The sequence below is a fragment of the Pleurodeles waltl genome, chromosome 7, assembly GCF_031143425.1.
Source record: "Pleurodeles waltl isolate 20211129_DDA chromosome 7, aPleWal1.hap1.20221129, whole genome shotgun sequence".
Classification (NCBI taxonomy): Eukaryota; Metazoa; Chordata; class Amphibia; order Caudata; family Salamandridae; genus Pleurodeles; species Pleurodeles waltl.
Genome location: NC_090446.1, coordinates 429603991 through 430663862, shown reverse-complemented (window position 1 = coordinate 430663862; position 1059872 = coordinate 429603991). Strand labels below are relative to the sequence as shown.

General features: G+C 46.5%; 1 protein-coding gene across 1 annotated transcript; it reads left to right on the top strand.

Moving 5' to 3' along the window:
* The first annotated feature begins 293062 nt into the window (after positions 1–293062).
* Positions 293063–928413, top strand: NFATC2IP (nuclear factor of activated T cells 2 interacting protein). Its single transcript, XM_069243947.1, has 10 exons — positions 293063–293101; positions 534906–537758; positions 749286–749408; positions 768484–768556; positions 784923–785046; positions 840678–840758; positions 882030–882198; positions 891622–891766; positions 897586–897698; positions 927118–928413. The coding sequence occupies exons 1-10, from the start codon at positions 293099–293101 to the stop codon at positions 927274–927276; spliced, it is 3843 nt and encodes a 1280-aa protein (XP_069100048.1). The 5' UTR covers positions 293063–293098; the 3' UTR covers positions 927277–928413.
* Positions 928414–1059872: the final 131459 nt, after the last annotated feature.

Here is a 1059872-nt window from a genome sequence, read left to right as displayed (position 1 = left end):
AACCTCATTGTAGCATCTGCACGAAGGCCCACACGAAGGCTCATCATTAATAAATGACAGCAATACGCAACAAGCATTGGCAAAGCCAATAGGTCTCCCATATGGAAGAGCTACTGACTTTGCAAATGTGTTTTAGCCATGTTGTACACTAACGTGGCTGTTTAGCATCGTTAAAAGTTACTGGCATGGAGGAGAGTGGTGTGGAGGGTCGTAGAGTGGAATGGTGAAAGAGTGGAATAGAGTGTTATAGAGTGGAGTGGCAGAGTGTGTTGTGTATTGGAGTGGCATAGTGTGGAGTCATGTAGAATGGCATACAGTGGAGTGGCAGACAGTGAACTGGTGTAGAGTGCATTGGCACAGAATGTTGCAGAGTAGTATGGCATAGAGTGCAGTGGCATTGAGTTTAGCAGCATAAAATCCAGTGTTGTATAATGCTGTGGTGTAGATAAGAGGAGTGCATAGTAGGGTGCAGTGGTATAGAGCAGAGTGGAGTTGAGTAGAGTGGCGCAGAGTGAAGCAGAGTGGAGTAGAGGTGAGGGATGCAGAGTCGAGTGGCATAGAGTGCAGTGGTGCAGAGTGCAGAGTACAGTCAAATGGCCTAGAATAGAGTAGCGTAGAGTGGTGCAGCATAGAGTATAGTGCTGTACAGTGAAGTTGCACAGTGGAGTGCTGCAAACTGCAGTGTCCTAGAGTAGAGTAATGCAGAGCAGAGTGGCACAGAGTGTAGTAGAGTAGAGTGCATTGGCATACAACACAGTATTTCAGAGTTGAGTGGTGTAGAGTTCAGTGGTGGATAATGCAGTGTTGCAGAGTAGAGTGTCAGAGTGCAGTGGTGGAGAGTTGAGTAGCATAGAGAGCAGCGGAGTAAAGTACAGTGAGGAAGACTAGAGTACAGTGCATAGAGTGCATTGGCAAAGAGTGCAGTGGTTTAGAGTAGAATAGCACAGAGTGGAGGGGAGTAGAGTGGTGTAGAGTGCAGTGGCATAGAGTAGTTTGGTTCAGAATAGAGTGAGGTGGAGTGGTGCAGGGTAGAGTGCAGTTGTGAAGATTGAAATGGTGTAATGTGGTGTAGAGTACAGTGGCATAGAGTGCAGTGGTGCAGAGTAGATTAGAGTGGCCCACAGTCAATTGGCGTAGAGTGCAGGGGCATAGAGCTGAGTGCTACAGAGTAAAGTGCATTGGCATACAAGGTATTGGCATAGTTGCAGTGGCATAAAGTGCAGTGGAGTAGAGTGCAGTGTTGCAAGGTGGTGATGAGTATAGTTTAGTGGCATACAGTAGAGTTGTGCAGAGTAGATTGGTGCGGCTTATACTGGAGTGGTGTAGAGGACAGTGGCGAAGAGTGTAGTGGTTTAGAGTAGAGTTCACAAAGAGTGCATTGCAATAGATTATAGTAGTATAGAGTAGAGAGGCAGAGAGTGAAATGGCATAGAGTGCAGTGGTGTGGGGTGAAGTGGTGCAGAGTACAGTGACGTCTAGTGGTGTAGAGTAGAGTTGTGCAGAGTCCAGTGCAGTGGTGTGGAGTGATGCAGAATCAAATGGAATGCCGTAGAGGAGAGTGTGCTTGGCGTGGTAGAACACTGGATTACAGACAACTCATTCTCAACTGAAATGTCCATTACATTTGCAGAGACGTACAGTTTTAATAATAAAACTATACAGTGCACTGATGATAATGTGTGAAAATGGCATCACATAGTGTAATTTTGTGTTGTGATGATATTAAAATATTTGTTTCTAATTCACTTCAGAAATAACAAAAAATTGGCTTCATTTGTGTTCCTAATTCTGATATATTCTAAAATACTTAGGGGCATATTTATACATTTTGGTGCAAAACTGCACTAACACAGTTTTGCCTAAAAAAGTTTTGCGCCGGCTTGTACCATTCTTGAGTGCAAGCCGGGCACCATATCTATGGAATAGTGCAAGCCAGCGCAAAGGGTAGGCTAGCGTGAATTTTTTTTACGTTAGCCAGGTCAGGGTGCCGGTATGGGAGAATAGGTTTTACACCAAAAAATTACGTTAGGCAGGTTAGATAAAATAAAATGACTCTAACCAGCCTAGCCTCATTTTCTGATGCAAAACCATCCATACCACGTGACTCCTGTCTTAAAAAAGACAGGAGTCATGCCAACCACCCCAATGGCCAGCACAGGGGCCCAAAGTCCCCTGGGCATGGTCATTGCACCCAGTGCGATGTAGGGGGGCTCATTTTAGGGCGCCCAATGGCACTTAAAAAAAAATATTTACCTGTACTTACCTATACTTACCTGGATATGGGGTCCCTCATACTCCGCTGTCCCTCTGGTGTGGGTGTCCATGGAAATAGGCCCACAGGTCCCATAACGCCTGCCCTGACCCTGGTGTTAAGTAATGGTGCAAAGCAAGCTTTGCACCATTATTTGATCCCTCCTCCCCCTGTGCGTGATTTTAGCAAGGGGGATGAATATGGGGCTAAGGCATAGAGTCATTTTTTGCTCAGTAACGCCTACCTTGCATCTCATTGACGCAAGGTAGGTTTCCACGTCCAGAAAATGACTTTAACTCCGTAACTTTGGAGCTAGACGGGTCTAGTGCCAAAGTATAAATATGGAGTTAGTTTTGCACCGAATTTGCGATAAATAATGGCACAAATTTGGCACAAAAGATGTAAAAATATGCCTCTTAGACAGTTTATTTAAATGTAGTTGTGTGCTAGAAAAAAAAGTTTTCCTACCTCAAGTATTCAGCAACATTGTCATTTAAATCCTCTCACTTTGAAGTCAGAAAAAGAATAGTAAACACCAAGGAGAAGACAGTGCCTGACATGTGACCTCAATCTTTAAATGCACAGAAAACATGATGAGATAAGAACACGATTTACAGGCCTGTTTACAGAAAGAGTGCACCCGGAAGGATCCTGCAAATTCTGTAGACTGCAACCTATAAAGTATAGTTTTTACGCAGCTTCAATGATTAATATTTTAGATACAATATTTTTGCCTAAGTGAATCTGTATAAAGTGAAATGGGCCTGGATGGATGTTTTATGTATAGTTCTATTTCGAGCTACACTGCCAACTGCTTTCAATTAAGTGTACATATATTAAAAACACAATCACAAATGAAAATAATGTACTGTTTATTGCACAGTAAGCAAAAGTTAATTAACCTATAGCTATCGGTTTGTAACTCGTAGCACTTTAGATTCACACGTTTGGCACACTTGTGAACATAAGTGCCTAACATTTGATGGCACAAGTTGTTCTTATAACTTCTCCCTGAGGCCCACAATGTACCAGGACGAAGACTCCAGGGCAGGCTGTTTTTTCTTCCTAGTGGAAGAGAGCAGTAGCTGAGGTGACCACTGAAAGGCTGAGACATTATGAAAGACGGAACCCTGCCCCATCTTTTGCTAACACCGGTCTTAACAAAGAAGGACGTGCAGTAAAACCATTAGTTATATTTACAATATAGGCTGCATTTGCATTTATTGACTGCAATATTGTTAAGCTTATTTACTTTTATGAATGGTTTAAATGGGCTTTGGGCAAGTGAATCTCCTGAGTATGCTTTTCAAATTACTGACTGCGACCCAGGTTGTTAACCATTAATTTCTAGGGAGTACAGAAAATACGTTCCCAATCCCAAGATTTGAAAAACTATCAGTGCTTTGATATGGTTGTTGCTGTGGTCACTAAAATCAATTTAATGTTTTGTTCAATTGGATCAAAAGTGAAAAAGAAATGCACACCCTTGGGAACACAAATCCCCAAAATATTTTAACGGGGCAAAAAAAGAAATAAATACAATGCAGAAGAAGTGAATGAACAATGTGCTGTAATATTTGAGTATAGTAAACCCTGCATATTCCAGCAGTTCCTCCCTTACATCAAACTGTGCATTTAATATGCTTGATGAGCGAGGCGACATCAACAAACATTTGCACTTTAGTGATATTGTCTGAAGCGCACAAGGCTTTCCAGATGTTTGTAAATATTTCAGTCTTGTTTCTACCAGATGGCATAAATAATACAATGCCCCTCCCCCCACATCCCTCACATCTTCCTTACTCGAAAGAACTGAAATGGGGGTACTGGAGACACACCAGTGTTATTTTCACAACAGCAAAACAAATAACAGACTCACATTAATACAACATCACTAATCGCCAGTGAAAAGGCTCAATTGGATGTGTGATGGAAATATGGAAGGCTTGACCTTTCACCTTAAGAAATGGGCACCCTGTCCCGGCCCTTCTCCAGTAAATAGGAATTCAGAGTCCTAAAATTGAAAAGAATGGAAGTTATCCACTCTCTGATACAATGGACTGCTAATCCCCAACAGTTCCTGAATACTTAGAAGCAACCTTTTGGGCGTGAAACAAACACTCTAAAAGAGTGCTTGCTTCTGTTCATTTATGAGCAAACAATTTGATTGTGAGCCGGCTCCACAATCAAAAATATCTGTTTAATCGGTTAGGTGCATGTGTCAGCCAATGGCCGACACATGTGCAAACCCTCCTTGGTGCAGGCTACGTCCATTGGGCAATATCAGAGAGGGCTTTAAAAAATCCTCTGGTGCTTTGCACCGGAGGTTTTTTTTTTTAATTGCCCTCGGGAGACTTAGAAGAGCTTTCGCGTCTACCCCCGCCCATCTGTGACATCAGTGTGCTGCGAGGTACACTGATGTCACGGTTTTAACCCACCGAAGGTTTGAGGAGCGAGTAAGCGTCCTCTCCCCACTTCGGTGAGGAAAAAAGACTGAAACAGCCTCCCCAGATACCAGGGAGGCATCGATGGAAAGGGGAGAGTCTCCCCTTTCCGTTGATGCCCTACTGGCACCGTTTCATGGCCATGGATCTAAGCGCGGGGGCGATCGTGCCCCCCAAGGGGATTTAAAAAAAAAAAACGAATTGAAAATGTTGGGATCGGCCTTACTGACATGGGCCGACCCCCTATGGGGGCATATCTTTTTTTTATACATGTGTGGTTTGCCTTAGGGTCGTGATCGGCCCCAGGGAACGCACACATGTATAAAAAAAGTGACATAGAGAGACTGACTCTCTCTCTCTCAATATATATATATATATATATATATATATATATATTTACAGAGAAATATCTCTATATATAGATAGATATCACTTTGTTTTTTTACATGTGTTGTTTTCTGGGAGCCGCGATCTGCTGCAAAGAACTTATCTGTATTTCATGTGAATAGCTGAGTGGATTACTAAAGCCAGGCATTACCTGCGCTTTAAAACAAATTAAATGTGTGGGAGAGGTGGGTTATGGAGAGATGAAGGGCACTTTTGCTGGGTGGTAGTGAGGGAATCCGAGGAGGAGGTTATAGGAAGGGGAGCACCAAAAATGATTTTCGCACTGGGTGCCACCAGCGCAACAGGCTGTGATGATGGGTATGTGGTAAAGTGAAGTAATAGTTTGTCCTTTTTTGTTTTTTTCAGTGTCTTCAGAGAATCTAATGATTGAGAGAAGAAGCAAAGGTAAGGTGACTGACATTTACTGTTGCACACATCACACACACACACACCCACCTATAATTTTGTGACCTTATCTGCCTTCTACGTAGACTAGTGCTTTAGAGGAACAGTTTAGCCAGGAGCAGAGATGGTGTCTCGTTGGATGACTGCTGCTCAAGCCCTAACTCAAGTTATGGAGGACAGTTCTGAGGCAGGATCAGATACTGATACAGCAGATACTGAGAAAGCATCTGAGGGAGAGGACAATGGATGAGAGTGATTTTTCAGTTAGCAGAGTCCCATCAGACACCTCCTCTTCCATTGATTCTGAGGAAGACGATGAGGACAGTCGTGCTGTTCCTTCGCAGGCAGAGTCTGTGCAGTGGGACAACAGCAGCCTAGCCCAACCTAAAGAGCAGGTGTGTATGGCGCAAGCACAGACAGTGTGCTCTCTTGGCAGCCCCCCAATTTAGTTCAGCCCTAAATTCCACCTTTTACTGGTGACGCTGGATGTAAAGTCGATATAGCCAACTTTTTGCCAATTGACTACATCCATCTCTTTTTGGATGATGACTTCCTTCAGCAAATGGTGCAGCAAACAAATTTGCATGCCAAACAATTTCAGAGGGAGCATGTAGGCACTTTAAGGCCCCATTCTAGGGTACACCAGTGGACTCCAACTTCACTGGTGGAGTTGAAGATATTTTTGGACCTTAAGCTCAAATTGGAGTTAGTGCAGAAACCCACCTTGCAGTCCTACTGGATGACTCGCACATTAGATTACTGAGTAATGGCACACATGTAGTATTTAAATCTCAACAAACTAGTAGTGTATATCTAACCATAAGGTGAAACATTTCTTATGTTGTAAATAGCATTTATTTAAAATTGATTTCACCAGTTCAGAATTAAACATTCTTCTGAAATTTCACAAAGATAATTCATGCTCTTCATAATCCTACGGTGTTAGAAATGGGGTTTTTGGTTGGCAGTTAGGTTGTCCTCTGTCCAAGCAAGAACCCTCACTCTAGTCAGGGTAAGTCACACACAATCCAAAATCAGCCTGTGCTCACCCTCCGGTAGCTTGGCACGAGCAGTCAGGCTTAACTTAGAAGGCAATGTGTAAAGCATTTGTGCAATAAATCATACAACACCATAGTATAACACCACAAAAATACACCACACAGTGTTTAGAAAAATATAGAATATTTATCTGGATAATTGTAGGTCAAAACGATCAAAGTTGCAATACGAATTTGTAAAGATATCACTGAAAAGTGATATTAAGAGTCTTTAAGTCTTTAAAAAGCAATAAAGTGTCTTTCAAGCACAGAGTACCTGGTTTCTGGTGGGAAATCTCCTCAGAGGGCCACAGGAGAAGAGATGCGTGGAAAAAGGGGTGTGTGCGTCGTTTTCCGCTCAGCACACACAGACTTGCGTCGTTCTTTTCCACGCGGGGAAGTCGGGCGTCGTTTTCCGGCGCGCAGACAGTCTCTTTTTGTGGATCGCGGGGATTACCAGATGTCCCGGGTCTGTGCGTGGGTTCTCCTGCTTATTTTCCGGCTGCGCGTCGTTCTGCGGGGCTGCGCGTCGAAGTTTCGATCTCACGGTAGGCGTCGCGTCGATTTCTCCTTGGAAGTCGGGCGGCGTTGTCCTTGCGAGGCCGTGCGTCGAAATTTTGGTCTCACGGCAGGCGTCGCGTCGATTTCTCCTTGGAAGTCGGGCGGCGTTGTCCTTGCGAGGCCGTGCGTCAAAGTTTCGCACTCACGGTAGGCGTCGCGTCGATTTCTCCTTGGAAGTCGGGCGGCTTTGTCCTTGCGAGGTTGTGCGTCGAAGTCTCGATCGTCCCGAGGGCGTCGCGTTGATCAGCGTCGGTGTGCGGCGTTTTTCTCGCTGCGAAACAAGCTGTGCGTCGAAATTTTCGGCGCACGGAGCGTCCACGTGAAAGGAAGAAGTCTTTTTGGTCCTGAGACTTCAAGGAACAGGAGGCAAGCTCTATCCAAGCCCTTGGAGAGCACTTTTACAGCCAGACAAGAGTTTAGCAAGGCAGCAGGCCAACAGCAAGGCAGCAGTCCTTTGTAGAAAAGCAGACAGGTGAGTCCTTTGAGCAGCCAGGCAGTTCAGCAAGGCAGCAGGCCAACAGCAAGGCAGCAGTCCTTTGTAGAAAAGCAGACAGGTGAGTCCTTTGAGCAGCCAGGCAGTTCCTCTTGGCAGGATGTAGTTTCTGGTTCAGGTTTCTTCTCCAGCAAGTGTCTGATGAGGTAGGGCAGAGGCCCTGTTTTATACTAAGTTGTGCCTTTGAAGTGGGGGTGACTTCAAAGAGTCTCTAAGAAATGCACCAAGTTCCCTTTCAGTTCAATCCTGTCTGCCAGAGTCCCAGTAGGGGGTGTGGCAGTCCTTTGTGTGAGGGCAGGCCCTCCACCCTCCCAGCCCAGGAAGACCCATTCAAAATGCAGATGTATGCAAGTGAGGCTGAGTACCCTGTGTTTGGGGTGTGTCTGAGTGAATGCACAAGGAGCTGTCAACTAAACCTAGCCAGACGTGGATTGAAGGGCACAACAAGTTTTTAGTGCAAAGAAATGCTTACTTTCTAAAAGTGGCATTTCTAGAATAGTAATATTAAATCCGACTTCACCAGTCAGCAGGACTTTATATTACCATTCTGGCCATACCAAATATGACCTTCCTGCTCCTTTCAGATCAGCAGCTGCCACCTCAACAGTGTATGAGGGCAGCCCCAATGTTAGCCTATGAAGGGAGCAGGCCTCACAGTAGTGTAAAAACGAATTTAGGAGTTTTACACTACCAGGACATATAACTACACAGGTACATGTCCTGCCTTTTACCTACACAGCACCCTGCTCTAGGGGTTACCTAGGGCACACATTAGGGATGACTTATATGTAGAAAAAGGGGAGTTCTAGGCTTGGCAAGTACTTTTAAATGCCAAGTCGAAGTGGCAGTGAAACTGCACACACAGGCCTTGCAATGGCAGGCCTGAGACAAGGTTAAGGGGCTACTGAGGTGGGTGGCACAACCAGTGCTGCAGGCCCACTAGTAGCATTTAATCTACAGGCCCTAGGCACATGTAGTGCACTCTAATAGGGACTTACAGGTAGATTAAATAGTCAATCATGGATAAACCAATCAATAGTACAATTTACACAGAGAGCATATGCACTTTAGCACTGGTTAGCAGTGGTAAAGTGCTCAGAGGTCAAAAGCCAACAACAGCAGGTCAGAAAAAATAGGAGGAAGGAGGCAAAAAGTTTGGGGATGTCCCTGTCAAAAAGCCAGGTCCAACATGACCCCCCACCAGCCTAAAGCCAGGGGAGAACAATCACTATCCTGATGTACTTCCCTGTTTGAGGCGACAGAACAAGGACCCAGGCCCACAACAGCAGGGGCATGCTCCAGTTCTTCGCCTTCCTGACTCCAATTGGATCCCTCTGTCCATACTCTCAGGGCCCACTAAGCCCATCCATGGGGAACCTTTCTCCTTTCCTGCGGATCCCATCTGTGCAGCACCTAACCTTACTTTGCTCACAGATGTATCCCAGGAGCAGGATAGTACCACCATGACCAACATAGTGGTGTTGCCCACTCTACCCCTGGGGTGTGACACTTGTCCCCTCCCCAGGGATAACTCTGTCCACCCGGACAGCAAGCCACAGTGATTACTGACAGCTGCCAGGGATGAGAGCCAGGCCCCAGGCCTCTCAAAGCTCTCCAACCACTGTGGCTGTGGAGAGTGGGGGGCGGTAGCCCCAGGTGCTGGGCACCCTTTAACCACTCTCCCTTCCACCAGGTCAGGGATGACAGCCTGAACCTGGTCCTCCCCTCTGGGGCTTTGTACCCTCCTTCCTGGAGCGGTACCCCCAGAGTCCAACATGGCCAGGGGGCTTACAGAAGTCGCCCTGTACCATTCCTCCACCAGTGCAGGGCTGTTAACCTGCCACTGGCCCTCCAACCTGGGGTCCGTACCTTCAGGTGGGACTAGGGCCCGGGGTGAGGCTTCCCTCCCCCTGCCCTCCCTTCTGGGGTCCAGCACTCTCCAACTAGGAGTGGCCTCCTCAGAAGACAACATGGTAGGGGCACTGTTATCAGTAGCCCCTCCCTCCAGGTCCAGGGGGACACCCTGAACCTGGTCTTCCAGCCCAGGGTCTGTACCCTCAGACTGGATCACCGCCTGGCAAACCAGGACTTCCTGGGGGGCACGCCTACCCCCCACCAGGTCAGAGTTTAACCTCTGCACCTGCCCATTCAACTCAGAGTCACCACCCTGAAGTTGAACAATTGCCTGGCACGCCAGGACTTCCTGGAGGGCACACTGACCCTCCACCAGGTCAGAGTTTAACCTCTGCACCTGACCATTCAACTCAGAGTCACCACCCTGAAGTTGAACAATTGCCTGGCACACCAGGACTTCCTGGAGGGCACACTGACCCTCCACCAGGTCAGAGTTTAACCTCTGCACCTGACCATTCAACTCAGAGTCACCACCCTGAAGTTGAACAGTTGCCTGGCGCACCAGGACTTTCTGGGAGGCACACCTACCTCCCACCAGGTCAGAGTTTAACCTCTGAGCCTGGTTCCCCAACCCAGGGTCACCACCCTGAGGTTGGGCAATTGCCTGGCACGCCAGGACTTTCTGGGGGGCACACCTACCCCCCACCAGGTCAGAGTTTAACCTCTGAACCTGGTCATCCAACCCAGAGTCAACACCCTGAGGTTGGACAATTGCCTGGCACAGCAGGGCTTCTTGGGAGGCACACCTACCTCCCACCAGGTCAGAGTTTAACCTCTGAACCTGGGTATCCAACCCAGAGTCAGCACTCTGAGGTTGAACAATTGCCTGGCACGCCAGGACTTTCTGGAGGGCACACTGACCCTCCACCAGGTCAGAGTTTAACCTCTGAACTGGGCCATTCAACTCAGAGTTACCACCCTGAAGTAGAACAATCGCCTGGCACGCCAGGACTTCCTGGAGGGCACACTGACCCTCCACCAGGTCAGAGTTTAACCTCTGAACCTGGTTCTCCAACCTAGGGTCACCATCCTGAGGTTGGACAACTGCCTGGTACACCAGGGCTTTCTGGGGGGCACACCTACCCCCCACCAGGTCAGAGGTTAACCTCTGAACCTGGATATCCAACCCAGAGTCACCACCCTGAGGTTGAACCATTGCCTGGCAGGCCAGGACTTTCAGGGAGGCACACCTACCTCCCACCAGGTCAGAGTTTAACCTCTGAGCCTGGTTCTCCAACCCAGGGTCACCACCCTGAGGTTGAACCATTGCCTGGTATACCAGGACTTGCTGGGGGGCACACCTACCCCCCACCAGGTCAGAGTTTGACCTCTGAACCGGGTTAGCCAACCCAGAGTCACCACCCTGAGGTTGGGCAATTGCCTGGCACCCCAGGACTTTCTGGGAGGCACACCTACCTCCCACCAGGTCAGAGTTTAACCTCTGAACCTGGCCATCCAACCCAGAGTCGACACCCTGAGGTTGGACAACTGCCTGGCACGCCAGGACTTTCTGGGGGGCACACCTACCCCCCACCAGGTCAGAGTTTGACCTCTTCACCTGGTAAGCCAACCCAGAGTCACCACCCTGAGGTTGAGCCATTGCCTGGCATTCCAGGACTTTCTGGGGGGCACATCTACCCCCCACCAGGTCAAAGTTTAACCTCTGAACCCGGTTACCCAACCCAGAGTCACCACCCTGAGGTTGAATCCTTGCCTGGCATGCCAGGACTTCCTGGGGGGCACTCTCACCCCCCACAAGGGACACGCCGTCCCCAAGGGCCACACAAGAGTCTGGTTGGCGCAGGTCTCCCGACCTCTGCCCATCCGGCAGAGTCTGGGTTTCCCCCAAACCAGAAACGGTCTCACCTGGGTCATTCCTGGGGGGCTCTGCTCTCAGAGCTGACCCCTGACTTTCAAGATCCTCCACTGGGGTCTGCCACCCCCTCTCAACCCTATGTCTGGACTTCTGCACCCCCTCACTAGGAGTGGTACTGCCAGACACCAGAACTGTTGGGATGCTGTCTACAGTCATCCCCCCAAGTTCTTCTGCCACTGCGGGGCTTCCCTCGAAAGGTGGCCCTACGGTACAGGTTAGGCTCTGAGACCTACCTGGGACACTACAATCCTTTCCCACCTCTCTTGGTCGGGAACCACCTAGACCACTCCCTTCAGGAGCACCCCCAAATGCCTCTTCCGACTCTCTGGTACTCACCCAAAAGTCTGCCTCCACTGTAAGTTCCCTGGGGTCAGAGAACTCACACTCCACCTGGTGTTGGCGTAGCTCTGGAAAATAAGGACCAGACATATGCTCTCCAGCAATTACATCACTCTGCCCTTCACATGTATTAACCACAGTACCCTTCACCCAACCACCTAGTAACTCAACCTTGGAAAAGCACTCTACTTCACCCTCCTGAGACTGGTGAGACAGTATCTGTCTGTCCCTGACACTCAACCCAAACTCTTCTGGGATGTCTCTACACTCTATATCCAGGACGTCCACCAGGGGGGAACCCTTTTCTCTGTCACTCTCTGCTAGAGTCAGTAAAGTGTCCCTCCCCCCAGTAGGAATATGACTCCCTGTGCCAGTTCCCCAATCCTTCTCAGGGACCCTGTGCATAACGGGAACTACCTCATACCCTTGAACCGCCTGGGGTGTGTCAACTCTCTTCTTCAAGTTGGGTACCACATCTCTGGGCTTGTGCCCTTCTTCAGCAGTACTAGATGCAAGATTTTTGCTGCCACCATCTGAACTGGACTCAGCCCTTCCGGCCTCCAGTTTCAGCTCTTTACAGCTCAGCTCTTGAGCTGCAATCTTTTCTTCTTCCAGGGCTAAGAGACTTGCTGCCTCAGCCCTTTCAATAAACTCATCTAGCTCTTCCATCCACCGTGCTTGAGCCATGAGCCATTCTTTTTTCACTGGGTCTCTTTCCTCATCTGAGTCGTCCTCCTCCTCCTCTGAGGGGTACTTAGTCATTTGGTTTCTTGCTGCCTCTCTCTCTGCCCATCTGTCTTCCTCCCAGACTATGTAGGCACGTAGCATCTCTGCTTTAGTAGATCTCTTTGCTACAGGAAGGCCACATTCTCTGCAAAGCTTCCTTAGGTCGGCCTTAGTGAGGTGGTCAGTAGGCAAAAAGAATAAGTAGGTAAGCGATCCCATTCTGATAGGATCTTACCAGCAAAAACCAAAATCCAAAGTCCAAAATATCAATAGTATATCCAGGAGGACATCAGAGACCAAAAGTCAAAAAAGAGATAAAAAATCAAGTTGACCTTCAACTGTGGGTAGGTAGTGAAATACTTAGCTACTGTATGTCACTGCACAAACACAAGTCCTATCCTCACCGCTGATCACCAATGTTAGAAATGGGGTTTTTGGTTGGCAGTTAGGTTGTCCTCTGTCCAAGCAAGAACCCTCACTCTAGTCAGGGTAAGTCACACACAATCCAAAATCAGCCTGTGCTCACCCTCCGGTAGCTTGGCACGAGCAGTCAGGCTTAACTTAGAAGGCAATGTGTAAAGCATTTGTGCAATAAATCATACAACACCATAGTATAACACCACAAAAATACACCACACAGTGTTTAGAAAAATATAGAATATTTATCTGGATAATTGTAGGTCAAAACGATCAAAGTTGCAATACGAATTTGTAAAGATATCACTGAAAAGTGATATTAAGAGTCTTTAAGTCTTTAAAAAGCAATAAAGTGTCTTTCAAGCACAGAGTACCTGGTTTCTGGTGGGAAATCTCCTCAGAGGGCCACAGGAGAAGAGATGCGTGGAAAAAGGGGTGTGTGCGTCGTTTTCCGCTCAGCACACACAGACTTGCGTCGTTCTTTTCCACGCGGGGAAGTCGGGCGTCGTTTTCCGGCGCGCAGACAGTCTCTTTTTGTGGATCGCGGGGATTACCAGATGTCCCGGGTCTGTGCGTGGGTTCTCCTGCTTATTTTCCGGCTGCGCGTCGTTCTGCGGGGCTGCGCGTCGAAGTTTCGATCTCACGGTAGGCGTCGCGTCGATTTCTCCTTGGAAGTCGGGCGGCGTTGTCCTTGCGAGGCCGTGCGTCGAAATTTTGGTCTCACGGCAGGCGTCGCGTCGATTTCTCCTTGGAAGTCGGGCGGCGTTGTCCTTGCGAGGCCGTGCGTCAAAGTTTCGCACTCACGGTAGGCGTCGCGTCGATTTCTCCTTGGAAGTCGGGCGGCTTTGTCCTTGCGAGGTTGTGCGTCGAAGTCTCGATCGTCCCGAGGGCGTCGCGTTGATCAGCGTCGGTGTGCGGCGTTTTTCTCGCCGCGAAACAAGCTGTGCGTCGAAATTTTCGGCGCACGGAGCGTCCACGTGAAAGGAAGAAGTCTTTTTGGTCCTGAGACTTCAAGGAACAGGAGGCAAGCTCTATCCAAGCCCTTGGAGAGCACTTTTACAGCCAGACAAGAGTTTAGCAAGGCAGCAGGCCAACAGCAAGGCAGCAGTCCTTTGTAGAAAAGCAGACAGGTGAGTCCTTTGAGCAGCCAGGCAGTTCAGCAAGGCAGCAGGCCAACAGCAAGGCAGCAGTCCTTTGTAGAAAAGCAGACAGGTGAGTCCTTGGAGCAGCCAGGCAGTTCCTCTTGGCAGGATGTAGTTTCTGGTTCAGGTTTCTTCTCCAGCAAGTGTCTGATGAGGTAGGGCAGAGGCCCTGTTTTATACTAAGTTGTGCCTTTGAAGTGGGGGTGACTTCAAAGAGTCTCTAAGAAATGCACCAAGTTCCCTTTCAGTTCAATCCTGTCTGCCAGAGTCCCAGTAGGGGGTGTGGCAGTCCTTTGTGTGAGGGCAGGCCCTCCACCCTCCCAGCCCAGGAAGACCCATTCAAAATGCAGATGTATGCAAGTGAGGCTGAGTACCCTGTGTTTGGGGTGTGTCTGAGTGAATGCACAAGGAGCTGTCAACTAAACCTAGCCAGACGTGGATTGAAGGGCACAACAAGTTTTTAGTGCAAAGAAATGCTTACTTTCTAAAAGTGGCATTTCTAGAATAGTAATATTAAATCCGACTTCACCAGTCAGCAGGACTTTATATTACCATTCTGGCCATACCAAATATGACCTTCCTGCTCCTTTCAGATCAGCAGCTGCCACCTCAACAGTGTATGAGGGCAGCCCCAATGTTAGCCTATGAAGGGAGCAGGCCTCACAGTAGTGTAAAAACGAATTTAGGAGTTTTACACTACCAGGACATATAACTACACAGGTACATGTCCTGCCTTTTACCTACACAGCACCCTGCTCTAGGGGTTACCTAGGGCACACATTAGGGATGACTTATATGTAGAAAAAGGGGAGTTCTAGGCTTGGCAAGTACTTTTAAATGCCAAGTCGAAGTGGCAGTGAAACTGCACACACAGGCCTTGCAATGGCAGGCCTGAGACAAGGTTAAGGGGCTACTGAGGTGGGTGGCACAACCAGTGCTGCAGGCCCACTAGTAGCATTTAATCTACAGGCCCTAGGCACATGTAGTGCACTCTAATAGGGACTTACAGGTAGATTAAATAGTCAATCATGGATAAACCAATCAATAGTACAATTTACACAGAGAGCATATGCACTTTAGCACTGGTTAGCAGTGGTAAAGTGCTCAGAGGTCAAAAGCCAACAACAGCAGGTCAGAAAAAATAGGAGGAAGGAGGCAAAAAGTTTGGGGATGTCCCTGTCAAAAAGCCAGGTCCAACATACGGCTTATTCAATTCACAATCCTATGGCTTATCCAAATGTCACATTTATATATCCATAATTTCCAACTTGCTTGTCCGTCAACACGTGTTTCATCCGGGGGAGTGCCCCTGGGATTTCTTCAGGACTTTCTTGTTACTAGGATTTCATCAAGACTTCCTAAAACAATATTTCCATACACAATAGATCAATTTCAACATCCATTTTCATCCCCTAACTTCATTGTTAGTCGTGTACCAAACGAGTCCAGTCACTTAGTGAGAACCATGCAGGTTACCCTTCTCCCTTCATAAGTGATTTCCATTATTGTGAGCCTAAGTGAAGATATTATTTTGCCCCATTAGAGTATAAACTAAGTGAAAGTGAATAGAGATAGATTAAGTACAAACACATTTAATTTATATAAATTGGGTTGAAATAGAATAATATTATTAATGGTGTGTTCCTTGTGTAGACCGTGCTCTGAACTATTTTAGAAAGGACCCCCCCATTTTTAGTGCTATATATCCACCATTAGCCTAATGTATATCCCACATATCCACTAATTTTACCTTAATGACTCCATTGTTGCTCATTTCTTTAACACCTCATAGCATTCATTCTTTTTCGAGGAATATACTCTATTTATATGTGCGGTAAGGAATAGAACATTTATAATTGTTTAGTATGTTTTGCTTATTTTCATAACAAATTGCAGTGTTAGTTTAGATTTTTAAAACGCTCACCTATTTCTACTTACATGTCTCACTTTACTATATATTCTGTGTCCTTGCCTTTCTCTCCCGTAATATCTGTCGTAAAATAAACCTCAAATCGATTATCTCCCAATTTAGAGTCCGTCCGACATGTTCTAGCGCTGACGCTAGCTTTTGTATCTTACCTTTATAAATCCATTTGTCGCTGGCGAGTACGCTATCATCCAGTCTAAACCGAGTTTCCTATGCACGTTCTATTTAAACGCCTCGATTCCGTAACCATAATAGAAAACGGACTACAACATTTTGCCCGTCCGTGTGAAAACATAAAAGACGCACTTCATTTTAAGTTATTCCTCTTCCTGATTCCTTTATTAGTACTAAAAATAGAAATCGGACTACAATACCTTTGTGCACGTCCGTATGAGTGAAAAACAGAAAAGAATATAGTAAATGGAATCTAACTAAACGAAACAACTAATGCCAGGAATGTAGTATATGCAAATGGTCAATTGTTTATTCTTATTGGAGCCTAACTCGTGCAAAGCACGTCCTATCTCTAAAAATAAATTACTATCATTCCTTCCAATATAACTATCTAGTTATACTCTAGGAAAAGTAAAAATAAAAATAAAGTAGACCTACCATAGAAGCCATATTAACTTCCAATCAAATATCCTAATTCAAAACTAATGAACCAAAGTCGAGGAAGCTTTACCCCCCTGCTGGTCCCGCCACACAATCTGGTTATGCAGGAGATAGATCAGGATACAGCTGGGGGGGGGGGGGTTCTGTGCTCCCATGCTAGGCAGAGTCCGATAGAATCAATGTAGCATGCACGGATTCCCTCCTTCAGTCGTTATTGCACAAGATGAGAGATACATTTGCCGTTTCTGAATCCAACCAAGCTAAAATCCAGGGGCTCTGTGATGATGCGAAAATTACTAATCTTACGGAGAGACTAAGAGCTATATAATCCTCTATAGGGGCACTACAGGCAGAAGTGGAGTTTAATTCTTATGAGGTTCAAGCACTGAAACAAAGTGAGAAGGACCTGAGAGAGAAACTGGAGTCCCTGGAAAATCACTGTAGGAGGAATAATCTCATATTTCTGAACATTCCAGAAGGTATGAAAGGGGACAATATTAAAGATTTCATAATAGCCTTGATCAAAGACCATATCCCGATGGTGACCTCCTACGATCTTGCCTTAGAAATTCGAAGAGTCCATCAAGACCCTTTTAAGAGGAACCCCAACAAGGAGAAAGTCCTGGTTAATTTTGTCTCATACCGAGAACTGATTCTTGTAGAAGCTCTCAAAGTCCAGGGTTTTCGGCATGAGGGTTGGTTATTCCTACTAAGATCCAATATGTCTAGGGCAACGTTAGATTGACGTTGGTAGCTGGGGAAGGCTTTTCAGGAGTTTAAGTCTTTGGGTGCCACACCACAATTGAGGTTTCCCTCCACCTTGAGGGTAATGTGGAAAAACAAAATGTATAATTTTCGTGATCCCCAAGAAGCTAAGGTTTTGATTGATCAGATAAAATGGGAGCGCTAGCGAATTGCGGAGGGCTGGGGCCTAAGGGTAGTATGTTTCAATGGGGGTTTCCCAGGGAGGGTTTGGGGAAGGGCAGTGCATTATTTATCTTAATGATTCAATTTAGTTCCCTATGGCTGGGGAGCAGATGGGGAAAAAAGAAAAATAATTGAGTCCTTGCACGATTGTATAACTGTTGAGGTCAGACAAGAGTTTCTTATTCTCTATTGGGTAAGGACATAATGATGCACTCTGGTGATATATTTAAACTTGACATTTTGACCTGGAATGTAGAGTGAGCAGTAGAAGAAGGAGAATTCTGGAGTTCCTAAGATTGTCTGATAGCCAGATCATTCTCCTGCAGGAGACCCATTTAAGATATGAGTAGTCTTAAGTCACAAATATGGATCACCCACTTTGCTTGCACTAATCAATCTTGCAGTGTGAAAGGGGTAGCGATTATAGTACGGAATAGTGTACGAAGTCAGCTGACAGACATCAGTGCTGATCCTAGGGGGAGATGGGTCTTAGCAAATATTAAGTTAGGAGGGCTGCAACACACTTTAATATCCTATTATGGTCCCAACGTTGACGACCCAGGCCCACTTAGGGATCTTTATGAGCAACTGATCGGAAGAGCTCAGAACATAATTGCTGGCAGTGACTTTAATGTTTTGCTTAATCCTTCCCTAGATAGATCTACACCTGACCGGCTCTTAGTACACCTAGCAGGAGAGCTTGCTTACATAATATGATGGAAAATGTTGGCCTGATGGATCCGTGGCGAAGCAGAATGGGACAAACCAAGGAGTTCACTTTCTGGAATAAGAAACTCAGGCATGCTTCCAGAATTGACTTTTTCCTGACAGACATTATACTTCGAAATAGCCTAATGGCAGTCTCCCACCAGCCAAGCCATCTCTCGGACCACTCTGCTGTTCAGTTGACTATAAGTCTGTCTGACTCTCGTACCTGCACTAGATGAACACTGGATCATTCTCTTTTGAGGGAAGAAGATATTGTTTTAAAGTTGAAAAGGGACTCCAAGGACTTTTTTTTAGATCAACTTAGGTTTTGCTCCAATAGCCACGGTTTGGGAAACATATAAGGCCTTTATCCGTGGAAAACTTATTTGCTATGCTGTTATTAGAGCCAAGTGAATCAGAACAACAATCGATACTCTTGAGGATAAACCTAATACTCTGCAAGCCCAAAGACTATCCTCTCAGGATGCAATAACACAGGCAGACCTACAGTATCAAATGCAGGAAGCCCAAAATTCACTCGAGGTCTCGCTAGAATCAATTGTGAAGAGTAGATGGGAAGCCAGTAAACTGGCACATTTTGAGTAAGGCAAAGGCTGTGGCAAGTTATTAGCTTGGAAGACTAGGTCTGATAACATTAGGAATAGGATTAAAGGAGTATTACCAAGTGAAACTGGCAGAACCTCCTCAGAAGACCAAGACATTATAGAAGAATTTGTCAAGTTCTTTTCTCAACTATATAGAGATGACTCAGTGATTTCAGCAGAGGCGATTGAAGAATGGTTGAAGGGAGACTTCCCAGGTTAGATTCAGTTAAGAAGTTGAGCCTTAATTAATGCTTTCTCCCTTGCGAGTTAGACAGTGTTATGGCTGATTTGAAAAATGGGAAGGCTCCCGGTCCAGACAGAATACCTGCTGAAGTATACAAACTCTTGAAAGATGAGCTCGCGCCAGTCCTGATCCAGTTAATGAACTTGATTTTTATTGATTCTTCTCCGGTTCCGTCCTCCTGGAATGAAGCTATTATCACTTTAATACTAAAGCCGCAGAAAGATGCTAGAAAATGTGAGTCCTATAGACCTATTTCTCTGCTTAATAATGATTATAAAAGTTTTGCCCAACTGCTTGCAAACAGATTGGATAAAGTAATCAGTGATTTAGTCGATGTTAACCAGCAAGGCTTTATGAGAAATTGATATTTAGGGGACCTGACCCACGATCCAGTTGCTGCAATTGATATTGCATCCACCTTTAACATGCCTTTAACCATTTCCACAATTGATGCTGCCAAGGCTTTTGACCGAGTGAGCTGGCTCTTCCTGCAGGCGGTAATGGACTGTAAGAACTTGGGTGACAATTTTCTTAATACAATTAAAACTATTTACAAGGCTCCATCAGCTCGGGTTCTGGTTAATGGCTTTTTATCCCCACACTTTAAGATCGAACAGGGGACACAACAAGGTTGCCCTCTCTCCCCTCTTCTCTTTAATCTTTATATTGAGCCTCTGGCCAGGAGAATCAGGGCAGATCAGAGAATTACGCCTTTTCATTACCATGGCTGGGCCCTTTAGGAAGCCCTATATGCGGATGATCTTTTGATATACACACAGAACCCCCACTGTGCTTTGCCAACACTTTTGCAAATTATTGCTAGTTTTGAAGAAATTTCAGGTTACTTAATTAACGCACATAAATCCGAAGTAATGACTTGGAATGGCCCTTTGGACAACCCATTGGAGAAAGACGAAATTCGATATTTAGGGGTCAAAGTGGTCAAGAATCTAGCAGAGATGGCTCAGATGAACCTTGAGCATCACCTAAGGGAAACAAAGAAGTCACTACTTCTCTACGTCTCTACATCTACAACTCTCTATCCTAGGTAGAACTAATTTAATAAAGATGGTGGTACTACAAAAATTCACCTTTATCTTTAACGCTATCCCTCTATCTTTTAAAAATTAATGGCTAAGGCGATGGCAGGGGGTATTAGTTAGCTTCATTTGGTCCCATAAAAAACCCAGAATAGTATGGAAAAAATTGAGAAAGAAAAAGCTAGATGGAGGAATTGCTCTTCCGGATTTTCAACTTTACTACTAGGCATTCCAGTTGAAAATTTTTAGATCACTTATTTATAAGGAGTATCTTTCCCCACAGCTTCAGGCTCTGATAGGGTGTTTCCGGGACCAGGGTACACAGTTTCTTTATAAATTTGGCTATCCCAAGTATTACAAAAAAGTTAGACTAAAAACTCTTTTTAATGCCTGCAGTATCTGGTATGCAGTTAGAAGAAGACTGGGTATTCCATATTACAGTGAGCTGGCCCCAGTTTGGAATTCTCCTGGTACTCTGATGTGTCTCCAGGATGTACTAGCTAAGCCATTGATAGAGGGAGGAATTGTGCAGCGGGGACAACTAGTCTGTGGGGGCTTGGTTAGCTCTTGGAAATCTTTATCTGAAGTAACTAATGCTAAATTATCTAGGTTCAAATACGTGCAAATTAAAGGTTGGTTGCAAGGAGAACCTGAGGCTGGGTGTTCTATAGGATGGGAGAAGGAAATTACCGGCCGACTGAGCCAAAAGAAAGAGGTTTCAAAGTGGTATTGGGCATTTATACAAGCTGAAGAGGCATCTCGCCCACCCTCTACAGAGGGATGTGATTTGGCGTTTGACGCACTTGATCTTCCTTATCTCTGGCGGACCTCCATGAAGATTCTCTGGTCTGTCGTTAAATCTGCCCCCCTGTGGCGGAACCACTTGTTTACCATATATCAGGCCGACTGGACCCCTAAAAGGTTCGCTAGAATAGCTCCCCAAGGTAAGAGTGGCTGCCCAAAGTGTGAATTAGAGGGGGCAGATGATATACATCTTTGGTGGTAGGGCCCAGGGATTCATGCTTTTTGGGAACAAGTGGGTAAGTCGATCTCGTCTATTATAAATAGGCTTAACGAGATAACTCTTCCAATGGTTGTATTTGGGTTATACGAGACCACCAAGAGGAGTCTGTGTGATAGATTGGAGAGACCTCTGATGCATCTCTTTTTCTGTTTGGTTCTGATAGCCCGGCGGGAAATATATATTAAGTGGATCTCTAGTTCCCCCCCCACTCATAGGGATTGGTTGTTGTCAGTTAAGAGAATCTCAGATTTAGACTGTAGTAATGGCTTCGATAGGTCCCTTAAAATGTGGGAACCCTTTCTTGCTTTTCATAGAACCATCTCGGAAGGCATTAGGCCAGTGGGAAATATGTAGACTTGACTTTTGGTTTTGGTAAGAGTCCAGTGATTAAGCCTTTAAGATCCAAGCGGACTAGTTCTGCCCCCTAAGGCTGAGGGGGCTGCTCACTACCTGAGCCCTGGTGAACCACCAGGCCGAGGTCCTTGGCTGGAACGTGATGTAGTTTATCTTGTCTGTGTTTGGCTATATATGAGGACTTAGGATTTTTTCTTTAGGGAACGTCGTGAAAATTCCCTAGCATGTCTGCTTTAGTTTCAAAGGTAGATATGCTCGCTCAGTTTGAGGAATAGCCTCCAAAGGCATATTCAGACACCCACTTGCATCCACAAACTGGATGGAGTTGGATTTAGCACAGTAAGTGGGCTAAAGGTACGTGAAAGACATGTCTTCTTGAGCCTCTTGTGGCTGTCATGGTAATCATTAGTGAAGGTTCCTTATGTATGCATTCGGTAACGTTCAGGAAGAAAGAGGCGGTTACTTAACAATTGGTAAAATGTGGTCAAACTTATTCCGTCCTGTGGCGTATGAATGTGATGGGCCCTTGTCTGGCAGCGGTGAGTTGATGTGAGTGCAATGATTAGTTGGATTGGGCCCGTGGCCGGTGGTATGAAAGATTTGTGTGTTGTGCATGGATGGTGTGTGAATGGACCATAAAGCAGTTGGTGCAGTGAACAGGCTTTATGGCTCACCTTCAGAAGGCTTGGTTTCAGTATTCAGATACTTTCATAAGTATTTATGCTTTGAAACCAGAATTTCTGGAGGTGCTAAAACCAACCAGTGTGAATGGTGGATTAACTCTAACATATTAGTACCAGGGGAGTCCAAGGGTGCAGGACTTGATTGGCTCTCACCAGTTTTTCTTCACCCAGAATCCCCTGCAAATCACAAACTTTGCTTAAAAAACAAATTTTCCTTGCATTTCTGTTAGGGAAAGTCCTGGAATCTGCAGGCAGCCACACATTTCCTACCACCCAGTGTTCTCCAAAGTCTCCTCAGAAAAACGTTGCCTCACTTGTGTGGGTGGGCAAGTGGCCGGGACAGGGAAAGGCCCTAAACGTATTGCAGAGGCATCAAAATTATCTATCACAAAAGAACCTGGTTTTGTAAGGCGGCCCCCTGCGTTTTTGGTCATGGGCTCAGTGGCCATATATGGAAACCTACCAAACCCAGACATTTCTGAAAACTAGATACCCGGCTCCCCTCAGATTGCAGAACTTTGCAGCACCGAAATGTGAGGAAAATGTGTTTTTTAGACTAAATTTGACGTGTGTAAGGAATTCTGGGTGACAGAACCTGGTGAGCGCCCCACAAGACGCCCCATCCTGGATTCCCCTAGCTGTCTAGTTTTAAAAAATGTACAGGTTTGCTAGGTTTCCCTAATTGCCGGCTGATCTAGAAGGCAAAATCCACAGGTAGGCGCTTTGCAAAAAACATACACGTTTTCAGTGTGAAAATGTAATGTGTCCACATAGCATTTTGGGGAATTTCTTGTCGCAGAGGCTAGGCCTACCCACACGAGTGAGGTACCATTTTTATCGAAGACTTAGGGGAATGCTAGGTGGAAGGAAGTTTGTGGCTCCCCTCAAATTTGAAAAGTTTCCATCTCCAAAATGTGTAGAAAAGTGGGTTTTTTGCCACATTTTGAAGCTTGCAAAGGATTCTGGGTGACAGAACCTGGCGATAGTCCCACAAGTCATCCCATTGTGGATTCCACTAAGTATCTAATTTTTAAAATTTACTGGTTTGCTAGGTTTCCCTAAGTGGCAGCTAGGCTAGACGCCAAAATCCACAGCTAGGCGCTTTGCAAAAAACATGCAGTTTTCAGTGTAAAAATGTGATGTGTCTACATTGCGTTTTGGGCTTTTCCTGATGCGGGAACTACACCTACCCACACAAGTGAGGTACCATTTTTATTGGGAGACTAGGGGGAGTGCTGGGTGGAAGGAAGTTTGTGACTCTCCCCAGATTCCAGAATTTTCCATCAACTAAATGTGAGGAAAAGGTGTTTTTTAGCCAGATTTTGAGGTTTGCAAAGGACTCTAGGTGACAGAACCTGTTAGAGCCCCACAAGTCACCCCATTCCGGATTCCCCTAGGTGTCCAGTTTAAAAATGTTTACATGTTTGCTAGGTTTCCCTAAGTGGCGGCTGAGCTTGAGGCCAAAATCCACAGCTAGGCCCTTTGCAAAAAACGTGTGAGTTTTCAGTGTAAAAATGAGATGTATCCACATTGTGTTTTGGGGTGTTTTTCGTGCCGCGGGCACTGGGCCTACCCACACAAGCGAGGTACCATTTTTATCGGGAGACTTGGGGGAATGCTAGGTAGATTGAAGTTTGTGGCTCCCCTCTGATTCCAGAAGTTTCCATCAGCGAAATATGTGGAAAAAGTGTTTTTTTAGCCACATTTTGAGGTTTGCAAAGGATTCTGGGTGACAGAATATGTTGAGAGATCCACATGTCACCCCATTCTGGATTCCCCTAGGTGTCTACATTTAAAAAATGTATAGGTCTGCTAGATTTCCCAAAGTGCCGGCTGAGCTAGAGCCCAAAATCCACAGTAGGCACTTTGCAAAAAACGCAGCCGTTTTAATTGGAAAAATGTGATTTGTCCACGTTGCACTTTGGGGCGTTTCCTGTCGTGGGAACTAGGCCTACCCACACAAGTGAGGCACTATTTTTATCGGGAAACTTCGGGGAGCACAGAATAGAAGACCAAGGCCCTCATTACAACATTGGTGGTAAAAGCTGCTTACCGCCGTGCAGAAGACCGCCAACACATCGCCGCGGCCCCGGAAATCCACCACAGCTATTATGACCCACAACTCGGAATCCGCCAAAATTCAGACACCCATAGAAGTCTGCCACACCAAAGGTCAGTGATAAACTGGCGAAAACAAATCCTCCACCGTCACGCCAACAGAAATACGCCCACACTATCATGACACACGAATCCACGCAGCGGTCTTTCAACCGCGGTATTCCATTGGCGGTACACACCGCCACACTCAAAATACACACACATATACAAAACACAGCCACATTGGACAATTCAAAATACACACACCTGATACACATACACACACCACTCCCACACACCCATTACAATATAAAACACACTCCCACATCACCCACAAACCCATACAACCAAAAATACCAAGAGAAGGTCAGAGAGAGACACTACAAACTACTACCAAGCATCGGGCACACAATACCACCACCCACAGACCTTCCACGCACCTCACACAACACACCACTAAATATCACCCCACTTATCACTACACACACCACCCCACACATCACCCACACCACCCCATGGCACAGCAAAGACACCCCAGGTTCTCTGAGGAGGAGCACAGGGTCATGGTGGAGGAAATCGTCCAGGTAGAGCCACAGCTATTCGGATCACAGGTGCAGCACACCTCCATAGCTAGGAAGATGGAGCTATGGCGAAGAATAGTGGACAGGGTCAACGCAGTGGGACAGCACCCAAGAAATCGGGATGACATCAGGAAGAGGTGGAGCGGCCTGCGGGGGAAGGTGCGTTCCGTGGTCTCAAGACACCACCTTGCGGTTCAGCGGACTGGCAGCAGACCCCCACCTCCTCCCCCACAACTAACAACATGGGAGGAGCAAGTCTTGGCGATTCTGCATCCTGAGGGCCTCGCAGGAGTAGATGGAGGAATGGACTCTGGTAAGTCAAATCTTAACTATTACATCCCCCACCCTACCTGCATGCTATCACATACCCCCACCCTCACCCTCACCCCCATCACTCCAACCCCTCACAAATGTCCCAATATCACAAACCACACATCCCAACACCAAGCCCTGCATGCAACACCACAGCATGGACACCCATCACCAATGCATGGCCACTGCACATACCCATACACCCCCCTAAACCACCATCACACAAGGTCCCACACAGGAATCCAAGCACTGGGGTACACGGTCACCCACCTATTGCACACCATGGCACACACAGATGTAATAGACATCCTTTTATACCCCTGCAGGACCCCTACCCAACTTCACCGGACAGGAGGGTCCACACATGTCCACCCCACCAACAGAAGAGGCCCACAGTGATGACAGCAGCTCTGTCCAACTGGATCTAGATTACCAGCCCAGCCCATTGGGGACCTCAGGACAGTCGGTTCCCCTCTCACAGTCACAGGCCACCACAGAGCTTCCCCCCTCTGGAAACACCAGCACAGCACCCACCCAGCGGGCCCATACCTCTGTCCTCAGGACACGTCAATCAGCAGTGTGTCCACCACTACAGGGAACCCAGGCTAACCCACCACCCCAACAACAACACGGACCTGGGGGCAGTGGTAGTGGGCACACGGTTCAGGGGACAGAGGCCCAGGGAAACCGGGGAACTGGGAAGGCTGCTGTGCGACATGGGGAGGACAGGCCAAGGGAACCCACTCCCCACGAGGCCCTCTCCAACATCATGGGAGCCTACCACCACTCCCAGGAGACGATGGCAATGGTACTGGCCAAGTTTCAGGAGACCCAGCGCCTGCAGGAGGAACAGTATTTGGGCTTCAGGGAGGAACTCAGATCCATCAATTCCACCCTGGGCACCATTGTAGGGGTGCTGAAGGAAGTACTCAACACCAGGAGGGACACTGTGGTACAACAATGGGCCCCTGACACTAGCCTGGACGATGAACTGCCCACTACCTCCGCCGGCCCTAGTGGACAGGACGCCCCGCCACAGGACCACCACACCAGCACCCCACCCCCTGCAGAGGGAGAACCACCCAGCAAACGGTCCCTGAGATCCAGGACAAAGACAGAGAACGATGCCAAGACCCCCGCCAAGAAATGAGACCACCCTGAATGTCATCCTTCTGTCCCACTTTGTCACCCTGTCCATCCTCAAACTGCCCCAGTTCCACTTCCTATGCTCGTTTGGGCAATGCACCTGTGAGACTAATAGACTGGACTCTGCCATGGACATTCCTCCACCATCACCCCTCACCATTTTACAACCCCCTCCAATATTGAGCACTTAAATAAACACCCTTGAAGTACAAAACAATCTGGAGTCAGTCTGTGATTTCGAAATAGTGTATTAGCAATTACAGTGTCAAAATGCTCTTTCAAATGTAATGTCAACATACCTATGTCACACAGCTCTAGTCCATGAGGAACCACAGCAGATGTCACACAGTGGGACCCACATCTGTGAAATCGTAAGGGAAAGTGACAACTCAGTGACCATACATTGGGTGAAAATGACAGACAGTAGGAAGGTAGTAGTGTTAAAGTACATGTAGTAGGCAGGTTTGTATTCTTACCTTTGTGTAAAGAAATGGCTCCCTGTTGCAGTTACCCCCCACTTTTTGCCTGATACTGATGCTGACTTGACTGAGAAGTGTGCTGGGACCCTGCTAACCAGGCCCCAGCACCAGTGTTCTTTCACCTAAAATGTACCATTGCTTCCACAATTGGCACAACCCTGGCACCTAGGTAAGTCCCTTGTAACTGGTACCCCTGGTACCAAGGGCCCTGATGCCAGGGAAGGTCTCTAAGGGCTGCAGCATGTCTCATGCCACCCTAGGAACCCCTCACTCAGCACAGACACACTGCTTGCCAGCTTGTGTGTGCTGATGGGGAAAAAAATGACTAAGTCGACATGGCACTCCCCTCAGGGTGCCATGCCAACCTCCCACTGCCTGTGGCATAGGTAAGTCACCCCTCTAGTAGGCCTTACAGCCCTAAGGCAGGGTGCACTATACCACAGGTGAGGGCATATGTGCATGAGCACTATGCCCCTACAGTGTCTAAGCAAAACCTTAGACATTGTAAGTGCAGGGTAGCCATAAGAGTATATGGGCTGGGAGTCTGTCAAAAACGAACTCCACAGCTCCATAATGGCTACACTGAATACTGGGAAGTTTAGTATCAAACTTCTCAGAATAATAAACCCACACTGATGCCAGTGTTGGATTTATTAAAAAATGCACACAGAGGGCATCTTAGAGATACCCCCTGTATTTTACCCAATTGTTCAGTGCAGGACTGACTGGTCTGTGCCAGCCTGCTGCTGAGAGACGAGTGTCTGACCTCATGCGGTGAGAGCCTTTGTGCTCTCTGAGGACAGAAACAAAGCCTGCTCTGGGTGGAGGTGCTTCACACCTCCCCCCTGCAGGAACTGTAACACCTAGCAGTGAGCTTCAAAGGCTCAAGCTTCGTGTTACAATGCCCCAGGGCACTCCAGCTAGTGGAGATGCCCGCCTCCTGGACCCAGCCCCCACTTTTGGCGGCAAGTCCAGGAGAGATAATGAGAAAAACAAGGAGGAGTCACTGGCCAGTCAGGACAGCCCCTAAGGTGTCCTGAGCTGAGGTGACTCTGACTTTTAGAAATCCTCCATCTTGTAGAAGGAGGATTCCCCCAATAGGGATAGGAATGTGACCCCCTCCCCTTGGGAGGACGCACAAAGAGGGTGTACCCACCCTCAGGGCTAGTAGCCATTGGCTACTAACCCCCCAGACCTAAACACACCCTTAAATTTAGTTTTTAAGGGCTCCCCCTGAACCTAAGAATTTAGATTCCTGCAACTTCGCTGAAGAAGAAGGACTGCTGAGCTGAAAAACCCCTGCAGAGGAAGAACAGAAGACACCAACTGCTTTGGCTCCAGACTTACCGGCCTGTCTCCTGCCTTCCAAAGAAACCTGCTCCAGCGACGCTTTCCAAGGGACCAGCGACCTCTGAATCCTCTGAGGACTGCCCCGCTTCAAGAAAGACTAGAAACTCCAGAGGACAGCGGCACTGCTCCAAAAGAACTGCAACTTTGTTTCAAGTAGCAGATTTAAAGACCCCTGCAACTCCCCGCAAGAAGCGTGAGACTTGCAACACTGCACCCGGCGACCCTGACTCGACTGGTGGAGAAACAACGCTTCAGGGAGGACCCTCCGGCGACTCTACGACTGTGAGTAACCAAAGTTGTCCCCCCTGAGCCCCCACAGCGACGCCTGCAGAGGGAATCCCGAGGCTTCCCCTGACCGCGACTGCCTGAACTCCATTTCCCGACGGCTGGAAAAGACCCTGCACCCGCAGCCCCCAGCGCCTAAAGAAACGGAACTCCTGTGCAGGAGTGACCCCCAGGAGGCCCTCTCCCTTGCCTAGGTGGTGGCTACCCCGAGGAGCCCCCCCCTTGCCAGTAAAACCATTAGTTATATTTACAATATAGGCTGCATTTGCATTTATTGACTGCAATATTGTTAAGCTTATTTACTTTTATGAATGGTTTAAATGGGCTTTGGGCAAGTGAATCTCCTGAGTATGCTTTTCAAATTACTGACTGCGACCCAGGTTGTTAACCATTAATTTCTAGGGAGTACAGAAAATACGTTCCCAATCCCAAGATTTGAAAAACTATCAGTGCTTTGATATGGTTGTTGCTGTGGTCACTAAAATCAATTTAATGTTTTGTTCAATTGGATCAAAAGTGAAAAAGAAATGCACACCCTTGGGAACACAAATCCCAAAAATATTTTAACGGGGCAAAAAAATAAATAAATACAATGCAGAAGAAGTGAATGAACAATGTGCTGTAATATTTGAGTATAGTAAACCCTGCATATTCCAGCAGTTCCTCCCTTACATCAAACTGTGCATTTAATATGCTTGATGAGCGAGGCGACATCAACAAACATTTGCACTTTAGTGATATTGTCTGAAGCGCACAAGGCTTTCCAGATGTTTGTAAATATTTCAGTCTTGTTTCTACCAGATGGCATAAATAATACAAAGCCCCTCCCCCCACATCCCTCACATCTTCCTTACTCGAAAGAACTGAAATGGGGGTACTGGAGACACACCAGTGTTATTTTCACAACAGCAAAACAAATAACAGACTCACATTAATGCAACATCACTAATCGCCAGTGAAAAGGCTCAATTGGATGTGTGATGGAAATATGGAAGGCTTGACCTTTCACCTTAAGAAATGGGCACCCTGTCCCGGCCCTTCTCCAGTAAATAGGAATTCAGAGTCCTAAAATTGAAAAGAATGGAAGTTATCCACTCTCTGATACAATGGACTGCTAATCCCCAACAGTTCCTGAATACTTAGAAGCAACCTTTTGGGCGTGAAACAAACACTCTAAAAGAGTGCTTGCTTCTGTTCATTTATGAGCAAACAATTTGATTGTGAGCTGGCTCCACAATCAAAAATATCTGTTTAATCGGTTAGGTGCATGTGTCAGCCAATGGCCGACACATGTGCAAACCCTCCTTGGTGCAGGCTACGTCCATTGGGCAATATCAGAGAGGGCTTTAAAAAATCCTCTGGTGCTTTGCACCGGAGGTTTTTTTTTTTAATTGCCCTCGGGAGACTTAGAAGAGCTTTCGCGTCTACCCCCGCCCATCTGTGACATCAGTGTGCTGCGAGGTACACTGATGTCACGGTTTTAACCCACCGAAGGTTTGAGGAGCGAGTAAGCGTCCTCTCCCCACTTCGGTGAGGAAAAAAGACTGAAACAGCCTCCCCAGATACCAGGGAGGCATCGATGGAAAGGGGAGAGTCTCCCCTTTCCGTTGATGCCCTACTGGCACCGTTTCATGGCCATGTATCTAAGCGCGGGGGCGATCGTGCCCCCCAAGGGGATTTAAAAAAAAAAAACGAATTGAAAATGTTGGGATCGGCCTTACTGACATGGGCCGACCCCCTATGGGGGCATATCTTTTTTTTATACATGTGTGGGTTTGCCTTAGGGTCGTGATCGGCCCCAGGGAACGCACACATGTATAAAAAAAGTGACATAGAGAGACTGACTCTCTCTCTCTCAATATATATATATATATATATATATATATTTACAGAGAAATATCTCTATATATAGATAGATATCACTTTGTTTTTTTACATGTGTTGTTTTCTGGGAGCCGCGATCTGCTGCAAAGAACTTATCTGTATTTCATGTGAATAGCTGAGTGGATTACTAAAGCCAGGCATTACCTGCGCTTTAAAACAAATTAAATGTGTGGGAGAGGTGGGTTATGGAGAGATGAAGGGCACTTTTGCTGGGTGGTAGTGAGGGAATCCGAGGAGGAGGTTATAGGAAGGGGAGCACCAAAAATGATTTTCGCACTGGGTGCCACCAGCGCAACAGGCTGTGATGATGGGTATGTGGTAAAGTGAAGTAATAGTTTGTCCTTTTTTGTTTTTTTCAGTGTCTTCAGAGAATCTAATGATTGAGAGAAGAAGCAAAGGTAAGGTGACTGACATTTACTGTTGCACACATCACACACACACACACCCACCTATAATTTTGTGACCTTATCTGCCTTCTACGTAGACTAGTGCTTTAGAGGAACAGTTTAGCCAGGAGCAGAGATGGTGTCTCGTTGGATGACTGCTGCTCAAGCCCTAACTCAAGTTATGGAGGACAGTTCTGAGGCAGGATCAGATACTGATACAGCAGATACTGAGAAAGCATCTGAGGGAGAGGACAATGGATGAGAGTGATTTTTCAGTTAGCAGAGTCCCATCAGACACCTCCTCTTCCATTGATTCTGAGGAAGACGATGAGGACAGTCGTGCTGTTCCTTCGCAGGCAGAGTCTGTGCAGTGGGACAACAGCAGCCTAGCCCAACCTAAAGAGCAGGTGTGTATGGCGCAAGCACAGACAGTGTGCTCTCTTGGCAGCCCCCCAATTTAGTTCAGCCCTAAATTCCACCTTTTACTGGTGACGCTGGATGTAAAGTCGATATAGCCAACTTTTTGCCAATTGACTACATCCATCTCTTTTTGGATGATGACTTCCTTCAGCAAATGGTGCAGCAAACAAATTTGCATGCCAAACAATTTCAGAGGGAGCATGTAGGCACTTTAAGGCCCCATTCTAGGGTACACCAGTGGACTCCAACTTCACTGGTGGAGTTGAAGATATTTTTGGACCTTAAGCTCAAATTGGAGTTAGTGCAGAAACCCACCTTGCAGTCCTACTGGATGACTCGCACATTAGATTACTGAGTAATGGCACACATGTAGTATTTAAATCTCAACAAACTAGTAGTGTATATCTAACCATAAGGTGAAACATTTCTTATATTGTAAATAGCATTTATTTCAAATTGATTTCACCAGTTCAGAATTAAACATTCTTCTGAAATTTCACAAAGATAATTCATGCTCTTCATAATCCTACGGCTTATTCAATTCACAATCCTATGGCTTATCCAAATGTCACATTTATATATCCATAATTTCCAACTTGCTTGTCCGTCAACACGTGTTTCATCCGGGGGAGTGCCCCTGGGATTTCTTCAGGACTTTCTTGTTACTAGGATTTCATCAAGACTTCCTAAAACAATATTTCCATACACAATAGATCAATTTCAACATCCATTTTCATCCCCTAACTTCATTGTTAGTCGTGTACCAAACGAGTCCAGTCACTTAGTGAGAACCATGCAGGTTACCCTTCTCCCTTCATAAGTGATTTCCATTATTGTGAGCCTAAGTGAAGATATTATTTTGCCCCATTAGAGTATAAACTAAGTGAAAGTGAATAGAGATAGATTAAGTACAAACACATTTAATTTATATAAATTGGGTTGAAATAGAATAATATTATTAATGGTGTGTTCCTTGTGTAGACCGTGCTCTGAACTATTTTAGAAAGGACCCCCCCATTTTTAGTGCTATATATCCACCATTAGCCTAATGTATATCCCACATATCCACTAATTTTACCTTAATGACTCCATTGTTGCTCATTTCTTTAACACCTCATAGCATTCATTCTTTTTCGAGGAATATACTCTATTTATATGTGCGGTAAGGAATAGAACATTTATAATTGTTTAGTATGTTTTGCTTATTTTCATAACAAATTGCAGTGTTAGTTTAGATTTTTTAAACGCTCACCTATTTCTACTTACATGTCTCACTTTACTATATATTCTGTGTCCTTGCCTTTCTCTCCCGTAATATCTGTCGTAAAATAAACCTCAAATCGATTATCTCCCAATTTAGAGTCCGTCCGACATGTTCTAGCGCTGACGCTAGCTTTTGTATCTTACCTTTATAAATCCATTTGTCGCTGGCGAGTACGCTATCATCCAGTCTAAACCGAGTTTCCTATGCACGTTCTATTTAAACGCCTCGATTCCGTAACCATAATAGAAAACGGACTACAACATTTTGCCCGTCCGTGTGAAAACATAAAAGACGCACTTCATTTTAAGTTATTCCTCTTCCTGATTCCTTTATTAGTACTAAAAATAGAAATCGGACTACAATACCTTTGTGCACGTCCGTATGAGTGAAAAACAGAAAAGAATATAGTAAATGGAATCTAACTAAACGAAACAACTAATGCCAGGAATGTAGTATATGCAAATGGTCAATTGTTTATTCTTATTGGAGCCTAACTCGTGCAAAGCACGTCCTATCTCTAAAAATAAATTACTATCATTCCTTCCAATTTAACTATCTAGTTATACTCTAGGAAAAGTAAAAATAAAAATAAAGTAGACCTACCATAGAAGCCATATTAACTTCCAATCAAATATCCTAATTCAAAACTAATGAACCAAAGTCGAGGAAGCTTTACCCCCCTGCTGGTCCCGCCACACAATCTGGTTATGCAGGAGATAGATCAGGATACAGCTGGGGGGGGGGGGGGGGGGTTCTGTGCTCCCATGCTAGGCAGAGTCCGATAGAACCAATGTAGCATGCACGGATTCCCTCCTTCAGTCGTTATTGCACAAGATGAGAGATACATTTGCCGTTTCTGAATCCAACCAAGCTAAAATCCAGGGGCTCTGTGATGATGCGAAAATTACTAATCTTACGGAGAGACTAAGAGCTATATAATCCTCTATAGGGGCACTACAGGCAGAAGTGGAGTTTAATTCTTATGAGGTTCAAGCACTGAAACAAAGTGAGAAGGACCTGAGAGAGAAACTGGAGTCCCTGGAAAATCACTGTAGGAGGAATAATCTCATATTTCTGAACATTCCAGAAGGTATGAAAGGGGACAATATTAAAGATTTCATAATAGCCTTGATCAAAGACCATATCCCGATGGTGACCTCCTACGATCTTGCCTTAGAAATTCGAAGAGTCCATCAAGACCCTTTTAAGAGGAACCCCAACAAGGAGAAAGTCCTGGTTAATTTTGTCTCATACCGAGAACTGATTCTTGTAGAAGCTCTCAAAGTCCAGGGTTTTCGGCATGAGGGTTGGTTATTCCTACTAAGATCCAATATGTCTAGGGCAACGTTAGATTGACGTTGGTAGCTGGGGAAGGCTTTTCAGGAGTTTAAGTCTTTGGGTGCCACACCACAATTGAGGTTTCCCTCCACCTTGAGGGTAATGTGGAAAAACAAAATGTATAATTTTCGTGATCCCCAAGAAGCTAAGGTTTTGATTGATCAGATAAAATGGGAGCGCTAGCGAATTGCGGAGGGCTGGGGCCTAAGGGTAGTATGTTTCAATGGGGGTTTCCCAGGGAGGGTTTGGGGAAGGGCAGTGCATTATTTATCTTAATGATTCAATTTAGTTCCCTATGGCTGGGGAGCAGATGGGGGAAAAAAGAAAAATAATTGAGTCCTTGCACGATTGTATAACTGTTGAGGTCAGACAAGAGTTTCTTATTCTCTATTGGGTAAGGACATAATGATGCACTCTGGTGATATATTTAAACTTGACATTTTGACCTGGAATGTAGAGTGAGCAGTAGAAGAAGGAGAATTCTGGAGTTCCTAAGATTGTCTGATAGCCAGATCATTCTCCTGCAGGAGACCCATTTAAGATATGAGTAGTCTTAAGTCACAAATATGGATCACCCACTTTGCTTGCACTAATCAATCTTGCAGTGTGAAAGGGGTAGCGATTATAGTACGGAATAGTGTTCGAAGTCAGCTGACAGACATCAGTGCTGATCCTAGGGGGAGATGGGTCTTAGCAAATATTAAGTTAGGAGGGCTGCAACACACTTTAATATCCTATTATGGTCCCAACGTTGACGACCCAGGCCCACTTAGGGATCTTTATGAGCAACTGATCGGAAGAGCTCAGAACATAATTGCTGGCAGTGACTTTAATGTTTTGCTTAATCCTTCCCTAGATAGATCTACACCTGACCGGCTCTTAGTACACCTAGCAGGAGAGCTTGCTTACATAATATGATGGAAAATGTTGGCCTGATGGATCCGTGGCGAAGCAGAATGGGACAAACCAAGGAGTTCACTTTCTGGAATAAGAAACTCAGGCATGCTTCCAGAATTGACTTTTTCCTGACAGACATTATACTTCGAAATAGCCTAATGGCAGTCTCCCACCAGCCAAGCCATCTCTCGGACCACTCTGCTGTTCAGTTGACTATAAGTCTGTCTGACTCTCGTACCTGCACTAGATGAACACTGGATCATTCTCTTTTGAGGGAAGAAGATATTGTTTTAAAGTTGAAAAGGGACTCCAAGGACTTTTTTTTAGATCAACTTAGGTTTTGCTCCAATAGCCACGGTTTGGGAAACATATAAGGCCTTTATCCGTGGAAAACTTATTTGCTATGCTGTTATTAGAGCCAAGTGAATCAGAACAACAATCGATACTCTTGAGGATAAACCTAATACTCTGCAAGCCCAAAGACTATCCTCTCAGGATGCAATAACACAGGCAGACCTACAGTATCAAATGCAGGAAGCCCAAAATTCACTCGAGGTCTCGCTAGAATCAATTGTGAAGAGTAGATGGGAAGCCAGTAAACTGGCACATTTTGAGTAAGGCAAAGGCTGTGGCAAGTTATTAGCTTGGAAGACTAGGTCTGATAACATTAGGAATAGGATTAAAGGAGTATTACCAAGTGAAACTGGCAGAACCTCCTCAGAAGACCAAGACATTATAGAAGAATTTGTCAAGTTCTTTTCTCAACTATATAGAGATGACTCAGTGATTTCAGCAGAGGCGATTGAAGAATGGTTGAAGGGAGACTTCCCAGGTTAGATTCAGTTAAGAAGTTGAGCCTTAATTAATGCTTTCTCCCTTGCGAGTTAGACAGTGTTATGGCTGATTTGAAAAATGGGAAGGCTCCCGGTCCAGACAGAATACCTGCTGAAGTATACAAACTCTTGAAAGATGAGCTCGCGCCAGTCCTGATCCAGTTAATGAACTTGATTTTTATTGATTCTTCTCCGGTTCCGTCCTCCTGGAATGAAGCTATTATCACTTTAATACTAAAGCCGCAGAAAGATGCTAGAAAATGTGAGTCCTATAGACCTATTTCTCTGCTTAATAATGATTATAAAAGTTTTGCCCAACTGCTTGCAAACAGATTGGATAAAGTAATCAGTGATTTAGTCGATGTTAACCAGCAAGGCTTTATGAGAAATTGATATTTAGGGGACCTGACCCACGATCCAGTTGCTGCAATTGATATTGCATCCACCTTTAACATGCCTTTAACCATTTCCACAATTGATGCTGCCAAGGCTTTTGACCGAGTGAGCTGGCTCTTCCTGCAGGCGGTAATGGACTGTAAGAACTTGGGTGACAATTTTCTTAATACAATTAAAACTATTTACAAGGCTCCATCAGCTCGGGTTCTGGTTAATGGCTTTTTATCCCCACACTTTAAGATCGAACAGGGGACACAACAAGGTTGCCCTCTCTCCCCTCTTCTCTTTAATCTTTATATTGAGCCTCTGGCCAGGAGAATCAGGGCAGATCAGAGAATTACGCCTTTTCATTACCATGGCTGGGCCCTTTAGGAAGCCCTATATGCGGATGATCTTTTGATATACACACAGAACCCCCAATGTGCTTTGCCAACACTTTTGCAAATTATTGCTAGTTTTGAAGAAATTTCAGGTTACTTAATTAACGCACATAAATCCGAAGTAATGACTTGGAATGGCCCTTTGGACAACCCATTGGAGAAAGACGAAATTCGATATTTAGGGGTCAAAGTGGTCAAGAATCTAGCAGAGATGGCTCAGATGAACCTTGAGCATCACCTAAGGGAAACAAAGAAGTCACTACTTCTCTACGTCTCTACATCTACAACTCTCTATCCTAGGTAGAACTAATTTAATAAAGATGGTGGTACTACAAAAATTCACCTTTATCTTTAACGCTATCCCTCTATCTTTTAAAAATTAATGGCTAAGGCGATGGCAGGGGGTATTAGTTAGCTTCATTTGGTCCCATAAAAAACCCAGAATAGTATGGAAAAAATTGAGAAAGAAAAAGCTAGATGGAGGAATTGCTCTTCCGGATTTTCAACTTTACTACTAGGCATTCCAGTTGAAAATTTTTAGATCACTTATTTATAAGGAGTATCTTTCCCCACAGCTTCAGGCTCTGATAGGGTGTTTCCGGGACCAGGGTACACAGTTTCTTTATAAATTTGGCTATCCCAAGTATTACAAAAAAGTTAGACTAAAAACTCTTTTTAATGCCTGCAGTATCTGGTATGCAGTTAGAAGAAGACTGGGTATTCCATATTACAGTGAGCTGGCCCCAGTTTGGAATTCTCCTGGTACTCTGATGTGTCTCCAGGATGTACTAGCTAAGCCATTGATAGAGGGAGGAATTGTGCAGCGGGGACAACTAGTCTGTGGGGGCTTGGTTAGCTCTTGGAAATCTTTATCTGAAGTAACTAATGCTAAATTATCTAGGTTCAAATACGTGCAAATTAAAGGTTGGTTGCAAGGAGAACCTGAGGCTGGGTGTTCTATAGGATGGGAGAAGGAAATTACCGGCCGACTGAGCCAAAAGAAAGAGGTTTCAAAGTGGTATTGGGCATTTATACAAGCTGAAGAGGCATCTCGCCCACCCTCTACAGAGGGATGTGATTTGGCGTTTGACGCACTTGATCTTCCTTATCTCTGGCGGACCTCCATGAAGATTCTCTGGTCTGTCGTTAAATCTGCCCCCCTGTGGCGGAACCACTTGTTTACCATATATCAGGCCGACTGGACCCCTAAAAGGTTCGCTAGAATAGCTCCCCAAGGTAAGAGTGGCTGCCCAAAGTGTGAATTAGAGGGGGCAGATGATATACATCTTTGGTGGTAGGGCCCAGGGATTCATGCTTTTTGGGAACAAGTGGGTAAGTCGATCTCGTCTATTATAAATAGGCTTAACGAGATAACTCTTCCAATGGTTGTATTTGGGTTATACGAGACCACCAAGAGGAGTCTGTGTGATAGATTGGAGAGACCTCTGATGCATCTCTTTTTCTGTTTGGTTCTGATAGCCCGGCGGGAAATATATATTAAGTGGATCTCTAGTTCCCCCCCCACTCATAGGGATTGGTTGTTGTCAGTTAAGAGAATCTCAGATTTAGACTGTAGTAATGGCTTCGATAGGTCCCTTAAAATGTGGGAACCCTTTCTTGCTTTTCATAGAACCATCTCGGAAGGCATTAGGCCAGTGGGAAATATGTAGACTTGACTTTTGGTTTTGGTAAGAGTCCAGTGATTAAGCCTTTAAGATCACAGCGGACTAGTTCTGCCCCCTAAGGCTGAGGGGGCTGCTCACTACCTGAGCCCTGGTGAACCACCAGGCCGAGGTCCTTGGCTGGAACGTGATGTAGTTTATCTTGTCTGTGTTTGGCTATATATGAGGACTTAGGATTTTTTCTTTAGGGAACGTCGTGAAAATTCCCTAGCATGTCTGCTTTAGTTTCAAAGGTAGATATGCTCGCTCAGTTTGAGGAATAGCCTCCAAAGGCATATTCAGACACCCACTTGCATCCACAAACTGGATGGAGTTGGATTTAGCACAGTAAGTGGGCTAAAGGTACGTGAAAGACATGTCTTCTTGAGCCTCTTGTGGCTGTCATGGTAATCATTAGTGAAGGTTCCTTATGTATGCATTCGGTAACGTTCAGGAAGAAAGAGGCGGTTACTTAACAATTGGTAAAATGTGGTCAAACTTATTCCGTCCTGTGGCGTATGAATGTGATGGGCCCTTGTCTGGCAGCGGTGAGTTGATGTGAGTGCAATGATTAGTTGGATTGGGCCCGTGGCCGGTGGTATGAAAGATTTGTGTGTTGTGCATGGATGGTGTGTGAATGGACCATAAAGCAGTTGGTGCAGTGAACAGGCTTTATGGCTCACCTTCAGAAGGCTTGGTTTCAGTATTCAGATACTTTCATAAGTATTTATGCTTTGAAACCAGAATTTCTGGAGGTGCTAAAACCAACCAGTGTGAATGGTGGATTAACTCTAACATATTAGTACCAGGGGAGTCCAAGGGTGCAGGACTTGATTGGCTCTCACCAGTTTTTCTTCACCCAGAATCCCCTGCAAATCACAAACTTTGCTTAAAAAACAAATTTTCCTTGCATTTCTGTTAGGGAAAGTCCTGGAATCTGCAGGCAGCCACACATTTCCTACCACCCAGTGTTCTCCAAAGTCTCCTCAGAAAAACGTTGCCTCACTTGTGTGGGTGGGCAAGTGGCCGGGACAGGGAAAGGCCCTAAACGTATTGCAGAGGCATCAAAATTATCTATCACAAAAGAACCTGGTTTTGTAAGGCGGCCCCCTGCGTTTTTGGTCATGGGCTCAGTGGCCATATATGGAAACCTACCAAACCCAGACATTTCTGAAAACTAGATACCCGGCTCCCCTCAGATTGCAGAACTTTGCAGCACCGAAATGTGAGGAAAATGTGTTTTTTAGACTAAATTTGACGTGTGTAAGGAATTCTGGGTGACAGAACCTGGTGAGCGCCCCACAAGACGCCCCATCCTGGATTCCCCTAGCTGTCTAGTTTTAAAAAATGTACAGGTTTGCTAGGTTTCCCTAATTGCCGGCTGATCTAGAAGGCAAAATCCACAGGTAGGCGCTTTGCAAAAAACATACACGTTTTCAGTGTGAAAATGTAATGTGTCCACATAGCATTTTGGGGAATTTCTTGTCGCAGAGGCTAGGCCTACCCACACGAGTGAGGTACCATTTTTATCGAAGACTTAGGGGAATGCTAGGTGGAAGGAAGTTTGTGGCTCCCCTCAAATTTGAAAAGTTTCCATCTCCAAAATGTGTAGAAAAGTGGGTTTTTTGCCACATTTTGAAGCTTGCAAAGGATTCTGGGTGACAGAACCTGGCGATAGTCCCACAAGTCATCCCATTGTGGATTCCACTAAGTATCTAATTTTTAAAATTTACTGGTTTGCTAGGTTTCCCTAAGTGGCAGCTAGGCTAGACGCCAAAATCCACAGCTAGGCGCTTTGCAAAAAACATGCAGTTTTCAGTGTAAAAATGTGATGTGTCTACATTGCGTTTTGGGCTTTTCCTGATGCGGGAACTACACCTACCCACACAAGTGAGGTACCATTTTTATTGGGAGACTAGGGGGAGTGCTGGGTGGAAGGAAGTTTGTGACTCTCCCCAGATTCCAGAATTTTCCATCAACTAAATGTGAGGAAAAGGTGTTTTTTAGCCAGATTTTGAGGTTTGCAAAGGACTCTAGGTGACAGAACCTGTTAGAGCCCCACAAGTCACCCCATTCCGGATTCCCCTAGGTGTCCAGTTTAAAAATGTTTACATGTTTGCTAGGTTTCCCTAAGTGGCGGCTGAGCTTGAGGCCAAAATCCACAGCTAGGCCCTTTGCAAAAAACGTGTGAGTTTTCAGTGTAAAAATGAGATGTATCCACATTGTGTTTTGGGGTGTTTTTCGTGCCGCGGGCACTGGGCCTACCCACACAAGCGAGGTACCATTTTTATCGGGAGACTTGGGGGAATGCTAGGTAGATTGAAGTTTGTGGCTCCCCTCTGATTCCAGAAGTTTCCATCAGCGAAATATGTGGAAAAAGTGTTTTTTTAGCCACATTTTGAGGTTTGCAAAGGATTCTGGGTGACAGAATATGTTGAGAGATCCACATGTCACCCCATTCTGGATTCCCCTAGGTGTCTACATTTAAAAAATGTATAGGTCTGCTAGATTTCCCAAAGTGCCGGCTGAGCTAGAGCCCAAAATCCACAGTAGGCACTTTGCAAAAAACGCAGCCGTTTTAATTGGAAAAATGTGATTTGTCCACGTTGCACTTTGGGGCGTTTCCTGTCGTGGGAACTAGGCCTACCCACACAAGTGAGGCACTATTTTTATCGGGAAACTTCGGGGAGCACAGAATAGAAGACCAAGGCCCTCATTACAACATTGGTGGTAAAAGCTGCTTACCGCCGTGCAGAAGACCGCCAACACATCGCCGCGGCCCCGGAAATCCACCACAGCTATTATGACCCACAACTCGGAATCCGCCAAAATTCAGACACCCATAGAAGTCTGCCACACCAAAGGTCAGTGATAAACTGGCGAAAACAAATCCTCCACCGTCACGCCAACAGAAATACGCCCACACTATCATGACACACGAATCCACGCAGCGGTCTTTCAACCGCGGTATTCCATTGGCGGTACACACCGCCACACTCAAAATACACACACATATACAAAACACAGCCACATTGGACAATTCAAAATACACACACCTGATACACATACACACACCACTCCCACACACCCATTACAATATAAAACACACTCCCACATCACCCACAAACCCATACAACCAAAAATACCAAGAGAAGGTCAGAGAGAGACACTACAAACTACTACCAAGCATCGGGCACACAATACCACCACCCACAGACCTTCCACGCACCTCACACAACACACCACTAAATATCACCCCACTTATCACTACACACACCACCCCACACATCACCCACACCACCCCATGGCACAGCAAAGACACCCCAGGTTCTCTGAGGAGGAGCACAGGGTCATGGTGGAGGAAATCGTCCAGGTAGAGCCACAGCTATTCGGATCACAGGTGCAGCACACCTCCATAGCTAGGAAGATGGAGCTATGGCGAAGAATAGTGGACAGGGTCAACGCAGTGGGACAGCACCCAAGAAATCGGGATGACATCAGGAAGAGGTGGAGCGGCCTGCGGGGGAAGGTGCGTTCCGTGGTCTCAAGACACCACCTTGCGGTTCAGCGGACTGGCAGCAGACCCCCACCTCCTCCCCCACAACTAACAACATGGGAGGAGCAAGTCTTGGCGATTCTGCATCCTGAGGGCCTCGCAGGAGTAGATGGAGGAATGGACTCTGGTAAGTCAAATCTTAACTATTACATCCCCCACCCTACCTGCATGCTATCACATACCCCCACCCTCACCCTCACCCCCATCACTCCAACCCCTCACAAATGTCCCAATATCACAAACCACACATCCCAACACCAAGCCCTGCATGCAACACCACAGCATGGACACCCATCACCAATGCATGGCCACTGCACATACCCATACACCCCCCTAAACCACCATCACACAAGGTCCCACACAGGAATCCAAGCACTGGGGTACACGGTCACCCACCTATTGCACACCATGGCACACACAGATGTAATAGACATCCTTTTATACCCCTGCAGGACCCCTACCCAACTTCACCGGACAGGAGGGTCCACACATGTCCACCCCACCAACAGAAGAGGCCCACAGTGATGACAGCAGCTCTGTCCAACTGGATCTAGATGACCAGCCCAGCCCATTGGGGACCTCAGGACAGTCGGTTCCCCTCTCACAGTCACAGGCCACCACAGAGCTTCCCCCCTCTGGAAACACCAGCACAGCACCCACCCAGCGGGCCCATACCTCTGTCCTCAGGACACGTCAATCAGCAGTGTGTCCACCACTACAGGGAACCCAGGCTAACCCACCACCCCAACAACAACACGGACCTGGGGGCAGTGGTAGTGGGCACACGGTTCAGGGGACAGAGGCCCAGGGAAACCGGGGAACTGGGAAGGCTGCTGTGCGACATGGGGAGGACAGGCCAAGGGAACCCACTCCCCACGAGGCCCTCTCCAACATCATGGGAGCCTACCACCACTCCCAGGAGACGATGGCAATGGTACTGGCCAAGTTTCAGGAGACCCAGCGCCTGCAGGAGGAACAGTATTTGGGCTTCAGGGAGGAACTCAGATCCATCAATTCCACCCTGGGCACCATTGTAGGGGTGCTGAAGGAAGTACTCAACACCAGGAGGGACACTGTGGTACAACAATGGGCCCCTGACACTAGCCTGGACGATGAACTGCCCACTACCTCCGCCGGCCCTAGTGGACAGGACGCCCCGCCACAGGACCACCACACCAGCACCCCACCCCCTGCAGAGGGAGAACCACCCAGCAAACGGTCCCTGAGATCCAGGACAAAGACAGAGAACGATGCCAAGACCCCCGCCAAGAAATGAGACCACCCTGAATGTCATCCTTCTGTCCCACTTTGTCACCCTGTCCATCCTCAAACTGCCCCAGTTCCACTTCCTATGCTCGTTTGGGCAATGCACCTGTGAGACTAATAGACTGGACTCTGCCATGGACATTCCTCCACCATCACCCCTCACCATTTTACAACCCCCTCCAATATTGAGCACTTAAATAAACACCCTTGAAGTACAAAACAATCTGGAGTCAGTCTGTGATTTCGAAATAGTGTATTAGCAATTACAGTGTCAAAATGCTCTTTCAAATGTAATGTCAACATACCTATGTCACACAGCTCTAGTCCATGAGGAACCACAGCAGATGTCACACAGTGGGACCCACATCTGTGAAATCGTAAGGGAAAGTGACAACTCAGTGACCATACATTGGGTGAAAATGACAGACAGTAGGAAGGTAGTAGTGTTAAAGTACATGTAGTAGGCAGGTTTGTATTCTTACCTTTGTGTAAAGAAATGGCTCCCTGTTGCAGTTACCCCCCACTTTTTGCCTGATACTGATGCTGACTTGACTGAGAAGTGTGCTGGGACCCTGCTAACCAGGCCCCAGCACCAGTGTTCTTTCACCTAAAATGTACCATTGCTTCCACAATTGGCACAACCCTGGCACCTAGGTAAGTCCCTTGTAACTGGTACCCCTGGTACCAAGGGCCCTGATGCCAGGGAAGGTCTCTAAGGGCTGCAGCATGTCTCATGCCACCCTAGGAACCCCTCACTCAGCACAGACACACTGCTTGCCAGCTTGTGTGTGCTGATGGGGAAAAAAATGACTAAGTCGACATGGCACTCCCCTCAGGGTGCCATGCCAACCTCCCACTGCCTGTGGCATAGGTAAGTCACCCCTCTAGTAGGCCTTACAGCCCTAAGGCAGGGTGCACTATACCACAGGTGAGGGCATATGTGCATGAGCACTATGCCCCTACAGTGTCTAAGCAAAACCTTAGACATTGTAAGTGCAGGGTAGCCATAAGAGTATATGGGCTGGGAGTCTGTCAAAAACGAACTCCACAGCTCCATAATGGCTACACTGAATACTGGGAAGTTTAGTATCAAACTTCTCAGAATAATAAACCCACACTGATGCCAGTGTTGGATTTATTAAAAAATGCACACAGAGGGCATCTTAGAGATACCCCCTGTATTTTACCCAATTGTTCAGTGCAGGACTGACTGGTCTGTGCCAGCCTGCTGCTGAGAGACGAGTGTCTGACCTCATGCGGTGAGAGCCTTTGTGCTCTCTGAGGACAGAAACAAAGCCTGCTCTGGGTGGAGGTGCTTCACACCTCCCCCCTGCAGGAACTGTAACACCTAGCAGTGAGCTTCAAAGGCTCAAGCTTCGTGTTACAATGCCCCAGGGCACTCCAGCTAGTGGAGATGCCCGCCTCCTGGACCCAGCCCCCACTTTTGGCGGCAAGTCCAGGAGAGATAATGAGAAAAACAAGGAGGAGTCACTGGCCAGTCAGGACAGCCCCTAAGGTGTCCTGAGCTGAGGTGACTCTGACTTTTAGAAATCCTCCATCTTGTAGAAGGAGGATTCCCCCAATAGGGATAGGAATGTGACCCCCTCCCCTTGGGAGGACGCACAAAGAGGGTGTACCCACCCTCAGGGCTAGTAGCCATTGGCTACTAACCCCCCAGACCTAAACACGCCCTTAAATTTAGTATTTAAGGGCTCCCCCTGAACCTAAGAATTTAGATTCCTGCAACTTCGCTGAAGAAGAAGGACTGCTGAGCTGAAAAACCCCTGCAGAGGAAGAACAGAAGACACCAACTGCTTTGGCTCCAGACTTACCGGCCTGTCTCCTGCCTTCCAAAGAAACCTGCTCCAGCGACGCTTTCCAAGGGACCAGCGACCTCTGAATCCTCTGAGGACTGCCCCGCTTCAAGAAAGACTAGAAACTCCAGAGGACAGCGGCACTGCTCCAAAAGAACTGCAACTTTGTTTCAAGTAGCAGATTTAAAGACCCCTGCAACTCCCCGCAAGAAGCGTGAGACTTGCAACACTGCACCCGGCGACCCTGACTCGACTGGTGGAGAAACAACGCTTCAGGGAGGACCCTCCGGCGACTCTACGACTGTGAGTAACCAAAGTTGTCCCCCCTGAGCCCCCACAGCGACGCCTGCAGAGGGAATCCCGAGGCTTCCCCTGACCGCGACTGCCTGAACTCCATTTCCCGACGGCTGGAAAAGACCCTGCACCCGCAGCCCCCAGCGCCTAAAGAAACGGAACTCCTGTGCAGGAGTGACCCCCAGGAGGCCCTCTCCCTTGCCTAGGTGGTGGCTACCCCGAGGAGCCCCCCCCTTGCCTGCCTGCAAACTGAAGAGATCCCTTGATCTCTCATAGGAAACCATTACAAACCCGACGCATGTTTGCACACTGCACCCGGCCGCCCCCGCGCTGCTGAGGGTGTACTTTTTGTGCTGACCTGTGTCCCCCCCGGTGCCCTACAAAACCCCCCTGGTCTGCCCTCCGAAGACGCGGGTACTTACCTGCTGGCAGACTGGAACCGGGGCACCCCCCTTCTCTCCATTGAAGCCTATGTGTTTTGGGCACCTCTTTGACCTTTGTACCTGACCGGCCCTGAGCTGCTGGTGTGATAACTTTGGGGTGGCTCTGAACCCCCAACGGTGGGCTACCTTGGACCAAAAACTGAAACCTGTAAGTGACTTACTTACCTGTTAAAACTAACATTACTTTACCTCCCCCAGGAACTGTGAAAATTGCACTGTGTCCACTTTTAAAACAGCTTATTGTGTTTTATGTAAAAAGTATACATGCTAATGAAATGATTCAAAGTTCCTAAAGTACTTACCTGCAATACCTTTCAAATGAGATGTAAAATGTGAACCTGTGGTTCTTAAAATAAACTAAGAAAATATATTTTTCTATAACAAAACCTATTGGCTGGATTTGTCTCTGAGTGTGTGTTCCCCATTTATTGCCTGTGTGTATGTACAACAAATGCTTAACACTACTCCTTTGATAAGCCTACTGCTCGACCACACTACCACAAAATAGAGCATTAGTATTATCTCTTTTTGCCACTATCTTACCTCTAAGGGGAACCCTTGGACTCTGTGCATGCTATTCCTTACTTTGAAATACCACATACAGAGCCAACTTCCTACACTGTGTCTCACTGGAAGTATTGCAGGATCACAGAGTTCCTGTTGTCGATGTCCTCTTCTTCTGCTTCCTCGTCTTCACTGTCCACAGGCTCCACAGCTGCAACAACACCGCCATCTGGACCATCCTCTTGCGGAAAAAGCACCTGTCGTTGCAAAGCTAAGTTGTGAAGTATACAGCAGGCCACGATGATCTGGCACACCTTCTTTGGTGAGTAGAATAGGGATCCACCTGTCATATGGAGGCACCTGAACCTGGCCTTCAGGAGGCCGAAGGTCCGCTCTATTATCCGCCGAGTTCACCCATGGGCCTCATTGTAGCGTTCCTCAGCCCTTGCCCTGGGATTCCTCACTGGGGTCAGTAGCCATGACAGGTTGGGGTAACCAGAGTCACCTGAAAATGGCGAGGGACAACTGTTAGACACACACTAACCTGTAGGGATATCCCCAGACCCAGACAACCATTCCCACTGACTTGCTTCCAGGTGCTCACCTAATAGCCACACACGGTGCCTCTAGAGTTGACCCATCACATGAGGGATGCTGCTATTCCGCAGGATGTAAGCATCATGCACTGAGCCAAGGAATTTGGCATTCACATGGGAGATGTACTGGTCGGCCAAACACACCACCTGCACATTCATGGAATGATAACTCTTCCAGTTTCTGTACACCTGTTCACTCCTGCAGGGGGTACCAAAGCCACATGTGTCCCATCAATGGCACCTATGATGTTGGGGATATGTCCCAGGGCATAGAAGTCACCTTTCACTGTAGGCAAATCCTCCACCTGAGGGAAAACGATGTAGCTCCGTATGTGTTTCAGCAGTGCAGACAACACTCTGGACAACATGTTGGAAAACGTAGGCTGGGACATCCCTGATGCTATGGCCACTGTTGTTTGAAATGACCCACTTGCAAGGAAATGGAGTACTGATAGCACCTGCACTTGAGGGGGGATTCCTGTGGGATGGCGGATAGCTGACATGAGGTGTGGCTCCAACTGGGCACACAGTTCCAGGACTGTGGCATGATCAAGCCTGTAGGTGATGATCACATGTCTTTCCTCCATTGTCGACAGGTCCACCAGCGGTCTGTACACCGGAGGATGCCGCCATCTCCTCACATGTCCCAGCGGACGGTGCCTATGAAGGACAACAGCGAGCACAGAGTCAACCAACTCAGAGGTACATACCCACAGCTTACAGAGAACACGAATCATAATCTGAAATTTGGCCTGTATGAGAGTTGAGGCAAGGCCTAGGTATGTGTGATGCACTTAAAAATTAAGCAATATGGGGCCCTGAAATGGCGGCTGCCTGACCTGTAAAGTGGGACAGTAGAATGTGATGTAACTGCGCTGGCGTTGTACACCGTCGCAGTAGGCGGTCGAAGACCACGGCGCAATTCTGCATTGGTTAACATTGAACCCTTTGGGTCCCAGGGGCCAATGACGATGTACGCCGGCGTGACGGTACGCACTGCTGCGGACGTGACCGCCATTTTCTATTTGTTCAATCACTCGATACCTGATCTTCGACAGGAGAGGACCTACACTGCAAGTGCTGCTGTGACCTCGGTCTGGAAGAGACAATGGTTTGTGCGTCTGGGGAAAGGGCCCCTGCCTTCACATTGGAGGAGTTGGAGAAACTTGTGGATGGGGTCCTCCCCCAGTACACGCTACTCTACGGTTCTCCAGACAAACAGGTAAGTACACTGGGAGCATGCTGTATGGGCTATGCCTGTGTGGAGTCGGGTGGATGAAAGATGGGGGGTGGAGATTGAGGCATGCATGAAACGACGGTGAGTCCATGTGCCACATGACAAGGGCAGGGATGGGGGCCAATGACTGTGACGGTGCAGTTGGTAATAACTTTTCTTTTCTCCCTGTACAATTCATGTAGGTCAGTGCCCACCAGAAAAAGGATATTTGGCGTGCCATCGCCAAGGAAGTCCGGACCCTGGGGGTCCACCACAGACGGAGCACCCACTACCGTAAAAGATGGGAGGACATTCGCTGCTGGAGCAAGAAGATGGCGCAGGCCCAGCTGGGGATGGCCTCCCAACGTGGGAGGGGTGCCAGTCGCACCATGACCCCCCTGATGTTCAGGATCCTGGCGGTGGTGCACCCGGAGTTGGATTGGCGCTTGAGGGCATCACAGCAGCCACAAGGGGGCGAGTACACTCTAATTTTGCTGATTTTGCACGCAGTGGTGGTGTCTGTGTGGGGAGGTGGGCTGTGGGTTTCCCTAGGCCAGGGCGAGTGTGCTAGTTAAGTCCCCTTTTTCATGCAGACCCTGTGGCACCCCATCCCACCTGTGTACAGTGCCAAGTTCACCTAGTTAGGCTCCTGTGACATCCATGTGTGCAGAAATTGGCTATAGCCTTGTAGGCCATGTCCCAGGTATTGAACAGTGGAGCCCAAGTGTGCGGCGTAGTGCAGGTGGCTTCTGTGCCTGTCGTGTCCGCCAACGGTAGCGGTAATGCATGAACTCAACATGTCTTTCTTCTGTCACCCCACCCCCTTTTTGTGGTCTCCCTGTTCTTGTGTGCATTAGCATCATGAAGCGGCAGAGCAGTGGCACCGGAGCAGGAGGGAGCTGCATCCCACATGGCCCTGGAGGGCGAGACAACGGACTCGGAGTTCACCAGTGGGACGGAGGGCGAGGGGAGCTCCACGGCGGGGACAGGAGCTGACACCAGTAACACAGACTCGTCCTCTGATGGGAGCTCCCTTGTGGTGGCGGCCACATCTGTGCCCCCCGCATCTACAGGTACAGCCGCCAACCCCCTACCAGCACCACCCTCTCAGCAGCCCTCAGCCTTTTCCCCGTGCCCGCTCACCCAGGAGGGTGGGCATCACCTTCGCCCCGGCACCTCAGCCCCTGCCACAGTCACCCCTGCTGCCCTCAGTGAGGAGGCCATTGACCTTCTCAGGTCCCTCACTGTTGGGCAGTCTACCATTTTGAATGCCATCCAGGGTGTAGAAAGGCAGTTGCAACAAACAAATGAATTCCCAGAGGGCATTCATTCTGGTCAGGCGGCCCTTCAGCAAGCTTTTCAGACTCTGGCCTCAGCACTGATGGCAGCCATTGTCCCTGTCTCTAGCCTCCCCCCTCCAATTTCCTCCACCCAGACCCAATCCCCTCTACCTCAGCCTATCCCAAGCACACCTTCAGACCAGCATGCACACACGTCAACACACAAGGGAAGCTCAGGCAAACATAAGCAACACACATCCCACAGGCACTCACACATGCAGACACACCAACATCCACTGCCTCCACTGTGTCCCCCTCCTCCTCATCTCCCCCTCCCTCTCAGTCTCGTCTCCACTCACACCTGCATGCACTACATCTACAGCCACTACTTCCATCACCAGCACACACACCACCACACCGTGCTCACGTGCAGTCACCACCCCCAATGCCATTCACACGTCCCCAGTGTCCTCTCCCAGTGTGTCTCTGACGCCACCTCCCAAGATACACAAACGCAGGCACACACCCACCCAACAGCCATCCACCTCACGACAGCCTCCAGCTCATGCACCTTCACCCAAAGTCACCAAACGAACACCTCCTACAACCACAACCTCTTCCTCCACTCCCAAACCCCCTCCAGCTACCCGTCCCAATGTTCCCAAGAAACTTTTCCTGTCCAACCTTGACCTCTTTCCCTCACCTCCCCCACCCAGTCCATCTCCTAGGGCCCAACTCTCCAGGTCCCAACCTAGCACCTCAGCCACAACATATCCGGGACCAGTGGTGCCTGTAGTCACCGGAATCTGGAGTGCACCGGCCACCAGGGCAGCCAGTGTGGCACGGAGCCACAGCACGGACAGTCCCCCACCTGTCAAGCATCAAAAGTTGGCCAGTTCCCGGCGGGAGAGGGGGAAGACTCCAGCCACCAAAGCCGCTCCCAGGGGTACAGGTGGAAGTGTGGAGTCAGCTGTGACACCTTCCAAGGTGGGGAAGGCCCACAAGAAAGTCAGCAAGTCTGGGAAGAGCAGCACGGCGGAGAAGACTGCCATCATCCCCCCTGCCCAGGAGGCTACCGCCATCATCCCCGCTGCCCAGGAGGCCACCGCCAGCACCAGCCCCGCTGGGCCATGAAGGACCGCCAGCACCAGCCCCGCTGGGCCATGAAGGACCGCCAGCACCAGCCTCTCTGGGCCAGGCAGGACCGCCAGCAGCTGAGTCACTGCAAAGGACCCCTCCGCCAAAAGCACCGCTGAACAGGGCACCGCCGCCACAAGCACCGCTGCCAATGACACCGCCGCAACAAGCACCGCTGGCCCATGAACGCCAAGGGCACTGACGCTACTGAGTCCGTCACGAGCAGGATGAAGCACCATGGGCACAAAGCCCCCTCCAAAACCAGTGGAGATTTACATCCACTACCTCTGTCCTTGGCAGGATGAAGCACTCTGGGCACAATGCCCCCTCCAGAACCAGTGGAGACAAACATCCACTACCTCTGTTCTTGGCAGGATGAAGCACTCTGGGCACAAAGCCCCCTCCAGAACCAGTGGAGACAAACATCCCCTACCTCTGTCCTTGGCAGGATGAAGCACTCTGGGCACAATGCCCCCTCCAGAACCAGTGGAGACTGTTATCCACTTGAGAGACTGTGGCTTTGCACTCCCCAGGATGGAACAGTGGGCAAACCACCTACTGTAGAGACTTGAGAGACTGTGGCTTTGCATTCCCCAGGATTGAACAGTGGGCAATCCACCCTCTGTAGAGACTTGAGAGACTGTGGCTTTGCACTCCCCAGGATGGAACAGTGGCCAATCCACCCACTGTAGAGACTTGAGAGACTGTGGCTTTGCACTCCCTAGGATTGAACAGTGGGCAATCCACCCACTGTAGAGACTTGAGAGACTGTGGCTTTGCACTCCCCAGGATGGAACAGTGGCCAATCCACCCACTTGTGAGACTTTAGAGACTGTGGCTTTGCACTCCCCAGGATGGAACAGTGGGCATGTGGCCCCCTCGTGGATTTGGCGGTGTGCACTCAATTGGCTGAGGTGCCCCCTCTTTCCCTTCCCCCTGAGGTGCCTGTTTTATTGCTATCTGATGCCCCTGCAGTGTTCTCTCTGTCATTTCGGGGATTGAGTGTGGGCCTCGCCCATACCGTGTAGGCCCAGTGTTCCATAGACTTCAATGGAGCACTACCTGGACTACTATTCTTGGTGTATATTTTGTTTATAGTGTATATACATATTTTTGCATTCTGGATTTTAATATATTACAATGGTTGCGCTCATTTCCTTTTGTCCTTGCATTCTTCCCGCGGGGGTTGGGGGGTGTAACTGTGATGTATCATGCTGTATTAGTGTGTGTGTTGTCGTGGGTGAGGGTGGGGGTGTTGTGTGTTGCGTGTGTGTACTCTCTTTTCCCTCCCCCCTCCTCTGTGTCGTAGGTGCAGTACTCACCGTGGTCTTCGCCGCCGGCGTTCGTGCTCCTGGTAGAGGAGCAAGAAGATAAGGGCTGGCAGGATGTGGAGTTTGGGTTCCATGGTGTCCGGATTCCTCGTGGGGTGTGTTGAGGTGAGCGTTTTCCCTTTGAAGTCCTGTTTCCGCTGCGTTTTTGTCCGCGGTGAATCCGCCCCGGAAAAGGTGGCGGATTGGTAGGTTGTGATACTGTGGGCGGTACATTGTCCTCCGCCTGTCTGTTGGCGGTGACCGCCAAGCTGTTTGTTTGTACCGCCGTGGCGGGCGGAGTGTTAAAGTGGCTGTCTTTGTTGGTGGTTTCCGCCACGGTCGTAATTCCATTTTTTTTTCCGCCGGCCTGTTGGCGGTCTTACTGCCGCTTTAACACCGACCGCCAGGGTTGTAATGACCACCCAAGTGTTACTGCCACTTGTCTTTCTCTACATTTGTGCCTTCCAAATGTAAGATGGTGTGTAAGAAAGAAGTAATTGTGAGGAAATGCCTTGTAATTCACATGCTAGTATGGGTACCCCCAAATTCAGAGATGTGCAAATAACCATTGCTTCAAAACTCCATATCTTGTGCCCATTTCAGAAATACATAGGTTTCCTTGATACCCATTTTTTACTCTTTATACTTGACCAAATGAATTGCTGTATACCCGGTATGCAATAAAAACCCATTGCAAGGTGTAGCTGTTTTATTGGCTCTGGGTAACTTGGGTTGTTGATGAACCTAAAAAGCCCTACATATCCCCACAACCAAAAGGGTCCAGGAGATGTAACGGTATATTGCTTTAAAAAATCTGCCATAGCTGGAAAAAATTACAGAAGCATATTTTTTTATTTCAACTGTTACTTTCTACAGGAAAACCTTGAAGGCCACAAATTTCCCCTTGCTGAATTCAGGATTTTGTCTACGTTTCAGAAATGTATAGCTTTCCAGGACCCACCATTAGTTTCACACCCATTGCTGTCACTAACTGGAAGGAGGTTGTAAGCATAAAAAATAGGAAAAATGGGGTATGTCCCAGTAAAATGGCAAAACTGTGCTGAAAAATTTGTGGCCGATTTTAAGAAAAGTGGTGCTGCATCCAATGCAGCACCACTTTTCTTACCCCCTCCCCTTCACCCCTCTAACGTCACTGTGTGTCCACCATATTTAAGATACGGCGCACCATGGCGATAGTTAGAACATTGGCGTCAAATGTTTTGATGCTATTGTGGTGCTTTGCTACACTAAAGTCAAACATTTTGATGCTAGTGTAGCAAAGTGCAAGGAGGCCCTTTGATTTAAATGGGCATGCAATGCACCGCTTTGTAAATATGGCGCTGGGAAAAGACCACCTTAGCATAAAAAAAATGCTGCTAAGGCAGCACTAAAGTGGCACAAGGGCTCTTAAATCTGCCCCCTGGTTTTCTATTTCTAGTCTGCCTGTGTCTGGAAGCTGGGAAAATTGTGATTTTAGCACGACAAACCCGTTGTTGATGCAATTTGCAGAGAAATAGATGCTTTCTTCTGAAGCACCTTTTTCCTATTTTTCCCCCCAAAAAAAACATTTATATGTATTTTGGCTAATTTCTCAGCTCCACCAGGGGAATTTGACAAACCCTGGGTACCTTTAGAATCCCCAGGGTGTTGGTAAAAAAAGACACAAATTTGGAATGGATAGCTTCTGTGGCAAAAAAGGTATGGAGCCCTAAGCGTGAACTACCCCGACTAATCAAAAAAGGGCTCAGCACTGGGCGTGAAAAGGCCCAGCAGCTAAGGGGTTAAAGATAAAGTTACTTTCTGCAGCAGGAGTCAACAGCAGAAAGAGCAAAAAAATCAACAAAAATACCAGAGGTGCTACGAACGCCTAGGGCAAAAACAATATAATTTTAAACAATACAGAAAGTCACCACAGCAAGATGTGACAGAAATCATTTGGAAAATTAAAGACTGACAGGTAAAAGCTGTGAGGGTGTTGGGGCACAAATAAGTCAAAGGGTAATCTGCACTGATTTTATTCAAGCAGTGCAATCACCATGCTGAATGGCAGAAGCCAACTCAACATGCTCTGGCATGTAATGTAACACCTTGTTCACGAGTAGAGAGTAGAACATAAACAAAAGCAATAAAAAACATTTGTGGTGGAACTGAGATGGCTGCAGTGGGAACCTTCAAAAGAGGAAGCACCCGAGTGGGCCGGGAGAGTGGGATGGGGGAAAAGTAATAGTACCTCAATGACGTCAGGGCAGCGGACGAGCGCTAAAAATAACTTGAATCTATCTTTACTTGGCCAGTGTTCCATAATAAGGGATGGAACTGACGTTTCATTTTGCGCTGGCCAACGAGGATGCAACTAAGAAGAGTGAGCATTAAGCCTACAAACTGTTAGCAAAGGGCAGGCTCCAAGCCCTTCACTGTACTCAACAGAGTCTCGCAAGCAAGGCGCATGCGCTAGTGCAGGCACTTGCAGGCTTGACCGTAAAAAGGAGATTGGACAGCTTAGTCTCATCCTGTCAGCTTGGTCTCATCCTGTCTATAAACACAAGTGGCCCTTGTCGATCACATTTTTTTATTTAATGGTTTCTGTCTCAGTGACATTTGCTGACGTCTGTTCCAGACCCCACACCGCTTCCACTGTTCTATGAAAAATTATGTTTTACTCCTTAACCTTTTCCTCCACTTTCATGTCCTGACTCTTATTCCTGGCTCCACTGTTTAACAGAAAGTATGATGTAATGCAGTGTTTGAATGTATGCTGAGGAATAAAGTATGGTTTGACCGCAGCTCCTGTGTGGCGTAATTCCCGGGGTGGGGAAGATGCCACAACTGGCAACAAGATACATGCTCAAGAACACAAGACTGATCTCCCTGAGAGTTTGTAATGATCCCCAGAATCGATACAGTGCAATCTGCAACTAGCACATGTGGAACCAAAGTTTTGCTTCATCCTGTACACAGCCACAGAAGAGATCGAAGGCCCTGCAGAGAAGTACATTCAAACTACCACCAAAACCGCTGATGACGTGACGTAGTGGGCAGAGACACTGCATCGTACCCCAATTACAGAGTGATTATTCCGACAAAGCAAGAAATAACAATCACGTCAACATGGTGCAAGAAACAGAGAACTCACTCACCATCAAAGGCGATTGAAGTATACAGCAGCGGATACTACGGCAGTGACCTTGGCTTGCAGGAGTTGTCGGTGCCACCATGTGTGGAGAAAGCTGTCTGAACAGCATGTGCTTTCAATGGCGGCAGAAGGGAGTGCAAAATACAATGCAACTGTGTTTCCCAAAGCCACAACTGTCTTTTGACATTTCTAAGAAGTAAAACATTGGTGCCAGGTGGGCTGCGTGGACCAAAATATTTAATAACTACATAGATGAAATAGAGGAAGAAGATGACAAGAAGATCTTCAACTATTCAAAAAACATTGCAGGCCATGGGGGGAAAGAAGTGTATAAAGAAAATATCACAGAAAGATGCAAAATCATACCAAAAGGTAAAATAATCATTAGAGGCCAAGTTCAATCCAATGGCGAATGTCTACTATGAAAGGTATAACGAAGTCAACCAAGTGCAAAAACAGGTTGGTGAAACAATGGATGAGTTTGTTGAAAGACCTAATGTACTGATTAAACATTCAATCAATCAATCAATCAATCAAAGAGACTTATAGAGCGTGCTACTCACCCGTTAGGGTCTCAAGGCACTGGGGGGGAAGGGGGAGGGGAGATCACTGTTCGAAAAGCCAGGTTTTAAGGTTTTTTCTGAAGAGTAGGAGGTCCTGGGTCTTGGAGAGGTGGGTGGGGAGGGAGTTCCAGGCTTTGGGGGCCAGATAGGAGAAGGATCTGCCCCCAGTGGTGGTGTGTTTGATGCGGGGGACTGTGGCAAGGGAGAGGTCGGCAGAGCGGAGGTGCCGTGTGGGAGTGTGGAAGGTCACTCTTTCATTGAGGTAGGTTGGGCCGGTGTTGTGGAGGGATTTGTGCGCGTGGATGAGGATCTTAAAGGTGATCCTTTTGTCTATGGGGAGCCAGTGGAGGGATTTGAGGTGTGGTGAGATGTGGTCATGTCGGGGCAGGTCGAGGATGAGTTGTCCTGCTGAGTTCTGGATTCGTTGTAGTTTGCGTTTTAGTTTTTGTGTGGTGCCGGCGTAGAGGGCGTTGCCGTAGTCAAGCCTGCTGCTGATGAGTGCGTGGGTGACTGTCTTTCTGGTCTCTGTGGGGATCCATTTGAATGTCTTCTTCAGTGTGCGGAGTGTGTTAAAACATGAGGAGGTAAGGGTGTTGATTTGTTGGGTCATAGAGAGGGAGGGGTCCAGGATGACGCCGAGGTTGCGTGCATGGTTTGCGGGGGTGGGTGCGGGGCCTAATGTGGTGGGCCACCAAGAGGGGTCCCAAGTGTTTTTGTGAGGACCAAAAATGATTATTTCGGTTTTGTTGGAGTTGAGTTTCAGGTGGTTGGATGTCATCCAGGCAGCGGTGTCAAGGAGTGCAGCGTGTAGGTTGGTTTTGGCGGTGGTGGGGTTGCAGGTGAGGGAAAAAATGAGTTGTGTGTCATCAGCGTATGAGAGGATGGTGGTGCCATGGGGTTTGAGGATGTTGGCTAGTGGGGCCATGTAGATGTTAAAGAGTGTGGGGCTGAGGGAGGAGCCTTGTGGGACTCCGCATGGGATTTTGGTGGTGGAGGATTGGAAGGGTGGGAGACGGACTTTTTGGGTTCTGTCGGAAAAGAAGGAGGTGAGCCAGTCCAGAGCTAGGTGGCGGATCCCGGCGTCGTGGAGTCTTGTAAGGAGTGTGTGGTGGCAGTGTCAAAGGCTGCAGAGAGGTCCAGGAGTATGAGTGCTACGGTCTCGCCCATGTCGACTCTTGATCTGATTTCGTCGGTGCAAGCGATGACAGCGGTTTCCGTGCTGTGGTTCTTGCGGAACCCAGATTGTTAGGGGTCAAGCGTGTGATTTGTCTCGAGGAAGTGGGATAGGTGGGAGTTGACTAGTTTTTCCGTGACCTTGGCTGGGAAAGGGACGAGGGAGATGGGGTGGTAGTTGGAGAGGTCGTCTGGGTCGGCTTTGTTTTTTTTTAGGAGCTTTGTAACTTCCGCGTGTTTCCAGAGGTCAGGGAAGGTGACGGTTGCAAATGAGCTGTTTATTATGGCTCGGAGTTTAGGGGCTATGGTGGGACTGACCTTGTTGTATATTCGGTGGGGGCATGGGTCGGAGGGGGAGCCAGAGTGAATGGAGTTCATTGTCTTTTCAGTTTCTTCGTCGGTGGTGGGGGCCCAGGTGGTGAGCAGGTTGGGGGGGGTGTGTGGTGGGTTTGTGTTGGGTGGGTGGGGGTTGTGTATGGAGGGTGTGTGTGGTATGAAGCTGTTGTGTATGTCCTGGATTTTGCGGTGGAAATGATTTGAGAGGGAGTTGCAGAGGGTTTGTGTGTGGGTGGGGTCTCGGTTGCTGGCTTTGGGTTTGGAGAGCTCTTTGATGATGGTAAAGAGTTCATTGCTGCTTTGAGAGTTGTTGTCAATACGTTCCTTGTAGTGTGCTCTTTTGGTGGTGCGTATGAGTTGGTGGTGGGTGCATGTGGTGGTTTTGAGGGCAGAGAAGTTTGTGGCGGAGGGTTCTTGTCTCCAAGTTTTCTCTGCTTTGCGGCATTTGCGTTTGGACTAGTGGAGTTCAGTGGTGAACCATGGGGCGTTCTTGATATTGCGGGTGGTGATGTTTTTTTTGAGGGGCGCGAGAGCGTCGGCACAGGTGGTGATCCATTTGTTGAGGTTGTGTGCAGCGATGTTGGGGTCAGTGTTGTTGGGTGGGGTAGTTTGTGTCAGTTGGGACTTCAGGTGTTCCGTGGGGATCTTTTCCCACATGCGGTAGGGGGTGGTGTGTCGGTGGTGGTGTGTGGGTGGTTTGTTGTAGGAGAAGTGGACGCAATGGTGGTCTGTCCATTGGAGTTTGGTGGTGTGGGTGTAGGTGACATGTTGGCTTGCGGTGAAAATTGCGTCGAGTGTATGTCCAGCTGAGTGAGTGGGGGCTGTAACCAGTTGTTTGAGTCCCAGGTTGGTGAGGTTGTCCAGGAGGGAGGAGGAGTTGTGGTCTTGGGGGTTTTCCAGGTGGAAGTTGAAGTCGCCGAGGAGTATGTAGTCTGTAGAGGTGAGAGAACGTGCGTGCTGATGGTTTCAGCAATGGTGTCGCAGAAGGGGGAGCGTGGTCCAGGGGGTCTGTATATGAGTGTGCCTCTGAGGGTGGTGGTGTTGTTGATGTGGATGAGGAAGTGCATGTGTTCTGCGTTGTTGAGGGTGTCAAGGGTGTTGGTGTTGACCTTGATGGTGTCTCGGTGAAGAATGGCGATGCTGCCTCCAGGTTTGTTAAGGCGGTCTTTGCGTTGGAGTTTGTAGCCCTTCGGGGTGGCTGTGGCTATGTCTGGCTCTGATGTGAGATTTGTCCATGTTTCTGTGAGGAAGACGATGTCGGGTGAGTGTCATGTGATGAGGTACCAGAGTTCTATGGCATGTTTGTGTAAGGACCGGGTGTTTAGTAGCAGACAGCTGAGATGGTTGCGGGGGTGTGGTTGTTGTGATGTGAGGTAGCGTATGCAGGGGTGTTTGTGGTGTTGCTGTGGGTAGAGGTGGCGTTGGCGTGGGGCGTGTGCAGGTTGTGGGGCTTGTTTGTGGGTGCCGATGTAGTTGGGCGGGGGCTGTTGTGTTTGGTGTTGGTGTGGGGTGCGTGGAGAGTGGAGCAGGAGAATAGGCAGGTACGGCAGGAGAAGGGGCCTTGTGTGTGTGTGGGGCTGGTTTGTATGCAGTTGGGGCGAGCTCCAGGGTTGAGGGAGAGGAGGGAGTGGGGGTGGTAGTGTATTCTGGTGGGGTTTTGGCTGGTAGGGCCAGGGAGACTCGTGCTGGCGTGGTCCGGGCGTGGACAGGCGCAGGCGAGCTTGCCTCTGGCACGCCTCCGGCGCACCAGTGGCGCGGCCGCACAGAGACCACCATTAAGAGGGGTAGGTGGGAGGGAGGGGCAGCTGGGAGGCGGGCGGGAGCGGGAGAGCGAATAGGGCCTGGATGGGGGGGCCACAGGGACACAGCGGCGGGGAATAGGCAGGAGCCGGGGGAACGCACAAGGGTCGAGATGGCCCAGAAAAGAAGGAAACGGTGAGGGAAAAAAACATGAAAAAAATAGTGAAAAAAGGCACAAAAACTGAAACACAATGCACAGGCTAGTAGAGAGAAGTAGAAAACAGAGGGAAAGTGGATGAGGTCAGGAACCGTGGAAAAACAGTAGAGACAGGCAATACAAAACACAGACTAGCAGCGGAGGACAGAGGGAAGGAGAGAAGGTCAGAAAAACGGCGAAACAGTGGAAACAGGTAATACAAAACACAGACTAGCAGCGGAGGACAGAGGGAAGGAGAAAAGGTCAGAAAACAGTAGAAACAGGCAATACAGAATATAGACTCGCAGCGGAGGACAGAGGGAAGGAGAAAAGGTCAGAAAACAGTGGAAACAGGTAATACAAAACACAGACTAGAAGCGGAGGACAGAAGGAAGGAGAAGAGGTCAGAAAAATGGTGGAAACAGTGGAACCAGTGGAAAAAACAGGAGAGACAGTGCACAGAATAGTGAAGACTTACCAGCGTACACTGGACAACAGGGAAGGGGAGGAGGGCCTCAAACACGCGATCGGTTGCGTGGGCGGGGGTCAGGGAGGAGCGCTACAGCAAGGTGGTGCTGTCGGCGGAGGGGAGCGAGCTCCAGCCAAAAGTGGTCAGGGGTCTCTCACCTGGGCCGCGCAGCGACCGCCATTAAGAGGGGGAGGTGGAAGGGAGGGGCAGCTGGGAGGTGGGAGGCGGGCGGGAGCGGAAGAGCGAATGGGGGCAGGAGAGGGGCGGGGCCGCAGGGACGCAGCGGCGGGGAATAGACAGGAGCCGGGGGAGCGCACAAGGGTCGAGATGGCCCAGAAAAGAAGGAAACGGTGAGGGAAAAAAAACGTGAAAAAAGTAGTGAAAAAAGACACAAAAACCAAAACTCAATGCACAGGCTAGTAGAGAGAAGTAGAAAACAGAGGGAAAGTAGATGAGGTCAGGAACCGTGGAAAAACAGTAGAGAAAGGTAATACAAAACACAGACTAGCAGCGGAGGACAGAGGGAAGGAGAGAAGGTCAGAAAAACTGCAGAAACAGTGGAAACAGGTAATACAAAACACAGACTAGCAGCGGAGGACAGAGGGAAGGAGAAAAGGTTAGAAAACAGTAGAAACAGGCAATACAGAACACAGACTCGCAGCGGAGGACAGAGGGAAGGAGAAAAGGTCAGAAAACAGTGGAAACAGGTAATTCAAAACTCAGACTAGAAGCGGAGGACAGAAGGAAGGAGAAGAGGTCAGAAAAATGGCAGAAACAGTGGAGACAGTGGAAAAAACAGGAGACATGGTGCAATGAATAGTAAAGACTTACCAGCGTACACTGGACAACAGGGAAGCGGAGGAGGGCCTCAAACACGCGATCGTTTGCGTGGGCGGGGGTCAGGGAGGAGCGCTACAGCAAGGTGGTGCTGTCGGCGCAGGGGAGCGAGCTCCGGCCAAAAGAGGTCAGGGGTCTCTCACCTGGGCCGCGCAGCCACCGCCATTAAGAGGGGGAGGTGGAAGGGAGGGGCAGCTGGGAGGCGGGAGGCGGGCGGGAGCGGAAGAGCGAATGGGGGTGGGAGGGGGGCGGGCCGCAGGGACGCAGTGGCAGGGAATAGGCAGGAGCCGGGGGAGCGCACAAGGGTCGAGATGGCCCAGAAAAGAAGGAAACAGTGAGGGGAAAAAAACGTGAAGAAAGTAGGGAAAAAAGGCACAAAAACCAAAACACAATGTACAGGCTAGTAGAGAGAAGTAGAAAACAGAGGGAAAGTAGATGAGGTCAGGAACCGTGGAAAAACAGTAGAGAAAGGCAATACAAAACACAGACTAGCAGCGGAGGACAGAGGGAAGGAGAGAAGGTCAGAAAAACGGCGGAAACAGTGGAAACAGGTAATACAAAACACAGACTAGCAGCGGAGGACAGAGGGAAGAAGAAAAGGTCAGAAAACAGTAGAAACAGGTAATACAGAACACAGACTCGCAGCGGAGGACAGAGGGAAGGTGAAAAGGTCAGAAAACAGTGGAAACAGGTAATACAAAACACAGACTAGAAGCGGAGGACAGAAGGAAGGAGAAGAGGTCAGAAAAATGGCAGAAACAGTGGAAAAAACAGGAGACAGTGCAAAGAATAATAAAGACTTACCAGCGTACGCTGGACAACAGGGAAGCGGAGGAGGGCCTCGAACACGCGATCGGTCGCGCGGGGGGGGCGGTCGGGGAGGAGCGCTACAGCAAAGTGGTGCTGTTGGCGCAGGGGAGCGAGCTCCGGCAAAAAGAGTTTGTTTAGAAGGCGCATGCGAAGTGAAACACACATACTAAAGAAAATGCTGATGGCTGCAAGAGCAGAAGAACGAGCAGACCGACAAGCTGCTGACATGGAAGCAGGAACAGCACACCATAAATCGACATTGACAGTGAAATGAAAGCACAAGCATAAACAAGATACACGTAGGCTGCAGCGCCGCTGGAAGACTTTAGCTGGGGTGTTGCAGGTGATTTACCACCGAAAGGGACACTGCATCCCGGATTCCACTTGCTGTTACACCCATAACACTGCGCTATTAAGCGCCAGCACAGCCCTTCTGATACGGGTGCGGCAATGTCACTGGAGAACTTTGCGGGGGTGCCGTGGGTGATTTACCACTGAAGAGGATTCCGAGTCACATATTCTCCTCGTTGCAACACCCATAATATCATGCTATTAAGCACCAGCACAGCCCCACTGACACAGGGGGCTGCAATGCCACTCGAAAACTTTTGCTGGGGGTGCCCCATGTAATTTACTGTCACAGGGGACTGCGAGTTCCAGATTCCCCTCACTGCCACGCCCATAACATATCGCTATTAAGTGCCAGCACAGCCCCGCTGATGCACGGGCTGCAACACCACAAAAGATTTTTTTCTGGGGGTCCTACGGGTAATTTACCCCTACAAAGGACTACAAGTCCAAGATTCCTCTTGCTGCCATGCCCATATTACAATTTTAAGCACCAGCACAGCCCGCTGACATTGGGGCTGTAATGCCGCTGGAGAACGTTTGCTGGGGGGTGCCGTGGGTGATTTACCACTGCAGGGGACTGAGTCCCAGATTCCTCTTGCTGCCATGTACTTAACATTGCACCCAGGGAAGCCTAGGCCAAGGGCAGGTCCTTCTACGCCTATCAGCAGCCAGACAAGGCTGGGCCCCCCCTCTTACACATACTATTCACCTTGGGGTGAGTAGTCCCTACTGACTTTCTACTGTTTACTGAATTTCCATAATTGTTATGCACAACTACTACTTCTGACTGAGGTGCTAGTGACAAAACTGTTACCATTAGTATATGCAAAAGTATTTTTTTAGTTGTTAGTGAGGGTGTTCAGTGCTGTGCCAAGCTATTGTGCCAATACCTTTGATGGTCACAACACACTAAGGCACCCTGAGGCTTTGAACCTGTGTGTGTTTGAGCCTACCTTGTTCATATCCTTCTGCTACTAAGGGGAAACAAAAAGGTGCTGGGGAGCGCACTTTTACTCCCTCTCTCCCTAAAGTCGCCTCAAATGATCGGATGCTCCATAGGGCAAAGTGGGTTATCGCAACAGAGATTTAACTGACCGAAAGGAGACTGTCCATAGATCATGGTTTGCATTTATCCTCTCCATCTTTTTCAAGCACATCTACTATCCCAGCCCTTGCAGCCCCCGCACACCAGATTAAAAGCTATGCATTGCCCCTTTGTCACTCTGGGCTGCTCTCCCTCCTGAGACGCTTTGTGAAGATTGTCGTCAGTCATCAACACCAAACAAAAAGTTTAGAAGGGGAACTAGGAAACAAATTGTTGAGACTGGAACACAAGTGGACCTTGCTATCTTTCCCTTTCCAACGGATTTTCACTCTAGTGTCCTCACAGGGGTTGGAACTGTTAGTCAGCTGTTATGGATGACACAGCTAGCGGATGATCTCACTCCTTAAGTAAAGGTCTTTATATGCTTGGGGCTTGCTTTGCTCCTGGGGCACCTTTCAGCACTGGAGCAAGGCTTATGTGACCTACATAATTTGCAATCTTTGACCACACAGGCCTTAGGTGGGTCAGGGAGCGTTTCTGGTCCGAACCCTTGCCCAGACCCCTTAGACCTCACTAACCCCTGAGATCCTGTTGCAACTGCCCCAACCTCTTCCAAGCCTATTGTGCCTAGTAACTGTGTTTCGCAGAGTGGAAATCTAGCTCCAACCAGGTCTCATCCAGGGAAGACTGAAGTCCCCACGCAGCAAGGTCCCACTGGAAAACAGAGCTACTTGGGCGAACTAATGTACAAAAGCAAAGGTGGGTCCTCTGGACTATACGGTTTACCCGTAATCAGAAACTTCTAGTGATTAACCTTCCTCCAACATTATGCAGATACATTGCAGCACTAACAGGAGTTCCCCAGCTATGTGATGACTTAAGGGGATCGTACAAGGAGTTCGCAAATAAAACCTTGGACTGGTTCAGACAAAACACAGACTTGCCACTTTCAATGGCTAGCAGCATTCTGTTCACTCGCAGGGTAGATTGGATTGGACCAGGGCTGGTGAACCGCCGTGGAGAATGTGTTATAGTTAATTTTAGAAATCTGCAACTAGTCCACAGTCTGCTGATGACTGTTGGGAGTAACCAGTATGGTGGGTCAGGTATTCTATTATTGGCACTAGATTATTTTTATAATTCAAATTGGTTCCCTAGGCCTGACCATGATCCCTTGAAACAGAGGTGGTAGCACCAGTGGTTGGCGGTCAATCCTGGAATCATGTGGCTTTAAATGTTCTTGTTTTATTTGGTTTGGTGCCCTAGACGAAGTTGACTGACTGATTGATCAAGTAGGCGTTGACTGTATTGAACAAACCATAAGATCTATTAAAGGGCAGTGCTCTGTCAGACTCTGACAAGGGCACGGGGGCAAGTGACCACCTGTGCAACTCAGGCAATTGGAGTGATTGGCAAAGTTGTACTCTCCCCTTTGCTACAGGCCAACTATGAGATAATAGTAGGGGCTCCTTTTGTGCTACGTTACCAGCTAGGCCTACCCATGGGGAAGTCTAGGCAAACCTTTAGTGCTAAATGTAGTGAGGATATTGATTGCTCCCTTATGGCTGATGGGGGGCTGTAGCACCTGGTGAAATAGAAATGGAAGGGAGATTCTGGAATAGGGGTTAATTCCAGAGCCTAACTCACTTGTAGACGTGAAAATGGGACCATTGGAAAGGAACCCTGAGCTTTCAGGTATACAGAAGACTTATCCTGCCATTAAACCAGGGCTGGGCTCCAAACTGGATAGTGCTGATTGGGTCCTTTTCACTGACCCTCATGGTATTTGTCTTGTTCCTGAAACCTGGCTAACCACAGAAGTTCAGCATGTAGGGTTTGTAATCCATAGTAAAGAAGCAACACAAAAGGGTAAGGGCAGACCCTCGTGGGGCCTTATAACATGGGTTAGCTCTACACTTGGCCTAACCTTTCCCCCAAATTTAGTGTTATACTTTTATAATGTTTACTTTAGACTAGCAATCAAGATCCTCTCCACTCACCTGACGTCCCTTCCAGAGAGGGTGTATTAGCCTTGTGAACTGGAATTTCAACTGTCAGTATGAGCCCCTTGATAGTAATGGTCTTGACCTCTTGGTGGAGGAAGATTATGTTTGGTCTATTCCCAATGTAACAATTTCTCAAATCAGGAAATGGTCCCCTATGGCCTTACAATTAAATTCCTTAGCATTAAAGCAGCGCACCCGTGCCTGTAATGGCAGAGCCCCAGCGCCTTGAGACCCTATGGGTGATTAGCCGTGCTTTACAAATCCATGATTGATTGGTTGATTGATTGGATAGAGATGGGAAGCACACTTTTAATCAAACACACAGTACCAGTTTTATAGATTATATATTAATTGATCTGCGACTCTGGTCATCCCTGAACGATAAGGGGTCAGGAAACCACCCGATCAGCTTGATAGTAGGTGACATCTATCCACTAATAGGTGCCGAGTTAAATGCAGCTCCATGGTTCACTTGCTGAAACAGGTTGGGCCAATATATAGGCATGTGGAGGGAATCTTGGGTCAACTGCTGGGTCTGGACTTGGTCTTAGACCAGGGAACCACTCTCCAGATCATTGGAGGCTTACATAAGTTTATGTTCAAAGGCCTTAAGAATTATTTTTTTGTGAACTGAAAGCCAACGGCAGCAAAGAGAGGTCCCTTTTACTGGTTTAATCATAGTTGTAGAAAAGCTAAACCAGACGTAATTGATTCCATCAAACAACAGGATAGAAGGGTAATACGGCTAAGGAGGGTGGCCTATAAATTAGCTATCTCTGAGGTCAAAATGGAGTGGGACCAAGGTAGGTGGGAAGGCCTGAGAACGGTGTCTGCCCCGTAGACAATAATATTCCTGCAGCCACCTGGATCTCGTACTTCTCTGGCTTGTATTCTGAGGCAGTTGAAGAGTGCATTTCCTCCCCTGTGGGACTCAGTCCATATGTACTTTGATTAAGTGGTGAGATATGGAGCAGAGAGTACTCCCTATTACTATTCAGGAAGTGTGTTCTGCAATTAGGAAGATAGTTTTCCAACAAGGCACCAGGATTAGATAAAATCCCTGGGGAATTGTTCCATATTGAGATGGACATGTGGGGCTCGTACTTCACTTAACTTTTGAATGCTATTAGGTGAAGGCCACCTATTCCTCCATCTTGGGGAGGGGCAGAAATCATACCCATATATAAAAAGGGTTCCCCTCTTTCCCTCTTCAACCATAGGCCCATCAGCCTTATAAATAGCAGTTTTTGTAGCATTAGCCTACACAGGCTACTTGATTGGTTGTAGGTCAATGAGATACTCACCCCTCTGCAAGCTGGTTTTTGGGATTGTACCTCCACTATTGGTCAGGTGTTCAGAATTCAGCTACTTTATTGGAAAACCGTGGCTCTTGGGGGAGGAAGGCTGTATATCACATTTACTCTTTATATCTTTATTTCGGCTGTAAGCCATAAAAGTAGACAAAACAAGACATATCATGGTTAAGAACATAGCACTAAAAAATGTTTTAAGAATGTGTAGATAATATTGTTTTTAAGCATTTTTGTTTTCACAAAATCTCAAGACGTATAAAAATATTAGATCGTTAAAATTTGGCTTCAATCAATTAAAATTTATCAGACTAATTAATTATAATCTAAAACCAAGTTATTAAAAGCACGTAATTATCAAAGTTATAGTTCATGTCTCCTATATTTTTTACAAGAACCTCGCCTCTGGGGGACCAATTTTATCATTTATCTCTATTCACTAGTATAGACGGCGAAAATTACATAATTTACTTTTTAAAACCCCTAAATACATATTGTGGTCACAGATTTGTAAAAACATGCAAATCATCATTATTCTTTAAACTAAAAGTCCAGACCATTAAGGCTATAGCTTCGTCCAATTAAGAACTGATATGTTAAATGAATATAGTCTAAAACCAATGTGTTGGAATTATACATTTATAATAGTTCTTTTGTTCTTATTGACCATGCACTTCGTAGATATCCCACCACAGAGAAAATTATTTTATCACTTGTATCAGTTGTTAGGAGTCGTAATGCCGTATTCCATTCCCTTATTCCAATTTCCCTACATAATGGAGCAATCCACTTTTTCCTGGGTACCAGATATCTAGGGCAGAAAAACATAAAGGGGGTGATTCTGACTGTGGCGGGCGGCCGAGGCCGCCCGCCACAGTCCCGCCAACAAATGACCGCACCGCGGTCAAAAGACCGCGGCGGCCATTCTTACATTTCCGCTGGGCCGGCTGGCGCTCTCCAAAAGAGCGCCCGCCGGCCCAGCGGAAATGCCCCTGCAACGAGGATGCCGGCTCCGAATGGAGCCGGCGGAGTTGCAGGGGTGCGACGGGTGCAGTGGCACCCGTCGCGTATTTCAGTGTCTGCTTTGCAGACACTGAAATACTTTGCGGGGCCCTCTTACGGGGGCCCCTGCAGTGCCCATGCCATTGGCATGGGCACTGCAGGGGCCCCCAGGGGCCCCGCGGCACCCCCTACCGCCATCCTGTTCCTGGCGGGAGACCCGCCAGGAACAGGATGGCGGTAGGGGGTGTCAGAATCCCAATGGCGGCGGAGCGCGCTCCGCCGCCATGGAGGATTCTCCCGAGCAGCGGAAAGTCGGCGGGAGACCGCCGACTTTCCGTTTCTGACCGCGGCTGAACCGCCGCGGTCAGAATGCTCGAGGGAGCACCGCCAGCCTGTTGGCGGTGCTCCCGTGGTCGGTGACCCTGGCGGTCACCGGCCGCCAGGGTCAGAATGACCCCCAAAGCGCGCAAGTGACTCTTTTGTCTTTTGACAGTGATGGCAGTATATTGAATTGTAGTCTTCCGATCTCCATTGCGCTGTAAATGGCTTAAGCGGAAGAGTCCCTAGTCTAAACTTAATGAATAGTGTTTTGATATATGGAGGATTTACATTATCCATGTAGGCCTCAAACTTGGGACTGCATTTGTGGTCTAAGAACTGCAAAGTCAGACTGCCATGGTTTTTAAAATGTTCTCCCAGTAGCACTTTTTTACACGTTCCTTTATCTCCTTTACCAAATTGTGAGGAGCACTCCACACCTCCTCCATTTTAAGAAATTTACACGTGTCTCTGATGTATCTAAACCAAGGGATCTTTAGTACACTGTTATTTATCTGTATATCACATTTATGGACCTATGCTCTGCTTTGACCTGCTTTGACCTAGTTCCATGGGTTACGCTGTGACACTGTCGCGTAGGCTCTCATTATTCTAATGAGACTACTGGACTTTGAGTGGCAGAATCGCCTGCGGTGTGGGAGACTAAGTCTAACCCACTGCGGGCGACACCTGTCGCTCCAATCCGGGTTTTGCTCTGGCTAACTAGCAGTGCCTCATCTCTACCCAAGGATAGGGATGACTGGCCAGCCGAGGGCATGACATACTGGTTTCTCAGGAAAGCCGTGGTCACTCAGGTCTCATCGGTTTCTCTCAGTTACCTTAGTCTCATATATAAATGAAAAACAGAGGTAGTATATCTTTCAATAATGATTTTAATAAAACAACTACATCTTAGATAGCAAAGCGTGAGCTGCAATAACCAGAACGACACAGCATAACAATATTAAAATTGTGACTAGGAGAGTGAAGCATAGAAATAACGCTATCATACTGTCACTATGGTCAATAGACTAACTCATGCCTAGGCTATAATAGAGCACAGCATGTTAAGCTCTAATTCTGCCCTTCAGGTTCCCCTGGGAAAGCATCATCCTCCATACCTGAGCAAAGACATGCGGTCTGCATTAGCATCTGTAGCGAAGCATTTGGTAATCAGCATATAGTCGTGGTTCTCTGGCTGGAATCTCCCTCTAACGTGTAAGGGACAAGAAAGTGTTTTTATAACAACACAGCTGATGTTCTGAAAAAATGTCCCTACGTAAGGATGTGTGTTTTCTATGTATGTTGGAGACTAAACTTCTGCCACGTTCACCGGCAATGTACCGTGCTGTAGCCTTGGAAGAAGCACAGAGTAAGCAAGAATGTCTTGTTTGAGAACAGAGTGCTGGCCTAGGCAAAAACAGTTAGATAAAAGAAAATAAAACAAGACCGTAAAAGTGGCTAATGTAACAATAATGAAAAAAAAGCAGAATAAAATCTATCTAGGTTTACGGGCACAGCGGCTTGGCCTAGTGTGTTAAAATAATGTGCATGGAGCTATAGCTAAAATGGCTACACATCACCCTCCCCTTGTCGGTTGAAGGTGTTTCAAAGCCTAAGAACATATAAAATTGCTACTAAAAGTTCAACCTAAGATATATATGTAAAAATTAATTTCAATTATGACAAGTCGAAAGGACACATAAGCATATAAAAGGACAATTTAAAACGCGAACATGTGGCATAAAAAGACCGAATTTCAAAGGGTAAAGTTATTTTTGAAAAGTTCCAATCGATTCCGGGACCATAGAGGACAGGAAATCTTCCACTTCAGCAGATGTTAAAGTTTGAAAGGCATCGCCAAGAAGGATCAAGGCACAGTCGTGTTACATAGCCTCAGCCGCAGCCAAGACAGCATTCTGTGGTGTGCCCAATGATGAGTCAAGAGCCACATCCTCCAGGAAGGGCAACTCATAAGTAGCTTCCCGTAGCAAACGCAACCTCAACGCACATGTCTGGTAATGAGCCCTCAGCGAGCACATCAACCTATCAGCCTCCAATGAAAGCAATCGCTGCGTAGAAAGACAGACTTCCAGTGCGTGTTCGAAAGAGCACCAGATGCACCGAAACACGGGCTGCACACAATGTAAAACCGGTCTGAATGACAGAGACCAGCCACACTCCAATTGCTCCAGGAGTGTTGCTCCAAAATATTGCATCTTGCGTTCACGACACAGCTGCGCTGATAAGAGCGCCTTCATTCCTCCTTGTTGCGTCTGGACAGCCATTGCGCATAAAAAATAGCAACAGCAAAATGCCAGCTAATAAAGCCAAAGTTATTGGAAATCCCCCAAAAATTCTAGAAAAAATTGAGTAGATGGCTGATGGTATTAAACCGAATATGAAGGAGAAGGTGTGAAAGAAACCAGAACCAACAGCTTTAAAGAAATGTGCGATTCCAGTTGTACTGGACGCATTAAATATCCGTCCCTCGAGTTAACCAAAGTGTCTCGGAAAGTTTGTACTTAAAAGGGACTGTATTTCTGCTGATGACCTTGCCACCTGAAGTGTGTAGGTCTTGCGTGCAGATGTAAGGGCCACATGCTTTTGAAACAATAAAGTCTTGAGTCTGCTCAACTTGTCAACATTCACATTTGAAGTAGCAATGTGAGGCCAAATGTCAGCTACCTCTTTTATCTTAGTGGGGGGAAAAAGTAAGTTCCTGCAGCATGTAACGACCTTGGAGACCGAAACAACATAAACTATTCCCACTCACATCCCACAACAGTCTTCACTGTTGAGGAGGACAACTTTTCTAATATCCCGATGGTTAGCATGACATAAGTCGCTTCTTTCTTAGCCATTAGTTGTTGTTGTCGTGTTAAATTAAAGGAAGAAAATATTTCTCTTGCGCTGACATGCTGCGGGGGAACGCGACCCGCCTTCAGTGTTTGAAATGTCCAACCCAACTGCATAATGGACCTTAGCTGACTCTGTCCATGGTGTAGAGAAGACATATCTGTTTATAGAATGTCTATAGCAGAAGAGACAATGTTATTTAAGGTGTATATTCGGTCGGACAAGGTATTAATCCCTTTATCCACAACAGCTAATGCTTTTTTTAGATTTTCCTGGTCTATTTGCCGTAACCAGGCAGCTGCTTCTTGTTGGGAAAGCTTCCAAATTGCATTACATACTCCATAGAAGAAACGCTTTCTGCTGTGTTTTCTGGGGCCTAACAGGAAATCCTGTAAATCAATATTATTAGACAGGAGACTGAGGTGTTCTCTAACCGCATCTAGTGAGGAAGTTCCTAACCATTGCTGGCATAGTTTCCCTACACTGTATGTTGTAACTATACCCCCATGTTCGGATGATATATGGCGAGGCTCCGGCCTATTAGTTCCAAAAACTCCTGAGGAGTTAATAAAACGTTGGTGACACCCATTGGTATCTACTGGCCACAATAACCACCCGCCAGGACGTGTCAGTGAAACATTAACTATACCATTCTGGACCCATTCATCGAGTTGATCTTCAGTTACATTTGTATATTTTTGCCGTTTGTAAAACTTTTCAGCGGCAGGTATACTGGGTGTGTTTAATTCCTTAATCTTTGCTAAGCTTAAACAACTTGTTTGTTGTACTGTTTCATTTAAGAATAGCATTTGTACAGGTATCAGGCATGCTCTGAATAAAGCTTCCTTCCCCCTTATTTGCCAATGTCTAGTTCCCCATACACTTTTCAATTCAATCGACTTCAGCCAATATTCATAGCCTTCTATAGTCAACCGGGAAACAAAGGATTCCGAATATATAAATTCCGTATTCATCAATAATATGTGTATATCTTTAGTATGTGGCAATTTAGAATAATACGACTCAGCATTTTTCATGCCCAGAAAAATAAGTACATTTTTCAGAATATGTTTTGGAACTCCCTTGTGGTGGAGTCGGACAATTTTCCCATTGTGTATAATTAAAAATAGTTTTCGGGCTGCTCGCTCTGTGTATGAAATGGTGCCTATAATAATTATAGCAAAACATATCACCATAATTTTCCTTAGATTGATAAACATCTTTGTTTTCAAATACAGTATAATACTGCAATTCAGTCATTGTAGAAACAACTGTTTTCACATCCCAATCATCAGAAACAATGCCTGGTACTTGTAGGAGGCTGGACTGGCTTGTAGTGAGTACCAAGGGGTACTTGCACCTTGCACCAGGCCCAGTTATCCCTTATTAGTGTATAGGGTGTCTAGCAGCTTAGGCTGATAGATAATGGTAGCTTAGCAGAGCAGCTTAGGCTGAACTAGGAGACGTGTGAAGCTACTACAGTACCACTTAGTGTCATATGCACAATATCATAAGAAAACACAATACACAGTTATACTAAAAATAAAGGTACTTTATTTTTATGACAATATGCCAAAGTATCTTAGAGTGTACCCTCAGTGAGAGGATAGGAAATATACACAAGATATATATACACAATAGCAAAAATATGCAGTATAGTCTTAGAAAACAGTGCAAACAATGTATAGTTACAATAGGATGCAATGGGGAAACATAGGGATAGGGGCAACACAAACCATATACTCCAAAAGTGGAATGCGAACCACGAATGGACCCCAAACCTATGTGACCTTGTAGAGGGTCGCTGGGACTATTAGAAAATAGTGAGAGTTAGCAAAATAACCCTCCCCAAGACCCTGAAAAGTGAGTGCAAAGTGCACCAAAGTTCCCTTAAGGACAAAGTAGTCGTGTTAGAGGAATAATGCAGGAAAGACACAAACCAGCAATGCAACAACTGTGGATTTCCAATCTAGGGTACCTGTGGAACAAGGGGACCAAGTCCAAAAGTCACAAGTAAGTCGTAGATGGGCAGATGCCCAGGAAATGCCAGCTGCGGGTGCAAAGAAGCTTCGACTGGACAGAAGAAGCTGAGGTTTCTGCAGGAACGAAAAGGGCTAGAGACTTCCCCTTTGGTGGGCGGATCCCTCTCGTCTTGGAGAGTCGTGCAGAAGTATTTTCCCGCCGGAACGACGCCAACAAGCCTTGCTACACGCAAATCGTGCGTTTGGCGTTTTTGGACGCTGCTGGGGCCCAGGAGGGACCAGGAGGTCGCAAATTGGACCTGAAGAGAGAGGGGACGTCGAGCAAGACAAAGAGCCCTCACTGAAGCAGGTAGCACCCGGAGAAGTGCCAGAACCAGGCACTACCAGGATGCGTGAAACGGTGCTCGCCGAAGTTGCACAAAGGAGTCCCACATCGCCGGAGACCAACTTAGAAAGTCGTGCAATGCAGGTTAGAGTGCCGTGGACCCAGGCTTGGCTGTGCACAAAGGATTTCCGCCGGAAGTGCACAGGGGCCGGAGTAGCTGCAAAGTCGCGGTTCCCAGCAATGCAGCCCAGCGAGGTGAGGCAAGGACTTACCTCCACCAAACTTGGGCTGAAGAGTCACTGGACTGTGGGGGTCACTTGGACAGAGTCGCTGGATTCGAGGGACCTCGCTCGTCGTGCTGAGAGGAGACCCAAGGGACCGGTAATGCAGCTTTTTGGTGCCTGCGGTTGCAGGGGGAAGATTCCGTCGACCCACGGGAGATTTCTTCGGAGCTTCTGGTGCAGAGAGGAGGCAGGCTACCCCCACAGCATGCACAAGCAGGAAAACAGTCGAGAAGGCGGCAGGATCAGCGTTACAGAGTTGCAGTAGTCGTCTTTGCTACTATGTTGCAGGTTTGCAGGCTTCCAGCGCGGTCAGCGGTCGTTTCCTTATCAGAAGGTGAAGAGGGAGATGCAGAGGAACTCGGATGAGCTCTTGCATTCGTTATCTAAAGTTTCCCCAGAGACAGAGACCCTAAATAGCCAGAAAAAAGGGTTTGGCTACCTAGGAGAGAGGAAAGGCTACTAACACCTGAAGGAGCCTATCAGCAGGAGTCTCTGACGTCACCTGGTGGCACTGGCCACTCAGAGCAGCCCAGTGTGCCAGCAGCACCTCTGTTTCCAAGATGGCAGAGGTCTGGAGCACACTGGAGGAGCTCTGGACACCTCCCAGGGGAGGTGCAGGTCAGGGGAGTGGTCACTCCCCTTTCCTTTGTCCAGTTTCGCGCCAGAGCAGGGGCTAAGGGGTCCCTGAACCGGTGTAGACTGGCTTATGCAGAATTGGGCACATCTGTGCCCAACAAAGCATTTCCAGAGGCTGGGGGAGGCTACTCCTCCCCTGCCTTCACACCATTTTCCAAAGGGAGAGGGTGTCACACCCTCTCTCAGAGGAAGTTCTTTGTTCTGCCATCCTGGGCCAGGCCTGGCTGGACCCCAGGAGGGCAGCTGCCTGTCTGAGGGGTTGGCAGCAGCAGCAGCTGCAGTGAAACCCCAGGAAGGGCAGTTTGGCAGTACCAGGGTCTGTGCTACAGACCACTGGGATCATGGGATTGTGCCAACTATGCCAGGATGGTATAGAGGGGGCAATTCCATGATCATAGACATGTTACATGGCCATATTCGGAGTTACCATGGTGAAGCTACATATAGGTAGTGACCTATATGTAGTGCACGCGTGTAATGGTGTCCCCGCACTCACAAAGTTCAGGGAATTGGCTCTGAACAATGTGGGGGCACCTTGGCTAGTGCCAGGGTGCCCTCACACTAAGTAACTTTGCACCTAACCTTTACCAGGTAAAGGTTAGACATATAGGTGACTTATAAGTTACTTAAGTGCAGTGTAAAATGGCTGTGAAATAACGTGGACGTTATTTCACTCAGGCTGCAGTGGCAGGCCTGTGTAAGAATTGTCAGAGCTCCCTATGGGTGGCAAAAGAAATGCTGCAGCCCATAGGGATCTCCTGGAACCCCACTACCCTGGGTACCTCAGTACCATATACTAGGGAATTATAAGGGTGTTCCAGTAAGCCAATGTAAATTGGTAAAAATGGTCACTAGCCTGTTAGTGACAATTTGGAGAGAAATGAGAGAGCATAACCACTGAGGTTCTGGTTAGCAGAGCCTCAGTGAGACAGTTAGGCACCACACAGGGAACATATACATGCACACCTATGAGCACTGGGGCCCTGTGTGACAGGGTCCCAGTGACACATACATATAGGCCACAAACTTATGAGCACTGGGGTCCTGACCAGCAGGATCCCAGTGACACATAACCAACATACTGAAACATAGTGTTTTCACTATGAGCACTGAGGCCTGGCTATCAGGATCCCAGTGAGACAGTGAAAACAGTGACAAACACCCTGACATACACTCACAAACAGGCCAAAAGTGGGGTAACAAGGCTAGAAAGAGGCTACCTTCTCACAGTACTATTATATAATTCATTGATAATTTGAACACATACGGTATTTGAATAACTTCAGTGGGACCGTAGTTATCAAATATTACTTTACCAAACAATCCCATCAGGAATTGGTATTGTGGAAATGTTCACAAAAGATAAGCCTCTGCAGACCTTGTGTGATGAAAAATGTGGTTTTAGGATCACATCCATCAGTTCAACTGTTGACTTTTCAGGAAGAAAATGACCATGTATTAATCCAAAGAAAGTGATAACAAAACCAATCCAAAGTAGGAAAGCTAGTACAGTCAAGGAAAGCCACAGATAGTTCCATGGAAAAATAAAATATGTTATTTTAAGCCAGTTCATTAGCTTACGTGTTTTTGACAGTTCAGGTGTCGAAGAGGCGAATGAGTCTGAGACGTCATCATTGATGTCAGCAAAATATCCTGAAGCATTTCATGCAAAAGCTGGAGGTGTGTTAATTGGTGGAGTTGGTGTTTTTCGTGGTGGCACAGAATAAATAGCACCATCCATTTGTGTTGAAGATGTATCGAATCGTTCAATCATTTCTGTATTATTTGATGTTAGTGGAACCAATGCAAGATAATTTTCCACCCTCCCCAAGCTCGGAGAGGTGTCGGTGTTGCTGCTTACAAAGTGTAGAGGGACTTCTTGACCAGTAGTGAGAGGGATTCGTGAACTACTGGTTGTTCCTCTTGGTCTGCTGTGCAGGATCTTCCACATGGTGTAGTTTGATATTGTCGATAGAGACAAAACGATTTTCTTTGGCACCAGCCAATGGCGGTCGAATTACAGTTCTGGTACTGTGTTTCCCCAAGACTAGGACTGGGGCTCAATAAGAAGGACCAAATTCATTTTTCACAGCAACCTTTTCACGTACTAGATCCCCGATTCTAGGAATCCAGCCGGTACGCATTACAGGTACATCCTTGATTCCTGTGGAGGCAGCACTGATAGAAGAATTGTCATCACGGAACTGTTGCAAGTCCTGTAAGACAGTGACACGTTCATTTATGTCAAAAGATGGTTCTGCTGCCTCCACACCAGGACCATCAAGATCTGGAACATACATTTGAGTTCCGAACAGGCACTCATATGAAGTACGACTCCCCAGGGACCTTCTAGGCAGATTGTTAGGTGCTCTCTCAACTGCATACAGGTGATTAAGCCAACTACGACCCGTACCTAAGACTCTGGCTGTTAAGTATTGCTTTAAATCACAGTTTAATTGCTCCACAACACTATTTCCCTCGGGATGAAATGGAGCCGAGTACTGGAGTTGGACCCCCAACGAAGCAATGGAGTCCCTGAATGCCCTTGAGGCGAAAGCACGGCCCTAGTCTGAGTGGTAAGCCGCAACCACATATGTACCAATAAAGACTTGCAAATCTTTAATAACAGTCTGAGCATCAGCCGAACGTTGTGGCCACACCCATAAAAATCTGGAGCAAGAATCAACAGTGACTAATATATACTTGTATTGCCTAGCCGGTGTTAGGGGACTGCAATGGTCCAAGTACACACATTGTAACAGTTTATTTGAAATCAAGAGAGGTGTCTGCGGCGGGTGTTTGGCAGTTGAAATTTTAATTTGTTGGCAGATGTCACAGCAAAGGACATACTGCTTGGTCTCTTTGTAGAGGCCTGGCCACCAATAGCGGGCTTGCAAGATTGAGATTGTAGCCGCCACACAGGCATGGGCAGATGCCACCCCTTCATGCTCTGCTTTAATCAATTGTGATCTTATATCTCTGTTGGGAATATCTCGTACCCCTACGCCTGGTATCTTAACATCAGCGTTCAGCATACCTCCCTTTCGGTAGGAATATTTGTCAGGAAATCCTTTTGGATAGGGCGTATCATCCGCCGTAGCTGTCACGGCAGCCCATATGTCTGCGTCCGGTTTTGAACTCAAACGTGTTACTGCAGCAACATCAGCCACAGCCACTACTGACTTCGCTGCTTCATCAGCCAATGTATTCCCAGCAACTTGTATTCCAGCACGCTGGTGTCCAAGTGTGTGTACAACATGGACATTTGGTAGCGGTCCTTTTAGATCTGCTACTTTCCCAATAGAACTCTGTGTTTAATGGTATTCCCTTTAGAATCTCTGAACCCATTCTGGCACCAGTAATGCTAGTATTCATTGAAGAACTGGACACAATAGTACGAATCACAAACAATCAGCGTTGGCTGTGCAGGATCCGTATGTTCCAGTGCCATCAACAGAGCTTTTAGCTCTGCCAATTGTGCTGTGCAATCCCCTAGGGTTTGTGTAAATGTATGTAGGGGACAAAATGTATTCTCCTCCTGTAGGAAAGTACCATCTTGCCTGGCATGTTACCCCCATTTTTACATGTATGTCAGTTTGTTTTTGCCTTTCTCACTGGGATCCTGCTAGCCAGGACCCCAGTGTTCATAGTTTGTGGCCTGAATGTGTGTAATTGTGTAGTGACTAATTGTGTCACTGAGGCTCTGCTAATCAGAACTTCAGTGCGTATTCTCTCTCTGCCTTTAAAATTGTCACTATAGGCTAGTGACCATTTTTCACCAATTCTAATTGGCACACTGGAACACCCTTATAATTTCCTGGTATATGGTACCTAGGTACCCAAGGTATTGAGGTTCCAGGAGATCCCTATGGGCTGCAGCATTTCTTTTGCCACCCATAGGGAGCTCAGAAAAATCTTATACAGGACTGCCACTGCAGCCTGAGTGAAATAACGCACATGTTATTTCACAGCCATTTTACACTGTACTTAAGTAACTTATAACTCACCTATATGTCTAACCTTCACTTAGTGAAGGTTAGGTGCAAAGTTACTAAGTGTGAGGGCACCCTTGCACTAGCAAAGGTGCCCCCACATAGTTCAGGGCAATTTCCCTGGACTTTGTGAGTGCGGGACACCATTACACGTGTGCACTATATATAGGTCAATACCTATATGTAGCTTCACAATGGTAACTCCGAATACGGGCATGTAACATGTCTAAGATCATGGAATTGTCTGGTATTGGGGTGCCAATCCCATGCATCCCTGGGGCTCCACTATAGACCCAGGGTACTGCCAAACCAGCTCTCTGGGGTTTTCTCTGCAGCTACAGCTGCTGCCACCCCACAGACAGGGCTCTGCCCTCCTGTGGTCTGAGCAGCCCAGTCCCAGGAAGGCGGAACAAAGGATTTCCTCTGAGAGAGGGTGTTACACCCTCTCCCTTTGGAAATAGTTGCTAAGGGCTGGGGAGGAGTAGCTTCTCCCAGCCTCTGGAAATGCTTTGAAGGGCACAGATGGTGCCCTCCTTGCATAAGCCAGTCTACACCGGTTCAGGGAACCCCAAGTCCCTGCTCTGGCGTGAAACTGGACAAAAGAAAGGGGAGTGACCACTCCCCTGTCCATCACCACCCCAGGGGTTGTGCCCAGAGCTCCTCTAGTGTGTCCCAGACCTCTGACATCTTGAATCCAGAGGTGTGAGGGCACATTGGAAGCCTCTGAGTGGTCAGTGCCAGTAGGTGATGTCAGAGACCCCTCCTGATAGGTGCTTACCTCACTAGGTGGCCAATCCTCCTCTGAGGGCTATTTAGGGTCTCTCCAGTGGGCTTTTCCTCAGATAATGATTTGCAAGAATTCACCAGAGTTCTTCTGCACCTCTCTCTTCGACTTCTGCCAAGGTTCGACCGCTGACTGCTTCAGGACCCCTGCAAAACTGCAACAAAGTAGCAAGAAGACTACCAGCGACATTGTAGCGCCTAATCCTGCCAGCTTTCTTGACTGTTTCCTGGTGGTGCATGCTTTGGGAGCTGCCTGCCTTCATCCTTCACTGGAAGCCACAAAGAAATCTCCTGTGGGTTGACGGAATCTTCCCCCTGCTCCGGCAGGCACCATACTTCACCGTCACCGGTACTCTGGGACCCCTCTCATCCTGACGAGCGTGGCCCCTGGAACACAGGTGGTAGACCCAAATGACCCAGACTGTCCAGTGGTCCAACTGTCCAAATTTGGAGGAGGTAAGTCCTTGCCTTCCCTCTCCAGAAGGTAATCCTGTGCACTGCGTGAACTGCAGCTGCTAGGGCTTCTGTACACTTTTGCAAGGAATCCTCCGTGCTCAGTCTTCTTGAACCCATGTTCAAGGACTTCTATGGGATCTGCCTTCTTGTGCATGGGCTCTCTGTGTTGCTGAGGGCCCCCTCTGTCTCCTCTCCCAAGTGGTGACATCCTGGTCCTTCCTGGGTCCAGACAGAACCCTTTTTCTTCAAGCGCGACCTTTGCACTTAGCAAGGCTTGTTTGCGGTCTTTCCCCAAGAAAACAACTCTGCATCCCCAAGCACTCCGTGGGACATCTTCTGCACGAAGGACAAGTTCCTAGCAACTTTTGTTGTTGCAGAATCTTCAGCTTCTTCCACTCGAAGGCAGCCATTTTGCACCTTCATGCAGGGTTTAGTGGGCTCCTGCCCCCCCGGACACTTTCACGACTCTTTGACTTGGTCCCCTTCCTTTGCAGGTCCTCAGATCCTGGAATCCGTCTTCAGTGCTTTGCAGTCTGTTGTGGTCTTTGCAGAATCACCTATCACAAGTTTGGTGTGTTTCTGGGGAAGTAGTAGCACTTTACTCCTACTTTTCAGGGTCTTGGGGTGGTGTATCTTAGACACCCTTAGTGTTTTCTTACACTCCCAGTGATCCTCTACAGCCTACACTAGCCTAGCGGTCCATTCGTGGTTCGCGTTCCACTCCCTTAGTATATGGTTTGTGTTGCCTCTAGGCCTATTGCAACCTATTGTATTCTACAGTGTTTGCACTACTTTCTGACTGTTTTACTTACCTGATTTTGGTTTGTGTGTATATTTTGTGTATTTTACTTACCTCCTAAGGGAGTATATCCTCTGAGATATTTTTGGCACATTGTCACTAAAATAAAGTACCTTTATTTTTAGTAACCCTGCGTATTACGTTTCTTATGATATAGTACCTATATGATATAAGTGGTATAGTAGGAGCTTTGCATGTCCCCTAGTTCAGCCTAAGCTGCTTTGCTATAGCTACCTCTATCAGCCTAAGCTGCTAGAAAACTACTAATCTACTAATAAGGGATAACTGAACCTGGCACAAGGTGTAAGTACCATCATGGACCCACTATAAGCCAGGCCAGCCTCCTACATTGGTGGTACTGAGGTGTGATAAGTACTTGTAACTGCTTTACCATTTTGTCATTGGTGCTTTTCAAAACAAAAACATATTCCAAATGCTTAAAAATATACACAGTTAACCTAAACAGTCTAACTCTCTTTCTGAAAACTTTCTGATAAGTTTCTAAAAGTTTGAAAAAGTTTTCTCTTTTCTTTAAAAGTTTCTAAAACCTTTTTCTCTCTATCCTAAACTCTTTTTTGCAACTATGTCTGTAGTAAAGGTCACTCCCAAAGTTGTCCAGGCAACCTATGGCAGTTTAAACTTTAAAAGTTTGAGGGGTCTCTGTATAGAAAGAAGTTTAAGCATTGGAAAGAACCCTACCAAAGATCTCCTTAGCCTTCTCCTAGAAAGTGACCAGAACCAGTCTGGTCCATCCCAGGATCAGGAGGTAGAGGAGGAGGGTACCCAGGTAGAATCAGGGGAGGGCCCTGAGGACTCTGGGGAGGGTTCCTCCAAAGATCTGTCAGATAACAGGCCATCTAGTAAAGCTGGTAGTGGGAGGGGGTCACACATCAGTAGGGCACCATTCACTCCAAAAGGCCAGGTGACTAGAGTTCAGACAGTTAAAAAAGAGAGGTCCACTTCTGCCAATTCCCACATCACCTCTGTGTCAGAGCATTCCCAAGCCTCCGACCCTGAGGATAACACCTTAGACAGGGAACTCAGAAAGCTGAGGTCGGAAGAGGCCAGACTGAAGCCAAGGCAGCAACAGTTGGCCTTAGACAGGGAGTCTCTAGATGTAGAGAGGGAAAGACAGAAGTTGGGGTTATTTCCCCATGGTGGCAGCAGCAGTGTTCTTGATAGTCATCCTGTAAGAGAAACAGATTCAAGAAACCTGCACAAAATTGTCCCCCCTTACAAGGAGGGGGATGACATAAACAAGTGGTTTGCTGCACTTGAGAGGGCCTGTATGGTACAGTTGGTCCCTCAAAGGCAGTTGGCTGCTATCTTGTGGCTATCTTTCGCTGGCAAGGGTAGGGATATGCTCCTTACTGTCAGAGAGAGTGATACCAACAACTACAAAGTTTTGAAAGATGCACTCTTAGATGGATTTGGCTTAACCACTGAACAATACAGGATAACGTTCATAGATACCAGAAAAGAGTTCTTTCAAGACTGGACAGACTTTGTAGACTGTTCAGTGAAGGCCTTGGAGGGATGGCTACATGACAGTAAGGTGACTGACTATGAAAGCCTATATAATCCTATTTTGAGAGAGTATATTTTGAATAATTGTGTGTCTGACTTGTTACATCAGTACTTGGTAGACTCAGATCTGACCTCTCCCCAATAATTGGGAAAGAAGGCAGACAAATGGGTCAGAACAAGAGTGAGCAGAAAAGCTCATACAGGTGGTGACAAGGATGGGAAGAAGGAGGATGGGAAGTCTTCTGACAAGGGTGGGTACAAAGATAAAAAGCCTTCTGAGTCTTCATCAGGCCCACAAAATTCCTCTGTTGGAGGTGGGTCCAAATCCTCTTCTAATAAACAAAAGAAGACATGGTGTTATTTATGTAAAAGTAAAGGCCATTGGGCAAGTGAGTCCACTTGTCCAAAGAAAAACACCAAGGCTCCCACCACCACAACCCCAACTGTGTCCTCTAGTGCCCCTAGTAATAGCAGTGGTGGTGGGAAGAATACTACAAATAGCCAATCAAAGGGTGTAGCTGGGCTCACCATTGGTAATGTAGTTGGGGTTGGTTTTGTTAGTGAGTCCATTGAGGCTGTTTTAGTCTCTGATGGTGGTATTGACTTTGCCACCTTGGTTGCTTGTCCCGTTAATATGGGTAAGTGCAAGCAACTTCCCCTAATAAATGGTGCTGAGGTTGAGGCCTTCAGGGATACAGGAGCCAGTGTCATTATGGTGAGTAAGAAACTGGTTTACCCTGATCAACACCTACTTGGTCCGAAGTACCAAGTGACTGATGCTCATAACAACACTCTTAGCCACCCCATGGCTGTTGTGAATCTTAACTGGGGGGGGGGGTTACTGGTCGAAAGAAAGTTATGGTAGCCACTGATTTACCTGTAGAATGCTTACTAGGCAATGATTTGGAGACATCAGCTTGGGCTGAAGTGGAGTTGGAGGCTCATGAAGCAGTGCTGGGCATTCCAGAGCATATCTTTGCTCTCACAAGGGCTCAGGCCCAGAAGCAAAGAGGACAGGGAAGCTTGGATCCTGGAACAATGGACCAAGTGTTCCCAAAGCTAGGGGTAGAAAGGGTAAATCCTTGCCCACTATCCCTCCCTCTCCAGAGGATTCCCCTTCTGAGGAAGAGGAATCCTCTCCCTGTGTAGAACCTACACCAGATGAGCTGGCAGCAGGCACTGCTGAGCTTTTGGGTACAGGGAGGCCTGCTAGGGAAGAGCTGAGTGTGGCACAGCAGACCTGTCCCACACTAGAGGGTTTAAGACAGCAAGCTGTCAAACAGCAGAATGGGGATATCACTGATAGTCATAAAGTCTGTTGGGAAGATAACCTCCTCTACACTGAGTCAAGAGACCCTAAACCTGGAGCTGCCAGGGGATTGGTCATCCCTTTGCAGTATAGGGAGTTTCTTCTGACTTTGGCACATGATATTCCTTTGGCTGGGCACTTGGACCAGAGTAAAACTTGGGACAGGCTTGTTCCATTGTTTCACTGGCCTCACATGTCAGAGGACACTAAGGAGTTGTGTCGCTCCATTGTGACCTGCCAAGCCAGTGGCAAGACTGGTGGCACACCTAATGCCCCCTTAATTCCACTCCCTGTGGTTGGGGTGCCCTTTGAGAAGGTAGGGGTTGACATAGTTGGCCCCCTTGACCCTCCAACAGCTTTGGGCAATAGGTTTATCCTTGTGGTAGTGGACCATGCCACTAGGTATCCTGTAGCTATTCCCTTAAGGACCACTACAGCTCCTGCAGTGGCAAAAGCCCTCCTGGGAATTTTTTCCAGAGTGGGTTTCCCTAAGGAAGTGGTGTCAGACAGAGGTAGTAACTTCATGTCTGCATACCTCAAAGCTATGTGGAAGGAGTGTGGTGTAACTTACAAGTTTACTACTCCCTATCATCCACAGACAAATGGTCTGGTTGAGAGGTTTAATACAACTCTCAAAGGTATGATCATGGGACTCCCTGAAAAACGCAGGAGGAGATGGGATGTCCTGTTGCCATGCCTCCTTTTTGCTTATAGGGAGGTACCCCAAAAAGTAGTGGGCTTTAGCCTCTTTGGACTTCTCTTTAGGCACCCTGTAAGAGGTCCCCTTGCTCTTGTGAAGGAGGGTTGGGAACAACCTTTAAAAGCTCCCAAGCAGGACATTGTGGACTATGTGCTTGGCCTAAGATCCAGAATGGCTGAGTACATGAAAAAGGACTGTAAAAACCTTCAGCCCAGCCAAGAGCTCTAAAAGCAATGGCATGACCAGAAGGCTGTCCTGACCCAGTACCATCCAGGACAGAAGGTGTGGGTATTGGAGCCTGTGGCCCCAAGAGCACTCCAGGACAAATGGAGTGGACACCACATCATTGTTGAGAAGAAAAGTGAGGTCACCTATCTGGTAGAGCTGGGCACTGCCAGGAGTCCCCTTAGGGTGCTCCATGTCATTCGCCTGAAACCTCACTATGCCAGGGCTGACTTAACCCTGCTAATGGCAACTGATGAGGGGCAGGAAGAAGAGAGTGACCCTCTCCCTGACCTCTTCTCCACCACTGAAGCTGATGGCTTAGTGGAGGGAATGGTGCTTGCAGATTGCCTTCCTGCTGAGCAGAAGGACAGCTGCATAAATCTCCTAGACCAATTCTCTGACCTCTTCTCACTGATCCCAGGTACAACTACCTGGTGTGAGCACGCAATCGACACTGGAGACAGTTTGCCTGTCAAAAGTAAGATTTATAGGCAGCCTGACCATGTCAGGGATTGCATAAAACAAAAGGTTCAGAAAATGTTAGATCGGGGAGTGATTGAACCTTCTGAAAGCCCATGGGCTAGCCCAGTGGTGCTTGTCCCCAAACCTCATAGTAAAGATGGTAAAAAGGAAATTAGGTTTTGTGTTGACTATAGAGGTCTCAATCAAGTAACCAAAACTGATGCTCACCCTATACCCAGGGCAGATGACCTCATAGATACACTGGCTTACGCCAAGTATCTGAGCACTTTTGACTTAACTGCAGGGTATTGGCAGATTAAGTTGTCGGAAGATGCTAAACCTAAAACAGCATTATCCACCATTGGAGGGCACTATCCGTTCACTGTTATGCCCTTGGTTTGAGAAATGCACCTGCCACTTTTCTGAGGTTGGTGAATACAGTTTTGCAAAGATTGGAAGTCTTTAGTGCAGCATATCTAGATGATATCGCTGTCTTTAGCTCCACCTTGGATGATCACCTGGTCCACCTATGGAAAGTTATGTAGGCCCTGAAAAAGGCAGGCCTCACTTTCAAGGCTTCAAAGTGCCAGATAGGGCAGGGGAAAGTGGTTTATCTGGGCCACCTGGTAGGTGGGGAACAGATTGCACCACTGCAGGGGAAGATCCAAACCATTATGGAATGGGCTCCCCCTACAACTCAAACCCCGGTGAGGGCCTTCCTAGGCCTCACAGGGTAATATAGGAGGTTCATTAAGAACTATGGCTCAATTGCAGCCCCTCTTAATGACCCCACCAGCAAAAAGATGCCTAATAAGGTATTGTGGACAGCTATCTGTCAAAAGGCTTTTGATGAGCTCAAACAGGCCATGTGTTCTGGCCCTGTCCTAAAAAGCCCTTGTTACTCCAAAAAACTCATAGTCCAGACTGATGCTTCTGAATTAGGGGTAGGGGCAGGTCTATCACAGCTTAACACTGAGGGCCAGGATCAACCTGTTGCTTTTCTCAGCAGGAGGTTGACCCCTAGAGAAAAGTGTTGGTCTGCCATAGAGAGGGAGGCCTTTGCTGTGGTCTGGGCACTCAAAAAGTTGAGATCATATCTGTTTGGTACTCACTTTATTGTTCAGACAGACCACAAACCTCTAATATGGCTTAAACAAATGAAAGGTGAAAACCCTAAATTGTTGAGGTGCTCCATCTCCCTACAGGGAATGGACTGTACAGTGGAACATAGACCCGGGAGTACCCATTCTAATGCAGATGGACTCTCCAGATATTTCCACTTAGACAATGAAGACTCATCTGGGCAAGGTTAGCCTTATTGTCCCTCGTTTGGGAGGGGGGTTGTGTAGGAGAGGACCATCTTGCCAGGCATGTTACCCTCATTTGTATATGTATGTCAGTTTGTTTTTGCCTGTCTCACTAGGATCCTGCTAGCCAGGACCCCAGTGCTCATAGTTTGTGGCCTGAATGTGTGTACCTGTGTAGTGACTAACTGTGTCACTGAGGCTCTGCTAATCAGAACCTCAGTGCTTATGCTCTCTCTGCATTTAAAATTGTCACTATAGGCTAGTGACCATTTTTCACCAATTCTAATTGGCACACTGTAACACCCTTATAACTCCCTGGTATATGGTACCTAGGTACCCAGGGTATTGGGGTTCCAGGAGATCCCTATGGGCTGCAGCATTTCTTTTGCCACCCATAGGGAGCTCAGACAAATCTTACACAGGACTGCCACTGCAGCCTGAGTGTAATAACACACACGTTATTTCACAGCCATTTTACACTGCACTTAAGTAACTTATAAGTCACCTATATGTCTAACCTTCACTTAGTGAAGGGTAGGTGCAAAGTTACTAAGAGTGAGGGCACCCTTGCACTAGCAAAAGGTGTCCCCACATAGTTCAGGGCAATTTCCCCGGATTTGTGAGTGCGGGGACACCATAACACGCGTGCACTACATATAGGTCAATACCTATATGTAGCTTCACAATGGTAACTCTGAATATGGCCATGTAACATGTCTAAGATCATGGAATTGTCCCCCTATGCCAAATCTGGTATCGGGGTGCCAATCCCATGCATCCGCGGGGCTCCACTATAGACCCCGGGTACTGCCAAACCAGATCTCTGGGGTTTTCTCTGCAGCTACCGCTGCTGGCACCCCACAGACAGGGTTATGCCCTACTGGGGTCTGGGCAGCCCAGTCCCAGGAAGGCAGAACAAAGGATTTCCTCTGAGAGAGGGTTTTACACCCTCTCCCTTTGGAAGCAGGTGTTAAAGGCTGGGGAGGAGTAGCCTCTCCCAGCCTCTGGAAATGCTTTGAAGGGCACAGATGGTGCCCTCCTTGCATAAGCCAGTCTACACTGGTTCAGGGAACCCCCAGTCCATGCTCTGGTGCGAAACTGGACAAGAAAGGGGAGTGACCACTCCCCTGTCCATCACCACTCCAGGGGTGGTGCCCAGAGCTCCTCCAGTGTATCCCAGACCTCTGCCATCTTGAATCCAGAGGTGTGAGGGCACAATGGAGGCCTCTCAGTGGCCAGTGCCAGCAGGTGACATCAGAGACCCCTCCTGATAGGTGCTTACCTCACTAGGTGGCCAATCCTCCTCTGAGGGCTAATTAGGGTATCTCCTGTGGGCTTTCCCTCAGATAACGATTTGCAAGAATTCACCAGAGTTCCTCTGGACCTCTCTCTTTGACTTCGGCCACAGATCGACCGATGACTGCTCCAGGATGCCTGCAAAACTGCAACAAAGTAGCAAGAAGACTGCCAGCGACATTGTAGCCCCTAATCCTGATGGCTTTCTCGACTGTTTCCTGGTGGTGCATGCTTTGGGGGCTGCCTGCCTTCATGCTGCACTGAAAGCCATGAAGAAATCTCCCTTGGGTTGATGGAATGATGCTCCTGCTCTGGCAGGCCCCAAACTTCAACGTCACCAGTCCTCTGCGACCCTTCTCATCCTGACGAGCGTGGCCCCTGGAACACAGGTGGTGGACTAAAGTGACCCAAACTGTCCGGTGGTCCAACTGTCCCAATTTGGAGGAGGTAAGTCCTTGCCTCCCCTCTCCAGACAGTAATCGTGTGCACCACGTGAACTGCAGCTGCTAGGGCTCCTGTGCACTTTTGCTAAGAATCCTTCATGCACAGTCTAGCCCAGATCCCCAGCACTCCATCCTGCACTGCTCAACTCGCTGAGTTGACCTCCGGCTTTGTGGGACCCTCTTTTGTAGTGTTGAGATGACTCTGTGCTCAGTCTTCTTGAACCCATGTTCAAGGACTTCTGCAGGTGCTGCCTTCTTGTGCGTGGGCACTCTGTGTTGCTGAGGGCCCCCTCTGCTTCCTCTCCTAAGTGGCAACATCCCGGTCCTTCCTGGGCCTGGGCAGCACCCTTTTTCTTCAACTACGACCTTTGCAGCTAGCAAGACTTGTTTGTTGTCTTTTTCCAAGGAAACAACTCTGCGTCCTCAAGCACTCTGTGGGACATCTTCTGCATGAAGGAGAAGTTCCTATCACCTTCTGTTGCTGCAGAATCTTCAGCTTCTTCCACCCTGTGGCAGCCATTTTGCACCTTCAACTGGGGTTTAGTGGGCTCCTGCCCCCCCGGACACTTTCACAACTCTTTGACTTGGTCCTCTTCCTTTGCAGGTCCTCAGGCCCAGGAATCCGTCTTCAGTGCTTTGCAGTCTGTTGTGGTCTTTGCAGAATCGCCTATCACGAGTTTAGTGTGTTTCTGGGGAAGTAGCAGCACGTTACTCCTACTTTTCAGGGTCTTGGGGTGGTGTATCTTGGACACCCTTAGTGTTTTCATACACTCCCAGCGATCCTCTACAGACCACACTAGCCTTGGGGTCCATTCGTGGTTCGCATTCCACTTTCTTAGTGTATGCTTTGTGTTGTCCCTAGGCCTATTGCATCCTATTGTATTCAGTGTTTGCACTACTTTCTGACTGTTTTACCTACCTGATTTTGGTTTGTGTGTACATTTTGTGTATTTTACTTACCTCCTAAGGGAGTATATCGTCTGAGATATTTTTGGCACATTGTCACTAAAATAAAGTACCTTTATTTTTAGTAACCCTGAGTATTGTGTTTCTTATGATTTAGTACCTACATGATATAAGTGGTATAGTAGGAGCTTTGCATGTCTCCTCGTTCAGCCTAAGCTGCTCTGCTATAGCTACCTCAATCAGACTAAGCTGCTAGGGCACTACTAATCTACTAATAAGGGATAACTGGACCTGACACAAGGTGTAAGTACCATCAGGTACCCACCATAAGCAAGCAGCAGAATATTGGTGCTTTGTGCCAATTGCAGGTTGTGCAGAGCCATCGGTATACATGATGTAGGAGGCTGGCCTGGCTTGTAGTGGGTACCAAGGGGTACTTACCCTCTGTACCAGGTCCAGTTATCCCTTATTAGTGTAGAAGAGGTGTTTCTAGCAGCTTAGGCTGATAGAAGGTAGCTATAGCAGAGCAGCTTAGGCTGAACTAGGAGACATGCAAAGCTCCTACTATACCACTGGTTTCATATGCACAATATCATAAGAAAACACAATACACAGATATACTAAAAATAAAGATACTTTATTTTTATGAAAATATGCCAAAAATATATCAGTGAGTACCCTCAGTATGAGGATGCCAAATATACCCAAGATATATGTACACAATACCAAAAATATGCAGTAATAGCAAAAGGAAGTAATGCAAGCAATGTAAAGTTACAGTAGATTGCAATAGGAGCACATAGGTATAGGGGCAACACAAACCATATACTCCAAAAGTGGAATGCGAACAATGAATGGACCCCAAACCTATGTGTGCTTGTAAAGGGTCGCTGGGACTGTAAGAAAACAGTGAGGATTAGAGAAATAGCCCACCCCAAGACCCTGAAAAGTAGGTGTAAAGTGCACCTATAACCCCCAGAGAGCACAGAAGTCGTGATAGGGGGTTTAGCAAAGCAACAACAGTGGATTTCCAGACCTGAGTACCTGTGAAACAAGGGGACCAAGTCCAAGAGTCGGGACAATGTCGAGAGTGGGCAGATGCCCAAGAAATGCCAGCTGAGGGTGCAAAGAAGCTGCCACCGGATGGTAGAAGCTGTGGATTCTGGAAGAATGAAGAGGGCTAGAAACTTCCCCTTTGGAGGATGGATGTCCCACGTTGTGAAGAAGCTTGCAGAGGTGTTCCCACGCAGAAAGACCGCAAACAAGCCTTGCTAAGTGTCGCGGTTAGGGTTTTTGGATGCTTCTGTGGCCCAGGAGGGACCAGGATGTCGCCACTTGGATGAGGAGACAGAGGGGGCGCCCAACAAGTCAGGGAGCCCTCACAGAAGCAGGCAGCACCCGCAAAAGTACCGGAACAGGCAATTAGAAGAGGAGTGTACTGGAGCCCACCCAAAGTCAGTAAAGGGAGTCCCACGACGCAGGAGGACAACTCAGAAGGTTGTGCACTGCAGGTTAGAGTTTCGGGGACCCAGGCTTGGCTGTGCACAAAGGAAATCCTGGAAGAGTGCACAGGAGCCGGAGCGGCTGCCAATCACGTGATACCCAGCAATGCAGTCTAGCGTGGGGAGGCAAGGACTTACCTCCACCAAACTTGGACTGAAGAGTCACTGGACTGTGGGAGTCACTTGGACAGGGTTGCTGAGTTCCAGGGACCACGCTCGTCATGCTGAGAGGGGACCCAGAGGACCGGTGATGCAGTCTTTTGTTGCCTACGGTTGCAGGGGGAGGATTCCGTCGACCCACGGGAGATTTCTTCAGAGTTCCTGGTGCAGAAAGGAGGCAGGCTACCCCCAGAGCATGCACCACCAGGAAACAGTCGAGAAGGTGGCAGGATAAGCGATACAAGGTTGCAGAAGTTGTCTTTGCTACTTTGTTGCGGTTTTGCAGGCGTCCTGAGTAGTCAGCGGTCGATCCTTTGGCAGAAGGTGAGGAGAGAGATGCAGAGGAACTCTGGTGAGCTCTTGCATTCGGTATCTGAAGAATTCCCCAAAGCAGAGTGTAGGAAAGTACCATCTTGCCTAGCATGTTACCCCCATTTTTCACTGTATATATGTTGTTTTAGTTGTATGTGTCACTGGGACCCTGGTAACCCAGGGCCCCAGTGCTCATAAGTGTGCCTGAATGTGTTACCTGTGTAGTGACTAACTGTCTCACTGAGGCTCTGCTAATCAGAACCTCAGTGGTTATGCTCTCTCATTTCTTTCCAAATTGTCACTAACAGGCTAGTGACCATTTTTACCAATTTACATTGGCTTACTGGAACACCCTTATAATTCCCTAGTATATGGTACTGAGGTACCCAGGGTATTGGGGTTCCAGGAGATCCCTATGGGCTGCAGCATTTCTTTTGCCACCCATAGGGAGCTCTGACAATTCTTACACAGGCCTGCCACTGCAGCCTGAGTGAAATAACGTCCACGTTATTTCACAGCCATTTTACACTGCACTTAAGTAACTTATAAGTCACCTATATGTCTAACCTTTACCTGGTAAAGGTTAGGTGCAAAGTTACTTAGTGTGAGGGCACCCTGGCACTAGCCCAGGTGCCCCACATTGTTCAGAGCCAATTCACTGAACTTTGTGAGTGCGGGGACACCATTACACGCGTGCACTACATATAGGTCACTACCTATATGTAGCTTCACCATGGTAACTCCGAATATGGCCATGTAACATGTCTATGATCATGGAATTGCCCCCTCTATGCCATCCTGGCATTGTTGGTACAATTCCATGATCCCAGTGGTCTGTAGCACAGACCCTGGTACTGCCAGACTGCCCTTCCTGGGGTTTCACTGCAGCTGCTGCTGCTGCCAACCCCTCAGACAGGCAGCTGCCCTCCTGGGGTCCAGCCAGGCCTGGCCCAGGATGGCAGAACAAAGAACTTCCTCTGAGAGAGGGTGTGACACCCTCTCCCTTTGGAAAATGGTGTGAAGGCAGGGGAGGAGTAGCCTCCCCCAGCCTCTGGAAATGCTTTGTTGGGCACAGATGTGCCCAATTCTGCATAAGCCAGTCTACACCGGTTCAGGGACCCCTTAGCCCCTGCTCTGGCGCGAAACTGGACAAAGGAAAGGGGAGTGACCACTCCCCTGACCTGCACCTCCCCTGAGAGGTGTCCAGAGCTCCTCCAGTGTGCTCCAGACCTCTGCCATCTTGGAAACAGAGGTGCTGCTGGCACACTGGACTGCTCTGAGTGGTCAGTGCCACCAGGTGACGTCAGAGACTCCTTGTGATAGGCTCCTTCAGGTGTTAGTAGCCTTTCCTCTCTCCTAGGTAGCCAAACCCTCTTTTCTGGCTATTTAGGGTCTCTGTCTCTGGGGAAACTTTAGATAACGAATGCAAGAGCTCATCCGAGTTCCTCTGCATCTCCCTCTTCACCTTCTGATAAGGAAACGACCGCTGACCGCGCTGGAAGCCTGCAAACCTGCAACATAGTAGCAAAGACGACTACTGCAACTCTGTAACGCTGATCCTGCCGCCTTCTCGACTGTTTTCCTGCTTGTGCATGCTGTGGGGGTAGCCTGCCTCCTCTCTGCACCAGAAGCTCCGAAGAAATCTCCCGTGGGTCGACGGAATCTTCCCCCTGCAACCGCAGGCACCAAAAAGCTGCATTACCGGTCCCTTGGGTCTCCTCTCAGCATGACGAGCGAGGTCCCTCGAATCCAGCGACGCTGTCCAAGTGACCCTCACAGTCCAGTGACTCTTCAGCCCAAGTTTGGTGGAGGTAAGTCCTTGCCTCACCTCGCTGGGCTGCATTGCTGGGAACCGCGACTTTGCAGCTACTCCGGCCCCTGTGCACTTCCGGCGGAAATCCTTTGTGCACAGCCAAGCCTGGGTCCACGGCACTCTAACCTGCATTGCACGACTTTCTAAGTTGGTCTCCGGCGACGTGGGACTCCTTTGTGCAACTTCGGCGAGCACCGTTTCACGCATCATTGGAGTGCCTGTTTCTGGCACTTCTCCGGGTGCTACCTGCTTCAGTGAGAGCTCTTTGTCTTGCTCGACGTCCCCTCTCTCTGCAGGTCCAATTTGCGACCTCCTGGTCCCTCCTGGGCCCCAGCAGCGTCCAAAAACGCCAAACGCACGATTTGCGTGTAGCAAGGCTTGTTGGCGTCCTTCCGGCGGGAAAACACTTCTGCACGACTCTCCAAGGCGAGCGGGATCCGTCCACCAAAGGGGAAGTCTCTAGCCCTTTTCGTTCCTGCAGAAACCTCAGCTTCTTCTGTCCAGTCGAAGCTTCTTTGCACCCGCAGCTGGCATTTCCTGGGCATCTGCCCATCTCCGACTTGCTTGTGGCTTTTGGACTTGGTCCCCTTGTTCCACAGGTACCCTAGATTGGAAATCCACAGTTGTTGCATTGCTGGTTTGTGTCTTTCCTGCATTATTCCTCTAACACGACTCTTTTGTCCTTAGGGGAACTTTAGTGCACTTTGCACTCACTTTTCAGGGTCTTGGGGAGGGTTATTTTTCTAACTCTCACTATTTTCTAATAGTCCCAGCGACCCTCTACAAGGTCACATAGGTTTGGGGTCCATTCGTGGTTCACATTCCACTTTTGGAGTATATGGTTTGTGTTGCCCCTATCCCTATGTTTCCCCATTGCATCCTATTGTAACTATACATTGTTTGCACTGTTTTCTAAGACTATACTGCATATTTTTGCTATTGTGTATATATATCTTGTGTATATTTCCTATCCTCTCACTGAGGGTACACTCTAAGATACTTTGGCATATTGTCATAAAAATAAAGTACCTTTATTTTTAGTATAACTGTGTATTGTGTTTTCTTATGATATTGTGCATATGACACTAAGTGGTACTGTAGTAGCTTCACACGTCTCCTAGTTCAGCCTAAGCTGCTCTGCTAAGCTACCATTCTCTATCAGCCTAAGCTGCTAGACACCCTATACACTAATAAGGGATAACTGGGCCTGGTGCAAGGTGCAAGTACCCCTTGGTACTCACTACAAGCCAGTCCAGCCTCCTACATTGGTTGTGCAGTGGTGGGATAAGTGCTTGAGACTACTTACCACTCTTGTCATTGTACTTTTCATAAGAGAAAAATATACAAAACAAGGTCAGTGTATATACACATAGCCAAGAAGTTTTGCATTTCCTCTTTTCACTCTTTTCTAAGTGCTGAAAAGTACTCCTAAACTTTCAAAAAGTTCTTAAAAGTTTAAAAAGTTTTTTTTCTGTCTTTCCAAAAAGTTCTGAAAACTTTTTTCTCTTTTTCTATCACTTTAACTCTCTCTAAAAAATGTCTGGCACAGGCAAAAATGTTGAACTGTCCAAACTTGCATATGATCACCTTAGCTGGAAAGGAGCAAGGAGTCTCTGCATAGAGAGAGGTTTGAGTGTAGGGAAGAATCCTTCCTTAGAACTGTTAATTAATATGCTTAGAGTACAGGATAAGGCCATGAGTGCCAAATCTGGTGAAAAAGTAGCTAATGGTTCTCAATCTGATCCAGGGACTCCCCCAGGAAAAGGTTCAGGAAAGAAACTTCTCAGCCTGCCCATTACTAGACAGTCTAGCATAGTTGGTACAGAGGTTGAATCACACCATACTGATGGTGTGCTCTCACATTATACTGGTAGCCAAGCTGTTAGGGTGCCCTCTGTAAGGGACAGGTCTCCTTCTGTTCATTCCCATCATACCTCTGTATCTAGAAATGTCCCTCCCACCCACCCTGATGACAGATTGTTAGAAAGGGAGCTCAATAGATTGAGAGTGGAACAAACCAGACTGAAGCTCAAGAAGCAACAGCTGGATTTGGATAGACAGTCTTTAGAATTAGAGAAGGAAAGACAGAAGTTGGGTTTAGATACCCATGGTGGCAGCAGCAGTATTCCCCATAGTCATCCTGCAAAAGAGCATGATTCCAGGAATCTGCACAAGATAGTTCCCCCTTATAAGGAGGGGGATGACATTAACAAGTGGTTTGCTGCACTTGAGAGGGCCTGTGCTGTACAGGATGTCCCTCAAAAGCAGTGGGCTGCTATCCTATGGCTATCATTTAGTGGAAAAGGTAGGGATAGGCTCCTTACTGTAAAATAAAATGATGCCAATAATTTCCAAGTTCTTAAGAATGCACTCCTGGATGGTTATGGCTTAACCACTGAACAGTACAGGATAAAGTTCAGAGAGACCAAAAAGGAGTCTTCACAAGACTGGGTTGATTTCATTGACAAGGCAGTGAAGGCCTTGGAGGGGTGGTTACATGGCAGTAAAGTTACTGATTATGACAGCCTGTATAACTTGATCCTGAGAGAGCATATTCTTAATAATTGTGTGTCTGATTTGTTGCACCAGTACTTGGTGGACTCTGATCTGACCTCTCCCCAAGAATTGGGAAAGAAGGCATACAAATGGGTCAGAACAAGAGTGAACAGAAAAGTTCATACAGGGGGTGACAAAGATGGCAACAAAAAGAAGGATGGTAAGTCTTCTGACAAGGGTGGGGACAAATCTAAAAATGAGTCTTCATCAGGCCCACAAAAACACTCTGGTGGGGGTGGTAGGTCCAAATCCTCCTTTAATCAGAACAAGGAAAAGAAACCATGGTGCTATTTATGTAAAATGAAAGGCCATTGGACAACAGATCCCAGTTGTCCAAAGAAAGGCACCACAGCTCCTACCACTACAACCCCTACTGCTAAACCTAGTGTCCCTACTAATAGCAGTGGTGGTGGGAGCAAACCTACTAATAGCCAATCCAAGGGAGTAGCTGGGCTCACTTTTGGTAATTTAGTTGGGGTTGGTCTGATTAGGGAGACCACAGAGGCTACTTTAGTCTCTGAAGGGGCTATTGATTTAGCCACTTTGGTTGCTTGCCCCCATAACTTGGAGAAGTACAAGCAACTAACCCTAATAAATGGTGTTGAGGTCCAGGCCTACAGGGACACAGGTGCCAGTGTCACAATGGTGATTGAGAAACTGGTGCACCCTGAACAACACATACTTGGACACCAGTACCAAGTAACCAATGCTCACAACATAACACAAAGCCACCCCATGGCTGTTGTAAATCTCAACTGGGGGGGGGGTAACTGGTCCAAAGAAAGTTGTGGTAGCTTCAGATTTACCTGTAGACTGTCTATTAGGGAATGATTTGGAGACATCAGCTTGGTCAGATGTGGAGTTGGAGGCCCATGCAGCAATGCTGGGCATCCCAGGGCATATTTTTGCTTTGACAAGGGCTCAGGCCAAAAAGCAAAAAGGACAGGGAAGCTTGGATCCTGGAACAATGGACCAAGTGCTCCCTAAAGCTAGGGCTAGTAGAAGCAAACCACTTCCTACTATCCCTCCCTCTACAGTGGATTCTACTTCTGAGGAAGAAGAATTCCCTCCCTGTGCAGAACCTACACCAGAGGAGCTGGAAGCAGACACTGCTGAGCTTTTGGGTGAAGGGGGGCCTGCCAGAGAGGAGCTGAGTGTGGCACAGCAAACCTGTCCCACATTAGAGGGTCTCAGACAGCAAGCTGTCAAACAGGCTAATGGGGATGTCAGTGACTCTCACAGAGTTTACTGGGAGGACAACCTCTTGTACACTGAGCATAGGGATCCTAAACCTGGAGCTGCCAGGAGATTAGTGATTCCTCAGGAGTACAGAAAGTTCCTCCTAACACTGGCACATGACATTCCCTTAGCTGGGCATCTAGGACAAATGAAAACTTGGGACAGGCTTGTTCCCCTGTTTCATTGGCCTAGGATGTCTGAGGACACAAAGGAATTTTGTAAGTCCTGTGAAACCTGTCAAGCCAGTGGCAAGACAGGTGGCACTCCAAAGGCACCCCTTATCCCACTGCCTGTGGTTGGGGTTCCCTTTGAAAGGGTAGGGGTTGACATAGTTGGCCCCCTTGACCCTCCTACTGTTTCAGGCAATAGGTTTATCTTAGTGGTAGTGGACCATGCCACAAGATATCCTGAAGCAATTCCTTTAAGGACCACTACAGCCCCTGCAGTGGCAAAGGCCCTCCTGGGAATATTTTCCAGGGTGGGCTTCCCAAAGGAAGTAGTATCAGACAGAGGAAGCAATTTCATGTCTGCATACTTAAAGGCCATGTGGAAGGAGTGTGGTGTAACGTACAAGTTCACAACACCCTATCATCCACAAACAAATGGACTGGTGGAGAGATTTAATAAAACTCTCAAAGGCATGATTATGGGACTCCCTGAAAAACTCCGCAGGAGATGGGATATCCTTCTACCATGCCTCCTTTTTGCCTACAGGGAGGTACCCCAGAAAGGAGTGGGCTTCAGCCCCTTTGAACTTCTTTTTGGACACCCTGTTAGGGGTCCACTCACACTTGTAAAGGAGGGTTGGGAACAACCTTTAAAAGCTCCTAAGCAGGATATTGTGGATTATGTACTTGGCCTCAGATCAAGGGTGGCTGAGTACATGAAAAAGGCCAGTAAAAACCTTCAGGCCAGCCAAGAGCTCCAGAAGCAATGTGCATGATCAGAAGGCTGTTTTGGTTCAGTACCAACCAGGGCAGAAAGTGTGGGTCTTGGAGCCTGTGGCCCCAAGAGCACTCCAAGATAAATGGAGTGGACCCCACACAATTGTTAAAAAGAAGGGTGAAGTCACCTACTTGGTTGACTTAGGCACTGCCAGGAGTCCCCTGAGGGTGCTCCATGTCAACCGCCTGAAACCCTACTATGACAGGGCTGATCTCACCCTGCTCATGGCAACAGATGAGGGACAGGAAGAAGACAGTGATCCTCTACCTGATCTCTTCTCTTCCGCAGAACAAGATGCTCTTGTGGAAGGTGTAGTTTTGGCTGATTGTCTTACTGCTGAGCAGAAAGATAATTGCATAAATCTCCTAGGACAATTTTCAGAACTCTTCTCTACTGTGCCAGGCACCACTTCTTGGTGTGAGCACACTATAGATACTGGAGACAGTTTACCTGTCAAAAGTAAGATCTATAGGCAGCCTGACCATGTCAGGGACTGCATAAAGCAAGAAGTTCAGAAAATGTTGGAACTAGGAGTGGTTGAGCACTCTGACAGTCCATGGGCTTCCCCTGTGGTACTGGTACCAAAACCCAATTCTAAAGATGGAAAGAAGGAAATGAGGTTTTGTGTAGACTATAGAGGGCTCAACTTGGTAACCAAAACTGATGCTCACCCTATACCCAGGGCAGATGAGCTTATAGATACACTGGCATCTGCCAAGTATCTAAGCACTTTTGATTTGACTGCAGGGTATTGGCAGATCAAATTGTCAGAAGATGCTAAACCTAAAACTGCATTTTCTACCATTGGAGGACATTACCAGTTTACTGTAATGCCTTTTGGTTTGAAAAATGCACCTGCCACTTTTCAGAGGTTGGTGAACACAGTCCTGCAAGGGCTGGAAGCTTTCAGTGCAGCATATTTGGACGATATAGCTGTCTTTAGCTCCAGCTGGGATGATCACCTGGTCCACCTTTGGAAAGTTTTGGAGGCCCTGCAAAAGGTAGGCCTCACTATCAAGGCTTCAAAGTGCCAGATAGGGCAGGGTAAGGTGGTTTATCTGGGACACCTTGTTGGTGGGGAACAGATTGCACCACTTCAGAGGAAAATCCAAACTATTATTGATTGGGTTCCCCCTACCACTCAGACTCAGGTGAGAGCCTTCCTAGGCCTCACTGGGTATTACAGGAGGTTCATTAAGAACTATGGCTCCATTGCAGCCCCTCTTAATGACCTCACATCCAAGAAAATGCCTAAAAAGGTATTGTGGACAGCAAGCTGTCAGAAAGCTTTTGAGGAGCTAAAGCAGGCCATGTGCTCTGCACCTGTCCTGAAAAGCCCTTGTTACTCTAAAAAATTCTATGTCCAAACTGATGCATCTGAATTAGGAGTAGGGGCAGTCCTATCACAACTTAATTCTGAGGGCCAGGATCAACCTGTTGCTTTTATTAGTAGAAGGTTGACCCCTAGAGAAAAGCGTTGGTCTGCCATTGAGAGGGAGGCCTTTGCTGTGGTCTGGGCTCTGAAGAAGTTGAGGCCATACCTGTTTGGCACTCACTTCATTGTTCAGACAGACCACAAACCTCTACTTTGGCTAAAACAAATGAAAGGTGAAAATCCTAAATTTTTGAGGTGGTCCATATCCCTACAGGGAATGGACTATACAGTGGAACATAGACCTGGGAGTAGCCACTCCAATGCAGATGGACTCTCTAGATATTTCCACTTAGACAATGAAGACTCATCAGGTAATGGCTAGTCTTATTGTCCTTCGTTTGGGGGGGGGTTGTGTAGGAAAGTACCATCTTGCCTGGCATGTTACCCCCATTTTTCACTGTATATATGTTGTTTTAGTTGTATGTGTCACTGGGACCCTGGTAACCCAGGGCCCCAGTGCTCATAAGTGTGCCTGAATGTGTTACCTGTGTAGTGACTAACTGTCTCACTGAGGCTCTGCTAATCAGAACCTCAGTGGTTATGCTCTCTCATTTCTTTCCAAATTGTCACTGACAGGCTAGTGACCATTTTTACCAATTTACATTGGCTTACTGGAACACCCTTATAATTCCCTAGTATATGGTACTGAGGTACCCAGGGTATTGGGGTTCCAGGAGATCCCTATGGGCTGCAGCATTTCTTTTGCCACCCATAGGGAGCTCTGACAATTCTTACACAGGCCTGCCACTGCAGCCTGAGTGAAATAACGTCCACGTTATTTCACAGCCATTTTACACTGCACTTAAGTAACTTATAAGTCACCTATATGTCTAACCTTTACCTGGTAAAGGTTAGGTGCAAAGTTACTTAGTGTGAGGGCACCCTGGCACTAGCCCAGGTGCCCCCACATTGTTCAGAGCCAATTCACTGAACTTTGTGAGTGCGGGGACACCATTACACGCGTGCACTACATATAGGTCACTACCTATATGTAGCTTCACCATGGTAACTCCGAATATGGCCATGTAACATGTCTATGATCATGGAATTGCCCCCTCTATGCCATCCTGGCATTGTTGGTACAATTCCATGATCCCAGTGGTCTGTAGCACAGACCCTGGTACTGCCAGACTGCCCTTCCTGGGGTTTCACTGCAGCTGCTGCTGCTGCCAACCCATCAGACAGGCAGCTGCCCTCCTGGGGTCCAGCCAGGCCTGGCCCAGGATGGCAGAACAAAGAACTTCCTCTGAGAGAGGGTGTGACACCCTCTCCCTTTGGAAAATGGTGTGAAGGCAGGGGAGGAGTAGCCTCCCCCAGCCTCTGGAAATGCTTTGTTGGGCACAGATGTGCCCAATTCTGCATAAGCCAGTCTACACCGGTTCAGGGACCCCTTAGCCCCTGCTCTGGCGCGAAACTGGACAAAGGAAAGGGGAGTGACCACTCCCCTGACCTGCACCTCCCCTGGGAGGTGTCCAGAGCTCCTCCAGTGTGCTCCAGACCTCTGCCATCTTGGAAACAGAGGTGCTGCTGGCACACTGGACTGCTCTGAGTGGTCAGTGCCACCAGGTGACGTCAGAGACTCCTTGTGATAGGCTCCTTCAGGTGTTAGTAGCCTTTCCTCTCTCCTAGGTAGCCAAACCCTCTTTTCTGGCTATTTAGGGTCTCTGTCTCTGGGGAAACTTTAGATAACGAATGCAAGAGCTCATCCGAGTTCCTCTGCATCTCCCTCTTCACCTTCTGATAAGGAAACGACCGCTGGCCGCGCTGGAAGCCTGCAAACCTGCAACATAGTAGCAAAGACGACTACTGCAACTCTGTAACGCTGATCCTGCCGCCTTCTCGACTGTTTTCCTGCTTGTGCATGCTGTGGGGGTAGTCTGCCTCCTCTCTGCACCAGAAGCTCTGAAGAAATCTCCCGTGGGTCGACGGAATCTTCCCCCTGCAACCGCAGGCACCAAAAAGCTGCATTTCCGGTCCCTTGGGTCTCCTCTCAGCACGACGAGCGAGGTCCCTCGAATCCTGCGACGCTGTCCAAGTGACCCCCACTGTCCAGTGACTCTTCAGCCCAAGTTTGGTGGAGGTAAGTCCTTGCCTCACCTCGCTGGGCTGCATTGCTGGGAACCGCGACTTTGCAGCTTCTCCGGCCCCTGTGCACTTCCGGCGGAAATCCTTCGTGCACAGCCAAGCCTGCGTCCACGGCACTCTAACCTGCATTGCACGACTTTCTAAGTTGGTCTCCGGCGACGTGGGACTCCTTTGTGCAACTTCGGCGAGCACTGTTTCACGCATCCTTGTAGTGCCTGTTTCTGGCACTTCTCCGGGTGCTACCTGCTTCATTGAGGGCTCTTTGTCTTGCTCGACGTCCCCTCTCTCTGCAGGTTCAATTTGCGACCTCCTGGTCCCTCCTGGGCCCCAGCAGCGTCCAAAAATGCCAAACGCACGATTTGCATGTAACAAGGCTTTTTGGCGTCCTTCCGGCGGGAAAACACTTCTGCACGACTCTCCAAGGCGAGAGGGATCCGTCCACCAAAGGGGAAGTCTCTAGCCCTTTTCGTTCCTGCAGAAACCTCAGCTTCTTCTGTCCAGTCGAAGCTTCTTTGCACCCGCAGCTGGCATTTCCTGGGCATCTGCCCATCTCCGACTTGCTTGTGGCTTTTGGACTTGGTCCCCTTGTTCCACAGGTACCCTAGATTGGAAATCCACAGTTGTTGCATTGCTGGTTTGTGTCTTTCCTGCATTATTCCTCTAACACGACTCTTTTGTCCTTAGGGGAACTTTAGTGCACTTTGCACTCACTTTTCAGGGTCTTGGGGAGGGTTATTTTTCTAACTCTCACTATTTTCTAATAGTCCCACCGACCCTCTACAAGGTCACATAGGTTTGGGGTCCATTCGTGGTTCACATTCCACTTTTGGAGTATATGGTTTGTGTTGCCCCTATCCCTATGTTTCCCCATTGCATCCTATTGTAACTATACATTGTTTGCACTGTTTTCTAAGACTATACTGCATATTTGTGCTATTGTGTATATATATCTTGTGTATATTTCCTATCCTCTCACTGAGGGTACACTCTAAGATACTTTGGCATATTGTCATAAAAATAAAGTACCTTTATTTTTAGTATAACTGTGTATTGTGTTTTCTTATGATATTGTGCATATGACACTAAGTGGTACTGTAGTAGCTTCACACGTCTCCCAGTTCAGCCTAAGCTGCTCTGCTAAGCTACCATTATCTATCAGCCTAAGCTGCTAGACACCCTATACACTAATAAGGGATAACTGGGCCTGGTGCAAGGTGCAAGTACCCCTTGGTACTCACTACAAGCCAGTCCAGCCTCCTACAGCATGATTATGGGTCTCCCTGAAAAACTCCGCAGGAGATGGGATATCCTTCTACCATGCCTCCTTTTTGCCTACAGGGAGGTACCCCAGAAAGGAGTGGGCTTCAGCCCCTTTGAACTTCTTTTTGGACACCCTGTTAGGGGTCCACTCACACTTGTAAAGGAGGGTTGGGAACAACCTTTAAAAGCTCCTAAGCAGGATATTGTGGATTATGTACTTGGCCTCAGATCAAGGATGGCTGAGTACATGAAAAAGGGTAATAAAAACCTTCAGGCCAGCCAAGAGCTCCAGAAGCAATGGCATGATCAGAAGGCTGTTTTGGTTCAGTACCAACCAGGGCAGAAAGTGTGGGTCTTGGAGCCTGTGGCCCCAAGAGCACTCCAAGATAAATGGAGTGGACCCCACACAATTGTTGAAAAGAAGGGAGAAGTCACCTATTTAGTTGACTTAGGCACTGCCAGGAGTCCCCTTAGGGTGCTCCATGTCAACCGCCTGAAACCCTACTATGACAGGGCTGATCTCACCCTGCTCATGGCAACTGATGAGGGACAGGAAGAAGACAGTGATCCTCTACCTGATCTCTTCTCTTCCACAGAACAAGATGCTCTGGTGGAAGGTGTAGTTTTGGCTGATTGTCTTACTGCTGAGCAGAAAGACAATTGCATAAACCTCCTAGATCAATTCTCTGAACTCTTCTCTACTGTGCCAGGTACCACTTCTTGGTGTGAGCACACTATAGATACTGGAGACAGCTTGCCTGTCAAAAGTAAGATCTATAGGCAGCCTGACCATGTCAGGGACTGCATAAAGCAAGAGGTCCAGAAAATGTTAGAACTAGGAGTGGTTGAGCACTCTGACAGTCCATGGGCTTCTCCTGTGGTACTGGTACCAAAACCCCATTCCAAAGATGGAAAGAAGGAAATGAGGTTTTGTGTAGACTATAGAGGTCTCAACTTGGTAACCAAAACTGATGCTCACCCTATACCAAGGGCAGATGAGCTCATAGATACACTGGCATCTGCCAAGTATCTAAGCACTTTTGACTTGACTGCAGGGTATTGGCAGATCAAATTGTCAGAAGATGCTAAACCTAAGACTGCATTTTCAACCATTGGAGGACATTACCAGTTTACTGTAATGCCTTTTGGTTTGAAAAATGCACCTGCCACTTTTCAGAGGTTGGTGAACACAGTCCTGCAAGGGCTGGATGCTTTCAGTGCAGCATATTTGGACGATATAGCTGTCTTTAGCTCCAGCTGGGATGATCACCTGGTCCACCTATGGAAAGTTTTGGAGGCCCTGCAAAAGGCAGGCCTCACTATCAAGGCTTCAAAGTGCCAGATAGGGCAGGGTAAGGTGGTTTATCTGGGACACCTTGTTGGTGGGGAACAGATTGCACCACTTTAGGGGAAAATCCAAACAATTATTGATTGGGTTCCCCCTACCACTCAGACTCAGGTGAGAGCCTTCCTAGGCCTCACTGGGTATTACAGGAGGTTCATTAAGAACTATGGCTCCATTGCAGCCCCTCTTAATGACCTCACATCCAAGAAAATGCCTAAAAAGGTTTTATGGGCAGCAAACTGTCAGAAAGCTTTTGAGGAGCTGAAGCAGGCCATGTGCTCTGCACCTGTCCTGAAAAGCCCTTGTTACTCTAAAAAATTCTATGTCCAAACTGATGCATCTGAATTAGGAGTAGGGGCAGTCCTATCACAACTTAATTCTGAGGGCCAGGATCAACCTGTTGCTTTTATTAGTAGGAGGTTGACCCCTAGAGAAAAGCGTTGGTCTGCCATTGAGAGGGAGGCCTTTGCTGTGGTCTGGGCACTGAAGAAGTTGAGGCCATACCTGTTTGGCACTCACTTCATTGTTCAGACAGACCACAAACCTCTACTTTGGCTAAAACAAATGAAAGGTGAAAATCCTAAATTGTTGAGGTGGTCCATATCCCTACAGGGAATGGACTATACAGTGGAACATAGACCTGGGAGTAGCCACTCCAATGCAGATGGACTCTCCAGATATTTCCACTTAGACAATGAAGACTCATCAGGTCATGGCTAGTCTTATTGTCCTTCGTTTGGGGGGGGGGGTTGTGTAGGAAAGTACCATCTTGCCTAGCATGTTACCCCCATTTTTCACTGTATATGTTGTTTGTCTTTCCAAATTGTCACTAACAGGCTAGTGACCATTTTTACCAATTTACATTGGCTTACTGGAACACCCTTATAATTCCCTAGTATATGGTACTGAGGTACCCAGGGTATTGGGGTTCCAGGAGATCTCTATGGGCTGCAGCATTTCTTTTGCCACCCATAGGGAGCTCTGACAATTCTTACACAGGCCTGCCACTGCAGCCTGAGTGAAATAACGTCCACGTTATTTCACAGCCATTTTACACTGCACTTAAGTAACTTATAAGTCACCTATATGTCTAACCTTTACCTGGTAAAGGTTAGGTGCAAAGTTACTTAGTGTGAGGGCACCCTGGCACTAGCCAAGGTGCCCCCACATTGTTCAGAGCCAATTCCCTGAACTTTGTGAGTGCGGGGACACCATTACACGCGTGCACTACATATAGGTCACTACCTATATGTAGCTTCACAATGGTAACTCCGAATATGGCCATGTAACATGTCTATGATCATGGAATTGCCCCCTCTATGCCATCCTGGCATAGTTGGCACAATCCCATGATCCCAGTGGTCTGTAGCACAGACCCTGGTACTGCCAAACTGCCCTTCCTAGGGTTTCACTGCAGCTGCTGCTGCTGCCAACCCCTCAGACAGGCATCTGCCCTCCTGGGGTCCAGCCAGGCCTGGCCCAGGATGGCAGAACAAAGAACTTCCTCTGAGAGAGTGTGTTACACCCTCTCCCTTTGGAAAATGGTGTGAAGGCAGGGGAGGAGTAGCCTCCCCCAGCCTCTGGAAATGCTTTGTTGGGCACAGATGTGCCCAATTCTGCATAAGCCAGTCTACACCGGTTCAGGGGACCCCTTAGCCCTGCTCTGGCGCGAAACTGGACAAAGGAAAGGGGAGTGACCACTCCCCTGACCTGCACCTCCCCTGGGAGGTGTCCAGAGCTCCTCCAGTGTGCTCCAGACCTCTGCCATCTTGGAAACAGAGGTGCTGCTGGCACACTGGACTGCTCTGAGTGGCCAGTGCCACCAGGTGACGTCAGAGACTCCTTGTGATAGGCTCCTTCAGGTGTTGCTAGCCTATCCTCTCTCCTAGGTAGCCAAACCCTCTTTTCTGGCTATTTAGGGTCTCTGTCTCTGGGGAAACTTTAGATAACGAATGCAAGAGCTCATCCGAGATCCTCTGCATCTCTCTCTTCACCTTCTGCCAAGGAATCGACTGCTGACCGCGCTGGAAGCCTGCAAACCTGCAACATAGTAGCAAAGACGACTACTGCAACTCTGTAACGCTGATCCTGCCGCCTTCTCGACTGTTTTCCTGCTTGTGCATGCTGTGGGGGTAGTCTGCCTCCTCTCTGCACCAGAAGCTCCGAAGAAATCTCCCGTGGGTCGACGGAATCTTCCCCCTGCAACCGCAGGCACCAAAAAGCTGCATTACCGGTCCCTTGGGTCTCCTCTCAGCACGACGAGCGAGGTCCCTCGAATCCAGCGACTCTGTCCAAGTGACCCCCACAGTCCAGTGACTCTTCAGTCCAAGTTTGGTGGAGGTAAGACCTTGCCTCACCTCGCTGGGCTGCATTGCTGGGAAGCGCGACTTTTGCAGCTACTCCGGCCCCTGTGCACTTCCGGCGGAAATCCTCTGTGCACAGCCAAGCCTGCGTCCACGGCACTCTAACCTGCATTGCACGACTTTCTAAGTTGGTCTCCGGCGACGTGGGACTCCTTTGTGCGACTTCGGGTGAGCACCGTTTCACGCATCCTTGTAGTGCCTGTTTCTGGCACTTCTCCGGGTGCTACCTGCTTCAGAGAGGGCTCCTTGTCTTGCTCGTTGTCCCCTCTCTCTGCTGGTCCAATTTGCGACCTCCTGGTCCCTCCTGGGCCTCAGCAGCGTCCAAAAACGCTAACCGCACGATTTGCAGCTAGCAAGGCTTGTTGGCGTTCTTTTGGTGGGAAAACACTTCTGCACGACTCTCCGTGGCGAGAGGGATCTGTCCACCAAAGGGGAAGTCTCTAGCCCTTTTTGTTCCTGCAGAAACTTCAGCTTCTTCTGTCCAGTAGAAGCTTCTTTGCACCCGCAGCTGGCATTTCCTGGGCATTTGCCCATCTCCGACTTGCTTGTGACTTTTGGACTTGGTCCCCTTGTTCCACAGGTACCCTAGATTGGAAATCCACAGTTGTTGCATTGTTGGGTTGTGTCTTTCCTGCATTATTCCTCTAACACGACTTCTTTGTCCTTAGGGGAACTTTGGTGCACTTTGCACTCACTTTTCAGGGTCTTGGGGAGGGTTATTTTTCTAACTCTCACTATTTTCTAATAGTCCCAGCGACCCTCTACAAGGTCACATAGGTTTGGGGTCCATTCGTGGTTCGCATTCTACTTTTGGAGTATATGGTTTGTGTTGCCCCTATCCCTATGTTTCCCCATTGCATCCTATTGTAACTATACATTGTTTGCACTGTTTTCTAAGACTATACTACATATTTTTGCTATTGTGTATATATATCTTGTGTATATTTCCTATCCTCTCACTGAGGGTACACTCTAAGATACTTTGGCATATTGTCATAAAAATAAAGTACCTTTATTTTTAGTATAACTGTGTATTGTGTTTTCTTATGATATTGTGCATATGACACTAAGTGGTACTGTAGTAGCTTCACACGTCTCCTAGTTCAGCCTAAGCTGCTCTGCTAAGCTACCATTATCTATCAGCCTAAGCTGCTAGACACCCTATACACTAATAAGGGATAACTGGGCCTGGTGCAAGGTGCAAGTACCCCTTGGTACTCACTACAAGCCAGTCCAGCCTCCTACACAGAGACCCTAAATAGCCAGAAAAGGAGGTTTAGCTACCTAGGAAGGAGGATAGGCTAGTAACACAGGTAAGAGCCTATCAGAAGGAGTCTCTGACATCACCTGCTGGCCCTGGCCACTCAGAGTAGTCCAGTGTGCCAGCACACCTCTGAATCCAAGATGGCAGAGGTCTGGGGCACGCTGGAGGAGCTCTGGGCACCTCCCCTGGGAGGTTCAGGTCAGGGGAGTGGTCACTCCCCTTTCCTTTGTCCAGTTTCGCGCCAGAGCAGGGCTGGGGGATCCCTGAACCGGTGTAGACTGGCTTATGCAGAGATGGGCACCATCTGTGACCATCAAAGCATTTCCAGGGGATGGGGGAGGCTACTCCTCCCCAGCCCTGACACCTTTTTCCAAAGGGAGAGGGTGTAACACCCTCTCTCTGAGGAAGTCCTTTGTTCTGCCTTCCTGGGCCAGGCCTGGCTGGACCCCAGGAGGGCAGAAACCTGGCTGAGGGGTTGGCAGCAGCAGCAGCTGCAGTGAAACCCCGGGAAAGGCAGTTTGGCAGTACCCAGGTCTGTGCTAGAGACTCGGGGGATCATGTTACATGGCCATGTTCGGAGTTACCATTGTGACGCTATACATAGGTATTGACCTATGTGTAGTGCACCTGTGAAATGGTGTCCCCGCACTCACAAAGTCCGGGGAATTTGCCCTGAACGATGAGGGTGCACCTTGGCTAGTGCCAGGGTGCCCACACACTAAGTAACTTAGCACCCAACCTTCACCAGGTGAAGGTTAGACATATAGGTGACTTATAAGTTACTTAAGTGCAGTGGTAAATGGCTGTGAAATAACGTGGACGTTATTTCAATCAGGCTGCAGTGGCAGGCCTGTGTAAGAATTGTCAGAGCTCCCTGTGGGTGGCAAAAGAAATGCTGCAGCCCATAGGGATCTCCTGGAACCCCAATACCCTGGGTACCTCAGTACCATATACTAGAGAATTATAAGGGTGTTCCAGTATGCCAATGTGAATTGGTGAAATTGGTCACTAGCCTGTTAGTGACAATTTAGAAAGCAGAGAGAGCATAACCACTGAGGTTCTAGATAGCAGAGCCTCAGTGAGACAGTTAGTCATCACATAGGGCACACATACAGGGCACACTTATGAGCACTGGGGCCCTGGCTGGCAGGGTCCCAGTGACACATACACTAAAACAACATATATACAGTGAAATATGGGGGTAACATGCCAGGCAAGATGGTACTTTCCTACAATGACTCTATGATATTGTTCGATAGGCAGTGTATTTGCTGGAACTGGGTATTCTAGTTCATACTGCAAAAATTCTTTAGTTTGTCATTTTTGGTCAAAAATGTAGTCTACATCAGTGGCTGTCAAAGACATGGCCCATTGTATCCAGCGTGGATGTAATGTTTTTGCGTTTGGAACGCTGGCTTTTGGATTGGAGAAATGTCAATAATGCGTTTGCCCTGGGCTAGAGGTCTTCCTTTAATGACAGCCATCTGTACAGCAGTGAGGATGTTTTCAGCGGGAGCAAAGCGTTGTTCTGCTGCTGAGTACAAGTGTGATTTGTATGCAATCGGGACTGTCTCACCTTCATTAAATGTCACATAGGTGAAACCGATGACACCAGCAATTACTATGATGACCAAATGTGTTTGGTTGTCCCTTGTGTGTAGATGTTGTGCTGCAAGCATGTCTGTCTGCAGTTCTCTAAGAATGCATGTATGTACAATTGTCCAAAATTTACTTGAAAAATCAGGACGTATCAAATCATATAAAGGTTTTATGCGTGAAGCATAATCTGGAATGTAAGTTCTGCCAACATTTTGGAAACCCAATAGAGATTGGAGATTTTTGATCGTATTTGGAGGTTGTAGTTCTGCGCATTTTTCTAAGAATTATGGCGCTAGGCTCTTTCCTTCACTTGATAGCTCATTTCCCAGGAACAGGACACCGAGGAAGGCAATTTTTTTTTTTTAAAGATGGATTTGTAGCCAAATTCAGCAAATCCGACAACAATGCAGGCTACCCGTCTTAAATGTTGTAGCAATTCATCATCCATGAGATAAATATCATCTACATAGGATAATGCTTCAGGGTCAGTCTCGTGCAAAATTGCAGTAACACGAGTTGCAAACAGTCCTGGGCTGTTCTTATACCCCTGAGGTAAACAACAGATTTTTTACTGGGAGCCTAGTGCACTGAAACTTGTTAAGTCTCTACTCTCAGGCGCTATATTCTGGCAGAAGAAATCATTGGAAATGTCCAGTGTTGTTTTGTATTTTTTACGCACTATATTGTTCATCAGTGCTGTGCTATGTGAGTTTTGTATAGCATATGTGCGTGTATGACTGTTTAAATGTCTGTAGTCTAAGACTATTCTGTATGAATGGTCTGGTTTAGCTACTGGGAATAATGGATTATTCATTGGGGAGACACAGAGTTAAATTACGCCCTGGTACTCTAATTGTGTGAGTATTTCCCTCACAGGTGCTTTTGCATCATGTTTTATTGGATACTGAGGTTGTGGTAGGGGGTTGATTTTTAATAGGAATTGCATGGTAGGGGGATTCGTTATCCCATCTTACGTGATTGCGATGTAACGCATAGCCCAAACAATGGCGTAGGATTCACTGAGTTCCTCTGGAACAAGGGGCGAGAAAGAACGTTTAATATCGTCTTCTCCATATGGGCAGGTACGGACAAATTCAGGTGGCCAATCTTGTTCAGCCAACAAAACATCATATATGTTAACTACGCGATCCGAAAAGATTGCCTCTATTATGCGCTCAGTGTCTCCTTCTAACTGTAGTGTTACTTTATACACCCTATCAGGCGTGGAGACACGCATGTCCGCAGTTCCTACATGTATAAAGTCATCAGTTGCTTTCACCTCCAGATGCTCTAGAAGACTCTGGCGGACTATTGTGACCTCTGCCGCGCTGTCTAGCAGTGCTAGTGCCCACTTCCTGTTCTTCAAGAGGACCCTCTTCCTGAGTGGCATGTTGGACTGTGAAGGCTGCCACTTTTTTCTTTTTGAATTGGGGTTTTTGTTGAACAGGTTTCTCTTACTTTTTAACAGAAACCTCCGATGAGCGTTGTGAGTCCTGTCTCGGTTCCAGGTACTCTGATCTCTGCTCTGATCACCCACCTCTCTCATTTCGTTTTTCCGATGAGTCCTGAATGGAACGAGATTGGCGTGTATCAGTATATTGATATCTATCAGGCGTTTTTATCTCACTATTTCTGAGATTATATCTATTCTGTGGGGTCTCTATACGTGGAGATTCTCCCCTCTCTTTTTTAGGAGTTTGTTGCTTTTTATCCCAGTGTTTCTTATTACCCTCAGGAGCTTGCTTGGAAAAATCTTTGTTAGATTTGCCCTGAAATTGTGGTTTAGTTGGTCTAGTCCCTAAACCATCTCGACCAATGCTAGAATAGGTCTCTGCAATAATCTTAGGCAGCTCGTGTTCCTGATCCTGTTGAGGAACGTCATGGAGCCGCATACGCACTGGTAGTGCAACTGCTTCCCCTTTAAGATTACTTAAAATAATTGAGGATACTGTGGTAGAATTGCCCATTAGTTGCATCCCCAAGTCCAGGGCTGGGGCAGCCCTGTATCCATCTTGAATTTATTGCAACACTTCCGGCAAATTGGCAATTGTCGATGTACCGTGTGCGGATGTATAGAGCGCAGTAAATACTGTGCCCCAAGTATTACAGTTATCTACTGTAGGGACTATACCAAATGGCAAGCACATTGTTAGAATTCTATGTTTATCCTGAGGACCCATATGGGGAAATACTGCTTCCAGCGCATTTATTTTTTGTGCTAACCAAAATGGAGTTTCCTCCCCCCTCTCTCTCCTCTCCCCGCAGGGTTTATACCTGCCGTGACTGCATGTGGTTGTGCTGGATCAGCATGTGCTGGGTTTGTATTTAATGTTTGCATCACAAACTGTATTAATCGTCTAAATGTTGCTGTTAATTCAGTATATATGCGACGAACCTCAGCTACTGCTAAATTCGCTACTGCAGGACGTGGTGTATAGGTGGCCAATAAAGGCCAGGTAGGACCATCATTACTTAGAGGACCTAACCTTACTGGTAATATTGTGTGGGGTAGGGCGCCATCAAGCCAATTATTATGTTCTTGATAATTGAATTGATAAGATAATGTTATTTCTAAATATGCATATGCCCCGTATTGTCCAGGTACGTTTGCAAGTGTATAATGATGAAATGTGTTTGTGATCCCATCAACTGCAGGAAATGTGACCCAAGAATAGAAGAGTTCTGTTCTATAAGCTGGATGGGCGTCCAGCACAAATGTGACTGGACCCCCCTGGGCCGTTAGGCCATTTGCTAGTAAGTGTGCAGTCAGAGGTTGTCTCATATTAACTGCTATTGCTATCTGCTGTGGATTCACCATACTAGATAGAAGATATGTTCAGAGAAGGCACACCAAATAGGGTTTTTCCTTTTAAAGTTCAAGCTTGAACAACCTCCAGCCCCAGATAGGATAGCCTATGTAGCTGTAGTGGAAATCCTCAGTACCACAGACGTCTCCGTATACAGTATTGAGGCATCATTGTATATAATGAGACAAAGATACTCCGGAGGACCTGAAAATTAGAGTCTGACCAAACGTTGGTGGCGCCATGTCACATAGCCTCTCATTATTCTAATGAGATTACTGGATTTTGAGCGGCAGAATCGCCCACGGTGTGGGTGACTAAATCTAACCCACTGCGGGTGACACCTGTCGCTCTAATCCAGGTTTTGCTCCGGCTAACTAGCAGTGCCTCATCTCTACCCAAGGATAGGGATGACTGGTCAGCCAAGCGCATGACACACTTGGTTTCTCAGGGATGCCGTGGTCACTCAGGTCTCATCCGGTTCTCTCAGTTACCTTAGTCTCATATATAAATGACAAACAGAGGCAGTATATCTTTCAATAATGATTTTAATAAAACAACTGCACCTTAGATAGCAAAGCATGAGCTGCGATAACCAGGACGACACAGCATAACAATATTAAAATTGTGACTAGGAGAGTGAAGCATAGAAATAACGCTATCATATTGTCACTATGGTCAATAGACTACCTCCTACCGAGGCTATAATAGAGCATAGCATGTTAAGCTCTAATTCTGCCCTTCAGGTTCCCCTGGGAAAGCATCATTCCCTCATACCTGAGCAAAGGCCTGAAGTCTGCGGTCTGTATTAGCATCTGTAGCGAAGCATTTGGTAATCAGCATATAGTCATGGTTCTCTGGCTGGAATCTCCCTCTAACGTGTAAGGGACAAGAAAGTGTTTTTATAACAACACAGCTGATGTTCTGAGAAAATGTCCCTACATAAGGATGTATGTTTTCCACGAATGTTGGAGACTAAACTTCTACCACGTTCACCAGCAATGTACCGTGCTGTAGCCTTGGAAGAAGCACAGAGTGAGCAAAGATGTCTTGTTTGAGAACAGAGTGTTGGCCTAGGCAAAAACAGTTAGATAAACAGAAAATAAAACAAGACAGTAAAAGTGGCTAATGTAACAATAATAAAATAAATCTGAATAAAATATATCTAGGTTAAGGTGCACAGCGGCTTGGCCTAGTGTGTTAAAATAACGTGCATGGAGCTATAGCTAAAATGGCTACACAACAGCAGGTGCTAGCCAATATTTGGATCCCTAATTACCTTCTTGGGGTTATTGTAAGATTGCACAACTCTAACTTTGCTCAGGCTAGATGTGAACAGTTGGGCAAGGTGACTGATCCATTCCATGTTAACCGGGGGGTGAGACAGGGTTGTGGCCTTGCCCCTACCCTCTTCACCTTGTATGTTAATGACATGATTTCCCATCCTAAACTTGTAAGGGTGATGTTCCAAGGTTAGCTAACATGAAGGTTCCTGCACTAATGTTCGCAGATGATACGCTCCTCATGTCTAAATCTCCAGTGGAGCTTCAGAAAATCTTAAATAAATTCAGTAGTTTCTGCAGACTGAGGGGCCTGCAAATCAATGTGGCAAAAAACAAATTCATTGTGTTCAACCCTTGCTTGACATCTAGATTAAACCCTACTTTATTAGGGACTTTGTTCAAACAGGTGCACACCATTTATTACCTTTGGATCGCCCTCACTGAGCACATGGAGTGGTCCACCCACATTGCAAGGCATAGACTTAGGCTGATACATCATATGGGGGGTTATTAAATGTAAACAGGGGTACTTATTCTAGACCTGTCACCACTGTTATTCAGACTAATAATCTGCAAGCCCTGGGCGTAGCCCTTCATGGTCCAGTGCTTTGGGGGCATAAGGGAGCAAGCGCCCTGGCAATCTCAGAAACCTGCTTCTTGCAACAACTGATCAGTCTCCCACTTAGTACCCCACTACTCCCCCCTAGGCTGGACGTGGGGCTCAGATCCATTACTGATAAGATTGGTGTCAAACCATTATTATACTGGACAAAAATGTGGGCTACCCTTAGTTACAATCCTATCGCCAAGGGCTGAAAGAAATACTGAGCATCTCAGGGTCAGACGAGCTTGCTTGGCTCAAGTGTGTGAGAGAATCCCTGAGGGCAATGAGGAGCGAGAGCTTGTGGGGGGACCCAAAGGGGGAGTTTCTTCTTGTTTCTAAAGCGGCCCTGAAGTCCATTGATATGTAGTACGTCACTAGCTCCCAGTTATCTAGGACATCAACGGGCTGTTTGACTGACGACTTTATTCGATGGAAGGATGAATACTCAGCAGAGTAATACCTTGATGAGATTCAGCCCACTTTCACCAAGGAACTATTCTTTCAATTTAGGTTTGGGACCCTCCCTTTGTATTCTTTTACTCTCAGTTGGGCTTGTCCACAAAGTTCAGCAGGGTATGCTTGCCCATCCTGTGGCTCAGTTCCACAAATTTCTTCTTTTGCCCCACATATAAAAATCGCAGGGTCAAATGGCTTGTTCCATTTTGGAACCAGACAGTATAATGAGGCCTATAGGATACTGCAAACTGATACCAGTCAATGTATAGTTTTTGCAGTGTCCAGGTTCCTAACCTCAATGTGGTGTGTCAGGTCTAAATATAAAACATCTATCATCAGAGCTAATGCCACTGAAGTGCATTGAATAATTTGCTTGTTTTTCCCTTTCCCCTGTTACCATTCTTGCACTTTATGATTGAGGGTATATGTTGGCACTATAGTATTATCTTTCAATTATCCTGGGGTTGGTGGCCTTATGATTAAAACTAATGATAACGTTTTATCGCTATCTTCTTTTAACATCTTTTATTTCACAAGTAATATAAACTTGACTTTTATTACTGCTTTTCCAGAACTATGTATTGCAATATGTATTGGCATTGCAGTTTTAACTTATTAATGTATTTCTTGTATTGTGTTTTTCAATTTGTTCTTTAATGGCACAAGCCAAAATAAAGGTTACCGTGATGATGATACATGTATGTCGATATCTTCAAAGAAAACAAAGCTAAGCCTTTGATGTGGATTTTTGTTTCCCCATGACGGTAAATGTCCAGCTGTAGGGCAAGTTTTCAAAGGCTGTGTGAAAAAGAAGCATTTCATAACTGAGTGCCGAACCAAAGGAAACTCAAGTGTGTATTGATGGCAAGAGAAAATGGGCACCAGATGTTCCAGAAACATTTGCACCTCTCCCCTAAAACCAAAATCAATCAATCATTGTTTGTAGAGCATGGCTAATCACCCGAGGCGGTATCCAGGCACTGGGATCCTGCTGTAATCACTCAAAGAGCCCGGTCTTGAGTCCCTTTTTGAATTCCGTGAGTAGGGATGCTGTTCAGAGGTGAAGGGGGAGATTGTTTCATGATTTGGCGAGTTAGAAGAAGGAGCGACATCCACTGTGACTTCGACGGATGCAGAGTGTGTTGGCGAGGGAGACAGAGTGCAGGTGTCTGGATGGTTGGTGTAAGTTGAGGCGGTGGTTGATGCCTGCTGGTCCTAGGTCATGGAGGGCCTAATAGGCATGTGTCAGCATTTTGAATTGGCATCTTTTCTGGATGGGGAGCCAGTTGAGGCTCCTGAGGTGGGAATAGAGGTTGAGCCTGGCAGCCGAGTTCTGTATCATCTAGAGTCTCATCAGGAGTTTGGTGGTGGGACCTGCATAGAACGTATTGCCGTAGTCGAGCCAGCTGGTGACTAGGACTTGGTTGGAGTTTTTCCTGGTGTGGCCTAGGAACTATCTGAAGACCTTTCGGCACATGCATAGGGTGAGGAAGTAGGTGTAGGCGACTATGTTGATCTAGTGATTCGTGGTGAGTGTGCTGTCCAGGATAAAGCCAAGGTTGCAGGTGTGGTCTGAAGGTGTGGGCATGGTTCCGAGGTCAGGAGGCCACCAGGTGTTGTTCAAAGGGGAGATGTTGTTTCCAAAGATCTGCACTTCTGTCTTGACCGTGTTGAGCTTCAGGCAGTTGGTCTTCATCCATTCTGCTATGCTGGTCATTCAGTAATGGAATATGGTTTGAGTGGTGGAGGGATCTTCTGAGAGGGAGAGGATGAACTGGATGTTGTCTGCATAGGAGATGATGTTCAGTCCATGGGGTCAGCCAATGTCAGCCAATGGCATCACATAGATATTGAATAGGGTACGGCTGAGGGAAAAATCTTGCAGAACACCGCAGATAATGCTCTTGGGTTGTGACGAGAAGGGTGGTAGGCGGATTCTCTAGGTTCATCCTGTGAGGAAAGAAACAATCCAATTCAGGGCATCTCCTTGGATCCCTGTGTGTCAGAGCCTCTTGATCAGGGAGTGGTGGGATACAGGGTTGAATGCTGCTGAGAGGTAGAGGAGGATCTGAGCTGCTTTGCCTTCCCTGTTGAGGAGGGTTCTGATGTAATCGGTCACAGTGATCCACGCGGTCTCAGTGCTGTGGTTGGCACGGAATGCGATCTGGGATGTGTCCAGCAAGTTGCTGTTCTCCAGGTGTTCGGTGAATTGTTGGTTTATGGCCCTTTCGTGGACTTTGGAAGGAAGGGGAGCAGAGAGATGGGGTGGTAATTTTTGAGGGCTCTAGGGTTGGGGGAGGGTTTCTTGAGATGAAGTCTGACTTCTGCGTGTTTCCCTTGATCAGGTAAGGTGCTGTGGTAATAGACGCATTGGGAATGGTGGTGAGTTTGCTGCTAATTCTCTTGCTCCCAAGGTTGAAGAAGTGGTGGGTTCAGGAGTCCGTGGGTGCTCCAGAGGTGGATAGAGTTCATGATGGTTGTGGTGCTCTGTTTGGTGAGCTGTTCCCATGTAGTGAGCGGAGGGCTGTGTGTGACGTTGTGTGGCATGAGGAGGCAATGGAGGTCTGAAGGTTGCGGTTCGAAGTTACTGTAGATGGTGGATATCTTGTTGTGGAAGTAGTCTGCCAGGGCATTGCAGAGTTCATGGGATGGGGGGATTGTGTTCTTGGTGGCTGCTGGACAAGAGAATTCTCTGATGATATTGAAGAGTTCCTTGCTGTGGTTGGAGCTGGCCTCTATGTGGTCTGCCACACTGCGTTTTTTAGTGTCTTTTATGCATTGATGGTAGTTGTTGAGGACTGATTTGAAGGTGGCTAGATCTGTGAGATCTTTGCTGCCGCACCATCATCTCTCTAGATGTTTGCAGTGGTTCTGAGTTCTGGTGTGTACCAGTTGACTTGTTTGGTGGATCTTATGTTCTTGGAGGGTTGGACGGGCACAACTCTGTCAGCGCATGTGGTGATCCAAATTGAGAGGTTCTTGATGGCCTGATTGAGGTTAGTAGCAGGGTAGGAATGGGTGTTGTTGAGGGCGTCTATCCTTTAGATGTCTTTAACTTTGTTCCAGCTGCGGTGGGCGGAACTGGGGGTCTTGGTAGAGATGAGTGGTGCTCCTGATATGGTAAAGTGGACGATGGAGTGGTCACTCAAAGTGATTTTGGTGGCATAGTTGTACTTGACTCTGTCGCTGGTGAACATAGGGTCTAGCTTATGTTCTGCTGTGTGTGGGGACCAGTTGGGTGAGACCAATATTGTTGATGATGTTAGCGTCTTGGAGGTCATCAAGGTGGAAGTTGTGGTTGCTGAGGAAGATGTAGTGTTCGGAGTCTATGGCAAGGGAGGGTGATGAATTCTTGAATGGCGTTGTAGAAGCCGGGGGTGGGCCTGGTGATCTTTATGCGAGGGTCCCTCTAACGCTTGCTCTGCCGTCGGTTTGAAGTTTGAAGTTGAGGTGCTTCATGATTGGTGTGGTGTCATTTTCAGTGGTGGTGCAGCGGATTTTATCCCTGTGGATGATGGCAATGCCACCTCTGTGTTTGTTGGTACAGTACTGGTGTATCAACTTGTATCCTTTGAACATTGCGGTAGCCATGCCGGAGATGGTGGAGGGGTTGAGCCAGATTTCGGTTATGAGGACAACATTGAGGGTGAGCGTGAGGGTGGTGATGGTGTCCCAGAGTTTGATGGAGTATTGCAGAATGTTCAGGCATTGAGCAGGAGGCAGTGGAGTGGTACCATAGAGGTGGTGGTTGGTGAGGTGAGTGTGGTGGAGGGTTCCTACAGGGTGGGGGTGCTGGGTTTCAGGAGAAGAGGTAGAAGTGGCAGGAGAAAGATCCTATCATCAATCAAGAAGATGAGAGGCAGCAGTTGTTGTCCAGGCTCCAGGGCTCGGAGGTCTGCGGAGGAGTATCTGTGGGTGGTCAGGGGGCCAGGGTTCCTGGTGCTGGGCGCGGTCCAGGCGTAGATGGGCTTGCCTATAGTGCTCCTCCGGTGCGTCCGCTTTGCGGCCGTGCTGCAGCCTCAATTAAGAAGGTCCTGGAAAGGAGAGGGGCGTTGGGAGGCCGGAGTGACGGGAATGCTGGAGGACGGGAATGCGAGCGGCAGGCACCTCTGTACACAGCCAACAAAAACAACAGACATCAAGAGAAAATACAGAAAATGCAACTTTATTTGGCACAGAGTTAAAAACAGACAAAGGCAAAAACGGTCCAAAACAGCAGGCAAAGGGCCAGCGCAGGCAAAGGCAAAATTGACAGGCAAAACAAAGGGACAGAGGCAAGACAACAGGCAAGAACAACAGGGATAAAGAACAAAACAACCGGTACGAGCTGAGGCAACAGTGGAAAAAAGACGGAAATGACAAGCTAATTAGGGAAAGCAGAGTGCAAGTGGGCAACAGCTGAACGCTATGCTGTGTTAGGGATTTGTAAAGCGCATGGCTACCCAATGGGCGCTAGTGTCCGTTTGGTCACAGAGTGATCAAGCAGGCCAAACATTAAAAGAGATAGGCCCTAAGAAGCTTTCTAAATCTTGTTTCTTCCTTAGCCATTCGCAGAGAGAGAGGCAGCAAATTTCAAAGTTTAGGTGCTAAATAGGCAAATAAGTGCCCTCCGATCGTAGCTTTCTTTATTTTTGGTACGGCTAGGAGTGTTTGATCTGCAGAGCATAAGAATCTTTTGCGTTTGTAAGGAGTTAACAGCCTCTGAATTAAATGAATATTTTTTAGGGATCCCTCAATGAGCCAGACAGAGAGATTTAATTTTGATTCTCTTGAGAACTGGCAGCCAAGGTAGCTCTGCCAAGGAAGAAGAGACAGATTGGTGCTTAGGAATCTTTAGGAGGTTGCGGGCTGCAGCATTCTGGATGACTTGAAGACACCTGATGACATACAAGGGCTTTCCCAGGTACACGGAGTTGCCATAATCAAGCCAGGAAAGTACTAGGCCCTGGACTAATATTCTTTGGGTATTCTGGGGTAGCCAGCTAAGTGCCTTTTTAAAGGGATCTGAGTAGCCCAAAGCAGTCTGCTGCTAGTTTCTTAGCTTGGATCTCCATGTGAGGTGGGAGTCGATCCAAAAGTCCAGATTTTTATTTCAGTTTTTGGGTGAGGGTTAGTCCAAAGATGAGAATTGATCCCCCCACCAGAACCTCCCTCTTGCCTCCATTTAGCTTCCACCAATACTGGACATCCAGTCAATGACTTCTATGACGCAGTCATTCAGCTGGATGGAAAGAGCTGTAATTTCAGCATGTGATACCATTGAGAATCCATGTTGCAGTATGATAGCTGCCAATGACTGAACATAGATATTGAACAGGGTGGGGCTCAGAGACCCGCCTTGTGGCACCCTGTGGTCCAAGGTGAGCGTCTTTGAGTAAAATGATTCCTCCCAAACCTGAAGACTCCTATTTTCTTAGAAATGAGCTAAGCCAATTAATGGTGTTAACGGTAATTGCATCTTCTTCCATTCTCCTGATGAATGTCAACCTTTGTACTAGGAAAGAAGTCCTGGCTTACCTAATAGCATAATAATATTTTTTATTGTATCCTTATAAACATTTTTACTGCCAATGTCGTAGGATTTTCTCCAGATTCTCTCCTTTCCCTTGCATGCTTTTTTTAAAGTTAATAGTTCATTGGTAAACCAAGGGCTCAAGCTTGTGTACAACCCTTTTTCTGGATTCACTTGAGGATTATTTGCTCTAGTGAATTTTATATCTAGTCTTCAAATGTAGAATGTGTTTGTTCTGTGCCCCCTGTTAAAGTGGGGACAGAACTAGAAAGGATTGAATTCCATCTGTCTTCATCTTATTTAGCCCAGCTTCAACATCCTGTCATTCAAAGAGCGTCCATGGAGGGAATCGCTCTGAATCAAGCCATGTGTTAGGCCCCATTTGGGAGAGCCATCAGAACAAAATTACCTCAGTGGACCCTAAATCGATCAGTGAATACTGACAAGATTTGAGACACCAACACAGCTTGGAAAAGAAAAAAGAACAAACGGAGATCTGTTTTACCATGCCCAAGAGACAGTTTTTGACAAAGAAGGCTGGGTATTGGTTAAGCAAAAACGCACACAGAAAACGTACACTACTTTTGCTGCTGATCCATTACAGAATGTGTAGTGCAAAGGACACATGGTGAAAGCACATTGTCCTGGACAATCCATCACTCTGGACACATCATGATTTAAACATCTAAAACAACACTTATCGGGTCCTAAAACCATACTGGAAGCTACCCCACTGTAGGAAAGTACCATCTTGCCTGGCATGTTACCCCCATTTTTCACTGTATATATGTTGTTTTAGTTGTATGTGTCACTGGGACCCTGGTAACCCAGGGCCCCAGTGCTCATAAGTGTGCCCGAATGTGTTACCTGTGTAGTGACTAACTGTCTCACTGAGGCTCTGCTAATCAGAACCTCAGTGGTTATGCTCTCTCATTTCTTTCCAAATTGTCACTGACAGGCTAGTGACCATTTTTACCAATTTACATTGGCTTACTGGAACACCCTTATAATTCCCTAGTATATGGTACTGAGGTACCCAGGGTATTGGGGTTCCAGGAGATCCCTGTGGGCTGCAGCATTTCTTTTGCCACCCATAGGGAGCTCTGACAATTCTTACACAGGCCTGCCACTGCAGCCTGAGTGAAATAACGTCCACGTTATTTCACAGCCATTTTACACTGCACTTAAGTAACTTATAAGTCACCTATATGTCTAACCTTTACCTGGTAAAGGTTAGGTGCAAAGTTACTTAGTGTGAGGGCACCCTGGCACTAGCCAAGGTGCCCCCACATTGTTCAGAGCCAATTCACTGAACTTTGTGAGTGCGGGGACACCATTACACGCGTGCACTACATATAGGTCACTACTTATATGTAGCTTCACCATGGTAACTCCGAATATGGCCATGTAACATGTCTATGATCATGGAATTGCCCCCTCTATGCCATCCTGGCATTGTTGGTACAATTCCATGATCCCAGTGGTCTGTAGCACAGACCCTGGTACTGCCAGACTGCCCTTCCTGGGGTTTCTCTGCAGCTGCTGCTGCCAACCCCTCAGACAGGCAGCTGCCCTCCTGGGGTCCAGCCAGGCCTGGCCCAGGATGGCAGAACAAAGAACTTCCTCTGAGAGAGGGTGTGACACCCTCTCCCTTTGGAAAATGGTGTGAAGGCAGGGGAGGAGTAGCCTCCCCCAGCCTCTGGAAATGCTTTGTTGGGCACAGATGTGCCCAATTCTGCATAAGCCAGTCTACACCGGTTCAGGGACCCCTTAGCCCCTGCTCTGGCGCGAAACTGGACAAAGGAAAGGGGAGTGACCACTCCCCTGACCTGCACCTCCCCTGGGAGGTGTCCAGAGCTCCTCCAGTGTGCTCCAGACCTCTGCCATCTTGGAAACAGAGGTGCTGCTGGCACACTGGACTGCTCTGAGTGGCCAGTGCCACCAGGTGACGTCAGAGACTCCTTGTGATAGGCTCCTTCAGGTGTTAGTAGCCTTTCCTCTCTCCTAGGTAGCCAAACCCTCTTTTCTGGCTATTTAGGGTCTCTGTCTCTGGGGAAACTTTAGATAACGAATGCATGAGCTCAGCCGAGTTCCTCTGCATCTCCCTCTTCACCTTCTGATAAGGAATCGACCGCTGACCGCGCTGGAAGCCTGCAAACCTGCAACATAGTAGCAAAGACGACTACTGCAACTCTGTAACGCTGATCCTGCCGCCTTCTCGACTGTTTTCCTGCTTGTGCATGCTGTGGGGGTAGTCTGCCTCCTCTCTGCACCAGAAGCTCCGAAGAAATCTCCCGTGGGTCGACGGAATCTTCCCCCTGCAACCGCAGGCACCAAAAAGCTGCATTACCGGTCCCTTGGGTCTCCTCTCAGCACGACGAGCGAGGTCCCTCGAATCCAGCGACACCGTCCAAGTGACCCCCACAGTCCAGTGACTCTTCAGCCCAAGTTTGGTGGAGGTAAGTCCTTGCCTCACCTCGCTGGGCTGCATTGCTGGGAACCGCGACTTTGCAAGCTTCTCCAGCCCCTGTGCACTTCCGGCGGAAATCCTTCGTGCACAGCCAAGCCTGGGTCCACGGCACTCTAACCTGCATTGCACGACTTTCTAAATTGGTCTCCGGCGACGTGGGACTCCTTTGTGCAACTTCGGCAAGCACCGTTTCACGCATCCTCGTAGTGCCTGTTTCTGGCACTTCTCCGGGTGCTACCTGCTTCAATGAGGGCTCTTTGTCTTGCTCGACGTCCCCTCTCTCTGCAGGTCCAATTTGCGACCTCCTGGTCCCTCCTGGGCCCCAGCAGCGTCCAAAAACGCCAAACGCACGATTTGCGTGTAGCAAGGCTTGTTGGCGTCCATCCGGCGGGAAAACACTTCTGCACGACTCTCCAAGGCGTGGGGGATCCATCCTCCAAAGGGGAAGTCTCTAGCCCTTGTCGTTCCTGCAGTATTCACAGTTCTTCAGCCTAGTAAGAGCTTCTTTGCACCAACCGCTGGCATTTCTTGGGCATCTGCCCATCTCCGAGCTGCTTGTGACTTTTGGACTTGGTCCCCTTGTTCCACAGGTACCCTCAGTCAGGAATCCATCGTTGTTGCATTGCTGATTTGTGTTTTCCTTGCATTTTCCCTCTAACACGACTATTTTGTCCTTAGGGGAACTTTGGTGCACTTTGCACTCACTTTTCAGGGTGTTTGGGAGGGTTATTTTGCTAACTCTCACTATTTTCTAATAGTCCCAGCGACCCTCTACAAGGTCACATAGGTTTGGGGTCCATTCGTGGTTCGCATTCCACTTCTGGAGTATATGGTTTGTGTTGCCCCTATCCCTATGTTTCCCCATTGCATCCTATGGTAACTATACATTGTTTGCACTGTTTTCTAAGACTATACTGCATATATCTTGTGTATATTTCCTATCCTCTCACTGAGGGTACACTCTAAGATACTTTGGCATATTGTCATAAAAATAAAGTACCTTTATTTTTAGTATAACTGTGTATTGTGTTTTCTTATGATATTGTGCATATGACACTAAGTGGTACTGTAGTAGCTTCACACGTCTCCTAGTTCAGCCTGAGCTGCTTTGCTAAGCTACCATTATCTATCAGCCTAAGCTGCTAGACACCCTATACACTAATAAGGGATAACTGGGCCTGGTGCAAGGTGCAAGTACCCCTTGGTACTCACTACAAGCCAGTCCAGCCTCCTACATTGGTTGTGCAGCGGTGGGATAAGTGCTTTGAGACTACTTACCACTCTTGTCATTGTACTTTTCATAAGAGAAAAATATACAAAACAAGGTCAGTGTATATACACATAGCCAAAAAGTTTTGCATTTCCTCTTTTCACTCTTTTCTAAGTGCTGAAAAGTACTTCTAAACTTTCAAAAAGTTCTTAAAAGTTTAAAAAGTTTTTTTCTGTCTTTCCAAAAAGTTCTGAAAACTTTTTTCTCTTTTGCTATCACTTTAACTCTCTCTAAAAATGTCTGGCACAGGCCAAAAAGTTGAACTGTCCAAACTTGCATATGATCACCTTAGCTGGAAAGGAGCAAGGAGTCTCTGCATAGAGAGAGGTTTGAGTGTAGGGAAGAATCCTTCCTTAGAACTGTTAATTAATATGCTTAGAGTACAGGATAAGGCCATAAGTGCCCAATCTGTAGAAAAAGTAGCTAATGGTTCTCAATCTGATCCAGGGACTCCCCCAGGAAAAGGTTCAGGAAAGAAACTTCTCAGCCTGCCCATTACTAGACAGTCTAGCATAGTTGGTACAGAGGTTGAATCACATCATACTGATGATGTGCTCTCACATTATGCTGGTAGCCAAGCTGTTAGGGTGCCCTTGGTAAGGGACAGGTCTCCTTCTGTTCATTCCCATCATACCTCTGTATCTAGAAATGTCCCTCCCACCCACCCTGATGACAGATTGTTAGAAAGGGAGCTCAATAGATTGAGAGTGGAGCAAACCAGACTGAAGCTCAAGAAGCAACAGCTGGATTTGGATAGACAGTCTTTAGAAATAGAGAGGGAAAGACAGAAGATGGGCAGCAGCAGTATTCCCCATAGTCATCCTGCAAAAGAGCATGATTCCAGGAATCTGCATAAGATAGTTCCCCCTTACAAGGAGGGGGATGACATTAACAAGTGGTTTGCTGCACTTGAGAGGGCCTGTGTTGTACAGGATGTCCCTCAAAAGCAGTGGGCTGCTATCCTATGGCTATCATTTACTGGAAAAGGTAGGGATAGGCTCCTTACTGTAAAAGAAAATGATGCTAACAATTTCCAAGTTCTTAAGAATGCACTCCTGGATGGTTATGGCTTAACCACTGAACAGTACAGGATAAAGTTCAGAGATACCAAAAAGGAGTCTTCACAAGACTGGGTTGATTTCATTGACCAGGCAGTGAAGGCCTTGGAGGGGTGGTTACATGGCAGTAAAGTTACTGATTATGACAGCCTGTATAACTTGATCCTGAGAGAGCATATTCTTAATAATTGTGTGTCTGACTTGTTGCACCACTACTTGGTGGACTCTGATCTGACCTCTCCCCAAGAATTGGGAAAGAAGGCAGACAAATGGGTCAGAACAAGAGTGAACAGAAAAGTTCATACAGGGGGTGACAAAGATGGCAACAAAAAGAAGGATGGTAAGTCTTCTGACAAGGGTGGGGACAAATCTAAAAATGAGTCTTCATCAGGCCCACAAAAACACTCTGGTGGGGGTGGTGGGCCCAAATCCTCCTTTAATCAGAACAAGGAAAAGAAACCATGGTGCTATTTATGTAAAATAAAAGGCCATTGGACAACAGATCCCAGTTGTCCAAAGAAAGGCACCACAGCTCCTACCACTACAACCCCTACTGCTACACCTAGTGTCCCTACTAATAGCAGTGGTGGTGGGAGCAAACCTACTAGTAGCCAATCCAAGGGAGTAGCTGGGCTCACTTTTGGTAATTTAGTTGGGGTTGGTCTGATTAGGGAGACCACAGAGGCTACTTTAGTCTCTGAAGGGGCTATTGACTTAGCCACTTTGGTTGCTTGCCCCCATAACTTGGAGAAGTACAAGCAACTAACCCTAATAAATGGTGTTGAGGTCCAGGCCTACAGGGACACAGGTGCCAGTGTCACAATGGTGATTGAGAAACTGGTGCACCCTGAACAACACATACTTGGACACCAGTACCAAGTAACCGATGCTCACAACATAACACAAAGCCACCCCATGGCTGTTGTAAATCTCAACTGGGGGGGGTATCTGGTCCAAAGAAAGTTGTGGTAGCTTCAGATTTACCTGTAGACTGTCTATTAGGGAACGATTTGGAGACATCAGCTTGGTCAGATGTGGAGTTGGAGGCCCATGCAGCAATGCTGGGCATCCCAGGGCATATTTTTGCTTTGACAAGGGCTCAGGCCAAAAAGCAAAAAGGACAGGGAAGCTTGGATCCTGGAACAATGGACCAAGTGATCCCTAAAGCTATGGCTAGTAGAAGCAAACCACTTCCTACTATCCCTCCCTCTACAGTGGATTCTACTTCTGAGGAAGAAGAATTCCCTCCCTGTGCAGAACCTACACCAGAGGAGCTGGAAGCAGACACTGCTGAGCTTTTGGGTGAAGGGGGGCCTGCCAGAGAGGAGCTGAGTGTGGCACAGCAAACCTGTCCCACATTAGAGGGTCTCAGACAGCAAGCTGTCAAACAGGCTAATGGGGATGTCAGTGACTCACACAGAGTTTACTGGGAGGACAACCTCTTGTACACTGAGCATAGGGATCCTAAACCTGGAGCTGCCAGGAGATTAGTGATTCCTCAGGAGTACAGAAAGTTCCTCCTAACACTGGCACATGACATTCCCTTAGCTGGGCACCTGGGTCAAATGAAAACTTGGGACAGATTGGTACCATTGTTTCATTGGCCTAGGATGTCTGAGGACACAAAAGAATTTTGTAAGTCCTGTGAAACCTGTCAAGCCAGTGGCAAAACAGGTGGCACTCCAAAGGCACCCCTTATCCCACTGCCTGTGGTTGGGGTTCCCTTTGAAAGGGTAGGGGTTGACATAGTTGGCCCCCTTGACCCTCCTACTGCTTTAGGCAATAGGTTTATCTTGGTGGTAGTGGACCATGCCACAAGATATCCTGAAGCTATTCCTTTAAGGACCACTACAGCTCCTGCAGTGGCAAAGGCCCTCCTGGGAATATTTTCCAGGGTGGGCTTCCCAAAGGAAGTAGTATCAGACAGAGGAAGCAATTTCATGTCTGCATACTTAAAGGCCATGTGGAAGGAGTGTGGTGTAACTTACAAGTTCACAACACCCTATCATCCACAAACAAATGGACTGGTGGAGAGATTTAATAAAACTCTCAAAGGCATGATTATGGGACTCCCTGAAAAACTCCGCAGGAGATGGGATATCCTTCTACCATGCCTCCTTTTTGCCTACAGGGAGGTACCCCAGAAAGGAGTGGGCTTCAGCCCCTTTGAACTTCTTTTTGGACACCCTGTTAGGGGTCCACTCACACTTGTAAAGGAGGGTTGGGAACAACCTTTAAAAGCTCCTAAGCAGGATATTGTGGATTATGTACTTGGCCTCAGATCAAGGATGGCTGAGTACATGAAAAAGGCCAGTAAAAACCTTCAGGCCAGCCAAGAGCTCCAGAAGCAATGGCATGATCAGAAGGCTGTTTTGGTTCAGTACCAACCAGGGCAGAAAGTGTGGGTCTTGGAGCCTGTGGCCCCAAGAGCACTCCAAGATAAATGGAGTGGACCCCACACAATTGTTGAAAAGAAGGGTGAAGTCACCTACTTGGTTGACTTAGGCACTGCCAGGAGTCCCCTTAGGGTGCTCCATGTCAACCGCCTGAAACCCTACTATGACAGGGCTGATCTCACCCTGCTCATGGCAACAGATGAGGGACAGGAAGAAGACAGTGATCCTCTACCTGATCTCTTCTCTTCCACAGAACAAGATGCTCTTGTGGAAGGTGTAGTTTTGGCTGATTGTCTTACTGTTGAGCAGAAAGATAATTGCATAAATCTCCTAGGACAATTTTCAGAACTCTTCTCCATTGTGCCAGGCACCACTTCTTGGTGTGAGCACACTATAGATACTGGAGACAGTTTACCTGTCAAAAGTAAGATCTATAGGCAGCCTGACCATGTCAGGGACTGCATAAAGCAAGAAGTTCAGAAAATGTTGGAACTAGGAGTAGTTGAGCACTCTGACAGTCCATGGGCTTCTCCTGTGGTACTGGTACCAAAACCCAATTCTAAAGATGGAAAGAAGGAAATGAGGTTTTGTGTAGACTATAGAGGTCTCAACTTGGTAACCAAAACTGATTCTCACCCTATACCCAGGGCAGATGAGCTCATAGATACACTGGCATCTGCCAAGTATCTAAGCACTTTTGATTTGACTGCAGGGTATTGGCAGATCAAATTGTCAGAAGATGCTAAATCTAAGACTGCATTTTCTACCATTGGAGGACATTACCAGTTTACTGTAATGCCTTTTGGTCTGAAAAATGCACCTGCCACTTTTCAGAGGTTGGTGAACACAGTCCTGCAAGGGCTGGAAGCTTTCAGTGCAGCATATTTGGATGATATAGCTGTCTTTAGCTCCAGCTGGGATGATCACCTGGTCCACCTTTGGAAAGTTTTGGAGGCCCTGCAAAAGGCAGGCCTCACTATCAAGGCTTCAAAGTGCCAGATAGGGCAGGGTAAGGTGGTTTATCTGGGACACCTTGTTGGTGGGGAACAGATTGCACCACTTCAGGGGAAAATCCAAACTATTATTGATTGGGTTCCCCCTACCACTCAGACTCAGGTGAGAGCCTTCCTAGGCCTCACTGGGTATTACAGGAGGTTCATTAAGAACTATGGCTCCATTGCAGCCCCTCTTAATGACCTCACATCCAAGAAAATGCCTAAAAAGGTATTATGGACAGCAAACTGTCAGAAAGCTTTTGAGGAGCTGAAGCAGGCCATGTGCTCTGCACCTGTCCTGAAAAGCCCTTGTTACTCTAAAAAATTCTATGTCCAAACTGATGCATCTGAAATAGGAGTAGGGGCAGTCCTATCACAACTTAATTCTGAGGACCAGGATCAACCTGTTGCTTTTATTAGTAGAAGGTTGACCCCTAGAGAAAAGCGTTGGTCTGCCATTGAGAGGGAGGCCTTTGCTGTGGTCTGGGCTCTGAAGAAGTTGAGGCCATACCTGTTTGGCACTCACTTCATTGTTCAGACAGACCACAAACCTCTACTTTGGCTAAAACAAATGAAAGGTGAAAATCCTAAATTGTTGAGGTGGTCCATATCCCTACAGGGAATGGACTATACAGTGGAACATAGACCTGGGAGTAGCCACTCCAATGCAGATGGACTCTCCAGATATTTCCACTTAGACAATGAAGACTCATCAGGTAATGGCTAGTCTTATTGTCCTTCGTTTGGGGGGGGGGTTGTGTAGGAAAGTACCATCTTGCCTGGCATGTTACCCCCATTTTTCACTGTATATATGTTGTTTTAGTTGTATGTGTCACTGGGACCCTGGTAACCCAGGGCCCCAGTGCTCATAAGTGTGCCTGAATGTGTTACCTGTGTAGTGACTAACTGTCTCACTGAGGCTCTGCTAATCAGAACCTCAGTGGTTATGCTCTCTCATTTCTTTCCAAATTGTCACTGACAGGCTAGTGACCATTTTTACCAATTTACATTGGCTTACTGGAACACCCTTATAATTCCCTAGTATATGGTACTGAGGTACCCAAGGTATTGGGGTTCCAGGAGATCCCTATGGGCTGCAGCATTTCTTTTGCCACCCATAGGGAGCTCTGACAATTCTTACACAGGCCTGCCACTGCAGCCTGAGTGAAATAACGTCCACGTTATTTCACAGCCATTTTACACTGCACTTAAGTAACTTATAAGTCACCTATATGTCTAACCTTTACCTGGTAAAGGTTAGGTGCAAAGTTACTTAGTGTGAGGGCACCCTGGCACTAGCCAAGGTGCCCCCACATTGTTCAGAGCCAATTCACTGAACTTTGTGAGTGCGGGGACACCATTACACGCGTGCACTACATATAGGTCACTACCTATATGTAGCTTCACCATGGTAACTCCGAATATGGCCATGTAACATGTCTATGATCATGGAATTGCCCCCTCTATGCCATCCTGGCATTGTTGGTACAATTCCATGATCCCAGTGGTCTGTAGCACAGACCCTGGTACTGCCAGACTGCCCTTCCTGGGGTTTCTCTGCAGCTGCTGCTGCCAACCCCTCAGACAGGCAGCTGCCCTCCTGGGGTCCAGCCAGGCCTGGCCCAGGATGGCAGAACAAAGAACTTCCTCTGAGAGAGGGTGTGACACCCTCTCCCTTTGGAAAATGGTGTGAAGGCAGGGGAGGAGTAGCCTCCCCCAGCCTCTGGAAATGCTTTGTTGGGCACAGATGTGCCCAATTCTGCATAAGCCAGTCTACACCGGTTCAGGGACCCCTTAGCCCCTGCTCTGGCACGAAACTGGACAAAGGAAAGGGGAGTGACCACTCCCCTGACCTGCACCTCCCCTGGGAGGTGTCCAGAGCTCCTCCAGTGTGCTCCAGACCTCTGCCATCTTGGAAACAGAGGTGCTGCTGGCACACTGGACTGCTCTGAGTGGCCAGTGCCACCAGGTGACGTCAGAGACTCCTTGTGATAGGCTCCTTCAGGTGTTAGTAGCCTTTCCTCTCTCCTAGGTAGCCAAACCCTCTTTTCTGGCTATTTAGGGTCTCTGTCTCTGGGGAAACTTTAGATAACGAATGCATGAGCTCAGCCGAGTTCCTCTGCATCTCCCTCTTCACCTTCTGATAAGGAATCGACCGCTGACCGCGCTGGAAGCCTGCAAACCTGCAACATAGTAGCAAAGATGACTACTGCAACTCTGTAACGCTGATCCTGCCGCCTTCTCGACTGTTTTCCTGCTTGTGCATGCTGTGGGGGTAGTCTGCCTCCTCTCTGCACCAGAAGCTCCGAAGAAATCTCCCGTGGGTCGACGGAATCTTCCCCCTGCAACCGCAGGCACCAAAAAGCTGCATTACCGGTCCCTTGGGTCTCCTCTCAGCACGACGAGCGAGGTCCCTCGAATCCAGCGACACCGTCCAAGTGACCCCCACAGTCCAGTGACTCTTCAGCCCAAGTTTGGTGGAGGTAAGTCCTTGCCTCACCTCGCTGGGCTGCATTGCTGGGAACCGCGACTTTGCAAGCTTCTCCGGCCCCTGTGCACTTCCGGCGGAAATCCTTCGTGCACAGCCAAGCCTGGGTCCACGGCACTCTAACCTGCATTGCACGACTTTCTAAGTTGGTCTCCGGCGACGTGGGACTCCTTTGTGCAACTTCGGCAAGCACCGTTTCACGCATCCTCGTAGTGCCTGTTTCTGGCACTTCTCCGGGTGCTACCTGCTTCAGTGAGGGCTCTTTGTCTTGCTCGACGTCCCCTCTCTCTGCAGGTCCAATTTGCGACCTCCTGGTCCCTCCTGGGCCCCAGCAGCGTCCAAAAACGCCAAACGCACGATTTGCGTGTAGCAAGGCTTGTTGGCGTCCATCCGGCGGGAAAACACTTCTGCACGACTCTCCAAGGCGTGGCGGATCCATCCTCCAAAGGGGAAGTCTCTAGCCCTTGTCGTTCCTGCAGTATTCACAGTTCTTCAGCCTAGTAAGAGCTTCTTTGCACCAACCGCTGGCATTTCTTGGGCATCTGCCCATCTCCGAGCTGCTTGTGACTTTTGGACTTGGTCCCCTTGTTCCACAGGTACCCTCAGTCAGGAATCCATCGTTGTTGCATTGCTGATTTGTGTTTTCCTTGCATTTTCCCTCTAACACGACTATTTTGTCCTTAGGGGAACTTTGGTGCACTTTGCACTCACTTTTCAGGGTCTTGGGGAGGGTTATTTTGCTAACTCTCACTATTTTCTAATAGTCCCAGCGACCCTCTACAAGGTCACATAGGTTTGGGGTCCATTCGTGGTTCGCATTCCACTTCTGGAGTATATGGTTTGTGTTGCCCCTATCCCTATGTTTCCCCATTGCATCCTATGGTAACTATACATTGTTTGCACTGTTTTCTAAGACTATACTGCATATTTTTGCTATTGTGTATATATATCTTGTGTATATTTCCTATCCTCTCACTGAGGGTACACTCTAAGATACTTTGGCATATTGTCATAAAAATAAAGTACCTTTATTTTTAGTATAACTGTGTATTGTGTTTTCTTATGATATTGTGCATATGACACTAAGTGGTACTGTAGTAGCTTCACACGTCTCCTAGTTCAGCCTGAGCTGCTTTGCTAAGCTACCATTATCTATCAGCCTAAGCTGCTAGACACCCTATACACTAATAAGGGATAACTGGGCCTGGTGCAAGGTGCAAGTACCCCTTGGTACTCACTACAAGCCAGTCCAGCCTCCTACACTATGTGAGCTTGTAGAGGGTCGCTCGGACTGCAAGAAAACAGTGAGGGTTAGAAAAATAGCCCACCCCAAGACCCTGAAAAGTAGGTGTAAAGTACACCTATATTCCCCAGAGAGCACAGAAGTCGTGACAGGGGAATTCTGCAAGGTAGACCAACACCAGCAATGCAACAAAGGTGGATTTACGGACGAGAGTACCTGTGGAACAAGGGGACCAAGTCCAAGAGTCGCAACAAAGTCGAGATTGCGCAGATGCCCAGGAAATGCCAGCTGAGGGTGCAAAGAAGCTGCCACCGGATGGTAGAAGCTGTGGATTCTGCAAGAACGAAGAGGACTAGGAACTTCCCCTTTGGAGGAAGGATGTCCCACGTTGTGAAGAAGCTTGCAGAGGTGTTCGCACACAGAAAGACCACAAACAAGCCTTGCTAGCTGCAAGGGTTGCAGTTAGGGTTTTTGGATGTTGCTGTGGCCCAGGAGGGACCAGGATGTCGCCACTTGCTTGAGGAGACAGAGGAGGTGCCCAGCAAGATAGGGAGCCCTCACAGAACCTATATAGTGACCTATATGTAGTGCACGCGTGTAATGGTGTCCCCGCACTCACAAAGTTCAGGGAATTGGCTCTGAACAATGTGGGGGCACCTTGGCTAGTGCCAGGGTGCCCTCACACTAAGTAACTTTGCACCTAACCTTTACCAGGTAAAGGTTAGACATATAGGTGACTTATAAGTTACTTAAGTGCAGTGTAAAATGGCTGTGAAATAACGTGGACGTTATTTCACTCAGGCTGTAGTGGCAGGCCTGTGTAAGAATTGTCAGAGCTCCCTATGGGTGGCAAAAGAAATGCTGCAGCCCATAGGGATCTCCTGGAACCCCAATACCCTGGGTACCTCAGTACCATATACTAGGGAATTATAAGGGTGTTCCAGTAAGCCAATGTAAATTGGTAAAAATGGTCACTAGCCTGTTAGTGACAATTTGGAAAGAAATGAGAGAGCATAACCACTGAGGTTCTGATTAGCAGAGCCTCAGTGAGACAGTTAGTCACTACACAGGTAACACATTCAGGCACACTTATGAGCACTGGGGCCCTGGGTTACCAGGGTCCCAGTGACACATACAACTAAAACAACATATATACAGTGAAAAATGGGGGTAACATGCCAGGCAAGATGGTACTTTCCTACACAACCCCCCCCCCAAATGAAGGACAATAAGACTAGCCATGACCTGATGAGTCTTCATTGTCTAAGTGGAAATATCTGGAGAGTCCATCTGCATTGGAGTGGCTACTCCCAGGTCTATGTTCCACTGTATAGTCCATTCCCTGTAGGGATATGGACCACCTCGACAATTTAGGATTTTCACCTTTCATTTGTTTTAGCCAAAGTAGAGGTTTGTGGTCTGTCTGAACAATGAAGTGAGTGCCAAACAGGTATGGCCTCAACTTCTTCAGAGCCCAGACCACAGCAAAGGCCTCCCTCTCAATGGCAGACCAACGCTTTTCTCTAGGGGTCAACCTCCTACTAATAAAAGCAACAGGTTGATCCTGGCCCTCAGAATTAAGTTGTGATAGGACTGCCCCTACTCCTAATTCAGATGCATCAGTTTGGACATAGAATTTTTTAGAGTAACAAGGGCTTTTCAGGACAGGTGCAGAGCACATGGCCTGCTTCAGCTCCTCAAAAGCTTTCTGACAGTTTGCTGTCCATAATACCTTTTTAGGCATTTTCTTGGATGTGAGGTCATTAAGAGGGGCTGCAATGGAGCCATAGTTCTTAATGAACCTCCTGTAATACCCAGTGAGGCCTAGGAAGGCTCTCACCTGAGTCTGAGTGGTAGGGGGAACCCAATCAATAATAGTTTGGATTTTCCCCTGCAGTGGTGCAATCTGTTCCCCACCAACAAGGTGTCCCAGATAAACCACCTTACCCTGCCCTATCTGGCACTTTGAAGCCTTGATAGTGAGGCCTGCCTTTTGCAGAGCCTCCAAAACTTTCCATAGGTGGACCAGGTGATCATCCCAGCTAAAGACAGCTATATCGTCCAAATATGCTGCACTGAAAGCTTCCAGCCCTTGCAGGACTGTGTTCACCAACCTCTGAAAAGTGGCAGGTGCATTTTTCAAACCAAAAGGCATTACAGTAAACTGGTAATGTCCTCCAATGGTAGAAAATGCAGTCTTAGGTTTAGCATCTTCTGACAATTTGATCTGCCAATACCCTGCAGTCAAATCAAAAGTGCTTAGATACTTGGCAGATGCCAGTGTATCTAGGAGCTCATCTGCCCTGGGTATAGGGTGAGCATCAGTTTTGGTTACCAAGTTGAGACCTCTATAGTCTACACAAAACCTCATTTCCTTCTTTCCATCTTTAGAATTGGGTTTTGGTACCAGTACCACAGGAGAAGCCCATGGACTGTCAGAGTGCTCAACCACTCCGAGTTCCAACATTTTCTGAACTTCTTGCTTTATGCAGTCCCTGACATGGTCAGGCTGCCTATAGATCTTACTTTTGACAGGTAAACTGTCTCCAGTATCTATAGTGTGCTCACACCAAGAAGTGGTGCCTGGCACAGTAGAGAAGAGTTCTGAAAATTGTCCTAGGAGATTTATGCAATTGTCTTTCTGCTCAGCAGTAAGACAATCAGCCAAAACTACACCTTCCACAAGAGCATCTTGATCTGTGGAAGAGAAGAGATCAGGTAGAGGATCACTGTCTTCTTCCTGTCCCTCATCTGTTGCCATGAGCAGGGTGAGATCAGCCCTGTCATAGTAGGGTTTCAGGCGGTTGACATGGAGCACCCTAAGGGGACTCCTGGCAGTGCCTAAGTCAACCAAGTAGGTGACTTCACCCTTCTTTTCAACAATTGTGTGGGGTCCACTCCATTTATCTTGGAGTGCTCTTGGGGCCACAGGCTCCAAGACCCACACTTTCTGCCCTGGTTGGTACTGAACCAAAACAGCCTTCTGATCATGCCATTGCTTCTGGAGCTCTTGGCTGGCCTGAAGGTTTTTACTGGCCTTTTTCATGTACTCAGCCATCCTTGATCTGAGGCCAAGTACATAGTCCACAATATCCTGCTTAGGAGCTATTAAAGGTTGTTCCCAACCCTCCTTTACAAGTGTGAGTGGACCCCTAACAGGGTGACCAAAAAGAAGTTCAAAGGGGCTGAAGCCCACTCCTTTCTGGGGTACCTCCCTGTAGGCAAAAAGGAGGCATGGTAGAAGGATATCCCATCTCCTGCGGAGTTTTTCAGGGAGTCCCATAATCATGCCTTTGAGAGTTTTATTAAACCTCTCCACCAGTCCATTTGTTTGTGGATGATAGGGTGTTGTGAACTTGTAAGTTACACCACACTCCTTCCACATGGCCATTAAGTATGCAGACATGAAATTGCTTCCCCTGTCTGATACTACTTCCTTTGGGAAGCCCACCCTGGAAAATATTCCCAGGAGGGCCTTTGCACTGCAGGTGCTGTAGTGGTCCTTAAAGGAATAGCTTCAGGATATCTTGTGGCATGGTCCACTACCACTAAGATAAACCTATTGCCTGAAGCAGTAGGAGGGTCAAGGGGCCAACTATGTCAACCCCTACCCTTTCAAAGGGAACCCCAACCACAGGCAGTGGGATAAGGGGTGACTTTGGGGTGCCACCTGTCTTGCCACTGGCTTGACAGGTTTCACAGGACTTGCACAAATCTTTTGTGTCCTCAGACATCCTAGGCCAATGAAACAGGGGAACAAGCCTGTCCCAAGTTTTCATTTGTCCTAGATGCCCAGCTAAGGGAATGTCATGTGCCAGTGTTAGGAGGAACTTTCTGTACTCCTGAGGAATCACTAATCTCCTTGCAGCTCCAGGTTAAGGATCCCTATGCTCAGTGTACAAGAGGTTGTCCTCCCAGTAAACTCTGTGAGAGTCACTGACATCCCCATTAGCCTGTTTGACAGCTTGCTGTCTGAGACCCTCTAATGTGGGACAGGTTTGCTGTGCCACACTCAGCTCCTCTCTGGCAGGCACCCCTTCACCCAAAAGCTCAGCAGTGTCTGCTTCCAGCTCCTCTGGTGTAGGTTCTGCACAGGGAGGGAATTCTTCTTCCTCAGAAGTAGAATCCACTGTAGAGGGAGGGATAGCAGGAAGTGGTTTGCTTCTACTAGCCCTAGCTTTAGGGAGCACTTGGTCCATTGTTCCAGGATCCAAGCTTCCCTGTCCTTTTTGCTTTTTGGCCTGAGCCCTTGTCAAAGCAAAAATATGCCCTGGGATGCCCAGCATTGCTGCATGGGCCTCCAACTCCACATCTGACCAAGCTGATGTCTCCAAATCATTCCCTAATAGACAGTCTACAGGTAAATCTGAAGCTACCACAACTTTCTTTGGACCAGTTACCCCCCCCCAGTTGAGATTTACAACAGCCATGGGGTGGCTTTGTGTTATGTTGTGAGCATCGGTTACTTGGTACTGGTGTCCAAGTATGTGTTGTTCAGGGTGCACCAGTTTCTCAATCACCATTGTGACACTGGCACCTGTGTCCCTGTAGGCCTGGACCTCAACACCATTTATTAGGGTTAGTTGCTTGTACTTCTCCAAGTTATGGGGGCAAGCAACCAAAGTGGCTAAATCAATAGCCCCTTCAGAGACTAAAGTAGCCTCTGTGGTCTCCCTAATCAGACCAACCCCAACTAAATTACCAAAAGTGAGCCCAGCTACTCCCTTGGATTGGCTATTAGTAGGTTTGCTCCCACCACCACTGCTATTAGTAGGGACACTAGGTGTAGCAGTAGGGGTTGTAGTGGTAGGAGCTGTGGTGCCTTTCTTTGGACAACTGGGATCTGTTGTCCAATGGCCTTTTATTTTACATAAATAGCACCATGGTTTCTTTTCCTTGTTCTGATTAAAGGAGGATTTGGGCCCACCACCCCCACCAGAGTGTTTTTGTGGGCCTGATGAAGACTCATTTTTAGATTTGTCCCCACCCTTGTCAGAAGACTTACCATCCTTCTTTTTGTTGCCATCTTTGTCACCCCCTGTATGAACTTTTCTGTTCACTCTTGTTCTGACCCATTTGTCTGCCTTCTTTCCCAATTCTTGGGGAGAGGTCAGATCAGAGTCCACCAAGTACTGGTGCAACAAATCAGACACACAATTATTAAGAATATGCTCTCTCAGGATTAAGTTATACAGGCTGTCATAATCAGTAACTTTACTGCCATGTAACCACCCCTCCAAGGCCTTCACTGAATGGTCAATGAAATCAACCCAGTCTTGTGAAGACTCCTTTTTGGTCTCTCTGAACTTTATCCTGTACTGTTCAGTGGTTAAGCCATAACCATCCAGGAGTGCATTCTTAAGAACTTGGAAATTATTGGCATCATTTTCTTTCATAGTAAGGAGCCTATCCCTACCTTTTCCACTAAATGATAGCCATAGGATAGCAGCCCACTGCCTTTGAGGGACATCCTGTACAACACAGGCCCTCTCAAGTGCAGCAAACCACTTGTTAATGTCATCCCCCTCCTTATAAGGGGGAACTATCTTGTGCAGATTCCTGGAATCATGCTCTTTTGCAGGATGACTATGGGGAATACTGCTGCTGCCACCATGGGCATCTAAACCCAACTTCTGTCTTTCCTTCTCTAATTCAAAAGACTGTCTATCCAAATCCAGCTGTTGCTTTTTAAGCTTCAGTCTGGTTTGTTCCACCCTCAACTTATTGAGTTCCCTCTCTAACATTCTGTCATCAGGGTTGGTGGGAGGGACATTTCTAGAAACAGAGCTATGATGGGAATGAACAGAAGGAGACCTGTCCCTTACAGAAGCCAACTTAACCGCTTGGTTTACAGAAACATTACTACCAGTATGGTGAGAATACATGCTTTTGCTATGATGTGAGACAACACTATTTCTTTGGTGTGGCTCATCATCATTACCATCTATGCTAGATTGTCTAGTAATGGGCAGGCTAGAAAGTTTCTTTCCTGAATCTTTTCCTGGGGGAGTCCCTGAATCAGATTGGGAACTATTAGGTACTTTTTCAACAGATGGGCCACCTCTGGCCTTATCCTGTTCTCTAAGCATGTTAATTAACAGTTCCAAGGCAGGATTCTTCCCTACACTCAAACCTCTCTCTATACAGAGACTCCTTGCTCTTTTCCAGCTAAGGTTGTCATATGCAAGTTTGGACAGATCAACACTTTGGCCTGTGCCAGACATTTTTTAGAGAGAGTTAAAGTGATAGAGAAAGAGACAAAAGTTTTCAGAACTTTTTGGAAAGACAGAAAAAAAACTTTTTAAACTTTTAAGAACTTTTTGAAAGTTTAGAAGTACTTTTCAGCACTTAGAAAAGAGTGAAAAGAGGAAATGCAAAACTTTTTGGCTATGTGTATATACACTGACCTTGTTTTGTATATTTTTCTCTTATGAAAAGTACAATGACAAGAGTGGTAAGCAGTCTCAAGCACTTATCCCACCACTGCACAACCAATGTAGGAGGCTGGACTGGCTTGTAGTGAGTACCAAGGGGTACTTGCACCTTGCACCAGGCCCAGTTATCCCTTATTAGTGTATAGGGTGTCTAGCAGCTTAGGCTGATAGATAATGGTAGCTTAGCAGAGCAGCTTAGGCTGAACTAGGAGACGTGTGAAGCTACCACAGTACCACTCAGTGTCATATGCACAATATCATAAGAAAACACAATACACAGTTATACTAAAAATAAAGGTACTTTATTTTTATGACAATATGCCAAAGTATCTTAGAGTGTACCCTCAGTGAGAGGATAGGAAATATACACAAGATATATATACACAATAGCAAAAATATGCAGTATAGTCTTAGAAAACAGTGCAAACAATGTATAGTTACAATAGGATGCAATGGGGAAACATAGGGATAGGGGCAACACAAACCATATACTCCAAAAGTGGAATGCGAACCACGAATGGACCCCAAACCTATGTGACCTTGTAGAGGGTCGCTGGGACTATTAGAAAATAGTGAGAGTTAGAAAAATAACCCTCCCCAAGACCCTGAAAAGTGAGTGCAAAGTGCACTAAAGTTCCCCTAAGGACAAAGTAGTCGTGTTAGAGGAATAATGCAGGAAAGACACAAACCAGCAATGCAACAACTGTGGATTTCCAATCTAGGGTACCTGTGGAACAAGGGGACCAAGTCCAAAAGTCACAAGCAAGTCGGAGATGGGCAGATGCCCAGGAAATGCCAGCTGCGGGTGCAAAGAAGCTTCGACTGGACAGAAGAAGCTGAGGTTTCTGCAGGAACGAAAGGGGCTAGAGACTTCCCCTTTGGTGGACGGATCCCTCTCGCCGTGGAGAGTTGTGCAGAAGTGTTTTCCCGCCGGAAGGACGCCAACAAGCCTTGCTACACGCAAATTGTGCGTTTGGCGTTTTTGGACGCTGCTGGGGCCCAGGAGGGACCAGGAGGTCGCAAACTGGACCTGAAGAGAGAGGGGACGTCGAGCAAGACAAAGAGCCCTCACTGAAGCAGGTAGCACCCGGAGAAGTGCCAGAAACAGGCACTACGAGGATGTGTGAAACGGTGCTCGCCAAAGTTGCACAAAGGAGTCCCACGTCGCCGGAGACCAACTTAGAAAGTCGTGCAATGCAGGTTAGAGTGCCGTGGACCCAGGCTTGGCTGTGCACAAAGGATTTCCGCCGGAAGTGCACAGGGGCCGGAGTAGCTGCAAAGTCGCGGTTCCCAGCAATGCAGCCCAGCGAGGTGAGGCAAGGACTTACCTCCACCAAACTTGGACTGAAGAGTCACTGGACTGTGGGGGTCACTTGGACAGAGTCGCTGGATTCGAGGGACCTCGCTCGTCGTGCTGAGAGGAGACCCAAGGGACCGGTAATGCAGCTTTTTAGTGCTTGCGGTTGCAAGGGGAAGATTCCGTCGACCCACGGGAGATTTCTTCGGAGCTTCTGGTGCAGAGAGGAGGCAGGCTACCCCCACAGCATGCACAAGCAGGAAAACAGTCGAGAAGGCGGCAGGATCAGCGTTACAGAGTTGCAGTAGTCGTCTTTGCTACTATGTTGCAGGTTTGCAGGCTTCCAGCGCGGTCAGCGGTCGTTTCCTTATCAGAAGGTGAAGAGGGAGATGCAGAGGAGCTCGGCTGAGCTCATGCATTCGTTATCTAAAGTTTCCCCAGAGACAGAGACCCTAAATAGCCAGAAAAGAGGGTTTGGCTACCTAGGAGAGAGGAAAGGCTACTAACACCTGAAGGAGCCTATCAGCAGGAGTCTCTGACGTCACCTGGTGGCACTGGCCACTCAGAGCAGTCCAGTGTGCCAGCAGCACCTCTGTTTCCAAGATGCCCAATTCTGCATAAGCCAGTCTACACCGGTTCAGGGACCCCTTAGCCCCTGCTCTGGCGCGAAACTGGACAAAGGAAAGGGGAGTGACCACTCCCCTGACCTGCACCTCCCCTGGGAGGTGTCCAGAGCTCCTCCAGTGTGCTCCAGACCTCTGCCATCTTGGAAACAGAGGTGCTGCTGGCACACTGGACTGCTCTGAGTGGCCAGTGCCACCAGGTGACGTCAGAGACTCCTGCTGATAGGCCCCTTCAGGTGTTAGTAGCCTATCCTCTCTCCTAGGTAGCCAAACCCTCTTTTCTGGCTATTTAGGGTCTCTGTCTCTGGGGAAACTTGAGATAACGAATGCAAGAGCTCATCCGAGTTCCTCTGCATCTCTCTCTTCACCTTCTGATAAGGAAACGACCGCTGACCGCGCTGGAAGCCTGCAAACCTGCAACATAGTAGCAAAGACGACTACTGCAACTCTGTAACGCTGATCCTGCCGCCTTCTCGACTGTTTTCCTGCTTGTGCATGCTGTGGGGGTAGCCTGCCTCCTCTCTGCACCAGAAGCTCCGAAGAAATCTCCCGTGGGTCGACGGAATCTTCCCCCTGCAACCGCAGGCACCAAAAAGCTGCATTACCGGTCCCTTGGGTCTCCTCTCAGCACGACGAGCGAGGTCCCTCGAATCCAGCGACTCTGTCCAAGTGACCCCCACAGTCCAGTGACTCTTCAGCCCAAGTTTGGTGGAGGTAAGTCCTTGCCTCACCTCGCTGGGCTGCATTGCTGGGAACCGCGACTTTGCAGCTACTCCGGCCCCTGTGCACTTCCGGCGGAAATCCTTTGTGCACAGCCAAGCCTGGGTCCACGACACTCTAACCTGCATTGCACGACTTTCTAAGTTGGTCTCCGGCGACGTGGGACTCCTTTGTGCAACTTTGGCGAGCATAGTTTCACGCATCCTCGTAGTGCCTGTTTCTGGCACTTCTCTGGGTGCTACCTGCTTCAGTGAGGGCTCTTTGTCTTGCTCGACGTCCCCTCTCTCTTCAGGTCCAATTTGCGACCTCCTGGTCCCTCCTGGGCCCCGGCAGCGTCCAAAAACGCCAAACGCACGATTTGCAACTAGCAAGGCTTGTTGGCGTCCTTCCGGCGGGAAAACACTTCTGCACGACTCGCCAAGGCGAGAGGGATCCGTCCACCAAAGGGGAAGTCTCTAGCCCTTTTCGCTCCTGCAGAAACCTCAGCTTCTTCTGTCCAGTCGAAGCTTCTTTGCACCCGCAGCTGGCATTTCCTGGGCATCTGCCCATCTCCGACTTGCTTGTGACTTTTGGACTTGGTCCCCTTGTTCCACAGGTACCCTAGATTGGAAATCCACAGTTGTTGCATTGCTGGTTTGGGTCTTTCCTGCATTATTCCTCTAACACGACTTCTTTGTCCTTAGGGGAACTTTAGTGCACTTTGCACTCACTTTTCAGGGTCTTGGGGAGGGTTATTTTTCTAACTCTCACTATTTTCTAATAGTCCCAGCGACCCTCTACAAGGTCACATAGGTTTGGGGTCCATTCGTGGTTCGCATTCCACTTTTGGAGTATATGGTTTGTGTTGCCCCTATCCCTATGTTTCCCCATTGCATCCTATTGTAACTATACATTGTTTGCACTGTTTTCTAAGACTATACTGCATATTTTTGCTATTGTGTATATATATCTTGTGTATATTTCCTATCCTCTCACTGAGGGTACAGTCTAAGATACTTTGGCATATTGTCATAAAAATAAAGTACCTTTATTTTTAGTATAACTGTGTATTGTGTTTTCTTATGATATTGTGCATATGACACTAAGTGGTACTGTAGTAGCTTCACACGTCTCCTAGTTCAGCCTAAGCTGCTCTGCTAAGCTACCATTATCTATCAGCCTAAGCTGCTAGACACCCTATACACTAATAAGGGATAACTGGGCCTGGTGCAAGGTGCAAGTACCCCTTGGTACTCACTACAAGCCAGTCCAGCCTCCTACACCTTCTATCAGCCTAAGCTGCTAGAAACACCTCTTCAACACTAATAAGGGATAACTGGTCCTGATACAGAGTGTAAGTACCCCTTGGTACCCACTACAAGCCAGGCCAGCCTCCTACACTTACTCCAGAGGTTCCATCCTTGATGACCTCTTACTCCTAAGCTGTTTGTCTTGTGTATTCTCCCTGAATAAGGAATCAGCGATCGATGGGACAAAATATTAAGTACTGAATATTGAAAATAAAATATCCTCAAGTAAGTAAGTCTAGGCGGAGATATATCTTCAAGGTACGTAGATGTGGAGTCAGGGCCAGCTTTTGGGTGGTGCGAGTGGTGTGACCACACCGGGCACTGACCTCAGGGGTGGCTCTGTGTTTAGCAATTACTTATGAAACTTGCAATTTGAAAGCACCTGCTGAACAGTTCCTTGTGTGTTTAGCCTTCGAGAAACAATTAAAATGCCAATATATCTCTTGTGATTAATGTTCCTACTAAAGAGAGAGATCTGAGTTTTGCCTAGTAGCAGCTTTGACTCAACATAAAGTAGCATAGAGGGTTAATGTGCCTGCTGCAAAAAACAGAACTATGGGGCATTTTTAAGAAAAGAGGCGTTGCATACAGTGCAGCGCCACTTTTCATGCACCCTGTATTGCCCCCTAACGCCACCATGTGTGCATCATATTTAAAATACGGTGCACCATGGCAGTAATTAGGAGACTAGTGTCACAATTTTTAACGCTAGTCCGGCCCTTTGCAGGATTAGTGTAAAAAATGTTCATGCTAATCTTGCAAGGCACCCAGAGGCTCATTGTAACCAATGGAAGCCTCCTTTTAATGCCTTCTGTGAGCAGGCGTTAAAAGTGCTGGAAAAAAATGACGTAAAGAAATCGGACAGATTTATTTGCGTCATTTTTTTGCCCTCACCCCAGGGGGTGATGTCCCCTTTGCATACATTATGCCTGGTGCAGGCATAATGTAGCGTAAAGGGTTACAAAGTGGCGCAATGCATGCTTTGCGCCTCTTTATAAATATGGCAGTGTTTTTGGCCTTCTCATGTCAAGTTATTGTAAAAAATGATGATAATGTGGCGTTAGAATGGCACTAGGGGCTCTTAAATATGCCCCTGTGGCAGTGCTTAATTTGTGCTTGTTGTTTCCGGTGCAGAGCACCAGCATTTATTTTTGAGGGCCTGCGCTTATTTTTCTGCCTCAAGCACTTACTGCGAGAAAAAGACACATATAGGAAAGACGGGGGAAGAGAAAAACGAAAACAAAGTGTCACAATGGGGAAAAAGCAGAAATCCACAAGAGTGAGCTGAAAGGGCAGGGAGTGCCTGTAAATGGACTGAAGAGGGCCGAGATGGCTTCAGGATTATGCTGCCTGTGTATTACGTGTTCACACATTTAATTGCAGCAGCCGCGTGTTTAAGAGGAGGGCTTTGGGCATCGGCACCTTTTTATTTACAAATTAAACACTGCCATATGGAGCATATTTGAAAAAAGTGGTGCTGCACAAAGGGCTCCGCCACTTTTCTTGCGCCCCTTAGCGTCCCCCCTAACACCACCATGTGTGCATCATATTTAAAATACGGCGCACCATGGCGGTAGTTAGAGGACTAGCTTCAGAATTGTAAATGCTAGTCCGGCACTTTGCACGATTAACATAAAAAATGTTGACACTAATCCTGCAAGGCACCAAGAGGCCCATTGTAACCAATGGAAGCTTCCTTTTAATGCCTGCTCTGAGCAGGTGTTAAAAGCACCCGAAAGAAATGATGCAAAGAAATCTGTCAGGTTTCTTTGCCCCATTATTTTGGCCCCCCTAACAGCGGGATGCCCCCTTTGCATACATTATGCCTGGCGCAGGCACAATGTAGCGCAAAGGGTTACAAAGTGGCGCAACCCATGCATTGTGCCACTTTGTAAATATGGTGCAGCGTTTTTGGCCTCCTAATGCCACATTAGCTGAAAAAAATTAAACTAATGTGATGTTAGAATGGCACTAGGAGCCTTTAAATATGCCCCTAGGGGGCAGAGCTATTTGAAAAAAGTGGCGCTGCACCACTTTTCTTGAGCCCCTTAGCGCTCCCCTAACACCACCATGTGTGCGCTGTATTTAAAATATGTCGCAACATAGCAGTAGTTAGGGGACCAGTGTCAGAATTTTTTATGCTAGTCTGCTGCTTTGCAGGATTAGCATAAACATTTCTGATGCTAATCCCGCAAAGCACCCAAAGGCCCATCGTAACCAACAGATGCCTCCTTTTAACGCCTGCTCTGAGCAGGCGTTAAAAGTGCTAGAAAAAAATTACGCAAGAAATCTGTCAGATTTCTTTGTGCCATTTTGTGCCCCCCCTCTAACGGGGGAATGCCACCTTTACATATATTATGCCTGGCGCAGGCATAATGTAGCGCAAAGGGATACAAAGTGGCGCAAGGCATGCATTGCGCCACTTTGTAAATATGGCATGCTCCTTTGGCCTTATAACACCACAATAGTGTAAAATAATTATGCTAATGTAGCGTTAGAATGGCGCTAGTGGCTCTTAAATATGCCCCTATATTTTATGTGGCTAGCCAGTCTTTACAAGTGCTTTAAAACACATGAATGTATGTAAAAGGGGAGCGATGGAGAGATGAGGGGAACATTTGCCAGTGGTAGAGAGTGATACCGAGGAGGAGGTCACGGGGTGGGGGGTGCCACAATAAACTGTCGCACAGGGCACCACCAGTACTAAAGCCGGCCCTCTGTGTAGTTATGAATAGTTATCTATACTTACCTATATGCACTTACCTTTCAATATTTTGTCCGAAGATATTCTGTCCTTGATATTAATATGCCACAATATTGTTGATGTAGATATTCAGTAGTACAGGCCTACGTCTCATATTATGACTACCTACTGCTGATCCTGCCCCTGGGTGGATCCTTCCTCCTAAGATCTATATCTCATTTGTTATATCTCACTCATGGGCCTCACCTTCCATTCCTATTTTGTAAATTCCCGTTGTTGAGGCCCAAGCCTCAAATTTATTAATTTTTTTTATAGTATTGTGGTTTTATACATCGAGGAACAGGCACAGTCGTTGTTAACATCACACCACTTTACGTATACCATATAAAATAAAAACCTGTTGCATAACAAAACTAAATCTTAAAATAGAATTGAATGACAATGTAAAACTGTCCTGTACGTAGAAAAATGTTCTTTTTATGGATTTCCAGCAAGTCATCATGCCCCTTATAGATTGAGATATAATGTTGTTACTGCTTTAATGTTTTGGCAAAGTCGGACTACCAACTGTGGGATCAGAAGGGCTTGCACCTACTACACAACGCTCTTTCAAGTTTGTAATGTACATCGCCCCCTCAGCTCTCTCTTAGACTCAAATCTTCCTCATGGAACGTCTGGTCCATTTGCCTTTCCCAAAACATCCAGGGAAGGATCACCCTTATCACTTTCTAATTACCTACCCCCAGCTTATTTAAATATATAACCAAAAATAACAAACATAATAATTTATTGCTAAGCAGTATCATTGTGCTTGGAAAGAGTCTTAAAACCCACTGTTTCTAATGCGTGACACTGACGTATGGGTTAAGCCCCTCATCCATTGACTGCCTAAATCGGTTCTATCCAACACCCGCTATGGACAAAATATAAATTCCCTCTTCTCTCTTTTAGTTTCAATTTGTTAATCTTTATATATCAATAATTTCTCTTGGGAAAACAGAATCTTTCATAGAAGTAGAAATAATAAGTTACCCAAACAATGACAGGGGGATGTTGCCCAGGGACAAACTAAATGCCCTGGAACACAGATATCCCTGAACATTTTTGTTGAAGACATCCTGTCTAAGCTATCTGTTTTCCACAATCCAGTCACATTACTTCTCTATAACCAAGGGGCTCGGAATTGGACATAAACGGGTGTAAGAGAGTATCAAACTCAATTCAGAGCCTGGACACGAGAATGAAGCCTCATACTCTGTAATTTAGGGAGTAAGGCATCAGGCTCTCGGAGCCTTAAAACTTAATCCACACACATTGATACAGGCATTCTAACAAAGAGCACCAAAAGTGAACTGTAAGAAATTGGGTTCTTGGTTGAGAGGGGTGGGAGCCCCACTCAAATAATGTACACAACACTTGTCAAATAATGTACACAAAGTCACTAAATTAACCTGTGCTTAATCCTCTGGTAACGTGGCACAAAAGAGCCAGGCTTAATTTAGAGGCAATGCGTAATAAAATGAAAACACAACAAAACAACAATCCCACGCCAATTTAGAAAAAAAGAGTACATCTTAATATATAAAAATCACACCACAACAAATTAAATCCAATTATTAGAACCAGAGTTATGAATTTAAAAAATGTTTAGTGAAAAATAGCACCTAAAAGATCAAAACACCAACTGCGAGTATCTGGCCATGTTTTCTAAAAAATTTCTAAGTCCCAGATGCAGTTTGGTAGGGGGAGGCAACTTTAACACCACAGCAAAGGTCCAAGACCTGTTGGGCACTACTTGGAAGCTAGGACTCACTCTCGCAGGGACATGCATCAGCAGGCAGGTAGTTGCAGGGTCTCTGAAGCTCGTTGTGTCACTGTAACTCACACATGAAGCAAGCCAGCTACCCCTTAGAGTTACTCTGGTTGACCTGGTTTCAAAGAGCAGGCTGTAGGAATCTGGCCTGGTTTGTAATGGGTACCTTGGGTACTTACACCTTATACCAGGTCCAGTCATCCCTTATTAGTGAAATAGTAGTGTTCTAGCAGCTTAGGCTGATAGAAGTAGCTGTAGCAAAGCAGCTTACGCTGAACTAGGAGACACGCAAAGCTCATGCAATACCAAGTATAGTTACACAGTACCTATACACAAGTAAAGACAATACTGAGTGTTACCAAAAATAAAGGTAGTTTATTTGGTTTACACAGTACCAAAAATATCTTGGAGGCAATACTCCTTCTGGAGGTAAGTATTATACACAATATATACACTAGACACCAAAATAAGGTACGTAATTAGACATAGGATACTACAAACAATAGAAAATGCCATAGAATGCAATGGGAGAAAATAGGTCTGGGGCAACACAAATCATATACTAAGAAAGTGGAATGCGAATCACAAATTTCCCCCTAGATAAGTGTAGTGTGTGCAGAATTGCTGGGAGAGTAAGAATACAGTAAAGGTACGTAAATTACCCCACCCCAGAGCCCAGAAAAGCAGGAGTAAAGTACTGCAAGTTTCCTACGGACACACTACGCCTCGTGATATGGATTGTTGCAGTAACCAACCAAGTCTGCAAACAATAACTTCTAGATTCCTGGACCTGAAGACCTGCAAAAGAAGGGGAGCAAGTCCAGAAGTCAAAAGAAGTTCCAGGAAGGGAAGGAGCCCCTGTCAACCCAGAAGAGGGTGCAAAAGAAGAGTCCCCGGTAGAACGAAGACTGCACAAATGCACCCTAGGAAGATGCCAGCGGATTCCTGCATGATGCAGAAGATATCCCACAACGTGAGATGGATGCAGATGTGATTTTGTGTTGGAAGTCACCAACAAGCCTTGGTTACGACAAATAGGTGTTTCGCGTCAAAATGGCGACGGCTGGACTCAGGAGCGACCTGGGGACCTCAACTCTGTGTGAGGAGAAAGAGGGGGCTCTCAGCACTTTAGAGAGCCCTCAGGATGCGAGGCAGCACCCACGGGAGTCCCAGGACACGGGGACAAAGGACTTGCAAAACGCAGTTGGTGCAGTACATCAAAGGAAGGTCCCACGCCGCCGGAGAACAACTCAGCGAGTTGAGCGTTTGCAGGATGGAGTGCAAGGGACCTGGGCCAGACTGTCCATGAAGGAATTTAGCAAATAGTGCACAGAGGCCTCAGGAGGTGAAGAAGACGCAGAACACATGCGTACCGTCACTCCCAGGGAAGGCAACGTCGTACCTGCTCCAAATTGTGTCAGCAGGACCTCAGGGCAGTCTATGTCGATGGGGTCCACTGTCTGTGTCCTTAGGAGCATGCTCATTGCTGTGAGAGGTTTCCAAGCATACCAGTTGTTGTCTTAGAAGGTGCCTGCTTGGAGCAGGGGAATGACTCTGTCACCCCACGGGGGATTTCTTCAGTCCTTCTGGTGCAGGATGAAGACAGGGAGTCCTCAGAGCGTGCACACCATGGAAACTGTTTCATTTACTGGCTGGAGCTGAAGTTGCAGAGGAAACGTATCCCTTGTGGATACTTTGTTGCTGTTACAGCGGTTCCTGGAGCAGGCTGCGGTTCATCCTAGGTCAGGGGATGAAGTAGTAGTTTCAGAGGATTCCTGAAGGAAACTTGCAAGCAGAATCTAAAGAGAACCAACAGGAGAGACCCTAAATAGCCCTAAGAGGGGGATTGGCTACCCTATCAGGTAAGGACCTATTAGGAGGGGTCTCTGACGTCACCTGCGGGCACTAGCTACTCAGAGCCCTCCAGAGTGCCCCCACACCTTACAAAGCAAGATGGCTTAAGTCTGGGACACACTGGAGGAGCTCTGGGCACCACCCCTAGGGTGGTGATGGACACTCCCCTTTCCTTTGTCCGGTTTCGCACCAGAACAGGGGGCAAAGGGTCCCTGAACCGGTGTAGACTGGCTTATGCAAGGAGAGCACCATCTGTGCCCTTCAAATAATTTTCCAGAGGCTGGGGAGGCTACCCCCCCCCCCCCAGCCTGTAACACCTATTTCCAGAGGAAGAGACAATTCCATGATCTTAGAGATGTTGCATGGCCATATTTGGAGTTACCATTGTGAAGCTATACATAGGTATTGCCTATATGTAGTGCACATGTGTAATGGCGTTCCCGCTCTCAAAAAGTCCTGGTGAATGGTCCTGAACTGTGTAGGGGCACCTTTGCTAGTGCAAGGATGCCCTCACACTTAGTAACTGTAGGAAAGTACCATCTTGCCTGGCATGTTACCCCCATTTTTACTTGTGTGTCAGTTTGTTTTTGCCTGTGTCACTGGGATCCTGATAGCCAGGACCCCAGTGCTCATAGTTTGTGGCCTATATGTGTTCCCTGTGTGCTGTCTAACTGTGTCACTGAGACTCTGCTAACCAGAATCTCAGTGCTTATGCTCTCTCTGCTTTTAAAATTGTTACTGCAGGCTAGTGACCATTTTTACCAATTCTGATTGGCACACTGGAACACCCTTATGATTCCTTAGTATATGGTACCTAGGTACCCAGGGTATTGGGGTTCCATGAGATCCCTATGGGCTGAGCATTTCTTTTGCCACCCATAGGGAGCTCAGACAATTCTTACACAGGACTGCCACTGCAGCCTGAGGGAAATAGCGTCCATGTTATTTCACTGCCATGGTACACTGCACTTAAGTAACTTATAAGCCACCTATAAGTCTAACCCTCACTTGGTGAAGGTTAGGTGCAAAGTTACTAAGTGTGAGGGCACCCTGGCACTAGCCAAGATGCCTCCACATTGTTCAGGGAAATTTCCCTGGACTTTGTGAGTGCGGGGACACCATTACACGCGTGCACTACATATAGGTCAATACCTATATGTAGCTTCACAATGGTAACTCCGAATATGGCCACATAACCTGTCTAAGATCATGGAATTGTCCCCCCATGCCAAATCTGGTATTGGGGTGCCAATCCCATGCATCCCCGGAGCTCCAGCATGGACCCCGGGTACTGCCAAACTAGCTCTCTGGGGTTTTCACTGCAGCTACCGCTGCTGCCAACCCACAGACAGGCTTCTGCCCTCCTGGGGTCTGGGCAGCCCAGTCCCAGGAAGGCAGAACAAAGGATTTCCTCTGAGAGAGGGTGTTACACCCTCTCCCTTTGGAAATAGGTGTTAAGGGCTGGGGAGGAGTAGCCTCCCCCAGCCTCTGGAAATGCCTTGAAGGGCACAGATGGTGCCCTCCTTGCATAAGCAAGTCTACACTGGTTCAGGGATCCCCCATCCCCTGCTCTGGTGTGTAACTGGATGAGAGGGGACCCAGAGGACCAGTGTTGCAGTCTTTTGGTGCCTGTGTTAGCAGGGGGAAGATTACGTCGACCCACAGGAGATTTCTTCAGAGCTTCTGGTGCAGAGAGGAGGCAGGCTACCCCCTGAGCATGCACCACCTGGAAACAGTTGAGAAAGCCGGCAGGATGAGGAGATACACGTCTGCTAGTAGTCGTCTTGCTACTTTGTTGCGGTTTTGCAGGCGTCCTGAGCAGTCAGCGGTTGATCCTTTGGCAGAAGGTGAAGAGGGAGATGCAGAGGAACTCTGGTGAGCTCTTACATTCGTGATCTCAAGAATTCCCCAAAGCAGAGACCCTAAGTAGCCAGAAAAGGAGGTTTGGCTACTAAGGAAGGAGGATTGGCTACCAAGAGAGGTAAGAGCCTATCAGAAGGAGCCTCTGACGTCACCTGCTGGCCAGTCAGAGCAGTCCAGTGTGCCCCCAGCACCTCTAAATCCAAGATGGCAGAGGTCTGGGACACTCTGGAGGAGCTCTGGGCACCTCCCCTGGGAGGTGCAGGTCAGGGGAGTGGTCACTCCCCTTTCCTTTGTCCAGTTTCGCGCCAGAGCAGGGCTGGGGGATCCCTAAACCGGTGTAGACTGGCTTATGCAGAAATGGGCACCATCTGTGCCCATCAAAGCATTTCCAGAGGCTCCTCCTCCCCAGCCTTCACACCTATTTCCAAAGGGAGAGGGTATAACACCCTCTCTCAGAGGAAATCCTTTGTGCTGCCTTCCTGGGCCAGGGCTGCCTGGAACCCAGGAGGGCAGAAACCTGTCTGAGGGGTTGGCCGAAGCATCAGCTGCAGTGGAGACCCTGGAAAGGCAGTTTGGCAGTACCCGGGTACTATGCTAGAGACCAGGGGGATCATGGAGTTGTCCCCCCAATGCCAGAATGGCATTGGGGTGACAATTCCATGATCTTAGACATGTTACATGGCCATGTTTGGAGTTACTATTGTGACGCTGTACATAGGTAGTGACCTATGTATGGTGCACACGTGTAATGGTGTCCCCGCACTGACAAAGTCCAGGGAATTTGCCCTGAACGATGTGGGGGCACCTTGGCTAGTGCCAGGGTGCCCACACACTAAGTAACTTTGCACCCAACCTTCACCAGGTGAAGGTTAGACATATAGGTGACTTGTAAGTTACTTAAGTGCAGTGGTAAATGGCTGTGAAATAACGTGGACGTTATTTCACGCAGGCTGCAATGGTAGGCCTGTGTAAGAATTGTCAGAGCTCCCTATGGGTGGCAAAAGAAATGCTGCAGCCCCTAGGGATCTCCTGGAACCCCCAAAACCCTGGGTACCTCAGTACCATATACTAGTGAATTATATGGGTGTACCAGTATGCCAATGTGAATTGGTAAATTTAGTCACTAGCCTGTTAGTGACAAATTTGGAAAGCAGAGAGAGCATAACCACAGAGGTTCTGGTTAGCAGAGCCTCAGTGAGACAGTTAGGCATCACACAGGGAACACATACAGGGCACATACTTATGAGCACTGGGGCCCTGTCTGGCAGGGTCCCAGTGACACATAGACTAAAACAACATATATACAGTGAAATATTGGGATAACATGCCAGGCAAGATGGTACTTTCCTACAGCGTATCTATGCTGTTATTGAAACCCCCCCCTACAAAACTCATTACCCTTCGTATCATCAAGGTGGATGGCCCTACACTGAAACTTCATGTCTGTGGTCCACTTGTTGATAACAAAGACAACCCCAGATATGCTAAAGGCCACCCTGGAACCACAGTTGGAAGCGGGAGAGGACATGTTTGTGCATTAGATTGGTGGGTTTGCCACCTCCAAAAATCTCTTTTCGGGAAAGTCTTTGGCCGAATAGTACCCTCCCTTATGGTCCCTTTCCTTCGCATTCTATCTAGCTCAGTTTAGATATCGCTAGGCCCAGTGAGATGATACAGTTCTGTGAGATTGATGTCATAGTGGGTCAGATTTACTACTACCCTATGGGGTTCTATTCTGTTGGGCTGTATCTTGGCCCTATTCCTACGTAGGTGTATGTGGAGAAAGCATTTGGCTTTTTCAGAGGCTACCTCTTGGGGCAAGTAAAGCCTGTCTGCACCTGCTGCATATGGTATCCGCGAACAGATGTATCATGACCTGGCTGATGTGTTGGAGCCCAGGGTAGCCATGTGCTGATACCATGTGTTGTGTAAGAGGACACCATGTAATGTGTGTGGAACACTTGTGCTGTGTTTGGTGTTATTATAGGTAACATGGGAGAGGTCCCTACACAAGTGCGGTGACATTTTCTGAATGAACTCCATTAGACTAGGATGTTCCTTAGCAATTAATGGATGTGGCAGTACCCATATTAAACAGAGAATATACACATGCGCAAAACCACATGACTTTCTGAACATCTTGGGATGAAATCAGGGGGTTATGTTTGTAGCCCTCTGGTGGTTAGAGCTTCATAGTTTCGATAGTTCAAAAAATGTTTGTGGTACTAGATTTGGGATTGTTGATGTGGTACAATACGTAAAAAAAGTTCAGAATGAGGGTCACAGCAAGGTGGTCCTGTTGAGCTTATTGGTGTGGTTACTGAAGAGGTGATGGGAATCTGCAAAGGTAGTGCACTTGGGGGCTCTATTACAGACCTGTTGGATATGAGCTACGTTTGGTTTGTTATTTGAGGAAACATTGCACCCTTACATGTGTTGTCATTGGTCATTTCCTAGGAATTCCTGCTTTTTCATAAAAAACGGATTATTGTTTATAAACATATACATTTTATAGGATGTTTGGTCTCCTCCCTCCATGCCTGACTAGGCTATAAGCATTTTTTTACAGGGTGATCTTGTGAGATTGTGGGTATCTCATGAATGTTTGACCTGCATGTTCACAGGAAGTATATGAAGAGGAGCGTTGCACTGAACATTGGTCAGCAATCGCAGCGTGCCCTGAGGTCACATGTTTATCTCTTAGTCTCGGAGTGGGGCGTGCAACATGACCTTCCCCGGTGGTGCCAGGTGTCTTTACTATTACCTTTTTCTAGAGACTTCTTTTTAGGCCTGTTTTGAGCTTCATTTCATTGGTCTTTCGGTACTTCCCTAGACCTTTGTATGATCTGTTATCTTAATCATCGTTAACCAGAAGGAGTCGGAGAGTTGATCAACAACCCCCATTTCTAGGAGGCTGGACTGGCTTGTAGTGAGTACCAAGGGGTACTTACACCTTGCACCAGGCCCAGGTATCCCTTATTAGTGTATAGGGTGTCTAGCATCTTAGGCTGATAGATAATGGTAGCTTAGCAGAGCAGCTTAGGCTGAACTAGGAGACGAGTGAAGCTCGTACAGTACCACTAGTGTCACTTGCACAATATCATAAGAAAACACAATACACAGATATACTAAAAATAAAGGTACTTTATTTTTATGACAATATGCCAAAGTATCTCACTGAGTACCCTCAGTATGAGGATAGCAAATATACACAAGATATATGTACACAATACCAAAAATATGCAGTATAGTCTTAGAAAACAGTGCAAACAATGTATAGTTACAATAGGATGCAATGGGGACACATAGGGATAGGGGCAACACAAACCATATACTCCAAAAGTGGAATGCGAACCACGAATGGACCCCAAACCTATGTGACCTTGTAGAGGGTCGCTGGGACTGTAAGAAAACAGTGGGGGTTAGAAAAAAAGCCCACCCCAAGACCCTGAAAAGTGAGTGCAAAGTGCACTAAAGTTCCCCAAAGGACATAGAAGTCGTGATAGGGGAATTCTGCAGGAAAGACACAAACCAGCAATGCAACAACGATGGATTTCCAGTCAAGGGTACCTGTGGAACAAGGGCACCAAGTCCAAAAGTCACAAGCAAGTCGGAGATGGGCAGATGCCCAGGAAATGCCAGCTGTGGGTGCAAAGAAGCTGCTACTGGACAGTAGAAGCTGAGGATTCTGCAGGAACGACAAGGGCTAGAAACTTCCCCTTTGGAGGATGGATGCCCCTTGACGTGGAGAGTCGTGCAGAAGTGTTTTCCTGAAGAAAGACTTCCAATAAGCCTTGCTAGCTGCAAATCGTGCAGTAAGGGTTTTTGGATGCTGCTGTGGCCCAGGAGGGACCAGGATGTCGCCAATTGCGTCTGGGGACAGAGGGGGCATCGAGCAAGACAAGGAGCCCTCTCAGAAGCAGGCAGCACCCGCAGAAGTGCCGGAACAGGCACTACGAAGAGGAGTGAAACAGTGCTCACCCGAAGTTGCACAAAGGAGTCCCACGCCGCCGGAGGACAACTTAGAAAGTCGTGAAATGCAGGTTAGAGTGCCGTGGACCCAGGCTTGGCTGCGCACAAAGGATTTCTGCCGGAAGTGCACAGAGGCCGGAGTAGCTGCAAAAGACGCAGTTCCCAGCAATGCAGTCTGGCGTGGGGAGGCAAGGACTTACCTCCACCAAACTTGGACTGAAGAGTCACTGGACTGTGGGAGTCACTTGGACACAGTTGCTGGATTCAAGGGACCTCGCTCGTTGTGCTGAGAGGAGACCCAGGGGACCGGTGATGCAGTTCTTTGGTGCCTGCGGTAGCAGGGGGAAGATTCCGTCGACCCACAGGAGATTTCTTCGGAGCTTCTAGTGCAGATAGGAGGCAGACTACCCCCACAGCATGCACCACTAGGAAAACAGTTGAGAAGGCGGCAGGATCAGCGTTACAGAGTTGCAGTAGTCGTCTTCGCTACTTTGTTGCAGTTTTGCTGGCTTCCAGCGCCGTCAGCAGTCAATTCCTTGGCAGAAGGTGAAGAGCGAGATGCAGAGGAACTCTGATGAGCTCTTGCATTCGTTATCTAAGGAATTCCCCAAAGCAGAGACCCTAAATAGCCAGAAAAGAGGGTTTGGCTACTTAGGAGAGAGGATAGGCTAGCAACACCTGAAGGAGCCTATCAGAAGGAGTCTCTGATGTCACCTGCTGGCCCTGGCCACTCAGAGCAGTCCAATGTGCCAGCAGCACCTCTGTTTCCAAGATGGCAGAGGTCTGGAGCACACTGGAGGAGCTCTGGGCACCTCCCAGGGGAGGTGCTGGTCAGGGGAGTGGTCGCTCCCCTTTCTTTTGTCCAGTTTTGCGCCAGAGCAGGGCTGAGGGGTCCCTGAAACGGTGTAGACTGGCTTATGCAGAAATGGGCACCATCTGTGCCCATGAAAGCATTTCCAGAGGCTGGGGGAGGCTACTCCTCCCCTGCCTTAACACCTTTTTCAAAAGGGAGCGGGTGTAATATCCTCTCTCTGAGGAAGTCCTTTGTTCTGCCATCCTGGGCCAAGCCTGGCTGGACCCCAGGAGGGCAGAAACCTGTCTGAGGGGTTGGCAGCAGCTGCAGTGAAACCCCTGAAAAGGCAGTTTGGCAGTACCAGGGTCTGTGCTACAGACCCGTGGGATAATGGGATTGTGCCAACAATGCCAGGATGGCATAGAGGGGGCAATTCCATGATCTTAGACATGTTACATGGCCATATTCGGAGTTACCATTGTGAAGCTACACATAGGTAGTGACCTATGTGTAGTGCACGCGTGTAATGGTGTCCCCGCACTCACAAAGTCCGGGGAATTTGCCCTGAACAATGTGGGGGCACCTTGGCTAGTGCCAGGGTGCCCACACACTAAGTAACTTTGCACCTAACCTTTACCAGGTAAAGGTTAGACATATAGGTGACTTATAAGTTACTTAAGTGCAGTGGTAAATGGCTGTGAAATAACGTGGACGTTATTTCGCTCAGGCTGCAGTGGCAAGCCTGTGTAAGAATTGTCAGAGCTCCCTATGGGTGGCAAAAGAAATGCTGCAGCCCATAGGGATCTCCTGGAACCCCAATACCCTGGGTACCTCAGTACCATATACTAGGGAATTATAAGGGTGTTCCACTATGCCAATGTGAATTGGTGAAATTGGTCACTAGCCTGTTAGTGACAATTTGGAAAGAAATGAGAGAGCATAACCACTGAGGTTCTGGATAGCAGAGCCTCAGTGAGACAGTTAGTCATAACACAGGTAACACATTCAGGCACACTTATGAGCACTGGGGCCCTGGCTGGCAGGGTCCCAGTGACACATACAACTAAAACAACATATATACAGTGAAAAATGGGGGTAACATGCCAGGCAAGCTGGTACTTTCCTACACAACCCCCCCCAAACGAAGGACAATAAGACTAGTCATTACCTGATGGGTCTTCATTGTCTAAGTGGAAATATCTGGAGAGTCCATCTGCATTGGAGTGGGTACTCCCAGGTCTATGTTCCACTGTATAGTCCATTCCCTGTAGGGATATGGACCACCTCAACAATTTAGGATTTTCACCTTTCATTTGTTTTAGCCAAAGTAGAGGTTTGTGGTCTGTCTGAACAATGAAGTGAGTGCCAAACAGGTATGGTCTCAACTTCTTCAGTGCCCAGACCACAGCAAAGGCCTCCCTCTCAATGGCAGACCAACGCTTTTCTCTAGGGGTCAACCTTCTACTAATAAAAGCAACAGGTTGATCCTGGCCCTCAGAATTAAGTTGTGATAGGACTGCCCCTACTCCTAATTCTGATGCATCAGTTTGGACATAGAATTTTTTAGAGTAACAAGGGCTTTTCAGGACAGGAACAGAGCACATGGCCTGCTTCAGCTCCTCAAAAGCTTTCTGACAGTTTGCTGTCCATAATACCTTTTTAGGCATTTTCTTTGAAGTGAGGTCATTCAGAGGGGCTGCAATGGAGCCATAGTTGTTTATGAACCTCCTATAGTACCCAGTGAGGCCTAAAAAGGCTCTCATCTGAGTCTGCGAAGTAGGGGGAACCCAATCTATAATAGTTTGGATTTTCCCCTGAAGTGGTGCAATCTGTTCTCCACCAACCAGGTGTCCCAGATAAACCACCTTCCCCTGCCCTATCTGGCACTTTGAAGCCTTGATAGTGAGGCCTGCCTTTTGCAGGGCCTCTAAAACTTTCCATAGGTGGACCAGGTGATCATCCCAGCTGGAGCTAAAGACAGCTATATCGTCCAGATATGCTGCACTGAAAGCTTCCAGCCCTTGCAGGACTGTGTTCACCAACCTTTGAAAAGTGGCAGGTGCATTTTTCAATCCAAAACGCATTACTGTGAATTGGTAATGGCCTCCAATGGTTGAAAATGCAGTCTTAGCTTTTGCATCTTCTGATAATTTGATCTGCCAATACCCTGCAGTCAAGTGAAAAGTGCTTAGATACTTGGCAGATGCCAGTGTATCTATGAGCTCATCTGCCCTGGGTATAGGGTGAGCATCAGTTTAGGTTACCTGGTTGAGACCTCTGTAGTCAACACAAAACCGCATTTCCTTCTTTCCATCCTTGGAATGGGGTTTTGGTACAAGTACCACAGGAGAAGCCCATGGACTTTCAGCGTGCTCAACCACTCCCAGTTCTAACATTTTCTGCACCTCTTGCTTTATGCAGTCTCTGACATGGTCAGGCTGCCTATAGATCTTACTTTTGACGGGCAAGCTGTCTCCAGTATCTATAGTGTGCTCACACCAAGAAGTGGTACCTGGCACAGTAGAGAAGAGTTCAGAAAACTGACCCAGGAGATTTATGCAGTGGTCTTTCTGCTCAGCAGTAAGACAATCTACCAGTACAACACCTTACACTAGAGCATCTTGTTCTGTGGAAGAGAAGAGATCAGGGAGAGGATCACTGTCTTATTCCTGTCCTTCATCAGTTGCCATGAGCAGGGTGAGATCAGCCCTGTCATAGTAGGGTTTCAGGCGATTGACATGGAGCACCCTAAGGGGACTCCTGGCAGTGCCTAAGTCAACTAAATAGGTGACTTCACCCTTCTTTTCAACAATTGTGTGGGGTCCACTCCATTTATCTTGGAGTGCTTTTGGGGCCACAGGCTCCAACACCCACACTTTCTGCCCTGGTTGGTACTGAACCAAAACAGCCTTCTGATCATGCCATTGCTTCTGGAGCTCTTGGCTGGCCTGAAGGTTTTTACTGGCCTTTTTCATGTACTCAGCCATCCTTGATCTGAGGCCAAGTACATAGTCCACTATGTCTTGATGGAGCTTTTAAAGGTTGTTCCCAACCCTCCTTAACAAGTGTTAGGGGACCTCTCACAGGGTGACCAAATAGGAGTTCAAAGGGGCTCAAGCCCACTCCTTTTTGGGGTACCTCCCTGTAAGCAAAAAGGAGGCATGGTAAAAGGATATCCCGTCTCCTGCTGAGTTTTTCAGGGAGTCCCATAATCATGCCTTTGAGAGTTTTGTTAAATCTCTCCACCAGTCCATTTGTTTGTGGATGATAGGGTGTGGTGAACTTGTATGTAACACCACACTCCTTCCACATGGCCTTTAAGTAAGCAGACATGAAATTGCTTCCCCTGTCTGATACCACCTCTTTTGGGAAGCCCACCCTGGAAAAGATTCCCAGGAGGGCCTTTGCCACTGCAGGAGCTGTAGTGGTCCTTAGAGGAATTGCTTCAGGATATCCGGTGGCATGGTCCACTACCACCAAGATAAACCTATTGCCTGAAGCAGTAGGAGGGTCAAGGGGGCCAACTATGTCAACCCCTACCCTTTCAAATGGAACCCCAACCACAGGCAGTGGAATAAGGGGTGCCTTTGGAGTGCCACCTGTCTTGCCACTGGCTTGACAGGTTTCACAGGACTTACAAAATTCCTTTGTGTCCTCTGACATTCTAGGCCAATGAAACAAGGGAACAAGCCTGTCCCAAGTTTTCATTTGCCCCAAATGTCCAGCTAAGGGAATGTCGTGAGCAGGAGTTAGGAGGAACTTTCTGTACTCCTGAGGAATCACCAATCTCCTGGCAGCTCCAGGTTTTGGATCCCTTGCTTCAGTGTACAAGAGGTTGTCCTCCCAGTAAACTCTATGAGAGTCACTGACATCCCCATTTGCTTGTTTGACAGCTTGCTGTCTTAGACCCTCTAGTGTGGGACAGGTCTGCTGTGCCACACTCAGCTCCTCCCTGGCAGGCCCCCCTTCACCCAAAAGCTCAGCAGTGTCTGCTTCCAGCTCCTCTGGTGTAGGTTCTGCACAGGGTGGGAATTCTTCTTCCTCAGAAGTAGAATCCACTGTAGAGGGAGGGATAGTAGGTACTGATTTACCTTTCCTACCCCTAGCTTTAGGGAGCACTTGGTCCATTCTTCCAGAATCCAAGTCACCCTGTCCTTTTTGCTTTTTGGCCTGAGCCCTGGTCAAAGCAAAAATATGCCCTGGAATGCCCAGCATTGCTGCATGAGCCTCCAACTCCACTTCTGCCCAAGCTGATGTCTCTAAATCATTCCCATTCCCTAATAGACAGTCTACAGGTAAATCTGAGGCAACCACAACTTTCTTTGGGCCAGTAACCCCCGCCCAGTTCAGATTCACAACAGCCATGGGGTGGCTAAGGGTGTTGTTATGAGCATTGGTTACTTGGTACTGGTGACCAAGTAGGTGTTGTTCAGGGTGGACCAGTTTCTGTATTACCATTGTAACACTGGCACCAGTGTTCCTGTAGGCCTGAACCTCAACACCATTTATTAGGGGTAGTTGCTTGTACTTATCCATGTTAAGGGGACAAGCAACCAAGGTGGCTAAATCAATAGCCCCCTCAGAGACTAACACAGCCTCTGTGATCTCCCTAATCAGACCAACCCCAACTAAGTTACCAATAGTGAGCCCAGCTACTCCCTTGGATTGGCTATTAGTAGGTTTGCTCCCACCACCACTGCTATTAGTAGGGACACTAGGTGTAGCAGTAGGGGTTGTAGTGGTAGGAGGCTTGGTGCTTTTCTTTGGACAACTGGGATCTGTTGTCCAATGGCCTTTTAGTTTACATAAATAGCACCATGGTTTCTTTTCTTTGTTTTGATTAGAAGAGGATTTGGCCCCACCACCCCCACCAGAGTGTTTTTGTGGGCCTGATGAAGACTCATTTTTAGATTTGTCCCCACCCTTGTCAGAAGACTTACCATCCTTCTTCTTATTGCCATCTTTGTCACCCCCTGTATGAACTTTTCTGTTCACCCTTGTTCTGACCCATTTGTCTGCCTTCTTTCCCAAATCTTGGGGAGAGGTCAGCTCAGAGTCCACCAAGTACTGGTGCAACAAATCAGACACACAATTATTAAGAATATGCTCTCTCAGGATCAAGTTATACAGGCTTTCATAATCAGTAACTTTACTGCCATGTAACCACCCCTCCAAGTCCTTCACTGAATGGTCAACAAAATCAACCCAGTCTTGTGAAGACTACTTTTTGGTCTCTCTGAACTTCATCCTGTACTGTTCAGTGGTTAAGCCATCACCATCCAGGAGTGCATTCTTAAGAACTGTAAAATTATGGGCATCCCTTTCTTTCACAGTAAGGAGCCTATCCCTACCCTTTCCACTAAATGATAGCCATAGGATAGCAGCCCACTGCCTTTGAGGGACATCCTGTACAACACAGGCCCCCTCAAGTGCAGCAAACCACTTGTTAATGTCATCCCCTTCCTTATAAGGGGGAACTATCTTGTGCAGAATCCTAGAATCATGCTCTCTTGCAGGATGACTATTGGGAATACTGCTGCTGCCACCATGGGTTTCTAAACCCAATTTCTGTCTTTCCCTTTCCACTTCTAGGGACTGTCTATCCAAATCCAGCTGTTGCTTCTTGAGCTTCAGTCTGGTTTGTTCCACTCTCAATCTATTGAGCTCCCTTTCGAACACTCTGTCTTCAGGGTGGGTGGGAGGGACATTCCTAGAAACAGAAGTATGATGAGATTGAACAAAAGGAGACCCATCCCTAACAGAAGGCATCCTAACAGCTTGGTTAACAGAAATATCACTTCTACTGTGGTGAGAAGGAATACTCTTGCTATGATGTGAGACTACACTATCAGTATGGTGTGACTCTACATCAGTACCAACTATGCTAGGCTGTCTGCTAATGGGCAGGCTAGGAAGTTTCTTTCCTGAATCTTTTTCTAGGGGTGTCCCTGGATCAGATTGGGAACCATTAGCTACTTTTTCAACAGATGGGGCACCTCTGGCCTTATCTTGTTCTTTAAGCATGTTAACTAACAGTTCTCTAGAAGGATTCTTCCTTACACTTAAACCTCTATCTATGCAGAGACTCCTTGCTTCTTTCCAGCTAAGGTTATCATAAGCAAGTTTGGACAGATCAACAGTTTGGCCTGTGCTAGACATTTTAGAAAGAGTTTAAGTGATAGAAAAAGTGAAGAAAAAGGTTTTCAGAACTTTTGGAAAGACAGAAAACAACTTTTTAAACTTTTTAGAAACTTTTAGAAAGTTTAGAGGTACTTTTCAGCACTTAGAAAAAGAGTGAAAAGAGGAAATGCAAAACTTTTTGGTTAGGTGTACATACACTGAACTTGTTTTGTATATTTTTCTCTTATGAAAAGTACAGTGACAAAAGTGGTAAGTAGTTGCAAAGTACTTATCCCACCGCTGCACAACCAATGTAGGAGGATAGACTGGCTTGTAGTGAGTACCAATGGGTACTTACACCTTGCACCAGGCCCAGGTATCCCTTAATAATGTATAGGGTGTCTAGCAGCTTAGGCTGATAGATAATGGTAGCTTAGCAGAGCAGCTTAGGCTGAACTAGGAGACGAGTGAAGCTCCTACAGTACCACTAGTGTCACTTGCACAATATCATAAGAAAACACAATACACAGATATACTAAAAATAAAGGTACTTTATTTTTATGACAATATGCCAAAGTATCTCACTGAGTACCCTCAGTATGAGGATAGCAAATATACACAAGATATATGTACACAATACCAAAAATATGCAGTATAGTCTTAGAAAACAGTGCAAACAATGTATAGTTACAATAGGATGCAATGGGGACACATAGGGATAAGGGCAACACAAACCATATACTCCAAAAGTGGAATGCGAACCACGAATGGACCCCAAACCTATGTGACCTTGTAGAGGGTCGCTGGGACTGTAAGAAAACAGTGAGGGTTAGAAAAATAGCCCACCCCAAGACCCTGAAAAGTGAGTGCAAAGTGCACTAAAGTTCCCCAAAGGACATAGAAGTCGTGATAGGGGAATTCTGCAGGAAAGACACAAACCAGCAATGCAACAACGATGGATTTCCAGTCGAGGGTACCTGTGGAACAAGGGGACCAAGTCCAAAAGTCACAAGCAAGTCGGAGATGGGCAGATGCCCAGGAAATGCCAGCTGTGGGTGCAAAGAAGCTGCTACTGGACAGTAGAAGCTGAGGATTCTGCAGGAACGACAAGGGCTAGAAACTCCCCCTTTGGAGGATGGATGCCCCACGCCGTGGAGTGTCGTGCAGAAGTATTTTCCGGAAGAAAGACCACAAACAAGCCTTGCTAGCTGCAAATCATGTGGTTAGGGTTTTTGGATGCTGCTGTGGCCCAGGAGGGCCAGGATGTCGCCAATTGCGTCTGGGGACAGAGGGGGCACCGAGCAAGACAAGGAGCCCTCTTACAAGCAGCCAGCACCCACAGAAGTGCCAGAACAGGCACTACAAAGAGGAGTGAAACGGTGCTCACCCGAAGTTGCACAAAGGAGTCCCACGCCGCCTGAGGACAACTTATAAAGTCGTGCAATTCAGGTTAGAGTGCCGTGGACCCAAGCTTGGCTGTGCACAAAGGATTTCCGCCGGAAGTGCACAGAGGCCGGAGTAGCTGCAAAAGACGCGGTTCCCAGCAATCCAGTCTGGCGTGGGGAGGCAAGGACTTACCTCCACCAAACTTGGACTGAAGAGTCACTGGACTGTGGGAGTCACTTGGACACAGCTGCTGGATTCAAGGGACCTCGCTCGTCGTGCTGAGAGGAGATCCAGGGGACCGGTGATGCAGTTCTTTGGTGCCTGCGGTAGCAGGGGGAAGATTCCGTCGACCCACGGGAGATTTCTTCGGAGCTTCTAGTGCAGAGAGGAGGCAGACTACCCCCACAGCATGCACCACCAGGAAAACAGTCGAGAAGGCGGCAGGATCAGCGTTACAGAGTTGCAGTAGTCGTATTCACTACTTTGTTGCAGTTTTGCAGGTTTCCAGCGCGGTCAGCAGTCGATTCCTTGGCAGAAGGTGAAGAGAGAGATGCAGAGGAACTCTGATGAGCTCTTGCATTCGTTATCTAAGGAATTCCCCAAAGCAGAGACCCTAAATAGCCAGAAAAGAGGGTTTGGCTACTTAGGAGAGAGGATAGGCTAGCAACACCTGAAGGAGCCTATCAGAAGGAGTCTCTGATGTCACCTGCTGGCCCTGGCCACTCAGAGCAGTCCAGTGTGCCAGCAGCACCTCTGTTTCCAAGATGGCAGAGGTCTGGAGCACACTGGAGGAGCTCTGGGCACCTCCCAGGGGAGGTGCAGGTCAGGGGAGTGGTCACTCCCCTTTCCTTTGTCCAGTTTCGCGCCAGAGCAGGGCTGAGGGGTCCCTGAACTGGTGTAGACTGGCTTATGCAGAAATGGGCACCATCTGTGCCCATGAACGCATTTCCAGAGGCTGGGGGAGGCTACTCCTCCCCTGCCTTAATACCTTTTTCCAAAGGGAGAGGGTGTAACATCCTCTCTCTGAGGAAGTCCTTTGTTCTGCCATCCTGGGCCAAGCCTGGCTGGACCCCAGGAGGGCAGAAACCTGTCTGAGGGGTTGGCAGCAGCAGCAGCTGCAGTGAAACCCCTGAAAAGGCAGTTTGGCAGTACCAGGGTCTGTGCTACAGACCCGTGGGATCATGGGATTGTGCCAACAATGCCAGGATGGCATAGAGGGGGCAATTCCATGATCTTAGACATGTTACATGGCCATATTCGGAGTTACCATTGTGAAGCTACACATAGGTCGTGACCTATGTGTAGTGCACGCGTGTAATGGTGTACCCGCACTCACAAAGTCCGGGGATTTTGCCCTGAACAATGTGGGGGCACCTTGGCTAGTGCCAGGGTGCCCACACACTAAGTAACTTTGCACCTAACCTTTACCAGGTAAAGGTTAGACGTATAGGTGACTTATAAGTTACTTAAGTGCAGTGGTAAATGGCTGTGAAATAACGTGGACGTTATTTCGCTCAGGCTGCAGTGGCAAGCCTGTGTAAGAGTTGTTAGAGCTCCCTATGGGTGGCAAAAGAAATGCTGCAGCCCATAGGGATCTCCTGGAACCCCAATACCCTGGGTACCTCAATACCATATACTAGGGAATTATAAGGGTGTTCCAGTATGCCAATGTGAATTGGTGAAATTGGTCACTAGCCTGTTAGTGACAATTTGGAAAGAAATGAGAGAGCATAACCACTGAGGTTCTGGATAGCAGAGCCTCAGTGAGACAGTTAGTCATAACACAGGTAACACATTCAGGCACACTTATGAGCACTGGGGCCCTGGCTGGCAGGGTCCCAGTGACACATCTCACCCTGCTACTATGCTCTCCCTAACCCTTCCACATACTTTTCCCCCCTCTGCCCCCCTTTATTCATCCCAAGCCTTTGGATTGAGTAAATTAAGGATATACTCCCAATTAACACTTCTGGATTTCTTTCCTCCTCCACCTTTCCATTACTCCAGTCAATCTAACTAACAAACTCTCATATCCGCGGCTCAAATTAACTCATAATAATACTAAAACTGTACTCATTATTAAATGATACTAATCCATCACTAATTCTTGTTGGGTTCCGGAGTAGCGTGCTACTCATCGAAAAGCGCTTCGACGCCTCGTCAGGGGTAGTAAGCGCTATATAAATACGATTACAATACAATACAATACAACTAAAACAACGTATATACAGTGAAAAATGGGGGTAACATGCCAGGCAAGATGGTACTTTCCTACACCATTTGCCTCTGAAATTGTGGTGTCCAAGATTGAGGCGTTTGCTCCCTCCAGACGGTTTGTGCACACTCTTGTGTGTGTGTTGGCGGATTTCTGGGCCTAATATGGGGTGAGCATAGTTCTGCATTCTATTCTGCTTCGAACCTTGATGGATTTTTTTAGACTCCCTTTTGTCCAGCACCCCCCTCTCCCTTGGACCATATCTTATTTGGACCTGCGGTCCCCAGTAGTTACTTGGAAAACTTTGAGGGAAAGGAAGGGGGGAAAATATCACTACATGGACAGTCAGGAGCAAGGCCAAGAACTTGTTGAAGTTTGCCCATCTGATTGTAATGGATTAGGGCGGCTGGTTGTTCTAATGAAACCTTCACTACCAACTCGGCACCATGCAGTGCTTTGCAATCTGTCGGAACATGTGTGTGTGGTGTGGAGGATATGGGGGTCTTCACTATCCCAAGTGTATGGGAAACGTGGCTCCCGACAGTGAAGGACAGCTTTGTTTAGGAACTAAAAATGCAGCCTCCATTTAGCTGGAGGCCTCTAGTTTTCTTGGGGCACTATTGCTGTTGGGGCTGCATGCTACAAAGAAATTATGATCACAGGCTGGGTGCCCGAGAATGGGGCCTTTCGACTTGGTAACTGGAACCCGTCCCATTTGGCTTGTGGGTACGGGGACCTGAGTGCCTGCTTGGAGCCACGTTGCCCCCTCTCCTTCATAATGCCCTCCCCCTGGGGTGTGGCAAACTGACCCTGCCCTGTCGGATCAGTGGCAAAATGGGGCCTAGGCTCCCGCTGGCACCCTGACTGGTGGACTCTAGTGAGGATACCTGATCGACAACACGTGTAGCAGCCCTGAGTTTCCCAAAAGCAAGTAAAAGTTTGAATCTCTACAGTTGTCTAGTTGGTTCTTCTTTTGAGTTTTGGGTATAGTGAATTTTGAGGTGTGTGTGAAATGGAAGCTTCGCATTGAGGTTTTAACTTGCTGCACATTTGGGTTCTGTGATTGTGTGAAGGCATTGCTTCTCCAAACAGTTACCCCTCCCTGCTGTAGTTGTGGCCCAAGTCCTTGTTGGGCTGGGTTCCCTGTCTGGGATTGCTGTTGCCATGTGTTTGTCCAAGTATCTGACCCCTATTGTAATGGTGCAACAGTGGACTGGCTTCCTTGACGCTGAGTGTAAGGTGCATTCGGCTTGATTTTGTGGACGGAAATTTTGAAGGTCTAGGCCCCGGCTCATCGACCTCTGGTCATGATGTGCTTTAGCCAGCATCTGTCAGTCATGTGGCCCAGTCTGTGGCAATAGTAACATTCTGTAAGGTCTGGCTGTTACCATTCTCCGTGGTTTCTGTGTATAGCTAGTTTGAAACCCTCTGGGATTTTGTGGTGGAGCTCCCTTCAGGAGTGGTATCATTTGCACGCTTGCAGCCAACGCGGCTCCTTCGAGGGCACTCTTTTTTAATTTGTATTTGACCAACTTAGCAGTGTCCCTACGGGCTTGCTTCTGTCTTTCCTGTCCTTTTCTTGTTTCTTCTGGTGTTAGTGTAATATATGAGCATGTATCCTCTAACAGGGCTTGGTGACTAGCCCCACTACGCTGTCTAATCATTGTTTTTCGGTGGACAGCCCCTTTTTGAGGATATTGTAAAAGAATGTGACCTGGGGGCCTCTATCAGTCCACGGCTGTCCTGTCTCTTGTCCCCATCCTTCTCATCCTATCCAGAAAGTCTGTTATGGTCTCCTCAGGTTTTATGGTTTCTGCCATTAACTCTCCCACATATGGGCAGTCAGAGAACTTTTCCTAAGGGCCATCCATATTTGGTGCCTGTATGAACTGAATGTAGCTCTGTCCTTCTCAGTGTTTGGCAGCGTGATTTCTGGGATGTGAGCTCGGGTGAACACCGTGTTAGTCTGTTTTCCAATAAGACTACTCAGTAGACTTTTGACATTGCCTTTATTCCTGTGTTGTTCATCTCAAAACATGAAATCTACTTCCCCACCCCATCTAACAACAGTGGCAATTAGGTCCTTACCCTTGTTTATCCATTGGATCCCATGGCACATAGAGTGTCCCTTACGTGCCCTTCTACAGGAGCCGGCATATTTTGGCTGTGGGTAGCTCCACTGGTTTCTCCCTAACATAGGGGGTCATTATGACCCTGGAGGTGAGTCGAAATGTGGCGGTAGTACCGCTAACAGGCTGTCAGTACATACTGCCACATTATGAGAATGGCAGGTTGGCTGTAGCCAACCTGCCACTTCTCCACTCATACAGCCATGGCGGTATCAGCCGCTGGGTCAGAGATGTCAATCTCCACCCCAGCAGCCGGCATAGTACCGGCGGCGGCATTATGAGCCTGCCTACCACCATGGTTTTTGCGGCGTTAGCAATGCCAAGAAAACCATTGAGGTAGGCCATACTGGTGACAGGGAATTCCTTCCCTGTCCCCGGCAGGCGGCTCCCCCAGTCCCCCAACACACAGCTGACACCCGCCCTCCATCCAACACACAATCACACTGAAATGCAGACACGCACTCATTTCACCATTCTTACACACATTTACTCACATGCATACAGCCACATAAACAACACAACACACACAGCCGCATTCACACACACACTGACACATTCATGCACACAACCAGACACACACAAAACACCCCCCACTACCCCTCCCCTGTCGGCAGCCCGACTTACCTTTGTCAAGGAGGTCTTCTGGCAGGGAATGGGAAGGGGAGCTGCTGCCGCCTGCAGCGCCTGCTAACAGAACACCGCCAGGCCGTATCACAGGTCAATGATAAGGCTGGCAGCATTCAACTGGCATGGCGGTATTGGTGGTAGCAGTGCCAGCTTACCACCGTCCGCCAGTATGATCACTGCCGGATTTCCACCCTTCTTGTGGCGGAAGTCTGGCAGTGATCATAATATGGCGGACGGATGGTAGCAACGGTGACGGTATTTTGGCGGCCGTCACTGCGGCACTAGGTGGTTTTTACCACCATTGCTATATTGAGAGCCATAGTGTTCCCATTTCCCTAGATAATCCTGCATGCAGTGGAAGTTCCACTTGGGATGTCCAGCAACAGCTATGTCTTCTAGTTCGAAGGATCCCTCCTCCAGTTAGGGTCTATAGTACTGTCACTTCCCTCGGTCCAGCAGGCTAGCAGGTGACAAAATGTTTGTGCAACGTTCTCGCCTTCCTCCCGGGCCACTATCCCTCTGGGGTTAGTTGGTCTGTCCTGTACATTTGGGAGGAGCAGCAGACATCTTCGTGACTGCTCCCCTCGTGCGCGCACAAGGTGTCATCTTGGTCCTCCTGCGTCAAAGCTGAGTTTGCACCAGGCTGCCTTGTTCTCTTATTTCCTGGTCAGCCCCTCTCCTATGTTGACGGTCTGGTGAGGATTGGACCCCAATCAGGAGCCTCTCTTCTAATCCTACCTCGGGTTTTCCCTCAAATGGGGCTCCGTACCTACAGCTGCACACCTCAGGTAGAGGGTGTGCTACTCTACTCTCTTGTTGTGCTTCCATGGTGGGAGCTCTCTCTCTGTCTCCCTCCTTAGTTTGCGCCTTTCCTCTAAATCGCACCTAGATTGCCTCCTTCATTCTGAGCTATGTGTTGTTCTTCTTGGTCAGAAACCTGCCCTCAGTCTCCCTTTCTGTTGTTTCCTTGGCTACCTGAGCAAACCCTGTGGTTCCCCCATCGTCATCGGATCCCAGAGGACTCGGACCCCTTTCCTCACCCCTGCTAGTTGTCTCACTGTCCAGAACTGCTATAAATCTCCCTGTCACTTTAGTGTGTTCACTGGAACCTGTGGGAGTGCGGAACCAGGAACTTCAGGGAGCTCTAGCGCTGGACCGGGGTAGTGCTGGAATTGCCTGGGCCTGCATGCCCTGACCTAACAGTTCATTGTTCAGCTCCCTAAACCAATGGATTGGTGTAACCTAATGCATGGAGAGCTGGCATCTGGGAGAGAACCTCCATTCCTGCAAGTGGTAGGGGAGGTGCAGGCGCCTTGCTTGCTGACTGTGGGGTAGTGTTATCGGTCTGTGCCTATTCAAAGATGGCCCATAATTCTAGTAATGCTTTTCTCCTGTCCTTCTTTTGCCCTGCGTATTTTGTCTGTCTGTGTGTCCTCATTTGTTCGATTATGTTAGTGTCAAAGGTTCCTTCCTTGAGCCAGGGAAACAAGTGTGCCTTACTGTGTTTTTGCAACTTGTGTCAAAACCTGTTAAGCTTTTTAGCTTTTGTAGGGAACCTGGTTTGCACATGCATTAGTGACGATTCCATGATAAATTTGGGCAGTTTTTTATGGGACTGGTACACTTCTAGCTTTTAGGATTTTGGGGAATCTTAAGTTATACGAGTCTAACTTTTCTGGTTTTAGGGAATCTTACGCTTAGGTAGTGGGGAACTATATACAGAGGGTTTACTAGTCCTACTCTGGTAGTGGGGAAACATGCACACAGGGATTAAAAGATCTAATGAGCTCAGCGTTATTTGCAGATGCATCAACATAAACAAGAAAGTGCAGTTAATTCAAACTTCATGAAATTTGCCATCAAAATAGTAAGCTTTACTTTGGAATCAAGTAGCAATTTGTGACAATTAGCAGCACTTTCATATAGCACATTGAGCCATCAACAAAGCACCATGCTCAAGACAAAACACAGTCAACTTAAATTACAAGCTCCACAATATCAAAACAACATCATTTCAACTGGCACAAAAAAAAACTTACAAAAGCACCGAGTGATGACTTCCAAAAATACCTTAGCCCTCTCCTAGCTCATGCTATCCTGTGACCAGGGGAAGCTCTGTGCAGTACATGGGACTAAGGGACCCTGATAATCTTGTTGATATCAGCTCTGTGACAAAGATAACAAAAATTATGTGAGAAAAAAGGGCTAACTTCAACAACTATAGGCCCTTCTTGGCCAAACATAAGCTATGCTTAATCTCCTGGAACCAAATCTTCTTTCTTCCCTAACATCCAAATCACCCACTATATCACACCCAGGGGTTATGTGTACCATCTGTGTCATGTCTAGCGGTCCAAGCGAACACACCTCTCACTTCTTTTAGATAGCAACAATGTTAAGAAACTAGTAGAACTGAGAAACCCTTTCAGATTAAAAATAAGAGTGAGGTGCAAGCTCAGTATTACACCCAGAGCTGTCCGGACGAGGTCCCCTCCCTTCAGTTGCACTCGGGTCCGAAGAACCAATCAGCTCTTGGCTGGCTCTCCAAAATGTTGCTCACATGTGAATTTACCTTAAAAAACAAAAGACAAAAGGCATGTGGCAAAACAGGAACAGTTTGTTTAATTAAACATTACTGCAGGAAAGCCTGAGGACTGTCTCAAAGTACATGTGTTCTGCTCCTTGTTTTATACAGTTCCCTGGGCACCATCAAACAATTACATCATTCCTTTTTGGGGTGAAGAACGTGAACAGTTTTCTTAAGGTCCTGATAACAAATTCAGGTGGGCCTTAAACTTGCGTGATCACAATGTGGACCAGCGAGTACGTATCCAGATGTCTGGCCTGAGGGGCACTTGGTTGCTGTGTGCTGCTGTGTTCTGATTGGCTAAGTGTTCCTAACTTCATATGGTGTGTTGGGGAATGTGTGCACCCCTGCAGCCATGTGTGTTTTATTGTAGCCAATTTCCTCGGACCATTGTAGTGTTGCTGTGCATATCTGTGGGACTGATATAAGATTCCTGTTCGCGCGTTTTTCTGCCTTCCTACTCTCCTTCCTGGATGCAGTCATCAGCCTGACACTCCAGTACCTCATGTTTCCCAAGACACAGCAACAACAGTTGGACACTAAGCAATGCTTTAATGCCATAGCTGGCTTTCCACATGTTTTCGGGCTATGGACTGCACACATGTGCAACTGGTTCCTCCTGCTGCACATCACACCTGTTCCGCAATAGAAAGCACACATAGTCCATCAACGTCCAGGCTATTGTGGATTATCTGGGGATGTTTACAAATGTGGTGGTCATGTACCCTGGGAGTGCTCATGACACCTACATCTTCAGGCACTTCATCATCACTGAGCGCTTCCAGAATGGGCAATATGGGAATGGACTACTTGTTGATAAGTACATCTGAAGTACATAACCGACCTCGTAACAGTAAGTAATGTATGACAAAATATACATATCTGTGTCTGCTGACTGAGATAGGGCCATATGTACGAGGGATCTGCCTTATACTAGCAACATACATTATGGCACATTTGCAATGCAAGCCTGCAAGTCAAACATGTTAAGACACACAAAGCTACTGTGTGTGTCTTTTAATGGTGGAATGATCCAGAGCAATGCAACACTGGGTAAAATGCAGATTTGCATCACTGTGTGCAAGGCCAGGCTTCCATGGCTGTTGTCTGTGTACCCACATGCAGCTCACATGGTTCATGAGGCATGTCATGTATCCCACACCAGGTAAACTGTGAAATGTATCAAATCAATTGCTGTTCCCTGGTCAATTGTACCAGGGAAAAACAACTCAAGTCATTCAACACACTCTTGCTACCTATGTGTGGTACATTCTGTTGCATACAGACATAGACTATCAGGCCTCCAAGGGTTTAAGCTGTGCAGGAAGCTGGCCCCTCATACACAAAGTCAATTCCACATGAAACCACGTTACATGTGTGCCTCTCTCTGTGCTATGCAGCCTATCATGTGCCAGTGCAGCATGAAAACTCAGGACTGTGCTGTATGGCCTAAAATATGCACTACACTGCCCTCTCTTAGTGAACAAGTGCCATACTGATAAGTGACTTGCTGCACTGTACAGTCCTACATTCCCAAATATCTGGTCCCTTGTGGACTGTCCACATAGTGGGCCCAACGACCTGCAATGTCTAGACAATGATGTTCCACATTAGCATGCACCCACAGATCCATCAATGGCAGTAGCTACAAAACATCAGTGACTACCAATGTGTCATTTCACTCTGTTTGAATGAATGGGACCACATCATCTGCACCAGGTAACAATTTACAGATAAAACATATGGTATGCCAGAAGAGCCACTATGAGTACAAAGCCAACACAATAGAAAAGTGTCAGATGAGTGTCTCCTCAATAGCGTACCTACTCTTGGTATCAGTCAAGACTCATCATTTTCAGGGGGAGTGAGAAAATGTATTTTGTAAATTAGTAAGTATGTCACACATACCAGTATAATGGTATGTTGACTTAAGTGGCAGGACAACACAGGAAAAATAATTTTGAAAGGCCATGTGTGCCATGCAATGTAGCGGTGTAGACTGCAGGCATGGGTAAATGTTTATACTGGTACACAAAGCAAAATCAGCAGTACAAAAACACATATGTCTCAGCCATACTGACAGTCTACGTACAGACATTCACTCAGGTTTACAGCCAATTCAACAGATGCAAACAATGTGTTGGTTCGCCTATTCTGGGGGTATGTTGCCCAAATGAAAATCATGTAAATTCAGCAATGTGAAACTCACAAACGCTAACACAATGTTGCCAAATATAGCATTCAACAATCATCAACATAGAATGTAATGCAACCTAGACAAGGCACCGCAGTGTTCTCAGAATACCAATCTCAACATTCCTTTGACACAGCAATGATGACAGGATCATTGCAAAGAGGCACACAGTCCTCAACAAATTACAGTACAACACATATGTGTGAAGACCAATGTATTGTGTACAGGTCTTTGGTAAACAGTTACAACATCAATGTGTCCTACATAGATATGCCCCACATTGCACACCTATGTGTCAATCCCAGTGCACCATGACATATTGACTAATGAAAAGCAGCAGCTGAAGGCTGATAGTAAATCATACAACTATCCATAGAACAGTGGTGTAACAAAACTTGTTGTGGCCCCCTGCAAAGTACTGGATGGGGGCCCCTCTGGAAGGGGGCCCCTTATCCCTTTGGACCCAGTCATGGGCTGGCCACCCGTACACAGTAAACTGTGCTGAGGGGGCCCCTTGGAGCTTGGGGGCCCCCCACGTCCTGCAAGTGTTTCAGGGGCCTTTGTTACACCACTTCTATGGAACACATTTCAAATGCACCACATGTACTCACAAACATCACTTGCTAATGCAGCAACAACATCAGTGGTTCCAAAGTGACATATGTATGAGTGAGTGTGAAATAGATTGGTACTGACACCACCTACCTAGTGATGACCAAAAGCTCAACATTAAGCACAACATACTGTCACTCACAGTGGCAATGGACCTTTCAAAACACCTATCACACTAACTTACTGCCCAAATGATATTGTCGGATTGTGGCAGTGTCAAAAGTAGCAGGGCATGCATATCTTTTGACATGATACAGAGAACTGGAAGAGACGTGGAATAAAATGTGCCAAACTATATGTAACCAATATTGTAAAATACTCGTAGGCATGTGTGAGTCATTTAGTTCACATAACAGACAAGTACTTGAATGTGGGTATATCAGTCACCATAATCATTTACTGAATTTAGATGTATCAAAGGTTTTTGCATTCGCAAACGGTGTGAATATCCGTTTGCGAATGCAAAAATCCGGTTCACGATGTATGAAACACATTCGCTGTGTGATTTTTAGAAATCGCAAAAACTGCGAATTTTTGCGAATGAGAGACGATTTTGCGTGTCACAAGCAGCGTATCGCAAATAGCGACATGATTTACCGAATCGCTGTTAGCGAAGCGCTAATTGCGATACAGATATGCGAATCACAGATAGCGATTTCCAAAACCGTGCCGCTATTTGCGAGATGCAGATTGCGACACCAAAAATGGATTCGTAATGCAATGTAGCAAAAAATCGCAATTTGCGATTATTCGCAGAATGGTCGTTTGCACATGCAAATTACCACAAACTGAAACCAGGTGGTAACCAGGTGCAACCTATATAAAGAGGCCCAGAATGCCTCAGCCCCTCTTCCACAATGGCTGCACTCTACGTCATGGAGAGGAGAATGAGGATCTTGGCAGGTTTGAGGAGAGAGAGGAGGAGACAGGAGCGCATTTTCAGAGTGCGCATAACCCTTTTTGACCAGACTGAGGAGGAAATTTATGATAAGTACAGGTTAAGCTCAGCCATGATACTTGACCTGGTAGCTGAGCTACAACCCATGCTGCAGCACACAACACACAGGACCAATAGCATATCCACCCATGTGCAGGTATTATGCTCCCTGCACCTACTAGCCTCAGGGAGCTATCAAGGGTTCATAGCAGCAGCTGGAGGGGTATCACAGAGTGCCCTCTCTAGATTTTCAATGCATTTCTCAATGCCATGCTGAGCAGAATACAGCTGTACATCAGATTCCCCAACACCCCACAGGCAGTACAACAAACCAAAGTTAATTTTTACCAGATAGCACAATTCCCACATGTGCTAGGTGCCATTGATGGGACACATGTAGCACATGTAGCAATCTGCCCACCATCGGCCAGCGAGTATGTGTATCGCAACCGTAAAAACCATCATTCCACGAACATACAGGTGATATGCAATGCCTCCAACATCATTACCGATCTTGTGGCCAGATACCCAGGGAGCACACATGACTCCTACATCTTTCACCACAGCGGGATACACACAAGACTGCTAGCTGGGGAGTTTGGGGAAGGATATTTACTAGGTAATTTGATACTTCACAATAATGCATTAATGTAAGCATAACGTCACACAGCAAATGTACTCAGTGTACTCTCTGTGCATTCAGGAGACAGTGCCTACGCAGTGCGCACCTATATGCTAACGCCCTACCTGAGCCCTGCCACCCCAGAAGAGAGGAGGTACAATGCTGCATATAGGGCTACCCGCAACATGGTGGAGCGCACTTTTGGGCTGCTGAAGAGCCGTTTCAGGTGCATCCATGGGAGTGGAGGCGCACTACAGTACAGCCCTGAGACGACATGCAAAATTGTGGCCACATGTGCTATCCTGCACAACATAACAACAACCAGGGGCATACCAGAGGAACTCATGGAGCCAGACTCAGATGAGGATGATGATCCCTTACCACCCCTTCTACCAGCAGACAGGACCAGTGCAACAGAAGGCAGGCAAAGACGGGCTGACATCACACTCAACCATTTTTGACGTAAGTAATGACAAATACACTTCAATAATATGTTTTTCAGTAGTTAGCATCTTTATTACCTTGACTTCAGGTAAACATTGTGTCAGTTGGACATAGCTATTCACAGCGGGCAGACATGATCTATTAACAGTGTCACACTATTAGCATTATAGCATGACTTAATTACACATGTTGAGGTGGTCCCCTGTAGCCCTCAACATCACTTCTTTCGACCACGCACTCCACTTGAGTGCTCAGTGCCCTCGCTGGCAACTCTAGTAGCAGGTTCACCTGCAGTACTGTGTCTGGCACTGCGACGCCTCGGATCAATCACAGGGACTGACAGACTGCTGAGGCTAGAGGACTCCTCACTGTCACCAACACCCTGTTCGCCTGTTGTGGCACTGCGTGCCGTTTGCATGGCATCCACTACACTAGTAATTTGCACCAGTCCCTGTGCAATGTCCCTACTGCAATGTGCCATCTCCACCTGTGTGGCAACGGCACGCCGTGATATCAGGGCTGTTGAACTTGCAAGCCGATTGACTGATCTACAGAAGCTGTCAAACTTAGCCAAATATTGGTGCTGGCGCCTGCTCTGGCTGACACGTTTCTGCTGTATCTCTGAGCATAGTTCCTCCTTGGTGTTCTCAGCAACTCTTTGCTGTCCCTCAATCAGGGTCTCCAAGTGCTTGTTTTGTAACCCCATATTGTTATTGTGAGACACAAACTGTCTGTGCAGTGGCTTCAAATGTTTGCATTGCAGGCGCTGCACCTTCAGCATGGAAGCTTCCAGGCCGCCAAAGATTGATGGGCCCACTCCTTCTTCTGTGCCCTGTCTGCCTGCATTGTGACGCCTCCTGAGGGGAGTAGACTGGTGCTGGTGCATGGACTGCTGTCTTCCTGTGGGACTCGGCTATGGTGGTGGTGTGGGATCATGTTTTGGCATCTCATTTGAGTCCAGGTTATACTCTGGCAGTGGTAACACCCTTGCCCTGCGTCTAGTTGGAACAATACTGTAGGACTCACTTGTATTTGAGTCTGACTGTGGCTGTGTTTCTGCTTCCCCCACGTTTTCTGATCCTGCAGCAGCAGGGACTGAGTCATATACAAGGATAATGTGCAGCATGTCAGTTCTAGCATTTGTCATAGATTTCCAGTTTTGCTTTATATGTACAAATAAATTGTGTCACCCTGAATTATTTGCGGGGTTTCCCTGTGTGGCTGTCCACTATCTTGCTATTTATGTGGTGTTTTCACCTTAGGGTTGTGTACTACCACTCCCAGAAGGGACTGTTTTGTTGCATGTAAGATGTGACATGGACTACTTTTCATTGTGCTTCAAGCTAGGTTCTATTTCCTAAGGGGCATGTGTACATGCAGATGTGGGGATACACATAATCACTGGCCTTACCTTTGCTAGTGCTGGGTGTCCCTGAGGTGGCAATGTCAATTACACCACTGACAGCTTCTGGCAGCAATGTGGACTCCACCAGGTCTTCCATAGGGGTGGAGGGTGTGTGGGTGGATGGTCCGCCTCCGGTGCTCCTTGCCTCCCTAAGCCTGCTGGCCACCCTCTCCTTGGCACAAGACCGCAAGTCATACCATTGCTTGCGTGTCTCCTCCACAGAGCGCTGCGCAACACCCACTGCGCATATTTTTGTCTGGATGTCAGACCAGAGTTTCCGCTTCTCACTCTCAGGTACTTGGAGTGAGCTCTTGCCAAAGAGTCTGTCGTGGTTCACAACAACCTCCAATTCTTTCTCACTAAATTTCAGCTTCCTCTTTCTTTCTCCTTCCCATTGCGAGCAATGGCCATGTTGCAGTTTGCTCCTGGCTTCCTCACAATGCTGACTCCCTGGTGCTGGGTTGTGTCTCTCTCACTGCTCCTTTGGGTGTGGCTCCTGGAAACAGCATGAACTGACTCACTTCCTGCTTCTGATGTCATCAGGCTTTTCCGGTTTGCCGTTTTCCCTATTTGCGAATTTCATTTACCAATTTGCAAATATTTTTGCGATTCTGTATTTGCATCTCGCAAATTGCATTTGCGAATTTTAAGAAATCGCTATTTGCGATTTTCAATCGCAATTTAGAAATCGCTAACCGAAATCTTGGTACATCTAGTGTAGGAGGCTGGCCTGGGTTGTAGTGGGTACCAGAGGTACTTACACCTTGCGCCAGGTCCAGTTATCCCTTATTAGTGTAGAAGAGGTGTTTCTAGCAGCTTAGGCTGATAGAAGGTAGCTATGGCAAAGCAGCTTAGGCTGAACTAGGAGACTTGTAAAGCTCCTACTATACTACTGGTGTCATATGCACAATATCATAAGAAAACACAATACACAGAAGTACTAAAAATAAAGGTACTTTATTTTTATGACAATATGCCAAAAGTATCTCAGTGAGTACCCTCAGTATGAGGATAAGATATATACACAAGATATATGTACACAAACCAAAATTATGCAGGTAATAGCAAGAAACATAATGTAAGCAGAGTAAAGTTACAGTAGATTGCAATAGGAACACATAGGTATAGGGGCAACACAAACCATATACTCCAAAAGTGGAATGCGAACCGCGAATGGACCCCAAACCTATGTGAGCTTGTAGAGGGTCGCTGGGACTGTAAGAAAACAGTGAGGGTTAGAAAAATAGCCCACCCCAAGACCCTGAAAGGTAGGTGTAAAGTGCACCTACTACCCCCAGAGAGCACAGAAGTCGTGATAGGGGGATTCTGCAGGAAGAACAAACACCAGCAATGCAACAACAGTGAATTTCCGGACCTGAGTACCTGTAAGACAAGGGGACCAAGTCCAATAGTCGCGACAGTGTCGAGAGTGGGCAGGAGCCCAGGAAATGCCAGCTGAGGATGCAAGGAAGCTGCCACCTGTTGGAAGAAGCTTGGAGTTCTGCAAGAAAGAAGAGGACTAGGAACTTCCCCTTTGGAGGATGGAAGTCCCACGTTGCGTTGAAGCTTGCAGAGATGTTCCTATGCAGAAAGACTGCAAACAAGCCTTGCTAGCTGCAAGGGTCACGGTTAGGGTTTTTGGGTGCTGCTGTGGCCCAGGAGGGACCAGGATGTCACCACTTGGAGGAGCAGACAGAGGAGGCGCCCAGAAATGTAGGGAGCCCTCACAAAAGCTGGCAGCTCCAGCTGAAGTACCTGAATAGGCACTTGGGAGAAGAGTGAACCGGAGTCCATGCGAAGTCACAAAAGGGAGTCCCACAACGCCGGACGACAACTAAGGTTGTGCACTGCAGGTTAGAGTGTCAGGGACCCAGGCTTGGCTGTGCACGAAGGAAATCCTGGAAGAGTGCACAGGAGGCGGAGCAGCTGCAAATCATGTGGTACCCAGCAATGCAGTCTAGCGTGGGGAGGCAAGGACTTACCTCCACCAAACTTGGACTGAAGAGTCACTGGACTGTGGGAGTCACTTGGACAGAGTTGCTGAGTTCCAGGGACCAGGCTCGTAGTGCTGAGAGGGGCCCCAGAGGACCAGTGATGCAGTCTTTTGGTGCCTGCGGTTGCAGGGGGAAGATTCCGTCGACCCACGGGAGATTTCTTCAGAGCTCCTGGTGCAGAGAGGAGGCAGGCTACCCCCAGAGCATGCACCACCTGGAAATAGTCGAGAAAGCCGGCAGGATGAAGCGATACAAGGTTGCTAGTAGTCATCTTGCTACTTTGTTGCGGTTTTGCAGGCGTCCTGAGCAGTCAGCGGTCAATCCTTTGGCAGACGGTGAAGAGGGAGATGCAGAGGAACTCTGATGAGCTCTTGCATTAATTATCTGAAGAATTCCCTAAAGCAGAGACCCTAAATAGCCAGAAAAGGAGGTTGGGCTACCTAGGAAGGAGGATTGGCTACCAAGAGAGGTAAGAGCCTATCAGAAGGATCCTCTGACGTCACCTGCTGGCACTGGCCACTCAGAGCAGCCCAGTGTGCCACAGACACCTCTGTTTCCAAGATGGCAGAGGTCTGGGACACACTGGAGCTCTGGGCACCTCCCCTGGGAGGTGCAGGTCAGGGGAGTGGTCACTCCCCTTTCCTTTGTCCAGTTTCGTGCCAGAGCAGGGCTGGGGGATCCCTGAACCGGTGTAGACTGGCTTATGCAGAGATGGGCCCCAACTGTGCCCATCAAAGCATTTCCAGAGGTTGGGGTAGGCTACTCCTCCCCAGCCCTCACACCTATTGCCAAAGGGAGCGGGTGTTACACCCTCTCTCAGAGGAAGTCCTTTGTTCTGCCTTCCTGGGCCAGGGCTGCCTGGACCCCAGGAGGGCAGAAACCTGTCTGAGGGGTTGGCAGCAGCAGCAGCTGCAGTGGAGACCCCAGAAAGGCAGTTTGGCAGTACCCGGGTTCTGTGCTAGAGACCCGGGGGATCATGGAATTGTCCCCCCAATGCCAGAATGGCATTGGGGGGACAATTCCATGATTTTAGACATGTTACATGGCCATGTTCGGAGTTACCATTGTGACGCTGTACATAGGTAGGTCACCTATGTACAGTGCACGCGTGTAATGGTGTCCCCGCACTCACAAAGTCCGGGGAATTTGCCCTGAATGATGTGGGGGCACCTTGGCTAGTGCCAGGGTGCCCACACACTAAGTAACTTTGCACCCAACCTTCACCAGGTGAAGGTTAGAGATATAGGTGACTTATGAGTTACTTAAGTGCAGTGGTAAATGGCTGTGAAATAACGTGGACGTTATTTCACTCAGGCTGCACTGGCAGGCCTGTGTAAGAATTGTGAGAGCTCCCTATGGGTGGCAAAAGAAATTCTGCAGCCCATAGTGGTCTCCTGGAACCCCAATACCCTGGGTTCCTCAGTACCATATACTAGGGAATTATATGGGTGTACCAGTATGCCAATGTGAAATGGTAAATTTAGTCACTAGCCTGTTAGTGACAAATTTGGAAAGTAGAGAGAGCATAACCTCTGAGGTTCTGGTTAGCAGAGCCTCAGTGAGACAGTTAGGCATCACACAGGGAACACATACAGGGCACATACTTATGAGCACTGGGGCCCTGCCTGGCAGGGTCCCAGTGACACATAGACTAAAACAACACATCTACAGTGAAATATGGGGGTAACATGCTGTAGTGTGGTTAGTTTTACGTATATTTTGCGCATTAGCTTCAGGCTTTAGGCCTTTCTGCATTTTGCCCTGAATGTATTTTATTCATTTGCTGACAGCTTAGAGCCTCTGTGCACTTTGCTCTAAATGCTTTTTATAAGGCTTCGTACTGTTATTTTACAAAATGGCCAGTTCTACGGTGTTGTTTTTTATTCATATCACACTGTTTTGCCTACTTCAGCACTGGAGTTCTTCATAACATATTCACTCTGTGCTTTAGTCAAGGATACAGTCTGGTACATTGCCGATAGACGTGGTAGGAGTTTAGATTTGGCATTCCTGCGTAGGGACATTTTGTGATCACGATGACATGTTAGTTATAAAATAACTTCCCTGTCCCAATACATGCAAGAGGGAGATTCCGACCAGGGAACCACAACTAGACGCTGACTGCCTCGTTGCAGATGCTGAACCAGATCACAGGCCTTTGCTCAGGTATGAGGGCTTATGTCTCCCCTTTGATTCGGAAAGGCAAGCTAGAAGCTTAACATGCTGTGCTCTAAATAGAACAAGCAGAGGGAGAGTAGAAACTGATAGGCATTATGATAGCTTTGTTCTTATGTTTTACTCTCCTGGTGACTATTTCAATCCTACTATGTTGTATTGTTCTGGTTATTGCGGCTCACGCCTTAATATCTAAAATACAGTTGTTTTATTAAAACATTATATAAAACTTATACTGTCTTTTGTCATTTGTATATGAGACCATATTGTAAATGAGAGAGTTGGTTTGGATCTGAGTGACCACGACTTCCCTGAGAAGTTCCAAAGATGTCATGCGCTCGGCTGCCCAATCATCTCTTCCCCATGGGAGAAATGAGGCACTGCTAGTTAGCCAGAGCAAAAACCGGATTTAGGGTGACAGAATTCTTTACACGTGGGTCAGACTCAGTCCCCCACACCGTTATCGATCCTGCTGCCTAGAAATCCAGTAGTCTCATTTAGGATAATGAGAGCCCACGCGACAATGCCAGGCGAGATGGTACTTTCCTACATCTAGCCCTTAGTTTTTTTCTATTTTCAGCTGACCAAGTATATGGTATGCAGCAAAGGATCATGACCCCATTTGCTCATCCCCAGACAGAGGGTGAAGGCAATTACAACCAGGCACTGGGCAAGACCAGGGCTATTATTGAAAGGATATTCAGGATCATGAAGTCTTGCTTCCGGTGCTTCAATATGTCAGGGGGGAGACTGCTATACTCTACCCTCCTCTTGGTTTGCAAAATGATAGTAGTCTGTTGCATATTCCGCAACATATGTGTGAGGACTAATGTTGCAGGTTAGAGTGGTGTCATCTGTCAGTAAAGGCACATATGACCATCTGGTGTGAATGGATGCACACATTCTAAGGCCCTTATTTATGGATGGTTAGTGTCGCTTTAGCTGCATTTATTTTGGCGCTAAAACAGCACTAACCTAACACCTTATTATTTGTTTTGACGCTAGACCCATCTAGTTTCAAATATTGAAGTTAGCGCCATGTTCAGGATTCACAAATCCACCTTGCGTCAATGAGATGCAAGGTAGGCGTTCCCGTCCTAAACATGACGCTAACTCCCTAGCGCTATAGTTACCTCCCAGGCAGGAATGAAGCACAAGGAGGAGGCGTGCCAAAACAATGGCGCTCAGCCCGCTGAGCGCCATTATTGAACGCCTGGGTCAAACCAGGTGTTAGAGTGCAGGTAGGCCCATTTCCATGGCTAAGCACCATGGAATGGGCCCAAAGATTCCCATCCCAAGCCCCAGCAACACCCCCACCCACACCATAGGGACACTGCAGGAGGGGGAGCCCATCCCAAGTAAGTTGCAGGTAAGTGTTTGTGTGTTGTGCCAATGGGGGCCCCTTACAAGGGGCCCCCTGCCTGGCACTGGGTATGTTGGACTTGCCCAGGTGACACTGGTCCCCTGTGGAGGGAATTGGGGTGGGGGGCATGACTCCTGTCTAAACTTAGACAGAAGTAATTTTTTGTCTGCTTGTGCGTCAGAAAATGACGTTAAGCTGATTAGCGACATCAATTTTGGCGCTAAGTAGACTATTGTAATTTCTGATCCACTAGTGCCATTCCCCCTTACGCAATCCACTGCATCTTTTTTTTTACACTAGCCATTCCTTAGCGTCATTGTGCGTCATTTCTTAAATATGGCACAAGGATGGTGCTATGGAATGGCTTTAGCTCACGCTAAACAAAATGATGCACAATGGCGTTAATGCAGTTGTGCGCCATTTTTCATAAATATGGGCCTAAGTTCACGTAACCCCTCTCTCACACTTGTCTGACCTACTCAAGTTGGCCTTGTGATAACCAAATTAAAGGAAACAGTTTTAGCAAACACTTTCCACAAGTGTATTGTGCATGTGCCACACATATTGTGCCAGACACCAAGCCCATACAGTATATGTGTCAGTACCACACCATTATATGTTGGTAGTTGAGTATTTCAGTCTGGTAAATGATATCTACCCCACAAGTGTCATATTGGCCTAACCACATGCCTTTCATGTCTATACTGTCAATCTGTGAGCTGGATGCCATGTACACTGTAGACTGCCTGAATCAGCCAGTATATGAAGTTCCCTGAGTGAGTATTGGTCCGATAACACATCCTCTGGTAGGAATGTAGACAGATAGTATAATTTGTTACTTTGTGCATAATCATGTATAACAATGTGTATTTGATTAGCCTAGGACTGCTATATTTGTGAAAGGAAAAACGTGTGCTATGCAGCTATCTACCCTCACCCAAGCATACTATAAACTGTAATACATATAAATTATGTAAAGGTCTCTACAATTCACAATACATATGTGTTTTTCACATACATTTATTGTCAGTCATAATGTCCGCACCCTGAACGCAATGAGTCACACATATGTACACTTTTAATATAGACATGCAACACATCCCAAGTCTTCAAGCGTGTCAGGTAGGAAAAGATGAGCAAGAAAAATGAGCCCTGGGAGTGTCTACCTGCATTCCACAACTCACTGAACCATACCACACACAAAAGGCTAGTTGCATCAAGCAAAACACACGCATTTGCCATTTGTGCAACACATTGCACACAGAGTGTCAGACTGAAACCACACATCAATGTCAATGCGTCAAAAACAATGCACTGTGCATTGGCTTGAGTTGTGCATCAATCACAAATTGGCTACTTCTCTACTGATGCGCTGGAAAAACAACACATTTGTAGAAAACGAGTAGGATATACCCAGGAAATTACACAATGGATCTGCCATGCTGCAAGCTAGGAAGTGTGAAGTTACTTTCTCTTTCACTTACAGTCTTTTTGTATGCGCTGGCTGTTGGAAGTGTTTGGTGTTTGCTGCTGTTCGTGTTTTCCAATTTGGTCTTTTTGTTGTCTGTGCTGTCCCTGTTGTGTGGAAAAATTATTTATTGTGTATTGTAATTGTCAATTGTATTGCTTTTGTCACTGTGTTGTTATAATTCTATTTAGGGGTCTTGTAGTTTTAGGGGTAGGGTTAGGGGTAAGGTTTTTTTTTTTTTTAGTTACTGTTAAGGGTGGGGAGTGTAGCTAGGGAAATATTGGGAAAGGGCAGAGCCAAGAACCTGTCTGAGGGAGAGTTTAGGGGCCTGCTTTGGCTGCTGGCCCATTACGTCCGCAATATGATAGCTATGGGGGTAGGGTCAGTCAAGGGTCCCCACCCAAAGAGCACAAGGAGCGATGGGATAAAGTCTGTTTACACAGGAGCTGTGTGTTCAAAGTAGAGCGCACTGTCCACCAACTGAAACACAGATGGACAGATGTGGCGAGCCAGATGGCTGATCTGTTTGATCATCTCGAATGGAAGTTGGTGATCCATTTGGTAAGTACATATTTCCCATAAGCTTGTAGCTGTATCTTTTGCAAAAATCTGGTGATGATCTGTCGATTGCAAGGCTCAGATATTTTGGGGGACAGGATGCCATAATACAGGCTATTTCTGTAAAATGCAAAAACTATGCCTCTTCATAGTTGTATAATGATAGTCATAACAGACCATGCAGTGCAGGGGAGGTCCAGTGGTCCCAGGGGCCCCTTTGGGCACTGTGCAGGAAGTGTTGTACCCTGGCCTCCAAATTCATGAGGGGCTCCAGAAAGTGGGGGACACCAACCATGTACGTTGCAGGGGGGCACACTCACATTTCATCACACCACAGGTTCACACAAAATAAATTTACAGACGTTTATTTGTATACATGCTCACAATTTACAAATGCGTTTCTACAGGGGAGGGATGGTCAATGCTTATATACCCTGCACTTGTAACATGCAAGGAGCAAAGTAAAGAAGACAAACGCGTTTTGACTGCCTGATGTGTGTTGCATTGTTCAGAACATGTATAGAGTTGAGCACGCCCCAGAAAGTTAATACCTTGCAGAGTGTGGTCTGTCAAATTTGACTGTTCATGTAGCCATCAAAGCCATGCATCCTTGCACCATGTGGCAAGGAAGAATGATTTTGCACATAGTCTACACTCTGTGCACCAGAAACGTGATTTGTTTGACATTGCCCTTAAACACTACAGCCTTGCAGACTTCTGTTCATAAAGAAGCCATGTCAACTTTGCCTTATGCCACATGTCCATGTACAGACAATACCAGATAATTGTGAAGTCAATGTGCTGTGTTTCATATGTACACAGTGTACATGTTCAATATTCACAGAGCATTCACCATGTTTTTGTCTTGTAGGTGGACCTCCACCATACACGTGTGCCGAGGTGGAGTCCTTCAGGGATCCCATTGTGTGCAGTATCATCATTCACCTGTAAACAATTTCCTAACATGTCAAGTCACAAATGAAGTAGCACAAAGTGACATATGCAATGGATAGGGACAAACGTCAATGTGCATGTATTGGCAATGTATGTAGGCCCACATGATGGCTCATTTTCTGCTGTGGTAATGCTTGGCGAAGCTTATGGCACATATACCATAACCAGTCCCAATACCAACAGATGGTTATACGTTTATTTGTCTAGCACCCATACCATGGGCAAAAACTAACAAATATTTCCCAAAAATATGTGACAGAAAAGTTGCATGAGATAGGCTGCGATTTTCTAGACACAGTATGTTTGCTAAAGTCCAAATTTGACCATGAAACAGGTGGGGTTGCGGTATAATACATATACCACACAACATTACCAATATTCAACAATTCAGGGCATATTTAAGAGCCCCTAGTGCTGCTATAGCATAAATGTTTTTACGCTACGGCGGCACTAAAGTGGTTTTTCTGCCACGCCGTATTTACAAAGTGGCACAATGCATGCATTGCACCACTTAGTATCCCCTTGCGGCTTATTATGCCTGCACCAGGCAGAATGTATGCAAGGGGGGCGTTCCAGTGCTAGGAGTCCTGCAAAAATGGCACAGTGAAATTTAAGTGATTTCTCTGGACCATTTTTGGTGTCATTTTTAACCCCTGCTTAGAGCAGGCGTTAAAATGACACTCCCATAGAAACCTATGGGCCTCCTTTCACTTTGCTGCACTAGTGTCCAAATTTTGGACGCTAGTGTAGCAATGCACCACAATAGCATCAAAAATGTTGACGCTATTGTGGTAACAACTGTCATGGTGCGCCGTATTATAAATATGGCGAAACCATGGTGTCATTAGGTGCCGGTAGGAAGCGGAAGAAAAGTGGCGCATCATCTACGATGCACTACTTTTTCATAAATATGGGCATCCATGTTTGTGGGCTACTATACACAGTGAATATCCTTTCAATTGTTATAGTCCTTGGGGGCATATTTATACTCCGTCAGCACTGAATGTGCGTCAAACATTTTGATGCACATTCAGCACACACCTTGCCCCATATTTAAACTTTGACGCCCGAGCCCGCGGACGGCAAAATTCCGCCTTGTGCGTCATTTTTTAGATGCGGCAGCCCGCCTTGCGTTAATTATATGCAAGGTAGGCGTTCCCGTCCAAAAAATGACTTAAACGGCTGTGCATCGTATTTATGCTTTCGGGCAAAAAAGACGCACGGCCGGGAGGCGGAGCCGGAAAATGACGCACAGCCCGGTTTGCGTCAAAATTTAACAACTGGGTCAGGGCAGGCGTTAAAATGGGGCAAACACACCCGTATTTAATCAGAACTCACAGAAGCAACAGCAGAGCAGCAGAGCAGCAAAAGGGAGACATGGAGGTGCTTCTCATCCAGTTTGCACGCAGACGCAGAGCCCAGCAGCAACAACAGCAGCTACCACAACACCAGCAGGGACCCCAAAGGCAGCGCAGAAGGCAGGAGAGGATATTCCGCCCCAGAACAACCCTTCATGGCCTCAGGGAACATGACATCATCCAGAGGTACAGGTTGAACTGGCAGGCCATTCAGCAGCTGCTGTGCAACATTGAGCCACAGTTAGCACCCACCTTGCTGACACCCTGCACCATCCCAACAGAAACCAAGCTGCTTGCCGTACTTCACATGCTGGCAAGTGGCTCTTTTCAAACAACTGGTGCCCTGGTTGCCGGAATATCACAGCCATCATTCTCTGCCTTTTTGCCCAAAGTACTGGATGCCATCATTGGACTCACACCCGCCACATCCGCTTCCCTAACACACTACAGAAGCAGCAGGAAACAAAACAGGGGTTCTACCTCATTAGTGGCTTCCCACATGTCCTTGGTGCAATCAACTGCACACCTGTACACCTTGTGCCACCTGCTGCAACTGAACACCTCTACCGCAACAGGAAGCACACACATTCCATCAATGTGCAGGCCATTGTCGATCACCAAGGATTGATCATCAACATCGTGGCAAAATATCCTGGGAGTGTCCATGACTCATTCATCTTCCATCACAGCACCATCAATGAACACTTCCAGGATAGTCGGTATGGCAATGGACTACTTGTTGGTAAGTACAAAAGCCTACTTATATACACACTGCACAGCAACCCTCTAGGGCACACAACACATACACCACAACAGCAACATGTCGACAGGAACACACTGAGGTTGTGACACCCCTAGCCATGTTTCTTAGGTCACCATTGAACCTGTCACACATCTGAAATAACTGTACAGCCTACCGTTAAGACATCAATGATCACAACGTTTGGAGTGGGTTGCCAAAATGTCACCTTGCAAATTGTAAACGTCTCAATTATGTTTACATTAATCCATTGCATAAGTCTAAAGGTATGGGATGTCCAGGGTAAATAGAAATGAACGTGTTACCACCACTGTCAATTTTAACCTACGTATGGTCACAATGCTAGGGAGGGCACACTGTACTGCAAATCCCAAAACATACTGCAGACAAGCAGCCAAACACTCATTCAGCCAAGGAAACAACACAATGTAGATGGTACATCCTACTAGCCTAGGATGCGACATAATAACACAAAAGCATCACAGACAACACTAAACAACTACTGCCATGCAAGGTGATTTCAATGGGGCTAGCTACATCAACATGATCCCATTCATTTTCTCTTACAGCTGATCAGGTGTATGGCATCCAGCCATGGATAATGACACCTATTGGCAACCCGAATACTGCAGCAGAGCATGCCTACAATGACGCACATAGGAGGACACGCACCATAGTCGAGAGGACCTTCGGCATCCTCAAGTCGAGGTTTCGGTGCCTCGACATCACTGGTGGTAGCCTCCTATATTCCCCAGAAATGGTCTGTTAGATCATCCTAACATGTGCTATTCTGCACAAAATTTGCATAAAAAGGAACATTCCCCTCCTGGAACCCGAGCCACACATGCCTGAAGAGGAGGAAGAGGATGATAGTGGCCTGCAACATGAGGGGAAACAACAAAACACAGCCAGTGGTTTATGTAGGCGGCAACATATCGTGAACAATTTCTTTTAAATATAATCACCATCACCACTTTATGAACTAATTTAAATAAACACCTATAATAATCACCATATCATGGTTTGGCTATTCATTTTTGCACACCTTTATCTCTAACTATCAGATTAAGAGTGTTGCCTCATGGGGCATTGCTGATATACCGATTAGGACACTGTAAATCCCAGAGCAAATCTGATGCGTACTATACAATGGCCACATACACACACACAGTAAATGACATATATCCTGTACATTTCACCTTTGAAGGGCAATAGCAGAGGACCACACCTATTTCACACATACATGTTGGAAACATGGTTCATCGCAGCATATGGCTCACAACTAAGACACCATCACTCAATAAGGGGAAAACAAGCCTCATACATGAAGCAGTTGATGTGCTTTTGCATCAGTAACAGGAATGTCTGACCAGACCCCTGACAGCAGTAAGTCCAACTACATCCAATCTTTGCAAGGACTATCTGTGACTAGAGTTCCATATAAGCAGAACATAGACAGCACAAGTGCCACACATATGAGCAGCATTGCGCACATGAAATTCCATGTACATGTCAGCCCATTTCCTAACTCCTGACACACCCATGCACCTGGTCACAACCCACCTGTCTGAAGAGGTCCCTGGAATAGTAAGATGTGTACCCTGATATTCCCTTCTCTACACACACAGCTTGTCAATAGCAATCCAGTGTGCTACACCCTTTCCTATGGTATACCATTGTCATAGAACATCTGACTGCATGAACGTCAGGTCAATTAATACACTGGCTTCTAGTTTTCAAGCCTTGTTAGCACCTGTAGATTGCTTCCCGTGTGAAAATGTCTGTTGGCCATTAGAATGCAAATCTCACCTACAGGACTTGTGAGAAACTGATGCAGCCCACACCTGTGATCACCTACATGCACACCACTCATTTCAACAAGCACTGCCGCTGCTGATGCCTGGAACAGCATAGGAGTTGTCATTTTGTCAAATACACCGTTAAGCATTGCTACTAATTAAGCCATGTAACACAGCCCTTGGGTTCATTTGTCACCTTCAAAAACACAGGACATACACTGTTTTACATATCAACTGTCTAGTTCGTCCTCCAAACAGTCGTAGTCAGACCACTGATTATGTAACTTGTTTAATTGCTAGATCCTGATTCACCCTGCATCCTGTCAGCCTGACTGGCATCTGTCTGTGCATCACCCTAAAGTTTCCCTGTGGCTACATATGTACCACATTTGCGTTAGCAAACCTCTCATTCCTCAGAGGGCATTTGGGCATGTGCTTCATCAATGCATACCCAAATACATTATATTGCATCATCTGCCTTTTAATTGTACCATATGAGTTAAATCCTCTGTGAATACAAAAATTAATGGCCCATCCCTTGTCTGGGTCTCATTTATGCATGAACGACAAAGTGTGACAGTGTCCCAGGGCCGTATGCAGGGATTGGGTACGGGGCCTTCAGCAGAACCAGCAATCTCTGCTAAAGTCCATGAAAAATCCACACATGTCAGGACCCTGACAGTTCACACACAGAATTACATTGCTCACAACATTTTGATGGGCCGTGTGTGGTGAATAGCAGCTAGAATAATCAGCACAGAGGCTATGATGTTCCCAGATGCAGTGGTAATTGCAGAGGCTAACCTGTGTGCAAATGTTGTAATGACACCTGCCGGAACATGACACCTGAGACATTATCTCACTTGGCACACCAAGGTTGCCCTGTTGACAGTCTCATTACACGTCTTCAGTGACAGGGTGGGACCATCCCCATGTAGGTTCTCATGTCCACATCCACTTTACTCACATTGATCAACAAAGGATACTCAGTAGATTTAGGAATAGCTGCCACTGACTCATGATGAGACCTGGACCTAACTGTGACAAATTACACACCTAAAATATACAGGCTCAACATTGGACCACACACATGAACAAAACACATCTGTGCAATTGATCACTAGAAATATGTGGACACATGCTGCCTCGTCTGCTGGTCCACCACAGCCACTGGAGAGTTGTGGCTCAGTTATATGACCTCAACTGTGGCGTCATATTACATTTGTGGTTCACCTTTGGCTGTCTGGGCCAACTACATGGTACCCACTTCCTCAATGCATGTGTCTGACTCACTGTGAGATTCACAAACAAGTGCCTAGGAAGCTTTTACCAAAAATCTAGGACATAGGATGGTGAAAATGTGGACCATTGACATGAACAAGCGTCTGCTATCTATCTAGTGCATGCTTTGTCATCTGTTGTGTCTACGTTACCCAAAATCTTGGAAGTGCACATAACGGATGTTGCTCCATGTATGACTAACACATGTCCTCTCCCAGTTCCACAATGACTTGCATCTGAGGTTTGGACACATTGACTTCACATTCATACAAGCATATGTTCACTAATGCATCATGTGATGTACACACACTCGGTCAACAACTACATTAGTTGCCACTGCACACACATTGAGCCATAGGCATTAAGGTATTATACATATGTGGATCACATTGCTATCCTCTCCTGATGCCAAACATGCCCACATTGTGCAATATATATATGTAGGCCACACATATGGCCATCTAGTGCATCAGCCAACCGTCAAAATCCTGTTAAGGAAGTAGCGGGTCATGGTCCGCTGCAGTATGATGTCTCACATGTGAACATACAACTTCAACACCATAGTGGGTGCCATCAGCCTATTGCTGATGTGTCACAAATGTAACATAACATAAAAACAGAAAAAATGCCCAAAACCAGTTCATGCACTGAAATTTTGACGTTGCTAGTGCTATGCGTCATTTTTTTCCACCAATACTGATTGTGCGTCACATTTTTTGACGCACAGGAGTGAAAATTAGGCCTCATCCAAAAAAAATTACAGATTATTTACTATTATTTGGATGCGGGCTAATTTTCACTCCTGTTCGTTGAAAAATATGACGCACAAACTGTATGCGTGAACAAATATGACGCATAACATGAAAAACGGCGGCCATTTTATGCAGGAAGTGATGTTTACAGATTATGTACAGTGGGTGTACTTTCACTTTCACTTTGCAGTCTGTGAATCTTCTAGACTGTGTAGCTGTTTTCTGAGTGGTGTCCAGTGATTTTGTGCTTTTGTGTCCTGTGTGCTATCTGGATTGTCATTTTGTGAAATAAATATTGTTGGTGTATAGTGTCCTACTGTGTTTTGTTTACATTTGTCCAGTATTCTAGTGTTTTTGTTGTTTGTGGGAGTCTGTTGTGGGTAGTGCTAGTTTGGGGATAGTTGGGCTCTTTTAGTGGTTAAGTTTACTTTTCTTCTGTTTTTGTACCCCTACATTCCACCTTTTCCCCTTTCTACTTCTTTAACCCCTATTCCCCTTTTCATTTGCAAGATGTCTGGTAGGCCACATCTTGGCAGGATGGGTGAAGAGGAGTTGGGGGGCTTTATATGGCTTGTGTGCCATTTCCTACCACTGATGATCGAGGCAGGGTGATACAGGGGTATCACACTGAGGCGCGCAGAAACCTGTGGGGAAAGGTGCTGCATCACCTGCAGCGCGTGTATGCCAGCCAGAGGAGTGACCACCAGCTGAAGCACCGGTGGGCTGACCTCATCACCAGGGAGCAGGATCTCTTGGACCACCTGGGAATCGTGATTGGTGGCCCTGTTGGTGAGTACTAAACATGTAAATGTGCACGATTAAATGCTCTGTAGTGACATCAGATGATTTGTACAATATCTGCCAGCTAACTTGCTGACTGTGTGTAATGCTATGGAAACATACAGGTCCATATTTATACTTTTTTAGCGCCGCATTTGCGTTGTTTTTTTACGCAAAATCGGCGCAAACTTACAAAATACAATTGTATTTTGTAGATTTGCGCCAATTTTACGTCAAAAAACGACACAAATGCAGCGCTAAAAAAGAATAAATAAGGGCCACAGGGTACTTGATACACTATGTGAATGATCACAATTGCTAGCTCTCAGGAAGCACGTGCTCTGCAAACTTACAGGATACTTTTCCGTTAAGTAAATTGGTGCTGCCTTTGTGTCAGACAACCAAACAAAATAGGAGCCAATCATGTCTATATAGGCCACATTTGCCATAGAAGTAAAGATGTACTAAAATATTGGCTAACTTTGTTGACACAATAGCTAGACTGACTTTAGAAACACCACATGATGCAGAAAATGAGTGCTGGCTTCACGTCAATTGATGATAGCAAAGTGGCCCAGACATATGTCTCATGTGAGTCGGGTTAGTGTGGAAGGAAAGCGTTCACAGAAGTTCTATGAATGTTAGGGATTATTGTGGTCCTTCATCTTTTTGGATACATGTCAGATCAGGATTTGAAAACATTGTGAAAAGATGTAAGGTGCCCTCAGCTAACATCTTAGACTGGTATTTGGAGTTAGTTGTGCCACATTCCAATTAGGGATGGCAGTCCAAAGGTATGCACATGGCTTCACATCTCCATGGTTGGTACAAATCACCATTGCAGGGCCACATCAAATGAAGACACTGTAACAACAGGAGGGCTTAAAAAAGTCCCTGCACCTCTGTACATTGTACCTATGTGTATTAAATGTGTCATGGCCACATAGGCTTTTTGACTGGTAATGCAGTCCTCAAGTAACCAGGCTTTGGATGTCTCTCTAGGATGCACATGATGAGACGATTACACTCCATTATTATTTCTGAACACTAATGACGGGGCATGTTTGCCACCACATGATAGTTAGGGCCAATGCATGTGTGCAGATATGTGTGTAACTGTCACAGAAGACCCATGCTATGTACATGTTGGCCCTGATATATCAGATGCAGTATCATCATGTCTGAATGGCTGTCATTTCGTTATTCAGCTTACACATTGTATATGTCTTTGAAATTGTTTGTCAGTGCACAGATTTTGAGCACATTTCTTCCTTCCATGCCTTACAGGTGGACCGGCACCCTACACTATGGGAGAGGTGGCTACATTTGAGGACCCCGACCACTCCAGTAAGCGTTGATATGTCTGTTATGTGTTGTGTTTGCTGGTGACGTGTGATGGACTCGTGTGTGTTGAACGCATAGCAAGGTGTGATGCGCTGGCCAGTCATTTGTCTTGTTCCATGAGTGGGATTTCAGTTTCTCAAAGGTTTTGAGTTGGTCAATGCTTATCCTATTGGATTATCTAGGGATTGCAGGTCATTCCTGTAGGCCCCACTATGAGTACTGGGGTGAGTCATGTGGATGACACTTGTATCAACAAGAGTCGCACTGGAAGTCAGCTCAGATTTAGTCAGACCTTCAGACCCACATTCTCCCAGATTGGTACTGCAAATCGCTTTCCAACAGACTTCTGCTTCCCTATTCACCAAAGTACTTATTAAACTGTAGGTAGAACTTCCTAGCGGCATGTACTTCCACATGTAGTGCTACAGGTATGTGGAACTTGAGTGCAATGGCCTAGGTGTGCATGCAACTCTGTGTCTGATATAAGTCATGCCTTACTGGAAGTATCTGTTGTGTACCAAGCTCTGCATGTCCTAACATGTGTGGCGCTATGATTGGTCAAGGGTTTGCAGACTCCTAATTGTTGATAGACCTTACCTGTGGTGTGTGTGTAGAGCCAAACACGTGTGGAGTTTTCTATACACTCCTGGGTGTCCATGTTGTTTGGAATTGTTAGTTATTTCTCCAACCCCACCCTCAAACACAGGCATGGGTTTGTGAATAGGGTACCTAGGACTGATGCTACCAGTATGTTACACATACATGTGTACAAGTGACTGTTTGGTCAGAACCTAGTATACACACTCAGGTATGGCACATGGGTACTATACTGGCAAGTCCAGTTACAACTTGCAGACCATGTGGCTTTAGTTTTGCATTCCGTACACTGACATTTGTAGCCGAGGTATTGGCGGAGGATATGCAGCATGATTGTTAGCTGATAACTGGCAGAACTCAGATGGCAAGTCAAAGCCAGTTGTTACCCATCTCGTAGGTTTTGGATGTGCTATGTGTGATGTGACCTTTGTAGGCTGGCCTGCCATATACTTCCTCAGGGACATTCAATGATTTGTATGGTGATATGAGCTGTTACAAGTACAGTATATGTATTGTCTGATTGACTTCTTGTGCCATTTCACACAATGCAGTTCCTAATGTAAATTATTCACATTTGTCTTCACAGCTGCAAACATGACTCCCAACCAGGTCCGTGAGTTCCAGCGGCGGGCCATGAGATACCAGCATATCCTGCTGGTAGAGTCGGGGTTCAGGAGGATGGCCCGTTGATACCGCCATGAACGGGCCTCGGGTACATGGAGGGCTTTCACACAGGGTGGCCCTACTTTGCCCACCACAGCCACCACCAGCACAACCACCAGTTCTACCCAGGTGGCCCCACCCACAGCTGGGACTGTTGTCCCTACGTCGGCTGTAGTTCCAGGCCCCAGCATTGCAACAGCTGCAAACAGCCCACTGGCCTTGGCTCCACACACCCACAAACATTCTCCGCCGGTACCCAGACTGCCCCAGCTCCAACAGTTTACCCTGCAGCATTCCACGAAAAGGAACAGAAGGTAGACCGTGTCTTGAGGAAGATAAGCAATCTGAGCCGGGATGTTCGCCACATTAACAGGCGTGTGAACTCCATAAAGCAGACCCTCCGGAGGGCCAACCTCTAGACTTTGGTGACAATGGACATGATTCCCTCCCCTCCCTCCTCTTTCCTTGTTCTCTTACTTAGTGGGCTTAGGGGGCTTAGTGTTAGGTTAGTATAGTCTGTTAGTTTAGTTAGTGTTAGTGGGTGGGGAGTGGGGGTCCTGATTCTTTCTATTTTTACTTATTAAGTGGGTGGGTGGGGGGCTATGTTAGGGTTCTTGTGTGTATAATTAAAAAAAAAGAAAAACACAAAAAAATATATATTTGTTTAGGATAGTATAGTATGTGTTTAGGTTAGTATGTGTTGTCCTCCATGTGTCCCGTCTCATAAGGGTGGTGGGGTTGATGTTTAGAACGTTTTGTTACATGTGATAAGTAAGCTTAGCTTAGGTTAGTTAGGGACAGTTGTGGGTAATGAGTAGTCAGGGTAGATTAGGGTAGGGACTTTTCCCTCAGTTTCCTCTTCTGTGATTACCATTTGATAAATATATAGTTAACCCTTTACAGTATATGTTAAATGCTACTTGATCATGGCCTTGGCATTAGTGTACATGAATTTTGTACTATTACACTTGTGTCCTATGCTACGAACAAATCCAAACTGAGCTGTAAGATTGGCAGCTACCCCAGAGCTACCTTGCAAAGATTCCACCATTCGTTGCAACCACCAATCACTGTTAATATGGATCCCACCGTGTTTTTGTCGATAATTATGTTTTCTATGTCACAAACAGTGCTTCTAGACTTGGGGGGTCATTACAACATTGGCGGTAAAAGCCGCTTACCGCCGTGCAGAAGACCGCCAATACACCGCCGCGGCCGCGGAAATCCGCCACAGCTATTATGACCCACATCTCGGAATCTGCCGAAATTCAGACACCCACACAAGTCCGCCACACCAGAGGTCAATGATAAACTGGCGAAAACAAAATCTCCACCGTCACGCCGACAGAAACACACCCATGCTATTACGACACACGAATCCAAGCGGCGCTCTTTCAACCGCGGTATTCCATTGGCAGTACTCACCGCCGCGCTCAAAATACACACACATCTCCAAAACACCGCCACATTGGACAATTCAAAATACACACACCTGATACACATACAAACACCACTCCCACACACCAAACACAATATAAAACACACACCCACATCACCCACAAACCCCTACGACCAAAAATTAGAGACAAAGGCGACAGAGAGAGAGCACAGCAATAGACAATCCCACCACACAGAGGCACACAACACCATCACCCACACAACATCCACGCACAAAACACCACACACCACTACACATCACCACACTCATCACCACATACACCACCCCACCCATCACCTACACCACCCCATGGCACGCCAAAGACACCCCTGGTTTTCCGAGGAGGAGCTCAGGGTTACGGTGGAGGAAATCGTACGGGTAGAGCCACAGCTATTTGGATCACAGGTGCAGCACACCTCCATAGCTAGGAAGATGGAGCTATGGTGAAGAATCGTCGACAGGGTCAACGCAGTGGGACAGCATCCAAGAAATCGGGAGGACATCAGGAAGAGGTGGAGCGACCTGCGGGGGAAGGTGCGTTCTGTGGTCTCCAGGCACAACATCGCGATTCAGCGGACTGGTGGCGGACCCCCACCTCCTCCCCCACAACTATCAACATGGGAGGAGCAGGTCTTGATCATCATACATCCAGAGGGCCTCGGAGGAGTCGGTGGAGGAATGGACACTGGTAAGTCTAATCTTAACTATCATATCCCCCACCCTACCTGCATGCTATCACACACCCACACCCTCACCCCCTCCCCTATCACTCCAACTCCTCCCAACACCAAACCCTGCATGACACAACTAAGCATGGGCACCCAGCACTTAAGCATGCCCACTGCACATACCCATAACAACCCCTAACCATCATCACACAAGCCCCCACACATGAAAGCTAGCACTGGGGTACACGCTCACCCACCCATTGCACACCATAACACACACACATGCAATAATCATGCTTTTATACCCCTGCAGGACCACTACCTAACGTCACCAGACAGGAGGGTCCAGATATCTCTACCCCACCCCCAGAAGAGGCCCACAGTGATGACAGCAGCTCTGGCCAACTGGATCCAGATGACCAGCCCGGACCATCGTGGGCCTCGGGACAGTCAGTTCCCCTCGCACAGGCAGAGCCCAACACTGACCTTCCACCCTCTGGTAACACCAGCACAGCACCCACCCAGCGGGCCCAAACCTCCGTTCCCAGGACACGTCAATCAGCTGTGTGTCCACCACTACAGGGAACCCAGGATAACCCACCACCCCAACAACAACAGGGACCTAGGGGCAGTGGTAGTGGGCACACGGTCCAGGGGACGGAGGCACAGGAACACAGGGGAACTGGAAGGGCTGCTGTTGGACAGGGGGCAGACAGGCCAAGGGAACCCACTCTCTACGAGGCCCTCTCCTCCATCATGGGAGCATACCACCACTCCCAGGAGACGATGGCGACGGTCCTGGCAAAGTTTCAGGAGACCCAGCGCATGCAGGACAAACTGTATTTGGGGTTCAGGGAGGAGCGCAGAACCATCAGCTCCGCCCTGGGCACCATAGTAGGGGTGCTGAAGGATATACAGAAGACCATGAGGGACACCGTGGCACTACAAGGGGCCCCTGACACTAGCCTGGACGATGAACTGCCCACCACCTCCGCCGGCGCTAGTGAACAGGACGCCCCGCCACAGGACCACCACACCAGCACCCCACCCCCTGCAGATGGAGAACCACCCCGCAAGAGGTTTCTGAGATCCAGGAACAGGACAGAGCAAGATGGCAAGACCCCGGCCAGGAAATGAGACCACCCTGATTGTCATCCCACTGTCCCACTTTGTTACCCTGTCCAGATTGGAACTGTTCCAGCTCCACTTCCTATGCCCATATGGGCAGTGCACCTGTGAGACTAATAGACTGGACTCTGCCATGGACATTCCTCCTCCATCACCCATCCCCATTTTGCCACCCCCTCCAATAATTAGCACTTCAATAAACACCCTTGAACCACAAAACAACCTGGAGTCAGTCTGTGATTTAGAAAATGTGTATTACCTATGACAATGACAAAATCCGTTCGAAAATGTAATGTCAACATACCTATGTCACGCATCACAAGCCCATGAACGATGCAAGCATATGACACACGTTGGTAACCACACCTGTGAAACCGTAATGGAAATGTACCACTTAGTTAGCATTACTGCTTCAAATTGACAGACAGGATAGAGGTAGAAGTGTGAAAGTAAATGTAATAGTAAAAAAATGTGTTCTCAGCTGTGGGTCACTGGAAATATTGCTGTATGACAGAGTCCCTGTTATTAATGTCTTCTTCCTCTGCTTCCTCCTCATCACTGTCCACAGGCTCCACAGCTGCCAAAACCCCGTCATCTGGACCATCCCCCTGCAGAAAAGGCACGTGGCGTCGCAAAGCAAGATTGTGAAGCATACAGCAGGCGATGATGATCTGGCACACCTTCCTTGGTGAGTAGAATAGGGAACCACCTGTCATATGCAGGCACCTGAACCTGGCCTTCAGGAGGCCAAAGGTGCGTTCGATCACCCTCCTAGTCCGCCCATGGGCCTCATTGTAGCGTTCCTCTTGCCCTGGTCCTGGGATTCCTCACTGGGGTCAATAGCCATGACAGGTTGGGGTAACCAGAGTCCCCTAATAGTCACACACAGTGCCTCTGGAGTTGACCCATCACATACGGGATGCTGCTATTCCGCAGGATGTAGGCGTCATGCACTGATCCAGGGAACATAGCATTTACCTGCGAGATGTACTGGTCTGCCAAACATACCATCTGTACATTCATCGAATGATAACTCTTCCGGTTCCTGTATACCTGTTCACTCCTGTGGGGGGGGACCAAAGCCACATGGGTCCCATCAATGGCACCAATGATGTTGGGGATATGTCCCAGGGCATAGAAGTCACCTTTAACTGTAGCCAAATCCTCCACCTGAGGGAAAACGATGTAGCTCCTCACATGTTTCAGCAGGGCAGACAACACTCTGGACAACACGTTGGAAAACATAGGCTGGGACATCCCTGATGCCATGGCCACTGTTGTTTGAAATGACCCACTTGCAAGGAAATGGAGTACTGACAGCACCTGCACTTCAGGGGGGATTCCTGTGGGATGGCGGATTGGTGATATCAGATCTGGCTCCAACTGGGTACACAGTTCCTGGATTGTGGCACGGTCAAACCTGTAGGTGATGATTAAATGTCGCTCTTCCATTGTCAACAGGTCCACCAGCGGTCGGTACACCGAAGGATTCTGCCATCCCCTCACATGTCCCAGCTGACGGTGCCTAGGAAGGACAATAGCGACCACAGAGTCAAGCAACTCAGAGGTATGTACCCACAGCTACACAGTACACGAAACATAATCCAAAAATCTGTCCTGTATGTGTGTTGAGAGTAGGCCTAGGTATGTGTGACGCAGTTGGTAATTAGGCCATGTGGGCCCCTGAAATGGCGGCTGCCTGACCTCTAAAGCGGGACAATGGGATGTGAGGTAACTGCGCTGGTGTTGTACACTGCGCGGTAGGCGGTCGAAGACCGCAGCGAAATGCTGCATTGGTTAACATTGGACCCTATGGGTCCCAGGAGCCAATGACGAAGTGCGCCGGCAGTGATGATACGCACCGCTGCGGACGTCACCGCCGCAGACGTCACCGCCATTTTCTATCTGTTGAATCACTCGATACCTGATCTTCGACAGGAGAGGACCTACACTGCAAGTGCTGCTGTGACCTCGGTCTGGAAGAGACAATGGCTCGTGCGTCTGGGGAAAGGGCCCCTGCCTTCACTGCACAGGAGTTGGAGAAGCTTATGGACAGGGTCCTCCCCCAGTACACGCTACTCTACGGTCCTCCAGACCAACAGGTGAGTACATAGGGTGCAAGTTGTATGGGCTATGCCTGGGTGGAGAGGCCTGGATGTAAGTAGGAAGGGGGAAGAGTTATGCGAGCATGAAGGAGTGTGAATGCATGTGCCACATGGCAAGGGCAGGGATGTGGGCCACTCACTTCGACGGTGCTGTTGCTAATGACTTCTCTTCTTCCCCTGTACATTTCATGTAGGTCAGCGCCCACCAGAAGAAGGATATTTGGCGTGCCATCGCCAAGGAAGTCCGGACCCTGGGGGTCCACCAGAGACAGAGCACCCACTGCCGTAAAAGATGGGAGGACATTCGCCGCTGGAGCAAGAAGTTGGCGGAGGCTCAGCTGGGGATGGCCTCCCAACGTGGGAGGGGTGCCCGTCGCACCATGACCCCCATGATGGTCCGGATCCTGGCGGTGGCCTACCCTGAGTTGGATGGGCGCTTGAGGGCATCACAGCAGACAAGGGGGTGAGTACACTCACATTCTGATGACTTTGCGCGCAGTGGAGGGGTCTGGGTGGGGGAGGAGGGCTGTGGGTTTCCCTAGGCCAGGGCGAGTTCCGTAGGCTAGGCCCCTCCGGAATGCAGGCCATGTGCCACTCCACCCCACCTATGTAGAGTGTTAAGTACAGGTATACATGCCCCTGTGTCATCTATGTGGACAGATGACACTCATAGCCATGTAAGCCATATCCCAGGAACTGCATCTGTAGAGGCCAAGAGCACGGCATAGTGCAGGGGGCTACTGTGTCTGTATTGTCCGCCAACTGTAGTGGTAAGCCATGCACTCAACCTGTCTTTCTTCTGTTTCCCCCCCCATTTTTGTGCTCTCCCTGTTCTTTTGTGCATCAGCATCATCAGGCGGAGGTACAGTGGCACCGGAGCACGAGGGAGCTGCATCCCACATGGCCATGGAGGGCCACACCACAGACTCCGAATACACCAGTGGGACGGAGGGCGAGGGGAGCTTCACGTCGGTCACCGGATCAGCAGACAGCGACACGGACTCGTCCTCCGATGGGAGCTTCCTTGTGTTGGCGGCACCATCTGTGCCCCCCACTTCTACAGGTACAGCCGCCACCCCCCCTACCAGCACCCCCTCAGCCTTCGCTCCGTGCCCGCTCACCCAGGAGGGTGGGCATCACCTTCGCCCCAGGCACCTCAGCCCCTGCCCCAGTCACCCCTGCTGCCCTCAGTGAGGAGGCCATTGACCTCCTCAGGTCACTCACTGTTGGGCAGTCTACCATTGTGAATGCCATCCAGGGTGTATAAAGGGAGTTGCAACTTGGTAATGCATTCCTGGAGGGCATTCATTCTAGTCAGGCTGCCCTTCATCGAACCCTGCAATCTCTGGCCTCAGCACTGATGGCAGCCATTGTCCCTGTGTCTAGCCTCCCTCCTCCAACTTCCTCCACCCAGACCCAGTCCTCTGTACCCCAGCCTATCCCAAGCACACCATCAGACCAGCATGCACACACCTCAACACACAAGGGCAGCTCAGGCAAACATAGGCACCACACATCCCACAGGCACTCACACAAGCATCACCCACATACAGACACAGCAACATCCACTGCCTCCACTGTGCCCCCCTCCTCATCGTCTCCCTCCTCCCTCCCAGTGTCGTCTACACTCTCACCTGCATGCACTACATCTACAGCCACTAGGACTCGCACCAGAACACCCAGCACCACACCCCGCTCACCTGCACTCACCACCCCCACTACCATTTGCACGTCCCCTGTGTCCTCTCCCAGTATATCTGTGATGCCCCCTCCCAAAGTACAGAAACGCGGGCACCCACACACCCAACACCCATCCACCTCACGACACCCTCCAGAACATGCACCTGCACCCAAATCATCTAAAGTTACACCTCCTACAACCACCTCCTCTTCCTCCACTCCCAGTCCCAACTTTTCCTGAGCAACGCTGACCTCTTTCCCACCACCCCCACCCCTCCAATTCATAGGTCCCGTACTAGCACCTCAGCCAAAAAACAGTCCGGTTACAGTGGTGCGTGTTAGAGGTATATGGAGTGCACCGGGCACCAGGGCAACCAGTGTGACACGGAGCCAAAGCACTGCCATTCCACCCCCTGTAAAGCATCAAAAGTTGGACAGTGCCCGACGGGAGAGGGTGAAGACTCCTGCCGGCAAAGCAGCTCACAAGGGTCCCGGGGGGAGTGCAGAGTCAGCTGTGACTCCTCACAAGGTGGTGAAGGGGCAGAAGAAGTCTCCAAAGTCTGGGAAGAGCAGCACGGCGGAGAAGGCCGCCATCCTCCCCGCCAGCCCCATCGTCACTGGTCCGGAGACCACCGCCAGAGTCAGTGCCCAGGAGGGCAGCACTATCGTCACTGGTCCGGAGACCACCGCCAGAGTCAGTGCCCAGGAGGGCCGCACAATCGTCACTGGTCCGTAGACCACCGCCAGAGTCAGTGCCCAGGAGCGCAGCACAATCGTCACTGGTCAGGAGACCACCGCCAGAGTCAGTGCCCAGGAGGGCAGCACTATCGTCACTGGTCCGGAGACCACCGCCAGAGTCAGTGCCCAGGAGGGCAGCACAATCGTCACTGGTCCGGAGACCACCGCCAGAGTCAGTGCCCAGGAAGGCAGCACAATCGTCACTGGTCCAGAGACCACCGCCAGAGTCAGTGCTCAGGAGGGCAGCACAATCGTCACTGGTCCGGGAGGGCAGCACAATCGGCACTGGTCCGGAGACCACCGCCAGAATCAGTGCCCAGGAGGGCAGCACAATCGTCACTGGTCCGGAGACCACCACCAGAGTCAGTGCCCAGGAGGGCAGCACTATCGTCACTGGTCAGGAGACCACTGCCAGAGTCAGTGCCCAGAAGGGCACCTGCAGCCACAGCCCCGCTGGGCACTGAGGGACCGTCATGCCACACACAGCTGCACAGGTCAGAGACTGCAAAGTCAAGCACCGCTAAACAGGGCAAAGACCGCCATGGCAAGCACCCCTGAACAGGTCAGAGACAGCAAAGTCAAGCACCGCTGAACAGGGCACAGACCGTCATGGCAAGCACCGCTGAACAGGTCAGAGATAGCAAAGTCAAGCACCGCTGAACAGGGCAAAGACCGCCATGGCAAAGCACCACTGAACAGGGCACAGACCGCCATGGCAAGCACCGCTGAACGGGTCAGAGACAGCAAAGTCAAGCACCGCTAAACAGGGCACAGACCGCCATGGCAAGCACTGCTGAACAGGTCAGAGACAGCAAAGTCAAGCACCGCTAAACAGGGCAAAGACCGCCAACTCAAGCATCATTAGCCCATGTGCAGCTGGGACAGTGACGGAACTGGGACCGTCATGGGGAGCGTGATGCACTCTGGGCACCAGTCCCCCTCCAGAACCTGTGGAGAACTGCATCCACTACCTGAATCCTTGACAGGATGAAGCACTCTGGGCACCAGTCCCCCTCCAGAACCAGTGGAGAACTGCATCCACTACCTGAATCCTTGACAGGATGAAGCACTCTGGGCACCAGTCCCCCTCCAGAACCTGTGGAGAACTGCATCCACTACCTGAATCCTTGACAGGATGAAGCACTCTGGGCACCAGTCCCCGTCCAGAACCAGTGGAGAACTGCATCCACTACCTGAATCCTTGACTGGATGAAGCACTCTGGGCACCAGTCCCCCTCCAGAACCTGTGGAGACATGCATCAACTTGAGAGACAGTGGCTTTGCACTCCCCAGGATGGTTCAGTGGGCAAACCAACCACTGTAGAGACTTGAGAGACTGTGGCTTTGCACTCCCCAGGATGGTACAGTGGGCAGCCCACCCACTGTAGAGACTTGAGAGACTGTGGCTTTGTACTACCAGGATGTTACAGTGGGCAACCCACCCACTGTAGAGACTTGAGAGACTGTGGCTTTGCACTCCCCAGGATACATCAATGGGCATGGAGCCCCGTTGTGGATCTGGCGTGGTGCAGTCATCCGGCTGAGGTGCCCCCCTTCCCTTCCCCCTGAGGTGCCTGTTGTATTCTATCTGATGCCCCTACAGTGTTCGCTCCGTTTGTGGACAGGTATCTAGTGTGGGCCTCGCCCATGCATTGTGGGCCCAGTGGTCCACGGACATTGAAATGTGCATACCTGCACTACTAATCGTGATGTATATATTTTTAATGTGTATATATTTCTGTATATATGAGCTTACTGTATTTTGATATATTACAATGGTTGCACTCATTTACTTTTGTCTTTGCATTCTTCCGGGGGGGTTGTTACTGTGATGTTTGGATATGTATTGGTGTGCGTGTTGTAGTGGGTGAGGGTCGGGTGGGGGTGGGGGTGTTGCGTGTGTGTGTCCCTGACTTTTGCCTCCCCCCTCCCCTATGTCGTAGGTGCAGTACTCACTGCTGTCTTCAGCGCCGCCGTTGCTGGTGTTCGTAGAGGAGCAGGAACACAATTGCAGGGAGTATTTGGAGTTCGGGCTCCATGGTGGCCTCCTTCCTCGTGGAGTGTGTTCAGGTGAGCGTTTTCCCATTGCAAAAGCTGTTTCCGCCATGTTTTTATCCACGGTGAATCCGCCCCGGAAAAGGTGGCGGATTGGTGTGTAGTAATAGTGTGGGCGGTACTTTGTCTTCAGCCTGTCTGTTGGCGGTGACCACCGCGCTGCTTGTCTGTACCGCCGTGGCGGTCGGAGTGTTAAAGTGGCTGTCTATGTTGGCGGTTTCCGCCACGGTCATAATTCCCTTTTTTTCTCCACCGGCCTGTTTGCGGTATTACCGCAGCTTTAACACCGTCCGCCAAGGTTGTAATGACCCCTTTGGTATTGGGGGAACAGTTTTAGGTCTGACTGCAGTGTAATGTTCAAGAACACCCTTATAAGATGAGTTCTCGTAAGCACTCTTGTAGTCTTGTCTTCATGACTCACATAGATCATTTGTGACACTGTTCAGCATGATTACCTATTTGGATGTAAACTCAGACAGCTTCATTCATGCAGTTTTTGTAGTGTTAGCTTAGATTTGTGTGCACTGTTATATGTGTTAGTATTGCATGGTGACAACATTTTGCTGTCAGTATTTGATGACTTTGATATCCCTTGAGGAAGCATTATTCTGTCCAACACAGCATGATGGTGTATGGTTTCTCACTTCATCAGATATTACCCTCAGGAAGGGCAGAGTAGGATGCAATCACGGCCAGTGTGCAGATTTATCTGACTACATAATATCAGGACAGTTGTATTGACAAGCTACGTAATTTGACAGTAGGCACATTTCAGTTATCTACTGCACAGTTGATGTGTCACATTACCCAGAGACAGATTTGTTGTGTGCTATTTATTGAAAAGTGCTGTAGAGCTATATGTACATTGTCCATGATTGTGAGTCCATTATAGTGACATCTTACATTGTGATCCTACACAATGGGTTAAGGAAATGCTTTTGACATGCTGGGGTGATGTTTCAGACAGTGCAGAGGGACAAGATTTGCCGATGAGTAAGAGAGTGACAATCATTGGGCAGGCTGACAAGATATACAGTGGTTAGCAGAACAGTCATTGAGTAGAGTTGTTGTAAGTCTGGCATGTTTCAAAACGCAGGACCTTGGTAATAGTTGGCGATGTGGCAGGGACTAGTGTTTCCGGGTACTTTTCCGTTTGAATGTGATCTGTTCCATGTCTTCTTCTTCTGATGTGTGTGTTGCCTCCTCTGTCCTTGTTGGTGGTAGTTGTGAAGGGGCAACACACACCTCAGTGTTAGAAGACGTGGAGTCAGACATCCCGGTCGCTGCTACCTGTGAAGGTCTTAAGGGCAGTACTGCTGCAAGGAGAATCTGCTGATTCTTAAGAATAGCAGCTACATCATGATGGTAGGCAGCCAGGTCGGCCCTGAGGGGTTCAATGTTGCATTTGTGCACGCGTTGACAGGATTGCTGTTTTAGGTGTTGGGTCAATTGTATTACAGCTGTGCTGATTTCCCTCAGGCTTTTTTGCTGTTCCTGCAAGATATATGTTAGCGCTTGCATAGCTGCTGCCTGATCTGCAGATGACATCATGCACGAACGCACCCCCTCAAGGCTGGCTGCCATAGTTTGTATCCCTACCCGCACCTCATTGGCCAGCTCCTGCTGTACCCCAACTACAGTTCTCTCAAAGCTGGTGCCTGTGTCGTCTGAGTCCTCAGCTGTATTGGAGCTGGCAGGTCTTACAATTGGGGTGGTGGGTGGCTCCTCTGTGATGGCTGCTTGTTCTGTGCTCCTCCTAGTGACTGAAGGTGGGGTCTGGAGGGTTCCAAGGACCTCTTGGATGGTCTCCTGGAGAATGTTTGTCTGCTCGTCATCCATGTCATCAGGGTATTCTGGGACAGGCATATCCGCAGGAGATCCATCTTCCTCTGCAATGAAACGGGGTACACTTAGTGGGTCTGTGTTGTGGCATTAGTGATGTGACATGCCTGCCTTGTGATGAATTCATATTGTGATCTTGTTTCGTGTTCATTGCTCCAGTCTTTCAGATGGGCATTCTCCCAGGCCTATGGCCCACCTGCATGTCACATGTATAGTATTAAGTTATTGGACTTCTCTGCATCATCTCCTCTAGTATTGTTTTAGGCCATATAGTGAATTGCCACCTTCTTGTCCTACTCAACCCTCTGTCTAAATCCATTCTCATGGTGAGGCCTTTCACAGGCTGTGGGTGTTCTGATGGCACTGGTAGCACACTTGACAATCTGGACCTGCCCCAGTCTCTGATCTTTCCCATCCACTTAAATGTAGTTGACATGTAGCATATCTTATGCATAGCATTGTTATGGCACAATATGGATGTTGGCATTGGTAATGTGTACAGCTGATGTTGGGAATGTGTGGTACACTGGATTGCCCTGATAATCGTAGCAGTGTCCTATTTCCTCCTCTGACTGTGCAGGTGTATTTCAGTGACCAGTTACATGTGTCCTCCCCCTCAATGCTGTTGTCTGAGCAGTATGACATTTGAGATGTTACATTGTGACCCAGGCACAGGATGGACCCTGACATGTGCAGCATGGGTATGTCCTTAGTGCTGTGTAGCTCCTATTGTTGTTGACATTGGCTGATGTTTGCAACAACTATGGGTATTGACATTTGACAGTACTGGGGCCTTTGTCTTTTTTCAGGGGATTACTGGAGCTGTCATCCTCAACCCTCTAATTTAGGTGTGTATGATCCATGGGGAAGTTACTGCCATTGGCTACTTGAGCTGCACACAGAGCGGTGGTGGTAGTGGCAACTGTTGTCGCAGTTACATTCCAGTTGTCGGTATGGCTAGAAGTTGTTAATTGAGCCCTAGTTAATGTAGGGGGTATGGTGGCTGACGTGTGCCGGGATGTCAGTTTGACGTTGTGCCCTTCCCTCCTGGCGTGGCTTTACCTTTGCTCCATCATTGTCATGGCAGCATACCCCCATGGGACTGTTGTTGGTGTAGTGTAATGGTGTGCCACAGCTTCTGTCTGTGCAGGCCATGCCATCCCCCTTTACCCATGCCACTCCATGTATATGATGACTTCCATGCATTTTGTGGTCAGTATCCCCCGCCCCAGTTGTAGTTGACATTAGTGCATTTTAATTCCCCATGCGACTTACCCTGCATGTGCATTGTCTGTCCTGTCCTTGAATCCCTGTGACAATCTCTTCAGGGATGACAGCTACGACCATCTCCTCCATGTGGTCCAGGGCCTCCTGGTGTGCTGGACTCCCAACTCCAGTCTGCAGTGCTGCCTTCCTGTTCCTGGCCATCTTTTCCTTGGTCCTGCGCTTGCAGTCATGCCAGCGTAACTTGCACTCGATGACTGTTCTGCGTACTCCTGCCACACTGTTGATCTTGTTCACAATCTGTTGCCATATAGCCTCTCTCCTACTAATTGGCAATTTTGAGGTGACAAACAGTTGGTGCTAGTGTTCCGTCACCTCTTTAACCAGAATTTCCTGTTCCTCTGCACTAAAGCGACACTTTCTTTTCTTCTTAAAAGTGTCCTGGTTCTTGTGTGGGTCCTCCTGGCTGGTTCCTGGTCTGTTGTCATCTTCCTGGGGTCTGTAGAGGTATCTGGGATCCATTTTGGCTCTCCTCTGCTGAAATGGCTGTGTTCACGGGGATTTTTGATGCTATTGCGTAAAAAAACACCACATATCCGGTTTGCGGGGTCGTAAATCGACCCACAGTCATTTCCGCCACATTAACGTCGTTTTGCTTTACGACCTGACTCTGCGGCGTGAGTCAAAAATAATGACTCACACCTGTGGTTTGCGCCACCGTGCGTCAAAGTATAAATTTGACGTCCGCATGGCGCACCAAAATGGCATTTTGCGTCAAAAAGTATAAATATGTCCACTAGTTCTGTGGGTTCACATCATATTATGCCCACAAATGCAGAAGATGTTTCTTATTGCTACCACAATTGGTGCAGTGTGAAAGATTAAAGCTATGATCAGACTTTCATGCTATTCAAAAACTAAAATATTTTGGGTTCTATACATGTACCAGTAACTAGGCATGTAGCCAAATTTATGAATCAAATAAACTTGGATGACCATGTGAGCAGGCTAGGCATCACAAAACAACATTCCTTTGTAAGATAGATATAGTATGTGTAGTTTTGAAGGGACAAGGGTTAACTTAATCATTTATTCTAGCAATCCTATTGGCCAAATGGCATATCCCCTTGCGTTGCTGTTAGTGTGTAAGTACTTTGTCCTTAGTAGTCATTTACTTTGTTTCACCACTTAGGCCACATTTAGCATGACGTATGGCAACTGTAATCCATGCTCATGGGTACGTGAGCATCCCTCAGAGTACTGCATATCATTGACATATGAGATGGGGAGACAGAGGATCATTTTCCAAAATGCCATGGTGGTTTTAAGGATGTAGGAGACATACTCTATTTGACCATGGGTTTGGACATTTCATCTTCAGTCTGCCTGTCTGATGCACATTGCTAGTGTAGTTGTCCACATGGCAAGGTATGGACATTTTGCCTGGTGGGTTCTGACAGGATGTGACCTCATTGCAGATAGAAAGGTATGGGTACATGTAGCACTTCACCAGTGTACACATGGGAATGTAGTTAAATGCCTGACTCATGGCCTCATATACCCATTGGCCTATATTAGACACATGATCATACCTTTGTAGTGAGTTTTTAAAAAACGTATATGATGTGGAAATGACCACATCCATGTGTACACTCTGTTGGCAGCATACAGGCCATTACACAGTTCGCTTACTGGTGGCGTTACCCCTACTGGCTCACATCAAGCATGTCACCTTTGAATCATAGTTGGAGATTACCTGCAAGATACAGCACAAGGGGGCATATTTAAAAGCCCCTAGCGCCACCTTAACTCTGCCATAACGTCATTTATTTTTATGCTAAGGTGTTTTTTTCCATGCACCATATTTATAAAGTGGCACAATGCTTGCATTGCACCACGTTGTAAACCTTTTGAGCCACATTATGCCTGCGTCTGGCATGATGCATGCAAGGGGGCATTCCGGCGCTGGGAGGCCCAACAAAATTGCACAGTGAAATTAAAAAGATTTCACTGCACCATTTTTTTCGTCATTTTTAACGCCTGCTCCGAACAGGTGTTAAAATGACGTACTCATTGTAGTCAATGGGCTTCCCTGCACTTTGCTTCACTAGTGTAAAAGTTTTTGATGCTAGTGCAGCAAAGCGCCACAATAGTTAAAAAAAAATGCATGCTATTTTGCTAACGACTGCCATGGTTTGTGTGCTGTAACATAAATACCGCACAAACATGGTGTCATTAGGTGCCTGGTAGGGGGGGGGCACAAGAAAAGTGGTGCATCACGCATGATGCACCACTTTTCCATAAATATGCCCCAAGGTACTCATAAATATGAGATCTACAGCATGCATGCCCACTCTTATTACATGGATATGGTTTTAGGAAATGAATCCTTGCTCACATGTGTGGGCAGACCATAGGATATGTAAAGGTCCCCATTGTCTTGCTGGAAATGTATTACATGAGCTATGTTTTAGGATTCCTTGTATTTCCATGCGTCAATATTGGAGAAGTTTCCATCATGTGTGTTAAATGGGAGGAAGTAATCCACCTCCCATCTATGCTTTAACTACCTGGCATAGAGTCAGTCAGTGCAGCTATGTGTGTGGCCTTGTGTGTTTGCCATAAGAGTTAAACAGTGCTGAGGCACAACACCTGTACTTGTTTGATGTTACTCATTTCGGAGAGTTTATTGATCTTAAAATATACCCTGTAAACACCAGGGAGTCCCTAGGTAGACCATGTGTTCCATACCATGTGTACACTACATCATAGTTCCAAATAAGCCTCAGTATTACTAATGTTCTAAGTTTATTTGTGGGGACACTCTTATTTCATATACCTACAATGCCAGCACCTGAGTATGTTTGCATTGTTACTTTAGGACAAATATGGGCTTACTATGGATCTTGACACTATCACTGCAAGTACTCCGTCAAGGTGACGATGTTTCACCAGCCATATTTAGATTTATAGAAGTGGGGTTGGGAGCACACTGCTTAACATCCCAGCACAGTTTGCCTCTTTGCATTCTGATAAATGGAGTGCACAATTAGCCTTACTTTAAAATTAGCTGTAGTTTTTCACCACAGTTGGTGCAGACATTGCTGTATATATCTAGATACATGTTTCTGGATATAACCTTCATCAGTAGAGAGCAGAAGTAGCAGAGAGCAAAGAAAATTGATCTGGGTTGCTGCAAATGCTACCAAATTCCTCTCAGGTCACAATACTACTCATAGGCACACAGGTGCATCTCCAAAGCTCGTTAGCTTGCAGGCTCAAGGGAACCTTTTACACAGAAGGGGTTGGGAGCGCATTGCCCCAGATCCCAGCACAGTTTGCCCCTTTGCATCCTGGTAAATGCCTGTATGCTTACTTCAAAGTTGCTGTAGTTTACATAGGACTGTTCACATGGGGAGAAGGGTCAAGAATGATTTGCATATGGCTGGATCCAAACTGGGGTGGCATGGTGAACAAAAGAAGATTGGAATTAACCCAGATTTATGACTGGGCGTGAGTTTTTTTAAACGTTTCAGCACTCCGTCCATCATCTTGTTGTTTCACTGCATTCCTACCACATTACCATCACAGACTGATATGCTCCCTATTTCACAAATTGCTCTGACATTGGATGTCACAATATGTAAGGGTACACTTGCATTCAGGTGAACAAGTAGTCAATGACATCTTGGGATAGGTCAATTCCTTCCTCTTCAACACTGTCATCTTCATTGGGCATTTCAACATTCTCACCTGGTGGCTCTTAACGGTTAGTCAATCAAATACAGATTACACACAGTTCCAACTAATTGTGGGTTTCTTTCAAGTAAGAAGCTTGGTCAGTAAATGAGAACCAAGGCTATTTGAAGCAAGAGCCCTCACTCACCATCCGGTGACATGCTTCATCATAGGGCCAGCTCCTCGTCAGGCCGGCGCTGCAATGCCTGACGGGCCCCACAGGGGGGCTCTTTGCCGGAGATCTTTTACGAATCGAGTATGGCCGGTCAAAGACAAAGAAGTGAAAGATTGGTAAATAGAAAAATTAAAAATGCCTAGAGGTAACTCCTAATAATTTTAATTCTCATACTGATACCTCTGACAAGATTAAAAACCAGAAAAAGGGGAGTTAGTGGGATAATGACCACAAACCCCATAGAAATACACATAGGTATAGAAGAAATAATGTCTCTTAGAGAAAAATGGCATATAAGAGACAGAGCACACAGGATCCCCTGTGTCACTCTATGTAGTGGGTCAACATGTTTCTCGCTAATTACAGAAGAATTAACTTGTGCGATTCATCAGGACCTAGTAACATACCTAATCCTATAGATCGTGGGAATTTCCACAAATATGATAATCAAAAACCTAAAAGAATGTAGAAGAAAGAAAGAAACCACAATTAACATAACATAGTTCATATACAGGAAAAATTCACACTAAATTACATTGTGCAACCCCAAATTAAAGTGCAAAATCACTCAGGTGCCAAGTGGTATATGAACATTTTGTACGAGCAAGAACAAGTGAAAGGCCAATTAGGCAGGAAAACATCCAGATTGCTTACCCTCCAAAAATGAATGGTAGGGCCACATCGGGGGAGTCCAGGCTAAAAAAATCAACTCTGATCTAAATATATATACACAAAAGGGGGACATAAAAAGAACTGTCATTGAAAAGTTTCATTAAACTGGTTAAACAGCATATTGAGATAGTGGTAAGGGAGAACAAAATTCACTAATACGCTCCTGTGTCCACACGTTAGATTAATGGTAAAGCATCTCAAATATGCAGGGAGCATAAGAAGTATAAGAAAGAATTACTATCTGTCAAAGCAAGCATATTTCAAAAAAGAAAAGCCACGTGGTGATGCCCATGTAATGGTATCGAGAGCGTGTGACGCTGCAAGCGCATATGCACGTGCTAAAATGTGGCAGTGCAAGTGCGTAATTAAAACAGAAAGCGCGTGTATTCTAAATGCAGCGCGTCGCTATCACAGCGTATGGTATGCATGCTACAGGCAAGAACAATCATTGTAGACGAGGGGATCCCGAGGGAAAACCGCCGAGTCTCCGGACTCATTAAAAAAGGAATCATGTGTTGAACCAGGAAAGCAGGCACACAAACTTGAGATGCATAAATCCAGTAAGCATACAACTTGCACATCGATGGAATGCAAGTTCTTCCGATTGCGGTAGACCTGTTCCCTTGCATGTGGTGGCAACAAGGCAATATGTGTGTCATCAGGTCTTGAGTTTCACTATTGGTGTAATTGCTGTTGAGTTCCTATGGTGAGGTATGAGATTAGGGTCCAGCTGCTGACAAATCCAGTATAGTCTGTTTTTTTAATCTAAACTTTTTGATTATGTCTCTTTCCTCCATGGTGGCACGGTCTGGAAACCATCTGAAGACTTGAGGACACTGTCTTCTACCCATCCCTGGGTTCATAGGTCTGCATGTAAGGAAAACAAACTATCAATAAAAATTGTCACGCAAGACTCTTACAATCAACACACATCTCATGTCTAGGTTAGATTCGTGATCTCATTGTGTTATATATGTTACTATGATTTTCAAACATCTTTGCTACTGCAAATTTATATTTTCTAGATGTCTGACATGTTTTACAAATAATGTGTGAAGAACACATTTGAATTGTATGTTTTGCACATTATTTATTTATTTATTTCAAATTACTGTCAGTGGACGTATTACATACATTGTGGCACTTTTGATGTAAAACACAGTAACATTTCACTGTTTTATGTGTCATATCTTGCCAAAAAAGTGTTGTATGTATCTGAGATATGTATACAAAGTAGCCACCATTTTGAGAGCTGGTGACGCACACAGCTGCACATCCTAAAATGGCAGCTGCTTGACCTTGTCATCAGGACATTGGCTATCCGATGGCCGTTGGCAGAAGTTGACCGCGTAGTAGGTAGGACACTCCACGACAGACACTGTCATAGGCTAAGTGTGTGACGACTATGCATGAAAGCTAGTCTCTGTGTTCGTCTCTGTCACGGAGCACATACGCTGTATACTTTATTGCAGTGTGTTGAAAAAAGCTTACTTGCCTTCTAACCCTGCAGCTAACCTCCTTATTTTTCTGCTGCTGTTACCGACCTCTGAGAGCCAGGATGCCAGGCAAAGCAAGTGAAAGGGCCCCTGCCTTCTCCCCTGTGGAGTTGGAGTCCTCACCAGGGAGTCCTGTCCCTGTACAGCCAGCTGTATGGGACCCCAGAGGAACAGGTACATGTTTGAACGGGAAATGTTTGCCAAAGTAACTTGCTCCCTTTTGGTCCACAGACTATTTGGTCCCTTTTTGTTCATGAGTAAAGTGTTGTGACTTGAGTGTAGTGAACCTAAAGATTTAGCTAGGTTTAAGGTGTTGTTTGAGGGTGTTAGAAATGTCTGTGCATTGAAATGATAGTCACCTGAAAGAATTAGCTGAGTTTTTAATGTATGTGACTCACAATGTCAGGTTTAATAAGACAAACTGAAAAAAAACATTACTTCAAGTGGCTAGTAGGCACTGTACCACTAGTGTAAGTGGAAACATACAGCCAGGCTGAATAGAGAGAAATTTAAAGTCCATGTAGAATCTCTAACTTTATGGAGTTATCTGATGCTGTTAAGTCAAGTGAATGCACAGCCTATATTTTGAAATAGGAGTATTTTCATGTTTTTAATATGTCATTGTGCCACATATGAGGAAGGATATTTCCTGTTCTGCCATTTAAAGTACCCAGGCTCTCAATCAGCCATACACATATGTCCTGTTCCAAAACATACTTGTTCATACATCACCCAGACCCATACTCTAACTGACACATGGCAGCCCTCCCATACTGCCCTTAGTCACTGTGGGGCATATTTATACTCTGTTTGCGCCGAATGTGCGTCAAAATTTTTGACGCACACTCGGCGCAAACCTTGCCCCATATTTAAACTATGACACCCGACCCCAGCGGACGTCAAAAAACCTCTGTGTGCTTCATTTTGTGGATGCGGGAAACCGCCTTGCGTTAATGACATGCAAGGTAGGCGTTCCCACCCAAAAAATGACTTTAAGGCCTGTGCGCCCTATTTATACTCCTGCGTCATTTTTACGCACAGGAGGGGGTGGGCCTTAAAAAACGGCGCACAGCCTGATGTGTGCCGTTTTTTAACACCTGGGTGAGGGCAGGCGTTAAGGGACCTGTGGGCTCACTTCCATGGTCTCAGACCATGGAAGCAGTCTAGAGGTGCCCTTCCTTGCCCCCAGGGATACTCCCTGCCACCCTCGCCCACCCCAGGAGGACACCCATGGAGGGGGGGACCCATCCCAGGTAAGTACAGGTAAGTTGAGGTAAGTATTATATATTTTTTTAAAGTGGCATGGGGGGCCTAATTTAGGCCCCCTACATGCCACTTTGCCCAATGGCTATGCCCAGGGGACAGAGGTCCCTTGGGCATGGCCATTGGGCAAGGGGGCATGACTCCTGCCTTTGCTAAGACAGGAGTCATTTCAGTGGGGGTTGTGCATCAAAAAATGGCATAAGTCCGGTTTGAGCCATGATTTTTTACTCAAACCTGACTTGCACCATTTTGTGATGCACAACCCCCATTTTCCCCTATGCCGGCGCTGCCTGGTTTGAGTCGGCTAACGTCAGTCCTTAAATAAGGCGCCCGCATGGTGCCTAGGAATGGCCTAAGCTGGTGGTACGTTTTTTTACGCAAACCAGCGCCGGCACTGGTTTGCGTCAATAAGTAGAAATATGGGCCTGTACGTAGTGCAAACCATAGTATATGACTCTTAGCAGGTTAAGCATGAAGAAAATGTAATTGTGCACGTGTATATGTACAAATAATGTAGAGGTTATTTAGCCTTTAGTAGCTCACAATGATTTGGACTAATCTGGAGTGGGTCTCACTATATGAAAAGTTTCCTATCCCTGACGTAGAGGATGTTTGTGCCTTAGATTGATTGATAACATGAGGCAAAAGAAAGTGTTGAGGCTACTCCACAGAGCACTGCAAATCAATGTGTCTTAGGAACTTTTAAATGTTTGAAAATAAGCTGTGCTGACTGTTTTAGGAATGCAAGTGAGAGATGCAACAAAATTGTGCCACTGCACCACAGACAAACAAAATCAATCAATACATCTTTTGTTGTATTTTAATCTCATCCACACTGTTCAATGCCCATCAGAAGTGGGAATTGTGGAAGGCCATCGCGAAGAAGGTGTGGACGCTGGTGGTCTTTAAGAGGCAGCCTGCATTGCAGGAAGAGGTGGGAGGACCTCTGACACTGGACCAGGAAGTTAGCAGGAGTACAGTTCGGCCTGGCCTTCCGAAGAGGCAAGCGTGTGCATCCTTGCGGTGCCTACCTAGACCTAGATGAGCAGTTGAGGGCCCAACAGCAGCATCAAGGGATGAGTTATTGTATGTAGCTAATCTTGTTGTTTAACCTTTGTTATTTACAGCAATGTTGTTTGTCATTAAAATAACGGTTGACACCCATCCACGAAGACAAGGATTTCTGGAGGTGTATGTATTTCAGATAGTGTCTGATGCTGTGTTTGGTTTATTGCTTTGTGCCAAAGGTTGTCACTAGATTCCTTATCACAAGCCAAGTACTGTTTTGAGCAGACACATAGCTGCATGCCAAAAAGGAGTACCTGTATTTTCTCCATGTAATGAGGGACACTTGTACCAAACATGTCCCATTTGAGGATTGTGTCTGGTGTAATGCTCCATCACAGATGTGAGAAGGTCATGTAGGCCCTAGTCCTGCTGACAGGACATAGTAAGCAGTTATGAAACAGTGCATGTTTCAGACTTCAAATTGGTAAGTTGGTACAATGAAAATGTGATCATGAGCATCTGCACCAAAAGGACTGGAAACATGTGTACAATGGCATCATTCCACATCTGACATATGTTAGGAACATTTTTTAACAGCAAAATTCAGTTCATTTCATGCAGACAGTAGCAGGCTTTTACAAATGTGCATGTAAGCCAGTCTGTGTCAACAAACATGAATTTTCATGTCAGAATGTATTGATTGAAACAGATAGGAATGTGTCCACATTGATGACAGGGTTACACCTAGCCCAAATTACATTTAGGTATCCTTAGTTATGTCCAAATGACAAAGCACTGATAGTGAGCAAAGTTGATCTCACAAGAGCAATTGCAGATGGAAGGTTCCATCCCATGGCTCTTGCAGTATCCCATCTTGATGAGTCAATGTCTGGCTCAAAACAGTCTTTTGAATATGTGGAAATGTTTTTGCTCTGCACTGAAGTGGTTTAGGAATGGATCCAGGCCCATGCATTTACTAATGCTGTCAAAACCATTTGTCATGCAAAGAAATAAAAGTGGATAAGAGACAAAATGGATACATGATATAGGAGCAAGTATGGGTAATTTCTAGACTGTGAGCAAGTGGTTTGTAGAATTCTTCCCGACAAGCATGGGATACTGATGATTAAGATGCCAAGTTTGAGTACCTTGAAGCTAGGTTAATTTGAAGACTCTGTAAATGTTTTGTGAGCAAAGTTCATGTTGAACTCTATTTACCCAGATACCCTTACCCTGTTGTATCTCTCTTTACAGCATCATCTGGGCAAAGCAAATTTGACACCGGCCAAGTTGGTGGGGAAGAAGCTAAGCACTGGAGATGGAAGAAACAGTGGCAACCTTGTGCAGACACCACCAACACTCTGGGACCCAGTGCCATGGAGGGTATGGGGAGTGGTGCAGAGGCCACGAGTGAATACACTTCATCTTTGGAGCCCTCCACAGACGACCAGTCCCTAGTGGTGGTGGATGCTAGTGTGACTGTTCCACCTGCATCGTTGACTGCCACCCACGTTTCCATCTCCACCCTCCCTCTTGCCCCCTCCCAGTTGGCCATGACTGCCCCCATATTCTATTCTGTTCTGTTCTATGCTTCTGTTCTTGTAAAGTGCATGGCTACCCAGAGACCTCCCAGTGCTACCCAAGACAAGGAGGGGCAGAGGAAGTTCAGAGTTAGCAGTCAAAGAGCCAAGGCTCTGCGAAAAGGAAGTTCATGCTTTAGAAGGCGCAGATCCAGAGGCAGCAGGTTCCAGAGTCTGGGAACCAAATAAGAGGTAGACGGGCCACCCCTTCGAGCCCTGTGGACCCTGGGCATCTTCAGTTGATGGGCCTAAGAGGAACAAAGAAGTCTATCTGGAAGATATGGAATGGCGAGAGAACAGAGCAAAGCAGGGCCTTTGTTGTTGACAGCCCTGTGCATCATGCAGAGGGACTTGAACTGAACACGTCGTACCACCCGGAGCCTATGTAGATCTTGCACAGCCTTGGAGGCAGACGTGTTTGGGGACAATCAGCAAGAAGCATGCAGCAGCATTTTGCACCATCAGCAGCTTTCTGGTGACTCAGCAAGGAGAGCCAAGGAACAAACCATTCCCATAATCAAGTCGAGCTAGCACCAGGGCCTGCACGACTAACCATCTAGCCATAGCAGGAAGGAGATGGAGGAGCTTTTGCAGCATTTTCAAAGTACCAAAGCAGCTAGCAGCAAGCTTCAAGGAACGCTGATGCATAGTCAGCCCCGAATTGTGTCATACACCAAGGCTCTTTATTGACTCTTTAGGACTGGGCAGACCACAGAGATAGTCTGGCAGGGGACTTGGGATTGGGTGGCGGAGGATGTTACCACAAGTGGCTCACAGTAGTAAATAGGGGCGTGTGGGTGAGGGGCTTGGGGGGCGATAGAATTAATCATAAAATAACCATGCCTATCCCATTGCTGCGGCTGTCACCACCTTGCTGCTCCTCTCCTAGGCTACAGACAGGCTGCAGGCAAAGGCTTCCAGCCTGCCCTGTGGCCAATCCTGACGCTGCTCAGAGCAGTGGTGAGACTGGCTGGGAGCACCCAGCCAGGGCGCTCCCAGGCAGACTGGGAGCCTGTGCCTACTCTCATCAGTCCGGCAAGACAGTGCCAGGCTGGAGAGAGCCTACTGCGCATGTGTGTTTGGCCGGCTGGAGATGGTCAGCCAAACATACATGCGCAGTGAGGGGGAGTGCTGTGATCAGAGCTCGTCACATCCTGTGGCCCGACCCTTTTACCAAAAAATGATAATAAACATAGTTTATTATAATTTTTGGGTAAAAGGTTTGCAGCTGCTGGTGTGGGGCGACGCTCCTCCTGCCAAGTAGAGGATTGTGAGTGCATCTGGTCTTATTTGGCTTTGATAATTTATTTATAAGGGGATGCGTTAAAGGTCAAATGGATCTTTGGACTCAGCTAAGAGTGATTTACCATGGGCATCAAATTTAGTCATGACCTAAACAGTTACAGCACAGCAGTTTCATCGAATCATTTCAGCAATTAAGTGTCAGTACATTTAGCACACCATGCGGCCATGAATAACCACACCTTTTAATAAAGTTAACATTTTATTTCCCTAGATTAACAATGCTAGTATCACATAAATCAATCTCAATACTAGGTGTGAACGTATACAAACAACACAGGCTGACCAAAACGGCAAAAGAATCTAAATTTAGACAAAGCATTTATCATCAAACATTCAAAGGTTACCGTGCAAATTAATGATAACAATAACTGAGAGAAATGTCTTACATTTAGAATCAATAGATGAATAAGATAAATCCTTTGTTAATAACAATTGTTTGGACAGTGACAAGCTAACTAACCCTCTAAGTCGAAGAGCATGTTTGGACTTCATGCAAAAAGCAAAATAGACAAAAGTATACTTTAGAAAACGTCTAGCTAGGGCTCTAATAAAAATAGTGGTTGGTACCTAAAAGAAAAGTACAAAAATCTGCAATAAAGACAAATGCACATTTGTTATACCTCTCCTAAATGGATCAGCAAGCAGAGGCGTCTTCGATAATGGGGCATCCGTCCTGTCTTCATTATGCAAGGAGAATGAAGGGAATTGGTTCGGCAAAGTAGGGCATAAGCTAACCAAACCAATTTCTGTAAGTAGCTATTTTTTATTAGTATGTCGTACACGTTATCGCTGCCACCTACGTGTGCACATTTGCCAAAACTCCAGATTTCATTTTATTTGCATGTTGCATGTTAATTCTTGGGATATACTCATTGAAACATTTATTAGTACTATTTTCTGCTTTCACAATCCCTCCTCTGATGACTAAATGTGTCACCACAAACCAAAAATACTTAATATACTTATTAATTCTTAAATTACTCTAAACAAATGTTTTTTCATAACGTCTAACATTTTCAGTTTCCTCCAATTTTCATCAAAATATTTGCTTCACGGCTTTTCCAATTTAATTTCCTCCCTCCTCTGTTCATTTTTCATCCTTTGTCTTTTAATCAGGGTATACAATTTGTAAGCTTCCATTATGCAAATGACACAAATCACAACAATCAATACTGGTTTCAATATTATCCCTATGATACCTTTTCCCAGGTTGCCCAACCAATTTCCCACTGCGGTGAAACCTTTTCCAACGTTTTCCCACACCTCTGGTTCTTTTAGGACTTTTAAGTCAGAGTTTGTGTTAGTCAGGTTTTTAATAAAGTTTTTAACCCCTTTGCTGTTGTTTGGAATGAAAGTACAACATTGTTGAGATTTTAGTGTTTTACAGACTCCGCCCTCTTTTGCTAAAAGGATGTCTAATGCATGGCGATTTTGAAGAACCATAGAACGCACTGCAGCCATTTCAGTGTTCATTAAGACAATGGCTCCAAAAAACTAGTCAGCTTGTTATCCACAATAGTAGATAACTTTTAAGTTTTGAAAGAATTCAGAACAAGTCCCACTGAGGAAATAATGTCTCCAAATATGTCTCCAAGTTTTTTAGAATAAGATGACCTCTTTGATCTTGCTCTTTGTAAGTCATTTTTTCTTATCCAGTTTCTCAAGTTGATAAATCTTAGGAAGACAATTGCCAAATAACATGTGCCATACCATCCCTTTGGAGGACGGTAATAGGCATTTTGTCCACAGATATAATAAACCCCAGGAATCGCTGGGTCCTGTCCATTCAGCATTAAGGTCCATGCACTCTTGAAAAGAAACACATGTCTTCAGTTGCTCGTTCCCACAAATAAATTATCAGTTCTAGATTGAGGTCTGAAGAAACAAAGCTTTCCTACATGTTTGTAACTTAATGCTAGTTTCCCTATCATTTTAGTATCACTAAATGCATATTAAATTTTCAGTGTTCCTCTCACTACTTCCTTTTCTATCTTCTCCTTCACTGCTTTCCTCCTGTCTTCAGTGTGATCTAGAAAGGATTTGTCTACTGTAGTAAGCAAGCAAGTAAGGTTATTTCTAAGAGCGTAAGCTGTGCCAAATGGTAGGGTAGATTCAACGAAGCCTCCCATTAATTCAATATTCCTTTACCTAGCTATGCTACTCAAGCGTTTGATAATAGGAACAAAGTTAAACATTAAATCGTGATTTTAATGAAAATACTGTATGTGCTCTTGATTTTAAAACCTTGTTAGTAAAAGACTGCAAATAATTCCATACGTTAGTGGCAAGCTATGGTAACTTACTCCTTCTAGCACTGATTAAGGAATTTGTGTGCAAACATAACTTTCTCTCACATTCATTGTCTGAACATATTCATACAGCATGCAGTAGAAAACATTAGAAGAAAGGTCTCCTTGCGAGTTATCTAAGTGTAAATATTTCTCATCCTGCTTAAACTTATCTAGCTCTGTAAATGTAGTAGTCTCTAAAGTAGCTGTATAGTTAGTTTCAGCTTTATTGCGAATGCTCATACTCACAATCAATAGCAAAATACTATCATTCATAGGATTGCTAAGAAAAATTCCCATATATTTACAACAACTATTACTTCTAGCCTGCTTGTGGTGGTTACTCAAGATCTTTAAAGAATCAGAAAGTAGATGGAAAATTTTAACCATGCAGCCAAAACTCAAAACAAATTCTTCAATCTTCTTTGCAATTATGTAGAGCAAATTTCAAACTTCTCTGGAGCTGTTGTCAAAAATCGGTTTAGCAGCATGTCAGAATCGGTTAAATGACTCTTTCTTTTCTCATTTTCATAGAGTCTTTCTCAGAGTTCAGTTCATGGAACAACTTCACATGCCAAAATATTGGCCTGAAACTTCACAATCAAAACAACAAGACAAAAATTCACCCTGCCAATCACTGGTTGTATGCCCATTCAGGACCTGAGTATCTTCGATTTGCAATGCTTTTTCTTTTCAATCTTCAATCTCCACTTAATTCTCCGTCACTCAAATCTTCTTTTCTTGTGGTGTCTACTTCTTCTTCGATTCTAGACAGTGTGACTGAGGGGGGTCACTATGACCCCGGCAGTCAACAGTAATATGGAAGAAAGTACTGTCAACAGGCTGGCGGTACTTTCTGCCATATTATGACATTGGCGGTTTGGCTTCAGCCAAACCACCAATGTACCACACCGACAGCCACAGCGGTAATGGCCACTGGGCTGGAGACATCACTTTCCAGCCCGGTGGCCGTCACTTGCCCGCCTGTGGGATTATGACCCCGCCACCGCAATGGTTTTCATGGCTTCGGTACCGCCATGAAAACCATGGCGGTAGGCATCATCAGTGACAGGGAATCCCTTCCTTGTCACTGATAGGGGTCTTCTCCCCCCCCTTCCACAGGTTCCCCCACCCCTCCCGTTCCTCTCCAGACCCCCCTTCATACACACCCCTCTCTTCACACACCACACACGCATACACACACCCATTCCAACATTCATCCACGCATGCATACATTCATTCACACACACATCCATACACACCTACATACATACACGCAGACACACATTCACACAACTCAACATACACGCACTCACACCCTCAAACATGCACACACATACAACACGCAACACACCAGCATGCACGCATGCACAGACATACACACCCCCCTCCCCTGTCAGAGCACCTGCTTACCTGTAGTCAGGGGGTCCTCCGGCATTCGATGGGAAGAGGCGCTGCTGCCAACAGCAGCGCCCGCCAGCAGAACACCGCCAGGCCATATTAATTCTCATAATACGGCCGGCGGTGGTCACCTTACCGCCATCCACCGGCATGGCCACAGCCGGATTTCCGCCGTCTTTCTGGCGGAAATGCGGCTGTGGTCATATTATGGCGGATGGCTGGTAACCGTGGCAATGGTCTTTTGGCAGCGGTCACTGTGGCGGTAGGCGTTTTTTACCACCAAGTTCCTAATGAGGGCCTGAGTCTTTTCTCTTAACTTGTGATCTAGGCCACTTGTCTTCTTTCGGTGTTCTTTTTGTCAGTGCTCTTTTAAGGCCGGACTTACAGTCTCTCTTCTTTCTGTAGGATTTTGATTCTGGCTTGACATACCTGCAGCAGTTTCTGGAGGAGTCAGATCTGTCTGACTCTGATCTAACTCGACCCCTTCAAGCGGGTTAATGGGCTGCTCTGACTGATTTTCAAAATTGTCTGCTTCTGGGAGAGCCCTCCTCTGGCGGGACTCTCCTGCTGTGTCAATTGATATTGGCTCAATGTCGATATCCTGTGGACCCCCGGTTCTTCTCTTAGAGGGGTGCTTAGATGGTCCTCATTCTGCTCTGTGTCTGTTTCAGATTCTCCAGTTTCTTTTTATGCTTCAGTAGTTTGCCTGGATATTGTTGGTACTCTCAACAACTCTTCTTCATTGTCCAAAGGATAGGGTACTTTTTGAGTGTGACTGGCACGTACCCAATATGGAACTCCTGCTTGATACTACTTGATGGGGTCCCTTCCACCTGGGCTACAGACAACCTTTCCTCACATGCTTTAAGATCACAGCCCAATCCCCAGCTGTCAGGTTGTGGCTCTGATCTTGAGATGGCAGTACAGCTGTAGCTTCCACCTGATGGGAAATAGAGTGACCCACATCAGCCAGGCCCTTGCAGTAATCCAACACCATATGATCTGTTATGTTCACAAGAACATTTGCAGGAAAAGCTGGCAACCTCATTGCTCTGCCCATGAGGATTTTGTGCAGGGACAGTCTAATTTTTCTGTTAAGTGTATTTCTCATGCTCATCAGAACGTCAGGGTACCATTCATTTGTTCTACGAGTCCTGATGCTTCAGGGCGATAGCTACAGTGCAGCTTCTCAATGTTTAAGGCTGAACACAGAAATGTAATTACTTTGTTATTGAAGTGACTTCCTCTATCTGATTCTAAAGAGACCAGAAATTCAAAATGTGGGATCAATTCCTTAAGCAATAACTTGGCTACTGTAGGCTGTTGTTCCTACTTGTGCGGTATGCTTCAATCCAGTGGCTGAAAATGCAAACAATCACCAACACACAGTTCAATCCTCCACCCACAGGCATCTCAATTAAATCCATTTGCATTCTGTTGAATGGACCTCCAGCTCATTCAGTGTAGCTCATATTAATAACTGATCTTTTACCCACATTCATCACAGGAATTTATTCAGGTAGCTGTAAAGCTTGTAACGAATCATGGAATCTGTCACCGTTTCTAACTGCTGAGGACACATCTGTGACAAATTGTTTCAGCAACCTGTCCAAATTTAGGATTGAACCAGAATTGTTTAAAAGTACGTATCATTGCATCTCTCCCGACATGGGCTTGACCACGATAATATCTAGCCATTTGAGTGAGCAAACAACTTGGTAAAACCACTAGTCCCTCCCCGGACACCCAAATGTCATTTTGCCGCTGCACATTTTTTAATCGAACCCATGTTCTCTTTTCTTCTTTGGTGACATTCTCCTGTAGGCTCTTAATTTCTTCCCAGGTATCAACAACAGTTAATGTATAACTTGTACTGACTTCCTCTTCTTTCAGCACTTTTCTTTAAAGGATATACAGCTCAATGCACAAAACCTTACTACTTGATCTGCATATGCATTTCCCACTGAAACAAAATTTTGTGATTTCTGGTGTGCACTGCATTTCACCACAGGAATCTATTCAGGTAGCTGTAAAGCTTGTAACAAATCATGGAATCTGTCACCGTTTCTAACTGCTGAACCCAAAGAGGTCAGAAAACCTCTCTGCAACCATAGTTGGCCAAAGTCATTCACTATCCCGAATCTATACTGACTGTCTGTTTAAATGGTAACTCTGAGCTGTGCAGAAACATGGTATGCTCTGGTAAAAGCCACCAACTTGGCTCTTGTGCTGAAAATACCAGGAATCTTCAAGTATACCAGAAATTGTGCGCACAGCATATCCTGCTTTTAATGTTCCCATGTTATCCCTTAAACAGGAACCATCAATAAAAACAATTTGGTCATTTTCTTCCAATCGGGAATCTCAAATGTCAGGTCTGCGTTTTGTGAACAATTCAGTAATTTCCAGACAGTCATGTTCGACATCTTTCAATTTTTCAATTTCAACATTTTTCTTTCGGGAGCAAAGTTGCTAGGTTAAGCACTGTACACCTCTTCGGAGTAACATTTGCGAACATAAAATTACAGTCTCAACAATCTATCATTTTTTAGCTACTGCGTATTTGTCTGGGTAAGCAAAACTTCAATGAGGTGAGGGACCAAAACAGTTAAGGGATGTCCCGTCACAATGCTCTCACTCTGAGTGAGGCTCAATCCAACAGCTGCCAAAGTTCGCAAACAGCCAGGCAAAACTACTGTGACTGGGTCCAAAGTAGCAGAACAATATGCTATGCGGCGCTTTACACCACCATGTACCTGTGTCAAAACGGAAAGAGAACATCATAAATGGTTTTGTGTAATGAGTCATTCCCAATCCAGAGCTTTACGCAAACTTTCTCATAACTCTGTGAAAGCTTTCATACAGGCTTTGTCCAAGTCTATAGGGTCAGTAACTTCTTTGTGAGTCAGCCTCTGCAACAGCTTAGAAATGATTGAGAAATTCTGAACCACTGGCGACAATAGCTCAAAATTCACAGAAACATTCGTACATCTCTTTGTGTACTTGAGGGATTCATCTGTAGTATGGCAGTGAATCTTTCTCTGGAAATCTTTCTTGCCCCTTTTTTCAATTTGATGTCCAAATATTTCACTTCTTTCTGGAAGTACTGTAATTTAGCTGGGTAAACCTTGTGTCCGTTTTTACCCCACTGATTTAGTAAGGCAATAGTATCTTGCATGCATGCTTCCTGTGTTTTCTAAGTGACCAACAGATCATCACGTACTGAACCAATGTCGATTGGAAATGCATTTCCCATGTCTACAGGTTCTTTTTCAGTATCTGATTAAAGATGGATGGGGACTCTGAAAAACCTTGTGGGATTCTGCACCAACAATATACGCGAGCAAGGAATTTAAAGCATGAAAGAAATTGGCTATCCTCTTCAGAGGTACAGAAAAAAATGCTTGAGATAGGTCCACCACTGTGAACCATTCAGCATCACATGGGATCTGGAATAATATTACAGCTGGATTTGGCACCACCGAACAACATTTAGGCCCTGATTACAACCCTGGCGGTCAAAGACTGCCGGGGCTGTTTCGTTGGATGCACCACCAACAGGCTGGCAGTGCAATCCTCTGTATTATCACCGCAGCGGAAGCGCCACGATCGCTGGTCCCGGCGGATTTAAGCTTCCAGGGCAGCGATGCTTGCAGCGCTGCTGAGGGGATTACGAGTCCCACTCCTGCAATGGCGGAAAGGGGAGTCGCGGGCCCCCCGGCACAGCCCCATGGAGCAACTGTACCCGTCGCACCGTCGCGACTCAGTTTCCGCCCGCCAGCCCAGCAGGGATGTTGTAATGGCCACCTCGGTAGTACGGCCGCCGCCCGCCAAAGTTGTAATGAGGGCTTCAATCACAATATCATAGATTTTCCTCAAATCCTGAAAAATCCGAAAGTTTCCACAGGGTATTTGCAATCCCATGATAGGAGAATTACATGGGCTGCTCAGTTCTTCTTTTAGGACACAGGCCCTCATTAAAACCCTGGCAGTTGGTGATAAAGCGGTGGTAATACCGCCAACAGGCTGGCGGTAACAAAAATGGAATCATGACCACGGCGGAAACCACTCAGACAGCTACTTTAACACACCGAGCGCCATAGCGGTAGCAACAAGCACCACAGCGTTAACCGCCAACAGCCAGGCGGAAGACAATGTACCTCCCACTGTATTAAGACAGGCCTGTCCGCAGCTTTTCTAGGGCAGTACCAACAACATCAAAAGCACGGTAGAAACAGAACACAGAAGTCAAAGGACACACCTCTGGAGACTCAGGGAACAACCACAATGCCATGGAGCCTGAGTTGCACATCTTCCCCATGCTTGTATACCTTTTCCTGCATTACGAACATCAACGCCGGAGAAGACGACCACGGTGAGTACTGCCTCCTAGCACACAAGGGAGGGGGAAAAAAGAGTGACACACAAATGCAACACGCAACACCCCCATACACACAATCAGATGCACTAACATTACACATCCACCCCATACCCCTCAGGGGTAATGCAAGGACAAAAGGAATTGATTAAAGTGAGTGTAATAACACAAAATATTATAGATACGTGCTTCAAATTCAAAATGTATATACATATTTACAAATGGAGGGACACTGCCCAGTCCTCAATGTCTGTGGGCCACAGGGCCACAACACATAGGCCAAGGCCCACCTCACTCCTGCAACAACACAGAGAGAACACTGCAGGGGTATCAGGTTGATACCCAGGCACCTCAGGGGGACGGGGAATGGGGGGGCACCTCAGCAGGAAGATGGTACAATGCCACTTGTCCTGGAGGGGGCAACATGCCCTGTGCAATGCCTTGGGGAATGCAAAGCCACAATCTTTCTAGTGTGTGGTTTGCCCACTGCTTGGTCCTGGGGAGTACAAGGCCACAGTCTCTCTAGTGGGTGGGTTGTCCACTGCTTGGTCCTGGGGAGTGCAAAGCCACTGTCTCTCATGTGGGTGGTTTGCCCACTGCTTGGTCCTGGGGAGTGCAAAGCCGCAATCTCTCTAGTGGGTGGTTTGCCCACTGCTTGGTCTTGGGGAGTGCAAGGCCACAGTCTCTCTAGTGGGTGGCTTCTCCACTGGTTCTGGAGGGGACCTTGTGCCCAGTGTGCATCAATCAATCAAAAAAATGTGTATAGCGTGCTACTCACCCATGAGGGTCTCAAGGCGCTGGGGGGGGGTGAATCAGGGGGGGGCAGGGAGGGTTACTGATCGAACAACCATGCCTTGAGATTCTTTCTCAAAACCAGGAGGTCTTTGGTTTTGCGAAGGTCGGTGGGGAGGGAGTTCCAGGTTTTGGGGGCGAGGTAGGAGAAAGACCTGCCTCCTGTGGTGGTGCGTTGGATGCGGGGGACTGTGGCTAGGGCGAGGTCGGCTGATCGGAGGTTGTGTGTGGGAGTGTGGAAGTTAACTCTTTCGTTGAGGTAGGTTGGGCCGGTGTTGTGGAGGGATTTGTGTGCATGGATGAGGATCTTGAATGTGATTCTCTTGTCTATGGGGAGCCAGTGAAGGGATTTGAGGTGTGGTGAGATTCGTTTGTGGCGGGGAGACCCAGGACAAGGCGTCTGGCTGTGTTCTGGATTCTCTGGAGTTTGCGTTTGAGTTTGAGTGTGTTGCCGGCGTAGAGGGCGTTACCGTAGTCCAGTCTGCTGCTGATGAGTGCGTGGGTGACTGTCTTTCTGGTTTCTGGGGGAATCCATTTGAAGGATTTTTTTAGAGTGCGGAGTGTGTGGAAGTAGGAGGAGGTTAGAGCATTGATTTGCTGTGTCATGGAGAGGGAGGTGTCAAGCATGATGCCGAGGTTGCATGCGTGGTTTGCGGGGGTGGGTGCGGGGTCTAGGGCAATGGGCCACCAGGAGTCGTCCCATGTGGTTTTGTTGGGGCCGAAGATGATGATCTCGGTTTTGTTTGAGTTGAGCTTGAGGTGGTAAGTGGTCATCCAGCTGGCGGTATCGAGGAGAGCAGCGTGTAGGTGCATCATCCTGGCAAGGATGGGGTGAGGGGATGGCTTTTTCTGGAGGGGGTCTTGTGCCCAGTGTGCTTCATCCTGGCAAGAATGGGGTGAGTGGATGGCTTCTCCACTGGTTCTGGAGTGGGCCTTGTGCCCAGTGTGCTACATCCTGGCAAGGATGGGGTGAGTGGATGGCTTCTTCCACTGGTTATGGAGGGGGCCTTGTGCCCAGTGTGCTTCATCCTGGCAAGGATGGGGTGAGTTGATGGCTTCTTCCACTGGTTCTGGAGTGGGCCTTGTGCCCAGTGTGCTTCATCCTGGCAAGGATGGGGTGATACAATGGCTTTTCCACTGGTTCTGGAGGGAGCCTTGTGCTCCCTGTGATGCAGAACTTGGGGAGAGCAAGGTCACAGTCTCTCACCCGGGTGTCACACCTAAAGGATTTGCAGGGGCCAGAATGCACTACAGCCCATGGAGGCAGGATTACACACTGCCCGCTGGTGGTGACAGCTGCTCGGTGGTGGCAATGGCGGTGGGAGAGGACACAGGGGATGTGTGCATGGATGTAGGGGTGGTGACTGACAGTGAGGGGTGTGTAGTGATAGGCGTGATGGAGGTAGTGGATGAGGATGTAGTGCATGCAGGTGTGAGTGTAGAGGCTACTGGGAGGGAGGTGGAGGATGAGGAGGAGGGGGCCACAGTGGAGGCAGTGGATGTTGGCAAGTCTGCATCTGGATGGTGTTTGTGTGAGTGCCTGTGGGATGATGTGTGGTGCCTGTGTTTGCCTGAGCCACTCCTTTGTGTTGTCTTGTGTGCATGCTGGTCTGCCTGTGTGCTTGGGATAGGTTGGGGTTGAGGGGAATGGGACTGGGTAGAGGAAGTTGGAGGGGGAGGCTAGAAACAGGGACAATGGCTGCTATCAGAGAGGAGGCCAGAGCCTGGATTGATCTCTGTTGGGCCGCCATGCCAGAGTGAATGCCCTCCAGGAATGCATTAGTTTGTTGCAAATGGGCTGCCAGCCCCTGGATGGCATTCACAATGCTTGACTGCCCAACAGAGATGGATCGCAGGAAGTCAATAGCCTCCTCACTCAGGGCAGCAGGGCTAACTGGGGCAGGGCCTGAGGTGCCTGGGGAGAAGGAGATGTCCACCCTCCTGGGTGAGCGAGCACGGGAAACACACTGAGGGGCTGTTTGGAGGGCGGTGCTGGCACAGGGTGGAGGCTGTACCTATAGTTGGGGTGGGCATAGAGGTGTCCGCCACCACCAGGGAGCTTCCATCGGAGGTGGCATCACTGTCAGAACTGTCCCTTCCTGTCTCCACCGTGGTGCTTCCCTCACCCTCCGTCCCACTGGTGCCCTCACCGTCAGTGATTTCGACCTCATGGGCCTTATGGGATGCAGCTCCCTCCGTCACTGGTGCCTCTGCTCCTCCATCAAATGATGCTAATGCACATAAGGACACGGTGACACAACAAGAAGGGGGGAGAGACAAAGGGAACACTTGGTCAATGGCTGCTCCAACACCACCGTTGGTGTACATGACACACACACACACAGGGAACAGCCCTACGCACTAGGCAATGCACAACCAGTCACAATGCTAGTCACCAGGCCATGGACAGGAATACCTAACGCCAATAGCAGCATACCTGAGACCCACAGATCCCTGCCCAGGAGTGGATGCCTACTAGCTTGTTAGGAAGTGGTGTAAATCAGACCCTACACAACATGGGACCTACCCTGCAATGTCCGGCCTGGCCTAGGGGCACCCACAGGCCCATATCCCCCACCTGGAGACCACCCCACCACGCGCAAGTACTATATTGGGAAACTGTACTCACCCCCTTGTGGGTGCTGTGATGCCCTCAAGCGGCCATCCAGCTCCGGATAGGCCACTGCCAGTATATGGGCCATCAGGGGTTCAATAGGCACCCCTTCCTCATTGGGAGGCCATCCCCAGGTGGGCCTCCACCGTCTTCCTTACCCAGCGTCTCAGGTCCTCCCACTGTTTGCGACAGTGGGTGCTCTACCTGCTGTAGACCCCCTGGTCCGCACGTCCTTGGCGATGGCACGCCAAATACCCTTTTTCTGATGGGCGCTGACCTGCAGAAAAATACACATCGAAAAAGGTATCAGTCAGACCGTCCAGCCTTTTACACTCATGTCCCACTATAGCCCTCACATCCCCTTATGCACAGACATTGCCCAACATACGTGCAATATGCTGCCCAGGACTCTTCCACCATCCCCCCCCTACATGAGGCCCTCACACACAGCACTCCATGCATTTATGCCCCATGCATTCTGCTCACAGTGTACTCACCTGTTGGTCTAGAGGCCCATACTGCATTCGGTATTGGGGTAGGACCCCCATCCACCAGTCTCTTTAACTTCGCGGCGGTGAAGGCAGGAGCCCTTTCCACAGTGACACAAGCCATGGTCGGTTCCAGACACAGGTCACAGCAGCACTTGCAGTTTAGGTCCTCTCCTGTTGGAGGTCAGGTAGCAAGTGAGTGAACAGATAGAAAACGGCGGTCACATCCGCAGGGGTGCGTACCGTCACCGCTGATGTATATCACCATTGGCCATTGTAACCCATAGGGCCCAATGACAACCAATGAGGAGTTGCACGGCGGTACTGGACCCCCTCCAGCAATGGCGCACAACGTCAGCTACATTACCTCATTTCCACATGTCCATCCACACAAGACAGGCGTATGTCATTTCGGGGGGGTGCAGGCCATGGCACCTAACTGCGTCACAGTACACATAAGCACCATTTGGGCCTATACAAAAATATACTGTTACAGTCACAACATGCAATGCAATGTAGTGTTTGGAAATGTGGAACACTGAGCAGCTGCTCCCCGTTTTGCCCCCTAGATTACAACCGCTGCGGATGAATAGGAGATGGAGACATCCACCCGTGTACAGACCCCTGGTGGACTTGGCAACAATGGAGGGAAGACACATTATCCTCACCTATAGACTGGACAGGTCCACAATCACAGAGCTGTGTGCCCAATTGGAGCCTGACCTGATATCTGCTATCCGTCAGCCCACTGGGATCCCCCTTCTTGTGCAAGATCTATCTGTGCTCCATCTCTTGGCAACTGGCTCCTTCCAAGTGACAGTGGGCTTGGCAGCAGGAATGTCACAGCCAATGTTCTCAATAGTGCTGACCAGAGTGTTATGTGCCCTTATTAAACACATGCGCAGCTACATCGTTTTCCCTCAGGTGGAGGATTTTTCCTCAGTTAAAGCTGAGTTCTATGCAATGGGAGATATCCCCAACATAATTGGGGCTATTGATGGTACACATATTGCATTTGCTCCCCCTTCCAGAGAAATGAACAGGTGTTCAGAAATCGAAAGAGATTTCACTCCATTAATGTGCGGATAGTGTGCCTGGCGGACCAGTAAGTGTAGGAGGCTGCCCTGGCTTATAGTGGGTACCTTGTGGTACTTACACTCTGTGCCAGGTCCAGTTATCCCTTATTAGTAGAATAGAGGTGTTTCTAGCAGCTTAGGCTGATAGAAGGTAGCTATGGCAAAGCAGCTTAGGCTGAACTAGGAGACATGCAAAGCTCCTACTATAACACTTATATCATACAGCACAATATCATAAGAAAACACAATACTCAGAGTTACTAAAAATAAAGGTACTTTATTTTTGTGACAATATTCCAAAAGTATCTCAGAGAATACCTTCACTTCGGAGGTAAGTAATATACACAAGTTATATGTACACAAACCCAAAACAGGTAAGTAACAGTAAGAAAAGTATTGCAAACAATGTAGAATCACAATAGGATGCAATAGGTAGACATAGCTCTAGGGGCAACACAAACCATATACTCCAAAAGTGGAATGCGAATCATGAATGGATCCCAGACCTATGAGAAGTTGTAGAGGGTCGCTGGGACTGTAAGAAAACAGTAAGAGTGTCCAAATTACCCCATCCCAAGACCCTGAAAAGTAGGAGTAAAGTTACCCTACAACCCCAGAAAGACACAATAGTCGTGATAGGGGATTCTGCAAGAACCACAAGCACCAGAAAAACGCTGAAGATGGATTCCTGGACCTGAGGACCTGTAAAGGAAGGAGACCAAGTCCAAGAGTCACAAAGGTGCCTGTCGGGGGAGGTAGGGGGGGGGGCAGATGCCCACTAAACCCCGGATGAAGGTGCAAAAGGGCTGCCTCTGGGTGGAAGAAGCCAAAGATTCTGCAACAACAAAAAGGGCTAGGAACTTCTCCTTTGGATAGGATGAGGCCCTTGGAGGAGGAGATAGAGGGGGTGCTCAGCAACTCAGAGAGCCCCCGCAGAAGCAGGCAGCACCTGCAGAAGTACCAGAACAGGCACTTAGAAGATCTGTGAACTCAGAGTCACAAAAGGAGGGTCCCACGACGTCGGAATCCAACTCAGCGAGTTGGGCAATGCAGGACGGAGTGCTGGGACCCAGGCTAGGCTGTGCACAAAGGAATCCTTGGAGAAGTGCACATGAGCCGGATCAGCTCCAAATCACGCAGTACACAGGTTTGATGTCTGGCGTTGGGAGGCAAGGACTTACCTCCACCAAATTTGGACAGAAGGGCCACTGGAGTGTGGGAGACACTTGGACCAAGCTCCTGTGTCACAGGGACCACGCTCGTCAGGATGAGAGGGGACACAGAGGACTGGTGATGCCGAAGTTTGGTGCGTGCGTTGGCAGGGGGAAGATTCCGTTGACCCACTGGAGATTTCTTCTTGGCTTCCAGTGCAGGATGAAGGCAGACAGGCCTCAGAGCATGCACCACCAGGAAACAGTCGAGAAAGCCGGCAGGATGAGGCGCTACAATGTTGCTGGTAGTCGTCTTGCTACTTTGTTGCGGTTTTGCAGGCGTCCTGGAGCAGTCAGCGGTCCATCCTTGGCAGAAGTCGAAGAGGGAAGTGCAGAGGAACTCTGGTGAGCTCTTGCATTCATTATCTGAGGAATTGCCCAGAGGAGAGACCCTAATTAGCCAGAAAAGGAGGTTTGGCTACTGAGAAAGGAGGCTTGGTTACTGAAAGAGGTAAGCACCTATCAGGAGGGGTCTCTGACGTCACCTGCTGGCACTGGCCACTCAGAGCAATCCATTGTGCCCCAACACCTCTGAATCCAAGATGGCGGAGGTCTGGGACACACTGGAGGAGCTTTGGGCACCTCCCCTGGGAGGTGCAGGTCAGGGGAGTGGTCACTCCCCTTTCCTTTGTCCAGTTTCGCGCCAGAGCAGAAACCATGTAGACTGGCTTATGCAGAGAGGGCACCACCTGTGACCATCAAAGCATTTCCAGAGGCTGGGGGAGGCTACTCCTCCCCAGCCCTTCACACATATTTCCAAAGGGAGAGGGTGTAACACCCTCTCTCAGAGGAAATTCTTTGTTCTGCCTTCCTGGGACCAGGCTGCCCAGGCCCGGGGGGGGGGCAGAAACCTGTCTGAGGGGTTGGCAGCAGCAATAGCTGCAGTGGAGACCCCGGAAAGTTAGTTTGGCAGTACCCGGGTTCTGTGCTAGAGACCTGGGGATGCATGGAATTGATCCCCCAATACCAGAATGGTATTAGGGTGACAATTCCATGATCCTAGACATGTTACATGGCCATGTTCGGAGTTACTATTGTGATGCTACACATAGGTAGTGACCTATGTGTAGTGCACGCGTGTAATGGTGTCCCCACACTCACAAAGTTCGGGGAATTTGCCCTGAACAATGTGGGGGCACCTTGGCTAGTGCCAGGGTGCCCACACACTAAGTACCTTGGCACCTAACCTTCACCAAGTGAGGGTTAGACATATAGGTGACGTATAAGTTACTTATGTGCAATGAAAAATGGCTGTGAAATAACGTGGATGTTATTTCACTCAGACTGCAGTGGCAGTCCTGTGTAAGAATTGTCTGAGCTCCCTATGGGTGGCAAAAGAAATGCTGCAGCCCATAGGGATCTCCTGGAACCCCAATACCCTGGGTACCTAGGTACCATATACAAGAGAATTATATGGGTGTTCCAGTGTGCCAATGAGAATTGGTCAAATTAGTCACTAGCCCGCAGTAACAATTTTAGAAAGCAGAGAGAGCATAAACACTGAGGTTGTGGTTAGCAGAGCCTCAGTGATACAGTTAGGCACCACACAGGGAACACATATAGGCCACAAACTTATGAGCACTGGGTTCCAGGCTAGCAAGATCCCAGTGACACATAGCAAACACACTGACAACATAGGGTTTTCACTATGAGCACTGGGCCCTGGCTAGCAGGATCTCAGTGAGACAGTAATAACACCCTGACATATACTCATAAACAGGCTAAAAGTGGGGGTAGCAAGGCTAGAAAGAGGATACTTTCCTACAGTATGTCTGCCATGTCAATGCAAAGTATCCTGGCTCTATGCATGATGCCTTTATCCTGAGGAATAGCAGCATCCCATATGTGATGGCTCAACTCCAGAGGCACTGGGTGTGGCTAATAGGTGAGCCCTGGTTCCCACCCAGTGGATGATGGTGTATGGGTATGGTGTTGGCCATAAGGGTTAGTGTGTGTCTAACAGGTATCCCTCGATATTTGCAGGTGACTCTGGTTACTCCAACCTCTCATGGCTACTGACCCCAGTGAGGAATGCCAGGACAAGGGCAGAGGAACGTTACAATGAGGCACATAGGCGGACAAGAAGGATTATTGAGAGGACCTTTGGCCTCCGGAAGGCCAGGTTTTGTTGCCTCCGTCTAACTGGTGGATCCCTGTACTACTCACCCAAAAAGGTCTGCCAGATAATCGTGGTATGGTGCATGTTGCATAACCTTGCCTTGAGATGCCAGGTGCCTATTCTGCAGGAGGATGAGGCTGGAGATGGGCGTTTGGCAGCAGTGGACCCTGTGGACAGTTACGATGTGGAGGCAGAGGATGAGGACGAGGACAACAGAACAGCAATAATACAACAGTACTTCCAGTGACACACAGGTAAGACACTGAAACTTTACTTTAAATTGACAGTTGTGTGTTGGACATTGTACATGGCAGGCAGATTCTCCCAATTCTATGGCCACTTACTGTAGCCATTGGCATCTCTATTTTCAGATATCTGTGCTCCAATCTGGCACCTGGTGTGTTGACTGCAGCCTACTACAGGTCATTCCTATGTATACATTCCTGTACAGTTGTACTGCAGTGTTTAAACTTGTTAAACGAATACATAGTTCAATCATTTGCCAGACTTCATACTTGTATTTTTTAAAATGGTGTTTATTTAAGTGCCAATAAGTAGAGGGGTATATGCAATGGGCAGGGTTGATGGTGGAGGAAAGTCAAGGATAGAGTCCAATCTATTTGTATCACAGGTGCATTGTCCAAGGGGGCATAGGAAGTGGAGCAATGGCAGTTCAAGGTGCACAGGGTGACAGAGTGGGACACAAAGTTGACAATCAGGGGAGTCCTATTTCCTGGCAGGGGTCTTGGCAATGTTCTCTGGCTTCTTCCTGTATTACAGGGACCATTTGCATGTCGGTCTCCTTCTGCAGGGGAGGGGTGCTGGTGGCCTGTTGTTCCTGTGGCAGTACCTCCTGTCCACTAGCGGCACCGAAGGTGGAGGGTTTTTCATCGGTGTGGCCTGTGTCAGGGGCTCGGTGGTGTGTCACTGCCTCTCTCATGGTGTTGGCCATGTCTGCCAGCACCCCTGCAATGGTGACCAGGGTGGTGTGGATGTCCTTCAGGTCCTCCATGATCCCCAGGTACTATCCCTCCTGCAGCCGCTGGGTCTCCTGCAACTTGTCCAGTATCTGGCCCATCGTCTCCTGGGAATGGTGGTATGCTCCCTGGATGTTGGTGAGTGCCTCCTGGAGAGTCGGTCCCTGGGCCTGTCCTCCCCCTGTCGCAGAGCAGTCCTCCCAACTTCCCTGTTGTCCTGTGCCTCTGTCCCCTGAACCGTGTGCCCGCTGCCACTGACCCCAGGTCCCTGATTGTCCTGTGTTTATGGGGTAGCCTGGGGTCCCTGTAGTGGTGGAAACACTGCTGATTGACGTGTCCTGGAGACAGAGTTATGGCCCACTGGGTGGGTGCTGTGCTAGTGTTTCATGAGGGGGGAGGCTCTGTGGTGGTATGGGACTGTGCCTGGGTAACCGATTGTCCGGAGATCCCTGATGGGCCAGGTTAGTCATCCAGATCCAGGTGTCCAGAGCTGCTGTCATCACTGTGGGCCTCTTCTGTGGGGGGACTGGATGTTGCTGGCACCTCCTCTCCGGTGACGTTGGGTGGGGGACCTGTAGGGATGTAAATGCAGTGTTATTGTTTCTGCGTGTGACATCTTGTGCATGGGTGTATTGCCCTCTATGGTTGTGATTGCCCTGTCAGCTTTGCCTTGTGTGAGTAATGATTTTGTGGGCTGGGTGATTCTCTATAATGTGCATGCTTTAGTGAGGGGTGTCCATGCAGGACTGTGATGGGGTTCCGTGCATTGGTGTTACATGCAGGGCTTGGTATTGGGATGGGTGGGTTGTGATGGTGGGGTGTATGTGAGGTGGTGGAGTTATGAGGGTGAGAATAGGGGTGCGGGTATGTGTTGGCATGCAGGTAGGGGAGTGAAAGTAGTAAAGAGTTGACTTACCAGAGTCCAGTCCTCCTGCTACTCCTGCCAGGCCCTCTGGATGCATGATTGCCAAGACTTGCTCCTCCCATGTTGTTAGTTGTGGGGGAGGAGATGGGGGTCCAGTGCCAGTCCTCTGTACTGCCACCTGGTGTCTTTCTACCACGGAACGCACCTTCCCCCGTAGGTCGTTCCACCTCTTCCTGATGTCATCCATTGTTATTGGGTGCTGTCTCACGGCGTTGACCCTGTCCACGAATCTCCGCCATAGCGCCATCTTCGTACCAATGGATGCCTGTTGCACCTGTGATCTGAATAGCTGTGGCTCTACCCTGACGATTTCCTCCACCATGACCCTTAGCTCCTCCTCTGAGAACCTGGGGTGTCTTTGCAGGGAGGGTAGTGTGAGTGGTGTGTGTGAGGGAATGTGGGGTGATGTTTTGTGGTATGTGCTGTAAGGTGCGTGGATGGTGTATGGGTGATGGTGTTATGCGTCTCTGGTTCTGTGGGTGCTCTTGGTGTCTGACTCTCTCAGTTGTCTATTTTCTTTAGTCTTTAAGGGTTGTGGGTAGTGTGGGTGTGTGTTTTATAGTGGTGTGGGTGTGGTGTGTGTATGTGTGTCAGGTGTGTGTAGTTTGAATTGTCCAATGTAGTGTTGTTTTGTTTGAGTATGTGTATTTTGAGTGCAGCGGTATATACCGCCAATGGTTTCTCAGCCTCACAAACTGGATCTCCAACTGCGCAGACAACCTTGCTCCCCTCAAACGCACGCATCGACAGACCAACACCAAAAAACCTCTCTGGTTCTCTGACACCCTCAAAGAATCAAAGAAAACTTGTCACGCCCTCGAGAAGGCCTGGCGCAAGGACCACACCGCTGACAACATGACCGCCCTCAAGAACGCTACCCGCGAACACCACCACCTGATCCGCGCTGCTAAAAGGAACTTTTTCACCGACAGACTGGACAAAAACAGCCACAACAGCAGAGAACTCTTCAGCATCGTCAAGGAGTTCTCCAACCCCAACGCCAACGCCGTCACGCCCTCACAGGATTTGTGCGAATCCCTCGCCACCTTCTTCCATCGCAAGGTCAGCGACCTCCACGACAGCTGCGGACACCAGACCCAACCAAACACCACCGAACCCGCACCCCCGGCCATCACCCTCAACAACTGGACCCACATCAACACTGAAGAAACCAAATCCACCATGAACTCTATCCACTCCGGCGCCCCTTCGGACCCCTGCCCTCACTTCATCTTTAACAAAGCCGACGACATCATCGCCCCGCACCTCCAGGCCGTCATCAACTCTTCTTTTTCTTCTGCTACCTTCCCCGAATGCTGGAAACACGTCGAAGTCAACGCCCTACTAAAGAAACCTACGGCTGACCCGAGCGACCTGAAAAACGTCCGCCCCATCTCTCTCCTGCCTTTCCCAGCCAAGGTAATAGAGAAGACCGTCAACAAACAGCTGGCCACCTTCCTGGAAAACAACAACCTGCTCGACCCTTCACAAACCGGATTCCGAACCAACCACAGCACGGAAACCGCCCTCATCTCAGTCACAGACGACCTCAGAACCCTGATGGACAACGGTGAAACAGTCGCCCTCATTCTCCTCGACCTCTCGGCTGCCTTCGACACCGTCTGTCACCGCACCCTAATCACCCGCCTCCGCTCCACCGGGATCCAAGGCCAGGCCCTGGACTGGATCGCCTCCTTCCTCTCAAACCGTTCCCAAAGAGTTTACCTCCCTCCGTTTCGCTCAGTACCCACCGAGATCATCTGCGGCGTACCTCAAGGCTCATCACTCAGCCCGACACTCTTCAATGTCTACATGAGCCCCCACGCCAACATCGTACGCAAGCACGACATCATCATCACCTCCTACGCCGACGACACACAACTTATACTCTCCCTCACCAAGGACCCCGCCAGCGCCAAGACCAACCTACAAGAGGGTATGAAGGACGTCGCAGATTGGATGAGGCTCAGCCGCCTAAAGCTGAACTCTGAAAAAACAGAAGTCCTCATCCTCGGCAACACCCCGTCCGCCTGGGACGACTCCTGGTGGCCCACGGCCCTCGGCACCGCACCGTCCCCCACAGACCACGCCCGCAACCTCGGCTTCATCTTGGACCCTCTTCTCACCATGACCAAGCAAGTCAACGCCGTGTCCTCCGCCTGCTTCCTCACCCTCCGCATGCTCCGCAAGATCTTCCGCTGGATCCCCGCCGACACTAGAAAAACGTGACCCATGCCCTCGTCACGAGCCGCCTGGACTACGGCAACACCCTCTACGCTGGGACCACAGCCAAACTCCAAAATCGCCTGCAACGCATTCAAAACGCCTCGGCCCGCCTCATCCTCGACGTACCCCGCAACAGCCACATCTCCGCACACCTGAGACACCTGCATTGGCTCCCAGTCAGCAAAAGGATCACCTTTCGACTTCTCACCCACGCACACAAAGCCCTCCACAACAAGGGACCGGAATACCTCAACCAACGCCTCAGCTTCTACGTCCCCACCCGCCTCCTCTGTTCCTCTGGCCTCGCACTCGCTTCCGTCCCTCGCATCAGCCGCTCCACTGCGGGTGGGAGATCTTTCTCCTTCCTGGCGGCCAAGACCTGGAACTCCCTCCCCACCAGCCTCAGGACCACCCAGGACCACTCCGCTTTCCGGAGACTCCTAAAAACCTGGCTTTTCGAGCAGCAGTAACCCCCTCTTTCCCCTAACGCATTGAGACCCGCACGGGTGAGTAGCGCGCTCTATAAATGTTAATGATTTGATGTGGTATTGAGGAATCTGGGGGAAAACTGCATTTGGCTTGACTGGGACTTTAACTGGCTCATCTCCTCTGATTAGAACGATGTCTTTCCCTGAAAAATCCCACACTTTCATCTTAACTGTTCTCTTTAAGTCAGAGGGAAGATCTCGTACTGTAAAGACAGGGAAGAAACTGATCAATGGGTACTCTTCATTTACCGAGTTACAGTCAGTTTCCACAGACTGGTCATCTTCATCATCACTTTGTTTGAATGGCAATCCCGTTTATTTAAAAAGGTGATCAAACATCTTGTTTTGCATAGCAAGTCCCTTGCCAATAAGGAAACCGGACTCGAGTCACAAACTACAAATTTGTGCAAACCTTTGAAATTTCCAAATTTAACTGGAACTAGTTCTGTAATCAGGTTTGTCAAATACTGATTTGCGACTCCCATGATTTGTACTGTTTTCCCTGAAAGGGATATGTTAGGGACTTCTTCAGTTCCTACAGTGGAACGTGTAGCTCCTGTATTGAATAAGACTGAGACTTTGTGACCCATTACCTTTCCCTTCACATATGGACCATTTTGGTCTACCTCCAATGAAGCCGCTAACACGCACTCTTTTTCATCTGAACTCTCGCTCATCAACTCATCATTCGATTCATCCTCACTGTCTAATGAGTATTTGTGTACTGTGCTATTACTGGTGTTAAACCATTGACCTGTGCCCTGATGAGGAAGCATCATCTGCTGCTGCACCATTGGAGCTTGTGGTATCTGAATTTGTTTCTTAGGTACCATTTGAACTTGGGGCTGCTTTTGCTGTGATTGTGGCATCTGAAAATGTGGCATTTGCATTTCTTGCATGAACTGAGAACTTTGCATTTGATTCACATTACTCTGGAAATTAAAGTTTTTGACCTCTCATTCTTTTTCCTCTCATGTTTGGAAAAGGATTGTTTTCATTTGTCTGTGTGAAAACACCTCCCTGTACTAACATCAGACAATCCCACTTCCAATGCTTGAGGCCGCTGCAAGAATGTCAAGGTAACATCCTTTTGACTGTCTGTATATCATTCTGAGTAACCACAGTATTCAAATCGACACCACGCTTCACATTCCCATTTCCACCCCGAAATCTACCTTTCACCTGATTCTGAAACAACATGTTCCCCTGATGCTGCTGTGGAAAAATTCCCTGCATTCCTGATTGTGCAGCTTTAATCTGAATCACCATTGCCTTCTCTTTCAACTTTCTCTGCTTCAATTCTATCTCGTCACTACACTACTTAGCATACTGCAGTACTTCATCAATCGGCTGTGCTTGCCAGCAAATCAAATGACTCTTAATCATCTGGCTAATTTCAGGTCTCAATCCTTCAATAAATCTGAACACAAAATTAATCATGTCTTTGGGCTCAACTGTTTCTGTACTGATGTAATGTTTGAATGCTTGCAACAATCTCTCACAGTACGCATGTATGGATTCCTTAGCTTCTTGAGCTGTCCTGTCTATTCTCTGCCAACCAATATTCTTGGGATAAATTCTTGTTTTCAAAAATTCAATCACCTTGTAATAATACTTCATTACAAAAATGAGATGGTGCACCTGTGGACGGATCTTGTGGGGGCTCTCTAGTTTTATTTTCCTAGATCAACAATGCTAGTATCACACAAATCAATCTAAATACTAAGTGATTAGCGTATACGAACAACACAGGCTGGCCAAAACGGCAGAAGGATCTCAATTTAGGCAAAGTATTCATCATCAAACATTCAAGGGTTACCGTACAAATTAATAATAACAATAACTGAGTGGGAGAAATGCCATACATTTAGAATCAACAGATGAATAAAATCAATCCTTTGTTAATAACAATTATTTGGACGGTGACAAACTAACTAACCCTCTAATACAAAGAGCATGTTTGGACTTCATGCAAAAAGAAAAATACACAAAAGTATATTTTAGAAAACATCCAGCTAGGGCTCTAATAAAAATAGCGGTTGATACCTAAAAGAAAAGAACAAAAATCTGCTATGAAGACAAATGCACATTTGTTATACCTCTCCTAAATGGTTCAGCAAGCAGAAGCGTCTTCGTCAGTGGGGCATCCGTCCGGTCTCCATTAGGCAAGGAGAATGAAGGGAATTGGTTTTGCCAAAGTTGGGCTTAAGCTAACCAAACCAATTAAGCAAGGGCATGAAGCTACGAGAGACAGCAGCAACTGCATCTGGACATAAAAGTTCTCTTACAGAGTGTTTCTAAAGGACAATGGCGGTAAATAATAAGTTACGTGTAGTAAGTCTCTCAGAAGTGACGGTCTTGATATATCGAAATCCAAAAAGTAACTTGTAAGCTGTCCATTGGTCAGTCCCGTGGTGAGTTCATAACAGAACCAATAGGCTTTACTTTTCCATATGTGACTGAAGTTCGACAGACTTTCACACATTTATGATTGGGTCCTCTTCTCTCGTTCCCATTACCAGTTCTGTCTGGTGACATTTTGTTGCAAAGAATAGCTCCAGTCAGTAGGACCATTGTCACTTCCTTGGAACAGCAGTTTCTCATGCATTTGTATCAATGGTTAGAACATAACATTACAACACCTGGTTCTCACAGGAAAGCTTGAAGAATCAATTTGATTAACATTGCAATATTACGTTTGGTCAGCACCATGTGAACAAAGAACAATGAACAAGTGTGAGTTCTGCTGAGACCTGCTGAACATTCACGGACATTTATTTTCTATTACATGAAACCTGACATGAGGCCTTCTCGAGTGGGCCCTTTGTTTCACAATTGTTTAAGTCCATTAAAATTTAAGCAAAACATATCATTAACCCTTGTTAATATGAATCACAAATACATTTTAATTATACGTGTGCACATTATTTCTCTAAGCAGTTAATTTTTATTAGCATGTCGTACATGTTATGGCTGCCACCTACGTGGGCACATTTGCCAAAACTCTTGATTTCATTTTATTTATGCTGCGTGTTAATTCTTAGTATATAATAGTTGAAACATTTATTAGTACTATTTTCTGCTTTCACAGGAGCCACGGCTGGTTATCACCCAGCAACATAATCTCGGTTTTATCCTCATTGTGAGAAAGTAGCCTCTTTCTAGCATGGTTACCCCTACTTTTGGCCTGTATGTGTGTGTGTTTGTCAGTGTGTTTTTACTGTCTCACTGGGATCCTGCTAGCCAGGACCCCAATGCTCATAGTGAAAACCCTATTTGTCAGTGCATTTTGCCTGTCTCACTGGGATCCTACTAGCCAGGACCCCAGTGCTCAATGTTTGTGGCCTAATGTGTGTGTTGTCAGTAGTGCATAACTGTGTCACTGATGTTCTGCTAACCAGCACTTCGTTGCTTCTGCTCTCTCTGCCTTCCAAATTAGTCACTAGTTTAGTGTCTTCATTTACCAATTCCAATTGGCACACTGGACCCCCTTTATAAGTCCCTAGTTTATTGTACCTAGGTACCCAGGGCATTAGGGTTCCAGGAGATCCTTATGGGCTGCAGCAGTTCTTTTGCCACCCATAAGGAGCTCAGACAACCCCTTTCAAAGGACAGCCACTGCAGTCTGCGTGAAATAGTGCACACACTATTTCACAGCCATTTTCACTGCACTTAAGTAAATTATAAGTCACCTATATGTGTAACCTTCAATTACTGAAGGCTAGGTGCAAAGTTAATAGTGTGAGGGCACCCTTGCACTAGCAAAGGTCCCCCATGCTGTCCAGGGCCAATTCCCCGGACTTCGTGAGCGTGGGGCTACCATTAAACACGTACACTACATATAAGTCAATACCTACATGTAGCTTCACAATAGTAACTCCGAATATGGCCATGTAAGGTGTCTAAGATCATGGAATTGTCCCCCCATTCCAAATCTGGTATTGGGGGCAATTCCATGCATCCTGGGGGATCCACCATGGACCCCAGTACTGCCATACCAGCTCTCTGAGGCTTGCACAGCAGCTACACCTGCTGCCACCGCACAGGCAGGATTCTGCTCTCCTGGGGTATGAGCAGCTCAGTCCCAGGAAGACAGAACTAAGCATTTCCTTTGGGAGGAGGGTGGTACACCGTCTCCCTTTGGAAATAGGTGTTACAGGCCTGGGAGGGAAAGCCTCTCAAAGCCTCTGGAAATGCTTTGAAGGGCACAGGTGGTGCCCTCCTTGCATAAGCCAGTCTACTCTGGTTCAGGGACCCCCAGTCCCTGCTCTGGCGCAAAACTGGACAAAGGAAAGGGGAGTGACCACTGCCCTGTCCATCACCACCCCAGTGGTGGTGCCCAGAGCTCCTCCAGTGTGTCCCTGGCATTAGCCATCTTGTTTTCCAAGGTGTGGGGACACTCTAGAGCTCTCTGAGTGGCCAGCAGGTGACGTCAGAGACCCCTCCTCATAGGTGCATACCTGGTTAGGTAGCCAATCCCCCTCTCAGGGCTATTTAGGGTCTCTCCTGCGGGTTCCTCTTCAGATTCAGCTTGCAAGTTTCCACCAGGAATCCTCTGCAACTCCTGCTTCACCCTCTGACCGTCGGATCAATCGCAGACTGCTCCAGGAACTGCTGTAACAGCCACAAAGTATCTAGAAAGGCTACTGTGAACCTGCAACTTCAGCTCCAGCCAGCAACTGCAGCAGTTTCCAAGGTGTGCACACTCTGGGGACTCCCTGACTTTCCCCTGCATCACAAGGACCAAAGAAATCTCCTGTGGAGTGACGGAGTCACTTCCCTGGTCCAGCAAGCACCTTCTAAGACAACGATCAGTTCTCTGGGACTCCTCTCCTGGCAATGAGCCTCCTCCCTAGAACACAGGCGGTAGACCCCTTCGACACAGGCTGTCCTAAGATCCAGCTGTCCAAATTTGGAGTGAGGTAACAGCTTGCCTTCTCCGTTTGTGACATTACCCCTGTGCACTGCGTCTTCTTCACCTCCTGAGGCCTCTGTGCACTATTTGCAAGAATCCTTCATGCACGGTCTGGCCCAGGTCCCCAGCACTCCATCCTGCAATGCACAACTTGCTGAGTTGTTCTTCGGTGGTGTGGGACCTTCTTTTGTAGTGCTGCAGTAACCGCAATTTGCACCTTCTTTGTCCCTGAGTCCTGGGACCTCTGTGGGTGCTGCCTGGTCATCTGTGGGTTCCCTCCAGTGTTGGGAGTCCCCTCTGCCTCCTCAGTCCGAGTTGAGTCCCCCAGGTCCCTCATGGGTCCAGGCAGTGCCATTTTGACGCAATCCGCGACATTGCTTGAACCAAGGCTTGTTGGACGGATCCAGCACTGCAACTCGTCTGCATCCAACTTCTCCATGTGGGACATTCTTTGCATTATGCAGGAACCCGCAGCATCTTCCTTGATGCTCTTCTGCAGTCTTCTTCCAACTGGAGACTCCTCTTTTGCACCATCTTCTAAGTTGTCAGGGGCTCCTGTCCTTCCTGGAATCTTCTGTGACTTCTGGACTTGGTCTTCTCTCTTTTCAGGTCTTCAGGTCCAGGAATCCACTATTTGTTGCTTGCAGTCTTGCTTGGTTCTTGCAATAACTCTAACCACGACTTGTAGTGTGTCCTGAGGAAACTTGCAGTACTTTACCCCTACTTTCCTGGGGTCTGGGGTGGGGTATTTTACTCAGTTTTGTGGTTTTCTTACACTCCCAGCGACCCTCTACCCACTACACTTGCCTAGGGTGGAATTCGTGATTCGCGTTCCACTTTCTTAGTATGTGGTTTGTGTTGCCCCTAGACATATTTCTTCCTATTGCATTCTATGGTATTTTCTATTGTTTGCACTATCCTATGACTATTTACTTACCTGATTTTGGTGTCTAGTGCATATATTGTGTATAATACTTACCTCCAGAAAGAGAATTGCCTCTAAGATATTTTTGGCCTTGTGTCACTAAAATAAAGTACCTTTATTATTGGTAACACTGAGGGGCATATTTATACTCTGTTTGCGCCGAATGTGCGTCACAAATTTTGACACACATTCGGCGCAAACCGTGCACCATATTTAAACTTTGACGCCCAAGCCAGCGAATGCCAAAATTCCGCTGTGTGTGTCATTTTCTGGATGCGTGAAACCGCCTTGCGTTAACGATATGCAAGGTGGGTGTTCCCGTCCAAAAAATAACTTAAACACCTGTGCGCCTTATTTATCCAAACGTGCAAAAATCACGCACAGCCGGGAGGCGGAGTCGGAAAATGATGCACAGCCCGATTTGCGCCAAAAAATAACACCTGGGACAGGGCAGGCATTAAAATGGGGCAAACACACCTGTACTTAATGAAAACACACAGAAGCAACAGCAGAGCTCCAAAAGGAAGACATGGAGGTGTTTTTCATTCAGTATGCACGCAAACGCAGAGCACAGGACCAACAACAGCAGCTTCCACAGCACCAGCAGGGACCCCAAAGGCAACACAGAAGGCAGGAGAGGATATTCCGCACCAGGACAACCATTCTGGAACTCCGCCAACAAGACATCATCCAGAGGTACAGGCTCAACTGGCAAGCCATTCAGCAGCTGCTGCGCAACATTGAGCCACAGTTGGCACTCAGCTTGCATTCACCCCGCACCATTCCACCAGAAACCAAGCTGCTAGCTGTTCTCCACATGCTGGCAAGTGGCTCCTTCCAAACCACTGGTGCCCTGGTTGCCGGGATCTCACAGTCCTCATTTTCCACCTCCCTACCCAAAGTATTGGATGCCATCATCTCCCTCACACCCCACCACAACAGCTTCCCCAACACACAGCAGAAGCGGCAGGAGACAAAACAGGGGTTTTACCAAATGAATGGATTCTCACACGTGCTTGGTGCCATTGACTGCACACATGTACACCTTGTGCCACCTGCTGCAACCAAGCATCTATACTGCAACAGGAAGCACACTCACTCCATCAATGTGCAGGCCATTGTCAATCACCAGGGTTTGATCACCAACATCGTGGCAAAGTATCCCGGGAGTGTACATGGTTCATTCATCTTCCGTCACTGAACCATCAATCAACACTTCCAGGATGGACGATATAGAAATGGCCGATTTGTTGGTAAGTACAGAAACCTATTTATATACACACAGCACAGCAACCCTGTAGGACACACAACACATACACCACGACATCAACAAGTTGCCAGGAAGACACTGAGTTTGTGACACTGCTACGCATGTGTGATATCCTGACCCATTTGGATATAGACCTATGGACAAATGACAGTTCCAAATAACAACAGATGCCACTCCACAGACACAAGGGAACAATTTAAAACAACACACTGACAATGACATGGTCTCAACTGGCAGTACAACTTGGAAGATTAATCTTTCAATATCACATCAAGAACACTCAATCAAACACCATTCCAACCAATACGTACTGTGTAAGGGGTGTGTAATGTGTTATGCTGCAGGTCAAACACCATGAAACACATAGCATGAGGATGACTACAACTAAGGTGACATGGAATCATTGAGACTGTACCAATATCTCACATCACTCCTGCTCTCACATTGCCCACTAACAATAAGCAAGTGGACTGTGCAAAGAACACATATTGAAGTGACAGTATTTAAAAGTACATTCCTACACAGACGCATTGAGACAATTTCACACACACACAATAGATGTACAGGCATACGGACCTTCTGACACTCAAAATGACAACCTCACAACCAAGTTAGCCAGCTGAACTAGAACATGTTCAGATGTATAGGTACACATTACAACCTGAGTCGACTTGGCAAGGGCAGAGAAATAGGTCTGCTGAAAATCTGTCACACGTGAAATTTGTGCATAGTCAATTGTCAACACGTCAGTGCTGACAACGTATGGAGATGTGTTGTACATTGTCACCTAGCCAAATCTAAGGGTCTCACTGGATGTTTAAATAATTCTATTGCATATTTGAAATTGGATGCAATGTCCAGGGTATATAGATGCAATCGTGTTACCACCACTGTGGAATTGATTCTGTGTATGGAAGTATCATCTCACCCCCAGTTAAGACACAGGGACACCTCTTTCACATGACATAATGCAAAGGAGTACACAATGTACTACAACTCTACAAAAATACTGCTGACATCCGGTCAATCAGCCAAACACACGTTCAGATAAGGAAACAAGCCAATGCTGATGGTACATCCTAGAAGCCTAGGATTCCACACAACAACACAAACACAGATGAGTCAGACAACACAAGAGAACAACTGCCATGCAAAGTGATAATCATGGTGCAAGCTACATCAACTTGTTCTCATGCATTTTCTCTTTCAGCTGATCATGGGTATGGGATCCAGCCATGGATCATGACCCCATTTACAAACCCAAGCACTGCAGCAGAGTGTGCCTATAATGAGGCACATGGGAGGACACACACCATAGTCGAGAGGACCTTTGGCATCCTGAAGTCAAGATTCAGGTGCCTCGACATCACCGGAGGCAGCCTCCTATACTCCCCAGAAATGGTGTGCAAAATCATTTTGACCTGTGCCATCCTGCACAACATATGTGTAAGAAGTAACATCCCCCTATATGAACCCGACCCACAAATGCCTGAAGAGGAGGAAGAGGAGGATGCTGTCCATCAACTTGAGGAGGACCATCCAAACACAGCTGCAGGATTGCGTCGGAGACAACGTATTGTCCAAAACTTCTTTTAACTCTACTCATCCATCACCACTGTATCTTACCACATGTCAATAAACACCTATTCTAATCACTATCTCATGGTCTGGATAATCATTTTTGCATTATATTATCCCTAACTATCAGAATCATAGTGTAGCCTCATGGAGCATTGCAGGAATACAGATTAGGATACAGAAAAATCCACATCAATTTTGATGCGTATGAATGTACATCCAAATTCACACACACTGTAAATGACATACATCCTGTACATTTCACATTTGAAGGGCAATAGCAGAGGACCACAGCTACTTCATACATGCATGTTGGCAACATGGTTCATCGCAGCATATGGCACACAAATAAGACACCATAAGTCAGTAAGGGAAAAGAATGCCTCATACATGAGACAGTGGATGTGCTATTGCACTGGTGACAAGAAGGTATGACCAGACCCTTGACAGCAGTAAGTGTTACATCAGCTATCTTTGCAAGGAGTATGTGTGACACGATTTCCATATAAGCAGCAACTTGATAGCACAAGTGCCCTAGGTATGACTAGCATTGCTCACAAGACATCCCCAGCACATGGCAGCCCAGGTCCTAAGTCCTGCCACACCCATGTTCCCTGTCTAACCCCACCCTTTTTCAGAGGTCCCTGGAAAGGGAATATGTGTACCCAGATAATCCCTCCTCTACACATACCCAGACTCACAATGTTAATCCAGTGTGCTTCCCTCTTTAGTATGGTATGCCATAGTCATTGTACATCTGTCTGTCTGCATGGACTTCTGGTTAATTAATGCACTGCCTTGTAGTCTGTAGGACCTGAAACCACCTGTACATTGCTTCCCATGTGAAAGGTACTGTTGGCCCTTTGAACTTGATTCTCACCTACAGGACTTGTGAGAGACTGAAGCTGCACACACCTATGAGCACCTCCATGCAGACCAGCCATTTGAACATGCACTGCCCTTGCAGCTGCCTGGATCAGCAAAGAAGCTGCCATTTTATGTATAACACTGTTATACATTGCCGTATAAATCACTTGTATAAAACAGCCCTTGGGGTATTGTGTTACGTTCCAACACACAGGACAAATACAGTTTTCATTTTCCACAGTTTTGTTCCACCTTTGACGAGTCTCAGTCTGCTCACTGTGTATTTGCCTTGTTAAAGTTTTTGATTCTGATTGACCCTGCATCCTGTTAGCCTGACTGGCTCCTGTCTTTGCATTACCATAAAGGTTCCCTGTGGCTACATTTGTATCATAGTTGCTTTCCCAGCCCTCACTTTCCTCCTGGGGTATTGTGTCAGGTGGGTCTACAATGCATACTCAAATACATTGTATAGCATAATCAGTTTACTTATCGTACCATGGGGTGGAACTTGTCCCCAACTAGCCAAATCATGGCCAATCCCTTGTCTGGGTTTCATGTATGCATGAGTGACAAATAGTGACAGTGTACCATGGCTGCATGCATGGATTGGGTATATTGCCTCCAGCACAACAAACAACGTCAGATAATGTGCATGAAATGTCAACACATGTTAGGACCGTGACAGTCCACACGCTGATTCACATTGCCCCCCACATATTGATAGGGATTGCGCGGTGAATAGCTGTGAGATTAATCAGCACAGAGGCACTGATGTTCCCGGATGCAGTGGGAATTTTAGAGGCCAACCTGTGTACAAATGTTGTAAGGAAACCTACTGGTTTTAAATTCCTGATCCATTAACTTTGTCAGCACACCAAGGTTGCCCTGTTGTCAGTCTCATAACACATCTGCAGTGCCATAGCTGGACTATCCCCATGTGTATTCTCAATTCCTCATTGGCTTTCCTTCAATTCAGCTGTGAAGGATACTTTGTGGATTCAGGAAATGGCTCTACAGACTCATGACTAGACCTGCACGTAACTGTGACAACATGGACCCCAATAATGATACAGGCTAAATATTGGCCCACACACTTGAACCAGACACCTTTGTGCATTTTACCACTGGAAATATGTGAAAAGGTGCTGCTTGGTCTGCTGGCCCTCCACTGCCACAGGAGAGACATGGCTCATTTATATGAGTCCAACTGTGGCGTGACATGACATTTGTGATTTGTATTTGGGACTCAGTGTCACAAACACCATACCCACATAGCATTATCCCATGCCTGACTCATGGGGAGTAAACAAACAAGTGCCTAGGAAGTAGTATCCAACATTCCAGGACATTTGATGGCTTAGTTTTGGAACATTGCCATGATCAACCGTCTGCTATCTATCCTGTGCATGCTTTGTCATTGGTGGTGCTTATGTTCCAAAAAACCTAGGAAGTGCACACAGCAGTTGTTGCTACATGAATGACAAACACATTTCCTCTCTCATTTCCACACTGAATAGCATCTAATGGTTGGACACATTGACTCCACATGCATACAAGCAGATTTGCAAAAATGCGTCTTGTGATGTTCACTCAGTGGGACAACTACAATAGTAAGAGCCAAATCACACACATTGACCCATAGGCATAGAGTTACTGTAATGAGTTGCGTCGCCTTGCTAACCTCTCTTGATGCAAAACATGCCCAAACTGGGTAATACCTAATTGTATTCCACATGTTTGGCCATCTAATGCATCAGTGAAGAGTGCAAATCCGGTACAACAAGTAGAGGATCATGGTCCACAGTAGTATGATCTGCCACATGTGCCCATACACCGGAATGCGTCAAAAAATGACGCATATGCGTCGAAATATGACCCTCATTGCCATGAAACATCCATTGGCCCTGAGCGGTAATTCCCACACTGCATCCCTTGAAATTGGTTAAGTATGAAACATATTTCAAAATATGGATGCAGAGTTATTTCTAAGCATATGCGTAAAAAACAAATGACGTACAGACTTGAAGCCTTGTAATATTTTGACGCATAAAATTAAAAACGCAGGAGGCAGGAGGTGATGTAATAAGATATCCTGTTTACAGAATTGGTACAGTGGGTGTACTTTCACTTTCACTTTGCTGTCTGTGATATTTCCTGACTGTGTGGCTGTGTTTTGACTTGTCTCTCTGTGCATTTTGTGAATTTGTCTCCAGTGTGGTCTTTAAATTGTCTTTTTGTGTTTCCTAAGTGTCTGTGGTGTCCTGTGTTAGTGTTTTTTTGGTAATTTCTGGTGTCTACATTTGTCTTTGTACTGTTGGGAGTCTGTTGTGGGTAGTGTTAGTTTGGGGATAGTTGGGCTGTGTTCTATTAATTATTTTGCATTTCCCTCTCCTACTTTCCTTCCATTCTCCTCTGTACCCCTTTATTCCCTTTTTTTGGTGCAAGCATGTTGGGTAGGCCTCGTCTTGGCAGGATGGGAGAGAAGGAGCTGGGTGACTTTATTTGGCTGGTGTGCCACTTCCTACTGTTAATGATTGAAGAAGGTGGCTGTGTGATGCAGGGCTATCACACAGAGGCAAGAAGGCTCCGGTGGGCAAAGGTCCTGTTCCATTTACAGCAAATCTACAACACACACCGCAACGACCACCAGATGAAACACAGTTGGGCTGACCTGGTTGCCCGGGAGCAAGACCTGCAGGACCACCTGGGGATTGTGATTGGTGGCCCTGTTGGTGAGTACAAATCAGAGTAATGTGCACATTTAAATGCTCTGCAGTGACAGTAGCTGATTTGGTCACATGCTGCAGGGGATGTTTTTGAGCATGTGGAATGCAAGTTAAACACACAGGCCCATATTTCTACTTTATAAGCACTGCATTTGTGTCATCTTTTGAAGCAAAAGTATTGTATTATGTAAGTTAGTGCTGCTTTTGTGTCAAAAAGTGGCACAAATGCAGCGCAAAAAAAATATAAATATGGGCACAGTTGCCTGTGAGATATACAATAATTCCTACACATTACCGTCATTTGTTGACGCAACAACTAGACTAACTTACAAAACACAACAGAAGCCTGTAAATTAGTGCTGCCTTCACGTCAATTGATGATGCAAATGTGGCTCTAACATATGTTTCAAGCATGGTCTGTCAGTGTATCAGGAAACACATGTTTTAAATCCAGATTTTTGCAAGAAATATTGTGTTCCTCGATGTTTTAGGATACATGTCTGAACTGGATTGTGACACATACGTAACAAGTTATAGCTGACCTCAGGTAATATCTTAGACTGATATTAGGACTTTGTAGTGCCACATTTAAATTAGGGATGGATGCCAAAAGGTATGCACACGGGTTCATATCTCTATGGTTGGTGTAACTTACCATAGCTGTGGCACATAAAATGAAGAAAAGGATAACAATTGAGGGCTAGCAACTGTCCCTGGCCCTCTGTACATTGTACCTGTGTGTTTTAAATTGGTCTTAGTCACAAAAGCTGGGTGACTGGTATTGCAGTCCTCCAGGAAAGTGGCTTGGCATTCTCTCATGGAAACACATGATGAGAGGAATACACTCCATGAATTAGTCTGCTAACTAATGATAGAGCATGTTTACCACCACCGAATAGTTAGGGCCACTGCATGTGTGCAGATATGTGTGTATCACTCACTGGAGTCCCCGGGTCTGTACATGTTTGCAGTTGTATGTAGGATGCAGTATCATCATGTCTGAGTGGCTTGACTTTCTGAGTTAATATTACACATAGTATTTGTGTTTGGAAGTGTTGTACAGTGCACAGACATTGAGCACATTTCTCCCTTCCATGCCTTACAGGTGAACCTGCACCCTACACTATCGGAGAGGTGGCTCGATTTGCGGACCCTGTCATCTCCAGTAAGTGTTAATATTTCTGTTCTGTGTTGTGTTTGCAGATGATGTGTGATTAACTCCTGTGTCTTGGACACATAGCAAGGTGTGATGCGTTGGTCAATGATCGGATATGTTCCTTGAGTGGAGTATAATTTTTTCCCCATCTTTGAGTTGGCCAATCATTAGCGTATTGTCATAATTTGGGATTGTAGGTCAGTCCTGTAGGCACGGCCATGTGAATAGGGATGAGTTTTGTGGATAAAACTTAAAATCAGAAAATGTAGCAGAGGACCATATTTGTGATTTAGTCAGCAAGTCAGACCCTGATTCTCACAGAATAGGGATGCCAAAGTCTTACCCACAGACTTCAGCTTCCCTATTCACTAATGAACATGTTTGACTGTATGTTTGACTTCCTAGCAGCATGTAGCTCCACATGTTGTGCTACGAGTATGAGGCACTTGACTACAATGGCCTAGGTGTGCATGCAGCTCATGGGCAGATGTGTGCTTGCATCTATCTGCTTGTTGTAAGTCATGTGTTACTGGTAGGAAATTATGTTGACAATGGTCTGCATTTCCAAACATAAGAGTTGATGGGATTGTCCAAAGTTTGGGTGTATCCTAGTTGGACTTCCTCCTTACCTGTGGTAGGCTGCCCAAACCCATGTACAGCTGTCCAAAGCTTCCTGGGTGTCCTTGTTTTTTTAAAGCATTTGTTGCCTGCCCCCCTCCCCACCTCAGGCACAGGCGTAGGGTTGAGAAAAGTGTACCTAGGACTGATGATCCAAGTTTAGTACACAGACATGTAAATCTGTAAGTCACTTGTCCAAACCTAGGATACCCACTCATGATTAGCAACTATATTCTATCCTGGCAATTCCATTTACAACTCGCAGATCTTGTGGCCCTTGATTGTCGTCAAGAACATAGTAATTAGTTGGCCTGTCAGTGGTGGAGGACCTGCAGCATGTTATTTACCTGACAAATGGCTGAACAATGATGCATAAGTCATTCAAGTTGTTACCCATCTTTTAGAGTATTGCTGTGCTGCTTGATAGGACATGTGTAGGCTGCATTGGCATGTACTTCCTCAGGGACAATCAGTGATCTGTATGATGATATGGTCTGTTTCTGGTACATTAGATGTATTGTCTGACTTACTTCTGGAGGCATATCACCCAATGAAGTACCTAATGTTTGGTTTTCTATTTGTTTTAACAGCTACCAATATGAATCCCATCCAGATTCTGGAGTTTCAGCGCTGGGTAATGCGTTACCGCCACATTCTGGATGTGGAGTCGGGGTTCGGCAACATGGCAAGGCGTTATCGCCATGAAAGAGCCTCTGGAGTGTGGAGGGCATTTGCCCAAGGGGGCCCTTCCGTGTTCACCACAGCCACCACCACCATCACTACCACTACCACCCAGGTGGCACCAACATTAACAGGCACCTTTGCTGGACCGTCAACCTCCACTGCACCAGGACCTGTCACAGCACCACCTGCACCTTCTCCTACAGACATGGCACCGACAAGGGCACATACTTCCTCCACTGGCACCCAGGCCACCCCTGCTGCAGTCACAGACCCAACAGCTTTTCAACAGATGCAACAGAATTTGGACTGTATGTTGCGGAAAATGACCAGGCTGTAGCAGGAAGTGGCACAAGTAAGGAGGATGCGAGCCATCAAAAAGACCCTGCGGAGGGCCTACTTGTAGACAATATACCCTCAGCCATGATTCCCTCCCCTCCCTCATCTTTCCGGGTTCTTTTAATTAGTGGGTTTAGGGGGCTTAGTGTTAGGTTAGTATAGGCTGTTAGTTTAGTTAATAGTAGTGGGTTGGGGGTATGATACTTTTTATATCTGTTTTTTATTATGTGTGTGGGTGGGTGGGTGTGGGATGATGTTGGGGCTTTGGTGTTTTAAAAAAAATAAATATATATATATATTTATATATATATATATATATTTGTATAGTATAAGATAGTATGAGTTTAGGTTAGTATATGTTGTCCTCCATGTGTCCTGTCTTATAAGGGGGGGTGGGGGGTTGATGTTTAGATCTAACCAGAACTCCAGTGCTTATGTTCTCTCTGGGTACCAAATATGTCACTATAGTTTTGTGACTCCAAATACCAATTCTAATTGGTACACTGATCCCCCCTTATAAGTCCCTAGTATATGGTACCTAGGTACCCACGGCATTGGGGTTCCAGGAGATCCTTATGGGCTGCAGCATGTCTTTTACCACCCATAAGGAGCTCATACAAACACTCTTTCAGAACTGCCATTGCAGCCTGAGTGAAATAGTGCACACACTATTTCACAGCCATTTTCAGTGAAATAGTGCACACACTATTTCACAGCCATTTTCACTGCACTAGATAACTTATAAGTCACCTAAATGTCTAACCTTCAATTATTGAAGGCTAGGTTCAAAGTTACTGTGTGTAAGGGCACCCTTGCACTAGCAAAGGTGCCCCCACATCGTCCAGGGCCAATTCCCCGGACTTCGTGAGTGCTGGGATACCATTATAAGAGTGCACTACATATATGTCAATACATATATGTAGCTTCACAATGGTAACTCCGCTTATGGCCATGTGAGGTGTCTAAGATTGTGAAATTGAACCCCCAATCCAAATCTGGTATTGGGGGTCCAATTCCATGCACCCTGGGGGCTCCATCATGGAACCGTAGAGCTGCCAAACCAGCTCTCTGAGGTTTCCACTGCCGCTCCAAATGCTGCCAACTCACAGACAGGTTTCTGCCCTCCTGGGGATTGAGCATATCAATCCAAGGAAGGCAGAACAATGCATTTCCTTTAGGAGATGGGTGTTACACCCTCTCCCATTGAAAATAGGTGTTACATGCATGGGAGGGGTATCCTCCCAGAGCCTCTGGAAATGCTTTAAAGGGCACAAATGGTGCCTTCTTTGCATACTGACACCACACATAGGCCACAAACTATGAGCACTGGGGTCCTGGCTATCAGGATCCCAGTGAGACAGTAAAAACACACTGACAAATAGGTCTCAAACTATGAGCACTGGGGTCCTGGCTAGCAGGATTCAAGTTAGACAGTAAAAATACACTGACAAACACTGACAAAACAGGCCAAAAATGGGGGTAACCATGCTAGAAAGAGGCTACTTTCTCACAGACGCCGCCGACAGGGATGCACTACTGCCAGCCAATGTCGGCGAGACAAATAAAAAAGAGCAGGAGCATGGGGAGGGAGGGCCTTTTCATTCAAAAACTAGGGGTGGTGTTTACAGAGGCAAGCCTGCCTCATATTGTACAGAATTGATGCAAGGGGGTGCTGGGGTCATGAATATCATATTTGGATGTTTCTGCTTATTCCAAGCCCTTCTCAATAGTAATTTCAAATCAAGAGATTGCCGGCATATGTAAGAAAATTATGCAGATAGGTGGTATTTTGAATGGTTGCTTCCAGAAACAGTAAAGCATCGGCCTCTTATCTAAAATCATTTATGTGGTAGGTCTCTCTTGGATTTAACATGGCCACCAGTAAAGAAAAGGCCAGTAGTAGCCTATGTTTCTGAAATTATATGTCCCTTCATGGAAAGATGGGAAAGTGTAGAAAGTTAGCTCTGTATATACTATCTCAAAGTAAGAGATAGTGTGCACAGAGTCCAAGGGTTCCCCTTAGAGGTAAGAATGTATCAAATTTAGATAATTCTAATGCTCTATTTTGAGGTAGTGTGGTCGAGCAGTAGGCCTCTCAGAGGGTAGTGTTAAGCATTTGTTGTACACACAAAGGAAATAAATGAGGAACACACACTCAAAGACTTTACTCCAGGCCAATAGTTTTTATATAGAAAAATATCCTTGCTTAATTTATTTTTAGAACCACAAGTTCAAGATTTGAAGTAAATACATAAAATGCAAGGTACTCCACACAGGTAAGTTAGGAACTTTGAATTACAGCAATAGGAGGCTGACCTGGCTTATAGTGGGTACCTTGTGGTACTTACACCCTGTGCCAGGTCCAGTTATCCCTTATTAGTAGAATAGTGGTGTTTCTAGCAGCTTAGGCTGATAGAAGGTAGCTATGGCAAAGCAATTTAGGCTGAACTAGGAGACATGCAAAGCTCCTACTATACCACTTGCATCATATAGCACAATATCATAAAACACAGTACTCAGAGTTACTAAAAATAAAGGTACTTTATTTTAGTGACAATGGGGGCCATTACAACATTGGCGGTAAAAGCCGCTTACCGCCGCGCAGAAGACCGCCAACACGTGGCCGCGGAAATCCGCCACAGCTATTATGACCCACATCCCGAAATCCGACAAAATTCAGACACCCACACAAGTCCACCACACCAATGGTCAGTGATAAACTGGCGAAAACAAAACCGACACCGTCACGCCAACAGAAATACGCCCATGCTATCACGACCCACGAATCCACACAGCGGTCTTTCAACCGTGGTATTCCATTGGCGGTACACACCGCCGTGCTCAAAATACACACACATCTCCAAAACACCACCACATTGGACAATTCGAAAGACACACACCTGATACACATACACACACCACTCCCACACACTCAATACTATATAAAACACACACCCACATCACCCACAAACCCCTATGACAAAAAAATCTGAAAGAAGGCCAGAGAGAGACACCACCATCCACAAACTAGCAGCCACAGGCACTCAACACCATCACCCACACTACTTCCACGCAAAAAACACCACACACCACTACATATCACCACACTTATCACCACATACACCACCCCACACATCACCTACACCACCCCATGGCACGGCAAAGACACCCCAGGTTCTCGGAGGAGGAGCTCAGGGTCATGGTGGAGGAAATCGTACGGGTAGAGCCACAGCTATTTGGATCACAGGTGCAGCACACCTCCATAGCTAGGAAGATGGAGCTATGGCGAAGAATAGTCGACAGGGTCAACGCAGTGGGACAGCACCCAAGAAATAGGGATGACACCAGAAAGAGGTGGAACGACCTACGGGGGAAGGTGCGTTCCGTGGTCTCCAGACACAACATCGCGGTACAGCGGACTGCCAGCAGACCCCCACGTCCTCCCCCACAACTAACAACATGGGAGGAGCACGTCTTGACTATTCTGCATCCTGAGGGCCGCGCAGGAGTCGGTTAGAGGAATGGACTCTGGTAAGTCAAATCTTAACTATCATATCCCCCACCCTACCTGCATGCTATCACAGACCCCCACCCTCGCCCCCTCCCCTATCACTCCAACTCCTCACTAATGTACTAATAACACAAACCATCCATCCCAACACCAAGCCCTGCATGACACAGCAAAGCATGGATACCCATCACTAAAGCATGCCCACTGCACATACCCATAACACCCCCCTCAACCATCATCACACAAGCCCCTACACAGGAATGCTAGCACTGGGGTACACGGACCCATTGCACACCATGACACACACAGATGCAATAATCATGCCTTTACACCCCTGCAGGACCACTACCCAACGTCACCAGACAGGAGGGTCCAGACATCTCCACCCCACCCACAGAAGAGGCCCACAGTGATGACAGCAGCTCTGTCCAACTGGATCCAGATGACCAGCCCGGACCATCGTGGGCCTCGGGACAGTCGGTTCCCCACACCCAGTCACAGGCCACCACAGACCTTCCACCTTCTGGTAACACCAGCACAGCACCCACCCAGCGGGCCCATACCTCCGTACCCAGGACACGTCAATCAGCTGTGTGTCCACCATTACAGGGAACCCAGGATAACCCACCACCCCAACAACAACAGGGACCTGGGGGCAGTGGTAGTGGGCACACGGTCCAGGGGACGGAGGCCCAGGAACACAGGGAAACTGGGAGGGCTGCTGTGCGACAGGGGGTGGACAGGCCTAGGGAACCCACTCTCCACGAGGCCCTCTCCTCCATCATGGGAGCATACCACCACTCCCAGGAGACGATGGCAACGGTACTGGCCAAGTTTCAGGAGATCCAGCGCCTGCAGGAGGAACAGTATTTGGGCTTCAGGGAGGAACTCAGAACCATCAGCACCGCCCTGGGCACCATCGTAGGGGTGCTGAAGGAGCTACTTAACACCAGGAGGGACACTGTGGCACTCCAAGGGGCCCCTGACACTAGCATGGACGATGAACTGCCCACCACCTCTGCCGGCGCTAGTGGACAGGAGGCACTGCCACAGGACCACCACACCAGCACCCCACCCCCTGCAGACGGAGAACCACCCCGCAAATGGTCCCTGAGATCCAGGAACAAGACAGAGCACGATGCCAAGACCCCCGCCAAGAAATGAGACCACCCTGATTGTCATCCTACTGTCCCACTTTGTAACCCTGTCCATATTGGAACTGCCCCAGCTCCACTTCCTATGCCCTTATGGGCAATGCACCTGTGAGACTAATAGACTGGATGCTGCCATGGACATTCCTCCACCATCACCCCTCACCATTTTACAACCCCCCTCCAATATTTAGCACTGCAATAAACACCCTTGAAGCACAAAACAATCTGGAGTCAGTCTGTGATTTTGAAAATGTGTATTAGCAATGACAGTGACAAAATGCGTTCTCAAATGTAATGTCAACATACCTATGTCACACATCTCAAGTCCATGAGGAATCTAAGCAGATAACACACGTTGGAAACCACACCTGTGAAACTATAATGGAAATTTGCAACTCAGTTACCATATACTGGTTGAAATCGACAGACAGGATAGAGGTAGAAGTGTGAAAGTACTTGTAGTAGGCAGGAATGTATTCTCACTTGTGTGTCACTGGAAATATTGCTGAATAACTGAGTCCCTGTTGTCAATGTCTTCTTCCTCTGCTTCCTCCTCATCACTGTCCACAGGCTCCACAGCTGCCACAACACCGTCATCTGGACCATCCTCCTGCAGAAAAGGCACCTGTCATTGCAAAGCCAAATTGTGAAGCATACAGCAGGCCACGATGATCTGGCACACCTTCCTTGGTGAGTAGAATAGGGAACCACCTGTCATATGGAGGCACCTGAACCTAGCCTTCAGGAGGCCGAAGGTGCGTTCGATCACCCTCCTAGTCCGCCCATGGGCCTCATTGTAGCGTTCCTCTGCCCTGGTCCTGGGATTCCTAACTGGGGTAAGTAGCCATGACAGGTTGGGGTAACCAGAGTCCCCTAATAGCCACACCCGGTGCCTCTGGAGTTGACCCATCACATAAGGGATGCTGCTATTCCGCAGGATGTAGGCGTCATGCACAGAGCCAGGGAACATAGCATTTACCTGGGAGATGTACTGGTCTGCCAAACATACCATCTGTACATTCATAGAATGATAACTCTTCTGGTTCCTGTACACCTGTTCACTCCTGTGGGGGGGGACCAGAGCTACATGGGTCCCATCAATGGCACCTATGATGTTGGGAATATGTCCAAGGGCATAGAAGTCACCTTTCACTTTAGGCAAATCCTCCACCTGGGGGAAAACGATGTAGCTCCGCATGTGTTTCAGCAGGGCAGTCAACCCTCTGGACAACACATTGGAAAACATAGGCTGGGACATCCCTGATGCCATGGCCACTGTTGTTTAAAATGACCCACTTGCAAGGAAATGGAGCACTGATAGCACCTGCACTTGAGGGGGGATCCCTGTGGGATGGCGGATTGATGACATCAGGTCTGGCTCCAACTCGGTACACAGTTACTGGATTGTGGCACGGTTAAACCTGTAGGTGATGATCAACTGTCGCTCCTCCATTGTCAACAGGTCCACCAGCAGTCGGTACACCAGAGGATTCCGCCATCTCCTCACATGTCCCAGCGGACGGTGCCTAGGAAGGACAACAGCGACCATAGAGTCAAACAACTCAGAAGTATGTACCCACAGTCTACACAGAACACCATTCATACACAGAATCTGGCCTGTATTTGTGATGTGCGACAAGGCCTAGGTCTGTGTGACGCAGTTGGTAATTAGGCCATGTGGGCCCCTGAAATGGCGGCTGCCTGACCTCTAAAGTGGGACAATGGGATGCGAGGTAACTGCACTGGCATTGTATACCGTCGCAGTAGGCGGTCGAAGACCGCGGCGCAATGCTGCATTGGTTAACATTGGACCCTATGGGTCCCAGGAGCCAATGACGATGTACGCTGACAGTGATGCTACACACCGCCGCGGACGTGACCGCCGCGGATGTGACCGCCATTTTCTAGCTGTTCAATCATTCGATACGTGATTTTCAACAGGAGAGGACCTACACTGCAAGTGCTGCTGTGACCTCGGTCTGGAAGAGACAATGGCTTGTGCGTCTGGGGAAAGGGCCCCTGCCTTCACTGCAGAGGAGTTGGAGAAGCTCGTGGACGGGGTCCTCCCCCAGTACACGCGACTCTACGGTTCTCCAGACCAACAGGTAAGTACACAGGGAGCACGTTGTATGGGCTATGCCTGTGTGGAGAGGGCTGGTTGTAAGAAGGAAGGGGGCACAGTTCTGCGTGCATGAAGGACTGTAAATGCATGTGCCACATGGCAAGGCTAGGGATGTGGGCCACTCACTTCGACGGTGCAGTTACTAATGACTTCTCTTCTTCCCCTGTACATTTCATGTAGGTCAGCGCCCACCAGAAGAAGGATATTTGGCGTGCCATCACCAAGGACGTCCGGACCCAGGGGGTCCACCACAGACGGAGCACCCACTGCGTAAAAGATGGAAGGACATTCGCCGCTGGAGCAAGAAGACGGCGGAGGCTCAGCTGGGGATGGCCTCCCAACGTGGGAGGGGTGCCTGTCGAACCATGAACCCCCTGATGTTCCGGATCCTGGCGGTGGCCTACCCTGAGTTGGATGGGCGCTTGAGGGCATCACAGCAGACACAAGGGGGTGAGTACAACATCATTCAGCGGACTTTGCACGCAGTGAAGGTGTCTGGGTGGGGGAGGTGGGTTGTGGGTTTCCCTAGGCCACAGCGAGTTCCGTAGGCTAGGCCCCTCTGTAATGCAGGCCATGTGGCACACCACCCCACCTCTGTAGAGTGCCAAGTACAGGTATACATGCCCCTGTGTCATCTATGTGTGTAGATGTCGACCATAGCCATGTAGGCCATATCCCAGGAATTGCATCTGTAGAGCCCAACAGCGCGGCGTAGTGCAGGGGGCTGCTGTGTCTGTATTGTCTGCCAACGGTAGAGGTAAGCCATGCACTCAACCTGTCTTTCTTCTGTCCCCCCTCTCCCTCTTCTTGTGTGCATCAGCATCATCAGGCGGAGGTACAGTGGCACCGGAGCACGAGGGAGCTGCATCCCACATGGCCATGGAGGGCCACACCACGGACTCGGAATACACCAGTGGGATGGAGGGCGAGGGGAGCTTCACAGCGGTCACAGGATCTGCAACCAGCGACACGGACTCATCCTCCGATGGGTGCTCCCTTGTGATGGCGGCAAAATCTGTGCCCCCCACTTCTACAGGTACAGCCGCCACCCCCCCTACCAGCACCGCCCTCCCAGCAGCCCCTCAGCCTTCGCCCGTGCCCGCTCACCCAGGAGGGTGGGCATCACCTTCCCCCCAGGCAGCTCAGCCCTTGCCCCTGTCACCTCTGCTGCCCTCAGTGAGGAGGCCATTGACCTCCTCAGGTCACTCACTGTTGGGCAGTCTTGTCAATGTTTGTCAATGTTGACATTTTGAATGCCATCCAGGGTGTAGAAAGGGAATTGCTACACACAAATGCATTCCTGGAGGACATTCATTCTGGTCAGGCTGCCCTTCATCGAACCCTGCAAACTCTGGCCTCAGCACTGATGGCAGCCATTGTCCCTGTGTCTAGCCTCCCCCTCCAACTTCCTCCACCCAGACCCAATCCCCTGTACCCCATCCTATCCCAAGCACACCAGCATGCACATACGTCAACACACAAGGGAAGCTCAGGCAAACATAAGCACCACACATCCCACAGGCACTCACGCAAGCATCACACACATACAGACACAGCAACATCCACTGCCTCCACTGTGTCCCCCTCCTCGTCATCTCCCTCCTCCCTCCCAGTTTTGTCTACACCCTCACCTGCATGCACTACCACTACAGCCACTACGTCCTGCACCAGCACACCCACCACCACACCCCGCTCACGTGCACTTACCACCCCCACTACCATTTACATGTCCCCTGTGTCCTCTCCCAGTGTGTCTGTGACACCCCCTCCCAAAGTACACAAACGCAGGCACACACCCACCCAACAGCCATCCACCTCACGACAACCTCCAGCGCATGCACCTTCACCCAAAGTCACCAAACGTACACCTCCTACAACCACTACCTCTTCCTCCACTCCCAAACGCCCACCAGCTACCCGTCCCAGTGTTCCTAAGAAACTTTTCCTGACCAAGCTTGACCTCTTTCCCACCCCCTCCAATTCATAGGTCCCGTACTAGCACCTCAGCCAAAAAATCTCCGGGGCCAGTGGTGCCTGTTGTTACAGGTATGTGGAGTGCACCGGGCACCAGGGCAGCCAGTGTGACACGGAGCCACAGCACAGCCAGTCCCCCCCGTGAAGCACCAGAAGTTGGACAGTGCCCAGTGGGAGAGGGTGAAGACTCCAGCCAGCAAAGCCGCTCACAAGGGTCCCGGGGGGAGTGTCGACTCAGCTGTGACACCTCCCAAGGTGGGGAAGGGGCAGAAGAAATCGCCAAAGTCTGGGTGGAGCAGCACGGCGGAGAAGTCCGCCATCATCCCTGCTGCCCAGGAGGCCACCGCCAGCCCAATCGTCACTGGCCAGGAGGCCACCACCAGAGTCAGTGCCCAGGAGGGCAGCCTGATGGTCACTGGCCAGGAGGCCACCGCCAGAGTTAGTGCCCAGGAGGGCAGCCCGATCGTCACTGGCCAGGGGGCCACCGCCAGAGTGAGTGCCCAGGAGGCCACCGCCAGCCACAGCCCAGCTGCCCAGGAGGGCCCCGGCAGCCACAGCCCAGCTGCCCAATGAAGGACCGCCAGCCCCAGCCCAGCTGGGCAATGAAGGACCGCCATGGCAAGCTCCGCTGAACAGGGCAAGCATCGCTGAACAGGTCAGAAACTGCAAACTCAAGCACCGCTGAACAGGGCAAAGACCGCCATGGCAAGCACCGCTGAACAGGGCAAGCACTGCTGAACAGGTCAGAAACTGCAAACTCAAGCACCGCTGAACAGGGCAAAGACCACCATGGCAAGCAACGCTGAACAGGGCAAGCACAGCTGAACAGGTCAGAAACTGCAAACTCAAGCACCGCTGAACAGGGCAAAGACCGCCATTGCAAGCTCCGCTGAACAGGGCAAAGACCGCCAACTCAAGCCCCGCTAGCCCATGGGAGGCAGGGGCAGTGACGCAACTGGGACCGTCATGGGGTGAGTGATGCACTCTGGGCACCAGTCCCCCTCCAGAACCAGTGGAGACATGCATCCACTACCTCTGTCCTTCACAGGATGAAGCACTCTGTGCACCAGTCCCCCCCCCCCAGAACCAGTGGAGACATGCATCCACTACCTCTGTCCTTCACAGGATGAAGCACTCTGGGCACCAGTACCCCTCCAGAAACAGTGGAGACATGCATCCACTACCTCTGTCCTTCACAGGATGAAGCACTCTGGGCACCAGTCCCCCTCCAGAACCAGTGGAGACATGCATCCACTACCTCTGTCCTTCACAGGATGAAGCACTCTGGGCACCAGTCCCCCTCCAGAACCTGTGGAGACTGTTATCCACTTGAGAGACTGTGGCTTTGCACTCCCCAGGATGGTACAGTGGGCAACCCACCCACTGTAGAGACGTGAGAGACTGTGGCTTTGCACTCCCCAGGATGTAACAGTGGGCAACCCACCCACTGTAGAAACTTGAGAGACTGTGGCTTTGCACTCCCCAGGATGGTACAGTGGGCAACCCACCCACTGTAGAGACTTGAGAGACTGTGGCTTTGCACTCCCCAGGATGGTACAGTGGGCAACCCACCCACTGTAGAGACTTGAGAGACTGTGGCTTTGCACTCCCAGGATGTAACAGTGGGCAAACCACCCACTGTTATCCACTTCAGAGACTGTGGCTTTGCACTCCCCAGGATACATCAATAGGCATGGAGCCCCCTGGTGGATCTGGTGTGGTGCACTCATCCGGCTGAGGTGCCCCCCCTTCCCTTCCCCCTGAGGTGCCTGTTGTATTTCTATCTGATGCCCCAGCAGTGTTCTCTCCGTTTTGATCAGTTATCTAGTGTGGGCCTCGCCCATGCATTTTGGGCCCAGTGGTCCACGGACAATGAATGGTGCATTACCTGCACTACTAATCGTGGTGTATATTTTGTTTAATGTGTATATATATATATATGTATTTATTTGGTTACTGTATTTTGATATATTACAATGGTTCCACTCATTTCCTTTTGTCTTTGCATTCTTCCGGGGGGGTTGGGGGTTGTTACTGTAATGTTTGGATATGCATTGGTGTGTGTGTTGTAGTGGGTGAGGGTTGGGGTGGGGGTGTTGCGAGTGTGTGTCCCTGTCTTTTGCCTCCCCCTCCCCTATGTTGTAGGTGCAGTACTCACCGTTGTCTTCGCCGCCGGCGTTGATGAACGTCGTATAGGAGCAGGAAGACTAGTGCTGGAAGAATATGGAGTTCCGGCTCCATGGTGTTGTCGTTCCTCGTGGAGTGTGTAGAGGTGAGCGTTTTCCCTGTGAAATTCCTGTTTCCGCCGTGTTTTTATCAAGGGTGAATCCGCCCCGGAAAAGGTGGCGGATTGGTGGGTTGTGATACTGTGGGCAGTACTTTGTCTCCCGCCTGTCTGTTGGCAGTGACCGCCGTGCTGTTTGTCTGTACCGCTATGGCGGTCGGAGTGTTAAAGTGGCTGTCTTTGTTGGCGGTTTCCGCCACGGTCATAATTCCCATTTTTTTACCGCCGGCCTGTTGGCGGTCTTACCGCCGCTTTAACACCATCCGCCAGGGTTGTAATGACCACCAATATGCCAAAAGTATCTCAGAGAATACCCTCACTTAGGAGGTAAGTAATATACACAAGTTATATCTACACAAACCCAAAACAGGTAAGTAACAGTAAGAAATGTAGTGCAAACAATGTAGGATCACAATAGGATGCAATAGGCAGACATAGGTCTAGGGGCAACACAAACCATATACTCCAAAAGTGGAATGCGAATCACAAATGGACCCCAGACTGATGGGAGCTTGTAGAGGGTCGCTGGGACTGTGAGAAAACAGCAAGGGTGTCCAAAATACCCCACCCCAAGACCCTGAAAAGTAGGAGTAAAGTTACCCTGCTACCCCAGAAATACACAATAGTCGTGATAGGGGATTCTGCAAGAACCACAAGCACCAGCAAAACACAGAAGACGGATTCCTGGACCTGAGGACCTGTAAAGGAAGGGGACCAAGTCCAAGAGTCACGAAGGTGTCCAGGGGGGGCAGATGCCCACTAAACCCCGGATGAAGGTGTAAAAAGGCTGCCTCCAGGTGGAAGAAGCCAAAGATTCTGCAACAACAAAAAGGGCTAGGAACATCTCCTTTGGATGGAAGATTTCCAACCGCGTGCTGGATGTTGCAAAAGTGTTTCCAGGCAGGAATACCGCAAACAAGCCTTGCTAGCAGCAAGAGTCGCGGTTGAGGATTTTGGGTGCTGCTGGGGACAAGGAAGGACCAGGATGTCACCCCTTGGAGCAGGAGACAGAGGGGACGCTCAGAAACTCAGTGAGCCCCGGCTGGATGAGGTGCTACAATGTTGCTGGTAGTCATCTTGCTACTTTGTTGCGATTTTGCAGGCGTCCTGGAGCAGTCAGTGGTCGATCCTTGGCAGAAGTTGAAGAGGGAAGTGCAGAGGAACTCTGGTGAGCTCTTGCATTCGTTATCTGAGGAATAGCCCAGAGGAGAGACCCCAAATAGCCAGAAAAGGAGGTTTGGCTACTAAGAAAGGAGGCTTGGCTACTGAAAGAGGTAAGCACCTATCAGAAGGGGTCTCTGACGTCACCTGCTGGCACTGGACACTCAGAGCACTCCATTGTCCCCCAACAATTCTGAATCCAAGATAGCAGAGGTCTCGGACACACTGGAGGAGCTCTGGGCACCTCCCCTGGGAGGTAATGGTCAGGGGAGTGGTCACTCCCCTTTCCTTTGTCCAGTTTCGCGCCAGAGCAGGGCTGGGGGAATCCCTGAACTGGTGTAGACTGGCTTATGCAGAGATGGGCACCATCTGTGCCCATCAAAGCATTCCCAGAGGCTGGGGGATGCTACTCCTCCCCAGCCCTTCACACCTATTTCCAAAGGGAGAGGGTGTAACACCCTCTCTCAGAGGAAATCCTTTGTTCTGCCTTCCTGGGCCTGGGCTACCCAGACCCCAGGGTGGCGGAAACCTGTCTGTTTCCAGGTGGTGCATGCTCTGGGGGTAGCCTGCCTCCTTTCTGCACCAGGAGCTCTGAAGATATCTCCCGTGGGTCGACGGACTCTTCCCCCTGCAACCGCAGGCAACAAAAGACTGCATCACCGGTCCTCTGAGTCCCCTCTCAGCACGACAAGCGTGGTCCCTGGAACTCAGCAACCCTGTCAAAGTGACTCCCACAGTCCAGTGACTCTTCAGTCCAAGTTTGGTGGTAGTAAGTCCTTGCCTCCCCACACTAGACTGCATTGCTGGGTACCGGGTGATTTGCAACTGCTCCGGCTCCTGTGCACTCTTCCAGGATTTCCTTCATGCACAGCCAAGCCTGGGTCCCTGACACTCTAACTTGCAGTGCACAACCTTCTGAGTTGTCCTCCGGCGTCGTGGGACTCCCTTTTGTGACTTCGCATGGACTCCGGTTCACTCCTCTTCTAAGTGCCTGTTTCGGTACTTCTGCTGGTGCTGCCTGCTTATGTGAGGGCTCCCTGACTTGCTGGGCACCCCCTCTGTCTCCTCATCCAAGTGGTGACATCCTGGTCCCTCCTGGGCCACAGCAGCATTCAAAAACTCTAACCGCGACCATTGCAGCTAGCAAGGCTTGTTTGCGGTCTTTCTGCGTGGGAGCACCTCTGCAAGCTTCTTCACGACGTGGGACCTCCATCCTCCAAAGGGGAAGTTCCTAGTCCTCTTCGTTCTTGCAAAACACCAAGCTTCTTTCATCCAGTGGCAGCTTCCTTGCACCCTCAGCTGGCATTTCCTGGGCTCCTGCCCACTCTCGACACTGTCGCGACTCTTGGACTTGGTCCCCTTGTCTTACAGGTACTAAGGTCCGGAAATCCACTGCTGTTGCATTGCTGGTGTTTGTTTTCCTTGCAGAATCACCCTATCACGACTTCTGTGCTCTCTGGGGGTTGTAGGTGCACTTTACACCTACCTTACAGGGTCTTGGGGTGGGCTATTTTTCTAACCCACACTGTTTTCTTACAGCCCCAGCGACCCTCTACAAGCTCACATAGGTTTGGGGTCCATTCGTGGTTCGCATTCCACTTTTGGAGTATATGGTTTGAGTTGCCCCTATACCTATGTGCTCATATTGCAATCTATTGTAACTTTACACTGCTTGCATTACTTCCTTTTGCTATTACTGCATAATTTTGGTATTGTGTACATATACCTTGTGTATATTTCTCATCCTCATACTGAGGGTACTCACTGAGATACTTTTGGCATATTGTCATAAAAATAAAGTACCTTTATTTTTAGTATATCTGTGTATTGTGTTTTCTTATTATATTGTGCATATGACACCAGTGGTATAGTAGGAGCTTTACATGTCTCCTAGTTCAGCCTAAGCTGCTTTGCCATAGCTACCTTCTATCAGCCTAAGCTGCTAGAAACACCTCTTCTACACTAATAAGGGATAAATGGACCTGGCACAAGGTGTAAGTACCTCTGGTACCCACTACAAGCCAGGCCAGCCTCCTACAGGAAGTGCTTTTATTTTGTGCCAGCACCCATGGCACCATTGCTGTGCTACTTGCCTCTCTTCCATGCGTATTGCAGCCATGTTCCAGAGCTGTGAGGCCTGGGTGAGGTCTTCCCTCACCCTGGCATTGCAGCCGGCCATGGTTGGACACTCAGGGGAGGAGACGCCAGCCCATGAGCTTAGTAGAGTAGGAGTATGGCTGTGTGGTCTATGGGGGCCTCTCTCAGGGGTGTAGCTATCAGTAGTGAGCAGGTGCAGTGGCACCAGGGCTCATGGATGTTCTGGACCCAATGCACCCAGATTATGGTTGTGTTTTACTGTCTGGCATAATTTTCTTGATTCAGGGCCCTTGGCTACTTTTTCTATCCATTCTCTCATGCACTGCACCGCAATGGTCCAGAGCTGTGAAAGTCAGGAAAGGTCTATCCTCCCCTAAGCCTTCCAGCCCTAGTCCAGTGCTGAGAGGCCCAAGGGAGGAAGTGTGCTGTTCTGGACTTTGCAGCACTGGCCCATGGCTGCAAGACCTAGGGCAGGAGGCCCCTCTGAAGGGCATAACTATCATCAGTGCAGCAAGTGCAGTGGGATCGTGGCCTCATGGCATTATGGCCCTCATTATGACATTGGCGGCAAGTCCCGCTTACCACCATGCCGACTGCCGCCAACATACCGCAGCGGTATACCGCTACCCATATTATGACCCACACATAGCAATCCGTCACTATACAGACACATACACAGGTCCGCCAGCCCAAAGGTCAGTAATAAAATGGCGGTAGCAAAACCCACACCGTTACGCCAACAGAACTACACCCACAGAATTATGACCCACGAATCACCGCGGCGGACATTCAGCCGCTGGAAACCATTGGCAGTACACATCGCCGGGCTCAAAATACACATACAAAACAAAACCACATTGGACAATTCAAAGTACACACACCTGACATTCATACACACACCACACCTATACCACTATAAAACACACATCCACATCCCTTTACGACTCAAAGAAATTGACAACTGAGAGAGAGACACACCAAGAGTCCCCACAGAAACAGAGCCACAGAGCACCATCACCCATACACCATCCATGCACCTCACATCACACACCCCAACACATCACCCCACACACACCACACACATTACACCCATGGCACCACAAAGACAACCCAGGCTCTCAGAGGAGGAGTAAGGGTCATGGTGGAGGACATCATCCAGGTAGAGCCACAACTATTCGGATCACAGGTGCAGCAGACATCCATTGCAAGGAAGATGGAGCTATGGCGGAGAATTGTGGACAGGGCCAACGCCATGGGACAGCACCAAAGAACAAGGGAGGACATCAGGAAGAGGTGGAACAACCTTCGGGGAAGGTGCGTTCCCTGGAAGCAAGACACCAGATAGCAGTACAGAGGACTGGCGGTGGACCTCCACCTCCTCCCCCACAACTAACAACATGGGAGGAGCAAGTTTTGGCAATACTGCATCCTGAGGGCCTGGCAGGTGTAGCAGGAGCACTGGACTCTGGTAAGTCAAATCTTTACTACTTTCACCCCTCTACCTGCATGCCATCACATACCACCACCCCTACCCTCATCCCATCACCCCACCGCCTCACATGCACCCCCCATCACAACCACCCATCCCAGTACCCAGCACTGCATGCACCACCAATGCATGTACACCACCCACAAGCCCTGCCTGGACTCCCATCACCACAGCAGGCACACTAGAGAGAATCACCTAGCCCACAAAATAACTACTGACACAAGGCAAAGCTGACAGGGCACTCACAACCATGGAGGACAACACACCCATGCACAAGATGTCACACTCAGAAACAATAACACTGCATTTACATCCCCACAGGTACCCCACACAATGTCACCGGAGAGGACGTGCCAGCAACATCCAGCTCCCCTACAGAAAAGGCCCACAGTGATGACAGCACCTCTGCTCGCCTGTATCAGGATGACCAACCTGGCCCATCAGGGACCTCCGGACAGTCGGTTACCCAGGCACAGTCCTATACCACCACAGAGCCTCCCCCCTCAGGAAACACCAGCACGGGAACCACCCAGCAGGCCCATCCCTCTGTCCCCAGGACACATCAATCAGCAGTGTGTCCACCACTACAGGGACCCCAGGCAACCCCACAAACACAGGAACACAGGACGATCAGGGACCTGGGGTCAGTGGGCACACGGTTCAGTGGACAGAGGCACAGGACAACAGGGAAGCTGGGAGGACTGCTGTGCGACAGGGGAAGGACAGGCCCAGGGAACCAATTGTCCACGAGGCACTCGCCAAGATCCTGGGAGCATACCACCATTCCCAGGAGACGATGGGCCAGATACTGGCCAAATTGCAGGAGACACAGCGACTGCAGGAGGGACAGTACCTGGGGATTGGGGAGGACCTGAGGGACATCCACATCACCCTGGTCACCATTGCAGGGATGCTGGCAGACATGGCCAACACCATGAGAGAAGCAGTGGCACACCAACGGGCCCCTGACACTAGTCAAAACGATGAATAGCCTTCCACCTCTGCTGCCGCTAGTGGACAGGAGGCCCCGCCACAGGAAAAACAGGCCACCAGCATCCCTCCCCCTTGAGAAGGAGAACCACCCCGCAAACGGTCCCTGCGATCCAGGCAGAAGCCAGAGACTATTGCCAAGTCCCCTGCCAGGAAATGAGACTCTCTTGATTGTCACCATTGCGTCCCACTCTGTCACCTTGTCCACCTTGAACTGCCATTGCTCCACTTCCTATGCCCCCTTGGACAATGCACCTGTGATACAGAGACTGTTCTCTATCCTGGACTCTCCTCCACCATCACCCAAGCCCACTGCACATCCCCATTAAATTTTCAGCAATTAAATAAACACCCTTTGAAAAAATACAAGTATGTAGTATGTCAAATTATTTAAGTATGTATTCCTTTAACAATCTGTAGACATTGCAAGTAGACTGTACAGTAATGTATACATAGGTACGACCTGTATTGTGCTGCAGTCAATACCCCAGGAGCCAGAGTAGGGCACAAATATCTGTGAATAGACATGTCAAAGGGTACAATAAATGGCCATAGTAGTGGGAACAGCAGCCTGCCAGTGAAAATTTACAACACAAAACTGCAATAAAATGTGAAGTTACAGTGTCTTACCTGTGTGTCACTGGGAGTACTTTCAAATGATAGATGTTCTGTTGTCCACATCCTCATCCTCTGCCTCCTCTTCATCACTGTCCACAGGCTCCACCGCTGCCACACGCCCTTCTCCTGCCTTATCCTCTTGCAGAAAAGGCACCTGCCATCTCAAGGCAAGGATGTGCAACATACAACATGCCATGATGATCTGGCACACCTTCTTGGGTGAGTAGCACAGGGATCCACCTGTTAAATGGAGGCACTGAAACCTGGCCTTCAGGAGCCCAAAGGTTCACTCTATAATTCGTCTTGTTTGCCCATGTGGCTCATTATAACGTTAATCTGCCCTTGTCCTGGGATTCCTCACAGGGGGCAATAGCCATGAGAGGTTTGGGTAACCATAGTCACATGTAAATATCGAGGGATACCTTTTAGATAGACACTCATCCTTAGGGCCAACCCCACACCCATATACCAACATACACTAGGTGGAGACCATGAGCTCACTTATTAGCCATGCCCTGTGCCTCTGGAGTAGAGCCATCACATATGGGATGCTGCTATTCCTCAGGATATAGGCATCATGCACAGACCCAGGATACTTTGATTGACATGGGAGAGGTACTGGTCCGCCAGGCACACTATCTGCACATTCATAGAGTGAAAGCTCTTTCGATTTCTGAACACCTGTTCATTTCTCCTGGGGGGGACAAAGGCAATATGTGTACCATCAATTGCCCCAACAATGTTGGGGATATGTACCATTGCATAGAAGTCAGCTTTCACTGTGGCCAAATCCTCCACCTGGGGAAAAACAATGTAGCTGTGCATGTGTTTCATCAGGGCAGACAACACTCTCGTCAGCACTATTGAGAACATTGGCTGGGACATTCCTGCTGCCATGGCCACTGTCACTTGGAAGGAGCCACTCACCAAGAAATGGAGCACAGATAGGACTTGCAAAGAGGGGGGATCCCAGTGGGCTGACGGATGGCTGAGATCAGTTCTGGCTCCAATTGGGCACACAGCTCTTGGATTGTGGCCCTATCAAGCCTGTAGGTGAGGACAATGTACCTGTCCTCCATTGTTGCCAAGTCCACCCGGGGCCTGTACATGGGGGATGTCTCCATCTCCTATTCATCCTCAGCGGTTGTACTCTAGGGGGCAAAACGATGAGCGTCTGGTCAGTTTTCAACATTTCCTCAATGAACAATGCATTGCATGTTGTGACAGAAACAGTATGTTTATGTTTAGTCCCAAAATGTGCTTATGTCGGCTGTGTCACATTTAGGTGCCATGGCCTGCCGCCCCCCTGAAATGGCAGATGCCTGTCCTGTGTGAAGGGACAGGTGGAAATGAGGTAATGCAGCTGACGTTGTGCGCCATTGCGGGAGGCGGTAGTGTACCGCCGTGCAACTCCTCATTGGTTATCATTGGGCTCTATGGGTTAGAGTAGCCAATGGTGATGTACGCCGGTGGTGACGGTACGCACCAGCGCGGACGTGACCGCCATTTTCTATCTGTTCACTCACTTGCTACCTGACCTTCAACAGGAGAGGACCTACACTGCAAGTGCTGCTGTGACCTGTGTCTGGAATCAACCATGGCTCGAGTCACTGGAGAAAGGGCCCCTGCCTTCACCGCTGTGGAGTTGGAGAAACTGGTAGATGGGGTCCTACCCCAGTACCGATTGCTTTATGGGCCTCCAGACCAACAGGTGAGTACACTGCAGGCACGATGCATGGGGCATGAATGCATGGTGTGATGTGTGTGAAGGCCTCGTGTAAGGGGGGTGGTGGAGGGGTCCTGGGCAGCATGCTGCTTGTATGGTGGTCAATGTATGTGCGTAAGTGGATGGGAGGGATATGGTGGGCCATGGGTGTAACAGGCCGGACGGTACGACTAATCCCTTTTTCCATTTTCATTTTTCTGCAGGTCAGCTCCCATCAGAAAAAAATGGGTATATAGGATGCCCTGTGCGAGTTGGGCACGCCAACTGTGGTGTTGTTGCTGGCATTAACCAATTGTATCCTCTGTCTCTCTCCCCCCATTTTGTTGTCACCCTGTCCTTATGTGCATTAGCATCATCTGGTGGAGGAGCAGAGGCACCAGTGACGGAGGGAGCTGCATCCCACATGGCCCTGGAGGCTGAATCCACTGACAGTGAGGGCACCAGTGGGACGGAGAACGAGGGGAGCACCAAGGCAGAGACAGGAGGGGACAGTTTGGACACTGACACCTCCTCCGATGGAAGCTCCCTACTGGTGGCGTATGTAGGAAAGTACCATCTTGCCTGGCATGTTACCCCCATTTTTACTTGTATGTAAGTTTGTTTTTGCCTGTCTCACTGGGATCCTGCTAGCCAGGACCCCAGTGCTCATAGTTTGTGGCCTGAATGTGTATCCCTGTGTGGTGACTATGTCACTGAAGCTCTGCTAACCAGAACCTCAGTGCTTATGCTCTCTCTGCTTTTAAATTTGTCACTATAGGCTAGTGACCACTTTTACCAATTTCAATTGGCACACAGGAACACCCTTATAATTCCCTAGTATATGGTACCTAGGTACCCAGGGTATTGGGGTTCCAGGAGATCCCTATTGGCTGCAGCATTTATTTTGCCACACGTAGGGAGCTCAGACAAACATTTACACAGGACTGCCACTGCAGCCTGAGTGAAATAACGCACGTTATTTCACAGCTATTTTCACTGCACTTAGGTAACTTATAAGTCACCTATATGTCTAACCTTCACTTGCTGAAGGTTAGGTGCAAAGTTACTAAGTGTGAGGGCACCCTTGCACTAGCAAAGGTGCCCCCACATCGTTCAGGGCCAATTCCCTGGACTTTGTGAGTGCGGGGACACCATTACATGCGTGCACTACATCTAGGTCAACACCTATAAGTAGCTTCACAATGGTAACTCAGAATATGGCCATGTAACATGTCTAAGATCATCGAATTGTCCCCCATGCCAAATCTGGTATTGGGGAGCCAATTCCATGCATCCCCGGGGCTACATTATGGACCCCGGGTACTGCCAAACCAGCTCTCTGGGGTTTTCTCTGCAGCTACAGCTGCTACCACCCCACAGACAGGGTTCTGCCCTCCTGGGGTCTGGTCAGCCCAGTCCCAGGAAGGCAGAACAAATAATTTCCTCTCTCCCTCTTCACCCTCTCCCTTTGGAAATAGGTGTTAAAGCCTGGGAAGAGGTAGCCTCTCCCAGCCTCTGGAAATGCTTTGAAGGGCACAGACGGTGCCCTCCTTGCATAAGCAGTCTACACCAATTTAGGGAACCCCCAGTCCCTGCTCTAGTGTGAACCTGGACAAAGGAAAGGGGAGTGACCACTTCCCTGTCCATCACCACCCCAGAGGTGGTGCCCAGAGCTCCTCCAGTGTGACCCATCTTGTTACCAGAGGTGGGAGGGCACTCTGGAGGACTCTGAGTGGCCAGTGCCAGCAGGTGACATCAGAGACCCCTCCTGATAGGTGCTTACCTGGCTAGGAGGCAAATCCTCCTCTGAGGGCTATTTAGGGTCTCTCCAGTGGGCTTTTCCTCAGATAATGACTTGCAAGAATTCACCAGAGTTCCTCTGCACCTCACTCTTCGACTTCTGCCAAGGATCGACCGCTGACTGCTCCAGGACGCCTGCAAGACTGCAACAAAGTAGCAAGAAGACTACCAGTGACATTGTAGCGCCTAATCCTGCCGGCTTTCTCGACTGTTTCCTGGTGGTGCATGCTTTGGGGGATGCCTGCCTTCATCCTGCACTGGAAGTGATAACGCGTCCCAATCTAGATAATTTATTCCCTCTGGGACTAGTTTTAGGCCGATGAATATTTGACCCTGATTGAAGACACGTTAGGGCGAAATAACTAATCAACATGCCGATCAATAGATCAATAACCTTATCGATATTCTCAATAGCAAATCAATTACATTAATCAATGTCATCAATAAGAATCGGAAACCACCATGACCTTTCAGTCATGAATAATCATGCCAGATTTATCACATTTTTATGATGTTTATTCCCTAATGATTACACCCTACTAGCAAGTTTATTAGTCTCAATACCAGAAAACACATTAACACGGTTATAATATGGCAACTCGAATAAGATTTAATCAAAGCAAAAATCATAAACATTAGAACATAGCACAACGTCAACATGGGTTAACTTTAGCAGAGTATCATTAGCGCATTATTCAACAAAGCATAGAGTCAGTCATTTGTCTATTTGCGTCCGTTTAGTGAATTCCTTAACTAACCTCGAATCAGCATTGGCATGTTGGGCTTCATGTAAAACAATTTAGCAACACAAATTTAGAAAACATCTAACTATGGCCTCTATCAAAAGAAGCAGTTGGTTTCTAGAAAGAAAAGGCAAATAGACAATTACAATTTCATCATCATATAGTTACCCTCTGTAATGGGTCAGCATACAGAGTCAGTCTTCGTCCTCAGGACACCAGTTGACTCGTCATCAGCCAGGAAACACGGCAAAGTTCAGCATGACCGGGCAAAAGGGAATACCTCCCTCATAAGGAGGAAATGTATAGAATGGGTAAGGCAAGGTAAGGATGGTTTGAAGAATCAAACAGCAAAGTCTTTGGGCAAAGTAACAAAGTGGCTGGGCAATAGCAAAAAGCACACAATGGCTAGGGCAAAAAGGGCGGCATAGATTGGCTCGGAATGGCTGATTTCTCCTTGTGTCCAAGAATTATATCGAACTTGTTGTACAGTCCCCTAATTTCCAATTGGGCAAGTTTTGGTGCACCACTATCTCCATCCAATGGTTTACTTGTCGCCTCATTACGATTGTCACCTCATAACAGTTCTCACATAGTGTATTGGCTCCTGTAATTGACGTCTCCAACGGGTAGAATGTCAGGTACAGACTTATAGTTTCTCAGGCTCAGTCAGTAGTTTCATTGTCTATACCAGTGCAGGCGACCTTGTACCTGTTGCAAGTTTACACTGTTGCATTCGGCAAGAATGTCTCCTTGAGCAAGTCGAGTCTCATGAGAAGGAATCTACTACAGTTACACTCATCTTCTAACTTCTCGAAAAGTACAATTACATGTCCTTCAGCAAGTCAGCACATTGCACATTAGAAAAACATATTTAATATGAAACCGGGCAGCCAGGCCCCGACTCATGCTAACTAAGGCCTAGTGATTATGTAGCAAAACCTTAACATATAGCTCTTAATACTAGTACAAAATCATACATTAGTACATTAATATTTCATTATTATTCAGTTTCAATTATCATCATATACATTGGTGGCCACTCCCTGTGGGCACATTTCAAACACACGTTTAGTAAAACACAGCAATACAATTTCTATGCGGCATTATTATGCATTAGTTCATGAACATTTCATGTTAATTTTCATTATAAAACTACACTCCAACAGAAGCCACAAAGAAATCTCTGTGGGTCGACGGAATCTTCCCCCTGCTCCAGCAGGCACCAAACTTCAGCATCACTGGTACCCTGGGACCCCTCTCATCCTGACGAGCGTGGCCCCTGGAATACAGGTGGTGGACCCAAGTGACCCAGACTGTCTAAAATTGGAGGAGGTAAGTCCTTGCCTCCCCTCTCCAGACAGTAATCCTGTGCACCTCGTGAACTGCAGCTACAAGGGCTTCTGTGCACATTTCCACAAAATCCTGCATGCACAGCCAAGCCTAGGTCCTCAGCACTCTGTCCTGCGATGCTCAGCTCCCTGAGTTGATCTCCGGTGTTGTGGGACACTCTTTTGCAGTGTTGAGACGACCTACATGTTCAGGCTTCTTGAACCCATGTTCAAGGACCTCTGTGGGGGCTTCCTGCTTGTGCGTGGGCTCTCTACATTGCTGAGGGCCCCCTCTGTCTCCTCTTCCAAGTGGCGACACCCTGGTCCTTCCTGGGCCCGGGCAGCACCCTTTTTCTCTAACAGCTTGCAAGGCTTGTTTGCAGTATTTTGCCAAGGGTACAACTCTGTATCCTCCAGCATGCCATGCATTAAGGGCAGGCAATCTGAGTCCAGCAGTGATGGTGGCAGCATACATGCAGGCCCTGCTGGAGACAAAAAGGTTTGTATGCCCAGAGATGTGGTGCCAAGTTATGTGGTTGGAGATGACATTGATAAGTGGTTTTCGGCTTATAAAGTTGCACTAAAGGCTCATGAGGTTCCTGAAGGGCAATGGGGGGTGGACATGTTAAAACACATGCCAGTAATTGGAAGGGACACACTCCTCGCCTTAGAACCTACGGATCAGACACATACCCACACATGAAGGCCATTTTAATCGCCAAGTTTGGTCTGACCCTTGAAAAGTATCGCCAGAAATTCGGGGACAGCACCAAACTCTCCACACAAACCTGGGTTGAATTTTTTATTTTTCTAGCAAGGCACTGAATGGCTGGGTGTGGAGCAATAAAGTAAATGATTACCCAGGGTTGTATAATTTGATCCTGAGAGAGTATATGCTCAGAATTGCACCTGCACCTGGTTGACAGTAAGTTGACTGATCCCTGGAAGCTTGCTGAGGATGTGGACCTCTGACCTAGCACCAGAGTGTCCAAAAAGGTATCGGGGGACACCCTCAAAGGTGGTCAGTGTCCTCTACAGAAGAAAGAGGGGGGAGAAAAACTTAAGAATAAGGAGTTCTCAAAAGGCCCCCAAAATAATTCCCAAGGGAGTAGTGATAACCAGTCCCAGTCTGAATCCAAAAGAAAGAATTCATAGACCATAAGACATGGAGGTTTGTACCCCAATGCATAGAGTGCACTAAGTATGGTCACTCTAAGGGAGACTCCAAGTGCCCCAAGAGGGCACAGATCCCCACTGAAGGGCAGACACCTGGGTTGGCTAGTGTAACGCTCAGGGAGGAGGTAGTTCCAGTTAGTTTTGGGGAACAGATGTAGGTAGCCCTAGTGTGCCTGGGGGATGCAGAGATGGTGCCAAAAATCCACATGCCTGCTAATACTTCAAAGTATAGGCAGTGGGTCACCATCAATGGGCAATGGGTGGAGGCTCTGCGTGACGCAGGAGCCAGCATGACCACTGTGAGGGGTCAGCTGGTGTCAGCAGAGCCGGTCCTCCCTAATACATTCCACCAAGTCATAGTCACCAACAATCGTGAGTGACGCCTACTGGTAGCTCTGGTTCCCTGTGAGTGGGGGGGTCTCTGGTACTCTGAAAGTAGTTGTGAGTCTTGCTATGCCTGTAGATTGTCTGTTAGGCAACGACCTTGAGTACATTACCTGGAAGGAGGTAGAGATAAAGTCTCACTTGGAAATGCTGGCAATGCCTGTGTGGGTCCGCAGGACCACACGGTCCATGGCTGCCCGGAGGGGAAGTCAAGGGCATCTGGAGCCTAGAAAAATGGCCCAGACAGCTGCCAAGGAGAAGGCAGGAATGTGGGAAACTGGTCCCAGAAGTTCCCACGGTGGTTGATGGGGTTCTCGAGGAGGAGGCTCCCGAGCCAACTGGGGAAGACATTGCTGCATGACCTACCTGAGCTTGCTGGCTAGCAAGTTGAGAATGGGCCCACCAGGGAGAAATTCTGCAAGGTGCAGAAAGAGTGTCCCACTCTTGTGGGCTTGAGGCCTCAGCCCAAGCAGCAGGTGAAGCCTCTGGTGATCACCTGATCTACTGGGAGAATGATCTCCTCTACAATGAGCCTAAAGTTCCGCTGGCTGGGGCAGCATGTATGCTGGTGGTCCCCCAGTGTTACCGGGCCTTTCTACTGGGTCTGGCTCACGACATTCCCCTGATATGACATTTGGGGCAAGACGAGACCTTTGCCAAGCTTGTCACCCACTTCTATTGACCCCGGATGAGGACGAACACAGATGCCTCCTGTACTTCCTGTCCTACCTGCCAGGTCAGTGGGAAGACAGGGAAAAGGCTAAGAGTCCCCCTGATCCCACTTCCTGTCTTTGGTACCCCCTTTGAAAGGGTGGATATCGACATTGTTGGTCCATTGGACCCAAAACCGCCCTAGGAAACAGGTTTATCCTGGTTTTGGTGGACCATGCCACCTGCTACCCAAAGGCAATCCCTCTGAGGACGGCGAATGCACCGCTGGTGACCAGAACATTGATGGGGATATTTACCCGTGTGGGATTCCCAAAGGAGATTGTGTCTGGCAGAGGCACTAACTTCATGTCTGCATACATGAAGTCTGTGTGGGATGTGTGTGGGGTAACCTTCAAGTTCACCATACCCTATCACCCCCAAACCAATGGCCTTGTGGAGAAATTAAACGAGAACTCGAAAGGCATGATCACAGGCATCCCTGAGGCCCTGAGGCATAAGTGGGACGTCCTATTACCATGTCTTCACTTTGCTAACAGAGAGGTACCCCAGAAGGGGGTAGGGTTCAGCCCCTTTGAGCTTCTCTATGGGTACCCTGTCAGGGGACCCTTAAGCATTGTCAAGGAGGGATTAGAAAAAGCTCCCAAGGCACCTTCTCAGGATGTGGTCAGCTGCATGCTGGCCCAACGCAACCAGATGCACCGCTTCTGGAAGATGACCAAAAGTAACCTTGAGGCCAGTCAAGAGGTAATGGAATGCTGGTATGACCAGAAGACCACCCTGTTGGAGTTTCAACCTGGAGACAAAGTGTGGATTTTGGAGCCAGTAGAGCCTAGGGCTCTCCAGGACCGCTGGTCTGTCCCATTTGAAGTTAAGGAGCGTAAAGGGGAGGCCACTTACTTAGTGGACCGACAATCCCTTAGGTACCCCCTAAGGGTGCTCCATGTCAACCGACTGAAGCCTCATTTTGAAAGGACGGAGGTCAAGATGCTTCTGGTGACAGATGAGGTGTGGAGGAGGAGAGTGAACCTCTCCCCGACCTCCTCTCTGCCAAGGAAGGTGATGGGTCAGTGGAGGGTGTTAATCTCTCTGACTCCCTGACCCAGAAACAGTGAGGGGACTGCTACCAGTTACTGGAGCAGTACTCCTCTCTGTTTTCCCTCACCCCTGGATTCACACACTTGTGTGTCCACAATATTAACATAGGAGACAGTCCCCAAATAAAAAACAAAATGTATAGGTTGTTAGACAGGGTGAAGGCCAGCATCAAGGAGGAAGTTGCCAGGATGCTGGCTCTGGGGGTGATTGAGAAGTCCAGTAGTCCCTCGGCCAGCCCTTTGGTACAGGTACCCAAGGCTGCTGCACCCGTTACCAAGCCAGAACTGAGGTTCTGCGTGGACTACCGAGGTCTCAACTCAGTCACACAGACTGAAGCTCACCCCATCCCTTGAGCTGATGAGCTCGTAGACAGGCTAGACGCTGCCAAATTCCTCAATACTTTTGATCTCACATCAGGGTACTGGCAGATCGCCTTGACTGAGGGGGCTAAAGAGAGATCAGCTTTTTCAACTCCTGAGGGACATTACCAGTTCCAGGTGATGCCCTTTGGACTGGTAAATGCTCCTGCAACCTTCCAACGGTTGGTTAACGGGGTCCTGGATGGTAAGGATGCGTTCTGAGCGGCCTACCTAGACGACATTGTTGTCTACAGTTCCGGCTGGGAGGAACACCTGCTCCACCTCAAGATATGCTCCAGGCCCTGCAACAGGCAGGCCCGACAATCAAGGCCAGTAAGTGCCAGATTGGGCAAGGTTCAGTGGTGTACTTGGGACACATAGTAGGTGGTGGCATGGTGCAGCCACTCCAGGCCAAGACTGAGACAATCACCTAGAAGCCAGACAGAAGTGAGAGCCTTCTTGGGCCTCACTGGGTATTACCGCAGATTCGTTAAGGGTTATGGCTCCATGGTGACCCCGTGAACAGAGCTCACTTTGAAGAAGCAACCTTTTCACCCAGACAACCACAAACACAGGATACCCAGTCACACTTGCACTCATCTGCATACTGAATGGGTCTTCCTGGGCTGGATGGGTGGAGGGTCCTGACACTTAAACTTGAAAGGCTAGTGGCCTGCCCTCACACAATGGACTGCCAAACCCCTACTGGGACCATGGCAGACAGGATTGTACTGAAAGGGGAACTTGTGCACTTCCAAACCACTCTTAAAAGTCTCCCCCACTTCAAAGGCATCTTTGGGTATATAAACTGGTCTCTGACTCCCCCCAACTCAGACACTTCCTGGAACCAAGCCTGCATCTAGACCTCAGGTACTGTCTGTCTGCCCAAAGGCCTCATCTGGCCTGCTTTGCTGTGAAGGACTGCTGCGCTGCTGCCTGATGGTCTCTGCCGAGAAGTGCTCTCCAAGGGCTTGGACTTAGCTTGCCTCCTGTTTCCTGAAGTCTCTGGGCCAAAAAGACTTCAACAACTACAGAAACTCCTTGTGCACCTTAAATCGACGCACGGCCTGCCAGAAAAGCCACACAGCCTGCTTTGCGACCAAGAAATCGCTGCACAGGAACGACACAGCCCGGTCCCCCGAGTGGAGTTCTGATGCAGCACCTGATTTTCGACCGAAGATTCAAAGCACGGCCCTACCTGAACGACAAACAGCTGAGCCGGAATGACGCAACCTGATTTCTTGAATGAAACATCGATGCAGCACCTTCCTCATGGCAGAAAGTTTGACGCATTGCCTCACCGGAATGACGCAGCCCGATTTCTGAGTCAAAAGTCGACACAGCGCCTGCCTCATGACAGAAAATTTGATGCCTCACCAAATCGCTGCAACGACCTGTGCCTTCTCCAGCATGTCAATGATTTCCCAACATCGTCCTTAGTTGTCAAAGAAGAACCCCGCACCGCAGTGAGGAACCCGGACTGCGCGCCAAACATTTATGTAAACCCTGTGCTGCAGGAAAAGAAACGACGCAACATCGGTGCTGTGCTGGAAAATCCGACACACATCCTATCTTTTCCACGCATCTCCTCCTCTGCGATCTTCATGGGTGTTATTTTTGACGCACATCAGATACTTTGTGAAATTAAGCTTTAACTGCTTATTTTCTTGAAAAGAGACTATTGAGACTTCTGAAATTCAAATTTCAACTTGTACTTAGTGATTCTTTATCGTTTTGACCCTGAATTTAACCAGATAAATATCTCATATTTTTCTAAACCTGTGTGATGTATTTTTGTGGTGTTTTCACTGTGTTACTGTATGAGTTATTGCACAAATGCTTTACACATTGTCTTCTAAGTTAAGCCAGACTGCTCAGTGCCAAGCTACCAGAGGGTGGGCACAGGATAATTTGGATTGTGTGTGACTTACTGTAGGAGGCTGGACTGGCTTGTAGTGAGTACCAAGGGGTACTTGCACCTTGCACCAGGCCCAGTTATCCCTTATTAGTGTATAGGGTGTCTAGCAGCTTAGGCTGATAGATAATGGTAGCTTAGCAGAGCAGCTTAGGCTGAACTAGGAGACGTGTGAAGCTACTACAGTACCACTTAGTGTCATATGCACAATATCATAAGAAAACACAATACACAGTTATACTAAAAATAAAGGTACTTTATTTTTATGACAATATGCCAAAGTATCTTAGAGTGTACCCTCAGTGAGAGGATAGGAAATATACACAAGATATATATACACAATAGCAAAAACATGCAGTATAGTCTTAGAAAACAGTGCAAACAATGTATAGTTACAATAGGATGCAATGGGGAAACATAGGGATAGGGGCAACACAAACCATATACTCCAGAAGTGGAATGCGAACCACGAATGGACCCCAAACCTATGTGACCTTGTAGAGGGTCGCTGGGACTATTAGAAAATAGTGAGAGTTAGCAAAATAACCCACCCCAAGACCCTGAAAAGTGAGTGCAAAGTGCACCAAAGTTCCCCTAAGGACAAAATAGTCGTGTTAGAGGGAGAATGCAAGGAAAACACAAATCAGCAATGCAACAACGATGGATTCCTGTCTGAAGGTACCTGTGGAACAAGGGGACCAAGTCCAAAAGTCACAAGCAGCTCGGAGATGGGCAGATGCCCAAGAAATGCCAGCGGTTGGTGCAAAGAAGCTCTTACTAGGCTGAAGAACTGTGAATACTGCAGGAACGACAAGGGCTAGAGACTTCCCCTTTGGAGGATGGATCCCCCACGCCTTGGAGAGTCGTGCAGAAGTGTTTTCCCGCCGGATGGACGCCAACAAGCCTTGCTACACGCAAATCGTGCGTTTGGCGTTTTTGGACGCTGCTGGGGCCCAGGAGGGACCAGGAGGTCGCAAATTGGACCTGCAGAGAGAGGGGACGTCGAGCAAGACAAGGAGCCCTCACTGAAGCAGGTAGCACCCGGAGAAGTGCCAGAAACAGGCACTACGAGGATGCGTGAAACGGTGCTCGCCGAAGTTGCACAAAGGAGTCCCACGTCGCCGGAGACCAACTTAGAAAGTCGTGCAATGCAGGTTAGAGTGCCGTGGACCCAGGCTTGGCTGTGCACGAAGGATTTCCGCCGGAAGTGCACAGGGGCCGGAGAAGCTTGCAAAGTCGCGGTTCCCAGCAATGCAGCCCAGCGAGGTGAGGCAAGGACTTACCTCCACCAAACTTGGGCTGAAGAGTCACTGGACTGTGGCGGTCACTTGGACAGTGTCGCTGGATTCGAGGGACCTCGCTCGTCGTGCTGAGAGGAGACCCAAGGGACCGGAAATGCAGCTTTTTGGTGCCTGCGGTTGCAGGGGGAAGATTCCGTCGACCCACGGGAGATTTCTTCGGAGCTTCTGGTGCAGAGAGGAGGCAGACTACCCCCACAGCATGCACAAGCAGGAAAACAGTCGAGAAGGCGGCAGGATCAGCGTTACAGAGTTGCAGTAGTCGTCTTTGCTACTATGTTGCAGGTTTGCAGGCTTCCAGCGCGGTCAGCGGTCGATTCCTTATCAGAAGGTGAAGAGGGAGATGCAGAGGAACTCGGCTGAGCTCATGCATTCGTTATCTAAAGTTTCCCCAGAGACAGAGACCCTAAATAGCCAGAAAAGAGGGTTTGGCTACCTAGGAGAGAGGAAAGGCTACTAACACCTGAAGGAGCCTATCACAAGGAGTCTCTGACGTCACCTGGTGGCACTGGCCACTCAGAGCAGTCCAGTGTGCCAGCAGCACCTCTGTTTCCAAGATGGCAGAGGTCTGGAGCACACTGGAGGAGCTCTGGACACCTCCCAGGGGAGGTGCAGGTCAGGGGAGTGGTCACTCCCCTTTCCTTTGTCCAGTTTCGCGCCAGAGCAGGGGCTAAGGGGTCCCTGAACCGGTGTAGACTGGCTTATGCAGAATTGGGCACCTCTGTGCCCAACAAAGCATTTCCAGAGGCTGGGGGAGGCTACTCCTCCCCTGCCTTCACACCATTTTCCAAAGGGAGAGGGTGTTACACCCTCTCTCAGAGGAAGTTCTTTGTTCTGCCATCCTGGGCCAGGCCTGGCTGGACCCCAGGAGGGCAGATGCCTGTCTGAGGGGTTGGCAGCAGCAGCAGCTGCAGAGAAACCCCAGGAAGGGCAGTTTGGCAGTACCAGGGTCTGTGCTACAGACCACTGGGATCATGGAATTGTACCAACAATGCCAGGATGGCATAGAGGGGGCAATTCCATGATCATAGACATGTTACATGGCCATATTCGGAGTTACCATGGTGAAGCTACATATAGGTAGTGACCTATATGTAGTGCACGCGTGTAATGGTGTCCCCGCACTCACAAAGTTCAGTGAATTGGCTCTGAACAATGTGGGGGCACCTTGGCTAGTGCCAGGGTGCCCTCACACTAAGTAACTTTGCACCTAACCTTTACCAGGTAAGGGTTAGACATATAGGTGACTTATAAGTTACTTAAGTGCAGTGTAAAATGGCTGTGAAATAACGTGGACGTTATTTCACTCAGGCTGCAGTGGCAGGCCTGTGTAAGAATTGTCAGAGCTCCCTATGGGTGGCAAAAGAAATGCTGCAGCCCATAGGGATCTCCTGGAACCCCAATACCCTGGGTACCTCAGTACCATATACTAGGGGATTATAAGGGTGTTCCAGTAAGCCAATGTAATTTGGTAAAAATGGTCACTAGCCTGTCAGTGACAATTTGGAAAGAAATGAGAGAGCATAACCACTGAGGCTCTGATCAGCAGAGCCTCAGTGAGACAGTTAGTCACTACACAGGTAACACATACAGGCACACTTATGAGCACTGGGGCCCTGGGTTACCAGGGTCCCAGTGACACATACAACTAAAACAACATATATACAGTGAAAAAATGGGGGTAACATGCCAGGCAAGATGGTACTTTCCTACACAACCCCCCCCCAAACGAAGGACAATAAGACTAGCCATTACCTGATGAGTCTTCATTGTCTAAGTGGAAATATCTGGAGAGTCCATCTGCATTGGAGTGGCTACTCCCAGGTCTATGTTCCACTGTATAGTCCATTCCCTGTAGGGATATGGACCACCTCAACAATTTAGGATTTTCACCTTTCATTTGTTTTAGCCAAAGTAGAGGTTTGTGGTCTGTCTGAACAATGAAGTGAGTGCCAAACAGGTATGGCCTCAACTTCTTCAGAGCCCAGACCACAGCAAAGGCCTCCCTCTCAATGGCAGACCAACGCTTTTCTCTAGGGGTCAACCTTCTACTAATAAAAGCAACAGGTTGATCCTGGCCCTCAGAATTAAGTTGTGATAGGACTGCCCCTACTCCTAATTCAGATGCATCAGTTTGGACATAGAATTTTTTAGAGTAACAAGGGCTTTTCAGGACAGGTGCAGAGCACATGGCCTGCTTCAGCTCCTCAAAAGCTTTCTGACAGTTTGCTGTCCATAATACCTTTTTAGGCATTTTCTTGGATGTGAGGTCATTAAGAGGGGCTGCAATGGAGCCATAGTTCTTAATGAACCTCCTGTAATACCCAGTGAGGCCTAGGAAGGCTCTCACCTGAGTCTGAGTGGTAGGGGGAATCCAATCAATAATAGTTTGGATTTTCCCCTGAAGTGGTGCAATCTGTTCCCCACCAACAAGGTGTCCCAGATAAATCACCTTACCCTGCCCTATCTGGCACTTTGAAGCCTTGATAGTGAGGCCTGCCTTTTGCAGGGCCTCCAAAACTTTCCAAAGGTGGACCAGGTGATCATCCCAGCTGGAGCTAAAGACAGCTATATCATCCAAATATGCTGCACTGAAAGCTTCCAGCCCTTGCAGGACTGTGTTCACCAACCTCTGAAAAGTGGCAGGTGCATTTTTCAAACCAAAAGGCATTACAGTAAACTGGTAATGTCCTCCAATGGTAGAAAATGCAGTCTTAGGTTTAGCATCTTCTGACATTTTGATCTGCCAATACCCTGCAGTCAAATCAAAAGTGCTTAGATACTTGGCAGATGCCAGTGTATCTATTAGCTCATCTGCCCTGGGTATAGGGTGAGCATCTGTTTTGGTTACCAAGTTGAGACCTCTATAGTCTACACAAAACCTCATTTCCTTCTTTCCATCTTTAGAATTGGGTTTTGGTACCAGTACCACAGGAGAAGCCCATGGACTGTCAGAGTGCTCAACCACTCCTAGTTCCAACATCTTCTGAACTTCTTGCTTTATGCAGTCCCTGACATGGTCAGGCTGCCTATAGATCTTACTTTTGACAGGTAAACTGTCTCCAGTATCTATAGTGTGCTCACACCAAGAAGTGGTGCCTGGCACAATGGAGAAGAGTTCTGAAAATTGTCCTAGGAGATTTATGCAATTATCTTTCTGCTCAGCAGTAAGACAATCAGCCAAAACTACCCCTTCCACAAGAGCATCTTGTTCTGTGGAAGAGAAGAGATCAGGTAGAGGATCACTGTCTTCTTCCTGTCCCTCATCTGTTGCCATGAGCAGGGTGAGATCAGCCCTGTCATAGTAGGGTTTCAGGCGGTTGACATGGAGCACCCTAAGGGGACTCCTGGCAGTGCCTAAGTCAACCAAGTAGGTGACTTCACCCTTCTTTTCAACAATTGTGTGTGGACCACTCCATTTATCTTGGAGTGCTCTTGGGGCCACAGGCTCCAAGACCCACACTTTCTGCCCTGGTTGGTACTGAACCAAAACAGCCTTCTGATCATGCCATTGCTTCTGGAGCTCTTGGCTGGCCTGAAGGTTTTTACTGGCCTTTTTCATGTACTCAGCCATCCTTGATCTGAGGCCAAGTACATAATCCACAATATCCTGCTTAGGAGCTTTTAAAGGTTGTTCCCAACCCTCCTTTACAAGTGTGAGTGGACCCCTAACAGGGTGTCCAAAAAGAAGTTCAAATGGGCTGAAGCCCACTCCTTTCTGGGGTACCTCCCTGTAGGCAAAAAGGAGGCATGGTAGAAGGATATCCCATCTCCTGCGGAGTTTTTCAGGGAGTCCCATAATCATGCCTTTGAGAGTTTTATTAAATCTCTCCACCAGTCCATTTGTTTGTGGATGATAGGGTGTTGTGAACTTGTAAGTTACACCACACTCCTTCCACATGGCCTTTAAGTATGCAGACATGAAATTGCTACCTCTGTCTGATACTACTTCCTTTGGGAAGCCCACCCTGGAAAATATTCCCAGGAGGGCCTTTGCCACTGCAGGAGCTGTAGTGGTCCTTAAAGGAATTGCTTCAGGATACCTTGTGGCATGGTCCACTACCACTAAGATAAACCTATTGCCTGAAGCAGTAGGAGGGTCAAGGGGGCCAACTATGTCAACCCCTACCCTTTCAAAGGGAACCCCAACCACAGGCAGTGGGATAAGGGGTGCCTTTGGAGTGCCACCTGTCTTGCCACTGGCTTGACAGGTTTCACAGGACTTACAAAATTCTTTTGTGTCCTCAGACATCCTAGGCCAATGAAACAGTGGTACCAATCTGTCCCAAGTTTTCATTTGACCCAGGTGCCCAGCTAAGGGAATGTCATGTGCCAGTGTTAGGAGGAACTTTCTGTACTCCTGAGGAATCACTAATCTCCTGGCAGCTCCAGGTTTAGGATCCCTATGCTCAGTGTACAAGAGGTTGTCCTCCCAGTAAACTCTGTGTGAGTCACTGACATCCCCATTAGCCTGTTTGACAGCTTGCTGTCTGAGACCCTCTAATGTGGGACAGGTTTGCTGTGCCACACTCAGCTCCTCTCTGGCATGCCCCCCTTCACCCAAAAGCTCAGCAGTGTCTGCTTCCAGCTCCTCTGGTGTAGGTTCTGCACAGGGAGGGAATTCTTCTTCCTCAGAAGTTGAATCCACTGTAGAGGGAGGGATAGTAGGAAGTGGTTTGCTTCTACTAGCCCTAGCTTTAGGGAGCACTTGGTCCATTGTTCCAGGATCCAAGCTTCCCTGTCCTTTTTGCTTTTTGGCCTGAGCCCTTGTCAAAGCAAAAATATGCCCTGGGATGCCCAGCATTGCTGCATGGGCCTCCAACTCCACATCTGACCAAGCTGATGTCTCCAAATCGTTCCCTAATAGACAGTCTACAGGTAAATCTGAAGCTACCACAACTTTCTTTGGACCAGATACCCCCCCCCAGTTGAGATTTACAACAGCCATGGGGTGGCTTTGTGTTATGTTGTGAGCATCGGTTACTTGGTACTGGTGTCCAAGTATGTGTTGTTCAGGGTGCACCAGTTTCTCAATCACCATTGTGACACTGGCACCTGTGTCCCTGTAGGCCTGGACCTCAACACCATTTATTAGGGTCAGTTGCTTGTACTTCTCCAAGTTATGGGGGCAAGCAACCAAAGTGGCTAAGTCAATAGCCCCTTCAGAGACTAAAGTAGCCTCTGTGGTCTCCCTAATCAGACCAACCCCAACTAAATTACCAAAAGTGAGCCCAGCTACTCCCTTGGATTGGCTATTAGTAGGTTTGCTCCCACCACCACTGCTATTAGTAGGGACACTAGGTGTAGCAGTAGGGGTTGTAGTGGTAGGAGCTGTGGTGCCTTTCTTTGGACAACTGGGATCTGTTGTCCAATGGCCTTTTATCTTACATAAATAGCACCATGGTTTCTTTTCCTTGTTCTGATTAGAGGAGGGTTTGGGCCCACCACCCCCACCAGAGTGTTTTTGTGGGCCTGATGAAGACTCATTTTTAGATTTGTCCCCACCCTTGTCTGAAGACTTACCATCCTTCTTTTTGTTGCCATCTTTGTCACCCCCTGTATGAACTTTTCTGTTCACTCTTGTTCTGACCCATTTGTCTGCCTTCTTTCCCAATTCTTGGGGAGAGGTCAGATCAGAGTCCACCAAGTACTGGTGCAACAAATCAGACACACAATTATTAAGAATATGCTCTCTCAGGATTAAGTTATACAGGCTGTCATAATCAGTAACTTTACTGCCATGTAACCACCCCTCCAAGGCCTTCACTGCCTGGTCAATGAAATCAACCCAGTCTTGTGAAGACTCCTTTTTGGTATCTCTGAACTTGATCCTGTACTGTTCAGTGGTTAAGCCATAACCATCCAGGAGTGCATTCTTAAGAACTTGGAAATTGTTAGCATCATTTTCTTTTACAGTAAGGAGCCTATCCCTACCTTTTCCAGTAAATGATAGCCATAGGATAGCAGCCCACTGCCTTTGAGGGACATCCTGTACAGCACAGGCCCTCTCAAGTGCAGCAAACCACTTGTTAATGTCATCCCCCTCCTTGTAAGGGGGAACTATCTTATGCAGATTCCTGGAATCATGCTCTTTTGCAGGATGACTATGGGGAATACTGCTGCTGCCACCATGGGTATCTAAACCCATTTTCTGTCTTTCCCTCTCTATTTCTAAAGACTGTCTATCCAAATCCAGCTGTTGCTTCTTGAGCTTCAGTCTGGTTTGCTCCACTCTCAATCTATTGAGCTCCCTTTCCAACAATCTGTCATCAGGGTGGGTGGGAGGGACATTTCTAGATACAGAGGTATGATGGGAATGAACAGAAGGAGACCTGTCCCTTACAGAGGGCACCCTAACAGCTTGGCTACCAGTATAATGTGAGAGCACATCATCAGTATGATGTGATTCAACCTCTGTACCAACTATGCTAGACTGTCTAGTAATGGGCAGGCTGAGAAGTTTCTTTCCTGAACCTTTTCCTGGGGGAGTCCCTGGATCAGATTGAGAACCATTAGCTACTTTTTCTACAGATTGGGCACTTATGGCCTTATCCTGTACTCTAAGCATATTAATTAACAGTTCTAAGGAAGGATTCTTCCCTACACTCAAACCTCTCTCTATGCAGAGACTCCTTGCTCCTTTCCAGCTAAGGTGATCATATGCAAGTTTGGACAGTTCAACTTTTTGGCCTGTGCCAGACATTTTTAGAGAGAGTTAAAGTGATAGACAAAGAGAAAAAAAAGTTTTCAGAACTTTTTGGAAAGACAGAAAAAACTTTTTTAAACTTTTAAGAACTTTTTGAAAGTTTAGAAGTACTTTTCAGCACTTAGAAAAGAGTGAAAAGAGGAAATGCAAAACTTTTTGGCTATGTGTATATACACTGACCTTGTTTTGTATATTTTTCTCTTATGAAAAGTACAATGACAAGAGTGGTAAGTAGTCTCAAGCACTTATCCCACCACTGCACAACCAATGTAGGAGGCTGGACTGGCTTGTAGTGAGTACCAAGGGGTACTTGCACCTTGCACCAGGCCCAGTTATCCCTTATTAGTGTATAGGGTGTCTAGCAGCTTAGGCTGATAGATAATGGTAGCTTAGCAGAGCAGCTTAGGCTGAACTAGGAGACGTGTGAAGCTACTACAGTACCACTTAGTGTCATATGCACAATATCATAAGAAAACACAATACACAGTTATACTAAAAATAAAGGTACTTTATTTTTATGACAATATGCCAAAGTATCTTAGAGTGTACCCTCAGTGAGAGGATAGGAAATATACACAAGATATATATACACAATAGCAAAAACATGCAGTATAGTCTTAGAAAACAGTGCAAACAATGTATAGTTACAATAGGATGCAATGGGGAAACATAGGGATAGGGGCAACACAAACCATATACTCCAGAAGTGGAATGCGAACCACGAATGGACCCCAAACCTATGTGACCTTGTAGAGGATCGCTGGGACTATTAGAAAATAGTGAGAGTTAGCAAAATAACCCACCCCAAGACCCTGAAAAGTGAGTGCAAAGTGCACCAAAGTTCCCCTAAGGACAAAATAGTCGTGTTAGAGGGAGAATGCAAGGAAAACACAAATCAGCAATGCAACAACGATGGATTCCTGTCTGAAGGTACCTGTGGAACAAGGGGACCAAGTCCAAAAGTCACAAGCAGCTCGGAGATGGGCAGATGCCCAAGAAATGCCAGCGGTTGGTGCAAAGAAGCTCTTACTAGGCTGAAGAACTGTGAATACTGCAGGAACGACAAGGGCTAGAGACTTCCCCTTTGGAGGATGGATCCCCCACGCCTTGGAGAGTCGTGCAGAAGTGTTTTCCCGCCGGATGGACGCCAACAAGCCTTGCTACACGCAAATCGTGCGTTTGGCGTTTTTGGACGCTGCTGGGGCCCAGGAGGGACCAGGAGGTCGCAAATTGGACCTGCAGAGAGAGGGGACGTCGAGCAAGACAAGGAGCCCTCACTGAAGCAGGTAGCACCCGGAGAAGTGCCAGAAACAGGCACTACGAGGATGCGTGAAACGGTGCTCGCCGAAGTTGCACAAAGGAGTCCCACGTCGCCGGAGACCAACTTAGAAAGTCGTGCAATGCAGGTTAGAGTGCCGTGGACCCAGGCTTGGCTGTGCACGAAGGATTTCCGCCGGAAGTGCACAGGGGCCGGAGAAGCTTGCAAAGTCGCGGTTCCCAGCAATGCAGCCCAGCGAGGTGAGGCAAGGACTTACCTCCACCAAACTTGGGCTGAAGAGTCACTGGACTGTGGCGGTCACTTGGACAGTGTCGCTGGATTCGAGGGACCTCGCTCGTCGTGCTGAGAGGAGACCCAAGGGACCGGAAATGCAGCTTTTTGGTGCCTGCGGTTGCAGGGGGAAGATTCCGTCGACCCACGGGAGATTTCTTCGGAGCTTCTGGTGCAGAGAGGAGGCAGACTACCCCCACAGCATGCACAAGCAGGAAAACAGTCGAGAAGGCGGCAGGATCAGCGTTACAGAGTTGCAGTAGTCGTCTTTGCTACTATGTTGCAGGTTTGCAGGCTTCCAGCGCGGTCAGCGGTCGATTCCTTATCAGAAGGTGAAGAGGGAGATGCAGAGGAACTCGGCTGAGCTCATGCATTCGTTATCTAAAGTTTCCCCAGAGACAGAGACCCTAAATAGCCAGAAAAGAGGGTTTGGCTACCTAGGAGAGAGGAAAGGCTACTAACACCTGAAGGAGCCTATCACAAGGAGTCTCTGACGTCACCTGGTGGCACTGGCCACTCAGAGCAGTCCAGTGTGCCAGCAGCACCTCTGTTTCCAAGATGGCAGAGGTCTGGAGCACACTGGAGGAGCTCTGGACACCTCCCAGGGGAGGTGCAGGTCAGGGGAGTGGTCACTCCCCTTTCCTTTGTCCAGTTTCGCGCCAGAGCAGGGGCTAAGGGGTCCCTGAACCGGTGTAGACTGGCTTATGCAGAATTGGGCACCTCTGTGCCCAACAAAGCATTTCCAGAGGCTGGGGGAGGCTACTCCTCCCCTGCCTTCACACCATTTTCCAAAGGGAGAGGGTGTTACACCCTCTCTCAGAGGAAGTTCTTTGTTCTGCCATCCTGGGCCAGGCCTGGCTGGACCCCAGGAGGGCAGATGCCTGTCTGAGGGGTTGGCAGCAGCAGCAGCTGCAGAGAAACCCCAGGAAGGGCAGTTTGGCAGTACCAGGGTCTGTGCTACAGACCACTGGGATCATGGAATTGTACCAACAATGCCAGGATGGCATAGAGGGGGCAATTCCATGATCATAGACATGTTACATGGCCATATTCGGAGTTACCATGGTGAAGCTACATATAGGTAGTGACCTATATGTAGTGCACGCGTGTAATGGTGTCCCCGCACTCACAAAGTTCAGTGAATTGGCTCTGAACAATGTGGGGGCACCTTGGCTAGTGCCAGGGTGCCCTCACACTAAGTAACTTTGCACCTAACCTTTACCAGGTAAGGGTTAGACATATAGGTGACTTATAAGTTACTTAAGTGCAGTGTAAAATGGCTGTGAAATAACGTGGACGTTATTTCACTCAGGCTGCAGTGGCAGGCCTGTGTAAGAATTGTCAGAGCTCCCTATGGGTGGCAAAAGAAATGCTGCAGCCCATAGGGATCTCCTGGAACCCCAATACCCTGGGTACCTCAGTACCATATACTAGGGGATTATAAGGGTGTTCCAGTAAGCCAATGTAATTTGGTAAAAATGGTCACTAGCCTGTCAGTGACAATTTGGAAAGAAATGAGAGAGCATAACCACTGAGGCTCTGATCAGCAGAGCCTCAGTGAGACAGTTAGTCACTACACAGGTAACACATACAGGCACACTTATGAGCACTGGGGCCCTGGGTTACCAGGGTCCCAGTGACACATACAACTAAAACAACATATATACAGTGAAAAAATGGGGGTAACATGCCAGGCAAGATGGTACTTTCCTACACTTACCCTGACTAGGTTTTGGGTCCCTATTTGGACAAAGATGTATGTATACCTTTGCCAACTAGAGACCCTATTTCTAACAGTATCTAATGCACTAATATGGAAACAAACTGTTTACATTTGATTGAACTTAAACGTTTTGAAGAGACCTAAGCCAAACCTTTCCATCTAGTGTGACTGATATAATGTATTTCCAGTCAATTGCAATTTAATAGACATGTGCCTATTTAATTAGTGTTAATATTTATGTTTTTGTTTTACTGAGATCTGGACCAAGAAAGTTGCTTCTTGCAAAGTTGCTCAACAATATTCAATTGATGGCACTTCATATAATGTCATTTTCTGTGATTTCATGTTGTACGCAAATTAGTGCGGGCTCACACACTCCCTTTCTGGCCGGAACCCCAAAAGTCCTAGGACTGGCTCTGCATCAGAAACCCACACCCACAATTAAACATACACACACGCACACACCATCAAAAACTCAAACCACCATGGTACACCTGTGTACACCATTAGACACTCACACACTTACCACCATGCGCCCCATGCGTTAAGCAGATGCCTACATACACACACCCTCAGATTAATAAACGCACACTACCCGCTCTCACACGAATAAGAGACAATGTGTGCTGCTATAAATACACGAATAAGAGACAATGTGTGCTGCTATAAATACAAGTTGCAAAACTAGCAGCATAAACCAAGAAAGACAGCACCCCGGCAATGTTTTTAAATATTGCACTATCAAGACATTGCACACAATTGTTATTTATGTACGTTTTACAAAATGTGCACAATACATTGCATTTTGTGATACTGGTCTGACTTGAGATGCCCATAAAGAATTTTGTCATATTGTATCATATTCAAATAGATTCAGAGTGTCTTTCGTCTGTGCTCTCAAATTGCTTTATGTTAGTTGTTTGGTGATTTGCGAGTCCCGCCTTTTTTCGTTTACACGAGAGTACTTTCTGGTCCTTGTAGTTTTACTACTACTACTACCAGGTTGGGAGGTTTATACCACGATGATTTCAGGAAACACAATAATGAAGCTTTTTTTCTTTTATGGGCAGAGTTTAATTCTATACAGTTGACTGAGTTGCCACCTCGCACTCAAAATCCCGTCACATTCAAGAACACTCAAGCCGATAGCAAACTTTATCCCCCTTCCCTAATTCCAGGTCCGGCTCCACCCAGACACACCTGGCTCTCAGCAACATGGGTCTCAATTTAAGGAGCTGTGAAGAGCAGCTGGCGTTTCTGACATTGAAACTGGAGGATTTCAAGAAGGAAGGAATGGCCGAGGGCTATGGTAGGGCAAAACATTGGTACTGTCGTACTTATTTGGGAGACCCGGGCCTCGCAAGTGTTCTGTCGCGGCTTACTCGTGACATTGTTTGTTGCTCTTTAAATTAATGTTCTGTTTTCTTTCAATTCTGGTTCGTAGTATTTGGCTTCATTTCACTGACTTCATATAATTTAACTTCGTATGGTTAAAAACGAAATGCGATTGTATTGAGTGGGGTAAACTCTTCTGTTCCAGACATTGCCATAACTACGAAGTCACACCATATGGTGTGACTTCTCCAGCAAATATTAACATTTTTTTGTCCATTTAGTGTATTTTGGACTTTATCATCTCACTTTGAAAACTTTGTTTGGGCTTCAAGCTTCTATCTTAAAAAGTGTTGCTGCTTAACCATGTTGGTTATAGGTGCCAGGTGTGGTGGTACTTGTCCATGTGCCTTTATCTGCAGTACCTGGTTTCTACTGAACTGCTATAGATTTGTAGACCATCCTCTTATAAATCCTCATCCCTTGTCTTTAATGCATCTTTATACTTCTAGTGTTATCACGTTACTCTTCGGACTTGACTATCCCCCCCCCCCCAACCCCTTTGTATAGCCTTGCTCTTCAATATTCATTTGGCCTCGTTTGATGGTTTGACTTTTGGCTTTGCAGCCCCAGCCTTACTGTGAACACCCAATCTCCAGTTCCCCCTCGCAGTTTCATCTGTTTGTTGCTTGTTATTTTCTGTGTTGTTTTATTACCCTTTTCCAGAGTATATTTTTCTAATTGCACATTGTAAATTTCCCCCTTCCCCCCCCCACCCCTCCCCCCCCCTTGGAGAAGTGCTCTCATCAGTACTCTTATGACTTTCTTCGATCTAAAACCTGTCCAGTCTGCATGGCCTATTACTTCTGAGCCTAGTATGTACTCTACACTCTAGGATTTTGGAGTACTTTCCAAAGTAAAACACTATGTCTTATGTTGTGCTTTCTTTAGCATAAATGTACATGATGTGCCAAACTGATGGTAGGAAGCTTCAGTGGGTGAAGGATCTACCTTAGAGTCTTCAAGGCTTCTCTTTACCCTCTTGGGGGTGGGTGAGGCAAGGGCATGCACACTTAAGTATTAGCCTAAAAAGGGTGATGCTTATGGGTGGAGTGAACAATTTAAACGCTGTGACTTGGGATGTGACCCTGATGACTCGCAAATGTCACTAACTCATCATGGAGTTTGGCTTGGTGAATCTTTCAGACAGTCTAATGTTGAAGGAGGCCAGGTCTTAACGGGTAAAGCTTATGACTCACCTGAAGTGAGTGGGAGACCTCTTAAAAATGATAGTTTCTGCTAGCGTCCAGATGATGAATGTTGTAGGGACGGTTGGTTCCCATGAATTACAAATTAGGGCAGATATTTGCCAAAATTAAGGATTTTGCTACATTGCAATATGATTGTGGCAATTGTACTTACGTGTTACTTGGGTCACCATTACTTTGAAGGGATACAGGCCATTGCTAATCATTGGCTTGGTCCTTTTTGTCTCAAGCTTTGTAGCATCAGCCAGCTACATGAAAGTGTGGTTTGGGAATTACTTGTTAGAGGAAGAGCTCTGCTACTACAAGGCTGGTGAAAGGTGAATAAAATGGTCTAAACGGAAAGCAGTGTGGTGGTTTCTGCAAGCCAAATTTCTGCTCCATTTTGGTGAGAACAAATCTCGAAATCTGGGCAGAAGGTGAGAAGTGAGGCGATGGGTCTATGTAGTCATGACTGTTTAGGTGCATGTTCCTACTGGCTCTCTATTTTGTCTGAGATGGTTCTGAGGGCTTCAGAGTACAGATGTGGATTCCAAACCCATTGAACGTTTGGTAAAGAAATTGATCATGCTGTTGTCAAAACTGAAGACTGCATATCTTTGCGGTGGACGACTTGGTCTTCTTCTTATTTTGCTTTTGGGGTGTTTTTCGGCCTGCACAGGATGCATCCAGTGCCTAATTTGTAAGTGAATAAGTACCTTGGCCCAAGGTTTTGCTGAGAATCTGCAGCTGTCAGAGGTCAGGTTGCTGACTATTAAAGCTGCATAGTTTTGATTCTACCTCATGTCTTTCATCTACCACGAGACTCTACCTGCCTATCTTGCAAGTTCCTTTCCATTCCTGTTCTTCTTTTGTTACCTTTTTTCTGTCTTTCTCCTCCCCTTCTTCCCTTCTCTTTTTCTTGCTCTGGTTGCTCTTGAGGAAAAATTAAGTGCCAGTGGCCTCCACGGGTTAAATTAAGCACTGTATGCATCTTCTGTGGAAGGCACATTTTTTCACAGGACATGTATGGGTTTCATTACTATATACGTTGCTGACGAAACAGCTGCTAACAAGCCATATTGCAATAGTGTTTCCAGTCTTCTAAGCTGTTTCCTTCGCCTGTAATGCTAGCATTGGAATTGAGTGTGGTATTGTAGAGCCAATTCTCAAGGGGCCTCTTCAACTTGAGGACCACTAGGCAGTCCTTTTGTTTAGTATTGTAATTTTGTTTTCTTTTTCTTGGAACCAGAGAAGCAAGGTACTTCTGCAAGTTCATAGAGTTGCCAAGTACCATCTTCTAGTTAAGGCTTTGACTTTCATGGGATGGCAAGGTCGAATGGACTAGGCTCTTCTGGATGATGAAGGCTAGGATGTTTAGTTTCAGTTAACGGGCATCCCTCAAATATATCTTGCATCAATAAGAAGTGGAGTTGGGCACAAGAAACAGCAGTCTTCAAGCTGCCCAGAGATTTCATTTGGCATGTTCACCACCTGCCAATCTTAAATGCAATAAATGTCGGCAGACTATCAGGTAGTGAGAGCTCAGAGGTACAAGACTAATGCTGCCCAGACGTTAATATAAAAAAAAATCTCAGTAGTGGTAAGATCAGAGGTGGTTAATGTGTGCTGAGGATCACAAGTTTAATTTCAGTCTTAGTAAGGGATCTGCAGGATAACTTGCAGATAATTTCCTATCAAGGTGTTGCCATAGCTAATATATCTGCTGCAAATATCTAAAAGTAATCATCAGGGCGTATATTTGAAGTCCTGCTGGGCTAACTTTCATTCTTAAAGGTATAGAAATAGCTTTGAGGTGGTTAGTAATTACCACATTTTATTAATCCCCAAGAAACAATGTGTCTTGTTGTGTCCGATTTGGTTGGATAATTTAGTCTCACACAATTTTCATAACTTTAAATCCTGCCCTAACACGTAGACCTTGAGGAGATTGTTTGATTTCGCCTTTTTACTAGTTATGTGTATTCGCAATCTATAATTTTTACTCATTTCCTTTGGTTGTACATACTTTGAGAATATTCATAGTATGTTTCACTTCACCTGCCCAGTCTTCTCTTTAAATGCTGCACCTTGGGGAGCAAGGGGCTCCGCTTCTGTGGCAGGCCCCACACACAGGTGCAGATTGGACCAGCAGCAACTGCCTGACGTAAGTGTGAAATTTCATGTGGTGACCTGCAATGGCTGGAAAGTGGGGATGGAAGCCATTAGTTGCCACGGGCCAGCAGAGGTGGCTGGGCAGACTGCATGGGCATGTGTATGGGTTTGAAATAGCTGACCTGTTAACAATTTTGCTTGACCTGCCCTTGATGCCGGCTGACATGACCTTGCTCAGCTATCTTGCCTGAAGGATTTCTTGCCCACGCACTCATTCCTTAAATTGGTATCGACGGGGAGATTATACACTAGGAGAAGTTATTGATGTGGAGCTACTACCTTGTTCTTGGCAAACTTCGAGGGAAGGCGGCCTGTTTGGGCACAAACCAGGCACACTTTGGTGGCAGAATTAGAAGGGCAGATAAATACAGGATGGATTGTGGGTTTTTTGTCTGCCCTCACGTCAGGGCAGAGGTATTACAGCTTCTGGAGAAGGGCCATGAACATGCTCTACAGCAAATGTTAGAAGGGGTGTAGCTTGGGCAATAATATTAGGAGGGTATGAGCTTCAGATTTCCCAAAAGTCACGCTGGGATATCTTAAAGCCCATTATATAGGAAGCAGGACATCTTGGGTTGGGGCAGGATTGGGAAGGGTTAGTGCAGAGGACGTATTAGTGGCACCTAAACACACATTTTTCAAAATAATCAACATTTTAAGGCCTTAAAAAACACACAAGTGTTTGTTTTTGTCAGTGTGGGCATGTAAAAATCCCAGGTGAAATCAGACCAACTTAATCACGAATGAGAGCCCTTGTACCAAACTATTTACTACAAAATAAATTTTTTTGGGAGGGGGTTTTAACACCAAACAACCACCCTGAAGCTAGGCCCCTGGTTATTAGCCTTCTGGAATACCACAATTAATGGCCCTGGGGCTGCTGGAGGAAGTGGTGCTTGCACCCGGGGACTAGGGTATGGCCTGGTTGCCTCTGCCCAATCCATACGAGTGCCGGGGAGTTCTCTTTTTGGGTTGGCTCTGGCATGGTTGTTTGGGGACAGCAGCCTATTGCTGACCCATGCTCCCTCTGTCTTGAGGGAGCTAATGAGTTCACCTTTCAAAATATGTTATATATGGTAATACAAGAGCCTGTTGGGTGATCAGCCTTGACTTATTTTGAGGCTCTTAAGGAACCTTGTATTGAGTTAGGTACAAATATTTTCCATGATGGAATTATTGTAAACAAATATGTATGAAGACCAAAGTGCAATGTTTAAATCTCATTGTCATAATGTGGCATGAGAATGGTTTTCTATAACCAAGGCACTGAGTGTCAGGTTATTGTTGCCTGTTTAATCCACTTCATGACCTGAGGGTCACTGCTGTAATTAAGATCTGAACTGGTCTCGTCCTGGCCCCCCACCTGTATTAGTTTGGCAAATATTGCATTTTATTCTGATTGGTTTTCAGTGTTTATCATTGCCACGCTTTTAGATCTGGCAACTCTCTGCCTTAGCTGTCAGTGAGGATGAGTGTTCTCAACAGTGCACAACACGGAAGTATAAAGTGCAGGTATTCTTTAGACCAGGTTTACCATTAAAGTATTGTCTCACTGCAGAGGAGTACTGACACCATCCCTTCCGATTTTGAGTAGTGCAGGTACGTAGTTTTGAAAGCAACTATCCATTTAAAAGCAGTGCTCAGCAGTTCTTCACTAAATACAATACACATAGTTGGTTAGCGTTGGATCAGTCCACATCAGACATTGTTTCACGTTGTTCACGTTTTACCCTTTTTATATGTGATTTCCATCAGTCTAATGGCATTTCATGGAATATTACACTTCTCCATTGGTGTTTCCATTCGTTTTTTTTGTGGTGGGACTGTTATCTAGTTTTGCTAGATTGGCGATGTGTCCCTTCTAATAGTCTGATGTATGTACTTTGATGAAAAGGGATTTTAAGTGTGTATGTATTTTTTGGTTAAGGAAGTGTGCAGTTTGGATGTCTTAGTTTGGAATAAGGACATAGTACTAATTGCCTGTGCATACCCACTTCTTTCACTTTGCGGTCATAACATATTGACTTTCTGGATTTCTGTTCACAAAGTAAATTTTTGTGTTCACAAAGGATTTCTTACAGATGCAACATAAATAATACTCCTTTGTTAAGTTTTTGTTTTAGTTCCAAAATACATGTGTTACATAAAGTAATTATAAATACCACAATTTAAAAGCATTTGTCGAGCAAAATAAAGTGTAAGATAATCATTGGGTTGTTGGTTGTGCAGAACCTTAATTTAATGACTTTTGATATAAAGTGCTGCATTAATATGCTTTCATCATAGCCAAACGTGGATGAAACGTATACATAGACTTAAGAATGTTAAAGTACTGCGAATTCGGAAACCGACTAGGTAGCAGGCTTTTGATGAATTTTCCCTGCAAGCAAGATGTTTCACTGCTTGTTCTTATAAATTGTGATTCCTTGCTAGCAGCCAGTTAATTTTTAATTTTTTTAAAATAAAATGGGTCTTACTTTCCTAGATGAATCACTACGTGTAGGAGGCTGGACTGGCTTGTAGTGAGTACCAAGGGGTACTTGCACCTTGCACCAGGCCCAGTTATCCCTTATTAGTGTATAGGGTGTCTAGCAGCTTAGGCTGATAGATAATGGTAGCTTAGCAGAGCAGCTTAGGCTGAACTAGGAGACGTGTGAAGCTACTACAGTACCACTTAGTGTCATATGCACAATATCATAAGAAAACACAATACACAGTTATACTAAAAATAAAGGTACTTTATTTTTATGACAATATGCCAAAGTATCTTAGACTGTACCCTCAGTGAGAGGATAGGAAATATACAAAAGATATATATACACAATAGCAAAAATATGCAGTATAGTCTTAGAAAACAGTGCAAACAATGTATAGTTACAATAGGATGCAATGGGGAAACATAGGGATAGGGGCAACACAAACCATATACTCCAAAAGTGGAATGCGAACCACAAATGGACCCCAAACCTATGTGACCTTGTAGAGGGTCGCTGGGACTATTAGAAAATAGTGAGAGTTAGAAAAATAACCCTCCCCAAGACCCTGAAAAGTGAGTGCAAAGTGCACTAAAGTTCCCCTAAGGACAAAGAAGTCGTGTTAGAGGAATACTGCAGGAAAGACACAAACCAACAATGCAACAACGCTGGATTTCCAATCTGGGGTACCTGTGGAACAAGGGGACCAAGTCCAAAAGTCACAAGCAAGTCGGAGATGGGCAAATGCCCAGGAAATGCCAGCTGCGGGTGCAAAGAAGCTTCTACTGGACAGAAGAAGCTGAGGTTTCTGCAGGAATGAAAAGGGCTAGAGACTTCCCCTTTGGTGGACGGATCCCTCTCGCCGTGGAGAGTTGTGCAGAAGTGTTTTCCCGCCGAAAGAACGCCAACAAGCCTTGCTAGCTGCAAATTGTGCGGTTAGCGTTTTTGGATGCTGCTGTGGCCCTGGAGGGACCAGGAGGTCGCAAATTGGACCAGGAGAGATAGGGGACGTCGAGCAAGACAAGGAGCTCTCTCAGCAGTAGGTAGCACCCGGAGAAGTGCCAGAAACAGGCACTACGAGGATGCGTGAAACGGTGCTCACCCGAAGTCGCACAAAGGAGTCCCACGTCGCCGGAGACCAACTTAGAAAGTCGTGCAATGCAGGTTAGAGTGCCGTGGACCCAGGCTTGGCTGTGCACGAAGGATTTCCGCCGGAAGGGCACAGGGGCCGGAGTAGCTGCAAAAGTCGCCGCTCCCAGCAATGCAGCCCAGCGAGGTGAGGCAAGGACTTACCTCCACCAAACTTGGACTGAAGAGTCACTGGACTGTGGGGGTCACTTGGACAGAGTCGCTGGATTCGAGGGACCTCGCTCGTCGTGCTGAGAGGAGACCCAAGGGACCGGTAATGCAGCTTTTTGGTGCCTGCGGTTGCAGGGGGAAGATTCCGTCGACCCACGGGAGATTTCTTCGGAGCTTCTGGTGCAGAGAGGAGGCAGACTACCCCCACAGCATGCACAAGCAGGAAAACAGTCGAGAAGGCGGCAGGATCAGCGTTACAGAGTTGCAGTAGTCATCTTTGCTACTATGTTGCAGGCTTCCAGCGCGGTCAGCAGTCGATTCCTTGGCAGAAGGTGAAGAGAGAGATGCAGAGGAACTCGGATGAGCTCTTGCATTCGTTATCTAAAGTTTCCACAGAGACCCTAAATAGCCAGAAAAGAGGGTTTGGCTACCTAGGAGAGAGGATAGGCTACTAACACCTGAAGGAGCCTATCAGAAGGAGTCTCTGACGTCACCTGGTGGCACTGGCCACTCAGAGCAGTCCAGTGTGCCAGCAGCACCTCTTTCCAAGATGGCAGAGGTCTGGAGCACACTGGAGGAGCTCTGGACACCTCCCAGGGGAGGTGCAGGTCAGGGGAGTGGTCACTCCCCTTTCCTTTGTCCAGTTTCGCGCCAGAGCAGGGCTAAGGGGTCCCCTGAACCAGTGTAGACTGGCTTATGCAGAATTGGGCACATCTGTGCCCAACAAAGCATTTCCAGAGGCTGGGGGAGGCTACGCCTCCCCTGCCTTCACACCATTTTCCAAAGGGAGAGGGTGTCACACCCTCTCTCAGAGGAAGTTCTTTGTTCTGCCATCCTGGGCCAGGCCTGGCTGGACCCCAGGAGGGCAGATGCCTGTCTGAGGGGTTAGCAGCAGCAGCTGAAGTGAAACCCCAAGAAGGGCAGTTTGGCAGTACCAGGGTCTGTGCTACAGACCACTGGGATCATGGGACTGTGCCAACTATGCCAGGATGGCATAGAGGGGGCAATTCCATGATCATAGACATGTTACATGGCCATATTCGGAGTTACCATTGTGAAGCTACATATAGGTAGTGACCTATATGTAGTGCACGCGTGTAATGGTGTCCCCGCACTCACAAAGTTCAGGGAATTGGCTCTGAACAATGTGGGGGCACCTTGGCTAGTGCCAGGGTGCCCTCACACTAAGTAACTTTGCACCTAACCTTTACCAGGTAAAGGTTAGACATATAGGTGACTTATAAGTTACTTAAGTGCAGTGTAAAATGGCTGTGAAATAACGTGGACGTTATTTCACTCAGGCTGCAGTGGCAGGCCTGTGTAAGAATTGTCAGAGCTCCCTATGGGTGGCAAAAGAAATGCTGCAGCCCATAGAGATCTCCTGGAACCCCAATACCCTGGGTACCTCAGTACCATATACTAGGGAATTATAAGGGTGTTCCAGTAAGCCAATGTAAATTGGTAAAAATGGTCACTAGCCTGTTAGTGACAATTTGGAAAGAAATGAGAGAGCATAACCACTGAGGTTCTGATTAGCAGAGCCTCAGTGAGACAGTTAGTCACTACACAGGTAACACATTCAGGCACACTTATGAGCACTGGGGCCCTGGGTTACCAGGGTCCCAGTGACACATACAACTAAAACAACATATATACAGTGAAAAATGGGGGTAACATGCTAGGCAAGATGGTACTTTCCTACACAACCCCCCCCCCCCCAAACGAAGGACAATAAGACTAGCCATGACCTGATGAGTCTTCATTGTCTAAGTGGAAATATCTGGAGAGTCCATCTGCATTGGAGTGGCTACTCCCAGGTCTATGTTCCACTGTATAGTCCATTCCCTGTAGGGATATGGACCACCTCAACAATTTAGGATTTTCACCTTTCATTTGTTTTAGCCAAAGTAGAGGTTTGTGGTCTGTCTGAACAATGAAGTGAGTGCCAAACAGGTATGGCCTCAACTTCTTCAGTGCCCAGACCACAGCAAAGGCCTCCCTCTCAATGGCAGACCAACGCTTTTCTCTAGGGGTCAACCTCCTACTAATAAAAGCAACAGGTTGATCCTGGCCCTCAGAAGTAAGTTGTGATAGGACTGCGCCTACTCCTAATTCAGATGCATCAGTTTGGACATAGAATTTTTTAGAGTAACAAGGGCTTTTCAGGACAGGTGCAGAGCACATGGCCTGCTTCAGCTCCTCAAAAGCTTTCTGACAGTTTGCTGTCCATAATACCTTTTTAGGCATTTTCTTGGATGTGAGGTCATTAAGAGGGGCTGCAATGGAGCCATAGTTCTTAATGAACCTCCTGTAATACCCAGTGAGGCCTAGGAAGGCTCTCACCGGAGTCTGAGTGGTAGGGGGAACCCAATCAATAATTGTTTGGATTTTCCCCTGAAGTGGTGCAATCTGTTCCCCACCAACAAGGTGTCCCAGATAAACCACCTTACCCTGCCCTATCTGGCACTTTGAAGCCTTGATAGTGAGGCCTGCCTTTTGCAGGGCCTCCAAAACTTTCCATAGGTGGACCAGGTGATCATCCCAGCTGGAGCTAAAGACAGCTATATCGTCCAAATATGCTGCACTGAAAGCTTCCAGCCCTTGCAGGACTGTGTTCACCAACCTCTGAAAAGTGGCAGGTGCATTTTTCAAACCAAAAGGCATTACAGTAAACTGGTAATGTCCTCCAATGGTTGAAAATGCAGTCTTAGGTTTAGCATCTTCTGACAATTTGATCTGCCAATACCCTGCAGTCAAGTCAAAAGTGCTAAGATACTTGGCAGATGCCAGTGTATCTATGAGCTCATCTGCCCTGGGTATAGGGTGAGCATCAGTTTTGGTTACCAAGTTGAGACCTCTATAGTCTACACAAAACCTCATTTCCTTCTTTCCATCTTTGGAATGGGGTTTTGGTACCAGTACCACAGGAGAAGCCCATGGACTGTCAGAGTGCTCAACCACTCCTAGTTCTAACATTTTCTGGACCTCTTGCTTTATGCAGTCCTTAACATGGTCAGGCTGCCTATAGATTTTACTTTTGACAGGCAAGCTGTCTCCAGTATCTATAGTGTGCTCACACCAAGAAGTGGTACCTGGCACAGTAGAGAAGAGTTCAGAGAATTGATCTAGGAGGTTTATGCAATTGTCTTTCTGCTCAGCAGTAAGACAATCAGCCAAAACTACACCTTCCACCAGAGCATCTTGTTCTGTGGAAGAGAAGAGATCAGGTAGAGGATCACTGTCTTCTTCCTGTCCCTCATCAGTTGCCATGAGCAGGGTGAGATCAGCCCTGTCATAGTAGGGTTTCAGGCGGTTGACATGGAGCACCCTAAGGGGGCTCCTGGCAGTGCCTAAGTCAACTAAATAGGTGACTTCTCCCTTCTTTTCAACAATTGTGTGGGGTCCACTCCATTTATCTTGGAGTGCTCTTGGGGCCACAGGCTCCAAGACCCACACTTTCTGCCCTGGTTGGTACTGAACCAAAACAGCCTTCTGATCATGCCATTGCTTCTGGAGCTCTTGGCTGGCCTGAAGGTTTTTACTGGCCTTTTTCATGTACTCAGCCATCCTTGATCTGAGGCCAAGTACATAATCCACAATATCCTGCTTAGGAGCTTTTAAAGGTTGTTCCCAACCCTCCTTTACAAGTGTGAGTGGACCCCTAACAGGGTGTCCAAAAAGAAGTTCAAAGGGGCTGAAGCCCACTCCTTTCTGGGGTACCTCCCTGTAGGCAAAAAGGAGGCATGGTAGAAGGATATCCCATCTCCTGCGGAGTTTTTCAGGTAGACCCATAATCATGCCTTTGAGAGTTTTATTAAATCTCTCCACCAGTCCATTTGTTTGTGGATGATAGGGTGTTGTGAACTTGTACGTTACACCACACTCCTTCCACATGGCCTTTAAGTATGCAGACATGAAATTGCTTCCCCTGTCTGATACTACTTCCTTTGGGAAGCCCACCCTGGAAAATATTCCCGGGAGGGCCTTTGCCACTGCAGGTGCTGTAGTGGTCCTTAAAGGAATAGCTTCAGGATATCTTGTGGCATGGTCCACTACCACCAAGATAAATCTATTGCCTGAAGCAGTAGGAGGGTCAAGGGGGCCAACTATGTCAACCCCTACCCTTTCAAAGGGAACCCCAACCACAGGCAGTGGGATAAGGGGTGCCTTTGGGGTGCCACCTGTCTTGCCACTGGCTTGACAGGTTTCACAGGACTTACAAAATTCCTTTGTGTCCTCAGACATCCTAGGCCAATGAAACAATGGAACCAGTCTGTCCCAAGTTTTCATTTGACCCAGGTGCCCAGCTAGGGGAATGTCATGTGCCAGGGTTAGGAGGAACTTTCTGTACTCCTGAGGAATCACTAATCTCCTGGCAGCTCCAGGTTTAGGATCCCTATGCTCAGTGTACAAGAGGTTGTCCTCCCAGTAAACTCTGTGAGAGTCACTGACATCCCCATTAGCCTGTTTGACAGCTTGCTGTCTGAGACCCTCTAATGTGGGACAGGTTTGCTGTGCCACACTCAGCTCCTCTCTGGCAGGCCCCCCTTCACCCAAAAGCTCAGCAGTGTCTGCTTCCAGCTCCTCTGGTGTAGGTTCTGCACAGGGAGGGAATTCTTCTTCCTCTGAAGATGAATCCACTGTAGAGGGAGGGATAGTAGGAAGTGGTTTGCTTCTACTAGCCCTAGCTTTAGGGAGCACTTGGTCCATTGTTCCAGGATCCAAGCTTCCCTGTCCTTTTTGCTTTTTGGCCTGAGCCCTTGTCAAAGCAAAAATATGCCCTGGGATGCCCAGCATTGCTGCATGGGCCTCCAACTCCACATCTGACCAAGCTGATGTCTCCAAATCATTCCCTAATAGACAGTCTACAGGTAAATCTGAAGCTACCACAACTTTCTTTGGACCAGTAACCCCCCCCCCCAGTTGAGATTTACAACAGCCATGGGGTGGCTAAGTGTGTTGTTGTGAGCATCGGTTACTTGGTACTGGTGACCAAGTAGGTGTTGTTCAGGGTGGACCAGTTTCTCTATGACGATAGTCACACTGGCACCAGTGTCCCTGTAGGCCTGAACCTCAACACCATTTATTAGGGGTAGCTGCTTGTACTTATCCATATTAAGGGGACAAGCAACTAAGGTGGCTAAATCAATAGCCCCCTCAGAGACTAACACAGCCTCTGTGGCCTCCCTAACAAGGCCAACCCCAACTAAGTTACCAATAGTGAGCCCAGCTACTCCCTTGGATTGGCTATTAGTAGGTTTGCTCCCACCACCACTGCTATTAGTAGGGACACTAGGTGTAGCAGTAGGGGTTATAGTGGTAGGAGGCTTGGTGCCTTTCTTTGGACAACTGGGATCTGTTGTCCAATGGCCTTTTATTTTACATAAATAGCACCATGGTTTCTTTTCCTTGTTTTGATTAGAAGAGGATTTGGGCCCACCCCCCCCACCAGAGTGTTTTTGTGGTCCTGATGAAGACTCATTTTTAGATATGTCCCCACCCTTGTCTGAAGACTTACCATCCTTCTTCTTGTTGCCATCTTTGTCACCCCCTGTATGAACTTTTCTGTTCACCCTTGTTCTGACCCATTTGTCTGCCTTCTTTCCCAATTCTTGGGGAGAGGTCAGAACAGAGTCCACCAAGTACTGGTGCAACAAATCAGACAATTATTAAGAATATGCTCTCTCAGGATCAAGTTATACAGGCTGTCATAATCAGTAACTTTACTGCCATGTAACCACCCCTCCAAGGCCTTCACTGAATGGTCAATGAAATCAACCCAGTCTTGTGAAGACTCCTTTTTGGTCTCTCTGAACTTTATCCTGTATTGTTCAGTGGTTAAGCCATAACCATCCAGGAGTGCATTCTTAAGAACTTTGTAATCATTAGCTTCATTTTCTTTTACAGTAAGGAGCCTATCCCTACCTTTTCCACTAAATGATAGCCATAGGATAGCAGCCCACTGCCTTTGAGGGACATCCTGTACAGCACAGGCCCTCTCAAGTGCAGCAAACCACTTGTTAATGTCATCCCCCTCCTTATAAGGGGGAACTATCTTATGCAGATTCCTGGAATCATGCTCTTTTACAGGATGACTATGGGGAATACTGCTGCTGCCACCATGGGTTTCTAAACCCAGTTTCTGTCTCTCCTTCTCTACTTCTAAGGACTGTCTATCCAAATCCAGCTGTTGCTTCTTGAGCTTCAGTCTGGTTTGTTCCACTCTCACTCTATTGAGCTCCCTTTCTAACAATCTGTCATCAGGGTGGGTGGGAGGGACATGCCTTGAAACAGAAGTATGGTGAGAATGGACAGAAGGAGACCTGTCCCTTACAGGGGACACCCTAACAGCTTGGCTAACAGAAACATCAGTACCACTGTGGTGTGAGTAAATGCTTTTGCTATGATGTGAGACAACACTATTTGTATGGTGTGACCCAACATCATTACCAACTATGCTAGACTGTCTAGTAATGGGCAGGCTAGGAAGTTTCTTTCCTGAATCTTTTCCTGGGGGAGTCCCTGGATCAGATTGAGAACCATTAGTTACTTTTTCAACAGATGGGGCACTTCTAGCCTTATCCTGTTCTCTAAGCATGTTAATTAACAGTTCTAAGGAAGGATTCTTCCCTACACTCAAACCTCTCTCTATGCAGAGACTCCTTGCTCCTTTCCAGCTAAGGTGATCATATGCAAGTTTGGACAGATCAACATTTTGGCCTGTGCCAGACATTTTTAGAGAGAGTTAAAGTGATAGTAAAAGATAAAAAGTTTGTCAGAGCTTTTAGAAAGACAGAGAAAAAAACTTTTAAAACTTTTAAGAACTTTTTGAAAGTTTAGAAGTACTTTTCAGCACTTAGAAAAGAGTGAAAAGACGAAATTCAAAACTTTTTGGCTATGTGTATATACACTGACCTTGTTTTGTATATTTTTCTCTTATGAAAAGTACAATGACAAGAGTGGTAAGTAGTCTCAAAGCACTTATCCCACCGCTGCACAACCAATGTAGGAGGCTGGACTGGCTTGTAGTGAGTACCAAGGGGTACTTGCACCTTGCACCAGGCCCAGTTATCCCTTATTAGTGTATAGGGTGTCTAGCAGCTTAGGCTGATAGATAATGGTAGCTTAGCAGAGCAACTTAGGCTGAACTAGGAGACGTGTGAAGCTACTACAGTACCACTTAGTGTCATATGCACAATATCATAAGAAAACACAATACACAGTTATACTAAAAATAAAGGTACTTTATTTTTATGACAATATGCCAAAGTATCTTAGAGTGTACCCTCAGTGAGAGGATAGGAAATATACACAAGATATATATACACAATAGCAAAAATATGCAGTATAGTCTTAGAAAACAGTGCAAACAATGTATAGTTACAATAGGATGCAATGGGGAAACATAGGGATAGGGGCAACACAAACCATATACTCCAAAAGTGGAATGCGAACCACGAATGGACCCCAAACCTATGTGACCTTGTAGAGGGTCGCTGGGACTATTAGAAAATAGTGAGAGTTAGCAAAATAACCCTCCCCAAGACCCTGAAAAGTGAGTGCAAAGTGCACTAAAGTTCCCCTAAGGACAAAGAAGTTGTGTTAGAGGAATACTGCAGGAAAGACACAAACCAACAATGCAACAACTGTGGATTTCCAATCTAGGGTACCTGTGGAACAAGGGGACCAAGTCCAAAAGTCACAAGTAAGTCGCAGATGGGCAAATGCCCAGGAAATGCCAGCTGCGGGTGCAAAGAAGCTTCTACTGGACAGAAGAAGCTGAGGTTTCTGCAGGAACGAAAAGGGCTAGAGACTTCCCCTTTGGTGGACGGATCCCTCTCGCCGTGGAGAGTCGTGCAGAAGTATTTTCCCGCCGAAAGAATGCCAACAAGCCTTGCAAGCTGCAAATCGTGCGGTTAGCATTTTTGGACGCTGCTGTGGCCCTGGAGGGACCAGGAGTTCGCAAATTGGACCAGGAGAGAGAGGGGACGTCGAGCAAGACAAGGAGACCTCTCAGCAGCAGGTAGCGCCCGGAGAAGTGCCAGAAACAGGCACTACGAGGATGCGTGAAATGGTGCTCACCCGAAGTTGCACAAAGGAGTCCCACGTCGCCGGAGACCAACTTAGAAAGTCGTGCAATGCAGGTTAGAGTGCCGTGGACCCAGGCTTGGCTGTGCACGAAGGATTTCCGCCGGAAGTGCACAGGGGCCGGAGTAGCTGCAAAAGTCGCCGTTCCCAGCAATGCAGCCCAGCGAGGTGAGGCAAGGACTTACCTCCACCAAACTTGGCCTGAAGAGTCACTGGACTGTGGGGGTCACTTGGACAGAGTCGCTGGATTCGAGGGACCTCGCTCGTCGTGCTGAGAGGAGACCCAAGGGACTGGTAATGCAGCTTTTTGGTGCCTGCGGTTGCAGGGGGAAGATTCCGTCGACCCACGGGAGATTTCTTCGGAGCTTCTGGTGCAGAGAGGAGGCAGACTACCCCCACAGCATGCACAAGCAGGAAAACAGTCGAGAAGGCGGCAGGATCAGCGTTACAGAGTTGCAGTAATCGTCTTTGCTACTATGTTGCAGGTTTGCAGGCTTCCAGCGCGGTCAGCAGTCGATTCCTTGGCAGAAGGTGAAGAGAGAGATGCAGAGGAACTCGGATGAGCTCTTGCATTCGTTATCTAAAGTTTCCCCAGAGACCCTAAATAGCCAGAAAATAGGGTTTGGCTACCTAGGAGAGAGGATAGGCTACTAACACCTGAAGGAGCCTATCAGAAGGAGTCTCTGACGTCACCTGGTGGCACTGGACACTCAGAGCAGTCCAGTGTGCCAGCAGCACCTCTGTTTCCAAGATGGCAGAGGTCTGGAGCACACTGGAGGAGCTCTGGACACCTCCCAGGGGAGGTGCAGGTCAGGGGAGTGGTCACTCCCCTTTCCTTTGTCCAGTTTCGCGCCAGAGCAGGGCTAAGGGGTCCCCTGAACCGGTGTAGACTGGCTTATGCAGAATTGGGCACATCTGTGCCCAACAAAGCATTTCCAGAGGCTGGGGGAGGCTACTCCTCCCCTGCCTTCACACCATTTTCCAAAGGGAGAGGGTGTCACACCCTCTCTCAGAGGAAGTTCTTTGTTCTGCCATCCTGGGCCAGGCCTGGCTGGACCCCAGGAGGGCAGATGCCTGTCTGAGGGGTTAGCAGCAGCAGCTGCAGTGAAACCCCAAGAAGGGCAGTTTGGCAGTACCAGGGTCTGTGCTACAGACCACTGGGATCATGGGACTGTGCCAACTATGCCAGGATGGCATAGAGGGGGCAATTCCATGATCATAGACACGTTACATGGCCATATTCGGAGTTACCATTGTGAAGCTACATATAGGTAGTGACCTATATGTAGTGCACGCGTGTAATGGTGTCCCCGCACTCACAAAGTTCAGGGAATTGGCTCTGAACAATGTGGGGGCACCTTGGCTAGTGCCAGGGTACCCTCACAATAAGTAACTTTGCACCTAACCTTTACCAGGTAAAGGTTAGACATATAGGTGACTTATAAGTTACTTAAGTGCAGTGTAAAATGGCTGTGAAATAACGTGGACGTTATTTCACTCAGGCTGCAGTGGCAGGCCTGTGTAAGAATTGTCTGAGCTCGCTATGGGTGGCAAAAGAAATGCTGCAGCCCATAGAGATCTCCTGGAACCCCTATACCCTGGGTACCTCAGTACCATATACTAGGGAATTATAAGGGTGTTCCAGTAAGCCAATGTAAATTTGGTAAAAATGGTCACTAGCCTGTTAGTGACAATTTGGAAAGAAAAAGAAATGAGAGAGCATAACCACTGAGGTTCTGATTAGCAGAGCCTCAGTGAGACAGTTAGTCACTACACAGGTAACACATTCAGGCACACTTACAGGTAACACATTCAGGCACACTTATGAGCACTGGGGCCCTGGGTTACCAGGGTCCCAGTGACACATACAACTAAAACAACATATATACAGTGAAAAATGGGGGTAACATGCTAGGCAAGATGGTACTTTCCTACACTACGCTATTATCTTAATTGCGTCATGAAAAGATCTTAATGAATAATGCAAAGCCTAAATGGTCAGGATACCAATAACGGTTCATCCTCTAAGTCGGTGTAAACAATTCTGTTGCCTCTTTAGCAACTGCTGTACCTGATTCATGTAGTTATTACTTGAGGATATAGTCCTCTCACTGAGTGACTTGTTTTGACCTCCGCAAATGTGAAACGAAGGGGCAGATTTAACAGCCCCTAGTGCCACCTGAGTATCACTTTTTGTGACGCTCCGGTGGCGCTAACCCCTGCTCCTTAGTTACAAGAACGTGTAACACCATTTGTGTGTGGTTTTGTTGCGTTACAATTCCTTGTAAATATGGGCCCCTCTGAAGCAGTTTTCTGCATCAGAGGGGCATGCAGTGTGTGTTCTATTGCAACATCCACTGCTTTTGATGCTGCCTCAGATTTGCAAGTTGCCCTATACCTGAGTGAGCATGGCAAAATGAGGAGGAATGCTTTAATTCTTCCTTGTGTTTGCTTTTTCTATGTGTGCTGCAGAATGCAGCACACATAGAAGAAGCAAAGTGCCATGGATGATTGCTTATGTGCAGGAAGGTGTCACTTCCTGCACATAAACGATCATTATAAAGTGACGCTTGGACGTCTGTGTCCTGTATTTTGCAGCACACAGATGTGCCAGATTGCCATAATACATTTATGTGCAGGAAAGGACACCTTCCTGCAAATAAAAACAAATCTGTCCTTTCAACGTAGACACCTTGCACTGTGGTGTAAGATGCCTTCGTTGGCAAAGGCAGCCTAATTTAGCACAGATGGAAACACAGGGCTGTTCTACATTTCTGTACATATGGTGCATTTCAAGTGGTGCACCACTGCAATTTTTGGCACACATGTGCTGTGCCCCTTTGGCTTAAATCCGGGCCTAAATTTCATAGCCATGACCTATGCTCATTGAGGAGTTGGGCAAGTGCACCAAAGATGAGCCACCTGTCTGTGTGCAAAGCCGGCAGTTTGGTGTGGCTGGTCTTTCCATCCACTTCGGGAGCAGGTTGAGGAGGAACACACTAAGTAAAAAGGCAAAAATCTAAGTTTGTAATCTACTTTAACACCTAGCTAGACGTCCCTGTGGATAAAGGGTTTTATAAGAATTTGCTAACAATAGGTGGCTCCTAAACTTTTGTTAATTGGTTTAACTTTTAAGAGGCCGTGGCAGCTCCTCTTCCCACAAGTCTTTCTAATCCAAAGATTAGACTAGCAGAGGAATAACGACTGAGTTTTGGGAGTTCAAATGTAATGTTTCAGAGTTGGGGGGGGGGGGGGGGTTGGTGTGTGTGTACTAAAGATTTTTGTGGGAGTTCAAATAAAAAAGCAAAACTTAGTTTTCAGGAAAGCTTTAAAGATCTGGAAATGCGTTGGGTCCATATGCAAAAGTAGAGCCAAATTTGCTTTAACTTTTTTACAATTGGGGTTAATTTCTTGTTACTGGTCTTGTGTGGAAAAGGCCTGTAAGGAAAGTAGGGAGGGGACCTTCAGTTTAAATGGCTTAAGGTGCTATGAATGCCTCTCCATGGTCGCCTATCTCAAGATCGTCCAGTTAAAACCTGGCAAAATATTTGGACTCCATATCCAGGAATGCTGTCAATTAATAGCTGTTTCTGTCCAGAAGGACACTTTTTTTTTTATATGCAGGTTGGAGTATTCTTCCACACCAAGATGCTGGTGTATTTACCATGATTAAACAACGTGTAATAAGTTACAAAAGGATTCTGTGCAACACTCCGGACCTTGTTTGAATATGGCATTTGAAAGTCCATTTGATCCTGGGGTGCACTCGCCTCTTCCTAATGTAATCCTATATATTTTTCCTGCAGTATTTTAAAGGCAGCTGTAAAGTGCCTTCGATACTCAGGTTAACCATTTAATATGTGGAAGTGTCCTCATAATGTAACCTTGTGTATTTTAACCATGAATCTTGTGGAACATTGTTCCAGATTATCACTCAGAACCTTTTCAGCTTTTTAATGTTACAATGTTCGATCCATTCCTGATCTTCTGTGTCCCTTTTGCCCTCCTTGTTTATCTTCATTGCACGGTCTTTGTAAACTTTGCATTCCTTTGTCTACATCTCACCTCCGCCACAAACCATCTATTTGAAACTGGAACTTAGTTTGACAGGCTGTAGGTCTAGGGCAGATAAGGCTGTAAATTAACTGGGCATGAGTTGCGACCATGCCAATATTGTTTTTTGTTCCTGCAATATTAAATTTGTCAAACGTCGCAACCATGTAATACACTTTAAGAATGCACCTTTTCTGCTAATGCAATCTGTTCATCGAATTCTGGCAGTAGGCCTTTCAACCTCAAAACAATCATCTTACTAAAGAAGAGTAGTGTTGCTGTTTTCCTATTACATATGACTAGTAATGCTCCAGCTAAAATATATAAAGGCTTTTATTTTATTTTTCCTGGCTAACCTGTATTAAGATTTAGTACAATACATTATACCAGAAGTTGAAAAACAGTTGGGAGTGAGCATACGCAACTCACCCAGCCACTGTTCTGCACACAGCCAGGCATTTTAGTGAGCAAATGAATCGCTGTGCCAGGAAGCTAAGGCCCGATGGGAATTCCTGCATTCAGACTCTCTAAGGGCAAAAGTCCCTGCTATTGTAAGTTTCTCATTCTGATTTGTCAAAATGAGAAAATTAATACTTTGTGTTGAGGGTACTCATGATTAAACGGTGTTCCACGGGTTTTAGGTCTCTTGCTCATCAATAGAATGATCGACTCTAGGCAATAAGATAACTCTCAAATTGGTAGGTCTTGTAAGTGACTACAGTCCCGATAACTAGGCCCATGACATAATAGCTGAACAATTTTTGTACAAATTTTCCAGTTGAGTTGCAGATCTAAACTGCTTACCAGCTCTTGAATTGTGACTCTGCCATGACTGGTCACTGGATTAGGGGGCCCCGCCTCTCCCTGTAAGATAGAATGAATAGTGCTTGGGTACATGAGGCATTGTACAACCTAGCTCGGAATCTTGCTTGTATGTACATGAAGGCTGTGAATTGCTGCAGATGTTATTGGTAGTCTGTGCTGATGGTTTCTCTTCCTACATGTACCCCCCTCGTTCTAAGGTTCCCACGTTTCTCTTCCCTGCAAGAATTTGAGTCTGATTTGAAACTTCAAACCTGAATGAATCAAGAATGTTGTCGTCACCTTTTCTGGACAAAGCCTGTTGCCGCAGGTTAGACAGAACCTGGAAGTGAGCAGCTAACTTTGGTAGGTGTCAAAGCCTCATAGTTGGGTAAGATAGGCTTTTATAAGGAGATGCCAGCTAGTGTTAAGGGCTGTTTTAGTTGCAATCCACACGATTGTGGAATTCCTATAGCCAGAAGCTCAGGACATGTTTGGGTCAAGGACAAGTTTTCATGTTGGTGTTGTCCTTGGGACCGGTAGGCCCAACCATCTGCAGCACAAACCTTTGGCTGCCAGCTTACATGGAAAGGAACTGTCTGCAGTTGAGGTAAAATTAGTGTCATGTTGTTGCTGTTGGAACTTGTATTTGTGGTTCATTAATGCAAAGTCTTTTATTATTGGGGTGAGTGCTCTAAGTGTTGTAAGCTCACACTGCACTACTGACGGTGGTTCCAGTAAAAATTGTACACTGATGAAAAGGTTAAAAATGAGGCAACGTATAATAGTCCCAGAATGCTCTGATTAGATGCGAATGTTTGCAGAAACATGCCAGCAAGATTGATTCGTTGATTTCAAAATTAAATGTTCAGGAAAGAAATGCATGTAGGAAACGTTGTGCAAAATTACAGTAAAAAAGTTGCTACCATTTCTTGGAAGTATTTAGTAAAATGTGTTCATGCATTCTAGTATTTTTAAAAAATAGTCATAATGGAGAATCACTAATCCATTTCAACAAGACTATGGTGAAACATGAAAATAAACCAGCATTGGGAAGCCAACCTATCCAACATTAGTGGTCAGTCTTTTGGTTTTGTCAATGCATGTCTTGTTTTGACATGGCTTTTGCAAAACTACATTGTTTTGGGAGCTGTCAGGACCTCACTATTTTAAAATTTTGAAAAAAAAGGCTTAATCTAAAAAAAAAAAGCACACCTTGCCACAGTAGTTCCTGGGACTGAACAAAACGTTGTGTGCCACTATGCTCCGTGTAGAAGGGCAGAATGCTATCACTCACAGTAAAGTCAGCTAATACATGAATAAAGAGAGATACAATTTTAATAATAAAACATCTTGGTTAACTCCAGGCCTAATTAAGGGCTCAGTTCTTACAGAAAGTCACAGAAGTGCACAGCATGTTAAGTCTTTGCGTTAATGCAGACTTATGGCTCTCATGAATCTACAATTTACAGAAGTAGACAATCTTACTCCTAGAAAATATTTGTGAATTGTATTCTTGGAAGAGCAAATATGCATGTTCAGATGCCCTCATGTAAACACACAGATTTTCAGAAGTTCACTTTCCCTCCAGCCACATTTTTTTTTCCCCCCCAACCATGAATGCACTTCTCCTTCCACCCTTGCCAGAAGTAAATTACCAACCTTTCCAAGTATGGGAAAAGTAGTGAAGAGTTGGTGAAAGACCTTTCGCCATGCAAGGTAGTAGGTTCACACATGCATTCCAACCCTGGAACTACTGCTTCCGGGTTCCTCCATCCCCAGTATGTAGATCTGCAGAAAGGTGGCAAAATACGGAAATTACTTGTATTCAAGCCCTACTATAGTATCAGCCCAGCCATAATCAGACTTATCAGCGCTCTTATATAATGAGATTGCTGCAATAACTTGTTGCCGCTCTACAATGTTGCCAAATGGACAAGTAGATTGTTTTACAGGACCAGTAGACTTATGAAGCAACCTGTCCCCGTGGACAAGCAGATATTTTATTAAAGTTCCCACCCCTGCTACAAAATAGTTAACATCATGGGATGCCTACTAACCCCCCAACAAAACTAGTTTCTACCCACAACTGACAACTCTATTTTAGTCCTTGATATTTATAATCTAATTTGTTATTTGATCAATAAACTTAACTGTAGAACATGCTTCTCATATGAACAGTGGCAAATAGGGCCTGCTCCCAAACTAATAGGAAATTGAGACACTCACTAGGATTCGAAGAAACAAGGAGAGCGTATTCGAATGCAGATGTCAATAGAAAACAGCTGTTGGAGCCTGAACAATAAATTAAGATAGGGCTTGGAATGCTGTACTTGCATCTAGTTTAACAAGAGACACGTTTTGTTTTTAATTTTTTTGTGTTTAACCCCACAAAGTACTCTGGCTCTGACTTTCCAGTCTGAGCCAAAGACTGGATCAAACACTTCTCTTAAATGTAGTGAAGTTAATTTGTCCACTCTTGATCATAAGTCAAAATATCTCAGTCCAGTTTGTCTTTATCCTTTCCTACTCTGAAGTTAGGCTGGTAGGAGGGAAAATCCACATTGCTGTTTTTTAGATATATTCGGTGTCAAAAGTAGTGGAGGGTCGTCCTGGAATGGATTGTGTTGAGCAGAAGATAAAAGCATTTAATCTTAGCTAGAGTTAAGTATAGCCTTTGGGTTGAGTAAATGAAGGATATACTCCCAATTAACACTTCTGTATTTCTTTCCTCCTCCACCCCTCTATTACTCCAGTCAATCTAACAAACTCTCATATCCGCGGCTCAAATTAACTCATTATAAAACTGTACTCATTATTAAACGATACTAATCCATCACTAATTCTTGTTGGGTTCCGGAGTAGCGTGCTACTCATCGAAAAGCGCTTTGACGCCTCGTCAGGGGTAGTAAGCTCTATATAAATACGATTACAATACAATAGTTCCAGATCTGGGTTGAGTACAGTAGCACAATGTTGCAACATTCTCTTTTTGGGTTGCAGCCTATCAGAGCACAAATGAAGCACACTTTGTTATTTGTGAAGTGTGTTGGAAGCAAACTTTAATATGATCTAAATAAATCATTACACTAGGTGATGCAATTTATAGCCATTTTTGTCAGTGCACAGTATAGATTTTAGTAGAACTGTCTATGCAAATGTAAGGGTCATTACAATTGAAAATGTGTTGTCTGTAATGTCAATGTGCTACCGCATGCTCGAAACTACTTTACACAACTACACTCTGCACCTCTGCACTTCACACTATGCTTCTTCTCTACCTTGTACCACTCTTCTCTATGCCAATGCACTCCACTACTCTTCACCACTCCAGTCTTAGCCACACCAATCTATGCTGCACAGTGTCATTCTGCCGCTGCACTCTACTCTAACACTCAATTCTATGCCCGCACACGACACCAATCCACTGTATGCCCAACTGCACTCTACCATGCACCACTCCACTTTATGCCACTTAAATCTACTCTGTGCTGCTGTACTATGCTGCTTTGCATGACTCTGCACTATGCCACTTTTCTCTACACCACTAGCTTTTAGTCATACTGAACAGCAGCCATGCTGGTGTACAACATGGCTTAAACACATTGGTGAAGCCAATAGCACTTGCATACACAAGACCTATTGGTTTTCCAATGCCTGTTAATTGTGAAGTACATTTTCATTAATGGTTTCATTATATTTGGGCTTTCAGACTAGAGCTTGGCATGTGAACAAGTAAACTGGCAACAATTAGTTTTTCTTAGCTGTTAGGGGCATTGGCCCAGGCATTTTTACTTTAGCACTTAAATCGCTGTGCTGATGTTACACAAAGATTTGCTACAGCACAAAGGGGTATTGTACAGATGCTTTTACACTGGCCAATGATATCAGCCAAGGGTTGTTAGCCTTTATTTTATATATTAATTTTAACAGGGTACAAGAACGTTCCACACACTGGTAATTGCTAAATTCTATTATACTTTATGCAAGCAAAGTAGTTTTATTGGCCAGGATCTTTAACACCTTAAATGCTACCTTATGGTTTTCTACTTTTCAGGAGAAGTAGAAGCTATGGTATCAACACCACAACATAAAATGATGGACTTTTCAAACACTCACCCCCAGTCACAGATCTGGGTTTAATGCATCCAATTTTGGCACAACATTGTGATTGCTAGTCCAAACAAACTTAAATCAAGAAAAGTTCCACCTAGGAATGATCTTTGACCATGCCTCTTCTTGGAAAGATCCTCTTAAAAACAGAGGTCCTTTTCATGTGTATATAGTTTAGCCAACACGTTAGTAAGTATATAGTTCATAAGTTGACTTTTTGGTTCGGGATGTCTGTTTCTTATGGTAGTGGTGTAAGAGGGCTGTATGAACCCACACAGAAGAATGCAAATTATGTTGTCTTTTATCCAAGACAGAGTTGGCTGCTCACACTTCTGTTTGGAAGCGCCTGGTATTTCCTATCTGATAGAAAGAATTCAGCTGATTCTCCTCTTGTCATGGATCTCAATTTGGTTGGTATCCTTGTACCATCTTGAATAGTGTTATCATTATCCACACCTACAGAGGGGTGAGAGGAAAAGGTTTCTTGTCCTACCTCCCAAAGTACCAACCACTCAAAGGACCAGAAAAAATGGTAGAAACACCCTACCACAGCTGAATGGTCTGCTTCCACATTATGGAAACAGCACAGCCGTTTCAAAACTACCCTCACCCACTAATTGTGGCTTGCTTCATCATTGGGCTTCTGCTAACACATTCCTACGCAAATCTACATAGGAATGGAACAGTAAGGTTTGGGAACACAAAACAAACTGGGATCTGAACATGGAGATATACATTAAAGCTGTCTCGTGGGTGTCCACTCCTCATCTTGATTAAGGGACCCCCTGGATAGGGTTAAACATATATTTGTGATGTCTGCCTGCACAAGCAGAGTTGTGGGGCGCAGCGACTAAGGTGTTAATTAAAAATAAAAATGTATTTCCCTGTATTCCTGCCCACTTCCATGGCACCCCATCCCTTCTGCTTCCCGTGAGTCGCCACTGCCAACAGGTATTGGACTGGGCTCCATTGGTGCACTTCTCCTATTTAAACACTTCTTTAGAAAAGAACATGGCAGACTTCAACAATGGAGATATTAACCAGCTCATTTCACCCTTCAAAACGTCAGTGTCTTAGTGTGACAAGACAAAAGCCCCTATCGTTAAGGGGGTTGGCAAGGGACGTCCTGTCACTATCTGGTGTGGGGTCAAATGGTGATCATGTCCTGTTTGATTTGAGTGTATAAAGCTAGAGGGGGGAAGTGTAACCAGTTCTTTTGTAATGTAGCACACAGTTTGATTATTTTTTTTATTTTTTAGGCCATTGAGATGCTCCACTATACTGTTACTTTGGGGGTTGATAAGCAGTTGACAACCTTTGTTGTTCCTAGGGAGGAGCAAATGTGCTGGTACATTGCATTAACAAAGTGTGTGCTGTTATCTGAGCCAATTGCATCTGCAATTCCCCATATGGGTATTAATTCTCATATTGAGAAAAAAATTGGCTGCTGCTTTAGCATCACTATGTACACATAGTCCTGCCTCTATCCACCTCGAAGGGACAGACCACCACAATAAGATGCATGTAATTGTTGCATCTCTCAATCATGTCAACAGTCTAAATGTAAATTTCTAAAAGCACATGTTGGTGTGGTATTGTTGATGTTATTGCTTCCAATGTAGGCTTAGGGCTACATTGTTGACACCTCACCTTCTGCAATATACAGAGTAATCATTTTAGATAGTTGTGGAATGCGCCCATCTGCTTTTAGTGTAGCAAGAAGATATTCCTTTGCACTGTGTGCTGGGAGATGTAGTTTCTCTAGAGCTTTGCATAACAGCTTGTGGCATTACTGGCTTGCCTGTGCTCTCTTGCCTGTAAATGAAGTCTGTTGGTGACAGCGTGTAGCCTAATTGTCTCCAATGCGCCCTTTCATGAGGTAGTGCTTATTCTTGCACTTTGCGTAATTGCAACTGTTCTGTCTCTGTATATCGGGGTGGTAATTCAGTAGCATTCTTGTCATTACTAATGTGTGCATCATTCATTATAACTTGGGGATGCTTTAGCTGCTTCTTTTGCTGCCCAGTCTGCCAGAGCAGTACCTCTGGTGAGAAGGTCTTGCAGGTTGGTGTGCTTTGCACACTTTATTACTGCTCTTTGGATGGAAGAGTTAGAGCTTTTATTAATTGTGCTAATAAATCTTTGTGCATTCAGAGGTACCCATTAGATTTAAGAAAGCCGCTCATTTCCCACCTGTGAAAGCTAAAATGTACAGTGGTGGTGTGACTTAAGCTGAATCTGAGTAAATGGTGACCTCTAGTCCCTCGGCTCATTGTACTGCTTCAATGATGGCCACAAATTATGCAGCCTGTGCTGAAAATGAGAAGGTAGTGGTATCTGACTAATTATCTGCAAGGTATCGGAGGATTCCTACTGTTCAGCTCTTAAAACTGCTGCTCCAGAATGTCTAATCCCATTTTCCTGATCTATGAAAGAGGACCCATCAACAAAGTGGCATGCTCCCTGGGATGGGATGGTCTCCCACCTTACTTACCTCATCTGGTATGTAATTAGAGCAGCCGTGTACTTGTTCATCAGTAGTAACTGGGTGTGCAAAGGATGTCTGGATTAACTATGATAGCGAACCACTTGCAGTAATGGTATTGAAAGTATTACTTTATATCCAGATGCTCTGAGTTGAGGGTTCTCTTGCCTCTTTGTAAGATACCGAATACTGCATGCTCTACATGGTGTTAAATATTATCCCATCACTATAGTGGTGCCTTTATGAACTGCAAAGGCTGCTGTAGCCAATGCTTGCTCACAAGGATAGTGACCTTTCATGACTGGAACTAGCAGACCATTGTAATAAGCAATTTGTGTCCCACAGATGTCTTTTGTCAGTACTGCTGTCATTGTCATTCCATTAGTGACTGAATAGGTAGAATCTTTTGCTGTATCTGGTGTACCTAACACTGGAGCATTTGTGATAGCATTTCTAGAGCTAATGAATGCAATCTCATCAGTCCAGTTTATTTTGTTCTCATTGGTATGGGACTTTTAGAGCAATTAGAAGCAGTGCAGTCAGGGTGGCATAATCAAATACCCACTGTCTCATATAACTGCAGAGTCCTAGGAACTGCTGAATTTGTTTTGTGGTGGTGTTTAGGCATGTTTCTAGTGCTCTCTACTGTCAGGGGTCACCCTCATGAAATTTGGGATTGTGCATAAAGGGATTACCTCCTTGCACTGTTACTCCTCCCTCCTGGACTTGTTTGCCCTACTTTAGTCTTCTGACACCCTGGGGCTCACTCTGTGGCATTTGCCCCTGTTGTGCGGTCCACTGAAATTGAGGGACCTGCAGGTGTCCCTGTATTATTGGTGGTTGGGGTGCCCATTGCATCTGTTGTAGCCTCCTCTGCGGGGTGATCCATCCTTGTGCTTGTTCATTCTTTCTTCTACATTCCGTGGCAAAATTACCCATCTTACTACAATAACACTGCTGTCCTACCCTGTATCCTCCTTGTTGTCTTTCCTGCGCTGACCCTTGGCTTCCCAACTTCATTATCCCTTTCCCATGTTACTTGCTGGCTACCCTCCTGGTACCTGCAGTGACTTTGCAACAGTTGTTGGGTGCTGTCCCAAGTACCCTTTCGGTACTTGGCTTCTTAGGTTTCTGTTGCACCAACTTAGCTGTGGCCCTTTCTGCCTGTTCTGTCCTCATTGCCCTTGTCTTGTTTTCCCTTCAAATAATGTATTATATCTGCTTGTGTTTCTGGCCACAGTTTAGCCTCTATTCCCACTACTCCATGTAGGCTTGCTTGTATATCTGTGGGCAGGCCCAGTTTCAAAACACTATATAAAATAAAATGTAATTTCCTCCTGGTTTCCCAATTACATCCTACTTGTACCCATTGTTCTTTCATTCTGGTAATGGATTCTGCAATGTCCTCAGTCAATTTTATGCTCTCTGCCTTGATGGCTCCAATGTCTGGTCTGTCTGTTGGAGTGCATCCCAAACATAATTGTCAGACATTGTGAAAGGAGGACCCATCAAACTGTATTTATCAATGTTATTTGGGGGAACCCTGCTCTGCCCCAAATGGTGTTTACTTAATCTCCCACTAAAGAACTTACCAACCTTTTAATTTCACCCAAGGAAAGGTTCACTCTAGCAGGTTTTTGTTTTAATTTTCTCTCAAAGCATCATATTCATTTTCCTGCTCCCTCAGACAGTGGGGGTAGTGCTAGCTTTAAATTCTTATCCATCTGTGTCCATAGTACATATGTGGGTACTTGCCCACCATTGAAAATGAGTAACTGAGTTATTGGTTGAGTGTTTTACTGACAACTGGTCTAGAACCTCATATTCTGTTGGTTTGTCTATAGCATACTGCTCCCAGACAGTGAGCCCCTCCTGACTATAGGGGTAGCTCCAATCTGGGTCACCCTGTCCCTGCCTTATGCAATCTTCTGCCATATGCTGCAATTAATTTATTAGTCTGTCTTTTTGGTCCAGTTCTGGACCAGCTGGAGGAGATATAGGGATGGGATCTGATGACTCAGTTTCCCATAATTCTTATTTCTCCTCTTTAGGCTCAACTAACGGTATCCTGGTACCCTGCAGCTTGCAGAATGGGCTAAAGGCTGTATGGCGAGGGCTCCTGTGAAGGCTTCTCTGGGGGCTGTTGCTGCCTCTTCGGGTGCTGTTGGCTTTGCGCTTGATTTGGTATCACAGAATACATGCCATAATGGTAGGTTGGCTTCCCTTTTCTGTCTCTTTTCCTTATACTTGTAGCTAATGTAAGTCCGTTTATGTTCAGCTATGTCTTCATCAAATCTCCCTTCCTTTGGCTATGGCTGGGTGTGGTCCTTTGTACCTTTATACCATTGTTTACAGTATTTGTGTTTTCTTATCTGAAGAGAAGGTTTTTATCATGTGTTCCAGAGGGCTCTCCACTGTCCCCAAAGGATGTGTTTCCTATGTGTACCTCTTATATTTCCAACATTTTATCACTCTTCGACCTCATCTCCTTTAATGATCTGTATTTATCAATGTCCTAACCTATGGCAGTGGTAAACACGTGTTAATCTCATGCAATATTAGCTGAATTTACATATATTGTCGGGAGACCAAATCCATCAACCATACTTACTGCTAGTCTAGGTAACACTTAATCTATGGTTGTATCTGGGGGTGTGTGCATTTATGGGTGGTCGATGCAGATTGGTGCCTGACTCTGTATGTTACAACATTATCATAAATGTTAACCTGAATTGTGACTGTCTGTGAAATGCATCAAGGAGAGTCGATAATATAATGGGCGGCTGTTATTATTTCAAACCGAGGGGTATTGCAAGGGGTTGTCCATGGGCCCACTAAAAATATTAGTTTTAATTCAATGGTATCAATTTCCTGCCACAGTGACTCATAGTCTCATTCATAGGGTTTTATTATTAATCTTTACGCTTGTCTTGGTATGTTTTATTTTTGCGTCCCATGTTTATATCTGAAATGTTTCCCACTTCGAGAACCCTTTAGGAGTCTCTATTGGAAGGTCAAAAATATGGCAAAGATCTTGCACCCTTTGTTCCTCACATGTATCAGGCTGTATGACAGCTGACGGGGATCCGCTAACACTTTCTGTTATGACCCTTGTGATTATGAAATACTGTAGCTATCCTTTTCACTCATTATTCATAGGGGGTATCTACTTGCTATTACTGCACTTTTGGGGTTTGCAACCAGGGGTCTGATCATACTCAGGGCAAAGTCAATTAACACCAACCATCCGGTTGCCCTCTTACCTAGGTGTCATACTCCCACTGATGCCTCAGCCTGGGCTGCGTTCTGAAAAAGACACCTTCAAGATAACTTGAAGCAGGGAACTTGGGAACTAGGAATCTCTTATTCAGAGCAAGGTGTGCCAGCACCAGTGAAGTAACAGTCTCTTTGCCACATCAGACTTCACACCCGGTAAACCTCACTACTTCTACTCTGGCCCTCCAGATCGGACCGGGATACCTGATGGACACTTCCAAATTAATGTCCCTTCCAGGAGCTTCCCCGGGTAATACACTACCTATTATTCCTCCCTTCAATCTCAAAGGGGATTCCCACTAACTAGTCTTCCGGTCTAACTGGGAAATCGCATTTCATTTCTGTAACATGACATTGAATTCTGAAAAAAAAAAACACAAAACATGCATGCGTTTTCTCATTCCCCATACTATAATTGACACTATCATGCCATTAAAATTAAGGTATGAAACCCAACCTCTCCTCACCTTTTTAGGATGGCAACCTCTGGAACCCCACCCACTTGTTTGACTAGGCAGGTGTATGCTCACCTGACTTTCTGTGCAGTATTCTATTCAACCAGTGCAGGAGGTGCCTCCTTCAGCTGCAGTCTGGGGAAGAGAAGCAGCTCCTGTCTAGCTATGCCAAATTGTCAGGATGGAGAAATGACCATTCTGGTTGGCAATGTAGCATGGGGTATTTATCAAATAAGGCCAGGAGTACACAACAGCTGACTGAATCTGCACTCAAATTGATTCATTACAGATAGTGTTATTTAGACTTAAACAACAATGTAAGCTTTTTTTCATCGCTTGCCATGCATATTAAGTGCTTGCTTAGTACATTGTTATCTCTACTAATTTCCGCACGAAGAAAGTTTACTGCAAAAATCTAACCACAAGTTACAAGAATGCAACTGTTTATCTGCTATGGATGCATTTTTGCTAATAAGCAGTGTCTTCTAGTCTCATGCTGTGAAAAAGTAGCCTCTTTCTAGCATGGTTACCCCCCACTTTTTGGCTTGTTTGAGTGTCTGTGTTCTTACTTTCAGCGGTATCCTGCTAGCCAGGACCCCAGTGCTTATAGTTTGTGGCCCATGTGTGTCAGTAGTGCTTAACTGTTTCACTGAAGTTCTGCTAACCAGACCTCCAGTGATTTTGCTCTCTGCCTCCAAATTAGTCACTATAGTTTAGTGACTTAATTTACCAATTCCAATTGGCACACTGGACCTCCCTTCTATGCCCCTAGTATATGGTACCCAGGGCATTGGTGTTCCAGGAGTTCCTTTTGGGCTGCAGCATTTCTTTTGCCACCCATAAGGAGCTCAGACAAATGCTTTCACATGACTGCCACTGCAGCCTGCATGAAATAGTACACACACTATTTCACTGCACTTAAGTAACTTGGAAATCACCCATGTCTAACCTTCATTTACTGAAGGTTATGTGCAAAGTTACGAAGTGTGAGGGCACCCTTGCACTACCAAAGGTGCCCCCATGCTGTCCAGAGCCAGGTCCCTGGACGTTGTGAGTGCAGGGATACCATTACACACGTTCACTACATATAGGTCAATAGCTATATGTAGCTTCACAATCGTAACTCCAAATATGGCCATATAAGGTGTGTAAGATCATGGATTGTCCCCGTTCCAAATCTGGTATTGGGGGGGCCAAACCCATGCATCCTGGACCATCCTCCACCATGGACTCCCAGTACTGCCAAACCAGCTCTCTGAGGCTGGCACTGCAGCTACAGCTGCTGCCACCTCACAGACCAGGTTCTGCCCTCCTGGGGTCTGAGCAGCTCGGTCCCAGGAAGGCAGAAGAAAGCATTTCCTTTGGGAGGAGGGGGTTGCGCACACTCCCTTTGGAAATAGGTATTACAGGTTTGGGAGGGTAGCCTCCCAGAGCCTCTGGAAATGCTTTGAAGAGCACAGATTGTTCCTTCCTTGCATAAGGCAGTCTACGCCGGTTCAGGGACCCCTTGTCCCCTGCTCTCCAGTTAAACTGGACAAAGGAAAGGGTAGTGACCATTCCCCTGTCCACCACCCCAGGGGTGGTGCCCAGAGCTCCTCCAGTGTATCCCTTGCATTAGCGATCTTGTTTTCCAAGGTGTGGGGACCCTCTGGCCACCTGAGTGGCCAGTGCCAGCAGGTGATGTCCGATCACCCTCCTGATAGGTGCATACCTGGGTAGATGGCCAACCCTCTGTGGGTTCCTCTTCAGATTCAGTTTGCAAGACTCCTCCAGGAATCCTCTGCTTCAGCTTCTGACCATTGGATCAACCGCAGACTGCTCCAGGAACCGCTGTAACTGCAACAAAGTATACAGGATAACTCCTGTGACCTGCAACTTCAGCTCCAGCCAGCATTTGCAACAGTTTCCAAGGTGTGCATTCTCTGAAGACTCCCTGTCTTCACCCTGCACCAGAAGAACCGAAGGAATCTCCTGTGGAGTGACTGAGTCACTTCCCTGATCCTGCAGGCACCTTCCAAGATGACTGGTTCTCTGGAACTCCTCTCCTGACGACGAGCCTGCTCCTTCAGAGGTGGTGGACCAAAATGACCCAGACTGTCCTAAGGTCCAGCTGTCCAAATGAGGAAGTAAGAGCTTGCCTTCCCAGCTTGTGACAGTACCCCTGTGCACCACATCTCAAGCTCCTTGGGCTTGTGTGCACTTCCAAGAATCCTTCATGCACAGTGTAGCACAAGTCCCCAGCCCTCATCCTGCGACGCACAACTCTGAGTTGTTCTCCGGAGGCTTGGGACCTTCTTTTGTTGTGCTGCACCAACTGCAATATGTACCTTCTTTGCCCCTGTGCCCTGGGACTCCCATGGGTGCTGCCTAGTCTTCTGTGGGCTCTCTCCAATGTTGGGGACCCCCTCTGCCTCCTCAGTAGAGGCCTCCTGGGTCCAGACATCATCATTTTGATGCAAACTGTGACGCTTTTTGAACGAATCCTGTGACTCAAGCAGCCTGCATCCAACTTCTCAACGCAGCCCTCTTCTTTGATCTTCTGCAGACTTCTTCGAACCTGAAAATCCTCTCTTGCACAATCTTCTAGGCTGGCAGGGGCTCCTGTCCTTCCTAGAATCTTCAGGGACTTCTGGACTTGGTCTCCTCTTTTCACAGGTCTTCAGGTCCAGGAATCCACTATTTGTTGCTTGCAGTCTTGCTTGGTTCTTGTAATAACTTATCATGACTTGTAATGTTTCCTGAGGAAACTTGCAGTACTTTACTCCTACTTTTCTGGGCTCTGGTGTGGGGTATTTTACTTACCTTTGGTGTTCTTTTACACTCCCAGCAAGCCTCTACACACTTCACTTGCCTAGGGGGGAATTTGTGATTCACATTCCACTTTCTTAGTATATGATTTGTGTTGCCCCTAGGCCTTTTGCATTCTATTGTATTTTCTACTGTTTGCACTATTCTATGACTGGTTACTTACCTGACTTTGGTGTGTAGTGTGTATATTGGGTGTAATACTTACTTACCTCCAGAAGAAGTATTGCCTCCAAGATATTTTTGGCCTCATGTCACTAAAATAAAGTACCTTTATTTTTGTTAACACTGAGTATTGTCTTTACTTGTGTATAAGTACTGTGTAACTATGGTGGTATTTCAGGAGCTTTGCATGTCTCCTAGTTCAGCCTAAGCTGCTCTGCTAGAGCTACCTCTAGACAGACTAACCTGCTAGAACACCGCCTGCATTTCACTAATAAGGGATAACTGGACCTGGTTTAAGTACCTTAGGTACCCACTACAAACCAGGCCCGCCTCCTACACACGCTCTGAAGCATATCGGCATGCCCTCCCTAAGCATCTGCTAGTCTGGAAAAATAAATTCCTTCTCAAACATTTAAACAATGTGGCCCATAATTCATGCTGTAACCTATTTCAGCTGTGTTATGAATTATTGTATCTATTACAACTCATCTCTGCCTTTCACCCAGTCCCCCACTCTGTCCTTGGTCTCTATTTTGACATCGTAAACACATTGGGCCTGTTTCTTTGACCACATACAATTCTGCAATCTTTCCTGCTGATCCATGCATTAGCAAAAGTTGTCCTTCTCTTTTTCTATATTCTATAACCAACTGTTGAACTCAATTGTTAGGTCATTCTGCTTAAAGCAACTCTACTGAAGGACCCTCATCTCTGTAATGCACATGACAATTGTGATTGTTAGTTGTTTACCCATTATAGGATGGGTTCTTACAATATGGTCTTCCCAAGGGGAAGAACGTTGCAAGATAGTATTTGTCATTGAGAGATTTCTTTACAATACACAGCACTGTTTTGTAAATGGCAAATGCTTTGTATCTGCCCGTAAACTCAATATAGTGTAGGCCAATACATCACTTATAATTGCTTAATTTGCCTTTAAACTGTTCAGCTGTTAGTAGCTTTTTATCTGCTGCTGTCAAATTCTAAGTAGTCTTGGTAATATTTGATTAAATTTTTGTTTTATTGCTTTTGTTTATCCAAATAAGGATAAATTGAGTACTTTTAGTTGCCATTGAACTGGAGGTTACTTAACTTCAGAGGCACCATATGACTTTGCTCTCTAATAAGAGCTGACCCTTCGAGGGTCAACCGTTTTACATGGAAAAGTGCTGTACACCTGCCTGAGACCAGAAGCAGGATACTATGGATGTCTGAGTGTGAAAAATCCTTCACTGCTGTGGCTGCCTCAGATAAAATTAAACTGCCTGAATCCAGCTTTTCTGTGTACCATTGTGAGATTACGCCAAACAATGTTAAGACTGAAGCACTACCTGCTGACCAGTCCACCCAATCAATCTACCAATCCAAAGTTTTTTCTAGAGTGCACTACTCACTTCTGAGGGTCTCAAGGCACTTGTGGGGGGGGGGGGGGGGGGGGGATTACTGTTCGATCAACCATGTCTTGAGGTTTTTTCTGAAGAGTAGGAGGTCTTTGGTTTTGCCAAGGTTGATGGGGAGGGAGTTCCAGGTTGTGGGGGCGAGGTAAGAGAAGGCCCTGCCTCCTGTGGTGGTTTTTGGATGCAGGGGACTGTAGCTAGTGCAAGGTTAGCTGTTCGGAGGATGCGGGTGGGAGTGTGGAAGTTCACTCTTTCGTTGAGGTAGGTCGGACCTGTGTTGTGGAGGGATTTGTGTGCGTGTATGAGGATCTTGAAAGTGATTCTCTTGTCTATTGGGAGCCAGTGAAGGGATTTGAGGTGTGGTAAGATTTGTTCGTGGCGGGGGAGGCCAAGGCATGCAGCTGTGTTCTGGATTCTCTGGAGTTTGCATTTGAGTGTGGTGCCGGCGTAGAGAGTTACTGTAGTCTAGTCTGCTGCGGATGAGTACATGGGTGACTGTCTTCCTGGTCTCTGGGGGAATCCAATTGAAGGATTTTTTAAAAAATTTTTAGAGTGTGGAGTGTGTGGAAGCAGGAGGAGGTTAGTGCATTGATTTCCTGTCCTGGAGAGGGAAGGGTCCAGGATGATGCAGAGGTTGCGTGCATGGTTTGCGGGGGTGGGTTCGGGGCCTAGGGCGGTGGGCCTCCAGGAGTCGTCCCATATGGTTTTGTGGGGCCGAAGATGATTATCTCGGTTTTGTTTGAGTTGAGCTTGATGTGGTTAGTTCTCATCCAGTTGGCGGTGTCTGAGGGCACCCAATGACCTCAAATGAGCTGTGGTGAGGTGGTGTTCTCTATCAGTGGGGATAGAGAGCATACAGCCTGTTGGCTGCACTCTTTCACTGTCTCCACACTGCTCCCATCATCTCCAACATCCCAAGATGGCCACCAAGATGGACGTACCTAGCAGAGCTCCTGAGGGGCAGGATCACTTTCCGTGAAAATCCTGGTCTTTTTCACTTTGTTGCCCCCTCTGACGATCGCCGCGCAACTCTGCCGACTTGGACAGGGATCGGCTGTTGTCCAGGACCCTGCTGATGCTCTAGGTTGTACGCCTCACTGGTCCCCCAGGCAGGCTGCCTTCGCTACCTGCACGAGACAGCCAAGGACCCAGGTCTTCATTCCTGGGATATTAGCCACGTCCCTAGTCCCGCTGGCAGGCTGCCTTTTTCTGCCAGTTCGGGACTAACACAGGTCCAGGTCTCCACTCCTCCGGAGCCACGACTCTGGCTCCAGCTCGAGAGGAGCCGCCCGCCATCTTTGGCTCTAGTTCGAGAAGAGCCGATTTCTGCTTTGGTTCCGGCTCAGGAAGAGCAGATGACAAAGCCTCCAGCCCAACGGGGAAAGTTGCTGGAGCCGACCTTCAGGCTGACCCAAGCTCTGGTCTCCACGTCGCCAGAGCCGATTCTCCGGCTGCAGCTCAGGAGGAGCTGCCCACCCACCATCTCTGACTCCAGCCCGGAAAGAGTCTTCCACGAGGAGCTGCCCACCTTCGGGCTGACCCAGACACGGGTCTCCATGTCTCCAGACATTTCTCTGGCTGCTACTTTTGGTTCTGCCTGTTTCCTTTGACTCCCGGAGCAAGGCAGATTGCTGCTCGACCAGAGTTCTTGCCCATTATCCTCTCGGACTACAACCGCTGTGCCAGCCTGCCACGAGGCTGCCCTTCTGACTCAGTTCTGGTCCCCTGCTTCACCGCAGGTCTCCGGGCCTCTGCGCCAGCCCCCACCCCCCCCAACAGGGCCACCTTTCTCTCCACTAGATCTTGAAGCCCGCCTCCTTTTGGCTGGCTCCCACCTGGATCTTGCTCTGATCGCTCCCTGTTCTTGCCCACTTGTTCCAGATGCACAGTGCCAACTCCTCTAGCCGTGACCCTCCGAGCAGGAGGTTCCTTTCTCCCTATCGGAGCCTTTGCATTCCGAGCGCTTGAGTCCTGACCCTCCTTGGTTCCATACCAAGGACCAAACTTCCTGATCTGGAGCTCCCGGTGAGTTATTTTCCTTATCTTCTATTGGGACTATGGTGCTGACTCTGCCCTGTTTTCCCCATTTTAGGCCCTCCCTCGACCATCTCTGCTTTCTGGATAAAACTGTTCACAAAGTCATTTCCAGGCCCACTTTTTCTGAAATATCCTCTGCCCTTTCCTCGTCCGAAACCTTGAGGACTCTCCTCTCCCAACACCCGTGGCCAAAGCATTGTAACCCTGGTGTCCCCCTCCCCCTGGGACTATTTTTCCCCTCCCCTGAACCAATGTCGGTGGGTCCACCACAGCAAGCCGCCCACCCTTCTTTCATCCTTACTTAGTGGTCTTCCTCCCACCCTATCGCACAAGATCGCTCCATGTCCTGCCATCACCCAGCACAAACACTCTAATTTCCATCTCCCCAGTTCCCTATCCTACCGTAAGCTGTTGGACCTCTTAACCCCTTTTTGAGCTACTTTTCCTAGGCTAGTTGAACATCCAACTGACAACCCACCCCTCCCCGTCTAGGGCCCCAACCCCAGTCCCTCAAACCTTGCCCCTTTCACCACTTTCCACCCCATCTAGCATCCTTTTAACCCCTTTAAAAGCATTGGCCTCCTCACTATCACACTAGGTCGATCCCCCACAGGATCCACTATCTCACCCATCTCCTCCTTCCTTAAACCCCACGGGCCCAACTCCTTCTCCATATCCCCCCCCCCCCCAACCACCTCTCCTCCTCTGCGTTGAAAAACGTTAAGCGCAAACTTATCAGGCAACATCCGGAGCTACTTATCGCTGACACTTATTACAATGCCCAGAAAGGCCCGAAAGACGGATTTTATCTTCATTAAACACCCTACTAGATGGAACACCCTCCTCACTAGCTACCTCCTCCCCACCAAAACTACTAATATCCCATACGGTTGCAAACTCTCTAGCTCTCCTGCTTTCCAGGGAAACACCATCTCCATTTTCAGAAATGGAACAATCATGATTCAAGTAAATGACACTAACCTCTGTGCTTTTGAATCCTTTATTCCCTTCCCTAAAGTCAGCCCTCCATCGACACTCCACTCTGCCAACACTATCCCCTGCTTCCCCACTCCTAGAGTCGCCAGCCACATCCTGTCTGACCCTCCCATCCCCATCATCCCCTCTCACCCTAACCAAGCCCCTTAATCCCCTAACCCCAAAACCCTGTCACAATTTCTGCTCTCTCCATCCCACATTTCCTCTATCCTCCCTCATAACACCTCTCCACTCCCCGAACCTCCCCATGACGCCCCCCCAACAGACCAGACTCGCTGAACTGTAGATACTCATATCCAGCCCTCCCATCACATCTAACCCTCGCCATGACTCTAATCCCTTTCACTCCATGACCGCCTCCTTTAACCTACTGCCCAGGGATCTTATAACCCATCTGAAACAGTTGCCCCAGTCCCCATCTAAGAGGAACCGTATCTCCCACTCCCTCAAATCGCTGAACGACTCTCCAGCCTCGAATCACAACTCAAACTCCTCATACAGGGCATCAACATGATAGCAAGAAGCCTCAACCCACTGATGCACCCCATGCTGACCAGACACACTCCTCCGTCTGACAACTTCCCTCCATCTCCTCTGTCCCTCTAGACCCTTCCTTCGAAACACCTCAAGACCAAGAAGAACAATCACTCCTTTATTTCACAATGAAGCCATTAAACTCGCTCACTCTTACAACCTTCCCCTCCCAATCCTGAATCCCCTGTCAAACATACAGGTCATCACTGTCCTCAGGAGACACCATATACAGCCTTCCTCTCCCAGACTCCCTGCTCACCTCGTTAATATCCCCTCAATCCCTTCCAGGCCAGAACCCAAGGTCTATCCGCACACTAACTGCATGCTCATAAACTGCAGATCAGCATTCAAACACGCTACGGATCTTGCTGACTCTATCCTCAATCATAACATTGACATTGCCTTCATCACAGAAACCTGGCTGACCGGACTCTTGCAACCGATCGTGGACATCCTCGTCCCTCCTGGCTACTCTTTCCAACAAAGAGAAAAGACCACCTGGGGGGAGGTATTGCCTTCATCCACAAAAATACCATAGAAATAGAGTTGAAAGACACTTTCAATTTGAACACCTCCACAAACACCAGTGACCATTCTAAGGTGACCTTCCACCTTCTCTACCCCCCCCCCCCCGGTAACACAACCTTTTGCCGACCACCTAGCTGACCTAATAACGCATTGCTCCCTCTCCTGCCCCAACTTCATTATCTTGGGTGATCTCAACCTCCGCTGGAACGACGAGAACAATGAGCTCATCCAAACCCTAAATGACCTTCACAGCAACAACCTTTCTCAACATTGCAAGGGCCAAACCCACATTAAAGGTGCTACACTTTATGCAATAATAGTGCATAAAGACTCACGGTCGACAATATCCTTCCTGTCAACTGGTCAGAATAGTCGCATCGTCCTTTTCCATCTCAACTATACCCCAACTCACTACCCATTCCCAAAAGTCACTTAGTTGGAAAAGAAAATCAGACAAATCCCTTTATCTACCCTGGAAGAAAAAATCACCTCCCCCTTCGTCCAACCTCTCCACGACGGATTTAACCACCTAATACAACTCGACCATAACCACCATACTTGATCAGTTAGCCCCACTAAAACTGAAAAGACTGTGAAGCACCCCCGCCAGCTGGAGATCCTTCCAACCCCTCCTGGTATTGGACATCTCCAAACTTATGTCCACCTCAAACTTCCTCCCACCTAGCCAACCCCCTCCCTGGCAAAAAAAACTCCACCAGTCCCTCTCTCCTACATGGACTATGATCATCAATAGCTCCCTTTAAACCAGTGTGATTCCTGACTGCCTAAAACTAGGCCAAATCACGCCGATTTTGAAACAAGGAGCCAACCCGTACAACCTCCATAACTACAGACCTGTCTCCAACCTTCCCTTCATTGCCAAAACTCTTGAGAAATGTGTTCTCCAGCAATTAACCCATCATATCGATAACAACCTCCTCAACCCTCTTCAATGAGGCTTCCGGAAAGGCTGTAGTACAGAATCCGCCATCCTCAACATATTAGATGACCGCAAACTCCCTTGACTCCGACCCTGCCTACTGATTCTCCTTAATCTAACAGCAGCCTTTGACACTGTCGACCACAAACTCCTTGACTCCCTCCAAAAGACTCTGCATTGAAGGTACTGTCCTTCGCTGGTTTTCCTCCTTACAAAACTGAACGCAACAAGTAAAACATCTCAACTCGACCTCACCACCTCTTTATTTACCAGAAGAGTCCCCCGAGGATCTCTCTTCTCTCCAGCTCTTCAACATCTACATGGACCCTCTTACCACTATCCTTGCTCAAGCCAATATCCCCTTGCATCTCTATGCAGATGACAAGCAACTCTATATTGAATTATCCTCTTTAGAAGACATTGACCGTCTGAACAATACCCTTAAAGAAGCCCTCTGTTGGCTCTCTCAACCATCTCAAACTAAATCATAACAAGACGGAAATACTCCTCCTCTCAATCGAACCAGTTCCCTCAACTGCAAGAATAGCTAAAATCTAATGACTCTCTCAAATGTACCCTCTCCCCGTCTAGCACGGTCAAATCTCTGGGAATCTCTCTAGACTCCAACTTGACTATGCAGGACCACATCAAAAAAACGTGAACGCCTTCTTCGGCCTTAAACTTCTACACAATCAAATCCTTCATTCTCCAGGGTGACCTCAAACAGGCCACTCAAGCACTGGTAATCAAGACTAGACTATGGGATCTCCATCCTCACTGGCACGGCCAAATCCCGACTCTCCCCTATGAGGTCCACTCTTCATGCAGCTGCCAGACTAGTGACTGGAAATAAAAAATATGACTACATCCCCCTGGCCTTGAAGAGTCTTAAATGGCTCCCGATCGAGGCCCATTGCTTGTTCCGCACTGCTTGCCTAACACACAAAGCCCTTCACACTGGGAAACCAGAATACCTCGCAAATAAAGTCGTGAAAGCTGGTCAAACCAGATCTCTTAGGAGCTCAAACTCCCTCCTTCTCCTACCGAAATTCAACCAGCTAAAAACTTGGTCATGCTCCTTCTCAAACAACCCTCCGAGAATATGGAACTCCTTACCCACTCACATCAGATCGAACCCTTCCCATCAGGTCTTCAAGAAGTTACTTAAAGAATACCTCCTAAACCAACCCTCACATCAAAAAGGATCTTTCACCCCCACCCCACCACTTCCGGATTGCTACCCTTTTGTTCATGACAACTCCTCTGTAATATCTGTCTGTAATGTGATTCTTAGACTTCATGTGTCTTTCTTATGTTTATTATCTATTCTGTTGTAAAGTGCTCTGATACCCTCTCGGTCTTGCCAACGCTATGGAAAACTCACTAAATAAATCTCCCACATGGAGTCCCATTTTCTCCTGTTCCATGTAGACTACACCAGCAATCAATGCCTGACTTGAACAGTATTTGTCTGTGATCTGCAACCTGAACTGTGAATTGCCCTACAATGCTGAGTAAGCATAAGGCTGTGAACTTTACACTACATCTTCATTAAACACTTGCATTTTAGGAGTATGCTTCATAATTTCTCATAATATAAAAGTATAGTAATACTTACAGGCGGTGACTCCTATTGGCTGAAAGCAACATGTTAGTAAGAAATTTGAAGTGGTAAAGAAAAATATTGCAGTACTAGAAAACAGCAAGACTGTTAACAAGTACCATGAAAAAGTGCTTTGTTTGCATGTATTCCTATGTAGTGTGTGAGAAGGGTCCTGTTAAAATATTGCTTTTCCACATGAGTGTAATTAAGTCCATATTTTGCTTTAAACAAATGTTGGTCTTTCAGCAAGCTTTCATAAGGACCAGCCCCTGGCCTTTGCACAAGCTTAGACTCGAACACCTGCAGAAAATTGTGGTGGGGGGGTAACTTGCCATGTGTTGCTCAGGAACCTAGGCCTACTAAGTCAATCTTGAATATTCTACCTTGTGGCATTGCTCTTAAGTAGCAGTGGTTGAAATAGAGGGGGTCTACCTTATTTTTTGGGGTGGGTGGATTTAACTTGTCTTCCACCTGTTTGGCGTGTCCAGACATTATTTCCAGCATTAGTGCACTGGAATAATTTTGAGTCCTGGCTAAAATAACTTGGTGTCACCACTTGTAGGTGGCAAATTTCGGATGCAACTGAACATACACTTCTACTTTTAAATATATCTAGGCAGATAGGTGTAGGAGGCTGGCCTGGCTTATAGTGGGTACCTGATGGTACTTACACCTTGTGCTAGGTCCAGTTATCCCTTATTAGTATGCTAGTAGTGTTCTAGCAGCTTAGGCTGATAAAGGTAGCTATAGCAGAGCAGCTTAGGATGAACTAGGAGACATGCAAAGCTCCTACTATAACACTTATATCATATAGCACAATATCGTAAAACACAGCACTCAGTTACTAAAAATAAAGGTACTTTAATTTAATGACAATGTGTCAAAACATATCTCCGGATACCCTCACTTAGGAGGTAAGTAATATACACACAAACCAAAATCAGGTAAGTAAACAGTTAGAAAAGTAGTGCAAACACTGTATAATACAATAGGCCTAGGGGCAACACAAACCATATACTCAAAGTGGAATGCGAGCCACAAATGGACCCCAGGCCTAGTGTAGTGTGTATAGGATCGCTGGGACTGTAAGAAAACACTAAGGGTGTCCAAGATACCCCACCCCAAGACCCTGAAAAGTAGGAGTAAACTTACCCTACTACCCCAGAAAGACAGTAAAGTCGAGATAGGGGATTCTGAAAAGCACTGAAGACTGATTCCTGGACCTGCAAAGGAAGGGGACCAAGTCCAAGAGTCACGCAAGTGTCTGGGGGGGGAGGAGGGGGGACAGGAGCCCACTAAACCCCGGATGAATGTGCAAAAGGGCTGCCTCTGGGTGGGCGAAGCTGAAGATTCTGCAACAACGGACGGTGCCAGGAACTTCTCCTTTGGTCAGAAGATGTCCCATGGCGTGCTGAGGGATGCAGAGTTGTTTCCACACAAAACGCAAACTAGCCTTGCTAGCTGCAAGAGTTGCAGTTGAGGATTTTGGGTGCTGCCAGGGCCCAGAAAGGATCAGGAGGTCGACCCTTGGAGGAGAAGACAGTGGGGGCGCTCAGCAACACAGAGCCCATGCAGAAGCGAGCAGCACCTGCAGAAGCACCTGAACAGGTGTTCAGAAGATCTGAGCACGGCGGTAGTCTCAGCACAACAAAAGGGAGTCCCACAAAGTCTGAGATCAACTCAGCGAGTTAGGCAATGCAGGACTGAGGGCTGGGGACCTGGGCTGTGCTGCACACGAAGGAAGTCTTGCAAAAGTGCACAGAATCCCTAGCAGCTGAAGTTCACTCAGTAGACAGGATTACTGTCTGGCGTGGGGAGGCAAGGACTTACCTCCACCAAATTTGGACAGAAGGGCCACTGGACTGTCGGACACTTGGATCCAGCTCCTGTGTTCCAGGGGCCACGCTCTTCAAGATGAGGGGACCCAGAGGACCGGTGATGCAGACGTTTGGTGTCTGAGTTGGCAGGGGGAAGATTCAGTCGACACAAGGGAGATTTCTTCTTGGCTTCCAGTGCAGGGTGAAGACAGGTGATACCCCTCCCCAAGACCATGCACCACCAGGAAACAGTCAAGAAAGCCAGCAGGATTAGGCACTACAATGTTGCTGGTAGTCGTCATGCTACTTTGTTGACGTTTTGCAGGCGTCCTGGAGCAGTCAGCGGTCGATCCTTGGCAGAAGTCGAAGAGGGAAGTGCAGAGGAACTCTGGTGAGCTCTTGCATTAGTCATCTGAAGAATACCCCAGAGGAGAGACCCTAAATAGCCAGAAAAGGGGGTTTGGCTACCAAGAAAGGAGGATTGGCTACCATGAAAGGTAAGAGCCTATCAGAGGGGGTCTCTGACGTCACCTGCTGGCACTGGCCACTCAGCAGTCCAGTGTGCCCCCCAACACCTGTTTCCAAGATGGCAGAGGTCTGGGACACACTGGAGGAGCTCTGGGCACCTCCCCTGGGAGGTGCAGGTCAGGGGGAGTGGTCACTCCCCTTTCCTTTGTCCAGTTTCGCGCCAGAGCAGGTCTGGGGATCCCTGAACCGGTGTACACTGGCTTAGGCACAGATGGGCACCATCTGTGCCCATCAAAGCATTTCCAGAGGCTGGGGGAGGCTACTACTCCCCAACCCTTCACACCTATTTCCAAAGGGAGAGGGTGTAACACTTGTCTCAGAGGAAATTCCTTGTTCTGCCTTCCTGGGACTGGGCTGCTTGGACCCCAGGAGGGCAGAATCCTGTCTGACGGGTTGGCGGCAGCTGCAGTGAAAACCCCGGAAAGGCAGTTTGGCAGTACCCGGGTGCTGTTGTAGAGATCCGGGGAATCATGGAATTGTCCCCCCAACACCAGAATTGTATTGGGGTGACAATTCCATGATCTTAGACATGTTACATGGCCATGTTTGGAGTTACCATTGTGTCGCTACACATAGGTAGTGACCTAGGTGCAGTGCACGCGTATAATGGTGTCCCCACACTCAAATTTCAGGGAATTTACCCTGAACGATGTGGGGGCACCTTGGCTAGTGCCAGGGTGCCCACTCACTAAGTGACTTGGTACCTAACCTTCACCAAGTGAAGGTTCGACGTATAGGTGACTTAGAAGTTACTTATGTGCAGTGAAAAATGGCTGTGAAATAATGTGGACGTTATTTCACTGACTGCACTGGCAGGCCTGTGTAAGAATTGTCTGTGCTCCCTATGGGTGGCAAAATAAGTGCTGCAGCCCATAGGGATCTCCTGGAACCCCAATACCCTGGGTACCTCCGTACCACATACAAGGGAATTATATGGGTGTACCAGTGTGCCAATGGGAATTGGTCAATTTAGTCACTAGCCTGCAGTGACAAATTTAGAAAGCAGAGAGCATAAACATTGAGGTTCTGGTTAGCAGAGCCTCAGTGATAGTTAGGCACCACATAGGTCACAAACTTTTATGAGCACTGGGGTCCTGGCTAGCAGGATCCCAGTGACACATCAAACACACTGACAACATAGGTTTTTCACTAGGAGCACTGGGCCCTGGCTAGCAGGATCCCAGTGAGACAGTGAAAACACCCTGACATATACTCACAAACAGGCCAAAAGTGGGGGTAACAAGGTTAGAAAGAGACCACCTTCCTACAATAGGCGTCTTGCGCTGACAAGTAGTCCTACATATCCTTCTGCATAATGAGGCAGGGAAGTGGCAGTGGGTGAGCTCATTAAAGGTTCTTATCTTGGTCAGAAGAATACTGGTCACTCCTGGGGTTCTGGAAGGGCAGGGTGCTGGTACTTGCATACAATGGTTCTCTATAACATACTTTATAGATATTACCAAAAATCAGCTTATAGATGTCTGATATAGTCCACAATAGGTCAATTTGGACTAGCCCATTAGTTTGCTTTCTTGGCAGTTTAATTTACTTACCTCATTGACACTTTCCTTTCTCTTGGTTGCTCCTTCCCTTGAAGATAGCTTCTTTCCCATCCTTTTGATTGGATGACTTCCTCCCTCTGCTTACATTCCAGGATCTTCCTTTTTACTTTTTCGTTCAGCACTCTATGGGAATGCATGTTTTCTTGCTCTGTTTCCTGCATAGCCCCTTCCGTCCACTATGCCTATGATTCTAGCAGTGGGTGTGAGCAATTTTTTTTGCAGTCCTGAAACCTGTCCTGGTTACAAGCAGGGCTATTTTCAGATCACTGGTTTCATCTGATGGACTGGTTTCTATGCAGCATTGACAAAAGCTGCTCAGGTTTAAACATTACAAATGAATGTCACTTGAGTTTTTGTTACATTGTTGTGGCATATAAAGGGATATTCACCTTTTCCCACAAATGACCCAACATTGGCCCATCAAACCTGGACCTAAAATGCACTATTTTAAAAGGAAATGCACATATCGGGCAAAATGCTATTGGTGGGTGGATGAGGGTGGAAGAATTTGCTTACCACACAGGAAGCTGCCTAAAAGTTTGAGGAAAATATGGGTTGCCTGGAGAAATGCTCAGTGTCGTTCCCTAATGGAAGTCTGAAAGGTGGAGGATGTAAACAAGTGGCCCCATAAATGGAGGAAATTTTCACTGCATAATTATGATGGACAGATGGCTCAGTTGCATGCCAACCAATGACACAGAACTGCAGGTTGACACTGTCGAGGAATGTATCTGGACTGGTATTCTTCGCAGACTTGTTTGTTGATATGTGGATGTTAAAACACCTGTTTGTGTGCATGTGCCTAGCCATCTAAAAAGTAGTGTACTTCAGTCCAAAGGCCAGATTCAACTTCTACCGCCTTTTCTTCTTTCATTGCCTGCTTCTATGGAATGAGTCATGTTAGTTTATTGTTACTTTTCAAACATAAGTATACAAATTTAGACAATGGTAAACATAGCGTTTATTACGTTTAATGCTACTATGTATGCTAGCAGAAAGATAAGCTAATAACCACTGCAATCTTGCCAGTGAGGCCTAGTAGCGTTCCCACTATTTGATTATATGAGGCTGGAAAGAGCTGTCTGTTTCTAGGCCCGACCAGACATTAAAAGGCGAACTTACAGAACTCGCTGTAGGTGGCATGTGTAATTTTCAGTTCTTCAGGTCTACCTTAACACCTCCTACTCAAAATACCAGATTTTAAGTAGTTTTACTTAGCCAATGTACGATGGTGTCATACTAACAACTATGCAAGCGTCTGTTTATACATCTTTACATTAAGCCCACAACTAATTTTGCAAACCGTATACAAATTTGCTTAAGCATACAGTGCAATGTATAGCAGCTATCAAAAGCTGCAATATTTTCCGAGAAATGTCAGTGTTTTATTTAGGCAGCTCTAGAGGTTGACCTGCAGTTGAATAAACACTTGAACGAGTAGATGCATAAATGGTCAGAAGAGGGCAACAGCCGAAGTAGAAATTGTGAAAATATAGTGTAACATACAGTGTTATTGTAAAGAAGGCCTCAATAGAATAATAACGGCATAGTAGAGGTCGGACTACAGAACAAAAAACCCCTAGGCAGCAGCAGCCATCGCAAATGTCAAAAGGGGTACAGCGGGAGGGAAGGGGGGTGGGAGAAGATGGGGATTTGTTTTTTAAACTTATGTTTTAGTAGCACTGCCAGTCTCCACCCACCTCCTTCCTCTTGTGGTGTCCCAGCAAATGTGTTCCAGCATTTGTTGTGAAACCAGCAGAGGCTCCCCAGCTATCTTGGATTGGATTGGGGCAAATTCTTTTGGATTGGGGCGGATTGGATTGGATGAGGGCGGGGGTTGGGATTGGATGAGGGCGAGGTAGGGGTGGAGTGGTGGTCTTGAATAGTGGAACTATGACCATTCCTTTCCAAGAGGGGAGACATTTTCTAGTTTCGTAACAACTTTAAAAAAATATATATATATATATATTTTACATCAGATGGGTGCATCTTGTTTTATTACAGAAATTGGAATTATCTTGCCACATTGAGGCAAAGCTACACATGCCTCCTAATGGCCAACTCAATCTTAGACGGTGAATCATATGGGCATGCACCCTCTCCTCCTACAACCACTCACCCTCTACACCACTAGTGGCATAAAGAACCGAAATGAAGGCAATACAGCCAGCATCAAAGTAGCATCTGGATTAGTGTGAGCAGCAGTGACTGCCACTCAGACATAGCCACTGGGTCTGTGCAGTTTCTTCAGCTTATCTGTTGAACACAGCCAGGCAGGAGAAACCTAAGTGCACATGTGTTGGGCCAGCCTGAGCCAGCCAGCCAATCACACATGCACTTTTGGTGTACCTGCTCCTCCCACTTCCCATGGCCCTGCCCCACCCCTCCCTGTACTACTGGCTGAGCCAGCAGATGAAAAATAAAGCGATAGTAGCCGCCCCTACCTCCAGGGTATTTCTTGGGGGGGCTTAAATGGCAGTAGCCTGTCATGTCTGAGAATGCATAAAAGCAGGCTAACCTTCCACTTGTCACATCCTAAATACAGATTTTCATGCCCCAAACTGACAGGATGTAATATGAAATCTGTGCAAGTGATTTCTTGTTCTCAAAGCAAGAAAGGAATTATTTCTTGAAGGAACTGTTTTCGTGAAGGTTGTGATGCACTGATGAAAGGTCTTTGTTTCCTGAGTACTTGCATTTCCCTTTAAGTAGCAAATGGACTGTTCTTGTTTCAGGATAATTGTGATTTTATAAAATTATCTTTGCCTGATGGTGAAGGGTGTTGGGCCCTAGTCCTGCATGCAGCACTGAGGACAGACATGTGGTCAGTGTAAGTGTAACTGAACCAGGGCATGTGCGCACTGCCCCTTTTATTGCAGGGTCACCGTACCAGTGACACCTAGGATGGATGGGAGTTGAGTATGACAGGCCAGCCCATGGGATTGGCAGGCAAATTAGTATAAGGCCAAACACTTGATTGTGTCCACTCGGACACTACATCCCTCACAAACTTTATGGAAAGGAAAACAAACTAGTCCAACCTGTGGGAAGAATGAACAATAAATTACCACTGATGTTCTTCAGACAGGTGCTGCTGGGGATCCCCCTCCCGCTCAGCATCACGGCACGCATCTGTAGTGTAACCAGAGGGCTCTGGTCATGAAATGCAGTCTGGATCTCTCAATCACATGTTTGAGGGGTATTAGTCCACCTGGGTGATGTTTGGTCTGTGTTGGAGGCTATTTACATAGTTCAATTTTAGGGTGCAACAGGATGAGTGGTGGAGTCGCTACAGATTTCTTTGGAGGCACCCTGGCTCAATGAAAAGCAACCCCTTAAAGATTGGGACAACGGTCCAGTGGTAGGACATCTCCCTCTGAGGCCTTGGTGCCTCCAGTACCTGTCGGAGCAGTTTCAGACTGGTCTCTTGTCACTGGATTCTCTCATACCAGACTTTCCTTGCAAACTTTTGTGCTGGATTTCCATGGGACTGCAGTAGCTGTGCAGGACCTCTCGTAGGCGGCACAAAGGGGTCTCTGCAGAACTCCCAACAGGTCCATGTCCAAATTGTTTGTGCAACCACAAGGATAGGTGATACAATGGTCAGGTGTGCTCTCTTCAGCAGGACTCTAGCACAAGGGGTCTGACAAATAGTTTTTGGGTGATGTGTTTCCCACAGCTCCAGGAATGCCTCAGTTTCTAGATGTCTTGCAGGCAGAAGGTTCCATTCTGGTGCTCTGCTCCATGGATGGTTTTGGTGATGCAAATGGTAAAGATGACAATGTTGCCATTTGACCACTTGATCTACAGGTGGTGATGTCTTGCTTGGAGTGAGGATGACTGGAGGGACTCTATGGCCGCTTGCAGTTCTTCTACTTATTTGGCATGTGCAGTTGCTAGCGGATGCCATAATATCTCAAGCAGCCGGTGACATGTCTGGATGGCCCCACTGTGGTGTGGGCAGTGTAGGAAGTTGGCTCTGTATATACAATCTCAAAGTAAGATAGTGTTCACAGAGTCCAAGGGTTCCCTTGGAGGTAAGGTAGTGGCAAAAGTAGATAATTCTAATGTTCTCTTTTGTGGTAGTGTGGTCAAGCAGTAGGCTTATCAGAGGGTAGTGTTAAGCATTTGTTGTACACACACAGAGGCAATAAATGAACCCACACTCAGACTTACTCCAGGCCAATAGGTTTTTATATAGACAAAATAGCTGTTCTTAGTTTATTTTAAGAACCGCAGGTTCAAAATTTGAAGTAAACGCAATATGCAAGGTACTTAACACAGGTAAGTTAGGAACTTTGAATAAAAGCAATATCATATACAGTCATTGTTAAAATGGCAATAAGCTATTTTAAAAGTGGACACTATGCAAAAATCAACAGTTCCTGGGGAGGTAAGTAATGGTTAGATTTTGTGAGGTAAGTAAGACACATCTCAATTCCTGGGCATAGGTGGCCCACCGTTGGGGGGGTTCAGGGCAAACCCAAAGTTACCACACCAGCAGCTTGGGGCCGGTCAGGTGCATAGGTCAAAGAGGTGCCCAAAACACAGGCACCTATGGAGAACAGGGGTGCTCCGGTTCCAGTCTGCCAACAGGTAAGTACCCGTGTCCTCGGGGGGGGGAGGGGCAGACCAGGGGGGTTTTGTAGAGCACTGGGGGGGGACACAAGTAGGCACACAACACACCCTCAGCCGTGCAGTGTGCAAAGCAGGCGTCGGGTTTCAGATAGGAAACAATGGAGGGACCCAGGGGTCACTTTAGCGGTGCAGGTAGGCACAGGGGGGGCTTCTCGGGACAACCACCACCTGGGCTAGGCAGAGGGTTTCCTTGGGGTCACTCCTGCACTGAGGTTCAGTTCCTTCAGGTCCTAGGGGCTGCGGGTGCAGTGCTGGTTCCAGGTGTCTGGTCCCTTGTTACAGGCAGTCGCGGTCTGGGGGAGCCTCTGGATTTTCTCTGCAGGTGTCACTGTGGGGGCTCAAGGGGGGTTGTCTCGAGCTACTCACGCAGTCACCGGGAGTCCTCCCTGTGGTGGTCTCTGGATCTCGAGCCGGGGGCGTCAGGTGCAGAGTGGGAAGTCTCACGCTTCTGGCGGGAAACATGAAGTCTTTAAAAGTTGTTTCTTTGTTGCAAAGAAGTTGCTGTTGTTGAGCAGAGCCGCTGCTCACAGGAGTTTCTTGGTCCTTTAGTCCAGGGCAGTCCTCTGAGGCTTCAGAGGTCGCTGGTCCCTGTCTGATGCATCGCTGGCTGCAGGTTTTTGACTCGGGAGACAGTTAGGGCTGGGGCCAAAGCAATTGTTGCCTTCCGTCTTCTCTGCAGGGCCTGTAGGTCAGCAGTCCTTGTTTCTTCAGGTTGCAGGAATCGGATTTCCTGGGTTCAGGGTCACCCTTAAATACTAAATTTAGGGATGTTTTTAGGTCTTGGGGCAGTAGCCAATGGCTACTGTCCTGGAGGGTGGCTACACCCTCTGTGTCTCCTCCCTGAGGGGAGGGGGCACATCCCTAATCCTATTGGGGGAATCCTCCAAAACCAAGATGGAGGATTTCTAAAGGCAGGGGTCCCCTCAGGGCACCTTAAGGGCTGCCCGGACTGGTAGGTGACTCCTTGTTTTTCTCATTATCTCCTCTGAACTTGCCGCCAAAAGTGGGGGCAGTGTCCAGGGGGGCGGGCATCTCCACTACCTGCAGTGCCCTGGGGCATTGTAACACGAAGCCGGAGTCTGAGGCTCACTGCTAGGTGTTACAGTTCCTGCAGGGGGGAGGTGTTAAGCACCTCCACCCAGTGCAGGCTTTGTTTCTGGCCTCAGAGCACAAAGGCTCTCACCCCAGTGGGTCAAACTCTTCTCAGTGGCAGGGTGGCACAGACCAGTCAGTCCTGCACTGAAGGATTGGGTAAAATACAGGGTGGCATCTTCTAAGATGCCCTCTGTGTGCATTTTGTAATAAATCCAACACTGGCATCAGTGTGTGTTTATTATTCTGATAAGTTTGATACCAAACTTCCCAGTATTCAGTGTAGGCATTATGGAACTGTAGAGTTAGTTTTTGACAAACTCCCAGACCATATACCTAATATGGCTACACTGTACTTACAATGTCTAAGAATAGACTTAGACACTGTAGGGGCATATTGCACATGCATCTATGCCCTCATCTGGGGTATAGTGCACCCTGCCTTAGTTAAGTCACCCCTCTAGCAGGCCTTGCAGTCCTATGCCACAGGCAGTATTTTGTGTGCATGGCATCCTGAGGGGAATGCCATGTTGACTTTGCCTTTGTCTCCCCACAATCTGCAATGGCAGTGTGCATGTGTTAGGCGAGGGGTCCCTTAGGGTGGCACAACATATGCTGCAGCCATTAGGGACCTTGGTACCACTGGTACCTTTTTACAAGGGACTTCTCTGTGTGCCAGGGGTGTGCCAATGGTGGAAACAATGGTACATTTTTTGTGAAAACACTGGTGCTGGGGCCTGGTTTGCAGGGTCCCATGACACTTCAGTCAAGTCAGCATCAATATCAGGCAAAAAGTGAGGGGTAACTGCAACAGGGAGCCATTTTCCTACAGGCAGCTATGCTGTTAGCGCATTCAGGCAGCTTACTTTTTGTACTCCTGGTGTGCTGTCTCCAGTGACCTCTCTGCACCTCAGTGGCTGGCTTGTTGATTAATACTGTTCAGCAGTGGCACAAGTCCTTGGTCTTGTTGCTCTTCCTTTTATCCTGCATACCTGTGGTTGTTCACATCTTCTGTGTGATGGGTCGGTCACACACCTTTCTCACCTCTTTGCGATGTCATTGTGCCACTCTTCTGCTCACCAATGTTTTTTTGCATTGTGGTGTCATGCTACTTTTCTGCAATGTGGCGTCATGCCTCACTCTTCTGACCAGGCCTCTCGCTGTGCTGGTCTTTTCACAGGGACGTCTCTGGTCACATCCTGTTTGTAGAACTTTTACTCTTCGCCATGGACCTCACAAGTCCTGTTGGAAGGATTCAACTCCACTTTCTCATGGACCTCTCGCAAGTCCTATCCATTCCTCACATCTTCTTGGTGCTCCACTCACTGGATGTTTTTTTTTTTTTTTTTTTGTTCCCATCTTTTCTTCATTCATGGGCATAGTGCTTGCGGCATGAGGCTGTCATTTCAGCACTTGGTCCTGCCTAAGTGCATGCACTGATGGCACAGTCACTCCATGTGCCATGCTCAAAGAATGGCCAACAGTGGCCATTCAGTGCTGGGATGGCTGGCTGGTGCAGCCTTGTTCACTCAATATTCCTTCTAGTTCTGAGGGCTCTTAGCAGGGCTTTTGCCCATGCTGTCCAATTTCCAAGTACAAGTCTCTGCATACCTTTGATCTCATGCTCTGTCCTTCATGTGTCTTGTGTACCTCTTTCTCTTGCAGTGGTGGCCATGCACCACCTGGAGCTTGTGCAGCTCACAGTGCTCCTTGTGCCTTGAGGGGGCTTGTAGCAGGGCTTACTGCCTGTGGTTTGGGTTGTGCAATAGCCTCCTCACTGGGCATGGGCATATGCCCCGTTTTTCTCCTCCACACCTGCCGTGGCATGGGATCCTGGCAGTGTTTTGCGTGGACATGAGTTATTTTATTCTGGCAACAAAATGTCTGCCAGGTGGAACTGCAGCTTCCTTTCAAGTGTGTGACATCATTCTTGAATCTGGGAGCCACGCTGGTCTGGAAATGGCAGTGCAATGCTTTCTGTAGTGCTGTTGCCATACTTGTCTTGCAGGCTGGTGGCTTCAGTGAGGGTAGGAGCCATGAGCTGCTCACACTGACTTCCCTTACCTCCCAGGCAGCCTCATGTGAAGGGAGCTCTGTGCTGGCTCCCACTGATGGCACATCCACCACGGCTGTCTTGAGGGCTTTATGGTGCATTGCTCTCCTCCCAATTGCAGTGGTGGCCATTATCCACTAGGGGCACTCAACTCCCTTTGTCTGCCACAGACTTCTCATGCTGCAGGTGTTGGCCTCCAGATATCCTTATGCACTTCTTGGTTCACACATGACTGGGGCACTACAGGCTGATAAAACATGCCAGACGACCTGTCCCTTCTAAAGTCTTAGCCGCATCAGAGCTACTTCGTTCTGGTCACTATTGCCAGGAGTGGTGTAGCAGTGACCCCTTGTTGGTGCTGCAGCAGCTTCCTTGATGCTGCAGGCCTCCAGAGATGCCAATGCTGGGGTTTGAATGCATGGCTCCTCGGGCCCTGGCTCTTCACCTCCTAACTGCAGGGGCTGGCAGTGTTTCCAGGACCATGTGACTCTCTGCACCCAATCCAGGCCTCATGCCGACTGCTTAGACAAAGTCAGCCAGTTCAGCTTACATGCACTGCATCAGGTAGGAGGCATGGCACTGTGGGCCTTATCATACTTCCATGGACCAGGGCATGTCTGTCTGCCCTGCTTTCTCTTGCACTGTTGCATGGATGTAGTCTCCTCCCCAAAACACATTGCAGGTGCAGTAGAGGGGGTCTATTTCTTGGGGTCCAGGTCAGCAGCATAGGCACTTGAGGCACCATGCTAGCTGTGACACTTCACCCCCTTTCACTGTTCTCAGCTGTCACACTGACAGCAAGTGTTGGGGTATCTCGTACATAGGCTACCTTTGAAGGAACTGAGACTGCTGCCAGCACACGCAGGATGAGACCCACTTGTCTCCATTGTAGGGTCTTGGGCCTTATGTGCATATGCAGCACAAATGAGGACCGTCACAGTACATGTAATTGCCCCAGAGCATGTGCACCTGTCCCTCTTATTGGCAGGATCACCTGACCATGGATGGATGGGTGTGGAGTGAGTTACAGGTCAGTGCTTGGGGTTGGTGGCAAACTAGTATAACTGATTTCTAGTATCCTGCTGGACACAGTCTAGTGACTGACTTTAAACACACTGAAGCACTCTCCTCTTAACTGTTGTGGTTGGTTTTGCAACTCTTTAGCCCAATTAAGCTAGATTAGCCTCTTCTCTTGCAGCTCTATTAGTCTGGGACTTTCTAACATACTCGTGTGGCAAGAAGGATAGATGAGGATGAGCAATTGTCGGCGGCGTGGACTCCTATAGTCGGCCTTTGCTGGCTCTTTCTCCAATGTATTGCAGAGGTAGGGAAAGGAACCGATGAGAGATTGGTAGAAGAAGAGAATGGGGAGCAAGTTAGAGACAAGGCAAATAAGTGAAAAACCAAAAAGGGATGAAGCGCAGCAATGGAGAAAAGCAAGAGATGGAATAAAAGGGAGGGAGGGATGAATGGCAACCAGTGACTTCACAGCAAGATTTCCTGTTAAAAGGAGCGAGAGGCACAGGGGAACATTACCTTGTTTTTCTTCCTTGTAAAATTCTTATCCTGTGAGCAGTTCATTTCCTCCCACAGCCCCCCCCCCCCCCCTTAGTCATCATTTTGTCAGAAAAAGGAAGGCAGAAAGTCGATAGGACGGTCTCCCATTACCATTCTTGTTGTCAGACATTGCGAAGTCCATGGGACTTCACACTTTTAATTGTTAGTTCATTTGAAAACATATATGTCTCTTATGCCTGTGCAGGCTCGGTGGGGCAGGGTCAGGGGAGTGTTTGTGTGGGGGAGGGGGAAGCCTGCCCACATCTTCATGGCAGTGTGGCAGGTGCATTAGGGGTGCAGCACAGACCTTTTCCACCGTTGTGGAAATGGACGCTTTATTGAAACCGGTGCAATCACAAACCGCTCTGAGCCTTTTTGCCTTACAAAACTAAAACCTGACTATACACATTCTCACCAGTGTTAAACTACCCCACTCCTAAATTTCCCACCTCCTAGCAACACTTAATTCCTGCAGGTCTTTACTTCTCTTGTGCTGATCTTCTGCAGTTGATACCTTTAACCTCTCATCCAGGTTTACTGCATCTATTTAACCTGCAATTTAACTTCTTAATGAGCGTGTAACTTCCTGCCTTGTCTGTGAGCTTGTCCACGTGCTCCCTTTCAGCCTGAATTGGTGCAGTCCACAACATTCACCAACACCAGGTAACTTTTCAGGCAGCTGCAATCCAGAAAAAGGTCCTGGCTAGACTTTTTCTGCCCATTCCAGCCTTCCTGCACAAATTCAGCATCTCCTTGTTTTTCTGTCTAGACTTATCTCTTAGCTCCCTTATTTCTATTATTCTAGGAATAAACTGCCCACAGAATGTGGGCTCCCCTTAAATGTTGCAGAGCTTTCTTTAAATCCTTCTTCATTGACCTCATCGGTGCCAAACCCATTTCTACTGTCCTTCTCCCCGACATAAGGGGCTACAATCTCCTGAAGGGAGTCCTGTCATACCTTATTTAGGTGTCCTGGTGAATCATGTGTTGGTGGATGAATCTCGTAGCAGGTTTCCGCAGTAGATTGGGATGGGGTAGGGGTGTAGAATTGGTTTTGGGGTGCATATTATCTACTGTTATGTAGGTACTATATCCAATAATGTGTACCATTGTATCTTACTAAAAGCAATAAAAATGAGCAAACAAAGACCCTTCCCTCCCACACACATTTAGTCCAGACATGACAACAGCTCTTTCTGCCTCATAACCCCTTTCAATGCCACCGAATGTGAAGCAGGCTGGGATCAAAACCAAAATATACTCCATGGCTGCTGTGGCTCGCTTGCCTTTCTACCCATTTGAGGAATGCATGACCTACAATCCAGTAGCTTCCGGGTCACGCACCAAACCTGGAAAACAGTAACAAGTAGAAAAGCAGGAGTGTCTCAGTAATCCTATAGTTAATTCAGAAGTAAAACTGCTCTACCCTGGCCCCTCTGATCTGTCTTGGACCTGTATAGCCATATTTCAATGCCTGCCACACACTGGTTCTCTTCCTCACAGTGTAGCCCTTGATTTCCCCCCCCCCCCCCCCTCCCCGGCAACTGACTGTAGAATATTTTTGGCACATTCCTGCTAAGTGGAAAACACTACCTTGTGATCTCCATGACATAGCATAGGCAAACTGACAATGGTGCCACAAAAAGAAGCCTCTTTAGCACCTCACGTTTGCTTACAGAAACTACAAGACAAACATTCTGCCACTGATAAAATGAAGGCGCAGCCAGAATCTTCCGGCTGGATTCCAAAAGTTGGGTCAACTGTTATGTATTGAGCGATACCATCATAGCTATTCATCAGCTGTGAAGTTCAAATAATGAACGTTTAATTCATGTTGCCACTACAAACGGAGCATACATCGGATGCGAGTCTACAGTCTTCTGCTACTCAACAGAAAACCCCTTTAGAGGCATATACCAGTTGTCTGCCAAATGATGGCTCTGTTTTTCAGACTGCTTCTGGCTGTTTTGTTTGACATTTGTTTCGGATTCCTCAAGCTCCATTACATGGTGTAAATGATTATTTCTTTTCGGATACACTTATAGATTTCCCTCCTTGGCTCTTACATTTGGATTGCAATTTCACTACTTTTCCCATGCATTTGGATTAGATTTGTGATTGTTTTCTTTTCCTCATAAATGGATATTATCTCTCAGGAAGCTTTGCTGCAGAACTGGTTTCTGAGGTGCTGAAACCTCATTTGTATTCACATAAAGTGCTAATGGACCTGACCTTGTGAACATCTCTGCTTCTCTAGTCTCTGATAGAATTGTTTGGGAGATGTCCCATATATTTTTGGTCTTGCAGAAACTCGGCAGATTCCTTATGTATTTAATGTAGCCATGGATGACGTAACTACCCCGGGTTGTATTGCAGATGAATGGGATGTTAAAATTGTAACCTAGGCTTCCTGACCTTGATTTGTATTCAGTATTTGAAATTGAGAACTTGGGCCTAAATTCTGTTAATTACGATGAAATGTTTTCTTACCACCAGTATGCCCATCACTACTTAGAGCTAGCACTCCATGTCCAGTTTACAATTACACAGAATTGGAACACTGTCCTACACAATCAGTGGGTAGCTCAAACCATATTTGAATGTTTGCATATTTTTCTGGCCACAATCCTTTAGGTCCAGCGTCTTACTATTATAAACTTTCTCTTTCACCACCAAAGAAATATGGTAACCCAAACACAATCGATTCAAACTCCTGCATTTCCAAACTGGCCCTACAAGACTGAGTAGTGGAAAGAAAATATTGATTTAAAATCAGTTTTGGAAACAAACTGGCAGGTTCAGGGCACAGAGTCTTTATTTTGAGTCTGTTTGATTCCAATGCAAATGCTTTTACTGAACAAGAGTACAGCAAACTACTTGCCTAGGTCAAGCTAAAATGAAAGAAATAAACATGCCTAGAGTTAAGTCTATTGCACGTTTTGATGATTGGCATCACTTTGCAAATTACATAGAATAACTCTGATATGGTGCAGAATGAGACATATAAGTTTTTTCAGGTTTAAAAGGATGGTTACTATGGCCAGTAAACACACAGTTATAATGCACATTTTGTAAACTCCTCAAAGGGCTTTAAAGCTAGCAAGCAGACCATTTATATTTAGTCCTACCACTTAGGGGTGGTTACTAACTATACCATGCGAAAGTTATGCCATCAATAGGCGCAGCATTCCACTTTGCAGTAAAAACATCTTTCTCCTTTTTGATGACATGGGTTTGCAAGATTTTTACGTCCTAAGTCACCACGTTTTAAAAAAAAAAAATTTAAAAAAAACATATGCTGCTTAGAACGAAATTTTGAAGTGGTCATTAATTGAAGCTGATGCTTGTTTGAGGCAAGAAGGTGAGGCTAACTTTGAAAAAGCATTAGCTGATTTTGATAATGGAATGAATAAATTGTCAACTCGTATTAACATGTTGAATAACACTATTCTAAGTCAGCTGAGGTTATACAGTTGAGTTGGACATTTCAGGTTTTAAAATCAAACCACATACCATAAACACCTACACACAACAGAATAGATTTTGCCTTTTAATTGAACACGTAGGCAACAGTTAATGGTTAAAAGACGCTACTTAAACAGTGCTAAATATCTATTGTTTCGAAAAGTTGCTTTTTACAGTAGCTGCGACCTTATCAGAAGAGTGGTTAACACATTTCAGTTTGCATAATTTGAAACATTTTGAAGTAGGCAGCTATGAAGCTATGGGAGTTTCGTTCATGAGATGTGGTCCCTGCCCTTCGATTACAAATATGTAAAGGAGGGGGGGGAGGGAGGGGTAGCATTCCTTAGCAGAAACAAGTGTGAAACATGGTTAGGCCACTCAGTGACTTGTAAAGAGGTGAAACTTGATGGGGTAGTGTAATGCTTCAATGGCCATTTTGGCATGTCCCTTGAAGGGAGTGCCACTTTCCTTGTGTTCTTTTTACTCAGTGTTTCAAATACTTTCAAATGTAAGTTATTTGATCTTGAAAGATCAAGGCTGTTGTGGGATGAAACCTGGTATCCCATACGTAGGTCTCCCACAGTGTCATGTTTTAATACTGTCAGTCAGCCATGACGCACATGATTAGAGATGTGAAGCTGTGGCCTGCCATGACGATCTTTAAGGTTAACTTTAACAAATTGAGCAGACTGAAAGCCTTATTGTTTCAGAAGGGTGTGGCACTTAATCTGCATGTGAAATGCTTCAACTGCAAGAAGCAAGGTCCTCAATGCAATTGCTACTGTGCACAAATTTCCTTCATTTTAGTGAACTAGTTGTGCTTTGCATATTTAATGCTTCCAACTCCTCAGGCTTTAAAAAAAAAAAAAAAAAAAAAAAAAATTGAGGTTGTCTGGCTTTGGCACATTCCAGACTATATTTAGAGTGATACACTGGAAATCAGACTGTATAAAGGATGGTATTTGGAAGCATACCACTTGTGTTATCCCTGATCAGTCATGTTTTGGTCCTAATTGTTTCTCCAATGTATGTTCCACCTCGAGGCCAAGTGGTAATGGAATTACTGCACATCCAGCTGTCGTGAGTGCATGAAACACTACCTTGGAGTGTCTTTGCTTTAGGAACTGAACGATAACTGGTTCCTGTCCTTTAGACTAGTGTGGTTACTTTGTGCAACCTGTGTTCCACTATCTTTGCACATTTGAAAGGGCACCACTCAACATTGGTCTTGTGATACAATTGGTACAATCTATGGACATGGGACATGGATCTGCACATGTTCATGAAGGGTTCATTTCCAGGGCTGCCCTACGAGACTATTGCCACAGGATGCTTTCTATGAGCCATCCCTTGTAGAGGATATGGATGAATCTGCTCCTGGATTCTAACTTTACTAATGCAGTCCTAGTGTCGCGTGGGCTCTCATTATCCTAAATGAGACTACTGGATTTCTAGGCAGCAGGATCGATAACGGTGTGGGGGACTGGGTCTGACCCACGTGTAAGGAACTGTCACCCTAAATCCGGATTGGGCAGCCGAGCGCATGACATCTTAGGAACTTCTCAGGGAAGTCGTGGTCACTCAGATCCAAACCAACTCTCTCATTCACAATATGGTCTCATATACAAATGACAAAGACAGTGTAAGTTTTTTATATAATGTTTTAATAAAACGACTATTTTAGATATTAAGGCGTGAGCCGCAATAACCAGAACAATACAACATAGTAGGATTGATATTGTAACCAGGAGAGTAAAACATAGCTTTATTTCTATCATAATTCCTAACCGTTTCTACTCTCCCTCTGCTTGTTCTATTTAGAGCACAGCATGTTAAGCTTTCAGCTTGCCTTTCTGTATCACCAGGGAGACGGACACACTCATACCTGAGCAAAGGCCTGTGATCTGGTTCAGCATCTGCAACGAGGCAGTCAGCGTCTAGTTGTGGTTCCCTGGTCGGAATCTCCCTCTTGATGTATTGGGACAAGGAAGTGATTTTATAACTAACATGTCATCGTGATCACAAAATGTTCCTGCGCAGGAATGGCAAGTCTAGACTCCTACCACGTCTATCGGCAATGTACCAGACTGTATCCTTGACTAAAGCACAGAGTGAATATGTTAGGAAGAACTCCAGTGCTGAAGTAGGCAAAACAGTGTGATATGAATAAAAAACACCGTAGAACTGGCTATTCTGTAAAATAACAGTACGAAGCCTAATAGAAAGCATTTAGAGTAAAGTGCACAGAGGCTCTAAGCTGTTAGCAAATGAATAAAATATATTTAGGGCAAAGTGCACAGAGGCCTAAGGCCTGAAGCTAATGCGCAAAATATACGTAAAACTGACCACACTACACCCTCCCCTTGTCGGTAGCAAGTGGTTCTAACAACATAAAAAAAAAAAATGACCTAAATTTAAACCCAACATTTCGACAAGATGAGAAGACAGCAAAGTCATACATTTAGGAAACCTGTGACGAGAGAGCGAATTGCAATATAGTGTCAATTTAGTCGGGAGAGAGAGAAAAAAAAAAATAATCCAATTGTCAGACAGAAGCAATAGAACGTAGAAGCTCCTCCACTTCGAGATATGTCAATATCGGAAGATCCACGCCACAAAGTACCATGGAGCAGGTGTGTTCCAAAGCCCCAAAACCATTCAGGGCGGCACCCCGTGTAGTGCCAAGGAAAGAGACAAAACCATCTTCCTCCAGGAAGGGAATCTCATAATCCGCTTCACGAAGCAAACGCAACCGTAGTGCACAAGTCTGGGAATGAGCCCTAATCGGGAACATCAACAGATCAAGATCAACCACTGGAGAGCGCTGCAGTGAGAGACAGAAAGCCAGTGCATGTTCAAACGAGCACCAAAGGCATCGAAACACGGGTTGCACACAATCCAAAACCGGTCGGAACGACAAAGACCAGTCACACTCCAAATGAGCCAGGAGTGTTGCTCCAAAACACTGCATCATGCGTTCACGACACAGCTGCGCTGACGGGAGCAGCAATACAGGATCTCGTTGCGGCGGGACAGCCATTGCGAAAAAATAGCAACAATAGCAAAACTCCAGCCAATAAAGCCAAAGTAATTGGGGAAACCCCCAAAAATGCTTCCGAAAATAGAGTGTATAGCCGAAGGTATCAAACCGAATATGGAAGAGAAGGTGTGAACGAAACCAACACCAACGGCTTTGAAAAAATGAGCAATACCAGCAGTGCTGGATGCATTAAATATACGTCCCACAAGCTCACCGAAGTGACTCGGAAAGTTAGTATTCAAAAGGGACTGTATCTCCGCCGATGACCTTGCCACTTGAAGTGCGTAGGTCTAGCTAGCAGATGTAAGGGCCGCATGCTTTTGAAACAATAAAGCTTTCAGCCGACTCAACTTGTCGAAATCAACCTTGGAAGTAGCAATAGGAGGCCAGATGTCCGCTACCTCCCTAAATTCAGTAGGGGGAAACAACACATTCCCGCAGCACGTAACGGCCTTGTTGACAACGACGATGTAAACTATTCCGGCACGCATGCCACAGCAGCGTTCGCTGTTAAGAACAATGTAACTGCCGTTAGAAAGCACCTGGAAAGTGTTTTTAATTACCGGGACCGGAACTCCCTTCAGATAACAAGCTAAGTTAGCAATCGAAGCATTACACGCTCCGTGCAAGGACAGATGTTTACAAACCATGGAATGGCTAACAGAAGTTTCGCAGTCGCTACCGCTAAGAAAAACTTCCCGCAAACCATTAACACATCTGTACTGAAAAGGAAGCTCCCACACCTCGTGTATGTAACTGTCACCCAATAGTTCATATCTTCCCACCGGAATGTGCTTCAAACAAGAAGTAAATTGCAGAGTGGAGATAGGCAAATTAATAACCCCATGAATCAACCACTCAGCTGACGGAATCTCAGCCACCGTAAAAGGCAGTTTCTCCAATTTTTCAATATTTAACATAACATACGTCGCTTCCTTCTTAGCCATCAATTGTTGTTGACGAGTTAAATTAAAGGAGATAAAGATCTCTCTGGCACGAATGTGCTGCCATGGAACGCGACCCGCCTTCAAGGTCTGAAGAGTCCAACCCAGCTGCATGACAGATCGTGTCTGACTCTGCCCATGATATAAAGAAGACATGTCTGATTTTATAATGTCAATAGCAGAAGAGACAATGCTGTCAATCGTGTAAACACGGTCAGAAAGGGTATGCATGCCATTATCAACAACAGACAAAGTCTGCAGCAGATTTTCTCGATCAATCTGTCTTAACCTGGCTGCAGCCTCCTGCTGGGAAAGTTTCCAAAACTCATTATACACTTCATATAAGAACCTTTTTCTCCGGGGCACCTTGGGACCTGACAAGAAATCTTGTAAATCAGTACCATTAGACAGTAACTTGAGGTGTGACTTAACTGCACCCAGCGTGGAGTACTTCAACCATTGTTGACAAAGTTTCCCCACACTGTATGTAGTTATTATATCTGCATGTTCTGGTGAAATGTAACGAGGGTCTGCCCTACTAGTCCTGAACCCCCCAGAAGAGGTAACAAAACGTTGATGACACTGATTAGTGTCTACAGGCCACAATAACCACCCGCCCGGATGTAACGATGAAGCGTTAAGCGTACCATTCTGGACCCAATGCGTAAATTCACTAAAAGTAGCATTCACATAGTGCTGCCAGTTATTTAATTTAGAAGGGACCGGTATGCTAGGCAAAGTCAATTCTCTAATCGACGCCAAGCCCAAACAACTAGTCTGTTGTACTGTGTCATTGAGGAAAATCATTTGCACAGGGATAATGCATGCTCGAAATAATGTATCTGTGCCTTGCATCTGCCAATTTTTCGTACCCCAAACACTTCAAGTCAACAGTCTTCAACCAGTATTCATATCCTTCGACCGAAAGTTTAGATACAAACGAATTAGAATACAGTAATTTAGTATCGGTCAACAAAATCTGCTTATCAGAATACGGTGTCACTTTAAAATAGTAAGACTTAGCGCTTCGCTGATCATGCCCAGAAAAATATGCAAATTTATCATTATACGTTTTCGAACTCCCTTGTGGAGGAGTCGAGCAATGTTCCCATTGTACATAATTAAAGATGGACTTAGGGCTACTCGCTTTGTGAATAAAGTGGTGTCCATAATAGGTGTAGCAAAACATATCACCATGATTATCTCTAAATTGGTAAGCATCTTCATCGTCATTGACAGTATAGTATTGCAAATCTTTTAGCATAGCATCTACTGTCTTCACATCCCAATCATCAGAAACAATGCCTGGAATAACAATATCATTCATTGATAACTTAAGAACATACGGTATTTGAATCAATTCAGTGGGACCATATATTTCAAACATTACTTTATCCCACACAATTCCATCCGGAATTGGTATTGCAGAAATGTTCACATGGGATAAGTCTCTTCGAACCATATGAGACGAAAAATGTGGTCTCAACACAGTCTCCACGTGCTCAATGTCTGATCGATCCGGAAGAAAATGACCATGTATTACCAGAAAAAAGGTAACCACAAATCCCAACCATAAAAAATAGTCAGTACAGCCATAAAAAGCCACAAATAGTTCCAAGGAACAACAAAATATGTACGTTTAAGCCAACTTAGTAGCTTACGTGGACCTCGGATTGAAGACAGCGAAGACGAAGAGCTGGATACAGCCGCATCCGCGTCGTTGAAGCAGCCAGAGGCAGTTCTTGCAAAAGGTGCAACAGTGAACAAGGAAGCTGATGGAGGTTCTCTCCTAGGCACGCTATAAATCACATGTTCAGAAACATCAGTAGAACGTACAGCAACTTGAGAAAAATAATCAATATCAATCGTTGACTGTGGAACAATCGCAAGATCATCTTCCACCCTCCCCAAGCTCGGAGAGGAAACATGGTCGGTGCTAATCACCTGCAGCGGGACTTCTTCCCCAGTAGTGAGAGGGATGCCGGAACTACTGGGTGTCCCTCTTGGTCTGCTGTGCAGAATCGGCCACATGTTGTAACTTGACATTATCAATGGAAACAAAACGATTTCCTTTGGCCCCTTGCAGCGGCGGCAAAATCAGTCCTCGTGCCGCTCACCCCCAACACCGGGACAGGTGCTCGATAAGAAGGACCAAATTCTTTCTTTACTGCGACCTTTTCACGCACTAGATCCCCAATCCTGGGTATCCAACCAGTAGGTGTTACTGGCTCATCCTTAATTCCAGAGGAGGCAGCACTCGCAGAAGAGTTATCTTCACGAAATTGTTGTAAATCCTGCAAAACAGTGACACGATCATTTATGTCAAAGGGCGTATCTGCCGCCTCCACACCAGGACCATCTAGATCAGGAACATACATTCGTGTTCCGAACAGGCACTCGTATGAAGTACGACCCCCCAGTGACCTAGGCAAGTTATTAAGTGCTCTCTGTACTCCATACAGGTGGGCTAGCCAACTACGACCCGTACCTATAACCCTGGCTGTTAAGGATTGCTTTAAATCACGATTTAAACGCTCCACGACAGAATTTCCCTTGGGAGGAAATGGAGACGAGAATTGGAGTTGGACCCCCAACGAAGCCATGGTGTCCCTGAATGCCTTAGAGGCAAAAGCAGGGCCCTGGTCCGAATGAAAAGCCGCAACTGCAAATGTATCGACAAAGATACGCAAATCTTTAATAACAGTCCGAGCGTCAGCCGAGCGCTGTGGCCAGACCCACACAAATCTGGAGCACGAATCTACAGCAACCAATATGTATTTGTATGAACTATCTGGTGTCAGTGGACCACAATGGTCCAAGTACACACACTGTAATGGTCTATTTGATATCAGAAGAGGAGTCTGCTGCGGGCGTCTAGCCGACGATGCTTTAATTTGTTGACAGACGTCACAACAAAGGACATACTGCTTTGTCTCCTTATAGAGACCAGGCCACCAATAACGGGCCTGTAAAAGCGAAATCGTGGCAGCCACACCAGCATGCGCAGATGCCACCCCTTCATGCGCTGCAGAAATTAATCGAGGTCTCTCAATCTTATTCGGTAACTCACGTACACCAACGCCTGGAATATTAACAGCAGCATTTAGTGCACCTCTCAAGCAGTAACTATATTTAGAAGGGAATCCTTTAGGAAATGGCGTGCCATCAGCCGTAGCTTTTATGGCAGCCGAAATCTGTCTGGTTTTGAACTCGAACGAGTTACCGCGGCCACTGCCGACTTTGCAGCCTCATCAGCCAAAGTATTCCCAGCAACGTGTATTCCAACGCGCTGGTGTCCAAGTGTATGTACAACATGGACTTTAGGAAGCGTTTTCTTTCAGACCCGCAACCTTACCCCACAACAATTTATGTTTAATGGTGTTGCCTTTAGAATCTCTGAACCCATTCATTTTCCAATAATGCAGATATTCATTGAAGGATTGCACACAGTAGTAGGAGTCCCAGACCAGCAAGGTCAATATCGCCGGGTCTGCATGCTCCAACGCTAACAAAAGCGCTTTGAGCTCAGCCAGCTGCGCCGTGCAATCTCCCAATGTTTTAGTATAAGTATGTCGGGGGGCAGAAAACTCCCCCCTCCATAGTCCCGCTCACCACCGCACATGCAGCTGAATACTGTTGTTTACCGCCGGTTGCGCAGAGCCATCGGTATACATGACCACTTCATATTGGTTAATAGGTAATGTGCCAGCAGGAACCGGGTACTCTATTTCATATTGAAGAAATTCTTGAGTCTGCAGTTTAGGGTCAAATATGTAATCCACATCAGTGGCCGTCAAAGACGTAGCCCATTGTATCCACCGCAGGTGTAAAGCTTTCGAATTAGGAACACTCGCTTTTGTAACAGCCTCCAAGGCCGGAATTGGGGAAACAACAATAATGCGTTGGCCCTGGGCTAGCGGTCTTTCTTTGATCACAGCCATCTCTACTGCAGTGAGAATTTTCTCAGTCTGTGCAAAACGTTGTTCTGCAGCAGAATACAAGTGGGACTTGTATGCTATCGGGACTGTCTCCCCTTCATTAAAGGTGACATACGTAAATCCAAGAGCCCCAGGAATCACCCTGATGACCAAATGAGTTTTATTGTCCCGCGTGTGTAAATGTTTAACCGCTAAGAGATCATTCTGCAGCTCTCGCAGTATGTGTGTATGCTCAATCGTCCAAAATCTACTTGAAAAATTTGGGCGAATCAGTTCATATAAGGGTTTTATACGTGTAGCATAATCAGGAATGTAAGTTCTGCCAAAATTCAGAAACCCCAACAAAGACTGGAGCTTCCGAACCGTATTGGGAGGCTGCAGTAAAGCACATTTCTCCAAAAAATGTGGCGCCAGGCTCTTGCCCTCACTCGATAACTCATATCCCAGGAAAATAACACTGAGGAAGGCAATCTTCGATTTCTTAAAATTAAACTTATAACCAATATCAGCAAAACCCACAACAATGCGCAATACGCGACTGAGATGTTGTAGAATCTCATCGTCCGTCAAATAAATGTCATCAACATATAACGCCTCAGGGTCCAACTCGTGCAGAAGTTCAGTCACACGAGCCGAGAACAGTCCTGGGCTATTCTTATACCCCTGAGGTAAACGACAAAACTTTTTCTGAGAGCCAAACGCACTGAAACCGGTATAGTCCCGACTTTCGGGTGCTATATTCTGGCAGAAAAATCCATTCGAGATATCCAATGTTGTTTTGTATTTTTTACGCACTATATTATTCATAAGCGCAGCGCTATGTGAATTCTGTATAGCATATGTGCATGTATGACTATTCAAATGTCTGTAATCCACCACTATCCTATAGGAATGGTCCGGTTTAGCAACCGGAAATAAGGGATTATTCATCGGCGAGACACAAGGCTCAATCACACCTTGGTACTCCAATTGTGTAAGAATTTTCCGAACCGATGCCCTTGCTTCAAATTTAATAGGATATTGCGGCTGTGGCTGATGTTCTCCTTTAATGGGAATGACATGATAAGGTGATTGTTTATCCCACCCCACATTATTTCTATATAGGGCGGGGGCTTGTGCTAGAGCCCATGATTTACCATATGACTCCGCTAGTTCTCTCGGAACAAGTGGTGAAAAGGAAGGCGCAATAACCTCCTCCCCAACTGGACAGTCGCGAACAAAGTCAGGTGGCCAATCTTGTACGGCCAACAGGACATCATATGATTTCACCATATGGTCCCAAAAGATGGTGTGTACAACGCGGTCAATGTCCCCTTCTAATCGTAGAGTCACAAGATATACTTGATCAGGATCAGAGACTCGCATATCCGCCGTCTCGACTTGTATGAAGTCATCAGTTGCTTTCGCCTCCAGATGCTCTAGAAGACTCCGGCGAACTATTGTGACCTCTGCCGCACTGTCTAACAGCGCTAACGCCCATGTCTTGTTCGTCAAGAGAACTCTCTTCTTGAGCGGCATGTCTAACTGAGACTGCTGCCACTTTCTTCTTTTTAAACTGCTGTTTTTGTTGCAGCGGTTTCTCTTCTTGTTTAATAGAAACCTCCGCTGAGCGTTGTGAATCCTGTCTCGGTTTCACGTACTCCGTCCTCCGCTCTGACCGCCCACCTCTCTCACTTCTTTTCTCCGAGGAGTCCTGAAAGGAACGAGATTGGCGCATATCAGTATATTGATATCTATCAGGCGTCTTCAAAGTATCCCTATTCCTGAGATTATACTTATTTTGTGGGGTCTCCGGTTGCGGAGACTGCCCACCATCTTTCTTAGGTGTTTGCTGTTTCTTATCCCAGCGCTTTTTCGCACCCTCAGGTTGCTGTTGCTTAGAATTATCCTTATTATTTTTACCCTGCAATTGTGGTTTCTGCGGTCGAGCCCCTAGGCTATCACGACCAATACTAGAATATGTTTCAGCTATTATTCTCGGAAGTTCCCGCTCCTGATTAATCTGCGGAACGTCCCGAAGACTCATTCGCACTGCTAGTGCTACAGCCTCCCCCTTGAGATTACTCAAAATAATAGAAGAAGCCGCGTCAAAATTACCCATCAATTGCATGCCTAAATCCAAGGCAGGGGCAGCCCCATATTCATCCTGAATTTGTTTAAGCACCTCCGGCAAATTAGCCAAAGTCGGTGTACCGTGTGCTGTAGTATAGAGAGCGGCAAACACTGTGCCCCAAGTATTACAAAGATCCACCGTAGGAACCATCCCATACGGCAAACACATCGTCAAAATTCTATGCTTATCCTGAGGTCCCGTATGGGGAAATACTGCTTCCAGCGTATTAATTTTTTGCGCCAGCCAAAATGGAGTCTCCTCACGTTTAGCCGGTACCTTGCCCATTACAGAGTGTACAGTGGCCGGATTTATTCCCGGCACCACCGCATGTGGATGAGCTGGAGCAGCACGCGCTGCATTAGTATTTAATGTCTGCATCACAAACTGAACTAATCGTCTGTACGTTGCAGTTAATTCCACATATAAACGACGCACTTCAGCCACTGCCACATTTGCCACTCCAGGATATGGTGTATATGTAGCCAATAAAGGCCAGGTCGGACCATCATTACTCAACGGACCTAACCGTACTGGTGTTACTGAATGTGGGAGGGCGCCATCAAGCCAATTATGGTGTTCTTGATAAGCTAAAGGTATGCCTAAGTATGCATAAGCCCTGTATTGTCCAGGGACATTCGCAACAGTATATTCGTGAAAAGTATTTGTACCCCCATCAGCTGCTGGAAATACGACCCAAGAATAAAGTTCTGATCTATAGGCTGCATGGGCGTCCACCACAAAAGTGACCGGACCCCCCTGGACCGTCAGTCCATGTGCTATCAGATGACCCGTGAGCGGAAATTGCATATTAAGCGGTATATCTACTACAACTGGATTCGCCATTAGTATAACAATAATAGCTCTAGGACAGAGAAGGCACACCAATATCGGGGTATTTCCTTTCAAAGTTCAAGCTTGAACAACCAACCACAAAGTATGAGGATGTACCCAACCCGTGGTGGCGGAAACCCTCAGCCCCACGGACGTCTCCGCATACGGAACCGAGGAGTCAAAATATATACGAGACCGAGAGAGTCAGTCGGACCCAAACATTAGAGCCAGACCAAACGTTGGCGGCGCCATGTCGCGTGGGCTCTCATTATCCTAAATGAGACTACTGGATTTCTAGGCAGCAGGATCGATAACGGTGTGGGGGACTGAGTCTGACCCACGTGTAAGGAACTCTGTCACCCTAAATCCGGTTGTTGCTCCGGCTAACTAGCAGTGCCTCATTTCTCCCACGGGGAAGAAATGATTGATTGGGCAGCCGAGCGCATGACATCTTAGGAACTTCTCAGGGAAGTCGTGGTCACTCAGATCCAAACCAACTCTCTCATTCACAATATGGTCTCATATACAAATGACAAAGACAGTATAAGTTTTATATAATGTTTTAATAAAACAACTGTATTTTAGATATTAAGGCGTGAGCCGCAATAACCAGAACAATACAACATAGTAGGATTGATATAGTAACCAGGAGAGTAAAACATAGAAATAAAGCTATCCTAATTCCTAACCGTTTCTACTCTCCCTCTGCTTGTTCTATTTAGAGCACAGCATGTTAAGCTTTCAGCTTGCCTTTCTGTATCACTAGGGAGACGGACACACTCATACCTGAGCAAAGGCCTGTGATCTGGTTCAGCATCTGCAACGAGGCAGTCAGCGTCTAGTTGTGGTTCCCTGGTCGGAATCTCCCTCTTGATGTATTGGGACAAGGAAGTGATTTTATAACTAACATGTCATCGTGATCACAAAATGTTCCTGCGCAGGAATGGCGTCTAGACTCCTACCACGTCTATCGGCAATGTAACAGACTGTATCCTTGACTAAAGCACAGAGTGAATGTTATGAAGAACTCCAGTGCTGAAGTAGGCAAAACAGTGTGATATGAATAAAAAACAACACCGTAGAACTGGCTATTCTGTAAAATAACAGTACAAAGCCTAATAGAAAGCATTTAGAGTAAAGTGCACAGAGGCTCTAAGCTGTTAGCAAATGAATAAAATATATTTAGGGCAAAGTGCACAGAGGCCTAAGGCCTGAAGCTAATGCGCAAAATATACGTAAAACTGACCACACTACACTAGTACAGGATGCCTCACTTTCAGCATTGGCTTATGGGCCTGACCTTGTGTGTGTGTGTGTGTGTGTGTGTGTGTGGGGTGTGTGTGTTTTTTTTTTATTTATTTTTTTTTTTTTTACCTGGTTGCTTCGGGTACTGTGGATCTGTCAACTGTGGAAACTGGTCCCTCTTTGGATCCCACTGATACTGAGAATATGTGAGACCTTAGTCATCTATTATTTTTACTTTGGCGTTTGTTTTGATAAATTGCATTTTGGTTCACTTTTGTTCTAAATTGACGTTTTTAATGACTAATCTCCTTGATTTTGTTAAAACTTTCCTAAACATGTCATACCTGCACTGTAATAAAATATACTTTATTATTTTGAAGCTTAGTTTGCCATGCCAAAGGGAGGGTATTGTAAGGCCTTTTTGGGCCCAACCTGATTCTCCATTTTAGTTGTACATTTTAACTGGACATTGTGTGTGGGGTTTTTTTTTTTTTTTTTTAAATCTTGTTTTTCTGCTTGCATGATAATGTACTGAGAATACACTGTACATTGTGTTCCTCCCCCACAGTTAGCCTTTCTCTCGGAGTAATCTGTACACTCTGTTCAAGGATATTAACATAGAACAAGAGATCCTAGTGCTTGTATTTGTCAACCACTCCTAAAATCTAGACATTTCATCAGGGATGTGCAGTTCTAACAGTGTTTTAATTATTTAATCTGTGTGCTGCCCTACACAGGCACCCGGCAGAAGACTTTAAACAGTTGGGTGAGCTGGTAGGCCTCAATCAGTGACACTGAGGTGGACAAAGAGCTTTCCACCCCCGAGGGTAGCACTTTGAGTGCCCATCCTGGTCCAACAAGACTACAATCCTATCATGGTGCACATGTATGATCTGTGGTCACCTATGACGACAATCAGCATTAGTGAGCTAGACTACAGTACAGTAGGGCATTCAGTGTGGGGAGGAGGGGGTATAGCGCCATTACCATTCAGTAGACTTTTCCATCCCAACTGTCCCAGGGCATCAGCTTCTGGCTCCATTGTTGCCAGATGACCGATTTGGTTGAGGAATTGGAAGGCAGAAAACTCAGAAGGTAGCCTTTTAATAAGAATGTGTTGCAGTTTTTTTTTTTTTTTTTTTTTTTTTTTTTTTTCAGGGTTTGGTTACCACAAAAAACAAAGATAACAACCTGCCTTACCATACAAGGGGAAACTCCAATCTGTCCTCTTAGGACACATACAAGCAGGCAAAGATTTCCAACCAAGGAAACATTTCAAGAAGTCTACGTCCAGCAGATATTGATTTAACTGAAAAGGACACTGCTCCTGACAATCAGACATTGGATATTTCACCTTGTGTGCAGGATCGTATCTGACCTTTACAACATCTGGGAGCAATATCTTAACAACATTTGGGTATGGAACGTTGTCCGGCAGTTACAATTTAAACTTCAGCTCAACACATCCATAACAGGTGTTCATCCCTCCCTACACCTATTCCAGAGAGCAAGCCAGAAGCAAAATTCTTAGAACGGGAATGATCACTCTTTCTGAGAAAGGCCTCTAAGCCCTGTAGGAGGAACAAACAATAGGAATTAATTTGATTATTTCAAGTTGGACACCTGGCAGGTACCAGCCCATACGAGATTTGAGGCTAGCCAACAAGTGGGTCACCACTCTTCATTTGAAGATGGACTGCCTTCAAAGATTAATTCATTTAGATCAGCAAGGAGCTTTTTATTCTAAAACTGGTTTTACAGGCTGTATATAATTATATCCCGATCCGTCAAGCACTAGAAGTAGCCACATTTTGAAATCTAGAAACCTCAGTTTTGCATTCTCCTGTTTGGCCTAAAATTGAGAGAATTGTGGCTTTTATCCAATCAGGGCATCGCAGGTCACCCATACCTAAATGACTGGAGGTTTCAATTTTAATTAATCAGACTGTCTAATCTAAAAGACATAAGAACCATACTTTAAAACATGGATTTTTAACCTGGAAATTAGAATAAGGTTTTTTCAGCTGTGGGAATGGTTCTTCATAAGTGATGATGATGATGATTCAGGCTGATATATCAATGTTAAACAGCCAGAAGAGTGAGTCAAAAGCGAACAATTGGCCGCAGGCTCAAGTGTCAGTGACAGTTCATTAGTGCCTGGGCAAGGTTTCATCAGGTGAGACTTGTTTGCCACATTATCTAGAAACCTAGTAGGTAATGATAGTAAGTCAGGAACTATACTGGGGGCTCAACCTGTTGCATCTAGAAGCAGGGATGTCTTTGAAAGTAGTCAACTATAGATCTTGACAGATGGAAGTTGATATGCATGGGGGAACAGTTAAAGGCTTTTAAGGGATTCAGGGCAGATGACCCTCTAAAGCAGTGATCTCCAAACTTTTTAATGCTGCGCCCCTCAATTGAAAATTAAAAATCATTGGCCCCCTCAGAATTTTTCACAAACATGTTATAAAGATGGCAATGTTTAAATATGCCTAGATGCATTTAAAAATTGCAGTTAAGGACTGTTACCTTGTTAAAAATGCATTAACATGTTTCTGCTTAAAACAAAACCAGTATCTGTGTAACGCTTATTTTGGCCAGAGCCTGGTGCCCCCTCCCCGGGATCACTTGATGCTCCCCAGTTTGAAGACTCCTGATGCTGCTTTCCTCCAACTGGAAAGAATTGGAAGGAGTCAGGGAAGCAGTGTTGGGACTCCTTAGATTCAAACTATTCATTATGATGCTTCGGCAGAGCTCATCCTTCACTGGCAAGACACATTCTTCTACATAAAGAAAGGTAGATCAAGGGGAAAGAATGTGGTAGAGGATAGTCTCAGCAGTCTCCTTCATCAAGACCCGCACATGAATCCCTTTTCGTTCAGAATTTGCAGGAGGTGAGGTTGGCCAAAGTTGGATCTGTTCCCATCCAGTGTGAGAACGGTGTACCAGAGGTTTGTTTCCAGACACGGGTAGGAAGTCGGTTGAGCAATAGATGGCCTGTCTTGATTATGGACTAAGCTCTTCTATATGATTTTACCCATTTGCTCTGATCATGACTGTTGATGAAGATCAAAAAGGCTCAGGTTATGGTGGGTCCCTTGTGGCCTTGTTCCACATGGTTCTCGGTCACATGTGCAAGGGTTCTGTCCTTCTCTTCTGAACTAAACTCTCAGTATGTTTGTGAGCAAGCTCAAATTGAGGGCCTGAAAATTGGAAGGTTGTGTTGTAGAAAAAGGGAGCTTTCCAGAAGCCCAGCCATTGGTGTATATGGTGTCTTTCTAGAGGCCCATATTACCCTATCAACTTTGGTAGAGCTCATTGGTGTAAAGACCAACACAGAAGGAAATTGAGGTAGTAATTTAATTACTTTGCTGGTAATTCCACTACTCAAAGTTCTATAGTTAGTAATTTACTACCACCCAACCTCTCAATGTAAGAGGGTAATCTGTAGGGCAGGCCTTTTTGGTAACTTGGAACATCTGGAACAGTAATGGGGGGGATGGCCCCTTCTATAAGGGAGGGCTTTCTTCCTTATGACAAAATGGAGATGGGTTCTTTAGGAGGAGATTGCTTCATAGGTTTAGGACTGTAACAAGGAAGAATAACTGACTAATTGAATTAGTGTAATGTAATTAAAACAGGCTTCTCACCTAGCAATCTCTGCAGCTCTAGCTCCTCTGCTTTACTTCCCATCAGCTGACACTCAACATCCTGGCTTTTGTGATGAGGTGGGAAAGGGGAAGCAAAGTGACTGGAGACGTGAAGGATTGTAAAACAAATCTGGAGTGATAGGCAAGCAAGAATGGAAAAAGGGCAAGCAAGACATGGAAGAGTAAAAGATGGAGGCTGGAGACCAAAAGTATAAAGAGGAAGTTTCAGGCATGGCAGTGAGGCAACGTGGAAACACTCACTCACTGTTGCTTCAGTATTCCCTGATCAGTTTTTGTTCCAGCTCGCAATCCCACTGCTACAGGCGCTGCTACCCAGTTCCCCTTTTCTGCCTGGGGAGCAGTTGAGATGGATATTCTGTGAAAGCTTGACCATGGCAAAGCTAAGTGGAAGTAGTGTCCATCTTGGACTAGCTTCATGTGACGATAACCTAAGTAAAAATGTGTAAATGCCCTAATAGTAATGATTGGTTATATAATACCATGTATATAACATTTATTTTATATTGGACTTGGCGTTTTTGATGTCTCATTAAAATGCATATACCAGGAAGTAAGTGGTGCAGTGTGCAACTGCCAACATCTGATCAGAAAGCATAAGTGAGTGACCTGTGTAGTGCTGGGTGAGCCTCAAACAGCTGCTAAATGAGATGATTAAATACTCTTCCCAAGCAATGCAGTGTCTGCACTGTTCACCGCATGCCAGAACAATAAAAACCCAAGTAAAGAAAACAAAAAATACACACAAGCTCGAAACCTAATAAGAAGAATCAAAAAATTCAAGTGGCTATGAAGAGTGCTAATTTTTATGACGGTTGGTCATTTGCAGAGGCAAAATGCTCTCCATAACAATGATGACCACTACCTGAAGTGGGTTGACTTCTTTGCCCCATGTCATATGCGGCTGTGGGTTCAAGCAAAATATGAATAACTGCACAGGTGTAGGAGGCTGGCCTTCTATGCAATGTGCAAAACCATACACTGCGTAGAGGGTCTGGGCAACCGCACATTGGTTCCTAGATTTAAACTAGGCCACCTAATGCTCTAATTTTTATGGTATCTTAGTTGAGCAGTTGGGCTAATCTTGGAGAAGTGCAAATCATGTCACACACTCAAAAAAAAGATTTGTAAATTGGTCTCATTATTCTTTTATTTTTTTTTATTCAATTTGTAAGAGCAAGATTCTCAATCAGGTAAGTACTTATGATTTTTTTGTTTTTAAACTTTAGACAATGTCTGTTCTGTGCTTAAACACCATAGGAATCCATGGGGAAGTACTTTAAAAATGCATAGGTAATCAAGCAATGTGTTTACCAAGGTCTCCTTTTGCAGGTATGTCTGTCATTGGTGGGCTCTGTGGACCAGCTGGGTAAGCTTGGACAGCTTCTTATTTCGGTGGGAGCAGCTGGAGAAAGTCTGAGCTGGTGCAAGGGCACTGCTGGGGACCACTTGAGAAAGCACTGCACAGGTGGACTTACCTGTAAGTCCGGTGGGTCCCCTTGGAGTGTTAAGGTCACGGGGGTGGGGTTCCTTAAGGCACAGCTGGTTCTGTGGTGCAGGGCATAGGGTGGCTGGGTGCAGAGCGAATCAGTGAGCCGTGAGCTGTGCACAAAGGTGCATTTAGAGGCAGGAGGTAGGTCACTGAGGGTCGCTTGCAGGTCAGCAGGGGAACTATGGGAGTTCCTGGTGCCTTATGGAGTTCCTCGACTGGGGCTTCCTCCTGTTCCTTTTTCAGTCAGGGGTGGACCGTCCTGGGTGTCGTTTAGGGGACCAGTACTTGGGGCAGTGGCACATTTTAGCCACTAGAGGGTGCAGTGCCCCCAAATTTAGCAGACTTGGGAAACTTGCAGGGTTTTCCCTCCCAGTCAATCTGGTGGAGTTTGGTCTGGCTGCGGTGTCCCTGGCTATTCCTGCCAAAAGAGGGTTTGCAACAGGGGTGGCCATCTGCTGCTAGCAGCAGACTTGGGGGTCAAGTTCCAAGGGTGATAAACCCTTTGAAGCTCACTAGCAGGACAGTGCATATTGCTAAAGAGGGGAAGGTTATACCTCCACCCATTAAATGTTTTGTTCTGGGACCAAGAGAGCAGGATCTCAGCCCAGGGTTCCAGAATGTTGTCTAGTGGTGGCAGGCTGGTTGTGACCAGCCATCAACCGTACCAGAATTAGTTATCTTTGCAGGGGGTCATCTCTAAGGTGGGTTTCATTCTGAGTTGTTTGGTACCAAACAACCCAGGGTTCAAAGTAAACATGTAGCTGGGAAACTTGTACTGACCAGTGTCCAGCATATACATTTAAAACTGCTGTTGTGTTCACTCATTATGTCCCAGGTTTGGCAAGGACACCATAGGGGCCTATTGCTCATGCATCTATTCCCACACATACAGTTTAGTGCACCCTGCCTTAAGTCTGGAAGGCCTGCCAGAAGGGTGACTTAACTATATGGTAGGTAGTGTATAGTAGACAGGGCACACAGACATTTTACGATTTCACCAGGACACTCTGCCTGTGATGACCGTGCTGGGTGCACCTGGATACATGGCTCTAGAGGGTGGCACAATGTACTGCTGCCCTCAGGCCTACCCTTGGTACCCCCATGCCCTGGGTACCGAAGTACCATCTACTAGGGACTTAAAATGGAAGCTAAGGGTGTTGGTTGCCAATTGTGCCAAAGCAACAACAGTTTTGGGAAAGATCTGGCCTGGGGGGGAGGGGGTGCGCAAACTATGTCAAAAGAGGCCTTTTCTCACATCAGCAGGCCAGTTAATGAAGAGAGTGAAGTCCTGTGGATTGTTTCTGTGGGGTGGGGGGGGGCAGGGGTCTTAACAGATCTTACCAGCCCTGGCAAAACCAATAGATCTGGCCTTGAGAATGCAGTTAATGACTGTGCTAATTGTATTAGGATTATGAACGTTATTTCGTTGACAATGCATTCTATAGAACTGGTGGCACACATGTAGCCTGCAGTACATGACAGTAATGATGCTTACGTCCGCTTGACACCTGCAACATGAACATAAGTTATAGATGGCACTCTGGCTTCAAAGCAAAGAACACAGCTAAAATGTTCTGGGATCACTATTGCTATTTAAGAAACCTCATTGAACTGGTCTGCAGTGAACTGGCTATTTAAATCTAATATGTTGTAATTTACTAGTCTGTCTTGCTAATTCTAAATGTATGAAAACATTTCTATGTACACTAGAATTGAAGGCAACTTTCAGGAGGTGCCATAGCAAACTATTTTATTTCTGAAGTTTGACCCCACTTCCGTGTATCCATTTGCCCCGAGGGAAAGGGAACTATGCAGGCACTAGGAACCTGGTCACACAAAGGCTTATCTAAAGGGCTAGATGAGCTAAACATTTAATTATGAAATCTTCACACAACAGTTCTTTTACTTGCGCTGCATAACGTGCATATGAAGATGGGGAGGAAAACTCATCAGTCTAATGGGTGAACAAATTGCAGGCCAAACACTTTCTTATGCTTCACGTTGGCTATGCAATTGTTCACGGAGATAACTGTGATCTAATGTAGGCCAGGACAGACAATCTCTCTGCTCACCAAACATTGATCACAATAAAATTTATGTTAGCTGCATAATAACAGTAAGGGCCTCATTACAACTTGGCGGTCTCAGGACTGCCATGGTGGCAAGAAGACCACCAAATTATGACTATGGCTGTATTCCCTACAACATACAGCCAAAGCACTGCCACTGCGGTCAGACTGCCATGGACGACGGAAGTGATCCGCCAGACAAATTAAGAAGTTCCACATGTCAAGGTTTCTGCTGCGATCGCGCCAACACAGAAACCCAGGCGGAAACAAACTGCATGAAAGACTCCCCTTCAGGAAGCCACACTTGTCCAGAGCCACCATGGAACCTAAAAATAGATGTCATCACACTGCTCCTGCTCACCAAAAGACTTCAGAATCTTCACTGATGACGGTAACTAAGCACACATACTAACCTGTTACTGTTGTATATTGTCAATGTTTGTACGTTCAACATGCCATCGGGAAGGGGGTGCGAAGGCAACACAGACACTTAACTTTACACTGACACACATTCACATATAGCCTAACACACCCGCACAGTACACACTACGGCCTCCACACACCTCAAACACTCTTATGCACAGAAACACAGCACAGGCCCAGTCACACAATACCACGTCACCACTGCAACCACACCATCAGTACATTGGCAAGCACTCACAAGAGACACTACCCAGGGACACATCACACACAGAACACACAACCAACAGGGAATGAATGCACAAACAACCATACAGCTTACCAATCAACATGCACGTCACACACCATCGTACCTATCATATCATGCACAAAACATGCACACACAGCAACAAACACATCAGCACTAACATCACTCAATACAATGACATGTTTCCAACATACATGTGCCCATCACATACTCACACCCTATCACTGGGGAACAAAAGCACTGCACACAACCTCATACTGCCCAAAAAATACAGGTAGCACAAGCACCACACACATACTGACACATAACCCATGTCAGCCTGAAACAATTCTACCCTAGGAAAAGAAATGCAGGACAAAGATACCTCGAAACCAACAACTGGTTGGCTAGCTTATATTTAGAAATCAATGTTAAAGTCAAAGGTCATAGGCCAGTCTATAGGTGTTAGTGTTTTTTGTGCACAAGGCACATGAATGCCATGATCTTGACTCCTGCCATGTGACCTCCACAGGTAGAGGCGTCAAGGGGACAGGCACCTCGGGGATTATCTTGATTGGAGGGGGAGGGTGACACTGGTGGGGTGGGGGTTTAGGTGGCGAGGTCTTGGGAAGGGGACGTTTGGGCTTAGGCTTGGAAGGGGGGCCTTTGGTTTTAGGCTTAGGTTTAGGCTTAAGGGTGGGTTGGGTTTTCTTGGGAGGGGTAGACTTGGTGGGGGGAGGGGCGTGGGTACCTGCAGCAGGGTTAGCGGGGGCCTTGGAGGTGGAAGCGACTGACTTGGGGAGGGAAACTGAACATTTAGAGGTCTCATGGGGGAGAGGAGTAGGGAAAACTCCAAAAGGAAACCTTACTTACACACACTGGGATAGTCCTAGCAAAAGGGTTTGGGTGTGAAGGGAGAAGGAGTGGGTGTCTGAGGTGTTGGTGTGGATGTCTTGGTTGCATGTTTGCTGGAGGTATGCTTGTGGGTGTTTGTCTTGGGATGAGTGGGGGGGTGGAGGTGCTGGGGATGCCTGGGGTGACTGGAGTGGTGGCTACAGGTATGGTGGATGTGCTGCATGTAGGAGTCGGTGGTTGTAGTGACTGGGGTGAATGTCTGAGGGGCTGCTCTGGTGTCTGTGGATAGGGTAGGTGCAGTGGCTGGATCCGTGAATGTTGGTGTGGTGTCTGCAGGTGTGCTGTCTGATGTTGGGGTGTCAGGGCAATTTGTGACTGTTGCTGTGTGTGCATCTGAATGTTGCTTGTGTGCATGCTGGTGGTGTCTTGTGGTGCTTATGTTTGTCTGAGCTATGCTTGAATGTTTAGGTGGATATGTCTGCCTGTGTTTTTTTTTTTTTTTTTTTTTTTTTGCTGGGTCTAGGAAGAGTGTTTTAGGCTCGGGAAGAGGAAGGTGGAGGGCAATGGTAGACGAAGAGTGACTGGTGTCTCAGTGTGGAAGCCAGAGCCTGAAAGGATCTCTGTAGACCAGCCAGTGCACTGTGAATGTCCCCCAGGAATGCATTACTTTGTTGTATTTGAGTTGCCAGTCCCTGAATGGCATTCATGATGGTCCACTAACCCACAGATTGACCTCAGGAGGTCAATAGCCTCATAACTGAGGAGAGCGGGGCTAACGGGCTGGGACCGAGGTGCCTGCAGCAAAGGAGACTCTCACCCTGTTGGGTGAGTGGGCACATCCAACAGGGTGGGGAGCTACAGGGAGGGCGGTGGTAGAAATAGGGGGGCCTGGAGAGATGATCCTGGGGTGGTCCCAGATGGGTTAATCACCACCAGGGAGTGTCCACTGGAGGAGGATTCTGAAGATAATGTGGATCATGTCTCCCCTTGGCACTCCCCTCTGCCTCCGGGCCACTGGGTCGCTCTGTGTTCTCATGACTGGAGGTCCCGTGGCCAGCAGCTTCCCCACTCAGCTGTGCCCAGTCTCCCTCACTTACCGATACTGAAACAGAGGTAGGGTCATCACATTCTTTTTATACATACATCACAATATACACATCACTAACATTACCTCTGGGTGTACTACACCCCCAGGTAGAATCAGGGTGTGCCATCATGTCAACATACAATCCACACCCCTATATAGCAACTCTCTCGCCACATAAGCCACCTATTTCCACAATGCAATCCGATCAGTACAGCTGTCACACAAACCATTAAATCACAAGCTGACTTGGCAACATGATTTTGGGTCCCGATCCCCAGCAACACTGAAACAACCAAGCAATAAGAAATAGTTGTAACAGGCACCAAATCTACAGTCCTAACATGACCTGAAATGTTCCAGGAAAGTAACCTCCTCAAATGCTAAACACAAGACACCATGTTGCATACAAGCCAAAATCATTTCAGTGTTTACATCCTTCACAATTGTATTTGTTCACAAGCATCTACTCTTTGGCATATCCAAATTTGGAGTATGATAGTCTAAATCCATGTCACCAGCACATGTACCAATAGTGGTGTAGAAAAGGACTATGCAGGTTTTGTGGACCTACTCATCGTAGTCATTTGCCACTTAAACAATCCTGTACACTTATAGGGGACCTACTTAGCCCACAGGAGTTACCCACAGACAACCACAGGTAGCATACCAACATCTTAAATATAATGGACACCTGCCATGTGCATTAAGGCCACATACAGTTAAACTAATCATGAGTGGCACTATCAATAGCCCATTACCTAAGTGGTAACGTCACTATCAACCCTTCAGACATGATTAATCTTAAATCTGTGCAGGAAACTTTCAATGCCATAAACTACTTCTGAGGTTACCATGATAGACCTACACCTTGAGGCAAGCCAAATAACTGACTACACATACCATTCCACCAACATGTGAATGAACTACCACACCTGCAATATTTAAGTCAGTGCAAACAATAGGATTCCAAACGAAGCCTTCAAAACATATCCGCAAAAGTAAGTGTTTTAAGTTGCATCACAATGTTGATAAATAGCAGAACCTAACAATGTACACATGATGTTGGCAAAAACCAGTCTAGATTGTACCTATTAAGATGTCTTGTTCTATTTAATATGCCCACAACACTTTAAATTATGAAATTCCTGTGTAGCCATTTACCATCCAAAGAACCTGTATATGGGATTAATATTCTGAGCTCCAAGATCAATGATATGGGTTGAACTAGGAGTCTAGTTATACCACCATGTAGGATGTCCATTCTGATGAACCTTTACAGGGGCCAATATATAGTCCTCACTTTTCAATGGGGACACCTAACAGGTTGGAGTAAGTATGGCATGTGAAATGTCCGATTGAGATCACGGCCTCACAATAAGTTGACACCTCAGGAATAGTAATATTGTTAACTTGTCAGACTGTTGCATATAGAGATGGATCAAGGGGCATTGGAATGGACAGAGGGCAAAGATCAGGACAATTTACCATCAGGATCTTGGGAGTATGGATCGGTAGGTGGCAAGGATCAACTTGCAGGGTATATTGAGCAGCATAGTGGTACACATGACGGTCACACTTGTATCATATGCTTTTGTACAGAAGGGATAACATAGGTGAGTGATATGTCCCTATATGCAATACTATCTGCACACCTTTGTACCACTGAGGACTGTAGATCTAGGTGTTCCTAGGATATCTTACCTTTTGTGCTTACCACATTGTCACAGCTTAGATTCTTTCACATCATACAATGACCTGTCACGACTTACCTGCTGCTTTAACCTGGAGTCCGCAGGACGAGTGGCGTGGGTCTTGTTCTTGAATGTTTGGTCTTGGCCAAGGCAGGGGCGACTCTTTCTGGCAGCCACAGTGCTGCAGGCAATGGGAACGCCAAGAGCAGACCGTGTCCCTCAGAAGTAGTGCCAGAGGGAAAAAAAAAACCCTGAAAAGGGGAAAAAAAAAAAGATAAGCTTCTGAAACAGGAACAAAAAAGAACAGGTATCAACAGGCAAAATACAGGAAAATATACTGGAACCGACGAGAACCAGCACAGGAAGGCAAGGAAATAGGAGCGAAGACACTATGCAAACAGTGTTGCAGCGCAAGGAGAGAAAGAATCACAGCCCTTAAATACCAACAAACAGTAAGCGACCAACAGGAAGTACAAGGACACCATCTTAGATAGGGAAAAAGCACATAGAACAGAATGGACTAGGAGCCATAGAGAGTAGGGAACAAGGAATGCTGGGAAGACCAGGGTAATATGGGAAGGGAGAAAAAACATAAAGGAAGGCACAACCAGATAGCCAGAAAAGAACAGGTGAGTGGGGGGGGGGGGGGGGTCAGACCTGCCTGTGCGCGGTGCGGGAAAGTAGAACGAGGCCCCATGCCCAATTTGGGGCCTTGGAGAATGCAGAGCAGCCTAGGGGCGCGGCACGTCTTGTGACCACGGCCCGAGCCGAATGTTCGGCTCGTGCCACGCGCAGTGGCACATGTCCTGGCAGAGGGATGTAAATGTATCCCCTTGTGGCTGCTGTGCTGCCTTAAAACGCCCATCCAACTCAGGGTAGGCCACTGCCAATATGCAGGCCATTTGGGGGTGGCGGTGTCTAAGTATGATGGGCACCTCCTTGGGTGGACATCTCCAGCTAGGCCTCTGCGGTCTTCCGGGCACAGTGTCTCTGGTCCTCCCACCTCTTCCTACAGTGGGTGCTCTGCCGGCTGTGAAACCCCAGGGTCTGCACTTTATTGGTGATAGCACACCAGATCCCCTTTTTCTGATGGCCTTTGACCTGCATGAAAGGCAAGAGGAGAAAGTCATGGCCACATGCTTGTCCCAATACAAGTAGGGTGAAAACTTATGTTAGTGCAAGTAGCCAAACATTCCCTTCCTCACACTTCAAATTCTTCAAGTTACCATCTGCAGTCAGGCCGTGTGTGAAGTGGAGTAATCCTACAGCATGCATAACCAGTACCAGGTGTTGGCTAGAAACATGACCAGTCCACAAGAATGTCCTTAAAATGGTATCTCAATTTGTAACACCAACATTAATGTTGATCCACAAATATACATTACAGCATTAAGGTAAATATATCACACACTATCTACTATGTATCAGGCGAATCTTTCTATGCACATGTCCATCCACCCTCAATAGCTGTCCTTCATTTCTGCACATTTCATCTACATCATACACACTACCTTTCACCCATTGGTACTGCATTAGACTCACCTGCTCCTCTGGTGCACCTTATAGCTGCTCATACAGGAGGTAGGACCTCCTCCATAAGCTTGTCCAGCTCTTCTGGAGAGAAGGTACGGGCCCCAATCACCTGAGGGTTGTGGCATGATTGCTCCCAGAGGCAGTATCAAGCAGCTCAGGTTGTGGAGGTCTTGCTGGCAGCAATGTCAGGAGTCAAGTGAGGGATTCTGCAGAAGATGGCGGTCACGTCCGCCATGTACAGGACCGTCACCGCCAACGGACGTTGCCATTGGCCCAAGTCTGCCAAAGGCAGCCGTGTTCCAGTGGCAGTGTCCACTGCAGTTGTTACGGCCATAACGACATCCGCTGGAAGTCAGGTCACTTTCTGATGTCCAGTACAGTAGGTCGGGCAGCTGCCATTTCAGGGCTCAGATATGTACGTTGAAGTAATGAAAGGTGCTTCACTTACTAAAAACTCATATCTATGATGCGTTAACTGCTGGCTTTGTTTACAAGTATTAATGTGAATATCAGTAGATGTGAAAATGAGTTATTTTGAGTTATGGACATGAGTGTTTTCACTATACTAATGATGATCTGAACGTAGTTTAAGTGCAACAAATGTGTTTTATGTCAACTAGGTTGTAACTTTTACAGTCCGCAACAGGCATCTCTATTTAAACATGAGGGTTTAGGGGGATCTGCAAACAGTAAACATTCATATTTTGCCTAGCTATGTGCAGAATACCACATATTCATGGTTCCATGTGACATGACTTAGAAAAATGTGACATTGTTGTGATCATATCTGATGTATAGATTGAGTTTTGTCCTACATAGTTACCCTGGCCTGAGGACAGCAAGACAACCTCCAGTGTACAGTCCACTAGTAGACCTGCAGACCTCAGAACAGCGACAGGATATCCAAATATGTTGCCTTGCTAGGCATACAATTATGGATTGGATTTCAGATTAGTTACAGCCAGATCTGATGCCGGTCATTCGCAATCCCAATAGCATACCTCAAGTCCTGTCAGTGCTGCACTTCCTGGCCCTAACAGCAGGGATGGCTCAGCCCATGTTCAGTCTTGTTGAAACACAGGGCAGCTACATCAGATTTCCCCAACGCTAGGAGTTGGCCCATGTGAAGGCAGATTTCTGTTTTTTTGGGACACATTCCACATGTGGTTGGAGCCATAGATTGTAGCCTTGGTTACCCCAAGTGCTAATGAACAGATACATAGGGACAGGAAAAACTTCTGCATTATCATAAAAGTCCAAGAGGTTTGTTTTGCTGACATCTACATTTCACAAGTTTGTTTAAAGTATCCTGGATCAGTCCATGATTCCTTCATCATGCAGAACAGCAATATCCCACTGGTGATGTCGCGACGATACAGAGGGAGTAGCTGGCTGGCTGGTAAGTTATGTCATGTTTGTACTTTTTATTTTATTTTTATTTTCCTACTACCATATATGTGGATGTCCAAGATTATAGTTTGGATTGGTGTAACTATCCCTATCAGGGGACTCGGGCTACCCAAACCGTGCTTGGTTATTGACCCAGTGAGGTACGCAACCATGCCAGGCAGTCTGCTTCAGTGAGACTCACGGAAGGACAAGGTGTGTCGTGGAGCATACGTTTGGGCTCCTGGAGGCAAGATTTTGCAGCATAGACAAGTCTGGTGGAGGCCTCCTTGTAGGAGGCTGGCCTAGTTTGTAGTGGGTACCTTGGGTACTTATACCAGGTGCAGTTATCCCTTATTAGTGAAATGTAGTAGTGTTCTAGCGCTCAGGCTGATAGAGGTAGGTATAGCAGAGCAGCTTAGGCTGAACTAGGAGACATGCAAATCTCATGCAATACCACTTACAGTTACACAGTACTTGTAGACAAGTAAAGACAATACTCAGTTTTACCAAAAATAAAGGTAGTTTATTTGGGTGACTGTAGGAGGCTGGCCTGGCTTGTAGTGGGTAACAGAGGTACTTACACCTTGTGCCAGTTCCAGTTATCCCTTATTAGTAGATTAGTAGAGTTCTAGCAACTTAGGCTGATGGAGGTAGCTATAGCAGAGCAGCTTAGGCTGAATTAAGAGACATGCAAAGCTCTTACTATACCACTTATATCACTTAGCACTATATCCTAAGAAAACACAATACTCAGTTACTAAAAATAAAGGTACTTTATTTTAGTGACAATATGCCAAAAGTATCTCGGAGTATACCCTCACTTAGGAGGTAATATACACAAGTTAAATGTACACAAACCCAAAACAGGTAAGTAAGAGTAAGAAAAGTAATGCAAACAGTGTAGAATTACAGTAGATTGCAACAGGATCTTATAGGTATAGGGCAACACAAACCATATACTCCAAAAGTGGAATGCGAACCACGAATGGACCCCAAACCTATGTGAGCTTGTAGAGGGTCGCTGGGACTGTAAGAAAACAGTGAGGGTTAGAAAATTACCCCACCCCAGGACCCTGAAAGGTAGGTGTAAAGTGCACCTACTACCCCCAGAGAGCATAGTCGTTTTAGGGGGATTCTGCAGGAAGAACAAACGCCAGCAATGCAACAACAGTGGATTTCTGGACCTGAGTACCTGTAAGATAAGGGGACCAAGTCCAATAGTCGCGAGAGTGGGAAGGAGCCCAGGAAATGCCAGCTGAGGGTGCAAGGAAGCTGACACAATTCCATTAACTTAGACATGTTACATGGACATGTTCAGAGTTACCATTGTGACTACTATACAGAAGTAGTGACCTATGTATATTGGACGCGTGTAATGGTGTCCCCGCACTCACAGTCCGGGGAATTTGCCCTGAACAATGTGGGGGCACCTTGGCTAGTGCCAGGGTGCCCACACACTAAGTAACTTTGCACCCAACCTTCACCAGGTGAAGGTTAGACATATAGGTGACTTATAAGTTACTTAAGTGCAGTGGTAAATGGCTGTGAAATAACGTGGACGTTATTTCACGCAGGCTGCAGTGACAGCCCTGTGTAAGAATTGTCAGAGCTCCCTATGGGTGGCAAAAGAAATGCTGCATCCCATAGAGATCTCCTGGAACCCCAATACCCTGGGTACCTCAGTACCATATACAAGGGAATTATATGGGTGTACCAGTATGCCAGTGTGAATTGGTAAATTTAGTCACTAGCCTGTTAGTGACAAATTTGGAAAGCAGAGAGCATAACCACTGAGTTTCTGGTTAGCAGAGCCTCAGTGAGACAGTTAGGCATCACACAGGGAACACATACAGGGCATATACTTATGAGCACTGGGGCGCTGCCTGGCAGGGTCCCAGTGACACAGACTAAAACATACAGTGAAATATTGGGGGGGGGGGGGGATGGGGGTAACATGCCAGGCAAGATGGTACTTTCCCACAGTGACACAGTACCAAAAATATCTTAAAGGCAATACTCCTTCTGGAGGTAAGTATTATAGACAATATATACACTAGACAACAAAATAAGGTAAGTAATTAGACATAGGATAGTGCAAACAATAGGGAATGCTATAGAATGCAGTGGGAGAAAATAGGTCTAGGGGCAACACACCCATATACTAAAAATGGAATGCGAATCACAAATTCCCCCCCTAGACAAGTGTTGTGTGTGTGCAGAATCGTTGGGAGAGTAAGAATACAGTAAAGGTAAGTAAATTACCCCACCCCAGAGCCCAGAAAAGCAGGATTAAGTACTGCAATTTTCCTTAGGACACACTGCAGACTTGATTGGTTCATGCAATAATTCCAATCGCCAGGTGTAAACAGTGGATTCCTGGACCTGAAGACCTGCAAAAGGAGGAGACGAAGTCCAGAAGTCAAAGAAGTTGCCAACACAGAAGAAGGTGCAAAAGAGTCCCCGGTTGGACGAAGACTGCAGAAAAACACCCTTGGAAGATGCCAGCTGGTTCCTGCATGATGCAAAGTATGTCCCACATCGAAGTTGGATGCAGGTGAGTTTTGGCACTGGATTCCTCCAGCAATACTTGGTTCTGGCAAAGTCTCGCTTTGCGTCAACTAGGTGCCATCTGGACCCAGGAGGGACCTGGGGTCCTCTTCTCTGTGAGAAGGAAGAGGGCGCTCAGAGCACCAGATAGCACCCTTTGGTGTCCCGGGACAAAGAAGGTGCAAAATGCGGTTGGTGCAGCACTACAAATGAAGGTCCCAGGCCGCTGGAGAACTGAGCAAGTTGAGCGTCGCAGGATAGAGTGCTGGGGACCTGGGCCAGGCTGTGCATGAAGGAATTTTGCACAGGGGTACTGCCCTTCTGGGGGAAGCAAGGTCTTTACCTCCTCCAAATTGCGACCTCCGAACAGTCTGTCAATGGGGTCCACCTTCTGTGCTCCAAGGAGCATGCTCGTCCCTGTGAGAGGAGCCCAAGAGAACCAGTTGTCGATATAGAAGGTGCCTGCGTGAGCAGGGGAGTGACTCCATCACCCCACAGGAGACTTCTTCGGTCCTTCTGGTGCAGGGTGAAGACTGAGTCCTCAGAGCATGCAGACCGTGGAAACTGTTGCTGGCTGGAGCTGAAGTTGCAGAAGAAGAGTATCCCTTGTGGATACTTTGTTGCTGTTACAGCGGTTCCTGGAGCAGGCTGCAGTTGATCCAAGGTCCGAGGATGAAGTAGTAGTTGCAGAGAATTCCTGCTGGAAACTTGCAAGTAGAATCTGAAGAGAACATACAGGAGAGATCCTAAATATCCCTGAGAGGGTGATTGGCTACCTTATTAGGTAAGGACCTATCAGGAGGGGTCTCTGATGTCACCTGCTGGCACTGGCCATTCAGAGCCCTCCACAGTGCCCCTACACCTTGCAAAGCAAGATGGCTGACGTCTGATATACTGGAGGAGCTCTGGGCACCACCCCTAGGGTGGTGATGGACAGGGGAGTGTTCACTCCCCTTTCCTTGGTCCTGTTTCGTGCCAGAGCAGGGGACAAGCGTTCCCTGAACTGGTGTAGACTGGCATAGATTGTGCCCTCCTTGCATAAGCCATTCATAGCATTTCCAGGGGCTGGGGGAGGTTACCCTCCCCAGCCTGTTACACCTATTTCCGAAGTGAGAGGGTGTAACACCCTCCTCCCAAAGGAAATGCTTTGTTATGCCTTCCTGGGACTGAGCTGCTCAGACCCCAGGACGGCAGAACCCTGTCTGTGAGGTGGCAGCAGCTGTAACTGCATTGCAAGCTTCGGAGCTGGACATGAATTAAACCTGGTACTGTTTAGAATATTTGTCGTGTGGTTTTTATGCCCAGACTGTCAGGACAGTGGGATGGAAGTGTCCTTTTCCGCAAAATAGAGCTGTTTGATATTGGCGGTGGCTCAAATGGTGCCATGTGCCCAATTGTGTTTAACATGTATTAATGTGGGATCCAGAACCTCTACCATCATTATGGTTTGCGTTGTGTGTGAACTAACTTGTACATAGCTGTCAGTGTTTCCTCATTGAAGACCAACGTGCATCAGTCTGAAGACTGACATAGGTGAGTGGCAAGCCTACCAATACCTGACCATGGTAAGTGAAAAGTTCCATGACTGGGGAGATTAGTACTGACCCCCGTCTGTTTCATGGGGTATGGTCATTTGGAAGCTAAGGTATGGGTATGTGATAAGGCTTTAGCTGATGATACACTAAACCAACCTGTCTGCCTCCTGGGATGCTGAAATTCTGACATGTCCCCAATAGCTGTATTCTGTGGGTTGGTAGAGAATGACACGCAAGCTGAAACACTGAAGTCCACACTATGTGCTGATGCCCTTCTCCAAGTAAATATGTGGAGATGTATAATACAGGTGATTTGTCTCACGTCTGTTACAATCCCAATGTAATATGTATCCAGTTTCACTTTGGAGAGGAACATTTTGCTACAATGGTTGTTATACATTGTATTGTATTGTAATAGTATTTATATAGCGCTTACTACCCCTGACGAGGCGTCGAAGCGCTTTTCGGTAAGTAGCATGCTACTCTGGAACCCAACAAGAATTAGTGATGGATTAGTATCGGGAAATATGAGTACAGTTTAGTATTATTATGAGGTTATTTGAGCCACGGATATGAGAGTTTGTTAGGTAGATTGACCGGAGTAATGGAGGGGTGGAGGAGGAAAGAAATCCAGAAGTGTTAATTGGGAGTATATCCCTCATTTACTCAACCCAAAGGCTTGGGATGAGTAAAGGGGGATGGAGGAGGGAAGTGGGAAGTGTGGGGAAGGGTTAGGGAGAGCACAGTAGCAGGGTGAGATAAATGAGGGAGAATTTAGTAGGGTTGTGTGAGAGGTCATGGTAGTAAAGTGAGTTTGGTGAGTTAGATGTGGAAGCGGAGGGAAGAGCTTAGGCAGAGTTATTTAGGAGATGAAAGTAGTAGAAAGGATTTGGGATGAGTCAAAGTGGGAGTGGTGGATAGTTTGATAGAGACATGACATATGATGGGTAGATAAGTGTGATAAGATGAGTGCAGGGCTTCATAGATATCTAGTATAACAACCCACCCAGGAGCCATGCAATGACCCACGAACATGCCAAGCACAGAAACCACATATACACATACATACACACATGAATACACACACATATATGTACATACACTACATTATTAGAACCATGGGTAAATATATAAGGTGTAAGTACCTAGGGTACCCACTACAAACCAGGCCAGCCTCCTACAACAGTACTTCCGTTCGGTTCACAAAAGGCTACCAAGAACACAGTTTTAGACCGAGGTTTAGTGATCTTAGTTTAGAGTTTATGGGGTGCTTAAATATCAACTCCTGGCAAAAGATTTCAAAATTACAGCACATGGTGTGGGGTAGCAAATTTAGACATGCATACAGTTTACAGTACGGATGTGTAGAAGTGTACAGATTATATTGGCAGTTCTCACATTTACAAGAGGCTCAGGCGACTGGAAAGCCTGATCAAATACCTCATACTAGATTATCAGTATTCCCCTTAGAATTTTTATGTGGCTACCCATTCAAATTGCCGGCTTCAGCTTCTGGTAAGACTTGTGTAGACCAGAGTGACCTCAATCAGTTTAGTGCCAACATTTGCCCTAGTCATTCATTCATATATATTGCAGTTTTCTAGCATGGAGACAAGACTTAAATTGGGGGGCGTGGGTCAAATAGCTTTACACGGAACGTAATTACAAGTGAGAACCAACACATCAAAACGTTGGACGTTTTTTTATAAGGCCATTTCCATGGCTCTATATAGACTTATCACAGGTGACTGCGATACAGAAGTAACTGATACTTTGATCATCTTTAGGAGGTTTTGAAGAAATTCTTTGGGCACACACTCAGGCAAGGGTTGTCAAAGTGTTCTTTTCATTTGGAAGGCTGTAGCTCAGTAAGGAGGATACAATATGTTCAGTTTACCCAAGGCTAACATATAGGCTCATAATGCACTGGGAGAAAGATTTAGTCACACTGGCTGGTGTGAAGATATACATCCTGTGCATAGACTGAAATGCAGTCCTCTCCTATAATACGCGGTCGCTAGTCGGAGTTGGAGTAGTTTGAAATAGTGTTTTAAGCACTGCTTGACCAACATTTGCTTGTTGGAGAGACAACACATCTACACAATAGTGTTTTGTAATTATGTGTGGTGTAGACCATGTGGCTGCTTTGCATGTCTGCCATTGGCATATTTCCTAAGAATGCCATTGAAGCTCCTTTCTTCCTAGTAGAATGTGCTTTAGTAGTTACTAATAATTGTCTTTTAGCTTTAAGATTACACGTTTGAATACACTTTACTATCCATCTGGCTAATACTTGTTTTGAAATGGGATTACCTTTATGAGGCTGTTGAAAAGCCACAAAAAGTTATTTAGATTTTCTAAAATCTTTTGTTCTGTCTATATAATACATAAAAGCTCTTTTAAGATGAAGAGTGTGGAGAGCTCCTTCAGCAAATTAATCTGGCTGTGGAAAGAAGACTGGCAATTCCACTGACTGATTGATGTGAAAAGGTGAGACCACTTTGGGTAGGAATTTGGGATTTGTCCTAAGTACTACTTTGTGTTTGTGAATTTGGAAGAAGGGATCTTTTAAAGTGAATGCTTGAATTTCACTTACTCTCCTTAAGGAAGTAATTGCTACTAGGAAAGCAACTTTCCATGACAGAAATTGAACTGCGCAAGAATGCATGGGTTCAAATGGTGGACCCGAAAGCCTTGTGAGCACAATGTTAAAATTCCAGGCTGGAGCTGTGGAGCTCTAGGTGGAATAACTATTTTAAGGCCTTCCATAAAAACTTTTATGACAGGAATTCTAAACAGAGAGATATGCTGTTTATGTTGAAGGTAGGCTGATATTGCTGTTAAATGAATTTTAATAAATGAATATGCAAGATTTGCTTTTTGTAAGTAAAGTAAATAGCATACAATATCCTGTATGGATGCCTTAAGCGGATCCATGTTTATGGGTTGACAGTAATACACAAAATGTTTCTATTTAGCTGCATAGCACTGCTTAGTTGTAGGTTTACGTGCTTCCCTGAGAATGTCCATACATTCTGATAGAAGCTGTAGCTATCCAGCCAAATCACCAGGTTGAGCATACTGGGATTGGGATGTCTGATTTGACCTTTGTTTTGAGTCAAGAGGTCTGTTTGGGAGCTTGTGATGTGGTACTACAGATAGATCCAATAGTGTTGTGTAGCAGTGTTGACGTGCCCACGTGGGAGCTATAAGTATCATAGTGAGGGAAGTGTGCCAGGTCTTGTTGAGCAGAAACAGAATTAGAGGGAGAGGGAGAGGGGGAGGGGGAAAAGTGTAAGCAAATATCCCTGACCAATTGATCCATAGAGCCTTGCCCTTGGCTTGAGGGTATGGGTACCTGGATGCAAAGTTTGGGCATTTCGCATTTTTCGCTTGGAGCAAAAAGGTCTATGTCTGGTGTTCCCCACATGTGAAAGTAATGTTGGATTACTTGTGGGTGAATCTCCGATTTGTGTATTTGTTGCCGTGTCCTGCATGAGAGGTCCCTGGGATGTACTCTGCTAGTAGGTGAATGAGATTGTGAATTGCCCACTTCCAAATTGTTTGTGCTAGAAGGGACAATTGGGATGAATGTGTCCCCCCCCCCTGTTTTTGCAGATAATACATGGTTGTCATGTTGTCTGTCCTTATTAAGACTGTCTTGTGTGTGATCTGTGGTTGGAATGCTTTGATTGCTAAAAACACTGCTAACAATTCCAATTGGTTTATGTGGTACATTTGCTGGATTGAGACCTATTCTCCCTGTATTGTATGATTGTCGAGATAGGCTCCCCAACCTGTAATTGGTGCATATGTGGTGATTATGGTCTGTGGTACAGGGTCTTGGAATGGCCGCCCCTTTGATAAGTTGGTGTGATTCCACCATTACAGAGAGTTGTAAGTTTGGCGGTCCAACAACACTAGATTGTGAAGTTGACACTGTGCCTGAGACCATTGCTGTGAGAGACACTGTTGTAGGGGTCTCATGTTTAGACATGCATTGGGTACTATTGATATACAGGATGCCATCATTCCAAAGAGTTTCATGATAAATCTTACTATTTAAGTTTCATTGTACTGGAGTTGCAATATGAGTGTGTGGAAGTCTTGAATTCTTTGTGGGTTTGGGTATGCTAAATGCGGACTCGGTGTTCAGAATTGCTTCCACATATGCTTGTATTTGGGCTGGCTGAAGGTGAGACTTCTGATAATTGATTATGAAACCTAGGCTGTGTAGGGTAGTGATTGTGTATGGAGTCTGTCGTTGACAAGTTTGAATGGTACTGGCTTTTATTAGCCAGTCATCTAGATAGGGAAAAACGTGTATGCACGGTCTTCTGAGGTATGCTGCAACCACTGTTAGGCATTGGTAAATACTATTGGTGCTGTTTTTCCCCAAAGGGTAGCACTTTGAACTGGTAGTGATTTCCTGCTATTACAAACCTCGGGTACTTGCGGTGTGCCAAAAGTATTGTAATGTGGAAGTAAACATCTTTTAGATCTAATGCTGTCATGTAGTCTTGTTTTTGTAACAAAGGGATAACATCCTGAAGAGTGACCATGTGGAAATGCTCTGAGAGAATAGATTGATTGAGAGGTCTAAGATCGAGGATTGGTCTGAGAGTGCCATCCTTTTTTGGTATGAGGAAGTTTAGAGAATATACTCCTGCTCCTTGTTGATTGATGGGTACTACCTCTATTGCACCTTTGGAGTAGAAGAGATTCTACCACTTGTTTTAACAGAACAATGTGTGCGCGAAAAAAAGCCTGTGCGAACGAGGGGGAATGTTTGGTGAAGTGGACCGGAGTTCTAGGCAATAACCATTGTAGAAAATTGACAGTGCCCATTGATCTGATGCGAATGGTTGCCAATAACGGTGGAAATATTGCAGTTTTCCTTCCACAGGACGTGTATGCTGCAAGGGGATGGATAGAAAGTCACTCCTTTCACGAGGTGGAGGCACCTCTTGTGGCAGTGGATTTGCCCCTACTTCTGAAATTGTGTCCTCTATAGGAACCCCTGAAAGATCCCCTGGAATAATATTGTTGTTCCTGTTTTTGTTGGGACGTAGAGGTCTCTAATCTTAGGGGTTTAAAACCTCCTCTGAATTGAGGCTTATGAAAAGTGCCCCGAAAAGTTGAAGTGTAAAGGGCTCCCGTGGCCTTTGCTGTATCAGAGTCCTTTTTTAAATTTTCAATGGAGGTATCCAAATAGTTGCTTTTTATTAAAAGGCATATTAAGGACCGCTTGCTGTATTTCAGGTTTGAAACATGAGGACCTCAACCAAGTATGCTTTCTGATCATCACACTAGTATTAATCCCCCTAGCTGCGGTGTCAGCAGCGTCTAGTGTGAATCTAATCTCCTTGATGGCAATAGCTTGTCCTTCTGCCACTACCTGCTGTGCCCTTTTCTGATGTTCTGTAGGGAGATATTTAAGGAACTCCTGTATTTCGTACTAATGGACCCTGTCATACGTGGCTAAAAGAGCATGGGAGTTGAGAATCCCCCACTGATTTGCAGCTTAAGTTGCCACTCTTGCCTGCTGCATAAAATTTGTGGCTTTTTTCATCAGGGGGAGGAGTATCCCGTGTGGATTGACTGTTCACCCTTTTCCTAGCTGCACTGAGCACAATGGAATCAGGTGGCAATTGTTGTGATATAAAAATTGGGTCTGAGGGTGCAGCTTTATATTTTTTATCCACCCTAGGTGTTAGTACCCTAGCCTTTGCCGGCTCTTTAAAAATTTCATCAGCTTGTTTTAACATGCCTGGTAACATTGGCAAACATTGGTACTGCTTATGTGTAGAGGAAAGGGTATTTAATAGGAAATCTTTCTCTATGGGCTCAGACTGCAGCTGCCCATTATGGTATGTGGTTGCTCGGGCAACGACCTGATTATAGGCCGTGGTGTCTTCAGGTGGAGATGGCCTTGGATCAGGGTCGTTAGATGGGACTGGATCAGAATCTTACATATCCCATGGATCCATGTTATAAGGATTATAACCCATATAATTCCGGTGTGAGGAAACAGGAGATTGTGCTGAAAACTGTATGGGTGAAGGTTGGTGGCGGATGAGTGTGAGGTGCTGGAGTAGTGGAAAGGAAAGGTGAGTGTGTAAGAGAATGCTGATGCACTGTCTTTGGCTTCTCCTTGTGTTTAAATGTTTTCGCCGCTGAAGAGCCAGGTTCCAAACTTTCTTGGAATGACAGTTTCCTTTTGGTAATAGGAGGAGGAAAGGCAATAATTTTCCCCGTATCCCTTTGGATCTGTATTTTCCTCTGCTTATGGTCCATGACCTCAAGAATAGGTCTAATGTCCGTTGACTCCTCTGGAGATGGAACCTGTTTACTTCCCACAAATTAATGCTCTGAAACTTGGTGACAGACTGTTTTAAACGGGCCGAAAATGTGGTTTCTGAAGCAGATGGAAGTTTTTTCGGCTCTGAGGTGGTATGTAGCCATTTCGGTTCTGACGTGGAAGCTTCCATCTTGCCACTTGATCGCGAAACAGGCGTGGCAGTCTGTTCGGTGGATTGCGTTTTGGGCTTTTTCAACGCCGAAGCTGAGGGTCAGTCGACGAGATGTAGATTTTGGGTCGGACCATGGTCGGCAAGCAGTGGTGGACCCAGGGCCTTCTATGACTTTTTAAATTGTTCTTGGTGATGGGAAGGGGCCGGTGTACTCATGTACTGCGCAGCAGGAATAACCTGACTGTCCCCATCTGAGTCACGGTCGGAGCCGGAGTCTGCGATGGAGACTGCAGTTTGCGCCTGTTCCTCACCGAAGATGTTGGCGTTTATTCTGTCCACTTTAATGCCTTCTCCAGCCCTCTTGCTCTTCAATCCTGTAATGCTGCTATAGTGCTGGCAAAGCTCCACCTGAGGTGATTCTTAAGTAATCTATTCTTGATGGGGAAAAGACCAAGGCCATTAGTCGGACATCAAATTGTTTAAAGAGTTCAACTGGCTGGTCTACTGCCATTTCCAGATGGAGAGGATTCACCTTCTTAGAGATATTCTTCCTCCAAACAATGAAATAAAGGAGCTGGATCTGCAGTAGGGCTATCTGACGATGCCCTTCTTTGCACCACACAGAAGATATCTGCAGTTCATTTGGAGGTAGCAGGTGTATGAATTCCAAGCCATACCCTCAGGTCTCTCATCTGCTCAATGGTGTTGCACCAAAGTGCTAAAACTAACGCTGGAAGACCCAAGATCTTGGGTTACCCGGTTGACCAAATATTTAGACAGCCTCCTTCTCGTGAATCAGTACCCAAAACATTTGGTGGTGGATCTGCAGAAGACCACATATCTCTTGGAAAGCCTAGACTTAGTTTTCAATTAAGTCAAGTCTGAGGTAATTCCAAACTGGAGGATCATTTTCCATGACTTCAAGATGGATTCTGTGCAAAAAATCTTGAAACTTCCACATCAGATTAGGTATATCAGAAAGGAAATTAAGATGACCGTCAAGAGTTTTTCGCTCTGAGACAAATGGCCAGATTGGTGGTCTTCTGGTCTCTTCATTCCAAGCAACCTTCCAGAACCCATTGCTCCCCAGAGACTCAATCTGTCTAACCTCAGGAGGGCCTAATCTATTCAGGAAACATAAGACTATTGATGGAGGCAGAATGGAGATCCAATGGTGGTTGGACCACCCACAGTACTGGAACAGCAGGGCTGTTTTCAGATCCTCCTCGGACATCAAGATAGAGTTAGACTCTAGTCAACTGGGGTGGGGAGCTCGATGTGGAAATATTACTACCCGGGGTCGGTGGTTTAATAAAGAATTCAACCTCCACATAGACTGTGTCAAGCTTTTAGCAGGGTCTGTTGCAATAAAATGTATGAAGGACAATGCCTCATATGCTCAATATTCCAGGAGATTGACAATGTATCGGCAGTACAACAGACTAGACATGACACAGTTCAAGGCTCTGTGAGAGTTGGTCAAAGATTTGTCACTCTTGCCTAGATAAATGGATTTCCATGTCAGCAGAATATCATTCAGAGAAGCAGCATTCAATAGCATGGAAACTGGACATGGACATATTCCAGTAGCTCATGGAAAAGTGGAGGTCCTTGTGAGCTGAATCTTCCTGGACACGGACTGGACCAACAGTTACCATGGTTCTACAGCTAGAGACCAGATCGAATGGCAGAAGCAATGAACACCTTCACCAAACAGTAGAGGAACTTGAAAATATGCTTTTCCTCTGTTGTCCACAATCATGAGACAGGAGGCTGAGTGATCCTAGTGATGCAACTGTGGGAGCACTTGCTTGGTTACCAGTTCTTCTGTTACTTTCCCCCATTGTCTGATCAGTCTTCAGTACAGATGAGGCAACTTTCACAAGTATGTATGGCAAGGGTCTGTTCACCTAATGGCGTGGAGGATTTCTGGGACATGGCAAATCACAGGCTTTTCAAACCAAGCTACAGACTAAATCGGGATGCATGGTCAGAATCTACAGTTAAGAGAAACAAATCATCTAGGAGATGGTTCCATCGATGGTTGGGGCACAATTTTGATCCTCCTGGAAACTTGTAATTGCCATTATATTTAACTTTCTTTCAATGTTTGCAGGTAATGGCTTTGCATATAGAAATATCAAGGTCTCTAGACTAGCAATTTTAGATGGCCTTCTGCTGATTAAGGGGCTTCACACTGGCGAACATTCTTTGGGATACAAGGTTTTGAGAGGGGGTCGGATTTTCCATCCCTCAGAACCAAAATATTCCACTTTTTCGGATGAAAATTCAGTCTTAAATTTGGTGTTGCTGTGGCAAGATAATCATGTTCTTTCTAAGACCGAACCTTCAGCTAAATTAGCCATGCAATTGTGTTTCAGAAGTTGTAATTGAGTCTCTAATGTTACAGCATTGGATATTGTGGCCTGGACCTATTCACCTGAAGGGGTAGCCTTTATTTCAAGGAGAGAAATCCAAGACTAGATCAGTGACCTATCCAGCCTTTCCAGATTGTCCTAATCTGCGTGTCATATGGTGCCTCAAATGCAAAAAGAACAGTTGATGGACAGCATGTAGAAGAAATCAAACATTCACCCCAGTCACAGAACTGGGTTTAATCCATCAGTTTTTTTGCTCACCATGCCATTCCAGTTTGGGCCCAGCCATATGCAAATCAGTCTTGACCCTGTGGGAACAGTCCAGCCCGAACTGCCAGGCCAGGACCTCCCTGGACCAGAAACCAGCATCCTGGGACCAGTTTCGGGGTATCACCCCTCTTCAGCCAGGCTAGCTTGAATCTGGTGGCATAGTAAGCACAGGACCCACATCTGGGCATACCCTTCCCACTTGGGGTGACCAATGCAAAAAGAACAGTTGATGGACGGAATGTAGAAGAAACCAAACACTCACCCCCAGTCACAGATCCGGGCCCAATCCATCAGTCCCCATGCCCACCACGCCACCCCAGCCCGGACCCAGCCACACGCAAACCAGTCCCGACCCCGTTACCCACGGGAACAGTCCAGCCCGCACCGCCAGGCCAGGACCCCCCCGGACCAGAAACAAGCATCCTGGGACTGGTTCCGGGGTATCACCCCTCTTCAGCCAGGCTAGCTTGAATCTGGTGGCATAGTAAGCACGGGACCCACGTCTGGGCATGCCCTACCCACTTGGGGTGACAAATGCAAAAAGAAAAACCCTGAAACCGGTCCCAGGATACCTGCCTCCAGTCCAGTGAGGACCCGGCCCGGCAGCCCGGGCCGGACCGCCCCCATGAGGCACAGGGCCAAGACCGACCTGCACACAGCTGGATCCAAACGGGGCGGCACGGCGAGCAAAAGTACGATGGACCAAACCCAGATCTGTGACTGGGGGCGAGTGCCCGCATTGTTCAGCACTCCGTCCATCATCCTTTTGTGTTGCTAAAATATGGTGCCTCAAGGCCTACAAGAGATGGAGGCTGTCGGACATATGAGTTACTATCAACTTAATATTTCCATCCTGAAACCTTTTGGTCCCACCTCTTCTCCTACAACTGCTAGATGGATCATGAGTGAGGTGGGCACAGATATCACTGCATTCAGTGCACACTCTGTTAGAGGTGCTTTGACACAGAAAGCCTTTACTTTAAGCAGCTGGTTTGAGGATATTCCAAGAATGCATGGCAGTTGTATATGGCTGAAACATCTCACTTACACAGGATCTGTGGTTAAGTGGTTTTTATTTGGGAGTGCACAACAAAGTGATTTGAAACAGAAATAAAACAGAGTAAACGTTGAAGGGTTTGGTAATGGTGGATGAAATCATCATGGTAGCTGCTACACTATTTGGAAACCCAAATCCAGTGTCCTTGCACCATAGGAAACAAATTGGGTTTCAGAACAGTCGACAGGGTGCATCAGTGACACACTTATCAGAGGTTCCCCTCCTAGCAGCAGGTTTGGTTTTTGCATCTGCTCCTCCTGGTTGTCTCAGTGGGTGCCAACTTTTGGGGGGATTGGGGGGAGGTGTTGAGGCATGTCCTTCCCCCTGGAAGGGCCTCGATTCTACTGGCAGCCACAGATGTAGGAGGGTCGGAGGTTTCATTGCTAGTGGACCAGGCCTGATGTTTGGTGCAAAACTTACTCTGGGCAGTGTTCATGTGCCTCAGCACACCAGCAGTGGAAGCCAGGATGGCATTTTGGGGCTGTCACTGCTGCATGGCTTCCTTGTGGGTGTCCATCTGCAGCTATTGGATCTCCCCCTCCCTTCGCCCACCCCCTTCATGATCAGTACCTGGCCCATCATGCCTTGGCAATTGTGGTAGGCTCCCAAGATGTGGAGCCCCATCTGGCCCATAAATATCCCACCCACATACCTGTGCCCCTGGCAATGTGCCCAGTCACACTGGTGGCAGGACCATCCTTGTCGGGGCTGACCAGATGAGACTGTGACCCCAGTACAGGTACCAATAGAAGAGACTGTCCTTGGGACACGGGTTTGGGGACGAATGGTTGCCTGTGATGTAGATGTACCAGGGCTGGGAGGAGTGGATGTGGGCAGGGTGAGACTGACAGCTGTTGATCCAGGGGTGTTTTCCTCACTGGGGCCTTCAGCCAGAGGGGTAGTGGCAGTCTCTGGTGTCCATGTTGAGAATGGAAAGGTTACCTGTAGGAGAAGTGGAACACAGTTGCTTTAAGTGATGCAACATGTGATGTACACATTTGACAACTAAACAAGGGACATAAGATGCACACACTGCCATTACATGATCCCCTGAAATGAGGAGGACAACGTCTTCTAAATCTGTGTTCGAGCAATGTGTAACACAGATTTGCAATTGTGTACAGCATGCAACAAGCTTTTGGAGTATGTTGGTGTTCAGATGACTGATATCCTCATATCTTGTCTGAGTTAAGACATGACAATATACATTTCTCTCCTAGTCAGGTGTATGGCATCATTGAGTCAGCTAAAAGGTGAACCATGCACAATGGTGTCAGAGTGGGAGCACAGTATCAGTTACCATTTGACCTGGGCCTCTGTATGTACTGCAAGTGTGTCCAGTTTGCCATTTAGTTGTCCTGCCCGCCCGCTGCACCCCAAAATCAAACTCCGCCTCCGCTCCCTGAAGAGCAGGAAATTGGAAAGCTTTTTCCAAAGGCCAGTTTGGTATGGGACACACCTGTAGCTGTGATTTGCTTGTAATGGTACTGGGCCATTGCATTGCTGCCATTGCCATAAACTGTTATATGGTAGAGCATATAGGATGGGTTACTTTGTTAGTTTCACATGCAATACATTTAAAATTTAGTGCACTGTTCTGGTTTTCTTAATGGAAGAGCAGTGCCTTCTGAGAGTTGTAGTGCTCAGTTCCCAGTACTTCACATGCCATTCCCAAACACTGATGCCCCAAGATATCCAAGACCTTCTCCCATGATGTGAAAGTGTGTGGGGGGGGGGGGGGCACTGCCAGTCTTGGCCAGCTGGTGCCTGGAAGCCATGAAACGTACCTTACCCCGGAGGTCGTTCTACTCTTCCTGATATCCTCCCTTGTGCATAGGTAACTGCCTACAGAATTCACACTGGCTATTCTTTGCTACAACTCAATTTTCCTGGCTGTTGACACTCAACCTGTGCTCTGAATAGGTATGGCTCTACCCTGACATCTTTGTCCACCATGATTCTCAACTCATCAGTGAAACATGCATTTTTTTTAATTTATTTTTATTTGGGGACATGGTAGTGGTGGTAAAGACAGTGAGGTAAAAAAAAAAAAATGTTGATGAGGTGTGGGTAACCGTGTATTGAGTTACAGTAAATTTTGTGTTGTGAATATTGTGTGGGATGTATTCATAGTGAAATGTGTATGGGTGCCTATTCTTTTTGCATCTCTAAAATGTTTGTGGCTGTGTCGTTCTGGTTGCAAAGGATTGTGGGCTGTGTAGGTGTGTGAATGTGTCAGGTGTGGGGTATTCAAACTATCCAGTGTGGTGTCTGTTCTAACTGAGTTCAGACTGCTGCGGTTCGCACCACCAATGGTTTTCCACCATGGAAGAACTGCTCTTTGTGGATTGTAATGACTCTTTATACGTAGTTCAGATCACCGCCAACATGGTGATCTTTCGCCAGCTGCCACTGCAACAGTCTTGGCAAAAGACTGCCAAACTCATGACACTCCCCCAAGTCTTGCAAAACAGCCATCTGTGCTTCAGATGTGAAGTTGGTGCTTGGGAACCTGCCTCAACTTCTAAAGCAAGATCTTGAAAATGTACTCAACGAAAGTAGAAAACACAAGTCGCACCATTAAAGGGGGGGGGGGGAATATGCTTTAAAAAATTAATACATTTTAAGCATACCTCTTAAATGTTTTTGGAGTCACTCATGCATCTTTACATTCTTAGATGAAGCATCTGGGCAGGGCACACTAATGAAAATATGACACATAAACACATTAAGATAGTTCCAAGATGTTAGACCTTTCTGAAATAAGTCTTAAAGTCTAAGAAGTATTTAAAGGGACCAGCCCAGTACATTTGCCCCTGTACACAATCAAATGTTCTGCATGCCATAGGCAAGAGCACACCAGATGCCACGACTAAAATACATAGGCAAAGGGTGGTCACTCAAAAGAAGTCATTTACCCCACCCAATCAAAGCAGTCTAAGGGGACAGGAAATGCGCCTGAAAGCCAATGGCTAAAAGTAATGTACCCACTCTATAGGCATGGTCCAGGTAGGCTCAACCACTACTTAACTGTCCTTGAAACCAATACATAGCAAAGGCTGCCCCAAACCTCCTTTCTCTGTTTTGATCTATTAAATTGCCAGAAAGCAATTAGCTGGTCTACAGCTAAAGTTCTCTAAGCCAAACCTGAACATTGTAAATTAACAATTATTAAATGGGCTTTCTAGACACTGTAATGCATATCTGTTACAAAAATTTAAATTGTGGTAAGAAGGGTAAAGACTGCTATACCGTAATAATTGTATGATAACAAACCTAGCAATTGATTTAGATTTTATATTCCCCACGAAACGGAAATTTTAAGGTTGTCCAATAGTTTATCCATGTCAATATGTTTGAAGGTGAAAATACACAAGAGCTTGAGGCTGCAATGGTGTCCTTGCATGATAGCAGTGATATTGCACAAGAATGCAAAGTATTTTAAAATCTTATGTTGATCATACATCAACCATTTGTGTCTAACAAAATGTTGTGATCCTCCGCTTTAGTTAACCTGTCCTAACTTGCCTATGCAGTAATGGGTGCCTGCTTATTGATATTACACTTGGTGTATTTCTCAGTTTTTGCTGTGTTTGCTTGTTTTCCTGTTAATATGTAGATTTCGTTTGCTGCTGCTAATGTGTATTTTGGGCATTTAATACATTTTTATTGAAAAGTCTGCCATTTTTTTGTTTCATACTGTCAATTGCATGCGGTGTCTTCAATACAAAGCGTATGCCCATTAAACCTTGCAGAGCCTTTAATTTTTTTTTTTTTTCTTCAAGAACTCGTGGTATGAAATTGCATGCCTCCTTTAAATACAGAATGCTTGTTCTATGTCGCTGCTTACCCTGCCTGGTAGCATGCACAAGACCACACCTCCCACAGAGCTCATAGTTAATATCTTTACTCATCAGCATACAACATGTAACTACTGCTCAATATGCCAATAACTGTTAAGACCACACCCTGACACCTCCCTGTTTGATCATGTAACTTCCTTCAGAAGTTCACCTCTAATCATGGGGTCCTAATACGTACTGTTCTAAGACACTACATCTCCCCCTTAAGTAAAGATATACCAGAAAAGAATAAATAGCACCATATTTCGTCGATCAGCCAACTAGGTGCTCATACAACTCTGTCCAACTGTGTAGTATGAAGTTTTTGAGCTGTACCTGTGGTGGTCCCTGGGGGTGCAGGGTCTAATGTTTGATCAGAGTCTTCAGGCGGGATAGTTTCATCTGAATCAGTAGGGACTGATGATCAAATATTCAGATGTCTGAAGTGGGGATCAGTCCCTTGTGATGGATTTGCTGGGGGGATGCACCATTATCATATGTCCCTTTCATGTCACTATTTCTAAAGGCTCAACATCAAATGGATCGGTCTTTCTGTTTGAGCCAAATAACCTTCATCAAACATGACCACTAGAATCTGATGTCAATCAGAATACACCTTCCTCTGATGCTTCTGAGCCTTATCAGTAGCACAACCCACAGTATGTACAGTTCACTCATGGGTCCACTGTAGTAGTTTGGTTCTCATGGCTCTTGGAATCATCAGTTTCAGGGTTCCCATGGATTGTTCCATGACCTCTTTGGCTTGATCACAAAGGTGTGCTTTTCTGATCTTTGGTTTTAAGACTGGCCAAAACGTCCTTTAACTCCTTGCTGTTGAATGGTGGACTTTTATCAGACTAGAGAAATGCTGGTATGCCCCATACTGCAAAGATGTGATCTAGAAGCTCAATGACTTTGTCGTGGTTTGTAGATGACATGCCTTCTACCAAAAGAAACAAAGAATGTTTGCCAGTGATCAACATCAGGTGCTGTCCATTGACCAGAGAAATCCAGATTCTTTCTCAAATGTGCAGGGATGTGGGACGTTGGCAGGGGACACTAGGCCACCTTGGGAGATAAGGAGTGTCATTTATGCAGCTGCCTTAGTTCCCTCTCCACTTTCTCATAAAACCAAGGAAACCACATGCAATCCCTTAATGTCCTTCATGGGAGATTACAATAATTTGCTGTCTCATTTAGCTGGACAGATAGCTTAAATAGCATATAGTCAAGAATACGGAGTTGGTGTTCGCAGAAGATGACCTGAAGGTCATGAGCTTCAATCTGCTTGATTCTGCATTCAGTCATTCTGAGGTTGCTAAATAGAGTGCCTCGAATTGGGTAAATGACTTTTGTTGAAAGACAAATTTATTAGTATGATCTGTGTTAAATATGATGACCAGGATGGCTAAAAATTAAATTCTCATTTGGTTTCATGGAGAAAGTAGCAGATCTTCAACATATAGTCCTTGTAATCATTTCGTGTGATAGAAATATTTCAGACTCCGTCCAGTACCATGCTTTGCTTAAGTATATTCAGTACAATATGATCATCCCTCATATCTGTCTGGTGGCAACATCCACTTCACATAATGTGCATCCCACTTGTAAGGACCCTAGCATTGGTACTCTGGGTTACTAGACATGTCACTTTGCTTAATAGTTTTATAACAAAAGTGGGGTTTTATGGAGTGGCAATACAGCAGTGGAATATCCCACAAACCTATGCTGAAGGCTTACTTTATGAACTTGTTGTGGCAGTGATGGGGTCAATCAGTTTCTGCATTTCAGGTGATATTTGGTGCAGTCACACATTACCTTTTTATTAAAATCCTATTTTTTATGCAGTGGAGTTATAAGCTCTACTCATGGAAACTCTCGATCACCTAGTTTACAGCCTTGAAGGGCATTTTTTTTGGATTCTCAGAATACTGGTTTGCAAACTTGGGTATTAAACTCCCATGATCTGACAAACTCGATAGCAATTGAAACAAGCTAGTAAGTATTCGTTTCAAAGAAGGACTTAACTTTAACAAGCAGATTATGTTCTTAAAGTAATTAGATGCAGTTAAATTTCAGCCTGATATGGCACTTCCATCTTGAAATTGTATGATATTTGTCCATAGGCTGTCACTAAGAGGGAAGGTGTGTGGAATTTGAAGCATGCTGCTTTATCTCGGGTCTGCTTTTTACTTGGTGGAAGCCAACTTGGATCCCTGGCTACATTATAACATATGCACTTTTAAGCAAGGCATTTGCATTTTAACACCCAAATTATGTCAGTTGGTCACATTTGTATTTCAGGGATTAATGTTGTGTAGCTAAATTGTGAGCATGTATTGCATGACCATGTTGTAATATACAGTAACCTAACCTTGTGAGTGTTTTCGGTCAGTGCTTGGTCAAGTAAAGCACTGCAGAGATCAAAGCAATGCCACACCCAAGACATTTGGTATACTGTACATGCATAATAAACTGATTGGTATGGTAATGTAAGCAACACTGCTCCATCCTAGAATGACAAACGTTGTGCCCAATACCTCTGGTTTGAGTACTTAAACCTGACCGTAGGGATTGATCTAGAACATCTTGAACTTAGTCACTTCCTTCTTTCACTAACCTTTCAATCTTAGCATGTTTTTTTTTTTCCCCCCATTTTTTCCAATTTACGCTGCTAATGCTTTTTGCTTCAAAATGAGAAATAAGCAAAATACTATAGTCACTGAAGATATTATTGGAAGAAGCATAATATGTAGGATTATTTCGACAGAAAAAATATAAAACGATGTCAAATTCACAAAAAACTAAAGGAAGCACGAGTTGAAAGGAAGAAAAGGATGTTAAACTCATACACTCAAATGTAGGTTATATAATTAAAACTGAGAAGAGTATTGGTGTGGATTCGTATCATAAATTAGCATCTAATATATAGCAAAGAGGAAAAACTAGTAATTCTACAGTTACCTAACAGATTGGATTTGGCAAAATCTGTTTTAATCATTGTGTTTTTTTCTTTTTTTTTTTTCTAGGGGAAATTACGGTAGTATTTTATAGAGGACACCACAGTACAGCATTTTAATGGAAGATGGTATTGGAGAGCAATTAACGTTCAGTTTTTAATGGTTGAAATCAATCCCATTACACCATTCCTGAAAACATAGTGTAGAGTTAATTTTAAGTTCCTTGGTGTAACCGTACCATAATGAAATACCCTCCAGATTACCATTAAGGGGTAGGTGTTGCCATTAGTTAAACATACCTCCATAAAAGTATGTTATATAGAGCAGGTTTAACGTTGGTATCTGAAATGACTCATTTTACTTTCTACTTTCAACCAAAAACATCAGTGAAGGCAAAGCATACGAGGAAAAGGTTCCTTCCCGGGCTAGCTGACAATGAGGTGGCGGATTTCAAACTGATGGTTGTAGGACCCCCTTGCCGCCACCAATGTGGCCCACAAATATGCCCCAACCAAAGGTAAATAGCAATCATAGTATTCTTACTTTGGGAGGACAGGTGGCTGTACAGATTTAATTGCGAGTGATTTTTCTTTTCGTAATTGGAGCATTTCCTCTTACTCTATCTCACGGTCTGCTTATTTTTTCGCAATCTCTGCTTTGCTCCGCATTCTTCCAACTACCTTTTCCTGTGACCCCCCTCTCCCTAACTCTCCATTATGTCCCTGCCGCTCTATAATAAACATTCTATAGCTTATACTAGTTTGCTGTCACTCCTTCGTTTGGTTGACTGTCCCAACTTAAGTGTTGTCAGTAACTTTAGCAGCAATAGAATGTGGTGCCAATGTTGCCCTTTTTCACTGTCCATGTATACCAGTCACCACCAATATTTTGCCACTGAAACTGTCACCCTAGCTTTTCTTCCTCCTCCACTCGTTTGTCAGATTTCACTCAGGATTTTTCCAGGTATACAGGGTCTATAGCAATGACCTCACCATACCAGACTTAAAGCACTTGTACCAACTATTTACTACCTAATAGATTTGGGGATGTGTAACGCCCCAAACAACCTCCCAGAAGCTACACCCTTGCAATCCTCTTTTCTTATCTCACAGATTTGCATGTGAATACCCAGGCCTTCTCACTAAAGCCATCTGTTTCAAGATGGCAAAGCAGTTGAGTGAATGCTAGCTGTTGATATATGGTGTGATCTACAGGTCATAGCCAGAATGCTCATCTTTGAGGTTGATGAATTGAACACGATTGAATTGAACAACTATGATGGACAGTGCTTAGAAATTGAGTTGGTGTGGTATGAAACACTACCAATGTTTACATGTGTAATTTTCCACAAAATGCTAAAGTTAGGGATTGTTAAGACTGGTTGTGAAACTTATTCTGTAGGAAGTTGGCTCTGTATACACTATCACAAAGTAGGAGATAGTGTGCACAGTCCAAGGGTTCCCCTTCGAGGTAAGACCATGGCAAAATTATATTGTTATAATGCTCTATTTTGTTATAGTGTGGTCTAGCAGTAGGTTTATCAGAGGGTAGTGTTAAGCATTTGTTGTACACACAGGCAATAAATGAGGCACACACTCAATGACTCAACTCCAGGCCAAAAGGTTTTTATATAGTAAAATATATTTTCTTTTATTTTAAGAACCACAAGTTCAAGATTTGAAGTAAATACATAAAATGCAAGGTACTCCACACAGGTAAGTTAGGAACTTTGAGTGAGGGCAGTAACATACAGTTTTTGTTAAAATGGCAATAACCTATGTTAAAAGAAGAGACAGTGGAAAAATCAAACGTTCCTGGGGGAGGTAAGTATTGGATTGTGAGGTAAGTAAGACACTTACAAGTCTCAGTTCCTGGGCATAGGCAGCCCACTGTTGGGTTCAAGGCAACCCCAAAGTTACCACACCAGCAGCTTAGGGTCGGTCAGGTGCAGAGTTCAAAGTGGTGCCCAAAACACAGTCACCTATGGAGAACAGGGGTGCTCTGGTTCCAGTCTGCCAGCAGGTAAGTACACGTGTCCTCGGGGGGGGCAGACCAGGGGGCTTTTGTAGAGCACTGGGGGTTGGGGGGGGGGAGGGACACAAGTAGGCACACAACACACCCTCAGCAGCACAGGGGCAGCCGGGTGCAGTGTGCAAAGTAGGTGTCTGGTTTTGAATACGTTTCAATGGAGGGACCCAGGGGTCACTCTAGCGGGGCAGGCACGGGGAAGGGGGGGGGGGCTTCTCGGGCCAGCCACCACCTGGGCTAGACAGAGGGTCACCTGGGGGGGTCACTCCTGCACTGATGTTTGGTTCCTTCAGGTCCTGGGGGCTGCAGGTGCAGTTCTTGGTCCAGGCATCGGTCCCTTGTTACAGGCAGTTGCGGTCAGTGGGAGCCTCTAGATTCTCTCGGCAGGCATTGCTGTGGAGGTCCAGGGGGGTTGTCTCAAGCTACTCACTGGGTCGCAGTCGCCAGGGAGTCCTCCATGTGGTGTGTTCTCTGGATCTCGAGCTGGGGGCGTCGGGTGTAGAGTGTGAAGCCTCACGCTTCAGGCGGGAAGAGTGAGGTCTTTAAAGTTGTTAAAGTAGCAAGTTTGTTGCAGGTTGAGCAGAGCCGCTGCTCACTAGAGTTTATTGGCCCTGGGGGTCAGGGCAGTCCTATGAGGCTTCAGAGGTCGCTGGTCCCTGTTGGATGCATCGCTAGTTGCAGCTTTTCGACTCTGGAGACAGGCCGGTAGGGCTGGGGCCAAAGCAGTTGTTGTTGTCGTCTCTGCAGGCTTATAGGTCAGCAGTCATTCTTCTTTGGTTCAGATTGCAGGAATCTGATTTCTTGGGTGCCCCTCAATACTAAATTTTAGGGGTGTGTTTGGGTCTGGGAGGGCAGTAGCCAATAGCTACTGTCCTGGATGGTGGTTTGTGCCTCCTCACTGTGGGGAGGGGGGGGGCACATCCTTAATCCTATTGGCGAATCCTCCAAAACTAAGGATTTCTAAAGGCAGGGGTCACCTCAGCTCAGGGCATCTTAGGGGCTGTCCTGACTGGAGGTAGTGACTCCTTGTTTTTCTCATAATCTCTTCCAGCCTTGCTGCCAAAAGTGGGGGCAGTGGCCGGAGGGGCAGGCATCACCACTAGCTGGGGTGCTGTAACATAGGGGGTGAGCCTTTGATGCTCACCGCCAGGTGTTACAGTTCCTGTATGGGGAGGTGTGAAGCACCTCAACCCAGTGCAGGCTTTGTTCCTGGCCAAAGAGTGACCAAGCCACTCTCCCCATGTGGCCAGCAACTCGTCTGGTTGTGGCAGGCTGGCAAACTCTTCAGCCTCACACTAGAAGACGGATTGGTATTCAGGGGGCATCTCTAGGATGTCCTCCGGGTGCATGTTACAATAAATTGCACACTGGCATCCGTGTGCATTTATTGTGCTGAGAAGTTTGATACCAAACGTCCAATATTTCAGTGTAGCCATTATGGAACTGTTGAGTTTGTTTGACAAACTCCCAGGCCATATACTCTTATGGCTATCCTGCACTTACAATGTCTAAGGTTTTGCTTACACTGTAGGGTCATAGTGCACCTATTCCCTCACCTGTGGTATAGTGCACCCTGCCTTAGGGCTGTAAGGCCTGCTAGAGGGGTGACTTAACTATGCCACAGGCAGTGTGAGGTTGGCATGGCATTCAGAGGGGAGTGCCATGTTGACTTAGTCTTTTCTTCCCACCAGCACACACAAGCTGTGAGGCAGTGTGCATGTGCTGAGTGAGGGGTTCCCAGGGTGGCATAAGACGTGCTGAAGCCCTTAGACCTTCCCTGGCATCAGGGCCCTTGGTACCAGTTACAAGGGACTTACCCTGGGCCAATTGTGGAAGTAAAGGTAGTTTAGGGAAAGAACACTGGTGCTGGGGCCTGGTTAGCAGGGTCCGAGCACACTTTCAATCAAAACTTAGCATCGGCAAAGACAAAGTCGGGGGGGGGGGGTACCCATGCCAAGGCGGCATTTCCTTACATATTCCTCATGCGGTGACTAGGTTTCAACAGAGATACCTCATAGTTCTATGCCATGAATGGGTTCTGGTTTCCTCTGAGTTTTGTTAATTCTAGTTTTGCATGCGACTACAATGAGCAACATGCACCGCAAAAGGTGCTTCTGGGATGACCACTTGAGACCTGTGCAGCTTTTTAATTACAAAGAGCAGTATAAAAAAAAAAGTGGCATATATGAGATGCACAACATTTTAAAGCAACATCCCTCAATGTTGGCCTTCTGCAGTTGTGAGGTTGTAAAGTGAGACCCCCCCCCCCCCCCGAAGCTTGTTCAATAAATTAATAAAATATGAATTCCTGCAAACAATGAACATTCTTAGTAAAAGTAGAAAGCGATCAGTTTTGAGAGCTGAGGCAATTTGGATTTTTTTTTTTTTTATTATTTTTTTTTTTAAAGGGGTTGGGCGAGCAGTATGTGAATTACACAGCATAATAATGCCTTGATAATTTAGTTGATTTAATAATTCTTATATTTTGCTTTTGGCTTCATAGGATATTGAGCCTGTTCATTGGAACTCGCTACATAGGGAATGGCATGTGGAGTAGTGCAAATCCCACCTGCTGGGTTTCTGTACAAGCCTCTGGCTTGTTTTGCAGCCCACTCTCTTGCATACATTTTGGTGACCTCTGCAGGTAACATCGAGGAAAAGGCTGCTACTATCACCCCCTCATAAAGATGCTGCCCTTTAGAAGACTGGAGGCTAGTCCTATTCTGTTTTAAAAATGTCATCCTTCAGATAAATGCACCCAGATGACTGCTTTAACTGTGCACGGTATATCTGCTTCTCAGTTTTTACATTTAAACTGTATTCCATTGCTGGAGGCTAAGTTTATCTGTACTCTCAACCTTGTATGTTTATCAGTTAGACGCACCACTAGAAGCTCCTGCGCAATCTGTACTATAGTCCTTTCTGCTGTGCTATCTATCAGTGCTCTCGCCCAAGTACCGTCCCACGAAAGAATCCACAGCTGCCATTGCAAGTTAAAGTTCTACTTTTTTTAATTGAGTTTAGTGCTCAGAGCGTTTTTTCTTTTCTCAGAACTAACATAAATCTTACCTGGATTAACTTTTTTGTTTGCCATATTCGTCTTCGTCAGTCCTATTTATCCCATCCTTCCATTGATCTTCATTCCTGAAAAGAACTGGATGAGTTACTAGCAAAATCAAGCTGTTCTAGCTTTTTAATTTCATCAGTCCCTCACATTCTAACAACCCTGGCAAGACTTCTAGGCCTGAGATCCAGCCCATTAAGTGTCCTTAACTTTCTTGTTACCTTTAGTTGCAGGACTCACAATCTTACCCATAGACTTAAGATGTGTTTTAACAGCATGTCCATAACGTGATACACAGATGTGTGAACTTTAGCTATTTCTGTTAATTCACATGCACATTCCTGAGCAAGAGCTGCTGCAAGCCTCTGTCCCATAGCGGATGATTTTTCACTAATGTTCATTAGGTAAAGGGTGTATCGTACATGTTAGTGTAGATGGATACAAGTATATTTCCATGCGTTGCACTCCAGTGCCACCATCCAAAGTGGGAAACTCTTGGAATTCTGTGCTTGTCTTGGTGTGTGAGGGTAAACTGCTTCAAACTGGTTGGTCTTGGGAAGCAACCCAGAAGACTGCTCGCTCTGTGGCCTTCTTTCCCAAAATGGTGTTTTTGTGGACGGATTACCTGTGCAGCAACCTGTAACTGTACTACTGGTCCTGCTGTTCTAGATTTCATGGTTAGTAATATACAGTGTCCTTATGCAGGAAACAATATGTAATTTAAAACCCCTACTATGTCTGCAACCAGTAGGTACTCTGGATGTGGATAGGATTAGTTTCCAGAACATACAGGCCATGTAGACCTTTGTATCTAGAGGAACCAATATAACATTTTTGTGTAGATGTAGTGCCCCCGCAAACTAATGCTGGTGCTTTTGGTAAGTCAAATAAACTTTGAAAATAATGGTATGCTCTATAGTGTAGGCAGTGCGCTGGTTTGTAGGCATAATTGCTTTGAGACTGCACCTGTAGCCTCAAACTCATCCCACAAGTAAAATGGTTCAAAGACATTTGCATCATCTGCAGCTGTCTACAAATGCAGCTGTCTCAACAGGGACACCTCTGTTCTTGAGATTTGTAACTGCCTCTTGGTAATTTACCCCTGACATGATAGGGGCCAACATTTTAATTGAACAGATTCATGAAACATGAGATTCAAATCACAGGTTACCACAGATGGGAGAATAGCCTGTCCAGCTTTTCTAAATTACAGTAAATAGGGTCTTATTTACTCTTTGGGAGGTAACCGTGTCTACAACAGACGTCTGCATTTGTAAGGATGGTTCCTTTGAGCGTTCTCATTCAAAGACTACTCGTGCATAAATCTGAATACAGATGTCTGGTCCCATATTAAATGTCCTGGGAGCTAGGGGCCAGGTCTACAGTCTGGGTTCCTAACCAACTGGTACACGTATTTAATTCAGTGCACCAGCACGGAGTAAGGAAGTTCTACTTAACTACAGCCCCACACAACCCACTAAGCATTAGTGCAGGTGTAGTACTTCAGTTTTCTGGATTACTAGCAGTCTCGGAAGTAGTGCAGGGACACAGTGGTAGTTCAGACCCAATTTTGTTCTATCAATAGCATGCCCAAACATAGCACTATACATTGTGTTTAATTAAAGTTTCATTCTGTACATGAACATTCACTGCACATAATTTAATAAACTGCATTTGTGCATTGCTAGCAGCTAGAAATGAACAGTACTAACAGGTTTTTAGAATGCTGTTAGCAGCCTACCATCCTAATGGTACTTCAATGTGCTGTACCATGAGAGCATGAAATAGCTAGCCTCTAGAATTGTGGTGCCGTGCACTGCATACCTGTTCAGTGGATCGTCTACCCTGCTGCATAGAATCTTTAGTTTAACAATACTTTATTGAAATGATCAAAAGGAAATGCAACAAAATATGTAGGTGTTCTTAAGAATGAGACCTGTCATATGAAGCAGTATCAGGAATGAAGGAGAAATAAAATGTACATCAAATATTACAAAGGCAAAATAAATAAGAAAAATCTCAAAGTATATTGGAACACTAATGGCGTTTTTGTAAATTCTTTCTTGTAAAGAAGATGAAAGAAATAGAGACACTATACAATATAAAACCTAATAAAGAAATAAAAGGAGGATGGCAAGGGTGTGATAGTGGTAAGAACAAGAGGTATACAGAAGGCTATGTAGTGGGATAGGAAATACCTGTTGTGGAAACCCAGAAAAAAATTAATTCAATGAGGTTTCAAGACTTCAGCAGTTTTAACCATACTAGGGAAAGGGCACAAAGTAAGAATTCAATGGAAGTCCTCTCGAATCTCTTAATGGCTGTCTGTAATGAAGAGCGACGGGCGTCATTATAGAATTTTGACATCAAGTTCCACCATGCTAATAAGAAACCTTGTCAATATTTCCAATTAGAAGTGATAATCAGAAAGGCAACTTCCAGGAGAAGATTCTTGCACATGCCTTTGGTCTTTTCTCCTGACCATGTGCCGACCAACTGCCAAGAAAGACTGTTGAAAGGGATGTGAGGGAATATTTGAGAAATGTTACATCCTACTTGTTGCCAAAAAGTTGAAAGTTTGAGACCGAGGAAGAACATATTAAAGTTACCATTGGAGACACCACAAAACCAACAGTCTTTATTAAGCAGTAGTTTCATTTTGAACAAAGTGAAAGGAGTTGAAAATGGCCTATTGTAGAATTTTTTGGAGTATTGCTGGCTGAATGAGAAGTATAATGTATCTATTTGTTCAATAAAGTAATTGAAAAAGTAGACCCATGCTCTTGTTTCCAGGCACGTTCAGTTTGGGGTTTCTCCCTGTCGGATCTGGGAGAGAAATTTTTTATATATGAAAGATACTTTAACTTCTGTAGAGAAGTCGCGAGGGTGTAAGATCACCAAGAGATTGACCTGAAATGGAGAAAGTAACATTTTATCAAGGAATGTCCAAGATAATGTGTCTGAGGTGTGTGGGTGTAGTGATTTGGGAAGTAGATATAGCACCAAAGGCTAGGTAGGAGGACCGAGGGCCTTTTGAGAATTGTTAGATATGGTAATATTAGGATTATACCAAATTGTGGTGGGAGTGCAAGGGATGGATAAGAGTTGAGATGGAGAATATATCTGGGAGATTAACTTTTTGGTGATATGACTGGAGTGCTTTAATAAAGGGAAGATGTATGACTTGGTTGAAAGATGGACAAATTGGACAAATTTGAGAAATTAGAGAAAGTTTGAGAGATTGCCAAAAGGGTGAAGACTGAGAAGTAGAGACCCTCAGAACCAAATCTGCTTGAGGACAAAGGCTGAACGATATTGTAAGAATTAAGGAAAATTAACCACACCATATATTTTCTGCTGGAGTTTGGAATAAGGAATTAGTGACACGATGTTAGAAAGCAGAGGAGGGAGCATTTGTGTATAAGTTAATGGTGGGCAAAAACATTATTTTTAATAGAGGGTAGTCTAACCCACCAAGACTGGTTAAGAGGGGACTATTTGGAAGAAAGGGTAGAAATTTTCTGTTACAGCATCTATATTGGCCTTGATTGTTTGTGGGATGAGTATAAAATGTCTAACCATTTCATGCAGGAGGAGTTCCATAAGAAACCAATATCTTGAAACCTCCTTAAAACATTTGTTAAGAGGCATAACTTCAGCTTTAAGTCAATAACCGGAAATTGAAGAGTAGCAGGACAGAAGTTGAAAGAACGCTGATGGAAGTGGAAGTGGAGTGAATCCTAGTTTGTTTTAATGGGATAACAGGAGTTAGCTTCGCCTTTGGCTTGCAGACTTGTCCCACTGTCACCTAGTGACTTTTAACCTACTTAGCTTGCTCTCTTAGACCATTTATTTAATTCTTCTAAGATGGCTGCCTTGTTTATAGTTAGCGCAGTGACACTGATAACAAACAAAGGCCTAAGGCATCAACTCATGCAACAAAGACAAACTGTAGGTGCTCACATTAGAAATTACTGTCCCAAGCATGCAGCCTTATCTATTGTTTTGGAACAACCTACGTCCGGGGTCCAAGTAGATCTGTATAAATAAATTACACTTGAGACAGATAATCAGAGGGATTCCGACCAGATACCATTGCTGCTATCGATGCCGCACATAGCTTTGACGCTGACCTGGACTTTGTGTTCTTCCAAAGTCTGAGCTAGAGACCTCATTCAATGTAACCAGGGCTGGGGGCTTCTTCCAGGGACATGGCATTGGCAAATTAGGTTTAACATGCCCAGCTCTCCTCTAGGTAGGTTGTACCCATCATGATAGGGTACTAGGACATACTACATACTTTGTCTTTCCATGCGAACGGAAGATGGTGGGCGTCTTCATAATTATGACTCGTCTTTACAATTCTATCTCTTGCACTGTTCATTATTTTAATCATTGCAGCCCATGCGAATTACCGCATTGTATTCAATAAACTATTGAAACATTATTGCATCTTCGTCATTGCCGGTGTTTGGTTGATATATGATATATCTGTGAGAAAAAGGTAATCTCCGATTTAACCACGACACTCCCTGAGATGTCCTACTTCTGAGTCCACGTGTAACGGCTACCACAAGTCACCTTTAACTGTTTGGGTTGTTGGTGAGGTACTGCTAGTGAGCCGGAAGGGTTGGGACTACAGTTGCAATTTGTTGTAGGATAGACAGTCACCTTCAAACATAAGTACTGTCATCCTTGAACCAACAGTCTTGCCCAGAGTAAGAGTCCAAACTACAACAGAAGGGTCAGAAACAAAGTGATGTTGGCGTAAAAAGTAAATTTAATGACTGTTTATAGATATAGCCAGTAAGAGCTTGTTAACTACAGAAGGATTGTAAGAATGGTTCCAAAGCAAGAATGAAAAGTAATAGGGAAAGCAGGCAGCCTTGTCTGCTGCTTCTAGTTAAGAGGAAACCTGGATACTAGACTCAATTAGTGAGGTCTGAGGTAGAGGGAAAGAGTATAGTTGTAACAAACTTCATAAATTTGGGACAGAAGCCATGACACTTGACAGCTATTAAGAAAAACCTAGTTTACTTATTCAAATGCTTTTTCAGCATCCAGTGTGACCGCAGCAAAGGGAATTTTACTTTTGTTCGCGCCATTGAATATTTAAGAATGTGCGAGAATTATCAGATATTATGACCCTTGATGAAACAGGACTGTGCAGTTCCGACTAAAGAGCAGATTAAATCATTAGCCTAGAGTGCCATTATTTGGAACATTTTGCAATCCTTGTTAATAAGGGAAATCGGTCTATAGTTCTTGCATTCTGCTAAGTATCTATCTTAGGGATCAGACAAATAATGGCTTCCATAAAAGAGCCAGCCTTCGTAGCAACAGATGGAATGTGTTGAAAGAAGAACATATGAGGAACCAAGAGATGAAAATTTAGAGTAAACTGACCGTAAAACCATCCAGGCCCGGTGCTTTGTCCTTTGGGAGTTTATAGATGGCTGTATTTAATTTAGCAAGAAAAATCAGTTTCCAGTGGGGAGAAATCAACCTGTGGGGCATGTGATTTTGGAATAGTATGAACAGATTCCACAGAATCATCTGAGGGCAGAGTCTTGTGTATAGATTAGTGTAGAATTCTGACAATCGGTCATAATTTCTGATCTTTGAATAATTTGTTACCAGAGGCATCATGTATGACCTCTGTTCTAGATCTGTTTAGCTTTTAATAAGTTGGTCAGCATCTTACCTGCTTTGTTAGAGGTGCTGTAGTACTTTGTACCTATTTTTTTTAGAAAAGCATTGGTTATAGAACTATTAAAATCAGGTTTGGCTTGAATGAGTTGGCCTAGAACATCTTTGAGACAAATAGTAGTATGCATGGTATGTCTTCATATGCTGTAAAAGAGCAGAGGACTCCCTGGCAGAAGCTTTTTTTTTTTGTCCCAGATAGGAAATACATATTATAACCTCTTGCTGTAGCTTTAAGTACCACACATGGTGAAAATCGACATCTGACTAAGTGCTAAAAAAAGAAAAATCAGTAATGAATATCTCAAATCCTGTTACAAACTGCTGATCTTGTAACAGCCACTTGTTGAAGCACCACCTATTGGAACGAGTTGAAGATTGGATAGGTTCCAGATCCATAACTACCAGGGCATGGTTCGGAACGAGGTTGGGGCCTAATTTAGTGTGAATGAGATGTTGTAAAAGTTTTTATCCAGAAAAGTATAATCTCTTCTGGAGGAGGAATTGTGGGTTGAAGGAAAAGTAGTTAAAAGGTCAGGATTATAAAGACTCAAAGCATCAACTAATCCGTGTGTGGTGAGGGGGGGGGATTATTCTGTGAAAGGCCTTTTGTGGGTAAGGATATATTTAAAGGCAGATTTAGGATCTGAAAAGGGATCCATGAGTTGGTTGCAGTCAGCCCCAAAGACTAAGTTAGCATGCATTACTAATATTAATTTGGGTGTATGAAGTAGGAAAAGGAACACAGGAAAGAAGGAGAAAATGGTATGAGTCAGAAAAAGACCCACAGGACAAACTACACAAAAAGGATGGCAAAGACCAGAGCCATCTGGAAAAAATGAGAGAAGAAATAGTGAATGGATTACGAGATACCATAAAGGATGGACCAACTCAGTCCAGGAATGGGAAAGATTCTGAGACCAGAGAATAAGGAAGGAGAAGAAAAAATGTAAATGGGTCATTGGCATGAAATGCATAACCGAACCGTAGAAGAAACAAAGATCTTACCCATTCAGAAGAATACAATTTGGATGGATGTACTGTAGGAGAAAGGCTATATGGCATGTGGATGACAAACCATAGAAAGGCTCCAATGGCAACAAACAAGGGACCTGTGGATAAATACAGAGAACACTGTTGGTAAAACGCAAAAATAGTAATACAGTATTAAACCATTTACAATTAGAATGGAATAAGAAAAATTCTAGACAGAATTTCAGGAAGTCCCAGTGTCAATAGATTCTCTTGTGAAGATGAAAATTCCTTACGTTTTGCAGGAGAGTTGAAAGTCCGGTTGTAGGTGACCTTGAAAATGCATAGATGAAGACAATATCTTGTGTTGAGTGCAATAAACGTTTCATATTTAAGAATCCCTTGCGACAAGCTGAAGTGACAGAGGAAATGTCTTGTGAAAGATCCTGTGGCCAGACCAGTGTTTTTTTTTTTTTTTTTTTTTTTTTTTCCCCAATGCTCGAGGCCGCTGGAACCTGCATAAATTCGGTATACTGGAGGGAAAGAATAATTATCCCTCTGGGTTTACTATTAGAATTAATGGCGGAAGTTCTAGTGCCAAGACTATGTGGTCTTTGAATGTTAAGTGGCAAACCGCTGGAGAGACCCACTAACTTCGGTAAGGTTACCTGTAGGAAAGAGATTATGTTGCCAAGTTGTGCCCCCTCCAAAAAGCCATAAACTCGAAGGGTGTTTTGCCTGTTAAGATTCTGAGTCTTCAGTTTGTCATTTGTGGGAGGCTATTTCCTGAGCCACGTTGGTAACTTTTGAGGTCACTTCACTAGACTCAAACATGTAAATCAGTGTCAAAGACCCTAGACTCCTCAATTGACCATTTCGCTTCAAAACGTTGAAGAGGAGTTTTCATCATAAAGGGTTTCTGCATTTTCAATTCATCCATTAATTCCTCACTTTTAATAGAGAGGCGAGATTTCTTAGGAGTGGCTGGATCTTTTGAGTTATTTGCTGCCTTTGTGGGTATTCTACTTGTGGGAGACCGAAGCTCCACTAGAGCCACTTTTTTCATTTTTTTTTTTTTTTTTTTTTTTACTGCCCTCTGCCATCTTGAAAGTATGAGGAACTAAAAAGGAGCACAGTACCACCACCAGGAAGGCAGTTTGAAGAAAGGGTCACCAGTAACTTAACTGGCTAAAACAGCAAAGCGCAGTCCTTCAACAAGGAACAAATAAGAATATATTGGAAGACGTGTGCAGACTCCTCAGGGACTGAATTATAAAATATCTAAATGCAGTTGACAAATGTGGACAAACAGAGGCCCAAAAATAGCAACTGACAGGAATGACTGCCTGAGAACTGGCGGGCTCCTTCATTCCTGTCAACGTCATAAATGTCAGGGAAAGCTCCCACTGCACTAACCACGATGGAGCAAATGCAGTTTACTGGAAGGCAGGTGAATAGTTCTTTAAAGTAAAACCCTGCTGCTTAATGGCCCTGCCATTCTGTCCATTTTTTTTTTCTCCTTTTGAGAGGTCAAGCTGGTCTCTTGACTAATTTGGGGGTGAGGGTAAGGAAGGGGTGGAATCCAGGCCAGGGAGCGGGTGCTCTTCTAGTCAGTGGGCATCCCAGCCATGCTCCCCTGCCCTCCAAGAATCTCATTGTCAGTTTGGCCAACTGCTTACTGAGGTAATGTGTGTGGATGTATCTTTCAGTAGTGACTCATTTGTTGGAGATGCTTTCTGCCACTTTGCCCTCATGCTCACTAAGCAAATTGAAACTAAAATTAAATCAGTGGCCATAGACCTCAAAGTAGTTTCTTTAGGCTTCAGTAGCTTCCAAAATTTTGTCTAGTTTACTTGTTGAGGAAGGCTTGGATATAGAAGGCCACGTTTTGTGTTGGACAGTCTTAGTTGAGCAGCATCCGTGTTTGCGCTGAGACATGGCTGCAGCTTTCTGGGCTCTTGGCTACCTCATGAGGGCTGTGGCTGATGTTAGTAGGCCAGACAGCTGTGTTATGCAAGGGCAAGCAATGAGTGACAGTGGCAGCAGCTGAGTGCTACCTTTGATGGCAAATGACTTAGGGGAGCTAGTCAGGATTAGGATCCTAGACTCACTGGGCTGCATGTTTTTGTGGTGCTAAGAGGCACATAACACATTAGACCCAGCCTGTCCACCACTGTGTACACCACCACCCAGGGTGCAGACTCAAAACTACAGCAGGCATTAGCAGCTATGGAGCACAGGTGTTGTACTGATACACAGAAGCATTAAGGGCAGTCATTTAATACCAAGAGCAGGCTCCCAGCAGGTAAGGCAACTGCCTTGGGCCTAGACGGTGGTTGTGTGTGAGACCTTGGAGCCTTTGAGGAGTCTCCACTGAGGTCTAATCTCCAGGGCACACCAGCCCTAACACATTTAGGGCAAAGATCCAGTCCTACAAGCTCATTGGTAAGGAACAGCTACCAGAATGTAGTAACTAGAGTGCAGGTGGCCCGACATTTGTGTGATGCAGTCTGAAATCATGGTAGGGGCTAGTCCCCCAGCCACCTGGTCTCCTAATTCCCATCCAGTGGCCTGTAATTGCAAGCAAGGGAGCCCAAGGCTTTGCCAGTCAACAGTACCAAAATGTCAGTACTGTGGTGAGCCTCAGCTGCAATCGGGTCTGCCACAACCAAACTAGAGCAGCAGCTCCTTATGGTGGGCATGGCCTGCTCATTGGAGTCATAATTATACCGTCCATATGGATGATGAATGGCCTGACCATGTCCAAAAGAGCAACATTAAAGGGGTATTTTCAAGTGGGGAGGCTGCTACTGGGCATTGTGCCGTGCCTAGGCAGTCATGTGCCTCAGACTGAGGATGCATGTTTTCCCTCAGACAGCAACTCCAGAATAGCAACAGAACAAGTCTCTGGACCAGTCGCAGCAAGATGGTCACACCAGCATGAGTTGAGGATGATCACAAACTGGGTCCCTTATATGGAAGTCTCAGTTTAGTGAAAAGTATGGCTGTAAGTCCCTGCACTTCCTGCTGGAGCCCCAATGACAATGTAACTGTGGCTACTAACGAGTGAGCTGGTAAATCCTAGCACACCTCTGCAGCAGACCCGCACACGGAAGAAGCAAAGTGCATGACTGGTAACAGATCCCAAGTCCAGCAGCCAGGAAGCTGGGAGGTTATTTACCCACAGACCCCATCCCAGGCGGCTACAGCAGAGCAGCAGATTGAGTGATAACTACAATAGAATGGCTTAAAATTGTAGATTGGGACCCTACACCAGCAGCTTTATTAAAACACAGCCAATGTAATGCATGGTTAGCCGCGCCTCCTTGGCTTTTCTTAGGGTTTTACTAGAATAAGGCACAGAGGAAACACGAAGTACAATAATACGATTGAGTGTCAGCAGAAAGGTGTCTGCTTCTTCATGAAGGCAGCATGATTGATTACTGTTAGTCGCAGAATCTTCCTCTCTCAAGCACTGAACTTCCTGGTGTGGATAATGATCAGGAGCTCTAATGGGTCTAGAATCTGGTTTGCGATTCCTCTTGGAAGTGCAAGAGGAGCTATGTTGAGCCTTTCTGACAGATTGCTTTGTATGTGGCACTGGGCAGTGGATGTGGCTGACATTGAAGTGACTTAAAGGACGTTATTCCAGCTGAATGTCTTTAGCTGCCTGGTTTTGGATTCCTCGTGAATCTATGTAAACCTCATTGGCAAGGGCATTTATTTAAATCTGCAGTGCAAGATGCTAAGTCAGTGGGTCTGACGAGTAAAACTTGTTTGGAATATAGAATGAGGGGACCTGAGCAAAGTAGCGATGTTTGGTGCAGATCTTGAACACTTGTGCAGTTTTTGGTTTCTAAAGGAGATTTTGCAGTATGGTGCACACAGATTTGACATTCCTCTAAAAGTCTGTGGGTCGCCCAAGGAATAGGTTCAGGGATTGTATTGGGGGGATGGAGACAGGACCCTGCGATCAAGATACGTCTTATGGACATTTTGGTGAACAGCCATTGCTTCACACAAGTATGGCATAAATGTATTTGTGAATGTTACAATCTGAATCCTTGGCCAAGATCACCACCAGTTTGCATCTCACACTTGGTCTGAGACACCAGAACTTACACATATAAGTAGATGTTGAAGATGTGAAGAGAAAAATGGATGTTGCATTCACGTAAGGCTGAATGGGAACTCCAGTGCATAAAGGTCGACCCTGGGCACGAATGGTGGCAGTGACAACCTTTTGAGTTAACCTATAACTAGCCCCAGTCGAGTCATAGATCCTGCAAAATAAAAATACCAAACCGCAGTTCCCCTACAGTAAGGACTACATGACTCCTAGTCTCCCCACCAACAAATGTTTGTGCTGAAGGGGGTCTCGACATGTCCAGTGCCCCGCAAAGTGATGATGGAACATTGACCACCCTTCTAGAAGAGACCAGAGACTTCACAAAGCCTTTATCAAGTTCTGCAGTTTCATGAGGCTGCTCATTGCTGCGCCTGACTTGGTACTTTGAAAGCTGCAATTGCACAATACTGGCGACAGTGGCACTTGGCTTTCCAGAATCATGTTATCCTCCTGTGAGGACATCCACGCCAACACGTCATTGGAGTAGAACGGACCTTGAATCAGAGGATAGTACAGCGGAACTTGAAAATTGCAGTTGCATTATACTGCGAACGGGTGTCCTCAACAGAGAACTGAGCACTTCTAAGCTGAAGTTGTACTATATAGCCAAAAGATGACTTCACAGTACAATGGAGATGGAAATCTGCAGTTGCACTATGCTACCAGCAGATGTCCTCATACGAGATGGACTAGAGTTGCATTAAATTGAATTCTGATCTTCTCACATGAGATTCTAATGTTTAGTTCTGCTCTTCTCCCCTTCCATCCCACAGTCATTCCTTAAATGTTTTAAAGTTTTGGCAACGCTTCGTCTTGTGTATAAGGTTTAGGCAGATATGTATTAAATGTTTTTGGTATGCACCATACATAGTTGTGTACCTTCATTCAGTAATTCTGTAACTGATTCCTTCTGGGTGACAGTAGGGTTTTAAGGAGACCTTATTATCAGCCCTTTAATCTTGTTATATTTAGAGAGGCTGGTTTGCTAGAAAAAACAGGGTCTCTGAAGTTACTAAATGACATTTGGTTAAGAAAAGCCCTATTTGTTTTGGCTTGGAATGCTGGTAATATGACTGCACCAGCTCCAGTGGCCTCTGGGGAGAAAATGGCTGGGCATACCATGATTGCACTTTATCTTTCTGCACAGGCATTGGCCCTGATGATGTGATTGCACCATCGGCTGACTCGATTATGGGTGGCAACGGTGCATCTCATGAGTGAGGGCCATGTCAGAGCGAACCACTTTAACCTGCGTCCACTTCTGATAGGGAAAGAGGGATATGGCTTACCATTAGCACCCCCAGGGACTTTGATGGCTCCTCGGAAGGTACCTCAACTGCTACAGCCTCAACCATAACCCTGGGTCGGGTTGAAAGCTCCAAACCTCTGTTCCTGCCACTGCAAGGATCTTCTGGTTTGTGGCTTGTGGGGGGTTGAGTTGTAGATAAGGCCAGAGGGTCACACGCTACCTCTTCTGGCCCCGCCAAAAACCTTCTAGTTAAAGACCTTTCTGATTGATTGGTGAGCTTTGTCCAGAGAAGAAAATGTCGTAACAAACTTCATCAGTTCTTGAATGAGTGCGTCCCCAGAAAGACCCGCCACCATCTGTCACTCCCCTGCCTCTGTGGTGGCCAGCTCCCCTAGCTTAGGGTCAATTTTAATTAGCAAGTAGCGACGGCACTCGGAAGATAGCACACAATTGGTGTTCCCCAGGATCCATATAGCCTGCTTGGCCCAGCTGGAAATAATGGGCGGGGGGGAAGGCAGGCAGGCAGTCAGTCATCCAGTTTGATTCCCAAGCTGCTTCTTCCCTATCAAATTTTGGCTAGAGGCCCCAGTACATCCAGGACCTTGTTGTGGCAGGATCTCTGCAGTCAGTCCAGGCCCTTTTTGGGGGTCCTTGATAAACTTGGTTAAAAATTAGCATTTTACCTTTGATTTCTGGGTGACAGGTCACTTTTCCTGGCAGGGAAGGCCTCGGACATTCCACCCTCAGCTGTTCCCTAACCTCCTTGTCCATTGGCTTGCGAATATGGGAAGTTTCATATGCTGCAACCTGGGGTGGTAAATAGTCGATCAAGCAAATACTGTATGCTCTGCTTCCAGCACAGTGGAAGCACCCTGATCTTCCAGCCTGGAATGTTTGGCACTGCCTTCCGGATGCCAGAGTCTACTGGGACCTGATTGCCACGAGACCCCTCATTGGGGTTGTTTGACCTTCCCCAGCATCTATCCCTTGAGGGGTGTAGGCATCCTCAATGGGGATAACCCTAGGCTGGGGATCGGGGTCCAGTATCGCCATTGTTTCACGCCACTCTTTGAACAACCGTGTGGAGCTGTTTAAAGGCATCTGTTGGGTGTGTGTGGAGGCAGGTTTGTTTGGCAACAGCCCTGGCCTTAGGGCCATTTTGTTTTTGAAGCTTTTCTACCTTGACATGCTGTAGGAAAGTACCATCTTGCCTGGCATGTTACCCCCATTTTTCATTGTATATATGTTGTTTTAGTTGTATGTGTCACTGGGACCCTGTTCACCAGGGCCCCAGTGCTCATAAGTGTGCCTGAATGTGTTACCTGTGTAGTGACTAACTGTCTCACTGAGGCTCTGCTAATCAGAACCTCAGTGGTTATGCTCTCTCATTTCTTTCAAGTTGTCACTGACCGGCTAGTGACCAATTTTACCAATTTACATTGGCTTACTGGAACACCCTTATAATTCCCTAGTATATGGTACTGAGGTACCCAGGGTATTGGGGTTCCAGGAGATCCCTATGGGCTGCTGCATTTCTTTTGCCACCCATAGGGAGCTCTGACAAATCGTACACAGGCCTGCCACTGCAGCCTGAGTGAAATAACGTCCACGTTATTTCACAGCCATTTTACACTGCACTTAAGTAACTTATAAGTCACCTATATGTCTAACCTTTACCTGGTAAAGGTTAGGTGCAATGTTACTTAGTGTGAGGGCACCCTGGCACTAGCCAAGGTGCCCCCACATTGTTCAGGGCCAATTCCCCGGACTTTGTGAGTGCGGGGACACCATTACACGCGTGCACTACATATAGGTCACTACCTATATGTAGCTTCACAATGGTAACTCCGAATATGGCCATGTAACATGTCTAAGATCATGGAATTGCCCCCTCTATGCCATCCTGCATGGTTGGCACAATTCCATGATCCCAGTGGTCTGTAGCACAGACCCTGGTACTGCCAAACTGCCTTTCCTGGGGTTTCACCGCAGCTGCTGCCAACCCCTCAGACAGGTTTCTGCCCCCCTGAGGTCAAGCCAGGCTTGTCCCAGGATGGCAGAACAAAGGACTTCCTCTGAGAGAGGGTGTGACACCCTCTCCCTTTGGAAAATGGTGTGAAGGCAGGGGAGGGGTAGCCTCCCCCAGCCTCTGGAAATGCTTTCTTGGGCACAGATGTGCCCAATTCTGCATAAGCCAGTCTACACCGGTTCAGGGACCCCTTAGCCCTGCTCTGGCGCGAAACTGGACAAAGGAAAGGGGAGTGACCACTCCCCTGACCTGCACCTCCCCTGGGAGGTGTCCAGAGCTCCTCCAGTGTGCTCCAGACCTCTGCCATCTTGGAAACAGAGGTGCTGCTGGCACACTGGACTGCTCTGAGTGGCCAGTGCCACCAGGTGACGTCAGAGACTCCTTCTGATAGGCTCCTTCAGGTGATCGTAGCCTATCCTCTCTCCTAGGTAGCCAAACCCTCTTTTCTGGCTATTTAGGGTCTCTCTCTCTGGGGAAACTTTAGATAACGAATGCAAGAGCTCATCAGAGTTCCTCTGCATCTCTCTCTTCACCTTCTGCCAAGGAATCGACTGCTGACCGCGCTGGAAGCCTGCAAACACTGCAACAAAGTAGCAAAGACGACTACTGCAACTCTGTAACGCTGATCTTGCCGCCTTCTCGACTGTTTTCCTGGTGGTGCATACTGTGGGGGTAGTCTGCCTCCTCTATGCACTAGAAGCTCCGAAGAAATCTCCCATGGGTCGACGGAATCTTCCCCCTGCAACCGCAGGCACCAAAAAGCTGCATTACCGGTCCCTTGGGTCTCCTCTCAGCACGACGAGCGAGGTCCCTCGAATCCAGCAACTCTGTCCAAGTGACTCCCACAGTCCAGTGACTCTTCAGTCCAAGTTTGGTGGAGGTAAGTCCTTGCCTCACCTCGCTAGACTGCATTGCTGGGAACCGCAACTTTTGCAGCTACTTCGGCCCCTGTGCACTTCCAGCGGAAATCCTTTGTGCACAGCCAAGCCTGGGTCCACGCCACTCTAACCTGCATTGCACGACTTTCTAAGTTGGTCTCCGGCGACGTGGGACTCCTTTGTGCAACTTCGGCGAGCACCGTTTCGCGCATCTTCGTAGTGCCTGTTTCTGGCACTTTTCCGGGTGGTACCTGCTGCTGAGAGGGCTCCTTGTCTTGCTCGACGTCCCCTCTACCTCCTGGTCCAATTTGCGACCTCCTGGGCCACAGCAGCGTCCAAAAACACTAACCGCACGATTTGCAGCTAGCAAGGCTTGTTGGTGTTCTTTTGGCGGGAAAACACTTCTGCATGACTCTCCACGGCGAGAGGAATCTGTCCACCAAAGGGGAAGTCTCTAGCCCTTTTCGTTCCTGCAGAAACCTCAGCTTCTTCTGTCCAGTAGAAGCTTCTTTGCACCCACAGCTGGCATTTCCTGGGCATATGCCCATCTCCGACTTGCTTGTGACTTTTGGACTTGGTCCCCTTGTTCCACAGGTACCCTAGATTGGAAATCCACAGTTGTTGCATTGTTGGTTTGTGTCTTTCCTGCATTATTCCTCTATCACGACTTCTATGTCCTTAGGGGAACTTTAGTGCACTTTGCACTCACGTTTGAGGGTCTTGGGGAGGGCTAATTTTCTAACTCTCACTATTTTCTAATAGTCCCAGCGACCCTCTACAAGGTCACATAGGTTTGGGGTCCATTCGTGGTTCGCATTCCACTTTTGGAGTATATGGTTTGTGTTGCCCCTATCCCTATGTTTCCCCATTGCATCCTATTGTAACAATACATTGTTTGCACTGTTTTCTAAGACTATACTGCATATTTTTGCTATTATGTATATATATCTTGTGTATATTTCCTATCCTCTCACTGAGGGTACACTCTAAGATACTTTGGCATATTGTCATAAAAATAAAGTACCTTTATTTTTAGTATAACTGTGTATTGTGTTTTCTTATGATATTGTGCATATGACAGTAAGTGGTACTGTAGTAGCTTCACACGTCTCCTAGTTCAGCCTAAGCTGCTCTGCTAAGCTACCATTATCTATCAGCCTAAGCTGCTAGACACCCTATACACTAATAAGGGATAACTGGGCCTGGTGCAAGGTGCAAGTACCCCTTGGTACTCACTACAAGCCAGTCCAGCCTCCTACACATGCCCCCTGAGTCACAGGTCTGCAGACCCATTCCCCCCCCCCTCCCCTTGTGGGGGTGTGTGCACATTGCAATGGGCTGTAAGCTGGACAATTTGCCTACTCTGGAGTGGCTGGGGGCGTGGTAAGGCCGATATTGCTCTTCTGAGGGAGATGTCAATTGTCTGAGCTCTAAATGAATGGGAAGGAGACTGCTCCTCGTCCCCAGCCCTCCACTACTCTGGATTGGAACCTGATATGGTGCTCAGGTATGGAGAGATGCCTAACACGGCAGCTGGAATTAAGTTGGGAGAACCCAATTACCTTGGCAGCAGGTGACGAACTGAAGCCAGGGAAAAAAACTTGAGTATTTGCTGTGGCCAATGCTTAGTGGTAGATGCCGGATAATTCAGTTAGCAATGCTTGTTGAATTACTGTGAATGCCTTATATCAAGGGACTTGGGAGAACAAACACTCTGCAGTGAGACGCTGGAGCCAAAGATCAAACTGGAAAATGATATGGAATTCCTGTCTCACTCCTACACTGCCTCAGCAAGCACTCACATACAAGATGGCTCAAATTCCCTTTTGTAAAAAAACCACTGACGAGCAGCCACGGAGAAAATGGCAGGGACGGAAGGAATTCAAGGAATGCACTCGGCTCGTCACTGACCTTAACCTCTAGAGGGCTTGCAGTGCACGTCTCCCTGAAGCAGTCATCGCAGAAGTGTAATTGCCCAACGAAGCTTGGCGATGCATAAAGCCTTTCTGCCAAAGCGTTGTTAAGAAAAATACTTGTGCTCCGCACCCACACCATTAAACCAGGGCAACAAAGAATAATAGAACCAGCAACAGCACATTTCTAGAACCAGCATATAGACATCAAGAAAAGGCACTTATGTGGCTGCTGAGCAGAAAAGAAAGGAAGTGCTTTTCCTTGGTGGGTCTTTTATATGGTACACTCTCAAATCAAATATTTATGGGATTTGTAGTTTTTAATGTTTTAGGATGCTGAACAATAAAATGGGGAGTGCATGGTCGGAGCCTCAGGTCCCGACATGGAAGTTTACTCCACTTAATGTTTGGGGGAGGGAATGGGGAATTGGAAGTCAAGAGTCTCTTAAATGTTTAAGGATACATTTTGAGTTGTGGCATTGTCTTTGTGGGTTTAACGTAATGGATTTAAAACATGCAAGTTGAACTACCTAGGTAACATTCAACTTAAAATGTTGCTAATATTGACGCGTTGCAGTTAACATTGGTAAAGCTTGGTCAATGCTCTACAAGGGTGGAATGACTAGGAATGACCTCGTCAATATTCTTATAAGCAAAAATATAAACCTTATTGTTTACAAACTTCCTAAGAAGTTGGAATGTCAAAGCCCATCTTTCCACATTCAGTTTTAAACTGATCAGTAGTTGGACAGTGCTTGAAGTGAAGTTTTATTGGTTTCAAGCTCGGAGCAGCTAAACGGGGTGTACACTTTCTGCATAATTTACATTCTGCCACTGATTTCCTTTGCCCCAATAATCTGGCGATCAGAAAGACAAGGGGCTTTGATTAAAGAACTTTGCGGTGGCAGGTCCGCTCAGCCCGTTGAATAGCAGGAACTGGTGAAATGAAGAGTAGAGTTAACTAACTAAAGAAATGCATGCCCTTCTACAGTTCTTCCTTTGGAGAAGGTCGTCCCACAAACCTCCTGGCACCTCACTCCAGTAGGAGAAATAACTGAAAGGTGACAGGTGAGAAATGATTGGCTTTGTTTTAGGCTGCCTCCGATTAGCATGGGTGGATGTGCAGATGGATCTGTACAGGGAGTGCAGAATTATTAGGCAAGTTGTATTTTTGAGGATTAATTTTATTATTGAACAACAACCATGTTCTCAATGAACCCAAAAAACTCATTAATATCAAAGCTGAAATTTTTGGAAGTAGTTTTTAGTTTGTTTTTAGTTTTAGCTATGTTAGGGGGATATCTGTGTGTGCAGGTGACTATTACTGTGCATAATTATTAGGCAACTTAACAAAAAAAAATATATACCCATTTCAATTATTTATTATTACCAGTGAAACCAATATAACATCTCAACATTCACAAATATACATTTCTGACATTCAAAAACAAAACAAAACCAAATCAGTGACCAATATAGCCACCTTTCTTTGCAAGGACACTCAAAAGCCTGCCATCCATGGATTCTGTCAGTGTTTTGATCTGTTCACCATCAACATTGCGTGCAGCAGCAACCACAGCCTCCCAGACACTGTTCAGAGAGGTGTACTGTTTTCCCTCCTTGTAAATCTCACATTTGATGATGGACCACAGGTTCTCAATGGGGTTCAGATCAGGTGAACAAGGAGGCCATGTCATTAGATTTCCTTCTTTTATACCCTTTCTTGCCAGCCACGCTGTGGAGTACTTGGCCGCGTGTGATGGAGCATTGTCCTGCATGAAAATCATGTTTTTCTTGAAGGATGCAGACTTCTTCCTGTACCACTGCTTGAAGAAGGTGTCTTCCAGGAACTGGCAGTAGGACTGGGAGTTGAGCTTGACTCCATCCTCAACCCGAAAAGGCCCCACAAGCTCATCTTTGATGATACCAGCCCAAACCAGTACTCCACCTCCACCTTGCTGGCGTCTGAGTCGGACTGGAGCTCTCTGCCCTTTACCAATCCAGCCACGGGCCCATCCATCTGGCCCATCAAGACTCACTCTCATTTCATCAGTCCATAAAACCTTAGGAAAATCAGTCTTGAGATATTTCTTGGCCCAGTCTTGACGTTTCAGCTTGTGTGTCTTGTTCAGTGGTGGTCGTCTTTCAGCCTTTCTTACCTTGGCCATGTCTCTGAGTATTGCACACCTTGTGCTTTTGGGCACTCCAGTGATGTTGCAGCTCTGAAATATGGCCAAACTGGTGGCAAGTGGCATCGTGGCAGCTGCACGCTTGACTTTTCTCAGTTCATGGGCAGTTAATTTGCGCCTTGGTTTTTCCACACGCTTCTTGCGACCCTGTTGACTATTTTGAATGAAACGCTTGATTGTTCGATCACGCTTCAGAAGCTTTGCAATTTTAAGAGTGCTGCATCCCTCTGCAAGATATCTCACTATTTTTGACTTTTCTGAGCCTGTCAAGTCCTTCTTTTGACCCATTTTGCCAAAGGAAAGGAAGTTGCCTAATAATTATGCACACCTGATATAGGGTGTTGATGTCATTAGACCACACCCCTTCTCATTACAGAGATGCACATCACCTAATATGCTTAATTGGTAGTAGGCTTTCGAGCCTATACAGCTTGGAGTAAGACAACATGCATAAAGAGGATGATGTGGTCAAAATACTCATTTGCCTAATAATTCTGCACTCCCTGTATAGAAGACAAGATTATTCTGGTCTGCAGTCATTTATAAGCCAGCATTGGCAATAGTATTGACATAACTGGAGATTGTACAAATGCACATTACTTTAAAAAGATGAAATGAAGTCCACTATGGTTGAAATGACCTATGTAAGTGATTATAGCATTTGGCATGACTGCTACATAAGAACCTCTAAGCGTAGTTCTCACCAACCCACAATAATACCCAAATAAATGAGCCTGCTTTGTTAAACGTCTGTTATGAAAACGAAGGTGGATAAAACTGCAGCCTTACAACCAAGCCAGGTGTGACCAGCTCGGTGCCATGTTTTGTTTGCCTTTTTGTCAGCCCAGAATATTTCATTAGAGACTAAAAAGCTAACGGTGGCTAACTGATCAAACTGAAGAACTTCAATTTGTAGTGAGACTAGCTGCCTGGAGTTAGTCACCCTGCTTTAAAGAACTCGTGAATCGCTGCAAAGTGTACTGGAGATGGTTTTCTTTTGTAACACTCATATTTTTGATAGTTTTAGGCAAAAATGTTACATGAAGTGGGCGTACCCACCTAACAATTCCTCAAACTGACCTATCGGTTTCTTCCTGAAAACAACCCACCTCAAAGTGTCAACCCTGGTCAGGGTGAAACCTTTATCACTAAATTAACCTGAGCTCAGCCCCTGTACTATGGTATGGACCCGACAGGTTTAACTTGGGGGCAATCTGTAAAGTATTTAACCAGTACCAAAACAGTAAGTCAATATGCAAAAAACAGTGGCGCCCAGCAGCTTTAGGAGGGGGGCGGGAAGTGCGCGCACACTCACAACAACAACACTCACAACAACACTCACAACAACAACAACACTCACAACAACAACAACACTCACAACAACACTCACAACAACACTCACAACAACAACACTCACGCACCAAACATTCAATTTAAAACTTCACACACACAATTACCTTCAGCCTCCAGGTCCCAGGAGGGTTGGGACTGCTTCCTTCCACCATTGGCTGACCTTAGGTCAGCCAATGAGGGAAGGCAGCAGTCCCAGCCTTGTCATAGAGTGGGATGGGGTCAGTGAGACTGTCAGAGTGGGGTGGGGTCAGCAAAGTGTCACTGATTGACACTCGCCCTGGGCGGTTCAGGGCTTAAACCTGAAGCGCCCAGGAAGAGTGTCAATTGGTGACTCTTTCCTCGTCACACAGGGGAGGGCCTCGAGGAGCTGAGCCGAGGAAGTCACGCCCATAGGAGCTGTGACCTCAGCCCAGCAAAGTTTAGCTCAGGCAGCCAGGAGTCTGCGCATGTCTGCTCCTGGCTGCCTGACCTGAACATGAAGAGTGTCTGTCAGGCTGACCTTTGTTCAGCCTGACAGACACTCTTCATGAGGGGCAAAAGGTAAGGACTGGCCGCCACTGGCAAAACAATAAAATCCCAACCCAATTTTGAAACATGCAGTAAAACCTAATAAAGTATCAATGGCCAAAATACAATAATTTTTTAATGTTAAGTAGGAATACGTTTAATCTCTCTGATGTAGGAAAGTACTGTCTTTCTCTGCATGTTACCCCCATTTTTACCTGTATATCAGTATGTTTTTGCCTGTCTCACTGGGATCATGCTGGTCAGGACCCCAGTACTCCTAGTTTATGGACTAATGTGTGTGTTGTGTACAGTGTTAGAGCATAAGCACTGAGGTTCTGGTTAGCAGAGCCTCATTGACAGTCAATTATTTTAAATCTCACTATAGGCTAGTGACTTCATGTACCAATTTCAATTGGCATACTGGACCCCCTTATAAGTCCCTAGTATATGGTTCCTAGGTACCCAGGGCATTGGGGTTCCAGGAGACCCTTATGGGCAGCAGAATTTCTTTTGCCACCCACAAGGAGCTCAGACAAACCCTTTCACAGGACTGCCACAGCAGCCTGCGTGAAATAGTGCACGCATTATTTCACAGCCATTTTTACTGCACTTAAGTAACCTATAAGTAACCTATAAGTCACCTATGTCTAACCTTCATTTAATGAAGACTATTTGCAAAGTTACTAAGTGTGAGGGCACCCTTGCACTAGCAAAGGTGCCCCCCACATAGTTCAAGGCCAATTCCCGGAACTTTGTGTGCGGGGATGCCATTACACGCATGCACTAATAATAGGTTAATATCTATATGTAACATCACAATGGTAACTCTGAATGCCTAAGATCATGGAATTGTCCCCCCCAATTCCAAATCTGGTATTGGGGAGCCAATTCCATGCATCCTGGGGGCTCCACCATGGATCCCCCGTACTGCTAAACCAGCTCTGAGGCTTGCAATGCAGCTACAGCTGGTGCCCCCTCAGACTGGGTTCTGCCTTCCTGGAGTCTGAGCAGCTCAGTCCCAGGAAGGCAGATCAAAGCATTTCCTTTTGGGACCAGGGTCTAACCTCTCACTTTGAAAATAGGTGTTAAAGGTTGGGGAGTGGCAGCCTCCCCCAGCCTCTGGAAATGCTTTGAAGGGCACAGATGGTGCCCTCCTTGCATAAGCCAGTCTACATCAGTTCAGGGACCTCCAGTCCCTGCTCTGGTGCAAAACTGGACAAAGGAAAGGGGAGTGACCACTCCTCTGTCCATCATCACCCTAGGGGTGGTGCCCGAGCTCCTCCATTGTGTCCTAGACTCCAGCCATCTTGTATTCCAAGGTGTGGGGCACTCTGGAGGGTTCTGAGTGGCCAGTGCCAGCAGGTGATGTCAGAGACCCCTCCTGATAGGTCCATACCTGATAAGATAGCCAATTCCCCCCTCAGGGCTATTTAGGGTCTCTCCTGTGGCTTTCCCTTCAGATTCTACTTTCAAGTTTCCAGCAGAAATCCAATGCCACTACTACTTCATCCTCGGATCGACCGCAGACTGCTCCAGGAACCGCTCTAACAGCAACAAAATATCCAGAGGGGCTACTTTTCCTCTACAACTTCAGCTTCAGCCAGCAACTGCAACAGTTTCCACGGTGTGCACACTCTGAGGACTCCCTGTCTTCACTGGAGATTTCTTCGGTCCTTCTGGTGCAGGGTGGAGTGACAGAAGGTGCCTGCTGGAACAGGGGAGTGACTCCAAGTCGACAATCTTGGACTCCCCTCCTGGTGACGCGCATGCTCCTTAGGACAGTGTGTCGAGGGGGTCCACCACCTGTGTTCCAAGGTCCTGCTGTCCCAATTTGGAGGAGGTAAGAGCTTGCCTTCCCCGAGTACGACAGTACCCCTGTGCACTGCGTCTTCACCACCTGAGGCCTCTGAGCACCATTTGCAAAATTCCTTTCTGCACAGCCTGGTGAAGGTCCCCAGCACTCCATCCTGCGATTCTCATCTCACTGGTGGCGTGGGACCTGCCTTTATAGTGCTGCACCAACCACATTCTGCACCTCCTTTGTCCCCTTGTCCTAGGACTCCCGTGGGTGCTGTCTGGTCGACTGAGGGTGCTTAAGTGCTTAGAGCCCCCTCTTCCTCAACCCGCAGAGTTGATGCCCCCAGGTCCCTCCTGGGTCCAGACAGCGCCACTTTGATGCAAAACGTGACTTTGCTGGAACCAAGGCTTGTTGGGCAAACCCACCGCCCAAACTCGCCTACATTAAACATCTCTCTGTGGGACATCCATTGCATCACGCATGAACATGCGGACATCTTCCTTGATGCATTTCTGTAGTCTTTGTCCAACTGGGGACTCTTCTTTTACACCCTCTTCTGGGTTGGCAGGGGCTCCTGTCCTTCCTGGAACTTCTATTGACTTCTGGACTTGGTCTCCTTCCTTTACAGGTCTTCAGGCCCAGGAATCCACCCTTTTGTTGTTTGCAGTCTTGCTTGATTCTTGCAATAACTGTAATCACGACTTGTACTGTCTTAAGGAAACTTGCAGTACTGTACTCCTACATTCCTGGGGTGGAGTAATTTACTTACCTTTGCTGTATTTTTACCCTCCCAGCAATTCTCTTCACACTACACTTGTCAAGGGGGGAATTTGTGATTCGCATTCCACTTTCTTAGTATATGGTTTGTGTTGCCCCTAGACCTATTTTCTCCCATTGTATTCTATAGCATTTCCTATTGTTTGCACTATCCTATGTCTAATTACTTACCTTATTTTGGTGTCTAGTTTATATATTGTGTATAATACTTACCTCCAGAAGGAGTATTGTCTCTAAGATATTTTTGGTAGTGTCACCCAGATAAATTACCAGTTCAGCCTAAGCTGCTAGACCACTACTACATGTCACTAATAAGGGATAACTGGACCTGGGATAAGTACCCAAGGTACCCACCTCAAACCAGGCCAGCCTCCTACATCTGGTTAAAGCCAAAAAACAAAGGCCCAATGACAGTTGGTTTGTGCAAAAGACCGGGACCTAGACTCAATTTGAGGCATACCATGATGGAGCAGAGGTTGGGTACACCAAGTAGGTTGTTTTGGTATTTGGTATTTATAAAGTGCATTCCGGCCGTGGCATCGAAGTGCTACTTATGAAAGGATTAAGTGACTGAGGGCCAGAAGAAACTCAAAACTAAGCTTAGTGAGTGAAGAGACGAGTTTTAACTAACTCCCTGAAGGCCAAAAAATGTTCTTTCCTTATGGACAAACGGAGTGAGTTCCAGCATTAGGAAGCAGCTACTGTAAAGGCCTTGTCACCCCCATCTAGCCCTTTGAGTACGAGGGACCTGAATCATGAAAGCTCTTGTCAATCTGAGTTGCCGACTAGGTCTATACCAATGTAACCTGGAGGATAGATCTTCAGATCCACCTCCATGCACAGACTTATAGGTCAAACAGAGTTTTAAATCGAATGCGCTTTGCAACCGGTAGCCAATGCAATTGTTTCAGGCTACTACTGGCAGAAGCTGAGCAAGGGAGATTCAATATGAAACGAGCAGCAGTATTTTGGATCAACTGATGCTTAAGTGAAGCATTAGCCAGATTGAGCAGCAAGGCATTCTGTAATCCAATTTAGATATTACCAATGCTAAGATGACTGACTTTCCACTCCCTCTGTAAATAAGGAAAACATTTTTTTTTTAAAAATCAGCATTTTCAAAGTCCAAAAACTGGATTTAGTGATGGAGTTTACATGAGACTTAGAAAGACAATTGACAAAGATGACGCCCAAGTGTCTAGTGGCGGCAATAGGAGCAGGCGGCTCGCCACACTTTAAAGGCCACCAGGGTGAGTTCCACAATTCCTTGCCGGAGCCGAAACACAGAATTTCAGTTCTGTCACATTCAACTTTAGCCAATTTAGGCCCATCCACCTATTGACTTCTCGCATAGAGCTACTAAAGTGGTCTGCCACTTCCTCCCACTTTTTAGAAACTCGGATGATCAACTGAGTGTCATCAGCATAGGAGGTGGGCATAAAACCAAACTAACGAATTAGCCCCACATTATTCAATCTTTGTCACTCCTTAACCAGACTAAGTGAGGAGCCCAGTGGGACACCGCCTGGCAAATAATATGCTGGTGCCCTAAAGTCTCCTCACTCGCTGTGATAGGTCTGTCTCAAAAGATTCCAAAAATCTTCAATGCAGTATCTCAAATCCCTGCTTGATGAGATATCATGGTCTGAGGCGAGATAGTGTCAAATGCAGCAGATAAGTCCAGTAGGACTAATATGGCTCCTTGCCCCTCATCCACCAATCTACAAATCGTGTCAGAGGTGGTGAGTGCTGATTCAGTCCTAAATCCATGTTGGGAGGAATCTAATTCTCCTGAAGTATGAAGAAAATTGGCTAATTCATTATTGATGTGTTTCTCAAAGATCTTGGCCTGAAAGGGAAGTAGAGAAATAGGCCGTAAATTGCTCAAATCATGTCCTGCTCCATCAGGTTTCTTTTTCAGGGCAACCACTGTCACTTCCCTCCAAGGAGGAAAAACTCCTGCAGTTAAGACTTGCAGAAAAACCGGGGCAAAGGCTGTTGAAACAAGATCAGTGACCTGCTGTAAAATATGTGGAGGACAAGTATCACTAGGGGAACCTGACTTAATTCCTAACATCAAGTCTTTAATTCTTTCTGGAGGTAGTAGCTGAAAATTGCTTAACAAAGGATGATCTATATCTAAAGTGCTATTTGCAGTATCAAGTGAGTGATATATCCCTTCAGAATGGCTAAAGCTCTTATATATTTGTAGAACCTTGTTTTCAAAGAAAGTTGCCACCATATTACAGAATTCTTGTGAGTTTTACAATTCCTGGGGGTTGGGGGGGGGGGGGGAGGATGAACCGTGAAGGTGCATACAACTTAAAGTTCTCTGGGGGCATTTGATGCCTCCTTAATCGTATGGGTGAAATACTCTGATTTTAGCTTTAGTGCCCGCCTCTTTGTAATCTCTAAGGACAGCTCTTAATTTCTTTCTCAACCAAGTTGGGATCTAACTTCCATCACTGTTCCTGTTGGCGATATTTTCTTTGAAGTGACTTACTAACCCAAGGGCCACTTTTTTTTTTTTTTTTTTTTTTTTTTTTTTTTTTTTAAAGCTTCTAAAGAAACAGCGGTCTTAAGTGGGACAAGTTGATTGCAATATTCATTACCTGATTAAAACTGTCCGTACCTGACAAAGATTTTTGGCGGCTGCCCAACCTGCCGCTAGAGCCGGTCCTAGCTGTTGCTTATTACGATTCCATTGTCTAACCGATTTCCCCTTGGAGCTAGCGTGCTGGGACTGGTAAACCTTCATAAACCTGAATGTTATGCGATAATGATCTGTCCAACTAAGCAGGGTATTAGTCAACATCTGATCCTCAGAACGAGTGAATAACCCGTCTAACAGGTGGCCTGCTGTATGAGTAGCTGATGCGACTTTAAATTTCTAATCTAAAGCTGCAATGAAACATAAATTCCTCAATTTTTGGGTTCTGTCTGTCATCAAAATGAAGATTAAAGCAATTATTTTAGGGGATTTCAGTTGACAAAGAGGTTAAATTAAGTTTGCCCAATGCTGCAGAAAGTTGGAGTAGGGGCCAGGTGGCCGATCGACTAGAAGTCCTTCAAATAGTATGGAACTTTTTTGACATATTTTGAAGTACATTCCGTCAAATCTCTGATAAGGGAATGGTCCTGTTCCAATAGCAGGGTAGGACCTGCAAATTTCTAATCCTCCACCTCTGCCAGTGGTTCTATCCAGTCTATAGTATGCATATCCCGGAGGCGTAGCGTCTAGAACATCTGGATTAGTCAGCTTTTGCCCAAGTTTCAGTAATAATTGGTCATCACAATCTAGATTGCCTTTTTAAGTCTTCGATTTCCATTTTATGTTTAATTAAAAAACGTGTGTTCATTAAAGTGCAAATTAACGGGTCCCTAATTAGGGCCATACCTTTTTTTGCCTTACATTCCATAGATGAGGGCCTGACACGAACCCTGGCATCACATGAAATCTGGTGTGTCCAGTTGCAGTGTTTGCAACTCCATTCTTTCAAGTTGTCTGGGGCAATCTTAGGGAAACACTTGCACAATAGACTTCCCACTAAAGAATGGAGGATTTGGGAAGACTAAGACTGTCTAGAGTTGTCTGGTGAGGGGGCATAATCACCGGCCCCGGTCTGTCAGACTGGCGCAGACGGGCATGCCTTAGGCACACCTTCGGCGTGCGCGTCTGCTGCGTGGCCACATCTGGACTGAAAATAAAAGCACCAGCTCGAGGGAGCACGGGCTCATGTGACCGGCAGCAGCTAGACTGCTAGCCTTTGTTTTGCCAAGAATAGAAGTAAAAATGGAAGGGAGGGCTCTAACAGGCCCCTTACCGTCCCAAGTTAAAAGACTTCTGCCACTAAAAACTAAAAATATCCTGGGTTGAAAATCAATACCCCCAAGTACAGTCCAAAACAAACTTCCCCGCACACAATTCGATCAGCACTTGCGCTCTCTAGGGTTTGTCCTAGTCAAAGATTTTACCTTCTAACTGTGGGTTGTTATGAGTTTGGCAGGCAGCATTTGCACAGAAGACCGCCACACCGGTCTTCCATCTGCCGGTATTATGAAGAGTTCCCTGCTGGGCCAGCATTTCAGCCTGCCAGCCCAGCAGGGAACAGGGCCTTAACACAGACGCTGGCTCATAATGCCCATCACCCTTTTCACTGCACGTAATTCAGGCAGTGATGAGCATGATGGGGTTGTCCATGGGGGGGGGGGGGGGGGGGGGGGGAGGGGAGGGGACACCTGCACTGCCTGTGTAAAGTGCATGGGCCCCCATGGGACCCACGGCACCACTTTTCACCAGCCTTTGCAATGCAAGGCTACTGTCAAGCAAAGGCTGTCGGAAAGGGGATTCTCAATCCCTAGGGCAGCACTGCCCTGGCAGATTGAGACCAGGCTGTCCGCTTGCAGCAACCTGGTGGTGTCGGCGGTCAGAACATGGCGGCTCCACCACGGTCATAATGAAGAGGCTATAACACTGCTTTGGTGGCAATGCAACCTCCGCCATGGCGATCTCATGACTGCCGGGGTCGTAATAACCACCTTAGGCCTTTAAGTCCAAATCCACTACAATAGTACTTATAAAACCCCCTTAGAGCCCAAGGGAGGCACTTACTGTAGGAAAGTACCATCTTGCCTGGCATGTTACCCCCCCTATTTCACTGTATATATGTTGTTTTAGTGTATGTGTCACTGGGACCCTGCCAGCCAGGGCCCCAGTGCTCATAAGTGTGCCCTGTATGTGTTCCCTGTGTGATGACTAACTGTCTCACTGAGGCTCTGCTAACCAGAACCTCAGTGGTTATGCTTGCTCTTTACTTTCCAAATTGTCACTAACGGGCTAGTGACTGTAGGAGGCTGGACTGGCTTGTATTGAGTACCAAGGGGTACTTACACCAGGCCCAGGTATCCCTTATTAGTGTATAGGGTGTCTAGCAGCTTAGGCTGATAGATAATGGTAGCTTAGCAGAGCAGCTTAGGCTGAACTAGGAGACGAGTGAAGCTCCTACAGTACCACTAGGACCCCTCAGCCCTGCTCTGGCGCGAAACTGGACAAAGGAAAGGGGAGTGACCACTCCCCTGACCTGCACCTCCCCTGGGAGGTGCCCAGAGCTCCTCCAGTGTGCTCCAGACCTCTGCCATCTTGGAAACAGAGGTGCTGCTGGCACACTGGACTGCTCTGAGTGGCCAGGGCCAGCAGGTGACGTCAGACTCCTTCTGATAGGCTCCTTCAGGTGTTGCTAGCCTATCCTCTCTCCTAAGTAGCCAAACCCTCTTTTCTGGCTATTTAGGGTCTCTGCTTTGGGGAATTCCTTAGATAACGAATGCAAGAGCTCATCAGAGTTCCTCTGCATCTCTCTTCACCTTCTGCCAAAGGATCGACCGCTGACTGCTCAGGACGCCTGCAAAACTGCAACAAAGTAGCAAAGATGACTACTGCAACCTTGTATCGCTGATCCTGCCGCCTTCTCGACTGTGTTCCTTGTGGTGCATGCTGTGGGGGTAGCCTGCCTCCTCTGCACTAGGAGCTCTGAAGAAATCTCCAGTGGGATGACGGAATCTTCCCCCTGCAACCGCAGGCACCCAAAAGACTGCATCACCGGTCCTCTGGGTCCCCTCTCAGCAAGACGAGCGTGGTCCCTGGAACTCAGCAACTCTGTCCAAGTGACTCCCACAGTCCAGTGACTCTTCAGTCCAAGTTTGGTGGAGGTAAGTCCTTGCCTCCCCACACCAGACTGCATTGCTGGGTACCGCGTGTTTTGCAGCTGCTCCGGCTCCTGTGCACTCTTACAGGATTTCCTTTGTGCACAGCCAAGCCTGGGTCCCCGACACTCTAACCTGCAGTGCACAATCTCCTGAGTTGTCCTCCGGCATCGTGGGATCTCCTTTTGTGACTTCGGGTGAGCTCCGTTTCACTCCTCTTCGTAGTGCCTGTTCCGGCACTTCTGCGGGTGCTGCCTGCTTCTGTGAGAGCTCCCTGTCTTGCTGGGCGCCCCCTCTGTCTCCTCATCCAAGTGGCGACATCCTGGTCCCTCATGGGCCACAGCAGCATCCAAAAACCCTAACCGCGACCCTTGCAGCTAGCAAGGCTTGTTTGCGGTCTTTCTGCGTGGGAACACCTCTGCAAGCTTCACGACATGGGACATCCATCCTCCAAAGGGGAAGTTCCTAGTCCTCTTCGTTCTTGCAGAATCCACAGCTTCTACCATCCGGTGGAAGCTTCTTTGCACCCTCAGCTGGCATTTCCAGGGCATCTGCCCAATCTCGACTGTCGCGACTCTTGGACTTGGTCCCCTTGTTCCACAGGTACTCTCGTCCGGAAATCCACTTTGGTTGCATTGCTGTGTTGGTCTTCCTTGCAGAATTCTCAAATCACAACTTCTGTGCTCTCTGGGGAATATAGGTGTACTTTACACCTACTTTTCAGGGTCTTGGGGTGGGCTATTTTTCTAACCCTCACTGTTTTCTTAGTCCCAGCGACCCTCTACAAGCTCCCATAGGTTTGGGGTCCATTCATGGTTCGCATTCCACTTTTGGAGTATATGGTTTGGTTTGCCCCTATACCTATGTGCTCCTATTGCAATCTATTGTGACTATACATTGCTTGCTTTACTTTCTATTGCTATTACTGCATATTTTTGGTATTGTGTACATATATCTTGTGTATTTGGCGTCCTCATACTGAGGGTACTCACTGAGATACTTTTGGCATTTTGTCATAAAAATAAAGTACCTTTATTTTGAGTATATCTGTGTATTGTGTTTCCTTATTATATTGTGCAAGTGACACTAGTGGTACTGTAGGAGCTTTGCATGTCTCCTAGTTCAGCCTAAGCTGCTCTGCTATAGCTGCCTTCTATCAGCCTAAGCTGCTAGAAAAACCTCTTCTACACTAACAAGGGATAACTGGACCTGGTACAGAGTGTAAGTACCCCTTGGTACCCACTACAAGCCAGGCCAGCCTCCTACACTTAGAGGGTTGCAGGCAGAGGTCAGCCTGGTCCAGCCACATTGCCACTGGTCAGCTTGCCAGTCGGAATACGGTCCTCTTGTTGGTTGTATCCCTGTAGCTTAAAGTAGGTCAGCTGTAAGACATTTTGGGGTCACCACCTTTGGACCTGTTCCCTCTTGTACCCATTACAGTCTTCTGTTCTTCCTCGGATCCCGATACTGTTATAAGGTGGGTACCTGGATGTGCCAGTCACGGTTGCATGGGCTATTAGGAGGGAATGACTCCTGGGTAAGCACTAACCAGTGGGGTAAACGTTCTCTGGGCCAACCTTAGCTACTTTGAGCATTTCCAAAATGGTGAAAGTCTTCAGCCAAACTCAATTGAGGTCCTAAAAGCTGGAGATGTAGGGAGACTACCGTGGTAATACAGTATCCTCCCACATCTAACACTATATAATCCTGATTCAGGCAGCTATGGTACCCCTAATACACCCAGAGATACAGGTCTAGTTGCTGAAGGACCCTGTTTTTAGGTTACCAGACAGTGAATACATAAGAACTGTTTTGACATGCTCTTCTCTCCCCTTCAAGGGTTGTGTGCGTCAGCAGACCTCTCATGTGGGATTTGATACTGTGCTGTCAAAGGGAGGCCAGATTCACCACACTGCATTTTCTGTGAGGTTCAAAGGAGTAGTCTGCTGATTCAGGTCAGCTTAGATTTTGGTCTTTGTGGACCTGTCACACCTATTAAATAGCTGATTACTTTCCATTTGTTGTCTAACCTGTCCCAGCAAGTGGTCTCAAAGAACTTCAGGCAGGGAAAATAACTTCCTAAGTTACTTTTTCCTAATATTTATTTATTAAATCTAATTTCACAAGTTGGATTACTTATTAATATTAGCATCTTATTCTACCTAGTCTCATTCACTATTAGAATTTAAATCTTCATTCTGGTTTTCTACATAGGCCAGTTAGGCCTGTCACAGTGAAAAATAACTCTGGGTGTTAGAACATGTAGGAATTTTATGTTAACGTGTTCTTAGTGACTATTTTTAAATGATATGACTGGGTCAATGTTTGATTTGTTCCACATTCTGTAAATTTTGCACCCTTCCTTGCGGGCTCCAAGGCCTACATAGGTGAAACCTAACACTTAAAAGGGAGGGTTTTGACCTTTTAAAAGTCTTTTCCCCCCCCCCGCCCTCCAACCCCTGGGTTGAGTTGCAGTTTTTGCACTTGTACAGTTAAGCTATGATAGCCCTGAAGCCAAATTTGCACTACAATTCTAGTGAATGGCATAATAGATGCAGCAGTCAAGTGGCATTTAACGTCCAGGCCCTGGACACATTTTGTACCATATACTGGGGATTTGTAGGCAGGTTAAATATGCCAACATTGGAATATGCCAGTTCAACCATGTTAAGTTCTTTACTACAGGTTAGCAGGGGTAAAGTACAGAGTTCTAAAACCAATAGAAAATATAGGGTCTTGCAATAGCTGAAAAATGGAGTGACCATACAGACCAGGTGGATCTCCTACAACATCCTTTCAAATTTTCCTTGTTCATAGAATGCCTCAATACTGGGACTGTTGGACAGATAAGTTACTTAGCAGTGTCTCCTCAATCACATTCGACCCCTCTAGACTTAAATGACTTAGGTAAGCACTGAGCTCAACAGTTTATTGAACATTTGGTTTTTTTTTGCTACACTATGCTAGCTTTTCATTGCTTAACAAAAATATATGCTCTCTGCCACGGGTCCGATGTTAGGATTTGGTCTTCCTCCAAAAGTACAGAATCTCCTGCTTCACAAAAAGCAGGTGTGGGATCACCTTTCCCTTGCTGACTAAAGAGGTTCACTATCTTGTGATGGCATACCCAGAATTAATGTGTCAGAAAACTGTTCTACACCTTTCCCTGTATTTTATACAGCATTATTGAGGCCCTCAGCTTAGAACTTTCCCATTTCAGACGGCTCCATAAATTGTTTAATAGTCAATATCTCCACAATTTGTACAACAATCATTTGATTTTAGTGGCCCATTGCATATGACCTAGTTGCTTAATGGTGCCACCTCTATAGTATTGTCTATTGCTCTCCCCTGAGCATTTCTTGAGTAGTTAGTTTGCAGTGGAACTTTCTGAAATCTAGTCGTGTTAAGCTCCCTCCTCCCAGTAATTGGTTAGGGAGCTTGATGACCAATTTGTGATTAGGATGCTGTTTATTTTGGCAGCAAGGCATTTAATAGGAGTGAGGAGAATTACATGTGAGATCCAGTGTTGCTACCCACTTAACCTGCAACTGCAGAATCCCATGTTTCAAATGCAGGTAACAGAAGCCCTTGGTTCAGGGATGGCAAGCCCCTGTTAGACCTCTTTAGGAAATAAACTTCAAGGCAATCTCACATAACACCAGGCAATCCTGGACGGACAGTTGCACTTGTATAGCACATTTGTGAACTCTGTGTTTCCAGTGCTTAATTTGTGCTTGTTTCCGGTGCGGAGCACTGGCACTTATTTTGGAGGGGAGGCGCTTAGTCTTCTGCCTCAAGCATTTTGCTGCGAGCAAAAGACACGTTTGGGAAAGACCGAGAAAGAGAAAAACGAAAAAGCGTCACAATGAGAGAAAGCAGAAAGCTGCAGGTGTGAGCTGAAGGGGAAGGGAGTGGCTTTAAATAGATTGAAGAGGTCCGAGATGGCTTTGGGATTACACTGCCTCCGTATTCTGTGTTTGCACATTTAATTGCAGCTGCCGTGTTTTTAAGAGGAGGGCTTTGAGCACCGGCACCTTCTTATTTACAAATTAAGCACTGATCCCACGCCTGTAACTTTAAGCACATTCATAGTGCTGCCTTGGGAATGAATTCCACCTGTTGCTTGCCATTGGCTTTGTGGTTTGTAATTCACATTTCTTTGCTCTCAATTTGCTGATTTTATTTGTTTTAGGTTATCCTGCTTGAGTTTGTCCCTTCCCTTGCCCATACCTTATTTACAGTATCCTTCCGAGCACTCCCTTTCTGTAAACTGGCATGCAAATCTTAACACATTTGCTGTGCATTCAAAGAACAAGGTAAAATGTCAGACTTTGTCTTCAGTGGGAACTTCGTGTTTACTCTTCTTTCTCCGACTTCAAAGAAAGAGGATTTATGCGACAATCTTGCTGGATACTGGGGGTAGGAAGTGTTTTCTATCACATGACAACATTTAAATAAACTGGGCAAAGATTTCAGAATCACAGAATTAGGTGTACAAATGAAGCAAATTTGTTAATTCTGAACTGTGCTGGAAACCAATACCTTTTTATATGATTAAAACAAATCAATACATTAGGTGATGCAATTTCCACACCATCTGTGTACTGTATAGTTTTAATTGAAAACTGTTTGTGCAAACGTAATGGTAATTTCAATCAAATGTGTTGCCTGCAATGGCAGTGTTACCACACCATGCATATTCAACTCTGCACCACTGCACTACTCTGTATGCCAGTGTACTTTAGGCCTCTGTATACCACTGTACCTCTGCACACTATACCACTCCAGTCTAAGCAACATTTACTCCAAACAACTCCACTGTAAGTCACCACACTCTATACCAATACACTATGCTAGTGCACTTTACTCTGTAATGCTCATCCCTATGCCCTCTATCAATACACTGTCACTATAATCTACACCACTTTATACTATGCCACTCTACTCAACTCCTCTACCCTGCACCTCTCCACTCTACACCACTGTCCTCTACTGCACGGACTACTCTGCCACTGTAATCTACTCCACTCTGTACTAATGCATTCTACACCAATACACACCACTGCACTCTGCCACAGCACTATGCTCTACACCACTGTGCCACGCTTCTATTCTGCACTCTATACCGCTGCACCACTACACTACTGCACACTGTCACTTTTGTATGCCACTCTACTCCACTTTATGCTACTGCACTCTATGCCACTCTACTCCTCCACTGCACTGACTGTTCTGCAACATGGCACTCTCCGCCACTGTTCTCTACACCTCTACTCTGTACCACTGCATGCTACGCCACTGCACTCTACACCACTTGAGTTTGCTACACTACACACCACTTTACACTACTGCACACTGTCACTATTGTGTGCCACGCTACTTTACGCTGCTGCAATCTATGCCACTATTCCGCAACTCTACACTATGCTCTCTACAGTCAATTCCATGCATTCCACCCCACTAAATGCCACTCCACAGTATTCCATTCCTACACATGATACTCTGCTACTGCACAACACAACTCTTTGCCATTCCACTCTGCAACACTTCATGCCGCTCTCTTCTATGCCACTGACTTATACACCAGAGTCTCTGCTGTTCAGCATGGCTATAACATGGCGAAAACACATTAGCATGGCCAATAACTCGTGTAGACAAGACCTACTGGCCTTGCCAATGTTAGTTAGTGCTCTGAGGTCCCTGAAAGCTTTGTGTAAGTCCTTATTTTAAACATGCTTTACACGCATAATCTAGGCTGCTACAAAATGCGTAAATTTAGGTTAAATTGAAAAGTCCTTTTTAAAACTACAAATTTCACTAATATACAGATTATTCCTACTGCAAGCATTTTAGAACTGTTCATTAAAACCACACTCATAGCTCACCTTGGCACACCTTTACAGTACCACTCTAAAAGAAAATCTTTGCCATCAGAAAGCTTCAAGTAACGCCTTTGATTAAAATCAATACAGGCTTCCAAGTCTCTTTGCATTTTCAGATTTACCAGTTGCAAACATCTATTTTTTTTTTTTTTTTTTTTTTTTTTTTTTTTTTTTTAAGTGAAGGAGACACCCTGGCAAGAAGGTCTGTTTCACTCTGCATTCCCTCAGAGCACAAGACACTTCCTGCCCTTTAATTCAGCTGGGGGAAAAGGGTCTGTCCTAATTAAATTGGCCTTTAGCTGAAAGGCTAAAATTAGACAAATGCCCTCCATTAAGCCTTTCATCATCGACAACGGATGGTAGGGCTAAATTACGCCCAGTCCATGAAAATTAGGAACTTCTCCCGCCGCGCGATTCCTGCATGCAGAAACCAGATTTCCGAACCAGTCTGCTGGAAACAAGGCAGCTTCCTAAATATATCCTGAGCCAAAACACTTTGCCCTTTATTTTTTGGAAAAAGTGGGGAGGGATGGTTAGAGGATGGGACAGGCCTCAACATTTCATTTTTGGCAGTTCTGCATAGAATTTACAAAAAAATGTTTGCGCTATGTTAAACTGCTAAAACTGAAATGCCGATAGCAGCCATACATGCAAATAGACCCTTTTCAGACATTTTGCTTTCCTGGTTTTCTTTAATGAGAGGCCGGGGGGGGCATGGGCTGGCCGCCGGGCAAGATGGCCTTCACTGTGTGAGGCTCTGCCGGGGCAGTTTCTCCGTTTTATTTCTCCTTGAGGCGGTGCTGGCGGGAGCAGACCTGCGTGCTCCCTGAGAAGAACCCCTGGGACGTCTCTGGCGTCCCGGAAGTGAGAGTGCGGGCGGAGCTGATGCTGAATTGCGCGGACTGGCCTTCAGACGGCCTCGTGCGCGCAAGCTATTGGGCGGGCAGACGCGGAGGCCAGTTGCCGCTTCTGGCGAGCGTGCAGGCCGGGAGCAGTGGATTGACTGGGGGCCAATGGGCGGCTGGGTCGAGCCGCGGCCCCCAGGGCGCATCTGGATTTCGCGGTCGCTGAGACTTTCCTGGACCTTGCGGCCCTTGGGATCTCCTGCCGCTGTGGCCGCCGGGAGCCTTTGGGCTCAGCGGGACCAAAATTGCAGAGGGCCCTGTGAGGGGCGGGCCCAGTTCTGGGTGCAGGGCCAACCCTGAGTGGAAGGGGTTGACCCTGAAGTCTGCGGTCAAAGGCGCCAGCCATTAATGTGTGGAAAGCCCGAGGAACTGTGCATTGGCGTGGTGAGGCCCCTCCTGGTGTGGTGTCCTGGGGGGCTCGCCGGCACTCCCCCTGGGGACGGGAGAGAAATCATCTGGAGCGCCTAATTAAATTCCTCAAGCTGCCTGTTGGAGATACGTGGCAGTGCCCAGGTGGTGGTAGTACTGGCTGGGGCCGTGGCGACCCTCTGAAGGCGAAGTAGTGGAGGTCCCCTTACTTGGTGGTGCAGACTCTGTCCTGGGGCCGCTCTCCCCATGGTAGTGTAAATTCGTTCTGCCTATGTCATTGTATACTGCAAGAAGCCGCGTGAACTGACTGGCTCCTTGGGGTGCTCTACTGTTTACCGGGGGACCCGGGTGCTGGCTGGTGGACCTGTGGAGTGACTTGTGCTGCAAGGAGTGAGATACAGACTGTGGAGGTCCTTCCTCTGGCCCTTTTGGTTGCTCGGGCACGTGCAAGGGGATGTTGGCGCGGAGTGGAATAATGGGCAAGGCTGATCAACGTCAGGCAAAACTCAACTTTGAGGGTGGGGAAAAAAGGAGTGCTGTTGCTGCCCCTCAGCCCAGTGATGACGTAAATGGAGAGGATAGCCCAGAGGTGGCGGTAAGGTCCATGTTTTTGGAACTCAAGACTAGTCTGGCTGGCATCGATGCCAAGCTGGACCATGTAACAGAACGGTTTGACCGCATCAGGGCCTGGGTAGACGACCACTATTCCAGGTTTGAGGTGCTGGAGTCACGCACATCCAAAATAGAAGATGCACGCCAGGGTGATAGAGACCAGATTGCACAAATGGAGCATATTCTGGAGGTTATACGTGATAAGAACGAGGATTTGGAGGCGCGATCCCGCTGTAATAACATCCGTATCGTGGGGCTGACGGAGGCGACTGATCTGGGTCGCATGGAAGACTTTGTGGAGCGGATGCTGACTGAATTGTTTGCTGGCGAGCTCTCAGATGCTGGTGGTTGAGAGCGCATAGGTCCTTGGGGCCTCGGCCCCTGTCGGGGACCCCCCCCCCCCCCCCCCGCATCCAATCATCGCGCGTCTATGGAACTACCGGGATCGAGACACTGTTCTCCGTTTAGCTAGGGAGAGAAGACCGTTGTTATATAAGAACTCAGAAATAAAAAAAAATCCCGATTACACCCTTGGCGTGCAAGCTCAGAGGCATGCTTTTTTGCCAATCAAGCATCTGCGGAGTCAAGCAGGTGTAGGTTTTGCCCTATTGTATCCTGCCAAGTTGAGGGTGTGTAATGTGAGCAAGACGCTGTACTTCACGGATACGAAACTGGCGGCCAGGTTTGCTAGACGTTTGCCTAAGGTGCGGGGGCCGCGAAGCACCGGGGAATGGGCGCTGACGACGACGCCTTAAGTGATCATGACTAACTGGCTCTGGTTGGCCTAATATCACCTGCTGGAGTGCTCTAGACTGCTCTTTGCCTGGTCCGTCTACTACGTAGCTTGTATCTTGGCCCATGGGCCCCTCTTCCCTAGTGCTAGCTGGGTGGAGAGCTATTAGGCTGGTTATCGCCCCTGGGATGAGTCCTGACAATCCCTGTTTTTGTAATTGGGGGAGGGTTTGGGGCCTGAATGGGTGGGTTCCTGGAAGGGTCCGTTTGGGGGGCCTGAGTGGGTGGGGGGGGTGGTGTGGGTTCCCCTTGTTCATAGGGAAATTGTTTTTTCTGCTGTTTTGGTTGTTCTCATGTTATGTCTCTGTCAGGTGGAGTTTTCGTGTGCGATGCTGGATGACTACCGAATGGGTTGAGAGGTGAGGAAGTGTCTGTGGTTCGGTGTTTGACTTGGAACGTGCGTGGGCTCAATGACGGGCGGAAAGCTTGATTGGTGGCTGCATATGTTAAACGGCATGAAATTGATATTTGTATGCTACAAGAGACTCATTTGGTGAGGGCTACCGTGGGTAGGCTGAAGGCTGGGTGGGTTGGAGAGACGCACTGCTCCACGTACTCCGGCTAGGCTCGTGGAGTCGCAATCTTAATCCGCAAGGGACTGCAGTGGCGCACGCGAGTGGTTTGAGTGGATCCAAATGGTAGATATGTAATACTGAGTGGTATGTTGCTGGACAGATCCTGTCGACTTGTTGCGGTGTATGGACCGAATGTTGATGACCCAGAATTCTTTCTGCAGCTGTGGCGCCTAGTTGAATCGCTGGGGGTGGGCGCAGTGATCTGGGGTGGTGATTTTAACGTGGTTCTGGATGCCAGGATGGACAGTTTGGCAAGGATGCTGCATGTCTCTGCGGCTAAGTCTCTGGAGGCAGTGATGCGGAATGGCACGCTGGTGGATTTGTGGCGGCAGCAGCATGGAGGTGTGAGGGAACGTGCCTGAATTATGTGCACAGTAGCTGGTCTCGGATTGATCGCTGGCTGGGTACCAGAGATGTGACAGTCTGGACTAGAGCGGTGGATCATCTTCCTCGCACGTTGTCGGATCACTCTCCAGTTAGTCTGGAGTTGGAGATACCAACTGAACTGCGCCGGTCGGTTATGTGGCGGCTACCCCGGGGGGGCGCTTCAGGATGTGGCTTTTCGGGAGGAACTGCGTGAGGTGATGAAGTTGTATTTTGCTGAGAATCGGGGGTCTGTGGTCTCCGGGCACACTCTGGGATGCATTTAAGGTTGTTATCCGAGGAGTCTGCCTCTCGAAACAACATGGCATAGTTAAGGCTTTGAGGCAGGAGATGGCTGATATCGAGAGTCGGCTTGCTGAATTAGAGAGGCGATTGGCTTCTAGCTGGTCTGGAGATGTCCTTGCGGAGATTCGCCAAGAGGTATCGCTGTACGAAGAGATCTCCCTTAGAGAAATTAGTTTTACTGAGAGATATGCTCGGGCTCGTCATTACGGGGAGGGTGAGAGAGCCGGGCGTACGTTAGCGGATCTGCTTCATAGGCCTTGGGCTAGTGACTGTTACCGAGGTTGTGGATGCTGAGGGCGAGAGGGTGACTGGTTCGAGTGGGGTTGTGCAAGTGTTTACAGAATTTTTCACTAGGCTCTATGCGGCCCCGGTGGGCCTGAGTATGGCTGCTGCACAGGCATTTTTTGAGGACATCGCGCTAGTGTGGTTTGATGAGGTGCACAGGAAATATTTAGATGAACCGTTTACTGTAGAGGAGGTGGCTGCGGCCATCTGAGGTCTCCCTGGAGATAAGTCCCCCCGGTGTGGACGGTCTGTCCCAGGTGTTTTATAAAGAATATGTGGATATTTTAGCTCCCTGCCTGTTGGAGGTGTATGCGGAAGCCCTGGAGACTGGGACGCTGCCGGCCTCACTCCGTGAGCTTTGATAGTGACAATTTTAAAGCCTGGGAAGGACCCGACGCGATTTGTACCGTCCACTCTCCATGATTAATATTGACAATAAAATCGTGGCCAAAATGATAGCGCGCGATTGCAGCCCCTCCTGCCTAGGCTGGTGTTACCGGATCAGTCAGGTTTCATCCTTGGGAGGTCTAAATGTCATAACTTGCGCACCTTTTTTGCGGTGACGGGCACACTGGTGGAGGAGGATAATGCGGCGGCGGTCTTCCTCGATGCTGCCAAGGCTTTTTATTCCTTGGCCTGGGAATATGTTTGCCCTTTTAGGCCGGGTAGGGCTCAGTGTGCGCTTTGTAAACTGGATCAAACTGTTGTATACTCTGCCTACGGCAAGGTTGCGCCTTAATGGGTGTGTCGGCTTCATTTCCTGTTGCACTTGGCACGCGTCAGGGGTGCCCGTTGTTCCCCCCTCCTTTTTGCTGCGCCGATGGAGCCTTTGGCGGCTGGGCTGCCACAGAAATATGATAGAGGGTTACAGTTCCGACAGTGACCTATCCTGATATCTCTGTACGCCGATGACATCGCACTATATGTGCGGAATCCTGATCAGAATCTGGACACTTTGTTAGAGGAGATTGTGCGCTTTGGTACCTTTTCTGGCATTACTATTAACTGGTCCAAATCAATGGTTCTGCCTTTGACCTCTAAGGTGACAAGATTTGAATCACGTTATCCTCTGGTTTGGGCGGAGGGGCCGGTGCGGTATTTGGGTATACAGCTGAGTTGTGATACGGACACGCTATGACTGGCTAATTATGGTGCTGCTCTGACGTGGCTGGAGGGGAGAGTCGAGATCTGGCGGGCCCTACCACTATCGTTGATTGGGCGTATTGCCATTGCGAAGATGGTGGTCCTTCCTAGGTTCCTGTATCTGTTTGTGAATCTTCCTCTTCCGCTCTCGAGAGGTTATTTAAAACGCCTGCACTCCGCGCTGATTCGTCTGGCGTGGGCGGGACGACGTGCGCACATTTCTTGGGAGAGGCTGACGTTACCATTTGAACTTGGTGGGCTTGCTGCGCCAGACCTGGAGTTATACTATCTCTGTGCTCAGGCGCACTTTGCGTATTACTGGCTGAACCCGATTCGATACTTGCCGCAATTGGCGCCTGAGAGTGACTGTGTGGCTGGATGGCTTGATGTGAGCGTTCGGGAGGCGCGTTACTTCCTGAGTGAAGGGAATCAACACGGTGGCATGCACGATGAGAGTGTGGGGAATGTTGATGCAGCGATCTGGGGTCACTGTGCCTTATGCTCCTTCCTTGCCTGTCATGGCGATAGCTGATGTTCAGATGTATCGGGATGGTGAGGTCCGCGGGTTTCTCGGAGATGCTGGCTTGACTGAGCTGGGAGATTGGCTGGTGGATGGTCATTTGCTTGACGTCTCTGAGGTGCTGGTTGGTTATGAGGGTATGGCGTTACAGCGCATGTATGCTATTCGAGTTCGCTCTCTTTTGCGGGCCCGTTTGTGTGGCCAGACTGAGGCCCCCTTGGAGTTTCGCGCTTTGGAGGTTCTCTGCAGTTGCCTAGTAGGTTGGTCACTAAATTGTATAACTGTATGCAAGAGCAGAAGAGTGGCTTTCGGGAATCTTCCAGGCTTGCGTGGGAGAGAGATTTGGGGGAGCCCATCTCAGAGGCTCTGTGGCGCGACTGTTGGGCTCATGAGGGTGCTGTCCCCAAATTATAGGCTTAGACTGCTGCACTTTAAATTTTTGCATAGACTATATTATACCCCTGGGGGGGTTGTATTCTTTGGGGCTACGTGAGGATGCGTGCTGCACTCTGTCGGGCGCCGGATGAGGGTTTTCTGCCTTTGGCATGGGAGTGTGCGGATGTCCAGGTTTTTTGGGTAGCGGTTTTTAAAGCGATTTCTGAGATGGTTGACCTAGAGATACCTGTTTCTCCCAGGATTGCGCTGCTTGGGAGCGTGGAGGAGATTTGGGTGACGCACAGGCGTCTGGTAGGTCTGCTTTTGCTGCTGGCCAAGTGTAGAGTTGGCATGTGCTGGGGTGGGACGAGAGTGCCGCGTAGCTCTGAATGGTTGCGTGATGCCGCCTTTTGTCATGACCAGCTGATGGTTTTCTGGAACTTGATGCCTGAAGGGTCTCGGCCCAAGGATATTTGGGCTCCGTTGAACAAATTTTTAGCGGCCCGAAATGAGTAAGTGCTACAATGGGAGAAGCCTGCGTTTGAGCTTCACTTCCTCTCCCTCTTCGGATATAAATCTGTGATAGTGTGGCTGTCTGGTATTGTCTGGCTGTGTACTCCACCTGCCTTTGTCTGTTCCCTCTGTTGTCCCCCTTTTTCACTGTTACATTCAGTCCTCTGCTGCTTGCAGTTCGCCTCCTGGACTATTGCTGCGGAGTTTGCTATTCGACAACTGATAGAGGAAACTTGAAGTAGAGTCCCTAGATATTGACACTTAATGTGAGACTACTTGTTGATTCCCCTCGTGGAATGTAACACTGATGTAATTGATGGAGGCTGTTCCATACACTATTTGCAGTACCGATGAGGGGGGCTGTTTGTGTTAATGTATGTTTTATATGACAAAATCAATAAAAATATATAAAAAAAAAATACAAAAAATGAGAGGCCATGGACGTCAATTCACAAATTCTAGGGTTAGCGAAAAGTGACATCACACACGCTCTGACCTTCCTTCTTACTCACACACACATGCTTACCACATACACACAATGTCTCACACTCACCGACAAACACGCACACAAATCTAAAAGCAAGCTAATTGCACCTCCTTTTTTTTATTTTTTATTACACCAATAGTGCATAAAGTAATACACTATAAGTGTATTAAATTGCCGGAAAAGGAGTTAAGCACCAGCAGTGCTGCCCCAGGATTCCTAGCACTGATTTGCCACCTGAGGCCAGGGGTTGCGAAGGCAGGGCCAGGGGTTGCGAAGGCAGTGCCAGGGGTGGCAAAGGGTAAGCCAGAAGTCGTAGCTGCGACTCCCTGGGGCCCCTAATTGAGGTTCATGGCAGAGATTCTCTGCTTTTTTTTTTTTAAGGCAACTCCCATTTGCCTGTTCTAAAATGTTGATCTACGTTTAGTCTCTACGATCTCCCCTCAGCCTAGTGCAGAGACGGAGACTGGCAAGGAGCTGTGGCATTTCAGTAGCTGATCTTGATTTTGCTGTTGATGTGCCGGGCACGACAAGTGTGGCCAGTGCTTAATTTGTAAATTAAGGTGCAAATGCTCAAAGCCCTTCTCTTAAACATGAGGCTGCTGTAATTAAATCTGCCAGCACTGAATACTGAGGCAGCGTAATCCTGAAGCCATCCCCGGCCTCTTCAATCCATTTACGGCCACCCCTGCCCCTTCAGCTCATCCTGCAAATTTCTACTTTCTCCCTTTATAACCCTTTTTAGTTTTTCCTTCTTCCGTCTTTCACACATGTTTCTTTTGCTTGCAGCAAATGCTTGAGGCAGAAGAATAAGCCCCGGCCCTCACAAATAAGTGCTGGTGCTCAGCACCGGAAACAACAAGCACAAATTAAGCACTGCGTGGGATACTTTGTGGGTAAAGCCCAGTATTTTAGTCCAGTCCATATCTTGCAGAGGTTTTGCCACATCAATCTCCCAAGTAGTATGAGAAGACCTCGAGCAGTCTCCCTGTTGCAGGAAAGGTCTGTACACCCATTTTCAGTTTGCTATCAGTCCCTATGGTGTAGAGCTTCTGGCACACCTCATGTAGGGTTAGTGCTAGGTGGCAGACATGAAATAGGGCATTTAATGAATGTTAAAGGTGGTTGTAAGTAAGGAGTTGACCGGGGTGAAGATGGTAGTGTGCCTCAAGGGTTTGGGAATTTAGTAGCTTGCCGTCCAGAAACAAACACCCCCCTCAATTTTAAGATGCTTGCAGCATGACAATTACTCTGAGCGCAGCTGTCCTGTGTGAGTGGGAAGGCCTTTCAAAGTTACTGCAGGAGCACAGGATTTCTTTGTGTTGGTGAGTTTACAAGTTTTAGCAAGGCAAGAGAAAGCTGTGCATGATTACCCTGGATGGTGTTCTGTAGAATGGTCAGTAGGAATTAAAGAGCAGTGCAGTAAGCCCTCCTTAAAAGTCTTTACGGATAAACCCCATCTCATGTAGGGGTGCAGACAGCCAGCAAACCACCCAGTGGACCTGTGCAGCTCAATAATAGTGTTTTAAGTCCAGGAGGCCTAATCAACCCAGTTGCGGGTAGCTTTAGAGTGGAAAGAGCTACCCAAGGGTGTCCCAGCAGCCAAATCAGATGTGTGGCCAGTCGAAAGGACAAGCATGGGAAGGTTTGCAAAATACTCAGGGTAGCACGCCATCTTCCCTAGTGCCACATGGCCCATTACAGAGAGCAGGAGAAGACCAAAAAGCAAACTGGGTTTGGAGGGACTGTGATGCTCTGCCGAGAGTTCCATCCTGCAAATCAGTGGGGAAATGTTAGATATAATTCTCTAGGTATCAAATGTTAACTGGTGCCCAGTTCAATCTGCGGTCTAACTGTATATAAATGGGAAAACAGTACCATATGTTAAACACTAATTACATTTAAAAAGATCATGTTACTATGTTTGTGCAATTCATATCCCAAATATTTTGAAGTTTCTATGTCTACTTGACACTTGGGGAAAACCCAGATCAATGGTTTGGCTTTTGCTCAACCTTGCAAGGGGTCTGGCCCTGCTCCCCTTCACAAGCATCAACTGCGGACCACGATAAGTAGTTTAACACGCAGCACCAACCTGACAGTGCCTCTTCTGTTTCTCTCCTGTCTGCAGGGACTACTTCCCAGGCACAGGATACCTTCTGATAGACTTGGTGAAGCCATCTTGTCTGATTTTAGGAATTTTCCCACTTTGTTCTTCTCTTCCTTATTCATTCAGGTCTTAGCAACTACCCTTTGAATCAGTTGCAGTGGATTTCCCATTTGACCTGTATTTCATTCTCCTCTTCGGTAGTCTGGGCTTCCAGTTCTGAGTTAAATGTAGAGCCTCAGACATACACTCGTGCTGTGAGACTAAAGACCAGTTGGGGGTACCTCATATCCTGACATTGGGTGTGAGATTGTCGTTTTTAACAAGGATGTAATGTGACACCTGAATGTAGCATATCAGGAAGTAATCACAAAGAACACAATGAATAAACAGTCCTATGTTAAAAAAAAAGTAAATAAATGCACTGATAGTAATGGAGTATGGCCTCTCAGTGTCTGTAAAACTGACTTTTGTTTGTGTGTGTGGTGTGGTGTGTGTTTTTTTTTTTTTTTTTTTTTTTTTTTTTTTTTTCCTCCTGTCCTGCCCATAATTTGCCTTGATGCCAAGTGGTCACCCAAACAAGGGTTGGCATGTATGAGTAAGGGCAAGGATGTCAATTTACCGAAATGCCAGGGGTAGCCGAAGTGACATAATACACCCTTTTACTTCCACTTTCACTCACACTCTTATACATACATTCAAATTCACACTTGCATACTCGCACAACGTACATTTAAACATTTTTCTTACCTCCGCTGCCATTGAAGGACATTCCAGCTAACTGTACTCCAGTTTGATTACGCTAATAGTGAATAATATATTACTCACTATTAGTGGATCACAAAATTGACAGAAAACTGAGTGGAGCCCCCACTGACATCCATAAGGATGAGTTGCTGCTGTGTTCCTGGCAATGAATTAGCCACCTCTGAGGAGGGGGGGCGGGGTCGCTATGGTAGTGCCAAGGATACCAAAAGGCAAACCAGTAGTCGCAAAATGACATCCATAAGTAAGGGAGAGGATGAAAGATGATAGTGTGGGAGGAATAATGAGATAGGAAAGATCTACAGGAAGATGGTGTGCATTGAAGAGGCTGGTAGGGAAAAGGGAGGCAAGGTTGGGGTGGGTGGGGCACAGAGCTGAAGTGACAGTTCGGAGGTAGAGAGAATAAATCAGAAGATGGTGGGATCAGAGAAGGGGGAGTGGGGAGACAGAATACAGGCTAGGGGTGAAAGACTAAAGGGAAGCGCAAAGTAATGGGACAGAGCAGAGAGACATGGGGGGGGGGGTGAAAGATGTCTCTCCAATGGAGAGAGGTCAGAATGAATGCAAGAGCTGACATGGGTGGGGGGGAGGTGGGGCGGGGGAGAATGGGACAGTGGAGGGGTGCAGTGAAGAATCATGGGGAGAAGAGACTAAGGGAAAGCAGACTGAGGAGATGGTGGCGGTAGAGTTGTCCAGCTGAGGTGGAAGAGTGCAGGCTTTGGGGTATAGGAGGCAGACTGGGGTGGCTGAGACTTCAGGACTGAAGGGACCGAGAGGGAGCAAAGTCTAGGCAGAGAAGGACAGTGGAGAGTCTCAGTGGAAGGTTGAGACATTGTGAGATGCAGAGATTGCTGCGAGAGTGTAGAGAGATGGGGGTGGGGCAGCAGGATAGCAGGAGAATTAATAGACTGGAGGAGAGTGCACAGAGTAGGAGATAGTTGAGGCTTTGAAAAGGCAGCAAGGAGAGAAGCAGGCTAGGCTAGATTGGGGACAACAGGCATATTGGGAAAAGCAGATTGTGGGATGGTAGAGGGCAGATACTGAAGAAAAGACACTAGCTCCAGTCTCCGCTAACCCCTCTCTTGGCCAAACTGTCTGGGACTAGAGGAGGGTGATATTATGGGGAAAGCAGGTAAGCAGACAGACTATCTACTCTAGCCCAAAAACTGCCCTCTAAGTGAGTCCAGGCTAGTAGGAAGAGCAGAGACCGGTTGTTGCAGACTAGGAATAAGAGCAGAAAACAAAGACTGGGAGAGAATTAATGTAGGGATGAAGGGTAGGTGCAACTGGGAAGGGCAAATACTGGAAGGTAGATGGACAAACTGGGAGGTAAAGCTGGCAGCCTGGTAGGGAGAGTAGAGATATGATGGACACTAGGAGAATGTGCAGACAAAGGGAGAGCTAGCAGATGAAAAGAAAAAGCATACTGGGAACAATAAAGGGGCTGTAACAGTCTGGGACGGAGAGAGTAGAATCTTTGGGGAGCTCAGACTGAGGAAATAGTTAACAGAACGGTAGTGATAGTGGAAAGACTGGACGGGAGTGGATAGAATAGTGGGAGAGTATGCAAGCTGAGGTAGAGCAGACTAAAGGTGAAAGCATAGACTTGAGGGAGCTAGAGCCAGAGCGTTGCAAATCCTTAAGGGAAACAGAGGATCTGAAGGGGTTGAGGATTGGAGACATTGAGGTGACGAGGGGAATTGGGTTTGAGGTTCGAGGCTTCCAGGGAGGACATACTGGGTAAGAGCAGAGCAGCTGATGGTACAATAGAAATACTGGGAGAGGAAAGGAGTATAGAGTGGTAAGGCTGGTGGGGGGGGGAGAGAACTGCGATAAAGGGAGAGCCTGGGAGGGAGAAAGGAAAGTGAAGACTGGAGAGAGCAGGGAGAATGGTGAGTACAGTAGATGAACTGGGGATAGCAGAGGCTGGAAGAATGCGGTTCGTCTAGGTTGCATATGGAGAGACTGGGGAGAGTGTATGTCCCCTCTCCTCACTAGTTTATAAAGAGATTGGAGTGAAGAATAGCAGCTCGAAGGCTGAGTGAGCCTACTAGGTGGGAGAGCGAAGCTGTATGGACTGTAGTGAAGCTGGGCAAACAGAATACAAGGGAGAGTAGAAGGCTGGAGAGAGTGGGGAGACATGAAGGGAGTGTCTAGAGGAGAATGGAGGTAAAATGGAGGCGCTTGGGAGATAAAGGATGATAAGGATTTCCACCAGGCTGGTTTTATATTGCCATGACCAGCATTCTTTTTTTTCGGTCTCAGCAGTAGAAACCAGTATTTGCAATGCAATAGGTCTCATTTGTGAGTTGGAGCTATTGACATTTTTGCCACAAATTGATCAATCCTGCCTCATAATTTGGTCCTTTCCTGCCACATACTACCGAGCAAGCAGCTGTACAAGATCATGCATGATAAGTTAACTTTTAAAGAGAAACCGTGAAACAAGAATTGTGAAGGATAGGTTATCCCAGCTCGTTACAATGAACAACATTTTAATTGCTTAACTATGGTTAAAGAAGCTTTGCACTGACACTTTGTAAGTTGTGCACAAATGGGATGCACTGCCCTGTCCATAACTGTGAGGTAACTAAAACAATGAAGTAACTGGTAGTCATGCAAAACACTTCAATACTGCCCATTGCTCTGTGTAAAACCTGAAAGTGCCATGAGCACAAATGAGAAACCAAATAAACCATGAAGTAGCTGGCAGTCATGCAAAGAACTCCTGTACTGTCCATTGCGCCGTAAAATACTTGAATGCACCATAGCCGCCATGAGCATGACAAACCATGGATAGTAATGGGTAGTTATGCCAATCACTCCAGTACTGCCGATTGAGTTCCCATAGCAGGAGGGAGGTGGGGGGAGAGTGAGTGCAGACTACTTAGTCTCTGGTGTACTAGGATCTGAGGTGAAGTGAAAATCTGGAAGAATATAGAAATTGGAGAGAACTGTCTTTGAGAATGAAGAGTGTAGTGTTTGTCATCCCATAACAAGGAAGGGGTGGCACCAAGTGGTAGGGTGGTCTTTAGGGTACGCCCCATCCCCATGGACATGGGGACTTAAAATAAATGGAGGGTGTTGACTGCACAGGCAGTTGGGAGCAACCCACATACTTCAACCAGCCTATCTCTGGAGTGTACTATTTCACTACACCTGAGCGACCAGTGCCTTCAAGGCTTCCCAAACCACTCCCACCACCAACCCCCAAAGGGTAAGACCCCCACATCGCCACACTAGTGATGAGCTGGGTGGTGTCCCACCACAAACCCAACACAGCCCAGATAATGGCCTTGAAAGACGTGCTGCAGACGGCCGACTTCTAGGCAGTGCTCATGCTGCGTGCAGCAGATAGCACTTACAAGCTGAATTGGCTTCTTAGCCAGCATTCAGGAAAAGCTGGGTGGCTGCTGGACATTTTCCTACTGCGGACTCTGCCTGAGGGGGAGAGTGCTTACTGGGATTTTGGCCTAGCTCACAGCCTATTCTGCTAAGGGAGTGAGAGCATCACTTGCCTCTAGCCACAAGGGGACATTGAAGTAGCAGCACAACACAAGTGAAAGCTACAGTGACCTGGAGGCCTAATTACAGACAGTATTAAATATCATAGCAGCCGTACTGGCAATAGCAATTTGTGATGGAGACATACACACTAGTGCTCAAATGGAGAGACTCGGTTGAACACCCAAAACTGTATTTTGAAGCCTGAGGTAGACCAAAAGGAAAATAGCTCTCCTTCTGCATTAGGCCAGGAAGGGGGGGGATACACAAGGTATAGAAGGCAATCAATGAGGTAACACCCAAGACCTATACCACACTGGTCCCAGCCCTCAACGCATTTTGAGCCCATGCCCAACCAGTAATGAGTAATTCATGTTCCAACAGGTCTGTCGAGGTAGAGGAAACCTACTGCTTCAGCAGGCTGGAGGCACTGGGCAGCACGTATAGGTTCAGTGATGAACTGGAAGATATTAGAGGACAAAGTATCCAAGGATGTCACCTGACTAAACATTATACAAGAATCCAGAAAATCCATATAGGACATCCTTACCATGGAAAGGTCAAAAACTCTCAAAAGCAAGAGCATAACATATGGAAGCTGCACTTCACTACCATCTCAATGGTACCCATCAACTCAATTTAGCTGCAGAAAACATCCAGGAAGCCAAAGAGCAGCAGAAGGGGTATGAATGTGCAGGTATTATGGACAGATCCACAGTGGACAGACTGCCTATCCAAGGGACAGATGCACTGCATGTAGCAAGCAGTCATTTCCCTCAAGTGGCAGGTCCTCATGGCAGAACAAAGACCAAGGGACCACTGATGCCATTCCCAGGACAGGAATTGAAGGGGAAGACATTGACAGTTGTGGAGTACATGATGCACTGTTCACCATCTGCATCACCGCAACACGCTGACCTCTGCCTAATGGTGCTTCCAAGTTGGTACCTGTGTGGTCACCATTACCATGGATACCAGAGCATCCATCAACATAATGTCAGGTGGCCACCTTCACTAACCGAGGACAAAGCCAAAGTCTTCATGTATGGACAAACAAACCGTTAACCATGCAGGTGTACTTTGTAATATATGGTTTCACATGAGGAATCATGGCTAGAGACAATTGACTATGTAGCCAAAGGAATTTAAGGAATGCTCCTCAGCTGCAAGATCACAAGCATTGGTATTAGCCAAGTTCACCCTTGGAACACAAACAGAACTCTCCCACATCCTAGGGGAACTCCGAGCCTGTTAGAAGGGTTTGAATGCAAGAAACAAAGAAGTAAAAGCACATATTGATAAATCCATACAGCTGGTGGCATTACAACACCAACGGATTGCCTTCTACCTGCAATCTAAAGTCCGGAGCTGGACAAACTCCAAAGGGGGGGGACCATTGAGAAAGTTGATGGCCCGACCCTGTGGGTGTCACCAATTGTAATCAGGAAACCAAAACAACCCAATATATTACATTTTCTCCATTATTAGTTGCTCAAGTTTTTACAAAAAACATTTTCACTGATATTTGAATCTTCCCAGAGCACATTACATCAAGATACCATTTATCGGCTAAGAAAATAGCTGCTTGCTACCTACCCCTAACATCATAGTTCTTTAACCGCTTCTGTGCCTTGGACGAGGTCACCTCGTCCAAGGCTACAGTTCACCTGTGCCTTGGACGAGGTCACCTCGTCCGAGGCACAGGGGAACTTGGGGGAGCGCTAGCGCGCCCCCCTCGTTCACCCCCCTTCCCCTCCCCAAGGCGGGGATGGAAGGGGAAGACCTTCCCCTTCCACCCCGACCCCTCCCCCACCACCCCTTTGATGTCAGCGCGCAAGCGCGCGCTGATTTCTCGCAGGGGCATCCCCCGCGATTGAAAGAGAAATGCAAACCATTTCTCTTTAAATCACTGGGGGAGGCCCGGAGGGGCTTCAAAGGGAAGGAAATACATTTCCTTCCCTTTGAAGTCTCTCCCAGGGATTCAAAAGCTGGATTGCTTGCAATCCGGCTTTTGAAACCCCACTAGACACCAGGGATTATTTTTTTTTTTTTGTGAAATTGTCATAAGGGAGCGACCCCTTGGGCAAGGGTCACTCCCAGGGGGGGCATTTTTTCAGGAAGGCCTTTTCTGCCCCCAGGGGCAAATTTATTTTAGGCCATTTCTGCCCCCCCTCGGGGCAGATCGGCCTATTAGGACGATCTGCCCCCAGGGGGGGGGCCAGAAACCTCTAGGCGCCAGGGCCAATTTTTTGTTTGTTTTTTGTAATTTTTTTTTTAGAGATGGGGAGCGACCCATCAGGCAAGGGTCGCTCCCGGGCAGGGAGGGTTTGGGGGTTTAAATTTATTTTAGGGCATTTCTGCCCCCCCCCCCCCCCCGGGGCCAGCTGAGCTGGAGGCCAAACTCCACAGATAGGCACTTTGCAAAAAACACCTCTGTTTTCCGTGAAAAAATGTTGTATCCACGTTGTGTTTTGGGCCATTTCCTTTCGTGGGCGCTAGGCCTACCCACACAAGTGAGGTATCATTTTTATCGGGAGACGTGGGGGAACGCTGGGTGGAAGGAAATTTGTGGCTCCTCTCAGATTCCAGAACTTTCTGCCACAGAAATGTGAGGAACATGTTTTTTTAGCCAAATTTTGAGGTTTGCAAAGGATTCTGGGTAACAGAACCTGGTCTGAGCCCTACAAGTCACCCCTTCTTGGATTCCCCTAGGTCTCTAGTTTTCAGAAATGCACAGGTTTGGTAGGTTTGCCTAGGTGCCTACTGAGCTAGAGGCCAATATCTACAGGTAGGCACTTCGCAAAAAACACATCTGTTTTCTTTAAAAAAATTGGATGTGTCCACGTTGCGCTTTGGGGCGTTTCCTGTCGCGGGCGCTAGACCTACCCACACAAGTGAGGTTTTATCGGGAGACTTGGGGGAACATAGATTAGTGAAACAAGTGTTATTGCCCCTTGTCTTTATCTACATTTTTTCCTTCCAAATATAGGAGAGTGTGTAAAAGACATCTATTTGAGAAATGCCCTGTAATTCACATGCTAGTATGGTCACCCCGGAATACAGAGATGTGCAAATAACCACTGCTCCTCAACACTTTATCTTGTGCCCTTTTTGGAAAAACAAAGGTTTTCTTGATAGCTATTTTATTTTTTATATTTCAGCAAATGAATTGCTGTATACCCGGTATAGAATGAAAACGCACTACAGGGTGCAGCTCATTTATTGGCTCTGGGTTCCTCGGGTTCTTGATGAAACTACAAGCCCTATATATCCCCGCAACCAGAGGAGTCCAGCAAACGTAACGGTATATTGCTTTCGATAATCTGACATTGTAGTTAGAGTAAAACGTAGAGAAAAATTGCTGTTTTTTTCACCTCAATTGCAATATTTTTCTTTTTCAGTTGTTGTATTCTGTAGGAAACCCTTGTAGGATCTACTCAAATTACCCCTTGCTAAATTCAGAATTGTTTCTACTTTTTAGAAATGTTTAGGTTCCTGGGATCCAGCATTGGTTTCATGCCCATTTCTGTCACTGACTGGAAGGAGGCTGAAAGCACAAAAAATTGCAAAAATGGGGTATGTCCCAGTAACATGCCAAAATTGGGTTGAAAAATTGGGTTTTCTGATTCAAGTCTGCCTGTTCCTGAAAGCTAGGAAGCTGCTGAGTTTAGTACCGCAAACCTTTGATGCCATTTTCAGGGGAAAAAACACAAGCCTTCTTCTGCAGCCACTTTTTCCAATTTTGTTTGAAAAAAACGAAATTTTCAATGTATTTTGGCAACTTTCTTGGCCCCCTTCAGGGGAACCCACAAAGTCTGGGTACCTCTAGAATCCTTAGGATGTTGGAAAAAAAGGACGTAAATTTGGCTTGGTTAGCTTATGTGGACAAAAAGTTATGAGGGCCTAAGCGCAAACTGCCCCAAATAGGCAAAAAAAGGCCTGGCACAGGAGGGGGGGAAAAGGCCTGGTAGCTAAGGGGTTAAGACGGGCTCAATCCTTTACGTTGTTTTAAAAACTAAAGACAATCTGCGGGTTTTAAGTTGTGAAGAACACCATAGCAAATCAAAGTGGTAGAGAGCGTACCTATAACCTCCATATGAATATAATGCATGGTATTCTGCAGTTTATTTATAAGCTAATCTCTGCATCACAGGTCATCTATTATAAAGTAATTACTCAGTCACCGATTTTATGGAGAAATGATGAGAGTACTCCACTGTAGTAACCTATTACAGTTGAGTTCTGATGTCACGATGCCTGCTGCCAGCAGCCCAGAGGAAAGGCAGGTCATGTCACAGAGCTTAATTAAAGCAGCTGCTCGGAGAATGAGAATGAAAAATGAAACCTGGCTTTACCTGTGATTTGTTTTGCTAGCTGAAGATTGATGACCAGGGAAAATATTTTTGACATGTCTACTTTTTGCATGACAATAGCAACACAAAGGTGATGGACGGAATGCAATCACCCTCAGTCGGATCCATCGTTTTGCTCACCATGCCACCCCAGTTTAGACCCAGCCATATGCAGATCAGTTTGATTGCTCGACATCGGAATACTACTTAGAATGCAGAAGCATGCAGAAAGATGCTTGCTTTTCAATATGTACCTGAGCTACTATGCCTGGTTAAAAAAACGTATTGTATAAAACAGATTCTACTATGTTCTTGCGCTAAATCTAAGCTTTTTTTGTTCAATTGTGAGGGATTTTATTTGTATTCTTAATTGCAGATATGCTATCTTTGGTATGAAGGAGCTTTGTACCAACAATTTAAGTGGTGTAGGAAAGGATGGTGTGAGCATGTATTATAAGGGATAAAATATGCCCTGTCGTACATTATAAGGTTATGAAACTCCAAGGTGACTTGCAATTTTCTTACAAACTAACTCTGCCTTAGGCCTCGTTCCTTTATATGGTCACAAACTCCTTAGTGACTTATCAGTATCTTTATAATGTACAGCAGGGGGTACCTTATCACATATAGATATCAGTGTTTAACATGAATTGAGCTATCTGCATACCAATCAAATCTAATTTGAAGGTCACACAAGAGGGACTTGGGATCCATTCAGGGGGCCACTATGGTTTGTCTTCTCGTTCAATGTTATGAACGGAAGAGGACCCTAGAAAAAATACATTGTGCTGACCTGGAAGAAATAAATTGAACCAGTATCAACTGCCTTTTTTCTGTGGTCCAGAAAGTAGCTGAGAAGCTGGCCTTTCTCTCGAATCTGTGGCTTGGTATGCCAAGGTTCTTGACGTTCTGGACATTTTATAGCACCAGAAGAAGGCTCAGTACTTAAGTTCCGAAGATGAACATGGATACTTAATGCAAGTGGATACAGCCTTGCCAAGTGTCTAGTGTTGCAGTGCTGCTTTTCAGTTTATGGTCCTGTATCTCCTCGAAGACAGGTTGTCATTCAAACCAGCAAAGCAGAAAGGTGAGCTCTCTCTCTGGGCCTTGCAGTCTGGGCTGTCTTTAGTTAGAAGCAGCATGGGCAGTTGCCCAGGGCCCTGCACGCTGGCCACCAGCATGGGACCTCACACCGCGAGGCCCTAAGGGGGGGTGGAGGTAGTGGTGGGGTGTTGGGGGTGGGGGGGTGTTGTGAGGGGGTGGGGTGGAGGCATTGGGAGGCACTTCTTTCCAGGGCCTCGCACACATGTTTTGCACTGGGATCAATAGGGGAAGGGGACCCCCAAAAAGTCTCAGGCCTGGATAACAGCTGGAAGGCCCACTAAAAGGGTGCCTGTCTCCCCTGGGCCTCGAAGCCCCACACCATTGTTGCAAAGCTCATCTGCATTGGAAGGACTTGGCCTACAACTGCCCCGGCTGCCCACTGTTCTGCCTGCCCACTCAAAGGCACTACATGATGCTAATTGTCCTGCATTTGGGCGTCCTGGCACTTAAAAAGTGAAAGCTGCTTGCCCTTTTAGTTCTTTTTCAGTGGCAGGCAGGAAGGCGTTTCTGCACAGGAGGAGTACTGCACCATGCAGATTCAGGAGCACCTTCAGTGTCTGAGACGCAAACCCGCTTGAATGAGTGATTGAAACCAATTCTTATACAGTTCTCCCCAGCACAAACGTGACCAAAAGATATTGCCATGTTTCATGAGCAATGTCTACAGTACACCAGGACCGATTCCTTTCTTAGACATGAGAGACTTATTGGTTTGCCCAGAATCACAGGATATAAGCGGACACTCTAACCTGGTTCCCATCTCCACAGTCAGCAGCTTGAAACATCCTTTCCTCTACCTCTGCTCATGGCCTTTGCTGGGGCGACATAATTGGTGTCTTTCTTACGTTACACCTGTTTTAAAGTGCCGTAGTATTGTGAGATAATTGGACGAGGCACAGGGAGAGTCTTTGCCCAATAGTTAGTTACAGTAGTAGGGCTGTGACTGCCGTACACTGCTCCTTGGTGCAAAGCAATATATTTACCACTGTACTGCATGTGGGTGTCTAACATTTGACTGCGCACATCTCCTCCCAGGTAATGAATGCATGGTTTGAATCATGCTAAGTAGCAGTTTTTACTTTGCATCGGCATACTTCCAATCTTGCAGAAGGGTGGGCAGCAGAGCAGTAAATTGAGAAAAGTGACTGCCCCAGAGCACACAATTTGGCCAAATGGGAGGCTGGGATTAAACTGTCTGCTGGCTCCACATTTTCAACTAGTTCACTAGACCTCAACTGGAGTGTCAACAATTCTGATGACAAGGCAAAGGGGTTGCCCCTTCCAAGGAAGGCCATCCCCAGCTGCTTTAGAACATGTAATCTAAGCTTTCTGATGAAAAATAATCTGTCAAATATCATAGTTCAATAGCTAAAACATACCCACTGTCTAGTAAGTACCCACTGCCACAGGATCTGGTACAGTGGATAGAGTCTGATTTACCATATAGGAGGAAGAACCAACAAATTAACAGGGCTTGCCAAGCCAGAGCTGCATCCAGAGTCTGGCTTGGGTGTAGGAGGCTGTGTGAGCAAAGCCCTGAACATTTTTGATGTGCAAGTCATGCAACAAACATTTTAAAGTGATGAATTTGCTTCAAAATTTGTGTATTTAACAAGTGCATGCGTTTCAGTACTTCAGATAATATTCCTGCATTATAAAATAGTGTTTTTTTTTTTTTTTTTAAGTAGTACGTATATCATTCCTCTCCCTAGGTCCTCCTAATAAGTTCACTACTGAACTCAAAGGCGAGTCAGTCATTTGCAACCTATATATGGTATTAAACAATAAACTAGAGGTTTGTGTTAAGCGTGCACTTTGAACGCATATTGAATGCACTCAAAAACATGATGATTTAAAAATGACTCTTGGTGCAATATTTGCCACAATTGTCCAATTTTGTCAATCAGGGAAGCCATGATTTTCTTTGTACATGCATTTCAGCCACTAGTTAGCTACCTGGTACTCTTATCTATATTAAAATGATTATCATCAAAGCTTTTCCTTTTATTTTTTGACACATGAGGTGAAAGTTTGAGTGACACAGCAGCCACATGAGAACTTGGCTGGCTTTTGGCTGAAGAGGACCTCTAGCAGCAGAGCTAGGCACCTGGCTCAAACTTTCAGTGGCTTGCCCACCTATCTTATCACTATTTCATTCTATTTGGATACCAGAGTAAGTTTTCTACATTTGTTCTTTAAATTTGCAATAGCAAACGGTCAAGCCTTACTCCAGGAGGTCCTAAAGGATTAGGAATCAAATATAGTATGAAGAGTAATCACACCCTAACTGAATCTCCAGTTAAGCTACCTTTTAATATGGGCTGCTTTAGAGGAAGCATTTAGAATGAAACCCCCCAAAATATGCTTTGTGACTCCTAGTCCCCCTGCGCCCCAATAAACATTGTGATGTCTGCACTCTCAATGTCTCCACACGCAGTGAATCTCCAAAGGCAAATTGTTGTGTGGCCCATTTAAGAGGGCTCCCCTATTAGGAGTTCCCTCTCCTGGGTCTCACAGCAACAGACCATGGTTGAGGCTTTGGGAGTGGAGGACTCTACCCTATGCCCCATAGCCATGGTGTAGCATTGCAAGTCCTTGGAGAGCTCCTGTTCGCACTGCTCCGTGCCTCGCAGCTGTGGCTTATTGCTCTGAGGCCTATGAATAGTGGCCTCCCTTCTCTAATCCCCTCAGTGCTACACTGACCGAGGCCTAGGAGAGGGCTTGCCTCGGGTAGGCCCCCTTCCCTGACAAAACGGAAATGGACCCATGCAAAGAGCCATGGTACAGTGCTGAGAACAAGTCCGCAGCATAACCTTCATTAGTGCAGCAGGTACAGTGACACTGGGCCCAGAGCTGTTAAGTGTCCAGCGTTAAACTTTAGATTTATTACTGTGCAGAGAGTGGATGAGGGTGATGGAATGCTTTAACTTTTCATCAGGGCCCATGGCTCCTTTTGCTGTGCTACTTGCCTCTCTCATTGACTTCCCAGCCATGTTCCAGAGCTGTGAAGCCTGGATGCGGTCCTCTTGCCTGTGCCTCGCAGCTATGGTTGGACAATCTGGAAGGAGGAACCTAGCCATGAGTCTAGCAGCACCTGTACCTTGGCTGTGAGGCCCACGATGGCCCTCAGTAGTGTAGCTATTAGTAGTGCAACAGGTGTAGTGGCATCAGAGCTCTTGCACCCATATTATGGGTGCTTCACTGTCTGGCATCTTTCGTGCATCGGGACCCATGGTTACATTACTGGACCATGGTCCCTCCTTCCTTGCACTGTACAGTCCTGGCACAGAGCTGCAAAGCCCAGAAAACTCCCATCCTCCCCTAGGCCTTACCACCATGGCCCAGTTCTTAGAGGCCCAAGAAAGGCCTGCTACCTGGGCCTTGCAGCCATGGTCCATGGTTGCAATGCCCAGGAAAAGAGGCTCCTCTGGAGGGCGTAGCCTTTATAGTTTAGCAAGTACAGCGGGACCGTTCCCTCATGGGGTTATGGGTCTAATACACACAAGTTATGGGTGTATTTTACTGTCAGTCACTGAAGAGAGGGTAGTGGGGAGGAGCAATGTAACTTGCTTGCACCAAGTCTCACTACACCATTTATACACCACAGGCTCCCTTCCCCTGGGTCTCTCACCATGGTCCTCCATTGCAAGCCTGAAGGAACATGGGAGGGGCTTGAATCACAGGACCATGGCTGTGAGGCCCATGGATGCGACCCCTCAGGGATGCAGCTAAAGATAGTACACATGCAATGGAGCCCTGGGTTCTTGGGTGCCAATGAACCCAAATTATGCCTGTATTTTACCAGACAATAGCTGTGAGGACCTGGGAAATAAGGTTTCTCTTAGAGGTGTAGCATCAATACTGCAGCAGGTACAATGGCAGAGTCCAGTGCTGTTAGGGGGCCAATTTACCCAATTTGAATTTTTACATCCAGCCAGGGGAGAAAGGCCCATTTACCTTTCATCAGGGCCCATGGCACAATTGCTCCTCTCCCCTGGTTCCCATAGCCATGGTCCAGTGCTCCGAGGCCTGCCAAAGTAGGATGTAGGATTGCTCTTCATTCTAGATGTTTGTCCTACATCCTGCAGCAAGCTCCTCCAGGATGCTAAATGTCAAACTTTTTTTGCTTGCCAAGGGACTGATGCACGCTAATCAATAGTGGATGTAAAACAAACCGTTTAGGTGGGAAGCCTGGAGTAGCGCAGCCCAGTGGGAAGTCACAACTCTGACTCTGGGAACAGCTGTTGTGCTGAGGTGTGTGGGAGCTAGCATTTGCTAACCGGGTACCTGGGAGGGAGAACTTGTACCACTCCGTGACCTACATAGGCCACTTTATTAAAATGTGTAACTTTTTAAGGGTGCTAAATAGGAGGAATGTTAAACCTGAGAATGAAACAGCCCTGAACGGACATCAACCCTAAAATCCTTATTTTACGATAAAGGTGAGGTAGCCCATGAGAACGGTAAATAAGGAGTTAAGGGACCAGGAAGCACATGATTTGCCCAAGATCAATTTCCTCAAGTAGAACCAAGTTTGCAGTACAGGACTGCTTGTAAACATGAGCTGTGTGGTATAGACATGAAAATACTAACCACGATAGTAGAATGACAGATGCTACCCTAGAGGCCTGGTCTACCTACACTGGCCGTTGCAGTCATAGTCCAGAACTGAGGACTAAGAAACAAGGGTCAATTAGTGATTCACATTTGTAGCATTATTTAATGGCATGTGAACGTATGCTTTCCAGGTGTTGTGCATAATTAGGAGAAATCATCAAATGAGGCTGAAAGGAGATGTAGCTCTAAACTATTAATTGAATTTGCATCATTCTAATTTACAGAAATAAATGCACTCTGGAACCATGTATATGTATACTAATAATTGATTTATGAACATTTAAAGGATTCCGAGGATATTGATAGGGGTGTTGTAGCCATGGCTCAGGACACGTGACCTGAAACCAATTTAGCTTTATAGTGACTTGACTTATGCCCTAACTAGAGGTCAGGCTATTTTCTACTGTTTTCATTTGCTTTCATCTTTTTTTGCAGTTACCTTGTCTTGCACTTTCTGGGAAACTATCTTGGAATTTTAATCCACACTGGTCTCCTTTAAGGTTGTTCTAAATGCTGGAGCACACCTTCCTATGGCATGAAGACGCAAGACTGCATAATTACACCATGATGAAACGCCACAGGTTCCCTATGCCAGCCCGCAAAATATGCAAACCCATCTGCACCATCTAGAGCCATTTCAATGTATTTATATATTCTGCAAACTAGATCTCTCCGATCACTTGACTTTATGCTGGTGACTGAGCCTCTACAATGTGCCACTGCCTTGTGGCTAAGTTTGCAGTATAGAAATACCACATACATTCATCAGCTCCAGCACAAAGATGGTGTCAATCACAGGCATGGTGACGTCCATGGGACTAGCTAACTGCTGCACAGCACCAGCTTGGAGTTCTTGGGTGGCTTGTGCGGATCAGGCCAGGATAGGGGGGCACTACTGACCGGGGCAAAGGCCTATAGGCCTTGTTGGACAACAGCATGGCCTCTGTCCAGTGCCAAAGTGTGGCCTCAAGCAATGTGAGAACCGATAATAGGCACTACAGTGTTCTGGCCAGGGCAGCTTCATGGCACCAGGCTAACTGTAGAGCTCAAACCAAAATACATTCAGGAAGGATGGAAATTTGGTCTCCTAGAGGAGGGGGTGAGACTGCTTTAAAGGATAGATGTATGTTCTCCCAACACTACACAAAAGTGCATCCTCACCCACTGTCTTAAGTTGGACCCATTAGACTAGTCACTATTTGTTTTAGAAATAAGAGTATCTTTTAAAAGGCCCTCATCAACTGTAGCAGTAGCATGCTTAATCATCCGGTCTTGAGGGTCTACAGAGGGAATGACCTAAAAGGGAAAGAATATTATAGGTATGTGCAGCTGGGCCATGTACTCTGGAGGCACATCCTGAAAGGGGGGGAGATACAACAACACTGTAGGAGGACAGGGTTCTTACTGAGCCACTATTGGAAAAGGCTTTCTGACAATTTCCAGGAAACTGACTAAACTCACCTGATCCAAATGGGAGTTTGAGGGTGACCTGGGAGGAAGCCCTAGGCAGATTGGCACTTTTAAGTAAGTCTACCCAGTCCTAGTCAAGAGATGGCAATACTGGCCCAATTCCACCTTGTGGAACTCGGGCTACTGCACCAGTCCTACCTCTCCCAAGTGCTGCTTCTCTGGATGGGGTGCACCAACTCGGATCTGTGTGTAGGGCTACAGACTGGTGGGAACATTTTCCTACATTCTCTGGGACTGACGTAGTATTCAGCTCTTCTGGGGTGAGGTGGTGAGTGAAATGTCTCAGTTACTGGTGAAATCGGTCCCAAGGGACTCCAGGTGGCTACTTTTGTCAGTAACTGGGGACTCTTCATGAACAAAATACCAACGCATATGCTGTGGCTGGCAGCCGGGGCAGCCAAGAGGAATGTGGCTAGGGCTTGGGGAGCTCCCCAGCGCCTGTGAGTGGAAGTGGGTATCAGACAAAGTTGGGGTCCCCTAAGAAATGGGAGAAGGTAGGGGGCCAATGTAGGAAGGTAGCCTCTTTCTAGCCTTGTTACCCCAACTTTTGGCCTGTTTGAGTATATGTCAGGGTCTTTTTACTGTCTCACTGGGATCCTGCTAGCCAGGACCCCAGTGCTCATAGTTTGTGGCCTAAATGTGTTCCTTGTGTGGTGCCTAACTGTCACTGAGGCTCTTCTAACCAGAACCTCAGTGCTTTTAAAATTGCCACTGCAGGCTAGTGACAAATTTTACCAATTCTAATTGGCACACTGGAACACCCTTATAATTCCCTAGTATATGGTACCTAGGTACCCTGGGTATTGGGGTTCCAGGAGATCCCTATGGGCTGCAGCATTTCTTTTGCCACCCATACGGAGATCAGACCAATATTACACAGGACTGCCACTGCAGCCTGGGTGAAATAACGTCCACGTAATTTCACAGCCATTTTGCACTGCACTTAAGTAACTTTATAAGTCACCTATGTCTGCACCTAACCTTCACTGGATGAGGGTTAAAGTTTCTGAGTGTGAGGGCACCCTTCCACTAGCAAAGGTGCCCCCACATAGGTCAGGGCAATTTCCCTGGACTTTGCGTGCGGGGACACCATTACACTTGTGCACTACATATAGGTCAATACATATAAGTAGCTTCACAATGGTAACTCTGAACATGGCCATGGAATTGTCCCCCATGCCAAATCTGGTATTTGGGTGCCAATCCCATGGACCTCGGGTACTGCCAAACTAGCTCTCTGGGGTTTTCACTGCAGCTACTGCTGCCGCCAACCCACAGAGCGGCTTCTGCCCTCCTGGGGTCTGGGCAGCCCAGTCCCAGGAAGGCAGAAAAAAGGATTTCCTCAGAGAGGGTGTTGCACCCTCTCCCTTTGGAAATAAGTGTTAAGGGCTGGGGAGGAGTAGTCTCCCCCAGCCTCTGGAAATGCTTTGAAGGGCACTGATGGTGCCCTCCTTGCATAAGCCAGTCTACACCGGTTCAGGGATCCCCCACCCCCTGCTCTGGTGCGAAACTGGACAAAGGAAAGGGGAGTGACCACTCCCATGTCCATCACCACTTCAGGGGTGGTGCTCAGAGCTCCTCCAGTGTGTCCCAGACCTCTGCCATCTTGAATGCAGAGGTGTGAGGGCACAATGGAGACCACTGAGTGGCCAATACCAGCAGGTGATGTCAGAGACCCCTCCTGATAGGTGCTTCCCTGGTTAGGTGGCCAATCCTCCTCTGAGGGCTATTTAGGGTCTCTCCTGTGGGTTTCTCTTCAGATAACGAATGCAAGAGCGCACCAGAGTTCCTCTGCATCTCTCTTCAACTTCTGCCAAGGATCGACTGCTGACTGCTCCAGGACGCCTGCAAAACCACAACAAAGTAGCAAGACGACTACCAGGAACATTGTAGCGCCTCATCCTGCCGGCTTTCTCGACTGTTTCCTGGTGGTGCATGCTCTGAGGGCTGTCTGCCTTCACCCTGCACTGGAAGCCAAGAAGAAATAGCAGGGGGAAGATTCCATCGACCCACGGGCGAACGCAGGCACCAAACTTCTGCTTCACCAGTCCTCTGGGTCCCCTCATCTCGACGAGCCTGGTCCCTGGAACACAGGAGTTGGATCCAAGTGACCCCGACAGTCCAGTGGTCCTTCTGTCCAAATTTGGTGGAGGTAAGTCCTTGCCTCCCCAGGCCAGACAGTAATGCTGTGAACTGCAGCTGCTAGGGCTTCTGTGCACTTTTGTGAGGAATCCTTCATGCACAGCATAGCCCAGGTCCCCAGCATTCTATCCTGCATTGCTCAACTCACTGAGTTGACCACTGACTTTGTGGGACCCTCCTTTGTAGTGTTGAGACGACCGCCGTGCTCGGGTTTCTTGAACATCTGTTAAAGTGCTTCTGCTGGTGCTGCCTGCTTCTGCATGGGCTCTCTGTGCTGCTGAGCACCCCCTCTGTCTCCTCCTCCAAGGGGCAACCTCCTGGGCATGGGCAGCACCCATTTTCTTCAACCAAGACTCTTGCAGCTAGCAAGGGTTGTTTGTGGTCTTTCTGCGTGGAAATAAATCTGCATCCTCCAGCACGCCGTAGGACATCTTCTGTGCAAAGAAGTGCCTGGCATCTTCCATTGTTGCAGAATCTTCAGCTTCTTCCACCCAGAGGCAGCCCTTTTGCACCTTCACCGCCGTTTAGTGGGCTCCTGCCCCCCTGGACACTTGCGTGACTCTTGGACTTGGTCCCCTTCCTTTACAGGTCCTCCGGTCCAGGAATCCGTATTCAGTGCTTTGCAGTCAGTTGTTGTCTTTGCAGAATCTCCTATCACGACTTTAGTGTGTTTCTGGGGTAGTAGGGTAACTTTACTCCTACTTTTCAGGGTCTTGGGGTGGGTTATCTTGGACACCCTTAGTGTTTTCTTACACCCCCCCCGCCCGACCCTCTACACACTACACTAGGCCTGGGATCTATTTGTGGTTCGCATTCCACTTTCTTAGTATATGGTTTGTGTTGCCCCTAGGCCTATTGCATCCTATTGTATTCTACAGTGTTTGCATTACTTTTCTAACTGTTTACTTACCTGATTTGTTTGTGTGTATTTTGTGTACTTTACTTACCTTCTAAGGGAGTATATCCTCTGAGGTATTTTTGGCACATTGTCACTAAAGTAAAGTACCTTTATTTTTAGTAACTCTGAGTATTGTCTTTCTTATGATATCGTGCTACATGATATAAGTGGTATAATAGGAGCTTTGCATGTCTCAGAGGCAGCTATAGCAGAGCAGCCTAGGCTGAACTAGATCAGCCTAAGCTGCTAGAACACTACTACACTACTAATGATGGATAACTGGACCTGGCACAGGGTGTAAGTACCACAAGGTACCCACTATAAGCCAGGCCAGCCTCCTACAGCCAGTGGAAACCCTTCCATGGAATATTGAAGGGGGGGGGGGGGGGAGGAAGGTTGACAGGGTGCTAGTTTGGGAGGGGGGGAAGCAGGGTTGGGGGTCACAGTTTAGACAAGTTGGGGATAAACAATTGCAACGTCTCATCTCAAAGTGCTAATCCTCAGTTGGGTTTGGCCTTAGATGTACATGTATGCATGATAATGTTATGACTCTGAATTGCTCATTGTATGTCACGCTGTGTTTAATAAAGATTTATATAAAAAATAAATCTGGTCTCATCCTGGTCCCTAAAAACCAGGATGGGTTCAACTGTCTTCCAGGGAGCACTTAGAATTATAAATAGCAGCTGGGATCTACAAAGCTTAAATATATTAAGCTACCCAGATATCCCCTTTTACATATGTTTGCTCTGCTATGGGTAAACTACTATATGGTGAAACAATAGTGGTATAATGACCAAATATTTAAGAGCCAACACTGCAGCAGTGAGTTTACTAGTTAACAATGAATCCTAGAATCTTCCTAGAAGAGAAGCAGTTCAAGGAAACATTGGTCCCCGATTGTCTGGTGTTGCTTTCGAGATTGGCTTAATCAGTGCAGCTAAACACATTTCAGATGTCATGCTGGTAAAGATAAAGAAGTGAAGACCACTTAGATAAGCTGATTAAGATAGGAATATTTAAGAAGAAACTTGATGGGGTGAACAAACTACAAAAAGGCATATTAAGTTCTCTCTAAAGAGTCTACCCCTACATTAAGGATGACTATAAACCAGACAGAACCACAAACCAAAGTAGATCTTATGTGTTTGATTCAGATGGTTGGTACAGTGACCGCTCCAACAGGAGCTCAGGAGGACAATGCAACAAAAGGTTTTATGACCAATACTATCACAGACCAATACCCCACCAGACGATGCCCTGGATGGGTTTTTACACCCCACCACCAATGATTAATTTCCCAACCACCTTTCTTTTAGGGAAACCTCCCTTTTTTAGGAAGGGGAGGATGAAGAAAAGGAGGCAGAAGAGGAGGAAAAAGTGGTACACTGGGAGTATACACCACAAGAACAGGAGGGCATGAAAAACAATAGCAAGACCAGGGAAACACAAGCGGGAACAGGCAGCATGTTGAACTTGTCAATTTAACAGAACACCTGAAGAACTTGGGTCCTTAATAAAGGCACAGGTTTTGTTCCAGCCATCGAAGTTCTGATTAGGGCATGAATTGGTGATGTTGCTAGATAAGACCAAGCCTTCTTTAGAAATACGCCTGAAGTGACGCCGGATTTGGGTTACATGGATTTTAAAGTCCTCATTCAACCCTTACACCAGGAGCATCTCACCCAAAGTTTCTGCCTTTTAAGAGGCAGTCGCCTAAGACTCCAAAAATATGGATGCAAGGAAAGAATACCAATAACCCAACAAAGGCCATTTAACCCCAAAGACCCATCACATCATAAAACTGACAAAGGGGAGTCATTGGGATGGAGTCCAGGGAAGACTATTCATGTCTGACTTTGCTAAGGGATACAATAAATTAGTGTTTAAAAACCGATCCAACTGAAACACTCCTGGAAGAAGTCATTGCATTAGTGGAAGAAGCTAAAAATGAGTTAGATCACTGACGAGGAGGCAGAGTTTCTGATCAGTGAAGACCAGAATACCATATTCCTACACTTGACCTAAAATACATAATAGAGAATTCCCTCCCAAGGCTGTCTTGTTTCTTGCATTGGTGTACTCCTAGAACCACTTTCCAAATTTGTAGATTGGTTCCTATGTTCATTGGTACGGGAATGAGATCCTACATTAAAGATACAAAACACTTGCTTAACATAACTGACCTAGAGTGCAATAGTAGTACTGAGCTCTTAAGGAGTCTAGATGTGGAGGTATTATGAGTATACAGCAGGAGAAAAAGCCTAAGAGTGGTTTGAAGAGTGCCTGAGGAAAGGGAGTGGCCTTTTTAAAGCCCTGTCTTTTGGATCATGTGACTGGTCCTGTTGGGCCTGATTAGGAACTTTTGCCAGTTTTAAGACACCATCTACCTACAGTAACACAAAGGCTATACTAGGTGCAAATATACTCTCCACTGAAGTTCTACGTGCACTGATTTGAACAGCACATATAGGACAACCCCTTTAAACATAAATTAGGTCTATGGTGTAGACCTATACATTACATCTGGCACGATACCCTGGGAGAAATGGCTTACTTTCTAGAATGGCTCAACAGCAGGAGCAAATTCCTGAAGTTTACCATGGCAAGAATTGGCTTACATTTCTCAGTGTTCTCAAGGTGAACTGATCACAAAACTTTACACAATTCAGATTAGAAGAGTCTCTATTATTTGGGTGCGCACCCATAGGCACTCAGATTTACTTGTTAATTCCTTCACATCACCACAAATTACTCCAGAATCGTGGACTACAAGCAAGAAGCCCCCATACTTGCTAAAAAGCTTTAGGACAGATCCTACCCTGAACAATTCATCCAAAGAGCCAACAACACGGCACAGAACAATCAAACCTACTTTACAGGATCAGAATAGAGAATATCGCAAATAACTTATCTTCGCCACCACACACAGCAATGTGTCCTAGGGAGTCAAAAGGATAATTGAAAATAACTGGTGCTTCTAACATGCATCCAGCTCAATTTTGAAAAACCTTCTTTTCCCCTAGGAATACTGGTCTAAGGTACCTTTTTGGTACAGAGAATACCACAAAAAACGTTCCAACTCCTGCAAATTTGTTGTGGAACCACCCCAGAGTGATTGGCCCTCACCTGGGTGGATGGTGCACAGTATGCCCCCTTACAAAGAGATTCACTACAATTGACTTGAATCTGAACTCCATGGATGCATAAGAACCACACATTGTAATTCCAACAGTGTTATATATGATTGAATGTCCATGCAAGCTAAGGTATGGTGGCATGACTTCAGGTAAGATAAAAATCAAAATTGGTGAACATAGAAGCAACATTGGGTGTCGGGTCTACCACAAAACAGACAAAGCATTACACGGAGGGGCATGCTGACACTGACCTCCATTGGACTATCCTTGAGAAAATAACCTCTAATGTTATGTCTAAGATTATTAGAACGTTAACAACCCTGGATCTACTAACTTAGACAAATAAGAATGGCTTGAAAGATGAGTCCCTTGAAATGATTTGAAGTCTACTCCTTGATCAGAAATTAGTTTCATGATCATCCACGTGTGATTACACTGAGCTCCAACTGAGGGAGGAATCCATAACCTAATGCTCTGATTTGAAGTAACAGCGTGGGTCTCTTTTTGATATACACCACTCTGCTGGGTGAAACAGCAGCACTTGTTATACTATAGATATGAGCTTCTCTCTCTCTCTCTCTCTCTCCAGTTTCTCTTTTTTTTTTTTTTTTTTTTTTTTTTTTTTTCTTCCTATCCCTGGTAAGGTTTGTTTATTTTCTGCCTGTAATAAACCAACAGTCTTAAGGCATTTTATACTACTAAAGATCTAACTTCCCTGCTTATCTCCGGTTCACCAGTTCATCGCTGGTTTGTTACTTATATATACAGAAAGCTACCTTATTTTGACCTTCTTGTAGGCTCCCAAGGGTATCTATTCTTGCTTTTATTAAAAAAAAAGCTAGTAGTGAGCCACGCACACACCCTAATTTCCACGTGGCAGCTAAACATAAAAATAATCCTTTGCAACATGTGACCGCATGATTGTGCCATCATGCGGCGCTTGTGGTCACTGTTAGACTGAGGCAGCAGGAGCAAGTCCAGTTAGGTACATAGGCAGCGTGGCACCCTTGATGAAGTGCAGGGAGTGTTTTTGGTTGGGACAAATGATAGGCATTGATCTTGCCAATATTCTGACCAGTACATGGTGATTATTTTTCCCTATACCTAGTGTGACTACAGGGGCCCGCTCACTCCTCATGCCATGCTGCTGAACGAGGCTTTAGCATAGGGTGGGAACCTGTACATTACGCTTTTACGATTGATACACTATTGACTGCGGTGCACAGCTTTTAAATTTTTTTATTTTTTATTTTTTTTATTTACCATGTAGGTTTGTTTTCACAGCGTCTACAGCTATACACCGTTCTGCTTTGGGTTTTAAAGTCCCAGGAAAGACTAAATAGCTGAAGGTCACGGTTGCTCTGCATGACTGAAGTTGAATTGCATTGTTTGAGAGAGTGCCTCTAACAAAATGATTCGCTCAGTCTACAGGGAAAGCGAGAGGAGTAATTCTCCATAAACAGCCTGATATTTATAGCATGCAAAAAAGGCATACGGTCTGTCTTCCGTCAGTAAAAATTCAATATCAAGGGTATGGATGACCCAGGGGCGCGTTCATTGTCCTGAGGAATGCACACGGACCCCCTAACAGCCACTACCTAAGAGTTAAAACATGTTTGAGTGAAGAGCATCATCATCATCTCCTGTTACTCACCATGTAGCATTTCCACCATACCTGAGCAACCACCAGTAAAGGATACCTGTCACGACTTGCGCTCTGCTGTAACCTGGAGTCCACAGAACGAGTAGCGAGGATCTTGTTCCTGACTGTTCCGCCTTGGCCCAGGTAGGGGTGACTCTTTATGGTAGCCACGGTGCTGCAGGCAATGGAAACGCCAAGAGCAGGCCATGTCCTTCAGAAGTAGTGCCAGAGGGGAAAAAAACCCTGAAAGGGGTAAAAAAACTCCAAAAAGGAAAGGTTTCTGAAACGGGAGCAAAATGATTAGGTAAATACAAGAGCAAAAGTACAGGAAAAACACTGGAACAGACGTGAGCCAGTATTGAATACAAGGAAGCAGGAGCGAAGCCACCATCCAAACAGAGTGTTGCAGTGCAAGGAGAGAAAGAATCACAGCCCTTCAATACCAACAAACAGGAAGCGACCAACAGGAAGTACAAGGACACCATCTTAGATAGGGAAAAACACATAGAACATAATGGACTAGGAGCCATAGAGAGTAGGGAACAAAGGCGTGCTGGGAATAGAGGGGTAATATGGGAAAAGACAAAAACATAAAGGAAGGCATAATGAAAAGACAGGAAGAGAAGAACAGGTGAGTGGGGGAGGTCAGACCTGTAAGCGCGTCGCGCTAAGAGAACGAGGCCCCATGCCCAATTTGGGGCCTCGTAATGTGCACAGCAGGCTGGGGATGCGGCGCATCTTTAGATTGTGTGCTGTGGCACGAGCCGAATGTTCGTGCGCAACAATACTTGGATTGCTTAAGGTCGTTTTTTTTTTGTTTGTTTGTTTTTTTTTTTTTTTTTTTTTTTTTTTTTTTTTAATTCTTTGTAGAATTTGTCTGTTATAGTCAAAGCACTCCATGAAATGTGGCTGAGCCCATCCTCTTTTTTTTAGGAACCAGGATGAGACCCGATGATGAAGCATGCCACTACTAGAGTTGAGGAGGGTCTTCAGAAATCAACTTTTTAAAAAAAATTTATTTAAGAGCAGAGGGTGACTAGTCTAGCTATAGAAGGATATAATCTCCTGCTGTCTTAAGTTAGGCAAAACTGTAAAGCTACCAGCTTTGTTCTTACCTGTGAGTAGTATAAGGGGATACCTTTCCTCATCCACTGTGAAGTGACAGTTATCCCGTCCTGGAAGTGACATCACTTCCATTACTGGGACTTCCGGTGCCCCCAGAGAGCCCTCTCCGGAAGTGACATGGGTTGTAGAGGTGTCACGTGGTTTACGACCTCATGATGTCACATGTTCGCCACATGCCTGGGTCCTAGCCCCTGGGTGTTGATCTATGGCCTGTGTAAAATGAATGCTTTGGTGTTGTGCAAGCAGTTTCAGAGCCTAAGAGGACAGGTCTGGACATGTCAGACATTCAGGACCAAGTGGCTGTTTTGGACTCCCTTCACAGGGCTGCGAAGTGGGCGGGCTGGCCAGACCTCCTCCTGGTTGGCTAGTCCAAAAAGAGGGAACGGTCAAATTATGCAAAAGCTGTGACATGTGGTTTAGCACCAAGTGTAACCAGGCAACGTATCAGTCTCCAATGTCAGCATGTGATAGTTGTGGGTTGTAGAGGCGCATGCCCTTTTTGAACAGTTGAATACATATAAGTTATGGTCAGAGGAACATGTCTAACTGTGATCTAGCATTAGAATAGGGTGTCTAGGCAACATGAAGAGATACAATCCGATAGCCAGAAAAGCCACTGCCTCAGGAGTCCAGAACCCCATCAACAGATACTATCGGACCATCGCACCAGTGGTGATGGATGAGAATGCACAGCAGTCTCCTCAAGAAGGTGGTTCCGACATTACAGGGTTGCACAAGGAACTCTGTCAGCGACTTGAAAAGCTCAGCCACAAGTTTTTGCCGCAACTGGTGTCACCCATCAAGGTTGATAGCAGCGACAGCGAAGCCTCGAAAGACGACCTAAGTGATGGCAATCAACTTCAACGACGATGAAGATGTTGAAGAAAGTGTAGCACCACCAAATTCTCCAATCTATGAAGACATGGGTTTCCAGGATGGCCCCCATCCAGAGACCATCCTGATGCAACCAGCAACTGTAAAGTCCGAAGTCGCTTATACACCAATGGTCCTGTGCGACTTGCAAGATTTCAGAGGCGCTGCAGAGGGTGGCGAAAATGTTGAGGTTAGTAAAGACTCTATGAACAAATATCCTGTACACCGCATTATCATACTTTTAACTAATAGTATGTCTTTTACCTTTCTGTTTGAACTGTAGAAAACAACTACCGAAAGAGATGCACTAGAGGGGTCTACGCCAAAGGTTAACAATGTAAATTTTTACTGCTTATACTGTCCCAGACAGTCTGAAAGTATTACAAGCCAGAATAAAGAGCAGCGTAAAATGTGTCAGCACTTACATTAGTACCGATTTTGAAATGGAAACTCCGGGCGTGCCCTACAACGCCATATGGCCTGTTAAAGGTTTTGTGGCAGCTGTTGTGAACACGTGTTAAACGTGACTATTATAACCTATGTTACGGGCATAAAATTAACGAGCCACAGCAGGAGGCTCACGACTGCATGTGTTTCGAATTGTTCTGGCAGTGTACGACTCGTATAGACAGTTGTTTAGACCCGCACAAAGTATATAGGTTAAGGGTGGTGTATAGGTTGGCAGCTGTGAAGAAAGGGGTCCACGACAATATGATTAAGATCTTGGCAGATACTGTCCATGAGATTGATATGCTTCGGAGCCTTGTTCAAAACTGGAGCGCATGCAGGGGATGTGTACCTATTTTGACAAGTTTGATAGAAAGGGTCATAGAAAGACGGATGTCTGATATTTATTATGAAAATAGAAGAATTTTATGTCTTTTTAGCCCCCAGAAAGTTGTTTTAAAAAATAATAATAAATAAAAAACAGCGGTCTTGGACAACAGACCATAACCGTGTTACTTAACGCTCCATACTTAGTCACTTTTAGGACGAGAATCGGTGTCGCTGGGCAAGATGACGGAGTTACACCCTGGCTACAGCTGTATCAGCTGTACAGCGGCAGTGCTGCAGTGCAACAGTCCAGTGTGTATAGCTGTAGGAGGCTGGACTGGCTTGTAGTGAGTACCAAGGGGTACTTACACCTTGCACCAGGCCCAGTTATCCCTTATTAGTGTATAGGGTGTCTAGCAGCTTAGGCTGATAGATAATGGTAGCTTAGCAGAGCAGCTTAGGCTGAACTAGGAGACAAGTGAAGCTCCTACAGTACCACTAGTGTCCTGTGCATTGTGTTTTCTTATGATATTGTGCATATAAGTACTAAAAATAAAGGTACTTTATTTTTATGACAATATGCCAAAAGTATCTCAGTGAGTACCCTCAGTATGAGGTTCGCAAATATACACAAGATATATGTACACAATACCAAAATATGCAGTAATAGTATTAGAAAACAGTGCAAACAATGTATAGTTACAATAGGATGCAATGGGGACACATAGGGATAGGGGCAACACAAACCATATACTCCAAAAGTGGAATGCGAACCACGAATGGACCCCAAACCTATGTGACCTTGTAGAGGGTCGCTGGGACTGTAAGAAAACAGTTAGGGTTAGAAAAATAGCCCACCCCGAGACCCTGAAAAGTGAGTGCAAAGTGCACTAAAGTTCCCCAAAGGACATAGAAGTCGTGATAGGGGAATTCTGCAGGAAAGACACAAACCAGCAATGCAACAACGATGGATTTCCAGTCGAGGGTACCTGTGGAACAAGGGGACCAAGTCCAAAAGTCACAAGCAAGTCGGAGATGGGCAGATGCCCAGGAAATGCCAGCTGTGGGTGCAAAGAAGCTGCTACTGGACAGTAGAAGCTAAAGGTTCTGCAGGAACGACAAGGGCTAGGAACTTCCCCTTTGGAGGACGGATCTCTCACGCCGTGGAGAGTCGTGCAGAAGTGTTTTCTTGAAAGACCGCAAACAAGCCTTGCTAGCTGCAAGTCGTGCGGTTAGGGTTTTTGGATGCTGCTGTGGCCCATGAGGGACCAGGATGTCGCCAATTGCGTCTGGGGACAGAGGGGGCATCTAGCAAGACAAGGAGCCCTCTCAGAAGCAGGCAGCACCCGCAGAAGTGCCGGAACAGGCACTATGAAGTGGAGTGAAACAGTGCTCACCCGAAGTTGCACAAAGGAGTCCCACGCCGCCGGAGAACAACTTAGGAGGTCGTGCAATGCAGGTTAGAGTGCCGTGGACCCAGGCTGGACTGTGCACAAAGGATTTCCGCCAGAAATGCACGGAGGCCGGAGTAGCTGCAAAAGTCGCGGTTCCCAGCAATGCAGTCTGGCGTGGGGAGGCAAGGACTTACCTCCACCAAACTTGGACTGAAGAGTCACTGGACTGTGGGAGTCACTTGGACAGAGTTGCTGGATTCAAGGTAACCTCGCTCGTCGTGCTGAGAGGAGACCCAGGGTACCGGTGATGCAGTTCTTTGGTGCCTGGGCAGACTACCCCCACAGCATGCACCACCAGGAAAGCAGTCGAGAAGGCGCTAACCAGAACCTCAGTGGTTATGCTCTCTCTTTACAAATTGTCACTAACAGGCTAGTGACCAATTTCACCAATTTACATTGGCATACTGGAACACCCTTATAATTCCCTAGTATATGGTACTGAGGTACCCAGGGTATTGGCGTTCCAGGAGATCCCTATGGGCTGCAGCATTTCTTTTGCCACCCATAGGGAGCTCTGACAATTCTTACACAGGCCTGCCAGTGCAGCCTGAGTGAAATAACGTCCATGTTATTTCACAGCCATTTACCACTGCACTTAAGTAACTTATAATTCACCTATATGTCTAACCTTCACCTGGTGAAGGTTGGGTGCAAAGTTACTTAGTGTGTGGGCACCCTGGCACTAGCCAAGGTGCCCCCACATTGTTCAGGGCAAATTCCCCGGACTTTGAGTGCGGGGACACCATTACACGCGTGCACTATACATAGGTCACTACCTATGTATAGCGTCACAATGGTAACTCAGACATGTTACATGGCCATGTTCGAAGATCATAGAATTGTCACCCCAATGCTATTCTGGCATTGGGGAGACAATTCCATGATCCCCCGGGTCTCTAGCACAGAACCCGGGTACTGCCAAACTGCCTTTCCGGGGTTTCCACTGCAGCTGCTGCTGCCGCCAACCCCTCAGACAGGTTTCTGCCCTCCTGCGGTCTAGGCAGCCCTGGCCCAGGAAGGCAGAACAAAGGATTTCCTCAGAGGGTGTGACACCCTCTCCCTTTGGAAATAGTTGTGATGGCTGGGGAGGAGTAGCCTCCCCCAGCCTCTGGAAATGCTTTGATGGGCACAGATGCTGCCCATCTCTGCATAATCCAGTCTACACCGGTTTAGGGATCCCCCAGCCCTACTCTGGTGCGAAACTGGACAAAGGAAAGGGGAGTGACCACTCCCCTGACCTGCACCTCCCAGGGGAGGTGCCCAGAGCTCCTCCAGTGTGCTCCAGACCTCTGCCATCTTGGAAACAGGTGTTGCTGGCAAACTGGACTGCTCTGAGTGGCCAGTGCCATCAGGTGACGTCAGACTCCTTCTGATAGGCTCTTACCTTTCTTACTAGCCTATCCTCCTTCCTAGGTAGCCAAACCTCCTTTTCTGGCTATTTAGGGTCTCTGGTGAGCTCTTGCATTCGGTATCTGAAGAATTCCCCAAAGCAGAGTTCCTCTGCATTTCCCTCTTCACCTTCTGCCAAAGGATCAACCGCTGACTGCTCAGGACGCCTGCAAAACCGCAACAAAGTAGTAAAGACGACTACTGCAACCTTGTATCGCTTCATCCTGCCGGCTTTCTCGCCTGTTTCCTGGTGGTGCATTCTCTGGGGGTAGCCTGCCTCCTTTCTGCACCAGGAGCTCTGAAGAAATCTGCCGTGGGTCGATGGAATCTTCCCCCTGTAACCGCAGGCAACAAAAGACTGCATCACCGGTCCTCTGGGTCCCCCCTCAGCACGACGAGCGTGGTCCCTGGAACTCAGCAACTCTGTCCAGTGACTCTTCAGTCCAAGTTTGGTGGAGGTAAGTCCTTGCCGCCCCATGCTAGGCTGCATTGCTGTGTACTGCGTGATTTGCAGCTGCTCCGGCTCCTGTGCACTCTTCCAGGATTTCCTTTGTGCACAGCCAAGCCTGGGTCCCTGACACTCTAACCTGCAGTGCACAGCCTTCTGAGTTGTCCTCTGGCGTCGTGGGACTCCCTTTTGTGACTTCGCGTGGACTCGGGTTCACGCCTCTTCTAAGTGACTGTTCTGGTACTTCTGCGGGTACTGCCTGCTTCTGTGAGGGCTCCCTGACTTGCTGGGCGCCCCCTTTGTCTCCTCATCCAAGTGACGACATCTTGGTCTCTCCTGGGCCACAGCAGCATCCAAAAACCCTAACCGCGACCCTTGAAGCTAGCAAGGCTTGTTTGCAGTCTTTCTGCGTGAGAACACCTCTGCAAGCTTCTTCACGACGTGGGACATCCATCCTCCAAAGGGGAAGTTCCTAATCCTCTTCGTTCTTGCAAAACACCAAGCTTCTCCCATCCGGTGGTAGCTTCCTTGCACCCTTAGCTGGCATTTCCTGGGCATCTGCCCACTCGACACTGTTGCGACTCTTGGACTTAGTCCCCTTCTCTTACAGGTACTCAGGTCCAGAAATCCACTGTTGCTTTGCTGGTGTTGGTTTTCCTTGCAGAATCACCCTATCACGATTTCTGTGCTCTCTGGGGGTTCTAGGTGTACTTTACACCTACCTTTAAAGGGTCTTGGGGTGTGCTATTTTTCTAACCCTCACCTTTTTCTTACAGCCCCAGCGACCCTCTACAAGCTCACATAGGTTTGGGGTCCATTCGTGGTTCGCATTCCACTTTTGGAGTATATGGTTTGTGTTGCCCCTATACCTATGTGCTCCTATTGCAATCTATTGTAACTTTACACTGCTTGCATTACTTCCTTTTGCTATTACTGCATAATTTTGGTATTGTGTACATATATATTGTGTATATTTGGCATCCTCATACTGAGGGTACTCACTGAGATACTTTTGGCATATTGTCATAAAAATAAAGTACCTTTATTTTTAGTACTTCTGTGTATTGTGTTTTCTTATGATATTGTGCATATGACACCAGTGGTATAGTAGGAGCTTTGCATGTCTCCTAGTTCAGCCTAAGCTGCTCTGCTATAGCTACCTTCTAGCAGCCTAAGCTGCTAGAAACACCTCTTCTACACTAAGGGATAACTGGACCTGGTACAGTGTGTACCCCTTGGTACCCACTACAAGCCAGGCCATCCTCCTACAGGCGAAGACCTGGTTAGCGGGGGAAGAGGCGTATTTGCTCCACAAGCTGTTGGCGCGCTGCTAGATTATCAGTGGCAGGCGGACATAATCAGTCTTCAATATCTAGCAAAACATAACAACGGGGTGTTGTATATATTAAGTCATAGACATGTTGTCCAAGTATGCCTATGCAGAGGCGTTAAATAATAAGTGGTAACAGTGTCACAGCTGCCTTTGACGACATCTTTGCGAGAGGTCGAGTACCTCAAACACTAGACGCCGGAAGGGAATTTTTAAACAAACCTTTCCAGAAACTATTAAAGTGACACTGTTCAACATTTTGTAATGCATACAGAGGTTAAAGTGGCAGTTGTAGAGCATTTCAACAGAACTTTAAAATCAAAGATGTGGCGATTATTTTCACAGCCAACAATACCTACAGATACGTGGATGTTCTCCAGACTTTTATAGATGTTTATAACGCTAGTTATCATAGAACAATCAAAATGGCCACCATGGATGTAACAGCTGATAATTTGTTAATGGTGTGGAGAACCATGTATGGCAGTCGTCTCGCATCAAGGGTGAAGAAACCGGTTTTAAAAGAAGGGGATCATGTCAGGGTTTCAAAGTTGAAGGGTGTCTTCACCAAAGGCTACCAACAAACATTTAGTGATGAGATATTCATAGTGGAAAGTGTGGAGCTTAAAGAAGGGGTATATATTTACAGGTTGAAGGACTACGCTGGGGGTAAAAGTATCGGGTGTCTTACCACGAAGAGTTACAATAGGTGCTCTACAATCCAAATAGGGTGTACAGGGTTGAAAAGGTTCTGAAAATGAATGGCACCAGAGCTTGGAGGCCGGCGCTGGTCAAATGGTGGGGGTGGCCCGAGAAATTTAACAGTTGCGTGTTGGACAGCTCGCTGCACGGAGTGTGAGGCTAAGCTGTGAACTCACCTTTTTATATTACGCTACCATCCAACGCTTCGAAGGGCATGTTCCCCAGCAATCAGATTTCTAATTATAAGGTAAAACTGGCAAAACCCGTGGACTTGAAAGGTCCATGGTAGGTGGCCCTAAAGGAGATAAAATACCCTAGAACGTGGAATACATTTACAAAGCTAGAGGCTAAATTTAGTATAAAGCGTGAGCAGGACCCTCTGAGCATCCATGTGGGATTTCCTCATGGCTATTACCCAACCGTTTCCTCAGTGGTCGAAGCCATCAACAAATCTATAGGCAGCATCTCGACGTATGCGAATATACATCTGGTGTCTGAGCTCAGTACAGTGTTCTACTGCTCCAATAAATTAGAGGAGTTTAAGGACTGTACAACATGTGAAAAGGCAGGTGGATCCAGACCCTACGGTCCCCGATATTAATGGCGGATTTTATACACTCTACGTGTATAGCGATATCGTAGAACCAGAGGATTGGTGATAGTTATTGCCGCTGTTAAGATCGGTCCCTGTGAAGGGTGAAAATAACACAATGGTTAATATAAAACATCACAAACCAGACTACGTGGCAATTTCCCAAAAACATTTTGACACTATCATGACCTACGACGATCAGTCAGAGCCGGTGGCCTTTAAATACGGGAAAGTTATTGTTAAGCTTCATTGAAGGCCGCGTCGTGACAGTGACTATTAGGCAGGTGCAATGTTCATTATGAAAAAGTATGGGGATCCCTTGATGTACAGGGATTATTAGAGTTCAGGCCAGTTATGGGGGCCCACTGCCCTACTTTCAAGGGGCCCCCGTTATGTACGGTGCCGGATTGGGGGGGGCTTCTTTCGGAGTTTGTTTAAAAGAGCTATGGCGTTCTTGAGACTGGGATACGAAATCGCAAAACCTCATGTTAAAAACCGCTGCCTCGAACATAGCCATTGACGTTGTGGGCTCTAACGTCGGCTGTCGCAGAGCACATGAATAAACAACCCCAGGAAGGAGCAGGGATGCTGTACAAGGCGCGCTCTGGTGTTAAAAGGAGGTGAAGGACTTCGCGGCGTAGGGGTCTACCAATGCCTTATAAAAAAACTGCGGACTTCTTCACAAATCCCACACAAAAGAGTTGTAAGACGGAGGAGACCTTCCTAGAAGAAGAGGTTGCGTTCTAGCTCTGATTTGGCACATTCACCTGAGGCAGTGTACGAAGGCCATGATAGCGGCTTTAAAAAATATTTGCACTAGATCTGTTTTCACTTAAACCCACAGAGACCAGCATTAACTGTGTGTTTTTTTTTTTTTTTTTTTTTGTTTTTTTTTGTTTTTTTTCATGGAAGTATCGCCTCTAGCTGCTCTGACACCCCAAGCGCCAATAGTTTTGTGTGTCCGGGTCAACCGACATGTATCTGGATCCCCACAACACCCTGTTACACCTCATATGTAAAATAACCAAAGCGAATGGCACCAACATCGAGGATGATGCTACAGTGGCGCCGATCGCCTCCCCATCGCAACCATGTTTAATCAAGTGGACATTAACCTGGGTGATTGACTCGTCACGCAGAGTGATCACATGTACGCCTACAGGGCATACATAGAGTATTCTAAATTACAGTCGCATAGCCCTGGACATACAACTTTCAGTGGGCCTCTTCTACAAAGTTACCAAAGTGCATTTTGAGGACATGGCGTTGGACGGCTCCAATGTTTAAAAAAAAAAAAAAAAAAAAAAAAAAGCCAGCTTCGCAATCGGCAGTAGGCAATTTGATCTCCTGGGGCACATACATACAGACCTTTTCTTCCAAGATAAGCTTCTAATCAATGGTATAGATCTTAAGATCAAACTCAACCGCAACAAGGATGCATTTTGTCTTATCAGCAGTGATGCAGAACAGTATAAACTGGTTATATTGTCCACGAGTCTGTAAAGAGAGTGACAGACTGGCCCATGCTGAAGCTTTACAATTATTGAACGCAAGGTACGCCATTGAAAGCGTTGCTCTGAAGATATTCAGCATCCCCGCCGGAACTAGATTAACGCAGCAGCAGAACCTATTTCTGGGTCAGTTACCAAAACTCCTCATAGGGTTTGTGGACAATACAGCTTTTAGTGGACTCTATACCTGGAAACCCTTTAAACTTCAAACACTACGATATAAACTATGTCACTCTGGTCCACAAGGGTGCTGTTATTCCCAGACAAAATTGGATGTTCCAAAACTTGGAGTGAATGGTTTTGCTGGGATATCTCGGACTGGTCTCGATAACGGGGAAACATCTGCAGGACTCAGGAGTCGTTTCAAGAGAGGGGTATGGGGGCTGGCTATACACTGTTTGCGTTCGACCTGACTCCTGATATGGAAGTTGGTGACCACTACAATTTGATCGACAATGGAAATCTACAAGCTGAAATAAGTTTTACACAGGCCTTGGCGACCAATGTGAACATGGTTGTATTCTCTGTATTTGATAGCATTATTCAGGTCCATCAAACCCGCCAACTTATGTTTGACTATCATTAAAAGCTTGTAAAATTGACACTACTGAGATGTGACTTAAGTAGACCTAGATACGCGCTAATACTTTTTAGGTGTATTTCTGAGTGATGGACTACCTGAAAAGAGGCCCTGAAAGACCCTGCACCCTAGTCTTTAACACTGACCCACATTACAAGGGGGGATGGGGGGTACACACTGGGCTGCAAGGTTTCTCGATGTAGACCAGGTTAGTGTTTGACAGTTTAGCTGAGTTCCCAGAGCATGACAATTTATAAAACGATATTCAAATATGTAAATAAAAAAAATCACCCACTGTTGTGTATAACAAACTGCGTGTACAGGATTCTCTAGCCATCACATGTGGGGAACATTGTATATATTTCGTTAGTAAAATGTCTGAGGGTATGACACTTAGAAATGTTTTAAATATGTATTCCGCTGATCTAGTAAACGACGACTATTGTTATGAAATATGTGAATGAAGACTAGGCCACTGTCGAGCATTGTTAAAAGAGAATATGGTGTATGCCAAAGGTGTAAGGCTTTGTAAAGCCTCTATTGTACTGGTGATTATCTAAAATAAAAATTTTAAAAAAACATTGTAACCTGAAAACAGGCTATGCAGTTTCATCCCCCAGCACACATTTTAAAACCGTAAAAAAAAAAAAAACAATTACAAAAAAAAAATGTCGGACTACTGATGAAATGTTAAACGTGTTTATGAGAAACAGTTTTCACCACAAACATGTACAAGGGTAAAAATAAAATGCGGTAAAAATCTTACGACATGCAAACCTTTTAACAGTACTGTACATGGGTTCAGATTTCGGGATTATATTAGAGCGGTAATCAGGTGTCCATTCTGAACAGTCTCTTTTTAGGAACCAGTTGTAGAGCACCAGCGCTCCTAGATCGTGTTAGCTGCGGGTAGAAAGGCGATGTCGGCACGAGGGGTACCCTGGTAAAAACACCAGCGCCACAACCTTTCAAACTTTCAAGCCTTAGCCGCTGGTTGGCGTTGCCAATGATCGTGGAGGGGATATTGAGTTCCGCAGCGGCGCGTAGGAACTGCTCCCAACCTCTAGGAGCGTCTTGTGTCGATAGGGTTTTACCGTGCATGAGACCTCGGACTAGATCATACATGCGTGATCCAGCAACTGGCTGCCCCTTGTAAACTAATTCACCCCTGTCGTTCCAAGAGGTCAAATCTTGAGTAGCAAACATTTTACTGAGCAACATTTGAGCAGCCCTTCCATACTTCTGACTTATTTTTTTTTAAAGGTCTACGACAAAGGCGTCCGTGGTGGGTGAGGGTCCAAGGTCTTGAGGAGCTACTGGGTCAGCGGCTGGCTGTTCCTCGGCAGGGGTGTACAGCGTTAGTTTGTTTTTTTTCATCGTGCAGTTGCTTGTGATACTGTAAAGTTTTGAAGTGCTCCTGAGTAAAGTGCTGCTTTGTCGTGTGGTTTTAAATCTGTTTGGTTCAAAATGGTTTTGATCTCAGCATAGAGACGCTGTCTCTCGTTTCTGTGGATGTCCCAAATGTCGGCGGTCAAGGGGCCCAACTGTTCCAGCTGATGGCGAGGCACAAGGTACATTTTTTGGGAGTGCTCCATCATGTCCTTGACAAGAGACTTGTTGTTAAGGGTATAGCTATACCCAGCAGTGAATCTATAAAGCCTCCTGACTGCTTGAGCAGTTTCCTTTTAGAAAGGAGCGACACCCTTTTATTGCTGAGCTTCTTAATAATGTGGCGCTTCTTCTTCAGCACATGGAACAGTCTCGTTGATATCTGAACATTACCTTTTAGGGTGTTTAGGGCTATTTCTGAAATGGCCGCAACTAAATCGTCTGAGGCAGCGCATAGGATAGCTTTTCTTTTCATGGGGCTGGCTGTGACCAGCATTTTTAGGAGGTCTAAATTCGGCTGTAGCCGCGCAGTCATTGTGGTGACCGTATATTATAATATTTATACTCTAAACCTTGTAAGTCTTCTTAAGGGGTCTTTTTATAAGCTTTGGGGGCTGTTTTAGGTATGTAAGCGACTGGAAAGCCCGGGTGGTAAATACCGGTGCGTAGGCGGTAGTCTTCTAGAGTGTTGGGTTTTAAATCGACCAGTAAATAACCATGGGGTTTTACGGTGGCATCGTTAAAAGCTTCCATGAAAAACTGGGTGTTTCCGGGGTACATCTGTTTAGCTATAATTGCTATCTGTAGCTTGTCGCAGGGTTTTTTAAATAAGACCAGTTATGAGGCATTGAGAGTTATAGAACGACTGCTTTTGCCCTTGTAAAACCAGTTCTGCACGATATAGCATTTACTCAATATTCACATGATCATAATCTGAGTATAAGATCTCTCTATCTCGGGGTGGTCACCTCCTTCACGCATGAGATCGTCCACAACGACCATGTTTACAAGGTGTTTAGGTAACAAGTCGTCGGTTAGTAGGGATGCTTTCTATATACCTGATGTGTGGGAACTTTAGGAAGAGTTCCATGTAAAGATCTTGCCAGCAAGAATAAAGCCATACAATGTTAGGGGTCTGAGATAAAACACCGTGAGCAGTTTCTTTATAAAATAACTTACCGCTATTTGAGGGGCCAGCTAGAACGCATGAGAATGGGTGTTGCAGCCTTGTGTCCATAGTGGTTGGGGGTCGTCACGCTACGGTTTTTTAATAACCGTACGGTAGTGTTTTGTAGTCCTCAGCAAGGACCCATTTATCAAATGCTACGAGCAGTGTTTTATACAAGTTGTGTTGTAATTTCCCACCTCTTTTTGGACCTGACTATGCTGGGGTGATTTACAACTATTGCTCTGCTATTTTCATGGTCGCTTGATGCATAGTACTCATGAACCAGCCCCTTCAGACTGTTAAAATTTATTTTAACCGTGTTGTTAACGTTTAAAGTGATGCCTTTGACCTTCATGCAGACCTTGTTGTTAACAGTTTTGTAACTGTAGGTCTTGGGCCCTGAGGATGTATTTTCGAGTAAGTACTCATTCTTTTCGAGTTCACTGGTCAAATCCCCTAAATAATCGCCCAGTGGCGGATCTTCATCACCCTCTTTACTAACAAAACTGAGTCTGTGTCATGGTACAAACATCGTTCCTGAAGCTTTTCGAACAGTCTGTAAAGCTCTAGACGAGCATGAGCGGTTGTGAAGCATGCTATGAAGATGTTTATATTGTTACAATATGTGGGGTACTCTTTGGTGTATTTCCAGCATAGAACAGCCGTCTCATTGTCTATAAATTCACAACTGGACACATCATAAGACAGGGCAAATAGATACTTAAAAAGCTCGCCGGAGTCTGTGATGATGGATGTGTTTGACAGATTGGTGCGCTGTGCGAATTTACCCCACAATGAATTAAGACAGAGCTTGGCCGTCTGGCGGGGTTAACCTTAATGAACTCGGGTCTCAATGTTATACCCTCGTGAGCATGGTAATCAGCAATATACTTTTGCTTTGTGGGTTCATCAATGCACCAGTCGGTATACCCCGTTGACTTCTGTTTGTCTCTGAGAAACAGGTTGATGTTCTCAGAAAAGGGTCGAGTTGTGGTGTGTGGAAAGTGTCAAATCTCCAGTATTTTACCGAGACGGTAACCTTTCTCGAGTGCCGCTTGTACATCGATGGTACACATGTCTCCTCCAGCAGCCTTTGCTCATCACTGTGTACACACGCTGGTCTGTTTACTTTCAGCGCATGATCGACATGGGGAGAACATTAGCTTGCCGTCGACTCCTGTACAGAAGTACTGGGAAGTAAAGCTTCCGTGGAGGGTGAATTTGACACTTAACAAGCCCAAAGTACTCATTGAGGGACTTAAAGTTCCTGTATATGATCCTAGGATGCCCCACTGGGTACAACTTCACTTTGTTCACATAGGGATACAAACTGGTGAAGTCATAGTAGTGTTTTCTCACCCTCACCAGCGACCCGGTACAGTTGTATGGCATTTGTACGACCGCCGAATAAGGCGTTGCGGGGTTCCAAAGGTGCTGGTAACTGGCGACTCTTAATAAAAGTGCTCAGTTTAGCATCTTTTGCTAACGAGTCTAACCACTCATGCTCCCAGAGGGTTCTCAAAGCAAAACCGCTGTTCTCAATATACTGCGCCTTGGCCAGAGTACATTGGTGCAGATGTTCAAATGTGGTGCCCTGCAGTCTATTATACTCATGGGGCTTGTAACAACGTGGGCAACCATGTTAATTAGCGCATACCTGTCTAGGTAGTAGCGGCCAAGGTGGTATTCACCACCCTGCAAAGCATGTTGGATCAAGATGTTCTTTCTCCAAGACGTACATGAGCCACTGAATAGACTGGGTGGAGTAGCGTTTCTGCTTACCATTATAGGGGTCGGGTGGTACCAGAGCTACGGTTTCAGGTTTTAAAAACGTGCTGATAAATAGACAGGCACATCGAAGCCAGAGTAATGCTCCTAAATGGGTCTAGGTATTCCATTTTTTTTTCTCCTGCAGGATTTGATTTGAATAATCCTAACCAGTTTTGTCTCTGCACCACATCTCTGAAAAGGTTGCACGCTTTACACAAGATCACGACATCTGCTTTACAGTAAGCTTTCAACTCTGTTTGAAAATGAAACCAATTTTCACGGTTTTCATCGTACCACTGTAGAAAGCTCTCTTTTTCAGATGGCATCATGTACTCTACACCATAACTGTTGGGCGGAGGCATAGGACCGTTGTAATTCTGATTAGCCCACATGTTCAATTGAGGGAAATAACCTTTACAGCCTTCGAAACCAAAGGCTTTTGGTAACTTGCTCACATTCATGGGCAAAAAAATTCAAGGAGTCTATGAATCTAATTTCAAAAGGGACAACCTTTTAACATCAGTTTGGAACCCTGGGTGATGAAGTCCACAGCCAACTTTTCACGAATCAGGTCCCGGAGAATAAACAACGAGTCGTATGCTTTTGAGTTGTGCGTTAACATTGTATACTTGTAGTATTTTGGTTGCATGAACGTGTTGAGGAAATCATTCACGCAAGACCGGCCTTCAAACTCCCAGTTTTCATCGGATGTTAGATGATGGGCAGAAATGTAGTTAGGCTACAGGTTCAAGATACCGTAAAAGTGGTTTTCATGATGTAGCACATAAACAGTCTTGTTTCTGACACGTTCATTGGTCGTGAAGTACTTCCAAGAACCGCTGTGGTACAGAACTTTTACCGTAACGCCAAAATGGTTCTCAAAAGGACCCAGGTCCCCAAAACCAACCAGTCTGGCGGGTGGTAGTTGAAGCGCCTTATGGGCTGCAACCGCCATAGACCTAATGACGTCTGGGGTCGCCCGGTCCACCAACAACGCAATGCTTGCCGCCAGGCACATGTTGGTACCGCCGGTGTTAGTCGAGCAACCAGCGCTATTTTTACTGATGATTTTACTATACATTACGCTCTTTAAGGTTCTGGAAGCACTTCCCTCATGGCCCTTAACAATGAGGGCGATGATTCTAAAGGTCCCATACGCCAGTAATTCGGCCTTGCTCTGTAAAAGCTTAGACGGGTTCTCTAGAAACGTCAGTGTCAAACACATCTCAAGCCGACAGTCTGGTGAACAGAGGACTATTGCGACCCTGCCCTTAAACTCATCTGAAAGAAATCGTTAGGCCCCACATCTCGTAACAATCGTTCTATGAGCGTTTGCACTGCCTGATGTATAACTATAACACCATGATTGGAGGAGTCTAGACGGTCAAGGTTAACGAACCTAAACTCCTCAGTGCTCTGTGGCGTTAAACCACTCTACAATGCGACTATACCGTCTCACACTTTCCATAAACACCTGTTCTGAAGCCTCAGCATGAGAATTGTCGGTGGTTGGAGGGTCCCCCGGGGTGTCATCCACAGGTAGTTGACTAAGGTCAACTGTAGGTGTTTTTATACCTTTGTGTAGCACTTAGTCTGGCTTTCTTTAACTTCCTTATTAAAAGCTTACGGTTTCTAGCACTACCAGCCCACTTCTGTTTCTTACCAGTCCATTTGGTTTTCAGCAGCCGGCCACAGCCTTTCTGAACAACATTTGGGGGGCTTACAAGTGGTGACCCTGACTTTTTCACCTAATAAGGGTGGTGATCCTTCAGATTGTTCAGGGCTGAGCCGGGTCTGACCATCATCTTCCCCCCCTCCCCCCCCCCCGAGGACCTATAAATACCCTTAGCAACTCCTAACTCAATATTTGCAGACCTTATGGGTTGTGTTTTAGGTGTTGAGGGTTCTATTTTTACGTGTTTTTATCCATTAGGTTGTGACTCACACTGCTTTTGAGGTTTTTAGCGCCCCTAAAACCCTTAGAGCTTTACTGAGCAAATACTGGGTCTTCTTTTTATATTTAGATCTGAGGACAGTGGTATTAGTAAATGTGGGTCTTTCAGTCCCCAGGTCGGTTTGCATGCATAGTCACGCGGGTATGTTACACATGTCCGCAACTGTTGAATTACAGGCTTGGATCACGGCGCTTCTACACTGGGCCAACCGTTGTATTAAAGCCCTTACGCTAGCTCTGGAGGCCCCAGTATTGTAACCGTTCTTACCCAGTTTTAAAGTCTATAGACGGCGTCTGAATTTTAACTGTAACAGACTGATGCATTTCTTTTATATAGGTGTCCAGGACTCTAGTACGGTCCATAGGGCCAGTTTCTAGGTCATTATTTGAGACTTTGTGTATGAGTGACACCCCCTGCTATAGGACCCTGGTTAACACTGTGCCACTCCCTCTGAGTGGGAGGAATGGCGCGCGATGTAAAAACAGGGACCCAGTGTGAGTATCCTGGGGTTTGAGAGGCCTGGTCATCGCTAGATGGGGTTACAAAACTGACTTTCTGATCCGCTGCACCCTATACTGCTGGCGGGGTATATTGAGAAGGATGGTGAAGACCACTGTGCACAGGCACTTGATGCTGGGCTGGTGGGGTTGTACGCCCCCGGTGGTGTAACTGGTGACAACAGACATGGGGAGGTTAAATGCTTATCGTAATAACTCAGGGCCTCGGATGCATCGGAAGTGCTGTGAGTAGTGATTGTATTCCTGCTGACTGCAACCTTGTGGGGGACACATTAGAAGTGTCATGGGGCACTGATGTGGCTTCAGAGCCCCCTGCAGTACCAGATAATGCCTTTAGAAGCCCTACACAATGGGAATAAGGATCCTCTGTGATGCTCATTTTCAAAGTCTGTGCCACAAAGACTGTGATGGACTGTTACACTGCTTGTTGGTGGTAGTTCGAAAGGTCCTCACATATTAGCCTCCGACTGAACCTTAACTTTTTTTTAAAAGACCGGTCTATAGGCGTGGACTGGGGCACAGGAGTTTGCAACTTCTTCTTACGATCCTTTAACCAATGCAGCAATCCTAAAATAAACCGCCTGTCCTTAAAGGGCCCGCTGCGGTTTCACAGGGTGCAAGCTACGAGGTGTCTGGGATTGTGAGCATGACAATATCGGTGTCCAAGTCGCTGCCCTGATGTAGGTGATGTGGAGGGGTTCACGGTGTTGGATATGTCCTTTACAGTGGTTGATTTGTAGTTAAGAGCTGTACCTGGGTCATGACTGGTGTCTGTAGAACCGCTGCATTGTAGGTCCTGGGGTCCTGCAGTGTTCATGAATATGGCTGTCGCCATGGGGTTTTGAACGGCCCTGTTGACTTTAAAAGACGACTTCGACCGTTTAGTCCGATGACCGACCCCGACAGAGCTCTTATGTGATGACCCTAGGATGTAAAGATAGCAAGATACATATTAAGGGTTGTTATAGCCACTATACCACAGGGGTGAAAAAGGCTTGAGACACACTGAGGATTGTATTCATCTACCCCTCGAGTTTCTAAAAACTCACCTGTGGTTTCCTGATGTGAGGGGTCCTTCTTAATAGACCGCGTGGTCTCTGAGAACGGCTTAAGTTAATCACTGTGGTCTCCGAGGCTCTGAACGCCTCGGAGACCACGTTATCAACAAAGCCAATTACCAGCCAAAATCTACTCTTGAGAGCAACGTTGAAATGTTAATAAGGATGGTCCCCCAGTGTGCAGGACGTCTCTGGGGACCGCCATTATTAACTTTTGCAGAGTTGTTCTCAAGAGACATTGCTGTCTCTTGAGAACAACGCTGAAAAGTTAATAACGACGGTCCCCAGAGCGATGGCTCTGAGGACCACAGTTATTAAATTTAGAGCTCTGCTAACCGAAACTCTGAGAAGAGCTCTAAAGTTAATAACCATGCAACCCCCAAAGCGCGCCTCTTAAACACACAACCGCTACGATTAATTGCGTGAACACAAAATACCTAGACCAAATGCCATAACTTTTAGCCCCCTATAAAATACGTGCAGACCCTCAAAAATATCTTCAAATACTTAGTCCCAGAACCTACAAGTATATATTAAGCATTGCCACCACCCTATAAAAGTGCAGACCCTCAAAAATCTGCAAATACTCAATACCAGAACAACATGGACAAATTAAGCCTGGGCACCCCCTAACTAAACATGTGCAGACCCTCAAAAAGACACACAAATACGCAAAACCAGAACCTACAAGTACAGGTTAAGCAATGCCTCCAACACCCAAAACAAGTGCAGACCCTCAAAATACACACATACGCAGGACCAAAACCAGCAAGTACAAATTAAGCATTGTCTCCGCCCTGTAAAATAAGTAAAGACCCTCAAATACAGACACATCACCACAGAACCAGTAAGTACAAATGATGCACTGCCTCCACCCCACAAGGTTAGTGCAGACCCTCAAATACATACAAAAACAAAACCCCCAGAGCCAGTAAGTACAAATAAAGCATTGTCTCCACCCCACAAAATCAGTGCAGACCCTCAAAAATACATAGAAAAACAGTCCCCAGAACAATCATGCACAAATTAAGCCTAGCCACCACCCCACAAGATAAGTGCAGACCCTCAAAATACATGCAAATATATAACCCCAGGACCAATATGCACAAATTAAACATTGTAGCCACCAGATTACCGCTGACAAGCGCCAACACACATTAATATCCTTTTTAAAACATGTTGATTTTACTCTACTATATATAGTTAAACCGGTTGGGGCTAATAGCAATGTTAAACTACCTTAGAACATATACAAACACCACACTGTTACAGACCTTAAGTAGAAGAGGTTTAGCAACACCAGTCTGAGCTCTGCCCTTGTTTTCAGCTAGGATGTCCTGATGATGCCCTGGTTGGTGCAAACTTCAGTATGTAGTTCCGGGAAAAAAAAAGTGGGGGTTCTTATACCAGGCTCACTATGCTAATTGTGCCTAGGCTTTGTGGTGGGTGGGGCCTGGAAATAGACATCTGTTTTAGGTTTGCACTGTGTCCCAGGGTAATCCTGTAGGCACACATCTGTTTTAGATTTACAATGCCACTCATCCTTTGAGACCAGTCCTGGGAAGACTTGGGGCTACATCTGTTAGATGTACCTCTTTAAATTGATAGGTTGGCTCTAACAAAAGCATCATTTGACCATTCCCTCTTCTTGGACTAGCCAACCGGGAGGAGGTCTGGCCAGCCCACCCACTTTGCAGCCCTTTGAGGGGAGCCCCAAACAGCCACTTACTTGGTCCTCAATGTCTGACATGTCCAGATCTGTCCTCTTAGGCTCAAACTGCTTGCACAACACCAAAGCATTCATTTTACACTGGCCGTAGACCAACACCCAGGGGCTAGGACCCAGGCATGTGGCAACACGTGACATCATGAGGTCATAAACCACGTGACACCTCTACAACCCATGTCACATCCGGGGAGTGCTCTCTGCAGCACCGGACGTCCCAGTAACGGAAGTGATGTCACTTCCAGGCGGGATAACTGTCACTTTACAGTTGATGAGGAAAGGTATCCCCTTATACTACCCCTGTGCATGTTCTCTAACCAATTCTTTGACTGGGAAACATGCTTAACTTAAGGAACAGTTTGCCTTTCTCTGTACAAAACCAGCAAACACGTTAGAAATTTCTGGCAGTACCAACCGAGTAATTACATATGCTAGTGTTTTTAAAATCTGCAGCGCATAAAATAGTAAAGACATTGAGGCATGTGTAATGATTCAGCTATGACTTTTTTTTTTTTGCATCTGTTTTATTAATCATTTCACCAAAATACAAACGCACAGCGTACATGCAAGCAGAGCTGAGTGACATTGCTTGTTTCCAAGATGTGTAAAAGCAGTGGCGGGTGCAGAGCATCTGTTGCAGGGCAATCATTCCGGTGCTAGTGCGCAGTCCATCCAACCTGCCTTGTACTTTGCAAGACCTAGCCTAGTTTAGTATTAAGTCATGCAGTTTCAAGCAAGTTATTCCCTTGCGAGTGAGAAGGGACAATGGGAAGGGGACTACAGTATGGGACATGCTAGCAGCTTACGCAGCCCAGTAACCGATATGCAGTTTTATTTTTTGTACTCTGTAGATATGTGGCCTGTAAGAGCCAGTGTGCTTTTGACGGTATTACACGTGAAGGCAAAAAAAAGTTAGTTTTTACAATTATGAAAGGAAGCAGCCCACCCCTGTCTTGTCATGATGTAATTCTGCCGTAGTCAATAGTTTCAACTCCATACTCCCGTAGAAATCTTGGCTGGTGCTGTGATTTGAATCTGAAATTGACTTCATAGGAGTGTTATTTTGTTTGCAGGACCAAATGTGTTATTTTTTTTTTTTATGTAATCAAGAAAAATTCATGAATATGTATATTTAAGTCATGTCTGAGGACGGAAATGTAATTCAAACTAAATGCTTTATAATGCAGTGTTCGTATGGTCATCAGACAGGAGGTGTCTATCACACACAAGGTCACCTGACTGCTATCAGCTATAACTTTATAATTGATAAGTTTAAATTCTAGGGCTTGATCTTATAACTGACCCACTGCGGAGTGCCATTAAATATTGCATACTAATGCCAAATTAGAACGCAGTGGCGGCTGGTGAGGTTTGTGAGTGGTGGGGCTGGGCTTGGCGTCGAGGGGGATGGGTGCGCGCATTTTTTCGGGAGGTTGGTAGCAATTTCCCTTTCTTCTGCAAATCCTATTTAACAAAATAGAGATACATTTTTTAAGATAAAAAGAACCAAATAGCTTTCATTGGCCTGACTTTCTTCTTTAGCAATGTGTACAGCATCAAGACGTTTTGGGGTTGATATCTCACTCACAACATGTTTGTGAAATGAGTTCTCCTCTCCATGTGAATGTCAGGCTGATATATATAGAGAATAATAATACCATTTTAATGATGTTGCTGTTGCATAAAAAGGTTGGAGCTGTCTATTGAGCCTGTACATGCCAGATAAAATGGCATTCAGGATGGTCCAACAAAGTCAATGCCTTCTTAGTCCACATACAATAATATATTGTTTAGTTTTCCCATACTGAAACTCAAGATCATGCATAAAGGCAACTTACATACACTAAAAAAAACAGAAACATGGAGAGATAAAATATATACATGCAACACAGAAAATGCTTTTCTTACCTTTAGTGTGTGTCTGTTAATTTTCTGAAGCATCTGTTCAAAGCCAAGCACACAGGAGTTCAAACAAATATTCATATAATATAATTGCCCACAGTCAGATAGAAGAAATATTTATTTGAATAAATAAATAATAATTTGATCTTATAGAAAGTAAACTACATTTTGACCAGGGTAGTTGAAACATAAAAAGTAAATATCCATCGCTGAAAACTCCTTGTGTAGGGACGGTTTAATAGTTCAAAAAGTAAATTTGCATACTTTAACATTATACTTTAACATTAAATACTTTAACATTAAATACTTTGTACATCTCTGATAAGAACTTTAGTTACCCAGTACTTTAGAGAAATTATATACCCAGTACTTTAGAGTACTTTAGAGAAATTATATAATGAAATTAAATATGTATTGGTTCAAAGAAGAAATAAACCTGTCTCCAAGATGTATAGGTTTGCCCATTTAAATATAAAAAATATATTATCTGACACCCATGCCCCATCACAAAATCTTACTAGTAGTCGTAGATAAGTCAACATGTGCCAACATACACAAACATTGTTATATCATTTATCAATCAAAAATGAGCCAACATTCAGACAACTTTGATGAAAATAAGTGCACCTTCATAGCATTTGCATTACTGCAGATGGCGATTAGACTACTGAAACAGATTTAATACATGGTGCACTTTCTTGCATACAAGGTACCTACAGTTTTTCTTAATGTTACTTACAATACAAACTAAACCAAAACTGTATCCCCTAGGAACAATAGTTTACAACACTACATGCATTGCCATGGTTTCTACTTATACAGAAAGTTTGCACGACGTTCTTTAATGTGAGCAAACCTTTCAATAGTTTTTTTGTTGAATTCTGGAATCTGATTTATTAGTTCCTTTTCCATTGATAGCATGGCTAATGCATTTAGTCGAGCTTGAGTCATTGTGTTTCTTAAAAATGTTTTTATTCTCTTCAGTGTAGAAAAACATCTTTCAGCTTCAGATGTTGTCATGGGCGTTGTAATGACAATTCTCAATAACTTTAGAGTCTCAGAAAAAGATTTCTGCAGGTTATTTTGACATAAAAATATATATAAAGACATGGCACCGCCTGTAGCCTGATGAAAATCCTGTCTTCCATACAGGATTGATAGCTCAGTGCGTAGTCTTGACTTTGTTCGCATTGGATATGCTTCAACTGTTTCATTGAGAGCTGCACTAGGAAAACATTTGGCATGTTTTTGAAACAGCTCACTATGCAGTAGTGTTGCACTGACAAGATGCCTTGTAAATGCAAAGCGTTCCCTGGCATGCACTACAATAATGTCACATACTTCTTTTCCCTCCTGTATCAAGGTACTAATCTGCAGTTTGAATTGCCACATGATTGTCAATTTACAAACCGCAGAGTCCAAATTGTCAATGGATTCCCGTACCTTGTTGATGCTTATCACAAAGTCTGAAGTGGCCCTTTGTACAAATAAAGTATCGCTTTTGCAACTGATTGTATAAAATATTGACATGTGGCATTCTGCTGTGGAACAGCAGAAGCAAAAAAAGAAACTCCTTGTCTTCCAGAGTTCTGGTGAAGCCCTTTGCTTCACATACAGAAGTGGAATCAAATGTAGTGTTTTCTGTTATAAATTTCATGCATTCTACAAGGTCCTCTCTGTGTTCGTGAATTATATTGATAGCTCGAATGTTGAAGTTCCAGCGAGTTGCAGACCCTCTCGGTATTCTTCTTGCCACTATCTGTTCAAGAACTTCAGTCCGTTTTGGAGAACGGGAAAAAAATGCAGTAATGCCACCCAGCTCTTTAAAAAAAATTCTGACTCTGGATATTTTTGATGCAGCCTGTTCCATTATTAGATTTAGTTGGTGGGCGTAGCAGTGGACATAATGTGCATTAGGGTATATATCTCAGATTTTTTTTTTTTAACCCCACCAGAGGCACCACGCATGACACTAGCACCATCATAGCTCTGAGCAATTAACCTTATATTACCAGAGCAGAGTGGTAAAGAGAAGCTAAGTTCATTAAGAATAGCTGCTGAAATTGTATCCGCAGATGAATCTTTCAGATATGAGAAGGAATAAAATCTTTCTACCACCTTGGAATTGCCATCAATGTAGCGAAAAACAAGTACTGACTGTGTCTTGGTAGAGACATCAGTTGTATCATCAGCCTGGATAGCCACGTAATCAGTGCTTCTTAATTGCTGTACAATGGTTTCTCTTGTTACCTCCAGCATACAGTCAAGCAACTCATTCTGGATAGTCTTAGAAGTGCCTTTAAATACAGTTGCACTTTTCAAGTGTGCTTCCATTGCACTGTCTATACTGGACACAATCAACCAGCCCTCTGAAGACACCGGGATTTAGTGACTTCTGTTTCATCGTGGCCTCGCAGCGCCAATTCAAAGGCTCCGCAAAATTTCACACAGTCAATCAATTTTGATAATATATAACTGTTCTTATCAACCTCCTCATTATGTTTTATTACTCCCTTGCGGTAGGTTTCATTTAACTGAAGTGCAATATTTGATTTTCCAAACAAAGATAACTTTAACACATTGGTCAAGTGGGATTCACTGGAGTCGTGTCTCTTTATTTTTTCTGCCAGATGCTTAAGATCAGTAACTCCTGTTCTAGTCCAGCTAACTTCACCCCCAAAGAGCAAGCAGGGGAAACAGAACAAGGCATTCTTAGAAGAACTGGCAGTAAGCCACTCCATTTTATCAAACCATGTTCGTGCAAACCGGCGTGTGTAACCTTTCCCCCGGTCTTTTGCAGACTGCTCAATGTGTATGTCGGGTTTCTCTGGTCCTAGTGCTTTAACACGAAGTTTGTCTTCGGGTGTCATTCCCAGAAATGGTTTTGTCAGTAAACTGTCTACTGTATTCATTTTTGCAAACAATTAAACGAACAAGACAAAGGCAAACTAGGTTATAGATTCTTTACCCACTTGCAACTGCACTTCAAGTTACTTTTTAGCAACAGGTGATGAACTTTCTGCTGATTTAGTAAATCATGCCTCCTGATAAACTATCTGCTGAGTTCCTCAGGAATCTGGAGACCACTTTCTGCTGAGTTCCTCTCTTGTTCCAATTGATAGGCTATCTGCTAATTTCCTTCCTGGTACTTGTCAACCTATCTGCTGCTTATCTCTGGTGCCTGGAGAAAAGTTCCTGCTGGTTTCCTCTCTGCCGCTTGAGGTTTAGCTATCTGCTGACCTCCTCCCTGGTGCCTGTGAATAATTGAAATATGATATAAGCTTTGAGACTATGGACCATTGGATACAGAGAGTCGTGCACAAAGAGACTTACGATCACAGCAACAGTAGCCCCGGGCCAGGCCCCAGCCCCAAGCAAGAGGTGTGTGCATTTTTGTTTTACAGATTAAGGGGTTTATTACAACTTTGGAGGAGGTGTTAATCAGTCCCAAAAGTGACGGATATACCACCAGCCGTATTACGAGTTCAATAGGATATAATGGACTTGTAATACAGCTGGTGGTATTCTTAAAACCGAGCAAGCTTACCTCCCACAAATTCTAGTTAATTTAATAACTCAGCCCAGTCATAGCATATCTGGGACAAGTACTTCATAGTGGAATCATGTGCAGGTGGAACTATTTTTCAGGCGATATTTAGGTTAGGTGGAGTTTGTGGTAGTCTGTCTTTTGGAGTGAGTGTGTATGTAAACGGTGTTTTTGCAGTCTCTGTTTTCAAGTGCTAGTCGCTGGGGATTTCTCTCTTTTAAGTGCAGCGTAAATGACCCCCACGGAAAGGATTCCACCCCTGGAACAGCAAATTCCTCTGCAGGATGATGATGGCGAAGAAGAAACAGGTGCTCGGGAGCCACCCTACAATCAATCACCAGTAACAAGGCCATAAAGGGACCTTTCCCACCACACCGGGAAGCCAGACTGAGGGAAAAAAAACCAACCTAATGAGAGATTCTCTTAAGACTTCAACGTCTGCCCACCGAGTCGGCTTTTATTAGTGCTTTGCTTTAATTTAATGCAGCTTCTGTGACATGTATTTATTCAGTTATTTTTTTCTTGCATGTGGCTGAAAACAACCCTAAAGCTGTCAAATTTGATTTCTTTTTACAGTCCATCATACCTGTAAACCGATTCATAGAACCTTTCAGCTTGAAAAAGCTTTAAACCTATGTGCCTGTTCCTAAAGCTGTTTTCTTGATGCCAGTTTAATTAACTGACTTAAGGAAGTGCTTGTTTAAGCAAGGCAGCAGCCAAGGAGAAGTTATGAGCCCTGCGATTTATTGCTGGCTGAGGAGGAGGGTTTCTGCAACCTCTGTCACCACTCAGTAACAGGGCCCGAGCCTCGGTAGGGACAAACACAATTACCTCCTTCATCCCTTGCAGTCAATGTGTGCATTTCTATAAAACCTTCAAATCCCCAGTACAGAAGATTAAGTGCGAGCCCATAATTAAACTCAGGATGGAAATCAGGGCAGCAGGCGGAGAACAGCAGGGCCTGCACAACACCAGGCCTTCAACATGCGCTCCGAATGTTGGGGTGTGGATGGAGTTAAATATTTCAAGAATGACTTATTAATGAGCCGCCCACGGTTTCTATTTAAATGGATGAATACACAATTGCAGTCGGGGGGGGGGGGTGCGTGTTGTTTTGCTGTCAATGTGTGTTTTTGTTTCTTTGAAAAAAAAAAAAAAAAAAATGCACTAGGAAGTCATGTTCTCAGCGGCCCGCCTGTCCCGCAAGCTGATGGTAGAGGTTTACCAGTATAATACCTATTTGATAAATGTATGTTCGGCATAAGAGGCAGGGTTACTTATAAATAATGCTCTCGGCTTTACGTGTTTACTGATTTTTAAACATAAACAAGACATACAGGTTTTGTGCCAGAGTACCTGCTTGTTTCTGAGAAGTGCCGTTACTCTCCAATTAAAATAATTACGTTTTCCTTGAGATGTGCCAGTACTCGCCCTCTCAAAATAAAGTGCCAGTACTCAGTACCGGCCCATTTTAAGAACTGCATACAACCATCTGCTCTCATTACTGTATTTTTTTGACTTTTTGAAAACAGCACATGCATCATCATTTGGTTGGTTCTCGGGGCTGTCAGTTAAGATTGCCAGGCATATAAATATCTAGTTTGACAGGCTGGGGGGAGGGGGTGGGGGTGGTATAAAAATGCTGCAAGAGTCCCTAATGAAGTTTAAATACCTGCAGATAGGCTTGTCTGTACTTCTATGCTGGAGTTTTCAGATCAGTATATTTTATGGCTGCCTTTAGCACTAAAACCTTCAGGTATCCAAGTGTCAGTGTTTTATTTATTAGGTAAGTAAACCTGGACCTATAGTAGTTGCAGCTTCACTTTTTCACAAACTAAATATGGACAAATACAATACGAATTCACCTTTTTTTTTGTTATGTTTACGAGGGCGGAGCCCCGACGCCCTCGTGTAGAAACCACCACTTCATCCCAGGTACTTTGTGCTAAAGAGATTCATCATTGATTCCTATGGATTAAGACTTGCTTTATCTTTTAAAAGTGATATCTTGACTTGTGTATTGTGGATTTTTATCATTTTGATCTTGTTTTATTCAGATAAATACTGGCTATTTTTCTAAATTAGTACAAAGTCCTTTTGTAGTGTTTTCAATTTTACTGTGCGTGGGGATACGAATACTTTACATATTGCCTCTGAGATAACCCTCACTACTTGAGCCAAGCTACCAAGGAGGTGAACAGGGAATATCTTGCTGGTCGATGTCTGAAGAAGGTCTCCTTTTGTACAGCACCTTTCGCACAACCTGCCAGCACCTATGAGCCAATTGCAGAGCCTGCTTAAAGTCCATGCAGTTTGGTTGGTGGTTTTGATCAAATATAATTGAAGTATCCACCTTTTGTCACAATCTTACAGTAAAAATCACTGAGTCTTTCCTAACTTCCCCTGTAAAACTACATTTAAATTCTATTTAGTTTTCACCATTGTTGCAGCCCTTAAACTTTTGAAACACACTGTTCATCACTGTTTCCCGAAATGTGTTTCATTTATTTGCTCCAAGCTCTCTGTAAAGTTATCTTAAATTAGTGGCAGTTAAATCTTCACTTACGAAGCTGGGCAGAATTAGGAAACTCCACACTTTACAAAGAAAATGAAGTTTCCTAACTTTTTGAGTTCAGATGCATTCCTTCAGACCTTCAGTGTGATGATTTCCTGATGGAGAATGCCCAAGGTAGGACATCTACTGGCAAAATGTTGAGGGTGAAGGACCGGCATCATCCACCTCAGGTAAGAGGTGTGGGACGGAGGCCCCAAGATTATACCAGCATATTTTTATCAGCCTTGCATTTCACAAAGCTTGAGCACTTTAGAAAATACAAAATGTTGTGAATAAGACGACTTTACAACTGTATACCCTTCTTCTTTAAATTCTGACTATTTGATAGGATTTAATACTAGACTGTGGAAAGTTGATTGCATGCTCTACTATGCATCTTATAAAAATCAACTTATTCCTTCAAATAGATTCACGCCAATAGTGGAAAAAATCACTAAAAAGCATATTGTGCTTTAAGACCTTACATACTGTACTTGCTTCCCTACAAACATTTGGGAAAGAATGCACCTATAATGCACAGCTTTAATATTTCGTCATCGCTGAGGGGCCATGCTCCTTTAAAAATATGATTGTGGCAATGGGCCTGCCCACACTGGTGACTTTCTTCATTCATCTCCTATGGCGGGCTTGTGCTGCAATCTGAAATTTAGCGTTTGCCTGGTTGTTCTGCTTTAACCTTGTTCTGGTCAGCTTATTCCAATACCTGCATTGGGCCTGTCTCTCTTTCTATAAGAATGACCCTTTCACCATGGAAGAGTAAACGAGAGACACTTTAACCTGTAGAAGAGTAAATAGAGGTTCTCGCACAAGGAATGCTGAGCAGGCAGCCTTCTAAATATATTGCAACTGTTACAGGGAATGCTGAACCCACTACCCGCTGGGCCCCGGTGCCACTGCACCGTATGCACCTCTAATATCTACATCCTGGACTATTTTACATATTAAAAGCACAGACTCCTAGATGCAGTCTACAGAAAGCTGACGGTTTTATTTTCACTGGGTTTTTAAAATATTTAAGTCAGGGGTAACAACGCAAATCAGATTAATTGGCTTTGCCGGTGCTTATACGTCTCCTCCACACTTCCCCGTACACCCCCCCCCCCTCCCAATCATCCCTCCACCCACAACCACCACCATTACGTCACATCTTCTCCCCTCCTGAAGTCACAGAAAAATCCATTCTCTAACCCGTTGCAAAACATTTTTGAGCGTTACATAACCCCATTTAAAAGTTAAAAACGCCCCTTGTTTTTCATCCCGCATATCGTACCGGAGCTGGAGCAGCAGCTCCTGGGGTGCGGAGGTGGGGATCTTAGCAGTGCTGTTGCGCTCCACCTCCCTCCAACAGGAATTTGAGAGCCGTCGGGGGCTACATTCTTACGTTGTATGAACCGCCATTGCATTGCATCGTAATTGGATTGATACCGCGTTTTTTACTACACCTGGCAAGGCGTTGAAGCGGTTTATAACGAAGCGCACGCATTATGAAAATACTCTCAGCACATTGTTCCATCCTGAATTAACAAATGAAAATCTGTCACCAAACGACTCTCTCTCGCTTTCTGCGTCAATGGAAATGCTCAAAACAAACAGTGGTAATCGCGTTACATGCACAGAGTTCCGTTTCTTACCTTTCTGCATGCTGTTCTGATTGGCAGTGTGAGGCGACTGATTGGGGTCTGTGTGCGTAGGGGGGCGCGAAAGAGGAGACTGGCCCACGAGGCACCTGGAAGCCGTGCTGCTGCTGGTGCGGGCTGCTCAGGAGCAGGAGGCGCGGGAAGCAAACACCTCATGTTTGCTAACAGTGCATTAGCTGCGCAGTGCGCAGACTTTATTTTCGCTGCCTTCCTGAAGCCCCGCCCACCATTTCCCAACTTGTCACAGGGCTACACCCATACTCCGTGACAAATTGGGAAAGGGTGGGGTGACCATCCTCCACTACCCTGACTGACATGAAGCCCCTAGCGCTACAGGGCTTCAACCTGAAGCGCCCGGGGCTAAGTTTATTTCCACGTCATTAGGGGGTGGAGACTGGTCCTCTGAGCTATTTCTGTGCCGAGCTGATGACCTCACAGGCCTCAGGCTGTGAGCTTATCCGCCCGGCAAGCATAGACTCAGTCAGGGGAAGGCCTGGCCTGATCCTGCCAGTCTAAAATGACGTGACCCAGCCCCAAACAATAAAGAGGTGTGTACATTTCTTTTAGGGAGGGACTGGGAGTTAGGGGAGTTTGTTTTCACCTTTTTTTTTTTTTTGTTTGTTATGTTTACGAGGGCGGAGCCCCGACGCCCTCATGTAGAAACCGCCACTGTTAGAACGACTCGATGGGAATGCAATCGCATTCCGTATTAGCAGCAAAAATAAGCCTGTTTCTAAAGCGGCACTACTTCTTTCAAGTGAAGGGCTGCCAGCGCTCATAGCCAGTACTTTTTACGTGGCTCACATTCATTTTGTACGCACATCGGTGCAAGAGTTAACTTTTTGCCTCTGAGCGACAGTGTCACTCAGTATCCCACATGGCCATTCAATAGCATGCACATGCACACGGGGGTTGGGGCACAGTCACCTAAGCAATAGGAAGACTTAGCAGCAGTAGAAATAAGCACTAAACAAATGAAACATTCGTCAGGAGCGGAGGTGAGGCAGCAGCTTTCTTTGCACTGAACAAATGCATCACTGCTCCCTTGTGGTTATTTGAATACTGAATTCATTGTGTTGTGTATAGAAAAGTTTCATATTCCTAGTATTTTTTTTTTTTTTAACCTGTTCTATTCAGTGGGTGTTTCTGAACTAACTTTGTTTCGGGAATTTTATTGTCCAGTTCTTGAATTTAAGGTTTTGTTACTGTTCTTACAGCCACCCAGAGGGAAAGCTGTCAGTTTCAGCTTGTGCAAAACTAAAGGATAAGCCTATGTGAACCTGTTCATGTCAAAAGGACAGCTCCCCATACAGGACACCTCCTGAAATGCATAGCATGTTGCAAAATGAACGTGTCATACCAGAAAATGTACTGTCAAAATAAATATACCACCTGGCAGAGTGAATATGCTACTTCGTGAATAATAGGAATAACTCCTACTCTGAATTGAATAAAAGAAACAAATATATATCAATCATACTGAAATAAAGATGTCCCTCACTGTAAACCAAGCAACCACTGAAACAAAATATATATAAAAAAGAATGTGACATTTTTGTAAATGACTGACGTATGTCAAGAGGAATACAACATACATAGGAATGAATATGACCTATTGAAATTAATTTAAGGTACTGAAATGAAGATGTAGTAGTCTGAAAAGAATAATGTGCAAAGAACATTACAATTATCAAAATGAAAACGGGTTGCACTGAAAGTAATATGATTGACATGATTGTTGCAATGGGTATGATTTGTGTTAAAATCAATGATGTGTTAATGACATTCCTATCACTAAAAGGAATGTAACATTCTATAGATGAATGACATACATTGAAATGAATGACCCCCTTTGAAATTAATTCAACATGCCTTAAACTGAATATGACCACTGCTGAAATTAAAATGAAACTTGTCAAAATGAATCATTAAAATAAATGACCTATGTTGAAATGAATATGACCCACGTTAAATTATCAGATGGTAAGGTGAATGACATCCACTGAAATGAATGACGTTCATTGCAAGCAATATGATACATGTTAAGATTAATAAGAAACACTTTGAAATGAATATCTAGTGAAGTTCATATGAACCACATCAAAATTAATGACACATTAAAATGAATGACTTTTTAAAATGAATATGAAACTGAGAAATGTAGCATGATTTGAAATTAATAAAGTAAATATCAAAATGAACACAAACCATGTTTAAATGAATGACCCTTTTTTAAATGAATATGGCTAGCATTGAACTGATGTTGATTTGCTTTAAAATTACATATTGAAATTAATATTTCATTCTGACACGATATGAACAAAAATTAACTAAAATTAATGTTTTTGACTGTGCTGCATTTCGTTTTTGCTGGCTTTGGCACTCTGGGCACTTTACCACTGCAGACTAGTGCTAAAGTACAAGTGCTCTGTCTAAACTGTATTGATTGGTTTACCCATGATTGGCATATTTGATTTACCAGTAAGCCCATAGTATAGTGTACCATGTGTGCCCAGGGCCTGTAAATTAAATGCTACTAGTGGGCCTGCAGCACTGATTGTGCCACCCACACAAGTAGCCCTACAAACATGTCTCAGGCCAGCCATTCTGGTGTTTATGTGGACAGTTTTTTAAACTGCCATTTCGACCTGGCAAGTGCACCCATTTGCCAGGCCCAAACCTTCCTTTTTTTACTACATGTAAATCACCCCTAATGTATGCCCAAGGCAGCCCCATGGGCAGGGTATTTAAAAGGTAGGACATGTACTGGTGTGTTTTACATGTCCTGATAGTGAAATACTGCTAAATGTGTTTTTCATTACTGCAAGGCCCTATCTCTTTCATAGGGAAACAGATTGCCTTGACATATCTTAAGTGTAATTTCCTATTGGATGCAGATAGATGGAGTTTAGGGGTCCCTGAACTCACAATTTAAAAATTCATATTTTGGTCAAGATGTTTTTTAAATTGTAAGTTTGAAAATGCCACTTTTAGAAAGTGGTCATTTTATTGCTTAACAATTATGTACCTCTGCCTGTCTGTGAAATACACATCTGGGTCAGGATGACATCTGGGTCAGGGTGACAGTTTGTCTAGAGTGAATTCACATTCAGCCCGTCACACAAAGGGATCTGAGGTGTGCCTGCTCTGCATAGCCTGATGGGTCTTCCTGAGCTAGAGTGGTGGGAGGAAGATGACACTTGCACCTGAATAGGTCTGTGCCTGTCCTTACACAAAGCAGGTTTCAACCCTCCCCCTTGAAGTGTCTGGGGCCAGGGCAGAAAAGGTAGGGTCTTGTGCACTACAAAGACTTCTCTTTGAAGTTTGCCCACTTAAGGCAGAAATGGGTATAAGTACTGGGCCTCTTACCCCCATACAGTTAGAATCCTCTTGTTCCAGTGTACAGTACCTGGGGTCTGTGCGACTCCATGACCAGCCCACATTCCATCGTAAGTGGTGTTAGACTGTTGGGAATGACTTCCTCAAGATGTCGTCATAGTTCCAGTTGGTGCTATTGTGTTTTCAAGCGCTATACTAAGATTTAGGGCTTGATTAAGTTTGGCGGTTGGACCACCATGTTGGTGGTCCCAAATAGACTGCAGTGGTGGTGGTCCCTAGACTACTGTATTAGGATTCATATAGGGAGGACCGCAGTCCAAGTGGCGCGGCGGCTTGGATTTAGGCTGTGACTGTACCCCCGCAGAGGTCAGCCAGTGGTGGTCGACCACCACCGTCCGCATTAAGCAAAGTAACAGACTAGTGCACACTGGATGAAATAAAAAAAACACAGCTGACCCACATTGGCCAAGTGGACATACATGCAAAGGACACTATAAAACACACCCCTTCACAGACCACAATCTTTTACATTCCCACTGCAGCATAGAAAGGCAGAACATACATTTTGTCACAAGGCAGCCTTTTTTTTTTTCCCCCCCATTCCATTTTGCACCTTTCTCGCACATTCTTTTCTCCCCCACCCCCCATATTCAATTGTCTTGTTTAGTTTGTCACTACAACCCCTTTTAATTTCCAGGCATGTCACATCCTCTGAAAATCATGGGTTTTTGGCATGAGTTGAGTCATGGTGGTTGAAATCATTAGAGTAGAGCCACAATTGATTGGAGTCCAAGTCTAGCACACTCCTCTCAGTAGGGAAATGTAAATGTGGGACAGGATAGTCCAGAGGGGATGCTGTAGACACCACCATGCCCACAAAGGAGGACATTAAGAAGAGGTGGAACGCCCTCGGGCAAGGTGTGTTCCTTGGTCCCTTAGCAGCAGCTGGAGGCCAAGAAGACTAGCAGTGGCCCTTTAAGACTCCTTCCCTGGGAAATGATCTTGGCCATCCTTCATTCTCAATACTTGAGAGGAATACCTGGGAGTGGAGTCTGGTAAGTCACAACACAAATAATGGCACAAAACTGCATTGTCATGCATGGTCGCAGCTTAGCTGTTGCCACTGCCTTGTTCATGTACCTCAACAAAATTCATTACAGAGTATCAGAGTTGTAACACTGTCAATCTGTATAATTGGATCCAACAGCACACCTACGAAGGCCCATCACCTGCCATATGTCCAAATGGTGCCTCGAGCTCACAATGACAATAGCACATATAAACTTATGCTCAAACCTAAATGCAGCCTTCATACAGATATGTAACCCCAAACATGTGTCGAGTGTTGGAGTAGAGAGAGTGGCCTAACTACCACTCCGGTGTTACTGGAACAGTGCCTCTTCAAACACCAGCCCAGTGGGCCCTTGTCCAAATACGCTTGTTTGTGAACTCTCATTTGAAGTGTAATCACCTGGGGGGGGTGCGGACACACAATTCAATTTGTATAGTGTTTGTAGAGTGATCTGACTGCAAAGCACAATTGGCCCTCAGTAACTCCAAAAAACAGCCTGGTGGTTATGTGTCCAAATACCCTTGTTTGTGAACTCTCAACTGAAGTTTACTCACCTGGGAGGGATCAGGTTACAGATCATGTTCAAATCAGACCTGCCTTTCTACCTAGCTCCATCTAGACTTGCTAACCAAAAAAATTGAGGACAAATGACACCTTATCCAGTGTGTACAGCAAGTCTTCAAAAGGCCTCAAGATGCATCACCAGACTGGTATTGACAGCAGACGCTGACACAGCACTGGCATATGACTACCAGTCACATTTACAACAAAGTCCTGGGTTTGCTTGCATCCCACTCACCCAGGCCTCCAAATGGTCAGAGCGAATCTTTCTTCTCCACGGTGTTGGCTGTGCTGGTGACAAAATGTAGTTTTCAGGCCATCTTCCAAAGTGCAACTGATCTGCGCATCTCATTAGCTGCTTGAGTCAAATTGCGTTGGCATTCTTTGCCAGTCATGTCAAATCACCTAATACCATGGTTACTTGGCACAATTAGATTAACTGCGACTTAACGTTGTCCAAGGTGTCTGCTTACTGGAACACAAAACCTTTTGGAGGTAAATGTCACAATTCAACGAGTAGCAATGTATGTTTTTCATCAACTAGTGAATCTGCGGCTGGGCAACCACAGAAAAGACTACCACTAACCCCTTTGATGAAGCACTCAGACAACACTCATGGACTTGGGGAGGATGGTTCTGGCCCATCTTGGGCAACCTAGTCATGGCAATAGTGAGCCTCACTGTGCCCACATCACCTCCCAGCCATGTTCCTTTAACATCACAGCAAACCATTTGCCCCCCCCCCCCCAACCTGTGTCCTGAGGTGCTGCACAACACTTAAGACAATAAGGGTCCATGAACATGTTGGAGAGGGCATCATGTGGCAAGGGCTGTGGGGGGAGGGTGCATGGGAGGGATGCGGTAGCCCAGTGGGGTGAGGCCACTGGCACTACACTTGACCAGGACACCTTCAGCCACTTCTTTTGGGGGGGTGTGGGGGGAGGTTAAGGATTTTATCAGGAGTCCCAAGGTATGATGGGCCAGGTGTTGACTGAATTCCGGGAAATCAAGCAGCTACAGAGGGGCCTGCATGAACAGGGAGGCCATCTAATAGGTGTGTTGAGGGCAGGATAGGAAGGCCCATCAACATCAGCCACAGGAAGGGGGCCCTGTCAGAGGAACAACCAGCTACAGGAAGCCCTGCCTCTGTAGCAGCTGATTTTCCCCACCCACCCCCTGCAAGTGGGGATGTCCAGCAAAGAATCCAGGAGGTGTGGATGGAAAGACACCTACCACTGCCAGCAATAACCCTCTTCCTTAAGGATCTTATTTGTGTGTTCCACATTCACTTTGTGGTCAGATCCAGAACCACCTTCCATTTCCAATGGAATGAGTACTCTGGACTTCAAATGGTGTGACTACTCCAATGACGTAATTCACCATGACTGACCCCTTCCCATGTCTTATTTTTTTGGTTGATTCATGTCGCAAATATTTTCTGTTAGTCATAGCTTCACAATAGAATCACCCATCACTGACTCGTCTGCTGTTTTTGCTTTCATATTTAGCCACGTAGATGACGGGCCATGTGAACCATATGATGATGATCCAAGCTACTTATATACAGTGGGATATATTGCATGTACAAAGTTTCCAGCTCAGGATTACAACATCCCACACAAACATACTAGTGTTTAGTCAAACTAAAACATGTATTCGTGTTCAGCACATAGGCTGTTAATGTCTAAACTATTGGAAATCATAAATGATTGACTCATACTGAGTAAATGAACTTATTTACAGGGACAGACCATGAGAGGAAGGGATTTGTCAGACCTTGTCCTGTAGAATAGGCAAACATTGAAGTGCTTTATCACATACCACACCAGTAATCCAACATCATATAATCCAAGGTTCAGGAAGATGACAATACAACAGTTCATGATCACAGGGCCATTATAATCCAATGCACATGCATCTGGTGATATCAATCAAGGATTTATAGAGCGCACTAATCACCCGTTAGGGTCTCAAGGCTCTTGGGGGGGGGAGGGGAGCTATTGGTCGTAGAGCCATGTCTTGAGGCGTTTCCTGAATTTCAAGAGGTCTTTGGTCTGGCGAAGGTGGAGCAGTAGGGAGTTCCAGGTCTTGGCGGCTAGGTGAGTGATGTGGGGGATGGAGGTGAGGGCGAGGCTGGCGGAGCGAAGATTGCGGGTGGGGGGTGTGGAAGGTGAGTCTTTCGTTGAGGTAGGCTGGGCCTGTGTCGTGGAGGGCCTTGTGTGCGTGGATGAGGAGTTTGAAGGTGATCCTCTTTGATACTGGTAGCCAGTGAAGGTCTCTGAGGTGGGGGGGGAAATGTGGTCGCGGCGTGGGATGTCCAGAATGAGGCGGGCGGATGCGTTCTGGATTCTTTGCAGCTTTGTTAGGAGTTTGGTTATTATTCCTGCATATAGGGCGTTTCTGTAGTCCAATCTGCTGCTGACCAGGGTGTGGGTGACAGTTTTCCTGGTTTCGAAGGGAATCAACTTGAAGATTTTGCGGAGCATGCAGAGTGTGTTGTAGCAGGAAGAGGAGATGGCAATTGACCTGCTGAGTCATGCTCCAAGATGAATCCTAGGTTGCATGCGTGGGTGGTGGGTGAGGGCGCGGTTCATTGGGAGTTGGGCCACCAGGAGTCATTCCAAGGTGAGGAGTTGGTGCCAAAGATGAGGATTTGTCTTGTCTGTGTTTAACCTGAGGTGGCTTGATTCCATCCAGCTGGCGATGGCGAAGTCCGTTGTGGAGGCTGTTCTTTGCAGTTGTAGGGTCTCATGAGCGAGAGGATGAGCGGAGTGTTGTCTGCGTAGGCAAACTATGTTGTGGTGGGTTCGTGTGATGTTGCTGAGGGGGGCCATGTAAATGTTGAAGAGCGTGGGGCTGAGCGTAGATCATTGGGGGGGATGCCACAGATGATTCTGGAAGCTTCTGACCGGAACGGTGGGAGGCGGACTCTCTGGGTTCTGCCTGAGAGAAATGACGAGATCCAGTCGTGTGCCTTGTCGTGGATTCCAGCAGTGTGGAGGTGTGTGCGGAGAGTGTGATGACATACCGTGTCGAAAGCTGCGGAGAGGTCCAGGAGGATGAGTGCTGCGGTTTCTCCTTCGTCAAGCATGGTCCTAATGTAGTCTGTGGCAGCAATGAGTGCAGTCTTGGTGCTGTGGTTTCTGCGGAATCTTGATTGGAGGTGTTGAGTACCTTGCTGTCTTCCAGGATATGACACAAATATGTCCCTGTTTGGCACAGGCATTGTGACCTACAATGATGAAACACAGCTACATACAGGTCATACAAAAGTGTTTATTCAATGTAAAGGAAGAATGACTTGGTTGCAAGCTAGGACTAAAATATGATGGCCACATTATGACGTACATCATGCATCATGCCCAGCACAGGACACAAAACCAGTGCAATGGGCACTTCTGAACCTCCATCCAAACACTGTACAAACTGTCTTGGTACAGGTCTCATACACCCAAAGTCTGCATCCTACATTACCTGGAACAATCCATGCCCACTTTGGCAGTTACATGTGTGCTGTTCTGACATGCAATGTCACAACTCTGAAATGCTCACATGAAGGTGTCCTGGTGAAGGTACCTGTACAAAGAAGAAAACGAGGAGTATAGGCTTAAAACCATACATATGACACAAGTCACATTGCAATGTAACTTGTTTTCCACATGCTTGCTAAGAAACTGACACAAAGGAACATCAAGGTGGGGGATGTTTGAAAAGTGATCTGTTATCAGCTTTTGGAGAGTATTGTCTCCCTAACTGTTTCAAAAACACTAAACTCCACACATTCTCACAACTACAGTTCATTGTACAGTCAGTCATGACATCATATCACATGACATGCACTCCTGAGAAGTATCTGTTGATGAGAGCTTCTCGCAAGTCAGCTCCTTCCTCTTTCCCACTCATCTTAATTTGGCATTTCAGGATTCACTCATTGGCACTGCAGGCTCTCCCTTCTCTGGGATGTACAGGATATTTCTCTGCAGGGTGATGTTGTGGAGCATGCAGCATTTTAGTGACCCAACACTTTCACTGGTGAGTAGAGGGCTCCACACGATGTATGCTGACAGTGGAATCTGTCCTTCAGGAGCCCAAAAGCCCATTCCACTGCCCCCAGTGTTTTTTCAAGGGCCTTATTGAAGTGGACTTCCCCTGGCGTAGCTGCATTCTTCAGCGGCGTCCATAACCAAGGACGATTTGGATATGCAGCGTCTCCTGTTACGGAATGGGGCATAAGTGCAACAATGAGTCACTCACTTCATGATTGTAGTACCTGACATTGCTCACAGTCAGGACAGTTGTGACTTGCCAACCAGCCATGCCCCCTTTGGTTGCAGTTGTGACATCAGCTGGGATATGGTACTGTATCTCATTACAAAGGAATCGTGGGCTGATCAAGGAAAATGGGCAGATATTTGAGACCTAGAGATCTGCCAAACAGATGACTTGCACATTGATAGAATGGAAGTTTTTTTTTTTTTTTGCAGTAGACTTGTTCAGTGGCCTGTGGTAGCACCAAGCCAACATGTGCCACCAATGTCCCCACCACATATGGGATACAGGCAAAACCTTTGAAGTCAGCCTTCACATTAACTAAATCTTCATGTCGGGGGGACCTGACGTTGGTGTCAATATTTTTTAACTTTGCTGATAAGTCTTTCAACCCCAGACTGAGCATAGGTTGCGACATACGACCAGATATGTTGAAAAGACCCTGTGGAAACTGACATGACTTGTACAGTGGGTGGTATGCAGTATGGATTACTGTTAGTTGGCATCAGATCTGGCTCCCCCTGATGGCATAAATCCACTATTTGCCTATTTAGATAGTGGAGCTGAATGACTTGCTGTTCCTCCATGGTCTTAAGGTCTGGCAATGGATGGTAAACAGCAGGTTGTCGCATCCTCCCTCTCCCAGGGTACCTATGTGTGAAAAAACATGACTTGGTAAAACAGTCACTGGCCACAGCAACATACATGATGCATGCCAACATCATGTGTCAAAGCATTTCTGATTGGATATACATGACACCCAGTACACATCATAGCTGGTAATTACACAAGGGTCAAATGTGACCTCTGCGGTTGTGAACACGTGTCCACAACATGGATTCGGTGAAGTCCAAATATTTGCTACACAGTTGCCCCTCGAAATGTGACTATTTTCTGACCACCAAAAATACCGTCGGCGATGGTGGCTTGTGCACCACCATCATACCATCTCTTCCCTATAACCCACTACACTGGTAGTTGTATAGTCAGACCTTCACAAGACAGATTGAGGATGATCATGATGATATTAAACCTATATTGTTTTTTTGTGACACATAAATGCCATTTCGGTAGCTTGAAAGACTGTATATGGCCCAGAGGCCTGGCCTACTCCTCTAGACATCAGGAACCTCCTGCAGGAAATGTTCACGTGGTAGGCTGTTTCAACCGTGGCAGACACAGCCATAGTCTAACGTTGTTGCCTGTGGCCTCACAGTCCAATGGTGTCCAGCAGTGATGATCGCATACATGTATGCCCCGTTGTGCAAAATCAGTCACTTGACTCCTGACACTGCTGCCAGCAACACCTCCACCACTTCAGCTGCTGTGTGCCCCCTCTGGGAGCAATCATGCCATGCCCAGCAGGTGAAGGGACCCCTTCCTTCTCGCCAGAGTAGCTGGAGAGGCTTGTGTACGAGGTCCAATGGGATGTACATTGTGCAGGTATTGGAGACCAGTACTATGTTGTTCATTCACATTGTGTTGTGTTTTGTGGGGCCCTAGATCCTCCTTTTGTTGGATGCACATTACTAGGCAAGGATACTTTACTGCCATCACATGACAGTTCTATGTTTATGATAGTTGTAAAGGTTAGACAATATGTATGTGCATGACAGAATGAGCTGTGTGCCTCATGTCTGAGTCATTGAGGATCTTATAGGCAATGTATTGTGCCACAGATCTTTCACCCACATCTGACTTTGCCAAAGTATTGTCTGGAGGGCATATGACTCGATGTGCCCTTCAGGTTCCCCCACGAGTCACATTGATGATGGCCATATGCTGTACTGTCATGCATGGAAGTGATGGAAATGTGAGTCATTTAAGTTCTGTATGCTCAGCATGCAGAGATCAGGGCCTGTGAAATGTATCTACCAATATGGGGCATAGTCCAGGCTGTGGGAGAGTCATTGTGGCTATGCAGTTGTGGCACTGTGCCCACTTCCTTTAGACCTGCAGATCCAGTCAGGTGCCCAATATGAGGCTCTAGTGGCAAAACGTGCCCCAAATGCCTCTGTCCATTGACTAGATTAGGGATGGGTACTGAGAAATCCCTGAACAAGCCCATATGTGCATTTTGTATCATTGTCAATGTGTGTCATTGACTCATGACAGGCCCCTTACTCCCACAGTTCTGTTATCTTCAAAGTCACATTTGTTCTGTACAGGCTTACTGCACAAATGACAACCCCACAGTGCAGACAGTGTGTAGATTCCTGGAAGTCAATTGGAAGTAGCTTGGTTGCATTGCAGAAATTGTACAGTACATGCCTTTGTATGTTGGATGACATCTCTGTAGGTTAGAAACATATATTCAAAGGAGTGTTCTGTGGTATAGGTACATACTACTGAAACTCACCATGAAGTGACATGAGTCTGCATTTGGTAGGACACAAGTCCACACATGCACAGGGAAGATACTTTCCATACCCACCATGCCAGCCCTTTCATTGTCACTCAAGTGTAGGGGTGAAGTCTGTATTTGGTAGTTGCCTGATGGGACCGTAGGCATTGATTCAATGTTGCAGAGTGTAAATGTTTGTCCAATCAGGCCTAAGGAGTTTACCCTTCAGAAACCACATTGGAGTGTGGTATTCCATTGTAGTTCATCACAGAACATGTTGCTGGAGCATGGGGACTTGCTTAGTCATTGTAGGTCTTGAGCAGGGTAGCGGGTTAGTCTGCAAATGAATCCAAAAGGTGTAGTCATGTCCCTGTACTTATAGGCATGTGTGCTTCATAATTCTGGTATGTTGACAAATTGCCCATTTTGTGCTTGGTGTTTCTGACATGTGACATACCCATTTGGGTAAAAACTTGTGTTTGTAATTGCTTGGTTTCTCTTGCATCCATTCAAGTAAACACCTATCAGAAGGAGACTTGGAGAGTCATTGCCCAAAAGGTGCTGAGTCTGGGGGTCCATATCTGGTGGAGAGTCCACTGTCACATAAGGTGAAAGGACCGGAGATGCTGGGCCCAGAAGATTGCAGAGGTCCAGCTAGGGCCGTCCTCCCAATGTGGGAGGGGCTCACGTCGGAGCATGACCCCCCCCCACCCATGGCCTGCATTCTAGCAGTGGCATACCTGGACTTTGATGGGCAGCCACAAGGGGGCAAGTACAGGGTATATTCCTGCCTGTCACATAGCCAAGTTGATGTGTTAGGTTCTGACATCTTCTTCTGACGATTGGATATGGGCCTTGTGTGACACAAGATGAGTAACGGTTTGTGTAGATATGTCATTTGGTGCATATTGATGTGCCTTGCCTATTAGCCCAGGGACCTAGGACACAACGGAGTGCAATCCACAAAAAATGCTCTCTAGCCACAACACAAAGCTGTGTACAGTGATCAAGTAATGTTTGTTTTTTGTAGTGGGTCTAAATTCTGTGCAACAGACCTACTCCTCAGTGTTACAGCCCAAAGAAAAAATTGATGGATCACGGTCCTCAGCCATATATCTGGTCAATTAATACATTGGCAACAGCTCCCCAGAGGCCACTTGTTTTCAGTGTGATGAGTGCTGGTGCCTCCTTACGGTCATGTGAAGGTGGCCATCATACATGTAACAGCATTAGTCCCTTTTGGGTGTGGAAGCAGAGAGTAAGCAGAATTTTGCTCATTCATTTTCTGTCACTTGAACTGCTTGAAACCAAATATATTTTCTGAAGGCTGATAAACTGACCTGGCTTACATTCTAACTGAAGGGTTGACCATCTCCCACTCTATACTATCTTATGGCCTGAACTAAACTCTGAATGACACTACCCCCAAGCAGTCGTTGAAGGAGACTGGCACAAAGTCCTGGATTATTAAGAAAATAATGTATTCCTATTTAAGATAAAATTATGCTGATGAGACAGCTAAAGGTGTCTCATTGGGCCTGACCAGAAATTAAAATGGACGTTTTAATGCTTATTGGGATTTCATTGGCGGCACAAAGATATGGGCAGTTCTACGGTAGGCTACACAATCAAAATAATTTAGTAATATTAATGATGGGTTTAAATTGTCTCACTGATTGGTGGCCATAATGGTGGTTGATATGCTAAGGTCAGCATACCCCCATGTCTGATCACAGGTCCGGAAACTATTTTTTAATGCAGCCTGCTCTCCTGAAAGGAGACGAGGCTGCTTTTATTTTATTTATTTTTTATTTTAGAAAGTGTTTGGGAGTTGGCAGTCTTCCAAACTTTTTTTTTTTTTTTTCAATCTTCACAAAGGAGAGGGCCCCTTCCCCTTTGTGAATGTGTTACCGTTCCAGCATGGGAGTCAGTTTTTCATTGTTTTTTGCAACTGGATTTTGGATTCCAAGAATTGATAGTTCACACACTAATTTGGTATTAGGAAGGTATGACTACAACATGTCTTTTCTAAATACTGAATAGGTATCCATTTGCAAACCCATTTCAAAAGTCGGTCAAACATTAGCAAAAAAGGATTTGTTAACTTGACAGTCACATCCGTTTGTGATTTCCAAAACTGCATAGTACATCTGTCTTACGGTCTAGCCAAAAAGTGTATTCCAACTAAAGTAAACATGTTAGCAAGTACCTTCCATGATCTGTGCAAAATGACTGGATCCCCTGTTAGCCACAGTAATAAAGGAGGGGTAAAGCAGGTGCCTGGATTAGAGAAGTTGACTGACGTGCAGTCTTTGTTGGTTAATGATTTAACCGTTTGGTGTGGAAGCAGAGAGGGAAAGGTCTTGCTGTTGAACAAGATGAACTACAGTAGTGGAGCTCTCTCAAATCATGTGTGAACATTTGATCAAGCATCTGAGGAAATGGCAACACAGTTTGACAGGCTGTTTAGTTTTTATTCACTCTTACTACAGGGAAGAACTTGCTCTAGTTGGAAGTTATGTGAAAGTTTACTGTAAGAAAGGAAACTGTCTACTTGTTGAAGTCTTTACTGCAAAAAGATTGTTTTCTCCACTTTCCATTCCTTATTTCCATTCAACGAGTAAAATTTCTCAATTGATGGTGATTTTTGTAGCCATAGAATTGAAGCAGTCTTCTATCTATTGTGGATGTGTTCAGGTTTGAAAATTCGAATAAACCATTGCTTGAAGTGCTTTGTAGACTGTCTGGAATTGGAACAATCGCCAAATGTACTGCATTTTGTTTTGAAAGTGACAACTTACAACTGTGTTGTAGGATTGCTTAATTAAGTCATGAGGTGATTTGAATCAGCGGATAACTGTACATATTGTGAACTAGTGTGAATTGAATTATACAATTACCCCTAGCCTCCTAGGATTTGATTGACATAATGGCTTTTTGTTTGCTTTTTAGGATCAATTTCCTGTTTTTTATTTTTTTTATTTTAGTTTTATTTATTTTTTTAGCTTGTATGCAGTTAATGCTTTTATTTAAACTAAACATTTACTCCCTCGTGGTTGGTAGCCTTCATTCTGTTTCGGAAGGCAGACTGTGTACACATGTGAGAAGTGATCAGGTGATTAAACTTTTGAACTTCCTCAAACACCAGTATAAGGCTTAGTTTCGAAAGTGCTAAGCGATTAATGTGATTTGCAGTTCTGTTTTGCGTTTCAAACTTGCATCACATTCTCAAGAATTCACAATATAATGCAAGAGGTGTTGCTTATTTGAACAACTTTCCTTGTTCTCAGTGCATCCGCTCTAGAGTCGGAACTAGTGTTACCTCATTTAGCCTGTAGACTTTGCAGTAGAAACGTTTTTGGCAGGCGTCTCTAAAACGAAGTACTGTTGTATCTGGTTCCAGTTCATCTTGTTTAAATCCTTGGATGCATGTCTTGAGTAAATCTAGCCATTGTTTCACTTGGAGTGCTTGCCTGGTGGATGAATCATAACTACTTGTTGTATGTTTTCAATAACTGTTAACTTGGTATCTTCTGCAGTGGTTAGAATGTTTGTTAAATCGCCGTGTCTGCTTAGCCACAAAGTTGTCTTTTTGTTACAGCATTCTTGACCTTCTTCTAAATGGTCAACCAAATATTTAAGGAAACACCTGGACAAGTGATCATGCACACAAATTGGGGTTTCAATTCGATAGACCTCCTCCCAGAAAGGGTTAAGTCCTAGAAGCTGTCATTTAGATGACTGGATTTGCATGCTACACAGATCCTTGTGTGGGAAATGCCCCTGAGCCAATGTATATTACTCACTGGTTTGAATAATTTCTTACATTATTTGCCTTGCATGAACCAACTTGTCATGTAAATTGCCTTCTTGTAAAGGCAAAGAAGAGTAGAGTAGTGGCACTCAAAGTTCTACTTTCACATGTCTATTGATTCTTTGTAATGCAACTAGTAGCGAGAATGTGACACCAGTATTTTTATCTTACTGTGTTCCATGGAGTGCTCCAGTTATCTTTGCATGCTCCTATTTGTAATTGTTGGGATGGAGAAACACCCCTGGTGTAGCCCTTGAGAGCTTGTTCACCTGCCTCCAGTTCTATGTAGTGAGTTTCTGTTGGCTGACTTCAGCTCTGCACACCTGAAAAATCATGCATATGTGCTGATGGCGACCTGTGACACTGAATGACCTGGGCTCTGGTCTAGCAGAGCACACTCTGTATCCTCCTTTTCTGAGCTTGATTGAGCTTACTGCACTCTAGAAGGCTGACAGATGGCAACAACAAATTGTAGTTGACAGTCTCTACTTTTTTCCTGTTACCTACTGGGCGCGCCTATGTTTCAAATTGGTATATTGGTCTTCTGCAACATAGTTCTTCAGTTGGTCTATGTGGGACACGGATGGGGCGTGTATATCTGTAGCTTACTTGTGAAGTAAATGTGTGAAACACAAAGGCATGCATGTAGTTCATGAAATCAAAATAGATTTGTGTAGCCCCTGTGGTACTGTTGCTCAAATGTGAATTAACTTTGCCGAATGCCTCGTCTTCTGCTTTTTTTCAAAGCAGGAATGGTTTATTTTTAAACATTACAGCCAGGGGAGCATTTACAGAAACTGCATCTGAGGACTGTCAAGGTACAGTTAATCTAAGTGGCGTTATACATTTCTCTGATTAACCTAAAAGAAATGCTGTTTTTTATGGTGAAGAATGTGAACAGTTGTCTTGGAATCATAAATAAGGGCATGATAACAAATTCAGGTGAGCATCAACCTTGTGTGGACAAAATGATAGACAGTGAATAACGTGTCATGTCCAGCCTTAGAGGCATGTGATCGGTGCATGTTGCTGTGTTCTGATTGATAAAGTGTACCTTATGTCATGTGGCATCTGACTTACGGCAATTGGGAATGCATGCACCTCTTTGGCCATGTGTGCTTTATTGGGGCCAATCTCCTGGGACCAATGTGGTGTCGCAGTACCTATCTGTGGGACCTATCTTGAGTTTCCTGTTTACCTATTTGTCTGCTAGTTACATGCTGACCTCACCTGTGATCAGTAACCTCAGGCCTTAACCTGCCTGACCACATACTTGTGGGGTTGACGGAGTTCATGACTGGTGAATTTGGCAATAGTGGTGCAATTTTGTGCGTGTGAAAACATATCATGGTGTATAGCGACATCAATTTTTTCCAATCGTAACATTCCCTCCAGTTGAATTTTCAACTACACCATCAAAACCATACTTAATGAAAGTCACATTATTGGGGGCTTCAGTTTTGCTTAAAACAACTTCCCTAGTTAATGCATTCTACCAAATTTAAGGACTGCATTTTTACAGCAGGAAACACCCACTTGCAGGAAACTACACAAACAATATGAAAATAGGCAACTGACATGCACAGACTAGCTAGCCACCGCGGGAGCCTGGAGAACCAGTTTGTGAACCACTCCTGCTCGCGGGCACCTCCCTCTTCACGCATGTCTTTTTGTAATTGATGCAGTGCTTGGATGGCAAGAGTCTGTCCCATTGTTCACGTCAATGCCTAGTATAAACATGCAGCAAGACTCCCCGATCTTCGTAGACAACCCACCGTCCATTGCAGTCATAAAGTCGAACATACGGATGTTTCATTACAATGAGGCAGATGTCTCAATTCTTCTTTGATTGCATTAAGGCTGAGCTCTGTGCTGTTCATCTTGCAAATTCTCCCCGGGTTATTTGCAACCAGCAGGCGTTCATTTTGGGCTGCACGGTAAAGAAGGGTATGGACCCTCCTGCTGATACTTGTGTCAGAACAGTTTGAATTCCTCTGGTCTGTCCTTTGGTTTGAGCCCGACTGAATCAGCAGTTCTTTTCTTACAAGCCTGATGAAACAGCCATCTTCCTTAGCAGGTGTTGGTAGAGCTCTTTATAAATAGACCACTGAGAAACCACCAACACTGTTTTCAAGCTCAAAAGGGCTGGAAGGATTTATTTATTTATTTATGTATTTATTTATTTTTTTGGGGGGGGGGTGTTTGGAGGGTTCCACTCACCACCCAGGCATACACCTTCCCAATTCAACAACCAATCACAATAAATAAGTAACCCTGGACCTAGTCACCAGTCACAATTGGCTGCTCATCACAACGTGGTTCCCTTCCCCTAGAAGTTTCTTTTTAGTAACCCCCACCCACGCTAGTAGTGGCATACTTCATTATCGGGTCCACCCTACCTCCTTGAGGCCAGGATGGGATCAACCATCTTACAGGAACACTTAGGATAGATCCTACCGGCATCTAAATAAAAATAACCCTACTGGTCACTAAGGTGTCCTTTTATTCAGGGTGACAGTAGGTATGATTAAAATACAGCACAACTGGAGGGATCTCTAGCTCTAGTATGGTCCTAGGACGCTAAGCTAAATTGGAGTATTAATCATCGTCTACATGTTTCAGCCCCTTTAAAGGCCTATAAGGTTCCAGGCTTTCACCAGGACAGAAATATAATAGTGGCACCGGGAGGTGTGTGCCATAGGCCATATGCCTAACTAAAAAAAAAAAAAAAAAACTTCAAGGGGAAGTGAACCACGTTGTGATGAGCGGTCATAATTGACCTGTGACTTGGTCCAGGATTATTTATTTATTGTTAGTTGGTTGGTACAGCTCTGACAGATCTCCAGGAATGACCCGAGTTGGGTGTGTGGTGACGAGGGAGCAGAGGCCAAGCCATCCAGGGATGAGTTGATTGTAGGTAAACTCTACGGATTGCCAGTAGGTGTCCATTAACATGGAGGTGCCTATTGCATGCCAGTTTGCATTCATTCCAAGCAGAACTGCTCCTTCGCCTCAAACGCAAGGAATACAACTTGAGTTTCTGTACATTTAGTGGTAGCCCCTTCACTTCTGTCCAGAAATACCAATCCTAGTATCCTGGATTTCCTGACCTTTGAATAACAGCATTGATATCCAACCTCCACTACGATACTCATGGAGCTCCAGTGTAGGCCCATCCACCTTGATATGAAGGGAAATGTCTGTGTTCTACTTGTTAACAAACACAGCTCCAGACACACTAAGGGCCATCCTGGGACCACAGATGGAATGTGGAGTGGTATGTGTGTGCATTGGTTTTGTGGTTTTGCTACCTCAAAGAATCTCTTCAGGAAAGTCTCTAGGCCAAACAGTATTCTCCCCTATGGTGCCCTTTCTGTGCATCCTATCTAGCCCTATTTGGATATTGCTGGGTTCATGAAAAGATGGTGCTGTGGGATGGTCTCATATCTGGTTAGGTTTACTATCATTTTATGGGGTTCTACTCTGTTAGGTTCTATCGTGGCCCTAAACGTACATAGCTATAGGTGAAGGCATTTTGCTTTTTCAGGGGCTACCTCTTGGGGCAAGTGAAGCCTGCCTGTGCCTTCTGTGATATAGTTGCACAGATATAACATGACCTGGCTGTCCTGTGACCCACATCGGTCATGTACTGATACCATGGGTTGTGTAAGAAGAAACTGTGTAGTGCATGTGGAATGCTCATGTTGTGTTTGGGGTAACTATAAGTGACGTTGGAGAGCCCCCTATGCAAGCGATGTTGTAATTTCTGGACAGACTCTATTAAACTAAGCCATTTTTTGGCAATGAATGGATGCAGCAATACCCCTAGTAAACAGAAGGTGTATAAATGTACAACAATACATAGCTTACAGGTCATTGTAGGTCTTGAGATGAATCCAGGTGAGCTGATTGTAGTCTGGTGATGGGAGTTTCTTAGATTTAACAGTTTGAAAAAATCTTGAAGCAGTTCGTAGTTCTGGATCCTGTTGGGATTATTGATGTGGTTGCTGAAAAGATGGTCTGCTGTAAAGCTGGTGCACTTGGAGGCTCTATTGCAGACCTGTCGGTTAAGAGCTAGGTTTTGTTTGTTATTTTAGTAAACATTGCATCCTTACAACTCGTCGCCAATTTATTTCTTAGGGGGTCCTGCGCTTTTTGGGTATCTAATTTGAAATAATGGGTTATCGCTCATGAACTTGTTCATTTTTTTTTTTTGGGTTGTTGGGCCTGAACCCTCTATTCTCCCACCCGCCCCCACCCTTTCCGTGCCTGACTAGGGGTATGGCGGTAAAGTGTTATGGCGTGATCTCGTTATGTGGGTAAATTCAGTCAACTAGCACTCTGTGGCCACCGCCACACCCCTCCACTATCCTAGTGTGCATGGGGGTGTCATCAGTGCAGGTGGTGTCATTTGACCTACATGCGCGCAGGGCAATGTATAAAGGGGAGGTGTCACAACTGAACATGGTTATGCAGTTGCAGCATGCCCGGAGGACATGTGTATGGCCCTCTAGTCCCACATGTGACATGCAACATGACCCTGCCTAGTGGCAGCAGGTGTCTTGACTTTTTTCTTTTTTTTCTTTTTTGAGGCGTGCTTTGGTCTTTTTATTGGTCCTTTCCTAGATCGACATTTGTTCTGTTAATTGTTGTGAACCGGAGGGGGTTGGAGAGTTGTTCCACTGCACCTGTCTCTGATATTGCAGTGCCCATCTAGAGGGAGCAATTGTTCCAATCATTGTGTGTAAGGTCTTGTGTCTTGGCTGATTGCTAGGCCTGATACCGGGATGAGCATATTTCTGTGTTCTAGTCTGCTTGGAGCTGTGGCGGATCTTTTCAGACTCCCTTTATCTCTGACACCCCCTCTCACCTCATTTTTACCAGGATATTTGGATCTGTGGCTCCTGGCTGTTGCTTGGGAAACTTTGAGCAGAAAAAAGGAGGCAAAGCTATTGCTGCATTAGTCCGGTGCAAGGCCAAGAACTCGCCAACTTGCCCAAATGATGGTAATAGACTGGGATGGCTGGATTTTTTTGGTGAACCTCCCGCCACTGGCTTGGCGCCTTGCAGTGCTTTGCAATCTATCAGAACTTGTGCGTGTGCTGTGGAGGTTATTGGGTCTTCACTATCCAGAGCATATGAGAAACCTGGCTCCCAACACTGGAGGGCAGCTCAGTTTTGAAATTGAAAAGGGGGCCCTCATTTGACTGGAGGCCATATAGCTTTTGGTGGGTACTATTGCTGTTGGGACTTCACACCGTGAAGAAACTTCGGTCCCAGCTGGGTGTCCGAGATTGGGGACCTTCTGACTTGATGATTGGAGCTCATTCCCATTTGACATGTGGGTGCGGGGACCAGGGTACTTTTTGAGCACTGGTCTGTGAGCCGCTGTGCCCCTCATCAGACTGCCCTTACCCTTGGGTGTTTCCACCCAACCCTGCCTGCCTGGGGAGGGGGTGCGTGGTTGAGATCAACAGCAGATTAGGGCCTATGCTCCCGCAGGAACCCTGAATGGTAGACTATTCAGGGTACTCAATCAACCGATCTCGTCCTGCAACACTGAGTTTCCTGAACGCAAGGAAAGGCTTGAATCCCTAATGTCTTGTTTTTTCCTTTTGAGTCTTAGTGCAGCGAAGTTTGCGGTGTGTGAAATGTATGCTTTGCATTGGGATTTTTAACTTAATGCACATTTGGGTTCTGAATTTGTGGGAAGGCATTACTTCCCCCAACAGTTACTCCTCCCTGCCATGGTTGTGGCCCCCACTCTTGCTGGCCTGCATTTCGTCTCTGTGGTTGCTGTTGCCATGTTTGTCCAACTACCCGAGCCATGTTGTGGTTGTGCAGCAGTGGACCTGCTTCCGTGCGGTTGAGTGGAATGTGCATTCAGGCTACTCTGAGCTTGGTTTTGTGGATGGAAATTTTGTGGGACCTGGCCCATTGACCTGTTACTCATATGCCTTTAGCTGGCATTCTGTAAAGTCTGGCTGCTGCCAACCACCCTAGTTTGTGGTTGTAGGTAGGTTGATCCCCTCTGGGGATTTCTGGTAGAGCTCCCTTCAGAACTGCTGCCATTTACATGCTAGCGGCCAATGCAGCGCCCTCAAGGGCGGTCCCTTTCAATTTATTTTGGACCAACTTAGTGGTGCCTGACTTGACTCTTTCCCTGTCCCTTTCTTGTTTCTTTTTGTGATTGCAATATGTGAGCTTGTATCTCACGCCAGGGTTTGGTGTCTAGCCCCACTACACTGTCCAGTGCACTTTGTATTTCAGTGAGCAGCCTCTTTTGAGGATATTGTAAAAGTGCAACCTGTGTGCCTATGGCTGTCCTGGCTCTTGTCCCCCATCGTTCCCTCATCCTATCCAGAAAATAGGTTATGGTCTCTCCAGATTTCATGGTTTCAGCCATTAACCCTCCCACATCTGGGCAGTCTGAACACTTCCCTCAGGGCCATCCACATTTGGTACCTGTATGAATTTAATATGGTGCCTGTCATGCTGTTGGTCAGCGTGGTTACTAAGCAGCAAGCTTGGGTCTATTCCACTAAGACTACTTAGCAGACTTCTGACATCGCCAATCGCTAGGTTTATTCCCATGGTGGTGTTCTCAAAACATGAGATCCATTTCCCTCGCCCCGTCCAACAATGGTGGCAGTTTGGTTCTTAGACTTTTTTTTTTTTTTTTTCCCCTACATCTGGGCTCATGGCACATTGATGGTCCCTGACATGCCCTGCTGCAGTAGCGGGCATATGTTTGCTTTGGGTAACTTCATTGGTTTCTCCCTAACATAGCGTTCCCATCTTCTGAGGCAATCCTGCATATAGGGGAAATTTAACTTTGGATCTCCCCCTGTGTGCTGGATGCAGGCTTATGGAACAGTTATATTCTCTGGTTCAAAGGATCTCTTCTGCAAAGTGTCTATCGTATTGGTCACGTCCCTCCGTCCAGCAGGTGGCAAAATGGTTGCGCAAAGACTGTCTTCCTCTCAGGCCACTATCTCTCTTGGGGTTAGTTTGTCCGTCCTCCATGTTTGGGAGGAGCAGCAGAGGCCTTTGTCGCTGCTCCCCTTGTGTGCATGCAAAGGGCCGATATTGGTTCTCCTCTGCGTAAAGTTAGGATTGCACCTGGCTACCTTGATCTCTTATTTCCTGGTCAGTCCCCTCTCCTATGTTTCTGGTGAGGCTCTGGCCTCCACCAAAAGCATCTCCTCTAGTTCTAGCTTGGACTCTGTGGGGAAAGTACCATCTTTCCTGGCATGTTACTCCCATTTTTACATGTATGTCAGTATGTTTTTGCCTGTCTCACTGGTATCTTGCTGGTCAGGCCCCCAGTGCTCATAGCTTGTGGCCTGAGTGTGTATACCTGTGTAGTGACTGTCACTGAGGCTCTGCTAATCAGAACCTCCGTGCTTATTCTCTCTCTGTCTTTAAATTTGTCACTATAGGCTAGTGACCACTTTTACCAATTTCAATTGGCACACTGGAACACACTTGTAATTCCCTAGTATATGGTACTTAGGTACCGGGGTTCAAAGAGATCCCCATGGGCTGCAGCATTTCTTTTGCCACCCATAGGGAGCTCAGACATACCTTTACACCGGACTGCCGCCTGAGTGAAATACTGCACACGTTATTTCACTGCCATTTTCACTGCACATAGGTAACTTATAAGTCGCCTATATGTCTAAACTTCACTTGCTGAAGGTTAGGTGCAAAGGTACTAAGTGTGAGGGCACCCTGGCACTAGCAAAGGTGCCCCCACATTGTTCAGGGCCATTTCCCCGAACTTTGAGTCCGGGGACACCATTACACGCGTGCACTACATATGTCAATAGCTAGATGTAGCTTCACAATGGTAACTCCGAATATGGCCATGTAACATGTCTAAGATAATGGAATTGTCACCCCCATTCCAAATCTGGTATTGGGGAGCCAATTCCATGCATCCTGGGGGCTCCACCATGGACCCCCAGTACAGCCAAACCAGCTCTGAGGCTTGCACTGCAGCTACAGCTGCTGCCACCTCACAGACCAGGTTCTGCCCTCCTGGGGTCCTAGCAGCTCAGTCCCAGGAAGGCATAAAAAAGCATTTCCTCTGAGACCAGGGTGTTACACCCTCTCCCTTTGGAAATAGGCGTTACAGGCTGGGGAGGGGTAGCCTCCCCCAGCCTCTGGAAATGCTTTGAAGGGCACCTGTGCCCTCTGCATAAGCCAGCCTACAGCGGTTCAGGGACCCCTTGTCCCCTGCTCTGGCACGAAACTGGACAAAGGAAAGGGGAGTGACCACTCCCCTGTCCATCACCACCCTAGGAGTGGTGCCCAGCGCTCCTCTAGTGTGTCCCCGACTTCAGCCATCTTGCTTTGCAAGGTGTGGGGGCACTCTGGAGGTGACCTATCGCCCTCTCGCGGCGATTTAGGGTCTCCCCTTAGGGTTCTCTTCAGATTCTGCTTGCAAGTTTCCTTCAGGAATCCTCTGCAACTACTACTTCATCCTCTGACCTCTGATCAACCGCAGCCTGCTCCAGGAACCGCTGTAATAGCAACAAAGTATCCACAAGGGATCCTTTTCCTCTGCAACTTCAGCTCTAGCCAGCAACTGCAACAGTTTCCAGTGTGCACGCTCTGAGCACTCCCTGTCTTCATCCTGCACCAGAAGGACCGAAAAAATCTCCTGGGGGTGACGAGTCACTCCCCTGCTCACGCAGGCACCTTCTAAGACGACGACCTGTACTTTCGGACTATTCTCACAGCAACGAGCGTGCTCCTAAGGACAGTGTGAACCTCATCGACATTCTGTCCTGAGGACCTGCAGACGCAATTTGGAGGAGGTAAGACCATGCCTTCCCTGAGAGTACATATGGGTACTGTCGCTGCGTTGTCTTCACTTCCTGAGGCCTCTGTGCACTATTTGCAAAATTACTTTGTGCACTGCCTGGCCCAGGTCCCCAGCACTCCATCCTGTGATGCTCAACTCACTGAGTTGTTCTCCAGCAGTGTAGGGCCCTCCTGTGTTGTGCTGCACCTCCTTTGTCCCCGTGTCCTGGGACTCCTGTGGGTGATGTCTGGCATCCTGACTGCTCTGTGTGAGGAGGAAGAGGGGGCTCTCAGCACTTTAGAGTAGAGGGCCCCCAGGTCCCTCATGTGTCCCGTCAGCACCATTTTAACACACAGCGCATATTTGTTGTAACCAAGGCTTGTTGGCAACTTCCAACACGAAATCACATCTGCATCCATCTTCACGTTGTGGGACATCTTCTCCATCATGCAGGAACCCGCTGGCATCTTCCTAGGGTGCATTAATGCAGTCTTCGTCCAACAGGGGACTCTTCTTTTGCACCCTCTTCTGGGTTGGCAGGGGCTCCTGTCCTTCCCGGAACTTCTTTCGACTTTTGGACTTGGTTTCCTTCTTTTGCAAGTCTTCAGGTCCAGGAATCCATTGTTTGTTGTTTGCAGACTTGGTTGGTTCTTGCTTTGCCAAACACCTCAGGTCTTATTTTTTTCAAGGTAAACTCCCATTCGAGCAATAGTACATAAATTAAGATTGAAGTTGCCAGGAGTCCCAGACACCTATGTGAATTTCAGGGGGGGGGGGGTGCACTAGCATATCAAGTCCTGTGTAATAAGCCTGAGTCCAGGGAGTAGCAGATAAGAAACTGTTGTTTTTGAAGTGTAGGAAAAACCCTCCATACCCTTCCTGCATCATTGTTTTCTAGCAGTAGCACCCCCAACAGGGTGAGTGGTAATTAAATGGAGAAAACTGACACTTCTGTGCCTGTAGTTTGGGGTCTCCCTTGACACTTTCAATCAACCTTTAGTCTTTGTTTTAGTACCAGCATAAAGTTGCATCAGTCCCTGAAATACCCAAAAACAATGTACACTCCTCAGGTTCAACACTGGGATCTGTTTGTGCAGTTCAAACTGTCTACAAACTTGGTATAAGAATAGTGTAAAAACAGTCGGCAGAGATTCCTCCGTCCTAATACAGGGTCCCATGAGAGAGAAATTCAAAGTTATGCCAAAGTCTGGTTTTCTGACTGCCAACTCCCCTTCACATGGTTTGAGATCCAAAACTGGGAAAATGTTCCGCAACCTAATAGTCTCCTTCAGCCCATCTTGAGGGAAAGAGCTGGGGTACTGGAGGCAGCCTTGCACAAGGAAGATTCTACCTCTCAAAAGGAAGACTGCAAAGAGCGGAGGCAGGGAGAACTGGAAGCTGCCCACTACAGCCAGACAAGGATCTACACTGCCAGCCAATGTGGTGAGGCCCTGGCCCTGGGGTGTGCTTAGAATTCAGAGCACTTACGATGGAGTGGTCCTGACTACTCCATATACATCATGTTGTGTTTTTTTTTTTAACACATGGAGCACCTGTGTTGGCTTTGAGCAAAGTAATTCAGACAGTCTGTATTCACTGCAACAGAACCAAAGTGCTTCAGAATTTGTAACGAACGAAGATCACCTACTACAATCTGCAATGAATTCGGCCCACATCTGGCTCTAGACATGAGGGGTGGGCTGTTCGCTTGTTTTGGTGGTGGGTTTTTGTTTTGGCCAGAGTAAGATCCTCAACGAGTATTTGTCACATCACGAAGGCCCAATGACTTGTGTTCTCCCTATCCTACTAGTTTGTACAGTCTGCTTTTTTTCCCTGCAGTTAGACTTGCACACCACTAATGGCAGTAGGTCCAGCCAAAGCACCATGGTTGCCACTCCCAAGTCATGGTAGACCCAGTATTGGGGTGAGGAGGTTGTTGATGCGGGCGGGGTGGAAGGAGTCATTATGGGGAAATGTTTTGGACACGGGATGCTACATCGAGCAACAAATACTTTGTAGAGATAGTGTGAAAACACCATAATGGGATAACCATAATTGTATGAATTTTTCATCCTGCATGGCCTGTCAAGATTTACAGTAAGAATCTGTACCTTGTCTTTTGGATTAGCCTGAAACTAGGATTGGAGGTTCTGGTGCTAATAAGACATAGAGCATTATGGGTTTACCAGATGAAGTCTTCTAAATTCTGTGCACAGTAAGTAACCTCGGAAGAGTGGTGCAGAAAGGTAAAAACAATTGAACAGTCTAAGATCCTCAAAAGAAATCCTGTTTCTTGAGGGGCTCTCGAAAAAAGCTGTTCATGGCCTGCATAGGATGAATACCCAAGATTCACTGTGAAAAACTGGTTGGCATTCCTAGACTTGTGGATGATAGCTTATGAAGCAAAGAACGGATCTAAGACATGTATTAAAACACTTGTTACACCATCCACTACCCTTATCCCTGGAGTCAATTTGCCAATCCGTCATTAGGTCGTTACTGTTCTGGCTTGTAAATATTTAAAGAAAAAGTAGGTAAACTAAAAACAACCAAATTGATGCCAGGTTAAAAACTGAACACCCCCCAAAAAGCAGAGTAACAATTGATGCACTAGGATGCGGTGACAGCTAATACAGTACACATCCTCTGACTTCAAAGCGGACAACTTTTATGTTGACAGTCCACACGAAGCCCATTTTTTATGGCCATAAACCTTTCAAATAACTCCTTGGGTGTGTACTTTGGGCGTGTGCATTTTCCATATAGATCATGTAGAACCTGCAGACAAGCAAAAATATCACTTTGAATCTATGGCTTAAGGGGCAGCGTAACTAAATCCGAATGCAACACAGAATGTTTATTACTTTGTCATTTGCGGCATGACCACAGACTGAGTGAACAATATTGAACCATGTGTAGCATCTTGTGCATGTATTACCACTAAGTACGTAACTCCTTTTTTTGGGGGGGGGGGGGGGGGGGCGGGTGAATATTGTCCACATTTTTTTGTGCCTGGAATCGCACTAAAGTAGGTGGATGGTAAGGGTACAGCATAGGGCTGGGGTTTCCTGGCCAGGCTTGCCCATTTGTCTGGTCTAAATTATTTCAGACAGGCTCCATGAAGTGCAAAGTTTCTGCACCTAGCTATGTTGTAGGTGCTGGTGATTGAAGACTTCCCCAGTTATACCTACTATGAGAATTATCACTTTACTGAAAGGATGTTTCTGGAAAGGAGCCTGAGCATTTGAGAAAAGAACCATTCCAAAAATTGCTCTGAAGTTTGAGGCAGTGGATCCACTTTCTCAGTTAAAAAAACAAAAAAAAAAACATATAAAAGTAGGACCCACGCCACCCTTTTTGTTGGTCACCAAGAGCTTGGAACTGGAACACAGTGAGTGCTCTATAAGGTACTTGAAGGGCTGCTGTATGATCAGTGCTGAAGTCTGCCTGACTTCGTCTCCAAGGAGTGAAGGGACATTATCTGATGTCTGCACTTTCAGGTGGAACTAAGGGATTGCTGAGTACCAGACTCCTGCATGCCTGTAAAAAGAAGGGGTACAGCCTGTCCAGGAGGTAAACCCCAGTGCAGGCCTGATCAGATGAACGCCCAGAGAAAGCACACTGAGCAAAGCCTGGAGCAGTCTGATATAAAGGTTCTCCCAACAAGAATTGTTTTAAGGCGTTTTTTTTTTTTGCATTTCAGCCCAGTTGGGGCTGCAACTGCTCTGGTGATCATATGGGCTGGTTATGGCCTGCACCTGCCTCGATTTTGTTCAACAGTTTCAGCGCTGTCTAGCCATCTGATAAACCCACATCTGTACAGTACATGTAGATGCAGGCTGTGCAAGCTTCCATCACCTGCTGTGCAATCAAGCTTTTGAGTTTGTGCTAGTTAGGTGCACGGGATTTAATGATTGAAATTTATAACAGCTACACCATCAGGGGTAAGAACTCGAGCAAAGGAGTGCACTGATAGCACATTTGAATTATGGGACACAAGAATCTGTACATCAGCCTTATTCATGCTTTCATAATTACAGGGGTTGGAGAGGACTGACTCGCTTAAGTTCTCCTGAGGTGGGAGATAGCATGGAGGAAGATAAGGGGTAGAGCACCACACGTGTCATAACCAGAATCATTACCTTGTAAATTGGATTGAATTGTGAAATAGTGAGTATTGTTTGGAGGTTAAGTCTTTATTTTCTAAAGAGGCCAGCATTGGCCGGAAATTAAAATTGTCTGATGGGTCTCTGAGGTGGTCTTATCCTCGCACTATTGCCCTGGGAAAACTGCTCAGTCTCTCTACCTTGAGTCTAGTGCAGAAAGGGTTGTACTTGGCTTGAGCCACAGTAGGATGGAGCGCAGGACACAAGTGGCAAACTACCTCTACCCGACCACCATGACATAGACCCACTGGCCCGTCAGTCCTGCAGCCTCCCTACTAACTATAGACACTTCATCTAAAACCTACATTACTTTTTTGTTGACTATTGAACATAATTAATGTTTTTTTTATTTATTTTTTATTTTTTTTTATTTATTTTTTTATTTTATTTTTTTACACTAATCGATTTCCAATACATGTATTACTGCTTGAGGCACCCTTCAGATTGACCACTTGCCTTTGGTGTATTAAATACAAATAAAGCAGTTTTTCAAATTAAAGACTTAAGTCTCACTGAGAAGATAATCAGTTTGATTGGTACCTGGACATTTCGGATAAAACCGGATTGTTAATTTAATCCGGTCAGCCTTGGGGTGGTCTTCTGCTACACTTTTTGCTTTTCTCCCTCCATTATTTGCTTTATTTGTTTTTGTTGGGCATAGGACTAAAGTGCACAAAGTGGTTGTGCTCTCTTCCCAAGACATGGTCAACTTGGTTTATACCCAATTAGCATATTTAATTGCAAGTCCCTTATAGAGTAGTATACCATATACTCTGGGCCTGTAAATTAAATGCTACCAGGGGGCCTGCAACACGTATTATGCCACCCATCTAAGTAGCCCTACAAAACATGTCCCAGACATTCCATTGTGGCCCAAAAGCTGTCACTGCCATGTCAACTTGGCATTTAAACCCCCTTGCTAAGTCTTAAACTTCCCTTTCATTATATGTAAGCTACCCGTAAGGCAGGCCCTAGGTAGCCCACAGCAGGGTGCTGTGTAATTAAAAGGCAGGACATGTCTTAAATTTTACTCCCAAATTAGTTATGAGGCCTACCCCACCAAAGGACAACACTAGGGATTCCTAATTACATTTATTAAGCTGTAATTCTTAAGATGTCGATACATCATGCTTGGTACCTATGGAATTGTAATGATAAACCTTCATTCAGTCAGATTTTTCTATAGTTTTGAAAATGCCACTTTTAGAAAGTTGGCATTTTCCTGCCCTTAGCCGTTTGTACCTCCAGCCTGTCTTGGGTCACATCACTGGGTTTCGCTGACTGACTTTAAGACTCAGCTAGTCCCACTATTGTGACTGCCTGGGAGGAATAAAAAATGAGCCATCAATGGCATGATTTTAGAGTGGGGGGGGGGGGTGATTGAACTCAGCACAGCCCCACTTGCACCTGAATAGGCTGTGGCAAGCTCCTCACAACAGGCCTAACAACCCTGTATTGTCGCTACAACCAGCTTGGTGCCTGATCAGGAGAGTCTGGGACTCTCCAAGAACTCCTGCCCTGCTCCTAGAAGGTGGGAGAAGTTCCTTGAAGGGTAGAAATATAGGACCTTCGGACCCTCTCTTGTTCACTGCCGGGCCTGGGGAAGGACTCTGAGGACTGCCTGTTGCTGTAATCTGCTGTGCACTCTGCCAGACTGCTGCTGTACCTGGAAGGACTGCTTCGCTGCCTGGAGCCTGCCTTGAACCCTCAAAGCCAGCCATGCTGTTGAACCTAGCATCTACATCTGCACCCAGGACTACCAGAAGAGACTCCAAGGGCTAGTTTAGCGGGTCTCTTGTTCTGAGCCACACGGATGTAACAGGCTTCCACCATCTTGAACCCGCACTTGGACCGAGCCTGAGTGAGTCCTGAACCCCAAGAGTTCTCCATCCCCTCCTGGACCCATGGTTGTGATGCTAAAGGTGCCCAGATGGCCTTTTTCTAAAATTGAGGTCTTAGACAAAAGTTAGCCAAAAGGTACTCTGACAACCAGGAGACTGGTACCAACCTGCTCGCCTATCCGTCCGAGGTGCATCGCTGGTCAGATTAACTTTGCGGCTTCTCCCGCTACATTCTTCTCCACAGCAACAAGTCTGTTTCAGCAGTCCTTTGCCAAAGGGATATCTGACCTTGTGGAACTGTCTTCAGCTACAGCCTTCTGCTTCGTCCCGCTGGAGATTTTGGACTACCATTTCAACTAAGTCCAAAGGTAACCAATCTTCCCTGTATTTTTTGCTCCACTGCCATCAGACACTACTTTTTCAGACATTCCTGCAGTCTTGCCCCTCTGAATTTGTACGTTCTCAGGCATTCTAAGTCCATGGGTAAGCATTGACCGGGCCCAGTCCATTCCTTGGATCCGAGCTGTGCTCCATTACAGTTGTCCTTAACTTTTTTTAACTTTGACCCGGTCTCGCATGACCAGATGTCTGTGGTTGGCGCTCTTATCTTTTATTTTGAACCTTAAATTTTAAACTCATTAACCCGGTTCTACTGATAGGATTTTTGTCGTTGGTGTAAAACTTATTAAAATATTCTATTTTTCTAAATTGGTTTGGGATTTTTCTTGTGTTTCATTTTATTACTGTTTGTGTAATAATAATTCACAAAATGCCTCCAAGTTGAGGCTGGCTTCTACACAGGGTTAAACACAGGTTAATTTACTGATTTGTGGTTAACCCTGAAAGAGACTGGGTATTTTGCTTGACCAGGGCTCACATCCCAGTCAACCAATCCAGTTTCCAGTTTCTTACTCTAATGATACAGAATTACTGTACACCCAAATCCCTCCCACTTACTCTGGACAAGAAAACAGCTAAAATGTGTAGGGGACCTTATGATGACTTTTGAGGTGTTAAGAGCTACATCTTTTTCCCTTATGGGTTCAGCTCACTCTTGTCCACACATTCCTCAAATAGCAGTCTTGCTCCTTAGTTAAACCACATACGACTCCTCCACTATGCCTTCTATGCCAACTTCAGTTGCACTGTCTAACTCTAAAATGTGCACTGGACCTGAGCGAAGTAATCAAGCCTTGGGTGAATGCTACTATTGGTATGTTTTCATTGCTTGGTAGGCTCAGGATAATCTTTTACACAGTAGCACCCTTCCCATTCCAATTGGGGTTGACCGTGCCCTTCTCAGATTACAATGCATGCTTGCTTCATTGCTCGTCTCGGAAGTCTGAAATCTCTACTGGCTTTCCGTTAAGGTCAGACTCCAGTAATACTCTTAACTACAGGTATCAGCATACTAAGAACCTGCAGTACAATTTCACGCTACCTGCTAAAAACCCATTTCTCCTATCCTCGGTAATCTTGCTATTTCTCCTGCTCAGTGAAACTGTCCTTGGGTGACAATTCTATAGCGCCTTCGGATTTGTGCTTCCGTTTGCTGCTGGAGATTTAATCCTGCCTTTCCATACCTAAATCTAGGCAGTTTAAGTGATGCAATATAAGGGTGGATGTTGAGAAACATTTTGCAATCCCAACCTGCAGCTTGTAATTTGTGGCTTTGTGGTTGTGATGTACAAAAGGTAGTTTGGAAGACAGAAATGTCTTCCAAACTCACACTTTGTCCCTCGCTAATTGGGAAGCAGTGGGCGGGCTGAAAGTGGCATCCCCACGATTTGCATTGCAGTGTCATTTTTGACTGCAACTATGGTTTCAAACCATTGATTAAATAAGGACGTCTGAAATGGTTTGTGTTAGTCAAAGTGGGACCTAAGCCAGATAGGGACCGCTTCCAGTATTTTAATGTGTGCACAGATGGGAGATAGCAAATTAGGCAACTGTGGCATGCTCCACCATGCCTTGCTGCCTTTTCCCCTAAAAGGTAAGGGATGTATTTAAAAAAAAAAATGTAGACGGTTTTTGTATCACGCACACCTAAATCATTCCATTCTTAGCCCATTCTATTCAATGATCTTATCAATAAGAATCCATCTTCATTTAATATGGAGATAAGATTATTCCATACTGAATGGCCATTTGGTGCTGCAACTAGTTTGTGCTGCTTTTGCAGTAGAAACGTTGGGTTTCAAAGCAGCGTGGAGAATCGGACTGTTTCACAACCATCCTTTTTTTTGTAGCCAGGTCAAAGGGCCAGGTAGTAACCAACAGAAATAGCACATTTTAAAAAGCAAGTTGCAAGACTAGCACAAGATGCCAAGTTTGGTTTGGGTCAATGTATAGCTTGTAAAAAGGTTTCCCCCCCGCCCCCCCCCCCCCCCACCCCCACGTCCCATCCATGCGCCAGTAAGGAAGGCGTTTCATGAATGGAAAACTGTTTATTAGTAAGGCAGCTGTCATACCTGGCTCTAATTTGAATCCTGTGCATAATGGGGAGGGGAAAAATACCAGCCATATTCAAAATAATGGAGCTTTGTTAATGAGAAATAGCCAACCGATTAACTTTTTTTTTTTTCTTCTTCTGGCAGGCCCAACCTCACGGTGATCAGTACTTGCGGAATAGATCCAAATGTCCCTTGTGGAATTCAACATCCAGTGGTCACCAGAGCACAACAGTGAACCCACAGTTAATCAGGTCGAGAGGCCTTCCAAGCACACCTGTAGTAGGAGGACCAGAAGGAGTGTCTGTTGCACACAGTGCTCGAGGAGTTTGTGGGACTGTCTGGGATCCACATTGTGTGGGGCCCTGGAGTCACGGTCACTCACCAGCTAACCAGCCATGGAACCAGTCCAGAGGTCTCCTGAGCGCACCAGTATTTCCACAATGGTACTGGCCCAGAGTTTGCCTAGGTACACCTATAAGTATAACATGGAACTGCCCCAATAGTCCTATTAGCATGCCAGCAGTACAAGAGTTAAATAAAAACGGAGCCTCAGCGGCTGAGCAAGGTTGGCACCAGTCCAACAAAGGCAGAAGCCCATGTAAAGGGCAAATTACTGACCAGAGGGTGCCAATGGGGCCCAGGTCCTCTACAACGAATAGTAAGTCACAGATAGTTACTAGATCCAAGGGACATACTACAAGCATGCAGATAACTAGATCCAAGGGAGCCGTTAAGAGCGCACATACAGGATCTAAGCCCTGCCAACCTTCTAATTCTGCACAAGTGGCACGATGTTCCAGAGGGTTGATAAAACGGTCACATATTCAATCAACCGCAAGTGTTTTGGGCTCAATAGCAAACCTAACCATGAGCTGCCCTGCCAAGGGCACCCTGATGAAGCCATCTGCCAGCCGCCTGGCTAGTAATGCCTCAGTTCAGCTAGTTCCAATCACTGCTGTGAGTAGCACAACACAGTTATCCCCAGCCACCATAGCTATGGCGATCCCAAGGCAGCCTGCCTTGAGCAGTACTGTTGGGGTGAGACTAGTACCACAAGTTCCAAGTGCTGTAGTAGGTGGCACACCAACACAGCCAGCCCCCAGTGGCTCAATCATGAATATTCTGACCACGCCAGCTAGGAGCACACCAATGCAGACAGACCTCGGAAGCACAAAAAGGAATTCTCCAAGCAACCTTGGCTCAAGCCTTCCATTTATTAATACAGCAGTCCAAGCTGATAAAAAGTGTACAGCAAATAGATCACCAACTAAGGTAGTCAGCAGCCACTTTACCATTGGTATTCAAATGAAACCGTTACCGAGAGGCCCTGTCCTAATCAGACGGTGGCCACTGGCTCCCTGGATGCCAGTTAGTAAACCTCCACGGTTGAGTTGTTGCACTGTGGGTGCAATGATGGGGCAATACTGCAGCAATTCCAGTGAGATGGTACCACAGCAGCCACACATCGAAGGTAGTGGGAAGAGCCGATCAGTACAACCATCTGCCAGCAGTTCAGCTAGTAGCATGCCAATTCTGACTGCTCAAAGCAGCCCAACCAGTGCCACGCCAACACAGACCATCTCAATCAGCCTAGCAAGTTGTACATATATGCAGACGGCCCCCAGCAGCACTATTTGTACCATACAAAGAGGAACCTTGCGCAGCACGTCATCCACTAGTGCACCCATGCAAACAGACCCAAGGAGCCCAGGCAGTAGCACACCAAAGCTGCCAATCTCGGACAGCCCAGCTAGTGGCAGCCCAGCTACTGGCACCCCGCTCCGGACCACCACAAGCAGTCCAACAAGTACCACACCGATACATATGGCCTCAAACAGTTCAGCTAGTTTTATAGTGACAAAATATTCACCTAGCAGCACCACCCCTGCTAGCATGCACACACAGACAACCCCCTGCAGCTCCATTTGTATCACAGCTGTGCAGCCATTCTTCCACATTCCAGCTAGTAACTCCGCAATGGAGAATGCTCCATGCAAGCGAGTGAGCACTACACCAATACATAGGGCCTCGAACAGTCCCACTGGAGCCTCCCTACTGCAGAAAGCTCCAAGCAACACAATTAATAGCATACAGTCAAAGACTGCCCCTAGCAGCATTGCCAGTAGCACACTAGTGCAGAATAGCCCAGAGAGCCCAGCCAGTATCACGATAAATCCAACAGACCTCCGCAGCTTTGCTGGGAGCAAGCCAACACAGCCAGCCCCCAGTATACTGTCTGACAGGACAACTGGGCTGCTCCGAACTGCTAGCAAAGTCCAGCCAATGCAGCTTGCCCCACGGATGCTAGTCAGGTGCCAGTCATCACAGTTACAAACTCATGCTCCATCTTTGAAGCACAACCCCAACAACTTCCCTATTGGTCCATTAACCAAGCAGCACCTGCACAAGTTGGCTATTGTTCCTTTGCAGTCGGACCCTGGATGTTCTTGGACTACAAAATCAATACAGTCCACCGAAGGCATGCCTTGTATGAGCACAACATCCCAGCCAGTCCTCAAAGTTGCTAACCAACCAATCCATTCTTCATGCAGGATATCCACTAAGAAGACAAGCAAACGGGTCCGTCAGCATCTCAAAAGGGGACTAGGCCAGCAGGCACTTCATGGTCGACTCATGGCATCACAGTCTGTACTCTGTGGTGATGCTAATAATGCTCCTTCAAAGCAGAACACTAGTGTTACCAGTGGGAGTGTGCCAACAGAAGAGACCCAGAGCAGGTCTGCAATTGATACACTCATAGAGTTGTCCATAACCACACCTAGTAAGGACATCGGACATGGGCTTTGTGAGCAGAGACAATGTAATGAAAAGGACCCCAACGAACCCACTGATAGTATGACTTTGAGTGGTGCTGTGGACTGCAGAGTAACCAGTGGACTATATCAAGAAATCCCTTCTGATGAGAGCAGTGGTGAGATGTGCAGCAATTCATTTCTGGAGACCGAACCCAGCCCACCTATTAATTGTGCGGAAGCGGTAGGTAAAGACAACTTATTTGGGAATCACCTGTGAATTGGGGATTTACAACATATGACTCTTAATTTAGGTTTCTTGGTTAAGATGCCCACAACTGGATTTGCCATCATTCCAAGTCTCGAGAGTAAGTGAGCAAGGAGGGAGAATCAGTCTCTTGGCACACCAGTATCTCACTCATCCCAAAAGTCCCTTAACTTAAAGGCATACCCTTGCTTAAGTGTTTGATATTGCATGTGTTTTCCTTAGAATAGGAGTTTCTGGACTCGTAGGAACTCTCTAATCTCGCCTCGCATCCACCCGAATTGCTTCCTGGAAGGGATGCATTTTTTTTATTGGGTAGTGAGCTTCTAAATTTCAGAACTGGAGGTCTTCAAGCTCCAGTAACATCTTAAAGCATTCCACTTTATACTGGTGGTTGGAGAGTGAATGACACCACAATGGACTAGCTCGGAATTGGCAAATAAAATATTGATATTTTAGATGACTGCTAGTGGAGTGCTCAATGCTGCTCCTTTGTTATTACGCTGACAAGACACGTTAGTTCAGTTTCCTCACGATTGTACCCCTAATCTATTGCCATCTGACTGGCTTTGGTGTATATGACTATCAACATCTGAAAAAATCAACACCATTGCATTCACCTAGAATAGCTATTGTATATTTTAATGTGCAAGACTGCTTTGCCATTTGCATGTCAACAGCACAAGTTTGTCTATAAATAATTTAGGCTCATCCTATATTTTGAGCGTGTGCACGTTTGGATGGTAATGGTTTCTTTGAGGTGCACCATTACAGGCATACACCTGATTAAGAGTGCATCAAGCAGGCCCTCGTGCAAGCCATGCCTTAAATTGTCAGTGACATGTTTAATAGTCTGTTTATAGGTTGGTTTAGACCCCCTCTGAGGATATAAAATGTAGACAGTGTCGAGCATTCACTTCTTTTCTATACGAGGGGGCATTTGTAGATGGTATTTCGAGACTAAGGGGACCTGGAACCAGAAGACCTGTCACGTCAGTGATAAAAGTTGAGTCAAGGGCAACACAAGACCAGTGGATAGAGTATACCTTTTCCGTTTGTGGAGGCGGGCCATGGCTTACTAGACCAGGTTGTGGGCTCGCTCCAAGAAAATTCTGGGACACGGAGGTATGTTTGGGACTGAGCAGAAGCGCTCCAGATCACCTTAATTCATTTGAACACCCTGTGTTTGAGTGCATGCCAAAGTGTACAACCATGATGTATCTGCCATGTCGCACAATACACCCCTAAAGTTTAATAAATTGAAATAATCCTATCTCGGAGACTGCTATTTTAGTACATTGGGGGGGGGGGGGAGGGGGGTTGTTAACTATGTTCTACATTTAGAAGTATTTATTTGCTTTGCAGGTTTCCCTGTTCTTTATTCCATTATTTCAATTAACTTTTTTTTTTTTTTTTTTTTTTTTTTTTTTTTTTTACCCAGCGGACCTCTGGGATCTGGCTGCGAGATCTGTCACTACATTAAATAAGTGATTCGTGCTCACTGCCTCACTGCCCCATGTGCGTCCCTCCCTAAACCTTGCACTCTTATAAGGGAAAGGCCTCCTCAACGACGAAGTAACACGTCAGTCACACGTGTATTGCCATGAGTAGTTGAATCCCCTGCTAGAACCTCCAAACTAATATTCTGAAGTTAGTTCATAACTCCTCATTTTTCGGGAAAATCCCTTCAGGAAAAAGTCTCCCTGTTGCACTGTGAGCAGATTTGTGTAAAATAAAATGTAATAAAATAACGAATCACTACTCAGTCATAAATGCTTTATATATTTTTGTATCCTTGTTAGGTAATTATTTCTTCAGCTGAGGAATTCAAATAATTTCAATTCATAATGGTATGCAGAATATCTCTCACAGTTCAATCTTTATAGAAACGGTCGAGTTTGTTTTAACCGGAGAACAGAACACGTTTTATATATTAGTGATGTGTTAGTGCGTTTCTCATACCCCACTACACTAGGTTCTAATTGACCTCTGGAGAATGGGTTAAATCCGTTTGATTTATTCCACATTTGGCTCCTGGGCGACCGTATTCACGTCCTGTTGAGGCTGTTCATAAACAGGGTTATTTCAAACTGCGCACTGTATTAGGAGATACTTTTTCTTTTTCGGCACTCTACACAGTGCTAGTGTTTTTACCAGCTCGGTCTCCACCCACCCCTCATGTCCTGTCTACAAATCAACCCCTCCCCGTCACTGCTTTATCCATTTTTGCTGCCTTTCATCCCCCCCCCCCCCCCCCCCCATTCAGCAATGGCGTTTATAGCTGGGAAATCAGACCAAGTAAATTGGGTATGCGTCATCACTGGCCACGTTAGAGCTTCTAAAGTACCGGTGTCTTGTGTTGTAATGGCATAGACATGTTTCTCCAGTGCGAAATTATTGAACTGTTCCTCTCACCTTCTTGCTTCTCATTTCATAGGTTGGGGACTCTATTTCTTCAAATTTCTCCTGTCTGGACTCTTTCTTACTTTTTTCGCATTCACAGTGAAGTTTGCATGTGCCATTGTTGCTTAACTTAAACTCTCTTCAAATGAGCCAGGCAGAGTCTTGACGTCATCAAGGTCTGCCTGCCCCTCGATGTCTATGGCAAAAGTGGTCCTTTTAATGTTGCTGATGCTGTGTATTTCCTCATGCTCACTACTATAGACCGGCCTAACACTTCTTTCTGGCATGATCGTATGTGGTATTTTTCATATTTTTAGGTGCTTTTTGTATAGTTGCTGGGTGCCAAATGTGTACCAGGTGCAGTATAGGAGATGTGGTTTATTCAGTACTGTGTAGGAGGCTGGCCTGGCTTGTAGTGGGTACCAGAGGTATTTACACCTTGTGCCAGGTCCAGTTAGAAGGTAGCTATGGCAAAGCAGCTTAGGCTGAACTAGGAGACATGTAAAGCTCCTACTACACCACTGGTGTCATATGCACAATATCATAAGAAAACACAATAAACAGTTACTAAAAATAAAGGTACTTTATTTTTATGACAATATGCCAAAAGTATCTCAGTGAGTACCCTCAGTAAGAGGATAAGATATATACACAAGATATATGTACACAAACCAAAATTGGGTGAGTAATAGCAAGAAAAGTAATGCAAGCAGTGTAGAATTACAATAGGAGCACATAGGTATAGGGGCAACACAAACCATATACTCCAAAAGTGGAATGCGAACCACGAATGGACCCCAGAACTGGTTGCTGCTGCGAGGAGGGGCTGCCCTGAAAGCCCGGGAGCCCTTTAAATTCTGCCTTCGTGCTCCCGCGCGAAACCCGGGCAAGTCCTTGCCCGGAAGAGGCAGGCCCCCCCCCTAGATATTTCTCCAAAGACTCCTGGATTTGGTGTCTCCCAGGCATTTGGCCGTGTGGAGGTGTACGGATGGGATGTGTTTAAGTTCAAGGGTTTTTTGCTACTATTGGACCTCAAGAGGAAAGACTAGGGGTTTCGCATTGAAAGAGCCATCAACATCGGTGCCTGGAGTCTCCCGTCTGTCAGAACTCTATGGGAATAAGTCCAGGTCCCACTTTGGCTGAATGACTGCAGGGGGACCGGACCCTTCACCGTGGGCGCTTGTCTGCTGGCACGGTACGTGATTAGTGGGTATCCACATGTTCATTAACAATAGTGTTTGTAGTGGTTTGCTACAAGGAAGGGTGCCAAACTGTAGCTCTTGGGCTAATTAGCCCTTGAGTTCTTTCCATCTTCATTGCACACCACCACTAGCGGGAGTTTATTCACTGGGCCAATACTCCCTAGTGTGTATTTAACAGAGACTTATGATATGGGGAAACGGAAGGCTGCTGATGTACCGGCTCCTCCATCAGGGGCTAAGAAATCTAGGGAACGGCCTGATAAGACCTTGGTTGGGCGTTGTGCCATAAAACAATTGATTCTTTGTTTGAAGAGGTTGAGCAATACTGAGGAGTCCTTCCATTGTTGCTCTCTCCAATCTAGATACCTCTCTGCCCAAGAAGATTCCTGACCTCTTCAAGAAAAAAACATCTATGCCTAGGAAGGAGCTTGAGGTGGACTTGCATTCCCCCCCTGCCCCCAATGTCAGGATATACTCCCCTCTCCTCCAAAGAAGTCTCCGTCATTTTCAGCATCTGTGGAAATAGGACGCCTGCATGCTGAGGACGTTTTACTCCTTAGCTCTGTCACCGTCTATTATTGATATTCCTTGCTCTAACAGGTTTTCGGTTCTCTCCCCTAGTAACCAGTCCGGAATGCCCTCAAACTTCAATTGCAGATGGAAACAAAAAGGGGATCCAGGCTTCCGAGGTGGGCAGTATTGAAGATTCCCAATTGGTAATTATCTCCCATAAACTGGATGATATTAAGTCATTATTGACAATACTTTTGAATAAAATCTCCGATCACAAAGACCAGAGGGGAGATCCCAAGGGTATTTCCGCCAATGAGGCTGCTCTTAAATACGATCCGGTAATAAGCACCAACGTTCCAAGTTTATCTAATTGTAAGGGCAAAATGTCCTCCATTCCTATTTGCTTCCGGGATGGGGGAACTAATGACTGGCTACCTTGCCAGCCCATTAACAATACTAAGGAGCGATCCTTTAAACCTGGTGCTAATAAATATGTTGGGCGGCGGGATTTAGGTACTGTTTGTCCTACAGTTTCGAACAAAGTCCATGGGAGATTTCTTAGAGCAGGCCTTCAGGTAAGTCCCCCTCAAGCTTCCTCCTTTGACTTCGTGAGACCTATACAATCGTTAGATTTGGAAGGATCATTTGGACGAAGGAGGGATGGTAATTGCTTATACCTAACTGGGGTAACTAGATTGCCACAGGGTAACTTTGAATCCAAAGATTCTCTCATAAATAAAGTAATTTTTTGGATACGTACACAAAGGAACTGTCTTTCTGTCATCCGGTCTGATATACAAAAGGTCTGTAGACATAATCAACAGGGGTCGGATTTTGATTTTATATCTATACTCTTTTATGACAGTAGTATTGCCAACAACCTCATATCCTTTGATATACCTACCAGTTATCTAAGTTCCGGTAGGAAGTCGGTCCTCAGACTCTGCAGGCATCCTCCTGGAGACATGTTGTACAGGGGCTGCCACTCAACTGGAAATCAGGCAGATGGAGTCACTGTTCTACCAGCTATCCATTTATCAACTAAGGCTGAGAATCATTCTCCTTCTCTTTCTGATTTGGATTGACTATCTGCTTCTCATGTAAAAACGCCAATTACAACCAATGGAGAATGTCAGGAAGAACATAAAGGAAGTTTAATGACTGTATCCCAAACAAGATCTCAACTGGGGATTTCACTACCAAAACTTAATGTCATGTCTTGGAACATTGCGGGAACAGAATCAAAGCTAGATGATCCCGAATGGTTGGGCTTTGTCAGCAACTATGATGTTTGTTTATTTCAGGAAACTTGGGCTGTGGAATCATACCATCTAGAGGGTTTCACGTCGTATTTTTCTCCCGCTCAATCAGCCACTAGAGGATTTGGCAGATGCATAGGAGGTCTTATGATTTCATTGAATAATAGGTTAGATTGCAAACATTCTGTGATTGAATTTAACTCTTGTAATTTGTTGGGTATACAGCTTACATTTTGTCCTGGCTTTAGGTTAACAGTATTAAATGCATATGTAAGGTCTGTTCCACGTACTACAGAATCTGAGATACTTACACATCTGTCAGAGTTTGTAGAGTCTTTAGATCCTTCAGGTTTTTTGATGATTGTAGGTGATTTTAATTGTTCTTTTGTACCTGATGGCACTATTAGTACCCTAACTAGTAGGAAGATGAACTATGGGGCATCCCTCAACCCAAGGAAATGGCTCCATCTCCTGCTTCGTGTGTATCTATGTAGTTGGCCTCACTGGATAAAATATGGTTTGAGAGAATGTAACGGTCACACTAGATCTGATCTAAATCGTGCTCCTACATTTAAGCGAGGGCTTTCCTTTAGCACTATAGATTACATTCTGGTGGATATCAGGCTTTGGTCAAGTACACTAGATATGGAAATCATTTCTCGCCATGACAGTGATCATAATCCCTTGTGTCTTGTACTAACCAACCAAGCCTTTTTTAAAACAAGACACACAGAGATTACTTATGTTCCAATCTCTCGATTGAATCATAGACAAACTTGTGTTAGCTGGCAAAGTGTGGCAGCAAATCCATTTCAGATTAGGGATATCTATCATTTCTAAATCTCTTTTCGGTTTTTGGGGAACAAGAGGTTGCTACTATACCTATTCTGACAATTCATACAGAATTGGTGGACACCATACAAGGTATTTTTTATAAAGAAACCCGCCTAAAGCGGTCATCTGATTTCATCCCTTCTAATGAGTGGTATAACAAGGATTGCACTCTAGCAAGATCTAATTTAAAAGAAGCATTAAAAAACCTCATTCAAGAAGACATTGTGGATGCTAGATCTAAATATGCTAAGGTCCTGAAGCAAGCTAAAAAAAGCTGGGAAGACGGAATCTGGCAGAGGTTATTGGTTGCAGTGGAAAAATAAGGATGATGGCTCTTTCTGGAGATTGCTGGCTTGCAGATCGAGAAGGGGAAATGACTCCATCAGTTCTTATATTCAACCTGATAGATGGGTGACCCATTTTCTGAAATTTATGCCTATCCTGTAGTGCATGACCCTAAGGTTATCAGACATGATGATGATGATGTAGTTTCTACAAATAGCTCAGTTGAGCGCATTGTCTTTTCTATAGCTGAAACAAATTATGCTACTAATTCTCTGAGGCCAGCTAAAGCCCCTGGCCCTGATAAGATACCTGGGGATCTGTTTAAATCTGAGCTCATTATATGGGCATGGTATATCAATTTATTGTCCAATGCCGTAGCTGCAGGTGGTCCCATTCCTGATTCATGGCATGGTGCAGAAATAATCCCTGTTTACAAGAAAGGCAATTTAGGTTTGCCAGCGAACTATCGACCGATTAGCCTTATTGATATTCTTCAAAAGATCTTTGCAAAACAAATTTTGGTCAGACTTACGGAATGGGTTTTGAAGAATCCGATATCTCCTCTACAGGCTGGATTTCGTCCAAAAACTAACACTATGGACCAAGTCTTTAGGTTGTCACTATTATTCTGGAAGTACGTCACCTTAGCCAGTCAGAAATTATATGTGGCCTTTGTAGACCTGAGATCTGCTTTTGATCTTGTGCCAAGAGAGAAACTGTGGGGAGTTCTGAGGAAAATTGGTACCCCAGAGAACATAGTACATTTAATTCAAAGATTGCACGAGAATACTTATGCTCAAGTTAGATGGGGCAACCAGGGGGAACTCACTGACCGAATAGAGATCAGGAGAGGGGTATGACAGGATTGCGTCCTTGCTCCGACTCTTCATCTTGTTTATCAATGAGGTAGTGCAAGTTATTACTAGTTGCCAAAATGATGCGCCCTCTCTGAATAAGATAAAAGTCCTGATTCTGCTATTTGCCGACGATTCTCTCTTGATCTCCCGAACACCGATGGGCCTACAGGTATTAATGGATAGGTTTAGCTTGTTTTGTGACTACTTTGGGCTGGAGCTTAATCATACCAAAACTAAAATCATGACCATGGGACGTGGTCCCTCTAAAGGATATACCATCCTTTACAAAGGGACTCAGTTGAGCAAGGTTTGCTCCATTGATTACCTGGGGGTCAGAATTAGCAAGGACATGCAGTGGGAGGCCCAGATTAATAAAAGCTCAGCCCTTCTGGCACACAGATCTGGGGCAATTTTGCACTTCCACAAGTCGACCATCGAGAGAGTAGTCACTCCAGCACTAAAGATTTATCGGGCAAAGGCCCAGAGTGCTGTGGCTTATGGGGCAGAAGTCTGGATACTCAAATGCTGGTAAACTTCAAATAGGTGAAATTTTGTAAGATCACTCTTGGCTTGTCCACGTAATACTCCTTTGTTACCAACGTTTTGGGACCTTGGACTTGCACGTATCTCAGACATTATTGCTTTAAGACCGCTGCTTTCCTGGGTACATGTTTGGTCTACTCCTGAGCTACTCACATATAAGGAATCCATCCAAGATATCTTAGATAGACCTAACGTGCTTACTATTCCTTGGTTTAAACACATATCAAAATGGTTTTGCATTCTGGGTCTTAGTAACTACTGGAGCCATCCTTATAATTTAAGGAAAGAGCAGAGGAAGCATTTAAAAACAGCTTATTGGGTGTATGTCAGGGGAAACTACTTACTTCATTTGTCTCATGGCAGATTGACTTCTCAATTTCTTGGTACCAAGTGGCATCCGTGTTTTTAACTGTTTATGGATCTCATTACTGATCCATTAAGCAGGAGTTTGTATATTCAGTTCAGATATGGATGCCTACCTCTTAAATCCTTTGGCAATTGGTGGGATTCTGCTCTGAGAACTGATCTATGCCCGAGTTGTAGTATTTCTCCGGAAACCCTTGTGCATTTTAAGTTCATATGCCCAGCATATAGGATTGTTCGTCAGAGGTGGCTATGTCCAGTTTGTAAGAACATGGGGATCAGATGTTGTATAGATGCTTTAAGGATTATGACGAGGGACCCATCCTGCACCCTGTTCTGTGCACTTAGTAAGTTCCTTGCGGCTGCATGGCATATACGAATTTGCCAGTTAAAAAATTCTTCTAGATTATTATGAGGCCTATGATTAGGGTATTAGTTCGTTGGATGATATTTTGGCTATCCTGAGGAACAAGGTCTAGGTAGGTATGCACTGTGTGAAGAGAAATATCTCCTTGATTTTAGTATTTATGTTTTACATTTTTATGTATTTTTTTAATATAATCTTTATGATTTTAAATTTTATTCTTGTATTGTGTGATTTATGCTTTGATGGTTTAAAGTAAGCAAATAAAGCGATGTGTTGATGATGATGACCCCAGACCTATGTGAGCTTGTAGAGGGTCGCTGGGACTGTAAGAAAACAGTGAGGGTTAGAAAAATAGCCCACCCCAAGACCCTGAAAAGTAGGTGTAAAGTGCACCTACTATCCCCAGAGCACAGAAGTCGTGATGGGGGATTCTGCAGGAAGAACAAACACCAGCAATGCAACAGTGGATTTCTGGACCTGAGTACCTGTAAGACAAGGGGACCAAACCCAATAGTCGTGACAATGTCGAGAGTGGGCAGGAGCCCGGGAAATGCCAGCTGAAGGTGCAAGGAAGCTGCTACCAGTTGGAAGAAGCTTGGAGTTCTGCAAGAAAGAAGAGTACTGGGAACTTCTCCTTTGGAAGACGGATGTCCCACGTCGTGATGAAGCTTGCAGAGGTGTTCCCACGCAGAAAGACCGCAAACAAGCCTTGCTAGCTGCAAGGGTCACAGAGGTTTTTGGGTGCTGCTGTGGCCCAGGAGGGACCAGGATGTCACCACTTGGATGAGGAGACAGAGGGGGTGCCCAGCAAGTCAGGGAGCCCTCACAGAAGCAGGCAGCACCCGCAGAAGTACCTGAACAGGCACTTAGAAGAAGAGTGAACTGGAGTCCATGCAAAGTCACAAAATGGATCCTGGAAGAGTTCACAGGAGCTGGAGCAGCTGCAAATCACGCGGTACACAGCTTTGCGGTCTAGCGTGGGGAGGCAAGGACTTACCTCCACCAAACTAGGACTGAAGTGTCACTGGACTGTGGGAGTCACTTGGTCAGAGTTGCTGTGTTCCAGGGACCACGCTCGTCAGGATGAGGGGACCCAGAGGACCAGTGTTGCAGTCTTTTGGTGCCTGCGTTAGCAGGGGGAAGATTCCGTCGACCCACGGGAGATTTCTTCGGAGCTTCTGGTGCAGGGTGAAGGCAGGCTACCCCCAGAGTATGCACCACCTGGAAACAGTAGAGAAAGCCGGCAGGATGAGGCGCTACAATGTTGCTAGTAGTAGTCTTGCTACTTTTTTGCGGTTTTGCAGGCGTCCTGAGCAGTCAGCGGTCAATCCTTTGGTAGAAGGTGAAGAGGGAGATGCAGAGGAACTCTGATGAGCTCTTGCATTCGTTATCTAAAGAATTTCCCAAAGCAGAGACCCTAAATAGCCAGAAAAGGAGGTTTGGCTACCAAGAGAGGTAAGAGCCTATCAGAAGGAGCCTCTGATGTCACCTGCTGGCACTGGCCACTCAGCAGTCCAGTGGGTCCCCAACACCTCTGTTTCCAAGATGGCAGAGGTCTGGGACACACTGGAGGAGCTCTGGGCACCTCCCCTGGGAGGTACTGGTCAGGGGAGTGTTCACTCCCCTTTCCTTTGTCCAGTTTCGCGCCAGAGCAGGGCTGGGGGATCCCTGAACTGGTGGACAGGCTTATGCAGAGATGGGCACCATCCGTGCCCATCAAAGCATTTCCAGAGGCTGAGGGAGGCTACTCCTCCCCAGCCCTTCACACCTATTTCCAAAGGGAGAGGGTGTAACACCCTCTATTAGAGGAAATCCTTTGTTCTGCCTTCCTGGGCCAGGGCTGCCTGGACCCCAGGAGGGCAGAAACCTGTCTGAGGGGTTGGCAGCAGCAGTGGAGACCCCGGAAAGGCAGTTTGGCAGTGCCCGGGTACTGTGCTGGAGACCCGAGGGATCATGGAATTGTCCCCCAATACCAGATCTTAGACATGTTACATGGCCATGTTCGGAGTTACCATTGTGACGCTATACTTAGGTAGTGACCTATGTATAGTGCACGTGTGTAATGGTGTCCGCGCACTCGCAAAGTCCGGGGCATTTGCCCTGAACGATGTGGGGGCACCTTGCTAGTGCCAGGGTGCCCAAACACTAAGTAACTTTGCACCCAACCTTCACCAGGTGAAGGTTAGACAAATAGGTGACTTATAAGTTACTTATGTGCAGTGGTAAATGGCTGTGAAATAACGTGGACGTTATTTCACTCAGGCTGCACTAGCAGGCCTGTGTATGAATTGTCAGAGCGCCCTATGGGTGGCAAAAGAAATGCTGCAACTTATAGGGATCTCCTGGAACCCCAATACCCTGGGTACCTCAGCACCATATACAAGGGAATTATATGGGTGTACCAGTATGCCAATGTAAATTGGTAAATTTAGTCACTAGTCTGTTAGTGACAAATGTGGAAAGCAGAGAGCATAACCACTGAGATTCTGGTTAGCAGAGCCTCAGTGAGACAGTTAGGCACCACACAGGGAACACATATAGGCCACAAACGTATGTGTCATTTGGATCCTGCTAGCCAGGACCCCAGTGCTCATAACAATCACACTTACAACATAAGGTTTTCACTATGAGCACTGGGCCCTGGCTAGCAGGATCCCAGTGAGACTGTGAGTATATGTCAGGGTGTTTTCACTAACAGGCCAAAAGGGGGGTAACAAGGCTAGAAAGACGCTACTTTCCTACATACTGCTTCGTACTGCTTGTTGGGGATATATTTTGAAAGTTCTTGTCATGGTCACTCCTGATTCCTAGGAGCTGAATGTCCTTGCTAACCAGGGCACTGTGGGTGCTTTAGTGTCTTCAATAATTCATCTCTTTATCCAAGTCGACTTATTCTGAAAGGTCCAGCCAAATCTGGAGTCTCGGATGCAAGTTTCCCGGTTTTGTATGGAGCTGTATGCAGGTCCTTTCTGGATGATTCCTTTGCATTACCTGTCAGTCACCCCTAACATAGGCCCTAGTTTGCCCCAAGCGCAGGGTGCACTGTAAATACATTTGGACATGCACTTAAGTTTAACAAGGCCAAGTAGTGAAAAGTGGCTGTTTGTACTTCACTATTGCAAGGCCTATCTCTCTCATGGGATAACACTAGGGTTGTCATAAAACCTCTTGAGTATAACTTTCCAATGGGATGAAATAGAAACATGGAGTTTGGTGTCCCTGGGCTCAAAATGAAAAATTAGACTTCACCATAAGTTATGATTTTAAATTGTAAGTCTGAAAATGCCACTTAGAAAGTTGGCATTTTCTTACTCAACTATTCTGTGCCTCTGCCTGTCCCTGAATACACATCTGAGGTAGATGACATCTGCGCTCTGTGCATTCCCACTATACAGGCACACACAAAGTGAGCTTGGTTGTGGTGTTGGCATATTGATGGCCCATCACCAGGCTGATGGGTCTTCCTGGGCTAGGTGGGGACAGATGAGCCGACACTTGCACCTTAATAGGGCCTGGGCTCTCCTCACACAGAGGCCTTCATACCCCTGGTTAGAGTCTGGAGCCAGGGAGGGCAGGGAAGGGAAGGGACCCTGGGGACTTCAAAGGAAGATCTGGATGTTTCCCCAACCTTCCAGACTCTGGGCACCAAATTATAAATGCTAGACCCCAAACCCCACAAACTTAGGATGTCCATCTCCCAGAGAGTTCTGTCAGGAAGGGCTGCTAGACTGCCAGGAGGGAATGCCACTCTCCATTGCTGTGGTGGCTTACTGTTGTGTTCTGGGCTGTAGGAGGGATTACCACTTTGCTGCTGCACTGTTTGCCTGCCACCTGTTTCTATCTTACAAGGGAAGGATTGGACTTTGCCAAATTTGATTTCTCCCCCCACCCCCCTTTAGAGTCTAAGGGCTTACCGACTTGTCCCCAGTTTATCCAGGGTCTCCAGGATATCAAAGACCTTATCTTGAGCTCACTGCCTTCGTAACCTGCACCAGTTTATCCACACATGCCTTTGTGGTGCTTAAGAAAGTAAAAGGAATCTAGCACGGTGTTGCCATCCTGCAGCTCACTGCCTCTGTGGACCCACACCAGTCCTCCAGATCATCAGCTCACTTCCTGTAGTGTTGTGAACCAGAGTGCTGCACCACATCACCACCTTCCCCTGCTCTGTGCTGTCTCAGGGCAGCCCCTGTACCTGCTAACAGCATCCACATGCTCCCAGAGGAAAGGGAGAATCCTCTCTGCTTAATCCAGGTATCAAGGCAGTGTTCCCCATCTCAGACTGCCTTTGTGAGTCCCCGAGTCCCCAGGAGGGGCAAGTGTGACTCGGGCAGCCCGCTTGCAACGAGCAGTGGCCCAAGACCAGGAACTGCTTTGGGATCAGCTGGCCCTGCCAGAAGTCTGTCCGACACTCGGGCTGCCTTCCAGGACCAGCCCATAGGCCTGTAGAGCACACAGGTGCCTCGGAGGGTGAGGATAGTCATGAAATACTGCATCCAGGCCTGGAAGAACCCTCTTCCTTCTCAGGAGAGCTTGGGTGCACCTAGTCTCCTTGCCTGTGGTAAACCCGCACCTCAGCGGCCACAGCAAGGCCCACTAGAGCTGTGCAGATATGTGGACGACTAAATCATGCAGTGGAAGAGCTCTCCAGATTCCTGCTCCTCTGAGACCGGGCCCTGCCACAGCCCCATGCCCCGCTTTAGGTTGGTGTAAGGCCCCTGGGCAGATGCCAGATTTGGTGATACCACCTTGTTGGGACACCATTACGAAGAAAACCTCCCCCGTGATTGTGAGGACAGTGAACAAACCCACCTTACTGTAAGGAAAACCTCCCCCTGCTATCACCGGGAGTACAGCAAGCACACTCGCAGCATCTGACTAACTTGTGATGGGCAGGTTCATTCTGTTGAGTAACCTACCGGTGTTGACAATTGCCAAACTCTTAAGTGGATTTTTGTCATTTGGTCTTGACTTAAATAGATAAACATGTTGTATTTTCCTAAAGCTGGTATTTAGTATTTGTGGTGCCTTTCACAGTGTTTCTGAGAGTGCTGCACAAATACTTTACACTGCCTTTTAAGTTTAAGCCTGCCTGCTCTCTGCTAAGCTACCAGAGGATTAGCACAGGTTAATTTAAGGAGTGTAACTGGCTTTTCCTGACTGGGATTGTGGCATATACCCTGCCAACTACTAGAGACCCAGTTTCTTTCAGGAGGTTTGTATTCCCCCTGAATGTGGTGACCCAGGTCAGACAGTCCATTCTTAAGTTCAAGCAAACACTTTCTTGCTGTACAGGAGGCAAGTTTAATTGCCCTTTCCAGACATTTATGTGTAAAGTTCTCTCTGAGATTGTTGATTAACATATTGGCATTCATTAAGTAGCTTTCTTTTCTTGAGCTGTTTCTGTGTATCCAGGGGAACAGGCTAAATGGCAAGGTATCTCCTATCTATTTGATGAAGGCTGGTGTAATGAAGGAGCATATTTCCATCTGTCTCCTTGGCCTCCCTCATGTTTTGTGATTAGATTTTTAAAGTTTATTACTTGACTGGCTTAATAAAAATTTGATATGTGGGGTACTTTGAGCCACTATAAACTTTAGTACCACTTTATTTCCTTTTCAAATCATGTCAATATATCTTTCTAGATCCTAATGTGATGTTCATATGGGTTCTCTTATATCTGTTTAATTCAAATTTGCCCACAAATATGGTCACCATCTAAGGTGCAAATATACAACCCATGGTGGGACCTTTTGGTTTGTATCTAGTACTGATTAAGTAAACCTTTTCTTCAGGCAGATGTTTTGCCAATAACAATGCAATGAGTGGGTACTTGATGGAATATTGGTTTCAAATCCAAAAAGCATTCCAGGTTTTCTAGACCTGCTTCCCAGGGATTACTAGTAGACAAGTTAACTATATCAAATGTTACTAAAATGTCTTAGTTCATCACTTTCCCTTTTGTCCAGTTGATTTGATGTCCATAATATGCTTGACTTGGTATTTGCACGATGGAGTTTTCAAAAATATGGCCACGCATCTTTGCTGGTGGCTTGAGGATGGAATTTACCGCCTCATATGATAGGTCTTCCTGGAGGTTGCAACCCATCATTTTGTATTTTTGGCAAAATATACAAGGCTGGTAGTCTACCACTTTAATAGATTTGGTATTTCTTTTCTCTCTCATAGATATCCTCCAGTTCTCCAGATTCAATCAGCCCATTTATTTCTTCTAAAATGTATGTTGTAGGGTCATTTGATATTTTCCTGCAATTTTCCACCTGGTGGAATACTCTGACACGCCACAACTCTATGCACACTACTATAGCTGCTGTACTCTATACAACCCTAACTGTACTCTATACCACTCCACATAAATCCCTTCGATGTCACTCGATTATATGCTGTTCCACACAACATCATTACTTCACTCTGCTCTATCATTCTACTCTGTGCCACTCTATTTCTAGCCACTCTAGAACAGTATAACCCAGGTGTCTCCTAACAAGGAGCTTGTCGGCTACTTGTAGCTTTCAAGCTACCCATAAATAGCTCTCCTTTATGAAGCTTAGCCTACAAATACTGACATTTTTATATTTAAAACAAACCTGTACACTTGGCTGTGGTCAGTATTAATGTTCTAATATTCATAGCTCTGGATGATTGTCATCAACGTAAGTAGCTTTTACTACCAAAAATGGTGGGAGACCCCTGCACTCAACCCCAATGTATGCCACTCCACTCTACCCCCACACAATGCCACTCATTGTCACTGGTCTACTCTGATACTCTACTCCATGTCATCCCACTCTATTCCAATCTACAATGTTCTGCACTACTATAAGCCACTCCATGCAGCCCCACTCTTCTATGCCACTATACCACCTCATTATATGCTACTGTCGGTCCACACAATGCCACTGCATCCCACTCTGCCACTCTTCTCCATGCTTCTTAATTTCACTTTAACAACCTAATCTACATCTCTCTACTGCACACCTTCTACACGATGCCACCCTGCAGCACTCCACTCTGTGCCACTCCAACCTACCAGACTCCACTAAGTTGCTCTACACTACTCTGAGTGGAGTGGCATACAGTACAGTGGCATAGATTGGGGTGGCACAATGTCATGTTGCTAACTTTTAGCCATGTTGAAGACATTGGCAAAGCCAATAGCTCTCTCATAGGCGAGACCTATTGGCTTTGCCAATGCTTGTTACTAAGTTGCCTTTACGTAGTGGTTTGAGTTTTTCACAGGCCTGGTATTAAATTTGTTGTGTTTGGACATTGGCTAGAGAACAATGTCTAGCCGTTTGAATTTAAGATTGCGTTTTTGTACGGTGGATTTGTGTTCATTTATGCATGTTTTCAGTTTCCTGGCCAGGGCATCTAATAAATGAAATTTATCAGAAGTTGCACATGTTCTTGTATTATTCTGATCACCTCTCAGTGGATATTGATTGTGTGGTCCTTTTAATAATACCACACTTTATACCTTAGTCTGTAGATGTTATACCTGTAGATTGTTTGATAGTTTTCTAGTTGCAGATTCCTCACTTTTTGGATATTCCCAAGGTGTCGAACTGGATGCGTAAACTTTTCAGCAGTACCTCTGCTGGAAAGTGGCACCTTGTGGCTGTGCACTCACACGTGCTGACATTGGTTCCTTTCCATGCATCCAGATGCAGATTTGGAGCTCCCTTTTGTCTCTGACATTTACCTCGATTTTGGTAATGTGCATGTACTGTGGTGCTGTATTAGCCATGAAATAGGATGCTTGATTACACGGAGGAGTACAGAGTGGTGGAGATAAATAATGCGTACAGATTCATTTCTAGCATATAAACATGCCCAGTTAACCCACTTAAAATTAATCTAAAACCTCTGCTGTTGTAAATGTGGTTTGACTGAGTATTTAGGGTAGTGCATGATGATCATAGGGTACAGATCATATACATTAGGGGGCATAGTGTTGTAGCCTGCAATGTAACTCTATAATGTACTGGAAATGCGCATGTAGCATCAAATATGTAATTCAATTGAAAATAAATAATAAAAACAGTTGAAGTGGTAGTTTGCTTCTTCACACCACTCATGTGCCTAAACAGGAATGGGTAGAAAGAAACCCTTAATCTCACTCGAAATTAGCCTACTTTGGTTGTCTTTTCAGCAGCGAAATCGGCTGCAGAATTTCCAGGGCCTTTAGCCATGCCACGTCAAATAAGAGGTCTGCACAGCATTGCTCTAGCGCTTAGTATCGATGCAGTCTTGACCCTCCATGCATACCTTGCCTCCTGCTCTTGTTCAAGCTCCACTCCTGGAGCCACAATCTACACTGGCCCCAGGCACATTGCTGACTTCACTGCCTGAAGACGTGGCCTGATGGTCATCTAAGGACGGATCAGCATTGGAGCAGACTGTGTCTGAGGCACTGCTTCCCCTGCTCAGCTTACAACATCCTAGACAACATTCTCTTCGTTACCTTTTTGTGACTATGATTACCCATGTGATGGGTTTGGTCAGGCCTACCAAGATGACAATTGGACTTGCAGGAGACTAGTAATCCTGGATACCTACAGGGAGACTGGCCTTTTAATTTTTTTTTGTCCTTAGCTAGCACAGAAGAGTCCACTTCCTAAACTGATTCAGAGAACAGTTGAAATAATTGACCTCCAGCTTCCCCTCCTTGGAGGTTGAAACAGCCGTATTAATGGAGGTCCTGCAACTGCAGCAAACCTCTTCTGTGCCCCTCATTCCCTTTAATGAGGCACTTTTCTCCGGGGCCCCCTGTAGGAAAGTACCATCTTGCCTGGCATGTTACCCCCATTTTTCACTGTATATATGTTGTTTTAGTTGTATGTGTCACTGGGACCCTGGTAACCCAGGGCCCCAGTGCTCATAAGTGTGCCTGAATGTGTTACCTGTGTAGTGACTAACTGTCTCACTGAGGCTCTGCTAATCAGAACCTCAGTGGTTATGCTCTCTCATTTCTTTCCAAATTGTCACTAACAGGCTAGTGACCATTTTTACCAATTTACATTGGCTTACTGGAACACCCTTATAATTCCCTAGTATATGGTACTGAGGTACCCAGGGTATTGGGGTTCCAGGAGATCCCTATGGGCTGCAGCATTTCTTTTGCCACCCATAGGGAGCTCTGACAATTCTTACACAGGCCTGCCACTGCAGCCTGAGTGAAATAACGTCCACGTTATTTCACAGCCATTTTACACTGCACTTAAGTAACTTATAAGTCACCTATATGTCTAACCTTTACCTGGTAAAGGTTAGGTGCAAAGTTACTTAGTGTGAGGGCACCCTGGCACTAGCCAAGGTGCCTCCACATTGTTCAGAGCCAATTCCCTGAACTTTGTGAGTGCGGGGACACCATTACACGCGTGCACTACATATAGGTCACTACCTATATGTAGCTTCACCATTGTAACTCCGAATATGGCCATGTAACATGTCTATGATCATGGAATTGCCCCCTCTATACCATCCTGGCATAGTTGGCACAATCCCATGATCCCAGTGGTCTGTAGCACAGACCCTGGTACTGCCAAACTGCCCTTCCTGGGGTTTCACTGCAGCTGCTGCTGCTGCCAACCCCTCAGACAGGCAGCTGCCCTCCTGGGGTCCAGCCAGGCCTGGCCCAGGATGGCAGAACAAAGAACTTCCTCAGAGAGGGTGTGACACCCTCTCCCTTTGGAAAATGGTGTGAAGGCAGGGGAGGAGTAGCCTCCCCCAGCCTCTGGAAATGCTTTGTTGGGCACAGATGTGCCCAATTCTGCATAAGCCAGTCTACACCGGTTCAGGGACCCCTTAGCCCCTGCTCTGGCGCGAAACTGGACAAAGGAAAGGGGAGTGACCACTCCCCTGACCTGCACCTCCCCTGGGAGGTGTCCAGAGCTCCTCCAGTGTGCTCCAGACCTCTGCCATCTTGGAAACAGAGGTGCTGCTGGCACACTGGACTGCTCTGAGTGGCCAGTGCCACCAGGTGACGTCAGAGACTCCTGCTGATAGGCTCCTTCAGGTGTTAGTAGCCTTTCCTCTCTCCTAGGTAGCCAAACCCTCTTTTCTGGCTATTTAGGGTCTCTGTCTCTGGGGAAACTTTAGATAACGAATGCAAGAGCTCATCCGAGTTCCTCTGCATCTCCCTCTTCACCTTCTGATAAGGAATCGACTGCTGACCGTGCTGGAAGCCTGCAAACCTGCAACATAGTAGCAAAGACGACTACTGCAACTCTGTAACGCTGATCCTGCCGCCTTCTCGACTGTTTTCCTGCTTGTGCATGCTGTGGGGGTAGCCTGCCTCTCTCTGCACCAGAAGCTCCGAAGAAATCTCCCGTGGGTCGACGGAATCTTCCCCCTGCAACCGCAGGCACCAAAAAGCTGCATCACCGGTCCCTTGGGTCTCCTCTCAGCACGACGAGCGAGGTCCCTCGAATCCAGCGACTCTGTCCAAGTGACCCCCACAGTCCAGTGACTCTTCAGCCCAAGTTTGGTGGAGGTAAGTCCTTGCCTCACCTCGCTGGGCTGCATTGCTGGGAACCGCGACTTGGCAGCTACTCCGGCCCCTGGGCACTTCCGGCGGAAATCCTTTGTGCACAGCCAAGCCTGGGTCCACGGCACTCTAACCTGCATTGCACGACTTTCTAAGTTGGTCTCCGGCGACGTGGGACTCCTTTGTGCAACTTCGGCGAGCACCGTTTCACACATCCTCGTAGTGCCTGTTTCTGGCACTTCTCCGGGTGCTACCTGCTTCAGTGAGGGCTCGTTGTCTTGCTCGACGTCCCCTCTCTCTTCAGGTCCAATTTGCGACCTCCTGGTCCCTCCTGGGCCCCAGCAGCGTCCAAAAACGCCAAACGCACGATTTACGTGTAGCAAGGCTTTTTGGCGTCCTTCCGGCGGGAAAACACTTCTGCACGACTCTCCAAGGCGAGAGGGATCCGTCCACCAAAGGGGAAGTCTCTAGCCCTTTTCGTTCCTGCAGAAACCTCAGCTTCTTCTGTCCAGTCGAAGCTTCTTTGCACCCGCAGCTGGCATTTCCTGGGCATCTGCCCATCTCCGACTTGCTTGTGACTTTTGGACTTGGTCCCCTTGTTCCACAAGTACCCTAGATTGGAAATCCACAGTTGTTGAATTGCTGGTTTGTCTTTCCTGCATTATTCCTCTAACACGACTACTTTGTCCTTAGGGGAACTTTAGTGCACTTTGCACTCACTTTTCAGGGTCTTGGGGAGGGTTATTTTTCTAACTCTCACTATTTTCTAATAGTCCCAGCGACCCTCTACAAGGTCACATAGGTTTGGGGTCCATTCGTGGTTCGCATTCCACTTTTGGAGTATATGGTTTGTGTTGCCCCTATCCCAGTGGTCCCCAAACACTTTTGACCCGTGGCTCCCTTGACCTTTTGGCAGTTGGCTGCGGCTCCCCACTGTGTTATTTTTGTTTTAGCGAGTGTGGTAGAGGGGTGGGGGGGCTTATGAGCCCACCCTCTGGAGTTCTTCTATTTTGTTCCCTCAAAAATACTTGGTAGGAAGGTATTATAATCATAGATGTAGCAAAATAAAAAATATATAACAGTTGTTTAATAAAAAAAAAAACTTTCATTGGTTAAGACAGAAATAATGCTCTTCAGCACTGTGGTCTGCATAATGATTTTCTTTAAAACTATTATTTTGTTCCTTAAAAATTGCCTCCAGCACAGGGAGCTCTCCTTCAAGTCATTCTAGTTGTCAAGGAGCCACTTTTGATATATAATAATGCAGCTCCACTAATCAGCACTACTATATTTCACTTTCAAGTACTTTACTAAACTACTTTACTAAATTTTCCAGCAGCCACCATTATCTTAACTCTGCTTCTGTCTCTTCTAGTGTCTGATGGAGTCTTTGCACTCTCCTGTCTCAGACCTCAGTATTTGTCTGCAGTCTCTGATTCCTTCTCACTACATGGAGGTCCACATAAGACCATATCAAAAAAGTAAAAACACATTTATGCATTAAACATGTTGCATACTATCATAGTTATAAGAACTTTTTCCTACACTACAAAAGATGTTAAAAAGTCTTCCCACCAACTAACATTAACAAGACTAAAAACAGTGCCCTTCAGGATTAAATAAAATATATTAAAACAATACCACAATTTTCTTAAAAGTGACACAGTAAACCTACTTAAGTCCAATACGTGCCTCTGTTTTTATTTCTGCATGGCTCATCGTTTGTGTTAACTGTTCTGACAGATAGGAGCAATTCCTGTGCTATTTTGCATGTCGCACTGCCATCTAGTGGTACTAGAGGGAGTTTCATCTTAGCAAAACATGTTTGAAAGCCAGCTTGAAAAACGAAAGAAATTGCACTCAGAATATTTACTTCGTGGCGCCCCTGGGTAGTTTTGGAGGCGCACCAGGGTGCAACGGCGCACAGATTGGGAACCTCTGCCCTATCCCTATGTTTCCCCATTGCATCCTATTGTAACTATACATTGTTTGCACTGTTTTCTAAGACTATACTGCATATTTTTGCTATTGTGTATATATATCTTGTGTATATTTCCTATCCTCTCACTGAGGGTACACTCTAAGATACTTTGGCATATTGTCATAAAAATAAAGTACCTTTATTTTGAGTATAACTGTGTATTGTGTTTTCTTATGATATTGTGCATATGACACTGAGTGGTACTGTAGTAGCTTCACACGTCTCCTAGTTCAGCCTAAGCTGCTCTGCTAAGCTACCATTATCTATCAGCCTAAGCTGCTAGACACCCTATACACTAATAAGGGATAACTGGGCCTGGTGCAAGGTGCAAGTACCCCTTGGTACTCACTACAAGCCAGTCCAGCCTCCTACACCCCCCCCAGTCGATAGACGAATTGCCAGGTGCTATCATCCTGCTCCAGGTGACCCAGCTTTTCTTTCCCAGCACCCCACACTAGAGAGCTTAGTGGTGCAAGCCTTCACCAGCTGCTGTGGTCCATTCAGATTTCCCACCATGCTATCTGATAGGGAATCTAAACAAGCAACGTTCAGCAAACATGTTTCATTTACCAACTTGGCTCTCTGATCTGTGAGTGCTAGCTGTTTGTCACAGAATCCCACAGGCCATGTGAGTATCGTCCTAAATCCTTTGTGTGCCCGAAGACATTCATCCTGTAATTTCTCAAGCAATCCAAGAAGGTTGTGATGCTGCCAAGTTCACTATTTATTGCTTGGACACCACCAATTCAATTGGGCGGAATTAGACAGTGTTGCCTTTTACCACCATGCATGGCTGTGATTAACTGCTTTCTCAGGTATTGTCTAGTCTGCCTTTATGACCTTTCCCTTTGATGGGACTCTATTTGAGAAGGTTGATTCCACGCTCCAGCACATTAAGGAGAACAAGGCTTACACTCTTAGCCTTTCCAAGTTTCTTAACCTCAAATCTGACCCTTCATTTCATGACTTTTTATAGCTTTTTACTGCCAACTTATCTTGTCCCCTCAGGGAACCCAGCAGTTTCACAGAGGCTGTGGTGCCCACTGCCATGCAGCTAAGTTAAGCACACCACCCAGCCCACTGCCTCCACAGCAGCACTACCCACTAAACCTCTTTAGAATGTCCTTGTGAGACACAGCCACCCAGGGGGAGGCAGAATCCACTGACTATTAGGCTGGCAGACAATCCCATCAGACAGGTGGGTCCTACAGATTGTTGTCAATGGACACACCTTGCCATTTCTCTTACGCATCATCTCAATTTTGCAGGAGGACGTGCAAGCCCTTTTAGCCAAAGGGACTGTTGAGTGTGCTGGTTCCAGGAGTAGGGTGTGGTTGCTATTCCCACTACTTTCTGGTGTCTGTAAAGGATTGTAGACCTGTGCCCTCTCAATGCCTTCCCTTTACTCTGGAAGCAGAAAATCTAAATGATCACCTTGGCCTGGGTTGTCTGCCCTCGACCCTAGAGACTGAATATTGGAGTTAAACCTGCAGGATGCCTATTTCCATACCGCCCCCCCCCCCCCCCCGCTGGCCCCTCCGCACTTATGATTCCTTGTGGAAGGGGAGCATTTTCAGTTTGCTGTCCACCCCTTTGCCATTGCTTTCATTAAAACCTGACGTTCGCTGGTGAGATCAGTGGTGGCAGCACACCTTCGGCGGTCAAGAGTGCCAATGTTTCCCTACCTCAACGACTGACGTTGAAGACAGGTTTGCCCCAAGCTGTCACCAACCGCATTAAGACTATGGAAAATAGCCTATCATATTTAGGGTTTATTTAATGTGCCAAAGTCACACACGCTCCCTTTCATTGATGTAATTCTGGACAGGGTATGTTTTGAGTCCAGGACATTTAGGCTCTGATCCTGATCTTTCAGCTTTGGTCCTGGATTTCAGTGAGGTTAACTGAGGCTGCTGGGACTTATGGCATCTTGCACCCTGCTCGTACAGCACACCAGGTGGCATATGCAAACTTAGCAGTGGGATTTGAAATCTCCATGGGCCCAACATCAAGGGGACTTCTAGATCAGATTTTAGAGAAGGCAAAGGCCAGTGGTGGTTACTGGACTGCAATTGGGTCATGGCTGAGTTCTTACCTTTCCCCACCCACAGCAGTCCGTGGTGACTGATTCATTGCTTCTCTTTTGGGACGGGCAATTGGGAGAGGTAGAGATCAGAGGCTTCTGGCCTCTGAAAGAGTCCTTACTCCTCACCAATTTTCTGGTGCTGAGGGCCATCTGTTTGGTGCTGAAAGTCTTCCTGTCGTACGTCAAGGGGAGGCTGATAAAAGTCCTCATGAACACTACCACAATATGCTACTGCAACAAATGTGGTGGGCTGGGGAGGCCTACTGCTTCTAGAAATTGCTGGACCGCCAAGGAATTTTCCTGCCAATTGGCAGGATTATTGAATGCCAGAGTGGATAAGCTCTGCCATTGGCACAAGCGGCTCACAAATAGCAGCTACTCCTGGAAGTGATGCCAGGTTTCTTCTGGAAATTGGCAGAATATTGCCCTGATATGTTCACCACTGCTAAGAACATGCAGTGTCAGGACTTCTGTGCATTAGAGCTCCGGACTCCTGTATGCCTTTCTGCTGATACCACTCCTTTCCCAAGTTCTTAAGATCGGAGCTGACCAAGCCCACGTGTTCCTAATGCCTTTGGTTTGGGCACAGAGGACGGTATCCAGAACTCCTAGGCTGCCCCTCCAAGAGCTCCTGCTGTTGCAGCAACCTTCCTGCTTGCAGTTTAGCTGAATATCTTTGACCTTCCCCCTCGAAGGTGGTTGTGATTTTGGCAGCCGGGTGCCTATCGATAAATATGGTATACTCTGGTTTGAGGCTTGGTGCGGTACATACCAGATTAACTCCCCCCAGGCCAAGTTATCTTATATTTTGTGATTTGTTCTATCTTGTTCGGCAAGTCTTTGCTTTTGCCCAGTTAAAGTTTATCTTTTGGCTGTTTTAGCCTTATGATTGCCTGATCTGACCTCATTTAAGTCAAAGGTTGAAATGCGATTTTTGAAAGGGCTGTATCACTTCCCCCTTTTGTTATGGCCCAATACCGCCTTAATCTAGTTCTGACTTCTGATGTGGTCCCTTTTTGAATGCCACAGAAGTCCTTTATGGATCCATAGTATGATATGACATACTGACATGCTGTGCATATCTGATGGCAGTGAGGAACAGTGAGATTCAGGCTCTTTGACAGTCAACCATTGTAGGAGGCTGGACTGGCTTGTAGTGAGTACCTAGGGGTACTTACACCTTGCACCAGGCCCAGTTATCCCTTATTAGTGTATAGGGTGTCTAGCAGCTTAGGCTGATAGATAATGGTAGCTTAGCAGAGCAGCTTAGGCTGAACTAGGAGACGTGTGAAGCTACTACAGTACCACTTAGTGTCATATGCACAATATCATAAGAAAACACAATACACAGTTATACTAAAAATAAAGGTACTTTATTTTTATGACAATATGCCAAAGTATCTTAGAGTGTACCCTCAGTGAGAGGATAGGAAATATACACAAGATATATATACACAATAGCAAAAATATGCAGTATAGTCTTAGAAAACAGTGCAAACAATGTATAGTTACAATAGGATGCAATGGGGAAACATAGGGATAGGGGCAACACAAACCATATACTCCAGAAGTGGAATGCGAACCACGAATGGACCCCAAACCTATGTGACCTTGTAGAGGGTCGCTGGGACTATTAGAAAATAGTGAGAGTTAGAAAAATAACCCTCCCCAAGACCCTGAAAAGTGAGTGCAAAGTGCACTAAAGTTCCCCTAAGGACAAAATAGTCGTGTTAGAGGAATAATGCAGGAAAGACACAAACCAGCAATGCAACAACTGTGGATTTCCAATCTAGGGTACCTGTGGAACAAGGGGACCAAGTCCAAAAGTCACAAGCAAGTCGTAGATGGGCAGATGCCCAGGAAATGCCAGCTGCGGGTGCAAAGAAGCTTCGACTGGACAGAAGAAGCTGAGGTTTCTGCAGGAACGAAAAGGGCTAGAGACTTCCCCTTTGGTGGAGGGATCCCTCTCGCCTTGGAGAGTCGTGCAGAAGTGTTTTCCCGCCGGAAGGACGCCAACAAGCCTTGCTACACGCAAATCGTGCGTTTGGCGTTTTTGGACGCTGCTGGGGCCCAGGAGGGACCAGGAGGTCGCAAATTGGACCTGCAGAGAGAGGGGACGTCGAGCAAGACAAAGAGCCCTCACTGAAGCAGGTAGCACCCGGAGAAGTGCCAGGAACAGGCACTACGAGGATGCGTGAAACGGTGCTCGCCGAAGTTGCACTAAGGAGTCCCACGTCGCCGGAGACCAACTTAGAAAGTCGTGCAATGCAGGTTAGAGTGCCGTGGACCCAGGCTTGGCTGTGCACGAAGGATTTCCGCCGGAAGTGCACAGGGGCCGGAGCAGCTGCAAAGTCGCGGTTCCCAGCAATGCAGCCCAGCGAGGTGAGGCAAGGACTTACCTCCACCAAACTTGGACTGAAGAGTCACTGGACCGTGGGGGTCACTTGGACAGAGTCGCTGGATTCGAGGGACCTCGCTCGTCGTGCTGAGAGGAGACCCAAGGGACCGGTAATGCAGCTTTTTGGTGCCTGCGGTTGCAGGGGGAAGATTCCGTCGACCCACGGGAGATTTCTTCGGAGCTTCTGGTGCAGAGAGGAGGCAGGCTACCCCCACAGCATGCACAAGCAGGAAAACAGTCGAAGGCGGCAAGATCAGCGTTACAGAGTTGCAGTAGTCGTCTTTGCTACTATGTTGCAGGTTTGCAGGCTTCCAGCGCGGTCAGCAGTCGATTCCTTATCAGAAGGTGAAGAGGGAGATGCAGAGGAACTCGGATGAGCTCTTGCATTCGTTATCTAAAATTTCCCCAGAGACAGAGACCCTAAATAGCCAGAAAAGAGGGTTTGGCTACCTAGGAGAGAGGAAAGGCTACTAACACCTGAAGGAGCCTATCAGCAGGAGTCTCTGACGTCACCTGGTGGCACTGGCCACTCAGAGCAGTCCAGTGTGCCAGCAGCACCTCTGTTTCCAAGATGGCAGAGGTCTGGAGCACACTGGAGGAGCTCTGGACACCTCCCAGGGGAGGTGCAGGTCAGGGGAGTGGTCACTCCCCTTTCCTTTGTCCAGTTTCGCGTCAGAGCAGGGGCTAAGGGGTCCCTGAACCGGTGTAGACTGGCTTATGCAGAATTGGGCACATCTGTGCCCAACAAAGCATTTCCAGAGGCTGGGGGAGGCTACTCCTCCCCTGCCTTCACACCATTTTCCAAAGGGAGAGGGTGTCACACCCTCTCTCAGAGGAAGTTCTTTGTTCTGCCATCCTGGGCCAGGCCTGGCTGGACCCCAGGAGGGCAGCTGCCTGTCTGAGGGGTTGGCAGCAGCAGCAGCTGCAGAGAAACCCCAGGAAGGGCAGTCTGGCAGTACCAGGGTCTGTGCTACAGACCACTGGGATCATGGAATTGTACCAAAAATGCCAGGATGGCATAGAGGGGGAAATTCCATGATCATAGACATGTTACATGGCCATATTCGGAGTTACCATGGTGAAGCTACATATAGGTAGTGACCTATATGTAGTGCACGCGTGTAATGGTGTCCCCGCACTCACAAAGTTCAGGGAATTGGCTCTGAACAATGTGGGGGCACCTTGGCTAGTGCCAGGGTGCCCTCACACTAAGTAACTTTGCACCTAACCTTTACCAGGTAAAGGTTAGACATATAGGTGACTTATAAGTTACTTAAGTGCAGTGTAAAATGGCTGTGAAATAACGTGGACGTTATTTCACTCAGGCTGCAGTGGCAGGCCTGTGTAAGATTTGTCAGAGTTCCCTATGGGTGGCAAAAGAAATGCTGCAGCCCATAGGGATCTCCTGGAACCCCAATACCCTGGGTACCTCAGCACCATATACAAGGGAATTATATGGGTGTACCAGTATGCCAATGTAAATTGGTAAATTTAGTCACTAGTCTGTTAGTGACAAATGTGGAAAGCAGAGAGCATAACCACTGAGATTCTGGTTAGCAGAGCCTCAGTGAGACAGTTAGGCACCACACAGGGAACACATATAGGCCACAAACTTATGTGTCATTTGGATCCTGCTAGCCAGGACCCCAGTGCTCATAACAATCACACTTACAACATAAGGTTTTCACTATGAGCACTGGGCCCTGGCTAGCAGGATCCCAGTGAGACTGTGAGTATATGTCAGGGTGTTTTCACTAACAGGCCAAAAGGGGGGTAACAAGGCTAGAAAGACGCTACTTTCCTACATACTGCTTCGTACTGCTTGTTGGGGATATATTTTGAAAGTTCTTGTCATGGTCACTCCTGATTCCTAGGAGCTGAATGTCCTTGCTAACCAGGGCACTGTGGGTGCTTTAGTGTCTTCAATAATTCATCTCTTTATCCAAGTCGACTTATTCTGAAAGGTCCAGCCAAATCTGGAGTCTCGGATGCAAGTTTCCCGGAATTATCTTGCCAAAAGTTGAAACCCCATTCCATGTCAGTCGTACCATAACCCTGATGGCATTTTACTCTCTGCCTCACCTCTCTAGTGAAGAGAAGAAACTCCATAGGTTTGACCCTGAGAGAACACTGAGGTTCTACCTAGATCACCCCAAAGGGTGGATGATCAGCTATTTGTGGGGGTTCCCTGGATTGAAAGGCAAGGCAGTGTTGAAGAGAACAATCACCCACTCTATCGTGCTCTTTATGAAGATCTGCTAGGCTTTGGCCAAAAAGAAGCCTCCAGAAGTGTTCCTTCGTGCACCAATGCCATGGCAGCATCTTAGGCCCTGGTAGGAGTCCCTTTCTTAGACATTTGCCAGGCGGCTGCATGAGCGTCCCTCCATACGTTCACTGACCATTATCTGGAAAGTCAGGTTCGCTGGGAGATACATTGTGCCCACTCCTGCAGGGCATTCTGGCTCAAATTCATTCAATTTCAGATTGGAGCATATACTGCAGAGTGAGACATAGCAGTTTGTATTAATGGGTATACAACTGCAGAATCCTATGCGGTAATGCTGCTTATGACAGATCCAATTTTTCCAATTGCTTAACATTTGAATGGAATAATTACTTTCGTTTCAATCAGGCTCAAAGAAGCAGAGCACAGGCACCTAATGAATGATTTATATGGAACCTCGAGTCCAGCAGCGTAAAATGCTAAAATAACATGGATTTTATGTTGGCAATGGCACATCTAAAAAGAACCAATATTGGCACACAGGGAGAGGGAATTTACCTTTTACAGAGACCACTGAAGGCTGAGATTAAACTTTTTGGTGTGGACAGATTAAAACGGACAAAAAATTAAATAGGGCAATCTCTGGGGATAACATTTGTTGCAATGACATATTAAAACTTTAGATGCATCGAATTGGCCAAGGGGGAAACTGAGGAGCCACCTCAAAACACCGAGCCTGCATCTTGTTAAAAGCAATCTGTCCAAGTGCTCTCAACCCACCTCACATACGGCTCTAAAGCTAAGGCGCTTTGGAGCGTCACATGCTCCCTAATAGTAATTTGTGGCAATTTGTTTTAACTCCTTTGGGGATGCCTCTGTGCTTTTAAAACGTTCTTGACCCAGACCGAATCAGAGTTGGTCATGTCAGCAGGGTTAGAAAAAAAGGCTGGTTTACCTAGGTTCGTCAGTTCAGGCTAAATATATTTCCTCTGTCGCACGAGACTATGGGCCTGATTCTAACTTTGGAGGACGGTGTTAAACCGTCCCAAAAGTGGCGGATATACCACCTACCGTATTACGAGTCCATTATATCCTATGGAACTCGTAATACGGTAGGTGGTATATCCGCCACTTTTGGGACGGTTTAACACCGTCCTCCAAAGTTAGAATCAGGCCCTTTATCTAAATTGACGTTCCTGTTAAATGAGGCATGTGGGTTTACCCATATTGCGCACCTCAGGGCAAGGGGGGGGGGTGGGGGGGGGGGCGCAGTTTTATAACCTCCATGTTTTCAACCCTGAGCTCTTGGTGCATGATAATTTGGGCAAGCAGGGCAACTCCCAGAAACCACCTGAACACCCTCTTCAGTTCACCTTGGAGGGAGTTCATATTGGCGTGACCCCAGATGCCCGCCCCATAGGTAAGAATGGGAAGGCATTTACTCCTGTAGACCGCCAACAAACGGGCAACTGGTTTTCTTCCAAGACAGGAAGCTGTTGTAAATATACCCAGCCGCACTCAATCTTTGTACTTTAGTAGTACAGGGTCCCCAATTCCTCCTGGCTTCAAAAGCACCCACCTATGAGAAATCTGCGTGGAAACAAAGTGACTGTGCAGATATACATTGTGTACCTTTTGTTGCCTGGGTCCGCAGGCCAAAGTTAATGGCCTGGTCTGGTTAGTAGCAAGGTCAAGTGACCCCATAAAGAACTCCTGGATCAAGGTGTTAAGGACATTAAAGATTCTAGCTATTTGTACAGCTTCGGCGTACAATACTGGAACCTTTTTTCTTGATGATTAAAGAGCGTCCGAAGTTTTAATTGATAGAGATGTGCCTAATCCAGAAACATAGAAGACATAAAATCTGGTCTAAGATACAGCCCTGGCTTAACTCTGGGTACACTCACCGAGGCTGACAGATCGTAGTGTAGGGCTACAGAAATTCCATTAGGCCACCCTCCACCCCCAAATTGGTTAATGTCTCCCACAATTTGGATCTTACCATGCTTTTGAAGGAGCAGGTCAGGCCCATGAAGGTTAGGGAGATGGAGCCTTGCTTATTGATGGTATATTTGCTAATCAATAAGTACAAATTCAGGCATTGTTCTATTGTGCCAAGTCCCTCACAGAAACCATAATGCACTTCTGACAGCCTGTCAGACTCCCTGATCCATGTTAAAAGGTGTTCAAGGACGACTCACTGCAAGCTTCACAACTGAACCCAGCAGTAATATCAACTAGTAACACCCTGGTGATTCCCCTTTTTGGAAATGAGTTCTATGATGACTGTGTGACAACACTCTGGGAGACCTGTTTTAACAAAAGCACTAAAACTATTTCGCAGCAAGAGGTCACAAATTCTTGGTAGAGATCTATACAGGTCCTTGGGGACCCCATCAGCCCCTGGGGCCTTATATGGAGGACCCAATAGCTTCCCAAACGTCTTTGAGTAAAGCTCCTGTTCCTCGTTTGGCTTGGCTGCCAGAACCATATAGTACGTTAAAGTGGTAAACCCTGTCCTCTGGGCAGATGGAGGTAATAATTGTTTTAACACCTTTATATTTAATGTTAACCTCTGCCTAAAAAAAATCCTGGTCTTTCAATCTACATGCCAAAAACTCCCCTAACCTGGATTAATTTTGTTTCTCCTTGCACTGGTTATTGTGCTGCCTTGTAACCTGCTCTATTGAATTTTACAGCTGTTCCTGGCCATCTTTCAGTGTCTTATGTAAGTTTGCAGAGGCCTTCCAGCAAGATTGGTCGAACCATTCGGCCTTCTATATCCCGGGGCTAATAGGCTTCATGAGCGAATTGCTTACCGTTAGCCGTAGCTGCACAAAGTGGTTGGACAGATCCCGGTGCCCATCAGGAGGGGTGAAACATTTAAAGTCTAAGATGGTTGACACAGAGGGCTTTTAAATCTTCATTTCTCCATGCCTACCTGAGACCTTGTGTCTTTACTGCTAAGGAGGACGAGGCCCCACCCTCAGCACCACTCCCCCTTTGGAATGCGCAACCCAAAACACAAAGGGTTGTGATTGCTATTTATACTTTCTACGATCCCTCCCATAGTAACCCAGCCCATTAGATCTCGAGATACAAAAATATTGTCTGATTGAGCCATACTTGACTGCATGTTTAGAGCAGCAGCACCACTGTTTTTTGTGGGAGGCTGAGCCAACCCCATCCACACCGTCTGGCTAGCCTGCAGTACCTCGCCCACCCCAATCAGGGTAGTAGTCATTTGTGGAAATCTAAACCTGACACTGACTCCTCAAGGAAGCCGTGGTGGACAGATCACACCCCTTTTGATCAGTTGCTCAGACTCTCAAATGCCAAAGCAAGACAAGATGCAAGCTGAATTTCAAATTATCTTATTGAAGCAATTGCATACTAGCATATAAAGCATAGGGTGCAATGAGGCAGACTAAACATAACCGTGATCATCATTAAAATGAGAATGGAATAAAACGACCCCACCGTTGTGTGGTTCTAGAAAGTATAGTGATTCCTGTCTGACCTCTGTATGAGAACATAGTGGTAGTACCCATCTGCTGGTCCCGATCTAAGGGAGGAACCCCGACCCCCATACAGTAGTTGGATAGCAAGGGTCTGTCTGTCTGGAAGGCAATCCTCTTGGAAGCTGAAGGGTCGGCGCCCGCATCAGCAAACCTGGCTGCAAGATGTACACCCTAGGACGGCTATGACTGGAATGCCTTCTGTTCTCCTTAGGCCTTTGTCATGTTTATATAATAAACCCTAAACATTTTGTGGAAATAGGCCTGATGTTATGATGCTTCTAGAGGATAGGAACGGTCTCCTGAGGAGACCATCCAAGCTGGCAAATCATGTACTGAAGAACAGCCTTGGAGAAGGCATAGAATGCATGTTGTGCTACAGGCTAATACAAATGTGCAGTATGTTCTCTGCATTTGTAGGAGAAGGCAACTGATTTAAAAAAAAAAAAAAAAAAAAGCAATGCACTAAAACAAGCTCTGCTAAATAAATGACAATGTGTGCATTTAAAGTATTTTAACCTCTTGCTTAGTATCAACAATGTTGGTTGGAATCCTCACTCCCAAGTCTAGACTTAACTTTGCCCTACAATAGTCCGCTCCAAACTTTGTTGGCTATAGCCATTGTTTGGCTCGGCCACAAACCAAATGGCCTACCCCATAGCTGGCACAGTTGAGGCGCCTGGTGGGTGCTTTGTCAATCAGCCAGCCATGACTCCCAGGGGCACAAAGCAATTCTGGACATGGAATTATAGGGGGATGCCTGGGATAGTTTACAACCATAGGGACCCTCCCAAATGTGAGGATGTCTGACCACGTCTCAATAAAAATAACCAAGAGGCAAGAACCTAATATTGGCAGGCTTATACGGACCTTTGATATATCAAATCGCCTGCAACTCTCGGACTTCTGAAGGCAACAGGGACAGTCACCTGCATTTCGTGCATACTGCCCACCCTCCTTGCTGTATCAACATCATTAAATATTTTGCCCTAACACCAAGTTCCTGTGGATCCAGTGAATACATTTGTGAACGAGAAATGGGCAAATCCTGGATTGATCACTTAGAATAGATGTCTAGGGATACTAGTTGATCCTTAAATAGTGGGGGGAAGAGCGACCCCACCAATGGGAATCAGATGGGAATTCCTCCATACAGTCCATGTCACATCTTGCATCAGCTCTGTGAGTTACTATGTAACTTCACAATCCCCCAGTGTTTCCAGTACCGCTTCCTCGCTGACTAATGCTACTGCAGTGTGCAAAAATCCTGCTACCACAGATATGGAACACAAAGTGCACAGCACTTAAGGACCACATCAAGACAGGCATAAACAGCAGCAAGGAATTCTTCACCATAATTTCATCGTGCGCCCCACCACATCCACATCACCCCCTCACAAGACCTTAGCAACAAACCCAGATTTACACTATCTCAAAGGCAACTCCATATATAGGTCAGTCAACTCCTCAGCTGTGATGGGAAGAACAAACCCTAACCTTGTAGCCCACCAGAGTTGAAATTGCTGGTACCAAGAACACCAGCCACTTGTGGGGCCTTATCTGACAGTTACCCCACCATGCCTTCATCAATGAATTCCTACCAATCAGTGAAGCACTAACTCCCAACAGTGCCTCCAACGACTTTGCCACATTCCCAGACACCAGGAAACACTACCAGCATGTCTCTGCAGAAGAAACCATTTGCTGACCTAGCCACACTTCTACTCCAAACCCATCTCTCCTACCATAGCAAACCAAGGTCATAGAGTTAATATTCAACCAAGGCCTCACCGACCACCCCAGCAACCTCCAATACCTTGATGACCAACATACTAAATGCAGGCCCAACCACAGTGCAGAAGAAAACACTTGTCAGCCCAACCTGACATTTGCATCCTTGACAGAGGAGTCGGAGCATCATTCTCTTCTACTTCTAAGCAGCCCTTGACAGTCTTATTCCCCATCAGACACTTGCATGACATTGGCATTCAAGGACCCACTCTTTGCTGGGTCTGCTCCTTAATGGATAGAATACACGCTGTCAATCTGGCACCTAACTCCTCAGAAGCCTACAAACTCTCAATCAGATTAACTTTATTGGGGTGCCAAAGCAGATGAGTACACAAAAGCAACAGTGAAACAGACAATACTTGCATGATCATTTCAGTTTCTATACATTTATGTAAGAATACAATGCAGTGATAAAAACTCATACATATGCAAACAAATCGGGGTACAATGATAAAACATTCATAGTTTTCTTGTGAACCGCTGTGTGGTCACACAACACTAACATCAAAGCTGGACTCTTAAGACTGCTATTGCAGGAAATAAAAAAGCTTGGGCACACTGCCTAAAATTCCAAGACTTCATAAAAGAAATTAAATACAATTTGGTGAAACTTTTAATAAAAACATAAATATATAAATAAATAAAATAAAATATATATATATATATATATATATATATATATATAAAAAATAAATGGATCATAGATTGCCCAGACCTGTCGTCTAAGGCAGGTGCACAAACTGGATTCAAGATTCCTTTGGAAGCCCAACGGAAAGCATAGTAAATATTTGATATCTGCCCTGGAGTGAAAAAGTAAGCTTTGTTCCCAATGCCCATATGTCCTAAACAAGTATTTAGTATGGGAACTATCAGGATTCAAATACATATAAGCTGCAACAGTGGGCTTTAGCATTTCTGTAGTTGGCCTGTTAGAGCAGGCCTAGGCAAATAACCCATGCCCATGCTTTTTATTTTAATTGCCACTTAAGGCAAGTTTAAGGAAGGTATGGTCTAACCCAATCTCTTGGAAGGTTTTCTTTACATAGGCTAACCAAGAGAAGGAAAGACCTTTGACACATGCTAGACAGCTATTAATAATGTCTCTTGAGAGAGACACCCTCTCAGTTCTCTAGGAAGAACACACCCACTGCTCCTGTAGTTATCTAATAGGATCAGTCTAATTTAAATCCAGTTCTGTATGACAGGTAAAATTGTCATAGGGTTATATTACCATTTATAGGGACACCGTATTTTAGCTCTTAGGGGCCTGTACCCCTTTACCTAGTTGCATTGTATTCCTCTTATTATTTTAGCAAAGCTTCATTTTAGTGGATATGTTTTATTATTTTTCAGTTGCCCTTTCACACAGACTGTTCATTTACTTGCACAACATTTTGATTCTGTGCTCATCCCAAGGCTGCACAAGGCTTTACCAGGTGTTGCCAGTGCTAAGACTACGATGTCTACCATACATGGAAAAATACGTATTGTCATGCCTGGGCAGTTCTTACAACATCAGATGTTTTAGTATGAAAGATGTCCCCACCACTTTAAAGAGGCATTCTAGCCAGCTTCCCATCTCATGATGCATGTTGTTGCTGAAACCCTGTACTTTCTCTTCATCTAAGTGGGGGGGAGGGAGACCCCAACAGATCTATTCTCTGCCTATATCACAGGTATGAGGATCGGGTTTCGCTCTGAGGACTAGTTGGGCAGATTATGGCTAACACTTATATTGCTCTCCTGAGGAATCTTAATAGTGCAGGTAGGGGTTTTTTGTCACTATTGTGACAGTGACTTTTTCTCCGTTTCACTTTTCTAGTCACTGCTGTATTGGTGTTTCATCATCCTAATAAACACAATACATAACTTTTTCACATGGTGCAGTTGCTTCAATAAACATATTGAACCAAATCATGCTTCTGAGCCTTTGCATATGAGACGTGTATAACTGAGATAAAGGGGTAAGATCTGTTCCACCACGACTTCCCTGAGGAGTCTTCGAGTGTAGTGTGAGACTGCTACAAATCACCTTTACTGTTTGGTTCTGGTGAGGTGCTGCTAGCTAGCCGAAAAGATGAGGCCAACAGCTGTCAAAGTGGGATCACTCATTCCCCCATGTGCGGTGGAGCTGCAGCCCAAAATCCAGCAGTGTAGTTCTTATGAGTCCTACGACAAAATGGGAGGATGTTAAAGGAATGGACAGAGGTTTTCTGCAAAAGTGTTTTTCCTCTACCTGCATAGCTACACAATCTGGGATGCCCCAGATCTTGGCCCCATAGTTTGCCACAGGGGCACACACAGTGTTGTAAATCTGTAAACGTGGAGAAAGTGCCCTCCCCCAGGTGGTTGTGAGACTGAGGAGTGAGCCAAGTGCTGTCTAACTTTTTCTAATTCTACAGTGGGTGATGTTTGGTGCCCATGAGCCTGCTGCATCAAAAGTGACCCCTAGGTAAGAAAGTACTAGTGCTTGTATATATAGTTTCTCAAGGTTAATTACTCAGCCCCACCCTAGTGAGTGCATATATGATTCTTTTGGTCAATGTCATCTAAGTACACATCAACATCTTCTCTTACACCAATGACCTGCAGCTTGTATCCTCCCTCTCTGATAAGAGTCCAAACACAAGAAACAAGTTCACTACCTGCACAACTGAAGTCACTAAATAGATGAAAGGCAAGTGTCTGAAGCTAAATCTCAAAAAGTAGTGGATTTTGGCAAGTACAACTCACTATGGCACTCCAACTTGTCTGGCTGAACCTGGATCCATGCAAGGAGCCTCCGAATAATCACCTGCAAACTGTACTTGACTGCACAAGTCAATCCAGTCTCCTGTGTCTGCATCCTGCTTCCACACCCTAAAGATGCTGAGGAAGATCAACTGGCTACCAAGCAACATCAAAAAGTCATGAACATCTTCGTCACCAGAAAGTTGGACTACGGGAACAACCTCTATGTTGGGATCACCTAGCAACTCTCCAGAAGACTACAGACCATACCAAACTCTGCAGCCATAATCATCCTCACTTCCTACACAACTCACGTCATATATCACCTCTGGGACCTCCACTGGCTTCACACACACATTCCATGTACTACACAACTTAGGCCTCACCTACCTCAACAGTTGCAGCTCAGTGTTCAAATTGCCCAGATACCCCAGTTTAGCATTACTCCTATTCACAACCACTCTTACCGCCCCCAAAAACACACACACACACACTCTCTCTCTCTCTCTCTCTCTCTCTCTCTCTCCTATTCTCCTATTCTCCTATCACTTCCAAAGCATGAATCACTTTCCGCTCCACAGCAGAGCTGCTTTCTTCTTGAATTCAACAAGAAGCTGAAGACCTGACTTGCTAGACACAAACCAAACCTTATCAGCGCAGGATGATCTTTACAAAAACACTCACTATAACCTAGCATGAATCCAGGCTAAATATCAAAACAACCAATGTAATGAATAAGGTAATACAAAAATGAAGTATTTTTTTTCTTTTTCCTATTAGAAATAGACCCAGCAAAACTGGCAGAAAACCAATCCCAGAGGTGTACGACAAAAATAAACTTACAATCATAGAAAATCTAGTTTCATTTTTCCAAAACAAACACACTTGATCATTTACAGAAAGGTGTATCATTTGTTCCTTCACAAAAGAATAATTTCCACAGAATCAATTTATAAACTAGAAAATAGTACTTAAAAATGTGTTTCTAGATAAACCTAGCATCACTTAGTCCAGTGGTTCATAACCTTTTGAGTATGGACCCCCACTTAATCATTACTGTACTCCGGAACTCCCACTGAATAAATACTGAAATCCAGGGACCTCTCCTGCAACATTACTGGAAGCTTGGGGCCCCGACCTTAGCAATCTCGATTTGAACCACAAAACCATACACAAATGATGACATTTTATTTAATTCACAAACCAGTATAATAATCACAATTTTAATTTGGATTGGAAGGTTGAAGCTTTTCTAAATTCAATTAAGGTAACACATCATCCACACCAATTCTGTTTAACGAACTTGCAGTCCCATGAACCAAACTGGGGATACCACTGTAACTTTAAGCCTCCAATTTTAAATTCCTTCACACTTACTGAACATTGTAACATTTTCAATTTTACATCTTGCTCCTTTATGTACACTTTAATAACCTGTTATTTAATTTTTGAAGCAGCTACAGACCCCCTGAGTAGGCTTTGCAGACCACCAGCGGGTCCATAACCACTGACTTAGTCTCTTCTAAATTATTTTTAAATCTGAAGTAGAAAGCGTTGTCCGACAGTCAACCCCTGTGATTCACTCTATATGTTTTACTACAAGAAACTCAACAAATGAGCCATGACCCCTAACAAAATGTAAAGCAACTTCAAACGCAAGCAATACTAAGATTAGCAAATTGATACATTGGTTGTAAAGGAAGCACAAAGGTGGCAGCAGACGGTGGACAAATTATGGTATATCAAAGACCGAATGTTTAAAAAGAGAAACAAAATAAAAACTACCAGGAGATCAAAGGTTGGAACTGACAAAGGTAATTGAAGAAATTGTAATATAAGCAGATGAAAGGGCATTTTTAATGAATGAACCTCTACAAGTGCTAGTTTGGACTGCTTACCAAAACTAAGTCTTACAGCCACACCCTTACTCCATATATTGGAGTACTATACGTTAGACAACTGATCAAACTTAAGTGACTTTGTAACAAAATGGGTTCTACCCATGTATTCCACCCAGATTTTTTGCTTTTTGGCTACCTGTTTTTTTGGCCTTTTCATTGTGACTGAGCCTCTCAACTGCTGCAGGCCCACGGTTAACTCATGGTGGTAAATAGACAGTATGTTCACCACCAGTGTTGCCTTTAAAAAAAATAAAAAAAAAGGTTCCACTCAGCAACAAAAAGAGGCACCTAGTTGCTTAGACATGCACATGTGAGGTCTGTGCATGTGAGACTGTTGTGCACAGCCCAGTAACTGCGCACAGATAGGGTGACACAGGACTCTGCAGGATTAGCTATTTAATTGGAGTAGGGTTTATATTGTTGGTTTATATTTATAGGCAAAATCATTGTGCTTTACTGTCTTGTCTACATTGACACTATTATGCATGCAGGGGGGAAATCTTCCTTACAATGCAGTTTTGCTTCCTTTTGGCCTACAAAGTCAAATGACATGTCAAAATGGGGTAAACCTTCTGCACCAAGATCGCATCAGAGTTCCAAGAAGGTATCTGTACTACTTAAGGGTTATCTAGAATTGTTGTTTTTCTGGCTCAGCTCAGTATAGGAGCCTAGGTCTTTTGTCACCCTGCTGAGCCAAGATAATTAGATTCTCTTCTGCAGGCTTTACTGAGCTCCTGAGTAGGAAGGGGTGGGGAGCCGAATCTGCATCCGTCACTTAGCTGTCACACTGTACTAGAGATTGCCCAGTCCAAGCCTATTGAAGAAGAGGGATACCTGTCCTCGGGTGCCAACACATAAAGCTTTTCTTTGGAGTTTTGGTGGGAAAGTCCCCGGCAGTGATGTCCGGGAGGGGTGGAACTGAGGTCGCCAGAGAAGTGACCAATGACTCCTGGATGATGCCATCTTTAATTTTTCCAGAATGCAGTGCAGCAGAAGATGGGACAGGGGTGGAGATGTGATGTGGCACCCTAGGGTTGACCAGAGGTGCCTGACTTCTAGAACTTTTCGTGGCCATTTAGTCGCGCACAAGGGGAAGAGGGTGCTTTTTGTTAGGACTGGACTCTGAACCTGGGGACAGCAGTCATAAACATCTGGAAGGAGAAACCCCATGATGCCCACCTGGACTAAGGAATCTGACCACAGTTAACACCAGGACCATTGAGTCTCTACCCAGGACCAGGAAAGCTGGTCCTCTTATATTTCCCAAGGACTAGTTGGGGGAAGAACTGGACTTCTACGTCAAGGAGGAGAAAAGCACCAGAGAAGAAAGGCTGGCATAGGGAGCCAGTGGAATCGGCTACCTACAGCGTTTGCCCCTTTAGATGTCAGGAGCCCAAAGAAAAAGGCTTCAGAGGCCAATGCTCGCCACCAGGAGCAAAAGAAGCCCACGATCAAGCGAAACAGCCCAACTCTGCCTGAGATCAAATTCAGATGGGCAGGGGATCCTGTTCTTTCTGGACTCTTCTTTGACTTCTGGACTTGGTCTCCTCTCTCCACAGGCCTTCAGGTCCACGAATCCACTGTTGGTTGCTTGCAGTCTTGCTTGGTTCTTGCATAATCCTTTATCACGACTTGTAGTGTGTTCTGAGGAAACTTGCTGTGCTTTACTTCTGCTTTCCTGGGCTCTGGGGTGGGGTACTTCACTTACCTTTGGTGTTCTTACACTCCCAGTGCCCCTCTACACACTACACTTGCCTAGGGAGGAATTTGACATTTGCATTCCACTATTTTAGTATATGGTTTGTGATGTCCCTAGGCCCATTGCAATCTATTGTATGTTCTACTGTTTGCACTATTCTATGACTGTACTTACCTGATCGTGGTTACTAGTGTATATATTGTGTATAATACTGATCTCCAGAAGCAGTGCCTCTAAGATATTTTTGGCCTTGTCACTAAAATAAAGTACCCTTATTTTTTGGTAACACTGAGTATTGCCTTTTATTGTGTATAAGTACTGTGTAACTATAGTGGTATTGCAGGAGCTTTGCATGTCTCCTAGTTCAGCCTTGGCTGCTCTGCTACAGCTACCCCTATACAGCCTAAGCTTCTAGAACACTTCCTACATTTCACGAATAAGGGATAACTGGACCTGGTATAAGGTGCAAGTACCTTAGGTACCCACTACAAACCAGGCCAGCCTCCTACAAGAAGTCTTTGGGTTTTTCTGTAGATTATGTGCAGTTCTCTCTGCTAATCTCCTGTTGCCCATTGAAAGGACCCAGCTTGGCAGGCTGGTGATAATGGCTGCAGGAGAGGGTGGTACATCACATGAATCTAGGATGGGATGATCCTGGCCTTCCCATTCTTGAACCTCTTCAAACTTGTTGTTCAGTCTTCCTGCGTGATGTCTGTGCCATGCAACAGGTTGGGCATGGATATGTTAAGTTAACTTTTTTTGCCGCCCTCCCCCCTACTGTGCTCTTGGTTCTGTCTGTAGTGGTGACAATCCATGGGTTTCTCTCAAATTAAGTTCTAAATTTACTCCCTAGATGTCGATCTCTAATTTTCACTAAGTCGTCTATTCATAATTAACCGTTTGGCTTCATGTCATTCTCACCTAGTCAACTGCTCCAAATCTTCAAATGAGCCAGCAAGCTTGGAACAATGAGTCCATTGCAGTGGCACTTAAGTGACCTCAGTTACGGGTCTCCCAAACACCACATTGCAGAGTGCTTACTTTGCTTTTGCGGAGTGCTTATTTTGTGATATGTGGAGTATTGCTTTATGCAGCCCCTTTATAAAGCACTCTACTGTGAGGCATGATCATCTGATAGGCTATTTGCAAGTCTTTGAGGTAGACACCAAACTCATTCCTTGAAATGAAGGCCCATTGTCTGTTTCCCCACCATAGGCGGATAATAAGCGGCAATCATTTTCTCAGGTTTTGTGAACATGGCCAGATGCTGCAATTTGAACTATCTAAGCAACAGGGTACTTTGATCTTCGTGATGGACAGCAGCTACTTGCTATTGACATGCACAAAGTCTTTACTGAAGCTGGTCACTTGTGTTTCATGGACTTCTTCAAGGATGATCTACACTAGACATTCCTGGTTGCCCAAGTCAAAAAACAAATGCTGCTTAGGCCAAGCCATGGCCAATCATATCTGTTTACCACATCTTCTCTCATAACCTCACTTTGGTCTTCCCTATGCCTTGATGACCTTTGTGTGGAAGTTGCATTAGCTTTTTACCTTGGAGGAAGTGGAACTGCAATTCTGTTCTTTCTGAGAACAAGGCAAGTACTTGTTGTGCGTAACTCACTTGATTCTCCACAGGCCTCAAGACTGTTAGCTGGTAAGGACTCTGTCCTTACCTCACAGAAGGAACTTCTTCCAGGAGTTGTTCCTTGCAGCTATGAGTGCTAGTTGGAGCAATTTGTTATTTGACGCAGCATCAGTAATTTCTTGGAGGGAGGGTGCTTTTGGACATGCCATGTAGGTGCCTGGTGGTATGCTTAATCCAGATGATGAGGTGCTTGCTTCAAGTGGTGTGTTGTCAAATTCCATCAGCTAACCACAGCCTGAGAGAAGCAACAGTGAATCAGTGTTTTGAAACTGCTGGACCCATTTCTCAGTACTTGGTGAGGGCAGGGAGGTGTGAGCATAATCGTGCAAACATGGTATTGGTTTATGTCCCATAACTACACACAAGTCTTGACTGTAAAAGGATTGATGAAAGTAGGTGCAACCTCACTTGGTAACAAGGGCTTCATGGAAGAATGAGTGAATTTTATTGTGTGATTACTTAAAATCATTACAAAGTTCCAAAATAATACAATCACATGTCCTGAGTAAAAGCAGGGTACAAAACATTAAATGAAGAAATTAAAGGGAAGAGAATAAATAGGTTGTAAGACCTGCTGGTATTGCTTATTCACAGTTCACACTTTTTAAATAGAGAAACTGCTAAACAAACAGCAATTCAAAGTACATTTCCCGTTTCATGTCTTTGCTTTGTCATAAATAGTAAGTATATTAAATGCTAACAAAAATTAATTTCTAACTAAAAACAAGGCCTCTAAAGTGCTAATGTGCTTTTTATACCTCTGCCAGTTTAAAGTGCTTCTGCTTGGCACAGAAGGACTTTTGAGCCACCCAGGCCTGTCCGGCCTCAACTGGTCACTTGCCATCTGGTCTTGCTTGCCACAGTTGTACCTTAAGGTCCTTTTACTTCATTCAACCAGGAGTGCGCCTCTGCCATATTTCCCAAATTTGGCTAGCTCTAACGAAGAGGGGCTGGAGAACAATGCTGATACTGCGTTTGCACATGTCCATACCCCTTTTGTCAGGAGCAAAGGCTTTATCGGCGTCGGACATGGTTGTAGCAAGGCTAGGCAGCAGCAAACTAGGTGCAGCAGGTACTGCTGTGTACTTGCAGAGTCTACACTTTGCTATGTGTGCTAGAGATTTCCAGCCTGGGTTTAGTTCCTTTATTGGCAGAGACACCAGCCTTGCCCATTGGATATCCTTTAGGCACTTAGTTTCAAATGCTTGGTTCAAATATGGCTGTATTCTATTTGCCTCTTAGGATCTAATTAAGCCTGGCTGCACTCTATGGGCTGCACAATTGATTACATTTGTATCCTGTGATAGCTGATGGGGGTCTGTTTATTAATGACCTTTATTGCAGCAAATCTTGTACCTTCGCTGAACCACTTGAGTTGCCAGACCAAGCACCCCACAGTCATTTGCATATAGCTGTTCTAGGGGTTAGCTGTTCTTTTGTATATTGTGTTAAGCACGTCTTATAGACCTACTGCTTAAGAATTGTGGCCTTGGTAATGGTATTGTGCCTGCATTCCCAAACATTCGTCTATCTGAAAGTATCTGGTGTCTCTATTAGAGCACTACTTGAAATACTATTGGTGCTTAGGCATCTTTATTTTGGGCTTGTATGAACTGCTTAAATGGTTTCATGAGGGTGGGTAAGTTTGGGATTAACCACCCTTGGTAATTAAACATCCCAAGAAAAATCTTCTGATCGTTAATGCATTTTGTGGGCCTTTCACTTTCTTGACATTTTGGGGGTCATTACAACCCTGGCGGTCGGTGTTAAAGCGGCGGTAAAACCGCCAACAGGCCGGCGGTAAAAAAAAAAATGGACAGTCCAATCCGCCACCTTTTCCGGGGCGGATTCACCGCGAACAAAAACACGGCAGAAACAGGACTTTGAAGGGAAAACGCTCCCCTCTACACACCCCACGAGGAACCAGGATCCCATGGAACCCGAGCTCCAGATACTCCCAGCCTTTATCTTCCTGCTACTCTACCAGGAACAACAAAGACTGAGGCGAAGACCACGGTGAGTACTGCACCTACGACACAGGGGAGGGGAAAAAAGAGTGACACACACACACACGCAACACTCCCACCCTCCCCCACTACAACACACACACAAGTACATGTTGATACATTACATTTACAACCCCCAACCCCCCCCAGAAGAATGCAAGAACAAAAGGAAATGAGTTGAACGTTTGTAAACTATTAAACAGTAATAACAAAAAATATATATATTTACACTATAAACAAATATATACACCAAGAATACAAGTCCAAGGTATTCCACCATTATAGTCCGTGGACCATTGGGCCCAAAATGCATGGGCGAGGCCCACACTCAATATCCAATCAAAACTGAAAGAACACTGCTGGGGCATCAGATAGAAATACAACCGGCACCTCGGGGGGGGGGGAAGGGAAGGAGGGGGCACCTCAGCCGGATGAGTGCACAACACCAGATCCACGAGGGGGCTCCATGCCCACTGCTGTATCCTGGGGAGTGCAAAGCCACAGTCTCAAGTCTTTCCAGTGGGTGGGTTGCCCACTGCTTTATCCTGGGGAGTGCAAAGCCACAGTCTCAAGTGTATGCCTTACAGGGGGCTTTGTGCCCAGAGTGCTTCATCCTGCCAAGGACTGAGGTAGTGGATGTGATACTCCACTGGTTCTGGAGGGGGGCCTTGTGCCCAGAGTGATTCATCCTGCCAAGGAAAGAGGTAGTCGATGTGATCCTCCACTGGTTCTGGAGGGGGGCCTTGTGCCCAGAGTCATTCATTCTGCTAGTGGCGGCCTCAGTAGCGTCGGAGGCTTTGGCGCTCATTGGCCTGCGGTGCTTGTGGCGGCGTTGTCCTGTTCAGCGGTGCTGGTGGCGGCGGTCTCCTGTTCAGCGGTGCTGGTGGCGGCGGTCTCCTGTTCAGCGGTGCTGGTGGCGGCGGTCTCCTGTTCAGCGGTGCTGGTGGCGGCAGTGTCCTTGGCAGCGGTGCTGGTGGCGGTCTTGTCCGCCGTGCAGGTTTTCGCTGACTTGCCTGTTTTTCTGTGCCCCTTCCCCCACCTTGGATGGTGGCGCAGCTGTCTTCCCATTCCCAACTGTACCCCTGGGAGAGGCTTTGGTGTTAGATGTTTTGCCTCTCTCCCGCTGGGCAGTGGCCAACTTTTTGTGCTTTTGAGGTGGGGGACTGTCCGTGGTTTGGCTCCTTGGCACACTGGCTGCCCTGCTGTTTGGTGCACTCCAGAAGCCGGTTAGTACTGGCACTACTGTTCCTGCAGATTTTGTGGCTGAGGTGCTGGGTTGGGACCTGGAAAGGCGTGCTCTAGGGGACTGAAGGGGTGGGGGAGGTGAGGGGAAGAGGTCAAGGTTGGACAGGAAAAGATTTTTGGGACACACTGGGATGGGTAGATGGAGGGGGTTTGGGAGTGGAGGAAGAGGTAGTGGTTGTAGGAGGTGTAAGTTTGCTGACTTTGGGTGAAGGTGCATGGGCGGGAGGCTGTCGTGAGTTGGATGGATGTTGGGTGGGTGTGTGGCTGCGTTTGTGTACCTTGGGAGGTGGGGGTCACACACACTGGGAGAGGACACCGGGGATGTGTGAATGGTAGTGGGGGTGATGACTGCACGTGAGCGGGGTGTGGTGGGTGTGCTGGTGTGCTGGTGATGGAGGTAGTGGCTGAAGATGTAGTGCATGCAGGTGTGAGTGGAGATGAGACTGGGAGGGAGGAGGGAGACGAGGAGGAGGGGGACACAGTGGAGGCAGTGGATGTTGGTATGTCTGCATGTGTATGATGCTTGCGTGATTGCCTGTGGGATGTGTGGTGCTTATGTTTGCCTGAGCTTCCCTTGTGTGTTGACATATGTGCATGCTGGTCTGATGGTGTGATTGGGATAGGCTGAGGTACAGGGGTTTGGGTCTGGGTCAAGGCAGTTGGAGGGGGGGAGGCTGGACACAGGGACAATGGCTGCCATCAGTGCTGAGGCCAGAGTCTGAAAAGCTTGCTGTTGGGTTGCCTGACGAGAATTAATTCTCTCCAGGTATGCATTGGTCTGTTGCAACTGCCTCTCTACCATTTTGAATGCCATCCAGGGTGTAGACTGCCCAACAGTGAGGGACTAGAGTAGGTCAATGGCCTCCTCACTGAGGGCAGCAGGTCTGACTGGGACAGGGGCTGAGGTGCCTGGGGAGGAGGAGATGCCCACTCTCCTGGGTGAGCGGCCACGGGGCACACGCTGAGGGGCTGCTGGGAGGGCGGTGCTGGTAGGGGGGGTGGCTGTACCTGGAGATGCGGGTGGCACAGAGGGGCCCGCCACTGCAAGGGAGCTCCCATCAGAGGAGGAGTCCGTGTTGCTGGTCTCAGCTCCTGTCACCGCCATGGAGTTCCCCTCGCCCTCCGTCCCACTGGTCCCTCCAGGGCCATGTGGGATGCAGCTCCCTCCTGCTCCGGTGGCACTGCTCTTCAACCTGATGATGCTAATGCACACAAGAACAGGGAGACCACAAAAAGAGGGGGGGGGGGTGAGACAGAAGAAAGACCTGTTGAGTGCATGCAATACCACTACTGTTGGCGGACACTACAGGCACAGCAGCCCTCTGCACTACGCCATGCACTTAGAGTTCCCTAATTAATCACAGGGCCATGGGGTACAAGGCCTATGCCTGATTGCTGCACACATGGAAGTCACAGGAGCCTGACTAGGTGTAGTTGGCTCTGAACACAGGTGGGGTGGTGTGCCACAGGGCCTGCCTTAAGAAGGGACCTTGCATACTAAACTCGCCCTGGCCTAGGGGAACCCACAGCCCACCTCCCCACCCAGACACCTACAATGCGCGCTGAATCAGCAGAATGTGAGTGTACTCACCCCCTTGTGGCTGCTGTGATGCCATCAAGCGCCCATCCAACTCCGGATAGGCCACCGCCAGGATCCGGAACATTAGGGGGGGGTTATGGTGCGACGGGCACCCCTCCCACATTGGGAGGCCATCCCCAGCTGGGCCTCCGCTGTCTTCTTGCTCCAGTGGCGAATGTCCTATCTTTTACAGCAGTGGGTGCTCCGTCTGTGGTGGACCCCAGGGTCCGGACTTCCTTGGCGATGGCACGCCAAATATCCTTCTGGTGGGCGCTGACCTACAGGAATAGTACAGGGGAAAAGGAGACAATATAACCGCCAGTCATTGGCCCGCATCCCTACCCTTGCCATGACGCACATGCACTCACCGTCGTATCATGTACGCCTCATTCTCCCCCCCTATCTTTCATCACCAGCCCACACAGGCATTGCCCATTTGGCATGCTCACAGTGTACTTGTTTGTCTGTAGGACCGTAGAGTAGCATGTACTGGGGGAGGACTCCATCCACTAGTTTATCCAACTCCTCCGTGCTGAAGGCAGGGGCCCTTTCTCCAGACACATGAGCCATTGTCTCTTCCAGACTGAGGTCACAGCAGCACTTGCAGTGTAGGTCCTCTCCTGTCGAAGATCAGGTATCCAGAGTGAACAGAGAGAAAATGGTGGTCACGTCCGCGGTGGTGCATACAGTCACCGCTGGCGTACATCGTCATTGGCTCCTGGGACCCATAGGGTCCAATGTTAACCAATGCAGGATTGCGCCGCGGTCTTTGACCGCCTACTGCGGCGGTGTACAACGCCAGCGCAGTGACCGCATATCCCCTTGTCCCACATTACAGGTCAGGCAGACGCCATTTCAGGGGGCCACATGGCATTAATTTTGTTTGCATCACACATCTAGGCCTTGCTTAAACACTAATACAGCCGTATATCGATTTTCAAACATTTTGGAATAAAGATGTGTTTACGTACCTCGGTGTTGGTTGACTCTCTGCTTGCTGTTCTCCTCCATAGAGCACGTCCGCTGGGGCAGGTGAGGAGATGATGGCATCCTCCGGTGTACAGACCGCTGGTGGACCTGTCGACAATGGAGGAGCGACATGTAATTGTCACATACAGACTTGATCGGACCACAATCCTGGAACTGTATGCCCAGTTGGAGCCAGACCTGATGTCAGCTATCCGCCATCCCACAGGAATCCCCCTCTAGTGCAGGTCCTGTCAGTACTCCATTTCCTGGCAAGTGGGTCTTTTCAAATAACAGTGGCCATTGCATCAGGGATGTCCCAGCCTATGTTCTCCAACGTGTTGTCCAGAGTGTTATCTGCCCTGCTGAAACACATGCAGAGCTACATCGTGTTCCCTCAGGTGGAGTATTTGCCTACAGTGAAAGGTGACTTCTATGCCTTGGAACAAATCCCCAACATCATAGGTGCCATTGATGGGACACATGTGGCCTTGGTCCCCCCGCAGGAGTGAACAGGTGTTCAGAAACCAGAAGAGCAACCATTCAATGAATGTGCAGATGGTGTTTGGCCGACCAGTAAATCTCCCATGTGAATGCCAAGTTTCCTGGCTCAGTGCATGACGCTTACATTCTGTGGAATAGCAGCATCCCTTATGTGATGGGGCAACTTCAGAGGCACCGTGTGTGGCTATTAGATGAGGACATGGACCCAATACAGTGTGACTAGGTGTCCGTGTCTGGGGATGTCCCTAAGGGTTAGTGTGTCTCTAACAGTTGTCCCTCGACATTTGCAGGTGACTCTGGTTACCCCAACCTGTCATGGCTACTGACCCCAGTGAGGAATCCCAGGACAAGGGCAGAGGAACGCTACAATGAGGCCCATGGGCGAACTAGGAGGATTATAGAGAGGACCTTCGGCCTCCTGAAGGCCAGGTTCTGGTGCCTTCATATGACAGGTGGTTCCCTATTCTACTCACCAAAGAAGGTGTGCCAGATCATCGTGGCCTTCTGTATGCTACACAACTTGGCTTTGCGACGAGAGGTGCCTTTTCTGCAGGAGGATGGTCCAGATGGAGGTGTTGTGGCAGCTGTGGAGACTGTGGACAGTGAAGACTAGGAAGCAGAAGAAGAGGACATAGACAACAGGAACACGGTGATCCAGCAATACTTCCAGTGAGACACAGGTAAGAAGACAACACTGCCTGCTACATCTGATTTAATTCTTCTACCTCATCTGTCTGTCATTTTCACCCAGAATATGGACCCTGATTTGTCACTTTCCCTTTCAATTTCACAGATGTGGGTCTTACTGTGTGACCTCTGCTTTGTTTCCGCGTGGACTAGAGCTGTGTGACATAGGTATGTTGACAATACAATGGATATAACATTTTTCCACAGTTATTGCAAATACACATTTGTGAAAGCACAGACTGACTCCAGATTGTTTTGTGATTTAAGGGTGTTTAATTGCTAAATAGTGGATGGGGTTGTAAATTATCAGGGGTGATGGTGGAGGAATGTCCATGGCAGAGTCCAGTCTATTAGTCTCACAGGTGCATTGTCCAAAGGGGCATAGGAAGTTGAGCTAGGGCAGCTTATGTATGGACAGAGTGACAAAGTGGGACAGAAGGATGACAATCAGGGCGGTCTCATTTCTTGGCGGGGGTCTTGGCATTGTTCTGTCTTTGTCCTGGATCTTAGGGACCGTTTGCGGGGGTGGTTCTCCATCTGCAGGGGGTGGGGTGCTGGTGTTGTGGTCCTGTGGCGGTGCCTCCTGTCCACTAGTGCCGGCGCCCTTGTCTTGTACAATGGGTGGTATGCAGCATGTTAGCTGGCATCAGTTCTGGCACCAATTGATAGCATAAACCCGCTATTGTTAGTCTATTCAGGCAGAACAGCTAGATGACGCATTCCACCATGGTCTGAAGGTCTGGCAATGGATGGTAGGCAGGAGGTTGTTGCACCCTTCCTTCTCCCAGGGTACCTATGTGTGAAAAGGCATGTATCTACAGCAACATGATGAATGCTAACAATATCATGTGACAAAGCATTTCTGGCTGGATATACATGACAGCCAGGACATATCACAGCTGACAACTACACAAGGGGGTCACATGTAACCCCCATGGTTGTGAACACATGTCCACAACATGGATTCCGGTGACACCCAACTATCTGCTACAGTTTCTCCCACAAAATGTGACCATATCCGACCCCCCAAAAATACCGTCAGTGGTGGTGGCTTGTGCACCACCATCATATACCATCTGTGCCCTACAATCCACTACACTGGTGATTGTGTAGTCAGACTTACACAACAGATTGCAGATGTTTGTGATGATATTCAACTTATATTGTATTTGTGCTGTATATAACAGGACCATATATGGTCTTTCAAGCTGATAAAATGGCGGATGCCTGATGTACTCCACTGGACATCAGGAACTACCGACTGCCTCCGGTGGAAGTAATCTGCGCAGTAGGTGATTTCAGCTACGGTAGACACAGCCATAAGTTAAAGTTGTTGCCTGTGGTGGTCGCAGACCAATGGCTGGGTGCGTCGGTGGTAATGACCGTGTATGCTGCGTTGTGCAAAAACAGTCACTTGACTACTGAAACTGCTTTCAGCAACACCTCCACCACTTCAGCTGCTGTGTGCTGCCTCTGTGAGCAATCATGCCACATCCAGCAGGTGAAAGGGCCACTGCTTTTTCTCCAGAGAAGCTGGAGAGGCTTGTGAGCAAGGTCCTTCCCCTGAATGGTCAGCTCTACTGCTCACCAGAGGACCAGGTAAGTACTTCATAATTGACTGTTCAACACCTTCCTTTCTCTCCTCAGGCTACAAAGTACCCGTGTGCCAGTTGGACTTCTTGTTTGCCTGTTGCAGTCTGTTTGGCACCAATGGGATGTACATGTTGCAGGTATTGGAGACCAGTACTATATGATGTGCCCATTCACAGCTTGTTGTGTGGTGTTTTTGGGGCCCTAGATCCTCCTTGTGCTGGATGCACATAACTAGCCAATGAGACTTTCCTGCCATCCAGTGAAATTTGTTTTGTTTATGATGGTTGTAAATGTTAGACAAGATGCATACACAGCTCATACTGTCATGAATAAACATATTGTCTGAGTCATTGAGGATACTGCAAGCAATGAGTTTTGTGCCACAGATCTTTCACCCAACATCTGGCCTTGGCGAATTGGTGTCTGAAAGACATATCCTGACTCACTGTGCCATTCAGGTGGCCCCACAAGCCACATTGCTGATGGTCACATGATGTACTCTCGTATGGAAGTGATGCAAATGTGAGTGTCTTGTAGGTTCTGTATGCTCAGCCTTCAGAGATCAGGGCCTGTCAAATGTACCTCCCAATATGGGACATAGTTTAGGCTATGGGCCAGTCACTGTGGGTATGCAACTGTGGCACTGTGCCCACTTCCTGTAGACATGCAGAGCCTGTCAGGTGGCCAATTTGAGGCTCTGGTGGCAAAATGTTCTTTGAATGCCTCAGTCCATTGAGTAGATTAGGATGGGGTACTGAGGTAAATCGCTGAAATATGTGCATTATGCATCATTGGCAATATGTGTTTTTGAATCATGACAGGGCCCTTATTCCCACAGCTCTGTCACCTTCACATAAGTCATATTTGTCCTGTACAGGCTTATTTCAGAAATGACAGACCCAAAGTGCAGACAGTGTGTAGATTCCTGGGAGACCATGACATGTGAGTCAGTAGTTTGGATACATAGCAGAAATTGTACAATACATACCTTTGTATGTTGGATGCCATCTCTGTAGGTTAGAAACATAAGTTTAAAGTGTTTTGTGGTACAGTTACATACCACTGAAACCCACCCTGAAGTGACATGAGTCTGCATTTGGTAGGCCACATGTCCACATGCACAGTGAAGACCATTTCTGTACCCACCATGCCAGCACTTTTAGTCATTGTAGGCCTACCGCAGGGTAGTGGGTTAGTCTGCAGATGAATCCAAAAGTGTGTAGTGTGGTCCCTGTACTTATGGGCACGTGTTCTTCAAACTTGTGGTATGTTGACAAATTGCCTATTCTATGCTCTGTTTCTGATGTGTGTGTGTGTGTGTGTGACACAAACATTTGTGCAAAAGCTTGTGTTTGTAATTGCTTGATTTGTCTTTTGCATCCATATAGGTTGTTGTATAGCTATTTTAGCCATATTCTAGACACATTATTTTAGCAAACTAGGTCTGTCCTTGTGCACTGTAGTCCAGATACATTTTATTCAGCATCGCTTTATTTTTCCAGCATTAGCCACATTTGTGGTGATGTTTTATTTTCTCTATTTATTCCTTCGCCTAGGAAAGCATCATGTTCTTAGCATTTCACTTTGTGCTTTTCTCAAGGCTGCAGTCAGATAGGGCTGTCAGCAAAAGTGGTACACTGTCTCCAACATTCACAGAAACATACACATTCTTACGTGGGGACCCTTTCTCAGAATATCAACTGCTTAATTATAGTAACACACTGTTAGAAATGGGGTTTCTAGTTGGCAGTCGGTTTGCATCCTGTCCAAGTAGGGACCCTCACTTTATTCAGGATAAGGGAGATACTCCACTCCGATAACCTGCGCTAAACTTTGCCTGGAGGACTGCACCTCAAACTGCTCTTGGGCCCCTGAAGGCTGCCATTTTACTTGCCCAGCTGCTCACACTTGAGCTGACGATAAGTGCTATATAGCGCTACCATGGTCACCGATGTGCGGGACGTGCCCGGGCAAAGACCAGGCCAAGAGCGGGCCCATCAATGCCCATCAGAGCATGAAGGAGGCTGTACTGGGCCACCCCTCTAACATTGTTTTTTGTTTCCATAATCAAATTGGCCTCATAGGCTGCAGCTGTAGGTGTTGTATTTTGGCAGGGCGGTTACTGATCTAACAGGCCCAGCCGGGGCCTATCTATTATTTTTAACAAGCGATCGCATATGGGTAAAAAAGGTGGCAGTGTGTGGGGCTGGGACAGTGCAGAACAAAAAACGTAAGAATCAGAAGCATACAGCAGATAATTGTGTGCTAACAAGGATTCCCCCTCACCCCACCTAGAAAACTCCTCCCTCAGGGTGTGTCCTTTCATAAATCTGGGTTTAAACGCGGGAAAATCCCTGACATGTTTAAAGTACGAGGCCTGCAGGGGTGTGCGCATGAAGTGAAAAAGGGGGGGGGGGGGGGGGGGGGGTCATGCCACTCACACTACACCAACGTGGGCAAACAAATTGTCATTTGATGACCGTAATGTCCTGCTCAAAGTAATTGTTTCAGTCCCCTAAGAGACATTTTAGACACACATGACGATCCTGTCACTAAAATAGCAGGTGAGAGCCATTTTGGGGCACCAGTTGTGAATATGGTGAGTCCCCACATCTCTCTCATATTCAAGATTTAAAGGCTGAGGTAGCTGAGCTCAAATCTATGTTATCCACCTTAATCTCCATGGTTCGGCAGATGACTCCATCTGCCGTGATGAATCCCTTTGTTGGTGCCCATGGCCCTGCCTCTAGTTCTCCTGGTCCATTATCGGTTGTCTAACTTCCTTTGCCAGTCAGTAACAAGAGTCTTATCCCCTTGCCTGGCTCGGTTAGTGCTAGTCTGGCTCCCTGTGTCGGCAAATGGCCAGCAGGTGGTAGGCTAGGGAATCTTTGCCAGGCTTCCAATTGTAGTGACACAGGCATGGTCAAGGAGCCAAGAGTCTGTCAATCCTCTGGGCCTGTAGATAATGGTACCTCTAATTGTGTAGGAGGGTCTGTTTTTGACAGGCCCAAATCTACAAATACTGTTTTGATGGTCAATGTACCCAAGGTACACCCGGCTGCTTATAGAGCGAGTGGAGAAGCCATTATAAATAAGGCAATTCATTAGATACGTTATGTGAGAGGTTGCCATTCTGTGATCTGTGAGGACATAACTAGGGCAGTTAGGAGACCAGATCCTGTTACACCTTATGTGATCGAGCTGACAAGGGTATGGTAGATGATCTGGTGGCCTTAGATGCCAGAACATGCCCACCAATTAACTCCTGTGTCCATTTCAAATACCCTAGGATCTCTATGCATTATAATGCTCGACCGCTCCCGCATTCAGGGGGGTAGTTCATCAGGTTTAAATGACAATGACTGACTCGGTGCTCCATCTGAGATCGCTTCAGCCTATTCACCATTGGTTCCCACTTTGCATAATGTAGCTAGTCCTGGCATTAGTGCTCCCCCTGCTCCTGCCCCCAAGTCTACTAGTTCCCCTACCTTTGACAGTTCTTGCCAGACATCACAAAACCAGTTAGTTAATTGCCCAGTCAATGGTTCCATGATCACATCTATGTTGCACCCAGCATCTCATAGTGATGGGGTACGTCTTGTCTCCTGGAATGTGGCAGGTTTAAGCTCTACTGCGTCTTTGCCAGCTTTTGATCAATTTATTGAGAATTATGATATCTGCCTTTTCCAGGAAACCCTGGCAGTTTATCCACTCCGTGGGCCTGGGTTTCTGAATTTCCAGATTCCAGCACTTCCTAGCAAGCTGGTGGTCTAACTACATGGGTTAGAACAACATTAAACTGTCTCATATTGTAGTGACCAATTGACTCTCTTGACATATTAGGTATTCAGTTATCGTTTGGATCAAAGTCAGGAGTAATTATTATCTATGCAAGAGGGGTTGGGGAGGGGCTTGTCTTCCAGTACGCTCCTCGTGCTGGAAGCGTTTCTTAAGCAGTGCCCCCGGTATTTTAAAATCATTGTAGCAGGCGACTTCAATGTAACTTTTAAGCCTTTAGATTGGGGTGATCTCTGCTCCACACATGAGGAGGATCGGATGTGGTGTGTTCCATCCTTAGACATCCCTCCCATCAATAGGTTGTCGTAAGTAGCTGTGCAGTTAAAAGCCTTGACTATGGAATCTGGGCTTAGAGCACTTAATGGCAGAACTAAATCAGATGCTAAGGGCTGTCACACTTATAACAAAACTAACCAAACAACTAGAATTGATTATTGCTTAGTTGATTTGAGATTGTGGCCTCTGGTTGACATGATAGTTATTGAGAGGATAGAGTGACCATAATCCACTCTATCCAAATGCTTGCTATATGTAATCTATTATCTATGCCTAGCATTCACACTATACTGCTAATGGCCATTAGCATAACCAATGACAAGACATTTGAAGTGGCATCAATTAGTAGCCCGGCCTCATATTTTAAGTTCTGTCAACTCTGTTTTGAGGTCTTGGTTGGCACAACTAGAAGCGGGCTCCACACCTAATAATGTGCAGTTGATAGTATGTCATACTTGTTTTCAGAGTATTGCGGAAGTTCTCATGGTAGGTGGTAACTTTGGTGGCAAGTCTCAAAGGGAAACATCCTTGGTATAGTAAGGACTGCCAGGCCTTAAACAAACAACTGGTCAAAGCTATCAAAATGAAGGATATAGCCTCTATCCACACATCCAGAAAATCTTACAAGGCTGCTATCTGTAAAGCCAAGCGCATGCAGGATGAGAAATGGTGGGCTGCAGTGAATGAAGCTGCATCTGATACGGATTGTTTAAGATTTTGGGCCTTGGCCGTGCAAGACCCTGATAATGGTGTGTTGGGTCTGGAGACTAACATTGCTCCATCAGAATGTGTTAACCATTCCAGTCAACTATACTCTACTGATTGTTCTAGTGTGGTGTATGAGCAGAACTGGGCTGTTTCCGCCATTATTGATCAACCACCCAACTCTATAATTTTTCATTTGTTAACTCTTTCTGATGTTGTGCATTCATTAGGCACCCTCAAGCGTGGTAGGGCATCTGGCCAGGATGGTGTCCCGGCAGACTTATTCTTGACTGATATAGATGCCTGGGCCATGTACATTTTTATTTAATCTAATGCAATAGGGGCGGGGGCACCAATCCCTGATTCGTGGAAGGGTGCCGTTGTACCCATCCATAAAAAGGCGATAGATCCTTGCCCTGTAATATAGGCCTATCAGCTTATTAGACTGTATGCACAACATTTTCTGCCACTGCCTTTTGGGAAAGATCCAGGATTGGATATCTGAACATGACATTCTCAGCCCACTGCAAGATGGGTTTCGCATAAAAAATTCCACTATTGACCAAGTTTTTAGATTCCTCCTTTTATTGGAAAATGGTCTTAATCGGAAAAGGAAATCTTTGTTGCTTTTGTGGATCTAAAATCTGTGTTTGATTTAATACCCCACAATAAGCCTCCATGCATGCACCTATGCGCGCGTCATGTGGGGTGATCAGGGGCAACTTACTGACAAAATACCAGTACAAAGGGGAGTAAGACAGGCATGCGTTCTTGCTCCAACTTTATTTTCAATGTATATCGATGATATCGTCCCCTTTTTAGCTATGGAGGAGGCAGATGCACCATGTAGAGGTGCCTGTAAAGTTCCTGTATTGCTGTTTGCAGACAATACTCTCCTAATCTCCAAGACCCCTAGTGGGCTACAGAAACTTCTAAATTGATTTGAGAGTTCTGTCTCCCTCGGGGACTGGAGATCAATACCTCAAACTAAATTGATAACGTTTAACCCTACATAGATCATTTAAAGGGACAGTAGTGCTTGGAGGCACACCGCTTGAAAAGGTGAAATCTTTTGATTATCTTGTTTTAACAATATCTAAGAACCTGTCTTGGAAATCCTATGTCACCAAGGTGACGTTGAAGCAAAAACAGTACACTAGGGTTCTAGTCAGGGACTTTTGTGCCTCCTATACTAAACCAATCTGCCTGGCACTTCCGATCTATGAGACCAAGGCTGTAAGTTCCACTATAAATGGTGCGGAGCTATGGGGCTATTCTAAAGCTCAGGAAATATGTAGATGAAAATACCTTTTTAAGGAAACTTGTTTCTCTCCCATCGAGTACCCTTTTGTTATCTTTTGTTGATGATTTGGGTATCAAAGGAATAGGCCCAAAAGCCCACTTACTTCATCTCCTGTACTGGAGAAGGCTCTGGACTACTCTGGAGCTTGCCTCATATACTGAAGCCCTCCAGGTTGTAGTTGAAGCTGAACGCTCTTAGTGTCCCCTGGGTTGGATATGTTAAGGCTTCACTGTATTCGCTTGGCTGGTCTGAGCTTCTAGATCGCCTAACTACTGCTGCCTTTCCCTCAAAGCTCGATTTTAAAAACAAGTATTGGAGGATGGTAGATTCTGAGGAGTTATATGTAGCAATTCATTCCAAGTTGTCTCATGCTTTTGCTCATCTGAAGGATACGTGCATCTATGAGGTATTTTGGGACATAAGCTCAACTCCTAAGGACAGAAAGCTGTACTTTCAGTTTCGTGTAGGAATCCTACCATTAAGATCGTTCACTAGTAGTTGGTCATCTGACGGAACTACTGTCTGTCCAGCTTGTAACACCCCTATTGAAAGTTTCCCCCATGTATTTTTTTATCTGTGCCGCTTATGTAATTCCTCGCAGGAAGTGGCTTGCACCTGCCTGCAGGCTGCTGGGCATCCGCAGGACTGCTATAGCTCTACGAATTCTTAAATCATACACTGATCATGTTTTGGTTACTACTAATGCTAAATTTCTTGGAGCTATGTGGACCAATATAGCAAAGATTTTATCATCTTTATGTGAAAAGGCTTCGTATGTATACTTCTACATAATTGCAGGTTGCTCTTCCAATGATGAACGTGGTTCAGCACACTTTAATGAAATTAATTGTCAATTAGTGTGTGTACTCATAAAACTACTGTGTTGCGTGTGTCTTATGAAGGGGGTGTGGAAGAGGGATATTGTTTTAGCTATTGTAGCTACTGCCACAAATTCATGACCTTCTGTCTAAGCTTAAGAAGGGCGATGTTGCAGCTGGTGACTACATAACAACTGGATCCACGTGGAAAGAACTCACCACTTCCATTACTTTTAGACCAAAGAAGCGGAGTATTGACTATTACGAATTTATGACCTAAAATCATGGAATCTTGCAATTGAGACTGTAAATTCTGAGAGTGCTTTTTCTCTTAGTACTGTATCTGGTGTTGATCGTTAAACTATTGCATCTTTGCACTGATTTATAACTTTAAGATTGTTATGTATATGGTGCAGAGTATTTAAGTCTTGGGTAGTGTGGTATTTATTATTGTATCTGTTTAATCCTTGTTTTAACTTATTTTTCTGTATGAAATGCAGTGTTTTTTTTCTGTGTTGTCCTTTTTATGTTCCTAGTTACCGAAATAAAGTTTATTTGAAATTAAATGAGTGAGAACCCCTGCTCGCCCCCTTGGTAGCTTGGCACGAGAAGTCAGGCTTATCTTAGAAGCAATATGTAAAGCATTTGCACATAACACACAGTAATGTAGTGAAAACACTACAACAGGACACCACACCATTTTAGAAAAATAGTCAATATTTATCTGTGTAAAACAAGACCAAAACCATACAAATCCAACATACAATAATAAAGATATGATTTTTGCAAGAATTAAATTAAAAATACATTTCTTTGAGGTCGATAGCTCCACGTGGGGGTATCATGGCGTTGTGATCCACAAAACCAACAGTGCAGGCGCAAGCCGTGGATGTCGCGGGACAGCTACGGTGTTGGGAAGACCCACAAACAGTACCTTGGAATTACAAGGCATTGTGATCCTCATGATGAGATCCAGAGAGCGGCATTGCTGGCATTGCAGTGTCTGTTCTGGAGTCTGTGCGGGGGTCATCGGGCCCTTGAAGTCACGTGTTGTGAATCGAACTCTGGGCTGATGAAGTCAGGGATGCTGGCGTGGATGTCGTCTGGGCTGTAGTGCGAAGCGGGACGATGTGACCTGCGGTGCACACAGTGCAGGCAGCGGTTCAGTGACCGCGTCCAGTGGCGTCGTGAGACCAGGGCTGTTGTGTGAAGTAAGGCAGTGCGACCTGCGGTGCACACAGGTCACAGTGCAGGCAGCGGTTCAGTGACCGCGTCCAGTGGCGTCGGTGAGACCAGAGCTGTTGTGTGAAGTAAGGCAGTGCGACCTGCGGTGCACACAGGTCACAGTGCAGGCAGCGGTTCAGTGACAGCGTCCAGTGGCGTCGGTGAGACCAGGGCTGTGGTGTGAAGTAAGGCAGTGCGACGTGCGGTGTCACCAGATCACAGTGCAGGCAGAGGTGGCATTGTTGCTGAAGCGCTGTTGTCAGTAGGCTTGAGTAGATGGTGCCGTGCAGGACAGGCTACGAGCAGCGTCTGTGGGTCGCGGTGCAGACCGGGATGTCGCTTGACAACACTGTAGTCAATGGTGCTGGCGTCGGTGGGTGTGGGATGGGACAGCGCTTTGAGTTTCTCACAAGCGGTGTCCACAGACCACGGTGCAGGCGGCGGCGTCTGCAGGAACATAGTCATCGGGGATGCCCAGGCTGCGGTGTGAGCAAGGCGACGCCAGAATGCGGGGCCCACAGGTCATGGTCTGAGGAGCGGCTCTGGCGGTGTCATGATGGCGTTGGTGAGACCAGGGTCAGGGTGCAAAGTGGGGCAGTGCAGCTCCGTGCAGAGTCGGCAGGTCACAGTGCAGGCCAGCGGCGTCGTTGACAGCATCGCATTGGCTTTTCTTGAACAGCACAAAACACACAGTTCCCAGTGCTGTAGGCAGATTAAACCAAAGTCTTTGATATCCCTGAGACTTCCAACAGGAGGTAAGCTCTACTCCAACCCCTTGGAGAACTTTCTCAAGCAGGATACACAGCAAAGTTCACCGTCTGCTCTCTTAAGGCAGAAACAGCAACTGCAGGCCAACCCAGCAAAGCAACACAGCAAAGGGGCAGTCCCCCTCCTCCAGCTCTTCTCCTTGGCATAGGTTCCTCTTGATTCCAAAAATATTCTCCAAGTCTGGGGTTTTGGGTACAATACTTAAATCCCTTTCTGCCTTTGAAGTTGGCAAACTTCAAGGGAAAGTCTCAGTTGCTTGCAAGATCCTTTCTTGGCCAGGCCAGGCCCCATACAAACACCAGGGGGTTAGCGACTGCATTGTGTGAGGGCAGGCACAGCCCTTTCAGGTGTGAGTGACCACTCCTTCTACCACTCTAGCTCAGATGGCTCATCAGGGTGTGCAGGCTACACCCCAGCTCCCTTTGTGTCACTGTCTAGAGGGAATTCACAACATCCAAACTGTCAAACTGACCCAAACAGGGAATCCACAAACAGGCAGAGTAACAGAATGGTTTAAGCAAGAAAATGCCTAATTTATAAAAGTGGCATTTTCAAACTAACAATCTAAAAACCAACTTCACTAAACAATGTATTTTAAATTGTGAGTCCAGAGACCCCAAACTCCAGATTTCTTTCTGCTCTCAAAAGTAAGCTGCACTTTAAGAATATTTAAAGGCAGACCCATGTTAACCTATGAGAGAGAGGGGCCTTGCGGCAGTGAAAACCAAATTTGACAGTATTTCACTGTTGGGACATGCAAAACACACCTGTACATGTTCCACCTTTAACATAGACTGCACCCTGCCCATGGGGCTACTCAGGGGTGCTTTACATGTAGTAAAAGGGAAGGTGTGTGCTGTCGAATTGGCAGGTTAAAACTGCGCACACACACTGCAGCGGCAGGTCTGAGACAAGTTCACAAGGCTACTCATGTGGGTGGCACAGGCCCACTAGTAGCATTTGATTTACAGGCCCTGGGGACCTCTATTGCACTTTAATAGGGACCTACGAGTAGATCAACTATACCAATCCTGGATAAACCAATCACCAATACAATTTTCATAGGGAGAACTTGCACTTTACCACTGCTAATCAGTGCTAGAGACAATAAACCAGCAAAAACAGAGCCCAGTACACCATAGAAACAGGAGATCAGAAGGCAAAAAGACAGGGGAGACGCACCAAAAGCTGCCAGGTGTAACACTCCTCTGTCCCAAACACGTTAGAGGGAGATTCCAGCCAGATGACCACAACTGCATGCTGATTACCTTTGCTACAGCTGTTTGCCGAATCCCTGGCCTCTATGGGGACGGTGTCTCTGTAGACTTCAGGCTCCATTGCTCCGATATGAGGGATGTCTTCCCGGGGGGGAGGAACCTGAAGGGCGGATTAGGGCTGCTTATGCTGTGCTGTAACATAGCTTAAGTAGGAAAAATACATATATCACTCCTAGTGGCAATATGGTGGGACTGTCTTTGTGTTTCACACTCTGTCACCTTTTTGCTTTTAGTGTGTTTTATCATCCTAGTTATTGCAATACATGCCATTTTATCTAAGATGCAGGTAATTCAATAAATCTTAATTGAACTATATTCTACCTCTGTTGTCTTTGCCTGTGTGTGACTAATGGAACCGAGAGAAAGGGGTGAGATCTGATCATCCACGATTACCTTGAAGTCTTTCTTGTCATGCACCTGGTTGCCACAATCATCCCTGTTCTTGAGATGAGACACTGCTAGTTAGCTGGAAACCCCAGATTAGGCCGACAGGCGTCACATGGTGTGGAATTGTACTTAGTACCCCACAGTATCTGAGATTCTGCCACCAAAACCAGTAGCCTCATTAGGATAGTGAGAACCCATGCAACAAGGTAAACATCCATCAGAAGGAGATTTGGCCAGCCAGCACCCAGAGGGTGCAGACCCTGGAAGAACCACTGTTGCAAGAGGTGTGAGGACCTGAAACGCTGGGCCCAGAAAATTGCGGAGGTCCAGCTGGGGCAGTCCTCCCAACGTGGGTGGGGCGCACGTTTAAGCATGACCCCCCCCACACACACACACACACACACACACACACACACACACACACACAAAGGGCCCGCATTCTGGCAGTGGCATATCCGGACCTTGATGGGCATTTGAGGGGAGCACAGCAGCCTCAAGGGGATGAGTACAGGGCATACCCCTGCATGTCACATAGCCAAGTTAATGTGCTAGATTCTGACATCTCCTGATGACTGGGGACGGCTGATGTGTGACACACAATATGAGTAACTGTTTGCATAGATATGTAATTTGGGGCATAAGTGCCTTGCATATTAGCCCTGGGACATACGACACAACTGAGTACAATCCACACAAGATTGCTCTCCAGATACCACACATGGCTGTGTACAGTTATCAATCAAGTAAGGTTTGTTGTTGTAGTGGGTCTAAATTTTACGCAACAGACCACTCTTTCTCAGTGTTACAGCCCAAAGAAAAAGAAGTGATGGATCACTGTCCTCAGCCATGTGTGTGGTCAAGTGAGTAAATTGGCATCTGGTGCAGCTACAGATCAAAACCTTCCCTTGGTAAGTGGGAAATCTCCATTGACATTATTTATGACCCACCACTGTTGCTGACATGTTAGCATGTGTCCCGTTCTCTTTTGACAAAATGTGTACTCTGCTGTTTCATGCATCGTCTACCTGTGTTAATGGGATGATTTCTGTATTCCCTCACATATATTTGCATGCCAACCTGTCTTTGGAATTGTACATATGCAATGAGGCTATATTTCATGTGGTACCCCAGACAGGAGTGTCACAATTGATTGTTGGCTCACACATACCCTCACCCGTCATTGCATGTCATTTGGCATGTACAACTGCAGTAGCAATGAAGGACATGACAGGTAGGCTTTTACACAAAATGTCCATTTCCATGCCATTGAGGTGGCATCATGTGGCAAATTGCACTGTATATGTGAAATGGGGAAGATTTGTTACCGGACTGTTGGCATGCATCATGGAGTGACTTGCAGTTATGTTGGAATTATGTGGTTGGGTATAACCATTCATCCATGGACTCTGGGTTCGAAGGACCAAAATGGAGGCAGTGATGTAACTTCCCATCTGGCAACATGTTGAGGGTCTTCTCCAAGTACTTGCAAATCCCTGGGCCTCCAACATGCAAAGGACTAATGGCTTCTACTGATGCAATCACTGTATGTCAGTGCCATACAGTAGTGGTGATTTCCCTGGGGCTAGCTGATTCATTGTGTTGCACATTTTAGAGACGTATCTACCTGACAATTTGCACATTTTGTCTTCAGTGTACAGTTCCATGCCAAATATATAGTATATCTGAGCAACATTAGTACTACCTCCATGACTCCATTAGGACAACTTACACATGGTGAAGTGTGCATAGTTTCCAGGTGACATGAGTATTTCCATGTCACCTACTTCAGGATACTGTGCTGTTGTCAGCAACATGGCAGGTGTCACGATCTGAATGCTTCTTACCGCAGTTCTCTGTCAATCTTGAGGCACCACCTGGTCTCTTGCTGGTTCTGGACTGACCAAGGTAAGGGCGATCCTTTCCGGTAGCCACGGTGCTGCTGATAGAGTAACACCAAGCAGACTGTGACCTCCAGAAGGAGTCCCAGAGGAAAAACTCAATCCTAGGAAAAACCTCAGAAGCAAGGAACTCCTGAAAAGGGGTAAGAAAACAGAAGCGTAAATCATACTGGAAACAGCAAAAACTGCAGACAAGAAAAAACTGGAGAAGTCTAAAAAACACTGGATACAGGAGCGAGGAGCACCACCAGAACAGAAGTGTTTGCTAAGCAAAGAACAGAAGACCAACTGTGCTTATATACTGGCAAACAGGATGTAACACACAGGAAGTTCTGAAGACACCATCTTGAATTGGGAAAAGCCACATTAGAGTGAATGGAAAAATAGCCATGGTGTAAAGAGGAAGCAAAGCATGCTGGGATGGAAACATTGACTCCTGGGAAAAAGAAAAGATGGCTAAGAGGGAAATCACAAAGAAAGAGAAAACAAGAAAAGACAGAAGAATAGGTAAGAGATTATAAGGGCAAAAGGCGGGCGCAGCGCAAAGAAGTGCCCAAAGAAAAATTTACCAGCCGTGCTGTGGACAGAAAAATAGTCAGCAGCCCGAAACGTGGCTCAAAACACGGCCCGCAGCAGAAACGACCATCCGGGACACGGACCGCCGACCTGTCTGCAGTCCGCAAGTGGAGCGTTGTAGGTCCTCGCGGCGTCACAGCAGTAGTTTGGAGCATTATTTCTTATTGTTATGTTATTGTGTATGTGACAAATAGATATCTGCATGACCTTGTGTGGGATCTGTTGGAATGAACTTTGCATTGGCCTACTATTGTGTGACAACAGGTATGCTCCATGAGGGAACGCATTGAAGGTGATATGGTCTGCTACTTGTTCTATGGTTACTGTGATTGCATAACTTCCCCCCTGCAATTGGAGTTGTCTGAGATCCTGATTTTCCCGTGGGCAGCTGTGGACAGTTCATGTAGCATGCATGCATATGGTATGGTACATGTAGGAGCCACCTTGTTGTAGTTTGTTGCTGGGACCTACTTGATGTCATGTAATGTCTGCTAATCACAGCTGTTGTTAAAGTGTGATCAGGAACATATGGTGTCCTTTTCCCCTTTGTATTTGCAGCATCATCCCAGGCAAGCGAAGGAGACCGGGTGCAACCAAGTGGGGAAGCATCTGGCCGCAGTACCTCCTGTCAGAACACCACCGACAAGCAGGGACCCAGTAGTGTCCCTGAGGGTGAGGGGAGTGCCACAGAGGACACAGGATTAACCTCTTCATCTTCAGATTCTACCTCCAGTGGCCACTCCCTAGTGGTGGGGAACCCATCAGGACCCCCACCTGTACCATCCTTGTCTGCCACACCCAACTCTATCACCACCCTCCCCGTTGCTCCCCACCCAGTTGGCCATGCCCACGCACCCAAGAGGGTGGGAGTCTCCTTTGCCCCAGGCACATTAGTGCCAGCCCCTGTTACCCCTGCTGCCCTGAGTGAAAAGGATATTGATTTCCTGAGTATCTCTGTGGGGCAGACTGCCATTGTGAATACCATCCAGGGGTTGACAAGCCAGCTTTAGCAGACAAATGCTTTCCTTGAAGGCATTCATAGAGACATGTCTGGCCTCCAGAGATCTTTTCAGGTGCTGGCCTCCTCACAGATGGCAGGCATTTACCTCTAATCCTCCCTTCCTCCACCTTCATCTTCCCAATCCAAATTCCCTAGTCCCCTGCCTGTCCTAAGCGCACACACGTCTGCATGCACCCACCCCAACACACATTGACACAAACACCAGAAGACACACTGGCATGCAGGCACTCCACATTCACCCACAGACCCCACATCAGCAACCATTTCAACAGACTCCCCCACAGCCACCATACCCAAAAACACGACCACAACACCCAGTGGCACATCCACCACATCCACCAAACACCCAAACAGCTCACAACCCAAAGACCCACACACCATACCGCCAAACACCACCGCAGCACCCAGAGACCCATCCACCATACCCACGTGCACTCCCCAACACCCACACATCCACCATACCCACAGACATCACCCCAACAGACACATACATCCTCCACTCCAACATCACCCAACACCTCCACTTCCCAGCCCCCAAGACATGCAAATACCCACACACAACACACTACCAAAACACAGGCATACCTCACACACGCACACATCTAAGGTACCCACAGACAAGCCCACCACTCCCACCTACAAATCCCCAACTCCTTCTGATGACCCTACCCATTTTCCCAAGGAGAGTTTCCTTGCCCGTTGTCCTGTAATCTCCCAACCCCTTCCCAAACCCAAGAGGGCCCCACTTCAGCTCAGCCCATCCCTTCCACATCCAAGTCCTCCCCTGTCACACCTGCTCCCCTGCAAGCACACACCCCTCCCCCTACAAGAAGCCCACCCCTCTGAAGAAAAATCCCCTCTCAAAGCCACCCATCCCAAATCGGACCACACAACATCTAAGGATGAGCTCTGAGGTGCCTGCCTATCCACTTGATGCCCCTTCCTGTGGAGGTACCCTGGCAGTAATTGGATTCAAGGTTGGGCACAGTAATGTGCATGGACTCATATAGACTGGCCAATGACCTTCACACATCAGTATTTGAATTGAATAAACCCAAACTTGTTTTGTTGAGTACATGTTTGTCCTGCCATTACTTTTCTAGCTTTATGTTGTTCCTGAATAACTTGTGTTGTATGCCTTTACTTTCACCCTTATTGCTGATCCACTTGCTGTTTGCAATATCTGACTTTGTGGGCAGTGTTGTTCATCCAAGACAAGGGCAGATGTTCACTGTATGGATATGTGGGTGTTGATCAATTGGGGTATCATTGTATTTTATGTTTGCTAGGGTATTTTATCTTGTGTTGGCCAATGTCAGCATGTGTGGTGTTACATTTGTCCCCATGATATGAAGTGTACTTTTGTCTCATGTGTGGGAGCTAGAGTTTTTGTCCACAAATGAATGGTGTTCAATTGTGGTAGCTTCCTTTCCATTTGACTGACCATGTGTCCATTTCTATGTGTGTACCTTGAAGCTACTTCATCCAGATGTATGGCTTATACTGTTCTGTTGTATGTGCTTTATTGACTTGCACTTACACATTTGGCAGATAGGCATGTCACTTACCTCAAATATTGTTTGTCCCCGAGATATATGGAGGGCCAGTTCCTGTGCAAATGCTCTTTTAGGGGCATGTGCAAAGTGAAATGTGTCCCAGGGCAGCCTCCTTCCATGAATGCTCCTGATGCTGCCATCCCTATTATGCAGGTATTGTTTGCATTGTGAGCTTTGGATATTTGTTTCACAACCTAGTGTGCAACAAACTGACCTTCCATTGTGTTGCAATGTGGGAGCTGTGTGGGTCCATCGATGAAGAGCACTTGCGGCAGAACGTGTGTGATGGGCTGCATGGTGGCACAGGATGTGTAAACCTGCCTGCAGGTGAGTTGCTTCCTTTATGCTCTGTGTCCACCTGCTGGGATGTGGTGGTTGGACTGCCACTGTCATGTTGGTGGTAGGCAACATCATAATGTTTCTGTCAAACACTGGGTCCGTCTGCCTGTTTGGCCTTCGCCACAGCAGTGGTCTGCGCTGCCTGGTGGTGGTGGTGGTGGCTGAGACAGCTGCGGTTTTTCCTCCATGGGACTGCCAGCATCATACTACCGTGGTCTGACCGCCAAGTGGATGGTGGTTGAACCACCGCCATGGCGGTGCACGGACTGCCAAATTCGTATTGAAGCCCTTAATCTTTGAAAATATGTATCTTTGCTTGCGTATGTTGGATTTTTTGTTGTTTTGGTCTTGTTTTATTCAGATAAATATTGGCTATTTGTCTAAATTGGTGTGGAGTACTTTTGTGGTGTTTTCACTGTTACTGTGCGTACGTGTACAAATACTTTACACATGTCTCTGAGATAAGCCTGACTGCTTGCGCCAAGCTACCAAGGCTGTGAGCAGGGGTTATCTTAGCTGTGACTCCCTTAACCTGACTAGAGTGAGGGTCCATACTTGGGCAGGGTACAAACCACTGCCAACTAACACCTCCCTTTACCTCTATGTGCTCATGAAAAATTGTTATTTACAAAAAATACTTGCATTCATGAAAGTACTCTGACAAATGTATAAATACATTGTTGTAAATGGATGCGTGGTAAAGGCTGGTTCCTTGTTTTATATTCTGTTAAATGTGTGGTATATTCATTTTAGCTAATTCATTCTAGTCCATATCATACACTTTAATTTCAATATGTAATATTCATTTTAAAGCAAAGCAACAATTTCAGTGCAAGCCTTATTCATTTAAACTGCAGTCATATTCATTTAAACATGGCTGGTGTCACATTCATTTAAAAGTGGCTCATACTCATCTTAACATGTGTCCTAATCTTTCAATGGATGTCATTCATTTCAATGAATGTCATATTCACCTTAACACCTGTCATAATAATTTTAACATGGGTCATATCCATTTCAACGGATTATATTCATTTCAGTATATGCAATATTTATTTTGCTCTGTACCATATCAATTTCAAAGCATAAAATATTTATTTTGACAAGTTTCAGCATTAGTCCTATTCAGTTTGAGATGATGAATTCATACCAGTGGAGCTCATATTTGTTTCAATGCATGTCATATTCATCTTAGCATCTGTTTCATTTCTTTTAATGAATGCTTCATTCATGTTAACACATCTTAATTTTAACATGAATCATATCCATCACAACATATTTCATAATCATGTCAATGTATATCATACTACTTTCACTGCAAGTCAAATTCATTGTGATAAATGTCATGATTCATTTTAAAACGCGTCAAATTCATTTCAATGAAGGTCATATTAATTTCAACTCATGTCACATTCATTTTAACATGTTATATTCATTTAAATGTTATATTTATTTCATTTGTCATATTAACACTTGTCATATTAATTTTAAGATGCAACTTATAAATTTTAACACATTCATTTGAATATGTCATATTAATTTCAAGGCATGCCATATTCATTTTAACATGTCATGAGAATTTCAGCTTTGGTCATACTCATTTGAAGTCATGTCAACTTCAATTCAATAGGGCTACATTAATTTCAACTCAGGCCATATTAATTTTCAATCATCTCCTATACATTTCCATATGTCTCGTATTCATCGCCATCTGGGTAATATTCATTTCAGCACAGTTCAATATACTTACAATATGTTTAGTGTTCATTTCAGTGTACATTATAATATTTTCAAAACACATTTTCTTTTCTGAATATAATTTATACATTTCAGTAACTTGTATTGATTTCGACCGGTCATTTTTTCAATGTATGTGACATTCCTCTTGGCATATATCAATCTTTTCACAAAATATCCAATTCTTTTTGATGATTATTGTATTTGTTTCAGTGATTGCTTTGTTTACAGTAAGGGCCATATTAATTTCTGTATGACTGATATATATTTCCATATATTTCTTATTCAATTTGGTGTGTGTGTTATTCATATTAATCACTAAAGAGCATATTCATTCTGTCAGGTTTCATAATTATTTTGACACATAGTACATTCATTCTGATGTGTCATATTCATTTTGCAGCATGCTATGCATTTTAGGAGGTGTCCTATATGGGGAGCAGTAATTTTGATATGAACGGCTTCCCATACTAAGTCCCAGTCCTTGGAATATGTGCTTAAATTCTTCCCACAATGTCATCCATGTTTCATGCTCCATCCAAAGTAGATAATTTAGTCTGAAGCTCATAGGGGTACCAGTGCCTGATTCGTTACTAATATTTTAGTCCTGATTGTTGAGATTCCAAGTGACATTTGTAATGAATGTGGCACCAAGGGTAATGGAGGGCTATGCAGACAGACATTAATGTTGTGGTGGATGAGGGTCGTGCAGGAGCTACTTAAATTACTTCTGGTTTATAGCCTTCATGTAACCTCTGTATAGAGTAGTTTATTAGGAGGCATTGTCTCTGCAATTTACATGTGGCATTCAGCAGTTCTTCCTTCTGAGTTTATTTTGCGAAAGATTATGAATACCAGTTCTTTCTCCATACAGAAAAAGTGGTAGTTGCATGTTGTATATTTAGCGCCTGCTTGCTGCAGTCATGTTTGAGTGTAGAGTTTTTAGCTTGGATATTTGCCAATGTGTGCTATTTCCTCTGTATTCACTTTGGCAGATTGGTAAATGGTTTACTTTCCCACAGTTAATGCTGGTCTTACCTTGTTGGACACTGGGCTGTTAAGTGTGGTTCTGCACCGCAGTATCTGCCATTGTGACAGCCTGTCTCATAATTTGATGTAGAGGTGTACTCCAGCCCTGGAATTCAGTCTGCATCTAATAGCTTCATTGGTTTCAGATTTGATGGTACATGGAATTTTCGGTCACAGACTGTTTGACAAGCGTGGAGCCCATCTGTTTGGCTCTAACCTGTGACTAAGGAAGAACACAAAGTGTCATAGTATTGCATTTATCATTCACTGTTGGCTTAGTGTTAGTAATGTCAACATGAACGATATGGACACCTGAATGAGCAGAGTATGTACTTCCTTTGTTAGATCTTCAGTACATGAAGGTCTTGTGTCACTGCAAAGCAGTAGATGAATTTATGTTCATTTTGTTTAGCTTGTCTCAGTATGTACTTCCCCCATCAGCTATTTTGTTTTATCTAGATGTTTGAGCTGGAACTTTGAGGGGTGCACACAGGGCTTTTTAGTGTTCTTAAAGTCTTGGATAACAAGATAATTTACAAAGTGTTTATATGGCAGCAGCACAGATAGGAGGATGGCATTCCTTAATCTACACGGATTTGTAGGTCTGGCTTGATAAACTGTCACATCACCTTATGAAATCAATGAAAGCTTGGAGTCCTACTGAGAAGGACTTAGGTTCCACCCACATGTTGGTTTCCTGAAGTACAGGGTTTCATTGGCCTGAATTGGTGCACTTCTAGTAGAGACTGCTTGTATTGAACTTGTTGGCTTCTGGCAAGGTTTACTCTACAGCAGGACTGAGTAGGTTGTTAACAGGCCAATGTTCATGGCCATAGGCCTGATTTGTTTGTAATAAAATGTTATGATAAAGACACTAGGCCTGACGTATTTATTGTGAAACACACTTGCTAAAGTTGATAGCTGTAGGAAAGTGCCACTGTTAACATGGTTACCCCCCAACTTAAGTGTTGTACTTACCTGCAAATCCATCTAACTTTTCTTTCCCCCAGGACCTGTTTCTGAAAATTGCCCTGTCAACTTTTAAAACAGGTAATTGACAATATTTCAAAAACTGTATAATGTATTGATTTCAACCAAAGTGCTATTGATACATGAGTGAAATATGACACTATTGTAGTACTTACCTGCAACTTGAATCTTGTGGTTCTAATAATAGAGAAAATATTTTTGTTGCTATATAAAAACATTGGTCTGGAGTTAAATCATTGTGCGTGTGCTTCTATTGTTTGTGAATGTACAACAAATGCTTTGCACTACACCCTGATAAGCCTAACTGCTCGGCCACGCTACCACAAAAGAGAGCATTAGTATTATCTACGCTAGCCTCTGTTAAGCTTGTGGGGAACCCCTGGACTCTGTGCATCCTATATCATATTGGTATATACAGGGCCAGCTTCCTACAATAGGCTTATTGTGGATTGTAATTATTATACATTAGAGTCCACAGATAGATATTTTGTTATGTGGAATACCAGATTACTGTAGTGGACTGGTTTTGATGTTGGCCATTGACTGTGAACCTTGAGGTGTTCCTTTATGATTCTTGCTAACCCCAATTGAAAGGGTTGTATATTGTTTTGCAAGCTGTATTTGTCTACATATTTGTAATTTTAGAAGTGTATGCATGATGGTTGCCATTTTATATGCATTGTAATAGACCTATGTTGGGTAAAGACTAAGGCCAATGTTAAACGCTGTATCTGTTCACTCAGAAATGCATGTCAGACTTCATAGGTTTCAATGTTTTTTATTCTGAAACATTACAGCAAAGCCAGTAGGCCTAACCTTATTGTAAAAATCGTATGTTTAAAACAATAAGCTTTAGAGTTAATACAATGTGATATAGCCTGTATCCATGTACATTATTACATGGAATTTCACAGATTGCAATAGTAGGTATGGATCTTGGTGTTGGTGATATACTGGAACAAACTGGATAGAAGATGAGAACTGCAATAACCCCGTAGGAAGGAAAAGTCCTCTGCATGGTTAGACATTATCCCTGCCCTGAGTGCCCTACTGTACTGTTGTCTGGATCCCTAATGCTTTTTTTCATAGGCAAATACTGATCATGCATGTATGCCACGACATAGGCCGGTCTCATAAATTGCAGTCTTGTTGGACCTGGAGGGGTGCCCAAAGCACTAACCTCAGTGGTGGAAGACTACTACCTTCAAGTGATGAGCAGCAGAAGTACAGTGGTGGCAGTATACCACGTTGTGATCAATAGCATGGAACAGGTCCTCTTTACTGTCACTGGAGTGAGACCTACAGGCTCACTCACCTTTTTAAAGTTCTGCTGCTGTATGCTTAACTTGTCTTTGGCCTATAAATGGTAGATGTAGAGTGTTGCTCAGTGCAGGAGTAGTAAGTCTGCTGGATGTGTGTGCCTGCTTTTGAAGGGTACAGTGCAGGGATAGAGCAGTACTATGCAGTATGTGTGGTTAGTGCATGTACTGAGTATGTATGCTTTTTGGGAATACATTACAACAGAGGTAGTACTGTTCCAGTGCCTGTGCAATTAAAGCATGTGCCCAGTGTATTTGTGCTTGCATGAAGTACAGTACATGAAGGGTGAAGTGTTGTGTAGCGTGCACATGGTGAGTTTGTGCTGGCAGTGTTTTTACAAATGGCACACCCTGGTACATATAGAAAAGCTTCAGTGCATGCAGAGTGAATGTGTGCACTGAATGTATGTGTACTTGTAATGGTACAGTGGATGGAGGTATCAATGCTTGACAGTAAGTGCTGTGAATGTACACTGAATATGTGGGCCTGCGTTGGTACACTATGTGGAGGACCCTGGGTTCCAGTTTGGGAAGCCCAGGCCTGCCTGATAAGCGTGAGTAGAGGAATCCCCCTAGACAGATTTGTGTATTACTGCATTCCTTTGGGATGATGGTACACACAGGATGAAGGGACCCTCCCTTCACACTTCAACAGGTTGCTCTTTGATTCAGTGATAGATCATAAAGTTGGGATCTGGGTACTCCATGGGAAAGGAAAAGTTTTTTTTTAATTTTGATTATTTTTATTTATTACATGCGGTCTTTCCCCGACCACTATCACCCCCCCCCACCCCCAAGCATCCCCCAGCGTACCACACCTGCCCCTACAGAGCGCAGCGAGCCACTGCTGGATTTGTGTCAAAGCCTTTAGAAAGGTATTTAGTTACATGAAATCCCTGATTAGTGTAGTAGGCAGGCATTTTGGTGCTAGTTACCTTCACTGACCCTGTGGGTGTAGAAGAGTTGTACTTTTAGAGTCCTTGTTAGTCTGTCTTGGGATAGAGAATATCTTGCTTTGCCAGCTGTAAATTTAAATATGTTGGGCCTGATTCACAAAGATAAACTCACACTGTGGTAAGTTTACTACATTTTAGTATTCACAAACTGTGGAGTTTAACCACTTCACACTCCCTGTATTTGTGTTTAGAGTTCTAGGCACCTGGATACTCTGCATTGGGTATGGAGAACTCTGCATACAAGTTTAGGGAGTGTGAAGTCCTAAGTCCGTATGTTCTATTCTATATGAATACCGCACAGCAGTAAACTTACACAAGTGTAAGTATACCTTTGAGGATCAGGCTATTGCTAATTTTGTCTGTATATCCTGATGGCTTCCATGTGCGAAAGCTTATGCTCTGTACAAGAAGCCAGAGTATGTTATGGCGATAAGCCATTGATAACAGCTACAGGCCTGATTGGTTCTCTAGGAAACCAATATTTTTCTTGCCATAGGTCTGAACTGCTTATGAAAACGTGTGTTAAATGCATTATGCTTGACATATTGATTGAGAAGCATATGTTAAAATCAAGACATTTAAGGGTGGATATTTGTGTATCGGTATTAAAGGATATTTATATATATTTCATTACACAAAATATCAAATTACCTTGCAGGGAATGATTTTGGTGTTGGTTACAGTGGCTGACAAGCTAGAGGAAGATCTGCACTGTAAAAATGATTTCAAGAGTCTTCTTAAATGTCTGTCAGGATCTTGTAATACAACAAGCATTGACTAATACAGGCATCCATATATAAATATATATCCATATAGAGGCATAGAGGACCTTTGGATTCACTCTGTTCTGCCAATGGTTGGTCTCGGTTTCATTTACACTCTGCGTCCACCCATGAAAATTTAATGGGTTAATGGTTCAGTTCACATCAGTCAGTGGTTCTTTTGCCCAGTGAATATTTTCTGATAACTTGTGTACACCCACCTGAAAATGACTTTTATTATAAGGTTGGTTGGCCGATAATTTAGTTTATATTTTTCTCCTTTTTATAGATTCCCCTTTCATTTCTTTGCTTCTTAGTTCCTAGGGTTTCTTAGGATAATATTACTGTGAAGATCCGTTCCTTCAACAAATAAATGTGCAAACAAAATGCGGAATTTCATTGATCTTCTTTATTTCCTGTCGCCCCAGCCATCCGCTCCCTCAACCGTCAAACTCCTTCTCCGCCGCCATTGCCTCTCGAGAACATCGCGCTCTCTCAGATCACCACGGAGATAGCACGCGCTGTTCTCTTGAGGCGCAAACATCACACCTCTCCCTTTTTATATTTTACAAACATAAACAGAAAAATATATTTGACCCTATACAAAAATTTGTTCTAAACGGAATGAAATAAATTTGCCCATAACACAGTGAGAAACTAACTGACAAACTAAAACTCATACAACCTTTAACCAAGTACATAGTCTTTAAGACGTTTAGGAATAACTTTCCTTCAACTACTTCTCCTTGTTCCTTCACACCTATCATTTCCACCTCGATTGTGACTTGGAGATCTTGACGATACTTTACTTTGGTTCATTATTTCTCTTTCGATACGTGGTTCTGTTACCTCCTTCATCCGCACAACTCGGTTCAGATTCCAAATCCTGCCATCAGAGGTTTTTATGGCATTCTTGAATACCTTGACCACTATCAGGGGTCTCGTAAATTTTGATCCGTCCATACACCCTAAGGGAGCCTTTATCTTTACCACATCTCCCACAGCTATATTCACTTTGGACACCTTCTTCCTAGTATCGAACTCTTGTTTTCTTTTCTCCATGAGTCTTAGTTCTCTATTACGCCATGTTGTATCTGTCAAATTAAACTCATTTTTCCTCCATCCCATCCAAGCTGGGGATAATTTGGTGTTGGGTAATCTTCTCTTAAACAATTCAAACGGAGATTTTCCCGTGGTAGAATGTGGTGAAAACCGATCAGCAGTAATCCTTTTCAAAAGTTCTGTTCGCCAATTCAAAGTGTTCACTTTTGCTAGCTGAATGCTCTCTTTGATATATTTGTTGAAACGTTCTACTGCACCATTCGTTTCAGGATGATATACAGCTGACCTTTTGTGTGTAATGCCACATTCTTTCATAAATTCTACAAACATCTTTGAACAAAATTGCGGACCATTATCAGATAACAATGACTTAGGGAAACCCTCTCTTCTGAAAATTTCCTCTAGAAAACTTATCATACTATAAGAAGAGACATCTCGTACATTTTTAACCTCCACCCACCTGGAATATAAGTCAATCAATACAATCAAGTAAGGAGTAGAATGTTCACCTGATAAGGGACCGACAATATCTATTGCAATTTCATCCCAGGGTTTACTTGGTAGATTCCTACAATGCATCGGTGCATTACGAGTTTTCAAAATCTTGTCACTCCGTGAACATTGTATGCAATCTCTGACCACACGCTCTGCTTCCAGATCCATACCAGGCCACCAAAAATTTGCTCTTAAATTCTCCTTAGTTTTGACAATACCTAAATGGCCTTCATGAGCTTGATCCATAACCCTCTTCCTCAATACACTTGGCGGGATCAGCCTAGTACCCCTCAACAACATACCACTTTCCACCGCCAATTCATCTTTTATCAAACCCCACACCTTACCAAGGGTACTAAATTTCCCATCTTCTAACGCCACGCAGATCTCACTCAGTTCAACATCCTCCTTCAATGCCTCTTTCCACTCCTGCTCAGTTATTGCACCATACATAATCTCACTCACGTTATATAAAACTTCACAAACATCACCCTCCTGCCACGATAAACCATCTTTCTCGCCTTCCATATCGTCCTCCCTTTCTAATCTGGACAGACAATCTGCACTCACATTCAATGAGCCTGGTAAATACTCCACCCTAAATTTGAAGTCTTGTAGACCGATAACCCACCTCCTACTCCTTGCAGAAATGCAATTTAAACCTTTACTGCCAAAAACTTCCACCAAAGGTTTGTGGTCTGATAACACCAAATATTCTGTGCCCCACACAAACTGTCTAAACTTCCTAAGAGCCCAGAAAATTGCCAATGACTCCCTTTCTACCACAGAGTAATTTTTCTCAGCACCATTCAATGCCTTAGATGCACAGGCAAATTGCATTTCTGCAAGGATTAGGAGGTGGGTTATCGGTCTACAAAACTTCAAATTTAGGGTGGAGTAATGAGAAGATCCGTTCCTTCAACAAATAAATGTGCAAACGAAATGCGGAATTTCATTGATCTTCTTTATTTCCTGTCGCCCCAGCCATCTGCTCCCTCAACCATCAAACTCCTTCGCCGCCGCCTCTCGAGAACATCGCGCTCTCTCCGATCACCACGGAGATAGCACGCGCTGTTCTCTTGAGGCGCAAACATCACAATTACAGCTGGTTAGGCAGTGCTGACTTGTTAGCTCTCAGCTCATTTCATCTGCAATGTGCAACATTCCATGTGCCCACTTCCTCTAAATCGGGGAATTATTATGGAATGGTGATGTCGGTAGTGTATCATTGTTTTACCATTCCAAGACAGCCAAAATGTTGATTTGAAATGAAGTCTATCCTTGAACTTTAAATCAATGATATGCTATCTACTATAAATTTTGAAAGTCTTAACCCCCTGCTATGTATAGTTTTGTTACTGCTAACATATGCCCGCATGTTTAGAAGCCGCTTGTTCATTTCCTTTCTACTTGTATTCTTTATCTTTTTTTATTGTGGTTGTCAGATGAGTCAGTGAATCGATGCATGAGGGTCAAGATGAGTGATGATGGTACGTGTATAATGACTTGAGTGTCTACACCCATCAGTGACCTAAAGGCACTTTTATTCATAAGCCAGGCCTGTTGGTATTGCCAGTGCTTGTTTTGCCAATGCTGGCATGTGCTCAAGCTTGTGTTAGTGCTTGTCTCTTCTGGCCAGGGGACACGGAGTCACAGGTGTACACTAGCAATGTAATGCTGCCAGCACACTTTGACATTGGCCAAGCAGTGGCATAATTTGAAGTGATGTAGAGCAGTGGTAGTTTTTTCTCCATTGTCTGTCATCCTTCCAGTGAGTGTGCAAGCTTGCGCAGGGCTGCCTTGGGTCGATCTAGTGCAGCGGTGATTGTCTCCTCTGAGGCAGGTTGCAGAGCATGGTGGGCAAGGATTCTTCAGCTTTTGTGCCAGTAGATAATCTGGTTCCTGTGTAGATCTCCTTGATGCCAGTGTAGCGTTTTCTTCATGGTGGCATGGATGTGGCCTGAAAGACCAAGCTGTGGGCAGAGTGTAACACTGGACATGTGGGCCGTACCCCTTTTAACTCTTCGCGCACAGAGTCCGAGTGTATGACAAGTCAGACTATTCTGACTTGAGCACCAGGTGGTGTGCTTTATGGTAAATGGAGGGCTACGTCGAGAGATCAGGCAGCAGCAACACTTCTGCCCAGTTACCAGCTCGTGCACAAAGGCATCCTTTCAACAATCCTATGACAGAACACTTTCATGTGTACTAATCAGTACCCGTTGATTTTGATCTGACTAACTCAATAGCTGAATACGTCTAGGCTAACCAAGCAATCCTGTTTATAGCAAAATGCTGGCTCACCTCCATGGCACTGACAAAACGAGGTTTTGCAGCAATGGTATTTTGTGTAAATCTGAATTTGCCACACTTGGCATAATGTTCGAGCAGATAAAAGGTTAGAGAAAGCAATGGCAATGCTTATAATGCTGTAAAGCATTACAAGTAGATAGCATGGATGTGTATTTTTGTAGAACCAAAGAAATGCGAAATAATGGTGAAGGTTAAATGGTCACTTGACAGTTGCACTGTCAAGCAAGACCTAAAACTTTATGTAGGTTGACTACCTTCCTCCCTTCTGAGCTGCTGCCGGGCGGCTGGTGAGGGAAAAAACACCATAAATTATCTATTTATCTAAGACACTTTAAAAGCTTTGCAATGTCATGTGTCATGAATGCTGGGTCCTGATATTATTTTCACGATTGACATAAATACGTGTTCGCATCAGATGACAGGACAATGGCATTATTATAATCCCAAAAACAACAAGTGATGGACGGAATGCTGAACATTGTCAAACACTCACCCCCAGTCATAGTTCTGGGTTTAATCGTTCTTTTGCTCACCATGCCACCCCAGCTTGAACCCAGCCATATGCAAATCAGTCTTGACCCTGTTCCTCATGGGAACAGTCCGGACCGAACTGCCAAGCCAGGTCCTCACTGGACCGGAAACAAGCATCCTGGGACCATACCCTTCCCACTTAGGGCGACAAAGCAAAAACAACCAGTGATGGACGGAATGCTGAACATTGTCAAACACTCACCCCCAGTCATAGATCTGGGTTTAATCCATCGTTTTTTTGCTCACCATGCCACCCCAGCTTGAACCCAGCCATATGCAAATCAGTCTTGACCCTGTTCCTCATGGGAACAGTCCAGACCGAACTGACAAGCCAGGTCCTCACTGGACCGGAAACAAGCATCCTGGGACCGGTTTCGGAGTTTCACCCCTCATCAGCCAGGCTAGCTTGAATCCAGTGGCATGGGAAGCACGGGACCCACGTCTGGGCATACCCTTCCCACTTAGGGCGACAAAGCAAAAACAACAACAATCCCAACAATGTTGCCTCTCAAGGTTCCATATCTGGAAGTCCAAAGTAACTGAGTGAGATGCCTACATGCTAGATTTAAAATGTATACTATTTTTCTGCACAGCTGGTTTTAAAGGAGATAGGTAGGGTATGACAAGGTAACCTTTATTTGCATGAATAAGTCAAAAATGGCATTTATATTTTAGAGGTGATAGGATTGCATATCAATAAAAATTATATAATCAATAAAACCGTCCTTGTTAAATTGAAAAAACTAGCTGCATACCAAACTCCTGACTTAAAGTAGAGGACTAAAATGGAGCACAGGGTTCCGAGTGCTGTTAGTGCGTTCCCAGCTTCTGTTAATATGCATCTTCAGCTCCCTCCAGACCTGCTCTGCCTTCCAAGTGTCTTTAATGCTGAGTCTCCTTTCGACGACAGTCCGGAATCTTGCTAGATGGCTGTTAAGATGTACGTCCTCCCCAGCAACGCATGTTTTTACCGCCTGCATGCATGTTCGTATTCCTTTAAGCTTGAAAACGGGCCTTAACAGTGTTCTGCATTCACTCATTCCTTGCAGAGCAGGTGAACAATGCCTTCTCTCCCTTCCCCACATAAACGGCCGCTGAATAGTAACGAAGAACGCTTTCATGGCGATAGATGACAGGAGGATGGTAAAACGCAGAGTCGGTGCCCAAAATACTACTTACTGAAGCCGGTACCTAGGTAATTCTAAGGAGCTCCTTTGGTGTAACTTTGCATTGTAAATCAATCCTGCGCCCTGCCTGCAAGCCTTGCTTTATAGTCTACCAATGAGACAACAATTTTGTTGACAAGCTTTTTGAAACTATTGAATCCCTGGGGTCTCTCAGAGCCCCCGTAATCCTAGTTGATCAATTGGGTCTTCCAGATAGCCTCTTGCTTCGCTTTTCTCCTTAGTTTGACAGTTCGATCCAAATCAAAATATAACTTTATTTCGACATACAATGCCATTATTTTGTCAACACATCCATGACCAAGCAGCAAGATAAACTAAAGAGGAAAAAAAAAGAAAACGTACAATACCAAGAATAAATCAACTATCAACAAATAAGATAAAATGCTGGTAGCTCCAAAGAAATGTCCCATAATCCACTTAGATCGGACACCACAATCAGGATTTTTAGGTGTACAATACAAATACAACAATAAGATATACACAATACATTAAAAATGTACACAACTGTCGACTAAGGAATACATCTTTAAAAAATGTGTTAACTTCCACCTGAGATTCCACATATGCCCTAGGAATTTGGCGACCGCACAGGCAAAAAAAGGGCTGGGATTTGATATTAATATTGTCAAAGCCGATGCAGGGTTACGAGTGCCCAGTCTATAAATTGGTTTTAATTTCTTAGCACGAGAGTGCACTTAGTTTGGGCAGGCAAAAAATACAAGATATGCTGATTCATTCTCAGCTTTGCAACCAAGACAAAGCAAAGTAGACAACTTATTTTGCCAACTACTAGTAAATCTATTGACGGGAAGGGAACCAAGCCTAAACTGAATATAAACCTTTGTTATTTGGCACCCAGACGGTTTAAATAAGGTTCCAGTAAACTTATTTTAAAATCCAAAAACTCTCCTGTAAATTGGCTATTAGAAAGAGATGGTCTGTCAACGATACCCATTCCCAATAGCTTCATTTCACAACATTTTTGGTGGGTAAGGACTCTGGCGTAATATAGTCCCAGGCTGGGAAGAAAAAAATTGTATAACATTACTCAAATGGAGGGAAAAGAGGGTTGGTGACAACACGCGCCCTTGGCGGACACCCCTGTTTACATTAATTCCATTGGTAAGCTGACCTTGCTCCCTACAATGTACTCTAGCAAAGTTTGCCTCGTGGAGGCAAATGATTAAGGAAAATCTCCTTTGGCATCCTCATATCATGCAACACTAGCCATAACTTGCCTTTTGGGATCAGGTCAAAAGCCAACTACAGATAGCAGAAAGCCACATTTACACCTGCTTTCCATAACGAGAGGAGGAAAGGAAACATTTGGTCTATTGTAGTGGTCTTCTGTTTAAAGCTAGCTTGATAGGGCGTTATTGATCCATTCCTGGATCTTAGACAAGAGCATGACAAAACACTTTCTATGGAATTGATAAGGCTTATAGGCCTATAGTTACTGGGCCAAGACCTGTTGCCCTTCTTAAATAATGGTATTACCTCTGCTCCCCTCAAAGACCCAGGGATTGGAGCATCCCCAGCAATAGCATTGGAAACTAAGGATGTGTACTACGACCAATTTCCCCTCTTGTGCAGAAATGTATCTCCAGGAATGCCATCGGGGCCTTGGGTTTTAGAGTGTACAACTAAATCAATGTAAGCTTGTAATTCACCCCGATCACATAAGCATTGTTTTTGGACTGTAGAAGTGCAAGGGGAGCTGGCTCCACACTAGACTGGCTATCATCACAGAGAATTAAAATGATACCAATCAGATACAAGATGTATTTTATTTTTTTATTTTTTCGGAGGAGAAACCACAATATGTCCTACTTGCAATCAGGGACCAGAATTGTTTAATGTCTTAGCAATCACAAGCTTCCTTGATAAGCCACGATAATCATCACTTCATTCCTGCTGTGCCTTAATCCATGCTGTTTGTAGGACTTTCTATGGGTTCGAATACAACTTATCTTTGGACTTCATCGCCAAAGAGAGTTGAACTTTTGCTTGTCTACACTTCCAGTAGACCACTGGTTAACATTCTTATGATTAGCTCTGGAGATAGACAAAGGCATGAACACAGTAAAATGTGTCACCAACCGCTCAAAAAAACGTGAATGGGCAGCTGAGACTGCAATTCGCAGCTGGATCCATAAGTGAGCATTTAAGGACCTTGGCTCTGCTTTCTTGATTTTGTGCCAGCATTTGACGTAAGCTCCTCGGCGAGCATGCTCTTGCCTCTACACAATGAATTCTAGTCTTAACTGAGCTGGTGAAGTATATCTGGATAAATTGGATATAATTTGTAATGCATCAGTTAATATACTATAAAGTGGGGCTGTGTCTGTCACAAACACCCCCCACGCCCCCCATGGCCTCACTTCCATAGGTAACTACTGGAATTAATTTTGCCTGAATCACTTAGATCCATGGAGTGAGATCCTTATTTGCAGATGACAACTTATTAGTGTTCAAAACCCCAGGGGGTCTTTGGTTATTAAATCAGTTTGAGGTATTGTGAGGCTTTGCAATTAATATAATAAAGACCACATTTATGGCAATTAATCCCCATAGATCTTACAGGGGGAAGCCTACTTTGAGAGGGGTAACGCTAGAGAGGGTTGACACCTTAGAGTGCTTGTTAAGTTTTTATTTTTTTGTTGTTTTTTTTTTGTGCCACTACATCACTTCCTTGTGGCCACTGAATGATCCCTTACTGTCAATTATAACTTCTAGTTCTTTATATTCTTGAACAGTTTCCACCTATTGTCTTGCACGGTACCATCGGTGTGACCCTTTTGCTTTCCATTGGTTCAAATGCATTAATTTGGGCTTGTCTAGGTTTATGCTCAATCAGTTTTTATTGTGGTTTTTTTTCTTTTTTTTCTGAACAACTTTGTAGTATCTAGTAAGTGTGGGAAACCAATCTGGGTTCGGCTCATGAGTACATAAGTACTAGATCGTCAGTGTATAACACGTTGGAAAGGACGAGGCCACCCATCTTTGGTGCATAAGAATTACATTTATCTAACCTGACTAAAGTCTTACATAGAAAGTAAAAACGTTGTAGGGGCTAAAACACAACCCTCTTTCAGCCCAATTGTGGTTGGAGTCCTTGACAGTATCCAGTCCCCAGCTTCACTTAAACCCATGTGTCTGCGTGCCGAAGTATCACTGTTTCAAAAGAGGGGGATGGTATATTCCACTTGGAGAGTTTACTTCACATTTTACTTCTATCAATGCAATTGAAAGCGGAGCTGTAATAGATAAAACAGATAGTGGTTGCTTCACTGTTCTTGTTGCATCTATCAGCATGAAGAGAGCTGGTATATTAGTGGTAGTTCTCATATGCTTTCTGAAACCTCTCCGATTAAGTGGAATGATTGTTATCCATTGCGCATGATACCAGATCCTCAATAATGAGGTCGGCGTAGTATTTGGCTTTATCTTCCGGAGTTACCAACCTATAGGTTTTGGGCTAGTCTTGGTCACCCTTTTCATAAATTGAGGAGATGATTGAACCTCTCTATGAAGCTGATATTGTCTGTCTGTACAACTCTTTCAAAAAATGGTTTCACTGCTTCCACCCAGTAGTCTCAATCTAATTTGAATAGCATCCCAAAATCCCACTCAGGCCTGGCGCTCATTCTTCTGCTTTTAGCTATCCTTTAATTTGGTTAGCAGTGATTGTGATCAATGAGGTTGCTTGATTATTGCATGTGCTGTACGTTTTCTTCCTTGTTTGCTCCTGTTATGACATCTGCATTTGTGTTGCTATGGAGTTTGTTGAAATAATCCTGTAGAAAGCTTACCAGGGCCTCTTCTGTTTGCTCCTTGCCTGTAGGAGGCTGGACTGGCTTGTAGTGAGTACCTAGGGGTACTTGCACCTTGCACCAGGCCCAGTTATCCCTTAGTGTATAGGGTGTCTAGCAGCATAGGCTGATAGATAATGGTAGCTTAGCAGAGCAGCTTAGGCTGAACTAGGAGACGAGTGAAGCTCCTACAGTACCACTTAGTGTCATATGCACAATATCATAAGGAAACACAATACACAGATGTACTAAAAATAAAGGTACTTTATTTTTATGACAATATGCCAAAAGTATCTCAGTGAGTACCCTCAGTATGAGGATAGCAAATATACACAAGATATATGTACACAATACCAAAATATGCAGTAATAGTATTAGAACACAGTGCAAACAATGTATAGTTACAATAGAATGCAATGGAGACACATAGGGATAGGGGCAACACAAACCATATACTCCAGAAGTGGAATGCGAACCACGAATGGACCCCAAACCTATGTGACCTTGTAGAGGGTCGCTGGGACTATAGGAAAATAGTAAGAGTTAGAAAAATAGCCCACCCCAAGACCCTGAAAAGTGAGTGCAAAGTGCACTAAAGTTCCCCAAAGGACACAGAAGTCGTGATAGGGTAATTCTGCAGGAAAGACACAAACCAACAATGCAACAGCGATGGATTTCCAGTCGAGGGTACCTGTGCAACAAGGGGACCAAGTCCAAAAGTCACAAGCAAGTCGGAGATGGGCAGATGCCCAGGAAATGCCAGCTGTGGGTGCAAAGATGCTGCTACTGGACAGTAGAAGCGTAGGTTTCTGCAAGAACAACAAGGGCTAGAGACTTCCCCTTTGGAGGACGGATCCCTCACGCCGTGGAGAGTCGTGCAGAAGTGTTTTCCCGCCGAAAGACCGCCAACAAGCCTTGCTAGCTGCAAATCATGTGGTAAGGGTTTTTGGACGCTGCTGTGGCCCAGGATGTCGCAAATTGCGTCAGGGGACAGAGGGGACGTCGTGCAAGACAAGGAGCCCTCTCAGCAGCAGGTAGCACCTGGAGAAGTGCCAGAAACAGGCACTACGAGGATGCGTGAAACGGTGCTCACCCGAAGTCGCACAAAGGAGTCCCACGTCACCGGAGAACAACTTAGAAAGTCGTGCAATGCAGGTTAGAGTGCCGTGGACCCAGGCTGGACTGTGCACAAAGGATTTCTGCCGGAAGTGCACGGAGGCCGGAGTAGCTGCAAAAGTCGCGGTTTCCAACAATGCAGTCTGGCTTGGGGAGGCAAGGACTTACCTCCACCAAACTTGGACTGAAGAGTCACTGGACTGTGGGAGTCACTTGGACAGAGTTGCTGGATTCAAGGGACCTCGCTCGTCGTGCTGAGAGGAGACCCAAGGTACCGGTGATGCAGTTCTTTGGTGCCTGCGGTTGCAGGGGGACGATTCCGTCGACCCACGGGAGATTTCTTCGGAGCTTCTAGTGCAGAGAGGAGGCAGACTACCCCCACAGCATGCACCACCAGGAAAACAGTCGAAGGCGGCAGGATCAGAGTTGCAGTAGTCTTTGCTACTATGTTGCAGTTTTGCAGGCTTCCAGCGCGGTCAGCAGTCGATTCCTTGGCAGAAGGTGAAGAGAGAGATGCAGAGGAACTCGGATGAGCTCTTGCATTTGTTATCTAAGGAATCCCAAGAGACAGAGACCCTAAATAGCCAGAAAAGAGGGTTTGGCTACCTAGGAGAGAGGATAGGCTAGCAACACCTGAAGGAGCCTATCACAAGGAGTCTGACGTCACCTGGTGGCACTGGCCACTCAGAGCAGTCCAGTGTGCCAGCAGCACCTCTGTTTCCAAGATGGCAGAGGTCTGAAGCACACTGGGGGAGCTCTGGGCACCTCCGAGGGGAGGTACAGGTCAGGGGAGTGGTCACTCCCCTTTCCTTTGTCCAGTTTCGCGCCAGAGCAGGGCTAAGGGGTCCCTGAACCGGTGTAGACTGGCTTATGCAGAAATGGGCACCAAATGTGCCCATGAAAGCATTTACAGAGGCTGGGGGAGGCTACTCCTCCCCTGCCTTCACACCATTTTCCAAAGGGAGAGGGTGTAACACCCTCTCTCAGAGGAAGTCCTTTGTTCTGCCATCCTCGGCCAGGCCTGGCTGGACCCCAGGAGGGCAGATGCCTGTCTGAGGGGTTGGCGGCAGCAGCAGCTGCAGTGAAACCCCGGGAAAGGCAGTTTGGCAGTACCAGGGTCTGTGCTACAGACCACTGGGATCATGGGATTGTGCCAACTATGCCAGGATGGCATAGAGGGGGCAATTCCATGATCATAGACATATTACATGGCCATATTCGGAGTTACCATTGTGAAGCTACATATAGGTAGTGACCTATATGTAGTGCAAGCGTGTAATGGTGTCCCCGCACTCACAAAGTCCGGGGAATTGGCCCTGAACAATGTGGGGGCACCTTGGCTAGTGCCAGGGTGCCCACACACTAACTTAGCACCCAACCTTTACCAGGTAAAGGTTAGACATATAGGTGACTTATAAGTTACTTAAGTGCAGTGTAAAATGGCTGTGAAATAACGTGGACGTTATTTCACTCAGGCTGCAGTGGCAGGCCTGTGTAAGAATTGTCAGAGCTCCCTATGGGTGGCAAAAGACATGCTGCAGCCCATAGGGATCTCCTGGAACCCCAATACCCTGGGTACCTCAGTACCATATACTAGGGAATTATAAGGGTGTTCCAGTAAGCCAATGTAAATTGGTAAAAATGGTCACTAGCCTGTTAGTGACAATTTGAAAGAAATGAGAGAGCATAACCACTGAGGTTCTGATTAGCAGAGCCTCAGTGAGACAGTTAGTCATAACACAGGTAACACATTCAGGCACACTTATGAGCACTGGGGCCCTGACTAGCAGGGCCCCAGTGACACATACAACTGAAAACAACATATATACAGTGAAAAATGGGGGTAACATGCCAGGCAAGATGGTACTTTCCTACATTGCCATGTTGGGGCACTGCAGTAATTTATTGCTTTCTTGAGTGCCCAGAGTTACACGTTCTGTAATTTGGAGTGCCTGCAATATCGGCATTCTTCACTTGCCCTTTGACATGACTCTGCTCCTGCTGAGTGAGCTACCACTAATGCCTCAGTGAAACTTTCCCAGCCTGCTATTGCATTCTGTCCGGTCACCTGAACATCTTGCATGAGTCTTAGCCACGGCCAGCAGCCTTTCTGGTTTTGTTGTTTACAGTATGTGTGTAGCTGGGCACATCTGCTGGTTGTGGGGGAATTAAAACTTGCAGTGTCATGGTGATCTCTTGTGGGAGATGGTCACAAGCCTCCTGTGCCCCCAAGATGAGTCTGCTATTTTGCAGAACCGAGGAAGAGTTACAAAAGTGTAAGTGTTTTACTGGTTGCTGCAGTGTGAAAAGTAGCAGCTAGGGGGTGGTCCCCTGGAAACTGGCCAATTAAAGCACAAGATGTTTCAGGCACCCCAATAACTTATTTGCTAGCTTGTTTGCCTACCCCAGTCATTTTTGTCCTGTCAGGATTTGCCATGCTAGTGAATTCCCAGTGCATTGTCCTCAACTGTTCCCAACATATGCAAGTTAAAGCCACCATTTAGAATAAAGTTTGTCCTTCTTTCTTCATTTAATAACCTGGTTAATTCCTCTCCTAGGTGGTTAGCCCCCCCTTGCCCTATCTAGTGGGTGCAGATATAGATTAGCTAGAATCCGCTGGAGATCTTTATTAGTGCTTTGAACGGCCACTCTTTGGGTTTGTATCACATTAGCCATACTTAATTTGGTATCAAGCTCTTTGACTGTGTTAATGGTCACTAAGGAGGTATAGACTACAAGTCCTCCTTTGAGATAGCCAAAATTGGCACTTTTGGTTGCTGGTAGATTAAATAGCTTATAGCCTTGCAGATGGTATGGTTGATCTAACCAGGTCTTTTGCAGGAGCAGAAGGTTGAAGGAGTGTAGATATAACAGTTGTACATCTGTAATTTTATTTCCCGTTCCATTTACGTCCCAGGAACACAGGGGTATGGCGTTTTTAGCTGTTGGCGTAAAGTTAAGTCAAGGTGTTAAGCTCCATGTGTTTATTGTACTGGCTAACCAACCCCAGTCTTGAGGTTCAGGAATGCCGGGTGCAGCTGGAGTGATCTGCTCCGAGCCCCCCTTAGTATAGAATGTCCTCCATGGTATTCTCATGATGGGGGTTTTGAGTGATTGTTTTGGGTATCCTGGTTTTTGATAAGATGTCAATTTGATTCCCCATATGCTTAGTTGCTCTCGCTATGAGAACCCTCCTAGCTATTCCTGGTGATGCCCAAGTTGCTATTGCCTCATTCCCTAAATGACTCCTATGTTCCACAAACTCTATGGGCTTCAGGTTGCTTGATCTTTAATCCTCCAGCCTGGTAATGGAAGGTAAGTCATAGGATGTTCCACCTGTTTAGAATATCCTCCCGGGCTTTTGATTGATATTCTGGTAGAAACAGGGTGACAGTGGTTTCTTGTTGTCCCTGCAGAGCTCTGGGTGTTTTACCTCGATGTACAAAACCCCCAGGTTCATGGGGTTTCCATGAAACTATCTGTGAGAAAGTAGCCTCTTTCTAGCCTTGTTACCCCCACTTTTGGCCTGTTTGTGAGTATATGTCAGGGTGTTTTCACTGTCTCACTGGGATCCTGCTAGCCAGGGCCCAGTGCTCATAGGGAAAACCGTATGTTGTCAGTATGTTTCTTATGTGTCACTGGGACCCTGCTAGCCAGGACCCCAGTGCTCATAAGTTTGTGGCCTATATGTATGTGTTCCCTGTGTGATGCCTAACTGTCTCACTGAGGCTCTGCTAACCAGAACCTCAGTGGTTATGCTCTCTCTGCTTTCCAAATTGTCATTAACAGGCTAGTGACCAATTTTACCAATTCACATTGGCATACTGGAACACCCTTATAATTCCCTAGTATATGGTACTGAGGTACCCAGGGTATTGGGGTTCCAGGAGATCTCTATGGGCTGCAGCATTTCGTGTGCCACCCATAGGGAGATATGACAATTCTTACACAGGCCTGCCACTGCAGCCTGAGTGAAATAATGCCCACATTATTTCACAGCAATTTTACACTACACATAAGTAACTTATAAGTCACCTATATGTCAAACCTTCACCTGGTGAAGGTTGGGTGCTAAGTTACTTAGTGGGTGGGCACCCTGGCACTAGCCAAGGTGCCCCCACATCGTTCAGGGCAAATTCCCCGGACTTTGTGAGTGCGGGGACACCATTTCATGCGTTCACTATACATAGGTCACTACCTATGTATAGCGTCACAATGGTAACTCCGAACATGGCCATGTAACATGTCTAAGATCATTGAATTGTCACCCCAATGCCATTCTGGCATTGGGGAGACAATTCCATGATCCCCCGAGTCTCTAGCACAGACCCGGGTACTGCCAAACTGCCTTTCCCGGGGTTTCACTGCAGCTGCTGCTGCCAACCCCTCAGACAGGTTTCTGCCCTCCTGGGGTCCAGCTAGGCCTGGCCCAGGAAGGCAGAACAAAGTACTTCCTCAGAGAGAGGGTGTTACACCCTCTCCCTTTGGAAAAAGGTGTCAGGGCTGGGGAGGAGTAACCTCCCCCAGCCTCTGGAAATGCTTTGATGGGCACAGATGGTGCCCATCTCTGCATAAGCCAGTCTACACCGGTTCAGGGATCCCCCAGCCCTGCTCTGGCGTGAAACTGGACAAGGGAAAGGGGAGTGACCACTCCCCTGACCTGCACCTCCCAGGGGAGGTGCCCAGAGCTCCTCCAGTGTGCTCCAGACCTCTGCCATCTTGGAAACAGAGGTGTTGCTGACACACTGGACTGCTCTGAGTGGCCAGTGCCATCAGGTGACGTCAGACTCCTTCTGATAGGCTCTTACCTTTCTTACTAGCCTATCCTCCTTCCTAGGTAGCCAAACCTCCTTTTCTGGCTATTTAGGGTCTCTGCTTTGGGGAATTCTTCAGATAACGAATGCAAGTGCTCATCAGAGTTCCTCTGCATCTCTCTTCAACTTCTGCCAAAGGATCGACCGCTGACTGCTCAGGACGCCTGCAAAACCGCAACAAAGTAGCAAAGACGACTACTGCAACCTTGTATCGCTTCATCCTGCTGGCTTTCTTGCCTGTTTCCTGGAGGTGCATGCTCTGGGGGTAGCCTGCCTCCTTCGTGCACCAGGAGCTCTGAAGAAATCTCCCGTGGGTCGACTGAATCTTCCCCCTGCAACCGCAGGCAACAAAAGACTGCATCACCGGTCCTCTGGGTCCCCTCTCAGCACGACGAGCCTGGTCCCTGGAACTCAGCAACTCTGTCCCATTGACTCTTCAGTCCAAGTTTGGTGGAGGTAAGTCCTTGCCTCCCCACGCTAGACTGCATTGCTGGGTACCGCGTGATTTGCAGCTGCTTCGGCTCCTGTGCGTTCTTCCAGGATTTCCTTTGTGCACAGCCAAGCCTGGGTCCCCGACACTCTAACCTGCAGTGCACAACCTTCTGAGTTGTCCTCCGGCATCGTGGGACTCCCTTTACCGACTTCGAGTGGACTCCGGTTCACTCCTCTTCCAAGTGCCTGATCCGGTACTTCTGCGGGTGCTGCCTACTTCTGTGAGGGCTCCCTGACTTGCTGGGCGCCCCCTCTGTCTCCTCATCCAAGGGGCGACATCCTGGGCCACAGCAGCATCCAAAAACCCTAACCGGGACCCTTGAAGCTAGCAAGGCTTGTTTGCGGTCTTTCTGCGTGGGAATACCTCTGCAAGCTTCATGACGTTCGACATCCATCCTCCAAAGGGGAAGTTCCTAGTCCTCTTCGTTCTTGCAGAAACCAAAGCTTCCATCCGGTGGCAGCTTCTTTGCACCCTTAGCTGGCATTTCCTGGGCATCTGCCCACTCAACATTGCCGCGACTCTTGGACTTGGTCCCCTTGTTTCACAGATACTCGGGTCCAGAAATCCACTTTGGTTGCTTTGCTGGTGTTGGTCTTCCTTGCAGAAACCCCCTATCACGACTTCTGTGCTCTCTGGGGGTTATAGGTGCACTTTACACCTACTTTTCAGGGTCTTGGGGTGGGCTATTTTTCTAACCCTCCCTGTTTTTTTACAGTCCCAGCGACCCTCTACAAGCTCACATAGGTTTGGGGTCCATTTGTGGTTCGCATTCCACTTTTGGAGTATATGGTTTGTGTTGCCACTATACCTATGTGCTCCTATTACAATCTACTGTAACCTTACATTGCTTGTATTACTTCCTTTTGCTATTACTGCATATTTTTGGTATTGTGTACATATATCTTGTGTATATTTGGCATCCTCATACTGAGGGTACTCACTGAGATACTTTTGACATATTGTCATAAAAATAAAGTACCTTTAGTTTTATTATCTGTGTTTTGTGTTTTCTTATGATATTGTGCCTATGACACCAGTGGTATAGTAGGAGCTTTGCATGTCTCCTAGTTCAGCCTAAGCTGCTCTGCTATAGCTACCTTCTATCAGCCTAAGCTGCTAGAAACACCTCTTCTACACTAATAAGGGATAACTGGACCTGGTACAAAGTGTAAGTACCCCTTGGTACCCACTACAAGCCAGGCCAGCCTCCTACACTATCTGTTTGGCTTTTATGCCGCATCCAGAAGACAGACCTGGATCCTCACAACGGGGTACTCCTCCCATCGAGGAGTTCTCCCCTACTCCTGAGCCTAATGCTGTTTGTTCCATATCTTCCCCTCGGTTTGCTGACCCCTCAGTTGATGGCGTCCCGTCAGTTGGTATGTCGGCCTGCATATCTGAGGAAGTATCTCTAGTTGTTCCTGCTGAGGAACCACTGGTGATTGGGATCAAGGAACCTGTTTGGAAGTACATTGATATGGCCATCTCTTTTCCTTCCTTCCTTCTGTTTCCATTGCTGCTTTGAGTCCAATGGAAAAGTTGACCGAGCACATTCCTCCTTACTTTGATGACTTCCTTGCATTAGCTTGCTCCTCCGAAGTGGGGTCAATTGTCCTTGGGAACTGATGGTTCTTGTTTCTCACAACCGTCTGAGTAGTCACATCCTGAGTTTTAGTCTGCCTTATCAGCCCTGCCCACATGTGGCCACATAATTGCTTGGTCAGTTACTGACTTTGGTGTGGAAGAATCCTGTTGTACCCCATTGTGGATTTTGTCACTTCCTTTATATATGACAAAAGATCTTCCATTGCAGATGGTAATACTAATTTTTCTACCATTACATCACAGGTGCAGCCGGCCTGTGTCAGGCATACCAGCTTAAACCCTCCTGATCAAATTGCTAAGGTCGGCCAGTTTGGTGTCAATATTTGAAACCTAGATGGCCAAAAGGAGATCAAACTTTTGAAATATAAAATTGTGAACATGTGAAGTAAGAAAGAGTAAACATTTGCAGATTATGTATAATTTACTTTCTAGGGTTGTTGCTCCCAATCCTAGAGCAAGTTTGCTTAATTCTACACTCCTGTAATAGAATCTTGGACATATCCGTTTCCATGTTGTTTCAGAAGTGCTGTATTATATTACATCCGTCAAAAGGTTTATTAGACCTTCGACTTTAAGCCTCCATAAAACGACCTGCACAATTCTCATAATACAATATACTATAAAGTCAACATACATACCTTCAAACACGATACAAGATTCCCTTCATACATTAACAAATGTTCGTCATAGAACACATACCCTTCCATGTTATTTATGAACTCATATGTTAAAGCCCCTTTACCTTTTTTTTTTTTTTTTTTTTTTCTAACGCTATCCAAAAATCTTCCCATTGTACAAAACACATCGATATTTCATTTCAGTTAAAAGCTCCATTACTGGTCTGCGTTCTAAAATAACATATTAGTATTAAATGCATTACGAAGCATTAGTAACATTTGACAATCCAAAAAGGCATGTAAACGTTTTAAATTTAGTGCACTCGTAATTTCCCATTAACGTCTAAGGCTGTTTTTTTCTGTTCATATGATACGGTGATAAACCAATGTTACGCTTTAACAACTACAGTTTGAATAATGGATTTGGAAACGCATCTATATATGGGAACTATTCCTCATTTTCCCAAGAGGATTGCATAAAACTGATTGAAGTTTTTCCACTTAAATACCTCTTGATGTTCTCTTGCTCAGCCTTTTATGGTCATACGGAGTTCAATCTTTGTGGTGAGTATTTGTAGTTTGTGCCTTGCTATGCTTAATCCCAATCTCCCACACCTTCCAAATTTTTCCTGACTCCTTCTACCCACTTCAACTCGCTCTGTATAATCTCCTTGTTGCATTCGCCCCTCCCTACTTTCCACCCATAGCCTAAATGTTACCACCTCTGCATATGCCTAATAACTCCAGGCTGATACACCTGCGTCCATACTTAATGCCTGGACCATTGCTGGCCTTGGTAATGACAACAGTCTTTTTATTAAAAAGTTCCTATTCGTCCTCCCAATCATGTTTTCGTCAAAGACTTGATATTGCCACGCCTTATTGAAATTATGGACGAAGCGTGACAACATCAGCAGACAAAACTGGTCTTGCAGATGGACCCCCATAATGATTGTTAAATTAAAGTCTGCCCACCGAGGAGAGTACTCTTGACTTGAATGATTCTGTAATTTCCATTGTAATTTCTATTCAAACCATACCTCTAAATATTTGTTTACTGTCAAATGTATTTCTTCCTAAATGTCAATTATACCTTACTGGCTTTACAAATCTCCTCTCAAAAGATAACACTTTAGTCGTGTCCATATTTACTAACACCTTTTTCTTGTCTTACTACAGTATCCCTCAAAGGTGTCTACCTTCCTTTAAGGTGAATCTGTCATGTACATAATGACAAGATCTTCCACATATAAAAGGCATGTAATATGCATGCCGTTCATTTTGGGGTGTAAGCCTTTAGGTGAAGCTAAAACGGAGGGTAGATCTGAGTAATGTGGCCAATACACAACCTTGTTGCAACCCATTAGTAATTGGTATTAACTGGGTCAGCTCTCCTCACCTTTGATAATTACTTGTTCCCAGTTTTGCTGATGCAATTTTTAAACAAGTAGGAGACTTGGTAGATTGGGAAATTCTATGGGAAACTATCATATTTGGAGATACCAAGTCACATGATGCTTTAAGATCCACAAAGCAGCAGAACAAATTGCCACTTTGCTCCATCGACTTTTTTGCCAAGGACAGTAAATTAAAACAATGGTCTGTTGTAGAATGTCCCTCAACTCCTAACTCCCCACCAACCCCCCTGTTCTATAGCAATTATTTGTTTCTGCCCATTCCTTCAGCTTACCCAAAATTATTTGAAAAAATAATTTCTCCCCTACATAACGTAGATTTATTAATCTGTATTTTTTTGCCTCGACGTTTTGAAGAGTGGTCTAATAACTGCTCTTTTCTACTTATGAGGAAATTGGCCTAATAATAACATTGGTTGAAACTCTAATTTACCCGCCATATTTAACAAATGTGGACTGGTGGGCAACATATTTAAATGGACCTGATCCTCTGGTTTAATCTTATTTTTTATTTTTTTGATAAACCAGTTTCATTTACTTTTGTAATATAATCCACATGGCACAGAAGTAGTTAGGGAGGCCACAGCATGACATATGCAAATAAATACACGTTGTCACCAGCATCAGATACACTGCATTAGGATAAATTAGTCTTTGGACTGCAACCGGGGAAGCGTTTAAGGAAGATGTCCCAACCATTTACCCCACACTTCCTCATTTTTATGAGGACATCACCGGGCCGCAAATAGTTTTTTCTTGTTTTGCACACCAGTCCACCCCTCAGCGTCATTACAAACCACTGGAAATCTATCACATCACCTTTATTGAAATATCTCTTCGCTACCAGCAAGGCCGTTCCCCGAAAAATACAATCAGCCCATGTGTCTCCAATCACCTCTAGGCCTCCCAGTAAAATCACTAAGGGGGATACTGGTATTTCCTTTCCCAGTACCTCAGTAAGCTTGCATGTTATTGCCGTACAAGATCTCTTAATGTGGGGGCAAGTCCAGGTGATGTGGTAGAAGTCTGTGGTTGATCCTTTACATGTGGGACATGCAGGATCCGGAAGGAGCCCTGCTTGGTGTAACCTGACCGGTGAGATGGCCTGTAAAGATCCGACATCTGTATTAGTCTCAACTGAGAGGACATGGTTGCACTTCGGGTGCCATCAAGGCATCACACCAGTCTGCGTCCTCAATGGGGCCTCGCTACTGGTCCCATTGGTCTCTAATGTGGGTTAGGTACTCTGTGGTGTTATCAGTTTTATATATTTGGGATACACCATCTTGTCCTAATGCCTCCATAAGGATCTTAGCCTCTAATGGACTGTATTCTGGTAATGTTTCTACTTGTGTAAGATATGTGAAGAGCATGGAGTGGGAGATATTTTTAGAATTGAGTATGTGATAAGTGATACTCCGTGTGGAGGTCTTGAAAGGAACACATGTAGGAGCCGGTCCACACATGTCCTAGCTGGGATACGCCCACCAGATCCCATTTATCAAACCCATGCAGCATGGCCACCTTGCGCAATCATGTAACATGCCAAAGGGGTGTTTTGCTGTGTCAGGGTATTGGCCCAGTGGGTGTGCTTGGGGCTGCCAGCCAAGCTAAAGAAACCATTATGGTTACTAGGGCCATGCCCTCAGGGAGTGGGCATCCGTACATAAGGACCTGAATAGAAAGAAAAGAAAATTGGGTACGTTAGAGTTGATAAGCAGGTTGGACCATCCCCCCATTGAACCAATCATGCAGGACCAAGAGTTTGGAGGGCAAGTAATAGCAATAAAGATTGGACATACCCAGTATGCCGGCTTACGGGCCACTGAAGTATTCACTTAATGCAACAAACGGTAGGTCCCAAAATACTCTTTATTCCAAATACATATCCACAGCTCATGTAACGTCGTCCTCTCGCTGCGTCCTGGCCGCAACTGGCACCGGTCACTGCCAGAACACTAAGAGCGTCAGACCGTTCTACCGCTTGTGTTGTCCATCCACCTATTACATCTTCTGCCCGCTTACAACAATAAACTGAAATAACTTCCCTCTAATACATAACATAGTCTTGAAACTTTCTTGGTGCTCTAATTTCTTTTAGTCAAGATGAAATGGTGCTAGAATGGCCAGTCTGCTGTGAATTCAATTATTTTTGAACATTCACATCCACACTATTCTGAATGCCAATTTCTGCTTGTGCTTGATACCATGTTTGCCAATCACAATCGCCTTCCATCTGTCTTTTTGTTAATAATGCCTGCTTGCATTGCTGAACCTTTCCTATCCAGTAGAGTAGATTTTTTTTTTAACTTTCAACACTCACACAAGAACAGAAAATTGAGACTCCTTTTTGAACTTTTTTTGGATTTTTGATCAAAGCCCCATCTCCATCCTGGAAATCTTTACTATACCAGCAATATTTTTGGTTGAAACGTTCATTCATCTTGACTTGTTTCAGAGCCACTGTGTGTGAAACCTCATCAATATTTCACACTTCTTGCTCAACACCAGTTTTATTTCTTAACCAAGTAGGAATTAAGCTTGTGTACACCGCATCCTCTTAACAACAAACGGTGTCTCTTGGGTTGTACAATGTGGAGTGATATTATAATTCCACACCTTCTCCTTTAAGAACTCCCTGATATCACATCCTGACATACGTGCTGTCTGTACTCCTTCTTTCATAATCCTGTTAGCTCTCTCCACGAATCCATTAGAGCTAGGTGAATACAAAGCAACTTGATAATTTGTGATGTCCTGGCTTTTTAAAAAGTTATTCATTCGTTATGAAACAAAACGAGTCCCATTAGCAGTTACAATCACTTTAGGTGAGCCTTCTATTTTAAATATACTTTAAAAAAAAGTGATGGCAGAATTTGTACTAGGAGCCTCAACAAATGATAAATCCTTTTAGAGTGATAGTCAAATAAAACTACAAGATACCTCATGTCAGAAGGCAACTCTACGAATGTTCCAGAGAAGTCCAAGCCCACCTCCCAAGCACTTGCAGAAAAAGGAACAGGTTGCAGAGAATGTTAATTTGTCTTCTAATGTTTATCTGAGACTAAACAATCAGGACAATTGTCAGTTACTGATTTTACATTGTTTTCCAAGGATGGCCGCCAATAAAATTGTTTCATTCCTTTGTTTAAACATTCCTGGATGTCCTTGGTGAGCTATCACAATCAATTTGTGTGTTATAATCTTCTGGTGGAATGAACGCTTCTTCAGGCATCACTATGCCATTAACTACTAATAATCCATCAGATATTTTAAAATATGTTTTCCAAGTCATTAGGCAAATATTTTATTTCAGGCCATCCCTGTAAAATATGTTTTACTTTAGATAAATTTGCATCAGAACGACATGCTTCTACCCATTTTTCCTCTATAATCTTGCCACCCCCACCTTCCATCAGTTGCATCTAAAATTGCAATTACGCATTCTGTTTGTTGTCTAATACTTCTGTATCATCTTCTACTGACATCCTAGATAAGTAATCAGCTTGAAAATTTTTACTGCCAGATAAATGTTTTGTCAATTATAATCCTGAAGCTTGGATAATAACCTCACCAGTCTACAAGATACATTACTATACGTTTTTCCACGAAGAATATGCACCATACAGATAAAATTCACGCCCCCATACGTATACTTTAAATTTTGGAATTGCCCATACAGCAGCCAGTGCTTCTCTTTTAATAGTACTATACAATTTTTCTCATGGTTTAAGTGTCCTAGAGGCAAACCCAACCGTTCTTTATTATTGACCCATTGACTCAAAACCGCACAAAAAACCTGTTAAACTGGCATAAACAGTGATTGTACATTTACATTCAGATCTATAAGGTTGCAATGCAGGAGCTTCAAATATCAAATTTTTCACTTCTTTAAATGTCTCTTCCAATTGTTCTGTCCATTCAAACTTCACTCCTTTTCTTAACAATATTCTCAATGGTTCTACTTTGTGTGAGTATCCTTGTACAAACCTTGCATAATACTCCGCAAGGCCTAAAATGATTTAAGACTGTCTTTTGGCGCTTTTACTTCCTATATGGCTCTTAACAAGGAAAATTTGGGTGTCATGTCATGGGATGAAATCATGTGACTTAAGTATTCTAAATCTCTTACACCAAACTTGCATTTATTTCGTCTTACCATCATTCCAACCTCAGACAATGTTTCTAGCACTTTCTCCAAAATTTGGTTGTGTTCATGAACAATTTTTGCATAAATTAGAATATCATCTTGATATGCCTGCACATCCTGCATGTCACCAAATAACTTGTCCATTAATTTCTGAAAAACAGTAGCAGCTGATGCCAAACCAAATGGAAGCCTACAATACTCAAAAGCTCCAAAAGGTGTTATAAATGTTGTGACTTCCCTAGAAGTAGATGTCAAAGCAATTTGGTGGTATGCAGATTGCAGATCTAACAATGAAAATATTTCCGCCCCACCTAAGTTTGCCAACAACTCCTACATGTGTAAATCAGCACACAATCTGAGGTCACCGGACTCTTTTTCTTAGCTACGATTGGAGAACACCCATTGAGAAGATTCAGTTGGTTTAATAATATTTTGTAAACACATCTTCCAACGTTTTCTTCAAATCCTCTTATACTAAGAGGTACATTTAGTACTTTTTGAATAACTGGGTGTGCATCAGGTTTAAGTCTAATGTGATGTTTGAATCCTGTAACCGAACATTTTCAAATTTCTTACAAATAACCTACATCTTGAGAAATCGAGTTTACGCTTACTATTTGGTCTTTAATATGATCAATACTTTGGTCACAATTGCCTGCTCTAGTTGGATTTTCAGAGCCAGGAACTAAATATAAACCCATCTTGGCTAAGTCCTTCCATCCAACAATGTTCTTCCCTTTAATGGCAACATAGAATTTAGAATTTGTGCTTTGTTCTTAACATTCTCTATCAGCTAGAAAATACCCGAGCATCTCAATTTTTCTCACCAAATGCCTTCAGATTTATGTCAGTAGGCAATAACTGAGTTGTATTTCCATACATCTCTAGAAATGTAGAATCTCGTAAAATGGTTATAGGAGACCCTGAATCTGCCATAACTTGTATTGTAACATTATGAAGGATGTTTGCATCCACCACTAGTCCTTTAATACTGTCAGTTTCAGTAACTGAATTGCATTCCACAGTTAGAAGTACACACTCCCTGGTTTCAAAACTATAATCTTTTGACTCTACACTATTCACTTTAACATTAGTCTTATTCATTTTACACACTAATTGAAAATGGCCAACATTTTTACATAACAAACCACGCTTCGTTAGTGCTGGACAACTAGGACTGTTAGCAATATGATTTTTGTAGCTACATCTAAAACACTGCACAACTTTTTTTCACAAATGTCTTTCTTGTTTTATTATCATTCATACTGAGAGCACACAACATTTGTGCAGAATCTTCTATAACTCATTTAAGAAGTTTACAGAAACCTCTTCATTTAGAGCTTTTGAAGAAATCATTGATCGTTCGATACCTTTAGTTAATTCAATTACCTCTGCAAGTGTAGGATTTCTACATGATGATCTTTCTTGAACTTTGCGTGAATAACAATTAAAAACAAGTTTGTCACTAATTGCCGTGTCAATATTTGCCCCAAATTCACATGTAGCAGACAAAATTCTTAGTGCAGAAATGTATTCTTAAACCCTTCATCCGCATTCTTTCTTTTTACAAATGTATGTCTTTCAAGCAAAATGCTGGGTTCTTCACAATAGTGTTTACTAAGCCTCTCAATAGCTTCTTGATATTGATCAAATTCTGTTGCATTATCTCCAACCTGCCCTCCTATGGTAGTCACAACTGGTAAATTATCAAACTTCTTGAGCAGCTTGACCCACACTAACGTATAATAAAGGTAATTTCCTTGCTGAAGAAAACGTAGTTACATCTATTGCGATCAGATAGTTCTGAAATATCCACTGTTTCCATTTAATTGGTGGTGTCCCAGGCCATTGCAGAAAAGGTGGAGGTTAAATAAATTGATGTTGCATGGATTAAGATGCCATTCTGTAATTCCTGCGCTTTAATTTTGCTTTGTGTAACAAATCTACTTGAATTTAAATTGATGTGCTTGTAATAAACAATGTAGGCAAAGTGTGAATTAGCTGTTTCTCTTGAACTGTTGCTGTAAAAAAAATATATATATATATATTCTTAGTTTGAAGTATCAATAATCCGAAGGAAATGCTGAAGAAATGTAAAACAAGGCGCATTTAAATGAATCAGATCAGCAGCGTTGCTAAGCAACAAGGGGTGGCCTTGTAAAGCGTCAGTCCAGAAGGTGTTACTAAGCAACGAAGCATGACGGCCGACGTGCATCGGACGCTTAGAGAAAGATGGAAAAAACAAAATCCAATTGCGCATGCACATGCGTCAACAGCAACACGATAAACTGAATCAAAAGTATACCAGCCGCACTCTGCTCACTGTGTGGGCTTCGTCATGGTTCAATTACTGAGGCAGCCGAAGTTTAAACAACAATTAAAGGAGTGCAAGAGAGTACTATTAATTTGGACCAGCGCCATCAGACTAGTGTAGAGGGCCCAGACCAGTCTGCAAAAGCACGGTCCCATGCTTGCTCACTTGAGCACCAACTTCAAGTAATCCCAATCGACCGAATCCAAGGCGTATTCAAAATCAATAAATAGCAGTGCCAGATTGGGGGTGAGGGTGGGATAAGAGTTGGCTATTGGCCAGTGCTGCGTGGAGGGGGTCCAATACAATGCCTTGTACCGCGAGTGAGCATGAATCCACAGGATGGATTAAGGTGTGTAGCTCCCGCTTGAGGCGGGTAGCCAGGATCGTAGTGTAGATCTTCAGCTCTCCATTAATAAGAAATCGGGTGATAGTCGGAAGAGGACGGGGGTGTTGGGAATAACCACAATGGTGGCCATATCCATGTCAGTGGGCAAGGTACCACTGTGGTAAATTTTTCCATAGAGGGCTAAGAGCCATGGGGTCAGGATCTCTTGGAACACTGCATAGTGTTCGGTTCGAAAGTCATCCGGGCCAGGGGTTTTCCCAGTAGCCATGACTGAGATTGCTGATGCCACCTCTAGTAATGTGAAGGGTTCGTCTAGCGCTTGAATGTCTGTGATGGGGCACATCTTTGAGAAATTGGGCGGTGTAAGCACACTCAACCATTTGAATGGTGTATATAAAGTTTGGTTCAGCTGGCAATAGCCTTGGCCACTGTTGAAAAGTATAGTATGATGCTCGCCTCTCACGTCATTGATTCTGGAGGCTTGTTGATGGGGAAACAAGCCAGAGTAGCTTCCTATTTTTATAGTCCCAGTCATATATTCGTCCTGTGGAGGCTTGCCACAAGTGTTTAGTGGCATGCATAGCGTGGAGTCACAATTCTTCCCTTATCAATGTAAGGCAACAGGAAGTTGCCTCTCTTGAATTTATGGCCAACTCATTTTCCAAACAGAGTACTCAAGCTCTAAGGTGGGTGGTGTGTTACGTGCAGGCCCTCTCCTGAGAACTTATAAAGCTCTTGGTATGTCCTTGTATTACCGCTTTGCTGGCTGCCCAGAGGACACTTGATGAGGCAGAGTCTTTATTATTGGAGAAGTAGTCCTGGGTTTTACCTTGCGAACATTGGGTGTGGCTCTTATGTAGATACCAGGCATTGAATCTACACATTAATTGCATATCTGATCCTTGTGAGCCTGTTTTGAGGAAAAGAGAAGCTAGGTCGGATATTCCCCTTGACTGACTCCACAGAGGCAATGTTTTAACCGTCTGGGGCAGGCATAAGAAAGAGATATATGGGATTGTGTATGATGTGCTGCTGAAGTGTGTGAACTGTCTGCTACGTATGGCGGTCCTTGCACACAAGGCGTAAAGCCCCAAAGAAGTAAGCCAATCTGAGAGATGTTGTGCTTTAGTACATCTGGGAGTAGAGTGGGTGGGGCACAGAGACATCTAAATTGGGTCCGGGGACAGCACTGAAGTCACCTCCTACCAGTGTCCTACCTTGTGGGAGGTCTGTTAGGATTTTATAAATGTCACCCATAAAGGAGCGGAAGGCTGCTGGAGGAGCATAAATGCTTAAGAGGTTAACTGCGTGCCCCTCAAGCGTGCCTGTGTGGATGATGAACCAACCTTTGTCGATATTTCATTACCTGGTTTACTGTCAAAGGAAAGGAGTGGTGTAGGAGAATGAGCACTCTTCTGGAGCCTAGAGTGAAGCCAGCATGTAAACTCTATGGTAACTTTTGCATCCTAGAAAGGAGCAGCTGTTTTCCATGGGGTGTTTCTAGGAGCAACAGGACATAGGCTTGGTGTCACAAGGCATTTGTCCATACCACCAAATGCCTTTCTTCTGTCCGTTCATGTTACAGGACAGGAATTTCACTGGTGGGGCCTTGGACTTGGAGGATATAGTTAGGCGTGTCGGGGGGGATGTCTCCCCTTTTCCCAGGGGCGTGTTGCATTAGTGTCACTGTGTGAAAGGAGTGTTGTGTCTGATTGGGAGTCTGTGCCGTTACCTGTAGAAAAGACATGCAATGTAAAACAGACATGAAATCAAACCTATGGTGAGGTAAACTTATGAACTCTAAAGCTTCCCAGTGCCCAACTCCCACCCCTCGTCATACTTCTCAACCTCCCCCCACCCCCGAAGCATCTGGCGCCCTCATAATACAGGTTAAACTCAAACTTATGTAAAAACACACAAATAGATCATGGTGGATCCCTCCTTTAACTCGGATCTCATGTAGCTATCAAAGCATAAAAGGTTTGTATCGGAGTGTGACTCCAGATGTTCAATCCAGGAGCAAGAAAACATTTCATAGCATTGTACTCAGATGTCTTTCACTGTGCACCTCCAGTTGGTAAGGATGGGTCACTTCTCAGGGGTACTCGTGGGCAGGGTCAGTTGTTACTTTCATCAGCCCCTCCCCACCATCCTACCTCCATCCCAACCACCGGCTGTTGTGGGCTATGATTGTCCATGGGTTGAAGGCAGCAGCGAAGATGAGGTTGAACATAAAGTGTTTGCGCCTTCGTGAGGGGGTATTCTGTCTCGGGGGTTTAGGCCCTCGGTTGGACTATTTTCACCTGTTTAATCCAGAGTGTTCCAAGGAGTTTTGTTGAGGCATATGAAGCAGCTGTTCCTCTGTGAGCCAGGTTCACGGTGTTGCAAAAAAGTGAGATTTATTGTTATAAAAGATCCGAACCCTGGCCAGGAATAGGAGACGGCATTGTATTCCCTTCACTCTGCTTCTGCTTAATGTTGGTATAAGAACGATGCAATTGTTGAACTTTTCTTGTATAGTCAGGGAACAGGAGGACCTTGGCTTCTCCACATCGAAGATCCATCTGGGATCGAGCCTCCTGAAGCAGTGTCACGGAAATTAAGAAATCGGGCTATCACTGGTGTAGGCAGGGAGTCCAGTGGCAGTTTGGGATTCAAGGCCCAATGTGCGGGTTTGATTGCGAACCAGGAAATGAGTGGTGGGCATGCAAGTTCTAATCCAATTTTCAGGGTAGTCTACCATTGATTGCGGTTCAGTGTTTTCAGGGATGCCAATTATGCGCACATTGTTGCGTCAAGCGGTTTTTGGCATCTTTGGCGTGGCTTTGCAATTCAGATGTTTGTGTAAGGAGTGGACACCTGTGCTTTGTCTACTGTAGAAGATGAGATGAAATCCCTCAGTCTTGATTCGGCTTTCGAAATTCAAACTGTAGCGTTGAGAAGATCTTGACGATCCACGTGGACCTCGCCTTTTTTTTGGTTTCTACTGCTGTCTGTGGACTGTGTGAAGAATTGTAGTCAGTTTGCTCGATGGTGGTCACGTTTTGCCTGCCCTGGATTCTCCAGGTGGACCAGTGACTGCCCCAGTAGTGTATTGCTCCATATGTGTCTGACCGGGGAAGTTCTGGGGATTTGTCTTTGCCCATGGCTGGAGCTGCGTCAACTAAATCTTATTGCTACATGTGGAAGCCAGCCTGCTGGCCACATTTTGTGGTGGTTCAGGCAGTGGAGGCGGGCGCAGGGGGTTTCATTCGGTTTCTGCTGATCTTGCAGGAGCACAGTTATTTGTAAGCACCTATTAGATGTTATCCCAATGTACTGGTGGAGGTGGGGGCATACTTCAGAGGGAGTTACACGGCCCCAGAGACTCTTGATTAGTAGTTGTCGGATCTAATCTTCACTTGCCACTGTTCCTAAGTAGAAGGTCTTGGAGAGGCGCCTTTTCTTCAGCATTCCACTCTGTCCTCCAGGGGATGCCCACATAATGAAAGGGAGGGCCAAAGTTAACTATGGTTAATTGGGTCCTCTGGCGAGTTCCAGGTAGAGCCCCCGTGCACAGCTTGAGCTAGCTCCAGCCAGTGATAAACAAGGGCTTTACAGGCAGTCTGATGAATGTAGGAGTACTCTGATGGGTCGGAGACCCCCCCCTCCCCCCTCCTTCCCATGCCTTAGGTCAGATTAGGCCCAGATCAGGGCTCCACAGGGTTCACCAACCAGAGGATGCTGAAATGATCCCACAGTCCAAGCACTGCATTAAGGTAGGAGTATCACTGGATTGCCTGGAATCACAATGTTGGTTGATAGCCAAGGATGACGGAGGGGTCTGGGGCATTCTTAGTGCAACCACCATCTTGACACCCAAGCCACGCCCTCCTGCTCTGGTTAATCTTAATGACTGTATTGTGTCCTTAATACTCCTAACAGTAAGAGAATATCACTCTCATGACTTTCTTCCCTTAGCAGATTCCCCTCCCGACCATCTATTCTTCCAATTATGAAACCAATGCCTCTTCCACTATACAGCTAATTTTTCTGTTACCCTTACCAGCTGCCAAAATCTTTACTTTCTTTGCTTCAATTATTTTCAACATTTGTTTCAAACACTTCTCCCTATTGATCATTTTCTTGCTATTTATCAATTGTTTGTATTTCTTGTTGGTGCTGTGCAGAAGGATACGTATCTCTCCCATTTTCTTTCCTACCACATCATTCCTTAATACAACTGTGGGAAACTGGCACCTTGTTGCAGTACCCCCATCTTTTTTGCCTGGTTTCTGAATGCAAATTGGACTGGAGTGCACTGGGATCCTGCTAACCAGGTTGCCAGTGTTCTTTCCCTAATATTGCAAAGGTAGTTGGAAACACCTTTAGCTGGCACTATGTCCCTAATAAATGGTACTTGGGTACCCAGGGCATGGAGTACTAAGGTTAGGCCCCTGAGGGCAGCAGTACTGATTGTGCCACCCTCTAAGGCCACACATCCAGATACATCCAGCCTTGCCATGGCAGGCTGAGTGTCCTGGTGCAAACCTAAAACGCACTCAACATGGCACACTGCTTTTGTACCCTCTCCACCATACACTGCATTTACTATGGGAAGACATCCCTCTGGAAGGCCTTACAGCACTAAGGCATTGTGCTCCATGTTCTATGTGATGGCATACCTGCAATACCAATATGCCCCCACGGTGTCCTTGTCAAACCTGGGACATAGTGAGTGAACAGAGCAGCCATTTTAATATGTGCTGGATACTGGTCAACATGATTTTCCCAGCTACACAATGGCTACTCTGAACCATAGGTTGTTTGGTGGCAAACAACTCAGAATGATAATTCCAAACTGGTACCAGTACTGGATTTATTATAAAATATACCCAGGGGGTCACCTTAGAAGTGCCCCCTGCAAAAGATAACTAATCTGGCATGGTTGCAGACTGGTTCCAGACAGCCAATATACAAACCTTGGGGGAGAGCCCGGTCTCTCTGGTTTGTAAAATAATGCCCTTCCTGGGTGAAGGAGCTAACCCACCCTCCCTAAGGAATGTGCACTGCCCTGGCAGTGAGCTTCAAAGGGCTACCAACCTTGAAACTCAACCCCCAGGCTTTCTGGTAAGAGCAGATGGTCTCCCCCTTGCAAACCCCCACTTTTGACAGGGGCAAAGCTGGAAAATCACACAAAGGGTAGGGGGAGTGGCCTCACCTGGCATGCACCACCCCTAAGGTGTTGCCTACGAGGTGGACCCTCTAGCACATTTCCCTCCATCTTGGATGGGAGGAAAATAGCCAATCGGGGTTAGGGAAATGACCCTTCCCACAGGAAGTGGTCACTAAAGTGAGTTGAGCCACACAAAGGTAAATGTCCCATTAGACACTACCGGGTTTCCCCTAAAACGCCCACTAAATTCAGTATTTGGTGGGCATCCCTGGACCAAGAAATCGGATTCGAAAGAACAAAGAAGACCACAGCAAGAAAACTGAGGACCTGCTGCATCAGAAGAGGAGGTAAGACCATGCCTGCTGCATCTGTGTCTCGACAATCGCTGCTAAGGAGGAGTTGATCACTGGATTGACCTCAACACCCTGAGGACCTCCAGGCTTTGCAAATAGCCAGAGATCTCCCTCCTGAGTGGAGGCACCACTCAAAGCAGCAAGAACCAACAAGCCAGTGAGGGTCACTTCACAGACCGGCTATCTCTGCAACTGAAAGTTGCAGCTGGACCCGATGACAGACAATCGCCTGGACAAACCCTGCAAGTGTGGCAAGTTTGGCACTGCGCACTCTTGTGACCGAATCGGGACAATATCCCAGGTACTGGTCAATGGACATCGGAAACCAATTAATACAGCTCCCCCTGAGCTGCAACTGGGCCTGATGGAAGCACCAGTCGAGGGACTTCAGGAACAACCCAGACCTCCCGCCAGAGTGCCCCCGTTGTCCTGCAATCAACCGTGACCATGACCTGCATCTGGACCAGAGCCATTTTACGCACAGGCCTTGGATCAGCAACTTGCCCTGCACCTGGCTACCCTGCACCCTGCAATGAGGAACCAGCTGCCCCCCCCCCCCCCCAAAGGGTCTCTACACCGCAAGGGGACCCCAAGGCATCACCTTTAAACCTGTCCCTGCAGACTTTTTCCAAGTGGACCCTCACAGTGGACCTGCACCAGCTGCAAGAGTCAACCACCCTTACCAACTGCGCAATCCTCTTCCCCCCCCACCACCCCCACAAAAGCAACAAACAACTTCTTGGGATAGGACGTAGCAAATTTACTTCACCTGAAACAAGGTGGTATAACACCCACTGCCATCAATAACATTACACAATAGAAAATGTAGCGAAATACACAGAAAACATGACACGGAACGGCACGTATCCTATTTACGTTCTCATTTGGAGCAGCATAGTGCAGAAGGACCATTTCAGATAGTGACACATCAAACATTTCTGACAGCTCCGGATACCGCATAGCGCATTGGTCTCTGCCAGGGCATCCCGTTACTCTGTCACACCCCACATAACATAATATAATCTCCAGAGTACCCAAGGTAGGGCTAGAAGTGTAGGGCCACTATGAGGTCAGTCCCCCTTACAACCAGCCTCACCCCTGCAAGACTTCACCCAAAGGAAGCAGCCAACTGGGCAACTTAGTGCCCTCAAGAATCAGTGCCATTATTCGGCTACATTGGGCCACAGGGCACAGAGGTCACTGGCGAGTCCTCCCTCCACAAAGATCCCTCTTTTTTCTGCGATTGCCCCAAAGCTTGTTTGTAGGAAAGCTTCAAGCCCAGCCCCTGACAGGTGAATGCCTTCTTCGTCAAAGAATTCAAAGTTATCCATGTGTAGTAGCCCATGCTTGATTGTGTCTATGGATGCCATCCTTAGAATAGCCTTCATTTAATGGTTTAGCTTTTTCACTGACTTGTCAATACTCTATGGGTTAGCATCACCAAGCCATCGTCCCCCAGGGATGACATCTGACCACAATAACATGGTGTCCAATAGCAAACGGCGCACTTTACCAAACATCGATAGGAGTCCTTCACAGACTCCCCGCCTCCCCATTGGGATCATGTAAATTACCTGACATGAACAAGGAGAATGTCCGGCTTGGGAAGCCAGCCAACCTCAAGAGCTTTACTCAACAGGACTGGCAAGTGTATTACCTGAAGGCCGGCCACTCCCAACCAATGGTGCTCTGTTTCTGGACTCATCTCCCAGCAGATGTTATGGAATCTCTCTGCTGCACTGCTGATGGCTGAATCCCCAAGCCAACACACCTTGATGTTTTTTTCCTGTAACAAAACATACTGAGGCTGCAACTCGCTGTCTGAAGTAGTGGTGAGGGAATAAGGGAAATTAGGAGGGGGAGCGCTCTACCCATTCCCCCATGCCAAATGAGGTTGGACGTAGCGTTCTAAGCAATTGGACTCTCATCTTCCAATAGCCTTAATTCCGCCTGGAGACATTACCATTCCTGCTGCAGTTGTAGCTGCACCAATCCTAAAAGTGTGAAGTAAAACCTACCGTGGGCACCCCTAACTCTTCTAGGGCCTTCTGGCAGATCGGTGTGAACTGTGCCCTAGCCATGGGGGCCCCATTTGCATGTACCAGAAAACTGGGTGTTCCTCCTGTGGTCTGACTCACAGGTAATCTCTAGCCAGAGAAACAGGACAGCCATAGCTCAGTGGTGCCTCACCTAGCTATAACCATAAGCCCTTACCCCCCCAGCATCGTTTTTGGATCTTCTGACTAACAAGCTCAGTGAATGCAGACCAATTACCACATCATGACGCTTAATCCCTGCTTGTGCGTCAGCCTGTGACCTAGCTAACAATTCTGAAATTTGGAAAGCTTCAAAGAAGGCCAGGGAATAACCCAAGCTGAAAAACCTGACCTCAAAGGGGAAGAACATACCTTGGCTAAGACTCCTAAAAGCTGGAGTAGTATTGTTACATGAATTGGTCTCTGTAGGAGGCTGGCTGATGGTACTTACACCTTGTGCCAGGTCCAGTTATCCCTTATTAGTAGTGTTCTAGCAGCTTAGGCTGAACTAGGAGACACGCAAAGCTCCTCCTATACCACTTACATCATATAGCACTATATCATAAGAATCACAATACTCGATTACTAAAAATAAAGGTACTTTATTTTAGTGACAATGTCAGAAATATGAGGATATACTTAGGTAAGTAAAATACACAGAATATACACACAAACCAAAATCAGGTAAGTAAACAGTTAGAAAAGTAGTGCAAACACTGTAGAATACAACAGAATGCAATAGGCCTCGGGGCAACACAAACCATATACTAAGAAAGTGGAATGCAAACCACTTAGGGACCCCAGGCCTAGTGTAGTGTGTAGAGGGTCGCTGGGAGTGTTAGAAAACACTAAGGGTGTCCAAGATACCCCACCCCAAGACCCTGAAAAGTAGGAGTACAGTTACTTTACTTCCCCAGAAACACACTAAAGTCATGATAGGAGATGCTGCAAAGACAACAACTGACTGCAAAGCACTGAAGATGGATTCCAGTACCTGAGGACCTTTTTAAAAGAAGGGAACCAAGTCCAAGAGTTACGAAAGTCTCCTGGGGGGCCAGTAGCCCACTAAACCGCAGATGAAGGTGCAAAATGGCTGCCTCTAGGTGGAAGAAGTTGAAGATTCTGCAACAACGGAAGATGCCAGAAACTTCCCCTTTGCACAGACAATGTCCCACGGCGTGCTGGAGGATGCAGAGTTGTTTCCACGCAGAAAGACCACAAACAAGCCTTCCTAGCTGCAAAGGTTGTGGTTGAAGAAAATGGGTGCTGCCCGGGCCCAGGGAGGACCAGGAGGTTGCCCCTTGGAGGAGGAGACAGAGGGGGGGGCTCTCAGCAGTACAGAGAGCCCACGCCGAAGCAGGCAGCACCACCCCCAGAAGCACTTGAACAGGGGTTCAAGAGAACTGAGCATGGCAGTCATCTCAACACTACAAAGGAGGGCCCCACGAAGCTGGTGGTCAACTCAACGAGTTGAGCAATGCAGGGCGGAGTGCTGGAGACCTGGGCTGTGCTGTGCACAAAGGATTCCTTGCAAAAGTGCACAGAAGCCCTAGCAGCTGCAGTTCACGCAGTACACAAGATTACTGTCTGGCGTGGGGAGGCAAGGACTTACCTCCACCAAATTTGGACAGATGGACCACTGGACTGTCGGTCACTTGGATCCAGCTCCTGTGTTCCAGGGACCACGCTAGTCAAGATGAGAGGGGACCCAGAGGACCGGTAAAGCAGCAGTTTGGTTAGCGTTAGCAGGGGAAGGATTCCGTCGACCCACAGGAGATTTTATTTTAGCTTCCAGTGCAGGGTGAAGGCAGACAGCCCTCAGAGCATGCACCACCAGGAAACAGTTGAGAAAGGCAGCAGGATTAGGTGCTACAATGTTGCTGGTAGTCAGTCTTCTTGCTACTTTGTTGTGGTTTTGCAGGCGTCCCGGAGCAGTCAGCAGTCGTTCCTTGCCAGAAGTTTAAGAAGGAGATGCAGAGGAACACTGAGCTCTTGCATTCGTTATCTGACGAGAAACCCACAGTAGAGACCCTGAATAGCCCTCTGAGGAGGACTGGCCACCTAGCCAGGTAAGCACCTATCAGGAGGGGTATGTGAGTGGCTAGTGCCAGCAGGTGACGTCGGAGGCCTCCATTGTGCCCTCACACCTCTGCATTCAAGATGGCAGAGGTCTGGGACACACTGGAGGAGCTCTGGGCACCACCCCTGGGTGGTGATGGACAGGGGAGTGGTCACTCCCCTTTCCTCTGTCCAGTTTCGCGCCAGAGCAGGGGCCGGGGGATCCCTGAACCAGTGTAGACTGGCTTATGCAAGGAGGGCACCATCTGCGCCCTTCAAAGCATTTCCAGCGGCTGGGGGAGGCTACTCCTCCACAGCCCATCACACCTATTTCCTAAGGGAGAGGGTGCAACACCCTCTCTGAGGAAATCCTTTGTTCTGCCTTCCTGGGAATGGGCTGCCCAGACCCTAGGAGGGCAGAAGCCGGTCTGTGGGTTGCCAGCAGCGGTACCTGCAGTGAAAACCCCAGAGAGCTAGTTTGCAGTACCCGGGATCCATGCTGGAGCCCCGAGGATGCATGGGATTGGCACCCCAATACCAGAGTTGCCATGGGGGGGGGGGGGACAATTCCATGATCTTAGACATGTTACATGGCCATATTCGGAGTTACCATTGTGAAGATACATATCGGTATTGACGTATATGTAGTGCACGCGTGTAAGGGTGTCCCAGCACTCACAAAGTCCGGGGAAATTGCCCTGAACAATGTGGGGGCACCTTGGCTAGTGCCTGAGTGCCCTCACACTTACTAACTCTGCACCTAACCTTCACTAGGTGAGGGTTAGACATATAGGTGACTTATAAGTTACTTAAGTGCAGTGTAAAATGGTTGTGAAATAACGTGGACGTTATTTCACTCAGGCTCCAGTGGCAGTCCTGTGTAAGAATTGTCTGAGCTCCCTATGGGTGGCAAAAGAAATGCTGCAGCCCAAAGGGATCTCCTGGAACCCCAATACCCTGGGTACCTGGGTACCATATACTAGGGAATTATAAGGGTGTTCCAGTGTGCCAATCAGAATTGTTAAAAATGGTCACTAGCCTGCAGTGACAATTTTAAAAGCAGAGAGAGCATAAGCACGGAGGTTCTGATTAGCAGAGCCTCAGTGACAGTTAGGCACCACACAGGGAACACATTCAGGCCACAAACTATGAGCATTGGGGTCCTGGCTAGCAGGATCCCAGTGAGACAGGCAAAAACAAACTGACACACAAGTAAAAATGGGGGTAACAAGCCAGGCAAGATGGTACTTTCCCAGTGTCTCCTATTGCCTGACTGGCAGGCACTAGCCTCTCCCACCCCTTAATGGCCTTTTTCACTCTAAAGTCCTTAGTGGGGTCTGCCACCCCCTATAGACAATTGCTGACAGATGACGCCTTACTGCTGCCACTGACTTACCCGCCTTCTGTTGCACACCCAAAAAAGATAATATGCTGGCCCTCTTTGCTACACTCTGGCATGGCGGCCTGTTATGTCCACCATGCAACTTAATATGCTTGCTTAGTTCCAGGCACCAATGCTGCTTTTTATCAGGTCCAGGACAATGGGACACCAAGCTTCCATAGCCTTGTCTGCTTCTGGCAGTTGAGTTCTGAAATCTGTCAACTTAAAAAGAGACGGGGCATCAGCTACTATGTTCTTGACCCCTGCAACATGCTTTGCTGTGAAGTGCACATTCTCAGCGAGGAGGACCTGAATCATAGCTTTGAGAAGGTGCAGGACGAGTTGGCACTGCGGTCTTTGATTATTAATGGCAGAGACGACTGACATGTTATCTGACAAAAATGATTCTGCTGCTAGAGAGCTGAGACGTCCATGTTTGCAATGCCACAATTGGGAAGAGCTCCAGTAATGTCAGGTTCTTGGTCAAGCCTCTCTCAAACCAATCCTCTGGGCAGTGTTGCATGCACCACTTGTTCCCCAGGATGGCTCCGAAATCCACGCTCCCTGCCGCATCTGTGTACAGGTCAAGTTCAGCATTGCTCAGCGCCAGCTGTGGCCAAATGACGGATCCATTAAAATCCTGCAAGAACTCCACCCAGTTATGAAGATCCTCTCTAACATCTATTGAGAGACTGGTGTGATGATGCTTGGCTTTCAAGTTAGTCATGGCCCTGGAGATATTTCTGGAAAAGACCCACCCCATGGGAACGATCTTGAGGGCAAAGTTAAGCTGCCCCACCAACCTCTGTAACTGATGGAAGGTCACCTTGGTTGAGCTTAGGCAATCCAATAAGGCTGTCTGGAATTCCTGAACTTTATTAGGAGGGAGCCTGCATACTTCCTCCTCCTGAATCAATCTCAATACCTAGAAAAGTCAGCTTAGTCATGGGGCCCTCTGTTTTCTCTGCTGCTAGTGGGACCCCCCACTACGTTAGCTAGTTCTTGGAAACCTTGTAGGGCATATTTGCTAGCGTGGGACCCTGGTGGACCCATGAAGAGGAAGTCATCCAGGTAATGAACAATGTTCTTGGACACCACCAGATCTCGAACTGCCCTTTCCAGAAAACGACTAAAGGTCTCAATGTGCACATGCAACTGCACAGCCCATGGGCCTGCACTTGTCTACGTAGTACTTGCCCTCAAACGTAAAACCTAGGAGGTGAAAATCTTGTGGATGCACTGGGAACAGCCTGAATGCTGACTGGATGTCTGACTTGCCCATAAGGGCCACTCTACCCAGAGCTCGCACCTTCAGAGCCTCATCAAAAGACGTGTACCGGACTGTACACACGCTGGCATCTAGCGCATCATCAACTGAATGTCCTGGGGAGAGGAAAGGTTGTGGATGAGTCTGTATTTGCCAAACTCCTTAGGTACCAGACCCAGTGGGGAGCAGACTAGATTCTCATGGTGGCTTGAGGAAAGGGCCAGCCACCCGGCCTTCCTGCAGCTCTTTCCAAGTCTTTTATTTGGCAATACCAGGCTGCTCTAAGATATTTGATTTTTAGGGGGAGAGGGTTGTGAATTATGCTGGCTGGTATGCAAAACCCATCTCTGAAGCCATTGTAAAGAATATGTGCCTCCTCTGTCTTGTTGTATCTCCCCAGCAGGTGAGCCAGGACATGCACATGTATGGGGGATACTGCTTTGTTTAATGAATGTTGGACCAAAATCTGGTTTTGGAGATTTCAGGCCTGTCTCATGAAGACTTTACCTCGCTTTTCCATGTGTGATCATGATTGGGAAGAAAGGCTTTCTGTGTTGATTGAGTCAGACTGAGGTTTAGTTGCCTGCTCCCTGGATTTTTCCAAATTTTTTGAAGCATTTTGCTTCAGGGTGTTCTTGCCCACCACAGAAGCAGCAGATGTGCTTGAATTTACAAGCAACCCCCTTTGCACATTTTTTCCGATTGAATTGCCAACAAGCATTTCTCTTACCCAACCCCCAGCCGCCCCCCCGGTCTACTGGCCTCAAAGGAGTGGTTAACCTTAGCCATATTGTGCCACTTCGAATTCTGTATGCCACAGATGAATTTCCCTCTGATCCCATGCAATTTCGGGGTGGAAAGCCTTCATCTGCCTAAACTTAATGTCGTACTGCATCCAGGCTGTCCCAGGGAAGTCTGATGCCGCACTGTGAATGAGAGAAATATAACCTATGATTTGAGGAGCCATGGAGGGAAACCTTTCAGTAAGGATAGCTGCATAAACGCAAAGCCTGTCACCCAGTTGCTCTGTGAGCTCTCCACCCACATTATCTTGGGCCCAAAATCTCCATCCCTATCCTGCCTCCCCTTCTCTGGCAGCACCCCTGCATTGATAAGGTCAAAAACATCAGTCAGGTGGGCAGACTGTTGGATTAGCACTTCTGAAAACTAGTGTTAGCAAATGGGAAATCTGGGCAGCTTAGGGGACTGTTAAACTCCCTCCCTGTCCATATGCCAGCACCTGCTGCGTGCTCAAGGGCGCTGGCACTATATTGGTGGAGGATTCCCTGGAACTGACCCGCCCCTGAACATCTTGGCCACCACTGAGACAACCGCCCTCCAAAGCACTCGGTGTGCCTAGTTGGGTTGTCACAGTGGTTTCCTTAGAAAAATGGTCCTGGCCCCTCAATGTTTTCCTTTGGGTAGATTAGATGCTATAGGTGTGTAAGGAAATGCCTCCTTGGCATGGTTACCCCCTGACTTTTTGCCTTTGCTGATGCTATGTTTTGAATTGAAAGTGTGCTGAGGCCTGCTAACCAGGCCCCAGCACCAGTGTTCTTTCCCTAACCTGTACTTTTGATTCCACAATTGGCACATCCTGGCATCCAGATAAGTCCCTTGTAACTGGTACCTCTGGTACCAAGGGCCCTGATGCCAGGGAAGGTCTCGAAGGGCTGCAGCATGTATTATGCCACCCTGGAGACCCCTCACTCAGCACAGACACACTGCTTACCAGCTTGTGTGTGCTAGTGAGAACAAAATGAGTAAGTCGACATGGCACTCCCCTCAGGGTGCCATGCCAGCCTCACTGCCTATGCAGTATAGGTAAGACACCCCTCTAGCAGGCCTTACAGCCCTAAGGCAGGGTGCACTATACCATAGGTGAGGGTACCAGTGCATGAGCACTGTGCCCCTACAGTGTCTAAGCAAAACCTTAGACATTGTAAGTGCAGGGTAGCCATAAGAGTATATGGTCTGGGAGTCTGTTTTACACGAACTCCACAGCACCATAATGGCTACACTGAAAACTGGGAAGTTTGGTATCAAACTTCTCAGCACAATAAATGCACACTGATGCCAGTGTACATTTTATTGTAAAATACACCACAGAGGGCACCTTAGAGGTGCCCCCTGAAACCTAACCGACTATCTGTGTAGGCTGACTGGTTCCAGCAGCCTGCCACACTAGAGACATGTTGCTGGCCCCATGGGGAGAGTGCCTTTGTCACTCTGAGGCCAGTAACAAAGCCTGCACTGGGTGGAGATGCTAACACCTCCCCCAGGCAGGAGCTGTAACACCTGGCGGTGAGCCTCAAAGGCTCACCCCTTTGTCACAGCACAGCAGGGCACTCCAGCTTAGTGGAGTTGCCCGCCCCCTCCGGCCACGGCCCCCACTTTTGGCGGCAAGGCTGGAGGGAACAAAGAAAGCAACAAGGAGTCGTCACTGGCCAGTCAGGACAGCCCCTAAGGTGTCCTGAGCTGAAGTGACTAACTTTTAGAAATCCTCCATCTTGCAGATGGAGGATTCCCCCCAATAGGATTAGGGATGTGACCCCCTCCCCTTGGGAGGAGGCACAAAGAGGGTGTACTCACCCTCAGGGCTAGTAGCCATTGGCTACTAACCCCCCAGACCTAAACACGCCCTTAAATTTAGTATTTAAGGGCTTCCCTGAACCTAGAAAAATAGATTCCTGCAACTACAAGAAGGACTGCTGAGCTGAAAGACCCCTGCAGAGGAAGACCAGAAGACACCAACTGCCTTGGCCCCAGACTTACCGGCCTGTCTCCTGCCTTCCAAAGAACCCTGCTCCAGCGACGCTTTCCAAGGGACCAGCGACCTCTGAATCATCCGAGGACTGCCCTGCTTCGAAAAAGACAAACTCCAGAGGACAGCGGCACTGCTCCAAAAGAACTGCAACTTTGTTACAAGGAGCAGATTTAAAGACCCCTGCAACTCCCCGCAAGAAGCGTGAGACTTGCAACACTGCACCCGGCGACCCCGACTCGACTGGTGGAGAACAACCAACTCAGGGAGGACCCTCCGGCGACTCTACGACTGTGAGTAACCAAAGTTGTCCCCCCTGAGCCCCCACAGCGACGCCTGCAGAGGGAATCCCCAGGCTCCCCCTGACCGCGACTGTCTGAACTCCATTTCCCGACGGCTGGGAAAGACCCTGCACCCGCAGCCCCCAGCCCCTAAAGAAACGGAACTTCTGTGCAGGAGTGACCCCCAGGAGGCCCTCTCCCTTGCCCAGGTGGTGGTTACCCCGAGGAGCCCCCCCCTTGCCTGCCTGCATCGCTGAAGAGACCCCTTGGTCTCCCATTGAAACCTGAAGGAAACCCGACGCGTGTTTGCACACTGCACCCGGCCGCCCCCGCGCTGCTGAGGATGTACTTTCTGTGCTACTTTGTGTCCCCCCCGGTGCCCTACAAAACCCCCCTGGTCTGCCCTCCGAAGACGCGGGTACTTACCTGCTGGCAGACTGGACCCGGGGCACCCCCTTCTCTCCATTGAAGCCTATGTGTTTTGGGCACCTCTTTGACCTTTGCACCTGACCGGCCCTGAGCTGCTGGTGTGATAACTTTGGGGTTGCTCTGAACCCCCAACGGTGGGCTACCTTGGACCAAAAACTGAAACCTGTAAGTGACTTACTTACCTGTTGAAACTAACAATAACTTACCTCCCCCAGGAACTGTGAAAATTGCACTGTGTCCACTTTTAAAACAGCTTATTGTGTTTTATGTAAAAAGTATACATGCTAAAGTAATGATTCAAAGTTCCTATAGTACTTACCTGCAATACCTTTCAAATGAGCTATTACATGTAAAATTTGAACCTGTGGTTCTTAAAATAAACTAAGAAAAGATATTTTTCTATGACAAAACCTATTGGCTGGATTTGTCTCTGAGTGTGTGTACCTCATTTATTGTCTGTGTATGTACAACAAATGCTTAACACTACTCCTTGGATAAGCCTACTGCTCGACCACACTACCACAAAATAGAGCATTAGTATTATCTCTCTTTACCACTATTTTACCTCTAAGGGGAACCCTTGGACTTTGTGCATGCTATTCCTTACTTTGAAATAGCACATACAGAGCCAACTTCCTACAAGGTGTTAATAGAATACAACAATAAAACAGTTAGTATAGCTTGAATTATATCATCACAGCCCTGTTAAGATAAACTACCCCACCTTCTCGGTCTCCAGCAAGATAACCTGCTTTTACCCTTTTGTAATAACCTGGCCCTAATTCACGGCCAGCAGCAAGCCACCATTAACTATACTATAGATGGCCATTGCTTGTTGTAGCCACTAGACGGAGCCAACGCATCATTTCTCTATGCCCCTTCAACACAAAATTTAAAATGTGGAGGTCAGATACGATATAACCAGCAAACAAATGCCGGCACTTGAATAAACATCAATGTTAAATAATCGACGGCTGATGACAAGCCTAAAGTTTTGGCACTCGCCGCCCCTTAAACTAAAACTGGTCACCATTGCTAATTTTGAATTAATCTTGTATCGCCCCAAAGAAAGTTCGTCATATGAACACTCGTGTCTTCATTAATTAATTTTTGCTCCTGCACCTCGACTCTGTGCAGGAACATGAGCCACTGTATAAGTTCCGTGCCATGCCCCAGAGAACCTATTGTGTTGAGGCAATTACTGCCCTCATGAAGCTCAAATCCGCTCCAATTTAAAACCAAATCCCCATGAGTTCATTGTAACCCAAATCCAAGTGCTATGCCAAGAGTCCTCTCCGTGCTGCTCACTTACCGGGTAGATCGCAATACTCGGTAAGCGACCTCGTGTTGCAGCAGCACATCAGGGGACAGAGAGGGCCATCTGACGCCTGCCCACTTTTAAGAGAATACTTTACCCACTCCCCTCTGTCGCATACCCCTTGACCACTTCCAGTCACAATCCACCTCAGGCCACCCCCACCCCATCCACGATGGAGCGAGTAATGACGCCCACCAGCAAATGGCGATGGGCTCTTAAGCATTACTGTTAGGTGGAATGGTCACCCTCCGTAATACTCTATGGTTATTTTCTTCCTATATTACACTCCTTTTTGTTGTTGTGGACTTTACTAAATGTTTTCCCAGGCCTGCGCGATTATTTAGAAAGGGACTTCATTTACTATGTCCCTTTACAATACGAACTTTATACTCCCTTTTAGCGTCTCTTTGCTTTTTCAAAAGCTATTTTAACAATTTTTGAGAAGAGCAGGACCTTAGTTAATAATTTCCCATCTTTGTTAATAGTAAACCCTACTTGTTTTATATCTTTTGAAGATATTTTGTTTAGAGTTGGGCATTTTGAAAGGGATCTTTTGAGGGGAATTAATTTCCTAGTTCTTTTACCCTTTGTTTCCCCTTTGCAACAGCTCGAGGAATACCTATAAATGTCTTGCTCCTGTTCTTTTATTTAATAATTTAATATCATCCTTTAGAGGTCAAAACCTCAGTCTGACTAGTGCTGTTGCACGCTGTTTGCGACCCTCCATTACCCTTATTACTTCACTTATACCCAAACTGGCGCCTTGTTTATTCCTTTCCACGGACTGCTCCCTCATCTTTCTTTTCCTTTGTTGGGTCTGACTTGTTTATGTCCCCTCCTTTTGCTTAGTCCACACTTTTTTTTTAACGTTTCTTCAAACTCCTAATGAGAGCCTTGCTCTGCCTCTGTGAGGCATTTGTCTTTTATGCATAGTAGATTGCCCCCTTTTTTTTATCCAAATAGGATGTTAATTCCTGGCCTCTCCTCCTATGGAGTGACCTCCACAGGTCGCACTACGGTAGACATGTGCTCATTTATTTGTCTTAGTTCATCTAACATGCCTTGCAGCTGCATTTTCTGTGAAATCAAAATTTAATTAAATCCTGTCACTTCAACAACACATTGCAGTGTTTTCTGCAGTATTAACATAATATCCAGCATGGTTGCTGTAGGAGGCTGGCCTGGTTTGTAGTGGGTACCACAGGTACTTACACCTTATACCACGTCCAGTTATCCCTTATTAGTAAAATGTAGTCAGTCTCTAGAAGCCAGGCTGTCTAGAGGTAACCGTAGGCAGAGCAGCCAAGGCTGAACTAGGAGAGATGCAAAGCTCTTGCAATACCACTGTAGTCACACAGTATTTACACACAATAAAAGACAATATTACATTTTACCAAAAATAAAGGTACTTTATATTATGACACAAGGGCAAAACTATCTTAGAGGCTATACTCCCTTAGGAGGTGAGTATTATACTCAAAATATACACTAGTAACCAAATCAGGTAAGTAAACAGTCATAAAATAGTGAAAATCACCATAGGCTAGAATGGGGCTAGGGTCAACACAAACCATATACTAAAAAGTGGAATGTGAAAGTCGGTTCCCCACATAGGTAAGAGTAGTGTGTAGAGGGGAGCTGGGAGTGTAAAAACACCAAAGGTAAGTAAAGTACCCCACCCCAGAGCCCAGGAAAGTAGGCGTAAACTACAGCAAGTTTCATCAGAACACAGAAGTCGTGATAAGAGTTATTGCAAGAACCAAGCAAGACTGCAATGGGTTCCTGGACCTGAAGACCTGTGGAGAGAGGAGACCAAGTCCAAGAATAGCTGAAGAGTCCAGGAAGAACAGGAGCCCTTGCTAACCTGGATGAAGGTGCAAAAGTGGATTCTCCGGTTAGAAGAAAAAAAATCAGAAATGCACCAAAGAAGACAGCTGCGGGTTCCTTCTTGGCGAAAGATGTCCCACGTTGAGTAGAAGAATGCAGGCTGGTTTTCGTTGTTGTATTCCTCCAACAAGCCTTGGCTCACGCAAAAGACTCATGTGGCCGGAGAAGGCGCTACCTGGACCCAGGCGGGACCTGGGGGTCTCAACTCAGACTGAGGAGACAGTGGGGGCTCAGCACTCCAGAGAGCCCTCATGTAGGAGGCTGGACTGGCTTGTAGTGAGTACCAAGGGGTACTTGCACCTTGAACCAGGCCCAGGTATCCCTTATTAGTGTATAGGGTGTCTAGCAGCTTAGGCTGATAGATAATGGTAGCTTAGCAGAGCAGCTTAGGCTGAACTAGGAGACGAGTGAAGCTCCTACAGTACCACTAGTGTCATATGCACAATATCATAAGAAAACACAATACACAGATATACTAAAAATAAAGGTACTTTATTTTTATGACAATATGCCAAAAGTATCTCAGTGAGTACCCTCAGTATGAGGATAGCAAATATACACAAGATATATGTACACAATACCAACAATATGCAGTATAGTATTAGAAAACAGTGCAAACAATGTATAGTTACAATAGGCTGCAATGGGGACACATAGGGATAGGGGCAACACAAACCATATACTCCAAAAGTGGAATGCGAACCACGAATGGACCCCAAACCTATGTGACCTTGTAGAGGGTCGCTGGGACTGTAAGAAAACAGTTAGGGTTAGAAAAATTGCACTCACTTTTCAGGGTCTTGGGGTGGGCTAAGTGCACTAAAGTTCCCCCAAGAGCACCGAAGTCGTGATAGGGGAATTCTGCAGCAAAGACACAAATCAGCAATGCAACAACGATGGATTTCCAAATGAGGGTACCTGTGGAACAAGGGGACCAAGTCCAAAAGTCACAAGCAAGTCGGAGATGGGCAGATGCCCAGGAAATGCCAGCTGTGGGTGCAAAGAAGCTGCTACTGGACTGTAGAAGCTGAAGATTCTGCGGGAACAACAAGGGCTAGAGACTTCCCCTTTGGAGGGACCAGGATGTCGCCAATTGCGTCAGGGGACAGAGGGGGCGCCCAGCAAGACAAGGAGCCCTCTCAGAAGCAGGCAGCACCCGCAGAAGTGCTGAAACAGGCACTACAAAGAGGAGTGAAACGGTGCTCACCCGAAGTCGCACAAAGGAGTCCCACGTCGCCGGAGGACAACTTAGGAGGTCGTGCAATGCAGGTTAGACTGCCGTGGACCCAGGCTTGGCTGTGCACAAAGGATTTCCGCCGGAAGTGCACAGAGGCCGGAGTAGCTGCAAAAGTCACGGTTCCCAGCATTTCAGTCTGGCGTGGGGAGGCAAGGACTTACCTCCACCAAACTTGGACTGAAGAGTCACTGGACTGTGGGAGTCACTTGGACAGAGTTGCTGGATTCAAGGGACCTCGCTCGTCGTGCTGAGAGGAGACCCAGGGTACCGGTGATGCAGTTCTTTGGTGCCTGCGGTTGCAGGGGGACGATTCCGTCGACCCACAGGAGATTTCTTCGGAGCTTCTAGTGCAGAGAGGAGGCAGACTACCCCCACAGCATGCACCACCAGGAAAGCAGTCGAGAAGGCGGCAGGATCAGCGTTACAGAGTTGCAGTAGTCGTCTTCGCTACTTTGTTGCAGTTTTGCAGGCTTCCAGCGCGGTCAGCAGTCGATTCCTTGGCAGAAGGTGAAGAGAGATGCAGAGGAACTCGGATGAGCTCTTGCATTCGTTATCTAAGGAAATCCCCAAAGCAGAGACCCTAAATAGCCAGAAAAGAGGGTTTGGCTACTTAGGAGAGAGGATAGGCTAGCAACACCTGAAGGAGCCTATCAGTCACCTGCTGGCACTGGCCACTCAGAGCAGTCCAGTGTGCCAGCAGCACCTCTGTTTCCAAGATGGCAGAGGTCTGGAGCACACTGGAGGAGCTCTGGGCACCTCCCAGGGGAGGTGCAGGTCAGGGGAGTGGTCACTCCCCTTTCCTTTGTCCAGTTTCGCGCCAGAGCAGGGCTGAGGGGTCCCAGAACCGGTGTAGACTGGCTTATGCAGAAATGGGCACCATCTGTGCCCATGAAAGCATTTCCAGAGGCTGGGGGAGGCTACTCCTCACCTGCCTTCACACCATTTTCCAAAGGGAGAGGGTGTAACACCCTCTCTCTGAGGAAGTCCTTTGTTCTGCCTTCCTGGGCCAAGCCTGGCTGGACCCCAGGAGGGCAGAAACCTGTCTGAGGGGTTGGCAGCAGAGGCAGCTGCAGTGAAACCCTGGGAAAGGCAGTTTGGCAGTACCAGGGTTTGTGCTAGAGACCCGTGGGATCATGGGATTGTGCCAACTATGCCAGGATGGTATAGAGGGGGCAATTCCATGATCATAGACATGTTACATGGCCATATTCGGAGTTACCATTGTGAAGCTACATATAGGTAGTGACCTATATGTAGTGCACGCGTGTAATGGTGTCCCCGCACTCACAAAGTCCGGGGAATTGGCCCTGAACAATGTGGGGGCACCTTGGCTAGTGCCAGGGTGCCCACACACTAAGTAACTTTGCACCTAACCTTTACCAGGTAAAGGTTAGACATATAGGTGACTTATGTTACTTAAGTGCAGTGTAAAATGGCTGTGAAATAACGTGGACGTTATTTCACTCAGACTGCAGTGGCAGGCCTGTGTAAGAATTGACAGAGCTCCCTATGGGTGGCAAAAGTGCTGTAGGCCATAGGGATCTCCTGGAACCCCAATACCCTGGGTACCTCAGTACCATATACTAGGGAATTATAAGGGTGTTCCAGTATGCCAATGTAAATTGGTAAAATTGGTCACTAGCCTGTTAGTGACAATTTGGAAATAAATGAGAGAGCATAACCACTGAGGTTCTGATTAGCAGAGCCTCAGTGAGACAGTTAGTCATAACACATACAGGGCACACTTAGGAGCACTGGGGCCCTGGCTGGCAGGGTCCCAGTGACATATACAACTAAAACAACATACATACAGTGAAATATGGGGGTAACATGCCAGGCAAGATGGTACTTTCCTACACCTCAGAACACCAGGCAGCCTCCACAGGAGTCCCAGGATATGGAGATAAAGGAGTTCAAATCATGGTAGTCGCAGCACTACACAAAGAGATCCCACGCCACCGCAGAACAACTTGGGGAACTTAGTGTCCCAGGATAGAGTGCTGGGACCTGGGCTATGCTGTGCACAAAGGATTCTTTGGAGAAGCACACAGAATCCCTGGGAGCTGCAAAGCACGCAGTGCACAGGGGCACTTACGTCTGGCTTGGGGAGGCAAGCTCTTACCTCTACCAAATTTGGACAGTTGGACCTTGGGACAGCCTGGGTCACTTCGGTCCACCACCTGTGTTCCAGGATCCATGCTCGTCATCAGGAGAGGGGACCCAGAGTACCAGCCGTCACTGCAGAGAGGTGCCTGCTGAAGCAGGGAAGAGACTGTCACTCAGAGGAGATTCCTTCAGTCCTTCTGGTGCAGGATGAAGACGGGCAGTCCTCGAAGCGTGCACGACCTGGAAACTTAGTTGCTGGCAGGAGTTGAAGTTAGAGTTGCAGTAGCCTTTTTGGATACTTTGTTGCAGTTGTAGAGTTCCTGGAGCAGTTCTGCAGTTAATCTGACAGTAGAAGGTAAAGCAGAGGTTGCGGAGGAGCCCTGCTGGAAACTTGCAAAACCGAATCTGAGAAAACACCCACAAGAGACCCTAAATAGCCCTGAGAGGGGGATTGGTCACTAACCAGGTATGGACCCATCAGGAGGGGTTTCTGATGTCACCTGCTGGCACTGGCCACTCAGATGCTCCCATAGTTCATTGACCATCCTGAAATTAAGAAGGCAGAAACCAGGGACACTCAGGAGGAGCTCTGGGCACCACCCCTGGGGTGGTGATGGACAGGGGAGTGTGTTCACTCTCCTTTCTTTTGTCTAGTTTCGTGCCAGGGCAGGGACTGGGGGGGGAGCTCTGAACTGGTTTAGACTGGATTATGGAAGGAGGGCACCATCTGTGCCCTTCAAAGAACTTCCAGAGGCTCTGGGAGGAAACCCTTCCCATGATGGTAACGCCTATTTCCAAAGGGGCAGGGTGTAACACCCCTCACCTAAAGGAAATGCTTTGTTCTGCATGTAGGAGGCTGGCCTGGCTTGTAGTGGGTACCAAGGGGTACTTACACCTTGCACCAGGTCCAGGTATCCCTTATTAGTGTAGAGGGGTGTCTAGCAGCTTAGGCTGATAGAAAAGGTAGCTTAGCAGAGCAGCTTAGGCTGAACTAGGAGACGAGTGAAGCTCCTACAGTACCACTAGTGTCACTTGCACAATATCATAAGAAAACACAATACACAGATATACTAAAAATAAAGGTACTTTATTTTTATGACAATATGCCAAAGTATCTCAGTGAGTACCCTCAGTATGAGGATAGCAAATATACACAAGATATATGTACACAATACCAAAATATGCAGCAATAGAAAACAGTGCAAACAATGTATAGTCACAATAGAATGCAATGGGGGCACATAGGGATAGGGGCAACACAAACCATATACTCCAAAAGTGGAATGCGAACCACGAATGGACCCCAAACCTATGTGACCTTGTAGAGGGTCGCTGGGACTGTAAGAAAACAGTGAGGGTTAGAAAAATAGCCCACCCCAAGACCCTGAAAAGTGAGTGCAAAGTGCACCTAAGTTCCCCAAAGAGCACAGAAGTCGTGATAGGGGAATTCTGCCAGAAACAACAACACCAGCAATGCAACAACGATGGATTTCCTGACGAGAGTACCTGTGGAACAAGGGGACCAAGTCCAAGAGTCACGATCAAGTCTGGAGTGGACAGATGCCCAGGAAATGCCAGCTGTGGGTGCAAAGAAGCTGCCACCGGATGGTAGAAGCTGTGGATTCTGCAAGAACGACAAGGGCTAGAAACTTCCCCTTTGGAGGATGGATGTCCCACGTCGTGAAGAGTTGTGCAGAAGTGTTTCCGTGCAGAAAGACCGCCTACAAGCCTTGCTAGCTGCAAAGGTCGCGGTTAGGGTTTTTGGATGCTGCTGTGGCCCAGGAGGGACCAGGATGTCGCCAATTGCGTGAGGGGACAGAGGGGGCGCCCAGCAAGACAAGGAGCCCTCTCAGAAGCAAGCAGTACCCGCAGAAGTGCCGGAACAGGCACTACGAAGTGGAGTGAACCGGAGCTCACCCGAAGTTGCACAAGATGTTCCCACGAAGCCGGAGGACAACTCAGGCGGTCGTGCAATGCAGGTTAGAGTGCCGGGGACCCAGGCTTGGCTGTGCACAAAGGAAATCCTGGAAGAGTGCACAGGAGCCGGAGTAGCTGCAAAACACGCGGTTCCCAGCAATGCAGTCTGGGGTGGGGAGGCAAGGACTTACCTCCACCAAACTTGGACTGAAGAGTCACTGGACTGTGGGAGTCACTTGGACAGAGTTGCTGAGTTCAAGGGACCTCGCTCGTCTTGCTGAGAGGAGACCCAGAGGACCGGTGATGCAGTTCTTTGGTGCCTGCGGTTGCAGCGGGAAGATTCCGTCGACCCACGGGAGATTTCTTCGGAGCTTCTAGTGCAGAGAGGAGGCAGACTACCCCCACAGCATGCACCACCATGAAAACAGTCGAAGGCGGCAGGATCAGCGTTACAAGGTCGCAGTAGTCGTCTTTGCTACTTTGTTGCAGTTTTGCAGGCTTCCAGCGCGGTCAGCAGTCCATTCCTTGGCAGAAGGTGAAGAGAGAGATGCAGAGGAACTCTGAGCTCTTGCATTCGTTATCTAAATAATTCCCCAAAGCAGAGACCCTAAATAGCCAGAAAAGGAGGTTTGGCTACCTAGGAAGGAGGATAGGCTAGCAACACAGGTAAGAGCCTATCAGAAGGAGTCTCTGACGTCACCTGCTGGCCCTGGCCACTCAGAGCAGTCCAGTGTGCCAGCAGCACCTCTGTTTCCAAGATGGCAGAGGTCTGGAGCACACTGGAGGAGCTCTGGGCACCTCCCAGGGGAGGTGCAGGTCAGGGGAGTGGTCACTCCCCTTCGCTTTGTCCAGTTTCGCGCCAGAGCAGGGCTGGGGGATCCCTAAACCGGTGTAGACTGGCTTATGCAGAAATGGGCACCATCTGTGCCCATGAAAGCATTTCCAGAGGCTGGGGGAGGCTACTCCTCCCCAGCCCTGACACCTTTTTCCAAAGGGAGAGGGTGTAACACCCTCTCTCTGAGGAAGTCCTTTGTTCTGCCTTCCTGGGCCAAGCCTGGCTGGACCCCAGGAGGGCAGAAACCTGTCTGAGGGGTTGGCAGCAGCAGCTGCAGTGAAACCTCTGAAAAGGCAGTTTGGCAGTACCCGGGTCTGTGCTAGAGACCTGGGGAATCATGGGATTGTCTCCCCAATACCAGGATGGCATTGTGGGGGCAATTCCATGATCTTAGACATGTTACATGGCCATGTTTGGAGTTACCATTGTGAAGCTACACATAGGTAGTGACCTATATGTAGTGCACGCGTGTAATGGTGTCCCCGCACTCACAAAGTCCGGGGAATTTGCCCTGAACAATGTGGGGGCACCTTGGCTAGTGCCAGGGTGCCCACACACTAAGTAACTTAGCACCCAACCTTTACCAGGTAAAGGTTAGACATATAGGTGACTTATAAGTTACTTAAGTGCAGTGGTAAATGGCTGTGAAATAACGTGGACGTTATTTCACTCAGGCTGCAGTGGCAGGCCTGTGTAAGAATTGTCAGAGCTCCCTATGGGTGGCACAAGAAATGCTGCAGCCCATAGGGATCTCCTGGAACCCCAATACCCTGGGTACCTCAGTACCATATACTAGGGAATTATAAGGGTGTTCCAGTATGCCAATGTAAATTGGTGAAATTGATCACTAGCCTGTTAGTAACAATTTGTACAGAGAGCATAACCACTGAGGTTCTGGTTAGCAGAGCCTCAGTGAGACAGTTAGGCATCACACAGGGAACACACATATAGGCCACAAACTTATGAGCACTGGGGTCCTGGCTAGCAGGATCCCAGTGAGACAGCGAAAACACCCTGACATACACTCACAAACAGGCCAAAAGTGGGGGTAACAAGGCTAGAAAGAGGCTACTTTCTCACACTGCATTCCTGGGATTGAGCTGCTCAAGCCCCAGGAGGTTAGAAGCCTGTCTGTGAGGTGGCAGCAGCTGGGGCTGCAGTGAAAACCTCAGAAGGCTGGTATGGCAGTACTGGGGGTCCATAGTGGAGCCCCCAGGGTGCATGGAACTGGCCCCCCAATACTAGAATCAGACTGGGGGTACAATGTCCAGTTCCTAGACACATCACATGGCCATATTCGGGGTTACCATTGTGAAGCTACATAAATGTATTGGTCTATATGTAGTGCACACTTGTAGCATTCCAGCACTCATGAAGTCTGGGGAAAATGGGCCTAGATGACGTGGGGGTACCTCTGCTAGTGCAGGGGTGCCTTCACACACCGGTACTATGCACCTAGCCTTCAGGGTCTGAAGGTTAGACATATAGGTGACTTAAGTGACCCGGTGCAGTGACAATGGCTGTGAAATAGTGCTTACACTATTTCACTCAGGCTGCAGTGGCAGTCCTGTGAAAGGGTTTGTCTGAGCTCCTTATGGGTCGCAAAAGAAATGCTGCAGCCCATAAGGATCTCCTGGAACCCCAATACCCTGGGTACCTAGGTGCCATATACTAGGGACTTATGAGAGGGGTCCAGTATACCAATTTGGAGTGGAATACTGGATTACCAGTATAAGTACAAATTTGGAACCAGAGAGCATAAGCACTGGAGTTCGGATTAGCAGGACTCCAGTGACAGTCAAGCATACTGACAACACAGTAAAACAGTGACATGTAGGCCACATACTATGAGCACTGGGGTCCTGACTAGCAGTAAAAACACACTGACCAACACGCCAAAAATGGAGGTACTCACGCTAGAAAGAGGCTACTTTCTCACAGTTGCCATTGGGAAATCTGACATTTGCATAACCAGGGAGGAATTCTGCTATGGTTCTAATACTCTTAAACATTTTGGGGCTTTACTTCCATTATATCCTTTATCTTTCCACCCAAGCTGGAATTGGACCCTGTACTAGCTTCATCTCCCCCTATGTTTCCTATAGCTACTTCTTGACTAGTTATATCAAAGACAGGCAAATATTTGGGGTGAGGAAGAGCCTTGGTTCTAGAATCATTCTATTGCAGTCCATCAGGTGTACGTCATCCATACATAATCTATCCGCTCCCTGATCAAGGCTTTAATAGGTGCGTCACCAATTTCTCCTTCATTTACATTCAGTTGCATTAAAATTTTCATTTTCATCTTATCAATTTTCATGTTTCTTAAAATGCTTCCCCACAAAATCTTTTTTTATGGATTTAGTTATTAACATGCCTGGTCCACTGAGTCCATGGCTTGAAATACCTCTTGAGGACAAAGATTTCCACTGCACTTAACTACCTGTGACCATCCACCATGTCAGTGCTACCTGGCACCACCACCCTTCCTCTTGTCCTCCAGCTCTTTAATCTGCTTATTGAGCTTATGTCCTCAGTTGCCATGGATAATGCCACAATTATATCCGGTTATTTTCTTTTTACTCTTCAAGGACCTATGCCTCTTATGACTGCATGTGAGTTCTGCCATGCATCTGCCGGCATCCGAGGCTAAGAGGTCACCATGGCAGTCCAGCCTGCTGATCTAGGGCAAAACTGCTTATGGGACTACTTAAACACTCCATTTTTTTGCATGGGTTGGGGGGGGGGGAGGGGGTGCAGCTGTGACACAGCGCCATTCAACCTACTACAACTGCTGCTTTTCAGCTGCAGTGCAACATCCACCCCTTGACCTGGTTATGTTTTACCCCCCCCCCCCCCCCCCCCCCCGCTTCTATTCCGGATTTGTCCTGGCTCTACCAAGGCTCCAAATAGCCCCAAAAAGCTCCACCAGCAAACCTATGGGAACTCTAAGAAGACCCGTAGAAGTTACTGCTGTAATGCCAGCTTCCCAGGTGGGCAAAATAGCATGGGTCATACGTCCGTATACGTCTGAGGAAACAAGTCCATCAGTACATCATGTGTTCAAAATCTTTCTGTGATAGTGCCAGAATAAAGGGATTGTTCACAGGGTATGCATCCATTTTGGACTCCATGCAACTCAATAGGACAAACAAAATTAATTTTTAGAGAAATGTTTTCTTCTCTTTTGTGTGAATGAGGATGCCCGCCTTCTATCCAGTTAAAAATCTGCTTATCTAAACTCTTATCTTTATATAGCAAGGAAGCAAATTTGCCCACTAGGACAAGGCTAATATGAGACTGAATGATTGTCCCCGTTGTTAGGTTTCGCTTGCACAGCACTTGCGAAATCACTTTTTAGAGGAAAAAAAAAAAGCCCGAAGACTTAAAATCCCACCCGTTTCTTTCCGTTGGTTGGCTTCCATGTCACTCTTGTTTGATACGGATTTGGCAGTGCCTCCTGCTTTATCTTCTGTATTGATTTTGTCCATTCTGTGGAGCTTGGACCAAGTAGTTTCTTGTCCATGGCCAGTGTCCTTCCACTGGCCATGTGCTTCCAAACATGTTTTTCCTTTTTTTCTCTCCCTAGATTTTCATACGAGTACACCTCTGTAGTCCGTCTTCTCCTCGTTGGCCTGTCACCTTATTGCCCCACAACTTGATTGCCTCCTCGGCCCAACATCTTGATTGCCCCCTCCTGCATCAATCATTGCCTCTATCCCCCCTGACCTTCGTTCTCCCAGCCACCCTCCCTACACCGCACCAATAGCATGCAAAGCCAATTGATCTGCTGAAATAATGCCTCAACTAGCTGCAGCTACTCCCAGTCCAGCCCGCGATACATGGCCCTGCACATGGTCACAATGTATTTAGTTATGTCAGTTTTAGTGCGATACGACTCAAAGGTACTGGTTCATTTACATGAGTACCAGTTACATTCAGAAGGACACAATCGTGTTTGTGGGCACAGGGAAATTAAGGGCCTGATTTATATATCAGCGGACAGGTTACTCTGCTACAACTGTGACAGATATCCTGTCTGCCAAAATCAAAATACCACAGGAAACCGTGATATTTAGATTTTGGCAGATAGAATATCCATCACTGCTTTGATGGCGTAACCCCCTCTGCTAAAATCTAAATCTGGCCGTAAGTGATTCGCTCAGGATCACAGGATATCGAACCAGTGCAAACACAAACGTGATTTTGCAGTTTCAAAGTTGGCAGCTCAGGCCGTTACACCAAATCGTCTCCCCCTGAGTAAACAGACCTATGAGGATGTTCCATGCCTGGTGTGAGAAGCTCACTCATTTCAAGTTTTTATCATTGTATTCTGGCACATGTACTGTTTTTGCCTTTTAATTTGGAAATTAGATGTCCTGCATTACTGCATATTCTCTGAACACAAACGGGGATTATTGGGTCTCCACCCATTGGTAAAGGAACATAAATAATAGAGTGAGCCATATAGTGGTGAAACAAATCTATACAGACGAGCTTTTCGACTTACCCTGTGCTGACAGTCAACAAAACATATTGCAAGCCCTGTTTGGGAACCAAACTCTAATAGAAAGAACTGCAGTACACAGGAAGGAGGGCGCCTTGTAGAAAGGAGACAGGAGGGAAAGGAGAGCACAGCATGGAACCAGAAATCCAAGGTGAAGTCACACAGGCAGTGAGGAGGGGAAAAGTGAGCTACACGGTTTAGTACTGCAAAGGTGAGTGCTTATATACCCTGTCTGTCCATAATGGCCTGTGAGTGTACCTCTTGGGGATGGCCTTCCCGTGGCAGATCTGAATGGAGAAACATGCTTTCTGCATCATCCAGTCTTACATCTTCATGTTTAGTGTTTATGAGGTGTGTGTGTGCGCTAACTTGTCTTGTGACCTGACTTGTAGGCATTTACGCCTGCAGCTCAAGATAATCTTTTGGGCGTACTTCTGATTGACTCAATCTATTAACAGTGACGTTTATATTGTGGAACGAGCTGCCAGCAATGGATGCCATCTCTACATTGGATCAGTAATCGAAATGGGCTTTTTACAATATTCATGTCCGCTCATTGGCAGAGTGACCGAAGAGAAAGAGACTATCAAGGTCATTCAAGTTTCCTGAACTATTCCATGTCATTAGTAAACTTGGGGACCAATCTATCCATTTACACATTGGGTCAGAAGAACATGTGAACCAATACTTCTTTGGCTCTCTAAGCATCCAAAAAACACAAATATGAAATCAGTGTACTCAGATAAGACATTATTGCACCATTACATGGACCTACACTTTGTCACCCATTATTCCAGTCCCAAATGAGTTATGGGAATAACACTTGCATTGCAATAGACATGTGCTATCAATGTTATGTCCTTCACATGAGAAACCAAGTGTCTCCCACTATGAACTGCACCAACTCAATGTTGCCAGATTTTTCTCAGCTGTGGACCTAAACAAAAGCTAAAATCATCTTTAACTATAAGTAGATTCTTGCTACAAACCGGCCTGTTCAGATCTAAATGCCTTAGCTTTGCTATTTCCTATGTGGCCAGCGTTTTTCAGGAGGAGATATGATGTGATATACTAGTTATCGCTAACTGCCTGGATTACAATGACAAACTAGTGTTTGGAACTTCAAAGGAGGAGCCTGGCACAACCCTTGTCAGTCTGTCATGCGCTCTGCAATGCAAAAAATTAACTTGAACAAGAAATATTGTTTTGGCAAGCCTTGTCAATCTAGGGATACATGGGCCCTCATTTCAACTTCAGCAGTCAAAGGAACCCCCTTGGTGGAGGTGGCGGTTGCACCGCCACAGGCTCGGCAGAGAAGACCACTATTTTTTTACCATGTTGGTATTATAACTGGAACACAGACAATTCACAGCTAGTGCGGCCGGGCTGGTGGTAGGCATATCAAGGCTGGTGGGGAGCTTGTTCCCGTCCACCATATTATGACTCCGCATACTGCCATTATTTCCGGAGCGGTCTCACCGTCACGAAAACCCTGGCGGAAACTAGCAGCATAAAAGGGGCCACTCACCTTCAGGAACACACCCACGTCTGCAGCCGCCATGGAACCAGAACTGGAGTTCTTCCCAAGGCTCCTGCTGGCCATACAACTCCAGGACCAGTGGCGACGAAGATCTCACCTGTAAGTACGGCCATCTTGCACACACTGGAGGGAAGGACATTAGTACACACACAACCCCACCACGGCTAGCCATGCCCACACATGCATGCTAACAAACACACAAGCCACACACAACAAATAGCACAATCAACACATGTGAAAGGAAAGCCAGGAGAAGTGTGTAACCATAGACACCAATGGTGAAGTGGTGCAGGTATGTTCCTGGGAAATAATTGCAGTTAGTCACATTTACAAAATGGGCCTAATGGCCAGTTCACATGAAATCACTGCCCCAGGTACACGGGGCAATGAGCATAGCCCCAACTTGACTCCTGACTGCAATCTGGCCTCCACATTGCTGGGGCATCAATGGGACATGCAGCCACCTCAAGGGTTATGAGGTTGGAGTTTGGAGGGTGGGGTCCTTCGGTTTGGGTTTTGAGGGGGGAGTACTTTGGTTTGGGGGCGGGGTTACCTCTTAACTTGGTTTTCGGGGGAGGAGGGCTTGGGAGGGGGAACCTTGGCCTTGGTGGGGGTAGAAGCCTTATGTGGGGGAGGAGCATGGCTCTTCCTTGGGGGACCATGGGAGGTGGAAGGCTTGGGGCAGGGGAGGGTAACCGGGTGCTTGGGGGGGGGGGGGGGAGGGGGAGTGGCCAGGGACAGGATCAGCAGAAAGGAAAGGGGAAAACTCTTTAAGGAAACATTTTTTAGTGGCACAAGGTTGGTCATAGGATACACGTCTGGGAATGGAGGGAGAGGCAATGGTTGAGAGGTGTGCATGCTGAGGTGCCTTGGGTGCAGGTGTGTGCATGGATGCCATGTGTGTGCTGTGACTGTTGGGTGGGTGAGTGTGGGCCTTTGGGTGTAGGATGGGGGAGAAGATGCAGGGAGATGGCACAGTGGATGTGTAAATGTATGTGGTGTCTGCAGGTAGGGTGGATGTGCTGCTTGTGGGGGTGTTGACAGTTGTGCTGAGGGAGCATATGGTGTATGGGATGCATGTATGGGTGTCTGCTGTTGTGGTGACAATGGGAATCAGGGCACTTGTGGCAGGATCTGGGACTGATGTTGTGACTGCAGGGATGAGTGGTGTTGTGTCTGAGGGGGGGAGGTGGTGGGGGAGTCTGTGTAGGGAGTGGATGTTGTCTGTGTCTGTGTGTGTGTGCATGGCGGTGGTGGCGTTTGTGGTGCTTGTTTCTCCATGTGAACCTTGTCTGTTGATGTGGATGCATGTTGGTAGGAAGGTGTGCCTTGGATGGGTGAGGAGAGAGAGCTGTGGGAATCGGGAACAGTTAGGTGGAGGGGGGACCGAAGAAGTAGGAGCACTAGCTGCCGTCAATGAGGAGGCCAGAGCCTTTAAGAATCTCTGCAGGGCAGCCAGGGCACCTTGACTGCCTTCCAGGTAGGCATTGGACTGTTGCTTCTGGGATGCCAGTCTCTGGATGGTATTCACAATGGTTAATTGCCCCACAGAGATTGACCCCAGGAGGTCAATAGCCTCCTCATTGATGGCAGCAGGGTGACTGGGGCAGAGGTGCCTGCAGTGATGGAGATGCCCACCATCCTGAGTGAGTGGGCACTGGCAACTGGGTGGGGAGCTACAGAGAGGGGTGGTGCTGGTAAGGGGGTGGCAGACAAGGATGGTGCTGGGATGGTCCCAGATGGGTCCACCACCACCAGGGAGTGTCCATCGGAGGAGAAATTAGAAGATGTCATGAATCCTGTCTTCCCTGTGGCACTCCCTTTGCACTCTGTCCCACTGGTCCTCTCTGCTCTGCTGGTATCAGCCTCCTGGGTCCTGTGGGCTGCAGCATCTCCACTTGCCGGTGCCCCTTCTCCTTGGCATGATGATGCCGATGCACACAGACAGAGGAGGAGAGGGAGGGAAGGTGACAGACTGGGTGCAATGGGTCAATATCAACCTAGCATTCACACAGTAACATTTCCTGATGCTATGCCATGGCAGACCATGCCCTCACCTATACATGCTACAACAGCAGGACACCATGGGGGACACTACAGCAGTGCAGATGCACGCTGCTGATGGTGGTACAATAGCACTCATGTACATCGAGAAGGTCATACTAGTCGGACTTGCCCAGTGCTTGGCACATTATCATAGTCATTGATGAAGACTTGTCCTGTTCGCATGACTCAACAGAATCCTGTGTGGGTAAGTTACATGCCCACTAAACCATAGACAAATAGTGTGACATCTGGGCCCACTGTGCCTACCTACACATACAGTGCATGGCAGCTGATTGAGGACCCACTACTTAGCCCTGCCACTTTGGTAGGCTGATACCGATGGCAATGCCCTAGCACCTCAGGTGTAATGATGCTGGTCTCCCAAACTATGATGAGGGTGACCATATAAATCCCAAATTGGAAGTAACTGCCCTCAAAAGTCACTATCTGCATGGGATGGCCACATATCACGGATACCAAACCTGCAAGGGTGCCGTACATGCATTACAATATCGAGGTGTGAGTGTGTACTTACAACCTTGTGGCCGCTGTGCTGCCCTCAAGTGCCCGTCCACCTCAAGGTAGGCGACTGCCAAAATGTGGGCCATTAGGTGGGTCAATGTCCGACTGGGACCCTTCCCTTGTTGGGAGGATGTCCCCAGCTGGGCCTCTGCGATCTTACGTGTCCAGCGTCTCAGGTCCTCCCACCGCTTTCTGCAGTGGGTGCTCCTCCGGGCATGGCCCCCCAGGGTCTGCACATGCTTGGCAATGGCACGCCAATTCACCTTCTTCCGATGAGCTCTGACCTGCATGGGTGACACAAAGTCAGTAATGTAGAGTGGCAACACAGGGACAGCAGTGGATATCACACATCAGACACTATCATCACCACCCTCAAATATCTGCACGCCACTAACTCTCAGACCCCTGGCCCATCTCTGTTCATCCATTCCGTCTGCCTTGGAACAACACCTTTCAACCTCACACACATTCCTTTAAGACAAGACAGTGACATGAGACTCACCTGCTGCCCCATACAACTGTCCATACAGGGGTAGGACCCCATCCACAAGCTTGTCCAGCTCCTCCTGGGTGAAGGCTGGGGCCCTATCTCTCGCAGAACGTGGCATCTTGGCTACCAGAGTCAGAACACAGCAGCACATGCATTGGAGGTCTTGCTTGCACGAGTGTCGGGAGTCGAGTGAGCAAGGCTGCAGTAAATGGCGGTCACGGCCACCGCATACATTAGCATGACTGCCGGCAGTGATCACCATTGGGCCCCAGTCTCTCATAGGCAACAATCTTATCCAATGAGGAGTTGCACGGCAGTTGAGACCAGTTCCTGCCATGACTAACGCTGCCGGAATGAGGTCACTTCCAACTGTCCTGTGCATGCAGGACAGGTGGCTGCCATTTTACATCTGAATGGTGACAGTACATAATTTCTAGGTGAGTCATGGATGAAATATCATGGTTGTTCAATCAATTGACTGTGTCCACACATTCGATACATCTACTCTCCTCTTCCCAGATATGGTGCCATGGTGAGGATGAGCCCTGCTCCTGTGTATCGGTCCCTAGTCGACCTTGCTACCATGGAAAAGAGACACGTCATTCTGACGTATCGCCTGAACTGTCAGACCATCATGGAGCTAGTGACCCAGTGGGAGCTGAATCTGATGGCTGCCATCCGTAATCCCTATGCCATCCGTGCCATAGTACAGGTGTCCGTTCTCCACTACCTTACCTCAGGGTCGTTCCATGTGACTGGGCCTGGTAGCAGGAATGTCACAGCAGATATTCAGTAATGTTGAAGGATGTACTGTCTGCTTTGCTCAAACATCCAATTCCCCCCAACATGTTGATTTGCACAGAGTTAAAGCTGCCTTCTACGATTTAGCACATGTCCTTCATGTGATAAGGACCATAGATGGCACCAACATTGCCTTGGTTCCACCCAGGAGAAACAAACAAGTGTTCAGGACCCGCAAAAACTTCCATTCTATAAAAGTCCAGGTGGTGTCTTGCTGACCAGTATCTCACAGGTTACGGCCAAGTTCCCTGAGTCTGCTGTTCGGCAGAATGAAGGAGTCATGCACAATGTCCTACACATGATGGCACAACTACAGAGGGAGCAGGTCTGGCTCATCGGTATGTAACCATTAGTATGTGTGTTCCTGTAATCTCACATCTCTTCACTATCTGCCTTGTGTCTCTACCGGTATTGACATGGGTCCTAACATTGTGCCCACAGGTGACTCTGGCTATCCCAACCTGCCCTGGCTACTGACACCTGTGAGATCCCACTACAAATGGTGAAAACCGTTTCAGTGAAGGTCGCAGCAGGATGAGGCATGTGATCAAGAGGACCTTTGGCCGACTGAAGGCCAGATTCTGGTGTCTCCACATCTCCGGAGGTGCCCAACTCTACAAACCACTGAAAGTCTGCCAGATCGTTGTTGCCTGCTGCATGCTACACAATCTGGCCCTGAGTTTTCACATCCCATTGCTGGATGAAGAGGAGGTGGCAGCTGGACAAGTGGCTGATGAAGGGGACATAGAGAGTGATGAGGAGGAAGATGATGAGGATGCAGTTGACTCAAGTACACAGCTGATTCAACAATAATTCCAATGATTAACAGGTATGTGTCCACTGTTTTGTATGTGCCCTGTACTCCTGCCTCGTGACATAGATGCTCTTGGTGTCTGTTCTCATAGTAGGTGTTGGGTGCAGGTCTCCCTCTGGGTGGTTTTGGGGTGGTCACATTTACCCATCAGAGGACGTATGACAGTTCACATGTCCGTGCTATTTTTACTCTGCTGTTTTGCTTTCCCTGTGTAATTGTATTTGCCATGTTCTTAGCTGCTGGTACAGCTATGTCAACTGTGATGGTTGTGCCTAACATAGTGGTGTCATCAGTATTGCTACTAATTCTCACAGGCCACAATGGGAGGATGTGCAACTTAACTGTTACTGACTGTGGTACATGTCACTTCTCTAGTTTGGTCAGCTTTGAGGGAAGGACCATTGATGTCTTTATGCCTATGGTGTGATGGTGGTATATCTATTCTTCAATCGTGCCCTGGGTATCAATCTGTGGTTTTGGTCGTAAGGGATTGTGGGTTGTGTAGGGTTGTTATATAGTGCAGTGAGCAGGTGTGTGTGATGTGTGTATGAGTCTCAGGTGTGTAGTATTCAAACTGGCCAGTGTGCATTTGGATTCCTTTTCGAGGTGAGTGTTGGCACCGCCAATGGGCTACCGCTGGCGAAGGACCACTGTGCTGATTTGTGGATCTTAATATGGAGGGCGGTATGTTGTTCGGTGCTAGTGGTGTCGGATATGTGGCTTTTTTCAGGGGGTCTTTGGTCTGACTTGTAATACGGTGGTCATCAGACCACCACTGGCGGTCTTTTAGCAGCCACAACCACGGTGGTCTTCGGAAAAAAATGCTGAAGTCGTAATGAGGGCCATGATGTCACCCGATAAAATGCGTCCAGAAAAGATCACCATGCTTACATCCATGGCAGTACTTCAAAATGTGTCTGCACTCCATTCACTGCTCGGTCTGTCCAGCTACTATCCATTTGTTCCTATTTTGCCACAGTTGGTGTCCCAGAAAGAAGCCTGAAGAAGAAAGGAACTCTATTGAGGTGGTACAGTGACTGCCAAGAGACCTTCAAGTACATTTGTGCCAGAATCACAAACTTAGAAGACCTGGCCTAATTTGACCCCCCTCTACACAGATCATAATGGACAGGAGTCCAGCTTCTCTGGCTGCAATCCCAGAGACTGAGCCTGAATCAGTTCTTTGTATCTTAGTACAGGCCAGCAGTAGCCCTTAACAAGCATACTCGCAGGCTGAAAAGGAGTGTAGTGTTTGAGACCTGTGAGCACGAGCATGTATTTGTTTACAATAAGCTATCCAGACATCCTGGAACATCGGGCCCTGAGCACTGTTTTGCTAGACAAAAATGCACCTGAGAATCGGTGATGTCTTCGGTAGGTTATGCTAAAATTGTTGTCCTATAAACCACCAAAAACAGCTCAGTCAGTCAGTCAGTCAAATAACTTTATTCGGCAATTGCCATAAAAGTGCAAACCAAGACACATTTACCAATCTATAAATAATATAAGATAAAATAAAACTTAAAACCATTACTAAAAACACTGCATGAGCATCCAATCTGAAACCCCTTGACATAAACAGATAAATATACTAGGCATGATTAGAAATCACAAAATCAGAAAAGTACAAATATTAGCTTAAAATAATATACTATACGTACATAAAAAAAAAAATGTTTTAAAAAGGAGTAGGCCTTTTCCTAATACTTAAAGAAGCTGTAACAAAGTCTAATACATAGTGACAAATTTGGATATCTGACAATCTCTGAAGATATAGTAAGGCTTCCTTATAGTGAATGGGTCTAAGACGTAACGTGGGTAAGATAAAAGCCCCTCTAGGAGCAGCATATAAAGGGCAAAAAAGAAAAAAGTGCAAAGTGCTCCGAGTTGATTTGGAGTCACAGGGACAAAGTGGTAAGTCCTTTTTCCAAAAACATGGTTCGGGGAAAGCTACCTTAAAATGAATTAGATTAAGTCTAAAAAGTGTTAAAAAAGAAATTGTTCTAAAACTTGAAAACCAAGTCAAATAGGGTTCAAGGCATGGAACAGTCACAATCCGAGAGTAGGAATCAAAAGATTTCAATTTCAGGGAACTATAAAATCTCAGTTCTGATATATGCTTGGAGTAAGTAGACTTCAAGACAGACCTAGAGTTTGTGGTTAACAAATGGGGATCATCAAACATGTATCTAAGCCCTAGATTCTCAAAAGAGTTTTGCAGAAACATAAGCCAGGGAATCCTATTTGAATTTTCCAATTGTAGACAATCCGAGATAGTCTCGGACCAAACTTGCCATGGGGTTTGACCAACATCTAATCCAGAGCAATAGGGGAGCCATAAAGACCCTATCCTCCAAAAAAGCACTGACCAAGTTCTTCATGGCAGATTATGTTTGCAATGCATTTTGGGACCAACAATAATCTGCGCAGGAATTTATTTTCAACACTCTGAAGAGACGGTATTTTATTATAGCCCCAGACGCCTGCCCCATAAAGAACTGATGCAGTGCATTTAGAATTGTAAAGAGTTTTCATCTGTGCAGGGGGTCTGTGACCTAGTTTATTTGAAAAGCGAAAGATTGCTTCATTATTCCTTATCCACTGTTGGAGCTTAAAATTAATGTGTGTCTTCCAGGACAAAGAGGAACTCATGTACATGCCTAGATACCAAAATTATTTGACCTTGTTAAGAGTGTGCCCTCCCATAGTAAATTGTTTGGACTTTGTGTTACGTGGGCCAAAAGTCATAACGAAGGTCTTGGGGTAATTTACTTTCAGATCAAGATTCAACATAAAATTATAAAATACATCCAATAGTCCCTGTAAACCATTTGCAGTACGAGCGATTAAAACTGCATCGTCAGCATATAATAAAACTGGAAGTAGTCTCTGGCCCATCTTCGGTACGTCCTTTGCATGTTTTATCAGTGAATCATAGAGCCCATTTATGTATATCAAGAAAAGAAAAGGGGCTAAGATACATCCCTGCCTTACACCCCTAGTTGACGGGATGGGGGAGGTTCTTTGCCCATGTGAGCCGGCCTGAACAGAAATCGTTAGGTCTGTGTGTAGGCGTTTAATAAGCTCCAAAAGAGCCGGATCGCAGCCTAAGACTTCCAGAATTTGCCATAACTTTGACCTATTAACCATATCAAAGGCACTGGTTAGATCAATGAAAGCCATCTGAATAGACTCTTTTTTTGACTATCACATATTTACTGAGTATCAGCTGCAAGTTTAAGACTTGCTCAACTGTGCCAACACCAGGTCTAAAACCAAATTGAATAGGAGATAAAATCTGGGCCTCGGACACCCAATCTTCTAAACGGGACAGGATCACACTACCTAAAATCTTTGCCGTCGAATCGATAAGAGAAATTGGTCTGTAACAAGAAGGATCTTGTCTATTTCCTTTTTTGAAGATGGGGACAATAATAGCCGATTTCCATGAGAGGGGAACGTTACTATTTACCACGCTATTCAACACATTTGTAACTAACGGACCCCAAAGATTAATTTCAGATTTAAAAAGATCAGCGGGAACCCCATCGGGGCCAGGAGCCTTTCCCTGCCTTGATCTATCAATAGCATTTTTGACCTCATGGAGATAAAAAATAATATTTGGGGCTTTAGTTTTGGAGTCTAAAATAAAAAGTGCAGAAGGATTTACATGCGAATTCTCATAAGTTCCTGAGCAGAAGACTTTCCTAAAATGAGTTAGCCAGACGTCCTCAGCAATAAGACGGTCATTGGCCAAAGAGTTGTTGTCAGAAAAGTAAGAGTGATTTATCACTTTCCAGAATTTAGAAGTATCCTTCTGCTCGGATGCAGCCAAAAGTTCGTCCCAGGCCCTAGACCTAATTTCTGATTTCCGTTTGTCAAGGGCAGCCTTATAATCGGCTCTAGCTATTTTAACTAATTGGCCGGAGAGAGGAACTGCTTTAAGAGCGTCTTTGAGTTTTTTATGGGCGGATGAGCACGCAGAATCGAACCATCTGTGGGCCACCGGCCCCTTCGCGGGCCTGTCCACCGCCAGGGCGCGTGAAATGTCAGTGCTTAAAGATTCAAATTCACGCACTATGCGGTCAGGGTCTAACTGCTGGGACAAACACATATGAATCGAGTCAGACCTACTTCTTACAATTTCCTGGTTAAAAATTTTTGGATCTATTTTGTCCCATTTTAAACGTATGCCACAGTTTGGGTTATAAACAGTAGCAGCGCTCAAGCTTTTATTCTTGGATGCCTGGATAATTTTTAGGTCCAATATAATGCTAAGGGGGTTATGATCGCTCGCACAATGAGGCGTAATCTTAAATTCTTGAATTACATAAAAATCGGGAGAGCCGATAAGTATGAAGTCAATAGTACTCCCCCTCAAATTCCCTGTAAAGGTTGGTGTATTACAGGCGACGGGGGCCAATTTCTCGGTGACATGGACCAGATCAAATTTACAAGTAAAAAGGTTTAAGGCATCTCCTTCAGAAGTATGGTTAAAACGAATTACTGACTCTCTGCCCTCAGCAGGAAAGGCACATAAGTCCATATGTTCTTTGCTACACAGAGGAGTATTGAAATCGCCCACCCATAGAATAATTGGATCGCTCCCCCTGCCGCTGCAGCTCCTCCAGGTTCCTGAGTTCCTGAGACCCACCTCACAGTAAGTACCCCCCCCCCCCTCCCAGCCCCTCGCTCTGCCCCGCGCTACTCACCCTCTCTCCTGCTCCTGCTTCTTTTCTTCTTTTCTTCTTCTCTGTTCTTCCTCCTCGCTCCTCGTCTGTAATCTTCTTCTGTACTCTTCTTTCCCCCGTCTTCACTCTTCTTCTCTTCTTCCTCATCTTATTCTGTGGTCTTCTGCCCTCTGTTCTTTGTTTTTTTGTGTTCTTCTGTGTTCTTCTGTGTTCTTCCGGTCTTCCTTTCTTCTCTCCTTCCGGTCTTCTGATCTTCCTTTCTTCACTCCTTCTGTTCTTCTTGTCTTCTGTTCTTCTTGTCTTCGGCTCTTCTGCCTCCTCCGTCCTCTTCTCCCCGCGCCTGCCCTCCTGCTCCTGCCTCATCCCCCTCCCCCACTCGCATCCCCCTCTCTATCTCTCCTATCTAACCCGTTCACTATCTACCTCCCTCACTCCTCCTATCTACCTATCTCTCTCTCTCTCTCTATCCCACTATCTAACTCCCTCACTCCTCCTATCTACCTATCTCTCTATCCCACTATCTAACTCCCTCACTCTCCACCTCCTCCTATCTTCCTATCTCTCTATCTATTTCCCTATCTATCGATTTCCCTATCTATTTTCTTGATCTATTTTCTCTATCTATTTCTCTATCTCTCCCCCTCCCTCACCCCCTCTATTACCTATCTTCCTATCCTCTCACTCTACCTCTCACCCTCACCCACCTCTACAACCCCCCTCCCCTATCTTCTCAACCCTACTCCTATCTTTCTCCCTTATCTCCTAAACCTCCTAACACTCACCCCCCTCCACCCTTAAACCCCCCTCCCCCAGCTCTTCTCACTCTACCTGTCCCCCCCTCCCTCGCGCTTTCCCGCCGCGACCTCCTGCACGCCCCCGCCCCAGCTCCCATTCGCCCCCACCTGACCCCTCCCCCCCCCCCTCCTACCTCATATGGCGGCCGCTGCGCGACAGTGGTAGCGACCCTTGACCCAAGGGTAGGTCGCTCCCCCTGCCGCTGCAGCTCCTCCAGGTTCCTGAGTTCCTGAGACCCACCTCACAGTAAGTACCCCCTCCCAGCCCCTCGCTCTGCCCCGCGCTACTCACCCTCTCTCCTGCTCCTGCTTCTTTTCTTCTTTTCTTCTTTTCTTCTTCTCTGTTCTTCTGTTCTTCCTCCTCGCTCCTCGTCTGTAATCTTCTTCTGTACTCTTCTTTCCCCCGTCTTCACTCTTCTTCTCTTCTTCCTCATCTTCTTCTGTGGTCTTCTGCCCTCTGTTCTTCGTTTTTCTGTATCTTCTTCTGTGTTCTTCTGTGTTCTTCTGTGTTCTTCTGTGTTCTTCCGGTCTTCCTTTCTTCTCTCCTTCCGGTCTTCTGGTCTTCTGTTCTTCGGCTCTTCTGCCTCCTCCGTCCTCTTCTCCCCGCGCCTGCCCTCCTGCTCCTGCCTCATCCGCCTCCCCCACTCGCATCCCCCTCTCTATCTCTTCTATCTAACCCGTTCACTATCTACCTCCCTCACTCCTCCTATCTACCTATCTCTCTATCTCTCTATCTCTCTATCCCACTATCTAACTCCCTCACTCTCCACCTCCTCCTATCTACCTATCTCTCTATCTATTTCCCTATCTATCGATTTCCCTATCTATTTTCTCTATCTATTTCTCTATCTCTCCCCCCTCCCTCACCCCCTCTATTACCTATCTTCCTATCCTCTCACTCTACCTCTCACCCTCACCCACCTCTACAACCCCCCTCCCCTATCTTCTCAACCCTACTCCTATCTTTCTCCCTTATCTCCTAAACCTCCTAACACTCACCCCCCTCCACCCTTAAACCCCCCTCCCCCAGCTCTTCTCACTCTACCTGTCCCCCCCTCCCTCGCGCTTTCCCGCCGCAACCTCCTGCACGCCCCCGCCCCCCAGCTCCCATTCGCCCCCACCTGACCCCTCCCCCCCCCCCCCCTCCTACCTCATATGGCGGCCGCTGCGCGACCAGGCAAGCCCGCCTGCGCCCGGCCCGCGCCCAGCGCCACGACCCCTGGTCCCCAGCTCTCCCAAGCCCCGCTGACCCGCTACGACCCCACCACCCTCCACGCCCTCAACCCAGGACGCTCCAACACCTGCTTCCAAGCTCACCCCAAACGCACCCATGGACCCTTCGCCTGCAACTCCTGCAAACGCACCTTCCACCACGCAACAACCACGACCACAAGCCCACGTGCCAGCAACCACCTCAAGTGCATCCTAGTCAACGCTCGCTCCGTCCACAAACACGCCATTGAACTCTGGGACCTCCTGGACTCCATAGCACCGGACGTCGCCTTCATCACGGAGACCTGGATGAACGCCTCCTCGGCCCCTGACATCGCCACTGCCATCCCGAAGGCTACAAGATCTCCAGAAAAGACCGCACCAACCAGGTAGGAGGAGGTATCGCCATCTTCTTCAAAGACTCCATCAGCGTCACCACCTCCACTGAAGACACCCCTCTCGCCGCTGAACACCTGCATTTTCAGATTCGCACCGATCCGAGGACCACCCTCAGAGGATCCCTTGTCTACCGTCCTCCCGGGCCACGCGCCCCTTTCAGCGACGCCATCGCCGACTTCATCTCCCCGCACGCCCTCGCCGGACTACATCCTCCTAGGTGACCTCAACTTCCATCTGGAACAAAACAACGACCCCAACACCACCACCCTGCTCGACAACCTCGCCAACCTCGGCCTCAAACAGCTGGTGAACACCGCCACCCACATCGCCGGACACACGCTTGACCCCATCTTCTCCGCCAGCAAACACGTCTTCTTCAGCCACGCCTCCGCCCTACACTGGACCGACCACAGCTACGTCCACTTCACATTCCGACGCGAGACCCGCCACCTCCGCACCCAACCCATCCCTCGTCGACAGTGGAACAAGATCCCCGAAGAGCAACTCTTCTCCGCACTCGCCGCCAACCAACCCACCCTCACCACCGACCCCAACGACGCAGCCCTCAACCTCACAAACTGGATCTCCAACTGCGCAGACATCCTTGCTCCCCTCAAACGCACACATCGACAGACCAACACCAAAAAACCTCTCTGGTTCTATGACACCCTCAAAGAAAACTTGTCGCGCCCTTGAGAGAGCCTGGTGCAAGGACCGCACCGCTGACAACATGACCGCCCTCAAGAACGCTACCCGCGAACACCACCACCTGATCCGCGCTGCCAAAAGGAACTTTTTCACCGACCGACTGGACAAAAACAGACACAACAGCAGAGAACTCTTCAGCATCGTCAAGGAGTTCTCCAACCCCAGCGCCAACACCAACGCCGTCACGCCCTCACAGCATCTGTGGGAATCCCTCGCCACTTTCTTCCATCGCAAGATTAGCGACCTCCACGACAGCTTCGGACACCAGACCCAACCATACACCACCGAACCGGCATCCACGGCCATCACCCTCAACAACTGGTCCCACATCAACACGGAAGAAACCAAATCCATCATGAACTCTATCCACTCCGGCGCCCCTTCGGACCCCTGCCCGCACTTCATCTTTAACAAAGCAGACGACATCATCGCCCCGCACCTCCAGACCGTCATCAACTCTTCTCTTTCTTCTGCTACCTTCCCCGAATGCTGGAAACACGCCGAAGTCAACGCCCTAATAAAGAAAACTACGGCTGACCCGAGCGACCTAAAAAACTTCCGCCCCATCTCTCTTCTGCCTTTCCCAGCCAAAGTAATAGAGAAGACCGTCAACAAACAGCTGACCACCTTCCTGGAAGACCACAACCTGCTCGACCCCTCACAAACCAGATTCCGAGCCAACCACAGCACTGAAACCGCCCTCATCTCAGTCACTGACGACATCAGAACCCTGATGGACAACGGTGAAACAGTCGCCCTCATTCTGCTCGACCTCTCGGCTGCCTTTGACACCGTCTGTCACCGCACCCTAATCACCCGCCTCCGCTCCACCGGGATCCAAGGCCAGGCCCTGGACTGGATCGCCTCCTTCCTCTCAAACCGTTCCCAAAGAGTTTACCTCCCTCCGTTTCGCTCAGAACCCACCGAGATCATCTGCGGCGTACCCCAAGGCTCATCACTCAGCCCGACACTCTTCAATGTCTACATGAGCCCCCTCGCCAACATCGTACGCAAGCACGACATCATCACCTCCTACGCCGACGACACCCAACTTATACTCTCCCTCACCAAGGACCCCGCCAGCGCCAAGACCAACCTACAAGAGGGTATGAAGGACGTCGCAGATTGGATGAGGCTCAGCCGCCTAAAGCTGAACTCTGAAAAAACAGAAGTCCTCATCCTCTGCAACACCCCGTCCGCCTGGGACGACTCCTGGTGGCCCACGGCACCGCACCGACCCCCCACAGACCACGCCCGCAACCTCGGCTTCATCTTGGACCCTCTTCTCACCATTACCAAGCAAGTCAACGCTGTGTCCTCCGCCTGCTTCCTCACCCTCCGCATGCTCCGCAAGATCTTACGCTAGATCCCCGCCGACACCAGAAAAACCGTGACCCACGCCCTCGTCACGAGCCGCCTGGACTACGGCAACACCCTCTACGCCGGGACCACAGCCAAACTCCAAAATCGCCTGCAACGCATTCAAAACGCCTCGGCCCGCCTCATCCTCGACATACCCCGCAGCAGCCACATCTCCGCACACCTGAGACACCTGCATTGGCTCCCTGTCAGCAAAAGGATCACCTTCCGACTTCTCACCCACGCACACAAAGCCCTCTACGACAAGGGACCGGAATACCTCAACAGACGCCTCAGCTTCTATGTCCCCACCCGCCTCCTCCGCTCCTCTGGCCTCGCACTCGCTGCTGTCCCTCGCATCCGCCGCTCCACGGCAGGTGGGAGATCTTTCTCCTTCCTGGCGGCCAAGACCTGGAACTCCCTCCCCACCAGCCTCAGGACCACTCCGCTTTCCGGAGACTCCTAAAGACCTGGCTGTTCGAACAGCGATAACCCCCCCCCCCCTTTTTCCCCTAGCGCCTTGAGACCCGCACGGTCGAGTAGCGCGCTTTATAAATGTTAATGATTTGATTTGAACATGTGAAGAATCTATGAAGTCCGTTAACTCTTCCAGATGACCCATAAGGAGGCCCCGAGGAATGTTATTGTAAAAATTTAAAATTAGGATATCCTTTTGACCACTAATAGAGACCAAGACAACCATAAAATAAAGGGAAGACCAGATTAAAGACGCATTTAAAAGCGGAAGATGTACGGAAACAAGAACTAAAAGGCCGCCGCTAGCTCTCCCCATTTGGGAGGTTAATGCCGGCTGAGACAGAGGTGAAACCGTTCAGAAGGAACGTATCTTTGGACCAAGTCTCCTGTAGACAAATTAAATCGTAAGAGGAAATGAAGCTCTTCCAGTCCGAATTGTCAATTTTAGATCGCAGCCCTGCTATGTTACAGCTAAGCAGGGATAATGGTCTAGACACAGGACATGACATTAGAACTTTAGTATTTATAGGAACTTTCAGATCCATTACAGGCTTTCCTGTGTCCCAGGTACATTCAACGTGGACGTTCCCAGCCTTCGCTCTCCGTGTTAGAAGAACGAGGGTGGATCACCGAAAGTCAATTGTTCTCGTCAAGGTGACTAAGAGTCGAGAACCGGTTGCTAGAGGGTACATTAACCTGTAAATGAAGCCTTTCTGGGTCTGGTCTGTGAATACTTGAATTAATGACAATACGATTAGGTAGGAGCACAGGGTCGTAAAAATGACACAGGGGATGTATTTGAATTCTGTTGACATATATTACAGTGGTCCAAATTAGTCAAAAAATAGTCTACTGAGCGAGGATTAGCAAAATTTAAAACGACATAGTCTCCCTCCTCCAATACCTTTGAATATCCTACCCTCCTCACTCTTCGGGCCATAAGAATCTTATCATTATGAAAAAAATTAGGTTTGAAATTGGAGTTCAACCAGTGACCAGCTTTTCTAATTAGGGAGTGGGTATCTTCTTGTTTGGAGCACTCCAGAGGAGGAACGTTTGAGAGAACCAGCACGTACGGATTGCAGGCAGGTGGTAAATGTAAAAAGTCTGCATGGTTAGTAAGTTTATTTGGACCTTTATCTTGCAACCTAGAGGAATAAACTTCCCTTGTCTGCCCTAATGCAGGGTTATCAACGAGAGTTCCTTGACCAGAGACGGCTTGTGGATCAAGCGAAGAGTTGCTTACTCCTTGGGATACCAAAGTAGAGGGAGGAGTGGATTGATAGGCTGGTTCAGGGCTATGATGCATTCCCGTACTTAATGGACCTAGTTTTAATAAACTAGATAAAAACCTGGTCAACTCATTACAAAAGCAATCAAGCTTCTTAGCGATCAAAGTGGTAATTTTTGCCTCTAGAGTTGCGCAAAAGGATTTGAGTGTTGTAGGAAAGTACCATCTTGCCTGGCATGTTACCCCCATTTTTTCACTGTATATATGTTGTTTTAGTTGTATGTGTCACTGGGACCCTGGTAACCCAGGACCCCAGTGCTCATAAGTGTGCCTGAATGTGTTACCTGTGTAGTGACTAACTGTCTCACTGAGGCTCTGCTAATCAGAACCTCAGTGGTTATGCTCTCTCATTTCTTTCCAAATTGTCACTAACAGGCTAGTGACCATTTTTACCAATTTACATTGGCTTACTGGAACACCCTTATAATTCCCTAGTATATGGTACTGAGGTACCCAGGGTATTGGGGTTCCAGGAGATCCCTATGGGCTGCAGCATTTCTTTTGCCACCCATAGGGAGCTCTGACAATTCTTACACAGGCCTGCCACTGCAGCCTGAGTGAAATAACGTCCACGTTATTTCACAGCCATTTTACACTGCACTTAAGTAACTTTTAAGTCACCTATATGTCTAACCTTTACCTGGTAAAGGTTAGGTGCAAAGTTACTTAGTGTGAGGGCACCCTGGCACTAGCCAAGGTGCCCCCACATTGTTCAGAGCCAATTCCCTGAACTTTGTGAGTGCGGGGACACCATTACACGCGTGCACTACATATAGGTCACTACCTATATGTAGCTTCACAATGGTAACTCTGAATATGGCCATGTAACAGGTCTATGATCATGGAATTGCCCCCTCTATGCCATCCTGGCATTGTTGGCACAATTCCATGATCCCAGTGGTCTGTAGCACAGACCCTGGTACTGCCAAACTGCCCTTCCTGGGGTTTCACTGCAGCTGCTGCTGCTGCCAACCCCTCAGACAGGCATCTGCCCTCCTGGGGTCCAGCCAGGCCTGGCCCAGGATGGCAGAACAAAGAACTTCCTCTGAGAGAGGGTGTGACACCCTCTCCCTTTGGAAAATGGTGTGAAGGCAGGGGAGGAGTAGCCTCCCCCAGCCTCTGGAAATGCTTTGTTGGGCACAGATGTGCCCAATTCTGCATAAGCCAGTCTACACCGGTTCAGGGACCCCTTAGCCCCTGCTCTGGCGCGAAACTGGACAAAGGAAAGGGGAGTGACCACTCCCCTGACCTGCACCTCCCCTGGGAGGTGTCCAGAGCTCCTCCAGTGTGCTCCAGACCTCTGCCATCTTGGAAACAGAGGTGCTGCTGGCACACTGGACTGCTCTGAGTGGCCAGTGCCACCAGGTGACGTCAGAGACTCCTGCTGATAGGCTCCTTCAGGTGTTAGTAGCCTATCCTCTCTCCTAGGTAGCCAAACCCTCTTTTCTGGCTCTTTAGGGTCTCTGTCTCTGGGGAAACTTCAGATAACGAATGCAAGAGCTCATCCGAGTTCCTCTGCATCTCTCTCTTCACCTTCTGATAAGGAATCGACTGCTGACCGCGCTGGAAGCCTGCAAACCTGCAACATAGTAGCAAAGACGACTACTGCAACTCTGTAACGCTGATCCTGCCGCCTTCTCAACTGTTTTCCTGCTTGTGCATGCTGTGGGGGTAGTCTGCCTCCTCTCTGCACCAGAAGCTCCGAAGAAATCTCCTGTGGGTCGACGGAATCTTCCCCCTGCAACCGCAGGCACCAAAAAGCTGCATTACCGGTCCCTTGGGTCTCCTCTCAGCACGACGAGCGAGGTCCCTCGAATCCAGCGACTCTGTCCAAGTGACCCCCACAGTCCAGTGACTCTTCAGTCCAAGTTTGGTGGAGGTAAGTCCTTGCCTCACCTCGCTGGGCTGCATTGCTGGGAACCGCGACTTTGCAGCTACTCCGGCCCCTGTGCACTTCCGACGGAAATCCTTTGTGCACAGCCAAGCCTGGGTCCACGGCACTCTAACCTGCATTGCACGACTTTCTAAGTTGGTCTCCGGCGACGTGGGACTCCTTTGTGCAACTTCGGTGAGCACTGTTTCACGCATCCTCGTAGTGCCTGTTTCTGGCACTTCTCCGGGTGCTACCTGCTTCAGTGAGGGCTCTTTGTCTTGCTCGACGTCCCCTCTCTCTTCAGGTCCAATTTGCGACCTCCTGGTCCCTCCTGGGCCTCAGCAGCGTCCAAAAACGCTAACCGCACGATTTGCAGCTAGCAAGGCTTGTTGGCGTTCTTTCGGCGGGAAAACACTTCTGCACGACTCTCCACGGCGAGAGGGATCCGTCCACCAAAGGGGAAGTCTCTAGCCCTTTTCGTTCCTGCAGAAACCTCAGCTTCTTCTGTCCAGTAGAAGCTTCTTTGCACCCGCAGCTGGCATTTCCTGGGCATTTGCCCATCTCCGACTTGCTTGTGACTTTTGGACTTGGTCCCCTTGTTCCACAGGTACCCTAGATTGGAAATCCACAGTTGTTGCATTGCTGGTTTGTGTCTTTCCTGCATTATTCCTCTAACACGACTTCTTTGTCCTTAGGGGATCTTTAGTGCACTTTGCACTCACTTTTCAGGGTCTTGGGGAGGGTTATTTTTCTAACTCTCACTATTTTCTAATAGTCCCAGCGACCCTCTACAAGGTCACATAGGTTTGGGGTCCATTCGTGGTTCGCATTCCACTTTTGGAGTATATGGTTTGTGTTGCCCCTATCCCTATGTTTCCCCATTGCATCCTATTGTAGCTATACATTGTTTGCACTGTTTTCTAAGACTATACTGCATATTTTTGCTATTGTGTATATATATCTTGTGTATATTTCCTATCCTCTCACTGAGGGTACACTCTAAGATACTTTGGCATATTGTCATAAAAATAAAGTACCTTTATTATTAGTATAACTGTGTATTGTGTTTTCTTATGATATTGTGCATATGACACTAAGTGGTACTTCACACGTCTCCTAGTTCAGCCTAAGCTGCTCTGCTAAGCTACCATTATCTATCAGCCTAAGCTGCTAGACACCCTATACACTAATAAGGGATAACTGGGCCTGGTGCAAGGTGCAAGTACCCCTTCGTACTCACTACAAGCCAGTCCAGCCTCCTACAAGTGTCAAGTCAATAAAACTAGAACGGTCTTCAGGAGCATCCTTACTCAGAGGACATTCAGGGAAGGGGACCAGGGTGATTGGGGGATGGTCACTTTGGGCCGGGAAGGTAGGTAGTTTCTTTTTGGAGCCCAGGGCCTTTTTTGTATTTTTGGGCTTTTTCCTAGCTCTCCTTCTTCAAAGGAGGAGAATCGGCCTGAGAGCAAGAGCTTTCAAGAGGAGGAATAACTAATAGGGGAGAAGAAATAGTTCGGTCGGTGGTGGGAAGTATATCGTCGCCCAACTGACTGGTATTCAGAGGCAAGATCAGTGATGAAGGACCGGTTCTTGGAAAGGTGGAAATGTGGACGATAGGTTCCAAAGGGGGGTGTTGTACAGTACTTTGGACAGCCCCAATCCTTTCTTCTACATGTTCAAGTTCAGATTCGATGGCCCCCATCACAGAAGATAGATAACTAGTAATGGAGGACTGAAGGGAGCTGGACCCACCTTCCCCCTTTTGAACATTAGTCTTTCTTTTCCCCATATTTAATAGTAGACTCAGTCAGTAACTGACACGGCACCCAGATGAAGTTACCACTTGTGGAAGGAGTAGACGTTAGGGGGGGGGCCCCCCAGCCCGGCCTCTTGCGGTTGATGACGGGCGAAGGACGGGCCCGCCCTTCGCCCGCGCGCGTCCGGAATTTAAAGGGCTCCTGCCCCTCCTCCAGTCACACAGCGCTTCCCGCGACGGCGGGAGCGCAATAGGAATTTAAAGGGCTCCTGCCCCTCCTCCAGTCACACAGCGCTTCCCGCGACGGCGGGAGCGCGATAAGAAATTAAAGGGCTCCTGCCCCTCCTCCAGTCACACAGCGCTTCCCCCAGCTGATTTTCTATCAAGGTCCTCCCTTGTTTCTTGCCAAACCAAGCCATTTGTTGCCGAGTAGTACCTTCAATATGTCTTTAGAAAGGTAAAGACCTGTACCTTGAAAAAGGAAATGATTGTATGTGTCCAGTGACAATGCAGCTCTACAGGTTCCTCCTAGTCTTCTTGAAACAGGAGAACGCATAAACTATAAGACGAGACTGGATTGGAGGACTGCAGGGCATTCAAAAATGTGCATGTTGAATTCGCAAAACATTGTTCTGGCCTTCTACATGGTGGAGCTCACCAGATTATACTAGGTCTTGTATAAAATATGTATTTGACCTGGATCTTGAGCCTCCTTCCCCCATGCATGGTTGCCACCCTGTACCTCCTGTCTGGTTCCCTTCACTTAAGCACTTACCAAGAGTGGATGAGTGCCATATCTGCCAGACCATAAGAGACCATAAGAGACCATAAGAGAAGATCCAGTTCCAAACACCTTCAAATGTCCTGAACACCTTTAAACATGTGAGGTGGTAATTTACTACTTTGGGCCGTTGCTAGCACTTCTTGGATGTGAGGAACAGTGTTCTTGCTTTCCTGAAGTAATTGCTTTTACCAGCACTGCAGCAGATGTCATTTCAGCATTAAAGTTTCTCCTTTCATGACATCTACACTAGTAGGGTCTAACAATAGGTCCCTGTTCAAAAGAAAGGAATTCCAAGACTGTTAAGCTAGATTGATTTGTTTAGCGCATTAATCACCTGAGAGTATCCAGGCACTTGAGCAGTGCTGTAGGTTTGGGGTCCACAAGGTGCTTACTAGAAGAGCTAGGTGTTCAGCTACTTGCAGAACTCAAGAAGTGAGGAGGCTCTCTGAGGGAGGTTTCATGTCTTGGGTGCAATGTAGAATGATCAATCTCCAGTTTTGCTTTGTGGGATTCGGGGAATGTGTGAGTGAGGCTGAGTTTAAGTATCTAGTGGCTAGTTAAAGTCTATGCAGCTGTTCTGGTATTCTAGTCCTGTGTTGGGTAGGGCTTTGTATGTGTGAGGTTTAAATTGGCTGTGCTTGTGAATGGGGAGCCTCAGGTGTCGTCTTGTAGCAGTGTTCTCAGTGGTCTGGAGTTTGTAGGATTAGTTTGAAGATTGTAGCATAGTGTTGCTGTAGTCCAGCCTGCTGAGTGCTTGCAAGGTGGTCCAGCTAGTGTTCTGAGGCAACCATTTGAAGATTTTGTGCAGCATGCGTAGGATGTGGAAGCAGGAGGTGCATACCACGATGACTTGAACCTTCATGTTGCTTGTCATCTAGGATGATACCTAGATTTTTGCATGGTCTGTGGGTGTTCATTCTAGCTCCAAAGCCACGAGGTGGAGTCCCATGGGGAGATCTTGTTGCCGATGACCAGTACTTCCATCTTCTCAGGGTTGAGCTGGAGGCAGTTGGTTTCCATCCAGTCTGCTACCATAGTCCTGTTGTGTGTGAAACTGGTTCTGGGGATGGTGATTTTGTCCATCAGGGTGAGTTGGGTGTCAACAGCACAGATGTCTTGTGATGGGATGGGATGATGTTGGAAAACAATGTCACGTTAAAGGGTGGGGCGGACAGATGATCCTGGTGGGACTCCGCATATCAATTTCTTGGTCTATGATGTGAAGGGTGGCAGACTGACCCTTTGGGTTCTTCCTGTGAGGAAGAAACAGATCCATTTGCGAGTACAATCCTTGATTGGCAATCTTGTGGAGTCTTCTCATGAGGGTGTTATGGAAGACCATGTCAAAGGCTGCAGAGGTTGAGAAGGTTGAGGGTCAAGGATGTAGGAAAGTGCCATCTTGCCTGGCATGTTACCCCCATTTTACTTGTCAGTTTGTTTTTGCCTGTCTCATTGGGATCCTGCTAGCCAGGTCCCCAGTGATCATAACTTGTGGCCCATGTGTTCCCTGTGTGGTGCCTAACTGGGTCACTGAGGCTCTGCTAACAAGAACCTCAGTGTTTATGCTCTCTCTGCTCTTAAAATTGTCACTGCAGGCTAGTGACCATTTTCACCAATTCTGATTGGCTCACTGGAACACCCATATAATTCCCTAGTATATGGTACTGAGGTACCCAGGGTATTGGGGTTCCAGGAGATCCCTATGGGCTTCAGCATTTCTTTTGCCACCCATAGGGAGCTCAGACAATTCTTACACAGGACTGCCACTGCAGACTGAGTGAAATAACGTCCATGTTATTTCACAGCCATTTTACACTGCACGTAAGTAACTTATAAGTCACCTATATGTCTAACCCCTACTTGGTGAAGATTAGGTGCAAAGTTACTAAGTTTGAGGGCACCCTGCCGCTAGGCAAGGTGCCCCCACATTGTTCGGGGAACTTTCCCCGGACTTTGTGAGTGCGGGGACACCATTACACATGTGCACTACATATAGGTCAATACCTATATGTAGCTTCACAATGGTAACTCTGAATATGGCCATGTAGCATGTCTAAGATCATGGAATTGTTCCCCCATGCCAAATCTTGTATTGGGGTGCACAACCCATGCATCCCCAGAGCTCCAGCATGGACCCCGGGTACTGCCAAACTAGCTCTCTGGGGTTTTCTCTGCAGCTACCGCTGCTGCCAACCCTTAGACAGGTTTCCGTCCTCCTGGGGTCTGGGCAGCCCAGTCCCAGGAAGGCAGAACAAAGGATTTCCTCTGAGAGAGGGTGTTACACCCTCTCCCTTTGGAAATAGGTGTTAAGGGCCTGAGAGGAGTAGCCTCTCCTGGCCTCTGGGAATGCTTTGAAGGGCACAGATGGTGCCCTCATTCCATAAACCAGTCTACACCGGTTCAGGGATCCCCCAGCCCCTGTTCTGGTGCAAAACTGGACAAAGGAAAGGGGAGTGACCACTCCCCTGTCCATCACAACCCCAGGGGTGGTGCCCAGAGCTCCTCCAGTGCGTCCCAGACCTCTGCCATCTTGACTGCAGAGGTGTGAGGGCACAATGGAGACCACTGAGTGGCCAGTGCCAGCAGGTGACATCAGAGACCCCTCCTGATAGGCTCTTACCTGGTTAGGTAGCCAATCCTCCTCTGAGGGCTAGTTAGGGTCTTTCCTGTGGGTTTCTCGTCAGATAACGAACGCAAGAGCTCACCAGAGTTCCTATGCATCTCCCTCTTCGACTTCTGCCCAGGATCGACCGCTGACTAGCTCCAGGACGCCTGCAAAACCGCAACAAAGTAGCAAGACGACTACCAGCAACATTGTAGCGCCTAATCATGCCGGCTTTCTTGACTGTTTCCTGGCGGTGCATGCACTGGAGGCCAAGAAGAAATCTCCTGTAGGTTGACGGAATCTTCCCCCTGCTAACACAGGCAACAAACTTCTGCATCACCGGTCCTCTGGGTCCCCTCATTTTTACGTGCGTGGTCCCTGGAACACAGGAGCTGGATCCAAGTGACCCCCGACAGTCCTGTGGTCCTTCTGTCCAAATTTGGTGGAGGTAAGTCCTTGCCTCCCCACGCCAGACAGTAATCCTGTATACTGCGTGATCTGCAGCTGCTAAGGCTTCTGTGCACTTTTGAAAGGATTCCTTCGTGCACAGCATAGCCCAGGTCCCCAGCACTCTGTCCTGTATTGCTCAACTCGCTGAGTTGACCACCAACTTCGTGGGACCCTCTTTTGTTGTGTTGAGACGACCGCCATGCTCAGATTTCTTGAATGCCTGTTCAAGTGCTTCTGCGGGTGCTGCCTGCTTCTGTGTGGGCTCTCTGTGCTGCTGAGTGCCCCCTCTGTCTCTTCCTCCAAGGGGCGACTTCCTGGGCCCGGGAAGCACCCATTTTCTTCAACTGAGCCTCTTGCAGCTAGCAAGGCTAGTCTGCGGTCTTTCTGTGTGGAAACAACTCTGCATCCTCCAGCACGCCGTGGGACATCTTCTGACCAAAGGAGAAGTTCCTGGCACCTTCTGTTGTTGCAGAATCTTCGGCTTCTTCCACCAGGAGGCAGCCCTTTTCCACCTTCATCCGGGGTTAGTGGGCTCCTGCCCCCCCCCCCCCCCCCCCGGACACTTGCGTGACTCTTGGACTTGGTCCCCTTCCTGTACAGGTCCTCAGGTCCAGGAATCCGTCTTCAGTGCTTTGCAGTCAGTTGTTGCCTTTGCAGAATCTCCTATCTCGACTTTACTGTCTTTCTAGGGTAGTAGGATAACTTTACTCCTACTTTTCAGGGTCCTGGGGTGGGGTATCTTGGACACCTTTAGTGTTTTCTTGACTCCTAGCGACCCCCTACACACTAGACTAGGCCTGGGGTCCATTCGTGGTTCACATTCCACTTTTGGAGTATATGATTTGTGTTGCCCCTAGGCCTATTGCATCCTATTGTGTTCTATAGTGTTTACACTATTTTTCTAACTGTTTACTTACCTGATTTTGGTTTGTGTAGATATAATTTGTGTATATTACTTACCTCCTAAGGGCGTATATCCTCTGCGAGACTTGTGGCATATTGTCATAAAAATAAAGTACCTTTATTTTTAGTAACTCTGGGCCAGATGTACCATCACGGCCCATTGCGATTCGGTAATAGCGATTTTTAAGAAATCTCTATTACCGAATCGCAAAGGGCCATGTATCACATTTGCGAATCGGTAATAGCAATTTCTTAAAAATAGCAAATGCTGTTACCGAATTGCAAATTGCGATACCGGCCCCATTCGCAGCTATGGGCCTGTTGGCCCATAGCTGCAAATTTTTTGCATTTCCAAAATTGCGATTTCTGAACCAGAAATTGCAATTTTGGAAATGCAAAAGGCCAGGGTGCTGGGGGACTAAGGCCCCCTCTTCTGCACCCCATTTTATTTATTTTTTTAACATGTAAGGTACACACATGACAAAAGGGCATGTGTGCTTTACATGTTCTATTTAAAAATGCAGTTTTACTGCATTTTTAAATTTTGCACCAGGTTACCACCTGGTTGCAGATCATGGTATTTTGCATGTGCAAAATGCCATTCTGCGAAAAATCGCGATTTTTTTCTTTATTTTTTTTTTTGCAGCATTGCCTTGCGACCTGGATTTTGCGAATCGCTAATTGCGATTCGCAAAATCTAGGTCGCAACGCTAAAAATCGCAATTTTAGCGATTTCTACTTTGTGGTCTGCGAATGCCTTTCATGCATTGCAGACCACTATTTTGCACTCGCAAATGGCCGATTTTACTGTTTGCAAGTGCAAAATATTTTCATACATCTGGCCCTCGGAGTATTGTGTTTCTTATGATATAGTGCTATATGATATAAGTGGTATAGTAGGAGCTTTGCATGTCTCCTAGTTCAGCCTAAACTGCTCTGCTATAGCTACCTCTATCAGCCTAAGCTGCTAGAAGACTACTAATAAGGGATAACTGGACCTGGCAAAGGGTGTAAGTACCATCGGGTACCCACTATAAGCCAGGCCCGCCTCCTACAAAGGATGATTCAGATATTGGTGGCCGTGATGAGTGCTGTTTTTTGTGCTAAGGCTCTTTCTGAATACTGATTGAGTGCTGTCTACAAGATGGTGAGGTTTGAGATGGGTTTGATTACTAGTTGATGGCCTTCTCAATCACTTTGGCTGGACTGAGAAGCAGGGAAATGGGTCAGCAGAGAAGGAGGAAGACGACAACTGCTGTGCCGGCCTGTCTCCAACTTCGAAAACCTGCAACCTGCGATGCATCAGACAGGGACCTGCGACCTCTGAAGCCTCAGAGGTCTGCCCTGTACTAAAGGACCAAGAAACTCCCATGAGCAGCGGCCCTGCTCAAAACCAGCTACTTCTTTGCAACAAAATCAATTTTCAAAGACTGCACGTTTCCCGCCAGAAGCGTGAGACTTCACACTCTGCACCCAACGCCCCCGGCTCGAGATCCAGAGAAGAAACACCACAGGTAGGACTCCCCGGCAACTGCGAGCCCGTGAGTAAACAGAGATGACCCCCCTGAACCCCCACAGCGACGCCTGCAGAGAGAATCCAGAGGCTCCCCCTGACCGTGACTGCCTGAAACAAGGGACCCAACGCCTGGAACCAGCACTGAACCCCCAGCCTCCAGGACCTGAAGGAACCAAACTTCAGCGCAGGAGTGACCCCCAGGCGACCCTCTGCCTAGCTCAGGTGGTGGCTGTCCCGAGAAGCCCCCCCTGTGCCTTCCTGCACCGCCCGAGTGACCTCTGGGTCCCTCCATTGAAACCTATACAAAACCTGACGCCTGCTCTGCACACTGCACCCGGCCACCCCTGTGCCGCTGAGGGTGTGTTTTGTATGCCTACTTGTGTTCAACCCCCCAGTGCTCTACTAAACCCCCCTGGTCTGCCCCCGAGGACTCGGTTACTTACCTGCTGGCAGACTGGAACCGGAGCACCCCTGTTCTCCATAGGCGCCTATGTGTTTTGGGCACCTCGTTGACCTCTGCACCTGACCGGCCGTCAGCTGCTGGGGTGCTAACTTAGGGGTTGCCTTGAACCCCCAACGGTGGGCTGCCAATGCCCCAGAACTGAGACTAGTAAGTGTTTTACTTACCTCCTAATCTAACCTTTACTTACCTTTCCCATGAACTGTTGATTTTTGCACTGTGTCCACTTTGAAAATAGCTTATTGACATTTTTACAAAGACTGTATATGATATTGCTTTTATTCAAAGTTCCTAAAGTATCTAAGTGAAGTACCTTGCATTTAAAGTGTTTACTGCAAATCTTGAACCTGTGGTTCTTAAAATAAACTAAGAAGATATTTTTCTATATAAAAACCTATTGGCCTGGAGTAAGTCTTTGAGTGTGTGTTCCTCATTTATTGCCGGTGTGCGTACAACAAATGCTTAACACTACCCTCTGATAAGCCTACTACCACAAAATAGAGCATTAGAATTATGTAATTTTGCCACTATCTTACCTCTAAGGGGAACCCTTACTTTGAAATAGTATATACGGAGCCAACTTCCTACACAAACCATATACTAAAATAGTGAAATGCGAATGTCGCTTTCTCATCTAAGTAAGAGTAGTGTGTAGAGGGGCACTGGGAGTGTAAAAACACCAAAGGTAAGTAAAGTACCCCACCCCAGAGCCCAGGAAATCAGGAGTAAAGTACAGCAGGTTTCCTCAGAATACACTACAAGTCATGATGAAGAATTATGTTAATACCAAGCAAGACTGCAAGACATCCATGTATTCCTGGACCTGAAGACCTTCAGAGAGAGAAAACCAAGTCCAAGAAGAGCTGAAGAGTCCAGGAGTAACAGGAGCCCCTGCTAACCCGGATGAAGGTGCAAAAGTGGATTCTCCGGTTAGAAGAAAGTCAGAGATGCACCAAAGAAGACAGCTGCAGGTTCCTGCTTGGTGCGAGAGATGTCGAATGGATGGATGTAGGCAGGTTTTCGTTGTTGGATTCCGCCAACAAGCCTTGGCTCATGCAAAAGACGAGTTAGGTGGGGAAATTGCGCTACCTGGGCCCAGGAGGGACCTGGGGGGGCTCAATGTGGACTGAGGAGACAGAGGAGGCTCTCAGCACTGCAGAGAGCCCTCAGAAAACCAGGCAGCACCCACACGAGTTCCAGGACACGGGGACAAAGGAGTTGCAAAGTGCGGCCATTGTATCACTACACAAAGAGATCCCACACCACCGGAAAACAACTCGGGGAGCTGAGCGTCGCACGATAGAGTGCTGGGGACCTGGGCTACGCTGTGCACAAAGGTTTCCTTGGAGAAGCATACAGAAGCCCTAGGAGCTGCAAAACACGCGGTGCACAGGGGTACAGTCTGGCTCGGGGAGGCAAGCTCTTATCTCCACCAAATTTGGACCTTTGGACAGTCTGGCTCACTTTGGTCCACCACCTGTGTTCCAGGATCTTCATCAGGAGAGGGGAACCAGAGTACTGGTTGTTGCTGCAGAGAGGTGCTTGCTGAAGCAGGGAAGTGACTCGCCACTCCACTGGAGCTTCCATTGGTCCTTCTGGTGCAGGATGAAGACAGGCAGTCCTCGGAGTGTGCACAATCTGGAAACTGTTGCAGGTGCTTGCAGGAGCTGAAGTTACAGAGTTGCAGTAGCCTTCTTGAATACTTTGTTACAGTTGTAGAGTTCCTGGAGCAGTTATGCGGTTGATCTGGCAGTACAAGGTCAAGTAGAGGTTGCAGAGGATTCCTGCTGGAGTCTTGCAAAATCGAATCAGAGGAAATACCCAGAGGAGAGACCCTAAATAGCTCTGAGGGGGGGATTGTACACCTAACCAGTTATGCACCTATCAGGAGGGGTCTCTGACGTCACCAGCTGGTACTGGCCACACAGATGCTCCCAGAGTTCCCTGACCATCCTGAAAACCAGATGGCAGAACCCAGGGACACGCTGGAGGAGCTCTGGGCACCACCCCTGGGGTGGTGATGGACAGAGGAGTGGTCACTCCCCTTTCCTTTGTCCAGTTTCATGCCAGAGCAGGGACTGGGGGTCCCTGAACTGGTGTAGACTGGATTATGCAAGGAAGGCACCATCTGTGCCCTTCAAAGCACTTCCAGAGGCTCTGGGAGGATCCTCCTGCCATGCCTGTAACACCTATTTCCAAAGTTAGAGGGTGTAACACCCTCCTCCCAAAGGAAATGCATGTTCTGCCTTCCTGGGATTGAGCTGCTCAAGCTGAAGGAGGGCAGAAGCATGTTTGTGAGGTGGCAGCAGCTGGGGCTGCAGTGGAAGCCTCAGCTGGTTTGGCAGTACTCTGGGTCCATAGTGGAGCCCCCAGGGTGCATGGAATTGGGCCCACTATCCCAGAATCAGATTGTGGGTACAATTTCCAGTTCCTAGACACCTCACATGGCCATATATGGGGTTACCATTGTGAAGCTACATATATGTATTGACCTATATGTAGTGCACACTTATAATGGCATTCCTGGCACTCACAAAGTCAGAGAAAATGAGCCTGGACGACGTGGGGGCACCTCTGCTAGTGCAGGGGTGCCCTCACACACAGGTACGATGCACCTAGCCTTCAGGGCCTGAAGGTTAGACATATAGGTGGCTTATAAGTTACCTGGTGCAGTGAAAATGGCTGTGAAATGGTGCTTACACTATTTCACTCAGGCTGCAATGGCAGTCCTGAAGAAGCTTTTGTAGGAGCTCCTTACGGGTGGTAAGAAATGCTGCAGCCCATAAGGATCTCCTGGAACACCAATGCCCTGGGTACCTAGGTACCATATACTAGGGACTTACAGGGGGTGCTCAATATACCCATTTGGAGTGGAATAGTGGGTTACCAGTATGCAAGTACACATTTGGAATACTGGGTTACCAGTATGTAAGTACAAATTTGGAACCAGAGAGAGCATAAGCACTGGAGTTCTGGTTAGCAGGACTCCAGTGACAGTCAAGCATACTGACAACACAGTAAAACATACTGACATGTAGGCCACAAACCATAAGCACTGGGGTCCCAGTGACCCAGTAAAAAAACGCTGACACACAGGCAAAAATGAGGGTTACCATGCTAGAAAGATGCTACTTCCTCACAGGCATCCCTGCACACGTTTACTAAGCATTACTGCTTAGACAGTCTGGTCCGCAGGGATGGCTACTTTGGTCATTCAGTCCTGCAGGACTTTCTAGTATGATCTTAGTTTGCAGCCCACCACAGAGGATGGCATTGCTTTGGTATCTATTCTAAGGTAAGGAATCTGCTACTAGAAGTTTCTATCAGATGAACAAGTTACTTACATTTGGTAACGATTTATCTAGTAGAGGCATATTGTAGTTGCAGATTAATTACTAACCCACCCATCCTCCCCGCTTGTGAACTGATTTCTAGGGACCGAGATTCCCCATACAGGGCCTTAGCTCTAGCGCACCTTTTTCAGTGTTCTTCATGGCTCTGTGCTTTGGCATGGAAAGTAGTGAAAAAAATGTCAGCTTGCAGAGGTGTTATCTATATACGACACCAGATGTCATCACAGCGACCATGATGCCCGCGGAGTCTACCAGTGCCACCCATCTACATGAAAGGGTACTGCTTGAAGAAAAATCTCCGGATACAGTCTGACGTCTGGGGGAAATTGTAAGGTAAATAATCTGCAACTAGAATGTGTCTACCAGCTAAATACTTAGTAAAGGTAAGTAACTTGTTCTTTAAGTGCTGTTGAGCAGGGGTTGTTTCGCTCTTCTAGGTGAAAGTTTAGGTCACTGAAGAGAATGTAGGCTTTGAAGTAGAGGGTGAGCATAGTAACAAAGTTGGCGATGAAGTTGGTAGAGGTGGTTCGTGGTTTAGGTGGTCTGTATGTGAGGGTTCCAGGTGAAGTTTTCTTAGATTTGCAGCTTGAAGTGCAGGTGTTCCATGAATGGAGTGGCTTTCAGTGAATGTTGTGCATTTGATGGATTCTGTTGGACCTGGCCCTTTTTGCAAGGTCACCCCCAAACTTTTGGCCTTATTACTCCAATCTTCTCCGGACGGTTTTTGTTGGCTGTAAGACTCTGGACACTTTACCACAGCTGACCAGTCATAAAGTGCATATGCTCTGTCTAAATTGTATTGGTAACTGGTTTATCAAGGATTGGCATATTTGATTTACTAGTATGTCCCTACTAACGTGGCCTGTACGTGGAATTCTGCTTCTGTGCCTGCAACACTGATAATGCCACCCACACGAGTAGCGCTATAAACAGTTCTCAGACCTGCCACTGCAGTTGGTGTGCACAGTTTTAACTGCCAGTTCAACCTAGCAAGCGCACCCACGCTTGCCAGGCCCAAACCTTCCCTTTTACTACATACAACCTACCCCTAAGGTAGGTCCAAGGTAGCCCAATGGGCAGGGTGAGGTGTATTTAAAAGGTAGGATATTTACTGGTGAGTTTTACATGTCCTGATACCAAAATACTGCTAAATTCGGTTTTCACTACTGCAAAGTTTATCTCTCCCGTAGGGTAACATGGGTATTGCCATGAAATATCTTTCAAGTCTAATTTCCCATTGGGAGCAGGTGGGGATTTGGAGTTTGCGGTCTCTGAACTCGCATCATTTGAAATTGATTTTTAAATTGAATTTATAAATTATAAGTTTGAAAATGGCACTTTAAGAAAGTGGGCATTTTCTTGCTTAACTATTCTGTACCTCTACCTGTCTGTGGCATACAGGTCTTGGTCAGGATGACAGTTGGGCTGTTTGTGTGACTGTCTAGAGTGAATTCACAAAGGGAGCTAAGGTGTGCCCTGCATATCCTAATCGGTCTTCCTGAGCTAGTGTGTTGGGAGGAGCTGACACTTGTACCTGAATAGGGCTGTGGCTGGCCTTTCACAAATCATTCTCCAACCCCCTGGAGGGTGTCTGGGGCCAAGGCAGGAAAAGCAGGGTCTTCTGCACTACAAATACCTTTCTTTGAAGTTTGCCTACTTCAGATGCAGAAATGAGTAAGTATTGTGTTCTCACATACCCAACTTAAGACCACTTCTGGAATGAGGACATTCTGCCAGGAACAAGAGCTGGATGCTGTAGGAGGGACTGCCACTCTGCCTGTTACTTTGTTGTACTGGCCTGCTTGCTGCTCTTGTCCTGGGGTGAAGGACTGGACTTTGCTTTCTACATTCTGCTTTACAAGGTTTTCCAAGGGCTTGAACTGAGCTTTCCTCCTGTTAAGTATCTGGGACTTCAAACTTCACCTGGCAGTGTCTGGACTCTTCTCCTGAGAGTCATGACATGCCAAGTGGTGGCAAATGCAGGCCCTTGGAAGTGAAAACTGGCGTCCTGAGGAAGAAACTCCATGCATTGGATTGCTGCCGCTGAAAATCAACACATCGCCTGCCTTGCGGCTGAGGAATCGAGGCAGTACCTACCTTGCGGCTGAGGAATCGACGGATCGCTTGCTTTTCGGTGGAAGGATCAATGCAGCACCTGTAGGACCGACGCAGAGCCTGTTCCACCGCAGCTCTATCATCGCAGTGCATCTGGATTTTCCCCATGCATAAATACACAGGTGTCATTTTTGCATCAACACCACAGCAAGGAACCAAGGCTGTGTGAGTGGACGCCAATGCCTCATCTCTCCTGTGGGGAAAGAACAAATGCATCACCTCCCCTAACAGTAAGGAACCAACGCATCGCCTCTCCTGTGAGGAGAGAATCAACATATCACCTTCCATGTCAGTAAGGAACAGACGCATCACCTCACCTGTGCAGTAAGGAACCGACGCATTGCTTTGTTTCCCGGTGCCACACCACCAATGCAGCCCGCATAGTCTGTTTTTGATGCATCCTTGGTACTGTTAGACAACCACTGAATCCTCTGGATTAAGACTGTTATAAACATTTTAAAAGTGATATCTCCTCTTGTGTATGTTGGATTTTTGTTGTTTTGGTCTTGTTTAACTGACAAATATTGGCTATTTTCTAAACTGGTGTTGAGTGCTTTGTGGTGTTTTCACTGTTACTGTGTGTGTACAAATACTTTACACATTGCCTCTGAGAAGTCTAACTGTTTGTGCCAAGCTACCAAGGGGGTGAGAGGGTTTTCTTAGTTGACTCCCTTATCCTGACTAGAGTGAGGGTCCCTACTTGGACATGTTGCAAACCACAGTTGTAGGAAAGTACCATCTTGCTTGGCATGTTACCCCCATATTTCACTGTATATGTTGTTTTAGTTGTATGTGTCACTGGGACCCTGCCAGCCAGGGCCCCAGTGCTCATAAGTGTGCCCTGTATGTGTTACCTGTGTTATGACTAACTGTCTCACTGAGGCTCTGCTAATCAGAACCTCAGTGGTTATGCTCTCATGTCTTTCAAATTGTCACTAACAGGCTAGTGACCAATTTTACCAATTTACATTGGCATACTGGAACACCCTTATAATTCCCTAGTATATGGTACTGTTGTACCCAGGGTATTGGGGTTCCAGGAGATCCCTATGGGCTGCAGCATTTCTTTTGCCACCCATAGGGAGCTCTGACAATTCTTACACAGGCCTGCCACTGCAGCCTGAGTGAAATAACGTCCACGTTATTTCACAGCCATTTTACACTGCACTTAAGTAACTTATAAGTCACCTATATGTCTAACCTTTACCTGGTAAAGGTTAGGTGCAAAGTTACTTAGTGTGTGGGCACCCTGGCACTAGCCAAGGTGCCCCCACATTGTTCAGGGCCAATTCCCCGGACTTTGTGAGTGCGGGGACACCATTACACGCGTGCACTACATATAGGTCACTACCTATATGTAGCTTCACAATGGTAACTCCGAATATGGCCATGTAACATGTCTATGATCATGGAATTGCCCCCTCTATGCCATCCTGGCATTGTTGGTACAATCCCATGATCCCACGGGTCTGAAGCACAGACCCGGATACTGCTAAACTGCCTTTTCAGGGGTTTCACTGCAGCTGCTGCTGCTGCCAACCCCTCAGACAGGTTTCTGCCCTCCTGGGGTCCAGCCAGGCTTGGCCCAGGAAGGCAGAACAAAGGACTTCCTCAGAGAGAGGGTGTTACACCCTCTCCCTTTGGAAAATGGTGTGAAGGCAGGGGAGGAGTAGCCTCCCCCAGCCTCTGGAAATGCTTTCATGGGCACACATGGTGCCCATTTCTGCATAAGCCAGTCTACACCGGTTCAGGAACCCCTCAGCCCTGCTCTGGCGCGAAACTGGACAAAGGAAAGGGGAGTGACCACTCCCCTGACCTGCACCTCCCATGGGAGGTGCCCAGAGCTCCTCCAGTGTGCTCCAGACCTCTGCCATCTTGGAAACAGAGGTGCTGCTGGCACACTGGACTGGCCTGAGTGGCCAGGGCCAGCAGGTGACGTCAGAGACTCCTTCTGATAGGCTCCTTCAGGTGTTGCTAGCCTATCCTCTCTCCTACGTAGCCAAACCCTCTTTTCTGGCTATTTAGGGTCTCTGCTTTGGGGAATTCCTTAGATAACGAATGCAAGAGCTCATCAGAGTTCCTCTGCATCTCTATCTTCACCTTCTGCCAAGGAATCGACTGCTGACCGCGCTGGAAGCCTGCAAAACTGCAACAAAGTAGCGAAGACGACTACTGCAACTCTGTAACGATGATCCTGCCGCCTTCTCGACTGTTTTCCTGGTGGTGCATGCTGTGGGGGTAGTCTGCCTCCTCTCTGCACTAGAAGCTCCGAAGAAATCTCCTGTGGGTCGACGGAATCTTCCCCCTGCAACTGCAGGCACCAACGAACTGCATCACCTGTACCCTGGGTCTCCTCTCAGCATGACGAGCGAGGTCCCTTGAATCCAGCAACTCTGTCCAAGTGACTCCCACAGTCCAGTGACTCTTCAGTCCAAGTTTGGTGGAGGTAAGTGCTTGCCTCCCCATGCCAGACTGCATTGCTGGGAACCGCGACTTTTGCAGCTACACCGGCCTCTGTGCACTTCCGGCGGAAATCCTTTGTGCACAGCCAAGCCTGGGTCCACGGCACTCTAACCTGCATTGCACGACCTCCTGAGTTGTCCTCCGGCGACGTGGGACTCCTTTGTGCAACTTCGGGTGAGCAACGTTTCACTCCTCTTCCTAGTGCCTGTTCCGGCACTTCTGCGGGTGCTGCCTGCTTCTGAGAGGGCTCCTCGTCCTGCTGGGTGCCCCCTCTGTCCCCTGACGCCATTGGCGACATCCTGGTCCCTCCTGGGCCACAGCAGCATCCAAAAACCGTAACCGCACGACTTGCAGCTAGCAAGGCTTGTTTGCGGTCTTTCTTCAGGAAAACACTTCTGCACGACTCTCCACGGCGTGGGGCATCCATCCTCCAATGGGGAAGTTTCTAGCTCTTGTCGTTCCTGCAGAATCCTCAGCTTCTACTGTCCAGTAGCAGCTTCTTTGCACCAGCAGCTGGCATTTCCTGGGCATCTGCCCATCTCCGACTTGCTTGTGACTTTTGGACTTGGTCCCCTTGTTCCACAGGTACCCTCGTTTGGAAATCCATCGTTGTTGCATTGCTGATTTGTGTCTTTCCTGCAGAATTCCCCTATCACGACTTCTGTGCTCTTTGGGGAACTTTAGTGCACTTTGCACTCACTTTTCAGGGTCTTGGGGTGGGCTATTTTTCTAACCCTCACTGTTTTCTTACAGTCCCAGCGACCCTCTACAAGGTCACATAGGTTTGGGGTCCATTCGTGGTTCGCATTCCACTTTTGGAGTATATGGTTTGTGTTGCCCCTATCCCTATGTGTCCCCATTGCATCCTATTGTAACTATACATTGTTTGCACTGTTTTCTAATACTATACTGCATATTTTTGGTATTGTGTACATATATCTTGTGTATATTTGCTATCCTCATACTGAGGGTACTCACTGAGATACTTTTGGCATATTGTCATAAAAATAAAGGTACTCTATTTTTAGTATATCTGTGTATTGTGTTTTCTTATGATATTGTGCATATGACACTAGTGGTACTGTAGGAGCTTCACTCGTCTCCTAGTTCAGCCTAAGCTGCTCTGCTAAGCTACCATTATCTATCAGCCTATGCTGCTAGACACCCTATACACTAATAAGGGATACCTGGGCCTGGTGCAAGGTGTAAGTACCCCTTGGTACTCACTACAAGCCAGTCCAGCCTCCTACAACAGTCCACTAGACACCACATTTCTAACAGATTCTTTGAGTGAGTCCTCCTCCTGGCTTAAGGGAGTCCTCTTCAAGTGATCTAGTAGCCTGATGGGGTTGCTGTGGCTATGTTGGGAATAGATGGTGTTGAGCCAGGTCTCTGTGATACAGGATGTCAGGTACATCATTTCTCAGCAGGTCACTTATTTCAGTTGTGTTTGAGTGATTGTGTGTTGAAGCATGCAAGTGGGTGTTAACATACAGGTTTGCTGTGGTGTAGAGTGGGGGGTATAGGCATCGATGGTGGTTTTGTGGGGTGTTTTGGGAGAGGGTGTTGAGGGCTTTGTTAGTGTGTGTGGTCGGGAGTTTGGCTGCTGGCAAACTGGCAGTGGGTGCAGGTGAAGGCTCCTACCATGGTGAGACGTAGCATGGCAGCAGTTGGGGGGAATGGGATCTTCGCTCTAGTGACATAAGGAGTGCTGCAGAGTGTTGCTGGGTAGTGATCACACCAGGGTTCCCGGTACAGACGGGCACAGACAGTCTTGCCTTTGGAACATCCATGTAGCAGCTGCTGTTAAGTAGGTCCTGGGAGGAATGCAGGGTGCTGTGATGTAATTTCCTGTGCTGGTGGGTGATGGGAAATGAGGTCCTTGCTTGGATTCTTCTTTTAAAGGTGGTTTTGGGAGAAAAGCAGTAATGTCACTTCAAATCCAGATGCATGATGGAAATTCAGTCATATCACTTCCTGTGCAGGTGGATGATGGGGGCCTTTTTGGGTTTTGAGCATATTAAAATCAGACAACTGTGGCCCCAAGGCAACGGTATAGGTGAAGGGTTTATGGTCCACCTAAAGAGGGTGCTTCAAATAGCAGACAACTCGCCAATATCTGAAGTGCAGTCCCACACCATGCAATGCTAAAGAGGCCCCTGTTAAATTATTGTATAGGAGAATAATCCAAGTAAAGATTCCACAAATCCTTGCTAATCCTGATCCCCAAACTGCAACATGAAGTAATGACCCTGACATGCGGAAAAGAACCAAATGATAGCATATGTAAACTGACTGAGGTCTAACTTCTGACTTGGGCAAAGAAGATTTGTTATTGGTCAAGCTCAGACTTGCAAAGCAGATCCGAACTACAGTATGGTCCTCAACTCTATAGTCATACGTGAAGAAATCAATGGTCACATCCTGGAGTGATGGCTATGACCTCTCTGCACATTTGAGGCCTGTCAAGTGGGCCGTGTGTGCTGTCTGTAGATGAACACTTGGAAAAGGAAGCCAGTTTGCATGGTACCCAGTAAAGCAAACATCATTTCATCTGAACTGGACATGAACTGGGGGTCCCAATCTGACATGGTTTCATCACACAGATCCTTCTCAATTCCTCATTCCTCTCCATCTTAAATTGTTCCTGTTACAGACACACAGGGAAAAGCTTATTGGTCATGAACTTCAAATAAAATCACAAATGATCCCCAAAATGATGGGATAAAATTTTCAGCCGGGGTATTTGGTAGTTCAAAAAAAACAACACTTCAAAAGTAGGATTTTTTTTATGGTAAAGATGAGAGGTCCACACCCAGAGGGGGATAAGGAGGCCAGCTTAGTAAATGGCACCAAGACATGTTAAACGTAGTCCCCGAAGGGGACGAGGGACAAAAGCCAAGAAATCGCACCCGCCTCGGGTGCAAAGGAGATGGGTGATGATGGGTGAAGGGTAAAGGGCGCCAAATCCAAAGGAGTGGCCACAACTGCCGGCCAACGGTAGGGCCGCTTGGGGTTTGAAATGTGCCCCCAGGGCATCCTGCCTATATTAATACTGGGCAAGCGCCCATGTCCAGCTGCTGTTTGTGCTGAAACAGCACCGCTGGACGTCAAGATTCTGCATCTGTTACCTGCTTTAGACAGTTGGAAGAAGAATCCTCTGAAGGTGCTGCAAGCTGTGAGCGTCCAGGCCCAATCCCCAGCATCTCCAAGGAAGCTTGCTTCTGTGGCAGAAGCAAAAGGACTGCCATTGGTGGACCACTACGCAGCATAGCGACCCATCTCTATGCTGCAGGAAATTTCCTTGAACTCTGGGTGAGCATCAGAGCCACAAGTTTCTGCCCACCAAAGCACAAGTGCAGCCTTAAAGGGGAAGCATCGCAAGAGGAGCACGGCTGCATCAACCTTCAAACAAGCCCTTAAAGGGGAATTAGCATGGCTGCAGCTTTCAGCCGGGAGTCTTTCACCAGCACCCAGAGAACCCATGAGGCTCTGCATCACGTGACTAAGGTGAGCCTACAGTGAGTGGTGGGGCAGGAGGGAAGGCAAGCAGTGGAATTAAATATATTGTGGCTTCACCAAAGGCTTATGCCTAGAACTGTTTTGACTGAACCTGCATGTGTCTTTGACCAATTCTAAGTCTCTCCAGCAAAATAGTGTGTGAAACCGTATAAAATGCTGAAGATCCAAAAGTATTAGCATTGCAGGGGTATTTAATATCTAAATTAGCTTTAATGTATTCTGAGACTTCAAGTAGAACTATCTCTGTACTGTAACCTGCTCAGAAGGCCGATTGCAAGTTATGGAGCAAAAGGTTCAACTCAGTTTGTTAGTTGCTTATTTATGCTCTTAAGAAGTTTAGCCATTGTGGCAGAATAGAAATATATCTAAAATTGCTAAACCCCTTGGTCAGCTGAGGGCTTCTTCAGCAGGTGGAGCAGAAGAGCTCGTTTCCAGCTGGATGGAACTAGTGCCTGGTCGGGATTTATTAAGCAGCATGTTATGAATGGGATTCACCCTGGGTGCTGCAGTCTTAAGAATGGCTGGGGACATGAATCAAGGGGGAAGCCTGACTTCAAATTTGCAAGCTCAGTTGCAGATTACCCAAATGAAATGGGAGAAATCTGGCCAGAGACTGACCCAAAGAGGTGTGGGATGGTGCTCCTAGATTGATGGAGCAATGACCAGAAAAATATTTGTATGACTTGAATTTTCCTATGAAAAAAGTCACAGTACCTCATAAAGCTCCAAAGGAGTAAGGACATTTTTGGTGGTTGTCTGGGAAAGACGTGAACTGACCACATTGAATAGTAATTGAGGATTATTTGCAGCCTCTGCAATAGATGTGGTAATTTTGTTTGCCTGACCGAATGGCCACGTGATACTTTTTAAGAGTGGACAAATACATCACTTTTGCCTCTTATGAATTTAGAACTCCATTACCTTTCCAGTCTTACACTCAGACTTCTCATCCTTAAGTGTGTCAAAGAAACAGGGTGCAGAGAGCTGAAGTCTCTTACATTTAATGTATCTCACTTTAGTGGTTGGCTTATGAGGGCCATTGACTACATCACACCTCTGAAAGCCTACTCCTCCAAGTCTTCTGTTGGGTTGCAAGTGAAGGACTGAAGCGACTCCTGGAAAGATGACTTGGTCATTTTGCACCAGTGACTTGACAACTTTTTTTATTACTTTGCGTGAGGGGGTCTAAGTAGCAATATTAAACAGGATCGAGACATTGTTGGACCAACACAGGTCCAAGACTGTCTTTAATTTAATGATCAACCGGTTCGCCATTATCAGCTCGTGTGTGACCAGCATCTTGAGTGGGCACTTTGGTTAATTGCTTCAGATTAAATGCTTCGAAAGAGCTCAGACTGCTGGGCTAGTTTATTAGGGTCATCCATGTGCAGATGAAAGTCTCCAAATGTCATGTAACCGGTGTGGAGTGGGGATAGGTGACCTAAAATGTCTGTCAGAAGATGTAAATATGCAGCTGTTGAATCAGGTGGACGATATATAAGCGTGCCCTACTGCAAAAGTAGGGCCTAAGATAATCATCAACAACATGCCTTCAGCATTAACAATGTTCGTTATTTTTTAAACCGAGCAAGAGTAGGCAGAATGATGTAGAATTGCTAGACCACGCCCATTTTTGTTCACTCTATCCAAGTGTTTGAGATATCCTGGGGAATGACTAAGGCAATATCAGCGGCTGAACTATCTTTTAGCCATGTTTCAGTAAGAAAATACGTCCCATTTGTTATCGTTTAACAAATTGAAAATATTCAGAGTGTGTTTGGGTAAGAAGTGACCGTTGGAGACCTCCCAAGGAGGTGGCTCTGGGGTAGGAAGAAGAGTCGAGCTTTAGTGGTGAAGCTGCATGGCAGGCAACTAAATCACTCTCCTGTGTTGCCCAAGTTGAATTTCCCTGAATAACTACAGAGTGAGGCGCATAGAGCAAGCAGTTATAGCTTGGTATAAATCCTACGTGGTAAACTACGGCCGGGAAAAGCGGCAGCCTGGCTGGCGCTGGCTGTGATTCAGATGCGGATAGGTGCAGACAGGCTTGCCTTTGGCATGGCATTTGGTGTACCAGCAGTTCGTCCGCTGCATCGCTTGTCATGAGGGATCAGGCCACTAAACTAGAGTGGAGCCAAAACAAAACGGTGGCGCAAGGTAGGCAAAATCAGGAAGTGTAAAAACTAAAGTGCTCTGTGCGCTTTGCAAATGCATGTTCAAGTGTTATAGGAACTTAGCAGCCAAACGGGTAGATACATCATTTGAGGGGAGGGGGAAGGGGAGGCAAACTCCTCTACCTAGACTATTTCCTATTCATAGGTGAGTCAAAGGGCGAGGAGTGTTGGAACCTGCTTACAGCCTTTCAAAACCTAAAGGCTGAATTGGGTGTGCCAATGGCCCCAGTCAAAACAGAGCAAGCTAACAAAATTGTCTTTCTGGGAATAGAGCTGGATTCCATGGCTGGCACCTCTCAGATTCCCGCAGACAAAGTTCAGGATATCAAAGGCAAGATCAAGGACCTGATAGGGAAAGGAAGTCACACTGGGCAAGCTGCAAGAGTCGATAGGTAAATTGAATTTTGCTGCAAGGGTCATCCTGTTGGGGTGAGTATTCGTAAGAAGATTGACTGACTAAAGGACTAAAGAAGCACCACCACGTCAGATTAAGTGTAGGGGCAAACAGGACCTGAGGACATGGTTATCCTTCCTGAAACATTTCAATGGAGCAGTGTTTTGCTGGGCAAACATTTTGGAAGCTATTCGGCACGGCCTAATGAACTTGAGGCGCCAAGAATATTTCACAAAGGACGGAGTACACCTATCAGATGCAGGGCTGGAGTTAATCTGGTCCAACCTCTGGGAAGCCATGGCATTGGCTAGTTGCATGTAGAACAAACATTGGATAAAGGGAAAACTGCCTGAGGACATAAGCCCACATGCAGCGTCGCGGTAAAGAAGGCAATTGAATGGCGCTTAAGGAGTTTGAAAGCAACCACAGAGTGGCAGACCTGGTACTTACCTTGGGATGCCTCAAGGCAGGGTTAGGCAGTCAGAGGGGAGTGTGTGTGTGTGTGTGTGTGTGGGGGGGGAGGGGCGGGGGTCACAGAATACGGCACTAACAGCCCGGGCCCACTAGTTGGCGGACCACACCGAATAAGCAAGGTAGCGAGTTGGGCCTAAAATAGAGATGGTGGAATACCCCTCCCCTGCATTAACTAACTCTAGCTCAAGGATCTCAGTCATCAATAAATGCCAGACTGATGCAGGGCACAGAATTACTTTTTATTTCATCATAAATGTGTCTGTAGACTGGATTTATGACTTATTTGACTTACTTCGAGTGATTTATTGGTGAAGACAACACACGTGCAGGATGATTTGAGCCTAGTAAGCTGAAGCGGGGTACCGATGTACAACAATTGTGAATAAAGCTGCGGCCAATAACTTACAAAACTTATTCAGAGTATAGTGTTTCAATTATGAGTGGGAGTGACCTCTTGAGGAGTTTAATACCAAGTGGACGAAACAACCATGGTACCAACTCAGCAAAGTTTTCTTCAGTGCTTCAACCACACCAGTGGCTGCATTGAAGCCTTCAGAAGATACTACCAGGCAGGTGATAATTCCTAATTATGAATGTAGCATCGGGTCCCTGATGGAAGACAATCCGCCATAGTCTAACATTTTCCCCAGTGAACAGTGTAATCTGAAGAAACACTTATGGAGAGTGCATGCCACCTGATGTCTTTTTTTTAATCTTATCATTTGTTATCACTGCAGTTCTGTTACTGTTTTTTTGCCTTTCCTGGGGTATTGTGGGGAAAAGGAACAATATTGAAAGACGTACGCAGGTTCTAACAAGGGACTTTTAGGAGGTGTTTTGCTAAGGTTGTTTAGGAATAACTGTATATTCACTAGTGCGTTCGCACCTGTAGGACTCTCATACCTCTTTACTCCCTACGGTCCGCTGCTCTTTATGCAGAGAGGAATGACTTGCCACTGCCATTTTTCCTACCTGTTTGACACTGTTATGTACCCTTTTAGGCGGGGTGGCATTCTGGTTGGTTAATTTTAGCTCCTTCATATGTGCTATTTGAAGAAAGCTGATGGGTGAATGCACTCAGTGGGCACGCCAAAGGTGCACCAGGCACAAGCCCATTTGCACCTGTCCACGTCTGTCCTGCGCATAGTGCTAACCACTCTGCCCATCGCCAGTTGGAGCAGACTGAAGAGACCCTGATATGCTAGCCCCATCCTCCATAAGTTGCAAACGCTGGCTCCCGAAATGTGACTGCTGCTTATTTCTGCCCAACATGTACTTTAACAGTGTGACTGGAAGACTGGCAGATTCTCCTTCTTGGCAGGGCCGTCTCAGGTATCAAATCAAATCAAATCATTAACATTTATAAAGCGCGCTACTCATCCGTGCGGGTCTCAAGGCGCTAGGGGGGAAAGGGGGGGTTATCGCTGCTCGAACAGCCAAGTCTTTAGGAGTCTCCGGAAGGCGGAGTGGTCCTGGGTGGTCCTGAGGCTGGTGGGGAGGGAGTTCCAGGTCTTGGCCGCCAGGAAGGAGAAAGATCTCCCACCCGCCGTGGAGCGGCGGGTGCGAGGGACGGCAGCAAGTGCGAGGCCAGCGGAGCGGAGGGGGCGGGTGGGGACGTAGAAGCTGAGGCGTCTGTTGAGGTATTCCGGTCCCTTGTTGTGGAGGGCTTTGTGTGCGTGGGTGAGAAGACGGAAGGTGATCCTTTTGCTGACTGGGAGCCAATGCAGGTGTCTCAGGTGTGCGGAGATGTGGCTGTTGCGGGGTACGTCGAGGATGAGGCGGGCCGAGGCGTTTTGGATGCGTTGCAGGCGGTTTTGGAGTTTGGCGGTGGTCCCGGCGTAGAGGGTGTTGCCGTAGTCCAGGCGACTCGTGACAAGGGCGTGGGTCACGGTTTTTCTGGTGTCGGCGGTGATCCAGCGGAAGATCTTGCGGAGCATGCGGAGAGTGAGGAAGCAGGCGGAGGACACGGCGTTGACTTGCTTGGTCATGGTGAGAAGAGGGTCCAAGATGAAGCCGAGGTTGCGGGCGTGGTCTGCGGGGGTCGGTGCGGTGCCGAGGGCCGTGGGCCACTAGGAGTCGTCCCAGGCGGACGGGGTGTTGCCGAGGATGAGGACTTCCGTTTTTTCAGAGTTCAGCTTTAGGCGGCTGAGCCTCATCCAAAAGCTAGCTAGCTAGCTCCTTCAAAATTGCTGCCTGGCTGTACAGCTGCAAGCTAAGTCTTAGTGGCCGCATATAAGCACTTGAAGGATGGCTTACTAAGCATGCGTTCTTAATCTAAAAACTCTCCGCATAGCCTTCGTTTCATGATTTGTTCATGATAGAAGCTCTGCGGCGCCTGGTCTCTAATTTGGATATCTCCTTGGTACTCTCTCCAGTTTACAATGCTAGTCATCAAGACAGGATGTCTAAAGTTGGTGGGAGCATAGCCATTCTATTTCAAGCGAATCTTAAATGCACCATATTTTTATCCAATATTCTGAAAAGAACAGAACCTGGGGGGCATATATGAGAGACTTGCGCCACCGTTGCGTCATGTTTGGTGACACAGCAGTGGTGCAAACCTATCAACTATGAGGCCACACAAAGCCATTTTATGCAGCTTTGAAATTATTTGCTCTGCTGCCCTGCGCCAAATCCCCATAAATCTGTTTTGTATTTCTATCTCCACCAGTTTTTTTTTTCTTTTTTCTCGGCATTACTGCTGTATCGTCCTATGGCCAACTGGCTTAAAAAAAATTAAAAAAAAAAAAAAAAAAAAAATTCTTCCTTGAAGACGCTATATCTGAAGTAGCTCTGAAACATGCCTATTGCCCTGTCCCAGGAGGCTTCAATCTCCATGTAGAGATACAATGAAGGGCGGTTTTTTCTTGAATTTTAAGACTTTTAATCTTAATTCGAATTTCTTTCCCTACTTATTTAGTGTGTCACATCCTAGTTCTTACGGTCTGCCAGGGCCCTGTTGAAAGTAAGTTTGCTAGACCACTTTCTGATCCCGTTTTGTGAAGATTACCTTGGTATTTCCCTCGGACAGGAATGGTCGAATTAATATCCGAGTATGGAACAAATTACTCCTGTTATGATCTCAGAGGCCTTCACTGCAGCTCCGCCTATTTTACGTGGGGACATCAACTGATTCCCTAGCAGAGGATGCTTGGATAAAGGAAACATGAATATTCTGGCCCCTATTAAAACTCGGGTGTCCATGCGCAGAGGCCCTTCTGCCCCATGGTTTTGTGAGGGGCGACATACCATGAAAATAGAGCTAAAAACACTTATGGGGCAAGAACTATGATCTATGTATTGTATTGTAATCGTATTTATATAGCGCTTACTACCCCTGATGAGGCGTCAAATCGCTTTTTGATGAGTAGCACGGTACTCCGGAACCCAACAAGAATTAGTGATGGATTAGTATCGTTTAATAATGAGTACAGTTTTAGTATTATTATGAGTTAATTTGAGCCGCGGATATGAGAGTTTGTTAGTTAGATTGACTGGAGTAATGGAGGGGTGGAGGAGGAAAGAAATCCAGAAGTGTTAATTGGGAGTATATCCTTCATTTACTCAACCCAAAGGCATGGGATGAATAAAGGGGGGCAGAGGGGGAAGAGTATGTGGAAGGGTTAGGGAGAGCATAGTAGCAGGGTGAGATGAATGCAGGAGAATTTAGTAGGGTTGTGTGGGAGGTCACAGAGGTAGAGTGAGGTTTGGTGAGTTAGATGTGGAGGGAAGAGCTTAGGCAGAGATATTTAGGAGATGAAAGTGGTAGAAGGGATTTGGGATGAGTCAGAGTGAGAATGGAGGATAGTTTGATAGAGACATGACATAAGAGTGATGAGTTGATAAGTGTGATAAGATGAGGGCAGGAATTCATAGATATCTAGTATAACAACCCAAAACCAGGAGCCATGCAATGATCCACGAACATGCCAAGCACAGAAACAACATATACACACACACACACATATGAATACACACACAATACATAATTAGAATCATGGGTAAAAATAATACTTAGACCGGTTTAAAGAGTGTGTGTGTATTTTATTGTTATGACAGTAGCAATACATATTTTCCAAAGAAACTATAAATAAATAGAAATATAAATATAATCTGAAAAAAATATTTATCCACATAGGCATATGCAGTTCACAGATGTTTGAAAAAGGTGATTATGAAGGAAAGAGCCAACTCTTGAGTAGTTTTCTGAAGACAAAGTTATCTGTGGCTCTTATAGTTGGGGGTAATGAATTCCATAGTTTGGCTGCTTGGACGGAGAAGGATGTACCACCTACAGTCTTTTTCTTGTATGGTGGTGTTCTAAGGCGGGGTGCCAGTCTTGAGCGGAGGGTTCTTTGTTGGATGTATTTGGTAATTTTCTTTCTGATAAAAAGCAGTCCTGTTCCATGTATAGCTTTGTGGGTGATACCAAGCAGCTTGAAAGTGCATCTTCTGGCAACGGGTAACCAGTGTAGTGCTCTCAAGGCAGGGAAGATGTGGGCTTGCGGCTTTATATGTAGTAATAGCCTGGCTGCGGAATTCTGGATACGTTGTAGTTTTTTCATAACAGATAGAGATGATCCATGGTAGAGGCTATTGGCATAATCCAGTTTGGATAGTACAAGCGAGATAGTAGCTTGCACCTTGTGTGGAAATCCGAGGTGGGGGAAGATGCGTCGTAAAGTCTTTAAGGTGATGAAGCTTGTGCGTGCTAATTTGTCTACTTGGGCATTCATAGTTAGCTTGGAGTCCATGGTGATTCCTAGGTTTTTAACTTCTTGGATAATTGAGGAGGTGGTCCGAGATCGTCAGGCCAGACGCACAGAGGGTCATAACTTTTCCAGTCACCACATATGAGTATTTCTGTTTTGGAGGTATTTAGTTTGAGATGGCTCCAGGTCATCCACTGATCAACGGCTCTGAGGCAACTGAAGATTTTAGTTTTCAATGTTTTTGGGGTCTTCTAATTTAAGTAGTATTTGTGTGTCATCTGCATAGTTGTAGCATGTGAGATGGAAATCATTGATCAGTTCTGGTAAAGATATCATGTAGATGTTGAAAAGCAAAGGTGAGATGATTGAGCCTTGGGGGACCCCTGCTTTTGTGATAAAGTAGTGCACAAAACAGCCCTTGGACAGTATATTAAAGCAATTAAAACAGCTCAGAAGACTTATTGATCGTATCAGTTCAGCTAATAATTCCCCTGTGAACTTTTTTAAACTAGTGAATTTTTTTTGAATCCCATAGTTTACAATTCTACGATCAGTTTCAACTAAGCGGTTGGCTTATTTTGAGGTAAAAAAATCTTAATGTCTTTATTTCTACCTCGGATGGGCAGGATAGATTAACTATAGGAGAGACCATGGGCAGGACTTCAGTCCGTGGGCACTGGCAGTCTGTCCAAATGTGGGCCTGTTTCTTTGGATCAAGTATCCTCTGCCATTTTCTCTTGCAAATCAGGATTGCCAGAGGGTCTCTCCCCCCCTCCCCTCACCCCCCCCCCCCACCACCAGCTAGTATATAGCAGGAAATATTGCATCATTATTAGTACAACTCTTCAATAATTATCTGCAGCGTGTGTACCAAGTAGTTGGAAGAGGTTGCTAATGATCCCACTGTATAAAAGAAAAGAAAATCCTAAAATTCTGCCGAGCTTCTGCCCAATATCTGAAAAAAACAGAGTGTTTTGTTTCCTCATGTAAAAGCGGAGTGTGTTAAGCTGCAGACCCTCGAGCTTGCTATCTCCTCTGAAGCCGACCTCTTTGGCATGGACTTTGGGGGTGAAAATTAATCAATTATCCTTTATTCCCCAGATACACTCATCCTGTTTTGCTCTCCTTTGTTTTTTTGTTTTTTGTTTTTTACTGCTGTCACTCACAGAACTGTGGTACATGTGCTTACCACATCCACACTGGATTTTGCTAAACTCAGTCGAGTTTCTCTGCATTTTTAGCTTACAAATGTAAACCAGTCTGCAGAATGTTTTTTAAAATGCCCTCTGGATCACATGACAGTATAGGTAACCTCAAATTCAGAATTGGACAAGTAACCACTGTTCGTACACTCTATCCTGTGCATATTTCAGAAATAAGCAGGTTTCCACCATACTCATTTTTATTCAATAACTTTTACTATATGAATTCCGGCACGTTTGGTACACAATGAGAAGTCATTATCTGCAGCTGTTTTTGGCTCTCAGTATTGAGTTTTTAGAAAACCTATAAGCTCTATATACATGCTTGTTACCAGAAAGGTCTAAATGATGTAAGTATTTTGCTTTTGTAAATCTGCCATTGTGACAACAATTACAGATGGAAATGTCACCATTGGTATGTTTTTCTATTTTTTTCCCTTTTTTTTTATTTCAAATATTAGTTTCTTTGGGCAAATTTTGGTGATCTACTTTAATGATGCCCTTGTTGGATTCAGAACTTTGTCTACTTTTCAGAACTGTATAACTTGCAGGGACAACCATGGGTTTTAAACCGGTTTCCACCAAAAATGCTAGTAGATTAAAACCACAAATATTAGGTAAAATGAACTGATTGGATGTGAGAAAGTAGCCTCTTTCTAGCATGGTTGCCCCGATTTTTGGCCTGTTTGTGTTTGTCAGTGTGTTTTTACTGTCTCATTGGGATCCTGCTAGCCAGGACCCCAGTGCTCATAGTTTGTGGTCGGTGTACTGTCTGTATGCTTGACTGTCACTTAAGTTCTGCTAACCAGAACTCCAGTACTTATGCTCTCTCTGCTTCCAAATTAGTCACTATAGTTTAGTGACTCCATATTCCAATTCTGATTGGCACACTGCCCCCCCCCCCCCTTTATAAATCCCTAGTATATGGTACCTAGGTACCCAGGGCACTGGGGTTGCATGAGATCCTTATGGGTTGCAGTATTTCTTTTGCCACCCATAAGGAGCTCATACAAACCTTTCTTCAGGACTGCCACTGCAGCTTGAGTGAAATAGTGCACACACTATTTCACAGCCATTTTCACTGCACTAAGGTAACTTATAAGTTACCTATATGTCTAACCTTCATTTACTGAAGGCAAGGTGCAAAGTTACTGTGTGTGAGTAAAGGTGCCCCCACATTGTCCAGGCCCAAAATCCCGGACTTCGTGAGTGCAGGGACACCATTAATAGCGTGCACTACCTATAGGTTAATACATATATGTAGCTTCACAATGGTAACTCTGAATATGGCCATGTGAGGTGTCTAAGATTGTGAAATTGGACCCCTCCCCAATCCAAATTTGGTTTTTGGGGACCAATTCCATGCACCCTGGTGGCTCCACCATAGACCCCCACTACTGCCAAACCAACTCTCTGAGGTTACCACTGCAGCACCAGCTGCTTCCACCTCACAGACTGGTTTCTGCCCTTCTGGGGATTGAGCAGCTCAATTCCAGGAAGGCAGAACAATGCATTTCCTTTAGGAGAGGGTGTTACACCTTCTCCCATTGGAAATAGGTGTTACAGGCATGGGAGGGGTATCCTCCCAGAGCCTCTGGAAATGCTTTTAAGGGCACAAACAGTGCCCTTCTTGCATAATCCAGTCTAAAACGGTTCAGCACCCCCCCCCCCCCCCCAGTCCCTGCTCTGGCACGAAACTGGACAAAGGAAAGGGGAGTGACTACTCCCCTGTCCACCACCCCAGTGGTGGTGTACAGAGGTCCTCCAGAGTGTTCCTGGTGTTAGCCATCTTGGATTCCAAGGTGTGGGGACCTTCTGGGAGCATCTGAGTGGCCAGTGCCAGCAGGTGGCGTCAGAGACCCCTCCTGATAGGTTCATACCTGGGTAGGGAGCCAATCCCCCACCCCCTCCCCCCTTCAGGGCTATTTAGGGTCTCTCCTCTGGGTGTTTCCTCAGATTCAGTTTGCAAGACTCCTCTGCTTCAGCTTCTGACCGTCTGATCAACCGTAGACTGCTCCAGGAACCGCTGTAACTGCAACAAAGTATCCAGGAAGGCTACTGTGACCTGCAACTTCAGCTCCAGCCAGCGACTGCAAAAGTTTCCAGTTTGCCCATACTCTGAGGACTGCCTGTCTTCACCCTGCACCAGAAGAACTGAAGGAATCTCCTGTGGAGTGACGAAGTCACTTTCCTGCTTCTGCAGGCACCTCTCTGCAACGATGACTGGTACTCTGGGACTCCTCTCCTGTCGACGATCGTGATCCCTGGAACACAGGTGGTGGACCGAAGGGATCCCAACTGTCCAAAGGTGTAGCTGTCCAAATTTCGTGAAGGTAAGGGCTTGCCTCCCCATGCCAGACAATACCCCTGTGCATTGCGTCCTCTGCAGGTCCTTGGGCTTCTGTGTACTTCTTCCAAATGTTCTTCGTGGACAGCGTAGCCCAGGTCCCCAGCACTCTATATCTGACACTCGGCTCCCTGAGTTGTTTGGCGGCGTGGGATCCCTCTCTGTAGTGCTGCAACAACAGCACTTGGCAACTTTGTCCCCGTGCCTGGTCTTCTGAGGGCTCTCTGAAGTGCTGAGAACCCCCCCTGTCTCCTCAGTATGAATTGAGACCCCCAGGTGCCACCTGGGTCCGGACAGCTCTTCTTTGACACAAAACGCATTCTTGCGTGAACCAAGGCTTGTTGGTGGAATCCAGCGATGCAAACAGCCTGCATCCAATGACTCAACGTGGGGCATCTCTTGCACTAAGCAGGAACCCGCAGCTATCATCTTTGGTGCATTTCTGTTCTTTTCTTCCAACCAGAGAATCCACTTTTGCACCTTCTTCCAGGTTGGCAGGTGCTCCAGTTTTTCCTGGACTCTTTATCGACTTCTGGACTTGGTCTCCTCTCTCCTCAGGTCCAGGAATCCATCGTTGGTTGCTTGCAGTCTTACTTGCTTCTTGCATAATCCTTCACCACGACCCCTAGTGTGTTCTGAGGAAACTTGCTGTACTTTGCTCCTGTTTTCCTGGGTTCTGGGGTGTGGTACTTTACTTACATTTGGTGTTTTCTTACACTCCCAGTGCCCTTCTACACACTACACTTGCCTAGGGGAGAATCAGAGTTTCACAATCCACTATTTTAGTATATGGTTTGTTCTTCCCCTAGGCCCATTGCAATCTATTGTGTTTTTCACTGTTTGCACTATTCTATGACTGTGTACTTACCTGATTTTGGTTACTAGTGAATATGTTGTGTATAATACTTACCTCCAGTAGGAGTATTGCCTCTAAGATATTTTGGCCTTGTGTCACTAAAATAAAGTACCTTTATTTTTGGTAACAGAGTATTGTCTTTTATTGTGTGTAAGTACTGTGTAACTATAGTGGTATTGCAAGAGCTTTGCATGTCTCCTAGTTAAGCCTTGGCTTCTCTGCTACAGCTACCTCTAGACAGCCTAAGCTGCTAGACACTGCCTACATTTCACTAATAAGTGTTAACTGGACCCAGTATAAGGTGTAAGTCCCTTAGGTACCCACTACAAATCAGGCCAGCCTCCTACAGACAATTTGGTGTCACATACACAAACACCACATCATGACTTGAATATACAACAAAGATGGTGCCCACATTGCCAAACCATTGTGTCACGCAATATAACCTCACTTGACACACACTGACCTATTGAGAAGCCCACAGCTATTTCATACAAGATCTCTCGTTCCTCTGTAACACACGGAGTTCCATGTGCAAATGTTCAATTGTGGCAGCTGCTGTGACTACATGTTTAAATCATACGTACACTGCACGTCAAATAGGCAACACGCGGGCAGACAGCATACATCATACTCCAACTCCCAAGAGCAACAAAATGCTTTATCTGCCCTTCAGTCAGCTCTTAGTATGTAGTTTCATGCACTGTTCTGGATTCGATTTTGCCGGAGGCTTCTGGTTATGCTTCCCGTAGCTTTACTACTTCAAACAGCCAATCAAAATGCTCCTCAGTCAAGATAAGTGCCTCTGTTTTGTATTACTGTGCTTAGTACTGATATATGTATTTCAATATATTTATTGATGGTAATGTTTGTTCTCAAGTTAGCTCTTATGTATTCATTGTTTGTGTGATGTGTGCTGTTGCTTTGTTGAATTGCTGCTTGTTTAGGCTTTGTTCTCTTACTGTGTTTTAAAAACTGTGGCCTCTCACGGTGTGTGTCCTTATTCTCACCTTTCGGCATTCTTTAAAATATTGCGCTAGTCCAACCCTATCCTTTTTCCACTCCCCCATGTAAAACTCCATCTCCTGTATGCACTACGGTGCATCCGCTTGGGCGGCTATCTCTCCTGGGAGTGAGGAAGTGCGCATAGCCTCAAAGTAGCCAACGGAGCACACTTGAAAGTTTGAGACTGCAAGATTGTGGATGGTGTCACCTTCCCCAGGCTCTGTTTTTCCTGACTGTGCCAAACAAAGCCGGTGCATGTTTACGGGCGCAGGGCCCGTCAATAATTGTCCAATGAAGAAAATAATCAAACTTGCGGCACTCCAAAACAACTTAAATATTTACTTCAGGCTGTTACAGTCTTTTAATGAAAACAATTTGTCGACTTTCAATAGCTACGCATTTGAACCGTTGCGGTCTTCATCAGCCCAGATCATTAGAGGCCCCCCTCCCTTAGAAAATATACCCTTTGTTTCCCTAAACATAGAAAACAGATTATATAAAAAAAAATACCATGGAAACCCAACCCAAACTTCTTAATAAATCAAAATCCTATATCTAATACATAGATACGAAACAATCATAATACTTTTTTGTGAATTTCAAAATTCTGTTTCCAAAGTACAATTCTCAAATAATTTTTGCTCTTTTGCATTTTCTAACAAAAAATATGACCAAATACCTGGCACAATGGTCACCACCATTTACTAGATGCCCTCCATCAAATTAAAAACATATTTGTAACTATTCTTGTGAGTTTGGGCCAACAAACACAAGCAAGTCATCAGTAATTCAAAAACCACCCCCACCCCCCAACCAGCCTAACATCAACATGATCCCATCTATGATTCCACTAAACATCAGTCATGACACTATATTACATAATAATATGAGGGTTACCCTATATGGACATAGTTCCTCATCCTTATTTAAACCCCACAGATGTCTGCTATTGAGCCAAATTATATACTCTGATTCCATTTCCTGTCACCTCCTCTCGGGGTTAGCTGTACCCTTTCAATCAGAATAAATGACATTTCTTCAATTTTTTCCTTGGTGCACCATATTACAGTGGCACGCCACCAGATGAGACACATCATTGTTTTTGATGGCTTGCCAATGTTCCAAAATACGTTTCTTCATAAGAAAGATTACCTGCCCAAGTGGGCTTCGATATGTGGGAAGTACAATCACATAAATAGCAACATCAGAATTACACTTCAAGAATGTTTTAATCCTGACTTCCTGTGGGTAATAGACATGTTTTGCAATTCACACTGTTTTTGCAGGCCTTACATTTTGCACAATTAAAGAAACCTATTTATTTATCTAGGAAGGTTTCCCTGTCTTTCATCTGGTAACTATGCACAAGCATATCCTGTAGGGAACTGCTTTTTCTGTATGTTATCCTTGAATGTAGGCCTACAATCTGGCCGATCACCCTGTCTGCTCTTACCAAATGCCAGTACTGTTTCAAAATCTTCCTCACCTGATCAGAGTGTACATTATAGGTAGTAATACATCTCACAACATTCTCATTTACCTGGTTTCTTTTTGAAATAAGAAGATTGTCTTGTTACCCCAGCCACCTTTTCACAGGCCTCCTTGATTACTTTTCTTGGATACCCTCTAGATTTAAATCTCCTAATCATATTTACTTGTTCACTGTGAAAACTTTGGGGTGTACTACAGTTTCTTTTGAAAGACTATTTTCATGATGGCCTGGTGGAAGTGATTGATCATTTAGTCCATGGGTACTCAAACTTTTTCTAGGGGGCCAAAATTGCAGTATGGTTTGCGGCCGAGGGCCGCACTGAAGTGACAGCGGGGGGGGCGGGGCTCATAGGGGGCACAACCACCCCACCCCCTTTTTAAAAACATTGCTAAACAATGCTGCATTTTGAATCCAGGTATAACTACAAACCTACAAAGAGGACATTTTGAAAAACAGCGCCATCTGCTCTCACCCCTACCCCAGTAACACACAAAGCGCCATCTGCTGTCACCCCTATCCCAGTAACACACACAGCGCCATCTGCACACAGCGCCATCTGCTGTCACCCCTACCCCAGTAACACACACAGCGCCATACACACACAGCGCCATCTGCACACAGCGCAATCTGCTCTCACCCCGAACCCAGTATCACACACACCGCCATCTGCTCTCACCCCTACCCCAGTAGCACACACAGTGCCATCTGCACACAGCGCCATCTGCTCTCACCCCTAACCCAGTATCACACACAGCGCCATCTGCTCTCACCCCTACCCCAGTAACACACACAGCGCCATCTGCACACAGCGCCATCTGCTCTCACCCCTACCCAAGTATCACACACAGCGCCATCTGCTCTCACCCCTACCCAAGTATCACACACAGCGCCATCTGCTCTCACCCCTACCCCAGTAACACACACAGCGCCATCTGCTCTCACCCCTACCCCAGTAACACACACAGCGCCATCTGCACACAGCGCCATATGCTCTCACCCCTGCCCCAGTAACACACACAGCGCCATCTGCTCTCACCCTTACCCCAGTAACACACACAGCACCATCTGCTCTCACCCCTACCCCAGTATCACACACAGCGCCATCTGCTCTCACCCCTACCCCAGTAACACACACAGCGCCATCTGCACACAGCGCCATATGCTCTCACCCCTACCCCAATAACACACACAGCGCCATCTGCACACAGCGCCATCTGCTCTCACCCCTACCCCAGTAACACACAGCGCCATCTGCACACAGCGCCATCTGCTCTCACCCCTACCCCAGTAACACACAGTGCCATCTGCTCTCACCCCTACCCCAGTAACACACACAGCGCCATCTGCACACAGCGCCATCTGCTCTCACCCCTACCCCAGTAACACACAGCGCCATCTGCACACAGCGCCATCTGCTCTCACCCCTACCCCAGTAACACACAGCGCCATCTGCACACAGCGCCATCTGCTCTCACCCCTACCCCAGTAACACACACAGCGCCATCTGCTCTCACCCCTACCCCAGTAACACACACAGCGCCATCTGCTCACCCCTACCCCAGTAACACACACACAGCGCGCACACACAGCGCCATCTGCTCTCACCCCTACCCCAGTAACGCACACAGCGCGCACACACAGCGCCATCTGTTCTCACCCCTACCCCAGTAACACACACAGCGCACACACACAGCGCCATCTGCTCTCACCCCTACCCCAGTAACACACACACAGCGGACACACACTGCGTAATCTGCTCTCACCCCTACCCTAATAACACACACAGCGCCATCTGCTCTCACCCCTACCCCAGTAACACACACAGCACCATCTGCTCTCACCCCTACCCTAGTATCACACACAGCGCCATCTGCTCTCACCCCCACCCCAGTAACACACAGCGCCATCTGCACACGGCGCCATCTGCTCTCACCCCTACCACAGTAACACACACAGCGCCATCTGCTCTCACCCCTACCCCAGTAACACACACAGCACCATCTGCTCTCACCCCTACCCCAGTATCACACACAGCGCCATCTGCTCTCACCCCTACCCCAGTAACACACACAGCGCCATCTGCTCTCACCCCTACCCCAGTAACACACACAGCGCCATCTGCTCTCACCCCTACCCCAGTATCACACACAGCGCCATCTGCTCTCACCCCTACCCCAGTAACACACACAGCGCCATCTGCACACAGCGCCATCTGCTCTCACCCCTACCCCAGTAACACACACAGCGCCATCTGCACACAGCGCCATCTGCTCTCACCCCTACAACACACAGCGCCATCTGCACACAGCGCCATCTGCTCTCACCCCTACCCCAGTAACACAGTGCCATCTGCTCTCACCCCTACCCCAGTAACACACACAGCGCCATCTGCACACAGCGCCATCTGCTCTCACCCCTACCCCAGTAACACACAGCGCCATCTGCACACAGCGCCATCTGCTCTCACCCCTACCCCAGTATCACACACAGCGCCATCTGCTCTCACCCCTACCCCAGTAACACACACAGCGCCATCTGCACACAGCGCCATCTTCTCACCCCTACCCCAGTAACACACACACAGCGCACACAAGCCATCTGCTCTCACCCCTACCCCAGTAACACACACACAGCGCCATCTGCTCTCACCCCTACCCCAGTAACACACAGCGCCATCTGCACACAGCGCCATCTGCTCTCACTCCTACCCCAGTAACACACACAGCGCCATCTGCACACAGCGCCATCTGCTCTCACCCCTACCCCAGTAACACACAGCGCCATCTGCACACAGCGCCATCTGCTCACCCCTACCCCAGTAACACACAGTGCCATCTGCTCTCACCCCTACCCCAGTAACACACACAGCGCCATCTGCACACAGCGCCATCTGCTCTCACCCCTACCCCAGTAACACACACACAGCGCGCACACACAGCGCCATCTGTTCTCACCCCTACCCCAGTAACACACACAGCGCACACACAGTGTAATCTGCTCTCACCCCTACCCTAATAACACACACAGCGCCATCTGCTCTCACCCCTACCCTAATAACACACACAGCACACACACACACAGCGCAATCTGCTCTCACCCCTACCCCAGTAACACACACACTACATTGAAAACAAATAAATAACCAAAGAGCCTTACCTGCCTCACTAAAGCACTGTAAAGATGCCACAAATGTATAACGGCAGGCAGGTGGGCGGCAGATGTGGAGCCGGTGACAGGAAGCAGACGAAAAAGCCCTGTAAAAGTTAGCTGCAAGCGCTGACTTTTAAGGGGCTTTGGCTTCCAGGATCGTCATGGAAACGGCATAAATAATGGCCGCCATAGGTAAACATAGAGGAGGGCCGCGGGAGCATGCGCAAAGAAGCCACTATTGCGCATGCTCCCGCGGCCCTCTTCTATGTTTATATACTGCGGCCATTATTATATGGCGTTTCTTGGACGTGTCCGCGGGCCGCCAAGGTAGGTCCGTGGGGCTGCTGGCGGCCCGTGGGCCGTACTTTGAGTAACGTCGATTTAGTCCAACGCTCACTGGATAAGGCTCTTTCCTCTGCAGCCTATTTCTAAGTTCCTTGAATAACTTTCTGTCCGGTCTTCTGCCCCTTTCCCGCTTTTGGACTCTACCCACGCCCTCCTGACCCCAAGCCCACCCAATGGATCATTCTTATGCCATGTCCAAATTATTTCAGGGCATTTTTGGGAGCATACCTATAGTGCTGATAAACACCAGCATTCTCAAACGCATGATTCCTGCTCAGATACTGATTACTTTTCTTCTCCTATCAGACAGCAGTCCTCCTCCCAAGAAGAGTAAATGTTCTTTCTCCTGTCCAAGCTCTTCTCACTCCCTCCCCAAACTCCCTTTACCTTTGACCCTGGTGATATTGTTCACCTCTGGTCCTGGCGAATAGAGTAGCAGAGTATATGCATACCCATCGCCACAAGAGCTTTGAGAATGAAGTCCTCTCCAGATAGAGAGCAGAATGCCCCAGGCCAGACCTTTGAAATAAAACAGTGAAAACTCTGGACATTGATGCAAGTATGTTGACTTTCTTGAAAAACAAATATTAGAGTGCCAAAAAAAGCCATAGACCGGACCCTCAGGCGTGTCAGGACTGTTAGATGTATCTGGACCATTGGTGAATATCCTAGAATTGGCCTTTAATGCTTAAGCTACAGGCAACACCAACTGTGTTTTGGCTTCGGAGCGTTACAAGTCAGTCCTCATGAGGTTTGATCCTAAACTATTGGAGTTGGCAACCTCTGAATCTGGGCCAATAGCTGAAGGAAAGTTATTCGGAGACTGCTTTGTCTCAAACAGTGGCATCTTTCTGAACACCTTTGCCTCACTGGATATAGCTCAAACATCTTTGAAGATATTTAACTCCCTTTTTGGACAGTCTGGCTGTGGTCAAGGGTGACCAGTAGGCTGTTTCAACCCTCAAGGTCCTCAACTAGGCTTCAGCCTTCGCAGCAGAAGAAACTGGCAAGACCCCTCACAAGCAGGGTTCTTCCCCTCAAGATCAAGATGTTTCAGAGGGCACTACAATAAAGGCATCAACATCCAATCTACAGTTATTCCTTTGGGGGGGGGGGGCAGACTGAGTCATTTTGTTTAAAATTGGGCCAAGATTTCATCAGATGTGTGGGCTTTGTACACTGTGCAGGGCTATCACATAGCACTTTCCCAGTCCAGCCCATCTGCCCCTCCCCATTTTTCAGTACAAGACATGATTTTTATAGATGCAGAAATTTGCTGAACTGCTGATGAAACAAGCTATTACCCCTGCATGACCTCATCCACAAGGCTTTTGCAGCAATGTTTTTCCTGTGCAGAAAAAGGATGGTGGTCAGTATCTTCTCATCCTGAGACACTTCAACCAGTGGGTGGTATACCACCATTTCAAGATGGAAGGTAATGATTTTCTTCGGGATCTACTCCAAGAGAACTGGATAGTGCACCTGGATTTCAGACTCATATCTCCGTTCCAATTTTCTCTGCATCAGCAATTTCTTCAGTTCCAATGGCAGAACAAATGGTTTGAGTATCTGTATTCCCTTCGGCCTGTCCTCAGCTCTGTGGGCATTCACAAATCTCAAACCAGCTGTCGAAGGACTCTGAGAAATGGGTGTTTGGCTGATCGATCCGTATTCTGATGGTGCAGGAGAGAGATTTGCTTCTCACTCAATCTTGGCAACAAATTTACTGCAACAACTAGATTTTGTGATCAACACCGAAAAGTCCATGATGATTCCGACCCAACAATTGTATTTCCTAGTGTAGGAAAGTACCATCTTGCCTGGCATGTTAACCCCATTTTTACTTGTGTGTCTGTTTGTTTTTGCCTGCGTCACTGGGATCCTGCTAGCCAGGACCCCAGTGCTCATAGTTTGTGGCCTATATGTGTTCCCTGTGTGGTGCCTAACTGTATCACTGAGGCTCTGCTAACCAGAACCTCAGTGTTTATGATCACTCTGCTTTTAAAATTGTCACTGCAGGCTAGTGACCAATTCTGATTGGCACACTGGAACACCCTTAGAATTCCCTAGTATATGGTACGTAGGTACCCAGGGTATTGTGGTTCCAGGAGATCCCTATGGGCTGCAGAATTTCTTTTGCCACCCATAGGGAGCTCAGACAATTCTTACACAGGACTGCCATTGCATCCTGAGTGAAATAACGTCCATGTTATTTCACAGCCATTTTACACTGCACTTAAGTAACCTATAAGTCACCTATATGTCTAACCCTCACTTGGTGAAGGTTAGGTGCAAAGTTACTTAGTGTGTGGGCACCCTGGCACTAGCCAAGGTGCCCCCACATTGTTCAGGGCAATTTCCCCGGACTTTGTGAGTGTGGGGACACCATTAGACGCGTGCACTACATATAGGTCAATACCTATATGTAGCTTCACAATAGTAACTCAGAATATGGCCATGTAACATGTCTAAGATCATGGAATTGTCCCTCCATGCCAAATCTGGTATTGGGGTGCCAATCCCCTGCATCCCCGGGGCTCCAGCATGGACCCCGGGTACTGCCAAACTAGCTCTCTGGGGTTTTCTCTGCAGCTACCGCTGCTGCCAACCCTCAGACAGGTTTCTGTTCTCCTGGGGTCTGGGCAGCCCAGTCCCAGGAAGACAGAACAAAGGATTTCCTCTGAGAGAGGGTGATACACCCTCTCCCTTTGGAAATGGGCGTTAAGGGCCTGAGAGGAGTAGCCTCTCCTGGCTTCTGGGAATGCTTTGAAAGGCACAGATGGTGCCCTCCTTGCATAAACTAAACTACACCGGTTCAGGGATCCCCCAGCCCCTGCTCTGGTCAAAACTGGACAAAGAAAAGGGGAGTGACCACTCCCCTGTCCATCACCCCCCCCCAGGGGTGGTGCCCAGAGCTCCTCCAGTGTGTCCAAGACCTCTGCTATCCTGAATGCAGAGGTGTGAGGGCACAATGGAGACCTCTGAGTGGCCAGTGCCAGCAGGTGACGACAGAGACCCCTCCTGATAGGCTCTTACCTGGTTAGGTAGCCAATCCTCCTCCGAGGGCTATTTAGGGTCTCCCCTGGGGGTTCCTCTTCAGATAATGAATGAAAGAGCTCACCAGAGTTCCTCTGCACTTCTCTCTTCGACTTCTGCCAAGGATCGACCGCTGACTGCTCCAGGACGCCTGCAAAACCGCAACAAAGTAGCAAGAAGACTACCAGCAACATTATAACGCCTAATCCTGCTGGCTTTCTCGACTGTTTCCTGGTGGTGCATGCTCTGAGGGCTGTCTGCCTTCACCCTGCACTGGAAGCAAATAATAAATCTCCCGTGGGTCAACTGAATCTTCCCCCTGCTAACGCAGGCACCAAACTTCAGCATCACTGGTCCTCTGGGTCCCCTCATCTTGACTAGCGTGGTCCCTGGAACACAGGAGCTGGATCCAAGTGACCCCGACAGTCCAGTGGTCCTTCTGTCCAAATTTGGTGGAGGGAAGTCCTTGCCTTCCCGCGCCAGACAGTAATCCAGTGTACTGCGTGATCTGCGGCTGCTAGGGCTTCTGTGCACTTTTGCAAGGATTCCTTCGTGCACAGCCCAGGTCCCCAGCACTCTGTCCTGCATTGCTCAACTCGCTGAGTTGACCACCGGCATCGTGGGACCCTCTTTTGTTGTGTTGAGACAACCGCCGTGCTCAGATTTCTTAAACGCCTGTTCAAGTGCTTCTGGGGGTGCTGCCTGCTTCTGCGTGGGCTCTGAGTTGGAGCGCCCCCTCTGTCTGCTCCTCCAAGGGGCGACCTCCTGGTCCTTCCTGAGCCCGGGCAGCACCCATTATCTTCAACCGCAACTCTTGCAGCTAGCAAGGCTTGTTTGTGGTCTTTCTGCGTGGAAATAACTCTGCATCCTCCAGAACGCCGTGGGACATCTTCTGAGCAAAGGAGAAGTTCCTGGCACCTTCTGTTGCAGAATCTTTGGCTTCTTCCACACGGAGGCAGCCCTTTTGCACCTTCATCCGGGGTTTAGTAGGCTCCTGCCCCCCAGACACTTGCGTGGCTCTTGGATTTGGTCCCCTTCCTTTGCAGGTCCTCAGGTCCAGGAATTTGTATTCAGTGCTTTGCAGTTAGTTGTTGTCCTTGCAGAATCCCCTATCTCGACTTTACTGTCTTTCTGGGGCAGTAGGGTAACTTTACTCGTACTTTTCAGGGTTTTGGGGTGGGGTATCTTGGACACCCTTAGTGTTTTCTTACACTCCCAGCGACCCTCTGCACACTACACTAGGCTTGGGGTCCATTTGTGGTTCGAATTCCACTTTCTTAGTATATGGTTTGTGTTGCCCCTAGGCCTATTGCATCCTATTGTGTTCTATAGTGTTTGCACTATTTTCCTGACTGTTTACTTACCTGATTTTGGTTTGTGTGTATATTTTGTGTATTTTACTTACCTCTTAAGGGAGTATATCCTCAGATACTTTTGGCATATTGTCACTAAAATGAAGTACCTTTATTTTTAGTAACTCTGAGTATTGTGTTTCTTATGATATAGTGCTATATGATATAAGTGGTATAGTAGGACCTTTGCATTTCTCCTAGTTCAGCCTAAGCATGCTCTAATATAGCTACCTCTATCAGCCTAAGCTGCTAGAACACTACTAATCTACTATTAAGGGATAACTGGACCTGGCACAAAGTGTAAGTACCATCAGGTACCCACTATAAGCCAGGCCAGCCTCCTACACCTAGGATTTCAAGTCGATTGGATAGTCAGTTGCTTCTCCCAGCTTTGAAAATAAAGTCTCTCAAGCAGGAATTGAAGACAGCATTGTGCAAAGAGATCTTTGTGAACCCTAGCTCAGATTATGGGTCTGTTAGCCTTTTCTATTCAGGTGCTTTTCCACATCCCTCTACAATACATGTCTTTGCAGTGTGAAAACCCATCATCTTCAGAAAGGCCTGTCATACGACTTTCTTGTGCCTCTGGGATAAGGAAACTAGACAAATTTCAGTGATGGCTTCAGTGTGTGCAATGGCAGTCATTTTTGGAGTTGTTTCAGATATATTGTAATCTGATTCAATGCCAGCCATTGGGGCTAGGGGGGCAAAGTACAAGGACGTTTCTACCCAAGGTTGGTGGTCCTCAAAAGAATTGTCTGCAAATAAATTGCTTGGAGCTTCTTGCGGGGTTCTTTGCAATAAAGTCTCTCCCTCCCCTTCAAAAAGAGCAACCACTGCAATCTTCTTCAGATGGGCAATGTGTCCAGTCATGTACATCAACTGTCTAGGAGGGACCAAATCTCCTCTCCTGGCAAAAACTGCGAGAGAGTTTTGGCATTTCGGTCTTTGTCATCACTAATCGTTTGACAGAGTGATTTCTGGGCAAGGACAACATTGTGGCGGATTGGTACTCCAAATTTCTGGTGGGTTACAGTGACTTGGAAGCTCCATCCCAGAGTTTTTCAGATGATTCTCTAAATCTTTGGCATACGTCAAGTGGATTTCTTTGAATCCAGACTGAATTATCAGTTGAGCAAGTTTTACAGCTGGAGACCAGAACCAGCAGCACTGGCTATGGATGATTCCCTCCAGGATTGGTACAAGCAGGTGAATTATGTCTTTCCCCCATTAACAATGATTCCCAGAGTTGAGACACAAGCCAGGAGACAACTGGCGACTGTGGTTTTAGTAACTCTTGTTTTTCCAGCTCTTCTGGAGTGGTTGTCTCTTCCTCTTCCCATTTTCCTTTCCCAATCTCCTGTTGGATCCAGTAGGGTTGCTGCATCCTCTTCAAGGCCAATTGCCTGGAAAATATTGTGAGTCTGGGACAGATTGAGGGCATTTCAATGGCAACTGCCACTTGTATACGGCAAGCTTGGGCTCATCCACCCACAAACCATACTCTTCTGCTTCTAAGAAGTGGGTGGGTTGATGCAGTCAACAGAATGGGGAACCTGTGGACTCCGATTTGAAGGATGTGCTGAACTTCATTTCTGAATGGGCCGATTCTGGATTGTTACAGGTCAGTAAACAATTTCCAGTCTGCTTTATTAGCAGGTCATGAATATATTGATGGTAAACCAGCAGATGTGTATCCCATGGTGTGCAAACTGCTGTAAGGCATTAGTCGCTAAACCAAGATACTCCATTATGGGACGTAAATTGTGTTCTGTCCCTTTTTCATAATTGGCTGAGTATCGCAGATTTATCTTTGAAACAACTCCCTGCTAAATTGACTGTGCTCCTTTGCTTAGTCTCCTGTCTGAGGGTATTGTATTTGAAAGCTTTGGACTTAGCAGGTAGGTTATTCTCTCCTGAATGTGTTTATTTTATCATATCTAAGAGGACAGACTGTCTTGATCTGATTACCCTGTGTAGAAAGTTGGCTCTGTATATACAATCTCAAAGTAAGAGAGTGTGCACAGAGTCCAAGGGTTCCCCTTAGTATTATCTATTTTTGCCACTATCAACCTCTAATGCTCTATTTGTGGTAGTGTGGTCGAGCAGTAGGCTTATCAGAGGGTAGTGTTAAGCATTTGTTGTACCCACACCTGCAATAAATGGGAACACAAACTGAATATCTTAACTCCAGGCCAATATGTTTTTATATAGAAAAATATTATCTTCCTAATTTATTTTAGAACCACAAGATTCAGATATCAAGTAAGTACATAAATTGTAAGGTACTTTGCATGGGTAAGTATAGAACTTTGAATGAAAACAGTAATGTACACAGTTTGGCATAAAATGGCAATAAGCTATTTCTATTTTAAAAGTGGACACTGTACAATTCAACAGTTCCTGGGGGAGGTAAGTACAAGTTAGTTTAGCAGGTAAGTAAAGCACTTAAAAGTTCAGTCTCTGGGGCATAGACAGCCCACCGTTGGGGGTTCAAGTTAACCCCAAAAACACTGCATCTGTCCGGCCCTGTGTTGCTGGTGCTGAGTTCAGAGGGGCCCAAATAACGTTGACGCCTATGGAGACTAGGGGTGCTCCGGTTCCAGTCTGCTAGCTGGTAAAATACCTGTGTCCTTGGGGAGCAGACCAGGGGGGTTTTGTAGAGCACTGGGGGGAAAGGTGGGGCAAACATGCACACAAAACACACCCTCATCAGCACAGGGGCGGCCGGGTGCAGTGTGCAAAGAAGGTGTCAGGTTTTACGTTGAAATCAATGGAGGGACCCAGGGGTCACTCTGGAGATGCAGGCAGGGCACAGGGGGGCTTCTCGGGTCAGCCACTGACTTGGCAGAGATGAGGGCTGCCTGCTGGTCACTCCTGCACCGGTATTTGATTCCTCTCAGGCCTCGGGGCTGCGGGTGCAGTGCTTCTTCCAGGCGTTGGGATCTTTGTTACCGGGCAGTCGCGGTCAGGGGAATCATCTGGATTCTTTCTGCAGGCGTTGCCGAGGGGGTGCAGGGAGGTTGTCTCAGGGTGGACACGCTGTGGGAGTCGCTTGGGGGTCCTCGCTGCCGTGTTTCTCTGGACACGGGTCGGGGGCATCGGGTGCAGAGGGTTAGGGACTTGCGCTTCAGGAGTGAGGTGGGAGTCCCTTTAAAGATGGTTTCTTCTTGGTTGTTTTGGACAGAGCCGCTGTCCACGGGAGTTTCTTGGTCCTTTGAGATACAGGGCAGTCCTCTGAGTCGGCAGAGGTTGCTGGGCCCGATGGACGTGTTGCTGTTGCAGGCTCTTTGAATGTGGAGACATGCCGGTAGGGCTGGGGCCAAAGTAGTTGTCTCCTTCTCTGTGGGGTTTTCAGGTCAGCAGTCCTTCTTTGTATCATCAGGAATCTGTTTTCCTGGGTTCAGGGTCGCCCCTAAATAATAAATTTAAGGGTGTGTTTAGGTCTGGAGGCCAGTAGCCCATGGCTACGGTCCCTGAGGGTGGCTACACCCTCCTTGTGCCTCCTCCCTTTGGGGAGGGGGGGGGTACATCCCTGATCCTATTGGGGGAAATCCTCCAAAGAAAGATGGAGAATTTTCTAAGGAAGGGGTCACCTCAGCTCAGGACACCTTAGGGGCTGTCCTGGCTGGAGGCTGACTCCTTGTTTTTCTCATTATTTCCTCCGGACTTGCCGCCAAAAGTGGGGGCTGTGTCTGAGGGGTGGACATCTCCACTAGCTGGAGTGCCCTGGGGTGTTGTAACACCAGGCTTGAGCATTTGAGGCTCACCGCCAGATGTTACAGTTCCTGCACGGGGAGGTGTGAGGCACCTCCACCCAGGAAAGGCTTTGTTCCTGGTCAGAGTGCACAAAGGCACTCACCCCATGTGGCCAGAAACTCGTCTCAGTGGCAGGCTGGCACAGACCAGTCAGTCCTGCACTGAAGGATTGGGTAAAATACAAGGGGCATCTCTAAGATGCTCTCTGTGCATTTTTTTAAATAAATCCAACACTGATATCAAACTTCTCAGAATAATAAGCCCACACTGATGCCAAACTTCCCAGTATTCAGTATAGCCATTATGGAACTGTGGAGTTCGTTTTTGACAAACTCCCAGACCATATACTTAATATGGCCACACTGCACTTACAATGTCTAAGAGTGGGCTTAGACACTGTAGGGGCATAGTACTCATGCAGCTGTGCCCTCACCTGTGGTATAGTGCACCCTGCCTTTGGGCTGTAAGGCCTGCTGGAGGGGTGACTTAACTATACCACAAGCAGTGTTTAGTGGGCATGGCACCCTGAGGGGGATGCCATGTCGACTTTGCCTTTTTCTTCCCACCAACACACACAATCTACAATGGCAGTGTGCATGTGTTAAGTGAGGGGACCCTTAGGGTGGCACAACACATGCTGCAGCCCTTAAGGACCTTCCTTGGTCACAGGGCCCTTGGTACCACTGGTACCCTTTTACAAGGGACTTATCTGTGTGCCAGAGGTGTTCCAATTGTGGGAACAATGGTACATTTTAAGTGAAAACACTGGTGCTGTGGCCTGGTTAGCAGGATCCCAGCACACTTCTCAGTCAAGTCAGCATCAATATCAGGCAAAAAGTGTGGTGGGGGGGGTACCTGCAACAAGGAGCCATTCTCCTACTCCCTGCCTTTCCTCATAATGAGAAATTGTGTGTGGTCAAATGTTTAAAAAATGTATGAAGAACATACATTATCTTGTCAAAGATCCGTTTGGTCCTGTGCTTCTGGCACTTCAGAAACCTTTCAGGCCAGTCACGGCTGCAGCCCTGGCTCATTGGGGCTTGGCAGAAGCCTGTATTGACATTTCTATGTGTGGAGCTCATTCTGCTCGGGAGCAATGGCCTCTAAAGAAGCTTTTGTTAGGATCCAGACTAGAAGATATATTACATGCTGCTGATTGGCCTTCTGATTTTGTATTTAAAGCATTTTACTATAAACCTGTTGTGCATGATTTTTTTATGGTAAATCCAGCTTTGAATAAGCATATTCTGAAATCTCCGGTCCTGACCGAGAATAGAAAAGTATCTAGCATATGCAACAAGACTTTTAGATTATATTAATGATAGAGGCGAGGATTAGCCCACCCATTGGGTCAGGTAAACTATTGTCAACTTTGCAATAGGGTTTTGCCAACCCTATCTTTTTTCATTGTCATAAAAACTGGGCTCATAGTTATTTTGTTTTATGCTCCGATCTGAAACAAGAAGAGTCTTGTACGGTACCACTTCCCTGATGCCTGTTGGCCTCCTGTGTTTGGAGAAATTCTATTGATCTGGCAGCATGCTCCAGTTCCTGTAGTTCATGGAATTTCGTTCTGGTTAAGTTTGGACTGTTGATCTTGCAAAGAAAGAGGCATTTGAGATGGTGTCTGTTTTGTGTAAGGAAATTGTATGTGATTGGTGCATTATTGATGAGAAGTGGTTCAAAGTCTCTAGGGAAACGTGCTTTGTTTGTTTTACTGTATTTTGATTGGCTGCTGTTTGGAGCAGTACAAATAGAGAAAGCATAATCCTTGCCTCTGTCCTTAATAGACTCTAAAATTATGTTTTGCATATGCTAGAAACTTTTCTATTCTGCACACAGAATTGTACTTCCAAGTATCTTTATTGTAGCCCTAGGCATCCACCAGACAGACTGTTCCACGCTACCCACTGGCATCACCTGCCCCAGCAGTCAGGGTTTGGCAACCCAAAACTCACTAGTGCCAGCAAGATTGAGCATAAACACTCTGGACAGTATCAGCAAATTTTAACTTTGGTTAATTTTGATAGACTATCACTTAGATCCATGCAATTCAAAAGCTTTAGGTCATTGAGAATGTTTGACACCCTCTAGCGGCACATGGGCAGTCAAACAGGGCGCCTGATGATAGCTCCAATTTTGATGGAAAGTAAGCACAGGAAATCATGCCAGCACAATCTGAAACAGCAATTGGAGTTTGTAAGGCAGGATCTCTTGCGGACCCGTGTCATCCAAGAGCGATGGCCAGAGTTATGGAATTACTGAATCCTATGATCAGTGTTTTGTTGAACACCTATTTGGCCCAGCGATGGTGCCATTTCTCTGGCAACAGACAAAGATCATGCCTTTGCTAAAAAAAAAAACTGTCACTACGGATATAGTAACCAATTTCCACCCCATTTCCTTATTGCTGACATTGGCCACGATGTTGGAAAAGCTGGTGAATGAACAGTTGTCTGAGTACTTTTAAATGCAGAACTTTTACTCCCCTCACAATCTGGGTTTAGGCCAAGCTTTTGTATAGAATCAGCTCGGCTGCATATCAGAGCATTTAAAGATGACATTAGGGTGAATGCCATTAGACAGTCTCCCATCCCCTTCTGTAGCAGAGATGGATATTTGTGGTCAAGCTCTAAAATTGGAGCAATCCTTCCTCAGTTATATATATATATTAATTGGTGGCAATGTCACATTTCTCATCAGAAAATGAACTTTAGTATGCACCCCCCCCCCGCCCACACACACACATCCACGGCTCATCATTAAGCCCTACACTATTTATATGGCACCTTTAGCCACCTTGATTGAAACTTTTAGAATCAAAATTTGCAATGTCAACTTTATTGTTGAGCTAATAAAAACCATAATAGTCTATAGGTACAGCCTATTATAAATGGGGCCTTTAAAAAAAGTTACTTTGCTGTTGACCAGTTTAAAAAAAAAAAGAAAAAAAAAAAAAACTGATATAATTCGAAACTAGTTGAATTAAAATTCAGTTATACTGCTGCTACATAAGGTGACCAGTCTCTTAGGTGTTGCGTGCAGAGGTGGTCACCCTTGTGCCCTACAGTTTATGATCGCTAGAGGGTTCCATCGCAGGTGTGTGGCCACCAGATAGGACTTAAACAGTGTCTAAAGTTCTACATGCAGAGGTCCACCCTTATATCAAACGGATTGGTTGTTTCGATGGTTCTTGGGGAAGTAGTCTTATGAGTTCTTGGCTGTAATTGATAGAGTTTTAGTTCTTTATATGAGGTCGCAGGAGACCAGAGTTCCTTAACATATTTGGTGCATCTTGCCAGATATGTAAATTTGGGAGAAGCAGAGTGAGAAATCCACCTGGCAAGTGCAACCCCCCTTTGCTTGGAAAATGGGTTTCAGTAGGGTCCTCCTTGTGGTATCTAGGGAGGGGCAGCAGCACAGAAGTTGAAGCCATGATTTGCGTTTGAAGATGTGCAGTCTGCAAGCCCCTGCATAGCTTGAGGTAGCCCAAGCTGGGTTGAAATCTATTATAGGCAGCCTCAGCAGTCTCATGCGCAGGATGTCACTGCGCACACAGCTGTTACTTGGATCAGCAAGGTAGGGTTGAGGTCTCCCTTCCAAATACGAAGTATTCAGAGGGAGCAAGATGTCTGAGGTGTTTGAATAAGGAATGTCTTGCTGATAGGAAATTCCATGCAGCTGCCCGTTTTTAACTTTTTCCAGGTCAAAAAAGGAATTGAGTTCATAGTAAATGCTGAGTCCTTGACCTGAAACGTTGCTAGGGCCTTCTGGAGTTACTCGGACCATGGGTTCCCAGGGTTTTCAAAGGTTCCCTTCATGGAAGCCTTTAGTGAATTCTCAGACGCCTTCAGTACCTGGAGATAGTATTGCAAAGTCAGTTTTGAAGGTTAGCTCTTGATTAGTCAGGCCGAATTCTAGACTAATTTGTGATCTACGCAGGAAGCTGGGTAAGGAAAATATTATTTTATGGCCTGAGGACTGCAAACTCCAGGTAGATGCACAGGCACTGGGAAAGACCAAATGCCAAACGAAGATCAGCCTTCATGACTAAGCATTGGAGCAGCGGATGGACTTTTTAGTTTTGAGTTGAGATGGGCGAGACCTATATAATCGCTGCTGCTTTCTTCTTTAGGGAGACTAAATGGGCTAGGAATTTGGCAGTGTCTGAACCAGACAGCCAGGTACTTGTATTTTGATCCAGATTTAATTGCCATTAGACCCAAACGCCAGAAAGGAAAATTCTTGTTCCTTTGTTGCCCGAAGATTAACACTTTTTTCTTATTCTGGTTTAGCGTTAGATTATTTTTAACATTGTATACATGAAGGCTGCTCAGAGCTTGCTGCATTCCAATTCAGGTGCAATCCATTATATCGTCTGTGTATTGGAGGATGTGCATAGACTAATTACCTAAACGAGGGAGGGCCAGGCTGCTGTTCGGCAATGCGTTGCCCAGGTCTGCAGTGTACAGATTAAATAGCAGGGGGGCAAGGGTGCAGCCTTGCTTCAACCTGCCTTAGGTGGTGATTTTTGTGGTAAGTTGGTGGCCCTGTTTTTATGCGTACCCATGTGTTTGAGTAAAGCAAGACGATATGCTGATGTTATGCAGATTAATCAGTCTATGGATAGAGCGCCGGATGTTTCAGGAGCAACTTCTTAAACTGTCTATTGCAGATAAGATGGCTGCAACATAGTTATCTTAACTATAATTCTGACACGACAGATTCTGGTCTTCGGGTAGTAAACTATTTCAATATCTGATTAGTGACCAGAAGGTATGCCTATACCCATACCCCCTCCCCTGCATCCTTTACAAATCCGGGAGTGTAATTTGTCAACAAGTTGTCCTTTCGTAAGCAAATTCTGTGTCAGGACCTGAGGCTTCGATAATGCTTTCTCTTTCTTTACTGACTTAAAATAGCAGACAATCACATACAAATAAACAAAAAAAGAAACATCCCATGATGCTCTACGCAATGTCACATGGTCCAATCACCTATCGAGACCTCTGTCCATAAATCACATGACCCTCAACGTCACTCCCTCTTTCTTTGCTGCTTCGCAGCAGATAAGTGCCTCTGAATATTACTATTCTTATTGCTTATATTTATGTATTTTTATACTTGTTTGTGTGTTAAATTTAGTGTCGCGATTTAGCGTGCTTTACTTATTTGTGTAAGCGCGCTCACGCGCTGCTAGTTTTTCGGCCTTTTTGCTGATTTTTGAATGCCCAAATCCTGTGGAGTGGGAGCGGGAGCTTTCTGCGTGTGCTCCACGCAGTCTTTCTTCCCTTTTTTGTAGCCCCGTGCGCGCAACTCGTTCTCGAGCCGATTCTCTGTTTTTATTTTTATTTTATTTATTTATTTTTATTCTAAAGGATAGGCTCGTCAAGTGCTGCGCGCGTGTGTCTGGGCATTTCAATTCCACATTTTCAGTGCTCCCAGACGCCCCATTCATGAAATAAAGAATGTGGGTTGTAAAATTATTAGGCTTCTGCCTAGAGTGCCACCAGGCAGCTCCCTCCACGTTCTATAGTGGGCACATTCAGTGGTTTGCCTGTTTTGGGGGTTTTGCACTCCCCCTGTTATTTGAAGTATATTAATAGAATATTACAAGAATATTATATATTTACAAACAGATACTTCTATTATTGTCTAAATAATTTTCCCTTCTAATTTCAAAATGGCTCAGTGGAATGATCAAGACACTGAATATTACACAGAAGAATTGGGGAACCAATTAGAAGTTAATTTAGTGGAAGCCCTTGATACTAGGGTCCAACAATCTGTTAATGATGCTCTTGTGAGTGTTTAGGTCCCTTCTCAGGGCAACTCCTTGATTATGCACGCTCTCAAGGCTGGGTACAAGGCCAACCTCCTCAACCAGAAGGTAAAAAGGCAAAAGCAAAAAATTTGGAAGAGCCTAACACTGATATTAGTGGTCTGCATGCAGACGCCTTTGATAAACTTCGTAAGAAGCATAGCGGTGAACATAATTATAGTTCAAAAAAGGATGTTTCTTTTTCTCCTTCATCCTCTGATAAAGATTCCTCTTCCGAGGATTCAGACGACTCGGAAACTCCAGTTCCTAGTAAGAAAGCAAAGAAAGTCGTTTTGCCTTGTCTTGTTTTAGACTTCGATTCCACAGAAATTATGCACCCCAGAGCTTCCAATTGGGTTCCTCCTCCTGAGGTGGCCCAATATGTGCAGACACATCCGAAAACGTTTTGATAAAGAGGTTCGTTCTCGTTTGAAAGCGGAGTGTCCCAGGCCAGATTTAGATGGTAGAGTGTATGATACCCATGAAATAGACCCCACTATGGTAACATTTATGAAGAAGTTTGCCAAGGATCCTAAAAAAGGATTGGATAGATCTTGGCGTAATTGCCAAGATAAACTGTTGGGCCTTTCCGGTCCTCTGACTAAGATTCTTGAGATGGCTTACTTGGCTAAAGAATCAGGATCTCCTGTGGACACATATGTCCTTATTGGTTGGGCTGAAAGAGCTGTTTGTCAGCTAGGAAACACGAATTGCGCCATATCTTCTGAACGCAGGAAATCTATATTGATGCGCATCGACCCTAAATTGTCTGATTTAGCATCTTCTGAAGCGGGTCCTTCGGCCGAAGGTCTTCTTTTTGGGTTGTCATTTATTAAAGATCTAGCCAAGTTTTGTTCCACCTTTTCATCACTAGACAAAGCCCAGACGTCTCTTAAAGTCTTTAAACGGGGCCTTTTTGTCAGGGCCGGTCGTTACGGAGGACGCATGCCCGGCCGAGGAACATTCAACAGTCCTCAGAACTATTACCCCAGAGGCAGAGGTGGTTGGTTTGGTGAACAGGACTCCACCTTCTACCCCACTCGCCCTAGAGGAGTGCGCCCCCGCTTTCGAAGAGTCCCTCGCAGAGGGCAGCAAGGTGCCATACAGGACACTAGTTTCGCAGGTGAGCATTATTCATTTTTCTCAAGTCACACTTGGGGGCAGAGTGGCATTGTTTTTAAAAAATTGGAGAAAGATCACCGGAGATCCTTGGATTCTCCAAACGGTCATGGGTTTTCACCTAGAGTTTCAGTACACCCAAACAGCTCAACCCTCCTCTTCAGATGTTTTTTTCCCTAGAAAATCAAGCTTTTATAGACAGAGGTCCAGGGCTTATTAGAAAAAGGCGCCGTACAGTTGTCCCTCCCTCATCCTTACGGTTTTATCAGCCCTATTTTTGTAGTAGACAAAAAAGGGGGAGGACACCATTTAGTTTTGAACTTTAAGAATTTCAATCATTGGATCCTGTACAGGCATTTCAAGATGGAGGGCATACACATGTTAAGAACTTCTATTAGAAGGGGATTGGATGGTCCGACTGGACCTAAATGATGCTTATCTGTCGATCCCAATTTTTCCTCCTCACAGGCGATTCCTACAGTTTCGGTGGAAAGGTCAGTGTCTAGAGTTTCTTGCTCTCCCGTTCAGTCTGTCATCAGCCCCTTGGTGCTTCACGAAGCTAATGAGACCTGTGATGGAATGGTTAAAAACCAAGGGTGTCCGGTTGATCATTTATCTGGATGATATTTTACTGATGGCTCAATCTCCCCAGGTCCTTCTGTCTCATTTGAACTGGACCATCAGTCTTCTGCAAGATTTAGGTTTCCTTATCAATGTGCAGAAGTCATTGTTGAATCCGACCCAGGTGATAGACTTCCTGGGTTTTTGGATAGACTCAGTCATATGTCAGCTTCTTCTGCCCTCTCAGAAAATTTGCAACATCAAGAGAATTGAGGTCACTTCTGACGAAGTCGACGGTTTCTCTAAGAAACATAGCCAGGGTAGTGGGATTGTTCGCCTCATCCATTCAGGCGATCTTTCCAGCTCCCTTACATTACAGAGCTCTACAGAGACTCAAGATCAGACATCTACAACAGGGTCTGAGTTACTCAGAACAGATCCCATTGACTGTTGAGGTAAGATCAGAGATTCAATGGTGGCTCCAGCATATGGAAGCCTGGAATGGCAGAGCGATCTTCGGGTCTCACCCAGAGGTGGTGATCAAATCCGATGCCAGCCGTTGGGGTTGGGGAGCAAGTTGCAACTCTCTAGTGACAGGAGGCAGATGGTCAGAATGGGAACAAACCTTACAAGTCAATTGCCTGGAACTTCTTGCGGGTTCCTTTGACATAAAGAGTCTCTCCCCTCAGAAGACAGATTGTTGCATACTTTTGCGGATGGACAATGTCTCAGCAGTGAGGTATGTCAACAAATTGGGGGGACGAAATCCAGAATTTTGGCAGAGATTGCCAAGGATTTTTGGTATTATTTTCTGACAACGATTAGTGGTTATAGCGGAATATCTGCCGGGGGACCAGAACATTGTAGCGGACTGGAATTCCAGATACCTGACAGATTCCAGCGACTGGAAACTGGATCCAATGATTTTCTCTCAGATAACCAAAGAATGGGGCAGTTGCGATGTAGACCTGTTTGCATCCCGCCTCAATTTTCAGATTTCCAAATTTTTCAGTTGGCGCCCAGATCCTTGTGCAATGAAGATGGATGCATTTCTCCAAGACTGGTCTCAGATTAGGGGTTATGCTTTTCCGCCATTTCTGATGATTGCCAGGGTGTTGTCTCAGGTTCGGAGACAGAAGACAGAGCTTGTTCTGGTGACACCCTTCTGGAGAGCACAGCCTTGGTTCCCCTGTAGTTCTGCATTTAGCTTGTGCCTCTCCTCTTCTCATCCATCCTCGTCGGAATCTTCTTCTGAATCCGGAGGGCCTTCAACATCCAATGATCTCGTCAGGGAAGCTGACTCTGTTGGCTTCGTTGATTTCAGGTCAAGATGGAGTTCCTCAGGCCTTTCGCAACAAGCTGAGGACTTCATTAAACAGGCCTGGGCCGGTAGTACCCATAAAAGGTATGGCTCAGCCTGGCGCAGATGGAATAGTTGGTGTGATGGAAGAGGTGCCAATCCGGTGGAAGCACATATTGAGTTGATCATTAACTTCCTAGCAGAATTAGCTAGTTCTGGTTTAGCATATCGGACGATCAATAATTTTAGATCAGCTATTTCAGCGGGACATATACCTTTAGAAGGTAAACCTGTGGGAGAACATCCTCTAATTTGTAAATTGCTGAGGGGCATTCGTCTATCTAAACCGCCTCAAGCAAAATATTCAGTTTTATGGGATGTTAATGTTATTTTAAAATTCTTAGATTCTAAGCCTGCCAATAGGGATTTATCTCGCAAGCAGCTTCCAGCAAAATTGACCATGCTTTTATGTCTCATTTCTTGTAAAAGTGTCGGTTGTCAGAGCGTTAGACTTATCTGGTAGGGTATAGTCTCCAGATGGGATTACCTTTACGATAACAAGAAAGACTAAAACGAATTACAGGTCAGTATCATATCCAAGGTATCCTGCCAATTCTAAGCTATGTGTAGTTCATTGCTAAAAGGAATATGAAGCTGTTACAGAAGGGTTTAGACATGATGTTAAAGGTCAAGTGTTAATTTCCTTGCAAAAGCCTTTTAAACCAGTTACATCAGCTACCTTAGCTAGATGGATGAGACGGTTAATGAATGAAGAGGGTATAGATACCAATCTTTTTGGAGTTCATTCTGCTAGAGGAGCTATGGCCTCAAAATCTTACCCTCTGGGTTCCCGCATGGAAGACATTATGAGGGCTGCAGATTGGTCTTCAGAAAATACTTTTCGTAAATTTTATCACAAGCCTGTGTTGGATGTAGCATCTGTAGTAATGGAGCAGCTTTAAACTAGCACAATTGGAGCCTCCGGTCCTGACATAGAATAAAAAAAATTCTAGCTTATGCGTCAAGAATTTTCAGTTCTATTAAGGACACGGAGGCGAGGATTATCCCACCCATAAGAACAATTATTATTGAAAAAAAAATCTTTAACTGTTGAGATTGATGATTATTATTTTCCCACCCAATTTAATGTCAGTTATATGAATATTAATTTTATTGAAGTTTATTCAATGTACTTTGAATATTACCTACCTGTTTTATTATTTATAGGTTCTGGTCAAAAGAATACCTGAATTTCACGACTTCATGTAAAGATTAGTGCGTATGCTTTTTGCTGGGACTGTTTTCTCTTTGAGTTGGAGTCTTCAAGTTCGTTATCTTGTGGAAGTGGATCTTCCCGATTCCTGGTTTACAAGTTTGATGTAAGAAGATTCGATTTCAATTTGAACTATATCTGCCTTGACCAAAGAAAGAGGAAGTGATGTCAAGGGTCATGTGATTTATGGACAGAGGTCTCGATAGGTGATTGGACCATGTGACATTGCGTAGAGCATCATGGGATGTTTAGTTTTTTGTTTATTTGTATGTGATTGGCTGCTATTTTAAGTCAGTAAAGAAAGAGAAAGCATAATCCTCGCCTCAGTTTCCTTAATAGAATTGAAAAATCTTGACGCGTAAACTAGAAAAAAAAAAATTCTCAGCACGACCGGAACATGTTTCTCTAAATTGCGTAAAAGATGGTACATCATGACATGATCACCTTGCGAAACTTCCTAGGTGACCAACTAACTATTGTCATCTCAGATATCCCTTCTAGCTTACCGTGCACTAGCACATTCATTTTTTCGTTCATTGATTCACACTACTGTGGTGTGCATTCTATTCCAAATCTGCTGGTTTGAATACTGATTTGAGCTAGTTTGTCGCTGCTGAGGACAGCCAATATTCTGCTACACAGCGCCTGTAGCAGGTAATTGAAATGATGGATTGTTAATATGCCGGGAGCCTCGTGCTCTCCGGGAGTGGGAGGGGGTGCGTTGGTGGGCTCGCTGACCAACGTTAGGCGTGGACTGCTTTTGGTGCGCCTGCCTCCCTCCGATCAGTTATGGCATTTGAAATCACCGTGATAGAAGTAAGACGCAACCTTATGAATTGAAGTGGATGACGTACTTGCTGCAAATAAGTGCGTTTATCGTACATCTTCCTCTTGTTCAATATGCTCACTACTTGTAAAGTTTGTCAGCAAAGCTTTTGTTTGGAAATTTACGAGGCTCGTAGTTAACTTCGCTAATGGGGCTTGGCCGCTGAGTAAGAGCAAGTAACACATCGTGATGTAATTCTGCCGCATTAAAGATTGGGATTAAGACTGGTGGGACTAAATCTATTATGGACATCACTGTTAAAAAAATTCAAATGTTAGCGACTATGTTTCCACCCCTCAATCATGTATCTTGCCCCGGTTGTAAATTATGTTCTAGACTATTACATTCAGAAGTGCTAATATGAAAAATCAGCCTGAATATGCGCTTTCTGCTACTCGGTCACTCGAAGCGTCAAACGTGCCATTAAAATGTCACTAACACCGTGAAAAGGCGGAAAGCGTCACACAACTCTTACCAGGTATGCACGTAACTAACCACCAGACCTAAAAGGAAGTTTCCTCATAAATCATAAACTACAACTCCCAGAGCCCTTCAGAACCACCACCAATGAAAAACAGACCCAAATGACCAATGGGGCTTCATATCTGCAGGAAAAAAAGCAAATACGCTAAATCGTCAACATTCAGACCACAACCCTGGGTGACCAGTGAGGGAATGTTTAACTAACACAAACTCGGAGCTTACCAATAGCAAACAAGAACAGCGTAGTTGACAGAAGCAGTCGCCAATGAACGTTAAGGATTTCGAGAGCGGGACCTGGTACAGGGCAACAAATGACGGAGCCTGGGATTATGGCGGAGCAAGCGAGATCAGAACGTCCTCCTAGAAATAGTGTGGAGCGGGACTTGCTAGAGAAGGTAGGTTTAATGATGGCGTAAGGTTACTAATGTCGGGACTCGAGGTGTGGTCTGACGGAGAGCTCTGGACAGAGGTCTGGTAAAATAAATAACGCAGTAATATTAGGAGTGGGATCCTGGTAAGGATCTTGGGACGAGTGGTAGAGGGCATTAGGAGGTTGTGGTGGGAAGTCGGTAGGCTTCGGTATTATGAAGGTCGAAGACGTTTCGTTTTTGGAAAGGTCGTGGGGAGCGGGTGGACAAGCTGACGGGGAAGCCGGTGGCACAGACCTGGGATACTGTGAATCCGGTTTGGAGCTCTGCGTATATTTTGGACGAGGTTGTGGGAAGCAGGCTGAAGGTTATGGTGGGACGGGGGTATAGTTAACGGTTCTTGGCAGGAGCGTTCACGCGAGGAGCGGAGCCTGTGGTGTGATGGGCATGGTCTTAGGTCTCTAGTATGAGTCGAGGCAGATCGGCCTTTGCTCTTCCCATACGGAGATATTACCCCTGCCCTCCGTTTTGTTATTCTCAGGTTAAAAACGTATTTATGGCAGCAATTAATCCCGTTATTAAGTTACAAATATGTATTGTGGGAAGTTTTTGATTAGTCAAAGTACATGTGCAGACCTGGCATTCCTAAATACACTGCGCACAACGGAAACCCGAGACAGCATATAAAATCGCAATTTACAATAAGCTGTTCTACTGAGTGCCTGTTTCGCTGATGGGATGATAAAAGCACAACTGGGTGCATGCACCTTAACGTCAAACTGTTTCCCAGTTCTTCCGCTCCAGTGCTCCCAATCAGGATCGAGTTCGTACAAAAGAAGTGAATGAGTCGTTTTCTGTGACTTTACACAATTGCAGACTGGCCGTACTGGAGAGTCTGCCTTTCTGTGGCAGGGAGGTTCGCCAGACAGAGTCGTATTTAAAGTTGCATGCAGGTGAGTTTATTCTTACAAAAGGGATCCACGAACTAAAATTCGTAACCTCAGAATTATTCATGCGATCGGAATCTAAATTACCAGATTTCAAAGACCCATCACTTGCAAATTCTTGTAAATCCGTCGACAACATTGACCCCTCATTATGTTTTAAATGAGACGTGCTCCTGAAAATCTTGAGTTGCTCCAATTTAATAGGAATTACACAACTTCTGCTCCACCAACCTTGTCCATCTAATAATACAGAAGCTCTGGTTACTTTGAGAACTTTGGATGGAAAATGAAATTTAGATTCTCCTTTTCTTACCCTAAAAGGTTTTTTAAGTAAGACCCAATCATTGACCTTTAAATCAACTGTTTTCGTGGGAAACCTGTGATCAAAATTACATTGCTGCTTAAGTTGTTTATCAAAAACAGTACATCTCATGGTGTCTTTAACCAACAACTGCGATTTTTTTTTTTTTTTTTTTTTTTTTTTTTTTTTTTTTTTGTCAACATCATTCAAAACATGAAACATCCATCTTGGTACAAGTTTGGTTCTGGGATCCCTTCCCCTTAGTAACTTGAATGGAGAACAACCTGTAGTTGAATGAGGAGTAGATAGATATGCACAAATTTTCTCTGGCAGAAATTCTGCAACATCAACATTCAATGCTAAAGCAGTCTGAATTCCTTCTTTAAGAATCAGATTGACCCTTTCTACTAATCCATTCGCTGCTGGATTTTGTAGTGCCACTCTGATATGTTTGATATCATGTAGAGTCAAGAAATCTGAAAAGTTTTTAGACAAAATGTGAACCATTATCAGTAACAATTGTATTGACAGGCCCTTCTGATCTAAATAATTTGCTCAAAAAACTGATAACCACATCAGAATCAGTTTCAGAAGTAAAGGAATAATAAACCCATTTTGAAAAATAATCCACCAACACCACAAGATATTTCATGTGCCTTGGTAACAAATGAAATGGCCCCGTAAAATCCAATGCGACTTTATCCCAAGGGTTCTCTGGCAAAGGAACAGGATATAAAGGCTTAGGGACAGTCCTCCAATGTTTATCTGAAACAATACACCCGGGGCACCTGTTGATAAAAGAAACTACTTGCTTATCTAAGCTAGGCCACCAATATGACATTTTAAGTTTTCTGGATGTAGCTGAAATACCCAAGTGACCTTCATGGGCTAGTTTAATAATTTTGTTCCTGATGTTGGTAGGAGGAACAATGAGATCACACCCCTCAGGCAAATACCATTCTCACATGTGAGCTCACTTGACACATGATAATAAGCTCTAAGCTCCCCTGACAAACCTATCTCAGCAGGCCATTTGGTTTTCAAAAATTCTACTACTTTAGACAATGTAGAGTCTGAGGACATAGCAGACGCCCATTCTTGCTCAGAAACATGATTGTTAAATACAGCCAAAATGTCCAACAGGGCTACCACACACTCCTTTTCAGCATCAATCTCCACTGAGGCCTCATATGGTAAAGGCAAACGAGACAAACAATCTGCACGAAAATTCATGCCTCCTTGCACATAGTTCAGCATCAGATTGTATTCTTGCAACTTGGATAGAATACGAACTAACCGTGCCAATGCTTTACCTAGACCATTTCCATTCAACAAATGAACCAAAGGTTTGTGATCAGTGAATACCTCACACTTGTTGCCCCAAATATAAGTTCTAAACTGCCCATACACAAGCTAAGGCCTCTCTTTCGATGGTGCTATACTGTTTCTCTGCTTCCGATAACATCCTAGACGCAAAAGCTACAGTGTTTTCACCACCATTCACCCACTGACCAAAAACAGCCCCAATTCCAACTAAATGGCATCTACCATGACAAAAGGAATACCTGCAGGGTCAAAGGGTTGTAATGCAGGAGCCTTGATAACTAAATCTTTAACTCTATCAAATGTGGAGTTTAAATCCTTTGTCCATTCAAATTTAGTTCCTTTTTTAAGTAATGATCTAAGAGGTTGTACTTCCAGGGCATACCCCGGGACAAATCTAGCATAGTATTCACAAAGACCTAGAAAGGATTTTAATGCATCTTTATCAGAAGGAGGACATGCCCTACTAACAGCATCTACATTACTAAATTTAGGTCAGATTCCCTCACCAGAAATGACATGACCAAGATATTCCACCTCGTTTACTAACAATTTACGTTTGCCAGGTTTTACTGTCATTAGGATACTCAAAACCTTTTTTAAAACTATTAAATGTTTTCTCTGTTACTGTGTGTATCAAAATGTCATCTTGGAAAGCGAACACCTGAGGTAAGTCAGAAAATAAATCATCCATCAATTTTTGAAAAATGCTTGCTGCTGATGCAAGGCCAAAAGGTAAGCGTAGATACTTGAATACCCCAATTGGAGTTACAAAAGTGGTTACATCTTGAAGATTCGCTCAATGGAATTTGGTGGTATGCAGAGAAGATCTATGGTAGAAAACACCTGGGAGTTACCCAGACTCGTAATCATTTCTTGTATACGTGGAAGAGGATGACTAATGTTTTGGTTAACAGACCAAGTCCACACACAATCTCAATTCGCCATTTTGTTTCTTGGTAATTACAATGAGTGATACCCATTCTGAGGCATCTGCAGGAGCAATTATCCCTTGAGATTGAAGTTTATGTAATAAGGACTTCAAATCAACTCTTACACTCAGGGGTATGGGTCTTACTTTATGTACAACAGGAGTTGCACCCTTTTTGAGTTTTATGCAATGCTCGTATCCTTGCACTCTACCGATTTGGTCTTGGAAGACTTTTGGAAACAAATCAATTATGCTTTGCGTGGTGTCTTTAGAAATGCACACACTGGCTACCAAATCTGATATAAATAAATTAGGTAATTCATCTAGAACCACTGGAACATCATGGCCAGGACGCAGTATTATTCACAAACGTGCTAAATCCTTCCAACCCACAATATTACGCCCTTTGACAGCTACATACATTTTTGTTACAATAGTTCTGCCAAGACATTGAAGATCTGATACAAAATAACCAAAGAGGTTAATGTCTTGTTCCCCAAACGCCTTGGGAGCAACATCAGGAATTAGTAATTCAATGGAACCCTTCCACATCTTAAAGAACGTGTGATCTGCTAAGATAGTGATGGGGGCTCCTGAATCAGCTAGAACAGGAATGGTTTGAGAACTAATCACTACGCGCTGACCATATTCAAAAATTGTTTAGGCGTCTGAGATATCGTCATCAACATCAACACTGTTGATCTTGACTTTACTATAAGAGCCTCTGTTTGAGGGTTGTGACTGGCACACTGCTTGAAAATGCCCCACTTTACGACAATTGTTAAATTTTTTTACCATGTGCCGGACAGGAAGTATCATTACCAATATGACATTTTGAGCCACAACGGAAACAGTTTTAATATTTTGCCACTTTTTTCTTTGGCTTTTTGCTCAGTTTGTTATGAATGGCACAAACAGCTTCATTCTCACTAATAAGATCAACAGTGCTGTTCTGATTAGCTAAAACTTTGGAAGTATTTATGGACCTTTCAATCCCTTTAGCTAAAACCATAACTTCTTTCAAAGTTGGGTTACAACATGACAGAAGTCTTTCTTGAATCTTTTTGTGAAAGCAATGAAACACAAACTGATCCCGAATATAAACATCAGTATTTGAACCAAATTCACATTTAGCTGCTAAAACTCTTAAGTTTGCTATATACTCCTCAATTGACTCATCACTCATTTGTTTGCGCATAGCAAAATGAAATCTTTCAAGTAATACATCTCAGTCCCCAGAATAATGCTTTGCTATACGTTCCTTCGCTTCAGTATAGCAGTTCCATAGTACGTCCCCTCCACCAGGAGATTAAATTGCTGGTAAGTTGTCGACTATCCTTTGAGCTGCAATTCCTAGATGGTTAAATAACACAGCTTTCTTCCTATAAGGATAAAATTCCAGAACATCGATGTCAGCCAGATAGTTTTCGAAAATGCGAATCCATTCAGCCTATTTAATGTCAGGTTTACCTGCTTTCTGTAGGAAAACCGGTGGTTGTACAATATTATGATTGGATGCCATAATAAATTTGGGAAAATACACAAATATATTCTTTGAATGAAGCAGGAATTGACACAAAAGTAGAGATGAATTTCAATGTTTTAATCAGCGTCCGGAGAGCGACGTAGAAAGTGCACACAAAAACGAAGAATCCTTCTTCAATTGACACTAGCAGGACAAGCGTAAACAAGGCAACGTCATAGGAGGAACATGCGTTGAGTACTAGAAATCCGTTGCTAAGGCAACCTTGGAAGCGCTGCCACGTAGCGTATGAAGAGCGAGAGGAATGGGAATCCGTTACCAAGGCAAATTTAAAAAAAAAACTGCAGCGCATGAAGAGTGCGAAGAATCGGAATCTGTCTCCACGGCAACTACAGGTCTAACTGAAGCGTAGCGTATAAGGCCAGTCCAATTGAGGCAAATAAGAAATATGCCCCTCCTACTCACACCTTTCCGTGCAGCCAATCCGCTTACAAATATCTTCTTTCCAGGAAGCAGAACAACGCCAGAACTGAGCACATCTGTCCTGGAATAACGGTAAACTCAAGACGAGCCGCTCGCACTCCAGAAACCAGAGAAGCAACCAAGGGAACAAGGATTCCATTGAGACCACACGCGTGGAAAACATACAAGGAAATAAAACAGCACAATACAAAGTAGAGAGTAAATTACATATTACGATTTCCTTGTAGGCTGCTGATCTTATATACAAGTACACTACTACATATGTTTACACACTGCTCCAGGGCACTGTTAGGAAGATTTGTTTGGGCCGGTCAGTTGCTTCTGGAACCGTAAACACGATTGTTCACTCTGTCCCAGCACTGCTGGTTGTCTGTGTGGTTAGGTGGTTTAGAAGGGTGTTAATGTGCTAGGGTAATTTGTATGCATGCCTTGGCCTGAGTATTGGGGTTGTTGTTAGTGCTATGATGGAAATAATTTAAGATGAAGTTGCACGCTTTCCTTATGCGCAGAAACATTTGTTGTCTTTGGCCTTACACAGATATGTAAATCTGCTGCTACTTTATTTCTACACACCTCCCACCAGTCATCCCCACTATTTGAAGATTTCACGCCCCGTCCTACTCCTTTATTCCCATAAGACTGTTCAACCTGCCATTTTTCATTTTCTGCTCAAAACCACAGAATTCCTAGTATACAAATCTCAAACTGTTTCATCCTGCTTACAAACCTGTAGAAATGCTGTTTTTGTCATTTGAGATATAAAAACTATCCACATTAACAGAATTAACCAATTAGCCCTTCCTTCCTTCAGGAGGATAGCAGTGACAGCGACGTGGAGATAATACGCACCAAGATGCCTAGTGGTCCACGTGTCAAACGTCGCAGGATCCTCAACCCCTCTGACATCACCACAGTCCCCATCTATTCAAATAAGGTAAGGCACCCTAAACCGATTTATTTTAGTAAGGTATGGTTATTAAGAAGTCCTAGTCTAAAGGAGCCTTTCACCATATGTGAAATCGCGTTCTTCGAGATTGCATATGAAAACCACATGCTAAAATGTAATAACTGTCTCCCGGTGTCTTTCTAGTCCAGCAAGAGAGGGTGGGGGGTTTGCCACTGAGTTTTCCATTTCCCTCAGCAAAGGAATATGATTGACCAACAGTGCTCATTCCAGTAAGTTGAACTGGATCTGCAACAGTCCAAATATGCATTGGCCAAGGCAAGTTTAACATCTCTACTAAACTATTGCTTCCTGTTCATTGTATGTATAAGTGCTAAAAGCAAGCTAACCCCTTTCAAATAAATGTGTACATATGCTAGTTAGTCTGTCGTTCAGACAGACTAACTAGCATATGTACACATTTATTTGAAATGGGTTAGCTTGCTTTATTGTTCAGTCTCTTAATATGTTAGTGACACGTGAGAATAGGAGAAGGGAGCAGAATGAGCTGACGTAATACACTGTTGAGAGGAGCGGGGGAGTGATCGTGGACTGGTGCAGCCAGTGGCTGGGATGCGGGAAAGCCAGGCTTGGTACTCAGGGCTGCGTCTGGGGGAAGTAAGTGTTGGAGAAGGCCCCCCCCCCCCCCCTGCATAGTCGTGGTAGGTTGCCTGTGTTCGTAGGCCCGCTGAGCGGCAAGCAGCACCAGGAGAGTGGGACAGCTGGGAGGGCAGGGAAGCAAGGCTCAGACGCGGGTCTCACGGAGAGGATTTAGTAGGGTGGTGTGGCTTAGACCCACGGCGAGTCCTTCTGCCACACTCCCTCTCCCCAGTCTTTTTACTTTATTCCTGGACCCAGGCTCCCACAGTGGCCCTTGCTTCTTGTGCCCTCAATCTGCCAAGTGGGATATGTACGGTACCGGTGTGGAGCACGGCGACATTGTTTTTTTGGAGGGGGGAGGGAGGGTTGGTGGATCATTTGAATCTGGCAACAACAAATTGGCATTCTGCATCCATTTTAGAAATTTAAGGGCCCTTCTCCATACAGTGAGTGAGCGCTAATTTCATACATGCTGACTTCACTCTAATTAACTGTTCATTTTGGACCTGCCATATGCAGGTCCTTGTGCTCCCATCTAGACTTGTACAGTTCTGACTGGAGCTGTTAAAGAGTTTGGTATTCATTTGGGCCAGCGACAGCCTTGACCTGCAGGACCTCGGCAGTCTTTAGGTGGAATAGTGACTTAACCTAGTGGACTTATTTCCCACCTGCCTGGCTCTTATTGACTGCTTCTGCTAATATTAGCAGACAAATCTATCGCAACTGTTGCATGGAGCCTCGGAACGCCTTTCCTGAATGTTAGCTCTTGCTTTAGTGACCCAGTTGCTTGTGCTGCACAGTCCGATACAATACTACACGTCTTCCTTCTTTTTTTTTTTTTTTTTTCATTCCCAAAATTTAAAGGAACAATACATACTAAGTGAGATCATAACACAATTTTGATGGCAACACAATGGGCCTTTAGAAACGAGAAAGTTTGACGGTTTTTGTGGAGTCCTCTTGCGAAGTAACACTTTCATTTCTACAAACACACCTTTTTCCGCTTGACATATATTTACATCTGTGCTTAACATAGAATAATCCAAAACGTCCTTCGAACACTTATCCAGATAAATCCTCCCTTGCTGAGCAGTAATGGGTATAACTGTTTTTTTTTTATTCCACCACCCCTTACCTGAAAGTAACACAGCATTCTTACTCACTTTCATAATTTTGGTAGGCATATGGAATTTCGATTCTCCTTTCAAGACCCTTGTGTGTGGGGGGGGGTGTTTTTTTTTATTTTAATTTTATTTTATTTATATATATATATATATTATATATATATATGACCCAACCACCTTCTTGAATTCAATAATTCAAGTTCTTTCACATGTTTTGTCTTGTCAAAGTATTGTTTTTGTAGCCGTTGCTTTTCTTTAACCCTTCCTTTTGATATTGTCTCTAGACACAAATTCACATTCCTGCCCTTTACACCCCCAATTTGAAACAAACTTCACATTAGGCTTGCAACTTCTGAGTAACGTAAAAGGCGAAATATCTGTAGTGTGAGGTGTGTTATGATAAGCCCACAGTTTTCTTTTAAATAACTCACAAAATCCATACCAGAAGATAGCGCAGTCTGAATTCCTTCCTTTAAAAAACAATTTGCCCTTTTCACGAGCATTAGCTGCAGGACTTTACAGAGCTACTTGAAAATGTTTAACATGTAAATATAAAAATAGTTGCAAGTCTATTGACAGAAAATGTGAGCTGTTTTCAGTGACTTGTTCTTTAGGCGCACCTTCCACGCAAAACACCTTTTTGAGAATGTTAATCCATTTTGTAAAATAATAAATTAAAACCAACATATACTGTTTTCCTTGAGGCAACAATTGAAAAGGCCCTGAGAAATCCATTGCTACTTTGTACCAGGGACCTTTTGGTAATGTAACAGGTGTTAATGGTTTCTCTCTGGTCACCCAACGTTTATCAGACACTACACATTGAGGATAACTATCAATAAATGATCTCACTTTGAAATCCATTTTATGCCACCAATAAAACTCTCAACCTCTTACAAGTGGCTGAAACCCCTAAATGACCTAAATGTGCAATTTCCCCAATCTTGGACCTAATACTTCTTGGAGGAACAAATAATCCACTGCTCATACAAATATTTCCTTCACAAGTTAGTTCAGACGATACCTGTTCAAAACTCTGCAACTCTCCTTCCACTCTTCTCTTTTTGTATTTCAACACATTTCCTAATATGACATCACTCTCCATGGCTTTCATCCAATCATTTTCAGAAAGCTGCCCATCCACACCTTGCAAAGCATCCACCACCCCTACCACACATTCATTTTCCTCCTCTGAGAAATGTTCCATTTTTACAGGCAAACAGGACAGGCAGTCTGCTCAATAAATAAAATTGTGTTACAACTTTAATGTATTTCACACACGTCATGTTCTTGCAATTTGGCTAAAATACGAACCATATGAGCAGAAGCTTTTCCCAGACCCTCCCCTGAAAGTAAAAATACTAATGGTTTATGATCAGTAAACAGATAAAATGGTTTGCCCCACACATACTTCAAAATATTGCACCACTGAAACATAAGCCAAAGCCTCCCTCTCAATACTGCTATAGTTTTTTCTGCATTTGATAGCGTCCTTGACTCAAAGGCTACAGTTGTCTCACAGCCATCCAGCAGCTGTCCCAAAACCGCTCCCAGTCCCGTGAGACTAGCGTAAGCTGTGAAAAACGATCATCTTTAGGATTAAACAGTTTCAAAGCTGGAGCTCTTATCCACCTGAGACCAGACAAATTTCACCCCTTTATGAAGTAACTCCCTTATAGGCTGAACAGTAATGGCATAACCCGGCACAAAATGAGCATAGTAATCACAAAGGCCTAGGAAAGACCTAAGGGTATCCTTATCAGCGGGTGCCGGTGCTTTTTGGATAGCTTCCAAATGACTACACTTAGGTTTAATGCCTCCCTCAGAAATCAGATGTCCAAGATAATCCACTTCTTTAACTAAGATTTCACATTTCTCTGGTCTTACCGTCATGCCCCTCTCCCTCAATATACCAACAACTCTTTCTAATATTTCTTGTCTCTTTGGTGACAGTCAATATATCATCCTGGAAAGCTTGTATGCAATCTAAGTCACCAAACAAATAATCCACCATCCTTTGGAAAACGCTAGCTGCAGATGCGAGCCCAAATGGCAACCTTAAATATTTGTAGGCTCCAAGTGGTGTCATGAATGTGGTAAGCTCTTGCAAACATTGTTCTAAGGAAATCTGATGATACGCTGAATGCAAATCAATTAAGGAGAAATATTTTGCTCCAAATACATTTTGCAATCCTTATGAGAACAAGGGTTTGTTGTCTGCATTTGTCAAGAGTCCTGTTCTTGATTCAGGTCCTAATAGAGAAATCCATAAATACTTCTGATCTAATTCTGGCTTAAAAAAAATACTTGGCCTTGGACAAAATGTCCCTTGTAGAAAAGGCTACACTTCCTTTGGACAAAGGATGTGTTTCCAAGAGTTAAGGTCTACCCGAGCGGTCCCATCCAGGTTTTCCCTTAAGTTCCATAGGGTGGAGGAGGTCTGTTACTCGTGTGGTAAGGCTTAAAGTACTCAAGCTGGCCTGCCCCAAAGTAGGCCACAAGATTAAGAGCCAAGGCGTACTCAGGCTTGATCAGGCTTATTCCTTGAAGATGCTTTCTATGATCAGGGATGAGTCTTCGCTGCCCACGATTGCACCCCTCTCTAAAAAGGCAAAAAAGAATAAGCTCTTCATATTTTTTTGAAGTAAGGAGGCCTTGGGTGAACCTGGGGAAAAAATTGTTGGCAACAATAAGAGCCAGAATGTGCAAAGGACCTCAAGAAAGCAGAAACTCCGAATCTGTAAAAAGATGGTCAGGAAGGCTGTTTTGATCTGAAATCTACTCAGTCACCTCCCTTAAATCCTGGACTGTCCCTAAATATCAAACGCAGAGGGGGCCTCTGCTGAAGAAAAGTTAAGACTCCTTTGCCTCCTTGCTTCCAGGGATTTATTGGTGTTATTGCCAAATTCCCAAGATGGTAATCTCCTGCTTGTGGCCGCCTCTGGCCCAACAGTGTTCTCCCCTCATCTCTTGAAACCCCTAGCTGATTTGTTCACTTCTAAAGTAGGAAATAATTTAACTTCTGGTGTCAGTGAGAGGGGATTTGTTAGGGATGTCTCCTCTTACAATCAGTTATCAATTTCTTGGTCCCTAGAATTTTGAAATATTTTTCATCAGGAGATTTTGAATGTGTCTTTCCCATTGGGTTGCTTCAAATATTCTTGACCTCAAAGTGTGTGGTCTTTTCCCTGGTACAAATCTTTATCCATGGCCGGTACGGTGGGGCAAGAGTTCCTTTTAGCTCTAAAGTAATAAGTAACTTAGTCATGTTGAATGATGACAAGTTGCACTACCGTGATATTGATGATCTCCCCTCCCACGAGCAGGTGGTATCTGAAGCTTCTGCATACAACTCTCAGGGCACTTTTCCCACCGACTTTCCCCTTCCAGTTAGTTCCCCAGCTGAAAGGGAAAGCAAATTGCACGTTTCCCTGGGGGAAGGGGGTAGAGGAGGTTCTTTTTGCTTCCTGGGAGTTTGAGTAAAAAACTGATCCCGCCTGAGAGAAAGCTGAGATGGAGTTGGGTGGTGGGTGTTAATTCCAATTGTCTGACCAGGTTAAAAATCGTTCCTAGTAACAGTCTTAATTTTTTGGGAATGCATCTGGCTTGTCGGATATTAACAAATTGCCTTTTTTGAAAGACTTAGGTGCTGATGCATCATGTATTCAAGAAACTTGGTGTGCATATAGTTGGTCAACTGAAGGCTATTTTGTAATAAGCTCTTCAGCATGTCCAGTCAAGAGGGGTCATGTAAAAGGGGGTATGGCGGTGCTGCTTAGCACCAACATTACTTAGGAATATAAATATTTCTTGCATGCTTCAAATCTAATTCAAGCGGTCACAAAAAATCGTTCACACGGGATCCAGAAAGGTATTGGTTGTAAACACTTATCTCCACCCCCACCCCCCCCCCCCCCCCCCCCCCCCCAAATTCTTACTATACCTCCCTGCTGAAGGATATGTTTGACTTTATTTCATCAATCATGATAGGGGAGGTCTGTGCACATATAGTACGGGTAAGGTTTTCTGAATGCCACATAATTTTAGGATTTTTGCAAACTATTCTAAAGAAGATGCGTTTAGAATTCCTCTGTTTTCCATTAGCTTTAGAGTAGATAAGAGGATTAATGTTACTAGAAGGTTTAAGGTATATTGAATTTCTGGTTTTAAACTGGAGAATAGATAATGATACTCTGTCAAAGGTCACCCATAAGTCTCGCTCTGGTGGTTCCGTTATTGATTATGTATACTTACCTCATTTTCTACCTTTTTAATAGTTTGTCAAATATGGAAGTGCTTGATAACAAAAAGCGATCACATTCTAATCTCTTGCCAAGTAAAGGTTGTCTTAACTGAGGTAGGTACCTGGAATTTTAAAAATGAACCAGTGGAGTTTAGAGTCTAATGGTAGAATGTTCTGTAATGACCAAGGATCAGTACAATTAAACGAAATGCTAATGGCATTTAGTTGGCGATCAGCAGCTCCTCTCCTTAGATCCTCTGGTAAGACATGGAACTTGTGTAAAAACGTTGGTCTCAGCTTGCAAAATATATAAATAATTTATCTTCCTGGCGAAGACCATGTTTGGACCCAGTAAAAAGCCTAAACAGAGAAATAAGTTAGTAATGGCACAATTTCTGCAAAAATCTTTAGAAGGAAGTAAATTAATTCTTCTCCTTAGGGGAAGATACAGGATTAAGCGTGCCTTAAGAAAAGTGAAGGACGATTGTAATTGGGTCCAGTTAAAGGAGGTAGCCTCCCATAGGGATTCAAAAAACTTTTGGGAATTTATTGCAGATAGCTGTGGCATCAGAACCAGGTTTCTGCCTGTTCCCATAAAAGGAAATGTATAGAGAACACATCTTTAAGATCTGTATTCTGCCAACACTGGTTTGCTTTGAGTTACCTTCCCAGTCTTTGGCAGTTACTGCCTTCTCCCCACAGCATGTTGTGCTCCCTCTGAGTGCAATTGTGGGATTTATTAAGAAAATGAGATCTTCAGGGGCTATGGGCCCAGGTGAAATTCCGATGCACTCATTAAAAACGACCCGTTGTGGGCCTCCTATCTTAGATCTCTTTTCTCCTATTGTTTACCAACATAGGGTTACTACCCCTTCCTGGTCTTGTAGCATATTAATCCAGTTTCATAAAAAGGGTCCTAGACATCTTGCTGTTAACTATTGTCAAATCGCTTTACCAGATGCAATGGTGAGTTTTTGCCAGGAGCATATTGGGGCACCTTACTGAGTGGGTAGTGGAAGGAAGTATCCTTCCTATCGAGGAAACAGACTTTAGGAAAATCATTGCACATTGGATAATATCTGTATGTTGAAACTTATTGCCGAAAAGTATATGGTGATTAGAAGTGCTAATGCCTATGTGGCATTCATAGACTTTTCTACGGCCTTTAATAGGGTAGACCGGCTATTTCTCTGGAAAAAACTGAAGACGTTGGACATGCCAGACACCCTCGTCTCATTAAGTGACCTGCATTCCTCTACCTGGTTTCCAGTGCTGTTAGGAGGAAACCATGGATTATCTACAGTAGTTCCAGCAGAAAAAGGGCTGAAACAGGGGTGTCTGTTGGCCGCATTGCTCTTCTTTTTGTATGTTCCGGACCTCCCTAATTGTTTGGCATCCAGCAGGGGAGATGTGCTAAACATAGGTGGCCGCCCTTTCTCCTGTCTGATGTACACAGATATTGCAATATTGGATTTTAAACCTATGGGGTTGAAGAATAGGCTGGTGTCCCTCCAACAGCATACAACATCACACTTACTGGAAATTGCCTCAAACAGTAAGATCTTGAAAAGCAGAAAGTTCAGGAAGTTTTGTAATTTTGTATGGGGCATAGACTGAGAAATTGGAGACTGTAAAATCTTATCCCTATTTAGGGAAAGTGGTCTCATGTAACATACTGGATAAAGCTCATATTGATTATTGCTCATATAAGGCTTCTTCGCACACATCTGATTTGTTTATCTTATAAAGCAATGGGGCGAAGGCGTTTTATGCATCTGCTTTCAGTCTTCAAGCCAAAAGTTCCTTCGTTATTGCATGCCATAGAAAATATTATGTCATAGTGGGGCTTTGTAGAGAAAACAGAGGGGGAAATATTGCGCAAGGTATGTAGTTTTAATTCTGCCGTTGCGACTCCAGCAGTTTGGCTGGAATTCGGCTCGATAACCTATGTACAAGGCCTGGCCAGTGTGATGTGGTGGGGCTACCAGCTGAAGAACAGTGAAAAGGAGACCATGAGGAATCTTGTGTATCAAGAAATGTTTGGCACTAATGTAGGCAAATACTAATTTTCTCGATTTCTCACTGGCCTAGAGCTATTTGGGCTTACAGGAAGAGGCAATGGCCTCCCTTTCTACTCTAGAACTTAAAACCTTACTTAAAGGCAATAAGACTAGTCAATAATCCGAAAGATCCTGTGTATGATGAAGAAAAGGTTACAGGTGATATCCTGAGCCAGCTGTAAAAAAGGTAGCCCGGGATTACCTGTCCTGGAACTTGGACCATGGCCTTCGTTGCTTTGATTTCTATTTTCAAATGAATTTGCTTCCATGAAAATGACTTAACGGCAAACTGGCCCTCTTCTGGGGAAGCAGGGAAGGAATGCAATTTGTGTGATCTGGGATGCCAAGATCTTAATGTACTTTTTGTGTGCCATGCTTTATTACTTTTGTGACGTCACCATTTATGGCTAATGTTTTTTTTTAGAATAATGTAACATCAGTTGAGGTGGCACAAGAGTTTCTTTTTTTTCCTAAAAATGAAGTAATTTTTATGAGTATTTTAAAATTCTTTAAAGGATTCATGAATTTATATTTTCCAGATTGCTGCTATGTGAGGGGTGGGGGCATGGGTTACACATATTTGTTCATTTTTATGATTATTTCACACTTGTGGCTTGTTGCTATGATAAGGGAGTTTTCTTTTGGGAGAGTACTAGAGAGCCTTTTACACAATGTCGCACTGTAACTATTTTTAAGGTTTATGCATGTATTTTAATCTGGATTTCGTTTTTCCTACGTTCTTGGTAGGAGTTTAAATGGCTACTTTTTCTGGAGTGTTTGGTAGTTTCATTTTGGGAGACTTCTCTTATTTATTAAGATTGTTTTCTCCAAAGAATGCATTGGTGAATTGTTTTCATGGCTTATTCTTTTTTTAAGATGCAATATAATGGTAAGTGTGTATTGTATATTGCTTTGATCATATGACCTCTAAGTTCCAAATCATGAATAACGAATTGAATGAACACAATTTTCTTCACTTCAATAATGCTTGAAGCTTTAGGATGCTGGGTGTATGCGATAAATAAAATAAACCTACACTGCAGAGAACTTCTGTACTATTCAGCTAGAGAATGTGAATGTCGCCACCACTGCTAAGGTACAAATATACCAGACTCTAAGGAAAACAAGATAGAAGGGTGTATTATACCAGGCTTTTTGGTCGCACTTCCTTTTGTGTACTTACTCCACTGCAAATGGTGAAGTTAGGGGAGATGAAAGAGAGGTTAAGTGACTAAAGTCCCATTTAAATTAGATGTTCAAACCAACAGATCTGTTAGTCTTAAAACTCGATACAGGGTTGCTCCTGGGTACCTCACCAATGTGCTCTCTGGCTATATGTTTGCAGGCACCTATTCTGCCTAACTCCAACCTTTGAACCACCGACTAATCTTGAATACATTCAGGTTTTACTTTTTCAGCCATTTGTCTACCCTGTATTGGAACTTGCTTCCTGATTAGTTTTCAGTAATTCCTGTGACCAAACCCTACCGCTCAACTTCCCTGAAAAAACCTCTGAGAATTGCAAAGGTGAATGACCACCCTTTTGGCACTGAACCATTTGTCTAAACAAAACTAGTTTATTATCAACTCTGTACTGTTAATTCACATATTGTCTATAGCGTATATTAACTGCATTCATTAGACCACAGCGAAACAGCAGCCTTCATCGTCCTGGACCTGTCAGCCGCCTTTGACAGTCTCCGACCACGTGTTGATCAACAGGCTCCACCAAATTAGAATCCAGGGAGATTCCCTCAAGATTGCTTCATACCCCAGTTAAAGAACCCAGAGAGTCAATCTCACCATTCACCTCTGAAACTAAGGAAATCATTTTTAGCGTCCCAGAAGGATCTGTCTCAGTCCCACCTTCTTCATCATGTACATGACCTCCAACCAACACATCAGATCGCATGGACTCAACACCCCTTATGCAGAACACCCAGCTCGTTCTCTCACCACCAGAACTAACTTCCACAGATGTATGGTGAATCTTGCAGACAAGATGAGGGACAACTGTCTCAAGCTCAACGCGAACAAGACTGAAGTCCTGTTCTTTGAGAGAACCTTTCTGTGAAATGACAATTAGTGGCCTGCCTCTTCCCCACCCTGACAGACAAGGCCCACAACCTTAGCATCATCTTGAACATAATGTTATCTATGCAGAAACAGTTAAACGCATTCTCATCCGTTTTGCTTCGACACTCTACACATGCACTAAGATCTTCAGGTGGCTCCCAATCGACCCCCAGAAGGACTGTCTGTAGGAAGCTGGCTCTTTATATAGTGGACCAAAGAGGTATACTTTGTAGAGTCCAAGCAAACACCAAGGGAATTAAAGGCACAAATGATACTCCAAATGCTCTTTTGTGGTATTGTGTGCGTGCAGTTGGGCACATCAGAGGGTAGTGTTAAGCATGTGTTGCATACACAAGCAGTGAGATATACTCAAAGCAATTCAACACCAACTCATAAAAATAATACATACTTTTATGTCTTGATACCAAGATCATTGGAATTGAGTACTTTTTGAGTTATTTTTTTACAGTTTTCCAAAGTTGACAGTGCATTTTTTGGGGGAGTAATGTTATGCTATGGGGAAAAACCATATACTGCATACTGGTACTTAACAGCGACTTACAGGACCAATCTTTTGGAGTTAAGGGAAATATGGGGCAAGGTCCAGAGCAGCACTAACCACTCATCTTGCAGGAGGGCCTCTGGGGTGTTCGGTGCTGAAGTGTTACAGCATCAGGTGTCCCATTCACTTCAGTGGGAAACAGTCTGTTACAAAGTTGTTGGGAGTAGTTTGGGTTAACCCACAGTGGAACGCTTGAGGCCCTAGGCCACGTGGGGACACAGTTGGTCCCCTCAGGCTGTGAGGTTTGGGTGCAGTTGTGTCTGGTCTGGTGCTGGAGTGAGTTGTGGTTTGGGGGTGGGGGGGGGGGGGGGGGTTGTCTGCAGAAACAGACGCCATCATAAAGTCCACAGTGGGCAAACTCAAGGTGGGCTTTGTCTATGGAGGGTCTGTGGAAGCCCAGTTCTGAATACCAAAGGCTGTGGGCTTCTTTGAAGCTTCCTCCCTTGGATTGCAGATCATCCTGTAGGGAGGGGTGTGTGAACAGCCTTGCCTGAGCAGGCCTTGTTTCTGACCTCCAGAGAGCAAAGGCTCCCATCCCCCCCCCCCCCCCCCCCCCCCCCCCCCCCTCCACCCCTGGTCAGATTCTCATGTGTTGGTGGCAGACTAGTTAGAACCGGTCAGTGTGCTCACCAGGAGTCTGTAGGTTTTCAGGGGGCACCTCATGCAAAGTATATGATGAATGATGACCTACTCCCATAAACATGCCTCCACAACACAACATCCTTCTAGTCCATACCTTTTTGTACATCTTGCTCACGGACTGGTTTGCTATTTGGGGGAAGGGGGGGTGAGTGGTAGTCTCCCTATTAGACCTCCTCACCATGCTATTCTTTTCTCCTCTCCCCTCAATCACTAACTACCATGCCTTGCTGCCCCCTATCCCCAGTTTCTCTCGGTTTGGTTTAAAACAAAAGATGACCCCAACCCTTGGCACTCAACACAGAAACAAAGCATTGTTGCAAACCCTACGGCTTTATTGTGTCCTGATAGTTTATACAATAATAGTTCGGCTCAGTAGTCAAATACTCCTTTCATTTCATTCCTACTGGGTTTACCGACTATGACGTACTGTTGTAGAAATTTGTTAATATATTTGGATAACTTAATGAAAATGATTAACAAAAAAAATGAAGGTCCCTAGTGTCAACCCCCACTAGTCCCAGAGAGATATTAATGAGGAATAAGGGATTTGTAAAATGATAGTGTGCCGGCGGCCATTTGTGTTTTTGGATAAACTGGTGCTTCTCTAATGGAAGTTTCAGGGTGGGCCAAAGCTCTGATCACGTGGCGAATAGAGCTGTTTAGGTGAAACTGGCATTCATGGAGATTACATTTGACCATGAGCTCCTCAAAGGAGACATTGCTCCTGTCCACATGGATCTCTGACTGTTGTGTGCCTTGGTCTATCCGTGTATATGCGTGGAAGTTAGTGGCCCCTCAGGTGTTGGAATACTCAACAGGGGGACAGCCAGGGTGAATGGAGCTGCGTGCTGCATCAGTTAAAGGGCACGTGAGTAGTATCTCAGAGCCACTCAAAGTTTCAGACACCATTTTCAGGTTTTACATGCAGGAAAATGTTTAATTCCTGCGTTGCAACATGAGCATCTTGGAGGCTGTCTCAAAGGAGAAGGCAGAAAGCCACCTGCTCACGCGCTGAAGCTCAGCCACTAGGTAATAACTCAACGTGGGGAGCTTCTAGATAGACTGCCTCCATTGAAAGTGGTTGTTTGGCAAGGGCTACCCTTGTCCCCCGTGCCAGATAATTTCACCTATTATTATGTCCAGGCGATGGAAGAAACCTAGTGGTTAGGCAATGGGCAACTACAAGTAGTAGAATAGTAAACATGGGAAGACTGTCATCTTGAAAAGGCTTTTGTATCCAAGCTGCGCAAGGGAAGAGACTTCTATCTCTTCACAAATATCATTTTGAAAGTCCGTGCTCTGATTAGTTTGACCCTCCATGAGGTCCGATTCCAAGATACTGAAACGTGCTTCCCTCCCAGCAAATGAGGCCTTCACACAGTCCTATTGGATCTCATGGACCCCCTGTATTTTGGTGACAAAACACCAGATTTAAAACCAGCTCACTCAAATATAATGCAATGGCAAACTCCTCGAAGGTTTGTGCCAAACCAGTAGTGTTATCTTGGAAATCTTTTACATAGAGGGAGGAGGAAGTAATCTGTGTATAAGGAAACTGCCTGGGTATTTCAAGACGTGGAGCTCTCCACGCTACATCCCCTTACCAAACTAGAGGCGGGGCGGGGGGGGGGGGGGTTAGGTCCATCCATTATGCAATATAAATATCAAAGATTTAAGGTGTTCTGATGGGGTTGAGAACCCATTATGATCTCGATGTATTACTTTGAGGGGGAGGAGGAGAAGTGGAGGCATATGGGAGGTGAGGATTTTATCAAGTATCTTGTAGTCCAACTTAAAGATGGCTGTGGGCCCATAAGAGAATGGGTTGTTTGGTGACAGCTATTGCTTCGGTATGGGGACTAGTATGGCTTCTGTCCCGGATTCTGGGAGGATGGCCTCTGCCAAGGATGTTGCTTAAAGTTCTGCTAGCTTAAGTGGAAGGAGGCCAACCGGTGATCTATAGAAATCGAGGGGGGGGGCCTCTATGGGAGTCTTAACAGTAGGAAGTTCGACTTGCTGCTTTGATATCCTGGGGGGTTGGGAGGGGGAGATATTGGTTCATCAAACACATTTTTCGTACTCTTGGGAGGAGATTTGGGGAAGTGGCAAGCCGATAACATATATTTGTTGGGATTTGTTCCCTGCAGAATAATCTTTGAGATTAGTGTAGAGGTCTCAAAGGATTTCCTGTTGGGAATACAGTAGCTCTACTGGGAGCCCAGAGTGTGGTAATGAGTCTGGGAGAAGTTGTGAGAGATTAGCCCAAGCTAGTAGTGATTTATTGCTAAGTCAAAATGCTTACGCCTTTTCCACAGAGCTACTTCATGGGCACAAGCTGCACCAAGGGCATCCTGGTAGGAGGAATCTTTAAATTCTTGCTGCTCAAGGTGTGGATGAAACTACCTGCAATCCCAGAAAGGCAAGTGGAATAACCATCTTTGAGTGAGCTGTTCCCACATAGTTAATGTAAATGCTTACTTTAATAGTGCAGGGTTGTACTGAATCCCATGTAAGATTTGTATATCTGTTGCAGCAGCAGGGTGATTAATGTCTACAAAGCTCTATGAAGTAGGATCCTGCACCCCCACCCCCCAACATTTCATTGCTCCTACGCATCTCCACCCTCATAACCTTTTGAAGTACTTCTGCTATTGGCTTTTCAAAGAGTGGTAAGACACTCAAAATATTTAATGGGTTTAGGGCTTACTGGAGGGCTTAAACGTGGTCATGGGTGAGGGTGCTAGCTCTACCTGCAACTTTTCCCATGACAAAAGAATGGATGCACATCCTCCATAATTAGTGGAGGCGCTTTTTGGCATCACCCTTGGCTCCAGGGAGGTGGCCCTTGCTCACCAGGGATTGACTGCAGCTGACCTGCCGCATAGTGCTATAAAGCGTACACGCCCTACCTGCACCAGGAAGAGCAGGGGTGAGGCCACCCCTCTTAGGTCTCTGCCATTTGCCCTTGTGGTTTAGTCATCTCCGTGCCCCCCTGTCGACGGAGACTTAACGGTCCATCTAGTTTTTGACTGGTAACTCTAGCTGAGGGTGAACTGAAGGTGATTTGGTTGGTTCCCTTGCCTAATAATTTGTGTTGCGTATACTTATTGCGCTGGGCACTATATGTGGTTATTTTAATGTTTTTATTTGAATTTTCTTTCTAACTTTTTAACCAAAACCTTTTTTTATAGGGGTATATCACCTGGGCCTATGATAACGTAGTCTTGGGTGACTATCTAGCCTCTTGACTTGTATTCAAATTACGAAGTGCTTATTTTAGCAAAGTCAGCTCTTATAAAGGGGTTACAGAGGTCCCTTGGCATAGGTACTATTGGCAACTATGGGGAAAAGTAAGAGCCGCAAGAAGCTCATAGGGGACCCAAAGGGGGAAAAAGGCAGCCAAATGTTTACCACACATTTCACGCACCAGTGCACTGCAGGATATAGATACTCCTATAGGGGACGTGGAGCACATTCTTAATACAGATTTACCAAATAATACAGGGACCACAATTAAAAAGCCACATGTGGCTCCATTGTTCAGAAAAAAGGCCTGTTAACCTGCACCCAGGCCACCTCTGCCTACTAAGCCCAGAGATTTGGTGGTGGTCGATAACGTGATACCTAGGTCCATATTTATACTTTGACGCAAACCGGCGCTGGTTTGCGTCAAAAGTTACCGCTGGCTAATGCCATTCCAACGCACCAGGCGGGCATCTTATTTATGGATTGACGTTAGCTGGCGCTGCAGGCTGGTCAGAGTAGAAAATAAAATGACTAAACAGGCAGCGCCGGCATAGGGGAAAATTGGGGTTGTGCGTCAAAAAATGGTGCAAGTCAGGTTAGAGCTAAAAATCATGACTCTAACCGGACTTGTGCCATTTTTTGATGCACAACCCCCAATGAAATGACTCATGTCTCAACAAAGACAGGAGATATACCCAGGGGACTTCTGTCCCCTGGGCATGGCCTTAGGGCACAGTGGCTTGTAGGGGGGCCCAAGTTAGGCCCACCTATGCCACTGTTTTTTTACATTTTTTAAATTTATTTTTATTTTTAATATTTACCTATGCTTACCTGAGATGGGTCCCCCCATCCATGGGTGTCCTCCAGGGGTGGCAGGGGGTGTCCATGGGGGCAGGAAGGGCACCTGTGGACTGCTTCCATTGTTCGAAACCATGGAAATGAGCCCACAGGTCCCTTACCGCCTGCCCTCACCCAGGTATTAAAAAACGGCACCCAGCCTGATGTGCGCCTTTTGAGGCCCGCCCCCTCCTGTGCGTCAAAATGACACAGGAGTATAAATAAGGCGCACAGGCCTTAAAGTCATTTTTTGGATGGGAACGCCTACCTTGCATGTCATTAACGCAAGGCAGTTTCCCGTATCCAGAATGATACACACAGGAATTTTGACGTTCGCAGGGTCGGGCGTCATAGTATAAATATGGTGTAAGGTTTGTGCCGAATGTACGTCAAAAGTTTTGGCGCACATTCGGCAGAAACAGAGTATAAATATGCCCCCTAGTTCCCATAATGACACCTTTTAAACACCCTGACCATCCCCCTAGGCCTATTTAAATGTGTACAAATCGTTTACCTCAGCATTGGCTTCAACGTTTAACTCCCTAGCGTCCCAGCAGTACCTGCAAACCAGTCGCCTGTAGCGAACGATACCCGTGCACAGTTTAGAGTTTATGGTGATAAGTATCCTAAGGGATAAAACAAGGGAACTGCGGGCAAGGTTAACACTCTAATGAATAGTCAGAACTCTGGGTGTTTGTATGACAGACAAAAAGTAATAGACCCTTAGATACACAGGCCCCCCCCCCCTTCTCAGACAATAAACCAATTCAAAACGTTATCTGATAAAGGCCATGTAGGTACGCAGGACAATGGGGGAAGCATATGCCACTACCACAAACAAGCAGCATTTGCCAAAATTACTCTAGTGCAAGTAAACATCTCTCTACAAATGTAGCTTATGGCACTTACGTGGGAAAGGAGGGGCTCTATGCTTAATCCATATTATTTACGTTTGCAAAATCCTAAAACACTCCCCCCCCCCCCCCCCCCGCCCTCCATCCCCAAACAAGCCAGTCTCGGAGCACATCTCTCCCCATACTCAAATACTTCCATCAAACCATTTAAGCTCCTGATTTAAGAATAACATTTAATGCCAGTTGGGACAATCTGCATGACTGGTGTCCTGAAGTTTCTGCCACCGAGGATAAGGTTTCCTTGGCTAACAAAGCTATACATAGCTGTGAGGAAATGACAGTGTAATTTGTTCTGACATTGTGAGGGCAACTCTGCATTCCCATACAGATAATACTACGTATGTTAGGCTCCAACTAACACCCCTTGCTTGTGGATGGCCTGCTTTCTGTGCAGGCGAGAACTCTTACTCTTAATTACTCCCAGGTCCAGCTAAAACTTAAGGTTCCCAATAATTGGAGCTTGGAGCATATTCAAATACCATCTCCCCGTTTCCCAAGAAAATTGGCTGAAAACAGTGGGGAATCTTGAGGATTGTAATAGCTATTGCCGGAAGATCCTTGCATCACGAGGCATCAATAGGAGCTTAGGTAGTGTACTACTGAGACCTTTGGGAGACAGAATACCTTTTGGTTTTCCCTTAGTGGCACACAAATTCCAACGCAGGCAACCACCAGAATTTCACCAGCTATCATTGAGGTGGCTACAGAGGTTTCAATCAATACCATTGGCTCTGAAGCTTGTGTACCATTTAGCAATGCATGTCTGAGCCCTCAGCAGAATACCATCTGCTTTGCAATATTTGGTATGCAAGCCTCGGCTGCACTCACTACTTGCAATGAACTTACCCTGGTATTTTGGAACATAGCTGGCCTGGGAAGCAAGCTTGCCCAGAGCAACTGGGGGGACTTTATTGACACATTTGATATATTATTGTTCCACGAAACATGAGGGATGAAACCTTGTCTAATTGACAGTTCAAAGTCCTTTTATGCACCTGCTCCTAAGTATAAGTCTGGTAGACCTTCTGGAGGACTCTGTATGGCTAAAAATCTCTTTGGGCTGCCATACAAGGCAATACCAGGGTTTGACCCCCGTATTGTCATCGATCGTTGATCATGAGTTATCACGTAGATCCATCATGGATGCCCACATAAAGTGGTTTGCAGAAACGAACATGTGTTTAAAAAAAATAAAAACATCCCTCCTGCAATGGATCCCTCCTGGTACAAATAGGGACTGCTGGCCTGCAAAGACTAACCCTATTATCATGCTCAAGGGTGAATCCTGGCAAGCCATTAACTCTGCTAGAGTCTCCTATTGACTAGCAATAAATTGCACAAAATCCATCTGGGATACCAAATCTTGGAGTAATGTCCTGACTGATGTATGGACAGGGAACCACGCAACGTTTTGGCATGTGATCTCTCATGGTGTCAAATCTTCCAGGATGAAACACGAAACCTTTTACACCTCAAGATTGGGTCAGCCACTTTGAGTCATTGTACTGTAATTCCCCATGTCCGCTCTGGGAGTACAGGTTTGGCATGGTTTGCCAGTTTGAGACTGATGCCTCCAATCGTACTGGGCATTTTACAGTGGCAGAAACTGAACTAGCCTTTACGTCCAGAATCCTGGAAAGGCTCTGCGACTAGACCGCATACCACCAGCCCTTTTCATTTCTGAGCTGGGCATCCGGACCCCATATCTTACTCGTGAGGCTAATGCAATATTCAAGAAAGCAGAAATATCCAGGTCTTGGAAAGAGACTGAAGTGATTCCAATTCATAAAAAAGACTCCAAATTGGAACCAGCAAACTATAGGCCTTTTAGTCTGCTAGATTTTACCCAAATAGATGATCACCTGCTGTGTGTGTTTTTTATTTTTTATTTTTTGTCCTGCATACTACAGGCAGCGGAAACTCTGGGTTGTCCCTTTATCGCTACCTTAGCGTTAGTCAGTACAGAGTTGCTATAAGGATTTGCAGGGCAGATATGTCTCCTGTGCTTTTGCCAAGTATCTTTGGGAGTATCTGGCCCATCCAGCGCAAAATTGTCTACTTTAAACATAAACTCCTACCATCAGTATGGACTAGGGTGCTTTTTGTACGTTTTTGTGCTTAGTATTCACGACGTTTACATGTTACTGTTCTGTGATATCCATCCTTTAATTATTAACTTGATCCTTTTAATGATGTAACTGTTTACATCAATCACATGATATACAAAAATGTGTAAACTTTTATGGTAATTGACCAAAATAGTGTGATTGACTTTATTAGTGTTACTGGGCCCACCGTCAACACTTTTGAGTCAAGTACAGACCGACAATTGTCTAGCTTTAAAAAAAAAACGTTTATCCACACAATTTTATTCAAGTTCATTTTGCTGTACCATGCTCAATATCTTTGAAGGAAAAAAAAAATCCAAGTAGTTCTAAATGATTGCTTCAGTGGTACATATTTCTGGTCCTTCCCCTCTGCGTATGAGGCCCTTTGTCAGTGGGCAGTTGAATTCTTTATTGCTTACAATTCTCTAACCTGAGTGTTGGCTGTGGTGATGTGCACCTATTGTTCCAGCAATGTTCTTATCAACTCCTTTTGGTTACAGCTTGATTACACCTGCATATTCTGGATCTGCTGCCTGCACCCTTCTAGTGATTTAAAGAAAAAAATAGATGTTTTTGAATAAACACGTTTCTGCCTAATTCCAGTATAATAATGTACCCTACGCACTGGGATGGTGTTCCTTTTTCTTTTTTCAGGTCAATAGCAGTTTGAAACTCAACCCTGGTGACTTGACAGCGCTGGCAAAAAAACTGAAGGAACCGTCAGAAGGTATGTGTAAAGCTTGTGTGTCCTGCCGTTTGGGGGAGCAGCAGTCAACTGGCAATACACCATTGATCAGTTTATGTAATAAAATTGCATGCAGTAAGTATGGGGGGGGGAGACTGTATGTACAGGTAAGTGAACATGACTCACAGCTCAAAGTGCAAACAGTACAGGCAATAAATCAATATCCAGTCCAACACTTGCTTTTTTAGACCAGGAGTATTTTATTTCAGACTCTACACATGCAAAGGTATACAACGTTCAGAAGTAATAAAATAATCCCCATTGTGGTTCACTGATGGCCACATCCAAAGAATGTAAACTGGTAAGCCGTACTCCAGATTTCTCTCAGACTCTTCAGTAGCTAGTCAAAAGTATTTACTTTGTTGCATCACCGTTGGCAGCAAGTCCACAGTTCCAGCCTAAGCCACTCTGGCATTATGGCAGTGTTAGGTGGTGCTGCAAGTGTTCTGCCCTCAAGTGCTCACTACTCTGCTTGCAATGGGTATAGTGGGGTGGGTATGCCCAGACAGGTCCTAAGCACACTGTCACTGGGACCAGGCTGTAATCGTCTGAGCCCATAACTTGGGTGAAACTGGGTCTGGTTTGCTTGTTCCAGTTCATAGAGAACCTGGCTTGGCAGTTCAGGCTGTACTGTTCCGCCTGGAGCAGGGTCAAGACTGAGTTGCACATATCTGGGTCCAAATTGAGGTGACATGGCGTGAAAAGTAATGGATTGGGATGCGGCCTGAGTAATTGCTAGTGGCTGACATTAATTCAAACATTCCATCCATCACTTTTGTGATGGGTGCGTGTAGGAGGCTGGCCTGGCTTATAGTGGGTACCTACTGGTACTTACACCTTGTGCCAGGTCCAGTTATCCATTATTAGTAGAATAAAGGTGTTTCTAGCAGCTTAGGCTGATAGAGGTAGCTATAGCAGAGTAGCTTAGGCTGAACTAGGAGACTTGCAAAGCTCCTACTATACCACTTATATAATATAGCACTATATCTCAAGAATCACAATACTCCGTTACTAAAAATAAAGGTACTTTATTTTAGTGACAATATGCCAAAAGTATCTCAGAGGATATACTCCCTTAGGAGGTAAGAAATATACACACAAACCAAAATCTGGCAAGTAAACAGTTAGAAAAGTAGTGCAAATACTGTAGAACACAATAGAATGCAATAGGAGAAGATAGGCATAGGGGCAACACAAACCATATACTAAAAGTGGAATGCGAACCACGAATGGGCCCCAAGCCCAGTGTAGTGTGTAGAGGGTCGCTGGGAGTGTAAAAACACTAAGGGTGTCCAAGATACCCCACCCCAAAACCCTGAAAAGTGGGAGTAAAGTTACCCTACTACCCCTGAAAGACAGTAAAGTCGAGATAGGGGATTCTGCAAGGACAACAACTGACTGCAAAGCACTGAATACAGATTCCTGGACCTGAGGACCTGCAAAGGAAGGGGACCAAGTCCAAGAGTCACGCAAGTGTCCAGGGGGGGCAGGAGCCCACTAAACCCCAGATGAAGGTGCAAAAGGGCTGCCTCCGGGTGGAAGAAGCCAAAGATTCTGCAACAATGGAAGGTGCCAGGAACTTCTCCTTCGGTCAGAAGATGTCCCACGGCGTGCTGGAGGATGCAGAGTTGTTTCCATGCGGAAAGACCGCAAACAAGCCTTACTAGCTGCAAGAGTCGCGGTTGAAGGTTTTGGGTGCTGCCAGAGCCCAGGAAGGACCAGGAGGTCGCCCCTTGGAGGAGACCGAAGGGGCGCTCAGGAACAGAGCCCACGCAAAAGCAGGCAGCACCCGCAGAAGCACCTGAACAGGCGTTCAGAAGATCTGAGCACAGCGGTTGTCTCAGCACAACAAAAGAGGGTCCCACGAAGTCGGAGTCCAACTCAGCGAGTTGGGCAATGCAGGACAGAGTGCTGGGGACCTGGGCTATGCTGTGGACGAAGGAAGTCTTGCAAATGTGCACAGAAGCCCTAGCAGCTGCAGTTCACGCAGTACACAGGATTACTGTCTGGAGTGGAGAGGCAAGGACTTACCTCCACCAAATTTGGACAGAAGGGCTACTGGACTGTCTGGGACACTTGGACCTAGTGCCTGTGTACCAGGGACTAGGCTTGTCAAGATGAGGGGACCCAGAGGACCGGTGATGCAGAAGTTTGGTGCCTGCGTTGGCAGGGGGAAGATTCCGTCGACCCACAGGAGATTTCTTCTTGGCTTCCAGTGCAGGGTAAAGGCAGACAGCCCTCAGAGCATGCACCACCAGGAAACAGTCGAGAAATCTGGCAGGATGAGGCGCTACAATGTTGCTGGTAGTCTTCTTGCTACTTTGTTGCGGTTTTGCAGGCGTCCTGGAGCATTCAGCGGTCGATCCTTGGCAGAAGTCGAAGAGGGAAGTGCAGAGGAACTCTGGTGAGCTCTTGCATTTGTTATCTGAAGAGAAGCCCACAGGAGAGACCCTAACTAGCCCTCAGAGGAGGATTGACTACCTAACCAGGTAAGAGCCGATCAGGAAGGGTCTCTGACGTCACCTGCTGGCACTGGCCACTCGGAGGTCTCCATTGTGCCCTCATGCCTCTGCATTCAAGATGGTAGAGTTCTGGGACACACTGGAGGAGCTCTGGGCACCTCCTTTGGGGAGCTGCTGGTCAGGGGAGTGGTCAGTCCCCTTTCCTTTGTCCAGTTACGTGCCAGAGCAGGGCTTGGGGGGGGGGGGGGGGGGAAATCCCTAAACCGTTGTAGACTGGCTTATGCAAGGAGGGCACATCTGTGCCCTTCAAAGCATTTCCAGAGGCCAGGAGAGGCTACTCCTCTCAGGCCCCTCACACCTGTTTCCAAAGGGAGAGGGTGTAACACCCTCTCTCAGAGGAAATCTTTTGTTCTGCCTTCCTGGGACTGAGCTGCCCAGGCCCCAGGGGGGCAAAAACCTGTCTGAGGGTTGGCAGCAGCGGTAGCTGCAAAGAGAACCCCAGAGAGCTAGTTTGGTATTACCTGGGCTCTATGCTCAAGCCCCGGGGATGCATGGAATTGTTCCCCCAATACCAGAATGGTATTGGGGTGACAATTCCATGATCCTAGGCATGTTACATGGCCATGTTTGGAGTTACCATTGTGAAGCTACACATAGGTATTGACCTATATGTAGTTCACGCGTGTTATGGTGTCCCCGCACTCACAGTCCGGGGAATTTACCAATTCACATTGGCATACTGGTACACCCATATAATTCCCTTGTATATGGTACTGAGGTACCCAGGGTATTGGGGTTCCAGGAGATCCCTATGGGCTGCAGCATTTCTTTTGCCACCCATAGGGAGCTCTGACAATTCTTACACAGGCCTGCCACTGCAGCCTGCGTGAAATAACGTCCACGTTATTTCACAGCCATTTACCACTGCACATAAGTAACTTATAAGTCACCTATATGTCTAACCTACACCTGGTGAAGGTTGGGTGCGAAGTTACTTAGTGTGTGGGCACCCTGGCACTAGCCAAGATGCCCCCACATTCTTCAGGGCAAATTCCCCGGACTTTGTGAGTGCGGGGACACCATTACATGCGTGCACTATACATAGGTGTAAGGAAGTGCCTCCTTGGCATGGTTACCCCCTGACTTTTTGCCTTTGCTGATGCTAAGTTTTGATTTGAAAGTGTGCTGAGGCCTGCTAACCAGGCCCCAGCACCAGTGTTCTTTCCCTAACCTGTACTTTTGTTTCCACAATTGGCACACCCTGGCATCCAGGTAAGTCCCTTGTAACTGGTACCTCTGGTACCAAGGGCCCTGATGCCAGGGAAGGTCTCTAAGGGATGCAGCATGTCTTATGCCATCCTGGGGACCCCTCACTCAGCACAGACACACTGCTTGCCAGCTTGTGTGTGCTGGTGAGGACAAAACCAGTAAGTCGACATGGCACTTCCCTCAGGGTGCCATGCCAACCTCACACTGCCTATGCAGTATAGATAAGTCACCGCTCTAGCAGGCCCTACAGCCCTAAGGCAGGGTGCACTATACCATAGGTGAGGGCACCAGTGCATGAGCACTGTGCCCCTACAGTGTCTAAGCAAAACCTTAGACATTGTAAGTACAGGGTAGCCATAAGAGTATATGGTCTGGGAGTCTGTCATGCACGAACTCCACAGTACCATAATGGCTACACTGAAAACTGGGAAGTTTGGTATCAAACTTCTCAGCACAATAAATGCACACTGATGCCAGTGTACATTTTATTGTAACATACACCCCAGAGGGCACCTTAGAGGTGCCCCCTGAAACCTTGACCGACTACCTGTGTAGGCTGACTGGTTTTAGCAGCCTGCCACACACCAGACATGTTGCTGGCCACATGGGGAGAGTGCCTTTGTCACTCTGTGGCTAGTAACAAAGCCTGTACTGGGTGGAGATGCTTATCACCTCCCCCTGCAGGAACTGTAACACCTGGCGGTGGGCCTCAAAGGCTCACCCCCTTTGTTACAGCACCCCAGGGCATTCCAGCTAGTGGAGTTGCCCGCTTCCTCCGGCCACGGCCTCATATGCAGATTACACCCAACTCATCCTCTCCCTCACCCGCAACCCCACCACCGCCAAAACCAACCTTCACACCGCTCTCCTAGACACCGCCAACTGGATGACCGCTAACCACCTCCAGCTCAACTCAAACAAAACAGTCATCATCTTCGGCCCCAAATAAACCACATGGGATGACTCCTGGTGGCCCCCCGCCCTAGGCCCCGCACCCACCCACGCACGCAACCTCGGCATCATCCTTGACCCCTCCCTCTCCATTACACAGCAAATCCATGCTCTAACCTCCTCCTGCTTCCACACACTCCACACCCTAAAAAAATCCTTCAACTGGATCCCCCCAGAAACCAGAAAGACAGTCACCCACGCACTCATCAGCAGCAGACTGGACTACGGCAATACCCTCTATGCCGGCACCACACTCAAACTCCAAAGGTCACAGCCGCGCGCCTCGTCCTCGGCCTCCCCCGCCACGAACAAATCTCACCACACCTCAAATCCCTACACTGGCTCCCCATAGACAAGAGAATCACATTCAAGATCCTCATCCACGCACACAAATCCCTCCACAACACCGGCCCAACCTACCTCAGTGAAAGAGTAAACTTCCACACGCAACCTCTGATCAGCCGACCTCGCCCTAGCCACAGTCCCCCCCGCATCCAGCACACCACCACAGGAGGCAGGTCCTTCTCCTACCTCGCCCCCAAAACCTGAAACTCACTCCCCACTGACCTTCGCAAAACCAAAGACCTACTGGTCTTCAGAAAGAACCTCAAGACTTGGCTGTTCGACCAGTGACCCTCACGGTTGAGTAGTGCGCTCTACAAATTTCTTTGATTGATTGAGTGGTATAGTAGGAGCTTTACATGTCACCTAGTTCAGCCTAAGCTGTTTTGCCATAGCTACCTTCTCTCAGCCTAAGCTGCTAGAAACACCTCTTCTACACTAATAAGGGATAACTGGACCTGGCACATGGTGTAAGTACCTCTGGCACCCACTACAAGCCAGGCCAGCCTCCTATAACGCAGCACTGTGTGTGTGTGTGTGTGTCTCTGTGACGAGATGAATGTCCGGACTCGCTCCAGGAGAGGAGGCCACCAGCATGGTTGTCCTGTTCCAGTTGCACTGGGCCACTCCAGGAAAAATACCTGTTGCAGTTTGTCTGTAGCCACAAAGGAGGTCCACCAACTGACCTTAGAGTCTATATTTGTTTGTCCTGTGTGCAAGTGGGAGTATGTCTAGCCCTTCAGGTCTCCTCAAAAGTCTGACAGTGGGACTAGGCCTCCACCTGTTGTTCCACGCATCCAGAAAGTGTTCTTAGAGGCTAGTAGTGATGCCCATCTTTGTACAGTTCAGCAGGAAGTTTTTTTTTTTTTTGGGGGGGGGCAGGGCTGACTCCTGGGCATTCTTTTATAGAGAAGTTCCTAGGGGCAACTACACTTTTTTACAGCACATCACATGTTGTACTGCAAACTGGCCCAAAATGTACTATTCTAGGGTGAATCAAAGATGGCAGTGTCCTTCTGCTTTTAGAGGCAGCTTGTGTGCCCGTCAAGTTTTTCTAGAGAAATAAGCAGTCCTCTCCTAAGCTGCACAGTTCTGATACAAGCTTCTGCTTTCTTCCCCTAATGCCCCACCCTTCACTGGTCAGGTGCCCAACTGAATACCTTGCACCTACAAGATTAAGGCTTCCCCCCTCCAGTTTCAAAAAAACTATGAATTGACAAGATTCACCTCCTGTCCCTTAATGAAGTTCCTAGAACCTCCCCAGCCACCACCTTTGATAAGGGCCACATGACTAGAAACTGTTCCTCCTGTCACTAGGCCCAAGCCTTTCTCTGTTCTGGGAGCAGTTTTCAGACCTCCTGAATTTCAAGCCATTAGCAGGCAACTGCTATCAGGCTAATGCAGCTTAACGTCCAGGAGCTCCAGTTTCGGTAAAGGTAACTTTTAAAAAGTTACTTTGCCTAAATCATGAAAAATCTAACCACCATTAACTGGATTTCAATAACATTTAGAAATAGTTTGAACTGGTTCTATAGGTTGTCCCTAACTGTAAATAGCATAATTAATAATTAGTGTGTTTTAGTTTTCCTGCTAGGACAGCCAGAGCCTTCCAGGTGAAAATAAAGTTTGGAGGACTCTGTGCAGAAGCATGGTAATAAATTTCTGCATGTCGCCTTTAAATAGTGTGGACCCTACCTTGTGGGCTACAAGGCTTACATAGGGTGACATGATGCTTGAAGGGAAGCTTTTTCACCTCCTAAAAGGGTTATTTTGACTGGTTGGACCACTTGCTTAAATTGCAACATTTGGGCTACATTGATAGGCCTGAAGCTCTGTTATGTTTGTCATAATAGTTTATAGACCACATACTACAACCTTGTAGGAAAGTTAGTTCTACAACGTGAATCATTTTCTGGATTCATGCGCTGTGCATTATTCAGCTATCTAGTGGGTTGGATCTGGAATCTTGTTAGTCTTCCTCCCTTTATCTTATTTTTTTTTCCTCCTGAGCTCTGGCCAATTAGTGCTATGCTTGTTGTCCTCAGACATTAGCCCTTGTGCTTGGTCAACTTCTTCAGAATCTTTTTTTCCTACGGTTTGGGCCTGGATGATGCTTCTTTGTTTTGGAATTCTGGGACAGGGTGATGCCCACTCCCCACAGGAAGTGGTCACCTAGGGGGTGTTCTTAACCCCCAAGAGTAAGTGGTCCATTGGCTTTGCAGACACAGAAAACTGAAGTTCAATGACTCATCAGAGGGATAATATACACCACAAAGAACGTCTGACCAAAAAAATACAGAAAGCACCAAAGATCACCAAAACGTAAGTGCACCACATGGGGGTTCTGCTTTTCTGACATTGCCACAGCAAGGTTTAACTGAACTCTAAATCTTTGGGTACACAAACTATCACCTGATCACCTGATCACATGATTTTTGCAACACGGGTCATGTGATACTTGCAGATGAAAACTTTTAAGACTTCATTAAGCACAAGGCAGTTATGAGGTGCAGGGGTAGATGTAGGTCACACCGCAGAAGCGGTTCCTTGATTAAGTGCCTAGATGCTTTTAAATTTGTGCACTGAGCAGGAATGTTTCATAGACCAATACTGCTAAACAAACCATTTGCTTAGTCTTTCTAGTGTGTGACTACAGGGACCTGCCCCCTTGTATAACCCTATAATGGCTTACTAATACATAGACAATGTAGGTAGAGTGACACTACTGTCACTGTGTGCATTTTGTACACAATTTTTTTAAGTTTTACCTGATTTCTTGTCTATTGTGCTGTTTTAAAATGTTTATATTTGTTACTTTCAGAAAGCCTTTTTGATGCTTGGGGGGGGGGGGGGGGGTTGCATGTCTTTACTGCACTCTAATAGGGTTAGTGTGCCTTAAAGATGTGACATCCAAGATGGAATGTCACATGATGTAATGTTCATGATACCTTCTTTTTTTTTAGTCATCGTCATGGCCATATCAAGGAGAGTGTCCTGCATTTGGTCTGTATAATTTGTGTGCATGCTTCCTTAAAATTATTTTGAGCATTACAGTAGGTTGGAAAGCTCAACCACATCCCGCAGGGTTTTAGAACATAATTTGGTCCTGAAAAAAGCCAATTTACCTCTTGGGGCAGCTACACAGCTGAAACATGTCGGTCTTTTGATGTAAAGGACCATTTTCCTTTTGACATCTCAATCTTGCCCAAGACCTTGCTCATTAAAGTTACTGTAGGTTCTATGAGGAGGTTTTAATTCATCATCCCTTGCTTTCACTCTTCAAGTGCTCTGCTTAAAGATGTGTAGAGCCCACCCTCTCACATTAGGTGATGTGGGTCCAATGATGAAGCAGGCCAGTGAGGCCCCTGCAAATATATCCAAGCAGTGTGACGAGCACTAATTTACCTCAGTGCTGCTCGCACACTCACTTTTGATGTTTGGAAGGTCACTCAATCAGTTGAGAAACTGGATTTAACAGTTGGGTCCACCCTATCCTAATTTGTGTATTTTAGTTCAATTCCTAGACTGTGCAGGTGACTGGACTGCCATCTTAAAGCATGAACCGGACTCTGGTCAGCACGAGTGACGGAGCTTCATGATGGCTGCATGGAAGGTCGTCTTTATAAATCCATACTGATGGCAGTAGTGGATTTGTTATGACATACACCCACAGGGCATCTTAGAGGTGCCCTCTGAAACCTACTAGTCCTCTAGTGTGCTGGCTGATTGCCACCATCCTGTCACCACAGGCTAGTTTCTGACCCTTTGGAGGTGCTCTCCAAGGTCCGTAACCATGCCTGCTATGGCAGGATGTGTTATCACCTACACCAGCAGGATGGCTAGTAAATTTGCTTACTGAGGCCAGGGACTTTAAAGACCCTGTGGCACAGGGGCCCCCTTGCTCCCCCCCCCCCACCCACCCCCCCCCCCCCCCCACAGCACCCTTCTCACAGCCCCATGGCCTGTCTGGCACCAGGACAGGCGGGAAGATAGCTATGACGGAAATGTGTTGCACTACCAGGCTGGACACACAGCTAGGGTGACCAGCTCAAAGTGAAAACAAAGTTAGGAACTCCACCATCTTTGTTTTGGAATTCTGGGACAGGGTGGTGCCCACTCCCCACAGGAAGTGGTCATCTAGGGGGTGTTCTTACCCCCCCAAGAGTAAGTGGCCCATTGGCTGCTACCCTTCATTCCCCTTAGCACTCCTAAATTTGGTATTTGTGGGTTCCCCGGACACCAGGACAGCAGATCAAGTCAAAACTTGACTACTGGGACCTGAGAAAGAAAGAATGATCGAGAAAAGACGACCAAAGATTGGCACAGAACCCTGCCAGGCAGCTTTGTGCTTTGACAACCACAGGGCCAAGTTCACCAACAGTTTGACACCCTCCCCGAAACCCTTGGAGGACTGCCCAGCACCTCAACAACCATGAAGATCTCCCTTGGAGCAGAGGAGCTGCTTCCATGCATCTGCAAGCACTGTTTGCAAAATCTGGTACCCTGTCCATTGGCCATGGGCCCTCTGAGGGAACAATGAGCCAGGAGAAGATTGTTTAAAGCTCAGGAGTTCAGTCCCGCCACTTCACTTATGTCCTGAGACACCGACCACCTGGAGGCTTTCTGCACCCATACTTCTGGTACTTGACCCCTTGCAGCAACCGAGGCTTGTTGTGTGGTCCAATCAAGATTACAACCGTAACAAAGCAGGGATGTCTGGCTCCACAAGGCCATTCAGGAGCGGGCCTCACTGCCCTGTTTCTTTCTTCACCAGGTCACCAAGACCCAGCACAGGTGTCTGACCACTATGACATGACACCTCAAAGCAGCTCTGCACCTGAGCCCCACAGCCGAGTCTGAGGGAGTTGACGGTGCCCACAAAGTTCTGAGACCCTCTGGAGCTGAGCCCACATTTGGGTTTGGCCAGACTCTTCCCCCAGTCGCTGCCTGCAGCCTCATTCTGCAGGCCCCCTCTAACAGAGTGTCTCCGACACCAGAGCCCAAAACCAAAGGACACTGCTCCACAGCCCGAGGAGAAGTGGACAGACGGTGTCCCTACATTTCCGAACATCTCAAGGGTTAAGTGCCCCTGTGTTTCCCCAGACTGACCACCAGTCCCTGCTTGCAGCCACTTTCTAACAGGACTGATCTTCATTGGAGTGAATGGGACACCCAATGCCACACACCTGCATCCAGATGCCCCAAAGCCCACCAAGGCGATCTGTTGGTATGGCTTTGAACATTGCCCCATACTCATCACGGATAAGAACAGTTCTGTTATTTATTGCCAAGTACCTGTATATGCAATGTCTTTCTTTCCCACTGGATAACATTAGGGCACCCAAGGCTAAAAAGCACCTCTGCACCCGATGCCTCAGTGCCTCCTGAAGTTACCTGTTGGTGCTGGTTTGGACCTCGCCCCATACGTACCTTAACTCCAGAAGAACAGTTCTGTAAGTCATTAAGTGCCTGAATGTAGTATATATTTTTTCCATAGGGTAACATCAACACTCCAGAAATTGCACTGCAAAAGTTTGAACTGAAACCAATAAAAATTTGTATCTCAAAGTACTTTCCTGATGAGTGGTCTTGCTTACTGGCTCTGTACAATACATGCTTAATGCCCTCTAACAAGCCTAACTGCTCACCCACACTATAACAAGAGGTTTTGTGACACCCTGCACTGCCCATGCCATGGGCAATGCAGGGGCCTCCCTGTAGCCCCCGGCACTGGCTTTCCGCCAGCTTTCTTATGACTGGAACCCCACCATGAGAAGGCTGGTGAAAGCTGAGTTGTAATCAGCCTGGCCATTCTGAACTCTGTGCTGCCCTAGCTGAGTACACTTTAGGCCACAGTCACCTCGTCGGGCACCATGTTCCTGGCAGAGGCGGTGGTCCCCTGGTGGGTCTGCCCTTAGGGTTGTAATGTGTTGGTCGGACTGCCCCAGTTGCGGTGGTCTGACCATCACTGTGATCACCAACCTGGTAATGAGGACCTAATTTTGGACCTCCACTTACTAAACAAGTTCATAAAAGCGCAAAAACTCAAAACCATTACAGGAGGTCATCCATTGGCTGCGGGAAAGACTCCAATGTTAACCTTGGGCCCAAAGGATGCCTATTTACACATCACCATGAACTACAAGCACAGAAGGTACCTACTGATCATCTTCAACCAAAACCACTACCAGTTCAGAGTGCTTCTCCTTTGGAAGTTGACACCCAGGGTTTTAATAAAGTACCTAGTTAAGAAGGAAGGTTTATACACGTATATCTCTATCTAGAATAGAGAGTCTGAGCAAGGTCTTTCTCACAATGTCTGGGGCACATCGACACATACATGGACACTTCACAGATTTGAATCCACAAGTAACCTAGAAAAGTCTTCTACAAAGCCAGAAAGAGAGATGATTCTGGGAGGAAAAATAAAGACCAGGGAGGAGAGCCTTCTCTAGCCTCAAGGATTCAGGCAGTCACACAACAGGCTTGTCACTACTGCATGGGTCAGTCTGATGGGAAGGGCTGTGGTATAAATGACGGGCATGAATGCCTCGTCCATCTCCTTGGTATGACACCTGAGAGCACTCCAAGAGTGGATCCAAAACAAATGGTCACAGGCATCTGGGAGTTGGGAGAAAAGAAACTGCAGGGTTCTCCAACCTTTTTTTAAGTAAAAACTAATCATGTTGAGGAAAATCATCCAGAGCTGCCAATATTATTAGAATTTTAATACAGACCACATCAGACAAGTTTACATGTTTGTAAATGTAAACTTTTCAGTTCTGTAGGCTGGCATACACACAGGAGAGCTATTTATGGGTAGCTTGATAGCTACTAGTAGCTCGCGACCTAGTCATTGGAGACCCCAGGGGAAATGAAGTAGAGTATAGTAAGATGACATGGTTGAACGTGTTCAACCTAAAAGTGGGCAGACCTTTCACACTACCAACTCCAAATGTGACAGTCACCAAGGATGTGTCCCATTCAGGCATATGGGGTAACTAAATGTCAGAGAGCTATGGAAAGCAGAAGAAGCGATCCAACACAAGTCCTGGAAACTAAACTGTCTTCTTGGCCCTGAAAGCCTTTCAGACATAGGTGAGAGCAAAGACTGTCCTTCAGATCCAGACAGATAACACAGTCAGTGTTCTACCTGAACAAGCAAAGAGGGACACGGATGCATGTGCTGTCACTACTAGCCCAGGAAATATGGATATGGGCCATCTGGCAAGGAATCACCTTAACAGTATAACTGCCAGGAATAGAAAATGAAGAAGCAGACAGGCTAAGCAAGTAGACATCCATATCACATGAATAAGGAACTAAACTGGTGCACCTGGAGAGCCGCACACTGTGGGGCACCCCAGAAACCCACCTGTTTGCAACATCAGAAAACTGAACTTGTAGTGTTCGGGTCCAGGCCCCTCCTAGGGGAATGCCCTGTCATTAGATTGGTCAGGGATATTTGTGTGTGCTTTTAACTGTTTCCTCTCATTACTCTAGTGATAAGTTGAGAGTAGGACACTGATCACGATTGCCAAACAGTGGGCAAGACAAACCTGGTAGAGATGGCAAAAGGTATTAAGACTGCCAGCAAAACGCTACCTTTTCTATGCGATCCACTACTAAGAGGCAAGCATCCTTAGGGCAGAGAACTTGGACACTTGAACCTGCCAAAGAGATCCATGGATATCTCAAGCTGTTAGAAAGCAAAGTACAATAAAGCAGTACCCAGTAAAATGGCAGAGGTTTGGGGGGTGGGGGTGATTCTCTCAAATTCCACTAAATGCTGTGATCTCTTGATGTGGCAGCAGTTCGTGTACACCTGTAACCACCCTGCCTCCAATCCCGCCCACCCCCGGCAGCCCTGCTCATAGAGCTCAGCACCAGAGTCCCATCCACACTGACTACCTCTGCATTTTTCACGGAGGAGTGCAGGAGGCTGATGTCTTAGCTTGAGAGGTGAGAAGTGGAGGGACTGATAAAAAGACAAGTTTCTCAAGGCCTAATGAAAGTGATCCCCACCCCCAATCATCTGCCTCGCTCAGATGCCACATATATAATTCTGACTGCAGTTTGGCGGTGTCCTCTAAGAGCCACTGCCGGACTGCAGATTGTGCCCCAGGTATTATAAGATGACTAGTGATGGAGTGCTATACCCAATCAAGAGCTGTAGTTGTCTGCAATAAACATAAAGGAATCCTGCCCTCTGGAGGATACATTTAACCTGACACCCAGTGCTGCTGCAGGATCATGATCCATTCAAACACAAAGGAGGATCTCAGCCTGATGGAGCATTTTTTTTTTTTTTTTTTTTGTATTAACATGTTTGATGCTACAACCACTACATTCCTTTGCTGCTGTTGTGAACATAAAATTTTGTTGTCCGTGACTGTCCTTGCCCCTGTTGTCTGTACTTCTGCATTCAGATGCCATAGGCAAGAAGACGTGTAAAAGATTGTAGTGCTATACCTGTACATCAGTTCTTTGGGACACTTGTGGCAGAAATTGGTGCCATAGCACTTCACAAAGTCTTAACGAATGCTGGGCTTCATCATGAGGGAAATTTCTTGAATGGTCACCCCATTTTCTTTAATCTAAGAATGTGCGGAGTTACCTTGATACAAAATGTTAAGACATTGCAGTCTGGCAAGAGACTGATAGCAGGTGTGCTTACTTCTTCTGAGAGCTTCACAGCATTTATTTCTGCACAGTATGAGGCAGCTTCAACAATAAAGGCAATCAGTTGACTGCAGCAGAGAACATGAAAGGGCCATTCAGAAATTCCCAAACTTCAACACCAGCGAATAACTAGATCTCCTTCTTACTCTGCCTTCAGTTTCTCATGATTCCAGTTTTGATTGGATTCTAAGAGCCATGAATTCCATGCAAATCTCCAAATGTTGCTTTCTCTTTTCCAGAGACTCGCTGCTATAGTCTGGGGATATGTTGAATAGTCTTTGCAGTCTGAGGCTCTCTGCTGGACCACAATTGTATCTTGTAATGGGAGGCAGTTGAACCAGTTTATTGGAGTGAAGTCTGTATGGGGTGGGTGGTATGCGGAAACCTCTGGGAGAAGCAAGCACTCATCTAGATAAGCATGCGTCACCACAGCTATGGTCTCCATTTATAGGTTCCTGCTTAAAAGCTAAGAATCCTAATGTTTATGGACTGCTGAACATTTTCCTATATTTTAACTTAGGAGTAACATGGGACCAGAGGCTCATTGCTGAAAAAGAGACTGTTCGTGATTTATTTCCTTTTCCACCCTGCAGACAAGAGCAGTTACTGTTGCTGCTCTAAACTTGTCACCCTGCACCTTTTTGGCTTTTTTTTGTCCATATTGTCCTAGTTCCTGAATAAAATAACATGCAGACCTGCCACACCTGAAATTCATTGTGGCCCAGAAATAATTCTGTTATGTTCTTATCTCCCCTCCGTCACCGAGCTGCTGCATGTCGGACACCACTTTCCCACCAAATGCAGAGCTGGGATCAAATCAATTCAGGATCCAAGCCAAGAGCCACAGAGCACCTCCTCCTTTTCGGAAGATCGACAACCCTGCTGAAGCAGTAAAACTGCTGCGATTGAGTCTCCTTTACTACACTTCTATCTTTATTACTAAATGACAGCCACAGATGTTTGCGCAATGTATTGAACTAGAGATTTTTTCAGAGCTATCAGCCAACTTTAATACCATTGGCAGCACATCCCTTGCTCATTGTTAAGAGTTCCTTATCAGCCACTGCCTATTTAGGTGGGACAAGCTCTCTCTCTGAAGGGGACTTTCTGGAAGGTGCTCATTCAGGTGACTTCCAGTGTTAAAGAATCTGCTGCCCAGTTTGGGTTTTTAATCTGTACTTTTCATTTTTCTCCTTGCTTTGTAAAGCCGCCACAATAGCTATGGCTGTTCTGCAGAGAAATCATGTTAAGAGCCTATAATGCAATTGAACAAACTCCCATTATGCTGGGGGATATTGTGGTTCCTGGAATTCTAGCCCAGTTTGGGGAGCGGCATTGCATGGAACATAACAGAAAAGGCAGATGCTGCCTGCCTGGTGGCAAACAGTAAACACCATGAACCACTCGATCTGTTGGTCTCTCTGTGGATGGTATTGTGAAAGTGGTTTCTGTTTAAAGCTCACTTTGGTGGATGGAACTAGCTGAAATAATTTTGGAAACATGACTTTGTTTTCATATTTAGTGCATCAGATTCTAGTTGAGTAATGTTAAATAGCACTATGTGTGGAGACGGTAGTCTTTATACTACAGCACAATCGACAAATTGCAGTGTAATAAAATACATTTTTGTGGTACATGAACTTCAGTAAACAGTCCCTACTTCTTGGCAATGATTCAGCCAACATGTTTCACTCGTGAGGCTTCCTTGAGGCTCACAGACTGCATATCATAGAACGCCTATGACTGCAGAACTACACCTTTTCTATAGACTTACCAATTGCCCTTTGGAGTAAGCATAATTAAGACACATGAAAACCCTAGATATTTTTCTTTTAACCAGGCTTGGCTCCTCTCTAATGCTAATGTAATGTCCTGTTAGCAAGGAACATAAGGCTCAAATCAGAGTATTGTGTGTCAACCCCCAACAATTTTATTTATATAAAAATATCAACCAAACAGGATACTTTATCTTGGTCTCTCCATTTACTCTACTGGTCATAAGAAATGTATGCTAGTTATATAATTGGGTTTGGTGAAATTATTATGCTGTGCAATGATTTGCTAGTCACATGCAAAGAGTGAATGAACACTTGTCCTTCTTTGTATGCTTTGTCAAATAGGCATAGGGCTCACTTCACAAGAGACTCCACAATCTAACTTTCTTAAGCAATATGCCCTTACAACACTTAAGCAAAGCTGCATTATGACTGTTACACTCTTAAACATAAGCTACTATTTGCTAGTCTGTGCATAGCATTTTAATCTTTATGGAGTCCTGCTGCTAAAGAGTCACATTACAACAACTTGAAATATAGTTTTTCAGTCATTAAATTGTATAGGCCATATGTGACCCAACCATCCTTCCCAAGGGGCTAATTTAGTCTTCAATCCTACATCAGATGCTCACAGGCAGTGATAGAAGGTACAAATATGCAGTCCGATTTTCAGTGCATGGGAAGCATTTAATGAAGCTGTGGGCCTTAAGTTCCCTGGAGGACGACCATATTAAACTGAGTTGAAATAAGCAACGTCTGGCCCAGCTTCTGGGAGGTAGGATATGCATAACTTGGATCTTGAATAATTCAAGTTCTTCCAGATAGGTTATTGGAAATGGCAATAATTTTTTTCTCCTTCTCTGACAGATGTGGAGAATGATGCTTTTGGTTCCCTTCCGAATATGCAGGCCCACCAGTGCTCGAAGAGCTTACCACTGTATGACCTTACTGATTCAGAAAATGAAACCCACGAGATAAGTTCTGTAGAAACGTATGTGATGGTGATTGATTACTTTTGGGTATTACTGTGCATCCTACTCTGACTGTCTCAGGGGGCATATCTACTCCTCTTAAAGCTTCACTTGACCATAAAATCCGATTTTTCAATTACCTCTTTTCTTCTCTACGTCTTGTCTTTTCTTGCAAGTTTCTTACTTTTTGTCTGCCTTCTGGCTGAGGAAAGTGTTATCGCCTACTTCCACTGAATTTTCTCTTTATAAGAAAAGTCTGACTCGCTTTGGAAGGCTGATGACAGATGCACAAAATAACCTATTTGAAGTGTACAGTGATCTTCAAAGGTGCTGATGTGCATCACATTCTTGACATTTGGACTTTCACTTGTGATGACTGTCCTCCCTTCTCAGAGTTTAGATTCAAATTAATGAGTTAAGTGTTGTTTGCGGGGAAGTATGGACTAAACTGGCTGACTTCAGGGCTGAGTGGTTGCAACACCAGTTGCCAGACGATAGCTGCATTAGCCATACAAGTCAGTCTACAGATATTAATACGTTTTGAACCCCCATATCAGCTTCATGCATATGATACTTTATAGTGTGCCCTAAATAATTGTTCCGGTTTTAACTTTAAAAGTATTTTTTCAGTCACTTAATGGCATGAGAGATAACAAAACCACTTGTTTCCTTGCTTCCACTATACCCTTTCTACGACATTTGCAGCACTTTTGCCCAGGGAATTAGGTTAATTATCTTCTTGGCTCGCTAACTTGGTACAAAATTGTTTTGTGAAACTGTTTGCAACCATATTACACCTTTTAGCTGAAAAAATAGGAAAGGGGAGTTCTGGGGTGGTGTGGAGGGAGGACTCTTGTATTTGGAACAAACATTGGACAAAACTGGCTCTGGCTTCAAACAAAGTGCCTGGATGCTTTTATTCATGCAGTTAGTTATGTCTGTTCACCCACTTGGTAACTAGTCACCCTTTCACTTGATCATCTTTGCATAGTTGCGTCCATATATTGAGTGCTTCTTACATCCATTCATCCAGCCACGTTCTCCATTTAGTGAATCACTAATATCTGTATTTGTGCACTTTATTTGTCCAGCGCTGAAGCTGCAAGAATGAGCAGGAGGAGATAGCGGACAGTTTCAGCTAGAATGATTAGAGGTCAACATTCTCATCCCTATGTCGGTGCACCCTGTAGGTCTGTTGGTATCATAGACCTTATGTTGTCAGTGAGAGCTTGCTATATTTATGTATGTGTTGGACCGCCTGAGGAGAGGGGTTTGTGTGATGCTTGCATAGCATTTGCGATGTATTTTGTTTGTGTATTGTGAAGTGTTGCTTATCATACCTGCGTGTATGATCGAAGCTTGCACAGCCACTGTTGAGTATCTATGCTGTATGTGTACAATTTAAACTCTGCTTACTTATACTGTACCTGTCTTACAGGCTGTGGCTGCATGAAGATGTTAGGGCGCCATGCTGCCACACATGGGTTACTTTGTGTGTAATGGGAGTGTACATGTTTGCAGCTTGTGTGGTACCGGTTATGTATGTGTGATAGTTTGCACTGCTGATATCTATGCTGTATCGGTGTCAAGTGCATGAAGATGATCCTGCTGCTAGTACTGCTTTTTCAATTTGCACATGAGGGGTTGTGCACTGATTGTTTGAAACTTTGCCGTTTCTTAAAGGAGGCATTTGTTACTGCACATATTGTACCTGTTCTTTGTATGAGTTTGGAGTGCTGTTGCAAATGTTCTGTTTGAGAGAGTGCACAGTAATAAGCAGGTTAGATTTTCAGTGCCTGCCTACTGTGGCAGATCAGTATTTTTCGCACATGATACTGTATTGGATGTTGAATGACCTGGGTGAAGTGAAAGGTTATTCTAGCTGGTAGGTGTAACTTGGGGCCAGATGCATCAAAGGGTTTTATCCATTCTGTGTCCATGGGAAAATGTGTTCATACACATGATCCTACGTCTTCAATTTGAGGACATTTGCTTTACTGTGGGCCACTAAACCTGCTCTGAGTAGAAACCTTACACCTTTCTGAAGCCTGTGGATCTGAGAGCCTGCTACAGCTGTTGGGCTTGTTGCTGGTTAGGCATGCTGATCTTATGCTCCTGCACCAGACACCTTGTTGCCAAAGGTGACACATGATGGAGGCTGGTGCTCCTTCTCTGCTGCCCCTTCTCTGCTGCCAAGGAAATGTTGACAAAGTATTGTTCCTTCTGCACACAGAAGGCCTATTAGAGGCTCACAGTTGTAATGTTAGGTGGATTTGTAGAGTAATGTAAGGTGGATACCATGAGGGTATCCAGGTGCTGAGGTGTGTGTGTGTGTGTGGTGAGACTGGGCCTGAATACAAGTAGGATCGATGGTCCCACAAGAAGACTAGCTGAATAGCCAGGTCTTGAGCTTGTTGTGGAATTCAAGGAGAAGGCCCTGATGTGTTGGGGGAGGTCATCCAGGATTTGGTGGCTTGGTAGAAAAATGATAGACCACCTTGTTCTGCTTCTCTGGATGTGGGGGGTGTGGGAGTAAGTGATGTTGAGCTAAGTTGCCTGGTGAAGCTGGTGATTGAGTTATGTGGATCCAATTTTGTGTAGTGACTTGCATACGTATGTGAAGTCTGAACTGCCAGTTCTTCTGGATGGGGAGCCAGTGGAGCTATTTGATAAGTGGTGTGGGAGGATGTCTGTTAGCAACATTTTGGATGGTTTGAAATTTGTGAAGATGGCTTGGGATGCCGGCGTAAAGTGCATTGTCGTAGTCCAATCTGCTTGTGATTAGGGCACGCATATGATGTCTGGTGTCCAGTGGCAGCCTCATGAAGATTTACATAGCATGAGGCGTTGACAGCATTGACCTGGGACTTCATGGTGAGGTTGGTGTCCAGGATGAGGCCTTGGTACCTAGCGTGATCAATTGAGGTGCGTGTGGATCCAAAATTTGTGGGCTACCAGGTGGAGTCTCGAAGTTGGCTCTTACTCCTCAAAGATCAGCACCTCTGTTTTGTTGGTGTTGAGCTTGAGGCAGTTTTCTTTAATCCATTTGGCCGTGCTGGTTGTGCTTTATTTGAAGATTGTTGTGGTATTGTCAGAAAAATGAGTGTCGATGTAGGAGACGTTGATTGCCTGGGATCTGATGTTTGCAAGAGGAGTCATGTATATGTTGAAAAGTGTGGGCCTGAGTGATCTCTGTGGGACTCTGCAAATTAGGTCCTTGGGTTCTGATGTGAATGGCAAGAACCTGACTTATTGTGTCCTCCATAGAGGAAGGAAACTATTTAAGTGCAGATCCTTGTATTTGTGCTGTATAGTTTGGTGATGGTTGTGTGGTGGGAGACTGTCTAAAGTGGCGGAGAGGTCAAGGAGGATGAGTGTCCATCTCTCTATGGCTGAGGATGGTGTATGTCATCTGTGGCAATGCTGTGGTTGTTTTAGAATCATGATTGAGTCGTCCAGGAGGTTTTTGTGTTGTAGGTGGTCTGAGAATTGGCAGGTCTTCTCAGTGAATTTGGCTGGGAAGGGAAGCAGTGAGGTTGTTCAGTAGCTGCAGAGTTCTGGGGCGGGGGGCTGGGTGAGTTTTTTTTGAGGTGGGTGGTGACTTTGGAGTCTTTCTGGCTATCTGGAAAGGTGGCTGTTTCAGGGGAAGAGTTGATGATGGAAATGAGTGCATCGCTGATTGTGGCACTTTCCAGGTTTTAGATATGGTTGCAGTAGAATTTTCTCCCTCATTTAGTGCAAGCGTAGATGCAGTATGTTATGCCTAAGAAGTGTCCAGCTTCCCCTTGTGCAGGACTGTCCACACGTTGCACAGTGAATCGGGATGCCTGGAAGCTGTAGCCGGACTTGTACAGATGTCTCCAGGTGGTAGACTATCTTCAGTTTCATGTTCAGGGATGAGGGGGATGGCGTGCCACCCATGGCCCTGCAGCTGAAATCCACACTGCACAGTTTAGCTCCTCTGGTCAGCCCAGGTGACGCTCCGTTATTCATAGCTCTACAGTTGGTGATAGCTGCACCTTGCTGCTGCTTACAGTGCACTGCATTTCATGGGTAGTGGCAAGTTTGACATTGCTCATGATTAACAAGGAATGGCAAACACTGTTCCAAAAAGACTGGCTGTGGAGCTCATACTTTAAGGTTAACAGTGAGAAGCTTTGGGCAGAGCTAGGGTCCATGGGTAACAACTGGTTAAGTATTTGAGATACCTTTGTACAGACTTACTGTCGGTTCAGTAATTGACCACCAGACTGGCGAGTGCAGCTAGCTTTTTTACTTACAGGTGTGTGACAGGGATTTATCCTTGGTCTATTTTTATTCATTATGTATATTATCAATTTTGAAAGGATGCTTTCCAGTAGCAGCCTAGATTTTTCCAGAGTCAGTGGCAGGCCAATTCCTCTGCCTTTATATGCCAACAGTGCAGTTTTAATTGCTTGTACAGCCAGCAGTCTTCAGTAGCTTTAGGATGTTCAATGGCATATGTGGCTGTGGATACATGCTTTGCATAAGTCCACCATCTAATGTTGGGCTCAGGTGTTAATAGTTGAATCTTTTTGAGTCACGAGATCGAGTGACACCTCCTTTCGGTGATAGTGCGCATGGGCATTGAGTCCTTTGTTTTTCTCTCTGCCGTCTGGTTCGGTCGGGTTTCATCTTGCTCCAGTGGATCTCAGTTCGTTCTCTTTTGGACTTTAGTTTCTATTGACCATGGTATAGTTTTCAATTGCGTTTTCTACACTTTAACAAATCGATCTGATGTTCGTCAGAGTCAATTAAACGCCATTAGGTGCGTCCGCACCCTTCTTGGGCCTGTTTCCACAGCTGTGGGCAGAAATTGCGAAGGTAATGGAATGTACTCAGTTTAGATTCTGTCCTCTGTCACTGAGTTTCCGTTCACAGATCAGCGCTTGGTGTGTAATATGTGCCTGTCCCTGGAACATAAGGAGGAGACCTGCGATGCCTGTCTGTCTTTTTGTTCCAAAGAGACTCTCGGACCGAAGAGCACGTCAGTTAGAAATGGCCTAAAAAAAACACCCCTCACATTTTCGGAGAAAAACATGTACAGGAAGCCAGGCAGCATGTTCGATCCGAGACTGAGTCGGACCAAGATTCTGACATTGGGAATTAGTCGATTCCCGCAGCACAGTACGTGAGTACACCAGCCCCATCTCACCATGCAAAAACACTTAAAAAGGCTTCCAAATTGGTCATCGGTCCTCCCCTGCCTTTGGGCCATGGTAGGATCCGAAAAATACATTTGGGTCCCCCACCCTCTGGTTCGGCACTGAAATTCATTAAGACCAAGACTTCTTCGGCACCGACCAAAGAGGCAACCACATCCCAATCTATTGGTAACAACTGCTCCAAGGGTATTCACAACATGCTTAGCTGTAGTAGCTGCATTTCTCAGAAGGCAACACATCCATGTTTTCCCATACTTGGCTGACTGGCTCACAGGTGCGGCCCATCCTGTAGGTCCCCCCTCCCCCTCCCCACCTTTTGCCCCTCATGAAGAGTGTCAGGCTGACCTTTGCTCAGACAGACACACTCTTCATGTTCCGATCAGGCAGCCAGGAGTGAGACGTGCTCGATTTGCGCAGACTCCTGGCTGCCTGAGCTGAACTTTGCTGGGCTGAAGAGGTCGCAGCTCCTACGGGCGTGACCTCTGCTCAGCAAATGTGCATCAAGGACCTCCCCCTCGGTGGCGAGGGAAGCATCACTTATTGACTCCGACCCGGGCGCTTCAGGTTTAAGCCCTGAAGCGCCCAGGGCGAGTGCCAAACAATGACCGAAGGTCAGCTAGAGAGGGAAGGCAGCAGTCCAAAGCCTCCTGGATCCTCCGAGCTGAACGTAAGTTTTTTCGTTCGTTTTTTTTGTTGATGAGTGTGAATGGACGTGTGTGTGAGAGAGTGTGTGTGTGCTTCCTGCCCACCCCCTCTCTCCTAAAACTGCTGGCTCATAAAAGCCAATACCATCCAAAAATGCTAGCAGAATACTTGGTACATGGTAAATCTTCAACACTTTGAGATTTACAATAAGTTATCTCATACCATCTTCAACCTTCACAGATACAGCCTTATCTGGGAGCAATTCTCAATACTCACTCAGGATTGGCATATCCAAACTCAGCAAGGATTCACACTTTTCAAAAACTCCTGGCTCAATTACAGGAGAATCATACTTACACAGTAAAACTAGTGATGCAACTATTAGGGATGATGTCCTCATGCATTGCCATTGTTCCTCACGCAAGACTACACTTGCGTCCACTACAGCAGTGTCTGTCTTGGTCTTGGTTACAGGGTCCTCTTCAGGATCTAGTGGTGTTGGACTGCCGCACACACAGCTCTCTACAATGGTGGAATACCATCAACCTTTCAAATGGGCACCCCTTTTAAAACCCTATGCCTCAGATCACTCACGACAGATGCATCACAGATGGCTTGGGGAGCTCACCTCAACAACCATACAAGGGAAATGGGATCCCATTCAACAACGTATTACATCAGCTACTTGGAGTTGCTTGCAGTCTTTCTAGCACTTAAAGCATTTCTGACACACATCTCTCACAAAGTGGTTTTAGTCTGTACAAACATGACTTATCTGCAGAAACGGGGGGGGGGAATGGATCTCTTTGCCACCGTAGAAAACTCGAAATGCCAAAACTTTGCGTCCAAATACCCGCACCCTCTGTCAAAGGGCACCCTCTGACTGGATTGGTCAGGGATATTTGTTTACACTTTTCCGCCTCACTCATTCCATTTCTGGTTCGCAAATTGAGACAAACATCACTCACCATGATCTTTGTAGCTCCCACATGGGCACGTCAACCTTGGTACACAACACTACTGGATCTCTGTGGTTCTCCATCACAAACTTCCTAGCAGACCAGAACTTCTGACACAAAAGAGAGGTCAAATCAGACATCCTGACCCCCTAAACACTCTTGTGATATGGCGCCTGAAGTCAGAGTTGGGATATTTACAACTTCCCTCAATGTATGGACATGCTTAGGGAGGCACGTAAACCTGCAACTGGCCTGTTATGCTACAAAATGGAAACGTTTTGTATACTACTGTCAACCTAAATGCATTGATCCACTCAAAGCATCAGTACACAAGACATTATCTGCTACATTTAAAACAAGCATTTACAATGCAACGCGTCTCGCGTTTGCTCATGTTAGAGCTGATCGCGTTGTAAACTCCTAACCCGACTTTTCACCTATCGGGCAAAAGTGCATTTGTGTACACAGTTAATTTCACTTTTTCAGGCTATGTAAAGCGCTCGTAAATTAGAGAAAGTCCACGAGCCCGATGGAAAACAGCGAGCCTCGCATGTTTTCTGTACTTGGTCCCTGCGCTCGAGGAGGGCTAGCCACCGGAAAAGGCATGACATATGCTTGCCTTCGACTAATGAAAGCAAGCCGATTTTATTAGGCAAGCCCACGATCCAGTTAAAAACACTGACATGAAGTTGACAGGGCTCCGAGCCCTTTTCTAAATACAAAAGTGCCTCGCTGCGATACGCAGGCTCGACCCCAAAAAGACAAATTTAGCATACTCAACTATTAGACTTCATTTAGCAGTATAGCTGCTTACCTCCAAACCAGATGACATTTCTTTGTTCAGAATCTTTGTAATAAAGGCATTAATGGAAGGACTTAAGAGTTACAAGTTATTCCACCCAGGGTTCCTCCAGCTCCAGTATAGAACCTTAACATTGTCCTTACTAGACTTGTGGGTCCACCATTTGAACCCATGCACTCCTGTTCTTTGCAATTTCTTTCATGGAAAGTTGCCAATTTGGTAGCTATCTCTTTACTACTACGTGTGTGAAATACAAGCTTTCACTTTAGCACAGAGGTCCTCAAACTTCTTTTTTTTTTTTTTTTTTTTTAGGATGAGCCCCGCCCAAACATTTTTAAGTGTCGAGCCCCCCACCACCTGACAAATTTCTGGAAGCTGGTACTCTGCATCATTGATGGCAATCCCCACCCGCAGAATCCAGATCATATATGGGAAATATTATACAAATTCAGTGTCTAGTCAACTGAAGGTTTTGGGAGCACCGGTGCCTAGGTGACAGATGCTCATTACAGTTCAGATAAAAAGCCTCCAAGGAAATTTTTGAACAGAGCAATTTACAATGCTGCTTTATTTTTCACATAAGACACATAATTTGACATGATACTTTCTAACCTAATTTGACAATTGTGCCTGTTTTTCACCAAAGAGACGGTTAATTTGTGGATGGATTTTTGCTACTGCCATCCTGAGGTTGTGCTTCACTTCCGATCTTGAGTGGTACTTAGGCCCTCATTATGAACACAGCGGTAAACACCGCACCGGTGGCGGTAACAACCTCCAACAGACGTGCGGTCCGAACCGCCAAATAATGAACCAACTGAAACACAGGCATCCTGAAAACCACTCTCCGCCAGCAGAGGAGTGCTGACAAGGACCGCAGAGCCCACCCACAGGCCGACAAATGCACTACCCGCCCATCAAATAATTTAGCACTAGACCGCTGTCCGTTCCGGGGCGGGAACCACTGCCACGCAAAGCCAGGCGGAAACAAACCAAATATAAGGAAACACTCACTGGAGGCCCACACTCACTGGCGGCCGAAGCAGACATGGAGAGAGAGTTGCAGATCATGCCAGCCCTGCTGCTTGCCATATACCTCCACGACTGAGACCGCTGACGAAGAAGACGACGGTAAGTACTTTAACCTACTAAACAAAGGGAGAAAGGGCACAGTTACATTACCCACCCACTCCACCCACCCTGCGACGCTCCCACAACCCTTCACAGCAGTACAAGCCATACACCTCACAGCAAGAGGTACTTACCAGACACAAGGCAAATCCAACCTGCCCAAAGTACATACATGTGCCCCACACCCACAAACAATGAAACGAGAGACCACGGAGCCAGAGTGTGCCTCAAACATCACAGGCCACACATTAACCTTTATTATGCTCACTCAGCAACAGAAGTGCATAGAAGGCCAATGGCCAGTCCATACTAAAAGAAGTCCGATGTGCCACAATGGCCCCAACTTGACTCCCACAAGTGCAACGGTACTCCACCTCATAGGGGCAACAATGGGGCATCCAGGCACCGCAGTCAGTGGTGGGGATTTATGACAGGCGGGGGGGCTTAGATTTACGTTTGGAAGGTGGTGGAGTGGGCTTGGACCGGGGGTGGCAGATGGACCTGGTTCAGCACGTGGCTTCTTCCTCTCTGGGGCGGGGCACTGGAATGGGAAGGGCGGCAGTGGCGGGCTGTGACGTGAGAGGAGGGGAGAGGGCAAGGAGGTGAGCACGTTTAGGGACAAGACTAAATGGGCCAGTAGGTTGGAATAGGTCAACACGGGAGAGGAAAAGTTTCTTAGGTGCATTGGGGGGGTGGACCTGGAGAAAGGTGTGGGAGTGGAGGTAGGAGTGGTCGTGAGGGGTAGGTGTGCATGACATGGCTGCAGGTGACTGGACAGTATGCTGAGGTGTGGTGAATATGTGATGGGTGTGTGTTTTGGTGCATTTGAGTGTCTTGGGAGGAGTAGGGGTGGACACAGTAGGACAAGACAGGCTGCCAGTGTAAATGGATGTTGTCTGGGTGTCTGCATGTCTGGTGAGTGTGCTGCATGTGTGAACTAAAGTCGTTGTGGTGAGTGCCGGTGTGGTGTCTGGGGTGCATGAATGAATAGATGTGTGCTATTGTGGTGACTGCAGGAACAGGGTCAGCAACATTGAGGGCCTTATTTATTCTTTTTGGTGCAAAACTGCACTAAGGCAGTTTTGCCCCAAAAAGTTTTGCACCGGCTTGCACCATTTTTTAGCATCAGCTGGGCACCATATTTATGGAATGGTGCAAGCCGGTGCAAAGGGTAGGCTAGCTTAAAAAAAAATTACGTTAGGCAGTTTTGAGTCAAAATAAATGGTTCTGACCAGATTAACATAATTTCTTTACGCTAAGGGGCATATTTATACTCTGTTTGCACTGAATTAGCGTCATTTTATTTTTACTCTAATTCAGTGCAAAACTAACTCCATATTTATACTTTGGTGCTAGACCCGTCTAGCACCAAATTTATGTAGTTAAAGTCATTTTTTGGAAGTGGAAACCTACCTTGCCTTAATGAGATGCAAGGTAGGAGTTCCCGTGCAAAAAAATGACTCTATGGCCTTAACACCATATTTATACTCCCATGTAAAAATGGTGCAAGGGAGGGAGGAGGGGTCAAAAAATGGGGCAAAGCTTGCTTTGCCCCATTTTTTAAGACCTGGGTCAGGGCAGGTGTTAGGGGACCTGTGGCCCTATTTCCATGGTGGAACACCATGGAATAAGCCCAGAGGTGCCCGCCCTAGGGGCACTCCCACCCACACTAGAGGGACTGCGAGGATGGGGGACCCCATCCCAGGTAAGTACAGGTAAGTGCATTTTATTTTTGAAAGTGCCATATGGGGCCCTGAAATGGGCCCCCATACATGGCACCGGGTGCACTGGCCATGCCCAGGGGAACCCTGTCCTCTGTGCTGGCCATTGGGGTGGTGGGCATGACTCCTGCCTTTTCTAAGGCAGGAGTCATGTGGCATGGTAGGTTTAGCACCATAAAATGACGCTAATCTGGTTAGTCATTTTTTTTTACTCTAACCTGCCTAAAGCCATTTTGTGGTGCTAAACCCTTTTCTTCCATACTGCCAGCCCCACCCGACTAAAGTCATTTTTTTAAAAACTAGCCTACCCTTTGCACCGGCTTGCACCATTCCATAAATATGGTGCCCGGCTGGTGCACAGAAATGGTGCAAGCCGGTGCTAAACTTTTTGGTGCAAAACTGAGTTCGTGCAGTTTTGCAGCAAAAAGTATAAATAAGGGCCAATATTTTGTAAGTTTGTGCCACTTTTGTGTCATAAAATGACCTTAATGCAGTGCAATTTTTTTTAAAATCAGGGCCTTGGTGCTAGATGGGTCTTGCACCAAAGTATAAATATGGAGTTAGTTTTGCACCGAATTAGAGTAAAAAAAATGACACTAATTCGGTGCAAACAGAGTATAAATATGCCGCAGAGTATAAATATCCCCCTAAATATGGCGTTAAGGCCATAGAGTCATTTTTTGCACGGGAACGCCTACCTTGCATCTCATTAAGGCAAAGTAGGTCTCCACTTTCAAAAAATGACTAACTCCATAAATTTGGTGCTAGAGGGGTCTAGCACCAAAGTATAAATATGGAGTTAGTTTTGCACCGAATTAGAGTTAAAAAAAAATGACACTAATTTGGTGCAAACAGAGTATAAATATGCCCCTGAATGAGGGTAGTGCCTGTGGGTGTGCATGTACAGGGAACAGACAGGGATGCGGAAGAGGTGGACATACTGGGGGAAGTGGATGTTGGTGTATGTGCATGTTGGCTGTGTGTATGCTTGTGGTGGGAGGTGTGGTGCTTGTGTTTTGAAGTGTGCTTCTTGTGTGTGCCTGCGTGTCAGAATGTGTGCTTTGGACGGGTGAAGGGAGGAAGTGGGGTGCTGGAAGGGGTAGAGATGGTTGGAGGGGGGACAGAATGACCAGGGACACTAGCTGCCATCCAAGAGGAGGCCAGAGCCTGAAAAGTTCTCTGTAGGCCAGACACGGCACCGTGAATGCCATCCAGATAGGCATTGGTCTGCTGCACCTCTGATGCTAGCCCCTGGGTGGCATTGACAATGGTTCTCTGACCTACAGAGATGGTTCTCAGGAGGTCCATAGCCTCCTCCGTGAGGGCAGCAGGGCTGGCTGAGGCAGGGGATGAAGTGCCTGGGGTGAAGGAGACACCCACCCTTCTGGGTGAGTGGGCACGGGCAACTCGTTGGGGAGCAAATGGGAGGGCGGTGATGGTATGGGGGAGGCAGAAGATGACACAGTAGGGGTGGGGCCCCTAGGGTCCGCCAACACCAGGGAGCTCCCATCGGAGGCGGTATCGGAGTCACTACCTCCAGTGGTTGCCTCCCCCATGGTACTCACCTCACCCTCCAACCCACTGGTCCCCTTGGCATCGGATAACTCTGCCTCCAAGGATCCGTGGGCCGCTGCATCCCCACTCGCTGGTTCCTCAGCTCCCTCGCCAGATGATGCTGATGTACACAGACAACACAAGAGAGCAGGGATGGGAAGACAAAACAGGAGACACACTTGTAAATAGCTGAATGGAGGTACATTAGTGGTTCACACATACACCCACCCAGAAAACCTTCCACCAGGCAGCACCTAACGCTATACAGATGGCTATGCCCCTGACTAGTGGCCAGAACCCTGCTCTACAGCCATTCCCCAACTTACTTAAGTACCTGACGTACTGCAGCCTTGACCAAAACTCCCCACGGGGCCATTAAGTAGATGGGGAGACACACACACGTGTGACTGCTGTGCCGTGCCCATCCGGGTACGCCACCGCCAGGATGCGTTGCATAAGGGGAAATCCGTGCCCGATGGGCACCACTTCCTCGTTGGGAGAACTTCCCCTGCTGGGCCTCGCAGATCTTCCTCGCCCAGCGCTGCAGGTCCTCCCACCTCTTCCTACAGTGGGTGCTCCGCTGGTTTTAGACCCCCCCCGGGTCCGCCCTTCCTTGGCGATGGCATGCCAAAGTCCCCTTTTCTGGTGGGTGCTGACCTATATGGGACACACAGAAAAGTAACATTGAGGTTAGACAGTGGCCAATCATATACGTGCACACATGTATGCAGCCAACACCCACCACTACACACATCCATGCCTCCCCCCCCCCCCCCCCCCCCCCCCCCCCCCCCCCCCCAATCCTCCTACTCCCCTGTACCTCTGGCCGACCTTAGAGCTTGGCATACAGGGGCAGGACCCCGTCCACAAGCTTCTTCAATTCCTCATTGGTGAAGGCCGGGGCCCTTTCCCCTGCAACATGTGCCATTTCCATGACCAGAGGCAGGAAACAGCAGTACAGTCTGAGTACCTGCATGCACAAGATTAGGGAGTCAAGTGAAGTTGAGGTGACGAGTTTGCGTACGCACCGTGGCGGTGTGCACCATCACTGCCGGCAGCGATCATGATACCCTAAGATTTCACATTGACAACCCTGTTAACCAATGAATTAGTGCACTGCGGTATGACTGCCTTACGCTATTGGGTCAACCGCTAGCTGTTGGAGGTCACTTCCACCACAACACTTGTGGATTACAGGGGGCAGACATTTTGGCCTTGACTACGCAGTTGTAAAACCCTCATCTGCACAATGCATGCCCTATTGTCCCCTAAACACCCATAGGCATGTAACCATATACATTACCTCACCTGACCAGACCTGCTATATCATTGTGGTCATGTTGCGTTAATGTCACACACACTAAGCATTAGTACCGCATTAGACAATCTTGGCAGCAGTGCTGAATGAAAAACCATGTGTGCAGATGTGTGTTCCTCACATGTGTTTTCAACTCCTAGGTACAAACCCTTGTGGCGAGGAAGGGCCCATCTGTGTACAGACCACTTGTTGATTTGCGGACCATGGTTGAGCGTCACATCATTATCAATTACAGACTCACTCGTGCAACTATTCATGAACTTTGTGCATTACTGGATCCAGCACTGACACCGGCAAATCGTAATCAGCATGCCATCCCTACTGAAGTGCAGGTGCTCTCTGCACTCCATTTCCTGGCCATGGGCTCATTTCAAGTCACAGTGGGCATGGGGGCAGGTTTTTCACAGCCAATGTTTAGCATAATACTATCAAGATTCCTGAATGCTTTTGTACAACACCTACACTCCTATGTGAGGTTTCCAAAAAAGTGCTGACCTCCCTGCCATCAAGTCGGACTTCTATGCCTTTGCCAACAAACCCCATGTGATAGGTGCCATCGATGGCACCCACATATATCATCCCTACAAGAGTCAATGAACAGGTGTACAGAAACAGAAAACTTTAATTCCATGAACATTCAGTTGGTGTGTACTGCAGACCAGTACATCTCACATGTAAATGCCATGTTCCCTGGATCAGTCCATGATTCCTTTGTGCTGAAGAACAGTAATGTGCCACACAAGATGGAACAATTACAAGAGGATAGAGGGTGGATTATAGGTGGGTTTTTCTGACACTTATTGCCACATAGAAGACAGCCAGGCTGTCTGCCTCTGAGGGTTGTCAATGACAATTCTGTTTTGTACCTTTTTCTAGGTGATTCTGACTATCCCAACTTGCGTTGGCTCTTGACACCAGTGAGGAATCCTGGAACAGGTGCAGAGATGAATTACAATGAGACCCATGGACGTACTAGCAGGGTGATGGAGCGTGCAATAGGTTTCCTGAAGGCTAGATTTAGTTGCCTACATATCTCTGGCGGTTCCCTGGCCTATGGGCCTGGAAAGGTGTGTAGAATAGTTGTGGCCTGCTGCATGCTGCACAACGTGGCTGTGAGAAATTCTATTCCCCTTTTGGAGGCGGAGGGTGCTGTATATCCAGACCAGCTTCCTCAGAGAGGGGATGAGAGTGATTGTGATGATGAGGGGGGAGATGTAAATAGCAGGACCCAACTGATACAAATCTACTTCCAGTAACTGTGTGGGACAATTGGATGAGATTGCTGTCTGTGTATCATACTGTCAGTGTCCCTTGTCATCTAAGGAGGTGTTGGGTCAGTACTCATTGCCACTGTGACCAGGTCTGTATAGGACAGATTACAATATAGTATAAAAGTTCAACACATCTGTAGGCACAACAACATGTAAGGCGTGTGGTGCATTTACTGCTACTCAGATAACAATAAAAGTTATCATACAGTTCCATACATACTTCACTTTGTTTAAACTTACTGACAGGGGGACATTGTAACAGGTGAAAAGGTGTTTTATTTGTTGCAGGGATTAAATCGTGCTGATTAGTGATGAGAGTGGGCTACTGGTGGTTGTACATTATGGCAACATGGTCGCAGCATTGTTGGCAGTAGTGGTCGGTCCATCGATGTTTACAAGAGTTTGTAGTTTTCACATGGTTTGGTGGTTGATTTAGTGGGACACTTAGAGAACAGTTCTTGCCAGAGTCGCTTTGAGGGGGCTTTGTTCTTGACAGGTGTTCCTGTGCCATATCTGGGCCTGAGGGTCCGTTTTGGGTGCCTGGTGTTGGCCGGTACAGGTTGAGATGGATGTTCCCTGTGTCCTAAGAGGGTGGTACATGTGCAGTTGCTGCTGTTGTCCGGTCTGTATTCTGGCCTGTAGTAGGGGCCTCCTGTTCTGTGGGGGCCTCAGGCTGTGTTGGGACTAGGTGCAGCAGCGCATCTGCTATGCTGGCCATTGTGGCATTGTGCAGTTTCCACTGCTCCATGACCTCTTGGTGGTGCGCTAGCTGCATCCTTTGACTCTGCTCCAGGGTGGATACTCTCTGGGCCAATCTGTCCTGGGTATGGTGATAGGCTCCCAGGACCTCAGAGATCACGTCATGGGCTGCAGCATCCATCCTGTGGCCTCCCCCCTGGGCCACTGATGCCCTCACACTGGGCCTAGCCCTCTGTGCCTGTGTTCCCTGCACAGGTCTGGCGGTACCACTTTTACTGGGGCCATCAACTTCCTGCCTGTTGGTAGGGGGTGACTGTGGCCTCTGTACTTGTGTTCCACCAGTCTGTGGCCTGGATACACAGGTGTGGGGACGGTTGCCCTGGGCTGATGTTGGCTGGGTGGTAGGGGTGTCTGGTATCCTGGGTGGGGCTGCTGGATGGTGACAGTCCAGGACTGTGTGAGGGGCCAGCCGGCTCATCAGTGTCCAGGGTTCCGTCCCCAGTGTCCTGGGAGGTGCCTCTGTCTCCCTGTGGTGCACTGCCACTCCTTGTCATGTCAGTCAGGGTGGCATGGGTGGTGGTGCCTGTTGGGAGGAATGGACATGTCTGTTACATTAGCATGATCGGATGGGGTGCACAGGACTGGGCGGGTTTGTGCAGGTTTCACACTTTGGGGCCATGCAGGTTGCTTTTGTGAGGTTAGCATTGCTTTTTTGCTTAGGATGAGGAGGTGCATTGTGGATGCTGTAGGCCATTGTGATTCCTTGCAGGGGTGGGTGGCTGTGCACAGGGGGAAGTATGTGGGCCTGTTAGTGGGTTTGTGGGCATGCAGGGTGACTGGATGTAGTGATTATGGCCTGGGTGGGGTTGTGGTCCTGGTGGTAGTTGGAGGGGTGAGGTGGTGCATGCATTCCAGGTGTGATGGATATGGGGTAATTGTAGATGACTTAACTGAATCCATTCCTCCAGTGAGCCCCTCAGGGTGCAGGATGGCCAGTATCTCTTCCTCCCAGGCAGTGTAGTCAGGTGGTGTTGGTGGAGGTCCTCCCCCAGTCCCTTCTGGACTGCAATGTGGTGCCTGGATGCCATGGACCTGAACTTCCCACGGAGGTCGTTCCATCTCTTGCGGATGTCGTCCCTGGTGCGTGGATGGTGTCCCACTGCATTGACCTTGTTCACTATTGTCTGCCAAAGCTCCATCTTCCTGGCAATGGGTGTGTGCTGGACCTGTGCCCCGAATAATTGTGGCTCGACCTTCAGGATCTCGTCCACCAGGGTCCTTAGCTCCCTTTCTGTGAAGCATGGGTGTTTGCGGGGGGGGGTTACAATGGTGAGTGTTGTGAATGGTGTTTTGTGTGGATCTAGGTGAGGGTGCTCTTGTGTGGTTGGGTGTATGCATCGTGGATTGTGGCATTCGGTGTCTTCTTCTGAAGTTCTCTGTATTAGTTGGCCTAATTTCGTTGCAAAGGATTGTGGGGTGTGTGTGTTTTATAGTGTTTTGGATGTGTCAGGTGTGTGGGTTTCAAACTTACCAATGTATGCATTTCTTGCTGTTGTGTCCACTTGCCGCACGTGGCAGTCTGTACCGCCAATGGTCATTCGGCTTCCACTGACTGCCGCAGTGATTTGTGCTTCATAATTTGGAGGGCGGGGTGTTTGTGTGCTTGGCGGGGTGGGAGGTCTAGCATTTCTGCTGACAAGGTCCTGGCTGTGACTGGTGGCAGGGAGATTTGTCGGTTTCTGATTTTGGCATCATTATATGGCGGGTTTCTGTTCGCCGTCGCCACGGCGGTCGACGCTGTTTACCGCAGTGTTCATAATGAGGGCCTCAGTCTTCAATACTGCAAGTGCTGAGAACCCAACCTCACAGAAATATGATGTGCTGAAAGGCAAGAGTTTTGGTAGCATTTTTCCTTAAAGCTGAATGTTCTGCAGGCATTTCCAGCCAAAACTCTCAAGGAAAGTTTGCTAAATTGTATCTGCAGTTCTTCCTGCATTCAAAATGGGAGATGGATACCCCCATCTGCCAGAAATGGCGAAAGACAGTCATCAATATGATTGTTTGCCTCTGAAAAATACTTGTGAAAACTGTCCTTGAGTGATGACAGGTGATTTATTTAAAAAAAAAAAAAAAAAATACTCTGCAAAATGTTGAAAGTTATATTCTGTTTCCTCGAGCATCAGCTAAACATGGAAATGGCTCAAACTGACCAGCTTCAATTCTTCTTCTACATAATTCCAGCTTCTTCTTGAAAGCAGATATTTCTTTTATTCATTGTAAAAAGTGATTTCAGCTCCTTTCAAAGATTGATTCAGGGAGCTTAATTTCTCAAAGATGTCAGCAAGGTAGCAAGGTTTGCTAAAAGCACAAGCCAGTGGGGATTACATAGTTCTGCTTTGCAGGGGTCCAAATCCAGAAGAAATTGCCCTACTTCATTCCTTAATTCAAAAATGTGATTCAGCACTTTCCCTGGGATAGCCATCGGACTTGTGTGAAGCAGCAAGCCATCCTGTTCAGCTCCCATTTCTGCACATAAAATTGCAAATACGTGAACTCTTGTTGGGTGGGTCTTTATGAGATTAACTATTTTAACAGCAAGGGCTTCCCAGTGTATCCTACAGTGAGTCCACAGAATATGTGGAGCCACTGTCAACACTAGCTTTTAAGCCAGCTCTAGCACCACACATGGAAGGAGCACAATCTGTGCAGGTCCTGACAGTTCTCCCATTTTTAGCTATGAAGACCCAGGACGTCCTTGATGTTGTCAAACAAGCCAGATGCTGTCACTGGCCCTTGATTGACTTGCAGAATGAAAAGTCTTCCAGTACTACAGTTTCATAACAGGATCGGACATAAGCAATTAAATGTGCTTCCTTTTGAGACATCAGTTGCTTCATCCAACTGCAAAGCAAACCAACTCTATTTCAACCGGGCTATGAGCTGTCCGTGGATATCTTCTGACATGTCAGATGCGGTGGCAAATTGTTGTCTGAGAGGTATTAGTTTGAACTTCCCTGCTCCTTTTTCACCAAGCATTGTTGTAGCCACGTCAAGAATTGCTGGCAGAATAACTTTACCATCTGTAAATGGCTTTGTTTTTGGCAATATGTTATGCCACTTGCTAAGATACTTTCAATGCATTTGGTGTAGTTGAGGCCACATTTTTCACGGTTTCCTTCTGTTGAGTCATCTCTTACAACTTCCTGGCAAAAAACTATACTCTTTTCTGCTTTAGACTCATGCTTTGTTTCCAAGTGAACAGCACATGACTGCAATTTACAGCTGAATGAAGTAAAGTAGGCTTTTAAAATGCAGTTTAAAAAAAGTCTTTACAAAAATATCTTCCATGTAAAATAAAATATGGATAAAAGAACCGTTCCATGGCGCATGGATAAACATTAATTCCAGCTGATTCAAGCTTTTGGTGGGTGCTCCCAAAACTGATGCAATATGTTTATGCACATACCGCTACTTCAGCACTGCTCCTTCAGCCATCACTGAAAAAAAAAATCTTCTGGCTAGATTACAAGGTATCCAGAACACAGACGTCCGGATGAATTTTTTGCTTGTCTAAGCATAGACTTGTGTCTGATAGACACAGGAGTTCTACATAATTTGCATGAGGCCCAGGCCTTTACTTGTGGACCGATGCCATATTACTGTGGGAAGGCCTGGGCCAAAAAGCAGTTCCATAGTCCAAAGGTGGCCGCACTAAGGCTGCAACTATAGGGGTGTGATATTCTGATGCAGTATAGATGAGGTATTCGTGCAAGAATTGGCCACCTTGGATATCTGCATCCCACTGAAAAGTCCAATCCTAGGTGAATACTGTCTTTAGCAGAAGGAGGGAGATGCCCATCCCTGTGGACCAGTAAGCCATGTTCCATTTGCCATGCTTTTGTGATCAGAAATTCTGTTTTGGTGGGCTCTATTTAAGAAACTATAAACCATTTATTAGTATACACTGATTATGACAACAGTTAATCCAACATGCACGGGACACCAGCTTAGTGCTGGAGGGTGCCTTTAATAGCATTTACGTCATATTGAAGAGGAAAATAGTTCTAAAGCCATTTTAACAATAACCCTCATGTGCTTCATCTCTTCTCCTCCTCTAAAAATCTTTAGAGCCATCAGCACAGCTCATGTTCATAATGTACAGAAGCATGAAGCCATGACGGCTTCTGCACATGCACTCCGTTCATGACTTCCTATTATAAATAGGGTCCCGGTTTTATGGTATTTAACATTCCCATCTGTATTTATCCATATTTATTTTTTGGCCCTCTTATTGGTATTTATCCATATTTATTTTTCATTTTTTGAATAAATGATGTTGCAGAATGGTATATTTCCACATGTATTTAACTGAACATTAATTTATACTTTGATACCTTTCACATTTTAGAGACTTTAGGAGACCTATCACAAAACATGTATATATAAATACTCACACTATATTTGAGGGAATCATATTCTGTTTTTAATTCCCCATGTTCTCTATCTGCTTAGCTGTTTGCTTGTAAGTCATGGAAGATCGCATGGGGAGAGTCGCTCACAAGGAGCACATTTAAAAAAAAAAAATTTTCCACTTTTAAAAATAAATACAGACAGGAAACATTGTTTTCTGTTATATTTATCTTTACAAATCAGTAAAAACAGAAAACGGGGAGCCTTTATTATAAAATAAACAATGACCTTACATTGAGTGTGCATTGTTGTATTTTGTTTGATGGCACCACGGGCCCTGATAGAAAAGGGAATTAAGCTAGTGACATTGCAAAAGTAATTAAGACATGCAGCAGGTGCTGTAAGGCAGTTTCTCAATCATCACATGAAATATTGGAATGCTGCACACAAGCTTACCAAAACATGGAAATGTCACACATAAACAAAATAAAAATCTAGCAGCTATGGTATTGCATTCACAAACAGACTAACATAAACCAGTCTCCAGGATCCACAGATTTGCAGGTTTTACTGGCACACCTATTGCCAGCCTAAGCCCTGCTCCGATTTGCAATATAGATAAGAACATGTGTGAGGCTTGGCAACACCGAACAATAAATGACAGACTAACGAGAGCTGGGGCCACAATAACGAAAGTCCGCAGCCCTACCCAAGTGGGAGAAACGGATAAAGACTTTTTAAAAAGCTGTTAATGCTTTCCTGCCTGTGCAGAATGCATCCAGTGGAAACTCCCTCGCAGCTAGACAGTGAAAACAAGAACCGGCAACGATAAGGATGAATCGAAGTAGCCTTGAGGGTGAAGGCAGCAACCAGGAAGAGGTGAACCAGAAATTGAAGTGTTGAAAATAAAGGCACCAGTGAAGGACTGTCCTACCAGCCACAGATGTCAATTTACGAGGTTTATGAACCAAAATTCCTGGCACTTTCTTCATCTGTGCTGCTATCCATTGGCGGGTGAAAAGTCAGTGCTGACATAATTACTGTTGGTGCCACAAGCTGATTGGCTACTGTGCATATTTGCACAAATCTGAGATCGCGATTTTAAAACGGAAGAAACACTGAAGAAAACTTACTTTCTACGTTGAAAGAAGTAATGGGAGCTGAACAGGTGAGGTGGGTTGCGCCCCATGCTTTGAAGACCTTTGCTTTAGAGGAACCTTTTTTCCAAGTACATAAGATAGAGTAGTCCTTAGGACAAACCCTAAATTTCTCCCAAAGGTAGTTTCACCATTTCACATTAACCAATCAGTTGAGTTACCTCCCCCCTCCCCCCGCCCCCGAGTCCAACTCAGTTGCTGAAAGAGCTCTGCACACACTAGATGATAAATGAGCTCTTATGTATTACATTGACAGAACAAAAAGTTTTAGAAAAACAAAACAACTTTTTGTAGCATTTTCAATGCCTCACAAGGATAATCCTATTTCAAAAACCAGATTAGCTAGAAGGATAGTCAAGTGTATTCAAACTTTTTATCTCAAAGCTAAAAGAAACTTAACAGCTCATAAAGCACACACTACCAGAGAAAAGGTGCTTCTATGGCCTTTTTAGGAAACATTCCTATAGCAGATATTTGTAACGCTGCTACTTGGTCTACAGCTCTTACATTCACTAAACACTATTGTGTAGATGTTTCAGCTCGGCAATAGTGTCATGAGGACTGCTTGGCCAATATTTGCCTATTTCAAGCTATTCCAACTCCTACAGGCTAGCCACTGCTTACTTGGAGGGGACTGCTTTACAGTCTATGCAAAGCATGTGTGTAGGAAAATGCCACTGTTGGCATGGTCACCCCCCACTTTTTGCCTAGTGTTGATGCCAGCTTTGATTGGAAGTGTGCTGGAACCCTGCTAACTAGGCCCCAGCACCAGTGTTCTTTCCCTAAAACTCTACCTTTGTTTCTAGAATTCTTGGTACCAAGGGCCCTATGGCCAGAGAAGGTCCCTAAGGGCTGCCGAATGTAATATGCCCCCCTCGAGGGACTCGGTACATGCAGCTTGTGTGTGCCAGTGGGGAGAAGACAGTCGACATGGAACTCCCTTCAGAGTGCCATGCCCCAAAACCACTGCCTGTGGCATAGGTAAGTCACCCCTCTAGCAGGCCTTACAGCCCTAAGGCAGGGTGCACTATACACCTACAGTGTCTAAGCCAATTCTTAGACATTGTAAGTGCAGGTGAGCCATACTGAGTATATGGTCTGAGAGTTCATCATTAAGAACTCCACAGCACCATAATGGATGCACTGAATACTGGGAAGTTTGATATCCACCTTCTCAGCACAATAAACCTACACTGATGCCAGTGTGGGATTTATTGAAACATGTGCACAGAAGTCATCTTAGAGATGCCCCCTGCATGTTAGCCCATCTGCTAGTGCAAGGCTGACTGGTCTGTGCCAGCCTGTCACTTCCAGCGAGTTTCTGACCACATGGGGTGAGTGCCAGACAAAGCCTGTCCTGGGTGGAGGTGCTTCACACCTGCCCCTCCTTTGGGGCAACTGTAACACCTGTTGGTGAGCCTCCAGACGATCCCCCACTTTTGGCAGCAAGTTCAAGAGACTGAACCCTTAAGTGTGGTACTTACTTCAGAAACTGTACTTTACTTATCTCCCCCAGGAACTCTTTAAAATGGCAAAAAGCTATTTTAAAAGTGGACACTGCAATTTTCAACAGTTTCTGGGGGAGGTAAGTAAAGTACAGTTTTTGAGGTAATACCACACTTAGGGTCATATTTATACTCTGTGCTGAATTTGCGTTAAACTTTGACGCAAATTCGGCGCAAACCTTACACCATATTTATACTATGACGCCTGACCCCGTGAACGTCCAAATTCCTCCGTAATTGCGTAATTTTCTGGATGCGGGAAACCCCCTTGCGTTAATGACGTGCACAGTAGGCATCCCCGTCCAAAAAATGACTTTAAGGCCTGTGCGCCTTATTTATACTCCTGCATCATTTTGACGCACAGGAGGGGGCGGGCCTTAAAAAACAGCACCCAGCCTGATGTGCGCCGTTTTAACGTCTGGGTCAGGGCAGGCGTTAAGGGACCTGTGGGCTCATTTCCATGGTCTCTGACCATGGAAGCAGTCCACAGGTGCCCTTCCCTGCCCCTAGGGGCACCCCCTGCCAACCCCACCCACCCCTGGGTGACGACCCATCCCAGGTAAGTTGAGGTAAGTTTTTTTTTTTTTTTTTTTTTTTGTGGAATGGGGGGGGGGGGGGTTAACCTACATGCCACTGTGCCCAATGGCCATGCCCAGGGGACAGCAGTCCCCTGGGCATGGCCATTGGGCAGGGGGGGGCATGACTCGTATCTTTGCTAAGACAGGAGTCATTTCAATGGGCGTTGTGCGTCAAAAAATAAAATGGCGCAAGTCCGGTTAGAGCCATTTTTTACTCTAACCTGACTTGCACCATTTGTTGATGCACTAGCCTCACCCCCCCCCCCCCCCCACCCCCCCCACAATTTTTCCCTACGCTGGTGCTGCCTGGTTAATCTTCTTCTTTTTTTTTTTTTTTTTTTTCGCTTACCAGTCCGCAGCGCTGGCTAACGCCAAGCCATAAATAAGGCGCCCACCTGGCGCGTTGGAATGGCATTAGCCGGCGGTAAAGTTTTTTACGCAAACTGGCTTTGGTTTGCGTCAAAAAGTATAAATATGGGTCTTACTGGTTCAGTCTCCAGGGCATAAGTAGCCCACTGTTGGGGGTTTAAGATAATCCCAAACACCCAGCACCAGCAACACGGGCCAGTTAGGTGCAGAGATCAAACAGGAGTCAAAATACTGTGGGCCCCTATGGAGACAGGGGGTACTCCGGTGCCAGTCTGCTCACAGGTAAGTACCTGCGTTGTTGAAGGGTAGACCAGGGGGGTTTCGAGTAGCATGGGAGGGGCCCAAAGTAGGCACCAAACACACACCCTCAGCGGAACTGGGGGCGGACGGGTGCAAACAGGGGTCCCAATGGCACTCAGTGTCCACTTATAAAATAGCTTTTTGCCATTTTAAAGAAAACTGTGTGCAATATTGATTCTATTCGAAGTCCTACATATTACTATGCAAAGTACCTTTCATTTAATGTACTTACCTGTTAAATGAATCTTGTGGTTCTAGAAATTAACAAAATAATAATTTTATATATAAAAACCTATTGTCCTGGAGTTAAGTCATTGGAAGGTTGGGAAAACAGCACTACTTGAAGACCTTGCAGACTCTGGCAGCATGTGGGTTACACTAATCTTTCAGTTACTCATCACTCAAATATCAGCTGCACATAAATATTTGGCAATGCCTCTGAGATAGCTAGGGTGCTATGGGCCATAATGTAGACCACCGCCTGGAAAATTTCCTGCTTCTGTTGTGACATGGTGAATCGCCATAATTGGGATGCAGTGGGCCTCTTACCTACCTGAGCCAGGCTTATCTGCTCTTGCAGTACCAATGATAGTTGTGCCTCTGGGAAACAGAATCATTTTGTTCCCAAACACGTTTTGTGAAAGACACATTTTACTACCAAACACTTGGCATTTTGGAAAAGTTAACCCCCACTGCCCACACCCCCTAAAGATTTAATGACCAAAAACCTTTTTATTTTTTTTTTATCCTGAAATAATTCATTTTTATTTTTAGTATATGTTTTCTACCTAGAAGTGTTCCTCTGTGGGATTAATGCTAGTTAGTGTGTGAGGCTCCAGCTGGCCAAATTTCTTGGGTACAGGTTTATCAAAGCTCAGCAGCTAGACAAACAGCACTAGGACAGGCACATGCTAGCTAGACCATACATGTGGCTGTACGCCTTTGTCTGGGCTTGTGCTAAGCAGTGGAGTGGGTCATTGGAGGAACCAACAAGGACATAGGCTTCCCCCACACCAGTTGGACCTAGGGTCCGCCACTTCAGGGACATAGCTGTTTGTCGTGGCTTGGCTGCAGCTTCACAGCTGCTGCCAAATCACAGCAAACATTCTGCTGGCAGTGAGGGAGAGTGGTCAAACAGCTCTTCCTAGCTGCGAGCAGAGGTTTCTTCTGCCTGCCTGCAAAGATGCAGGCAGGGAGACAGAGGAACCAATACCTCTGAGAGGGAGTTGCTCTAGCAGCTCTTTCTGTGACAGTGCTGGCTCCCCCATGGTCACCAACATTGAGGCCACATGGCCATGCCACGGGGGATGGGGGTCCCTGGGGCAGAGATTTGTCTGGGGGGGTGGGGGGTGGCATCGTGTAGGACAAGGGAGGTCAACCCAGGGTGTGCACTTGCTTGGAATCGTCTGGGGATCCTCTCCAGTCGGTTGGGCCTCCTGGACTCTGGCTGTGGGCATTTGGTGCAGTGTCGTAACTTGTGGATCCGGGGAGGCTCTGTAGTCCTTAGATGTAGATTCTTCTCTGACAGGGCTGCTGTCCACCGATGTTCTAGGTCCTGTGTGAGGCAGGCTGTCCTCGGGAGATTTGGTAGAGGTCGCTGGATCCGCAGGATGCGTCGCTTTCTTTTGCAGGGCTTCTGAAGCTGGAGACAGGCTGGTAGGGCTGGGGCCAAATCAGTTTTCCTCTTCTGTCTTCTCTGCTGGGGTTTCAGCTAAGAAGTCCTTTATGTGAGGTCACCAGTATTCTGATGAACTGGGTTCAGGGGAGCTCTTAAATCCCGGATTTAGGGGTGTTAGTGGTCAGAGGGCAGTAGCCAATGGATACTGTCCTGGAGGGTGGCTACACCCTTCTAGTGTCCACTCCCTTGGGTAGGGCGACACTATCCTAACCCTATTGGTCCCTGCTCTCCAAACTAAGATGAAGGATTCTGCAAGGAGGGGGTCACCTCAGCTCTGGACACCTGGGGGGGGGGGGGGTCCCAGCTGGTGTGGTAACTCCTCCCTGCTTTCCCAACGGACTTGATGCCAAAAGTGGGGCTTTGTCCAGGCGGCGAGCAACTCCCAATAGCTGGAGTGCCCTGGGGTACAGTAAAGAGGCCTGACCTTTGAGGCTCACTGCCATGTGTTACAGTTCCTTTCAGGAGGTGTGAAGTACCTCCACCCAGGACAGGCTTTGTTTCTGGCCACCAACAGCACAGGCACCCCCCTCCCCAGTGCGGTCAAACTTGTCTGAAAGTGGCAGGCTATCACAGACCGGTCAGTCCTGCACTGGCAGTTTGGCTTACATACAGGGGGCATCTCTAATATGCCCCCTGGGTGCATTTTTCCATAAATCCCACATTTGTATCTGTGGGTTTATTGTGCTGAACAGTCTGATACCAAACTTCCCAGTAATCAGTGAAGCCATAATGGAGCTGTGGAGTTAGTAATGACCAACTCATAGACCATATACTAAATATAGCTACACTGCACTTAGTGTCTAAGAATGAGCGTAGACACTGTAGGGGCATAGTGCTCATGCAGCTATGCCCTCACCTATGGTATAGTGCACCCTGCCTTAGGACTGTAAGGCCTGCAAGAAGGGTGACTTACCTATGCCACAGGCAGTGGTTTGAGGGCATGACACCCTGAGAGGGGTGCCACGTTGACTTTGCCTTTTTCGCCCCACCAGCACACAAGCTGCAAAGACGGTGTGGATGTGCTTGGTAATGGGTCCCCCAGGGTGCATAATACATGCTGCAGCCCTTGGGGACCTTCCCTGGCCACAGGGCCCTTGGTATCATGGGTACCTTTTACAAGGGACTTAACTGTGTGACAGGAGTGTGCCAATTGTGTGAAGAAAGGGTTTAGGGTTCTCACCTTTCATTTACATTAGCCATCTGAGAGGTCTGTGGTCAGTTTGAACAATAACGTGAGTACCAAACAAGTATGGTCTCAGCTTTTTCAGGGACCAAACCACAGCAAAAGCCTCTCTCTCAATTGCACGCCAACGCTGCACCTGGGGAGTAACCTCCTGCTCGTGAAAGCATCAGGCTGGTCAAGGCCATCATTGGTTTGGGACAAGACTGCTCCTATCCCATGTTCGGAGGCATCTGTCTGCTCAATGAACTGCCTAGAATAATCTGGAGCTGTGAGAACTAGTGCTGAGCACAATGCCTCATTCAGGGTGTCAAAGGCCTTTTGACAGTCGAGTCCAGTTTACATTTTTCAGCATCCTTTTAGTGGTCAGTTCTGGGAGGAGTCATGATGGATCCATACCCCTTGACAGTCAAGCCAAGTAAAGCCCTGACTTGTGCGGGTTTTTGGAGCTTCCCAGTCCAGAATTGTTTGGATCTTGGGCTGTAAGGGTTGCACTTGGCCTCCACCTATAAAGTGACCCAAGTATACAACTGTGCCCTGCCCTATTTGGCACTTTGATGCCTTCATAATGAGGCCTGCTGATTGAAAGGCCTGCAAAACCTTCCCCAGGTGGTTCAGGTGATCCTGCCAGGTGGAGGTATTTCATCTTAATAAGCTGCTCTAAAGGACTCCAAGCAAGGACTTGATTCACCAACCTTTGGAAGGTGGCAGGGTCATTTTTTAAGCCAAAGGGCATAACAGTAAACTGATAATGGCCATCAGGTGTAGAGAATGCTGTCTTTTCTTTTCCTCCAGGTAACATCTTAACTTGCCGTACCCTGCAGTTAAGTCAAAGGTACTTGGGAATTCAGCTGCACCTAATTTGTCAATCAACTCATCTGCTCTTAGTATAGGGTGTGCATCTGTCTTCATGGCAGTTGAGACATCTAAAGTCCACACATAAACTAATTTCTCGCTTGCCATCTTTGGTATGAGGTTTGGGGACTAAGATCACTGGCCTAGCCCAGGGACTGGTGGAGTGCTCAATAATCCCTAACTCTGGCATCTTGTGGACTTCCACTGTATATTTTTGTTTTGACAGGTAAACTGTCTCCTGTGTCCACATCATTGGTACACAGCTGAGTCTGCCCAGGGGTCAAGGAGAAGAGCCCAGCATTCTCCTGTAGGTCTTGCCTGCAGTCAGCTTGCTGTTGGGTGGTGAGGGTGTCTGAATAGATATCACCATCAACTGATCCATCCTTAAGGTCATTTGAGAGGAGGTCAGGAAGAGGTTTATTCTCTGCTCTGCTTCTTGCTCCTCATCAGTAACCATCAGCATGGTTATATCTGTCCTATCACAATAGAGTTTTAGGCGTTTCACTTGGAGATTATTCTCTAGGGTGTCCTGCTAGTGCCCAGTTCCACCAAGTAGGTGACATCACTTTTCTTTCTCCATGATTGGGTAAGGGCCACTCGATCTGTCCCAAAGTGCCCTGGGAGCCACAGGGTCCAGAACCCATGCCTTCTGCCCTGGTTGGAGTCCTCCCCCCACCCTCCTCCCCCCCACCCCCACCCCCACCATAGCAGCCTTTTGGTCGTATCACAACTTATGGAGCGGTTCTCTGGCCTCAAGGTTTTTGGATGCCTTTTCCATGTACTTAGCAGAGGCCAAGGATATAGTCCACCACATCTTGTTTAGGCTCATGGAGCGTCTCTCCCAGCCTTCTTTTACAAGTGTTAGTGGTCCCTTTACAGGGTGGCTGAATAGAAGTTCAAAAGGGGAAAACCCTACTCCCTTGTGAGGCCCGTCTTTGTAAGCAAAAAGCAGGTATGGCAGGAGGACATCCCATCTCCTTTTGAGTTTTTCAGGGAGCCCCATGATCATGCCCTTCAATGTCATGTTGAACCTCAACATGTCCATTGGTTTGTGGGTGGGATGGTGTGGTGAATTTGTAGGTCATCCCCCCCCCCCCCCCCCACTCATTCCACATGTGTTTCAGGTAAGCTGACATGAAGTTTGTACCACTGTCAGAAACCACCTCCTTGCGAAATCCCACTCTGGTAAAAATACCAATCTGGGCCTTGGCTAGTGCAGGAGCTGTAGTAGACCTAAGGGGAGTTGCTTCAGGTTATCTGTGGGTGGCTCAGGTGGACCCACAGTGTCCATGCCAACCCTTTCAAAGGGAACCCCCACCACAGGAAGTGGAATGAGGGGAGCGTTTGGGTGGCCACCTGCCTTACCACTGGATTGGCAGGTGACACAGGAGTTGCAAAACTCCTTCATCTTCTGGGACATATTGGGCCAATAGAAGTGGTTGATACGCGTATTCCATGTTTTGGTTTGTCCCAAAGGCCCAGCTAGGGGGATGTAATGGGCCAAAGTTAGGATAAACACCCTAGACTGCAGAAGCACTACTACTCTCCTGGTTGCACTAGGTTTGGGGTCTCTGGCCTCAGTGTGAAGGAGTCCATCTTCCCAGTAGACTGTGAGAGCCACTGACATCCCCCTGCACCTGTTAAGCAGCTTGCTGGCATCAGGCCTTCAAGAGTGGGACAAGTCTGTTAGCCTGGCACAGCTGTTCCCTTGAGGGTCCCTCTGGGTCCAAGAGCTGTACCGGGTAAGGTTCCAGCTCCATAGACTCAGTTCCCTCAGGGGATAAGACATCTTCCTGAGAGGAGAGGTCTTGCTTCTTCTGCTGTTCAGAGGCTGGTCCCCCAGTCCTCCTGCCTTTTCTCTTTGAAGGTTGTGGCATTATTCCAGGCTCCAACACTTTTTTCACCCTGTGCTCTGCTTTGTGCTCTTGTTTTCACACACAAGTTCAGGGATACCCAGCATGGTTGCATGGGTTTTGAGTTCTACCTCAGCCCATGCTGAGGACTCCAAATCATTCCATAGCAAACATTCTACTGGGAAGATACCACTACCTGTTTCAGGTCAGTAACCCCTCCCAATTCTAAAGTCACCGTAGCCCTGGGATGGACCTTAGTTACATTGTCAGTATTGGTGACTGGAAGTTTGTCCAGCCAAATATTGTCCTGGGGAAACCAGTTTCTCTCACCATAGTGACCCTGCACCTTTATCCTTCAGGGCTTCTACTTTTGTCCCATTAAGAGGTGCTGCCTGTATTTTTACCTGTTAGGAGGCCAGACACAGTGTGGCTACATCCACCCCAACATCCGAGACTAGAGTAGCTTCAATGTGAACCCTGATTTGCGCTGGGCACACTGAGTCCCACCTGGAGACTGGCTATACCAGTACTAATTGGGGCAGTGGTAGGGGTATTCTTTTTGGGACAGGCAAAGGCTCCTGTTTGGTGTCTATGCTGTTTACAGTTGTGACACCATGCCTTGGATAAAAGTTTTTACCCTTATACCCATTTGTGGACTGAAGAGGCTCGGGCCCACCCTCCTGTGCAGGTTGTTGGGGCCCTTGAAGACTCTTTAGTTTTGTCCTTGGGTGTTTCACAAACCTTCCCTTGGGGAGGCTCTGTGACACCTTTCTTTTGGTCACCCCCAGTGGACGTCTTGGTCACCCTTGTCTTGACCCAATGGTCTGCCTTCTTTCCCAATTGTTGGGGAGAAATTGGAGATAGGTCTACCAGATAATGATGCAACTTGTCATTTAAGCAGTTACTTAAAAGATGTTCTTTCATAAACAAATTATAAACCTCATCGTAGTCATGCACTCCACTGCCAGTTATCCAACCATCTAGTGTTTTCACTGAGTAGTCTACAAAATCAACCCAGGACTGGATCAAGGTTTTGTGAGCCCCCCTGAACCGAATTCTGTACTCCGTGGTGAATCCAAAGCCCTGAGTCTGGGTAGCCTTCATGTGGTCATAGGATTTAGCCTATGCACCAGTGAGTGTGAGTAGTCTATCCCTACACTTACCAGTAACCAGTTTCCAAAGGAGAGCTCCCCAGTGAGATCTTTAGTTTTTTGGTTGCACAAGCTCTCTCAAAAGGTGTGAACCATTTGGTGATATCATCACCTTCATATTTTGAGACAATCCCTTTGTTTTTGTTTTTTAGGATGTATGTATTCTCTCTGACCCTATTTAAGTTGTTGCCACCATTGATGGGTGCTAAGCCCATTTCAGCTCTCTCCCTTTCTATAACTAGGAGCTGTTGCTCAAGCGTTAACCTTTTGGCCATCCTTGCAGAAAGGAGGTTCTCTTCATGGAGGCTGGACTCCTCTGGATAATCCAGATCCTGTGAGCACCATCGCTGGAGATCAGGGCCTTGGGATCCTGATCTCCCTAGTTAGGGAAGATGTTAGAGCTGAGGAGGATGAACTCCCCCCTCCTTGCCTATCTGTGGGGTGGTCTTCCTCCTCAGCAGGGTGGTCCCTTGTGTAATCTGCCAAGAGCTCCTGGAAGCTTGACCATGGTAGGGTTGGAACCTGTTCTAATCTTTTTCAGTATGCAGAGGGACCTTAACTCTCCCATCCCTAGATGGAGGTGGGGGTGGGGTGGAGTTCCACAACCTTTTCCTCTGTGCTGTTCATTATGTTACTAAAGTTGGGGATTACTTTTAGGGACTAAAAACTACTTCTAGTTACCATTTAACTACAATTTCTTTGAAAAACTTACAATTTCTTTGAAACTTAAAAAGAAATGCTAAGGGGACTTAACCAAGGCCCTAGTAGGACTTCAAAAATGTAGGAAAATTTGCCAAATTCAAAAATCAGTTTCTAAAGGCAAGTTTGGAATTTAGTCGTGTGATCAGGTATTGGCTGAGCAGTCCAGCAAATGCAAAGTCGTAGACCTCACCGCTGATCCACCAATGTAGGAAGCTGGCACTGTATACATTATGTGCACACTGCATCTCATTTTGATAGTCCAGGGGTTCCTCAGAAGCTTAGCAGAGGCTAAAGTAAATAATACTAATGCTCTCTTTTGTGGTAGTGTGGTCGAGCAGGTAGGCTTATCAGAGGGTAGCGCAAAGCATATGTTGTACACACACAGACAATCAAAGAAACACACACTCTGACTTAACTCCAGACCAATTGTTTTTATGTAGCAAAAATATTTTTTTATTTATTTCTAGAGCCACAAGATTCAAGTTGCAGATAAGTACATCAATAAATAAATATTTCACATGTCTCAATACCACTTGGATTAGAATTGGCCAATTGTACAGTTTTTGAATAAATGGCAGTAATCTGTTTTAAAAGTTGACAGTGCAATTTTCAGAAAGAAATCGTGGGAGGAAGGAAAATTTGTACGTTTAGAAGGTAAGAACACGACTTACAGTTCCAGTCTCTGCGGGTTAGGAAGTCCACAGGTTGGGGTTCAACTTAACCCCAAACACCTACCACTAGCAAGACTGGGCCAGCCATGTGCAGTGGTCAAAGGTGAGGCAAATTTAACATGGGCTCTTATGGAGACAGGGGGCACTCTGATTCAGATCTGCTCTCTTTGGAGGGAAGATTTGAGGGGGTTTAGAGGAGCACCGGAGTTGTGGGGGGGGGGACCACAGGTGAGCACCAAACACCCTCAGTGGCACTCGGGAGGCTGGGTGCAGGGTGTAAAGACAGTCGTGCTGCTTTCCTATGAGGGGACCCCTGGGGTGACGCAGGTGCTGCAGGCTGGGTCCAGGGGGGTCAATTCTGGAAAGTTGGAGAGCCGCCTCCTGTGGACGTTGCTGCACTGGAGGTCAGGTTATCCAAGGCCAGGGGGCTGCGGGTGCAGTGTACCTTTTATGCGACGAGTGTCTTCGTCTGGTGATGTCACTGTCGGGGGTCCTCTGGATTCACACCGCAGGCGTGGTTGTGGAGGATAGGAGAGGTTAACCTAGGGTGGGCCCTTGCTCAGAATCACCTGGGGGGATCCTCTAGTCGGTTGGGCATCCTGGACACAGGCAGAGTGGTCAGGACTCACGGAGGCTCTGGAGTCCTTAGATGTAGCCGCTGTCTGTGGGAGTTCCTAGTCCTGTGATGCAGGCTCTCTGGAGGCTTGGCAGAGTTAGCTGAACCCACAGGAGGCGTCGCTTTCTTTTGCAGGGCTTCTGAAGCTGGAGACAGGCTGATAGGGGTGGGGCCAAATCAGTCTTTGTCTTCCCTGGTGAGCTTTCAGCTAAGCAGTCCTTTCTTCTTGTGAGGTTGCCAGTAATCTGACAAACTGGGTTCAGGGTAGCCCTTAAATCCTAGATCTAGGGGAATTACAGGGGTCGGATGGCAGTAGCGAATGGCTACTGTCCCTGAGGGTGGCTACACCCTCGTGTCCACTCCCTGTGGGGATGGGGACACAAACCTAAACCTGTTGGTCCCTGTCCTCCAAACTAAGATGGAGGATTTTTCAGGGTGGGGAGGGGGAGGGGGGGGGTTCACCTCCGCTCTGGACACCTTACAGGTGATGCCAGCTGTGGTGGTCACTCCTCCCTGCTTTCCATAATTTTGCCCGCAAGAGTTGCTGCCAAAAGTAGGGCTCTGTCCACAGGGTGGGAAACTCTACTAGCTGGAGTGCCCTGGGGCACTGTAACAAAAGGCCTGAGCCTTTGAGGCTCACTGCTAGGTGTTAGATCCTCTAGGGGGGAGGTGTGAAGCACCTCCACCCAGCACAGGCTTTGTTTCTGACCACTGAGCACAAAGGCTCTCACTCCATGTGGTCAGAAACTTGTCTGAAAGTGGCAGGCTGGCACAGACTGGTCCATCCTGCACTAGCAGTTTGGCTAACATACAGGGGTCATCTCTAAGATGCCCTCTGTGTGCATTTTTTAATAAATCCCACACTGACATCAGGATGGGTTTATTGTGCTGAGAAGTTTGATACCAAACGTCCCAGTATTCAGTGAAGCCATTATGGAGCTGTGGAGTTCATAATGACGAACTCCTAGACCATATACTCAATATGGCTACACTGCACTTACAATGTCTTAGAATTGACTTAGGTGCATGAGCATTATGACCCTACAGTGTCTATGCCCTCACCTGTGGTATAGTGCATCCTGCCTTAGGGCTCAAAGGCCTGCTAGAGGGGTGACTTACCTATGCCACAGACAGTGGTTTGTGGGCGTGGCACCTTGAGAGGGGTGCCATGCGGACTTTCTTTTTCTCCCCACCAGCACACACAAGCTGCAAAGGCAGTGTGTATGTGCTTGGTAAGGGGTCCCCCAGAGTTGATTAATATATGCTGCAGCCCTTGGGGACCTTCCATGGCCACAGGGCCCTTGGTATCATGCATACTTTATACAAGGAACAAAACACCTTCACTGCCATGCCTTTTCCTTCTCAAGTGGCAAGCCTTTTCTTTGGCCGTTTGGGGTAGTTCGCGCTTAGGCTCTCATAACTTTTTGTCCACATAAGCTACCCACGCCAAATTTGCGTCCTTTTTTTCCCAACATCCTAAGGATTCTAGAAGTACCCAGACTTTGTGGGTTCCCCTGAAGGAGACCAAGAAATTAGCCAAATGACAGTGAAAATGTAGTTTTTTTTTTTTTTTAAATGGGGAAAAAAGGGCTGCAGAAGAAGGCTTGTGGTTTTTCCCCTGAAAGTCATCAACAAAGGGTTTACGGTACTAAAATCACCATCTTCCCAGCTTTCGGGAACAGGCAGACGTATATCAGAAAACCCACTTTTTCCAACACAATTTTGGCATTTCAATGGGACATACCCCGTTTTTACTGTTTTTTTTTTTTTTTTTTTTTTGTGTGTGCTTTCAGCCTCCTTGCAGTTAGTGACAGAAATGGGTGTGAAACCAATGCTGGATCCCGGAAACTAAACATTTCTGAAAAGTAGACAAAATTCTGAATTCAGCAAGGGATAATTTGTGTAAATGCAACAATTGTTTCCTACAGAAAATAACAGCTGAAAAAACAAATGAAATTGAGGTGAAAAAAAACAGCAATTTTTCTCCACGTTTTACTCTAACTTCTTCCTGCGATGTCAAATTTTTGAAAGCAAATATACTGTTACGTCTGCCCCCCCCCCCCCCAAGTGTCCCGATTATTTAAAAAAAAAAAAAGGTACCTCACTTGCGTGGGTAGGCCTAGTGCTCGCGTCAGGAAACGCAACATGGACACATCACGTTTTTACATTGAAATCTTACGCGTTTTTTGCAAAGTGCCTAGCTGTAGAATTTGGCCTCTAGCTCAGCCGGCACCTAGGGAAACCTACAAAACCTGCGCGTTTTTGAAAACTAGACACCTAGGGGAATCCAAGATGGGGTGACTTGTGTGGGTCTCACCAGGTTGTTACCCAGAATCCTTTGCAAACTTCAAAATATGGCCAGAAAAGAAACACTCATCACATTTCGGTGACAGAAAGTTCTGGAATCTGAGAGCAGCCACACATTTCCTTCCACCCAGCGTTCCCCCAAGTCTTCCGATAAAAATGATACCTCACTTGTGTGGGAGGCCCAGGTGCCTGCAACAGAAAAATGCCAATAACCTGTAGAGATTAAGGGGTTAGCACAGCGAGTTGATAGGCACATGTTTTTCTTTTATACATCTTTTAGACTGACTGCTTTGGGGACCCACACAAGTGCGGTATCACTAATTGGGAGACTGAGGGGGAATGCTGGGTGGTAGAAAATGTGTGCTGGAGCGGTGATCCTACAAAGAAAAGTGAGGAAAATGTTTTTTTTTTTAAAGCAAATTTTGAGGTTTGCAGAGGAGTCTGGGTAAGTAAATGTTGGGGGATCCAGGCAAGCCACACCTCTCTGGACTCCTTGGGGTGCCTAGTTTTAAAACATGTCTGGGTTTGGTAGGTTTCCCTAAATGAAGACCACACCTGGGACCAAAAACATAGGTTCCCCCACCAAACACAGGTAGTTTTGCAATAGATCATTTTGATGTGTACTTCTGTGATGTTCCAAACACTAAAATTGTGAAAAGAAACACACTTAGGTTATGTTAAAAAGACCCCTTACCCACCAACCAAGTTGGTGGCATGCTTCATCGGTGTCCCACCTGAGACACCTAGTTTGTCACGGGTGTTCTGCAATGCCTGATTACAGCGGAGCAGGTATTATTTTTACCACACATACTGGTTGGATTTGGCACAAGGATAAGTGATGGTTCAGTAGATCAAATTTTATTAACAAGAGATTTCACAAAAATGAAGTGTACTGTTAACTGAGAGGCCAAAAAACTGAACCAATGACTCGCAGCTCGTGAGCTGTAAAACCACGACAAGGCACCAACCGCTTTACAGTCCATTCACACACCTTTTATACATGACCTGTACAAGACCATTCATGCCGCCAGCCACGGGCCCAGCACATTACAACACTCATCGACAGACAGCGCCACTCAAGGGCCCATCACTTTCATGCGCCCTCATGCAGCAATCACACAAGCTGATGGGAGTGTGTGGACTGGCGTTTGGCTGGCAGTGTGTTGCAGCAGCCAAAAGCAAGTCAATATTTACACCGCCAGCCAAGCGCCACCCTCCACCCACTGCCAGCCAAGAGCCACCCTACATACACAGCCATCCCTTTTGTGTTTAAAAAACAAAGAAACCACTCATTTTAAGTACAAAACACAAAAGCTCTAACTGAACACGACAGTAATGCCAACCATGAAACTGAACATATGAAAATATAAAACAGCAGTTTACGCTCACGGTATTTCCCAATAATTAATTGTGTGGTAGCTCCTGAAACAGCCAGCCACACACAGCCCAGGCTTTGAAGGACAATCAGGGCAGTACATCCTAGTCTCCATCCTGATACTTCTTCGAGCACAGACTATATCTCTTAGCAGGAAAGTGGTTTGTTTTGGCCTTGAGAGGAAAGTGCTAAGCAAAGTGACGATCTTTCAATCTAGCCACATCCTCCACCTCTGCTTCTCTAGGAACTCTTGCCTGTTCCAGCACAATAAGGCTCGCTGTGTTAGACTCCTGAAATTTCACAAATGACATCCTTGACTCTGGAGAACTATCCTTGAACAAAACAAAAGCCTTAAAAGTTGCCAAGTGGAACAGGTGAACCGCTAATTTCTTATACCAAACATAAGACATACGAGCAGCAGTGTAAGGTTGCAACCTCTGATCTACTATATCAACACCACCCATGTGCTTATTGTAGTCTAAAATGCACACAGGTTTGTGCATTTCAGCAACTTGACCTCAAACAGCCACAGGTGACGTACTCATGGATGGTAGTTACCATGAACACATGCCTCCTGTCTACAAATTGCAGAGCTAGCAGCTCATCATTCCGCAAGGCACTCCACTCTCCCTTCTCAAGTTTTTTTTTTTTTTTTTGTTTTTTTTTTTGATTACAGACAAACTCTCTTGGATAGCCTTTCCGATTAGAGCGGATTGTGCCACAAGCAAGTGTCCACTCTGAACAAGTCCTTAAACAACTGAACTCCAGTGTAGAAGTTATCTACATATAAATGGTGACCTTTGTTAAACAGTCGTCTACCAAGTTCCCGCACAATTTTCTCACTAACTCCAAAAAGGGGGTGGACAACCAGGGGGGGTCAATACTGGAATCCCTACCAGTGTAGACCCGGAAATTATAAACCTATCCTGTACTACTTTCAGACAGCATATACAATTTAATTCCATACCATGCCCTCTTGCCAGGAATGTACTGCCTAAAAACCAAACAACCCTTGAACAGGACCAAAGACTCATCTACAGATATTTCTTTGCCTGGAACGTAGATCTCTGAAAACCGATCTACCAAATGATCAAGGACAGACCTAATCTTAAAAAGACGGTCCAGATCAGGGTGATCTCGTGGCAAGGCTAAAGCGTATCTACAAAATGCACCATCCGAAGAAGCTCATACCGGTTACAACTCATGATTGCAGGAAATATAGCAGTTGCCATCAAGGAACTAGTAGACCAATATGAAGACAAAGATGGCTTCCTTATCAGCCACATCCAAAAAGTTAAACATGAACTTTTTCAACTCTTCCAGATTTGTGGGAATCCACCGGCTAGCTCTAGAGTGTGGCCTAAGTTTCGCATCGTTGTCCCTCAAATACTGCTCTGCATACAAATTAATCTGCTCATCACTCTCTTCCAAAAATATCATCCATGAACAACTCAAAGAAGTTGACAGGCTAAAAGTTTTCCGTGTTAACTCGACACCCTGGGAAACCAGTAAACGCAGGCAACTATGGCTGCTTCATGTTTAGTGCAACCCATGTGTCAGGTCTTCCAGTGGGAAGCCTTTCAGCCGCTGGCTGCTGCACCATTGGCACATCAGTGTCCTATAAAACAGGCCCTTCATCAGCACAGCATGGCTTCATCATCAGATGATTCCTCTGTCAGAAAATTCACTTCTCTCATAGGGGATTTCCATGTATAGTCATAAGCAACTTGTACAAATGGTAGGCAAATTATACAGACCTGGTGTGGGTCTGTTTTAGCCTTTTTTCTGCCACAAGAAGGATATTTATCAAAAAGTGAAGGCATTCTAAAAGAGAGAAACCTTAAATTTCTGTCAGAACTTGACAGGAAATGCTAGCAAAAGTTCACTCAAGATAAGACGTCGAGTGGAACTGAAATTCAAAAGATTTTAATTGAATTTTCTGTCAAAAAAGCTTTGTGAAGTAGAGCTCAATGCTTCAGGGTCCTGTCAGAAGGAGCCGGAAAAAAGAACTGAGGCAACTGCCTTTTGCTGTGCATGATGGGATACAGGAAGACTTTGTTCTCCAGTATTAGGGTATCTTTCATAGATTCACATGCTTGAATCATTCCCCGTCGTCGAAGTGGGAGTCCCACGGTACATAGAAAGCAATAAGTAGAGAAAAACCTCTTTTTTTTTCATTGAAGTCAATAGGAAAAACATCTTCAATTGTAGAACTATCAGCCTCTTTAGAAAGAGCCCAAACTTCAGCCAATCAGGCGCGACCACCCTCTTAGAACCCTCAGCACAGAGGCTCAGTCTGTCAGATTTTCTACCGCACGTCGTGTGTAAGGGAGTCTCCCTGAGCTCTGCTCAGTTTTCCATCTCTTCAAGAGAAATCTTTAGAGAATTTCAATTCAGTTTTTCTTCAAGACTTTTTTCCATCATGTCTACAAGAAAGGGCCTTTTTAGACCTTGTGGGACCTGTGGCAAATTGAGACTTCATTGTGAGGACCCTCACAAGGAATGTATCTATTGCTTACATCCAGAGCATAAGGTCAAGGACTGTAAGATCTGCAGGACCTTTCCTAATAAGACTCTGAGGGACAGAGAAGCCAGGCTCCTACTTTGGCTCCAGAAAAAGAAGGCAAGAGAAGCTCTTTCCGAAGAAGACCGTGACACAGTGACCTCAAAGAAAAGAAAGAGGTCTGTGGAGAGCCTATCCCCTGCAAGCGCCAAGTCAGCCAAGAAGCTGCATGCTTTTAAGGACACCGGGGATCTACCTTCAACATCTAAGGTAGCAAGTGGCAGGGTTCACTCGGAACCATCAACACCTGCTTCTTCTTCAAAGAAGCTTAAAAAGCCTTCCAGTTCTCTGCCTCCGTCAACGTCCAAAAAATCGACACCGTCGACGAGCGCTCCGTCGACGACAGCTCTACCGGTGACGACGACTACGATGACTGCTACGTTTACAGCCCCTCCGTCTCCGATGATAGTGACTTCATCTCCGCTGTCGTCTACGACGATAACATCGGTGAGCCTTAAGTATGGTCCGTCGTCGTCGCACACCTTCAAGATCATTAAGAAACCGTCGACGGGTAAGAAGTTAAAATCTTTACCATCGACACATCCATCGACGAAGAGGTTCAGGAGGTCGCCGTCGCTTTCGCCGACGAAGATTCCGTCGACGCACCGGATAGTGAAAACTCCGTCATTGTCAACCCTGTCGACGGGTGACGCAGTGACATTGGCTTCGTCGACGACTACTTCGTCGACGATGATACCACCAACTACACCGACGGTCCCGTCGACGCCCGCTCCGTCGACGACAGCTCAGTCGACGGGTCATTTTCCTGGAACATCACCTTACCTTCCGCAAAGGATTTTGCCTGTACAAGTAAGGTCCTCTATATTACAACCATCGCATACATCGCCCAGCAAGGTTACACCCGTCCCTCCGCAGCATCTTTTTGCGGATGATGATGATGATGGCGATGGATACTCGGATGACGGATTTTTCCCGGTAGCGCGTAGTCCGTCCGAACTACGTATAAAATGCCAAGAAGAGGATGAAGAGGAGGATCTTCAGCAATTTTCCCACCAACAGGATCAGGGACATTTCGAGCAATCAGAAGAGACAGTACAAATACCGGTATCATTAATTAACAACCTTCAGCAATTGATGCAGGACTATTATGCAAGGTTTCCACCGCCTGGTTCTTCCACACCGGTGCAACCTCAGCAGACACCAGTGTCCACTCCGGCTAGACCTTCCACATTTCCAGACCCTATCACAGTACCTCCTTCTGTTCAGAGCATTGGCTCACCGTCATCCGAAGAGGAACGGGAAGAAGGGGAGATACAAGATTCAGACTCTTTAATACCGGAATGGGATGAGTACCAGATTCAGACTCCATCTCCATCTACACCACCGCCGGTGGACTCTCCTCCGCAGGACATTGGAGGTTTCCATTCTGTCCTGGAGAGAGCTGCCAAGAGATTCCAGCTACCGATTACGTCTAAACAATCAGATTGTTTTCTTTATGACTTTAAAGAGGACACAAGAAAATCAGTGAGGGCCATTCCCATTGTCGACTTCATCTGGGAAGAAGGCTTAAAGGTCATGCAGACTCCGTCCTCCATTCCTGCAGTCTTGCCCAGGCTAGAAAAGAAATATAAGGCACCTGACAACTCCCCAGCATGTCTAATCAGCCACCCTAAACCGGATTCGGTTATCTCCCAAGCAGCACAGAGAAGATCCAGGAATCCGTCAGCTTCTCTGACCGCACCTCCAGACAAGGAAGGACGGCGTCTGGACTCCATAGGTAAAAAAATGTCAACCATGGCTGCCACCACTGTTAGAGCCGCCAACTTTCTAGCAATACTGGGGAGATACGATCGTCAGATGTGGTCTGACATGTCACAATTCATTGACATGATACCTGAATCCAGTAGAGCAGAAGCATGCAGAATTCTTCAAGAAGGAGAAAAGATTTCGGCCGAAATCATACTCTGCCATTGATGTCTCTTCCACAGGTTTTAGACAATTGGCCGGTGCTGCAGTTCTCAGACGCCAAGGGTGGCTAAAGGCTACCTCTTTTAGGCCAGAAGTTCAGTTGAAAGTTCTAGACATGCCATATGATGGAGAACTTTTATTTGGAAAACATGTCGACGATGCATTGCAGTCGATCAAGTCAGACACTGAAACAGCCAGATCACTTGCGGCGCTTCAGTACAAGAGGCAACCCTTTCGAGGAGCGAGAGGGAGAGGTACTTTTTCTCACAGAGGAGGCTTTCAACAATATAGACCGTACTCCTCTTACCAAGGCCAATATCGCTCAACGTATGGCCAGCAACAACAGCATTCCTTTCGCCAGCAAACATCGGCTCGCTTCAGACAGCAAACAAGAGGAAAATCTGCTTTCAGTCCCAAGGATACGACTAGAAAACAGTGACCCTCATCAAATGCCTGCACCCAGCCCCTGCACCAACACTCGTATAGGGGGCACAATTTCCGGGTTTCTGCATCAATGGTCCAAAATAACAACAGACAGATGGGTTTTGGATATTATCAAGCGGGGGCATACACTAGAATTCAACCAGTCTCCTCCTCAAGTACCGCCAGGAGGCCCCCCGCCAGCCCACCTCAACGAGCTTATGGAACAGATTGCTATCTTAATGAGCAAGGGAGCAATAGAGATCGTACCAAGAAATCAGAGGGGAATAGGTTTTTACTCCCGTTTTTTCCTTATCCGGAAGAAGAACGGAGATTGGAGACCTATTCTCGATCTTCGATCGCTCAACAAATACCTCAAGAAGCAATCTTTTCGCATGATCTCTCCAAGACGTTCTGAGCCTCCTCAATCGAGGGGGTTTTATGACCTCGCTAGATCTTCAGGACGCATATTTTCACATTCCAATTCACCCCAATCATCGGAAATTCTTGCAGTTCAGGGTCGCAGGCATTCACTACCAGTTCAGAGTACTTCCATTTGGCCTCAAGTCGGCTCCAAGAGTGTTCACCAAGGTTTTGGCGCCAGTGGCAGCCCACCTCAGACAATTAGGGGTACAGGTCTTCCCTTACCTGGACGACTGGCTAATAAAAGCACGTACAGCGTCAAAGGCTGCCAGAGATACGGAAACATGTCTCTCCCTTTTCGGAGCTTTGGGTTTGTCGGTCAACTACCCCAAGTCTCACACAGAACCCACTCAGAACATCACGTTTCTAGGAGCCATCTTGGACACTTTACAAGCAAAAGCCTTTCCTTCACAGGACAGAAGACAGAGACTTCGAAACTTAGCAGCTCGGCTCAGCAGAAGAAGGTCCGTTTCAGTGCGGACTTACAAGTCTTTTCTAGGGATACTATCGTCATGCATTCCATTGATAAGGAACTGTCGCCTCCACATGAGGACTCTTCAACAACAACTAGACAACCAGTGGAAACAGACAGAAGGCTCTTTCGACGAGCTAGTACAAATCACCCCTGCAGCGAAACAGGCTTTCACGTGGTGGAAAGAAACTCCCCTAGTCTCAGACGGGCTGTCATTTCTGAAGGACAGGACCATGCACATAGTAACAACGGACGCATCCCTAGAGGGATGGGGTGCTCATTTACAGGATCTTTCCGTGAGGGGAAAATGGTCTATGCAAGAATCAACTCTCCACATAAACGTATTAGAGCTCAGAGCGGTGTTTTTGGCACTCAAGTCCTTCCTCATGAACATCAAAGACTCCTCAGTGTTGATAAGGACAGACAACACCACGGTCATGCACTATATCAACAAACAAGGAGGCACAAGATCTCGAGCATTATCCCTGGAGGCACAGGAGCTGTGGCATTGGGTAACTCAGCATGGAATCACCATCCGAGCAGAACATCTCCCAGGGATCACCAACATCTGGGCAGATGCCTTGAGCAGGAGTCGAACCAGCTGCCACGAGTGGGAAATCAATCAGTCGGTTCTCGACAATCTTTCACCTTTGGGGCAAGCCCACCATAGATCTATTCGCGACCAAGGACAACAAGAAATGCCGACACTTCGCAAGCTGGCATCCGCAGAGGGGTTCGAGAGGGAATGCGTTTTTGATCAGATGGTCAGGGATTTATGCATACGCTTTTCCCCCGCTTCCACTCATCCCGAGACTTCTGCTAAAGATGAAGAGGGAATGATGCAGGATTCTTCTAATCGCTCCGAGATGGCCACGCCAGTTCTGGTTCACAGAACTTCTATTGCTATCGGAACAACCTCATTCGGCTGAAGGCAATTCCGGATCTGCTAACAATGAGCCAGGGTCAGGTTCGTCATCCCAACCCGACATCTCTTCGTTTATCAGCCTGGCTCCTGAACTCTATGAATTTGATGGTTTGAATATTCCTCCGGAGTGCAGAGAGATACTTGCCTGTGCCAGAGCCCAGTCTACAAATCGCACATACAAATTCAAGTGGAAGAGGTTTTGTTTGTGGTGCGCTGCTTCCAGCATCCATCCTCTGTCATCATCCCCTGAACAGATTTTGCCATATTTACTACATTTGGCCAAATCCGGTCTTTCGCATTCATCGATTAAAGTGCATTTGGCTGCCATATCTCGTTACAGACGGACCCCTCAGTCACCTTCACTATGGTCTGCCAGAATAATCAAACAATTTCTTAAAGGTTTGTTCAGAAAATATCCACCAATTCACCGTCCTGCACCACAATGGCATCTGAACATTGTGCTCTCCCAATTAATGAAACATCCGTTCGAGCCTATTCATAGAGTGGATTTGAAGTTTGTTTCTTTTAAAACGGCCCTTCTTTTAGCCTTGACATCGGCAAGAAGAGTCAGTGATATCCAGGCATTTACAATTTCTCCGCCTTTCCTTCAATTCAAGCCGGAGGTGGTCATTTTAAGAACAAATCCAAGGTTTATACCTAAAGTTCCATCATCTTTTCACTTAAACGAACCAGTAGTTCTGCGAACATTTTTTCCAAATCCTCAAACGGCAGCTGAACGAGCTCTGCATTCGTTAGACATTAAGCGCTGTTTAAAGTTCTATATAGATAGAACAGCTGCTTTCCGTAAATCTGAACAGTTGTTTATCAGCTTTGGAAAGGTCAATCGTGGTAGCGCAGTTACTAAACAAACTATAGCGCGTTGGATTTCTGCTGCCATTCAGTTGACCCACCAGTTGGCGGGAAAGCCATTATCATCTAAGGTCCGGGCGCACTCCACTAGAGCAGTTTCCACTTCCACGCTCTGTTCGCTGGAATTCCTTTGGACCAAATCTGCAAGGCAGCGACATGGACACGTCCTCATACTTTCACCCAGCATTACTGCCTGGAAGCTACGGACAAGGTGGATGCTGCGGTAGGACAAGCGGTTTTGCGCAATTTGTTCACATAAGGTGAGCCTATAAGCCTTACCCTCCGTCCTCTGTGTCTCATTTCATATGTAATTTAGAGTATATCCTTCTTATATGCAGTTAGAGGTACTCATATTTTTCTTTGCTACATGGAATATATATATATGTATAAATGTTTATATATAGATTTGTATATAATGGATGAATACTACATGTACTTAGGAATGGTTAGCTCTTAATTTGCAGATTTAATCGCTTATATACATTCAGTCAACATGCAATATATTTATGCATTCTGTTGGTACTACAAGAAAATAATAATTTATCCATTTACTGCTGACTATTCTGATTCAAGCATGTGAATCTATGAAAGATACCCTAATACTGGAGAAGAAAATAAGTTACTTACCTGTAACTGTAGTTCTCCAGTATTGGTATCTTTCATAGATTCACATGCGACCCACCCTCCTCCCCAGAGAGGCTCACCTTCTGGAATTTTTTCCTGTGTACACTAGTGCGGAGAAATCTGACAGACTGAGCCTCTGTGCTGAGGGTTCTAAGAGGGTGGTCGCGCCTGATTGGCTGAAGTTTGGGCTCTTTCTAAAGAGGCTGATAGTTCTACAATTGAAGATGTTTTTTCCTATTGACTTCAATGGAAAAAAAAAAAGAAAAAGAGAGGTTTTTCTCTACTTATTGCTTTCTATGTACCGTGGGACTCCCACTTCGACGACGGGGAATGATTCAAGCATGTGAATCTATGAAAGATACCAATACTGGAGAACTACAGTTACAGGTAAGTAACTTATTTTCTTTTTCTTAAAGGCACAGCTCTATTTACATCCTGTATAATGGCAGCCTACGGGCTACACTGCCCTGCATTGTTTTACTCCCTTTTGGAAGTGTAAATAAAGTTTGAGAATGTATTTTTTATTACATTACTGGAATAAATGTAATTTTGAAAATGTATTTACACTACAGCTATCATTTTTTTTCCAACAATTTGGTCTGTGTAGCTCTTCACATAGGCTGCACACTGTTATTCTTAAGTGTTTTTTTTACAGGCCTTTTTTGAAAAGGGCTGGTATCTGCACTTAAGAATACATTTCAGATCAGTGCTCCGGGGTCCCTGCAGGCGCGCGGAACTATTCAGTGCTTATGACTATCATGGAAATACCCCTACGAGAGAACTGGAGTTACAGGTAAGAAACCATTCCTTCCAGAATCTTGCACTTCCTCCTCTGCCTCAAATGCAATCAGTCTCATCATCATGGTCAGAAGATTACTCAAAAAGCGCACCAACAACCTGCTGAGTGGTTATCCTATGGCTAGACATGATTCTTCCTACAAAAAGTAACTGGACAAATGCACCACCAACAACCAGCACTGTGTAAGATAAGTAATAAAGTGTAGCTTTATCACTAAGAGTTATAAACTCAAAAGCTGTACCGCTCACTTGCCTGAAAAAGATTGACTCACCAGCAACTACTCTGCACAGCCACAGCAATCACCAATGAAATCCGACTAAAAAGAAAAGCAAATTAGAGAAAAGACAACACAATCATTGTGCATAAATCAAAGGGCAATTTCACACACAATCCTGCATTCAGTACACCACCCACAAACAAAGATGTGATAGCTGGCCGCACATGCACGTTTGCTACAATTTATGCCCCTAATATGGTTCAAGCAGCCTTTGTGCGTTTCTGCCTTCAGTAGCAGGGAGAGAGATCATTCTCTTGGAAGATTTTAACCTAACCTAGGACCCGACTATCGTTGGCTCCCGTACAATGCGTACACATACTTTGAGCTTCACAAGACTCTTGAAAACCTTATTTCAAGAAACTGGGTTAATTAATAGCTGGAGACTTATACATCCGGAGGACAGGGATTACACCTATTTCTCTCACTCAGCGTACTTACTCCCACCTAGATTATATATTTATCAGCCAATCCCTCATTCTTACTATTTTATCGGATTGCTACTCCATAGCCATTTCTAATCTTGCCCCAGTAGTGCTTAATTTGGATTGGAATCTAGGTGTCTCTAAACAACTCTGATGGTTCTTCCCAGCTACCCTTACACGAGACATGCTATTCCGGGATGACTTGCATAGAGGCATTAGGGAGTCTTTTTGCCTTGATTGACCCCTGAGATATTAATCTCTTGAACTGGGATGCATTTAAGGCAGTTAAGTGAAAAATGTATTTCTCTTGTCTGTCCTCGCTCAGCAGAAGACTCTGGAACGCCTAACACTAGAAAAAGTAAAAAAAAACTGGCAGAGCAGATGCATGAGGAGACCCCCTTTTTCCAAGCCCAAAGAAAAGTCACGGCTCTTAGAGGGAGATTGCATACAATTTACACTAAGAGCTGAACTCACTATGCTACTTCTCAAACATGGGACGTATACGCAGGGTAATAAGGTTGGAACACAGCTGGCAAGGCAGTTGAGGGTTAAGCAGGAAAAAGGCTATACTGGGCATATTAATTTAGGGTATGGAGTGATTGAACATGAAAAGGTAATTGCTTTGAGACTTCTGTCTGTGCTATCAATGTCTGTATAGAGCAGATAAACAGCGGTAGTCAGACCAGCTACACTACTTGGAGGGGATTTCTCTCTCACAGGTGACCCAGGAACAAAATGAGGCTTTTAGTGAACCTATTGATGAAGTTGAGGTGCGGAGAGCAATAGCCTCCGTTAAGCTTCATAAGTCGCCCGGGCCAGATGGCTTAACAGCCTTATTCTATAAAGCCTTCAGTTCGGAACAAATACCACACTTAACAAGGCTGTGTAATCATGTAGCTATAGAACCAGGAGTCACACGGTCTATATTGATCCTCCCTAACCACAGGAAAGACCTGCAATATTGTTCCTCTTACCGACACATAGCATTGTTGAATCTAGATGCTAAACTCTACACTAAAATATTAGCCACCTGTTTAGAGGGAATCCTACCGGATCTGACACGTCCAGACCAGTCTGGATTCAGAAAAAGGGAGAAACTCCTGACAGCCTATAGAAGGTAATTTAGTTAATTGAAAAAGCCACTAACACATTCTGGCAGTGATAGTCACGATGGATGTCTAAGGCATTCAACCGGGTGGATTGATCTTTTCTGTTTCACACTATGTGGCATCAGTGAGAGATTCATCACTATGGTAAGAGCAAATTATACTGCTCCAGTTGCCAGGGTTCTGGAGAATGGAGTTGGTTCTGGGAACTTTGACATGGAGAGGAGAACTCGCAGGGCTGCCCGCTCTCCCCTCTTATATTTGCGCTGGGTATAGAACCTCTAGCTGCACAGGTGTGATGGGAGGGGGAGATCAGGGGTACACCTTTTGGCTCCCCAAATCATAAGCTCTCTTTTTGAGGATGATGTTCTATTAACCCAAACATCCCCAACAACCTCAATCCTGGCTATACAATGTGAACTCTCCAAATTTGAGACTGAGAGATCTGGATAATAATGACCAAGTCATATCCTCAATCTGACTGTCTTCTAATGCGATGGAGCAGCTGGTACTCTGCTCTCTTTCTGCTCTATTTCAGTGGGCATAGATAACTCGCCATCCTGGGCATTAAACTTACTCCACAAATTTCTGACATATTTAAACCCAGCTACCCCCATTGCTCCAACAACTTGGGATAGATCTAAAATGATGGGCATCATTTGACTTGGCTAGGGCACATCTACGCAATTAAGATGTCCGTCCTGTCTAGATTGCTCTATTTCTTTCAGGGACTCCCTATCCCGATAGAAGGCAGTTTCTTCACCACACTGCGATTCTCTCCTACTCAAATTTATTTGGCAAAAGAGAAGAGCCCGACTCCTATATAGGGTGCTCAGACTTCCCTAGATTGGCAGGTGGTCTGGCCCTCCCTGACTTTTCCCTGTATTACAAGGCAGCACAAATTAGGGTAATCTTGGAATGGTCCCTTAGGGAATCAGGCAAACACTGGCTCCGTATGGATCTCTCTGTTAAAAGCTGCTATATCTGGGACCTGATCTGGAAACCCAACATGGATAGGCCATTTAATGTGTATTTATGCACCCCCATAAAAACGGCTCTTGATATTTGGGATAATGTCAACAAATTAGGAACCTGGGCCCACTTACAGCCATACATTTGAATCCCACCTTCTCTCCGGCTGTTTCCCAGGGACCATTTGAGCGCTGAAGAGCAGGAGGGTTCCTTGTATCTGATTTGTTTCATGGGGGACGGGTGGCATGCTGACTTTCGGAAATTGTCAGATTTTGGGTTGCCTCCGTCAGTTACAACTATACACAGATATGCCACTGGGTTCTCCAACTAGAGATTAGGGTGGCAGCCACAAGGGATTTTTCCCCTATTGAAAGGTCTGTGAGACATCAGGCAGATTTGAAAGGTGCGATTTCCTACCCTACCTTTCCTAAACTTCTTTTGGATGCAATAGCCCACATTCCACCCACCATATAGACTTTTGGTCCCATCAGTTAAGTGCGACAATTACCAAAGACCATGGGTTCGATTGTGGCAAGACATCCTGCGGTATAACCACTCCATGGGTTTAAGGAATTCTCATTACAAACTTTTTATATGACTGGTATTTATACCACACACAAATTAAGAAAATCTTCGCTAACGCCTCTGAAACCTGTTGGAGAGGATGTGAACTGCTGGGCGATTTCAAGAATATTTGGTGTGATTGCCCAGTGATCCATCCATATTGGTCAGAAATTTTAGCCCAAACTGGCTTCCCCAGGATTTACTCTCTTGGGACTAAGAGATAACGCCCTCGGTCACCAGACATTGAGGGATAGAGCGATCCTTTGGCTGTGTCTTGGGGCCGCTATAACGGCTTTAGCAGCAGCATGGAAAAAACCGAAGGCCCCTTCAATGACTCAATGGCATGCCAGACTATGGCAGGTACTAACTGTGGAACGCCTCAATGCTATCTTTGAAGATAGTTTTCAAAACTTTGAATATAAATGGGGCCCTCTAGTGTCATTCCTACCTCGGGAGCTTCCCTTAACCCCTTCGCTGCCAGGCCTTTTCCCCCTCCTGTGCCGAGCCTTTTTTTGGCTATTTGGGGCAGTTTGGATTAGGCCCTCATAACTTTTTGTTCACATAAGCTACCCACGCCAAATTTGCGTCCTTTTTTTCCAGCATCCTAGGGATTCTAGAGGTACCCAGACTTTGTGGGTTCCCCAGAAGGAGGCCAAGAAATAAGCCAAAATAGAGTGAAAATTTCTTTTTTTTTAAAAATGGGAAAAAGGGGCTGCAGAAGAAGGCTTGTGGTTTTTCCCCTGAAAAGGGCATCAACAAAGGGTTTGCGGTGCTAAAATCACCAGCTTCCAGGAACAGGCAGACTTGAATCAGAAAACCCAATTTTTCAACACAATTTTGGCATTTTACTGGGACATACCCCATTTTTACGATTTTTTTGTGCTTTCAGCCTCCTTCCAGTCAGTGACAGAAATGGGCATGAAACCAACGCTGGATCCCAGAAACCGCAACATTTCTGAAAAGTAGACAAAATTCTGTATTCAGCAAGGGGTAATTTGTCTAAATCCTACAAGGGTTTCCTACAGAAAATAACAACTGAAAAAGAAAAATATTGAAATTGAGGTGAAAAAAACATCATTTTTTCTCTAGGTTTTACTCTGTAACTTTTTCCTGCAATGTCAGATTTTCTAAGCAATATACCGTTACGTCTGCTGGACTCCTCTGGTTGTGGGGATATATAGGGCTTGTAGGTTCATCAAGAACCCTAGGTACCCAGAGTCAATAAATGAGCTGCACCCTGCAGTGCGTTATCATTCTATACTGGGTATACAGCAATTCATTTGCTGAAATATAAAGAGTGAAAAATAGCTATCAAGAAAACCTTTGTATTTCCAAAATGGGCACAAGATAAGGTGTTGAGGAGCAGTGGTTATTTGCACATCTCTAAATTCCGGGGTGACCATACTAGCATGTGAATTACAGGGCATTTCTCAAATAGATGTCTTTTTTTACACACACACTTATATTTGGAAGGAAAAAATGTAGAGAAAGACAAGGGGCAATAACACTTGTTTTGCTAATCTATGTTCCCCCAAGTCTCTCGATAAAAATGATACCTCACTTGTGTGGGTAGGCCTATTGCCCGCGACAGAAAACACCCCAAAACGCAACGTGGACACATCACATTTTTTTTTAAAGAAAACAGACTTGTTTCTTGCAAAGTTCCTACCTGTAGATTTTGGCCTCTAGCTCAGCCGGCACCTAGGGAAACCTACCAAACCTGTGCATTTTTGAAAACTAGAGACCTAGTGGAATCCAAGATGGGGTGACTTGTGGGGCTCTGACCAGGTTCTGTTACCCAGAATCCTTTGCAAACCTCAAACTTTGGCTAAAAAAACACGTTTTCCTCACATTTCGGTGACAAAGTTCTGGAATCTGAGAGGAGCCACAAATTTCCTTCCACCCAGCGTTGCCCCCAAGTCTCCCGATAAAAATGATACCTCACTTGTGTGGGTAGGCCTAGCGCCCGCGACAGGAAATGGCCCAAAACACAACGTGGACATCACATTTTTTTCATAGAAAACAGTGCCTACCTGTGGATTTTGGCCTCTAGCTCAGCCGGCCGGGGGGGGGGGGGGCAGAATTGGCTTAAAATAAATTTGTCCCCCAACCCAAGCCAGGGCAATTTTTTTTTTTTTTAGTGTTTTTTTTGTTTTGTTTGTTTTTCCAGAGAGGGGGAGCGAATTGTATTTAGACCATTTTGACCTCAAATCGGCCAATCTGCCCCGAAATGGTCTAAATACAATTTGCCCCCCAGGGCAAAAAACAAAAACAAAAAAATTGCCCTGGCGCCTAGAGGTTTCTGCCCCCCGGGGGGGTGGGGGGGCAGAAAAGAAAGGCCTTCCCAAAAAAATGCCCCCCCTGGGAGCGACCCTTGCCCAAGGGGTCACTCCCTTATGTCCATTTCCCCCCAAAAAAATATCCCTGGTATCTAGTGGGGTCTGCAAGCAATCCGGCTTTTGAAACCCTGGGAGAGACTTTGAGGGAAGGAAATACATTTCCTTCCCTTTGGAGCCTCTCCGGGCCTCCCCCGCGTGCTGGAAGCAGAGCTTCCAGCACGATGGGGGAGACCCTGTGACAAATCATCGCGCGTTTACATCACTGGGGGGGGGGGGGGTTGAGGGGTGGAAGGGGAAGGCCTTCCCCTTCCATCCCTGACTTTGGGGGGGGGGGGCACGGGGGGGAAGCACACAGAGGGAGAAGCACACAGAGGGAGCGAGAGCGCTTCCTCTGGGCTGTGTGCCGAGGACGTAGTGGTTACGTCCTCGGCACAGCAGCACTGTGCCGAAGGACGTAACCACTACGTCCTCGGCACAGAAGGGGTTAACAGCTTGCTCTCTCCAGGCACACACACTCCACTTTTTTCAGATTTGATTCCTCGCTGATGGGACTTTGCACTCAGAAGTTAAAAGGGCAGTTAACCTAATATGAACTCACTTTTGTGCTAAACTAATGCTACAGACTGATAATCGCTTTTGGTGAATGTTGTAATTTTCTTTTTCCTTTTCGCTTTTTACTGCCATGCATGTATTGTTTACTTGATTTCTGACATATCTTGTGATTGAAACTGAGATCCATTAACTATTAATAGTCTTTACAGCTGTCATGCATAGAAAGATGGCGATGTTTTGAAAATCCAATAGAGAGTTTGACTAAAATAAAAAAAGGAGTGTGTGATGGCCCACAATGTGACTGTCTTCCGCTCCACCCCAAAGAAGGTTAGAACAGTTTTGATGCAGACTAGGGGATCCAACCAATATGGACTCACTTGCGTGTCTAGTTTTTGTAAATGTTTGATGGTTTTTGTAGGTTTCTCTAGACCTAGGCTGATCTAGGGCCCAAAATCCTCATCTATTCACATTGTAAAAAGTTAGTTTCGCTGGGAGAAACGTGATGTCTCCAGATAACATTTTGGGGTGTTGTGTGGGTGGGCATGGCACCTGCAACCACAAGTGGGGGGTGCCGTTTTTGTTTGTAGACATGTGGGAACACAGAATTTTATAAAATGTATTACCAATTGAATTTATCTGCATTTGTAGTTTCCAAATGTAAGCCAGTGTGCAAGAAGACCTTTTCCAAAATGCCCTCAATCTCATGATGGTAGAGGCAGCGATCAATTCTGAGGTGCACAAATAACTAACGTTCCACCAGTCACAACCATGTAAGACTCAGTTTGCAAACTCTGATTTCTCCCCCCCCCCCCCCCCCCACCCCCCCCGATGTTCTTGCATGTCCAAATCCCAGCAAACATCGCTACCTTCTGGAAGTCATTGCAGCTGTCGGGGCCACCCCTCACTATCAGTAGCTCCCAAGGGGCCACTTCCATCACTCCCTCTGTCTGACCATCAGACCCATAGCTTTGTAATTTTTGGGGCAAGCCTCTGGTGTCAGTTCCTTTGCCTGTCAGCACCGGATCATATTGGATAGCCAGTCTCGGTGTTCAGGTCTGTGCCCACCCCAGTATTTAACAACATCTTGACTCACAACTGCCAGTGCTGTTACAAAGTAGTGTATACCTATCTTGGGTCCTCTCTCCTTAGGTGGGCATGAAAAGCAGCCAATGGGTGCGCTCCAAGGCATTTACAGCACTTCTGAAATCTGAAGCTGTACCCCCGATCAAAAGGCTCTCACTGTTGGATATTCCCAGAGTGTGTGCACCAGCAAACCTTGCTGACCCCATTCCCTCAAGCTGAGACCTATGTCGCTCAGCCCCATAGCATAGAGCCTTGTGCAACTGGAATATTCTTGATGCGGGAGAGTAGTCCTTCTTCTTGTCCCTTCAAGCTATTGTGTGAAGTCACTGGGCTCCATTACCCATCTATCTGTTATCAGGGCTGGTTCTCTCCGGTCTGTGAAGGACCAGTCATTTACTATCAGTAGGCAGTCGCCCAGTAGAATTATTCTAAATTTGGCAAGGCAATAGCCCCATCTGTCCCCTGTCTTGCCAACTATCCAAGGGCAAACCACAGTATGCCTCGATTGCTGAGAAGGGTTCTAACCTCCACCTCCTGAAAAGTGGTCAGGGACCTCAAACGTTGAGTTTTGCAGTACATAAAGGAGCTTAGGGAGGTAAATCACTTTATATAGGGCACGCTTTCCTAGTAAGGAAAGTGGAAGCTGTCACTAGTGTTCCACATCGCTGCAGAAGTTCAGGATTTTTCATATATCTGTTGTAAAACAATTTGCAGTCCTTTAGTCATGTGTATTCCCAAATAAGTAAACCTGATGGCATCCCACTTTAGTTGAAGGGGCCATCCATCCCGCAGTGGCCACTGAGACAGTGGGAATGCTGTTGACTTTTCCCAGTTGATTGTAATGTTGATGTAGAGCCTGAAGATCCATAGGATCTCTATGGTGTGGCAGGGGCTGTTCCGGATCCGCAAGTTATTAGAAGACGCCGGCATATAAGGAGACCGCATCCTCCCAGCCTCTGTCTCAGAGTGCACAGCATCCTGCCAAATCCAGTTTTCCACCGCAAATAACAGCAGGGAGAGGGGACATCCCTAGCGGGTGCCCCTGCTCAGCACAAATTCCTCTGACAGTGTCATTCAGCTGTACCCTCGCTGTCGGTCCATGATAGAAGTGACTCACGCCCAGTACGTATGAGTAAAGCCCATATGTTCTAAAAAGGCCATCAAGTAGGTCCGTTCCAAGGAAAACACTTTCTCAGAATCCAACCCAAGAGTAGCACTGGCTTACACACCTGAAGTCATATGCCAAGGCAGCTGAGGAGGCACAAGAGTGTTGACCCAGACTGGTTCCAAGCCACTAAGCCATCGATCACCTGCATTAGGTGGGCTTATCACTTTTGCTAGTAACGTTATTGTATTCAGGAAGGAGGTCTACCCAGGAGAGGCACACTGCTCTGGAGGCTTCCCAGGGTGTGGATTAGCAGTCATCTACTTAAGAACCCGAGGGAGCACACCTTGCACCTGGGCCTCACGATGCATATCATACAGAGGCTTGATTGCCTCACTCTTAACACATTTAGAGAATTCAGGGAGGGAATTATTTCTACGGGTTCTTTTTTGGTCAGCCTCTAGTGAGTTTCTGGCCTCCCTACCTAGTTGTCACAGGGGGGTTCACACAAAATTGCACATGTCACTTAGGTATCTGGTCGATGGTAATGGCTATGGCTATAGGTGCCTCCGCCAGTTCCCCCTGCTGCTTGTGACCTGCTGGAAACCAGCACTGACCTCTTTCCTGGCCAGCCAGGCTAGCATCTCATCAGTCCTGATGTCACAAACTCTGATCTGCTGCACACTCTATAATGTCCTGTCCTCCTGATGGGCCAGACGCCTATATTTCTCCACAAGTTGCTGGGTTTAGCACCTGCTCTGATTACAGTGACAGTACCTAGCCTGCCTCCCTGTCCGACAATTCCCTTTCTAGTTATTCCACCATATGGAGTCTTCCCCCTTTGCTTTCACGTCGCATATGCTATGGGTGGCCTCATTACTGCTTTATTGACTTCCCAGACACAAGCCCCAGAGTACAATAATCCAGCATTCTCCTGAAAGTACAAGTTGAGCACCTCTGGGTGGTGGTAGAAATACTTGTACAATCTTATGATTTTTACACAAATGCATGAAATCTAGTAGAAATCTAGTAGCTTTCTAAACATGATGCAGATCATACTTGTATTTGATTTGAATAAAAAAAAAAACTAAATTTGAGGTCAGATTGGTATTTGATGAAAGTTGCATGGTTTTGTTTGAGTTGCTTTATCCAAAATGAAAAATATTTCTTTGCTAGCATAGTGTTTACTTTTATAGAACAGCAAACTGATATTTGAGGACTGAATGAATGCAATTCTTGCACTGGGAAACGTATTGCTGAATTATTTTAATTGATACCCTACTACTAAGGTCGAACCTTGTGTAGGGTTGCTGCTATTTTTTTTTTAAACATTGACTACTGATGCCATAAGCCTGTATGATTTGTAATGGTAGCTTCTCTGAGCCATTAGGATGTCTGTCCTGGGAAGAGTTCCGTGAAAGTGTTTTTCCTTCATGTTATGTCAGATGCTCATTCACAAAGTATAGCATACTACTTGGATGAGGCAGGATGGAAACATGGAGGTTCTGAGTAGAAATGGATAGTTAAACAAGGCAATAAACAATGTGAAATTACATGCTCTGGTTTTATGAAGCACTTCTAACACAGCATGTTTGCTGTTTTTATTTTATTTAAATTTTTTATTTTATTTTTTATATTGAGCTGGAAATGCAGTTTAGTCAAAAGATTTAAGAGTTTTGCACCTCTAACGATCTCTTCCTGATCCTCCAGTAATTCATCCTGGCTTTTCAACTCCTTTTATTATAGAAGTAATACCAAAATGGTATTGGGTGCCATTTTTGTGAAATTCTGTGGAGTGTTAATTAGGCTTATCAATCCGGCAGTGGCTCCTACCAGGATTTCTGTAATAGGGGAGAAATAATTCTGGATGGTAGTGCATGCTACTTTATTTCCCCCTACTGTACAGCTGTGGATACTTATATAGTCAGGGAGGCTATATGCATCACTATTTGTATTTTTTGTTTCTTCAGGGGGTGGAGGGAGAAGGGGGCGCACTTCAGGATGCATGTGGGATGTCTGAGGTTGACTGCTAAAGTTGTGGAAGTCTGACTCGATGGCTAACATGCAGAACTGATGTGATGTTTGAGGAGGCTGTGAGGCAGGAATCTGTTTTTGTTTAATTTGGGATCTGGTTGGGCAGATTCATTGGAGGAAGACTATTGTTTCATTGGGCCTAGCATATATTTTTCTTGATCACAAATATTTACTTTCAGCAAACGGGACAAGTCCCCATCTCCACCACCAGCATCACTCTCACCCAAAAGGAGACGGGGGCGAGCATACAAGAAAATCAGGTAACAATAGCCTTAATTTGCACTGTATTATTGACTGTACTTAGTGTTCCTGCTCGAGGGATTAATTTTAGTACAGCTTCCCATTGAATCTGTTTGGTTACTAACCCTAGAGTTGTGATCTTTTTAGTGGTTTGAGATTTCTATGCAGTCGCAAACCATTGATACATACCTTTACAGATCTTAACTAGTTGGCGATGCCGCTTTCACACTGCTTTCTATTTACAATTCGGAAAGGATTATGAAAGCATTTTGTGTATCAGGAAGGCATTTGGCTCTCCAAATGGCCTTTGTCCATTGAATAAAGGTTTTGTGGTCAGTGCCTCTAATTTTGAGAATCGGAGGATTCGTGACTGTAAATTATTTTCCGGCCATAGATCAGATACAGAATGGGAGTCTGAACAAAGATTTCCTTGTCCAGTGTTACATCACTACCCCTAGATGTATGGTGTTAAGTAAAATGTGTGCTAGAACATTTCTTTTATCAAGATTTTTTTTTTTTTTTAAATCTGAAATTGTTTGGTTATCCTTGAGGAATGAGTTCAGCAAGTCTAGATACCTGTATTTTCATGGATCCGCCTGCTTGTTTTTTGCCCTCTGAAGGAGTGTTAGAAATAAGGTTTGCATTTGCAAAACCCACGTTTCTGTTAGGTAGATAGTTGCTTGCTATTCATTGAATTTATCCTGATGTACCGTAATACTTGTTTGTACGTGATTCAAACAACTTTGAACTTATTCTTGCATCTACTGGTAATCAGTAGTCAATGTTTGCTTTATCTGTTGGTGCCGGGAATTGTTTAGATGTATTCTGGTTGCTTGGTTCGGGAGATTATGAAGCTTGTCTAATTTCTTTGGCAGACCAGTGTAAAAGATTCTGAGCAGAGCCCGTTCTGTTGCAACTTGCAGTTTTTTAAATACATTTTACGAAAATAAGCTAACCAAGCCATAATTAACACAGTAAAGGGCATTCCTCACGTGTATAGTCATTAATTTAATATAGTAAGTATAAAGAAAATTAAAGGAATATATGCAGGACGAAGCTCTATACAATAATGATACGGAGGCAGGAAAGTTATACAGTTTTACTGGGGGGGAGGGAGAGACATTCGGTAAGCAATATGCATGTGATGCCAATTCAAGCAAAGGTATAAACATAACCCACATCTCCATGTTCATCGTCAGAGTCCAATGATAGGAAACAGTATCTCAAGGGCTGCCATATATCTCTCGGCCTAGAAATTGGTAGTTGTAGTGACCCGTAAAGTTAGCAAGTGGTATCACAGTATGTCATATTCCAAAGCCAAGTGGTACTCATACCCCAGTGGAGAGCAACTTGTCTCTTGGCCAGGAAGAGCGCAATGGCGGTAAAGCATTGTCGGCATAGGGATAGAGGTTTGATGTAGCCCAGCAGGGCCAACAAGGTATCCGGATCAAGTGCCTGGTCGATCATTAGGCATATTCTAGAGAATGTCTCTGCCCAGTAAGAAGAAATCACTGTACAGCCCCAAACCATCTGCGCGAAGTCAGCATGCTCAGCCTTGCATTTAGGGCAGTGATGTGGCCTCATCGGGTCAAGCTTAGCCATGACTTTTGGGGCTGTATAGGCGCGGTGCAGGTACTTGTAATGTAGCAGCTTGTCGGTGGTTGTTGGACACTAGTTTAGTTTGAAAACGGCAGTAATGCCACGTTTTGTCTGGAATGGCATGTCTTAGGTTGTGTTACCATGCAGCCCTAGATTTCTCCTGACCTGGAAGGTGTAACTGCAGTGAGATGCGATAGAGCTGGGATGGTATTTTGCTATTGTTTGGGGTGGATATCACCAGTGTACGTTGGAAGTCCTTAGGTTCTTTATCAGTATTTAGGGTCTGATGAAGTGTACTGTGCGAGTGCTGTATAACTGTCAATATATGTCTGGTTCCCACCTTCAAATACAGTGGGATCAGATTTTGGTATGCCATTGAGAAACCGGTCACCAATTACTCTTAGTTGGAATGAAGTCAGTGTATGTTGTGCCAGATGCTCCTGTGTAAGTGGGAGACATGGGTTATTTGACAGGGGGATATGTGAGGATTACATTGTTTTCCCCTCCCGAGTATCGCCACAGCTTAGACCATGCCCAGCAGGTAGTGGAGAGTGTCTGGATATTAGCGGGGTTTCGTGGGAGACCCTGAGTGAATATGGCAGGGGAAATTCCGATGTTTAGGCTCTTTCGGGGATAAGGTAAGGCAGCCTTGCGTATGGGTGGTACCAATAATAGGCATAGTAAGATTGTGCCACTAAATAGTACAGCTTCAGATTTGGCACCCTAAATCCACGGATCATAAGGAAGTGTCAGTTTCCCAGCAGATACGAGGGAGACAGCCCACCCAACCTAGTTTTACCATAAGGCGCCGCAGGGTGGCGACAAAGCTGTTACGGCTATGGGGATACTTGTAAACCGATACAAAAGCCGGGGGAGAACTGCCATTTTAATAATAGCAATGCATCCTGACCTAGTTAACGGCAATTTAATCCAGCAATCTATCTGGGTAGTTTGGTCAATAGCTGGACCATCATTTCGGCGAATGAGTTCAGTTTTGTCTCAGTGCACAAATCCCTCCCAAATACCGGGGTATATTCTTGCATAAACATGGGGGTATTCCAGGGTGGACGGGACTGCAGTCCTGTTAGTGGAAAGAGATCTGATTTATTCCAGTGAATTAAGATACTGAAGAAGGACCTGAAGCATATTACCTCCAGAATGGGTGGAGACCAGTTAACAGCACGGTCACGGACAAACAATATTATATCGTCCGCATAGAGTGAGGCGCAGGACTGTGGTAGAACTGTAGGCCCCGGTGTAGATGCTGGTCTTGAAGGTGCTGGACTATCTGGGGATGGGAATAAAGGAAAGGAGGGTGGAGAGTGGGCAGCCCTGTCTGGTGCCTCTGGTGATTGGGAAGGTGTCTGTGTGCTGTTAACCTGAAGGCGTTCTTTGTATAGTAGCAATACGAGTTCCCTGAAGCTGTGGGGTATCACCAGTTTAAGGGTTTGCACGCAGAAATAACCATTTCAGTGAGTCAAATGCTTTTTCAGCATCCAGTAAGGCAAATGTGGCAGGAGTAGTGGGTATGATCTGGTTCAGCAGTGAAAAATTGTGCAAAGATTAACGGAGGTGGAGCAGTGCGCGGGGCGAAGCCAGATTGCATGGGAGAGATAATATGGTCCATTAAGAGATAAGAGTAGATAGGATCTTGGCCAATATCTTGTTGTCACAGTTCAGAAGTGAAAGGTCTGTAGGAGGTGCACAAATGAGCAGACTCTTCTAGCATAGGAAGTAAGGGAATAGCTTCAGGTAGAGTGGGGAAAGCATGCCTGTCTTGAGTGACTCTGCATAGACCTCCACCAGGTGTGGGGTTAAGATAGTTTTGTACGCTTTATAGAAGTTCCCGGTGAAACAGTCCGAGCCGGGGGACTTAAAGTTACTGAGTTCATCGATTGTGTGATTCCTTCGCATGTAATAGGGGCCGCCAGGAGCTGCTGTTGTCCAAATTTGAGCCACACCATGGTTACCTCAGTGAGGTAATTCGCCAGGGCAGAAGTATCTCCGGTCGTTTCCAACATGTACAGCTGTTAACAGGATGTGAATGTGGCTATGATAGAGACATTATTATTCATAGTGGTGGCTCCATCAGCAGTGTGTAGGTTTGGAAATTATATGGCCTTGTTGGGGACCGGTCCCAGGAGCTGAGCCTATGTGCGACCAGGACTAACTCCCGCACCATACCGGTGCACCCTGGCATATTTGGCCAGGTATGCCACTTCATGATCTGGTAGATCACGGAACTCTTGCAGGAGTGTTGATCGGCTGTGCAAATGGGACGGTTGAATGCCAGCCTCATCTGTCATCTAGGTCCCGCACTTGCCCCTCCACCTCACCAAAGTCCTTCCTTGTATTGCAGAGCACACCCACATGTTTGGTGATACAGAACTCCCTTATGTAGGCTTTAAAGGCTTACCAGAGCATAGATCGGGTGGCAACTGAGCCTGTGTTAGTGGCAAAGTATTCAGTTATTGCTTCCTGATGTTTCTGTTCTGAAGACTTCATCTATAAGTGTGGTTTCGGGAAAGCGCCAGCACCTGGGAGAGTCACCAGAGTATGGAACTTGCAGCATCATTTTTACCAGGGTGTGGTCAATTAAAGTGCATGGTAGTTGTGTAATGGTGGTGAGCCCTAGTAGGGCTTCTCGGGAAACGTACCAGTGATCTGTGAGGGTCCAGACATTGTGTAGGGCAGAGTAGAAGATTTAATCTTTGGTGTGGGGGTAGCACGGTCACCAGGCATCAATTAGCTGTAAAGTACCTAATACGTTAGTGAGAGCCTGTAGCGATCTACGCTTTATGACTGTGGGGAAGCCAGCTGTATCAAGTCTGGGGTAGCACAGAAGGTTGAAATCCCCTCATGAAAATGTAGTCCACTTGAGTGCAGCCTTACAACGCGGACAATTTATGATAAAGCTCTGGACAGTCTGTATTGGGTGCATATGCATTAAATAGAAGCAGTGATCTATCTGCTAGTGAACAGGATACCAACAAGTACCTGCCCTCAGTATCTGTAATACATTCATGGCAAACAAGGGGGATGCTTTTATGGACCAGGATACATACCCCACAGGAGTAGGAGTAGGAGCAGAAGTAACAGGTGGTGCCCCATGTGGCAGCAAATGTGCAGGTATCATGAGGGGAGAGGTCTCTTGTATGAAGGCTAACTGAACCCCATGCCAATTTCCCTTTTCTGCGGTTATTTAGACCTAATTTTCCAAGTTATGTATTGGAGCTCGAATCCGGAATTCAGACTAGGATGGTGTCATTCATTGTAAAGTGAATAATGTTCGCACATGTGAGTTTGTGCCAGCAAGTGGCTCAGTAGCAAGGCAATAGTATGGCAACATGAAACCAACAATTGTTCAAAACAACCCTACACCCCCACCAGAGGAACAGAACTCTGGCGAATCCCAACATCCAGAAAAAAGCAAGTGAACTAACATTTCAGTATACACCTTGGGGGAGGTAACACTCGGGAGAGCACCGCCCAACTATACAGTGAGAACACACCAGTAAGAGGACTGTCAATCCAAGCAGCTCGCCCACCAATTGCATATGTAGGAAAGTAGTGACGAAAGCATGGAAGGCAGATTTAGAAGCAGAGGGGAAAAGCGGCGGTAATCAAAATAGTGCCTACATTGTAGCGACTCATGGCTTTATATCATGCTGGGTTTCTGCAGCGGAGTCTGAGGTGGACCCATGTGGCGGTAAATGGTCAGGTGAGTTTGCGTCTAGCCTATGCTGCTTGCAGAACCGTAGAGCATCCACCATGGTCTGGAATGTGTTGTCCATTCACTTCGACTCTCAGGCGAGCTGGTTACAGCATATTGTACTAGAGGTCTCATTTTCTATAGGTTTTCACCTGCAAGGGGGGCGGGGTTGTTGTGTTAATAGTCAGTGTCCAGGGGGTGGGTCGGTGGCAGAGTGAGTGAGGCCTTCAAGAACGCGAAGGGCAGCTGCTTCTGTTTTGAGGGGGGGTAACCACAACTCACTCCACCAGCAAGGTGAGGACACTTGGCAAAGGTGAAAATGTAGGCTAGGTAATGTCAGACAAGCAAGGGAAGTAAATGCTGTTATCTTTAATGTTGTGCCAATAGCCAGATAGGTGCTTAGCATGGCCTAAACCAGGCTTCCTGTGGGAGTTGCGGGAGGCAGCCAGATGTGCCAGGGGAAATTGTGGTGGTTATGTCGGTCCAAGCAGTGTGTGAAACCTGTGAAATTGCCAGGGTCTTTTACAGATGTGTGCAGGAAGAAATATAGAACCAGAAGTAAAGTTTCTGCAAGGTGGGTACCCAGCGCTGCGCATGCTCTAACCAGGATGCAAGCAGCTTTAGGGAGTGTAGCATGAGGAATATGGCAGAAATTCATGCACAACGCATTCACAGGCATGTCATGTATTATAGGAGCAGCTCCCTGGCCCCACCTTAATATTGCAGTGGTTCAGTGCGGGTGCACTTATGGTGAGTCTGCACAAACAGTCGGGAGTGGGAGACATGTTGCGTCTTAGCTCCAGAGTACAGCACAAGGCAGTTTCAGGTCAGGCGAGGTCAGCACCATGCAGGGGCAAGTAGGCTGCAGGTGAAGATCATGGCAGCCTTCACACAACTAATAACAGCCAGGTTGGCTTCCAGCTGATGTCTTAGGGGCCGAAGTGGGTAGCCGACAGTCCTGCGCAGGCTTTTTACACTGCAGCCCCACCCTCGGGCTCACCCACGGCCCCTGTCAGCGTGGGTCCTCCAGGGGGGGGTCACACCAGGCCCTGGCGGCAGGCCGATGCATCATCAGCAGGTGGAAGGCTGTCTGTAATGGTGGGGAAACAGTGCAACAAGCCCAGCTACACTCCCCCCCCCCCCCCCCCCCCCCACCCACCCCAACGTCCATTTTAAACCAGGCAAAGAGGGACATACCGAGGGGCAGATGGTGCCCAAGATTAATGATGGTCAGGATATTAATCGAGCTTCAGAGCCTTGCGGCCATGCCCCCCTGCACAGTTATTCTTAAAAAGCATGAAGGACTAATTTTCAGCATGGTTGCCAATTTCTAGCCTCCATTTACATCAGCCAAGTTTCATCTGCTTCTGGCATCCCCACACACCCATTGAGCTACTGGGAACTGAAAGTGATGGAGTAGGCCCTTGTGATACTCTGAATACCTTACCGGAATATGTGGATGATGATTTTGTGGGTGCCTCTATAGTAGGACATACATTAGGCAGATTACATTGTTTGTATAAATATCTTCACCTTACAACAGTCGTCAGCACTATTACCATATTGTGTAAACCGCACCAAATTTCATATAAAGCAAGAGATTGAAAATAATTAATGTACTCTGTATTTTTTCGCTAAAACGTATTTGTTTTTTCATTGAACGTGAGGTAAATTATGGATAATACCTCCTATTCCTGAGGTATTGCAATTAATGAGTTTCACAGGAAACTGTTGAATTGTAGTAGGCCTTGATCTGAGGACAGCCCATAACCTCACCTTAGCAGTATGACCCAGGAAGCTGTGCTTTGGAACCCCAAGTAAAGGACAAAGATGAAGTCATCCTAAGGACAGGCCGGGGTACAAAATGTTGTCCTGCATTCTGCCAATGTTCCAAAGCAGCATAAATACAGGATTTCTGACCAAAAGGAGTTGCTGCACACGGTTGGAAAGATGTGATGCTGGTGGCTTAATTTTTATTGGTTGTACCTCTCCCTCTTAGCATGGGCAGGTCTGTATTAGTTGACACTTGTTTGTGTGGCCTGCTGTTGTCAAAGACTTGGACTGTTTGTGGTGGTCTTTGTCCTGATCTTTCAGGAGTACTGGTCAGCTCATCTGTGTGACGATCCATGTGAAGGTCTACTCTGGTCACAGATTGCCCAGGGACCATGGGATCGCTGCATCCCAGATGTGGAAGAAGCTAGGCCCATTGAGAAACTGGGATGTGTCGATGCAGAACCTCTTTCCTAGCTCTTCACTGAGTATATACGCTCATGGACCCTGCCATATAAAGTTAATAGCCTTCCCTAACCCCAGGAAGTCCCAAAGGTTCAGTGCTTTCACACCACTGATGTGGGGCTTAGTTCTGTTGACTTAACCAGGATTTTCTGGAATCAACATTTTTGATTTGTAAGGCCTAGCAAGTCAAGTTCAAAGTTAAGTTAAAATTGAGGTTGATCCTGGTCCTTAATCCATAACTTAAAACTTTTGAATGCAACTGTAGTTTTCAAGACTTAGGCAGCCAAAGATGGTGGATTCCTCCCCCATCAATATAAACCATTTAGAAACATAATTGGTTTTATGGACCACTTTTGTTTTATTTATGAAGAACGTACTAAAAATCAGCATAAAGCTTGGTTGCCTACAACCTGGAGGCCATCAGCAAATGTGCATAGGGTTTCAAAATCCAACCCAAATATAGTAACTTAAGGCATATCAGCTCACTAAATTTCAAGGAAAGGATACTGATAAAGGGAGCCCAGACATCTTGGTAAGTTTCTAATTTGTTCTGCAGAGTCCGTTTTACAGTGCCCACTATTTACCACAGTTCACAAGGCCAAGCAGTGCAGTCTGGGACTCTGTCCAGGTCCCATAGGGAGAGTGCTTTTTGTCGACCTTGCATGGATTTCAGTGGGTATGTTAAGTAGTTGGGTAGACCCAGGAGGCCGTTGTGGGGGGGTGAGAGATTGAAAGAGAAAGGGGATTGAGAGGGGGATTGAGATTGAGGGGGTGATTCTAACCCTGGCGGTCGGTGTTAAATCGGCGGCCAACCCGCCAACAGGCTGGCGGTCAAAAAAATGGAATTCTGACCCTGGCGGGAACCGCCAACACAGACAGCCACTTTAACATTCCGACCGCCACGGCGGTACAAACAAACAGCGTGGCGGTCACCGCCAACAGCCAGGCGGCAGACAATGTACCGCCCACACTATCACAACTCACCAATCCGCCACCTTTTCCGGGGCGGGAGCACCGCCGATAAAAACACGGCGGAAACAGACTACGAACGGGAAAACGCACACCACTACGCACTCCAGGAGGAAGGAGGACAGCATGGAACCCGAATTAAACATCCTACCTGCTCTCGTCTACCTTATCTACCACGAGTACGAAGTCCAGCGCAGACGACAACGGTGAGTACTGCACCTACGACACACGGGAGGGGGAGGACGAAAGGTTACGGCCACACACATATGTGACCCCCCCCCCAACTATGTACACACCAATGCAGAGCAACAAGTCACAGTGACACCACCCAAACACCCCTGAAAAATGCTATGACATAAACAAATTTGGAATAAATATTTTATGTACCAAAAAGCTCCTGAAAATTATCGTACAACCATGAAAGATATTTACAAGAAAACAAATGATATACACATCAGTGTATAACTGAAGTAACAAGTCCTGCACATCCTACGAATTCATCATGTCCGTGGGCCAAAGTTTTGAGAAACAAGGGCAAAGCCCACACAGGAGACCTGAGTCCTTTGGAGAGAACACTGCAGGGGCATCAGATGTAAAAACTACAGGCACCTCAGGGGGAAGCGAAGGGGGGGGGGGGCACCACAGCCACATGAGTCCACGACGCCAGATCCACGAGGAGCCACCATGCCCACTGTACCATCCTGGGGAGTGCAAAGCCACAGTCTCTCAATGTCTCTACAGTGGGTGGGCTGCCCACTGAGACTGTGGCTTTGCACTCCCCAGGATGGTACAGTGGGCAGCCCACCCACTGTAGAGACATTGAGAGACTGTGGCTTTGCACTCCCCAGGATGGTACAGTGGGCAGCCCACCCACTGTAGAGACATTGAGACTGTGGCTTTGCACTCCCCAGGATGGTACAATGTCTCTACAGTGGGTGGGCTGCCCACTGTACCATCCTGGGGAGTGCAAAGCCACAGTCTCTCAATGTCTCTACAGTGGGTGGGCTGCCCACTGTACCATCCTGGGGAGGGCAAAGCCAAAGTCCATCAGGTGGATGACAGTCTCCACTGGTCAAGGAGGAGGCATGGTGGGCACAGTGAACCATAAACAGTGCTTGAGACGGCGGTGCCCAGCGGAGCGGTGCTTGAGATGGCGGTGCCCAGCGGAGCGATGCTTGAGACGGCGGTGCCCAGCGGAGCGGTGCTTGAGACGGCGGTGCCCAGCGGAGCGGTGCTTGAGACGGCGGTGCCCAGCGGAGCGGTGCTTGAGACGGCGGTGCCCAGCGGAGCGGTGCTTGAGACGGCGGTGCCCAGCGGAGCGGTGCTTGAGACGGCGGTACCCAGCGGAGCGGTGCCTATCTTCACGGCGGGGCCCTGTTCAGCGGTGCCTATCTTCACGGCGGGGCCCTGTTCAGCGGTGCCCTTCTGCACCGTGGGCCCTGTTCAGCGGTGCCTATCTTCACGGCGGGGCCCTGTTCAGCGGTGCCTATCTTCACGGCGGGGCCCTGTTCAGCGGTGCCTATCTTCACGGCGGGGCCCTGTTCAGCGGTGCCTATCTGCACGGCGGGGCCCTGTTCAGCGGTGCCCATCTGCACGGCGGGGCCCTGTTCAGCGGTGCCCATCTGCACGGCGGGGCCCTGTTCAGCGGTGCCCATCTGCACGGCGGGGCCCTGTTCAGCGGTGCCCATCTGCACGGCGGGGCCCTGTTCAGCGGTGCCCATCTGCACGGCGGGGCCCTGTTCAGCGGTGCCCATCTGCACGGCGGGGCCCTGTTCAGCGGTGCCCATCTGCACGGCGGGGCCCTGTTCAGCGGTGCCCATCTGCACGGCGGGGCCCTGTTCAGCGGTGCCCATCTGCACGGCGGGGCCCTGTTCAGCGGTGCCCATCTGCACGGCGGGGCCCTGTTCAGCGGTGCCCATCTGCACGGCGGGGCCCTGTTCAGCGGTGCCCATCTGCACGGCGGGGCCCTGTTCAGCGGTGCCCATCTGCACGGCGGGGCCCTGTTCAGCGGTGCCCATCTGCACGGCGGGGCCCTGTTCAGCGGTGCCCATCTGCACGGCGGGGCCCTGTTCAGCGGTGCCCATCTGCACGGCGGGGCCCTGTTCAGCGGTGCCCATCTGCACGGCGGGGCCCTGTTCAGCGGTGCCCATCTGCACGGCGGGGCCCTGTTCAGCGGTGCCCATCTGCACGGCGGGGCCCTGTTCAGCGGTGCCCATCTGCACGGCGGGGCCCTGTTCAGCGGTGCCCATCTGCACGGCGGGGCCCTGTTCAGCGGTGCCGATCTGCACGGCGGGGCCCTGTTCAGCGGTGCCTATCTGCACGGCGGGGCCCTGTTCAGCGGTGCTCTTCTGCACGGCGGGGCCCTGTTCAGCGGTGCCTATCTGCACGGCGGGGCCCTGTTCAGCGGTGCTCTTCTGCACGGCGGGGCCCTGTTCAGCGGTGCTCTTCTGCACGGCGGGGCCCTGTTCAGCGGTGCTCTTCTGCACGGCGGGGCCCTGTTCAGCGGTGCTCTTCTGCACGGCGGGGCCCTGTTCAGCGGTGCTCTTCTGCACGGCGGGGCCCTGTTCAGCGGTGCTCTTCTGCACGGCGGGGCCCTGTTCAGCGGTGCTCTTCTGCACGGCGGGGCCCTGTTCAGCGGTGCTCTTCTGCACGGCGGGGCCCTGTTCAGCGGTGCTCTTCTGCACGGCGGGGCCCTGTTCAGCGGTGCTCTTCTGCACCGCGGGCCCTGTTCAGCGGTGCTCTTCTGCACCGCGGGCCCTGTTCAGCGGTGCTCTTCTGCACCGCGGGCCCTGTTCAGCGGTGCTCTTCTGCACCGCGGGCCCTGTTCAGCGGTGCTCATCCAGCAGGTCAAGGGAGCCAGACCTGGCCTGGACTCCCTGCTCAGTTGCCCTCGGACCGTGACGTTTCTGGACCCTTCGGGGACGGACTCCTGGCCTCTTCAGTGTCCTCCTTCCCAGCTGGGATGTGACATGTGGGGTCCACCTTCTCTGCGCTCCTGCTGCCCTTCCGCTCCTTTGATGGGGCTCTCGGGCCCTTGCCTCCTCTAGATGGTGTGGCTGGTGAAGTGGCCGCACATTGCTCCTTGGGGGGCAGCCCTGTCAGTCCTCGCACGGCGGCCCTTGTTTTTGCGGGTCCTCTTGCCGGGGGGGGGGGGTGGCTGGACGTGTCCTTGCTGCTGATCGATGTGTCACTGCTGGCAAAGGGTGGACTCCAGAACCCATGCACAACAGTGACACTCGAAGCTGGGCTGGTGGTGGCTGCGGTGCTCTTGGGACTCTTTGCAGATGGAGGGGGGAGCTCATCGGAGGGAAAGAGGTCAAGATTAGCCAGGAAAAGCTTTTTAGGTCCAAGGTAAAGGGTAGGAGAAGTGGTGATGGGAGTGGAGGAAGAGGATGTGGTTGTAGGAGAGTCAGGTGTGCTGTCATTGGGTGAAGGTGCTGGTGCTGTAGGCTGTCGTGAGGTGGATGTCTGTTGGGTGGGTGGCTGCCTGCGTTTGTGTGTCTTGGAAGAGGGGGTGACAGACACAGTGGGAGAGGACACAGGGGACGTGTAAATGGCAGTGGGGGTGGTGACTGCACGAGTGTGGACTGTACTGGAGGGTGAGGTGGTGATGGAAGCACTGGCTGATGTTGGGGTGCATGCAGGTGTGAGTGTAGACGTCACAGGGAGGGAGGAGGGAGACTAGGAGGAGGGGGACACAGAGGTGGTTGTGACTGCTGGAATGTCTGCATCTGTGTGTTGCTTGGGTGAGTGTTTGTGGGATCTGTGGTGCTTGTGTCTGGATGAGCTGCTCTTGGGTGTTGAGGTGTGTGCAGGCTGGTCTGATGGTGTGGATGGGATAGGCTGAGGAACAGGAGACAGAGACAGGCTGGAGGCAGTCAGAAGAGGGAGGCTGGAAACAGGGACAATGGCTGCCGTCAGTGCTGAGGCCAGAGCAGTGAACGCTCGTTGATGGGCAGCCTGACCCGAATGAATGCCCTCCAGGTACGCATTGCTCTGTTGCACCTCCCTTTGCACACCCTGGATGGCATTCAAAAGGGTCGTCTGTCCAACAATGAGCGTCCTCACCAGGTCAATGAGCTCCGCACTGAGGGCAGCAGGGGCTGAGGTGCCTGGGGCGAAGGAGACGCGTGCCTTCCTGGGCGAGCGGGCACGGAGCGTAGGCTGAGGGGCTGCTGGGAGGGCGGTGCTGGTGCGCTGGGTGGCGGCTGTACCTGTAGAGGCGGGGGGCCCGGATGTTGCCGCCACCGCTAGGGAGCTCCCATCCGAGGACGTGTCCGAGTCGCTGGTGTCACCACCGGTCCCCGTTGTGGTGCTCCCCTCGCCCTCGGGATCACTGGTGCCCTCGGTGTCTGTTCCTGGGCGCACCGGGGCCTTGTGTCCTGCAGCTCCCTCGTGCTCCGATGCCAAATCTCCTCCGCCTGATGATGCTAATGCACACATGCACAAGAAGATGAAGAGAAAGGGTGGGGGGAGAAAAAAGAAGACCAGGTTGAGTGCATGCAATGTCAACACCGTTGGCGGAGAGGACAGACACAGGAGCCTCATGCACTAAGCCGCGCATTCGGGGTACACTACTCAGTACTACTGACTAGGACAACAGGCCAAGAGACGTCAAACGCGCACATGGGTGATGCTGGACCATCAATGGCTGTACTTGTCACCCTACAGAGGTGGGGGCCGGGGGCACAGGGCCATGCCTAAGGGAGAGGACTACACTACAGAAAGCGCCCTGGCCTAATGTCACCCACAGCCCTCCTCCCCCACCCAGACGCCTCCACTGCGCAGAAAGATAGGAGAATGTGCTGATACTCACCCCCTTGTGTCTGCTGTGATGTCTTAAAGCGCCCATCCAATTCAGGGTAGGCCACCGCCAGGATCCGGGACATCAGGGGGGTCATGGTGCGACTGGCACCCCTCCTAGGTTGGGAGGCCATCCCCAGCAGTGTTTCTGCGGTCTTCCTTGTTCCGCGGCGGATGTCCTCCCACCTCTTGCGGCAGTGGGTGCCCCGTCTGTTGTGGACCCCCAAGTTCCGGACTTCCTTGGCGATGGCACGCTAAATCTCGATCTTCTGATGGGCGCTGACCTATTTGACATGTACAGGGTGGAAAGGAGGAAATCATCAATGACCTGCATGTTAGATGTGATTGGTCCCCCCCCACCAACTTTGCCATATGGCACACGCTCTCATCTGTTGTGCGTTGCACTCCTCATTCGCCCCCCACCAACTTACATCCACCCCAATCCACACAGGCATAGCCCATTCCATGTGCACCCGGTGTACTCACTTGTTGGTCTGGAGGACCGTAGAGTAGCGCATACTGGGGGAGGACCCCATCCACGAGCTTCTCCAACTCTTCAGACGTGAAGGCAGGGGCCCTTTCCCCAGTCGCAGCAGCCATTGTCACTTCCAGACCGAGGTCACAGCAGCACTTGCAGTATAGGTCCTCTCCTGTGGATGATCAGGTCTCGAGTGATTAAGCAGATAGAAAATGGCGGTCACGCCCGCGGCGGTGCGTACCGCGGCGGTGTGTACTGCGACCGCCGGCGCACATCGTCATTGGCTCATGAAACCCATAGGGTTCAATGTTAACCAATGCGGCTTTGCGCCGCGGTCTTCGACCGCCTACCGCCACGGTGTGCCCCGCCAGCGCATTGACCTCACATCCCATTGTCCCACTTCACAGGTCAGGCAGCCGCCATTTCAAGGGCCTACATGGCTTAATTTTGACTGCGACACACAGGCCTAGACCTTGCATTGCCACACATACACGCCTTTCAACCCATTGCCATTCTTTAACTGTGCAAGCTGTCTGTACGTACCTGTGGTTTGCCTGACTCTGTGCTCCATGTTGTCCTTCCTAGGCACCGTCCGCTGGGGCTTGCGAGGAGAAGGACGAATCCTCGCGTGTACCGACCGCTGGTGGACCTGTCGACAATGGAAGAACGCCATATAATACTTCGATACAGACTTGACCGTGCCACTATCCATGAACTGTGTGCCCAGCTGGAGCCAGCCCTGATGTCCCCCATCCGCCAACCCACAGGGGTTCCCCCTCTGGTGCAGGTTTTGTCAGTCCTCCATTTTTTGGCAAGTGGGTCATTCCAGACAACAGTGGCCATGTCATCTGGAATGTTTCAGCCTATGTTTTCAAAGATTTTGAGCAGAGTGTTGTCTGCCCTGATGAAACTCATGCAGAGCTACATCATTTTCCCAGAGGAGGGTGACTTGCCTACAGTGAAGGGTGATTTCTATGCCCTTGGACATATCCCCAACATCATTGGTGCCATTGATGGGACCCATGTGGCTTTGGTACCCCCAAAAGACGATGAGCAGGTGTACAGAAACAGAAAAAGTTATCATTCGATGAATGTCCAGGTGGTCTGTTTGGCTGACCAGTACATCTCCCATGTAAATGCCAAGTTCCCAGGGTCAGTGCATGACGCTTATGTTATGCGAAATAGCAGCATCCCCTATGTGATGGAGCAGCTACAGAGACAACGTGTGTGGCTAATAGGTGACTCTGGTTACCCCAACCTGCCTTGGCTACTGACCCCAGTGTGGAATCCCCGGACCAGGGCAGAGGAACTGTACAATGAGGCCCATGGGCGAACTAGGAGGATCATCGAAAGGACCTTTGGGCTCCTGAAGGCCAGGTTTAGGTGCCTGCATATGACAGGGGGGATCCCTGATGTACTCACCAAAGAAGGTGTGCCATATCATCGTGGCCTGCTGTATGCTTCACAATCTGGCATTGTGACGTCCGGTTCCTTTCCTGCAGGAGGATGGTGCAGATGGTGGTGTTGAAGCAGCTGTGGAGCCTGCGGAGAGTGAAGAGGAGGAAGACTCCGAGGACGACACAGACAACAGGGACAGAGTAATAGAACAGTATTTCCAGTAGCACACAGGTAATAATCACCCATGCCATTTTACATTTCCTGAAAGCCTCCTGCATCTCAACTTTGTCGATTTCCCCCCAGAACTATAAACATGATGTTTGATTTTCCCTTCCCTTTTCTGTGCTGTATGAGCCACTGCGTGACCTCGGCTTGGTTGGCCCATGGACTAATGCCAAGTTACCTCGGTATCTGTAATTCACAATGTTAAAAATACGTAACTGATATGTAATGTGTCATACATTTGTAAATAAGACAGGCTGAGTCCTAATTGATTTCAGTGCAATGTGTGATTTATTATTAGTGCATAGATATTGGTACATGATAGTGAAACAGTGATGGGTGGGGGTGGAGTAATGTCCATGGCAGAGTCCAGTTCTCAGTCTCACAGGTGCATTGTCCATATGCCTGTGGCAGGATGGAGCAGGGGCAGTTCAAGGTTTGACAGGGTGGCAATGTTGAACAGTGGGAGGACTTCAGGGGGTATGTGATGCTGGCGGGGGTCTTGACATCCTACTCTGTCGGTTTTTTTGATTTCAGGCTCCTTTTGCGGGGTGGTTGTTGTTCAGCAGGAGGTGGGGTTCTGGTGGGCTGTCGTTGTGGTGGGGCCTCCTGTCCACTAGCGCCGGCGGAGGTGGTAGGCTGTTCCTGTTCGTGGCTAGTGACAGGGGCCCTGTGTGATGCCACATGGTCCCGAAACGTGTCCTCTATACGGTTCAGGGCCTGGACTATGCTCCCCATAGCGGTTGAGATGTTGGTGAGTTGGTCGCTGAACCCCATGTAGCGTTGCTCCTGCTGTGCCTGGATCTCCTGGAACCTGGCCAGTACCGTCGCCATCGTCTCTTGTGAGTGGTGGTAGGCTGCCATGATGGTGGTGAGGGCCTCTTGGAGAGTGGGTTCCCTCGGCCTCTCCTCCCCCCCCCCCCCCCCCCCCCCCCCCCCCCCCCCCCCACCCCCCCCACCCCCCCCCCCCTGTCGCACAGCAGCCCTCAGAGTTGCCCTGTTTCCCTGGGCCTCTGTCCCCTGGATGGTGTGCCCACTCCCACTGCCCCCAGGTCCCTGTTGTTGTTGGGTTGGTGGGTTACCCTGGGGGCCCTGTAGTGGTAGACACACCGCTGCTTGACCTGTCCTAGAGACAGAGGCATGGGCCCGCTGGGTGGGAGCTGTGCTGTTGTTCCCAGAGGGGGTTGGGTCTGCAGTGGCCTGTGTCTGGGTGAGGGGAACCGACTGCCCAGAGGTCCCCGATGGTCCGGGCTGGTCATCAGGGTCCAGGTCGACAGAGCTGCTGTCATCACTAGGGGCCTGTTCCGGGGGTGGGATGGACATTTCTGGTCCCTACTGACCGGTGTGTTGTCGTTCGGGTCCTGCATGGGGTAAGAGGGTATGGTTATTGTTTCTGTGTGTGCATTAGCTTGCGTTTTATGGGTGCTCTTGTCCCCCAGTGCTGGCATTCCCTTGGGGGAGGTGTTGTGAGGGTGTTTTGTGGGGGGGGGGGGGTATGTGCAGTGGTCATGCTTAGGTGATGGGTGTCCATAGTTTGGGGATGGCATGCAGGGGTTGGTGTTGGGTGGGTTGTGCTGGAGAGACATTCTCAGGGAGGATGTGTGCTGGGGGGTTGGGGGTGAGGGTGGGGGGTTAGCATGCTGGGGGGGGTGAAGTGGTTGGCCTTGTACTTACCAGAGTCCATTCCTCCGTGTACTCCAGCGAGGCCCTCAGGATGCAGGATGTTGAGTACCTCTTGCTCCCATGCTGTGAATTCGGGTGGAGTGGGTGGGGGTCCCCCGCCAGTCTTCTGCACTGTGATGTTGTGTCGCGAGACCATCGATCGCACCTTCCCCCGTAGGTCGTTCCATCGTTTGCGGATGTCGTCCCTATTTCTGGGATGCTGTCCCACCACGTTGACCCTGTCCACGATCCGCTGCCAGAGCTCCGCCTTCCTTGCTATGGTGGTGTGCTGAACCTGTGAGCCGAAGAGCTGGGGTTCCACTCTTATGATTTCCTCCACCATGACCTGGAGTTCTTGGTCCGAAAAGCGTGGGTGCCTTTGTGGTGCCATGGGGTGGTGTGTATGAGGTATGGGGTGGTGTATGTGATGATGTGTGTGTTGGTGTGTGGTGCTTTGTGCTTCTATGTGGTGTGTGTGATGTTGTGGTGTGCCTCTGTGTCTGGCTATCTATTCTCTGATGTGTCTCTCTCTCCTTCGTCTCTGGTTTTTGTTGGTAGGGGTTTGTGGGTGATGTGGGTGTGTGTTTTATATGGTATTGGATGTGTGGGAGTGGTGTGTGTATGTGTTTCAGGTGTGTGCCTTTCAAATTGTCCAATGTGGTAGGGGTTTGTAAAGGTGTGTGTATTTTGACCGCGGCGGTGTGTACCGCCAATGGAATACCGCAGTTGAATGACCGCCGCGTGGATTTGCGGGTCATAATGGGATGGGCGTATTTCTGTTGGCGTGGCGGTGGAGGTTTGGTCTTCTCCAGTTTACCGCTGGCCGCTGATGTGGCGGACTGCAGTGGAGGGCGGATTTTTGGAGGTTTTGCAGTTGTGGGTCAATGTCCGTGGCGGCTGGCCGCGGCGGTATTGTGGCGGCCTTCTGACCGGCGGTAAGCGGCTTTTACCGCAGAGGTCAGAATGACCCCCTGAGTTTTGAAGGATCGGTCTCTCAGTACTGGGCCAGTTGGGGGCAATTCCAGGGCAAATGCAACAGAGCCAGTGTACCCCTGCATCTCCTCCACCATTTTTTACTGAGTTCTGTACCCACGCAGGTGTCTGGTACCATTGGGAAACTAGCTTGGAAGCAGTCTCAGTACTGGATGTGCTGCCTGCTATATGCCGTGCCCTGTAGTAGGTGGAGGAGGAGGACGGGGGGGGGTTGAAGGATGGGAGCTGTGCCTGAAGACCATATAGCTCTATCCGGTAGCTGTCATTGTCCTTGGGAAGATCCATTTCTACAATTGTTGTTAATGGTCTGTGTGCATGGAGCTTAATGGTCAATACCCCCCAAGTTGGGACCCTCTCAGTTGGATGATTTAAGCCTCTGACATTGAGGCAAATTATTTTACCAGTGGAAATGATGGAAGTGAGTGAGAAAGTGCTGTATCAAACCCAGAAGCCAATGGTGTGCATGTAGCAGGAGGTGGGCGGAAAACAGTATGTCGCTGCCCAGGTAGTGTGTTGTGGCCTCAATGTGTTTTGGGTGACTTGAGGTGCTGTTAGCGAGACTCGGCGGGGGGGGGAGGAGAGCAAAACATCAGAAACAGATGTAGGAGTCCTTAAAATCTAGAGCCGTCATGAAGTTGCCTTGTTCGTGGAGTGGAATAACTAAGAGTAACTATGTGAAAGTGTTCTGAGAGAAAGTAGTGGTTTAGGGGTCTGAGCTTGCTGTGAGGCCAAGGCCACTAACTTTACAAATCACACTTAGTCAGGCCTGTTACGGGTCTCTTAGGGATGACTGTATCCTGTATTGCCATAGTTCCACATGCATCCACTACAACAATGTCTGTCTAGTCAGTGGTCAAGATCCTGTGCCTCGGCTCATTAAGACCAGAGATGCATCCCTGACAGGGTTGGGGTCATATCTTCAGGACTTCACAGTCCAGTTCCTCTGGTATCTGTCACCACTCCATGCACATCAGTTATCTGGAGCTTCAAGCAATATTTCTAGCTGAGAGCTTGCATTCCTTACCTGTCACAAAAATGTGTTAGTCCGGTCGGACAACATGACAACAATGTGCTATCTACAAAACATTGGAGGTTGAGGGAGGGGAGGGCGTTTGAGGTTGAGGAAACATGCTTGTTCCTGTAATCGCAACTTGCACAAACAATATGGAAGTGGGCTCATCACCCTCATTCAACTCCTGGCAGAGTATCTCCCAGGAACAGATGAGTTAGCAGAGCTGCTCAGGAGGACGCATCAACAAGTCCATGAATGGGAACTTCCCCACTTTTGGAAGTACTTTTGAAGGACTTATGGGTGAATTCCTCAAATAGACCTTTTTGCCACAGCAGAAAATGAAAAATGCCCAAGCTTTGCATCCAGGTACCCTCACCCTCTGTCCAACGGCAACACTATATGGATGAATTGGTCAGACATTTGCCCACGCGTTTCTACCTCTGTCTGAATTTCAGAACCAGAACTGGAATGAGAGGCAAATATTTCTCACCATGAACCTGGTAACTCTCAATATGGCACGTCAGCCATGGTTCAAAGTGCTTCTGGACCTCTTGCAGGTTCCCCACAAGAAGCTCCACAACAGGCTGCAACTTCTCACACAGGTTTCTCGTTTCCACATCAATCCAACCATTTTCTTATTGTGGCTTTGGGGGCTCCGAGGTTAAGTGAGTTACTGTAATCCAGGCGGGCAAAAATGAGTGCCTGGACTACTAGTCCTTTTGACATAAAAGGAAGAGTGAGTTTTCCGAAGCATTCTCAGCATGCTATAACAAGTGGCTACAAGCTTTGTTGCCTGGGAGTCAAATTTGAAGAATTTATCTAGCCACATTCCAATGCTCTTTACAGATGTTTTTGGGGAAGGAGAGTTCCCCAAGCAGCTTGGCCAACCCAGTTCCAAATCTGAGTGAACGTTGTTGCCTAGGATCATAAGCCCAGTATTGTCCATTTATTTTGAGGCAGAAGCTATTCATCCATTTGTCCGCCTCTCTAAGCAGGGGCCCAGTGAGAGGTAGGGGGAGTCTCGCCTTGAATTGAGGGAGAAGACCAGTTGTGTATTGTCTGCGTAAGATTAATGAGACCACAGGGAAGGATGGTATCTAAAAATGGCCTCACGTGCAAAATTGAAAGGGTCTGGCTTAGTGAGGAGCCCTGAGGAACTGCACGTTTTAGGGGAAGATTTCTGAAGTACAGCCCTCATCAAAGACCTGAAAGATCCGATTTTCCAGAAAGGACTTCAACCAGACTAGGGCAGAACCAGATGTAATCTGTCCACAAGAATGCCATGTCTTCGTGTCAAAAGCTGAACTTAGTTCAAGGTGGATGCTTGCTGCCGATCTTCCCTAATCAAGCAGCCTTTTGGCTTCTACCACTGCCAGGGTTGCTGTCTGGGCTGTGATAAGGGCCTTTGGGTGCGATGTAAAATGTCATGATTTTCCAGAAACTGACGGCATAAGATTCACATGTTTTTCTAGAAGCTTATCACTGGAAGGAGAGGGATCAGGTGATAATTTTTCAAATACATATTTTTGTTACATGATTATTTAAAAAGTACCACTCACTATAATTCATTCAGACTGCATGTATACCACTGACTTTCTCATCACATTCAACACATTCTTCCCTCGTTAAAACAGTAATTTTTGCCATAAAGTGGACTCCGCAAAGACTGGCTGTATCATCTTGGAATATTACCATTACTTGCTGCCTTAAAATAACTTTTCCAGTGATAATCAATATTGCTTAGTGTATCATTACTTGATATGACAAATTGTTGATATACAAAGGTGTACTTTCTGAAGAAAGTACTCAGTTTTCAAGCTGGCCATATATAAATATTAGCATCATTTGGTTCTATCACTCCCCAGCATAATCTTCAGATGATCATTATGGCATATAATTCTCTTTTGTGCTTCTTTCTACTTTTCTCTACGAACATTTTGGCAAAGCTGTGCCTTCTTCAGGAGAGCCCAATATTGAATAATCCTTCAAATCTGCAAGCATACACTGCTGAGCAAACGACATCCATCATAGAACTTTTTTTTAAAAATCATCCAAGTTGCATTAAAGTTGACCAAGGCCAGAATAGCCACCAAATCAAAAATAACATCACCCTGTGTCTTGGTTGACAGACTTGGGTAGGTTTTCCCCAGAAAACCTAAAGTAAATAAGACAAACTATACACCCATATAACAGAATGGTGACACCAAGAAAAGTGGAGAGTGGAGACTTCTCCAACATGTGTTTTACAAGATAAAAGCTTCTAGTCACCAGTTATTCAGAAGAAAGTCGCACTAGGAAACCGAAACAGACATAGAAAAGTTGATGGTACCGCTGAGGGTTCTTGAGTCTAGGAAAACGAGCTGACCGTTTGAAAAGAGTTGCCAAATTCTCCTACCTATGTATGCATGTTTGCGCCTGTAACTATCCAAAACGGGCCAAGAGTTCTCAATCAATAGGAGGCTTCGTAAGTAATACTGAGGATCTAGAAAAGAGCTTTACATAGTAATATTCTGCAAAGGGAAGCTTTATTGGCAGTTGATCATTTAATGGAAGAACATCTTAGTGAAGCTCCTGGAGATTTCATCAAGGACTGTCTGTATTGTGCTTCAAGAGAATACATTTGCGTTTGGAGGCAGATTGTTCAAACAAACCAAATAGTCCTGGCCCCTTGATATACCTCCGTTAATGTTTGATGGCATGTGTGGCTTTAGATACACATGCTGTACATAAGTCTACCATCTAGTGATGGGTCTGGTGTGTTACAATTTGTTCAGAGAATAGAATCTTTTCAAGTCGCGATATCGAGTGACTCCTCTCTGTGATACTGCGCTTGGGCATTGAGTCCTTTGTTAGATTGTTTACTATCTGGTTCAAATGTGTGTTGTTCCTGCTCCTAATTTCCTCGGCTCAGTCAATTCCAAACTGTTCTCTTGCATCTTTCATTCAGCGGCTGTATTGTACTTTGATCGGTTCTTCTCTATTTCATAATCTGAGATTCTGCACTGGGAGTCAGCTCACTGCCCTTTGGGGGTGTCCACACCCATCCTGTGCCTACTTCTTCATGTGGTGTTGAAGCTACACAGGGCTAATGGAACAGACTCCATTTCGGTTCTTCCCTCTGCCATTCTAAATTCTCCCACACCAACCAACATCTGGTGTGTAACTTGTCTCTTCCTGGACCACATCAAACAAAGCTGCAATGCCTTCCGGTCCTTTTGATCCAAGACGCTCCGGGACCCAATAGCACATCGATTGGAGATGGCGTCAAAGACACTAGACAACACTCTGCATATCTTAGGGGAAGAGCATGTGTAGGAGGAGCCGGAACAGGAGGGGGCCTTCTCTGTCAAAGACTGAGTTGGACTTCCAATCCGATCTTGAAAGCCAACCGGTTACCTCCCCTGCAACCTGTGAGTAGAACAGCGTCTACTCCCCATACAAAGACTTTAAAGAAGCCCCAGAAACAAGTTTCCGTACCGCCACTGCCTTCAGGCCAATGTCAGATCCAAAAATTAACTTTGGATACCCCACCCTCCGGCTCGGCACCGGAAACATCCAAGACCAAGTAGTCTTTGGCATTGACCTTCGGCTCTGCAACATCCCATGTAGCTCCGGGATCGACCCAAGCAGCGTCTGCACCGAACAAAAAGCCTACTGCACCTGTTTCGGAGTTGACCGCTTCAACTCTACACAAGACTTTGGCTCTGAAAATTTCAGAACATAAGACTGTGCCTTCTAAAGACTCCAGTCATTCCTTTGAAGCTGCTTCACCAGTGGAGCCCATCATAGAAATAACGGATACTCGCCAGCTCCATATTCAAAAAGGAATCGGAAGAAATATTGCTCCTTCAACCCCTCACCCCCTAACCATACCCGTTGCAATCAAAAAGAAATTCACCTTTTGATGAGGCCTTGTACACTGCTCCTCCACCTAAAAAGGTCTCAAAGGACCAGGCTCCAGTTGGACCCCAACCTTCTCCACCGCACTCACCAGTGCTTCTTTCTACCCCTACACCACCTCCCCAATCTTCTACACCACTTATTGATCCAAAGTTATTACCACAGGGTTTACCACCACCACAAGGATATGATTTGGGTGACATGCCACAGGACCTAGACCCATGGGATTCATACAATCCAGATCCTATTCTGCCAAATGAACCTTGACTTATATCCAGCACAACCATTACCACCTGAAGACGCAATATCATACCAGCAGGTCATAGCAAGGGCAGCCATATACCACAATGTCCAGCCCACACTGACACTATTGTAGAGGATTTCCTCTGTGATGCACTGACTACCACACAGTCCGTTTTTACCCATCTTTCCTGGCATGCTTAGAGATGCCAATGATATTTTTAAAGAACCCATAAAGTTTCAGGTTATCACCCTAATGGTGGATTTCAAATACAAGGTGGCGCCTACAGACCCTCTATATGGGCACTAATCCCTCCTGACTTTGTAGTCAGTACAGCACGAAAACCTGCTAATAGTAAATCCACAGGAGATGCGCCCTCTCCTGATAAAGTAAATAACTAGATGCAGCAGGGAAAAGAATGGCTGCTCAAGTTGCCAATCATTGACGTATTGGCAATTCAGGCACTTTTGGCACAATATGACTGGGCCCACTGGAAAGACATGGAGGATCTCCTCCAGTATCTCCCAGAGGAACATCGTAAAAAGGCACAAGAGGTAGTTTCAGAGGGTCAAATAATTCCATCAGGTGTGCAACTGATGCCACAGATACTGCAGCAGGCAGTATTAATACTATTGTACATAGGCACGCTTGGCTTAAGTGTTCAGGATTCAAGCCAGAAATACAGCAGGCAGTCCTCAATATGCCATTCGATGGGGAACACTTGTGGCCAAGAAGTAGACAACACTATAGAAAAACTCAGACTGAGACAGTAAAGGCTATGGGGGCATTACTCGCGCACAATGTGGTCATTTCCATCACCCACAATTCAGGAGAGGCTTCAAGACATCTTCTACTGAGCCTTCCACCTCTCAAAGCAAACAAGACACCCATTTCTACAATAAAGGTTCTTTTAGGGTTCCTACAGCAGTGCAGAGGAAGAGCACCTACCTCCAGAGGATCTACCTCCACTGCACACCAGTGACTACTTACACCAGCTTACACCTCTCCAGTAGGGGAAGAATCAAAAATTTCTACTCACAATGCTCCAACATCACCGCAGAACAGTGGGTTCTTTCAATTATCTGACATGGTTATTGTCTGGAGCGCACTTCCACTCCACCAAACATTCCCCCTCAGAAATTCTCACAAGAATATCTTACTCTTCTCCGAGGTGCAATCCCTTCTTCTCAAAGGGTCTATAGAACCAGTTCCCTTCTCACAGCAAGGGTTAGGAGTTTACTCCCTCTATTTCCTTCTTTGGAATGAGTACAGGTCACTTGGACGGATTCTGGATCTCAGTCCACTAAACCTCTACATTCTCTCAAAGCATTTCCATATTATTACACTCCAAGATTTAATTCCACTGTTAGAGCAAGGCAACTTCATGACTGCTTTATATCTAAAGGACACATACTTTCATATTCCCATTCATCCACCACATCGCAAATACCTCAGATTTGTCATTGCAGGGAAACATTATATTTTACCATTCAGGGTAACAACCGCCCCCAGGGTCTTCAGAAAATGTCTAGCAGTAGTTGCTGCATACCTCGGACGGCAAGACATCCATGTCTTCCCTTACTTGGACGATTGGCTCATCAAAGCCAGTATGATCCAACACTGTTAGTATCCCACTCCGATCACAATAGACCTCCTTTTCACTCTGGGATTCACAATAAGCTTTCTCAAATCCCATATACAACCTTTGCAGATCCAGCCTTTTCTAGGAGCAATGCTCGGATATGATTAGCATATCCTAGCCCATCTCGAATTCAAAGTTTAATTTCTCAGCTACAGGAAAACCATACACAGTGAGAACAGTGATGCAGCTACTAGGGATGATGGCATCTTGCATTGCCATTGTTCCTCATGCCAGACTACACATGTGTCCCTTACAGCATTGTCTGTCTCATCAGTGGTCTCAGTCACAGGGTCATCTTGAAGATCTAGTGTTTGACCACCAGACTCACCACTGTGCACTGGTGGAATCTCACCACCCTCTCCAAGGGGTGGCCCTTTCAGGACCCTGTGCCTCAAATCACTCTAAATACAGATGCATCAGACTGGTTAGGGAGCTCACCTCAACAACCTCACAATACAAGGTCTATGGGATCCCATTCAACAAGCTTCACACATCAATTACTTGGAGTTGCAGGCAGTTTTCCTAGCAATGGAAGCTTGTCTACCACAACTCTCCCACAAAGTGGTTTCTGTCCGTACAGACTACATGACAGCCATGTAGTATTTGCAGAAATGGGGGGGGGGGCAGCATGTTTGTCTCAGTCGTCCCATCTTGCTCAGACAATATGGAAATGGGCAATTCACCACCACAGTTTGCAGACCTCCTCAGCAGGATGCAGCAACAAGTCCACGAATGAGAACTCCACCTCCAAGTTCTTCAGAAGTATTTTCAGTGTTGAACATCCCAAATAGCTTCTTTGCCACCGTAGAAAATACAAAATGTCAAAACTTTACATCCCATTACCTGCACCCTCAGTCCAAGGCTCTATGGATGAATTGGTCAGGGATATTTGTTTAAGCTTTTCCACCTCTCCCCCTCTTTCTGTCTCTAGTTCACAAATTGAGACAAACCTCACTCCCCATGAACCTTGTAGCTCCTACATGGCATGTCAAGTTTGGTTCACAAAGCATCTGGATCTATCATTATTTCTGCATGAGTAGCTTCCCAACAGGTCGGACTGTCTCACTCAAAATCAAGGCCAGATCAGACATCCAGATCCCCAAACGCTCAACCTTGCAATATGGCTCCTGAAGTCAGTTAGGTTATTTAAACCTACTGCCAAAATGCATGGACATTTGTAGAGGGACTCCGACCTACAACTAGTCAGTGTTATGCTTCAAAATTGAAACATTTTGTATCCTACTGTCGACCTAAGCGTATTGACCCACTCAAAGCCTCAGTCCAAGACATTATCTGCTGCATCTACAAAAAGCAAACTAAACATATTCATCAAATCGTCATCACTTGGCAGTAAGCAGCTATAGCTGCTAAAACAGACAACATATCTTTTTATTCAGAATTCCTGTTGTCAAAGCCTTCATGGAAGGTCTCGAGACATTCCACCCAGGGTACCTCCTGCACCGTCCTGGAACCTCAATGTTGCCCTTACTAAGTTCATGGGTCTACTTTCTGAGCTAATGCATGCATGCCCTTTACAATTTCTTTAATGGAAAGTGGCTTTCTTTGTAGCTATCACTTCCTTAAGATGTGTAAGTGAACTCCAGGCTCTAACCTTAGAAGAACCATTCTTCCAAATACTGGGTTACAATAGTTCTTTGAACAAACCCTAAATTAATTCCAAAATTAGTTTCAAAATTCCATATCAACCAATCTATTGAATTACCAGTCTTTTTCCCACAAGCAGACTCTGTTGCAGAGAGCTTTTTTTAACACTAGATGTTAAAAGGGCTCGTATGTATTCTATCAACAGGACCAAACAGTTGAGGAAATCTAAACTTTCTGTAGCATTTTCAATTCCTCATAAAGGTAACCCGATATCACAAAATGGTATAGCCAAACCAATAGTCAAATGTATTAAAGCTTGCTATGCTAAAGCCAAACAGCAGTTACACCCCCGAGCACATTCCACTAGGACAAAGGGTGCTTCTATGGCTTTTCTAGGTAACATCCCAATAGCAGACATATGTAAAGCTGCTACTTCGACTACACCACGTACATTTACTAAACACTTGTGTAAATATTTTAGCAAGCCAATGTTGGCCACGCAGTGCTCAGAACACCCCTTTTTTCAGGCAACTTCTACAGGCTAGCCACTGCTTACTGGAGGGAGTGCTTTAGTCTTGATCAGCATGTGTATCTACAGCCACACATGCTGTCGAACGGAAAATGGTACTTACCCAGTGGACATGTTTGTGGCATGTAGTGCTGTAGATTCACATACGGACGTTTTAGTTGCATTACCATATAAATATTGTATATTTGTAAATACACTGCATAGTCCTCTTTCTCTTTACTCTCTATACACTCCATACCTCTACCGCCTGTGGGAAAACAATCTAACAAAGGGCTCGATGCCTGTGTGCAGTATCACAGAGAAGAGGAGTCACTATCTCGTGACTCAGATGCTTCAAACAAAAATAATTTGTAACACTCAAGACCCAACACAGAGCAACCCTTCCACCATTTTCCAAAATGGCAGCTGTAACAGAGGAAGAGACCTATATAGAAATGAAACCAATATTAATGGTTTTAAAACCTTTTATGTATACACCAAACAATGTTTATGATGTGAATATGAAAAATGTTAATCCCTCCTGTTGTAGACATTTTCATAGTTCACTTTGTGTTGACAATTGCTTGTTGTATATTTGCAGAATGTTTCACCTATGAGAAGGGCATATCGACAGGGACATCTTTTTGTAGCACAGGTTTTGCAAGTACATGTGTAAGTTCTGTGGGTAGAGGCTTTAGAAATTCCATAGGTTTTAGCACCCGATCAATAGCTTCCTCACCAAATTCACACAGACCCGTCTACATATGCATGATCCAAAAATATACACATCTGATCCAGTAGAATGCTGTATTAATGTGTCCACGCAACAGAATGTGACGGTGGGAGGTCACTTAGCGAGACTTATCTTGAACTCACTGTACCGAAGATTGTCAAATGTGATAGAACTCGTTTTTCAACACATGCACAAGATATTTTTCTCCATCTTTAAAGTCACATTCTTCTGTCTCTGCAAATCATTTTACAAACTTTGCAGGTTCAGCTGTTAAAGCTCAAAGCTTTGTTCCAATTTTGCTGAGTGTCATCACCCATAAGAGTATGTGCCTTGATAAGACCACTAGCAAATACAAATGATGGACGGAATGAGGAACCAATCAAACATTCACCCCAGTCACAGATCTGGGTTTAATCCATCATTTCTTTTGCTCGCTATGTCACCCCAGTTTGGACCCAGCCATATCCAAATCAATCTTGACCCTGTTCCCCATAAGAACTTGCCAGCCCGAACTGCCAGGCTAGCCTGGCTGATGAAGGGTGATACCCTGAAACCAGTCCCAGGATGCTTGTTTCCGGCCCACAGAGGACCTGGCCTGGCAGTTCGGGCTGGACTGTTCCCATGGGGAACAGGGTCAAGACTGATTTGCATATGGCGGGGTCTAAACTGGGGTGGCATTGTGAGCAAAAGAATTGATGGATTAAACCAAGATCTGTGACTGGGGGTGAATGTTTGATTGGTTCCGCATTCCGTTCATCATTGTGTTTGATAAGAACACTGGGCATCTCTGGGTCAAGTTTCTTCTACAGAATATGAAGTGGGATTTATTTTTATTTTTTCCTCGCCTGTTCCATATTGTATCCATAACTGGCAATCCTTGTCTTGTCAACATTACAACAAATCCAAGTAACACAACATCTGTCATTTGACAGTACAACTCGACTGGAACCATTTTGAACAGCCCACCCAACATGTGGCACAACACAAAGGTCGGCTTTCTCCAATTTGCTTTTAAGTTCTTGAACAGTATGGGCAGTACCTTCTGAATATATTCCTGCAGCCACCAAATCCTCATTGACTATCATTCCACTTGCAGTAATTGGAAATTCAGTGTTCACTGAAGCATCAGCAATGTTTTGGCGAGTTAACCTCTCCAAGTTCATCTTGTTCGATGTTGATGACAAGAATTTATCACGTTGCACAGGTAAAGGTGTTTGAACTTTTGATGCAGGCAAGGTCAATTGATCCTCTTGTAGACATTAGTCTAATTCTCTCCCATTCTTTGACAGATGATTCAAGATAACTGTCAGACAATGTGCAGTTCTTGCAAGCTGCACACTGACTTTTATCTGTAGAAAAGTGTGAACGACCTCTCAGAAGATTTCATGGGTGAAATCTTGACTATTCGCAATTGTGACAGTCCACAACAGCATTTTCCCAAGAGGACACATTTTCAAACTGAAATTCTTCAGCTGAAGGTCCTTGATAAATTCACCCCTTTCTTTTGCTACATCCATCTCTGTGTGTGCAAAAGTTGTTTTTGTATAACCGGTTTTGTAGTGGCTGGTTGGACAAAACTCTTACTGTGGCAATTAAAGCATGGAAGTTTACCTTTTAGTGAAAGTCAAACAGCTTTTTCTCTTTCAAAACACCTCTCCTGCTTCAGTGCCGCATATAGTTTGATCCATGTTCCAGGACATCTAGTAGAAATGTTTTTATATTGTTATCCACAAAATGTTCGATCACAAAGTTGTGTAGTCCCACAGGCTCAGTCAATTCAAAGGGGTATCCTTGCTGCTGCATGAAATGAAGAAGGCTATTAACATTTTTATTTAAACATTTCCCTCCTTCCCACAAGTTTGTGGTGAGGAACAATTTCATGATGGTCCATTAATTTTAAATGTGTCCTCTCTGAAAACTTTGCAAATAGAAAGGACTTCATGGTACACTAGCTGCCACTAACAATTCCGTTGGAGCTTTTCTGTGATCTCTTGATCGCCTATTCCAGTTTCATATCTGGAGCCACAGCATTGAACCTTCCCTCTTTCACCACAATGTTTTTGGTTGAATTTTCTGTAGAGGTATGGTTTTTCCCTCCAAGCTTCTTCACTCGTTTCCAAATACCAGGACCCATATCTCAGGTAGTTTATGCATTTGAATTCATGAAACACAGTAATCAATGACTCCACAGTCTTCATGTGCAGCTCTCATTCACCTTCCCAGCATGTACCAAGTTTTTTTTTTTAATTTTTTTTTTTACTACAGCTATCATGTGTAAAACATTTCCCAAGTACTTGCAAATTTCTGATTTGTCCTTCTCTGACAAACTCTACAAACTTTGCTTTCAGGTTTTCAGATTTTGAATGGAGTATACTGAAGATTGCCTGTATTTGCACTCTTTTGAATGATGTGCACCCTGTGCCTTGTTCACTTCTGAGATAAGATATGCAAAACCTAATTTGTCTTTCTTGTTCCAGAAAGTATTCCAACACAATGTTTCTATAGCCACACATGATGAGCATACCTTGTAACGAACGCACATGATTTCCACTCAATACTAACTGGACAGTTTCGCTTCCTAAGATTTCAGCCTCAGTAAGTGCATCATCTATGCCACATCCACTAAACTTCCTGCACACCACAACTTATGTCATGTGGAAAATGCCCATCATTGGATAAAGATCATCAAATTCTACTGGATTGCCCATAAGTGTCGGCTACAGTACAGAAAACAACTTCATTGTAGAAAATTGGCTGGATAGGCTGGTCTTCAAGCTGAACACCCATATTTTAGACATTTTTAGAGCTGTTTATAATGTTGCGTAGTTTGTGACAGGAAATATTACTGTTAAAAACCCAACATTTGTCAGTGGGATGGTATTCTGGATGATCAGAGCATGAATTCTAACCCATAGATGAACTGTTTTTCTTCATCCTTCAGTCTGCACCAAAAAAAATATACATTCTGTTAAATCAGCTTTGTAGACCACAACATCAGGTAGAAGATCCATTTTCTCAGGCACTTTTAATCTTTCTGGTAGGCTAAAACATGTTGATGGCTTGTAGTGATTTTGCACAAGTTGGGAAGGCATTTGGGTTATAAGTTTGCAGCTTCGTTTATGCCTACAGCTGACAGCTTGTTTGCCATAGCTACTACACCGATACTGTCTTGAAAAAACACTATGGCAGTATCATGTGTGCTCAATGTTCCAGACAAAGATTTGTCTTCAAAATTATTGTAATCCTTCCCTGGTAAAGTGACTTGGAAGTGGTGTGCTGTCGGATTCACAGGATTTTACAACATGAGCTGCTAACAAGTTCCTGCTCCGTACTATGTCATAACTTGTTGATACACCAATCATGTTCAGTGAAGGGATTAGCTCTACTTAATTGTCATAGACTGGGCAGTCATGTATAGCAGTTTTTTTTTTTGTTTGTTTTTTTGCTGTGTTGTAATTCATTAAAAAAATGTGGATAAGACAGTACATTTGCACAGCATAAGCCTGTCGGTTCGTGGGATTTAATTCACCTTTTCGCTTATCTTCAATCTTGGTCCTTTTTGGATAGTTACATGCGCAAACAAGCATACATAGGTAGGATTTAGAGTATATCTTTTCAAACTGGCAGCTCGTTTTCCTAGACTTGAGAACCCTCAGGGGTCCCATCAAGTTTTTCTTCTGAGTAGTTGGTGACTAGTAGCCCTTCGTTGTCTCTATTCTGGACTTGAGCATTCCATGTTGAAACTCCTAATATAATAAACAGGTACAACATTTTGGGTTAAGATAACTCAAACTGTGTGCTCTTAACTCTGAGGGAAGTGAGATGTTATCATTATGTAATAGAAATTTGGAGCACATTTATCACATATGAAACATGTTGGAGAAGTCTCCCCTTTCCTCTTTTCCTGGTGTCACCGTTGTTCTTTGAGTATATAGCTTGCTTGTTATTCACTGTAGGTTTTCTGGCGAAGACATAGTCAAGTCTGTTGACCAAGACACAGGGTGGTGTTTTTGATATGGTGGCGTTTCTGGCCCTTGTCAACTTTAATGTAACTTGGATGATTTTTTTTAATGGGTGTTTGCTCAGCAGAGTTACAGATGCTTGCTGATTTGAAGAATGATTCAATATTGCGGCTCTCCTGAAGAAGGCACAGCTTTGCGAAGCGTGCATAGAGAGAATTATAAGCCATAATCATCTGAAAATTAACGTTTGGAAATAACGGAACCATATAATGACCATATTTATATTTTGGGCTACTTGAAAACCGAGAACTTCTGAAAGTAGACCTCTGCACATAACAGTTTGTCACATCAAGTAACAAGATATGCTCTAAGCAGTATTGATTATCATTCTAAAACTTTAAGCTTTAAGCAATATTGATTAACATTGGAAAAGTGATATCAGGCAGCAAGTAATATTAAATATTCTAGGATGATACTGCCAGTCTTTATGGAGCTCGATTTCTTTTTTTTTTGTTTGTTTTTTTTGACAAAAAATATGGATTTATTGAGGAAAGAATATGATGAAATAGTCAGTGGTATGTGGTTGGAAGAAAGTATAGTGAGTGGTACTTTTTAAATCATGTAATACAATCTATTCAACAAAATATGTGAGAATGTTTCCATGATTTGCTTAGTAATTTATATGAATATAAATGGTTAAAGCATGCTTCAGCACAGAAAAATAAAAGTAAATTAATAAGGTTGCTGGGGTGCTTTTGAAATTTGTAATGTTTTCCTTGTCCCGGGAACCAGTAAAGGTAACAGGTGGTCCCTTTTGAGTTGAACGGTCACCTGTGAGACATGATGGGATAAAGGGGGTACTGTGAGGATGTTAAAGGCCCAGTGGCAGTTTTTTATTCTATGCTTTGCGGCCTATAGGCAAACAATGTCTCCTATTTTGTTTCTTTTTCCTTTAAACAAAAGTTTGAAATATTTTCTACAGCCACCTTCTTCATAGTGACCCATGTCTATGCAATTGGCTCCTTTTTAAAGTGAAAATTCAGGGGAGTGTCCAAGATGGTGCCAGAGTAGGAGAGTCTTTCCAGAGCTCTACTGCAGGCATCTTAAATTGGAGCAGATCTGTGAAGACTTGAGTGAGAGGGGTCACAGCACAGGCTCACCTTGCTGGGACAGGGGGACATGCACTGAGACTAATAATGACTACCTGGGGTAGCGGTGCGGGGTGGGGGGTATTTTGTGCGGACGGCCCAGGGGGCTGGCTAGTGGCTGTTGCGGGGTTGGTAGTATAATGAACAGAGGGATCGGGAGGAATAGTGGTCCAGTGTAAACCCTCCCGGAATGGATATCATGCAAATAAACAAAATACACTGTTCCAAGCAAAAGTAGATGAAAGGATGCAAAGGAGTCCTAAATTTTAGGAGCAAAAGTCCTCACAACCCCAGATGGGTGTCATGCTTCATCATTGGAGTCGTCCTCGTCAGACCGGCGCTGCAATGTATGACTGGCTCGCCCCAAAAAAGAGGGGGCTCTTTGCCGGAGATCTTTTCTCAATGATGCCAAGACCCCAAGAGTGAGTTTGGACAAGAAGGAAAACTAGGAGAGTCTAAGTGGAAGTTAAAATTGGCTCACAGACCCCAAAAACTTTATTGATCCATAAGAAGGGTTGAGGCCAAGATTTAAAAAAAAATGATGAGTGAAACAGAGACAATGGTCAATCACTCTTTCCCACAGAAATGCAGGAAAAGGGTTGGGCAACTACCAAACCATCCCTAAAAAAGTGTCAACATGTTTCGCGTCTCTATGGTCCAGCCGGATCCTACGACGCTTCTTCAGGACCTAATGATTACATGCTTCTCCTAAGTGTCAAAAAAAGGACTGTAATAAACTGAAACTATCAGTTATGATGTATACTGTCACTTACACTAGTCCGGAACAAACCTGAACAAACTATTCCTAAATATCGCCCTGTAATAAAATAAATGCAGGTCATAGGTTTTGAAATCAACATTGACTTCCATTGTAATTACATCATAGGTTCCAATCATAGGACAGACTGTGTCCAACATTGAGCAAAATAGTGGGGGTGGAAGATGTGGCACACGCATGCATGCAAAAAATGTTTTTTTATACCAACTCACCCTCCCTGTCAAGGAACGAACTTCCTGGGATAGCATCCGCCTAAAGCCGGGCCCCAAGCTCCATCCAACATATTGGACTATCCATCCTTGATCGATCCTACGACTGCTGCTAGTGTGGGCCCTGAGGTAAAATCAACAAGTGGGTATTGTCCACCCACATATTCATAGCACTTCTGTCAACTGAGGGCTGACCTCTGCTCCAAACCCCCTCCTCCCCCAAGGTAAGGCTTCCACCACCGAATGTGGGTAGGGTGTTGCTGATCTTCAAGATTTCTGGTGGGGCACAACTGAAGGCACACCCCGTGGGGGTCCATGGCACCGTCGCATCCACCAACCCTTAATGGCATCTTCCACCTCTTGCTGCACCACCTCATGCCCCTGCGCTCTAGCCAATCCCAGGCAACGTCCAGGGTTGCACAGATTGTGAAGCTGTCACTGTGCATAATTCTGACCATGGCAGGGAACCCTAGTGCATATTTTATGTTGTCGGAGACATCATTTAACTGGGAGGAAGGAGGACCTGCGACATTGCACCTCCATGGTCTAGTCGGGGAAAATATTTACTTGGGTGTTGTGACCTGTAGTATATGGTCTTTCCCTGTAATTAAAGAGCCGGGCAATCGCCGGATGGGGTTGGGCATCCTGGTACCCTATGGGCCCTTTTCGGAAGAGGTCAAATGTCTCACCTGCAGGATAGTCGAACAACTCTTCCAGGTATAATTCCATGCTTGAGTCCTCTATCTTTTCCAGTAGGCCCGCTACACATACATTGTTGCATCTGGATCTACCTTCCTGATCATCAGCTCTTTTTCTAAGCTAGTCCTGGAGGGACCTTGTTTTTTTTTTTTTTTTTTTTTTTTTTTTTTGTCGACCTAATGGATGCCAGTGTGGATTCAACTTTTGCAACCATGTTTTTCAGTTTTTTTTTAATCATCTTCACATAATAGGCCCATAACAACTCTAAATGCTTCGTTTTTTGTTGTTGTTTTTTTTTGTTTTGTTCTAGTGTGGTCTTAATATCTAATATAACTGACAGGATCTCATAGAATCTGCAAGGTTGAGCGGCTAGGGTGATCGCGATGGATCCTCCTGCTGAGGCAGGCGTAGCTCCCTCCTATGTCTCGAGTAGTGTGCCTGGCAGCCCCATTGGGGCCCTATCCTGTTTTGTGTGCACCATGAAGGCTGCAGTCCTCATATGAAGTGATCTGGATGTAGTCAGAAGAAATGAAGCCTTGTAGAGGTGCCCCGGGAGGGCTGCAGTGATGTGGTAGTGGGGATGTGTAGCGTGTCTGGTGCAGGGAACAGGTGTAGTGGAAGAGGTTGAGGCTTCGGACGTGTAGCCCCGTGATGTGCCCCCAAGACTGTGGAGAAGTAGTAACAAAGGTCACATGTATTGAGCGGGGTAGCTTTAGGTGACAGAGGGACCACTCAGTCATGCCTTCCTTCTTTGGCCCACTCCCGTGCACAAGACCAGGGCCCCTTGGTACAGTACCTTATATGTTGTGTAGTTGTAGGGTCCAGGGTGCCTTGGTTGCGTCTTCGGGCTCCAGATACATGCGAGGAGATCTTGGTAGATGGCTTTATGCAGAAGCCTCAGTCACTCGCAGTTGTGGGGGAAGAGTGCTTCATCCCGATCTCCGGTATATTCTTATCCCAGGTAGAGGCAGTGTTCACCAACCTTTAATATTAAAAGGTGGTGAGGCAGGGACCCTAGTAATTGTAGGGGAGAGAGGTACAGGCCATGTCGCTTCCAACCAACCCACCAAGTGCGTGCAACCGCCAGGTCCACGGTAACCAAACAGTAAGTTCACCGCCATGTCCCATCAGCCACCACAGGGCCCCTGTGGCCGCAGTGCTGGTCTCTGGTGGTTAGTAATCACCCATGGGGGCTGCAGGTAGGGCTACGCTGAAGTGTCGGTTGTTCCGCTCAGAGCCCCTCCCTAAGTCTGCAGACGCAGCCCACCACTGCACTGGCCTGGCGAAGTCCTGGGCCTTCCTGGCGAAAGCAGTATATGCCACCAACGCATCACGGGGCATTACTTAACACACAGACAATGGTTAACATACTTAGTATTAATGTTAGAGGCCTCAATGCACCTGTGAAGCAGATGGCCCTCCTCCTTTATTAGCGAGGCCAAATGCTATATTTTCCTCATACAAGAAACGCATCTGCTCAGGGCCAACTGGAGGCAGTTGAGATCTCAGTGGTTTGACTGCCAGTATCGTTCATTGGGAAACGATCTGGGGTGACTATATTGGGGGCACCTCACTTTCGGGGAGGGTGACGCGAATATGCTGAAATACCTGGAAGACTCGTTTCCATGTGCATTGAAATGCAGGGCCATGGGTTTACATTGGCAAATCTTTGTCCCTAATGAGTATCAGGAAAGCTTCATTCGAGATGCATTGGAACGAGTTCTTACCACACCAGATGCGAATATTATTATAGGTGGTGACTTCAACATTGTCCCTGATTCACAGGTAGACAGATCCATCCAAAGATATGGGCAGGCTGGCACATTGTCTCCAGTCTTACGGAGGTGGGGTTGACGGACATCTGGTGACACACACCCGCCCAAGATTATGCCTTTTTCTCTGCAGCACAGCAAACGTATGCCTGCATAGACTTCTTACTCATCTCTCCACAAATTACCAATGTGACATCTGTGGTGGACATTGGGGTGGCTGCACACTCTGACCGTTCACCCATCACACGAGAGTCACACCGCTTAATCCCACAACGACTCCACATGCTTGGTGTCGCAACTCTAAGCTCACCTATGATAACACACTTAAAGAAGTTAAGGCCACTATAGGGGCCTTTTTTGCCACGAATGACACTCCGATTGCACTATAATAGGATACATTGAAGGCAGTTGTAAAGGGCCAGTTCATTGCCATTGCAGCGCTCCTGAACGCAGATAGACGTTATAAACGCATGCAGCTGGAAGATATGATCATGGAAATTGAAACCCTACATACACATACAGGGTCATTGGCTACCAGGCGACAGCTAACCACAACTTGTAAGCAATTAAGGGCAATACATATGGACAGGGCACAGTATGCCATACTGCGGGTGAAGCAAAACAATTATGTAGGAGGGACTAAGGCAGGACACCTTTTGGCTCACTGCCTTCGTTCACAAACTGTGCAACAGCTGGTGGAGGAGTTGAGGATGGCTGATGGTACCATGACCTGTCAGGAGGAACTGATCATGAACGTTTGAATCATTCTATGCTAGCCTATATACAGCGAACAATTTTGATGCTAGCGGTATCCAGGCATTTTTGGACTCTGTCTCCCTCCCTTGAGTTCCACCGACTGGTATCGCCTGTTTAGATAAGGATACAGCTCCCACTGGAGTCCTCCTGGTACTATGTTTCTGACCTGGTAAGGTTCCTGCACACAATGGTTATGGTGTGGAATTTTATAAAACATGGCTGCTTCTGCAGCCCATATTGGCAAGGCTGTATAATGATTTCTGTGTCACTGGCACTATCGCTTGCACAATGCAATTGGCAACAATGGCGGTTATTCCCAAACCTGGGATGGACTCCCGGTGTTGCTCCTCATATCACTTTTAAATGTGGGCGCAAAGATATCTGCAGGCATCTTAGCCAACAGGCTTGCCCCATTGATGCAGGGGTTGGTAGACACAGACCAAACTGGGTTCATTCTGGAAGGAGCTGTAGTGATCACACTAAGCGCCTTTGCCACCTTCTGGACAAGGCCCAGTTCTCCTGAGTAACTGCCCTCCTCCTGTCCATCGATGCGGAGAAGACATTTGATTGGGTACACTGGCCGTATCTTCGCACAGTCCTGGTTCGATGTGGCCGGTGCTCATGGTTTTGCAAGTGGGTCCGAAGTATCTATGCAAGTCAACTGTACCGTGTCCTGACACTTTTCTGTTGCTGGGGGCACGCGACAAGGCTGCCCTGTGTCATCACTGTTATTTGCCCTGTACGTGAAGTCTTTTTTCTGAACGGCTGTATAGTCCTCCACATATATCAGGCGTAACCATGTGGAACAGAGTGCACAAATTGGTTCCTTATGCAGATGACATTTTGCTCCTGTTATCGACACCGCAGATCTCACTGCCAGCGATCACGGAAGAACTGGCAAGTTTTTTTTGGGGGGGGATATATCTGGGTTTAAAACTAATTTGCATAAATCATCCATTCTGAACCTTATCATGCCTGAAACTGACAGCCTTACTGGCAGCCACCTTCCCATTAAAGCCAAGTAAGGAGGGGTGTGTGAAATTTTTGGGCTTATATGTGTCTTCAATACATGTATCCACAGCGTAACACAACCATACTGCACCTACACTCATACAGACTGCCTGCTCTGATTTGTTTAAGTGAAAAAGTTATGGCCTCGCTTGGCTGGGCCGATTGGCGGTGGTCAAGATGAGGCTTTTACTGAAGTTATTTTATGCAGACATTACCACTAAAGCCTCCCTCACATACATTGGATAAGTTACAAAGTCTCATTTGGGACTTCCTATGGGTGGGGGAAGGCGAGGGTGGGGAAGGAGTAGGCTTATTTCTCACAGGGAAAGGGAGGATTGGGGTTCCCACACCTCATGAGCTATTATGGTGGAATGGGCCGGACCAAGCACTGAAACACTGTTGCTTTTTTGATGTGCTGGTGTGCACATTTGGAAGGTGCCATGGCTACCAAGAGTGCACCGCCTGCCTAGAGTGTACATCTCCACTGTACTGTGAGCCACAATGGGGATGTGGTACAGGGTACAAACACTGAGGGGGACTGTCCACTCCTATCTCCCCCAGACACCAATAATAGGGAATCTATTCAGAGACTAGTTGTATTTGGAAACTACTAAAAGACCTAACCAGTCTACAAATTCACAATTGACTGAACACTTCCCCACCATTGGCCCAAAAACCATTGTTCTAGAAAATCCAAAATGTTAAATCTATTCAAATATAGGATTGATAAAGCGGTGTGGATTTTTCTTGTGTTATGTACAAAATGCCTCGCCCAAAGAAAGTAACCCACTAATCTGTGGTAAAAAGAAATGCTAAAGAAATCCAAGTGTCCTGTTAAAACTACTTGCCCCACTGACTTCCTACATCAGTCATGGAGACTGAGAAACCTAAATAAAAAAATTTGTTTTATCAAAACGGCTAAGCAAAAACGCTTTGCAATAATTCTAAAGAGAAACATGAAATATAGTATCAGCCTTGTTTACCCAAACGTACAGCCTTACAACAATAAATGTAGGTCTCAAATTTTTCTTACTTCGTCCTACGCTGTTAGGGAAATCAGGTAAGGAAGGGATCTATTTGCGGACATAAACATCCTATACACATATTTCTTTACCTTACCCATAGCACGATAGCATGGACATAACCCTTCTCGGCAAGAAACTCCTTGGTTCAGATGCACAATGCCTCAGCACAGATCCAGTAAATGCTTTGCACGACCTCAGTGTGAAAAAACAGTTTAGACAACTTCTCTCCCCCACCATCCTCGCCCCCCCAAACATACAGCGAACAGGCATGCAGTCCCAGTAAGCATGCAGGCATACATTATATATGTGCAGCAAACACAGACTTGGTGGAGCTATCCACCAACCAAAATATGAAGGCTGGTGTCTGTCGTGGGAAAACATGTGGCAATTGCATGAAGTGCTGTTCTGTTATGATCTGCTGGGGTGGACCCAATAGTTTGAGACTCCTCAGCCCCTGACTGGGCCGAGCTTTCACAAAGGCAGCATCACTGGCCGGGGACCACATAGGCTGACCAGCCCTCCGGGCTCTGATGCTGGCTCCGCACATCCTCGTTGCCTCCAGCGGGATTCATTCCACACCGGTGGTGTTGCCACATCCCAGAGCTCAATCTGGAGTGGAGAGCCCCAGGGAAAGGCACCACATTAGGCAGATGATTGTGGCGGTATGGAGCTTTCGGAGAGCTGCCGCCATTATTGCCTCCCAGGCCTTGCCCCGCCATTAACATGTATTAAACAAATGTGTATGCACAACATGCAAAAAATAAATCTGGTTTATTGAGCATGTTCCCTCACACCCGTTTGACATTCCGACCATCTGCCTCCACAGTACAGGTACCCAGTGCTTGGGTGACATTTGTACCACTTAATTTCAACCCCAAAAGTGTAGATAACTTGCCTTGCAAATAAACATTTTACCTGTTATAAAGTCAAGGATGTGCAATATACCTGCTTTTTTTTTTTTGTTGTTCGCAGCTTTACGTTCGTGTTTCAAATTATAAACTTTAATTCTAAAAATATAAATAAGTAAAACCATCCATTTCTATCAATGTGTAGCACATATGTGCGTGCTAGCACGCTCCAACAAGCACACATTAAACACCCCCCCACTCCCAGGCACCTTCGCAAGCTAGAGTTGGGCCATGGGCTTGTCACCAATCAGAGGCTTCCTAACCTCTACCATAATCAGATTTCTTTCAACTTTCGTGGTTGGCTGTGAGCTCCAATATGCCACACCTCCTGCATTGTTTGTTGTAAATTAATGGCTATTTTATCCTCGGACAAAGACATTACATCTTCATGTCCACAATAAACATCTTGATAAACCTGTCTAGCGGTATGAATCCCACACCGTTGGGTCATAACTCCACCCTATACCAATAATTGCCTTTTGGCTTATCTTGTAACAGATCCTTTGACCTGGCTGTAAATCATTCCTATTTTGTTTTTAAAGATCCACCACTGGATGGAGTTTGAATATTCCTAAATGTGGACTCTGGCTGACTACAAGTGTACCTAGCAAGAGACAGAGCAGCTCCATGGCCACCTTTAGTAGAGCTTCTATTTTTCACATGGCCGTGCAGGTCCATTGCTATTGTTTGGCCAGCAAGTTACTAGGGAGTTGTCACCGGGAAGAAAGATTTTGAAATGCTTGTTGGGGCTCATCAATGCTGCCAAGAACAGTGAAATGCCACTTTCGATCAGTAACACTTAACTGGATGACTTTAAAGACCACTATGAGAGAATCCTGGTTTTAAAGGATACAGATTAAAGTACATGTAGGGGCAGAGTTGTTCAGTGTTATGTGGACAAATGAGAAAAAGGGCTATCGAATGGGTGGAAGCTGCTGGTGACATTCTTCCCTTTGGATTCTAGACTGGATTACTGCAATCCTGCCACGCGGGGGGGGGGGGGGGTGGGGGGGGGGGTGTCTGAGATTATTTAGTAACATTTCTGGTTGTGGTTGCTGGCTACTATTAGTGTTTTGGTGATTGACCACATTGTATTTAAGTCATCTGATTTTTAAGTTTGCTCAGAAGTGGTATTTGTCCATCGTGGGTTGTGTGCTTAAAGGCTTTTTTTCTGCTTTTCAAAGTGTTTAATAGTTAAAAAAAAAAATCAAACAGTAAAATACAGCCAGTTCCTTGCTTTATTGTGTACAGCTAAGAGTTCTTGTAAGTGGCCCTTGCTGTTGAACTGAAATTTGACATTTTTGTGCCTAGTGAGGTAAACGCAAAACTCAAAGACCTAGACATGTTGCGATCGCCGACCAGCCGAGCCTTACCAAATGATAGTGATGATGAAGTCATCCTAGTGGATTACAGCGTTCCACAGGAAATCTCTCTGAAGGTGCGGCGGCATTCTAAACTTTACAGAGTCTCCATGAAGATGGTAAGTTATATTAGAAGCATCTCACACTCTTTACTTGCAGGCCTCTGGCTGTTCTAAGAATCTGAACTAGAAGGGGAATTTATTTTGAGGTAAGAGAATATTCTCTGGCAACATCTGAGACTGATGGAGTTATATTTCAGCACTAAACTTTGCAATCTTTGGTTGGTAAGGTGAAAACCCTTGTTTGTTACAGGGATCTGTGGGGTAAGAAAATGAGTTACTTACCTGTGACTGTAGTCATCCAGTATTGGTATCTTTCATACATTTACATGCTTGAATCATTCCCAGTCAATGTGGGAGTCCCACGGTATCATAATAAAGCAGGAATTATAATGGGCTATGATGGCCGTAGGCCATCGGTTTATTGGCCTACCTATGTCCTTCTTAAAAAGGACCAAACTTGAACTATTACCAGTCAGGTGCAAGCACCCTCTAGAATACTCCCAAGAGGCTGATTCCTTCAGATTTTTTAACACAGGTGGGAATAACATCCTTAGTTATAAGGGGAGCTTCTCAGGGGAGGAGGGTGGGTCGCATGTGAATCTATTAAAGTTACCTATACTGGATAAACTGCAGTTACAGGTTAGTAACTCATTTTGTTATTCAGCATTGGATCTTTCATAGAATCACATGCTTGAATCAGGATAGCAAGCAGTATTGTAGGCAACTAAAGTACTCTGAGTATGGTGGGTAAAAGCAAAACAGTTTCATAATAGCCAGTACAACACATCCATTTGTATGTATCTAGACATGTATTTGAAATTGTAGGCACTCGCATCTGGCCATTCAGATCAATAAACATTAAAAGAAGCAAGATACAGCTGACTTAAATCATTAGAATTAATATGAATAAACCACCTCTATTTAAAGAGGCTCACCTTATTGAAATAGATATCGTAACACAGCCTGTCCCACAGCAGAGTCACTGCGTTGTTGACTCTAGGCAGTAGTACTGTGTGAACAAGTGGGTGGTCTTCCATGTGGCAACTCAGCATATTTTCTCAAGTGGTATGCCTGTGAAAAGAACAGCTGAAGTGGCTACTGCTCTTGTGGAATGTGCCTTAGCTTTTCTTGTTAGGGGTTTGCCAGCCTTAGAATGGCAAAACTGAATTGTTGCTGAGATCCACTGTGCTATTGTGGCTTTCGTCACTGCAGTCTCCTGATGCCCTTGACTATAGGAGAGTAGCAGTTGATCAGTTTTGCGGATCTGTTTAGTACAGTGGAGTTAGAACTGAAGACAGTTTGATGTCAAAAGTGTGGAGAGTCCTTTCAGCTAGTGTGGTAGGATTGGTAAAAAATGTCCGAAGTATGATAGGTTAATTGCGGTGAAATTGGGAAGGAACCTTTGGAATGAACCTCAGATTCCTTCTAAGGACAAATTTGTCTGAAGTGTAGAAAGCGCTCTAGGATTGTGAAGGACTGTATCTCACAGACTTTTCTGGTGGATATGAGAGAGAAGTATAGCGACCTTCCACATGAGTAACTTCAATTCGTTCTTATTAATTGGTTCGAAAGGGGATGTTTTTAATTGCAAGACGACCATTCCAGGGAGGCGCTCTCATCAGTGGAAAAATTCTTAACAGCCCTTTCATGAATTGTTTAGTCTTGTGGAGCAGAGAGGTGCAGTTTGTGTGGAACATCTGTATCGTGAGATTGTGGCAAGGTGAACAGTAATTGATGCATGAACAAGGCCTGACTTGCTTAGTAAAAGAAGAGGTATGATCTGTTAGGGAGAGGCTTTAAACAGGTGCAAGTCATTCTGATGACACCAAGAACAGAATCTTTCCCACTTTAGCCTGTACGTTTTGTTTGTGTACTCAGCCCAGGCTCTGGATAATATAGCTCTGCATTCCTGATTGATGGTTAAGTTTTGGAACTCAGAACTCAGGAGCCATGCATGCAACTAGAGAGGCTAGCTCTTGGTGTAAAACTGGGCCCTGGTTCCTCGCTAGAAACATTAATTTCTTCAGAAGACAGATGGGTTTGGTCACAGACAGAAGAATCCCTTCTGTAAATCAGTGTTGTCTGAGCCACTTGGGGCTATGATTTGACAGTGCTTTAATGCTCCTTTTCTGAGAAACCTGGGAAGTAATGGGGGAAAAAAGGGGAGGAGGCTTATGCATAATTTCCGGACCATCGCATTGAAAGGTCATTCCCCCCACGACCCTGGGATTGGGTATCAACTGGCCTAGAACTGGCATTTGGCATTCTTGTCTGTCGCGAAAATATCCAACGCTGGCTTTCTCCAGCGTGAGAAAAATCTTGTCTACTTCTATTTGATCCAGATCCCAACTGCCCTCTGATCTGTTCCTCCCTGTTTGTTAATGCAATACATGCTGGCCGTGTTGTCTGTACAGACCAGCACGGAGGAGCCTGTTATTTGTGACAAAAGCTTGTAGCATGAGAAATATCGCTTTTAGTTCCAGGCGGTTGATGTGCATTAGTTTTTGATGGTTTGGACCATTTTCCTTGGATCTGCAGGTCCTGTAAATGGCCTCCCTGGCCCTCTAGGGAAGCATCGGTTATGATGGTGACATCTGAAATTGGAGTCTGGAACGTCCGGCCTTGAGAGATGTGATCTATGGGAGACCACCATGCTAGAGTTTCCACTATCCTTGGGGTAATACTGATCAAGTCTTCAAAGGAGCCTTGAGACTGGATCCATTGCTTCTGTAACTTCTCTTGTAACAGTCTCATCTTTAGTCGTGCCAGCGGCATTAGGCTTATTGCAAAGATCATCATCACCAGGAGAGACTTGAATAGTCTTATAGAAACTGACTTTCTTTTGGAGATGTGTAGAGCCAGATTGGATAGTCTATCATCTGACAAGTAAGCTTTGCTCTCGTTTGTCGAGATTGGCACTCGAGAAGGTTTTCCTTTGAGTTGGCATGGTGGGGGATTTTTGATAGTTTACTGTGAGGCCTAGCTTGTAAAATAGTAATTGTGGTGAAGAAGCCTTCAGCAGCCTATCGTCTAGTTGGGAAATACCTGATGCCCTTGCTTGCGAAGTGAACTGCCACTGGAGCAAGAAATTGCAGGAAAATTCGAGGGGCTGACTTTAGCCCGAAAGGAAGGATTTTAAACTGATAATGGGGACCGGCTACAGTGAAGCGGAGGTTTTAGCGATGCTTGGGATGAATGGGAATGTGGAAGTAACCATCTTGTAAATCCACTGATGTCATGTAAGCTCCGCTGTGTAGAAGATGTCTAACAAAGTAATCGTACAGAAAGATTGTTTGCGCAGAAATTTGTTAAATGTTCTAAGGTCCAGTATGGGACTCTATTCCCCTGTCTTTCTCACCAGGAAAAACAGGAATAATGCTTCGAGCATGCACCTTGCTTGTTGTAGACTGCAATAAGCCTGATGGTAGGAGGGCCTGTATTGGAATTGAGTTGCTGGTAGCCACCTCGGTAAAAGAAGAAACCTCTCCCTCTGGCACCTTGAAAGAGCAACTTTTTGATTACAAAGCTCAGAAACCTGGCAGTGTCCTTGTCTGTTTTTATTGCCAATGAGCTGTCGTCAGTATGCTTCTCAATAGAGGTTTCACCATTGTAGGCCATGTCCAAGGTTTTAGATTGGGCCTCCGGTCGAAAAGATGTGGCCTTTAGCCATCCTTGGTACGGTCACACTGCTGTTTCTGCTAGTTGACAGAAGCCTGTGGAAGCAATGTCTAGGGCACAATCTATAATCTCTGTAGAAGTACACTCGCTCTCCTGCAGTTTCTTCTTTGCCTCAACTTTTGTCCTCAGGGTTGAGATTGAGCAAGCTGCTGACATCTAACCGCATTTGGCAGTCATAGTGCTCTAGGATTGCTAGTGTTGCCTGCACGGACGGTAATGACAGACATAAGAGAACCTCTTCCCCCACGTTGTTAAGATGTCTGCCTTCCTTATTCAGTGAAGCAGATATTGGAATGGAAGAGTTCTTGGGACGTCTTTCTATCCCTCAGGCAGCTCAGTGAGGCTTGGGATGGCCAGTAAGACAAGCAGGGGATTCATCTGTGGGCTTTTTTCTTATCCAGGTGAGGTGGGACTGGAGGGACCATAACCAAATTTTTCATTGAGCCCCTCATTCCAGTTGTAATCCGATCGGAATGGCTCTCACCGACTTTCTGGCCTGCTCTTTAAAATTATGGAGAAAACTATCTGACTGCGTAATGGAGGTTGGTCGATGGAAATGTGCTGCAGCTCCGTCTATTAGATTGTGGAAACCCTGAGGGCCTCAAGGGGAGAGTCTGAGGGATGAGGAGACTAAGTAGGAACCAAATAATCATCCCATTTGTCCTGCAACTGTTGTGGAGCAACGTTCCTCCCTCTTCCCTCTCTTCTGAAGAAATATCCTCCCTCAGAGGGGTGGCAATGAATGAGGCTGGTGTAGACCTAGGTGGTGGAGGAGGGATGTTTCTTAGCATGGCAGGAGAAACATCCTGGGGTTGTCTACTTTTTTTTCCTGTTAAGAGTCTGGAAACCTTCTGTAGTTTTGAAGCATGGCCTGCAAATTCTGAACCTGTGAGGTGGGCATCTCTACCACCCTTGTCTAGGCTGGGATAGTCATCATTTTCATAGTGTTTGCTATGTGGGGTGAAGTAAGACTCATAGCCTTGCTGGTCGTCTTCCTCCTTGTCATCCTCTTGATACTTCACATGAAATTATGTGGGACTGAGCATCCCTAAAAGGTCCCTCATCTTCAGACTCCTCCCAGATGACTTAGAAGCGAAGCTGAAACTTTGCTTGGGCAAGTCACCTCAGGACAAAAGTCAGTTTTGATATTTTGGTGATCTTCATATCTGTTGACAACGTGGTAGACGATGCAGTAGTGAAGTATGTTGCGGGCAAAATTCCTCCAGTCGGTGGTGTAGATGATGGTGGTGCAGACGTCATCAGTGGTACTTCTGTTGACACTGGCTTCATCAGTGATACCTTCAACGGTGGTTATGTCAAATCCACTGTCGGCAGTGACCTAGAGACAAATACTTTGGACGAGATGGAAGCAGTAATAGCTGTCATCAACGATGTTCCTGGTGACGATGGCTGTGTCGACGAGACCGTAGTTATGGTAGCTGTGATTGCTGGTGTTGACACTAATTTAGACAGTGATGTAATTGTCACCAGAGTTCTAAGAGGAGCTTTAGACCTTGACGGTTCAGATGGAGAGTGGTGATTCTCCTTTTTCTTCAGGGATGAAGTGGGTGGGTGAGAGGAGGCAGACCCTGTGGAAACGAGGGATTTTCTCCTTTTTACTAGGGTTCTTGGGGTGAGATTTTAAGGCCTTCCTGCTCTCCTCAAACCCCTTGTTCAGAGGATCTTAACCTTTTATGGGGCCTTACAGTTATATCACTCATCACCTGAAGAGCTGGATTTGGGGATCTGGACTTCTATAGCCACAGAATTAATCTTCCAATTTTAGCTCTGTGTTTTCGAGAACGTACAGCAGATTTTACACTCCTTAACCTGATGCTGTGGTAAAGGCAATATAGGCAGTCTCTGTGGGTCATCCACATGCAGTCCTTTCTTCTCATAGGACTTGCAGGAATGGAACAGGCCTTTCTTAGAAGACTGACATTGTACATGGTAAAGAAATGGCTCCCTGTTGCAGTTACCCCCCACTTTTTGCCTGATACTGATGCTGACTTGACTGAGAAGTGTGCTGGGACCCTGCTAACCAGGCCCCAGCACCAGTGTTCTTTCACCTAAAATGTACCATTGTCTCCACAATTGGCACACCCCTGGCATCCAGGTAAGTCCCTTGTAACTGGTACCCCGGGTACCAAGGGCCCTGATGCCAGGGAAGGTCTCTAAGGGCTGCAGCATGTCCTATGCCACCCTAGGGACACCTCACTCAGCACAGACACACTGCTTGCCAGCTTGTGTGTGCTGGTGGGGAGAAAATGACTAAGTCGACATGGCACTCCCCTCAGGGTGCCATGCCAACCTCACACTGCCTGTGGCATAGGTAAGTCACCCCTCTAGCAGGCCTTACAGCCCTAAGGCAGGGTGCACTATACCACAGGTGAGGGCATATGTGCATGAGCACTATGCCCCTACAGTGTCTAAGAAAAACCTTAGACATTGTAAGTGCAGGGTAGCCATAAGAGTATATGGTCTGGGAGTCTGTCAAAAACGAACTCCACAGCTCCATAATGGCTACAATGAATACTGGGAAGTTTAGTATCAAACTTCTCAGAATAATAAACCCACACTGATGCCAGTGTTGGATTTATTAAAAAATGCACACAGAGTGCATCTTAGAGATGCCCCCTGTATTTTACCCAATTGTTCAGTACAGGACTGACTGATCTGTGCCAGCCTGCTGCTGAGAGACGAGTTTCTGACCTCATGCGGTGAGAGCCTTTGTGCTCTCTGAGGACAGAAACAAAGCCTGCTCTGGGTGGAGGTTCTTCACACCTCCCCCCTGCAGGAACTGTAACACCTAGCAGTGAGCTTCAAAGGCTCAAGCTTCGTGTTACAATGCCCCAGGGCACTCCAGCTAGTGGAGATGCCCGCCCCCTGGACCCAGCCCCCACTTTTGGCGGCAAGTCCAGGAGAGATAATGAGAAAAACAAGGAGGAGTCACTGGCCAGTCAGGACAGCCCCTAAGGTGTCCTGAGCGGAGGTGACTCTGACTTTTAGAAATCCTCCATCTTGCAGATGGAGGATTCCCCCAATAGGGATAGGAATGTGACCCCCTCCCCTTGGGAGGAGGCACAAAGAGGGTGTACCCACCCTCAGGGCTAGTAGCCATTGGCTACTAACCCCCCAGACCTAAACACGCCCTTAAATTTAGTATTTAAGGGCTTCCCTGAACCTAAGAATTTAGATTCCTGCAACTTACCGAAGAAGACTGCTGAGCTGAAAACCCCTGCAGAAGAAGAAAGAAGACACCAACTGCTTTGGCCCCAGTCCTACCGGCCTGTCTCCTGCCTTCTAAAGAAACCTGCTCCAGCGACGCTTTCTCAAGGACCAGCGACCTCTGAATCCTCAGAGGACTGCCCTGCTTTAAGAGGAACAAGAAACTCCCGAGTACAGCGGACCTGCTCCAAAAAGACTGCAACTTTGTTACAGAGGAGCAGATTTAAAGACCCCTGCAATCCCCGCAAGAAGCGTGAGACTTGCAACACTGCACCCGGTGACCCCGACTCGACTGGTGGAGAAACAACACCTCAGGGAGGACCCTCCGGCGACTCCGAGACTGTGAGTAACCAAAGTTGTCCCCCCTGAGCCCCCACAGCGACGCCTGCAGAGGGAATCCCGAGGCTCCCCCTGACCGCGACTGCCTGACTCTAAAATCCCGACGGCTGGAAAAGACCCTGCACCCGCAGCCCCCAGCACCTGAAGGAATGGAACTTCAGTGCAGGAGTGACCCCCAGGAGGCCCTCTCCCTTGCCCAGGTGGTGGCTACCCCGAGGAGCCCCCCCCCCCCCTTGCCTGCCTGCACCGCTGAAGAGACCCCTTGGTCTCCCATTGACTCCCATTGGAAACCCGACGCTTGTTTGCACACTGCACCCGGCCGCCCCCGCGCTGCTGAGGGTGTACTTTCGGTGTGGACTTGTGTCCCCCCGGTGCCCTACAAAACCCCCCTGGTCTGCCCTCCGAAGACGCGGGTACTTACCTGCTGGCAGACTGGAACCGGGGCACCCCCTTCTCTCCATTGAAGCCTATGCGTTTTGGGCACCACTTTGAACTCTGCACCTGACCGGCCCTGAGCTGCTGGTGTGGTGACTTTGGGGTTGCTCTGAACCCCCAACGGTGGGCTACCCTGGACCCCAATCTTAACCCCGTAGGTGGTTTACTTACCTGCAAAAACTAACATTACTTTACCTACCCCAGGAACTGTGAAAATTGGACTGTGTCCACTTTTAAAACAGCTTATTGTGTTTTATGTAAAAAGTATATATGCTACTGTGATTATTCAAAGTTCCTAAAGTACTTACCTGCAATACCTTTCAAATGAGATATTACATGTAGAATTTGAACCTGTGGTTCTTAAAATAAACTAAGAAAATATATTTTTCTATAACAAAACCTATTGGCCTGGATTTGTCTCTGAAGGTGTGTTCCTCATTTATTGCCTGTGTGTATGTACAACAAATGCTTAACACTACTCCTTTGATAAGCCTACTGCTCGACCACACTACCACAAAATAGAGCATTAGTATTATCTCTTTTTGCCACTATCTTACCTCTAAGGGGAACTCTTGGACTCTGTGCATACTATTCCTTACTTTGAAATAGTGCATACAGAGCCAACTTCCTACAACTGTGTTTTCACAGGAAAAAAACGGAGCAGGGCTCGGAGACTCACTTCACATGATGTGCAGTAGAAAATCTGAGGGAATCTGCCTCTTGGCAGTATTCTGGAGGGTACTAGCACCTGATTGGTCATAGTTCAAGTTTGGTCCGTTTAAAAAAAAAGGACATAAGCTATGAAACTGATGGCCTGTTGCCTTTGTAGCCTATTATTCTTGCATACTGCTTTATTATGGTACCGTGGGACTCTCACTTCGTCGACGGGCATGTTTCAACCATTTGAATATATGAAAGACCCAATACTACATAACTGCTCTACATTGAGAGCTCGGAGGCCTGAGGAGGAAGGAATTCCTTGTGTTCTCTTACAAGCATGTATTAAAATATTACTAATGATCAGGCAATCCTTTCTTGGCCTTGTTTTAAAAGTGGTTATTCAGTGGGCGTTTACTTGGAGGAAGATGCGTTTTTTTAGACTTAATGCTGAACGTTCTTCTATAAACTGCCTTGTGCTATTCTTTGGCATTTGGGATGCTCAAATCATGTAGAGTTGGCAACAGAAATATTATTACAATTCATTAATTGTTGACCGTTCTTAAACGCAGTGTGTAGCCTTTCGATAGTAGGCTTTGATCTGTTTCCTTACAGGTTTCCGAACTTTTTAGCAAGTACATGCATTTTCCTTCCCAAAACATTGAAAGTGTGTGTATTTACAATAAGCGATGATTGGGCAAGATGAACAATTACAATCAAATCCTAGAACACCTTTTTTTAAATCTGTTTCTGATGGAGTACAGAGTCTGTTTTATGCTATTTGTGCATATACACCTATGCTTCTAATGTCTTGGAAGTATGGCATCCCAACAATGCTTTTAATCACCTCACTTGCTGAGCTGTTCACAAATATTAGCCACTTCCCTCTGTGTGCTCGTTAACCTTGCAAGTCCCTTTCATCAATCGCTTGGCTTCTTACATGCTCAAATCGAGTACCTCTGATTGTTCTGTACTTTTCTTCTACTCAGTGAGGCTCTCTTCCTTGTTGCAGTTTATTTCCCCACTGTGCTGGTCTCTTTACTAATCGCCCTGTTCTATTATATTGGCTCCTTTGCTGTGCCTCACAATGCTGGTTCCATTTTTCTCTCCTGCTCACTGACTGCCCATCTTTAAACCCTACAGTCGGACACTCTTCACACTGTAGTAGATCAGATGGCCTCCACACTGAAGGTGAACTCCAGTCAGATACTCCTGATGTTACGTGATGAGGAACTGCATCCTAGTCACACACCCAGCACCCTAAAGCTCAACATTGCTGATATAATAGGTAAGTGGATTGGGGAGGGGGGGCCCTGTCAGTGTCTGACATTATCTACATGCTGACCCAGCTTGATAATTGTTTATCTTGGATCCCAGACATCCACATTAGAGTCCTGGCCTGAATTGTTTCTGCATCTCCACTACGTGTACTGTATCCTCGCCCTCCATTTTTCCAACACTGAAACACTCAGTCCATCTTATCCGTACTTTTGTAGTCCTCATCTGAACCCCTCCCTCCACCGGTGATGAAATGTAGCATCACATCACCTACCACGGATGCTTTTGTTGCTCCCGGTTCTTGACTAGAGAACGATCTACCACATTAAGAAAGTGTGAATGTTTGATGGTGACATGAATTATAGTGCCTTACACCTGCATGCCATTTTCTAGAGTCAGTCTTGCTATCAGTCATGTAGAGGGCAAGGCTCATGTTTCTGCTGTGTTGGTATGTGGTTGGTATCATGACTTAACATTGGATCTTTGACTACAGACAAAATAAATCTCATTCATTTAATATGTAATCTAAGAATCTCAGCTTCAGTAAATTCAAATAGTGTAAATGATTTAAAACCTACCCTGTGTTAGTTCGGGCTGACCAGTCTTTCTTGTTCAAACACCTCCTCTGCTAGATCCTGAAGTATTATAGCTGTTAGTATTCCAGATCTAGACACTTTAGAAAGATTGATATAGTGGCATCAATGATGAAGTAGGTGAGACAGAACAGCACAGTAGTGAAGTGACGTAAACTGCAGAGTTGAGGGAACTTTTTGCAGTGTAACGGGTTTAAGATGTACAAAAGGAGAAGCCAGAGAGTCTCCTCTGATTCAGTTTCACTGAACAGGTTTAAATGTTGGAGGGGAGCATAAAGGGGTGTCCGCCATTTTGTACCACTTGTTTACACAGTATTAAACTAAAAAACAAGCCATAAATATTCACATTTAAGATGCACTAACTGTATTTGTCTGTTTACTGCAAATGAATTATAAAGGAAATGGAAGCTAATGGAAACCAAGAGATACCTAGCTTAGTGCACTTGAAATACATAACTAAATTGTAGCATGTACCTGTATTGTATGAGCTATCTCCATCGACTCAGCTTCCACTTCAGGTGAAGTGCAGAATTCTAGGGCTTTAAGATGGATTGAATTGTAAACTTACCCAGGCTAGGCACCAGACAAGGAATGAAAAGGGAGTTTGTTCTCTAGACGGGTTGAAGCTTTTCAGAAGCATTTGCAAAATGTGGAGTGCTGTGAATTTCTTGCCCGTGATTCCATTACACACAGTGGAAGTGTCAGCATGATTTAATGTAGAAATGTGTCCACCCTGTATCTTGGACTGGATAAGCCGGCACAAATCTTAGACTGATCATCTGACTTGATCCTGAAATAGTATTTTGATAAACATTAATTATTACTATCAGTTTTGTTAACCTGATCATGACCAGGTTTTTGTATTTCTTATCTTAATGAGAGCAAAGATAACCAGTGTTCGATGGCATGTGTGACTGAAGATACACATGCTCTCCATACGCCTGCCATCTAGTGTTGGGTTTGGAGTGGTGCAAGTTGTTTTTCTTCCTAGAAGTGTTCGAGTCGCTCCTCTGTGATATTGCTTACGGACATCAACTTTTGTTTTTCTCTCCACTGTGGTTCGGACATGTCGTTGCTCCATCTTTTGGCTCGCTCCAATTTTCTCTCAACCTCTACCTATTGCAATGTTATGTCCTTGTTTGCGCTTTCCCCATTCTCGGTTTCTCGGGTCGGGCACTGACTGCCTACCCTTCGTGGTGCCAGCACCTGCCTCAGGCCTAATTTCCAGGCGGCACCGAAGAAAATGCTTCCATGATTGAATGTACTCCATTCTGTTTGTCCTCAGTGCCACACCAAATTTTCGCACACTGACCAGCATCTCATGTGCAACCTCTGACTTTCCCTGGATCATCAAGGGCTGACTGCGACGCCTGTAAGTCTTTCTGGTCTAAGAAGACTCTTCGGGATCAAAGAGCATGTCGGTTGGAAATGACCCCCACAAGACAGCTGACAATCCAGACATCTTTGGAGAGGAGCATACTCAAGAGGAGCCTGCACAGGAGGAAGAGGCCCTCTTCTTCAGGGCAGCTCAAACATCGAGTCAAATACCGAAAGCCACAAAATCTCCTTGGCTCAGCGTGAGAGTACCATGGCCCCTCCCACCTACCATAAGACTGTAAAAATGCCCCTTTAATCACTTCTCGAGGTCACCGGACTGCCACCCGAAAGGCTGCTTTGGGTGCCTTGCCCTCCGGCGCGGCACTAAAACCATACAGGAAGTCCAAGGCTCCGTCCTTGCCATTGATCTTTCTTCTTAGACAGAGATTGTCTGTTTCGATTCAAGCCTCAGCACCGAGCCAACAACCAGCATCCTTTACTTTGGTGCCGGCCAAACCGCACTAGCTGAAATCTTTGGTCCTGAAGTCATCGGAGCTGAACTCTTCAGAACATACTTGGGCCAGTCTTCCACTACTTTCTTCAGTGGAGCCCCTCTTGGAAACCATGGATGTTTGCCCGCGCTGCTTCCAAATACAGGAGGGTACAGGCTGGATTATTGCCACACCATCATCTCCTGTTCCCGTCAAGCGGAAACTCTTTCCAGGAGGCTTTGGATGTTACTCTACCAGCCAAAAAGAGGACAAAGGACAAGGCTACCAGTCCTACATAGACCTCTTCCTCCACCTACCCCTCCTCTGCCTCATCCCCTCCCCAGTCTCCCATTTCACTCCCACTTGGAGACTATGCAGCCCAGGGTTCTCCTTTGTTTTTCCACTGGGGATTTAGGAGGGGCTCCATATGATACTCTTCGGACGCTTATGGTCCTGACCCTATTCCTTCTAATGGCCAGATCTCTAAACCACACGTCCTTCACCACCTAAAGACACTACCAGCAGGTAGTAGCTAGGACAGCCGCATTCCACAACGTGGAGCGGCATAAGAACCTCAATGAGCAGGATTTCATGTTCCATACACTATCACGCACAGGGACATACAGTATCTCCCTATTCTACCTGGCATGCTTCTCTATGCAGAGGAGATTATTAAACAGGCTGTCTGCTCTAGGGTTATCACGCCAAGGGTGGATAAGAAATATAAGCCAGCTCCTTCAGATCCTCTCTACATTGGGTCTCAGGTTCCACCAGACTCCAACTACTACAGCTCCTAAGCGAGCTAATAGTCCGGCACTGGGGACTCCTCCCCTGAGAAGGAGAGCAAAAAGATTGACATGGGCGGTAAGAGTTGCGGCACAGGCCACAAATCCATTGGTGTATTGCCAACTCCCAAGCCATGCTAGCCTGGTAAGACTGGGCATATTGGGATGAAGTGGAGGAGCGGGTGATTTCGAACAACTCAGATCGGTGCACCCTGGGCGTTACTGACACAGCAGAGTCCTTCTCCAGATGCATGCTTGGCTGCGTTGCTCCAGTTTTAAACCAGAGGTCCATCAGGCAGTCCTTTATATGCTACTTGAGAAGGAGTGTCTATTTGGGTCTCAAATAGACCCCACACTTGGGAAACTTAAAAAAAGATGGACACCACTAAGGCCACGAATGGGAACTCAACCCACTAGTCCTTCAACCATACTTTGCAAAGTGTGAAACTCCTCACAGACCTTTATACCACAGCAAAAAACGCAAAATGCCGAAGCTTCTCCTCCAGGTTCCCACACCCTCAATTCAAGGGCAACGCTGTATACATAAATTGGTCAGGGATATTTGCCTGTGTTTTTCCACCTCTCCCTCATTACTTTTCTGGTTTGAAGGATCAGGTAAACATCTCTCACGTGATCCTTATGGCTCCCACTTGGGTGAGTCAGCCATGGTTCACACTACAGGACCTCTGAGAAGTCCCTCACGAGAAGCTTTCTAACAGGCAGGACCTTCTCACAAAAAATCAAGGACAAATCGGACATCCAGACTCCAAGTCACTCAACCTTGCAATATGGCTCCTGAGGTCAGTTTGTCTACTTAAACTTGCTTGAGGAATGTATGGTCATTCTCAGGAAGCCCGTAGATCTACTACTAGAGCCTGTTATGCTGCAAAATGAAAACATGTTATTTGCTACTGCCAACCCAAATTAATTGACACCATGAAAGCTACAGTACCGGGGATCATCCTTTATTTGTGCTATTTACAAAAAGCAAATCTAGCCTACACTTCCGTTCGACTTCATCTTGCAGCTGAAATCCCATCATTAAACCTTTCATGGAAGGTCTTAAACTTTTATTTCCACTCAGGATCCCTCCTGCACCATTGTGGAATCTTAACATTGTACTCACACCACACTCATGGGTCCCCATTTGAACCACTCCATTCATGTCTACTTCATTTCCTCTCGTGGAAAGTGGCTTTCTTAGTCACCATCACATCACATCACATCACATCACTGAGTTGTCGGCTGGCTCCAGGTACTAACTTTGGGAGAACCTTCCTTCGAAATTCATAGGGATAAAGTAGTACTTCACACTAATCGTACATTTCTCCCTAAAGTGGTTTCAGAGTTTCACATTAAGCAGTTCATTGAACTACTAGTCTTCATCCAGGAACCAGACTCTGTTGCAGAAATCCCTTCACTCTCTAGATGTCGAAAGAGCACTTAGGTTCTAGATTGACAGAACCAAAGAGTTTAGAAAGACAAAGCAACTTTTTGTGGCTTTTTTGCCACCTCATAAAGGCACCCCTATATCCAAATTGGGCATAGCCATATGGATAGTTAAATGTGTACAGGCTTGCTATGCTAAAGCTAAGTGACCTTTACCTGTGACATTAGAGCATACTCTACTAGAAAAAAGGGTGCGACCATGGCTTTCATTGGACACATTCCTTTAGCTGACATTTGTAAGGCAGCTACATGGTCTACACTATACACATTCACAAAACACTACTGTGTGGATGTATTCACACACCAACAAGCCAATGTAGGTCAGGCTGTGCTATGTACACTTTTCCAGTCAACCAACTCCTACAGGCTAGCCACCACTTTATTACAGGGACTGCTTCACAGTATATGCAGAGCATGTGTATCTACACCACATATGCCATTTAACGGACTGTTACCATGTTAGCATCTGTTCGTTTTATGTAGTGCTGTAGATTCACATGCGTCCTCCTTGGACACCTGTGGCTGTGCAGTTCCATTATATTTGTATATACTTCTGCTCGCCTAATTTGCATGGACAGCTCTTTCTCTGTACTCTACTTAATTACACTCCTTTATCACCTGCCTGCGGGAAAACAGTAACGATGGAGTCAATGCCCATGCGCAATATCAGAGAGCAGTAATTCAATCAGTAACTTGAACACTTCTTCAAAGAAAAACTTGCACCACTCCAGACCCAACACTAGATGGCAGAAGTATGCAGAGCATGTGAATCTGCAGTACTACATGCCACAAACAGATGCTTACAGGGTAAGTAACAGAATCCCTTTCACCTTCAGTCTGTCACTGGTGCAATATGTAAGGTTTTGCATGTTTGATTCACAATCTTCACTTCAAGTGACAGGGTGTTATGGTGATCTACCTCGTTTTAGGGGATACTGCAACATCAGTTTGTTTTGCAATACTTCCCTTAACATCTACTAATTCTTTCCATCCAAGAGTGGAATGCCAAACTCCCATTTAACCAAACTAAAGCCATTGATTACATGAAATACTAAAGCAGCTGTGACTCCCCGTTGACCCCCCTTTCCTAGTGGAGGCAGGATAGACGTTTGCTTGGGAACACATTGTGTTTTGTTTGACAATAGGTGGCACGTAGTTAATGGCCGCTTTTTTTTTTTTTTTTTCCTACTCTAGATTGTGTTGTTTTGTCTCAAACCACGGAGCAGAATCCAGACTGCAACGAGAACATAACATTGAGGATTCAAGGGCAGGAGAAGCAGTCTCACCTCTCTGTCACACTCCGTAGGGTAAGAAAGGACTTGGCAGTCGTTGCACCTTAATCTCTAGGGTACTGTAAAATTATAGATGTCATAAGCTTGAGTGAGGTTGGTATAGCAATCTCATTCTTGAGTCACGGAGTGGGGTAGGGGAACAGACTAGTAGTCTTCTCCTGATACTATTTTCACATTTTGTTAAAAAAAAAACAAAAAAAAAAACACTTGCATACTCTTTATACAAAATCAGTCCTTTAACTCCCTCTGCCGCGTCCTAGTGTGTAAGTGACCTGCCCAAGAAGGAAGTAAATCTGATGTATGGCTCAGAAGGTATTGAAAAACAGATTAGGGGGTTTTCCGCCATCAAAGACTGAAACATTGATTTCTTTGGCGAAATAAAGCCAATCCATTAAACAGCAACTAGAGGGCAGCAGTACATTTGTTTTTGCCACGAACAGTCATTTCTTCAGACAAGTGCTGCCCTTAAACAATTCTGGTTGCTTTAGCAAATATCCATTCCTTTCAGAAGTAATTGAATAAATGTCCTGACCAGTCTTCATATCGGCCCTGATTCACAAAGTTAAACTTAGAATTTTGGATTACGTTTAGACCAAAAGTCTAAGTCCAAGTTTACAAATTTAGGTATTCTCAAAGGGCATTTTCGAGTAGCTTATTTACATCCGCACACTGGGCGGAGTGTGCTCTCTGCACCTGTGTGCTCTCTGCACCCAGGGCGGAGATACGCACCAAGTGTGGAGAATACTCTGTTGTGGAATTGCTGCCTCGAATACTGACAAAGATTCGATTGTAAATGACCATTGTGAATACCGAAAGTCATAAATTTAGACTTTTGGTATAAGATTGGACCAAAAGTCTATTTAGCTTTTGTGAATTGAGCCCATTATTTGCAGGGATGCCCTAAAGCATCTCTGATGCGCCACAACTTGGAGGGAGGGCTTTCTAGCCATCATATCTATGGGTTTTTCACCTCTACAAGAAAGGCCAAGTGATTTGCTAAATTTCCTAAACAAGTCATGGCAAAACTCCTCCACAATCGCCATTTCCTTTTCCCATTATTGCAACCAAGTTCCTGTGGCACACAGTTTAAAGAAAGATGTCCTAGTTATTGTAACAGAAAGTTCAATTCTGCTTAGAACACGGAGGCGAGGATTACGCTTTCTCTCGCTGCTTTTATTGCCAGAAGCCGTTAACAACATAGGCTCATATGCACTACATTTCCCATGAGTCCTTGGGAAAGAGAAAACAGTTAATCCAATCAGAGCGCTGCACTACTCCTTTAACCCCTTCCCTGCCAGGCCTTTTCCCCCTCCTGTGCCAGGCCTTTTTTTGCCTATTTGGGGCAGTTCGCGCTTAGGCCCTCATAACTTTTTGTCCACATAAGCTAACCAAGCCAAATTTGCGTCCTTTTTTTCCAACATCCTAGGGATTCTAGAGGTACCCAGACTTTGTGGGTTCCCCTGAAGGAGGCCAAGAAATTGGCCAAAATATAGTGAAAATTTCGTTTTTTCAAAAAAATTGGAAAAAGTGGCTGCAGAAGAAGGCTTGTGGATTTCCCCCTGAAAATGGCATCAACAAAGGGTTTTCAGTGCTAAACTCAGCAGCTTTCAGGAACAGGCAGACTTGAATCAGAAAACCCAATTTTTCAACACAATTTTGGCATTTTACTGGGGCATACCCCATTTTTGCAATTTTTTTGTGCTTTCAGCCTCCTTCCAGTCAGTGACAGGAATGGGCATGAAACCAATGCTGGATCCCAGAAACCTAAACATTTCTGAAAAGTAGACAAAATTCTGAATTCAGCAAGGGGTCATTTGTGTAGATCCTACAAGGGTTTCCTACAGAAAATAACAGCTGAAAAAGAAAAATATTGAAATTGAGGTGAAAAAACCATCAATTTTTCTCTACGTTTTACTCTGTAACTTTTCCCTGCACTGTCAGAATATCGAAAGCAATATACCGTTACGTCTGCTGGACTCCTCTGGTTGCGGGGATATATAGGGCTTGTAGGTTCATCAAGAACCCGAGGAACCCAGAGCCAATAAATGAGCTGCACCCTGCAGTGCGTTTTCATTCTATACCGGGTATACAGCAATTCATTTGCTGAAATATAAAGAGTAAAAAATTGCTATCAAGAAAACCTTTGCATTTCCAAAAAGGGCACAAGATAAGGTGTTGAGGAGCAGTGGTTATTTGCACATCTCTGAATTCCGGGGTGACCATACTAGCATGTGAATTACAGGGAATTTCTCAAATAGATGTCTTTTTTACACACTCTCCTATATTTGGAAGGAAAAAATGTAGAGAAAGACAAGGGGCAATAGCACTTGTTTTGCTAATCTTATTCCCCCAAGTCTCCCGATAAAAATGATACCTCACTTGTGTGGGTAGGCCTAGCGCCCGCGACAGGAAACGCCCCAAAACGCAACGTGGACACATCCCATTTTTTTTTAAAGAAAACAGAGGTGTTTTTTGCGAAGTGCCTACCTGCAGATTTTGGCCTCTAGCTCAGCCGGCACCTAGGGAAACCTACCAACCCTGTGCATTTTTGAAAACTAAAGACCTTGGGGAATCCAAGATGGGGTGACTTGTGGGGCTCGGACCAGGTTCTGTTACCCAGAATCCTTTGCAAACCTCAAACTTTGGCTAAAAAAAACACATTTTCCTCACATTTCTGTGGCAGAAAGTTCTGGAATCTGAGAGGAGCCACAAATTTCCTTCCACCCAGCATTCCACCAAGTCTCCCGATAAAAATGATACCTCACTTGTGTGGGTGGGCCAGGTGCCTGCAACAGAATAAGGCCCAAAATTTGAAGAGATAGAAGGGATAGCACAGCGAGTTTATAAGGGCATATTCTTTTATACATCTTAAGACGGACTCTGCTTTGGGGACCCACATACGTGAGGTGTCATTTTACTTGGGAGACTGAGGGTAAAACTGGGGAGTAGGAATTTTCTGCTGGAGCGGTGATCCTACTAAGGAAAGTCAGGAAAATATGCTTTTTTTATAAGCAAAGTTTGAGGTTTACAGAGGAGTCTGGGTAAGAAAATGTTGGGGGAGCCACGCAAGCCACACCTCCCTGGACTCCTTGGGGTGTCTAGTTTTAAAAAATTTCTGGGTTTTGTAGGTTTCCCTAGATGAAGGCCGCACCCAGGACCAAAAACATAGGTGGGCCCTCCCCCCCAAAAACAGGTATTTTTGTAATATATCATATTGATGTGTGCACATACGTCCGTGATGTGCCAAACACTAAAATTGTGAAAAGAAACACACTTAGGTTATGTGAAGAAGACCCCTCACCCACCAACCAAGTTGGTGGCATGCTTCATCATCGGGGTCCCACCCGAGGCACCTAGCGTGTCACAGGTGTGCTGCGACGCCTGATTACAGCGGAGCAGGTTTTGTCATTTTTACCACACATACTGGTTGGATTTGGCACGAGGGTGAGTGATGGTTCAGTGGATCAAATTTTATTAACAAGAGATTTCACAAAAATTAAATGCACTGCTAATAACTGAAAGGCAAAAATCTGAACCAATGACTCACAGCTCGTGAGCTGTAAAGCCGCGACAAGGCACCAACCGCTTTACAGTTCATTCACACACCTTTCATACATGACACGCACAAGACCATTCACACCGCCAGCCACGGGCCCAGCACATTACAACACTCACATCGACAGACCACGCCACTCAAGGGCCCATCACTTACATACGCCCACATGCCTGATACAAGAATCACACCAGCTGATGGGAGTGTGAACTGGCGTTTGGCTGGCACCGCCAGCCAAGCGCCACCCCAAGCACACCGCCAGCCAAGCGCCACCCCAAGCACACCGCCAGCCAAGCGCCACCCCAAGCACACCGCCAGCCAAGCGCCACCCCAAGCACACTGCCAGCCAAGCGCCACCCCAAGCACACCACCATCACTTTTTTTGTATATAAACAACAAAGAAACCACTAATTATAAAATAAGCACAAAACTACAAACACAAAAGCTCTAACTAAATACATGACAGAGATGCCAACCGTGAAACATCTGAAAATATAAAACAGACATCTTACGCTCAAGGTATTTCCCAGATTTTTTTTTGGGTATGGTAACTTCTGTAACAGCCGGGCACACATAGCCCAGGCTTTGAAGGGCATTCGGGGCAGTACATCCGGCTCTCCCTCCGGATTAATCTCCGGGCACATACTCTACATTTTTTTGTGGGCATGTCTTTTTTGGGAGTGGGAGGAATGTGATCTGGAAAGTGCCGATCTTTCAATCTAGCCACATCTTCCACCACTTCTACTCTAGGAACTCTTGCCGGTTCAACCACAATAAGGCTTTCTATCACCGACTCCTGAAATTTAACAAATGTCATCCTTGACTCAGGTGAACAATCCTTGTATACAATAAAGGCATTAAAAGTTGCCAAATGAAATAAATGTAGGGCCAACTTTTTATACCACACAAGACTTACGAAGAGCAGTGTAAGGTTCCAGCCTCTGATCTACTCTATCAACACCACCCATGTGCCTATTGTAGTCCAAAATGCACGCAGGTTTGCGCACTTCCGCAACCTGACCCCAAACAGCCACAGGGGAAGTACTCTCATCATGGATGGTCGATAGCATGTACACATCCCTCCTGTCTGAAAATTTCAGAGCTAGCAGCTCCTTATTCCGCAAGGCACTGCACTGTCCCCTCAAGTTTTTTACAGACCAGCTCCCTTGGATAACCTTTCCGGTTAGAACGGATTGTGCCACAAGCAACAGTGTCCACCCTAAACAACTCCTTGAACTGCACTCCAGTGTAGAAATTATCTACGTACAAATGGTGACCTTTGTTAAACAGCCGTCTAGCAAGTTCCCACACAATTTGTTCGCTAACTCCAAAAGTGGCCGGACAACCAGGAGGGTCAATACTGGAATCCCTACCAGTGTAGACCCGGAAATTATACACATATCCTGTACTGCTTTCTGACAGCAGATACAATTTAATCCCATACCGTGCCCTCTTACTAGGAATGTACTGCTTAAAAACTAAACGCCCCTTGAAAAGGACCAAAGACTCGTCCACACTTATCTCTTTGCCTGGAACATAGACCTCTGAAAAACGATCCACAAAATGATCAAGGACAGGCCTAATCTTAAAAAGGCGGTCACAATCAGGGTGATCTCGTGGCAAGGCTAAAGCATTGTCTACAAAATGCAGGATACGAAGAAGAAGCAAATACCGATTACGTGTCATAGTTGCAGGAAATATAGCAGTTGCCATCAAGGGACTAGTAGACCAATAAAGCCAGTGACGGCTTCCTGATCAACCCCATCAAAAAAGACAAACCTAAAAACATTTTCATCTCTTCCAGATATGTGGGAACCCAATGAGTAGCTCTAGACTGAGGCTTAAGTCTGGCAGCGTTGTCCCGCAAATATTGCTCTGCATACACATTTGTCTGCTCCACAATCTCTTCCAAAAATACATAGTCCATAAACAAGTGAAAGAAATGGACAGGCAGAAAGTTTTCCGTATTAACTCTACACCCTGGGAGACCAGTAAATGCAGGTAACTGTGGCTGCTCCATGTTTGGGGCAATCCAGGTGTCAGGTCTTCCAATGGGAAACCCTTCAGCCCCAGGCTGCTGCACTCTTGGCACATCAATGTCCACCTCTAACACAGGCCCTTCATCTGCACTGAGAGTAGCTTCCTCATAAGAAGAATACTCTCTGACAGAAAACTCACTTCCAGAATCTCCTGCTTCCTCCTCTGCCTCAGATGCAGAGTCAGTGTCGTAATCATGGTCTGAAGACGACTCGGAGCATGCGAACAACCTGCTGAGCTGTCACTTTGCGGCTAGCCATGATCCTAACAACAAATGGATTGCCAACAACAACTAGCACTAAAATAAGTAATAAACAAAGTGTAGCTTTATCACAAAAAGTTATGTACTACAAAAAACTATACCACTCAGTTGCCTGAAATAGCTACTCACCAAGCAACTACTCTGCACAGACACAGCAATCAGCAATGATATCCCACTAAAAAGTAAAAAGCAAATTAGACATATGACAACACAAACATCACTGTGCTCAAATCTAAGGACAATGTCAAACACACAATACTGCGAAATACAAAAAAAATAGCCCCCCAGTGGGACTCCCCTTGCCCAAGGGGTCGCCCCCAAAAAAACTTTACAATAAAAATAAATCCCTGGTGTCTAGTGGTTTTCGCCCCCCCTCCCCCCCCCCCCCCGGGGGCGAAATACAAAAAAAATTGCCCCCCGGGGGGGGAAGGGGGGGCGACCCTTGCCCATGGATCGCCCCCAAAATACACAACAAAAATAACATCCCTGGTGTCTAGTGGTTTTCACCCCCCCCCCGGGGGGAGATCCGCCGAAATACTAAAAATAATTGCCCCCGGGGGGTCGCCCCCAAAATAAACAAAAAAGAAAATCCCTGGTGGCTAGTGGAGATTCCTGCTCCAAGATCGCGGGCCCTGCCCGCGATCGTGGAGCAGGAATCTTGTGAAAACAGGCACAGGGGGAAAGGAAAAACCCTTTCCTTTCCCCCCGTGTCTGTTTTCACCACCCCTGCCCCCCAAAAACGGAGAGGACTCACCTTATGCGTCCTTCTCCTAAGACGCGCTGGAAGCAAATGGCTTCCAGCGCGCCCGGCAACACTAGATGACGTCAGCGCGCTGTGCTCGCGCTGACGTCATCGGATTGCCGTGGGGGGGGCGGGGGTGGAAGGGGGGTGCACGGGGGGGCTCCCCCAAGTTCCCCTGTGCCTAGGACGAGATGATCTCGTCCAAGGCACAGGGGAACTGTAGCCTTGGACGAGATCATCTCGTCCAAGGCACAGAACCGGTTAAAACCATTGAGGACTACCCCCCCCCCATTTTACCCTTCCTTTGTGCAAACACAGCCACCTCCCCAGATATCACGCCTGTTTACCAGGGTCGGGCCCTAAAGAATAATCAAACCTCAACCATTTAGACTCGTATGATAAATTAAACCAGCGTGCATTGCAAACTATTTAAAACATTCATTGATACACCAACATAACCAACTTTTTTATACCCATTCACATAAATGAAAACTTGTGTGATGCAATACTGTATCCCATTGGGTGGGCATATACTTTGTCAAAAGAAAGGGTTGGCTGATCCTTGCCTCAGTGTCCTTAATAGAATGGAAACGTTCTGTTACGATAGCTAGGACATTTTTCATTCATGTCTGAGCCCAAGGCGAGTATTAGGCTATTTCAAAACTTGTCCACCACTAAAGTTGCCAAATTGTGAAATAAAAACCTTTTAGAGGTAATTGGAAAACCAAACCTACTGCGTTGAGGATGTCTTCCAATTTAGCACCCAGATAAAAGGCTTTAAATGCCATGGCACCACTTACTGAATGAGCACCAAATTGGTAAACATCAATACCAGCTTCTTGCATGGCCCATTTGACCCATCTGGCAACCGTAGTGGCAACCTCCTTTAGGTTTAGTAAGAGCAATAAAAAGTTGTTGTTCCTATGGAGGACGGAGGTCCTCTGTCAGTCATCTGCTTTTATTGCTCTGACTACACATAATTTTGGAACATCAGGAAACATTGAATAAGAAACAGTTTGAGTTACTTTTAGGTCGACGAGAAATCTGGAAAGCAACCCCTTCCCGGGTAAATACTCTACCTGTTATATCCAGAGTTCTCACATCCAAAACTCTTCGGCAGGGAATGAGACATAAAGTAATACTTAAAGGAGACAGATGTCCACCAAATTAGCTGTAGGACCACGACTTAAACAGGTGGAGAAGGAATAGTTTCTTACCTGTAACTCCAGTTCTGTCATAGGGGTATTTCCATGATAGTCATATGCGCTGAATAGTTCTGCCTGCCTGTGGGGATGCCAGAGCACTGTTCTGAAATTGTCTTAAGTGTAGATGTTCGTCTTTCTTCAGGAAGGCCTGCAAAGTCACTTACGAATGGCAATATGCAGCCTAAAGGAGAGGTTACAAAGGCCAAATTCTTCATCCTACTTGGTTGAAAAAAAGGGTACTGTAAAGTAGATATGCATTAAAATGCATGTGTATTCTAAAGATTTTGCAGAAAAATCTTTCACAAGCCTTTTTGTAATATTACATCAGGATGAAGGAATGCAGGGCAGTGTAGCCCATAGGCTGCCATTATACTGAATGAAAAGGAAGCTGTGCCTTTAAGAGCAGATGGTCCTCCCATATCCCAGTGTTCTTTCCCTAAACTGTACCTTTGTTTCCACAATTGGCACAGCCCAGGCACACAGTTAAGTCCTTTGTAAAAGGTACTCCTGGTACCAATGGCCCTGTGGTCAGGAAAGGTCTCTAAGGGCTGCAGCATGTATTATGCCACCCTGCGGACCCCTCACTCAGCACATGGGGAGAAAGAGTAAATCGACATGGCACTCCCCTCAGGATGCCATGCCCACAACCTACTGCCTGTGGCATAAGTAAGTCACCCCTCTAGCAGGCCTTACAGCCCTAAGGCAGGGTGCATTATGCCACAGGTGAGGGCATAGATGCATGAGCACTATGCCCTTACAATGTCTAAGCAAATTCTTTGACAAACTCCCAGACCATGTACTCTTTATGGCTAACCTGCACTTACAATGTCTAACACGAACTCCACAGTTCCATAATGACTACACTGAATACTGGGAAGTTTGGTATCAAACTTCTCAGCACAATAAATCCACACTGATGCCAGTGTGAGATTTATTGGGAAATACATTCAGATGGCATCTTAGAGATGCCCCCTGCATGCCAACCCCACTGCTAGTGCTAGGCTGACCGGTCTCTGCCAGCCTGTCACTTCCAGACTAGTTTCTGGCCACATGGGGTGAGTGCCTTTGTGCACTCTGTGGCCAGGAACAAAGCCTGTCTTGGGTGGAGTTGCTTCACACCTCCCCCTGCAGGAACTATAACACCTGGCGGTGTGCCTCAAAGGCTCAAGCCTGGTGTTACAATGCCCCAGGGCTCTCCAGCTAGTGGCGATGCCAGCCCCCCGGACTCAGGCCCCACGTTTGTCAGCAAGTCCGGAGGAGATAAGGAGAAAACAAGGAGGAGTCACCCTCCAGCCAGGACAGCCTCCAAGGTGTCCTGTGCTGAGGTGACCCTTCCTTAGAAAATCCTCCATCTTGCTTTGGAAGATTTCCCCCACTAGGATTAGGGATGTGCCCCCCTCCCCAAAGGGAAGAGACACAAGGAGGGTGTAGAAACCCCCAGGGACAGTAGCCATTGGCTACTGCCCTCAAGCCCTAAACACACCCATAAATCTAGTATTTGGGGGTGACCCTGAATCCAGGAAAACAGATTTCCTGACTATCTAAAGGAGGACTGCTCACCTGAAAACCTCACAGAGACGACAACTGAATGGGACCCAGCCCTACCGGCCTGTCTCCAGATTCAGAGAACCTGCAACAGCGATGCATCCAGCGGGACTAGCGGCCTCGGACGATTCAGGACTGACCTGCACCCAAAGGACCAAGACTCCCTTGGACAGCAACAAAGAAACCAACTTTAAAGGGACTCCAGCCTCACTCCGGAAGCGTGAGTCCCCAACACTCTGCACCCGACACCCCCAGCTTGTGTCCAGAAGAACCGACACTGCAGGGAGGACCCCCAGGGGACTCCCCTGAACTGGACACCCTGAGAGGACCTCCCTGCACCCCCACAGCGACGCCAGCAGATGAGCCAGAGGCTCCACCTGACCACGACTGCCCGTAAAACAAAGGAACCCGACGACTGGAAGAAGCACTGCACCCTCAGGCCAGGGAGAAACCAACTATTGGTGCAGGAGTGACCAGCATGCGGCCCTCACCCTTGCCCGAGAAGCCCCTCTGTGCCCTGCCTGCATCACCAGTGAAACTCCCCCCCCCCCCCCCCCTCAGGTCTCTCCATTTATTCCTACCTAAAACCCGACACCTACTTCACACACTGCACCTGGCCGCCCCTGTGCCGCTGAGGGTGTATTTTGGGTGCCTGTTTGTGAATCCCCCCCCAAGCCCCCTCCCCAGTGCTCTACAAAACCCCCCCTGGTCTGCTCCCCGAGGGCGCAGGTACTTACCTGCTTGCAGACTGGAATCTGAGCACCCCTGGTCTCCATAGGTGCCTATGCTATTTGGGCCCTACTTTGACCTCTGCACCTAACTGGCCTTGTGTTGCTGGTGCTGGGTGTTTGGGGTTAACTTGAACCCCCAACGGTGGGTTGCCTATGCCCAGAAGACTGAACTTGTAAGTGCTTTACTTACCTGAAATACTATTACTTAACTCCCCCAGGAACTGTTGATTTTTGCACTGTGTCCACTTTTAAAATAGCTTAATGCAATTTTTCCCAAAACTGTGTACATTACTGTTTTAATTCAAAGTTCCAGATTTACCTATGCCAAGTACCTTACAATTTATGTACTGTCTTGAATTCTGAATCTTGTGGTTCTAAAATAAAGAAAATAATATTTTTCTATATATCATCGTCATCACACAAGCTTTATTCGGTTACATGGCTATCAAAGCATCAAATAATACAATCAAAAATGAATTAAGAAAACAGGATAAAATGAGAATATAAAATATAATCATATAAGTAAAATTTCTAGGATACTATACACATAAAAATAGTTCATGGGGAGCTGCTATTTAGAAAACTGCTACGTATAAGCCACGCAGCCACAAGGAACTTGATTACTGCGACAATCAGAGGTTTGGATGTGTCACTCCTTAAAATCTTCATTGCTATCCAGTAATGAGTAACACCCAAGGCACGACAAATAGTGCAAATCCATTTTGTTCGTGGAGTAGAATAAGCAGGACAAAAAAAAAGTGCTCCTCGGTTTCTGGGCTACCGAGACATGCAGGGCACAAATCAGACATGGGAGCAGGTCCCTATTTGCTAGACAGAGAGAACAATGGAAGGTTCCCAAAACAGAGACATGCATACAACCCCTTCCCCTGCAGATCAGGTATAAGATCCAGGTATGGTTCAAAATGGGGAATCCGCTTCAAATCCATGAAAATAGTAGTCAAACGACCATCGAAATTACTACGAGTTAGCTCAGTTCTTACATAGTTGTTTTCAAAATGGAGCTGTGATTTTTCCAGACCCTGAGGATTTTCCCAAAAGCATGTCAGTCCTAAAATGTGAAACCATTTAGACACATTTAACCCATGGAATGGTAGTCTCATTCGGTCTCTTCAGGACGTCACTAAAAGAATCTCTGTATATGGCAAGTTCGGGAACCGACCAAATCCTCACCCAATATAATAACGGTCTTAGGATAATCAAATCCATTACACGTTTAAACCCCAGGTCCAGAAACAATGGTTTTAGCGCAGTACTCCTCGGACAAGCAATTAAGGCCCTAGCAAAATTGTTTTCTCCTACGGCTAATTTTCCGCAATCAGAAATTCCCCATATTTCAGCACCATGTGCAGCAGCTCCCTGGGTTTTAGCCAGATAAATTTTAACAGCAGGAGAGACAGCTTTAAATACAAAACTTTCATAAAAGCGCAGAATAGCGGCTGCTCTGGAGAAGTCCCACACTCTTCCCAATCTGTTCCTCCCAGAACATATTACTTGAAATCCTCACACCTAAGTAATCAATAGAGTTAACCCGGGTCAGTGTAGACCCATCTAGGCTAATGGTACATCTGCCACGAGATCCTAGATCAAACACCATTAACCTGGTTTTGTCGACATTCAACTCCAGACCATAATCCTGACAGAAAAATTTAAATTGATCAACAAGGATTTGGAGTCCCATCGGGGTCTTAGAAATGAGGAGAGCATCGTCAGCAAAAAGTAAAATGGGTATCTTTTGGGAGTTCAGTGTTGGGGCATCATTCTGGCAAGAGAACAATAAAGGACCTACCTCACTGATACAGAGAGTGAACAATAATGGGGCCAAGACACAGCCTTGGCGTGTACACCTATGGGTGGGGATTTTATCTGTCAATTCACCTTGGACACCCTACCTCACCTGTTCATAAGTGTTCTCATGTAGCCGCCTCAGGAGATCTACTATATTATATGGGATTTTTAACCAAAATAGTACTTCCTATAACTTCTTCCTCAGGACCAGATCAAAAGCTGATTGTAAATCCACAAACACAACATATAAAGGTTGTTTGGAGAGAAATTTATACTTCCAATACAGAAGCACCAATCTAAATACCTGGTCTATTGTACTGATTTTCGGGCGGAAACCCGTCTGCAAGTGAGAAAGAACCTGGTTGTCATATACCCATTTCATCAGTCTATCCAAAAGTTGTTTATCAAAATATTTTTGCAAATTATCAATTGGACTGATAGGTCTATAGTTAACAGGCAAATTAGCATTCCCTGTTTTGTATATTGGAATGATTTCCACACCTTTCCAAGTACCCGGAATTGCACCCCCTGCAGCGATTTTGTTAGAAAGCAGATTTATATACCAGGACCAAATCAGCGGTTCCGATTTAATATAAATCTCCAGGGATCTTATCAGGTCCTGGAGCCTTGCCTGATTTTAAAAATGTAACTACATTTAAAGTCTCCTCCAAAGAAAAGTTAATAATATCCACAGGTGTTAGGGTGTCCTGACCAAATTGATGAAAACCGTCACTATAAATAGTTGAGGGTAAGAGAGCAGGATCGCACACAATGCTATTTCGAGAATCAGGGGGAGTAGCAAAGAGTTGGCAGAAATGAGTCTCCCAAATCTCAGGTTGTATATGATTCCTAAAGTTGCTCCTGTTCCCTCTTTGTCTCTTGGTTACTAGTTCCCAGAATAACCTATTGTTTTTTTGATTCAACTTCAACAAGCAGATCCTGCCAAGCAGCATCTTCCCATAACTTTTTCGCCTGCATTATTACTTTTTTATATGTGCATCTAGTAGATCGAACTTCCCCCAAGGAGCCATCCATAATTGCAGTTTTTAGCGCCAGCTTAGCCTTTGCACAGTCCATATTGAACCATGCATTAGTAACTATCGTATTTGAAGATAAAGATTTGGGCGAAATATTTTTGTAGAAGATACTCTGCAGCTTGTTGAAAAGTAACTCATGAATATTAAGAATAGGGATACGACTTGCTTCATAATCTTCATAATCCATTATCTCTTCAATAAAAGCTTTGTAGATCCCAGATAACAAATAAGGATTAGACATTACCTTCGGCCAAGAGACTCTACTGTGATTGTTACTCAACGAAGGAGTAGGGACCACTGTAGATTGAACATGTGCGGACCTCCTAAATTCATCTCCTATCACGGTGAGGAGTAAGGGATTGTAGTTGCTCTCGGAACGAGCATCCACCTTCATATCTTTTAACATAGGCCACAATCTAACATCCACTAAAAAATAATCAATGACACTAGAAGAAGTGCCTTCCTTAAATGTCGGCAGCATGTCCAAATCTGAGGACGTACGTCCATTACAGGCCCTAAGTCCATATTTTAAGCATAGTGTGGCCAACTGGGAGGCCACACGGGATCGGATACATAAACTAGTTTTCATTAGTTGCGGAATTCCCCACAGTTCATCTTCATTAGTTAACCCGCTGTTCAAAATAGATGGTTCAAAAGTGCACTTCAAGTCGCCTCCTATTACTACCATGGCCGATGGATGTATGGAATCCATAAATTCCGCCAGTTGACTTAATGTCTGAGACTCTGAGCCCAGAGTTACTGAACGGGCATAAACATTAATTATAATAATCTTTAAGTCCTGGTGAAATGTAAGTTGGACTCCCATTAAATCCACTGTATCTATTTTTAGTAGCGAGTAGTCACAATATAGCTTCTAATTTAATAGTAACTATAATCCTCCTTTAGCACGACCCAAACCCTTTTCTGGTGGTTTAGCAGGAATGCAAAACTAAGTAAACCCTTGAATATAAATCGGTTTCTCAGCCCAAGTTTCTTGAAATAAACAAACATCCTGACTACTTATATAAGTAGTCCACTCTGTATCTCCCAATTTCTTACTGAATCCTGCTAAGTTCCATGACATTAACAATAACTTAGTTTCAGTTGACTCAGAATCAACAGAGGGGATAACATTACCCCCAGGGTGTGGAATCCCATAATGTAGTCCAAGAGGCGCTTCTTGAGTAATATTTAGTCATCCGGTCACTATGGGTCTAGACGGGGATTTCAAATCTGCTTATGGTTGGCAAGTAGAAGTGGAATTCTTCTTAAAACCAGAGTCGGGGCTGAATAGCAAGAGTAATACCAGTCCCTTCGAGAGGTTTAGGTAATGTGTATATGCTTCAAAATCTATTAATTTCTCCAGCAAGGCCCTGTTGGAGAAACAGACAGAAATGTAGTCCTAACTTGAACCTGCAGCGCAATGCTTTTCCACCATAGAAATATCAGAGCAAATAACTGAAAGACATTTGCGTTGGGTTCGTAGCCAATGAATGGTTTTGTTGGTCAAGGACTCTTCATCCTCAAAAGCACCTGGCAATAACTTAGGTACATCAGTCATATATATTGTACAGCCTTTATATCCCTAACCCAACCTCTGATAGTGCTGGGATTTAGTTATGGTCTGAGTTTGGGTGGGATGAGCAAGAGGAATGGGAGATTTAGCCATCCCATAAGGAAGTGGCTGGATGCCCTCACTCCTAGACCCTTCACTGATAGCACAAGGCTGTGCAGAAGTATGAATAGGAGAGCCCCGATGATACCTAGGAATGAGACCTTGGTCATCATGCTTCCGCTCACCACTTGCATATGCTATCTGTTTTTTGACCCCAATACTAGATGTAGAAGGAATGTCTACGGTTGGGGGCAAAGCTATCACCGGAGGGAAGTTATCAATTCCTGGTGTGGGCCTTAACATAACAGTACTCCCACCACCCCTTTTCTCCTGACATAGTTGCTGGCACCTACAACTATTACTCTGCAATATATTCTCTTTCATAAGTCCCATTAACAGTAGCATCATAGACTTGATCTTGTCAATTTTCTGGAGAACAGGAGTCCAATCAATTTACATGATGAATGCAAGCCCTCTGGAGCGGAAACAGGAAGAGAGGGAGCAGAATTTAAGGTATTAGCATCCACAACAACTCCCGGAATGGGATGTGTTGAGCATATAGGCAAATCCTTGTCCTCTGCCAGAGGCTCGAATCGATTTAAACACAAAATGTTAGGAACCACCTTGACCACAGGGCTTACTGGAATAGGAAAAGTTTCAGCCCCTGTAGATATAGCATCCCTCTGGCATACAGGAGTTCCCAGTTCTCCCCCAGAAAGTATCAGAGGAGTGTAAGGGGAAATCCCCTCTAGGTCATGAGGCTCCATGGCCTTAGCGGTATCAACACTGGTGCAATTAACTTGTGTCCTCTCATTCTTGCTCTTAGTAAACATGGCTGGTATTTTCTTTTCCATGGACACTCAACTACTAGTGGAAGACGAATGGGAGTTACTTTGTAATATAGCCTCAACCTCTTCAAATAGCTGATGGATAGCATGAAGAGCGTTCAAGTCTGCAATAGGCCCAGAACTCGCTTGATTACTTGACCTAGTTTTTACTTAACACCACTCCAGGGGGCAGCAATGTCAATAGCTTTTCTTTACCCTATTTCACCCACTAAATAAACAAGGTTTGTAATTCCTCCTTACTTGCAGTTTTCCACACGGGTTCGCCCAGCCTCTTCCAGGCGAAGACTGGCCCGTCTTGGCCCGGTCTTTGCCCGGGTGCATCCGACGCGGCGTGAGGTGCACTGCAATATGAGGCCCCAGTGGTAAAGGAGGAGCCTGTGGGGATGTAGTCCCACCCCAGGCTTGGAGTCCAACTTCTCCGATCAGCGTCCCGCGCGGCGTGAGATGTGCTGCAATATGAGGCTCCAGTGGTAAAGGAGGAGCCTGTGGGGATGTAGTCCCACCCTGGGCTTGGAGTCCAACTTCTCCGATCAGCGTCCCCAGAACTACAATCAGTGCCACCCCCTTGCAGCTTAACCCTTTGTGTCTGGTCCTCCCGAGTACCTCCTTATTTTTGTATATAAAACCCTATTGGCCTGGAGTTAAGTCTTTGAGTGTGTTCTCATTTATTGCCTGTGTTTGTACAACAAATGCTTAACACTACCCTCTGATAAGCCTACTGCTCGACCACACTACCACAAAATAGAGCATTAATATTATCTAATTTTGCCACTATCAACCTCTAAGGGGAACCCTTGGACTCTGTGCACACTATCTCTCACTTTGAGATTGTATATACAGAGCCAACTTCCTATAGTCCATTTTACTAATAGGCTTAAAAAGGAATGCCAAATTCAATTTAACAGCCTATCCATATTCTTTAAGAAAAGAGACAAAGCTATGCACTGACCAATCAGGCGACGGCACCCTCTAGAACCCTCATCAGAGACTCCAGTTCCTCAGATTTTCTACCGCATATCAGGTGATAGGAGTCTCCATGAGCTCTGCTCAGTTTTCTCTTCAGATCAGCTAACTTCAACTGAATACTTCTCAGGTCAGCTTTAAATTACATTTTTTATTACAGCCTGGGACACTCTGTCAGGATCTCCACGAAAAGGCCTTTTTAAGCCATGTAACACCTGTGGCAAAAAGACTTTACTCAGAAGACCCTCAGAGAGAGTGTATTTATTGTCTCTATCCAGAACTTAAGGGTATGGACTGCAGAATCTATAGAACTTTCTCACAGAAAGCCTTAAGACGGAGAAGGAAGACTCCTTGTGGTTATAAAATGTAAATCAAAAGGACAAGAGTGATGACTCTTCACAAACTGAGAAATACCACAAGAGAGAAAGATCTTTGGAAGTGGAGCCTTCAGAGCCCCACAAAAAAGCACTTACACTATCTCTTTTTCAGGAGATTTTTTGACATAAGAAATCCTCCTCAAGAGTCTCTTCTGAACCTTCAACACCGGCTACCAGAGAAAGTTCTGTCAAGAACATTTTGAAATCACTTCCTTCTACATCAAAAATTATGGAAAAAATAAAATTTCATCACCGTCGACGATGGTCTCATCGACTATATTATCATAACACCGACTTTCACAGCGGCGGCATCGCCTATGATGACCTCGTCTCCATTGTCGTTGACGACCATTGTATCCTACAACATTACAATGAGGTGTTCGTCGACTAAAATAAGTAAAGTGCTACCGTCGACGAAATCAGCGATGACTGCTGCAGTGACATCCTTATCGTTGACAATTCCACCGTCGACAAGGGTTATTGCAAAGACTTCTCCGTTGACAGCACTACCATCACCAACATCATCATTGACAAGACCATCGTCGACGATACTATTATCGTTGCTGTCGACGTGGTTACCTATAATAACCACGCTGTCTTCAACACCCATGTTACCTGTTGCTGGTCTGTCCCCGGCAGACCAGATATTACTTCCAGAGCACACTTCACCAAGTAAAGTCACATCATTTCCACTGCATCATCTATTAGATGACGAATCGGAGGATGAAGGTCCTTTTGGAGTAGCGCATAGCCCCTTCGAGTTTCAAGTAAAGTACCAGGATGATAACAAGATTATGATCAGTACTATCATTCCAACGTTTACATGACTGAGAACGTACAACAAGGCTACGAACCCAGCTCACCACAAAATATTCAGGATCAAACTATCCAGATGCCACAGAACTTGATATTTTACCTGCAAGCAATGCTGTAGGACTACTATAAGCGCTTTCCCGAACCTGCACATTCAGCACCTCCATCGCAGCTTCAAACACCGGAGAGATCACCTCGGCAAATGCTGCCTACTCATCCTACTACGCTATCCTTTTCAGGTATCCTGCTACCTACAATGCCATTCGCGGATCCACCGTCCGATGACCAACATACATCGCAGGATGAAGGGAAGGAAGGAGAAATAAGAGATCAAGCCTCCACTTCGTCAGAGGACAACTACACCACAGCAGCCTCCTGTTGTCTCCACCAGACGACATTGGTGGTTTTCATAGCATAATGGAGCATGCAGCGAAAAGGTTACATTTGCCTCTAACCTCTAGACACTGTTTCCTGTATGATTTTAAGGAACCCAGAGAAATCAGTGAAAGCAATACCCATAATAGATTTTATCTGGCAAGAGGGTATTCGTACTATGAATAATCCAGCCACCATTTCAGCAGTCATGCCCAGACTGGATAAGAAATATAAAGTACCAGACAATGTACCAGTTTGTATAATTGTACATCCGAGGCCAGACTGTTTTAAGCCAACCTGCCCAGGGCGTTCTAAAAATCCATCAGAACCCATCGCAACACCACCTGTTAGGCGCTGCCTCAACTCTATTGGAAAACGATTCTCAAGTATGACACGGCTTACAGTTCATGCAGCTAATTCTCTTGCGATTTTAGCAAGGTTCGATAGGCAGATGTGGTCAGACATGTCGCAGTTCTTGCATCTCCTTCCAGAAGATTCTAGAGAGGAAGCCAGAAAGATTCTTCTAGAAGGCCAGAAAGCTTCTGCAGAGATAATAGGCTGCGCGATTGACATCTCTGCAAAAGGTTTTTGGCAGCTGGCAGGAGCAGCTGTGCTTGGATGACAAGCCTGACTAAAAGCCATATCCTTTAGGCCTGAGATGCAGAGCAACATTTTGGGCATGCCTTATGGCAAATCATTATTCAGGAAGCACATAAACAACACCTTACAGGCTATTAAAACTATTACCAATACAGCCTGGTACTTTGGTACATTAGTTCAAACTGCAACCCTTTCGAGGAGCCAGCGGCAGGAGTTCCGTCTCCTTTTGGGGAGGGGAGTCAGGTGGGGGGGCTGACAGGGGGTTCAGCCTTATAGGCAGCAATATCAGCCCTACCAAGGGCGGTACCGTTCTCAACACTCAGCAGTATAGACAACCACCTACTGCAGCCTACAAGCAACCAACTGGGGGAAACAACCCACCAGAGGTCAAGATTCTTCAAGGAAGCTATGACCTAACACCAGCGCAGGCTACTCCGCATCCCAAATTGCCACATAGATTAGGAGGTCGAATCTCCCAATTTGTACACCAATGGACTACTATAACAACTGACAGATGGGTCCTAGATGTCTAGATGTCATATCATGAGACACACCCTCGAATTTATCAACTAATCGTCCGCCCAAGGGTCCACCCTATCCACATCTAAAACAGCTACAAAAAATGTTCCCTCATAACAAAAGGAGCAGTAGAAAGAGTTCCGTATGTTCAAAAGGGAATGGGGTTTTATTCCTGTTTCTTTCTGATCAAGAAAAAAAAAATCAGGAGATTGGCGTCCGATATTAGACCTTCGCAGACTGAACAAATATCTCAAACAATCCTTTTGGATGGTTTGACTTTTTGCACCTTCTAAACCTTGGCGATTACATGACATCTATCGACCTCAAAGATGCATACTTCCACATACCCATGCATGCAAGTCATCGCAAATATTTACGATTCCAGGTAGCCGGCGCTCATTTTCAGTTCAAGGTGCTTCCTTTTGGTTTAAAATCAGCCCCTCGAATATTTACAAAGATGCTAGCCCCAGTGGCAGCACATCTAAGGCAAAAAGGAGTTCAAGTATTCCCTCACTTGGACGACTGGTTGATCAAAGCACCATGTCAACAATCAACCACAGAGCACACAAATCTGTGCCTTAAATTGTTCGACAAGTTGGGTCGCACTACAAACCTTCAAAAGTCCTCCCTCGTTCCAAGGACAGAGATAGCCTTCCTGGGTGCAGTTGTCAACACCAATACAGACAAGGCGACTGCCTCATTGGACAGACAGATAAAAATGCCCACAAACTGATCAAGAGTCCGTTTCAGTTCGAACATACAAATCATTCCTAGGAATATTCTTCTTCCGTCCCTTTAATCCTGAACTGCAGACTTTGCATGAGACCATTGCAAGAAGAGTTAGATGGGCAGTGGAGACAATCTCGGGGCCTCTTCGACATCATACAAATAACAGTAGCAATGAGATCCTCCATACAATGGTGGATGCAGAGGAGCAACTTGGCAAAAGGTCTAACATTTCTGTCCTCAGTAACTGACTACGTAATAACAGATGCGTCCCTACAGGGATGGGGTGCTCACTTGCAGGACCCTTTCACCAATTGAAATTTGGACAATCCTGACAAGAAAAGGCACATCAACTATCTCAAGTTCAAGACCATAGCTCTGGTGCTCCGTTCATTCCTTCCCGGAATTGCAAAATCATCCGTGCTCATCAGAATCGACAGCACCACGTGCATTCACTACTTAAGCAGGGGGGGGACAAGATCACCAGCATTGTCGCATCAAGCACAAGGGATTTGGCAGTGGGCAATACACAAGATCTCTCAGAGTGGAACATTTACCAGGAGCATCAAATGTGCTGGCAGACACACTGAGCAGGTTGTCATCAGCCTGCCACAAATGAGAACTCGACCACCAAAGATTGCAGAACATATGCATCCGATGGGGCACACCAAAGTTGGACCTCTTCCCCACCAGGAACAACCACAAATGCCAGTACTACGCAAGTTGGCGTCAACAAAAAGGTTTGTGGGGAGATGCATTTTCGATCATATGGCCAAAGATATTTGCTTTCGCTTTTTCCCTCCAATTCCTCTAATCCCTTGAATACTTAGCAAACTCAAGAGAACCATGCAGGATCATTCTCATAGCCCCCAAATGGCCCAGACAGTTCTGGTACAAGAAAATTCTCCTATTGGAAAGTCCACACAGTTAATACCCAGTCATGTATTGCTAACAGTGAACAGCCAGATTCTACATCCCAATCCGAAGCATCTACACTTGACTGCTTGGCTCCTGAACACCATGGTTTTCGAACCCTAGGTATCCCGTCTGATTGTCGAAGATCTAGCTAAGGCGAGAGCAGATTCAACAAATAGATCATATAAACTGAAAAGGAAGCGTTTTTGTGATTGGCGCCAACAGAATAACTTTAACCTGTTTTCTTCAAATCCAGAACAGATTTTTCAATACCTCAACACCTTCTACAGCTAGCAAAATCTGGGCTCACACACTCATCTATAAAAGTTAATTTAGCAGCAATATCCTGATTTAGAAGAGGACAGCACACCTTCTCTCTGATCCTTGTGAATTATCAAAAATGTATGAAAGGGCTTTTCAGAGTTTTTCCCCCAGTAAAAACACCATCACCTAGGTGGTATCTTAACATTGTCTTGACCCAGTTGATGAAAGCCCCTTTTGAGCCTATACATAAAGCAGAACTAAAGTATCTTACAGGGAAAACTCTGCTGCTACTAGTGCTTAGATCTGCTAGAAGACTGAGTGAAATACAAGCCTTTACTATAAAAGAACCCTTCATGCAGTTCAAAAAGGACAGTATGCTCCTTAGAACAAAACCCTAAATTTGTACCAAAAATCCCATTGGTTTTTCATCTAAACGAACCCATCATTCTAAGAACATTTTTTCCAAACCCTGTCACTTGCTGCACAAACTCTTCATAACGTGGATGCGAAAAGGTGTATAAGATTCTATTTACATAGAACACAGCAATTTCGTAAGTCAGACTAGTTATTTGCCACTTCTGGTAATTTCAGAAAAGGCTTTCCAGCGACCAAGGCAACAATAGGAAGATGGATTGCTGAAACCATTCAATTCTGCCATGGTAAGGCAGGGAAACCATTAACTGATGAGAGTAAAAGCTTGCTCTAAGAGTGCTGGATCTATGTCAACAGTGCTATTTGCGGGTGTGTCAATCCAACAGATCTGCAGAGCAGAACATGGTCTAGCAGATACACCTTAATGCAACACTGCTGTCTGGATGAAGCGGATAAACCCGATGCAGTGAGGCAAGCAGTTTTACGCCATCTATTCTAATACGGGAAGCCATGATATATTTTATTTACCCACCATCCACTTCAGATGTATATGCATGTATTTGGAAATTGTAGACTGCTAACTACTCTCATTCAAGCATGTGAATCTATGAAAGATTCAATATTGGAGAAGGAAAAAAAGTTAACTGTAGTTCTCCAGTATTGTAATCTTTCATTGATTCACATGCAACCCACCCTCCTCCCCATAGAGGCTCCTTTTCCATCTCTGAGTGTAAAGGTATTCAAGAGTGTAAGAATAATTTACATGTATAAATTTAGCTTTGTGATTATGCCCCATTTTGTTACTGACTTACCATAGCCAAATGTCATTCCTTTGTGCACTTGTTAAATTTTTCCCTCAATTAAACACCACTAGTAGACTGAGTTAACCTTCACTGCCCTACCTGAACTCTTTTTCTTTCTCCATATGCCTGCCCTCTTTCCCTTGAGCTCTTGACACCAGGGACCTCCCCTCCTCCTCTTTGTTTTAATCTTTGACTTGTTCCATTAGCTGCTTCATGAATTAAGCAATATTCACATCTGTATCTGATGTCCAATCCTGCATTAACCTAACAAATTTAAAAAAAAAAAATTTTTAAGCCTGTGGCCCAATAGTTTATCCAGCACTGTCTCATCCAGAACAGTCCAAAAATGGTCAATTCTTAGCTAGCAACTGAAGTCTGGCAATACTCGCCCTGTGCCGAAACGTCTGTGGGAGGAGGTGGGGTGGGGAGGTCGTCTAGGGAGATGGGGGAGCAGGCCGGCAAAGTGTCTGGCTTTTTCTTGCACTATTCCTATGGTCTTCTTTTGCCAGTATATAAAGCATTTCAAACAATGTACAGGCTATCTCTCCAGCTTTCTAAATCAAATGTAGGGGATCCATGCTGTGGTGCATGTGGACACAAACCAATGGCAGAAATTGTCTTGCCTTTTTGTGTGTTGTAGAAGTCATACATTTTCTGGACCTTCTTAAAATACTCAGAGGTGCTTGTCCGGTAGCCCAAAATACCACAGCTAATGAAACACAACCCCCCTCAGTTATCAATGTTCTCTGTAGCTGAACCCCTAAAACAAAATGCAGTTTTCTTAGCAACTGAACATGAGCACTGCCAGGCAAACTGAGTAGCATGCTATGCCTAATCAAACCTTGATGGCTGTGGCTTGAGCTCAAAACACACAACCATTCAAGTGCAACACATGCATTAAAGAAGCTGGGCAGATGGGAAAAATCAAATCTGGCCCAGGAGCTTGCCAGCCAAATTAGCTGAGACCATATTGTGTTCAAGATGGAAATCCCACATACCTTTTGATGTCTCTCAGGATGGTTTCTGGAACAGCAGAAGTCCAGAATACAGTGTAATAAATTGGTTCCTTTCTGATGGATACAACTACCTGTGGATTCCTCACTTTATGAATTCGTCCTTGCGTCAGCATCCAACGGAAAGTCTTCTTCCTAGCTGTCCACGTCGACGAGGACATCATATTGGCACGGCTCCACTTGACTCCGTCTGACATCAACGTGCCAATAAGAGGTCCTCGTCGGCGTACTGATGTCAGTTTTCCTTTTTTCCGTGCCTTCGACGCCAACGGTTTTTCTTCCTGGCTCGTTGATAACTGTAACGCTTTTTGGTGGTTACAATGTAGCCTCCAAAAAAGTCCGGGTTCAAGCCGTGTAGAGAATGCGGGGGTCGGATGTCAGTGACCGACCCCCATTCGGACTGTATTTGGTGCCTTAGTTCGGAGCATGATGTGGAAGGATGCTCTTCGTGCCACAGCATGAATCCAAAAGCTCTGAAGGAGCGTGAGGCGAAGCTCTTCTTGGCTAAAGCGAAGAAGAAGGGCCATAAAAAGGATTCCTCCCATGCTTCTCCCAAAAGGCATAAGAAGCTGCGTCATCATGACTCTAGGCGCCGTTCGGAGCCGGTCGAGGTCTCTATCATCATGACGCCAGAAGACTAGGGAGATGAGTCCTACTGTCACGCCTCAGCCCGAGAGTCCGGAGTTGTCGCCGGCGCCATCTGTTTTTGAGGTCGTTCATCGTAGCCCTCAGTTTTCGCCGGCGTCAAGGGAGCCTGATGTACAGCAGACATCTGCACAACAGTACCCGGCTTTCCCGGCTCCAGGGACGGATCTGGCTGCATTTTTTAATGCGATGTATGCAGTCTTCCAATCCATGGCCCCTGCTGGTGCACCGGCGGGTCCCACGGGGCCATTGGCGTTTAATATGGGCTCGCCGGCGCCGTACAGGGCGGCTCCATTCATGCCCTTCTGCCCTACAGAGACTGGCGGTTCGGCGCCGAGGATCTCCCCTGGCAGGAGTCCTCCACTTCTGACGGTGGATCCTACTTCACGTCAACCTACTCTTTCTCCGCGCCATCCAACGTCGTTGATGTCCCCATCCAGACCGGCTCCATCACCTTCCTGCCAACCGACTCCGAGAAGGTCATCATTCGACTCCGTGTCGCACCGGTGCCGGGTGAGTCTAGGAGTTTTTCTGGTCCAGTTCGGGATTCGAGGTAGTCGGCGTCGATGGACTCTTTTTTGACACCGGCCCTAGAGACACATCTTCGATCTCGGAGAAAAGCATTGAGACTTTTGGAAGAGGAGGAATATAGACAGCTGGAGGAAGGCGAGATCGAGCCTTCAGATGAGTTCCAGGGTCTTGCCACTGCAAGTGGTCTGGATACTTCCCCGGAGTGGGACATTGCGTCTCCGGGGGAGTTTACTGAAGAGGCCGCTTCCTTCCATACAGTGGTGAGGAAGGCAGCTGAGTACCTGGATTTGCCTTTGTCTGTGGCGGAGGTAAAAACTAACCTGCTCACAGAGGTACTACATCCCTCTTCGTCCAGTGCTGACCCTTTGCTGCCTTTCAATGAGGCTCTGACTGAGCCTATTTTGGACTTGTGGAGGAAGCCAGTGACAACTCTGTGAATAGGGCAGTGGCGAGGAGACATAGAGGTGCACCAGGAGATCCGGTTTTTCTGTCACGGCATCCAACTCCGGAAAGCTTGGTAGTTCAGACGTCATGTTCTGTGAAGTCTGCTCCTGGGACATTCCCTGGAGTCCCAACTGATAGGGAGTCCAAGAGGATGGAGCAGTCTTCAAAGAAGATCTTTTAATCTTGCAGCATGGCGCTTAAAGCTACTAATTCTGCCTGCATGCTGGGCAGATACATCCATGCCCTTATGGACTCCGCTAAAGAAATGGCGAAGGAACTGCCACAGGAGATGCAGAAATCGTTTGGATCCCCTTTTTATAGATGCGCAGGCTGCTGCACAGCAGATTATACAATCTGGCCTGGATACCTCGGATTCCATAGCCAGGGCCATGGGAACATCTGTGGCTACTAGGAGGCATGCCTGGTTAAGGTCCTCTGGATTTTCTTCAGATGTTCAATCCACCTTGATGGATCTTCCATTTGATGGGGAAAAGTTGTTTGGAGACAAGGCGGACTCTGCCCTTGAACGGTTTAATGACTGTCGGGCGACAGCCAAGTCCCTGGGCTTACAGACCTCTGCTACAACGCCTTATAGACCTTTTTGCAGGTTTCAGGTGTTCATTCGAGGCTCTGCCTTTCGGAGGTCGCAGTCTTACGCCCAGCAACCTGCCAATCTGCCCTATCGTGCCTTTACAGGGCGGGGTAGGGCTAGAGGTCCAGCCCAGCAGCTCTCCTTCATCCTCCTCTGGTGGACAACAGCAGAAGCAGCCCTAGTTTTCCCCACTTTATCATCCATACTTCTCCTGGGGGAAGATTGAGTCTTTTTCTGCAGAAATGGAAGTCAATTACAACAGACTCGTGGGTGCTAGGAATTGTAGAAAAGGGCTATGCTCTCCCCTTTCAGGAGTTCCCTCCTCCCTCCCCCCGTCCTTCCTTTTGTTCAGAAGACCATCTTCTGTTGTTGCAACAGGAGGCTATAACCATGTTGGCAAAGGGCGCTATAGAGTTGGTGCCGTTGCAGGAAAGGGGTCAGTGGTGTTATTCAAGATATTTCCTGATTCCCAAAGTGGATGGTCGATTACGGCCAATCCTAGACTGGAGGATTTTTAATTTGTTCCTCAAGCAGGAAAAATTCAAAATGCTGACCCTAGCGCAGGTGCTATTGGCGTTGAACGAAGGAGACTGGATGGTGTCTGTTGACTTGCAGGACGCGTACTTTCATGTTCCGATAATCAAGTCGCACAGGAAGTATCTCCGGTTTGTGGTCGGAACGCAACACTACCAGTTTGCTGACCTTCCGTTTGGACTTACTTCAGCACCTCGGGTTTTCACGAAGGTGATGTCAGTTGTTGCAGCACATCTTAGAAGGAGGGAAGTAGCGGTTTTTCCCTACCTGGACGATTGGTTGATCAAAGCCAAGTCTCCAGAGCTTGTGTTGTCTCATCTGCGAATGACAACCCAGGTGTTGTTCGATCTGGGTTTTTCTGTAAATGTGCCCAAATCTCACCTGGAGCCCTCTCAACGCCTCCTGTTCATAGGGGCAGTACTGGACACAACAATGTTTCGGGCCTACCCCCGCCTCAGCGGGTTCGGGACATTCAGGCGCTGATTCTGTTGTTTCAAGTTGGAGCGGCAGTTCCAGTCCTCAAGGTCTTACGCCTGCTAGGTCTGTTTGCTTCTTGCATTCTGTTGGTCACTCACGCTCGCTGGCATATGAGAGCTCTTCAGTGGTGCCTCCGCAGGCTGTGGTTCCAACACAAAGGAGATCTCAAGGATTCAATGAAGATCTTCTTTGGTGGGCAGAGGACGGCAACCTTTCCCAAGGAAAACCGTTTTCACTGCCTCCTCCAGTGGTCACAGTGATATCGGATGCTTCCACTCTAGGGTGGGGAGCTCATCTGGGGGACCTGGAGATCAAGGGTCATTGGTCTCCAGCGGAACAGATGTTGCATATCAATCTGTTGGAATTGCGGGAAGTACGTTTGGCGCTCAAGGCCTTCCTCCCTTCCCTTCGCAGTCAGTCAGTTCAGGTCCTGACGGACAACACTACCACGATGTGGTATATAAACAAGCAGGGAGGAGTAGGGTCGTACCTTCTCTGCAGAGAAGCTCTGCGGCTCTGGTCCTGGACTCAGGACCATCAGATTTGCTTAATAGCGAATCATTTGGCCGGAGTTCTGAATGTACGTGCGGACGGTCTCAGTCGTCACTTCTCGGTAGATCACGAGTGGCGTCTCCATCCAGATCTAGTCCTCCACATCTTCGGGATGTGGGGTACTCCTCAGGTGTATTTATTCGCCACTCGAGAGAACGCGCATTGCCCGTTGTTCTGCAGCCTCCAGTATCCGTTGCAAGGAACATTGGGGGGTGCGTTTCAGATGTCCTGGAGCGACCAGTACGCATTTCCCCCCATACCCTTGATTCCTCGAGTTCTGAGGAAGATTCGTCAAGACCGGGCCCAAGTCATCTTAGTGGCTCTGGACTGGCCGAGAAGGGTATGGTATACGGATCTGCTTCAACTCTCTCAGTGCCCTCCGCTCAGGGCAGACCTCCTCTCGCAGGGGCAGGTTCTACACACCCACCTCCAGAGCCTGCACCTTCATGCCTGGAGATTGAACGGGGCAACCTGAGTTCGTTTTCTCTCCCACCGGATGTAGTGGATGTTATTCTCTCCTCCAGGCGACACTCAACTAAATCTCTTTATGCCGGTAAGTGGGCAAAATTTGTGCTTTGGTGTGGAGAGAACCGAAAAGATCCCTTGAAGGCCAACCTTTCAGATATTCTTTTGTTTGCTTTTAGTTTGGCAAGGAAAGGCTGTACGGTAGCTACAGTTAAGGGCTATTTGGCAGCTCTGTCGCCGTTTCTTTGCCTTCCGGACCAGCCATCTTTATTTAAGTCTCCAATTGTAAATAGGTTTCTTCAAGGTTTGGTGAATAAGTTTCCTCCTACACCCTTTCACATGCCTCAGTGGGACATGAATCTTGTATTGACGTTCTTGATGGGTTCGCCTTTCGAACCCATGCATTCATGTCCGTTGAGATATTTGGTCTTGAAGACTGTTTTCTTAATTGCAATTACATCTGCTAGGAGAGTTGGAGAGCTTCAAGCACTTTCCGTTAAGCCCCCATTTACCATGTTTTTCCCTGATAAAGTGGTACTAAAAACCAGGGCTGCTTTTCTGCCGAAAGTTATCACGCCTTTTCATATAGGGCAGTCTATTACCCTACCCGCGTTCTACCCTCCTCCTCCTCACCCTTCTAAAGATGAAGAGAGGCTCCATAGGTTGGACCCTAAGAGGGCCCTGAGTTTCTACCTGGAGAGGACTAAAGACTTTTGCCTGGATGATCAACTGTTTGTTCGGTATGTTGGACAGCGAAAGGGCAGAGTGGTCCAGAAACGAACACTCTCCAGGTGGGTCATCTTGTGTATTAAGATTTGTTACTCTCTGGCGAAAAAAGTCCCTCCTGAAGGTATCAGGGCCCATTCTACTAGGGCTAAGTCTGCATCCTCGGCCCTAGTTAGAGGAGTTCCGTTAATAGATATATGTAAAGCGGCAACTTGGGCGTCCCTCCATACCTTCGTAAAACATTATTGTTTAGACTCTGAAGTGAGGAGGGACGGTCATTTTGCTAGTTCGGTATTGCAAGATTTCTTGGTGTAATCAGGCGGGCACCCACCACAGAGTGCGGTACTGCTTGGGACTCTATTCATAAGGTGAGGAATCAACAGGTAGTTGTATCCATCAGAAGAACAAGTTACTTACCTTCGGTAACGCTTTTTCTGGTGGATACACTAGCTACCTGTGGATTCCTCACGGTCCCTCCGGCCTCCCCGTTGCCTGCCTGATTTCACGCTTATCTTGCAGTATTTAGAGAAATGTTTCTATATATAATTGTATATACATGTAGTTAAGATAATTATGTAAATATATGGGTTCAATGGACAAGATTTTTGTGGTTGTATATATATATATCTATTTTCATGGTTTTTGATGGGTCGGTTCTCACCTGTTTGCCTCAAAGGCACGAAAAAAATTAGGTTGAACTGACGTCAGTACGCCGACGAGGACCTCTTATTGGCACGTTGACGTCAGACAGAGTCACGTGGAGCCGTGCCATTATGACGTCCTCGTCGATGTGGACAGCTATGAAGAAGACTTTCCGTCGGATGCTGACGCAAGAACGAATTCATAAGGTGAGGAATCCACAGGTAACTAGTGTATCCACCAGATAAAGCGTTACCGAAGGTAAGTAACTTGTTCTTTTGTGCAATAGATGCTCCACTATTCATAGGCAAAATACTAGGTTAAAGTTCTCTTGCATTGTAAAGGCAGGAGTGGGAAGTATTAATTAATCAATGCATTTTGGTGTCGACTTTGAGCACTCCAGGGTTTGAAAAAACTAGTCACCAAATGTACTAAACTAGTCCACCTGCAAGGGTAGAAGGAAGGATCTTTTTCTTCCAACATGCGACCAGTGCAGCCTTATGTGAGGTAAATGGATAACCTCAAAATTGCTATGTTAATATGCGGATAATTCAACTGTGTGGTAAATAGGAATACTTAACAGCATGCAGGCCTTTAAAAAAGATAAATAATGGAGTTTTAGTTACAAGTAATTTGTTCTTTTGCTGCACTTCACCATGCTGCACTTGCCTTCTTTGCTAACCCTCAGTCTTTGTCTTTTCTGTACAGACGGAACCTCTGAAAGTCCTCATGGAGAAGTACAAGCAAGTTAAGGGGCTGCAAGGGCGGAAGGTCTCCTTTCTCTTTGAAGGGCAGAAACTGGCTGCCAGGTCCACCCCTGAGCAGCTGGGCATGGAACAAGATGATGTCATCGAGCTGTGGATCTAACATGCGTGCTCTGTTGTGGACTAGGGTGTCTGGACCGGGCCTTCATCTTGGCAACAATGTTCTGTTTCCTCCAAGGCTGCATCTTTCTCGGCTTTGAGGCTGGTTCTTGAACTGGTTTACTATTTGTGCATCCTGGGGCAGGGAGGGCTCTCTGCATACTCATGTGTCTACCTCACAGATTAGGCACTGCAATGCAGGGGGCTGGTGACCGGATACCAGCTACTGCAGAGTTGTAACCACTTGGTGCCTGTGCTTGAGGGAGTGGGACCAAGTACAGTTTAAGTTGCACATAAACCCTAACAATGTAATGTACAGAGTGTGCTTGAGCTATGTAGCAGCTGCCACATTGTTGCAGGTCTAGCATCTGTTACAGTAACATCTGAACCTTTTGCATAATCCTCTGGAGTGCACAAAATCAAAGCCTTTGGCCCCTCTGATAGTGTAATGTGGTGGTTATGTTCCCAGGATTGGCCTGATGTAGTGTTTTGTGGCCCAGCCACAGTTCAGGAACCAGTAATATTCCACATTACCTTAATAATTCTACTTCACTGACTAGCAGGCTAGCATAACTAACCAATTGTTGATCAGTTTTAATGTTGTACCTGAACCATTAACTTTATGCTCTGCTTACAAACACAAGAGGTGACAAAACGGAACCCTGTATCCTGGATGGGACTGAGCATATATGAGTAAGCAGTTCAAAGCTCTCCACATACATCTACTGCTGTAGAGATTAATTTACTCTTATTTCAAAATGATGCCAAACATGAAGCTTGCCTCAGTGAGAAGTATGAAATTGATCCTGATGCAGCATAAGACAAGTGTAAAATCAGCAGCATGTTTCAAACTTGCTGTTCAAGCCCTGAGTGGATGAGCTTTATTTCTTCTGGTGTCCACTTCGGTGCTGTTGCTTAACTCATGTCAGCATCCAGTCTGTGATCTGTTTACTTCTCACATATACTACTGTGGTCTGTTAAGGTTACGCTGAAGTCTTAAATATTGATTGGTTGATGAACTGACCTTTTTGTAAATAAGTTTTCGCACAGCTTTTTCTTTTCTTCCTTTTTTTTTGGTAAGGAAGTGACTGCACTTTTTTTGTTGCACAAAATAAGAATAAATTAAATATTTTTTTCTTAAGGATCTGCATAGACTCCCTTATGGTTGGCATGCATCACTAATGTTATAGAAAGCCTATATTTTCAAAGGTAGTAATGTTTGTAAAGCGACTTATTCCTGCATGCCAGAAATGAGTTAGTGCCACTGCTTCTGGAAAAATATTTGTTAATGTTTATCTTGGGCATAACTCTGAGGTCCAGTACCTTTGTGAAGTAAGTCATATTTCGGCAGTGTATCTATATTTTGCTGTTCAGTGGGGATGTGTCTGACATTCTAATCTTTCATAGTGTAATCTAAAAGGTTTGGGGTAAAGAAGGCTGAAAAGCAATTTCATTGAAATCTGTTCAATTAAAAATCTTGCTGTCCTCCAGCCCTGGCAGGGCTTGACTTACCACTCATTTTTATCAAGAGCCCTGTCAGGGGTGGGGAAATTCCTATCTCCCGCGGCCCTTGCTATAATGTTAGGGCATCAAGGGCAGCAAATTTTCATGTTTCTCCAGTATTGGATCTTTCATAGATTCACATGCTTGAATCATTCCCCGTTGAAGTGGAAGTCCTAATGTACCATAGAAAGCAGAGAAAATTCTACATAGGAGTTCATGTTAAACACATTCATTTTGTTAGCTTTAGTGTAATTTGAAGACCCAAAGTCCACCCAATCAAGCAGCAGTACCCTTTAGCACCCCCCCCCCCCCCCCAACACAGTGGCTCCAGTCTCTTAGATATTCTACAGCACATTCTGTGATGGGAGTCTCCCTTAGCTCTGCTCAGTTTTTCCTTCATTAAACCTACTTTATGAAGAATTCTGTTAAACCTACTTTATGAAGAATTCTGTTAAGGTCATCTCTCTCTCTCTCTCTCTCCTTCTCTCTCTCTCTCTCTCCTTCTCTCTCTCTCTCTCCTTCTCTCTCTCTCTCTCCTTCTCTCTCTCTCTCTCCTTCTCTCTCTCTCTCTCCCCTCTCTCTCCTTCTCTCTCTCCTTTCTCTCCTTCTCTCTCTCCTTCTCTCTCTCCTTCTCTCTCTCCTTCTCTCTCTCTCTCTCTCTCTCTCTCTCTCTCTCTCTCTCTCTCTCTCTCTCTCTCTCTCTCTCTCTCTCTCTCTCATGTGTAGCTGCAGATACACATGCTATGCATTGATTCTTGCGTCTAGTGTTGGGCTCGGAGTGTTGCAAGTTGTTTTTCTTCTAAGAAGTATTTTCGGAGTCACAGGATTGAGTGGTGACTCCTCTTGGTCATACTGTGCATGAGCATCGACTCCGTTGTTAGATTGTTTTCTTTCCGCTGTCTGGTTCGGACGTGTTTCCTCTCGCTCTGAGATTTCGAATTGGAAACTTTAGATAACTTTCTTTGACTGTCTGTATTATTTCGATGGCGTTTCCACAAATAGTCGAACCGATACTGCCGGCGAAAACCAAATTTTGCCCTTCTGGGTGCGAGCGCCCAACTTTGGCCTGTTCAGGCCTACCACGTCGAAGCCTGATGGATCAGACTCCATTTCGATTTTGTCCCCGGTGCCGCACAACATTTTCATATACACAGACCAGCACCTCGTATGTAATCTGTCTCTCTCTAGATCACAGAGAATAGGACTGTGAAGCCTGTCAATCGTTCCGATCCAAGGAGACCCTACGTGATCGGATAGCCAGGAGACTGGAAATGGCATCCAAGAGTACAGAGTATATAAACACCATAGAAGAACAGGCGCAGGAGTCAGTTTCCATCCAAGACACCAACTCCGAAGAAGACTTGGAGGAAGGTAGACTCATCACTGCTGGTCAGCACATGAGTACGACTGCCCCTACGCCCACTCCTAAAAGATCCTTGAAGACCTTGGGTGCACTACTGCCAGAGAGCCATGGTTCGACCCGCAAGAAAATCCTTGTCAACCGACCTTCGGGTTTGGTGCCAATAAAGTCCACACCTCCTTTGATACCAGAGTCGAGCAAGTCCACCAAAAGCTCAACCTCCGAGTCGGCGTCCACATTCTTTGGAGTCAAAGCCTCGACGTCCTGCCTCGGAGCCGAAACAACCGGCTGTATTTTAGGGCCCAAAAACATTGCCAACTTCGGAGCCGAAAGTCTTCTTATTCAGAAGAACAAGGACTTTCAAACCATCTTAAGCAGAGCTCCAAGCCATATGATGAACAGTCCTCAAAACCATCAGAATATATTTCCGAGTACATGGAAATTCAACCCATTCTCGATAACGTGGATGAGAGACAATCAAGGATCCATATCCATAAAGAGACTGGCAGAATAATTACTGCACCTCCTCCACAGACTAAAAGAAAGTTAGCTTTTCAAGAACATCTAGATACTGCTCCACCAGCAAAGATTTTTAAACAGAAGGAGAAGCCATTACCTCTGCATACTTCTCCCCCTCATTCACCACAACTTTTTTTCACCACCACCCACTATCCCACCACCAACTCACTCAGACTTATTCTCATGGTGATATGGCTGATCCTTGGGATTTGGATCATACAGATCGCATACCTGCTAATGACCCAGACTTGTATCCTTCCAAACCTTCCCCCACCAAAAGACACTACTGCATACATGCAGATTGTTTCTAGGGCAGCAGCGTACCACGGGGTACTTATGCACAGTGAGCGTTTGGAAGGGGATTTCCTTTTTAATACCTTATCCTCCACGCACTCACGTTACCAGTGCCTCCCAATGCTACCTGGCATGATAAAACATGCAGATGAGATATTTAGTGAGCTGGTTAAAGCTAGGGGTTTAACACCATGCATTGATAAGAAATATAAGCCTGCCCCTATAGACCCTGCTTACATTACCCACCAGGTACCTCCAGACTCGGTGGTTGTCAGTGCCACCAGAAAAAGGGCCAATCGTCAGGGGATGCCCCTCCCCCTGGCAAAGAAAGTAGGAAATTTGATGCTGCTGGCAAGAGGGTAGCTACACCAGCAGCTAACCAATGGCGAATTGCAAACTGACAAGCCTTGCTAGCAAGGTATGAGAGAGCCCACTGGGACAAGCTGCAGGCGCTATTAAACACCTGCCAAAAGAGCATCAAAAAAGGGCTAAAAAAACTGTTGAGGAAGGTCAGGCCAGAAGTAATAACCAGATATGGTCTGCCCTTGATGCTGCAGATACAGCAGCTAGAAGTGTGAATACTGCTGTCACCATACGCAGACACACATGGTTATGTTCCTCTGGATTCAAGCCAGAAATACAGCAGGCAGTACTGAATATGCCTTTCGATACCAAACACCTGTTTGGTCCTGAGGTTGACACCACAATAGAAAAACTCAGGAAGCACTCGGACACTGCTAAAGCAATGGCAGCCTTATATATACAACACCTTACAGAGGCTCCTTTCGTAAGCAGTAATTTAGAGGAGGATTCAAGCCACAATCTACAGAGGCTTCTACCTCCCAGCCTAAACAAGGGCAACAGCAGCAGTACCAAAGAGGGGGATTTAGAGGCTCTTATAACGTTTAATACTTTAGAGCCAGAGGTAAATTCAAGGCCTCAAAACATGTCACTACCCCATCAAAACAGTGACTTACTAAGCATGCCACAGACCCCACACACCTCCTGTGGGGGGCAGACTGCAGCAATTCCACTCCCAACGGCAAAATATCACCACAGACCAATGAGTACTTTCAATTATATGCAATGGTTATTGCCTAGAATTGATGTCTGCCCTTCCAAACATTCCTCCACATTTTGACAGGTTGTCCCCAGAACACAATGTTCTATTACAACAAGAAGTACAATTGCTACTACTAAAAGAGGCAATAGAATTAGTCCTAAAATCTCAACATTCCCAAAAACGATGGCCCTCTCAGACCACTAAACGTATATATCCTGTCAGAACACATTCACATGGTAACTCTGCAGGACGTCATTCCACTACTACAAAAACAAGATTACGTGGCTGCATTCGATCTCAAAGATGCGTGTTTCCATATACCCATCCATCCAGCTCACAGAAAACACCTAAGGTTTGTGATAGCGGGAAAACATTACCAATTCAAAGTTCTGCCATTCAGCATAACAGCTCCAAGAGTATTCACAAAACGTCTAGTCTAGCAGCTTACCTAAGAAGACAACACATACATGTCTTTCCTTATCTAGACGATTGTATAAAATTGCTTGATTTTATTAGCCAATGTCCACAGCACACAATAGCAATCCTACATCCATTAGGTTTCAGTCTTGGCTACAAAAAAAAAATCCCATCTTCAGCTAGCACAGGTACAACCTTACCTTGGTGTTATTCTCAATATGCAAAAAGCCTTAGCCTATCCAAATACACAAAGGATACAAGCTTTCCAAAATCTCATACCACAAATGCAGCCAAATCAACAATACACTTTAAGATTTATCATGAAACTATTGGGAATGATGCTATGCAGGATTCCAATAGCACTGCATGCAAGACTAAACATGAGAACACTACAACAGTGCTTCTTACAGCCATGGTCTCAAGCACAGGTTCAATTGCAAGATCTACTGTTAGACTGCCAAACACACAGGTCCCTTCAATGGTGGAATCTCGGCAATTTAATGAAGGGGTGGTCATTTCACAGGGGTGTGGAATTTATTAAAATATCTACTTGCCCAGGGGACAGGTTGCTTCTCAAATCTACTTGTCCTGTTAAAAGATCTACTTGTCCCTTTGCTGCCATAATTTGTCGCCACACTACATGGCACCAATCTCATTATGTAAGAGCTCTGATAATAGCCTCTCTGATTATGCCAGGGCTACTACCATAGTAGGGCTTGAATACTTGCAGTTTCAATCCCTACTGTAGCAATTTCCTTATTTTGCCACCTTTCTGCAGATCTGCATACTGGGCCTGGAGGAAGCAGTAAGCAATAGTTCCAGGGCTGGAATGCCTTTGAGTCTGCAAACCTACTAACCTGCATGTTTTAAAGATTTTCACCAGCTTCTCTCTAATAGTTTCCCCATAATAAGAAAGGTTGGACATTTACCACTGACAATGGCAGAATTAGAACTTCTTCCAGGGTTGGGAAGAAAGTGGCCGGCGGGAAAATGAACTTGCAAATGCTCAATAGATTTTCACATGAGCAAATCTACACATGCGTATTTACCCATGCTAAAATACAGTTCACAAATATTTTATAGGGGTACGACATATACCATGGGTGCACTTTTGTGACTTTCTTTAAGAATTTGGGGCCACATGTAGGTAGGTTCAGATTGGCGACCTGCAAATTGCGAGTCAGAGCGACTCACAATTTGCGAGTCGCAAATCCGAATGTAGGATGGTGTCCCTGACACCATCTGTGATTCGCAAGGGCTTCGCAAATGCCCACCTAGTGAATAATCATGAGGTGGGTCGCAATTTGCGACCCCCTTGCGAACAGCGGCCCTCACAGGGATGGTGGCCTGCTGGAGACAGCAGACCACCATGTCTGTGACTGCTTCCTTAAAGGAAAACGAGATGCATTACAAAAACGAAAAATGAAACGTTTTCGTTTAATTTTTTCAGAGCAGGCAGTGGTCCGCAGGACCACTGCCTGCTCTGAAAAAATGTTTACAGTGACATTCACAATGGGGAAGGGGTCCTATGGGGACCCCTTCCCTTTTGCGAAAGTGTTAGCACCCATTTGAAATGGGTGATAAACTGCGATTGGCTTGCGCCCGCGTTCCCCGTCACAAAACAATCCTACATTGCACTGCGAGTCGCAATTAGGAAGGGAACACCCCTTCCTAATTGCGAGTCGCAAACCCGTTGTGCGATTAGGTAACCAGTTTACTGAATCGCAAAACTGGGTTTGTGCATCTTAATGTGCTTTTTGCACGTCTCAAACAGCGAAAGTCGCTGTTTGCGACATGCAAAAAGCTACCTACATGTGGGTCTTGGTCCCTAATTAGGTCTGGTGTTAACAAAGACATTTTGTTTTTATTAAACTTCTATTTCTCTCTCTTTCGGCTGGCTTTACTGTGAGTGATCGCATTCTGCACTTCCACAAGGAGCATATTGGCACACAAAGTAGTTTTGTTCAGTGTCAGGAACTACAGTGGCAATCAGTGACGTAACGAAACTGGAGGGTGCCCCTTTGCAAAGAACATGGAGGAGCCCCCTCTCTAGACTCACTCAGGGCAGGTGCTGTGCTGAAGGGGCCCCCTGGAGGGCGGCTGCGGGGCCTTTGTTATGCCACTGGTGGCAACATGTGCTTTTAGAGTTCAAAAACTTTTTGGGGGGGTTTTGCCAGTGTTTGTTACAATGTTGAGGGCCTGGTAGCTCCCACAACAATAAAGTGTTACAAAAGCCATGTCAAAACAAGACACGCATTGATGAAACTAAAAGACTTATAAAAATGTCAGACCAGTTGGCTTTGTCAGTGTTTGTTTATTTTCATGCTTCCCATATTCGTGTTGAAAATGGTTGCACTGATTTTCCATTAGAAATATTTTTGGGAAATACTAGCATGCATCAACACATTTTAGTAAATGACACTTCATTTGCATCTAATCAGAGAGCATTCTGGGAGCATTATACTTAGCCTCATAGCCTAAACTTTTCAAACGTGTGTATACACGTTTTTTTTTTGTACTGGAACCAACGTCAGTAGTGAAGTGTGACCTTAAAACATTTATTTACAGCACTCACCCTAATAATGAAGGCTTTCAAATAATGAACCATAAATACAAGTTCGAACAGCATTATCTTTTGGAAACACATTACCTCAACTGCAGAGAGTTCCACTCTCTGTAAACAGGCAGCCAAAGTGTTTGTGCTGTAGAGGGTTGGGCCTACTTGTCCCAAGGACAAAGTAAACATAAAAACTTGTTGCCCTTGACCCCAAACAAGATGTCCCGGGCGTCGGGCGATAGGAATTCCACATCCCTGTTTCAAGACCCTGTGCCTCAGACCACAATAACATAGGTTTCAGTGATAGGAAGGGAAGCTCATCTCAACCTTATCATTCAAGGGGAATGGGATTCAAAACAGCTAAATTATCACACAAACCATTTAGAATTATTAGCTGTGTTCCTTGCCCTAAAAGCGTTTCAACCACTTCTCAAACACAAGACTGTCTTGATAAAAACAGACAATATGATGACCATGTATTACCTAAAGAAACAAGGCGGACCCATTCATCTCAACTGTCCCTTCTAGCCCAAACAGTATGGAAATGGGCAATTCACAATCCCATTCATATACTTGCAGAATACATCCCAGGAATACACAATCAGCTAGTGGATCTCCTAAGCAGAACACACCAACAGATACACAAATGGGAGATTCACTCTCAGGTACTTCATCAGTACTTTCAAAAGTGGGATACACCAGAAATAGACCTATTTGTAACAAGCGAAAATGCAAAATGCCTAAACTTCACATCCAGACACCCATTCCCTCTGTCCAAGGGCAATGCTGTATGGATCAACTGGTCAGGAATATTTGCTTATGCTTCCCCCCCTCTCCCACCATTTCTGGTCAACAAACTGCGTCAGACCTCTCTCACCATGATATTCGTAGCCCACACGTGGGCACGACAATATTTGTACACAACACTCCTAGACCTCTCAGAAGTACCTCACTACAAACTTCCAAACAGATCGGATTTGCTGAAACAAAACAAAGGAAAAATCAGACACCCAAATCCCAGTGTTCTCAATTTAAAGATTTGGCTCCTGAAGTCATAGAATTTAGATACTTGCAACTCCCATTAGAATGCATGGAAGTCCTCAAACAAGCATGCAAGCCTACAGCTAGACAATGCTATGCTAACAAATGGAAACAATTTGTTTATTATTGTCAATCTAAAAATACTGACCCACTTTAAGCATCAATACAAGATATTATATGCTACCTACTTCATTTACAAAAGTCAAATTTAACTTTCATCTATTAAAATTAATCTTACTGCAATATCAGCATATTTGCAGACTATACAACATACCCCTCTCTCTTTAGAGTCCCAGTTATCAAAGCCTTCATTGAAGGAGTAAAACGTATTATGTCATCTAGAACACCACCTGTTCCTGCTTGGAATCTGAATATTGTACTCGCACGACTAATGGGCCTACCCTTTGAAACCATGCATTCCTGTGAGATTCAATTTTTAACCTGGAAAGTTGTTTTCCTAGTAGCAATTACTTCATTAAGAAGGGTTAGTGAAATACAGGCATTCACTCTTGAGGAACGTTTTATTAAAGTTCTCAAACATAAAGTTGTACTTAGAACTAATCCAAAATTTCTGCCAAAGGTTGTATCACCAGTGGAATTGCCAGTCTTCTTTCCACAGCCAGATTAAACTGCAGAAAGAGCCCTTCACTCTTGACCTTAAAAGAGCTCTAATGTATTATGTGGATAGAACAAAAGAATTTAGAAAAACTAAACAGCTTTTCATTGCCTTTCAACAACATAGAGGGAATCCGATCTCTAAACAAGAATTAGCTAGATGGATTATTAAATGTATTCAGACATGTTACATTAAGGAAAAAAGACAACTTTTAACCACACCTTAAGCTCCTTCCGCTTGGAAAAAAAGGTGCATCTATGGCATTTTTGGGAAACATACCAATGGCAGACACATGCAAAGCTGCCAACTGGTCTACACCACATACATTTACAAAGCATTACTATGTAGATGTATTTTAAAAGCAACAAGCCAATGTTGGTCAAGCTGTCTTAAAAACATTATTTCAAACAACTCCAACTCCTATAGGCTAGCCACTGCATTTTTTGGGGGGAGTAACTGCTTTGTAGCATAGCATGTGTATCTGCAGCTACACATGCCATTGAACAGAAAATGTCACTTACTCAGTGTGCATCTGTTCGTGTAGTGCTGCAGATTCACATGCACCCTCCCTCCCTCCTCCCCAGAAGCCTGTAGTCATTGCAGTTTTCTTATTTGTACATATGTATATACATTTGCATGGACATTTTTTATAGAACATTTGTATTCATACCCTATCACTCTTTCCTACACCCTTTTGCAGGAAAACAATCTAAAAACTGATTCGACTATGCGCAGTATGACAGAGAGGAGTAACTCAATCCTGTGACTCTCAAAAGACTTATTCGAAAAAAAAGACAACTTGTAACACTCTGAGCCCAACACTAGATAGCGGAAGCAATGCATAGCATGTGAATCTGCAGCACTACATGCCACGAACAGATGTACACTGGGTAAGCGACATTTTATATATATATATATATATATGTTCGATGGCATGTGTAGCAGCAGATACACATGCTTTGCACATCCCGCCATCTAGTGTTGGGCTCGGAGTGTTACAAGTTGTTTTTCTTCAAAGAAGTCTTTTCGAGTCACGAGATCGAGGGACTCCTCCCATTTCGGCTCCATTGCGCATGGGCGTCGACTCCATCTTAGATTGTTTTCTTTCCGCCATCGGGTTCGGACGTGTTCCTTTTCGCTCCGCGTTTCGGTTCGGAAAGATAATTAGAATCTCGGAAAATTTGACGGTATTGTTTGCGTTCGGTATCGGGTTAGTTACAACAGATCGACACCGATATTTGGAAGAGCTCCGGTGGCCCTTTGGGGTTTTTCCGATCCCCCGTCGGGGCCTAGTCGGCCCGACCACGTGTCTCTTCAAGGCTGATGGAACGGACCCCATTCCGCTTCTGCCCCAAATGTCACAACAAGTATCCTTATACAGATCAGCATCTGGTCTGTAACTTGTGTTTGTCTCCAGAACACAGAGAAGATACTTGTGAAGCCTGTCGAGCGTTTCGGTCGAGGAAGACATTAAGAGACCGAAGAGCAAGAAGACTGCAAATGGCGTCGGCGCCGACAGGACAAAGACACTTCGAGGAGGAAGAAGAAACCTTCTCCATCCAGGAGTCGGACTCGGACGAGCTCGATCCCGAAGAAACGCCTAAAACCGTGAGTAAGACGTCGACACACAACTCACGAAGACCACAAAAGCCCAGGGGACGCCACCGCCAATAGGCCATGGCTTAACCCGAAAAATAGGTGACCGATCATCGGCACTGAAAAAGGGCACGCATGTGTCGAAGTCATCCGACTCCGGTCGAGATACCGGCAAACAGCAACCTTGACCCCGAGACAGCGGGTCCGAGCAAGTTCGGCACTGAGAGACCGGGACGCCGAAAGTAAAGAAAGTGTCGTCGGAGCCGAAAAAGGCTACGAAAAGGTTTCCATTCCGAAACATCCTGCCTCTGAACCGAAATCAGGTTCCTACACAGAGGAACAGGGACTGTCCTCACAAATGCAAGGACATAAGTTCGGACAAGAACTAGTCAATAGAGCCAGACTACACTCAGAGAAGGCTTCACATCCAAAAGGACACAGGGAAGATAAGTACTCTTCCACCAATTAGGATGAGAAGAAGACTTGCCTTTCAAGAAAAGGACAAGCAGCCACAGGCAAAGGTGGCAAGACAAACAACTCCTCCACCATCAACCCACACATCACCGGTAGCCACTCCACCACTGATGCAATCCCCAACTCATACTGGGATGAGTCAGGATGATCCCGACGCATGGGATCTTTATGATGCGCCGGTGTCAGATAACAGCCCGGACTGTTACCCAGAGAGGCCCTCGCCACCTGAGGACAGTACAGCCTACACACAGGTGGTGTCAAGAGCAGCAGCATTTCATAATGTCACCTTGCACGCAGAGCCTATTGAGGATGACTTTTTGTTTAACACACTGTCCTCCACTCATAGCCAATACCAAAGCTTACCTGTGCTACCTGGAATGCTAAAACAGGTGTTTCAGGAGCCCGTGAAGGGCAGGGCCATTACTCCAAGGGTGGAGAAAAAGTACAAGCCACCGCCAACAGACCCTGTATATATTACGCAGCAATTAACACCAGACTCTGTGGTAGTAGGGGCAGTTCGCAAGAGAGCAAACTCTCACACCTCGGGAGACGCACCACCTCCAGACAAGGAGAGTCGCAAATTCGACGCTGCAGGGAAAAGGGTTGCAGCACAAGCGGCCAACCAATGGCGCATTGCCAATTCGCAAGCACTGCTGGCAAGATATGACAGGGCTCATTGGAACGAAATGCAGCATTTCATTGAACACTTACCCAAAGAGTTTCAAAAAAGGGCACAACAAGTGGTGGAGGAAGGACAAAGTATCTCAAATAATCAGATTCGGTCAGCAATGGATGCAGCAGATACAGCTGCTAGGACAGTAAATACAGCAGTAACCATGAGGAGACACGCATGGTTGCGTACGTCAGGATTCAAGCCGGAAATACAACAAGCCGTGCTGAATATGCCTTTTAACGGACAGCAGTTGTTTGGGCCGGAGGTGGACACTGCTATCGAAAAACTTAAAGACACTGATACGGCCAAAGCCATGGGCGCACTCTACTCCCCACAGAGCAGAGGCACATTTCGCAAAACACAGTTTAGAGGGGGGTTTCGAGGACAAACTACAGAACCCACAACCTCACAAACAAGGCCCACTTATCAGAGCCAGTATCAGCGGGGACGTTTTCGGGGACAGTATAGAGGGGGACAATTCCAGAAGAGTAGAGGGAAGTACCAAAGTCCCAAAACTCCTCAAAACAAGCAGTGACTTCCACGTCACAAATCCCCAACACATAACACCTGTGGGGGAGGGGGGGGGGGGGGGGGGGAGACTAACCGAATTTTACAAACATTGGGAGGAAATAACAACAGACACTTGGGTCCTAGCAATTATCCAGCATGGTTATTGCATAGAATTTCTCAAATTCCCTCCAAACGTCCCACCGAAAACACACAATATGTCAAAACAACACATGGACCTTCTAAGACTAGAGGTCCCTGCGCTGCTACAAAAAGGAGCAATAGAATTAGTACCAATTCAACAGAAAGGAACACGAGTTTACTCTCTGTACTTTCTCATACCCAAAAAAGACAAGACTCTAAGACCTATATTAGATCTCAGAACATTAAATACCTACATCAAATCAGATCACTTTCACATGGTGACATTACAGGACGTAATCCCATTGCTCAAACAACGAGACTACATGACAACACTAGACCTAAAGGATGCATATTTCCATATACCGATACATCCTTCACACAGAAAATACTTAAGGTTTGTATTCCAAGGGGTACATTACCAATTCAAGGTGTTGCCATTCGGAATAACAACTGCCCCAAGAGTTTTCACAAAATGCCTGGCAGTGGTAGCTGCACATATCAGAAGGCAGCAAATACATGTGTTCCCGTACCTAGACGATTGCTTAATCAAAACCAACACGCTAGAACGGTGTTCACAACACACAAAGTACGTCATAGAAGCCCTCCACAAACTAGGTTTCTCAATCAACTACACAAAGTCACACCTTCAGCCGTGTCAGACACAGCAATACTTAGGGGCGACAATCAACACAACAAAAGGGATTGCCACTCCAAGTCCACAAAGGGTACAAGCATTTCACAATGTAATACAGGCCATGTATCCAAAACAAAGGATACAGGTCAAGATGGTGATGAAACTACTAGGCATGATGTCCTCATGCATAGCCATTGTCCCAAACGCCAGATTACACATGCGGCCCTTACAACAGTGCCTAGCATCACAATGGTCACAGGCACAGGGTCAACTTCTAGATCTAGTGTTGATAGACCGCCAAACATACACCTCGCTTCTATGGTGGAACAATATAAATTTAAACCAAGGGCGGCCTTTCCAAGACCCAGTGCCTCAATATGTAATAACTACAGATGCCTCAATGATAGGGTGGGGAGCACACCTCAATCAACACAGCATCCAGGGACAATGGGACACTCACCAAAGACAGTTTCACATAAATCACTTGGAACTGCTGACAGTATTTCTAGCGTTGAAAGCATTTCAACCCATAATAAGCCACAAGCACATTCTTGTCAAAACAGACAACATGACAACGATGTATTATCTAAACAAACAGGGATGAACACACTTGACACAGTTGTGTCTCCTGGCACAGAGAATATGGCATTGGGCGATTCACAACCACATTTGCCTAATAGCACAGTTTATTCCAGGGATTCAGAATCAGTTAGCAGACAATCTCTCTCGGGATCACCAACAGATCCACGAATGGGAGATTCACCCCCAAATACTAAACACTTACTTCCAAAGATGGGGAACACCACAAATAGACCTATTTGCAACAAAAGAAAACGCAAAATGCCAAAACTTCGCATCCAGATACCCACAGGATCAGTCTCAGGGCAATGCGTTATGGATGAGTTGGTCAGGGATATTTGCATACGCTTTTCCCCCTCTCCCACTCCTTCCATATCTGGTAAACAAGTTGAGTCAAAACAAACTCAAACTCATACTAATAGCACCAACTTGGGCAAGACAACCTTGGTACACAACACTACTAGACCTCTCAGTAGTGCCTCATGTCAAACTACCAAACAGACCAGATCTGTTAACTCGACACAAACAACAGATCAGACACCCAAATCCAGCATCGCTGAATATACCAATTTGGCTCCTGAAGTCTTAGAATTCGGACACTTAGGGGGTGATTCTCACCCTGGCGGGCGGCGGAGGCCGCCCGCCAGAGTTCCCCCCTCCAAAATACCGCTCCGCGGTCGTGAGACCGCTGAGGGTATTCTGGCTTTTGCACTGGGCTGGCGGGCGGCCGCCAAAAGGCCGCCCGCCATCCCAGTGCAAAAGAGCCTTCCCACGAGGACGCCGGCTCAGAATTGAGCCGGCGGAGTGGGAAGGTGCGACTGGTGCAGTGGCACCCGTCGCGTATTTCAGTGTCTGCAAAGCAGACACTGAAATACAAAGTGGGGCCCTCTTACGGGGGCCCCTGCAGTGCCCATGCCATTGGCATGGGCACTGCAGGGGCCCCACGACAACCCATACCGCCATCCTGTTCCTGGCGGGAGAACCCCCAGGAACAGGATGGCGGTATGGGCTGTCAGAAACCCCATGGCGGCGCAGCTGTAGGATTCTAAAGGGCAGCGGAAAACCGGCGGGAGACCGCCGGTTTTCCGCATCTGACCGCGGCAAAACCGCAGCGGTCAGAATGCCCTGCGGGGCACCGCCAGCCTGTTGGCGGTGCTCCCGCCAACCCTGGCCCCGGCGGTCCATGACCGCCGGGGTCAGACTGACCCCCTTAGACCTTACACAGGAATGTATGGAGGTCATAAAACAAGCTAGGAAACCAACCACTAGACATTGCTATGCAAATAAGTGGAAAAGATTTGTTATTATTGCCATAATAATCAAATCCAGCCATTACACGCATCTGCTAAAGACATTGTAAGCTACTTACTACATTTGCACAAGTCAAAGCTAGCTTTTTCATCCATTAAAATACATTTTACCGCAATTTCAGCTTATCTGCAAATTACGCACTCAACTTCATTATTTAGGATACCAGTCATAAAAGCGTTTATGGAAGGTCTAAAGAGAATTATACCACCAAGAACACCACCAGTTCCTTCGTGGAACCTCAACATTGTCTTAATACGACTCATGGGTCCACCTTTCGAACCTATGCACTCATGTGAAATGCAATACTTAACATGGAAAGTTGCATTTCTAATTGCTATCACATCTCTAAGAAGAGTAAGTGAGATACAGGCATTTACCATACAAGAACCATTTATTCAGATACACAAGCATAAAGTAGTCTTACGAACAAATCCTAAATTCTTACCAAAAGTCATATCACCGTTCCACTTGAATCAAACAGTAGAACTACCAGTGTTCTTGCCAGATTCTGTAGCTGAAAGAGCACTACATACATTAGACATCAAAAGAGCGTTAATGTACTACATTGACAGAACAAAACAAATTTGGAAAACAAAACAATTATTTATTGCTTTCCAAAAACCTCATTCAGGAAATCCAATTTCAAAACAAGGCATTGCTAGATGGATAGTTAAATGCATTCAAACTTGTTATCTCAAAACAAAAAGAGAACTGCCTATTACACCAAAGGCACACTCGACTAGAAAGAAAGGCCTTTCTAGGAAATATTCCAATGACTAAAATATGTAAGGCAGCCACATGGTCTACGCCTCATATGTTTACCAAACACTACTGCGTGGATGTGTTAACGGCACAACAAGCCACAGTAGGCCAAGCAGTACTACGGACATTGTTTCAAACAACTTCAACTCCTACAGGCTGAACCACCGCTTTTGGGGAGATAACTGCTTACTAGTCTATGCAAAGCATGTGTATCTGCAGCTACACATGCCATCGAACGGAAAATGTCACTTACCCAGTGTACATCTGTTCGTGGCATGAGTCGCTGCAGATTCACATGCGCCCACCCGCCTCCCCGGGAGCCTTTAGCCGTTTCGAAGTTGATCTTGAACATTTGTAAATTTGTAAATATATCACTTTAAACTACATTGTGTACATACATATTCACTCCATTGCATGGGCACTATTACTATACTACACAACTCCTACCTCACCCTCTGCGGGGAAAACAATCTAAGATGGAGTCGACGCCCATGCGCAATGGAGCCGAAATGGGAGGAGTCCCTCAATCTCGTGACTCGAAAAGACTTCTTTGAAGAAAAACAACTTGTAACACTCCGAGCCCAACACTAGATGGCGGGATGTGCAAAGCATTTAAATCTGCAGCGACTCATGCCACGAACAGATGTACACTGGGTAAGTGACATTTTCCATATATATATATATATATATGTATATGTTCGATGGCATGTGTAGCTGCAGACACACATGCTGTGCACAGTCCGCCATCTGGTGTTGGGCTCGGAGTGTTACAAGTTGTTTTTCTTCGAAGAAGTCTTTTCGAGTCACGAGACCGAGGGACTCCTCCCATTTCGAGTCCATTGCGCATGGGCGTCGACTCCATCTTAGATTGTTTTTTTTTCCGCCATCGGGTTCGGACGTGTTCCTTTTCGCTCCGTGTTTCGGGTCGGAAAGTTAGTTAGAATCTCGGAAAAAAACGTCGGTATTGTTTGCGTTCGGTATCGGGTTAGTTAGAACAAATCAACACCGAATTCTGAAGAGCTCCGGTGGCCCTTCGGGGTTTTTTCGATCCCCCGTCGGGGCCTGGTCGGCCCGGCCACGTACGACTTCAAGGCTCATGGAACGGAACCCATTCCGCTTCTGCCCAAAATGCCATCACAAGTATATGTATACGGATCACCATCTGGTCTGTAACTTGTGCTTGTCCCCCGAGCACAAGGAGGATACTTGTGAAGCCTGGCGAGCGTTTCGGTCGAGGAAGACGCTGAGAGACCGAAGAGCCAGGAGACTGCAAATGGCGTCCACGCCGACAGGTCAAGAACGCTTCGAGGAGGAAGAAGAAGCTTTCTCCATCCGCGAGTCGGATTCTGAAGAACTCAACGCCGAAGAAACACACCAAACCGTGAGTAAGACGTCGAAAATCAAGACTCACGAGAAGTCTACAAAAGCCCAGGGGACGCCACCGCCAACAGGCCATGGCTTAACCCGAAAACTAGGTGACCCATCCAAGGCACTGAAAAAGGGCATGCTAGTGTCGAAGTCATCCGACTCCGGTCGAGATACCGCCACACAGCAACCTCGGAGCCGAGACAGCGGCTCCGAGAAACTTCGGCACAGAGACAGCGGCACCGAAGAATTTCGGCACGAGACACCACGCCGAAAACAAAGAAGGTTTCTTCGGAGCCTAAAAAGACTTCCGAAAAGGTTTCGGTTCCGAAACAGCCAGCCTCGGAGCCGAAAACTAGTTCCTATACAGAGGAACAAGGATTAACCTCCCAATTATAGAGATTTGGAGAGGAGCTTCAAGCTGTAGAGCCTGACTACACGCAAAGAAGGCTTCATATTCATGAGGACACAGGGAAGATAACCACTCTTCCCCCAATCAAAATAAAAAGGAAACTTGCCTTTCAACAAAAGGACAAGCAACCACAAGCAAAGGTGGCAAGGAAAACAACCCCACCACCGTCTCCACCACCATCAATACATGCATCACCAGCAACAACTCCACCACTGATGCACTCACCAGCTCATACCACAATGAGTCAGGATGATCCCGATGCATGGGACCTCTACGATGCTCCAGTGTCTGACAATAGCCCAGACTCTTATCCTACAAAACCGTCACCACCTGAGGACAGTACATCCTATACACAGGTGGTCGCAAGGGCAGCCGAGTTTCACAATGTCTCCTTACATTCGGAACCAATTGAGGATGACTTTCTCTTTAACACCCTATCCTCCACCCATAGCCAGTATCAATGCCTTCCCATGCTCCCAGGAATGCTAAGACATTCAAAACAAATTTTTCAGGATCCAGTTAAAGGCAGAGCCATAACTCCAAGGGTGGAGAAAAAAATAAGCCACCGCCCACAGATCCAATATATATCACAACACAACTAACACCGGACTCAGTAGTTGTGGGGGCAGCTCGTAAGAGAGCCAACTCTCATACCTCAGGCGACGCACCACCTCCAGACAAGGAGAGCCGCAAATTTGATGCTGTGGGAAAAAGGGTTGCAGCACAAGCAGCAAATCAGTGGCGTATTGCCAATTCGCAAGCACTTTTGGCTAGATACGACAGGGCTCACTGGGATGAAATGCAACATTTCATCGAACACTTACCCAAGGAGTTCCAAAAAAGAGCACAACAGGTGGTGGAAGAGGGACAAAGTATCTTAAATAATCAGATACGGTCTTCCATGGATGCAGCAGATACAGCTGCAAGGACAATAAACACTGCAGTCACAATACGAAGGCACACATGGCTGCGCACTTCTGGGTTCAAACCGGAAATCCAGCAGGCTGTGCTCCATATGCCGTTTAATGAACAGCAATTGTTTGGGCCGGAGGTAGACACTGCCATCGAAAAACTCAAAAAGGACACCGATACAGCCAAAGCCATGGGCGCACTCTACTCCCCGCAGAGCAGAGGCACATTTCGGAAAACACCTTTTAGGGGAGGGTTTCGAGGTCAACCCACAGAAACCACAACCTCACAAACAAGGCCTACCTACCAGGGTCAATATCAAAGGGGAGGTTTTCGGGGGCAATTTAGAGGGGGACAATTCCCAAAAAATAGAGGAAAATTCCAAGGCCCCAAAACCCCTCAAAATAAGCAGTGACTTACAAGTCACACACCCCCATCACATAACACCTGTGGGGGGAAGACTAAGCCAATTTTACAAACTTTGGGAGGAAATAACAACAGGCACTTGGGTCTTAGCAATTATCCAGCATGGTTATTGCATAGAATTTCGCCAATTCCCTCCAAACGTCCCACCGAAAACACACAATATGTCAAAACAACATATAGATCTTCTAGGACTAGAAGTTCAAGCATTGCTACAAAAGGACGCAATAGAATTAGTTCCAATTCAACAGAAAAACACAGGAGTTTACTCACTGTACTTTCTAATACCCAAAAAGGACAAAACTCTGAGACCAATACTAGATCTCAGAACATTAAATACCTACATCAAATCAGACCACTTTCACATGGTCACGTTACAAGACGTAATCCCACTGCTCAAACAGCAAGACTACATGACAACATTAGATCTAAAAGATGCGTATTTCCATATACCAATACATCCTTCACACAGGAAATACCTAAGGTTCGTATTCCAAGGAATACATTACCAATTCAAGGTGTTGCCATTCGGAATAACAACTGCGCCAAGAGTTTTTACAAAATGCCTGGCAGTAGTAGCTGCACATATCAGAAGGCAGCAAATACATGTGTTCCCGTACTTAGACGACTGGTTAATCAAAACCAACACGCTAAGACAATGTTCACAGCACACAAACTACGTCATACAGACCCTTCACAGGCTAGGTTTCTCGATCAACTACGCGAAGTCACACCTTTTGCCGTGTCAAACACAGCAATACTTAGGAGCGACAATCAACACAGCAAAAGGGATTGCCACTCCAAGTCCACAAAGGGTTCAAACATTTCACAAGGTAATACAGGCCATGTATCCAACACAAAAGATACAAGTCAAAATGGTAATGAAACTCCTAGGCATGATGTCTTCATGCATAGCCATTGTCCCAAACGCAAGATTGCACATGCGGCCCTTACAACAGTGCCTAGCATCACAATGATCACAAGCACAGGGTCAACTTCTAGATCTGGTGTTGATAGACCGCCAAACATACATCTCGCTTCTATGGTGGAACAGTACAAATTTAAACCGAGGGCGGCCTTTCCAAGACCCAGTGCCACAATACGTCATAACGACGGGTGCTTCCATGACAGGGTGGGGAGCACACCTCAATCAACACAGCATCCAAGGACAATGGGACATATATCAGAGGCAGTTTCACATAAATCACTTAGAACTGTTAGCAGTATTTCTAGCGCTAAAAGCATTTCAACCCATAATAACCCAAAAATACATTTTTGTCAAAACAGACAACATGACAAGAATGTATTATCTAAACAAACAAGGAGGGACACACTTGACACAGTTGTGCCTCCTAACACAAAAAATATGGCATTGGGCGATTCACAACCACATTCGCCTAATAGCACAATTTATTCCAGGGATTCAGAACCAGTTGGCAGACAATCTCTCTCGAGATCACGGACAAACCCACAAATGGGAAATTCACCCCCAAATACTAAACAATTACTTTCAAATTTGGGGAACACCTCAAATAGATCTATTTGCAACAAAAGAAAACTCAAAATGCCAAAACTTCGCATCGAGGTAACCACAAGATCAATCCCAAGGCAATGGTCTATGGATGAACTGGTCAGGGATATTTGCGTACGCTTTTCCACCTCTCCCTCTCCTTCCATAACTAGTAAACAGGTTGAGTCAAAACAAACTCAAACTCATACTAATAGCACCAACATGGGCAAGGCAACCTTGGTACACAACACTACTAGACCTTTCAGTAGTACCTCATGTCAAACTACCCAACAGACCAGATCTGTTAACACAACACAAACAACAGATCAGACATCCAAATCCAGCATCGTTGAATCTAGCAATTTGGCTCCTGAAATCCTAGAATTCAGGCACTTAGACCTCACACAGGAATGTATGGAGGTCATAAAACAAGCTAGAAAACCTACCACTAGACACTGCTATGCAAATAAGTGGAAAAGATGTGTTTATTACTGCCATAATAATCAAATTCAACCTTTACACGCATCTGCAAAAGAAATAGTAGGATACTTACTACATTTGCAAAAATCTAACCTAGCTTTCTCTTCCATTAAAATACATCTTACGGCAATTTCTGCTTACCTACAAATTACGCACTCAATTTCATTGTTTAGGATACCAGTCATAAAGGCGTTTATGGAAGGCCTAAAGAGAATTATACCACCAAGAACACCACCAGTTCCTTCATGGAACCTCAACATTGTCCTAACACGACTCATGGGACCACCTTTTGAGCCCATGCACTCTTGTGAAATGCAATACTTAACGTGGAAAGTTGCATTTTTAATTGCCATCACATCTCTAAGAAGAGTGAGTGAGATTCAAGCATTTACCATTCAAGAACCATTTATTCAAATACACAAAAATAGAGTTGTTCTACGGACCAATCCTAAATTTTTACCAAAAGTAATTTCACCGTTCCACCTAAATCAAACGGTAGAATTACCAGTGTTCTTTCCACAACCAGATTCTGTAGCCGAAAGAGCACTACATACATTAGACATCAAAAGAGCACTAATGTACTACATTGACAGAACAAAACTAATTCGAAAGACAAAACAATTATTTGTCGCCTTTCAAAAACCTCATACAGGAAATCCAATTTCAAAACAAGGCATTGCTAGATGGATAGTTAGGTGCATTCAAACCTGCTATCTTAAAGCTAAAAGAGAACTGCCTATTACACCAAAGGCACACTCAACCAGAAAGAAAGGTGCTACCATGGCCTTTCTAGGAAATATGCCAATGAACGAAATATGTAAGGCAGCAACATGGTCTACGCCTCATACATTTACCAAGCACTACTGTGTAGATGTGCTAACTGCACAACAAGCAACAGTAGGTCAAGCTGTATTAAGAACATTATTTCAAACTACTTCAACTCCTACAGGCTGAACCACCGCTTTTGGGGAGATAACTGCTTACTAGTCTATGCACAGCATGTGTATCTGCAGCTACACATGCCATCAAACGGAAAATGTCACTTACCCAGTGTACATCTGTTCGTGGCATTAGTCGCTGCAGATTCACATGCGCCCACCCGCCTCCCCGGGAGCCTGTAGCCGTTTAGAAGTAGATCTTAAACATTTGTACATTTGTAAATATATTACTTAAAACTTTAATATGTACATACGCATTCACTCCATTGCATGGGCACTATTACTAGCATACACAACTCCTACCTCACCCTCTGCGGGGAAAACAATCTAAGATGGAGTCGACGCCCATGCGCAATGGACTCGAAATGGGAGGAGTCCCTCGGTCTCGTGAATCGAAAAGACTTCTTCGAAGAAAAACAACTTGTAACACTCCGAGCCCAACACCAGATGGGGGACTGTGCACAGCATGTGAATCTGCAGCGACTAATGCCACGAACAGATGTACACTGGGTAAGTGACATTTTCCATATATATATATATATATATATATATATATATATATATATATGTATGTGTGTGTGTTCGATGGCATGTGTAGCTGCAGATACACATGCTATGCATATCTCTTACAACATCTAGTGTTGGGCTCTGAGTGTTACAAGTTGTTTTTCTTCGAAGAAGTCTTTTCGGAGTCACAGGATTGAGTGACTCCTCCTCTTGGTTACAGTGCGCATGGGATCTGACTCCATTGTTAGATTGTTTTCTTTCTACTGTCTGGTTCGGATGTGTTTCCTCTCGCTCTGAGATTTCAAATCGGAAACCTTTTAAAACTCATTTAATAGTCTGTATTGTTTTGATCGCGTTCCATCTGGTCTGGAACCGATAGTACTGTCAAAATATAGATTTCACCTTTCTGAGCAGGTGTGCCCGACTCTGGCGTACCGCGTGAAAGCCTGATGGATTGGACTCCATTTTGATTCTGACCTCGATGCCACACGAAGTTTCCCTATACAAACCAACACCTGTTTTATAATCTGGGTCCTTCTCCCGACCACTGAGAAGGGGATTGTGAGGCCTGTCGATCTTCTCAATCCAAGAAGACCTTGCGGGATTGGAGAGCCAGAAGGTTAGAGATAGCGTTGAAAAGTACAGAGCACCTCGAAGTCATGGAAGAAGAAACTGCGCAGACAGCAGTCTCCATCCGAGACACCGACTCCAAGCAAGATTCAAAAGAAGACAGGCCTGTCACTGCTGGCCAGCACGTGAGTTTGTCTGCCCCTACACCCACATACAAAAAAACACTGAAGGCCTTGGGTACACCACTGCCAGAAGGCCATGGTTCGACCCGACAAAAGACCGTCTTCGACGGACCTTCAGGTTTGGTGCCTAAAAAAGCTGCTCCTCCACCCACTTCGGAGTCGAACAAATCGGTAAAAAGTTCTACCTCGCACTCCAGTAAGCGTCCTCACTCCTTGGAGTCGAAGCTTCGATGCCCTGCTTCGGAGCTGAAACAGCTGACTCCATTTTCAGGACTGAAAAAGATCCAAACTTTAGAACCCAAGAAAGCTTCTTAAATAGAGCAACAAGGACTTTCAAGCCACCTCAAAGTTCGAAGCAAATGTAGGAATCTGATGAGGACACTGAGATTCAGCCCATACTGGAGGTTATGGATGAGACAATCCAGAATCCATATATACAAAGAGACTAGCAGAATTGTTACTGCACCTCCTTTGAAAACTAAAAGAAAGCTGTTTTTTCAAGAGGAATTAGACTGTTCAACCACCAGCCAAAATTTCCAAGCAAAAGGAGAGGTCAGTACCTGTCCCTACTTCTCCTCCTCATTCACCATAGCTTTCTTTTTCACATCCACACAATAGTCCACCACTGTTGCCTTCACCAACACACTCACAGTACTGTCATGGGGATACAGTGGATCCTTGGGATCTATATGACCTGGATCCTATTCCAGAGAATGATCCTGACTTATATCCCTCCAAGCCTTCTCCCCCAGAGGACACCACTGCATACACACAGGTAGTTTCCAGGGCAGCTGCTTAGCATGGGGTGCTTATGCATACTGAGCCCCTAGAGGAGGATTTGTTGTTCAACATTCTGTCTTCCACTCACTCTAGATATCAGTGCCTTCCCATGTTGCCTGGAATGGTCAAACATGCAGACCAAATTTTTAGTGAGCCAGTCAAAGCTAGAGTATTTACTCTGCGAATTGACAAAGTACAAACCTGCTCCTACAGACCAAGACTACATCACACACCAAGGGGCATATTTATACTCTGTTTGCACCGGCTTTGCGTCCTTTATTTTGATGCAAATTTGGCGCAAACTTAACTCTATATTTATACTTTGGCGCTAGACCCGTCTCGAGCCAAATTTATGGAGTGAGTCATTTTTTTTTACCGTGAAAACCTAACTTGCGTTAATGACATGCAAGGTAGGTGTCCCCGGGCAAAAAAACTACTCAAAGGCATTTGCTCCTTATTTATACTCCTGTGTAAAAATGACGAACGGGGGGGGGAGGGCCAGGGCCTTAAAAAATTACTCTAAACCGGTTTAGAGTCCTTTTTTAACACCTGGGTGAGGGCTGGCGTTAAAGGACCTAAGGGCTCATTTCCATGGTCTCCGACCATGCCCTTCCCTGCCCCCAGGGACACCCCCGCCACCCTCGCCCACCACAGGAGGACACCCATGGATGGGAGGGACCCATCCCAGGTAAGTACAGGTAGGTTGAGGTAAGTATTATTTTTTATAGTGGCATAGGGGGGACTAATTTGAGCCCGCTACCTGCCACTTTGCCCAATGACCATGCCCAGGGGACATAAGTCCCCTGGGCGTGGCCATTGGGCAAGGGGGCATGACTCCTGTCTTTGCTAAAACAGGAGTCATTTCAATGGGGGTTGTGTGTCAAAAAATGGCGCAAGTCCGGTTTGAGCCATGATTTTTTACTCAAACCTGACTTGCACCATTTTTTGACACACAACCCCCATTCTTCCCTACACTGGCGCTGCCTGGTTTGTCATTTTTTTTTTTTTACTCTGACCAGCCGGCGGTAAATGTTTTGGATGCAAACCAGCGCCGGCGCTGGTTTGCTTCAAAAAGTATAAATATGGGCCTTAGTGTTGATAGACTGCCAAACGCACACGTCCCTTCAGTGGTGGAATCTCAGCAATCTAATGAAGGGGCGGTCATTTCAAGACCCTGTGCCTCAGAACACAATAACAGACGCATCAATGATTGGTATGGTTGTCGAGATGACATTTCAAGGGGAATGGGATTCCAATCAGAAGGAATTTAACATAAACCATTTAGAATTATTAGCTGTTTCCTGCCCTAAAAGCGTTTCAACCCCGTCTCAAACACAAGATTGTTCTGATAAAAACAGACAACATGACAACCATGTATTACCTCATAAAACAAGGCGGGACACATTCATCTCAACTGTCATCTCAACTGTCCCTATTAGCCCAGACAATATGGAAATGGGCAATTCACAATCAAATTCATCTGTTCGTAGAATACATTCCAGGAATACACAATCAGTTGGCAGATCTCCTAAGCAGAAATCACCAACAAACACACGAATGGGAGATTCACTTCCAGGTACTTCAAAAGTACTTTACAAAATGGGGAACACCAGACATAGACCTATTTGCAGCAAGCGAAAACACAAAGGGGGTCATTACGACCTCAGCGGTCTTGCAAAAAGACCGCCGAAGCCGCGGGAGCCAGAATACTGCCATTGCCGGCGGTATTCCTGGCTCCCTATTATGACATTTCCGCTGGGCAAGCGGACGGTAACAGTGTTACCGTCCGCTGTCCCAGCGGAAATGTCACATCAACATTGCTGCCGGCTCGTAATAGAGCCGGCGGCAATGCTGATGTGCAGCGGGTGCAGTAGCACCCGTCGCGCATTTCACTGCCTGAAATTCGGACAGTGAAATGCGCGACGGGGCTATGCCTGGGGGCCCCTGCACTACCCATGCCAAGTGCATGGGCAGTGCAGGGGCCCCCAGGGGCACCCCAAGTCCCCTTTCCGCCAGCCTTTCAATGGCGGTGTTTACTGCCACGGACAGGCTGGCGGTCGGGGACTCATAATCCCCAGGGCAGCGTTGCTTGCACCGCTGCCCTGAGGATTATGACCGCCAGGCGGAATCCTGGCGGGCAATTGGAGGGGCCGGCGGTATCGCCGTGGCAATTCTGCCACGGTCATAATTGCTGGCGGAACACCGCCAGCCTGTTGGCGGTGTTACCGCCGGCCGCCTGGGTCATAATGACCCCCCAAAATGCCAAAACTTTGCATCCAGACACCCACATCCCCTATCAAAGGGCAATGCTCTATGGATCAATTGGTCAGGGATATTTGCTTACGCTTTTCCCCACCCTTCTCCCATTTCTGGTCAACAAACTACGTCAGACTTCTCTCACCATGATACTCCTAGCCCCAACGTGGGCACGACAACATTGGTACACAACACTCCTAGACTTGTCTGTAGTACCTCATTCCAAACTCCCAAACAGACCGTAATTGTTAAAACAAAACACAGGTAAAATCAGGTGCCCAAATCCCAGTGCTCTCAATTTAGTGATTTGGCTCCTGAAGTCATAGGATTTGGATACCTAAAACTTCCATTGGAATGTATGGAAGTGCTTAAGCAGGCACGTAAACCTACTACTAGACCATGTTATGCTAACAAATGGAAACAATTTTACTACTGTCAATCTAAAAACACTGATCCACTTACAGCACCAATACAAGATACTGTACGCTACCTACTTCATTTGCAAAAATCTAATTTGGCTTTTTCATCCATAAAAATTCACCTTACTGCAATATCTGCATACTTAGACTATTCAGCACACTTCTCCATTCAGAGTTCCTGTTATTAAAGCCTTCATGGAAGGATTAAAACACATTATTCCACCTAGAACACCACCTGTCCCTTCTTGGAATCTAAATATGGTACTTACTAGACTCTTGGGCCCCCTTTCAAACCCATTCACTCTTGTCAAATTCCATTTTTAACATGGAAGGTTGCCTTCCTCGTAGCTATCACTTCATTACGAAGAGTTAATGAAATACAAGCATTCACTCTTGAGGAACAGTTTTCCCAAGTATACAAACATAAAGTTGTAATTGGAACAAATCCTAAATTTCTCCCAAAAGTCGTATCTCCTTTTCACATCAACCAAACAGTGGAATTGACAGTCTTCTTTCCACAGCCTGACTCCGTTGCAGAAAGAGCCCATGATACTCTAGGTCTCAAAAGAGCACTTATGTACTATATAGATTTAAAGATTTTAGGAAAACAAAACAACTTTTTGTTGCTTTTCAGCAACCACATAAAGGCAATCCTATCTCTAAACAAGGGTTAGCAAGATGGACTGTTAGATGCATACAAATATGTTACATTAAGGCAAAAACAACTTTTGATCACACCTAGAGCACATTCTACAAGAAAGAAAGGTGCGTCTATGGCATTCTTAGGAAACATACCAACTGCTGATATATGTAAAGCTGCCACATGGTCTACTCCCCATACATTTACAAAACATTACTGTATAGATGTTTTTTTCAAAGCAACAGGCCAATGTTGGCCAAGCTGTTTTACGAAAATTATTTCAAACTCCTCCTACAGGCTAGCCACCGCTTATTTTTGGGAGGATTAACGGCTTTGTAGTCTATGCATAGCATGTGTATCTGCAGCTACTCATGCCATCTAACGTAAAATGTCACTTACCTAGTGGACTTCTGTTCGTGGGATTTAGTGCTGTAGATTCACATGCACCATCCCTCCTACCCGGAAGCCTGTAGTCATTGCAGTTTTCTTATTTGTACATATGTATATACATTTGCATGGACATCTATTTTTACTTACTATTTTTTTTTTATAGAACATTTATATTCTTACACTGTCACTCCTCCCTACACCCTTTTGCGGGAAAACAATCTAAAAACGAAGTCGATGCCTATGCGCAATATGACCGAGATGAGTCACTCAATCCTGTGACTCTCAAAAGACTTATTTGAAGAAAAAAAAAAACTTGTAACACTACGAGCCCAACACTAGGTGTCGGAAGAGATATGCATAGCATGTGAATCTGCAGCATTACATGCCACGAACAGATGTACACTAGGTAAGTGACATTTAGATTACCTGACCATGTCAGTTCAACCTACACAGGGTTTATTTAGACCATGTGGTACTTTTGGCAAAAAGATTGCACTTGGATGACCCTCATAAAGAGTGCGTTTATTGTCCTCACTCAGAGCATATGTTGAAAGACTGCAAAATGTGCTGCCCCTTCTCTCAGAAAACTCTCGAATATACAGAGGGGAGATGACTATTATGGCTTCGGAAGCTAAAATCTAGGGAGGAACCCCTTTTTGAAAAATAAGTGACTTCTAGAAGTGTTAAGTGCCTCATGGGAGACTTCCAAACCTTTAAAAAAAAAAAAAAGAAAACTCATGAGTCCTCTAAGCCCCATAAAAAACACAAAAAAAACTAATCTGAGTATTACCTCAAAAAATGTTCCTCTAAGGTTCCAGCCAAACCTTCAATTTCTATTGGGCAAAATTCTGTCAGGAGACCTTCAAAATATCTACCAAAGACTACAGAAACACTTTCTGAACCGAAGGTCAAATTGTTGTCAACATTCTCACTGTTGACGATATCATTGACGACAGCATGAATGATGACATACACCACTGCAACGTCGACATTTACTTCAGCACTGTCTCCAATAATAATATCTTCCTCTCCTGCAGAGTCGAGAACCATTATTTCTTGCATATTATTGTGGATGGCGGCACTGTCTTCAAACAGGGTGCCTCAGAAACTACAATCTTCTGCTATGCTGCTGCAGTCACCCATGAAACAATCGTCCACAACACCATCGATGATGAAGACACCATTGCTAAGCACACAATCAGCATCAAGGACACCAGCAACAATTGCACAGTTGACAACCGCACCGTTGACAACAGCTCTGTCGACAAGAGCACCATTGATAGCCCTGTAGACGAACATACCATTGATGACAACCACCTCAACAAAAACCCCACCGGCAGCAACACTGTCTAAGAAAACAAGGTCTGAGGCAGCTGAATCAATAGAAGTGTTATGACAATCACAGGGGCACCATTGATGCCTGTTTCTATAATGCAACTTGCTCAACTATCGGCTAAGGATGTGATTCTTCCTGCCCACACATCTCCAAGCGAAGTTTTGCCAATCCCACTGGTGCATTTGCTTGATGAGGCTGAATCAGATGAGGAACGTCCCTTTGCAGTTGCTCATAGCCCCTCAAAATTACACGTAAAGTGGCAGTATGATGATGACGGTCAGTACTATTAGGTTGACTATTGCAAGACTGAACAGCCACATTTTCAGAAACAGTTGTCTGCCTATGAACACTACCAACATGAACACTCAGTCCAAATGCCACAAACTAATCTCCAATCTGCAGCATATGCTACAAGATTATTAAAGGAGGTGCCCTGAGCCAACAACAGCTGACCCTATGTCGCAGCCACAGACTCCCCTAAGAACTCTGAGTGCCAACACCTCATTCATGTGCTTTTCAATTACAGGAAACATCTTTACCACCAATATGTCACAGTATCGAATCCACTAGCAGATGATCCACCTACCTCAAATGAAGATGCAGAGGATAGGGAGATAAGAGACATGGAATCAGTCCTTAAATAGTGGGACAATGACTGGATACAGATACCATCTCCTCTTGTACTCCCACCACCAGTAGATTCACTCGCAGAAGACATTGAAGGTTTCATAACATAATGGAAAGTGTGCAAAAAGTTTCAACTTTCTATTGCCTGTAAACAGACCAACTGTTTTCTGTATGACTTTAAAGAGCCAATGGAAAAAAATCAGTAGGGGCCATACCTATTGTGGATTTTATCTGGTAAGAGGGGCTGAAGACCATGAAACATCCAGCGACTATCTCAGCAGTAATGCCTAAATTAGAAAAAAAAAATACAAAGCACCAGATGACTTTCAGCATGTCTAGTGGGCCACTCTAAGTCTGATTCTGTTATTAACGCAACTGGCCCAAAGGTATTTGAGTAGTCCATCAACCCATGTCACTGCACGACTGGACAGGGATGGACGCTGTATAAATAACATCTGCAAACGTTTCTCTAGTATGGCGACCATCTCAGTTATATCGCCCTAAGCTTGCAAAAGAATTGGCTGCTCTGACAGACATATGTGGTCTGATATGGTGCAATAGATAGATCTCCTACCAGGAGATGCAAGGATAGACGCCAAGAATGTTCTCCAAGAGGAAGAACAAGCTTTGGCAGAAATTGACTATGCCATTGATATTCATCAACAGGGTTCAGGCAATTAGCTGGAGCGGCAGCACTCCAGAGATCAGGATGGCCGAAAGCAACATCCTTCACACCAGAGGTCCAAAGTAGGGCCTTGGACATTCCATAAGCTGGAGAAGCCTTGTTTGGCAAACATATTGACAAGGTGTTGCAAACTATTAAAGCTGATACGGACGCTCCTTAAAAGGACTGCTTTTTTATCAGTAGAGTCAGAGACTTCTAATTATTGAGGAGGATTCCAATCCCCCAAACAGCTATTTCAACCGTAACAGAGTCAATATCACTCTTAGGCCCATATTTATACTTTTTGACGCAAACCAGAGCCAGCGCTAGTTTGCGTCAAAACTTTTACCGCCGGCTAATGCCATTCCTACGCGCCATGCGAGTGCCTTATTTAAGGAATGACGTTTAAAAAAAAATGACTCAAACCAGGCAGCGCCAGCGTAGGGGAAAATGGGGGTTGTGCGTCAAAAAATGGTGCAAGTCAGGTTTGAGGCAAAAATCATGGCTCAAACCGGACTTGCGCCATTTTTTGACACACAACTCCCATTGAAATTACTTCTGTCTTAGCAAAGACAGGAGTCGTGCCCCCTTGCCCAATGGCCATGCCCAGGGGATTTCCGTTCCCTGGGAATGGTCATTGGGCACAGTGGCATGTAGGGGGGGCCAAATTAGGCCCCCCTATGCCACTTTAAAAAAAAAAAAAATACTTACCTGTACTTACCTGGCATGGGTCCCCCCCCATCCATGGGTGTCCTCCAGGGGTGGGTGAGGGTGGCAGGGGGTGTCCCTGGGGGCAGGGAAGGGCACCGCTGGACTCCTTCCATGGTCAGAGACCATGGAAGTGAGCCCACAGGTCCCTTAAAGCCTGCCTTGACCCAGACGTTAAAAAACAGCGCACATCAGGCTGTGCGCTGTTTTTTAAGGCCTGCCCTATCCTGTGCGTCAAAATGACGCAGGAGTATAAATAAGGCGCACAGGCCTTAAAGTCATTTTTTGGGCAGGAATGACTACCTTGCATGTCATTAACGCAAGGCAGTTTCCAGCATCCAAAAAATTACTCACACAGGAATGTTGACGTCCGCGGGCGTCAAAGTTTAAATACGGTGCACAGTTTGCACCGAAATGTGCGCCAAAATGTTTGACGCACATTCAGCGCAAACAGAGTATAAATATGCCCCTTAATACGCACAGCAAAACTGCCAACCTCCATCAGCAGCATATAAGCAACCAACAAGAGGCAAACAGCCCCTCATAGGGTGGGATACAGCTGGAAAACAATGACCTCTTTGTTGCCTCGCTCTACAAGTGGGTCCTGGATTTCATATCTCTGGGACATACACTCTAATTCATCAACAAACCATCAAATATTCCCCTGAAAGGACTCCCACCTCCACATCTAAAACAGATTTTGATGGAAATACTGATAATACTAACAAAGGGTAAAATAGAAGAGGTCCCGAAAATTCAGAGGAATCTGTTTCTACTATTCCTGTTTCTTTCTCATAAGGAAAAAAAAATCAGTAGACTGCAGACTTTACGGAGCTCTTGAAAAACAATGATTTTACATGGTGTTGGAAATGGTACCCCTGAACTTTTGCTTTCCTCCTCTACTTTTTCTGACCTCATTTTTGCTGGCTTCAGAACTCTGGACACTATACCAGTGCTAAAGTGCATGTGCTCTCTCCATAAAAACATGGTAACAATGGCTCATACCCAATTGGCATATTTAATTTACTTGGAAGCCCCTAGTAAAGTGCACTACATGTGCCCAGGGCCCGTAAATTAAGGCCCATATTTATACTTTTTGACGCAAAACTGCGCCAACGCAGTTTTGCGTCAAAAAAATTAGCGCCGGCTAACGCCATTCTGAAGCGCCATGCGGGCGCCGTATTTATAGAATGACGTTAGCCGGCGTTAGCCGACCGGCGCTGCCTGGTGTGCGTGGAAAAAAACCACGTACACCAGGCAGCGCCGGCGTTGGGGAAAATGGCGTATGGGCGTCTTAAAATGGGGCAAGTCAGGTTGAGTAAAAAAAATCGACTTAACCTGATTTGCGCCATTTTTTTACGTCGCCCAGACACAATTAACATGACTCCTGTCTTAGTAAAGACAGGAGTCATGCCCCCTTGCCCAATGGCCATGCCCAGGGGACTTCTGTCCCCTGGCCATGGTCATTGGGCATTGTGGCATGTAGGGGGGCACAAATCAGGCACCCCTATGCCAAAAAAAAATATTTTAAAAAAATATATATACTTACCTGAATGTCCCTGGGATGGGTCCCTCCATCCTTGGGTGTCCTCCTGGGGTGGGCAAGGGTGGCAGGGGGGGTCCCTGGGGGCATGGGAGGGCAGCTGTGGGCTCATTTTGAGCCCACAGGTCCCTTAACGCCTGCCCTGACCCAGGCGTTAAATTCAGGCGCAAATGCAGGTTTTTTTTCCCCGCCCACTCCCGGGCGTGATTTTTGCCCGGGAGTATAAATACCACGCACATGCCTGGGAGTCATTTTTTTAGACGGGAACGCCTCCCTTGCATATCATTAACGCAAGGAAGGTGTTCACGCCAAAAAATGACGCTAACTCCATGAACTTTGGCGCTAGACGCTTCTAACGCCAAAGTATAAATATGGAGTTAGTTTTGCGTCTAAATTGCGTCGAAAAAAACGACGCAATTTCGGCGCAAACGGAGTATAAATATGCCCCTAAATGCTACTAGAGGGCCTGCAGCATTGACTGTGCCTGCAACATAAGTAACCCCTTAACCATGTCTCGGGCCTGCCATTGCAAGGCCTGAGTGTGCAGTTTCACTGTCACTTCGACTTGGCATTTAGATGTACTTGCCAAGCCTTAAACTCCACTTTTTCTACATATCAGTCACACCTAAGGTAAGCACTAGGTAACCCATAGGGCAGGGTGCTATGTAGGTAAAAGGCAGGACATGTACATGTGTGGTTTATATGTCCTGGTAGTGGAAAACTCCTAAATTTGTTTTCCACTGCTATGAGGCCTGCTCCTTTCATACGATAGCATTAGGGCTACCCTCATATACTGTTTAAGTGGTAAATTCTGATCAGAATGGGGTAACCAGGTCATATTTAGTATGGCCGAAATGGTAATAGAAAATCCTGCTTATTGGTGAAGTTGGATTTTATGTTACTATTTGAGAAATGCCACTTTTAGAAAGTGAGCATTTCTCTGCACTGAAAATCCATCTGTGCCTTATAGCCTGTCTTCAATCCACATCTAGCTGGGCAGGTTTACAGCTCCCTTTCACCCAGACAACCACAAACACAGGATACTCAGTCACACCTGCACTCATCTGCATACTGAATGGGTCTTCCTGGGCTGGGAGGGTGAAGGGTCTGACACATTTCAAGGGACAGTGGCCTGCCCTCACACAATGGACTGCAAAACCCCCTACTGGAATCCTGGCAAACAGGATTGTACTGAAAGGGGACCTTGTGCACTTCAAAACCACTCTTTGAAGTCTCCCCCACTTCAAAGACATCTGGGTAAATAAGCTGGGTCTCTGACCCCACCAACTCACACTTCAGGGCCTGAACCTGCAACCTGTCAAGAGGAACTGCCTGGCTGCCCAAATGACTCATCTGGACTGTTTTGCTGTGAAGGGCTGCTGCCCTGCTGCCCTCTGACTTTGCTGAGAAACGCTTTCCAAGGGCTTAGATTGAGCTTGCCTCCTGTTTTCTGAAGTCTCTGGGCCAAAAAGACTTCATCTCTTCAAGGAACTCCTTGTGTGCCAAACATTGGCACACAGCTGTCTTGCGACTGAGAAATTGCCGCACAGCCTAACCGGAACGGCATAGCCCAACTTCCCAAGTGAAGATTTGACGCAGCGCCTGCCTTGTAACAGAAAATTTGACGCACAGCCCTACCGGATTGACGCACAGCTGAACCGGAACAATGCAGCCAGATTCCCTGAGTGGAAACAGGCGCATTGCCAGCCGTACGACACAAAATTCAACGCATTGCCACACGGGATCGACGCAACACCTGTGACTGCTTCCAGCGCGGCCAGGATTTCCCTGCATCGTCCCTGGGCATCAAAAAGATCCCCGCATCACAGCGAGGAACCAAGACTGTGTGCTGAGAACCGGCGTAAAGCCTGTGCCACATGGAAAGAAACAACGCTTTGTCTGTGTCATGCCGGAAAATCTGACGCACACACTATTTTTCCCTACATTTCCTCCTTTTCGGTCTCCATGCGTGTACATTTTTTACGCAAATCAGGTACTTTGTGCAACCAAGAGAAAACTGTTCATTTCTAAGACTTAAGACTTTTTAATCTTGCAAAAGTGATATTTTGAATTGTGCTTATTGAATCTTTATCGTTTTTACCCTAATTTAACTAGATAAATATCTCATATTTTTCTAAAACCTGTGTGGTGTATTTTTGTGATGTTTTCACTGTGCTACTGTATGATTTTATTGCACAAATACTTTACACATTGCCTTCTAAGTTAAGCCTGACAGCTCGGTGCCAAGCTACCAGAGGGTGGGCACAGGATAATTTGGATTATGTGTGATTTGCCCTGACTAGGATTGTGGTCCCTATCGGACAAATGTGTGTACCTCTGCCTTTTAGTGACCCCATTACGTCTGGCAGGACTGACAGTGCAAGATCCAACAACCGGCTCAAGACCTCAGTAAATTAGTCTGTTTAAGTCAGGCAGTACAAGTTGCTGCTGGAAATGTTATCTTCTTGCATTCTGCTGATTTAGAATTGCAGACTAAGGCCCAGATTCTCAAAAGTTTAGCATCAGGTTAGCGTTACTTTTGTACACTAAACTGACACTAAACTTTTTGGGGGATTCACAAACAACGCAAATTGGTATTTGTGTTGATTTGTGTGGCAAAGTAATACAAAGCAGGACAAAACCCTGCTTTGCGTTACTTTGCGTCAACAGGTGTTACCTGGATGTACTTGTGCTGCTACCCATGCTTTTTGGCGCCAAACCCTATTCTGAAATAACAGTAGAAGGGGTTTGGTGCCAAAACTTAACACCAATGAAAAGAAGGCATTAAGGGAAGAAATGTTTTTATTTCTCCATGCTTTTCTGACTGCATGTGGGCTGCACTGTATAACACACACACACACACAAAGTAGGAAAAGCATTTCCACTTGTCTAGGCATAGTATTTTGTACAGGAATGATACCATTCCCGTACAAAACCTATACTAGACTCAAGCACACACATTAGCACTAAGGTGTGTGCGGGGTGCACAACAGCTGAAATCAGATTTCAGATTCTTAGCCAAAGTATGCATCCACTACAAGAACTAGACAAGCAATGGACACAGGTCCAAGCGTCATTCCCCCCGACCATGGTGACATGAATGCAATGGTGGTCTCAGTGATAACACTGAATAGGACCTAAAGTTTCTCTCTCTGATAGCAGACTTTGTCATAACGACAGATGCGCCATTAGAGAGATAGGGCTCTCCCCTCCAGGATCTTCATCAGTTGCAAATGGAATATCACCAAGATGAAAATGCATATAAATCTACTAGAACTCAAGACCATACAGCTCGCTCTATCATTCCTGCCAAGAGTAGCATGCTCATCTGTCCTCTTTCGCACGGACAACCCCACAAGCATGCATATATCAACAAGCAGGGAGGAACAAAATCATTAGCTCAATTAGAGCAGGCACAATCTTTCTGGGAATGGGCCCTGCAACACCAGATGACGAAGATGGAACGTGTACCCGGAACATTCAACGTGCTAGCAGACAAATTGAGCAGAATATCTACCAGCTGTGACAAGTTGGAACTCTATCAATCTCTAGAACCAAACCTGCATCTGTTGGTTGCAAATAAATCTAGCTTTGGTTTCCCCCAACAACCGGAAAAGCTAATGTTATGTAAGTTGGCATCATCAGGAAGGATTTGTGGGGGAAATGTGTTTTCGATAAGATGGTCAAAAAATCTTTGCACATGCTTTTCCCCCATCTTGTTAATACAGAGGGGCATATTTATACTCCGTTTGCGCCAAATCTGCGTCGTTTTTTTCGACGCAAAACTAACGCCATATTTATACTTTGGCGTTAGACACGTCTAGCGCCAAAGTATGAGGAAAGAGCGTCATTTTTTTGCGTGAACGCCTTCCTTGCGTTAATGAGATGCAAGGTAGGCGTTCCCGTCCAAAAAAATGACTGCGACACAAATGCGTCGTATTTATACTCCCGGGCAAAAATCACGCCCGGGAGTGGGCGGGGCAAAAAACCCCGCATTTGCGCCTCTTTTTAACGCCTCGGTCAGGGCAGGCATTAGGGGACCTGTGGGCTCAAAATGAGCCCACAGCTGCCCTCCCATGCCCCCAGGGACCCCCCCCTGCCACCCTTGCCCACCCCAGGAGGACACCCAAGGATGGAGGGACCCATCCCAGGGACATTCAGGTAAGTTCAAGTAAGTATAATTTTCTTTTTTTTTTTTTTTTTTTTTGTGGCATAGGGGGGCCTGATTTGTGCCCCCCTACATGCCTCAATGCCCAATGACCATGCCCAGGGGACATAAGTCCCCTGGGCATGGCCATTGGGCAAGGGGGCATGACTCCTGTCTTTACTAAGACAGGAGTCATGTAAATGGCGTCTGGGCGTCGTTAAAAATGGCGCAAATCGGGTGGAGGCGATTTTTTTGCGTCAACCTGACTTGCACCATTTTAAGACGCCCTAACGCCATTTTCCCCAATGCCGGCGCTGCCTGGTGTACGTGGTTTTTTTCCACGCACACCAGGCAGCGCCGGTCTGCTAGCGCCGGCTAACGCCATTCAATAAATACGGCGCCCGCATGGCGCTTCAGAATGGCGTTAGACGGCGCTAAACTTTTTGACGCTAAACTGCGTTAGCGCAGTTTAGCGTCAAAAAGTATAAATACGGGCCAGAGTTTTCTCAAGAAAATAAAAGAATCCTGCAAGTTAATTCTCATTGCTTTCAGACAGCAGCGGCAGTTCTGGTTCACAAAACTGCTGCTACTTTCGGAACAAACATAGTCAACTTAAGCCCTTCCCAGCATTACTAATGATGAACAGCAGGCAAGTACTTCTTCCTAATCCCACTTCACTACATCTGTCAGTTTGGCTCCTGAGTTCCATGAATTCACAAACTTAAACATCTCAAAAGAATGCACAGAGATTTTGGCAAAAGTTAGGCCAGACACCACCAACAAAACCAATGAACTCAAATGAAAACCTTTCTATCGCTGGTGTTGAGATAAAGCTGTACATTAGTTTTCTTTCGACCCAGAACAAATCCTACATATCTTCTGCATTTAACAGAATCAGCACGTTCCTATTCATCCATTAAGGTACCTTTGGCAGCGATATCTTGCTTTCGGAGATCAGATAATCAGCCATCACTCTGTCAGCAAGAATCATAAAACAGTTCTTCAAGGGACTCTTCAAAGTGTTTCCTCTGGTTAGGGAGCCGCCTCCTCCTTCGCATCCCAATGTTGTATTGAGCCAGTTAATGATGCACCAGTTTGAGCCAGTACACAAAAGTGACTTGTTATCTTCATTGAAAGACTGCAGTACTTCTGGCATTGACATTAGAAAGAAGTGTTAGTGACATTCAGGTGTTTACAATTAAAGAACCCTTTATCCAATTCAAACAGGATGGTCTAATACTTGGAACAAATCCCAATTTCATACCATAAGCATCTCTGGATTTCAAGCCCATTGTGCTGAAAACATTTTTTCCCAATTTAATGGCAGATCTTTACATACTCTAGATGTCAAAAGATGTCTCCCATTTTATTTACACAGGTTGGAACAGTCCTGGAAAATGGACCAGGTATTTGTCCCATGGAAATCTGAGATAAGGATTTCCAGTATTGAAACTGACTATAGCAAGATAGATTGCAACTGGTGGCAGTTCTGCTCCAGACAAGCAGGAAAACCGTTAACGCAGAGAGTTAAGGCTCATTCCACTAGGGCCATCTCAACTACCAGCTCTTTGTTGGTGCCCACTCAACCGATATGCCAAGCAGCAACATGGTCCAGCAGGCAAACCTTTAACCCTGCATTACTGCTTGGATGCGGCTGACAAAACTGATGCAGCAGTGGGACAAGCAGTTTTACGACATCTATTGCAATAAGAAGAGCCAATTCTATGTTCCTATCCTCCTCAATGTAATTATAATATGTTGTATTTACAAATGCTTACTGCTGACTATTCTGATTCAAGCATGTGAATCTGTGAATGATACAATAATGGAGCAAAATTCTACTTGTCTGTAACTGTAGTTCTCCAGTATTGGTATCTTTCATAGATTCACATGCAACCCACCCTTCTCCCCATAGAGGGACACCTTTACCCATTATGTACATCTCACTTGTGCTTGAAAATCTAAGACTGGAGTCTCTGGTGAGGGTTTGGGTCGTTTTAAATGGCACTACTAAGCTAAAAAAATGAATGTCTTTAACATTACACTTATGTAGAGTTTTCTCTACTGCTTTCTATGGTACCTTGGGACTCCCACTTTGATAGGGAATGACTCAAGCATGTGAATCTATGCAAGATACCAATACTGGCAAACGACATTTATAGGTAAGGGATTTAGGCCCATATTTCTAATTTTTGACGGTTTGCGTCAAAAAATGTACCGTCGGCTAACGCCATTCCTAAGCGCCATGCGGGTGCCCTATTTGAGGATTGACGTTAGCCGGCGCTGTGGGCCGGTCAGAGTAAAAAAAAAAAAAAAAAAGACTCATACCAAACAGTGCCGGCGTAGGGAAGAATGGGAGTTGTGCGTTAAAAAATGGTGCAAGTCAGGTTTGAGTAAAAAATCATGGCTCAAACCGGACTTGCGCCATTTTTTGACACAACCCCCATTGAAATGACTCCTGTCTTAGCAAAGCCAGGAGTCATGCCCCCTTGCCCAATGGCCATGCCCAGGGGACTTCTGTCCCCTGGACATGGTCATTGGGCACAGTGGCATGTAGGGGGACCCACATTAGGCCCCCCTATGCCACTTTAAAAAATAAAAAAGTTATACTTATACCTGGGATGGGTCCCCCCCATCCATGAGTGTCCTCCTGGGGTTGGCGAGGGTGGCAGGGGGTGTCCCTGGGGGCAGGGAAGGGCACCTCTGGACTGCTTCCATGAACAGAGACCATGGAAGTGAGCCCACAGGTCCCTTAACGCCTGCCCTCACCCAGGCGTTAAACAGCGCACATCAGGCTGTGCGCTGTTTTTTTAAGACCCGCCCCCTCCTGTGCGTCATAATGACGCAGGAGTATAAATAAGGCGCACAGACCTTAGTCATTTTTTGGACGGGAACGCCTACCTTGCATGTCATTAACGCAAGGCGGTTTCCCGCATCCAAAAAATGACGCACACTGAGGTTTTTTTACGTCCGTGGGATCGGGCGACATAGTTTAAATAAGGGGCAAGGTTTGTGCCGAATGTGCGTCAAAATCTTTGACACACATTCGGCACAAACAAAGTATAAATATGCCCCTCATTTTCTTATTTTTTTCCCCTGGACAAAGAGACACACCCCTCTACTCAATAAAAACTTTGGCAAAGAGTTTTTGGGCTGCTAAGACCTAACATACTCTAATGAATAAGATGTTCAAACTTTTAGATATGATTGCTTAACATAAAACTTTCACTGTTGGGGGAAGTGCAGTGCTATTAGAGAATACAATAAGCAATAAGCGCAGGTTGCTTTACTGGCAGCAGTTCCAATATAGAAAAGAAAAAAGTTCACAGCATGTTTTCAAAGTCTTTCAGGGCACAAAGTAGTGACTCCCCCTCTTGCTGGCAATGTGCATGGTCATAGACTCTTTTGTTAGATTATTTTCTTCTAACGTCTGGTTCGAACGTGCGCTTGTCTGCTCCGGTTCCACACTATCATTCAATCTGTGTCAAAATTTACAGTCTGTATTGTTTAGATCATGGTTTTCTCAGTCTCCCTTCTCCGTTCATAGATGTCCACTTCGTCAGGGCAACTCGAGTCAACTGCGGCCCATGTGGGCGTTCGTCCTCAGGGGCACACTTCATATCTTTGAAGTCTTTTCATAGGGGATTTCCATGTGTAATCATAAGCACTGAATATTGCCGCCCACGTGTGAGTACTCCGGTGCCGATCTTCAGTGTGGGTTCTTAAATGGAAATGTTCACCTTTCTTCAGGAAGGCCTCCAAATACACTTAAGAAAAAGACAGATAATGCAGCCTGTACATGTAGGCTACAATGGCCAAATTCTTGATCTTGAAATTGAAAAAGTGCCAATTTTATTGGAAAGTATAATTTTCTATGTTTTACAAACAAAATAAGTCTCCTTCAAAAACCTCTTTTATTATGATAGGTTAGGGATAAGATAAGGAAGAGCAGGGCAGTGTAGACTCATAGGCTGCCATTATATGGCTAAAATAGAGACACTTCCTTTAAGATCCCAGAGACCACCTGTATCCCATCATGCTCGGGTGGTAGCATTTGCTTCAGTTCAGTCAAAGTTCTGAGAACTCAGGCCCATATTTATACTTTTTGACGCAAAACTGCGCTAACGCAGTTTTGCGCCAAAAAAATTAGCGCCGGCTAACGCCATTCTGAAGCGCCATGCGGGCGCTGTATTTATTGAATGGCGTTAGCCGACCGGCGCTGCCTGGTGTGCGTGAAAAAAACCCACGTACACCAGGCAGCGCCGGCGTAGGGAAAAATGGCGTTTTGGCGTCCACAAATGGGGCAAGTCAGGCTGAGGCAAAAAAATCGTCTTAACCCGATTTGCGCCATTTTGTTACGACGCCCATCCCCCATTGAAATGACTCCTGTCTTAGCAAAGACAGGAGTCATGCCCCCTTGCCCAATGGCCATGCCCAGGGGACTTCTGTCCCCTGGGCATGGTCATTGGGCATAGTGGCATGTAGGGGGGCACAAATCAGGCCCCCCTATGCCACAAAAAAAATTTAAAAAAATACTTACCTGGACTTAACTTAATGTCCCTGGGGTGGGTCCCTCCAGCCTTGGGTGTCCTCCTGGGGTGGGCAAGGGTGGCAGGGGGTGTCCCTGGGGGCAGGGGAGGGCACCTCTGGGCTCATTCTGAGCCCACAGGTCCCTTAACGCCTGCCCTGACCCAGGCGCTAAAATCCGGCGCAAATGCGGGTTTTTTAGACCCGCCCACTCCCGGGCGTCATTTTTGCCCGGGAGTATAAATACGACGCAATAGCATCGCAGTCATTTTTTAAGACGGGAACGCCTACCTTGCATATCATTAACGCAAGGAAGGTGTTCATGCAAAAAAATGACGCTAATTCCATGGACTTTGGCGCTAGACGCGTCTAACGCCAAAGTATAAATATGGAGTTAGTTTTGCGTCGAATTTGCGTCGAAAAAAACGACGCAAATTCGGCGCAAACTGAGTATAAATATGCCCCTCAGTCTTTTACCTTAATCTGCCTGTTTCTCAATTTTTTTTTGGCACAATTCTGAGGTGTTTTGTCTAAATAATTCTCTGTTTGATAAATGCCTTTGCTGGGTAAGGGAAATGTCAAAACAGACTGAGATTTGTATCATCTGCCTTTCTTCTTATCATCTTCCTGATGCTTGTGACATCTGCAGGAAGTTTTCTAGGTGCACTTTACATGACAGAGAGAAGATTCGCCTTCAAGCAAGAGAAGACCGGCGCAAACAGCGAAGTCAGCTAACTAGTGGGACCGCAGAGCGAGGGGAAGGTCACTTTATCGTCCAGCGTTCGTGTGAGGTCAGAAAAACATGTTACTGGCCAAAAACGACATCGGTCTCGACGTCGAGACTTGGTGTCTGTAGGAGGCTGGCCTGGCTTATAAGTGGGTACCTTTTGGTACTTAAACCCTGTGCCAGGTCCCGTTATCCCTTATTAGTAGAATAGAGGTGTTTCTAGCAGCTTAGGCTGATAGAAGGTAGCTATGGCAAAGCAGCTTAGGCTGAACTAGGAGACATGCAAAGCTCCTACTATACCACTTATATAGCACAATATCATAAGAAAACACAATACTCCGAGTTACTAAAAATAAAGGTACTTTATTTTAGTGACAATATGCCAAAAGTATCTCAGAGAATACCCTCATTTAGGAGGTAAGTAATATACACAAGTTAAATGTACACAAACCCAAAACAGGTAAGGAAGAGTAAGAAAAGTAGTGCAAACAATGTAGAATCACAATGGGATACAAATAGGTAAACATAGGTCTAGGGGCAACACAAACCATATACTCCAAAAGTGGAATGCGAATCACGAATGGACCCCAGACCTATGGGAGCTTGTAGAGGGTCGCTGGGACTGTAGGAAACTAGTAAGGGTGTCCAAGATACCCCACCCCAAGACCCTGAAAAGTAGGAGTAACCGAAGATTCTGCAACAACGAAAAGGGCTAGGAACTTCTCCTTTGGATGGAAGATGTCCCACGGCGTGCTGGATGTTGCAGAAATACAGCAAACAAGCCTTGCTAGCTGCAAGGGTCGCGGTAGAGGTTTTTTGGTGCTGCTGGGGACCAGGAAAGACCAGGATGTCGCCCCTTGGAGGAGGAGAAAGCGGGGGCGCTCAGCAACTCAGCGAGCCCTCGCAGAGGCAGGCAGCACCCGCAGAAGTACCGGAGCAGGCACTTGGAAGATCTGTGAACTCAGAGTCACAAAAGGAGGGTCCCACGACGTCTGAGTCCAACTCAGCGGGTTGGGCACTGTAGGACAGAGTGCTGGGGACCCAGGCTAGGCTGTGCACAAAGGAACCCTTGGAAAAGTGCACAGAAGCCGGAGCAGCTGTAAATCACGCAGTACACAGGTTTGCTGTCTGGCGTGGGGAGGCAAGGACTTACCTCCACCAAACTTGGACTGAAGGATCACTGGACTGTGGGGGTCACTTGGATCCAGCTCCTGTGTTCCAGGGACCACGCTTGTCAGGATGAGAGGGGACCAAGAGGACCGGTGATGCAGTCTTTTGGTGCCTGCGTAAGCAGGGGAAAGATTCCGTCGACCCACGGGAGACTTCTTCTTGGCTTCCAGTGCAGGGTGCAGGCAGACAGCCCTCCGAGCATGCAGCACCAGGAAACAGTTGAGAAAGCTGGCAGGATGAGGCACTACAATATTGCTGGTAGTCTTCTTGCTACTTTGTTGCAGTTTTGCAGGCGTCCTGGACAGTCAGCGGTCGATCCTTGGCAGAAGTCGAAGAGGGAAGTGCAGAGGAACTCTGGTGAGCTCTTGCATTCGTTATCTGAGGAATAGCCCAGAGGAGAGTCCCTAAATATCCAGAAAAGGAGGTTTGGCTACCAAGAAAGGAGGTTTGGCTATCAAGAGAGGTAAGAACCTATCAGGAGGGGTCTCTGATGTCACCTGCTGGCACTCGCCATCAGAGCAGTCCAGTGTGCCCCCAAAACCTCTGAATCCAAGATGGCAGAGGTCTGGGACACACTGGAGGAGCTCTGGGCACCTCCCCTGGGAGGTAAGTGTCAGGGGAGTGGTCACTCCCCTTTCCTTTGTCCAGTTTTACGCCAGAGCAGGGCTGGGGGATACCAGAACTGGTGTAGACTGGCTTATGCAGAGATGGGCACCATCTGTGCCCATCAAAGCATTTCCAGAGGCTGGGGGAGGCTACTCCTCCCCAGCCCTTTACACCTATTTCCAAAGCTCTGAGGAATTCCTTTGTTCTGCCTTCCTGGGCCGGGGCTGCCCAGACCCCAGGAGGGCAGAATCCTGTCTGATGGGTTGGCAGCAGCAGCTGCAGTGGAAACCCCGGAAAGGCAGTTTGGCAGTACCTGGGTTCTGTGCTAGAGACCCGGGGGATCATGGAATTGTCCCCCCAACACCAGAATGGTATTGGGGTGACAATTCCATGATCTTAGACATGTTACATGGCCATGTTTGGAGTTATCATTGTGACGCTACACATAGGTAGTGACCTATGTGTAGTGCACGCGTGTAGTGGTGTCCCGCACTCTCAAAGACCGGGGAATTTGCCCTGAACAACGTGGGGGCACCTTGACTAGTGCCAGGTGTCCACACACTAAGTAACTTTGCACCTAACCTTCACCAAGTGAGGGTTAGACATATAGGTGACTGATAAGTTAATTATGTGCAGTAAAATGGCTGTGAAATAACGTGGACGTTATTTCACTCAGGCTGCAGTGGCAGCCCTGTGTAAGAATTGTCAGAGCTCCCTATGGGTGGCAAAAGAAATGCTTCAGCCCATAGGGATCGCTTGGAACCCCAATACCCTGGGTACCATATACAAGGGAATTATAAGGTTGTTCCAGTGTGCCAATGAGAATTGGTAAAATTAGTCACTAGCCTGCAGTGACAATTTTACAAAAACAGAGAGAGCATAAACACTGAGGTTCTGGTTAGCAGAACCTCAGTGATACAGTTAGGCACCACACAGGGAACACATATAGGCCACAAACGTATGAGCACTGGTGTCCTGGCTAGCAGGGTCCCAGTGACACATAACAAACATACTGACAACATAGGGTTTTCACTATGAGCACTGGGCCCTGGCTAGCAGGATCCAGTGAGACAGTAAAAAGACCCTGACACATACTCACAAACAGGTCAAAAGTGGGGGTAACAAGGCTAGAAAGAGGCTACCTTCCTACAGTATGGCACTGTCATATTCGCCGTTGTGGACTGGATCGACGTCTGAGAAACGCAGACGTTCGCTGTCGCCAAGACAGCGCTCAACATCATAGGATTACACACTGCGACCCCACTGCAGGTGTAGGACGTTGAAGTACCTCATCTGCGAGAAGTGCTGGTACGCCATCGAGAAACAAAAGTTGACAGGAGAGGTCGACATAGAGGAGTTTGTTAACACTGAGGAGAGAGATAAGGAAGAGAAGAAGGTAAATTTACTCCTCTACTTATTCTCCTACCCTGGTGGTTCTTCCATCAGTCACCACCTCCTCCGCAAACTACAATACTTCCGCTGCAACCTCCAACTCCTCTGGTGCCTCCTCCACCAACAGCTCCTCCAAGGGTATTGCCTAGGACAGCACCAGCTCCTAGAACAATGGCAGTTTCCAGATCATGCCACCAATCCCATCATCATACCCCAGGACGTTCCTCTACTACGTCAAGACGCCATCCTCATAGTTCTCGTCATAGAACGAGATCAAGTTCTCTGAGATGACATCCTGACTATTCCACTTCTACTAGAGACTATTTGCCTACTTTAATGGATTCACCTCCGTCTTGTGTCTCTCTGGTGACAATACCTTCCAAAAGGTTCCAGTCTGTTGGGCCGCAAAACATAGGGCCATATTGTCACGGATTTGGGCGGGTCTGATCAGGACTTTGGTTGGAACACCCCTTGAGGTCACCGAATATCCTAAAGAGGTAGTATACTGGGGCAGAAGAGCAGCTAAAGGCATACATGCAAAGGACAGCTATGGATAGGCACAGGAAAGTAAAAGCAGAGCAACCCTTGTGTGAACAAACAGGAAACAGATTACTAATGGACAAACACGCTGGGGTTGTACACAGAGTAAGGCGCAGAAATTCCCACAGGGAATGTCAATGCCTCTGCAGTTTGCTCTTACAGATAGTCACCCTGCAAGCCCCATAGAAAGGAGGCAGCAGAAGTGATTCTTTCTCTGGACCCTAGAGCACAAACAAGGATAGTACTTACATACACAGGACACGCTCTTGTGGGTCCAGCTGGAAACACAGGGGCGATTCCTGAGAAAACAGCAATAGCACACTGTCACTGTTAGGCACAAAAGACAACGTATAACACTAGACAAGGATGGGGGCTGGAATTGCCTCCTGGAAACCAGGAGCCAACCCCAGTACAAAGGTGGGCACTTATACACTGGTGAAGCCTGATAGAACACTTACCAGACACAAAGAACCAAGCAGAAACAGAAGGGAACAAACAAAGAGACAGAGGCAAGAACTGGGAACAGGCTCAGGCTGAAGTAAAGGCAGGACTAGGACTTGAAAACAGGGTGCAAACTTCTGGCTGGAACAAACAGAGATAGGACTGGGAAACTGAGAGCAACTCTGGCTGGAACAGGCAAGGACAGGACTGGAATACAGGGAGTAGGAATAAGTAGTAAACAGGACTGGGAAACAGAGAGCAGGTTCAGGCTGGAACAAGGCAGGAGCAGGGCAGAGAAACAGGGAGCAGGCTCTGGAAGAAACAAACAGGTACAAGGCTAAGAGATAGGGGGCAGACTCTGGCTGGAACAATCAGGAGTAGGGCAGAGAAACAGGAAACAGGATCAAGCTGGAACAGAACAGGAACAAAACTGGAACAGCATCCGACAAAGGGTCTGTAACACAAAGGAATCGAACTCCAATGCACGACGGGGATCTTGAGGAAATGGCTGCTTATAAGCAGTTCCAAGCTGGGCTGCACAGGAGAGGTCTCAGGTGTGTGTAGTTTCAGACACTTGCAAGTCCTGGAGGAGAGGATCCAGTGAAAAGGAGCAACTGGACTTTTCCCATAGAAAACAATGGGAAACAGAATCCGGGCTTTCCTGACTACCAGGCTGTGCATTATGGGATTTGCAGTCCCAGGAAACAAATGTAATAATACAAAAGTATACCATGGTGAAAAGAGAAACAAACAGGAGTCAGCAAGGGACTCTAGATAGGTGTTCAAGGTGATCCCCAGGCTTCCGACAGTCCCCTTACAGCGCCCCCTGGAAATGGGACGACAAAGTCGTAACATATTTATACTTTTTGACACAAAATTGTGCGATGCAGTTTTACGTCAAAACTTTTACCGCCGGCTAATGCCATTTATTTGCGCCGCACTGGCATCAAATTTATACTTTGACGCATGGCGGCGCAAACCACTGGTGTGAGTCATTTTTTTTTACTCAAACCAATGCATCACGTCATAAAGAAAAATTAGGTTAACACTGCGAAAATTACAGTGATCCGGTTTACGTCGCAACCTGGCTACGTGCCTTTTTTTTACGCAATTGCGTCAAAAACCGGCACAAACACAGCAAAATGTGCTAAGGAGAGCCAAAATGGATCCCAGATGCTTGCACAGACCCCAGGAAGATGACAACCAACCAGGAACCAGCCAGGAGGACCCACAGAAGACCCAGGACAGGGAGAAGAACAAAAGAAAGTGTTGCAGAGGAGCAGGAAATTCTGGCTAATGAGGTGATGGAACACCAGCACCAACTGTTTGTCACCTCAAAGTTGCCAATTAGTAGGAGAGAGGCAATATGGCAACAAATTATTGACAAGATCAACAATGTGGCAGAAGTACGGAGAACAGTCATTGAGTGCAAGAAACGCTGGCATGACTGCAAGCGCAGGACCAAGGAAAAGATGGGCAGGAACAGGAAGGCAGACTGGAGGTGGGAGTCCAGCACCGCAGGAGGCACTGGACCACATGGAGGAGATGGTGGCAGCCGTCATCCCTAACGAGATAGTCACAGGGATTCAAAGACAGGACTGCGCAGACTACCAGGAGACAACATAGCTGTATGGTAAGTCGCATGGGGAACTAAAATGCCTAATTGTTAACTGCAACCGGGGGGGGAACATACCTACTACGCAATGCATGTAAGTCATGATATTCAGGGAGTGGCATGGGTAAAGGGACACAGTACGGGGCATGGCCCGTTCAGAGGAAACCTGGGGCACAGTACTACACAACACCAACAACCTTTGCATGGGGGTATGCTGCCATGCCAAGGATGTTGGAAAGGTAAAGCCAGGCCAGGAGGGTAGGGTACAACTTTAAACTGGCCTTCTGTCACACGTCAGCTAGTATTCTCCCTACATTAACTAGGGCTCAATTAACAATCTCAGGCCATATCTTCAAGTGGAATTTAACATTGACAACAGTTGCCACTACCAGCTCTGCTGTGTGTGCAGATCAAGTAGGTAATGGCAGTAACGTCCCCATGGATCAAACACACCCAAATTAGAGGGTTCAGGATGACAACGTTATCAATCCCCTGAAATCAACACAAATGTTCCAGTCCTGTCAAATGTGATTGTCCATAGTTGCTACAACATTGTCATAAACATTATGAGGTACACAGCACTAATGTCATACCCATGCTGCATATGTCAGGGTCCACCCTGTGCCTGGGTCACAATGGCTCCAATGACACATGCAACATCCCAAATGTCATACTGCTCAGACAACAGCTTTGAGGGGGAAGACATATGTAACTGGCTAGTGAAATACACCCGCACAGTCAGAAAAGGAACTGGAACCCTGCTAGGACCATCATTGCAATCCAAAGTAGCACACAGTTCCCAACATCAGCAGTGCACACTACCAATGCTGACACCCGTATCGTGCCATGCCAATGCAATACATAGTATATCCTAGGTCTCAGCAACATATAGGTGGATGTGAAATACCTGAGACTGGGTCAGTTCCAGAATGTTAAGGGGCCTATTTATACTCCGTCTGCGCCGAATGTGCGTCAAAAATTTTGAGGCACATTCAGCGCAAACCTTGCCCAATATTTAACCTTTGACGCCTGCAGTCGACAAAATTCCGCTGTGCGTCATTTTTTGGATGCGGCAACCCGCCTTGCGTTAATTATATGCAAGGTAGGCGTTCCTGTCCAAAAAATGACTTAAACGGCCGTGCGTAGTATTTATGCTTTCGGGCAAAAATGACACATGGCCGGGAGGCGGAGGCGGAAAATGACGCACAGCCCGATTTGCATCAAAATTTAACGCCTGGGTCAGGGCAGGCGTTAAAATGGGGCAAACACACCTGTATTTAATCAGAACACACAGAAGCAACAGCAGAGCAGCAAAAGGGAGACATGGAGGTGCTTCTCATCCAGCGTGCACGCAGACGCAGAGCCCAGCTGCAACAACAACAGCTACAACAACACCAGCAGGGACCCCAAAGGCAGCGCAGAAGTCAGGAGAGGATATTCCGCCCCAGAACAACCCTTTATGGCCTCAGGGAACATGACATCATCCAGAGGTACAGGTTGAACTGGCAGGCCATTCAGCAGCTGCTGCGCAACATTGAGCTGCAGTTGCCACCCACCTTGCTGACACCCCGCACCATCCCAACAGTAACCAAGCTGCTTGCCATACTTCACATGCTGGCAAGTGGCTCTTTTCAAACAACTGGTGTCCTGGTTGCCGGAATATCACAGACATCATTCTCTGCCTTTTTGCCCAAAGTACTGGATGCCATCATTGGACTCGCACCCCGCCACATCTGCTTCCCTAACACTGCAGAAGCAGCAGGAAGCAAAATAGGGGTTCTACCTCATTAGTGGCTTCCCACACGTCCTTGGTACAATCGACTGCACACATGTACGCCTTGTGCCACCTGTTGCAACTGAACACCTCTACCGCAACAGGAAGCACACACATTCCATCAATGTGCAGGCCATTGTCGATCACCAAGGATTGATCACCAACATCGTGGCTAAATATCCTGGGAGTGTCCATGACTCATTCATCTTCTGTCACAGCACCATCAATGAACACTTCCAGGATGGACGGTATGGCAATGGACTACTTGTTGCCAAGTACAAAAACCTACTTATATACACACTGCACAGCAACCCTCTAGGACACACAACACATACACCACAACAGCAACATGTCGACAGGAACACACTGAGGTTGTCACACCGCTAGCCATGTTTCTTAGGTCATCATTGAATCTGTTACACATCTGAAATTACTGTACAGCCTAATGTTAAGACGTCAATGATCACAACGTTTGGAGTGTGTTGCCTAAATGTCACCTTGCAAATTGTAAGCGTCTCAATTATGTTTACATTAATCCATTGCATAAGTCTAAAGGTATGTGATATGAATGGGTTACCACCACTGTCAATTTTAACCTGTGTATGGAACTATCATCTCACCCCCAGTGAAGACACAGGGACACCTGTATCACAAGTCACAATGCTAGGGAGGGCACACTGTACTGCAAATCCCAAAACATACTGCTGAAAACTGGTTAGCAACCAAACACTCGTTCAGCCAAGGAAACAACACAATGTAGATGGTACATCCTACAAGCCTAGGATGCGACATAATAACACAAAAGAGTCACAGACAACACAAGACAACTACTGCCATGAAAGGTGATTTCAATGGGGCTAGCTACATCAACATGATCCCATTCATTTTCTCTTGCAGCTGATCAGGGGTATGGCATCCAGCCATGGATAATGACACCTATTGGCAACCCGAGTACTGCAGCAGAGCGTGCCTACAATGATGCACATAGGAGGTCACGCACCATAGTCAAAAGGACCTTCTGCATCCTCGTCAAGGTTTCGGTGCCTCGACATCAGTGGTGGTAGCCTCCTATATTTCCCGGAAATGGTCTGTAAGATCATCCTAACGTGCTATTCTGCACAACATTTGTATAAAAAGGAACATTCCCCTCCTGGAACCCGAGCCACACATGCCTGAAGAGGAGGAAGAGGATGATGGTGGCCTGCAACATGAGGGGAAACAACAAAACACGGGCGCTGGTTTACGTAGGCAGCAACATATTGTGAACAATTTATTTTAAATATAATCACCATCACCACTTTATGAACTAATTTAAATAAACACCTATAATAATCACCATATCATTGTTTGGCTATTCATTTTTGCACACCTTTATCTCTATCAGATTAAGGGGCATATTTATACTCCGTCTGCGCCGAATGTGCGTCAAAAAATTTGACGCACATTCAGCGCAAACGTTGCCCCGTATTTAAACTTTGACACCCGAGCCCGCGGAAGACAAAATTCTGCCGTGTGCGTCATTTTTGGGATGCAGCAACCCGCCTTGCGTTAATCATATGCAAGATAGGCGTTCCCGTCCAAAAATGACTTAAACGGCTGTGCGTCGTATTTATACTTTCGGGCAAAAATGACGCGCGGCCGGGAGGTGGAGCTGGAAAATGACGCACAGCCCGATTTGCGTCAAAAATTAACGCCTGGGTCAGGGCAGGCATTAAAATTGGGCAAACACACCTGTATTTAATCAGAAGCAACAGCAGAGCAGCAACAAGGAGACATGGAGGTGATTCTAATCCAGCATGCACGCAGACGCAGAGCACAGCAACAACAACAACGGCAGCTACAACAACACCAGCAGGGACCCCAAAGGCAGCGCAGAAGGCAGGAGAGGATATTCCGCACCAGAACAACCCTTCATGGCCTCAGGGAACACAACATCATCCAGAGGTACAGGTTGAACTGGCAGGCCGTTCAGCAGCTGCTGAGCAACATTGAACCGCAGTTGGCACCCACTTTGCTGACACCCCGCACCATCCCAACAGAAACCAAGCTGCTTGCCGTACTTCACATGCTGGCAAGTGGCTCTTTTCAAACAACTGGTGCCCTGGTTGCCGGAATATCACAACCATCATTCTCTGCCTTTTTGCCCAAATACTGGATGCCATCATTGGACTTACACCCCGCCACATCTGCTTCCCTAACACACTGCAGAAGCAGCAGGAAACAAAATAGGGGTTCTACCTCATTAGTGGCTTCCCACATGTCCTTGTGCAATCGACTGCACACATGTACGCCTTGTGCCACCTGCTGCAACTGAACACCTCTACCGCAACAGGAAGCACACACATTCCATCAGTGTGCAGGCCATTGTCTATCACCAGGGATTGATCACCAACATCGTGGCTAAATATCCTGGGAGTGTCCATGACTCATTCATCTTCCGTCACTGCACCATCAATGAACACTTCCAGGATGGACGGTATGGCAATGGACTACTTGTTGGTAAGTACAAAAACCTACTTATATACACACTGCACAGCAACCCTCTAGGACAAACAACACATACACCACAACAGCAACATGTCGACAGGAACACACTGAGGTCGTGACATCGCTAGCCATGTTTCATAGGTCTGCAGTGAACCTGTCACACATCTGAAATCAGTGTACAGTCTAATGTTAAGACGTCAATGATCACATCATGTAGAGTGGGTTGCCTAAATGTCACCTTGCAAATTGTAAGTGTCCCAATGATGTTTACATTAATCCATTGCATAAGTCTTAAAGGTATGGGATGTCCAGGGTACATTAATATGAACGTGTTAACAACACTGTCAATTTTAACCTGTGTTTGGAACTATCATCTCACCCCCAGTGAAGATACAGGGACACCTGTATCACAAGTCACAATGCTAGTGAGAGCACACTGTACTGCAAATCAGAAAACATACTGCTGACAAACGGTCAGCAGACAAACACCCGTTCAGCCAAGGAAACAACACAATGCAGATGGTACATCCTAGAAGCCTAGGATGCGACATTATAACACAAAAGAGTCACAGACAACACAAGGCAACTACTGCCATGAAAGGTAATTTCAATAGGGCCAGCTACATCAACATGATCTCATTTATTTTCTCTTGCAGCTGATCAGGGGTATGGCACCCAGCCAGAGTTCCATAGAAGCAGAACATGGACAGCACAAGTGCCACACATATGAGCAGCATTGTGCACATGACATTCCATGTACATGTCAGCCCATTTCCTAACTCCTGACACACCCATGCACCTGATCACAACCCACCTGTCTGAAGAGGTCCCTGGAATACTAAGATGTGTACCCTGATATTCCCTCCTCTACACACACAGACTAACAATGGCAATCCAGTGTGCTACACCCTTTCCTATGGTATACCATTGTCATAGAACATCTGACTGCATGGACGTCAGGTCAATTAATACACTGGCTTCTAGTTTCCAAGCCCTGTTAGCACCTGTAGATTGCTTCCCGTGTGAAATGTCTGTTGGCCATTAGAATGCAAATCTCACCTACAGGACTTGTGAGAAACAGATGCAGCCCACACCTGTGATCACCTCCATGCACACCACCCATTTCAACAAGCACTGCCCATGCTGATGCCTGGAACAGCATAGGATGCCATTTTGTCAAATACACAGTTAAGCATTGCTGCTAATTAAGCCGTGTAACACAGCCCTTGGGTTCATTTGTCACCTTCAAAAACACAGGACATACACAGTTTTACATATCAACTGTCTAGTTCGTCCTCCAAACAGTCTTAGTCAGACCACTGATTATGTAACTTGTTAAATTGCTGGATCCTGATTCACCCTGCATCCTGTCAGCCTGACTGGCATCTGTCTGTGCGTCACCCTAAAGTTTCCCTGTGGCTACATATGTACCACACTTGCGTTAGCAAACCTCTCATTCCTCAGAGGGTATTTGGGTATGTGCTCCATCAATGCATACTCAAAGACATTGTATAACATCATCTGCCTTTTAATTGTACCATATGAGTTAAATCCCCTGTGAATACCAAAATTCATGGCCCATCCTTTGTCTGGGTCTCATTTATGCATGAATGACAAAGTGTGACAGTGTCCCAGGGCCGTATGCAGGGATTGGGTACGGGGCCTTCAGCAGAACCAGCAACCTCTGATAATGTCAATGAAAAATCCACACATGCCAGGACCCTGATAAGTTCACACACAGAATTACATTGCTCACAACATTTTGATGGGCCGTGTGTGGTGAATAGCTGCGAGAATAATCAGCACAGAGGCTATGATGTTCCCAGATGCAGTGGGAATTGCAGAGGCTAAACTGTGTAAAAACGTTGTAATGACACCTGCCAGAACATGACACCTGAGACATTATCCCACTCAGCACACCAAGGTTGCCCTGTTGACTGTCTCATTACACGTCTTCAGTGACAGGGTGGGACCATCCCCATGTAGGTTCTTATGTCCACATCCACTTTACTCACATTGATCAACAAAGGATACTCAGTAGATACAGGAATAGCTGCCACTGACTCATGATGAGACCTGGACCTAACTGTGACAAATTACACCCCTAAAAATATACAGGCTCAACATTGGACCACACACATGAACAAGACACCTCTGTGCAATTAATCACTGGAAATATGTGGACACGTGCTGCCCCGTCTGCTGGTCCACCACAGCCACTGGAGAGTTGTGGCTCAGATATATGACCTCAACTGTGGAGTCATCATACATTTGTGGTTCACCTTTGGCTGTCTGGGCCAACTGCATGGTACCCACTTCCTCAATGCATGTGTCTGACTCACTGTGGGATTCACCAACAAGTGCCTAGGAAGCTGTTACCAAAAATCTAGGAGATAGGATGGTGAAAATGTGGAGCATTGACATGAACAAGCGTCTGCCATCTATCTGGTGCATGCTTTGTCATATGTGGTGTCTACGTTACTCTAAATCTTGGAAGTGCACATAATGGATGTTGCTACATGTATGACTAACACATGTCCTCTCTCAGTTCCACAATGACTTGCATCTAAGGTTTGGACACATTGACTTCACATTCATACAAGCATATGTTCACTAATGCATCATGTGATGCACACACACTCGGTCAACAACTACATTAGTTGCCACTGCACACACATTGAGCCATAGACATTGAGGTATTGTACATATGTGTGTCACATTGCTATACTCTCCTGATGCCAAACATGCCCAAATTGTGCAATACATATATGTAGGCCACACATATGGCCATCTAGTGCGTCAGCCAACCTTCAAAATACTGTTAAGGAAGTAGCGGGTCATGGTCCGCTGCAGTATGATGTCTCACATGTGAACATACACCTTCAACACCATAGTGGGTGCCATCAGCCTATTGCTGATGTGTCCCAAATGTAACATAACAGAAAAACAGAAAAAATGCCCAAAACCAGTTCATGCACTGAAATTTTGATGTTGCTAGCGTTATGCTTCATTTTTTTCCACAAATACTGTTTGTGCATCACGCACAGGAGTGAAAATTAGGCCGCATCCAAACAATTGTACAGACTATTTACTATTATTTGGATGCGGGCTAATTTTCACTCATGTGCGTTGAAAAATATGACGCACAAACTGTATGTGTGAAAAAATATGACGCATAACGCGAAAAACGGTGGCCATTTTATGCAGGAAGTGATGTAATAGGATATCCTGTTTACAGATCATGTACAGTGGGTGTACTTTCACTTTCACTTTGCAGTCTGTGAATCTTCTAGACTGTGTGGCTGTTTACTGAGTGGTGTCCAGTGATTTTGTGCTTTTGTGTCCTGTGTGCTGTCTTAATTGTCAATTTGTGAAATAAATATTGTTGGTGTATAGTGTCCTACTGTGTTTTGTTTACATTTGTCCAGTTTTCTAGTGTTTTTGTTGTTTGTGGGAGCCTGTAGTGGGTATTGCTAGTTTGGGGATAGTTGGGCTCTTTTAGTGGTTAAGTTTACTTTTCATCTGTTTTTGTACCCCTACTTTCCCCCTTTCTATTTCTTTAACCCCTATTCCCCTTCTCATTTGCACGATGTCTGGTAGGCCACGTCTTGGCAGGATGGGTGAAGAGGAGTTGGGGGGCTTCATATGGCTTGTGTGCCATTTCTTACCACTGATGATCGAGGCAGGGGGCAGGGTGATACAGGGGGATCACACTGAGGCGCGCAGAATCCAGTGCGGAAAGGTGCTGCATCACCTGCGGCGTGTGTATGCCAGCCAGAGGAGTGACCACCAACTGAAGCACCGGTGGGCTGACCTCATCACCAGGGATCAGGATCTCTTGGACCACCTGGGAATCGTGATTGGTGGCACTGTTGGTGAGTACTAATCATGTAAATGTGAACGATGAAATGCTCTGTAGGGACATCAGATGATTTGTACAATATCTGCCAGCTAACTTGCTGTGTGTAATGCTGTGGAAACAAACAGGGTACTTGATGCACTATGGGAAGGATCACAATTGCTAGCTGTCAGGTAGCACGTGCTCTACAAACTTACAGGATACTTTTCCGTTAAGTAAATTGGTGCTGCCTTTGTGTCAGACAACCAAACAAAATAGGAGCCAATCATGTCTATATAGGCCACATTTGGCAGAGAAATAAAGATGTACTAAAATATTGGCTAACTTTGTTGACGCAATAGCTAGACTGACTTTAGAAACACTACATGATGCAGAAAGGCCCAGACATATGTCTCATGTGAGTCTGGTGAATGTGGAAGGAAAGCGTTCACGGAAGTTAATGAATGTTAGGGATTATTGTGGTCCTTCATCTTTTTGGATACATGTCAGATCTGGATTTGAAAACATGGGGAAAAGGTGTAAGGAGCCCTCAGCTAACATCTCTGGTATTTGGAGTTAGTTGTGCCACATTCCAATTAGGAATGGCAGTCCAAAGGTATGCACATGGCTTCACATCTCCATGGTTGGTGCAAAACACCATTGCAGAGCCACATCAAATGAAGAAACTGTAACAACAGGAGGGCTTACAAAAGTCCCTGCCCCTCTGTACATTGTACCTATGTGTTTGAAATGTGTCATGGCCACATAGGCTTTTTGACTGGTAATGCAGTCCTCAAGTAACCAGGCTTTGGATGTCTCTCTTGGATGCACATGATGAGACGATTACACTCCATTATTTTTTCTGATCACTAATGACGGGGCATGTTTGCCACCACATGATAGTTAGAGCCAATGTATGTGTGCAGATATGTGTGTAACTATCACAGGAGACCCAGGCTATGTACATGTTGGCCGTGATATATCAGATGCAGTACCATCATGTCTGAATGGCTGTAATTTCCTTATTTAGCTTACACATTGTATATGTCTTTGTAATTGTTAGTCAGTGCACAGATTTTGAGCACATTTCTTCCTTCCATGCCTGACAGGTGGACGGGCACCCTACACTGTGGGAGAGGTGGCTACATTTGAGGACCCCGGCCACTCCAGTAAGTGTTGATATGTCTGTTATGTGTTGTGTTTTCTTGTGATGTGTGATGGACTCGTGTGTGTTGAACGCATAGCAAGGTGTGATGCGTTGGCCAATCATTTGTCTTGTTCCATGAGTGGGATTTCAGTTTCTCAAAAGTTTTGAGTTGGCCAATGCTTATCCTATTGTATTATCTAGGGATTGTAGGTCATTCCTGTAGGCCCCACAATGAGTACTGGGGTGAGTCATGTGGATGACACGTGAATCAACAAGAGTCGCACTGGAAGTCAGCTCAGATTTAGTCAGCCTGTCAGACCCACATTCTCCCAGATTGGTACAGCAAATTGCTTTCCAACAGACTTCTGCTTCCCTATTTACCAAGGTACTTATTAAACTGTAGGTAGAACTTCCTAGCAGCATATACTGCCACATGTTGTGCTACATGTATGTGGAACTTGAGTGCAATGGCCTAGGTGTGCATGCTAATCATGATCATGGGTGTTCTTGCAACTCTGTGTCTGGTGTAAGTCATGCCTTACTGGAAGTATATGTTGTGTACCAAGCTCTGCATTTCCTGACATGTGTGGCACTATGATTGGTCAAGGGTTTGCAGACTCCTAATTGTTGATAGAACTTACCTGTGGTGTGTGTGTAGAGCCAAACATGTGTGGAGTTTTCTTTACACTCCTCGTGTCCATGTTGTTTGAAATTGTTAGTTGTTTCTCCACCCCCCCCTCAAACACGGGCATGGGTTTGTGAATAGGGTACCTAGGACTGATGCTACCAGTATGTTACACATACATGTGAATAAGTGACTGTTTGGTCATAACCTAGTATACACACTCAGGTATGGCACATGGGTACTATACTGGCAAGTCCTGTTAAAACTTGCAGACCATGTGGCTTTAATTTTGCATTCCGTACACTGACATTTTTAGCCCAGGTATTGGCGGAGGATATGCAGCATGATTGTTAGCTGATAACTGGCAGAACTCAGATGGCAAGTCAATGCCAGTTGTTACCCATCTCGTAGGTTGTGGATGTGCTATGTGTGATGTGACCTTTGTAGGCTGGCCTGCCATGTACTTCCTCAGGGACATTCAATGATCTGTATGGTGATATGAGCTGTTACAAGTACAGTAGATGTATTGTCTGATTGACTTCTTGTGCCATTTCACACAATGCAGTTCCTAATCTAAATTATTTGCATTTGTCTTGACAGCTGCAAACATGACTCCCGACCAGGTCTGTGAGTTCCAGCAGCGGGCCATGAGATACCAGCATATCCTGCTGGTAGAGTCGGGGTTCAGGAAGATGGCCCGTCGATACCGCCATGAACGGGCCTCCGGGGCATGGGGGCCTTCCCACAGGGTGGCCCTACTTAGCCCACCACAGCCACCACCAGCACAACCGCCAGTTCTACCCAGGTGGCCCCACCCACAGCTGGGACTGTTGTCCCTACGTCTGCTGTACTTCCAGGCCCCAGCATTGCAACAGCTGCAGGACAGCCCACTGGCCTTGGCTCCACATGCGCACAAACCTCCTCCGCCGGTACCCAGACTGCCCCAGCTCCATCAGTTGACCCTGCAGCATTCCACGAAATGGAACGGAAGATGGATCGTGTGTAGGAGGCTGGACTGGCTTGTAGTGAGTACCAAGGGGTACTTGCACCTTGCACCAGGCCCTATTATCCCTTATTAGTGTATAGGGTGTCTAGCAGCTTAGGCTGATAGATAATGGTAGCTTAGCAGAGCAGCTTAGGCTGAACTAGGAGACGTGTGAAGCTACTACAGTACCACTTAGTGTCATATGCACAATATCATAAGAAAACACAATACACAGTTATACTAAAAATAAAGGGACTTTATTTTTATGACAATATGCCAAAGTATCTTAGAGTGTACCCTCAGTGAGAGGATAGGAAATATACACAAGATATATATACACAATAGCAAAAATATGCAGTATAGTCTTAGAAAACAGTGCAAACAATGTATAGTTACAATAGGATGCAATGGGGAAACATAGGGATAGGGGCAACACAAACCATATACTCCAAAAGTGGAATGCGAACCACGAATGGACCCCAAACCTATGTGACCTTGTAGAGGGTCGCTGGGACTATTAGAAAATAGTGAGAGTTAGAAAAATAACCCTCCCAAGACCCTGAAAAGTGAGTGCAAAGTGCACTAAAGTTCCCCTAAGGACAAAGAAGTCGTGTTAGAGGAATAATGCAGGAAAGACACAAACCAACAATGCAACAACTGTGGATTTCCAATCTAGGGTACCTGTGGAACAAGGGGACCAAGTTCTAAAAGTCACAAGCAAGTCGGAGATGGGCATATGCCCAGGAAATGCCAGCTGCGGGTGCAAAGAAGCTTCTACTGGACAGAAGAATCTAAGGTTTCTGCAGGAACGAAAAGGGCTAGAGACTTCCCCTTTGGTGGACGGATCCCTCTCGCCATGGAGAGTCGTGCAGAAGTGTTTTCCCGCCGGAAGAACGCCAACAAGCCTTGCTAGCTGCAAATCGTGCGGTTAGCGTTTTTGGACGCTGCTGTGGCCCTGGAGGGACCAGGAGGTCGCAAATTGGACCAGGAGAGAGAGGGGACGTCGAGCAAGACAAGTAGCCCTCTCAGCAGCAGGTAGCACCCGGAGAAGTGCCCGAAACAGGCACTACGAGGATGCGTGAAACGGTGCTCACCCGAAGTCGCACAAAGGAGTCCCACGTCGCCGGAGACCAACTTAGAAAGTCGTGCAATGCAGGTTAGAGTGCAGTGGACCCAGGCTTGGCTGTGCACAAAGGATTTCCGCCTGAAGTGCACAGATGCCGGAGTAGCTGCAAAAGTCGCGGTTCCCAGCAATGCAGCCCAGCGAGGTGAGGCAAGGACTTACCTCCACCAAACTTGGACTGAAGAGTCACTGGACTGTGGGGGTCACTTGGACAGAGTCGCTGGATTCGAGGGACCTCGCTCGTCGTGCTGAGAGGAGACCCAAGGGACGGGTAATGCAGCTTTTTGGTGCCTGCGGTTGCAGGGGGAAGATTCCGTCGACCCACGGGAGATTTCTTCGGAGCTTCTGGTGCAGAGAGGAGGCAGACTACCCCCACAGCATGCACAAACAGGAAAACAGTCGAGAAGGCGGCAGGATCAGCGTTACAGAGTTGCAGTAGTCGTCTTTGCTACTATGTTGCAGGTTTGCAGGCTTCCAGCGCGGTCAGCAGTCGATTCCTTGGCAGAAGGTGAAGAGAGAGATGCAGAGGAACTTGGATGAGCTCTTGCATTTGTTATCTAAAGTTTCCCCAGAGACAGAGACCCTAAATAGCCAGAAAAGAGGGTTTGGCTACCTAGGAGAGAGGATAGGCCAGCAACACCTGAAGGAGCCTATCACAAGGAGTCTCTGACGTCACCTGGTGGCACTGGCCACTCAGAGCAGTCCAGTGTGCCAGCAGCACCTCTGTTTCCAAGATGGCAGAGGTCTGGAGCACACTGGAGGAGCTCTGGACACCTCCCAGGGGAGGTGCAGGTCAGGGGAGTGGTCACTCCCCTTTCCTTTGTCCAGTTTCGCGCCAGAGCAGGGCTAAGGGGTCCCCTGAACCGGTGTAGACTGGCTTATGCAGAATTGGGCACATCTGTGCCCAACAAAGCATTTCCAGAGGCTGGGGGAGGCTACTCCTCCCCTGCCTTCACACCATTTTCCAAAGGGAGAGGGTGTCACACCCTCTCTCAGAGGAAGTTCTTTGTTCTGCCATCCTGGGCCAGTCCTGGCTGGACCCCAGGAGGGCAGATGCCTGTCTGAGGGGTTGGCAGCAGCTGCAGTGAAACCCCAGGAAGGGCAGTTTGGCAGTACCAGGGTCTGTGCTACAGACCACTGGGATCATGGGATTGTGCCAACTATGCCAGGATGGCATAGAGGGGGCAATTCCATGATCATAGACATGTTACATGGCCATATTCGGAGTTACCATTGTGAAGCTACATATAGGTAGTGACCTATATGTAGTGCACGCGTGTAATGGTGTCCGCGCACTCACAAAGTTCAGGGAATTGGCTCTGAACAATGTGGGGGCACCTTGGCTAGGGCCAGGGTGCCCTCACACTAAGTAACTTTGCACCTAACCTTTACAAGGTAAAGGTTAGACATATAGGTGACTTATAAGTTACTTAAGTGCAGTGTAAAATGGCTGTGAAATAACGTGGACGTTATTTCACTCGGGCTGCAGTGGCAGGCCTGTGTAAGAATTGTCAGAGCTCCCTATGGGTGGCAAAAGAAATGCTGCAGCCCATAGGGATCTCCTGGAACCCCAATACCCTGGGTACCTCAGTACCATATACTAGGGAATTATAAGGGTGTTCCAGTAAGCCAATGTAAATTGGTACAAATGGTCACTAGCCTGTTAGTGACAATTTGGAAAGAAATGAGAGAGCATAACCACTGAGGTTCTGATTAGCAGAGCCTCAGTGAGACAGTTAGTCACTACACAGGTAACACATTCAGGCACACTTATGAGCACTGGGGCCCTGGGTTACCAGGGTCCCAGTGACACATACAACTAAAACAACATATATACAGTGAAAAATGGGGGTAACATGCCAGGCAAGATGGTACTTTCCTACACTGTGTCTTGAGGAAGATAAGCAATCTGAGCCGGGATGTTCGCCACATTAACAGGCGTGTGAAGTCCATAAAGCGGACCCTCCGGAGGGCCAACCTCTAGACTTTTGTGACAATGGACATGATTCCCTCCCCTCCCTCCTATTTCCTTATTCTCATACTTAGTGGGCTTAGGGGGCTTAGTGTTAGGTTAGTGTTAGGTTAGTATAGTCTGTTAGTTTAGTGTTCGTGGGTGGGAGGTCCTGATTATTTCTATTTTTACTTATTAAGTATGCAGGTGGGTGGGTGGCTGGGAATGCTATGTTGGGGTTTTTGTGTATTTAATAAAAAAAATATATATATATATATATTTGTTTAGGATAGTATAGTATGTGTTTAGGTTAGTATGTGTTGTCTTCCATGTGTCCCGTCTCATAAGGGGGGGTTGATGTTTAGAACATTTCGTTACGTGTGATAAGTAAGTTTAGCTTAGGTTAGTTAGGGACAGTTGTGGGTAATGAGTAGTCAGAGTAGATTAGGGTAGGTAAGACGTTTCTGTGATTACCATTTAATAAATATATAGTTAACCCTTTACAGTATGTGTTAAATGCTACTTGATCATGGCCTTGGCATTACTGTACATGAATTTTGTTCTATTACATTTGTGTCCTATGCTACAAACAAATCCAAACTGAGCTGTAAGATTGGCTGCTACCCCAGAGCTACCTTGCAAAGTTTCCACCATTCGTTGCAACCACCAATCACAGTTAATATGGATCCCAAAGTGTTTCTGTCGATAAGTATGTTTTCTACGTCACAAATATTGCTTCCAGACTTGGTATTGGCAGAACAATTTTAGGTCTGACTGCAGTGTGATGTTCAAGGACACCCTTATAAGATGAGTTCTCGTAAGCACTCTTGTATTCTTGTCTTCATGACTCACATAGATAATTTGTGACACGGTTCAGCATGATTACCTATTTGGATGTAAACTCAGACAGCTTCATTCATGCAGTTTTTGTAGTGTTTGCTTAGATTTGTGTGCACTGTTATATGTGTTAGTATTGCGTGGTGACAACATTTTGCTGCCACTATTTGATGACTTCAATATCCCTTGAGGAAGCATTATTCTGTCCAACACAGCATGATGGTGTATGGTTTCTGACTTCATCAGATATTACCCTCAGGAAGGGCAGAGTATGATGCAATCATGCCCACTGTGCAGATTTATCTGACTACATAATATCAGGACAGTTGTATTGACAAGCTACGTAATTTGACAGTAGGCGCATTTCAGTTATCTACTGCATAGTTGATATGTCACATTACCCAGAGACAGATTTGTTGTGTAAGTGCTATTTATTGAAAAGTGCTGTAGTGCTATATGTACATTGTCCATGATTGTGAGTCCATTATAGTGACATCTTACGTTGTGATCCTACACAAGGGGTAAGGAAATGCTTTTGACATGCTGGGGTGATGTTTCAGACAGTGCAGAGGGACAGGATTTGCCAATGAGTAAGAGAGAGACAATCACTGGGCAGGCTGAGAAAATATACAGTGGTTAGCAGAACAGTCATTAAGTAGAGATGTTGTAAGACTGGCATGTTACAAAACGCAGGACCTTGGTAATAGTTGGCCATATGGTAGGGACCAGTGCTTCCGGGTACTTTTCCGTGTGAATGTGATCTGTTCTATATCTTCTATTGATGTGTGTGTTGCCTCCTCTGTCTTGGTGGTGGTTGTGAAGGGGCAACACACACCTCAGTGTTAGAAGACGTGGAGTCAGACATCCTGGTCGCTGCTACCTGTGAAGGTCTTTAGGGCAGTCCTTCTGCAAGGAGGATCTGCTGATTCTTAAGAATAGCAGCTACATCATGATGATAGGCAGCCAGGTCGGCCCTGAGGGGTTCAATGTTGCATTCGTGCACGCGTTGACAGGATTGCTGTTGTAGGTGTTGGGTCAACTGTATTACAGCTGTGCTGATTTCCTTCAGGCTTTTTTGATGTTCCTGCAAGATAGATGTTAGCGCTTGCATAGCTGCTGCCTGATCTGCAGATGACATCATGCACGAACGCACCCCCTCAAGGCTGGCTGCCATAGTTTGTATCCCTACCCACACCTCATTGGCCAGCACCAGCTGTACTCCAACTACAGTTCTCTCAAAGCTGGTGCCTGTGTCGTCTGAGTCCTCAGCTGTATTGGAGCTGGCAGGTCTTACAATTGGGGTGGTGGGTGGGTCCTCTGTGATGGCTGCTTGTTCTGTGCTCCTCCTTGTGACTGAAGGTGGGGTCTGGAGGGTTCCAAGGACCTCGTGGATGGTCTCCTGGGGAATATTTGTCAGCTCGTCATCCATGTCATCAGGGTATTCTGGGACAGGCATATCCGCAGGAGATCCATCTTCCTCTGCAATGAAACGGGGTACAATTAGTGGGTCTGTGTTGTGGCATTAGTGATGTGACATGCCTGCCTTGTGATGAATTCACATTGTGATCTTGTTTCGTGTTTATTGCTCCAGTCTTTCAGGTGGGCATTCTCCCAGGCCTATGGCCCACCTGCATGTCACATGTATAGTATTAAGTTATTGGACTTCTCTGCATCATCTCCTCTAGTATTGTTTTAGGCTAAATAGTGAATTGCCACCTTCTTGTCCTACTCAACCCTCCTCCTACTTCCATTCTCATGGTGAGGCCTTTCACTGGCTGTGGGTGTTCTGATGGCACTGGCAGCACACTTAACAATCTGGACCTGCACCAGTCTCTGATCTTTCACATCCACTTAAATGTAGTTAACATGTAGCATATCTTATGCATAGCATTGTTATGGCACGATATGGATGTTGGCATTGGTAATGTGTACAGCTGATGTTGGGAATGTGTGGTACATTGGATTGCCCTGATAATCGTATCAGTGTCCTATTTCCTCCTCTGACTGTGCAGGTGTATTTCAGTGACCAGTTACATGTGTCCTCCCCCTCAATGCTGTTGTCTGAGCAGTCTGACATTTGGGATGTTACATTGCGACCCAGGCACAGGATGGACCCTGACATATGCAGCATGGGTATGCCCTTAGTGCTGTGTAGCTCCTATTGTTGTTGACATTGGCTGATGTTTGCGACAACTATGGGCATTGACATTTGACAGTACTGGGGCCTTTGTCTTTTTTCAGGGGATTACTGGAGCTGTCATCCTCAACCCTCTAATTTAGGTGTGTATGATCCATGGGGAGGGTACTGCCATTGGCTACTTGAGCTGCACACAGAGCGGAGGTGGTAGTGGCAACTGTTGTCGCAGTTACATTCCAGTTGTCGGTATGGCTAGAGGTTGTTAATAGGGCCCTAGTTAATGTAGGGGGTATGGTGGCTGACATGTGCCGGGATGTCAGTTTGACGTTGTGCCCTTCCCTACTGGTGTGGCTTTCCCTTTACTCCATCGTTGGCATGGCAGCATGCCCCCATGGGACTGTTGTTGGTGTAGTGTTATGGTGTGCCCAAGCTTCTGTCTGTGCAGGCCATGCCCCCATGCCATCCCCCTTTACCCATGCCACTCCATGTATATGATGACTTCCATGCATTTTGTGGTCAGTATCCCCCCCCTGTTGTAGTTGACTTTAGTGCATTTTAATTCCCCATGCGACTTACCCGGCACGTGCGTTGTCTCCTGCGCTGTCCTGTCCTTGAATCCCTGTGACGATCTGCTGAGGGATGACTGCTGCGACCATCTCCTCCATGTGGTCCAGGGCCTCCAGATGTGCTGGACTCCCACCTCCAGTCTGCAGTGCTGCCTTCCTGTTCCGGGCCATCTTTCCTTGGTCCTGCGCTTGCAGTCATGCCAGCGTTTCTTGCACTCGATGACTGTTCTGCGTACTTCTGCCACACTGTTGATCTTGTCGACAATTTGTTGCCATATAGCCTCTCTCCTACTAATTGGCAATTTTGAGGTGACAAACAGTTGGTGCTGGTGTTCCGTCACCTCTTTAACCAGAATTTCCTGCTCCTCTGCACTGAAGCAACACTTTCTTTTCTTCTTAAAAGTGTCCTGGTTCTTGTGTGGGTCCTCCTGGCTGGTTCCTGGTCTGTTGTCATCTTCCTGGGGTCTGTAGAGGTATCTGGGATCCATTTTGGCTTTCCTCTACTGAAATGGCAGTGTTCGCGTTTTTTTTTACGCTATTGCGTCCAAAAACGCCGCATATCCGGTTTGCGGGGTCTTAAATCGACCCACAGTCATTAAAGCCGCGTTAACGTCGTTTTGCTTTACGACTTGCCGCTGCGGTGTGCATCAAAAAAAGACTCACACCTGTGGTTTGTGCCGCAGTGCGTCAAAGTATAAATTTGACGCCTGCACGGCGCACCAAAATGGCGCTATCCGGCGGTATTATTTTTGACGCAAAACTGCGCCGGCGCAGTTTTGCGTCAAAAAGTATAAATATGGCCCTAAGTGTGGTACAAGTGCCATCAGAATACCCACAGCCAGTGAAAGGCCTCACCATGAGAATGGAAGTAGGCAGAGGGTCGAGTAGGACAAGAAGGTGGCACTTCACAAATTGGCCAGAACCAACACCTAGAGGATGTGATGCTGACAAGTCCCCAAACTGACCACAATACATGTGACATGCAGGTGGGGCATAGGCCTGGGAGAATGCTAATATGAAAGTCAGGAACAATGAACAAGAACCAAGATCACAATGTGCAACCAATAAGAAGGCAGGCACGTCACATTACAAATCCCACAACACAGACACACTAATTGTACCATATCTCATTGCAGAGGACGATTGCTCTCCTGCAGATATGCCTGTCCAGGACTACCCTGATGACATGGATGACGAGCTGACAAACATCAGCCAGCAGACCCTCCAAGATGTCCTTGGGGCCCTCCAGACCCCACCTTCAGTCACAAGTAGGAGCACAGATGTAGCAGCCATCACAGAGGACCCACCCACCACCCCAATTGTACGACCTGCCAGCTCCAACCCAGCTGAGGACTCTACGACACTGGCACCAGCTTTGAGAGAACTGTAGTTGGAGTACAGCGGGAGCTGGCCAAGGAGGTGCGGGTGGGGATGGAAAATATGGCAGCCAACCTAGAGGGGGTGCGTTCGTGCATGATGCCAACTGCAGAACAGGCAGCAGCCATGAAAGGGCGAACATCAATCTTGCAGGAACTTGAAAAAAGGTTGAAGGAAATCAGCACAGCTGTAAGAGAGTTGACACAACACCTACAACAACAATCCTGGCAACGCGTGCATGAATGCAATATTAAACCCCCTCAGGGCAGACCTGGCTGCTTACCCCAGTGATGTGGCTGCTATTCTTAAGAACCAGCCGCTCCTCCTTGCTGAGGAACTGCCCTTAATAGCCCCACAGTTGGCAGCTACCGGGATGTCTGACTCCACATCTTCAAACACTGAGGTGTGTGTTGCCCCTTCACAACCACCACCACCAAGGGCAGAGGAGGCAACACACACATCGGAAGATGAAGACCATGAACAGATCACATTCACACGGAAAAGTACCCGGAAGCACTAGTCCCTACCACATGGCCACCTATTACCAAGGTCCTGCGCTTTGTAACATGCCAATCTTGCAACAACTGCACTCAAGCACTGTTCTTCAGCCCACTGTTTATCTTGTCACCCTGCCCTATGATTGTCGCTCACTAACTCATTGGCAAATCCTGTCCCTCTGCACTGTCTGACACTTCACCCCAGCATGTCCAATGACATGTACTTTTGCACTTGTGTAGGATCACAATGGAAGGTGTCACACTAATGGACTCACAATCATGGACAATGTACATATAGCACTACAGCACTTTCAAATAAATAGCACTTACACAACAATTTTGTCTCTGTGTAATGTGACATATCAACCGTGATGGCCATCAGTGATGTTAACCTCAGGTCAATGATTATAGATTGTCATTACAACTGACCTGGAAGAATGTTGGCTGATAACTATGCACAGTGATCTGGATTGTACCATCATCTGCCCTTCCTGAGGGTTAATTCTGAGGAAAATAGAAACTATACACCATAATGCTGTGTTGGACAGAATAACGCTTCCTTAAGGGATGTCTAAGCCAATAATTATTGCCTTCAACTTTTTCTTCAAGCCAAAACTTACCTATGTGACATTTGACCCAAATTCTACCTAACACACACTATACTGCATGAATGGATGTGTATGAGTGTACGTACAAATATGTAACCTAGCAGAACATTGTAACAAATGATAGGTGTGAGTAATGTATACCATACTACATGAGAGCATACTACCACTCACCTTATAAGGCTTCGCTTGGACATCAGGCTGCAGGCAGACTTAACACAGTGTCCACAATACCAATTGTGGTCGCAAAGTATGTGAGATTGAAAACATACATAACAAATTAACAACACTTTGGGATACATAGACCCATATTTATACTTTTTTAGCACCGCATTTGCGCCACTTTTTAACGCAAAAGCCGCGCAAAAATACAAAATACAATTGTATTTTGTAAGTTTGCTCCTCTTTTGCATCAGAAAATGACGCAAATGCGGCGCTCAGAAAGTATAAATATGGGCCATAGTAACCTTGAGTGGTGGGTGAAATGGATGGCAGAATCTGAGCAAAGTAGCTTTGGTGTAGCTGGCAATGTAACAGCTCAATTGGGATTTGGTTGCAGGATGGGACACAAAAGCTAATACTAAAGAGACACTGTTCACCTGTGCCAAGGCCCTGATCCCCAAGCATGTGACACATACTGTAAAGGGTTACCTAAATATTTACTTAACAGTAAAAACAGAAGCTAAAACCAGGGGAAACACCTTACCTAACCTATCCTAACTACACATTATTCACAACTGGCCCACATTAACCTAAGCTAAACTTACTTATCACATTTAACGAAACGATCTAAACATCAACCCCCCCCCCCTTATAAAACGGGACACATGGAGGACAACATATACTAACCTAAACACATATAATAATAATAAGCTTTATTCGGTCATTGAGGCCATCAAAGCATAAAGAAATACAATAATAACAAGGTATAAGAGCAAGCAAAAAGATAAAATTGACTTAATATCACAATGTACATATACATGGTTTAAAACATAACAGTAAAAATACAACCCTTTCTTCATACCTTCTAAATCCTAAAAAGTATTAACATGGAATAAAAAATGTATTTCAATGAGATGTCGTATACGCCAGGCTGTCGCAAGGAACTTGCTGACAGCATGGATAACATTTATGGAAGTATCACTCTTTAAGATCCTAATAGCTGTAAAACATTGTCTCAAACCCAGGTTTCGGCAAGTTGCACGGATCAAAAGAACATAAAGGGGGTCATTCCGACCCTGGCGGTCATGGACCGCCAGGGCCGGGGACGGAGGAAGCACCACCAACAGGCTGGCGGTGCTTCAGGGGCAATTCTGACCGCGGCGGTAAAGCCGCGGTCAGAAAAGGGGAACCAGCGGTTTCCCGACGGTTTTCCCCTGCCCCAGAGAATCCTCCACGGCGGCGCTGCAAGCAGCGCCGCCATGGGGATTCCGACCCCCTTCCCGCCAGCCTGTTCCTGGCGTAGAAGCTGGCGGGAACGGGTGTCGTGGGGCCGAGATCTGTAGATGAAGACCCACCCCAATTCTTAGTTAGAGATAACAACGGGAGGCTTCCAAAACGGAAGCGTGCATAAAGACCCTTCCCCAGCAGGTCAGGAATCAGGTCAAGATATTGTTCAAACTGGGGGTACCACTTGAAATCGATAAACAGATTGGTCAATCTACCATAGGATGTGCAACGGGCCAGATCACTCTTTATATGGGACCAATATACTGTCTTTAGAAGAGTCTTGTCAGCTCTCTCCAAGTTGTGTGGCTCTTCCCAAAACCTTCTTAGACCCAGAACAGAGAACCAATTAGACACATGCATAACCCAGGATATGGTAGCTGCTCCTGGCCTCCTAAGAATATCCAGTACTGAATCTCTGTATATAATAAGTTCCGGAACAGTCCAAATCCTTACCCAATATAACAAGGGTCTTAGGGCTATCAAATTGGATATACGATTAAAGCCTAGGTCCAAAAACACAGGGATCAGAGGAGTACTCTGGGGGCACGCAAGTAGGGTCCTGGCAAAGTTGTTTTCTCCTACTGCTAATCTTTTGCTCTCAGAGTGTCCCCATAGTTCAGCACCATAGGTGGCTGCCCCCTGCGCCTTTGCCAGATAGATTTTAATAGCTGGGGAAACAGCCTTGGAAACAGAATTCTTATAGAAGCGCAGGATAGCAGCCACTCTATGCTGAAGGAGCCCCACATTTTTGCTGATTTGCTCCTCCCAATGCAAGTTATTTGAAAGCCTCACGCCTAAGTAATCTATGGTCTTTACTCTACTTAATAGGGCCCCATCCAAATTGATGGTGCATCTTCGGCTACTGCCAGAGGAAAACACCATCAATTTAGTTTTGTTAACGTTCAATTCCAAGCCATGGTCATCACAGAAAGACTTGAATCTATCCACAAGGGTTTGGAGGCCCATAGGAGTCTTGGAGATAAGAAGAGAATCGTCAGCAAACAACAGTATTGGAATCTTCTGCTTGTTTAGAGTGGGGGCGACATTGGGGCATGAAGACAAAATTTGTACCACTTTATTGATAAATAACGTAAATAGTGTGGGAGCCAAGACGCAACCCTGGCGAACTCCCCTCCGTATAGGGATCTTATCAGTCAATTCCCCTTGGTCACCCCACCTCACTTGTGCATTTGTGTCATCATGTAGGCGGTGTAACAGAAAGGCTAGATTGGTGGGGACGCCCATCTTGAGTAGTGCTTCCCAAAGCTTTTCTCTACAAACCAAATGAAAGGCAGATCTGAGGTCTACGAAAACAACAAAAAGAGGTTGTTTTGCGAGGGCCACATATTTCCAGTACAGGAGGGTCAACCTAAAAACCTGATCTATCGTGCTAGTTTTGGAACGGAAGCCCGCTTGCAGCATGGAAAGGGCCTGATGTTCTTGGACCCAGCTTGTTAACCGCTCTAGCAGTTGTTTGGCAACAATTTTCTTCATGTTATCAATCAAACTAATAGGTCTATAATTTGCAGGAGAATTTGCAGTACCCTTTTTAAAAATAGAGATTATCTCAGCACCCTTCCAAGTGCTTGGAATTGAGCCACCAGCAGCGATTCTATTTGAAATCAAATTAATATACCAGGACCAAATAGTTATTTCAGATTTATATAGGTCACCTGGTATTTTATCGGGCCCCGGCACTTTTCCTGATTTTAGTGAATTAATCTCGATTTTAGTTTCCTCTAAGGAGAAGACGAGTGGTTCAGAGCAGTCACCCCGATTGCCCAAACGAGGGGTAGTTAGGTCATGTGCTGGGGAATATCCAACTAATGGGTTATTAGGGGCAGCATAGAGATGGGTAAAATGATCTACCCACATCTCAGGTTGAATATGATTCCTAATGCACCTCCTGCCCCCTCCTTGCCCTCTGGACAGTAGATCCCAGAACATCACATTGTTATTGTTTTCCGAGGCAAGAATCAAACCCTGCCAGATCGAATCTTCCCATAGCTTTTTTGCCAGTATTTGAGCCTTGTTATATGATCGCCTAGCTGATTGAATCTCTACAAGGGAGCCTATCTTAATGGCACTGTTTAATTCAGATTTGGCCCTACTGCAGTCCTCCTTATACCATCCTCTATCGCCCTGAGGAGGGACATCGCCCCCTTTGGCTCTAGTCTTTTTGTAAAAAAAAAAACTCTGCAATCCGTTAAGCATTCCTTGGTGAATGTCTAGGATAGGGATGTTATCAGTTTCGTGTTCCTCATAAATTGCCAACTCATCTACAAACAATTTATAAATCCCAGCCACCGAATGAGAACTGGACAAAACCTTTGGCCATGAGACCTTAGTGTAATTATTATTCAGCAATGGAGAGGGGACCTCTGTACGTTGTAAGTTCGAGGTTCTTCTAAAAACATCCCCATCCATAGATAATAACAAGGGGTTATGATCACTTTCACATTGAGGTCCCACTTTCATGTCCTTTAATAGAGGCCATAGCCTAATATCAAGTAAAAAATAATCTATTACACTTGTGGATGTCCCTCGTTTAAAATTAGGTGCCAAATTTAGGTCTTAGGGTGTGCGTCCATTGCAAGCCCTGACACCATACTTTAGGCATAACATAGCTTTGTTCTGCTCTTCTTCCTCACCGCATTTTCCTCTTGTTCTGCTCTTCTTCCTCACCGCATTTTCTTCGTGTTCTTTCTTCTTCTGTGTCCTTCTGGTGGTGTTCTCCTCCTCTGCACCCCATCCTTCGTCTTCTTTTCTTCCTCTGTGTTCTTCTGGTGTTCTTCTCCTCCATTACACCCCATCCTTCGTGTTCATTCTTCTTCTGTGTCCTTCTGTAGTTCCTCTCCTCTTCTGTGTTCTTCTCTTCTTCTGTACTCTTCTCTTCTCCTGTAGCCCATCTTCTTCGTGTTCTTTTCTTCTGCTGCACTCTTCTCTTCTTCGGTGTTCCTCTCTTCTCTTCTTCTGTACTCTTCTCTTCTTCTGTAGCCCATCTTCCTCGTGTTCTTCTCTTCTGCTGCACTCTTCTCTTCTCTTCTTCGGTATTCCTTTCCTCACTTCTCCTGTAATCCCTCTCTTCTTTCCCTTCCCTTCTATCTGACCCCCCCTGCCCTCTGCTTTCCCGCCGCCACCACCCTTTTGGGCCCACCCCCCCGCTCCCATTCGTCACCCCCCCCTCCTGCCTCCCGCCCCCACCTGACCCCTCCTCCCTCTTATGGCGCCCGCTGCGCGGCTGAGACAGCGACCCTTGACCCTAGGGTAGGTCGCTTCCCCCGCCGCTGCAGCTCCACCTGCCCAGGCTCCTGCCACCTCCCAGCAAAACCGTAAGTACTCCCTGCGCTCCCCCCTCCCAGCCCCTCGTTACACACCTCTGTCTCCTTATCTCTCTCTCCTCCAACTTTTCTTCGTACCCCTGCTGTCCTCTCTCTGTCCATTTCCCTTCGCCTTCTGCTCTTCCTTCTGGTAGCCATTTCCTCCGTCTTCTGCTCCTCTTCGGTTGCCCATTTTCTTTGTGTTCTGCTCTTCTCCTGTGCTCTTCTCCTCCTCTGCATCCCATCCTTCGTCTTCTTTTCTTCTTCTGTGTTCTTCTGGTGTTCTTCTCAACCACTGCACCCCATCCTTCGTGTTCTTTCTTCCTCTGGGTTCTTCTCATCTTCCGCACCCGATCCGTCGTGTTCTTTTCTTCTTCTGTGTTCTGCTCTTCTTCCTCACCGCATTTTCCTCTTGTTCTGCTCTTCTTCCTCACCGCATTTTCCTCTTGTTCTGCTCTTCTTCCTCACTGCATTTTCCTCTTGTTCTGCTCTTCTTCCTCACTGCATTTTCTTCGTGTTCTTTCTTCTTCTGTGTCCTTCTGGTGTTCTTCTCCTCCTCTGCACCCCATCCTTCATCTTCTTTTCTTCCTCTGTTTTCTTCTGGTGTTCTTCTCCTCCTCTGCACCGCCTCCTTCGTCTTCTTTTCTTCCTCTGTGTTCTTCTGGTGTTCTTCTCCTCCACTGCACCCCATCCTTTGTCTTCTTTTCTCCCTCTGTGTTCTTCTGGTGTTCTTCTCCTCCACTGCACCCCATCCTTCGTCTTCTTTTCTTCCTCTGTGTTCTTCTGGTGTTCTTCTCCTCCACTGCACCCCATCCTTCGTCTTATTTTCTTCCTCTGTGTTCTTCTGGTGTTCTTCTCCTACACTACACCCCATCCTTCGTGTTAATTCTTCTTCTGTGTCCTTCTGTGGTTCCTCTCCTCTTCTGTGTTCTTCTCTTCTTCTGTACTCTTCTCTTCTCCTGTAGCCCATCTTCTTCGTGTTCTTCTCTTCTGCTGCACTCTTCTCTTCTCTTTTTCGGTGTTCCTCTCTTCTCTTCTTCTGGACTCTTCTCTTCTTCTGTAGCCCATCTTCCTCGTGTTCTTCTCTTCTGCTGCACTATTCTCTTCTATTCTTCGGTGTTCATCTCTTCTCTTCTTCTGTACTCTTCTCTTCTTCTGTAGCCCATCTTCCTCGTGTTCTTCTCTTCTGCTGCACTCTTCTCTTCTTCGGTATTCCTCTCCTCTCTTCTCCTGTAATCCCTCTCTTCTTTCCCTTCCCTTCTATCTGACCCCCCCCGCCCTCTGCTTTCCCGCCGCCACCACCCTTTCGGCCCGCCCCCCCTGCTCCCATTCGTCGCCCCCCTCCCGCCCCCACCACCACCTGACCCCTCCTCCCCAAAGGCAAGCCCGTCTGCGCCCGTCCGCGCCTGGACCGCGCCCAGCGCCACGACCCCTGGCCCCCAGCACTCCCAAACCCCGCAGCGCCGCTACGACCCCACCTCCCTCCACGCACTCAACCCGGGACGCTCTAGAACCTGCTTCAAAGCCAACCCGAAACGCACTCATGGACCCTTTGCATGCCTTACCTGCAAGCATACCTTTCACTGCGACTGCACCCCGCCCGCCAGCCCACGCGCCAATAACCACTTCAAATGCATCCTCATCAACGCACGCTTCGTCCACAAGCACGCCATTGAACTATGGGACCTCCTAGACTCCACCGCACCGGACGTCGCCTTCATCACTGAGACCTGGATGAACGCCTCCTCGGCCCCCGACATCGCCATAGCCATCCCCGACGGCTACAAGATCACCAGGAGAGACCGCACCAACCAAGTCGGAGGAGGAATCGCCATCATTTTCAAGGACTCCATCAACGTCACCACTTCCACCGAAGACACCCCCCTTGCCGCCGAACACATGCACTTCCAGATCCACACCGACCCCAGGACCACCCTCAGAGGAACTCTCATCTACAGACCCCCTGGACCACGCGCCTTCTTCAGCTAATCCATCACTGACTTCATCTCCCCGCACGCCCTAGCCTCGCCGGACTACATCCTCCTCGGAGACCTCAACTTCCACCTGGAGCAGAACAACGACCCCAACACCACCACCCTGCTCGCCAACCTCGCCAACCTCAGTCTCAAGCAACTGGTGAACACCCCCACCCACATCGCCGGACACACGCTCGACCCCATCTTCTCCGCCAGCAACCACGTATCCTTCAGCCACTCCTCCATAATACACTGGACCGACCACAGATGTATCCACTTCACCTTCAGACGCAAGACTCTCCACCTCCGCACACAACCCATCCCACGCAGACATTGGAATAAAATCTCCACGGAACAGCTACTCTCCACTCTCAGCCACAACCAACCTACCATCTCCACCGACGCCAACAACGCAGCCCTCAGCCTCACAAATTGGATCACCAACTGCGCGGACAACCTCGCACCCCTCAGACGCCTCCCAAGACAGACCAACACCAGGAAACCTCAATGGTTCACAGACACCCTCAAGGAATCCCCAAAAAACTGCCGTACCCTTGAGAAAGCCTGGCGCAAAGACCACACCGTAGAAAACATGTCTGCCCTCAAAAACACCACCTGCGAACAACATCAGCTGATCCGCGCCACCAAGAGAACATCCTTCAAAGACAGACTGGACAAGAACACTCACAACAGCAAAGAACTCAACATCGTCAAAGAGCTCTCCAATCCCAACGCCAACTCCATCACGCCCTCACAAGATCTCTGCAACTCCCTCGCTACCTTCTTCCATCGAAAGATCACCGACCTTCATGACAGCTTCGGTCCTCAGACCCAGCCAACCACTACAGAACCCACTGCCCCAGCCATCACCATCAACGCTTGGACCCACATCAGCGCGGAAGAGACCAAAACTACCATGAACACCATCCACTCCGGTGCCCCCTCGGACACCTGCCCCCACTTCATCTTCAACAAAGCCGACGACATCATAGCCCCCACCTCCAGACAATCGTCAACACCTCGTTTGCATCTGCCACCTTCCCCAAGAGCTGGAAACATGCGGAAGTCAACGCTCTCCTGAAGAAACCTACGGCGGACCCCAACGACCTGAAGAACTTCCGCCCCATCTCGCTCCTCCCCTTCCCTGCCAAAGTCATTGAGAAGACCGTCAACAAGCAACTGACCAAATTACTTGAAGACAACAACCTACTCGACCCCTCCCAGTCCGGATTCCGACCCAACCACAGCACGGAAACTGCCCTCATCGCAGTCACCGATGACATCAGAACTCTGATGGACAACGGAGAAACAGCCGCCCTCATCATCCTCGACCTCTCGGCTGCCTTCGACACTGTCTGCCACCGAACCCTAATATCCCGCCTCCGCTCCACCGGTATCCAAGAACAGGCCCTGGACTGGATCACCTCTTTCCTCTCTAACCGCTCCCAAAGAGTCTACCTCCCGCCGTTCCGCTCAGACCCCACCGAGATCATCTGCGGCGTCCCACAGGGCTCCTCGCTCAGCCCGACTCTCTTCAATGTCTACATGAGCCCCCTCGCCGACATCGCACGCAAACACAACATCAACATCATCTCCTACGCCGACGACACCCAGCTGATACTTTCCCTCACCAAGGACCCTACCATCGCCAAAACCAACCTGCAGGACGGAATGAAAGACGTCACAGAATGGATGAAACTCAGCCGTCTGAAACTGAACTCAGACAAAACGGAAGTCCTCATCCTCGGAAACACCCCGTCCGCCTGGGACAACTCTTGGTGGCCCACGGCCCTGGGCACCACACCAACCCCCTCAGACCACGCACGCAACCTCAGATTCATCCTGGACCCACTTCTCACCATGACCAAACAAGTCAACACCGTATCGTCTTCCTGCTTCCTCACTCTCCGCATGCTCCGAAAGATCTTCCGCTGGATCCCCGCTGACACCAGAAAAACTGTGACCCACGCCCTCGTCACAAGCCGCCTGGACTACGGAAACACCATATACGCAGGAACCACCACAAAACTCCAGAAACGTCTTCAGCGAATACAAAACGCCTCCGCTCGCCTCATCCTCGACATACCCCGCAACAGCCACATCTCCGCCCACCTGAGACACCTGCACTGGCTACCCGTCAACAAAAGGATCACCTTCAGGCTCCTCACCCACGCACACAAAGCCCTCCACAACAAGGGACCCGAATACCTCAACCGTCGCCTCAGTTTCTACATGCCCACCCGTCAACTTCGCTCCGCCAACCTCGCACTCGCCGCCGTCCCTCGCATCCGCCGCACAACGGCAGGTGGGAAATCCTTCTCCTACCTGGCGGCCAAGACATGGAACTCCCTCCCCGCCAACCTCAGGACCACCCAGGACCACCTTGCATTCCGGAGGCAGCTCAAGACCTGGCTCTTCGAGCAGCAGTAACCCCCTCCCCTAGCGCCTTGAGACCCTCACGGGTGAGTAGCGCGCTTTATAAATATTATTGATTGATTGATTGATTGAGCTAACTGGAGGGCTACACGAGAGCGAGTGCACGGGTAGTTGTTTGTTAACTGTGGGATTCCCCACATCTCGTCTTCCTCGTCTGTTAAGCCAGTGATCATATCGGAGGGCTCAAAAGCACAGTTAAAATCTCCGGCTAATATTAAGTAGAATGGGGGATTTAGGGAGTCAAGAAATTCTGACAACTGTAGCAGAGTTTGAGACTCAAGCCCTCTAGGAGCAGATCTCACATATATATTAATAACAATAATTTTGTATTCCCGATGCAGGGTAAATTGAACTCCCATTAGATCCACTGAATCTATTTTTAACCAACAATGATCACATTGCAAATCCTTGTTGATAAGCATTAATGAGCCCCCTTTAAGACGGCCTTGACCCTTTTCCGATGGCTGGGCAGGAATATTATATGAATAAAATCCATGAATAAAAATTTGCTCATCAGCCCAGGTCTCTTGAAACAAGCAAATGTGAAAATTATTAATAAAGGTAGCCCACTTCAAGTCCCCCAGCTTCTTACGGAGACCAGCTACATTCCATGTTAAAATTAAAAACTCGGAATTGGCTAAATCATTATTGTTATTGGGGCTAGGTCCCTCTTCCATACAAATACGAGTATCCCCAGTGATAACATCTGACCGCACATCCCGATTGCCATTTAGTCAATCAATTGCGTTCAGAGAGCGGGAAGACTTGTGGTCCACAGGGTATTCACATTCCAGGGCCGGGGCTAGCTCACTAGTAATCCTTCCTGTATGGGTACAGGGTGGGTTTAGAGAACGGTTAATGCCAACCCTTTTTGTGGCCCTCAGATCGCGTGTTCGGGTTATAAATTCCATGAGTTGGTCCACCGTGGTTGTTTTAATAAAGCAGACAGAGATGTAATCATGCTTTACCCCTGGTTGACTGTACCTACCTTATGGATATCAGAACGAATAACCGAAAGACAATCACATCTAAAGCGGAACCAGTGGATAACCTTGTTGGTCAAGGATTCATGGTCTTCGAAGGAGCCAGGTAGCAGTTTGGGAACATTAGTCAGAAAAATAACATTGGCTCTACTTATTTGACCCTGGTGTTGTGCCTGTCTTGCCAACCGTGGCATACCCGTTGTGGAACTGCCAGAGCCAATGGGGGTCCCATGGGGGCTATCTGCTCCACCAAACCCACTGGATGTGCCAGCCCTCTCAAGTACATTTTCCACAGGGCTAGGCCATATTGCAGTGTGAGCACCCCACCGGGCACCCATGTAATTAGGAGCTCCAGTGGACTTCTGGCGTGACCTTGGAGGTTCGATTTGATTGCTCTCTGCATGGGGCGGAATTGGATCTAATGGGAGGGGGTTTGTCGCCATCCTAGGGAGAGAAATAACTGGATTTATTCCTGGCTTAGGTACAGTTTTACCCCCACCCATTCCCAGCCCCACCTTCATTGTTATCTGGCAGCTGCAACCATTTTTAGGCACTAAGATCTCTCTCATCAGCCCTAATAGAGATATAACCAGAGACTTTAATTTGTCCACCTTTCGTAAAACAAGGGCTAAATTGCCATTCTCATGAGAGGATTGCGCGCCATCTGAAGCGGACGCTTTGTATTGGTGACTAATATCCTCAGTAGCGTCTCCGTGCAGAATGTGTGTTACACTGGTAGGCAAATCTCCCTCTTCCTCCAGTAGCCCAAATCGATTAGAACATGGGATATTAGGAATTACTACAATCTCAGGGCTTAGTGGGGCGGGGATAGCTGTAGTACCCATAGAGGGGATATCCGAATGACTAAGTAAAACATCCACAGAACTGGGAGGAGTAGCTAATGCCATGTGGGCAGTTTCACCCCTATGGTCAGGAAATTCCTCAATTGGAGAGGTCGGATCTGAAGAGTGTATTGGATGTGACCTCTTCTTCCTGACGAAGATTTCTGGTATTTTCCCCGTCCCCAAGGTAGCACACTTTTTTGTGGGTGGATGGGGATTACTTTTCAAAAGTTCATCAACCTCCTTAAATAACATGTCAATTTGATCGCGGGGGTTGAAACCTTTGCTGTTAGCTGGACTCGCTTGGTTTTTGGTATGCTTTTTAGATTTTTTGGTGCCATTCTGTCGCGGTGGGACATCCACGGCTTTGCGTTTTCCCATTGCAGGTTACCAGCAATATGCAAGTCACAGCACCAGAAGTGGTAGAGATTGCCCAAGGTACTTCTCTTGTGTAGAAGAGTGGAAAGGTTTGTTGAGCCTCTGGAGCCTCTGGTGCTTAAGGAGCCTAGCACCACCACAGAACGACTTAGATAAGTAAAGTAGCCAGCACTCGCTTTAACAACACATAACAAAAGGGCCCAATATCATACCTTAGGGCCCAGAGGGGTTGCCCAGTCTCAGTCGGCCTCTGACAGGCGCAGACGGGCCTGCCCTTGGGCCGGGCTTCGCCGGGGCGCATCCCGCGGTGCAGGCGCGTGATTAAATTTAAAGGGGCCTTGGGGTCCCGCCCCCTGACAACAGCAACAGCAGCAAGCGTCCTGCGCGACCCGCGGTGCGGGCGCGCGATGAAATTTAAAGGGGCCTTGGGGTCCCGCCCCCTGACAACAGCAACAGCAGCAAGCGTCCTGCGAGAGAGAGAAGGTTCTTCACTGCAAAACCGGGAACCGCTGCCCTCCTCACTCCCCCGGGTGAATGAGGATTTTATTCCGCTCTCGGCTAGCTGCTAAACACATACTATCTTGTACTAAACAAATATATATTTTTTTGTATTTTTATATTTTATATATATATTTTGTTTTAAACCCCAAAACCCCAACATCATCCCCCACCCAACCACCCAATAAAAAAACATATTAAAAGTATCATACCCCTACCCCCCCCACCCACTACTACTAACTAAACTAACAGCCTATTCTAACCTAACACGATGCCCCCTAAGCCTACTAATTAAAAGAACCAGGAAAGAGGAGGGAGGGGAGGGAATCATGGCTGAGGGTAAAATGTTTACAAGTTCGCCCTCCGCAGGGACTTCCTTATGGCACACACCCTCCTATTAACTTGTGCCACCTCCTGCTGCAGCCTGGTCATTTTCCTCAACATACGGTCAATGTTCTGTTGCATCCGTTGAAAATCTGCTGGGTCAATGACTGCAGCAGGGGTGGTCTGGGTGCCAATTGAAGATGTATGTCCCCTTGGTGCCATGCCTGTAGGAGGCGGTGCAGGTGGTGCTGCGACAGGTCCTGGAGCAGTGCAGGTTGATGGTCCAGCAAAGGTGCCTGCTAAGGTTGGTGCCACCTGGGTGGTAGTGGTGGTGCTGGTGGTGGTGGCTGTGGTGGACACCGAAGGGTCTCCTTGGGCAAATGCCCACCACACTCCGGAGGCTCTTTCATGGCGATAACGCCTTGCCATGTTGCGGAACCCAGACTCCAGATCCAGAATGTGGCTGTAACGCATCGCCCTGCTCTGAAACTCCGGTATCTGGATGGGATTCATATTGGCAGCTGTTAAAAAAAAATATTTAAACCAAACATTAGGTACTTCATTGTGTGATATGGCTCCAGCAGTAAATCAGACAATACATCTAATGTACCAGAAACAGCCCATATCATCATACAGATCACTGATTGTCCCTGAGGAAGTACATGCCAATGCAGCCTACATATGTCCTATCAAACAGCACACAATACTCTAAAAGATGGGTAACAACTTAAATGACCTATGCATCATTGTTCAGCTATTTGTCACGTAAAAAATGCTGCAAGTCCTCCACATGTGACAGGCCAACTAATGACTAACTTCTGGATGACAATCAAGGGCCACAAGATCTGTGAGTTGTAAATGGAATTGCCAGGATAGAATGTAGTTGCTAATCATGAGTGGGTATCCTAGTTTTGGACAAGTGACTTACAGATTTCCATGTCTGTGTACTAAACTTGGATCATCAGTCCTAGGTATACTTTTCACAACCCTACGCCTGTGCCGGGGGCGGGGGGGAGGAGACAAGCAACAAATACTTTCAAACATCAAGGACACCCAGGAAGCTTTGGACAGCTGCACATGGGTTTGGGCAGTCACTAGGATACACCCGAACCTTGGACAATCCCATACACACTTATGTTTGGAAATGCAGACAATTGTCAACATCATTTCCTACCAGTAACACATGACTTAAACAACAAGCAGATAGATGCAAGCACACATCTGGCCATGAGCTCCATGCACACCTAGGACGTTGTACTTAAGTGCCTCATACACGTAGCTCATGTGAAGCTACATGCTGCTAAGAAGTCAAACATACAGTCAAACATGTTAATTAGTGAATAGGAACGCTCAAGTCTGTGTGTAAGACTTTGGCATCCCTATTCTGTGAGAATCAGGGTCTGACTTGCTGACTAAATCACAAATATGGTCCTCTGCTCCATTTTCTGAATTTAAGTTTTATCCACAGAAGTCACCCTATTCACATGGCCGTACCTACAGGGCTGCCCTACAATCCCAAAATATGACTATACGCTAATGATTGCTCAACTCAAGCATGGAAAAAAAAATGATACTCCACTTAAGGAACATATCCGATCATTGACCAGCGCATCACACCTTGCTATGTGTCCAACACAGAGGAGTCAATCACACAACAGCAGCAAACACAACACGGAACATAAATATCAACACTTACTGGAGATGTCTGGGTCCGCAAATCGAGCCACCTCTCCGATAGTGTATGGGGCAGGTCCACCTGTAAAGCATGAAAGGGAGAAATGTGCTCAATGTCTGTACACTGTACAACACTTCCAAATACAATTACTGTGTGTAAGATTAAATCAGAAAGTCAAGCCTCTCAGACATGATGATACTGCATCCGACATACCACTGCAAACATGTACAGACCCGGGCACTCTAGTGAGTGATACACACATCTGCACACATGCTGTGGCCCTAACTGTCGTGTGGTGGCAAACATGCTCCATCATTTGTTTGCAGACTCATTTATGGAGTGTATTCCTCTCATCATGTGTATCCATGAGAGACATGCAAAGCCACTTTCCTGGAGGACTGCAAAACCAGTCACCCAGCCATTGTGACTAAGACCAATGTAAAACACACAGGTACAATGTACAGAGGGCCAGGGATAGTTGTTACCCCTCAATTTATATCATTTGCTTCATTTTATGTGCCACAGCTATGGTAAGTTGCACCCAACATTTTGATATGAACCCGTGTGCATTACTTTTGGCATCCATCCCTAATTTAATTGTGGCACAACAAAGTCCAAATATTAGTCTAAGATGTCACCTGAGGTCAGCTATAACTTGTTACATGTCTAAACTGGATTCTGACACGTATCAGAAATAATTGAGGGACACATTATTTCTTGAAAATATCTGGATTAAAAACATGTCTTTCCTGGTACACTCACAGACCATGCATAAAACATATGTTAGAGCCACATTTGCATCATCTATTGACATGAAGGAAGCACTAATTTACAGGCTCCTGTTGTGTTTTGTAAGTTAGTGCAGCTGTTGCGTCAACAAATGACGGTAATGTGTAGGAATTAGTGTATAACTCGCGGCAACTGTATATTTAACTTGCATTCCACATGTCCAAAAACATTGCCTGCCGCATATGAACAAATCTGCTACTGTCACGACAGAGCATTTAAATGTGCACATTACTCTGATTTGTACTCATTCAACAGGGCCACCAATCACAATCCCCAGGTGGTCCAGCAGGTCTTGCTCCCTGGTAACCAGGTCAGCCCAACGGTGTTTCAGCTGGTGGTCGTTGCGCAGTGTGTTGTAGATTCTTTGGAGATGGTACAGGACCTTTACCCACCGGAGCCTCCTTGCCTCTGTGTGATAGCCTTGGATCACACGACCACCTGCATCTATCATTAAGGGTAGGAAGTGGCACACCATCCAAACAAACCCCTCCAGCTACCCCTCTCCCATCCTGCCAAGACGAGGCCTACCCAACATGCTTGCAAAAAAAAATGATAAAGGGGTACAGAGGATAATGAAGGGAAAGTAGGAGAGGGAAATTAACACAAAACAGCCCAACTATCCCCAAACTAACACTACCCACAACAGACTCCCAACAGTACAAAGACAAAATTATACACCAGAAATGACAAAAATACACTTACACAGGATACCAGAGACACTTAAGAAACACCAAAAGACAATTTAAAGACCACACAGGAGACAAATTCACAAAATGCACAGAGAGACAAGTCAAAACACAGCCACACAGTCAGGAAATGTCACAGACTGCAAAGTGAAAGTGAAAGTACACCCACTGTACCACTTCTGTAAACAGGAAATCCTATTGCATCACTTCCTGCCTCAAATGCGGTGCGTTTTTTTATTCTTATGCGTCAAAATATTATAACGCTTACAGTCTGTGCGCCATTTAGTTTTGGACGCATATGCTTAGAAATTACCCTGCATCCATATTTTCAAATATTTTTCATACTTAACCAATTTCATGGGGTACAGTGTGGGAATTACCGCTCAGGGCCAATGGATGTATCATGGCAATGGGCGTCATTTTTTGCCGCATATGTGTCATTTTTTGCTGCATGTGTGTCATTTTTTGCCGCATGTGCGTCTTTTTTGACGCGTATGTGTAAAAATTTCTGTCTTTGACTGGGTTTGGGACATTTCTCATTTGTAATAGTACATGACAGGTGTGACAATACAGAGATAGGCTGTTGTCACCTACATTGTGCATTCCGATGTATGGGCACATGTGACAGATCATACTACTGCGGACCATGATCCTCTAGTTGTACCGGATTTGCACTCTTCACTGACGCAACAGATGGCGAAACGTGTGGAATACAAATAGGTATTACCCAGTTTGGGCATGTTTTGCGTCAATAGAGGATAGCAAGGCTACGCAACTCAATTCAGTAACTCAATGCCTGTGTGTCAATGTGTGTGAATTGGCTCTTACTAATGTAGTTGTCCCACTGTGTGAACATCACAAGATGCGTTTTCTCATATCTGCTTGTATGCATGTGTAGTCAATGTGTCTTACCATCAGATGCTATTCAGTGTGGAAATGAGAAAGGAAGGCCCATATTTATACTTTTTGACGCAAAACTGCACCAACGCAGTTTTGCGTCAAAAATATTACCGCCGGCTAACGTAATTTCTGTGCGCCGTGCGGGTGTCAAATTTATAGTTTGACGCACGGCGGCGCAAACCTCAGATGTGAGTCATTTTCTTTGACGCACAACACAGCGTCACGTCGTAAAGGAAAATGACGTTAGCGCGGCGGAAATGACTGTGAGCCGATTTACGACACCGCAAACCGGATATGCAGTGTTTTTGACGCAATAGGGTAAAAACTTGCCGCAAACACAAACATTTGTGCAGAGGAGAGCCAAAATGGATCCCAGATGCCTGTACAGACCCCAGGAAGATGACAACAGACCAGGAACCAGCCAGGAGGACCCACACAAGACCCACGACAGGGAGAAGAAGTAAAGTAATTGTCGCTTCAGTGCAGAGGAGCAGGAAATCCTGGTTAAAGAGGTGACGGAACACCAGCACCAACTGTTGGTCACCTCAAAGTTGCCAATCAGTAGGAGAGAGGCAATATGGCAACAAATTGTTGACAAGATTAACAGTGTGGCAGAAGTACGCAGAACAATCACCGAGTGCAAAAAATGCTGGCATGACTGCAAGCGCAGGACCAAGGAAAAGATGTCCAGGAACAGGAAGGCAGCACTGCAGACTGGAGGTGGGAGTCCAGCATGACAGGAGGCCCTGGACCACATGGAGAAGATGGTTGCAGCCGTCATCCCTGAGGATATCGTCACAGGGATTCAAGGACAGGACAGCGCAGACTACCAGTAGACAACGCACATGCAGGGTAAGTCGCATGGGGAATTAAAAAGCACTGATGTGAACTGCCAGCGGGGGGAGAATACCTACTACACAATGCATGTAAGTCATCATATTGGAGTGGCATGGGTAAAGGGGCACGGCACAGGGGCATGGCCCGTTCTGAGAAAACCTGGGACACACCATTACAGAACACCAACAGCCTTTCCATGGGGTTATGCTGCCATGCCAACGATATTTCAAAGGTAAAGCCACGCCAGGAGGGAAGGGCACAACGTCAAACTGACATCCCGTCACACATCAGTCACTATACTCCCTACATTAACTAGGGCCCAATTAACACCTCTAGCCATACCGACAACTGGAATGTAACATTGACAACAGTTGCCACTACCACCTCTGCTGTGTGTGCTGGTCAAGTAGCCAATGGCAGTAACGTCCCGATGGATCATACACAAGACAAATGTTCCAGTCCTGTCAAATGTGAATGCCCATAGTTGCCGCAAACATCAGCCAATGTCATCAACATTAGGAGGTACACAGCACTAATGTCACACCCATGCTGCATATGTCAGGGTCCATCCTGTACCTGGGTCACAATGGAACATCCCAAATGTCATACTGCTCAGACAACAGCATTGAGGGGGAGGACACATGTAACTGGTCACTGAAATACAACTGCACAGTCAGAGGAGGAAATAGGACACTGCTACGACTATCAGGGCAATCCAATGTACCACACATTCCCCTACATCAGCTATACACATTACCAATGCTGACATCCATATTGTGCCATACCAATGCTATACATAGTATACGCTACATTTCAAGTACATATAGGTGGATGTGAAAGATCAGAGACTGGGGCAGGTTCAGATTGTTAAGTGTGCTGCTAGTGCCATCAGAGCACCCACAGCCAGTGAAAGGCCTCACCATGAGAATGGCAGTAGGGGGAGGGTTGAATAGGACAAGAAGGTGGCAATTTACTATTTGGCCAGAACCAAAACCTAGAGGAGATGATGCTGACAAGTCCACAAACTGACCACAATACATGTGACATGCAGGTGGGGCATAGGTCTGGGAGAATGCCCATCTGAAAGACTGGAGCAATGAACAGGAACCAAGATCACAATGTGAAAAGCATCACAAGGCAGGCATGTCACATCACAAATGCCACAACACAGACACACTATTTGTACCGTATTTCATTGCAGAGGACGATGGATCTCCTGCGGATATGCCTGTCTAGGACTACCCCGATGACATGGATAACGAGCTGACAAACATCAGCCACCAGACCCTCCAAGAAGTCCTTGGAACCCTCCAGACCCCACCTTCAGTCACAAGGAGGAGCACAGATACAGCAGCCATCGCAGAGGATCCACCCACCACCCCAATTGTACGACCTGCCAGCTCCAATACAGCTGAGGACTCTGACGACACTGGCACCAGCTTTGAGAGAACTGTAGTCGGAGTACAGCGGGAGCTGGCCAAGGAGGTGCGGGTGGGGATGCAAACTATGGCAGACAGCCTAGAGGGGGTGCGTTTGTGCATGATGTCAACTGAAGAACAGGCAGCAGCTATGCAAGGGCAAACAACTATCTTGCAGGAAGTAGAAAAGAGGCTGAAGGAAATCAGCACAGCTGTAATACAGTTGACCCAACACCTACAACAGCAATCCTGTCAACGCGTGCACGAATGCAACATTGAACTCCTCAGGGCGGACCTGGCTGCCTACCATCGTCATGTGGCTGCTATTCTTAAGAACCAGCAGATCTTCCTTGCAGCAGTACTGCCCTTAAGACCCCCACAGGTAGCAGCTACCGGGATGTCTGACTCCACGTCTACACACACTGTGGTGTGTGTTGCCCCTTCGCAACCACCACCACCAAGGGCAGAGGAGGCAACACACACATCAGAAGATGAAGACCATGAGCAGATCACCTTCACAAGTAAAAGTACCCGGAAGCACTAGTCCCTGCCACATGGCCACCTATTACCAAGGTCCTGTGCTTTGTAACATGCCAGTCTTGTAACAACTGTACTCAAGCACTGTTCTGCAAACCACTGTTTATCTTGTCAGCCTGCCCAGTGATTGTCTCTCACTAACTCATTGGCAAGTCCTGTCCCTCTGCACTGTCTGACACTTCACCCCAGCATGTCCAATAACATGTCCTTTTGCACTTGTGTAGGATCACAATGGAAGATGTCACTATAATGGACTCACAATCATGGACAATGTACATAAAGCACTACAGCACTTTTCAATAAATAGCACTTACACACCCACTTTGTCTCTGTGTAATGTGACACATCAACCGTGCAGTAGATCACTGAATTTTGCCTCCTGTCCAATATCATAGACTGTCCTGAAATAATGTGGGCTGATAACTATGCACAGTGGCCTGGATTCTACCATACTCTGCCCTTCCTGAGGGTAATTTCTGAGGAAAAGAGAAACTATACACCATAATGCTGTGTTGGACAGATTAACGCTTCCTCAAGGGATGTCAAAACCAGAAAATAGTACCTTCAAAATGTTGCTTCAATGCAAAACTAACATATGTACCATTGCCCACAAATATAAGTTGTGTGCCATATGCTGCAAAGAATCATGTTGCCAACATGTATGTGTGAAATAGGTGTGGTCCTCTGCTATTGCCCTTCAAAGGTATAATGTACAGGATATATGTAATTTACAGTGTGTGTGAATGTGACTGTTGAATAATACGCAACACAATTGCTTTGGAAATTTCTGTGTCCTGATCGGTATATCAGCAATGCTCCATGAGGCTACACTCTTATTCTGATAGTTAGAGATAAAGGTGAGCAAAAATGATTACCCAGACCATGATATGGGGATTATTATAGGTGTTTATTTACATATGTTGATACAGTGGTGATGGTGAGTTGATTCAAATGAAATTGTTAACAATATGTTGGCGCCTACGCAATCCTGCAGCTGTGTTTGGTTGGTCCCCCTCATGTTGATGGCCAGCATCCTCCTCTTCCTCCATGTGTGGCTCTGGTTCTAATAGGGGAATGTTCCTTTGTACACAAATGTTGTGCAGGATGGCACAGGTTAAAATGATCTTGCAGACCATTTCTGGTGAGAATAGGAGGCTGCCACCAGTGATGTTGAGGCACCTGAATCTTGACTTCAGGATGCCAAAGGTCCTCTCGACTATGGTGCGTGTCCTCCTATGTGCCTCATTGTAGGCACACTCTGCTGCAGTGCTTGGGTTGCCAAATGGGGTCCTAATCCATGGCTGGATCCCATACCCCTGATCAGCTGAAAGAGAAAATGATTGAGATCATGTAGATGTAGCTTGCCCCATTAATATCACCTTGCATGGCAGTAGTTGTCTTGTGTTGTCTGTGACTCTTTTGTGTTATTGTGTTGATTCCTAGGCTTCTAGGATGTACCATCAGCATTGGATTGCTTCCTTGGCTGAACGAGTGTTTGGCTGCTAATCGGTTGTCAGCAGTATAATTTGGGAGTTGCAGTACAGTGTGTACTCCCTAGCATTGTGACTTGTGATACAGGTGTCCCTGTGTCTTAACTGGGGGTGAGATGATAGTTCCATACACAGAATCAATTTGACAGTGGTGGTAACACGTTTGCATCTATGTATCCTGGACATCCCATACCTTTAGACATATGCAATGGATTAATTTCAACATCAGTGAGACACTTACATTTTGCAAGGTGACAATTAGCCAAACTTCACCATACGTTGTGATCATTGACGTCTTAACATTTGACTGTACACTAATTTCACATGTGTGACAAGTTCACTGCAGACCTATTTCTCTGCCCTTGGCAAGTTGACTCAGGTTGTAACGTCTACCTAGACTACTGCACATGGTCTAGTTCAGCTGGCTAACTTGGTTGTGAGGTTGTCGGTTTGAGTTTTAGAAGGTCCGTATGGCAGTACATCTGTAGTGTGTTTGTTAATTTGTCACAATGCGTATGTGTAGGAATGTGCACCTTCCATATAGTAGCATCAATATGTGTTCTTAGCACAGTCCACTTGCTTATTGGTAGTGGGCAATGTCAGAGCAGGAGTGATGTGAGATATTGGTACAGCCTCAATGATTCCATGTCACCTTCATTGCAGTCATCATCATGCTATGTGTGTCATGGTGTTTGACCTGCAGAAAAACACATTACACACCCCTTACACAGTACTTATTGCTTGGAAGGGTGTTTGATTGAGTATTCTTGATGTGATATTGAAAAATTAATCTTCCAAGTTGTACTGGCAGTTGAGGCCATGTCATTGTCAGTGTGTTTTAAATTGTTCCCTTGTTGTCTGTGGAGTGGCATCTGGTGTTATTTGGTTCTGTCCATAGGTGTGTATCCAAATGGGTGAGGATATCAAACATGCCTAGCGGTGTCACAACCTCAGTGTGTTCCTGGCCACGTGTCAATGTAGTGGTGTATGTGTTGTTTGTCCTAGAGGGTTGTTGTGCAGTGTGTATATAAGTAGGTTTCTGTACTTACCAACAAGTACGCCATTGCCATATCGTCCATCCTGGAAGTGTTAATTGATGGTGCAGTGTCGGCAGATGAATGAATCATGTACACTCCCAGGATACTTTGCCACAATGTTGGTGATCAATCCCCGGTGATCGACAATGGCCTGCACATTGACGGAATATGTGTGCTTCCTGTTGCGGTATAGATGTTCGGTTGCAGCAGGTGGCACAAGGTGTACATGTGTGAAGTCAATGGCACCAAGCACGTCTGGGAAGCTGTTGATTTGGTAGAAGCCCTGTTTGGTCTCCTGCTGCTTCAGCTGTGGCTTCTGCTGTGTGCTGGGGAAGCTGATGTGACGGGGTGTGAGGGAGATGATGGCATCCAGTACTTGGGAAGGAAGGCAGAGAATGAGGGCTGTGAGATCCCGGCAACCAGGGCACCAGTGGTTTGAGAGGAGCCACCTGCCAACATGTGTAGTACAGCTAGCAGCTTGGTTTCTGGTGGAATGGTGTGGGGTGTCTGCAAGCTGGGTGCCAAATCTGCCTCAATGTTGTGCAGCAGCTGCTGAATGGCTTGCCAGTTGAGCCTGTACCTCTGGATGATGTCTTGTTGCCGGAGTCCCAGAAGGGTTGTCCTGGTGCGGAATATCCTCTCCTGCCTTCTGCGTTGCCTTTGGGGTCCCTGCTGATGTTGTAGAAGCTGCTGTTGTTGGTCCTGTGCTCTGCGTGCATACTGGATGAACAGCACCTCCATGTCTTCCTTTTGGAGCTCTGCTGTTGCTTGTGTGTGTTTTCCTTAAGTACTGGTGTGTTTGCCCCATTTTAGTACCTGCCCTGACCCAGGCGTTATTTTTTTACGCAAATCAGGCTGTGCGTCATTTTCGCCTCCGCCTCCCAGCCGTGCAGGATTGTTGCGGGGTTGCATAAATATAGCGCACATGTGTTTAAGAAATTTTTTGGATGGGAACGCCTACCTTGCATGTCATTGACGCAAAGCGGTTTCCTGCATCCAGAAATTACACACATGTGCGTCAAAATCTTTGCGTCATATTCAGCACAAACAGAGTATAAATATGGACCTTAATATACCATAGCAGTCACCACACCATCCACCAGTGGTGGCCGGAAGCTTTAGGAGGGAGGGGGCGGGCGGGAAGCACACACACACAAACACACTCATTCTTTCACACACAGGCACACACGCACGCACATCCATTAACACTACTAACACTCAAACATGCACACGCGCACCAAACATTCAATTTAAAACACACACTTACCTTCAGCCTCCAGGTCGCAGGAGGGTTGGAACTGCTGCCTTTCCAGCCAATGAGGGAAGGCAGCAGTCCTAGTCTCGTCACAGAGTGGGATGGGGTCAGTGAGACTGCTGACCCCACCCTAATCTGTGACGAATTGTCACTGATTGACACTCGCCCTGGGCGCTTCAGGGCTTAAACCTGAAGCGCCCAGGTCGAAGTCAATGGGTGTCGCTTTCCTCGTCACCCAGGGGAGGGCCTCGAGGCACCTTTGCTGAGCCGAGGAGGTCACGCCCATAGGAGCGGTGACCTCCTCAGCCCAGCAAAGTTCAGCTCAGGCAGCCAGGAGTCTGCGCAAATCGCGCATGGCTCACTCCTGGCTGTCTGAGCTGAAAATGAAGAGTGTCTGTCAGGCTGGCCTTTGTTCAGCCTGACAGACACTCTTCATGAGGGGCAAAAGGTGGGGGGGGCATGGCCCCTCCGCCCTAAAGGACGGGCCGCCACTGCCGTCCACATCAGAAATTCTTGAGACGCTGCATCAGCACAAGGTTACAAGGCCGCTGCTTCTGTTAAACCAGATCTACTTGAACCAGCAATGGATTTGTTCCTTACAATAACCATAATCAACAAAGCTCCATCTAGGCTTAAAAAAAAATATAGGCCTCCGGAGCAAGACCCTTTGTTTCTTCTTGTGGATTCTCTACCCTACTCTGTGGTTATTTTAGCTGCAAACAAAGTCCATTCCACCTATCAATCTTCCTCTCCTCCAGATAAGGAGAGTAAAAAGTTGGACTCAGCAGGCCGCAAAATCTAGTACTGCAGTGACTTCAATAAGGGCAGCTAGTGCTACAGTCCTCTTGGGGAGGTATGACAATGCACTGTGGGACTCAATCTAACAATTCGCTGACCATCTACCAAAATACAAGCAAGAGGATTTCTTAGAAATCATACATTAGGGTGCAGTGGTCGCCAATCAAATCACAAATGCTGCTGCAAAATCATCCATTCTTGCAGCACATAAATATTGTCATTGAATTACTTTGCAGAGACGCTCTTGGCTCTGACTAACATCCCTGAAGCCAGAGGTGCAACACTGCATTCAAAACTTGCCATTTTCTGGTCCCAACTATTCGTCAGCCATGCTGACGATGAGATTGCAAGAATGAAGGCTGAATTGGACACATTAAAAGCTGTGGGTCTAGACACACCAAGACAGCAACAAAATCTAACCCTATCAGAGAAGGCTTTATTCTCCGAGGTTTCAAACCCCTCATTGGCTCCCAAGTAGATCCCAACAACAACAGCAGAATCATAGATCCTACCTACTGCAATGCAAGCAAACAAGAGGGTGTTCTGCACAACAGAGTGGCAACGTATTACAACAAAAGTCTGGGTTTTAAATATTGTCAAGAATGGGTACTGACTAAGATTTACTGCTCCACCTCTGACCACTCCACCAAACCGATCCACTTCACATCTAGAATTTGTCAGGACAGAAGTCAACATTTTGATTCATATGAAGGCGGTAGAAACTGTTCCCCCGCAGTCAATTCAGGATGGGTATTTACTCCAGATACTTTCTTGTACCGAAAAAAGGTAAACACAAACTCAGAACCATTCTCAATCTAAAACTCGCCAACAAATGGATTGGGAAAGAGAAATTCAGGATGCTGGCTTTACATTGAATATATCTCCAACTTCTTCCGGGAGATTGGCTTTGCTCCATCGACCTACAAGATGCATCCTTCTCATTCCCATCACCAGGAAGCACCAGAAGTTTCTCAGGTTCCTCGTGGGTCACCAATATTATCAGTACCAGTACTTCCATTTGGCCTCAAGTCAGAACCCAGAACATTCTCCAAATGCATGGCTGTGGTGACAGCTCATCTAAGAAAACACTGAATCTTCATCTGCCCCTATCTAGACGATTGGCTCCTAAAGGCGTCTACTTCTCACAAAGCCTAGCAACATTTCAATTGGACGTGCAATCTATTTCACTGCTGAGATCTTCACATCAATCTTACCAAGTCAACATCGACACCAGCACAGTTGTTACACTACTTGGGGTCCACCATCGACACCATTCATGCAAAGGTGTATCCTTCGGAGAAGAGACTCTTATCGATCCATCTGAAGTGTCAAGCTCTCAAGAAAAATCCTCAGCCAAAAGCAAGCGAAGTCTCATTTCTCCTAGGATTGATGGCCTCCTGCATCTTTCTTACTCCCAATGTTTGGCCCCATACGCACCCCCCTTCAGGATTGTCTAGAAGACCAGTGGGATCAGCTGACAGGCAACTGAGAGGACAGGATCACACACACTCTGCATGCGATCCATTCCCTCAAGTGGTGGTCTTTTCCGAACAATCTCCTCAAAGGGATACCGTTCCACCACCAAATCCCTTCTCAAACAATTCTAGCAGCGCTTTGTTGCTAGGATGGGGAGCCCACATGGATCACCTCCAGATTCAAGGCTCTTGGTCCCAGAGGGAGATGATATACCACATCAATCTCCTCAAACTCCGTGCAGTACATCTGGCTCTCAAGGCTTTTCACCCATCATTCACCACAGACGACCTGCTAGTCCAAATGGACAATACAACCACCATGTATTACCTGAACAAACAGAGGGAACACCAGATCCAGAGCCTTGTCATTAGAGAACCAGACAATTTGGAGATGGCTCTTGGCCAGGAACCTAAACATAATAGCTACTCACCTACTTGGTGTCCAGAATGTCCAAGCAGACTTTCTCAGCAGAACTCTCGAAGAAAACCATGAATGGGTCTTGCACGAGAACGTCATTCATAGTATTTTCAAATTGTTGGGCACCCCTTCTATAGACCTGTTTGCCACACCAGAAAACAAAATAATGCTGCGACTTCGCATCCAGGTATTACTATCCAGGGACACTAGGCAATGCCCTAAGGATCAACTGGTCTGGCAAATTTCTTTGCCTTTCCACCAATACCTATGATCCAGGCAGCCCAGATCAAGCTGTCACACTCCAGTGCCAAGATGATCGTAATTGCCCCAGAGTGGCCACAGCAATGATGGTTCCCGGACCTTCTTCATCGACCCCTCTAGCCACATCTCAAGCTGCTATGCAGACCAGACCTACTAAATAAGTTCGAAGGCCGGATGGTTCACCCCAATCTTGACTCCTTGAATTTGGCAGCATGATTCCTGAGTTAGTGCAGTATGGACACTTGAACTTGCCACAAGACTGCACGGAGAATCTCAAGGAGGCTAAGCGACCTCTCACTCTCTCCGCTTATGCCTTCAAGTGGAAGAGATTTTGCATCTGGTGTTCCCCCAAGAACGTGGATCCCACTACTTGCCAAGAAGTTGAGATTCTTCCATACCTTCGGCTAGATCTGGCTTGGAATTCTCTTCAATAAAAGTTCACCTGGTAGCTCTTACTATGTCCATCACAACCCTCTTCTTTTTTTTTCTTTCAAAATTCCTATAATAAAGGATTTCTTAGAGGGTTTGAAGAAGGTTTTTCCTCCCATTAGGCATCCCTCACCCCATTGGGAACGTAAGACAATGCTTTCCACCTTATGAGAGATCCCTTTGAATCCATCCATAAGGCTTCCCTACAACATCTCTCATAGAAGGCGGCTTCCCTGGAAGCGATAACTTCAGCTTGCCGGGTTAGCGAGATACAAGCACTGTGCTCTCATGAACCATATACTGTCTTTAAATACAGCAAGGTGGTTATGAGAACTCACCCAAAATTCCTCCCTAGAATAGTGTTGGACTTTCATGTAAACCAAATAATCTCATTGCCTACTTTCTTTCAGAATCCTTCTACTCCAATAGAAAGATTCCTCCACTCTCTGGCTGTTAGGAGGGTTCTGAAATTTTATCTGGATAAAACTAAAGGTATTCGCAGAAGGGACCAATCGTTTATTAACTATGTCGCAGTACGTACTTGCTTGGCTTTGTCCAAGCAATCCATCTCCAGATGGATAGTTTCTTGTATTTTATTGTGCTATCAAAAGCTTATAAATCCTTAAGAGCTAAACCTAAAGCACACTCTATTAGAGGGAAAGCTGCTACTGCTGCTTTACTTCGTAACATCCTGATTCCAGAAATTTGCAAGGCAGCCACCTGGAAATCAGTACATACATTCACCAAGCACTTCTGCCTAGACTCAGATGCTCAAGTAAGACAGGCTTTTCTTTTAATCTGTTTGCCGAACCTTACAGTAAGTTCCTCTGCCTCATTCACCGCGAGCTACATGGATGGGCTTGCTACTCTATTCAGTGCTTGACTATACATGGAAATCCCTTACGAGAGAAAGAATAGTTTCTTACCTGTAACTCCTGTTCTCGCGTAAGGGAATTTCCATGATAAGTCATAAACCACCCTCCCTCTTCCCCATCAGAGGTAACCTTACAATTCTTCATAAGTTTCAGATAGCTTTCAAAAAGAACTGAACCAACTGCCACCAGCTGAGCATGATGGGATACAGGTATGATCTGGGGTCTTAAAGGCGCAGTCTCTATTTTAGCCATATTATGGCAGTCTGAGTCTACTCTGCCCTGCTCCTCCTCATCTTTATCAGAATAAAAGGGGTTTGTGAAGGAGATTTATCAATCAATCAAATTTCTTAAGTGCACTATTCACCCGGTAGGGTCTCAAGACGCTGGGGACGGAGAGGGGGGTTACTGCTCGAAAAGCCATGTTTTGAGGTGCTTTCTGAAGGTTAGGAGGTCCTGGGTCTTGCGTAGGTTGGTGGGGAGGGAGCTCCAGGTTTTGGCGGCGAGTTGGGAGAAGGAACTGCCACCGGAGGTGGTGCGTTGGATGCGGGGGACTCTAGTGAGGGCGAGGTCGGCAGAGCGGAGCTGTCGAGTTGGTTTGTGGAAGTTGATTCGTTCGTTGAGGTAGGCTGGTCCAGTGTCGTGGAGGGCTTTGTGAGCGTGGACAAGGATTTTGAAAATTATCCTTTTGTTGATGGGCAGCCAGTGTAGGGATCTGAGGTGGGCGGAGATGTGTTTGTGGCGAAGGAGGTTGAGGATGAGATGTGTGGCTGCATTCTGGGTTCGCTGGAGTTTTCTCTGAAGCTTGGCTGTGGTCCCTGCATAGAGGGCGTTGCCGTAGTCCAGTCTGCTGCTTATGAGGGCGTGGGTGACCGTTCTTCTTGTTTCTAAAGGAATCCATTTGAAAGTCTTGCGTAGCATGCAAAGGGTGTTGAAGCAGGAGGATGATATGGCGTTGATTTGCTGAGTCATGGAAAGAGATGAGTCCAGTATGATGCCGAGATTGCTCACGTGGGTGGTGGGTGTTGGGGGTGGTCAAGGGTGGTGGCCACCAAGAGTCATTCCATGCTGCCTTGTTGGGACCGAGTTCAATTTGAGGTGGCTCGGTGTCATCCAGTTAGCGATGGCAAGGAGTCCGGCATGTAGGTTATTCTTGGCGGTAGATAGGTTCCTTGTGAGGGAGATGATGAGCTGGGTGTCGTCAGCATATGATATGATGGTGAGGCCGTGGGGGCGGATGATGTTAACGAGAGGAGCCATGTAGATATTGAAAAGGGTGGGGCTGAGGGAGGATCCTGCGTAGAAGAGGCGTGTGCAGAGGGTTTGGTGGCATACGGTGTTGAAAGCTGCAGAGAGGTCTAGGAGGATGAGGGCAATGGTTTCGCCCTTGTCCAGGCTGGTCCTGTTGTCATCTGTACAGGTGATGAGGGCATTCTCGGTCCTGTGGTTTTTGCGGAATCCAGACTGGGAGACGTCGAGTATGTTGTTGTCTTCTAGGAAGCAAGACAGTTGTATGTTTACTATCTTCACTATGACCTTTGCGGAGGAGGGGAGTAGAAAGATGGGTCGGTAGTTTGTGGGGTCTTCAGGGTCTGGTTTGGGTTTTTTGAGAAGAGTGTTGACTTCGGCGGGTTTCCAAATATCTGGGAAGGTTGCGGTCTCAAAGGAACTGTTGATGACGGCCCAGAGCTGGGGAGCGATGATTTGGCTAGCCTTGTTGAAGATTTGGTGGGGGCAAGGGTCTGTTGGGGAGCCTGAGTGGATGGAGCTCATGGTTTTGCTGATTTCTTTGTCATTGGTGGGGGTCCAGGTGTTCAGTAGGTTGGTGCGGCAGGGTACTGTGGTGTTGGTTGTGTCGGTGGTGGTGATGGTGGGTGATGACGATGTGAAGCTGTTGTGTATGTCTGTGATCTTGCGGTGGAAGTAGTTGGAGAGGGAGTTGCAGAGGTCTTGGGAGTGTGGAGGGTCGATGGTGCAGGATTTGGGTTTGGTGAGTTCTTTGATGATGGCAAAAAGTTCCTTGCTGTTGTGTGTTGTCGTCTATGCGTTCTTTGTAGAAGGATCATTTGGTGGTCCGGATGAGTTGGTGATGTTTGCGCATGGCTGATTTGAGGGCGGAGAAGTTGTTAATTGAGGGTTCTTGGCGCCAGGCTTTCTCAATTTTTCGGCATTCTCGTTTGGAAGACTTAAGTTCTGTGGTGAACCAGGGGGCGGTCTTGATGGTGCGGGTGTTGTTGGGTATTTTGAATGGGGCGAGGGAGTCTGCGCATTTTTCTAGCCATTGTGTGAGGTTGAGGGCGGCGGCATTGGGGTCGTTGGTACTGGGAGGTGGAGCTTGTGCGAGGTTGGAGATCAGTTGTTCTTTGGAGATCTTGTTTCACTTGCAGTAGGGGGGTAGGATGTTGGTGGTGGGTGGTGGTTGGTGGGTTTCAGGAAGGAGAAATGGACGCAGAGGAGGTCAGTCCAGTGGAGTTTGGTGGTGTGAGTGAGGGCGATATGGCTGCTGTAGGTGAAAATGGCGTCTAGCGTGTGTCCGGCTGAGTGGGTGGGTGAGGTGACCAGTTGCTTGAGGCCGAGGTTTGCGAGGCTGTCCAGTGGGCCATGGAGTTGCAGTCGTGGGTGCTTTCCAGGTGAAGGTTAAGGTCACCAAGGAATAGGTAGTCTGTGGAGGTGAGGGCGTGGGAGCTGATAGTGTCGGCGATGGTGTAACAGAATGGGGGGGCGGAGTCCTGGTGCTCTGTAGATGAGGGTTCCTCTTAGGGAGGTGTTGGCGTTGATGTGTACCTGAAAGTGTAGTTGCTCTGCGGTGTCTAGGGTGTCGTTGGTGTTGATGGAAATCTTGATGGAGTTTCTGTGTATTATGGCGATTCTGCCTCCTGGTTTGTTGGTTCGGTCTTTACAGGTGCTTTTGTATCCTTCTGGGATGGCAATGGCTATGGCGGGTTCTGATGATGATCAACTTTAAAAGTACACATAAAATCACACAGTTGGTTTACCAAGTTCTTCTTTTGCAGGTTGGTCAATGTCGTAATTATGCGTAATTACGCGCATATTGACTAATTTAATTAAAAGTCAAAAATTCATACCTCAAAGTACTTAACCAATTTTGATAATCTTGCCCTTTAAAATTATATAAAAGTCTGAAGTATTGTATTCCTTTGAGTGTGTGAGTTGCAGGATTGATGCTGTGAGTACAACAAATGCTTTGCACGTCCCCAAGATTGGCCTAACTGATCGACCAAGCTACCTTAAAAATTTGAGCATTAGGTGATCTAGGGGCATATTTATACTCTGTTTGAGCCGAATGTGCGTCAAACATTTTGATGCACATTCGGCGTGAACCGTGCACCATATTTAAACTTTGACGCCCGAGCCCGCGGACGTCAAAATTCCTCCGTGTGCGTCATTTTTTGGATGCGGGAAACTGCCTTGCGTTAATGACATGCAAGGTAGGCGTTCCCGCCCAAAAAATGACTTTAAGGCCTGTGCGCCTTATTTATACTTCAGCGTCATTTTGACGCACAGGAGGGGGAAGGCCTTAAAAATTGGTGCACAGCCTGATGTGCGCTGTTTTTTAACGCCTGGGTCAGGGCAGGCGTTAAGGGACCTGTGGGCTCAGAAGTCCAGAGGTGCCCTTCCCTGCCACCAGAGGCACCCCCTGCCACCCTCACCCACCCCTGGAGGACACCCATGGATGGGGGGACCCATCCCAGGTAAGTACAGGTAAGTTGCAGTAAGTATTTTTTTTAAAAAAATTTAAGTGGCATAGGGGGGCCTAATACCGAGGAGGTGCATAACTGCCCTGACCATGACTTGGTGGTCTAGTTTGAAAGAGAGGGGATAATGCCTGGAAGATCTGTATCCTGGCAACATTTTGATAAGCCATGCCAACCTCTGAGTTCAGGATTGCCCTTGGATAGGGATGTATCTGGAGGGACTGGAGGTGGAATTAAGTAGCACTGATGGTAAATCCTAGCTGGTGATGGTTTACTGCGAGCAGATTTTGTTTGCGGCAGTTTTGATGGGTGGCACTCTTGATAAGACAGCCATCCAGATGGGAGTAGACATGGGCGTATTGTTTGCACAGATGAGGAGCCACTACCTTAAGGCACTTGGTGAACACCCTGGCGCAGTTGTGAACCTGAATGGGAGCACCTTGAACTGGTAATGCTTTCCTCTGACTCCAAACCTGAGTTACAGGCGATGTGACGGGTGGATTGGTATGTGGAAATGAGCGTTCTTCAGGTCGAGAGCAGCCATGAAGTCGCCTTGTTGTACCAGAGGGATGACATCCTGAAGTGTTATCAAGTATAAGTGCTCAGAAAAAATGCCTCTGTTTAGGGGCTTGAGGTCCAGAATGGGTTGAAGGGAACAGTATTCTTTTTGAAAATGAGAAAGTACAGCGTATACTCCTGTGTCCTGCTAATGGTTTGGGATGGGTTCTATGGTCCCTTTGAGAAGGAGTGCTTGGACCCCCTCGGTGAGTAGCTTTTGATGTTCTGGAGAGTTTGCGTATGTGAGGAGCGTGGGAGGCGGTGAAGTGAGCTCAGGACAATAACCATGCTTGAAAATATCAAGCACTTTTTCCTTGCTTGCACTGGCTATTCCTGGATGTAAAAATGTCAGGGTTTTATGGACCAGACCTAACTCTAATACAGAAAAACAGACACCTTTTAGATCGTTTTCTATCGAAGGAGGAGAATGATAAGTTACTTACCTGTAATCCTAGTTCTCTTCCAATGGAATCCTCAAAGTCATAAGGACTGACTATTCCCTCCCATGCACGTGGACCACGGAACACACACACACACATACATACATCTATGCAGCCTATAGAAGAGGCTAAAAATGCCACTTACATTAGCTATTCCTTTAATAACCTTTTACCACCCTCAAACATTTCTGTGAAACAGAACAGAAAGAGTATAGAGTGCAAAACCACAGCTTTTATTAAAGCGAAAACTGAAGAGAAAACTAAAGGCATTTTTAGCCAATAGGCTGCATTTAAAAGCATAACAAAGAAAAACTGGCACCGTTCCTTTAAGACCTCCAGGTGACTGTTGGGTGATAGCTTAGTACTTTTTTATGGTGACATGAAGGCTGAGGTATATAGTGCTGCATGCAAGATGAAGGAGGGTGGGTTGCTTATGTCTTTGATGAGGATTCCCTGGAAGAGAACTAGGATTACAGGTAAGTAACGTATCCTTCTGTTCCAGGGGATCCTCATCAATAGTCATAACCACTGAACAGAATAGCAAGCCCATCCCAAATTCTTGCGAACTAATCAAGGGCAACCACCAATATATACTTTCATGAACAAAACAGATTTCTTAGGGAAGACTGCCCTACTTAGGTTTCTGTCTTAGTATCTGAATCTAGACTATAATGCCTTGCGAAGGTATGCACTGATCTCCAAGTAGCAGCTTTGCAGATTTCAGAGATGGAGCCATTCTTCAGTAGGACTGCTATTGTCACCTTGCCCGTTGTAGAATGGGCTTTGGGCCTGGCAGGCAATTGCTTGTTGGCCAACTGGTAAGTGAACATAATGCAAGAAACTTTCCATCTGGAGATGGTTTGTTTAGAGCAGGCGATACCCGTCCTCCTAGGGCCATAGTTTACAAACAGGCAATCAGACTGTCTGATGACTTTGGTTTTATCCAGGTAAAATTTCAGTAGATCTCGAGGGTGTAAAACTCCTTCCGCAGGTGTGGACGGATTAGGAAAGAACGCAGGAAGTGAAAATGACTGGTTAATATGGAATTCAGATACCATCTTGGGGAGAAAACTGTGATGAGTCCTCATCACTACCCTGTTGGTATGAAAAACAGTGTAAGGCTCTTTGGCACAGAGAGATTGAATGTCACTGACTCTGCATGCTGAAGTAATTGCTACTAGAAAAGCAGTCATCCATATCAGATGCTTTAAGGAAGCCTTACCTATCGGTTGTAAAGGTGGATCCATAAGTTTTGAAAACACCACATTCAACTCCCAAGGAGAAGAGGGGAAACGTACAGGAGGGAACACTTTCTTTAAAACTTCTAGAAAATCTTTCACTACAGATACTTGAAAGAATGACATTTGGGAATGTGATTTTCTATCAGCAGTAATTTCTGACAGGTGTACCTTGATAGAAGAAAACTGTAACCCTGATATCACTAGCTGGAGAAGTTTGGGTAATATAACCTTCTCCTGGCCTAAAGTTGTGATGAAATGATTTTGAATACACCACATGTAGAGCCTCTTCCATTTGAAAGAGTAATAACGTCTTGCTGATGGTCTTTTTGACTCCCTGAGGATGTTCATGCACTCCTGAGAAAGGCATAAGTGTCCATACTGCAGGAATTCAGGAGCCATGCTGTCAAGTGAGGGAAGGTTGGGGTGGAAAAATCTTCCCTCTGAACTTGCAGAGATCTGGTCTGCACGGCAGTCTCCTGTGTGGCCTTTCCGATAGGTAGAGGAGATTCGGTTACCACAAATGGCAGGGCCATTCTGGAGCTTTCAGAATCATCCTTGTTCTGGCTCTGTACAGTTTGTTAGTGACTGTTGAAATCAACGGAAAGGGTAACACGCATAAGGAAATGTCCCTGACCAGTCTATCAAAAAGGCGTTCCCCTTTGTTCCTGGTCGGTAGAACCTGGATGCAAAGCCTGGTCATTTTTTGTTGTTTTCACCTGCAAATAGCTCTATTCGCTGATGCCCCTATTCTCTGAAGATATTGCACATAACCTTGTAGTGAAGAATCCAGTTGTGCGATTCAGCAAAGTTTCGATAGAGAGTCCGCTTGTGTTTTCTGGACTCCTGAGAGATGAGTCGCTATGATTGTCAACTTCCTGGCTATTAGCCCTTTCCAGATGCCTGCTCTTCCCGGAATAGTGGGTGAGATCGAGTGCCTCCCTGCTTGTTTAGATAGTGTATTGTGGTCGTGTTGTCCGTTCGCACTAGGAGGGAGCTGGTTTGAATGGATGGATAGAAGGTTTTGAGGAGTAGATGGACTGCCTGCAGTTCCAGCATATTGATGTGGTATTGTTGCTCCTTGTCTGACCACAGGCCCAGAGTCTGGAGGGATAGCATGTGAGCCCCCCCCCATCCTTTAAGAGATGCATCTGTTACAACTGTTTGTGCAGCAACATCCTCGTGGAAGGGGACACCTGTTAGTAGATTCTGGCAATGACACCACCACTGTAATGATTGTTTTGCAGCCGAGGATCGGGTTAACCTGTCGTCCCAATGATCTGCAAATTGATTCCACTGATCCTCTAGATTTTCTTGCAGTGGTCTCATGTGTAATCTGGCATTGGGGACAATGAAAATGCAAAAAGCCATCGACCCCAGAAGGGACGCTACTTGTCTGGCAGACAGATGAAGAGTGTGAAGGAGGTCGTAACACTTCTGGGCTACTGATAATTCTCTCCTCCGGAGGACAACCTTCTACGAAACTTGTATCCAGGGTTGCGCCTAGATAATGGAGCCTCTGGGTTTGACTTTGGATAGATTTTTCCATTTTAATCTGGAGACCAAGATATTGGAGAGTCTCTAGACAGATGTGGTAATGGTGTGCTGTTTGAGAGAGAGGAACTTTTGACTAGCCAGTCATTCAGGTACGGGTAGATGGAGATCTTTCTTCTTCATAAGGCTGCTGCCACTACCACCATGCACTTGGAGAAAATGCGAGGAGCTGACTTTCAGGCCGAAAGGCAGCACTTTGTATTGGTAGTGCTTGGATGCTACTGTGAAACGCAGGAACTTTTGGTGTTTCTTGGCTATTTGAATGTGGAAGTAGGCATCCTGTAGATCTACTGAACACATCCAATCCCCCTGAGGGAGCTGGGGTTAAATCTGATGTACAACAAGCATTCTGAATTTCTCCTTTTGGGTGTGTTTGTTTAGCAGCCCTAGGTCTAGAATGGGTCTCTGTTTGGGCCTTTTTTCCTTACAAGGAAATAACAAAAGTACACTCCTTTTCCTCTTTGAAAGGATGGGACCTCTTCAATAGCTCTTTTTCAAAGCAGTGTGAAGACTTTGTTTTGTAGGAGCATCTGTTGATGGTAAGATGCTTTTGACAATGAAACAGATGGAGGAGGAGACTTGAAGCGTAGTGAATACCCATTCTCTACAATATTTAAGACCCAGTTTTTGCTAGTGATGGAACGCCACTCGTTGAGATTATTAGTGATACTTCCGCCTACCGGAGCGGATAACAGAGCTGGGGGAAGCGACATCTCATTGTTTGCCTGTGTTTTTGGATGCAGCTGGAGTTTGCTGATTCGCTCCTCTTTCCCTAGTTGTCTTGCAGGGCTGGTATTGGGGTCTCAATTGTCGTTGCTGTTGTTGTGGGATCCAGTAAGGGGTTTGAACCCTCTGGTGGTAGGGGAGTCTGTTGTACTGTCTGCACCTTTGGCGAAAGTCTTTCAGTTAGTCTAGACCCACAGCCTTGAGTTTCTCCAACTCCGATTTCATTTTGGCCATCTCATCATCTGTGTGAGACCCAAATAAGGAGCTGCCTGTGATAGGAAAGTTCAGGATACGCTGCTGTGCCTCAAGTGTAAGGCCTGTAAGACATAGTCAAGAGGAACATCTGGCACATATTCCAAGGGAGTATCCGTGAGCCGCTAGGTCTGAACCATCCACCGCTGTGCTAATTATTTGGTTAGCTACTAGGCCTCCTTCTTGCAGGAGCAAAATTTAGCAAGGGGAAGAGAGATATAGGAAACAGCGCTCACAGTCTATCACCAAATAAACTTAAAAATCTTTATAAGTACATGGTGCTCCTGGCAGGAGGATCTTCCTCCCTCCTCCATTATTTCCATAGGAAACCAAGCATCGACATAGCATATGTCAGGGCACTCATGAATAAAGTTCAGTTCTCCATATGTGTTAAGGCTTGATGCACCATCAATTATGAGTCGGACCGAGATGTTAAGAAGAGGTTCTGTTTAATCTTGAGATGCAAAATCCATTGAAAATCAATTTTTACATTCCACCAACAGCCAACACGTGTTTCGTCCTAAGAGAAAATTTGTTCTCCAAGACTTCATCAGGGCTGCAAAACATAAATGTTACCTAAATTAAATGGGACTCATCCCACTCAGCATCTAATACCCTTAAACCCGTGACTTTTGTGAAAATTTCTTTATCCTAATATGTGATTCTGCGTGATACAAACAAGGATAATAAAATCTTCAATTGTACAGGAGGTCATTATAATATAGATGACCAATCTTTGACATACAACATGCATGAGAGATACCATGTGAAATAAGGTACGTCGGGAGGGTTTTACATCCAATACTAAAGATCATATGTAAAAACTGTAAGTAAATTCAGAAATAGTAGGATAGTCATGGCACCCACGTGAAAAGTCCTCATATAAAATGTAAACCATAGGACAGAAAAGCGTGTCCCAAATAGCCAAATGAGAAAAGTTAATGTATTTAAGAATAGACAGGACCATTAAGAAGAGCCATACAGTTGTCTAATCCTCCTAAATGCAAGAGTAGTGATTGGTGGTGACCAGATTCACCCAGAAAACTAATAGCATACCTTAATGTATGGTTGCAGAAATTCTAAATCCAAAATTTACTGGAATCCCCATGTCAAGTGAACTCTGTCTACATGTCTGAAATATATAAAAAGGAAACCCAAATAAGCTCTGTTTGGAGCTAAGTAGAACCGTGGAATCTGAGTTATTAATTCATAACCAAACACTACATACCTTCAAAATAAAACATCAGATTTTATATCATCCTGCTCAGTAAAGCGTATATCCAGTTCACTGCAAAATAAGCAGTTACTAGGTAAGAGTTCATCCAATCTAGTATTAGAAATCTGAATTATGTGTTGCTCAGAAAAGCTGGTAAACGGCCAATTTCTTACCTCCAGCTCTAAGGAGCGGAGAAACGTGCTTCCGTTCCCAAAGCAGTGCGTGGGAGTGTAAAGAAAATTGCAGCAGTTGAGGAAACCTCCTTTTAACCACTTCGCTGCCAGGCCTTTTCCCCCTCCTGTGCCAGGCCTTTTTTTGCCTATTTGGGGCAGTTCGCGCTTAGGCCCGCATAACTTTTTGTCCACATAAGCTAACCAAGCCAAATTTGCGTCCTTTTTTTCCAACATCCTAGGGATTCTGGAGGTACCCAGACTTTGTGGGTTCCCCTGAAAGAGGCCAAGAAATTGGCCAAAATACAGGGAAAATTTTGTTTTTTTCAAAAAAATTGGAAAAAGTGGCTGCAGAAGAAGGCTTGTGGTTTTTCCCCTGAAAATGGCATCAACAAAGGGTTTGCGGTGCTAAACTCAGCAGCTTCCCAGCTTTCAGGAACAGGCAGACTTGAATCCGAAAACCCAATTTTTCAACACAATTTTGGCATTTTACTGGGGCATACCCCATTTGTGCAATTTTTTGTGCTTTCAGCCTCCTTCCAGTCAGTGACAGGAATGGTCATGAAACCAATGCTGGATCCCAGAAACCTAAACATTTCTGAAAAGTAGACAAAATTCTGAATTCAGCAAGGGGTCATTTGTGTAGATCCTACAAGGGTTTCCTACAGAAAATAACAGCTGAAAAAGAAAAATATTGAAATTGAGGTGAAAAAAACATCAATTTTTCTCTTCTTTTTACTCTGTAACTTTTCCCTGCAATGTCAGATTATCGAAAGCAATATACCGTTACGTCTGCTGGACTCCTCTGGTTGCGGGGATATATAGGGTTTGTAGGTTCATCAAGAACCCGAGGAACCCAGAGCCAATAAATGAGCTGCACCCTGCAGTGCGTTTTCATTCTATACCGGGTATACAGTAATTCATTTGCTGAAATATAAGGAGTAAAAAATAGCTATCAAGAAAACCTTTGCATTTCCAAAAAGGGCACAAGATAAGGTGTTGAGGAGCAGTGGTTATTTGCACATCTCTGAATTCCGGGATGACCATAGTAGCACGTGAATTACATGGAATTTCTCAAATAGATGTCTTTTTTACACACACCCCTATATTTGGAAGGAATAAATGTAGAGAAAGACAAGGGGCAATAACACTTGTTTTGCTATTCTATGTTCCCCCAAGTCTCCCGATAAAAATGATACCTCACTTGTTTGGGTAGGCCTAGCGCCCGCGACAGGATATGCCCCAAAACACAACGTGGACACATCACAGAAAACAGAGCTGTTTTTAGCAAAGTGACTACCTGTAGATTTTGGCCTCTAGCTCAGCCGCCACCTAGGGAAACCTACCAAACCTGAGCATTTCTGAAAACTAGAGACGTAGGGGAATCCAAGGAGGGGTGACTTGTGTGGCTCGGACCAGGTTCTGTTACCCAGAATCCTTTGCAAACCTCAAAATTTGGCTAAAAAAACACATGTTCCTCACATTTCTGTGGCAGAAAGTTCTGGAATCTGAGAGGAGCGACAAATTTCCTTCCACCCAGCATTCCCCCACGTCTCCCGATAAAAATGATACCTCACTTGTGTGGGTAGGCCTAGCGCCCGCGACAGGATATGCCCCAAAACACAACCTGGACACATCACAGAAAACAGAGCTGTTTTTAGCAAAGTGACTACCTGTAGATTTTGGCCTCTAGCTCAGCCGCCACCTAGGGAAACCTACCAAACCTGTGCATTTCTGAAAACTAGAGACCTAGGGGAATTCAAGGAGGGGTGACTTGTGTGGCTCGGACCAGGTTCGGTTACCCAGAATCATTTGCAAACCTCAAAATTTGGCTAAAAAAACACATGTTCCTCACATTTCTGTGGCAGAAAGTTCTGGAATCTGAGAGGAGCCACAAATTGCCTTCCACCTAGCGTTCCCCCACGTCTCCCGATAAAAATGATACCTCACTTGTGTGGGTAGGCCTAGCGCCCGCGACAGGATATGCCCCAAAACACAACGTGGACATATCACAGAAAACAGAGCTGTTTTTAGCAAAGTGACTACCTGTAGATTTTGGCCTCTAGCTCAGCCGCCACCTAGGGAAACCTACCAAACCTGTGCATTTCTGAAAACTAGAGACCTAGGGGGATCCAAGGAGGGGTGACTTGCGGGGCTCGGACCAGGTTCGGTTACCCAGAATCCTTTGCAAACCTCAAAATTTGGCTAAAAAAACACATGTTCCTCACATTTCTGTGGCAGAAAGTTCTGGAATCTGAGAGGAGCCACAAATTTCCTTCCACCCAGCGTTCCCCCACGTCTCCCGATAAAAATGATACCTCACTTGTGTGGGTAGGCCTAGCGCCCGCGACAGGATATGCCCCAAAACACAACGTGGACATATCACAGAAAACAGAGCTGTTTTTAGCAAAGTGACTACCTGTAGATTTTGGCCTCTGGCTCAGCCGCCACCTAGGGAAACCTACCAAACCTGTGCATTTCTGAAAACTAGAGACCTAGGGGAATCCAAGGAGGGGTGACTTGTGTGGCTCGGACCAGGTTCGGTTACCCAGAATCCTTTGCAAACCTCAAAATTTGGCTAAAAAAACACATGTTCCTCACATTTCTGTGGCAGAAAGTTCTGGAATCTGAGAGGAGCCACAAATTTCCTTCCACCTAGCGTTCCCCCACGTCTCCCGATAAAAATGATACCTCACTTGTGTGGGTAGGCCTAGCGCCCGCGACAGGATATGCCCCAAAACACAACGTGGACATATCACAGAAAACAGAGCTGTTTTTAGCAAAGTGACTACCTGTAGATTTTGGCCTCTAGCTCAGCCGCCACCTAGGGAAACCTACCAAACCTGTGCATTTCTGAAAACTAGAGACCTAGGGGGATCCAAGGAGGGGTGACTTGCGGGGCTCGGACCAGGTTCGGTTACCCAGAATCCTTTGCAAACCTCAAAATTTGGCTAAAAAAACACATGTTCCTCACATTTCTGTGGCAGAAAGTTCTGGAATCTGAGAGGAGCCACAAATTTCCTTCCACCCAGCGTTCCCCCACGTCTCCCGATAAAAATGATACCTCACTTGTGTGGGTAGGCCTAGCGCCCGCGACAGTATATGCCCCAAAACACAACGTGGACATATCACAGAAAACAGAGCTGTTTTTAGCAAAGTGACTACCTGTAGATTTTGGCCTCTAGCTCAGCCGCCACCTAGGGAAACCTACCAAACCTGTGCATTTCTGAAAACTAGAGACCTAGGGGAATTCAAGGAGGGGTGACTTGTGTGGCTCGGACCAGGTTCGGTTACCCAGAATCCTTTGCAAACCTCAAAATTTGGCTAAAAAAACACATGTTCCTCACATTTCTGTGGCAGAAAGTTCTGGAATCTGAGAGAAGCCACAAATTGCCTTCCACCTAGCGTTCCCCCACGTCTCCCGATAAAAATGATACCTCACTTGTGTGGGTAGGCCTAGCGCCGGCGACAGGATATGCCCCAAAACACAACGTGGACATATCACAGAAAACAGAGCTGTTTTTAGCAAAGTGACTACCTGTAGATTTTGGCCTCTAGCTCAGCCGCCACCTAGGGAAACCTACCAAACCTGTGCATTTCTGAAAACTAGAGACCTAGGGGGATCCAAGGAGGGGTGACTTGCGGGGCTCGGACCAGGTTCGGTTACCCAGAATCCTTTGCAAACCTCAAAATTTGGCTAAAAAAACACATGTTCCTCACATTTCTGTGGCAGAAAGTTCTGGAATCTGAGAGGAGCCACAAATTTCCTTCCACCCAGCGTTCCCCCACGTCTCCCGATAAAAATGATACCTCACTTGTGTGGGTAGGCCTAGCGCCCGCGACAGGATATGCCCCAAAACACAACGTGGACATATCACAGAAAACAGAGCTGTTCTTAGCAAAGTGACTACCTGTAGATTTTGGCCTCTAGCTCAGCCGCCACCTAGGGAAACCTACCAAACCTGTGCATTTCTGAAAACTAGAGACCTAGGGGGATCCAAGGAGGGGTGACTTGCGGGGCTCGGACCAGGTTCGGTTACCCAGAATCCTTTGCAAACCTCAAAATTTGGCTAAAAAAACACATGTTCCTCACATTTCTGTGGCAGAAAGTTCTGGAATCTGAGAGGAGCCACAAATTTCCTTCCACCCAGCGTTCCCCCACGTCTCCCGATAAAAATGATACCTCACTTGTGTGGGTAGGCCTAGCGCCCGCGACAGGATATGCCCCAAAACACAACGTGGACATATCACAGAAAACAGAGCTGTTTTTAGCAAAGTGACTACCTGTAGATTTTGGCCTCTAGCTCAGCCGCCACCTAGGGAAACCTACCAAACCTGTGCATTTCTGAAAACTAGAGACCTAGGGGAATTCAAGGAGGGGTGACTTGTGTGGCTCGGACCAGGTTCGGTTACCCAGAATCCTTTGCAAACCTCAAAATTTGGCTAAAAAAACACATGTTCCTCACATTTCTGTGGCAGAAAGTTCTGGAATCTGAGAGGAGCCACAAATTGCCTTCCACCTAGCGTTCCCCCACGTCTCCCGATAAAAATGATACCTCACTTGTGTGGGTAGGCCTAGCGCCGGCGACAGGATATGCCCCAAAACACAACGTGGACATATCACAGAAAACAGAGCTGTTTTTAGCAAAGTGACTACCTGTAGATTTTGGCCTCTAGCTCAGCCGCCACCTAGGGAAACCTACCAAACCTGTGCATTTCTGAAAACTAGAGACCTAGGGGGATCCAAGGAGGGGTGACTTGCGGGGCTCGGACCAGGTTCGGTTACCCAGAATCCTTTGCAAACCTCAAAATTTGGCTAAAAAAACACATGTTCCTCACATTTCTGTGGCAGAAAGTTCTGGAATCTGAGAGGAGCCACAAATTTCCTTCCACCCAGCGTTCCCCCACGTCTCCCGATAAAAATGATACCTCACTTGTGTGGGTAGGCCTAGCGCCCGCGACAGGATATGCCCCAAAACACAACGTGGACATATCACAGAAAACAGAGCTGTTCTTAGCAAAGTGACTACCTGTAGATTTTGGCCTCTAGCTCAGCCGCCACCTAGGGAAACCTACCAAACCTATGCATTTCTGAAAACTAGAGACCTAGGGGAATCCAAGGAGGGGTGACTTGTGTGGCTCGGACCAGGTTCTGTTACCCAGAATCCTTTGCAAACCTCAAAATTTGGCTAAAAAAACACATGTTCCTCACATTTCTGTGGCAGAAAGTTCTGGAATCTGAGAGGAGCCACAAATTTCCTTCCACCCAGCGTTCCCCCACGTCTCCCGATAAAAATGATACCTCACTTGTGTGGGTAGGCCTAGCGCCCGCGACAGGATATGCCCCAAAACACAACGTGGACATATCACAGAAAACAGAGCTGTTTTTAGCAAAGTGACTACCTGTAGATTTTGGCCTCTGGCTCAGCCGCCACCTAGGGAAACCTACCAAACCTGTGCATTTCTGAAAACTAGAGACCTAGGGGAATCCAAGGAGGGGTGACTTGTGTGGCTCGGACCAGGTTCGGTTACCCAGAATCCTTTGCAAACCTCAAAATTTGGCTAAAAAAACACATGTTCCTCACATTTCTGTGGCAGAAAGTTCTGGAATCTGAGAGGAGCCACAAATTTCCTTCCACCTAGCGTTCCCCCACGTCTCCCGATAAAAATGATACCTCACTTGTGTGGGTAGGCCTAGCGCCCGCGACAGGATATGCCCCAAAACACAACGTGGACATATCACAGAAAACAGAGCTGTTTTTAGCAAAGTGACTACCTGTAGATTTTGGCCTCTAGCTCAGCCGCCACCTAGGGAAACCTACCAAACCTGTGCATTTCTGAAAATTAGAGACCTAGGGGGATCCAAGGAGGGGTGACTTGCGGGGCTCGGACCAGGTTCGGTTACCCAGAATCCTTTGCAAACCTCAAAATTTGGCTAAAAAAACACATGTTCCTCACATTTCTGTGGCAGAAAGTTCTGGAATCTGAGAGGAGCCACAAATTTCCTTCCACCCAGCGTTCCCCCACGTCTCCCGATAAAAATGATACCTCGCTTGTGTGGGTAGGCCTAGCGCCCGCGACAGGATATGCCCCAAAACACAACGTGGACATATCACAGAAAACAGAGCTGTTTTTAGCAAAGTGACTACCTGTAGATTTTGGCCTCTAGCTCAGCCGCCACCTAGGGAAACCTACCAAACCTATGCATTTCTGAAAACTAGAGACCTAGGGGAATCCAAGGAGGGGTGACTTGTGTGGCTCGGACCAGGTTCTGTTACCCAGAATCCTTTGCAAACCTCAAAATTTGGCTAAAAAAACACATGTTCCTCACATTTCTGTGGCAGAAAGTTCTGGAATCTGAGAGGAGCCACAAATTTCCTTCCACCCAGCGTTCCCCCACGTCTCCCGATAAAAATGATACCTCACTTGTGTGGGTAGGCCTAGCGCCCGCGACAGGATATGCCCCAAAACACAACGTGGACATATCACAGAAAACAGAGCTGTTTTTAGCAAAGTGACTACCTGTAGATTTTGGCCTCTAGCTCAGCCACCACCTAGGGAAACCTACCAAACCTGTGCATTTCTGAAAACTAGAGACCTAGGGGAATCCAAGGAGGGGTGACTTGCGGGGCTCGGACCAGGTTCTGTTACCCAGAATCCTTTGCAAACCTCAAAATGTGGCTAAAAAAACACATGTCCCTCACATTTCTGTGGCAGAAAGTTCTGGAATCTGAGAGGAGCTACAAATTTCCTTCCACCCAGCGTTCCCCCAAGTCTCCCGATAAAAATGATACCTCACTTGCGTGGGTAGGCCTAGCGCCGGCGACAGGAAACACCCCAAAGCGCAACGTGGACACATCCTAAATTTTTGAAAAAAACAGAGGTGTTTTTTGCGAAGTGCCTACCTGTAGATTTTGGCCTCTAGCTCAGCCGGCACCTAGGGAAACCTACCAAACCTGTGCATTTCTGAAAACTAAAGACCTAGGGGAATCCAAGGAGGGGTGACTTGCGGGGCTCGGACCAGGTTCTGTTACCCAGAACCCTTTGCAAACCTCAAAATTTGGCTAAAAATACACATGTTACTCACATTTCTGTGGCAGAAAGTTCTGGAATCTGAGAGGAGCTACAAATTTCCTTCCACCCAGCGTTCCCCCAAGTCTCCCGATAAAAATGATACCTCACTTGCGTGGGTAGGCCTAGCGCCGGCGACAGGAAACACCCCAAAGCGCAACGTGGACACATCCTAAATTTTGGAAAAAAACAGAGGTGTTTTTTGCGAAGTGCCTACCTGTAGATTTTGGCCTCTAGCTCAGCCGGCACCTAGGGAAACCTACCAAACCTGTGCATTTCTGACAACTAGAGACCTAGGGGAATCCAAGGAGGGGTGACTTGCGGGGCTCGGACCAGGTTCTGTTACCCAGAATCCTTTGCAAACCTCAAAATTTGGCTAAAAATACACATGTTACTCACATTTCTGTGGCAGAAAGTTCTGGAATCTGAGAGGAGCTACAAATTTCCTTCCACCCAGCGTTCCCCCAAGTCTCCCGATAAAAATGATACCTCACTTGCGTGGGTAGGCCTAGCGCCGGCGACAGGAAACACCCCAAAGCGCAACGTGGACACATCCTAAATTTTGGAAAAAAACAGAGGTGTTTTTTGCGAAGTGCCTACCTGTAGATTTTGGCCTCTAGCTCAGCCGGCACCTAGGGAAACCTACCAAACCTGTGCATTTCTGAAAACTAGAGACCTAGGGGAATCCAAGGAGGGGTGACTTGCGGGGCTCGGACCAGGTTCTGTTACCCAGAATCCTTTGCAAACCTCAAAATTTGGCTAAAAAAACACATGTTCCTCACATTTCTGTGGCAGAAAGTTCTGGAATCTGAGAGGAGCCACAAATTTCCTTCCACCCAGCGTTCCCCCACGTCTCCCGATAAAAATGATACCTCACTTGTGTGGGTAGGCCTAGCGCCCGCGACAGGATATGCCCCAAAACACAACGTGGACATATCACAGAAAACAGAGCTGTTTTTAGCAAAGTGACTACCTGTAGATTTTGGCCTCTAGCTCAGCCGCCACCTAGGGAAACCTACCAAACCTATGCATTTCTGAAAACTAGAGACCTAGGGGAATCCAAGGAGGGGTGACTTGTGTGGCTCGGACCAGGTTCTGTTACCCAGAATCCTTTGCAAACCTCAAAATTTGGCTAAAAAAAACACATGTTCCTCACATTTCTGTGGCAGAAAGTTCTGGAATCTGAGAGGAGCCACAAATTTCCTTCCACCCAGCGTTCCCCCACGTCTCCCGATAAAAATGATACCTCACTTGTGTGGGTAGGCCTAGCGCCCGCGACAGGATATGCCCCAAAACACAACGTGGACATATCACAGAAAACAGAGCTGTTTTTAGCAAAGTGACTACCTGTAGATTTTGGCCTCTGGCTCAGCCGCCACCTAGGGAAACCTACCAAACCTGTGCATTTCTGAAAACTAGAGACCTAGGGGAATCCAAGGAGGGGTGACTTGTGTGGCTCGGACCAGGTTCGGTTACCCAGAATCCTTTGCAAACCTCAAAATTTGGCTAAAAAAACACATGTTCCTCACATTTCTGTGGCAGAAAGTTCTGGAATCTGAGAGGAGCCACAAATTTCCTTCCACCTAGCGTTCCCCCACGTCTCCCGATAAAAATGATACCTCACTTGTGTGGGTAGGCCTAGCGCCCGCGACAGGATATGCCCCAAAACACAACGTGGACATATCACAGAAAACAGAGCTGTTTTTAGCAAAGTGACTACCTGTAGATTTTGGCCTCTAGCTCAGCCGCCACCTAGGGAAACCTACCAAACCTGTGCATTTCTGAAAATTAGAGACCTAGGGGGATCCAAGGAGGGGTGACTTGCGGGGCTCGGACCAGGTTCGGTTACCCAGAATCCTTTGCAAACCTCAAAATTTGGCTAAAAAAACACATGTTCCTCACATTTCTGTGGCAGAAAGTTCTGGAATCTGAGAGGAGCCACAAATTTCCTTCCACCCAGCGTTCCCCCACGTCTCCCGATAAAAATGATACCTCGCTTGTGTGGGTAGGCCTAGCGCCCGCGACAGGATATGCCCCAAAACACAACGTGGACATATCACAGAAAACAGAGCTGTTTTTAGCAAAGTGACTACCTGTAGATTTTGGCCTCTAGCTCAGCCGCCACCTAGGGAAACCTACCAAACCTATGCATTTCTGAAAACTAGAGACCTAGGGGAATCCAAGGAGGGGTGACTTGTGTGGCTCGGACCAGGTTCTGTTACCCAGAATCCTTTGCAAACCTCAAAATTTGGCTAAAAAAACACATGTTCCTCACATTTCTGTGGCAGAAAGTTCTGGAATCTGAGAGGAGCCACAAATTTCCTTCCACCCAGCGTTCCCCCACGTCTCCCGATAAAAATGATACCTCACTTGTGTGGGTAGGCCTAGCGCCCGCGACAGGATATGCCCCAAAACACAACGTGGACATATCACAGAAAACAGAGCTGTTTTTAGCAAAGTGACTACCTGTAGATTTTGGCCTCTAGCTCAGCCACCACCTAGGGAAACCTACCAAACCTGTGCATTTCTGAAAACTAGAGACCTAGGGGAATCCAAGGAGGGGTGACTTGCGGGGCTCGGACCAGGTTCTGTTACCCAGAATCCTTTGCAAACCTCAAAATGTGGCTAAAAAAACACATGTCCCTCACATTTCTGTGGCAGAAAGTTCTGGAATCTGAGAGGAGCTACAAATTTCCTTCCACCCAGCGTTCCCCCAAGTCTCCCGATAAAAATGATACCTCACTTGCGTGGGTAGGCCTAACGCCGGCGACAGGAAACACCCCAAAGCGCAACGTGGACACATCCTAAATTTTGGAAAAAAACAGAGGTGTTTTTTGCGAAGTGCCTACCTGTAGATTTTGGCCTCTAGCTCAGCCGGCACCTAGGGAAACCTACCAAACCTGTGCATTTCTGAAAACTAGAGACCTAGGGGAATCCAAGGAGGGGTGACTTGCGGGGCTCGGACCAGGTTCTGTTACCCAGAATCCTTTGCAAACCTCAAAATTTGGCTAAAAATACACATGTTACTCACATTTCTGTGGCAGAAAGTTCTGGAATCTGAGAGGAGCTACAAATTTCCTTCCACCCAGCGTTCCCCCAAGTCTCCCGATAAAAATGATACCTCACTTGCGTGGGTAGGCCTAGCGCCGGCGACAGGAAACACCCCAAAGCGCAACGTGGACACATCCTAAATTTTGGAAAAAAACAGAGGTGTTTTTTGCGAAGTGCCTACCTGTAGATTTTGGCCTCTAGCTCAGCCGGCACCTAGGGAAACCTACCAAACCTGTGCATTTCTGACAACTAGAGACCTAGGGGAATCCAAGGAGGGGTGACTTGCGGGGCTCGGACCAGGTTCTGTTACCCAGAATCCTTTGCAAACCTCAAAATTTGGCTAAAAATACACATGTTACTCACATTTCTGTGGCAGAAAGTTCTGGAATCTGAGAGGAGCTACAAATTTCCTTCCACCCAGCGTTCCCCCAAGTCTCCCGATAAAAATGATACCTCACTTGCGTGGGTAGGCCTAGCGCCGGCGACAGGAAACACCCCAAAGCGCAACGTGGACACATCCTAAATTTTGGAAAAAAACAGAGGTGTTTTTTGCGAAGTGCCTACCTGTAGATTTTGGCCTCTAGCTCAGCCGGCACCTAGGGAAACCTACCAAACCTGTGCATTTCTGAAAACTAGAGACCTAGGGGAATCCAAGGAGGGGTGACTTGCGGGGCTCGGACCAGGTTCTGTTACCCAGAATCCTTTGCAAACCTCAAAATTTGGCTAAAAAAACACATGTTCCTCACATTTCTGTGGCAGAAAGTTCTGGAATCTGAGAGGAGCCACAAATTTCCTTCCACCCAGCGTTCCCCCACGTCTCCCGATAAAAATGATACCTCACTTGTGTGGGTAGGCCTAGCGCCCGCGACAGGATATGCCCCAAAACACAACGTGGACATATCACAGAAAACAGAGCTGTTTTTAGCAAAGTGACTACCTGTAGATTTTGGCCTCTAGCTCAGCCGCCACCTAGGGAAACCTACCAAACCTATGCATTTCTGAAAACTAGAGACCTAGGGGAATCCAAGGAGGGGTGACTTGTGTGGCTCGGACCAGGTTCTGTTACCCAGAATCCTTTGCAAACCTCAAAATTTGGCTAAAAAAAACACATGTTCCTCACATTTCTGTGGCAGAAAGTTCTGGAATCTGAGAGGAGCCACAAATTTCCTTCCACCCAGCGTTCCCCCACGTCTCCCGATAAAAATGATACCTCACTTGTGTGGGTAGGCCTAGCGCCCGCGACAGGATATGCCCCAAAACACAACGTGGACATATCACAGAAAACAGAGCTGTTTTTAGCAAAGTGACTACCTGTAGATTTTGGCCTCTGGCTCAGCCGCCACCTAGGGAAACCTACCAAACCTGTGCATTTCTGAAAACTAGAGACCTAGGGGAATCCAAGGAGGGGTGACTTGTGTGGCTCGGACCAGGTTCGGTTACCCAGAATCCTTTGCAAACCTCAAAATTTGGCTAAAAAAACACATGTTCCTCACATTTCTGTGGCAGAAAGTTCTGGAATCTGAGAGGAGCCACAAATTTCCTTCCACCTAGCGTTCCCCCACGTCTCCCGATAAAAATGATACCTCACTTGTGTGGGTAGGCCTAGCGCCCGCGACAGGATATGCCCCAAAACACAACGTGGACATATCACAGAAAACAGAGCTGTTTTTAGCAAAGTGACTACCTGTAGATTTTGGCCTCTAGCTCAGCCGCCACCTAGGGAAACCTACCAAACCTGTGCATTTCTGAAAATTAGAGACCTAGGGGGATCCAAGGAGGGGTGACTTGCGGGGCTCGGACCAGGTTCGGTTACCCAGAATCCTTTGCAAACCTCAAAATTTGGCTAAAAAAACACATGTTCCTCACATTTCTGTGGCAGAAAGTTCTGGAATCTGAGAGGAGCCACAAATTTCCTTCCACCCAGCGTTCCCCCACGTCTCCCGATAAAAATGATACCTCGCTTGTGTGGGTAGGCCTAGCGCCCGCGACAGGATATGCCCCAAAACACAACGTGGACATATCACAGAAAACAGAGCTGTTTTTAGCAAAGTGACTACCTGTAGATTTTGGCCTCTAGCTCAGCCGCCACCTAGGGAAACCTACCAAACCTATGCATTTCTGAAAACTAGAGACCTAGGGGAATCCAAGGAGGGGTGACTTGTGTGGCTCGGACCAGGTTCTGTTACCCAGAATCCTTTGCAAACCTCAAAATTTGGCTAAAAAAACACATGTTCCTCACATTTCTGTGGCAGAAAGTTCTGGAATCTGAGAGGAGCCACAAATTTCCTTCCACCCAGCGTTCCCCCACGTCTCCCGATAAAAATGATACCTCACTTGTGTGGGTAGGCCTAGCGCCCGCGACAGGATATGCCCCAAAACACAACGTGGACATATCACAGAAAACAGAGCTGTTTTTAGCAAAGTGACTACCTGTAGATTTTGGCCTCTAGCTCAGCCACCACCTAGGGAAACCTACCAAACCTGTGCATTTCTGAAAACTAGAGACCTAGGGGAATCCAAGGAGGGGTGACTTGCGGGGCTCGGACCAGGTTCTGTTACCCAGAATCCTTTGCAAACCTCAAAATGTGGCTAAAAAAACACATGTCCCTCACATTTCTGTGGCAGAAAGTTCTGGAATCTGAGAGGAGCTACAAATTTCCTTCCACCCAGCGTTCCCCCAAGTCTCCCGATAAAAATGATACCTCACTTGCGTGGGTAGGCCTAGCGCCGGCGACAGGAAACACCCCAAAGCGCAACGTGGACACATCCTAAATTTTGGAAAAAAACAGAGGTGTTTTTTGCGAAGTGCCTACCTGTAGATTTTGGCCTCTAGCTCAGCCGGCACCTAGGGAAACCTACCAAACCTGTGCATTTCTGACAACTAGAGACCTAGGGGAATCCAAGGAGGGGTGACTTGCGGGGCTCGGACCAGGTTCTGTTACCCAGAATCCTTTGCAAACCTCAAAATTTGGCTAAAAATACACATGTTACACACATTTCTGTGGCAGAAAGTTCTGGAATCTGAGAGGAGCTACAAATTTCCTTCCACCCAGCGTTCCCCCAAGTCTCCCGATAAAAATGATACCTCACTTGCGTGGGTAGGCCTAGCGCCGGCGACAGGAAACACCCCAAAGCGCAACGTGGACACATCCTAAATTTTGGAAAAAAACAGAGGTGTTTTTTGCGAAGTGCCTACCTGTAGATTTTGGCCTCTAGCTCAGCCGGCACCTAGGGAAACCTACCAAACCTGTGCATTTCTGAAAACTAGAGACCTAGGGGAATCCAAGGAGGGGTGACTTGCAGGGCTCGGACCAGGTTCTGTTACCCAGAATCCTTTGCAAACCTCAAAATTTGGCTAAAAAAACACATGTTCCTCACATTTCTGTGGCAGAAAGTTCTGGAATCTGAGAGGAGCCACAAATTGCCTTCCACCTAGCGTTCCCCCACGTCTCCCGATAAAAATGATACCTCACTTGTGTGGGTAGGCCTAGCGCCCGCGACAGGATATGCCCCAAAACACAACGTGGACATATCACAGAAAACAGAGCTGTTTTTAGCAAAGTGACTACCTGTAGATTTTGGCCTCTAGCTCAGCCGCCACCTAGGGAAACCTACCAAACCTGTGCATTTCTGAAAACTAGAGACCTAGGGGGATCCAAGGAGGGGTGACTTGCGGGGCTCGGACCAGCTTCTGTTACCCAGAATCCTTTGCAAACCTCAAAATTTGGCTAAAAATACACATGTTACTCACATTTCTGTGGCAGAAAGTTCTGGAATCTGAGAGGAGCCACAAATTTCCTTCTACCCAGCGTTCCCCCAAGTCTCCCGATAAAAATGATACATCACTTGTGTGGGTAGGACTAGCGCCCACGAAAGGAAAGGGCCCAAAACACAACGTGGACACATCACATTTTTTTTATAAAAAGCAGTGCCTACCTGTGGATTTTGGCCTGTAGCTCAGCCGACACCTGAGGAAACCTAGCAAACCAGTGCATTTTTGAAAACTAGAAACCCAGGGGAATCCAAGATGGGGTGACTTGCGGGGCTCTGACCAGGTTATGTTACCCAGAATCCTTTGCAAACATCAAAATTTGGCCCAAAAAACACTTTTTCCTCTCATTTCGGTGACAGAAAGTTCTGGAATCTGAGAGGAGCCACAAATTTCCTTCCACCCAGCGTTCCCCTAAGTCTCTCGATAAAAATGGTACATCACTTCTGTGGGTAGGCCTAGCGCCCACAAAAGGAAATGGCCCAAAACACAACGTGGACACAACATATTTTTTCACAGAAAACAGAGGTGTTTTTTGCAAGGTGCCTACCTGTGGTGTTTGGCCTGTAGCTCAGCCGGCCCCAGGGGGGGGGGGGGGGGGGCAGAAATGCCCTAAAATAAATTTGCCCCCCCAACCCCCACCCTCCCCCGCCGGGAGCGACCCTTGCCTACGGGGTCGCTCCCCCTGCGTGACATTGGCACCAAAAAACAAATCCCCGGTGCCTAGTGGTTTCTGCCCCCTTGGGGGCAGGTTGACCTAAACTCAGCCAATCTGCCCCCAAGGGGGGCAGAAATGGCCTAAATACAATTTGTCCCCCAGGGGAGTGACTTTTGCCTGATGGGTCGCTCCCCATCTCTAAAAAAAAAAAAAAAAAAAAAAAAAAAAAAAATTCCCCTGGCGCCTAGAGGTTTCTGCCCCCCCCCCCGGGGGCAGATCGGCCTAATAATAGGCCGATCTGCCCCCCGGGGGGGCAGAAATGGCCTAAAATAAATTTGCCCCCCAACACCCACCCCCCCCCCGGGAGCGACCCTTGCCTACGGGGTCGCTCCCCCTGCGTGACATTGGCGCCAAAAAACAAATCCCCGGTGCCTAGTGGTTTCTGCCCCCTTGGGGGCAGATTGACCTAAAATCGGCCAATCTGCCCCCAGGGGGGCAGAAATGGTCTAAATACAATTTGCCCCCCAGGGGAGCGACCCTTGCCTGATGGGTCGCTCCCCATCTCTAAAAAAAAGAAAGAACAAAAAAAAAAACACCAAAAAAAAATTTGCCCTGGCGCCTAGAGGTTTCTTCCCCCCCTGGGGGCAGATCGGCCTAATAATAGGCCGATCTGCCCCCAGGGGGGGGCAGAAATGGCCTAAAATAAATTGCCCTCCCCCCCAGGGAGCGACCCTTGCCTAAGGGGTCGCTCCCTTTGCGTGAAATTCACGCAAAGAAAAAACTCCCTGGTGTCTAGTGGTTTCTACCCCCCTTGGGGGCAGATTGGCCTCATCAAAATAGGCCAATCTGCCCCCAAGGGAGGCAGAAATGGCCAAAATATAATTTTCCCCCAAGGGGAGCGACCCTTGCCTAAGGGGTCGCTCCCCACCAAAAAAAAAAAATATGAAACATGGGGGGCAGAAAAGGCCTTTTCAAAAAAATGCCCCCCCTGGGAGCGACCCTTGCCCAAGGGGTCGCTCCCTTTGGTCAATTTAAAAAAAAAAAAATCCCTGGTGTCTAGTGGGGTTTCAAAAGCCGGATTGCAAGCAATCCGGCTTTTGAAACCCTCGGAGGGACTTCAAAGGGAAGGAAATACTTTTCCTTCCCTTTGAAGCCCCTCCGGGCCTCCCAAGTGATTGAAAAAGAAATGCTTTTGCATTTCTTTTTCAATCGCGCTGGAAGCAGAGCTTCCAGCGCGACTAGGAAGGCCCCTGTGACAAATCAGCGCGCGCTCGCGCGCTGACGTCACAGGGGGGGGTGGGGGTTGTCGGGGGTGGAAGGGGAAGGGATTCCCCGGTCAGCCCTGACCTAGGGGGGTGGGGGGGCGGCCCTCGGGAGGAGCGCTAGCGCTTCTCCCGAGGGAAGCATTCAGGACGTAATGGTTACGTCCATGGCGCCACACGGGCGCTGCCATGGACGTAACCATTACGTCCGTGGCGGGGAAGGGGTTAAACCGGTCTCCTCGCCGCTTAACGAGAAAAGTAAAAATAGGACTGGCGTCCCCAACGCGGGCGCCATCTTAAATAAAAGAAATTCATGTAGTACCAAGTTACAATCAATGTTTAGATAGCCGTCATTACAACAATACTGGCGTCCCCAACGTGGGCGCCATCTTAATTAGACAAAATCTATATTGTACCATGTTTCAGTAAATGGTCGAATAGCCGTCCTAACACATCGGAACACCCATAACGGTGTTATCCCGGTGCATTTAGATGCAATAACCTGCAGACTTCCCGAATTAGGGGAAAACATTTATTCAAACATTAAGCTTGAAAGAATTACATTTACGTCCCCAATGAGGACGCAAACTATATGTAAAAACCAATGCAAATGTTAGCACACAAACCACACCATAAATCAAGATTAGACTGAAATGAAGGCAAAGTTCAGCAGTACATCTTTTAGAGAATAAACTAGTATAACGGCAATCCGCAATAATACTCTCCCAGGTTAATACTCAACCTGACAATACAAATAGCACTGACCTTTGGGTGCCCTCCCAGAGGAATAAGGGACAGAATAGATAGCAGCGATAGTGGTAAATTCTATAAAGGACAGACAAATGGAAAATGGAAAAATATGTTCCAAAAGTCATTGCAGTGAGGACCTTTCCCACATGTGTCATGACCATTCCACATACATCATAATAAAAATTTTACACTTATTTGTGACAATCATCATTACAGTCATCAGAACACAATATATGTCCGTATACAGCACAGACGAATGAGTAATCTAGCTACTTCTATTCGAAGTTAGTAGGTAATCCCCATAAATCATAATCATACATAGCAACCAGTACATTTCTTATCTCTACCTGCATACACTGAGCTGGTCATTAACTTAGAAAACATTAGTCATCATTATTAGTCCATCTATGAGAACACGTTAGGTTATGGATTAACTAGATGCCACATTAATCACCCAGCCAATATTCCATTTCAAAGTTTGTATTGAGACCCATTCAACCGCTCTACGTTTAAGGATCCAATGGCACTCACGTTTTCTAAGGGCCAGCTCCCTATTACCTCCTCTGGGATCCCTGGTTACATGGTCAAAACCAAAGAATTCAAATCCCTTTGTGTGACCTTGTTTGGAACATTCTCTCATGTGACTGACTATGGGATATCGATCATCATCTTGCATTAGCGCCCTAAAGTGTTCACTCACTCTAGTCTTTAGTGACCTAATGGTACTTCCTACATAATACCGACCACATTTGCAGGTGATCATGTAAATGACAAAATTGCTATCACAAGTAATATTGTGTCTGATAACAAATTGGTCCCCAGTACAGCTTTTAAATGTGGAGATGCCTGAATGAGCCCATCTGCACATACCACAATGTCCGCACTTGTAAAAGCCTTTATTGCGACTCGTAAGCCAGTTGTCCTGTTGGTATCCAATATAATAGCTGGGGCATAGCATGTTTTTTAGGGTTCTGCCCCTACGAAAAGAAAAGGCCGGAGTTTCGGGGATCACCCTCTTAAGAGTAGGATCAGCTGTTAATACATGCCAATGTCTATTCATGCATTTGCGCAGTAGTGCAGATGTTTTCGTGTAACTCACTGTACAGCGAATATTACTATTACCTAGTCTAGATTTAGGATTGAGTGTGTCCATCCTCTTCAGGCGCATAACTCTATCACGTGCCTTATCAATGATATGGGGAGGATAGCCCCTGGATTTAAATCTCATTCGCATATCATCTATGCAGCGTACAAAATCCTCCTCTAGACTGCAGTTCCTCCTTGCTCGTACTATTTCACCATATGGTACAGAGTTTATTTGGTGTTTCGGGTGTGCACTCTGCGCATGTAAAATGGAATTGCCTGCCGTACTCTTCCTATATAAACGACTCTCCACTTTATTCTCATGAATAAAGAGTTCAACATCTAAAAATGCAATGCTGGTCGTGCTGTATTCAGAAGTGAATCGAATGTTGAAAGCATTGGTGTTCAGATAGGCTATAAAATCCTTGAGCTTCTGTGTATCACCAGTCTAAATCATTAGACAATCATCTATGTATCTACCCCAAAAGAGTATATCAGTATTCCATGTATTTCCCTCCTTACTCTAAATAACACTCTGTTAAAAAAAAAACATAAAAAGGTTAGCATAAGCTGGTGAAAACCTTGACCCCATAGCCACGCCCTGTTTCTGGCGATACCAATCCTTCTTGAATAAAAAAACATTGTTATTCAAAATCAGTTCTATCATTTTCAATAACATATCAGTGTGATCGTACAAACTCACTGGTCTCTTATGAAGAAAATGGCGTAGGGCTAACAGTCCCAAATCGTGACTAATACTCGTGTAGAGGGAGGTAACATCTAATGTCACTAGAGTCATCCCTGATTCCCAAGTAATGTCTACCAATACTTCACAACTTACGTGGCCGTTTCTATGCTGGTAGTGCTGGAGGCTACATATTCAATGAGATGGTAGATGCCCCCCCATTCTTTCACCGTGAGTGTTCTACCAGGCTCACGCTCCCAACGTTTCTGGCTGGGGGGATTTGTCTTGCTGTAGAGGTAGCAGGAGTAGAGTGTATAATTCTGAAACTAGCTTGTGATCGTCTTTTTTTAAGAATAAGCTGTTTTTCAAATGTGGTCAGTGGATGACTTACCCCTCGTTTAACTAAGCTATTGGAGACTCAGTGCCTGATTTGCAGATATCGTAGCTGTTCTACTTACAGGAGCCCCAAATGGTGCTTTAATTGTTTAAATGCCATGAGGCCTTCTTGAGTAAAAAGGTGGCCAATAGAGCGACATTGAGCTACCAACCAGTGGTGGAACGCTGTCTCTTTGAGGCCCGAGTTGAAATCATGTTCACAAACAGAGGGGTCAAGGGCGAGGGAAAGGATGTCAAGGCCTTGCCTACGGAGATCTTATCCCATACCCTCAACGTAACTTGTGTGACTGGGGAGAAGTAGAGTCCCCACGCTCTTTGTTGAGGCACAAGAAAGGCGATTTCCTAAAGCTGAGTACATGCAATGGTCCAATCCATAAAGGGCCAGCACTTCTCTGGCTGTGACCATTCCACTAGGTAGCAGAGTTGGGCAGCCTGATAATATCTCTTGAGATGTGGATCCCCAAGCCACCCTCTCGTTGTGGACGGTAGCTCTGCACCCTCTTCATGTGAGCCTGTTGATCCGCCCAGATAAAGCCTAGTATATTGTTCTTGATCACCCGTGATGGGGAAGTAACGAGAAGGGTCTGAAACAGGAACAGGATCCGTAGAAGGATCACCATCTTCACTGTGCCGATCCTACCCAGCCAAGAGAGGCGATAGGAGCGCCATGTGTTTAGGACTGCAGTAGTTTGTCTAAGCAGGGTTTTATACTTAAGAGGTGCAGTGGTCTCCGCTGTGCTAGCCAACTGAATACCTAAATATGAGATGGAATTCATCTGCCACTGTATGGGGAAGCATTGGGTGAAGAGTGCCACATAGCTCACTGTGACTGTAAGATTAAGTGCCTGAGATTTATTACAGTTCAACAAAAGGCCTGAAGTGTCCCCAAATCGTTTGATCTCCTCAAGGAAAGTCAGGAGCGCTGCTGAAGGAGTATCGAGGGCAACAATCATGTCGTCCACGCATACGCAGATTTTATATTCCTCACTGCCGAACTGAACTCCAGTACTATCTGGATTGACTCGCAATCTACGTGAATAACTCCATATAAAGAACAAAGGGTAGCAGTGACAGAGGGCAACCCTGCCTTGTCCACCCAACTGATGATGAAGCGGGGAGACGTTACGCCATTCGCATGTACAGTGGCCTTGGGAAAGCTGAAATTACTCAGTATCCAATTACGAAAGCACTCTCTGAAGTGAGCTAAGGTGAGCTCCAGGTAAGGCCAGTGTACTCTGTCAAACGCCTTTTCAGCATCGACAGAAAAGAGTGGAATTTGTTGCGAGCTCAATGTGCTTTTCCCAGGATGTGAAGCAACCTCCAGGTGTAGTTGCTGCATTGCCTATAGGATATGAAGCCTGATTGGGAAGGAGCAGTAAGCCCTGGCATTAAGGGGTTCAGGCGGGATGCCGGAATACTTGTGAAGATAGTTATTCAGGAGAGATGGGTCTATATGACCCACAATGTTTTGAATCCTTCCCAGATTTAGGAATTACACTAATCGAGGCCTCTAGCCTCCACTGGGAGATAGTGCCAGGACCAGTGAAAGAGTTAAAGAATCTAGTGAGAATAGGAGCTAAGATTGTGCAGCCCAATGTGAAGTAGTATCCCTGTATGTGAATAGTGTGTGCTAGTAGGTACCCTTTGATCTCAACCAGTTTTCCCCCGGTGAACCCTCGGAATCTGCGGGCCACTAGTATAGCCACCCCCATTGTCTTCGTGGTTGTGAGGAGAAAAGCAGTTGTGGAAATGCTTTGGACCAGAGTGTAGGAGGCTGGACTGGCTTGTAGTGAGTACCAAGGGGTACTTGCACCTTGCACCAGGCCCAGTTATCCCTTATTAGTGTATAGGGTGTCTAGCAGCTTAGGCTGATAGATAATGGTAGCTTAGCAGAGCAGCTTAGGCTGAACTAGGAGACGTGTGAAGCTACTACAGTACCACTTAGTGTCATATGCACAATATCATAAGAAAACACAATACACAGTTATACTAAAAATAAAGGTACTTTATTTTTATGACAATATGCCAAAGTATCTTAGAGTGTACCCTCAGTGAGAGGATAGGAAATATACACAAGATATATATACACAATAGCAAAAATATGCACTATAGTCTTAGAAAACAGTGCAAACAATGTATAGTTACAATAGGATGCAATGGGGAAACATAGGGATAGGGGCAACACAAACCATATACTCCAAAAGTGGAATGCGAACCACGAATGGACCCCAAACCTATGTGACCTTGTAGAGGGTCGCTGGGACTATTAGAAAATAGTGAGAGTTAGAAAAATAACCCTCCCCAACACCCTGAAAAGTGAGTGCAAAGTGCACTAAAGTTCCCCTAAGGACAAAAAAGTCGTGTTAGAGGAATAATGCAGGAAAGACACAAACCAGCAATGCAACAACTGTGGATTTCCAATCTAGGGTACCTGTGGAACAAGGGGACCAAGTCCAAAAGTCACAAGCAAGTCGGAGATGGGCAGATGCCCAAGAAATGCCAGCTGTGGGTGCAAAGAAGCTTCTACTGGACAGAAGAAGCTGAGGTTTCTGCAGGAACGAAAAGGGCTAGAGACTTCCCCTTTGGTGGACGGATCCTTCTCGCTGTGGAGAGTCGTGCAGAAGTGTTTTCCCGCCGAAAGAACGCCAACAAGCCTTGCTAGCTGCAAATCGTGCGGTTACCGTTTTTGGACGCTGCTGAGGCCCAGGAGGGACCAGGAGGTCGCAAATTGGACCAGCAGAGAGAGGGGACGTCGAGCAAGACAAGGAGCCCTCTCTGAAGCAGGTAGCACCCGGAGAAGTGCCAGAAACAGGCACTACGAGGATGCGTGAAACGGTGCTCGCCGAAGTTGCACAAAGGAGTCCCACGTCGCCGGAGACCAACTTAGAAAGTCGTGCAATGCAGGTTAGAGTGCCGTGGACCCAGGCTTGGCTGTGCACAAAGGATTTCCGCCGGAAGTGCACAGGGGCCGGAGTAGCTGCAAAGTCGCAGTTCCCAGCAATGCAGCCCAGCGAGGTGAGGCAAGGACTTACCTCCACCAAACTTGGACTGAAGAGTCACTGGACTGTGGGGGTCACTTGGACAGAGTTGCTGGATTCGAGGGACCTCGCTCGTCATGCTGAGAGGAGACCCAAGGGACCGGTAATGCAGCTTTTTGGTGCCTGCGGTTGCAGGGGGAAGATTCCGTCGACCCACGGGAGATTTCTTCGGAGCTTCTGGTGCAGAGAGGAGGCAGGCTACCCCCACAGCATGCACAAGCAGGAAAACAGTCGAGAAGGTGGCAGGATCAGCGTTACAGAGTTGCAGTAGTCGTCTTTGCTACTATGTTGCAGGTTTGCAGGCTTCCAGCGCGGTCAGCAGTCGATTCCTTGGCAGAAGGTGAAGAGAGAGATGCAGAGGAACTCGGATGAGCTCTTGCATTCGTTATCTAAAGTTTCCCCAGAGACAGAGACCCTAAATAGCCAGAAAAGAGGGTTTGGCTACTTAGGAGAGAGGATAGGCTACTAACACCTGAAGGAGCCTATCAGAAGGAGTCTCTGACGTCACCTGGTGGCACTGGCCACTCAGAGCAGTCCAGTGTGCCAGCAGCACCTCTGTTTCCAAGATGGCAGAGGTCTGGAGCACACTGGAGGAGCTCTGGACACCTCCCAGGGGAGGTGCAGGGGAGTGGTCACTCCCCTTTCCTTTGTCCAGTTTCGCGCCAGAGCAGGGCTAAGGGGTCCCCTGAACCGGTGTAGACTGGCTTATGCAGAATTGGGCACCTCTGTGCCCAACAAAGCATTTCCAGAGGCTGGGGGAGGCTACTCCTCCCCTACCTTCACACCATTTTCCAAAGGGAGAGGGTGTCACACCCTCTCTCAGAGGAAGTTCTTTGTTCTGCCATCCTGGGCCAGGCCTGGCTGGACCCCAGGAGGGCAGATGCCTGTCTGAGGGGTTGGCAGCAGCAGCAGCTGCAGTGAAACCCCAGGAAGGGCAGTTTGGCAGTACCAGGGTCTGTGCTACAGACCACTGGGATCATGGGATTGTGCCAACTATGCCAGGATGGCATAGAGGGGGCAATTCCATGATCATAGACATGTTACATGGCCATATTCGGAGTTACCATTGTGAAGCTACATATAGGTAGTGACCTATATGTAGTGCACGCGTGTAATGGTGTCCCCGCACTCACAAAGTTCAGGGAATTGGCTCTGAACAATGTGGGGGCACCTTGGCTAGTGCCAGGGTGCCCACACACTAAGTAACTTTGCACCTAACCTTTACCAGGTAAAGGTTAGACATATAGGTGACTTATAAGTTACTTAAGTGCAGTGTAAAATGGCTGTGAAATAACGTGGACGTTATTTCACTCAGGCTGCAGTGGCAGGCCTGTGTAAGAATTGTCAGAGCTCCCTATGGGTGGCAAAAGAAATGCTGCAGCCCATAGGGATCTCCTGGAACCCCAATACCCTGGGTACCTCAGTACCATATACTAGGGAATTATAAGGGTGTTCCAGTAAGCCAATGTAAATTGGTAAAAATGGTCACTAGCCTGTTAGTGACAATTTGGAAAGAAATGAGAGAGCATAACCACTGAGGTTCTGATTAGCAGAGCCTCAGTGAGACAGTTAGTCACTACACAGGTAACACATTCAGGCACACTTATGAGCACTGGGGCCCTGGGTTACCAGGGTCCCAGTGACACATACAACTAAAACAACATATATACAGTGAAAAATGGGGGTAACATGCCAGGCAAGATGGTACTTTCCTACACAACCCCCCCCCCAAACGAAGGACAATAAGACTAGCCATGACCTGATGAGTCTTCATTGTCTAAGTGGAAATATCTGGAGAGTCCATCTGCATTGGAGTGGCTACTCCCAGGTCTATGTTCCACTGTATAGTCCATTCCCTGTAGGGATATGGACCACCTCAACATTTTAGGGTTTTCACCTTTCATTTGTTTTAGCCAAAGTAGAGGTTTGTGGTCTGTCTGAACAATGAAGTGAGTGCCAAACAGGTATGGCCTCAACTTCTTCAGTGCCCAGACCACAGCAAAGGCCTCCCTCTCAATGGCAGACCAACGCTTTTCTCTAGGGGTCAACCTCCTACTAATAAAAGCAACAGGTTGATCCTGGCCCTCAGAATTAAGTTGTGATAGGACTGCCCCTACTCCTAATTCAGATGCATCAGTTTGGACATAGAATTTTTTAGAGTAACAAGGGCTTTTCAGGACAGGTGCAGAGCACATGGCCTGCTTCAGCTCCTCAAAAGCTTTCTGACAGTTTGCTGTCCATAATACCTTTTTAGGCATTTTCTTGGATGTGAGGTCATTAAGAGGGGCTGCAATGGAGCCATAGTTCTTAATGAACCTCCTGTAATACCCAGTGAGGCCTAGGAAGGCTCTCACCTGAGTCTGAGTGGTAGGGGGAACCCAATCAATAATTGTTTGGATTTTCCCCTGAAGTGGTGCAATCTGTTCCCCGCCAACAAGGTGTCCCAGATAAACCACTTTACCCTGACCTATCTGGCACTTTGAAGCCTTGATAGTGAGGCCTGCCTTTTGCAGGGCCCCCAAAACTTTCCATAGGTGGACCAGGTGATCATCCCAGCTGGAGCTAAAGACAGCTATATCGTCCAAATATGCTGCACTGAAAGCTTCCAGCCCTTGCAGGACTGTGTTCACCAACCTCTGAAAAGTGGCAGGTGCATTTTTCAAACCAAAAGGCATTACAGTAAACTGGTAATGTCCTCCAATGGTTGAAAATGCAGTCTTAGGTTTAGCATCTTCTGACAATTTGATCTGCCAATACCCTGCAGTCAAGTCAAAAGTGCTTAGATACTTGGCAGATGCCAGTGTATCTATGAGCTCATCTGCCCTGGGTATAGGGTGAGCATCAGTTTTGGTTACCTGGTTGAGACCTCTGTAGGCAACACAAAACTGTATTTCCTTCTTTCCATCTTTGGAATGAGGTTTTGGTACAAGTACCACAGGAGAAGCCCATGGACTTTCAGAGTGCTCAACCTCTCCCAGTTCTAACATTTTCTGCACCTCTTGCTTTATGCAGTCTTTGACATGGTCAGGCTGCCTATAGATTTTACTTTTGACAGGCAAGCTGTCTCCAGTATCTATAGTGTGCTTACACCAAGAAGTGGTACCTGGCACAGTAGAGAAGAGTTCAGAAAACTGACCCAGGAGATTTATGCAATGGTCTTTCTGCTCAGCAGTAAGACAATCAGCCAAAACTACACCATCCACTAGAGCATCTTGTTCTGTGGAAGAGAAGAGATCAGGGAGAGGATCACTGTCTTCTTCCTGTCCCTCATCATTTGCCATGAGCAGGGTGAGATCAGCCCTGTCATAGTAGGGTTTCAGGCGGTTGACATGGAGCACCCTAAGGGGACTCCTGGCAGTGCCTAAGTCAACTAAATAGGTGACTTCTCCCTTCTTTTCAACAATTGTGTGGGGACCACTCCATTTATCTTGGAGTGCTCTTGGGGCCACAGGCTCCAAGACCCACACTTTCTGCCCTGGTTGGTACTGAACCAAAACAGCCTTCTGATCATGCCATTGCTTCTGGAGCTCTTGGCTGGCCTGAAGGTTTTTACTGGCCTTTTTCATGTACTCAGCCATCCTTGATCTGAGGCCAAGTACATAATCCACAATATCCTGCTTAGGAGCTTTTAAAGGTTGTTCCCAACCCTCCTTTACAAGTGTGAGTGGACCCCTAACAGGGTGTCCAAAAAGAAGTTCAAAGGGGCTGAAGCCCACTCCTTTCTGGGGTACCTCCCTGTAGGCAAAAAGGAGGCATGGTAGAAGGATATCCCATCTCCTGCGGAGTTTTTCAGGGAGACCCATAATCATGCCTTTGAGAGTTTTATTAAATCTCTCCACCAGTCCATTTGTTTGTGGATGATAGGGTGTTGTGAACTTGTACGTTACACCACACTCCTTCCACATGGCCTTTAAGTATGCAGACATGAAATTGCTTCCTCTGTCTGATACCACTTCCTTTGGGAAGCCCACCCTGGAAAATATTCCCAGGAGGGCCTTTGCCACTGCAGGTGCTGTAGTGGTCCTTAAAGGAATAGCTTCAGGATATCTTGTGGCATGGTCCACTACCACCAAGATAAATCTATTGCCTGAAGCAGTAGGAGGGTCAAGGGGGCCAACTATGTCAACCCCTACCCTTTCAAAGGGAACCCCAACCACAGGCAGTGGGATAAGGGGTGCCTTTGGGGTGCCACCTGTCTTGCCACTGGCTTGACAGGTCTCACAGGACTTACAAAATTCCTTTGTGTCCTCAGACATCCTAGGCCAATGAAACAATGGAACCAGTCTGTCCCAAGTTTTCATTTGACCCAGGTGCCCAGCTAGGGGAATGTCATGTGCCAGGGTTAGGAGGAACTTTCTGTACTCCTGAGGAATCATTAATCTCCTGGCAGCTCCAGGTTTAGGATCCCTATGCTCAGTGTACAAGAGGTTGTCCTCCCAGTAAACTCTGTGAGAGTCACTGACATCCCCATTAGCCTGTTTGACAGCTTGCTGTCTGAGACCCTCTAATGTGGGACAGGTTTGCTGTGCCACACTCAGCTCCTCTCTGGCAGGCCCCCCTTCACCCAAAAGCTCAGCAGTGTCTGCTTCCAGCTCCTCTGGTGTAGGTTCTGCACAGGGAGGGAATTCTTCTTCCTCAGAAGTTGAATCCACTGTAGAGGGAGGGATAGTAGGAAGTGGTTTGCTTCTACTAGCCCTAGCTTTAGGGAGCACTTGGTCCATTGTTCCAGGATCCAAGCTTCCCTGTCCTTTTTGCTTTTTGGCCTGAGCCCTTGTCAAAGCAAAAATATGCCCTGGGATGCCCAGCATTGCTGCATGGGCCTCCAACTCCACATCTGACCAAGCTGATGTCTCCAAATCATTCCCTAATAGACAGTCTACAGGTAAATCTGAAGCTACCACAACTTTCTTTGGACCAGTAACCCCCCCCCAGTTGAGATTTACAACAGCCATGGGGTGGCTAAGTGTGTTGTTGTGAGCATCGGTTACTTGGTACTGGTGACCAAGTAGGTGTTGTTCAGGGTGGACCAGTTTCTCTATGACCATAGTCACACTGGCACCAGTGTCCCTGTAGGCCTGAACCTCAACACCATTTATTAGGGGTAGCTGCTTGTACTTATCCATATTAAGGGGACAAGCAACTAAGGTGGCTAAATCAATAGCCCCTTCAGAGACTAACACAGCCTCTATGGCCTCCCTAACAAGGCCAACCCCAACTAAGTTACCAATAGTGAGCCCAGCTACTCCCTTGGATTGGCTATTAGTAGGTTTGCTCCCACCACCACTGCTATTAGTAGGGACACTAGGTGTAGCAGTAGGGGTTGTAGTGGTAGGAGGCTTGGTGCCTTTCTTTGGACAACTGGGATCTGTTGTCCAATGGCCTTTTATTTTACATAAATAGCACCATGGTTTCTTTTCCTTGTTCTGATTAAAAGAGGATTTGGGCCCACCACCCCCACCAGAGTGTTTTTGTGAGCCTGATGAAGACTCATTTTTAGATTTGTCCCCACCCTTGTCAGAAGACTTACCATCCTTCTTTTTGTTGCCATCTTTGTCACCCCCTGTATGAACTTTTCTGTTCACCCTTGTTCTGACCCATTTGTCTGCCTTCTTTCCCAATTCTTGGGGAGAGGTCAGATCAGAGTCCACCAAGTACTGGTGCAACAAATCAGACACACAATTATTAAGAATATGCTCTCTCAGGATCAAGTTATACAGGCTTTCAAAGTCAGTAACCTTACTGCCATGTAACCACCCCTCCAAGGCCTTCACTGAATGGTCAATGAAATCAACCCAGTCTTGTGAAGACTCCTTTTTGGTCTCTCTGAACTTTATCCTGTACTGTTCAGTGGTTAAGCCATAACCATCCAGGAGTGCATTCTTAAGAACTTGGAAATTATTAGCATCATTTTCTTTCACAGTAAGGAGCCTATCCCTACCTTTTCCACTAAATGATAGCCATAGGATAGCAGCCCACTGCCTTTGAGGGACATCCTGTACAACACAGGCCCTCTCAAGTGCAGCAAACCACTTGTTAATGTCATCCCCCTCTTTGTAAGGGG

Excerpts from the sequence above, each read along its gene's own strand:
- NFATC2IP (XM_069243947.1), top strand. Across the intron at positions 537,759-749,285 it reads CTATTAATTGTGCGGAAGCG|GAGGATAGCAGTGACAGCGA; the intron begins GTAGGTAAAGAC and ends TCCTTCCTTCAG. Across the intron at positions 882,199-891,621 it reads ACAGAGTCTCCATGAAGATG|TCGGACACTCTTCACACTGT; the intron begins GTAAGTTATATT and ends TAAACCCTACAG.